This window comes from Anopheles maculipalpis, chromosome 2RL (assembly GCF_943734695.1).
Source record: "Anopheles maculipalpis chromosome 2RL, idAnoMacuDA_375_x, whole genome shotgun sequence".
In the NCBI taxonomy this organism is placed as follows: domain Eukaryota; kingdom Metazoa; phylum Arthropoda; class Insecta; order Diptera; family Culicidae; genus Anopheles; species Anopheles maculipalpis.
The window spans coordinates 95,633,543-96,775,207 of record NC_064871.1 but is presented as its reverse complement, the minus strand read 5'-3'; the positions used below and the strand labels follow the sequence as shown (position 1 = coordinate 96,775,207).

Sequence of the window (1,141,665 nt, the reverse complement as noted above, 5' to 3'; positions counted from 1 at the left end):
AGCCACTTTTGACTCGCAGCGTACACTTGATACGTTCCCGAATGAAAAAAAAAACTGGAAAATGGCGAAACGAAAGGATTCGGATGCCCGGCAACCGGTCCTGGTGTAAACATAAAATTGGAAGCATCGTGAAACACTGGGGCGAACCATTTCTTCCCGATGGTGGAAGCGGAATACGAATGGAAAGGAAATAGATTCACTCCCAAGTATGGTGGCTGTGGTACTCTGCCACTTGAAATTTATCTACTATCCCCATTCAGCCAACCAGATTCGTACAGACAACGGTGACTTCTCAAGCGGGTAATGGCAAATGGAATAGTAACCGTGGTTAGTTAGTTTTGAAATTCCCATTTTGGGATTTCGGTACACTTCGAGGTTGTTTTATTCAAGCATACAAACAAACACACCCACAGAACTCAACTCAACAGTACACAAAGCAATACAATTTAAAGCTGTCCGCGTTAGCCGTGTTGTTTGTTAGTGAGCTTTTTCTAGGATGCCCTCGAAGAAGGTGAGTGTTTTCTGCTTCCAGTCCTTGCTGGCGATCGAGAGAAGCATGTTCCTGCAAGCGAAAGTGGCATCGGAGATGTTGTAGCATGGTTTCGGGACAGAGGAAATGTAATGGGTTTTTTGGTCAAATTATGGAACACTTGGCATACAACACCGGGGGCACATGAATGGAAGAGTTTATTGTTGCTCTTGAAAGGGTATTCCTAGGAAGTGGTTCTCTCTGAGTGAAAGCAAAAGGCGAAATTAATATTGTAATAGCTTCCTTTGATAGACTCAAAGCCTCTATAAATTAATAAAAAATAGCTTCCAATTTATAACACAGAGAGAAAGGGAGATAAGTCAGTACTATCAAAAACTCTACAAGCTCTGAGTGCATGAAGCAATGATGACCTCACAGGACATACAATTTAATTAACTTTCTTCTGTCGGTATTCCATTGATAAGAGGATGACACATTGATGTGACCAAAATTGAGTTCGAACACTTACCACATGTCGGCTTTAATGTAAACCTGCACCGTTGGCTTTGGAAATCCGTTGAAATTGGTCGCAAATGTCATTCCGTATGCACCGAGATTTTCAAAAACGATGTAGTCTCCTATGTGATGCTCCGGATACTCCACATCTTCGCACACGATATCCGTCGAGTCACAGGTAGGACCCCAAATTGTCGTCGGAAAGGTACGCTCGTGTTCTCGCTCCTTTCGTACCAATGGAACCGCCCGCTTAAGGTCCTTTATCTCCCTCAAGCTGAGCCAATCGAACAGGGTTCCAAACACTCCATCATTTATGTAGTACATCATCTGTTGCACATTATCTGCTTCATCACGTACAACCTTTTTACCCTGCACAGTGGAGAGCAGTGTTACTGCAGATCCAACATAAAATCGGCCTGGTTCTCCGATAACAAACACTTCATCCTTATCGTCCGGGAAGAACTCCTTCAATCCTCGGCACACTGCCTGTGCGTACTCATCGATCGGTTTATCGTTGTCCCCGGGGAATCCTCCTCCAACATCTAGCAACCACAGCCGCATGTCAAGCTCATCCCGTGCATAATCAAACACTGATCGTGCAGACGCTACCGCATGATAGAAACAGTCTGCATCTAAACTTCCACAACCAACGTGGAAGCTTACACCAACTACCGAAACACCGAGTTCCTTCGCACGTGCCAGCAATCGACGTCCATCGCCACGTGCATCGCAACCAAACTTTTTGCCCAATGCAATCAGCACACGGCCAGAGTCGTGTCGGATGCGTAGCACAAGCTCAGCTTCTGGATATTCGCGGGCTACCTTCTCCAGCTCACACTCATTATCGAACGTCATACGGCGGATGCCGCGGGCTTTGGCAAACGCGAGTGCTTGCACAGATTTAATCGGATGAGCGAAGATGATACGATCGGGTGTAACGCCCAGCCCAAGAATAGTGCGTATTTCCGCTTCCGAGGCACAATCGAACCCAGTTCCTAATGCCGCAAGAGTTGCGAGAATTGCTGGATCGTCATTGCACTTGACAGCGTAGAACGGCGTCACCCGTGGCATAGACCTTAGCCAGATCAGATGCTTTCTTATTAGATCGTCCAGATCGAGCAGATGTAAAGGGTGTTCGCGTGATCCAGCCCCTATTACACGATTTATTTCCTCCTCGAGCGGACCAGCTGTTGATGGACGGATTGTCACATTTTGAAGTTCGAAGCGATGAGTATCTTGACGCGTGCCCATGGTACCGGCTGATCGCAGCGACGTCTCGTCGTATACTGGAGTACTCGAATGTAGCACGCTCTTGTGATCAGGCAAAGTGCTCTAGACTGTAAAGCACATGCTGATCATCAAACAATATGTGCCAGCTTGATAAGTGTGTGTTCCCGAACTGTTCAAACAGTAGGTGTTCTTGTTGTTGTGGCTAGACTATCACGAAAACAACCACCACTGTTGGCGGCAACAGATTTAAAAAAAGCTTATTCTGCAAAGTGTAGACGGAGAGACGGTCTCATCATTGATCACCGTAGATCGAACGTGTTTTGTGCCTTGCTAAATTAATTTCAAAGCCATCGCACGTGCCAGAAGAATTTTGGGACTGTCATTATTGAAATTCCGAATAAATAAACGACTCAACCTAAATTGGCTTCAAGCGTAATAATCAAAGACACACTTCTCGTGATGCGACAGATTGTACTCGTGATGGCTAATGTTTACGAAAGGTTCTTTTAATCCGGAAAGGCTATATTGAGTTATCAGAAGACAAACACATTCCTTTGGTGGTCTAGAGAGTGCAAAAAAAAACACACTGAAATTGTCATCAAGCGGCTTCTGCTTTATTGTTACAACAAAAAACACACTGCATCAGATAAGACAATCTTTGTCAATCCGGTTGACCGCTTTATCTGCTATTGACTTAGCTACGGGTATCTGTAAGCTGCAGCTGTTCTTCAAGTGAGGATGCAGTTAGTTCTATTATCATTTGTGGGTCATTTTATGCACCGACAGAAGAGTGCAATTAAGCGAATACTTGTTTAGGTACGAAGAATACTTTTGATATTTGCTAATTGCAAAATTTGAATTTTTGTAACTGTTTTTCTTGTCTATATTACCCTTTTTCTCGTAAACTGTATTATACGAACTAAACGAACGGACCGTTAAACAATACTTAACACAACAAGAACAAATAAGCCGTTTGTTGTGGTTTTTCTTTCGCGCTCAGCTCTTCGCCAGCCAAAGTACTGTTTAATCTTTGCTGCAGCTAAATCTCATCACTGGTCTGGATGCTGGTCTTAAATCCCATTTAAGCACAATCTACTTACTGTCTGCTTCGATGAGATAAGATGATGGTTCCCATCGGGGCTCATCGGAACTAATCCGCTTTCTACCGTTCTTATGCACCGTTTGCCTTTGTCAACATTCTCTTCGCCGAGGTTTTATCCAGTGCTTCCGTACGCTTACCGTATCATCATCATTCACTCACGGTACGTCACTCACGCTGAAAGGTAAGATGGGATCCTCCAAACGGACCTGTTCGGTCTGGGCTTTTGATTTGATAATGGTGTTATTGTTGTTGCGGGTGGCTTCGAAAACAAATACGATTAGAATCGGATGTCTGGCCGTACAATCGAGTACATCCGGTTCGTAGTCGAGAGTGGCCAATTTGCTATGGCAGCCACAGCATGTAATGTAATCACAACCCTTTTCGCCACTTTAAAGATTAAGACCCTTAAACCGTTCCTGATTTTATTAACAGTTTCTTTCGTGCGATCCCGTTTTCAGTTTTTTACCTTCATTTCCTGTCAAATAAACCCCCACAAAACGGACCTGTAGAGAAGTGTTTCTCAACGACAAATGACGACACTAAAGTACCGTACACCGGTCAATGCAGACATCGATTTATAGTGGTACATTACCGCTTCCGGTCAAACACACAAAACACTTTTCAGCAACATCGAAACCGTATTTTCGACGCCACGAAAGGCACCCGAGCGTTCGGGGTGTAGCTTCACGCTCGAGAAATATATTTATTTCCGTCATGTTTCATTCGATTTCTCAACCCTTATTTCTTAGGACTTCTTGCAGGCACGACTGTTGGACTTCATTGGCCCCAAGCCCCAGACTAAAGTCAACACATCCGACCGAAGGTATGTAACCAACTCGGGGTAATAGTTGTTGCGAAATGTGTCAGCTTTCTTTTCGATTTGCTTGTTCCTCCCAATCCCAATGGAAGAAAGCATCTTACCTGCCACATGCTACTGTTCCTCTTCAACACTCGGTGGGACGTACGAGAGTGTCGAGTGCATTTGCTGTTGGTCTGGTGTGGCACTTTGGTGAAATTGTTAAATTGTAGTCGATTTTATGTAGCCGTTCTCTGGTCATTTGGTATCGTGTAGCAGCATTTGGCTACGGATCGATTCGAACATTTGGATTGGAATAGGATAGGATAGGAGACATGGGAGACATTTGAAAGAAAATGGACAGTAAAAAGGAGAATAGGGAATTTGGGATGGCATGGTGAGACACAGAGAGCGAGTGAGTGTTGAAATTTCAATTCATTTTATTGTGTTTTGGGATGAGTATTTGGAAGAAGAGTAAACAGTGAAATAGTTTTATTAGAAAACAAAGTCCTATCTGCCAGAGGTCTTCCACTATTTTTTAGTATATGAGAAAGTTTAGTATATTTGTAGCATGAAAAAATTTAAAATTTTAATAAAAGTCGTTTTATTTGCATGTTTATACGTGTGCAACATAATTTTTTTTTTGAAGGCATAGGCAGGCGTAGACCACACCAGCAGTTAACTGAATGTGAAATTAATTGCAGCCATTTAGGCGTAAACCGTATCTGCTCATTTTACACGTGTACCACGTGCTGTCTTAGGGTATAATTTACTTCCTTATGATCCTAATGACTCCAAACTATTTTTGAAAACATTATGATGTTATGAAATAATCTTAGCACGATTCTTCAACATTGTACTCCACCTCAACTATGACCGACTTCTGCATACTAACGTTGTCCCGAGGGCATTCAAATAAATCAGTCACCAATTGTTATCCTAAGCGTGTGTTGTGTGTACATGTCCATATTTTCCGATACACCCTCAAGGGAACTAAAAGGTTGTCTTCGTTACTCATAAAAGCCTCGTCCAAATGCAACTAACATCAAACGTATCCAAGAGGAGAGAAATCGAATCTCCACTAGCTAGGAATAAAATTTCTTATTTGTATCTGTTTGAACTGCAAATTTGCAACGTGACATAAAGCTAGTACCGTCACAAGAAAAAAATACATTCCATCGGAACCCATCAAGGGGATCGTCTATAAAGCTGATACCATGCGCTTTTCTTCTTTAAAAAAGATACCCCGAAGAGAAGCAATTTTCCTTTGTAGATCGGTTGTGCGAAACAAGAAACGCACTTAAGGATAAATAACAAAACAAAGCAAGCAAATTGAATCGTTGCAATGAAACGGAATGGACCGAACGGTGCTGTTCGTGATGAAAAAGTAAATCTTCACAATGAACTAACCTTTTTTGTCCTACCGGCTCTCGCGTTCCTTACGGAACGAATGAAAAGTCAGCGAAAGCATTTATTCTACTTATCTTACACACGGTTCACCGTTAGGTATTTTCAATTCTATTTCTTTCTTTTCATCGCTCTGCACCGGTTCACAGCCGTTTTGCCGACGTTTAACGGCGTCAGGATTATCCTGCAGGAAAGGTTGCTCACAAGAAAATAACACATTGTTGGCAAGAATGAGCGAGAAGATGGTGAGTTAGAATTTTTCCCATTTTCCGCCAGCAAATGGACGTACCAAGCATCACAACAGCAGCAAACAACGGCGACTGGTTCTCATCGCATCCAATTTAGAACCGATCTGGTCGTTAGAAGGAACAGCAAGAACAACTGGGAAGCCGGAAATTGCGTGCATAATGGGGAAAACGGACCCCAGTGCCGTGTGGTTTTGATTTAACGCACGGTTAGGACATGGTTATGATCGGTGCACGAGACTCATGGTGGAGGAATCAAATTGAGCAAACGAGCGAGAACGAAAAAGGAACAAAAAAAGGAACTGCTCCACCAAGTGTGCTTAAGGCCTTCTTTTTTCTCATCTGCTTGTTCTCCTCTAAAGTAGGCCATTTTACAGTATGGCAAGGCCTTCAGCGGCAATGGAGCCGTGAAGATGCTTTTGACAGGTACAGGTTCATTAACAATGGACGCACTCGAGAAGGCGCTCGGTTCGTGAGAGTAAGTGAGTGTAAATGAACGAGCAAATAAACCCACGGGACCAGCCATCACCAGACCAGACGACTTACGACCCTACGCAGGATAAGGAAAAATCATTTCCTTACAAAAAAAAAAGGAAGAAAACCGACCATTGCTCGAATTACGGCGAGAGATTGAGGAAAACCCGGGCAGGAAGCCTTTATAAGTGGTTGATTGCTTAACGAGCGTTGGCTCGTTGATGGAGGCTTGTAAATGTGGCCCGTTCAGTACGGATAAGCTTCAATTCAATTTCGCAAAACGATGCCACCCGGAAAAACTGCCACCCTTCTGCCCTCCTTCCCAGGATGGGAGGTAGAAATAAATTTACCGGAAAGTGGAGCAATTAGTTTGTAAGGGTGGTGGAAATCATTGAATCAATATACACGCCACAAGGCATGTCGTGGGCTGCTTCTTCAAGAAAGCATTTAACATTCAACGCAACAGCGTAGTGTGAATGTTTGTGTTTTTAATTAACAGCTCGCACTAGTCACCTAGCAAAAATGTAAACTACCGCACAATCTTCCACTTGTGAGATACTACTTCATCAGTCTTGCCCTCGGTAAAAAGTAATTTAAAACCTCATTACTTATCGGTGGCCTTTTTCCGTGAGTTGGACAAATTGTGGCATTTGGTTTTCCCTGTGATGTGTCTCCCGCTTCGGTGTAGCGATAATTATTAGCATTACAACTCCCCATCTACTGGGGAGGGTTTCACAGTAAACTCCCATCCACCGGATACGACTGGTTGACTAAATGAATTAATGTAATATTTTACGCTTATGCGCAAGGGTAGGGTACCACGCAGCATGGAAAGTTCGACAGGGATTTGCCGTTTTGCAACGGTGGCACACGTCCACTGCAATTACAGCTTCAATTTAATTACATACACACAGGAGATGGAAATGCACGAATGTAGCGACCAGAGTAACACCATTGAATTCTAATTCACCGTTGAACGATGGTTGTTTGCCAATGCGATAGAATTAGCATGCATTTGCACATTATTGAATTATGCTATTTATTTCCAACTGAATACGAGATCATTGAAAATGAGGAGTGAAATCATCGAACAACGATGACATGTGTTTATAGCTATTTTAATAGCATGTTCATACATGGAGAAGGATAAAAAAGTGGAAAATATTGTAATGCGGATTTCATAACTTTTGAATAGTTGGATTTGATGGATTTTTTAAAGTTTTGTTAAAAATATCGTCCTGCAGGATAAATAAACAAATTGTTTTATCCATGCAGATTGCAAACGGTTTGGCCCGTTTTTGTGTGATTTATTTGTGTTGATTGTAATTTCTTGTTGTAGCATGCAACTTTAATAAAAATACACCAGTTCATCAACAATTTTGAATCCTGTTTTTGTAAAATGCGCATTGCATAACTTATAAATTGATAAATTCGATAGAAAAATAAAAAAAATCCATGGTTTGTTTCTGCATGATTAATGATTTGAATAGCCAAACTTTAGACACGTAATCGTGAATTGAATTCTACACTATTGCGCCCATTTTTAAACAAAAAAGATTTTAACAAGACACCAACTATTTTGTCATGGATTTTCATAGCTTTTTCATTTTCATAGTTGTTCCATTTTTATTAGCAACGTATTTAATTCAGCATTCACATTAGCAAACATTTTCAGTATAGTGGCAACAAACAGTGGTCGACTAATTGTTTGAAGCCACAGTTACCGTGTGCCGTTCCCGATATTGTCGAACACACACTCTTTAACTCCTACCATAAGCGGTAAACCAAGCGGACAGGTACTAAAGTTCATCAAGGGATCGTTGGCCAATCAAATAGGTGGGTCGCACGGGAGCATTTTAAAAAGCACGCACCCTTCCAAAATCCTTTTCATGTTCCGGTGGTTTTTGCATTGTTTCCAAGGCTAATTGGAAGTTGATGTAACATTGTGGCCAGTGCCAACAAACGTTATGAGCGGTACAGAGCATACAGAGTAGAAGAAGAATAAAAAACAAACCCAGTCACGTGAAAAGGATAGAATTAAAGGTGAAAAGAGTGCGCGTGGGTCCATAATCGATTGTTCTACCATCGATTATATTCATTATAATGGTTTGTGATGATCTGCACCACACCCGGGTGAAGGGACGACCGAAGAGAAGAAAATTAATTATTAAAATCATGTGCAGTAACATTTTTCCAACCACGGTTCGACGTATCATGTACCTGTTGTACAGAGTATACACAAAAAGCAAAATTACAATAATGTATGTTCGTGTACGTGTTATGTTGTGTTCAGCTAGCATGCGCTGCAAAATATGACATTAATAATTAATTCTTTATTTAAACACTACCTACAGCGAGTGTACCAGAACTTTTAGACAGCGGTGTCGGTACCGTCATCATCCGATGGTGAGCATTGGGAAATGGGAAAACGGGACGCTACCACCGAGCAGTAGTCGTGCTTCTGGTACGTCATTAACGGAGACAGCCACAGAACGTCAAACTCACACACCACAACCAAGTCTCGTTACTCAAACAAAAATTTGCAATTAACGAAAATCTCTTTATCGATCATTTTAAACATCATGCTGTGTCTAGTACGGGAGTTCGGTAAACAGTTCCACACACGCACAGGTGCGCGCACAAATGGCTGTTCACGTTGTATTCAATCGCCCGCATGAAGTATGGAAAAGTGAATTTGAATCTCATTAAAATATTTATTCACGCTGAATGATACTAAAATGTGCCGCAGGATGCGCAAGTGTGAACGTTTAATTTGAATGCATTGCATATCATTACAGCACAAGTAGTGATGAAAGTGAACTTCAGCTTACAAACTTGAAACTATTATTTTTCTGCATAGCTGTAAGCGTTTTTCTAGCAATGTTTCGACATTCGAGTCGGCTTCAAATGTATGCAATTCGCAATACAAAAAAAGAAAATTTATACTGTGTAGCCTCATTCAACGAGCTTTTTACCAACGGAAAATGAATAATTTCAAGCACACTCTTAAACAAAATATAATTAATTCAACGAAGCATCACTTAAGTATTAATTCGAAATTTAATGGATATGCAAAACGGAACGTATGTAGACATTTAATCATCTTCCACGACTATCAATCAACTCTCCGAATGGGATTGTAATTGTGAACGGTTCCACCCGAAATGGCGCTTCTCATCCGATATTGAATCCTCTCGGCACGATTTTCAATTTCCATCCAGCTGTAATTAGCGTTCTATAGAATACGCCACTACCGGTTTCGGCTTCATAGCAGTGTAGCATATCTTTTGCTCGATTGTCGACTGCCGTGCCTCTGCATTTATTTCCACGCGGCTGCCGGTCAGCGATGGGCGGTGAACGGACAGCATATAATCGATTCCTGGTGCTCGGAATCTGTTAACCGATACCTTAGCATTAAGGCACTGCTGGTTTGGAGGATTTCTTCCCAAAAGTAAGCCAACCCACCAAGCAAACGAGTACGTGTGTGTGTGCACACGTGGCAGTAGCTAGCTGGGAGAGCGCGAAATAGCGTTATGCCCGATCCGCTCAGCTCCGCGCTTCCCCATCGGGTTGGGCACAAATTGAAATCAAAGCGTAATATACATATTATTAGCATCACTGAAATTGGCGCCCGCATGCACCGGCTGCGAATGGTTCGACTCGTGGTAAAGCGTACGGGCGTAGTAGCATGCGGTTCCAACTTGCAACTACGGTGTGACTCCCGAGAGAACGATTAACATTTATGTAAATCGCGTCGACATCCTCATCGACTGTGGGCTGGGGAATAGGGTGGTCTTCGAAGGATGGGGAGGGTAGCAGGGGGAGTAAGGACAGAGTGTGAGAAGGCGGTGTCACTTCAACGCTTGACAGCTGCCGCCCGAGCGTTTTGCGGGCTGTGCAAATTGTGTCAGCATAATTTTGTTGCTTTCGTCGGCGACACATCCTCACCACGATGGAGGCTGGGTTTGGCGTTGGGTGCGTGCTGTTAAGCCATGATACAATCAATCCGCGGTTTCGATGGAGGAGCGTGTACGTGTATTGTAGTCAATTGAATAGGATGTTTCACAATGCTCTTGATATTTCGCTATTTATATTTAATGCTCAGTGAGCCTGGTTGTTAGATGTTGTATATTTGTCCAAGGTTTGTAATTCTCGGTTGCATGGTTTCGCTGTGCATCAGTAATCAAACATAGCATGGAATGTAATGCCACACATTAAAACACCGTCAAGACTTGTGGAAAAACATTTCCTTTTGTTCTATAACTGTTTATTCAACTTCCCGAAACGAAAGAAATACGAAAGAAATAATCCACCAGTCTCACAAGCTGTAACAAGCTGTGAACCGTTCTTTACGGCCGCGTAATATTCAATTCACCCGTCCCGACGATCGAGACGCTTTAACACACCAAACGACATTAGTGTTAAATTTCCGTACCCATAAAAGTGAACGACACTTGCCGAGCAAATAGTTTTGCATCCTGTTACTTCATATATACATATTCTGCTTTAAACGGTATTCACGTGCATCTAAACCTAAATCCACCATTATGAACCATCAAATGAACTTCCCAGGAGAATCCTGCCATCCGATTACACACCAGAACCGGAGTGCAAACACCTCGGAGGGCTATTATTTTATCCGCAGCCCGCTTCACAATTCACGTTTCAATCTTGTTCGGGTACGGGTGGGTTTACCACAAACACATGCACGTGTTCGGGCACACACACACACAGGTTGGGCACGTTCTTGCACGTGCATTCCCAGGTGACCTTAAAATACGCTGAAAAATGCATCAATGATAGTATCAAATTTTATTAAAAAGTACGATTCTGCTCTCTTTTCCATAAATTCGGGTTTGGCCTTGCTGTACAGATGGCAACACTTTGGGACGCTGTTTTGTCTCTCGATGAGACATTGTTAAGAGCTTGATTTTCGGTCGTCACAAGACTGGGTTTCCTGGGCCCTGCTTCTATTCGTACACTCAATGGTATGCTTTTGATTTGCATGGATGCGTTTTTTTTTCGCTCCCGCATTCCCGAGTTTATTCATCCGCTTGTGAAGGAAGAATGGCACCGCCAGCTCGTTTGCTCCCGGTTACTCGTTGCATACTTTCCGGGGCAGAGAAAGTGGAGCGAAGCGTGCTGCATTCACTGGTGAGATGCGTTGTATCCTTTTTTTCTCGCTCTCTCCTTTCAACGATATCTTCCTGATGATGATCATCATCGTTCAACAGTTTTCTTTTGCCACCGGTTTTTCATCCTTGCTGTCCATCCTGGTGCTGGTGCTAGCGAGCTTATTTTTACCAGCTCGTGTCTTCTGATGGGGACGATAATCACAACGGGGAGGAAAAGCGGGGAGCGGGTGGGTAGAGGAAGTTATGAAAATTGCTTGCTTCGCACATTTTTCGGATAGTCTGCGGGTAATGTGGCTCTGGTACGAGGAAGTGGTTGGCGAGGTAGTGGCTGTCCTATTTTCCATCGTATCATGCTCAGTTCTTCGCGTGGAAGTGCTCGACGGTGGAACAGGTCGCTTGCAAAAATAACCGACACCGAAGCAAAGGAACTGTCCACCGGACCGTGGCCGGGTTTGTTATGAGTATAAATATCAGAATCTCCGAGTGCCACATCACAAGAACAACGGATGGCTGTGTGTTGAAGGTAGTGCGAAAAAATGAAGCGATGTTTTTATAAGATTGGTTGCATTGCAGCGTCCGTGGAAACACCATCCCTTCCTCCGTGTTTTTGCTTGCGCGCTTCCTCTGTTCCCTTACACCAACGCCAGAACCCATTAGCAGTCCTGGTAGTAGAAATAAAGCATGCACAAACAGCAGTTTTCCCTTTTTCACATTCCGTTTTCAATCGTATTGATCTGTTGTGACTGAATTATGCTCTTCGATGAATCTTCTGATTCCTCGTTAAAAGACGTCGACGAGAAGCAATGAGGCTTTCGTTCTCGTTCAGGGAAAACCAGTGAATGGTTTGATGTGGGATGGGGCAACGTGCAGAGTTCCCCGTACGATGTAGCGTTAAGTGGAATCCGAACGTTGCTGGGAGATCTTTCGATCTGTGGCATTGCTGTGCGCCGGAAGACCCTGTACGCCGGAGACGACGGTATGTAATTTGAGAAGGTTTATTTTCGTCAAATTTCACTTGAAGCTTTTGATGGCGTGGATCATTAAAGAGTACAAAGCAGTTTATATTATTGTACTCAAGAAATGCTTTCTTGATAGGGGATGAAAAGAGGGAAAGTTATTAAAAATAAAAGTGTTGATAAAGGTAGAGGTAGATGTTTACTTATATACGATCAATAGAGAATTTGTTGAAACATGCTCGCCTTACTTTGTGCATCACTATTGCCTAACACTAGGCGCAAGATGAAGTGCTTTTTCTAGTTCAAAAAAAAAAACACAGGAAAACTACTGCCCTCACATCCACATGCAAATCACTCCAACATGTTGCGAAAGTCCTACAAAGTCACACTCTAACTTCCACATCCTGTAACAGCTTCAAACTTTGCACCAAAAACCGTCCAACTCTGAAACACCTCTTCTAACATGAAGCTTCTTCACACTCGCGCATCGCTGTCATTTGCAGCCTTGGAAGTGCAAAATGATGGGCTTCGGGTATGAAAAGCAAAAGAAAAAAAATCCTCCAGTCGTCAGTGGAACGAATAAAACTTACAGTTGGGATAGCTAACCGGTACGTTAAGGCAGCGTCTATCCCTAATCGTGGGCACCGGAAAAGAACGGGATAAAGTGGGATGTTTGTTCTGACGCCGAACGCCGCTACGCAGATCTGACTGCAAAGTTTTGAGAGCAAAGTTTTTGAAGGCTAGTTTGAAGCGCATTTAACGGAAGGAAGTTGAGCTTTGTGCTTCGTCTTGTGTGTTGATTTTACCAGAATGCTTGTGAAGAGAAAAGAAGAACAAAAAAGGTCGAAAGGGGGCTTAGCAAAAAGAACCGAACGGGAAGTAGAATAAAAATTTCAACAACTTCCAGAGGGAGGGGTGGATTTCATCGAAGGAAAAGATACAAAACGTGACTTGTTGATGGTAAAGGTTGAGGTATCGGGCCGTAACGGTTGGTGGATTTCTTTCAGCAAAAGTGGAGTGGTTCTTGTTTGACTTTGAGCGCATACTAGAAGGATCGAAAGTTTTGATTCAATCATTTGGTGGAAAATATAAAACTGTAAAGTGTATCAGGTTTTTGAATCACTCGGGGCCAAAATTAAGATTACTCTTTTACGACTTCGATGGAGGCGCCCGGTGTTTCATGGAAAGCATGCGCCTAAAGCTATGCAATATGGGGAGTAAGGCGTTTTGAGAGGCATCCTAGGACACGTGCCAAACAATATTAAGCTTTATTCTAAGATATCAAAGAAAGGGTATGATACTTTTGTTCTTAAAATAGCTATTTCATACATTAAAGCGTAATGAAGGTTAAACAGTCTTAAAGATAACTGCAACTTTGTGAATAATTTCTGTTTCATTCTAAGAAAAAGACGTTCAATCGTGAACTAGATATTTCAGCCCTTGCAAAAACCACTTGATAATATCAATATGCTAATACGTTCTCGCTTTCAGAACTAAATTCGAGAGCAAAAAGACCACAATCATCATTTTTCTCTCTACCTTTCAACCTGTTTTTTTGAAAACGCTCGTCCCGTTCTTCCGAGGAGGAAAAACTAAACTGCTGACCCTTGTCGGAAATGAAAGTGGCCATCGATCAGGATTTTTCTTCCAGCATCAGCAGCAGCAGCACGTCGTCCAGAACGTTCGCAAGTACCAAGACGCTGTCGGATAAAAACTCACTGTCATCTTCTTAATCGTCTTGTATTCCGGTAGCGCCCGGGAAGGTGTCCAGGCCAAAAATTGGATCCATCCAAGGTGATGAATATACTGGAGCGTATTTTGCAACACATCTCGATAAATAGAGCAGCTGTAGAACGGGCGAGGGCGAAAAGAAAGCTAGTACCGGAAGACGGTACTGGTCCCGCTGCAGAGGGGACGTTACAATGATAAATTTAAGCTTGCTAATCTTGACGATAGAGAACCGCCCAGGAAAATGGTCATTCTTCTTGCCTGCGTCCGAAGAATCCCGGAAAGGGGCGGCGTGATATGGAGCTGACGGCGTGCAGACTGGTGGAAAAGAAAAATGATTCAACAATTAGATTTGGACGGAAAGTTGAATAGGTTTGGGAGCTGAGTTTAGTCGTCTTCTCCGTTTTATTTTGCCAGCAAATAGGCACACTCCACATAGGACAAAAAAAGCTGAGTCAGACCCGTGAATTGAATCGGAGTCTTTCACTGTTGCTGTTTTGAGGCTACTGTCTGTGTGTGTTTTTTTCTGCTTAGGGTACTCCTCCACTCAAACATTGTAAGCACCAGGTTAAGTTCATTAAAAGGTCAAGTTTTGTAAAAAAAGCAGCTGGCATTTAGGGACCGACAGTCAAAGCAAAAATGGGAACCATCAGCTAAATCATTCTTAGACGACTGTTGTGCTGTGTTGGTGGGGTGGTGAGTTTTTGTTTGTGTGTGCGGGAAGACTCTTTCTTGTAAGCAGTTCACTTACCTAAACATGCCGGGTGCGTTCTTGGAATTTTCACTCGACGACAGGCTCATTTTGTTAATACCTTCCTACACAGCTGGGTTTGGTGTTCATTTGAGAGAAAATTCTATGGAAGTTTGTTAGCAAGTGTGTGCTGGTTTTATTGAAATTTTTAGCACAACACATCTGCTACACGTCGCATCAAGTTTGAGATTATTTCTTGTTACTTTCCAGCTATTTCTATTATGAAGAAGGCAGCAATGGAGAGAGAACTTTTGGCTTTTAAAATAATTGCAACTGGTTGAAAACAAACGTCTAGGGGCTCAACATTCTTTACTTTGTTGGAGGAAAGCATTTCATGTCTATCATGAAATATTTAATAGAGTTTTCCTAACAACGATAAAGCACATGTTTTACCAAAAATAGCTATGTTAAACATCATATTATGCAGTCCAATACGGTTGCCCTTATGCAGCCCAGGTTTAATGTGTGTATTTCAACAAAAGCGCATCATTGTGATCCAACAAAAAGATTGGATCGAAAACATTGCATTTCTGGCGCAGCATGTAAATGACATAAATGCAGCTATAATATAATCTCCATGTTCAGGAAGCTCTCACACAACGTTTCATACACGTATTATTATCATTTTTAACGTTAGCCATCCGTGAATAACCACCTCGGGTAAACAAATGCAGTAATCTGATCATCACAACAAATGTGGAGGATTAGGGAGGTTTTCTTTGATGGTTTGCGATTGGAGTAATTTTATTCATTCAATCATTGAACGATGAAATAAATGGCATTTCACCTCTGACATGTACATTTTTTTTTTGCATTGCACCTGGTTGCAAGGCACAAAAAAGCACAACGCATTGCACACTTTTGGTGTCTCGTTGAGCGTAACGCGTTACTATCTTTACTAAAACACGCTGTAAGCAAACAATTGTTTGAAGTTTTTCAATTAACTTTAGAGGAGAACGATAAGAATCACACTTTAATAGTAGTAATTGCTTAAATTAATTCATAACAATTCATTTCCAAGTCCTTGGAAATTTTAAACACTCCAACGGCACACATCTTCGCAACGATTACTTCGTTAGCTTTGCTTTGTCCGCCGTGCCAAAGTGTTGAAGCAAACAATGCTCAGCAAATGAAGTCATCGAATCAGCGTTAAGTAAATTAAAGCCTTGAGCGAGTTTGGAGCGAGTCTGAGAGCAGTGTAGAAGCGCGACTAGACAGCACAGCCGACGAAATTCTGGATGCCGAATTTTAATTAACGATTATTTCCTGCAACAACCTCAGGGGCAGCGAGATTTCCGCGAGACTTGCCACCTCGAGAAGCATTGCACTTTTTCCAGCACTCGAAATCACAATCCAGTGTTTGAGAGTAAGGATCAGGAAGGCAAGACTGATGAGGATAGAGGGAAAGGGAGGAAAAGAGAAAAATCTCATTAACGGCAAAGTACCGAAACCGGTGGGCAAAGTGTTTCGCAAACTTGTTGAGTGCACGTTTAACGTCTAGGCCGGCCGACACTGGGAACGCACGGAACAATAAAGACGTGATATCGGCAAGCGCCGGTTTAGCTTTCTTTTTGCTGTCGTGCCGCTTGATTTTTACTCTTTGTTGTTCTTTTGTATTTTTTCCGTTCGTTCTTTAACAACTCCGTTCGCGATGAACAGGCATGTTTAGCTTGCATAAAAAAAACATGCCAAAGGAAAGGGCATTTGCATAACAAACCGCCTCAAAGACAACGTAATTGGAATGCATCACGTGATTATTAGTGGGCTTTTAGTTGTGTAGTTTGCTGACACTACAGGACTGTGTTCATAAAGTACATTGTTGGTTGGACAATTTCTTAAAGAATCAAATGAGATAATTAAACAAATCAAGAAAGCTTTCAAGCTTAAGAATAGGAACTTCGTTGGGATCAGTTTAGAGACATAATTTCGAAGCCGTTTGGTAAACTTTTTCTTCAGACTTCTTCGGCCAGCCCTTCTCGTAGATTGATGGCATTAGACTTGGTCAAATGTTGTTTAAAAAATTCTATTCATTGCTTGACTTTTTCGGTTCGGTTTTTTTTTGTGGTCAAAAAATAGCACTTCCCAAAGATTTCTGCCAGGATTAGTGGGAAAGCGAAACAACAGCGAGCAAATCTTAATGGACACCCGGAAGGCAAAACGGTGATATTTTCTGATTGGAAGTTATGCTGCTTCTGGGAGAGCTTTCCTTCCTTCCTAAACTGTTCAATCTTCTTTCTGCGAGGTTTCCGTTTTTCATTGCTTCTTCCAAAGGTTAAGATTTTCATTTTTCGGCTGGCCGCTAATCATGATGCAAATCTTGATGGGTTTTTTTGTATTTTTTTTTACGCAGAGAAAGTCAACTTTATAAATCCAACAGCTTGGAATGTTCGGTTTGTCCCAAGGGTGACTAATAACTTCCCCACCGTTTTTGAGGCCGGAAGATCCTTTTGAGAAGGGAAAAGCGTGCCAGGAGGGATGGCATCCCGGAAAAAGGTCATGTATTGTTCTGTGCTGGAATCTAATCATCGAGCCGATTTATTAGCATCGATTTCGTTCTCAATAGGGACACTTTGTTTATGGTTTGCATAAAAACAGGGACAAAAAAGGAAAGCTTTTTCTCTTCGCCACCAAATGATGCGTGCCTTCTGGACACACAAGAAGCAAAAATAGACATTCATCAACATAATACGCCCAAAGGAACAAAACACAAAAAAAGGGATGACGAACAAAAAGCCCTTAAATACTTTCATATAAAAACATATTTCATTTCGCCCGTAAATGCAATAAGTTGAACTGGATGAGTGAGATCAATGCTACCAGCCAGCTCCATCGATCGATAGAACCGACGTGCGAAAAAGTAATCAAATCGCGTTAATGGATGTCATAATTCATTTGGCAAATGTGCACGCCTGATTTATTGTATGACTTTTTGCACGTTTGCTATACTCTCTAAACACCTCTATAATGTACGATGTTTCCGTGTATCTGTGCAGCAAAGCTCTATGAAACTGAACGTTCATCGGTGTTAGCAGATGGAGGCATAGCTGATTACGTGGAAAGCATGGGGAGGGCATACATTATTTTTCAAATATTTACCACAGCATCAATCTGATTGGATTCGGGCGAAATTTCCTGCGCTTTTCAATTATCACATTCCGGAAATTGGATGCATTAAAGAGCTGGCGGTGAAAAGCCTGTGGAAATGCAAGATAAACTAGATCATTTACATTTTTAAGCCATTCTAGCCATTGCATAGCATTGCTTCATATACTTCAATTTGAAGAATGGATGGGAAAAAATAAACTTTATGGCGTGTTTATGAGTTTTGTTCAAAGGAAATGGAATGGTATGGAAAACATTTGTTCTAATTATTGCTGTTAGTTATAAAATTTATTAGAAATTAAGCTTCCACATTTTTTTTTCAGATTTTTCATTGTAAACAGATATCATGACAAGGCGTCCTGGCGGCTTACGAAATTTAATTACAATTCGAACACTCAAATCACAGACCTTAAAACTAAAGGATGAAACCCTGAGGGTTCATCGGTAACCCAACACGTTTATACGATTACAGGGCTTTGAGATAAATAATGTTTTTTTTTTTTTCGTTTCACACCCGTGTCTCAATCCTCCATCTCACGATCACTGCTACCGGCACAAATTATACCATTCCCATTACGCAAGCTTAGAGTTTTGAGTTTACTGTCACAGCAGCGTCACGCGGCAGAAGATAACACCGGTCCGGTATGGAAAAACCAAAGACCCTCGACCCGGACGACGGTGTGGGCGATAAACCAACCCCAGGGAGTACACAATTTACATGATTGAATTTATTACCGGGACCACCGCCACGCTGCTGTTGCTTGTTTACCACCTCCATGGGTCCAGGTGGCCCTCGGTGCGCCCGTAAAGGGAGCAAATTAAAATCCAATTTGGATGCATAGCACCTAGCCCAACCCGCTCAGCCAACGTTCGGGTGACGATTTTGTTTTGTTAACAGTGTTGAAGGGTAGGTTAGGGTAGGTGGGTTTGTGACAATATTTTACTACAGTTTGAATTTATTTCGGTGCGTCGTCGTTTCGATTGCTATCCGTTTCGTGTCCGGGTCGAGGCTTTAAAGCGCACCTTTTTTGGTGGGATATACGATTCAAGGACGTGTGTGAGCATGTGTTAACGTTTTGTACGTAGTTATTGTGTGCTTTACATACGGATTTTAAATGAGAAAAACACTTTGATAGGTCAATATAGTTGGAAGTTTTTGTAGGATTGTATCGATTAAGGTAAAATTGATTAGAAAAGCATTTGTTTGTAGTTTTTGTGTAACGAGAATTACTAAATTCTGCATCTAAATTCATCTGTAACTGCCAATAAAACGATACTATTTTGGTTCTAAATTTTCATGGAAGGATTTCCATGAACAGTTTATTAAAAAACGGACTAACGAAATATCTTCCGAATCCATGGATACCCAAAAAACGCTACTACACCATATTGCCTATGTGTCATGGAACAAAAATAAAACAAACTCTCTAATGTTTACCTTTCTCATCGACGAAAAAGACATTTAGGTAGGTATGCATGACTTCCTGCTGCGCCAAAAATTGATCGCTTTGCCCAGGTTGTTATGCTTTTTTCTCGCACCGTTTTTTTCCCCTACCAGAGATAAGCGAGTGTCCGAATACATATGACCGTGTCCTTGTCCAAAAATAGCCCATCCGATGTAACCCTTGGAAGCAGTTAACGTCCCCGAGCGTCTTTTTATCGGCACTTTTGGACCGCCATCGACATCATTCACTGATCGTTGAGTTTGAGATGGGTTAGAAAAAGACGATAAAAAAGGGGTTAAATTTTGGGCCAGGAGGAAAGGAATGGTCACCATTGTCACCACCATTGGCGAATGTGCTGATACTTTCTTATATTTAACTACCTTCAACCTTTTAACTACCATCTCTTTTTTGTAATAAGCTAAGTATCGAAATTGCATACTTTTAGGCGTCGTCGTTCACGCTAATTCAAGTTTATATGAATACGTTTTATCCATTTTTCACCAATTTCCTCGTAACAAACAGAACAAACCGAAATGAAACGGACCGTTTCCTTTCCATAAACTACTAATTTTTTCCCCGCAATAATCTCCAACGCTGCATTTGCTTTCGGCTTGTGTTCTATCGTTCGTTAATTATCCCCAATAGAGTGGCATGCCCGAATTTCATCGAACTGTTTCTGGAACGATGGAAACGATTGTGCACAGGGAACAAAAGCGTTCTTCATGAATATGTGGCACGTTACACATCCTGCCATTGGTGATCCCTTTTTGCTTTCTGTTGCTTTTTTCCCCCGCACTAGGTGTTGCTCGGAATTGTAATGGATATGGTTATGTCTGGTTCCCACACACATACACACACAAAAAGGGAAAAAAACGACGGAAAACCGAAAAAATTGTACACCAAACGGTACACGCTGGGCTTGATTGAAGCTCCATGGAAATATGAATGGCGTGCGGGAGCGGAAATGCGAACGCTTTATTGTAATGGAAATCCGCAAACTGAACCCGGAACCCCGGCAAATGGCGATAGCAGGAAGATAATTGACAATTAAAAGTAATGAGGCTCATCGCCCTGCTGGAGATGGCCAGTGCGGATAGACAATAGCAAGTATTTGTGTATGTCTGTGTGTGTGTGTGTGTGTCTGTAACAAGGGCATAAAGTCCTGCCCCGGTTCCGTTTGACACCATTTGACACCGGCGACGGAACAAAAGCGGCAAACTATTATGCACAACACTGTTGCAGATTGCAAGGGTGGCAAGTTATTTGGTCCCGATCTCACTTATCCGTTATCGAGCAGCTCAATAGCGGGGCGTTTGTCATTGGTGCCTTGTATATGGGTACACAAACACAACAAAGTGAGGATAAAAGAAGTAAAGTGAAGCATGCTGTCAGCTGGGAAATACTCGTGCAAAACAAGGAAAACAAAACGTACTATAAAAGGCACGCGATATGGGTGCAAATGGCATCATGTTCTTCTACATGCCCAGAAGAATGAAGCTGAAAGGAAGCTGTTGTAATATCTTTCAACCTTCCATACTAGGAAGGCTTTCCTTATTGGCAAGATTCGGCAATCTACGCACCTTACAAATTGCTTTCCAATCATACTGCCATCGTCGGCATTAGAACGGCTGGCTCAAACAAACTGTTGCCCGTACACGTTGGCAATGGGAACAAACAGGGAAGCGTCATGCATTACAGAGCGATTGTAGTGCACAATTCGACGCAGAAACAATCGTTAATTTAGCACGTTCTGTGGCGTGTGAAGATCCTTCGCGGTTGGTTTGCTTTCTCTTTGGTGCGTGCCTAAGTGGGGTTCTGATGAGGATATGTTTTCTTTATCCTCAAGTTGCCTGTGCCAACACTTAGAGGGAAAAGAATTGTACATTCTTACAAACGAAGCGCAAAAAGAGCGAAGAAAACACATCATAAAAGGTTTTTGGAGTAGTTTGTGCGCCGTAATATGTGAGTCAAATTATGTAAAGTGCGCCGTAAAGTATGCAATCCAAGCGTCGCTCTGTCTAGATCATGTAAATAGCGTCAGCAGACGACAACTACGCTAAGGATTATAGGATAATCGAAAAACTAGATAGCCACATGAATTATGTACGCAAAAGCTCCTCCGTTTAATGGGCATTATTTAGCTCTACAAAGGAATTATCCTAAACTTAGGTAATCGATAAATTTTTCCCACCCAAAGTCCATCGACCAAACAGGACAGGACTGTCACAGAGCCAACTCGAGCGCAAAGTATTCCCTGTGCAGTAGTTTAATTTCGAACTTTGCTACTTTCGTTCGGCACTTGTTTAGTTCGATCCGTAAGCTTCCTTTGCACAGCTTTCTCCAAAGGTATTCCTTACATTAACACATTATACGTGCCCGTCTGCTGGATGCTGGAGCAACTTTTCTTCGCTCGATCAACATTCCCGTTTCAGGGCATCCGAAGCCAAAGGATAAGCTCTGTGTGTGTGTGTGCCGCGCTGTAAAACTCTTGCACTCGATCCATATTGACCGGAAATTTAATCCGTTCAGCTAATATTTGCTCTTCTCGACTGTATACGGCGCAAGCTGCGGGGTTCAAGCCTAGCTTCTGCTGAAGGTTTGCACAGGAAAAAAAATCTCCAGCATACAATACACCCAAAGGGACGTCAGATTCTTTTCCAGCGTGGTTTAAGGATTGTTATACAGAGCAAAACAAAACAAAACACAAATAAACGCCCCATTTTTTTGTTTGGGTCGTCTGGTTCGCTCGTGTGTGCGTGTGCATGCTCGTTTGTATTTGCCTGTTTATGTGTTGAAAGGGTGGCTTTCTTCTCCCGTTGGGAGCACTTAGCCTTTCCAGGAGGGATAATTTGTTGTGCCAGCTGTGCGACACAGCACGTGTACGGGCAGGGCAGAGATTGTCTCTCCACTCTGGGGATGCATCTCACAATTTATCGTGCATATCGGGCTCATTTGTTTGCCGGATGGGCATTTGTTGCGGTAAAGTCCTTGTTTTTTTTTTTTTGCCCTAGCCCGCATCATCGGCTTTTCTGCCATATCCAATCGGTTAGATAAATTGTTTGCTAAAGCAGCTAAACGTGTACGTACATACATTGAGACAAGAGAATTGGGACTTCTCGGCTAGGTTATTAATATAGGAACGTGGGAGTGTTGTGGTTTTCTTGAGCGCTTTCCTGCCTAGAGCGAAGCACCCTTTTTTTTTTACGTGCAAGACCAGTGATGCACGGGGGTTTGGGTCGGACCAGAACGATGCGAGAAACATAATCCTCGATCATTAATTTTGACCAGCTGTGCCTTGTGTTGGGGTGGTGCGGTTGTCCTTTTCACAGCCTGTCAGTTGACTTTGACACAATATCGATTAAAAGCTGGTAGAGAAAAGGAAGCAGTCACTATTCGCACTATCGTTTATCGTCCAAGATGGCGAAAGGATTAATACGCTCACCGGGCCCGTGAACGGTTTCCGCTAAGCTTCTAATTTGCCTTTGTGACCTTTAATTAGAACAATCGCTTTATGCGACAAATGACTTTGATGCTGACGGTCTTCGAAACGATACTACTGGCTGACATTGGAAATGACCTGTTTCCCCGTCTAATGATGAGAACAAAACATCGCCACGGCAAGAGATTGACAGGCGATCGTTAACCTCCTTTCCACAAGGACTAAGCTTTTATTTAATGAGGCTGCAAATGACAGTTGGTGAATGTAATATTTGATAATGAGATATTTTAGGCGAGATACGGAAGAAGATAGATGTCAATGCGTCGGTGATCTTATTCAATTTAATTGTGCAGAATTGAAAGGAAATTAGTTGGAACCGCCGTAGTGAAAAATCCTACTGATGATAAATGTGTAGATGTACAAGGAGCCAGGGTTGAAGTCCTAGAGTTTGGAACATTTGAATCTTCATTTCCTGAAAATTCGACATACGTAGAGTTATCAAATGATTTTTCCAATCAAACAAGTGTTATTCCATTAGAATTTTTACGTAACAAAATGTGTACCACAATTTTATCTGAACACCAAAAAAGCTGTAAACGTCCTGCTCCATTACACTGTTGCAGTGATGCAGGACGCTGTATCGTACACGTCCCTTGAAACAAACCAAAATCCCGAGCCTTGCAATCAAGGTGAGACTCAACGTGTTCTGTTCGTCCTAAGTTTTCCCAATGGTACCAAAATCCATCAATTAACCTAGGCTTCTCACCATCAATACCAGGTAGGTAGGTATGCTTTTACCGACACATCTCGGAATAACTCTCGGCTCAGTGATGCGTTTCAATCACAAGACCGGTCCCAATGCTGTGCGCTCTTATGCGTTACACGTGTGTGTAAGGCTTTGTGTAGCACTTCCGGACTCCATACTGCTTCATTGTGATACTTTTAGATACGGTGAAGTTTCTTCTTGCCGTAGTGTAGTTTCGGTGTAGTTTTGGTTTCCTGCCACTGGCCACAAAGCCACCCGGGATGGGCTTCCGGCAGGTCAAAAACCTATGATGCGTGACTGATACAGCAGCCGAGAGGAGAGGAAAGGAAAGAGCAGAAAATAAAAGTCAGAAAAGTCCTTTTGCACATTCCTATAATCTGGCCATTGTTTAGCTAGTCTGTGTCTTTCTTTGTTTCTGCGAATGTTTACGTACATGATGTACTCTTTTAATTGTCTGCTCAGTGTTCGGGTCAGTGGAAGAAAGCTTGTGTGGTGAAGCTTTTTTCTCCATTTACTTCCATTCTCTAGCACACAGAAGAGAATGTTGATGAAGCGACGAGATGATGTTATTGTGTGGTCAACCTTTAACAATGAAGGCAATGTGTATGTCTACACTATAGAGGCAAATAGCTAAATTAAATGCTCCGAGACTTGAGTTCAATAGAATGGAAGATGTTAGATTGTTGTTCGTTTCGATTGAATCTAACAAAAGTGAAACTATCAATTTGAATTATTAAAGGTGAAAACTTATTAACGATTTCTCGTCAAATTTTCAACTCCTCCTACAACGAGAAATGAAAGAATAGCTTACTTTTATTCCATTCTGATGCTACTTGTTCTCCAAATAAAGCGAATTATAAATAACCCGTACCCCAGACGAGAAAAGAACAGAATTCTACCGAAAGGTTATCCTTCTCCGTAAAGGTTGCACAATTGGAAAACTTACATTGACGTTAGAGAAAGTTTGTGTTCCAACGATGAAGTTTATTATCCAACGTTCGTCGAAGAAAGCTTAGCCTAGAAAAGTATTCCCAAAGAAGCCACGCTCTGGCCTCTGGACGCTCTAGGCCAGACTCTGGCTAGAACTATTTTCCCTACACGAGAGTGAGATAGAAAGAGCGAATTCTTCGTGTTCATCCTACACCGGTACAGTAAGTATAGTATACGGCTCTATCGGTTATTGAGGGATTTTTCCAACGTACAGCTTTTCGGCCTGAATCCCCATTCCATCGGTAACCGGAACGTCTTGATAAAATTTATGACGAGACGCCGGCATCAATGTCAATGCTGAGGATGATGCATTGGATGCCGAGAGTCGACGAAGGACGGTTGAAATATAACAATATTTACCCTTACTCCGATCATCCGCTCCGAAGCAAGGAAGGCTGGTATCCATCTTTTTCGCTCACTTTCTATCTCAGAAACTCGCTCAAACCGCAAACCAAGACCGAGAATGTCTTTTTCAATTTCTATCAATGGAAGAAGCCGTGCCTGGAAGGGGGCTTTTAGGCGGAGGTTTTTGAAAAGGCCGGTTTTAACCACTTTATGATCGTAAGGCACAGACGCTGGGGACCCCCAAGTGGAGCATTCTGAGGCTTGTTGAAGTGGAAATTTCGAAGTGGGAATCGAGCCGATGAGAGTTCTTGTATGTTTGTGTGTGTTGCGGGGTAAAAGGTAAAAATTTTGAAGAACATTTTGAAAGGTTTCTGAAAGCTCGTTGTAGAGGCTTTGTGAGGGAAGCCACACGAACTGAAAGAGTAGGGTATCAGTTTGGAATTATCCTACAACAAGACGAAGGAAGAGGCGAAAGTATTCAATAGGTTGAATTAAGGATTTATCAGCATTTATTCGTAACATTCCGCAAGCATCGTTATGCTGCTAGGCGGTACCAATTACTTACAGTAGCTAGAGATGGAGCAGGAAATATTCGTACAAACCAGCATCGGGATTACAATGTCTGGATCTGTTTGGAAAGGCAAAGTTCTGACGATTCTTGTAAGCCATGTTAAGACGATTTCTGATGAATTGCAATCGGCTGGTTTTGGGAGTGATGGCGAGCACACTCACTCGTTAGTCGTTCGATCTGCTAGGAAACGCAGGAAAAGCCCCTTTCGATCTTGTTACTCGAGAATCCGTTTCTGTACGTCTTTGTATTTCTTCTTGGCGAAAAGTTTTGCATTTACAGAGCAAAGCTTCTTGATGATAAAAAATCGTGGCTAAGCATGATGTGTGGTTGGTCTGATTTATGTCGAACTAGACGAGACGTTAGGAATAAATTAAATGATTTCGATTTGATGCAAACTGGTTGAAAATGACTGCTGTTTCCGTATAGAAAACATTTTCCTGAAACCTAAACGTAAAGTGGAGCATTTCTGCATGCCCGAATAAAGGATCAAGGGCTGTCAAGCGCTTCAACTGACAACGAATAAGCAATTTTCTATCAATTCAACGGCCCTAGCTATGATTCCGGATTACTTTCTTAATCCGTCTGAAAGCGAAAAATATTCGTAGACAGTGGATATGCGTAAAGCCTATTTTAAATAAAGCATTTCCTGGTCATCAATCGGAACTCTGACAAATGTTGTCGTGAATTTCATCATTCAGCAAAGAATAACTAATTATCTAATCATCCCTAGAACATTATTAAACCTAACAATAATTACTTTAATTTCATGCTTTGAATAACTTTGAAAAAGCATAGATAGATAGATATTTTAATAAACGCCTAATGGATATGCAATCACATTATAATTTTCCCTTCAATAAACTAACAAACAGATTGTTAGCAGTTATCAACACCAAGAATCGTCCGGGAAGCTTCCCCACGTCATAAAGCGACACTCACACGCATCGCAAGAGTTATCGATAAAAGTGCGTCCATTGATACACGCACAATCACGAACCGCTATTTACACAAGGCGATTATATTTATTTCGCAGAATCCTTGGAACCACCGCATAACTCTCGTCAAGGATTAAATATGGATCATGGGCGAGGGTTGTCCGCACCGCCAGTGAAGTGCAGGCAGGGCTGACTGGCGGTCGGAAAGTCGGTGTACAAAAATCCAATAAATATAGATTGGTCTTGACGGCGCCCGGTAACCAAACCGCACGCTACCAGGAGCGGATCGGAAACTCGTTAACGAAGGGTGTCTTATCTTGTGAAGGCATTTCGGTGAGACAGGAGTTTTCTTTCGTTGCTTATCTATGTTTGGAAGAGGTGGATTGTGGCATTGAAGTGAATGGGTAGCGATACGAACAGACATGATATGTTGTTAGTTAACAGGAGAATGAACAGAATGAACGCTTCGAACGCTTGTCTGCCTGTCTGCGAGGAATGCTTTTTAAAACGCTCCTATTCCACTCGTGCTAAATTTTCTTCCCAATTGCTTCCAATTTGAAGGGTGAGAAAAGCTGCTCGTGAGTTGTGGGAAATTTGTTCGACACAAGCGGGTACAAGCGTTTAAAATGGAATCTTGTTTTAGGGGAAGCTTTTTGTTGGGGTTGCAAGCGGTAGTCCCGGGAACTACCCGGACGATGATGATAAGAAATTATGTTTATTTGGGACAAGTAGTACGTGCGGGATCCTGGAGATCAGAGCGAGGAAAAGTTCAAAATGGAACATTCCTACTTCTACAGCACAGGAGTTTTAAGAGCAAGAAGTTGTGCAAGAAGTTTCAACGACAAGTTGCTTCTTAAATTCTCTTCGACATTGCTATCGAGCTGAATAATGGCGAATCGTCTGCGACGTTTCAACGACAATTGGAAAAGTCTCCCGGGAGCATGGGATGGGAAGATTGGCCAATGTCATCTAGAGTGTCAACGCAAGACACCAGACGATGACACCCAGGCTCAGGAAACTTACGACAATCGGTGATACTTTAACAGCAGGTTACATTGCAAACATCGTAGGCCATCTGGTTCATTAAAAGTTTGACTCATCGCCCGTCTTGGTCCTCCCGGCTTCGGTCTGGAGTGCCATTGATCCGCGGCCTCCGAATGCCTGTCTAGAGTTTCTTTGTTTCCATTGGACGCTGAGAGGGAGTGATTTCGTCGGGTTAAAGTTTGATGCCACAGTCGTGCAGCTGTACGTGCTGCACGAAGAAACACCTTTGAGGTTAGGAGTTCGAGGATTTACCAAAGCACCCCAGAAGCGAGCATGTCTCCACAAACGTATAGCGATCGTGCAGTCAAATGTGAAAGAACGACGAAAAACACGGTCCAAAAAAGGCCAGAAAAACCAGCGAACACGATGTACGTTAGTCATTTGTCACCCGTGACATGACAGCTAAATTGTGTCCCCAAGGAGCTTTAGGCGAAGAGCGGACTGTCTGAGTGCTCTGAGATGGTGGGTTTTCATATTTTTATGTCCAACAGCTCACAGCCAAAGCTCACATTGCACACATTCCAGCACTCAACTTCACAAAGGCTTCTCGAGGACTTCGTTAAGAAGGAAACTTGAGCCGACAGCCCGGAAGGATGGGAAAAATGGGATTGTTTGATATTTGACACTGCTCCAAATGAGTTGAAACGGGTATGACATCTTGCTCCCGACGGAGATTCACCTCACCAACATCCTTCTTCTTTCTCTTCTTCTTCTTCTTTCCAAGGACGCTGCAGTGTAGCATTAAAACCTTCCTGGGCCCACAGTGAGCAGCATGATTGTGGTTTCGACTGTGAGTACCGACCACGAGCGGCTGTCTAATCGTCATCTTTCTAAAGCACCAACACGTCCTCGTGTTGCTTAAGCCGGGTCGAAAGCGACCCGAAGATAAGAGAGCACAATAAGAAGCATCGTAATGGGTCCGGTTCTACAGTCGACATCCGGGGTCAGTAGTTCCAGCATACCCGCCTGCGTTTGTGTGCTAGGATAAATTTGGCAGCAGCACTTAAGCATTGAAGTGTTATGATAAAAACGCTCGCAAAGTCTAATGCCGTGATAATTGACAATTAAAAGTAATGATATTCGCACCTGAAGAGCGCTGGCGTTGGCTGTGCGTCATAAAGCGTGTCGTGAAGAACGTTGGACAAAGCGATGAACGATTCGGAGGGTGAGGTTTTGCTGAGGCTGAGGTGAATCTGAGGTTTATTCCCGGAGGTTTTGACGATACATGGATGGATTTACATGGAATCCATCGGTACGGTAATGATGTAGGCAGTGATGATGCTTTGTTACAATGTCGTTATTTTACAAATACATTTAAACAGCCGAGAAAAGCGTAATTAAGGGACACGTAATGAGATGACGGCCCTATTCATCATATAAAAGTAATGTTTGAGCTTTAACATCCATTTACGCCTAAATGTATGCAAAAATAGAATCATGGCATTGTTTATCACTGAGATGCAACCAAAAAAATATGATTTGCATACTTTCAGGCGTAAAAACTCTGAACATAAACCGCTTCTCTATCTTTTTTCAGCTTCGTGTTTCTATTTTTATTGTATTGTCCCATATCCCTGCATCAGCTTCTCCAATATTTGCAAAACAATTTAGCTTCACAATCAATTCACAGCCAATTAGAGAGTGAATTTGCCCTCCGCGAATACGTGGGGTAGAGAGAGTTTTGGTATAGATAGCAATATTTTTATTGACATTCATCGATTCACTTAACAATCGATGGCTTAGCTCGTCTCTCCACTCCCGCATTTCTTGCCCACCCGGCGGTAACTTCGATTTGTCTCCTGCAATTGTTCATTGTGCAAGCGTTCGCTGCATTCAGTGCGCTTCAACATGCCCTGCCATCGACAAATGATACAGCACGGCAATAGGTCTCGTGTCTCGTAGAAATGGACTCGTTTTGTTGTGTCACGTACGATGATAAATCCGGTTAGAATGCATCCACAATTTGTACCAAGTACACTCCATTGCCTGGATGGATGTTTTCATATGAGTGCTTTGAGCTTTTGTCATATTCTTTTCTTCTCTGTCTCCTAACAACGATGTTTTTCTCTGTGAAATAGAATATCGGATTTACTGTATCGAAACGCAAACTTTCATGTCAAATATGTTTACATATTTGGCTATAAAAAAGAAGAGAATGTTGTTGCTTCCCACTAAAATAATCCGAACAAATACTGACGCCAAAAAAAAAAAACTTACTCCGTCCATGAAACCATACAGGATCAGAAAGTTAAAATCACCAACACAAAGTTCCACCGAGCCTGATGGGTGACCCGATCGTACCCCGTACCCCAGGCGGATGTTTTAGTTTCGAACGTTTCAATTTTGCTTCGGGACGCCTTATCTACCTTGCCTAGTTAGTGGCGGTAATGTTGATGGAGGAACAATGCGTACCAATCGCCAAGAAGCATCTCTATTGTTCATCGTGGCCCGTTGCTACATCATGCTCAGATGACCAGACGATGATGAGGTGCACGTTAACTGGTATCCCGATACCTTGCCGGAGGATTTGGAAAAGCTCCACTCGCCTAACTGTATGGTGGACTATTCGAACGAGCGACTAAATATCGATCTGATACTTGTGGACAGATACTCTTGGTGTGTGTGTGTGGGGGTTGATAGTAGGAAGGGACATTGTTGTAAGTTATCAGAATTCCCTGAAGGAATTTGCCATGTTTATTCTAGAATCCTTTAACCGATACGCAATACACACAACTTGGGCGTTAGGGCAAGCAGTTTAAAGTAAATCGATATTGGAAGACAACTGGAAAATGTTATCAGGGTTCTTACAACTTTAAAATACATTTCATAAAGTAATTCCCAAAGGCGTACAACTTACACAACAAATAATCCTTTTCCGAGTAATGCAGTGTGTGTAGTATGATGCCTCTGGAAAACTTTCCTCTGAAATGGAAGCTACTTACTTGCAGTGATTCAATGCTATATTTTTTCCTTGAAATCTACCACATAAATAACAACACAATAATAAGCTCATCTACGTGTACTCCAATTTATTTGATCTTATTATTAGAAGGATACATGTTGTCTGCATTTACTTATATGTCATTCTGATTGCACCACTGCCTTAGCTCTCTCGCTTCAAAACGTACACATACAATTCAGCTTTCCTTATGCCCATCATTCTCGTGCACATCTAAATGCAGTAAACTGCAGAACATGGTGATGCAAATCGTCAGAGCGCAGCAACGTGATTCACCATGCTTTCTGCTATCTTTTGAAAGTACTTTGTGTCACCTGTTTTGTCTTTTTTTTATACGTGCGCTTGGTTGGTTGTGTTTTAGTGTTGGGCATGCATTACTTCATGTTCTCCTATCCTCCCTCTATCTATCTCTTTCTCGGTGTTTTTTGTTTTTATCTTCTAAGTTCTGTTTTTTGTTCGTTCTGCATTTTAATCCTCAAAATCTATAACCTAATGCCCCGTGCCCGCCACCCCAAAACAGCAATGATTGGATTTATGTTGTGTTTTTGGCTACGGCATGTTAGCTATCTTCAACTTTCCCATCACGTTCCGAAGCCACAGCGTGGCACAGCTGGGCTTCATTCATCAATGTCGGCTTTGGATGTCGACTCAACTCAAAGGGTGTGCGGAACGAAATGAAAAAAGAGGGGAAAAAACGGACCAGAAACATAGATTGGTACACATAAAATATCGATGCAATCGATGAGATGTATCGGGACGAAACAAAAACTGCAACAGGAGGGACAGCATCATTTTTTCTTTATTTTTCCGCTGTCGCCATACTGTTCCCCCGACACGGATATACACACACATACGCTACACTACACACATACACCGTAGCGCGAGTGAACGGAAATAAATCTAACTGGGTACGACTGTCCACGGTTTTGTTTGTTTTTTTTTTTTGCATCATCAGTTTGCCCAACCATGACTTCGCATGACACATGGGGCCACTCCGGTGTCCACCGGTCCGGTCAGATCTATTTGCCCAACAGGCAAGGCATGATATCACATTTCCGCTCCTCGAGCCGGTGCGGACAGAACCGGGCGTTCTCGGGATTGAGCACGTACCGGGTACGCTGCTGCACGGCATAATCACCGCAGGTTTTGCTGCACGGTGACCATGCCGACCACGCCGAGTACTCGCACTCGATCGGTTCCGGCTCGTAGCGGGTGCTTGGGCCCCACGAGGGATTCGTGTCGTGGCGGGACGAGTCGCAGTGCACGAAACACCGCTCGACCTTGCGCAGCTTCCGGGGACACCGTTGTCCACCGTTCGACGGGTGCATCTGTACATAACGGTCAGAGGAAGCAGCAGTGAGTTTCCGAACCACCGGAAGCGAACGAAGCGTCAGAACTTACCAGTATTGTGCGACTCTTCACGCGGAAGCCTTCGCCGCAGGTGGCATTGCATGGGCCACGCTTCCAGTGTGAAGTCTTGCAGTCCTGTTTCATCTCCGAACCGTACTCGACACCACCGGCACTGTTTGTACTGATCTGGTCCCGTATCGGAATGTTGGTGAACTTACGATCTGGTTGAGGGGAATGGAACGAGAGAGAGGGAGGGAAAGCATTCCATGGAAAATTAGTACCTCATCGAAGCCCGTGGCCAGTTTTGGTGCAATCGCTTACCCTTACTGCACGTGTCGAGACAATCCTCGCGAGACATAAAGTTGTTATTGTTACCACCGCAGCCGGTGAAGAAGAGAATCGAGCAGTCGTTCTTATCGCTATCGAAGTACCAGCGTGTTTGCGAGTCCCGGCAATTGCCCGGTTTCGGTTCCAAAAAGCAGAGCTCTAACAGTGTGAGAATGTAATACAAATTGTAATCATTATCCTGTATTATGTCACCCTCAAGAAGTTTATCAAGATAACAGGGTTTACTGGGTTCAAACAAGCAAGGTCACTTTCATTTGAACCACTATCTGAGAAAAAAAGGGCTTTGAGCCATCAGGAAAACCCTGCATTTCCACTCATACCTGGCACACCGTACAGTCCATCGCACGGCGGTAAATCATGGCCGCAGGTAACTTCCTCCACCGTCTCCACACCGTAGCACGGATCGTTCTGGTCGGTAATGTGCAGATCGTTATCTTCGCCTCCGTCCTCCTCCTCGCTATCTTCCTCCTCGTCCAACGCCGTCATCCTGCGCCGGGTCATGTAGTAGCTCACGAAACGCTTGTGGTGCGTCCGCATGTTCTTGTTGATGGGCATACGGGTGCGCATTTTGCGACCCAGTCCACACGTCACACTGCACGGACTCCACTCCGACCACTGCGTCATTTTGCACTTGGGATTGATCTGGAAACATATCGTTGGGTTAGCGATTGCCACAAACAACATCTCACGGTTCGGTTAATACTTACGTCCGAGCTTAGAACGGGTTGTGAAATGTCACCGCCGCAGTCCTCATCGCAAGGTACGGTCTGCTGCAGCATCGGTGGATTCGGCAGTCGTTCACACTTCTTCCGAGCGCCCTTCTTCTTGTACTTGCGTGAGCGCGTCTTATTGCCTTTTCCACACGGTGAGCTACACTCACTCCACGGGCCCCACTCGGTCACCTCACACTCCGGATCACTTTGGTACGCTTCCTCAATCTCCTGACTGTTGTAATCGCAGTCCCGATCCGTTCCAACACAAGGCCGTCTATCGAACAGCTTCTTCTTGCACTCGGCCTGCTTCGCCTTCATCGGATGTTTGAAGGTACGGCGGCGTGTCTGCTTGCCCTTGCCACACCTCGAGCTACAATCCGTCCAGTCAGACCACGGTTCCGTTTCGCACGCTTGCTTTGTTTCGTTTTCCTCCTCATTGTCTGCGTCGCAGTTTTTCTCGTACAGTCGCTGCCGGGACAGATAGATCCGGGCGAGTGGTTTCATCTCCGTACCGGACGGATCGTAGAATGGGGAGCGCGGATCGTTCGGATAGTTGGACTTGATGCGTCGGATCACTTCCGGCGGGTTGGTCGGTTGGTCGGGCGAAATGTACGTTGGACCACTGTCGGTACCGGCGTCCCAGGGGTAAAGGTTGAGAATTTTGTTCTCTATCCAGGAGCAATTGGTAAGACAAAGTTCCAGCCCCGAAACACCGACGATCCAGTCGGGCGAAGGGTCTAGCATGGACACAATCGATACAAGATGGTGGTTGGAATCGACGCGAAACACAGCGAACGTTTTGCCAGTCACATTGGGGTAGGAAATGCCGCGGGCTTTGATGATTGTACGGATTTTGTCGCTCTGGAGAAGAGAATCGTGTAGAACGTTTGTTATTTTCTCGCTCTCATGGAACTCTTTCTCGCTACTACCTACCTGATTCTTAAGCTCACTTTCCAGCATCCGGGTGGAGCCGTGTTCTGCCACCTGTTTCAATCCTTCGCTCGCCACCTGCCCATACTCCCAGAAGCGATAATCCACCGTGTGGGACGCGCCGATCACATCGCTAAATCGCGTGAGCCACCCATTCGATGGGAAATCCTTCGGGTGCGTATGCCGCGACCAGAGACCCTCGAACGTCAGCTCGTACTTGGCCTCGTCGCAGGCGCAGCATTCCTTCAGCACCGGCGGCTGTGTGTCAACCGAGTCCGCTTCGTCTTCGCAGAAAATCTTGCTCAGCGGACCATCGTCCATGTACCACACGTCCCGATGTTCGACCACCGTTGCCCGGATCGCAATGCAACCGCTGCCTGCTGGTGGCGCTATCCAGTTCACCTGTATTTCGCTCTTGGGCAGCGAGTTCGTCTGCGTGACGGCGTTCGGGCAGCGTTCGCTAAACTTGGTCAGCGCATCGCCCGAAAGCTGGAACGTTCCGACATTATGCACAGCGGACGGTGGTCCATCACCTCGCACGAGGGAGAAATCCTTCTCGGCCGCGAGGAAGAAGCCGGAGAACTTGTGCGGCACCTGCATCGATCGAATCCCGACGAGGCTTACTGTGGGGTAGGGAAGGTTCAGTGGAACACGCTGTAACATTAACAATTCAATCTCTTCCTTGGAGCATTGGTAAACTCTGGTTCCGCACCCCAACGGTTGTGTGGTTGTGTTTGAAAATTGGAATTGGAAAGTGCCTGAATACGACGACGAAGTGAAGGACAAAGTTCAACGAATGCGACACTAAAGTCATGCTTGAACTGCCGGACTCTTGGAAGGTTTCCAACCGCAAGAGAAGAAGGAGCAGGAGAAGGAGGAGGTGGTATTAATTTTATGTAATGCAATTTTCCCTTTCATCCCATCGGATTCGATCCCACTTCGATTACGCCATGTTCAATAATCTTCTCAAACGGCGACGCCAATCATTGAACAGGCTCAAGCCTGGCCGAAACGCGGGAAGGTTTAATATTTTCTGCTAATTACATTACAGCATGACATCCACAACGGACCGACCGGAGAACACAAGGGTCATGGCTCGAGGGAAACTGATTGCTGATAGGAAATCCTTATGAGCTTCGGTCCTTTAGCGCCGTTGAATGGGTTTCTTTATCAGGTCTAGTTTTTTATGCGCTTCTCTCTTACTCGTCGATAAATTTCTTTTGCAGATAGAGTCTACCGTTCTACGATGTGGTCATGATTTTAAATTGTCAATTAGGTCGACACACTGCACCGGCCGACTAAAGGGGGCGACCGACCATCCACTACACGGAAGATGGAAAAGAGTGCTTTTAATGGGAAATCGTACAACCAGCCGACAGCATATAGAGAGGACGACTTCTCTTAGCTCTCGTTCTGTTCAGCATGTTTACATAAAGTCCTGTGTAAGTGTAAGTTCCCGTAAAATCTTCGTCCGAACCGTTCCCAGAATGGAAACGAATGCTAGATCGTAAAGTCCAGATAACGAGTGGAGCTTTTTGGATTTTCCCTATCGTTTCGGTGTTCCGGCACAAAATCGAATCGAATGTTGAATCGAATACGGTGGTGGGACCTTTATTTGTCTCCGTGCATCTTACTCTTGAGCCTTCAATAACGGATGCAGAATCCAATATTGACACTTGAATCTGATGGGAAACCTGGTTTTCGCTCCTACTCTCTATATTAATTCGGTTTGATTTTAGTTTGCGGATAGCCCGGAAGGAGAATCGAAGAAGATAAATGGAGCCATCAGCTTTGGCCGAGGACCAAAAGCAAGCGAGAATTCGATTTCGGAGATAATCCTTCCACAAGGACACTGTAGAGGATGGTGGTTATGGTGATAATCGAAAAGTAAACGATGTAAAAGCTTCACTTTGCCGCACTCGACATCGAAATGGCCGTTGGTTGGTCCAACGGCCATAAAGTGAACTATGGTTGCTCCCCCGGCAATGATGATGATGATGATTACCGAAAATGCTCTCTATCGATAATTGAATTTTTCGTCCAATGGATAGCGTGGCTGGATAACGGCGGGCTCGGTAGTCGAAATAAGGATTTATGACAGTTTGCAGTGCTGTGAAACAGCACCCGTGGTTCTTGTTCGGCGCTTTGACAGTTTGACGGAAATGAAGCGGAAATACGCGAAGAAAAAAAGGCACATAAAAGGAAATGAACGAATACTCACTGGTGTACGATTCGCCCGGCACGTACTTCTCGGGATTGCCCGATATGCGCAGCCGGAAGCGTCCATCGGCGGGTGATTTGTTCGCACCGGATCCTTCGGGCGATCGGTCACAGCGGAGGGCGCGGACGAGCAGGTTATCGTCCAGGAGCAGTAGTAGTAGTAGTAAAGGAAGCAGGACGAAGGCGCTGGTCAACAGTCGATACGGAGATCTCCTTCGTATTGACCTCATTTTGGGTGTCTTTTTTTTTTTTTTTGTTGCTGGATTCTTTGAATGAAGTGCAAAGCCTACATTCAGGCGTTTGATTACCGCACTCGGGTTGTTGATTAATGATGTACTAATGAAGCGTCCTGTAGAAGCGTGAAGGCAATATGCGTGTCGTGAAAAATCAGTTCCTTCGAGGAAGGTAAGGGCGATGAAGAATGTAGCTAATTATTTAAAATTATTATTAACTGACATCACAAGCACATTCTTTGATTGTGATCTTCTATTCAATCTTACAAATCAAAAGTAAAATAACTCAATCTCATGTTGAAAGTCTTTAAATGTGTTACGCCTAAAAGTATGCAATCTTCTTCTCCTCGTGCAAACTTTAACGAATTATCTGATGAAGACTTTAAGTTGATCGCATACTAAATGTATACGCCTAGTAGCTTTCTTTAGACAATTGTAAGCATTCAATTTAGGTAATTGCAATCTTTACATGAACTAAAGATGCAAAAGTGCCCAACTGTGATACCTTCTTTAAGGCTCTAATGGAGTGCATCTCGTTTACTATGAGCGTTTAATTTCATAGTTTCCCAGAAATGATCCATCACTTGGGATGTTGTCTGTTGCATTCTGGGAAGCAAGAATGATTTCTGTTTTGCTACCCATCCCCAAACCCCATCGTGTTGGTTGTTATGCTTGGGATCGGCGGGTGGGCGTCCAACAATGTGCATATCCCTGTATTTTCCAGAAAACTCTCCCAATCGTATCCCTGCGTACATCAGTTCGCTTGTACCGAACCTCGAAATAGCACACTCATGCCGCGAATTGGAATGATTGGCCGCTATACACGAAACGTGTTTGGAGCGAACCTGGGTCGATAGGTTATCGCGGATCGTGGCTGCCAAGTACACCAGCGAGCGTTTGTACCGTCTGGCAACGGACCAAACAACGTCGTAAACAGCCTTGAACAGGGTGTGCTGTATGTGTGTGCATCCACATGCGGTATGGCCGTTTCGAGCATATTCCATCCATGTATGGGTGACCAGGATGGATGGTCCAGTGCCCATAGCACGTTGAGCAAAGGCGCCAATCTCAACGCGTCGAAGGAAAGTGATAGCCAAAGCCGTTGGCTCATCTTGTACTGTTGATTTCGATCAAAGCGTTCAACGTGTTGTTTTGCAAAATAATGTGAGCTTTATTGCTGTAAATTTCCGATTGCCATAAAGCGCACATCAATAGCTGACAGGTGTTGTTGGTGATGAACACCATCCAGCTTGGGTTCCGGTACAAATTTCTGTGATATTGTGATATTGAAATGGCTTGCCGGATGGCTTGCTTGTACTTTTTCACATCCTGGAAAACCACACACGTAACGAGAAACCCCGTTCGATTTGTAGTGGACAGATTGTTTTTTGTCGGCTCTGGATGCCAGCTGTAAGCATCCTTGCATGAACGTGGTGCAATAAGAAAACGTTCTCGGAACGCCTGGTGCAGATCTGGTGTCTGGCAATGAATATTGCTTCCGGTGTCGGAGACATTGCGGGATATCTTGCTGCTCCGTTGGTTGCAGCTGTGGCGTTCCTGTGGCGTTATTCAATAAATATTTCATCGACAGATATTCCAACCAGCTTTGTGTTGCCGTCGTTTTACGGTTTTTGTGCATACACTTCCAGGAATCACTGTGCCAATAACGTGATTCCTTTTTTTGCGTATTTTTTTCGTAACGTGGACATCAAACCCATGGGACTTTTATCTAGCACATTCCAGCATATCCGAAAGTTATTCATAACAGAACCACAAATCGGTTTCTTTCATCTTTTTTCTCGTGTGGCACACACAACGCTATGGCCTGTACTGCAATAACATAAGCTCTCTGTTATGTGTCCCACGTACGGCTTGCACAATGCGCAAGACTAAACTGCCAAACGGCCGCAAACTGGTTACAAAGACATTAGCGGATTAGTCATTCGCCACCGCGATGCAATGTTATGGGAGTGTGCCTTTTTGTTGTGGACAAACGATGCGGTTCCTGCGGGTCAGAGATAAACCCGAAGCTAATTAGATATTGCCTGCGGTGGGGGAGATTATACCTCCCAGCCCTGTGCTCCACTCATACATTCTCTCTCTCTCTCTCTTTGCAGAAAATGTCCTCACAGTTGAATCAGTAGGACCTGAGGATCTGCGATAATTAGATAAATTATGCGCCCTCGAATGATTATGCCGGAGATTGCGTTTGTCCCATTCCAATCCGCTCTTGTAATGCATGATAGATGATGAACGCTTCGGCGAACCGCAAAATATCATTCCTCCTCCCGAATATGGCCCTCTGGCAGCGCGTAGATAGTTCACTAGCCAGGGGAAGGTGGGAAAAACTTCTCCAGCGAGACTTTGCCGTGGTCGAGATAAGGTAAGCATGAGTTCACCCGAAAGCAATCGGTACGCCACTAAGCAGCTTTCCCTGCTGAGCAGCTTAGTGTGTGAATTTTTGCATCTTTTTTCCTAGCGAGTATGCTTCTTCAACGCATTCGATCGGAAGGGAAGACGATGAAAGAAAAACTAGCAGGAAAAATGTGGGGGAAAAATACCATTTACAGTTTACCTCGGTAGGATGGGACGATCAGGGTATCCAAATTCAGTAACTATGCACAGCTGGACAAAGTTCGATAAGAAGATACTCACACTCACTCGCAAGGACATGGTCCCTTTTTTTTTGGGATTTCTTTTACCATGCTCGATATTTTATTGATGAATCGATGTCTAACCGTGAGGCGCACGCTGGTGTGAATGTTTTATTGGAAGAAAGTCGATTGTACTTCTTGTGGTCGATTGTTATGCTCAACTAAATGCATATCGACACTTGTTGGTAAGTAATGCTTTGGAAATATATAAAAGAAACTCGTTCAAACTATAGGTTTCAGCGTTCATAACGTTGAATTGAAATAGAACAAGTCTTTGGCTTTGTTATTAAAAATGTTGCACACATACACGTGAGAGTGCATATGGGGCACTTATCAATGATTTATACCCCTTTGCAGCGTTAGAAAAATCTCCAAATAATTTAGCAAAAGTAGCAGTTAATATAGCATAGCTTCAGGGAGTTGTGTCACTTGAATTTCAAACATGGAAGTCCTTTCTTGGTGTCTAAGAACAGTTCTTATAGAATTTTATGGCTATAAGGAGATTCCTATACCCACCAATATTCAGTGCCCAAAGGTATGCAATTTCTACATCCAATGCCATCGATCAGTATCACTAAAAGCATTAAAAGTGATCGATCAATTACAACTTTCGTTTACTTTTCAAAATGAAAAATTAATGTGTTCTCAACAGAAGCAGCGAAAACCAACAAAAGTACCATTTTCCTTGTGGTTGTGGTTTTCCTTTCTTAAAAGCTTTAGCAAACATTCAATTTCCAGGTCTGTCTTACCACAGGCCGGGAAGAAGTATTTTCTAAGAACTGTATTGATAAAACACACAGACACAAAGTCTATCCCAGTGTTTTTCCGTGCCACAAATCAACAATCGTCCAACGATGCCGGGAAAGGCCCTGCAGCAAACGCTGGTGTCCGGTGTCCTTTACCTGAAGCATTTTCCGCCTTAGCTCGGTTGGAGAGTTTTCAGCCGTCTTCCAGGCGCCTGTTTGTTCTTTTTTTTCTCCACTGCCACGTGGTGCACGTGCCCGAGCGGGAAATTCGCCTTTTGCAACCGTCTCTCGCTTCACAGGAAGCTTCGTTCAACATCTCATCCCATGTGACATCACGCGGTGTCAATGGTGTTGACGTTGCGTGCTGTTTTCTGTTTATTTACAAACAGTCACACTTTTATCCTCCCATCCTTGGCCGAGCCGTGTTTTTCATTTCCCATCCCACAAATAAACCCGCGCAATTTGTTTGGCTACGACACAGGTAGTAATTTACGTCCGTTTCCACAGTGCTTCCACAGGGGAGCCTGCACTGCTTCCAGGATCCAGCTTTTCTCGTGCCACTTTTCGTACGTGCGCTGTTTGCACTTTTAATTTTCCTGTCTTCGATTCCCCGGCACACTGGTTGCGTTGCTTAGCAACGGGAAGGTGGGAAGCCTTAAGCTTGACAGTGCAGTACTGGAAAAAAAGGAAACCAAAATGGTTTCCTGAGCGTTACGCTCCCGGTGGTGAGTGTTCCATTTGGTTTTAGTTTGTTTCATCTGCGGTTGTTTGTAAACGGTCATGAAAAGTGCCCGCAGAACCTGACCTGGCCGATGAATAAGGGCACATTTCAATTCACTTTCATTTTGCCAAAGTGCCATTGGCACACTCAAAACGGGCTCAATTAGTTTCACTGTGTATTTTCTGTTCGGACAACTTTTATTAGGTTTTTCTTTACCAGAGCTTCCCCCCCCCCCCTCCATTTTTACCACCCAAACCCAACGACTCTGTACCCGTCTGTACAACTAAAAAACGACTAAACCATTTGACCTAATGCAAAACCATTATTGTTTTTCTTTTTGGTTTCTTTCCTTTGCTGTTGGAAGTGCAACTTTTTTCCTGTCTCGCAAACCTCACAATTCTTGTTCCGGTTTAGTTTTGCTTCGCCTGGAAAATGATGCTGATAAATGGAAGAAAGAAAAAAATACAGAATACCCTCCAGTTGGGGGACGTACCGACCCAACTGTGAAGCTGTGGCGCTCTAATTTGCTCAAACCAAGGACACCTTTCGGGGGGACACCAAAACTGGGAGCCGGAAAATTGCGCCCTACCGAAAGCTCCAGCGATAGCAATTAAGCAAATCGCAACAAAGTGGACAATAAAACTGGACCGTACCGGCGTCTCCTAGCCAGCATCCGGACTGGTACGGACGTTAGGGCAACGGAACCTTGGAAGCTGCTGGCGAAGAATAATGGCATCTTTTTTTATAGCGCTTGCCACTGTCATTGCAGAAAAGTTCCAATTTCGAGATGGTAGCAGTTGTGTGGGTGAGATCGTATGCCGCGGGGTGGGCAAGTTTGTGAAGGGTGAGGGCCGAAAAATGTTCCTTCCAAAAGAAGACCCTCCATTTTCTCGGACCGGCATGATTGAGGCAATCGTCGTTGAACACTCCCAAGAGAGAAACAGGCCTTACCGTTTATGGCTAGGCACGAGCGTTGATAAATTGTTTTTAATGCTTTATGGCCTGTAAGGATTAAAACTGCATCGGTGGCTCGCCCCAGCGGGCCGGCTAAACCGCAATGCGGAAAAATAATCATGAAATTGAATGCTTCCCCCAATTTGGCATCGGATCGGATGATTTATCTGTATCAATGTCGTGGCCGTTAAGATAAAATGCATCGCCAATTGTACCCTGTAGTTATCGGCCCATTCCATGTAATCGAGAGCGTGGAAATGTTCACTCTCACACTCGTCTAGAAAGCTAGAAAGTATTAATTGCAGCTAATTAAACTGCCATCTAATGCACCTCACGCGCGACGTGCTAACTGTTTTCACCTTCCGAGGTCACAGCCAATCGTGCAAAGGATTCAATATCATCATAAATTGGCCCCAAACTTCCCCAATTGGTATCGCATTTCATTCGCGCCTCGGCCAATCGGGGTGTCAAAGCACTACCGGAACGCACGCAATGGCGAGGTCAGAGAACGAAGCGACAGAGTTGTTGCGCGCGAACCGCGTGCCACGCGTGACGTTATTGCGCATGACGCATCCATCTGTCACGCTGACAACAGTGAACGGGTTGTTTGATGCGCAACAAAACAATTAAAGTCGCACGGCAAGCCGTAGTGGATGGTTAAGGGTGATTTATTTTTATATATATCTACAAACCACCCAACCACCCACTGCCGAACAACAAATGGCCTCCAATGTGTTCGAATCAAGGTCGCAATGCGTTGCTGAGCGTGTTGCGCATCGGTACGCGTTCAAGATGGAGGTCACGTTCAGCTGCTTTGGATAGGAAATGTTTGTGTGCTTTGCAGATAATTGAAATGAAGGAGAAAGCATTGATGCTTGGTTTAATCCTTTGCGACACTCTTATCACCAAAAACCGAAAACTTCACCACTGCACTGCACTCTTCAGCACGAACGTACTATTTAGCGTTGCTATTTTAAGTCACCTCGCGTTCGGGACGCTTCTTATCGCACAAAACAATTCACATTTGCACACACAAAAAATACGAAATCACCCCACACGATGCAGTGGAGACTTTGGTTGACTTATTTTGCGCTAGTTGATAGCGACGACAACACATCGACCGATTTCGTTGGCTAGAGTTGCCAGCTGGAGGGGATCACGTCTCTTACGAACCGGACACAGAAAACCGACCACTATCAGCCGGCCGCTATCACGGTATGCGATTTTGCATTCACACGTCACAGACACACAAACAAACACGCATGATTTTTTTCGTACGTTTCCGTTTGTTTCCGTACGCGCCAACACGACACATAAACATACATTTACTTGGTCATACACAGCACATAAACACTAACAGATTCTGTAGACACTGCGGATCATTCCCGTTCCGCTCGCTTCTTGTGATTGACGGGTTGATAATCTTGAATATACGCGCAATTTGCCCATTACTTGCTACTGCTCATCGACACACAAAAAAAACACATAAAACCACTCACACAAACCGGTCAATAACGTGAGCTAGAAAAGCGATATCTGTGCTGGTTTTCACCTAATTAAAGGACACATTTTTCACATCCACTAATAACAGGATACCCACCGAGAAAACTGTTCACCCTCTACGCTCCCAGTACGTGTGAAACGCTTTGTTTATAGTGTATGATGGCTGCACTTGCCAAACCGTGCCACTACCGTTTAAGCTAGCGATTCCTTTAGCGTTCGGAAACAAACTGTCCTCCCGGATCTGTGGGTCGCGTGCGTTTGGCGGCCTTGTGGATGCTGAGCGAGAGCTACCAGCATTCGGGAAATGTTCGGATGCGTCTCGTGTGAGATACTGTGCTCGGGCGAGTGCTAAAATCGGATTTCACGCCAAATTTCCTACACTTTCAAGCCAGCTTGAGCGGCATCCGTACAATGGTCACTCAGTCGACGGTTTGAAAGCGAGTGCAGCACGCACTGAGTTCGAACGGAGGATGCAGCTTTATTATGATGCTAGTTTGTGAGCGGTTTTTTTTTTTGTCGCTGCTCTTCTACTTCCGAGGAGACATGTTGTGGCATATTCTGAAAACAAAAAATGACGGTGTTATTGCTGGTGTCAAGGGCATATTCTGTTTCAAAGGAAAAAAGGGAGTAAAACAGTTTTAGCAGATGAGCAAAAGGTAGGTGTGAGGTGGTTACCTGATTGAACGTTTGATGATTAGAGTTCTGGAAAATAATACCACTATTAGGCTTCACTGGAATCAATTTTGTTCTATTAATTAAGCGATAATAGAGCGTAACATTTCTACCTTTATAATTACACCTGTACTCTGTAGAGTACAGGGAAGGTAGCAAAGGTGTAAATAAGGCAAAACTGTAAAGCAAATTTTCATACTGATCTCATTTGGACTGCTCTAGATTATGTAAAGTTATTCAATTTGGTTTTGATATCTTAAAAAAGCTGTTGAACCTTACTTTAAATAAGGTGCAAAAATCAATATTGATTAAAAAATCTTAAAATAGATATAATAAAACTGCCTGAAGTCACTGTAAATAACATTGATAACTGTGTCCATTTTTGTGCAGAGTTTAAACGATAAGTTTTCATCAAGCCGAGAAGTGATGTCTTGAGAATAGCACAGAACCACCAATTTATAAATTTCTTTTGAAGAGAATGAGAGAATCAGAAGAATTAGGGAAAGGAGAATTTGAATAGAATAATATTTCGAGGGGTTGGATTATGATGAGCAACGATTTTAAGAATGTTTGTGTTCCATCGCCTGCAAGGTATGCAATCTGAAAGTCAACTGGCCGATGTCGACGCAAATACAAAGGATATCCAAAAAAAGGATTCATTAAATAAATGTCCCAAACAATATAAAAGAAGCAATTCCTTGTTCGTTCATCATCTCACTCACCCAACTCATTCTCAGATCCTCGCCAACTCTCACCGTTCATCTCACTCACTAACAAATTCTCACCTCAGTGCTCAACTCGTAGCACCATGCGTTCATCATTCGCGACCCGCATAATCACACACATCCACACGAGCCCCTCAATTTCTGGATTTTTGATACACTTCCTTCCTTCCTGGCACCCAGTTTTTCTGCTCTTGCAAGCTCCCTCCTCACCTCATTCCTTGGCAGCTCAGTACTGAAAGGGCAACGGATTGGTGTGACGTTTATTAAAATTTTACTAAAAAGCTAAGCTCCATCGGGCGTTCTCGTCGTGTGCGTGTATATGTGTGTGTGTGTTTTTTTTTTGCACTCTCACCCTATGTGTGTGTTCGGTGTTGCCATACGAGCTTCCTGTGTTATTGCATATGCATAAGCGTCATGTGTTGCTGGCACGGTGTTGGCCCGCTGTGGTGTGAATGCTTCGCCCGCGTTTTGGAGGATGTGTTTTCCGTTTTATTTTTGTTTAAGTTTGGCGCTAGTCCTGCACGGTTTGTGCCTTTACTCCCATTCATATGTTTATGGTTTTATGCACGTATTCAGCCACCAACCCTCCTTCCTCTCCCGGAATGTTGACGGTTTTGTGGCCAGCGTACCGTGGCAAACGGCAACAAAAATAGGACCGATAGAGCGAGGACGAACTAAAATTGAATTGTCATTTCTTCTTTCCTGCTAAAGTGTATGCTTTTTCGGGATGCAGGAAATTTGGAAAACTTTGGTTGAATAACCGGTGGAGCTATTGTTTGTTTTGCGCAATACATGCTAGGGAAGGTGGCGGAAATAGTTTTTTTGCTATTTTAGAATAATAGCAAAACAGAGCATGGATATCACAGATTTGCCAGAAACTGCTGCTGGCAGCCGGTGATTGAGACAGGTGATTAGAACCTAATCAAAACCTTTGCAAAGGCAATTTGTTTCGAGGCATTTGAATGAAAAAATAAACTGTCCAATTTAATGCTGACAACGACCAAGATTACTTATAGCTAACACCGGTTTCTTCTCGAGTGATCATTGTAACGGATTACACAGCCAGACTGTTGTCGCCAGAGTGAACTTTTCCAATCACTTACTAACTCTCCAATTCTAGTAGAATTTTATCTTCGCAAAAATAAATAGCACACAGCAGAAAGCAACAGAAAGTCGTCCATCTTGTGAGAAAAGAGAACAAAGTGAGAAAAAATAAACTCCTTCAACTCGGCTAGACTTCCTGCTCCTCCGAATCTGAATCTCACTCGGTGGATGGTGATGAGATAAGTGTATTGATTAAGCCATCAAGACGTACGTAAAAGTTTTCCACATTCTTCCCAATCGATCTTGCTCCCGCATGCACACACATACACACGCATCTAGTAGAACATTTCCCTCCCCGATACGCCACAAGCGTGTGATATATTATTGTTCGCAAATCGGGTGAACGACTAATTTTTCCTCGCGTAAAACGAAACTTTCCCTTTGCACATTCAGAAAAGAGGGAAAACATGGCAGAGAGAAGTAAGTAAGTGTGTGATTTATTCACTGTTTGCCAGGGAGGTTTGTATCTGTAGAGAAGAAGAAAAAAGTTGAGGAAAGCATTATCGACACTTTCCTGGTGCGGTTTGAATCGAACAAATTGTAGGGGAAGCGATCCCCAAACATAACAGATGGAAGGGGCCAAAATTTGTGCCGAGTGAGATTGAAGCGCACCTCACACAAGAGATTGACATTTTCCAAGGTATCATCAACAAGAGATTACGCAGTGAAAGCGTCTCAAAAAGGGGAGAAGGTTAATATTTAGTTTGTAAAGTAAAGGAAAACAAAGCTGAAGTAAAGATGAACGGTTCAAAAAACTGCACGTGCTACAGACACGTGGTAATGGATCGTGGTAAATCGTAGTTGAAGAAACCCGTTTAGTAGGATATTTACTCGTGATTATATGAAATGTATTCTACTTCTACAACAACTCCTGCTGGCGCTCTGCTGTGGACGCCACATTTGAACATTTAAACAGTAACGTCTTTTAATGCATAAATTAAGGCGCAAATACATACTCACACTTGGGCGCACAAAAATGCAAAACAACCAAATAAACCGTTTGAACAAGCCGTTTCCTGCATCCCGAATGAGTTAATTAAACTATCTGCATCGCAATGAAGACTGCTCCAGCACAGCGCCAATGTCGTCGTCGTGCAGTAATCAACTAAGGCACAGCATCGTTGCGCTTTTTTGCTGCAAAATTGTGTATGGCTTAGCGTGTGTTTCGTTGATGCATAATGCATTTGCTTGCTCGGTTTGTAATTGGAAATACATTCCATGCATGCAGCGTACGATGCTACAACCGGGCAGGCATGAAATTATGCTAATGAATTGAAGAAAAGCGCGCCCAACAGAGACGTCTTAGTTTGTTCTTTTTTGCTTCTTCTTTCACTGCCATACGTGAGTGTGTGAGAGTGTTTGGCGGAACGATGTCATTGTCGTGTTTGCGGAAAAGCTCGTTTGCTTGCCCGCAAAATGAAGAATGCTTACAGTCGTGCCACTGCTTCACAGACCTTGTGTGCCCGAATGATGGGAAATTATTTTCATCGTCTTTTGCAGCTCCAGATGAAGAGGTAAAATTGTTGCACAGCTTTATGACACTTATTTGCTGTAATTCGTTTGAACTAATGCGGCGTCAAAATGAAAGCTTTTCCTTTAATTCATGCAAATATACACTTGATGAAAATTATTTTATTTTCAAGCAGTGTGAGCAAAAGAATAAATTAATGCTCAACATAATTATGACTGCATAATAGACTCCTTAATATTTGTCCGAAATTATTTCCCCACAAAAGTACTACAGCTCGAGTTGCACGAGAGTAAAGAAAATAACACATTTGATGCACTACTTTCAGGAACCGTTTGCCGCTATAACGCCGTTCATACCAAGGCTCTATTTATAAATGTTCCCTCGGTGCTCATACCACCATGGAGTGGCTTTTTTCCGTGCCGTGTTGTTTTCCACCGCGTCGAGTATCCTTTCCATTGCATTAAGTAGCACCCCACGCGCGCATTCGGTGCATTAGAAATTGTGCACTCGAGAGAAAACCGACAGCGAACCTACGGCGAAGTGTCGGTCGGTATCGGTGTCGGTGGGTTGACGCGCCGTGCTAAGCGGATCGCACTGCAAGAAGTGTTGACTCGGAACACGTCGGCTTGGGTACGTCCTTTAATGTTGCAGCCTGAAGTGTAGCAGCACGTGGCGGTAGAGAAGCGAACAGTTCAAAGAGTGGATTACAAACAGCTTCGCGAAATGTTTTTCCGGTGCACTTTTTTTTCATCCCCTTTCATGTCATTTCGTTGCATGCATTCCGGCTGGAAAGATACGGGGAAAGGCGCGCTACTTAGCATTCACACTGACGATTGCATATTTATTGTGACAGATTGACGGAAACAGGCCACATGGGTGGAATTTTCCCGGAAGTAAAGTCACAGGTTGTTTTGGTATTCAAAGCCACCAGCTGACAGATGACAAACCTAAGGGAAAACTGAGCTACTTAGCGCTCTTAGTGAGTCTCACGTTCGGCTAATGTGGCTCTCTAGCACTGGTTGCAAAGGATGCATTCATGTGGATGCATACATCGAATGCGTAATGATTTCCCGTTTTTGATGCATCAATAGTCGGAATAAAATGTTACAACACGCTCAGGAATTCATTTTCCATGAAAGTAATCATCGATAAATGGTACTGACGGCTTATAATGCTTTTCAAGAATGAATGTTTCTTTAAGAAAAATTTAAACACATTTTTCTTCCAAACAAAATTCAACGAATCCTGATCATGTTCGATCTCTGTATCTTGTTTAACTTTTTGTAGAGTCATTCACCCTACCACGATAATTCCAACGAATATCACTTGACAAACGAACCGTCTAACGGCATCAGACACAATTTAGCTTATCGATATTCGATACTTTCATCCTCAGTCAAGTGCTTTCTTAAACACATCGAATAAAGCGCCCCCGGCAGCACAGCAAGTCGAAGCGCACAACAAACTATTAGACTCGATGCTTCATACCGTTTCCCATCTTCGTTCGTTTTTCCACTTATTTTGCTATTTTTCAGTTGGAAAATTTTTACAACAAACTTCGATTACATCAGCGACCAGCGACGCTGAGAAAGTTTCGTCCCATCGAGCCATCGAGAACATTCCGTGTTTCTTCAGCGCTGCACGCTGGAAAAGTTTTCATTCCGTTCCACCGTTTCGGGGTAAGCATTCTTTGTCTCGTTGCACATTGAGCATTGTTGTGGGGCAGGTTAACCTTCGTTTATCTTTCCGCCCGGCAAGGACGCTCGTGGATAGGTTGGAGCAACAGTGTGCAAAACCCGGAAGACCATCCAGCAGTGTAGCAGCGGTGATGCTGTCGGTTTTATCCCTTCAAAAACAGAGCACTTTTTCAACCGGAAACCTATTATATTACACACCGACCAACGCACACACACACACACATATACATACATGTGCACATGACGTGGGGGGACCTACCCGTTCTGTGGTGGATATGGTGCTAAGACCATCCCTATGGTGTAGAATTGTTCTATCGTTTGCGTTACAACGGCACTGTCATTTCCCGATGGAGCCGCCTGGTGCCTGTCGAATCGATGGTGCCGCCCGGTGCTTTGTTTTCTCAGACACGCACGCAAACACACACACACACACAAGAGCCAACCAACCAGTCACCCAACTTTCCGTAGCATTTCCTCTGAGATTTTTCCCCGTTTATGGCATGGGAAACAAATTGTTCCCACCTTCCGTTCGTCCCAGCGAATGGCACCACCGGGCAGGTGGATTATCGTGAACGACGAGACAATAAATGGAAGCCTGGCCGGGGATTTCGAAGCCAGTCAGCGTGCAAGCAAGGCTACCGGGATGCTCTTACTTTGCATTTGATCAAATTGAGGCATGTGTAGATGGCATTCCGCGAAGGAAAAAGCTAGTAGCCGGATGTGAAAGCGCGATCGCGGATATCGAAGGGAAATAAAATTCACCCAAAAACTTCAGCCATGTCATCCGCCTTTCCGTGGTGGTGTATGGTTGAATGTATTTGCAGAGAAGGTATTTTTCACAAACGAACGAATGAATGAGTGAATGAATAGAAGGCACAAAACTTTCCCGCACGCCCGGAAGGGTCCGGAAGTCGTATGATTTATATCTTGAGCAGGAGAAACTTTTGCACCGTCTTTGTGTGTCGATGTAAGTAAATGGGGTTTTTGGATCGGTTGGGAGTACTTTGTGTGTTGTAAACATGGATTCAGCGATTCTTGTGTAGACTAAGTGGATCATGCCAATATCCTTGCTTTTGAAAGATAGTAAAACTGTTCGAATACTACTCAACTTATGATGAAAAGGATAAGTTGAGGGTAAATTATTTAAAAAATCCTTTCTCGCATTCAATTAACGAATATTTGAGCCTTCTTGCTAAATAATTACACCCAACAATCCTCATAATCTTGAGCGCTTTAGGGTTGTTTTTTAACAAAACACGACGCAATCTTCCACTGTGTAAAGCAATCCCAAATTTGAAACGATTTGTCTTGGCTCGCTCTCCTTCCGACTAGACAGAACCTTCATAGAGCAAGTGTTTGATAAAACCTCCGAGAGGGTTCAAAGTTTTCTTGGAAATCGAGTGGAAGCAAATCGACATCAAATAATATTAATAATCTTAAAACCGCTTAAGTACCACCGCTAGTTAAATAGAAAGTTGATTAGCGCTTGGCCGGCCCGGCGACAAACGAAGACGGAGGCTTGGTTGTCGAATCGAGTGGATTCAATCGGTTGGAAAATGGGGAAGCTCGCTCATTTTTTATGCTAAATGTTCTACAAAGACTAAGTTCATGTGCCCGTACAGAAAGCCAGAAGCAAAGTGGAACTTTTGTTTGAAAGGTAAAGAGATAGAGCGAAAGTGCCTTCGGTGGTTTGCGCATAATTAATATATAATATTGCCCATCGCGGGAGTTGGATGATTTTTCCCAGTGTAAATGAAGAAACTGGTCAGAAAGGATGGCTTACACATTAACTGATGTTACCAGCAGGGGTTTAGAGCCGAATGCTGAAGGCCGAATGAAGCCATTAATGATAGAAAACCCATCGGAAAGCATCCACCGTAGGCATTATTTTTATTCTTTATGAAATCCGTCTTAATGTTGAAGCTTTGAAAGTGTTTTTGAAGCCCTTAAAAACGATAGGAAAAGTCAAGACTGTGCTTATAACACTTCCAGGAAGAAGAAAAACCTTCTCACCGAAAGAAAAGGTTAGGAATGGTTTTAATTTTGCGTTTTTCGATGCTTTGGAACTTTGATTTTCCTTTTCAAAGTGTGCATGCTGGTTGAAGCAATAAAAAGAAGTGTTTATTGCACGGCAAATGAAAATAGCCTTATCATTTATGCAGGGTTTAATATGAGTACCGTCAATGTTTTTATTCGTCTGTTAAATTTTAATGCAATTGCTCGTTAGACCAACGTTCTAATTTTATTTCTGGCGAAGAATAATTTCGAAGCATTTCGTTGAGAATTGTGTCGCGAAAATTCTGCGCAGATTAAACTCCTTACAACAATCTACACATTTAATACTTCAACAACAATTAACCAAACCCGAAAGCAACTCAACGCGCATATGATACTCTGCCTTACGAGGATTCCTCTTGAGGCTTGCCAAAAACGCCGGAACCACTCTTCCTGATCTATTATTATCTGGATTAACCGGAAATAACACAGCACGATAACACACGGCCATGGACACACGGTGCGCAAAGGAAGATGCAAAATTCATGCAAAACTTCCCAGTTTCACCGAACCGATGGTTCAGACCGTCGAACATAAACATAATGGCCTCTTCTTTACCACCACTTTCTCTCTCCCTCCTCAGCAAAATCTCAAGTGCACCGGGCACAGATGGGCCGGAAGCGACTGCTAGTGTGTGTGTGTGAGAGAGAGAGTGATGTTATTGTGATGGGTGACGGGTGGGAGTTTTTAAATTAAAATCCACATCGGGCCATCGGGCGGGCTGGCTCATCGTGATGCGATCTAGGGAGTTCGCCCTGTCCACACGCCAAAAAAGAACGAATAAATTCTATAACCACACACACACAGCAAAGCGAGTGGGTTTTTTGTTTCACTTTAAACGCACATATGGGGGGACAGACAGTTGCTTTGTTTTTGTTGTTTGTTTCGCTTTCACCGCTCTCTGGCACAAAAATCCGGCATTGTAAATATTAGCCCGGAGAGGATTACGTTGCGCCTGCAAATAAAAACACACACACACACATACGTAGAGGGAGAGCATCTCGTTCAGTTTTGGTTGGCAGGAAATGGAAATGAGACACCAACCAAAAAAAAGGGCTCCATCTCGATCCTGGAGGAAGCATTTTTTTTCACTCCAGTTTTCGTTCTACCTTACTATTGCGCCTGAATGTTCGTTCGGCGATGGCATTAGTGTAGTGAATGGTGGAGCTTAACAAAGTTTTTCCTTTTTGTTTTTGGCAATATTTAAATTTTGAACTTATTTTTCATATGGTTTTTGTTATGGAGATATTTTGGACAAATTTGATTGAAACTTGTCCCGATTGACACCGGGTAGTAGATGCGTTATCGAGTGATACAGATTGCAGTTAAGCGGTGCAGATGGAAGTGATTTGTTTGCTATACATCTTAAACTAAGCAGTGACAGGGAGATACATGTAGAATAAAATAAATGTTTCGTTTCGATTTTAATGTCTCAAAAATGAAAATTATTATTATTTACTGCAGATTGCATACTTTAAGGGAAAAGCTCAAATGGAGCGCAAAATTGAAAACCTGAAAACGGTCAAGGAATATTTTGCTGTTTGAATTAATGTACAACACATCCGAATCTAAAGAGTTGCATGAGAATATATGGAAAAATTGCACCACTTTAACCCATTCAAGAAGATGTTTTAAATGCTGTTCAGCAAGTTGCATACTTTAAGTCAACCAGTAAGCTAAGGATTCTAGTTGTATGATAATTTATTCAATCTTTAAGAATAAATTAGTAAAATATGGTTTATGCTGCATTACGAAAGGAAATTTCCTTCAACTTAAAGCTCTGCTACGCACCAGAAAATATAGAAGCTCATCAAACCGACTCCATTTACAAATTATCGGAACCGTTTTCTTCCATCGGAATGCCTAGTGCTAGCCACTCATTTACCATTGCCTTTGCCGATACACCCAAACGATTCTCCATTTAATCTACCCTTCACACAATCTTAGTGCAACAGGATAACGATAAGAACTGACGGGCAACCAGACAGGGAAGCTCAACAATAAACTCCTTCTTTCAGTGCAGAACAGAAAGCAGAGAAAGTGTAGCCATCGCCACGCACTGAAGCATTAGTCAAATAACCGTATGTGCGTGTGTGTGTATGTGTGTGTGTGTGTGTGTGTGTGTGTGCTAGTGCCGTTTATTGATTTATGTATATTGTTTCACATCAACGTTCGCCCTTTTCAACGGTTACGGTTGTGGTGAATGTGCGGTACGGTATTGTTTATCCTAGAACCAGGGATGAAGACCGAACGCATTGCATACATGTACATATTTTTCCGCACGATCGTCTACCATTCTTGGCTACGTTTTGCCCAAGGTACGTGCGAAACCGAATGAAGCAAGGAATCGTTGCTTTCTATCGAATCGGAGCTGCATGAATATTGCAATGCTGTGCTCTTGTAGTTGGAGTTCTAGAGCCAACCACCTAGAAGAAAGTTGGCTGTATCGTTTCAAATTTCTACACTGTTGGTTGGATTCTTTTGTGTAGAGGCTCTGAGTAGGATCACAAGAACAAGAAGGATGCACTATGAAACTTCTCGTAACTTCAAATAAGAAAAGTTTGGTTCAGAATACACTGCGCACATTATGAGAAAAGTTGTCTAATGAGTCTTTCTTAAAATCATTCAATTTATAACTAACACTTCCTCGGTTTTCTCAAATTATTTTCCTAGCCCTCCGACAAATGCTATACCACACACTGTCCGATTGCAATTTATTGGAGACATTCAAGCGCTAAAGAATCAAATCGTCACTCACTCGCACGCTACAGGATAGATTTAATGAAACGTTATATCGTCCTGGGACAAGCGTAAAGAATCATAAACACTGCCAAATCGAGATGACAAACCATGGGACGAAACAGCTACCGGTATGCTCACGGAAATCTACATAACTGGATTTTCTCAGCCATAGAAGATTTATGCCTTTACGAGCAGTTCTTTTACGCCTGTTTGGATGAACATTTTACGCATCATGTTGTCTTTCGCTTGGTAGAGTGTACCGGTGTGTGCCGAACGATGTGAATGTGATGGCTTTATTTCGTTTCACAAATGAAATTGAGTTACCTAACAAGCTCGTGCTTTGAGATGGTTTATAAAGCTGAAAAGTTATCGAAAGATTATTGTAAAACTTTCCAAAGCTAGTTTCTAAAGTTATAAAATATTTGAAGATTCCGTAGAAGTATTTAAAGCCAAAAATACAGCAAAACCACCGAGGGAAACTCATACAGATTGACGAACAATACTGCGACAACAAAAAAAACCCTCTTGCGAATAGATAAACGAAGCGCCAAAAGCTCCATTCATCAACCGATGGATAGGCTAGGCTCTGAGCTCCATTTGTAGCCAAAACGATCGACGAGCTGTCAAACGATGAAGTTGCTGTACTTTTGAGCAGAACAGATAGCAAAAAAAAAAACACCAACGAAAACGTACTCTCAGCTTTGAATACCGAAACGACTGTCGAGAACGAATCGGACCACGCACAAAGAGCGTCAATCTGCCACGGTTCTGCGAAACGCGAAGGTGAACCTGATGATTGACACAACACAGTATCTGCCAGAGACGGAATCCGCGACTCAAACCAAAGTACGTGACGCGTTTTGCGTGAATTGTCTACGGATGCAAATCGAGCGAGATTTTGATGGAATTTCCCGGAACCCCTTTCGGCGGTAAGCTATCGGCGCGAGGAAAAAAAAGAGATGGAGCCTTGTAGATCGTGTGTCTTTTCCGAGGCGATTTATAACGTACTCGACGAATGCAGAGATGCATTAATCTCCACACGGTGATAAGAACGAGCGAAAGAGAAAGAAAGAAAGAAAGTGAGAAGGGAAGCTTCCCCAACGCGACCGATTTTGACACTGACAGATGAGTTCGTGTGTTCCCGCGCTGAAATGTCATCCGCGGCGAAGGTCGATCATGATATTCCATGTTTCCGACGATGCTTCCACGTTACGATGATCGTAATTCGGTACGTTTCATTCCTTCTTTCCGGCCAGCTGCTGGTTTGCTTTCACAGCGAGCCATTTTTCGTTCCCGCACAGCAAAAAGACGAAACGGAAATGCGCATCGAACTGAAAACTTTGTTATCTCACGGTCGCTGATGGAGTGCAGTGCTAGTAAAATCGACGGAACATGAAATGGTTTCATCGAATGATTGAGTCATGCAAGATTTGCCTACAGCCGTTTTGTTTTTCTTCTGTGTTCTCCACGGAAGATTCACAATGCGAAGAGCAGATCAAGGGTTGTTCTGCGAGGTTTAGTTTTTGTTTTCGGTTGATGATGGGACACTAAGCTTGATGATGTTTTCCTTCGTGATGGCTTTCGATGGGTTCCAGTTTGTGTGTCATTTTATGGCGGATTCCTGGTTGTAGGTAGCCCAGACGACACATTTTTAAAATGTTTTCAATAATTTTAAATTATTACAAATAGAATGTTAAAAATAAACATTCAATCAACAAAGTTACCACAAAATGACGATTTCACTGTCGTGACAATTATCACTTACTGCACAACATTCACCCTAATACGGTTTTTACGCTACGAAACTTGTTTGTCCAACATTTCACAAACACCATACGCAAACACACACAAACAACTGCTGTAAAACACAAAAGAACACAACAAAAAAAATTGTCAACAGTGAAAGTGTTTTACAGCGCTGGTCGCTCGTTAGTTCTGTTCTAACTCTTGTTTGACAGTTTACTCATGGCTCGACGGCTACCAGGCACACAACGAGGAAGCCATAAATTACACCATGAAAACGGGGCAAAGAATCCTGCCTCAGCTCGTCCTCCTATCCTCCCTAGAGAACATCCCTTCCTCCGGGCTTGGTTTGGTTCTGTTTGGACGATGCTTTCAGCACTGCTTTCAGCGCTAGCCCATCCGCTAGACGGTGGACAAAATGGTTGGGCGACTATTTACACCAAACACCCGCGAGAACGAAGAACTGTGGGAATTTTAATTAAAATACTTCATAAAGACACATACGAATGCCACCGAGTGGATTGCCCGCTTCCACGCCACACTGTTGTTTTTTGCGCTGAAAGGCGAATAGTTAAGGGCAAATATGGGCGAACGATGGTGAATTAATGTAAAATTCGCGTTTTCATCAAGCACACAAACACACACACACACACTGCTCGGCTGGAGGGTGAAATGAGTATGAAGTAAACAAAAACACGTGGCGAAAGAAAAACTATTCTAAATGGTTCTACTGATGGAGATAAATTTATTTCTCCACTAACAAGGACCTTGTTAGTACAGCTGGTTTCAGGTTTAATCTACGGAGTTTTGAGATCAAGTGATTTGAAGTATGATTTTTCTGTTACTAAATAGCTCAAATTTAATCTATTACCAGTTTAAGTATGAAAAGCTTTCCAGGAAGGGAAAATGTTCAACAAATTATCACAAAAATAAGGTTGGCCATTTAATTTATTAAAGCCTCTGTATCGTCCTGACGGAAAACACGTGCAACCAATATTTTCTTCTCGGGCGTACGGATGAAATAAAGAACAGACTCCAAAACGCACGTGAGTCTCAGCTATTATGAAGCTGTAAGATGACAGGAGCGAGCGAAAAAATAAAATGCTACACTTTACACAAACACACTTGCCCTCGTCACGTCATCGAACGGATGAGGGTCTTAGAGCGACATGAAGCATGAAGCGTCGCAGCTGAAAAGCTATACCGTGTACAAGGAAAACCTCACACCCAACCTCAGACGCACTACGTGTGACAACGATGACGAAGACGAAAGCATCAAGAACAGCCGGAAAGATGGATACGATGCTTGCCATCGACAAGCAGAACAGGCATCCGAGTGCACCCAGAACCAGCGGGGCACGAGAATGTCAAACGGCTTCACGGCTGCGGCTCAGCATTCGCAGCATGTAGCAACCATTGAATAAATGATGGTGGCACCTCATGCATAACATATGTGGTGAGCCCTTTTGCCTTTTTGAAACTGTCAGAGGATCACACAGTGACAAGCGGCTGTCGATTGTGTGTCCGTGTGTGTGTGTGTGTATGTGTGTGTACGTGTGTGAGTGCTACTCAAGCACTGGTCTGGGGGTGTTCCATTTCGACGTTAGGGCTTCCGTTTTTCGGCTTACCACTTGCAGACGGTGTGGTTACTAATTTTACTGCCCATTAAGAGCGTTGTCCGTTTCAGTCCAGACCGCTCCCGACGCATAGGCCTATCTGAGCTGGACGATGTAATAGCAGTGTATATGTATGTGTGTGTTAATAGACATTATGAAGCAATTTAAATGTATTTAGCAACACAGTTATCCGCCCAGCTACGTATCGTGATGCGAACTGCAAATGATATGCGACAGTAAATGCAACAAAGAGGATTAGTTACCATTATAAGCGATACCTTTTTTGGCATGACCACAAACAGGTCATCTACATGAACTCCGTATCGTATCGTTTATCAATCAAAGTGCTTTTATCGATTCCGAATCGTACTAGGCGTCTCTATTTGCGATTTACAAAGTACCAGGCGTCTCCATCGTTTTTCGATCGAGCATTGGGAAGAAGTGCGTCAGCTCTACATGTATGTTGTCGTAATGTTAATTATATACGACACGTTCACTTGTCGATATATCGTTTGATGTTGTACTGATTGATAGGACCTCTCAACCGGACAATCGACACATGTGTGCTCGGGTCCATCAAAAGGACATCGTTACAAGTTCCGCCTGGTTGAACACATGAAAACGGGGATGACAGAGATCTAATAAGACGGTGGTGGGTCATGTGTCTGGCCTAGGGGAGCGAGAAGCATTTTTGCAGTGCACATCAATTACTTCATCCCTACTTGGTGTGCATCCATGCATTCGGATGAGTTGATTAAATTATTCCGTAGGAAGGAATGCGATTGTCTATTCAGCAAAGAAAAGCTCTTTGAAGGCACAAGGGTCACATGCAATGTTAAACGGATGAGATTGTAAACATTTAATGAAGTTGTATTGATGTGTTGCAATGTATTTGTTGATAAGCTTTCATACAATCACGCTTCTATTATAATCATTTCTTCATGAACAAAATTGCAGTATTCACCTTCAATTTAACTTCGACTTTTTCCGTTAAAGTAAAACAAAAAAGTAAGATAAATTTCCCCATGTTGGAGATATTACTATCATTCGCATTACCCCCCCCCCCCCCCCCAGCCAAGAAGGATCCTGTTGTTATGCGTCCTCATCGTCCAACTCTTAAAAAGATTACCCACCAAGACCAGTTGTGTGTACTTCTTGGAAGTGCCGACGCATAACCCAGTGGCCCTATAGATCAAAGCTAAGACGAGAGCTTTTGTGACGGTGTCACGCAGTCTAATTAATGCAAACACTCCCTTCCTTACATCGTGCATGTATTACTCGCCAACCACACCAACCCACGGTTGGTGGCTATCCTTAAGCTACAACCATTGGGCGAAAGGGAGCAAAATCTGTTCAACCAGCAGACTCCACGAACCGTACTAGCTGTGCTAATTGAGCCATGGAGGTTGCTGAGGGATGTAATTTGCTTCTTTTGCGTCTTTTGCAGAAATTTTGCCCAGAACGCCGTTCTACTACCATCGTACAGGAATTTGTCGAACCTCTCGATGCATTATTTAAAGCAAACGTGCACGAACAAAACTCCGATACGAAATCTTTCCTTGCGCTCGCAAACTCGCGTCATACATCTTAAGAAACTTTCCACAGTCTTGCCCCGAGGTCGAAAAACGGCCGTCCTAATAGCATCTGCCTTCGCTTGTTTTAGCTTTTCCTCATCAGTAAAACCCGCACACCAGCCATCCGAAAGCGCATCGCACTGAAATGAAATTAAGATTTTTCCGCGTACAGCGGTAGTATGCGCGCGGAGGGCAAATTAATCGACTGTTCGATCGATTTTCCATTCCGCACTAACCGTCCTAGGGGTTCACGTTGGTTGCAGCAAGCTGAGATTGACACGTATTTCCCCCGAAACCGAGCACGATGGGTGGGAGGAGGTTGGAGATAAATTAGCAATTGCTTGCACGTACTGAAATGAATCCTTGCGAGAGTGCTCGGGCGTTCTGGCCCACGTCAGGACAAAGTTTTCCCACTGGAAGGCGTTTGGCAAAACTATAGGAAGGGCACACGAACGGTGGCCATAAAACCGCGTGTTCCGATGTATCGGAGAAGGTAGTTTTTCTTGTGAAATCTTTCATACCTTTTCTTCCGGCAAAATGCACGCTGTTTGGAAAGAGGCGGGAACTTTAAACGGAATAAGCAAGGAAAAAAGTTTCTTCCTTCGAGCGATCAACGAGCAAAGGCTTAGCTCTGATTTTGGGATTCTCATAATGGAGGTGAAGGAAACTAGAAAAGGATAGATCCCCTTGTTTTTAAGCGGCCACCTTTAAGCTACCTCAAGCTAACTAATCCTTGCTTCATCGGAGGGATTTTCTTCTTGAATTAAAGTCATCGCTAGTAAAAGATGGAAGGATTAAAGCTCTTCTGCTTACCTGAGTGTGCTGTTTTGGAGAAGACTTATGGTCAAGGCTAATGTTGGCCCTGCACATAGATACAGACACACACACATACATACACTCGAGTGCTCCATTCGCAGTGCTGATGTAACCGATCCACAAAAAGCATCTTCTTCCGGTGGAGGCGCCCAGTACTTCACATGCTTCACGATGACATATGCAGCTCGTACATGTGGAACGGATTTCAATTAGCATCGCATTCATGGCATGGGCTGAGATTCGTATCGAGCTCGGGCGCTCGGTCACGTACCGACGATGATAATGGTAGCATATCGCAAGCCATCAGGATAATGCAGTAATTTCCCGTTTCCGTCCAGCATTTTGGGGAAAGCGCAGATGATGTATCTGAAGGCAAATTCAAAAGATAGACGAACAGCACCATCAGCAAACGAAAGAGAGATAGAGAGAGAGAGAGAGAGAGAGAGAGAGAGAGAGAGAGAGCAATAGAAACGTTGTGGTCGTGTTTCATCAATCATTTACGACGCGTTCGACGGGTACGTGCCTAATGCTCGATGGTGAACCATTCGATAGGTGTTGAATGTGACGCTGATTCTCATTCAGATCGTTTCCAAGGACGGTTGAATACACATACCACACACACACAAACACTCATATTTCAATAGAACTGTTTATCTATCCTCATTCGAGCTTCTTCGGCATGCATCCGTGAACACACACACGCCTAGCTTTAGGCTGTCCCACAATCCTTCGACGATGGGCTCCTAAATGAGCTACCGTTGAATGCACTTTGTGTGAACATTCCTTCATAATAGCGCTACAAGCCACCGTGTGAGAGAAGAACTCATTAAACCGTTCGCCCAACGACATCAATAATTCGTGACAGTCCTTCATACAGGAAATGGTTTCTTTGCAAGGATTTGCTGTGACGATCTCGTTTTCACCACTATTTTCTTTTTTCCCATCAAGCTCGCTGAACAAGCTATTGGGGGAAACAAGAAAATCTATGCCAGCCATTCATTTCCCGGTCAATGTGTAGGAATAAATAGGTCTGTGTGCTCGTACGTTTCTGCCGCCTTTTCTTAAACCCTTTTTTACTGAGGCGTCCTTCCGGGACTTACAAAGCCCTGAACCACACAACCTGAATGGATCCGCTTTTTTCGGAAACGTGCTCGAGGAAATCCCCAATGGTTCGCGGGAAAATATTATCCCAAAAACCACTCACATGTGTTGCTTCCTACATCCATCCACTGTCTCCTATTCTACCCCAGGCAGGCTTTTTGACGAACACTTTCTTTCACCCCGTGCTTGAATGTCTGTGTGTATGTGCGTGTGTTTGCGGAAAATGCAGAGAAAATATTAATCAACAGAACCAGCTTGTTTACTCAGCACTCATTTGATGGCAAGAAGAAGCGCCAGAACCAACCAACAGAATAACGGAGTGAGAAAGAGTTCATTTGCTGCGCGAGCTGCTTGGGCAAAGTAAGCGGAAGAAGTGTACGAAAGGAATCTGAAAAATAAATACACCAAAACTCATTAAGATCGGTAACGCGCAGGAAGGGGCTTACGTTGATGTTATCGGTTTTCGATCACGGGGAAATCGTTTCCTACCAGCCGGAGGGATCAAACGTAATACTTCGGAGAACTGCGAGCTTTTTCGGGTGTGAGAAAAAACGCCAACACATGCACAGTGTGTGCGAAAGTGGGAATGAATTTCAATGAATTTGGTTCGAAATTTAATCGTGCAGCTTTTAAACCGTTTCGGTAGAAGAAGGATTGCTCGCAATCAGCGTGTAAATTTGATGGATATATTTGACGTTTGGGTGTAAATTATGAATTTATCTAACTGATCGTCTTATGATTGTAACAAGTAAAACATTGGAAAAATAATTTTCAGCATTTCACAGGATTATGAGTGAAAGATTCCCTGAGCATAGAACGAGGAAGCTTAGACTCCCTCTAGAAAAACATATTAATAAATATAATATTTTTTTTCATTTTACCATTTTCTTCACGGAGAAAACAAACAAACTTTACGAATCAAATCCATACAGTAATCCGTTCCACACATGCCAGCATTATTCTACTTCCATGCTTATCGTTTGTAGATAGATTGCCATTTTATTTACCGATACCATCCGCTTTCCATCAAGACCATAATCAACACACATCAGCATTACCGGTTGGGTCCGAGTGACGATCGATGTGCCGAAATTGAACGAAATGGCACTGATATGGCCATCCCCGTACCATACCCACACATACAATCGCACACGCACACAAGGAGGTGGCTCATTTTTATGGCATACGAAATCGATTCCAAATGTCACCATTCGTCAATCACACGCATGAAACATGAAACAAAGCAGAGGAAGAGGACAAGGAGAGAGCATAAAGCACAACACAAGCCCAGCAGTAAAAAGGCGAGAAAATTCCGTTTTGTAAAACACGCTGCACGCACTTCGCGACCGTTTTCCCTTCATCCTGTCGTTACAAAGGCTGGCCAATCTTTTGCAACCTCCGCTGGGGGCTGAATGTTGTTTCAATTTGTCTCCTCGTCTGGTTTTCTTCTTCGAACACGATTCTCTCCCCTCAGGAGATCGAAGCAAAGTTTCATAATCTATTAGATGCTGTAAGCAGCAGCCCAGTTCCCCGAAAATAGAGGTGTGACTGTTTGGATTTACGATGGAAATGGTATGAGTGGCTTCATTCCTTCAGCTTACAGCTTCTGTCGATGGGTTCCTAATCGTAATCAATATTGACTTTTTCGCTGTGACATATTACCAGTAAGTAAGGGTAATTGGAACGAGCTTGCCACATTTGCCGCCGAGCGACTAAAGGTTTGAGGTCACAATGCGCTTTCCTCGAAATAGCTTAGTGAGCGTTTTCTTTAGCAGAAGCATGCCTCCTGCTGATTCTTGCCAACCGAACATGCTTTGCGAGCTGGTTTTGTCTTCTAAGAAATGAAAGTTTTCCGTTTTGGGACCATTCTTCGCCCACCAAATGTTTTGTGCCAGAGAGTGAATGTAATATGATTTCTATTTTGTTTTTCTTTCGCTCGTCGCTTGTTTTTTTTTTTGCTCCCATATGACTACCAAAGTCTTGTATTTTTCTTAAATTCAATCTCACAAACACACACACACACGCGCAGAAGAAAGAAAAATCTCTGTTCACCATTTTCTTTTCAAAAATAAATGTTTTCCATTCACGCACAAACGCTCCGGGACGTTTGTGTTTTTCTTCTGTGTTTAGGAAAGAAAAGAAAGAACTCTGTACATGGTTAAAGCCAGTGACGAAAGCGATCCCCTTTCGCAAATTCTTCGAAGGCGAGTACAGAACAAACAAAGATAAAGCTGAAAAAGCTCACAGCCACACGACACATGCACGTGGTAGCTTGACGCGTTTTCGAAAGCAAACGCATGTCGACGGGCTTGACGGCTGTCCGGATCCGGTTTGCGTGAAAGGTGTTATCAGATTACGAATATTATACCCCGCCGTGTAAATGACACTGTCAGTGACAGTACGGAAGGTAATATTTAAAAAAATATGAAACAGATTTCGAAAGGTAGAGGAACAAAGCGGCACGATTCCATGTTGGGCTTGCGATGGTGCAGCTCACGGTTAAATAAAATCATTTCAATCTCGATGCAAACGAAATGTGCGCTCCAAATGGTATTGTTTGTAGTTCTTTGTAGCAAATGCTGTATTCAGAAGAACTCTTTTTTACGTTTATTCAGGAATCTAAAGGAAACAATTCCTGTTTAAAATAACATCTCATCCCTTGCGGCTTTGATTCCTTTGAAATTTTAGAGTTCAAAAACGATGGATGAAAGGCTTAAGATACAAAAAAATGTACAAACCTGTTGCAAATCTCCCCTCATTGTATGCAAGGATTTTTAATATGTTTGTAGATAACATCATATTTCACCTTAAAAAGGTCTCAGTTCGAGCACATGTAAAGAAATATTTTGCAAACGGTTGGCGAGTCTTTAATAGCAATAATATGCTACCATTGTGATATCAACTATGTCTCTTGTCCTTCTGAAATTCCTTCAAAATACAAAACCTTTTTTTCTTCTAAACATCAGATAGCATTCGACTTCAAAAACCTGTCATGATAGAAATGGAAATTATTTGCAAACATGTCAGAACAAACACAGTGTTCGCGAGATTTTTCACGAAATGGATCCGTTTCATCCGATTCGCTGAATGCCAAATGTCAACAGTGAACGAAGCAAAATTAATACCGTCAGAGTGGGAATCGAAATAAAACATTTTCTTGCAAAAGAGGCAATGTCCCAGATATCCTGAATATGTAAAGCATTAGAATAAACATACTGAAGACGCGATTTAGACGACAAAGGAACAAATCTCGTAACCCCGTCAGCGGTAACAATCGTCAACATTGTCGTATCCGTTGATGATATGCAGAATATGATGATGATTCTAAGGATCTGCACAAAGATGAATATGCACTCGGGGAGGTTACATCTGGAAGAAGGAAGGGAGGAAAGGGACTCTCACGGGAACTTTCAGTCTGTGCGTCTTCCCGCGCTACGAGTGCACATTTCTTTTTGCTTTCGGTGATTTTGCTACTCAATTTACCTTATCAAAGAAAATCGGAGGACTAACCATAAATGAACCAGGCCGTAAGGAACACAATCGAAACACAAACAAGCCGAAATGGAGATGATGCTCCCTGGAGGGTTTTTCGTTCCGACAGTCGTTTTTTCTGTCAAACCATTCTGAAACGATCGAAACGAAACGATACAGAATCGAAATTGGGGATGGGGAAAAATTATTATCAATATTTTTTTCCTACTCTTCCTCATCATCAACTTACAACACAGCCATACACAACAAACAAAAAGCAATAGCCCTTTATAACAACACTCCCACCGATGGTTCGCTTCGGTCGCGTATCGTGGTTTTTGGCTTTGAACGCATTAGCAGCGCTTGATTGGAAACTCGATTCGTTCCCATCAAGAGTAGAATTGGAAACAGATACTATTATTAGTACTACACAGACCAGAAAAGGAGCCTCTATTGGCACGTCGGAGATCAAGGTTGTCTTGATTTTTCATTCCTTCATTTTCATTGCCTCCACTACTGTCTTGAGCGTGGAAGAATAGCATCTTAATCCTATCAACTTTTTTTCCTGGTGTGTCACAGTTTATTGTGGCATGGTTCAAAGCAGAAAAATAAGCTTTCAAAACATAGCGAAATAAACGTGTCATACTGGTTGCATACTTTACGGCTTTCCCTTTCAGTTGCTTTTTTCAGTGTAATTTTCGAAACGAATTATAATTTTAATGAAAATTTCAATTTGCAATTAATTTAAATCAAATGATAAATCTTAAACAAAAAAATTACCACTTAAGCTTTTATTTTCCAAAGAGAAAACTCCCTTTCAAACTCAATCGAAAAGATTATTGAGATGAAGTGAAAATCAAAACCACTGATAAAAAAGGGTTCAATCAAATAGTTTGCCATCAGAGTGGCCACAGTGAAATCTTTTTTTTTTTTTTTGCCTGCCTACTCGGGTTTTGGTGACATGGCAGTGTGAACCATTCGGTCGTATGTGTTCTATTTGGTGTGAAAAACAATTTCCCTTCTACGTGTGATTTTCCTTTCCGAAAAGTGGTCGTTTTCCGAAACAACCAGCCTTACCGATGTGTGTGTGTTGTTTTTTATATTAAATTTCGTTCTAGTTCCATTTCCAAAAATCCAATTGTGTGTGTGTGTGTGTGTGTGTGTGTGTGTGTGTGTGTGTGTGTTATATTGAGTTTGAATTGTTTGGCAGCGTTCAAACCGAACCTAGAAAGCTCGGTTTCCCAAGATTCGAAAATGACAATTGTCAATTTCTGATTTTATTTCAGATTGTTTGTACCCAACCTTTTTCCACTACGTACGGTAGGAAACTTCGTACCGAGTGAGTGCAGTCTCGATTCTGGCTGGCTGTATTTTTTTTTCGCCTTTTTTTTGCTCTCTCTCTCTCTCTCCTTCTTTCAATCTGAATTTTTCAAAACTTTCCCGCCAAACGAGCACGGTGTGGTAAAAGCTCAACTTTAACGCCACCAACTTTTCCTACGGCTAGCAAAATCGGTGGAAAAATCGTGGCAAAAACTCGATCGGTGAACAATCCATTGCAATTATCATCAGTCTCAGTCTGCCGTCGAACTCGGACTTTGTGGCTGCAACAGACGAAACGGACGGGAATGAAAACGGACGAAATGTAGCGAGCTCTAGCTGTTGGAATGGAATCGAAACTATGCCTAGAGGCGCGCTTGTGTGTGTGTGTGTGTGTGTGTGTGTGTGTGTTTCGAGCAAAGCGATGCAACGATGGTGTGGTTCAAGTGAAAATTAGGATACCGTTCACACTAACCACGCCACCACGGTAAATCCTTCCCGCAAGCGATAAGTGAAAAGTTTAAGAGTTTTCCATAGGTAGCATTTTCCTGCTCAGAGTTCGTTTTGTTCTCAAGGGTTGCATTCTCTTTCTTCGGTGTATTTAGATGTGTGCTAATGTGTTTTACCGATCCACAATATATTTTTTGCTGCTTTATGTGAGCTTCATTTTTATTGTTTCGAATCCCGCTGCTTCTACTGCTCGCTGCGAACATTTACACCGACATTTGAAGCAAACGAAAGCAAACAACGAGCCGGAGGAACCCTTTTTTTCACTCCACAGTGAACGTTCAACTTTTTCGCCCTTTTGAAATGCAACATTTCGAGCATGGAATGCAGCACGCAAAACTTTATCCGCATCCTGCTGCTGCTTGGGGCCATTTGCTTACGCGTTTACCAAAAGTAGCCAAATTCGAAACCAGCGAGAGCACCATGAGCTTGGACCATAATCCATTTTTATGCATACGACCGAACACGGCTACGAACGCTGCTGGTAAAAAAGAAGCGTTTCAGGTGCTGCGTTTTTTCGTTTTTTTACATAGAGTACATCAAACAAATGTTCTACCTCGGGGCACATTTCGATGAAATAAACTTTATTTTAAATATGAGTAGCTTTGAGCGAACGAAAGAAAAAAATACTTTCGGAATGAATAAATGGTACCCAAAGGAGGGGAGTGAAACTTTTCGGTGGTACATCTTGGACGAAACAGAAACTCACCTTTCCAGCCTTTAATCTACCGCATTTAGTTGGTGTTGCATCGTTTACGAAACGTAACAATACGAATTGATCCTGGTTGATGGCAACGGACAAATGGTTAAAATTATTAGCATTTAAATAAAGGGGTTTTTTTTTAGGAAGGAAGTTTGATAGCATTATAACCCCTCGAACATATTGAGGCAATTGAGAATTTTCTCTATAAGGCAATTTAAAGTTAGTGAAGCAATTTGCAGAAAGAGCTTTCCATCATTGCATGCAAACCATTTATTTAGCTACGATCGTTTGGAATTTTAGCGCGGGCAGTCGAACCGATTTTCACATGATGTTACTGTAATTTAAATCCCATCCGAATCGTTCTCCCGTAGTGAGGAGCGACTATACAGCTACGTGGTATTATCAAGTCTAGTAAACCATTCGATGGCCGGCGTGACCTAAAAAGTGTTTAAGCCAAGAAGAAGAGCATTTTGCCTAACATTTTTAAGACTTCTGCCACCTAAGATAATTTGACATTCATCTTATTCAATACTTAATGCACATTCGAACGCTTGAAGCTCCATTTCGTGTGCTCCAGTTATGCAGAATTGAACAGTACAATTAAATCTTGATCTGGGCACCAGGCAGAAGCTTCCGAAAGCACACAGCACTTGGAAAGATTGTCAAAACCAAAAAACCGACAATTGTAGCTGCTGATTTTAAGGAATTGGAAGCTGTGGGAAAAGCACCTAACCTTCGTCCTTAATTATTTCCACTAGGTCAATTAAAGTTTCCTACCAAACGTTTGCACTTTTCTGAACTGAACGTTTTATTTTCCATTAAATTTTATTCGATTCCTCCACCTTTATTGCAATGCTCACCGCGGTAGAGGTTGGTGTCTGCCACACCAGCTAGTTTAAATGTTTGAAATTGCTTAAACCTCGTTTTCAAATGCAGAACCACAGTCACACACACACACACACACATACATTCCTACTTCATTGTGCACCACACATTATTTGTGCAGCACCGGAACTGCATTCTCCAAACTAGAAAAGCAAAATCAAACCTACCGTCTCTCTTTCTCCTTCAGAAACCGATTGACTTGATTCTGGCAAATGTTTGCCAAAAATAAAAGAGACCAGAGGGAGAGAGAGAGAGAGAGAGTGAGCGATGAAATTAATTAGGCCCAAATTCCTGCTTACCTTCTGCTTCGGAGGCAGCAGGACACATTCGTCGTCTGAATTCACCAAAACCGGGGACGAAGCTTTAATTAAATTTTACTGCCATCAACTGGTCCGGTCATTGCGGGATCGGAGCGCTGGGATGGGTCAGACAAAGTAAACCGGTCCTGGCAACTTTGCAACAGTTTCCACCGATGCCATATCCTTCCGTAGTGTGTGTGTGTGTGTGTCATGCTTTTTCCTGAGGAATGTCAAATTTCTGAAATTTGAAAATCAAACCATTCATGCCACCCGGGTTACTAGAAAATGGGTGGATGAAGAAGGGCTTAGATAAAAGGGTAGGGGGAGGCTGAATTTCCTCACCAGGTGCTAGGCAAAACAACCCGGTAGAGTTTTTAATTCGGTCCAACGTAGGGACAAATATAGCAAAAACGTCAGCAAACTGTGATGATTTAGGGGAGGTTTTTTTTGTCCTTTCCTTCCAATTGGTCTTGCGTTGTGCAACACCGTTTCTCCTAATGAACAATCCTAGCCGGGACCGGGTTTCGAAATTAAAGCCTAGCACAGTGTTGCAGCTAAGCGTACACGGACGGTTGCCCGTACGCGCGAAATGCATGTGTGAGAAATCCATTTCGTCTGATTAAAATGACTTTGTTTGACTTTAAGCTTCTTCGCTTCGGGAGATGTACGTTGGTGTTCGTTTCGATTGTGCAACTGTTTGCTGCAGCGTATGTGTGAATAAGGAAATGAGAAGGTGAGAAAAAGAAGCAAAAAGGATCCATTTTTCGAACAGGCAAAATGATGAATCTGCTTGCACATGAAATGAACGACTTTTCACTGCTGCATGTGTCATCTGGTGGGAAGGGTGCTTTTTACCAACCTCCCAACCGGAAGGGTGCACCATGCCACCAAAAAAAGCTTAGACACTGTAGCAGGAGACAGCCAATTCAGCAGGTGAAGATTTATCGTATCAAAACCGAAAAGCGTCCGCTGAAGGAGTTTTGTGAAGCACAGTTTCCTGGTCCTGGTTGTTGGTCATGGTGCATTTTTGGAAAGGCATTTGCTATTTTTGAAAAGCCAGCATCCTGCACACACGCACGCACACACAAACTGAAACTCCCTCAGTCGCATTGCTTAACATTCATTCTGCTAACTGGATTTACAGTCGCAATTTGGGAGCGTTCCTTTGCCGATTGAAAAGCGAGAGAAAAAAGGAAAAAAACCTAGTAAAAGCTCTGCCATGTCCTTATGATGAATGGGTTTGTGCGTCGGCATATTACCGGGCCCATTTTCAACGCCCAAGCGCAACGTCTGATAATTAAAATCGAAACCCAGGAGGTTGAGCTTCGTGCATTTTGCTTCACGGTGATTCAAGTTGTCAGGTTCGCCGGTTTCCTGCGTGCTGAATCCTTTGCGCTATCAACCCGCTAAACCGGGTGGATTGCTCACGACACGATGGGGATTATTTCATCCGGAAAAGTCGCTCGCACGGAAAACACCGCAAAAGTCGATTTTGTCGTACGCGGGTTAGTAGGGTGAACCGATGGAAAAGCAGGAAGTACAGTGGGATACATTTGTGGTTAAAATTATTATGTGCGGAACTGATTTTCATAGCAGTTCTTGTGTGGGTAAGGTGTAAACTACAAGCAGACAAAAAGCGAATCTAAAATAGCAACTTCTTTACCCCTGCAGTAGACTATTATCCCTGTAGATTGCTTCAATCTCACAAACACAGTACGCAACTTGTGCTGTGTCAACAGAACTCGAGACAAGAAAAGGAACGAACAAGGTAGCAGTGTTATCGTTTAAACAATCGTCTAAATCCGGTAACTTTTAACACAACACTTATTTTGACGCCATTATCATCACACATTCCCACGCTGTGCAACACCGTTAGCAAATCCACAGATAATTCGACACGAACCTGCTGCCCCTGGAGCACACCATCACCGCTGCTGGAAGCTGTCGTCATCATCATTAGGATTCTCAGCTCCCAAGTGAGCGTTTAGAACGGTGCTTCTTTCGGTGGAAGAGCGGGATCGCACCGGATCAACGCTGACAACAGCAAAGCGACGCAGCAATTTATTTCAATTTTCCGGTGACTAATGTTAACGCTCACCCAATGTACCCGAGTGTGTGCGTACGCTGATCACGCCGAGCGGAAAAGCTCATGCAACTCGAGCGAGTGGTTTTGTAGTTGGCAAAATATTGAAGCACCATAATGGTCCTCAACGGGTACTGAGAAACGTGCCTGCAAGTGATATCGATGGATGATGGGACCTCTCCGATCCTACCCGAGCCAGCGTCCGGTCTTACAACGGTTGTGCTTGAAAACTAGTTCCGCTTCCTGATTTAGGAACGGTGCAATTTGTCTACAGACGGTGATGCTACGGCAACAGGCCGGAAAATTCATCGCACGGTAAGCGTAGTTAGTGCTGGTGTTGCGCTCCTAGTGCACCTCATGCAGCGGAACCTTTTTCGAAGGTGACTGAAGTGACACAATTGCACTGGGATATACTTTGTGGAAATGAATTTTCATCTCATCCTTTTATAACAGGATGGGTGAGTGTGGCACTATTTGATGCTTCTAAATATGGTTTTATGAGACAGTAAATATGTTGTGCAAGCTGTTGTTTGTCGGGTAGCGCGACCTCAATTTGTGTTTCTCTTCGTAAACTTCAGAGCAGAAAATAGTGTCAAGCTTTTTGTGCGCCTAAAGGTATGCAAGTGTTTTTCTTTGCCTTTTACCAGCTACTCGGAAGGGAAGCGGTTAACATTTTTGCCGAATACCTCGGTCAGCTTCCTAAGATATCCTAAGTATCCTAAAAAATCCAAAAAAAAATCTATTTGGTTCAAGCTAAAACACATGAAAAATCTCCACGACGCTGACCGATCAAATAATTGTTTCCCATTGTTTTCTAAACGTTAATCACGCTCATCAATCTTCGCAAATGATGCGCAATAAATATATCCCCTTCAGCACAACACACACCACAATCGATTTACAAGCTCGTCGTCACAGCGAAAAGAAAAGACATGCTCCATTGAAACAAGATGGACAAATTTGGATCAAATTATTATCTTTTTATGTGTGTATCTGGTGTTTCTACCGCTCCTTTTCCGCTAGTTTCACCATTCCACACGGCTATTAATCTTGACAGTGCACTTACACCTAGCGTCATATCGGCATCCATCGTACTTTGTTAGCTGTGATGCGTACTCTCTATGGTTTGTCTTCCAAACGAACGAACCATTTCGTTGAAGCGAACGAAACAGCGTTCCGGATCAACAGCAACCGTGTGATGGATGGATGGTGAGTGTTTTATATGAATGACAAGATTTAGCATTTGATGTCAGACGACGACCATTAATCAACCGACTTCCGATGCGCAACCTGTGGCACTGCTTCCTGTTGCGTGTGGTAAAAAATGTACTTTATTTCTTATGCCCTGAGGAGCGTTTTCCGGGGCAGAGTGGTTGTTCATGGGAAAGAGAGCATATTAGATGCGAAAGGTAAACGTAACTGACGGGCGTAAAAGAAAAAACAAAACGGAGAAAGGCTTTCAGATTTGCTAAACGGATTGCATACTTGTAGGCGTGTTCAAGATTGCCTCAAGAAAAGCCATTCCGAGACGAAACTAATTCGCTCCGGTTCGAGGATGAATGACAGGTTTGTCGCTTATTGTATGCATATTATAATACATCAACATAATTCAACTTCATTCCTTTGTCGTTCACTAAAACATTCTCCTAAAATAATGCACTTTGCTAATCCCGATCATAAATGAAATTAGCTGAAGTGTGTTGAAAATAGATCTCACCAACTACATACCAAACCACGCTGTTAGGCAACCTTCGCACGCAAACCTAAACCACACGCTCGCAGCCACGCAGTACGCTGGACCGAATCGGATAAATTTAGCCAGCATCCCCTAAACCATCCGTGCGTGGACGGGCCACGCACATTAGGCTCTAACATAACCCCTTGTGGCATCCCGAGCACGTTCGCTACGCTGGCCCATTCCGGCTTCAGCCCAATCATTCGGAAATATTAAAATCGTTGACAGGTGCTTTCATTATTTTGCGCACAAAGTGCATTTCCCACCGACACGAGCTCTCTTGTGGTACACCGTACAGCTTAAAATAGTGTTCAAAATGGTAGCCAACAGGCCGTGTGCGTGTGTGTGCGTGGTGAGTGTGTTTGTGGTGTCGAATAGCATTAAAATAATTGCAAACCACAGCGAGAAAAGCGTGGAACACTCCAGGTTCCAAGAGCTCTAGGGGAAGCGTTCGAATGGATGGGTTGGAATTCGAGCACGCAAAAGCCAATGTGATGGAAAATAATCTTTCCGGTTCGATGGAAAAACGCTCATTTGCGTTTTGTGGAGGACCCCGGTGCAATCGGAAGCAGTTTCATTTAGTGGCGTTTGGCGTTTTGGGCAGCTTGTTGGTCAAAAAGGCAAACCGTACGATTTTTTTCCGGCGGTTGCGGTCAAATAATGAACTTCCGAAATGGACAGAGCGCAAAAGATGCCCTGCCATCGGTAATCGGCTGGTGAAGGTTGTGTTTTTCCTGTGGGAAGTAATAACCTGGGAGTAAATAATTAGTACGACCAATAGCGATAAATATGTGTTGAACAAAGTACGTTGGAGCAGCCGAAATTCTCAGCAACTCACACGCATAACGTGTGCATTATTGTACATTCTCTATGCCACTGCAATTCACAAAGCATTTAATTGACTATTAATAGCCATGCGTGGCAATCCGAGTGCAAATATCTTCGCGGTTGGATGTCATAAAATCAGTAAAATTCACCTGACTGCACGGATGGCATTAAATGGCGCGGAAATATCTATCGCAGGATTTGGGCTTTCGAGGATGGTGTAATTAATATGAATTTTCACGCTTGTGGGAATTGATGTCAAAAGCAATTTGCAATAGAAAGTATGGTCATTTATGGTAAAAAGTTACTTTGAATATTGGTCGATATAATTGGACTGAGTTGACTGATCTTCAGAAGCCTCGTTTAACCACACTCAATCATCGGCCACGTCAGTTCAAACCAAGGAATCTCTCCTCCGTCGATCCTTCGATGAGAAAGGGAGATTTTCGAATCTCGTTTGTATTGGAAGGCGCAGCAGAGAATACGGGACCGAGCCGTAATATTTAAACTAAAATAAAAGTAAAATAAATTGTATGAAAAGCGGATTGCATATTGGTAGACACAGAAAGGATCATTAAAAAAGCTTGATTTTATTTTTTTTTTTAAACTCTTTGCGTCATTCATCATCTAATCCTGGCCTTAATAGTTGAATTTCCGTCTCATAATTCGCTCGCGACTGTTTCATACCTGACTCTTCTTCGTATAACTTGCCAGTCAATAAAAACGAGTTTTTAATGATTGAAATTCTTTTTAAACTAAAGTTCTCACTTCTATTGCCACCGCAGTGAAATAATTCTTGCCTGTCTGTCGTTCCATGAACTCCAAAAACACACTCGAGATTCTACAGAAGACCATACACCGAGCTGTAACACTGGAAAATGTTATAACTTAATGAATCATTTTTCATCGCTCAAACAACCCGTTTCTCAAATACCTTCTCAGCATTCTGCAACACCCGAGAAGCGTTTCCTCTTCCAACGAAACTTAAATTAATCATTGAGGTTTCTTCCCGATCTATCAACCACTGTGTCGGTACCTGCTTGCCTTTCCACAGGCCACAGCTCCACATTCCAGCTCCAAGGAAAGCCACAAAAATCGGCGAGAAATCACTTAATCACCTCCAGCACTAGCACCAGCAAATGGCTCCCGTAGAAAAACGTGCTCGGAATCGGGAAAGCCTAAAGCACTCACTCCTGTTCCAGTGAAACTGAAGCCGCATAAAAAGAGTACCTCGTAGCTCGTAGCGAACGTATTGGTTTAATTTTAGCAAGCTTCTCGGGTCGACCGACCGATTGTCCCCTGTGGAATGACTGTGGGAACGAACATCGACACCTGCACTTTATTGGTCCCTGCGGGTCGTTTGCGACCGGTTCGCTCGTTCCGGTCAAGTTGTCACGAGCTCGATCAATTGGAAAAATGCAAAACAAAAACATCCAGCTTCAGAAAAGACTGGAAGCCTTATATTCCCCCCCACGGGGAACTGTCCGGGTCCGGGAAGGTATTAAAAACTATTTTGCTCGTTTGTTCGTGCAATTTCCACGGGAAATAAAAGCAACGTAAAACCCATACAAGCGTGGTAAGCTATGAATAAGGTATGGAAGTGCGGGTGAGTCGTTCGTTTTAATCATCTCTCAGCATACAAAACGATTTTCAGTTCGTTCTACCCGTTCGCAGGCATGAAAAGGACGAAGCGTTTGAATCTCGGATGCAGCTTTCTGCATTTATGGCTCTTGCGTGGTCAAAAAGCCATAAAAATGTACATTAAAAGTTTATATATTTTAACGAAAACAAAGTCAATTTAAATAAAAATTTAATCTAATATCTTAACCAGCACAGGAATAACTCATTGTCAATCACCCGCGTTCCTGTGAGCTCCATACTGCCGCATACTGGTTCATATTGGTTTTTTCGTTCACTTTTCGTGATGATGCATTTTTCTCCTGTTCGCGCTCGATGAGCCTGCATTATGCAGCCAATTTTCGCAAAATCCGAGGCAGCAAGCATCATATATCATGCATACAAACTCACGTTGGCACACTTTTGGCCACCCGAAAGGTTTGGTAAAATCATAGGAAAATGTCCCAGCGATGGCCGTTATGGCTTGTTATGCCTTCCCAATTTGTCTTAAATAGTCGACGGTCGAGAAACGCTGAGAAGCAATCATGCAGCAGATATTAATTATTTAATTCCAGCTCGTTTCATCGGTATCAGCTGTACGCGAGTGATTCATTGCCAATCATGCGAAATGAGACTGAGGGGCTTTCCTTTTTTGTTGCACTATGAACGACGATTTTTCAAACAAAATCCTTGTATAAATGCTACTGACGTAAGCAAGTAATAAGTAATAATTTTGATAGTTTTTAACTCTTCGTGTTAGGCTCTCGAGAGATTTTGAGCTGCCATTTCCAGCTTCCTTGACTTGACTGACTGACTTTTCGACTGTCCGCATGGATGGAAGTGGCTTGATAGGCCCAGTGTGGGAAGGTGTGATGGCGTTGTAGCATCCATCAGAAGGAGTCCCGGGATATTGGATTGGTAGAGGAATTCGCTGAACTGTGAGCGGTTTCAAGGAAGTTTACAGCTGGAGTAGATCGCGACTGTACCCGTAGCTGGATAGTCTGTGATACTCTGTCTTGCCTTGTGATTTAAGAATTATTTAAGAGGAATGTAAAACACAATCGATTACATTGACAAGCCTTCGATTTGGTTCGAAAACTCATTTTATTCGGGTACAATTTTCAATCTTCATTGCCATACCCACTTAATTCTCATCCGAGCCTTCGTCACTGTCAGAATAAGCACCGAGCAGCCCTAAGCTTCCGATACCAACACTTCCCGTCGCTGCAGCTTTCGTGTCCTGTGATGATACGGACGAAACTACGGGCGCCAGCGGCACTGATACTGGCGGTGGCGCTTTCGGTGGTGGCATTTCTTTCTTTTTTACAACCAAATTGTTCAGCGCTGTCTTTTTCACGCCGATACTAATATTGTCCAGCTTGCGGGCCTTGCTGCTTGTAAAAGTTGGACCGGTGGTGGTGGCCGTGCTGGCTATCGATGCAGTGGCGATGGTGGATTTAGAGCTGCTCGGTTTATTACCTTCCACCGTTGAAGTGGATGCGTCTGGGGCTTCTTCCTTGACCTCTTCGACAATTATTTCTGTCGCAACGCGCTTCACACCAGATTTGGTTTGGAATTTCACTGACCTGGAAAAGGCAAGATACATTTGTCGTCTAAAAAACGCTGATAATTTCAACTGAAAAACGGAACTCTTACTTGATAAACTCCTCGTCCTGTCGCTCCTGCCGTTCCTCTCGCTCGCGGATACTCTCCGTACGATCAAACTGCTGCAGCATACTGTCATAATCGATGTCCTGCTGCCGGCGGTTCAAATCACGCAACTCTTCTAACGATTCCAGCAGCTCGATCTCGTTCCGTGACTGCTGCGTGCGGTTCTCGAGCAGCTTCATCGGATTGGTCGCTTCCTCTTCGCGCGCTTCTTCCTCCTCCCGGCGGGCCTGCTCTTCGGCCAGCTTCAGGGCCATAAAGTTACGTGTCGCACCCGCCTCAATCTCGTAGTCTGTGTTGCGTGGATCTGTCTTGAATGAAATTTCTTGCAGACAGCGGGTGCACTTGATGTAGAATCGATATATGCGGATGCCAAGGTAGTCTTCATTTTCCACATCCTCCTTGCGGGCGTTGAATTTCTTCCCCTTGTAAATGTACTCGCCACAGGTAACGCAACGCATATTGAATGGAGCCATCAACCGAACGGTGTACTGCCGATTCTTTGGTAGCTTCACCCGCGGGATTTTCGACGGGTCAAAGTCGGGTGGGTAATATTTCTGCAAATAACAATGAACGTAGGCTTTAAAATGAACCAAACACACAACCTCAGGATGGAAAATGATTTACTTACGTTTAAAACTTTTCTTTCCGACATTGTTAAGGTAAAATTTGTAGCGAAATAACAACAGAGCGTTTGTTTACGTTCTACAACAACAATGTAAACTGTCAGACTGCGCCACAGCATGCGTTTGACAGCATTCTTGTGTCAGTTGACAATCAGCTGCGTTCGTGAAAGTTTTCAAACCTCACGTACGCAGCCATCGATACGATAAAATTCGTTTTTAGCTATTTTTCTTATTTTTTACAAGTTTACGAGGTTTATCTCAATCTATTAAATGTTTTGTTTATTTCTTTCGCTTCTTCTACTGCTCAGTAAATAATTAAACTTTCTCTTTAGGCTGTTTCCGTTCCTTTATTGATAAAATATCGTTTTCTTACAAAGTTCCACGTTATGTTATCGGTTGCGCGTTTTCGTTTTTTTTGGTATTTATTTTAATTACTTCTTTCTCACAAAAAGTAATAGTAGAATAGTTAGCGATTACAATGGTAATATATAATGTGATATAATTAGGTTTACGATACAAAAAACGTCTTCCTTTCCTTCCGAATTTAGTGATAGTCATGCTTCTAATACACCGAGGGAAGAAGCAAATGGCATCAGGCGTGAGGCAATCGGTTTGATGCTTCTGTGACACCGTCTTTAAAACCAGGATTGGCATGGCAAATTTTTGCACTACGTCAACACGGTTAGCAAACAACTCGTCTAGCAAAATAAAACGCTATCAGCACAGTGGTTCTTCCCTAGATATTGTGAGTTGCGCGTGATGCATTAAGCGGGCTGTTCACATATTCACTAGAATTCCGAAAAACCTGGACCTATCGAAGGTCTCTCTAAATACCGTAGGTGAATATGTATCGCCACAATTTAAACTTTAGACGTCCCACAGCTTCGGTCGTTTTTTCTTCTTTATATGATCACTCAATCCCTATCCGTGACTGGCGTGATGTAGATATGATCGGATGTGCTGAGTGTGTGTGTGTTTATGTATGGTTTCTAAACCTCAAATGATCGCGGGCCATCCATCCATCGACCCGGTCGTTCGTCATTCCGTTACAAAATCCACAAAATAAAATAATCTACCGTAAGCTTCACCGCCAAAAAAAGCCGAATGGAAATTGTGTGATCAATTATTCACCGTTTGCGTGTGTTATGCATGATTATGGTGTTTTTGTTTTGGTGCATGGTGCTTTTTAATATTTGTACGAGCAGCAAAGCTTACATCTAGTCAAATAAAAATCATCTTACACCATAAAATTGTTACGTTTTTTTTTTCAAAAGGGCACGAAAGGGCTACAGAGGCGCATAAATGGTTGGACGTTAAACAGGAAGAACAGAACAAAATTACGTTGGGGTGGTTGTTGAGTGTGCCCCAATCGAACCGCCGAAAGCGACTGTACGATCACAAACGATCATTCGGAATGCTACACTATGCGATCGTGCTTGTTGCTGCAGGAGGTGCCATCTATCGGCTGGAAATCTCACACTGCTCATTGTGGCTGTGTCCCCGGGATCGCTTCCTGGTCCGATTGGTATCGCTCATGTGCGTGTATGTATGTGTGCTTGTATAATTTTGGAGTGCAAATAATTGTTACCAACAATTTAAAAAAGAAGGAGCGAATTATAGAAGAAAAACAAACAAACAAACATAATGGTGATCTTAGGCCATCGTTAGCGTGCCGGCACCCATGCCAAAACCGACACCTCGCGGACCGTAGTTGCGACCGTAGCAGCCCCGGCAGTAGATTTCACCGTTCGGGCCATCGTTCAGATTCGTCGAGTCGAGCGATTTGTGGCAATCGAAGCAGCTGAAGCATCGCTTGTGCCAGATGCGGTTTTTGCTCAGCATCTTTTCGGCTTCGTACACGGCATAACCGCACCGGGTACATCCTTTGCCATCCTTGGCTCTCGGTCCATTTGCTGGCTTTGAATCGGTGCTGTGAAGGAAGAGAAAATGAAGATGCATCAGTCATGATGAGTTCTTCGCGCCTATCCGAACAAGAAACTTACTGTACTGGAGCAGACTGGGCATCGGTGGACACCAGGGTCGGTGTGTGTCCGAAACCGAATCCCTTCGGTCCGAACAGCTTGCCGTAGCAGGCACGACAATGGATCTCACGATCAGGACCATCACAGGCAATCATGGAATCGAGCGGCCGGTGACATTCGTTACAGTTGAAACACTTCTTGTGCCACATCGTTCCCTTGGCCAGCTGCTGCTCAGCAGCAAACACCATACCACCGCAACGGGGACATCCCTGGCCCTGCGGTGCCTTGATCACAGTCGTGTCGATCGTGACCATTGGCTTCTGGGAGGCCAGCTGATCCTCACTGTAAAAGCAAATCAAACGATTAGCAGCACGATCAACCAACTGCTGGCAGTGGACTTACGTCATGCAATCCGTCTGCAGGAAACCAGATCCGCAAGCAAATCCATATCCATGCGGACCCCACTTCTTGCCGTAGCAGGTCTTGCAGTACACATCCCGATCCGGACCATCGCAGGCAATGATGGAATCGAGCGTTTTGCTGCAGTCACGGCACTTGTAGCACTTGCGATGCCACTCACGGCCCTTCGAAAGGACCTGCTCGGCAGCGAACACTACACCACCGCAACGTGGGCAACCCTGTCCGGGCGATGCCTTAATTGCCGTCGTATCCACAGCGGACGGTTTCGGTGCAAACTCACTGGTGATAGAGAAAGAAGTATGGATTAAAAAACATTCCCAAGTAGTCGAAATACCTGATACACAAACATGTCACTAACGGTGTAGGAAATAGTACGAAAACTAAAAACATTGTAACGGAAAGCGGCACAAGCCAGAGACAGAGAACAGTTACTGATACAACATCGTCTAGATCTACTACCTCTTGTAGTCCAAATCGCGTGCGTCACTCATTAAGCCAAGTGAAGAGATTCCCGAGTGGCCATAACCACGAGAACCAAAACGACTGGCGTAGCAGCCTACGGAAGCGTAAGGAAGGGAGAGAGATATTGAGTGTATCATTATTAGGGTTTGCTCTTGAATTTTCAACCTCCCCACACGAACAACGAACAACAAATTGTGACATTTATGGGACAGCTACTGCTAACGAACACAGTTAGTGACAGTTTAGTGTGTACATCCGGTATTTGGTAGAACGTTTTCCGTCAGGTGAATCCTGCCCTGTGACATTTACCCCTCGATCGTAGTAGTATCGCTCTGCAGCGCTCCACCGCCTTGTCCATATCCGTAGCCCTTCGGGCCAAACTTCTTGCCATAACAGACTGCTCACGGCCAAGGTTCCGAGGTTCGACGCAGACACAACATAAAGATGTATGACGAAAAGATACACAACGGATAAACAACATTACATCGCAACCCAACAGACGGTTCGCCGATCTTCTGGTCAAATGATCATTACCTTTGCAGTAGATGTTACGATCGGGACCCTCGCAGCAGTTTACAGAATCGAGACCCTTCTTACACTCACCGCATTTGAAGCATCCCTTATGGTAGGCCTGTATGGTACGGGAAAGGACGACAGATATTTAACAACACACCGTAGTAGTAGTGGTAGAAGTAGTGGTAGCAGTAGCAGTAGTAGTAGTATCACAGTTTATAAAACAACCACCGAAAGTACAAGCGGCTTCTTGCAAGATGAGCCTAGAGAATGTGAGTGTGTGTGTGTGTGTTGGTTGTGGCTGTTTGGTGTGTTGCAAGTCGCGTGTTATTTACATGACATGACTAAGGTTGTTAGCAAGCTCCCACGGCACATCTTCCAAAGTTCAGCGAGAACGCATGCATTACCTCTACAGTAAATCTCTTTATCCGGTCCATCACAATGCATCGTGGAGTCAAGCGTACGGTTGCACACTAAGCATTTGAAGCAGCGCCGATGGTAGCCCTGGATGTCAGAGGGATACAAAGCAGCGCGCAGACAGTGGAAGGTTGGCGTACAGCACATTCGATAGCGAAAGCAAAAGAGAGATATAGAAAAGACAAGGTAAAGTAAGGTAGAGGCAACAGTATTGTTTTTGTCGTCTAGATTAATTCAGAAACAAGCTGTCTTATCAACCGAACAGTAAGCAAGCTAGGAGCGTATGGTTTGCCCTTGGTTCCAGCTGTTAGTATTTCTGGTTGGAAAAAGCTCTATAGTAGTAGTAGTAGTAGTAGTAATCAACTCACTCTTCCACGTGCCAACATTTGCTCGGCCATGTAAACATATCCGCCACAGCGAGGGCAACCCTCTCCTTCAGGTGCCTTTGACATTGGTTTCGGTTCAAAGTGTCCGTTCGTGCTATGGAAGTGGGACGGAAAAACGGGGGTTGGTTGGTTGGTTCGGTTGGTCGGATTACCCCGGTTAAGAGTTGAGTTGCGTATATGTATAGGTTGTGCAAATTTTAATTTTGTGTACATCATCATCGTTAATCCAAACAATTCCAAAGCACGCACAAATCGCGGGGATAGTAAAAGTAATATGGTACGATCGATACGAATTGGATTGTTGAACAAAAATGGCCAAATGCACGTGACAGGGATGATGTATGAAAAAGAGAAAGAGAGAGAGAGAGAAAGAAAAAGAAAGAAGAAAGTAGATAGAGAGATCATGTAAGTGAAACATATAAATCATTCAATGCTGAGTCTTACAAGGAGTTTAAACGATCCATTGCAAACGACGAACTTCAGAGGAAGTGTTCGTTTACATCAATGTGAGGTTACTGCGAAAGGACAAGAATATGCCATGTCTTGCGATCAAACAATGTTCCTGCCCAATCGGGTTTCACCAATAGTTCTGTTAATACAAGGTTAACACAGTATGATCTTGCTAGGAGTTCCTTGCTGATATTCTACTTCTCTGGGACAAGGCAAAGTCCCCTGTGCCAGTTATTGACAGACTCTCTTCGTACCACATTTTGATAGGTCGCCTTTTCGCTTGCAGATAATACGGGTTTGCTTTACACAGTATTGCACAAATGATGTACATAACTAAACATCGCTTTACTCTGTACTCGTTTTGCTCCAGGGCACTTTCCTTATCCCAATAACACGGTGTTAGACATTAGAAAGGTGAAAGTATAGGGTAGAAGTTACTGACAAGCGTCTACTTTCATTCCGTGATTTACATTTAGTACACATAAATGATGAGATGAAGGCGAAGTCATAGCACTGCAGGACAGGAAGCGTTCGTGTTAAGTCTTTGCTGCATTGGGGAAACATCAGGGAACAAGAAGAATCGTTACACGCACAGCACGGCACAACATCCAAAAGAAAAAAAGAAACACATAGGTTTGAGTAAGAAGTGTTATCACAAGTGATAGAAAATCAGGGACCAACTACAAGTCAACAAAGTAAATCAAAATTTCAAACATTTTGCTTCCAGAAAGTAATTATTAAATACAACGAAAAAACAGATACAGGGAAACAGGGTAATAGATAAAACAAACTGGTAACAATATACAGAAAAAAATAATAACAACAGCCAACAACATCCAACAACATCCAACAACAAAACAACACCAAAATACAACAAAAGAAAGACAAAAAAAACAACAAACGTCAAACAACAAGAACATGAATATCTCACCAGATCATGGGCCAGATCTTAGGACACACGGGAACATTTATGACAGTAATACGCCGGCAGTAAAGAACGAACACACACGCCATATTTGCTCATGATTGGTTTTACAATTGATGAACACACACAAACAAATGTATATCAGACTCCTCCAGGTACTCTTTTGTATGTCCTGTGTGTGTGTGTGTGGGGTTTTGATGCTGGGTGGTAGCTAACCACCGACATCGAGCGCTGCCACGTGGAGCTGTCGTCTCTGTGCTCGTTTGCCGCTCGTTAGCGCTCTCTAACGTGGTTCGATCGTTTGTTTTTCGATGTCGGTGACTTCCTTCTGATGACGGTGGAACGACATTTTACACATACACACAGAACTTTGCACACGCACGCACACACGCACACAGACGGACACGGACGAACGCAGGCGCCACAACGGTGGGGAAAGAGAAAGAGAGAGAGAGGGAGAGAGGTACTTTTGTACATCGACGGAAGGACGGAGAGTGGGTACGAGAGACGAACAAAAACAAATATGGCTGTTGCTATGGGGAGTATCTGTCATGGTCTCCTTTGTTCCTGTTGTTGGGATGTAACGATGGAAAGCGGCGTGCTCTCTCGCTGTCTGTGTGTGTTGTGTGATCTGTCACACTGGCTACTGTCAAGTAATAGTAGCCCAGAAGTTACTTAGCCGAACGCACGTGTCATTTTCGTCGTGCATAGGTGCGTTTACTTGTTTATTTGTGTGTTTGTTTTGTGTGCGTGTGTGTATGCGGAGCTCGTAATCTCTGCCTTATTTTTGGATAGCTGTCACATCAAGCGAAATTGTGGATGGTGCAATGCCACAGCCAAGTAGGCACAAAATGGTGAATATGGTGATGGTGGTATTGGTGATGTATATGATGCAGTCCTCATGCACATTCTGGCCGGTTCCGAACACAATATGAATGTCAGGGAAAACGAGAAATGAAACCCAAAAAACGAAGCCCTATGTGTCTTCTCACCAGGGGCACAAAGAAACTGTGAAACCGGTATCAATTAGTCACAGATAATGTACGATTTATTTGCCAAAATAACTCATCCAATTAATGATTCGATACACAACAAAAAAAAAAAACTAGGCCAATCGAAACGGCAAACGCTCCACTGCTCATGGGAGCGAACCTACGGCAGCGAACGAACCAGCTTGGAACAGGCCGGATACTAACAGGTGAACGGTGAACGTCGAAACCATCTACCTAGCTACTAATGGGTGAACTACTATCCATTCTTTACCCTCTTTCTTCTAGCATCAACAGTCGAACACAAATGGGAGATAAACTGCGGGCATGAAAAGGTAAAGCACACTCACACACTTTTGCCTTAGTTTGTTTAACATCACAAAGCCTGTTTTCTTTTCCTGCTTTTGCATTCGATAATAGTAATAAACAAGAAGGGGAACACATGAACACTAGGATCTGGATCTGGAGGTTCACCCGCGTGATTCTGACGTTTCGGTGAAGCTTCCAGATAACGAAACAAAGGTACGCGTTTCTCGTATAGGGTTTCCTTTTGTTTTTTGTTGTTGGCTGATACAAATGCCTCTACAATCTAACAAAAATAAAAACGGACAAATACAAGGTAGTGTGCAGGATAGTGTGAGACCTGTCATTAGCAGTAGTGTCCAAATAGTAGTACGGGTGACTTGTGTTTCGGTTTTTTGCAAACTAATTTTCTTCAGATTAGATGTCTTGTGTTTCTTGATATAGATTTAGTACCTTTTCGTTCTCTCTTACTCTGGCGTATTCTCCTACAATTCCTAACAATACTTTCCTGACATTATCATCATTTACTCAATACTTATGGTGATGGTGTTTGGTGGTGACAAGTAATTGCTCATTGCTCCTCACACTTGCACTAACAATCATTGCTCTTCGATTACTGATCCCTTCGCGAACGGAGCTAACGTTGGAGGTGTTTCTGGTTTTTGGGTTCTTGCTGTTCAGTGCTCCTGCTCTCTACCACGGGGCTCTTACTTAAACGAACATGGTTTGAGTGTTCTAGTATACCGGGTAACGTTTACTTGCTGCGTTTGTTCCGAAATTCAGTTCAGTTCGACAGCAGCACAGAAAGAAACAAAAACGAACACATCATCGGCACAATCGCGTGACAAAAGACAATGTAGTTTGGTGGACATAGTGAAGGTAGTAGTGGCAGTAGTGGTGGTGGTGGTGGTAGTAGTAGTAGTGGTAGTTGTTGTTGGTGTGTTCATATTTTTGGTTTTTGGCATGAAAATGTAAGAAAAAAAATAACAGAAAAAGTGGAAATCAGCATGCATGTTTTTCATACGTCGCAGGTGGTTTTGCTTTAATATTATTCTGCTGTTTTTTGACAATTTATATATGTATAACGTTTTTTGCAAGAATCATAGGGAACGGAGATGAAATGAATGGCAAAACATATAAATTTTGACACTAGATGGCGCCAGCGGTGTGGGAGGTGGGCAACATATATTTCGATATTTTACAGAACAGATCGCCGGGATTCAGTCATGCTGCACTGATGGGGAATTAGTATCCGGAACAATCTATGATGCAATAATTCACATTTCATACATTGTTGTATTAATATACATGGTTGTGTAGGATGAACCTTTTTTTTTTTCTTTTTGAAAACCGCGCCAAGGTAACGCCAAGGCTTAGTAAAAGATCGAAATATATTGAAGTACTCCTATCGATTGCTTTACAGCGGAGATGAGCTTACTGCTTTACGAGACAGAAGAGTACTTCAGAGATACTCAGACATTTAGTATGGATTCTGTACCCTGAGCTACAGGTGTAAGGAAAGGCCCAACGAGAGCTAAACGAAGCGAATTTAATCAGGTGACTCTGATCAGGTGGCAAGATAAATACATCAGCGTCCTCACACTCTACAGAAGGGATCGAGAGGCCCTGAGAAGATCTAACGTGTTGGCTAATTATGTACTGTATGGATCAATCGGTTTCGAATTTTCCTCCTCCGACTTTTCGGTACTCTACGTTACATAGCAAGTGTGCTAAAATGGCCGTACTGTCATAGCGAAACTTACCTCTCGCCCTGAAACTGGGCGCCAGTGTCCATCGAGAGGCAGCCGGCGCCTCCACCGAAACCGTAGCCCTTCGGGCCGTACTTGCGACCGTGGCAGTTCTTGCAGTAAAGCTCGTTTTCGTGCTCTGCACAGTTTGTGGAGTCGAGCATCTTGCCGCACATTCCTGTTGCAATTGACCGGTACCGGTATAGAGAAAACAGTGAGAAGAAAGAAAAAGAGAAGAAAACACGCGTGCTTGTTATTTTGCTCGGGTACTGCTGTGAGTGGTGTTAAAAATAAACCTTCGACACATCGACGACATTGCAATTACGCTCAGTAAAAATTTATTGATTGACACCGAGCCCGCCCCGTAATCGTCTGAGCGCAACTCGCACCACCCAAAGCTCGGACAAAGAAGAAGTGCAAAAGCCGTGTAGTACGTGCGAATAGTTTTCGGCCACGAATGGGGTCACATGCTACGGTTCGCGCAATCTCCTGCAGGTGTGCGGGATAGGGGTAGCAGAAGGGTTTGGGGGCCACAAAATACCGACATCTACCCTTATGCTGTGAAAACCCCATCGTGATAGAGGTTCGCCCAGTGGTCGGGGCAATGGTCGTGATGGGCAGTCTGCCAAATGGTGGCCTTTTAAAGAGCAAGTGGGGAATATAAAGACGGCTTGAAAGAAGCCGTATGTCTATGGTTAGAGTGATTGTGTTGTGGAAAAGTAATCGCAAGTTGTTGGCACCCATTGTATGTAATCTGGAGAAATTGGCATCTATTTATATCTATGCCAATTATTATACCTGTTTAACGATCTTTCTTCGAACAAGATGACGATCGTGATGATTGGATTTTGAAATCAATCGATCCCGTAATTTAATCGAAAGGGGCGTTGTTGAAGGCAACGCCACAACCATCACAACCATCTACTACTTCCCTGAAACTTTTCATACACATAAGTAGTAGCGCTTGAAAAGTTTCTTCAGCTTTTCACTAGCTGATCATCAACAACATTTTCTAATGTCGATGATGTCCCTCCGTATTTATCGTAACGAACCGTTCTTTTCTTGCCCCTTTAACCAGACAATTAAAAAAGAAAACATTTAATAGATCATCTTCTTCAGGGAAGAACGATGCGAAAAGTTACGCAGAAAAAAGAACATCCCAAACGGTCCACCCCCTTCCCCACCGGCCTCACCAGTTTCTGGCCGATCTATGTCCTCGATGTTCTATTTTCGATGCACCCACCCTGCACAGCACGTCAACGACACTTGGCCGCCTGCCGGGGCTCTCCCTAGCCCCGCGAGGCTTGACGCGAGTTGTCAACAAAAAACTGGCAACGAACGCAGGCGGATGCGTTTCAGTTCGCCTGCCGTGCTGGTTCGTTTGCCAAACCCAACCCCAACAACTTGCCGTGGCTGCAACATTGCAATGCATCCCCCCCAGGTCTGGCGATGTGTTTGTGTTACTTACCGCACTTGAAGCACTGCTTGTGCCATTTGTTTCCTCCGGCGACACGCTCCTCGGCGGCGTACACCGACTTGCCGCACTTGGGGCACTTGGGGTTTTCAGCTGGCTTGAAAGGCATGGTTCTGGTTGGGTTTGTTTTTCGTAATTAACGCTGGAGACGGTAGCAATAAAATATCGAAGAACTCGCGTTCGATGGTAGGGTTCGGTAGCCGAGCCTGTTTCGGGATGACCTGTTGCACTAGCGCGTGGCGCGACTTGTTTGCTGCTTCGATGACCTTTAGACGACGCAACACGAAACGAAACGAATATGGCTTATGTAAAGGTATGCTAGTAGGACTACCACTTGCGTGGGACGCAACAGCCGGTTAATTAGCAGCGAAAGCACACTTTGAGCTACGAAAAGCACTGTTCTTTTAACGTCCCTTTTTTGAATGCCACCGAACGGGATGCAATTTAAACCGGATGTGTTTTGGACGATCGAATCACACACATAACACTAGCAGATGCGAGAGAAGCTTCACTAAGTTGAGGCGTTTTCAACGATGCACTTGTTATCGCTCTAGGGCACTGTCTAAATTGTGCTAGAAAAAGGATCAACGACCGATTGTGACTGCGCTTCGAAATGTGTTCGCTCTTCACATTGCAACCGACAGTGCACCGTGCGTATGAACGACTGAAAATCGTATGCCTGATCTACATCGATCGATCACTGCTAGCTAGATACTAGGTGGCGAATGCATTCGCATCGGCTTACTTCGGGATTAGGTAACGCAGCAATCGTTGATACGATCTCAAACGATCGTGTAATTAATGTGTCGAGTGCTGCGTGAGTGCTCCTCATCGTGATAGATCTCACCGTTTTTACTATTCCTTATAAATATTTTCTAATCAGGTCTTAGTGGCGATGAAAATCAGATCGATTGAACGATCGGCTTATTACAAAATTACTATACATGAAATTCTACTAATATAAACAACGTTTTGAGTGCAACAGTACGCCTCCAAACGTCACGCGACATCGCAAGTTGCATTTTATTACGTTGCGTAGTCGAACGAAATGCGGCAAGATAAAAATACCACCGCGCACGAGAGAAGGCATAACATCACGAGAGTTTTCCACACGCGTTTTTTTCAATCCCCCCATTACGTGTGTGGTTGTGTGCGAAGAAAAAAATAAATAAATAATAAACAAAAAACAAGCAACTTTCATCGGCAGTGGTCCTTGTACTACGCAACACGGGCCACAGCAAACGTAACGCTTCTTGACCGAGTCGCACACGCACACTGCACACGGCCACAAGCACTGCTCAAGAAAACACCTGCTGCTGTTGTGTTTCTCTGGTGGGGCTGAACTTTTCCAACCGGTACGTTTTGTCTGTGTGTGTGTGTATGTGTAGGTATTAATAAATTCTGCGTGGGATTCAGCTGTGTGTTCCGTTTCCCGTACAGAAACATTTTAATACGCTGGCGCTAAGCCAGCGTACCGAACAAGTGTAAATTCTGCCCCGGGGAAGATGTCTCATGGAATTTCGTTTTCGCTTATAACCACTTCATGTCTTGTCATGTTTGGTTCGTCAGTATATACCAAAGTTCCATACGAAAAGTCGCCCGTTTCGTTGTCACCTTATACCAACTTTTGCCCACCGCACCAACAATTTTCAACAAACTGTTCGGCGTGGGTGCTTCAACCTTGCCGAATAGACATTGAGCAAAACGGAGATCGAAAGAACGATAAAGTCCACTCCGTGCTGCACAGGATGAGGTTAAATCCAAAATACTGAATGTGACAAAAAATAACTTGATGTTCGCGGTGATGATCGTTGACAGTACCAATGATAATCTTCCTCGCACTGTTGATCATCGTCTGTCACAATTAATTGAGTGTCAGTTGAAAGGAAGGAAGAGTGTCCGTCGTCCAACCGGAGGAGAAATACTCATAATTAACATTCCACAACGAGCGGGAGATGGATATATTTTCAACAGTGCTCTAATTATGTTATAGCACCGAACTGGCAAACACGAACTTGCAAGGAATCTTGCTGGGGACTTGCTGTCCACAAAGGAGAGTGACAGATTTGCAGTTGTCACCGTGCCAAAAGTACACGTAATGGAACGCATATGCCTGGCGTTCGCAGTATCTTTTCTCGTCTGTTCTGTCCTTTTCAAATGTCAATGAATCTGCGTTGGGGAAGGTTACTTACGGAGCGATCCAGCTTAATCTTATCGTAGAACTCACTAGCTAGCAATTTCTATTCAACCGAGATCCCCTTCACTACCACGAATCTCCTGAGGTCCCAAAGCAGCTCATCTCATGACACGGACGACATCGGTTGACCTTAACAACTTATCGTCATGGCATGGATGTCTTCATCCAACACCCAACACGCCATCACGCACAAATCATGTTCTTCATCGTTTTTCTTCACACCAAATTTTCACATACCAAGCCCAACGCTCTCCAACTTTTCACACGTTTATAAATAGACACACAAAACCTTCACCATCATTCGCACGGGTGGAAAATTCACCGAGAGAGACAGAGAGAAAGATCGAGGAATCATTTGGTGGGTTTGGACAAAAATGGATCAGAAAAGTAGAGGTTATTTGGAGCAGTCGGTTGGGATTGAAGATTGAAAATTGGAGCAAACAGATTTTGCAACCGGAGGTCGTTTCATCACTACCGTTCCACACGACACACTGTTCGATCCTTTAGCATTATAATCTTTTATCCTTCCGCACTTAGAATTGGAGGAATTGCATAAGGATAAGATCGAGCACACTTCACAGAATCAGATTCGATCGCTCCAAACAGTTCGGTGGCTTAACACTTTTTGAACTAAACTCCTAAAGTTCGTCACAAAGAGTTCACAAAATCGTATCCAAACAGAAAGGATCACTCAGATACGGTAAGTTCACAATCCAGATATCTGGAACTTTGCTGCTTCAAACCTCTCGATCACTTGCAACGCACAAAATCCGTTTTGGGATGTGCGGAATTGAACGTTATATCCTTCAAGTCCCTGTAATCCTTTGCTGCAAAAGCATTCAAGCTGGACAAAACGCAAGCAAGAACAGAACCGCACAGCTGAACGCAACACTCTGGCGAGCTTGAGAGTACTCGTCAACTACTAACCGTGTATTCGAATGATTGACTATGGTGCCGTGCACTCGGTAGTCTATGTATCAGGATGCACACGGCACGCTACTACTTTATTCGGTAGCAAAACTCGCCAACCGCACACCAACACCACCAACGTTCGCGACGTGCGAACAGCTCAGCTATGTGGTCGGTCGGATCATTCCGAGCCATTCGCTATGGTAGTCCCTTTCTGACCGATTGCTGTCCATACCGTTTTCGGAAGGGAGATAGCCCAATTCAGTCACACCGAAACGGAGGGGAATGACTTAGTGGTGTGCCAGGATCAGGAGTCAACTTCCACGCTACCGGCTTTCCCGGCTAACGGTTGCACCAGCACACTGCAAACGGTAAACCGACAAGGAAAAGCAGCGTCTTACTACCGAAAAAACACACGTCACTCTATCTCGCTTTTCGGGCTCCCGCACCATTCCATCCAACCGGTTTGCCATTTTCCCACTCCCAAAGACCTGTTGATGTTGGTAGCAGTCCACGCTCGGGCCGATGACTCAGCCCGTGGACGGTAGATGCCGATGATGACGAGGATGACAACTGTTTGATCTCATCCACAGATCTGCCACCGTTTGCGCGAGTTCTGCATGGTGATGAACGGCATAAATCACATATTTTTAACAGCACTCGAGGTGCCGTATCGGGAGATGTTTCGGTTTGTTTTCCGTAGCGGTAAAGCAGAAGAAAAACTGGGGAAAGATGTTTTACTGCTGGTCCATCGTTCAAGAGGAAGCAGTTTGTTTCGTATGTTTCAATTTAGGGAAATGAATCATGCGTATCGTGATGAAGGAATAATTGACTCTTAAGTCCCTCATAAATAGTAGCGTTTGTTGACCTGACGATTGTGGTGATGGCAGTTAAGCCGATAACAGGAGTGTACCTTAATTTCGTACATTAAAAAATGTCACTTTTATTTATACTTTATTATTTCAAATAAATCTTGATAGTGTCTAGAGTCTCAAACTATTAACTGTCAAATTTGAGTGTTAACATTATTTTGAATGTTAACAAGCAGAACATTGATTACTCTTTGTTTGATTGACTCTGGTGGTCTTGGTATTACTTTTCACAACCTTAATCAACTATTTCATCTCAGATTAACCCAACAAACTGTCAAATCTAATTCCATATCCTTCACTCAGTACTTAAGAAGTTCCTATAATTTCTATTGCAATGTTTCAAACCTAAATTAAGCAGATCGGCCGTCTTTATTTTTCTTGTTAATAAAATACTTAATTTCTATTATTGTATTAACATTACTTTTGCTAGATATATGGAAGCATTTTTCAGACGAATTATAGTGATCTCTTACGCTCATGATGCATTCAAAAGCAATCCGCAAAACAAAATTCCTCAGTCTGCTGCATCACTTGACATTTTGCCTCAAGCGCATCAGTTGGAATGTTAATTATGGGGCGTTTTTTCTACTCTCAACCATTTTCTGTGTGAGTATGTGTTGTGTTCCGTTCCAAATATGTGCGCCAATCTCGCCAATCCGTTCAACAAAGTAACATAATCGAACATATTCCATTCCTTAGGTCCTTCGGTTCTTTTTCTTTTTTTTTTTTTGGCAACGCGATATCTTCATCCTCTGTCAACGCCGGGGTGAAGTAATTACTCTTCTGCCCAGCGAACCGACGCCGATCCTCATCAATTATCTTCGTAAGGATGGTAAGGAAAACAGCAACTTGAAGAGAAGAAAAAAACAACATACTCTGCAGACACGTTTCGGGCGAGGTCAAAGATGACAGTAGCGTGCCTTAAGTGGCGTCTGACGTTTTCGCGATCGGCGAAATTTATCTTTCTTAGGATGGTAGAAGATAGAAACAAATGTCAGGCTTTGTGAGTAAGATCCATGAGATTCGTAGGTGTTCCTCACTCTAAGACTACTCATATGCAGCTCCTAATGCATCTTTGCACCTTAACGATGCACACATATATGAACAGCAACATACCTAAGTGTCCGTTTCCTCGTGGACTCTTCTCCACGTGTCCATCTATCTTAATGGGAAAGTGTTTTGCTGAAATGGGCGAAATGGGCGGACGAGAAAATTATGACTCGTACCGTACACTCATCAACACACGGTTCAGCCGCATGAATCACACTTATAAAAATGAGGAATGTTTTCTACGGCCTCTTGACTTTACCGCGATCACCTTACCGGTGATCACTCCCACCACAGTAAGCGTAAGTGAATCGTTTTGTATAATGTTAGGGCGCAAAAGGGAGGGAAGGTGTGCTTAGAGTTGGGTGAGTGAAAAACACCTAGGAAGCTCTAGCGCTTACTAGAGGGAAATCCAAAGAATAGAAGAATTCGGTACACCTTTCGAGCAAAAATTTTTCGTGTGCAGAGCTATTTTTAGTGTCCACAACTACATTCAACATCGGATATGTGTAAGCGAAAAGGAAATAGTACGAAACTCGGAAGGCCCAAATAAAAAAAAACACACGCACACCTTAACTGCTTCTAAACACGGTAAACATTTCGGCCTTTTTCAAACTGCGATGATGCCACTGGGCTGAGGTTCGACTTTTCCAAACTCCTCGAACTCGAAAAGTCAAATATTCACTCCACTAACGTTAGCCAGGAACGCGGGTGAGAGTTGTTCTTTTATTCCTGTTTCGCTTTACTTCAGAAACCCAACACTGACTCTTGCTTTGTGATCCTTCTTTTTTGCTGGAGAATGTTCTATTTTCGACCGCTTCTTTGGGCAGTAGAGAGGGCATTAGGTGAACCGATCTCACAACGATCGTAGACGATGCGATAATTTGACGATCATTAGAATCGATAAAAGGTGATTAAAATTCAATTTAAGGAATTTCTGCCGGAATTTCATGTTTACTTTGAGATAGGCAAAGAAACTAATAACCTGATCATTTGAGTTTAGTTTTGTTTAGGAAATATTTTGGTTTTATTTGAAAATCTAGGGTATTGTTTCATTTTACTAGAAAGTATCAGTTCAAGTACACGACTTCAAAAATGGCGTACATTATCATTATTTGCTTAACATAGGTCTAGGCTAAGATACACATTTAAACATGTCAGCTTTTTTGTGAAGAAACCTTTCATTACTCCTAACTGTATGCAAAGTTAAGAATTAGCATGTGCTCCCTACAAATGTTATAGAATAGTTTGGATTTTTTATACCCTGTAAGCATTCTATTTCTTTTGCAGAACCTGTCTGTTGAGTAATGATTAATTTCAAGAAAATAAATGGAAAGCATTTTTTTAAACCCCTCTATAGTTCAACAGTTCAATCGAGGCTATTAAAAATACCGGATCAGTGGTAAATATCCAGTCCAGCTAGCTTCTCCACGCCACGCATGCTACAGGTGAACGCAGCACATCATCGGTCAACGGTTCGTCAACGCTTCAGCTCCCATCCCGTTCGAGTCAAGTGCCAAGTCGATCGCGTACGCGTACGAAGACTGCTTAGCTGAGTCGGTGGGTTCTCGAAAAAATTGGAGCTCCACTAAAAATACATCTCCGGTCTCATCTGCCAAAAATAGTTCCGCAGGAGAAAATTCTTCATCGCCAACGGTCTGAACGCGATCCACCAGTGCCGGTACCGGGATCATTCTTGCTCACTGTCCCTCTCTCTCTTTCACTCGCTCGCTCACGCTCCACGATTCCTGTCACTGTGCAACTAACTCATCCACAACTTTCCTCCCACAGGCAATACCAACTTTAAATGGAACGCAGTGATCGAAAGGGGCGGAAGAAAAATCACCTCACATTAATATGTATTTTTCACTCACGGGACGATCAATCTCAAATCCCGCGATGAACGCGTTGATCGCCGTAACGTTTCCACCATGCCAAACCCTATCTAAACAATTTAACTGTCCGGAATGGATGATTATTAATTACAACATTTGCCAGATACGGCTGAGTGGTCTAAGGGGCCATTTGGCCTCCAAAAACCTACAACCCGAGGTAGTTGAAGCGATAATTTTATCTTCACATTATTTTGCGACACATTTTTATATGGCAGTGGTAAACTGCTCCGGTGAGACCCTTTGACATTCGGTTAATTCAACGATAATAATTTCGCCCCACTCGCTGTAATAAGTATAATTTCCTTTTCTTATTTCCCACGCAGTGCAACCACTTTGTGCCATAAACATTTCCACCCAAACGTTCCCAATTAAACCTATCCGGGATGTGTGTGTGTCCGCCTTGTTCACACGTTTACCATCTTTCTCTCCCTTTTATCTTTCTCTCTGTTTTCTCTTCTTCTCTCTATAATACGAACCGTTCGTGTACGAGAGTTTCATTTGTGGTAGAAAAATTATCATTAATTTAGTGCCCATCATCGTCCCAATCACTCAATTTCATAACGGGGTCGGCCATTTTCTTACGTAGATACAGATATTTTCCTTTGCGGCATGATTCACCACCACAAGACAGCAGAAAAAAAGCCATTGTAATGCAGCCAACTTCCGAAGCTGACAAATAACAACAGATGAGTAACAGGAATATGGGCTAAGTGTCGTATGGAACGGTTTAACCCTACAGATAATATCGTTTTATTGTTGCCTGTGTTATTTTTAATTATTTCAAAAACATTTTAGCTAGACTGCGTTTGCTTTGCATAAGTGTTTTAATTGTTATTTTATTACTTTTATTTATTTAAAACTAATCTTTCGTTGAGCTAATACTTCTGAAAATTGTATTAATTTTTTTTCCAATAAACTTATACTTCATTTATAAGTTTAAAATCTTTTCTTGATGCTCTTTTTCTTTTTCTTAGAGTTTTTTTCATTTTTGTGGCTTGAGGTTTCTAAATTTTCTAACTTTTTACACATTGCTCAAAATTTTAATTTTTTATTATTTTTTCGGTTAGAATTTTTTTCTCTTTTAGTTCATTCGCTCTTCTCTTTCACTTAAATTCCAGGTTCGCTACATAAGGTTTCTGAAGAATGGTGTGAATCTTTTTGCTCATACCAAAGGGTTCAACCATTCTCTTACCAAACTTACACAAATAAAACCTACAAAAATAAACCCCTTCTTGGTCCGTCTTCCGTCTCCTATAAACCTTCCTCATAGTCCTGCATGTCGGCAAGTGAATAATCATAGCCAGATGATTCATAACCGACACTAGAATGTGTTCCGTTGTTTCATTCGCGAGGCAATCCCACGCGTGCCATTGTAAGAAACGACCTGTTTGTGTGCGTATGCTTACCTCGTGCTGTACGCTATGTGTGCTCACAAACAGTTTCGTGACGTGATGAAAATGACACCCTATGGGAAATAAAATGGCACGAATAAATGTCAGCCAGGGCGCGTGTGGACATCGTCCGGTGAGTTGGTTATTACGAGTGTGCTGCTGAAGGATGCTGGGGTAATGGTAATGGTGGTGGCGAAAGACATACCGACAGTAAGTCTGTGATTGTACCCGTCTGTCCTTAATGTATGGCACAGTCGTTCGAGAAAAAGGGAAAGTTTCGTTTGGGGATTTTTCTTACCTTGAAAGGATTTGGGTTTTGGTTGCCTTTTTCAACCCAAAACTCATAGTAAGTGAATCTTTTTATGCCCTCCCAAGTTAAAAGACCACCCAAGATTGTTTCCCGTTTGCCGATATTGCCTCTTAAAGGTTTCATGGAGGAAAAACCGCTCACAAAATACATACTTTGGTACGTAGTGGAGTGAAATCTATTTTCGGAAGATGTAGAAAAATGACGATATGCTGCTTAAAATAAACGCGCCGTGTTTTCTCATCTTATAATACTTCTTTTTCACCTGCTAAAATTATATTTGCCCTTTCTTGTCTTTGCCATAGTGCCCCTCCCCATCGATCACCGTTCGTTAGGTATGTTCCCGCTGCTGAGAGGTGCTTGTTTACTTTGCTAAACAAATCGCAATATGCGTTCGGCACGATCTAACTATCCTTTTCCCTTCCACTCAGGAGAAGCGAACAAAAAGTGGTGGTGTTTGTGAGGCACATTCCAACGGCACGATTACCTTGACGGGTACACATGTGGAGAGATTATTTGAGTAATACAGTATTACGTAAAATGTGCAGGTGAAATAATGCAGTATGCATGCAACAGAAATAGCATGGCTGCTTGGTTTTCAGGAGCAGTAGAGAACAAAAATAATAATTGATACGTGTTTGAGGCAACAGGAGCCGACTAGCATCTACGCTAAAAAAAACATTTGATAGTCTTTTTAGTTCAAACCGTTTATTAAAATTAAAATTAATAGCAAACATGTTAACTCTACGGTATTTTCAAATGTTCAGTTAGATCAAATCTGATGCCAATTGTATTTTTAATTACTAGAATCCCCTTCACTAGGAGCATATCTTCCTTCTCCTCTTCGTATCACTACGAGGCAGCCTAGACTTATTCATGGTCAACGTATACTTACTGTAAATATGTCAAACATCATAATCAATCTTCAATCACTATTGTAAGTTGTAATCACAATTGGTATTCTGTACAGTCAAGTACCAGGCGCCTCCATCAGTAGTGCAACAAAATAAATCACTGCACGCTGTTGTTTGGAAATTCCTCCGAAATAGATTATTAACAGGCAAGAAAACTACATCATATGATTGCAGAAACATACCAATTTTCTATACGTTAAAAATGCTACATTTTTAAATGCAACAAGGTTTAGAGTTTGTTTGAACATTTCTTAATTTTATGCATTAATCAAGTACCAGGCGCCTCCATCCGTAGCACAAAAAAGCAAATCAAAATCCCTGGCCACTGCTGGATGGAAATTCATCCGTAAAAGATTAGTTATAATTAAGAAAACATCATCAGATGAATTCAGAAACATATCATATGGCTACTTTTGATCCGATAGTAACTTACAAGCATAAAAGTAAAGTAAAAGTTCCCCTGATAACCTCACTGTGTTTAATCCTGATCAGTTTTCCCAAGAACGAAATTGTTGTTTGTACAATATTTTCCTCCTCAAGGCTTGGCACGCCATCTTGAGGAATAGTCATTTCATTTCCTTCCTATATTTGCTTGCTTTTCTCTATTTCCCAATAGATGTCGCTCCACTCTCAATTTTCCGCGTAATTGAGCAAACAGAAGCAATTTCATTCCCGCGGATAATCATTCCATTCATTTGAATGATCTCAAAATATTCCCTGCTACCCAAAGCTCGTGCATGTTTCTGATCAATCAAGCTACAACGGAGATTGATTTGGTATTGGCCCTTACCCGAAAAACCCAATGTTGTAAACAAATACCCCATAACCTAAACAATATCTTGCCATAAAATTCGGTCCGCTCAGTTGAAAATTGCAAACGACCGCACGGACCAACGCAGGTCCAGACCTACAATCCATCGATCGGCTGGTGTCGGTGTACGGTCCGGTTGCAAATGTAAATAAATCATTCCGATCCGGTGCCGTTTTTTTTGCTTCCCAGCACGGGTGGACATTCCTTAATGGTAGTTTAGCTTCTCCCTTTCTCGAGACGTAATCGTAACCGTGGTACGCGAACTACACGCGCACGCTTCGAAACGCCGACTTTTCGCAGCGCGTATAATTAGTCGAAGGTCCGTCCACTCGGCCTCCAAAAAGGAAAAACCACCCAAGGAAAAGGCAAACAAACAGACACGAAATGAAACACACGCACGCAGTAGAACTCATATCGAGGGGAAAAGTATACGAGCGCGTGTGTCGGTAGTTTCGAATTCCACCCTTAAGTCACGCAACGAACGGACCTCCGGACAGGCGGTTAATGGACTGGAAAGATCATGGCTCTCTCCGCCCCCAACTCGCTCTCGACCGTGTTGAAGTGGTACACCTTGCGAAACGTGCGATCCCGCCTGTTCTAGGACACAGTTTATGAGCTGTCAAAAATGTAGGACTCACACACGCCACCGGCTCGGCTGGTGAAGATCATCGTGGGCGACACTGCTCAGGCCAACGTGATGCAATGCCAACAAAGTGTGCCAGCGTGCTGTTGTGGAGATTACGTTCACACCTTACACCATTAATCGCATCCAAACGGATTTACTGGGAGTTTTTTTTACGAAATAGTAGTTAATTTTATTACAGATAAATTATCAACAAATTTTCCTCTTACAAAAAAATGTACCGATTTCCTCCCCACGAGGTCACTGTTCCTCACCGCTTTTGAGGGGCGGAGCTGAAAATGGGGGAAGTTAAATTATACCAACAAAAAAAACTCAAGGTGTATAAAGCCGTACGCCGTATTAGTAATACCAGTTCTGGCCGACAGTCCCCTGGAAGCAGGAAGATCTCCAAAAGGTTCCTCCTTACGTTTCTTCTCGCACGTTTTTACTACCTTAACTCTTCAACTTCAACATCATCTTCTTCTCCTCCGTCCTACTATATCTTACACACTCGCAAAGTATGGATGTTTGTGTGGTAGTGCTGATGGTAGTGTGATGTAAAGTGGGAGGTCATTTTTATGTAGGTCGCGGGATTTCATCCGCTGCTAGTGTGCGTGTATGTATATGCGTGTATTTTGGTGGTGTTGGATGGCGTTTGTACACATTTCCGGACCGGTGCTCGTACCGCCTCGTCCACTGGTGACGCTTACTTGCCGAGAATGATTTTACGACCGGCGCCAATGTTCTGGCCAGCCTGGGATGCGCCCTTGTTAGTGCCTGCCTGCAGCCCAATGATGGCCTGGCCCGCGTTCAGCTGTTCGTCGGTAAAGTTACGCTTGCACTCGTCGGCCGGTTTCGGTCCCAGGAAAGGTCCGTTGAATTCTGGATGTTTGTAGCACTGTGGAATCGAAGGAGATTGAACAGATATAAACCATTTCGGCTCTATAGGGAATTTCCATTGCAACTTACCGCTCGGCCAAGGGCAAAGATTGTGCTGGTAACTTGTGCTATGTCCTTTTTCTCGTACAAGTCCACCGTTTGGAATACGTCCAGATCAGGCACGCCGTACTTTTTGATCGCCTGCTGGAACAGGTTAATGTTTTCCATCATCTTAAACTGTCCGCCGGACGTGTTGATCTTGGCCACTGCACCCGGTTCCAGTTTGTTGATCAACTTGCACAGGATCAGTCCATCTCGGAGCGCATCCTCGTACAGGACACCGGCCGGGAACTTCTCACCGAGCACCTCCTCGATCCAGTACTGAGCTTCCTTATCCTTCTCCAGGTCACGCTTGCCAGCGATCTGGAGATAACCGTTCCAAAAGAGATTTTTCATCAATAACCAACACTATTCAACACCTATCACTTCACTTCTACAAACCTTTGCACGAACTTGACGCTCCAAAGCCATTGCTATTGCGCACTAACTGTGTGTATGTTTGTTCTTTCGGGGGTGGAAAAATCCTAAACGCCTGTTGTTCGCACCAAACTGTGCTAAGCTGCTGTCGCTCGTATACTGATGACTGCTGTGGGCAGTAGAATTGCTTTTAAACTTTGCCAAACCGTTCAACATCGTCCACATCTTGTGCGCGTGATGGAAAAACATGCGCCCGCGACTGCGCACTAGCCAAATCTCACGGACCATTCGAAATCGTCCTCCTGCCGTGATCTTCATGGATGGTAGAAGATCGCTTTTGTTTTTCCGAAATTTAATACTGACATCAATGTGGAGGAAGCGCACGAAGGAAGCGTCCTTTCGAAGGCGTCCAAGAAGATCTCTCTAGCTCATCTTTTTTTTTCGTGTTTCTTCCTCCCCAATCCCATGCGTCGGATTTGTCGATTATTTCCATCCGATAGTCTTGTTTGCGGGAAATGGTGGGCTGGCAAAACCACCACCCTGGATCCTCTCCACCAACTCCCGAGACCTCTGATGACGTGTTTACAATAAAATACACATCATTATTTCGAGAACGTTCGGCGCACACCGGACGCTCAGGCCGGAGTTATCTCCATGCCGCGGATCAACAGCGTCCGTACCAGAAGAACCAGATAGCGTGAGTAATTTATTTCCGTCCAAATGACAGATTTTCTCAGACACACCAAACGGTTGGTTTGTATTTAGTTTTTGTCTTACTTGCTCGTTTTTTGGAGTTGAGATAGAGGGAGTGGTGAATTTTTGCGTAAATTCAGCTGCCAAAATATTCTTAATGGAGGGAATAGCCAGTGGAGGAAACGAAGATAAAAATAAAAAAACACTCTTTTAAATTTGTAAGACTCTTCTCTTTCGTTAAACAGTACATTAAACTGTCTGTCCGAAGAGAAAGGGGTCTGTTTTTCCAACTGATTGATGACACAAACTTGATGGATACATATTAAAATAAAATAAAAATCCCACCCCGGAATACTTTACGTTTAATAATGTGCTTCATCGACATCTTAAGTACCGAAGCAGCTCAGTTTATTCGCCACTTTCGCTTGTTTACTAAGATTGAAGCTTGCTGTATCAAATTCATTATCAATGATGCAATCGTTTCTTTCACTAAAATGCATTCAAACACGCACGAAGCACCCTGCTTCGATGCATCTTACGCCTTACGCAGATTGTTTACAGTGTGTATGTGTGTGTATGTGTGTTTCGGACCTGTCTAGGTTAGGTTTCAATCTTTCAACACGTCATTTTACGATCGCCACAGTACACGCTCGGCTACATGTGAGTCTCTCTCTGCCTAATTACGCGTATGTTCTAGACGGTTTCACGCCGGTTACTTAATTGCAAGACACACACTGCTAGTAATTAATGAGAATGCAGTGCTACTTCATCCAGTTGGAATGTCGCTCCTAAATGCTTGCCTCACGGTGGCCAACATTAGCTGCTGACTAATGGTAACGCCACAAGGAAACCGTCAACAGACTAAAGAGATCGCCACAATGATTCACCTGTTGGGCAATCTTCTTGACCTTTACCACCCGTTGCCATGGCAATTTCACCAACCATGGAAAGCCGTACGCGTACTTTTCCACTCCGCTACAGATCCGATCCTCCGAAGCACCGTCGATCTCATCGTCGATTGGCCGGAAAAAACTCTTCAGAAATCATACTAATTTTAGAAACAACGCTACGATCTCAAGGTTACGATCAAACGATACCGCGTCACATTCGCGTTCAAATATGGTTTCCTTTCCTTTTTGTTTGTTTTCGACCCGCTCGGGTCCTTCGGATAAAAGCTCCGGACGCACGTTTATTTGTTGTGCTAAAGATTACCATCAAACGACGTTCGCCCCTTAGACAACGACACATCCACAAACAAACGCGTGTGGAATTGGAATTTAATGGAACAAAAAATGTGCCGCTCCGTATGGTCGTCCATGTTAAGTGGCCCAATAAAATGCAGCGTGAAACAACATCCGCTGTCATTATTTTCCGCCGGTTGGACATCACTCACAACCGAAAGGAAAGCCAAGAAGCAAGCAATTTGGGAACTATATTTAGCGATGAATATTTTTTTGCGAACAGGAACCGATGGGAACCAGGTATAGCGTCTTGACAACAGAGCACACCGTTACCCCGTGTGTGTGTGTGTGTGTGTGTGTCACAGGCAATTCTTCCCCGAATTTCCCACGCCCAGGGACGATGAACTTCGGGATGGAGTGGTCGAGAAGCGTGCTCTTTCGTCATCGATTGGAATGTGTTCGCGTTGTACAACGCATCCGAATAAGTCCGTAAAGAGCGAAAGTATTCACTTTCCAATCACCTGAGTCGATTCGCTTCAGCTTGGCATCGAACAAAAATAAACCACTGAGACAAGACTGGTCACGCTTCTACGATCGTGTGCTTAAAATATAGGTTCGTCTCATGTTCTCATCTCATCACCATTGTGTCCAGTGTGTGCGTCTGTGCGAGCATTCCAATGCGTCCGAATCATCGTCCGAAGCAGACGTTCGACAGACGGACGACCGTCAAACAAAGCACGCTAATCTGCGTGTCAGCGTATTACCTTTACGATACACTACACGTTTTGTGTTGTTGATCCGATTCTTAGTATATTTGACTTACTCTTATAGCATCAACCTAACGTACAATGTGTGGGGTGGCTGTTTAATTTAGTTTTTTTTTCTTTTTTTTTACATTTGGCATGATTTGGACGAATGGTAGAGTCCTTACCTTACGCATTCTTCCCATTGTTCGTATATTTTCTCTTGTCAGGTTCTACTCTCAACTGTCTCCTCAAATTCAAGCAAAAAAAAATACACACACACAACCCTTTCACATTTCCGATAAGCTCCCCAGCACGCATTTGCAGGGTGACCGGCTACTTTGAATTCTACAAGCAATTAAGTCTACCTCTCAATCCTACACCTGTAGCTGTACAACAATTTAAGTGTCCTCGTCTCCAAATACGCTACGCTCATAGGGGACAAGAGTTTTACTTCTACCAGTTTCAACGCTTCCGGAATACTAGTTGGATCGGTTCCAGCTGAATGTCGCGTGTTTCGCGCCCTTTTTCCAACACGCTTGTTTTTTTGGGTATGAGTGTATTAGGATTAGCAAGATCGTTGTAGTGGTAGCAGTAGTGGATCCAACTGTATTTACACACCAACGCATGGCACCTGCTCACGATGGAACTCGCCTGTGAATCGTACTTTTATTTTGAGGAATCTATTTACAAACAGGAGTGTTTTTGGTTGGAAATGACTCTATAAGTGGCTATAAGTAGAAGTATTTAAATCTGTTAGCGTTACCATCCACAACACGATTCCTACATTAAATCGGAATTATAGATGCTCCCAGTGCTCCGTATACAAGACCGTATCGCTTTATGTCCCATCCCTACTGTTGAATTCTTGCCGAACTCTACCAATATCTTCACAATCTTTCTGTGCCCCTACTTATTATGCACTTTTTCACCTCATTTTGATTAATGTCACCTACGCTGACGATGACAGACTGACGTCGTTGTCATCTCTATCCATACGTCCGCCATCTTTCCTTCTGATTGCTCCAGAACCTTATCCAACGACGGTACGATCCAATGTACCTTCGCTTTAATTAATCCAACGGGCACTATTTCCTCCTCTATTTCTATCTTCTCTCTTCGCCTTCTCTTGTTCTCATGGACTTATTTTTAGTGACAGCTCATACCGAAAAGCCGAAGGTGTTTCAATCATACTGTTGCATTTGTTCCTCCACTGTGACCCTGATACTCCCCTCCATCACATAGCCAGCGGAGGACATCTCGGGTCAGTATTCGAGGTCTCTAATGAACGGTTCCGCAGCTCCCACCAAATTCCTTAATTAAGCCTACTCTGCGTGACCCTGCCGCACTTCAATGCACACTCTAGAACAGATGATTGGCGGACGTCGTCTTGTTGAGTCCACCGAGCGGATCCAACAAATATCCGGCCGCACCACCACCGGCGGCCGCACCCAGCAGTGAGGAAAACGGTGAGGACAGTGCCGCAACCGCATGGTGATGATGGTTTTGGAGGTTATGATTCATGCTCAGATGGTTGGCCGCCTTCTGGTTCTGTAGCAGCGGATTACAGGACGGGTTCCACTTGTTGTTGTTGTTATTGTTGTTGCTGATGCTGTTGTTGTTGTTGTTGTGGTGATGGTGGCTGTTGTTGTTGCTCGTACCATTGCTGACCACGAGATGGTGATGGTTCGGTCCACTGTGAAGACTCGTGCCGTTCAGATCGTCTGTCAGTTTTCCTACAGGGAGTAAAGAGGGACAGAAAATGTGGCATGAGAAGCAGACTTGGAAAAAATCACACACAAACCATGGAAAACAGTACGAATGTAAGGGAAAGCAAGGATGAAAACTCGCTCGCCTGTAGGAAAGTCGTCGGTGACATGCGACAAAACGGACCACGACAGTTACGAATGATCTCTCGAAACGATGTCGAAAGCGTCCTTATGCCAGTGTTGGTCATACACACACATATATACACACACCCTCTCCCCACACACAAACCCCCGACAAAATGTAGAGTAGTTTCTCAAACGACAATTCCCCAACGAAGCCCTGTGTGTATGTGAGCAGCGACAAACCCAAACTTCATAATCCATAATTCATAAACTCAGGGAAAGTTGTACCAGCTTTTCCTTTTGCGTTCGATGGACCCACTCCAAAAACGAGCAGCCGGTGAAAAACAGTCTGTTACAACGTGCACAAAAGGGAGCAAAAAGACGCTCGCCACATGCGAAACGCGCTGGTCGGGAATCGAATATTCCAAAATGAATATGACACCAGTTTTGCCATTCCACCAGGCACAATCCAGCACGAAGGATGAATGGTGCTTGGATTTACAAAACTTTGGAGCTAACGTGACAGTACTGGCATTCGCTAGCCAAGAATGATGAACTATTGCGATTGAAATTGAGCCACTATCGAGGATGGATATTGTTTTAGACTTATGTTTTCAAGAGATTGCCCGCCTGTCAAATGTTATTTTATTCGTGTCCTTCATCCACCTCACAGTGTGTTTGAAAACAGTTTACTGTTACTGCATAACAATAAAGAGCCCGGGCGAGGACCTTTGGAAGATGAGGCTCCTGGACGTTATTATCCCTTGGTAAATGAGGCCCATGAACGATAAAGTCTCTTCATCCTAGAGACTTCTTCGTCGACTAGCCTTCTTGGAGTGTCAGATCTCAATGTTGGTGACAGTTTTCACATTTAAATACAACGCTTACATGACTCCTGTACGTTCAATTCCTTCCCATTATAAATTAACGGTAATAAAATTAGTAAACTTTTGCTCCAAACTTTCACTTCCCCTTTACAATCGCGAGTATGTGTGAGTAATTAAGTTTAATTCATTCTCCCATTTGCAAAAACCCACTCGCTGGTCCCAGGTTGAGCTTTAACGACCCGTAAATATCAATACTGCTTGCCCACCGTGACACCTTCATAACGCTAATGCATTCATCTCCCACACAACATGTGAAAAAATGGGACAAAAATCTTTCCCAAACTCGCCTCACGCTGTAACGCGGTGTGTTGGTAGAAAACTGTTATCGAAAGTAGAACCACCTGTTACACAAGGCACGCTCGAAAGCTTACATCTTATATCCGTTGAGGTTCTTCGCGCTTCATTTTGCTTTCGATTGCTGGGGTACGGTACGGGGTGGTCTTAAGGGGAAGGATACGCTAAAGAAGCGCTCGCTCGTTGGATGCTAGCGAAATGTATTAAATTGGTTTAATCTAGAAAATTGCTTGTTACACCGTTCATTTATACGAATTAATGTCAGATTATTTCGAAAATGTCGCGCCTGCTGCTGCTGCTGTTGGCGTCTCATCCCTGGTACGAGCTCGAAGGATTCGCCAGCATTCCCGCTAAAGTAACGCACGATGACTTGCGTGGTGTTGTAGCTTTCGATTGGCTTCTGTGCGGTGGATAATAACAAGCGTGTCAAGCGTACCGAGCGACAAAAGCACACCCTGACGATAACATCGGGCGAATCTGTCTGTATAAGCCCGACCTGAGATCCTGCGTAGAATTCGCAGAATTAATGGAAACTTCAGTGTGGAGTGTGAAGCGAGACGAAGCGGCATATAATTCCTAGCCCGCTTAAGAGGATGGAATCGACCGTGAGGTGAAGGAATCTAGGACGACTTACAATGTCGACAAAAAAATACAACAAGACGGCAACACACCCGGTGTGGTGTTTTCTCTTGATTTGTTTTTCCAAACCTACACACTGAGAAGATCCTCCCCGGGCTGGCTGGCTGACTGGCTGGCTTCCGGTGACTTTTATAATGAAAAATTTACGACAGCACCATCCCAATACCAAATGGGACCACTTTCGCATCATCCCAAGGACGTGACATTAGAGTGGGTGGCCTGGTTTGAGGGGGGGGTGAGTGAATAACAGTGGCGTCCCGGTGCCTTTTGCTGTTTCCGATGGTAAATCGAGGATGTAGGATGACAATCATTGTGCGACAATTCCAACACAAAAACACACAGACACACGCACACACACACACATACAATCCTCAGCAATTGAGCAAACCATCGTTTCCAGGGCAACCGTGAGCGGGAGAGCAACACATCATGCCGACTCTGCTCGCAAGAATCGGTGGAAGAAACACTTACCATTAATTGGTTTGATATCACCGTTCGACTGGTGGGAGGAGGCGCTCGAGTTGGGCGTGGTGGACAGGGTGGTGACGGACAGGCAGGGTGAACCGGGCGGCTTGATGTCCTTCGGGGTCGTGCTGCCACCGTTCACCACCGACGACGACTTCTGTTCGCTCTTCACGGACGATGAATCTTGATTAGCGCTACTGCCACCGGTGCCATTGTTGTTGGTGCTGCCGTTGCTGCTGTTGCTGCTGCTACTGCTGCTGCTGTTATTGTTGCTGGACACCTTCTGCTGGGCGATGCGTTCCTGCTTGCGAAACTTGGCCCGTCTGTTCTGGAACCAGACCTGAACGGAGGGAAGCAAAGCGAAACAAGATGGTGGGTTAAAGATTTTAGTAAACAGCCGAACTGAGATGAGTTTGTTTGGGTAAGATTTCTTATTCTAAAAGAGAGTGATTTCTTTTTAATTAGTATCACCAAACATGACGTTTCAATGTAAACAATACCCAATGACAGTTTTAGTGTAGTAGGCTATGTACTACCAAAAAAAAGTGATTTTGGAAGGGAAAGTTCTTGTTATCTAAAGTAACTAATCTAAAAAATTGGGAGCTATGAAACAAACCGCATATTTCATTGGTATTTGTAGCTGTCATGTCTTACGGCTGAGAAGTTGTGCGAGATAAAATATTCGCTTGTCATAAAACCGACACAAATGCATGTCGGTACATATTTCAAGCCAGCCTCTACAAGACAAACGACACGATTATTGTTAACCACCAATTGCCTTCACATCCAACCAGACCTGGCCACAGCATACGCGCCACCATCACCAACATCATCAGTCATTGTCAAACTTGAGGCTTGCTGGGTAGAAACCACCACATACACTACCACCAAAAGGTTCATGAAAAATACATTTGCTCTGCCTACATGCCAAGTCCATCGTTGTCGATCCTTACTTTTGTGTCACTGCAACCTTAATTGCAATGATTTTATCAAACATTAACAACACCCACAGCAAACCCGCAAAAACTCTTCACCACAACCACTAATTATGCACTACTATTGGCGGTAAATATTGTGCGAATTTCTAATCATATGTGCTTGTCCCTGTTTGTGTGCCACACAGAGAAAAGCTTCTGTACCGCACAAACAAACGAGTGTTGGCAAACTGTCAATCGGTGAAACCGTAACGCATCTCCACGCCACTCCATTGCTGCGTGCGCCTTAATGTATGCTACCCCGCGTGTCGTCTATTCCTCCGAAGCACTCCCAAACCCGCGGCGTTTATGAAATATTCAAATTAATTAGCTAATATTTACGTGCGCCAATTAATGAAATGGCTGGGAAGCGTTTTGTCGTGTTTTTCACGCATCCACCACCACCACCACCACCATCGCCAATAATGCGCTAGCATTAGAGCAAACTTTGTCGATGCGCAAACATGCGGTTCGGGCTTCACTGCCTCCCATGTCCCAATTCTCTCGCTCTGCTGGTGGAAAATGCGCGCATAACAATGACATTCCATGTTTCGAACAAATTTGTCAGAATATTTGAGAAAAAAAGAGTAGCATAATGCAAACAGCTCTGCTACGGGTAGCAACAACAAAAAAAACGACATCAAACTTTCACCAAATGATGCGTGAAAACACGGTGCCAGTTTTTTAAGCTTCATTCTGTCACGCGTGACATGTTTAAATATCTAATCAACTTCAGCAAATTCGCGACTCGTGCCATGTTTACTTCCGGGCGTTTTTGTTTGACCCCGGCGCGGGCATGTTTCTACCCTTTCGGTTGGGAGTTTATTTTTTCGGCTGAACGACACAGCGATTGTCACAAAACGGGTGCCCTTTGGTTGGTGGAACATCACGCTTGATTTGGTCATCGGATAAAATTGCGACTTCTGTTTGCATCAATATTTGCACTTGGACATTGTTGTGTGGCGCTGGTAGCTTGTTGTTACTGTCACTAGTCAGTGTGTTGGTTGTTTCCCTGTTTTCCTGTCTTGCAAAGTTATTCTCTTTGCGACCAGTTAGCTTACCATTAGCCAATCAGTGCATCAAGCTGTACTGTAGTTGTTTTCGTTTTTTCTACTTTCTATTTACCCAACTAACGGTCTATTTACTCTAGGACTGACCAGTTCCTCATTGATTTCTTTTGTGTTCAGCTTATGTTAATAATATAAATTTTAGAACTTCGTTCAACTATTTATATCAAGAATTTTCCTTACTAAACTGACCGTTAAATAAACCAAAAAAAACCTTATATTCTCCCCCATAGTAAGTAGTTTGCTCTGACTCCAATTCCAGTCAGTTTTCTGCTTTATTTTACTCGCAACTACCCAACAAATCTTTAGCATTCGTATCGTCCTTGTGTGCTCAATTGCTTCTTCTCTACCATTTGCTGCACCGAACTACCTCGGTGCAAACTTGTCCAAGCCCAAACACCAAACCCGATTGCTATTCAAAATGCGTCCCACAACTTCGGTTGTTGTCTTACCGCTCTTTTTTTTTTCTCCACCAGGACTCGAGGTACCCGGAGTACTTCTTCTGGTCAGTTCCAAGTCATTTTCTGTTCCAAAGCCCGGTCCAACGTCTTGACCCAAATCGTGCTGAATTTTAATGCAATTAGTGCGAGAATCTTTCGTCTTTAGTCTTTGGTTGGTCAGGGCTGTGCTCTTTTTATCCCCCCTCTTTCGTTTCCAGAGCAGAGGTTCGGAGGCTATGTCCGTTTTGATTCGTGCTCGGTTCACGGTGTGAGTTTTTAAGGTTCGTTTTTCTTTTCTTGGGAATGGTAACTACTCAACTATTGGTAAAATACAACGTTTTTCCCTTGCTGTGCTATTCTTCGCAAAGTTTGTTGAATCCACACTGAACGCAGCACTCGTCCCCGGTCGGCTAATGAAGACTGCGGAGACGAGGAACCGATAGCTTCTTCTGTCATATCCGCAATCGGACGTCTAACGACCGAATGTCTTGATGCTCTTCCTGACCAAAAAGGCAAAGAAAAAAAAAAACACCGGACCACGGTCCACGGTACATTCCTTTCCGTTGTCTTTGTCTTAAAGATTGAGAAAAGCCAAACACAACAACAAACACCGTACGACAGCGTACCTCGTAGCTGATCCCGTGTGAGTGTGTGTATGTTTAACTTTCTTAATTTATTATTTGATTAGGAATGATTAAAATAAACAATTCATTTATAGATCGTTTGGCATCTATGTGTGCGAGTTTATAAATAAATCCATCCCAGGATGTACCAGGATTTCTAGGATTCTCATAAAGGTTCACCGACCATTGGTCACATTTTGTCCGGCAGGATTGTATCACAGGACATGTGAGGGTTTCTACAGAGGGTTCGAGTGAGAAACTCAACCAGGAAAAAACCCTAAAATCAACTGATCACGACGGACATCCAACAATCTTAAGGGTTGATGAGCTTCTGTTTGCCTTTATCATCAGCAGTGGTCAACATCTTAAGGACGCTCTCGGTAAGTGGACACACATTCCACAAAGTGGCCACAATCGGTGTGATGACGTGACTTTTGTTTAAATCTACTATGTATCTACATTTGAATGTATTTCTTCCGCCTTTTTGTAAGATCCCGCCTGATTGCTAAATTGACAGGATACAAGTCTTTAGCTTCACCTGCTGAATGTCCGCCCAGCTCCAGCTAGAGAATTGCTTAATTAAATGATCTTTTTGCGTGGTAGGTTTTGAAATCGTTTGCTATCCTTCCCAGGAAAAAAAAACCTCCCTCTCCTTAATGCGTCCCAAAATGTGAAAATCTTCTCTAAAGATTTTAGATTCGGAGCCCCGAGTGTCCTAGGATCATTCCAAAATTCAATTTATTACCACCTTCACGCTCTGATCCACTTGTGCAACCCACTACGGATAGACCGTTCGTTGGCAAGCAGAAATTAGAATCCAATGGGCTTTTTATGGTTGAAAACAACCATCATAAAAGAAGCGAATCAAACTTTCTCCCCAAAAATTTTATTTACGATCACATCCCCAACACCAACACCTTTTCGGCGAGACATTTCTCATCCATGGATTGGTGGTCGCCAAATATCGGTCCTTCCCGACCGCACACAGCCACTTCGACTGCCATTAATAATTAATTCATGGTCGAGCAGTTTTGTTGTGAAATTGATTTGACCTTTTCCTTTTTCTTTTCTTGCTGCTCCATGTGACTTGATTTGGTTAGAGCACCCCCGCCGAAGCTATGAAACCGCGAAATTGGGCTTCGACCGCTTGTAATTCAATTCTACGCCTTCGGGGTTCACCAGGCCGGAATCGAACAGAACGATTAAAATTCATCCCATTTCGATGTTACTTTTTTCTGCTTCCTAACACATTCCGGCACCCTTTTCCTTGCCGGGCGAGGGCAAGTAAAGCTCATAAAAATTGGCATAAAAACGATTTTCTTTCCGTACATCGGAAAAGGGAAAGGATTTGTGGGACACCCTTCATTCGATAATAGTTTACGATATCCATCCCGGGAGATGGGGGTACCTCTTGAGGATGCTCCGGGAGATAGCGGCGAAGCCTTCGTAAAGGAGGCCATTTTTTTTCTTGGTCTAAATTGATTAAATTAAAAATTTAAACTTTTTTTTACGTGCGCTCACTTTCTTCGGATCAGTTAAAACCGATCAATCGATCAATCTCGGGCTCGGGTCATAAATTTGTGTAGCGATGGCATTAAAAAGTGACACGTACGCAATTGGCTATAAAAAAAGAAGCGTAATGGATGCTTCCAAGAAGTGATTTTCCCTTTTTTTCTTAAGGGATTAGAGTTTATGTGGCTATTATTTAATCAAACGGCTTCGATTGTGATTCAAAAAGTTTTATAAAAATGTATTCATTTCTATAGTTGTGCTACATCATAGCTCATAGCAGCAGCATCTCGCACTTCCAATACCAAATTGCGACAGATGTGGCGATACTTTCGCTAAACAAATACCTAACAATCGAAACAACAATGATATCTTCATTCGCGACATTTATTCTACCACGTGCAACACAGACACACACTAACGCTGCGAAGGGTCACCCTATGACCCTACATCCCTTACAGTTTACAGGGCGTCATCGGCGCAAGTCATTGAGTTCGAGCATCCTTGCCCGTCCCCTAAACCAAATCTGAAACGGAACAGCGAGGGTTGGTACCGCTGGTAGCACAAATCAAGCGGAGTGATCCTGGTCACGCGGCACCAGGCGCGCACCCCGTAACGAATGACAGTGTGGATGAGGGTGACTGTAAAGCAATAAACTAAATACAGTAAGCATTGTTTATCCTTGCTTAGTGGATAACGAAGCACTTGTGCTAATATTTTCCCTTCATCACGGTGACGACACCGAACCAGTCTCCCAGCTTCCTTCCCATCCTGGCAAACGGCAAGTGTAAAACGTCAATTGTCCTGAGGGAGAGCGAGGCACTTTATGCTTCCTTTGCCCGTATCCCCTCTGACTTACCGGTAACGGTTTTGATTAGCTTTTTTCGGCAAACCGGAACAATAAACAACCATACGAACAGAATTAAAGTGAGGTTAGTGCGTAACAAGGGAGATACCCATCAACCGGGACACGTCACCGGGGGCGCACCGGAGCGTTCACTTGTTAATCGATGAATAATAATCCTCCCGGGCGAGGGCGAGGGTTGTACCATGCTTACGCAAACGTACCCATTGGTTGCAAAGAAATCACTTTTTCGCAGCCCTGTTACCTCGTGATGTTTATTCAATTAACTTTGCAAACTTTGCTACCACTTGCACCGCGGAAGGGGGAGATCTCATGCATGATTTTTTACCAACTGAGTTGCATCGAACCGGATGAGGTCATTAAGGTGGATGTTTTCTTTTTTTTTTTGTGCAGGTCATTGTACATTGTGTTTACATCGATGAACATGGTTTAGTACATGTTCGCTTTTTTATAGCCGATATTCCCCTTTTTCCTTGTGTTGCGATAGTGAAACCTTTCCAAAGGATCTATTGCCACTTGGTGTTAATGACAACAACAATAGAGCTAGAGGACAGCTGACACAGTCATTTGTTATGGTTTGCTGTCTTCACTGACATCACTTGAGATGAGTTTTTTTCCGTTATATGAGTTGAAGAAAAATGTATTTTTAAATTAATTTTCTACTGTCAAAAATCTTTCATGTCCTCCGTATCTTATAAAGGTAAATTTCAAAATCAAACATGTCTACGCACTTTTCTCCCCAATGGGAACACCACCGGTACTAATAATTGAAATTGGTTTTTCGTCCATTATTGAGATCTTATCCCTCCAGCCTCCTTTCGGTCTCCAATTTCTATTTTCCAACAGCATTATTTGGGGTTTCATATTTGCAAAAACCCCATCCCAATACGCTGTCTTCGGAGGGTGATTTGAATAAATTTCGACGGAGGCTCGTTTCTATGAAAAGCCTCCTGTATCTAGACCTTCCGATTCTCATCCTGTCCGATTTGTCCGAATCAATTTTTCCCAAACGGATTTCCAATTCACCACATCCAGCTAGTGGTGCAACATTCTGTGTTTAGATAATTTATTGTTTTTGACTAACGCCTGTGGTGATGGTTTTGTGGTTTTTGGGACTATGATTTTCTGTTCTGACAGGCCATACAGGCTCTGTGTGCTAATAGTGTTAATTCCTCGGGATTGATCCTGAGCTGGTTAGGTTGGACCTCGTCATGACAAACTGGCTACGTATTCCCTCCGGTGTTTGTGGGTGATAAATAATTGAACATGAATTTTGAATTTCGATTAGACAAAACCACATGGCATCGATGTGGCTGTGTTCATCCCTGTTTAATCTGTATTTTGGTGCTTTGTTGATTAGTATTGTTTGTGGCAAGTTCCCGGGAGTTCTTTCGGGATGTATAGTTGTTTTTGTGAAAACAATTTGATTGCACTAACAATTATTCCTGAAGCTTCCATTAGACAAACTTTCCATTTATTTTTCCTCTTAGTATCAGTAAATTTTTAGCACAATTCTAAGTGTATTTTCAAACACTGCCTATAAAAACAGCACCATTATTAGGTTGTAACAACGCGAAAAACACCAACAAACCACTCTGCGCGACCACACGGCCCATTATTTTCCGCCATGGTGGTTTTCGCTGGCCAGTCGTAAGCATAAATTTTCATAATCATACTACAGCTGCTTCTAATAGCAAAACCTATAGCATGTGGCTATTTGACCAGTATCGCGATGGAGGGAAAACCTCCATTCCCTTCGACTACCACAACCGCTGTACGGTTTTGTAATTTGAGGAAAGCACGTGAAAAGGGTTAGAAACTATAGAGCGTGTAAATTTCAACGCGTTGCCCTTTTTTTGTTGCTACTACAAGGTCTACTCAAGCAATGGAGAAAGGTCGTTGTTTTTTAGGATGCAAACTGGCCTTTTGTTTGTATTTTTTTTTTCACATTAAAACCCCTCCATCCGTGAGGGAAACCAGTGGCAGATTGGCTTTTCGGGTCCAGTTCCAGTATTTTATGATTTGCGGTTCTCTGTTTCGCGATCCAGGACCAGGTTCCATAGTCCACGGACCAGACACACACGCGCTTCACCTGCTGGAGTGCAGGCTAGACCGCCCATCAACTCTCCATCCCCAACCACCACCATATGTGGTCCATGTGGTGCATGTCCCAAAAGGTGTGGGCAACGACAACCGACGATGACGACGGCGATTTATATTTATCGAGAAAAATAATTCCATTCTTGCGGTACCATATGTGAGCACATTTCCATACGCTGGTAACGCTGGAATCTGTTGGGTTTGGGGTTTCGGGGACGGTGTTGTAGGTGGAAGCAGACAGCTTTCCACGGTGTAATCGACCCGCTGCGGGTGTAATCCAGACGCTAAAGGTACGACAAACACCATGGTTGAAAGTGCTGGAAAGCTAATTGAGATTGGATTGGAAAAATGCTTCAAGAGAAATATGGTGCTGTTTTGGATGAAAACGAGAAAAAAATACAAGCTGTTTTTGGTTTACTGCTGCAGACTTTTTTAAATATCTGATCATTATAAGGGTGTTTTGTAGAGAAAACAAATATCCCTTTCTGAGGTTTGAAAATGAATTTTTAAACATTTGTTTAATTGGACGAGTTAAAGATATAAAAGAACAAAATACACGAGAGATTTCTAGCAATTTCCATTAGAAAGAAAGGTTACGAACTATTAGAAAAGTATCAAAATAAACAAACGATTGAATTTGGAAGATATAAAACGGTAATAAACAAATAAATTACCAAAACCTAAAACCTGTTCTTCCCAAATGAAGCCAAACATGTACTTCAAACAGATTTTTCCATCATTTTCCTGCTTTAATTCCATCCTAAACAAAAACAAAGGAAGAGCAATCAAAAAAATATACTCCATTGCCGTGAATGAACGGTTTTATTCGCATTCGCTCTCATCTCAAGACCCGTTCGCGTTCGCGACGGGAATAAATTTAGCAAGCGTTTCCTCCCTCACCACTTCTTCACAATCCTCCTTCCACCCAAAACGGTGGAGTAAAATGTTGCTACATTTTTCCTCACAGCCGGTATAGTCCCTTACCAGTGCCTGTCTCGAACTGACGGTCGGTGGTGCCGGGCTGTGATGAATTAAATTGTTTCAAACTTTTGACATCCCGAACGCGCCAGTACAGGACCATCGTAGGTCTTGCTGTTGGTATGCTGTGTGTTGTTGCTCTTTGGGGTGCGTATTCGTCCTGCCCGTTTGTGTTACAAGTACACACGCTTGTCTTAGACCTTGCCGTCGTGTAGGTGGTTTTAAGAGAAAAATATCCTTTTTTGCTCCATTTTTATCACATTTAATTTTCACGTATTTCTCCACTCAATCTTTTTCTCTCTCTCTCTCTTGTTATGGCCGTTCTCTTTTTCCTGGAAAAGTCCATGTTCTTTGAAAGGAATGGTTGTTTGGTTGTATTTTTTGTATCATCGTACTTCATAGCATGAAGTGAAATGAATTTTATTTACGATCACCAATAGCCGGGGCAATACTAAATGTTGCCTTACGCACTTCGAGAACGTCCATTATTGGGTCCATTTTTCTTTTTCGTTTAACTGACATTAATCTTGGTGCAGTTTTCTATCACATATCCATCCATCAAACAAAGCCCAGAACAAGTCGATTAATTTTCTCTCACATTCATAAAAAAAAATATTTGTATCTGAGTGGCCTTTCCCCGAAAAGTGTGCAAAATGTGTGACAGTAAAAGCTATCAGCTCAGAATTATCTAAATGGAGTTAACTGCAGTTAGAATAATGCTTCAATTATGGCTTACATGCTCACTGTCACGCTGCATCGTAACGATGTGAGTTAATCAACTTAATGCTCTACTTTTCTAGATTTCTAGAGCCCATTTACGACCCATTTTTACCGTTAAAATCTGCAAAACTATCCTCTACTCTTTGAATCCAAAAGCAATGCCAAAACTTCAACATTCATTCAACACATTCAACTACCTCACCCAGTGTTGTACATCAACCACAGCAGGGAACGTTACGATTGAGGTTTAATAGCCCTCAGCCATGCAGCCACGCAAGTGTTTCTATCGACCGAAAGGACGTGTTTATGCCATCAAACACCACAGATGTGTGATGAATTTTAATTCAATCATCTCCGAGAACAAGCAGCATTCAGGGTGCTAGGGAATAGGAGGGTCCTTACTCTTTTGAACGATATAGTTTCAATAGCTGCGAGGGATAATGTTTCCCCTTTTTACACAAAAGCCATCATCCGCAGGGTGTGAATGCAACGAACAGGTTTCCTTCCCGTTGTTTACTGAATGGATAAGCGGTAGAGGATTAGGTTTAACAAAACCGGAGCAGAGCGGAATTAAGGGAGGTATTTGCGTGTTTATTTTTAGTCTAAATTTAGATCAGCATTTTAAATACTAGAACTTAGAAGAAAGAACACAAATTTGGTTGAAAAAGATAATTCGTCATGTACCTTCACACTGCACAGCCAATTGCATACATTTAGGAGGATTTTTAAAAATACATTTTGAGAAAAACCTCTTTGCTACAAACTCCCCGCAAATTCGTATTTTAAAACAAAGTGCACTCACCTGAATGACTAATCATTCACCCTAGACCAGCACGTTTCTCACCGTCTCACGCTAATTGACAGACGAACCGTTCCACCGAACTGATCCAATATCCGTGCACACATTCGTTGTTACCGTCAGCGACCGTTTTTGACACTAATTATAAGCGGAGATTGCAGACAGCCGACAACCAACCAACCGACCACCCACAACCTCCCCGACTCGAAGCGAACCTGATTGACACCGATCACCTGTACAACATTGTATCATTTGAGCAACAACTGTCGATACCTTCCAGCCGAAATGTTTCAAACAATCAAACTGGCCAACATTTAATGAGAGGGTTGCTACTGGTGGACGCGAACATCGAACAGACATTTCGATCCAATCCACAACTCCCACGACACGCTGTCAGTGAAGGCAACAGTGGCATCCGCGATTGGTCTTAAAATATCAATTCAAACAACCGGGCAAACACATTTTATCCTAGGTTATGTTTCCCTTTGCCTTACTTGCTCGGGTTTTTGCATTCCATCATCGACACGAATCGTGAATTTCATCAGTAAAATGCATTTTGCAACAATTTTCACTCCTTTCTTTCTACTTTTGTAATCATCTGGAAATAAAACCTTCACAAAAGAACTTTTATTTATAGCACTTTACCGAGCCAACGTTTTGAACGATTTTTTTCCAATTTTAATTTCAGTCTCGCTTCATCTGAATACCTTTTTTGTCAGAATCAATATCGACGCACCACCAATGACCATGCCCCAACAAGCGAAAGTTCGTCTACGCCGGGAGTTCATGAACCGCATCGCAGTGGGACTTTTCGTGTTGACACACAATAATGCTCTATTGATTATTAAAAGAGCCTTTTTCGTGGCAAACGCTTCCGGATAGCCATTTGGAGGAAATAAATTGACAGACGGATTGCATCACTAGCGGCTACAACAACGATCATCGACAGCAGCAGGCATCGTCACCGAAGCTACTACACTCTCGCGACATATAATGTACGATAATTGAATTGAATTTTCAATTAAACTGCGCCCTCCCGATCGTGACGTGTCCTCAGTACGCACCAGCGTCGAGCAACCGTACTCAGGCGCATAATTGAATCGATCAACACTTTCACCCTGTGACAGAGCATCGGTGGCTTGTCGGTCAAACGAACCGAGCAGATCGTTATTGTTATTCATCTGTCAAGTTTGACGTATGGCTGCATGGTTGCATGGCGATCGAACCCAACCCAACGCCGCTAATCACATTTCGCACGAAATTGCTTTACTGAAATGGAATGTTTACGTTAAACCTTCTTCTTCTCCTCGGGCCATTCCATTACCGATAATCGGCATGTAAATTATTGCGGCCTCAAACCAATGTGCGCGTGAGACGGCAGACACACGCACACATCGATCTGCGACCACTTGACATTGACTACGAACTACCGTAGAAGTGTGCCGACAAGCTATGAGCAATATTGTTTCAATGTAATTTAAGATAACATTCGATGTAACTGAATCAAAACAATAGGACGCCATTTAAAATTAGATCGGCTAGAGGTCCGGAACGACTTAGCTTAAGCACTAGTCCATTGAACTGTGCCAAAAATAAAGGTTAGGTCATTACGGCACGAGCTTCAGCTGAATGAAGAACTCGCCCCAAAGTATGCGACATGACACAAACCATACAAACTGAGCAGAATGCATAATTTCCCACCAACGGTTTCCGATGGGATCCTTTATTTTTCCCACCCTGGACTCAATCATATCTGGTGTCCCGCCTTTTCACGCCCACTTGAGCCAGTTATCATTTTTCAGGATGTAATCTCACCATGCGACATCAATTTCAAGCCACTTCACACGCTGCTATCCGGTTACAAATAGGAACATTTCCACCCTCTGTAGCACCCGTCCCAAACGGCCGGAGACGAATCAATTTGGTACACTTGTTTTACAACTTATTCACACACCGAGACAACCAACTGCTGAAGGACCGAGCCTAATCGAACTGAATATCTTGATGGTTGCAGATTAGTCGCAGCAGCACGAAGGCGAGGTGTAACCAAAGGATGTCATCCACCCTTCTCACCCGGACGTGCGCCGACACCATGACATCCTAATCGCTATTGCTCACGAGATAAATGAACGACGTCCTGGACGGTATTGTCCATCCCAATGGATAGGGCTTCTGCAGGTCTTAGTTTGGGAAAACGGCAAAATGAACTCCCAAACGAACTTCATTGTACCGTACTCTAGGATTCGGTCTCTTCAAACGACACCCAATAATCCATCATTCTTTCTTTCCCACACCCTTGCTGACCTGCTTTTTGGGAGAGGAAATTTTGATCATCTTCCCAAGATATCTTCTGGCCACTACTAGGCGCTATGATTCTTCTGATTGCTGCGCTTTTCGGTGGGGTTATGGAGTGGTGGCAGATAGCCAATCCATCCAACTGTCCAACACGAAGGATGGAAGCAAAAAGGTGATAAATTTATAGCCCTCTCGTAATCGTACGGCATGTGTCAAGCGTTCTCGGCCTCTTGGCTATGATATGCGTATGCTCGTACGTACCCTGCTCATCGTGAGTCCTTCCTCCGCTAGTAAGGGAATGGAGTCATCTAAAATGCACACAGCCTAAGACCTGAGTTCCACCGTCCACGAAAATGGCACACTCACACACCGATGGAAACGATAAGAATGACTTGCTTTTTTTTGTATTCTTCACCCTCCCAGATATTCACCTCAAGAAGGCTCAAGTAGGCTATGAAATATTGAGCATAGCACGTGTCATAAATAATGGACGTTATTTGCGCAACCTCTCCACCGAGTAGGCTGCTGTATTGTATTGGAAAAACATTCCGCACACAGCGGGGACAATGGCGAAATCCTGGGACACACCAAAAAGGAAACAATTTAATCAATCAATCCCCGACCCTTTCCGGTGGGCTCATGTGGCCCGCACAGAACGTCCGGACAGTCGGAAGCTTCGGCAAATCGTGCCCACCAAACCGAGCAGTAAAACTCACCTGTACGCGTGCTTCCGTCAGATCGATTTTCATCGCTATCTCTTCGCGCGTGTAAATGTCCGGATAGTGCGTCTCCTGGAAGGCTCGTTCGAGTTCTTTCAGCTGGGCCGAGGTGAAGGTCGTTCGTATCCGGCGCTGTTTACGCTTTTCCGCCAGTACCGAGTCGTGTCCTGCATACACCTTGTACGGAAGGCCAGCTGCTCCCCGAGAAATTTAAAGCAAAGAAGAAAGAAAAACAAAATGGAAGATGAATATAAGGTAAATTTGTTTAAAGTCGGTTGTCTCTTATATCGCTTCAAATGAGTTCAATATGGTACATCTTAAACTGGTTAAGGCTCTCTCCCTTCTTCTTCTCGCTCTCTCTCTCTCTTTCTCTCTCTCTCTCTCTATCTCATCATCATAAACATAATTCAGGACCCACACAACCAACAAAAACTTCTGGCACATCAAATTAAAACGATGACTCCATTCATTAGTGTTAATTAAATGAAATTAGGTGAGGATTTTTATATTGGTAGTAAAATTATTTACAACCCAATGTGAAGTCACCGCCGAAGAAGAATCTCACATGCGCGCACCGTCGGTCGGTACTGTAAATATTGCTCGGCCCTTTTTTTTTCCTGGAGAAACGATCCAGGCGCACACCCTCGACGAGCAAAAACGGGGAGAAAAACAAAACAAAATGATGGCGCTATAACTTGAACTTGGTCTACGTAATCTGGAGCTGGCCATCCCTGTTCACCCTGTTGCAAATGGAGGCACAATTTGGGGAAGAAGCATTGCTAAATGCCAGACGTTAATGTATGTTTGTGTACCGCTTCACCACTACATCGGTAGCATGCGTTGAGTTAGAAAGAGAAGTGTATATTGTGAGCGAGCAGGTCGGTAAGAGCATCGAGAAGATGGCGATGGAAAATTCGTCTTCATGCGCATCCGAATTGTCCTGCTGATGGAAGTGGTAGTGTGAGAAGAACCGCCATGTCGTCATTTATCTTCAACACGAATGACTAATGGCTGGCAAAACGAGATGGCTTCCATGGTGTTTGCCTGCCGAAACGGACGCACCAAGCAAATCAATTTCTTCTGGTTCTGGCTGGTGCTCTTTCTCTCTTCTCTTTGGTGCTAACGGCCACCTTGAGCCTGTTCGTCTTTTCAGCGCTGTTATAAAGACGTCTGCACGTGCTTACTCGTGGCACTCATGGCTCATATTTAACCACTCTCTTTTGCTTCTTATCTTATCTTCTTGTGATAGTATTTTTTAAGCATTACTCTCGAAAATTCTCTCTCACGTTCCCTCTTTGTTTCTTTCGATCTCTCTGTGTTTTAATCTCCTGCAAGGGGACAAGGATTTTTGGGAGATTTTATGACTCCATTCGGTTTCACGGCGCTCGCTCATCGGTTACGACGTCGTTTGCATGTTTTATTTATTTGTTTATCGTTTTGCCACTGGTTTTTCACTCCATTCGCTCTTGTTTTAAAAGACCAGAGCAGCAGTTGAGGTACAGAGGTGGGTCAGACCTTAAAGAACATTGCTTTTAGAGCGACAATTCTTTAAAGCTACTGGCATTAAAAGAAAACAAACATTTTTCTATAGCAGACAAAATAATTTTGTTGAAAAGGAATTACATCTTTTTAATAAAATATTTTGCAAGAAGTATAAAATAATTTAAATCTTTTACCTATTTAATCATAAAATCAATGAAAATTTTCCTTGTCCCGTCAAACTCGCCATCCTTGACAGCAAATCTACCAACATCAGTTCCAACGCCACACAAACTACTCTACCATATAACGACAAAGCCCAACCCAACACACCAAACAAACCAAGCAAAAATGAGTTTAATTCTAGCTCTGGCACAATTTGCCATCTTCATTTTCGGAAAAACCACACCACAGAACGAATCGCACATACACGCTACTTTGAACGCTTAGAAACCGACGCTCTATTTAACTTGCTGATAAAACACTCAAGCCCTCCTCCATTCCCGGACCTCTCTCCTCTTTATTTTCCTGCTATTTTTCTAACCCACCGTTGAACGCAAACGTACCCGGGCTTTTTGTGGCGAGACGATGGCAAGTGTTTCGAATGGTTTTCGAAGAAACTATTCGAGCAAGAAGTGCACCGTTAGTCTCTAGTCGGCTAGTGGCTCAAACCTCGACGAGAAATTAAATGTCGACGCATACACACAACACACATGAGCCATCCGTAATGGCAAAAGTGGAAAGGATATTTGCATTAGCGATACGAGAGACCCACCAGAAACCCTGACTTCTGGTACGATGAACCACGCTTTCTTTTCGTATTGATTTTTCAACAGGTTTTCCATAGCAGCCACACCATTCGCCCTTACTTTCATGCATCGTGTTATTCGAGTTCCGATTCTGTCTGCTGTCGGTTTTGAGGTTTTATTTTACCATCCAAGCGAGAGAGCACACCGCTGCGCACACATACACACCGACACTTGAAACGAGCCACCGGTTTCAAGCAGACGGACCCGATGATGTTCAGCACCGTGTATAGTCTCCGTTCGTTTGCGGCAAGGATCAATGTTTAAGCAAGGATATTCTGGGCACGATTCACGATTGAAAGATTTCGGTTTCGCAGAGCTGTCCTGCAGCATCGTTCTTTCAATTTCCCAAGCAATAAGCATTCAATCGTACTCCCATCAGCATTCGTTACCGTTCGTATCTCGTTTTAGGGTTGTTTTTTTTTTCTTTTTTCCTTTTTTCTCACCGCTTTGTTTGAGGGGCAAATGTTTAACAGCACGAGTTTGCTTGCAAATGCAACGATTTTTGCAACCACTTTCTGTTGAGAAATGATGGGTAAAAATATTGAATCTTGCACCGCTGTCGGTGCATTTTAAGTTTGATTGTGGTGAGATTGACTGCATAAAAACCAATACATAATCGTTTGCAGATGATTGTCTTTCGAGTGTGAAGGCGAAGAATACACCTTTGTTAAAATACATTCTCTTTTATTGTTTAAAATAATATTATCTATTTTTGCAACGCATATGTTCGCACATACTAAATAATTAGTCTCATCGGCACAAAACACCAGGCGTCTCCATCGATTTTATCGATTTAAGTTACTTATTTTTTACTATTTTCCTGAAATTTTTCTCTTCATAAAACTTCACCCTCTCAGACACTATTTTTTGCCCCCAATCTTGTTTTCGTCCTCTCCCAGCTCTTTACAGCCATTTTTTATTCTTACTGTTGATTTACACACATTGGCTGAAGCGATTTACTGTTTCCTTGTTTTGTTTCCAACTCTGCTATTCTCTCCTTCATTTTGCTCCATTCTCCCTCATACTACCCTCATGTTATTGTTCATTTCTATCCTGAGCTTGCTCTTCCTTCAACGTCACCTCCCGCTCGTACCTTTAGTGTTTTGTTTACTTTTGCCCGTACTGTGCCTTCCCTGGAGGTTGCATCGCTTCAAAAGGTCCTTTTTTCTCAGCCCCTGGAATTTAGGCAGCCGACACGACTGAACACGGTACGCCGGTCCCCTCGCTTCATCAAGGCCAAGTCTTGAGCTGAGCTGACAATTGGCAATGCTCGGGCAGGCGGAAATTTCAATGCAAACAAGCTAATTTTCGACCACGGCCTACGGGAATGTGAACGAAGCAGAACGAACCAGCTGCCGTGCTGCCCCACAGCATAACCCAAAGGCCTGCCGATGTATATTTGATGAGCAACGGTGGGCTTGATTATGGTGTAGGAACCGCCAACAGTCCAATCGGCCTGTCGGATTGGTGGATGTGCTGCTTGTGCTGCTGCTGCTAGAATGCTCGAGACGGGCAGGCCTCTTTCCATCATCCGAACGAGTGGCGTACGAAGCCGATGGGTAAATATTTGTCTCTGTCACCTTCTTTTTTTTTCGGATGATGTGTTCGTTTCGGTATGGTACGGCACAATCTTCTTCGACTGATGTAATTTTTGCTGCGTCGTGTTCATTGTTTTTGTATGTAATCGGCACAGCATGAAGCAATTGTGTTGGAATCGGTCGTTCTTGTAACGATTGCGTGCGTCTTGCCTAGTTTTAGGGGTCGTTGGATTTTGTGTATTGAATACTTTCAATAGCTCGAAAGAAGGTGATTTTGGTGACCAAAAAGCAATCTTTCTGCAAATTCTCATGAGTCAAACACAGGCCAAATATGTTACAAAATCAAAAGGCAATAAAAGAAGCGCATAAAAAGCACATACCGATGGCTCTTTCTGTTATTCCTTCATCGCTACTTCAGTACATCATATAAAGTAACATGCAGGAATTTCGATGGTCGATTATGATGAGCCCAGAAAAAACTTTTCCCCTTTGGTCCTTCGTACATTTTCTGCCCAAAATGCTCGACATATTTTTGGCAACCCCCAAACGCCAAGTATTATTGCCAACAATTTCGGAACTACATTGAGGACATCTTTTCTGACTTCCCAACTGACTTCGGCAAACCATTCCAACGTTTCCAGTCGACTGATCCGACTGTCGACAAAGAGAAAGAAACACAAAACAATAACGCAACCCAACGGCCCCCATTTTCTTTCCAGTCAACGGGCACTGCGAAACTGACAGGGCGTTGCTGGGTTATGGATTATGGTCAATCGGTATTAATCTGCCATCGGGGCAAAGATGAACGTCGTCTACCATCGTCGTGGAAGATTGTTGCCTTTCGCTTTGTGGGGGGGGGGGGGGGGGTGGATAAAGAGGAAGCAAACAAAAAAATGAAATACCAACTGGAGAAAGATGAAGACGCACCATGTCTATCCGGTTCAATTACTGGAGCAATCTTTCAAAAACCTAAGCACTACCAAACACCTCCATCGAGTCTAGTATTAACCGTACCATTCCAGCAGCTACGATCGGTTGGGTCATTTATAGTTTTTTTTTATTCCCTTCATTTCCACACAGTCATACCCAAACACACACATTGCAAGTGATTTCGAATACAAATGTGCCCGAAAGCGATAAAAATGAAGGGCAAAAATGGTTGATCCTTCTGTGCATTTGTTACTCGTTCGCAAAAACACACATCCAGAAGACACACAGCCACCGTACGATTGAAAGCATCAAGCGCGTGTGTGTCTGTAAGAAAACTTCTCCAATCCATAAGAAGGCCAACAAACATCTTCAAGACAGTCTTGCAGAAAGACAAGTGAAAACCACCAACTAACCACCGGCACGGTACATCCGTCATGCAAAATGCATAAAACACATCAACAGAACGTGATGAAATCTCAGCACAAATGGCATCCGGTTGCGGAACATTTATTTGGCCCGCACGGCTGGATTGTTGTTGCTGTCTTACGCGGACGCGTTCCCTTCAGCGGGCTGAAATATCTTTCCGTCAAAAGCTCAGTTGAACGTTGGATGGGAAATGATTTCGCAGCCATTTGTTGTCGACGAGTGTGGAAAGGGAGTTTTTTTTTAAAACAAAGTGAATTAATTGTGCTGAAAGTTTAAAGTGAAACTATTGACGAAAGCTACAGCTTGAAAGAGAAACAGAGCGTTTCATTTGATTTCACAAATATAGCTACTGAAACACTCTGTAATTTAGATTATTCAAGCTCACCACATTAATTATTTTCTAATTACGAACTTACAGAAGAAAGCCTTTTTTTTTTGTGAACTCAGGGAAACATTAATTTGCTGATTCGATAATCACATTTTTCTGGTTTCTCTATGCACATCCCTCCTTACCATAATGACGCATAATTATCATGATTTAATGACACACCGTCCTGACGATTGGTCGATGAATCACATGAAAACGAATGAATTTAAAAAAAAAGCATCGATTCGATCGATTATAACTCTTCACATAGTGAAAACTATGAACACATGAAGCATGCAAAACCACCAGCCAAATGCAGCATAAAAGCACAAGCACACACATACACATGAGGTACAACAACCGCATCCCAACATCAACCAGGACATCCGGTTACCGTGAAATATGATATCCGATTAAATGGCTACTAATTGCCACCGTAATCCAATTTGCAACATCATTCTCAATTATCAACAATTACCGCCGGTCTGCAATCGAATTAAAATGCCGAGATTTGAATCTTCAAAATCCGGGTGGCTTCATGTGTTGCTGAATTTATTATGACCCATGAATGCCGCGAACGCCCAGTTTGGAAACAGTGTTCAGTGTGCCCGAGAGTGTCCGTGTATGGGAAACCGCAACATAAATGCCGATCGGCTGAAGCACACACAAGCTTCCTCACACAAACCACACGCTGCCTACACACACTGCAGTATAAGGATTAGCAAAAAAGCGAGTCAGGTCGGAAAATAGTTTTCATTTCTTTACAATGGAGCAAGCATCGAGCAGACTTTTCAATTCAAGTCTTTCCCTTAAAATCCCCAAAGATTTCCCCGTGTCAGATTCGTACGCAAACTTCCAGTGGGATTGGTCTCTTGTGGATGCGGAAAACCTAGAACAAAAAAACCCCTCACACATACTCTCAAACGAATACGAGAAACCCGGAAAGGGAGAGAGAGAGAGAAAGAAAGAGTCATTTTGCCGAACGGAGTTATGGTCTGGAAATGTTAATTTATTATTACACTACCAATTACGCCAGCATCAGTGATAATCATCGTCATCCGGGGACCATATCCAAGAAACCGTAGTTGGGGGCTTACCAAGATAAAACCGACTTTCAACCATACACGATCCTTGCGTGTATGCATGTGTTTGTGACACATGTTTCGAATGGAGAACCGAACCGGGACAAACGTTTTGTCGTCCGGTCTTTGGTGTATGAAAACCATCCATTCTTGACTTTAGAACAGATCCCCAACCGACCGGTCCTGTGTGTGTGTGTGTGGTACGCTCCCACACATGCACACATGTACTACCGATACCAAGACACTCAAGACGATCCCCTGCTAGAACTTCTCCACACCAGTAAACCGCTCACCAAAGCAGAACGATGGCAGGAATTATTTATGAAGGACTATTCCCAGCTCTAGCTTTCACTTTGCTGGCTAGGCCCGGTACGTCGTGAGACGCATAGCTAATACCCACTAAGCAGTTCCGACACCTGAACTTTCCCTGCAAGAAGCCGTGCGTGCGTGTAATGTAAATTTAGTGCCTATAACATTAACGCTATTAAGAGCACCGTTTTACAGAGCTAATGTGGTTTAATTGCGGCCATGCTGCGATCGTTAGCGTGGCTGCCTGGCTCCACACTTGCCCACACACACACACAGGATGCTGCTCAAGGACAATACACCTTCCCAGGATAGTGTGTTTGTGCGAAGGCACACATCTCAAGCCAGCAAACGTCCGGCATTTGCCAATTAGTGACTGATATTTATCGTCTTGCCGTACCGTTCGATTCCAGCCAGCCGGTTTACTTCGGAACATCTTCATGCAACTTTAAATCACTGCTCGCCTGGTGTACGTTCTCCTGTGCTTTGCATCCGCCAAAGGCTATTTGTCTCCAGGTGTACGTGAGGTGTTACACCATCCCTTTTGCGCCCGGTTTCACACCGGGTCACCCACCACCACTGCTACTGCTGGCGACTTAATTGGCCAACGGCACGGATAAACTTTGCTTTGCGGTCGATTAGTTACGATAATGGGTTTTCGGTTTTGGTTTTAATGGCCACCGGGAAAGCGTGCCTTTGCGACGTTTGGTAGCGACCGTTCAACACATGAATCCTTTTCCGTTTAATTTTGGATGAGGAGAAACAAAGTAGTGTCTAATATTATTGAAGAAACTGTAGAATAGAAAAGATAAGCCTTTTTGTTTACCTGCATCTCTCAATGCCTTTATTTTCTTATGTTTTAAAATTATTCATTATAACTCGCTACTCATATGCTCCTAAAGCTATGCAATCCCCATCACACGTCACCCTACAGTAACGCTCGAAAATAAACACCAACATCAGCTAGCGCCATATATTGTCTCTTTAAAATGCACACGTTCCCATTCAAAGGCCACCAGCATCGTAAAACATGGCGTACTACCAAACACCTCAATATTGCACCCCAATTAGCGTAAGCTTCAGGGCCGGCCGGAGACGTTATCAAGATGGCACTATTGTTTCGCATGAACCACAACGCTTATCACCGGGCACAACAAATCATTCACTACCATCTCACATCAAAGAGCGTAAACGACCCCTTACTTCCTTCATCTTTCATAATCAAGCGTCTCAATAAAATTGACCTGATTTTGATCCTATCGGGCTACCCTCGCATGGATATGATTATCGCACCAAAACAACCCGGTGAGAAAGAATAGCTCATAAAGCTCTGTTGTTGTTAATCTATTTTCGGACATTCTTTTATTGGCACTGCAATCGAAACGGACCGAACCAGCCAACCGATAGCATCTCGCCAATTCTCAATGGCCGATTGTTGAGCGTTCAAGGTTTTTGATGTGCAAAATCCATCCAGTTTCTTTCTTCGGTACATCTAGAACACTCCAGTTTCCAACTGACTTTAGCGTGTGCCGTGAGGATCGACAAACAGACAATGACACCAAATGCCGCCCGTTATCGGGAGTGGATGAGTTTATGATCATGTTTTTATCGTGCATAATACTCATCCTCGCCCTAGTGACAGCTACTGACGCTTCAGGTACCAGACGAACAGATGAGGCTGACGAATGTTTCTAGCTGGAAACGAAAAGGTCAACTCTAGGTCCAACGACAATGGATGCAGCTGTTAGTTGTACTGTACCATAGACAGCCTAGTTATCTGTACTGTTTACATTTTACAGGTAGAACATCACATTTATCTATGTTTTATGGGGTCGCTCTCGCTCTCACCGGGCTCCTCTCCTCACTCATGCCAAAACCCTGCCTGATGGACAAATGACGCAAACCGCAACCGCGCACCGCAGCGCCCAACGCGAGCAAGATTTATGCTTTTATGAATATTTCGTTGTTTTGTCCCAACCCCAGGTACGGAAACACGTTACCATTACGCACGGGGTTTCGGTGCTGTTGTTTACTCGCGTGCGAATTGTCATTATCAATCGCCGGTGCGCACGAGACGGTGAGAACAAATCACGGAACAACCCACTTAAACGGTAAACTTCAATTTTCAATTAGCAAATTCGATTTCTCGGCTACCAACATCATGTACGGTGTTTCCCCGGTACGAGCGGATGGGTAGATAAGTAAGCAAGGGGAAGGGCTTGCGGAATTCATTGCGATCGCGGCAACTCAAACTGATCGATGTGATAAGAGTATCGATGTACGACAAGCGTAGATACAGTTTAAAAGAGAACTTAACAAACATTTGACAGGTGTGTTCAGAATAGAATGTTGCATAAGGAATCCCTGAAAGTGTTACCATGCGCTAAAGTTCATGATCCTTAAAACGAATGATATCAAATCCAAAACAAGCAGCGAAAATTTGGTGAATGATTATATTACTAATAGTTAATTTGGTCGAGGAGCTTGAATATTGCAAAGCTAGAACGGGCCATTTTTTGATTTCAAATTAAAAAAAACAATAGTTTCATCACTTTCATAAAATTGTTGAAACACTTTTTGAATTACCCAACGCTTTTCCTCAGAGTTTCACCCTTCTTACATCATTCGCTCTCCTTCCCGCTCTCTTAATTTTGCCGCTTAGTACTTGCGATAGTAGAGAGAAATTGCCATACGCGCCGACTGCTCAGTAAGTGCGTAGGAGCTGAGATTGTCTGAGAGCTTCTTCTGCTGTAAGTCAACAGTGCACTCCGCTCTGTGCGAATCGTGCGACAGCTTAGAACATAAGAGAGAATGCCAACAAAATACTAACCCCTTACTAGCGGGTGAAAAAGAGAAGCTCGAGCAAGGCGGCGGTCACACTTTTTCTTGTCGTTCGGAGAGCACCTGCTGGGTGGACGCCGGCGGAATTGATTAAAATTTCCCCACCGTTGACCGAGTCGGCTCAGTAACCCGTTAGCACACGGTGCCGAACGATCCTAGTTTTCCACCTTAAGATCCTGAAGGGTCGTTTGAGTGTGATCCGAAGACACAACGTACCGTAGCTAGAGTGTGTGCCGGGCACCGGGCCGGTATTATTTGTGTGATTGTGTTCTACTTGTTTGGTAAAGTGAAGTTTAAAGATCTTAATAATAGTGTTACTGTTGAGCAGATCACAATGTCGTAAGTATTGCTTCTCAGTGTTTCGATGTTTATTGAATTGATCAAACTACACGAGGACCTAGATCTAGTTTCTGGTTCGCTCACATGGCTGACCTAATGCTCCACCGAAGTCTTTGTTTGCCAACGCCTTCGGACCATCTGTTTCGTCACATTTGAAATGCACTTGTCAAACACATGTGCCCGGTCAGGGTTAAGATAAAACTAATAGAAACAATTTAAACCAGGGCAAACCTGACGCCACCGTGTCCTAAATGCTTACAGTAGCTCTTGAGGATGAGCAGCAGCACCTTATCGGGCGCCCGATTTAATACCTTAACGTGTACATTTTGTCCACACTTGTACCCAGCCACACGAGGCCCAAGAGCTCTCACAAGTGTCCTGCGCCTGTGGCTTGAATATTGGAGATTGAAAAGCACTCGAAAGTAATTTCACTTCATTACCACAGCTTAGCTGAAGAAAGTGAAGCAACGGACAAAAGGCTTCGAATCGAAAATGCACTCGAGTTCTGCGAACCAATTAATAACGACATGAACAGAAACAACGCTAACAATTCTCCCTTACAGACGTCTGAGCAAACAATGTCATGAGAAAATAGAAAATTGTCTATTTCTGAGCGTTGTCTCTCTGTTGTTTTTCTTCACTTTTTTGCCATTTTATGTGTCGTACAACACGCCTCGATGGCGTGCTCTTATTCTCTGGGTCCCTTACATCAACTTGAGTTTTAACTTCATTTTTACACTCTTTTTAAAGCCATATTTCAAGATCAACGTGCTTATATAGCGCGCTGGTTCAACGATCGGATAAAGATCGACCTATGATAACGTGTCTAGCGTCATCCTGGTAAAACCTTGCACTGTCTCTTTCCTCCACACAATCCACACTCATCGAGATGATCATAGTCCATGCAAGCATCTGTCGTACGACTGTCGGAAAATCCGTATTAATACAGCACTCCCCATAAAAATCAATTGCTACCGGAAGAGCAATACAGGAAAATGTCAGTTTAATCGTGTTATTTCTTATCCTGGACCACGTAAAGTGGGCTATTAAACGCATTCAACGATGTTGTCGCGACGAGATATACAGGTACGCTGTTTTTGGTACGTTGATTAGGGCGCAATCTTTTCGTGTACCCACGCTATCGATTACTCGATCACGCACGTGTACCATTGGAAATTAAAACATATTTACGTCTCGTGAAGACGTATGCAGAAAAAGAACCTTTCAGACGCAGTACGGGTGCAGACCGTCGTACACATAAATCACTTCCCTAGACGTCACTAACCCAGGCTGTGTACGGAGAGCACTTGAAACGATTAGCATCGGTAGACTTTATCACTTCGTCACGATAAGACAGTGCATGCCAATTGCAGTTATCGTTATTTAAACGTTTACCCGTTGACGTTTCACTACCCCGCCAGTCAGTCAATCCCCTTCTACAGCATTAGCTTTTTTATGGCTACAGGAATAGGTAACTGATCTTGATACCGATACCAAACAACGCCATATCTGTTAACTTACCTCATTAAGCGGTAGTATTATTTACTCGCTTAAAAAGTGCATTAAGAAGTTAAAATATTTATATCCTGAAAACGGAATACCATTATCGACGTCAATCATTCAAAACAAAACGTCCATCAATTTTCCATGCTCTCTCTGTGTTTGGTGCTGTACACAACGCCGCCCATCTGTACGCAACCACCGACTTTGACATCTGACGCAAAAGCTTTGTAGCGCAGGTGATCGTAGAAGATCCGCTTCTTGGGTGACACTTGCCGGCATGCTGGTAGTGGTACACTTGTCAGTGATCCAACACTCGATCGGTGTAAAAATACGTGCCTTTTGGTTGTATGCATACCTACCCGAAAGCAGCTGGCTTCCGATGCATGTTCGTTCAAGGGTTCGGAAAGGGGTTTTTTTTTGCCCGTGCCAGGAGCTGTACGAAAAGTCGATGATCAGTTAGTTGATCGATAGCATTCGGGTGGGCAGGACATTTGCCGTACGATTACAATCGCGTCGAAAGTTCTCGGTTTCGGTTTTTCAATATGGCTAAAGACGATTCGCCAGAACCAGCTACAAGCAGCACGTTTAGCCTTACAATCCCTCGGATTAACGTTCGGTAAGAGCTACAAGCAACCCCAAACGACCCAAAGTGTGGCAGTGCCAATGAATCTCGTGACCACAAGTGCCCTATCGCACGAGACGCATTGCGTCCAGACAATCGTATGACTAATGTGCTGCTGTTGTGTACCCAGAACGCCAAAGGCAAACAATTTACCTTCGCAACACCACCTGAGGACTTCAGTCCCGAAAAAAAAAATCAGTGTACAAAGCCCCGAAGAAGTAAACTAATTAAGCAGACGATAAAGATGACGTTTACAACCGTTACACGGGCGCAAACCAGGACCAGGACCCGTTGTTTTGTAGTCGAAAAGTAAAGATTTGACCACGCTTATCTAAAACTCCGATGCTGCCCAATTGTTCTGTTTGTTTGTTTATGGCCACTTTTTCATTGTGCGTCTGTTTGATCTCTGTGGGATACAAGGAGGGGGTGGGGGAAACCGTTACCACGTAAAGCTAATATATGACGCGTAAGTCATATATTAGCTGATAACTATGTTTGCCGTACAAATACCCAAAACAGGTGCAATTCGCAAACAGCACACAGAGTGGTAAAAACAATCTGACAGAGTTCCCAAAAACATCACGCTTGTCGTTATGTGTGCTCGTGCTGCGTGACGCCACCGTCCCCGCCCCGCCCGAATCTACAACCCCTTATCGGTAGTCTCGTGAAATAATATCTCGACACGACAATGGGCAGGTCCTTGTCAACATGACACACACGTCAGATTGAACTCCCGGCATCAGCCCATCATAAACGATCATAACCGAGTTTTGGTTGCTTTGTTGAGCGGTTGGTTCTTTTTTTTTATGATGGCCATCAAACGGCCTTATCGCGACAATTGACACCTTGCCGTTTGCCAGGGATGTGCGAATCGTTCGGTGCCCAGGTGTATGCTCTGGTGCACTTGCAACTTGTCAATCTGTGGTGTTGCTACGAGCCTGTGCTACGTTGTAGTAGCACCAATATCCGAGCTGCACGGTTTGGATAAATTTGACAGACTTAAGGCCCATGACAGCCCTTACACTTACATGGGTAACAGCGTAACGAATTTGAGTTTTTCAATGCCTCAAGTTATCATCAGCTGACTTTAATTGTCTCAGCCAAAATAGTCCAACGCTGAGCAGTGTCCCCGTTTGCTGATGCGGTTGTACCATTCACAGCAAGGTAAAGAAAACACACATGCCTGCCGTGTTCCGTCGAGTTCCGAAAATAGACTTGCCCAAATTACGTTCTGTTCGCGTTCATGAACTTCACGTACCGATTTTCGGTTCGTGATGATGCCGGTCACCCAAGACAGCCTGGTTCTGTATGTCATTGCCCGTGCACGACTAGTTTCATCACTCGCTCGAGAACTTCCGCGCCCATTGAGCAGGATATAGATGAGTTTTTTTTTGTGTGTGTGTCTGTGTTTTTTTGACTACTCCCTCAACGTATCACGTGAGATCTACTGTTCCGTTTCGCGTCCCTTGAGACTAATGGGATCATATGAAAGGAACTAACGGTGGGGGTGTTTTTTTTCTATCATTCGCATGAACAAAAAATCTTAGTACGGGTGTCAAATGTGATAGGCTGCCAAAAACTCTTGCAAACAGCAAAAACATCCCAAATCTCGGTCTAGTAAGGATTTTGACGGTCAAAATCATGGCCGTCCAATGCACTGCACGTGTTGTGCTTCAGGTAGCACGATTTGGCACTGCTGGGAATGTCTCCAATATCGGTAATTAATCATAATCGGGTGTAAGGAATGTAACAACCCTTTTTTTCTCTCCGAAGTACTACATCCGGTTGGTTCCAAATGCGACACACTAGCGCCTTCAAGTGGGCTGAACAGATTTACCATCTGGCCATCATGCGCCTGGATGCGCTCTGTTTATCCTTACGTGCGAGACAACCGTGGATTTATGACCGATAGACCTCGCTAATTCTAACTACTCTACGTACAACCGGCAAACGTGACCGCTCTCGTGCTATCGGTAACGAGTGAGACAGAGCGCGAGATATGATGCTACGGCCAGGTGAATAAATTATGACACTTGACGTTAGACGCTTCTAGTAGTAGTCTGTTTGATGTCACATAACAAGGAAGAAAACAAAAATATATCGCGATGCTCTAATGAGCATTTGTCGCACTTTGTTTACTTTTACTTTCATCCTACATCTCACTATTGATAACTGATGATTGATAACGTCAGCTGATTCGAATGATTAGAATTTTTCGTTCTACTGTTTCTCCTCACTCCATCGTAACCGAGTGCCATAAAGCCACTAGCACATGTACCTAAGGTGTGTGGTACTAGCAGGAAGGCACATTGGTAAAAATGGTAATTTTAGCACACCGACACCATTCCCCGGTGAATGCTCTGTCACCCCCGCGTTGTGCTCGACACGCGATTGTGCAGTCGTCTGTTTTACGAGTGACCGGTTAGAGAAACAATAAAAGATGATTATTTCCTTCCATTTTTTATGTCTTAGCACTGGCCGTAGCGTACCTTGAAGTAACGCTAAATTGTGAGCGAAACACATGATTTATACTGTACGGTGCATCTCAGCACTCTCGAGTTCCGGATCGAGCTAGATTAATGTAACATGTGCCTTCAAAGTCACACTATCACTCGAATCAGCGAATAAGTACATCAAAATTACTTACTCTAATCGTGCGTCCAACACCCGAAGCAACACTTCAGAAAATCTCTTTGTTGCGCAGTTTTGTTTTTTCTTTCCCCTTCTCAAGGGCAACCTTGAAAGCGCCTGTTCGCCAGGGCTTTACAACGGTGACTCATTCGACACTCAATTCGCACATTTGCAGTGCTTAGCGAAGCCAAGTGCTAGTGCGCTACTAAGAAATTAAAAAGTAGCACCACCAGCAGTTCACAACAACGCAGCGAACTAAGAACAAGGTTTTGTTTTGCTCTGCTCTTCCCAACAACAGACGAACGTCCAGCGACACCCAGCTGGATAAGGTCCAGATCAAATCGGCCTCGGTCTACAACATTCACGGTCTGAGCGGCTCACAACACTCGCTCAGTGTGCCTCCGATTCACAAGGATGTCGTTGGCTATCGGGGCAGCAACGAGTTTATCTGTAAGTAGTGAAGGCGCCATATCTCGCCCGCAGCAAAAAGGCTAACTGCTCCAAAACTCTTTCGCACAGTAACGGACGATAAACAGTCAACGATGGATCAGATCAAATCCATCGGTCCTTGGTTCCGGCGCAAGTGCAAGAACATGTGCCGGCGCAAGATCCTTTACAAACGAGTTCCGGTACTAAACTGGCTGCCCAAGTACAACATGGACGACGCAGTGGGAGATCTCGTGGCGGGTATTACCGTTGGTCTCACTGTCATCCCGCAAGCGCTCGCCTACAGTAACATTGCCGGTTTACCTGCCGCGGTAAGCAAACGCCTCGTTCTGTTGTTTAAGAACAGATAAGAACCTTTATCTCTTATAATCTTCCAGTACGGTCTGTACGGTTCCTTCGTTGGTTGCTTCGTCTATATCCTGCTCGGCTCGTGCAAGGACGTCCCGATGGGACCCACGGCAATTGCATCACTCCTCACCTTCCAGGCTACCGATGGTGTATGGCAGCGGGCCGTACTGTTGTGCTTCCTGTCCGGAATTATCGAGCTACTGATGGGACTTTTTGGACTTGGCTTCCTCATCGATTTTGTATCCGGTCCCGTGAGCTCCGGGTTCACTTCTGCCGTTTCGTTGATCATCCTTAGCTCCCAGGTGAAAGATCTGCTGGGAATTGTCGCCAAAGGAAACACGTTCATCGAGCAATGGTCATCCATTATCGATGACATACACAACACCCAGGTCGGGGATGCGCTGATGGGTTTCATCTGTATTGTGGTGCTTCTACTGATGCGACTCTTGCCACGCATTAAGGTTGGACCTCCGGATGCTTGCGATCAATCCGTGGTGCAAAAGATAATCAATAAGTCTCTGTGGCTTATCGGTACGGCACGAAATGCAATCATTGTGGTTGTGTGCGGTGGTATCGGTGCTGCATTCTACGAGAACGGAAAGGAACCATTCCGCATGATTGGAGACGTACCGAGTGGTCTGCCAAGTGTACAGGCACCACCGTTTTCTGTACCGGAGATGAAGGATGCGAATGGAACGATCATACAAGAGTACGAGAGCTTCGGAGATATGCTGCAAGGACTTGGATCAATGCTCATCGTCATACCGTTGATTGCGCTCCTGGAAAACATTGCCATCTGCAAGGCTTTCGGTACGTTCTTTCAACCTTTACAGTCTCATAAAGCATAGCAACTCATTGATACAATTTTATTCTAGCCGATGGAAAGCCTGTAGATGCCACACAAGAACTCATTGCTATCGGTGTGTCCAACATTGCGAACTCCTTCGTTCAAGGATATCCCGGTACGGGTGCCCTTTCGCGTGGCGCAGTCAACAATGCCAGCGGAGTGCGCACACCGTTCGGTGGACTTTACACCGGACTACTTGTCATCCTTGCCCTGCTGTTCTTCACACCATACTTTTTCTACATCCCTCGGGCAGCCCTAGCAGCAATCATTATTGCAGCCGTTATCTTCATGATTGAAGTGCGTGTCGTAAAGCCGATGTGGAGAAGCAAGAAAACGGATCTTATCCCAGGAATTGCCACCTTCATCGCCTGTCTTGCACTACCGCTCGAGTACGGTATTCTGGTCGGTATTGGGTTGAACATACTGTTCATCCTGTACCATGCCGCACGGCCAAAGATTCACATGGATCAAGCCGTTACACCGTGCGGAGTAAAGTATCTCATGCTAACACCTGACCGCTGCCTCATCTTCCCCTCGGTCGACTACGTCCGTAACCTGATCAACAAGCACGGTCTCAAGAGCCAGATTCCGGTCGTAATCGACTGTACGCACATTTACGGTGCAGATTTTACAGCGGCCCAAGTTATCGACACACTCATCAAAGACTTTAAGAGTCGAAACCAACTGCTGCTATTCCTGAACCTTAAACCCTCAGTTGGAAATGTGTTTGAAGGCGCTGATCTCGAGTATCGTGTGTTCTACGACTTTGAGCAGCTGGACAAAGCGATTCAAGAGTGTCGTCGAAAGAGCATCCCGGCTTGATGGGTTGACCATAGCACTGTTCCTGAGCATATACATTGAGACTCTTACAAAAAGACACAAGTGATCTGTACATTTTAGCGATAAAGACAACCCGAACGCATGACGGCGTTTGTTTCTAGTACTATTTCTTAGGTTAATGCACCAGTTCCTGTCGAGTGTCATACCTACGTACCGAACGCAAAGCAACGTGAATGCCATGAGAAGTACGTGCGTGATTTCATACGACGAATGATCGAGCCAACATCCCTGTTGGCACGTAAAGACATCTTAACTTGTAAGCATTTGATAATCGAAAACCCCCGATAAATAAAACCATTTACGTATAGTTACGCAGCAAAGCCAAAGAGAAAATTGTGTACTAATTACTTCATCTACTTACATTGTAAATTCATCGATGTCTGGAACATTGACGCCCTATGCACGTCCTGATGTGTCCGGCCACCCATCACCGAGCATTGCGATCCCGGTCCGGCTGCAGCAGCCGCATGGTGCAGTGCACTCATCGTCACATTGCCTGGTCCGACGCCGGTGCCGACGGGATTGTACGACCGTGCCATGGACGCCGCAGCAGCCGTGTAGCGGTAGGCTGCCTGCGACATCTGACTGCAGGACGTTAGATCGCCGTACGAGCAGGGCATATTGCCGAGCCCGGTCGGATCCATACCACCCTGGAGGCAGCTAGAGTCAAAGCTAGCTGCCGCCTGGTTGAGGTACGAATAGTCCATATCGTGGGGATAAATTTTGACGACTTTTTTGGGGTTCCGGGGTCACCACGAAGAAATTGTACACAACAGGGTTGGTTGCTTCGGGAGAAGCGTCTAGTCTAGCAGAGAACAACCACGCCGCACACTTAACTGTCCATTCAATGTAAACAAACCTTTCTCACCACTATCGAGAGTATCCGTATTGCCTACCTTCCAGGCGTAACAACGTTTGAACCGCTTATCGCTCGAGCTTCTTTCCCGGAAAAAGGCGCACGTTGATGATGATAATGCTGATTGCAATAATACTTTCACTGATCACTACTATAGTGGCTACCCAGCTGTGGGTGAAAATGGAAAAGAAGGAGAATTGAATTCTACCGCGAAAAACCCATTTCGATTTGATGTTCCAAATCACCAGGAATGAACACACAAAAAAGCACCAAATTCGCACCTTTCGCACACTGTTAACAGATGAACCGAAAGAACGAAAAATACAGACACACACACACACACACACACAGCCGAGGGATCGTTTGGTTGAATTGAAATTAAATATTAATTTCCTGCTCCACTCGATTGGCGCGTACTTGTTTTCGCTTGCTTTCCCCAATATTTTACACCCAATTTCCGCGTATATATTTTTTCTTCTCTATTTTACGTTTCCATCTGTACACACACACTCGATCCGCTTAGACCGCTGCACACTTACGCGTCGAAATGTCTGTCAGTTGGCTTTTCCGGGGAGTTTTTTTTCCGACCCTCCTCCATTCGCATTCGCACACCAACTTCTCACTGCTTCCAATTGTGTGGATGTGTTATTGTTGGCGTGCAATTTCGTACCTTCGTTTGCTCTTATTTTTTGGCGTTATTTATTTTTTATCATTCATGAATTTCTGTGTGTATGCTGCTCCTTCAACGCTTTCGAATTAAACTGCCGATTTGCACGTCGTCACTGTGTACGCAATGTTTTACCGAAGCTGCTGATAGGCTATTGCCCATTCACATAAATTCACAGCCTACAGTTGGCATGTGCGAAAGCTGTGGTTGAAGGATTTAGCACACCATAAAGATCACAATTATTTCATTCGTATCAGTAACACTAGATCTTTTGTGTCGTTGGGCATATGCACTTGATCTGCAATATTCACTTATGGTTTAGTCTACACACTCCTTCACAACGTAATGATCAGCTGCAATTCTTCACAAAACTCTCATTTAAACAATTTCCCCTTGTTGGACACTTCACGGAAAAGTGTGTTTTCGTACACAGCATCAAGTACGACGGATTGCCTATAGCGACCTCCGCGAAATCTCGACTCAAAACTTTACTTACTATTCGAACGACAGGACCTGCTCGGCTGTGCGACCGGTTGCTTGCATTTGCCGAAATCAAATGATAAGCTTAATTCAATAAATGTGAACTCAAAGCCTGTCCCGTCACGACGCTAGTCACCCATCTGATGCTGTTGGCCGGATGATGCTGGTGGTGTTTTCCTATTGTTTTCCCCGCAATTTCCCTACTCACTCGGGGCACCAACTGGCGCTCGGAACACATGTCACACGCACCGTACGTACGTACGCAACCGAACGGATGTACAAGGTGTACAACATAGGGTACGAACAATCGTCCTAGTGCACAGTGGCTATCCTTTTCTGACTTGCCGTCATCTTCAGCGATAAACAAGGATGCACCCTGAATCGCTTCGGTTCGCGCTCTCTTTCCGTTGAACGTGCTCCGGCACGTGCTCAGAAATGAAAACAAAGTAGGCTCCTCTTCACGGTGCGCAAGGATACGATGCACCCTTAACCACAAAGCTCGCCAGGAACAATCGTCTTTTGTGAGGGGAAAATCCTGAACCGTTTTCCTGGATGGGCGTGGCTATTGCCATCACTTGTATCGCAACCAATGGCCGAATCGGAGCACATTTGCCGTTCAAGAAAAGCTGAGAGTTTTCCGTGACGTCATAATGGTAGTTTTTATCGGACACTTTTCCTACGGAAACACCGAGTTCTTCTGATAAATTCTCTTTTCGTCTAGATTCTTGCTAAATATTCTTCGCGAATGCAGTTCCGTGTGATATCCTCGTGAGAGTCGAGCTATTTCTATGATATCCTGAGTATTGGTATCGCGCCCGATAGATGAATGGGTGTTTGTGTAGTTGCCGGTTCTATGAATCCTCCTGAGACATAAAGTTGAAATTGGAATAAAGCAAAAAAAACAACAACAACACAAGGCAAACAACCGGGACAACAATTTAGGACGAATCCCCACGGAAGCCACGAGACGCTACGATCAGACATTCCTGCTCGATTGGTGCACCCTTGAGTCTGCCCCAAACCCATCGTTCCAACCCTGGTGGGACATGCGTTGAAGTCGGCAGCAACGAAGTGCAACATTTTATTTACAATTTTTTCGTATTTTTCAACACATTCAACACAGATTTCGGTGTTTATATTTCTTTCCGGGTGCAACTCCGGGTGCCCAAGAAATGGAACAACACTCCTGAGTATGCCTTGGTGCATTTGGGTTACTTTTCGAAGCAGGGCACAAGGATTGTTTGTACCCTTTCCGCTCAAGACGAACGAGGACTGCGATGTTGACGACGACAACGCAAGACGGTGTACAGTGGACCGTGTTCGCGTGCTTCTACTGAATTTCTGGAAAACAAGCCCCGAAGGTGTAGCCTTTTATTGGATTACGATTGATGATTTCCTTGCGTCCTTGCGCTCGTTTAAAGCTGCCGGCTTATCGCTGTCGTAATGAAAACAGCGAATAATCGCTTCGGATCAAAACACCCGTTAAGCAGATTTAACAATTAGATTACAGTGATTTTATTATGATTTGGATTAATTGCTACTGAAACAATGCTTAGCGAACAGTTAGCCCACATTGGCTCGTAACATTCCAGCTATAAGTTTAAAGGAATTCAATGATTTTTTTTTGTCGATTCGAATTAGTTTGTTTGGCATTTAACAGTCAGCACACGCACATCACCATTTGCCACGGTTCCATCAGCTATCGAGTAAGGGAACTCCTCCATACCATGACAAGCGGCCCCATACTCTCCATCCTTTGTTACAACTACAATTCCACCCACAAAGGAAGAATAATATTTGGCGATCCTTCTAATTGCTTGCTGACCTGCCTCAGCTGGACTTAAACCACTTCGCATAGCCTCCACAGCCAGCAGGGAAGGTAAAAAGCGCATCATTACATCACCGTCACCTGTGGCCACCGCTGCACCTACTTCTGCGTCGGCGTATGCTCCTGCTCCCGGGATAGGAGAGTCTCCAACCCGACCGGGGATCTTATGACGTGCTCCGTTGGTGGATGTACCTGCCACCACGTGCTTTTCGTCATTGATCACAATCATGCTGATTGTGTCGTGGTTGTACTGACCAAAGTCATAAGCATTTCGGTTTGAGAGTTCCTCTGAAGAAGAAATCGAAGTACGATGGATAGTGTTGGCGGATACTGGCTCGTATGGACCGCAAGACATTGATGGAGAGGGAATAACATTCTGCAAGAAAAAAAAACAACGATACCAGGCGTTAAAAAAATCTTCTCGCCTCGTTATCTACAACCGATTCATGTCTAATGAATGACATTCAAATTGAACTCCTTATCTCATTCCACTCTCAACGGTGATTATTCATAACAATGGTTCCCCCCACACGAAGCGACCACCAATAAACCCACCTTCCAAAAGTTCGGCTGACAGTGGTTATTTTGCCATGCGCTCCACATATTCTTCGATGCTTCCGTTTGCAGCGACTCCTTCTTGAACCCCATCATAACCGCAAACTCCGTAGCCTGGCTGCCAACCAGCAGCGTATGTTTGGTGTTCCGTAGCACATACTTTGCCACCTCAGCCGCATGCTTCACATCACGCAATGCCGCTACCGCACCGATATCCATCGTCCTGCCATCCATTAGCATCGCGTCCAGTGTCGTTTCTCCATTCTCATCCGGACTACCACCGAAACCAACCGTTCCATCGCACTGTTCCCGTTCACAAACGCTACATCCTTCAACCAGTGCCTCAATCGGATCAAACTCACCAACTGTTAGCGATTGATATGCTGTGTAGGGTGTGGAGGAAGAAGAATTCATCAATGTATTCTGCCAATAATATATTCTACGACTCTTACCTCTCAGGGTGGCATTTGTAAAGCCCCAAGTAGTAGCCACCAGGGGCAATCCTCCGCTGACAGGCCTCAAAAACGTTGAAAGAAAAACAACACTCAACAAAACAGCGTACAAACGCAGCATCTTCCCGGATAAACAAAGCAACCGATGCGGCTTACGTCAAATTAGAATCTGTCAACGGGAGAGAGAGCGCGCGATCTTTCAAGTACGCGGAACACACGCGATGTAAATTGAGCGTTATCATCGATCAGACATTTACAAGACGCGCGTGTGTGTTGTGACATCAGATCAGCTGGTTCTTGTTCTCGTATAGGTGCAATAGGCAGCTTCAAGTACGCTGATAAGCTTGGGAAACAGGGTGATTCTGTACAATTAGTGTTTTAGTATTTTGTTCGTTCTTATTTTAGTAATCAAATAAACAGTCACTTTACAACTTACAACGGAATGTTTGGGAAGGACACCAACAAACCTAAATCTTACTTGAAACCATTCCACAGAATGAATGAACTCGACACTCATTTATCACATCCACTGACCCACAGCAACGTTACCGGAAAAATCGCCATAAAAACCGCTCGCGCTGTCAATATTTCACTTCAAACAGAGCCGAAATAAAATTTGAGCTATGGCCACAATGTGTCCCGCCGTAGCGCGAGTCTTACAGCCCCACGCCCTAAGTCCTGCCAGACAAATATTGCCCGCCACCATTTGCTACTGGGCAAAAACAAATAAATTCATTTAATTTCGTTAATTATTTTCCATCCTGACCAAACAACGGTGGACGACACTACGCAATCAGTTTCGAACGCACGAACGCCACGCCACTTCTAGCTTTGTGGGATTTCGAGGCCCGTTTTTCAGTACCCACCTCGTCTATAGGCATAGAATTCCCTCGTATGGTGCGTTTTTTATTTTGCGTTCAATTTACCTAAAGTCGAACCCAATCAGACCTTCAGGCAAGGGAAATTCGGCGAACCCACTGCTTACTGCTTCCGGTTTGCATAACTCTAGGCTCTTTGCGCCTACACAGTTCTACAAGAAACCAGCCCTAGGTATGGGTAGGAAAAGTGGACAAAATGTATGTCCAACATTCACACAACCAGCATGTCCAGTTCGATGTTTCCATCCGACTTGCAAGTGTCCCGACGTATTTCGTTGTCCATAAATCTAGCCACACGAGTGAGTGCATCGTTGCGTGCACTGCAGATGCATCTCCCTGGTTTTGTGTGTGGTGCAACGGTGAGACAAGACCACAGATGCGTTGCACCAATGGTGAGATACTCCGCAAAAAGAGCCTCCTGATGGGCTGGCGATGATATTGCGGGACATCATAAATTATCCGAACAACCCAAAACGCATCTCGCGTACGGATGCACTTCCCAAACAGACACGCACACACACACACACCCACAAACATGCACCTGCAACGCAGTTTTACGCATCGCGACTATTGGCCGTGGGGCCGTAAATTTGTGCAAACCATCGAACAACTGCATTCTGACCGTGGGCATCCGACGAAGCAAATATTATGTAAATTGTAATTGACATTAATCGAATTTTTTCCATTCTCATGAGCACACGTACACTGTGAGTGTGTGTCATAAGTGTAGCCAACTGCTGGCAATATTTGCTTTTCCCAATGCATCTCCCCGTTCCATGCTTTGCCTTGTTCGCGTTCTGATAGTTTTCATTGTTGGAATTTTCATTGCTTCGCTGTGGACCTTTGGGTGTGCAAGAGTATGCAAACAAACGCCACCGATGCGTTGGGGACACGTTCACACGTGTGTGTGTGTGTGTCTACCGACTGTTGCTAATTACTTTAGCAGCGTTAACCCGGCCAGTTGAGTACTTAACTAATTTAGCCATTTTCTGCAACGCAACGTATCCTTTTTCCACTGTCACACCGGTCCTCACCGCCACACGAACTCACAAAGGAGGCCCCGGGATACGGTCGGTGTGATTGGCTGATTACAGTAGTTGTCCTACGAATGGGAATTATTGTTGTAACGGAGGAAAGTCGCCAGGGAAAGCGAACAGGATTATTTGCAACAGCGCGATGTAATGCAAACAAGTACCGTTATGAAATTAACGTTTTTATTAATCAAAAGCTGGAACAGGTTTTTTACATTACAATATAACATTCAAGAGACAAAAAATTGACAAATTGGCAGACAATTTTAAAGTCTTTTAAACTAGAACGTGTATAAAATTTCTCGCTTTGGTTGTGTTTTATCCAGCTCACTCACCGCAAAGCGCCTAAAGGTAGACAATTCGGTGTAGAAAATTACAACTTCTTTACGTACCTTAAGCAAATTAATTATTACACCTAGATAGTTTACCTATTTTCATAATCTCCATTGAAATTAAACTTTACTTACACACTAATTACACCCAATCATTTACTTAAGTAACGAAAATTTCTTCAAAAACCAGCCATACTCTTCGCCATGGTTGGTTTGTCGCTGGGGAAACTTTTACCTCTTCAGCTTTCCTGATTACTTCCCATTTCGGTGTAATTATCGTACGATTGCGCACCTAAGTGTCTAATCAAAGAAAAAGCTCACCGTCACCCTTCAATCCACTCTTACCCTCCTTATCCTTATCGTGCCCCCCCCCCCCCCCTTTTCTCGCCCGTCTAATGGTGCCTCTTTCATAAACTTCAAGCATAATTGAAACTGTTACTGATAAATAAGCACAATCTAATAACATTAGGGAAAATGGAAAATGTTCCCCACTTCCCTTACCTCAGGCTCAGTCTTACCTTTTTCCAGCAGGCACTCGATTCAGACTTCAAACCACACCACCATCACCACACAGTATTCGGTTCCATCAAGTGCAAAAAAGATGTCATCAGCGCGCGAAACCCACAGTCTATGCCCAGCACGTGTACGCTCGTTGTTGGTAGGAATGCCATTTTAAATCCGCACAACAAAGCACAACAACGTGAAACCACTACACAAGCCTTGCCGTGTAATTACCGATAAATGTGGCCACTTAACTACAGCTGGACAGGAAGAGCGTTGGAATCGCTTACAAAGTAAAGCGACACTACAACACATTTAATGGACCATTCGCCCATTACGGTGCGTAGCACGGTGACTGGTGGCTAAATCTTTTTGCTTGCATCCTCACTGTACGCTGTGAGGAAAATGGTTCACGAGACATTCAATTTACTTAATTAGATAACTGGGTAGCATTATTAAATGAGCCACCCAAAAACCAAAGCAGCATCAATTTACCAGCATTTTGCAGCGTAGGAAAATACGCCTGTCCGGGTTCCCGCCACACCAAGGAGGCCGCATTTTGTAAGAACAATTGAAAGGAAATTTTCTAAATTAAACCGTAAATTATAAGCGTCCTTGTGTGTTCGGGGTATTGCTTTTTTGTGGTCCTGTCGTGAGAATCGGCGCGTGACTCCCACGAGCTCGCGTGTCCCTTGAGAGAGTGGCGAAGGATAAACGCGTTTTTCCACCCGCAAACGAACAAGTGCATTCGTGCTTTATAGAGTAGAAATCCAAAAAGGATCACATGCCAAGTACGAGGCAGATTCTACGTGACTGTGGGAAAAAAACAACCCCATGAAGCGGAAGTCAGGACTATTATTTATCGTTCGATTTTGGACCCGGGCGTGGAAAACTCGAGAGGGAAAGTCGGTGCAACATTAGCGCATTATATTTCCGCCTTTCTATAAAGCACTTGTTCTTCCTTACCAGCAACACACACAGTAAATGATGCTTGCCACGATAGTAACGGTAGTCACGTTCAACAATCAAAGAGGAAAATTGTCACTGAGCAGTGTAAGGGTTGTCGTTTCCCTTCGCTCGGTGCCAGTAAAACACAAAATAAAGCTTAGGGGACAACCCATCAGCCGCAAGGCCGTTACTGTGATGCCGTGGCAACTCTCTTATGCGTGCATATATCTGTCATAAATATGTTTTATATTCAGTGCCTTTTTTTTTTCGATGTTGCTCTACACCAATACACCCCTGCTGTGACACACTTGTTTCGCTGGAAAAACTGATCGTTTGTGCGTGTTGGAAGCTTCGCGCACTTGCTGAAATCAATATTTTTCTTTTGATATTGTCGGAAAATTCAGTTCAAGCAGCGAACATGCATTCAAATTGCATTGATTCATGTCGAATAATGTAATGTGAAATAGCTAGTGAGGGCACAAAACACATCGTCTTTTTATGCCTGAAGTTATACTATTTATAATGTGTTTTTAAACATAAATGTTCTACTTTTGTCTTTTTGCAACTTTTAAAGCCAAAGTGTGTTAAAGTAGTGCTATTTATTTTATATTTTTTCTTTAATAATGAACATGTAAAACAACAATAGATTCTTTCCACCTTTTTTCATTTATCGCCAAAAAGCAAACATATTCTATTATCAACCACTCGACAAGCTTGTGACCGAATACCGAGGGAGATTCCACTTCCAGTAACATTAACCGTGTAATGTAGGATGAATTTTGATGTTATCGGAAAACATACCCGTAACGCACTAAACAGCAGTACAACAAGGGGTGGGAAAATGGACCTCCGGATAATGTTTTATGTCTGTGTGCTGCGCTTCACCATGCCACGATGCTCGGCTACGATCGAGACGCACACGGCCAAACGCCCTCCGTTTGTCTTTTTATGTTCAACCACTGCAGTCCGAACACGTGATTCTTTCCTTCCTTCTTCCCTACCACCCCTACCCACCTAGCACAAAAGCAGCACCAACCAACGCGTCTGGTACGTCGCATCATTCGCGTCTGGCATGGGCGAGGTGGTGAGTTTTGTTGGTCCACCGGGAATTAAGATAAAATTCATTTTCACTTGATTCATGAAATCAATTTTTTTCTGCCCCGTGGCTTGTATTTTCCTCCCGCCCAGTGGGGTGCTGTATCGGATCGGTAGAGGATTTTCCGGGCTAGGAAGAACTAGGGGGTAAACGCGTACATTTGTAACATGCGTTCTCACGCTGTGCGATCCAACACGGTAGCTATTTGTTTACGACCGATCCCATGCTCAACTATTCCTATGGGTCAGATTGTCATCGAAGAATGAGCGTTAGGATGTGCCAGAACCCCTTCCGACCATAACTGTATTGTAAGAAATTGTTCTGTATGATCAACTCTCCACGGAAGATTTCTATCAGCAAAAGACGTGTAATCGAATGTCTATTAGTAGATGGCTATCGATACACTATTAAGCGTGTATTTTGTAACTAACAACGATATCGAATCCAAGTGTACGTGTATGGTGAATTGTATGCCTTCAGGCGCAATGATAATTTATCCTTTTTTCCGTTGGTTTTCTCCAAACAAATCTCAACCCATTAAAGGTTAGTTGTTTTAAAACCAGATTATTTATTATACACCACAACTTCTTTCTTATGCATCCGAAAATCTATTTATCATCACTTAATATGGGGGCAAAAACCTGCTACTTGTTTCCGGCAGCTTTCTTTTGCAACCTTTCTTGCATCTATTTACTGTAAGTGTGGCATGTGGCTAGCATCTTAGCACCGTGTTCCACGTTGATGCAGCGACGTTCTCCAGCAAAGCAAACAAGAAACTGCACCTCAAATCGAGATTTATCGAGCTAATTAAAGAAACGTGATTTTTGTCGCCAAAATCTTTAACCTCACCAAAGGACGCTCACTGTCGCCTGCATTGTGTAGCGACACTCGCCCTGCAGAACCGTTCCCGGAACACAAAACTTTGCCGTTAGGTCGTAAAAGGAATAAACATCTATCACGCAGGTACGATATGTTTGGAAGATTTAAACCGAAAACCAAATAATCCAATTAACGGGACGGGTACTGCACCCGGGATTAGAACGGTGGCGGCCCTTGCGGCTCAATGTATGCAACATGCGCTGGGATGCGCCACGTGTACGGATTCGAACACTGGCAGCACAAAATCATTTCGATAATTGAATAACACACCACCGTTCGCCATTTGCCGTTCTTTTCTAGCAGTTTTTCGTTTTCCAGGACAATTTTATGAGGCCACTGTAGTGCACTGGATACATCCCCGTCCTTTGCGTGTTGGACATTTTATAGCTTGCAATCAAGCTTTTTTCGGAGCTAAAGGAAACAAAAACATGCACAACAACATAAGCAAAAAATCCCCAAAACGTGAATGGACATTATCACTTCCATAAGCACTATTGCCAGTGTGTTCCCTGTTCCTCGTGTACTGTAAAAGGCAATGATTGCAAAACGTTCTCCCATCTTTATTGAAACAAACGATCGCGCATCGAGAATCTATGATCCTGTCCGGACAATTTGTCCCTCACGTAAGCTGCCCGAAAAGCTTGTTGCATGAGGTGAGCTTTTTTCATCGCAGCATCGCACCACCTCACCATCTGAGCCATGCATCTTTGCGCAATGGGAAACATTAGCTTATCCTCCACATGTGAGCGCCTATGCAGATACAGCCTTCCATCTTAATTGCATTGCTCTCGTACGCTGTCACCTCGACCGATTCGCCCGTACAAAGTCTGCTGTTATTATTTGTCCACTTTACCTTCACAGATCAGCCAGACTCCGTCTCCGATGTGCTGCTCGATAAGACAATCAACCCGAACACCTGCTGGCGATTTTCGTCCGGAGATGATTTAGAACTGTTCTGGAGAAGGCACTAATTGACATTAATTTCGCCGGTTCGCACGATTCGATTAGGCTAACGAATTTTTGCCCGTGCAGAACCATCAAGACAGCCTGCGTGACAGGTAGGCCCTCGTTCGACTACGTGTGCGATGATGATGTCCTCGACGCCACGTCGAAGTGCAAGAATTTGGCCGTACCGATGCAGGGTTCGCAAGAGATTCCCGGGCCAATTAATTGATTGATTAGCCCAGATCGGGTAGTCCTAGCGCCGCGCAGGGCTGATCGGAAAGCGGGAAAGATCCTCCCGACAGCAGCTGTGACTATCGGCCATGTCCTCAAGACTCGCACGGATGCGGAAACTTCGCGCCGAAGACCTGAAGCGGAGCAATTTTTGGCTGATTAGAGAAATGATTGATTGTTGGCCGGTTCCGGCTTCCCGAGTTCCGAAATTCTCAATCACCTCATCAAGAAACAAAAGCCTAGGGAAGGAGTGATTTTGTTTGGGCCACACTTTGGTAGACTGAGCGAAACTGGCTACCCACACCCCTACTGCACCGTTGCACGAATGCCACAATACGCTGACAATAATTTCAAACACAGCAAAACGGTCGATGAGACAAGCGTGCAAACGACGATGATCCGATTATAGGCTGCTTATTTATTTAAAATCATCTTCTGGCCCATTTTCTCCTACTTTCCCGCTCGTAAAGTGAACGGATTTACGACAACATTCGGACACAAACCTGGGCTCCTGCGTCCGGTGCCGTACGGCATACAATCTTCAAGTGCAGACAAAACGGGCACTTTGCAACGAAATGTGAGTAAATCGAGCGAAAAGAAGTATCCCACATGTCGCACAGGATTGCAATGATCGTAAAGTAGTCCAGCGTAAAGCGGCAACGATGTCTCCCGGTATAGTTCGGGGGCAGTAAACGACATTGCAACTGCTGGCGGGATGTACATTCTCGTTTATGAAGAGGAAAATATTGCACATTCACTGGGATGCTGGAGAAATCTAAGACAGTGGAAGTTAGAGTCGAATGATGTCTTCTGTTGGGCAACAGAAAGTTTAAACCAAGAAATGATGAGAAACAAGTGAAGTGATTGTTAACCCTTGGAGTACATACAAGACAGTCTGTGGTGTGGAACAAGAATCCCCAATAAACAAACATCACGGGACAGAATGCAATAGGATAGGTCCCTTGCGCAAGGTCTTTTATTTCTTTTCCTGATAATTTATGTTCAAGTATCATTTCTTTCCCATTTCCAAATGCACTTTTCATTCAAGGGTTTAATTGTATCGTGCACACATCATTTTGCAATCAATCCTTCCAACACAACATGTAAGATAGTCTAAATTATTATCTTTCTTTCTGGAAACCTTCGAAAAGAGCTACATGGATGTGAGGCGAGTCTCTTGAATATTAAAATAAAATCCCACAGCGAGATGCACCACGTTTGCAGGGAACTTTCTTCTATAGTTCCGTGCCGCTCCTAGTGGACGTTGTGGTACGATGCAACAACGTAAGTGGTCCACTAAATTTGTCCATATTATGCCATGGACGTGCTGCTTTCCACGAGAAAGCTCCGCGTAATGAAATGCCACTGATGATGAGCGGTAGAGATTGAGCTTGAGTGGAAGTGAGTAAAACTGGACTAAGCCTGCCAGCAAGTTCTACTGGTTGTTCATATTATGTACACAAATTTACTATCAAAAATATGTTACAGGATACTATGGACTGTGGAACTTTTTTTTTATTTTTATCGGTAAATGTGTTGAACAAATAAAATAATTTTTCCTCACTTTTCCTTCTCCATCAAACACGCCGAAATGTATGCAATCTGCGTGACACACCCCATACGAATGATGCGATTATTTTGAACAATTTTAGTACGTTATCTTGTTACGGCATCCTTAACAGATTGTTTGCTACTTTAAAAAGATTCGCCTCCAAAAACAGCACAAAAACTTACAAATAAAACGATTTCAACGCATGCCTTTTTGCGCCCCGCTTCCAACGCATTGTTGGACGGATAATTTTCCCCTAAACAAACACCAACAGCAAGCCTCTTGACCTTAGCTCGGGACGAGAACCAATAGCCTACTGCGGTCGCGACAAAAACAGTGTGACAGTTGGTGCAGCAACTGGTCTCGCACGTGCTTCTCTTGTGGCGCTTTCTTCGAGTGCACGCGCGTGGATGCCACGTGCGGTGACAGTTGGTGCCCTCTCTCGAGATCCTGAAGCTCGGAACCGATTTGTTCGATTACCATGCTTTTGTCTTTTTTTTTTCTCCTCATTGTTTCCTCTATCGTCAGCCTCAAAACACTTGCTATGCCTTGCTGCCAAACACAGATGACAAACACGGTAGGACGATTTTTCGCCACACTTTGCCGGAGAAGATTGCAAAACGATAAATTTCCACATCATCCTGATCATCAGATGGATTACATAAATAATTTATCACATGACAAACAGCTAAGCAACGAATCGGGAAAGAAGTTCGGGAAAGGAACTACAACCCATGAAACAGCCTGTCATACAGGAGACGCATCATCTCAGTTGACCGATTCGTTGCTATCCTTTTTTTTTTTTTTTTTTTTTGGCTTCTGTGTCTTCTTTCTGTCCCTCAGTGATTTCCTGTGCATAAAATCCTGCCTCTGACGAGAGAGTGAGAAGCACTCCCGGACAGATAGCTTCCCAACTGACACTGTGATTCAGATTGGCTGCAAATAGTACGGTACGGTAGCTAAAGCGGCCCAACACCAGAGGATGACAATCGTGAAATAATAATAATCAATCAGGAAATATTAGAACGTCGTTCGTTCATTTCCGCACGCACTGTCTGTATTCCTTGGAACAGGTTCTTCCGGTGTCATGTTACCGTGAAAGGGGTTTCTTTTGTTTTTCTCTGCCGGTTGAAATAGTACCCAGAAATGGCATGAGGAAGGAAGAAATTAATTTCTAACGACACTACCAACTACCCGATTTATGGATGTTCCAGCGACTAGGTATTCTTAACGGTCGGAACTTGGCATCTAATTAAATTTGAATCTCTTTCCGAGCTTACAACATGTGAGATTTTCTCGTTAAGTTCACCTTAAGTATCTGTTAAATTCTCCACAATATTTTACTGTCTGTACTGTATAGTGCAAGTACACCGGCTCAAGTCTTACCTCCACATAGAGAGAATCACCCGGACACCTGCCCCGAATACCTTCCGGTGGAGAAAATCTGTAAAACTTTGCCCGGGTTCAATTACCGTGAAAGGATCCCTGTCACCATCGCGATAAAACTTTACGAGGTTCGATTTTATATAGGTGCGAATTAATTCTGTCCTTAAACTTTACACTTCGGGCTGGGTTAAAGATGCTGACATCGTTGTACTGCACGGTCCCCTCTCCCTTTCTCACAATCGATAACGGAATCGAAGTTTTAGCTTTGGGACAACTTACCAGATTTCTAGCCCGAGCTACTAAACGTTAATTCGGGAAAAGGACCAACAGCAAACATGACCATTCGCGATGTTTGAAGAACTAATGAGTCGTATCTCTAGTGAACACGGTTTGGGATTTCGCTATCAAACAACGACTCTGAAGGAAAACGTTGGAAAACAACAAGCACCACGAAAAAAGCAACTCACGCACGGTTCCCCAAGGATGCCCAATGCTTTTTGCTAGTGGGAGATTTTATTATTTGTTAATATACACCTGAATGCTGGTCTTTCTCTGCTCCGCTGCAAAAACTTCCACTCAAGAGGACACCGAACCGTCGTCCAAAAGCAAACATTGTCCGAGCGCTACCGGTACGACACAGCACACCAAACGTACATTCAGAAAGAACGTGTCAAAGACACCAAACATTTCGGGTCCACCAGGAGAAGGCGATCCCAAAGGGTATAGCCAGCCTCTTCCCCGAGCTCCTTGCGCGAGAAAACACAAATATCACCGGCCGGTTACCGGCAGTAAGGTACGGCAACCTGACAGTCTGATGCGTTAACCGACCTGGTAGGCATATGTGGAAGGAGACACATAAATCAATATCCTTTTTTTTCGGGAGCGTACGAAACAAACCCCCGGTGCGATGCACGGGGACAGATCCCAAGCTGTCAAATGTCTCTGCCGTTTCGGTGGTGAACGAAAATAGCTCACCACGAACACCTCGGCTAGGGGCTCCAAACATCCAGCGGCACTTTTATCCATACCAACGCAGACAGAGGACATCGGTTGGCATCGCACACGTATCGTGCCTCAGAAGCGCTATAAGAGTTGGCGGCAAACAAGCGCAAACCCCCCCATTTCTAATCCTTCAATCCTACAATCCCTCGCTTCAGTCAACCTCCGATGCTAACTGACAGTGGCTGATGCTCGTCGCTAAACGAACCATCGAAGCTTAAGCACACACACACACACACAAAATCGCGTTTGAGAAAGTCCCTGTTTGGCCGAATCTCTGCATGGAGTGAGGATGGGAAGCCCTTGGTGGGTTTCTGGTACAGTTTCGTGACTACAGTCGTAGTGACGCGCGTGGTCAATAAATAGAAAATGAAGATTGAATAATAAAATGCCGTTTGGTGTGATGAATAATTTGTGGGTCAATGAATTTAAGCCCCCATCTGAGATGTCTAACCATCGGTGTATCCTCAGTAAATGGCGACAGAAGCTGTTGGATTTGGTTTTCTATTGAATGGTTAACAATCAATTTTGAGAAGCTTTCGGGAAAGGATTAATTGGGAGTCTAGAGAAAAAAAATTGAGCTTCACTTTACGGTATGTATTATTGTAAATAGAACGGAACCGCCATGCTCTAGAATTGAATCTCCCTGTTTAAACTATACTAATTTTCTTTTTAAAACGTTTAATTTTCCTACCTTTCAGGCCTAGCATAGGATTCTCCCTACAGCACAATTTCACAGCAAAACAAAAATCCTAAACCCTCCCCCATTTCAAGCCGGGGCCAATTGAAAGCGTAAGTAAGCGCCTGAATGAATATTTTAAAACGGCCACGACTCCCCCGTACTAGACACATCAGACAATGAAAAAAAAAAAACATGGCGCAAAGCAGAGGAAAATAGCAACGATTATCTTCACACCCCTACCACGTTGAAGGTATCCCCGCAAAGCGTATGATAAGCCAGCAACTTTAAAAATCGCAAACAGCAACAACAGCGCCGAATGACAGCCCACGTCTTGGGAAAGTTTTGGAAGCAGAAACTTTGCCGTCCGTCGAATGATGGCATGTCTCCAGCGTCGCTGCGTACACGCTTAAAGTGTGGTTTGATGCGTGTGATAATATATTTACAAGAAGGTCCGGATCCGGTGTGATGCGAATCTCCAGTACAAGGACAATTTACTCCTTATCGTGGCCGATGACGGGATTGCAGAATGAAAAAATGAACTACTTCTTCACCACATTTTGCTGGCGTAGTTCCGATCAAACATTCAATCGGGGGGAAATGCCCTACCGGCTGACGTGTCCTTGGGCAGCAATGATAACGATGCTGGTGTATGAATAAATAATGCGATGGTTCGGGTGTTTTTCAGTGACCACAATAGTTACTGTGTAGGGCTTCGTTTGTTTGTATTTTTCTGCTCGAGCTACGCTAAGTTATATGTTTTTTCCCAATTGATAATTATTATCATAAAATGTCTCCTACTCCAGATATTTTTAAGAAAAGTCCTTAACAATTTTCCAATTTTACTATGACTGAAATTTTCCTCCGATTGGCTCACTTTCCTTTAAAATGAGCTTTTCATAGCAACCGCCAGGTGACGCTCTTCTAGAAATGCACTGCTCCTAATAAAATACAACAGGTGGCGCTGCTAACAATAAGGAGAAAATAATTGTATCCATTTAAAAGCTTCGTTGGTGAAGTGTCATGATTTTAATTCGATTTTCACACTTTATCTTCAATTTCTTTATATAATTCTGGGAATCGGAGTGCATTATTGTTGTAAACAGGGACTAATGTTTTATTTGCATTCGTCAAATGTAAGATATTGAGGCAAATTAATGCTTGCAGCTGGAACTGAAAATATGATACAAGCATACCTATATTGTAGGACGAGCATCATAGGTTTCCTTGCTTTTTTATTCAACTAAATCTTTATTTAACTAAATCCTGTTAATCACCATAATGTTTACTATTACAAAAAGCTAGATCTTCCTGAGATAAAATGTGCTCTCTGATGATACCAACTTATTTGCTATGTTTTCTAGAAAAAAAGCCTTCCATCTCGTGTACGATAGTTAACGTTTGATAATTTATGATATCGTTCATCAGTACATAAGTCACACCGTATTTCGGCTTGTTCTCATAATTTTGAACCAATTTTTCTTTCCATCTAAATTTGTACCTTTCACCAGATCTATCTATGCACACACACACAATCACTCGGGCTCGCTCATCAAAAAGTAACATAGCGTAACATGATGAAGAAACTAGCTTCATATTTCACGCAAATAAATGCCCTTTATCTGTTCCTTCTTCTTTTCGCACCCTGAAGACAACGGGCAAAATCAACTGGAAACGATAGGAAAATAAAGAAAGCGAAAGACCGGTGAGGAATGAGAAAAAAAAGGTAACGAGCACACGCTCTACAGAAACCGGAAGAAACCCCAACATTTTGGAAACGGAAAAGCGGAAGAAGGTGATGGGTGACATAACACCCCTGTATGATTGCGCCAGAATCAAGAGGAGAGAAAGAGTGAAAAGGAAAGAAAGAAAAGAATAATGAAAAAGGACACGAAGAAAGTGGACTGGGTAAAGAAGTAAAAAAACACAACAAGGAAGTAACGGAACGAAGCGATCAAGCGGAAGAAATGCACCAATATCATCACCGCAACAGCAACGAAATGCACCGAATGCCGAGGTAAGCAAAGGTAAGCAAGGACTTTCCAACTCCTCACAAACTATCTCGTCGAACAAATGGGAATAGCTTACAAAGGGGGATGACGACGGCTACGGCAGGAAGAATAAAACAATCCTTCACGTGGAAGATATTGTAACCGTTGTTTATCCTTTCCCTGGCAAACGTTGGCTGTGCCGATTGTGCTGGGAAAAGGCTTAAAAGGCTGTGCAGAACGATTTTTTGTTACACTTCTTAGCGCCTTTAAACAGTCCCTTACGCAAGACGGGGTTTTTGGGGTGAGATCTACCTAGAAGGATTTCTTCCGTCTTGATCACGCAACGCCTCAGGCTAGAAACGATTCATCCTTCCGGCGTTGGTCAACGGTCATCAGTTTCGTCGTGCTGCGACGACTTACAAGCAATTTATTGCGGTCAGCATCGCCTGAACTGAGCAGGATTGCTGGTTCCGGTTTTGTTGCATCGATCGCACTACTTTTAATAGGAGCTGTTCACTGCGTCCAATTTGCTGTACCTAATTCGTTCTATCCTGGAGGTGTTTGAAGAAGTAATAACGAGTCTCTGTACGAGAAGTGAAGGATCTTGATCACGGCACCAAACACTCATAATCAGGATTTTTTTTTTTTTGGACAACCACGTTTGGACGTGCTTAAGGAATGATCTAGTGATTGTCTTAAGCGTAATAATAGAAATATATAATAATAGACATATAATAGAAAATGATTATTGAAGGAGATTGGAGGCTACACGAAACTCTCTACTAATATGTTTTCGCTCAAGGACTTTCCTGCTCAATATCTGTATAATAATTTTGAATTAAGACAATGTCTATAGGCAATTTCGACCAAAAATCTTCTCTATCCTTCGATTGGTTTCTTTTGGTAAAAAAAAAACTCAAGAGAATTTCGAAATGACAACAATCATAGCTCAAAAAAGGAAGATCCTGGTCACGGTGCCTCAAATCCGCCTAACTATTAAGCCTTTCAAATCAATCCAAAATCAGCAATTTAATGCGCTCTAGTTCTCAAAAACGTTTCCTCCTTAAAGATACATTTTATGATCAGACCTCTAATCGTGACTTCTAACCAACGCCTTAACCTCCAATGCTCTACTTGGTTGAAGTTGTTTCATGCTTTGCAGTTTAATGCGATATTAAAACCAATCAACCGTTCTAATTTATCTTCCCAATCGGTCCCTCTATTGTCTAACGGTTCTGATCACTCTCAACCTAAACCTCGTTCTGCCGTGCATGGTTGATCAATTTTCTGCAGCCCACTTTTCCAGCGCATCCTTTGTTACATCCTTCCGATCAATATTATTTATTTCACTGCACTATTGCAAAGCACAATCCTTACCGTACACCGCTTCCCAAATGAACCATTTTATAGCGCATGCATAACTTACTCTGCATCAACCATCGAAGAAAACCCATCCTTCCGGTGGCATCCCTTTGATAACGTTTCGAAAAGATTGATGCTAAAATTGGCACTCGATCCCGGCCGCACACACACACTCATTTGATCCCATTTCACATCCCTTTTCACAGATTCCAAAGGAACAATGATACTTTCGTTGCAATCTTTTTTCTCTCTCCTAGATAGCTGTATCCCTCCTCCGGAAGAAATGGTTTAACGGCATTTTGAATGTTTTGAAGGAAAACAGACTCATGGCAAGCGGAATTTCCCAGCCTCCTTTTAATGGTAACTTATTCAACAATCGCATAGATTGCAATTGATTTGTGCAATGCCTTGTGTCCTCTGAGAGAAGAGCCTTCTACTTTGATTCCCATGGGATATAAAGGAACCCTCAAGAAGGATACTGCTATTTCTTGTTTTTTTGGGTGTTCTTCGATACAATTTCCTCCTTAATTAGAACCCACAGGACACAAGATACATCCTCTGATTGCGTTCTGTAAAGGAATGTTGGCTTCCCTTCCTATTGCGATCTACTTTCGGGGCTTTTGAAGGTCACAGCTGCATAATTTGTGCCTTGAATTTCCGTTCACAAACGATATCGAAATTTGTTTATTTATTTACTTTTTTACTTTCCTAGCACACTCCAGTTCACACGAACTGAACAGAAATCGTCACACTATCGATCGTACCGTGTGCGATAAGCAGTCCCTTTCACCCCCCCAACAAACCAAATGCTCATTTTGTAATCATCGGGCGTAATTGTTGCATGAAAAACTGCATTTTCATCGTCCCCACAGTGCGGTGCGCGCACATGCGGTCACGTTCGCATAAGCCACGGTACGTAATTTTATAACACTTAGTCACATTCCAACACTCCAAGGTACGAGTGTACGTGGGAGCATTGCAGGACAGATGGGACCAAGGGCAGGACACCAATTTTAACTTCCCATTTCCGTTAAATCACCCTCAAGCTAGAGACCACCAGTAGTCCTGTTTGCTTAATGACAATAAAAACCGCAGCCAAAATGGGGACATCCCTTCCTGCAGCTCATCCACCAAAAAACTGGAAGGATTGTCCATCATCATCATTAATAATAACAAATACTAAGCGCACGAATGAACCGCGAAACCGAAATTTTACCGCGAAGGGTTTTGAAATGACATCGTTTTTTTTTTATTTACTATCAAACGATCGCGTTCGACCGTCCTGCGATTGCGCGGCACGAAATTAATGATCGTACGGTCATTTTTTAACGGACCAAACGGACGGCACATCTACGCACTATCTGTCATGCTGTGTTAAAAAATTATGACCTTTTTTATATAAACCGTGACCCCGCGATCGTACAGAGACACCGCGAGGTCCTGCGCGACGTCCTGCGGCTGGATAAATCACCGTTCCGTCCGTTAACCTCGGGTCCGGTAGCAGTCGGTAGCGCGGATAGGGTCGAAGTTTAATCCGCGAAAAGGGTCTCGTAAAAGGGGTAGGTCCTTCAGACATTCCGATATCCTTTATCGGGTGGAATACTTTCACCTCAACAACGGTGGCATCGTATATCTTGCAGTTGTTTCTAACGATTCTCGTTGACCTGGTCACCACTAACGTCCAGCGTGACCTCGCGTGTCCATCGTAATAGACACGGGACTAGACACGGGACCTTTTCCTAGCAAACCGCAAAGGACCTACTAGACAACATCGCGGAATCGTCGACACCGGACAGCTAATAGTCCAACAAAAGAGGTTTAACGATTACTATACGCGTCTTCGCGGTCGTTTCAATTTCATGCTGACCATCGGTCAGTTTCTTGAAGTTTATGAGGTTATGGTGGCTCAGTGTAATTGGAAGAAGGACACTTGATTTGATGAAGGGACCAAGAGGTCATATTATTCGCTAAGGTCAGTCAAGAAACATGTCAGCAAATGTGTTTTATTGCATTATTTTATTTGGATGTTGTTGTATGATATCAATGTTGTATAATTTTGTAGATTTTTGGTACACTTAGAGACTGGAAAAACGGGGACTATTACCATGTGAACGTTTTCATTGTAGTATGGCCTTAAGAGAGACTCAATCAACGTTCAATTTTCCGTTAAATTAATCCTCAATCAAACCAATCTCTACACCATCAGAGAACCAATTCCACTCTATTTCATCGTTTGCAAACAATGCTGAACTCTATCGTTAACCCCTTTTTTGCGCCTAAATCATCATGCAGCGGTGCAGCGTTATTCGATTGTTCTCCCGTCAAAAGGATCCTGCGGGGACATTTGTCGATTTCCAGCATAAATCCACCCGGCATACCCGAGGCCGATTATTCCATTCTTTTGCCCAGCGGCAGCAAAACAGCAACAGAAACCCCAAGACGTCCGAAACTGCCGAGAAGAAAATTCTTGCGCACGATAAGGACTTTCTTTGGGCTTTCACTTTTCACACAGCCGCGCACAGCTGAGGGGTTTAGAGTTTCGGCCCAATATTCGGAAACTCAGGAAGTCTAGAAATTAGTCCAAGTGTGACACTTTCTCCTCCTTATTCTCTCACGCACCCCTTTTTTTTTTTGGCTCGCTTGCTTTTCAGGACACGAGCTGCTGCTGCTGCAACGATGTGTGAGCCAAAAACATCCGATAATGTTTGTGTCCCGTGTGTCCTAACTCCACTGACATAACTCTCCATCGTCGAGCCGTTCTAGCGACTGCTGGCATGTAATTATGGATCGGGAGCGAAATGAAAGGGTGTAATAGCGGCAACCCGAGCGCAGCCATTGTGCGCACAATTACCGCTCGTTAACTCTGGACGTTAGAGGACGCTGGACGGGGCTGGCGGTGGAACTTGAGAACACAAGAACTGCACGAGAATGCAAGCTTGCGGGACGGGTTTCTCACGACTCACGACACCATCCCGGGAGCGATTCTACAGTTCTTAGGCTGAGATTTTGCGTCCAGAATGTTGGCATCCATCTACGTACATCGACAGTTTCGTTCTTGTAAAGTGAAAACCCATGTTCTACCGCACGGTTAGTCTTCCCAGGGAACTACGTCATGGGACGTTCAGAAGCACCAACCGTGTGATATCTTCATTTCCCGGAGTCGTAAATAATCTCGGAAATCGGTTTCATATTGCTCATCCTAAACCAATCGGTCAGCGCTCACCCGCATTTTCGACCTCTTGGCCAGTGGGTGAAAGTTTTTGGCGATCAATTGTAAAGCAATAAATTTGTTCCGCCACTTTTTTCTGTGCCATTCAACATGCTAGCAGCTTAACTAGACTGTCCGTGACCTAGAAAGTATCGTTTTCTACTTCCTGCTTCCTACTGCGTTCAATTAGAACCAGCGCGCTCTAGGCTTTCCACTTAATTACCGATCGGTCTGTTCCCGGGACCCAGCAGGTCTTTGCACATACGGTCTGGGTTTCGTGGGTCATAAAAATAATAAACCGGGTTCCGGGCATATCGCCATTTGAATTGTTTTTTCAACTGGCTCGCGCGGAACTGGCACCCTTGTGCGGAAATTGTATCCACCTTCCAAAGTATCGTCTAACCCTGCCAAAGACCGGGTGGGTGTCGGCCTAATTGCATCCTTCCACGCACATACGGCACGGTTTGGCTTCAGTTTGTGACTGCTTCCAGAAAGGACTATCACCGTTCCTGGGACTGTGGCATGCGTGCTGACCAACAATTAATTGAGCTCGATCGGTTGTGGTGAAGCTACATTAGAACCCACACACTCAATGACGACTTTATCGGGTGATCTGATGGACAGTTCCCAAAGGGGAGAACGAAACATGGTAGCCATTTATGTACCTCCGTAATCTCGTGAGGATCGCCACGTTTAACTGTCATATTGGCGTCAAAATGTCATCTGTTTTGGCGAGCGAAATATCCATTTTACCGGTGAGCACGCGTATGACACAACAAAAGAGACTTTCATCCACGTGGCCGAGAGGCGTCTTAAGAAGCGTCATCACGCATTCTGAAAGGAAGCTGCCGTCCAAAGTGTCATGCAAAGACACCTTTCGAAATCCCGGGCGTCTTCGTCTGGCAGCTGCTACTGACCACCACAACTGATCTTCACTGTGCATCCCTTCTTTATACGCAGGACTAGAAAACGGGCGTATGGCACAATCCGAAAAGCAATTCAAGAAAAGGTCAACCTCAATAACTGTGTCTTATGCTTCAAAAGTATCTTTTCGTTTCAAATCCATTAATCTCTGGCAGGACGAAAAATGACATGCACATCTAGTGCATTTATTGCTCTCCCGGGTACAGCAGGAATAGAGGTGCAGAAATTGCATCGTTGCTACCTTTAGGATCTTCAGGACTCTGCCCAAAATGGACGACCCAAGAACCGAAAGGTTCTTAAAGATTACACTTTCTCTACTGCTGACATTAGATTAGTTAAGGTTCTATTGTGTCCGTATCACAGATTCTGCCCGTAAAGGACACGCCGGGTGTAATGTTATTTCTTCTCCTCGCTCTCTCTCCCTCTCTCTCTTTACTCACATTGTTGCGTAGTCTCGGGCAATGCTTCTGGGCGATCGAGGGATAATCGACTGTACAAACGGCAGCTGCATCAACGACAGTTTTCGACACCTTCGGGACGAAATTACCCAACTGCAAGACGAGGGATCTCGGTAAAGTTTACACTTCACTGTTTGCTTTAGATCGGTATGCAATACCTCTGTTCTACATCTGACGTGTGTGATTTTCCGCAAATTTCTCCCCGGTCGCCAATTTGTCTCACGAAACAGCGCAAACGATCGATCAAGATGCAACCCGAAAGTTCTGGTTTTCGTTTGCTCTTGGTCACAATTTCTCTCATTCCCATTTTGAAACCTAAGGGGAACTTCGAAGCCTTCGTTTTGGAAAGAAAATTGATTTTCACCCATCTCGCTATTAAATGTGCTAAATGCAAACGCGCACAAAACCACGATCTTAAGGTGAGAAAAACTTTGAACTGTAATTTATCATCATTCTTTACCGCAACGAGAAGAAATCGAAATAATAAATGATTCATCGAGGCAAGCGAACCGACGAAGATCATGCAAACTAATGCAATCGTTGGAAAAGGATCGCTTTTTCTAATCATTTAGAATGTGAAAATTTCATTACACAGCAGTTTCCTTTCAGCCTGTGCAGAGAGCTTGATGGTTCTGGATGAGATTTCACTTTCCAAAACGTATTCCCATGCACCTTCTCGCTTTCTGCTTAGGAAAATTAAACTCTCTTCAATGTCCTTTACTTCCTCGTGTCTTGCATTTGCATAAAGTACAAATAAAAGCAAACAGTATTTTCATCCAGCCGTCAATCTCGTTCGAAGCTGAAAGCAAAAACAGTCCTCCTCGCCCAACAGAACAGTTGTCGTCAACAGAGGCCTGGCAGGGAACCATCAAAATAACAGCCAGTTCAAAAATTCATTAGCTTCTCATCAAGCGACTAGGGAAGTTAGGGAAGAAAGGGCCAGTTTTGTCTCATTTGCATACTTACCTACCATTTCCTACCTTGCACATTCTCACAACCAATCCTCCCAATCATGATGGCCCTTTTTCTTCATCATTCCCCGTGATTGATGCGTGACTCGTAGCCGTTCCTTGCAACGCTTGATTGGTAGTGGTATGAAAGGGAAATGAACTCGTTCGATCGTTGTGTGCCAATGTTCACAAGTTTGTTCGCCTGTCAGAGCCAGAACTCTCGAGAGTGCATTAGTTTGCATACTGTTTGGGCGCATCCTTAGAAGCATCCTGTTTCCTTAATGCTGCAAGGACTCTCTCGGCTTGCGAAAGCACCATACGACAACAACACATGTAAAACATGCAGAGCAAAAAAAAGGGGAAAACCCGTGCGCGTCTTGTGCGATCGTACCAACAAAGCAAGACGTCATACCAAGACCAAACGTTCGTAGTTCGTTGGACGTTCCTTTCAGGAAACGGCAAAGTTTGTTTGGTGTGCCTTTAGCATGACCTCCGGCTAAATCGAGCACCAACATGTGCATCGGTGAAGTAGACGGCGAGCTGGACATCGAACTTCCTACTGCAGTGTGAGCCCTCGCCGGAAAGGCATTCAACTTAGCACCACCGCCTCAGCATCTGTCCGTATTTGCATAAACCGTTCTCAACCCGTCTTACAAACCATCGCTTTCCTTCGCTTTGTTTTGTTCTTTTCTTTTGGAACGCTATTTAAAAAATCCACCACAGTTTTCCGTTGCACAAAACCGCGACGTTGCGTGCTTCGAGGTTCCACGGGAGCATCCTCTTCCGTATAGCGAAGAGGCACTTCTTCCTGTCTGTGTGCAAATAATGATAGTTGTTTGTGTTTTTTGTGGTTTTTCTTGTTCTTCGCTGTTTGGCTGCTGGCTCATTTCTTCGCCCGAAGATCCTCCGTTGGCCAACTGTCAGCTCGCGCATCCCAAGGATCAATGACACTGATGGCTGTACCTTCAAAAAAAATTGGGCTACAAACACTCAAAGGAGTTTTCACACACAACGGTGTGAGCAAGGTGTGAACAAGGATATTTGGATGATCATCTAGCAATCCAATTTGGGTATCAATCAACGATCACTTCGCCGGTGGCTTAAGTCTTCACAAAATTAATATCTCCTCAAAATATTGATGCTTGCTGACAGTTCAGGAAGCTGCACAGGCTTCCCCGAGTCACAGACAGCTCGGGTTAATGAGTGAGTCCCGAAGGATCCTCACTGATCCTCACGCTGGCAGTAAGGAGATGAGCAAAAAGATGCGACCGAACGCTGGGAAAGTATCCGGTTTCTGTTGGAAGCGCTTTTCCAGCTCGCCATTGATCGGACACACCCGGTTCCTGGACGAAGTCCTGTGAGAAACTTGGGTGTGTGTGTGTGTGTGTGTGTGTGTGTGTAGGTGCTGGTGCAGGTCAAGCCGGCAGAGGATCCAGTTTCCTTGGTTGATGATATTTTCAAGTGCAATTCTAACGCACCCGAGTGCAGTCGTTCGAAGGGCTTCCCTTGCCTTTTGAAGGCAAGTTCACACACGTCCTAAAGCCCTTTTAGCCCAGACGACGTGAGCAAAGGGAAATTGCAATTAGATACTGGTAGCTTTGATTATCTCTCTGTCACTTTTTCTCCTTGGGTGTGATCCTTTTCTGAAGCTAAATTTGAAACAATTTGAAGCAAAAAAAGAAAGCGTACGAAGAAGTGATTCTCAAAAACAAAAGGTATCATGTTGGACAAGGTATCAAGATGAGATACGGTTTAAAGGGACACTGTGGACCTCTGTTTCATGGTGCTATCTAATGTTCACATTTTTGCCCAATTTTTCATTCATAAAACCACAACCAGCCTGTAGCGCATCACTTGCTTGGTGGTCTTTTCATTTAAAGGCTTTATCCAAGCTCAAATTACGGCACAATGAGCAGGGACGTTAGGTTGAAGGCGCTAACGAAATTCTAGACATCTCCAACGGGAATGCTAAGATTCACATGATTTTTACACGTTATTCAAAGAAATAAATCTAAATTAGATATATGCCCTACTTGTGATTGAGATCTACAAACAAATCCCTATAAATGCCTAGCAATTCAAAGCATCTTGAATTTTTTCCCAGCTAATCGATTTCATTTTCCTACTTTACGAGCTCAAGCACTCGTAGCACAATAAAAACGGTAGGTTTGAGGGAATAGAAAATACAAACATACAGTGATCTTACAGGCAAATTGCTAAGATCCTGACAATAGGCTAGAAATTACATTCTATGACTTCGCTTTTAATTAAGGGGGATACGTCCACCAGCGTGACTGATTGGCCCGGATAGGGAGAGCCACATGGAGATTTAGAAGAAGCGAAAAACAGCTAACCTTAACGGTACGGTCCTCAGGTTTCTTCGATCAAATATCCTCAGTAAAAGTCCCTGGAAATCAAACCTTATGACTTGAGAACGGTAAAAAAAATGCGTCATTCTTAAATAATACTCCTAACGAGTGATCTTGAGCAGGACTTATAAAAAACATCCAACCCCCAAGGAAGCCAATGACAAAGCAAGTAAAACACATAAAAATCCTGCAACTCTCTTCATGAAACAGCAAGCGTTAGAGAGGCCTTCCAGAGGCCGAGCAATTTAAACAGAATCAAAAAAGCAGAATAAGTCCTGACATAAAACTTTTACGATGCCTATCAAAATGCGTACGTATCATGACCACGTGGTGCATTTTTGCTCTACCATCCCGAAAAAAACGCAGCTGGTGGCCAGGACTAAGCTAAAAATAATAATAATCATAAACGGGGCCCGTAAATCGCAGTAAATTGCATCAGGAAGTCTCCGTTTTTCGGTGCCATCGATTCGATCCTCCCTTTCTTCCCGCAAAAGGATCACTGGTTTTGTCCTTTCACTTTCGATTTTTGGATAGGTCCCACAGAAATCACTGGTTTTTTCCTGTCCGTTCCGGAAGGAAGTTGGAAGAAAGCAACTTTCGTCCCTGTTCGATCAAGATGATAGAAGTTTTTGTCCGCTACTTAACTGCTCCTGATACCCTAACTGCCATCGCCAGGGACCCTTTTTTGCCTCCGTGCGAAAGCGGGTCAAATCGTGCACAGAGAAAATACGGTTCATAAATTTCTTCCAACGAAGCCCTTCGGTAAGGCACGGTCAGGCTCTCCGTCCATTATCCATCATCTAACCGCTCAACGTCAACGGGCTTGCAGGAACGGACGTCCCGACAAGACAAACGCCGTGTCCCGAAGGAAAAGCGTTACACCCCGAGATATCGCAGAGCAAATAAAAACATTATCAAGCGATCCCTTTCCTCGTGGTAAATCTTGGGACCAGGTGTATGGCTTTGCACAAGATCTTTGCGTTTGTACCATTCGTAGGATTCAACTTCTTCGAGTCATCCTGAATTCTGTCCTTCCGGATGTTTTTGGAACGAGCTGAGATTGATCTAGTTTTTTTTTCTAATCTTCTTCCAAGTATGAGACACCGGGCCATTAGAGAGCATGGACGGTTAAATACTGTAGGATTACGTTTGGTGGAAGACGAGAAAGTACTTTAAGGACGCGTTTGTGCGTGCTCTCATTAGAAATGCATTGAGGTGATGGATTCGGATGAATGAAGTTCCGTCCCTCCTTGTCCCTTGACGGTGCAACTGTGTGCTTACCTATTCCATAAGGCTAGCTCCAGAAAATGAACCACAAGATACAGAACCTTTTAGGCTGAGGATCCTTTTTTGATGAGCGTACGCCATACGCAACTCTGCGTGCGATTCTAAGGACTCTGATTACAAAAAGACGTGAATCTCTGTGATGGACTAGGACCATTGCAAAAAAACAACTCTAATACCCCCCATAAGAAAAGGACTGCTGAAGACTGCTGGGTACTTTCTTATGATCCTTAAGCAGCTGCACGCGTGGTACGATGCGTTGGTTCGCCTACAAGGCAATTTGCTACAATGTCCATATGAGCAGCAGCAGCAGTCCCGCAGCTTTCTCAGGTGTTCCCATTCAGCACGTGCCTTTTCTTTTGTCTGTCTCCTAGAGTAGCGTTTCTTGTCTTAAACCATTCGTCTTACTCTGTTCCCATTTGCGCTCAAGATTCGCGTCTTGGACGCAACATCGACGGGCATGCCTCATCTGGGCCGGGCAAGGATGTAGCTGCAAACTGCAAGAAAAAAAAAACACTAAATTAAACACGCAAACAGACAAAGCTGACGACGGTCGACGACGTGATGGTAACCGGATTATGGAGTTTTCTTCCCAATTTTTATTTTTCATCGTCTCACTACTCTACTGCCTGCGCATGTGCATGGGATTTTATTTGTTTACACTTGCGTTTGCTCCTTGCGTACCAGCTACTCCTTCACGCTGGCAGCTGTCATCCAGGCTGGTCTGGCTGGCAGGGCTCGCCTGATGGTGGCTTCTGCTGAGCACAAAAAACGTCCCACAAAGCCAATGAAGGCCAATCGATTCGGCACGAAGCGAAGCAAAGCGATCATGCCTTCTTTCTTCCAGTTTAATATTTACCAACAACGAACAAAACCTCCCTCAGGGTAAAACATTGTGTTTCAAGAAGATGTAAGCAAATTGTACACTGTATTGTGGTAGGTAGAGAGAAGCGTGCGAGAGAAAAGAAGTCATTTTAATAATTAAAACGAAAAGGTGTTTCTGCGTGCAAATTTGCAAGCTGCACCGGAGCATCGCAGAGATACCGAAGCGATAAGACATAGTTTTGATAAACCGGTGTGCTAATGAGGTGTGCAAGCAGAAGAAAACGAGAACGACACGACACGATGTCGATTGCTCTCGGCTTCATAAAGCAATGCGCAGATGTTATCTGCTCAAAAAACGTAGAATGACATAAAATCTGTACAAATATTGATCTTTGCTGGAATACATTGTATGCAGCTTCGGGTGTTAAACCCTTCAATGCCAATTCTGCACCATTGGAGAGATCCTCGATCGCGAGCGATCGTCAAGTAATTCTCTTATTACGGTTCCTTACAGATTGGACATCATGAAGTAATTTACATTTTCTCCAAGAATTTGGCCACTTTCAACCATCTCTTGGAGATTACTCTTAATTCCTTTTTCTAGGAAACGGTGAAAGTCTAGGACATTAGAGTACGCCTTCATCCAGCGCTGCAACTTCGGCTACCTGACAAATAATTTCATCATTTGCAACCGATGCAACCTGAAACCGTTGGCCTTTGTCAAAAGTTTTGCAGTACAACATCGACTACAAAAAAAGCCCCCACGGTGAAAAAAAGGAGTGACAGAACGCCATTAGCCACTTTGTTTTCTTTGCCACCGACTACATCGTGGGTGATTAGAGGTACATTCCTTCCTGTCCAGCGCAACCTGACCACGCCGAGACCACTCGAGCAGCCTTTGACACCCTCTACCGGCGAAACCAGTTCTCTCGCCAGTCGAAGGGTTAGCGAAAGAACCCAACCACACAATGGCCAACGGGTGAAGGAAACATTACAGAACCACACACATACAGTAGTGCGTTTCTGTCCCATTCCTTCACCCTGCTCGTTGACAGGTTGAAGATCGCCAAATCACTGCACCGCACAAGATCACATGCAGAAAGGCTGTGAAGGCTTCTTGGGTCCTTCATTGTACACCTTCGTCTTGAGACGCTCGGATGCCTTCCTTTTTCGCTCAGCGAATGGCATCGATTAAGCAAATTTAAGTCCACCCGTTCGGTGCCCCGGATACCTGCGCTGCACCAAGTGCGACCGCCTTTCGAACAGGGCAGAACATCGGCAAACATTATATGGTTGGGTTTTGGGTTTTGTGGTTCGATTTTTCTTTTACCGCTTGCCGGAACCTTAACGATCCTAGCACGTATACGGCAGCAAACAGACACGTACAAAAAAAAAAAACACACACAGGAAACCAAAACTCTCTGACGGATCGATTTTCGGCCAAACAACACCAAGTTGAGGCTAAATAAAAAAAACACGCAAATGACCAGCATGCCGGCACTAAACAGTTCGGACAGCAGCTCTAGCAGTGATCACTGCTGGGTACTGGTGCTGTGCGCCCGACATCCATTAGACGGTAGTTTTCACGAAAGGAAAGACAATTCGGAATTGGATCTCACCACCAGATTCAGATAGGAATGGAACGAGCAAGGAAAAATGCGGTAATGATGCTCCCTTGAATGCTCCGACCCTCTCTACAGACACATCTACAACCTGATCGCTTTGATTTAGTGAGCCAAACTCTTGAAGTCTTGAAGAAATCCTGATCCTGATCGCCCGAACGTGAGCAAAAAATGGACCCACAACGACAAAAGCACCGTACCGGCGCGCTTCTTCAAATCAACGAGCAAATAAACCGTGCATAGCTCGCAAGGGACATCCATCCACAAACCACAACCCAAAACAAGGGCCGGACCACCAGAATGTCTCAAGGAATCACATCCCAAGCGCGTTGGTACGTACGCGATTAGAAAAGCAAATAATTTTCGGTACATTTCCGTGGGCAATCCACTTTGCTACGGGAACCTGATTTTGGGCTCGTTTTCGGACGGTTTCCGTGTCTGTTTCTTCAAATTATTTCCAACTAACCGGTATGGAGAATTGCACCCCCGGTAGGGATGAGCAAACAGACCGCGCGTCCCAAACAAGCTTCTCGTTTGCAACGGGGCAAGAACGCACGAATGCGGTCGGTCCTACTCCTTCTGCACGGATGTCCCTAATGTGAAGATTGTTATTTTTTCTCTCAGCCATGCCTCGCGTTACGGCTTTTGCCTGGCCAGACTGTTTATTTATTCACTAAACACGGAGTTTCCTTTCAGTCTCAGCACATCCCCCCTAAATTTCAATTTCAAACACCGCCAAAGTCCTTTAATCAGCGGACGGAAAGCGAGTATCACGATTTTAAATTGACACCTTCGCCTATCGCTGGGGTGGGCCCTTGGGTATTCTCCTTGTACCCGACACTTCAGCCTGGCTGAGAACTTCGAAAGGATATCCCAGGGAAAGGATCTTCAATGGGCTATAAGAAAGAGACACGTTATTGCACGCATTCCAACGCAATCCTGGTTCGATCTGTTTGTCTTGGCCCATATCTCAACACTAGATAAGCTTTTATAGCTCCATTGAAAGGATCTTCGGGGGACGATGACGAGGGGACAAAGGGAACAACGAATGGACGGACACTTTTTGTTGTCGATTTCGAGTCCTTTTAAGATTTAAAACGAAACGAAATATTAATGCACATCTCGACAACTCATCTTCTCACATCAAGGATAATGCCGGTGGAGATTCGAAGGTTTCCTGACGATCTTCCAGGAACGGTGAGTGAGCAGGTTAGCAGGACTCGTTCGATCGTAGCGCTGTTGTCCTGCCGTAACGTGTCGGCAGTCAGCAAACCAGGGTTGATTTATTTCTTCCATCATTAAAATCCCCTTCTAAGAGCTTAATCAGAGGTTCGGGGAAGCCGCCACGAGTGAGAAATGGGAAAGGTCCTCAAGCATCGCACAAGCGGGTGAGAACAACGCACAGCATCTCTCTAGTGTCTAGAGCACATCCGTCCGCCTTCACGGAAGGTAACGTTTGTTTTTCCGCCAACCGTTCAAACAACACATCGTTTAGCATCCCACCGTTCGTGAGACGGTTAAACAAGACTGGTGGAATTCCAACGCAGTTACAACGAGAGGTTACCGGTGCTTACTGAAGTTATCGTGAAGATGGCACAAGGGTGTCCGGCAAAAGGATGAATTTGGGAATTAGCAGGTAAATAATTTCTTCAAACAATTTCGCCCTACAGTACGGCGTTCCATCGCGGGGTTTCGACCATTACGCGTGAAGAACACAAAACACGCCACAAGGATGTTATAGTCCGTACCCCCAAAATGTAAGCCGTACAGTCATTCACTTCAAGTACACCTTGTACTGAAAGGCTGCAAAATAGAACAACAACAATAAAGAAGCTGAATGGGAAGGTTACGGAAGACACAAAAAAAGACACATAATAATCTCATACTTACAATCGAACATTCCATGCCGTCCGTCCACTTCACCCACTATTAGATCAGACCCGGTCAATCGATCGATAGAGGCGGCGAACAATTAAGTTGTTAGAACGGTTCCGTCGATCGTCGGCCGCGGTGCCATCACCGAGGCCGAGCCCATTAAGGTCGTTAGTTAGTAGCGTTTGCTGCCGAGGATCGCCGATCGTGCGATCCGGCGATCGATAAATGCGATGCGTGCGGAGGGATAAAGGCGCGTAAGGAAAACGCAACACACAAAAAAAGAACCTCATCATCCTTTCGGCAATGGCGGATGTAGCGCCGATCAGCGCCAGCGTCTTTTAGCGAAACGATTAAACCAAAGTCAGCCATGACGACAGGCTCCAAACCAACGACGGCCTAAATCGTTCACACCGACCACAGGTGAGGTGTGCAGAGATTTCAGGTTTTGGTTCGTTCTTTTTTTTCGTGACGCTCGATCGACGCCTGCAAGCCCTTTTGCCCCGTTGGGAGCAGGTCCCCCAGAAGTAGCGAAATCGATTGAAGGATGCTAAAATTGCTGCTCGGAAGCCGTCCCTTTCGCTTGTTGGCTAAATGTTCTGCGTAACTAAGGCGTCTGCTTGGTTTTTGTTTCGTGCTACCATCCACCGAACCTTACGGCACTCTTCATCCTTATGCCGGCGTCTGAGTTCCCATTTCCACCCATTCCCCGTGGCCCGTGCCAAAGCGGTGTGTGATGGAACGCCATTCAAACGGCTCTCGGTTAGGAGTTAAGGCGTCCTGTGGAACGTAACGGCAACGCCAAGCAGCATGGAAGCAACAGCATGTACATAGGTGGTATAGGTATATCGTCGCACTAAAGCAAGATCGTTAGACGCGACAGCTTGGTAGCTATAGTCGAGGGTCCCCGTTTATTGCTTCCTACCTTTTCTTGCTCCGTCTCGAAGAAAACTGACAAAAAAATCCTACTGCACCGACAGTCCAGGTGTTTCTTGGCCGCTCTCTCTCTCTCTCTCTCTCTCTCTCTTTTTCTCTCTCTCCCCCTTATCCCCTCCTAGAACGTCCTTTCGGTGCCGCCCTTCCGTTTTCAAACTCCTGCAGCTATTGTGTTGTTTTGTGTGCACCGAAACGTCGCGTATCCCTGCCAGTTCCCGAGGCCAAACCCGTCCGGATCCTTGCTCGCCAGGAAAAGGGAAGAACAAGATGCTTTAGGCGTTATTGTTCGTACGTTCTCCTCTAGCTCCCAGTACTAGAACAACCCCACCCGCTCCAGGACCTCGATCCAGGTGGAGATCAACCCCTTTAGCAGTTCTCGCAAAAAAAAAAAACCGAACCGTTCCAAAACAAGTAACAACCCCTTTTCGGCGTGACTTTAAGAAACACAACCTTACCTCCTTCCTGGCACGCTTCCAACAATAGTGACCTCTCGGCCTCTAGCAACTGGCCCCCTAGCTGACGAAACCATCCATCGCATAGCTCCGTATACGTACAATTCGTTTCACCGCAACTGTGCAAGGAACTGCATCCACATCCGGCACATCTTCCAGACCGTTCAAGACGTTCCAACAACCACACACATGGCGTACGCAGGTTACCAAAGCCACTGACTCATAACAAATTACGCCTACAAGCTCAAGATATGGAAGAGGTCACACTTCCTTCCAGCTCGTAGGGACACGGTCTTCCGTAAACGAAATAGAAGGGAAGCCTGTTCTGCTAATTTGTTGACATCTTCGGTGAATGTTTTTATGCTTCGAAACTAAATCGGCAGAAAGCATGGGAGGCCACTGTTAGTGCGTCATCCATCTCGACATTCATTCATCACTCCCGGGACGCCGTCATCCTTCGTCATTTCGTCCATCTGGTTGCGGCCTGCCCGAGCGTCTGTTGATGCTTCACGGACAAGTTCTTCCGAAAAATTCCTCCACCGAAGGATGATGACGATGGTGGTTGATGGGGTGGTTGATCTTTGCCTGCTCGTTGGTTGGTTTGTTTTTTGTGTCTCGCAATCAAAAGTATTTTTTACGGCTGATAAACATAATGCCATAATGGGCCGTGTTGTAGCTGATGGTTGCCTCCCCTATCACAACGGAACCGGTTCACCGCCATTGTTTTGCTGAGCGTCACAACACTAAGCCAGATGCTCCCGTTCAGAGAGCTGTTCGTCTGATGTGAGAATGTCTTTTGTTTCAACGATGGAAAACCACACACGCACGCTCGTTACCCTACTGAAGCGTAACTTTAAGTGACCAATATTTTACACTGCTTGAATGGAATTGTCACTCGCTGGCAGGGCGAATGACTCCATCCGGTGCCGGGCGTTTCCATTCGATCATCACGAAAGCGACACGGATATCCCGGAGTTGTGGATGTCTCTAATCTGTTGTCTGCCTGCCGATCGGTACTTGAGATTTTACAATCAAACCTTTTCTCGCTACCTCTGGCGTTTGACGAGCGTTGAGGATACACCCATCCCTAGTGGTAACCATTATCCCGTTTTGTGGGTCTCGGTTTGGGAAAGTGTCCCATGCTGATACGTGAAAACGCCACCGATGAGGAGGCGAGAAATGGTGCGATACGGCTAGAAAATGGTAAACTGTTTCGGCTTAAGTGCTTTGTTGTTTTTTTGCTTTCTAATTCCTATTGCCTGTGGGTGTCATTGCAGGTCTAGAATGCAAAGATCTTCTTCCCGGGTAACGCGGCTCAAGTTTACAATGGCGTTCAAGGGATCAGCATTTACCAAATTTACGGAAAACGCTGCATGCATGCCCACTCAATGACAAAACTCCGTCCAGAGAGGCAATCTGCCGGCAATATGTTGCCGATTCCTGTGTTCCATGTCCTACCCTGCCCCTCCCAATATAACCCGCAATACAAAGTCAATATCGTTGGTTTATGGATGCGCTCGGGGTGTTAGGAACGCACCACAGGTTTTCGCCTTTCAAAAGCGAGAAAGGATCATCACGTCCAGAATCCAGGACATTCCATCCTACCAAAGCGAGCCCGTTGTGAGGTCGCATCTATTCCTGGAAAGTGTGTAAACTAATTCAGAGTGTGACGTAAAAATTGTCTACGCTCCCCCGTAGCCTGCCTTACCTTTCCGGTAGGTGTCTTTCACACCGGGCGATAAAGATGACCATAAAATCGGCTGTATCCGTCCCAGGCTCTCGAAATTGACAAACGGTTTGCCTGGCTCTCGGCGCGCGTTCAGGTCTACAAACGTTTGACCTTGGAGGATGTGTTTCACTGAACTCGGAAGGAATGCGAAGGGGCAGGGAGAGAGATAGAGAGAGGGAAGCGAGCGGCGGGGAAGAGGGAACTTGCTCTTTGAGATGGACAGCACGGAGTCGCGGATTTAGCGTACGCGTCTTTACTGCCCTGCCTTCTGTCACCTTCTTCGGCAGCCTCCCGACAGCCGCCCAACTCTCCAGCCCCAACCTTAAGTGTATGAGTTGTGTTTTATTTTCGTGATCTTTTTCTTGCTGCTCTGTGCTTCCCTTTTCTAATACAAATCAATCCGCGGTGGCAACGGCGGCCGCGGCGGCGACGAGCGCTTGATAGCGCTAAGAGCTAGAGAGCTTCACACATTGTAAGGAAGCGGACACTTGACACCGGGCACCGTCGATTGCAACGGCACTCTCACTCTAGGGAGGCTTTCCCTGATAAAGCCGGAGATAAAGAGAATTCCAGTGCTTCCATCTACTAAAATCCCGACAGCAAGGGTGGCCGCCAGTGGTTTGCTGATGTTTGGTATGATGCTCTCGCGTACTCAGCGGGGCAAAACATTGTGTTATGGCTCAGGTATATTTAGCCGTGCCCTTCAAAGTACTCCACGCGTTCGAAGGAAGGAAGTACGGCAAATTTGTAATCGGACTCTGCGCTGTTGTTCGATAACTCTCTAATAAGCACATGGAAGCTTACGCAAAAGGGCTTCATGTGCCTCGCGAACGCCTTTTTTTTTGTTTGCCTTGCCTGTCGATTGGTGCGTTTACTTGTGCCTTAAATTCGATATTGGTCCACTTGATTGCTTCCAACCCGATTGGTAAAGATAGTTCTTAGCCGCTGAGTTGATTATAATTTTTTTTTTGTTTTGTCCATCGTTTGTGCGTATCTTGATCCTCAGATGGTCATCTTTTTTTGCACTCTAAATGAAACAAGTTATGCTGCTGGCATTGGTGGTGGGGCGTAATGGTGGGGGGTTCGCGGTCAACCCTTATTGCTATGTGGGAAACGATTTCCAAATTTATGAATGGCCGAGCAAAAAATTAACATATCTTACGAGTGGTCCGACAGAAATCCCCCCCCCCCTCCGCCTCCCGTCTTCCTCTCCTCCATTCTCTTCATTCGAGGTGATTCGTCCATCTATCGTCCTATTAGTGGGACTTGAGCGCATGATGAAGGATGTCGGGCCAGTTGGACTGATGGCCGGCCTGGCTGCTCGGGTGTCATGAATTGGCGGATGGGGCGGTGGGAGAGAGACTCACAGGCGGGTGATATTGTATTGCCGCACACATAACAATCCTTATGCCGGTCGGGGTGGTCGCTTTGTTTACAAATCGTTCCAGTCCCGCAGACCTTTTCTTGCATGCCACGGTACCGTCCGCAGCGCCTTCAAGAAGAAGAAGTAGTAGACGAAAAAGTCCATCGCACGCACTCACACACGGACATCGCGACATCCGCTCAAACACGAGTCGTTGGGGGAGGAGGGAAGTTGGTCGACAGGATGAGGGACGGGGGGGTGGGGAGGGAAGTTCGGAAAGAAAAGGCATTCTTCTACATCGTCGCAAAATATAATGTGGTTTCGGTTCAGGCCGGGTCTGCTTCGTTTGCTTGTTCGTTTCTTTGCATGCGCGATATGCGCTCACAGCTGGAAAGGGGAATGATTTCAGTGTTCAGTGAAGAAGTTTCCTGAATTGTCGTGGTTGCGGGATTCTAACGGGTCCGTTCGGCAGCCGGGACGTAAAAAACAAACTCCACAAAGACGTGCGCGTGTAAAGAAAGTAATATTTTTTTAGCGTCAAAAAGTTTCAGCAAAATGATTACGATTACTTAACTAATGGACGACAAGTAACGAAAAAAAAAAAAATTGCTAAAATTTATTTCTTTCATATGGCGGCAAAGAATTGAGCATCCCTGTGGCAAAAGATTGGTCTCCTTCCTAATCGTACAGTGCGTGCCGCAATAGATGCGTATCTTTTTATTATTTCTCACAGCAATTGTGTTGCTTTCATAGCAAATTTTATTTGGTATAAGATTGGCTGGATTGTCCTGTCCTGACAGGTAACTTCGATGAAAAAAGAAAATAAGAGCCTTGGGAGATGACAACGTTTGCTTAAAGATCATTCATGGAACATCAACGATTTACACTTTCCTATGTGTTGTGCAGTATCATAAATATTTTTGATACTGAGATACGTTGGTTTCCAATTCCAAAACTGTACCAATCACCGCGATCTGTTCGTAAAATTTAGATTATAGCGCTCTTAATCCTTCTTTGCCCATAATTAAATCCAAAACTTTATAATGCACAAGAAACGAAAACGAACATCTTTTCCGTCTGTCACTGTATGTAACTAAGCGGCGCGCGCGACGGTTGCGCTCTCTCCCAAAACTACTCTCAATCTTTCTCTCGCTCTCCGCAATTCGCGCACACACACATATGCACAGCCAGTCGTACCGTTCGTACCGGGAGCATGGATGTAGACTTCGAAGCTGCTTACCGATGTAAGCAGTGATCAAAACCGTGAAAACAATCAGACCGGACGGTTCACACGCGCAGCGAGCCTAACCCAGTGTCTTCGTGTCACCAGTGTTGTAGCAGAAGCAAAACGCTCTAGTGTGTGCGTGCGTGCCACCATCCGCCTAGTGGGGTGCAACTGGATGGATTGCAGAAAAACGATAACATTACCCATCCGAGCCACCGGCCATTAATTTCCATTGCGGAAGTGTGAATTTTCAGTGCAAAAAGAAGTGAATAGTGAAGTTTTAAGTACCAACAAAAAGAAAAAGACGTAAAACAAAATTAATACAAGGTTAGTAAGTGCTTGGTGCGTGATAGAAATATGTCAGTGGTTATTGCGACCGCGTGTTTTGTGACAGGAATAGGTTTTCAGCGGTGTGTTTACCTCGTGTTCACAGTGTAAATCACAATCTTTTTGCGCATTACGAAGGGGTGGAAAAATCACCCCACCCCTCGGGAAAGGAAGAAGAGGCCCTCCCTCCCCCACGATCCGGGTGCCGTGAAGAGGAAACTTTGTAGCCCAACAGCCCTGACCGAAAAGTGCATGCCGTGGGTGTGTGTGTGTGTGTATGTGCAACGTGTGACACCCACCGTGGGGGGAGGAGTAGTGGTTCGTGGGACGTCGTATATGCAAGTGGGAAGTTGTAATGCGTTTGCCAAGTGATACACTCTATGTGAGCTTGTAAGAGGCAGAAGGTGTAAGTGCTGGAATCTAAGCAGAAGACGGGAAAGAACTCTTCTTCTTATCAATCTGCGAGCGGTCGCGCATACGGACACAAACACATACGGAGCGAGGAGCGGTGACGGAGCCACGTTTGTTGACGTCTCGCGGCTGGTCCGGTTGAAGAAAATTACAAGGAGTGTGGAACGGGTGGGAGGGCGTCTGTGTGTGCAGCAGTAGGCCGTGGGTTTTTAAACTTGACAGTTAAATCATGCGCTCCCTCTCGCTCGCGGTTCTAACACGCGGCTTTTACACCACCTCACATTTTTGCATACCGATACATAGTGTTTTTATTCTTCGTGCGGTGGTTGAGCAGTGAGCAGCCGAGTATATTGAGACTTGCGTGTGCGTACACAGCGAAACCGGCGCGCGGCTATCAAGTGTCGCGCGATTGGCCTCGACTTCCGTTTCGATAGTGTTCGTGTGTATTTTAGTGTGTAGTGCACAGTAAGCGTGCGCGTGTGAAGAAACGTCGGGTGGGAGGGGGCGTCGAGGACAAGAAATATTCGGCAAAAGAGGTGCAAGAAAAGTGAAGGAACATAGCGAACAGCAGCAACAACAAAATCCGCAAAGAAAAACAATCCCCACACACTGACATAAAGAGCGCAGCCCCGCGGTCAGGGCGGCGATACCCTTCGACTCTCCCCGTGGTTAATATTTATCGAGTGTGTCGACCTTTAGTGTGTATACTTGTGCGCTGCTGTGTGCGTTGGTCACGGCGCTCGGGACGTGCATAATATTACATTGTATTTTCATCGTCGCGCAAAACGTTTCGTGGTGTGTCGTGTCGTCGTGGGGTGGTGCGCGATACCGATAATGTGGTGTGCGCGACCGGCTCATAAATACATAACATCATCATCACCGCGACGGTGATCAGCCGGCTCATCCAACACACATATGACGCTTGTACATGACAGCGAAAAAGCGAAGGCGCCCCAATAGTTATCGAGACACGTATAACGGGACTTTTTTGGGGAATAGTATTATTGTGTGATGACATTCCTCATACATCATAAAATCATGCCCGTCGACGCACACTCGCGCACGCAACATCCATTAGAATTAGAACGACATGGTACAGATTGTAGTATTGGTGGGTCTGAAAAAGCTAAAATTTTTGTTTCTCTTCTCCTAGGACCTTTTGTTGGACTTTGGAACGTTCATCCGGTGTGGAGTGAGTGTGTCCTGTGTGTGTGTGTTTGTGTATTTGTGTGTACAAAGGATATTGTCTCGCTGGTTGTCCTGCCGAACCGTTATACCACAGGAAGCAGCTTCAAAAGGACTATTGTTGCCTCTACCCGTGTTGTGTGTGGCAGTAGTTTACACGGGCAGTTCGAACTGTGCATGCCCGGACATGGTCCTTCTGACGAAACAGTCATAGCAGCAGCAGACACGGAAAACGGTTTTTATTAGTTCGTGCGAAGTTGCAGTACAGATCAGACAAAACCAGACACGACAGCCATTGGCCGTGTAGAGTGTGTGTATCGCGCATCACGGGGTAGAAATTTTCGCACTGGTCCGCGAGCCGCGAAACTCTTCGTGTGCGTCCGTTCGTCACCGTCGTCGGTAGAAGAAGCCGGAAAAGAATCAAGAAAAGTAGCAACGGATGAGACAAACACAGACGGAACGGAACAGTACGAAAGACACCACCGGCACCGGCTGCTTAGAACAAAAGCAAGTCGCAATTTTTTCGGTGCGTTTTACTCGCTCACCGGCCGCGATAGGGTTGGCGGGAAGCATTACCCACTAGCAGAAGTGGAAAAAGAAGACAAATCCACCGGCAACGTTTTTTTTAGGTTAGACAAAACACATCCCTCTCCGAAGTGTGTGATATCTTCATCCTTCCCCCCACCCACAAAACGTACCAACGTACGCCGGCACAATATGGCACCGCAAGGAGCAACAACAACGACGTCGGTAGTAGCACCCGGCGCTGGTCTGATCGCGAACATCCCTACCGCTTCTTCCGGCACGAATCATCCGGCCGTGCCCGCTATCGATCAACTGTCCTGCGGGGAAATCATGTACGACGAGGTGGATAACAAGTTTGCCGAACCGGATCGCCACATGATCAGTGACGATCGCGTTATCCAGAATCTGATCGGGCTAGAACGGCTAACCATTCCAGCGTTTAACTACTTTATGTCGGTGCAGCTAAACATTAAGCCCAACATGCGAAAGATCGTCACCACGTGGATGCTGGAGGTAAGATACACTCGTGCACGGGCTGCCCAGAAGCCTACCCCTTTCCCTACCATCCATACATGATCATTCTTGTGGAACTTGTGCGACTTGAAGCTTCAGTACTACATCATATTTCAAGACAACTTTACTACACCACTACTTCCCCTTTTCATCCCTCATCCCTTCTCTCAATCTCTACCCCTAGTTATGCTTATTGGAGCATTAGAGGTACGCTAGAGTGTTGGTGAGGGTTAGACGAGCAAAACAAAGAGAAAAAGAACGTTAAAAAACCTAACAAACAGCTCAAGAAACCATCAAGTGCCGGTGGCTTTTTAAATAGCCACCTCATACACCCCTCTCCGCCCTGCTCCCAACCTTCCTACCTCCCGCTAGCCCTGGAGCGTGAATTGGGAGCATTGACTTTTGTTCCTCCAGCCGCGGAGGGCAACGGAGCAGTAGTAGGAACGAAAATCGCTCGCGCGAAAAACGCGAATTTTTGGCCAACTAGTTCTCGCACATATTCGCGCACCACCACGTATCCGACCAAAAAAAAAAAAATCTCTCTCACTCTCTCACTCAATGTTGATGGTTGATGATCATCATCATCATGATCATCGACAACAATCATCTTGCTCTTCTAATAACCTTGCTAATTTTTTGTTGCTCTCCTTTCTCTCTCTCTTTTTTGTCGTTCTCTTTTACTCAATTTTTTTTTTTTGGTTGCGGGATCTTCTTCAATTGCCCTGCGTTCGATCATCAACATCGCGATCATCAGGTTTGCGAAGAGCAAAAGTGCGAGGAGCAAACGTTTCCACTGTCCGTGAATTTCTTCGACCGCTTCCTGTGCGCCCTGCCGATCCATCGCCACCACCTGCAGCTGCTCGGATGTTGCGCCCTGCTGCTGGCGTCGAAAATTCGCCAATGTCAGCCATTAACGGTGGACGTGCTCAGTGCCTACACCGACCATGCGGTTTCGCCGGATCAGATAAGGGTAAGTGTGCGCTGTGCGCGAATTCGCGTCCCTCTCTCACGCTCAAAAAAATTGGTATGCCGCACAACTGCGTGTGTGTGTGTGTGTGTAGGGGGTTAGGCAGTGGGGTAGAATGCTCCCCCAGTAAGGGGTGCGATCTCGCGAAAAACTAACCCCTATAGGCTTCTTGCGCATGTAGTCGAAATGGAGGGGTAAGACCCTGTATGTCTCCTTGTCGGAAGATGACGTTCACTCGAGTACTCTCTCGCTCTCTGTCTCTCTCTCTCTCTTTGGAAGTTCTGCCCAAAACCGTGATTGTATGCGTAGCAACCCGAACAAATTTGTGGGGTTTGAAGACACGGGGACATCAGTCTATGTATATGCCAAGCTTCTACTTTTTCTTCTTCTTTCTGCTCCGTGAAACCTCTTTAGCTGGGTACCCACATGTCCTCCGCTCCATGGCTCTCTGTACATAGCAAGAACATACCATGCCACTTCACCAAAAAAAAAAACATCGCCACGCAATGGATAAGACACCCCTTATTGACTATTCATGCCTCTTAAGGTTGTGCTCTTTAAATCAAATTTCAGTCCGAACACCTTCCTTCCTTCTGGGTAAAGAGGGCAAAAGGGGGGTAAGATATCTTGCAAACGAGAAGAAGGGTCTGAAATAAGTCTGCGTGTGTGCGTATGTTGGAGGCAAGAACTCGCGAAAAAATTGCCAAAAAATCGCCAAAATAGAAATAACCGCATGTCGACGACAGACCGGCCTAATGTGTGTGTTGGTGGGGATTTAAAGAACAGTCGAATTCGATTTGGAAATAGCACCCACAGATGACGCGAGTGGTGGCAGCACGGGGATATATGTGGGGGTGTGTATTTGGCTATTTTTTCGTTGTTGCAAAAATGTTCCACCAGCAAGCAACTGGAAGCAACAAATTATCTCCACTGCTTCCTGCCTCGCGATCGCCAAAAATCGAAAATCGATCAAAAAACCACACACAACCGCGCGCACAGCACAACAGCAAGTTGAACTTCCCTTTTTTGAAATAAAGATTTGTGTGTTGCAAATCTTTTGACGGTGGTGAAGGGGGGGGGGGGGGAGAGGGAAGGTAGATGATGTTGATTGAGAGGGGGGGCGAGATCATGCGAAAATATATTGCGTGATAATTCAACCTTCTGGCATCCTTTTCTTGGGATGATGTGCTTTGCTGGGTAGAGGAGAACAGGGGTTGTTACAGACACCCCTACACACGCAAAAACAGAAACAATCCATTAAGGCGAAGAAAGATATCATGCTGATGGCGATGACGACGATCATATGCCCGAGAGAGCGAAGAAAATTTTGCGGGAGCGTTGAAGAAACATTATTCACTGACACCCAGTTTTATCCTCCCCTAAATTGGAAGAACTGTGTCTGTGCGCGAAATTCAAGCCTGGCATGATCGGAAATTGTCTTGAAGGAAGTCTTCCTCTTTTTGAGGGTTTTTTTTTCGGGTAGATTAAACTGTCGCCCATGTGTTTTTTCGTGTATCAGAATCATATAATGTTGTGTAATTGGGGAAGAAATTTGTGGTCAAACAATTACGGGTTTTCTTATAATTGGTTGCGTTAGATAGGTGTAGTGGCCCACCGGCATACGTTTAAAGAGACCACATGTGGTACGCACACCTGACTACACTCGGGGGGGGAATGGATGATCGCATAGAAGAAGAAAAGAAAAACGAGAAGTTGTAAGGAAGTGATCGTCTTCAACGATCGTTCAAGAAGAACCGGCGAACCCGGCGAACCGTGAACGATAAAAAAGCCTGTATCCGTAAGATGATGGATCGTGAGGGACACATGGTATCTGTGGCGTGCCACACAGGTTGTAGGTGTCAGGGTGCTACTCCTGTTGCTGCTGCTCGTCTTCGTACGAACTATGTGTTGCAGTTAAGAGAGTGCCCATTGCACGCAATTTTACGGAAGCACCACTATTGAAGAGGGGTTAGATTCAACTCCTTGCTCCAGCCCTATATCAACGGGTTGTTCCGGACAACCTCCACAGCACGGGTCTGTGGAAAGCGGGCCATCAGTAGAATATAATTAACGCCCAGCGCCAAATAGTGACCGGTGCTTGACCGGAATTAAATACCACCGCTATAGCATCTCACACACACACACACACACACAAACCTGTAACGCCGGGGTGAGGTTTCTCAATTCGCACACTAAAACACACATGGTGGGCATTTAAAAATTGCCTTCCGGACAAAACACCTACAAAGAAGCCACAGGCAAGAAGCGCCATTTAAAGCGCTCGTCGGCGAAGGGTAGTGAGAAGATCAGCTTAACTTAACGTTCATGCGGAAAACCACCACCTTTTTTATGGGGGGTTTGTGATAATGATGGGGATGATGATGGTTAAAGAGAAGCGCACGCAGTAGTAGGTGTAATATATTGGCGGGTTTTTGAAGTCTTCCTAACATAAATAATAATAACAGAGGCCCTCTTCTATACACAGACTGATACACAGGCAAATCGATCCTCAATTTCGAGGGCTAGGTAAAGCGCGCCGAACGAAAGGGGAAAGGAAAACATTCTCTTATTGACGCAAGCGCGCATAAAATTCTGCAAACCCAGCCACTCCACAAGCTCTATAGACTGTGCGCATCAAATTCGCACTACTAGCAACATGGCGAACCTCGATCCATCCACTCCATATTGGTCCTGCTTGTGGGAAGATCGTCTGTGTTTTACCTCGAGATTTTAGGGGAAACAACAAGCAAAGACAAAAAAACAGCAACAGTCAGAGTCAGTGGCAGTACTACTAATCTGTGCGCCATCAGCTTTTTGGCGAAAAAGACGGAAAAATGGATCATCACTTTTTGTGTCAGAAACCGCAGAACGGCGCGTTTCCCACGCTGTTCCCACGGGAAGAACCTGACGCGAGATGAGCGAGAGACTTCATGCATGTATACGTATTCATGCGACAAAGATGTGTTTCGCACAACATGCAAACATTAGGTTGTGCCGGGCGGACAAAAGAACTCGCAAAATCGCCGACTTTGGAGAACGCAAATAAACTCGGCTGGATGTATATGACGCATCCTCCCGCAAGTAGAGAACCTACAGACACATCTACATCGCCACTCCACAAATGGGCTTAATTAAACAAATCCTGACACACGCACTCACCATTCCCCCTTTCAGCTCAAGTTCTCTTCACCATATCCGGAACTTCGGCCGGAAACGGGCAAGGATCACGCATCGGTGACATTCGGTTTGCTGCAGTACAATGCGAAAACCGCACCGCACAGCACAACGAACGCACCGCGGGGACAATATCCGCTAACACCACTCCCCGGATGTGTGTTGTCTCTGGTGCGCGACGCTAATCCATCACGCCAGACGGACGTGTTTCTTCTATTTTTTTTCCTCTTCTTCTGGTCCGGGGATGGTTTCGCTTCTTTTTTTTTTTGCGCTCGGTTGTGCCCAATTTGCGCTCACGGCGGCATATCTCATCCGTCGTGTCGTGTCCCGATTTAGTCCCAAAAATAAGTGAATATTTTTGGTTGCAAACGAATGCTCGGCGGTGGCGGCATCGGCGGAGAAAGGTTATTGGGAATGGTGAATGAACGACACACAAAACAAGGGGTCGGACACACACACACACATACACACCGCCTCCCACACTCGGTCGCGCCACCATCAACCAAAACCAAAAGGATCCCTGTGTGCTGCCGCCACCGTAATACGATATCAATCAAACCCAATTAAGCGCAAAATTTTCTTCACTGTTGGACACACCGTCATCATCACCCACAAAAGCCTTCTCGAAGCATTGGCTAGCGCGCGGGGGAGGACACACGTCCAACCCGTATGGACACTGTCAAAGCGCCCCCGGGAAGGTGCCACAATCGCGAAACGCAAGAAGCCGGTGGTCGGTTGCTTGTTTGGTGGATTGCAATTCTTCGTTCTTTCCGTTTCGTTGTTGCAATCAGAAATCATTGGAGATGATGATGGTGGTGGACACAAACACACACGCTGCTCGGTGGTAGAAAAACCCCGACAAAGCTTTGTGGAAGGCAATGTTGTCACGAGCGGAGGCAATATCCATCTTCATCGTTTAGAAAACGCAAGAGATTCTCGTCCCGCAGGAAAGATCATTTTTCGGGACGGGGACGGACATGCCCCATTCTGCCGGAGCTGGGCTGGGAAGAAGAGTGATGGTGGCAGAAGCGCCAACTTTTTTTACTGGCGTGTTTACTGAAGCGAACCTCCTATATGGATTCGGATGAAGTCTCGGATGAAGGCTAGCTGGGGACTACTACCGCTGGCCGGAGATATATGTTTGTGAAAAAATGATTTACATTTATTATGTGGCGTGTAAGTTGGTTAGCCTTCTTACCGTTCGTTTCTTCTGTGTTCTGTTTGGGGCTGTTCGTTCTGATCTCCTTTCTCGCACTCTCTGATCCGTCATCATCATCCACTGGAGACGATATGTTGTTTGGTGGTGCCACTGCGAAAAAGACCGGCCGGGGTCGGCCGGCTGGTATAGGCCATAACGAGGCGCTATATGTACTGCAGCGACCCCAACAACATCTCGTGTTATCGTATTACGTTGTGTATGCTTGTCCTGCGTGTGTGCGTTTGTTTGTTTGCGCGCCTATGAGCCCTCCTCTTCTTCCCCTTCACGGGGGCCAGATCGGATCGTTTTTTCTCAATGAAATATTCCAACAACCCCCCCCCCCCACCATCCCCCTGAAAATCCCCCGACGATGATGGTTGAAGAAAAGCAAGAGAAGGAAGCGTAAAATCTGGCGCGCTTCAACAGGCAGTTGAGCGTGCGCGCGCGCGCGGGATATTTTGCGCTTGGCTTTTCTTGTCCTATTCTTGGATAGGAGGATGGGGTATGAGGGGAGTTTGCTCGATTGGGGGTGGAAAAGGAAGGAAGAAGAAGCTTCATTGATCTTTTTCATATCCCTTTCCTAAAGAGCCCTCGTTCAGGACTAGTTGGCCGTCTAATTGGAGAGAGTAATCGGAGAAGTTGAGATTCTGTGCTTGTTGTCCAGTTTTGTCTATTTCGGTAAACACATCAGCATTTTTTGAAGAGAGCATTCGATCGTAAACGGAAGGCTTGGTAAAGAAGGGAACAAAGGTTGGGGCAAGCATGGAACCAGGCAGCTTAGGAAACCTGATTCGGAACGATCTACTCTCGAGAGTGTGCTCTGGGGCGCAACTCCACAAAAAGTTGATGGTTGGACTAATCTTTATCTAGAATCGCTACAACCACCGAGGGTGGTTCGTCTATTATCCGCGCGAAACAGGATAAGACACACTACGCTTCTCGGGTTGTTAGAAATCAAACTATGTTCTTTATTTGCAGAGATCAGCCATGTTTTGACGATTTTGCCGAGTGTGATGTCGACGATTTTGAAGCATCGGTATCCGCGTGTTTCCTGTGGCCTTCGAAGGAGGTCTTTTCGGCATGTAAGATGATAAAAAGGAAGTCAGAAAAAATCTATGCTCGATTCTACGTTCCTGATGATCGTCCAGATGAGGTGGAAAGTATGTGTTTGTGTTGATGGTTGCAGATCGCGTTGTGGCATTCACATATATCCAGAGGCGCACTTGGTGTGGATGCCTGTGTTTTTGGTAGTGTACGTGAGCAAGATCCCCGGCATGTACCGGTGGATTCGCGCGCATTTCTTCTGTGCTGCGTCGCCGTTGTGGTTTGCTTCGGTTAGGACCACCGGCGCATAATTTGTGCACTTTTGTTTCTGCCTTCTGCCTCACCATCACCCCACACACGACGCCCAACTTCTCTGTCTCACATTTATGCTTCATGTTTCGAGACAACTTTTTCCTTCGCCCGAATCTCTTCCAATTTCTCGGTGCCTCACCCACCCGCCGTCCATCGGGAAGCGTTTGGTATGTGTTGTGCATTTGCGCGCTTTCTCAGATGGTTTTGGTGTATATTCTTCCTCGAGGACACATCACCGGCGCGTAACCACCGACGACGAAGACTTTGCTTGACGATCGCTGTATGTTAGTGGCAAGGAGATGGAGGAATCTCGATCATAAAACTCGATCCTCTGGTGGTGATGTGGTGAGAAAGCCGTGGGGACCGGCTGGGTCGGGCTGGCAAGTGTTGTGTGGCGCAGTCTTTTCTCACTGTCGAATTCCAATGGTGCGCTCGCTACACTCCATAGAAGGAAGAGCAGCAGCAGCAGCAACAAGAGGGGGTACACACAGTGTACGGTACTTGATGCCCCGGTGCTCTTCTCAGGTTCGTGTGCAGTTCCGAGAGGAGTATTTAAAACCTCGGCCAAAAGCGCGCAAAAATACGCACCACAGTCCCTTGCTCCACGAGCCTGCCACCGCCCAGACAACACGCACGCACTCTCCGGGAGGAACGTCCCGAAATTGTCGGGACAACACAGAAAGGGAGAGCGGCCAATAAGAATGCCAATTGTGTGCCTCTACCGCCCGGCGGCCCCCGGGGCGACCCTTTTTGGTGGCACGTTAGAGAAGCAAAGAGAATGAGATAACTGTCTCCGTCGACTACCCGTTTCCCTTGCCAGTGGTTCGCCCGTCTGTCTGTCAGCCGCAGAGAGCGAGGACATATGCGAAAGTGCGCGCGTACTCAACACACACCAAAAAGGGAAGAAGCCTACTTTGCGCGGGCATGTCTCGCTTGTGGTTGCGAGATATGGCGCATAATGGCGCGGTGGTTAAGGGGGCACATATACGCATGAAGGCAGGGGATGGATGTATCAGCGATTCCGAGCCACGAGAAATTCCTTTCGTCTGTTTCCCAGAAATACAGAACACATGAGTCGGCGGGAGGAGCATAAAAAATGCGCACACCACAGTGACAACCCACCACCATGAAGAAATCCAGAATGAATATTGGTCCACGCAGGATTTGAAGGTGTAGAACTGTGGCGCGGTGATCCTGAAAGCAGCCGGGTGGTAGTAGGTGATTGCGCCGGTAAGACATAGGCTATTGGCGCATCCCGAAAGGCTCTCCAACAAGAGCCAGAAGTGGCAGGCCTTTTCGATTCAACCTTGTCCTAACCCGCTGATCCCGCTGGTTGCTGGTTTCACTTCGCGATCCCTGCCTGCAGAAGATCCTGAAAAATGAGTTTACAACATTTTCACACGTTATTCAATCGCGGTGTGTGCTGTGTGGTGTGCGTTTCCTTCCAGCGGTTGTTGTTGTTTTACTTGTAGTGTTATGTTTTTTTTTTTGTTGCTACAGCCATTCTTCTCTCTGTCTGTCTCTACCTCACCATCTCGTTTTGTGGATCTATTCTTCTTTTATTAGTATTTTTATTTGACCGCTTTTGTCCTTCACCCACCTATATAACCTCCTGCAGTCAGTGGCGCACCCGCCTTGGGGTGAGGATGAAGATGGTTGTGCTCTGCTCGCTTCGTCTTCCGTTCCTTCTGCACCAAGAACACTGCCAAAGTTATGCTCGGCTCGTTTAGCCTGAGTTTTGGCCTTTAAAAAGCAAACCCCCAGATACGTGTTTTCTTGATGTTGATGCCTTTTTTTTCGGCTTTTCGCATACTTTAACGGGCTTCTTCGGGTTAGGGCAGGGCAGGAAGGGAGAGTGCGCACTCTGTTCTTCTGGTGGCTTAATGTCGTCGGATGGCGGCGTGCCTTTTAGCGCACGATTGTCTCGCTTCATCGTTTTGGCACTTGTGAGGTACTGCTGCTGCTGCTGCCTGCTACACATCAATTTTGGTGTGGAGGCTCCCATATCCTTTCTCTCCTTTTCTCTCTGCGTTCTTTTTCGATGTTGGAAATCTTGTGGCCCAGGCTCTGGGCCAGGCAGTTCTTCTTTCTCACCGCGGCTTAAGCTGGTTCCCTTTTCTTGGTCTCTCGCATCTCTCGTTATCGTTCCTTTCCTTGATCATCGTCGTGATCGTCGCCGTCTTCGGTATGCCGAAGAAGGGGCGAACCTCTACCGCTTCTCAAACGTGTGGTGAAGGCGACGAGCAGATCTCGCTTTCCAGTTAGAAGTTCTGCTGCTCTTTAAATGGGCCGTGTCTTTGCCTTTATTGCTGACTAGCCCTTGGTCATGTGTGAATGCGTGCACGTGTGTGTGTGTGTGTGCACATTTTTGTGCGGATGGGATTTTATTCCCTTGCTGTTCTCACTTCTTTTCGAGGATCTGGTTCCTCTGCTCCTGGGAACAGATTCTTCATGGTTAAAAATCGGGACGAAAGTGCAAACAAAAACCAGGAAGATGAAGTTGCGCGCACACCCAAGAAGAAAGCCTCCGAGGAATGTTGAATGAAGAGAAAGACCAAGGCGCACAGGCACCGAAGATGATATCCACAGGTCTCCTCTGGTGGCAAACCTGCTAGGAGGAGTTTTGTGCAAAAAAAAAAAAGAAAAAAGGATGAGAAGGACGCACGATCGAAGAATGTTTGAAGGCTTATAGTTTATATGGGAGTCTCCGTTGTGCCGATGTATCCATTGAATAAAACACACACCGCGCAGAAGGAGCCGCCCAGTGTACTCTGGCTGGGCATTTATTTTTAAGGGTTCATTTCTTTTTCGCCCACGGTTTTTGTTGTGTGCCCACCCTAAACACCCCTTTTCTGGCCAGGATACAGCGCCGGAGAAGGAAACCCGTACGGATATAGAGTTTTTTTTAACGATTTCCACGAAGTCTACTGAGGTTATTTTATATATATAAAGGAAGCGGCGATGGCTCCTTATTGGAGATCTTCGCCTCGAGATCACCTTCCTTCGCAGGCGCAGGTTTTCTTCGCAGACACACACACGGGGTACGTGCGGGCGATCGATCTTTCGTTAGCCGAAAGAGCCCGTTCTTCTCTCTAACAAGCTTTACCAGTTGCTTCTCGAGCCAGAAGGACAACTCGCTCACACATACTCTCCACCCCACTTCACGCTATCAAAAGCATGCGCGAAACCACCCCGAATCGGTCGTGTCTCCGCGGTCCTTCCCTCCTTCTTCCCGCCGAGAATGGAATGCTGTTCTCACTTTTTTGGCGGTTTTTTTTTTGTCGTTTTGTTCATTCTGCGTTCTGTGTGAACGGGCCCAGAGAACGATCGGGTCGGTCCCTGTCCGTTAGGTTAGGAAGGTTGTGCGTTGTGCGAGATTTTATCGAAACCCCCAGCGCGTTATGTTGCGAGGTAAGCTTTTTTTTTATTGGGATCTCTTGTGTTTAGTCCATGGAGTCCTGGCATGTTGGTTTCGGCATTTTTGGGAGTGTTTTGGTACTCTTTCTGTGTTTCAACCTCCCGTAGCTGAAAGAAAAAGCAAAGAAAAAGCGAGTTGCAGGGAGTAAAGGTTGGGTTGAACAAGCGGTTTTGGGGTGGACCAAAAAGGAATCGTTTTCCCTTTGCCGCTCGGCGAGTGTGTGCACACACACACATAGACACCGATGTATGCACCTTCTTCCTTTTGGGAGTATTAATATTCGCGCTGGTCAAATGATCAAAGGGACACGGAGTTGGTTGGCCGCAACAGCAGCAGCTCCTTCTTGGGCCGTGTGGCGGGATTTTGTTGCTGCCGGTTATTGGTGATTGGCTGTTTTTTTTCTTTTTTTTCATTGGTAAGTTGGTGGTGTGTGTGCCCTGTTATCTTCCAGATCATCAATCAAATCGAAGGCACAAGCAAACGAACGAACGATTTTGTTTAGTGTCTTTCTTCCCTTGGCTGTTTCTCCAGTGCACGAACCGATCGGCTCTTGTCGCTCACACCGGGGGCAGTCCTTTTTGCAGTTGATCGTAACCTTATGCCCTTATGCCTTTCTAGTTAGTTGGTCGACCGGCGGCGCCCAAATAACTAAAGCAGCATGCTCTGCAGGCAACATGGTGGCGCGGAATCGATTTTTAACCGTATCGAAAAAGCAACCACCAACACCTCACCACATCACCTTCGCAGCGGCTGTGTGTGACTTCCTTTTGAAAGAGATTTAAAAAAAAAAGGTGCTACCTTGTATTATTTTTTTAGTTTTGTTCACATCGATCACACAAGGACCATTTTTTATCCATCACTCAACTAGGTTCGGCTTAGAATGGTTATAAGATTGGAGTGGATCTGTTGGACAAAAACGCACGTTCGGCATTCCCTTTTTAGCGCCTTCCCTGAAGGATACGAAAATAATAATAATGATGATACGAATGCGAAGCAATAGCGGCACCACGATCTTGAGAATCACGCACGAACGGACGCCGCCTATTTGAAGCCTAACTGAAGCGCGCGATCGGTCTGTTGTGCGCTTTTTTTTGTGTGTGTGTTGTGTGTCCAGCATCCCTCCGAGGGGGCTAAAATATAACGCAAAAGCCCCTAACATCGAATCGGGTTCCGCCTGCGCGCTAAGGGTTGCTTTATTTTTAAAGTGTATACTTGCTCGTCCGTTCTTGTTCGCACGATCATACTTAGGGTTTCGTCTGATCTCTCGATGATGATTTGGTTAAATTTGGTTCTCGGTTGCGTAAAAGGATCTCTTCTCCGGAGGCGCTCCTTCGTTTTGAACGTGCCCTCGTGCGCTCCACGGGGAGAGACACACAGGTATATAAATCGACGGGCCATCCTTTATTATTGGGCCACCGTGCCTGCCTCTTGGTTCCTCGCGTAATCGCCAGGAAACGGGCGGGCGCGCGCGCGACGCACAAACGTCGTTGATTTTAAGCGGGAGATTTGATTGCGGAATGATTTTTTTTTTTTAGCAAAGCAACAAACCCAAGTCCAAGCCCATGGCAGTGAAGGAAAGACACACAGAGCGAGTTCGGGTGGACGATTATGAGATTTTCTTTTTATGATTCTGATCATTATTTTTACGTGCGCGGGACTGTTGTGTGTTTGTTGTGTCTTACTCCTCTCTCTCTCTCTCTGGTGTGCCGTTTGGAGGTGATCCGTGGGAGAGAACGCACGCTACCTTCGGAAAGCTTCTTCACGATCCTTGCTGTGGCGATGAGGAATCAAAGCAGGAGGAAGAGAGATGTGGAACCGCCATAAATGCGCAATGAGGCGTACAAACGGTTCCAGCATTCCATTCATCAACAATCAACATCATACGAAGGAAGGGCGAAAGAATCCGTCCCAAAGAAAAACAAAACCGTTGCTGTGTGGTATGTCCTCCACCGGAAGAAGCGCAGCCGTATGTTGTTGTCACCCTGATGAAGAGATTGACCGACACCGTTGTGTTGATGCAAACCGTGCGATTACCCAACCGATGTTGCGGGGACTTAATGTCCTTCGGTCGGGAGTAGTAGCCGGGATGATTGAGTTGGCATATTTGCGTGTTTTGCGAGGGAACGGAAACAGCGTCGGAGGATGGAATTTGATCGTCGACCACACCGAGGGCAGATAGATTGAGCAATGGGAACGATGGAAACCCAGGATCAGGACACACGGGGTTCAGTGTCTCCGTGCCGGGTCATGCAGATATTCATCAATCAAAATCTCACTCACTGCGTGTGTGTGTGTGTGTTCCCCCAAATGCACATTATTCTTGCCCTGCTCGTCGATTCCCGAGATGCAGCAGTGTCTTCACCGCAAGCTGCGATTTATTATACGGCCCATATAATCCTGCTGCGGTCAACCAAGCGGTCTCTAGGAGACAACCAGGAACCCATCATCTCTTCTTTCGGCGTTGGGTTGTTAAAACATTTGCATAACCCCTCGCATAAAGACAACAGCACAGAAGTACAATCGAAGGGAGATGTTTTGTTTTGCAGCGAGACCAAAGAAAAACAAGCCATAAGGAGGTAGTTGCGTTGCAATGCAATCACCAGACTTACAGCTCTTGTCCCAAGTCCGTCCGATATAAAATTGTACATCTCCGGACACGAGAGAGAGAGGACCCCCTGAAGGAAGGCGCCCTAGCCCATGTAGACCTTCGTACACAATTTAACGGTTTTTCCATTATTTGTTGTTGTTCTTTCGAAGACGTTAATATGTACCAGTTAGTGTCCGTAGGGCCGATTAATTGCTACAACCGACACGGACAGTCCCGCAGGGTGTGTGGCTTATAAAAGCTTGAGGAAGCATTAAAATTCAACATATCCTGAAAATAATTGGGGAATATCCTTCAAAATATGCAAGCAAGCGCCAGGGCCAGCCGTCGACATGTGCCGACCGTTTCACGATCAACTGTGCACGAAATTTATGCAAAGTGTGTCCAGCCGACTTCAATGCTCGATTGGAGCACGTGCTGCTGCTTCTGGGGAGAAGATCTTAGGGTCCTTTTTTGGGGAGTTATAGACACGTGCTTGTTACTTACGAAAGCCACGTTCCAGAATAAATTTTAAGCAACTCTCCAGTTAAGTTGTGGTTGATCCTGCCCATATGTCTTCGCCCGTGTGCGCCTGAGGCGCGGCCACCGTTAAGCTTATCTTTTATGACTTAAAACACAGTTGGCTGTTTATCGTTAACGCTTTACCTGTAACGATCCATTTTTTTTTTCCTTAATTGTAACACATTTTCCCTTCTCTTCTACCTTTCCAGAGCTGGGAGCTGCTGTTGATCAGCAAGCTCGAATGGAACATCAACGCGGTGACAGCGTACGACTACGTCGACCACATTCTGGAACGCTGCAAGTGGGGTTCGGACGATTCCCGGCTGCGCGAACATGCGCACACACTGATACACGTCTGCAACACCGGTAAGTTAGCGCTGCTTCCAGATCCTAAGTTAGCACCTAAATGTCCTTTTCGATGAGCCGATAAACGGTCGATACCTTTTAGCATTTGTGCGCAATTAAGCAATTTCGGCACAAAACCGTATTGTGTGTCCGCTCGTTAATTGTCAAGAATTCCCTTTTGCAACACGCGGCTGCATGTGCTGTGTGCTGTGTGTTCCCGGTTGCCTCGCCGTCCATCGCCGTCGTTCCTCTTATTAATGATCGCACACATAAGCTCGCCCTTCCGCTTTTTGGTTAACTAATGGCGAGGAATGTGTGTGTGTTTCTCTTCTCCCGAGAGGTTGTCCCGAGCTCAGGCCGAGGCATTAGACTGAATTGACTTTTTCTTTATTGATTTGTCAAACGCATCACGACGCTTAAGAATGCGCATCCACAAGGGGTGGCATTGCGAGACATAAGGAGGTCTCTAATTCGAGGTCATTTTCATAAAATTCCTTTACTACACGTTTATTGCTCTGCGCTCTTGTGCCGTTTGTAAAAGCACCCCAAAACGAAGACGCGGCTTGGTCGATTGTGGCGATGAAATTTTTAGCGACTTTAAAGCCTCTCCATCTTCCAGACAGGAAGAACGAGAAAGAGGAGTCATTAGGGGAAGGAGGAACTTCTTTTGAGGTGATTGGATTTTTGGTTTTATTGCATTTTGAGCGCGCAAACAACACAACCCCCGGCGTATCGCGCTGTCCCGCCGCTCTCTTCCATTTCCCTTCCCCACGAAGGTGAACCCTCCAGGTCTCCAGGGCGAGGACAATTATTCTTCGATTTCAATGCCAATCGGTGGCATTGCCTTCCTTTCCTGCTGCTCACATCTCAAGAAGCCGCACCAGGAACAGCACGAGAGAAAGAGATGTGGTAGGGCGAATATATATTCTTCTGATCGAATCTCGCCTCACGACGACGACGACGACGGTGAAGACGCCGCCGGAATCTCTCTCCCTGTTGTGTGTTTTATATGTATGTTTTTTTTTTTTTTCGGTCGTCGGTTTCGGGTTTGTGCTGTGTTCCCTTTTTATTCCACCCGGTGCCCGAAAATGAATGTACCATTCATTTTCGGGGATATTTAAATTCAAGGTTATCCGCGAGACGAGCGTGTGCGCGTTCGCGTTCGCCGCGGTCGGTGCCGCCGCCGGCTCACGTAGAGGGTTTGAAAGAAACCACTTCTCTACCAACCAGGGTCGCGAAGATATAACGACTACTCCACACAATATCGCCCTGGCCCGGCTGGTTGTAAGGAGAAAAGGGCCATACAACATACACACTAGACACTCCACACTTCAGTTTCTTCTCTACGGCTCCGTGTGCCAAGAAAGTAAAGCGGAAACGAACCAGATTCCTGTGTGCTTGTGTTTTACCAGCGTTCGGGAAGAAAAGGTCGTGTCCCTTCACGGTTACAGGCAGCAGCAGCATGTGGCTCCTCAGCTCTTTGAGGCCACAAATGAAGAAACTTGGAACCGTGGAAGGATGGTAATGTAACGTTCTCGCGAATCGAGGAGGAAAAAAACAGAGGTTGATGACAACAAAGTGAAATAAAACCCAACAAACCGGAATTGCTGTACGGAATTGCATACAGGAGTTTGGAGAAGCTCCCGATGGTGAACTCGCTTGAAGGGAAGACCTCGGGAGGCTTGTCAGAGTTAAATGGCTTGTTTGTGCAAAAAGAGTTTGCTTGGAGAGGGTTACAGGACCTGCGCGGAGTTGTTGCAGAATATCCGCACAGCTCCTTGGAAATTCTTTTGTTTGGAAGTCGCTACACAAGACGATATAACAGAGGGTCCTAAGCGTCTCCAGAAGGACCCATTATTCAAACGCAAAACGGGTATTACAAGTTACTCTTTTCCCAGTTGTAGCAACTTCCTCCGTCAGGATACAACCCAAAAAAATGTATAAGAGCGCCATCTGCTGTCGCTACCATTGTTCGCTCCCTCGTTCGTCCTTTTGCTGCCCATTAGCTTCCCTTTTTGCTTTTAGGACATCCTTGCTTGCCTTCATTCCGATACATTTGCTCGTCGCGTAGGTTTCCTTTCGCGCGAAGCACGGTAAACGGTTAAGAAAGGTGTTGTTTTGTAGGAAAACGGTGAGTTTCAATTTAATTTGAACCTCCTAACGAATGTTTCCTCCTTATTCGCCGATATCAAACAGCTGCCTTGTGCCGTTTTAATGTTTCGATACACACACACACACACATGCACCCAAGGATGACGAACGCCCGGGCCCAATGCTTTATTCCCGGGGCTGGTTGTGTGTCGGAATCTCTCTCCAGTTCCCCATAACACCTTCACCCGTATTGGTGGAATGTAGTACTCTAAGTCTCGCAGGTTGAACTCTGGACAGCAACAGGAACCTGCCTGTTGCTGTTAGTTCCGTGCACGCATTTCCTATCGGACTTGATCACAGGATAATTGTGTGTGAGTGCATTTCTGACCTTTTAACCGGGTACCCTGATGGTGTTTCTGTAAATGCGCAGGTGTGCTGTGTGTGCTCTAGCAGCCGGACGTGTCCTTAATTGACTGGGTCGCTCGTTCGCTTGTTTGCTCGCGCACCTCGTATCGCGACACCTCGATCTGCTCCGTAATGGTGCGCCCGCTCGCGCAGGCTGAAAAGAGAAATTTATGTTAATTTCCGGTTCACCTTCTAATGACATGCGGCAGGTAGGGTCCTGCCTGCTTGCCCATCAAAAGTGTCAACGACCAATTGAACCGTCGAACCCTGGTGGTTGGAAAATCAAGCAGCGCAGATCCCTACAGGTTGACTGTACTAATGTGATAAAAAAGTGAAGCGGAAGTGTATTGCTTGAAACAACCTGTAAGGGCCACCTTCTTCCTTGCAATGGTTTCTTTTTTTTCCAAAATTTTAACTCATGAAGCTTTTGTTTTAACCGTGTCTTGCTTTTGAAAGTCAGATGGAACAGTTCACCCCACCTAGAGAGCGAGGGTCCACATGCCACCACCATAAACGGGAGACGCTTGCACCGAGGGTCATTTTCCACGTTAGGAAGTGCCAGTTTTTCCCTGTTTTTTAAATGCCCGCACCAACTTTTTGTTTGGTCCGTGTTGTATACACCACCGGCCGGCCTCTTGGCCGGCCAATTAATAATCGACGGCTTCTCCGATCGCGGCCTGTATACTTTCGTATGGGAACGCTGAGCTCTGTGCGGTCCCGGTTTTCTTTCCCGGACCAAACCAAGGAGATTCAACATTTTATGATAAACCTGACCTGACCGCGACGACGGCTGCTTGCTTAACGGAAAAGGATATTGCATGGTCTACAGACACACAAACGCACACCTGCGTGTGGACCATTTTTAGCTTGGTGACGCTCTTCCGGGGTCGTTCAACAGTCGTCAGCAACAATGTCACTCAGAATGCGATCATAACTCCTAGAGGGGGTGGGTTTCCGCTCCAACGCAGTCAATGTTCAACCCAATCGTCTCCATCTTCTCCCTTCGGGTGTAGTCCATTGGATAGGGTAGATCTTATCGATTCGATGAAATTACGAACGTCAAAAACGGTTGGTGAGGAGATATCTTATTCCCCTTCGTGTTTACACTTGGCAAGACGTTATCAGTCGTCAAGGATTGCTAAGCACCCCCGGGTTTGTCTTATCCACATGTGCCTTCTCGAGCATTGTGCGATAATTCTTTCAAGGTGCGGGAAAAAGGTGAACTGACAAGATTCTCCGGGCTTTGCGGCTCCGTGATTCTACCTCGGCAGGGGACAAACCCCAAGAACGATCAACATCCATCAACCCCCAAAACGACGACGTGTTTAGTATGCATTCCGCGCAAATATGTATGCAACTGGGCGAGTTGCTTGCCTCTTACCAGCAGCTGTGTGTCGTTCCTTTCGCTAAATTCCTCGTCCTCTTGCTTTAGTTTTTGTGCACAAAACCGGGCGATGATGATGCGAGAATGTGAGGCTCTGCCTCTGCCTCGATATGTGAACTCCTTCTCCTTTCCTCGTCTACTGCTGCACACACAAATATCTCCCAGGAAAGGATCTCGTCTTACGCCTCGTGGTCCAACCGGTTATTTGTCCGTTTGACTAAATTTAGCCACTTTTTGCAATTCATGCAATTGCTGCGCTCACCGGATGATAATGATACGCTCAGCGTGTGCTTCTAGAAGAAGCCGTCCGGCAGGCGATCGCAGTGATATCATTCTGCCGATTAAACGGTGGAAGGTATCTCCATATCTTCGCAATATCTGGTTAAAATACGGTAAGGATCAGTCTAGCCACATCGGACCCTTATTTCTGAAGTAATGAATGGGATGGCCTCGAGTTACCCCAGGGGCCGTTAAGCAACAGCAACATTGTAGTCGTCCGTACCGTCTTGCAACCGTCTTCTGTAAAGGTTCCTCGAGGTTTGTGATGACTTCTTGGTTGGTGATGACTCCCCTGTGTTTGCCCCCCCCCTCCCCCTGCCTCCCAAAACCCTCCTGCATGTAGATATCAGTTCCGGATCTTTTTGTACACAGATAGGCAGGTTTTTGGTTGTTTAATTTCTCACCGAGAGGTCGAGATTTTCGGCCCATTCGCTCGCTTATGATGCGTTGCGAGGGGTTCTGCGGTCCCAGAGCTGTATGTTTGCGGAAGGAAAAACTCGTTCCTCCTTCCGTTCCTTCCTCATCCTGCGAAAAAAAAGGGACCGTGAAGGAACCACTTTCTTCTCGGAAACAAACGGGACCTCCTTTACAACGCCGCAACAACGTCGTGTTTTCGTCGTCTGATCTGGCAACGGTTAAAAATCGGGGAACACACACACACACACCGGTCTGGGAAAAACTGTCCTGTTGCCACTGCAGTGTATCGATCGACTGCTAGTTGTAACTGGGAGAAATTTATCACCCTTTTTCTTTGCCGCTCAAAAACACCCCTTTTTTGGGTTGGTGGGACACCGCATGATCAATAAATTAATTACTACCTGCAATCTCTGACGACGCCGAACGCGGAGAACTATCTTTTTCGGTTGCTGTAACGGCAAGTCTTGTTTTGGGTAATAAAATTCCTTACCACTTACCCTTTTTTTTTTCTTACAAACGACCGAGATCCTCATTGATAGTACATTCCTTTAGTGAAGAACCATAACGTTATCCTGTGTCGTCGCCGTGGCCTGTAAGGGAATGTTTGAAGGATGCGACCAAGAATAGCATATCGGTAGGTTTTGCTTCAATTAATAAATCCTGGCCAACAGCGACGGCAGGAGCCGTAAGGGACGAGATAAATCAAAGTTCCGATTGTTCGGCTTTCCTTACACGGCACAAAATGGTTGTTACATGAAGTGGTGTAATGGAATCGATGAAAAAAATTCCCATTAGAAAGGAGAAAATTAATTAAAGGACGACAAACGTCATACATTAAGGGGAAAGAAAATCGCCACTCAATCATTTCTCACCCAAGGGAAAATTCCGGCGTTTTTTTTTTATACTTCCTTCCATTTTGTCACACGCTGTGATCGCAAAAAAAATATTCTCCAACCATGCCATGAGTTTCTGAAGGATTTGTCACATTTTGTATATTTTTTTTTGCAACAATTTTTTTTCTGCACCACGAGAATTGGAGAATTCTTTCTCCGTTCAAAAAAGTAGGCAATTCGTCTCCTATTTCCAAATAGAAAGAAATCTTTCTCCCTGCTTTCCACCGGCAACTTTCAAGGGGTCTTGCCGATCGTGCACATCTCCCCCTCTGTAGCAGCTGTCTAGCCAGGCGAGAACTAAAATGGCAGAATGATAATGATAATCCAAATCAAAATCAATTGCTCCCGAATTTCGGTTGCGCGTCGTTGACTCCGGTGGCAGGATTTTGTGGCCGTTATTTTGAATCTTTCCCTCAAGAAGAAGGGATCACGCAAGGATCAGGCAGCAGGATCAAAAGAAATGAGCTACATAAAAAAGAAAATTTTCTCGTTTCGTTTTTTCGTCTTTAAAAAAAAAAAGGAAAAGTGATCCTTCCTTTAAAGGAAGCAAAAACTATTATAGGATGAAGTTTAAATCACTCTTAAGGAGTTTTTCAATATCAAAAAGATTACCAGGTGAGATGAAAGCCTTTTTTTCTTCTCTACTCCTTAAGTTACGTGACATTGATGCGTTTGTTTTTTTGTTTGCATCACAAATTAAGCGAAAAAAAGTGTTTATAAAACCTGGCCAATTTCTTTTACCTGGCCTGGCCAAAAGTGTTTTACCTGGCCAATTTCTTTCTCTCTCTTTCCTCGCCTAAGCGATAGACTAGAAAACGGTAACGTTCGCGAGGGGTCTCACTTAGTTCTGGCAATCTTACAGCCTTACCCAACATGACGGGCAAGAACACGCTTTAGGGGGAAAGAACGACGAAGTGTGTGATCCTTCTTAATTATTTCCGATTTAAAATCACGTCTCGACGGCGCGCGAGGTCTTGCTGCCCTTCTTTCGTGCACCCTCCTTCTGCGGTCTGTTCCCATTTGGACATGTTTTTTTTTAAATTCGCTTTCCATTGGGCCAAGGATCGAATGACCGATTCCTCAACGTCTGTGCATTGTTGCACAATGGAGCTAATTTTGTGCAGCTTGCATTACAACACGCACATTTGTATGGGAAGCTTGTTGTGTGTCGCACACCTTTCGTCTGGCTCGCGAAAACACACAAAAAAGTCAAGAAGGTCATTTTCACCTGCATTTCACATGCCCTCCTTTTCTCCCCTCCCGCACTGGTGCTGGATGCTCCTCTGGTAGTGGCACATTGGCCAGCAATTACAATTACACAGTATCCCTTTAAATGAATTCCTTTTACCTCATCGCCTCTCCCCAGCTCATCCCCATGGCTGGTGTATGTGTACCCAATCGATTCCTAGTTAAATGCATCAATTGGCAATCGGGAATGAAGAAATATGCTGTAAGGAAAAAGGTCCGCCTGTCGCTGGTCCGCCTTGAAATAACATAAAACACTGAAAGAGGAGCACGTGCCTCTCAAGCAGGCATTGAAAACAACGATTCCACCACGATCTGACGAACGATTGAAGGAGCACGGTGGGTTCGTCGTGTCTCCTCCACCTGAAGTCTCTCCAGCAGCGGTGGACATCACGTCCTCCACGTGCAGGCAGGTTCCGGTGTGCAGGCCCCAAACTGCAGACACTGTTCGTTCCACTGTTGTAGGTTTTCAATTTCGGTTGATGTATGCACATAAATAATTTAAAAAAGCATAACTGCGCGCGCCCGCCCGTTTGCTTTGCTTTGAGGGCCACCAACACAAACGCACACTATTGCCACGCGGGAGCCCTTTAAAAAACAGCCTATTCGGGTGTCCGTTCGACACGAAAAAGGCGCATAGGAAAATTCCCTTTTCTGGCAGCCAGCGCTGATCCCAGCAGCAATGCTGTTGACCGTCATAGGTTTCCTTTCTCGCGTGTTTTTCTTCGCTGTGTTATCCCATTCGATTCCTGTTTCATCATTCAACTTAAAACTAGCCCTTTAAACCTAGTTTGCTGACGCTCGATACAGTGAGACTCTAGTATGTTCGACGTTAAATGATCTTCGATTAGGTTTAATGGATTTTTTTTCTTGAAAATTCTTCCATACTTCTACAACTGTGTGTTTCCTGCCGTTTGTGCCCAATATTGCATCTTCTTGCAGATCTTGTTTCTCTGGGAAACATATGGACGCACAACGATCTTCTTTGGACCGTAGGTTGATGGTATGTGGGCACTTGTTTGGACATCATCCATTTTTTTGCCCAGTTTGCTTTCTTTTTACATTCGGTCATTGCGTTCCGAAACACCCTCCCTCAAAAGTGGTGCCAGAGATCTGGATATCGGGAGGGAAAGCGAGATGGAGTCTTGAAGTTCATCCTGTTATGTGTCGGGATTGTTTTTGGAGTTCCTGGAAGGAAAAGGATGAGTTTTGCTTGCCCTCTCGATCTGTTTTTACACACACACACACACACAGGACAAGAACTCGATTTCAATCTCGGTTGTTGCATGTTACAAGAGGAACGAGAAGAAATAACGCAACAATTTTCCCATGGTTTTTGAACGTCGGGACTTTTTCTTCAATTTCTAGAAGCGCTTTGGCAATTTGATTCCTAACTAGCGCACCCCTCGAAGATCGCTGCTCGATGTGTCATTTGTGTTCGCTTGCTAACTATGCTAATAAGGCGGCGTGTGGCGTGAATGGGTTGCCGATTTTGCCGAAAATCGTAGAGGACCTAGAGCCACCGAAGACCTAATCAATAAATTCTAGCACTAGCCTGCACTGGTAGGTCAAGTTCAACAGTTGAAAGCTGTCTGTGTCATGAGGGTTCGAAAACTGTCTTGCCCCTACTCAAGGGCGATCATGCGTGCGTGCTAGGCTCAGTTTTACGATAGGCAAATTTTATTCCGCATAACCCTTCCTTCAAAGTTCGCATCGATCATCCCTTAAATCTACATTTGCCCGTTCCCCCTTTCCCTTCACTTCGAAACGTATCGAATTGGCCCGGGGGCCAATATTTACAAATATTATAATTTTGACGCTGCTAATCGAACCTTCTAGCTGCTGATGGTAGATTTATTACGATCACCCATTTGCTCACGTTGCTTTGGGTGAACCCTTTTTTTGCTTGCTGTTTCTTGATCCTCTAGTTTACTACCTGCACGTTGGGTTTTTTTTTTGCGGATGGATCAATCGAGTCCGGAGACCCCGCGAATAACCTTCTTCTTCAGTAAAGGGGTAGTAAAACTAGCTCGAGACAAGACCTCCCTCTAACGCTCTCGGCTCATTACGCGCTTCAGAGCGACGTTTCGGGTCTGTCGGACATTTTGGTGAGCAATGATCGAGATCACACGCACGATAGACGCGTTAACCTTCAAAGAAGACGGGCACCAGACGCTCTTGCACGCGTGTTTGGTAGAAGACCTCCCCGGGCTGCTAAATTTGTTGAGTGTCCAGTGTGCCGTGTGTTGTAGCAACCTTGGGTTTGAACCGGTAATTCGTTTGCCTCTCTCGCTAGGTGTGCGAAAAAAAGGGGTTAAAATAGATTTATGGCAGAACGATTGTCCATCTCGCTCCGGCCCGCTTTTCCTGCAGCGTGATTATGTTTTAGGACCTCTTTAGACAAAACCGTCCTCCAGACGGTTGCAAAACCATAAAGCCGATACGCCGTATAAAAACCTTCCTTTGAAGTGTATGTTCCTTTCGGAATGAAAACGGATGGTTGGGTCGCGCGTCTCACTTGCCGTGGATGCAAATTATATACGCGCAAAACCTCTTCTTTTATTTTTTTCGCAAACCCCAAACCCGGTATGTGGTGGTAACGCAGACTCCCGGCTTTCGTTAGGAGGAAGAAACCATTCGGGGTTGTGTGCAGACTTGCCTCTTCGTTCCTTTTGAAGTGCGCAAGCCAGAAAGGAACGAATTGTGGAATCCTTTTTTCCACTTCGACGCATTGGCATCGTGTTTGGGAATTGCTGCGCTGCCAGGCACCCCACCCGCCAAACCAAGGAGAAGCAACAGTAGAAAGAGCGAGAGAGAGAGAGAGGAGAGAGAGAACATCGAGAGAAAAAAGGATCCACCAAAGGAAGGAAAGGAAAAACTTGAAATTTCTGCAACCAAACCAAACCCAGCCAGCCCAGCCCAGCTTTTCTTCGGAGGAAACCGTTGCTTATTGTTGCTTCCTTTTTGAAGAAGCAAGCGCGCACCGAGCGACCCAACAGCGCAAAGATGTGTGCGTATGTTCATGTTTCGTTCTTAAAACGCTTTCCACCGTTTCAAGACGGGAAACGCATCGAATCTGTGCAATTCGAAACGGTTCCCGGGGTTTTGAATCCTCACCGTCCGACGCTTGGGTTTTCTGTCTCGTTGTGTGTTGTGATGCTGTTTTGATAAATTCGATTCTTTCGGTAGAGAAATTATTGGTGCGCTACCTTATATTCGCATTTGGAGATTCGTTCCGGAATCGGCAAGATTACTCTGCTCCGTTCCTTCTTAAGAAGCAGCCTATATTTGCTGCTTTGTGTTTACCGATCCGGAGATATTGATTCTCGGTGTGTGAGGATCGATGGAAAATGCATGCAATCGTGATAATTTATTTTGCACGATCATAATCTCGTACAAACGGGGTAGGGGCGTGTGGCTTTAAGCAGAACAAAAATCATCTTGCCTAATGAAACATCTACAGAAAAACCCACCCAAAGAAGCCAACCCTTTTCCTTGAAGGCTAAGGAGCGCGAAAAGAGTGTTCGTTTACATTTTTTTAAATGTAATCTTGCAAAATTAGTGCGTCTCCAGTTTATGTGTGTGGTGTATTATTACAACTCCTTGAAGCAGGGTATTTGGCCACACAATAAAAGCATCCTGCAAGAAACACGATCGTACCGCTTTCGACGTTTGAGGTTGCTCCAGGGCGTACGACTCTCTTCGGAGCAGCAGCTGTGTATGGCTATTAATGATTTGTTTCCTGCAAGCTAAATTAAATAAATACGAACCAAAGCGAATGTTGGAGGGGTTCGATGAATGCAACGAAATAAATATGTAACAATCGTAATCGTAAAACTTTGCCCGCGCCGTAACTCACCGTATCGCGGGAGGGATGGATGGGGTGTTCTTCTAGGTGAAAAACACCTTTAGCGATCGCTTCGAAGTATCGAATTGATAAGGACATTGCTCAACACAGACGTTCCCGTCCAGGTGAACGTGACGAGCAAGAGAGGGTGGCTCTCCTTCGTCCTTTTTTTCCTGTGACAAATGGCAAAAGGAAGCAGCAGCGAGAAGCTAGGAGGGTGTGCAAGAATAAGAAGGAACCGATCGTATTGCTGCACATTTTCTTGGGTCTCATCTACCCTACGCGACACGCAATAGTGCGTTCGTGTCTCGATTGTCGTCCTGCGCGCGATTTGAAATTGTAGCTAGCGATAGGAGATCCGGTTGTTTCGATACCGCTGTAGGTAGGGACGAAACGGAGTCCGGACACCAGGTGTTGAAGACGTTACATTAAGAGAGTATGGGAGGAAGAACTAAAGGAACTTTGGATGTATATCTCCCCACCCCAAGTCTTACGACGACTCGCCCGACCGCCTTCTTGCGTGTGTCCTCTTTCGCTCTGTGACATGTGTTGCACCCGGAGTGTGCCATCTGTGCAGCTTGTTGAATGCGATCATCAGCGTTTTGATCAATCGGCATGATAACCGTTCCCTTTTTTTGTGTAATGTTACTTCCGTTATGCAGAAACCCAAATGATACAAAGGAGCTTCTTTTTTTCAAACGGGGGACGTTGGAAGCTTTTCTTCCGGTGGATATTGTAGGTAATGACTACCTTCTTGCGATGTTACCTCTAAAAAAACGCACACGGTAGCTACAACCACACATATGCCCACACTTCCTCTGACGCGAGTGACATTAATTACAATTGGAAGAGTTTCCTCGGTTTTTCTTGGGCTAGTTGTCTTGGGCGAAATATTAAAAGAAAAATGAACGCTTTTTTTTGGGGGGGGGGGGGGGGGGGGGGGGGGGGTTGAGTGAAAGAAAAGAGGGCCCATTGCTGCTTTCGAACTGTAACGCGTGTAATTAGTAGTGTGGAAAGTTAAATGCTCTTAAACCTAGTTTTCGGAAGACATTCTCCAGATATTTAAACCTTTGGAATGTCATTTTATTAGTTGATAATAATTAACGCGACGTAAACGCGTGGTCTGAATGTCGGGCGACGAGTTTTACTACTGCCCATGAGAATGGCGCCAAGAAGTATTTTTGGGGCGGCTCGTTTGGCACAAACGTCTCGCCCGAAGGGCATTTAATGTTCAACTTATGCACAAACCAGCTCTTAACTAAGCCCTTGCGCGCCTATAGTAATGAACTTTAGGGCCCAATTTGCGGCTTGAAAACTGCCGAAAAGCAGCCGAGATGAGCGCCGTCTAGAGAGTCTGTCTGTCGTTCGCATTTAAGATAATAACTCCTGTACGCGGGGTGATGCGTTCGGTTTCTGTTTCGCTATTTCCTCTTCCGTTTCGATCAGCCTTACTGGTCTGTTCTTGGGTGGAAAGCGCGAGATGCAACCGTGTGTGCTCTAATCGAGCTTAACGCAAGAAAGGAAAAAAAATATATCCATAAATTGAGGGCAGGTGTTGGTCGTTGCTGCTGCTGCAACGGAACCACCGGCAGGTGAACGAGATGATGGAGCGCTTTTTTATTATTCGTCTCTTTATCGGTAGGGGTTTTTTTGTAAGGATACTCGGAAGAGACGCGAGACGCCCGCTAGTGTGTTGAGAGGATCGGTGCAACAACCCGGGGATGCAACTGGTTGATGGTGGTGACCCAACAAGTAGGGAAACAAAAATTATGCCAAAACAAAACTGAAAACTCTTAAATTACGCACACATAAAGAGAGACGTCCGAGGGACTGTGAGGCGCGACAGGTGCCATGCGTGAGTGATGATGAGAAGGAGAAACATAAGGCATTCATATAGAAATGCTGCTGCCGCTAACCAGACGAAACATCAAAATATGTTTCCTCTTTCGTACGTCCATGTGGATAGCGATCCTTTTGGTTTTCCAACCTCCAGAGTACGCAGATATCCTTGATCGCGTCTCTTTTCGAAATCCACAACGCAAGGTGCAACCTGGCTTTGTCTTACTTTATACAGATGGACGGCTGTGTCTGTCCGGGAGGTTGATATTGCCCCCTTTTTTGGCTTTCGCATAGAGCGTTCCAAGTGCAGCAGGCTGAAAGGAAGTGGGTTGTTTGTAAACAAAACGTTGCAGCAGCAGTTGTGCGCGCCATCATTCCGTCACGATTCCGAAACGATGTCTTCGGGGGAGGTTGTAGTGTTGCTCCAGCAGCTCCTCACTTCCACAACGCTCGCGTACCACAACTCGTTCTCCATCGCTTTAATACGCGCCAATTCAACAACCCGCAGACTAAAAGGCAGGACACGAAGGACATTTAAACGCGAAAAAGCTTTTCTTTTGGGGCCGACGCGCGCAACACCTGGCGTTCGAACGCGCAATGTATACAACTCCACAGCATGCAAGAGAGAGTAAAGCATTTATTTTGCACCTTTTAAAGGGGCAGATGTTGCTGTTGTTGGCGTGTTTAGCGTCTCTTGTGCTACTCGATGGGCCCGCAAAACGTAGCCAAAAATGGACCGGATATCTGTTTAAAATTGCAACACATTCATCCTCACCCCGATAGTATTTTTGGATCGTGATGTGTTCTCGCAATCGCCTTTTCGAATGGATAACTGCAAGTGCAACAAACGCGAACAGAGGGGCCGTGTTATCATCGTACATATGTGGCTTCTATGTGTTGCAAGTGCATTCCTGAACATACCGCCCCGGATAAGATAGTACCTCTCCGGGCGAGAGTTCCAGCACCAACACCATCTCACAGGGCCGCCTCTAGGCAAATCCGATTCGACGAAATCGTTGAAAGAATTTTTTTTGCACATAATGTGGGTGCCCCATCGGACGGACGATGGCGTAATTGGACTAAGGGTTTTTGTTTTGTTGTTAGCCCGCCTACGTAATCCGATACACTTCCGCCCACTCCCCCCTCCCCTAGATGGGGAAAAACCGTTTGCCATCGACGCCCCATCCCATCCCCCCGCAGAGGGTTAAACCCTTTCTTGAGCAATTCGACGACGATGACGACAACGACCACGACAGCGACTGCTGACCGGCGCACATGTGAAATCTATGCAACACATTCCACATTCGGGCAGGAAAAAAAAAGAATATACATTTGCTTGCTTGGTGCTGTAAAACGAATCGACGACTCGGAATTGCACATTTTGTTTAAATTGCCCTTTGCGCATTCCATTTTAGTGACGGGCGGCGTCCGGCGCATGTAATTTGTGCCTCAAAGACCTCGGAGTTGGGTGTCGGTTTTTTCCACTTTTTTGTCTTAAAGACTAAGACCTGTTTTTTTTTTGCGAGAGTCCTTAGGCTTTGTGCGCGCCATCGCCAGTAAAACAAATAACGCTAAAAGGAAGGCTAAAATTTCAGGATACGAATATAAATTGGAAGTCATAAAATATCTGTGTCTCTCTCTCGCCAAAATGCGAGACGTCCCAAGTCTTGTCTAGAGGATGCATTCTCCTCGAGGCCAAAGATTGTAAATACCAAACTCGATTTGGGTTTTGTTCCCTGTACCAATAAAGTATGAGGAAAATGAGCAGCGAGATGTTTAATTTCGCGTTGAAAAGCTGCACCGAGGGAAAAAAAAGGATCAAATAAACACCGAAAAGAACCTCAAAAAAAGGGGAAATAGGAGTAAAACGAGATCACTCTGGCCGTTGTTTCGGGATGTGATCGTGTGCTGTCTGGCCAAAAAGAAGGGATAGTTTATGGACTTTTGCAGGACTTGTCTATTAATGCATGAAGGATTTACTCATCGTTTAGATTTCTTTTTACGATCAACAAAATGCCAAAAAAACCCCGAAACGAATGGCGCACAATCGATTGATGAAACTTGAGTGATAATTGCACCCGTTTGTGGGATTGATTGTTTATTTACCCTTTAAATTATGGCTAGAATTGTGTGTGTGTGTGTGTGGATGATTCAGGAGTATATCCGAGGGCGAGTTTTATGGAAGAGGTTAAAATTGCGTTTTTGTACAGCGCTTTCTGGAGTCTGGAATTTCCACAAACCAAGTTTTTTTTTTGGATAAACACACGCAACAGAAAGATTCATTCAAAGAAAAACCGACATTCTTTACTGCCAAGTTTGCTCAGATGTTTGTAGATTTTACCCAAAAACGCACATGCATCCCTGCAGAAGAGAGCAAAACTGTATATTGCGTGTCCTTACAAATATCCTTCTTATTGTACGTCTCTTTATGTATTTGTGTAAGACGGAATAAAAGCTTGCGAAAGCATGAATTCCTTTTCCTCTTTACACGAAGCAAGAAATTTGAGCAGAAGAAAAACAAAACACGAAGGATCGAAATGAAATGGAATCGAAGAATAACATCTCATCTCCTTTGGCCTTGGTCTGCTTGCCTGGGTGCATCTTGGCGGTGTTTGTTATATACAGATACAAGATGATGCATTGGAGGGAAGAGATGGTCCCCGGATTGCAAGCGCAAAACACATCATGAAGACCAAAGGATATTGCTGCTTGCTTCACTGCACTGCCCACAGTTGGCAGAAGATCCCTAAGGACAAGATTTTCGTATATTCAGCCTCTTTTCGATGTACCTTTTTCCTCCGTTCAAGGTTCATTCTTATAGCTTTCTCTCTACCTGCGCAGTCCGAATTGCAATGAGCTTTGAAGAGAAGAGTCGTTCAGGGAAACTGATTGGCAAAATCCTTAGAAGCATATTCTACAGCTTCCTGTGCATGTTCTGCTTTTACCTGCTAGTTTTAAGAATGTTTCTCCATTCCGTCGCAATTGAATGTATTTCCTCTAACATTTTTTTTTCTCTCCTCTTTTATTTCATTAAACAGAAACCATCTTCATGCAAGTGGAACCATCACTGTTGGCCGTATCCTGCATCGCGTCGGCCACACGCGGTCTGAACGTATCGTCCAAGCACGCCGTCAATTACGATCTGTGCCGGCTGACCATGCACGATTCGCAGAAGATCGATGTGATCGTGAAGGTGATCGAAGAAATCGTGGCACGCGAAATCGCGGACAAGCAGATCCAGCAGCAGCAAGTCGCCCAACAGCAAGCCCAGCTGGCGGCCGCTGGCAGTAGCTGCAAGGAGCAGTACCAGCAAGCTCCCCAGCGGTTGGCAAATGCTACTAGCAACAGCAGTACGGTGCCACCTCAGCAACAGCAACCGGAAACACCTACGGATGTGCAGTACATCTTTTTCTAAAGAAACGGATTTTTCCCTCATGGAGGATGTGAAAAGCACGCGCGTCAAACGTAAGCATCTCTTCAATCACTCCCAGCGCAGTGCAGTTTGTGGTGGGGCGCGCACGGGGTGGATCAAAATCGATCGAGTATGACTTAAATCGAGCCATAACATGTTGAAAAACCCATAACACCCATCCTTCGCTGATTTTGTTGAACCAGCTTAGATCGCTTTTTTGCTGGGTGGGAAAAAGAATATTAGAATGTACATACAAAAAAAAAAGAGAGAAAGGGAGCGGAGAGAGTTGTCTTACGCGGTACCACGAGGGTGACGATGACCAAAAATATCGAAGGATTTCACGGGAAACAAAAACAGAGGAAAAATCAGTTTAGAGTTAGAAAATATCCTATGCAGAGAGCACACAGATTGGAGGCGCACAATATTTGTTTGGCGCACAAAAATTCTCATCCGTGGTTGCCTGATACACACCGACAGGTGTCTGTAGTCGATAAGCTTTATGCATATTTTTCCTCAGCTTCCCCACGAAACAAGAAGAGCGAGAGCGAGGGCAGCATAGCAGTGGAAAGGAAGAGTAATTTTCATTACTTTTTCCACAGTTTTTGTAGTTTTTTTTTTGTAAATATTAATTAAACTAGGTTTAGAAATTGCTTACCCCCTACCATCCAGCTGCCGACTCTTTTCAACCAACCGATTGTTTTTTCTTTTTTTTTCAATCCGCCCTTAATAGTTTATCTTTTATGCATTATTTTTATTCAATTCCTATATTGATATCCTCAGAGTTACAAGAATTCACATTTTTTTGCTTTTTGTTTTTCTTCTACCCTTGTTCGATTCTATCTGAAACTGTTGAAAAGAAATTTAAAGAAGAAAGGAAGGAAAAAAGCAGATTAGGAAAAACAAACGTGTCGCGTGTGTGTTTGCAGCGCATTTATATGTATATATTATTTTTTGAAAATTTCACAAATTTTTGTTACTAATGTATGAGAATCCGCAACACACAAACCAAGTTTATTATCGTTTTTCTTATTTTTTTTACATATATAACTTCTCTGTGTGTCGTGGAAGGCCACTTACACGACCGTGCGCCCGCACGCTTCCTAGCCTGCGCGCCTCGTCCGTGTGATATCGCGATAACGCGAGGCGTGACAATGTACAAAAGATATGTTTGTTTGCAAGAGAAAGAGAGAGAGAGAGAAAAGAGACAGCATCAAGAAACGGAGAGAAGCAGGAGAAAGTAAATACGCACGGGGGCCACACCACATACATGCGTGGCTCCGGTTGTGTTGCGGAGACCGATAGCATTTAAAGGGACACACCACACTACACACTTCTGACTGAATGCAAGAACCTTTACTTCACACTTCATCACCAGGCGCCTGAACTACCACCGCCACCATCACCTACCTTCCCTTGTACATTGTTCACAATAGCATCTCGCGCACCCTTTGGTGTGGCGGTGGTGGCTGAGGTCGGTGCAGTAGGGCGCGCTGAGAAAGCACACAATAACAGAACTGAACGAAGAAACGCATGCCACTACCCCGAAAAGATAAGAATTTTCCTCCCGATACTTACATTTCGGTAGTTCGCAGTTGAGAAGAAGAAGACAGCAGCAAATGCTGATAGGAAGTTGGCACTGTTTTTTTTTTGCTTTATCTTTTACGTGGGCATATTGGTTTTCTTAGAAAAACCAGAAGGTGTTGCGGATATCCGTGACAAACACTCACGGGGGTTGATCGCTGGCGCGCCCTTCCTAATGCCCTTCTGTTGCGGGGTTTTCGTTGTCGATTGTAAATATTAGGGCCACATCTGCGCGACAAGAAATATAGCGCACGGAGGGATGTGAGAGGGAGAGAGAGAATATCATCAATGAACCTAGATTCTAGTTTTGTAGACGATCACTCGATTCATTCATCAATTGTCGAGCGTTAAACTTATTTTTTGATCTTCACTGTGGACAAGATCACATTCAAAATTTAGATCGTTTTCAATCTTTTATCTTCTTGTTCTAATGTTTTGATCTCGTTTATATTCCCTTGGAGTTTTTTTTTTAATAGCATGCAACAGAATCTGTTACGTTTTCTTTTCCATTTTTATATCGATTGTTTGTTTTCCATTCACTGTACCCTGTTGTTTCGGTTTTGGATTATTCTTTTTTCTTTTATAATCCAATTGTTTGCTTTTTTCTTAACAAAATGATGTTTGTAAATCGTGAAAAAACTACGTTATGTTTGAGCGGGCTAAATTAGAACTTATACAAACATTTTTGTTGTTGTAAGTTTATAATGCAAAATCAAATAAAATAAAAAATAGGTTAAATAGAACGGGGACACATACTAAAGTAGGCGAGATAAAGTAAAGAAGAGTAAGGAGAGGAGATGAAAAAACCTACAAAAAACTAAAATTGGAAACCACATACGCTTTTGAATTTATTAAGTAATGAAAAAACAAACGGTGCGCCAACGATGCGCGTTAAATTCGTCACCAAGTAGTAGTACTAGTAGTGAGTAGTTCTTTGGTAGTAAGCTCTAGTAAAAAGCTAAAAATCGTCTACTACTATGAGCACCTCTTGTGGTGTGTTCTTGTACCTTTTTTATACCTTCTCTTACCGCGCGATTGCATCACTTCTTTAAGCGTTTTGCGAGCGCTGCACCGGTTGATGTAGAAAAGAAAAGTGAAGAAGGTGCAGGTCGAAATGCAGCATAAATACACGCACACACACACTATCGAGCCGTGTAAACTGCTCCAGTTAATTTCAGTTCCCTGTATACAACCCGGTTGAGGTGCATTTTTTGATCATCGATAAGCATATCGATATAGGGTTGAAATACCGTCTCTTTGGGGGGTGCATTGATCGATTGGAGGTCTCTGGAAAACTTCAGAACATTTAGCTGATGTCGTTGCACCTGACTAAATGATTCTATTACCTTTTTTGTAACGATTTATTTGAATCCTCTTTGAATTAAATTGAATTTTCGATTTTTTTATCGTAAATAAAAACTACATTTATTTATTTAAAAAATAACAGAGTAGGAAAAAAGGTGCATAGACATAACTGCAAGAGGAAAAAAAGTATAGCAGACACTTACAAAACTAGCAATAGAAATAGAGAACAAACGGAGGAAAAGGATGTAAAAAGTAAACTAGGAAAACTAGGAAACGAAAGACTACTAAAGAATAGATGGACATACACGAAAAACAGAGCAGATCAACGGGCAGAAGACAGTGGAAAACAGAGCTCCAACTTCCCCATCACAGTGAGGGACACTTAGTGAGGATGACTCTTTTTTTTGTACATGTGTGGGTATATTATATTTAGATTGTAATATGTTTTATTGCCAAAGAAGTAGTAAGCTAGCATAGTGAGATAGAAATGAAAAACAGAGTAATAGAAGGCGACGAAAAGGACGAAGGGGACGAAGAACAGTGACGAAAAAAAAAAGGATGAAAAAGGACTGCTTAAGAGTACGTTATGAAGATTTCATGAAAAGAGGAAAATATACAGCATAACTGGTAGTGAAAAAGCGTACAATTACACACATACTACTACTACTAGCATCAACAGAGAAAGAGAGCTTACAGACAACACATTCAACATGCCATTACGACAACATATACTGTGCACTACTTAAAATGAAATACAAATCCTTCTAGATATTAAGATTTAAGAACAAAATCCCAGTTCAGATGGACGAAAAGGATTAAGCGACATGAACCCAGTTATAAAAACCGATATCAATAAGAACCGAAACCTCGACTTGCTGTGTGTTGTTGAGGATGAAGATCGCGTTTGTGTAGTAAACGTGTAAGTTGTGGAGGACCATTTTCTTATGAAGTGCATAGCATCAGCGATATTTTTTCATATTTTGTAGCATTTATGCTCGTTGCACAAAAATCTCCACCGTATATGTTCAATTTTCAACTCGCAAAACTGCGCAAAAACCATCAGACGACACAACAGAGCAAGAGAGTGTGAGAGACTTATTATTTCAGACTGCCAGATCTCATTTTATAAAAAAAACGTTTTTTTGTGAACATTACACACTGCATTATATAAGCGAAAAGAAAGGGAGAAAAAGAGAGAGAGAGAGAGAGAGAGAGATAAAGTGGAAAAAAGTATAGGAAAGAAGGATATTGAAACAATGTGAAATGACAGTGTTACTTCGTCTCCTGTAAAAGGATGTAAATAAAGTAGATCTAACATAGAAAAGGATAGATGATAATAGGAATAGATAGCGTGTATCAGTGGTGGACTACATAAGGAAGTACAGTTGCATAATATAGAACATTAAGGATAGGAATATTCCTGCTTACTACCGCGCGGGAAGAAGTAGTGGAATCTAAATTCTAAACGGAATTACACCGTAAACCTACTTAAACACGACGTAAGGTTTATCTTTGTCTGGAGGGAAATTATTTGTTCGTTTCGTTCTTTTCCGCATAAATCTTTTTTTTTTTCTTTCTTATGGTAGTTGATTTGTTAGGATGTTTCGCGTCTCATTTTCGCCCTTTTTATATTTTGTTTCTTTTGACAAAAATTTGCAACACTTTTTTTGTTAATCTAGTCTTAAATAAGAGAATTTATATTAATTTATATGATGATTGTAAAGAAGCAAAAAAAAAGAAAAACCAAAACCAAATTGTCAGCAACAACATCAACAACATGAAAAAAAAACAGATAGAAAAGGTAAATAGAAAAACAGGAAAGGTAAATTTGAAACGGAAAACAGATTGTGGAACACAGAACTACAGTTGAGAGAGTTGCAGGTTAGTGCTACAGGTACACACATGAATGAATGATTGCGCTTAACGTTTTACCAGATGTAACATTTATTTTAGGACCAACGAAGAAAAAGGCGAATAGTGAACAAAATGGTGCATTTATTATTCTATTTTTTTGTTTGTTTTCGTGTTATACACAAACACAAGATTTCTGCCTCTTGATATGCATTTTTCTTTCCTCCCGACTAGCTGTCAATTGTTGTTGGTATATTAAGTTACACGCCAGAGCGTGGTGTGTGTTTGTGTTAGGTTTAATTTTACCATAAGATCTACTAAGGATGAGAAAATATTAAAATAAAAGAAAAAACATGTTTGGAATCAACGAAAAAAATAAAACTTAGTCTCGCTGCGTCTGTCTGTTTGTAAAGATGTAACAATTTTGGCGTAAAAAGTAGCATTTAAGCCGTTCCTTCTATTAAAACCACACTCACATTTGTACAGTGTAGTGAAAGGCGTCTTTGGTGCTGATTTCCTTCTAATGTGTATAAGCGTGTAAGGAAGGGGAAAAAATGAATAATACGCTTGTTAAAATGTGTTTCTTTTTTTATACGAAGCAAACAATCACTCACAGTTCAGATGCATTTTGTGTTTATTTGAATGTTCAGCAAGTTTTTTTTTTTGAGGATGTAACTACATGTAACAGTGTACCTTGCGAACGAGTTTTTTTGTCATATTTTGTTCATCCCACAACTAAAAGTGTATAAAATAAAAAGTGAAATGAAAAAGAGAGGATGAGGTAATTTTGAATATTTTTTAACTACAGCATTCGAAATTAGAATTTAATGGTAATATGTCATATTACTTTTGCAAATAGTTGATGGAGTGAGAAAGCTACGATAATCCCTTTTTAATAACGACCATTTTGAATTTAGTACACAGATGAAATATTTCACGTCAGTTGAATGAAATGTTTCAGCATGTTGATTCGATTTCCGATCGGCTACTCAGTGTTGTCGAATCGAGGCTATGCGCAATTTGCTTAGTTTCTACAATCAACAAAAACTTAATAAAAATACCTTAAATGATCTTTTATCTTCTTTTAAACAGTTGAACAACTAATAAAACGAGTTAAATTCATCAACAAACAAGCATGAAACGATAAAAAATCCAAGGCAAACGACGAGACAGTACCATCGTGCAGAATTTTGACAGCTCTTCAGATGTCAGCGCACTATTGTTCCGGGCGATCAACACAAGCCAAACATTTCCTAATTTTCACCCCAACCACAACGATGCCGGGGCATGGCTTTATTTCAGTGTAAAATTCTCTTCATTTATACTAATGTAAACTAAGCACACATAGTATGTAGCATAATGTATATTACGTGTACAGTAAATGTTCTTTAGTTACCGTATAAAAAGCCCGATAAGTATAGCAGTATAAGCATGTCGAAAAGTGCGTCAAACAAACAACCTGGCAACCGGAGCTTCCGTGTGCCGGCCACCGTACTGCCACCGAAGACACGGCGCGGTTTGCAGCCATTGGATGGGCGATCGACGCGAGCAGCGTCCACTGTACGATCACCGGTTGCAGTTCGGACGGCCAAACGGCGCGATGATACGATTCAGCTGATGGATATGGACAATACGCTGCTCAATGCGGTCGATTTGGATAGTATCGAGACGCAGCAGATTACGTCGGCATCATCCACCGGCAGAGCACGCTCACCGTCGATCTTTTCGTCCCGTGTTGCGATGAGCACTCAACCGAAACGGTCACATTCTTTGGGTGGTAGGTAATGCAGCGTTAACCGTTATTTCAATGTCCACCTTCCACCTAACTAACAGGAACGAAGGTTGAAGATCGAGTGAATGTAATGAGAATATTTTCGTCTTCCTCCGTAACAGCGGTCCGGGGGGACAAAATGACGGAAAGCACACCGAAGCGCCGAAAATCGTCCGCCGGAGGACGAACCATCGTTGTGCTGCAGATGAGTATGGAGGGAGAGGAGGTGGAAGGTGGAGAACAAGAAGCAACAAACGCCTCTACAAATCGTTCGAAAAGCAGCAGCAACACGAAGGATAGTGGTTGTTCCGAGCGGAAAACTATCAACACCGGGTTTGAAGATGAGGACGATGAAGAATATCTGTTGGATGTAATGATTCCTTGTGGTCAGCAGCAGCAAACGGAAACTACCGACCACTTCATTCGGGACAAGCTTCGACGGTTGAGTGGCGTTCAGAACGGTCTATCACAGGTCTGCTTGGAGGATAACGCATTCGAAGTGTTCACAAACCGTGCCATCTACTCGCAATACCTCCGACTCGAGCAATCCGTTGTGGATGAGGGTTTGGAGAAGATTGATCCTATATTTGGGTCCCAGGTGGAGCGTGATCCTGACTGCCACACGTCACCGTTAAGCTCGTCGTTGCGCGTTGCGCACGGCAGCCAGCAGCATCGGCTGCAGGTGAGCGAAGTACAGCGAATTTTCGCCAACTGCGAACGAACGCTCCTAGATCTGACGAATATCGTTCCGGAAGGTGGGAATGACAATGGTTCACCACAGCCCAAAATTTCATCGAGCCTGGCAGCGATTAACTGGGATGAGGAGATCAACCAGCAGCCGGCCGGGATAGCACCGTCTTCCGCCGCTCCGCCACGCGTTTCCTCGCTCTTCCTCGAGAAGGGTCCATTTTACGGGTTACCGAACACCGTCCGACGAATACTGCACGATTTCCGTGGTATCGATGAGTTGTACGATTGGCAGCGCGAATGTCTCGCCCTACCCGCGGTACAGGAGCGCCGCAATCTTATCTACGCACTGCCTACCAGCGGAGGAAAAACGTTGGTAGCGGAAATTCTGATGCTACGGGAAATTATCTGCCGGTTGCGGAACGTTCTCTTCATTGTGCCGTACGTATCATTGGCGCAGGAAAAAATGATCGCTCTCAGCCCGTTTGCGCTGGAGTTGCAGTTCCTGCTGGAGGAGTACAGTGGTGGCAAGGGACAGTGTCCACCGCGCAAGCGGCGCAAAAAGAACACCATCTTCGTCTGCACGATCGAGAAAGCGTTACTGCTGATGGATTCGTTGGTAGAAGCGGGCCGGGCGAACGAAGTCGGATTGATCGTGATCGATGAGTTACACATGATCGGTGAACAGCGGCGTGGCGCTTGTCTGGAGATGCTCATCACGAAGGTGCAGGTGCTGCGTGCCGGCATCCAGATAGTGGGCATGAGCGCGACGATCGGCAATCTGACGGAAGTGGCCCGGTTTATGCTGGCGGACGTTTACACTCGAGATTTCCGACCGGTCGAACTGAAAGAGTTCGTCAAGTGCGGGGAAGATCTGTACGAAGTACGAAGCCGGGAACAGGCGGGACACGCGGAGGATGTTTTCGGCGAAAAGCGAACGCTTGAGTTTCCGGAGTACGCTGAAGAACTGCAACGACTAGATACGGATCATGTTGTACGGCTAATACTGGAGGTAATTCCCGAAAGCTCTTGCTTAGTGTTTTGTCCTACAAAAAACAAATGTGAGAGTTTGTGTGCAATGCTGGCGAAGCATTTGCCACCCCGGTTAGCAGAGCATAGGGCGGTCGAAAAAGAGCAGATCATACGGGCGCTTAAGGAGGATGGTTCGATTGCTCCGATACTTCCGCTAGCGTTCCGTGTCGGTGTGGCGTACCATCATGCCGGGCTAACGCAGGACGAACGTCGCACGATCGAGGATGCGTATCGTGCCGGAATTCTGTCTCTGATCGTTTGCACCTCAACACTAGCCGCCGGAGTAAATCTGCCCGCTCGACGAGTAATCATCCGTTCGCCGTACATCGGGAACAGCTTCCTCACGCTGAGTCGCTACAAGCAGATGGTGGGACGTGCGGGTCGGGCCGGTTTCGGGGAAACGGGCGATTCGATCCTGATTTGTACCCAGCGCGATATACCGCAAGTTTGTGAGATGCTTTGCGCCCCGATGGACATAGCCGAATCGTCGCTAATAGCGGACGATCGGGCTTACTTTAAATCGCTCATACTTAGCGCCATCGGGTTGGATCTTTGTGAGACGCGGGAAGCATTGCAAGCGCTCGTTCGGTGCACTCTATTAGCACAACAAGCCACGAGAAGATCTATCGACCTAGAAGCTGTCACAGACGAAACGATCACTCAACTTTACCAAGGGAACGCGATTAAAGCGCGACACGACAGTTGTCTACGTAATCCACCCAACATGCTGGTAGAAATTGAATCTGACCTCCAGGACCGTAGTCCAGCAAAGACGACAAGTTGTGCACAGTACGAAAGTCACGCTACCGGACCGACGTTTATCCGAGTGCACAAAGCGGCAGCACATCCGGGGAAGCTGATTAAAACGATTCAGCGAACAAGTCCGCTGGAAGTGAATCGGCTCGGGAAGGCAGCAATTCGGGCAGGATTTGATATGGAGCGAGCGGTTCGGTTTTATGATGAGATGAGGGCGCTCGGGGAGAGTTTGTGTGTGTTGGATGAGTATGATTTGTTGCATTTGATACTGCTGGAGGATGGTCGTGAGGTGCAGCTGAAACAGGATGATTTTATCATACTGGTAAGTTGGCGATGTGTTTTTAAAATGTGGGACATTTAAGTTACCGCACTTTTACGGAGGATGAAGGACTTTAGTCAACATACATATTGAAACAACATTTTTTGTAAATAGTCATATTGATTTTATGAATTTTCTTTCACTGTCACGCCCAGGTAAACCAATTGTCCAATGAGCAACTTAAGATAGCTGAACGGTACGGTATTAACAATGGACTAATTGCAAAGATTCTAACGCGCCGGTCAATGCTCGGAGACACCCAGTACAAGATGATGCGCTTCATCCGGCTGCTGATTGTGCACGACCTGTGGAAGCAAACCGCACTGCAGGATGTGGCCCACCGGTATCACGTGAATGCAGGCGCCCTGCAAACTCTGATGACTAGTACGGCTGGTACGGCTTACAGTTTGTTGCGCATGTGTGAAGAGATTCCGGAGCTGTGGGCGTTCAAGCATCTACTAACGGGCATGACGGAGCGGTTGACGCACTACTGCAAGTTGGAGTTGCTTCCACTGCTAGAATTACCTTCGGTGAAGGTGGTAAGGATATACGTAGACTCAATGATCGACGAGGTGTTAAAGTAACCGGTCTCCTGAATGGGTCATGAAAAGCTACTATTTAACATTGATTTCAATCGCCATAATTCTTTCCTCTCGCCAGGGTCGCGCTAGACAGTTGTTCCGGGCAGGATATACCACACTGGCATCAATCGCTCGGGCCAAATCGAAAGAACTGGTCGAAACCATCGAACATATGAACTACCGGACCGCGAATCATTTGATACTCAGCGCGAAGGTAACGACAGCCGTCACTTTGCAGAAATTGTAAGTGTTTATTTACTTCCCTTCCTTACAGGCCAAACTTATGGAAGAAGTCGATGCGCTACGCGAACAAGCAGAGGAATATCTGTCCCAGCTGAACCGTTAGGGTGTATGGCTTTCATGCCGCGACGTTTCTCCGTTTCCGTATATAGCGGAGATGTGTTGTCAGCATTCAAGGAGCGGATGAACTTAAAATCGAATTTCGAAATTGAACTGAGAACAACCAAATGATGACAAATTAGCGAACTATTGTTGTTGGGAGAAGGTAGTGGTGAGCTTTAAAAGCGTACCATCCCTTCTCTAGTGTATTGCGGACACAGTCGCATAGCGGCTCAGTGATCTGTTGTTGATTGTATTATTGATAGATTTTTTTTTCCTTTTGCACTGGCCGAGCATCTTGGCAGAAATCTTATGATCCTAAATAAAACAAAGGAGCGAAAGAACTTCTTTTCGAACTACTACTCCATTTGCCGAATGCTTAAATCACCTATAAACCTTAATTATCTTTCTTTCTCGGTCGGAACTCCACAAACACACCTTTCTCGCTGCGCATGCCGGCAAAACCCTTGGCCAGTCGCAGCGGTATCTGAGTGTTGGGTGTTTTTTCGAACGAGAATTCCAGCAGCATGTAGTAGACGATGGCCTTCACTTCCATCAGCGCAAACCGAGAACCGATGCAGTTGCGTGGCCCGATACCGAACGGCAGGTAGGTGCCTGGGTTAATTTTCTCGCGATTTTCTTCATTGAAACGCTCCGGATCGAATTTGTTCGGGTTTGGATAGTACTGTGGGTCACGGTGAAGGCCTGCAACCGGGAAGAATATCACCGTACCCTTGTCGATGGTAAACTTAAGCCGATCGCCATCATCAACTACGTAATCGCGCACACACAACCGATCGGTAGCGGGTGCCGGACTCCACATACGTAACCCCTCCGATACCACCATGTCCATGTACTGCATGCCCTGGACCGCATCGTACGTGAGTGGGCCTCCGCCAAGTGATTTGCTTGTCGCAACGATCTCCTCGTACAGTTTGTCCTGGACTTCTTTGTTAATGGCGAGCTCGTAAGCAAGGAACGTCAGACACGTTGAAACGGTGTCAAAGCCGGCCAGGAAAAAGATTAAACATTGTGCCACCATCTCGAGTTCGGTCATCTGAATACCCTTGCCAGATTTGCCCACTTCCGATTCCTCAACGGTCGCAAAACCCTTCACTTCTTCATGATCATCATCTTCACGCTTCAGTTTGGCTGCTCCCTTGCGTGCCTGCATCAGCAAATGCACCATATCCGGGCGTACGATACCGTGTGCGTCTCGAGTTTTTAGCGTATCGCGTATAATCTCGACAAAATAGTCGCTCTGCTCACGATCGAACAGATCCAGGCTTAGATAGCTCATCAGTTTGGGCAGCAGCCGGAAACCGAGCATTTTTACCATTACGATCGGCCGATTGAATGCCATCATTTTTTTGCCATTAATGTAGAAATCATTGTCCGCGTTCTTGAGCGAGTCAACCTTGATGCCGAACGCACACGTCGCTATAACGTCGTTGGCGTACCGCGTAAACACATCCTTCATTTCGTGCTCCCGTGCCCGGCCGCCACTGTTGCGGATCTCCTCCTTGTAGAACTTGGCCATGTTGGTACTGCACTCAACGATCAGATCGAACATTTGGCGCATTTTGCTGCCAGTAAAGGCGGGACTCAGTGTGGCTCTCATATCGCGCCACCGTTGATCGTTCATTGCAATGAGGGTCTTGCTGAACAGAGCCTTGTTGTTGGAATCTTCATTGTTGCCAAATACTGGCCGGTGGTTGACGAAGTAGTCGAAATCTTTCACTCCAATCTTTTTGATAAGCTCCGGGTCGCGCACCACGAACACGGGTTGCAAAGTGTCGATCATACCGAAAACTCTGGAATCCGGAAAGAAGGGCCAGTGCCAATTAGTCAAACATGTAAGGATACCCAAAGGTTCATCTGTCATTGTTTTTGTAATACATTTAAAGAGAGAGAGAGAAAGAGCGAGGAGAGAGCTATTAGAGTTGTCATTAAAGTTTAGTTCCTTCAAGTACTGGGCGCCTCCAGCAACATTGAAAAATGATGCTGTGGATGAAAAAATATTTACTTTTACGTTCCGGTAATAAGTTTCATAACAGTCTAGAGGAATCAATTTTTATTATTCTCGGCTACCCGATTGTGATTACTATTTAAAGCGCTTCAGAGGGCTCACTAGTAATTATTCAAAATTATTGTAGAGATCCTTGACGTATTATAATTTTCTCCCAAACACTCTGCAATCCGCCTCCACACGTACCGAGACCCTTCGACAGGTACATGCTCTGATACTTTATCGTCATTGCATGTATCGTTAGTTTCATCATTTGTACTTCGCGTGGTAATGTCAATATTGAAGAATGATATAATACACGAATTTTGCTAAAAAACGATTTGATAAGCCCGCTATCAAGAACAGCGCTACAACTACATTACGTCCATAGATAGCAATACATTGAACACATAGACAGCTCAAGAGCTCGACTGCTACCCATCATTACACGTGAAGACTAAATATGTGGAGATCAATATTCGCAAAGTCACTTACGTCACTTGGATCATTAATACTCTACTTTAATTGAATTTTCGAACATCAGATTCCCTCTCCGCACTGTTTTTCTCCTTTCTACTTACTTAACCAGCGGGAACTTGTTGTAAATGTCGATGATAAAATCAGTGAAAGAAGTTTTCTTCATCACCAACCGACGTGTGCTCCCGAAAAGCGGCACCGTCGCCAGCGATGGAATCGGTTTGTCGTGGAAATAGTTATTATTCTTCGTAATGTAGTAGTAGACGATGCCGAGGATCGCCACCAGCGGCATCAGTATCATCAAATCGATCTCCATTGCTGGAGCTTTTGTTCACCGTACCACTTTTTGCGCCGCACTGCGTAGCTGAGCACCAAACTTGCCAAATTTAGCAACAACACTGAACCGATCCCACGGCACGGTGGGTCTAATTTATACTCCAACCGGTTCGCGCGGTTGAACACACGCACACGATCATTTTTGAGTGCATATTTTCTTATTTGTTTTTATTTACTATGGGGTGGCATCTGATTAGATAAGGAACGCGCGGGAGAGAAGATGCGGGCTTTGGAACATCATCTGCCAATTGCCAACCGTCAGAACTGCTGGAGCAGCATGACGGGAAGAATTCTCTATAAATGTCCATAAACAGCAACGAATAATGGGTTCGCATGTGATCGCAATGGCTTTTTGTTAGCTTTAATATGAACTACTTAAAGGAATGTGGAGATGGCACTTACGAGAGTGGTTGTATGTTACACGCATGTCGCCCTTTTGCAAGTCGCTCACACAAACACAAGCCTCCGTGATCCATTGTTTACAATGCAAAGAATAAAAAGAGCTTAAAACTTGTTTTAACTGACCGTCGAGCCCCTGCATGCCGGTGCACTCGGCGATGATTCAGCCCGATCTGTAGAACCGGTGTATCTTTCGAACCTGATTGTGTGGAGCACTTGGTGCCAATTGATTGACAAAAGCGAAGAAGGGGAACAAGGCGTGTGCGTAAAAATGCCGGTGAGTAGTTGCTTCTTCTGATAAGGCTTATCTATAGTAATGTAGTACTTTTAATTGCATTGGTTCTTTTCAGATGGCTTTTTTTCGGGGGACTGATAAGTTGCATTAGAAACGTTCAATTTAGCGAATTAGCAGTGGCTGTTGATAGTAGTCACAGGGCAGAGATTTATTGTCCCAAAGATTATCTGTTTAGAATTACATTTGAAACATCATAAACTCGAATGCTCTTTAGTGCATACAACGTGATGTTTGTCTAGAAATGAATTCACCTACGTCATGGATCAGACAGACATTTATTTCAGACGTGATAAATATCGGCATCCATTATCTATAAGTCAATCGTTGGACACCTAGAGTTCATGGGGCATTAGATTCGGCTACGTAGCAGAAGCATAGTATAGGCTCGAGATGGAGGCATCACCAGTGGTCCTGCTTCTTATTGATCTACGAAGGGATGATATTCAGACATTTGATGGTCACCTTCTTCGGCCGGATGACTTACTATACTTGCTAGTTGAACACTTGCTAGCTAGATCACGCAGTTTGATTGAAAAGGAGGTCCTCGCAGTGGATGAACGTTCCCTGATGGAAGTTGAAACCCGATCCTGCCGTGTGAAGACTGGAGCGGCTACTACCGGGCCTCCCTGCAATAGACACCCGGAAGGTCATCCAATATTCCACCTATCTTGGGTCAAAAGTTAGTTAAGACATAAGCATCGTTACGCGCTGGTATAGAGCTTCTACAAGACGAGCGAAACTGGGATTGTACAAAACAATTATAGTTCCAGTACTCGCATACACTATGTCAAAGGTGTCCTTTGACATAGTGTATGCGAGGTGTCAAAGGACAAGTTCCATGGTGCGTAAATAAGTAAGTAGGTTAGTAAACAATAAAACATTAAAATACTCTTTCATAAAATAGAATATTTACGAATTGACTTTAATTAAATTGAGTACAATAAATGGCTGAGTTTGAAACTAAATCTTAAATTAACACAATTACTATTTAAATATTGAAATATCTACTCATAGCACATGTTTGACAGCTCTGCAATTACACACACGTTTCCGCAGCATAATTCTATGTTGACTCACAGCATACTGGAATTGTGTTGTTATGCACATTCTCTTTCTATCATGCTTGCCATTCTCTCTCTCTCTCTCTATCTATCTATTTTTTGAGTGTGTGTGCGTTAAATTTGAACCGATCGGGGCAGGAAACCATAGCAATGCCGTCACCACCAACACACACCCACAGCAACCTGACAAGGGGGAGTATGTTGAGAGTGAGAAGAAAACGCAGTGAAACAATACGCGTACACGCACCCGAACGATCGTTGCCATCTATTCTCTGCACTTGCTGTTAGGGGTTGAAAGGCAACAAAACACACATTCGTGAGCGCGGACGTGTGTGTGTGCGAGAGCATGATCGCATGCGCCCGCCACACGCCACAGCAAGAGGAAATGGTAAAGCGAACCACAAGACAAACCAGCAGCAGCGAGTAACGAGCGTCTTCTAGCAGTCCAAGCGCTGCCACACACGAGAGCCAAAGTGTGTCGCTCGGCTCCGGGGTTTTCTGGTGAACCACAAGTGATTGTTTGGTGAGCAGTGAGCAGGATTGTCCGGAACAGTGTAGTAGCTGGCAGTGGGCACACGTACCCGGGGTATATCCGATCGTAAGTGCGTCTTTCGCCCACTACTTCGAAACCGCATGGTGCTGCCAGAATTCAACGACCTTTTGACGTGAACGGAGTTCGCTTCCGCCCCGCATCAGTGCATCAGTGCGTTTCTGTACGTGTTTGTGTGTGTGCGTGTTTATGCGAAAGAGTTTATTGGTGTCAATCCTTTTGCTCCATCCAAGTGTGCTGCCGTACAGAGTGTGTGACGTATACGAGGTATCCTCATCAGAAGAATCATTTGCTTGAAGAAATAGGAAGCGAATCCAAGTGTAACGTGTAACGCCCTAGAAGCAACAGTGTAGTGCAGTTTATTTTCTTTTCCATTACAACCGTGTTTAAAGTAAGCATTAAAGTGAATCGAGCTGTGCGACGACGCCGTTCATCCCTTATCGCGTTGTTCTGATCTTCGTACGATCATCGTGGAACTACGTGCCTTCGTAGCAGTATGGTCTGGGGTGGCAGCATTCTAAGCCTCATCCCTGCTGCTGCCGGAATACAGATTGCACAGTTTTGTTTGTGTTTGATAAAGCTGTGCGATTACGTTGACGATTTGTCGTCATCGGTAGCGCATCTTTTCATCGGGGCCTGATGCTAGACAGCGAGCCAGCGAACTCAATTGCACCGGCAAAGCTTGGATCACCTAGTCGAGTGAAGGTAAGTAATCTCGGTTGGATGTGTCACCAGGTGAAGTTCAACTGCAAGCAAGTCAGCCGATCCAAGAGTTGTTGCTCTTACAGTTACTCGCTCACGAAAACGGACCAAAAGAGGAGAAAACCAATCGGCACGAACCGGTTTAGGTTTCCGAATCTGTTCACTCTCCGGAGGGCCCAGAAACATCAGGTATAAGGGAACGACGCAACAGCATCGCTCCTCAACTCAAGTCGATGTATGTTTTCTCCAAAACTTTTATCCGCCTGATCCTGATTCTCAAGAACACAGGTAGCTTCTTTAAACGGTTTTGCCAAAAAATTATTGCTCAAGCAGTAAAACAAGAGGAAGAAAACCCGCGCCGGGGGTGAAGGGAACGTTCCAACGATCTTTGTTTTTGGCGAACGTACGGTCAATTTTATGTGCTCGCACAATCACTTCTTCCAAGACCAGATTTGTCGGTTTGCCAATCGGTTCGCTCTACGAAATGGCCGCACAAAATAGCCCCGAGAACCGTTGTTGTTGTGAGTGGTGTTTTATGGGGGGATGTTGTTCTTTTGCCTTCTTTTTTCCGCTTCTTTGGCCCTTTTTCATGTGGAGCAGAGTACGTAGTACAGTCTTCACCCTCCCTTCTCGGGGTCCCGTGCTGTTTGTTTCATGTTATCATGTTTCGCTGCAGAACGGCAGGAGAAGAAACCGAGCGCATACCGCGACCTACCAGGCTCACGATCACGTTCTCGTTCATGTCTACCGAACAAACAGTGTCGGCCTGTAAGTGTGTGTGTGTGTGTATCTACCGCTAGTAGTTTTATTAGCTTTGGCCACTTTTCTAAGCAGCTTTATCTTACGAATGGCATCTCGTTGCTTCGGTGGGGTACTGCAGCTACCTTAGATTGCCAAATGGCACCAGTGTCTGCGAAAGTAACGGAAGCCTTTTGGAATAGACAATGCGCTATGGAGATTTTGATTGCGTACAAAAGAAGAAAGAAAAAAACACGGGAAAACCAGGTCAATGAACAATCGTTCCGATCTGCGAGTGCTTTTCCATAGGATTTGTCCAGCTTTTGGAAGGTAAAACCGAAGCCTTTCTGAAGAGCATTTTCAATAGGAATTCTTTGGCGCGAGTTGTTACTAATACATTTGCTTAATCGTTGATTAGGAAGCGGGGGTTTTTGGTTGGGTTTAATGTCGGCGAACGGCGTAGTATTATGAGTATTTTGTTGTTGTGATGAATCATCCAATTATTTTCATGAATCGATCCGGAATCGTTTGCCTATCAGTATAGACTCATACATGTTGGTGGGACAGGCTAAAGACGAAGTTCAATCAGGTTCGGTGGAGAGGCGCACAATGACGATCATGATCAGTCATTTAAGGAGATATCAAATAGAGTTTTCTCGGAGATTCACCGTTCTTTTACTGAATTTTAGTCCCAAATCGCTCAAGGGATGTCTCTTGAAAGTCTCAAAAGAACCTAGTCCACTTGGAGGTTTTTTTGTTTTTGTAGATTTTCTTGAACAAGTCGTCTGTCAAGGAAAAGGAGCATTAATTGAGATTGAGGTCACCTTAATTCGGATATCCCAAGAATTCTTGATGTACCTATGGTAGGTTTCAAAGGATGCAACGAGCTAGACCGCTCCAAAATTTTACGAAAACATTCCTCTGGAACCTGTCTCCACAGATTTTCTCCAGTTTTGGACAGAATGCAGCTCCCAGAGGCGTCTCTCAGACTGTTGGTGACTATCAACTTGCAAAATTGCAGTATGTAACATCTTAATATCTCATAGCAAAGTTTAACACTTAGAAAAATATAATCTTAATTCCTTGTAGTATCCTTGCAAACCTTTTAATAGTCACCAGTGTTCAGCAAACCATCTGAGTAATGGAAACATTCCTCTCCCGATTGGCATGAGCTCCATTTAACGTTGACACCACCTCCCTGGAAGTGAAAGAGTCAAACAACACGATCACAGTACAGTAGCCAACAGGCTATATCCGCGTCCTAATAAGGTCACCATTTGCCTGGTTCTGCCACTGTTTGCCACAGCTGCTTGGAGGAGATAGGAACGTGAGTCACTGCCAGGTTGATCGAGGCCGCGCAATGATCTTGCGATTATAAAAGAAATTTATCTTCTCCTTCCTTCCATCGTGTCGATCAAAAGAAATTGTCATCGTCATCGTTAGCGTGGTTTATCCGATGGGTCTGTGAAGGCCACCGTATCTACCTGCCTGCCCTGAGTCATTTGATGTGTGGCTGATGGTACGGAACGCATTAATGCCCTTTTCATTGGGTGCCCACTTTCCCTTTATACAGACACACACACACACATACACGAGCACTTTTTTATCGTTTGTTTCCGCAAAATTTTCCCTCTTTTCGCTTTTGCCTTTACAATGAAGGCTCTCACATGTGCGCCCGTATGAGCGTGAGGGGTGAGCTTCCCATCGAAAAAATCATCTATTAAATAGAAGAGAAAGACAAAATAAAAAACGGCAAAGTACACAAAACAAACCCGAATAAAAAAAGGCAATGATGTGAAGCAAACGTATAAAATTAAACTTACAAAACAACACCAAAAAACATCGTCCCCAAAAGCAATGCTCAAAATCTGTGCAAAGAAACACAAGCCCGAAGTGCTGCAGTAAATCTTTCTCCATTGAGATACGGGAGCGTTTTTTTTTGGTTGGTGGATGTGTGTGTCTGTAGGCTTGTTACTTTTTCCTCCGGCAACCATCCTTTAGCTTTATTTAGATTAGGGCCATCATGGAACACTTTTTCCATCCGCACCATCATCCATTCATCCGCCACACCACGAAACTAGGCCACGCGGAACCGGGTTTATGATGCGCAGAGCATTAAAAATGGCCACATGTGTGTGTGTGTGCGCGAGTGGGGAATGATTTGACGAAGGCGTGCGCCCAGTTTGATTAGTTTACTGTGGCGCTTGACGCGGTTGTAAATGGGGGTGTGCTAAAGGGGTGATAAGAAAATGTTTATCACCTTACTGTTTCACAGCCAAGATGAGCCAAGAATGCTGCCAAGACTTTCTTTTTGATTGCATCGGACGGTGAGGTTGCAATTGCAGTGAGCCGCAATTCGTTTAACGCCTGAACCGGTTATTTTGTCACAGTGGTACATCTTAAGGGGCAGGTTTAGGAAAAGCTTATGCGAAGAAAAGTTTATTTTTATTCTTTTTCTCTCTTTTTAAAACGCCTACCTTAATACATGAAATAAACTTCTGTTTAAAACACAAAATCATTTGGTTGAATTTCATTTACGATTCTTTCTTAATACGAAAGCCTTTTTTTATTAATATTAAGCAGAAATGTCTAGCAATTTTAATTAGAGAATGAAAACAATAAATAAATAAAAGATAACAAAAGAAATTGAAGAGCTAAAGAGATATCAGTATAGAATCAGACATGTTGGTGGGACAGGCTCAACACGAAGCTCAGCGAGCTATTGTAGATTGATGTTCAATCAGGTTCGCTGGAGAGACGCACAGTGACGGTCATGATCAGTCATTTACGGATGACTCCAGCCTATTTAGTTATGTCACTACTGAGTTTTGTTGTTTTAGTTGATACCAAAAAAGAATTTTCTACAATATTTAGCGTTCTTATGCTGAATTCTAGTCCCAAAGTTTCCAAGGGTCTCTTGACTGTCCCAAAAATCTACTTAGAGGAGTTTTCTTATTGAAGATTTCCTTGAAGAAGTCTTCTGTCAAGCAATAGGAGCATCAATTGAGACTGAAGTCATCTTAATTCGGATTTCTCCAAACTTATTGATCTATGTGATAGGTTTCAAAGGATGCAACGAGCTAGACCGCTCCAACATTTTACGAAAACTTCCCTCTGGAAGCTGTGTAACAATGGAATAAAAGAGAAGGACAAAAAAGAAGAAGAGGTAATACAAAAAAATGAATAAAATAAGGAAAATTAAAATAGAATAAGAATTTAAAAGAAATCAAAAGAAATCGAAAAGGTTAAAAGAAGCAATAACAACATTATTCATTCACACTTCTCACTATGTAAGCTTCTCTACAATCAAAACGAATTTCATGCCTCTTTTTCGCAGTATTATTAACAGTTTGAGTACATTTTCCTTTCTATTGACCCCCGGAAGTCATAATCCACATCAACTTAAGTAAAAAAAATAAGAAAGTAGTTTGAATAATAATCAATACTCTTACTTCCCTTTCCATCCCTTTCAATCTCTGCTCATTTCCCTTGCAATTGAGCAATTTTCAGTTGCAATTTTTGGACTCCACTCCACTCGACTTCAAACTCCAAACACAAAAAAAAAGAAAAACCCAATTTGCGATGGGCCTTTGAACTGTGGCTAACAGTTTTGTGGACCACTGTTTTTGTTGCTGTTGCCGTTCTTTTAGGCGATTGGATGTGTCGTTTTTTTTGCGTTTTTCGCTTACTAAACGTGCACTTTTAATTTTCTTTTCGCAATGGGTGGTTGTGTGTGCAAGCATCAGGTTTACAATTCGTTGCACTCCCAAGGACACCAAGGTGTTGTGTTAATAGAAAAGCTTCACGAAAGAAGAAAAAAACAGCCATACACACACACACAACCAAAAGAGGCGGATTTCTTCGGCCAGGTTTTGGTCGGTGTTGTTACGCGTGGCCAAAAAATAATTTCAAGGTTTTCCTTCCTTTGCGACTCATATACACGCACGCACAGTTGCTCGATCCCGGGTGGGGGGTTTGGTAAGTTTTGCGTAATTGCATTTTGCGCATACATAGTTCCCTTTTGTTTTGTCACCTTTCCCGGTGACGATGAAACCTTTTTTTAGAGCAAAATCCCCCCACAAAACCCTACATGTCACCTCATATTTATCAGTATGTGTGTATTTGGTGGGGTTTCGGGTGTTGTTTTGGGGGCGAATGGTACTCTATAAGGAGGTTATTAGTTATGCTGCTGACAAAATGATGAATGGAGCAAAGAAAGAGAGAGATAGAGCTAGTGTGTGTGTGTGTGTGGGTCATGTTTCAAACAGAGCAAACGAATTTCAGTTACCCACGCTAAGGGGAGAAATGCGAGTTGCAACATTGCATCCAATAAGCACGCGGCGGGCGCCCATACATGCTGACGGTGAGTGACGTGTTTGGAGTCTTTTTGGCCGGCCGATCATATGGTTCGTGACGCATCCACTTCTCCCTTTACGGAGGTGTCGACTGTGCCAGGCGGTGATTCATTCTTTATGCAACGTGATGCATCTTTTGCGTGTTGGGCTATTTGACGACCGAGGGAAGATTCGGTTTATGTCTTAACAAATGACACACAAACTAATTGAAATTTGCTATTTTGATAAAACAAATATTTTAACGTTTTAAACAAAAGATTTTCTTCAAAGTAAGCAAACGTTTACTTATTACTAATCCGTCTTCCCATAAATCTCAACCATAGAAACCAGTGTCAGAACCTCGTTGGCGCATTTGAGGTCAAAGTGAGTGAGCCAAACCGATTAGCTGTGTTGCCATTTTCTCGACACACAGCACCAGGGAGAGAAGCCACAATAAGCAAACGGAACAACAGACACCACCATCTCAACCCACTATAAGCGACAGTAAAAGCCTCTTCTTTTACGCTTCCAACAGGAGGAAAACAGGGCTTCGGAGGGGAGGGTAAATGGCTCATCAGCAAAGGGAAAAACCAAACTCACTTGGAGTGAAATCTGCCTCACCATCAGGCAACTGGCGGGGGTACCGTTATGGGCGCTGTGGTTAAGCTTATGCTTTTTTTTGCACCTTTTGTGTGTGTGTGTGTGTGTGTGTGTGTGTGTGTGTGTGTGTGTGTGTGTGTGTGTGTGTGTGTGTGTGTGTGTGTGTGTGTGTGTGTGTGTGTATGTGTGTGTGTGTGTGTGTGTGTGTGTGTGTGTGTGTGTGTGTGTGTGTGTGTGTGTGTGTGTGTGTGTGTGTGTGTGTGTGTGTGTGTGTGTGTGTGTGTGTGTGTGTGTGTGTGTGTGTGTGTGTGTGTGTGTGTGTGTGTGTGTGTGTGTGTGTGTGTGTGTGTGTGTGTGTGTGTGTGTGTGTGTGTGTGTGTGTGTGTGTGTGTGTGTGTGTGTGTGTGTGTGTGTGTGTGTGTGTGTGTGTGTGTGTGTGTGTGTGTGTGTGTGTGTGTGTGTGTGTGTGTGTGTGTGTGTGTGTGTGTGTGTGTGTGTGTGTGTGTGTGTGTGTGTGTGTGTGTGTGTGTGTGTGTGTGTGTGTGTGTGTGTGTGTGTGTGTGTGTGTGTGTGTGTGTGTGTGTGTGTGTGTGTGTGTGTGTGTGTGTGTGTGTGTGTGTGTGTGTGTGTGTGTGTGTGTGTGTGTGTGTGTGTGTGTGTGTGTGTGTGTGTGTGTGTGTGTGTGTGTGGGTGAGTTAGGGGGTTTTTCGTTTTTTTTATGACCCGTGACCTAGGGAAGAAAAATCGACGCCATATGCAACCATAAACCTGGCCCGACACGAGCTTTCCTTAACATTCTGAAACTCGCTACCAATCTGTAATAGGTCTTTAATATGCACACCGAATTGGTTGTTACTTCTTCCCTCAAAACACAACAGGAAGGACAGCACGATTATGCCAATGTTCTGCTCAATTTCCGCCTGCATTAGTCTGATCCGCTCGGCTGTAGCTGTAGTAGAAGTAGCAGCGCCAATAGTGTTGCCCAACAGGGCCAAACACCTGTGCCCGGGGGGAAAGGTGCTAGAATTTACCGAAACATTCATTTCCGGCCAGAGAAAAATAGTGAAAGAAGGAAGTGGGGGGGAAAAAAATTAAACCCACGGGAAATTAAAAACGTGTTTTGCGTGGTGGCGGGTTCGTCGCTTGTGGACAAATCAAATCGTTCTCGTACGTGATGCGTTCCCAGGCAGGGGTTGTCGACAGTGGTTTTGTTCAGCTAATGTGAGGTTGGTATAATGTTCATGGGTGCGGTTGGGTCTTTGAATCTGTATGTGGGCACCGGAAAGAAAAATCCGCTCGTTTTAAAACTTTCAATCAAGAGGAACAATATGCGTTTTTGGCGCATAAATTAATTCCTTTCTTCTCTCTTGTTCTGTGTTGAGTGTTTTACACTTTTATCTTTTCATGCATTTCAATGCTGCGTACATTACAATGTCTTATTTTACCAAATTCGGTTAGCTCTCCATTTCATCCACCGAACCGTAACAATGTTAGCTACAGATACAAAAAACCGCACGTGCATGTGCACTCCCAAATGCACGTACAGCACGTTGCAAACGCAAAGTTGCCTCAAACACACACACACACACCGCACGGCCCGTCCTGGCCACAAGAACATGGGTACAATTTTATGTTTTCTTTCGTATAAAACGGCGCACCATCGTCACACCCGCAGTCGTTTGTGCACGAAATAGTTTCCTGTTATGGTTCAGTGCGTTTCAGTCTAGAGAGACCTTCTTTTTTTTTTGTCTCCTGCTATTCCGTAATGGGTGGGTTGAAATTCATCGCCGCTTGAAAAAAGGTAAAAAGTTGCAGCAGCTGTTGCCTTCGCGGTGACGCCTGAACCACCACCGAACCGAGCCACCCGATATGTGGAAAGCGAAGGTGCATCAACACAACACACAATTGTCCATTATTCTGGTCTGGCCACCCAGTCAGGCTCCAGCTCCCACTCATTTGGAATGGAAAATTCGCCGCTACTCGATCGTTTGAAGCAACCAACCAACCAAAAGAAGAAGGGGAAAAAAGATTAAAAAGAAGGAGAACAATATTAGAAACGATCGATTTCGATGATGAAAATTCGATGGAAATATCAAAATGCAACCACCACAACAACAGCAAAAGGAAAACTCTTTTCACTCCCGCCCGTCCTCCCCTTCCCCGATACGATCAATTAAGATCGTTGCCGATTTCACACGATGCGATTTTGGGTTGTTTTTTCGTTTTGTTTGTTTTGGAGTAGCTTTCTTCTGCTCCGACGAACAGTTGGAATTTTTTTGTATTTGCTTTCCTTTTGAAGCTAAGTCATACATTATTCCACCACCGAAAGTGCCATGCTCCGGGGTTGGGTTCGTGTAAAAGGATCATTTAATACGGTCAATGAAGCGTCTGCTGATAAATCGAAATTGAATACAATTTTCGAGTCACTTTCTACGTAAGGTGAAGAAGAATTATTTTATTCTCGACAAAACAACAAAATAGAAATCGAAATATAGTACCTAATGGAATAACTGCAAAAAAAAGACTAATTTGTTGCTTCATTTTCTCTGTTTATTATTGCAGAACGATCAACCCTCGAGCAACAACGCCTCAAACGATGTGCAACGGTGAGGCAACAACAGCTCGACCGAAGAAGGAAGTGATTGGATCGGTACGTTACTCGGTTCCAATATAGCACCAGCGTGCGAGAACCTACCTCTGCCGGTGCTAAGTTGCAAACGTGGCTTTAGTCCATTTCTGCCAACATCTACCCACTGGCTTAAAGCGCTTCCTGCTGCCGCCGACTCCCTACAGCCATGGAGGAGGAAACTGTAAATCATCTCACAAATTCACAATCAACAGCCAAAACGATGACGGACCGTGGTGTGATGATTCCGGGCTATTGCACATTCCCAAGACCACCGGCAGCCGCCGCTAGGCTTTCGTCGCTGGCAGAGCATACCGAGCGCCAGCAAGTGCTGGATCGGGATGCAAACAATAGTGGCCACTTCTACACACTACGACCGGCAAAGATGGGCGGTGTTGGTGGGCGTTTAAATTCAATGGTGGGCAGTTTTCGGAAGGTAGTACCACCAGCCACAGAAGATCTTGCCGAATCGAACCGTAACCTGCTGTACGAGCAGAACATGAGCACGTTCGAGAATTTCTGCGAAAGGCGTAATAGTCAGCAGCGGTTGCAACCGCACGAAGCCGGCAAGGAGGAGGAGGAAGAGTCGGCTGAACTTGGTCCGGACAGTTTGGGCAATTTCTGCACACTGCGTAAGGTGCGCCGAGCGCGCAGTGGAAGTGACGCCGTGTCCGACGCAAATCGACGCCCGCTGGGTGGTGCGTACTGTACGTTGAAGAAGAAAAAGCTGCAATTAAATCGGAAGTTTGTGGAAAGTTTCTTGGAAGATCCGAACGCGAAGGTGGTGGACTATCTGTCCGAGTTGGACGCGTACCTGGACGAGATGGATGATGAGCTGTGCGGTGCAGTGGATGATAGCAGTGAAGGTGAGAGTGAAGTTAATAGTGCGAGTGAAGATCACGGTTCGGGGCAGAATCTGCCAGCTCTAGATGGCAAGTGTCAGGGTGCTAAAGAGGTGGAACAAGTTGGCGAAAGTTTACAGTATTACCAAACCAATGTGCGGAGTGACGCTGGTGAAGCGTGTGGTGCGACGGTGAACGATGTGTATCAGGAGGATCGTATCAAGTTCGGTGACATCAAGCATTTCTGTACACTTCCCAAACAGAAACGTGCCCAATTTCTGGATGCGTTTAAGCGTGGTGCGTCGATGCGTAGGTCGGTCGTAAGTCAACCAAAAGCGACCGACGAATGTGAGCAGCAAAAACAACACGAACCAGCAAACATTCCGGATGAGAAGATCGAGTGTGCAAAGTCGTCAGAAAGCGGGGACAATACTAATGGTAAGTCATCTTGTACATTATGGTTGAGGCATCCATTTGTTTATTTCTTCGAATAAGTGGTTTAGGAGTATGATTTGAGGAATCCAAGTAACGCAACTTTCTAGGTTGCTTCTAAAGTTTTCAATCAAAGCAATCTAGGTTTACAAGTCGTGGCCAGGTGAGCAAGTGCGCAATAAGGTAAAGCAAAAAAAAAAAATGGAACAACAGCTACAAACCTCTTCATCCACCGAGTTTGAAGCACTCTCGGATCAGCTGGCCGAGCTAGAGGAACATCTACTAACAATAGCCGAATCCGACCGGGTTTTAGCTGCCCTAGAAGCCAAAATCGCTGTACGAAAGCTAAAAACTGGCAACCGAGCACCCGTTGCGCCACTTCCATTCGCCCACTTCAAGGCCTTCTGTCTCGATTGCGTACGGAAGTGTGAAACCGCCACGGAGAAGGTTCGCTTCGAGACGCGTGCCATCGAGCGTCAGTGCCGCGACCATTGTGCCCTGATCGAGCAAAAGCGTCAAAGCGTTGGAAACGATGCACTGCGGGTACATCTCGAGAGCTTCGCGATCGAGCGGCTCGTTGGTGAGCGTGACTTGCGGGCCGCACAGCACACCGATTACGAGCTGCGTCGGCTCGGTGCGGAAGTGAAGCGTGAGATGCTGATGGAAAAGTTGGTACTGTACGAAACTGGCCAACAGCATGGTCGATTGCGCGACAGTGTGAACCAGTGGAGCAACAAGCTCACAGAAGTGCAGAACAAAATTGAACGTACCGATCGGGAGATAGAATTGCTGGAGCGTCAGAATGAAGCATTACGTGCCAAGCTGCGCCAATATCGTGTACCAAACGTGCAGGAGATGGCAAACCGTGTGGAGGAGTTGCGCCAGCTGCAGGCTCAACTTTTTCGGCGGGTAAAGCGAGGCATATTGGATGGCTCGATTGCAGTTCCCGTAGGCAAAGTAGAAGAATAGCAGCAATACGGAGCACCAATTGCTAGATAATTCGGTTAAACTCAATTGACCTAAATTAATCGCAACACTGGTCTGGTGACTGAACTGGGCGGGACGAAACAGGACGCAAACACTGCGGCACTAAATTCAATAAAGACGAAAACCCGCGCGCGCCCCATTCATCAACCGCTGCGCGCGCTGCTATTTGCAATGGAACCGACTCTAATCGGATTCGGCTCGTCACGATCGTGGTGTCTTGTACCTTCTCGATGAAAGATCGCCCACGGGTAGTTGGCCATGTTTTTGAGTCACCTACCTACGAGACAATCGTTCAGTCGTTGATCTTTGTTGACATATTTCAATCTAAGGTACCATGAATTTCTATGGTAACGATTCATGTTGGGTTAATGTAGATCTTGTTAGACTCTGCAGACACGGTTGCAATTAATAAACCCTTGAGTGTGATTGGCAAACGAAGAAGTAACAAACGATCTTCTATGTTGAGTCATAACATGTCTGGCATGACTTTAACTTCTGGATTATAAGAGATATGAGCGAGAGACCTATTCCTGTGTGCGACTTGGAGCAGCTTCAAGTGCTTTATCAGTGTCAATTAAAAGTGGTCGGCTTGATCCGGTTTGACGAAGCAAGGACCGCTTACTATCTTCTCAAGTATCGCACTAGACAAGTGCTTCCTGTATTGAAGTGTACATGTTGAAGATGCCACATCTTATTTAAAGTTATAAAAAAAGTTACGCTACATTGATATGGAAATGAAATGTTGAACATATGGGACACAGCTCACAGAATGTTTTCATTGGAATTTGAAGAATGTCTAGGTTTAAAGTTCACATACACTCCACAACTTTCACACTGCTCAAATCAATAAACTCCTTCTGCAATCTAACGTAAATTCCTTCAACAGCTGGTCTGGTTGGCCTCTATCAATGCAAAGCTCAACCCGATACAGTTTCACAGTTTGATCTTATTTCGATTGAACACCACTTTGGGTCGTATTTCTCCGGGTCTAGATTGGTACTGCGTCTGGTGAGACCAACAATCGGGAAGAACACTATCGTGCCCTTATCGATAGAGTGAACTCAACACCATCCTCATTGTGTATCACATCATCTCGATCGGTTGACGGAGCGCGTCTCCATTTGAGGTAGTTCCGATGTCTTCATATAGACAATCTTGTATGTCAGGCTTCAAAACGTCAGAACTGTTACGTAGCCCAGAAATGTGATGCAGGTTATATGAACACAACCGAGCGTTTATCAGTTGTCTGTGTCATCAACTAAACCTGCCGTTGTCTAAAGAATTGTGTCTCGTGAAGGTATGCTTAGTGCATGAAGCAGATTTTATTGTCCAATGCATAGAGGTTGTTATACGAGATTACAAATTTGGCCAGTGTACTTTAAAGCGTACATGAAAAGCTGCTCATCGACTCTAAATCTTCTTCCTTGGGCTCAGTCGCAGATAGATCCCCTTTTCCGGTTTCAAAGGAATAAATCCTTTTGCCATCTCTATCGGAACTGTGGTACGTTCTGAGGGTTGAAACTCGTAGCTCAGCAGCAAATGATACACGATTGCTTTTATCTCCATTATGGCAAAACGGGACGCGATGCAGTTGCGTGGTCCTATTCCGAACGGAATGAATGCTCCGAGTGGAATCTTCTGGCGGTTCTCTTCATTAAATCGTTCCGGATCGAAGCGATCAGGGTCGGGATAATATTGGGGATCGTAATGTATTCCAGCAATCGGAATAAATACGGTAGCACCCTTAGGTATGATGATGTCTGGATCTCCTGGAACGGTATAGTCCTGATTGCAAACACGATCGGTGCCTGGAGCTGGGTTCCATTTGCGCAGCGTTTCCGACACTACCATGTCCAGATATTGCATGCCTTGTAGAGCATCGTAAGTGAGCGATTTTCCTTCCAGCGATTCCAACACTTCGCTGATCTCTTGGTACAGACGTTCCTGTATGTCGGAAGCTATCGTCAACTCGTACACGAGGAACGATATTACCGTGGCGAGTGTATCGAAACCGGCCAAAAAGAACAACAAACACTGGGCAACCATTTCACGCTCTCTGAGCGATACTGGATGTTTGGGAAGAATCTTCTCTTCATTCGATTCCTTTGCCGTTGCAAAGCTCTCTACTTCCTCGTGGTCATCGCGTGCCTGATGGCGCAGTTTTCCTTTACCAGCTTGCATAAGAAGATGAATCAAATCGTAACGTACGGTGCCAAGATGTACCCTTTCTTGAACCGACTGTTTAAAGAGTTCCGTGAAAAAAACGACATGCTTCCGGTCGAAGATATCCATCTGCAGCCATCCCATAAGCTTCGGAAACACCTGATAACCCATCATCTTGAGTATTACGTGGAAGCGGCTAAAATTAGACAAATCTTTCCCATAGCGTAGGAACACATTCTCCTTCTCACGGAACGAGTTGATGCGGACGCCAAATGCAACGGACGCAATCACGTCGTTCGTAAAGCGAACAAAAAGATCCTTCACTTCACACTCCTGCCCAGCTGGGTCTGCCAGCGCTTGCACCATATTTTCGCTGCACTCCACAACCATGGTAAACATCTGACGCATCTTGCTGCCGGTAAAGGTGGGACTGAGCGTGGTGCGTACGTCACGCCATCTTTGATTGCGCAGATTAAACAGTACCTTCGTAAACATGACGGTAGAATTGTCCGAATTCGCACTGTCTGCCGAAATCAGCGGTCGATGGTTGATAAAGTGATCGAAGTCCTTCACCGTGATGCGCTTGATCAGTTCCGGATCTCGTATGACGAACATTGGCGTTAGTATTTCAAACATTCCAAACATTCTGAAACAGATATAAAACATTCTTAGTACATCAATTGTGAGTGAAGACGATTATACTTACTTTGCGTCCGGGAATGCTTCATAGTTGGAGCGTACGAAGTCGTTGAATGAAGTACGCTTCAGCACTAATCGCCGACAGCTCCCAAAGAATGGTTCTACCGGCAGGCATGGTATGGGAAATCGTTCGAAGAATTTGTTGTTGCCTGTTAGGTATACATACAAAGCCACCAGCAGCGATACGATTCCAATCACGAACACTAAGTTTACCTCCATTTAGTATCACTTCACGTGACTGTCTTCCTGCTCTCACTAAAAACTTTGGGAGAAAAGATTGCTAGTATAAGCAATATACTGAAATATGTTGTGCATTGTCTTGCAGCATTTCAATCAAATCCGGATAATCTTTTTGTGGTTGTGGTTTCAAAAAAATATGCTTTATTGATGTAATGAATTTATTATTCTACTCCACTGTTGATAGTAAAGCTTTGACCTAGAGTCCATAACTCCCAAGGAATATATAGCTTTACTCTAATTGTGCCTTGAAATACTGAAAGATCTTTACACTCTCTGTCGCGATTTCAACTTTAAGTAGATTCCGTTTTCTGCCTTCAATGGGACGAATCCTTTTGCCAGCACTATTGGTACCTGCGTACGTTCCGAGCGCTGAAACTCGAAGTTGAGCACTAAATGGTACACAATCGCTTTTATCTCCATCAGCGCGAATCGGGACGCGATGCAGTTGCGTGGTCCTATTCCGAACGGAAGGTACGCTCCGAGTGGAATATTCTGGCGGTTCTCTTCGTTGAATCGTTCCGGATCGAAGCGATCAGGGTCGGGATAGATTTGCGGATCATGATGCAGTCCAACGATAGGGATGGACACGACAACACCCTTGGGGATGACGACATCAGGAGCACCACCTTCACCGGTCACCCTATAATCCTGGTTACATGTACGATCGCTAGCCGGATTCGGCGGCCACCTTCGGAGTGCCTCCGATACAACCATATCGAGATATCGCATACCCATCAGAGCATCGTAGGTGAGCGATTTCCCTTCCAGCGATTCCGACACTTCGCGGATCTCATCGTACAGACGTTCCTGTATGTCGGAAGCCATCGTTAGCTCGTACATTAAAAATGACATTGAATTCGCGACGATATCAAACCCTGCCAGAAAGAATATCAAACATTGGGCCACCATTTCAAGCTCACTGAGCGTCTCTGTGTTCTCCTCGCCCGGGAGGAGCTTCTCATCGTTCGATTCTTTTGCCGTTGCAAAGCTCTCTACTTCCTCGCGCTCCTGTGGCTGGTGGCGCAGCTTTCCTTTTGCCGCCTGCATCAGTAGATGGATCATATCTGGGCGAACGATCCCGTGCTGTTCCCGGTCGTGCACCTGACTTCTAAATAGTTCGATAAAGAACTGTGTGTGTTTGCGGTCGAAAATGTCAACGTCCAGCCATGCCATCAGCTTGGGAAAGAACTGGTAGCCCATAATCTTGAGAAACACAGGCAGGCGGTTAAAGTTGGATATTTCTTTGCCATAGCGGAAGAACACATTCTGTTCGTCGCGGAACGTGTTGATGCGTACGCCGAACGCGCAGGAAGCAATAGCGTCGTTCGTGAAGCGGATGAAAAGCTCCTTAATTTCGCATTCCTGTTCGTTGAGGCTTTTCAGTGCCTGAACCATATTTTCGCTACACTCCACAATCATGGTAAACATCTGACGCATCTTGCTGCTGGTAAACGTGGGACTAAGGGTGGTGCGTACATTTCGCCAGCGCTGTCCGTTAAGGTTGAAAAGTGCCTTCGTAAACATGATGGTGGAGTTGGTGGCACCGTCGCCCGATACTAATGATCGATGGTTGATGAAGTGATCGAAGTCCTTCACCGTGATGCGCTTGATCAGCTCCGGATCGCGAACGACTAACATTGGCGTTAGCAGCTCGAACATGCCATACATTCTGACGGGGAAAAGACACGCAACATTTGCAAAATGGCGTAATTTAGTACAGATCGCATACTCACTTTGCGTCCGGGAATGATGCATAGCTTCGGCGAATGAAGGTATTTAATGCGATCCGTCTTAGAAATATTTCTCGCTGGCTTCCGAATAATGGTTCTACCGGCAGGCATGGTATTGGGAATCCCTCGAAGAATCTATTGTTTCTCGTAAGGTAGCCATACAGTGCTGCTAGTACCACCGTTACGAACCCAATCGTAATCACCAAGCTTAGCTCCATTTTAGAGATATTGCGCGAACACTAACGCTATAGAGTCTGTAAAAACAAAATGAAGATTGTTTTCATGATCAATTTACTCATTTTTTTACACTGCTATTTCGACGATTGCGATTAATTTAATCGTCATTTGTTTGACCTCCTCAGAGGAAACCACCTCACCGGTTGCTACGGTTACCACCACCAACTCCACTGTTGCTAAACTGAATGTGAAGTGAACAATTAAGCGACGCCTGCTATATGATGATCACCATGAGTAGACTTCTCGCGTTGCTTATTAATTCTTGGCTGTCTGATATATCTTATCAATGGCACGACGACCAACGCTGGAGTTCATGAAGTTCAATCAATTTAGATGTCAACCTTTGGCCAAAACAAGGAAATATTCATCTTCGTACCACTGCTGCCGAGTCACGGCAATGACAGACAACTTTTGATTGTTTGTTTTAAAAACTGGTTCATCTCTACTGTTAGTAAGACAATTTGACAGTGTGAAGGGTGATTTATCAGCGATTTTTTTTCGCAACTACCAGCGAGACACAAGCGATAACCACGGCATTTCTGGGTCCATAAAATTACGTAGACGTCGTGTGCCCTAACTTTATCATATCGGGTGAAGGCTAGACTCCAAAGCCCAGATATTCGGGATGAGCGATAAGCCTTGCTTTGATAAACCCATTGATTTCCTTTGTTACCAAATCCGATATCTCACATTGCTAACCCTGAACTACTACTTATCATTAACTGATAGCCAATTTAAATCTCGTCTTGAATGATAACTTTTTATTGTACATTCTTTGCGAAATTGAACATTCGTTACCCCACCTCAGTTACTGATATCGCGCGGCTTCAAACGAATCCAGATTCCATTTTCGGAAGCCAGCGCCACTGGACTACGCTTCAGACGTAGCGGTACTTGCGTTTTGTCACAACGTTCAAAGGTAAAATTCTTCAGCAAATAGTAGACGATTGATTTGACCTCCATCAGCGCAAACCTTGACCCGATACAGTTGCGCGGTCCAACGCCAAACGGCAGGTACGCTCCGGGGTTAATTTTGTGTCGATTTTCCTCACTGAATCGCTCCGGATCAAACCGTTCCGGGTCGGGGAAATACTTCGGATCGCTATGCAAACCGGCCACCGGTACCATAACGGTGCGTCCTTTCTCGATCTTGAACCGTAACCCGGCACCATCGTCGAACGTGTAGTCTCGATTACAGTACCGATCGACCATCGGTGCCGGTGGCCAGAAACGCAACGACTCCGACACTACCATATCCATATACCGCATGCTCTGGACGGCATCGTACGTTAGCGGCTTCCCATTCAGTTTCTCGTCGATCTCGACAACCTCCTCGTAAAGCCGCTCCTGTACCTCCGGGTGTCGGACCAGCTCGTACATCATAAATCCGATCGCGGTCGAGATGGTGTCAAAACCGGCCAGGAAGAACAGGAAACACTGCGCCACCAGCTCCTTGTCGGTCCAGTCGCGTGTGATCGCCTTCTTACCGACGGACGACTCGTGAACCGTCGCAAATCCGGCATCCTTTACGTCCGGTTCGTCGCGCTGATGGTTCAGCACGCCGCGCTTGACCTGCATCAGAATGTTGATCATGTCGTTCCGCACGATGCCCTTCTCCTCGCGCACCCGCATATTGTCCAGGATCATGGCGAAAAAGTGCCGGCACATCTGCTTATCCATCATCTCGATATCCAGCTTCAGCATTACCCGGGGCATTATCATAAACAGCATAAAGCGCAACGTTGGCCAGAAGGAGCTAAAGTCGAGCAGTTTCTTGCCGCGGACGTAGAAATCGTTCTCCCGCTCGGCGAACGAGTTCACCTGGATGCCGAACGCGATCGACGCGATCACGTCGTTGGCAAAGCGCGAAAAAATGTCCTTCATCTCCTGCACCTGTTTGGTTTCGTCCGACCGGGCCTCTTTCAGTAGATGCTGCACCATGCCCTGGCAACTTTCCGACATTAGCTCAAACATCTGGCGCATCTTGCTGCCGGTAAACGCGGGACTAAGCGTAGCCCGCATATCGCGCCACTTTTGGCCACGCAGCATAAACAGCGAGTTGAGAAACATGTTGTCCGTACCGACCGCATCGTGCTCGTTCGGCAGGAACGGGGTGTGGTCGGTAAAGTAGTCGAAATCCTTCACGCCAATCTGCTTCACACACTCCGGATCGCGTAATATAAGGTTCGGGGTAAGCAGGTCGAACGCACCGACCACTCTTTTACACGGCCGGGGATGAATCGAAACGAGCTGTGTGTTAGTTTGGTGAGCAGTTGTGCCCAGTGCCTATGACTTACTTTGCATCCGGAAACGCTTTGTACAGTATTTTGATGTGCTCGATCATGTCCCGCTGGCGCAACATCATCGGGCCGGAGCTTCCGAACAGGAAGGTGGGCTTCAGGTGTGGGTACGGTTTGTCGAGAAAGTAGCTGTACCGGTTGCGGACGTAGTAGTAGAGCAAGCCGAGAATCGCGGCAACTGCCGCCATCGTCACAATATCCAACGCCATTTTTCTTTGCACTGCTGCTGCTGCTGCTGCTGCTGCTGCTGGTGATGCCTCTGCCGGGTGTTGCTCGTCACCTAAAACAAACTGATCGCTATTGCGTGAGGAGTGAAACTGGTTTGTACTTTTTATGTGGCTTCGTCCCAGCGACGGCGGCTGTTTCGTTTGCTTGATAATGGAATGGCTAACGTGCCTGTACGTTCCGGCACGCTATTTATACTACGAGATTAGATTAGAAGCGTCATTACACATTTGGTGTTCTCTCGGCTTGGGACAACAAACCATCAAGTGTGTTTACTGTTGGCGTCGATATGACTGGCTGATCTTTTCGTAACCTACAGGGAAGTAACAGTTCATATTAAAAAAAATCCTGTTATGTTTAATATCTATATCGGTGGGTGAATTAAACTACTAGAAAAGCAAACAAACTTTATCGCTGATGTTCACCCATAACCATCTGTATGCCAAACGACGCTGATAATTAATATCGCGTTCGGCAAGTTGTTCACATTGACCGAGCTATTCTGAAGCGCAAAACCATCTTTCGAACTTAAGGACCCCGCCTCCCTCCCAGCACACGCCAGTGATGATCTCATTTTTGGACAAACATTCCAGCCGAGCGTAAACCAGAGCGGAAATTCAAATCTAAGGGCGTGAGAAAAATATCTTCCACCAAAAGGAATCGAAAACGACACTGGGGACACACACACACACACACACACACACACACACACACACACACACACACACACACACACACACACACACACACACACACATATGGCGGCACTCAACGAATATTTACACGATTTCATTCACTCGGTGTGTTATGCTTACTTGTCTTATTTTAAAGCTCAGCTGTATGATGGAGGCCCACCCGCTTTTGAAGTGGAGCAGGTTCTGTCCCAAATTTGCGTCCGTTCCGTCGAACGCGTTGTCCAGAACTAATAGCAGCGGCATGTTGTCCGAAACGCGTTTGCTCTGTCCGCTGTTAATGATGGGGTGGTACAGGCGTTAGACACATACACACGGACAGACGCAATGTTTCGTATTGATGTGACCTTCAATTCGCGTGTGGTTCCCGGACACTGTTATACAATGGGAGAACCACAAGTGGGAGGCCTGTTTGAATGTGTATCTTTTGGGCGTGGGGGAGTGGAAGTGCGTGCGAGAAGTGGGCGGGTTGATACACACTGACTCAGCATTTTTTTTTATCTAAATTTGGAGGTTGACGAACAAAGAGGGAGAGAGCGAGATAGAGAGCGACACATGTTTCACCAAGCGTAATCTAATAATTGCTCAAAAAAAAAAGCTAAAAAACAACAACACACGGTTCATCAAAGATTGGCCATATGCTTGGCACAATGCCATCAAAAGCGAAGCTGACTCTTTTTAAAGGAAGCAACGAAAGACAACGCGACTGATTGGATGATTATATATTATGCTGATCGTTTAACCTGCTACAGCTATAGGTATTAAAATTAATATTCCGCCAACGCTTAGTTGCTTCTGGACTGGAACTCCAACCAAATGCCCTGTTCGGTTTGGAACTGTGTGGATGATTTTTTCAACTTCAACGGTATCTGCGTCTTAGAGTATGGTATCACATGGAAATGGAGTACCAGATAGTAGAGTACCACCTTGGCCTCCATCAGTGCAAATCGGGATCCTATAAAAATAGTGGAAAAACGATTGCGCATTAGCATTTACGGATATACGGTACGGAGTTCCTAGTGAGAGGGGGAGCCTATAGAAACCTACCGATACAATTACGAGGTCCAGCACCGAACGGTAGGTACGTGCCGGTATGAATTTTCTTCCTGTTTTCCTCATTGAACCGCTCAGGATCGAAACGTTCCGGATTGGGGTAGTACTTCGGGTCAAAGTGCAGTCCAACAACAGGTATGAATAGCTGGGCACCCTTCTCAATGATGAACTTCACTCCCTGCCCATCATCGTACTGATAGTCTCGCACGCACTCCCGGTTCAGCACCGTAGCAATAGGCCATCGACGAAGTGCTTCCGAAATGACCATATCCAGATACTGCAACGATTGCAGCTTTTCGTAGCTGAGCGTTTGTCCCTCCTCGAGCGACTGTTCCGTTTCGCGCACTTCCTCAAACAATCGAGCCTGGATATCCTCATTCACCGCCAGCTCGTACAAGGCAAAGGACAGCGTCCACGAGATGGTTTCAAACCCGGCAAAGAAGAAAATGAATGCCTGCGCTATCAGCTCCGTGTCCGACCATACACGATCATGGGCACGCTTTCCAACGTGAGACTCCTCCACGGTGGCAAATCCTTCAACCGCCGGGTCAATCCTTTTCTCCTCTTTCTGCTGATGCTTAAGGCTACCCTTCTTTGCCTGCATCAGCAGCTCAATCATGTCCGGACGGAAGATACCTTTCTCCTCTCGTGTCTTCATCGTATCCAGTATTGTGTCCCGGAAGAAGCGATCCTCCTCCGGTGATAGAAAGTCAATGTTGAACCGCGTCATCAGCTTCGGTGCAAAGGTAAAGCCAATCATTTTGATAGCCTTTACCAACGACTCCTGATTCATTACCGAACGGGCCATACTGATAAACTGATTGTTGGGATCGCGGAACGAATCCACCTTAATGCCGAATGCGGCCGTTCCGATGACGTCGTTTGCGAAGCGCGTCATCACATCCTTCATCTCGAGCTGCAAACCGGAACCACCGGCCGTACGGGCCTTCTGCTCTTCCGACCGGAAATGTTCCACCATCGTTTGACCACATTCGGCAATCAGGGCAAACATCAGGCGCATCTTACTGCCGGTAAACGCCGGACTGAGGGTAGCTCTCATATCGCGCCACTTTTGTCCACGCAGCGATACGAGCGAATTGCCCAGCAGCAAGTGATTCGAGTTGTTCTCCTCGGTCTGCTCCATCCCGGTGGTCATGTGGTCGGCAAAGTAATCAAAGTCCTTCACGGTGATCTGTTTCACCAGGTCCGGATCACGCACGATATACGCCGGCTGGCGCATATTAAACATACCGTGTATTCTGTAAGTCAAGAGAGATGATGATGACATTTCGAACCGATGTTGGCGACAGAACTGCAAATGAGGCGTCTTCTTCTTACCTTCCATTGGGGAACGCATCGTACAGATTTTTGAAGTGCTCAAACAGCGTTACCTTCTTCATCAATATAGGACCGGCGTTACCGAACGGGAACGATGGTTTAAGGAACGGGATAGGTTTGTCCGCAAAGTAGAAGTAATGCTTCGTAGCGTACCGGTATGCTGCCACACACAAGCCAACGCAAAGGGCTAGCGTTACCAGGCTGATCTCCATAGTGAAGCTGTTGCGTCGCCTACTTGATGATGATTCACTCACTCACCGTCTGAATGACGGTGTTTCGAAAATTTCTCGACCACTTTGTTGGATCGTTCGTTGCGTACTGAATGTTGGGCGAAGACTGCGACCCGATGGCTTTTATTCTGTACTAGCGTCCGCCTTCACAAACACCAACAATTCGCAGTATGTATGTTGCTGTGCAAACAGAGATTACGCAGCATACCATTTTGGGGTGAAATAGCCGGCATCACCGTATTACATTGAAGATATGCGTTTCGTTGTGCGAGCGTGTGCCATTTTTTACAATGTATTGGTTTCATTTCATTCATGTTTTCTCGCGTTCATACTTGTTTTTTTTTTTGCCTTCTCCCCAGGCCAAGCTTCGACCGCCACACTTCACCGCTACGGTCAATCATGGGGCAATGACGCTCCACATCATCATCCCAGCTGGCATCGGAATTCGATGCGCAAGAAGCTCCTGATAGAACTGCCCGAACAGGAGATCTTCGAATTTCCGGTGTCCTCAAATGTAGTTTCCGAAGCTTCTACTAGTGCTGGGAGCAATGAATCTCTACAGGGAACCAACGACTTAAGCTCCATCACCACATTGCCGATGGATGAGGTGTCAACGGTGACGGAAACGCTTGGTGTAATTCCTTCCTTGGTTGCTGGGTTACCTCCCTCTCCGGTGCCGCCGTTTGTCGAACACCGAGAACAGCTTGTGGCATCGGCTCCTCCCGCCCCCGACTCCTCTTCACCTTCACCACAACTGCTCGAAACTGATCTGGATGTGATTGTACAGGAGCGTCCAAGACAAGCAGGACGGCGGGCCCAGTCACAGCCACGGATCGGATCTATAACGGTTGTACGGGATGCTACGACGAACGAGCTCATCATCCATACGAACAGTGTGCCAGGATCTCCGACGGCACCTCCACTAGAAGACCTAAGGCCATCGTACCAGGCAAATCAACAACATGGCCATTATACGGGCGAATCGGAAGGCAGTTCAATTGGCAGCTCACGGAATCCGAGCCCTGTTTCGCTGCTATCTACGACAACCACATGCAGTTCGATAGCATCGGGCACTGATAACGCTAACGAGAGGTACACCACTTGCATAGACTCCAAAAAAGGAAAGGCGTACTCACATGATTCACACCACACCCCGCCCGAGAACCTTCCGGTGGGTCGGTGTATCATTGATCTTGGATGTCAACAACAGCGTTATATTTCCCAGCCAGCTGCTGGTGGTCGTGAGGGGGGGGGGGGGGGGGGGGGAGGAGATGTAAATAGAAACTTGTTTACTCTCACTCTGGATGACTATGCATAAAGTCCGCAAAATCATATATTGAACTTTAAAGTCTTGAATGCGTCATGTTTAACCCAGATATTTCATCAGGATTGATCTGAGATCAATCATTTGAAAATTAGCTATTTCTTCACATTTCAGTAGAAAGATTTTTTTGTGAAACTCTTAATTTCACTCCTTGCACTGTAGCCGCTTTTGCTACCATGGCAACCACATTCAACAAACTTGCCCGCTGCACTCTGAAGCATATTGCGATTTTCCCACCAATGCAGCATACGTAGGCAACATCGCACAACGAGACGTACCTGCATGGTAACGTGACGTTATACCAACGGGGTGCATCCAGGACTTGACCTAGTCCTTGACATTGGGCCAAAACGGAAGTACCTACGTCGGAAGCACAAACGAACTGGCATTCCCCGAAATTGAGTGCCAAGATGTTTTACAACTGTGGTGTTGGAAAGGTTTCAGTGTTTACGCTACCTTTTAACGAAGTCGTGTAAAAAGAGACTTAAACAAAACGCAGAAACAATCAAACATTAACTTAATCTTTTTTGTCTGTTTTAGGACACACCAAAGTGTATCGGAGTCACCGCACGATGGATCCCCGGAATTAGGTTCCTCCCCATTTACGGAAGGTTCTACCATTGTTAACTCCATCGCTGCCGTCCGTTCGGCAGCCCCCGACCGACGACTGCGTGACTCCTCCGATCTGCACAGTCGCAGCACAAACACCTCCTTCACGCAAGCTACGCAGGTCGAAGAACGTTCGAACACATCGGAAGACCGTACTCCTGCTGCCACCACCGGTGAAGATGAATCGGACGTGGAAGCGGTCGCTCCGCAACGTGGCAGTAGCCGCCGAAGCGATGGCCGTCCGAAAGCACGTTGGCCACACGCAATTTCCCGCTCGCTAGCGACCACCTTTTGCACGCTAGGGCTATTCAACATTTCACGCTTTGCCGTGTTTAGCGTCCATTTCGGAGCTAACTTTGTGGTACAATTTTTGATCTTTTCGCTCCTGTTCGGTATACCGATGCTGTGGCTACAGATGGTCCTAGGTGCGCGAATTCGCGGCGGTCCCGTCACGATGTGGCGCATCAGTCCGATATGTAAAGGCATCGGAATAGCGTTGCTGCTCGCCCAAGCACTCGTCACCCTTTACTCGGCAATCTCGCTTGCCTGGGTGCTGGTGTACTTCCGGGACGCGTTTATCATGCGCAACGAGAAGTACCGCTGGCAGGAACCGTTCGAGCTGTATCGTGGCGTCGGACAGGACAATCAATTGTACCGACTGCCGGACACGGTAGCGGATTACTTTAACGGGGTTGTTTTGCAACGCTACTATCTCGCACACCAGGCTGCCTCGGTTCCGATTAGCTACGGTGCACGCAATCTACCACCAGCTCCTGCCCCGTCACGTACCAACGGAATCGGAGCAATACGTTTCCAGCTTGCGTTCAATATGGCCATCCTCTGGACATTGGTGTTTGTGGCACTCTGTCGTGGCATACGCTCACTGGGGAAAATCGTAATCGGAGTGTTTCTCGGTGCATTCGTTGGACTCGCTGCAGTTTGTGGAAAATTCCTGACGTTCATCAACTATGACAGCGTGCAGAACATTTTCCCGGCGACCGATTGGCAGGACTTCTTTCTCAATTCGCGCAGTTGGACGAGTGCGGCCCAGGAAACGTTCCTAACGTGGGGTCTGCTGGGTGTGTCTGTGTACGCGATCAACTGTCGGAGCAACCGGAAGGGTAGCTGTAACTTGCGGACACGTCGTGAGCTGCGCCGTGACGCTTTTCTTGTCGCGCTCATTACTCTTGTGGTGCTGATACTGGCTGCCATCTTGGGTAGCTCTTGTGTGCAGATACTGAACAGCCGTGGGTATTACTACTTCCCGGGATCATACGGTAAGGTCTACACGCCATTTAATCATAAGCATCTGACTTTCCTTCGTGTCTTCTTTATTATTAGACATCAGACATCTAGTTCATTTAAGAAACCTCAACATATGGGCCCTCGTTTCGAATTTGTTGTAAGAAGAGTTCTCTCTGCCTAGGGCCATTTGACCAGTTCGTCCTGAGATCCTTTGCCGAAAAAAGCTCTCCACCCAGGAGGTTCTGTAGTCTATAACTGTACTAATTTTTGCTCTTCAACATATACAAGACTTCATCTTAAAATACCATTCGAAGGACGTTGTTAGAAATTCAGACTAGAGGGTAAACTAATAGCAAACCCATCATGTACCTATCTCCCAACGCTTCTTCCAGAAAATCTAGGCACAAACGTATTCCTGCGGCCAGCAAATCAGCCGCTCCCACCCCAACACGCAACCATGCCCAACCGTTGGCTCATCCGCTACTCGACCGTTACCGGGGAAAGCTTCAAACGCTCGTATGCTGACCCGAGTCGCGAATCCGGCTATCAGGCTTTGCGCCTTGTTACCGAACTGTTCCCGGCAGCACTAGCCGCCGCTACCCCGGAACACATTGCACCGGTCTGGGGACTGGTCGGCTACATGGCGCTAGTACTGTTCGGATTGGGACAGCTGTGCGTGATGTGGAAACCAATCGCGGGAGCTATCGGTGATGCCCCATCCTCTATTCTGCTGAGCTGCGTAACGGGACTACTGCTTGGGATGCCATTGGCTACCGAAGGTGGCATTAACATTGTGCACTATCTCGACACTATCCTCGGTGCAGCGTGGTGGGTTCTGTTGCTCTGGATCGGTCACATTCTTGCACTGTTCCTAGTGCGTGGTCGACCTTTCACAAGTAAGTATTCGTACAATACCGCACCGAACGACCAGAATAATAATAACCCTTCATTTGGCTGCAGGTGACATTCTAGTCAACGATCTGCAGATACTGCAATCATTTTCCGCGTTTGTAGCATTCGCTTGGAACTTCCTGCTGCCGATTGGGCTCATCTTCATGTGCATCGTTCAGTACCGGCTATCAAACAGTGCCGCCCTCTTCAACTGGTCTTCGACGACATCTGCAACGACGGGAGCTGCGGGAGCAAACAACTATTGGCCACTGTGGGCTCGTCAGGTTGGGGGCTTTGTGCAGGTTAGCTTTCTGCTGCTAGTTCCGGTTGTAATGGTGATACAGATCTATCGCTATCTTTGCCGTGGTCCACCTGACATACTTGACGTAAGTTGACAGCCTAAACACCCACGCATGGCCTACTATGCCGGTAACACTACTCTTTTCTTTTTAGCGAGTTGATCTATTGCTAAGACCACCGATAGATGGCGACACTAGCAATTCCATCCGAACGATACATTCTCGCCGTGCCCCAGTTTCGCTGCCAGTGCAACGAAGTGCCGCTTCCGGTTCGGGTCGTGACGGTTCTGAACCGACCATCACACTATCGATGGATTCACGCTCGGTGCGTGATGCGGACGATGCTCCTCCAAAATATACCCCACCACCCTCGTACACTACCGCGACCGGTGCCCGCATTGCTAAGCTGTTGCGCAACAGCATTCGGCGGAGTGTGCGTCGTCTGATGGGAGAATCGAGTGGAGGTGCTGCACCAACGATTCGACAACGTGCCGCACTCCCACAGGCTGCTGCGGCAAACATGCAGGCGGCGAATCCTTCCACTGGCGATGAATTACCACCGCCAGATTACTGTTCCGCGCTGCAACAGTTCGGTGGTGCTACGCCCTACCTTAGCACAGCGGGAGGACTTGAGCTAAACCACCAAAATCCAACAGTAGCGCCACGCATCCTCTACAACTCATCCACACTCGGCAGCGGTCGAAGATATCGCTCACTGAACGCAACGGGAGATTCGATGCAGCAGCAAACGACATCACAAAATCAGCCAAACTTTACCGCTTCCGATGTGAGGCAGATACTGCGACCGGGCAACAATCCACCGGCCTGCTTCACGCAGACACTACGCAACACGCTGCTGCGACGCGGACACTCGATGGAAAATCTCGTCCTAGCCGCAGCTCCACTCGGAGACTCGAGCATCATCACACTGAACGGGGACGAGGACGATGACAACGATGAAGTATGCCAGGATAGCAATCGAATCCCCAGAAATGGGCGCGATTCGGTGATATAGAAAGCTTACCTACTAGGCTACTTATGTGCAGTGATTAGGCACATATGTGGATATGTGTCCAACGATAAGGATTTCGAAAGAAAACAAGAAAAATATTAATGCTAGCACGCATTTAGGATTAGTCGTAGTAAGATTATTATAGGAAAAAGGTAACCAGATACGACGGTATCGCTGTGACAGGACTTGTTTTTTTCTTTAATATTACATAAAAAAAGGAAATGCTCGTTTATTTATTCGTTTCATTAAACAGAGTAGCGCGTAGCATATAATTCTTGCTTACTCGTTATACAACATCAAAGTCTTTTTTGAAAATTATTCACATTTTTTTGTGTGCTTTTTATTGCAATTTAAATTATGTAGTGATAATTATGATTACGGAAGACCATTCAAAAAGCAATGGAAATGTATCATTTCGCCCATTCGGAGCATTTCGCTGTTCCATAGTAGCGTCTAGCATAAGGTAGCATAAGGCGACAGTTCACAGTATCGGTTGCTTGGACCGAAAATGCGTAAGTCTACAAAAATATCGAACAAACAAACAATTCAACATCTCGCAGATTGAATCAATCTCGTTGAACTTGTAGAGAGCTGATCCTAGAGATCCGTTTCATTGTGTCTGTTTTCGTCTCTCTCTCTCTCTCTCTCTCTCTCTCTCTCTCTCTCTCTCTCTTTATCTATCTCTCTCTCACTTTCCCATAAGCACTCTATACCATTTTGCTCAACGCAATCTTGGCTGCGGCTCGTCGAGCATCTTCCTTGTTCTTCCCGAACCCATAAACCCTCTGCCGCTGGGAACGGTACGTGTAGGTCAGCTTCACGTACACCACCTCATCTTCTACGATCGGTGCACTAAAGTGGGGTTTTGCTTCCGGATGCTCGTACAGCTGCCGTACGATCTGTATCGGCGTATCCCGGCCAAACGACGCAATCTCATCCCGCATCAAACGGTAGCAAACCTGCCAAACCACTGCGAGATCATTTTTGCAATCGAGATAGATGGCACCGATCAGTGCCTCGAACACATCGCCCAACACCTTCGGCACGTCGACGTACTCCGCCATCGATATGTCGGACTCTTCTGTCAGCAGGCGTACCCAATCTCCCGTCCGATTGTTGTTGTGTCTTTGCACGTCCACAAACTTCCCGATCGTATCGGTTAGCATGGGCGATTGGGACAGGATGAAGAGGTGCAGATCATACCGTACCAACACACAAGCAAGATTTACATTGTTCACCAGCGACGAACGGAGATCGGTCAGTTGACCCGGGGACATATTTGGATTGCGCTCGAAGATGTGCATCGAGATGAGAAAGTCCAGCACGGCATCACCGAGAAACTCCAGCTGCTGGTAGGATGACGTTAACCTATGCGACGTGTACGAACTGTGCGTAAAGGCTTGCAGGAGATAGGTACGGTTCTGGAACCGATATCCCAGTATCGATTCAATCCGATCCGGATTGCACAGCAACTGATCAACCTTGTGTCGGATCGGGAAGTAGTCCGCCACTTCGTACCGGCCCATCCGCAGTACCTGTGCCACATCTACGTCTTTCGGCACGATGCCCAGATGCGACAAGATGCGGCACGACCGCTCGTACCCGACCGTCTTAACGCACACACCCATCAATGCTTCCGTTGCGTCCGCTACTACCTTGTCCGGGATTTGGACCTGCTGCAGCACACTGTGCAACGTCGAACGGGACGCTTGTTCCGCTTTCTCGATACGGGGCAAAAATCCTTCCAAGGTGGTTTGCGTCACTTCACCTCGCTGTATTTCGTCCTCGGAAAGCTTCAGATTGTACAACAGGGCGGGCGATTCGTTCGCCTCGACCATTGCCTGCCGGATCGGGCCCGGAACACTGGACAAGGGTGGCACCCAGTCGTTTTTCGGATCGAAACCATGCACCTTTATCTTACCGGGCAGCCCGTAGTTCATGGCGCAGTACACCAGATTCCGGTTGCTAACCATGCGGCTCTTGCAAAAGGTTAAATAGCCTTCGTGCCAGCTCGTATGCTGGAACAGAATGTACACCGACACACCGAACTTGAGAAAAGCGTCACCCAACACCTCGAAACGCTCTAGATTAAACACATCGCTGGACGATTTGGTGGTGATGGCTTGTAGCAGATCGGCCTGCTGCAAAGGAACGTCTTGCGTGTTTTCCCACGTTAACTTCAGCATTGCTATCTCACTCAAACGTCCATCGTCCAAACCGTCTGTTATGGCGGGTATATCGCGTCGCTGCATTGTCACTTCCTCAATCACCTCGGTCCGATTGAGATTGAGGTTGGCCACCAGCTCATCCACCTTGTTCGTATCGGTCATCGAACTGTACACGCTGGTAACGATCGTTTCCACGCGCGGGTTGTATTTGTTTACAAAGCTCGCAAAATAGTCGAGATCGAACTTGTTCAAAGTGTCCCAATTGCGGTCCAAATCCTTTGGCTCTTCGGTTTCTTCCCACGGGTAGGTAAACCGATCGATCACCGAGCTGGATTCATTGTGGATCTGCTTCAAAATTTCGAGCAAAGACTTTCTATCCGGTGTCTTCTCCAACGCCCCCTGATGCGTGGCAACCGTTGCGAGCTCTTCCTCGCTACTGTCCTCTTCCTCTTCTTCTTCGCTAAAGTTGCTCGATTTGCTTTGGATGTGAGACGATAAGCGGTCAACAGTAACGGGTTCCAGTGTTGTACACACCGCGCTCCCAATCTGCGCCCGTTCCGCCAGATCTATCCGTATGCCTTCCGCAAGCAGCAGAAAATGCACCCGATGCAGTGCACTCGGTAGTAAGGTCGCCTGCAGCCAATAATCGGCCGGGAATTCGTAATTGTGTACCAGCTCAGGTATCAGCACTTCTTGAAACTCCCAGTTCCGTGCACGTGTACTTGCACCACCGTCCGCCTCCCCACCCGGATGCAACCGGTTCAAGCTCGTCGTAATGCCCTTCACCTCTATCAGAAACTGATCCTCACGCCGTGTAATCACCTGATGGTGCTCCTTGTAGAAATAGTCCTCGTACGAATTGTACTTCTCATTCGGGAACGCACTTATTGGCCGCAAATCATCGCGCACCTGCACCACCACATAATTCTGATCCGGATCGTTTTTGTACCACGGATGTATCACACGCAGCTGATAGGCTTCCGGCTCAAAGCGTAGATTAGCGCGGGCCCGCGGGCTTAACTCCGTTGCCGACCGAAGATAGGGAAACCGGTTAACCAGGTCCCAATCGATACACTCCCCGCGCACCATCGGTACAACGATGAACCCATTCTCTTCCGGCTGAGCGTCCAGCACGGTAAACGGTTTCCAAACCTTCAACAGATCCCGAAACAGCATCAGATGGAAACGCTTCAGGCTCTGGAGTGCGCCCGAATCGGGCGCCAGGATAATTGGGATCGGTTTCGGCACCAGTTCCACCTCGATTGGACCAAGCGTAACGAACAGCTTGATCTTGGCGAGCGGTGGCAGTTTGTTGCGCGTTAGAATGCCAAAACTATTGCCACTGTTGTAAAGATCGCTTAGAATTCGAACGCTTTCGTGACGGGCGCTCGCTTCGAAATGAGCTCGTGTGCGGAGGATGTATACGTAGCATCCTGGTTCGCCGTCCGTGCGCGGTGTACCACCGATCGTTTCCTGTGGGTAGCAAATCTTGTGACTACGGACGTACTTCATCGTTCCTGGCTGGGCGTTGCGGGGTTCTTGAAGGAATAAGCGAGAAATGAAAAAGAAATTTTAAAAACCCACGTAAAATGCAATGAATTAATAGGGCACGGGCCAGAGAAGATTTCAAAATCCAAATTTCAGATCCTCGTGAGTGTTTTGAATTGTTTTCGTTTTGCAATTGTTTTTTGAGGTACAGGTGCAAACAAACAAGAAATAGAAAATCCTGTAGAAAAAGCTGAAATCGTAAATTTGAGAGTTTTTGACAGTTCAACATAATTATCCACAGTTTGAAATTTCCCGTGGCCCGGGGCCTTTCTTCACGGGGCCTGCCACGTGCAGGTAGCTTGTGTATGCGCCAGGGTCCCAAAAAGCGATTTAAAAGCGAGAAAATTTCACAAACACTCATGAGAACTTGAAATTTTGATTTTGAAATCTTTCGTGGCCCGCTGCCCCAACGAATGAGAGGATATGAAACTAGTGCTAACGATTACCATTGGCCATGTTGCGCCAGTGCTGGAAATATTTATCGCTTAACTCCTCCACTTTGTCACGGTTTGATATGGGCAGCAGATTCATGTTCAGCTCTCCCGCTTCGAACAGCTGCTTGCACGCATTGAATGCGGCGGACTGTTTGGCCAACTTCACGTTAGCCATCGGCTGGCCGACTATCACTTCGCGCACTGTCGATTGAAACGGCAACTTCACCGACACCGTCACCTTGCCATCCGATGAATCAGTACGGTGCCAGGTGACGTTGCTGTCCGTGAATAGATCGCGCGGCATACTCATACAGTATCGGTTCAGCAGCTGAATGGAGGACAGCACATCCAGCTTGGCACCGAACGGTGTATAAAACGGTGGTATCATGTCATCCAACAGTTCTTTCTCTACATCGGCTATCAACGGTTCGGGACGATTGATGGTTTTGCCAATCAATTCCTAAGTCATCGGGCAAGGGAGAACGTTGGTTAAACAAAAAATGGCGTTTAGAGCGGCAAAAGTTAACAGGAATGCAACGAACCTGCTTCAATCGTGCTTCGATAGCACGGTACCTTCTGATGCGGGATATAAAGGCTTCCTTATCCTCGATCGACGTCATCAGCAGATAGGTACTGGTTTTCATCCGAGCTCGACCCTTCGACTGCATGAACGCGGCGTACGTTTTAGGCTCATCGAACATGATCACCATGTTGCACATCTGCAGATCGATGCCTTCCTCCAGCACATTGGTCGCGCACAGTACGTTGATTTTGTGCTTTCGAAAATTTTCAATGACCTGGCGCAAAAGGTTAAAATCGATTATCGATGTGTTGAGCTAGTGTTGTGCGTTCTGAGCAACAGTGAGTGAGTGAGTGATTTAAACCTTTCCAATGAATGTTTAACATAAACTTCTCACAAAGAGTTACAACTACAACTCTTTTGGGATTCGAATCGCAAGGAATGTTTAAAATCTTTTTTGAATCGTTATTATCAAACTCACTCCTAAGGAGTTCATAGTCGCCCGAGGGATTCGAACGAATCGCAAGCAGGGGCCGCCTTCTGCCTGGACTGCCAAAAGCGTTGAAAAAAGAATGAAATCCCAGTAGGTAATGACTAAGAGTGAATAGATTCCTTGTAAAAAGTTGTTGTTCTCATCACTACTTAAGACGTTCTCGTCCCCCAAAAACCTTACCCGACGATCCATTTTGCTAACAAGTATCGCATCAATCGACTCATCCAACGGAGCATTCGCACCAACGATAAAGTCCGGGTTCACGAGCGATTCTTTCGTCGAATCAGCACCTTCCAGTAGCGACTGGAAGTAGATCTTTATCAAATGGTACAAGACTTTGGCGGTAAAGCGGCGCGTCACAAACACAATCGCCTGCTTTTTCTGATCGTCATGTGTGCTGTAAGACTGTTGAAGGTACTGGAGCAGTTTTTTGACTCGATCGCTGGAAAAGCTAATGATTTGCTGCACTACGCTAAATCCACTCATTGCCTCTACCAACTCATGGCGCACCATGTCGCAAACTACGCAACAAAAAAACGAGAAAAAAACATAAAACGATAAAACAGTACGAAAGGAAACTAATTCGCTTATATCGTGCATCTACTTACACGAAATCGCTGAACGATAGACCTGTCGTGCTTTGTTACACGCCGCCTGGCGTTTGCTCACCTCCAGCTGCACAATCACCGCCAGTATGGCCAACGACGCCGGATACTGGCCCAACTCTTCCATCTGATTTTTAAACTCGTTCAACGCTTTCCTCACCTCCTTGATCGGTTTCGACGTAGACGTTAGTAGTGTTCGATTGGACTGGGTAGAATACTCTGGCAGATAGACATCTTCGAGCATTGTCATGAACGTTTGCATCCGATCCAGTATGTCAACAGCGAGCTTTATTGAATGGATGGCTGGCATGCGGTACGGAATGATAACCTCTTGTGGGTTGGTGGAAAAGCTGGCCACCTCTTTAAACTCCTCGTAGTTGGCGACGGTTGCTATAGTTGCGCTGAACGTGTTTTCCAACCGTTCCAGCTCGGCCGGTACAAGCTCCGGCAGCTTAAGCTCCTTAAACAGCAACGTGCCCGAAAGACCCAGCACACGGGGCCGATCTTTGGCCGGTGCCGCAATGATTTCCTTCATGATCGCGTGCATCGGATGCTGCCCGACAGCTCGGTGACATTCGTCGAACACGAGCAGATTGATGTTTGCCGGCTGCATGTACCCGTGCTTTAGCACATCCAGCAAGATTTGGGAGGTGCAGATGATTATCTATTTATTTCAACACCCACCCAAAAATGGAAGGAAAAGGGAAAAGTAATCAAGCCATCAGGCCCCAAGCCTCGCATCGCAGCCGATTTACCTGTCCTTCACTAAGCTCACTGTGCCAACGGTCACTTTTCCACGCGTCCACATTCACCTCGCTCGTGTACAGCTTCACGTTGAATGGCATATGACGGGTGAAGAACTGTGCCTGTTGCTTTGCCAGTGCCACCGTGTTGGCGAGGAAAAAAGTCCGCTTTCCACCTTCATCGATCTTGTTCTGCACCTGGTAACTGATCTCCTTCATCACCATCAGTGCGATGTAAGTTTTGCCGGAACCGGTCGGCAGATAGACAATCGTATTTTTCGCCAAACATATCTCCTTCAACTGCGACTGGTAATTTCGAGGTGCGAAATCCTCCATCGGTTGAGTACTGGTGTCACTTTCCTGTGTGTTTCGGTGAGAAGTAGAAAACCCCGGTGAATTAACGCGGACGCACGCCTAAACTGAATCGTTTCGTTATACTCTTACCATGGTACAGAAGTTGACAGAGAAGTTGCTTCACGTGGATTAGTCACCGCTATGTGAAATTCCGACACAAGTCACAAGAAACAAGCAGGCGAAGGCTAACGCTAAAATGCCTATTTTTTGGCACATCCGCCCCGTGTTATATTATTTACCAGTAACGTGGATGTATTACATTTTTTCCGGAAACTTAATTTTAACACACTTGATAACGTAATAAACTAATTGAACAAATGCATCTAGCGGACGAACGAAAATGATGTAGTAAAGCTAGTTACGCGCACGTATTGCTGTACTGCAACCAGTGCCGGGTCCAGAAAGAAAGTACCGCCCAAGGCTGCTAAAAACAAGGTGTACATTGTTTGATGCATGTTTTCAAAGTAAAAAGTAAATATTATTTAAATTTTCTTTTTCTTGTCATTTTTGGGCACGCATGCGAAAGAAAACATCCTCAATTTAAATAGTCGATAAAGTTTGAGTTTGTGCCAAAAATTTACCGAATGTAAAAAAATAAATTGAAATCTTTGGAAGCTCTGTGTCAGTTGTCATTGCGATCACTGACGTTCAATATGGCGACCAGTTTACATCGCGGTACCAGCCCGTCAGGCTTGCACGCATTGAAAGCAAAGGGTGCAAGTTGCGTACATTAGGCACTAGCTGTAAAATCCAACCAAATAGCCTGCCACCATTTTCCTCTAGTTTACAGTGGAATAAGGTTGTGAAGCTGCCGCTCCGGTCCGTACTTTTTCACTCCGCGTACAGTAATCACCAAAAAGGGATGGTATTGTGAAAAGCGTTTTATGCTCCAGGCCCAGTGCGTGCTTGCGTGCGTTCCGATCCCTTTTTTGTGTTGTGTTTGGTGCGTGGCGTTGTATGCCAGAAGTCATTCAACCCCTAGAAGAATAAAATCGATGCATTGTATCGTCTCTGGTTGGCCGCGTTGTGCGAAATTTCGGTTGCTCGTGTGTGAAAGAAAGAATTAGGAAAAAAGGTGTTATAAAAGTTTATCAGAAAGTAAAAAAATGTGCCCCAAAGTGTGCGTTTGTGTGTCGTGGGAACAAAAAGTGCAATTAAATTCACGTTTCCCATTCACCTGTGCCTGCAATTAGTGCTCCTCCCCCCCGTCAGTGCATTCCATAAGCGAACTGGTGTGTGTTAGTAGTGGTGCACCGTGCTGTGTTTATTCTCAAGAAAGTGAAGCGTGATGATTCGTTCGTTTAGAAGAAATCTTTGTTAACGTGGAAAACGGAAGAAAATTGTGTATTTCTTGACCGACAAATTCTGCGACAACAGAGCGTCTCAGTACTTCACCCCTTCCTGTGTGTTTGTGTGCATATGTGTGCGTGTGTGTGTGGTCAGCAACGTCCGCTCGATGCGAGAAGGGCGGCCAAGTCGGTGGTTAGGAACGAGCGCTAAATAGCTAACTGTAAGGGCCGGTTTTTCGTTTGTTTCGTCGTCGTCACCAACACAATTATACAGCGCCACGAGAAGCGTCATTACGCAGCACGCCGGAAAAGAAAGCATGGAATGGGCGGGTGTATGAAACTGCGGCAAATATGTAACTCGTACACATATCGTCAGGTGCGGAACACGGTGTCACAAATCAGAACTTTCCGTTTTCCGTATTTTTTGTTTGCCGGAACAGCTAATTAAATACAATTACATAGAGAGGAGGTTGTAAGGCAGCAGGTGGAAAGGACACTTCTTGCTAATGACGGCAGCCGCAGTGTCCTCATTCGTCACGACAGCAGCACGATCGTCTCGATGGGCACGATGATGGAAACGGAATCGGTCAAGTCGGAACCGGGTAGCAAAAGCAGACGATCACGCACAACTCAAAACCAGCAGCAGCAGCAGCAGCAGCAGTCCCAGCAACATCACAGCACACTTGGATCGCATCGAACGCGTCATTCGCATCGCAGCAGCAGCAACAATCATTCCCGCAGCGGCAACAACCCCAAGCGTCCGGATATGGCACCGTTCCAAACCAGTGTCAACCTGGGCGACGATGGTCGGGATGGGCAGGAAATCATCGAGGTATCGATCCTGCCGCAGGACGAAACGTGGGGCGACAATACGACCGCCATCACGGGCAACACTTCCGAGCAGAGCATTTCGATGGAGGACGTCAGCTATTTCCAGATGTCGGACGATCGTGGCGTAGGGTTCGCCTGTCAGCGCTATCTGGAGCGCGGGTTAGCCGTACTGCTGTGTGCGGTCGCCTTCGTAAGCCCACTGGCCATGGTTGTGCTGCCGCGGCTTGGCTTCTTCCCGTCCGCATTCGACAGCTTAGACCTGACGCAGAACGAACGGTTGCGGCTGGTGGCGTGTAATGCCGAGTGCAAGGGCATGCTGGTGTCGTTGGCCGCCCGGCTATTGCTGCTAGCGATCGGACTGTGGGCCCTGTTCCTGCGCCAACCTCTCGCTATTATGCCGCGCATCTTTCTGTTCCGTTCGTGCGCCCTGCTGCTTGTGCTGATCTCTTCCTTTGCCTACTGGCTGTTCTACATCGTCCAGGTGACCGAGGGTGCCCGCGCAATTGTTTCCGGTTCGTCGGTGGTCGATTACAAGACGCTGGTCGGGTACGCTACTAGCTACTGTGATACGCTGCTGTTTGTGCATTATGTATCGGTTGTGCTGCTCGAGATTCGTCACCTACAGCCGCTCTACCACGTGAAGGTGATCCGCAGTCCGGATGGCGAATCGCACAGCTACAGTATCGGGCAGCTTAGTATTCAGCGGGCGGCCGTATGGGTGCTGCAACGGTACTACACCGAGTTCAGCATCTACAACCCATACCTCGAGCGGTTACCGGTGTCGAAAGCGCAACGCAAAGCGGCCGCCGTGTCTTCCTTCAAGTACTACGATGTGGACGGGGCCACACCGGCCCAGCAGCAAAGCCAATCGCGGGCCGTCCTTGCGGCCCACGCTCGTCGCCGCGATTCTTCCCACAACGAGCGCTTCTACGAGGAGCACGAGTACGAACGGCGGGTTAAGAAACGACGGGCCCGGTTGGTCACCGCTGCCGAGGAAGCGTTCACGCACATCAAACGTCTCCAGCAACCTGGCGCACCGCAGCAGCATGAGCAGCAAGGCGATGGTGGAAGTACGGCCCCGCCCGCCATACCGCTCGACCCACAGGAAGCGGCCCAAGCAATCTTTCCCTCGATGGCAAGGGCGCTGCAAAAGTATCTGCGCGTGACGCGCCAGCAACCGCGCCACACCGTCGAATCGATCCTGAAGCATCTGGCGCACTGTCTCAAGCACGACATGTCACCGCGTGCCTTCCTCGAGCCGTACCTCGTCGAAGCGCCGGTACTGCAAAACGACAAGGAACGACGCACCAACCACAACTGGTCGCTAATCTGTGACGAGCTGCTATCCCGGCCACTCTCAGACGGCTGCACGTTCCAGCTGATCCAGAACGATGTGTCGCTGACGGTGTCGATACACCGGATACCGCACTTTACCGTCAGCGAGGAGGTGGTCGATCCGAAGTCGAACAAGTTTGTGCTAAAGCTCAACTCCGAGACGAGCGTGTGACCGGTGGCGGTGGCGGTGGCGGCAAGGTGCGGCAAGCTGGGGAAGGGGGGCGAACAACGGCGGACCGAAATTTTACATCAACTAAACCATCTACTCATCACCGGTAAGCGCCGAAATCGGAAAATTCAGGACCGGTTAGTGTGAGCACGCAACCGGCGAGGTATGAGCACATCACACTTAATTCCCTCTTTACGTGATAAGGTTAGCTTGTAGGGCTAGATCAGCCAGTTGGCCAAGTACTCTTTCTTCTGCTGGGGCTGTAACATCTCATGCAGCTGGCCGCCGGTTCATTGTGAGTCACTCGCCAAAGAGTAGTAGGAAGTAGCAACGGAGGACGAACGAAGACATCCGGAAAGCTAAGCGTAAGCGGATCGAAACAGAGACCACATATCCAACGCTCCTGAGATTAGGTTTAAATAGTACGCCGCTATTTTAATTCTAGCGTGCTTTTTGCTCCTGCACACAACCCCATGGGTCACACACACACACGCAACATGACCAAAGTCAAGTGAAAGGAGACTAGACCCCCCCCGGAAGGGATACACGGTATGCCGCACCACCCAGGGTTGGCGGACTAATGACGAAAATGGTGGAGTCTGTGTCGTCGTTGGTGCTGGGTTTAAACATTTAATGAAGACACACAAACACACGGATTCGGTCGAAGAAGCGGCACGATTATTCCTCGCCCCGACGCCCGATTGCATTATAAAACAAAGAACCGATCGATTAGGCGACAGGCGGGAAAGCTCCTCGTGGGGAAGATGAGTTTCGGTGCCTGTCCTAAACTTTAATTCGTTTTTGATCGCAACGAGATCGGCATTTTATTTGTGTGTGTACCTCCGTCACGTGAGAACAATCGTGAGTTTCTTGGGTGCTTCTTTGGTGGGGTCGTTAAAACGTCAACCCGGCTTTTCCGGTCCTCTAATTGTCTGAATCTTGGATACGTTACTCTCGTCGCTCCGAGAGTGATGTTTGCAAAGCTTCCCACAAACCTTTCCAAAGGGAGAGTCACTTTTCAGACAACTCCGGGCGAAACCGTAGCTATACGCGCAGGTGTGTTTCTTGACGATCATTTCACGGAAAAAACGGAACTGCGAGAGGATTGGTTCGTGTGAAGGTTTTCCGATCGATCTTCTCGTCCATTTTTTTTTTTTTTTTTTTTTGAGAGGATTGATCGAATCGCTGCAGTTGACAACCGGAACGAATCGAATTTGTTGCCACCGTTCTCCGTCTTCTTTAGCTCACGATTCATATGCGGAGCGGAGTCCTGTTGCTGTAAGAATTGAGATCGTGCAAAGGGAAGAAGTCTGAATCGAACCATCCGGTACGAGGCTGCGGAAATCCTACGATCAATCGAGTGTGGAAAATTGCATTCCGTGGGTATCGGGCATTCTTTTCCATCAATCTTCGTATCGGCATTTAGCATTGTTAGCTGCTTTGTTACCGGAAAAAATCTGGTATTCATCCCCCTCCATGCCGATGGCTGTTGCTTTTTGCGCCAACGCCTAAAAATATGCAACGGAGGTTAGTTCTTTGCGTTAATTATTGATGCATATCATGCCGCTAGTAGTGCTCGCTTGTCCGTCACAGGTAGCATCATTAATATGCCCCGCAGGTTGAAACTATTTTCCCTGTTTTGTCTTGTTGGACACTGTAGTTAAGTTCGCGTTCAACGTCTCTTCCATATCGTTCCGCTTATGCAAGGAAAACATTAGGAAGATCGCGACATACAATGGGAAGCGCCAAAAAGGCATGCCGAAGAACACCAGCAAGATCAAAGCGAAAAGCCCGCGCAATCGTGAATCAAATTCCGTTTCCAGTTTGCTGTTGCTGTCGAGTGTGTGGTTTTGAGCTACCACTCTGCCCCTCAACGTCCAGCGAGAGCTATTAACGGTCGTCGTGTGCTGGGTGAATAAATTGGCCCAGGGTGGTCACTCGCCGAAGATGTCCATTCCGAAGTGTCGCTGCAAAGCGTAAGGGAGAGAGAAACAGAGCTATTCGCTCTCGAACCTATTAGTCGGATTTGCATATCATTTACTAATCAAATCATAATCCTCTACCAGCTAATAATCGTGCGGTACCGGGTGTGTCTACCGGGTAGTTTATCGGTTTGATGCTTCGGCATCATGACTGGTATGTCTACATAAACCGGATTCACTTTTTAACATCAGTATTTTGTCTCAGCATGTCCACCCTTCTTTCTTCAGTATTGCACAGGGTGTTCAATATATTCGAATACACTTTAAAAACGAGCTCACGCAAAAACGAGTAATGAGATCCGGGGAACTGGGTGGCCATGACATCTTATCTAGAAAACCCCGTCAAATTCTCCTGAACACCACGCTTGGACGATATTCGCCGTGTGGGCCGGATCGCCGTCTTGTTGGAAAATGTAAGGATCCTTCCCGGAGAGATCTTGAAGGGCCAGAGCCACAACCCAGAACCTCTGGTTTGTAGTACGCGGCGTTAATTTTGACGTTTTTCTCACTAAAAAACAAGTGGGAGCTTCACACGCATGGATACGGCGCCAACCAAACCATCACCGACGCGGGGCATTCTAGAACCGTGGGATGTTTATTTGGGACGGGAGGATGCTGGCCAACGTCGGCGCCGACAGTCGATCATTTTCAACATTATGCGGCTGTTCCAAAACGAAGTGTTTGTCATCGGAAAACACGCACTCCTGAACCTGCGAATTGATACCGAAAGTATCAATTTGCACGTGTCCAGCCTCTTCTTCTTTGCAACCTCCGTTACTCCACGTACTTTACCGTCACCACCACCTTGATTGTATTCGAACTTATTGAACACCCTGTATGTCAGGCGCTAAATCGTAGCGGCCAAGATCGGTGCACAATTTTGTCGTCACAATGTTTTTTCTTTATGTCATGGGAACTGGCGGTAGGTTAAAAATGGCCCGAGTAGTACGCAGTGAGAGATATTAGTATCAGCAGTCCTTGTCAAGGCAATTATTGCAATTAATATCTTTGCAGATCGATAAAAGCAGTAGAAGAAAGCTCACATAAGTCTGTGAGTTACTTCCTGTGTCTGTGAGTCGTAGTCCTGTGTCGCTTTGGAGCCCAAACATAATATCCAACATTAGCAACGGTTCCTCCAACATAAATTCAATCAAAGAAATATGAACATTAAATTTAATCCAGGCCTTTTGATCACCTTTACCCTCTCTCTGTCACTCTCTATCTCCCTCTCATTCGCACTACGTGTTACTGCGTGGTGAAGCATCCGACTGTCCAGAGACCGGGTTAATTTGATGATCCCCAGGCACATCCAGTGATTTGGTTTTGTGGTTTTTAGTTCATTTCATGTTCTCCATTAGCTTTTTCATGCCTTTTCTAGCCCCCAATTTGTGCTGTTCAGCGACACTTGGAAGGTTTCTGTTCGTCCCCCTTTTTCTTGGGACGATTTTGAGGATACGATGGATGGTTTATGTTAGGGCATCGGCATGTGATTGTTGTGCTGCAATCCACACGCCGGAAGCAATCCAAACGCTACCTCAACCGATTATGGACTATTTGGTAGATTGCCTGGCTTCCTTAGGTTTGGGATAGAATGTATGAAGAGAATGTCCAGCCCAGATTCTAGCAGTTGTCTAACAGAGTGTCCGAGCCGAAGTTGCGAGTTAAAGAAATCTCAATAAAGTGTATCAATTGAGTAATATTATCTCACGTTGGTATAACTACAACAGCGCACCATTCAAAAACTGCCCGATGCCACACAACGCCGCATCCCTTATCTTTTTGTCGACCTGCCGACAATCCCTTTTACAACAGTGCAGCAATTGTGTGCAATGGATCGATCCATCGATCGACCACCGGCCACAGACCGGCACAGAGAAGAACCATTCGCTCCGAAACGCAAGGGAGGAAAAGCTATCTTCCCAAAAGAGGCATTATTCGGTGGTGCCGTCGTTCCTTCTTCTGCTGCTATTCCCTTTTCCACCCGGGGTTTTATGGACCAGTCGTGACTTTTATGGCCAGTAGCGTCGATAACGTGCCTGAATCCGGTGAGGGATTGTAATTTTGTTTAATTTTTCCTTTTGTTGTTCCTGCATGCTTCCTCAAGGGATGGGACTGTGTTGCAGTTAAACCTCCGGGGTGGGAAATTGCTTCGTTGATATTGGATTCCTAACACCAGAAACGTTGGTGGGAATTGTCTGCGTATAAAAGAAGATGACGCGCGGATCGTTTTTTTTTTAATGGGTCAAGCTACCTGAGGCAAGTGTCTTCCCCCTCGATCAGCCCATATATCGCATCCCCGACTGATTCGAAGGTCAATTAGTTCCTTCTTTCGTCGAGGCGGTCCTTTTGTGTATGTGTTTTCCCTCTTTGCCGGACCCTTTTTTTTACTGTTTGATGCAACCCGATGGTACAATGTCCTCAAAACCATCCGATAACGATGAGTCACAGGCGGAAGTTACAGTGAGCGTGATAGCCGTTCGCCCTTTTCCACATACGATACACCTGGTAGGGGCGATGATAAAGGGGGAGCGCCGCATACCTTCATTTTCTTCCCTATACAGTTGACGCTTCTTCCGTTTGGCGCCCTCCAACAACTACTGTAAGATCGCCGAATTAGGAGGTGCAAGACGCGAGTTGTTAAAACTTAAAGCCTCACTCTTCGGAGTGTTGTAGAAAGCTATCGAGAACCGACGAGAGAGTCAAGCAAACAAAAACACCCAAACACACACAGGGTTCCAGTTTCCTGACGACAATCATTAGGGGTTTTACCTTCACCCCTACCCTTCCCCTAAGCGGAATGGTTTTGGTTGTGGGGTTTTTGTATGTTTTCGGTGTGTTTGAAAAGTGGTGGCAAAGAAACGCTAAGAAAACAGCACACACAAAGGTAATCACATAAGTGGCCACTTCCGTCACGATCCCGCGGATGATGACGACGTTGAACAAGAACCGATTCGATTGCTTGTTGTTGGCTTGTACCTACCTTCTTCTTCTTTACCTTCATTCAACACCCAAAAAAAAAAAAAGATTCCAAAATGCGTCCCAATACCAAACCGGCGAATTATAAGAGAGTCCCACAGTCAAGGTTTTCTTGGGGCTGGGGCCGATTAAATCCCGGTGGAAGAAGGGTTTCTTCCGACAACTTCCCCCGATATGACCGTTTACCTTTTCGCGCTACCCTGCCGATTGGTCAAATTGCTCAATAGGTACTAGCTGGTGCTTGTTTCTTCTTACTTTTCTCTCCCTTGCAATGGATAATTTGTGGAAGCGTCATCTTTTTCGGATGTAGAGGGACGCGAAGCGCGCTTTAAACGATGGGAAAAACAGAAAGGTGGACAAATTTTCCAACCTCCGCTGGGTGTGACTTTGTTGCGTTCAACAACAATCAAGTTTGGCTTCACCAAATTGCTAAAGTAAGTCCCAAATTGATCTTTCTCAACGCAAAAATGTGAGCAAACTATTCAAAACGTGCGGGGTCATGTGTATGTGTGTGTGTGAACGACGTGTGCCAGGATCCTCCGATAACCATTAAGAAGCATCATAATAATGACCAAACAAAACAAAATGACCTACATATCCTTTTCCTTCCGTTTTTTTTTATTCCTAATTCGCATTCAATTCAGTAACTGAGTTGCAATTTCTGGAGCGTGTTAAATCACTGCATGAATTCCAGTGTAAAATCTTTTATTTATAAGCCTGCAAGTTTGTATTTAATGCTTGATGTGTGTGTGTGTGTGTATATATACTTCGAAACGCGAAGAGCCTCAAACTTAAAAAGAGAAACAAAAAACACTGAAAGGCCTGGAAAAAAAACATGACGCGTAGAGATTAGGCCGCGAGACACGTTAGTTAGCGCCAAAAGAAATGTGGCCTATCGTTCTTCTTTCACATTGACAAAACAACACAAGCGAGCAAGATTGTTAAATTTATTAATTTAAAAAAAAAGGACGGTTCCACAATGAAATCGAGCTAGGAAAACGAAAAACAAACTCAACGAATGCGGTGTGTGATTTTTTTGTGCACAATTTTCCACCTGACCCAGTGAATATCAAGTGAGTTTCTCCAGCCAACGGTACGCACCATACTTCCCAGTGAGTTCAATATAATGATCATATAAAAAAATGAATTAAATAAATTCGCACAAGATATAAAACACGGAACGGAAAGCTGAGTGGCAGCGGCCACGATCGATTTATTGTTTTATAAGCAGCGTGTAAAACTCATTCAATTTTTCAATTCGTTCCCATTTGTTGTGTGACTCGCCGAAGCAAAGAACTGAACGGAATATTAAGAGTGAGACTGAGCAGAAAAAAATGGCAAACTGGCACACAGTGATGCGTTTTTATAGTTTATTAGTAGATTAAACGATGTAAGGCTGAGACAATACTGCCAGAACACACATCCATACTTGCCTCTCCATGACTTTAATGCGCATTTATATCAAAGGAAGAAAAAAAATATCAAAACACAGAAACCGATCAATTAAGACAGCGGGCAAACAGCATTTTACAATTCTTACACACAACTTTTATTAGAAAAGTAAGAGAATTTTGTGCTTCTTAAAAGCTTGCCGAGCACGATAAGCAACTGAACTGTAGACTAGTGTAATGTGAGTTGCGCTGGAGTCGTTTGTGTGTGCGTGTGTGTGTGTGTGATAATCTTTTGAGAAGTTTTTGAAGAAGCATTTTTCATAACGGAAGACTCAAACCTTAGCTGGCAGATAAAGGCTTAAGTAATAGAATAATCAAAACTTGTCCTTCATTGCTTATACAGATAAAGTTGAAAAGGCAAAGCAATTTATGGCGCATATTGCCACAGACTGTGTACTTGCTTGCTGTTTAAATAAGGTAGACGTGGATAAGCAAAGCTAAACTCTGTGTACTTAACAACTTTTCGAACTGAAATTTCCCTCTTTCTTACATAAATTATACACCAACCAACCATCTAGGACAAGTGTGGCAAAAGTCGGAATAGAAGAAATCTGCAACGGAATGATAATTTATTGAACGGAAATCTCTATCTACTAGCAGACATTGTAGATTTAATTTAAGCAATGCTACACTTAAATAATTCCTAGTTAACTATTTTACGCTTAGTAATTAGTTTATCGAAAATGGTTTGAAGTTGAGATTTGCGACAAGCAGCATATTTCTGCTCGCTCTCTCTTTATAGATGATTCATCAATACTCCTTTAATTCGTACTGTATTTCTATTTTAGAAACATTCAACCGTGCTACTGTTCGAAAGGAATGTGGTGCATGGAATATTTTCCTGTCCATCAATTCCAAGACACGGCAGAGCACAAACGAGCAGAGAGTAGCATAATATTAAGACTTTTCTTTCTACAACAAGGATCGAGTTGGTCAAAGAGACCGAGAAAGGTGTTGCGTACACACCACGTGCACCGGATAGGAATGTGAGGGAAAAAAACCCCGAAGTCAATGAAACTGAAAATAAACAAAACCGAAAACTAAAGTTTTAAACAATGCGTGCGGGCGAGTTCGTGCTGTGTTTTGTTTATGACCGAGTGGGTGGTGGATGCGTGGTGGAAGAGATGACACACATTGTGATTTGTTTTGATTTGTACAAATCGTGCGGGCAAACGTTCGCTACGAAAAATTTGTGGCGTTTGAAGTGATTCAGGTAAGTATGACTTTCTCATTATTAGCTTTGCTGAAAATATGACTGAGTTCTTCCACAAGAAAACATTGGCAGGGGGGTTTTGAGCACAGAAACGACAAATTTTCAGGTGGTACGAAAGAGCAGAGCCTCTTTTATTCAGCACAGTAGAGATGGTGTCGCCGGATGGCAAACCACAGATGAGGGTCCTCATGTATCCCCTGGTTATGATCTGATGGCGATTAGTTCACCTGCGCGGATGTTTCATCAAAGATCTAACCAAACGATAGCCCCAGTACTTCAAGGAGATGGTGTCAGAGAAGTCGTGAGCCACACGCTTCACTGTACCGAGAGCATCGGGTCTTGGTTTGTTGCAAATGTCCTCCAAACCGCTCTATCTGTCTAGCGGAGTCGTATCTCTTAGAGCTTTAACGAGTCTCAAAAACCATTCCAGTAAATCTTTCTCTCGATCGCGGCTCAGAAGAATTAATCTGTTTTGAGCTACTGCTTTTTGAGTCTCAGAGTTGCGTGACAGATATTGGGTAGATTTGAATCGACTTGGTCCGGTGGATAGCAATAAGAGTGCGGGAAGGCGTACATGTGCTGACATCACAGTTGATTTTGTACAGGGAGAGCTGATGAGGATTACTTCAATAAGACAATTTGTTTACGATATGCGAGGTAATCCAGCACTAAAGGGAATTTGCTTATCAATTATGAATATTTTGAATATTTTGATCCGCGTGGGGATCGCTAAAACGGTTGTGTCTGACTGGGAGTGAATGCCATTGCCGTTAATTGAACCGGTTCGTTCGGTTTCGTTAAGAAAAAAGTTATTTTGAAGCTTTCGCAAGCGAAACAGGGGAACATTTGCTTCATTCAAACCGTGTCGTTCAGTGTTTGCGTTTAGTTAAGGACCTTGCCGTGGCGACTCTTCTTCAAAAAATAGAAAAAAAAAACTCATATAAAAATTCATGTTCTCCTTCATTTTTGCCAATTGAAATTGTAAGGGAATGTGTTTTCCCATTCTAGACGTTCCAAACTCATAAAATAACCTTTAAATTCGAACCAAAACCCGACGTATTTCGTACACAAACGGGGAAAAAAGCTAAAACAGGCCAGGATTTGTGTGCAAGGAAATTTTGTACGCAATTTCGAGCAGAACTTAATTTTTAAACCAACAGCATGAAATCGAAAAAAGGTCATTGTTCGATTCTAGCGTCCTCTGTTGGTCAGCACAATAGCTTGGCTAGCGCCATCTTTGGTTCGCTACATTTGTTACGCCCGATTGTATGCAATCGTAGGTAATGGTTGAAATTTTTCATTTTGCGGTAAATTATTTATTAGTCTTTATCTCATCGATGTTTATTGCATACCCTATTGCGTTGTTTATTTTCGTCAAATAACCTTCGTTCATTTTAGAGTGCTTCGTTAAATATGGCAGGGGCTCGAAACCGATCGACCGCATTAACAACGCTGGAGAAAATTTGATGAAACAATAACAGCAGCAGTCGTATAAATAATATAAACGATATTATACATAATATCATGAGCCAGCGTTGTTATAAGCGTCTTGTTCTTGTTGCAACGCATGTCTCTGTAGAACATTTGTTCAAGTACTAAATAACGCTGTTTAGAAGCTGCCTAAGCGCTTAATGGTAAAGATAATTGTTGACCAATTGGGAAAAAGGATGAACGAGCGAAGGAGGAACAAATGAACGAATGAACTAGTAGGGGCACCTGTAAACACAGGGCTAAGCAATTCGAAGTAAAACATGCTGTCGAGTAGATTCAAGAGTCCGCTTACGTTATAAAATCGATTAACTATTATGAAACTGTTTCATATAAACTTGAAGACATATTTGCAGTCGTATTTGCAGGTATATTTGCAAGCTATATCGATTTCGTTTCGATCATTGAAAAAATCACTACCAAATGTTTGAATTGAAATTTTGTTTTGTAAAACTTTATGTTATTTTTTTTAACTGCGTTTGTACTTAAAATTCATTAAAATAACTATTATTCATTGCGCACCACTGCCAAGACAGGTGTATTCATTCCTGGATTCATCTCACAATATTCATTCGCGCTCCACCGCACCGTGTTCATCAGGCCAGCATCAATTGTGTTTCGAATCTCGGTGCGTACGGACGTGCGCTTGTTGTCCGTTCTCGTCCTCAACCTCGTGGTTAATCGCGTCGCGTTTCTAACATTTTTCGTTCTATTGCGTGTTTTGCAAAGCATGTGTGCACCATCCGAGGCATACAGTGTCGCAGCTGCAGTTTTGCTCATCGTACAAAGATGCAATAAAGAGCATTGCGAGTAAAATTTTTGCGGTAGTTGTGCTGTAAGACGCCGAAACAAACCCGGCACATGGTTTCCCGGTAGCCGCATATGCCCCCCCCTTATACGATAATGTAATCAGTGAACGAGTGTGTGTGTGAAGGTGTAAAAAAGTGTGCTTTTTGTTTGCTGTGCCGTGAGTGAAAACAGGTAGCAAAGTTTAATTTTCGCCAAAAGTTTTGTCTCCACTGTGTGTGTGTGTGTGCGCGTTGTTTGTTTGCAATCCTTCAATCTGCGTTTGCAAAGCAAGATGCACCTAAACAGTGTTCCAAAATAACAACCACGCGAGAGAGCGGGAGCGAAAGGAAAGAAAAGAGAGAAAGAGCAAAATAAAGGAAGCAACCGGGCATCGGCAAGTCTATTATTACAATCAAAGTAGCAAGCGTCCGATTTAATAAAAAAAAGGGCAGTGTACGTGCAAAATTCCACCCTCCATTAGATAGGGAGAAAATTGCAACAAGAGAGGAAAAAAAGGTGGGAAAGGAAAATAGAGATCCCTGACCCATCTGTTTTCCCCGGCAAGCAGAAAGCGGTCGGTTTTCGTTTCTACTCAATTCGCTGTGTTTTTGATGGTAGTGGTTGTGACGCGCCAAATGTATGCGTGAAGCTGTGCCCGGTGGGTGTTTTTCGTTCGGTCCCTTGTTGTGTTTGATTATTTTTCTGTTTTTCGCCGGTGGGTAACTTTTCGTGCCGGCCAGAAAACGTGATGTAAAGTTGTGCTAGTAGGCGTGAGAGTGCGTACCCGCTCGCCTACGGTGTGCGCTTTCATTGGTGTGCGTGCAAGCAGGCGAAGGGCCGTCGGGTAACGCAAAACGAAACACACGCCGCAGTGTTGTTCGCGCGGTACAGAGCGATGCATCGTTGCCGCGAAATGTGCGTTGGGGTGTGAAAGAGCGAGTGAGAGAGAGAGAGTGAGTGAGAGAGCAAGAATTCTAGTGTTGTCTGGTGTTGCTGTGTCTGGTTCGGTTTCTGTGCTGCAAAGAAGGAAAAAAAGCACCTGTTCAATGTTTTCAATGCGTAGCAGCATTTTGTAATTAATTCGTGTATGTGCGTGTATGCGTGTGTGAGTGCTTGATGTTTGATCAAGGAAGCAAGAGCAATTCATATCGAAGCAAGCTGAAATTAGCATAACCCCGGAGTGAAAGTGCAGTCAGAACCGGGTGCGTGTGAGTGTGTGTGAGTAGCGTGCCGGTGAAGATAGCAAAAAGAGCAAATCGAAAATGGCCGCTTTGAGGCGGTTCGTCAGATTCGGGATGATGATGGTCGTCCCTCTGTGTCTGCTGTTGCTGCTGCTGCAGCTGCCCGTACCGATCGTAGCAATCCAGCAGCAGCAGGAAACGATTGTGGCGCACGAGGACGAGCTGAGCTCGGCCGGCGAAGAGTTCCAGGAGCACAGTCAGTGCGAACCGATCACGATACCGTTCTGTGCCGGCATCCCGTACAACAGTACAAAAATGCCGAACTGGTTCGGCCATACCCGACAGGAGGAGGCCGCACTCGAGGTGCACCAGTACGTGCCGCTGGTAAAGATCAAGTGCAGTGCCGACTTGAAGTTCTTCCTGTGTGTGCTGTACGCACCGATCTGCACGTTTCTGGCCAAACCGTTGCCACCCTGCCGCTGCCTGTGCGAAAGTGCCCGGGCCTGTGAGAGCATCATGAAAACGTTCAACTTTCGGTGGCCGGAAAATCTCGAGTGCTCCCAGTTCCCCGAGAACGTCGAGGGCAGTCTGTGCGTGTCGAAGAACAAGAGCAGCGAACCGACACCGATACCGACGAGCGCATCGGCGGCATCCGCCGGCTATCCGACGAAAACGGTGGCCGCACCGTACGTACCGCCCCATCGAAAATCGTCCGCCGGTACGCCGGTCGGTGTCGGTGGGGGCGGCGGTGTTGGAGTGGGCAGCGGTTTGGTGGGGACGCACCGTGATTTGGGTTTCATCTGTCCGGTGCAGCTGAAGGCACCGACACTAATGGGGTACCAGTTGACCATCGGTGGAAAGGTAGGTTGTCTGCTTTTTTGGGAAGGTTTGAAGGAATTTAATTACGTTGGGAGGGTTCTGAGGTGAAATTTTAACAAATGAAACGATATGGTCCAATGTCTCTCTGTACAATGCCTACAAGCAAGACAGGAGGGTAGACACATCCGAGCTTAATAGGAGCTCTAACTATTGAGGAACACAAACAGAATTGTTTGATTAGAATCAAAAACAACATGTCCGGTTCTGTTCTCAGTTGGCTTTTTTTTTTGATCAGATAGTTCATCCGGCTAAGTCGTTTTAGACACTCCCCAGGGTGCTGATTATGTCATGCAAATCACACCAAACAACTCCATAATATATGCATTTAGAATTTTCTTTTTTCGAGACCTTGGAGGGGAGGGTATTGGGCGAGAGTCTTCATAAAGCAGCAAATCCTATTCGGACCAATCCCTCGTAACTGTTGAACTACTTGAGATCAACAAGAATAGTAAGAAATTAAATGGCTGGAATAACCTAGGAGGAATTTTGGAGAATCATAAGGACTCTGAAGAACTCGCATCAACGTTCGTGCCTGCCTGTCTAGTACAGTATAAAGTTTGAGGATCTAATCCCAGCTGAACCTGGACGAGAGCAAACTCTTTTTCAAGGTTGCAAAAATAATTCTTACTAATGAGACTCATTATATGGACAGTCTAGCCCTAAAGATCGCAAAACATTTTTTCGGCGAAGACCCCCGTCAGGATGTCTGGCTCTCCGTGTAGCTCAGCAAGCTCGCGGTTCATCCTTCTCCTCCACACTCCATGCAACTCCACACTCGAGCACACCGCTAAAGATGGTTCAGAGAATGCAACGCTCAAACACACCAAAAGCGTTTCCTCCGCTCCTCCGCTCAGATGGTCCATGACTCGTGGCCATATAGGACCACCGGGCGAATCAGTGTGCGATATATCTCACATTTCGTGCGGTCTTGAAGTCTTCTGGATCTCAGCAGACGGTGAAGTTCGACGGAAGGACGGAAAAACGGAAGGAAGGACTTCTATAAAGCCTTAATACGTAAAGAAACAGTTGTAGAAGTCATGCGATTTTTGTAAATCCCAGATGATACTCTTAAAAGCATTGGAAATCTAATAAAATCTGCATCTCCATTGTGGATGGATTTCTAAAATAACTACGATGCCTAGAAAACTGTTTGATATTGTATACAGTAACATAAATTGATATTGAAATAAATTCTGACCCGAACATTCCGAATCGTCCCTCTCTCGGCAGCAAGCTGCTCGGTGTGAAGAGCAGCCTTGTGTCGCAATATATTCAGAAAATCTTGTCCCCAAAAATGTGAAACTCGAGCACTTTGCACAACACTTTGCCCTTTTTCACACGTGTCCCGGTATGCATGCATTACACCGGCATAATAGCCTTTGTAGTGTAGTGTGGAGGTTTTTGAAGAAGCACCAGAAGTCATCCTGACTTCCATACCACAACATAAACCTGGGCGGAGGGCGATACTGGGTATTAAACATGGTTTGGACACCTCTCCCGAAAGCATAGAGCGATGCTGCTTGCACACACAGTACGTGAAAAATGAAACGCTCTGCTTTGTGACACACGCTGTACACATGGATTTTATCGGAAGGATCTATTTCCCGGTACTCCTGCCCTCCTCGGGGTGCCTTAATCGTATCCAGAAAGACGTAATCCGATTTTCGGAACGCATACACGCACACACAAATTTGCAACGGGAAAATTTATCCATATCTGCTTAGTGTCCTGGATGTCGGCGTGGAAATTGCATTGGACACTTGTTTGGACCCGAGAAAACGAAATATAGTGCAATAAGCAGAGGGTGGGGAGTCTTTCAGCTGTAACTGTATTCTTGTATTCGTGTGTGTGTTGGCATTTGTAGAATTCTATCGGCAGACTTTTCATCAGCTTGAAGTAAGCAATCACATACTTGGGAAAGGATTCCGAGGGGCGTTTACATTCGTTCGATAGAGCTTTTGTCAATCTGATCTTGGCATTCCGGCATTAGAAGTTTTGCACAACGGCTTTGCATTTATTGAACAATCTCTCTCTCTCTCTCTCTCTCTGCTGGGCCGCTACCAGGCCATTAGTGGTATAAATGGCCTTATCATCTTCAAATCCTGATTATATTTCTTGATGTAGCACTTGTAGATGCGATGTTTACAATATTGCCTTTTCGGCATTGAAACTGTGCCCAGCAGCAGGGAGAAATGATTCAATATTCGTAAAACCGCCTCTTACTCACTTGAAGCACATCGTGCAAGTGGTGTATTTGCAGCGAATTCTAGCACGACGCTACCCGGCTAATGGACGAACGTCCCCGGTATAATTGCTTCGTTCACCGACAGGATTAGTGAAATGATTGCTTCCAAGCAAGCAGGCGTAAAGTAGTAGAAAAAGCGAACCACACACCGTATATCGTCTGAGTTTGTGTGATGCAACACGAGCAGGATTCCTCCATTCGTTTTGTTGCTGCAGTTTAGTGTATCATTTGTTTGATGGCGAATGTGCTGCTGGTGCTTGCTTGAGCGTAGAAAACGGGAACCCTCTGGATGGTAGCTTTTTGTGAGCCAGCGAAGAAGAGCTTTCGGGATGTTCTAAGCTATAAGTGAGGTAATTTAACTTGTCTGATGGATGATAGCTGAGGGTAAACACGGCTGTATATCAAAGATGCTTCCATGCTAGAACATGGATAGGAGAACATTTATCTGATGCTACTTTCGACGGTAGTTTTGGGCTTGCTCTGCAGTTGACACTGTGTTCAAATTTTTAATGCCAAGACTGTCGAGATGTGCCAGGCAAGCAGCGCTAGCACAAGATTTTCTAGGAAAAAAAGACGTCCAATGAGGCTGAAATCATCCGAGAGAGCGTGCACTGATTTGTGCCGGGGTTAATTAAGTTTCCAGAGCCTAGGCCTTCGTCCCCGTCCGTCCTGATTAGCCGAAGAAATTACCTCAGTTTGACACAATTTTTTTCCTCCATCTAGACGTTTTTTCCTCACTGTGAACGCCCGCTGTGACGAGGCCATAAATTGAAAATCTTTCCCCCGTTGTCCTTTCAAAAGTTCTCGTTAGCAGTGAACTTCATTCGGAGCTGTGGAACTTCTTTGCATTCTTGCACCAGTGAGCAATCGTTCGGTGCATTGTTGAAGGAGTTATGGCACCGCACTTTGGAGCCCGTTTGTTCGTACAAGACAAGTCGCGTTTATTGTACAGTATTGGACAAAACAAGTGCGACAGATCAAATCCCAATCAAGAAATCCTACATTGAAGGGTGCATAATAAGTCGATTGTGAGAAAGATGTGTTTAAGTTGATTGAAACGGCACTTTTCTTGTTTATTATAACAAAAACTTAATTATAAATGGTTCTTGGCTACAAAAAACTCGCTGTTATTGGTCAATTTGACAGCTGATAGCTGCAATAAGCGTGTAGCAAACATCTAGACCTGAACCGTCTACTGCAGTGTTTCGTTTTCTATTTCGAAAAATTGAAATCTGCTGATCCTTTTTATGATTGCTCTATTTGAGTTGCACATGTTTTGTCGAATACTGTACTTCTTCGGGTGGAGGGCGGTAAAGTTTGCGCTAAAAATCAAGTACTATCCTCAAAACTCGGAGTAGTACTATGCAGCCGCATTTGACGCTTTCTGGAAAACCCCTTTTCAAAGATTGGAATCAAGGAATAACGCGAGCAATATCATTGCGGAGTATAGAAAATTGAGGAAAATCCTGTGTGCGAATCTTGGTGTACCGTGTGCCTGCTAGGATTCCGATGAACCGGATTGTTGTTATGGGTTGTCTGTGAGGGTGTTCTTCTTCAAAAGAAAAGGAGGAAAAAAAAAGAACAGGACAGGAAGGATCCATTTCCCGCACTCGGTTTGGTGTGGGGTGCTAAAAAACATGGGAAAATCTGTTACCCTCCACCACCTGGCTAGCTGTGTGTACACGAATCTACACGTCCACTCGTCGACTTTGGGTCCAGTTTGGAGTGGATAAATGAGAAAAAAAAATAGGACGAACAAAAAAAGCTTTGGCAAAGTTTTTCAATTACATCTACACTGGTGTCGTGGTGGTGGGGAAGGCGTTGAGGCATTGATGGTGGGTGCAACGAGTTTCGTCGCCCAGGGAGAAAGGCTCTGGCTCTTCCTTTACAATATTTTTCCACTCCCTGTGCTCTTCATTCGGCCATAAAACGAAGCAGATGAAACTCCACGTCTCTCGGGCACGGCCGGCCGCTGGGTTTGGAGATATTGGTCCTCTGCCGGTACTTATGCAGTCAGTTGCCGTTTGCTAGTGGGTTCGCCGCTGCCCTGCCTCGGCTCGGGCTGTAGTGGCTTGTTAATTCGGAGCATTTCTGTGTTCGTGTTTCTTTTCTCGCCAACGTAGCACCAGGAGGGATCCTCCCCCAACCCAAAGGGAGGATCCCTACGGTGCTTTCGGCACTGGAGATAGTAAACGGCATGGGGGGATGAATCGTGTCCTCGGTCCCGGTAGCGAGCCGTTCGATCGCTTTTATGAAATCGTAATCAAACTGACTGTTATGTCGTCGTCGCTGTACCGACTCGTTCGTGTTCACTCACCAGGGGCAACACAGGCAACACACACACACAGAAGAAGGATAAGCTGTGGAGGATAGTTATCTACTTTTTACCAGAATAATGGTTAATCCTAGCCAGCGGAACCCAACCCTGGTTTTCTGCGCCCCCTGTTTGACAGTTTTTGGAACACACTGATGGAGTCAACTTTTTCCAGAGAGCTGACGATTCTTACCAAAAGAGATCCATTTGAGGGATAGACAACCGGAACCATACATGGAGCCGAGCAAAGGGACTACGGAAGGGTCGCTTTTCAATTTCATATCCTTGCAGCTCCGGGTGTGTGTCCCCTTACCAGTCAAGAGACACATTCGATTCCTTTTAGCACCGTACGAGCGTGATTGTGCTTTCGCTGCTTGTCTGACGCCCGCCTTGATGACGATGCTTGGTCACCACGACAAAAGATGGGAAAGGATATGGGACGAGCACGAAAGAGCTCACGAAAACTTTCTTTCCACACACACCGGGGGGTGGGTGGTTTTGCTCGTTTAGACGCATCTGTTGGGTGCCGTGAACTGTTTGATTAATTTTTTACTACTGCTATCCTTCCCATGCCCATGTAGCAGAGCGTCCTGTTCCTCCTTCCAACTAGGCAAAAAGGTGTGCTCTGCTGCTGTGTTGCTGTGTGGCACGGTACGAATAAAAGGGTATTATCGGTTTTTAGTTCCCATTGCCAGTTGAAGCTTTACACATGTGGCAAGCTTGGTTGCATCTCGTTTAGGAGATTTTTTTCCTTTCCCTCCTCCATGGCATTGCTGTCTGTGCAATGGAGGCCAAAAACATGAATGGAATGACTGCTCTTTTCATCGCATCGCATCGCCATTCACTCTCGTTTTATGCACCACAACGAAACTGTTTTGAACGTCGTTTCTTTCAATGGGGCCATTTTATGAATGCTCCCAATGGGATGGGATAATCGGAGTAACTAGTCGACTACGTTACTTTTTTTGTCGATAGAAGCTACTCTTAAAACTGCTTTTCTATGGCAATCTTGTTGCAGTGGATTTAATAATAAAAAGTAGACAACAAAAGCAACTTTACATGAAAAGGTTTAATGACTTGTATTATGTGTAGAAAACAATCTAATAAACATTTATTTATTTATTATGTTCAATTGTCCGCCAACAATGGCTTAGCAAAAAAGTATTCTAAGTAGCTAATGGGAAGAGGAGGTAGGTAGGGGGGGGGGGGGTGTCGATCGTTGTTGAAGGCCGATAGAGCCCTAATTAAGGGGTCGATCGAGCCGTAGAGAGTGTGACGGGATGGGATGTATAGGGGAGATCTATCGCTAATGCGACGAGAAGAGGCGTAAAGGGGGGTAGCGGACAGGAGAGACTAGAATGTCTTACTTCCAAGGGCTCAAGCCCTAGAAGGCGACAACGGACTGGATAGGGCGGGAAAGCCAGATGATAACCGGTAAGGAAGCACCTAACAGCTACATGTATATAAATTTGCGTTGAACACTCTCCAGTCTGGCCATAGCGGTTGAGCTTGGAAGAGTCCAGACCACAGCTGCGTATTTCCAGGGAAGATCGAACCCAGCAATAGTAGAGGGACTTCAGACAGAGGGGGTCACGGATTTCTGACGAAAGCCTAACAATCCAGACCCAGTGATTTGTTAGCTTTACTGATAAGATAATTAACGTGACTGTTGAAAGAAAGTGTCTTGTTAAGCCCTAGATCCTTTACAGATAATACCCGACGTGTAACTGTATCACAGAGGGTGTAAATGAATGAGATCACAGCGGATCTGGTAAACGACGCATCACGCAAAATACTTGTCGGGACACAGGAGTAGACCGTTCTTACGGCACCACACAGAGAAGGAATCTAGGAAGGTTTGGAGGGTACAACAAGTAGCGGACGAAGACACAGGAATCCCTTGGAGGGGAGGATAGAGATACAGTCGTTAACATATAAGGTAAATAGAAGAGGACTAAGGCTACTACCTTGAGGAACTCCAGAGGAGCCTACGAATGAGTTGGACAAGCAGGAGGACACTTTGACTCTATACACTCTGTTACAAAGGTAGGGCGAGAACCAGGACAGTAACTGACCTATGATCTCGAGTCTTGTTGTGTCGAGTTTGGAAACATGCAGAAGCTATCCAGTTTTTGTATCCTTGTCACGGCACCAAAATATTATCTCGTTTGGAATGGTTGTTTATTGAGCTGGTTCTTCTTCTTCTTGGCATAACGATCTACTAGGTCACGCTGGCCATCGAATACTAGAAGTTTTGATAGCACGCACGTACGAGGAACTTTAGGGTTAGGTCAATCGAAACCCTTGGAGGCCTAAGCAAGCATGGGCTTGGGATAGGTTTGTTGATCGTGATTTCTCTGCCTCCGGATATCCTTCCACGGGCTCAGTTACGCGGTGGTTTCTGTTACAATGTTCTTGGCTCCTTGAATCCCCGGGGCTTCCAGGCGAGTCTCTGTCAGGGCACTATAAAAGCTCCGAATCTCAAGAAAGCTCGAGGCCCCAAGCATCTAAGCTTGTCTAAAACTAGTTACTATGTATCGATTTTTCGAATAAATCTCACCCAATTTCAAGTAATTCAAGGAATCCTTGAACTTCAAACACAAACCGGCAAAAAGATTAAGCAAGTGGCTAAAAGTTGTCCACAGCTCGGAAATTAAATTTCCTTCCCGATGGCCAACGGCAGAGATTCTAACCTCATGTGTTTCGAACCATTCTAGCCATCCGAAAATCCAAAAGCCGAGAACGACAGCCCTCCAATAACATTCTCACAGACGAAAGCTGAAACCAAGCCTGGCAAAAAAAAAAAAAAAAAACGCCACGAATATCTCAAAGTCAAATAGCAGTACGATTCCTCCCCCGGGGAAGGAAGCAAGCGGTTCCTCGTTTGCTTTGATAATTTCCATTAAATAATTGACACAGTTCCTCCGCTCAGACCGCTGTTTTGTGTCGTTTCATCCGTCCCCCCCCGATCGGCCCTATGGAGAGGGCTCTTGAAGTGAACACCGGGAGGCGTTGAATCGGTCTAAAAATGCCATTAGAAGTCACGAAGGGCACGGGAGCAAGTGTGGGATATGGCGTTCTTCACTGCGTTGGTATGGTGCGATGCCTTGTGTGTGTGTGTGGCCTGGGACACTTTGTTGGTCGCATTAAGGTTTCCTTTTTTTCTCTCTCTCTCTCTCAAATGCTGCTTCCGTTCTTCTGACGTTCCCGTCCCATGGCGCCTTGCCGGTGTCACTTGTTTACGTACACCAAGTACTTTTGACTTCTCAACTCGTGAATAACGCGTCCCGCTTGTTGGGGTGAGAGTAAGTGTTTTCCCGCGTTTTTTCCTACACGTTAGCGCGTCGCGTTAGAATGCTGTGTTTCGTTTACAGTTTTCCTGGGCTGCCGGTGCGCTGCTGTGTTCTTTTCACTTTGTTCTTGGCCCCTGCAAGTCCACGTCCATTTTCGTTCTCGGAAAAAACGGGGCGTTGTTGTAGCATTTTGTTTTTCTCTCTTCGGGATCTATGAAACTGGTCGTGGCGCTTTTGTTTTATGTTCTCGGTTTCTTTTTTGTTGTTGTGTCCTCTCCCGTTTGGTGACCACTTCCGGATGGGAAAGAGGGCAGTTTCACTACGCCGCGTTATGCTTATCACTATTTGCCCTGGACATGTTTATTGTTTCCGTTTATGGCAACGCCGCTTGATGAGCTTTTGCGCTCGTTCGACCCTTCTGCTTTCGACATTCATCAGGGCGGGCGGTTGGTGTACTGGGTGTGTTGGATTGGTGGACTATATACGAAGGATTGCTTCTCGGACTGTAAGCTCCTTCGAAAACCCACGGCATCTGGGTCAAGAGTGAAACACAGGAGGTCGAGCGTATAGGGCCGACAACGTTCGGGGAAGGAGCATATAGTGGAAACCTTCGAAAGCCAAGAGTGATGAATACATTGCATTTGGATGAACGATGGTCGGGGGGTGGCAAAAAACCCTCGAACCGCTCACCCTCAACTATGCTTCTCGATGATTGAGCACTGGCATTCGCCCCAACGAATGGCGAAGAACCACAATTGAAACCGTCAAGTGGTCAGACAAAGAGTGACCGAAACCCGGCCCAAACCACCCAAGTGACCGAATGGACACTCGAAGAAAACGCTCACAATTAGAGACGAGCGACAAAAAGAGAGCACGCCGAGACGAGTGTATGATGATGTTTGTCTATTTGCCAAATGGTGGCCCTTCGCATCGGGCACTAACCAAAGTTCGTTATCGGCCCTTTGCACAAACGGAGGCCCTGCCGTTTGTGACGACGCCCCTTGGGGAGCAGTTTCGGTACAGGGAAGAAAGGAAAAACTTCATCAACGGTCCTTGGAGGGTTTTGTTTTTCCTGTCTCTGCAGTCTCTCCGTCTTCATTCCTGGTGCGGTGTGTGTGTGCGATGCAGGGCGTACCAAACATACTGCGGGTGCCCGGAATGTTGGCCACATTTTCACCCCGGAGAGGCGGCGGAATGTCGATATGATGATGGTGCCGTGGTACGCGGGGGCGTTGATAAGCCGAGGAAGATTGTGATTAATGAATGAAACAAATAATGTTTCGATGACGGGGTGACGTCGTTTGGTCAGTTTGCAAGTCAGCTAGCCATTATGTTTCCCTCCTTTACGAATTGGTAAACATTATTAGGCTGGTAATGGAGCAATGAGTGAAAGATAGAACCATCATTGTATTGGAGGTTTTGTTTAAGATCAATTCTTTCTAATTATGAATTGGAATTGTTAGTGCAATAAATTGTTTTTAATTCATTACTGTTGATTGTACGTGATTACGCTTAAACGTAACACTTGTGCTTACTCGTTAAAGTTTGCTTCAATAAGGTGTAAAAAAAATTCTGCAAAATTATTTAATTAGAATTACAAACCAATAAACGAATCAGTAAATGGTTCAAAATTACGATTGTTCTAATTACAATATTAATTTGAAGCATTGTAAATGTTTAAAAGTTTCTGAGACCTGTACAAAATCATTAACACTTTAAAGGAGAATATGAAAATTCGTACCTTTTGTCACTTGGAAACGGGAATTGAAGTGAAACAAAAATTGAAAATCTAAGCAAACAAGTATAAAATAAATTTAAACAACGTACCGAACGAGAAAACGAAAGAACTTGTTATGAATTATGCAAATAAAGAGTTCTTATAGAATTTCCACATGAAATTAGTATACAAAAGTTTCAATTAGAAATATAAACCAGAAAATAAATCAGTAAAAGGTTCAAAATTACAATTGTTTAAAGTTTCAATTGAAATAGTAGTTTAAATAGATAAGAAAACTGCATTAGAATGGAATCGATTATGGGACATAGCTGAATTTGAATTGAAACATTTTAAATCTATAGAAGTTACAAATGCATAGAAGTTTTTTTCAAAATGCGAAAGAGAACATGAAGATTCTAACCCGACGTCACTAAGAAATAAGAAATAAAATATAAATAACAGCTAATCAAAGAAAACAAATATTAAATTTAGCTCATAGACTGTACGAAAAGCGAATAAAAAAAGAAAAAAACGACTTATAAACTAAGAAAACAAACAAAAGCAAGAAACAAAGCATCGCTTCATTTACAATTAAAACGCTTAAGTGTATAAAATTGCTTACAACAATAGCAATCAAAAAGAAGCCAACATAAAGTGGGAAATGTAGCAAATGGTATCCGTTCTAATCGCTCCAGAACCTGGTAACACACTGGCTGGTTGTTTGTCGCTTCCCGGTGAACGAACGCGAATGCCAATAAAGCATCATTCGAAAAATGAATCGATGTGTGTTGCCCTGGGATGGGATTTTGGGCTGCAAATCGTTTGAATAGCAAATTCGATCACGAACGACCCATAAAGATATGGTTTGACATTCGATAAACAGATTTCGATCCGATTGGTGGGCAGCGGGACGCGCCCATACAAGTGTGCTCACTGTGGACGTCCCTCGCAAGCAGGACACTTGCGGGGCTTCCACTTGGATGGGGATGGTAGGTAGGTGAAATGTTTATGAGCGTAAATATGAAGCCACGTAATCTCTTTCGTTTCTTGGTGGAAAAATATTAATGGGAAGTGTTTTTATTTGCAATTCGTATTACATTGGGCGGGAAGCTTTCAAGCCCTAGCCCCCTGGCCCGGTATTATTAGCTGTTGAAAATAATGTTAACTAAGTGTGGTATGCTCATGTGTATGCGTGTATTCGGGAAGCCGTCTGTTGAATATTAATTCAAAAACACTCCCACTTCCCGTACCAAAGTTTTGATGGTATGGAAAATTCCGTTTTTTTTTCAAATGTAAAATGTAAAATTTAAATCCCCTGCCCTCTATCTTTGGCTTTTTCTGCTGGTAGTCCTGGTTGCACCGGGGACCAACTTTTGTACACAAATGCAGGTTAAACGAAACGAATGCCTGCTCCACGTAGCATTTCAATTTATCATCATTTTCCACAAACAGCACAAAAAAATCTTCTTCTCATCCCAGGAACGCAGTGTGCCCAAGCGAAGCCGATATTTTCTCTCGCATTCACTTTCCGGGGATTCCGGCTAGAAATTACTGTATTACATGTTTTGCGAGCTAAGTTAATTAGCAAAATTGAAGCAGTAAAGTAATGGGCGACTGTGTACTGCTGTCTGGTGTGTTTGCTGGGCGCTGAAACTTCTCTCGTGGACCCGTTGCGAGAATGCTTCCGGTTTTGGGCGGCGGGCAAGCGTACGAACGAACCAGCCAATCCAATTTCCCTGTCAAGTTATCTGTTTCTCGACTTACCCAGGCGCTTGTTTTGTTGTTGTTGCCTGGTGTTGCCTTCCAGTGCGAGGAACTGTGTGTGTGTGTACATATTAAAAAATGAAGACACGCGCTGCCGCCACACGCAACAAAACCGGGTGGGAACGCATCTTCGGACACACGGTGCGGAGGTAATATTCGAGATTCGCTTTCGTTATGCTATATTGTCGTGTCGTCGTCCCGTAAGCTGTCGCATTTTTGGATGGGATGGCACATCTCCGAAGCATGATAACGTTTATGTAATACGGTCACGTTCGGACGTCCTTTCACGACGCACACATACCCATTGCGTGCACACGAACGGCTGGCACTTTGTTCGGGTTGATCGTTCTTTTCGGTGTACGTTTCGTCCTATTGGGGACATCTTTCCGTCGTCAGTCAGTAACGACTGAATGTGCTCAGAGCAGTCAAGCAAGGCAGCCAAGCAGAACCATGTGATGATGCTAAAGCGTTGGCCGGTAAATTTTTCTTACCGAGACCAATTCAAGGGACACAACCGTGCCCAAAAGCTGGCCTGAGTTAGGTTTGTCACTGCAGTTCCGTGTCCGGTAGGTTGACCGATAACACAAGCCCCCCCCCCCCCCCCCCCCCCCCCCCCTTCAACCATGGATCGAGTGAAGAATTTGTAGTCACTATGGTTTGTGAGTATGTTTTTTTTTGGTTGCGTCGGGCTCAGTCGGCTTCTTGAAAAGTCTCTCACCGTGTCACAGAGAGCAGCATACCAATAGTTATCCTTTTTTGGTTTGCAAATGGGGCCTCGAAATGATGGACCTGGGGGGGCAGAATTGCTAATGTGATTTTTGGTAGGTTAGTGAGTGTGTTTTTTCCGTGTCCTGGTGATGTAGTTTTTCTCTTTTAAATCTTGGTGCCAGGCAAACGGTATGGCGGTAGCAGTGGAAGCGGAAGTGTTTCTCTTGGACTCGGCGTCGTTATCCACGTCCGTTGTCGAGATGTGTCATCTTCGATGGTCGTTGGTTTACACAAACTCACCAGCACACACACAGTTCCGAAGCCGCTGGACGCTTCCGAGGCTTTGGAATTCTCGTGTTCCGGATGTGGATAGCTTGTTAAAAATTCCAGGACTTTTCCTTCGTCCACCGGTGGAACAGTTTTGGGATGTTAGCCTGTTGAAGATTAAAATAGCTTGCGCCCAATTTTCGGGACAAGGATACAATCCCGGCTTTGTATGGAGGCAACGGAATCGTTATTTTTAATATGCTTCACTTCCCGAAACGCACTGACCATGTCCAACGGATGGGCATGGATTGTTTGGAGGTTTCGTAAGCTTGGCGAACGTACCCCGTACCAAAATGCTTGCACAGATGGGTAAAGCGATGGCGTAGAACTGAAACCAATTATCAGGGGTTCACTAGCCCAACGAGCATTGTGGATGGGTCTGCGTGACTTGGTTTCTGGGCGTCCGCTGAAGAGAATCGATGGTTGATGTTTTCATGTATCGTAGGCTTTGGTTATCCTTTTTTGCACGAGCAAAGTCTGAGGTGTCAACTAAGGTTCTTCCATGCGTACGGAGTCGTCTGGTTCGTACGCAGTGAAACGTTTTGTGAAAATAAACGATGATGATGATGATGATGATTACAAATCGCTGCTGCTGCTCATGGCAATTGCTAACATTGGTCCGTTAGGTGTACTTGTCCCCTATCATTTTCCAAAACTTGGTGTGCAATAAACATTTAGCGATTATGCGACTTGTTTTGTTTCACTTGCACATTCTTCTTTATTGTTATTGCCCTAAAATGAGTGTATTCTTAAATATTTTACAGAGTTTGTTGTTATTTTTCGATGACTCTTTGGAAGTTCCTCGATTTCTTGATCATCTCCGCGAGGATTCTCCATCACTGCTGAGTGCGGTGCTAGGAAGGATTTACTTTTTTTCCTCCCGTTTATTCAGCTCACTTTCAACACTCCAAAGTTATTATATTGGACACTCGGAGGGGATCGCTGTTGACTGGTTTTCGTTCGTTTCGCTTGGGCTTTACGCTACAGCTTATAAGCTTACCGAGTGTAAATGAGGAAAATTGAAATACGCGCGGATGAATCGAGGCCCGCGCCTGGCCGTGTTTGGTCAAAAGCTCAAAGTCAGCGGGACATTGTGGACATATAGTCGATCTACTTACGGTCGGGCCGGACCGGAGCAAACTTTTGGAGAAAAACACAAACCGGAGATAGGGCGCTGCAGATGGGATGGACCGGGACAAGCCGAAGCGAACAGCGAAAATGAACTGTCATACCGTCAGCACCGGGGTTGTGAAATTTAATTATGAAATTCTTCACTGAAGCTTGTATCTCTGGCGCCTACCCTGGTACAAAAGCCGAGTTTGAGTGCCATGTTTTACGAAACGCTCGAGCGTACCTTGGGTGGGTCTATTTAATGATCATTGAACATATTTTTAGCGTGCGCTTTGTTATAATGAGGTGAAGAAGAAAATAATTTTGTAGAAACTATTCTATATTAAGGAAATTTTTTTGTGAATGAGTCGTTGTTATTAATATCGAGCTATCGCTACCAAGGACAAAATGTCTTTGTAGCTTTATACTATTTTTAGCTACCGATGAGCTACCTCATCGTGACAAGGCCCAGTCAACAATAGATCTCCGGGAAACTCCATGTAGGCACCCGATCTCCGACAGGTCTCCCTTCAACTGATCCAGTCAACGAACTCGCTGTGCTCCCCGTCGCTGACAAATACCTTCTTGGCGGGGCATGAGTCCGGCATCCTCATAACATGCTCCAGCCATCGTATCCTGTCGGTCTTCGCCCCACCGTCAGGATGTCTGGTTCTTCGTATAGCTCAGCAAGCTCGTGGTTCATCCTTCTCCTCCACACTCCATGCTGGAGCACACCGCTAAAGATGGTCCAGAGAATGCGACGCTCAAACACGCCAAAAGCGTTTCCTCCGCTCCTCCGCTCGAATGGTCCAAGACTCGTGGCCATATAGGACCACCGGGCGAATCAGTGTGCGATATCGATCCCACATTTCGTGCGGTCTTGAAGTCTTCTAGATCTCAGCAGACCGTGAAGGCCGTAGTAGGCACTATTGTCCTGCACAATGACACCTTCCAAGACTATATTGAACAGTAGACAGGAGAGTACGTCCCCTTGCCTCAGACGAATCCAACCTGTTCATGGTGGCCTTTAACAGCCGTATGAACTTTTCAGGAAAGTGGTGCCGCTGCATTATGTATCGTAAGCCGCCTTGAAGTCGAAAAACCGATGGTGCGTAGGGATCTGGCGCTCTCGGCATTTCTGGAGGATCTGCCGAAGAGTCGGTTGTGGATTTGTCTCCAACAAACCCAGCTTGGTAGCTGCCGACGAAATCTACAGAACAAGATCTGGGATAGGGTCTTATAGGCGGCATTGAGGACAGATATGGCACGATAGTTCGAGGATTCCAGTCGGTCGCCCTTTTCGTAGACTGGGTGAATAACGCCCAGCAGTGAACTCCTCCGGTAATTCTTCCTGTTCCCAGATTCTCGTGATCAGCTGCTGCATGTCGACGGTAGCCTCTCCGGCCTCATCTTGAAGAGCTCGGACGTCAGTCCATCACTACCAGCAGCGTTCTTGCTGCTTTTAAGCTGCTTGTTGGCGCTGGCAACCTCATCCAGAAATGGCGGAGGCACTTCGTCTTCTGCACTGCACTCCGTCTGCGTCCCGTCACATCGCGGTTTTACGAGCAAATCCACTCCGTGCCTCTTTCAACCTCCTGTAAAACGAGCGGACGTCCCTCGACTGAGAGAGCTGCTCCAGCTCTCTGCTGCTCCAGAATGTTGTTCTACATTCTGCATTTCTTAAATGGCTTTACAGTAACTTGAACAATTTCTCTCAGCTTCAAAGCTTTATCGAACTGGAAACATATGGTTTATACTTTTTCTTGCCTATGTCAAGCGCTAAGTCATGTAACAGCACCATTTGCAGACTAACCTTGGCTAAATTAAAATAGAAAACCGAGAAAAAAGATTTCCAAACGAAGCGTAAATCATTTATTAGCTTCCGCGTCAACGAAGATTGACATTGAATCCCTCCCGAACGCGGTGGAAATATTCATGACAAATGTTTGACACGGAAAAGCGCATCCTAATTTTAGCGCCATTACGTACCTTACCCCCAGGGCCCCAATTACGGGCCCCATCCAGAAATTGGTTTTATTCGATGAGTCCCAAAAATAACACACACAACCAAACAATCGACAAAACGGCAGAAGAATCTTCCCTTTTTACCCACTGTTTCCCTTTCCCAACTGCCAGGAAAGTCTGACATTCCTTAGCGAGAAGCATCCATCAAAGCACAATTTTCCTTTTGTTCGGTGAAATGCTTTAGAAAGAGCACTCTCTTGATCTCTCTCTCTCTCTCTCTCTCTCTCTCTCTCTCTCACACACACACACACACACACACATATACAAAAGCGTATCCTTAACGATCGTCGATTCTTTCCGTAAGACCGAATGGCGGCTTTCATTATGCAGGAGCGCAATATCCGGAGCTCGGGAAAGCAAAACCTGTCAATCGATAGTAGGTGTCATTCAATTATGTTTTCTCCGAACCGTGTCTGCTTTTTTTTTTGTTTAATGCTAGCATGCCAGCTGCCAGCGAGCTATAGTAGAGACCTTGTAAAGTGTTACTCTTTGCGGCAAGGACAAAGATGGACGGAAAGGAAAAAGTAAAAACCTTCTCTTCCGACACATCTTCTAATTAAATCGTCAAAACCATTCTATTCCCTAAACCTGAAGTAGACCGGGAACCCTACCCGGTTTGATCTTCACATTCTGACCCAGATCAATCAAGATATTGGCGTAGCAATGGCGCGATACCTTACGAAACTTTCACAGCCCAAAACCTGCATGTTCTAGCCGTTTAGAAGGTTTATTTTTGGGATGTTTTTCTTTCCCTTCTTTTTGCTGTGTACCCCTGCTGCGAACTAAACTCGGCTCTAAAGGCTCTCTAACGGGCGCTTGCCAGGCTATCAGATCAGAAGGACCAAGGCAAGCACAAGGTGTTTACCTTCCTGCAGTGCTTTCTGCGAAGGAGCAAAAACGAACGCCGAATGATGTAAAATTTACGACCATTTAAGAGGCAAACGTGTTCATACGTTTGGTCTGACAGTCATCCTTCTTGGCAGTTGAAAGCGAAGGGTGTACCGTGCTGCACACATCAGGGCGCGGTCGTAAAATTACGAGAAGAGGCAATAAGTAAAGCCTTGTCGAAGAGAGGAAGAAGTTTGCTCGGCGAGGTGTCCTCCCGCTTCAAGATCAAATCCCGTAAAAAATGGATGAAGTGGAGGAGTGCTGTGGATAAGGAGCGGAATGAGGAATTTTGGAAGAATACGAATGGTAGCAGGAAAAAAAAAGACACACGAATGTGTTACATCGATATATGAAGGAGAAGCGTTCATTTAACGCTCGATTTCCATTCGGTCGTAAACTGCTTAAACTTCACCTGGAATGTATTATACGTACGCGTGTACCGTATCCGTTTTTCTCGCTTTTTCTCGTTTGGTTGATATCTTACCTTAGAATAACAAACGACCCACTTCCATTGGAAAAATTGAAACACTTTACGATACTACGATTCTGCTGTCGCCAAAGAAATTGTTGGGAAATTTCTCGCAGGACTTGTTGGAGGTTAGGTTCTAGATCGCTCCCTCCTCTAACTTCTGCGAAAAGTTGGAGCTCTGGGTTTAAAAAAGAGTTAACACTCAACATCCGTGGCAAGGTAGAGATTCTTTTTCTTCTTTTGAATGACTTCTCCCCGCGAATAGAAATGGCAATAAAAATGCGCAATAATTTCCCTTCTTCCTGGGCGATGATGGTGATAAAATTTTCGTGGCGTGTCGCGAAAAATGGAGTCATAAATCCCATACACACATCCCGCGGCAGTAAGGGAACACAACAGCTGCGTCCGGTGCTGGTTTCCCTTTTGGATGGGTGGGAGGAAAAAGGGACACTTTTCCCGATGTCGCGTGACCTTCAATCTCAGGACGCAGATTTCATATTTCACTGTGAAAGTTGGTGACCGTACTGGGACGGGATGGATATATTTGATCCCGGATATTCTATACATCTCATCAAAGAGACTGTGCACAATGGGAAAGTCAGAGGACATTTATTTACATTTGATTATTACGGTCCAGTGCCGTATTGTCAGAGGACATTTGGAAGATAATAAATTGATAGCCTGTCAATATATACATAAGTCGAGAAAGCCAATCGATGATCTGCGTGACCAAGTAGGTTGATTAGCTCGGAAAAAGAAGATTCTTCTTCTTGACTTAACGATCTCTATGGCTTAATAGTCTCGCCAATAGCATGTAGTTGGAGAGTAAGTCATCACTACGGGATTTTGAACGGGATTTTGGAAGGGATTTTATTTTTCATTTTATATTTTCATTTGCGAATCCACCTGCGAGTGTCTGGATGTCTAGTGCTCTTCTAAGCGCTTAGAATTCATTAGACAGCACAGTCTTAACATCTTAAAAATATCAAAATAATAATGCTGTTTGTCCTACGACATCCTACCATGCTATGCTTTTTCGCAAGAGTTAAGGTATTTCCCTCCGACGCCGAAAGAAAGGTGCAAAGACTTCCCCCGATTTTTATTAAGAGTAAGGCCATGATCGGAAAGATGTGATAATACGCGCTGTCTGGTTTTTTCTCACCCCGTTGCAAAGCAAACGAGTCAAAAAACGCACAACAAAGAGAAGCCCCTTCAGGAAAGTTCCGGATAAAGATTGTTGGTAAATTTGCCATATCCTTCTCACTCGGGTGAAGAGTGAACGGTGTAGGAATGTAAGCATTACTTGCGCCATTCTTGAATGTCCTGGAATGGCTGCTGGCGCGATGATGGCGCTTTTACCCGGAGCTTTTGCGAAGCGAATTTAGGAGAGATGATTGAGAAAGTTTCAAATCGTATGTTTACCTTTCCCGAAACAGTTTTCCCGGACCAAGGGGGGTGGGGGGGGGGGGGGGGGGTGGGCGTAAGAGTGAGCTTCAATGCTTCCTCGCAACACCAACGATGTGAACTGTTGTGTGTATAATAGAGATTTAATTATTTACGGCGCAGACGGTTCGCCATGTTGGTTTGGGGAGTTGGGAACTCGAGAGAAGTTGGATGGTGCTTAACTGGTCTCTTAGGATCGATTTCAAATCTCATAGGTCATCTTCATCGCGCTTAGTTGGCGATGGCGTTGTTGCGAGCGAACAGGATTGATAATTTTACCATCGACCACCGGGCGTGGTGCTGTTCAGCAAACCGTGAAACGGTTTGGAGCAATTCTTGGACCTTAAGAAAACGAGACCAGGGATTATAAGGGGGTGCCCGGAGAAATCACCCTCAAAAACGGAAGGAAAAGCATTGACCTCGTAGAATCCTCGCTTTGCACGCAGCTTTCGGAAGATCGGGTTATACATCTTCGCAAAGGACATCTTCGCTGCTCCACAACTTCCAAATCCATCTTGGGTAGAGTGAATAACGCGCCCAGTAGTGCCAGTGAGTTGGGCAATGGTTTGTTTTGTGTGCGTTTAGGATTTTGCTACCGCTACTCGCTCGCCGCCATCTTTAATTCATAAGCTCGGGTTGGTTTAGTGAAATGTGGTTGGAAGAAAAGCGAATGACAGTGGGAAAAAGGGTTAAACTGTTGAAAAAAAAAACACAGTTAAAAGTGAAAGATGGGTCTCTCCTGAGGCCGTACAAAACAAAAAAAAAAAAATACTTCGCAGTAAAACGGTAAAAATATTTAGATAAGGAAAAATTCATTTGTATGCTTTGCGGTTGATGTTTTATGCATCGATTACAATGGAGGAAGATGCCGTTTTGGGCATGATGATGACACGAAAGAAAAGAGGAAGATTACAGTGAAGTGGAGAAGGAAAAAAAAAGAAAGAAAAATAAGAACGTTAATTAACATTTCGTCCTTGAGCGTTGGTTCGTATATTTTTTATGTGTTGTATGGCTGCATTAAAATTATGGTCTATTACCCCCACAAAAAAAACCTTTGGGTCTCGGCCTCCTAACCGGTGAACCGTTGCGTATATACGTCTCTCTTTCTATCGCTCGCTTAACACTGCCATCCCCATGTTAGCCTGGTTTTATGTTTATTACCGGTGAATGATGAGGACAGTTTTTGATCATGCCGTAGGAAGTTATGGCGGGTATCTGACTGTGAATGCGGCTTTTGATAAGAAACTATACATGCGGGTCGGGAGCCGGCGACGGATGAAGAAGCAGCGGAGTGAGTTTGCTAATGGCAGAAGAACAGGGTCTGCTTTATTGAATTCTAACCCCCTTTTTCCCTTCTCCAGAGTTCTCAGGCTCCAAACCACGCTTCCCGCCTTGAGTAAAAGTTTCCCAGTTTCGGTGTACCCTTCAAGTAGTGTAACATTAACAGTTGTTACACCGAAAAAAGCCATCTCGCCTCAAATGAATGTTCCCTCCGAAAGACACACGAAGCGAGCGTTAGTTTTCTTACATTTGGAGGTCCTTTTTTGTTGTTTCCTTCTTTGGCTTTGGAAGTTTCGGCTGATCTTCTCGTCCGCGCCATGTGAGAACCCACCGAAACCCAGGAATAAGTTGAGCTGTAAATGAGCGGCAATTTAGTGGTGGGGATTATTAAAACTTTATCCTGTAACTTGCGGGCGAGACATGGCGATTGGGAGCTCTGCGTTTACTTGCGCGTTCTATGTGATCCCTAAACGAAACTCAGGATTTTCCTTTTTTTTGTGCCCGTTTTTTTGGACGAGTTTCAAGCGATAGTGAATCGTGATCGGATAGTTTCATTTTGATCGTATTACTTTTAGAGACTGGCTGGCGAAACTCCGGATCCGGAGAGCTTTACCGAAACCGACCTGAAAGCTAGCTGATGGATTGTGGTCCAAGTTAGTCAAGATTAAATGTTTTCTGTGAAACTCTACGGCGAGAGGAATATATTATCATGAATTATTATGCAACTTTAAAATGCTTGTCAAAGAAAAGGAGTAGGAAAAAGATATATTAAGTAAATTTCACAGATGAGTTGACAGTACAAACTGAAAAGATTGCTCGAGGATTAATTTAGGATCAAAACAAAACCATGCTTAACCTAAAGTTACTGGATAAAAAGAGAAAAATCTGATGAGCTCTTCGTAATTACAAACAAGCTGTGCTTTACATTGATTGTAGAATAAGTTCGATTACCTCAGCTCAGTAGCGTCGTTTAATGCTGACGTCTACGTTTTTTTTTTTTGTTCGTCCCGAGATCGCCGATCAGCCTGCACGTAGTCAAAAACTTATCCCTTACCGAAAGCTAAAAACACAGACTTTAAGGCGAGATAATCAGAGTACACAGGAGGCCATCCCTAAAAGCCAAACCGGGGACATGTGATGCAAGGTGGTAAAAATGGCAAAAGTGTCTAATGGCACCCAGTGGGACGCGCTGTCATCGCCTGCTGAAATTGCCAAACTTTTACTACCGCTGGCCCGTACTGGTACAAGAATCGCCAACTAAAAACGTCTCTCCGCCAGCCTTAAGAAACGTCAAGTCAAGAAAGGGGGGCCATGGCTGTTCGAGGAGCGAATCAAGTTAAGAAAAGTGTAGTTATACTTATCCACTTGGGTTTGGCTTGCGCTATGTAGGAGAGACGACGCGTGATGATAACCAAACCAGTTGTTCGGAATGATGCAACGAAAATAACTTACCCAATTAAGATCGTATCCTAAAGTTTGTCTTTATCGGTGATGATTGTAGTGTGGAGCATCAGGCAACCCTAGAATTCATTTCAAAAGAAAAATAAAACAATTTCGATTTCTTTCTGACATCACTTGTGCCAGGTCTGGTCAAAGCACGCTGCGCTGTTCAGGAAAGGACTTTAATTTGCCGAAGAGTATCATCCATTTTTAGTTGGAGGAAAATCCTCATGACATGATTTCCCTTTTGTTTGCTACCGGACGACCATCATCCTTAACAACAGCTTTCGGGAGGGAGTTTTTTTTGTGTGTGTGTTGTTGGCGTATGGAAAGAAAGGAAACACACAAATAAATAAAATGAAGCGAAAAACAGCAAATCTCAAAAATCTGATTGGGAAAAATGGGTTTTCCCGCCCTTTTTCCGTTTGGTGAAGCGAGGGCCAATGAAGCGGTGGAGGAAGAAAAATGGATACATACACACCTCTTCTGCAGACTATTTTTCAAACCCACCAAAATGGCGCGGGTACGCACTGCGGTGTCCCCACCACCATTTTCATCCCTTTTCCTCAAAGGTCTCCCTCACTGGTGGGTCTCGAAGTTACTTTTTTTTTGTGTTGCTGTTTGGGACGAGGGACATTGTTGTGTTTTGTTTGGGTTTTTGGCCGTTGGCTATCGTTTTTCGCAAGCTGACTGGACGCATAGAGAGATAGAGAAGGTTTTGCGAGCAAAGTGTCCTAGCGAAGGTTGGTAGAGCAAAAATATTTTCGAAGCGAATGAAAAGAAGGAACTTTTATAACCTTCGTGTCTGCACGAAGCAAGCGGCAAGGCTGCCGGATTCGAGTGTCCCTTTTTTGTGTTGCTGGCTACTTCGGCTTGTATCCTTGTTTAGTGCGGAACACCCTCCCCACCATACGAACATCAAGTGCTGCCGGTAGAGGGTAGCCGGCGCTAAGCCGGAACCGGGAAAATGTTACCGCAATAAAGTGCCAATCGCAGTGTCACCGTGACACTGGAGGTTGAGGATCGCCCTTAGGAAACGAAACAAAACAACAAACCCCGTCCCAATTGAGAAAAAAAAGAAGTAAACCAAAGGGACCGAACGTCTGGTAAGCGAAAAAGCTAAGTGACAGTAAAGCATACATGCGTGCGACACAAAGTAATAACCCAATTTTACGAGGTCGCCACACTCAGGCGCGGAACCGTTCCCCAAGGGCCGTCGGCAGTTTTGCTGCTGCTATTTTGCTCGTGATGGGAACCTTTGGTGAATTCTGGTGAAGAAGAGTGGAAGAATCGAGAGACAAGATATGTGGTAGCGGACAAAAGTGCAGAGATGGCACAGAAAGTGCGCAAGAAATGGGCTTTTGTTGCGACTTTTTTTTCCGGGGGCCGCTCTGGGAGAACTCCCTCCGGGGACTCTGGGAGCGGGACAGAAGCGGGAAAGATGGGAGTTATACTGCCGGGAATGCTCTATCTGTCAGATTCCGGTGCATCAGTGTGGTGTGGTGATGGAGGAAGGGAACATCACGAAAACCTTATGCTAACGCGCAGGGACTTTAAAGTGCCTGGAAGTCCTGAGATATCCAGAGAAGTTTGAGTACGTGAGCATTGGTGAGCCGCCGGTTTTTCGGGAATGTTACGGGACGGAGCCACATTTCTACCGGCAGCAATGAAACCGAGACTTGGGAAGAATGTTTCGGGTCCATCATTAGCATATTCATAATTTACCGGAAATGCTTTCCTTGGGGTTTGGTTGGGTGGCGGTGCTTTTTAAACCCGCTTTTTGTCTCAGTGTTAGTTTTAGTGCGTTTCTCCGCTAAACCGGGTGTGTTTTAGTTGATCCTTTCCCTGGAGTATTTTTCGTTGGCGATGTTGAATGGTGTGTACTGAGGGGGGAGGGCTGTGTGTATTTAAAGAACGAAGAGAACCTTTCCAGTGTTGTTGAAGTAAACACTATAAAATGGCAAAGTAATAAATGGGCCGCATTGCTGCATGTTCGTAAATGTCAAGTTGCTGTAGGATGTTATGGAAACGATAAGGTTGAAATAGGACTTCAAAATAAATGTGCTGGCGAATTGATTGTGGAATATATAAAATTTTATACAGAAACTTCCGAAAAATATTACACAAGAAATATAATCGAAAGTTATAAAATATTTCTAATTTATTTCTTAATTTTGTTATTTATTATATTAATCGAGGGTCACAAAAAGCCCTCTCGATAGCTAGGTCTGCGAATTGTGCGAAATATTGCGATCGTTGATGTATAGCAGGAACAGCAAAGGACCAAGGTTGCTGCCCTGCGGGACGCCAGAGGATGCGCGTATAGGCCTTGACGTGTAAGGACCCAATAATGTCGATATTCCTTAAGAAAATAGAATGAATGAATCCATTAAAGTAAGCCAAATAAATGAGAACAAAATGGCATACTAAGAATGACTGATGATAAGCCACACAGCTGACGATAAGAGAGATATCAGGGAATTTAAAATGCTAAAGTAATGGGATTTCACAGGGAAATATGGTAATTTTGATCAAAATTTGATGAACATCGAAGAAGGCATTATATCTTGATGTAATTTAAGGTTCGCAAAGAAAAATGTCTTGAGTCTTTCTTACTTCTTATGAAATAAAAGATAAAACCTCATCCCATAAGATCCTTCCTTTCTGGCATCTGGACTCATTTGGTTGATGAAAGTGGCAAAAGCAGTTGATTATCTGGCAATAGATTGTTCACACCAGATTTGCAAATCACCACTCGCGAAACATCAACGTCTGCAAAGTCTGTTTCACATCCAAAAACGTCCATTTCGGTAATTCGTCTCCTATTCATAATCGTGTCCTTAAAACGGTTGATGCATGTAACCGGTGCAGAGATAGAGCGAGTACCAGTGACTGCGTAGGCGAATGAATGAAAGTGTTGAGATAATTCGCCGACCGATAGCCGGCCACCAGATGTACCGGTTGGCATTCGACGAGCTTTAAGTTGTTAAAAACATGTTGGACTGATTTCGACTTTTTTTCCGCTGGCGTTTTATATTCCTAGGAATTGTTTCAGAGTGGAGGAGAGAAAAAAACCGTGCCGCTGGATGTATCCAAACCCGGGGCGAGTCTGTTTTTAAGCTTTTCGAGTAGGTTGGTTTGGACGGTTTTGCCTCTACATTGTGTAACTTCTGGTCCGGAGCTGTAAAATCCAGTTGTTCGCTCTTCGCTTCCCCTCTTACCACACTGGTCCGTTTCGGTGGAAAGGCTATTTGCGCACAATCTGGCGTGAACGACAGTTGGAAACAGTTCTTTTGGACAGACACTCGTTTCGCCCCAAGATTGCTTCAACCATTTCGGTTCGAGCAGCGTTAGAGACTGTTGCTGCCTCCCTGCCCATGTCTACACTACTCAGTCTACTGGTCGGATTGATAAGAGACACCACCAGCACTTCGGAAAGGGGCTGAAAGAAAGCGCCTTTACTGTGTCGAGATTGAAACTTTCCGATAACCGAGCACAAACCCACCTGTCCATCAACTGAAAGGCTCCAAAGGTCGTCAGTGATCTGTTCAACTTTGGAAACGATCTCTTTCTCTCTCTTTCTATCTCTCTCTCTATATCTCTCTCTTTCCAACAATAGAAATGTTGGTGCGTCTTGTCAGCAAAATCTGATGCCTCTAATATCGCTGACACCGTCGGACTATTTACCGGCCAGCCAACTCCACTGCGCTATATCTCACCAACATACAATCTGAAAGAAGGCGCGAAAGTTGTATATATTTTTTTTTGTGTGGCCTCTCTGTTCTATTCTGCGGGCTCCAAACACACACACATACACACACACACTGACTTCCATTCCATTTTCGGCCTGGTGCGAAGTGCGTGTCACATGGTTTTAATGATTTACGACACTGGGTGGGCAGGTTTTGGGGCGTTTTTTTTTGTCTGGTGCCTGGTATACGCGGGTATTATTGTAGGCCTGTGCGTCATGTTGATATTTGTTCCCGGTCATCGATATGGCAGGTTAGGCTGAGGGCTCCATCCCACCTCTTCACTGTCAGTCTAGGCGGGCTGTATGTGTGTGTGTGTATGTTGCCCCGTTTGCGTTCGATCGGTGCGGAGATTGCGGAGTTGGCTGTCATAAATCATGCCGGAAAATCGGTCGCATCGAGACGCCTCTTTTGGAGGCAGTGTGTGTGTGTGTGTGTGTATATCTACGTTGGCTTGGCTTCATTTCGCACAGCACGTGTTGCACGCGTACCGGTTTAGAGATTCTCCCGCACGCCCGTGACAATAGAAGTGTACGCATCCGCAGTTTGGAGGGAGGGGGAGCCAGTTGGGGTGGGTACAAAACATGTATCCGCGTGCCTAATATGTTGTATGAACCTCCAGCACTCCAGCAGAGCATCAGTGTTAGCTTATTATTGTAGGTGGGCAGATATAGGATATTGTGCGTTAAGAGAGGGATGCGAGAGCCCACTATTGGCAAATGGAGAATTGGGAATGCTTACACCCACGGGGCGGTGACATAACATACATTAATCAATTTTCTTTGTTTTTGTGTCTACGGACGCTTACTCGTCGGGATAATGGTTCGAAGCCACCATCTCGATCGGTTGGCACAATATTCTAACGTTTCGATAATGTTGTGTGTTCGAATTGGTAATTGTCCTGTGGTTGACTCTTTTCTGTGGAAGCAAACATTTCTGTTCAGGGCAACACGTGTGTGTACGCAGGATCTGAAGTGGTAGTCACGCACGGTATCGTGATAACTTGTTGTTGTGTATTTTTAGTAAATACATTTTTAATTATAACGAGGTTGGTTCCTGACACGATGTTTCGCAAACGCAGGACATGATATCAGAAACGTACCAGAGTAATTTAATGCCAAGTTTTACTAGATTTTGAGAGATCATATGCCGCAGTTGTGATGTCTTCTGACAGGTTTGATGTCATCTGATGTTAGGCCGGTGACTTCTGGAGGATGTAAAATAATTGATAATACAGGGTGTTCCTCGCCGAACGCGGACACCCGGATCTTGTACGGTAATTGTTCGAGCCCGTCTCCCGGTACCGACGGATGCCACTAGATGGCCGGCGTGACCTTAGAAGGTCGTTAAGCCAAGAAAAAGAAGAAGAAGTCTACACTTATGTTACCATTTGACGCATTTCTCCCCATGAAGTGCTTTCCTTACATACATTCAATATCATTTTTGTACGAAAGCAATCGAAATGATTGATAATTTTGCTTTCTTCCATTAGAACTCGCTCTCGATCGGTGATTAATAATAATACATAAACAATTGTAAGCCTTTGTCCTTCCCACATCCAGCACTGTGGGAGAACATACAGAGCACTGTAGCGGCACTTCGTTTATTAATATATTATCCTAATATGTTATCCATTGCGTTATTAATGGACCGCACGACAGCAAGGGCAGCAGTTGTATCCAGATGAAATATGATAAAATCGAAACGAGGGGGGTTTTTGGTGTGGTTCCTTTTTGCACCCAACAATTGGAATCGAACGTATCGCTTTCCATAGTTCAATCGGTGCAAAACTGACGGCATTCGATGGATGGCGCGACATATTTCATCTAGAAAAGGGAACCGATTTCGCTTCGATCGCTGGCGATGTTTTTGGTGTTGTGTGGAGCCAGCTATTTATTGTGTTCTCGACTATTTGCTCACGGAATTGGTTGTGACATCGACAAAACGACAAAAACCTGGTCTTGGGTGCTGCTGTTTCGTGAGGACACGCTCGGCAAAAGCGTCGTGCTCATTGCTCCGGTGTGTGGTTTACGCGTTTCGCTTCGCCCTCCGTCTGATATGGGCACGGTGAAGCGCTTCCTTATCTGCTCCGGGCACATGTTAATACCGGCAATAAACGACTTGGTTTATAAATAAATAAAAATCGATTACCGAGCGGCGTTTGATGTCCGCCGATGCCTGCCGGGCTTTCGCGCAGTACACCGCACCGCGAATGGGCCGCACAGAGCTGAGCGAAAAGATAGAAAAGGCCACATGTACACGGGAGTTGGCTTCGCCTACGCCACTACACTGCCCTTCGTTTCCCGGTTCCGTGGGTGTATTTTTTCCTCTGCTGACGGTTGCTACTTTGTGCGACATATGCGACGTATCACAACACCGCCACGCATTTACAACAGGCCCAGTTGCTGCGGGCTATGAAGACCGGGACCACCACCGTGGGGTACTATCGCGGTGTGGTGCGTATGACACAACAAGCTTCCCACGACGTTCGATGAAAAGGTGTATCGTTATCGGATCACGAAGGCAGCAGCCACAGCAGCGTTTAGTTGATTGTTTGTGTAAGAATATTCATGGCCCAGGCTAATGGAGGTTTACTTCTGGGGGATGTTTTTGTTTCTGCCATTGGGTCCTTTCCGAATTTCCTGCCCCCTCTCTCCCCTTCCCCTGGAAGCTTCATTGCATCACTTCATCGAGATGTTTCAATTTTTTACTGTCCCTCTCACCCCTCCCGCGCCGGGAACCACTCGCTCCGATCGATTGGTACGCTTTGTGTACTTTGAAGATTATCGTGTGACCTTTCCCGGGGTGCGAATGGCTTAGCATGGTGCGTTGGAAATGTAATGGAACTGAGCCGAAGCTTAGTAACATGGTCTCTATGCTAATGGTTGCAACAAATAGTCGTTTTCTGTGTGTGTGTGTGGGGGGCCGATTTACACTTCCATTAGCACGTTGCTTACACATAATGGCAGAGGCTTAGAAAACATGTTTGTGTATTGGAAAATGTGTCTGCCAAGAGCCTTTGGCAGCTTTGAGGCAAAGTGGTTTCAGTCAAGGATCAGTAATAGTTTGGGTTGTTGGTCAGAATTCCTTGTAGCAGTTCTCTAACTATCTAATTGAATTCTTACAAAAAATATGTCTTTTCTGGCTCTTCAACTTCAAGAGGTTTTGACCTATAAATTTCGGCTTGCTTGACTTTATTTGATTTTTCTTAAGTGCTAAATAGTTTTAATCAAATTACAGAAGCCGTAGCATACAAAAATGTCGCCTATTTTTCCATAGAATTGCAAGATTTTCAAGTTGAAGAAGATTGCTAATATGAATCATATAAGAAATCTAGAAAAATCCTTCAATTGCTCAATAAATATCTGAAATGGAAAAATCTGGTTTAATAAATGTGTTATAGCTGCTGTAAACTGCGTAACGATAGTGTAAAACTAGACAAGACAATCAATAAACAAATATTCTACAAGATTTACTCGTACGAATCGTACGACCTATTTGAAGCTGTGAGACAAAAATCACCTCGTGCTTGAAAAAAAAAAAAAAACGCCACAGTGTCACGTGTAACCTAGCAATAGTCTGCCGTAAAACGTTGAATGATTCCACCCTTCCTCCCGTGCCATCATAATATTTTATTATTTGGCCGCATCGTATGACAATTGCATGATCCAAGAAGCATTTCCCTTCCCAATCGAGTCGCGCTCCTACACGGTCGATGCTTATTTGGAACATTACGAGAAATACTCCCGAACTCTGCTGAGTTGAGCTTTCCCGGTAATCCTATTCGATTTTGGGGGGAGAGAACGTTTCACCTATGTATGCCATCAGCCGGGCATTGATTGGAAGGCATAAAAGGTACTCCTCGTCGGGAGTCATTGGAAGGTCCTATTGCAATTTTTGCCGTCTTGAGGAACTTCAGGGGATGGCGATCACGTGAGCATTCGGAAGTTGCTGATACACAAGAAAATACTAAAACCGTATCGCTAGCAGTGGATTGATTTTTTTTTTCTTCTCGTCCTGTTCTGAAGTATCATGTGTTATCCTTTTATTGTGTTGAGGCACGTAAGTACGCGAGTGGAATCGTTTCTATACTTTGCGTTCTTTTGGAAACGATTGTTGTCTATGTGGCGTTTTGCGATAGTATGGAAGGCTTCGGTAAAGTCACAGATGTGTCAAATGCGGTGTTGTAGGCGGCGTAGGTTGTCAGTCGAAGATAGGCATCGGGGCAGATGATTGACGCTCTTATCAGCTGAACTTCAACGATTGGGACGGCTGTTGGAATGATTTTCGTAACAATTCTTAAAGCAGTAGATGTAATATAATTGCACAAGTTTTTCGGAATTTCTGATTGAAAGTCTCTTAGATTCTTCTTGCATGCGAGTAACAATTTACATGCTCCAATAAACAGTACAATTACAATGTAGCTCGCTTACGATGCGTTCATATTTCCCATTTACGATGAAAAGTACACAGCGTTATGTGGCGCTTTCCAACTAATTCTCTGCTGTCACTGTTCCCTGTGTCACCGATCACCGGTTTACGACTCGATATGAAATGATGACAGCAGGAAAAATGAAAATAGAAAACAAAAAGTAGGGTTGAAATGAAAAAAAAAAAAAAAGATCGCAACCGAACACAGCTTCATGACACGGCGCACGTCGGTTGCTTTGAAACAATCGACATGATAAGGGCCTTCTTCCTGCGTGCGTCCGCCGGGGGACTCGTTCCGTCACGAACCAATCTCGCACGATAGACCGTTTCAATTTCCGATACTTTGTGATTGGTCGGACGCATCAAACACAAGAATGCCCGTCGTGTCCCTTACGTACGTACATTGTCAGTAGGGATGGTTGTGTCATCAGGTGGAACATCGATACACGATGCTGATGAGTTCGATATATGCGAGATATGCATCTGCCCTGCCTGCCGGCTCGTGTGTCCGGTCTAGAACGAACTGTCGGTTTTGATCGATCGCCAAGAGACCAGAAAACCGTCCAAGGGTTGGTCGATGCAGTTGTGTTGAGCTGGTTTGGTAAAAGGGATTCAGTTAGAGATTTTAATAGATCAAAGGAAGACGTGTCATCGTATGGTGTAGCTAGGAATGATTGGGTGCGGTTTTAGAATTCTTGGATATGTTCTAAGCGTACAACATGGGAAAAAAAACTGACTGAAGAAGACATATTTGCTTGTAAAAAATCAGATATTGAGCCAGTTTTTATATCCTGATATCGAAATCGTTCAAATAGAAAAATTAATTGAAAGAAAACGAATTGACTGTACTAGAGATATCATGAAAAACTTCAACAACTTCAACTATTTCGATGTATCTCATTGTAACGCTAAGTAATTCTGGAGAAAATCCAGATTAAATCTGGTGTAAAATGAGCGTAAATCTGTTGTGAGACTCCGGAGTCATCTCGAGAGTCATCTCTTTGTGCGAGGACCTTCTCAAAGGGTCCTCACACAAAGGAATCTTACCAAAAGGAATCAAAATACCATGAGCACATAGCACATTAGCGTTTTCGGTTTGCTAGTTTTCGGACGCATAAATGCTGTGAATTTCCTGGCTTGACCGATAACGCGCGTTACGAGACGTTACGCGCCACGTGAAAGTGTTTTTGATCAGCACGTTTCAATTGTTTTCTGTAACTTACCCTTTCCACAAACGGAGCGCATAGATAAAACTCACGCCCCGTAACGCTTCCGAAACGCTTTAAGACGATCGTAAAATTTGTACTGTGCTACGTGATGAAATTCAACCATCTCTCGACACGCTGGTGGAACTTGGGTACAACGAAACGCAAAATACGCCCCCGCGCAATTTGTGTTGGGCGGCTGTGTGTGCGCGCCACATCAAACGGCAAATTTTTTGGGGGGTGAACTTGTACCGCTCAAAGTTTAGATTGTTCTTCGTACGTGGAACCGTTGCGCCTTCAAAGCAACAAGCTTTGGTGGAGCAAAAATAGAGGAAAAACGGTTCCATTTCGTGGTTTTGTTGTGCGCTGCTGCTGTCGGTGGGGTTTAGTTTTCGCTCCTTCCACACTCGGTTGGGCCGGGCGTGCGTGCGTTCAAATAAATGGCTGTAAAAGTTTATGATACGGACAATTGATGCGTTCGTTTTTGCCAGCCGGCAGCGAGCCCGGTAGATCATGGTGAGTAAGTGCGCGCTTTAGTTGTTATTGTTACTGAATCGTCTAAACACGGCAATACGGGAATTCACAGAACCTGTGCGAGGGAAAGGCTTGAACCTCTTTGAAGCCTGTTTTTTTTATTATTCTGAAATCGGAAGAGAAATCACGGAGAATCACGGAGGAGGAGGACCCTGTGGAGGAGAAGATGTTTGGTTTTGTTTTTAATTTCCGGATTTTATTTCTCACTTCAGCGGATTCCTCATTTCCGAGCAAAAATTTTACAACCCCCCCACCAAAAAAAAAAAAAAAACCTGCGAATGGTTGAGCTGTCGAGAATGACTAAGCTACAATAAATCGACTCCCACACAGCGGCAGTCTTTTACGCGAGATGCAAGGGCAGGCTGCAGGTTGCGGGCGGGGCGTATTAACCAAAATGATACTGCGGTGGTTTTCGTTTATTAATTATGGGAAGGAAAAAAGGGCTTTTTTGCCACAAACCCAAAACGCATCCGCCAAGACAATGGCAGGCCATAAAGCGGGGCACACTCAGCTGGTGTGTAGCCGTAAACCCGTAGGACTCATCCGTCTAATAATTGCAGCTGACGATGGGTGTCAATGGACGCGGGAAAAGGGACGGATGGACGAGGTGGAGGTTTTATCGCCACCTTCTGGAGGAGAGGGCAATGGAATTGTCGTATAACTGCCATTAATTGTCAGCCTTTTCGGTGGGTTTGAAAGGTGATAATTAAATTATCAATGTTCCCACAATAACAGGGGGTTGGAAGTTTATTTGATGCTTTGATTTAGGTTGAAATTAAACAAATGGATTTTTGAAAGATTCCTTTTTTCTTCAAGATGTGTGGTAATGGGATTGTCATTAATTTTTAGGTATATTTTTGACATTCGAAATGATTTATTGCAATAAATTTTATTTATATGAATTTTTGTGCAGAAGGTTTCCAGGGGGTTCAAGAAGGGGGCTGCTTGGTGGCAAAGGAGACAGCGTCGCCGTTTTTCACACGAAAGGGCCGAGGAGGTTTCCCCCGGGGTGAGGACTGGTTTTCTTGGTACTTGGTTTCAGCAAATCTATTAAGTCATTCGAAAGCTGGCGTGTCCTAGTAGGTCACTTAGACTAGAAGAAGAAGGTTCCCTCAAGACAAATCGTACAGAAGACATCACATGTATCAGGCCCAGCTGATAACAGCGATCCTCACAACTATCAATCGTCGCTTTTATTGTGTCTTTATTACACAGATAGCATTTTCCAGCGTTATCAGTTGATTCAACCTTACATTACAGCCGACAAGATTGGTCTGAAATGAAGATGGCGAGAAGGCTTCCTGAAAATAGGCTCAACTATGAACGGTGGCCAGGTGGCCCGACCTTCCGACAGTATTGTGAGCACCTTTTAAACCACTAGAATGCGTCCTGTTGGCCTTTAGCGATGGCCATATCTTGTGCTCAAAGTTGAGCGTATATTTGAGGCGTAGAGTGTCCTGTGCAAGATCAGCTTATAATAAGAAAATATATCATTTTGACCATTACTAGGTTGTTGTTGAGACTCCTTACTCCCTGCAGATTTAATTTGTAAGAAAGTGTAACACTATTCGTTGCGATTTTGAAGTTAAAGAAATTATTGAAGAGTTTATTGTCAATCAATGTAATATTCTGCCCGTTATTGAAGCCCCGTTATCAGGAACAACAGTTCAAACATGTTTATTTGTTGCGTCCGTAGTTCCCATTTCCGATAAGAATGTTTCGTAATGTAATGAAGGAGAATGAAACAGATTTAGAATTAAACCTTTCGTCCCCGGAGATAACCTTTCGATCCATTAAACACATCAACACACACTGTTCGTGTGTGTGTTGTGGATGAAACCGATGTGTCCCGGGCCATTTTACATATTGGGTCGTTTGTAAAATTTTCAATTACCGACCCATTACCCCCCCCCCCCCCCCACGCACACACACACACTGGGCGTGAGTGGCGAGAACGGTCGGCATTTGCAATTAACTGAAAGTCAACAACACAGATTAGTGCGTGTGTGCGCGTGTCTGCTTTTGTAGATGTGTTTTGCTCAGTGCGGTGCGGAACCAAATGATGCGAACAGAGTTGAACGAGTTTATGCAAATTTTACAACCCCTAATTATCACTCCACCAAGGCGATATGCGCAAGAAAACTATCTACCGGCCAACAGGTCCTGAGCACTTTCACCCCTCCAGGGCAGTGGAGTGGTTGTGCATGATCCAAAGCATGGTAACATAATGGGCGATTTGTTTTCCCGGCATTTTTTTCTCTCTCCCTCTCTCGCTTTTCCAGCTAAACTCTGCTTCGAAATCGCATCTACCACATGCCGTTGTTGTTCCGAAGTGAAACTCCGGGCCATGGGGAGAAAAACCAAAATCCATAGTGTAGCTTGCACATTGGCACAGCATAATTAGTTTGCTTGTGCTCGGAAGCAATGGCGCACATGTTGATTAGAAGTGTGTCTCGTAAGCGGCTGCACGAAACTTGTTCGCTCTGTTTTTGCTGTCCAACAAAGGGAGGTGGAATTGGAAATAATTGCCAAAAAACCGGGATAAAAAGAAATTGAGTAAAGTCAGCATTTAGTCGTTTTGAGCGTACTCCGCATATAAAATTGCTTTTTTTGCTAATCATTTTCCATTTCTACTTTTTTCATTTTAGGTAAGCTGAACATCTGATGGGCATGTGCATGATTGGCTAACCAGGGAACAAATCGACCTGTCGGTTGGTAGCGGAATGGCAAGTGAAACAGTTAACGAGGACATCATCCGATATTTGTATCCCCAAGAGATGGAGAGAGAAATGAACACAGGAATGTGTAGCATTGCATCACTTGCTCGATGTTTAACATTAATTTACGAGCACGCGGAGAATGGAAACACGAATTAGGTCACAACTGATCGATACACATCGTGTTAGTTGGAAAAGTCCTATTCTGTCACGATCGAGCATACGGCTGGAATTGCTTCGAAACCCCTAACTTTTAGCGATAGCGAGCCATTGGTCACCGAGGGAGTTAAGTTATTAAAACCGCAACACCAACAAACCCATAGCTCGCGATCGATCAGCTATTGAAGGGTGCACGCTTAATTGACCGATTACAGTGAAAAAAGTGGTGCAAAAATCGCTGCATAATTGGCCAGCATGTGTTGAAAATTTAGTGTGTATTCGCTGCAATTGGACACCTCCTCCACACACCCGAGTGTGTCTGTTTTGTTGAAAGCAATCTGTCCAGTCTTCCCACGCCATAATAAAAGTACCATAAGTCTGGTGTGTGTGTGTGTGGTGGTGTAGAGTGGTGGTAGAAACATTCGAGTGGGCTATTGATTGGCTGTCAACAGGGCAGTAATTAACTGCGTTTACCTCTCGTCGGATCTAGGCCTTAGGGGAGTTGTAAATCTTGAGCACTTTACTAGAGACCGAAGGGTGGGTTTCGTAAAGCTTAGTCGTAGAGCTAGATTTTAAAATATTTTTATTCAAACGCATATTTATCTCGAGAGCACTTGTTCGATTAGCTGGGAAAAAGGGGTAAACAAATTAGTTTTATCAAAAGAGGTTTCATTGAGACACGGCTAAAGACATGGCCAGTTAGGAGCAAGGTGGAGCACGTAATGACACTTTATGGCTAAAGTGTATGTTCCTGAACTGTTTCACGTACCAGATAGTGGATAGTTTTTGCCTCGGATACTTGTACCCTAACCACAAATCTCGTTGTCAGCTTTGGATTGCTTGCACATGGAGTGTAAGTAGATTGATCCTTTTTAGACGAGTTAGTCTTTGGAGGATGTTTGATGCCGGATTTCTTACTAGGATTTTTTTTTCCAAAAATCAGAGCTCTCCTATGCCCGAGAAAAACGTAATTACGTAGAAACCAATATTTGATAACTCATTCCTCAAATGACCAAATGATCATAGCAATTTTCTCAACTCCTCGGAACTGAAATCTTCGAATTTTGTGAACTTCCTATTTCTTTTTTTAACCGTCTTTTTGACGAAATTTTAATTGCATATGTCAGCCTTCCCTAACATATGCTCATTACAACTAGATATTGGGAGTTCTGAGAAGACTACGCCTAATTTGGTGCTCAAAATACACTAAAAAAAGAGAGATCCTTACAAAGGTCTAAGTAATGTCATTATAATCAGGGTAAGCACCGCCGTTTACTTTACCTTGAAATTCCCACTCCAAAGACGAATTGCGGTCAATTAGAAACGAAGCACACCTAAACATGCTTTAAACTAATCCAAAGCAAGCTGCCCATGGCCGGAAATTGTTGAAGGTAATGAAGATTTTAAAACGGTCCCATAAGCGCCGCCCGACATCTTCCGGTGGATGACGCCTCACACAGAATGAAGTTATTATATCGACATCGTCGAATTATCGTCGCTGAAATAATTCATCTTCACCCGCGCGTGGTCTGGGTGCGGTGAGAATTGTTTCGCCACGGGGAATGAGCCTTTTGCGTCAGTGGCTCAGCTTCTTTCTCTGCTGCCAGCAGGTTACGTCAACCACAAACAGCTCGAAATTCCCTTTGGGGCTTTGTCAGGAAGAAATTCATCACAAAATATTCGTTTGATTCGTGCCGATGCTGCGGCTGCTGCGTTGTCTCGGTCATGTCTCGGCATGCCAGCGGCCACGAGCTCTTTTGACGGGTTGTCTTTTTTGACGACAAAGTTGTTGGTGCGGGTTTCAGTGGGCTTCGTTGCCGTTCGGGCGGATGTTACGGTTCGCGCCGCATTGATGAAGCTACATTTTAATGGCGTAAGGTACGCGAAGGTTCTTGAAAGCCTTAGATCAAATAGGTGGTGGCGATGTTGAGCTTTTTGCTTGTTCCAGTGAACCGTGTGAATGGTTTTGGTGCGGCTGGTGACGTAATTATGGGCTAATTGTCCAGCAGTCACGGCGAGTCGTGATATCGGACGATTGAAGACGGGTTAATGCGAGGTTGCTCTAGATTTTCCTGATTGTTCATTGAAGCTCGTTGGTTTTTCCACACAGAGTTGTTGCTAATGTTCGAATATGTTGCACTTTTTGTTCTGTGTGTGTGCACATTTACACTTTCTGGACGTGGTATGTAATATTTTCCCCTCGGGTGAAGATTGTAATTAGTTTTGCCTTTTCAATTGTTTCGTTAGATGTTGTACTTCCTGTGTGTGTGTGTGTATGTAACTGCCCGCAACCTAGAGTTGGAAGCTTTCTTTCACTCGAAGTACAAACCACTCTCGGTAAACAAACTCTCGCCGGAGCTTACACGACCGGCAGCGGCAAGAATAAAATCAAATAAATGATCAAATTGCTGAACCGGACAGCTCGAACGTACGCTAACCCGGTCGAGAAAAAACAAAGCGCAGCAAAACACAACCCTTTTTACCTTGGGTCGGACGTTTGTAGGAAAAGGCTAAATGCGCAAGAAAAGCTCTCGCGGCAGGTTCATTTTGCGCTGTTGATGATGATGAGATGTTAACGACACCCAGCACTAATCGGTTAATGCGATAAGTACGATGCAAGGCAACCTTCTTCAAAAACCATCCACCCACCAACACACCCACCCACCAACACACCCACCCACCAATGGGGCCGCCAGGGAATTAGTTTCGTATCGCCTTTTAGAGTTAGTTGAAATTTGGGTCGAGCTGGTCTCGTCGGCCAGGAACATACCAGGAAACAGATACAGGTCATTTACAGGCGTCATTAGACAGGGACACGTTAGCATTGAAAATGGTTGCTCAATGCTTCGGTGCACTTGTGGAGAGCAAAACAAAATGTACGAAACGTTCGTCAAGACGATGGCGATGGGAAAAGGGATAGAGAAAAAAACCATGGAAAAGCGACCCCATCCTGATAGAAGACCATTATTGCAGCAGCAGCAGCAGCAGCAGCAGTGTTGGTTGTCGTGAATCGTTGGTCGCTAAGACAGTTGAAAACGACCGATAATGAGCGGTTTGTTGCCGGACGCAACGCATTTGTCGGAAAAGTTATGAGATCGGTTGTGGGCGACGGTTGCCGACGGGTACCACACCAGAATTTTGATGTAGGGCGATGTGTTTTGGGGTGATGATAAATGCTCACAATCGGGCCCGGTGGAGGTCACAGACAAGACACAAAAAGGAAAGGTTTAGTGGTAGGTTTTGTAAACCACATCGTTTAGGTTGTTTGAAGTGAGTGTTTTCAATCAGCTTTTTCCTTGGTCTGTGCTTTTGTGTTAATGGGGGTGGGGCGGAAGGCAGGATGGTTTGACCTTTCGATGGTAATTTTTCTTTGGCGCGGTTCACAGCGAGAATCGGAAGATGATCATCGGCAGAACTTATAGTGGTGGTCAGCGAAATAAACTCACTACATAAAGCTATATTCTTTTATAGTTTAGTGGGGTAAGGATTGATTTGGACATTAGATTTGACGTTAAAAGCAACAACCTAGTTGGTCGTAAAGCCCAGCAGAATTCCGTGTCAATTTCATTTGGATGTATTTCATTTCATTTCACTCCATTACATCATGATCTTATATTGTTGTATTGCACTGTAGATCGAGCTTTTGGAAATTAGCTTTTTTATGTGTAACTTTTTCATAATCTTCTCAAATTTTCTTGCGTAATTCTAAATTGAATATTTGTTAGTAGAAGCAACCTGTTTATTATAATATTTCTGCTGAAAATTTGATAATTATTTGAGACTTTCATTTTTCATGTCCAAATATACTTTATCATGCGATTTCGATCGATCACAACCCAACGATTTAACGGTTTTCTATTTGAGGAGATCATAGATAAATCAAACTTCTTTCCATAAGCGGAATTGCAGGTTTTAGCCCTCCTCAGCCAACCATTCCATAGGCTCTGTCGCCGAGTCTTAATTTGGTAAGAAAAATGAAACATTAGCCCTATATTCGGCACTACAAGATGGATGTGTTTCATCATTGTATGGGATTAAACATGTCCGCACGGTGTCAGTTTCACCGAAGTAGGACTCCCAATTGGAAAAACGCGCCGCTCGTATAAGGCTATGTACTGGCGGTGCTCCAAAAGCTCTAGTGCCCAAGTGGCTGTCCAGTGTTGCCCAGTTTGGGGTGAGACAGCACGCAACCATGCGTGGACAGTTCCATTCTTGGCTGCCGCAAACCGTGATGCAGCACACCGATTTGAGGTTAGGATTGTCGTGCGCCGAAGACACTGCAGTCTGGACGTTGGATTAAAAGGAGAGTGAACGGCCAATCATGCCACTGTCGATTGTTTGAATTTTTACCCGCCTGCTTGTGGTTAAAAATGATGGAATTTGTATTGCAGTGGCATTTGGCGAGAAAACTGCTTTTTTTCCAAAAGTGTTACTCAGCTCGTCTTTTTGCCCTTTTCTTTTGCATAGGAATCTGTGCGGATTCTTAACACACCCCTGTGTTCCATATGCATCAGATTCTCATCGAAGAGGTTTCATTGTTTGTGCAAATTTCATTAACATAACGATATTGGCGAGCGGTGTTGAATGCCGTCACTTCAACCGTGTACCCTTGACAGGGTGCGCGGCCGACGGTCCTTCCTTGGTGGTGATCGATCAACATTCTTCACACGCTTGACCGGAGGGGCTACCACCAGTAGACTGTACCACCCCAATAGCCATCCTTCTGGTGTGGCCCGCATTGAGTGTCCCCGAAGCGTGCCAATCCAATGATGGAAGGATATAGTCAGCGCCGTTAGTAGATTGAATTGAATAAGATTGAAGTTTGCATAAGGACACCGAATGTGGTGCTATGGAAGGGGCGACGCGGAGGGTGACAAAATGGAAAAATATTTTAAGTGAACGATTGACCGGGATCCCAAGGCGCTGCACTGAGGATACTGGCGGTTGGTAAACGAAATGACACGAAACGCGGGAGGAAAAAATCCCTTTCGGCCCGCGTGGTCCCAAACAACGAGGGCTCTCCACGCTCATGTGTCTATCTATATGCAAATAATCTGCCGCAGCTACTGCTCCTAAGTGTATGCCACTTCTTGGTCGTACCGTGGCGCTCCGGTTGAGGGTTTTGCCTTTTTTTTTTTTGCGTGGCCTGGCCTGCATCTCATTATCTACGGGGCCTATTTAAACGAGATTGAGTATCGATTTTTTTGCCCACTGTTTTTGGTCCACGGCGTACTGCGGCACTCTTGCAGCTGGGCCGAAGTTTTGCTTGGTGGAGCCGCATTATTGTGCTGCTTTGTCTTGCGGGTTTCTCACTTGCACGAGAGTTCTCATCGTGGGCATTTCTGTGGTTTGTGCGTATCGAAGATAAAGTCTTTTCCACCTAGAGAAGGTAGAAAACTGTTTGAGGTTAGTTAATTCTACGCCCGAAATCTAGACCATCACCAGTTTGCTAGGTTTCTTCAATTTCTCAAGACGGATGGGTTTTTTGTGTGTGCTGTTTGTTGGACGTCCAAGAAAAGCCTCTGAGGGTGTGGCAGATTGAAACGCATTTGCAGGCGCTTGTAGTGGAAGTGTAACGAGCTTTGGGTGGTGGTTTTTGGCTTAAATTGCGTTTAGAGCCGGATTTGATCCATTTCGTATTACTGACATAGTTGAATGGGTGAATGTGCATCGTCACTTGGGGCACAATCTTTGCACACGGAGAAGGAGGAAGCGCCAGTCCAGTTATTTTTCCATTAGAAGCATTCAACGCGAAAGAAAAGAGAATTAACCGCTACACATAACGTTGGACTAGCACGTGGTACGCACGCATTGCATCTTCAAATAAGGGGCAAGGTTTCCAAACAGTCGCTTTTTTTGCTCCAAAGTTTCTGGTCGTGGAGTAAAAACCCTAGCATCTCGATGGCCGGTTGTTGATGATGGCGATATTGAGTGAATATTAATTGGCTTCTTAAGCAAACCACCGGTAAAGAACGGACCCTGTAACGGTGCTTGAGGAGGGGGTCATTTTCCGTTCTCTTTTCTCCTCTTCGTCTTGGGAATCTGCCTCGGCTTCCCATCAAGACCACGCGAGCACACTGCCATACATTCTCCAGTCTGGAGTGGAATTTTTTTTCGCCCACTTTCGCTTGCGTGGAGCTAATTTCCCTTAATTACCGGTACGTGTTTTGGGCCACGTTGACGACTTGTTGGCTGTCCCCAGAATCTGATCGGCGCCACTCTGTGGTTTGGGTTTTGTTTACTGCCTGGGCCTGGGAGATGGTGTGACTGATACTGGAGGAAATGTACGTTTAGAGACCGCCGGATTTTTTTTTTTGTGTTTGCAATTCCCTGCATGCAATGGACGACGAGAGTTAATGTGATTAATATGGTTTAGCTAAGCAGAGGTTAAGATTGGATTATGAAATTTGATTTGGAAATGGGAAAAAAGGCAACCAAAAACCCAATTAACTGAGAGTGAAGTGTTGATTGAGATAGAAATCGTATCTGTTGCAATTATCACGTGAAATTGACGCCCCTCTAAGTGTGTTAAGATTTTTTGTTTGTTACGAATATTAAATAACACAAAAGCTGAAGTTGGCATGAATAAGAAATTGTTTGCTGGGCATAAAAGACAATATCCCTGCGACTGTAGAACAGGACACGAATTTGAAAGGATAAGTTTATTTGTTTTATTCGGTAAATGTGAACTTCCTGAACGCAAGTCTGCTACTTCCGCCCGTCCCATTGTGCCTGCGGATGGTGCTTTCTGCGTTCCAAGAAAACTCACCATCACCCTGCTCCTTCACCAACAGTCAACTCCTATCCGAAAAGCTGCAACCAGATATCCACCTCCGGCGTCGGTAGAATGGAACAGATTTTTCGCTCTTTTGCGGCGCGCTGCTGAAGTCAATTTGAGCGTGTTTTTGAAAAGCAGAATACGCCATCGTTGTTTGGGGGTGAAAAATTCTACCGAATGATGGTTTGAAATTTATTGCTTAGCCTAGCGCACGGGGGGATGCCTTTGACTTCGGTCTCTGGGGCAGTGGTTGTTCGTTTCGGGGCCTTGCCTTCATTTGCAAACAAGCGAGATCCGGTGGGTGATGATGGTGGCCGAAGCTGGATTTTGTGGGAGAATAAAAGAAAAGACGCCTTGTTTTTCGGGAACCACCATACAGCCGATCTTCGCCCTCGGTGGGAGGGACTTTTAATTTGAAAATATTTATACGCGCGCCGGAAAGACACACCACCAGGCGCGCAGGGCATGCGGAAAAAGCGCCGTTGTTTGCCGCCGGCTTCCGGTTTGGTCTAGCATGCGCTTGGGGATGCGAGGGAAAGACCGAGTGGGGGACCCTTACCAAACCAAAGACGACAGTTAGAGGTAACTTTCGCACAAAGAATGAATAGAGAGCACCCAGGCCGGTTCATTTAGAAGCAATGGTGGAATTTTTCGTGATGAGTTTGCTGAAAATATTACGCCCGAAAATCTTATCTCACCCGCGCACAACCGGCGAGATCCGACGCGGTGCTGCAGGCTGGTGGATGCTGGTCGTACAATGCGTTGTTGTGGCGCTCCCAATGCTGGTCTCAATCTTGTCCCAGATATTCCGTATTGGAATGCTGCGTGTATCGGTGTGCCTGTGCCACCGCAACCTGAAAGGACCGGCATCAAAGTGGTGCTTTGATATTGTTTTCCCAACGGCGAATCATCCGCTGGAACTTGTGAGGTGGTGGCCGTGCGAAGGAGGAAGAATTTTTATCAAAAGATTTTTGCGGACAGTAAGCGATGGCGGTACAAAAAGCTAGAGTTCACCCTTGGAACCCCAAGGGGAGGAAACTAGAATACAGTTGGGTGGGTTGGATATTCGTTGAATGTTGCTGGCAGCAGATGAATAGATGGTGAAAGAGTAATTAAATTTCAACGGTAAATATTGAAGAAGGCTGAATGGCACACCGAATGTAAACAGAACGGAAGTAAGTTTCCGAAACCGATCAAAAGTTCTGCAGAACTGAGAGTTCGCGTGCTACTAGATAATGATGAATGGTTAAAGGAAAATTCGATGTTTTATGAACAGTAAATGAAGGGATAAAAAATATGATTCATTACCGGTCTAGACATGCTCAAAACATGACATAAATAAATGTAGTTTGGTTTAAGTAAAGTACATTTTTTATCTTTCATTCTAGTAATGTAGTTATATTGGTAAATTTTCACATTTCCAGTATTTAAACAAAACGAGAAGAGCGTCCAATGCAAAACAGTGAATCAATTAATCCTGAATTGCTGCGCATAAATTAGTCTGCTCTCCAAGCTCATGGCAGATTTTCCCGCTGGCTGGTGGATTAAAGGATTTAATGAGCACAATATTGCATTTTCTATCATTAATTTTAGGTGAACCTCTCCTCCACATCATCCGTGCGTTATTCACGTACAACAGAGATATTCCCACACAAAACCGATCGACGAACCGAAACTTATTGAGGTTCACTTAGTCCCATACACCCCTCCCATTGCGGAATGAACGGAGAGAAACTCACGGCCTGATATTGAAATTGCATTTGTGAACCGAACGTGAACTCAATAAAACTTTGACCGGAGCAGCAGGATGGATGCACTTTTACTCCTCCATAAATGCAACGAGGTTCAGGGAAAATCCATCAATCCGATGCCGTACGATCGTTCAAACGGCGGAAACAAACGATACGACCCGTTGCATGCTGTGCTCCCATTTTCCATTAGCATTTTGCTACCCGTCCGGTCCGTCCGACTGGGGTGTCCCGGTAGGGGGAGGTCGTTTTTTTTTTCGGCAGCTTGCATAATCGGTAAACGATTCACGGAAAAGCTATTAGCGGATTGGAAAACAATTACAAATTATCCAGTCTCGTTGTGCAGCCGATTGGAAAATGTTGAGCGTACGAAGCGCGCTGTTCCCAAGTAAAAAATCGGCGATCAATCCGTTTAGTATTCGCAGAAGTAGGAGGACGTTTGGAAAAGGTTGGGAAGTGCCTATTTGCATCTGTATACGATTCGACAACATCATCGTCTTCAGCTTCCACTTGGGAGCGAATTCGGTGTGGTGGGTTTGTTGCTCAATAATGTTGGTCGGTTGAGAGCACTGTTTAAATGTTACTTTTTTGAACAGATGAACGGATGAGAGCTCCCAAACGTTTGGTACGCTAGAGTGTCCACCTGACTGTGTGGCATCAAGAGCTGGCTCGAGCTCGAAAGCACTCGCAATGTACGCGCCGGAGGGCACGTTTAGTCTCGTAATTGCACCATTTGTAGGGTAATTAACAGACTACAATTGTAGGACAAGCTGTCTGCAGACATGACCTGTTGAAGTTTGCGACTGAATGTAATAAAGATATTAACTCGTCCACTCCGCTAAACTTTGCAGCGATCCAGCTAGTCATTGAGGTAGAGCTTTGTGATTTTATGGCTTTACAAATCTCAGCCATAACATACTTCAACCGAAGCTTTCACTTCATTCACCAAAATGCCAATCTTGATAGCTTGGATCTAGCCGGAGCTAATTAGCTTTTTTTCTCCCTCATCTCGTTCGATCAATAAATGAGTCGATCCTGAACGAGCTGATTGATCGATTCGACGATAGGCGTGAAGATGCAGAAGAAGGATAGCGAATAGTAAGGTTCGCCCGATGGCGAACCTGACCGAAGTCTACCGCTGGGTCCATCCTCTAACGACATCAAAATAGAGAGTCTGCAGAAATTGAAAAAAAAAACGCCCCTTTAAAATAAGTCTCGCACAGTTTAGACCTCTGGATAGGGGCGGAACTAGGTCAACACGTTTTGGAAGCCGATTATTCAAACGTTCTCTGCACCCGGGACACGGGCTATAGGGGTCGATGAAAAGTCATTTGCTGCTATGCGATGACAACCGTTTTATGACTCGGCGGATGGATCCTGCGGAGGACCTTTAACATTTGCCGTCTTTTGCAGACGGTGTCTAATGCGAAATATACGCGGCGTGGGGCTCAGTAAGATAGGGCAAAACGAAGATCAAACTTTTACGATGATGAACGCCGTACATCCGATGATCGCGCATGACGTAGCAAAGAGTCGACCGATTGGTCGACACCCTGACCCCGTTCGGAAACGCCGACGACGGGCAACATCACGAGCGTTGCTATAATGAGGATCGCACCGGGCACACCGGCATCGGCAAACGTGATGTCGAACTGAAACGAGATCGTTTGATGATTCTCGCTGGCTGCGAATGCTCTAGCTCGGGTTTGGGGCGTTAGGCTGTTTTGTAATGGTGTAATAAATACGTCCTTTTTTTCTCTTTTTCGCGGACGCCTTCATTCGTCTCGTCTGTTCAGCCCGACAGGGACTGGTTTTGCTTTCCTTCTTGGTGACCTGCTTTAAACACACATTTCGACTCGTGGGGTTCCTAGCGTACGACCCGAAGCCTCTCCCACCTGGTGGATGGGACTGGTTTGTCCTGTCTCCTCGCTTCGTGTAAATGTGGCGCAAACGTGATGCACCGTCAATTTGTGTCTTGCACTCGATTCCTGCATGCACGGCCACCGCATGCAAATAGTAATAAATCAAAACGCTGATGAAACGTAAACGAGGCCAATTTTCTTGGGATCGTAAAGCATGTGTCCCCCGTCCTTTGGGAGTCTCTCACGCACGCACTCGCTCTCGGTACCGACGGTTATCGGTCCAATTTCATCGCAATGCTCTAATTTACTTGCCTTCACTCGCTGCAAACGGCTCTGATCGGCCTCTGATGCCTGGGTGTGTGTGTCCTGAGGTTGATGAATCGATGCCACATCGAGCCCACGACATGCGGCGAGTGGTGAACGAACCGGAAAAAGATTAGTCCATCATGTATTAGTCTTCTTGCTGCGGAGCCTTTCCCATTGTAACGTTACTATTGCGACTCGAAGAAGATTTATTGGGCGTACGATTAGTGCAACGGTTCAAAGCGGGTTTACTTAGCATTTTAAACGACGTATAGATGCACACGTATGCCCGTCTCGCATCTAGAGCAATGCGCAGACCATCTCCTAACGAACCTCTATTGCGAAAACCCAGGTGTCGTGTCGAATATGATGGTTGACGTTGGAAAACGGAGGCTTTAGAGTTATTGATGTAGATTATCTTGTGGCATTTCCTCTTCAATTTTCATGTTGAAGTTCACAATAGAAATGATGTGACTATTGGTGGCAGCAGCAGCAGCGTACTGCTGATAAATGAAGAGCTAGGGATTAATTCAAGCTTTAAGTCTGATCATTAGGTTTAATTCCCTCCGGGCAGCTCAGCACGTTTGTTGGAACCGGCGAACGCAACTGCTGTGTCCAAACTCTAATTCAATCCACAGTTCTCATTCCACGTATAAATTAAAACAGATTTTTCGCCAGTATTTGCTCTAACATTTACCTTTTCTATTTTTCCTGTCCTTCCTCGGTTTTATTCCAGGTTACCAAGGATTGCGGTGCACCGTGCAACTCGATGTTCTTCTCGGAAAATGAGCGTACCGTGCTGAAGTACTGGGTCGGTTCGTGGGCTGCCGTATGCGTGGCGAGCTGCTTGTTCACGGTAAGTTCACGGCGGGCTGTGTGAAGTGTGCCGACCGACCGAATGGCGGTGGCTGATGAACTTTATGAAGAGTTTTATAGCGTCGAGTATAATACAATTACTAGGAATATGAGTTTGGCGAAAAACGATCCGTGACATGCTCCCGGTGTCGGGCACGAGATTTGCGTTATGCGGCGGGAAAACTGTGCGGAAGGAAAATGCTCTGCTGTGCAGTCGTATCAACCGCCGACTGAATGGTTGGAATAATGATGAACTCTCGCTCGACGCTCCGTGCCTGGACACGGAATGTGCCAACACGAATTAATAATTACTGAAGTTTTCCCGCTGCCCGGACGAAGATAATGAAAATGATGCTTTTTGGTGCCGCCTTACCGTTCGCTCCCTCACGCGCAATGTTAGGCAAAAAGTTGGTACGGAACAGTCCTCTGTGCTAGCTTCTGGTGCCTTGGTATGTCTTCCCATGTTTGCCAACTTAACATTGCAAGTGGTTGGAATTTTAGGTTTTAATTTCTACTGAGCTCTTTGCCGAGCCATCTGTAGTAGTTGCTGATGATCAGTTTGAATTACGGTTCGGATGATCCTGAAAGCGATTTTTGCCAGCGCCGAAGCCAGTGCAAAATAAATTTGATTTCAGTCGTAGTGCTCTCAAAAATATTTCATAAACTCAAACAAAATGAAAGAGCTTCCATGCGCGGAAATTCCATTGCACCGCTGGATGTCTAGTTTGTGAAGTTCGTCCGGGACACAACTAATCTGCATTAACGGAATCCGGTCGTCTAGTGCAACGGCGCTTGGTCGAGTGAGCCTACACTTCTAATTAGCGAAAATTAATTCACATCCACCATTTTCCGGAATCGGTTCGCTTTCAAACGCATCATTCGCAGCTCAGTTTCGACGTAGTTGAGGTTGGTTTTGTGTTGGGACTGTTGTCACCATGAGACTCGCGTGCCTTTTTGTCCAGTGCAGTTCGGATGCGCTGGATGCATTATGTCCCAAAACTTCGAATGCCAGCGGTACAGCATTATATCCACCAGTGCGCTGGGTCAAGCGTAATTTCCAACAACATCCGGATCGGTACCGTGGGTTGGTTTCTAATTGAAAAGCAAAAGAATAACCATTCCGTGATTTTGCGGTTCACCATTGCCGGGTCGGAACATCCTCCAATGTGAGTTGTGCTGAATAGTGATGTGGATCTATCTGGTTCCAGCTGCAAATCGGATAAGCCGGGTGGTTTGTGTTTGGACGTGGCCAGGTGGTGACTTTTCATGCAGTTTGTGATAGTAGTTATACCCTTGAACACGTTTTTGAACCGGATGCGGTTCGGGCGTGGAATTGACTGGACAGTTATTTTGGTCCACCGGAAGTCACGTTCTGCTGGACATCACCGTATGCACAAGGTGTGCATAGTAAATGTTCACACTCTTCCTGGAGTAGGAAGGCAGGTGTTTTTTTATCGATCCTTGTTCCATTAGAGAGAATTTTGAATGCATTGCTAAGCCGAATTATTTGCTTATCGTCATGGAAGGACTCTGTTATTGATTTTTCGATGAATAGGAAAAATCGGTTCAGGTGAAAGAATTTTCTCACCTGAAGTATTTTTCCCCGTAAAGCGTTATTTCCTTTTTTTTTTGCATTTTTTATTCATCATTGCAAAAATTGCTTCGTGAGAATATTTGTACTGATAAAATGTCATGAATATGAAAATGATGTTCTTCTACACAAATTATTCTTCGATTCATCATTCGCCCAGAAAGAGAGACAGAAATTCATCACGACTGACATACAGCCAACGTGCAGCACAGCCTCAATACTCAACGAGTGGAACTCTAACAGCAGGATGTCCGGTGCATTGTTAGAATGACCCTATTATCTCTGCAACCATTTGCATTTCTTGCTTTTCTGTTTATTTTTTCTTCTCTCTGCTCAAAAATGGAAATGTTCTGATGGACGACAATGTCACGGGCGAGAGATGAAGCACTTCGCTCAATCATTTTTGTGTCATATTTGTTTGCCTTAGTACGCTCGACGATGCTGGACACGCTTGAATCAGGTCAGGTCGGCGGGCAGCTGGAAGGAACGGAGTGGATGAGAATCGAGTGCACTATTAATGTGAATGCCCAACTCAATCACTTTCAACCTGATTTTGCGATGAGTTTTTTGGCAGCGTTTCAACAATCATACAGTGGATAGTTTGGAAATCTATCAACGGAAATGGTTGAAGGACGCCGCGCTGATCGGCGATTTGGACCGAAATTTGATGGCTGGTTGATGATGTGTTATTTTATTTTTAGGTTTGATAACATTGAACCTGTTTTCATTTATATTGAATTTGTTGTATGTGGCTTGTGCGTTTTATTATAATGAATTTTAACTATTTCGATTGATATGTTCATCCACACGTCAGATTGGTGCTCTTGGAACGTAATTTTAGATATTCAGAACTCTGTGTGGATTCAATTCTGAGTGCTTTAGTTGTCATATACCTCATAGTTAGTAGTTTCTAGTTACTATAAAACATAGGATTTTTTTTCTACTAGCTTTTTTAACTCAATGATTTTTTAAATAAATAATTCAATTAATTTCTAGGGTATTCAAGTTGCGTTTTAATAATAATAATTAGAATAAAATTAAATATTCTTTATCATAACTAAAATTGGAAGAGGAAGGAGGGACATATTTTTTTCGAGCCCCTTTTTAAATATAAAATTGATTTAGAATTCTCAAGTTCAACTGAATGATGTTTTTTAACATCTGACAACATCGAAAAACATAACAGAATTTTCCCTAAATGATAAAAACTCATTTTTACCATAAAATCTTTGACAGCAATGTAAAAAATGAACTGTTGTTGCAGCAACCTCAGAAAACAATTCTCACATGATTCTCAATGTTCCACGAAATGCCAAACACAAGCACTGCTTATTAGCATTTCATTTGCGGACAGAAATAAAAGTCACCAACATTTCAAAACCAAATAACAATCGTTCCAAATTGGCAAACTTTTGCCCAGCTGCGAACATTCGTTAGTAACAGGTGACAGGAACAGAAGACTGCCGCGTCTTCTGTTTCTTCTTCTCATTTTACATCTCACACTCCGCAGGTGCACATAATCATCCCTTCCTTAATGTCGCCTCCATTTGCATTCTGCATTCAAAAAAACATCGCGCAATCTTTTGCCGCCGCTGACAGCACAAGGAATGCAGCGGGAGATTTATTGCACCTTCCAGCAACAGCAGCAGAAGAAGCCGCTGGGGAGTGAGTGAAGGAAGGTTTTTTCCCACCCGAAGAAGAGCCCAATTCTCGGTTCCTCAAAGAGTGTACCGAGCTGGAATATGCCGGCAAAGAAAACGCAACTGACGCTCGCGTGTGTAATGGCGGAAGCTTTGGTGTTTTGGTGGCTCAGTTTGCTTTTCATTTGTTTATTTTGTTTGGGAGGGATGTGTTTGTCTTTCTTTTTTTTTTTGCCGTCCCGATGAACGTCACACACAGCGTGCTGCTACCCGATTATAATGCATCCCCTTGTCGTCCGGCAAGTAGTGGCTTATTTGCATGGATGCGCACTGATTTTATGTCCGGTTTGCTCAGGGTTGCAATTTGTGTTGGGCGATTTTTCCAACGATTGCAAGACGTCACCTTCGCTGTTAAATGCAAACATGATGAAACAGAGTAGCAAGAAAGAAATGCCGGCAGAAGAATTGGTGCTGTTTTTGGTTGTGTTTGTTTACATTCACTGTACACGTAACCTGGATGCTCTTTTTTTTTGGTTTTTGCTTTGTTTCCTCGTATCCCTTTGACTTTCGCCTACAAAGCGGTCTTCACGTATGCTTACGGAGATGTTTACTTCGCTTTCATCATGGCAGTTGTTCAAACAATCGCAAAATGCACCGGACCGGAGTGCATCTTTCTGTGTGTGCACATTTCATTGCAGTTTCGAGTACGAATCCGTCTTCGTTTTCGTGCGCGTACGCTGGGCAATAAAGTAATGCCGCTCATGTGAATCATGCCTCTCAGCAAAACAGAGTTCGTGTGTGTGTTGAATGAATGTCCCTAGTAAGAACAACGAAAACATAAAAGTCGTCCACCACCACGGGAATGGATGTGCTGCTTTTAGTGAGGAGGAAACCTTAGTTACCTGAACCTACCTGGAGAGCACTACATACAAATCAATACACGATGAAGTGATCAATGGCGGAACCAGGCTAGGCGTTCGAGAGTGCGGCAGATCTTTGGTACAATGGGTCAGGAATGGACATTTAGTTTGAAAACTTCGAAGTACTGGATTTGAAAATTTAGTTAACTTATTGGTCCCTCAAAGTTGTGAATGTGGAAAATAAGTTGGATAAGTACACCTTGACTTACTCATAGACTCACGTCGACTCACCTTGACAACCGAAGTCTCCGATGATGCTTATGGTTTGCCTAACTTAATCAACTTCATCTCCATCTTTGAATTTGGAAGCTTTCGCGATCAGAATTAGTCATTAATTTCTCAACAGGTCTAATCTTTAAAGATTTTTTATTGATTATATTTTAAATGCAACCGCCCATTATAAACAGAGAGATCACCTTCAAGCGACCTGTCATATGACTGGGTAACCCGGATAGGTTTGTAGAAAAAACCGAAGTAGAAACACACAACCAAGTAAGAGAGGAATTAAAACGCAGTAAGCGGACAAAACGTGAAAATTTGAGTGATCAACAAGAATAGTATGTTGTAGTAACTGCCCCGTCCAACAAAAAGGTATAAATATTTAGTTTACTTTAGTAGCTGTCGGTCCTGTACGAAACTCACCGTGTTTCGAGACGGTTGTTTTGAAGGTCCAGCGCCAAAAAAGGAAGCATCCGTAACAGCAGCCGGAAAGGAACGAGAAAAAAAGACGAATGCAAAACTCCACCGCGCGCACCGAGCCGATCCGGCGAGATACGGGTGATGAATCGCACAATTTACGAGCGTTGAGTGAATTTCCATTGCGTTCGCGGGTCCGTGTGCGGCTCGAATCGTGATTGATGGAAAAAGGCGGTTTAATTTGTTTAGTCCTTCATCGCGGCTGTTCACCGATACTGAAGCGTGCGAGACCCAGTAGCAGTAGCAGTAGCAGCAGCAGCAAGAGCGCATTCACGCTTCAAGTGATGACGGCGTTTCGGTGCCCTATGTGTCTGCGTGTATGCTCATTTGCCTGCGCTTTTCGTACGGAATAATGACGTCTCCAGGACCAGCGAGAAGAGTTTCAGAATTTCTGAAGGTTTTCAGAACAGAATACCGCCACGGTCAAAGGAGGGACCGATTTGCAACAGGCCCTCGGCTGGTTGGCTAGCAGCTCGAACTGACGGTTTGGGCGATTTTTTAATTTGTTGCTCGTCTGCTTTCGTATTCATATTTTGCCGTTTGTTCTGACTGCGTAGGTTCACCCATTCGTGTTCGCGTGAGATGTGTGAGGCTCACTCGTTTTGCTCTCGGTTTTCATGCAATTTTTTTTTCTCCGTTTCGTTTGTATTTCACAGGTTTTAACGTTCCTGATCGACTCGTCCCGCTTTCGGTATCCGGAGCGTCCGATAGTGTTTCTGGCGATATGTTACCTGATCGTGGGCTGTGCGTATGTGGCTGGACTTGGGGCCGGTGATTCCGTCGCCTGTCGGGAGCCCTTCCAATCGCATATCAAAATTGGACGAATGCAAATGCTGTCAACTATCACACAGGTAAGGAATGGATGGAAGGATAGATGAGGAATGTTTTAGGTTTTTGTGTGTGTGTGTGCGTTGTATGCTGATCAAATTCTCGTACATTGGAAAGGAATTCTTCATCGAGTTCAATTTATTTTTTTTCAAAAATTTATAAATTCTGACTCTAAAACTATCAAACTGGCTGCACGGTGACCTAGTTTAATATCTAGGCTTCTGAAAACTGGTTGATCTGCGCTGTGTAGCTCCGGATTATTTCTGACTAGAATTATGGACCCGCTTTTGATCTGTCTGATCGCCCTTCTACACCGGGTCGGACAGTGACAGGAGTCCTATGAGTCATCACTACTTTACTGGCAGCTCAAGCGATTTACAACCCATGCTTTTGGTGAGCAAAAGGCTCGGAGTAGTCGCCACTTATTTCACAAATTTAATTCTGGTTCATTAAAGTGATGTACACATATTTTTCCTCTCATAAAAATTTATGATTATAATTGTTCGTAGAACTGGACCTACAGTTTCTTCCCTGTGCCTCCACATAAAATAATTCCCCTTCATTGGACAGTACCCAGTTGTTCGTGAAAGATTTTCTGATCCTTGCTGCGTTCGAAACATATTCATCCGTGTTTCCAAGTATTTCCACACAATGTGTTCCAATCAAGATAAATAATTTGGAGATATCAATTATGGTGGTGCTGTGAAAAATGGACGAAAAATGGCGATTGTGATTGCTTACACGTGGAAAATGTAATATTCTCCAGCTAATAGACGACGTTACGTGTATTGGCAGGTTTTATTGAATATATGGCGTGACAGCAGCCGATGCCGCCTCCGCCGCCACAGCAGTAGCAGCCAACAATCACCCGGTGGCATATATCTAGCACAATGTGTGGCACAAATGTTATTGGTTCGTTTGTGCTTGACGGCTTTGCTGTGCAGGAGGTGTTTCAGTACTTCTCCTTTGTGTGTGGTCCGATTCAAAGTCAATTTTCGTGCATAAATGTCAGGCTCCATGTGCGCGCCATGGGCGAATAAGGTTACCATTCTAGTTGTCGGCATGTGTGTCTGTATGGATGTGGCAATCGACAGACTTTTGGATGGCAGTGATAATATTGGTTTTTACAATGGAACGAGACCTTCCCCTGGGGAGACTTATTGAAGTACTGGAGAGAGAGAGAGAGAGAATGAGCATAGAATACATCTGTGAAGGATATGAGATCTAGAGTGTCCTACGAATGTTTAACGGGGGATGAAAATTCGCATGGAGTAGGATGGGTGTTTGGAGGCGACAAAGGATATCTTTGTGCAGAATTCTTGTCTTGCATGAAGTTCCACGACATCATCCGGGATGTATGAATCATCGTTCTTGTCTATCACCCTTACAAGTTTGGTTTTGCGTGGAGGAGTTCATTATTGTCGATTTTGGGAGGGTGTCAGAAACTACTATCAAACGCATCGATGCGACCACATCGATAAGACCAGTTTGTGTGCCTTGGCTGCCGCCGTTCCTAGCGTCTTCTTTCATGGCTGGCTGCATTTATCCTGCTTAATGTCGGCTTGGTGCGCGGCATACGTCAAACGGTCACACATAAGCACATAAGGTGTGCGTGTGTGTGTGCCTATGTTCGACCCATCCCTACTGGCTTATGCTGTGCCGAGACCGGTGCGGGAAAGTTCAACCACCCTCAAACCGCGTTCACCCACCACGAAGTGTGGCATTGTGAGATGGCCCTCACACGCACACAGAAAACATTGCCTTGTAGCCAATATCTATCGATTCAAACAATCGACTTCAATGTGCGTACTCAGTCTCCGCTCCAATCCCCCCCCCCCATTGCCACCCCCTCCCCTAGTAACGACATGTGGTTAAACCAGTTCTTTGTTATTATTTCCATCTTGGATGAAACATGTTTCCTTCGTTACCTCCAGCATGCCTGAGGTTTCTGTTATGTTGTCTTAACACACACGTAGAGACATACACACAGTACCAGCTTCCTTTGGCTGGTTCTCTTCCGTTCCCGGGTCGGTTTGTGCCTCGTACGGGAGAGTATGGATGTGCAATGTTCTGATGCTTAGCCATAGAACCGGGACAGCTTGGAAACCATGGAAACCGTTCCAGACGGGTCCACGCGGGTTTAGTGGTTAACCGTAACGCGCTTTACCTTTGCGTTGATACGATGCGAAGGGTGTTTGGCGTTTTGGATTGGTGGATAAAGGCGACGCGTTGAAGTTGATGGTCTGAATAAGAGGTTCGTTTAGGAGGTTGTTATGCACAGTGCTTGGCAGTAGCTTTCCAGGAAACCTTCCTTCGGATCGATTATGAACCATGGTGGTGTGTTGAGAAAAGTGCAATGATTTTGGATTAAAACTGTTTAAAATTTGCTCTGTATAATATTTTATTTGTATTACTTTTGGAGTTTTTTCAATTGAAAAATGAGTTCTGAAATATTATGTTTACTTGCGAACCTTGTCTCATCAATTAGGGTCAAACAATATCGATTTAAATTTAGTTTAATCATTTCGATGCTCGAAAAAGCATGAATTTATTTATTGAGCTATAAATTTCAATCTATGTCCAGCTTTTAATGTTACATCCATCGTTTGTCAGACACTTTGTGTGTAGAAATAATTTTAATTAAACCGTATAGGTATTCAAAACTCGTCGCTATTTCTTTGAGGCATCGTTACTGACAAATAAAAGAAAGTCAACATCAAACACCGAAATTGAACCGCGCCTTGCGCACATGACGTAAGAAGACGTTAGGAATCAAGAGCACGAGTTTGATCCCTCCATGCACTGCGTATTTATTGTATAAATATTTATGCAATAAAGGATTGTGCCTTGGCAGTCTGTCGGGACCGGGGTCGTCTCTTTCTTCAAAAAATGAAGGCCCAAAACCCGTCCGAGCTCCAAGACAGCTAGCAGGAGGAGCTTGAGGTAGGGCAACAGTCGTCGGTACTTGCCGTCGGTGTGCCTCGAGCCTGTTGTGGGTACTTTTGGTAAAGGAAAAAAAACGACCGACCAACTGTACGACATTAATTCTACATCAAAGTCGCACTGGAAGTGGAGGAAAAATCCCGCGGATAAGAAATGGTTGCATGACGCAACAAACACACGCTCAAACAAGGTTCACCCTTCAGCCAAGGGAAACAATCGCTTTGCGCGTTGTTAAAGAGAGCTTTTATCTACCGGAGACAACGTGTTGGGGGAAGATGTGCAAAGAAACGACAGTTTATTGTTGTTTTCGTTGCCCTGATACCGTGTGCCACCCAGTGTTTCACCGCGTTCTCCACGGTTGTTATGAACGTGTTCTCGGATAAGTGCAGCGGATCGTTTTGAAACTCTTTTAAATACAACTATGTGTCCCGTTTTCTAGCTCTTCTAGGTGGTGCAGAATCTTCTAGGCTGAATAATCTAGGTTGCTGCGCTTGGCTATGTCTCAAAGATGACAGTTTAAAGGTGAAACAACGGGAATAATCAGCGTCCATTCACTAATGCGCGAACCCCCCGGCCGTACGACTGGATGGTACGGTTTATCCAGCCGAAATTATGTCGAGGCTCGTGAACCTCCTTTACGTCATTTGTCGTGTCGGTTGCACTTGCTTCCATTTTTGCTTCACAACTGTGAGCCGCGTGCGACAGTTAGTGACACATTCCAGTGAGATCAGAGCCACGGGAGACCTGATGCTTGGCTTGGTTCAGTTTCCGCGAAGTGTCTGATGAAGCTGTGAGGCCATCGGTGCCTCGACCTCGCGTCGACTCGCAAAGGGGGTTTGTAGTTAATTGTAGTTATTGCTTCGCCGTGCCTTCACCCCGTTGTCACCTTTGGATGATGCAGCAGCCGGTGTGCCCTTTATGGAACACAGGGCGTGTGGATGGGATAGTTGGTGAAGGAATTGTAGCACAATGCACGCGTCTCTGGCGGAGAAGGTTTTAACTCGGCAGAACACGCAAGCTAGGTGGGCACAACACGGTGCCATGGAATGGATGCAATCAGTTCGGCAGAAATGTATACTTATGCTTTTCAACACTGTTTACGGGACTGGTTTTGCTTCTCCTGTCTTCTGGTATGGATACGTTCCGAGCACGCTGTAACGTGCTTGTATTATTTAATCTTACTTTGAAGTTTTGTGTACATGTTGATGGCAGTACGTAGAATCGAGCCGGGTGCATTGTTATGATAGCAGATTAAATGGTTGTTTTATTTGTCTTTACCTTTTCCCATCTGTCTGTACGGTGAAATGTAATGATTTATTACAAAGTTGGAGTGTTGTAAGCTTGTTTCTAGGATCGGGGTTCTGCTGGAATCCGATTGTTTTGGGAGCGAGAGTTGAAAAGGATAGTTAAGCCGCGTGTTTGGTCTTCGAATCATTCGAGATTTGTTCACGTTTGTGAGTGATTTTGATGCTTGTCCATTATTTGGAAAGTAATGGAATTATTTTAGTGTTATTTTGTATTTATATCCATCATGTTTCATGTGTATAACTTTGATCAACATGAATTTACGCTTTCAACTAATTTCGTATCACATAACTTGTAGCCTTATTGTCCATAGTGATGTTCGGTACTGAACAAAACGAGCTTTTGCATAAATCTGTATAAAAGAATTTCTCGTTTTTCAGTTAATGTTATTACACAATATATTATTTTTCTTCTTAAACTTGCATTTTGATTGCTCCATCAGAAATATTTATGGCAAATTTAATTAAAATTCAATCGATGTTGTGTACCTGTGGGTAGTTAATCCACACCCTAGCGTTTCGATGAAAGCCTGAAGCACGTATTTACAATTAAAATAACACACTCAGCATCCAGTGGCAAACAAACGAATTAACGTTAAAACACCCAAAGAGCGTATTATATAACACAGCATCAATAATTGAGCCTTTTGTTTTCTAGTCCCGTGTCACGTGATGCTAGCGAGATTTAATTAAAAAATACTTGTTGAAGCAAGTGATTTCCAATATCAACCACTAAATGATAATTACACTCGAGCACACACACACGCGGTGCCAGTGTTCGGATGCTTTGTAATAGGATATACACCATTAAGCTTCTGACGGACAGTTTGTACTTTTTTTTTAGCCAATGAATTATGTTCACCCCCCGCCAAAACACATCCCACCTCTACACCTCCTGCTGCCTGATCCTGATACTCGATAAGCATGTTTTTTTTGTTCATTATTCACACCCGCCTGAAACGCCACTTATATGCGACGGTAGAAGATTAACGAATTCATGTCACGAACCGCTTCGTTCGATTAAGAAAGGAACGACTTTGTCTGACTGGCTTGATCCGCTGCTCACTCAAATGGTGAACCCACGCGAATCGATTCACTGAGTTGGAGGAGGTTGGATTTTTTTTTTGGTGGTTCGTTTGGCCGTTCAGGGCCATTCCACAATGGTTTTCGGTGTTTGCAGGGTTGCGCCTTCCTTTGCTGTGCTGCCGGAAGCGCGAGGAATAGCTTGGTGAATTCTAATTAATCGCAGTAAGTTCGTCCGTCGATCGTGGCCCCGTGAGAGCATTTATCGGTTAAGCACGATGAATCCAATGGCCCGGGTACGGGCCTGGTGCTGAATGTAAATGAACGAGGGCTGTGTAATTTATCATGAGTATTGCGTATGATTGGAGATAGAAACATAAAAGCGTCCGAGCGTTTGTGAGGAAGACATTTTCGATCGTTATGGTACACGGAGGCGTTTTTGTTATGCTACGGTTGCGTAAAATAAATGGTGCAATCTGACCGCAAATACACGGGTAATTTTCTTCTTTTGGTTGTTGAGAGAAGTTTGTGAGTAGAATCATTTTGGGTTGTGTTTATGGTTGATTACTCTACTTTTATTATTTTATTTGTTTTTATTTATGTTTCTTTTTGTCTGCTTATCTTTATCATCCAACTATTTTCCTTTTCGTTTGTTTGCTTTGTATTCTTTTCTTCTTATTAAGCTTTGTTGTATTTATTTTTTGACTCCTGATGTAATCCTGATTTTTGTGTTTTTGCATTTTAATTGCATGTATACTTTAAGAATTGTATGTTTTTTTATTTTTAAGTGAATTTTTAGTTTTTCTCTTGTTTGTTGGAATTTTTTTTTGAATTTTTTTGTTTGTAATAAATAAAATACGGTGTGTTCTTAAGTATTTTTATGTATCTATGTGAGACGTTTTTGTAACGTGTTTAAGAATCAAAGTTAAAAACTAGAAGCAATATACTAAAAAACCTGAAGCGCTTCGCTTGAAAACAGAATCAAAAACATCAGTTTAAATTGCAAAAATTCCTTCTGAATGTGTCGAGGAATGTTCTCCGACGCCTGCGGCTTATGCAATACATTTTAGATAAAATTTATCCCCACAACTGCATGCCTACGCCTGCTTGGAGCACAATTTTTTCGCGCTATATTATTAGCTCACGTTAAAATCAACGCATACGATACTTTCTAGATAATAATCAACCAAAGCAACAAACAGACCCGGTCCGGTCTGTGCACTTGCCGTGCCGGTCGGTGGCTACTGTTGGTTCAGCACATGGCAACCGAACGGTCAACGGCTAACGGTCTACACCAGCACCGTCCGGCAAAAAGCATTGTAATTTAAATTCGAACGTCCGCCCCGTTGTCCGCGATTCTTGCGATTGCGATGCCGTGATACGAAAACCTCTCCGCATGTTAGAGAACTTCTCCGCTAATGCAGTGTGTGTTTGTATTTTTCTTTCCTTTTCTACAGGGCCATCGTCAATCAACGTCGTGCACGGTGCTGTTCATGGCGCTGTACTTCTGCTGCATGGCGGCATTCGCGTGGTGGGCCTGTCTAGCGCTGGCCTGGTTCCTGGCGGCCGGTCTCAAGTGGGGCCACGAAGCGATCGAGAGCCGTTCGCACCTGTTCCATCTGGTGGCGTGGGCTATTCCGGCGGTGCAGACCATATTCGTGCTGGCGCTGGGAAAAGTTGAAGGTAAGTGTTCATGATCCGGACGCACAAGCTCCGGAGGGGGGATTCTAGGGAAATTCCGCAATGGTCGAACTTTGTGATGTAAACATATACTTGTGTGTGCTTGTGTCCTACCATGACTACACACCTATGGGCCGTGAGAGGCCGAGCGATGGGTTGAAAACACCGGGAGCCACAACAAGTGGACGCAAGGGTCAAGTTCGCTGTCACTCTGTAGCCACCTCCAGGATCGGATCATCCAAGGTGTTGATCGAGTCGTGTCTCTCTTTCATAACGGATGGGGATGGTGGAATTTGGAGTCCATATAGGAGGATTCTCCACTCCTCCTTTCAAGCGCAAATGCCAACCCTTCCCAAGCAGTGGTGCAAACTTTATTGAAACTCGTCACGAATAGCGTCCGCCGTTTAATTGAACCCTTCTCGCCAGGTTGGGATCGCGTCGCGTGTACGTCTCGGCATGCGATAAAGCTGCAGTTTTTACGACCCAACTCTGTCTCCTTTCTACATCGCTCTGCTTTGTGTGCACATATTTGCATCGTTCAACATTGCGGCTCCGGTCATGTTTGATATGATCCGCCGTCTGCGTTCGTCGTGTGCCAAGCCATAAGACAAGCCGGCATTGGACGGCATTGGAGGGAGCGTGCGGGGTGGCGGGGTCTGTCTGAATCAATAAAACCGCTATTAACTTTGTAACGTGTTAGTTATCCTTCGCGTTTGTGAGGGGTTCGGTGAGAAAATAGACACACACACACACACACCCCGGCGCTTGTTAGTTTTGCGCGCTTATAGTTCGGGGACTCGAGACAACCTTTGCTGCAAGGGGAAGAGGGCTCTGAGGGCTAGATTTATCATAATGCGCTGGCTAGGCGAGCTTATAGAGGATTGAGTAATATTAGTATTTATGGGCAATTTTATCGCCTGCATTAATTTGAGCTAGAAACCCCGTTGAACGCAATCCTTGACACGGGTGATGGTATTTTATTGCATGGAAAAGGTGCACAAATAAGAGCAATTTCTTCTTACGAGTGGAGTTGGTCAACAACTGTTGGATAGTTCTCTTAAAGTATGACGGCAGAACATAGAAGTTTATCCCAGCGTTCATTTATTATTCTAAAAAACCTCTCTTACCAAAGTTTCTTGGTACGAAGGTTGAAGTTTTAAAGTCTTATGCAGTTAAAGGTTTGGATTCAAACTGACAGTTCGACAGTTTGAATATTTCTAGATTTCAAATAAGCAAACTTACGGCTGAAATAAACTCTTCTTCGCTTGGAGTTGGGTTCGATCCAGGCGAGATTTGTTCCTAAGGTTGGTCGAGTTGTTGAGTCGTGCTTTTAACGACACTTCAACCTAATGAACCCATTTCAAAGCTGCCTCTTCTTTATTTTTTTCCGTTAACTTGGTCTCAAAAATTGAATTTAAAACTCACCTTCTCTATTGAATGGGTAATTTCGTGCAAACTTCGACACGTTCGCTTCAATATCTTCCGAATCAGTTGTTGGAAATTAAATTTCAATATTTTGCTCCGAATCAGAGCTAGCAACCACGTGCTGGCTTCATTTTTGAACAAATTTTGCGTCACGTTTCTGTTCCACGTTTTAGAATTTCCTTTCCACCTGTGCTTTTTTTCCTCCCTTAAGTTTCTTTCGCTCGTTCGTTCGCTTCCTGAAATTGAAATCGAAACATCGCCCCATCTCCTCCCCAATCCTTCTCACTGCCCCTGACAGGAAGGTCATTAATATGGATGTGTGACGTTTAAATTTCAAACCACTAACGATCGATCAGAGCCGCCCCACCCCCTGCTGCCGGCAAGTGGCTTCGGATTGGCCGGGTACGCGGGATATAATCTTATCGAGAATCCATTAGCGAGCCAAAACCGTGGCGATGTCGGAGGAAAGCATTACAAGATTATTGTCGAAGCTTTCGCTGTCGTGCGGTGTGGCTACTGATTCGATTTTCCCCCGGTAGGGGCCACAACGTCGATGAAGTGAGGTTGGTTTAAGTGTGGAATAAAGAGTGGAGGAGAAAAAGAGTTCTCGTTGAGTTTGTGTTTGACGTTTGTCGGTTGCTTCCTGTTGCCAATGGGGTTTGGGGGTTTGTGGTACGAGGTAGCGAAAAACGGCACAACGCCAGGACACGAAAATAAAGCTCAGATTCGAAACGTGCGATAAACTGCGTTAAGAGAGAAAGAGAGAGCCACCAAAATCGGAAAAATCTGCTCAGATTGGCTTCGGCTACCAATATCCCGGCTCAAAGGGGTGGAAAAAGTTGGTTTACAATTGTCGCCGGTCTATCGTGTTTCATGGTATGTATCCTTTTCCGTTACGTTGTTTTTACCAAAGGTATCGGCACCGATTCTGTTGTGTGTTTTTTTCTGGTTTTGCTCTGGTTTGTACTTGCCAACCAACATCGAGAGAACAAGTGCAATCATGCTCGGGCGGTTTACCATTGCAACATATGCTGGAGGACAACATCAACCGAACGAACCGATGGAAACTAAGAGATAAATACAATTTATCTAACTAGAGAGCGCTCGCCAAAGCGCCAATCGGACAAAGTCTACGTCGTGATCGCTTGGTACGCTTATGGATCTGAGTAACTCAATCTTAATTTTTCTTTGCACCGAGTGCCTGTAACTTACCTCATAGTTGAGATAGGAATGGAAGGAAATTATTCACAAGAGTTTCACAGTGGCAGAAAATTATAATTTCAACACGACAGCCGATCAGTTTGGGCGATAAATCAACGTGATAGTGTGTGGCGTGCCCAGAAGCTACTACTGCTAACGTGTCGTGATTGGATTTTGTGTCTTGCAAGTGTTCCTGGGAAGCTCTGTGCCTTTCCTAGGACGTGCGCTACTTGAAGTTAAATTTGTCTATTGTTGGCATTTTGTAAAATGGAACCTCTATTTTCACCCTTGAAGATACACTGTACGCGCCAAACGAAGTCGAACGGGAAGTCTTTGAAGCCGAATATTCTGCTGAACCAATAAAGAGTTACCCTTGTCAGAGCATCTGTGCTCGGTGTGTTCTTGAGCGTAGACATTCCGGCCCTTCCAGAGGCGAATCCATTTTACCCCGAAGACGCTGCATACTGACAGTTACCTGATTGGCAGACCATTTAAAACGCCCATCCGGGAAAGCATTCCATCACCGCCCGGTTGCGGTCTTGTCATTTTTCCACTTAATTAAATCTAGTCCCGCGTCTTTGGGAAGTTTTCCCGCCGTGTGTGTGCTTTACCGGCGCGGCACCGCCTGTGAAGCGAAACCGGATAGATATGGATGAGTGGCCAAACGTCGCTTAAACGCTAGACTTCAATCGCCTTCGTAACCGCATGCACGTGAGCTTTTGTTGGGGGAGCATCCTCAGGATCGCTTCGATGAATTATCGATCTTCCCATACTGTGGGGATGCCTGGGGAGAAATGCTCCAGGTTCCGTTCGTAGGTATGCGCTTCACTTTGTCCGAATGCTTCACACGACGACACCTGTTGCGCAAAAGCAGATGTTGGAACTGTGGCGAACCAGAGCTCGAGACAGAACGATTTGTTATTTCCATCCTACCCCGCCTTTTGGTTTCGTTCCTCGGATGTCACTAACTGCGGGCGGTGTACGGTCTCTGCATCAGACTTCAAAGCCATCAAAGCCCGCATACGAATTCTCCAAGGCTCCAGCTGGTTGGTGGGTGATTTGTGGACATTGGTGTCATCGGAGCACTAGTACACATCGTTTAATCACACATTCGGTGGTGCTCGGAGGCTCGCTCGGATTGTGCCTTTTGCAGCAACTCTGTATTCCTTGCATTTAGCGGGTGCCCTAATCCTGCGTGTCCAGCGTGTTTTCAAACGTCGCCGTTGTGCGCCGCCATACAAGATGCTCGACATAATTGGTTTAAAGGTTCGCAACAACACACGCCGGCAACTTCTGGTTGCCCTTGGACGTTGCGCTTTCTCCGTCGGACGTCGTTCTAGCACCCCCTCGGGGCGGGAGCGCGTGTTTTCCTGGAAAAGATGGCACTCTGCACGCAACGGGATACGCGAATTGCGAAAACGGTTAGATTATCGCCACTTGCGACAGGACGTGCGTTTGTGTGTTGACCTATTTTTGGTGCAAAAGCCTTCCAGTGCGCGGCCGGTGTCACGTTTGCTAATTCGCGCACCACGCCGCGTGGTCTGCCTGTTTGTTTCTAACTGTTCATTTATTTTCCGGCTGCGAGGCAGTACACACATTTCAACACTTGCGCCACGCCTTGGCCGTATCGATGGCAGACGGCTTCACTTGTCACGCGATGCAGATTACCCCGGAGGGTTGTGTGGAGTGCTGGAGGCGTAGCAGAATAGGAAAATCGCTATCTGGTCTTTCGCGCTTAATTGCGTTACGAAGAAAGTGCGGTGGAGGGAAAAAAAAGGTTAGCTTTTCTATGGCCAGTACAGTTTTGGGGAGGTTGATTTTTCACCTTTTTCTTTAAAAAAAGACGGATTGTTTCTCGCTCTCTCCTTCCGCACTCTCAACCTGTTGCAATTGCAAGCACGAAAGAAAGTACACGCAACGGCGAAGGCCAGCTAAAATAATTGGTACCGGTAAGATGTAGTGTAATGACGTTGATAAGGTGTAGCCGATTTGCATGAAATCTAGTCTCTCGGTCAGTGAAAGCGAAGCATCCGTGTGGTATGATCTGGTTTTTCTGTTGTGCTGCTTGCTGCTGGTTGCAACCGGATCGTGCTTTGCCTATTTAACCTAGACGCTGCCACAACCGGTGCAGTTTTGTGCTGATTTACGCGCGCGCGTGCTGCGCCTTTCGAATGGCACGCAAAGAATCGTAAGAATCAAGCGTGAGTGAATCGTGGCGCTTGTCGTTGTGGTTCGGTGAAGGTGGTATAGGGTTTTTTGCCACCTAGCTTTGCCACCGTTAGTGAGCACACTTTTCACTTTTTAACGCTTGACAGGTGTAGGAGATGAAAGTGTCTTTGGCATGGGGCGTGCTGGAAGGTAGGAAACAGACAGTGGGTTTTGTGCTGGTTTTTTCTTGAAGTGGGGGCTGTTTTTTATTGTGGTTTGCATTTAATTAAATTTGTTTGATTTTCTTTTCGTTAGATATTTTTACATTTTTTAAAGACGTTTAATGATTTGGTTTAGTAAATGACGTCCTGTGAAGTCTTCTTCTTGGGTTAAAGACCAGCTAGGTCACGCCGGCCATTGCTAACGCTTGCTCTTGTACCGATTCGATGCTTGAAATAACTTGTAATCAAACAGTTAATTCCATTTACATCGACGATTACAAAGCGATTCAAACAATGCGCATAATGTAATGATCTTTTATGCTCGAAATTATAATTAGTGTTTATTTTCGTGATGCCTCCCTTTTAGCAAATTTATCTATCACACCAGACACCCAGAGCAAAACACAACGGTTGTAAATTACGAAACCAAACCAAAATCACCACGCCGCGTCACGTTTCACGATCAAACATTGGCTCAAATTGTTTAATGACCCGTATTGGATGGTAGTAATAATTTTCCAATTTCGATGTTATAAAAACAATAACAATTTGCGCGAACAAATATCCCATCATTACACATGCAACTACAATGTTATTGTGTGTAATGATTTAAAAAAAGCTGCCCATACATACTGAGCTTTTTGCTGGTCGGCTCATCCACTCCAAACCATCCGCAGTTATCCAACTATCCAACAGAACGGTGCACAATTAATCAAAGCCATCACGTAATTGATCGATTTTATGGCTTTCACCTTCGATGATTATTTATGATGTGGCATTAATTTTCGCCCTGTTCGGATGCGTGAGTGTTTGCAAGTTTCCCGGAATTTGAATGTTGTGCGATGTTGTTTGTCTGCACTGATTTATGCGCAGAACGTATTGGCTGCAGCTAAGAGGATATGATTTTTTGTCCAAAAAAAAAAAAAAAAAGGAAAAGGAAACGAAATATTTTGATTCAAATTAAATTATTTTTATTTCCTCACGTGCATATTTGTGTGCATATTGAACAGATCAACCCTGGGATGGGATGGCAAACAAAAGAGCAAACATAACAATCATTACGTGTAGCTCCAAACAATCTCAGCGCCTGGTAATGACCATTATGTGGATATGTTTTGGTTTATATCGTACGAAATACGATTGCAGCTAAAATGAGTGTCAATTTGGGATGTGTTCCTTTCATTTCCCATAATCATATTCGTATCTACACTTACTATAAAAACATTACAAAATGGCTGCAACAGCATTACATGCGCTCGTAGTGTCCAGCAAACGGCAATCGGTTATCGTAAATCCTTTGCCAAAGTCCAATAGAATTGATATTAATGCTGCTGATACGAAACCGGACGTTCCACGAGTGGCGTGTGATGAGGTGTTATGAGGCCCTGGTTTATTGTTTTCCTACTCTAGTCTATCCGAATCCTTTCCGATGTGTGTATTCCAGCACCGATTGCAATCGATTTATCGAAACAAAGCGAACACAGCACAGCAATATTTGTCCGTGGACTTTGTGTTGTCTGCGAGAAGCGTTCCGAATGCGGCTATCGGGGCAACCATTTTCGTCGGCTGTCGAGTAAGAAAGGAACGAGCTGTAAATAATCCAAAACGGCAAACGGCAATTGCTTTGTAATATTCATAAACCAACACTGAGCCAGACGAAGTTTGTAGACGAACGAGCGGACGGGAACGAGACGAGCTCCGAGGGCGAGTTTGATGAAGCGGAAGTTGGTTAGGGTTTTTCGGCGGTGCCGGATGTGTTTGTGTGGCCGGCTTGCAACCATATGGAGGCTTCCTATTTTTAAACACTGTTTATACGTTTGCCGTGCGCATGTTCTTTGCTGGAGTTTGTTTTGTGTTTGGAAACCGGAAAGAATTGATCGAAAAATGGCACACAGTCGGATAGTCGTCTAAATTTGGGTAAGATGTCGGAGATAGGGCTAGAGAATTTGCACAAAAGTCACTCGAAGTTTAATTGTGCCAGCATTGCTGCGGTGGCCTTTCATATCCTTACGCCAGAAACGGATCTTGCCACGTGTGCTGCACTCTGCCCCAGGGTTGATGATGGTCAACTGCGCTGCAAGGTAATTGCACGGACATTCGGAAAAGGCTGGAGCCCTCGTTCGGCCAATGGGTCACACTTGAATGGTGTTCGTTTAGCAATAAGTTACGAAGTCAGATAATTTCCCCAGAGTGCAAGAAAACTTTGTCTGTATTTGGTTGATTTTTCCGGAAACGTCTGCCCGAAGAAGTGAAGGTGCAATCGGTCGGTCCGAGTGTGGATGTTCTTTTCGCACGTGTGGAACCTTCTGCATACACACGATTGGGAAGTTGGCTTCGAATGCGCATCCTAAAGAGGAGATAAACTTTTGCCTAATGGAGTGAATTTGCATACCAAACAAGAAGTGTGCTTTTTTGGGGAGGGGAACGGGATTGTAGAAGTCCTTCAGTATTGTGATGGGACCCCTCCTCAGGCAGACGGTTGTTCCAGAACAATGTCGAAAGTCAACTGGAAAAACTGTTATCGTTTTCCGCTTGGGCAAATGGGCTCCATCAGTCGAGTCGTGGTCTGTGTTACACACTTTGCTCGTTTGCTTGGTTGATTTTTGTCATTTTAATCAGCTCATGTAGTGCTGGACCGCAAGAACCTGCTTAAGAAGTTTGCTTTTTTTCGAAAATGGCTTACGCGGGAGTCGTTGAATGGAAAGTTGTTTCGAAACACTGGGAATGTCACGAAATCAGGCCATGCTGATCCGATCCGTGTATTGCAGCAAGGTCGTCCAAATACCCGTTTTAACCGTTCAGATGAGTGCAAACACAAACACAGACGCACACACCAAACATTAAGCGCCGTTGGTCGATCTTTCGTTTCCCAGTTTTGTCCTGGATTCTCTCGTGCAGGCGACTCTGCACAACGCATGTTACCCGACGACGTTTATTAATTAAAGCATGTGCGCAATAAAATGTAAATATTTCAATTAATTTAAATGAGCCATAAACTTTGCCCGCCGGCTTTCATGATGGCTTTGCGTGTGCCGGGGACCACGAGACGGGCGCGCCAGGTTGGACGAGAGAAGTTGTCGTTGTGCCTTTAACGGTAAGAAGCTTTCGTAATGCCTGCCGTTTTTTATGTGCTCACTTCGCTTGCGGGTATGCGTGTGTGTGTGTATGTGTCTGTGGGTATATTGGAGTACAAGCATCATTTAGCATTCGATTTGAAGTCGGGTTGTGTGAAGCGCCCTTGTGAGAAAAACCAGGACAGGGGTAGGAAAGGAAAAGTTTCCCTCAATTCTTCCCCATCTGGAGAAGCGAGGCAGAAAGGCAGAGGGGAGACGGGGCACTTGGTAGTAATTGAAATTTTAGAACACAAATGTTACACTCACTCCCCGTGTTTGCATTGAACGCAAAGACCCAGCACGTTTTCGATGCGTCTGTGCGAAGGAAAAGCTTCGATGAAGTGATTAATTGCTTCTATATGCAATGCCGGTTTTCCACAGCTCGGAGCTCGAGTTCTACGAGACCTCTAGTGGCGGGCCGCTCGACGGCTCTCCAGACGAGACCAAGCTGGGAACTGGTTTCTTCAGACGGAAGTGGCAGCAATCAGTATACACGACGACGCACACGAACCAGTCGGTACCGGGATGATGCTAGTGTTTATTTAAGTGTAAATTATGCCAATTAATTTCTGTGTGATTATCTGTACCGCTAGCCCGGTGCCTGGGCCTGTACTGCCCTGTGCCTGTTCGGTTGGAAACCGTACCGGCTGGCTTGTAACGAAGGATACGCTGTGAAGTCCAGAGGTGGCTTTGACAAACTGGTGTAATGTGAGAATCACTACGCCGTTTGGTTTTGAGTTCAACAATTACAGTTGGCAAACATTTTGCAGAAACCTGGACGGTACGATTTCTGAAGAAGTATACATAATTAAAATGGATTGTGTTGCAGGCAAGATGCAAGTACGTGGGCGATGTTTATATTCTCCACAATGTAAAGATGTCAAAGTGGATTCGTACTTACATGCAAAAAAGGGATGCAGAAATGTGATACAAAATCGATGTAAGACTGGTTGTGCTTAAATGTAGAATTTATTTGTTTGCTTGAAGGGATTTTTATTGTAATAGTGGTTGTGGTTTCTACATTAATAAGGCTTCGACTATATAGTGGTCAGTAATTGAAGCTGCAGGAAATATTTCTTAATTTTTAATGTTATATTTTATGCATTAAAGAAATGCGACGGAAATAATTGAAGTTTAAATTTTAAAACAATATTTTTCACAAGAATATTATAGTAATTGCCACCTCTGTGCAAAAAGCATAGTTGTTGATTATTTGAGGCTAAACATATTTTCAAAACTATTTGTCACCTTCAAATAGCGCTTCTATTAATCCCAATTTAAAACCCCCGGCTTGCCTTGCACACAAAGAATGTGATTGAAATATTTACACTCACTCACCATCGTAGAAAACTGCGATTCAACCAAATCCGTTAATGAAATTGGAATCCATTTTCGAAACAGGCGCCGCCGCACTATTTTCCGTTTTGCTGCAGCACAATAAAAATCGATCCAATTGCCTAAGAACGTACATAAAAGCGAGCGCTTATTTCACGAAAAGTTCTGCTATCGTTACAAACGAAACGAGCTAGCCAAAAAAAAAGGCACATTGTGACGAAAGAACTTTGGCGTACGCAATGTAAACGCGTCCAGGAAGCACAGAATCCCGTTTTTATGACCCAGCCCGGCCCGGCGTCAAGACTATTTAGGGGTGCGCTCGCTCCGGTCAATCGATCGAAAGTAAACCGACCGACAGTAAAAATTAGTTTTCGGGGGTAAAATGCCAATTCGCTCGTGCGCTCGGTTGGTCTGTGTTCGGAGCGACGAAAACGGTGCACAAAATTTGCCCATCGGCCGTCCGACAACTCCGACTAGCGGGAGGATCGCACACGGGACACGGACCACGAGGCACTTAAACAACCGTTAAGCTTTCCCTTAAAAGCATCGGAGCCCTACTTTTAATCCGCCTCATAAAAGCTCCGACAATTCTGTAACCGTTCGCGGAGCTCTCAACGCACAAGGCTAAAAGTGCGTTTGCGTTTACTTTAGTTCTGTTCGCTGACGTAAGGTTTTGCAAACGGCGGGGGGCTTTTCTCTGTGCTGCGGATGACGGCGAGGGCGTACAAGATAAACCCTTTTTCGGGTTATGCGATCCAAACGCTCAGGTGTTACTTTCTAGCAGGCACTTTAGCTTTTCGATTCGATTGTTTTGCCGGCTCGCGAAGTAAGATTGTTCGATGCGCAAGGGACGTCAGGAAGTAGGAAGCGTGTCCTCAGGTGGGCATGCAATTGGAAGGCTAAAATTTTCCACCAATTTTCTAGCAACCGATTATCGATTCCTTCCGTTTTTGGCAAACTCGCGATAAGATAAAGCTTTCGGTACGGAGAATTTTCTATCCTTTGAGCTGATGGAACCTCAAAGTAAGCCCTATTTATGTTGGCGAAGCGATAAAGAGCGATGGAGATTTGAGAACATATCCCTTACCCTGACGCACCGGTGAACGAGTTGGTGTAAAAGTTTATTTTCTAGAAAGGTGGGACACCATATTGCGGTGCTGCTTATTAGACATCCGGAGGCATCAGGTTCGAGTTTGATAGCACATAAAAATCTCGTAACCCACGTAAGATGCTTTTTCTTTCGCTTGCTTATCAACACACAACGTTAACACCCTTCATAGGTTCCGTAACACCGGGAGACGCATACATCGTGCCAGGTGAAGAAAACGCCCAGAGAACGCACCGGAACCATTCGCGTGGCAATGAAAAAAAAAAAATGGAGGACGGAATGCAAATAGTTCGATCCGTGCCATAATCGAGCAACATACATTTTCCATTTACATTCCCAGATGTCCGGAAAAGCGGAGCAAAAAAAAAAATGCTACAATTTGGTATGTGTGAGTAGCAATACGCTTCTTGTACGCGAGTTCGGTTTTTGCATATCTTTAATTTCTGGTTTGGTTGCTGCCCGTTTGAAAGCCACTTCCTAGAGGCAAGAATATGTGTGTGGAATGAAAACGGAGTTGTGTAGTCGAACAGCCATAACGGGAGTGTAAATAACGAGCCTACGGTACAACGGATGGGAGTAGCACGGGTAGAGAGCATGATCAGCGCTCATCATCTTCGCCTTCCTGTTAAGAATCGAACGGCCAAGTGTGTGGGGACGAGTGAGGAAACCTCCCGTGACCGAGTTGTGGCGTGTTTCGGAAAAAAATACGGTTGATCCGGATTATCGGATCAAATGAAAAATCGCCAATGGCCAACCACGCCGTCAGCACCCGAACCAGCGTCTTCCCGAATCTAATTGACCGTTTGATGGGGCGTCACGACCACGAGAGATAGAGTGATGATCCATTTGGCTAGGGTTTAATCCCTCGTGGCAAACAGAAACGGTCTTCCACTACAATGTGCTAAACTTCCTATCGCTTCTAAGTGCGAAAAGGCCGAGAATTTGCGCTTCTTCTTGAGATTACGCTTAGATTACCTCCCATTCCTTTCAACTATTCCCTGTTGGCAACGGTTCCGGTAGGAAATTACACCCAGAGAGATGCATCCAAAATCTTTTGCGCTGAGGCGTAGAGTTATGTTTACGTTTTAAAGTGGGCGTTTTGAAAGCGGGGTTTTCTCACACCCTCACCCATCCAGTAGTAACAGTCTGAAGATATGCAAAAAAACCCATCCAGGCACAATCTTGCACACTGCGAGGGTGAAGATTTGTATTATTATCGCCTAAGACTGGCGCCTCAACAGTAGTAGTAGTCTAAGTGCAGAATAACTGAGTGTTTACTAGACTAGACGGAAATTCGCATGGTGTAGCGGCGGTACGACTAGCTTGTAATTATCTACCAAGCAGTGGATTACAACAAACCACCGTATGGTATGAGGTATAAGCGGCCATAATCTGTACAGCACGATTTGACGAACAATAACAGCAAGTGGTGCTTTAGATCGATGAGCGAATTTAAGCTGGCATTGTGCAGTTAGCTGACTATACTCAATGATTTGCTGGGGTTGTAGACGAAATTTGTGTGAAAGCATCACAAGAATCGGAACTCACGATCTCACGATCAAGTTGAGCAGGATACAAGCTTTTGTGTTGAAAAGATATTCATCACGAGGTGTACTAATTGCTACAGTCTAAATTAAAAGAAGCAAAATGATATCCTATCGAAATGGTAACTTATAAGCTCTCTTTTCAATGGAAAGTGGGTCAAATATATTTTCGAGGATTATTGAGTCCTTGCAGTTAAGTGAAAATTTAAAGATTCGTACCAAGAAGCGTCATAATTTATCTGACTTCTTGGCTCAACGACCATCTAGGTCCCGGTCATCGGATGACTAGAATTATTGATATCACGCATTTGGATAGTCATCGCTACGGAGTAACGGCCCGAATGGGACTTGAATCCCGCTTCTACCGCGTGCAGGCCGTCGTCGCTGTCGCTTCCATGAAAGGACTGTCGGTCATTAGTTTCACTCGAAATACGATTTGATGACCTTCGGTGTATAAGACCGTAAGTCGAGCGTGATCAATATGAGATCCTTACGGGAGAAAGTTGTTATTTGACCAATAAAAACATGCCTAATGATTAGCCCAACATTTTTTTTTGTGTCTTCAAGCATAGTTTATAAGACCACAAATCTTCTCATACAAGCGCCATAAAGCCATAAAGCTTGTTGCTTTTTTTTTGTACATCCCCCAGTTTCTTATTCAAAACTCGTTAGCGGGAGGAAAAAGTTTTTCCTTCCACTATATAAATCACCGTCCAGTGCTACGCTACGGTGCACTGAATTAAAACCCGAAGAAAAATAAAATCCAGACACCACCGTATAAATAATGCATCCGCACGACATAATCCACCTCAATGAATCAGGATAAAAGTCAGTACTGCAAACCGTGTCCGCTTTCGCCTGCTCCCGGTACCGGTGTCACCAGTATTGCATGCTGCAAGTGTCAGCAGCAAATGAAAACGTATCGAATTGCACTCCCCGGTCCCGGTGAGGTGTGAAAAGGTGGCTTATCGTTTGGTACGAGTCTTGTGGACAAGATTTACGTTTCACAGCCGGGTACGGCTGTGGAGCGAGAGAAAGAGCGACCGTGCGATGTAATTAAACGATCGTAATAACGATTGCCCAAGTCGATAGTGGAGAACTTCTTCGGCCACTTTGTTGCCGGCTTTGGTTTGGTTGTTCGTTTGAAAATCCGGTAGTTCATCGCTGTACTTCTGTGCGTCGATAAAAGCTGTTCTCAATAAGGTCCGGTTGGTTGCGCCCGTTCTTGCGGACGGAACTGAGAGGTTATAGTGTTGTTGAGAGAAACTGGGGAAGCAAATTGATGAATGTTTCCTCCCGGTTTGACGATACCTGTGTGACGCCCAGTTCTCAGAATAGAACTTAATGTACAGAATATAGAAGAAGCTGAAGTGTAGGGGAATTTTACCTGTTTCCGGGTGAGTTTTATGGTTATGATAATGCATAGACTCCTACACTTACGGGTTTATGATCACTGAAGCCACAATCCAAGACAGAAGAAAAAGGTTGCTCAAAAGCACTTCCATGTTCCACACATCAATCTTTGTACTTGTAGCAGTTTTAGTAGACAGTCCCTCGGTCTATCCCTACATCCGTACGCCTTGTTTATCTTGCCGGATTAGAGAACGATTTTGTGGAGAACTGTAATCGGATTGCCATAAATAAAAGTTACGTTCGCTGTTGTTCCAATCAATCGGACACACTCGCACCCGGATTAGAACAATGCGGCTTTAGATTGTGCTTTTACAGCAGAATTCGACCTCTGCTTGTCCCTCTATAGGAGCCTGTACTTTGGTTGCATTGGGCTTGTTACAAAAAGGGAAATGGCGCTTGTTGGAATGTGTAAAAGCAGCGGAGTTCGTGCCTGAGCTTAGAATTTTTGGGGCCACATAATTTCCCGCAAAAATCAACACAAAGCACCAGTTTTTGGTAGGCGTTTTTGGTAGTATTTGGTTTTGTGTGTTTTGGGCATTCCCACGAACTTTTGCCTAGGTATTGCTGTGTTGTGCTGTTGCAATTCCCGGTACAACCCGAACTTCCCGAAACAGCAGCATCACGTATGTCACAAAATGCTGACAAAGTACACGCGGGTTCACACGGCAGGGTTAGAGCGATACCCTCACACTTCATTTCGCTTGTCCATTCAACTGGTTCCGGGTCGTAACTTACATTTCTAATCAACGGTCAAAAGGGCTATAAAATTAAACGCGAGAGAACATAAATTCTCATAATTTATACGCTCGCAACTACTTCGCGTGCTGGGCTTAATATTTGCACTTGGCGCTTTTTGGCGTTCGAATCGATTTCGGTCGTTCGGGTGGCGAACGTGTTGGAAAATAATGCGGTGGTGTGAAGGAGAAGAAGTTATTCGGGGATGTCTAGTTGACATGACTTTTTTCGTTGATTTACACGGTCTCGTTAGGGATGCGCTCCGCTAAACAACTGCTTGCACCACACGCGGGAGTAATTGAAATCCTTTATTAACATTGGCTACGCGAGGATGCAAGAGATAGGACGCATTGTCAGGGCGTATGCATGGCGTGGATTATCTACTGCCCAGCTACTGACAGTTGCCGCGACCACCTACCGTGGTTTTGGCTTGATGATGTTGAAGATTTTCCCTCCGGGCCGTTATGGTGGCTGGATCTCGTGATCGTCCCTTTGCGATCGTAAATAAAGTTAATTGAAGAATTTTTCAAAACACGCTGCTGCTGCTGCAGATGCACCCGGTTTTTGCATTTCATTGTGCTCGATCGCCACGTCGGTGAGTGGTTCGGAAGCAGGCAAAGGGCGTTTGGGCCTTGGTCTCCCGTGTGCCGTCTCCGTCAAAGTGATCGGACGACGGTATGATTTATGAGGAAAAGATCGTTATCGGAAGTGCGTTTTCCGGTGTGGTGGTGATAGTCGTTAGTATGCAGTGTGGAAAAGCGATGCAAATGGATTGGGATCGGTCGGTGGACGTGGTTGTTTATCGTTTTATATAAATTAACCGAGACATTTATTGAAACGAAGGCTCGGCGGCGAGTGTTGCTGTGCCAGGGAAGTACGGACGGAAAATAATAAATGGAAGCGGTTAATGGATTTGAGTTGGTTCATACATTTCTAATACTTCTGTGGCAGATGTGAATGGCATCATAAAAAATGATTAAAATAAATGGCTGTAGAGCCACATAAAGGGTCAAGAGAACTTCTTTTACCTTGATATAGAATACTGTAAATTAGAAGAGAAAAATTAAAATAATAGGAGCAAAGGAAGTTCTTCCTCTACTTGACTTAACGATCTACTAGGCCACGCCGATTTACGAGACTTACTGATACCACGTAGTTGGATAATTAGTCCTCACTTCAGGGGGAACAGCCCGGATAGGATTTTAATCAAAGTACTGCCGTATGAAGACTGTCGCCTCTACCATAGGGGACCGCACAGGTAGGGAAAAGGAAATTATGTGACTCAACTATTGAGTGTCTAAAGGATAACGTTCATGCAACAGTATCTGAAAAGGAAGGAATTTTGATTGCTCAAAATTGTTACCATTTTGGCTGATATCATCAAGATATTTAAGGACCACTACCACAGCTGCACCATTCCGTACTGTAACCGTAAACCCATTTCGAGCATCAGTTTGTAACACCACAATCCACTGGCCGTAAACGGATAGGACCGAATGAGGTGCTGAATGGGCGGCGAGTATTCCCGTCGGCTAAATTCTTTCACTTTAATATCGCCCTTGTCATCGTGTCGTGTCATTGCGCCGGTCATGACGTGACTAATGTCACTTCATTACATAACTCATTCTTCAGCGAGAGAAGATCACCGAACACGGGGTGCGTGCGTACTTCATCTTCCTCCTAGACAACCCTACCCGATCCTATCCACTTTCTCCCACACGTCTTCCAGAGACTATCTAACCATAAAATTATGCTAGCGTGTTCCTCTTTTGCTGCGCTGTACAACAAAGTTTCATGCCATCGTCGTATCGGGTTGGGTGGCTTACTACATCTAGGATGAGCGATGCATCCACGCTGGTCCGGTGGCAGCTCGTTTGCCACCGGAATTAGCATCTAGCCTGCGGTGTTGTCGGTCGGTCGCCGGTTGGCCGGCGACTATCTCGGGTGGGTTGCGCTTTGGGAGGCCGACATCATCAGCGTCGCATCCTCGGCGTACGCCAGATCCGAGGGCCGTAAGGCTATTTGGAAGGTGCATATTAAGCGTCTGATTTATTGCTTGTCGCTTCAACCATTTTTTGCTATCGTTCTTTTTATAGCATCTCCCCTGATGCCCGGTTGTGTGCTACAGCCCACTCTCTGTACTATTCTCGGTGGATTTATGCACACGAGACGAGCCTGTACGGCAGACGAGAGCGTGCCAGAAGACGTGAAGTCCCACAAGTGTGCAATTAAAAAACATTTCACAACACACACATACACGCTCCGTGCCATTTCTCCCGTTTGGGTGCCAGAGGGAAGCAACTGCACAAAGAGACTGCTCCCGTCTGAGGTAGGACGGGGTTCGCGGGACTGGGAACTCCTCCGGAACGTCGGGCTTGAAAAATGCGCCAGCCTGTTGCATGCGTTCCAGTGGCGCCCGGTTTCGGAAGAGTCGAGTTTGTGGGCCGCTTTTCAAAAAATCTCCCCGAGTTCCGAGCTTATCGAAGGAATGGGACATGCATACCATGACTCGGAACATGCATCCGAAACACGAGCCTCTGTGCATATATGCATTGAAGCAACAGTGGTATGCAGTAGATTCTTGCTTTCGCTTTGCCAAGCGTTCGTTTTGGAGGTTTTGTGGTCAGAGCTTCGAGAGCCCAACGTGTGTGCATCGTGGGTTTTTCTTGGAGTGCTGCTACGTAGCAGTTTCCCGTTTCGGAACGGATTCCTCGGATTGTTAATCCTGAGCCCCATTATAGGCGATGCCGTGGTCTGACGCAACTACATGATGTGGTCTCCCGGGTAATGGTCGACCGGGTCGCGCCTTCTACGCAACCCTGTGCGTTGTCGTCTTCCGATGTCGCAACGCATGATAGTAATGATAATAAATATTAATAAAAACAGAATACAGAAAACAAAACAAAAACTGCCCAGAGACACAAAGTTCGCGCGATGCCTCGGGGCTGTTTTGTGGTATCATGTTCATGGTATGCGATGGCTGTGCCGCCGAGCCACAGTACACGACATAGAAAGCATATGCATTGACATTCAGCAGCGTCTGCCGCTGGTCGTTCGTTCGCTGCGGTCTGTGCCTCCAAACTTCTCCGTCGTTTGCCTTTGGTTTTGGCGTTTGGTGTGGTTGGTTGGTTCGGAGCGGAAGTGTCTTTTGTTGTGCACCAGAAGAGTACGGGAGGGTTGCCTTTAATATCCCGTATCCCGGTTTGCAGGAGAAAATTCGTCGGGAGAATCGGGAAGACACCGGGAAAAACAATTCCCTTGCCCTTTGGGGATGGACACACACACATACATGGCTGCCGGTGCACAGAGGAGCCATTTATTTTAATTTATGAAGAACGCTACGCCGACATGGTTGTGGTTGTAGAACAATGGTGACGACGGTTGCAACAGCGCACAGTGTTCGGTGAGACAGATTCTTTGCTTTTGGATGAGAGAGAGCACTGTGAGACATAGTGATAAATAAGTTGGCAAAGGAGACTTTTGTTCAGTTCGAGGTGTTTCAGATTAAAATTGCAAAATGCACCAGATGATATCGCAAACGAATCGTCATGTTATTATATGTTTGGAGAATTGTTTTAGTATTCACTTTGTGATCGATTTGAGTTTAACTTTTTATAATTTTAAACTCTTTTCTATCGTTACGTTACGTGACATCAGATACTTCTGTATTGAATAAGATGGTTCCTGTTAAGAGGAATATTTGCTTGTGAGATCACCTGGTGCTTCGACGATGTTATCTGCAAGAATTGGGATTTTCAAAGCTATTTATGGATTCTACTACTCTCATTGATTATTTCTGTGTTCATTTGTTTTCTTTTTTAATGTGCCCTTACCAATTCAAATTGGTGATGTTTATCGGGTGTTGAAGCCAAAATTCTTTAAAGGATTTTCCGTCACTTTGGATTTAGCTCTGAATGTTCTCCGATCGTTATATTTAATTTTAAGCCACAAGCGCTTGAAGACGGTGTGATTTTTTAAAATTTAAAACTTAATGCTAGAAATGAAAATGAAGTTTTCAAATTCGATTTGTTTGTGCAAAATGCCATGATTTTATAATCGTTTTTTCAATTTTATTACAATAAACGTTTAACAAAATTTGACCATTTTGTCCCTTTTGCTTTGGCAAAGCGCTCTGTGTTCATGCTTCACCTTCTTTAACCTCGTTTGCAAATGAATCTTGTACGATGCCTCATTCTTGTACATTGGACAACCCTACTTCTATCCACACACACACACACGTCCCACCAAACCACCTTGCTAGACGATTCAATCCTTAGATTAGTTTCATTGCTCCCGGTGTGTGCAATGAATAATGGTGCAATCGGGTGAATTGCTTTAACCACCACCATTTCACGGTTTATTTCGGTATTGCGCACCGTTTTCCGTTTCCATGGGTTAAGCGTTTTTTGTTCTGGGCGGGAGGGTTAGTTTACCCGGATTTCCCTGGTTGTTGAAGCACCTTTTCTGCATGCACCTATTATTGGTAAGCCGGGCAGATGCAGATGTACATTTCGGACGCGTAATCAAAACTTCATTCTAATCCCAAAGTATTTCGCGTTTTCCGATGGTGTGTGTGGTTAGGATTTTTTTTTCGATATGGTCTATTGGTTGGTCTTTTGTGACCACCAAAATGCGTGAGTGCATGGGCATTAAATTAAAATTTATGGAGCAACCCGATGCAATCTGCGGTAGTAACATTTCTAAGTCAGCTTGATCAGTTGATAAATTAACCACAAAATATGTTTAGTTAGGCTTATTAATACAGAGTGCTCTTCAGCTTCTAAAAGATACGTTTGCAAGTTTTGAATTGTTTACTCGAACAAAGAGAACCCACCGCGTTGTGCAAATTTTTGCTCGTGTTTCTTGTGACAAAACGAATAAATTGACATGCAAATGTTAGTATGTAAAATTTACTCTCGTCGGCATGCGAATAAATAAGATTTATATGCAAATGGTCAACAACAGGGCTCCCTCTAATGTACATCAAATACATTGTTAAAATTCACATGCCTGTGGCACACTCTCTGTTGTGTCCCGTGTTCCGGTGTCGTTTTTCGCACCGTTCCGCGGTAGCCGTACCATCGGCAAGTCGTCGTCCAGTGACCCTGTGTAAAATCGCTTGTCACTTTGCTGTAAAATTCCATTCTCCAGGAGCTTAACCTTCGCGGTTCTTCGTCGGCGCAAATTTGTGCATCTTCTTCGTCATGTATCCCCCGGTTCCCGCCCTAGTCTCGGTGTACACATAATTGCAAATAGAATTTATGGATGGACGCTCCCAGTCGCTCCCAGGTACAGTGGAGAGGGAGAAATGGAACTTTTAGCACTTGGGATATTTACTTTTTTGTACTTTTTTTGCGCTTTTTTTATTGAGAAAAGGAATGTTTGTAAAAGCTTGCTTTGTAGGGTAGAAATGTGAAGGAACTCTCAGAATAGTCGACACAAATCAGGTGGTTTGGTACTATGCAAACATCTTCGCTGTGGTTTTACATGCGAGATGATAAACTTCACAGCGGGACTTCGATCCGGAGTTGATGAAGCTTGAGAAGTCGTGTGTGGAAAAGCTCGTAATAATTGATCGTATTTCATCGCTCTCAAACAGCTAGACGTTTAGGACTGCTTGGATAGCCTAACGGACGTGTGTTTGTGGTACTTCGACATTCAAAGTCATTTTCTTTTTACATAAATCAAATCGATAATCTGTAATAATTTTTGCTAAAGCCACAAATAACTCCACTTCAAATAAAAAGCTCGTTTTTCTGGTTAAAAAAGGCTCTTTTGCTTGAAGATTAGAAGGGCCTTTTAGTGTTCCACACATTTAACTCATGCAAAACATAAATGGATCATGTCAACCGACGTTTGCACGTTATTTTGCAACAAGCGCCTCTCCTGTTGTCGTTTGATCGCCTGCGATTGCTAGAATGGATTACGGTTACGATCGCTTCGGTTGCCATATACAAACTACAAAATCAACCCTTTCCTTCAGCTCATTCGAATCGAGTTTGTTCGATTGGCTGATGCATGAACAACACTAATTGACTTTTCGCTGGTAGCAGCCCCGAGTGACAGCTTGATGGTTTCGCGATTACACAAAGGACCGATCGGTTGTGTCCGCGGACACAAGGCACATGAGGGAATGAGGGTTGAAATCGTGGCAGGGTAGCTTAACTTAAACACCGCACATGTAAAACACCATCCATCCAGCAAACATGCTTTTTGTGTATGATCTGATTCGCATGCTACCGCCACTGGTCGGCATAAAATAGGAGTCGAAAAGCGGAAAAAAAGCAACATTCAAACACACGTCAACCGCCTGTCGGACCCCGCGAAACGTTTTTCGATGGTGTTTCAACAATGATCAAGAGCAGGGTGCACAGATGGAAAAGGCTCCTTCGTGAGGGTTCAATGGAAAGCCAAACACACCACGGTCTGGGGACTACTCAGACCGAAGAAACTAAATAAATCCGACTGTTGGAGAGAAAAAATAAAGCTCTTTGCTTCATTATGGAACAGAGAGCACTTTTCGTTTGCTTTGTTTTCTTCTCGCTTGCGTGTCGTGGACAACAACAACAACGGGGTGGACACACTGTGTTCCGGGGGGTTCGTCGCTTGTCGCTTGGGTTTAATGTTTTAAATTGAACGCATGCGGCAGGCCCGTACGGGAAGATATGGGAGAGGATGAAGTGGGAAAGGGTTTTAAAAGCTTTTCGTAATTGAAACACCCGATGTCTTAATCTTGGCAAACAAAATACACTTGTTTAAAAAAAATAAATGACAGCATAACAAAGGAGTTAATCACTGCAAGTCGCTCCCTTAAGGTCAGTGAATTGTAAACATCAACAAGCGAGTTGAGTATGATGTATGGTTTTGTAATTAAATTGCAAAAGCAATTGTTCATATTAATGTTTTCATCGGATGTCTATGTGCTTTGTCCTTGACTTGGATAAATTGTCAACTTTTTATATAGATTTGGATAAATTTAGCTTGTCCTAAGCGAAATTGATCATTTTGTGTGACGCTTATTTACATTTGGAATGAAGATTTTTTGCCTCGGCAAAACGATTTGCTCTTTCTTTTCCAATTTTATTTTGTATCCTACGAAAACCATAGATTTTAGCAAATTCAATTAAATTATCGAAAAATATAGTTTTTTGTGTGCTCCAGCTCGTCGATAAATTTCGCATCCAATCGCTAATGTGCTGGCAAAGGCGCGGCTAAACTTGCTGCATCTTAATCTGCGAAGAACACGTCGATTCGTGGAAAGCGAAAAAAAACATTAAAATAAACCTACTGTTGACTTATCCGTTCGTGCCATGGTAACTGGCAATGTTAATCACATGCCTCTACTGCTGCTGATGCTAATACTTGTCTCCTGGACTTGTGCCGGTGTGTTTACAATATCGAGCGAAACCTACCAGCAGTTGTGGGTAGCAGTAAAAGTAGCCAGTAGCCGCCGGGCGGCAGCCAAACAAACAAATGCCTGATGGTTTTTGGCAGTTTGTTTCGTTTCGGTGCCTGCTGGCCTGATGTTGATGCCCACTATAACCTTGCCCGAAAATACCGCTCGCAGCGCCCATCCATGACCGAAACGAGACAGCACAAGAAAGCTCAGCTAGGAGTGATACCAGGATAAAAAAAATGAACAAACAAAAATCGCAATGATGCTATCTTTTGCAACTTTTTTTTTGGCTTATTTTGGAATTCTATTTTTCCTTGGGGAAAAAAGAAAGCAAAACTTGTCGGCCGAAGAAGCGGATGAAATCAATTAAGATAATGAGAAACTGAACCTTGACAAGAAAAGCCACCACCCAATGAAGCACAAAATGCATTCGCAACAATAGTTTTGCTTGCAGTAGCGCGCCTGTCACGGAGCAGCGCGTGAAGGAAATGTTTTCCGCTTCACTTTCCCGGCAATAGCTTATTTGGTCAGTTTGGTGCTAGTTTTCATTCATCGTAATTTTTTGTTGGGTTTCGTGCACAAAGGTTTAACTGAAAGTTCGATTTTGTTTGCGCAGAATAGAAAATAATCTTACATATGTTATGAAACGCAGTGAAGAATGAAATTTTATCATAAATGTTAAGAATGTAGAAATCATATATAAAAATATAAAAATTTTAGTCCAAGAAATGATTGTTGAGGATTTATTGTTAAATTTATTCTTTCGCTCAACGTGGAAGATCATTTAATTTTCCTCATTTCTATTCTTTTACCTTCCCCCTTACTCCCAGCAGCGAAAATCTCCTGTTTCATACTTTGAACTATTTTTCCTTATTTCATCTTAGGTTTTTTGTCCTTTTCAGTATGTTTTAGTACATTTTCTTGTTTCCTTTTTTTCTTATAAATATGTTAGTTTATTTGACAATCATTTATTTATTGTTAATTTTTGTTTTTCGTATTCTTGCTCATTTTCTCTTATTGTTCTTATGTTCTTGTTTAACGTGTTATTGCTTTAGTTTTATAATTTTTTGGTTTGTTGTTAGCTGTGTTTTAGTTGCTCATATTCGTTGTAGAATATTTTATTTATTTTTACAAAAAACCGATTATTTTTCCATCCTAATACACAATTAACACTTACACTTTAACCTAATCAAGCTGTCTTACTAATGGCACTCTCAACACTGACCCCAAACTTAGGAAAAAACGTGCCACGGGTTGTGTACGTAGCTCGCATGTTATTTTCCCGCCCAGGTACGCTAACAACCGGCATTGACCATGATTTGGAAATTCTATCGTGCCCGGAAAACACATTCAAAAACAATCACCAGCACCATCCAACAACCGTTGCTGCTCGTTAGGTGGAAGGTGAAGGTTAATTAAAGTGAATGTTGTATGCAATTTATTACGCTCGAAAGAATGCGCACACTGGCCACGCCACAGACACACACACACAATTAGGTGGAAAATGCGATCGGTGGTAGCTCCTTAGCGAGCGAGAAGGGCAATCGTAAGAACCGATTCGGTTCCAGTTCCGCGCTAACGAACGAGGTCGATATATGTCGATTTCGTGCGACCGCGGGATCGTGGGTGGGTTTCCAATGCAACAAACACACGGCGGTTGATACTGGGAGCGAAAAACAATCCCTGCTATCTTATCGTTTCATTATGCAGATTATTTTCTTACAGCGGGACGCGTACATCGCTATCCTGTTGGGGGATCCTTACGGTACTTCGGTGATTTATTTTCAATCGATCCGAATCCCCGCGCGCACACTCTAGGCGTATGCAAGAAAGATTTACATTTCGACTGGGGGTATTTTAGCTTCTTCGATTGAAGGCTTCTGCGGAAAAGCCTACCATCGTAAGATGCTACTCTTTCTCGTTCGTACGAGATGGAGTTGGTTACATCATCCAGACATCACGTACAGCCATCTGCCTTCAATCCCAAGGGAAGGAAAAGTGGCATTCAGAAAAATTGTCTGACAGTAGAGAAAACTTGGCCCCGAGTGGAAAAAGGCAAATAATCCTTCAATTAAATTTAATTCCATAAACTAACAAACACAGAATCCAGACGCAACTGGGCGAATGGATGTTTCGTATTCTACATCGACCGATGAGAAATGGGCAAGAGACTGTGTTGGAACCAATGCCCTCGTTACAGCCATGCAGTGTGACTGCAGTGTGTCGTTTGATTTGAATATTTCTCGTTATGAATGTTTAGTGGCCGATGTATACGCACGTGTGTCTGCGTGTGTCGATAAATCTTTTAATTCGTTGCAAGTTTTCTGCATTCGAAAGCGATTTATGAGTACGTTGGGAAAGGTTTACGAGATTGCATGATGAATTTAATAACATTTAACGTTGGTTTTGAAACGGGAAGGGATAGGTTTGAGTAGCAAGGGTTGTTGGAATTTGCTGTAAATAAATGTAAACTTGTAGAATTAAGGAATGCTTCTAGAAGTACTCAGCGTCGGGGGAGAAGTTATTTTTGCAGTTGAACGGTTGCATGATGGAGTGCTGTTGTGTGATATGAAAAGGAAACATAAAATATTTATTTTTCACTTGAAGAGTTATTGTAATTTCATCAAGGGAAACATTAGTTGATGTTCGACTGTGTACGTGACAAGATTTGATCTTGATATCCTGTGGAAAGATGGGAAAATGTTGTTCAACAATTATTTCTATCAACATACTCAGTTTCTGTGTTGTGCGAATTCTAAGCTCAAGTCAAAATTGATGATCTATTATTGAATATTTAAAATGGCCTCATATCCTTTTTTGTGATCGGAAAGTGACAGTGACAGGATGGAGAGGAATCTTCAGACTGTGTTGCGATAAGCTTAGAGCATAGGGAATTCTCGATTAAATTATGTACGAGCCTAAGAAACTCACAGCACGCCGTATATCATTAGTCTGGTAACCCTTACTTCGGTTTAAAAAATGGCAGCATATAATCCACAGAAAACAAAAGCACATTAAGATATGAACGAGCTTGAACGAGTCCTTGAAAGCTGTATGTAGGGAAAATAAAAACTCAGTGTCAGTATGATATCTGACAGCAAGGATTGATAGCACTAACTACCTGATATTAGTATATGGAACGGGTAAAATGAGCTTGAGATTTGTTGAGCGAGTAGAGCATTAAATTCTCTATCAGAATTTTGATACCATAGAGGTGATTTATGATACGAATCCAAATAAATCAAATAAAATAGTTCGATCAATGTAGAAGTTAAGAATAAACAAGTTACTGATCAACACACTAGCTCTTTCCTACAGCGTTTGATTCGAAACAAAGAATGCTACCATTTTAAAACCAACAATCAAGCGAAACAACAGAACGACCCGAAACGAATCATAAGCGTTTTTTCCTCCCAGTTCCAGCGCGCATTCGAATGATGATGTCGCACGGTGTACCAGCATGACTTTTGATTGATGGAGACGGCTGGATCTGGTAGTAGTGGTAGATGATTGTTTAGCCTGCAGGTGTAAACAAATTGTGTTAACAAGATGAAAAACAAATTGCTTCCTGCCGCTGTCGCTGCCAGTTGATTGCATTATTCTTTCGGCTTACGATGGCATGGCGACCCCGCCGTATGGCTGGCGCTTGATTCACTTGTCGCACGATTGTGCCGGAGACGCTGGTCGACGTGCCGGCGCAAGATGTGCTGATGAACCTGTGGAGCACTCAACGAAGGGCCCGGGTGAAGTGGTCGATTAGAAGAAGCGCGTGCAGGGATGAAAATCATGTTTGCTCAGGGCACAGGCTCAGCGTGCTCCCGTGTGTTTGTGTGTGGGGATGTGTCTCTTCCTCCCGGTAACCATTGTGTGGCAAATTTTGCAAAACAAAGTCAAACCAGCACACCCCGGCTGAGACAATATTATTCTCGCTGAAACCGCAAACATTTGCCACGGTCGACACCGAAGCATTAAGCGATTAGCAGAACGGTTTGCCGCCGTCGCCGAGGAATAACAAACGCGAGATGTGTCCCATTTTATCTGAAAATTTTAGCGGTGCAAATCAGCCTGCCTTGCTCGGTGAGTCCTGTTGAAGTTTACCCAGGGAACAGGACACACAGAGACACACATCGTTGACATTACCCGAGGAGCTGTCGGTCACAGACCGCTTCCGACTGGGGAGTCGGAACAACCGTCCCCCGCCGAACCGTTGGAAGATGTCAAGTGTTTGCGGAAGATATTTATCAAAACTCGGCTTATGTGGCAACATATTCACTGGGTCGGCCCCAGTTCCCCTTGCTCTGGTGGACCGTATCTACGTATGTATGTGTGTTCGTAGTCTCTCTTCTACAGTCCCCGAGCCCAACGTTTACTCTGCAAACAACGCGTGCACGTTCGTCCGTATTGTCAGGTTTCCCCGTGTTTTCACCCAAAGGTGGTGCCGTAGGTCAAACTTAGGCTTTCGACGAAGCTCTCGAGATTTTCCTGGCCAATTCTAGCCGCGAGTGAGAAATTGGAAAAGGAACGAAAAAAACATTGCTCTCTCGGCACTGCACAAGACACCCGAGGTGTGTTTTTCACCTCGAGGTAGTTCAGAAGCCGACTGCCGACTCTGCTGCATAGGGTGGAGGCTTTCAAATTGAAGTCAACATCATTTGCTACGCCTTCGGGAGTGTGGCTTTGTGCGCCTTAAAACCTTCAACTTCCGTGGATGATATCGTGCAGCGTGGTTGGTTGGGAGATGATGGGGTCTGCGTCTTGTAGTTACCGAAGCAAACTTCACGAGCATGAAGCCTGGTGCAAATTAGGATTTCCAACACATTCCCTAGACGTCGTGGTTGTAGCGCTAGAGAACACATAGGTGTAATCGTGCGGTTTAGTTTGCCCATCGTCACACCAGCTGAGGAGTGTGTTGGAGGCTCAACGCTCGTGGCGAATGTGGCGCGAAATGAGTGAACTAATGGATTCATTTCAGTGTTTTCATTTTCTGCGTGGAAAAAGTTCTATACTACGTTAACTTTATATACGCCGAAGCTCATCAGAAACTTCAGGTGCATCTAATTTGTGATTTTGAATGAGAAGAGATTTATTGTCTATCACAGGAAGAACGAATTTTGCAATGGAATTATGGCGCCAACAGGAAGTTTATTATTAAAGGACAGAAATTCAGAGATTGAAGTTTGTTGTTGAAAAAAGAATTCTTGCTGTGCGGTGCTGGGTGGCTTCGATACGGAAGAACGAAAGTCTGACCACCAATTGAAGTTGATCTCTTTATGAAACCCCGAATCCCGATCATGAAGAACTGCTCATCCGGACGTTAAGTAAAAAATGAAGACCTACGACGTAGGAACCAACTACAAAAAAAAGACACACACACACACACACACACACACACACACACACACACACACACACACACCCTGGTGTAATCAACACCAGTGTGAAGGAGCAGGAAGAATAAAATTGTTTAGTCATTTTGCAATTATTCCCAAGGAATTCTTCTCGCCATGGCTACCGTTTCCAGCCTGACGTGGTGGAGCGGCTTCACCGCTGTACGTTGCTTTGTGCTAAGCTTCTCACATCTTCGTTCTTGGCGCATGGAAGGACGAGGAATGGTTCGCCAACACCATTAGAGAGCAGAGAGCAACCCACAGCGGTGCTTTCGAAGGTGTTTTGGTTGGTAAGACAAGATCCACTTGCTTTCAGTGCGCTCCACCGGAATCGCGAATCATCGTAGGTGCTTGTTTTGTAATCTATGATACTCATTTGGAGCGCATTAGGCGTGCGTTTGGATGGAGAGGCCTCTGACAGCGCTGATTCCAGTCCCTGGTGATGGTGGTTGCTTGATTATTTTCCGTGTGTGTGTATGTTTATGGTGTTCTCGGTCACAAACGGTCTAGTAGAGTCTTTTCTTTTTTGTGGCCATGGATTTGAGGGTTCTGGCTGTTGTTTCCCTAGAAGCAGCAGCGCGATGCTCTTCGTCTTTTAGATGCGTTCATTTTTCTTCCACCCTTGAAGAATGTGAGAAGCGTTCGCTTTCGCTTTTTCATCGTCCGCGTTCATGCTGTGTTCTTGGCAGGGCGGACAAAATATGCTTCCCACCGTGTGGGGCCAGCTGTGCTGGGAGGAGTTTCTTTTGGAACAGTTTTTTTCTTTACTGCTGTACTCCGTACTCCAACTTCGCTTTCAACTCTTTCGACGGAAAGGGGTTTTACTAGAGTTGAGCATCATCAGCAGAACTTTTCCTTGGAACGAAATTCGAATCAATCGAAAGCAGATTATTGATTTCATGGTGTTCGCACACGTGGTGCGTCGGTATCGACTTTCGATTTCTTCACTTAAGCTGCCCGATCCGAAAAAATGCTTCAAAATAGATGGAAGCCTTTTCGAATGCTGATCGTAAGACGACGCACACGATGCTGATGCTTCCGACCCTTATTGTAGTTTGCCGCCCGACAGGGTGGGGGTCTGTGTTCTCCTGTTCTGAATCTGTTTTGGCAGCTAACCAGCGGCGAAGAAAATGACATTTTAATTAATTTCACAGCTGAAAATGAAAGGTGGTTGTTCTTTTAGCTGGCTTGGCCGATGGTTGCCAGCGAGCTCTCGTTCGAAGGAAAATTAGTCCATTCTGTTGTTTTATTAGTGAGTTCTAGCATACAAAATCTTGTTCTGCAACGTCATCGTAAGTTGTTTATTTAATCTTATTTCCTTTTCTGTTCTTGTGCGTTTTTCTTCCAGGTAAGAATCGTTCGGGAAAATGAGCTCGTCAGCAATAGTACGCGGGTATAGCCGTTCCGAAAAGTGGTAAGTCATTTCGGATTCCGATGCAGTAAAGAAAGCTTGATGCGAACTTGGGAAGGAAAGGAAAATGGATTATTGGGATTTGATGCCACAAATTGGAGGTTAGTTCGATTTTCGTTTTGCTGATTGAGGAATTTCGGAACTCTAACTTACTTAGCGTTCTAGTCTTTATTGAAAATCAATGATATTCAGAACTCTCCTAGCATCTTGATAGTTCGATGCCCCAGAAATGTTCGATGCCCCAGAAATGTTCGATGCTCACTAAATCGACGGCTTAACACTCGACCATGGAACTCTGGCTGAACTTAGGGTCAGGATTCTTCGATTATGTGATATTTCAAGTCTTTAATGGGGCCCGCTGAGCACATAGCCCATGCTTTTGCAAAAAAGAACATGATCATAACTGTTCTCAAACAATTTCATTAGCCTGCTCTGATAATGTCACCAGTTTTACCAGTACTTTAAACATCCTCTATATGTCATCCATCCACTCTTGATCTTTGATAGCTTTTGGGTCGTTTATCCTGTTTATTTTCGCCCTAAAACCCATGAACTAACAACCGATAAAGCACGTTAGAAGACCATCGAACATAACGGGCTCCGGAGAGTACTCATGTCCATGGTCTATAAAATCCAAAACACGCTTTTTACCGATCAGGGCCCCAACCACACAAAAACCGGATCAATGTCGCGTCAATCCCGTTCGGTCGACACCGGAGACCAGAAAAAGATCAACCATTCTTTGCGCTTGCCTCACAGCGAAACCAGCTTCAACACAATTGAACGCTGATGATGAAAACCCATCGTGGCCGTCGTTGTCCCCGGCACGGACTGGATGCCTACATCCACCGGAGATCAGATCATGTTTGCCAGGAGCGAAGACATGTTCAACTAAATGCGCATCGTTCGCTCCACTACCACTTCCTACCCAAGCCCAAGGCCCCTTCTTTTCCACGCGATTCATCACCGATGCATTGTGTTTGTACTTGCATGTTCGTGCTTATTGCCTCCCCCTTCATCCGGTTGTGTGACTGGTGGTGGGATGGGGGGAAGCAGGCAAGAACTTTTCAAGCTCGTCAAACTCGCTCCACACAGCACTTTGACGATCGCGGTACGCTATCCTTTAGGGAACCGGTTGTGGGAATGCTTCGCTGACACTCCGTTCTAGCGGACGTTTCTTTACTTGTTCTGTGTTTTTTCTTCCTTTATTTCATATGCGTCTTGCGTACTGCGTACTTGGATTCCGATGTCTTTTTATGTATTTATGCATTTCTTTTATGTTTCATCGGTTCGGGGTTCGCGCTTGATAAGGAATTGGAGGCCACGAAAGGGTTGGGTACAGAAGTTATTGGATTATAAATTAGAATTTTCAGCATGGCTCCACTTCCGTTGTCCCGATGTTTGCTATGGACTGGTGCTGAAGAAGAAAAAAGCCAATTCATATTAAATTCAAAGTAGATGTTTTCTAAACACGAGACCTTCTTTTGATTATGAATTAATATTCTAGATTTAATAATTGTGCATTGGTCGTGAAGCAACCAAATGGTGATATCGTTGAAGGTGAATAGTTAATTCATTTTACTGTCCTTTTGAGATTCATTTGAATTTATTTTTTACGTCAAGATAACTTCAATAAAGTTGTCAATGTTCTACTGCCAAGGATTTCCGCAGTCAATCTAAACGAAATTCATTTAATTCACTGAAAGTTTACGCAGAATCCCAACAATAATATTCGGTTGGTTTTAATGGAAAGGGATTAAAATCACATCACAAGCAAAACGGAAAATCTTTTTCCATCTGCATTGAATTAAATTAGCGTTGAGAAGCTATTAACCAAGCGTCGCGGCGAAATATGCTGCTCTCGTACAAAAGCTTTATGCAACATGCGCTCTTAGCTTGCAGCGGAAGTTGGCTGGATTCCGCTGAAAAATACACCCGAGGTGATAAACGCAAACAGCAAACGATATATGTTTCGTGGATGTTCGAGGAAGAATAATAATGGAGGAAGCAGAACAGGAAAGAAAAGAAGCAAAAAAAAACCACTCTCAGGCAGGATAAAGCATCGCGCACATAAAACAGAAAACAATAAGCCCGAACGAAAATGAATTAAAAAGCAAAAGCTGCCAGTTAAAAAGTGGAAAACGCTGGGCTTGGTCGCGAGATGAATAACACTCGCGGCATTTTTCGTCGTCGCCGTAGCCGTCCACTGTGGCTGCAATGTGCTCGGTGTGTATGTGATGGCACCGACATTCTCCGCGCGTACTCATATACCTTTTCCTTCGTGCCAACGGCTCCCGCCTCTTTGGCCGCGGCACGACCGTCGCTGTACGGTTAATTCCATGCGAGAATACTTGCCTGGTTGCCATTTTATCCTGGAGACTTTTATTTTTACCCCCCTTTTCTGGCTGCCTTCTGCTTTTGTTTGAAACCGGCGAAAAAGAAGGGCCGCATATGCTGCTGTTGCTGCTGATGGTACACAAAAGGAACAGAAATTGCTTTGACGTCGATGAGGAAGGGTCGGTGCTTCTGCTGCAGTTTGTTGCACTCTGTTTGCTGCACCACAAGCACCACACTCTTACACACAGTCGGCATACAGACGTTTGAAAGGGAAAATTGGATGCAAAATTAAGTCTCCTTCTCGGCTTTTCTCCCGCCCTTCCTACAGGCGACGATTACCTCGAAAAAGGCAAAAACAAAATGCTAAGGGTTTACTCATCAAGCGGAGTAGAATTTCGCACCATTTTTTTGCCTTCTCTCTCGTGTGTGTGTGCCATTTTGCAGGTTTTGTTCTGCACTTTTGGGTTTTGTTTTTGGAATGGTGGTGTCTTCAAGTTGTTCTTGCTGCTGCTGCTGCTGCTACACACGCCACATATGCTGTTGCTTTACATCCTGTGAATCCCGTTCTAAGAAGGATGTGCGTTTCTTTCCTTTTAGTTTCTACTCTTATTAGGTGTATCCTTAAGTTTGAGTTTAGTTTTCCATAAGCCATGTATTTAGCAACATATTTTCATCCATCGTCGAATGTGTAGTCACCATTGATTTCAAACCATTTAAGTGCACTGCTAATTCCATAATTCTGGAGTCTTTTATTGATAGCAGGCTTTCATAGGACGGAATAGAACTCTAGCGTAACAGTTTCACTTGTTACAGCAGTCTCAAGAATTGTTCGTCAGAGATTTCTTCAGGATTTCGTCATGCGTAAACAGTAAACATTGATCAGAACGTACCGACTGTTAAAAAATTGAAAATCTCTTAATTGTTGGTGGAAAATGTGCTAGTAAACCTCTGCAACGCTGCAACGAGATCCTTGGCGCTAGACCCTCCCTTGATCTCGTATACGTGTCGGTTGCATGGTTGACAAGCGCTAGAAACTCGTCAATCCATTTTGATCATGATCTCTTCTTATCGTGCTTTCCACCTTTAAATTGTCCAGCTATTTAAGGTTATTTTAGGAGTAGTATTTAGTATTTCAGATCAATATTGAGCAGCGAGTGAAACATTGTAACCAAACTGTTGTTCATATTTCATAAATTGATTATTCTGTCTCCTTGATGATTCAAATATTCAAGCTGAAGGCTGTAACTGTTTTCCAAAGAAGTTGCAATACTTACAGATCAACCCTAGAGTCTTGGCCGCAATTTTTGCGCCAATTTCCGATTTCTTCTTAGAAGTACGAATCTATCGCGCTCCTAACGTGTCCAACTTCACCTTCGTCCGAACGGCATCAAAGGAGTAAAGCTATGAGGTAAAGCATAAACACATTCGGTGCACGCCAGTGCGAACCGCTAGAATCACCCCAGTTAAGGGCAAAATGTGAAGCATCGAGAAAAGAAAAACAAAACCATTCAAAACCGGGGCGTTATTAAAGTGGAACGAAACTTTTCAAAAGTCATCCTTTTGCGCACATTCACGTACGGAGGGGCCCTCATTTCGGGTCTCAAATCGAACGAAAACAAGGTTAATAATTCAAAACTTGCCCTCCCTTTACGGGGTGATGTGGAAGAAAACAGAACCGCAAAGAGTTCGATATTCATGAAAAAGAGAGAAAGAGAGAGAAAAAAGCTAAACCGGGAGGATACGAGCCTTTTCACGATGATTAACTGTCTGCAGAACCGGTCCAGGGAGAATAGGTCTGGGGCTATTTTTATGCTTCCCTGTTTTATCCATGCACCATGCTTTATCGATGACCGATGAAGGGTACGCACCTGTACTTCTGGAAGAAGAGATAGGAAGAATCATAACTGGTGGGATGGGATGGAAGAAAGGAAGAAGTGGTAGATGTTGCTTTGTATGTGCGTTTATGTGCCAGGTTAGAAGGCACCATGAGATGTGGAGCACCGGAAAAATGGGAAACCAATTTCGTATGGACGAATTTATGTGTGCAAAGGTCAAGCGTATCAAGCGTATTCCTGCTGCTTCTGATGATGATGATCTTATGCCTTTGAGCCTGGTTAAGGTGTTGTTTTGTGATTGTTCCTTGCCGTGGCGAAGTTTATACGGTCGTTGGGCGATTTAATTGGAATGTTGAACGTGATGGCTAGTTGCCGTAACGTCTTCCTTTTCCTAAGCTAAAGCTTTCGAATATTACACGTGTGCGAGCGCGTATTTCCGACGACTAATCGCCGTAAGGATTTGTCTTACCCGGTTCACAATCGTTTCTGACTCCAATCCAATTGAAATCAAATGTATTCATCGCTCGGACTGTTTGCGTTCCATTTTTGTTATGGATATTCGAGACGGGGCGTCGTGACCTGGGTTTAATAGGGCCCCGGGTAGGCGCGCGCTCGCGAGATTCCACAGGTTTTCGTTTTCAATTTCGACGACTTGGCAGAGGAACTCGGACAGGTTGGGTGAGAAGAAGTACCACAAACTTAATGGGGTTTCCGTTTTCCAAAGAAATAAGCTACAATAATTTATTATTTCATTTTCATATAATACCTTTTACGCGGCCATTCTTTCCTGCAGCCGCAGAGTTCTACGGAGAACACAGAAATTGATGGGCTTTTTGGGTGTTGTTACGCACGCAGAAGAAACACAGCCCATAACGAAGTGAAAAGTGAAGAGACAAACCCATTCAGTCGTTTGATGATACCTTTTGTGTGTGTGTGTCTTGTAGGGGTTTTTTTTTTCGCTTGACTCTCATTCAATGTTCTTAATGCCCTTTTTTCCGGACAACTCCGGTGCTCTGGAATCATCTCGTTTCGGGAAGATTTTGGGCGGGTTATTAAGAAAATAAAAAATATCTTCAAATAATGTTGACGATCGCTTGGTTGGGTGGATGGTTGAATCTTTTATCTCTCGTTTTTTTTTTTATCATGGCATCATTAGAAGAAGGTGATGAGCCCGAGAGAATGTACCGCGACGATTCGAAGGTCCTGACGAGAAGTGGATGACGAGATATCCATCCAACCAGGATGAGGTTCTAAAATTTGTGAATGCTGACTTGCGCGACCGAAGCTGAAAATGGAATATGGTCAGTCATCGTTTGGTAGTTGGAAAATGATGACATAAACTTGAATTGCCGCACCAAACAAAAAAGAAAGAGCAAGAAGAATGAAATATAACAATAAAAATACAGGGCAAAGCCGAGCGTACATTGCAGCGTATCGTGTATGATGATGTTGCAGGAAAAAAAAAAAAAACTGACGGCAACCACCGGTTATCATTAATCATGCTGTAGATGTTCAAAGTCGGCTAAACATTTTTCACAGTATTTAAAGTTTGCTTTTATTTATAGACGTGCGCGAATCGAATCAGTAGGGAGATGCACAGGTGGTGCGGATTGTGTGCTTAGCCGCCTTCCTTCAGCGATATTTTATCCCGTTTTTGAGAAGAATTCTTTACCCTGATTGTTGTCCATTTTTGGCATCAAAACGAGAGGATTGAAGAAATGAAGCTCATCGCTTCATAATGGCCGAAACGCGAATTAACGTCTTGTTTGTGATGTGTTTTGGGTGCTCTGCAAGTTTTCATCTTCTTCCCAAAACCACATTTGATAACGAAATTGGAAAGGATGCGAGAGAGCAACACACTGTTGACCATAACTCAATCACAACATCGTTAGGTGTGCTTCTCCGTCTTGTACGGTAGCGAATGGTTCGTTCGTCTGGTTGTATCAATTTGGCAAGAATGCAAAATAATGCGTACGCTTTCCTCCGAAAAGCAAGACGATAGCAATCTCGTCGTCCACCAAAATATGGCTGGGGTTTCTGCCTCACAGTCGTCCAGGAAGAATCGATAATTAGCTCGTTTCTGGTTCTTTTGGGGCGAAGAGATGTATAAGATCTTGGGTCCTCACCACAACCGGATGTGGTGAATGTGTGAAGTGTATGTGTGTATGCGTCTGTTTTGCCAAAGTACATCACAAAACTTGCCAAAAGACCGCTGTCAGACGCTGTCGCTTTCGGTGATGTAGGTTTCGATTGCGTTCTTGGCCGAGCGCCCATCATTTTAAAGCGAGTCAAAACTCGGGAGTCGGCTTTACGATGTGGTCAAATTAAAGGCTATTAAACAAATATATTTCCTATATAAAATTACCTCATTTCTGGCTCCCGTCTCCCACTGAACTGGATAGGCTCGGCAGATGGATGAGTAATTTATGAATATTTATGTGACGTATCCGTCTGTTTCTCCTGTCTGGGTTCGGCTGGCCGTTCTTCGTGCGGGCGGAAATTAGTCAGATTAAGACTTCAGACTTTTGGAGACATCCAGCCGGTGATGTACACCCCATCGTACCGTACCCGAGCGGTGGTTTAATGTAAAGATCTCGAAGCAAAAGAAAGGGATGCTTTTAATGATCCACACCAGTAAACTGCAGCGTTTTACGGCTTTCCACACCATTTGGCGTTGAAGGTGGTCATTGTGAATGATGGTGATGGCGATGACTCTTAATTGCATGTTCGTTGATGGCGATCTTGAAGTTTATGCGACGAGCTTTTACTACAATCGTATCTTAAAAACACGGAAATAAGTTGTCTCCGTATTGATGATGGTTGTTGTTGTATGGTTGAGCCGGTTAACCCTTAAAGTGTCGATGTCATGGGCGACCTTGGGTGAAGTTTATCCTCTTGCAGTGAGTAAGATTGTACCAATTCTGGCAGAAGTTAAGGCTTATTGTTATTTATGATAATTTCGAAAAAAAAAAGGTTGAAGTTAAAGTTTCTTTCCAATGCTCGTACAAGTGTAAATCGTTTGAGATGCTTGCTGCGTGCGTGCTGCGTGTTTGCTAGAGCATGTTGTAATTTATTCTAACACCTGAGCTTGCTCAGAACCTCCTGACCCTTCCGAGCAGCCCAACAGGAGGGTAAGCCATGAACTTTAATTCCATGCAAATTTTCCTCACCCTAGCGATCGGTAGGAAAAGTCGGAACCCCCCCGGGGAGATTAAAAACTTTCTCATGAAGTGTATATGTGTGTGTGTTCGGAAAAGGGACCAATGCAGTAAGCGGATCGATATGTGCGTGAGGTGGATTGCGTGCAAAGGAATGTGCACAATGGTGAGTGATAGAATGCGGTTTGTTTGTGAAGCACCGACAAGAGAGGGTAAAGCTTCATGTGCGGAAGGATGTTGCCCCGGGATGTGCCAGTATGTGTGTGTGTGTGTGAGTGTGCCTGTGTGGTTATGGAATGAAATGCGTTCGACCTCCTATGGTTATGATTGGTGTGGTTGTACTCCTCGACAATACCGGGCTCCACATTCAACACACAAATGTGGAAGCGATAGTAACAAAAATAACCTCGAATGCTTGTTTTTTCCCACCCAATCCTCTTCTCGGCCCACTGCCACCTACACACACACACACACACACACCCACCTTCCTCTTTTGGGTTGAGTTGACGAGTGGCAAAGTTCTGTTAAATTGATTAAACCGATGACGGTCTGGGTAACAAGAGATGATTTATTGTTTCGAGTGTGGCGAATGAGTTTTTCGGGTTAAAAAGGACATATCGACCAGGAATGTTTTTCTGCCACATTTTTCTCTGCTTTTTGTTTCGCACCCTCTCTCTTACCAAATTCCTGGCTTTTCCTGTTTTCATTGCAAAACCAGCCAACAGACATGCATACCGGAAAGGTCAAAGTCCATATAGATATCCTGGTCCAGAGCTCTTGGCAATGGATTGATGTTGCATCCACTTCTGGTTCAGGTCAGTCATGTGGCTTGAGAAGCGAGCGGGAAGAAGAGACAAGGGAAGAGAGGATGCTTGTGGGTGGGTGATTTTACACGTGATGGCTGATTATACTTTTTTGCGATGCATTCTACCAAATCAAATATTTCACCGTTGAGCTGTGGGAATATTTGAGTCTGACCAACGGTGCGGTTTAGTTTATCGCGTGGTAAGGGCTGTTTGACACGTGAGCAGGAGTATTTGTAGAATGATTTTTCAAAATAAATTTTAAACAAACTCATTGAAATCATTTTACAAATGATGGTGCATTGTAAACAATTTAGTGGAAGGTTTTGCTAAAATCTTCCATTTACTTAAGACTTGTTTGGATTTTTTATATGGGCCTGTCGTTGAATGTTCTGATGCCTACCATGAAGCCTATGCAAAAGATTTTCATAAATTAATTTAGGATAATTTTTCTAGCCTATCATAAGCATTGACTAGCATTCATTGACCAGCTTTCAACCATACGATGTTGTAAAAATTAAATAAAAAAATAAATTAAAAATAGCCTAAATCATGGAGGATAAAACTGAAGAGGACAAATTCTTACGCAACTATTCATTGCAATTCTGCCTACGTATAAAGGCTCCCTAACATCCTACAAATACAGGTGTTTTTATCTCTCAGTTTTGTTTTTCAACCTTCATTGTAGTGATTCAACAATAACAAGAGGCATATTGTCGGAAAATTGCAAGCACCCGTCATAATGGAAGTATTGGTTTATTTGTGCAGTGTCATGAATATTCCATATACGCACCTCATCTAATCTCCAGGCGTAACGAATGAGTTTAACAAAATGAAGATGAGCTCGTTTTATTTTTCAAAACGGCTGCTGCAAATGCAACACGCTCCCCATATGTGTGGTAGCCAGCTTTGTGCTCTTTTATTTTGCACTCAATGTGTGTGGTAGAATGTTTTTTTACTGCCATCCATTATTAAGCAGCTTGGACGGATGTAGGTGAGCTAACGAGTTGAGTGGATCGAAGAGAGATTGTGAAACATCATTTAGCTTCGTTTGTTGTGAAACGGATTAAAGTATTAATATGGTATGCAGAGATATAAAAAAAAGCTTTTTTTTCTTTTTGCTACGACCGAAAATAATGGCGCGAGGGTTTCGGAAAGTATTGCAAAATGGAGAATTAGAATTTTCGCCTTTTAAGAGTATGTTTATCGGACTGTCATAAATGTCGCCGTACGTCTACGTTTAAGCTCGTGACGGTCATTTTCTGCCGACAAACTGCAGTCACATTTGGGGGGAATTCCTAATGAATGTAATAACACTCACCCGACCGAAGACAACGTTCTGCTTTGTTATCGCACTGTGGACGTGGGCGAAAATATGGTTCCTTTTTGGAGACTTCGCTGTCCTCAATTTTTGATAAAGAAACGATAAACGACCACCCCATCTCGAATGCATTTTGCGACTTTTGGTGCGGCAACAAATTCACCATCGCCATATGCTGCGGGTGATTCAAAGAAACGGTCAAAGATATGAGGTCATTCTCAAGGATCGGCGAACCTGTCTGATGGCGTGGTTGCGACTTTTGTTTTGGACAATATGATAAAAAGTGATAGTAAATTAAGTTTTATCGCTAACTCAATATATTTCACCAAAATCCACTCCAAACCTCCGAAGAGAGGTTATTGTTTGTGGAGCGTGTTTGTTGCAATCAGATGTTGCCAGAAGTAATAGTTTGGAAGATTTGTATCCACGGCAATCTTCGTCCTGGTGGGTGTTCTGCAAAAACCAATTTCTCCACCATTCTTCAAACGAACGTTCTACTTTCGCCGTACTAAACAAACATCATTTGACACTGTCCAAGTGAGGTGTATTCCAGCTGTCACCAGCTGTGGGTTGTGTCAAGTGTTTCGCCACGAAAATGGAAATTTGTCATCCCAAAAACCCACTTTAGAGTTTTACACATGCAGGTAAAGGTTATCAAATGGGAGAGTTTTGATACGAGATTAAGCGAGCTTGTAAAACAAATAAACACTTCCCATAAAGCTGCTCCAGGACGTGTTCAACGAAAACCTCACACCAGCTCAACACCGTCACACCTTGTAATGTTTGTCACATATCAAGGGCAAAAAGTGAGTGAGGATCACGCCGCACAATCTCGTCCTATCGTCGCGAAGAAAATGCGGCCGAGAAGAACCGGACGAGCAAAAAAAAAAAAAGGGACCCTACGCGCACCACGCCGCCTGTTTATGATGTAATTTTCCATGGCGTGGAAAATGTTCGACCTTATCGTTTCGTCTGCACTTTGCCCAGATCCCAGACAGTTGAAGTGAAGCGGATATAAATCGTTTTCGTAGACGAGACGAAAATTTATGCTTTTCGAAGCTGTTGATGATGATGGTCTGCTTGATGCACCACCAGTCCGTTGACGGACGCACCTGGTCAACTTAGAGTACCGCTCCGGGCACAGTAACTTCAAGCCGGCGTGTGTGTGTGTGTGCCCACACGTGGTTCAACTTCTTCATCCGTGAGAGTGTGCCCTTGAGGCGAAGGCCAACTTTTAATCCTTTTTTTCTTATTGCTTTTCCACCGTTCACCACGATGCGATGATGAACGGAGATTCGGCCGTCTTTAGCATACCGAAAGACCGAAAGCGCACTGTGGTCTTCGCCTTACCGCGCGTGATTCGTCTCGTAGTTTAATCTTTTTGATCGACCTATCGTCCAACGCTGTCCGAAGACTGACGAGCTGTTTTCTGTAGGCATAAGCGAAGTGGTTTGAGTGGTGTTCATGGGGGCGTGTGAAGCGTGCTGTCATACACAGGAAGCTCCCTCCAGTCTTATGACGCAAGGTACGCGAAACCTAATGGAGCGATTTGCCGTGGCAGAAGTGGTCATTGTTGTAACTGGAGCTTCAGGGGAAAGCGTGCATTGTATTCGAGCCGCAAGACGAGGGATTTGGATGGGCGTTGGAGCAGGAACATCGCCGTCGGCTGGCATCGATATGATCTGGGGATTAATTTATCGGCAATGGTCGTGAAAATGGTTGAACCTGAACAAGGATGTCTCGTTCTTCAAGCTCTACTCTTCTTATCGCAAACAGGCAGAAAACAAAAATCTGTACCAGTAAGAAAGCAAAAAAAAAAAATGGAGGCCCTGTTTGTTGTGGGCCAAGGGTCCTTCTCATACGTTATTGCTCCCTCAAGGGAGCAAACCATCTTCCGAGGTTAGCCGGATAATTCTTCACGGAAATCAAACGAAACGGCACGAAACAAATGAGCCCACAATCGCTCTTGGCTGCGTGTACGAGAATGGCTAGGGAAAAAAAAGAACCATTTCATCAATTTGTTTCGCTCGACTTCCCGACACGCAAAACGTTAGAATGATTATACACCGTGGAGGGAGAAGGCAAGTTTGAAGGGTAGTGTTAGTTTGATGCCTGCTTGCATCCTCACAGCGAGAAACCCTTTTGCTAACTCCGACATGGCTAACGCAATTCCTTCCCCGTCCAGTCATCAGTATCCTCTAAGCGAGCGAAATTTCCCGCAGGGGGCTTCTCGTAAGCATTCGCTTATTTTTCGCTCGTTTGTTATGATCATTGCGAATGCCGACACCAGTGTGACCTCTGGTGATCCTTTCCGTCGTATTTCATTATCATTATTATCACCGTTGGCTAGAGAAACCACCGATCAGGACGAGAGACACGATCGCCGGTCTGGGACTGTCGAGCGCGGGGGTGTTTGAGTGGACTCATCGGTGAATGATATCGTACCGTGCGTAGGGTCATTCGTAACGGAAAGCTTATTCAGCAAGCGACAAAGGATAAAGGATGTAACGATGGAACGTCAATAATCGGGAAAAATTGTTCAGATTATGAAGCACGGTTTATTGGTTGGTTCAATGGGAATCGCAGCAAAATGGAATTCATTACATTCATGTAACCACTTTATCGATCCGGTACGGTAGTGTAAATAATGAGATAGCTGCTTTATATGCATTTGAAGACATCAGTGTGCTTTTTCATGGTTTTGATGTATTATTTTACACGTTGCAAATGATTGTATTAGGGCGGTCCAATATACTACTTATACGAATAAAACATCCCCAATTGTCACAATAGATGAACGATTGACACCAAATTCGATCAAAATGAACACAGATGAACACTATTGACAGCTGCTCTGATCGAACTCAACCATTCTATATGAGTATGTAATACTTGTCTGAAGTTTCAAATCGAATGTAACACTCTCGATGAGCTGTCTAGCATTCTAGCATCTTACCCACGTAGTTGTAACCAACCTTGAAACATGTATTTATTCATGAATGACTTATTCTCGATATTGGTTTACCACTTGGTTGCTTTCCTGGTCTAGTGCCATCCCATTGCTCGCAAGGTAAAACATCAAAAGATTGCTGCAGTTGCTTTACCGGACTGAGGAATACTTGTAGTTCATATTTTTCCATGTAGAACAAGCATCAATGCACACGGTGTAACGCAATCCCTCTTCAACTTGGGACGTATCGTAGCGTAGAAGTTACCCTTTTATCGCGCACTTCGACTTCATCCCACCGTTAAAGAAGTTCTACTGCACGCTCTGGTAACAGTTGCATCTTCACCGTACACTTGAGCAGAACATGTTCTGGTGGGGGTACCCTTTGCTTGTAGATCGGTGTGTAGGAAGTTCGGGTACGGTCATGCTATTGCTGCTACGAGCGGGCACCAACAGCGACTCCTTTAACCTGACACCTGTCCTGTCGTTTGGGAGTGTCTTCGCGTGCAGAAGAATGTGCGCACGGAGCACGAGTGTGGTGTGATGCTGTTGCGTGTTGTTTGCTGCGGCGTGTGCAAAACTCGCAACCACTCCAAAGACACGGCAGCGCAGCGCCAAAGGGGGGCATTGGCGGTGTGTAAAATTTATTGCCATCCCTGATGGCCGGCCGGTCGGCCTGGCCGAGCAGATGAAACGAACACGGTGTTGGTCGGCGCAAAAGCAGCTTGCCAATATCTAATTGAAGCTAATGTCGGATGGATGTTGAAACGTGCACATCGATTGATAAACATCACCAGCGAAGATGATGCCACCTCGTCGGTAATGACCTCCACGCAGGGATGTAGTCGGGGCTGTAGAAGAAGATTTACCGCCGTTCTTTTTATCACACGGCACGGACATTTTGTGTGTCTAGTGGTATTATATTTTCGTGCCGTTTTTTTTTTTGTGGTGCTTGCAGTTTTGCGAAAGCCATCGAATGCTCTTGTTTTTGTTGTGATATTCTACCACGTCGTCCATAAATAACGACCAACGTAACGCTCGGCTAGGCAGTAAGTCGTTGTCTGGCCAGTGTTATACTTTTCTATTCCCGAAGGCGATCCCGATCCACCCCATTAATGGGCTGCTGCGGGGGCTCTTCGCCCGATGGGTACATTCTGGTAGTGGATTTTCATTAGCTATAAATCGATGCTTATCTGCGACAAATCTAGGACGTGTTGGATGTGTGTATTTTTAATCTAGTTTCCTTCTCTCTTCTCCATCCCGGATACGTGTCCGCATCGACGCGTCCATAGCCATAGCTCAATTAAGCAGCTGCAATCTCCCCTTGTTTCCCCTTCCAAAAAGAAAAACAGTCGCAACATAGCACACCAATTTTGTGTTATTTTTCAGGGATCACCGGCTAAAAAAAAGATACCAAGTCCAAGAGAAGCTCTTATTAATGACACCCGGATTCCGATCGATAAACATCGCTTCTTTAATCGGCGTCTTCGGTTTCGGTGCGAGAATGGAACCATCCGAGGACTTCTGATGTGAAGAATAGCAAGAAGAAAAAAAAAGTCCGTTGCGTGAAACCGTACACCTTCGACATAAATCTGACCATTTTAATGATGAGTCGGGACAGGTTAAGGTGACACACCGGAAAACCATTCCGCCGTCTCTCCGCGATGTTCCAGGGTGCGATTGTGATATTCGCCTGGAACAAGCCAACCCAAAAAAAAGGAGGATTTCTCACGAGAAATCATACGTCTACGGGACTTTCTGTGACTTTGGAAGGCCAAGAAAAATGAACTCAATTAATCAGAAAAAGTTACCGGCAACTTCGGGCTTCTTTTTTTGGAAGTTCAAGGCTCATTGTTTTGGGCTCTCCGTCCGTCAATACTGAAAATCGCGAAAGATTTTTACTTTCTCGCCTGTCGGATGTATGGATTCATCCGGGAAGCGAAGGAATCTCATTACCTTCTGCAGCAAAGGTTCGTGCAACAAAAAAAAGCCGGAAAATCGGCATCATGAAATTGCCATAACAATACGGAGCTTTTTCTCGTTCTTTACTTCCACCCCTTTGTGGTGAGAGGTGGGGAGGGTAACCGTTTCCGTTTTCCTCTCAACCTCCAAGGCAAGGATATTCCTGGTATTGTTGTCATGATTTTTTGATGATTTATGAATGGTATTAGTCTGGAGGGTGGTTTAAGGATGACGAGCGTGGACGAGGGACCGATCGTTATCAATTGTGAAGTCTCGCTTCCATCTTTTGTCCTTTCTCCTGTCTTCCATTTTTCTCTTGCTCACATCCCTGCCCCTCTTAACTACACGCAACGGGAACAGTGTCAGAGTTGTTTGCTTTTTGCAAAATTTGTCAAAGCCAAAAGTTGTCATACAAATTTTTGTTCTGTTGTTGGCCCACTCCTTCCGACGCCCATCCAATCAGTTTTGGCAGTTTTTGCATTTTTGGACGTAGGCGAATATTGGGTATGTTTTGAATTGTCTTTGTCTGCTTTTGAGGATTTTTGTTGTTGTGTTTTCTCTATTGCTTTTTATCTCTTTTACTCACGCACAAAACCATCCGTATTGCTTTGTTGTCTCTGGTACTGTCATGTTTTATTTCGTTTTTTTCCCAGACTCAGTTTGAGTGAGTGGAATTTGTGAAATTTTGTTTGAATTTGTTTGGTTCTCATTTGTTTTTCGAAGATTTATTCTCTTTTGTCAGTTGGAGTACTTATGTCAACCAATGACATGTAAAAAAAAAACAAAACGAAATAAAAAGTCAAATAAATTGCCACGTAATCTGGAACTTGACCTTTAGCTAAATCACAACAAAACTTTCAATTACAATGAAAGGGAAGAAAAAGGTCGACCATTTAATATGGCTCTGCAAGTGATGGCGACCGCTTTTGTTTTTGGCTGTCCGACGGGCTATTTATTTTGACGATGATAAATGGCACGTGAAAATGTGGAAAACGGTTGTTTACTTTTAACTTTTTATCGCTATGATAGCTGCAAGAGACGGAACAAGCTGTGGTGCAATTTTCTAGCTTCGTCAGACCTCTAGTCTGCTGCAGAAATCTTCCGATATTAAGCTTTTCGATGCTGTCACTCCGTCTCAGCCTGAGCCTCAGCTGATGGTCAGGTTCAACCCTACCGATTGAACTTCATTAAGAGGATTTTATCATCTTTGAATGTAGCCAAAGGCCGTGTGCCAAAGGCGTATGTGAGAACCGGGAATATAAGCTTGAAGCGCGTCGCGATTTTGAAAGGAGAACCTTCCTTGGTTTGTAGTAACTTCAGTTGACAGCTGGGATTTCGAGCCTATCTAGGAATAATAGAAGATGATCCACGAAATTTCTCCCCGAAGCAGATTCTTGGTGATACTTGCAAGCACTGAGAGTTATCCAGTCATATGCACGGGAACGTTTGATTTGTCAGGCTCTCCAAGCTTTGTTACATAGAGAAGATCTTATTAGTGGTCTACTCTCCGCTTCGGGATCCTCTTTGATACATTTTATTTATAAATTCATGTTCCAAATACAATTAGACGCCACATCACATTTCCCAACAGTTACAAACTGTAGCATTGAGCATTTATCCGCCATTATTCAATTAGACTTGTTAGTTATTTTGTACAGTCAGATTGGCTACTAATCCTCCTATGTTTCACCAAATTTCCCTAGCCCACCCCGTTTGTCCCTGAAAATTGCATACGCGAAACGATGAAGGGATTATAAATGAAGGGTGTTTGGGTGTATTTATATCCCCATCCATAAACCCTTTCCTAATTGCCTGTTTGGAATAATTATTTTGGCTCATCCGTCTCATTTGGTTCATGAATTTACCTCGCTATGGCACCATTCCCTCTACTCGACGCTCCTAAATAATTTCGTGCCCATGTTCGATTAGAATTTCAATCCGACCTGGCAGGGCGAAGCTAATAACATGGTGCGCGGGATATCCTGTAGCAGGTAGGGCATGTTCATGTACATATTGTTTAGTGCGAAAACATTGGGCCAATATTAATGCTTTATCACTTTTTCTCAGCAATTTGCATGAAGTGTGGTGCAAAAGCAGGAAAGCAAGATGCAGCAACACATTTTCGGTACTGTTCCGGCTAATTCCTATCCAAATAGTGCTGCATAAACTATGCTGCTGCAATGTGATTTGGTGGATTTCTGCACGATGTACGAGGATCCGGGGCACGGCTGGCGCAAGTTTAGCTTATTGATTCATTGAGTCGCACATATTTAGCTATGGAAATGTTTGGTGAGGTTTTGTTTTGAGAACGCTTGTAGCAAGCGCGCACCCCAGGCAAGGGCGTGAAGAAGAAGCTGAGATAAATCAACCCTCACGAAAAGCTCTACGAGGGAGCGGAAAGCCTCATCTGTTTATGAGTTTGGGCATTGTGAAAATGATTCGAAATATTGCATGTTAATCGATGCGTGAATTCCACCCCCTCCCCGGGCAACCTTATCACCCAACGCGCTGGGTTCGATATTTATGCTAACAAACCCCAATTTTCAAACCCGTCCCGGGCGCATTCCTCATCACAAATATTTGCCCGCCTCGCTCACACTCGAACGCATCGAACGCATTTGCGAATGGATTCGTCATTGTACATTCGCCGCCAGCACGGTGAGCCGAGGGGAGGTTTGCGTTTTGTCGATGTTTGCTCGAGAATTTTCAAGCTCCATAAATTGTGCCGACGTATGTTTGTATCGAAAATTGGGACACATTGATTCGTCGGCAATGAAGAGGCAACAGAAAGCAGTGATTTTTGTGCCAAGTTGAGCTATGCGTGAATTTTATTCATACCGCTGCCGTGTTTTTTTTTTTTTATTTTTAGTTTTTATTCTCGACAAGAGTATCGGCATTTCTTTCCCTTTTTTTTATTGGGCGCTGTTGTTGGCTGCACTTATGCTGAGTAAATATTTGAACAGTAATCATTGTCAGATAGTCTTCCATTTTTTGTTGTTGCTGGATAACATTCTTCATCTCTTCTTTCATTTTTGCGGCACAACCCGTTTGAAAGTCAAGCGAAACGCGAATGAATTGGCAAAACAGGGACTGGGCCGAATGTTTGAGGTTAAATATTTGTTAAGAACACGTTTTTGCCAAGCATGTTTGGACGTTTGTTATTCCATGCCTCTTTTATAGCGCTTTACCGTCCGGTCCGAGTCAAATGTTTGCGTTTGACGGTTCGAAATATTTGACACACATGCACGCGCACAAAAACGTACTGTTCTCATCTCTGGTGTATGAAGCTGTCATCTGATATCGTAACGAATTTACCTTTTTTTTTAAGTTGTTTCATTGTCTTGATAGTGTTTGACAAAAGTATTGTTTTGTTATACATTTTCGCACCACACTTTGTAGTTTTTGTGATCGTTGGTATTGACAGTAGTAGGAGGGAATGCATGGTGACCACACAACTGTGAGCATATCAGCAATCGGTTGCTGTCACTTTGTTTGTCAATTATGATAGTAATATTTTCGAAACTATTTTTACTTGAAAGGTAAACTTTATTTATGAGAAATCGATATTAAATTACCTCACTTGATGATATTCTATCTCGTTGATAACAACATTCTCGACTCATCAAACTCTAATTTATCTCTATTAAACGGCCGATGTATATGGTATTCGGCTTTCAAAAATTAATTTACCAACTTTAGCTTACCGCCGGTTGGGAAGAAATAATTTGAATTTGAAAAAAAGCTAACACGACATTGTAACTTTCCCTTAGCACCATCTTTTATCTCCCACCAAACGAACCGAACACATTAATCAGCATAAGCTGCAGGCGAAGAAAGACAAGAGATGAAAATTAAAGTTTTATTCAGGCTCCAAAACAGCGGGCCACACTTTTCGGGGCTGAAGCGAAATTGAGATAGTTTCAGGTTTCATTCTTGATCGTACCGGTATAGCTGTAGCAAAGCACTGCAGCTTGCGGTTGTCGCTTCTGTTGCCTCACTTGGCATGGTGCAGTAAGGGCGCTTCGGGATGGAACAGGTTTTTGTTCCTTGTTTTCGCCTCCAAAAAACCGGGAGAACTGAATGTTCCTCCGTCAGTCATTACATATGCTTTCCGCTACCCCTACCAATGGGGCAGAAGGCATAACGTGGACGTTTGCCAGATAAAACAAGATTAATTAATTTTTATTGAATTCTTACCTCCTGAAGGGTCTCCCGAAATCTTCCCGCAAAGAATTAATCTTTTCTCCATTTTTTTTTTTTGTTGGCCGTTCGAAAAGCTGCTTTAACCGGGTGTGCAAGACCCTCGTAACGGTTTGGCGACTCGAATTGAAAATGACAAACGAAGAAACATATTGATATCTGCATTTTTTTAACGCGCTGCGCCAGGACCAATGAATCAGAGGTGCGACAAAACGCCTGCTTCACGTTTTATTGGATACATCTGCATGCGTTTGTTTGGCTGTCTTTGTTTTCACATCGATCGCTAGAGGAATTCGACAGATTTGCTCATAAAAATACAGGCTTTTCTTGTATTGATACTGTCAGCCGTCTTGGGTATCTTCAACTGCCAATCGATCGGCAGAAAGAATAGAAAGAGAGTTTAAAAACTCATCCCATTCAATGGTGTCCCAATCAGGAACGGTCATCAAATGGCATCGCACCTTTTCCCCATCCACCATTTTCGCAAAAAAAAAAAAACAGAAACCTCAAACCTGCGCCTGATACCTGTTTTAAGAGACCTTTCGTGTTGGGTAATAATTGACAAATCAATCAAAGCTTTCAAATCGCTACACTTGTAGGATTACTACCCCGCAGCCACTTTACGGATTAATGGTTTTGCGTGCGCTAGTGTTTAACGTTGCAAAGCGCTATTCGCTAGACGTCTCACGTACGATTAGAGCTAGCTTTGCCTCAAAATATGCTAAATCGAGAAAGGGAATCTATCTTAATCCCACCGGTTCCCAGCCTTAGGAGCACAGGGATTGGTTAAGATTAGAACCTGCAGCTGGAAAACGATCGTCGGATAGACAGCAGAATAGAACGCGCCCTGGCGGGGTTGAATAGCGGGACGTGGCGAATTAAAAATCCATTAAGACTGCACGATTGTGAGGATCTGCTCGTGTGTGAGAAGTGAGCACAGAAGGTTCGCATTCTAAGGACTAGGAACCGTGGTCGTTAGGTCAGCGGTTATTATTAGTTGCCTAATCGGTCAGGCTCATCTCACCGCGTTTGATCTCTTGCGTCTTGCTGAAGAGTACGATACCTTAAAGGTAAGAACCGTGAAGTTTAATGGTCATTGACATGTTTGACTGCACACAGCATAAACATTCCGATGTTCTGCCCCGATCAGACTCGTTTGCGAACAACTTGTTGTAGCGTGGTGGTACTGGAAACGGTAAACGGTGGTTCGAACGGGTCATCAGCATTCGGGATGATTTCTTCAAATCTTGTCATCGCCGATATCGATTTTCCATCATCCACGCCAGCGCCTTTGAAGCTGACCCGACCCAGAAATGGGTTCCAATAAATTATTCATCGCAGCAGCACCGGTTCGATTGATCTGAATTTTTGGAGCAACCAGAAAGGGGCCCTCAAAACTTCATGCTTCTTTAATGGAACATGGGTGGAGCACAGGTCCGCCTTGTGTGAAAAGGGACAGGGAATTATTTTATTGAAATCTCTTCTGTGTTGTAACGCTGGAAAATAACTTAATTCATGAATATTCTACAATCAATATTCTACCACTGAGTTCAGGCTCTGCCAGGTCAGGGTTGAAAAAACCCTGGGTGCGGAAGTTGAGTTACACGTTACACGTGGCAAAGGAAGAAGCATTCAATATATTAGAATCGCGTCGATCTTCCGGTCGATTTATTAGCCACTCACTCTCGCACAGTTACCGTTGTCCAGATGGCCTTTTAATGCTGTTCATCCCAGCATCCCTGGATCCCCGAGGTTTTAGAAGAAGCGCTCTGAATGCTGTGTCCATGTTTTACGGACGGTTCGTCCATTGGGAAGGAAAAATGAAAACAATCTCGTTAACCGAAAATCCGTTTAAAGCACACACCGTTTCGAATGGAAGGTCCGAAAATTCGGAACACACCGATCCCTAAAAGTGAGCAAACAGTGGAAAACCAGAAATGGTAACAGAATAACAAACTTCGGCCTCGAAACGAATGAGGCATATCATTAATTCGGAAAACATAAACATACTTTATGTGTGCGAGCGGTTCTGCGCTCTCCCTGCACACACTTACGGTGGGAGAGCTATTTGCTTCGCTTCACCACGGACGGAATTGACCACGGGTAAACCGGGGGACCATTTCTGCTTACTGCCAGTGTTTGACTACTTGTGCAAAACTTCATCAAAGTTCGTTCACAGACAAACGGAGCATGTGCACGGTGGATTGACTATTAGCCGAAGAAGGTAGCGACCACGAGGGTACTGAACCTGGAATCGTAAGTCTCTTCACGATTGGAGTTCGCGCCGGGAGAAGAAATGGTCAGTGCTGCCGTTGGTGCACAAACATCTCCTCTAAAGCGAGAAAGCGGGCCCAAAAGAACGAACAAATAAGGCCCGGCTAGCTACCACTACCGTATGGTAATCAACGTATGGGTTCTGGCCTATGAAATAGATCACTCGCAGACGGGAACGAGCTTGGCTCTGTGGCCAGCCGTCTCGCAACTGCTGCCAGTTTTGTTCTTTTTTTCCGCATCTTTACCCCTTCTAGTTGGCTCCAAAGAACTCAGGAGGGCACGCTAGTATTCCACGTTTGGGGTGACAGGCGTTACGTTCAAGGCGGAGGAATATCGTCTCCGTTCCGGTTTTGTGCAGAATGCTCTTTCTGCACCACCTTCTGCGTCGCTTTACAGGTAAACGCTGCACATTACATAGACCACGACCTCCACGGCAACCATTAATGTCTGAAGATATTTCTCTCGACGTTTCTCAACGCCCTTCTTTGCAGTGACGCAATCGAGGATGCCATTAAACCGGACACACAACAGCAGATCCGGCCGCGCGTCCGGGTGGGTTTGAATGTCTGACAAAACTGGTGTAAATGCAATCGTTTAACGCGAGCTCGCAGTAATTTAATATTCTCTTCCCGCTTTTTTTTTTTTGTTTGTTCGTTTTCCTCTCCACGCGCATACGACGTTTGTAGGGCCGAAAAATTAAATTGCTTCAGCAAAGGGAACGAGGTTTGTGTTCCTAACTGTTTTTGCTCGGCAAAATTGAAAGCCCTCCGAATGGTTGACTGGCGTAGATTTTACATCAGATCAATGTATCTTTCTACCGAAAGCCCTGAAGCAACATTCATCTTTCACGGGTGCTTTTTCGTAAACAGTTTCAAATAAATTACTTGTCATCCATTTCTCTACGCTGTCCTATACTCTAACCGCCCTTACGCTTCAGGGTTCCTACGAGAGGGTACTGCCGTGTGAGGGAGGGATAAATGTCTTTTTTCTCTTTTTTGTGTGTGTGTTGTTGTTGTTAATACATAATGAAAACGGCCGCCGGTGGAAAAATAAAATAGCAGATCTGAGCGTTACCTCTTGGCCCGTGACATGATGTGTCCACGGAGAAGCTTTGAAGGCAAATCCCAACGCCTGACGGAAGGAAGTCGACTGATTCTGGTGAAGGTAAAAAAGCCCCGATAAGACTTTCTAGCCCTTGGACGACGTGATAAATTTGCGTCTATCGAAAACAGGCACTTTGACTAGCAAAAGCTGTTGGGAAATCGGTGCTAAAGCATCCATTTCGATTGAGTCTCACTTCTTCTGCGTTGCCGTGTTTTTTTTTTCTTGCCCGTTCGGTTCAGGAAACGCAAGAAAGCTTCGGGATCGTGCTAAAAGCAATACCTCTTTCCTCCCCAGTATACTGTGCATATGTGTGTGTGTGTGTGTGTATGTGGGTAGGATCAAGAAGAGTCTAGAGTTCTTGGTCAAAAATAGCACAGAATGAATAATAAATTATCCACCTTCGGATGATGGAGAAAGAAACTGTCCAACCAACCAGGCAAACACACGCTCCTTGGCTTTATAGGAGTTGGCTCGATCGTCATTGGGTTTGGCATGTTTATTGATTAACGTGGAGCTCTCCACTATATTCAATTTTATATGTTGCCCACGACCCGCTACTATTACAACTACTACTACCCTCGTGCCCGTAGCTTCAACCGCACTGGATGTAAAATCCTTTTAAGGGAAATAAGGTCTAGGAGCTGATGACGCTATCGAAAGAAATGTCAACCGTCGATGCCGAGAGATAGCGTGACAGCTCAGCTCCCCCGATCGACATCTCCGAACGAAATACTTTTGGGTGCGGGCATTTGAACTTCTCGGTTAGTTTGGACCCGTATTGCTGTAGGAAGCATCAAGACAGGGTATAAAAGCGAAACGACTGTGGACGTCTCGCAGACTGGTCCCTCAGCTGGGCAGCCACCATTACGGAATAGTAAACCTCGATAGTTACAAATGTACATGTTTTACTTGCATGCGCTTGATGTAAAATATTCATGCGGCTTGTTTTAACCTACTTCCGAGCGTGAGGGAAGGTTGTAATATAGCTCCAGTGTGCCCCATCCAACACTATCTCAATTTCTTGGACTAAACCTTGGATGAAGGGACATGGCGCTGAAGGTATGTGCCTGTATGTGACGTGTTCCACTACGTGACAGCTCTATGTTTCGGCAGGTCGGCGAGTGTACCTAGTGTGTTCATGGCGTAGCGGTATTTGCGATAGATTAATATGGACGGGTTACGACGAGCAAATGACGATCGGCGGAGAAAAAGGGGGAAAGCTAGGCAACCAAAAGGGGTTGGTAAAAAGCGTACACGTGTGTGTATGATGATCGATTTTCGGTGGAAGAATTTCATTCGAAATATTGAATAATCTGAGAAGCATGAGCAAAACCCATTTAACGTGTTTGAATTGATTGGTAAGAGCGCTTCATTATGCTGTATCCGTCAAAAGGGATGAGCGATTGCATGCATTAAAACATGTGATAGTAATATTAATATGGACAAGCATGAATCTACTCGCGTACCCGTTGGCGTAAAGAAGAAGCGACAAATGGAATGTTAAAATCACTTCAAGCAAGCATTTTACGGTGTGACACACATGCAAACACATGGAAGCACGCAAGCAGTAATGAGCATTCCACCAGCAGCAGCAAATCCAGAATCTCATGTTCGGGATGGTGTTGATTTCGGAATTAATTTCCGACAGGATTTGTTTTCCCTCCTCTGTACATAGACAAACCCGTCATCTCCGGTACTCATTGCTTTCAATTATGTCTTACCAAAGAAGCATTTCACTTAACCAGAGATGAGCATTAAACAAGAACAAAAAAGACCGAACGAGCGACAGCTTATACTGGTTGGGTTGGCTGCTGGTTAGCTTGTCATTCTTGTATTCATCTCATTTGTCATCCTTGATGTTCTTGTGTGAGTGTGCGTGTGTGTGTGTGCCGTGGGACGGAAAAACTTTTCTCATTAAATCAAGATATTTTCATCAGTCTCCTCATCGACACCAGAGCCGAGCGACACCACCGTGTGGACCGTTGTGTGATTCTGGTTCTTGGAGAGTGAGATCCGGAAATCAGATTTCCTTCTTGTACAGAGGAGTTCCTCTGATGAAGGCATCAAACGAGATGTCCCCAACACAGTATCTCGTGGGTGCTTGCATGATCTGCCTCTTAAGTAACATCACCTATACTAGGCGCGTGTTTGTGGAGACATTCATATAAGGAAAGCATCATGATGTGTCCGGGGTACAGAATGGCCCCCAGAGTGACGGGAAACACGTCGAGTGAAAGAATAATGTCTCCTGGGGGATACTCTTTGCGGTGAAGCAAAAAAAAAAAAAGTCAGAATGATCCATAACAAACTTAGATTGGCTCGCTTGTGTAAGAGGAAAAACCTGTATCGCAAACACCGGGAGAATAAAAAAGTAGCTGCGAAATATTTCTCATTCCATCGGACACAGATTATCATACGACTCATACGGAATCCATTTATGGACCGGTGGCGAAATGCCATTGCGCGGCAGCAGTAGGTTGACCGTTTGGGATATCCCAGGATCAGATAGATCTGCGGTGTGGATAAGTTGGTGGACATGGTGCCGGCATCGGTCTAACTCTGCAACATAACCGATATCTCTCTCGCTCTCCTATGGCCGGTGGAGAGTGCCCACTAGGCAACCGTTTGCCAATCCATATTTGTAATTTAGTCGCGTGATGATGCACACGGTTTCATACAGTTCGATATCGTGCCTACCAGCAGAATCAAGGACACGTAAAGAAGGTACGCAAGCATGACATTCAGCTTGAGCATGCTTTGATGTGACACTGACAGCAGCGTGCTGAGCGTCCGTGCGTTTCAAGAAAAGCTTGCCGAGGGCTGCTGGCCTGGGATGGTCCTGGGATCTTCCTCAAAATACCGATGGGACCTGTTATGTAGCGATCCGCGCGACTCGATGTGCATTTTAAAAACGTTCAGCTATTGAGTAACGACGACGCGGCACCCTTTCCGCGCTGCCGTATTGTCACCCTGATGGTGTATGCACTTATGCGCAATGAAAACGGGGGAGAAGGAAAATCCGCGAGAAACTGGCAAGCAACCTTAACGGGGCACACGGTGAGCATCATCAGTAGGCGAAAGGTTCTTGGAAGGAAGATGGACACTTTGGTGTGCACGGATGCAGCTCGGGTAGCAAAGGAAGTAGGAAAAACAGTTAACAGAACGTTGGGTCCGATGCCATTTGGGTCCAAAGGAGCATCGAGATTAAGATAACTGTAGTTTCACCGGGTTGTCTTGGTTCTCACTGTGTTTCGCTCACCAATAGGGTGGAGAAGTCGAAGAACGTTGGAGAATGTTTTATCGATCGTCGTTCAGCAGGAATAATACTGAACATACGGTACGAGGTGAAGAGTTCGCACATGCTCGGGAACCAACTTCTGGAGACGTTTGCGTTTTCTTGCTTCACGTTTCTCTAATTAACGACACACAGGCCTGAAGACTTCGGGCCTGGCGAGTCAGCCCGGACTCGGACGTTGATCATCAGCGGCATGGCATAGATAAAGCTCATCTGAAATGGTGATGAGCAATTGGCCAATGTGTGTTTGTTGGAACACCGGTCGCCATAGAGATCCCCGCTCGCCCCTCCCGAACGCTTGCACGGAAACAGCCGACGGCAGTCACTGTTTGCTAATTAATTCCAGCTTAAAAATCAACAAATTAATCAATACTCGACTCTTCTTTGGTGTCGTGTGTCGCGTTCCCTATGGAAGTTGTGTGATGCGCTATCGGGGCCGGCTTTGCATGGCCGGTTTGTTGCGGTTCATAATAAACTTAATGTCTTACTTAACTCGTTGGCGCTGGCAGGGTGACACTTGCTGACAACCTGCCCAGCTCTAGATCGCCATTCGCACGATAAGGCGTACCGCTTATAGAGTGCTCAAAATTGAACAGATGATTTACACCGCGTTTGCTTCGCCGATCTTTCGCATAAACCTCTCCCTAAACCACCTGTATGGGATCGATGGTTAGGTTATAGGTGCAGCGAATGTTACAAAACAGGAATCGTGTTCCGGAACGTGGGCAGTTTTGCGGTGCTACTGCTGCTGCTGCTGCTGCTGCCCGGAAGGAGGCACTAATTTAACGCGCCGTCGCTCTGGGAACACAATTAATTTTGATAGTGACTAATTCGAAGGTTAAACGTAGTGAGCAGCACTATGGTTTAGGTTTTCGATTACGTGTGTGTGTTTTTAACGCGAATGTTTTGGAGCGAAGTGCTAGATCTTGAGCGGAACGGGCTATCGGGATCTATCGGGTTCAAGTGCGGTTAACGAAAGCGGAGTTCTTGAACCATATCGGTGGTTAGAAACGTTGCTAATGTTGGCTTAGAAGTTGTGCTAATCCACCAATTTAAACGAGGTTGTTTAACGCTAAATCCATTTAATTTGTTTTAGGATTCGTTTACCTTATGGTTAGTCACTATAGATAGCTAAGACACGACTTAAGATTAACAGAAAAAAGAGATTAATTGTTGTTAAGATTAGAATAGTTTCCCTCCTACTGACGATTTCCAACATCTTAGAAGTCTGATACATTTAACGTCGTCTTTTGCAACACTTTGCCAATAAAATGTGTAGCAAATCGTACATTTTTATTGAAACTCACTAATGAAAGAAGTACCACGAGTTGAATGTAGAATCACCATAATAACGACAAACCGCGGCACAAGCAGCACACTCCAAAAACCAAAATCCGTTACAAAGCCATCGTCATTAATTCTTGGGGATGTAATAAACTTGCAGCATTATTCCTTCCCCATCAGCGCCCTCTTCGCTAAGCTCTCTGAACCTTAATGACTACGGTCATCGGGTTCCGGGCTGTTATCGCAATTCTGTAAGAAAAGCAACAATGCTGCAGTAGTACAAAAGCATCAGCATATCTCCTATCCGCGCAACAGATCGTCATTATGCCAACAACAGCGGATTTTTGCGATACAGGGTATAATCTGTGCACGGCTTTGATATAAATATATTTGCGCATTATTTTGCAATGAGGTCTATTCATTTGCCGGTCGTTAAAATCAAAACCAGTAGCGAGGGACCGCGCTAATGCGCAAAAATTGTCCGACTAATCCTTCCGGTGGTGGTATCGCTGATTGAAGCGGATTGAACGTGCGGAATGTCCTTCCGAATGCGTTCCTGATGCTGCTGCTGCTGCTGGATGCGACGGTTCACTCTTCTAATCGACAGCCGCCGATCGGTTGAGTCTCTGTGCAAACAAATCCAATTAAAGGCAAAGTTCCGCGTATCGAATTGCACAACGCGCGAGTAATCGAGCAGTTGTCGGCGAACCTGAGCCGAGGGTGATAATTACAAGCAAGTTTCCTACATTTTCTTCGCGCTGTCGTGCGAATGTGTACGCCCGCTACCCACGGGTGTAAGCGTCGCGCTTTTCGAGCTTCTGTTTACTACAGCTGCGCTGCAATCTGTTTGCTGTACAGTTTTCGTGTGTTTTTTTTTTTATTCTTTCGCTCACTCTGGGCTGGGTTTGTCCGTTGGCCGGATAATCATAATTGAAGTTGCGGTTATCGCTGCTGCTAATGATATCGATAGGAAAGGATAATTACCGCCAGATGGCTCCTCCAGCTCGCAAGATCCGACGATCGAAGGCCGCGGCCGTGTTGTTGGAGATTTTTGCTTCATGTTTTGTTTTTTCGCTCCTGCGCAAATCTTGCATCTTGCAGGCCGGCCGGACCTTGGTAACTGGGAATGTACATCCCACCAGTGCGGAAATACAATCGTTTGATTAGTTTTAATAGCATTTTTCTTCACGATTATACACACGATGTGCTCGAAGACAGCTTCGCGCACAACGCCAGAACCCCACCAACGCCACAGGTAGATCATTCGCAGCTGGTTGTTGCACTTGTACACCACCATAGGGTGTGTGCTTCTCAGGTTCGACGATAATTTTCTTTCCCCAATGTTTTTTTTTCTGCCCTGCTCTCACCATTCCTTCCACAAACGTGAAGCTCACCACTGTCGGATCACTTTTCGCGTGCTATTAGGTAATCAAACAGCGGAATTCTTTTCAATTTCCGCTGGGTGAATATCTTGCCAGTGAGATCTTCATCGCGGGAGCATTTGCAACAGAAGGTACCTGTGCGGGATTCTTGTTTAATTTTTATTGAGCATTGAGTTTCGGATCGGTCTGAGCTATGAAGATCTACGATATCTCATGCCTTGTCGATGGTTTGTTGGTTTGTGTTTCGTATGCAAACGCTGCCCCGGGTGTATCTGGTGTGTCTGCTGTGATGCTGTGTTGTGCCTCGTTCGACCATTCAAGCAATATTCTTCCCTCGAAACTGGCATCGCATTCGATTTTATGGTCATTGGTTTAAACATTTGCGTCATTCTATGATTTCCACGTTATGTACTCCTATAGTGTTCTATTTATTTATCGTGCATTTTTTTTCGCTCTTCTCTTTCCATTCGTTTCAGGTGAGTTTGTAATGGCACCGTTACCTCCACGGACTAGAGACGTCCACAAATATCACCAGTTAATCGACCGATTCAGAGCAGGTGACTCAGGGACTAAGGGTGGAAGAATGTATATATATCCGCGCGTGATGGTTGAGTACGATTTCCATTGTTGAATTTTATTATCCTTCATCCCGTGTACAGCGCCGGGTAGGGTCGTTCGTACGGCATAATGGCATAATCCTGTGCAGCAACTTTCGCGAAGTTTCCCGCTATCTCTCCAAAGCAAATCCCAAAATAAGAGCTTCACCGAGAAGGCTTCGGGCTGGGTTAAATAACCAAACAAACCTACACCAGTAAGAATTGCGCCAAGTGGTGGCGGTGTGGATTTGAAATGTTTATGATGCTGGGATTCGCGACCCAGAGATTCGTTTCTGAGAGTTGCTCTGCCATCCTTTTTTTTTGTTTTCTCCTGCGCCGTTTACAGCAATCCCTGCGCTATTGTGAGTGTATGGTATTTAGTGCTTTCGCTTCGTCCGAATACCGTTTACGTTATCGGATATTTATTCAAACGATTTAAGTCAACCCAAACGATTGCTTGCGGGTGAGGGGGACAGGACTTGCTTGAGCTGTGGTAGAAATTGCGTGAGGAAAACCCATTTCCGAAAGTGTATGTGTCCCAGGCGGAACTCCTTTTTTAGGGACTCGCGAAGATTACGGCGCAATGCAGTACAACTGTAGTTGTTGTCGATCGCACTGTTCCACTCGCTTATTTTTTTTTCTTGTACGCGCTTATCTAAAGTTGGTTAATAAATAATCGACTTTTTTTCGCGTGCGGCATGACGTCTGTTGTCTGCGGAAATGCTCTGAAGTGGAGTGAATCCCATCATTGCCGACAGCAAATGATGCCGGGTGGCCGGGATATTTTATTGAGATTCTCATATTTTGTGGACTTAACCTCTTTCCCTACGGTTGGTGAGGTGGGCGAACAAATCCTTTTCGTTTCGCTGGGCCGTGTAGAAAAGGATCAAGAATCAGACGCCAGCAAGGCTTTTTAGTGCCATGGGCTTAATTTTTTTTCCTTGTTAAAATCAGTTCAAATTTTAATCACTTGACTGTAGTTTTCACTTGGACGAGCTTCGTCGGGACAAGGTTTTTTTATATTCTTAAAGAATAATTTAGGAGTAGGAAATCTGGAAATCTCTGAAAGAATCCTTTCCCGGCGAATATATTTCTGAATAATAAATTCTAGACATTGTTTAAGGTTCAGCGTGTTACATCACTTCAAAAACCTTTTTTAAACAAAACTTTAAGAGATACATAGAGTTGAAGCGAATAAAATGCTCCTTCTTGACTTAATGACACCTTTGGTAAGGCTCAAAGGTTTCAAAAGTCTACTAGTGTCTTGCAAGGTCTCCAAACACTATTGACAAAATTGGCTTAGTAACCACTACTAAGGTTCTTTTCAATACAAATTTGCCTTAGTAGTGCCTTAGTTGGCGGATTGACATCGATTTTGTCAGTAGGGGAGGATTGTTTTAATGAACCTGATTTTTTTTAATTTAATATTGTTCATTAGAAATATATTTTTATTCAAATTACGTTATTTAATCCATCCTGTGCCACATTCCTTCAAATTTTTACTGATTATTTGGAAGCAATTAAATGCGTTTGACCATAAATAATGTATTTATAGCTTTCGCTTGCAAAACATGGTACCATTCTAGGAACAATTCCTTTCGATAACCAATAAATCGTTCTAAGAACTTTAATCAATTTCAGTTGGTGTTTTTCATACAATAGTGTATGAAAAGTACGCAATCGCTAAACCTACTCCACCCCTAAATTTAAAGCTCTTGTACCATTTGGATGCGCTCTGCCTGATATCGAATAAACATTCCCTACATTTCCAACAGTTCTTGACCGGACAGTTCGCGTATGATGTGTGGGCCATGATTGGAGTTGAAAATTAGCTCCCATCAGACCCAACGTGTGGTCGATAACGATGAACCCGGTTTTGGCCGATGGTTCCAGTGGTCAGTGCACCACGTACACAATTGTCAGCTGCAAAATGATATGGACACCTATACATCACACCAACGTCCAACGTCCTTCTGCTCCTGCTGCTCCTGTGCTGTGTTCGCATCGAAAAGTCAAGTCGGTCAGGAGCAAAACCCTTCCGATCCAATCGTACTGAATTTGCGCATTCCAATTCTGCATACGCCCTTTGATATGGTACGGACGGCCAAATTGCGGTGAATCGCCCCAAAACCCCGGCCCCGTGTTTATGGTTTGCGATGCAAATAAATAATATTTTACGTACGGTTATATGGTGTCCCAAGCATGGTACAGGTCGCGCCATCGCCATATGCAATACGATTACATTCCGTGCCATTTTTGGCCCGCGAATGTGCGACCCCGAAATCAGGCTTGCTTTGCGTTGGTACATCCCGGTGCAGCGTGCAATTATCATTACGCAAAATTACGGTATCGTTGACTGCCGCATGGAAAGCAGCACCATACCAATGATTCTCCGGTTTGATCTTTCCGCCGCATGCGTGTGTGTGTGAGTGTGTGTGTGTGTGTGTGTGTGTGAGTGTGTGTGTCCCATAAAACACATCCTTAGCAGCAAACGGACATGCATGCATGCAGACACAAGCGTTTCCTTGCGGACATGCAATTTTCAACAGCAGCCCCCCGTGTCTTCACTGGGCGTGAAATTGCAACTTAGTTGCAACTGGCTGATACCGTGGCAATTCGTCGAATGAGCTAGTCGTTGAGGGATTTGATGAGGCGGGGAGGCCCAGCGATTGACCCTTACGGGGACCGGTGCGAGAGGTGATGAGAAAACTTCAAGAATGCATCTTTTTACCCCCGGATCGATGCTCCGAATAGCTCGGACTGTGCAATGGACAAAGGGTGGCTCAGGAGAAGTTAAGGGGAAAAATTTTCTCACATGATGGATGATACTCTTTTATGGGTATATTTTATTGGGAACTTGGTTTACTAGAATCTAGTTGTACTAGCATGTACTAGTCCGTGTAAATGCCGTGTAAAAAAAAATCTTAAATTGTGTTTATTTTTTTGCGAATCCACCTAAATTTTCTTAGTTCTTATTCTGATCCCTAATTTAATCTAATGAAAAATTAAAAACCATGTTAAAAAGAGTTTATTTTGTAGTTGCAATGTTCAGTGTTAATCTGAAAAGTAACAAAATTTTGACCTGCTAAGAGTATTTATTTTGTCAACTGCCCACTGTGCAAATGGAAGCCAATTGACACACGCGGGAGCGAAGGGAACGCAAACCCGTTGGGCGTCCATTTCGATCCTGCTCGCTACTTATGTAGCTTTTTGTTGTTATTTTGTTTCCCTTCCAACAAACTTGAATGGTGTTTTTTTTAAATGAGATTGGTCGAAAACAATGGAAGGATAATTTATGGTAAATATCATCAAGGCCCTGTCGGTATGCAATTTTTAACAGGCCGTGGTTCTCCCCCACTTTTTCTTGCATTTTGCGAATTTAATACAAAGTACTCACGTCAAGGCGAACTGCAAACGGCAGAATTGATTTATTGTATCTAGATAGGGCAGGGTTTAGTTGTAGCGGCAAATTGATAAACTACTCCCGCGAGAACGTTTAAAGCTGCGTAAATAAATATCGAGAAGTTGGGGCGAGAGACAAAAAAGAACGCTTAAGGGAAAGCACTGGAGTGAAGGAAACCCGTGGGGTGAAAGGCGAAATTGTATGTTGAAATGAAATCTTAATTATGCAATAAATGGAGGAACGTAAAAAAACGATCTGGGTAACACTACGAAACAAGCAATGGAACACACTTAATGACAGCAATTAAGCATTAATCCACGCGATTGTGCATCAGCGCGCGAATGGTGGCTTTGGAGCGTTCCTTTGACCTACCGCTGATGACCTTCTGCGGCGTTTCGTATCAAAACTTCTCGCTCGAGGAATGTCTGATAAAACCGATAAAATAATGAGCAAACATTCATTTGACTCGCTGGCACTATCTTTGCCAACCATCTGGATGTGAGCGATTGTCAGGAACGGAGGAATGTTTCCCATTCCTCAGCATGGACTCACGGGCACGGAACGAACCTGATATGGCGCGCCGTGCGCGTCCTGACTGATAAACCAAAAACCAACTGCTTGGCATCTGCCGCGCGTGTCACGTTCACCAGCGATTCGAGCCAACTCGAGACAGTGATTTAAATAGCTTAATTAAAATACTCACCGTGCCTCAGTGCCACCTTCTCCATCTGAAGAAGCACGGCCGAAGGCAGCGAAAGGACCTAATCTTATCTCGACCATACCGGCAAGATCTTGATACGTCGTTTTACGGCCGAAAACCCCAGTAGCCGGTAGCAAATGTCATTTACATCTGCAAAACCGTGCCGTGCATTGGTTGAGATGATTTTCGCTTAGTTCTTTTGTTCTTCGCCCACTTTACCGTGCTCCAAATCTTTGCCGATGCATTTTGCACATTTTATTGCGCCTTTAAGCCTGCCAGATCTTTTGCGCCTTGCTGCGAGTCTTGCGAGAGGCGAACATTTAGCGTAAAGCATACCTTTAAGCATCTCTGAGCCGGAGCAGTGCGACGGTGCGTGGTTATCGTGCGAGCAGGGATTTCTGTGTCGGCCGGAAGTACAAATGCGCGGGTAAATCAGTCCTTAAAGAGAAGCCCGCGCCTGATGTCGGCGATCCTTTGGTGGGACCTAAATAAATTGCCCAGTTTTAGGAGCTTTTTAGAGGGTCCATTTACTTTGGTTGGTTTCGTTTTGAGAAGGGTTGCAAACACCGATTCACTCGGTTGCTAAAAGGAATTTAAAAGTGAAAACATGTAATTTTGATTCACACATCACACACCACCACACAGAGGAAGTCGTCCCGAAAGAGGTGCCAACGTGTGCTACCTGTGGTGCAATCGTGTCGAGGTGTTAAATTCTCGCATTTAAATTGGTACGCCAAATGGTTTTGTATAGCGCTGGTGATAAATTCTGGACTCGAAATATTAAAGGCTTTCGAGGATCAGAATACTCGTTAACATATGGAGAGAGCTCCAAATATACTGTTCGTGGTATGGTGCTCTTCAAGAGAACCGACTGTAATGAAATATGACTTCTACTTGAAGTTCAACCTTGTGGACTGAATGTCAGAAAATAGTAGTGTATCCGTGTTTCCACGAAACGGTGGATGTTTTGCGATGTCTTCCGAATGTTTTGAGGTGGAAATTTAATACTTTTCAAGTAGCACTCTAGTCTCACTTGCTGCTCTTTGTACCGCCGTTCGGACCGTTCCGAAACACCGTCGGGCGTGTATAAGTCGCCTAACATCTCACATTACGTACGCTCCCGCTACTTAATCATGACCCGAAGGCCCCAAAGTTCCCAGGTTCGTCAGCTGAACGATCCAGCTGATGTATGTTCCGTTTCTTTTCGTCCACGGAGCGCTAGACGTGTAAACTTGGACCTCGTTTCGCCCGGCAGACTTGCACTTGACTGTATAATCTGATTTAATTTTAGTCAATTTGCCCAGCGTTAGCACACCCGGTTTCGGGATGTTCCGTATGACGGCAGGCACCTAACGGTCATTAACGATGGTTTAAAGCGCTTGCTTGTTAAGGATGTTTTTTTTCGGGTGAAATGTATCGAAGGTACCACCAGAGCCGCCACTGGTAAGCATAGATTATTGAAGAAAAGATCTCATTTGTGGCTCGCTGTGGGAAACGGGGCTCGCACGCGCGAGAGAGAATGTTCTCCATCTTCACAACGTTCTGCGACCGTGCCAAAGGTTGAAGAGTTCGTGACAGAGGGAACCGATGGAAGTACACGCTCGAACGAAAGCGTCAGAAAAGGAAAAATCCAATTATTTCCTAGAAAACGATCTAATTACAACCAAAAAACCAACAACGCCTCCTACGTCAAAGCGACAGACTTGGGCACACGGTCCCACAACCACATTGGGAAAGGGAGAAGAAAAAGCCTCTTACCACAGCTTCACCGTGGGCAGGTTAGGTTTGGGTGAGCAACACACAGGGTAGGCTGAGGAGATGAAAATTCCTGCCGTAAAGGTCTGGCTATGGTTCGGAAAATTTGTGGTAAGTTTCTGTGCAGACAGAAACTGTAGTCTTCCTTCCCAGACACACACACACACACACACACACACACACACACACACACACACACACACACACACACACACACACACACACACACACACACACACACACACACACACACACACACACACACACATACACACACACACGAACGCGCTCAGCAAACCCCAGAAGATCGTCCACAAGGCTGCCGATCGGTGAAGCTGCCAGGGGTGTAGGTTGCACGCAATTCGGGACCCAGTTGCGTGTTTGCGTGTTTTCACGCAGCAAGCGGACAAGCGAGAAAACGGTTTGGGCATGAAAACCGAGCGCAAACATGAGCAAACAATTTCTCCTGCTCGATCCGTGCTTCCGGGCGCAAGTTTACAAACATGGAGCATTTGCTTGACGACCGCATAACACGGAGAAATAAATCAATGCGGCAAAGGTGATGGGTGTAGTTAAGCGTTGCAGTAGCGGCATTGGCGGCCGAGGTGGCTTCTATGGGGTCGGAAGACGCGGTAAAATAACACAAGCCACAGCCTGCAGGATATAAATACACTTCTTTGCATCGAAATGAGAATTTTCATTAGCTGCGGCTGGCGTCTAGTTGTTTGCGAAAAACACTCGCTAAAATTACTGAAGAAGTGTGTGCATGATGTACTTTGGCCTATTGACATAGTGGGCATTAATTATTCGTCTATAGTTTATTAAAAAGTGCTACATAGTAGTACATTGAGTTAAGGCGTTATGTAGCAAGACAGACTAACATTCAATGCACTTCTAATGTGCACAGATATTTCAGTAGAACGACTGGGATTTTCAACAGAAATAGTGGTGTCTTCTTTGTATTATGAGGTATCTTAAGACCTCCAAACGTCTCGATTTTTGTATTGCTTGGCTTGATTTTAAAAATGGCTGACTAGTTAGAAATTCTGCCTACGAATCCACAGACTACTCCGTCTCAGTAATCGATTCAGCTTCTTGTCTAGTCAACCATCGATAGTATGAAAAATGCTAGAATATTGCGAAAGTAAAAATACATAATGGCATACCAATTATTTACAGATAAATTTTAACAAACAATCGATTTCTGTTCGACAATTCAACTTCCATCAGTAAAAGCCATGTCCACTCTTTACAAAAAAAAAGTTACATGACTTTCAACCCATCACTATGCGTTGAATCTGGTAATGATGGTATAAAAATAGCAATACGTTACGGTCCTACCATATGGCCCATTCATTCCAGTGTATAACGATAGCCACCCACACGTGTGACAGTAATCACCGCCCATCATCGGCACTGATGAAGGCTATCTCATTATCCAGCATCACAAGCATTCACTACAGTAAAATGTTGCTCGGGTTTTTGTTTTTGCTGTCGTTCCTGTGCCCCAGCAGCCAGGATCAGTTTCATTGCAGTGTAGTCGCTCTAAATACGGCGACGACGTTTGATGATGAGTGGCGCCAGCTCTGCTAATGAGAGAAGGCGGTAGTATGTGTGATTAATCGAAACCATCTATTTATGTGTTTGCTTTGCATAATCACTGTTTCTAATATCGTCTATGTTTGTCGCTAGCAGCATAATGATCGGTCGTCGTCCTCCCGGTTGTGAACGTCCATCGTAATGAAACTTATATCATAAAATCCCCGAGCCTCGAAGAGTAATCCTGTCGCGGGGAGGAACTTCCAGACACGGTAACCGAAACCGGTTTAAAGCTCGGTCGCCTGAAGACAACAGCACACCGGTACGGTATGGGAGTGTGGTTGGTTTTGCTGCTTTTATTTCATAACAAAGGCCAAGGTGAAGATCATGCACGGGTTTGGGCGGCGATTTCCACAAGAACTTGGGTTGCGCGAAATGGTGGTGCGCGCGTCATCACCATCATCATCATCACCCAACATCGTCGTCGTCATCGTCGTGGGTGCACAGCTTGCCCGGTGGGATCGTGAGGAACGAATTTAATAATCCTGTGCACGATTTGCATACAATGTGAAAATGTGCGCGACATAACCTGGGGAGAGCGGAGGAGGACAGCAGACAACGATGGACGGGAGGAGAAACTGTCCCGTCGCAGAGTGTTGAGCAGAGTGCCAAAGAGTGTCGAAGTTGAACAATGAAACTTCCTTTTTCCATTTGAAAGCTTGGGGAGATGCACTTCCCTTCATTGCAGTTTAAAGTTGTGCCATGGGTAGTACGAGCCAACGAGTAACTTGAAGTGCATAAATTTACACCTTATTCTACATCAAGGAAACAGCACAAGTGAAAGCGGGCGTATATCCATCGTTTGTAAGTAAAAAAAAAACGGGGTGTTCTGTAAGGTAAAGCAAAAAGTGGGATAAGAAGTGGCGACATCAGAGTGCAGGGTGACAGAAAATGCGCCAAAGATAATATACCCATACACGTCACTTGTGCTCTAACGTATCTTGACGCGTGTGTCACACGAAACTTGGCTGCTGCCGTCGGTAGAATGTTCGCCGAGTTTTCTAATTCAATTTGGGGCCTGGGTTTTTGGCGATGCGTGCGCTTCCCTACGTATGCGGATTGAGCTCCACAAGAAAACGAAGCATTCGAATTTCGCGAAATTTGACTCCTCCAAAGGGCACAGTTTCGAGGAGATTAATATCACGGAAGACCAATATCCCTAAGGTCTCCCCCGTACGTCAGAAACCAACGTCTCTCCGGTATGCAGCCGAAGGATGTAGGTTGAAGGTTGGAAAGATGGATTAGTTGTAAACTCTCTTTATCCGTCCGACGGCGACAGTGAACGTCAAGAAACTCGAGCAGACGGTTGTGGTAATAAAAACTTCGATAATTTATAATCCTGTCCCTGGTGCCGGCTGGTGCTGTTACCCGTACACAGCCGTACTGCCTGCTACCAACGTGCCCGAAAATAAAGGTGAGAAGTAGTCACGCATCCGGGGAGACTCCTATTACCCGCAGGGAGTCGTACCCGTACGTGAGTGAGTTTGTTTTTCTTTCATTACGTGAACCGCCCTTCCGGGTTTGGTGCATATGCCGCTACCTCAGCCAACGACGGATCGCGCTTTCCAAAGAATGACACCCGGTGAAACCTTTCTGTCGCAGTTTGGACGTTTCTTTGGATGTGGTGTAGAGGCGGCAAAAAACTGATTCTCGGAACGCACACCGTCGTGTACGGCTGGGCTTAGTACTTAAGCCATGCCTCACGACAGTAATTGATGGTTACAAGACACTTCCACCCGACGGAGGTGCAATGCAGCGCAATGCATCCTAGATGTGTCTCCGAAGCCATTGTCATCCTACCTGGAGCATTCGCGCAACGCCAGACAACGTCATTTCATTTGCATTCTGCTTCTCCCGTTTACGACACCCTTATTGGCTATCCGGACAGCTATCCAACCAGCAAATATCTCATCGAGTGAAGTGTTTTCTGCCAGCAACCCGCAGATGATGCTCGTCCGCTCGTTGCGGTGAAGCTGTATCGGTGCAGTATTTCACCGCCGCCCGGTGAAGGATGGCAAATGTACGTCCCGGCGAGAGCAGAAATAAGGAGTAAAACCCCACTACTAAGGTATCTTATTAGGTGGAACATTACGTGCGGGGTATCGCTGGGCAATACTGGGAAGAAATTCAACTCTTCTGTACGACTTCCTACCGGCTTTGAACAGTTGAAGTTGAATTAGCAGAAAACTGATAGAAAAAGCAAAGGGTGGTTTTTTTCGTTTTTTTGGCACGTCCAGCAATTCTTTTCTATTTCCCTTACACCATTTACACGATTGGGTGAGTTTTTGTTGTTGTTGTTTTTTACGTTTCTCAAGGGATAACTTTTGCGTTGGTTGGTGAACGTCGTCGTCCTAACCCGGGAAAGCGAACGGCAGAGTCCAGGCTACTAATTAAAAGCTCAACTTCCAGGATAAAAAGTCTTGCAAACGCTAAAAACGAGTCAATTACTGACGCCCCGCTCGGTGGGTTTGGAAGAGAAAATCTTGCAACACTGGAAACTGAATCTGCTTGGTCACGATCAGTTTATTCTCGGAACGTTTTGTGTCATCCTAAACTAGCTTGCGTAACACCTGATGCGAAAGAAAACTCTGAGCAGCAGACGCAGCAGTGGCAGCCTTAATCTGAACAAGAAAGCTTCTCATTAACCTGTGTGAACACCAAATAATTTACAAAACTTTTTTCCTCGCTTTTGCTTTTTCTCTTGACGTAGCTGGAACTTGTGAGGATCTTCTTTAAGATACAAAAGCTTCCTGGTGCAAATATTGCAATTTTCTTCATCGCAGGTGTGACCAGCTTACCGGTCTCTGCATCATGATACGGTGTAGCAAACTTCCGCCCTTTTAGACACCATACTGGAAGCCCTAAAACTCACATCCGGACATAGGCACATACACACACACACACACACACACACTTGGGCCTGAGTGAACTGCATAATCTCATAAATAGGTGAACTCTACGGATGAGTGTCTGGTAACGACCGGCACGGGACGTACTTTGCACCAGCTCCATTTGGTCTGGTGAAAATTCCGAGCTGGCGTGCGTGATTTTCTTTCACCGGGTGGGATTTGTTGTAAGAGATGTCTCGTTTTAGATGTTGACATCTGAGTAACGTCTGAGCGGGTGTATCGTGTGTATATGTCGATTAACTTGTCACTTTAGTGTATGCTGGGTGCCAAAGGGAAACGTGAGATGTATGCTTACGTTTGCCCTTTGGAACTTAAACCCCGGGAGAGTTATTTATAGTGCGATGGGATTTAAGATATAATGGCATCATTCTTTTATTGAAGTTTTTTGTATATTGTTAAGTATATGAAATTTTTACACTGTCATAGAGTATTTTGAATATTAATATAACAATGTTGGTTCTTATCTATCGTTACTGAAGGCAATTTGTCGAAGCCGAAGACTCTGAAAATATTTTGATTACGTCCCATCAGCATGGCACGATAAAACACTGCAAATACTGTCCGAAAGCCGGGCACGATATGAAGATAAGAATTGAAAGGGATATTATTCCATTCCGAGTGAACTATCCGAAAGGCAACGCAACCATACCAAAAATTACATGCGTATGTAGTGCAGCTTTAGGCGCCCAACTGCCTCGATCCAGAGAATGCTGCAGAAGCCGATCATAAAGTTTTTATTGTGTGCAAATAAAATTAAGATGAAAACAAAAATTTAATAATCGTCCCAAATGGGTTTGTGCCTGCATGCAGTACGTGCTGAAGAGGCTGACCATCCACAGTAGTAGGTCGAAACGTTTAAATCTGACTGACCGTTGGTTGCTGTGTTTAAGATCAATTTCCTGCCATCAGGACGCTCGCTCGGTGTTGTATCGTATCATGATTTGCAAACTGCTGTGTGGCGTTGGGCGCCTGGTGGATGCAGCACACGATACGATATACGATACGAGACTCTTCCCATAGCAGAGGGCTCTATAGGAGGCCTACAGGTGCTCATGATTGGTAGTAATTTAGAAAAATAATTTAATTAACGAGCCGCTTACGTACCGTCTCTTTAATGTGATTTGATTTGCTTGCATGCTCGTGGATAGATTGCTTGCCCAATGAGAACAGGTTTTCTGTACCTTGCTGTGTACTTCTTATAAATGAAGTTATTAAAATTTGATTAATCGCTCACAGAGAACGAAGTACGCGAAGGTACTTCTGCGGGCTGTGCTTCTCTTGTCCTCCACCGAAGAGATAACTATCCACAGATGGGTCAATGGTTTCTTTAATGAGCATCGTTTGGAAAATTCTCCCCTCCAGCTTGACCACCATTTACACCCAAAAGGTGGTAAAGCTGGGTGTCCTTTCCCTTTGCACTTTTTTAGCTAGGCAAACCCATTCGAAAGGATGCTCGAAAACTACCACACACTTTACGACTGTGCAAACGATGGTGCTGTGGATGCTTGTTGACAGCGTTAAAATAAGAGCTGAAACATATTTCTGGCCCTCATTAGTTTTTATGCCTGGTGAGTGGGCCTCCTTTTTGCCCGGTTTTACCGTGACAGTTTCCTGCTATTCGCTGGATTGGTCCCAGTGTAGACCATTGACACGTTTTAGAATGGGTTGGCACATTAAAGAGTTTCGTGTTTTACTAGCCCACTTCTGAAATTCCTCTCCAATTTGGAGGATGTGAAGATGAGTTCTTTTCGAAGCGGAAGTCCTTGTGTTGATAATCACTTGGTATGGTCGATCCAATTCCTGGCAGCAGTAAGTGGGGTTCATTTTGTTTCAGTTTTTGTTGATTTTTTCCGAAAATGTGTTAAAAAATGTTTCATTGAGGCAATACTGTTAAAGAAGTTGACTCAACTAAACTTGATTATAATATCCTCAAGTAAACCTTGGTTATCCGTCCGACCGTTGCCTCAGAAATCCTTAACTCAAGTCAAACATTTTATAGAAATTAACCAGTAGTGTCTAATGAGTTTTGAAATCTAGAATTATCAGAACAAATAAATATTTTGATAAATTCCTTTGTAAAACTGTCATTTTAAAGTACGCGGCGAACGTTATCGTATCGATCGATTTCTAGAATAGTTCCAAATTAGGTTTCTCCCTGAAAAGGACTCGCCTTAAGCACTGAAAGAAAACCTTGAATTCTAACGATACACACTTAGCTTTTTATTGGCATCTTTTAAAGACAAAACACCACACCGAAAGCCTAATGTTCCGACACATCTCGTTACGATTATTACGCATCTTCAAATCGAACGCGTTGGTTTGATGATGCTGGTAAGAAGGTCCTAAAATATGGCTGGGCCCAATTTTACTTACCGCTCATAATCTAAACCATCTCGTCGTATCCTGCGATAGCTACACCTTTTTTAATGGTCCACTGAAGATAATAACCTTTCCCTGGTACGTAAATAAAAGCGAACACTTTCCCGCAGAGAGAGAGAGAGAGAGAGAGAGAGAGAAAGAGAGAGAGTGAGAGAAAAAAAAACAATACGACTCAAGCGGGTGAAATTTGGGACCATTACAATGATGCGAAGCTTTAAAAATTGCCAATAAAACTCATCGATTTGTGACAAAAATAAAACCTGCCCCTTCGGTTACTAGCTCGCTTACTCGCTACCCAGAACGGGTAATGTATTGGAAAATGACCACCAAACAAATGTCGATTCACACCGGGAGGAAAAAACGGTTCAAACGGTGAGCAAAATGGGAAAATTTCATTTTAACGGTAAGCAGCGGGGAATAATCGGCGTGGGAAGGTACCTTTACGGCCCATTGCTACATTACATCGGTTCATAAAGTTTTCCACCCATTTCACCAAATCATTGATGCAATATTTATTAAAAATCAATACACTAAACGTTTTGCTATATGCACCCGTTCCCGGTCCCGTCTCCCGAGGTTTCTTCGGGAGAGAGAACTCACTGGGTACAAAACCAGGAAGCATGAAAAATGTGTGCCGAAATCGTACAATAATTAATACTTTTTTTTCGCTCTCACTGGGTGTGTGTGTGTGTGTGTGTGTGTGTGTGTGTGTGTGTGTGTGTGTGTGTGTGTGTGTGTGTGTGTGTGTGTGCTTGTGGTCGGCTGCTACAAGGATTCTTTAATTTATCAACTGGCCCGGACTCGGCCCTTTGTCGGTTGAACGGAAAGGTACGGCAACACGGCCTCACCAACGCCCGCTTGGGGACCATATTTCAAATCACGCTGTGGTTTCTGACACTTGCGGGTATATTCATGCCCCCTTTTTTTGTGCCGATCCTCGCCCCCTTTCTACTCAATCCGATCGAACCACATGCAGAGCCGGGCGTGTTAAACCCGAACTTTTGGCACCGATTCCACATTTTGACCACCAGCTTTTTTTTTGTTGTTTGTTCTCGGTGCTCGTTCACGCCATACAAAAATGCTTCTTTTCCGAATCATTTATTACAGTTTCGCTCTCGCTGTGGTACCTTTCCCATCGGATGATCATGGACCGTTGGGTGTTTGTTGTGACATATGGACAGCAACGTGGGACACAACGCATGAAGAGCAATCGGTCCAAGGTGTAGTGTACAGCCAAGGTGCAGTCGTGTTTTGGAACGGTTCCGTATTTTTATCGATAGCACTCGGTGGATAATAAATGATCTACAATAATTGTTTCATGGTACGGTATCCTTCGCTGGATGACGTTCCACAGCTGTCAGCGGGTGTGTTCTAATGACAGTTGCGAAGATAAACAAACAGTGCTTTAGTGCGGGAGCATAACTAGTAAAGCACAGCAGCAACAAAAAAAGGCAAATCTTTCTTTAGGTAGAATGAAAAATTACACCTCGACTATTTTCTTCCGCATAGCATAAGAGCCCCGGGGACACAACGTCGCAATTCTTCCGGCAGCCAAACTAGAGCTGAAATCTTATGTCCAAAAGAAATCGATATACCACCGGATGTATGCAGTTCGTCTGTACCGAGGGAAAAGCATTGGAAGCGATCCGAAATCTTCTAACCTTGTTCGCCCGGGAGAGGGAATCTGTTTGTTTGCTTGATTATGATTGATTACAGCAATTAGCACAGAGCCTCTATCGATGTTGTGTGTAGTATGGGCTAAGAAATAGGTATTTTCTATGAAAAAGAATCGTGAAGTCGTTTGCTTTCATTTTTCACCTGTCACATTCGATCGACATCTTAAAAAAAAATGTTGGTTTTGTTTCATATGGTGTATCAGATGATATCACAAGCGCTGCAGATAATAATTTAATAAATATTCTGTCTTTCAGAATGTCTTATGTCTTAAAGTTTTGTCTTTTGGTCGTCCTATTTTGTAAAAGTTGGTGATTGATTTGTGCAATTAAGTGAATTTTCCCAGAATGGATGGATGGAAAAATCACTGTATTTTATGTGAGTTTCTGGCTGTTCTACCTGTGTTGGTAATTTTGTTAAAAAGTGTCTTTGTCTGTTCAATTTTCGATTCATTTTATAAGTTTTCTATAATCGGTTTTCGCTGCTACGGTGATCAGGTCCTATTTTCCATGTTATGAACCTGTTTAATGTATCCTTTTTTTATTTTTTTTTGCTTTTTCCTTCTCTTTTTTGTCTCAACTTCTGATATTCAACATAACGCATTTTGAGCTTCAGCATTTTGTTTTTTAGTTTAATTAAATTCATACGAAAAAATATATATTCATAGAGGCATTTCAGATAGGTAAAAGGTTCATTAGCAACATAAAACTAATGCGATGATAAAACTGCTCACCAAATCATGTTTTAATGAGCTTATAGTGTAGCGTACTTGAAGCAAAAACATTAAACCACACATACACCCATGAAATAAATGTATCTTTAGACCCACGGACAAATGAGGAAGAGACACACAAAAAACTGTATGTTAAATTGTGCGTTAATGCAAACTTTAATTATGGACGTATTGGACACAACAGCAAAAAGGTTTTCTTGCTCCTTTGGCTGTTAGAATTTAATTCCCTGCATTAACATTAACCATACGTTATGTAATTAGATGCGAACCTCCGAGCGAAAGCCTCGTAAAGCAGATGGAGAAAAGGAGACTCCATTGACCGTTTGCTTGATAATTACCATTTTCGTATGTTTCGTTGACTTCATTAATCATGTCATTTGGGCTGGGCATAGATCATGCGAGGCAACGGTGGAGAAATGAGCTAAAGGAGAACACATTTACTCATTTTTGACTATGGTGGAGTCGGCTGCCTGCCCAGTGCGCCTCGTACGAAATCCATCCGTTTCGGAACGATTAGCAATTATATGTGTAGCAATGTTCGCTTGGCAGTTGGTTAGTGTTTATGTGTGTGTGTATGTGTGTGGAGGTTCTTTTCTTATTTTGCAAACCACCGTCTTTGTAAGTCAGTGAAATAAAAAAAAGGCCCAAAAAAGTGCTCCATCGCCGGATTGTCGGTGGATGAAATGAATCGCGATGCAATTATCGTTAATAATCTTTCATCCAGGCACTATTTATCTTGCGTTCGTTTTTCTTCCAACCGGCCATAAAAGAAACTACAACCAACGTATTCGCGAAGTAGTTCGCGAGGGTTTTGTCAAAGAAAAATTGAACATTATAATGAAAAAAGTTAAATGGCAGAATGAAAAGTCGCACCACCGCGATTGCCCATTCTGCAGCCGCCGTGACTTTTTTATTCCCGATTTGGGAAGGACGGCAATCGGTTTTGGTGACCAATGGCATCGATGTGAAGCTTGAGACCAAGTGGCATCGGTTATTTCTCTTCTCGTTTTCTTTCCTCGAATCGATTTCCGCCTCGTTTCCGTGGCAATCTGAGGGAAGGTGATGTCGCCGACGAATGCTGAGGGCGAAATCAGATGCCTAAAATCGGTCGATTTATCGTTCATTCTTCCAACAGAGCCCCGGGAGTGGCACAAGACAAGGTGGGTGGTGAGTTTACGTATTTTTTCGCCCCTTCTTACCTCTTCTTTATAATAACAGCACCACCCACCCGATTCAATTTAATAAAGAACCCTCATGATTCGTACAAATATGGTCGTCGCACGATTTTTGTATTTTCATCGCACGCTTGTGTTCTTCTGTACGTCGCGGTGGTCTCTGTGTCGCTCTATTAAGACCGTCGTCCATTGCCTTTAAAATTTTTTCGTTACTTTTATATATATTTTTTTCAAGTCTTCTAAAGCCGATATTTTGTTAGCCTCTCTCTCTAAACGCAATAAGCGCATTGGTAATGTGAGCCAAGGTTTTTAATTTCCTCCAAAAGCCAAATCAGTCAGGGACCGCCCACCGAACTTATTAAAACATTGGCAGGTCAAACCATCTTTATTGACCCCGCTTTGTAGGGGGAGGCGCAATCGGGATTGGTGATGGACAAAGGAATGGAAAATAAATGTCTGCCAAAATAATCAATAAAATCAAATCGTTCTCTCCAGCTTTGGACCCGGGATACAGAAGCTCTTGACGACCGATTCTGGGAGTGCGGAGGGAAAACGTTGATTGAGTTTCGCCAATTCGTAATGAGTTTTTGGATAACGCGTTAAATGTTGACCTTTTTTCTGCCTGATTGCCGAAACCGGGGCAATATATAGGCTGTTGCGTTTGATGTATATTTTCCGCGAAAAACCTATCAATCAATAATGTAATTTTTCTTGTGTTTCTTTTCATTCTAGGTGAGTGAGTTAGTGACGATTGCCCCCTTCATGGTTCATGGTTATGTTAAGGTGGACACAGATAATAAACGGTGTAAGTGACTTCAAACGATCGAAAGTGGCAGGAGAGCTATCCAGTGGTCCATCAACTGGGTAAGAGTTGGCATTCAAAGACATTACATTGATAAGTCCAAAGATCTACACAACTAAGCATACAATGATTGCGTTGTAAAAGTCTTCTTTCCCGTTTTAATTCTTATCCAATTTTTTTGGTTCAATTGTTTCCAGTTAGTTAATTTTTAATTGATTATCTTTTACTAAAGTTTTTGTGATAAAATGAAATTTTATTTTTAAAGTATGCTTCATATGTTGTACTGTAATTTTACAATGTATTCGCTCATGTTCGAATGTACCATGACGTCATGCAGAACGAACCATACCAATCATCAATAAACATTTTACTACGCTGTAAACTGCACTCAATACAGCACTCCAATATCAACATACGTCTGCAGAAAGTACATAAAACGTTGCTCTACATTCGTACCCCGAACCGATTTGAAGTATAACACAAACCCCAGCCACTCAAGAAGCAGTCACGATTGTGCATGCGGCTAGATTGAATAGCCCATCGTGCCATAACTGACGCTGCAACGCTTTCTTCAAAGATGGAAAAGCGTTTTGGCAGATTGTTTCCAGATGGCCCTCTTTCACAACGGTGCGTGGGTGAATGCAATAGACGATCGATTGCAGGCCTTTTTACAAGATGCCGCCTCCCCGCGACTTTCAAGAAAGACAGAAATGAGCAAAAACAAAACTTCAAATCAAACGAACCGCCCTACCGGTTCGACGACCGACCGAAGAGAGTGGTGAGAACAAGACGCACTGTTTATGTGACCCCGGGATTTTTCCTTTTTTTCTCTCTCTCGTAGCGATCTTAGAAACAGTTTTCCACGATGGTGCACCCGGTTGTTGGGTTGTTGGATGGGGAAGAAAGGGGGTTCATGAAATGCTTCCCGTGTACGATGCGTTTGGCCGCGTTTTAGGGTAAGGTTAAGGTTCTTTCTTCGCTTCACAAGTAATCCACATTGGTGGTGCTGTGCAGCGGCCCAACACCATCCAAGGATCGTCCATCATCTGTGCGGAGTAACTCCAGACGGCCCCGAACGTGCTGAGTGTTATTGATTGTTATGAGACTTTTCTTCCCGAGTTTTTCCTCCGGGTTGATGCTTTCTTCCTTCTTTTGTAATTTTGCAACCACGCACCAGCACTACTAAGCATCGTACCGAATTTTCCGGTCGCATTTCGGTGTGGGGTTCATTCATGGAAAATGGATCGTAAATAAAATGGTTTGGTTATTTTAGGACACACCACACACATACAAACAACGGGTGAAATTCACTCGTGCGAATGATAACAAACGAAGATGAATGACATACACTCCCTACCCTGTGGGCGGTAACGATCGCAGCATGAGGTGAGTGCGAGTGTGTGAGAGTTTTTCCTGCTCTTTTTTTGCTGTTTTTCTTAAGAAGATAGTGCGAATAAATATGATGCTGCTGGATTGTTTGTGCTTTTACTCGGTGAGTGATTGAATCTATGGTATAGACGAAAAATGAGTTCTACCCCAATGGTAAAGCGTTCTTGCTTTACTGCGTTTCAGTTAGAGATGTAAAGGAAAAAGTGCTTTAGTTTAGTATGCCAATATTCCGAAGCAATGTTTTATTGGTATCAAATTGTTTTCATTGTATTCGTACAATAAACCGAATTTTTCTAACGTACTATTGTTGTAGCGGTTGATTTAATAGTGTTTTTGTTTGTTTTATACATTTGTAACGGGATTTAGTTTGGCTTTATGAACAGAAGCTACATCTAGTATTTGTGTACATGTTAACTTTTTTATGTGATGCCAAATATTTTCAAATCCGATTTGCAGTTAAATCGGCTTACTCTCTTATTATTTTATCTTTCTGCTTCCTTTTTTGTGTAAAACCATAAGCTTTATTGTTATGGGATTTAAAAAAAAAGTAGTTCACACAAAACTACCGATAAAGTCTACCAAAACTCGTTCATGTAAAATAACAACAAAAATTAATACTTTACCAGAAGCAGCACACATCATAGAGATAGATCCCTCTGACAATAAGGCGCGACTAGTTCGGTTGATTTTTCGAATAGACACATTCATAAATTGAGCACACACACACTCACACACAAACATAGAAATGCATCCCGCATACCTCCAAACAAAAGGCCCATACAGAAAGTGTTATTGCAGCAGCAAAATATAGCCAAACAAACCAAAAAAATACAGCCACGACTTCGATGGTAGCAAGGATTTATCTTCATAATCCTATGTTCTGGAACTAAAATGCGTGAAAAATTCGAATGGTTATGAATCCGGTGCTGGGAGCTACCTTCCTCGCTTCTTTCTGTCTAACGCCCTACCCTGAAACAAAACTCGGAATGTCCCGGGATGGCGCGGCAGACATTATGCTTGCATCTGCTACTCCGTACTCCGAACTCCGGTCCCGTGTACGTTGTCTTGCGCTGTGAGGGCCGCTAGATTTCCGGTGATGCTCGTCGGTGTACTTTTCTGATTTTCTGAGCTCCTGCCCACGGCTGCGGGGAGTTGGGATCCCAGAAGTCGGTTGGCGAACGAACGGGGTGGATATTTTGGTGTGTGCTCTGTTCTTCGTCCCTTTCTTTGCACGTGGCTAGGCACAACGTCACGACGATGTTTCGCTTGACTTGCTTGGCTCATAATTTTTGAGCGGGCGAAATCGTAGATGCATGAGCGCACCGCAAAATGCTGATTTATTCTAGCGTAATCCAGCCATCGATGTGTAGTGGTGTGTGTAGTCTACGGGGAAGCGGGAAAATATGCCCCCTAGACAAAGAGATATACACCAGACAGCGAGACAAACAATGTGTGTGTGTGTGAGAGAGAGGGAGGGATGATGTTGGTTTATTCCTTTTGCTCCTGGCTTCTGGGGATTCCTGAAGTTGTCCCGGCGAGTGATGCGAACTGTGATGTCTACGCATCGACGTTTAATGCATTCATATTTATGGAATCGAAAATTTATACCAGTCTCTTCAACACATTCAATCTGCGCTGCGTCCTGGATCTACGCTCTAATCCAGGCGGAATGTGCTGCTAACAGCCAGAGGAGAAATCCTCTCTATCTGTTTGTTTTATTCTGTTGTTATCCTTTGTATGCTTGTCCTCCAGGGTATCGCATGCCTCCCGGTCCACCCTAAAAAGGAAACTAAATCCATTTATTTAGACCTAACTTCATGGATAACAACCTCTCTGTATGAACCTAGCCTGTTGATGTGGCTACGGTAGGCCACGTGCGCCGATGAACAGTATTTTGAAACATTTTATTCTGTGCTCGTGGATGCATGGCTATGCCACTAACTTCAAGCATCCAAAGCTCGAGGGCAATTTGGCAACAGGCCAAAACGCGGTACATGGGAAAAGCATGGATCGCGAGTTGAGACTCTTTTTTCCAATGCTAGAATTTGTACCACCAGAATATCCGTAGAACGGACGATGTGTACGGAGTAAGGCTAGTGCTGATTGGCTCAATGAATCATTCAAACACACACTGGCTGGTATCAAAAGGCGAACAAGGGCATGGAAATGTGTGCATTGTTTGGTGCCGGTGTTCTGGCACACCAACGATGGTGTACCGATCGCGCCACTCGAGGGCGTGAGCCTCCCGGTGAAGTCTAATGCACCGACAACTCACTGATGCTCGCCAGACCGTGGCATTGGGATTTTTGACTTCCGGTTTCTCGGTGTGTAAAAGTAAGGGAATTGTTGGAAGGTGTTTGTTTGGATTCTTGATTCCATCGTGTACTGCTCGTTCTCGCCATTTTTGTCCAGATGACCTCGGAACTTTGGAGAGATTTTTTTTCGCACAAGGGGGAGTTTTTTGCATTTGAAAATATGGGAAATCCCACAATGGATTCTGTTGGTACGCTCTTCCAAGCTAGTGCGAGAATTTCCTGTCTGTTAGGTTCGTTAAAAAGTTCTCCAGCTATTTTGCTGTTCAATATCATTAAACCAAGGACTTTAGGAGAAATTCTATCCACACATTCGTGAGTTTGAAGTGCGGAATGCTTTCAATATTGCAAGCTCAATTTTCCCAGAAATCTGCTGATCAGCTGTGTGAAGTGGTGATGGCTGACTTTCCCTGAACTTTCGATGGACAAACAATCCATACTGGTGGTGATTCCGAATATCTGAACGTCAGCGAAAACAAACGCGGCCTGTCAAAAGCCCCGCGCAGGGCTCGGAAGGTGGTATTTTGTCTGGAAAAAAACGGGCTGAAATTACATTTCTTCAAATTTAATGAGCGCACCATTTCCGTTGCCCGCTACTGCTCACTGTAGCGGGAAGGGAGCACTGGGCGGGCGGAAGATACCTTCATAAGCCTCGCTCATTTTGCTTCGAAATGAACCAGCCGACAGTTATCGCGGAGGAACAATTTAATGTCTCTACCTCGTTAGTGGAGTAATTAATTGTGGACTTGGTTTAAGCTTTGCGTTTGATTTTAGCGTTACCTCTCGCTCGCTTACGCGAGGTGGTGCTTGAAGGCATCAAACTCAAGTTCTTGAGAGGCGTGTGAGGTTTTTTGTTTTCCACTACTCGCTTACCAGCACATTCATTGCTGCGAAGAGTCGAAACGGCAGTACTTTATACTTCCGTCAGTATGGTAAGGATGCTGACGAGGGACAAGGGTCGAGATGAAGAGTAAGGGACGAGACGATGTGTATAGGAGGGGTTGGCAAAAGTTTTAAACTTCATTAACCTCCGCTCATCTCCGTGCATCGAATTTCCAGCACTTTTGTTTTTTATCCCTACCACACCCGAAGCAATACTTCAAACCATTGAGAAAATTTCTTTCCCCTTTCTTACTCTATTTTGCCAAGTTTGGAGCAGGCGTATGTGTGTGTGTGTGTGTGTTGTGGAGGATGCGGTAGAAGTTTCCATGAGTTTTTCTCATCACTCTCGTTCTCGTCGCAATGGCGTCTTCTGCTGTGGCCCAGTGTATCTTTTACGTCTTACGCCACGACTTACGACATGATTATCACCCTTTTTCCAGCGACTTTGGTAGATGGAGAGTTTTGTTTTTTGTTTGTTTCATTTTGTTCGATTTTTCATCTCTTATTTTCGTGCGCTTTTTGCTAGTCTTTTAACCTTTTTTTCTATTTCTTTGCACAGTTAGCTGTTTTTTTATTATTATTTTGTTTTAAGTCTACCTTAACCAACTTGCTCTCTTTCTCTTTCATAAAACTCGTGGTATGTATCATCGGTTTGTAAAACTTTTTTTATGATGCAACAAAAATAAGGAACAAAAAAGGGCTCTCCTAGAAATTTCTCATGATCCCCCAGAAAAACGTCAGGAAAAGGCAGCCACTCTCTGTGATGATCTCATATTGAAAGTTGGCGTTGTGAGTATTTTTACCTCTTTTCCTTAAGAACTGTCAGTGAAGATTTGCGTCGGAATCTTCTTTTTATCTTTGCTGCAAGACGGTTTTAAAACCGTCCATAAAACCCGAGTGTTAATGATGCTCAACGAACCAGAATAATTAGAAGTAATGAGACTCCGACACATGATGAATGGTTTGAGGTTTTTCGACGTATGTATAGTAGCTGAAACGTAGTATCAAAAGCGTCAGGAGTTGAATTCTTCATATATTATTAGAGTGTCATTTTATGACAAATTTCCTTTGAAAGTCATTCTCTTGAAAGAATTTTTCATTATGCTCATGTGTTCTCTTCTATTCGGTTATCATTCTGCCTGACACACACATACTTACACTAACCTGTCGTATGGAAAGAATCCGATAAAAAGCTATGCTTCGTCAGCTGCAATAAACTTAGGTAAGCTTGAGTAAAAATTGTCAGAGCTTAAAACAAGAGGATTAATTATGTTCCTGTGGCAAAAACCAAAAAGAAGCAGAAAAAACTCAGCCCAGCACCTGCATATCAAAAGTCTATCCCAGGCAAAGATGGTTGAGGGATAGATTAAAACTTGCGGAGTTGGTGGAGAACGTAACAAAAAATGGCGTGCAATATTTTAAGTAACGAACTTTGGTCCCTTTACCGGTAGCAACCTTCCTGCCCCTGCCACTTTTCGGGAAGCCAGCTAACTGTGCGAGGAAAGTTGGGGTTTTAGTTTCTGGAGGGATTCGTGTCATTAATCCTGCCAGCATATCTTGCAATTTACTCGTGTACACGTACACCGCCTCCCCTTTAACCATGGCCTGCAGATGAAGGCGTACGTTATTTCGCTCGTTGAACTAGCTTCAGACTCACCGGGTGAGTGTCTTGTTCGCTTTGTTTCAGGTGTGAGCTATTGGAAGATTTAAAAATAAGTACACCAACATGAGGAGGAACAACTTCTCTCTGGCCGCACGAGTTGCAGCCGGGACCAAAACAAAAGCCTTTTTTTTCTATCCCTGGACGTTGTTTCTTTTTGCGTGCTTGTGTGTGTGTTATTATATTGTAGTAGCAGTATTACCCCCGGCAACATAACATGTAAGCATGTCCTCGCAACTTCGGAAGCGGCTGGACCGGGGCATCATCATTATCGTCGTCAGCCTTGATACGGTCGCCGTGTACCACACGCGTGTACTGTTTCGCATGCGGTTTTTCATGCAACTATGCATGCATGCCAAGGTTCGTGTGTTTGGGTCGTCGGTCTGGCACGAACAACATCGAAACGAGGCGAAGAATGAAGACAAAAAAACGCAAGCTCAGAATATCCCTTACTTAACGTCTGTCTTCAATGGTTTGGTCCTGGTTGGGAACGTATGGCCTCATTTAAACGATGGACAGTGGTTCAGATCAGATCCATAGGTGGCTACTTTCGATACAGTTCAGTTTAGAACTAGTTAGTGGGAGACATTTTAAGAACCTCGGAAAAATTTATTTAGAATTAAATGACAAGGTGGAAATAGAGACGGAAAACAGTTTGTATAAAAACTTAGTTTTTTACATATTTGTACATGTAAATGTTAAAATTACCAGAAGACCCTTGTAAACGGTAGTAATGAAATTTACTTATTTTGTCAAAAGACGCCTTCATCCTCAAGATTTATAAAAAAAATGCATCAAAATGAATATGCCTTTGGATTTTTTAAATATTATTTTATTTTGAACTGCATTTGACCATTTTAAAATGTTTAAAAATTATGTCGAATTGCATATTTTTATTCTGCAATTCTTTCACTTTTGGGATGCAAATAAAATGAATTTTCCACCACAAGACCGTCCGTTGACTCATTGTGCGGAGATGCATCCATCCTGCATCAGCCCCATATGCATTGATGGGGGTGATTTGAAACAATAAAAAAGGTCTTTTTGGACGATATTGTAACCACCTCGGCGTAGCAGCAGCAATAGTAGGTGTGTTTCTGTCAGCTTCGTCTGCCATCGTTACTACGCCCTGGTAGTGCTGCTGTTGCTGCATGACGGGTTTGCAAATTTCATGCCAACATACATACACACACACACAATGTCTCGGACCACATCGACTGTCGGGTGAAACTTTTCTGCGATGTCTGCTTTCGATCGGTATCCTCTTTGCATGGCATTGCCAACCCTACGAAAGGGTCCGGGCTAGCATGGTTTTGTTTTCCCTGTGCCCAAGAACCGAACAGAGACGACCGTAGCAGCTTATCGTCAGTAAACACGAAACGGGAATTGCATTGAAAATGGTGTGTAAATTTGATTCTGCATCCCACCAGGGGCTGTACGCAATCTACAGCATGTTAGGCCTTGTTTGGGGGGGAAGCCATCGACGTCGTTGTTCTGGACTCCCTTTGCAGATTCTTTACAGCCGCATAATGCACGCACGGGACCCGCGAACAAGGCCCCACAAGGACGCACCATGTTTTGCCGTGCTTCGGTTCCACATTTTTCATGGTCGTTTTAAATATTTGCTTTAATTCTACATGATTCGTTGTTTTTTTTTTTTTTGTGCTCTAGGTTGAGTACGTTTTATGCCTAAAAAAGTGGAACCTTAGTCCTTGTTGTAAAAGTTAATCCACCAAAGTGAACACAACGCTCTCTCTGCCCAGGCTGAACAAAAGAGGGCGAACTTTTGTGCAGGAAAAAGTCACTGCAGCGGCACCGGTTCTTCGTTTGTCGGTGAATAATGTTTAATGAATTATTAAAAGCTCTCCAAAATACACCACAAGATACAGGGTGCTGCTCCCAACCTTGCGATATGTACGAACCGATCGGAAACTCCGGTGTATTAGGTACACCTCAGGAAAAGCAAGTGAAAACAGTGTAACACTGTACGCTGCGTTATCCAACGTGAAACCAACGTTGGAAAATCCTGAGCAAATCTTGCACAAGGCAACGTAATTTACTTACTTCTTCTGCTTTCCCCCACGTCGTCAGTGCTCCTGGATGCTGTATTTGGCATCAATTTTTAAGTATGCTTTTCTAGCAAGTACCTGCGAGCTTTCCGAGCGCTTTCTTTCCGTTACAAAAGAACATTTGTGAGCCGGCATCCTGTACTACGTTAGGTTATTTAAAACTCATCTGTGTAGGATGTCTATCGGTGTACTCGCTGGGGAGATGTGTGGCTTTTAAAAGGGAGCTATAAAATTCTGTGATAAATGCACACAGAATAATTTGGTTTTTAGCTTGCAAATAATGTACTTGCTTCAAGTCGTTCAATGTTTTTGCAGAATAGAGACATTGTTGGGCCAAAAGGTATTTGCTTGCTAGTTTTTGTGGTTGAAAAAATAATCCTACACCGTTTTTTGAGAACCTCACATCAGCATACAAGAGAATATTAAATTGATTATCCTGCGGAACGAAAATGGACGCAAATGAACTTTCAGGAACAGTTCACTTTTGCTTCGAATGCTCTTGTATCCGAAACAGGTATCAAAGAGAGACCTAGAGCTATCGAAAGTACATCTGCAGTCTCCTGAAATAATTTCTCTTGTTGTTGGCTTTATGATTCTTCCAAAAACTATTCACGAAAAAAGGTTATTTCAGCACATCTTAGCGCCCATTTTCACCAATCATTCCATATCAGTCTCTCTCTTTTCACGGTTGTGGTTTGAATTTTTCATTCCAAATCAATGATGCAAAAAATACGTTCTCTCGGTAGTGATGCAAATCGAATGAAATATCCTATTGTCCTGCCGACATAAAAGAGGGAGAATATCGCTTGGACATGTATCGGACCAGAGCGCGCACGCTATCTTGATTTGCGGTCTGCTCGAACGGTTCTGACTACAAATTGAGACTTTCGGAAATTTACGACTGTCGCCTCAACCCAAAAAAAGACTTGCCGAGCTTGACCACAGCGGGGATATGCAGTTTCTCCCTCGGAGTTTGTGTGTATGCGTGGTTTTGTGGGTGTTGCAGCAAAGGAGCGACGCACGGTACGGAAAAGCAACATACGGACGGTCGTGTCCGGTCGCGGAAGATCGGCACAGCTCAGCCAGCATTAAAGTTTCATCGAACGAGGTCGTCGTGGCTTGGGTTGTGAAACAGCAATAAAACAAACAAACAACACTATAAACGGGCGACTACGGAACAGGAAAAACAGTTGCTTCTTAGCTGCGCTAAGATGCAGAACACGAGCGATAGCGTGATAAGGCGGGAGGGGGGAGGGAAGGGGGGAAGAATACTATAAGCACAACGCGAGCTTAAGATAAAACGAAATGACGGACGGGGTGATGTGGTCGTAAGCTTTGTCTGTTAGCGAAAAAAATAAATAGCAACAACAAAACCATCTTCGATATGGTCTTTGCGGTTGGAATTTTGGACGGGTTTCGTAAGAACTCTCTTTTTCTCTCTCTCTCTCTCTCTCTCTCTCTCTCGCTATCATATGGTCTCCTCAATTTCTTGCCCCATTGAGACCACCCTGAAAGACGGCTATTACTCATACTGTTGACATTTTAATCCTCCCCGCCTTGTCTCATCGCGGGTGGCGATAGTGACAAACTGGGCGAAGGTGGTGTCATCGCTGTCAACCTGCGGCGCGAGCCATCTTGGTGGACGCGCACCGAACGCCCGGGTGTGACTTTGATGAATGGCGGTGTCAGGAAAAGTTCGTCTCCAAGTCTCCTCTGGATTTTGATGGGCGTACACTCAACCACCGGTTGACACCCGTCAGAGCATTAGAGAGAACCAGCATCTTCCGAAAACTGTGTTTTCCTCCGAAAAATGTGCACACTTTTCACGTCAGCGTGCTGGCGGAAGAAAGCGAGTCCGTGTGTACGAGCGCCACACGGTAGTAATGGCATTTTCTCGGTTCAACAACGCTACGGGCAATTGTCGGAAGGAAGCACACGCTTTACGCTTGATGTAGTCAACTTATTCTTTTCCATTACGATTTGTTTCCGGAAAAGTTGAAACATAATTTCAGTCGAAGCCTTTTTCCCTTCTTTTTCTTCGGGTTGTTGTTTTGCGATGTTCCGAATTCCATCAGTATTCCTTTGGCTCTCCAGAACACCCGGAAGCGACAATGTTGTCCGACAGCGAGTGTTCACGCGCTGTCGTTTGTTTGTTCCATCAAACTTTCGACACAGTACGGCTCAGCGCGGACATCGTTCCATCTCGGGGAGGTGGAACGGCAAAACTCCCTAAGCCTAGGCATCGAAAACACATCAATCATCGACGAAAAAAGTTGAGTCCTCGTTCTGGTTACGCAAGCCTCAAGAAGGCTTTCAAAGTGCGTTCTACGGTACGTTCGACGTACCACGTTTCGCTTGTTCCGCTAATTTGGTTGGAATGGCTTTTCCCAGAAATTGATGCGCCCTTGTAGACACACAAAAAGGAAATCTATTCAACGGAAAATCCGGCTGAATGCCTTCTACTTTTGCACCAACATTCAGCATTTGTCCCGGAGTGATGTTCGTATGACTCTACCTTCTGTCCACTGATTGATGAGGTGAGGTGTTCGAAAGCTCTAAGCGTAGGTCTAATGGTCTAGACTTGAGCTGGCTTTAACCGTTTTTCGGGTGGCTCTGGTCACAGGAAGCTTAGAAATTCCCCGGGTACGTATCCCACGTCAAAAGCTTTGTGCACGGACGAATAGTTTCCAACGGCCACTGTCGATAAGCGCACGTTGTTGCAACCAACGATGACAACTGGATCCACAGGGATGCATGTACGTAGTCGAGAACAGTGCCCATTATGCATGGGATCGGGTTCGAAAAATCCGTCCCCTGATCCGGTTTTATTCCACCCAGACGAAATGACACAGCGTGGCGCGACATTTCATTGTGCCCTTTTGCACCACAAATCCTCCTTTCCCTGGAACCTCGCACACACACCCGTGATGCACGGTAGCACCGATCCGACAACCTACACTGTGTTCTCTCGCTTAGAGGCCCTGCAAACAGTCTGGTTGGAAAAATCCGCTTGCCTAGAATCGGGAAAAGTCAAATCGTGCGGGTCAAAACCAGCACGATGTTTTGTTCTTTTTTTTGCGCGCTCGTTCTACACACCCAGAGAACGAGCTAGTGGTCTACGGTTCTGGGGAAGCATCATAGTGGTGTTTCTCGCATTTAGAAACGATGCGCTGACTCGACGACATTCAACGAGGGCGTCAGATCAAACCCCATCAGAGCCACTGAACCTGGATTTAAACTTGTGTGACTGTGACTGTGAGTAGAATGGGAATCCCCGTGCATGCCCACCAAATAAAGGCACTCACTCTGCACGTCACCTACAAATGCTGACGCCGTCATTTGGTTTGTTGTTCGTGACACACAAACTAAAGCGTCTGCTGCTTACCACAACCATCATTGGGGATGAAATAGTGTCCAACCTCCAACCTTCGCTCAAAAAAAAAAGGCACTCGGAAATGACATATTTTATTAATACGACCAAACACGACCCATCACGGTCCGAGGGATGATTGAGCCTCCTCTGATGCCGGCCGTTTGTCGACACATTTTTGCATGGTGTTGGTGTATCGGTTGCATTTGATCCTGTACATGTTTAATTTCTATATACTGTATCAACGTGATGGGAAGAGTACATTGGACTAGTAGGAGAAAGATGTTCACCACCACATCACCGAGAGCAGTAAGAAAACGAAGGTGCCATACTGATAAATTATACTCTCTGGTCGATATCGCACAACCCTTGCTTCCCTCGGTACGGTAGAACGTCGTAAAGGATGTGTGTTTATGCATTTATAAACTGCTTACACAGGAAAAGCGATTTTTTATTAATACTGCAAACATTGGTTGATTGATGGCGATCCTGATATTGCATGCTTCGTTGCACAGTTTTGCCTTTACTAGCGCTCTGGGGCAGCATGAAGGTCCGACGTTCGTCAGCAGTATCGCCCATCGTTCGTCCATAAATCGTTTGTGCGCTCGAGTGAGTGGAGAGAATTAAATGGACGTTCATAAAATGCATAATTAATGGACAGAACTTTTTGATGTTGATAGCCAATGTTGGATGTTATTTTTTGAGGGAGTATTGAAGACCAACCAGCTTCAGATAGTTTGTGTGGTTGAATGGGCGTTTACTTACTATGATTTATACTTTCGATTGTTGCTTCCTCATATGGCAAGGGCTTGGTACTTGAGAAATATTTCAATGCGTAAGTTCCTAGAGACGGAACAGTGAACTTCGTAGAACTCTCTTCAGTTTTTATTAGACTTTTTCTAGGCCATTCCAGGCATTCGTTTTTCTCTAGAAATAAGAGAATATTGGAAATAATGAGTTTTGGTATCCTGTGGATGCCAGGTGCCTCATGATATTCAATGCTCTGGTGCTTGCGGTAAAGTATAGCCATTCTTGTTACACAAAGCTCCTGTTAAGTTCGACCGTTGGTTCTACAAATCAACCTTTTACTTGATTGACCAACAGATTGCGATTCAATTGAAAATCAATTCAATAGGGATGTAAAATTGAAAGACTATTTTTAATGGTCCTACGTCTTTGTAACGTGTTGGGCAAGAAATTAATGCCCTACCTATGCATCGCAATCAATTTAAAATCACTGCATTTACGATCATGTAAATATTTACGTTCGATTTAGCTGTAAACATGTACATTTTGTAAATAAATTGGCAAGTCGTAAAAGTTTTACACCTCACCCATCAAGAAACCCCAATATTTCAATTTCAACGATAAAATATCTTACAATATGTAGCCTTAGCAGCAAACAATACCGACCGAAGCAAAAGGATTTGTGCGATTCGGTCTACAAACATAACACGACAAACCAATCCCCATTTTTTTGCCATTCGCTTGCTTTTGAGGTTACTAGTAAACCTCAAGTCGCGATTCGCTCATTTGCATCCCGTAGCTCGTATTCCTTTGCACCATAAACACTGACCCTACCATCGGGTCGTAAAATCGAAAAACCTCCAAAACCATTTCAACAGCAGATATGTACATTCATTCTTCGGCGGCAGCATTCATTATGCATGCACTGCATCCATTCGGGTAGATACTCAGATATTTGCCGACCGATTTCTGCCGACATTTGCGGACACGCGGCAACACGGCGCACCGGAGACAAATGGATTAATTTGCTTTTTTGCACAGCTCGGCATGATTTGAAACAAATCGACGGGAAATAAAAACACACTGCACACGTTTCGCGGAACGCTTGGAGCCAGGCTGATGATGGTGGTCGGGTGATAATGTCCCTCTAATGGGGAGGTCTTGCACGGTTCGGATGTTTCCAGCGTACCTTCGACCTGTTGCCGGTTAGGGCATGTCGTAGTGGACGATACGATGCGCTTCGTAGTAAAACAATTTTCAAGCAACCACTGGGGAGGAGGGAATGAAAAAAGAGTTACAATTTGTGGATGAATTGAAGGGTTTTACAGATCGCATCCGCAATCGATTTATCAACCGGTGGACAAGAAAACCAACATCCCTGGTGGTTTGCTACTTCAACCGAACGCCGTGGTGGATACACTGAAACATTGTGCTAAATTGTCCCCTTTTCTCGGGGGAACGTTTCTTTCCTTCCTGAACATGCCTGGTGGCAAGTGAATTAACGTTCAACGACCCTTCGTAAATGGGCGCTTTTCGTCGGTGAAGTAAATAGGCCTGATGGCGACTACACACACCGAAGCCGAGGAGGAGATTTATATCCTGACCAAGTACGAGGACCAAACTTTTCCACAGCTCGTTAGTGCAAGTCGACGGCATGTCCTCGAGTCTTCGAAGATGCAACTTCTTCTCGTTCAGGTTTCAGCGGAAAGGAAGGATTACCGCTAACCCCTCTTCAACATTACCTCCCAATGAAGACGACGACGGCGGTTCACATACACACGCGCGGGTAAAGTTCGACGGCTTTTTAGCTGATTACGAAAAGGTCCAGTGTTAATTAGTGTTTATTTACCCGGGAAGACGGAAAAGCGTCCGAAATTGGTTTTACCGGCGGCTTCGGCGTGCTCGTGCTGTTATCCCTATTCAAAGCCCGCTGCAAAAGGAACGGTTTTCGTCCCTTTTTGGACGAGGCAGTGGGTAAATTTCGCCCTTGCCTATCAGCTAGTAATGGGGCTCGAGGAAGTTTTAAATGTTGTGTTCTGAGAAAGACGAAGAGAAATAAAAAAAAACACGCTACTGACGCCATCGCCGACGAACCCTTCACCTTTTCGAGCAGGAAAACTCAGAATGGATCCGACCTTCCTGATGGGCCCTTAACGTTGGTTGAGATGGATTCCTTTTCCATCGTATACGTGTTGGGTGCGCGTCACTCTGTTGGCTTCTTGCGCTTCTTCCGGTTGGTTCTCTTCTTTGTTGAGCTTCCCATTTTGTCTACTTTCTAAACGGCATTGGTTCAAGAACAAAAAAAAAAACACAAACCATCGGCATGTGTCACGATGTGCAGCTTTCTTTAAGGGAGTTTTTACCTCCCTCAAGAATATGCTCCAGTTGATCAAATTTCCTCGACCGGAGTAAATTGTTTTGCAGTAGGTATAGAGTGTTTTCACCCTATTCTTGTTCCCCAACAAAAAACCTGCAACCCCCATTTCGGGTGGTGGAATATAGAACTAAAATCTCTAAGCCTTTTTGTCGGTTTCTGGGTGAGAGGCGGGTTTTCCTCCCAATTGAGATAACGATACATTACCCGAAGGTATTCCTTCACAAACTTAACCGTTAACGGAACGGAGGGGAGACGACCTTTAGGGTTGCTTTTCATTTTCCACTGACAACGATGTGTGCGTGTGTACCGTTGGATTGTACACTGGAATTCGTCAACCGTAATGGTTGACATTTCTGGCGAACATTGGCAGTTTCACCTTGGCAATGGGGTTCCAAAAATTGGACATTTCCCGGAAGAGGCAGAATTGTTTTCTGTTCTGCTAAAGGTGACAGGTTTTTTTTTCGGTGTACAGGAATAATGGTTACACATGAAAATTAAACTTTGTTTACAAAATAATTCTAAGAAAGGGTAAAAATAGCTTAAATTCATTTAACTGAATCAATCTCGGTCCAAGCATAATCCCCTCACTGATTCCGGACCTTAAACAAATTAAATCATTGCCTCAATGCATTACTAAATTAAATGAGCAATATCCTTTAAACAGCACAAAAGAGGGAAACCGACCGTTCTCCGTGTTTATGTTTGCTTATTTACCAAAATCTTGTTGTTTTCTTCAAGTAAACGTTCGACGGGCGTTTTCGCTATTGTCATGATGCCGCTGCGGTCATGCAGTCTGGTATGCAGTGCAGAAGAATCGCCTAACGCCACTCCACACAGCATTTAACTTCGTGACCAAACCGATAACTATCTAGCCGCCGCCAGCCGGACCATAAATCAATCCTCCTTCTCCTCCTCCTCTGATACGAAATGTGTGTGTGTGTGCGTCCCTACACGATGAGGGGAAAAGACTAATCGCCGCCGGACGAGCAAACAATTTGCTATCAGTTCGAATCTTGCCCTTCTGCAGGGCCCCCAATACGGTTCGTACGGTGGTTCCGGCGATTTTTGGTTGGAAAATCCGATTTCTGACCGTCCGTGAATCATGGCAGATGATACTCCTCTACGTTGTGGACTACGCAGAAATCGAGACGTCACGCATGCCACAGCCTGCGTACGGTGTCGAATGGTAAAGATGTTGGTCGAACCCCGCAGCACATGCACACACCCACTGCAGAATGTAGAAGCGCAGAGAGCATTCGGATTGTAAATCTGGCAGCAATTTTGGCCACGTGGAACCGGAAGCCAGAGTTCGCAACGCTTCCGGTGGAAGTGTGTATCTTCTACTCGCTGCCATACTGCGCGAAACGAACGTTCGATGTGTTTGTGTGTGTGTGTGCGTTCACTGTTATGCATCATCGCTAGGCGTTGTGCGGTGGTGGTGGTGTTGGTGGTGTATCGGGCGGAAGGACCAAATTTACTCGAAAACTCGACAGGAAGCTGGGCCAGAAAACTCCCCTGGAATAAATAAATACCATATAAAACGGTGCCGGGGGAGTAGTAAAACGTGTCCACCGGCTTACGCCGGATTTTTGCTGGTCCTGCTGATGTGTCTACCCTTATTTGCCGCACGTCCTGTGCCGGTGTGTGTCCTTCCTCAAGGGAGTGCGCGGGAGTTTTTGTTGATACACGTGGCCCGATACGTGAGGTGAGATTTTCCACGAATTTTCCCCAACGACTCGAAGCGTTGGTGTCCGCACACATAGCCACAGGTACAGTGGCCATTGTGTAGAGTATGTCATCGCTTTGGAGTTCTGTTTTCCTTCCTTTTTTTATGTTTGGTGTCGGAAAAATTCGATCGAAAAACCATTTCCCTGTCATTGTTGCCAGAAAAAACGAAAAAAAAAAAACTAACGAACGAATGATTCTCGCTGGATGTCCAACGGCGACGGACGCTTTTTCAGTCTGATGGTGCACCGGGGTTAGCTGATCGTAAAAATAAAACTTGCAACAATAAAGCTCCCGCGCGGGCAAATGCCACAGTGAGATCGTTTGAGGTGTGGTTGAGTACATGGTTTGGCTATTCCGGCACCGGCTGCCTTCCTATTGCGGCAGAGGATTATCAGAGCCTTGAGGGTCGCGCTGCTCACTGTCATACAAATCATGTTTATTTGAGTTTGATAATGGTTTTAGTCAAGTTTCGTGTCGCACCGATAAGGGTATGACATGCGCGTGCTGCGTGTCGTTTAGGGAGATTGTCAAATTTTAAAGTGTCTGACGCTTTTGCGTGTGTACGGGCTCGTGCACACAAAGCTGACAAACACTGAAGGCAATCACATTCCAATGAATCGGTGTTAAAGATTGTTTAATGATTATTTACTGGATTGGGGGAAAAAAACTGTGTTATAAAGAGGAGTCCTTATTGGTCTTCTCTTAATTGCTTCACCCAACTTCAGATTAAAGTATGATGAATGAATTATCTGTAGAATACGATACGTGTTCTACCAATAAGGTTAAGAGATTGCAAATTTTCAAACTCCAGATTTGATTAAATTAAATGTCAGTGCTCTAATTGTTATGCACTGCACAAATCTAAAACTACGCATTCAAGCAATGTCTCCAAAGACTGTTCTGTCTTCTACAAGCAATACCAGAATTGACAAATCAAGAACTTCTCACGTTGTAGTGTGAAAGTACAGCAAGATAACACCGTTTGCAGATCGAAAACTGCTTCAAACTACAAAAAAGGACGCAAGAAATTAACCTCGATCGCCTTCCTTGTGCTCTCGTTCACCTTCTAAACGAACGAAACAATATTAGATTACAATCAAGTTTAATTACTTGCTCGAATGCACTTTAATTGTTTGCTGTGTGCTCCCATTAACTGTTGTTTCGATCCAGTTTCAAGCTTCCGGGTGCAATGCTCAATGGCATTAGATTAGAGACACGATCAAAATCAGTTCCTTTTTGTCTGAGGTTTCCATGATAGCAAAGCGGGCGTGACATTGCTACTTGCTATAGTGCTGCTCCCACTCTATGTGTGTGTGTGTGTATTATCTTGTTAGACATCGAACAGAGAATGCATGTTCCACGCTCCGGTGAGACAATTATCTGCTTGTGCAAATAGAAAATTTAATAAAAACGTTCCCCGGGCATCCATTGGGGAGCTTGATGGGAGGAGTGCTCGTCGTCACCGGTGTCCATGGTGGGAATTTCGGCGGAAAAGCACCGGAATGGAAAACTCGTCCAGGTCGTCCAGGTGGGAAAACTTGTTTCGCCGAATGCGCTCAGAATAGTGTAGCAGCAGCATTAGAAAGTCTGGTCTGGTAGTGGTGTCGCTGGGTGTACTGCATATTGAACCTTAGTCAACACTGAGTACAACCATACAACAGACAAAGCTCCAAGAGTATGTATGTGACCTGTGCTCGGGCCCCGCTTCCGAGGACCTCTGTTCCCATCCACCAATGATGACCGTTTTCCAATTAACGGCATGCTGTTCGGTGTTTTCTCAGCCAAATCCTAACCTCCAAAAATAGCCTGCCGAGTGTGAAGTTGCGAACCACTTCCGGGATTCTATTTTGCGAATTGTCGGCGACGTGTTAGTAGAACGAAATTGAATTTTCGGCTCCTTTCCTTCCCCCGAGCGAGCCTCAATATGCTTCTACCATTCGCTCTTCCTGCCGAGGGTAATTGAAGTTTTAGGTTTGTTTTGAAGATTTAATTTAGTTACCAAAGCTGGGAAACTTATTCTCAAAAGTTATCCCATGCAAGGAGCGCGCTACCACAAAGGGGGAAAACAGAGTGCTTGGCTTAAGAAGATGCGCGTGCATGATCGTGCGAGAGCTGTTCCACCACATCTAATCGAAGCCGTTGTCATCATAAAAATCGGTTCTAATTAGATTGAGTCAATTTATGTGACATTTTCTTGTGGAAAAGTCCCACCCATACTTTGAGCTCCGATTATCCCTCGGTGATACTGTTGCTTTTTTTGTGTCTGTGTAGGACGTGAGCAACACGCTTCTAGGAGTGAATCCTTCCCCCAACGCTTTTTTTTTCAGACCACAAAGGCAATAATCGATTATCCAAACTTTCGATTATTACGACGTCATCGGCGTATCGCTTGTGTTCCCGGGTAAGATAGGACCGCACGATCCGGTGCACAACGAGGGTGACTCTTTGTGTGCTGAAAGCGAGAAAAATGGGAAAAAAATATCAAAGAATTTTCTTCTTTCCATGTCCTTACCGAACCACCCTCGGCAAATATCGTCCCAGGTCGGAAATTTGTAACGAAGCAGTGCGAACTCAGCTGCGTTTGCATTCCATTAGCCCGTTCTATAAGGGTCTGCTCACTCGTTAAATACTTTAACCGCTCGATGGGACAATTTTCCCATTACCGTCGTGAAAGATGTCACCCTACTCTCGGTTTCCTGTGGGTGGGTTTTGTGAATTCTGGAAAAAGGGCGACGAGTGCTGTGCAACTTAACGCCATGTGAAAAGTTTTTGCCGGGCCGCAACATTCATTTTTATTTACATTTATTTTTCCCCCTTTTTTTCGGTTGCGATTCCATTTTATTATATATCCTTGCCCTGGTGATAGGAACCGACTGCTGCCCACACGGATGATGAAGCATGTGGGTCCACCGCCGGCATGATGAATCTCTCTGCTTGTGTTCCATCTCTTCCTTTCATCGTCGTTGCAGGCAACACTTTTATTTTCTTCAAAATTTGCGCCATGTCCTTCAGCACGTGTTGTAGTACAACTCTGGCAGGACCACGCTTCGTATCCCTTTTCTTTTCTTTCCTTCAGACGTCTGAAACATTATAGGGGCGTAAAGGAATCAAGTTTCTAATCACAGAAAACCCTTACCCCGGAAAGTAAATCGTCCGTTCGGGGGTTGCCTTGGCAGCACACCAGTTAAAGGGGTTTTTTTTGGCGAAACGCACCCGAAGAAAATATGTATTTTATGATGCCCCAGCTTTATGGCGTAATTTTATTGCCCCGATACTGATGAGGCGAATGCGTTCCGTTCGGTCGTTCGTTTCGGGGAAAATTGATTATTTTGCAGATGGGTAGATCGATAGCGAGCTTCACTATCGTCAAGTGAAATGTATCCGTGCCCGGCAATGATGGACATTTTATTGCCGTGGAAGTTAAGTTGAAGCTAGACTTTTCGTTTCGGTAACAGAACATAATAATGTTTGCTGTGGAAGTGAAGCCAATTTGCGCATTGATTTCTGGGTAAGATTTTTGGGCTTGAAACCATATGAGCGCACCATAAAGCAAAGAAATTGTAACAATAGCTTTCAATCAATAAACATTTTAAATCATCGCTATATTGGCATTAATAAGCTCATTACTGAAATATTTCAGCAATTTATTCTTTGCGAAATTCTTCTTCCAAATTTCGTTGTTTTTCTTATCAATGCTAAAACTAGACTTTAGCCATTAAAACGTGACGGAGCCGGATTTTTTGCCGGTTTTACGGCTTGCTCTATGTTGTCTGATTGAGCCCTACATATTTCTTATAGGAACGTCGATCTCTGGTTTTAGATTGATTCCAAAAATGAAAGGAGAGAATCATACACATGAGACGGGGAGTTTAACGAACGAAGTGTCCTCAAAACAATTACAATTTGGTAGGCAAGGAGGCGGGAAGGAGTGAACGAAATGAACTGACATGTCACAGGACAGACAGGATAGAGTTTCGATCCCACCAAGAGGAAAAAATTGATTGAGATTGAAAGTACATTTTGCAGTTCATTCAATATCCAGTATTAAGTCTACTAAAATAACAAAAATTAGCGCTGGAATAAACATGTAATTAACTTCATTTTGATTAAATTTCTATGAATTTGGCCAGGGTAAACATGTGTGTGTTAAATGACATTTTTACAATAAGCTTCAAACATGTTCCATGAATAAGTTGAATCTAGGAAAACAGAATCCTAGAACAGAAATAGAAATTAGATTTTTCTATATTCCTTAATTGAAATAAATAGCGAAACATAAAACAGAAATAACGTTTGTTTAGCATCGATAAAAGCCTTAACGCTACCCCATTCCTGTTTGTATTGAGCTTTCCAAAACCACTCATCTTGATCCACTTAGACGAAATCTCTCAACTAATTATGTGTGTTCCGCTACCCGCGCTCCGGTCACCTGCTACATATCTCACTCGTATGGTGCTCAGTATTTATGTAGCAGCAAAAGACCTTACTTTCCCTTGCGTCTTCGTCCAGGCGCATGGCCTTTTCGATTGCGAGGAACTTCTACCAACCAACAGCAGACCCATCAGATAAAACAAATTGCTGTGACAATCTGCTGTCCGCTTGTATGCTTTTTTTTCCTGCTGTTGCTTTCCTTCGGCCACATAAATGTACATTCCCGTGTCCGGGATTCACGTTGCCAACCGGTAGCAATTCATCTTCAGGTCGGGCACACGCACACCTGTACGGGAAAGATGGCGAAACAGCGAAAAGTGCCATAAAAACGCCAGTACTCTGTGCCCGTGTTATAGCTGTTTATCTCGTGGCGTCCTCGATGTGACAAGGTTGAAGTTGGGAGACGATGTGCCGGTGTACTTATGTGTTTCCTCCCCAATATAACAGGTAGTTAGCGTCGGCGATATCAATTCATTAATTAACCTGTTTGCGATTATGGTTGCCCCGGGGTAGTTTTGTGAGGGGAAAACGCCTCGATAGCAGCGAGGGACGACAGCTATTTTTATCACCAGGATGTGGGCCATGTGGGTCGCCACTTAAAAGATGTGCGGTGTGTTTGGGTTTTTGGGATTTTCGGATCCAATGTAAACGGTATCCCGTATCCAGGGTTCTCTTTTTAGTTTTTATTCTACAAACATCTCTTTTTCCAACGAGCCATGTTAGCCATTATTTGGACAAAAGCTGGGCGATGCTTTATGTGCTTCGATTGTCTTTCCCGCGTGGCTGGTGGGACATAATCGTCCAGTTATAATAAAACCACGCGCCTCCAAACGATCGGGTGCTGAAATCAGAGGGTCCAAGCAAGTTTTTATGGGCAGTTCTTTGACTTTTTTGCTTTTGTTTTGCCCGACCGGACGACGTATCATCATTTTAGGAGTTTGCTGAAGTAGTAGCACCGGCGGAGATGAATGTTCGCGATGAGTGGCACTTTGTTTTTTTTTTTTTGGCGGATGGGTTTTCTCTCTCTTTTTTGTGTGTCTCTAATCAGCCTAATGGGAAATGTGATTCGGAGCCAAATCTTGTGGCATGTTAGCCCGTACCACGGTAAGCCTTGGGCCTTGACGTGGGGCGAAGGATTTGTTGGGTTGGGCGATTTGTGATAAATTTCGTGTCGACAGGAAGCTGGTGCTACTGCGAGCCTGAGGCACCACTCGGTTCACCTAATTGAGATAACTCCCGCCGTAAAGCCTAGAGAGAACGATAGTTGACCTAGAAAGTGGTCAAACCGTCTAGAGAAGACAAACAAAACAAAAAAACACGCGTGTCCTACAATATTTGCTTCGGGGGCCTTGGTTTTTCGTTCCTAATCTTAGCGTTAATAATTCTTGCGCTGATTTCAGTCTCATCCGGACAAACGCTTCGATTCAATCTGAAATCCGGTGAACTAGACGCCAATAACACGCCATTTGTCACTGCAGCCTTACCGATACACCGTTCGAGGGCTGGTATTTTGTTTGTTTTTTTTTTGTACGCGTGTATCGTTATCTTTCCGATTGACTTTAGCAAAGGAATGCTTGCTTTGACTTTGAGCTCGTTTTGCTATTATAGAATGGTTCCTTCTCGAATGGGTGAGTTGAGCTTGATAGAAATTCTTGTAGCTTCTTGGAAGTGGAAAACCCCGCACGAAATGGTTGTCAACTTTGGGTCTGAATGTCTTAAAGGGGATTCGAGCATTGTTTAGAGATTACAGTTTTCCAAGTGATTCATTCAATCTCGTTTACTTTCGTTTAGTTTAGTTTGTGACAATTTGTTTGATACGTAACGATTGTTATAAGTTCTGATAGATTTCGATTGTTAGAAGCTGAAGTTACTGATCCACGTATGATTTTGCTTCAGATCTTTTGGTCTTTTTTTGTAAAATATGTTTCGAAAATGTTTTACTTCCTTTAATAAAAAACAAAATCTGGCACTCATATATTTTCAAAATCTTCTTTAGGTTCAAAATGAAAAGTATTCAACTAATTTCAAAATAAGCTGTCGACTTTCTTGATGCGCAAAAACCGTGTATGAGTACCTTTAGCTTTAAATTGCCCAAAAATGGCTCACACTCCATCAAAGCGGCCAGGATTGATACACCAAACCGAACGGTAAGAGAGAGAATAGGCTTCCTCAAAATCAGAACCCAAGAAGTGAGCCATGACGTGGAACACTAAAAAAAAAAAAAAATGGTGACTTTTCCGGTGAACTGTGAGCCAATGCTTTAACCCTCTCCTCTCTTTCCCTCCGAAAAAGCGGATTGAAAAAAAAAGTCTCCGAGCGACACACTCACGTGTGGCATGTTTGTCACGCACCAACTGGTTAAGCTGGTGGGCCAAGACAGAAATAAGACATATTTCCTTTTTGCCGATGCCTATCGTCCATTCAACCCAATCAGAGAATCCCGGATAAAGGGATAACGAACGAAGCCTGGAAGTTGGTGGTGGTAGCCAATCGGAAAATCGACTTTTTTATTTGTGCGTGTGTGTATTTGTCTCGTGCCCAAGAAGTGAAACAGAAGGTTAGTATCCTTTTTTCCGCCCGGTTTTTTCCCCCCGTGGCGTGGCTGTCGAAGTAGTCGTGCTGTGAATTTTTCATAAACCTCGCTAGCTTCACATTCTTGCGTAAAGGTTTCCCGTTCACATCCCGTTAGGTTTTGGGATGGCTTCGAAAATCGTGCCAGCTTTTCCTCAATAATGCTGACACGCTGGAAAACTCGAGGCAACCCACCCAAAATGGGATGGCGAAAAAAGAAACAAGCAGTTAAAGAAGAACTTCCGAGGCACAAGACAAGAATCCAACTTTCACTTGTTGGAAAAGTGAAATCGTTGGTGGTGGTCCCCGGTATCCTTCGTTTGCAACACCGTCACACACGAATCGGAACGACGCCAAAAGGGATGGCTGATCGTCACCTACTGAATATCGTCGAATTTATTGTCATACGTTGTGCTTCCGCTCTCATACATTCCACGCCGTGTTCTCCAGTTCCCGTTCAGGACGGATGTGTTGTACCGATATCTCTCAGCTGTCGCAGGGAATTTCGGAGTACGCGGTACGGCGAGGCAAAAAGAGTCAAACCACGTGCGCCTTTTGTTATGTTAAACACAGTTGATTATCATTTGAAAACGATAAATAACGTTTTAACATCGTCAAGACGCGCATCCGTGTGTTGGCTGGTCGTGGAATCAATTTTACTTTACCTTGCGTTTTGGGGGGCCACAATGGGAGGGCAAGTCTTCCCAACCTTCCCGTGCACTGTTTCCTTGGCGATGATGTCTCTTCTCTCGTGCGACACAAGCGAAGTTTGCCGGTGGTTTTGTCGTTGAAAGTTTTTCTGCTGCTGTTAGTTTTGTCAATGTTTCGCTCCAGTTTCTGGTCTTTCGGAACAATATTTATAACTTTCTGGTTCAAGTCAAACATCACCGCCCATCGCTATTGTACTAGCTTGAGGCAGCGGGTGGAATAATTATTGTTTCTTCCTCCAGTTCTTCTGTATCCAGCGTGGTGTTATCGCTTGGTGCTATTGATTATTTATACAACAAATCATCCGCTCGAACTGTCCCTTTCGTCGGAGGATGCTCACACATGCTATAACGTCCCGAAACGAACGGAAGAAGGAAGCATGGTAAGTTAGATTAGTTGGTAGTTTCCTTGAAAGTCAACGCAGGTTCGATCTCGAAAGGCTAGTGGGAGGAAGCGAGCAGAGCAGACTTCCTTTAGGGTGCTTAGTGATTATTGGCCATCTGTCAATGCGTGTGTGGAATTCAGTAATAATGTATCTTTTTCCTATGTTTAACGTCATTAGCCATCTTTGTTTGTGTGTATTTAGTGAGAATAATCTTTCGATCCACGTGACTGTTGTTTATCGATTCAATGCATTAATTACTGTGGTTACACTTCTTTCTTGCTTTGAAGGTATGCTGTGAAGATTTATGAAATGAAGTAAACGATAGATTATTATATTTTCTTTCCTTTAAGTAGAGCAAAAAAATTGTTTTAGCTGAATAAAAATGTTCTAGAGCATTTAAAGACTTAAAGTTGGTGAAGATGCAGACGAAGCTTACTAACAAGAGCATCATACATTTTTAAACCATCCTCACAATTTAGCAGATGTTTCAAAGCCCATTTGCGTGTTGCATCGTCGTCACGACAGATGCATCACATCGTTTTCCACCTCTGCTTTGTTTTCTGCTTTAAGGCATTTAATAGCCTTGCCAAACTCAATTTACCATTTGTGCAAATAAAAGCCTTATTTCATCGGGATATGTGTCACGTACAGTGTCCATACGAGCGACAGTTTCAGATAAGTGTTGTCTGAAGATCCTAAAGAACGGGCGTACGTACTTTCCTTCGAGGATGTCTTTTATGAGTTAGCATTGGAAAAGTTAAAGGGGAAAAACTTTGAAAACACGCCAAGCCAAGCCAAGCGAGTTGGAAAGCATTGGAAACACAATACCATCGTGTCAGCAGTATTCTTAAACTTCTTGGATGGCTCGTTGGAGATGGTAAATTTCGGTTTTCGACGGGAAGACGCCCGTTTCGACGCGTCTGAACCGATTAGTGTCTCAACTGACAGATGTGTCTGTACATCTGTTTGTACTGTGGAAGCACACGCAACGGTGTCCCACGGCAGCAGGAGCCTTAGACTAACTAAACGTCACTGATATAATTGTAAACATCTCAGTGACATTCTCATAGCGTCACCGTTGATGTGACGCTAGTGGTGGATATTAACGGATTCTGCTGGTTTGGCGTGTGACTATGATGATGAGCCGCCAAAGTAAGCTTCACAGTTTGGTTTTAGTGCTGCTCCTTGTACTAGTAACTGCACAACCTCAAGGACGACCCTTTTCCAGCAATGTCGTAGTGACCTTCGGCGTGAAAAGCATATGTGCAATAATTTAACCAAGCCGGGTGTTGTTTTGCCATCTGTTCAGCCACTGAATATGAGCTTTATTTTAACTCTTTGGACCTGCCCCATCATTTTGAAAGTTCCTGGTCTCGATCCGCAGCGGGAGTTTATCGTTTTATTAATTCCCCTTTCGTCGGAATTCTGAAGAGAGTCTGTAATTAAGTTATAAATTTACATTAAAGTGAGATTTATTTTAATTTTTAGTGCTCGCTTTCCGGGGCAGGCTGAAATCTAGTGAGAACCGTTGCGGTAAAATGAGGTTTTCATGGTCACAAACTTATTCTTCCTCGAGCGTTTGCCAGCTGCTGCTGCTGCTGCTCCCGGTGCCGTTCGTCATTACAACTGATGTCAGCAAATTTGCAGTTTTAAGTCGCCACCCGTTGTCCACTGTTGCGGCGTCTGTCGAAAAAAAGGCAGAACAAAATAATTTTGCATGTCAGTAAACAATTCACTTTGCTATATTATTTCATCTTTTCCTCGTTTTTCTTCTCGTATCGTTACAGGTAAGGCCCTGCGAGTGACGGTCCCTTTAAGGAAACATACCCCTCCGGATGGACTGGTAGGACAATTTTGCGTGACAATATCATTGACAGATGTTGTTTTTAAACTCTTAACTTCAAGTTTTCATACATGATAAGATCTTGCATTCTCGTAGTCTCTTGCTGGCAAAGAATAGATATTATCTTGGATTCACATGCTGTACGAACGGACCACAATTACTTCCAGAACAGTTTGATCGCTTGTAATGGAGTGTGTAAAACATAATCTCAGCGTCAGTTACGCTTATAATTAGGCGTAACCAGTGCAGATCTAAAGTCTTGCCACCAAAATTTCCTTGTAGCGAGATATCCTTGAGGAATTTATCTCGATCGATAAAAAAATAGCCGCCGATCGATGATCTTAACAAAATGACACCTTTGGGGTTTTTGTTGTTCCATGCGCAGCCAGTCTACGGACCTCAAAGATCCGCCGAGCAGGACAATTGATATAAATTGCTCCCCAAAGGTACAATGGTGGTGTTCCCTTGGTCGAAAGCCTTGCGTTGAGTGCATAAAGCTAATGGTGATACATAAGAATCTGAGCGTCAGGTTTATGTACTGTTGTGCTCACTTTTAGATGCATTATGACAAAATTACGATGCATACAACCACACTTCTTACATTTCCTGCTACCTGATCTGGAGGACGCAGAAAAAAAAACCCCTGGTGGAAAAGCACACCCAAATTACCCTCATCGCCTTCATCGTCGTCTTCGATTCACTACTGCCAGCGTTGCAACGAGCGATGTGCACATTATCATTACACTGGCGGTGTCATTACTATCTGGTGACGGCGATCATTTCGGCGTCCGTGGTGCATTTGCGCTACACAGTACGTGTCCTTTTTCCTCCATTACTCTTTTTTTTGGTTTGTCATTTTTCCTCGGCCATTTTTTAAAAAAAGGGAAGAACGATCGTGAGGCGCAGGAAATCGATTCGACGGTGTTGATGAACAACACGTCGTGCTTGACGATGATTTCTTCCGCCATGGTGCACTTGCGCCGGGCGTGTATTTATTATCATTATAGATATATTTTTTCCACGCTGCTTATTTTTTTGGCTCCTTCTTGTACCAGTGCCCATTCCGTGCTGGCAGCATTGTGCATATAATTGCGTTGTTCGATTGAGCCTTTTTTTCGCCCCGGACTCTGACACATTTTGGTGGAATCGATTGTGCGGTTTGTGGCGATGTAGCGGTGTGAAACTTTAATCAACGCCCAGGGAACAATTCTGTCCAAAAACAATCGAATGAATGAACGTACCAGTTAATTACTATTTTTCGAAAATCATCAGACCATTGTATTTTTGTCAGTCACGTTGATTTGCGATTCGTTGGCAGTATGCACTCAATCATTTTAAATTAAATAAATCATAATAGTTTGAGTTTTTTTTTCCGTGGTAGTATTCTATCGTTTTCGATATTGAAAAACATGTCACTAAATTAAGTAAATCAAGCTTAATTAATTTAACATTTTTTGCATTTTTACAATGGATTCAAGTACATTTCGTTAAAAATCGTAAAACAATAATGATTTAAGAGATTCGATCTATTCAATTAAATATTTTTTCACTTTCGTAAAATTTAATCTCCTAACGTTTTGACGAAACCCATGCAAAGGGTTCCGCTTTAGCTTTTCCGATGAATAAAACTCTTCGTTTTAGGGGTCAAACCTCTCAATCGTTGGCAGATGCACCAGGACACCATCATTATCGGTCGTTTGAAGTGCAATCTTCTACCCTTAGTCCTTCTCCCCAAACTCGACTCATCAGGCCAAATGTCGTGTCTTTTCTGTCGACCTACCACCACCATTTTGTATCTGCCCCTGACACACATCGATATAAATTGGTCCTTTTGGCATGCCCTCTCGTTTATTTCTTTTCCTCGTTGCCCACATTAGGGGTCGAAAACCCATTCCGGAATAATCGCCGAGATGCAATCGAAAATGCATCTCAGGCGTGCAATTAAAATCGATTAAATCCCATCGCAATCAACAGGTAGCCCGAGCTCATTAAATAATTCATTCAAAGGGTATTGATTATTGTTTGCTTTCTCTTGGTCGACGTTTCGCCAGTCGTACTGTGCGTCGGGGCATGCCGTTTTCTTGGTCCTTGGGAACTTCGCCGCACCGCAAATTGCATATGAAGGGCACACCGAATGAGGAAGACTGAATTATAAGTTTTGCTGGGGTTTTTTTTATGTGGATCATTTTTGTGTTTTGCTTCTTTGCTGAAGAACTACCAGCACGTATGATGTGTCCAGCCTTGTTTGGTTGATGCTTCATAGAAACGTCTGTCGTTTTATGCGAAAAGCTCTCGTCCCCAGGTTTCGATAAATCAGTATCCAGCCCGTGAGCAGGGCAAGGATTATAGCTTGAAGACAGCAGAACCAGCCGACTGTAGAAATCGATTAAAGAAATTGAAGGTTTTCCCTGCAATTGAAAGCTAAACCACGCGCTGCTTTTCGGAGGAGGAGTCACATCCGGAGTTATTAAATCAACTTATCTAGCCCGTGGATCAGACACTGGCGTGTTACGAGCCGTGGAGTTGCATTTAGCATGATGACGCTAGTTGTTTGCCTGCAGCTGGTAAAAAAAAAAATTTGACCGAAACATTGTCTTGTGCCATTTCACAAACTCATTACCACGATGTACCGCTGCGGGCTACGGATGGTCAGCAGAAAGGTGGATGTTGTTTGGTGTTCTTTGCTGCTTTCAAGATTTTTTTTTCGTGCAGTTTTTGTGTTTCGTAAGAGAGTCATCAAATGCGATGATTTCATGCCTGTTCGATTATAATTTTATTTTTAATCCATTTTATTTCTTGCTTCTAAGTTTTTTAGGACGGAAGGACTTTTCACTCAATATGTCATAGCTCTGAATGAGCTCTCGCACTCTCAGAACATTTCATTTGATACATGCAGCAATTCAAGCAGTTCCTCAGCTGCTTCGTAATAGAATTTCGTTATTTCTTGTTACATTGTTTCACGTTCTAGCTAAGTCTTTTCTCGCTTCTCTAATTCTTTCAGCTAAGCACTTCTCTGACTTTTCTTGCTGACTCAAATTACGCACTTCCACAACTCTTCCTGCGTTCGTTTGCAGTTAGCTTTTTGTAGCATCCGACACGTCAGTTCCAGTACATAAATTTAAACCCCTTCCCTAGAGGAAACACCGAAAACAGGACGTGTCCAAACAGTCTCGACATATCTCGCTGTGGTTAGCGTTTTCGGTTAATGGTCACAACGTCACATCATCAGTTGTAGCAGAACGGCAGGACTTTTCTCCCAACAAGCGCACATTCGTGTGTGTGAAGGAAGCTTGTGAGGTAACAACAGCGATGATAATCGTTTCGATAATGACCCACTGTGGGAGTGGTAGTTACACGATGTGATCCCCCGTTCGGCCAGAACGCCCGGATCCAGTTTCAGGTTTGATCTTGTTGCGTATTGGGACATGCACGAGTGTGCGTGTGTCTGGAAAAGACCTTGACAAGGGAAGCACTTGCGAGTGGTGTTTTCGAATGGGCGAATTACCGTCCTTACCCGATGGCCCGAACTCTCCATTCAGGCCATCACGAGCGTAACAGAGCTCCAGGTTTCTCCACACACCATCTCAAAGGCGTTCATCCGGTGCAGTGAAAAAGGACCCAAGCTTCTACCCACGGACGAACATTAACGAATCGATTGCTACTCTTTGGCAACCGACTATCCCCCGAGGGAGCAGGACTTACCAACCGCATCGTAGCATCGGTAGGTTCGCTTGCTCGGAAATGAAAAACTCACCCGAGCTCAGCCTTTAATGGGCTTTGCACAAAAGCGGAAGTTAAGTCCTTTTTGTAGCTACCTTGGGATTTCTGGCAAGCTCCAGACACAGGCCGCTCGAACGAAAGCTCCATCCTGTACTTTGCATCGTAATTTTGCGAAGCCCAATCCACTTTTCATAAATACGCCTTCTGGCAATCGATCGAAAAACTCGTGTATTGCTGTGTCTTTTGTGGTGCACTCGTGTAGCACAGGGCGGATGATAACGTTTATGGTTTGCAAACGATTTACAGCTGTAATACCAATCTCGGGAAGTAGTTTCTCAGCGTATCCGTATCCTCTACGCAATTTGTAGCGTCTTCGCCGACACAGTGGATCTCATAATGCGAATTGTTGCAGCGCGCCATAAACTGTAGGATTTTTCTTACCTTGAGTCCTATTCCTATGAACGTGATGGTCTAGCGAATGGTGGGGCATTAATCATTACATGGCCGGTGCCGGTGGCAAACTTCACACAAATGGGCAAAGCACATTAACCGACATCATCTCTGGCAAAGACATCGCCGACCGTTGTAGAAATCATTGGCATATGTTGCTTGTCACTTGCCACTCCGACAGCGTGTCGGAGTCTTTAGCTGGTAAAGCCTGGAAACCAATATTCATCATCATTAGCCAGCAAAGCCAGCCGGGTAGAAGGTATTCTTCATCGGGGCTAGAAATTCTCATTTAGAAAGGGTACCGTCCGAATGCGCCGTTCAAGGTGTGAAACGTTCTCTCATTGACGTTTGGCATTTGATTTTGCAATCCCATTGCTGCCGGCAATCGCATCAAGTGTTCAGTGACAGACAGAGCCTGAGCTTGGCTGGATCTAGATCGGGCGTTGTTCACATATCCCCCGCACACATATACCACACAGTACTCCACTAATCCCCGGCGCTGCATTTGACCAAAAGAAATATATGTACAGAGAGCCCGAGAAAACCCCGAGGCTTGGAAAACTGTTGCGGTTAAAGTGATCGATGATTGACGGCTCAAGCAGGAAGGCAGTTTTTGCTTCATTGCACGAGAACATCTGAAAGCAGCAGAAGAGTGCGAAATGGAGAAAAAAACTCCGCCCGATGTTGGTATTCTTGGCGGATGATAGAAAACCTTGGTGTCTCTGGTCGTAAAGCGGGCAAGCTGCAAACGTCATCGGCCTTTCCGGAGCTTGTAGTTGAAGTGGAATGTCCGAATGTGGGAGATGTGCTGCACCAGGTGTTGCTGTTGCTCAGCAAGGTATCGTCGAACAAGTCATTTACCGAGTGTATGACACGGGTGAGCTCCCAAGAGTGGATGGATTAAGAACAATGATTAATGTCATTTTTGCATCTTGATTCAAGTTTGTGCATGAGTAGTCCGTCCATTACACACCGAGTCGAGAACGTTATAAGCTAGATAAATTAATATGCACTCATGGCACCACATGAAAGCTTCTTAACGATGCTCTTCGTGCTGTTGGACTTCACATTTATTTTCAAGACATGTGCAATCCGGTAAGAAGATTATGAGTTGTTGGAGCTTTTTTTGTTTGTGCTTTATTGCCAGGAAACCGGTGCAAAACTCTTCTCATTAAACCAAATTAGAAGCACTGAAGTGTATAAAATTATCGCACAAGTCCCAAAAACCATCAACATAATTGGGAAATTCTAACATTTTACGTCCTCCTCAAAAATAGACGTCCTGTGTTTCGGTCGACGAATACTGACGGTTGGGCTTTTATCTGTTGCATTGGTTGGTTGCAAAACTCTTACGTTCCGTCAGCGTTCAAGAATGTTTCCGAACTGCGTAGAATAAGTTTCTTCGAGCAAAGCGCTCGCACTATCAAACCACATCACAATAACCGTAACAGTGTGTTTTCACCACTGCGCTACGGTAGGAAATGCATACCGAAATTCATTTGCACAGCACAGTCGGGAACGGTTATGTGCTCAGAAACCGCACCGCAACGTCTCCGTGAATCATCCAATTCCATCACTCCCGTACATGGCTGGGTTCGCTCACGTTCGTTCGTATGTGGTTCCTGATTCAGCTGGCAAGCAGCATTAAACACATAATCAACCGGTGCACTCGGGCGCCGATAGCCTTACACATTGCGGTATCTTCGGTGCACAAGGAAACACGTTGGCGATTGCGATAAAGCGTATTCATCATCATCGCTTGGGAAGGAACCCAACGAACCCCGACCGATTGCCCAATGGTAGTGACTAGTATTCTCCGTGGTAAGCGCCCTGAAGGGTGGCAAGGATCTCCATTTCATCCTACCACATCACCCAACAGCTGCAACCATTCTAATCGCACATGAAAAACGGAATGCTTCTTTTCAGCCAATGGCTTTCCCGAAACGTCACTACCGGCAGTTAAGCTGTGAAAGATATGACTACGAAAGGGACTCGGCCGTAAGCGCGAGTGTGTGTGTGTGTGTGTGGCAGTCGGCAAACAAAAGCTTATTACGAGTGCAGTAACCACTTCATGATTGCATTGTGCAACGGCATCCAAATGGGCGAACACACAATGTTCGGCAAATGCCCCCGTTTCAAACCCACACTTGACGAACGATCCGGAAATGGAGACGCACAGTCGTTTTGTATGTGTGAGTGTGTCCTTGGGGTGGAAAACTTTCTTGCCAACAACTTACCCACACGAGAGAAGGCAAAAGTAAGCGCTTTGCGAACCAATTGAATGTGACTTCATTCGGCTTTAAATGTTTCCTAGTTGAAGTTGACGAAGTTCAGGACAAGTTCATCATGTCCAAACATGGGATCCCCGAAGGAAGTTTATGCCTTTGCCGGGTTAAAGCAAGCATTCGATGCTATCTTTGAACAATTAATTGGATCAATTAACGCACAACGAAAGCAATCAGTGCTGAGTGTGTCATACTTCAGGTTGTGGGACATCGGGCCCTGTCTGGAATATGCCATATAAAGAAAATTGGGTCAAAGCGTTATTGGTATCAACCACCCGGAGTCGTCGCTTAAAGTTGGTTAGACTTTAAAGCTGCGACTACCAGTGACAGAGTTAGAGAAGCAAAACTTGCGTCAATTAGTAAGTGCTTTTTGCTGCTTGTACCGGTCAAGTGGCACAGCTTCCGAGAAGAAAACTCCGTACAGCAAGGCTCTCCCGGTAAAGATTCTGTGCCGCAACTGTGTCATCCCGGAAAATACAAGACCGCCGCCATCATGGACCGGGTGTGGGGGGGGGGGGCGATTTTGATTGCGCCACATTATCTTTATCTCCACTTTGCACAGCATGAAAACAAATTGCAAACTATTCGCTGATAACAAACGAACCCACATTGTCTGTAGTGTGTAGTACGTGTTTTCCGGGGTGTGAAAACCACGCGATGCGCATTCTGATAGTGGCCACGACATAATAAAAGCGGATGAAAGGAAAAAATAAAAAATAAAATTGCGTGCGGGACATGATAATGTATGTAAATGTGTACGCGCTTCGGCACGCCGCTGCCATGGAAGTGAACCGGTCCCAGCGTTTCCGGTGGTGTGAGGATGTGCCCCATTTCCTGAGCACACACTGCTAGCCTGGTATTCGGTGCCGAGTGCTCTATCATTCTCCGAATTGGTGCCCGTAATTCTTGCTCCTGCGTATCTGTCAAATGAAATCATTTTACGCCCCATCACTGTGATAGTGATGAGGGTGGGCTGCTTTTATCCTCTCGGTGTTCGAGTTTTTGGGGATGAGCTCACCACGTGACAATCGGTTGGCAAGTGAAGGATGAGTACATTCTTCCGTTCCCGGCAGAACCGTGTATCCCGATTGTAGGCGACCGATGACGAAGAAGATGATGATGTTTAGCATAAATCCAGACGCGTCGTTGTGCATCGGCAATTTGATTAAAATTCTAATTTATGCGCTCTTGTTCGTCCGCGCTTCCATCAGCGGCGCGCAATTCATACAAAAACATTCACACAAGCGCTCCGAGATCCGAGAGCAGGTTGGTTTGAGGGCAGACAAAAAGCTTCGATGGAATCTTTTCAAGCGTTCTTTAGCTCGGGACGGGGATCAAATTAAAAGAATAAAAATGTACATAACTAACCCCTTTTCAACTGTTTTTCTTGTTGTTTTTTTTTAATCTACCCCAAGAGAGCCCGCTGAGAATTAAACGGGGAAAAGCGAATAAATGCTCGCAACAGCTACATGAATGCATCTCCTGAGTTGCCGCACCTGTGGTTGATTGTTCGGAATTTCATCCAGAATCTAGAACGTCTGTCTGTATAATAGAGAGAGTGAGAGATAGGGAGAAAAAAATAAGAAACGAGGCAAATGTCTAATTTGATTACAAAAGGGAAGTGGCAAATGGGAATACGGGTATAGAAGAAACATCGAGAAGAAGCGAAACATCACTATTAACACACAGACCACACCGCACCTTGTGCTTGCGAGATTCAATCGCCGAGCACTTTCCGAGATTGAACAACATTTTTCTACGATAACAGTTGGAGCCTCAGGTATGTGGATTGTGTGGGCAAGATATCCATCTTGAAGTGGCCACACTTGAAGGTACCGAAGACGTGAAGTAGAGTTCCTATTACGGATTGCTTTTAAATCTCGTTTCAATATACCGGCATAGAGAGCCTCCAACAGCGAGGGACTGTTGGAGGCTTTCGCTTAGAACTCGGCAAATAAAACAAACGCCGGCGACGTCATCGAACAACAGCATTCTATATCCCAAAAGGGGAGAGATCGTACAATCTCAAGCCCTGTATCACTCTAGTAACTGTGCGTTCGTGTGATGGGGCCAAGAAGGTACTCGAGAAGCAACAGTCATATCCTTCCAGACCAGGGACCACAGTAATCTGATGAGTCATTAGCACGCTCTTTTGGTTTTATTAGATTGCTATCTGCTTGCGTCAGCAAACCGGGGCAACCTGTCATGTGCTGACCGTTGGTCATGCATTTCTCGCCCACACCAGAGCGTGTACCAGGAAAAATAAACACCGAGCATAATGTTGGATGAGATCAAGCGATAGAGAGTGAGAGAGTTTGTGTACGTCCAGAAAGCGAAATCGAGGGAGGAAGAAAATGGATGACCTAGCTACGCAAAACTTTATTAAATTACGTCTGATTGGATGTTTGAGGACGCATTAAAAACAAGAGCAAGCATCACTACTCTACCTGGTGGTTGGTGTCTCTGCGCATCGACCAGGGCAGGTCGCTTTTGCACTGGAAGTAGTTCTCCAAGTTGTTTCACAAACCAGGCAGCAAATGAACGAGCTGCTCGTACCGCCGTGTCTAATGGAGTGGATTAAGTGAGACGTTAAAAGGCTTTAATCTGGTCGAACGTTGCAGGTTTTCTTTTTCGGGTGTAAAGCCCTTTTCATTTCCTTTGTCGGCAGGTCCGCAACCTGTCAGAACTAGTCTTTACAGGTGGCTATTTTGGAAATGGAGTTCAGAACTTGAAATTAAATTTTGGAGCCCACACCAGCTACATTTGCTTCAACAATGTTTGATTGATTCTTCCCAAAAGTGCTTGTCTTTTGATGCCCAACTTCTTTCGCTCACCAATAGGCATGCTATAAAACATTGTCGAGACGATTTCTTGGAAACAAACACCCAATATGGAGTAAAATTAATCAACTCATCTAAATTCGTCGCGGTCAATGGTATTGGCGCCCGCTGGCGAGGCAGCCTCGAAATCCATATTTCTGATTATAATTTACGATGGGAAGCTTGTTAAAGTGTAAATTAACTTCCCTCGCGGCGCGCGCGCGCGCCTTCCCGCTTTGTTTCGTCGGTGCCGCGCTTATATTTACTTTATTTTATTCGAAACCTTCTCCACCATCGGCGAACTTGACCGTTTGCCAAGTCAATCCGAAGTCGAGTCGCCGCATCTCCGTCGTTTGGGGCTGGGGAATTAGCACTCGAAACAAGAACCCACGACGGCACGCAGCTTTCATCCGGCGTAAAGGCTAGGCTAATGATACGCCTTGGCGGGCTTTCGTCCAGAACGTCCAGGAGACCCGGCGCGACAGTCACGTTTCGGTCGTTTCGGCGAGTTTGAGTTTAACCACCGTCACCACCCTACTGAATTTCTCCACTACACTCCCCTAGAGCATCTCCACTCGGTGCGAGCTTTTGCGCTTAATTTGAATAAAGTAAATAGAGACAAATTAAAAGCGCCCGACATTAATGGTTTGGCCGGGGTTTCAGGGCTCACGAGCGTCACCGATCCTACCTGCGGGTGGTGTGAGAGCATCATCCTTTTGGGAAGAACTTTCATTAAAAAAAACCCGCCATCTTTTTGGGAGACATCTCGAGCAACGAGATTTTCCCCTGCGATTTGTTATTCTTTTGTTGAGATATTCGTTTGTGGAGTCAAAGTCCAGCCAAACATAGCCGAGGCATGAATATTCGAAAACGCTAACAATACCAACCCTAACGAGACGCGCAGGAACATCTTCACCTCGGTGAAGTGTGTATTCTCAAGTGACAGAAGAAGAACACTCGTGCTGGCTGCAGTCAGCCCGGGGGAGATATCGTGGAGTTTGATATTTAATGCAGCATTGATTTCCGAGCACCCACGTCCGCTTTCAATGCGTTATTTTTAGCGAACACTCTTCTCGTGTTCACAATTGGTATGACTTTTGCTTGGCGGTGTTTGCTTTCCGCGTGGAAACGGAACAAGAACGCATTAAATATTCATAACGGCTGCGAGAGCGGCTTAATATGGTGAAGAGGAGATATTAAAACTACACCCACGGAGTGAGGCGTTATTGAATGATGTTTACTTTTAACCTTTCAATTCTCTTTTTTATGGCAGTTGACAGTGAAGGATGTCGGTAATTTTTTTGACTGCAATGTCGAATTGAACTGCAATAAGCTCTATCGATGTTTTTACAATCGGTGTTAGATTCTCTTGGTTGTACCAGCACAAGTCATCCTTCTACAGTGTCCTGTTTTGTGTTCTAAAATCCAGCATCCCATCAAGATTTAACTAACCAAATAGACCCACAACAAATCTCCATGCAAAGTGGAGAATATTGGACAGTCTAAAACGCGCCTGATGGATGTTCCTGTCAAACTTCATCGGGGTTAAATTTATCCGATCCGAAAGCGAAAAAGCGCTACCGTCCTCTCCAAACCAACACTTCAGGGTGCTCGTCTGCCCTGCAGGCAGAACCCTCTGCCGCGAAGTGAATTAATTTAGATGTATTATCAAGCTGTAAACACAATGATCGACGGCTTGAGGCGTCTCCGAACGGACGGTGGAAACCGATTGCCTTTCATCTGGCTACCGGCCATTGGCTACTAAAATCGGCCTTCCGGTGTTAATGGAAGGTTGGCGTTGAAAGCTGCCCCAACTGCTGCTGATGGACGCTCGACCACTTCACTGGCAGAAGCCATACACCTCTCCGGTGACATAGATTTTCATCGAACGGAAATGACACGCCGGTCTTACCTCACGGCATTTCCCTTCCGTGGTATCCCATCCTTCCCCGGTTCGATCGATCGGGTCAGACAGACAGGCTGTCGTTTTAGGCACTCTGATTATACACCGTTCTGCCAATTAACCTTTTTATCAATGTGGCCACTCGCTGGAAAGTGCTCTGCTCGTCAGGGGTGTGCTCCTGTCTGGTGCGGGTTTTAGAGAGCACCTTGGTCGAGTGACGGTTGGATGGTTGGTCTTTTGCTGCGGAGCGACCAATCGTACCGATCGGGGATCGAAACCCTAACGCAATTTGTCAACGGTGCATACATACGGCAGTTGAGATTTATCGTCGTCGTCCGCAACTGCAGAGTATGCAGTCTAGTCGGGCTAAACATTGCCCAGAGCTTTTTGTTGCACCCGCTGGTAGGGAAATGCATTTTGCCCATGTTACCTTCCGTGGAGGGAGATAATGTGGAACAACTCCAGCTCAAGGTGCCGTTGTTGGCAAATTGGAAATGCATAGGGATATTGAGACATATTGCTGTAATATTGTACTCTTAGAAATAAGACCACCTTGAAGATCTTGATGTGCACACTGCAGAAATCGTGCAGAATTAGTACAACGAATGCGATTATAATTAAAGAATCGTTAAAGAAAGTGCTAAAAGCTGATACTTCCAATTAATCAGCATGCCCTTAAGGGTTTAATAACCCACACTCATATGAGCGCCCTTTAGCCTCCGGTGTTTGGGTTGTAAAGTAGCAACTGGGAATGGCTATCTCGGCCATCTCGATGTCGGCCCTTTTCTTTTCGTGGCTGTCTAGACTCGCCACGGACCCCATACTGCGATGCGAGAGTCCCTACAAGGGTAATCCACAATTCACCTATTGTAACTGTTAAGTTGAGCCACACAGACACACCGAGAGCTCGAAAGCCGATTTCCGAAACCCCCCGTTCAGTTCGTATTTTACAATCGTACTCTCAATTCCGTAGAGCAGAAATTCAATTACACGGTAGAATCGCGCAACCTCACTACCCATGTCCCTCCAGTTCTTCCGCCGCAAGCAGTGTGTATGTGTGTGTCTGGAGCTTTTTTCTTTCGTAAAGCCCATCGGTTTATGTAAAGGACTCGGACCAGCGCAGTCCATGCGCTCGATGATTAACGGTGGTAGGGTCACAGTTCGGTTGCAAAAAGTAAATTGAATTCACCGTAATCGCTTTATCTCTACGGGTTAAAGCTTTCCGTACTCTTTCGGGTTGTGCGATTGTCTGTCTCGAACTTCTCTCGCTGGCTTCTTGGAAGTTTCGCTACCTTCTACGTTTCGCTGCTGCTGTATCTAATCTCCTGGGAAGATTTGGGGTAGGAAAATATGTAGCATAAAATTTGCCTACCATATACAGCTTGTGTGCCGGGTTGAAAGGGGAGAGCGGTCAAAGGTAGAAAGATGAAGGGATTTTTTGCATTTTAAATGTAGCAAATTCTAAATCAGTATTTTGTATGCATGAACATGTCGAGCTTTTTTTGTTGCATAGCAGCATAAACAATACCTGTGACGATAAACAAAAGCAGCATTGAAAGATATCGGCGATGCATGATGGTTAGAAAAATAATCTTTCAGGTGGTGTGTTCTAATCGATTTAAAAAATTAAAAAAACTATGATTTTTAATGTCAAAATTTTCGTTGTATTTTTGTGACAATGCGTAGTCATTTGCATTTCTTGGTGAGCGCTCTAGGAATCGTGGAACAAAACAAAGAGCTAACCCAAATTTACCAGCTTTTGTGAGAGTTTTAAGATAGCGAAATTAAATTAGCATCAAACAACTTTAATAAAGTTACAGAGCAAACATCAATATAATCAATATGAATATGGCCAATATGATAGTAAAATACGCAATTTAAAAAAAAAGATTCCTTTTGAAAATGCTTCTGAATGTATCATAGAACAACCGAAAACTGATCAACAACACGCATGCTTGCTTCACTGGAACCAAACACCGGTCAGTAACGTCATCGCTTGAAACATATTTTCGTACATTTTTCAAACTATTACAGCACTTCAATCGCTCCCGAGCAAAAAAAGCTTGCAAACAGCAGATTAAATTCGTCCAATTTTTCAACTCGACCCCGTGTCGTAACGGAAATGGAGCCCAGCCAGCCATCCACACGCGTTCCATCCACGATTTGTGTGATGTTTCATCTCACATTACCGAGTCCTCGAATCAAAAAATAAACCACAAAAAAGCCACATCTCCCACTCCTGGGTCCGTCGTCACGGTAAAATGGCGTTTGCTTAAATGTGTACGGCACTGTTATTTGCATGCAGCAGTGGAAAGACGACTGAGGCGAGAAATAGTTTTGAACATCCTACTGCTTTTCCATGTTTTCCTGTTCAGTGGAAAAACATATAGAAACGACTCCTGTTAGTGGAGTTGAACAAGCTGCTCTCAAGGCAAGCAAGAGAGACACATACACACACACACATTAACAACAAAAAAAAAAACAAACAAACTAGTGCAAAACTTTACACGACTGTTTTTTGTGTAAAGCAAATTTGTTCCAACAGCCGCCTTTTTCCAGCAGTTTTCTGTGCATGGGTGAGGGATGGAAAATTTTGTAAAACCAGCACATCAGCCATGCTGAAGAGCTTATTTTTCCTCCTTTGTGTTTTTTTTTGTTGTTGTTATGTGTGTGTGCAAGTTCTCGTGAAAACTTGCACCTCCATTTGCAACGGTACGTTTGAAAACAAATATGCAAAAGTTGCACGTGCACAATTTGGCACTGCTGGTAAGCAACAACAGCGAAAGAAGGAAAGGGTACGTACAAAAAGCGACAAGCGAAATGTCCGGTAGAAATAATGATGCACCGGCTTTTGTTTGATGGTCCGGATACAAATGGAGGATTTTGTATGCTCGTTTAGCAAGCGATGATAAAATTGAGCAAAACTTCAAACTTGTGCGCCCGCGCGCAAGTAAATGGCGGGAAAAAAAATTTCGACCTAGACAATGCAAGAAACTGTTTCGTACTTTCCGTAGTTACACGTTGTGTTGCTGTTGCTAATGGCAGTGGGTTGGAGAGGGAGGGGGACAGAGCCTAGTGAAATTACCATTTAATGAACAAAGCATGTAGCACACAGATTTCAGCCTTTTTTTGGGGACTAGTTTGAGTATTATCGATTTCTTTCCGTTGAACTGAGGTAACTCGGTTTTGAAAAGACTTCTGTTTTGTTCGAATTTAATTAAAGTTCAGTTTATAACTCCTTGGTGTCCTTTATTATGAATTCTCATTAGTTTTGTTTCTTGATGCATTATTCAATGCCTTATTGTTGTGAAATTATTATGACTGTCAAAGTAATCTTCTTTTTGCATCTTGTGGCACTTGTTTATATTCTTTTTACATGAGTTTTGAAAATGTTTCGCAATGTTGCTATTTTTAATTTTTAATTCGATTCTTCAATTTTCTGTAGGTCATGATGGATTTTCATCTCACATTTTGCCATATTGTTTACTAGTATTGAAATGCTTTTTGATTAAAAATCAAACCGATTGTCCTTATCGTAAAAAAAAATATTTTTTTCTTTTATTGTTTCCTGGTTTCAATTTTTTCTTTCAATGACGTTTTTTTACGTTTTATTTTTATATTGTCCTTTTTTCCATGACACCCATGGTGAATTTAATACATAAATTTGTATTTGGAACCAATAGAAAAGGTTTCGTGCATTTAGTTTTTTTTTTTATATTTGCATTCCACAATTTGTAAATATTGTACTATTTTTGTAATTTGATTAAATTTGAACTTCCACACATTGTTAATTAAATAAATTAATGTAAACCAATAAAAACATTTAACATTCCTGTGAATTTTTTTGTTCGAACAGTTCACAGAAACAACGTTTTATATGCTTCTTTCACACTTTATTTAACGAAATATGATAATGTATGCATTTTTCTGATGTTTTTTCCTCTCTTTTTATCTTTTTTCCTTTCAGGTAAAACCCGATTACATACGTTATCTGCTTACTTCCGAAACGAAAGATAATCTCATACATGTTCGGCGAAAAAAGGAAGGTATCTCACACTAAACCCGCAAAAGGGAACATCGAGGATTTATTTATTCGACCACGAAAAAGCAAATGACAGGATTTTCCACCTCCCGAAAATGCTCCTCGTTTGAAACCAGGAACCTAGTTAAATTAAAATAATCCATCACCGATGTGGGGAAAATTATCGCATTTACATCGCACACTGCAGCAAGGCGCACAATTGGTGTCCCTTTTTTGCTTGGAGTACCGAAATGCTGTAAATCGGTAATTTCTCCATCCCAGTTTTGGAGCCCAGTTAACACTCTCGCCGGTGATCCTGTGTTGGGGTCTGTGCATGGTGTATGGATAATCTGGTAAGCTGTGACAAATCACGCCACAACCCGGGACCGGTCACGTGCTCCTCGCGTACCTCAAATGACGTTTCCCACTGTCCGGTATGGCATGATGGTGTGATTGATAAAATAAAATCATCTACTTGGGCGATCGATTTTGCAACCCATGTTTGGAAGCACATGTAAACGGATCGGAACAGGGAAAGCCGCGAGTGTGTCCGGTTCGAATGGGTTTCGCTTAATCAGAGAAAACGTGGCAACAAAACCTACCGACACTGGTTGTGGAGACGTCCACGATCGGGTTGCGAATGTACATCGATATGGGGTGCGAGCATGGAGCAGAATCGCACTCACACACACACACGCGCTATTTGGAATCCTATGGTTGGGTCGAAATTACAATTCGTCCAGCCAGCCGCGGAAATAACAAATGTGTGCGTATGTGTGTGTCTTCATTATAATTTAATTTTCGCATATAAATGATACAACGTGTAATGCTTGCAAATGCATCCATCCAATCGTACCGAACAGTTCAGATATTTCGACAGCTTTCGCCTCAGGAACAAATTGTAATTATTCCACTTTAAATTGTGTTCGCATACAGTGCGTAAACACTAGGAAGCAGGAAAAGGGCTTTGGAAAAATACGCTACAAAATGTGTCATGTGAATTATTTCACCGATGTAGCCAATGTAGCAAAAATGATGAAACGGGAGCAAACGAAAAAAGAACAAATCCAAACAGCACTACATCAAGGTCCTTTTTCCGATGCCTCACAAGTGCTTTCAGCTACCGGTTTTTTTTCAACACTCATACTGGACCAGCCCCGACTACTTGTTCTGTACCGGAGCCTGAAGAAGGATCGTATTTCGTCTTGCTTATCATAATGAAATAAAGTGCGGAGAAACTTAATAAAGCTTCCAAGCAGAACGGCGAGCAATCCATTTTCATTTTTCCCATACACGATTCCCGATTCCCGTGTGGTGTGGGGTTGGACCGGCTGCATATGCAACCCCTGTCTGTCGATGCACTTGCTCTAAATGCTTGCCTTTTACCGTGTGCTTGGGTTAGCCTGCGAGAGCGCGGATGGGATCATTTCATTGGCAGGATATTGGATTACCTTCGGCTTCGTCTTGCTTGGGTGACTACGGGCTAAAACGGTGCAAACACACCAACATGATGGAGCCAATATAGGACCGTACATTCTAATGGCACTTTTTCTTGATCATTTTGTTTTTCCATCAATGCTTTGTAAAGCACCAATAGGGGCAAGGCAAATAGGTCTTTTATTTGTACAAGGGGAAAATAGTGTCGATGAGGGTTTAAATTTAGTTCAATATTCTAAACTGCTCGATGAAGTGTTGTAGGAGACAAGAGTTAAGGAGTAGCTCCATTGTTTATCACATCGCACAACGGGTACAGGAGTGGTTATGATATTCGGTTGAAATTTTTTAAAAAATAGGTTGATTTTTCTGCAGAAGGATCTTTAAACATGGAGTTTTCTTTGTTTCAACAGTTTCTTTTGTTGTATTTCTTCCAGTGCACGATCACAGCTTCAGCTTACAGTAGTTGACATTCAGCACTATGTTTACCAAGTCTTTTAGTGCTTAGTTTTGAAGCTCCTTCTGGTACGTAGTGAGGACTGACTAACCAGCTATGTAGTCTCTTTTCATAAAGTCATGAGCACTTGAAGCTCAGCTAGTAACCTGTTTGGTTGAATTGTAAATTCTAGACTAAATATTATTTTCCATTTTTCAAAAAACAACACCCAAGGACTTCGTACTGCAGCACCATCTTAATTCCCATCCCTTTTTTTATATACTAAAATCATTCCACTCTCCTTTGCGATTCTACCAAATCTAAGAAAACCGTCCATTTTTAACCGATTGACCTGAGATAGACCATTGTGCAACATCGGAAGAAACAAAAGGTCCTAGACGTAGCGAAACTCCCCTCACCACCATCACCACGACCAACAACAACAGGACACCTAATTCCGGAACACCGCAGATTGGGATCTAGGGTAAACGTGGGTTACTCGAAAATCTGTCCTCAGACGCACGGGACATGGGACGTAATTCGTTGCTATAAATATAATGTGACACTTTTATTATGATTATATCGTATGTTGTGGGGCTGTGTTCGTGTGCGGCTCGTGTTAATAATAAGCAGCAAAGCGTGTGAGAGCAGTGCTTGAAGTACGTAATTTACCGAAGCTTTAGCTGTTCATTTTTTTTTTTCGTTTTGCTGCTGGTAAGGGTTGGCCCTAAGGGTTCACTTTGATATTGGCAGAAAGGTTCGTGTGCACGCGCTGGGTCGCATGAGATAAAGCACTGAGTTGCGATGAGACGGTCCACAAAGCATGAACCAGAAACGAGAGATGTCGTAGGTCGTTTGAGGACCAGCGCTCGAGAGAAAAGAGATACTTTGTCCTATCGATGTTGCCATTTTCCTATCAGCCGGTGGCTGAGTGCTAGGGCAATGAGCAGCCAAGTGGATAAAACTCGCTTTATTACGATACTGGTGAACACTGGAGCCCTAGGAGGTTGGGATTTTACCCCAAAGTCCGAAAAAGGCTCACAAGTGACGTATCGGCAAGGAAGCGAAGAGTTCTTACCTATTCTTTGGGATCGGTTTCATAAAATAAAAGTATGGTTAAAGATACGTGATACTCGGGTGTGTGTGTGCGTGTGCGTGTGTGGGATGAAGTTCATTTCATCCTTTCGGGTGGATGGAGCACGCTTATCAGAATCCCATAAGTGATACGTAACGAAGACTCTGATTGCTCTGCCTTTTGATCAGCGGCTTCCATAAGGTGGTGGCGTCCAAAGTGAGGTGAGGATCGTCGAAAAATGGTTTATCCAGTTCGTTACCACCGTTCGTAAAGACACCGCTTGGGCTGATCGGATCTCAGGTTCAGTATTGTGGGCAAAGCAACTCTCCCTGGAAGGTTCCGAATGCGCTCGTACCTTCGACGAAGTCAGTTCTCAGGGATAACCCTTTCACGGTACCTTTCGCCATTTTCAAGAACCATTAGCATAGGTTCTTTATGTGCTGATCTCGTCGTCCTTTTGCATTCACCGTGTGGTGGTAGTCTTCGGCGTCGTCAGCCCCGTTTCGATGAGCGTTTGTTTAAATTGTGAGCCACGGTGTATAAGAACTCATTACGCGAAACTAATTATTCATGCTGCTGCCTTAATGCATTGTTTACCTGTCGTTCGTGTAGCTTTTCCTTTCGAATGCTTCTCAGCAGCATCACCACCCAGTTCGAGTCCTTGGCAGGATGGGTTGATTTTTTGACCTTAGCGTTTTAAAACAAAAAGAACGAAAAAGAAATGAACCGCATGACGCGGTAGCATCGTTCATTATCCTTATTTGCATAATTTACTCAACCTTTTAACTGCTGCTCCTCATTGCCACCGTCGTGCAGAACGTTTTTGATTTTGCATTGTGTCTTGTTTATTTGCCCGGTTTTTGCCGTTGGTTAGCTTTCGCACTCTAAAGGTTCAAATGGATGCTTAATGGTGGAGGTCCGCAATTAAGTTAAAATTTTCAGTGTTTATCCCTTTTTTAACTGGATATTGTACAGCATTTCGAGCACCGGTTTTCAATTTCTTGAAGCGTAATGATTTTTTGATAGACTTATTCATTTCGACATTTTTGTGATTTGTTTTTGAAAGCTTTATAAAAAATGGAGCAATATTTTTTATTCTGTTTAGAATTCACGTATATCATACATGGATTAAGAAACCTTCAGAAACCTCTATTGGAAAGGGTGTTCAAAGTACAGTTTTTTTGTGACGAGCGCTTAAAGCAAGGCTCATTTTTCATTCTCTTTATGTGTCCAAATATTTTAATATTCAGTTAAAGCTCTTAAAGCATTCAGTTAAAGCTCCACACCTAGGATATAGGTGCCGTTAAGCCCTGCGGAACTCGTTTCATGGGATCTACATACAGTCATGTGGACCGCCACGTAAAAATTAACGCATCTTAAATTATGGTTCATAATTGAATAGTCGACCGTATTCGCCGTTGAGGTTTCGCTACGGTGTGGTTATTAAAACGGGTCCATGTTTGGACACGCTCTGTCCTGATTAGCGTCGATGCGCTCGCAGACACTATGGGGTGCTATGGTTGAGTGTTGAATAAATTTACAATAAATTCTCGCCCATCCTGAAAGACAAACCATACCATACGTATGGAACACATCCCGAAGTAGAAAGCATCGTAATTTAAAAATCCCTGCATGAACCAAATCGTCGTTTGGGGAGGGGAGCAAGCGAGAGCGAGAGCCTAAAAAACTTGACCGGATATCGAAAATATTGATGACGGGCACGGGTTTAAAACTAGCGACACGCTTGTCGACAACTGGAGTGGCCATTCGGTCGAGATGTTTACGAGATGCGGTCGCTTTAACCAACGTTGAATGTCTGGCTCCAGGCAGCGACATGAAAATTAAGATTTTCCCGTGTCCAGCAGCACGAAAACGTTTGTCAAAGCGAGACATTCAACATTTCCTAACCGGATTCCCGTCTGTCGGTTCATTTCTTGCCTTGCCCTCTTGCTGCTGAACAAACCGCATTTATTTCGAGCTCGTAGAATCGAAAACGGAAAACGAAAAAGCTCAGAACCAAACTGAAAAGCAATGTTAAACTCATCAATAATGCTTGTATATTGCAAAGTGCGCACGACTGCACAAAACCATAATCTTCCAATTGCGCACAAAACCCGCCCGTACATTGATATCACGATCTCAATTTAAACTTTTGCATTTGGCATCTTTACCGGTGTATGCCCTGGTCCCGGCAGTTGTTCTAGTCGACAAAATGCAGGCCCCATCCAGCTCGGCTTGCACGAAAACCACAGCCATGACACGGAGAGCGAGATTGTGGGCAAGATATTGCATCGATTAGATTAAACTTCATAGGTTTCCCTTCACCTGCCTAACCACGGACTTGTCTTGCTTTCTCGGGCGTTGGGATTCCGAATGGGGGAAAGCTATTCAGTTGTTTTCCTTCTTCTTTTTTTTTGCTTCCCTAGGACAAACCACAAATAGTCAGTTTATATTTCAAACATTGTGGTTATGATCGGCGATTGCCAGATCTACATAAGTCTCGTCATGCCTGCCTGGCTGGTGGCGTTGCGTCTTCAAAGCATCTCGTGTACGGAATTCCGAGCACACCCCGGGCGTAAGTGGCGTCATCCGGCAGTGAAGTGCTTCCATTGGATCGCTTAGAGAACTCCGGAGTCGTTTGTGCCTTGTGAAAACAACAATCAAGATATGATACACGAAGTGATCCTTTGGATTCAGTTCCGTAACCTTTATGCACAGATGGCTCCTGAAGTTCAACTTTGCTAGTTTCAAGCATTCTCCTTGATTGTGTGTGAGCCTCATTTTTGTTGCTGTAGTTGAATTTACTACATCGTTGTTATTTGGGGAAATGTTAACTTCATTCTTCCCTTTGGAAGGTGCATGTACACTGCATACATAAATAAAATAATCGTTTTCACCGTAAAGAAGTGATCCGAATGGTTTCAGATCGCCGCTATAAAGGGAGCTTTTGAAAAGAATTTTCTTCGCGCTGCAGCAGGATTTTCTGCATTACAGCTAAGCACAAGAGCTCTCGTTTTTTTTTTTTTTCATATTCACTGTTAACGGATGCATCATTGTACGTTATTTATTGTGCTGCTCAAGCTTGAAGAAATCCTTTTCAAAGCCAGGCCAGGTGGCTGCTTGATGCTTATTTTATGCCTTATCTGCACCAGATTCATGCTGCACGACTCCAGCAGGCTCCATTCGTCGTGACAGTCTTGTCGAGATTGCTCTTTTTTTTTGTTGCTTCAGGTATGGCTCTATCTGCAACGCAGACTGTTTGCAGCCAATGTCACCTGGATCTCGTGTGAAAAGAAACTCGACGAGAAAAAAGATCCAAAGAAACGAGAGCTTAGGAGCAAACGATGGGGCGAGGGGACCCACGACCATCTCACACGATAATAATGCAATTGCACGAAAAGTGTGAGACCCGAGGATAAATCATTGGATCGTACTGTTTTCGGCTTAAGGATGGCGAAGGATGTACAACCGAGGAGAGCCTCGTGAAAACTTCAACAATCTGCTGTTATTACACAATCTTTTTCTTAATGCTCTTTCTGTGTGCCTTTCTTTGTTGATAGCCGAGGGGCTTGAAAACTTCAGACGATTCAGATATGCTATTGGTTTTGGCAGTGGTTTGCACAACTCATAAAACGCAGTTCTCTCGTCCTTCGCCTTACGGAGCAAAACTGCAAATCCTGTCTTGTTGTAGCGAAACGGTGCACGGCACAAAGGCATCTCTCTAAGCTCCAGCCATCGAGCACGCTACATCGATGCCGTCGAACAGAAGGTGTAGTACCGTCAGGCGAAGGGAAAATATAAAGCAAAGCATCATCAAACCATCAAACCGTGTCTCCCTGTAACGGAAAAAAAGAATGAAGCAAACATAACACACCAAAAAGATTACAACACGTTGTAAATTTGTACGGTGTCTGTCTTTGTCGTCCCTACAGAAGAGTACTTTCTCAAATGGAGCACGTTTTTTCTTTCTTTTCTGCTGGTGAGCGCTTCAGTTCACTTGGAGTCGTTTAAAAATAGCACACAAAACCGCCTGATGGGTGCTCCTGAGTGGATGACGATCCTTGAGGTGGTCCAACTGTTGCTCATAAATCTGTGCTCTACGGAGTAGTATGAACATGACTCAAGGAGGCCCAACGGAGGTTGGGTGAGCAGGTCAGGCAGGTGGACATCGGTGTTACACTTGTTTTGGGTGATGAAATATTGAGACGATTACTCTATTTTACAAGGCCTGTAATACTCTGCGTGGTCTGGAGGTGCCGGCCGTTGGGCTGTTCTTTTTGGTGTTATTAATAATCGAAAAGATCCTCCTCATTTGTTATCCGTGGGATATTTTCTTGTTGAGATGAATAATTGTCCCTCTTCTTTGGAAAATCTAGCTTTTTGTTGAAAACTCATATTTTCTTGTTATGTTTTGCTTAAAACAAAGCTCTTCTTTATTAAAATAAGCTATAAATTTAATTGTTAACATTCTCCAACCAATAATCCTTTTTGTACTCCATCTCTTCTGATTCTACCCCAAGTTTCCTCGCAGCTCTCTCTTTCTCAAAGGGTGTCAGCTTACGAAAAACCACATCCTCTTTGAACCTCCGTTTTTTTTTGTTCGTCTATTGGTTCGCACCACGCCAATGGGTGGTAATTTTCTGCACACCAAAAACGACAGCGCGCGTCACGCTGAGTTCCTGTTAAGAGCCTTCTTCATCCTTCTCGGTGCTGTTCGGCCAAAAGGTGCTGAAGCATAAATCCTACCACTACACCCTGTTATGACCTTGTCTCCTGCCCCGAGCTCCATGATTCCAAAGACACGAGGGTACTGTGGCGATTTAATGAAATCCGGCGAAATCTCAATCTTTTGGAAGATTTGTTCTCTACCGCTGAGTCGACTCTTTCCCTTCTGTAACCTGTGCACCTGAAAGACACACGCTCACCTCTGACTAGAAGGTGTAATAAATTTCAACTCCAGTGGTGAGGATTTCGGGCGAGTGCTCTCTCTTACTTTTTCTAGTTCTATCCCATTTGAACACCGGTTAGACTAAAGAAGGCAAATGAATATGCCACCATGTTTTTTGCATTATTTCTTTGTCCCTAAATCTGATCGTTCTTATCGTTGGGTTGACACAGATAAAAACGCACAAATTTGAAAAAAAGAGAATTTTTATTTGAAGCAAAAGGTGTGTCGGTGTGAGGTGCTGCGGTGCAGCACGTGAATAGAATAGAACCTTCCTTAGTGAGTGCTGCATCCTGGGGTGACTTTTATAATGAAAGTCAAGTGTCAACAAAAGTTTTACGGTAGAACAACCCCACCAAGTCATCTGAACCTTTCGCTTGAACGGGGGTACCATTCACAGTTTGGTGCCTTATTATATGATCAAAAGGTGTAAGGTTATGTCATATTGTTCATACTTTCTATCAGGTGTACGAGAAATGCGCCCTAATGTATGCAATCCTTTTCAATGGCAATGGTTGTTAGTTGGGAGAAAAGCATGTGCTGTTGTAACGAGAAGATGCAAACCTAGGCAGTGAGCTCTATTACTCACTAAGGAAGGTTCTATTCTATTCACGTGCTGGTGGATCTATGCTGAGTAGTGCTGGGATGCATACCTGCTATCTTGTCCCAACCTGCACGCAGTGAACTGTGTAGCATATTTTGCATGCTTATGAATAATTTATTCTTTTTCCCATGCTGTCGTTGCTGATGCCAGTACCCACCACTATTCACCATCGTTTGGCTGTTTATTTAAACATTTTCTGTGTGGCATCCTTTTTTCTTTGTATCCCTCGTGGTTGTTGCTGTGAGTTGCTTTATTTTATTTTTTCTATCCCTCTAACTTGTCACTGCATCACATTCCCCTAGCAGCAGCTTGCCAGTTTCGGCATTGAACCGTAAGCTCCATATATCATCCTGCACTGTACTCCGTTGGAACTTCACCGTGAAGTGGTACCACTTGCTAGTTGGCTCGACAGACAAACAGCCGCCAGATAAAGAATATCTTACCCACTAGCACGGCTCACCGTTTTGCCACACGGGTGGCATGAGCGTGCAGATGTGCACCGAAACTCTCGAAAAGCATCACCAGGACCTTCCGGGGAGGCTGCCGGTCGGTGAGAGAACGCCTCGGAACTGTTCCCATGTATATCATTTTACGATTTCCTCACCTTGTTAGCAGTGTTGCAAAAAATATAAATAAACTGCAAAAGAAAGGCAACACACACACAGACACACACTTGCAGAACTCCATTCTCTTCTCGTTACACCGTTAAGCTGTCCTATCGAAGCCAACCGGCCCATCTTCTAGTCACGTCGTCAATAGCGCGCTGCGCTGCCTCCTACCGGGGGTGTCTTTTCAGCGTCGCTGTTCGCTTTGAAAATAACGAACCGAAAAGTGAAATAATTCATACACAAAACCATCGCATCGTTGTGCGGTTGTGCCGCGCGCAAGAGAATAGACGAAATTAGTGTCATTTTCATCATTAGCACACACTTCAGTTAAATGTCATCATCATTATCCCATTTGCCGGTCCGGGTGGCAGCATCAGCATTGAAGCTAGAAGCTGTCGGGGCCCCCTATCAGTCAATTTGCCATAATTAGCCCGCGTCGGAACGGCTGTGGGCGCGAGGAGATTTGGAAAATTTTCCGCGCCATGGGGTTGTGGCGACCATCGTCGTCATCAGCGCGCAGAGTTGGGAAAGTGCCACTCACGCACGCACCCCCGGCTTACACCGGCACGATGACACGATCGTTGTCTTGTACGCCTTTAAGAGTGGTGGCGTTCTAATCGGGCTCTGTGGCGCCACGGTGTATACAATTTTCTTGCTGAACTTGTCAGGGTCGGCGATACAAAATAAAAATGGGAGACCGTCATCCAACCTGTTGCTGAAGATGGAAGGGGGATGAGTCACAAAATTTTGCGCGAAAGCTCGGGAGGTGGTCTCCTGTACTGTCTTAGCTAAGAGAAAAAGGGGGTAACAAAGCGTGCACGGGAAAGGATTGCTTGGAGCTTAACTCGCTTCCGAATTCAATTGTGGACAATTATGGTTTGTTTGTTACGATTTATTGTGACGGAATGAAGGATTATTCATTTGAGTTGATTGTGATTAATTGTATTTCCTTACGTTTATGATTGAATGAAAATTAAAGCATATAACATAATTATAAGAGCTTATGAATATTAACGAAAAAATGGTTTATGCAGACAATTCAAAAATAATATTGGACTATTTTTATTGGCAACTTAGCCGTTGTTCGCAAATCTATGATAGAACATCCGTCCATCAAGATTATGGTTTACCTAACCCAACAGTTTAAATAATTATGATACACTCTGTTTACTTTAAATACAGCACTAATGAATTGCCTACTCTCCGACTGGTTACAGCTAAAATTAAAAGCAAGTTGTTCTCTTGTCGTAATATTTAATTTAATTGAAAAAATGGCTACAAAAAAGCTCATTTATACTTACGATTATTGTAATTGTTCTTGGAACAAATCAATGTAATATTCCCTTGTTCAGTTAAAACCGGGGCGGCATTCGTTCGTTTACTTTACACTGCCTTTGTTGTTTTATCGTTTCGTTCGGCAAGATCCGCTTGCCATTCCCACGCAAAACGCGAACTTGTGAACGGTTGTGATGTCTTCATCACTGTCAACTGCTCGCTCTCCGCTAGCGTGCAGTAATTGTGCATCACACTTCTCGACTTACGCAGCAGGGACGTACAGTTCGCACGAGTCTCGCGTTGCACCGTCGTCATCGTCGGAAGCCTCGAGCAACATTGCATATTTACGTTTGGACTGTATCTCTCTGTAATTAGGTTTCAAAAATGTGACAAGCTTAGACCGTTGCATTTACACTTCGCTGTTGCTGTAATCGTCGCCGGCAGGGCATTGCTGTATTCTGAAAGAACCGAAGCTACCACCCAGAATGACGGCAGTGTGAGATGCAGCATCATAGTAGAGCTCTATTCAAACCGGTTTAGATGTGTCAAACACACGCATTTTTCAAGGAAACGATATGTAAGAGGATAGATTCACCCTAGCTTTTCAATGCTCGAATGTCAAACCCAGCATGTACGCTTCGGTATGGTAATAGGAAAGTTAATTTAATTACACATGATCCCACGATCCCAAATCAGCCAGAAAGGTGAAGAAACGCCCACCGGGCACTCTCCATAAATGTGTGTCCCGTTAGATGGTTCCGCGATGCGGTAACTTATAGTGATCTTTCATCGAAATTATGAAATAAATCTTCCTTCCAAATGATAGATATTTACCACTCTTCGATCGAGTCGCGTGGATCCTACACAATCCGCCCAGGTGTAGCTATTTGTTCGCCCAAAGTCCCCGCGACTCTTGGCGATGATGGCATTCTGATGCGGATAAAGAACACGCCCGTAGGTGACGGTGCTGAGAATGAATTCGTACGGCTGCAGGATCATCTCCTCTTATCTCCATTATGAGAGGAAGAAACGAAAAAGAAAAAAATGCCGATGTGGAAAAACTTTGTCGCAATTGATGGTCCATTCCACGTTTGGAACATCAACCCGGAGAGGTGAGATTGGGTAAGGCAACCTTTTTTTTTTCGCTCTGTATCACAATGTATCGTTTCTCGATGGCTTTGTAGCTGTGCACAGGGCTGTGGATAGCTGCCGTAGAGATATGGCTTTCAAGGCTGGAAGGGATGAGAGGAAAAGGCAAATAAAATGGAGGAACCCTTGTGCGCCCTTCCACAGCAAGGCGATTATCGTGTTCCAAAGCGTCAGGGTTTTGGGTGGGGTATCCGGCGTGTTAATAACACGCCGTACGTTTTCGAGTGCCTCCAAGCGATGACTTGTGGCCCTTGCGATGGGCAGATTCTTCTTCCCAGCAAACACACACGTCTCACGGTCGCAAGACCGCAAAAGATTAGATATAACCGGCTCATGATTTATGCGGTTTGTCCTGCAACTCTCGGCTCACACACAAACACCACCATCCTCTGTGCCAGCTGGGATGAAAGAATAGCCTTTCGGAGGTGCGTCGTCGTGGTCGTCAGCGAGCTCTAACCACAGTTGACCATCATTTATTCTGATGGTCACTATCGGGGTCCTCACCGGGACAACAGCATAAAAAACCGTTACAAGCACGCCAATGCTGGCCGGCGTAGGCTTAGCGGTGGAAGATAAATAATCCTACCGGTGGTGATGCAGTAACAGCTCCGATACGCACTGAAGAAGCGTATTAATCCCGGGTATCGCGGGTGAATCGCAATAATCGTTAGCGACGAAAATGCATTCTGAGGAAGATCCAGCTGCGGTCCAGAACACTCTCCAGCAAATCGAATCATGATCGTTAAAAGTGATGAGTACTACTGATTGAATTGATATTAAAATTAAATGTCAAACTATTGCTGTACTCCCGAAGTAGCGATAAAACTGTCATAAAGAATTCTAGCCATTGCGCCATAACATGCAACACACACACATGCTTCTCGGAAGCTTTATGTTCATTGATAGATGATGTGTCGTAACTTGCCGCTTCGCTTGGATGTACTCCAATGACTATGAATTCCTGAATGTGAATAAAAACCGCACGATTCCAGGCACTCAATTATCTCAGCCCAACCCAGTGCTTCAAGATCTAGCTTCTCGCTTTAGAGCAGCGATAGAAGAATGTAAAGATTTCTACTTTTATACACTCCCGCTACAGAATTAGATATATGTGTCTGCGTGGTAATAAAAATCGAAAGAACCACCACAAAAACACACTACCCAACAAGCAATAAAATAACCACGAAGCGGGACGTGAGTGTGTAAAACCAAACTAAAATTTAATACAAAAGCTCACACCGAAGAATTATTTTTATGCAGCATTCCACCATTCGTTATGATCGAATCGACCACACACACCCAGAAGGAGAGATTGCGTTTATCCTTTGCCGATCCGATCGGTTCGAAAGCCCCACCGTAACGGTACACTCGTGACAACTTAATGGAAACCGTAAGACATAAAATTTGTTCGCTCCTTTTTTTTTGTTTGCTTTTCCTGTTTTGCTAATACAAACCAAGTAAGAATGATGTCATGCAACTTTATTGCTGGTAAAAGCTCTAACTGAAGCGCTTTTTTTGTCGCCCGCAGGGTGCTACTGCTGCACCGTTTTGTACCGTGCGTATAAAATAAGAAATAGCTGTAAATGGATGATTAAAGTGGTGTTTCAGTTAATTATTAAAGCTGTTCTTTTTTATCCGCACCACTGCACATGCCCGGTCCTACCGCTCCAGCATCTTTCCTTGAGCTATGAAATAGCAAACATCGCTTAAAATCTACAAGCCGTAAAACAAGCAAACAGACAGCCCTTCGGGGCACACTGATAACACAAATTTAATAAAGCGTGGAAATGGCCATCCCTGGAAAACCGTTCATAAATTTTGCCTCCCTGCGTCCGTTCAAATTAAAACACCGAAAGATCAGTAGCTTTTAATGTGCTTTTATCGGCCTCACTAAATCATCCTTAATGGGATCCCCGAACGCGCAAATCCAACGCGCTAACATAAAACATTACGGCAGGAGCGGCACTGGCCCGCACAGAGCCATAATATGGTCTGGCGAAATAAAATGTGTTCATGTAATCGCGCCCAGATACAAGCCATCTCGGACCAGTTGGATGTGTCCTTGAACCGTGTAGCTCTGTATCGGGATGAGATCTGGTTGGATTGTTAACTTCCGAGTAGTGAGCTACAGCTAAGCGCTTATCACAAATTAGGAGCTGTGTATCGGGAGAGTTTCATATGAGAAAGCTTTGGAACATTTCACCCCCAGAAAACCAGCTATCAGAAAAAAGTTACAGATACATATTTACGATCGTTTATCGATACTGTAGCTGTGGAACTTTCTTATTAGTGCTCCCGGAACAAAAAAAAAAAAAAAACGATCAAATTCCTCTCCCCAGGAACATCGATCGACTTTTGCCATATCACACGGATAAACGGTAGGTTTTATGGACGATCATAAATTTCGTCCCCCATTCACCAGATGAACCATTAATTTGTCTTTAATTTGGACGAAACAATGGTGGAGTTGGGAGGCTTTTTGGGAGAAAAACGACCGAGATACACACAGGTTCGTTGTAGTGATATCCGGTAAGAATCAACTAGCCCCTTTTGTGATCTATGCAAACGCTTCTAAACCTGAGAATCTAGAATAGCAAGACCGCTCCGAACAACGAACGATTTGCAAAGTTTGCTAATTTATGAGCGTTTATTAAATATGCTAAATCTCCTGGAGCACTTTTTCTTCTTCTTCAGAACCAACCAACGAGAGATCACGACGTTGGTTGTGTAGTCACCTTTGTGCCTGCTGTGATTTGCCTTCTATATGTCGCGAATGGTGGCGAAACGAATGGTTCTAGGTTCGTTGATCTTGCTGTCTTGCACCGCCCCAGGGTTCCCCAAGGTTTCTCGGCGTTAGGAAGTTGACAGTCGGAGTTCCACAGTTTCCATCAAGTAGCTAGTGATACACCGGTTCACGGCCGAAAAAGATCAAAAGTCGAAAACTTCTGCGACAGCGGAGTGGGTTTGACTTTTTTCTCACCCCACAATCATTGGTCTTGTGGCCTCAAAATAGTCCAATGCTGCTTATTCGTTCTTATTGTGTTCATTGGTCTAGCTTAAAGAATATAGATCCAGGCAGAGTTTCTTGACTCACTCTGCCACCCCTTTGTGCCTGGTGGAGATTGTCGGAATGATAAATTTACGATCAGTGATCGAGCTGGAAAAACAGATCACTCGTCGAAACGGATGGAGCGTTCTGTACCGAGCCGGTTTTCGGACTAAGCCGGTTAGCTTCTAGGCTCGTCGCGTCCCCCTTTTGTTCGATGGATTAGTGAACTCGCTTTGAGTGTGTCTTTGAGGTTGAGGCCAAAGATTCCCTTTGGAATGTTTCTCCCGTTGGAATCGTTGCCGGTGTAGCGGGATCAAGCGAAATGAAGCATATTGTCGCCTGTCATGTTCAATGTTGGGACAGTTTTTTTTTATTCTCCTATCTCCTTCTCAAGTGACATCAAGCACTGGGACCATATCTTCTGGGGTCGGTTGACGAGCGATGGGGGCTTTGACACAGCGTTCTAGTCGGATTAATTCACCGCAACGGTAACAGCACCCTTGCCCCGGGAGGGGTGATTATCAGTGCATTATTTGGGTGTGCTCCGGGACATTAGGCTCTTGCATGTTTAGTCTATCAATAAAATCCCGAAACCTCGCACCAGATAAACGCGTGTTCGGTGGACGTGTATCACACAGCGTACTAAAAAAAATAATGTTTCGATAATCCTTCCAGTAACATGACCACAAACCATGAGCAACATTTTATGATGTTTTCCCTGCTAGACGAATAGGATGAATAGCTCTCCGCATCCATTTCGGGCGATCTATTTGGAAACCGATATTAATCCCACGAACTTCGCCGAAACAGTACCACCACGACATATTGATAGGTGTTATTGTGTCGTAAAATTCAAATGGCCTTTGCCAACTTTCGGCAAACAGGCAAGAAATGGTTTTGGAGATCGGCTCGTTAGTAGCAAAATATATTATTCGCTAATAGGAGCGTTCCGTTCGCATATTTGCGTAGTTAAAGACCCCGGGCCACAGGGTTTTACGACCGTGAAACCGGAATCTTATAGTTCCATGGTAAATTTTGTGGTTTGGCACTAATCGGGCTAACGTGTGTGTGTGTGTGTGCGCGCGATTTGAACCACCCGGAACGTTGAGAAATCCACAAGATGAGATGTTGTCCCTTTTTCGCGAGTTCTGCCGAGTGCCGAGCGACCGTACCGAAAAAAACCGTCAGCTATTTATCAATCAATCACACGTCCCTTTTATCCATGGTGGTTTTGGTTGTCAGAATTCTGGACCTCCATCCTTGCTTTGGATGGCTTAACGCAGCGGAACGATTGATTCTTGTTTGTCTAAATAGTAAAATTCTAACGTTCCATTTGCACGCTTTAGTCTTCTCTGGTGCCCTCCTACCTATTCCTACAGATTTTGGCTTTTTGATAGTAAATATCCCAAACCAGGAACTGTAGCAAATAATTTACAGCTGAATTCTGAATAATTAATTGTCACCGGCGTTCGTTGGGGCATGTTTTCGCCGTTCCGTGCTTCGTCCCACGTCAGTTTCTTCCCAACGATGCGAGAATCACGTCGTGCGACCCGGAGGATATGGCTGGAAACATTCTCGCTCTAATTAGGCGTAACCAAAATTCGACATCATTAACTGTCGACTGCGACAAGGTACTTTCGTTTGAGAAATAACATTTAAGAGCTTGCCGAAAGAAGCCTTCCAATGTTCCATGTTCCCACCAAAAAGAGCAATACCATTCACTGTTTTTCTTGGTCTAGAAACTGGAAATTTAACTGCAAGCGAGCAGCACGTGATTCTTTCATGCTCGTGCTCGCGTTGTTGTGAGGCGAAAGCGAACGAATTTAAAAATAAAGACATTACGCTTTCAATTGGAATACAGTGGCGGCAAAATGTGGAGTGAGCAGATCTACGTATATACCTCTGAATCGTTTACCCCGGGAGCTATTTGTTTTCTGCGTTACACTGGGATGGGTGACATTGGAAGTCATCACGCAATAAAGCGGTGTTCCCCGGAGTTCCCTGCAGCGTAGCCACGATCACCACACCATAAACGATCCATCAGCACAACTTAGGGCACACCTGTGATTATCCTGTAATCACGATCGTTTATATTATTTCATAAAATTTAATACCTTTCGAGTATAAATACCGTTGCATTTCGCAGAACGTATCTGAGCGACCGCCTCGCTTGTGTCTGCAGAATGCAAGTGTGCGCGGCTGTGAGTAGAAGATCACTGGCTGCAATTTATATAGAGCAACCACCGGGAATGGTCCGTCTATTATCTTCACCAGATGCATCCTTGCTTCTTCGTCAGTAACAGCCCATACGCACATTACTTTGCCGTTGGTTTAATGCGCCATCGCAATGGAAAGCCACTCGCATCAGCAGCATCATCGAGACACGTGATGAACAAACAGGCAGCAACAACTTTATTTAACGAACCCGCTCTACCTCTGCCTGCATTAAAGACCGGAGAAGGTAGTTCCGGTGTGGTGTAGTAAAAATTATTTAACATCACATTACATTACTCTAGCAAATCGGTGAATGGTGCGTCGAATGGGTTTCGAGAAATCCATTAGAAGACGCAATGGTTAAGGTGATGTAAATTGCGAACTCTTGTGACTTGGTAACGTTTTTCATCACGCTTCGCACCGTTGATTGTATACATCAATCAATTATGCAGTGATGGGTTGAGCGTTTTATTAATATTTTATCATACATAAAATCAGGCACGGCAAATGGATCATGCGATATTGAGGGGAGTAGCAACCAACCCGTCACATATTACGCAAAGGGAGCGCGAAAATGACGAACAACACTATGAGCTGTGTGAGCTTGTTTTTTGGGGTTGGGGAAATAAATGCTGAAATGCTTTTGAAGAATTGCTTAGACTCTTAGATGAACTGTGGTTCACTCACCAGAACAGTGAATCTTCTAATGATGGTTTATAAATAAATGAAGAAAAAAAAATTCATTCAGTTCGGAAAGCAAAGTCAAGAAACAAGTTTGAAATTTTTTAGAATTTTTCAATGCTCTTCATCTAAGAATGTTACAGAATCTTGAGCTGGAAAAAAGGTCCAAAATTTCAAATATGGCCACTAAAAATTCCTCACTGTGTAATATCATACCAAGCATCATAATACACCCGTTAATTGGATCAAAACCACGCCAAGGTTACTTACACATCGAGCGTCACACCACCACGGCTGACGGTGGACTTATCCGTGGCACCCGGACACTTTTCATGCAGCTTAAGCTCTCGGCAAGAGAAGCGACAAAAACCGGATGATGAGCACACCGGTGCTGTGATGATCTACCGACATTGGGGCGCTCTGTTGCATGCTGTTGTGGCATCCCCAGCTGCGTTCCCACTTATCTTTGATGTGATTTTAATAATTTATTTTATTGAACCATTTATCGGATCGCGTGTTGATGATGGAGTAGTAAAAGGCGAGAGAATGATAAACGCGGTATGTAAGGAATGAAGTAAAGAAATCTAGTAGGCGTGTGGAGGTAGCGCAACGGTGCGGGTTGTTCTTCTAGCAGGATGTGTTTCTGGTGGTGCAAAAAGGATTCCATCTACCGGGTCCGGTGGCGGATGTTCCGTATCGCTTGAAGATGAAGCTAAATTGGATCCGTTGAACGGCAGCACTACCGGTGGTTCAACTACAGTTGAGTGAAGTTAAGATAACGCTTTCCGGCCTGTCTTTGATACATCAAAAGTGTCGTAAAATTGGCGAAACGATGCGATGCTAGCTGCTGCCTATCAGCCGGCAATAAACAAGTGGTTGTAAGAAGGAAATTAAAAGAAGCTTTACTTATCAAATGTCTACTTGCTGTACTGCAATCGAAGCAATGCTCGGAAGACCCTTAAACGAGTGTTCAAGATAAGGCGGCGGACAGTCTCGAGCAGCTTAACCGTCCCGAACAAAGGAAACCCCGCTAAGCGCTGCTTTCGGTTTCCGAGAGCTTCTTCCTGCAGACCTGGACAAACAGTTCCATCTGGTTTCTAGCAGAGCAGCAGCTAAAGTACACCGGCGGCGGCAAGCGATTCATTTTAAATACACCCATAAATTATCAATTTTTCATTTATATTACTGTGTCCAGCCATCATCACCACTGCTGGGTTCGTATGTATCTTCAAGCATGAGCGAGAGGACCCGGGGAAAATAGCAAAGCAATCCTCCCACTGTGTGCATCGTGCTGGAGAAACGTGAAAAATGGTCACACCCGCCAGCAATAGCACCACGCTATGTCCTTTTTCAATGTGACTCCTTTTCCTGCCGTACTTTCTTATTGTACACCACACGACTGGGCACTTGGTTCTTGGAAAAGATTTCCGGCTTCCTGCGTCACAGACGCAGCACCAGAAAAGATGAGTTCGAGGTTTGTCCCATATCGCTCGGGCAGCAGGGTAGCATAGAAGCGTTTCGCTGTTGAGACATAAATTTTCTCCATTTTCCATTAGACGTCCCCCTGGCCATTTAAAAAGGAAATCCGATATTAACGTCGTCCAGTGCGAGTGCTGCTGCTCCACACCATAAGCTTCAGTCTGTGGGAATGTCGAAGAAATGTATCACTTTTCAGTGAAATGATGCTCCCTATTCGAGGGCAGTGCAGCAACTTTCTATCGTTCGCCTGGGTAGAATTGATTGAATTTAAGTGCTCTCCGGGTCTGGAGAAGTAGCCGCCGGTTAGTTGTGTGGGTTTGCCTTCTTGATGTCTTTCTGCACGAAGTTATCCAAGGCTTTAAGGGGATGGTATAGGCTGGACAATAAATTTTATCCAATTCCGACGAATGAATTCAATTTCCAGTAGCGTCAGACTTCTGGGGGAAAAAAGATTTAAATAAACACGTCCATTCTTACTGGTTTGACGACGCATCTTGGGCGTAGATTCAAAAAGAGATCAACTCGATTGAATATTTGAAATCGTGATCCTCCGCTACGCATGTTACTCCACTTGCTGTGTGGGGCTGTAATACTAGCGGAAGGAACGATTTACGTGCAATTTAATCTTCCGATCTGCAAGAAAATAGTTGCAAGTAATTGGATCCGTCAGTTAACGCTACGGTATTAACGGACGTGTCCGTCCTTTTGGTTCTTTGGGAAACGCACCAAACAGGTACGGCCTGATGCTTCGGCGCAAGAAAATCTTGCTAACCTAACAGGAGCATTTTCTAGCAATCTCTCTCTCTCTCTCTCTCTCTCTCTCTCTCTCGCTCAGTTTATCTCTCTTGCTGTTAAAGACTTCATGCAGTTGCGAAATTAATTACATATTAAGATTCCGTTTGGCAGCATCGCGTGTCTGTCAGAAGATGCAAACCCAAGGTCTGTACTCACCGCACGGACACGCACCTCTACCCGAGAAAGTTCCAACGTACCGGTTTAACCGGGTATCTCGCACCCAACTCCTCGTTACGACCATTAGAATCCGCCGGTCTCCCTCGCTACCGTTCTCGAACGATCGCGGGGTCCCGCTTCCTGATTACCGTTTTGTAGAGCGCAAAACCATACTATCATAGCCCGGACACGGAGCAAAATAAGGTACCCCTCGAGGATCCGTGGGTGATTTTCCTATCGATTTTCCCTACCGACAGCACTGCCCGAGGCACACTAAAGTGAGTGCAAATGATATAAAGTGGGCATAATGAAAGGCTTCCTGGTGAGGCGCCGATTGCTACTGGCCACAATTGCTTAGCAGCGGAACACAGGGCTATGTTACGGCGTACTCACCCCCGTTAGCCGAAAAGGTGATCACGATCCGTTAGGCCGAGATGCAGCGTCGAGATTAGACGCAATTAACGTCAGTAACGAGTGCAAATGTTCTGACAGCTTTCCGATTGCTTGATTGATTTCACACCGAGAGTCCGCCAGGGTCAGGCCAGCTCCGGGAAATAGCGGGAGAAGGTCGTCCGGTTCGGTGTATGCAGAATTGTGAACGTTTGCCGTGTTTTTGTACATGATGAGCCACATTATGATGCGCGTTTTAACAGCGTGTCCCGTTGGTTTGGAAGATGAGTTGGCAGAAAATGGTGTGTGATGTTAATGGATGTTGCAGTTGCTACCGAAATTACTTACCCTCGAAAGGTGCTTAGATATTAGTGATATCCTAATAGGAATTGCTATCTTTACTGTCTGTTAACCAGGTCAGTCTCATGGAAGAAAATCTCATGCGTGAAATTCAGCTTTCTATAAACTTTATTGAAAGCTTGGAAATCATTTGGTTTTGGAATGCATCATTTGGTTGAAAAATATTTTCTTTGTAATTTACTTAATTAACTTCTTTCGTACAAAGGAATGGAAAGAATAATTTTAATGTATTCTTGGAGTCAAAACACATACTTATTTCTCGGGTCAGATGTTGATAAAAATTCTTCGAAAACTAGGGGCCTATCATTATCATTATCTTCAGCATCAATTATTTGGGGAAAACCCCATTAATTTTGACGTTTAAACAGAACACATCCATTAAACGCTAATCAACTTCAATGAGGAGTATCAATTTTTGAACTCAAATAAATCATCCCAAAAAGTTCCAACAAGTTTGATCGCTCTCTCAAAACAAATGCTCTCATCAACCTTTTTTCTTTGGCCTTGATTTCGTTTGCACCTAATCATCCATTTATTAAACGCTACATTTTTCCCCGTAGTTGAAATCTGATTTCGATAACTTATAAAGCTCTCGCGTACCTGTTCCATCGGTTGGTGCTGGCTGTTTGGCCTGTCTGTCCCTAGTGTCAAAGTTGATCGTAAAACAAATTGCCTAATGCGATTGTAGCATATTTTTTGGCTCGCTCGCTTCGAAGTTCGATCATAGTTCCCGTAACACAATCAATCAAACTCAGATTTTTACGTGCGAATCTCTCTCGAGATGAAGTTGAGGTGAAAGCTTTCGCTTTAAGGACCATCAGGCAAGCTTTTCTTCGACGGGGGGGAAAGAATGAGCGTCAGTAACGAACAGTATGCGAGCATATCGCAACGTCCCTAAAGAAATCCTCCAACCGATAAAGTTGGCTGCAAAAAGAATGTGTTGGAAAAAAAAGACCAAGAATGCTCACACCGAAGTACAAAAGGTTGATGAAATCATGCTACAACTGACAGCATGCGTTCCAACGTTATTTCCCCCGAGCATAATCAGGCGGTGCCCACGAAAACTGTACACGCTGCGGTAGAATATTTTACTCCGTCCAGCCCAGTCCAACAGAGCTTACCCATGCGCCCGATGGGTGAAGTTTTTTTTTTTTTGCTTCAATGGGGAAAAACTTTTTCCTTCCCTTCACACTACTGTGCTGAAAATACTCTATTCAGTGTGTGCTAGGGTGGTTCTATCGTGCAAAAAAGGGTAGTTTTTCTATCTTATGTTTATCCTACCTCAATCAGAACGCAAACGTCCTTGCGACAAATGAGCGAATTGAGACAAAAGCACAAGCAGAAGAAAAAACATTCACATGCGGTGCAAATTGCTGGGTGCTGGGTGCCTCAACCAGAACGAAGATGATCATGTTTCCACGGGTGTTTGAACAATGTCTGTATGATAATTTATGCAAATCCGTCCCATTCCGCGATAATCACTATGGGATGGTGCGGTCCCACCAGCCACAGCTAACGCGAGCGAAAACGTATCGAAACGTTTATGTAAAGCAGTCGTTCGACGTCGGCGTTGAAGCGTGCCGGGAATGTGAATTTCCATTCGCGAAACATTCATTCAACCGCTCCAAAACGCTCCTGAAAGGGATAATGTCCCCAACGTTTGCTTCAACACCAAATTCAAAAAAATAATTTCCACTCGGTAAGCGAACCGAAGGACGAAATGCTTTTGTTTTTGTACTCGCAGTTCACTGAAAAGTGGTCAGCGATTAATTGGATGCCAAGGGAGCGCTCGCGCGCGCCACCAGCAACCTTGCGATGAAAGCTGGCAGATAGCGAACTCAAAACGAGCTCGAATTACGGCACTAGGGTTTAATCGAATCGAGTCGAATGAGATTTCCCGGCAGAGTTGCGTATCGTTTTTTTTCTTGTTCTGGCAAAAGATTTGCATGCGTATTCGCACATAACTGTGAATGAAGGCCCCCCCCCCCGTGGACGGTGAAGCCAATGTGTGTTTCGTTTTACCTAGACCTTGGAGTCCCAGGAGAAGGCGGCCATTCGTGATCAGCTGCCCGCTAAGATTGGAGCAAGCTTTACGTGCTTTATCTACAGCGAGGGGAACTTCTATAAGCGCAGGATGAGTTTGTAAATAACATTTTAGATAAACGCCTAACTTTAATCTTTTGGGTCAGAAAATCAGAGTATTGCAGCGAGATGCCTTTCATTTAAAAATAACACTTTACAAATTATTTTTAACCGAAGTGAGGACTGACTATCCAGCTACGTGGAATCCTTAAGTTTAGTTAGCCAATTGGATGGATGGCGTGGATGGCCAATCTGACCGTTCCCGCAACTCATCCTAAACATAATCCTAATGTAATTTGCTCTGAAATTTTCTAGCTTCAAAACTTATAATAATCTCGGTCACTGTAGAACGATTAGCAAGCGGAAAAGCAAGGGTGAAAAGTGCTGTGATTAATGCTCGTACTCACGAGACACCCCAACGGGCATTGATACTTGAGTGCCGGATCAACCGGTTGCCCAGTGTGTGCATTTTTTTAATGATGTTTACGGACAGAAGAATACGAAACGTAACGGGACGATGCCTCCCAGTGCCCGGCTTGTTCTGTTAATTTAATTATAGTTCATACACACACTACTCGGAACTCCAACAGTTTCTGCCGAAGGGCAAACTGCTTTTGTCTTGCGCTTTCTTCTAGGTCATAGTTTTTCAAGAACCCTCTCGAGTTACCAGTGAGAGACTCTTGTGAGCCTTATGAATAGATAATTTTATTAACCTCTTCCTGTTTCTCGGACATCTATTCTAATGCACACGTGTTTTTTGTTTTTGTTTTGGTTTCTTCCGATCTTTCTCTCTAGGTGACGTGCTGTCAGGTGTTTGTTTCGTCGGTCAGCTGGACACACACTCATTGGCCATGTTTCTGCTGATACCGCTCGTCATTTACCTCTCGATCGGGGGAATCTTCCTGCTGGCCGGGTTTGTGTCGCTGTTCCGCATTCGCACCGTCATGAAGCACGACGGCACCAGAACGGACAAACTGGAACGATTAATGCTGCGGATCGGATTCTTCAGCGGACTGTTCATCTTACCTTCGCTCGGCTATCTTGCCTGTCTGTTTTACGAGTACTATCACTTCGACGATTGGATGATCCAGTGGAACAGACAAATGTGCAAGATCTTCTCCATCCCGTGTCCGGCGGCACGGCATGGCCCACCAGACCCGAAACCCATCTTCCACATCTACATGGTAAAGTACGTATGCTCGATGCTGGTCGGTGTGACGTCCAGTGTGTGGCTATGGTCCGGTAAGACCGTCGTCAGCTGGCGGCAGTTTGCCGAACGTCTCCAGGGAAAGGACACGCGGAGTCGCGGTGCGTACGTCTAGTAGAGGGTAACGCGGGTGCGTATCGTCGCCCACCATCCGGCGGTGCGCATTACCGCGAGAGTCATTAGGTTTTAGGAAGAGGCGTCATCCACATCATCATCATCATCATCCTCATCCTCATCATCATATTGCACGATCTGCAAAAAAGGTAGGTTAAACATTAGAAACGATTCTTCAGAAGGTCCTGACCCCACGTTCATCTGCACCTATCATCCCATTCATTGCACACCATCCGACTCAACCGAAAGCCTCGAAAGCTGACATTAAACCCCGCAGCAAAGGAGTAGGATTAGGGCTGCTCCTTTTGACAAACAGTGGCAGGAAGGAGATGGATCGCATAGATAAGATATGTTTCGTTCGAGGTTTATTTTGCGAATGACCAAATATCTATGTAGTAACGCATCATCAGCGCATCAGCAGAGAATGCATTTAGGATTTACTAATTTCTGCTGCTATAGTATACAGGACGGTATACATTGTACAGGTAGTAGTGTGGCTTCTGTCTTGAGTAACGTTGTGTAACGCTGACAGCTCCCTTCTTTCGCATAACGATGTTAGCTTACCTCCGTACCTTCATCGCTGCGTCGCTTACACTCATTCAATTACTCGTGATGATAGGAGATGCAATAGGCGAAGAAGAGGAGAAGCGTTTCCGAACGAATAGGACGTGATGTGCGTGATGTGATGCATTTCAAGAGCAACCGAAGAAGATGTGTTTCAAGATGAGATACAGGGAAGAAGTCTTCGGGCGTAGCTACTTACACGCAAGGTGAAAAACAAGCGTAATGATTTTTTTTATAGCTTTAACGAATAGAGAGTTTGTTTTACTGTAAGGCTTCATTTTCTACAAGAGTTAATGGAGAAGAATTTTTAATTTCTTTGAGGTTTATTTTAAAAATCGTCATGTAGTATGAATTACAAAATTTTACATTTGTTGACAGTTAATCAATAGTGTTAGCTGTCATTTTTGCTTGTTTTTCACCTTTGTGTGTGCGCATGTTGTGCCCTTTCAATAGACATTACATAGTAAAGGAGGAGAAAATAACGTACGAATGTTTCGTACCTCGTAGCACAGATAAGATTATGTGTGTAAGGATTCGTAAAAAACTAGATTCTATAGCTGTACCATACTACCTACCTTCGTGCTACCTTAGTGCTAGTAGAGTATATTCGTAAGTAGTTTGTAACATTCGCATCGATCCTTCCCTCACCATTTCTCCTTGCGGATCTGTTTCCATGAACGATGAACATTGAACCTGTACATAAATAGAACATTAGGTAAGACCAGCTATAGTACGAAAGGAAGATTCGAATTTGCCTAGTGTAAAGTGATGCACCATCCATTGTTGAGAATGGTGCTTTAAAATAGTTAGGGAACGCTCCAAAAACACGCCTGCGAGCCATTGTTGTATGTTAGGTTCCGTTGTAGGTCATGGTGACGCTTTCTATCGACCATCCTGTCCGTAAACCGTCAAATCCTGCAGAAGAATCTCGCAACTGGATTAAATACGAGTACTCCAAAGCATCGGGCTCACGTAAAGAGCGCTGCATGATGAGATGCGCCCCAGGTTCCTCTTCTTTACCCCCCCCCCCCCCCCCTCCGACCGTTGACATTTAAAGCAGCATTCGCAAAACGGATGCTAACTAGCTTCAATCCTATTTCCACTAATTAAGGACAATTCGAAGAGCCTATGACAATCTTGGTACCGTGGTACGCGTTCCAAATACGGTCCCACACTATTACGTCCAAAAACGCTTTGCACGTTTCAAGTATCTGTCATTACTTGGTACTCCGCCCAGAACGAGGATTCACGCTAAATTGTTCACTTGGAACGTTCGTTTCACCGAACAATCGTACACGCAGAACAGTGGCTGTGGGGCACCACCGAATCCACCGCCGAAAATCCAATCGTCGTCATACATGAATATTAATGACAGTGTAAGCCATTATCGGTGGTTGTGTTGGGGGATTTGGTTGGTCCAGCATCAGCACCTGCCTACTACTTGCTAGGCTCTCCAGTCTTTACCCGTAGAGAGCTTTTCCCGGTACGATTCTAAGCCGGTCAAGTACGTTGAGCTATCGTGGTCGGATAGCTGAGCTTCACTCGTATCCCGGCACGTGTGCGTCTCATTATGCTGGGCCTGGGTAGTGATTTGAGATTCCGATAGTGTCACATCGTAGACAATCCGACGCAAAAGGAGGTTACGTATGCCACGTAGCACCTGCGTAACACCGACACCAGAATCCCTTCAGCGTGACAGTACAAGAATTGTAATTGGAAGCGACCGTGGAAGGTTACTTCGGGGCCTCCCATTGAAAGGAATCATTAATTATCCGAAGCAGATTATGCCGCACAGTTCCAGAATATCCAGAGCACGGTGAGGAATCTTCTTCGCGCTGGGAAGTAAATTTTCGGTCGTGCACGCGCTACGTACACAGTACGGTGCGGTTTTGTGATTGTAAAATGGCGTGTCCTTTCCCACCAACGGTCCACGTGTCTAGGAAAATTAATTAATCATCGTGCCCCCGCCAGGCACTGCACGGAAGCGTTCTGGGAAATTTAAAAACAAAGCCACTTTCCAACAGTAAAAGGCAGCCTTAACAGAGCAACAAGCGATCCTTCGACTTTGAGCTTTGACCTAACTGTCGTACCTTCACCAACTCCAACCAAGAAGTCGTACAATAATTTTTCAATTAACGATTAACCTTTCCGGCAGTTGTTGTTCGGTGTACCCCGTGGCACGTGTTTGTACGTATTACTTGCTAGGAACTCTTGTACATAGGATGTCCTTTTTTCCGTCCTTCTATTTTTTGGCAACCAACCACAGAAAGCAACCAATTGTCGAGGATTCGCTCATTTCTCCACCGCAGCAAACCGAGGATAAGTGCCTCAAAAAGTGACGTGATAAATTAATGCCCAGTCTTACGTACGACGACGGGGCGACGGCGCTTGGGTTCGGTTGTTTAATTGTGCATCGTCCCCTTAGAAATGGCACATGAAATGGATAATGAAACGAGCCATGAAAATTAAAATGCAAAGTACACCGAAGAAGACAGCGTACTAATCCTCCTGCTCCAGACCGAAAGCGGTCTGGACTGCACGACATCCTCGAACAGTTTTTTTTTTTTTTGTTTCGTTGGTCTTCCGCATGTTGGCGTATTTTGTTTTCATGAATCCCTGGGCCCTTCCTTCCTGTTGCTTCGAGTTTGTTTGTTCTGTTCTTGCTTTCCTTCCATATACAACCGATGGGCTCGGATCGGATGTGCGCGTACTTGCCCCGAAGCATCGTATCGGTTGACGGGCAAATAAAATTGTGTTTATGTTTTTAATTTAATTTTACGATTATTGCTGCTGTCTTGTTTCTGGTTTTTTTTTGCGCTCGTTGCCGCCAGTACCGACGACTTCACTTCTGCTCACTCGGACTCGCTTTATGAGATTCAGATTTGCGTGTGCTCTCTGTACCGCTTCCCGTCGAAGAATTGCTGCTGCCTGGATGACACCAAACCTCGTGGTAGTTGGCATTCCGATGCAAAAATGTTGCTTTATTACATAGCAATATGCAACGTTTCGCTTCGGGGCTGGTTTTTGTTTTCGTGCGTAGTAAAGTTAATATTTTTCCTGCATCCTTTTTGACACTGATGAAGCTATTCAAACTATTAAGCTTATACTTGGAGCTGGCTTTGAGTTATGTAATGATTTTTTAAATTAAATTGCTTCTTCTTTGAGGATTCAAAGTGTTTACAGGGAGGCATTTCAAAAACTTGTACAAAAAGTAGAAAATTCTTCCTCTTCATGATCGTGACCTTGTTTGTATCTCGACACGAGAGAGAAAAACTCTTAATCGAAATTAAATTTTAAGTAAAATCCCCCTTTTCCAATATTTAAAAAAAAATAATAGTTTTGTTTACTACAAGTCTTCAAGAAGAAGTCCTTCGTCTCAGTCGCAGTAGAAATTTGTAGTGCGGACATGTTTTAGTCGACAGTTCAAAAACAAAACACTTCAAAAATAAAAACTCCCAAACCACGGCACGAAAACTAGTGACGGGTAAACCTTCGTTAAGGATGTTTGCGGTGTCGTTTTCTCGCTTCCTAAACAAAAAGGCTATCTGCGTTTCGGTCTCCACCCTCAGTCGGATCGAGCCGGGAAACCTCTCGAGGGAGATTTCGTTTACTATCGTTCCGTTTTTTTTTTGTTTAAACTGAACAAAAGTAAGCACGAAGATGTGATTTCTTTTTCAACTCAATTTCTCAAAGCCAGGCCATATAAAACGAGCTTTGACGACGGTTTTTGCTTCCTTTCCTTCGCGAACTCAATCAATTCTCAAGAGGGTTTCGTCCCATGTTTGAGAATTCGTCGATTGTGGAGATGTTCTGTCATTGGCAGGCAAACAAAATTGTGTCCCTTTGCTCAACTTCTACTCTCTCTATCCAGCACAACTTCAGCTTCACCTCCAGGGAAACCGAACTCAAAAAGGTAAACAGATGCGCAGCTTTCCTTCGCATGTATTGTGTGTGTGTGTGTGTGTGTGTATGCTGGTGGACTGCGACGCTTCTGCTAGAGCGTCCGGACATTTCGGAAGAAGGACATTAGCACACAAAACCGCTCACTCGTTCCGGGCAACCTTCTTGAAAATGGAATTGATTTCCTCAAGTGTGAAACAACCGTACCGAGGCGTGTCACGTCAACATGCAGCTCAGATTTCATATTTACATACAAGAAAATCGGTACGGATTATTTTGCTAGCAATGACTGACGACTATTCTTACCCACTCCAAGCTGATAGCCTCAAAATGACTTCGTTTAATTTTCCCAATTCAAAAAGCGAACAAAAAATCCCATCTTTACCTCATTCTCTTGGACGCAATCGAACCCAACCCCGCTTTCCCATCTCATTTTTTCCCCCTTTTCCAAATGCTCGTTGGAATGGGAAGTGATCGTGATAATGGGCGATTTCTCTCCTGGGATCAATAAATAAATTTTTATCGTCACCGCTGCGGTAAAAACAAAAAACTTGTCCGGTGTATTTGCAGTCGCGGCTCGGCGCAGCCTTCTCGAAGCAAAGGAATGGTAAGGTTTGTCCTGATGTCGCGCGTAAATGGGCAAGTTCCTTCCTTCATTTTTTTTTCGCTCTCCCGCTCTCTACGCAGCCAGATTGTGAAGTGTTTCGAACCAGTTTTGTTGTTGTGGTTTTTGCTTTATAGTAAGTTTGACATTTTTTATTTTACATTATTAAAATAGTAACGCTCGAAATGCAGATAAATGCCACCGAGTGAGCCAAATAAATCAACTACTTGGAATAAAAATATTCTGCAGAATTGACGTCGCCTCGCCGCTGTGATGAAGGAGGAAAAGGAGGAAACTTGTTTTGATATCCATTTTGAATGCTTTTACAACTCGGCCAACTATTGCTATCCTTCCCACGAAAAAAAAAGAGATCCTTTCTCTCCTCGACCAACTTCTTGTGAAAGTGGAAGATTTCATTTTGTTATTTCCTGCCGATAACAATTTGTCAATTCACGACCAGTGCAGACCGCTGATCGATTAAACGAATGTTCTAGAGTTTTGCCCGACAAAGTTGGGCAAAAGACTCACCCCTTTTTTTTTCGTTATAGTAAGTAGCGTGCAGGAAAGTCCTGGAAATCAAAACATTGTTGCTAAAAGCTCTCGCATTTTTTGTGCATCGCGTGTTGTTGTGCTTCAAAACAAATGCCAAATAGACGATCAAACCGATCAAACGATTTTGATCGGTATAGCTACATTATATCTCTATATAGACTGGGAATACGTCCCCAAAAAGGCAAGAAGGATTGTATGGTTTACCGTTAGTGATTAAGTTATGACTGCCCGCGGTAATCGCGAATTCCGTGGTAAAGTGTTAAGAAGGAGGAAAATTAATCGTTAAACAATGTGTCATAAAATGTAAATGCTGGCGGTGATGATAGCGGACATGATACGGAGGCAAAATCCTCAAGGCATGTAATGATTCTATGGCCAGCATTTGCCTTTCATGTAGTCATTAATTTAGATTTCGTTTGCGAGCCCGAAAGCCTCGCCAGCTTAGGTTCGAGAATAGGAAAGGCTGGAAAAGCAGTTTTCAGCGGTTAGGCATGATTTTCACGAGTTAAACAAAGTCATCAACACTAGCTCAGCAGGATCTTTTCCTTTTTCCGTTTCGCGGCATTGGCGTGGAAAATCGTGAACATACCTTGTGCGTGTCCCAGAAATGCTTCTCGGTGTCCGGTCTTGTGTTTCATATATGTACAAACAGCAAACAACACATTATACATTAAATACGAACATAAAATAATAAATAAAAATCTTGCATCGAGTGAAGGAAGCGCGTTAATGTTAGGCAACTGCAAAACTACCCCAAGACGAGACTCAGAGACGGCACCAGCGCCTATATCTGGGGGGATGTTTGTATATTAAATAAACGAATAACAAGGCAGCAAACAAACGAAAAAGCTGGCTTAGGAGCGAAATGAAAGCATTATAAATAATATTATATACTTATACAACAAATCATACTAGGCAAGGGAAGCAAGCTCGTGGTGAATAAGATAATGATAATGATAAAAGTGTACATCGGATAAAGAAAACAACAAAACAGGCAAAACGCGCATCAAAAATATAAACTATTAGAAGAATCTTTACATTGCGTGTGTTTATTTTTTTTTCCTGCTACAAGACGATCGGTTTTGTGGAAGAAATTTTTCCTCCCGATAGTATTAACACACATTCCTTAGAGCATAAGCATGTCGCTTAGGAACAGCGTAAACTCTATTTCTCTTTAGGTCTTGTCTGAGGACTTTGAACGCTCAAGCAGTGCAGAAAACCGACTCGATGGATGAACGAGGGAATGAAAGAAATTCTTGCCAAACCTCCACGGATCCGCGTGCCAATGTTGATCGAAAAATAATGTCTCCCTCACCCGTACCATGTTGTAGAATTCTTCAACGGTCCTCCGGTGTAGTTTGTACAGTGTGTTTTGTCGTATTTTGCGGTCGCCAGCCTTCCTCCGAAGCGAAAAATATTCCGATGTTATTTGTATCCGAAAGTGCAAGCAAATTTTGCATCACAATATTATTTCGAATAATAGCAGAACATACTAATGCAGAATGCAGCATTTTCCAGATAACAATATCTAATTTTGCTCAGTTGGTAGAACAAAATACAACGCCAAGTGCTTGCGCTTTCACTTTTACATTTGAATTTAAAAATTTCAAGCACGCTACCAGTTACCTCCTCCATTGGATGGATCGAGATTTTCCACAGGGGGGTGGAAGATTCGAGGTGAGGCGTTCCGCAGAAAGCTGCGCGGTCCAAGGACGCATCCAACGGTACGCGGAACGCCCCGATCGGTCAAGGAATGGCCGAGTTATCACCGATTTTCCACAGGAATGTTTTAGTTTTTCCGTGATAACTGGACGGAGGTTGGTGGGATCGGGTTTTCTAACCGCGCAACCTTTTGTAGAACACCTCAACCCGATCCCACCACCCCCCGCCCAGTTATTACGGAAAAACTAAAACATTTCCGTGGAAAATCGCCGATAACTCTGCCATTCCTGGACCGATTGGAGCGTTCTGCGCATCGTTGGATGAGTGTTTGGACTGCGCAACTTTTTGTAGAACACCTCAACCGCGTTCCGCGTACCGTTGAATGCGTCTTTGGGTCTCTTCTGTGAAACATTTCTTCCCGAACCTTTCATCCACCACCGCGTAGTTCTCGCAGGAATTTACCAATTTTCATTCCACTTAGGGTCCCAGAAAAGCTAAATCCGCCTCTGCGTGGACATTGAAATTTGTTTATTTTAGGGACCATGCACCGTTTTAATTTGTCTTGGTTTTAATTCTTTTTTTTCAATATTTTGACGCGAGTTTATCGCAGTTTTGAGGTAAATCAGTAGCGCATCTAATCCCCTGATAGGGCTACATGAATATGCCATATTATTAGGCTTTACAAAGTCGATTCGTTGTAATACAAGGCCTATACAGCCGTTTACTCAACACAGCACAAGATCTTGCTTAAAATAATATCCAAAAAACAAAAGAAGGTAAGTCAATATTACATCACTAATAAACTAGGAAAATGACGTCAAATAGTAAAAAAATAACGCAATAATTTCCAGCCTAAAAATATCGCTTCTATGGGTGTCTTGTCGCAAATATTGTTTCAAGCCCCTACCAAAGCGAAGAATATCAAGTCACGTTAAATGGATTACGCTAGAGAGACTCTCTCTCAAATTATCCTAATTCTTTTCAACTATAAACTGACCACAACCGCGATCCGTAAAATTAAAATCAAATGCCCACCGCTGACAGTGAAATCTCCCCCACCAAACCTTGCACCGCTTCTAAATTGGAAGAGAATAAAATTTTATTTCTATCAATAGAAATATTTCATCGAAAACCTCTAACAAATACCCACTTTTCCCGGTATATTTTTTGGGTCCCGGATTAGGACGTGTCACGTGTGTCTATGTGTGTGAATGTTTGTGTGTGTCCTTTGCTCCATTCTTCCCAAATTCGTTCCCATACTCCTTCCCAAACATAATGCTTCTCGCTGGATGCTCATCCGGTTATGCAAAATGAAGCAGAGGAAGAAATCGAAATGGATAAAGAAAAAAGATGTATTTGACCCCAAAAACCTGTATTTATATCCACAAACGATTATGCCACACACCAGCGGTACCAGATTGCCGCCACATAATTTCGCGCCCGGTTCACCCCAAACCCACCGTGGGTGAGGGCCTGGAAAAAAAGGGGATGGTGTAGCATAAATCCTTTTGCTGACTGCACACTCCACATCACGTTTCGATTGCGTTTTTTTTATTATAAAGAGCGCAACCCGATGCTCCCGATGAGGATGATCCAAATGGGGGGAACCAATGGGGCGTTCGACTGGAAAGGACTTTAATCACCTCCCGTTTCCCGGTTGGGTGCATTTTTTCCAATTTCGATTGAAAACGATGCATCCGAAGGCAACAAATAGCAAAGGGGAAAAGAAGTAAAATAAATAAACTCTGTGTGTGACATTCGTGAAAGCAGTTTCACCACTCACAGCACTATAATCATCAGCATAGATCGTGTAGGCAGGTGTGTGTGTGAACGATTGGTTAATTTTTCACCCACCCGTCCACCACGTTAGTTTATGGTTGATGATCATTATGCTGTATGATGTCCTTTTGTGACGCATCTTTCCATAAAAAGCGACAAATTGCTTGCATAATAGATTAATTTATGAGCCTTTTGACAACCTAACTAAAGGGACCATCGACTGAATCATCTGTTGTGTGAAAGCTTTAACTTTTTTTTTGTTTGAATAAGATGGTATTAAAGCATACCACAAAGCTGTTACGAAGGTGTATTAACAATCATTTGATGAATTTCGATCTTTGTTTAAATGTTATAAAAGGCATACAAAATCGCTTTATTGCCCATTTTAGTTATAATTTTAAATAAATAGGCTATTTTCCCCACTATTTTAAATACTTTCGATAGAAGCTGAACAACAGAGCCAAATTGATTCGTCGAACCATTCTCCCAAATCCCTCGGTGTGGAATGAACGTCATTTTAGTCCGAATTTGTTACCCAGAACTATTTCCCAGCTTCCGTAGTTCGGTTATCCTAATACCAATTTCGACCGAATCGAATTCTGTTAATGGAAGCCAATTTTTCCGTTTTAAGTGATTGTTCTGGGTAATGAAAGTAGTTACTTGAAGCTGCTTAAACTATGTTACAAAAAATGGAAATATGAAATGTTGCTGATTGAAACAGAAGAGCGTTTTCAGATGGAATTCTATGAAAGCGCCTAAATGTATGCAATCAGCAGCACAATGAAAACTTCAAGCATTACCGAATGCTTGAATCAGTGTTTGAACATATTGTTAAATATTTTTAACGTATAATTTTTAATGTTTAACGTTTTAATATTTATTTCTAATTTTTTAATTGATATTTATGAATATAAAAGGTGCGAAATTAATAATCCTTTCCAACACTTTTATTTGCTCTCCAAAACCCACTGATTGATGAGCCTGCACATTGCTGTTGAATTGAATCAGTTTCAATTGCGCCCACACACACGTACACTCATCCACATCTCCTAAATCACTTACCCGACCATATATCCACTAGATACCAGCCCCATCGATAACCATAGCTGTATAATTCTACTGACAAAATAATCTATTTCGTCATTGCCGCCGACGCCACCGCCAGCAAATGCGGTCAAATTGGTTGTGTTGACTAAACCTATGCGAATCTCAGCACACCTCACGCTCAACCTACAGAGCAAAGTGTGTACACATTGATTGTTTGCACCGTAATATCCCTGACTTTATAGTGTGGTGTGCTCTGTGTGCAGCAAAGCACAAACAAACATACCGCCAGTGAACGATTTGCCCGCCGAATCTTGGCCCAGAACCGGACCAGTGCCTCCTCTGGCCTTCCTATCTGACGAATTTTCCCCCTCAACGTCCCAGCAATCGATGTTGCGGCCAGCGGTAGCATGGTAATTGGAAAATTATGCAGATTTCAAGCTATTTCGAAACATTTTCGGACGGTTTTCTCTCGGTTTGTTTGTGAGCAGTCCGCAATGTATGCGCTGTGTGACGAGCGTTCATTGAGCATCCTTCCCGATCAGATTAATGCGATCAGGGGAGATTTTCTGGAGGATGGCAGAATGTAGGAGGTTAGACTGCAGTGAATGTAGTTACACACTTCATTTGAATCAATTTTTCAAAGAAACTTAACTTCAATTCAATCAAAATCACCGCCATAGATAGGTATACGCCGAGCTTAGAGCAAATGCTTTTTTTAAATATGATTGTTTTGAATTTTGTAGACTATGTAGATGAAATAGTTTGACATGTTTTACCTGAAATCTTTTAAAAATATTCAAATTATTTTTTAAAGCTCATATCCATATGTAAAAAATAAAAGTAAAATGTTTTCTTTTGCTAGTAAAAAAACGCAATTAATTCTAAAAAAAGGATAATTTTACTTTGCTTCTTATGTTTTGTTTGCTTTTTTTATTCATTAATATTCAAATTATTTCAAAAAGTGTAGTGTTTTTCCCCGCTTTTTTACTTAAAACAAAAAGGAGCTAAAAGACGATTAAAAACATGCCTGTTTTTGATTCGCAATCAGAACCTTACAACAGTCCCGTAGCTTCGGAACCTTGTAGCGCTTCGAAACGTCGTTTCACTTGCCACGCGCCGACGCGACAACTGTCAAATCGCTTGTTTATCTCGCTTCACAATAAACGTGCTCGCGTGCTGTGCATACTGCCGGCATTCGATTTGTGGCTTTTTCTGTTGAAAAATAGGAATTTACCCTGCTGCAAACGATAAACTGTACATTCAGATTAGTTGTTACGTTCGTTAAGTCTTAAATTACTTTAAACAAAATGGTGGAAATAGAGGACCCGATGGAAGTATGTGTTGCAGTACGGAGTTGGTGTGTGGAGAAAGTGGAATGTTTTTTCACGTGTTTCTTTCGTTTTTTATTATTTCTTTTACGTGGTTTAGGTTATGGAAGCGCCGAAGAAACGTATACCGGATAATATAAGGGCAGAATTTGAAGACAGTACCGATAGTGAAGCAAGCTTTACCGATGAGGAAGATTCGGATGAGGAGGTAAGCGTCTGCCTTAGGGAGAGTGTCATCGTAAAGCGCTTTATTTCTTCTTTTACTTATCATGCTTTTTGTTCTTTTGTGTTTCCTCTGTTCGGTTCCGTCGTGTGTAACAACAACTCTATAGCTACGCCAAGCGTTTCTTCGCAATGAGCTGAAACCAGGTCTAAATGTGATAGTGCGCAAAGAAAAGGCACCGGTGAACGATAAGATACAGCTGAAATCGGCACTCGAGACATGCGTTCTCAAAGTCCCGTGGCTGGAGCGTATGGATCTTGTAAACGATCTAGCTCCGCTCACACCCGAGCTGGCGATACAAATCGAAAAGCACGAGCAAAAGCGTGAAAACCAGTTCAAGGGCAACCGGAAGATACCGTACGTTGCGCCCGAAGCCGATACCGTGCTGAACGACTTCAAGCGCGAGATTCTGTTCCACCGTCAGGCTCAGGCGGCCACTGTCGAGGGCATTAGGAAGCTGCACGACCTTGGCGTCGCAACCAAGCGGCCGGACGATTATTTCGCCGAGATGGCCAAATCGGACGAACACATGCAGCGCATCCGGAAGGTGCTGCTCGACAAGCAGGAAGGTATCGCGAAGTCGGAACGCATTCGGCAGCTACGGGAGCAGCGCCGTATCGGCAAGCTGATACAGCGCCAGGCGACGGAGAAGCGCGACGAGGAGCGAAGAAAAATGTTGGGCGACATTAAGAAGTTCCGCAAGGGTAAGCTGGCCAACCTTGACTTCCTGGACGATGACGATGGTCCGCGGGGTGAGTTCCGGAAGTCGGGCAACGCGCCGGGCAAAGGTAAGAAGGGCAAGACGGTAAGCGCGAAACGGAAGGCACGTGATGCAAAGTTTGGTTTCGGTGGACGTAAGAAGGGCATGAAGCAGAATACGAAGGAATCGTGCATTAACGATGGCCCGCGAAGAAGCATGGGTGGAGGGAAGGGACGGAAGAAGGGTGGCAAAGCGGGCGCAAACAGTCGACCAGGGAAGTCGCGCCGGGCACAGATGAAGGGTGGTAAGGGTGGTGGGCGCAAGAAGTAAGGGAGTGGTTCGTTAACGGTGGCCAAACACGGCTGCATTGACACGATTTAATGTACATTTAATGTGTATTCCCGTAAGGCTTTTTCTCTCGTACAATAATTTCCCTTTTTCGGAAAAAATAAACCAGAAACACATGGAAAACATAACGAAGAAATGCAACACCTAATTTTTTAGGTTCAACTTATCCATCATCTTAGACAGGTTTAGCACTTTTAATTTTGTATTGAGGAAGTTCTGTATTCTTAATAGAACTTATCCTTATCCTTGGACGTTTGCTGTTAAGCCTAAGGCGTGAATTTATTTTCAAAAAACTTTCCTAAAGCTAATCAATGTTGGTAATACTTTCTCATCTCCTTTCGCAACCCTCTTTAGGGAGTTGGGGAACTTTCCCTTTGATGTGTGTCTCAATATCGCACATTCAGTCAAAAGGTTGGCGGATTGGAATTTACCCCCCATGAGCCGGTGACTGTGGGCGTCGTTGGCTTTAAAGCGATCGCGGACCGTGTTTAACGAGGTGTAAAATATTAGTCATGATTAAAGCTAAGGCGCTAAAACGGTTCCGAGATGGTGTCCTGCCGAAGTTCCGGTTACGGTACACTTAAAATCGATTTTACAAGTAAATAAGCGTTTCGCGGGAAGTACTTTTAAATTTGCCAGATAAATATTATAATCATTCTTCTCGAAAAGCTTCCATCCCTTAATGGACATCCACGATACGGTTCACTTTGTCGCATCTTAAAAATGTGAACAGCTGGTAAATCGAAGGGAACATGGCTAGCTAGCGGAGCGTTCTAAATGGCCTTTGCAGGCGGAAAATCAGGTTGAAAAAGATTTTTTTGCTTTTCCGAGGCACTGCCACACTTGAGAAATAGCGTTTTATGGAAACAAAAGATATCACATGGTATATAAATATAAAATAAAGATATTACACAAAATAAATGGAAATATATCATCAAAGATCGATTATAAAAATCGATAAGCTAATTGGTTAAGTAGAAGCCTAATAAATCTTTTTATTAAATCATAATAACTTGTTTAATAATTATTCAATGTTATACTTCAATCTAGAAAAGAGGAGGAAAATCAACATCGCAAATTCACCAAATTGTTCCGCACCGCCGTCGAAAACATCCATCCGAAATGGTTTCGATTTTGAAATTCGGGTAACAAGAGAGCATGAAAATTAGAAGGTAACATTGATCCGCCAGCTGGTTCCAGGAGCTGGCAAATTTCGTCCAAAAACCAGTCAAATTTGAAATCCGAGTAACAGGAGAGCATCCAAATCAGGAGGCAGCATCTCGGCGGGTGGATTAGCATGCGCTTTTGCTACTTGGGTCATTCGGTCTTATCAGTTCTCTCTCTTGGGAGAATAGCCACGAGAGAGCGATCCTTTTATATCCGATCATAGCCACACCTACTTCTTTCTGTTTCATTACTCCACTACAGATAAAGGATCGCATCCTAATACTCAGTGACATCGGAGTGTATAACAAAGAGAAGGAGAAGGCAGACATACGTTGTCGATAACAGCGCGTCGATCAGTACGCGAGAAGGAGAAGGCTTGCTTCTTGTACGATCGTTGTTATCTTCTAATTTTCATGCTCTCCTGTTACCGGAGAATCACATTTCACTGGTTTTTCGGTGCAAATTTTTGTTGCAACCCGGTATTTTGTCCCCCAACACGGATCCAAAATTCCAAATCTGGGTAACAGGAGAGCATCCAAAACAGGAGATATCATCTCTATCTACTTTCTGGTATCGCAGGAGATGATTTGTTTCATACAAAACTGCTCAAATTTGATTCTCCTGTAAAAGGAGAGCATCCAAATCAGGAGGTAGTATCTTGGCTGGTGGATTAGCATGCGCTTTTGCTACTTGGGTCATCCGGTCTTATCAGTTCTCTCTCTTGGGAGAAAAGCCACGAGAGAGATATCCGATCATAGCCACACCTACTTTGTTCTGTTCCATTTGTCCACTACTGATAAAGGATCGTATCCTGATACTCAGTGATACCGAAGCGTATATCGGAGAGAAAGAGAAGGCAGACATACGGTGTCGATTACAGCGCCTCGATCGATACGTGAGAAGGAGAAGGCTTGCTTCTCGTACGATCGTTGTTATCTCTTAATTTTCATGCTCTCCTGTTACACGGATTTCAAATTTGGCTGGTTTTTCGTTGCAAATATGCCAGATCCTGGTGCCAACTGGGGGATCGACGCTACCTCTTCTTTTGGATGCTCTCCTGATACTCAGATTTTGAAATTGGTGCCGGTTCGGTTGCAATTTTTTCCACAGACGGTTGCGGTCCATTTTCTTTTTGCTTTCTGAGATGAGTGAATTGCATTGCAGATTGAAGAGAAATAACTAAATAATTAAGGATTCTACGATATTTTAACTAAGGCAAATTCTGTAAGGATACAGAATCCTTCCTTACAGGAGTTCCAGGATCAAAAAATCAAACCCAATATCAATGTAACTGATTTTTCTTTATTGAATAGCGTATATATTTTGTTTTATCTACAAATAGAATAATTAAGAACATTAATTATATGCATAAGCTATTAAAAATATTGATCAAAACACACACAACGAAATTTTGTTTCCCGTTAAGGGGCCGCGAAATGTGTGCAACAAAACAAAGCTTGCATTTCTTTTTAAACGAAGAGAAGTTATTTAAAAACAACCGATTAAAACTACCTTTCAAGTCCATAGCAAACTGCAAACGTGGATCTTTTTCTTTTAAATCTCTTTTGATATATATTTTTTTACTTCGCTTCTTGTGTTACTAAACAAGAATAATAAACCAGGAACAGGAAGCGAAGGCAACACGCTACTAACAGGGCAAGCAATTTGGGTAATTGTGTCTAACGGTTTAATCACTTCTGGAGTTATGAGTGGATTTTCTTCCATTGTTTTTGTTTCTCTTACACTACATTAGGTTAAATTAGAATCAGTTTACGCAAATCTGTGAATCGAATTCAATGTACATTTTTGTTTACGAAGCTCATAAACAAACGGCACTACTAGAACAGCTATAAATGTGTTTTTATGTAATCTATTGGTTAGTATAAGAGTGCATCGCATTTCTTTCTACTCAAAAATACTGCAGCGTTCGTTTCCGCCCGTGTGCTGTGTGTGTGTGTGCGAGTACATGCAAGTTTGCGTTGTATTTAACCGGATATGTTAAAAACTGCGTTTAAATGCATCGAATGTGAGAATGTAACGTGTAGTTTTACGAGCGCGGCGGCCTCTTCAATTCGTATCCTTATCCTTATTGCCCAATTTCCGGACTTTGCCTTTTTCCATCCTTTTTTTGTCTCCATTACGAATTTTTGTATTAGCTCTGCAGTATTTTTCATATTTTATATGTTTAAAACGAAGCAAAAGGGGAAAAAGGGAAGGAAAAAACATAACAAGCAATTTGCATAAGTTTACAAATAAAATAAGGAGTAAATATTTATATGTATGTATTATATAAAACGTATATGTATGCATATGTATAAGGGGGCATAGTAGTACAATAAAATAAGCTAGTGTACAGGGTGAGGGGGTTTTTTGTTTTAGTACTTCTTACGCTCCCCAGATCCACGTTCACTTGAGCGTAATGCGTACGCCACCGTTCGGGAGCTTCTTCATCATGTTCCACACCTGTATCCGCGTCATCTTCGCGATCGAGATATCATTAATGGCAACAATCTCTTCGCCGGCATGCAGCAGGCCTGATTTTTCGGCGGCACCACCTGCAAGAGACAGAATCGAACCGTGAGTAGCTGGAGGATTTGAGCGGCATCCAGAGCCCAAGCGCTTACCCATGAAGATTTTCTTGATGATTAACGGCTTGTTGCCGGTCGGTGAATCGTAACCACCCTCGATGGAGAAGCCGAGACCGGCACCGTCCTTGTTGATTTCGACCATGCGACAACCGTCCGGGACTTCCGCGGTGGAGTAGGACGCTGTTTGGATAAAGAGGGTGAGAAAAGGGTGTTTAGAAGGGTTTGATTGACATCAAGCGCAGAGATCGTTATGGCTTTTCATAGCTTATTTCCAGTTCAATGTAACGTAAATGGAGCAGAAGCTAGCTAAAGGACTGGACTGAAGCTAGTGAATCTCGAATGACACATCAAATTGTTCTAGTATACAAATAAAGTACATACCGTTGTCAGTAGCATTGCTAGAGGAACATTTGGACACATCGTCTGCCGACAGGAGACCATCCTCGGATGCGGTACCATCGAATACACTTTCAGCTGATGTATGAAAATTCCAGAAAAACAAGCATTATTATCAACCTCGTCAACCCCAAAAACTACTGTTCTTCTCACCTTCATTCGATGCCACATCCATATGGTCGAGATCCAACGAACGGGACGCTTTGTGTTGGATCTTGAGCTTCCGCTCGTACTCCGTCGCAATCTCACTCTTCTCCGCCAGCGAACTGAGCGAACCCATCGAGGGTCGCTTTAGCTTCGTTAGCGTATCGAGTACGAGAGACTTCGATCGGGTGATAACCATGACCACTTCCGGTCGTGGTGTCTATAAGGAAAAAAACGAGAATTTAAGTAAAGGTTCACTTGAAGAACATATCCGTATACGTACCTTAAGTACGCTGAGTGACTCGCGGTGCGTGAGGCCTCGCATGCTGAGCCCGTTGATCGAAAGGATACGATCGCCCTTCTTCAACCGTCCGTCCCGGTCAGCGGGTGAGTTGGTGAGAATTTTATGGATCTATATCAAAAGAAATTGGAATAAGAATTAATCCAAAGGCAACGCTCCGGAAAATTCCAGTTTGCCCTTACCGTAATCTCCTTCGCCTCATAATCGGAACCACCGGCCAGCGTGATTCCGATGCTGCTCTCGGGCGTTTCACGCTGCAGCACGACGACAAACGCTTCCGGCGTCGCTAACGGTGGATCTGCCTCTTCAATGATCAACTGCAAGTCCTGCGGTGTGATCAAACTGTGACTACTTCCCAGCGACGAAAAGCTGCCATAATCCGAAGGTGTACTCTGAAGCGTTTGCGACGATCCGGTACAGTTCGGAGCGACACTGCCCAGCCCGAGACTGTTCGTTTGGAGCGAGGAAACTCCAGACGAGGAGGACGCCAACGAATCCCAGGACGAGAAACGATCGTGCCCGTTTGTGGTTTTTGGTGTCGCATGTACCGGAGGGCTATTGACCGTGCTCGGCACGGTAGCTTGCTGTGCTACTACCGGGGTATCTCTCGCAGGCTGTTTAACCGGTGTCGGTATCACCGTACTGTTGGCGGACTTCGATTCGAATGACTTACGAATTTCGGCCAAATTTAGCTTCTTCGTTTCGACCGACGAACGAAGCTCGCGTCGAACCGGAACTGGTGCTGGGGAGGGTTCGGCTGTTGGGACCGATCGTGGCAAGTTTGGAGGTGACATTTTCTTCTCCGCGCGCAATCCAGCAAACACTGGCGCTGGTTCCGGTTCTTTGTGGGAGGTGATCGTACGGGCTGCTTCATGGCGAACCCATTTGGCAAGATCCGACATCGAACCGGAACCGTTTGGTGCATCGCGTGAGATCTTTTTCGGTTGTTCAGGCACGATCGTCGTCTGTGGTTTCTCAGCCAAGGGTAGCGGGATTGCCGATGCAACGATCGGATCCTCGACGATCGCGTTATCCTCCAGATCGGACACAACTTCCACATATGACGCCACCTTTATCACCTTATCGACGATGCTATCGACACTGTCCACCACTTTATAGTGGGTTAGTTCCTTCTTGTCCTGCTCGTAAGCGGTTTGTTTAGCCGAAGATCCCAACGAACCATTCGTGAGCGAGCTTCTTGGTTTGGACTTTGACTTTCTGCGTTCTTCCTCCTCGTATCCATCGGTACTGTCCCCATCCTCGTACCGCTTCGACTTCGTACCATTTCCGAAAGCTCCTACATCTTCAATCTTAAGATCTCCACGCCCATTACGGCACTTGGCCGAAGCGAGCACATTCTTGCGGTTCATGGACGCTTCAGATGAGGAAGACTTTGAGAGCTTTCGGCTAATGTCGACCGTTGGTGTACTGCCAACCGAGCTACAGCTAGCCTGCGATCCGGAGCTGGACGTTAGGGTCGAATTCGAACTCGTAATCGATGTGTTCGTTTCCGAGCTAAGTGTACGCGTGAGTGCGTACTTCTCTACGGGTGGAGCTGGTGCAACGGGCGAAACCGGTGGTGAGGACACACGAGAACTCAACACCGAATCACTATCGTCACCACTCTCATCCTCCGTGCTGCGCAAACAATCCGAGGATCCACTTTTCGGTGGATAAACGAGTGACGTGCGGGGAGGTTTCACCGGTGGCATCGGTGGAAGTGGCTTCCGGAACGTTGGCACTGCCAGCTCCGATTCCGATTCGAACATCTTCGGATCGGCACTTTGCTGGCGTGTGGTGGACGATCTCAGCGCAACCGCTGGCGAAGGTCCTGTCAAGGAACTCAGGCTCGTTTTGGGTGGCATTGGAAGTGTGCTCGTTTTGCGACTGTAAGAAAGTGCCACTGCCGGAGGTTCAACGGAGGGGGTCGATTTGGAAATGACACCGGACGAGAGAATGATTTCCGAATCCTTGCTCTTGATGATGGGCAATCCGATGATACGCGATTCGGGCAACACCTCCGTCTCGGGGACCTTCTCCGGGATGACGAGTCCGCGCAACTTCGACATTGACTTTTTGCGCTGTTCTAGCAGGTTCGAGATGGAGGACTTCCAGCGATCGTCCGTGCTGGTGGCACTGTTGTTGCTACCAATCGATGCGAGACTGTTTCCATTCGAATATCCCGAGAAGCTTGTCGTGCGGGCGAGCACTTTCGACCCATCCACACCACCAGCTCCATTCGAAGAACCGACCAACGGTTTGATCGATTCGGTCCTGTTCATTGGGTTTAGATTCTCCACACTGTACGCCTTACCGAGCACAACCGGTTTGGAGGTTTCCAAGCTAAACTTAGCTTTGTACGGTGTTGTGTTGTCCGTGGTGGCGATCGTCGCCATTGTCGTGATCGACGATATGCCTCGATCTACCTCGTCCAGGTGCTCCACACTGTGTGCCTTCTTGCGAAGGGTCGCGTACGTTTCGATCGCTTCAACGGACTTCTTCGAGGTGGAAATGTCTCGCGAAGAACCGAGCAAGTTCTCTGAACTTTTGGTGAAATCTTTGCTAAACTTTCGTGGCGTCGTTGCCGGAGCTGTGCTAGCGTGCTGCTGTGGTACCGGCAGTACGGCTCCTTCCGCATCGGCCGCACTGGAAAACATAGCGATCTTGTCCCGTACGCTCTTTTCCGATTTCTCATCCTTTCGCCAGTTTGATCCGACCAGCGATATCCGGCCCGTTTGCTGTGGGGCTGCGGGCGGTTTGCCCTGGTGAAGTTGATGATCGGGCACGTCCACCGAACGACGGCGCTGTTCGAACACGCTCTGCAGCGATTGGTAGGCTTGCGGGAGTTCCTTCCGGCTGAGCATTGACTCGGCGATCGAGGAACTGCGTGTTGGGAAGGGTGGTGGTTTGCGGAAACCGGTGTCCCCGGCGGGTGTGTGTCCGGTCATCTTGCGAGGTACCGGTGGTGGATGACTTTTTGGCAGATCGGGCAGATCATCATTGAAACTGAAAGATAGATAAGACAAGGAAAGAAAGATTGTTTTATCCGTTCCGTTCCTCAATCATGTGACCTCACACAACCGTCATACGGACCTGGAATGTTTGTCGTGCGATTTGGCGAGTACCGGTGCACCGTTCATTAGCGTCATCGCGGCCACCGGACCCGTGTTGGGAACGTTCCCGTTGACACTGTTGACACTGGCACCAGTGTCCGCAGCAACAGCAGTGGAAGGTTCGGTAAAGTTCGGCGGGAACTCATGCCCATCCGGTGGTAGTCGTGAGAATGCCGGTGGCGCTACTTTGCCACCATTCGGTGCTGTGGCGGCGGTGGATATGGATGTGATGGTGGCGGCAGCGGCGGAAGACGGTATGAGCTGATGCACGGTGCTGGCGATGGCGGTCACGGTGGTTGTCGTCGTCACTACATTATTCATCGAGTCCATGCTCGTGACACTGCCCGGGGCGGCACTCTTCTTGTCTGCGTCGGTTGTGACGGTCGGGTTAGTGACGGTGGCGTTCTGGGAGATGATGGCTGGACCTTCGGTGCTATCGGTGCCTGCTGCCGTTAGCCCGGACGAAGCGATGTGGCTGGACTCTGCAGGATAGCGATTGGCAGAAGAAGAAAGCAAAATTTAATTAGTATCTGCAAGCTGAATGTTGCGCACGGTTGCAGCTTATACAATATTAAATTCCTTCAACAAAGTTATGAAATAACATTGTGAATTTCTCAGCACATCGGAATCACTGTCGAAACGGGTGAAGATATAATGTTGTCTACGAAAGCGTTGATTCTGTTAATAAATAAATTCTAAATTGAGAGACGAATTCTACGCTGGCACATGGCAGAACTGGGGTTCAAGACCCACCCGCACAATTTTTCTGTAGTGAGGATTGACTATCCAAAAAAGTGGTATCAGTAAGTCAAGTGGATTGAGTTCTAAGATATTTGATTTCGGTAACATTTTTCGTTAGTTATCGATTTTAAAGGTTTTGTTGTTGTTGCTTTACTTTTAATTTTGAAATTTCAATTATTTATGTTTTTGTTTGTTGACCTTAAACATTCTAAAGAATAATATGATACTGTGCTGTCAGTCACAATTAAACTGTTGCTCTTCTTTCCTATTTTAATGCCATACACCAATCACTTGGCCCCATTAAACAATCGAGGCGTAGCGCGGATAAAGCACTCGCAAATTATCGTTTTGATTTGTTGTCTTGCATTTTTATTCGCTGCCCCGAAACCCTCTCCTTTGGCAGTACGCAAAATGTTAAAACAAAATCACGTCAATGATAAATGTGAGCCGGTGCGACATAAATTATCTACCAAATGGCTGGAACTCCCATTCAGCAAATATCTGTCCGGTTCCGCTATTTTATCGCGTACACACGGAACACACCGAACACATTCCTTCCAGCCACAGCAGTAGCAGCGGCAAACAAACAAACTAATCAAAACGATTTTTTTTGCAGCTATTTGCAGTTATTGCTGCTACTGTTTCAAACCCGGCACTTCACGGTCAGCACGTTCGTACCGGGGGCTGAAGCACTAAAGGTTAAGTAGTTCGCGCCCGCGTTGTAAATTGTTCATGCATGACTCAAAGCAAAAACCGCCGGCAAGCGAATGGTGGAATGTTGGGCGCCTCTGTTGCCGGAATTATTGCACGCTGTCCACGTGGGTGGGTGTGGGTGGCTGTGTGTGTGTGTGTGCAAGCTAGTCCCGCGTCCGTCCTCCCCGTCTACCGTTTTCAGCCGGATCATTTCCGGATGTCAATTTTCGGTTATAAATTTATTGAGTCGATCGAGCTGGGACTGGGGTGCGTCTTCACTCGGAATGGAATACCAATGACGATCGATTATTGACAGTTATACGACGCGTTCGGCGAGGGTTGTGTGCGGTGAATTATAGCAGATCACATCCGTTCCAGTTATGAGAGGGAAGACACAGCGATGCGAGGAGACATCAAGACGCCTTCGCCTCGAATTCTTTGGTGTGTTGTCCCTTGGAGCGGACTTTTTCGCTTTGATCAATTATCGAGAACGAGAAGCAAAAGGCAGAATACTTCAATAACGGACAGCAAGTCTCAATAGCGAAGTGTGCGGTCGCTAGCTCTACGCGATGTCGGATAAATAAATCAATAATTGTTTCAATCAACTTCCTTCCCTGGTAGTGCAGCGGTGGCAGCAGCAATCGATGGAAAAGTCAAAGTGATCTTCGTGATCCGAAGCTTCTAAGAAAATATTTTCCCCCTGATCGCCACAGCAAATCACAACCATCGGGCAGAACAACTTCGTGCAGATATTTTCTTCTGCTTCAAAACATCAAGGCATCGGACCGAATGTTGTATCAAACAGGCAGTTGTGAGAACTATTATCTCAAGACCAACCACCTATTTCCCCCATTTTGTTTCAATCATCTCAATGGCCGATAGATCCCGCTTACTTCCGCCGTGAATTATATATATATGGGTCATAACGGACGGACGGTCGGACTGGTTGTTCTTAAACGAAACGTGACCCTCGGGCGGGGTCAGTTGGTCGGGGCGAGTTTTATTAATCGCCTTCGCTCTGGCGGTAAACGCGTAACGCTGCGTCACCTAGTGCGTGAGCTAACGGCGACGAAACCATGTGCTTTGTCCACTCATCATCGGACGGAGCATTTTGGGCGTTGTGTAATATTCATTACACACGGGGAACGGATTTAACGACTGTAATTTTGAACATTTGCTCTCCATGGTACCATTGTTTACCTTCTATTTAGAGTAGTTTTTTTTCTTTCCGTGGGAGGGTTTTTCCCTATTTTTCCTGTTTGTAAATTAATTAGTGCTGGTGTGCATGAAAAGCTTCTGTAGCATGGAAAAATAAGCCTTGGAAATGCTTATTTGCATGTAAACCGTACTGGGAAGCGAAAGGGGTATTAAGAGAAGAACCTTTTCTTTTTTTAATAAGCCTTTCGAAACTTTGAGTTCGTTAAATGTACAATAAAATAGTTAAATAAAACTTGACTACCACACATTACCAAATAATTAATAAAATTTTAATGTAAAGGATTTTAATTACAAAACTACAGCCAGTGATCGCGAGGTTAAGTAAATGCTTATAAGTCTTAACTAAGAAATAATTTCTGGTCATCTGAATAAGAAACAAGGTAAAAATATTAAATTTTATTCTCTCTCAACTAGAATGTTGTCCAAATTGCAGGCTAAATTTATACAACACATTTTCAAATCGTCCATTTTATTGGAGGGATCGTCTTCGAATTGGAAACTTATACTTTTATAAAACTATGAATTTCATTATACAACTCAACCTCTTATGATTAATGGCCAATATTATAATACTAGAGTGACTTCTACAATAAATTTAAACATGACCGGGCTTGTAAGTCTATAAGGAGCATTGTTGCTTAGTTATTAGCTAATAGCGAATTTCCGGTATTTTAAGGATTTAAAATTTATTTGGAACACCATCTCGACAAAGTAGTAGTTGCATACTTTCAGGCGCTTCAGAATTGAGTAAAAGGGAGAGGAATAAAATTATGTTCAAATAGTTGACCGTTTATTAAGGAACTTTAATACAGATTTATACGTAGGAACAATTATATTATTGAGCCGAACATTACTTGAAAAGCTATTAAATTGGCCTGGGTATTAATGCTGAAAATTTCAACTCTGTTTTACTATTTTGTGTATTGCTATCAAAGAGTTTAAAGTAAAGGAGAGCGAAAAAAATCAATAATAATTTTTTAAACCTGATTACAGGACATACAGGACGCGTTTCATTTGGTTTTACGGAATACTTTAATCAATTATTATTGCGATTCTGCTGGTCCAATGAATTTAAAGTTGACCCAGCGAATAAAATTGTAGCTAAAAAAATCCTCTCACTCAACATTTTTTGTACACAACAGACAACGCTGGGACCAGAACTTTCCAGAACTTTGCCTGCCCACGGTACATGTAAGGCGTGTACAACTGCCCTCATAAGGAAAAACTTTTTCGGCAAAACGGTGCTCGCGCGCGTAGTTGGAAACATGATTTACCACCGGCTAGATATGCAAACTGGTTCTTCCGGTTGGGTGTTTCGAGGGAGCTTATGCGATTGCTTACTACAATCTCCGAGAAGGGAAAGAGGGAGCACAAGAGAAAGCGAACGGAATAAATCCTTCTCTAGTGTCCTCAGAATGGGTACACACACACATACACACCGGCAGAGACCACGGGGCGAAAGGCAAACACACACACACACACACAGCACAAGCAATGAAAGAAACTTAAATCCAAAACGGTAAAACATATCGGTATGACCTCCTCTCTTTTCGTTCCTTTGACTTGACCGGCTCTCCTCCCCGACTTGTCCCCTGGAACCACGACATTAATCCGGGGGATGCATCATCATCCCCCCACACCGGAGAGGTAAGATCCTGTCCAGCGGTTCGATTGTCACACCGCAACATTCTCCTGCACCCGCAGTTGGCAATGGTTGGAGAAGATAAATGTCGCGCCAGACTTGGACTTGGGTGGAACGGTTTTTTTTATTTTAGTTTTGGTCGTCTTGATCGTCTTCCTGAGCGTTAGTCCGTTTTGTGCTAGGGAAACACAGGGAAAACTGTAATAATGTTGCAATGGAGTCTTCTCATTACTCTACACACTGTAACGCGACTAAAAGGGCAGCGACGAAACTTTCCACGACCGCAGCCCTCGAGGGTTTTCGCGCCCTAGCTCGAGAGGTGCGACGATCGATTCTACGATCCTACAGTACACGATAGCCATTTGTGGAAATGTATCTAATTTCTTCGCTCTACTCGTTTCTCGCCACCTTTTGTCTTGCTCTGGTGTTTGGAGTCCGAACAACCAACTGTTCGTGGCACAAGCGAACAAACGCTCAAACGCCTATTTTGGCGAGAAGTCACCACGTCAGCACTATGGGGTCGATTCGTCGGTAAACCGTGGTGTTTAAAAGTGTTTGTTTGGAAGAGTATTTTGGCTACATGTGAACCGAAAAATGTTTGATCAAAGATGCACTTAGCAGGATCTCGGTTGAAATGACGCCACTGTACATTTACATTTTTTTGACTTTCATAGCCAAATCTTTTCTAAAACTCAGAGGCCTGTATTAAAATATTTCTGAGTAGATGTTCGTTTGAAGGATTTAAGCTTTTGTTAGTTGAGGATTATTTGCAAGAACGCGAATTCAACACAAGAATTGAATTTCTGACCAGCATCCACAGCCGATATCGCTTCCAAAGGGCGAAAAATCTTTAACCTCTCTACTCGTCTGGTACAACACGGCAGCAGACACCTTCTAAATGGCAAATACGCCTCGTTATGTAATCCGGTTCTGAGCCAAGAGTTCGCTACATGTGCTGCTGGTCAGTAACCTATGCCCTCCCGCCTGTTCCGAGGCTGAGAGTTGGTAGGAAAAAATCTCACCCAGTCCACTCACCACTTGGGCGGATGAATTTGGATTTTATTTGTGTTACTTTTAACCGGAATGCACACACGGAAGTGCATCGATGCCAATGCACCCCGCAACAACAACACAGCTGTCCGAACAACCAAAAAAAAAAAAATCTCTCCTGGAAATGTGTGTTTTTTCTTCTCCATTTCCATCCACTTTTAACACACACACACGCATACGGCGCATATGGGGGTTTATTTTTAATCTAGAAAATGCAGCTGAAATGGCCGTTTGAGCGTGTTACACCGGGCGTGCGCGCGCGCTTGGATTCCTTACGGTCTTCCAACAAATTGTGCCCTTTTTTTGTGTACTTTTGCTTCCTTAGAGCAGAAATAAATGGCCGAACGCGCGCGCCTAACCCGGCAGGAGGCCTCGAAGGCACACAAACACACACATATACACACGGATTCCAACGAGATTCTGCCAAGAGGTGTTCTCCTACTCGCGGACCAAAAGCAGGAATGGCGTGTGCAGAACATGCCATCCCGCTGCCCCGTTTCCCATTCTGTTGCTGGCTGCACCCGCCACGGTTTGCTCGATACGATTATGGAAGATCATGAGATCAGGTTGAGTAAGGGGTAGAACGATGTACAGAACAGCGAACAAAACGCAATCGGAAACTGGGTGCAAAACATGGACATGGGTTCATTGACTTGAGCCGTTTGTGTGCTGTGGGATTGAGAGCCACACATTTGGCAATCGAAGAGTGTGGTGATTTTATACTTTCTTGGGAAAGTAAAGTGTACTTTTTTAAGGCACATTTTCGATCTTTGAATTGTTATTGAACTTATTCTAATGATGTCTAAGTGCTAGTGAATAAAAATAGTAATTATTATAGCAACTGCAAAGCTGCTACGTTGCTATAAAAACAGTTCCCTTAGGATGGTGGTCATCAAGAACCACTGGGCCGGGAATGCTTCTGTTCAGGAATCCACCAGGTAACTATTAGAAAGCAGTTAACTGGATTAGACTGGTTTGGACGACGGTCTTTAATCGATATCTGGCCCATATCTTCGTCACGATCGGCAACGGAACCGACACGTCAAGTTATCACTCATTCCGCTCAGATCTTCACCTCGCAGAAGCCCGCAGCTTACAGTCACAGGTCCGAAAACAAGCTTTGTGCATCCTCTCCTATGACGCAATCTGACAAATGGCTACAGTTAAAACACTACTCTTCCCATTACGATCCAGTCGTTGGTCTATTTTCCACCATGGAACAACACTTAAGCCAATACACAGTAACGAAATGGCATGCCGGCTCTGGCTGACCGGTTGACTGACTGTTCAATGTCTTCAGCTCATCACCTCATCTAGAAGCCAGCTGAGATACCCAACCAAAACCTCCCAAAAGACTGGCGCATAAAAGTGGGTCGCAAATGACGATTTGCCCGGGTACCGCTGATTTATGGTGCGCCGAAACGCGACGACCCCAAGGCACTCTCTGCTTGGATTGCTGGTTGCGATGGGAATTTTTTGTTTTCGGGACTCGGGACGGGGGAAAAAAACGTGACAAGAATGGAGGCCATGGTGTCACATTGCCGAACTTTTTTTTTTCGTGCTGCGTGTGCTTGCGAGTTCGGCCCTAATGAATAAATGCAAACAGTTAATGTAAACTGCTTACTAAAGCCTGCCCAAAGTTACCAATCGCCAAAAAACAGAAGGAAGCTTTTGTTTGCAATTTGTGTTTCATGTTTTACTTTTTTTGGGGGGCTGAACCACGTACAATAATTTATGGTAAAAGATGTAAGCTTTGGTGTGTTAAGATAATGGAAAGATAATCGTATGTTTTAAAGTCGTTAAATTAAAAGTTTGACAACATCACGATCGTTAAGATTGAGAACTAAGGGTGCACTTTTGATGAGTGTTATTGCATTATTTTCTTGTTTAATTTTTTTCGTGGGAGATTTCGTTCCTAGAGAGAATCCATTGTCTTTTATATCGATTAATTGACTATGGGAGAAATGATCGCTTGAACAACTAAGAATGAGTAAATGACATAGGATTGTTAAATTAAAATAAGAAATTGTACTTCGTTAAGACGACTTCGGTTTGACGCATCAAGTCTAGAATGTTTTCTGAGACTTTTGTTGAGGTGTGTGACAAAAAAGGAACTAAAAGCCATATATTATGTGAAATTGGGTCGCTAAAGTCTGTGTAGTACAGATTTTAGCGTCTGTTCTTACGACACCGATCACCGGATAGAACCTGTGAACATTACGGAGGATGTTGTGAAACGAAACATCTCCCATAAATATAGTTCATAGGTTATTCCTAAGCAAATATAACCAAAATACAGACATCAGAATAACAAAACTATAAAATCAATTTAAAGCAAAGCCTGTATCAACTGATCCACAGTGACGCTAGAAAGTAGTAAAATTCAAAACCCGATAGGCTTCTTCGTAAGGAGTGTGTGAGCATGCTACCGATAAGACAAAACACAAATCTAACCGCGTAATTTCACATTTTATTTTGCGATTCGTGCCATATTTTATGACCCAATAGCGCCCATCAGCAGCACAGATGGGCACGATTCGATCTGCAAAGCGTTCCACAGACCACTCTTATCGCTCTCGCTCGCTCGCTGCATATGCGCACGTCCACCGTACGCCTTTCGCGATAATCGATCGAACTTTCCGGGGGCTAATGGTAATGTAGGATCAAATTCGTGATTGTTTTGGCACAAATCTATGGCAGGCGGGAGCGATGGAATGATAATTGCACCCGCTCACAGACTGATGTCTGATTTCCTGACAACCGTTTCCCGGTCTTACAGAGGGCGCGAGAGGAAAGCTCGGTTTGATTGGTTCAATCGCACGACAGGGTTGGGGCCTTCGCTACCGAGATTTCGATCAATCGATCGTACGATCGGAGGAAGCTTTCTTTCCGGCCCATTGGCATTCGCCCTTGAACTTGTGCGCTTCACCTGCCGCGGAGGCCACCCTGCGCTGAAAGGCGAATGCCGGTGGCATTTCGTAGCTGCGCGATTCGTACAAGTTTATTAGCCGGCCTGATTAGGCACCCGTCCACCGTCGCAGAAGGGCCTCTCTACACTGCTGCAGCTAATTGGGTTCGAAATTTTCCAAATATTTTACCCGCATACGTGCATACGGCTTGGACACCGTACATAATCAAACCACTAACTAATGGGATTAGTATTAGGTTGAGGGGTGCAGATACCTGTTGCCGTGCGAATATTCGAAGCACATATTAGTGATGGAGGGTTGGGATGGATAACATATTTCCTCAATCCCATCCGGTGTGTGTGTGTGTGTATGTGTTTTGGATTTTGTCCAATTATTTGCCAACAAAAATTTACATTTAAAATTCTTTTCCAGCAATGCATTAAACTAATCAGCGGAAGCGTGTATGTATTAGTGTTAAAGGAAATCGTTATACACTCATAATCCTTGCAAATGTTGTAGCAGATTATGGCGTACCTAATCCATCATGAAACAATTTGAGAAGGAAATATTTTGCCCGGCGTTTCCATTCTATCGTTTGCATTATCTCGGTTAGATTGTATGCTTTACGGTACAAGTTATCAATATAAAACAAGCAGTCAGCCAGTATAAAAGCTGTTGAAGATACTGTCTCATCAGAATTTCGTCGGGTTCAATCTAACTACTTCATTTGAATTCATTTATAATTCATGGCTGCCCTTTTTATTTTCAAATTTTCATTGCAAATTGCCTACATCTAGGCGTCAAAAGACTCTTTCAATGATTACAAAATCAGTCTGATGTCGAAGGCAAAGTTCCCTCTCTTCTAATAATAATCATAGGGAAAAAATAGTTCTCCGTTTTCGCAACATTCATTCACTCTAAATGCGCAATTTACCTTTTATCCTATGGAGAGGAAACACAAACTATTTTCTGCTTTGAACACAGATTCCTTTGAAGTGGTACCCCATTTTCTCTCATCGTATATTCAAATGAAAAAAGCTTCGACTCGTAATGGAACTTAGTTCGAGTTGTGCTATCTCTTCAAAAGCATGTCCTATTTTTTTCAACCAAGTGATACTAATTAACCCAAAATGCACCATTAAAACTATGTCTCTACCAAAAGGGAGAAGCAAAAAAAAAAGGGTTTATCAATTTGTGCTTCACAGGGACACACTCTCTACAGCTCTACTACTAATTGAATCGGAATGTCCCTCTTTTTACAAACAATTAGGGTTTTTTTCTTTCGCATCATCAAACAAATTGAAATCAATGTCGATCTGTCTAGCTTTGTCGAACGGTCAATTAAACACCCGACACTACTGCGTATCGCTTTAAATTAATCAGTGTGACATATCGCCATTTGCCCACTGTAGCTTCTTTGTTTGTATGTAAACATTCATGCAGCTATAATTTTCTAATTACCCCAGCTCCCCTATTGATACCACAAACCAGCTACCCCCGTTTTTCTGTATCTTCTTAAGCGCCTACTCACCATAAGGTTAAACAATAAATGCAGTAATCGCATACATTATGCATTTGTCCGGATGCAGATATAGTTTGATTTATGCAACCGAACCGCAAGCTCGCACACTATTCCTGACATTAATGTAATGTGCGAAATATGATTGACCAACTAGAAGATAAAAGTGACATAAAAGAGAAATAAAATCCCTCCCTTCACACGGCTTTCGTAAGCATAAATCAACTCGACGCTCAACCGACATACATCCGCTAATCAAACTTTTAATCGGTCCGGCCACCAGTTGTGTGACGCATTACATTTTATGTTTGTATTTCGCACGTCGCTCGAACGTTTTCCATCCCAATGGGATCAGTGTTGGAAGTGTAGGTGTAGCTATTTTTGCGAGAGAAAAAATTAAAAGCGCGATAACGATCGTAACCAGAACAATCAGAACAGAAACACCTCCAGGGTTTTTTTTTTCTTGGGAGAATTAAAATGGTCGTCTGAGGGTTTTTTCCTTTAAAAACAAAAAAAAAGGAAGGAAAATCACTCCAGTGTGGAGGAAAATTGGATGAAAAATTCAAGCCATCAAAACATGCTGCTGTTGATGGCGCTGGTTTAAAATGTTGGCTCAAAGCTGTCTTTTTTTTTGGCAGCGAATGAGATTATCCAACTTTGTCTATTTTAAAAGCCCAGCACGGGGGAAAACTCAGGGTGTGGAACCATTTTTTTTTGTTTCTTTTTATTCTAGTTTTTGCAATCTTTTCACTTATGAAATTCTATGCAAGAAGATTCGAGGTTCTACTTCAAGAAAAGTGCTATAAAGCGTCTTATAGCTTAGAATAGACGACGAAACCACTTAGACACTGTGAACTGAACCACAGTGCAACCGAGAGATGTTTCCGAAACAAAGGAAAACACCCACCCAACCAAAGCTTTAGTACCAGATGGGGAAACACTTGCGGTACTTTAAAGAAACATTAAAATCTAAGCTTTGGCTAATAATTGCTTGCAACGGTTCTAGACACATTTGCCCCGTAAAAGCGAAACGAAAAAGCGCTCATCTTTTGTGGACGTGTGCCAACGCTCATTTGACCGAGGCAAATGAGCAAATTTCCCAAAAAAGATGGGAATTCAGATATTAGGACACACTAACTATTTGTTCACAAAGTAGACAACTATCAACCCTGGAATGTCTTGGATGTTATTAGAGCACGAGAGCTGCCTAAACTAAAGGTCAGAATATCTGATACTATCTGCACGCTTCGTTGTGCCCTAGCGATAACGAAATTAAAGTTTCGTGTCGAGGATCGTTAAGCACTCTATGCGATGTCTAGTGCACATTAGTGTAAATTCTTGGTCCCGAATGTCTAATAGAACGGTGCAAAGGAAAATGGAAGTTTTGCAATTGTTTCAGAGGTCTTCTCTTTTCCATTGTCCACAAAAAAAAACTTTGGAGTGCAAAAATTGGAAATGCCAGCGGGATTTGTTTTGCATGCCCCGTTGGAAACTTCACCCCTGTTGGTTCACACTGGAAGAGCACAATAAAATCATTGTAACGCGGTGAAGCGGTAGCAGCAATAGTAGCAACACCACAAACTCACGAAACCTCTGTGAAGAAAACGCTAAAAGTGGGTGACTATCAATTTGATTAAAATTGATTATCGACTGATGGAAACGATCGTTACGGGGCAGCTGTTTCGTTCTGCGGCCTGATCTAACCGGCAAACTTCTCGCGCACGAGGGTAAGTGTGAGTGTTGGCTTAAATAGCATTAGAGCCGACGCAACGGTTCGGGTTGATGCTGTTGCTGCTGCAGCTGCCGGGCTTACACACCGCAGTCTGACCTATATATTAATGTGATAAATTTTCTCTTTTCTGCTGGCTTTCCGTACTTCCCCACGGCATTAGTCCCTACAACATTCCGGGACACCCTAAAATGGTTCACCATACCAGGGCGGCCCCAACCCAGGCACCAGGGCCGATCTAATAGCGCCTGATTCGGGGTGCTAGATAGCGTTCTTCGATGAATCGCTCAGGAATTTGCAGCCACTCTTGGTGAGATGGGGTTGGTGAAAGGGCCATCGCGGACACACACACACACACACACACACGCAGATCAGACCAGCAACACAGAGGGCAGCACAGCAAAGGCAAAACAAATGGATTAAGAAATCGGCCAAAGATAACGAAGATGTGTGTTAAATTAAATTAAATGAGTGTGTAACTTTGCATCGATTTTCTAGGTCAGCGCGCTGCCGTGCGCTCTGGCGAGAGATTTAGGAAGCGAAAGGCTTCGATCGGACCGGCGACCGGGGGTCGTCGGCGAGATTGAGTGACGCTCGATGGCTAGAGGAACAACCTCTCCCCCGGGAAAGGCAACTGGTTTTCTTTTGTAAGCTTTGTAGCACCCTTTATTCGTTGGCCAGCGCGTCGTGCCATAATTAGTTGCAACTGCGGTCGAGAAGGTACAATGGTGGTTGGCTGCGAAACAAAGTACCTCCCTTTTTTTCCTATTCGGATTCAGTCGGATTCGGGTTGAATGCTGTGTTTCGTGCCCGTCGCTTTAGATAGAATTATCGTTTGAACAGTGGTTTGTGGAAGAGAGTAGATATTTATGGTTAGGAGTAGTGTAATTTATGCCTGTAAAGAGACACTAAGCCGCAGTTACTTATCTATTCTAATTGATTATTCTCGGCTACGTGTCGTTTTATTGTTCAAGAAACGAGTTTCGTTCTTATTTATTATTTATAATTTTACTAACAGAACTTTCAAAAACAGCTTAAAATACTTCTCTGATGATATGACGAAATTGAGAATTTGAATAATGTTTAATATTCGCGGCCTGAGAATTATCGCGAGTGGGCATATATTCTTCGAAAGTCACTCAAATCTCAACATCTCCAATAAGATTATTTAAAATTGAACCATTCTATAATGAGAGAGATAACATTCGCAGAAAACAAAAAAAAACCGAAACTACGATTTAATCTCCAATAGATCTCCACAATCTGCATTGGTTAATGAACCCATATCCTGCGAAACAATCCCCCCCAAAAAAAGGAACGGGTGTTTCTTGCCCATTCTAATGAACCTATCAAAATCGTACATTTATCACGTATCGTCCCATCATCTCATAAAATTGAACCCATTCCCGAAGGGGTCTCTCTATTTTTGTGTGGGTATTTAAGTGCGTACTACCTGGGGACCTTTATGATGAAGAGAATCACGGTGTGCAGAACGTGCGAAAAGTGCCAAAAACAACAACCAAAAACGTAGCAGTTAGCATATAGAGTAGACTGTTAAGCTTCCCATAAAGCACTTCAGCGCGGTCGTGGGGTCTTAAACGTTTTTTTTTTTTTCGCATGGATCGTTCCGAGCTGGGCATTAGGCGAAGAAGACACAACAATTATGCCTTTCCCTGCCATCGTGTGTATCGGAGAGTGTGCGTGCGTGTGTTGTCTCCCGTTGCTGAAAGCTATAATCTGTACAAATTATTTGTGTTGAAGCAAATGCCAAAAAAAAGGCAAACCTTGGGGGGTTTCGATGCTTTTGTGTTGCGTTTCGTATATGGTAATAAACAAAAATAGCTAAGCATTGGCCACATTATTTCTCTCAAGCCTCGGCGGCAAGGTGGCTGTCAAAGAGATACCCTCGGTTGGGGTTTTTGGGGTAAATATCTACCACCCCAAGCCACGCATGCACAGCCGTAAATAAGCCCATTGTCCCACGGCCGTACGCTATTAGTACGCTTGTGTGAACATGGCTGAACATCGATAAATTAATTAAGATCTCTTTTTCCACATTCGTGAAAATACAGTTCGGATTCTTTTTTTTCTTCCTTGTGGTGGAGTTTGGGAAGGGAACTAAGATCTTTATTTCGACATATATCACACGACTGGCGGCAGCAGTAGATTCCGCGTCTTTACGCGTGGTGCGTCGAAGAACAAGCATTCTAGGAACGCCAACAGAAAAAAAGACATCTTCAAACGGCCACGGCCATCGTGTTAGGGATTGGATGGGAAAGGGAAAATAAATAAAATACCCAATGGCCATAAAAAGTTGGAACTAATTTGTACTTGTGGTTTTTCGTGGCTCGTATGGGGCGATGTGACGACGCGACCCATTAGAACACACGCTGGAGCTTTCTTCCAAGGAAACCTTCACGCGACGCGACCTTCGTTAGAAAGCAACATACAGCAAAAAGACTAGCGAAGACAAGCGAAGAACCTCGATTAATGAGGTGATTTCCCGTGCCGTTTTCTTTTTTTTTCGGGAGGAGGGTTGCAAAATCTTGAATCTTTCGAGCTTAATTATCGGTAGCCCGAAACCATTTGTCTCTGCTGTTTTTTTTTTTTTTGCGGGATCGACGATTCAGGAGCAAGAAAAGTATTTTCTCCACACGGTATCACTCTCGTTTGGGGAATGGGCAATAAGGAAAGAGGAAACCTACATGCGATCGGTAGCCGGAAAACGGTACCCACCACACATAAACACACAGAGTTCATTCATCTTTGGTTTCAAGAATCGCGCGTTAGAGCAAAAACGGGGTTAGAAACCGAAAAAAAGGGTGGCGTGCGTGTGGTTCTCGGGTGGTTTTATGTTACAACTGTTGATGTTGCGCTTGTTGTCTGTTGCGGTGGTTGAAATAGAAGTCGGAAGTCCAGAAATTATGAGAGAGCATCTTTTTTTTCTGGTGCAACGTTATAAGAGGGAAGAAAGATTTCCTTCTTAGCGGGAATGAAACCTAATCCAAAGCACTACGAGATGGTGTCAATGAATAGGTTTAGGAAGCTCTATTTATTCAATTTATAACGAAAAGTGCAGTACAGGGTCGTATCGAATGAATCGATTTTGTATTAGTCCGTTTGAGGTTAACATGGTCATCATGAAGAATGATCGCCAAATTTTCATTGTCCGTCAGGAAACACCGTCTGGAAAAATTTCAAACATTTCTCCTGACGGTGTCAAACCACAACCTAGATTGATTATGGACTCCTGGCGTAGACTGATGAGATATATCATGAAGTTATGAATTTATTATATAGCATAAGAATTAAAATTGATGGAGCCGAATATATTTAGACATTAGAAAGCTGCCTTCATTTGGAAGGCTGATCCTATCGGAAACAGTTGGCTGGTTGGACAATGGTTTACTAGGCTTGATGATGCCTTGATGCTGACTTCGGCAAGCACTTCTGCAGTAAGCTTAGTCACCTTTGTAGTTCACAAATTGAGGAAGCCAAAATAATTTAAAGACACCAGAAATTTGTTAATTGTAGCTCCAGAGCAGGCTTCTATCCTATCTTTAATATTTTACATAAAACATGAGTAAATCCGTAAATTTTCCTATCTAGTTTCACTAGACAGTTTGCTTAAAACCTAATAAATTCAAACATTACATAGGTGTAAACAAAATAAAATAAACACCAAGCACCATTTCCAATTACATAAAATCAATCGCTCGTTCTAATCCGCTCACCGAAAAGCCCTTGATTTACAGCGACAAAAGGATTGACCTCTTCCAAAGAAGAGTAGTGAGCTGGGAACCTTTTCGCCCCGTACCCATTCCCGCGTTCACCACCGTGCCCGATTTCAACCCGTCAACCGTCGGATGGATATGCGACGGCTTCCGATATCGATTTCCATTTGCATAATTAATCCTATTAACGAACAGTTCTTATCTCATCGGCAGGCCAGTTGACAGCTGGCGTTGAGAAGCTGAACGGCTGAGTTTGTGTGTGTATGTGGGGGGGAGAGTTTAGCAGTTTTCCCGGTTAACCGGGTTGATTGCGAACTTATCAGCAAATGCTCTCTTCACGTCTCTAAATGGCTTGGCCCGGGGAAATGTGATTCCGAGGCAGATGATAATTTACCGAAATGCTCGGTTTGTGCTCATGTTAGTGGCTCTGATAACGGGCGATATAGACGATCCCTCATCATCCCTGGCTGATCGGGTGCGGTGGTACACGATCGATCAACTCACAACCAAAGTGGCACAAAGAATAAACGCTTAGCATATCATCAGCGGTTTGGCCACAAACACCTCTCGACTCCAATCCAAACACACAAAAAGCGTCGAAATATTGTTTGGCCATATTCTAAAAAAAGCCCTTGCGGGTGCGAACTTGTAACTATATCATCGGCTGTTATTTTTCGTTCTTGAATGGGCAAAATTCAGGTTTTGTTGTTTTGCATTCCCCATTTATCTCACCACAAAACCAAAAAAACGAAAATTAAAACAAAACAACTCACGCTATTTACGATCAGCCAATCCAATCGACGTAACAATGTTGATTTTACCGAGAACCGCATGAAACACATCACCGCAGAAGGCCGCCGACTGATAACGGAAGTTTGTAATTAATTATCAATTAAGGGATATCATCGACTGGGGAAGCATCTCTCCCCTTTTCGCTCTCCACCTTTTGTTTTCTCCTAAAGGTCCGAAATAAAAATCAACCCATAAAATAGTCGCAAAGATTAGAGGGCGCGCGTTTGGCCGTACGACCAAAGACGAACGTTTTCAATCATTAGTGCTTTTATTTTCTTGTTTAATGTGATTATTAAGGCTTTATTTGCCCAAAAAGAGCCCCGCCAAATCAAACCGGTTCAGGTTTTTTTTTTTTTGTGAGGATAAAAGGTCATTGAACGCCGAGTTTTCATCTATACAGGGAGCAAATGTTTTGGACGATTCATTTTCTGGATTAAGGACAAGAGAGGGGCACAACCAAAAAATAAAACGATATTCATTGAAGGTAGAATTCTAGAGCTCAGAGATGCAATAAAATGCAGGATTGAGCGTTTCGAGCATGAGTTTTTATGATAATCGTGCCTCAGCATTAGTGAAGTTCGGCAATTGCGACCACAAATTGGGCGATTATTTGCCTGCTTCAAAGCAATGGTCAGAGGTCAGTACGATGGCTTAATCAGGCTCACACACACGACCTGCAAATGCAAATATTTTGCGAACGGCGCCGTCTGTGGAGTGACCTAAATCCATTTGGAAAATGTTGTCTTCCAAAAAAAAAGAGATATCTGCAAACCCGTTTTCCGTTCGAAACCGATCAGAAAATGTGAGAATTGTAATTTTAAAATGAGCGTAACTATAGCGTATGTAGATATGGGGACAAGAGCGAGTGTTTGCAAATAAAAGTGTAGACCTCTTGCGACATGGTGCACCGAAAAGTCCTCGCAAATGTCTGGCAGAGAGACTAGGCGGCGAAGTGTAGTGGTTGAGGTGTTTCAAATTTACCGTCCATAAATATTCACCTTATTTTTCGCCTGGCAACCTTTCACTTCTGGAACGAGACTACCAGATGGAGGTGTTTGTTGTTTTCTTTCTTCTTAACCTTAACTTCAACAATTTGGTTTTTATCTCGTGCAGCGGAGTTGTGTGCAGCTGCCAGTGGGAGCTGTCTCCGCCAAGCACAAAGGTACCAACAGTACCGAAATGGGGTGAGAGAGCGAAAGAAACATCCCCTTGATTTGGTGCGAATGGATGCACTTCAGCTACCTCCAACACCGGCCAAGCTGGACGCCGGTAAAGTGGAGTTAGTAACGTTCACATTCATCACACGAAATAGCCGATGGTGTGACCCGATTCTCAGCTGTCAGGTGAGTTGGTTGCTGCATCCGCTGCACTCGTTTGGGTTGCAGTTTTCCACGAGACGATTCCAAGAAATTCGCCGATAAAAAATCAACTTCTTGAAGAAACAGAAAGATTCCCAATGGTTGATCCGGTTTGAAGGAATCTTGGTAGTGAGACCCCTGGAATAAAAATGGAGGGCAAAAATCTGTTGTACAAGATAATATTTTGACAGCATTAATTACCATCATGCTTGGGGTCGCAAACCAATTTCTCGAAAAAGATTTCACATGTGACATTCCCTTCCTTGGAGCTTTGGTTTCTTAAATTTTTGACCGAAAAATGCATATCTGCACGTGTAGGTTCCTCAGCTGCAAAAAGGCATCACCAATGAGGACGTGCTTTACCGGCCTTCGGTGTGCAGTGGACCAATTTTAAGCAGCTCGTTCTCGGGGGTATACACAGACGATGAAGAAACAATCTTCTCATCTAAAGGTAGGTTTTTTGTATGCCAGAAAAAAGCGAAGCTTCAACAACTGCCCATTGCCGGAAAGCTAACCATGGTAAAACCATACGTAACGAAAGCTCCACATGAACCGATACACACTTTGACGCGTCCGTCGATTAAGCCATTCGCCAAACATGGTCAACTAGACACGTCCGTCAAGAAGACGAAAAAGGATTTCCCCTCGGCTCGGGTTTCGGACCGATATTCAAACACATAGAAAATCAATTGAGAAGTTTGCGCGAGCGTTTTCGAGCAGTTTTACTTTTTCACGGAGGGGATTGCGATTTGGGAATGTCTAAAACTTCTTGCGTGAACGTTGACCAAATTTAGTGGTCGATCGCACTGTGTGCTGCAGAAAAGTGAGGGTGGCACAGAGACACAGCATTCGATGAAGGCCAGTGTGGTTTTGTTGTCTCAGTTCACCACCGGCACCATTCGGGCAGAAAATTTAAATCTAATAGAGAGCAACCGAGTGTCGTAACGTTCGAGCAGAAGCGAGAGTGTGTGTACATATTTGGAAACACATTTGGCCATTAAAATTAAAGTAGAAGCATCCCAAACGAGCCTGCACGTCCCCCAAATTAATTGGCCCGTTTGACCGGTGACCATGTGAGGCGGTCCCAAGTGAGCTTAAAGATTGGATTGATGGAATAAGCATTCCGATTGTTTCGGGAATTTTAAAGTATTTGTTTAGGATTACCAAACATCATTGCCTTACGAGTATGACGGAGGGATAATCCATGCGGACATCTTCCATTTTATGCAGCTTAACACTCACCTGTAATGATAACAAGAAAAAGGGAAATTATTAGCAAAAACAATCGTTGTGACCCGAACAAAAAAAAAAAAGAAAGAATTTTCTGTTGTTGGGTTTTTTAGGATATAAATTATTTTAATGTTTTACTGTGTTATGTTAAAGTTCCGGTTGTCGACCATCGCTACCCGTCCACAGTACGGTGGTGAGTGAAATATGGTGCCACCGGGTGCTGTGTTCGTGGTCCATGTTTTTTTACACCTTCAAGTTTGCGTTCATTGCGCTTGCCGTTGGTATGATTTATTTTGGCTCAGGAATGATTAAAAGTTTAGTCTTAAAATGCGGAACAGGGTGCAAACAAAATCATCGGCTAGGGTAGGTTCTTTTGAGCGATGCAAAACAACCAGGCTTACGCTATAACTCGCCTCTGACGAGGGTGCTTGTCGAGGGATTAATTAGCCGTGGTGTGTGCGTGTGTGTGTGCGGTTAAATGTTTTTCATTGCAATGTTTTCACTCACGGAAGGATAATGTTGTAAATCAGATTTTAAAATAAAATTAGTATGAGGAATGGAATTATGGTCGGTTTTTTTTTGTGAAAAATTCAGGAAAGTTCAGGCGTTAGGAACTTCGCCTTAATTAGTATCGTCGCGTGAAGCATATTTTTAAGGATTTGTAACGTGGACGTGGTTTAATCGGTTCACTGTCGTTCGATTTTTATCTAGAAACAATAAAATAATGGTAAGAGGACTTACACTTTGGTTTAAATAGTTATAAATCTATCAGGTTTATTATTTAAAATTGCTCAAACCATATGAATGAACCAACAAAATTAAGACAAATAAGATGATGCAGATGGATTATTTTGGTTAGCGCATGCAGATGCAGTGTTGTGTGTTGACATTCCATGGTAGTTTATTACTTTTTTAATGAAACGAAATGCATAAAATGTATTGTTTGTTTATAAAAAAATCATCCCCCCAAAGTAGTTCGTCAAACGTGTCATTCCATGCTGATATCTGAGAGAGCGTAACGTGAAACTGTACTAGCAGGTGTATATATTCATTCATGTGCAGAGATGCGCTTGCATAGCTTATGGTGATGGGTGATGGGTAAAGTAATTGGCCATTCCCGCTGCCCTCCCCCCTCCTCTCTCTCTTCCTCTCCCTTTCCCCTATTTCCCAAGCAGTGATGCACGGTGCAGTGATGCAGTTTATGTGTGTGTGTAAGGCCGGTAAGTGAGCATGTGGTGTGCGCGTTGGTCGCGTTTGCCCAAGTTCAATTTACCTGCTGCTGTTCCGAGACCAGCGTGCTTCGGCTTGAGGGCTATCACTCTCGGTTCCATCGCGAAAGAAGGGCGAGCGGACAAACTAAACGTGCACAAAGTGTGCCCCACTCTGGCGAGGCGGGGGCTTTACCAGAGCTTAACTAAACTAAAACGACGACGCTTCTCAATCACTTCTGCTGCTTCTTTCCGACACTGTATCGTTGCGGCATTTGGACCGTACACCCGTAAAGTGATGGTGGTGATGGCGAGAGAGCTTTAGTAAACTGGGCAACTGCCCTTGAACGGTGGATCACGTTCAAAAGCAGTTCTTTTATCACTGTTAAACGTTTGCAGAGCTAGGATTAACGAAAAACTAACCAGTCACTCTTAGCTTCCGAGCTGACTTTTGAATCATTGCTGTTTGGAAACACGGGACACCTAAAGAGACACCTAGAAGAAAACAGTGATTGAAGTTATAGCCAGTAGGCACGGTTTTGAGCTGGGAGGGAGTCGATTGTGACCTTCTCCGGTGGGCGCCACGGCGTTCCCCGTCTGTCTGCGAGGCCCCATCCGACAAATGTCAAACGGTCCCCAGCATCCCCAGTGTCTCTTCGTTGTTGTGCCTCCGGCGGAACTCGCATACCACAAGACATTCGACCGCCTTAAGCAAGGTTTCAGTTTCCAATGGCGGCTGAGGCTTGGTTAAGTATACATATCTTAAAAACACTTTTGTTTTCAACCCTAAAACCATGTGAAATCCTCACCGCGGACCCATCTACAGTACACCCTTGAGATGTCAGTCTACCCCGCAAATGCAAAAGTCACTGCACTCTCTTGGCTAGATTTCGCGGAATCTGTGACACCTCGTTACCGGAGATGGCCGACAACGACAGGGAACTTCAAGGTGTCGTTCTTGGAAATTTGGGCAGTTTCTTCATCGGTTCGTCTTCCGCGTGTCAGCGGGTTGACGACAAACAATAACAGCAGCAAGATTCATGTCGCTTTGATGTGTCGTTTACGTTCGCGGGCAGGAAATGCGCTATTCTTGGTCGAGAATCGGGTGGTGAGCACATTTTTACGAACCGTGCCTAAAATGCTTCAGCACAAGCTACCAAAAAAAAAAAAAAACAGGCAGAGTTTTGATTAATTTACGGCCAAACCGTTGGGTCGACTCTACGTCCCTAGAAGATACGAACGACTTTGATTGGACATTCCCTTACTTGTTTTTTTTTTATTATTTGTGGGATTGCAATGAATTTCTTTCCTGTGGAAACGCTTTTCTCTTTTGGCAGGTTTTAACTTCGTTTTCGTCGAAGAGCCCCAAGGGATGCTGCTGCATCAGTTCCAGTTGATAAAATACGTATGAGAGGAATTCGAAGAATTATTTTATTACCGGCACACGTTTGCTAGCGTTTGACGAAATGGCCGTTAGCCGTGAGCGATCGCTTTGATATGTGGATTGATTTTTATGTTCGACAAATTAATTGCTTCAAAGGAGCCGGTTTACACATGTTGTAGAAATGGAATAACTGTGAAATTACGAACAAAGTACTTCGTAATTAACAGTTTCTGCTTCAACGAGTGGTTTTTCATTCCAAAAAATATTAATCCTTTTAGATCTAGGAGAACTCATGTTTTAGATTTCGCCTGTCGTGAAGGGTTCCTCTCTATTGTTCTATCAACTCTCGCTATCTTTGTTAGTTGAGGTTTGATATTTTGTTCATGATGTGATGCTCAAATCTTTTTAAGAATTATCTTTTTCAGTTTTTCCAGCTTCTATAGCAGATTCTTCTACGACACTTGAGATTTCTTTTTATGTCTTTTCTGATTATCACTTTTCTGTGTTCTGTTTTCTTCAAGATAAGTTTACAGAATCATTACTTTGAGTCAGTCGGTTGAATTCAGTGCACTCTGCGCATCTCCCGAGCTTCCTCAAGAAGTTTAGCGACAGTTCCATAAGATGATTGGCCTGCGCCTAATTTGGCATGAAAATGATGATTATATCGAGTTGATGTGTCTTTATCCTCGCTCAACAAACACTTCCAAGGAAGAACGAAACGAGCGTAAATGCGTAATTGACCGTGGCCCTTAGATAACAGTAAATTTTACGGTAATAGCATGTGTCATACGGAACAGGAATAAAGAGAAAATGAAAATAACGCAAGTAAAAACTACCGGAAAATTGAGTCAAATTGCGGATCATTAATTAAAAATGCGCTGGTAATGTGTGTCCCCCACAGACCCCGTGGAAGAGATATTGAACGACCCCGAGAGGGTTTGGCTGCCTCCTGACCACTGATTTGAGCAAGACAAAACGAAACTCAGGTAGAACGGTTTGCGTCGATGAACATAAACCATTGTTTTTCCGACGACGGAAGCCACTAATCCGATTAGTCAACAACATGTCGCCGATGTCAAGGGCTCGAAAAGCGTGCCGCTCGGAAGGAAGGGGAAATGAATCATTAGCATTTTACCTGCAGAACTTTGGCCCGCATTTCGACTGTGAGCTGACAGGCCTCATAACCTAAGGCCTAGTTTTGAGTGTGGCATCAATATTTTCGATCCAGCGGTCATTTTGTCCTAGGTTAAAATAAAAAAAAATGATCACGCAACACAAAGAATGTCAGTCGCGGTTACGAAACGCCGGCCAGCGTACGTTATCCGAAGGTGACGATAGCTTCGTCTGTTGTGACTGGTTTCCTTTTAAGGTGCAAGTCTTTTGTCACTCTGACCTTCTCGCCTTCGAGGGTAGGTTGAGGGAGAATCGCGTAACCCCTTCTATGGCCCAGGTTTGTTACCAGACAACGCCAACGAAAGCATCGATCAATGAGCAAACTGATTAAAACTGGTCCAATTACGTGGCGAAAAGTTTTGATTGGAACGGGTGAGCAGCAGTAGCAGCAGTAACAGCTGCTGTATTATGACACGATTGATCATACACAACATCTGGTGAACTTTCGGCTTTCCTTCCGGGGCGTTACTCGTAATCTGGGTCATGTGTCGCGCCGTTGTCGGAACGTCCAAAACGAGGTTCCAATTGGTTGATGAATAGCTTTCCCGTGTAAAAAGAAGCTTTCAGCTCAAGTATGCACACGTGTAGTAGATGTAGTAGAAGGAGGGCAATTTTCCTAACACGATTTTCGCATTCCGTAGCCAAACCATGTGCCGCGACCTTTCGTTGTTATATCTGTCATACATCAGGATGGAAGTACAGGGCTTCACTTAACCCTTCCCCATTGTGTGACCTCTTGTGACAGGCAGATATTTATAGAATTTGTAGTTTTTTTTTTCGTAAATATAAAAAATTATGAAGCCCTTCTGAAATGTGAAAGTCCTTCTCTAGAGGTGACATTTGAAAGAATTACTACTTCGCTTTCACATTTGGTGATTGAAATTATGTCTTTTTAATAATAAATAAGGATAAGGAAAGTAATTACCCGAGAATACTCAGAGATCAAATAGCCCCGTAGTTGATGGGATCACATTTCTATAATAAAATGTAGGCCATATTCCCTTCCTTTAAATTCTAATCCTTATTAATTCCTCAACTTTGAAGCCCTTGCATAAATTATTCGTCTATCCACCAACATACTATATTCACCCCAAATGACATTTCCTTACAGCAACTCCATCTCCCAAAGAAAGAAGTTTTAGCGTAACGACCGATTTAAGAATAAATCTTGGCGAAAGTAGCCCACCGGTAAGATTAGTAGCGTTCGCAATTGAAAAGGGCAACGTAACGGGAGTAATCGAACAGGAGTAAGCAATACATGTTCTTGCATCAATCAGTGATAGCCGAAGAAGAAATGGGTACATTCAAAGAGGACTTACAAGTTACACAAGACACACCACATAACGCTTTGTCTGTCCGGGAAGGTGATTTCTTCCTTATTGTGGTTCGGTGTTCTTTCGCTTCCGACCGTCTCAACCGTCGGGATCGGTAGTCTCCAATCGATCCTACCCCGAAGAGTTGGCCTGATTTGATCCGCACAACCAGTACTACTACCATTCACCAGCCGGATCTCTCCGTTAGCCAGCCGTCCGCCTCCCTTTGCTGGATGCTATGTTTACATAAATTTATGCTCTTGCAGCTTCATTTGTGGGGATTGCAGGAAGAAGGCGGAACATGAACAACCGCCACCAAGTAACTAAGGCAAACCATCACCACCGGTAGCTAGAGGATGACTATTGATTTCATCTGTCATTTTCATCGGTGGGCTGTTGCCGTTCGTAAAGCGTAAAGTAAGCCGAGAGCGAGGCATGCATGTTGTTGCTGCTGTCGGTGGTGGTTCCTCTGGATGGGCCAGGGTTGCAGGTTTGAGTTTTCCTATCCCTATCGACTATCTTCATCCGATACACTGGGAATATGGGGGAGTTCACTTAGTCCCGGGTATGTTCTGATGCATGCATAAGAAATGACACAAACGGTTCGTCCGGAACCGTTTCTCAACCGCAAAACTCGCATTTGACCACCGTTAGGCGAGAGAGATAGAGCGATAGAGCGTCTTCCAACCATCCCAACACGAATCACCTAACGCGCGTCAAGCACGGGAGCGGTAAATACGGCATTGGAGGGATCTATTGCTGACGATTTTCACGAAGTTGACCTTTACGGTGCTCGGCCGTCCCCCGCATGAGCCGCCCTGTGTTCTCATTCGGACGGGATTTGAATCCATCCGTTTGCGCGTGAATTCTATCGCGAAAATACCGTTTTGCGTTCCGGGCGTATAACACGCCTTCATCCCTTGCTCCCCTCACCTTAACTGCCCACCATTGCAGGCCCTTCCTGTCAAAATAGATAGAAACGTATCACGGAAGTGGGACGGTTATGTTTTTGCTTTTTTTTCACTGGACTTTTTTCTAGGTTTTCTGTGACCAGTGCTTGTGAAGAAGGTCAGCAGGCTTACCCACCATCAAACGCTTAACCAGCGAGGAAAACAGATGTTTATGAGAGATATGTACTCTAGTCGGGTGAACTAACAGTATAAGAAAATGATCCTAAACCCCGTTTTAGGGAGTCTTTTGACTCTAGTACTCAAAACTTTCTGAATCTCAAGTAAATTCTACAGTGCAAAGTAACAAAAAAACAAGTTTTAGTTGGCTGAATATTCGCGCCTGATACTTGGCACGCAGCTGCTTTAAACTGACAAAGGAGAATGATGTTTTTTTTCAACTAATTATCTTACAAACTTCTTTTTCTTTACATTCAATCGAATTGCATTCGACTCTTTACTTTCTCGTCTCAAACTCAAACTCAAGCAAAAAAGTGCGAATACCGGATATGCATACACACACAAAAAAAAAAAACAGACAAAAAAGATCCCCGGAAACCATTGCAAATGATGAGATTTTTATGATAACGCATCTAAAGTCGCCTCTCTCACCCACCAACAACAAAAAAGCTGCATCAAAACGACGGAAGAAGCAACTGGACAAAAAAAGTGTTTGATAATGTGATGAGAGCTTTCCCGAAAGCTTGCGCAAAGTGTGTGCGAGCATCATTTACGTTATTGCAATTTTTGCAATCCTCTTATTTCTGCGTCTTGTGAGCTGAAGAGTAGAGCTCAATGAATATGTTTGTCCAAGAAGCACAGGAACAGGTGAACGACAAAGAGGTAACAAAAAACACATTAAAACACCCCAAAAGCACTGGGGGCGATTATTGATCGTCCATTATTGATTATTATGAATAATTTAGTGTTTCATTTTGTACGTGCGTTTGTGGCAGTCCCAGTTTCTTGAACTGCCCCACAGCAAGTAGCGCAATTTCCTCTCCATTTTCAATGGAGAGGGGGGGGGGGGGGGGATCGGAATTGCAAATGAGCGCATTCATCGTGCAGTGGTGAAGGGAGTACAAATTTTCAAATATTTATTTGAAGATGGAAGAAAATGATGAACCGATCGGATCCGGAGAAGATAGCGCCAACTAGTGAGTGAGGTGTGCATTAGCATCTTTATGGAATTAATTTCGCACGCTTATCTAAGGCCAGGCACAGAGCAGAACGTTGTTTTCTCTAGCTTCTGCAAGGGTTGCGCTTTTAAAATAATTAAATACAACTCCACCAGAAACTACTAACTTAGGGTAAGCGAAATCAATCAAATTTCCACCTCAAAGCGCTCAACAACCGGATGAGGTGTTAACTTTAAGCATTATTTTTATGCTTGCGAAAGAAAAAAAAAGATCTTTTGTGCTTTAACACGGCTAGAATGGGCAGACACGCGACAGGTCGTTTCATGAAGAGAGCGAAAACTATGCTGGAAAACGATAAGAAAACAAGATGATTTTCATAATTCCTTCACCGGCCGGAAGATTGATCCGGAACGGCGCAGAAGATGAACGATGACGGTACAGAATTTCGGACCCGTCAAACCGCGAGAGAACCAAGATACTACCGAAATCAGCGTGGCTTAAACGTTGGTTCTTTGTTTTGCGTGTATGTGAGGATGTGCCTTGTGTTCACTCTGCGCCAGAAGAATAGCCAATTTTTGGGCAGCATCAGCAATCAGCTCGTTCCTGATTCGGATTTTGTCTTGACTTTCTTTATCTTTCCCTGAACAAAGCAGCTGCATCTCGTGTTTTGCATCGCTCAAAATGGTGCTGCATAGCTGCGTGGCAAACACGTTTATACTGCCATCAAACAGCACCATCCCATCACGAGCATTCTCCGCCATCATCATCATCAGTCAGCAGCAGCACAGTAAGTGCCTTTATGATTTATTGAGATTTAATAAAGAATGGGTGATGATTTTTCGCCCTAACTTTTTCGTCCGTATCGCTTTTTCGGTGCAGAGAACATCTTCACCCGTTTGGCCACGTTTTGCCACGATATGTTTCCCACGCTCGCTACTAAACGTGGCCCAACGTTCGCACGACGACGACGAGCGTTTGCGCTGCTGTAGGTGGAGATGGGTTTAGGCGTAATTTTAAACACGTTCTCGTGCGTCGGCTGGCGAGCAGAATGGGAGGAAGCGGGTGGAAAAAAAGGAAAAACAGGCTCACATTCTCTCTGAGGCATTTGGAATGGGGATTCCAAGGCTGGAATGGTTGGATGTTAAGACAGGGACGGCGATAAGGTGGTAATTATCTCTTGCGTACTCTGCGAAGCCGCAGAGTCAGTGCCGGAGAAGGCCTCTTTTTCCTGTGCCAATGATTCCAATCGGTGTGTTGGGGTGTTGGTGGGGTTTTCCGGTGTCCTTGAAAGTAATGCAGCAATTTTGTTTTGGTTTTGATTCTTCCCGCAGGGCAGGGATCCCGAGGATAATACATTGATTGTTTTAATTAAGATGATTGGTATTATATCAATTTAGTTAATACTCTTTTTGATAAAGAAACTTACTGCAACTAACGCTCTGTAAAGTGACTCGGTGGTGAGGTGATAACACCAGCATCCATCGAGGATCAAATCCCCATCCGAATCGTTCCCACGTAGTTAAGTTTTAGTAAGCTCATTTTACTCCTTTACAGCTCTTTTCGATAAAAAAAGCCTTTCCTTTAACGACACCTTTTTTGTGCTTACTCTTCTGCTCGTGAATATTTCCCTAAGCATATGGTTCACCCATTACACCATCCCTTTTAGAAAGCACAGGAGCAAGTATTCTATCCGAGCAGGAGATAATTTGCGAAACTCTCCTTCTTATGGAACAAAATCTTTATTTTCCAGCAGCACACATTCTTATCGACTTGCAGGGAAGAAAATTTGCCATCAGTTACTACGTTCCTGTAGTTTTTTTTTCTCCATCTCTCGTACATGTGCTTTGTTTCAAATCTTTGCTTCCCTCCCGAGACGGAATAACTCTACCGGATTCACCCAAGAGCATGCTTTTAACGTGCATGAAGCATTCGTTCTTTTTAGCCTTAAAATTCTTCTTCGCAGGAAGGAATGTTTATGCATTTCCTTTCCATTGCAACATCATAGTTTCGTACATATTTTTGCGCTCATTTTCATCGCACACAAAATCTCGCTTTCCATGGTGAACTTTTTTTTAAAGTATAATTTCACCATTCCTTTTAAAATGGAAAATACCACAAAAAACCTTCCTTTCTCCCCATATCGATCAAATTATGCGCTGACGCAGATGGGGGGGAAAACTATCTGAACATTCGCGAGTGATGCACACCCACAATCCAGCATCTGTTGAGGCAAGTTTTCCACCGAACCAAACAAGTAGGGTTCGTTTTATTTTTGCTGCTGTAAAATAGTTCATTCATGGAACTTTTATTATTTACTGCACAATTCTTTTCGCTGTTCTCATCTGTTACGCTTGCTGTCAGACAGCCATTTGAAGGATGACGTGCAAGTATGATACAACAATTTCACGTATTTCGAAATGCATTCGCGTTACGGTGTGAAGGAAGTTCTTCATCGCGGGCAGGAAAAGCAACGATGCACAAGAAACCAATGAATCCTCCTCACTGCCGGTAAGTTGGAGTCGCAACACCGTCATGCTTTTAAAGTGTTGCATGAAAATGCATCCCTTCGAGGGAAAGACAGATGGTAAGAAACCACGCAAGTTCACTCATGATGGAAGCTCACACTGAAGGAAATAATACAGTAGTACGGCATCGCCACAAAACAACATCTTCACCATGACAAACGTAAGCAGAAAGAGGGAGAGAGGGGAAGAGGGTTTAGTTAAATCTAGATTGATGGCTTATATTATCGCTTAAGCGAGTGTGGCTGCCGATCGGCACGTATTCGAAGGGTGGAGAGATTCCTCTTATCAGGGAGGCGCTTGGGAACTCTCATCCAAAAACCCCAAAATACTATCGGAGAAATCGTAAGAGTAAGATTTATTACCCGCCCCTGAAAGCCGTGCCCACCCGCACGCTAGCATACTATCCGGGGGCAAGTAAAACAAATGTAGTCGTTTGGCCCTTGTCTCTGACGAGGATATGCTCACATCGAGCGTATAGAATTTCAATTACTGGGCATGTGTAGCTGAGCGACTCTGGTTGTGCTAAACAAATCAAACTCAAGCTCAATTATTCAATCTCATCATGTTGAAGCATAGTCAGCGAGTTTGCGGTTTTCTGGCTGCAGAGATGAGCTGCGGTAAGGACCGGAAGGAAAAGGTATCAACCGACAGTCAGTTCATCGGTTCAGTTCCGTCTGCAGAATTAATGATGATTTAGGTTACTTTTGGCTCCCTATCAATCGATTTTCGTGTGGATTGTTTCCGGTGGTTTTTCGGTGTTTGGGATGAGAGTTTTTAGCAGACACAACTATGACTGGAATGCTTAATATAAGAAGCTTTTAGGTAAATATTTGCATACAGGAATGTAATTGAATTATTCAGGTAATGGAAGCAGGAGCAATTTAATTTCAAATGCATATTTCATTCTGGTTTTGAAGTTATCATTTCTAGTAGATGTTCTAGTGCAATGAAAAAGGAAAACTCTATGTAATTAGAGAAGAATTGGAACCTTTTAACTGCTGATGAAAAGTATTGAAAATACGAGAAATTCAAACACTAAACTAACCCCTCAAAAATCCATTTTTCACAACAATATGAGGACAAGCTCGTGCTTGAATTTTTGAAAGCAAGCAGTTAAATTTTGGAGATTGATTCTTTTGCAAATAACAGTAAACAAGTTGTTCAATTGAAAGTACAAAGCGAAATCCGCATTTCACCATTACACCACCGTGAAAGTTTTCACACATTTTTCTAGTGAAAATAGAATCGTTTAGCTATGAATTGCATTGAACTGCAATGTCATTTTCAGCACCCGCGGGTAGCTACACACCACGCAATGGGCGATTCCATCCATACCAAGACGGGACAACAACTTCCGCAACGTGAACCGGATGCTGTCAGGTCGGGGGTGCCACGTCCGGCGAGAGCAGCAAAATTGACAATTATTGTTGAAGAATTTTAATTTAACCTTCGCCAATTACCCCCGACGAACAGCTTCTACCAGAACCTATATACACACACACACTCACACGCTCGCAGAGAGCACTACGCACCACGATTAGTCACGGTCTAGACACGGATGGGGGCACGGTTGTTGACGACCGGTGAAGTTTGTTCTAGTTTTCTCCCTTTTTTCTCTCCAATGCCATATGCCGGCGCAATTCTTAACGCTCGTGTCCCTCGGTTTGTCCTCAACACCGGTGTAGAACGCCAAGCATAATCAACATCAGCAGCAGTGCAGAAGCTAGCGGTATCGCCTGGCAGTTGCGTCTGTTAGCACTGGTGTGGATCGTTGAGGATCGTTTTGACATTCCTGGGGAAAAATAAACGGGAACGCTCATACACAAACACACACGGTAGCTGCATCCGACCGCATCGTGAACATAGCAGGGCGCTGCTATCTTTAGTGACAACAATTTTCCTAACGCACTTATATTGTCGTCAGGTAGCGGCGTCAGGCGTGCGATTTGGTGTAGAACTTAATTTCTGTCTCCACAGTCTTCACAGTCGGGGATACTTTTTTCACTTTGTGTGGAGCAAAGCTGGTTATAGAATAGAAGGAAAAAAAGCTTCTATTCCTATTCCATATCTAACGCGTTTAGCTCTCTCTCTCTCTCTCTCTCTCTCTCTCTCTCTCTCTCTCTCTGTCTGTCTTTCACACACAAAAATGCTGTTGGAGTTTTCTAGAGTCGGCGAACCAGAGCTGCAGCATCTTTTTCAATTACAACATTCCCGTAGATTTAATTTTAGATTGGATCGTTCCCAGATGACAATGTGCAGTGAGCGCACGCGGTGGATGTACACCAGCATTCTTCCTCCTTCGATGTGACACAGCTTCATTCCTGTTACTGTTCGGAGGAGTTTTTTTTTGTTTAGCAACAACACATAAAAGCATCTCCTCCGACTTTGCAATTTAAACGAGTTGAGGTCTGAACGGGAGAGCTCACAGATGCGCTGCTTTTAATTTGAAACCCGACGTGATTAGTCGATCAGAACCGCTCCGTTATGAGAAGGGTGTGAGGACACACGATTATCATCTTCTAAATGTGATTAGATAAGGTAATGCGAAATGTGATGAGCGGCTTAACATCTCTGAAAGGCATTATAGTAATTCCGTAAGTCAGATTATACTTTTCAAAAATATTTCAATAATTCTTGAAACATATCGTGAGGTAGACTAATTATCTTTTAATGATTACAGTAATGAGTAATGTCCTCGTAAAAGACACACAGAGGGTAGTCTTATGAAAAAATGAGAGGAAACACCTTTAAAATCTCACGAAAATATATAGAGAGAAGTAAATGTATTAAAATTGTGAAGGAGAAGTCTGCAAAGAATTGTGTTTTACAATAATCTTACACCAATAATCGTTAAAATGCACTGGAAAACAGAATAAAACAAAGAGTTGTTGCCTATTATTCATCATTGAAGATTGAATAGCCTTCCTTCCAACGTTTTGCAGCTTGTTTTCAAACAAAAACAAGAAATCGCATTTAACCCCATCTTCCGCGGACGGTATCTCTCTGGATGTTGAAACTTCTCCGTAACTCATCTCCTGCCCTGAACGCTCGCATCCGGCTTGCTGAACATTATTGTTCTTGCCACAGGCGATTAGCGAGATCTTTGAAGCTTGAAGTTGATTCCCTTTACACCAGCCGAACCTCGACCGACCGTAACACCAACAAAACAATAACTTTGTTTCCGTTTTCACCGATCGTGCAAGGATCTTCATCCCCACAAACCCACCAACCGGTACAACACAAACGTACAAAGCAAAACTATATTAGCGTAGTTATCTTTCGCAAAAACCGATTCATCCTTTTGCACCAGCAGTTCTTAGCTTTTTTGCAACTACAAGCACACACACACCTTCCCACAAATGGGGAAAGAAAAAGTAAAAACCCATCAAACAAACACACCGATAAAACTTAAACTCCCCAGCGGAAAACTGCAGCGGAGATGAATTGGGGTTGGAAGGGGGGAAGGGATGGAAGTGTACACCACCCCAAAATGAGGGTTGGTGGCGGGATGAGGATGCAATTTATTACTTCCTTGCACGAAAGGTGCTGAATGAAACACAAAACGGATGACCACCACCATCACTTGGTACACAAAAACTTCTCAACACTGGATAAGGATAAGGTAGTGCAAAGAGGGAAAAGGGAGGGCTGATTTCAGCGGGGGCAAAGGATGGAGTTTGTGTGTACTGGATACAGAAGTCAAAAAGTTACCAACCAACAACCAGCACAAAGGTTGAATCCTTCCCCGAAGGGCAAGGAAGATAAAACGGCGTGAGGCCACAAGACACAACACGTATAAAACAAAGCGAAACATAAATTCTTGACCAAAATGGTAGTTTTTCCCGACATTTTTTGTCTGTGTTCGCTTTTGTTTTTCATCCATTTTCCGCTTCCGGATACAGGTTGGTTTATGGTTGGAGGTACCGCCGAAACAAAAATCATTTTTCCTAATCTTTTCACCAACGCCGAACATACCCGGCCGGATGAGGTGACCTTTTTTTTTTTTTTTGATGCAGGAATCGCGAATCTAGGAATGGAATAAACTCGGGGATTTTTACCCGGATTCCAAAGCATGGAGGAAGTAAAGAAAGTTCGCGCCCGTTATCAATAGGGTGTAAATTTATTGCACTCAAATTAAAACACTCCTCTTTTCGGTGTGAAGTTTTGGTGCGGTCAGTGTGGGGAGTCGCTTGTGGTTGGGCTGACTGGTTTTATGGAACTTTGGGAAATAAATTCCACAGCGACCCCCAGAGCCTAAACACCAAAAAGGGAGCATGGAAGGAAAGCATCCAAACGTTGGGAAACAAAATGGTGAAAGATTGAAAGAAAAAAGAAAACCAGCAACACACACACACCCCGTCACCGAAAGCTCGATCGACGCGTGCTTTTTCTGGGACGGTTGGATTAAAACTATTTTTCGCCTTCTCTCTGTCTCTTTCTCCTATCGCTTTCTGGGTGAAATTCCTTTCAAGGTCAGCCATGCCGAAAACCTTGGCCAGGCCGCTTTTTACCGGACTATTATTGCTCCAATTCCTTCCAAAAAAAGCCAACTGCACACAGAACATCACAACACCATCCCGTGTGAGTGTGTGAGGAAGAAGAAAAAAGAGCGGAAATTAAACCCAAACAATAGGTAAAATAAATAAAGGAAAAATGGAAAAAACAACCCCCAACTACATCATCAACACCAACGAGATCCGTCTGCCGAACCGATGAATGAACGATGGGATTTAGTAAACGGAAAGCTTGCACACAAAGACGCACCAAAAAATGGGCCACCAAAATCCACCCAACCATAAGGTAATTGTTGAGATGTATTAGAAACAAGCTGCTGGCAATAAAAGCAAACTCCTTGGTGGAAAAGTGTGTGTTTGTGCCGGTACAAAAAAGCGACATGATGGTTGTTACCGTCTTGTTGTTGTAGCCGGGGTTTTCGACAAAAATCCCGGCAGCGATAGTGGCTCAGATACTTTTTTTTTTGGTGGTCAAGTACAATTTTTCCCATACGAACGTAAAGCGCTTGCATGCATTTCGGTTTTTCATGGAATGTTAACACGCGCTTTGACTACTTCTTTTTGGTTGGGATTTTTTTCCACTAGCAAAATTTCCAAAGAGAAGGGAGCATTTTCAAATGTGTGTTCATTGCTCTCGATGCACGCTACACGGTGGGAAAATTTGTTTAGCTAAGCATAACTCACAATGCACGGAAAAGTTTGTGCAACGGTTCAATTTGCTTGCATCGCGCTAGAATAGTACGAAATTGTTAGAAAACAAAATGTTTTTGTACATAAGAAATTTAAAATCAGATGAAAATGAGATTAAAGACACGCTCCATAAGAGAAAGTGAATGATAAATTAAAGAAAACTAATATCAAACGTTAAATGATGGTACTATTAGCAAACAACGATTGTAGAACATAAAAATACTTCCCAATTAATTATATTAGCAATATTTAAAAAACACACAGAATTAAATAAGATAATTAAACATATTTAAACAGACATCATTAAAACAAAAAAAAAGGAAAAATATGTCTAAATGCGAAATAAGTTTTGTCTTATTGAAAGCAAAAAATTACAGAACAAAAATAAGAACTATTTTTGTGGTAGAATGGTCTGACCCAATGGCAGTAGATAAAAAAAAGCACAAAACAACAATTTCCCATATTTAAATAAGCTGCCTTTCAAGAGGTAAGCGAAGTGAATTAAAAATTCCATACAAAAAATCAGAAACAAATCCTTCAAACCTGATAAACAAAACATAACACAAAAGGGGCAGGCTAGTAACTTAATTAATTTAGATCAATGCATCCTTTGCTTCCCTCGAGCACAGTGTGTTGCAACATCAGCAGCTTGCCAAGGTAAACATTTGCTTGCTTTAGTCTATTCTCTTTGTCTCAAAAACCAGGTTTTGTGCGCCAAGGTTTGGTGGGGAGTGAAGCTCCAAACCGTGCCCCATTTTTCAACGGAGTGCAACTGGAATGCACCGGATGCATCGGTGATGCCCAAGGAAGAGAGCCAAGTAAGGGAGTGGAATTAAAATAACAAGCAGAAAATTACCTTAGGGATGTGTTTAGGCAACGGGCAACGACTCGCTTGTACGAAGCGCGCCTGCACTGTCTGTCTAAACTGTTCGATAACGATCAATCAAAGATGGGAAAAGAGTTTCCTGTGTACCCTTTAGCAGTGTGTTTTAGAAACAAGAATCAGGGATGGGGCCCTCTAAACATGTCGATTTTATGTTTTGATTCAACAAACGGAGCTTACTCATGAAGCCAAGCAGTAGAGCATTGAATATGTTAAAATCTTCATATGAAGAATTTTGCTTTAAAAACTGCTTATGCTGAAGAAGTTTCTTCAGACGTTGAAGCATTCTTTAACTGCAACAGGTTCCTCTTAATCATCACCTTTTCCAATGAACTTGCCCTTCACACTCCGGCCGGCAAATACCAAACAGGAAATAAAGAGGTGTTCATGGTTACACTTTTTCCCTTTACAAAAGTGTAATTAATGTATCTGCAGGAAACCGGCCGTAACACACCCGCAAGCACCCTGGAAGAAGTGTTCTGTAACCACAACAGGTCTTATGCCACCACAGCACAGAAACACCGGATAGCCTTGGAGCCATTTTTTGCGCCCTATTCAGAAACTTCACCGCCAGGTTTTCCGGTAGTGTAAGTGTCACTCTAGTGGTGCAGAAAAGATTCAACCGTGCTGCTCCGCAAATATACACCACTCATTGGGAGAACGTTTTTAGTTTTATGTTTCGTATGCAAATTCATAAATTTTCTACCTACACACACAGTAACGGAACCAACTGGCCAAATATGAAGTATGGAGGTAGATAATAGCACGGAAGAACCTGACCTACAAACCGACAACAAAAACAGACAGAGTTCTGAAACAATTTTCACCCTTAATCGTTGAACAGGCAGGGAGGGACAAAAAACAAAAACCACAACTCTGGCAAGTGAAAAGGTGGCGCACAGTTCAAGCGCAAATGGAAATTGAACCATTTTTCACGAATGAAAAGCATTGCTGCACTTCATTTGCATTTGTTGGATGGAGGGTTTTTTTCCGCTCTTTTCCTTTCCTTGCAACATTTTGGTTGGGTTGGATGAGTGGACAAAAAGAAGAGATTATAGTAATAATGCAAAAGTGAATCCGCACTCCAATCCGCTGCATGCAGGGAGATGCAGGGACAGTCGATGTCATTTGCAGTGACCATAAAAATCAACTGCCACACTGCATGCTACAACAGCAACAAAAGCACGTTACCAATTGAGATAGTGTGTGCTTAATTAAATCAGTCTGCGCTCAGGGTGTGTTATTTGATTACGCTATATAAGAGGATCGAGCAGCCAACAGCAGCTGCAGCAGTGTCATTGTTGCTGGATGGGGGAGAAGTTAATTATTTCTCGAATGGAATGAGATATTTTTGTTGTTGCGATTTATTTAAAAATTTATCAGAGGTAAAAGTCACAATTGAGACGTAAAGATGACAGACAACAGATGTTGATAGGAACTAAAAAAAGGAAAAAAAATCACGAATAATCTAAAACGAAATCAGAAGAATCAGTTCTCCCAACGTTCTACGATTAAACTGTGTTCAAGGGTTTGACCTGTGATTGACAAGCGTGAACAGCGCGCATACGGCGAGCAAGAAGCAGAAGAAGGAGTTTGTTCTATTGGACGCAACAGCGCCTGTCGACCGGTCCTCGTGCGCCCGTTGACGTATTAGTGCTCAATCTAGTTGGCGCGCGGTACTATTTGATTACAGCCTGTGTACGCCGTACGAGGTTATAGAGTAGGTGCTGCTGCATCCCCCATCACTCTGTGTAAGCGTGTGTTGTCTAGGGGAGCAAAAAAAAAAAAATCGCAAGCTATTCTCCCGCATCGTCAACATCGCAGAGCACCAAGAACCTGATAGACCGGCTCGGATTGACTCGAAAAAGCACAGCGAAACAAAATCGCCCATCACAGTTCCTAGTCCGTGAAGTTCGTGTAGGAGTTCACTCTCCTTTTCATCCGGTGCACGCACCACAACCTCTCGAGTGTTTGACGTCCACAAGGAGGGTTTTGCTTGGGTGGCGGTTTTCTCCAATGACCAGGTATGGACCTGAACCTGAACCCAACAATCAACTGTGTTGGGTATGTGCGTTACAACAACAAAAAGCTAGACCTGACGCTGGCTAGATTCTTGTGTGTGACGCGACGAATCGCCAACGAAGCCGTTCTGGAAGGTCCCCATCTCCATCCTAGGAAATGAGAGGAAACTGCACCTAACTGCCCCGAAGTCTTGGTGGGGGGAGCTTGTAAGTTAAACCAAGACAACAAAACAAAAACAACAGCAACAACAAAAAAAAAAACCGGTTGTTGTCTGTCATCGATCGCAGATCTCCCGGTTGGGGATGGCTTCCAGCAAAATTTTCGCCTTTCGCCGATGTAGAGGTGAGTCACACACATGCACACAGCCGTTCCTCTGAAGGCAACAAGACCGACCGACACCTCGATCGATACACACACGACGCACGCGGCAAGATCGGCAAGAACTTGGCCTCGGACACATATTGCTATTGGACACGTCTGTTCGTATCGATATTCTGCTTGTGCCCAAGGAATGTCCGAGAGTGTTCTCATCCCAACGCCAGGAATTTGTTATTATTGTACGTTGGCATCGCTACCGGATGGGTAAAGATGTACGTATACATGTCTGGCAAAAAAAAAAAAACCGGGAAGTACATAAAAACTAATGGATTGGCTCTTTCGCTCTGCGACTCTTCGCTGCCAATGTGAATCAACACACCAAAGGCTCAAAGCAAACCAGACGAAGCGAACGAAACGCGGGCAGGATTTCTTTGTTTGTGCATCACCACTCACCCTGCATCAGATGCACTTCGCTGTTACACATTCTTGTTCTCGGGTGGCTGCAGAACTCGGGTAAGGTAAAGCGAGAATATCATACTTTGCGGATGGTGGTTGTTGCATCGTTCGAATATTCTCGGTCTCTATCGCTCGGTTTCTCTTCCTTGTATCTTGATTTATACTGGAGTGGAGCATTCAACAAACAGTACCGAAAAGAGAACTTTTCCATCCAGAAGTGTTCTGGTATTGGAGCAGTAGCAGCAGCAACAGTGGACGCTTTTGTGGGGTGCCGCATATTGCACGAATAGTTTTCAATTTAAAATGTCAGCTGGAATGCGTTTTTGAAATGTTGTTTCAGGAGAGGTAGGATGCTGTGTTGTCAAAGGAAGAATAGTTTGTACTTTTATTATCATTGGGATTTTAAACAAATGACGTAGTTTATATGAACCTTAAAGTTGAGATGAAAACTTAACAGGTTCAAACAAAGATGAGAAGATACGAGACTGGCTTAATTCTTCACACCGTAACAAAATGATGGTGGATCAAACCGATGATTACACGAGATTAAGAATTCATTCTAGAAGTAAAGTGATCCGTTTAGCCGGGAATCAAAGATCCTTAGGGACTACTAGTAATGTAAAATCAAGGACATCGCTAGCGAACTTTCAGCAGCAACTTGTAAAAACAGTCCGGAGTCCTAAGAAACATTTTCACTTGGCAATATTAACTGAGACAGAGTCCATCAAGAGCATGAAGGTATTACATAGGAACGACGCATAAGCCTTACTAGAGAACCTTACATTCTTCCATAGAGTGATCCACATCTTTCATTTCGACTAAAATTCTCTTTTTGCTCCAATTTCTGCCAAACATTTGCCTTATTATTCCACGAAAACAAGGAAAACATCGTAATTGGACATGCAGATTTTTCCACCACAAGCACCTACACAATAACACACGAACACAGCCCTTCAGCAGCCGCAAGCTAGCCAAAACTAATTGGATTACATTCTGATCCGAGCGACCCCTACCAGCTACAGAGAGAGCGAAACACGATAAACGTGAAAATCCAAATCACACATCCTCAGCCTCGTCTAGCCACATGCAAATATGCAAACGATGCCTGAAGGTGATTGCTAATTGTTTGTTGCTTTGATTTTCCGCGCTTCGGAAGCTTGTGTTACGATGTCTGTTTTGTACAATCGACTTGTTGCAAAGCTGCCTGTTATTGTTTTAGAGAACATTTAGATCGATTTGGGGATTATCTAACAGACTTTCTACTAGGACTACAAAAAGGGCTAGTCAAAGACTGGTGCGAGGGTGTTTTAGGCACATTTTCACCCGGCTCTATTTAAAAAAAAAACAAATTCCCGTCGTTTGACCTCGTTTTGAGCCCCAGCAGGCACATGCACACACACACACATGTGATCGTGTGCTTTAAGGTCACTGTTTGTCCATCAAAGTCGTACCCATACGCTCAAACCCCAGTGGCTAAACAGAAATGCAACCGCGATGCTGGGAATGTTGGACGGATGGCTTTCCCTTTCCCATTTTTCCCGCGATCACACAAACCCAACCAACGCGATCGCGGTCTGACAGTCTGACGCGGTCTCGACACGACCGATATCTCGTGCTCGATAAGCGAAGGTTTTTTTTTCTCCCTCATTTGCGAGGAGAAAGAAACAGTCTCGTTGAACCAGGGTGAAGAAAGTTAGACTTCACCAAGATGAGTCTCCCGTAGTTCCATTCGGTGAGCCAACAGTGAGAGATAGCGAGCTAAACAACAAGAAAAGAAATGGTCGGAACGCACATTGCGTTACATTTACGACCCCCGACGAGTGAGAGCGTGCCTGGTCGGTCGGACTGGTCTGTTTCGCAAAACTTTGCTCCCCTTTCACGGAAAGACAAGCGGCGAGCAACATTATATCGGCGTTTCGGCATCGGCCCCATATCGTGAAGCAAAACCTACCTTCCCTCACACACAAACACACACACCAGGTTCTTTTCACCCTTTTTGAACGAAATTTGCAGAGGTTGTGTCTTAGCCTTAGCCTTGTTTTGTGGTCGCTTTTTCCGGTTTCCTTTCGGGTGTCTTGAGATGCTGTTTTCCTAAGCAGTTTTGGTATCTAGTTTCGTCGTTTGCCTTTTATTTCACTGCCAAGTTCACTGTCGTTTGGTGCGTCTGTGTTAGTGCCATGACAAGATGGATCTTTACGAAGGGTTTAGAGAGAGAGACCTTGCTAAGGTGACGGGAAATGTTAATAATGATGATGTGATGCGAAATTGGAAGCAAATTATTTAAGAAATAATAACATCGAAAATATCAGATTTAGAACAGAAGCCATAAGCATCCCATTTTTATGAGATTCATTATGTTAATGTTCAACTATATGAAATGAGAAATTCTAGTAACCCAAACGATGGATTGAAATTGTTCTATTGTTCTCCTAAAGTTCTTCATAGTTTCGGAATAAAGTTGTAATTTAGAAGATTCCTCTTAAAATCCAAATCAAATGGAATTTTTGAAGCATATTATTCAAACTACAGGGAAATTCATTAAATTTCCATAGACACATAATTTGCAAATTTCCAACCCTACACTACCGGTAATACCTTATGTTTCCACCATTCATTACACATTCCGGCCAACTGGTGCCCACTTTGCTCTATTATAAAATCGACACAGTCTGTGCTGGGTGCTAATTGTTAGCTTCAAGCTGAAATCAATCGTATCCGAGCGCTCCACACTAGACTAGAACGCTACACGAATGGGAAAATTGGTAACGAGCTTCTCGTCACTATGAGTCCCTGGTGAGGAAGCATGCGTACAGCCAACGATTGTTGTGTTTCAATGCAGCGATCAAAACCGCCAACAAGCCATCTAATACAGACCTCGATGCGAGCGAGCGCATTTGGGAAGTTACATGATAATGGTATGATTAATGTGGGAAAGGTGGGAAAATTCCTTTGCAAAAGCGCAGATGTAAACAGCAGCAGTAATCTGAAGAGCGTTGTAACGTGCAACCATTGGATGGAATTTTTGGAAGAGAAAATTTCCAACACCGGGTGCACAACACATTGGGCTTTGCGTCAGCATTCTGGATTGATTAAATCGTTTATGATTTCATCGCAGCAAGAGCAATTGAGTCGTGAGCGATCGATTGTTAAGTGCGGTATTTGGATGATCTTATTTCCATCGTTCTGCTGTCAACGTGCGAGAAGTATTGCATTTTAATGCGTTCATTTCCCATTCGTTATTCGTTTACTTCCTTGTGCATTCGTTGACCAATAAATTCAAACAATTTTCTAACCTTATTCGTTAATCATTTCCACAAACACTCCCATTTTTCGATTGCTTAAAATAATTGTATTACAATCATGTAAAGCAAACAATTTAACCACACTATCTTGCCCTTTAAAGATCATCCCACGAACAAGCAAATAAGCAATGTAAGTAGAATTAGTTACCTCACAAATATCACTGAAATCGAATATGAATTGTTTGTCCACAAATGCCGTCCTTTAAATCCATTCCAATTCGCACGGAAAAGGTCAGTAATGAGGGAAAAGCGACTATACAGATGTCAATAAAACGGTACCGCCGTCACAAACGCTCCACTCCATTCACCAAATCATGTTAACTACCGTTCCTTAGTTTCTACCCTTGGCGACTTTTCGCGAAATGAGCACTCAATCTAATTTACATGCAACTCTGCAAAAACCGCGTCGTCCCACCGGACTTTGTTGGGGCGAGGGCTCCAAGTTGACAGGGGAAGAAATGTATATATCAACCTATTAGTGTGTGCTCATTTACAAACTCAGCTCGGGACACAAACGTGACCATCGGCTGAAGCCACACGGTCAGCAGTACTGCCACCGAAAAGCCTTCCTGGTCAGCTGTGCCTGATATCCGAACCCTTGTGTCACCTCCACAGCCCTAAGGAGAGACAAAAGCACCATAACTTTCCGGTGGTCGACTAAGCGGCAGCCTGCCAGCCGTCAGGCTCGCATTTCATGGGGAGTAGAGCCGTGTTGGTGGTTTTCGTTTTGCGCAAAGCTTAATCGTGGCGGCACTCTCATTCTCGCTCTTTTTAGAGCCTCTCGTGCCACACCACCACCAACAGACAGAGCTTTGATTTTTCACCGTTTTCTTTGCCCGCAAATTTAGAGTCGAAAATTTGCATTCGCATGTGCACCCCCTCTCGTCGGTGGGAAGGCCTGTGTTGGGTGGAGAGTAAAACTTGAGCTGAGGTGGCGCTTTGTAAGCTTTTTTTTTGTTTGCTCCTTTCGATTCGCCTGTCGACTCTTGTTTCAAAGTGCGGCGAATGAACGGTTGGAATGTTGATTCACAAAAATGGTTCGGCCCCGGCCTCTGTGTGGCTCTGTTACGCTGCAGCACTGCCGGAAACCAACCTTTCCCAGCCGATGCATGCCAGGGTGTAAGAATTGGCTATTTCTTACCCCATTCTTATCTCTGCAAACGTGTAGAAAATCATGCTGCTTCGTTGAACTTTGGCCGCACCCGCTGAATAGTAGCAACAAAGTTGGCTGATTTTATTCTTCGTTGATGGGGGTTTGTTTCCCGGTGTGAGTGTGTTTTTTTTTTGTTTTCTGCGACTCTCATAAGCGAAGGTCAACAACTGGTTTGGATCGTGTGTTGGGGTGAGTGGTTTATTCAATTCAAACAGTTCAGCGGTTTTGAACCGAAACATGAACTTTGTGCATGTAGTAAAAAAAAAAAAAAAACAGTGTGAAAATGCATTGCTAGGCCACTGACATTCACTCACTTGGGAGATTGAATAAATAAATTTCAGCAAATAAAGAGGGCTTCAAAATAAAATAATGCAACGAAAATATAAAACACAATCAAAATAAATGAATATTTCGAAACTTAAAGAAGACAATAAACCTCCTTCAAAGAAGTGAAACAAATGTTTGAAAAAAGAGTTAATAATATAAGAAAATTAAAACAAACGCAAATGATTGGTTGAACTACTACAATTGACCATTGTAGCTGCAAATATGTCAATATCTCGTGAAAATGTAGTGGACTTTCCAGTTTAAAGCTTCTTATCTTCGAAAATAACCAAAGAGAATTGTAAAAATTACTAGAAAAATGCTACCGTTTGTTTTTTTACACCATTAAACCAAGAAGAAAACATAAACGTAAATAAATTAATGTTTCTACCACAAAACTAAAGCAAAAAGATCAGAAAAACACAGTAGATAACAAATAGAGCAGAGAAAGGAAGGAAACTAAACTAAAAACCTAAGTTAGATTATACACCGTACTGGTTGGTTGAAGTTGAATTTGCATTCACTTTCTTCTTTCCCGAGCACTCTGAATGCATTCGAGGCCTCACTCTCATCCCTCTATCAGCCCTTCGCTCTTCTTGGTGTTTATTTCTTTGATTTGGCACCACCGAAAAGGTAACGCTACAGAGGGCGGAGGAGTTGATAAAAAAGAGGGTGAAAAAAATAGAAGAAGAAAAACAAGGCTAGATAGAAGATGAAAAGTTGCTAAAAAGAACCCACGTTTTACGAGATAATCACGGCCATCATCAACATCATCATCACCGTTGAACGTCGGACGATCAGTGCACACGCGCGCGGACAGCTGAATGGATGCACTTTTACTTGGTGCGTTTTCACTGCGTTTTGCCACCCACAAATGGTACCGCTTTCGTTACTGAATGGTGGCCACCACACTTTTCATTGCCACCCGCAAATACATGCAGTATCTGCCTGGGAAAACACTCAAGCTGGAGATGGTAGGTTTCACAAGACAAGCAGATGACTCTTTACTGAGCTTGATCACTAGTACAAGTAGTAAAATTTGTTTTAAGCTGAATTTTATGTTGTTCTAAAGCAAAAAAGAAGGAAATTTCCACAACTAAAAATGTTGTTGATCACCTAAATGCTAATACCGACACCACTGAACGAAACACGACGTCAACTGCTTATGATAGGCTTTCGTTCCCAAATACACAGCCGATGAATTAATATCATAAGGCACACGTACAAGCACACAAACACATATTTTTGCACACCTTTAATAGCCAGGGACACGATCGCGGTACACAAATACACACAGTGAGCACTGGATTACTCGATTAAATTCGTACACAGCGACCACGATTATCCCCAACTCCGAAATGGTGCGATGCACTCGCAAATGCAGCTGCAGCACTTGCGAACTTCAAAGCGTGGCGGCACTACTCTTCACCCGACCACCACACCAGGTACAACGACGTACGCTGGGGTGGCCAATTATTAATTAACATTTGCTTTCCCATTCACCGCTGGGCGCACTCACAGCCATTGCAGAATGGAAAACTTCACTCACTTAGTTGGATGTTACTTGATAATTTGCTTGCGTTTGTGTGTGTGTGTGTGCTGTTGCTGTTGTTTTTTCACCTACTTCATCACAAAACTCCTCCTTTTTTGCACCAGCTTTATGCGTTTTTTTACCTTTTGATTCACTTTGCAGTGGCCACACACCCCAAAATGAGGTTTGCCCTCAGCATTAAAGTACCGCAGGAAGGGGAAAAAAATCAAATCCACACCTCGCCAAGCTTTTTTTGTGCTTTGGTTTCTAGTTTCACTGTCTCTTCCGTGAGGTCCCCCCCGCAAAAGCGAACGTACGGCACATTACAATTCGCGTGCGCCTGTTTGATGGTGTTTTGGTAGGACACACAAACACACACGCACACACAAAAAGGCGACTCGTGTCTCGCGCTGCGTTGCCGAAAAACGCCGTCACGCAGCGGTGAGCCTAGGCACACACCACACAACAACGGCAACACACACGGCCAGCTGGCGACCGTTATACATGCACCCGACGTGTCCAAAGTGCACAGCAACTGCCGTTTGCCCGGGTGCCACCAGTAAAGCGCTTAATATTACTCCCGTTACCCGTTGTCTCGTCGACGGTTGTGTGAGATAAATTATGTTCAATAAAAAAAGTAAGAACGAACGATTTACTGCGCGACTTTTGACACGATGATCGCGCACAGCTCGCGGTGCGCACCACACCACACTGCGCGTTGCGTTACGGTGGAAGTGAAGAGATGAACTGTGAAGCGTTTCGATCGGAACGGGTTGGCTACTGCCGCACCGAACCGTTGGTGGAGCAAAACGCAGCGCGTACGCTGGAGCCCACACGCTTTCTCACGCACGGAAACAATTTCGCTCCCGCTCTCGGGTGTCTCTCCTGGCTAAGTCAAGCGACGCAAACGACTCGTTTCCCTTGCCGGTGAGTTTACATATTGACGCTAGCTCACTCTCCCTCTCTCACTCTCTAAGTGATTCCTCTGCCTCTCTCATTTTGTTACGCACTAAGCCTGCATTAGGTCTGTGAAGCATTTTCGCATTTTATTTACTAAGGCACAAAGGTGTCGAACTAACATTTCATCTTCGGTCCTTCTTCGGGGTTTTCTCGGCTTGAAAACAGTAATAAATAAACAATTTCATCGAAAACACATGAAGTTTCGATTTATCAATATTTCCGGCTCCGATGCCCGAGATGTTTGTTGCCGAATTTCAAAGGAAGAACCAGTTATCGAATCTTCTCCGGACCGAATTCCCGTACACTGGACCTTACTAACCAGCTATGGGTATATTTAAGAAGCAGAAGAAGTTTCCAAATGAATGTCAAAACATTCTTGGTTTCTCAAATAAATAAAAAATCGATCAGACACATTATTTGAGTGAAGTGATGCAGTAATGTACTTTAATAACTGACAGGACGAGAGTTCATTGAATTGAATTGCACTACATTCCATTGCCATCTCAAGATTTGGGTTTGACGCTTTTAGATTCTACCAATTCTGAACTTCTCTCTTTCTCTCTTGGGCTCCCCGTTTCTTCGACATACTTTCTACATATGTTTGGCCCTTTATGCTCCAGCCACAGGGCACCACAAAAATTTGCTCTCTCTCTCTCTGTCTTTCTCTCTCTCTCTTCCTCTCTTCTTGGCATTACAACGTTCGCGCTCTCTGGTCACTTGCGAAAAGCCGCTTAGCGGTTCAGACCTTTTTTCCCTTTTGCTGCACATTTCTAAGGTTTCCCTTTCCAACCCAGCGTAGGTTCGGTTCACAGTTCGATTCGCTTTACTATCCATTCGCTTCCTCGCATAGCAATATGTATTTGCTCCAAGCTGTAGCTCCATCTGTTCATGTTTCGCGACTGGAGCATACGATCTTGCCAAAAACTCTCCCAAGAAGGGAACGATCTCTTGCGATCGTACGATGCCGATGCTCGGGAGCGCAGTCTTTTGCTCTTACACGGCTTACGAGCGCTCGGTTTAGAGCTCTAGCGCTGGTAGTAAGAAGGGAGATTTTTTTCCTTTTTTTTTCGAACTCTCGATCGGCCACCGCAAATCGGTTGGGTAGAGTGTGGTGTCGTTTGGTTATTTCCTTCGCGGTGCAGCTTAACGCGAACTGGTTTTTCTTCTGATGAATTGTTGTGGCGATCGGGATGGGAAGAGAAAACAACAACCCATACACGTTCACACACGACTCACAACACAAACTACTGAGCTGAGCTGACGACGACTTAAAGACGGTAGAATAAACCGTTTTATGACTCGTATTAGAGAGTTGTTTTAAATAATTCTTAACCAGTCGGGTGAATTGAACAACGTTTTGGAAATGATTTAAATATCGGTTTCGGAAAACCTCCAGCCGATTGTTGAGAATAAAAAAAAGGCATTCAATTTCTTAACCACTACGGCGTAGAGTGATTTGATTTAAAGCACTCACTTCAAGTGCACGCGAAGATCAATGGCTCGAGAGTAAACACAAATCCACCCATCAGGAGCACCAACCAGGCACAATATCTTGCTTGCTCACTCTTTCCATTACCAAGACGCTGTGTAAATAATTTCTGATTTCTGTATCGTATTGAATTCAATTCCGAAAACCCTACTCGAAAATCTCCTCCTTGATAGGATGTAAAGTGTTTACTTTGTTAACCAATCTGCGTAAGCAAAGTGAAGCTTAATCAAGCAAGACGTTAAATGTGCAGTGTTGTAAAATACCGTTGTTACAGTTACACAAAACATGATGTAATGTTAGTGATTTTTATATTCGCTGAGTCACTGAAGAAAGTAAAAATTTGGTTACAGCAAAATGTCACTTGAGATTCGGTGTTGTTCTCCCTAAGGTACACGTAAGATTCATTATTTTGATTAATTATCGATAGTCCTTAAGAAGAACGGTATGTGAGCGGTGTAAATTGTTTAGTAAAGCCATACTTTGCATTAAGATATAAAAATATTGTTAAAGAAGATGATAAAAGCAATTGTGGAACATCTTGATCAACTTGTTCCCAGCTTTACAAGGATTCGATCGTTGTGGGAGTGTTTGTAACACATAGGAACGTTTAGAGAAAAATGGAAGCAGCTTATGTTTATGACTGTACAACAATGAATTAAAAAACGGTGTAGCCTTCGACTGGGAAGAGAATAAAAATAAAATAACAATGGAAGCATCTTAACATGGTCCTGAAACATTCGTATTCAAGCAATACTACGAATTTCATACATTTTTGGTGGAATTTTCTAAGTGTGAGGTTTAAAAGCTTTAAGAAAATACTGCAACGAAAGCGTTATACCACTGTAAATTAATTTGGTTGTGATAAAATCCATACCCAGCAATACGGCCAGGCCGTCCCTTATGAATAAAAAAAAAAAAAAAATCCATACCTCATCAAGCGTGATAATGAGTAAAATAGGACGTCCTTTATGAACCACCAGCAACAGAGGATACCGAAATTGTTAGCCAACTGTGAGAGGCTCCAGCTTTACCGCTGCTCTCAATCTCCAAAACCCATCAAAGGGCAAAGAGTGTCGGGTGCTACTGTTACACTTACCTGTGAGGGACGAGAGAAAGGAGAGAAGAAAAAACAAAAATCACATTAATAACGATTGTGTCACCTGTCAGCCGGGCACAAACTATAATAACCACAATACTGCAATTCGGTGTCCCTTATGTGCGAAATCACAAGCACGGTTGCGATAGCTGATAAATTGGGGGAAGTACGAAAATTATTCTCGACACGTGAACATGTGGCCATGAATCAAATCTGTAAAATTTTGGACAATAATTTCGGTGGGGAGCTGCGGAGCACGGGAAGGAAAAGGGAGCGAAAAATACCACAAAGCGACAGGGCCCATTTTCGTCGTTCCCATGACATTAAGCATTGAGGTTTGCTTTTGGCAGTTCGATGGTTTTCGTGTTAATGTGCGTTGACAATGTTAATTATTTGCAAGGAAGAGCAAAAAAAACAAAAAACAGACCTGTCCCCATCCCTACGAGCGTCCTGAAGGTTTGTGGAGTTGAGTTTTTTGTTGTCCCCCGGATTTTAATTCAGCACGAACCTTTTTGCGCAAGACCCAGAGAGAATATGGTTTGTACTGAGCTCCCATACCATAGCTGAGGTTTGCTTCGTCAGAGCCCGCCCGGTCGCTTGTGTTTGATGTAATTAAAATTGAAACATAAATACAAAAAAAAGCATGCAGAATATTTAACCACCGACTGTGTGAGAGGTGGCCTGAGATATCTCGGCAAAAAAAAACCCCTTTTGACCGTGCCGCCGCACAGACGGTCACTCAGCTCAGCGCACCCGTTGTGGACAATGGGATGCCCATGCCCAAAGCCCTCACAAACGGTACCCAACCTGTTTGAAATTTCTGTTCCTTAGCTGGAAGCCGAGTGAGGGCAAAAAAAAAAAAAAGGGCTGAATCCCTACGATCCGTTCCCATGCTTTTGTGATGACAGGGGAAAATGATTTGTATCCGTTGCGTAGAGAGGTCTGGTCTGGTGTTGCAATGGGATGCACCACAACCAGCTAGGCGCGGTTTGTTTGCAACTTGTTACAAAATATTCTGGAGCGTTTTGTTGCTGTCTTCTGCGAGGCAGGGCCAGAAAGCAAAATTTCTTCTTGCGAAGTTCACACGACACCGAAATCGTCTCCGGTGTACCCACACGTAGTACCACTTGCACAGCATTCTTCCAGCACAGCAGGGGTTTTAACACTCTAGAGAGCGAGCGACGATCGCAAAACATTAGCAACACCTGACCTAATGACATCGGAGATTTATGGGCAGAGGGGTTTCGTTGTTTGCTTTCTCCGTAAAGCTCCACCGGGAAGAAGCCACCATCGGAGCCCTTTCGCAGTACATTGTTATGAGGAAGAGGGCGAAAAATTAGCACAAATAACAGCAGCTGCAGCAGCAGCAACCAGAAGGCTGGGTGGCTGGTGAGAGGTTTTATGCATCAAAGTCCTACCCTATTGCCGTTCCAAGGGGGAGAGATTCCAGCACTATGTTGGCGGGATGATGTAAACATGGATAATGTTTTAACCCATATAAGCATAAACAAGGGAGACGTGTGTATCTTGATGTTGTTTTTATTTCTCTCCTATTTCTCTCTTTTTATGTGGAGTGAAATTACGCACCGGGTATTAGAGAAATTAGCATTGGATGAGTTTTATAGCATGTGTCGAAAAGCCGGTCTCACAGCTGCAGCTGATGATAGCTTTACTGGTGGCCAACATTGAGGAGATAATCTTTTTCCTTTGTAATTTAGACTCAGTTAATTCCTTCTAATTCGTCACACATGTGTAAATAATGTTGTAACAAGGAAGCTTCATAATCCAATCGCCGAGATGCTATAAAAGAGCATCTATTTGAAAGACAACAAAACAAGCCCTTTAATTGTTTTGTATGATTTTTCTCGCGTATCGTATTAAAGCCTTTCATCAATTCATCGAAGCTGTAAATCATGGAAAGTAATTTCATCAACAAATGATAGCTGAAACATGAATTGTGAGTTCAATCTATTGTTAAAAGGACATTCCACCTTTGGACACTTGAAACATAAAAGTAAACGGTGAAAAGCTTTTCAACTTAAATGTGCATGTGTTCACATTAAATATTGGCTACATTTTCAGAAAAGTTGGTAACATATAAATAGACAACGAAACTGGAAAAAGCATCCTGGCAATTGTTTATTACTTCTAAGGATTTCTTATCGTAGTTTCTAGACCTATTATTACCTATTATTCTGACATTACTACCGGACAGGGAGGGATTCTGAGATTAAGTCTTTCAATCACTCAGAATGAATTGAAGCTTGTTATATGAGGTATTTTGATTAGAAAGCACGTCGTTGATCAAAAAGACTTCGTTAATGCAGTAGATTTATATTAACGAGAGTCGTACTACATTCCAGCCAACTGTCGATAGATCGAAAGACGTCCGAAAAAATGTGCAAATTTTTGCACAACGTTTTTTGGCTGTAGGAATCGAGCAAACTATAAGCATAGTTACATGTAAATTGCTGCTAACTGCACGATTAAATGTGCTTTAATATATTTTATTGGCTCTACTACTACTGAATGTCATTGATTGTTCTAGCTGGAATTCAAAACTCACCAACCTTGCAGCCTTCAACAAACGGTGAATCATGAAACAAAAACATAAAATAGATTTTTTACACCACCGGTTACCAGCGAACCCACGGGCATCACTTAAAAACAGTAAAGCCCTGTTGTGCGTTATATTATTTTGTGTATGAAAAATAACATTAAAATACTAATACCAAAGCGTACACTGGCTGGCAGGCCATCATCATTATTGAATACCGGCACGCATTCAGCATCCCCCGCGGCTTCGGCCCGCTTCCGCAAGCGATGTGAATCGGTGGTACAATCGATCCGGGCTTATTATTTCAGATGATGGGTCGAGCAGACGAGCGAACCGGCGGCCAGTAGGTTCGTGCCAGCGCTGTTTGTTCACTAAACAACGAGAGGGCTTATTTTTCAAACACACAGTGCGCGCCTTGTTACATTGTACGACGAGAATGCTGTTGTACACACGGGTTGAACCCACGGCACGTTGTGATGATGGGCGCGCACACATTCTGAACAGATTAAATTCTTCTCCCGTTCTTTAAAAACACACGCAGTTGCCCCAAGAGTTGCCGCCGTGGGCTGTGGTTCTTGGGGCTGGCAGGTTCACCGTAAGCGAGGAGCTCGAATTGCGCCCGCAAAACACAGGACACAAAGTGCGTGGGGAATGCAAAAATCACTGCATTCCGGGACCGATGATGGAGAAGAACGGGACGGTTCCGCTGGTTTCACTAGGGAGTGCGCGCGCGTTGGAAACTAAGAAAGATTCTCATCGCGGTAAAACTTCAAACAGCGCATCAACACTACCCCGCGTCCGTTGGCGTTGGATTCTTCCGATTGTGGAGCCGTAGAATAAAAAATCGGTATCGGAGGAAGACACTGTGTGGCGTGTAAAGAAAAAGCGATCGCGAGAAGGGAGAACGTCATTCAGCCGACCGACCTGGTCGGTTTCTCCCACGGATGAATCTGACCACTGTGTCCCAGACCGTCCCCGGGCCGGAAGCGTAGGGTTGCGAGGGTTTGAGAATGATCTTGCTTCAATCATGGCCGATTTTGCGCCGCCACCGACACTGGACACTCGGGGATGGAGGAAATGCCATGGAAAATGGATGGCATCAGTTCGCGATCTTGCACGGAACAGAGCGATAGAGGGACAGAGCAAGAGGAGGGAAAGATCATGGAGGCGACGATCGGTATGGAATGAATCATGTCGAGGTGCTTAGTCGCCACATTCTAGCACTACATTCGCCACCGACACAAGAGAGTACAGTCGACAGCACTGTGCAGTTTCCCTTTTTCCCGTTTTAGCTAATTAATAACAAAGTGCTAACACGGATTGATCAGTTCCTGGAACTGGTGGTACGGCCAGAATAAATGATGACGTTCAGTATTGGACTTCATATAAACAGAAAGGTTTGCATGAAAGTTACTACATATATTTGAAATCTTTAATTTAAAAGTTTTTAAATTACTGAGGCCTTCTTCTTGGCTTAACAACCTTCTTAGATCACGCAGGCCTTTAAATGGCCTGCTGCACTTCTTCACACATTTCATTTCAATTAGTACAGCCGTTGGTGGACAGTAACTGCTGTCCATGTCGACAAGCAGAAATAAATCTACAGCCAGCAACTACTTCACTCAAACAATCACACACGCGGCGTGAACCAATGCCGCCCGACAAAGACGCATGCCAGGCGACTGACGCCACCATGACGGATAGTCATGGGCCAGGGCGACACCGACATCCGGACAAGTCTGTGTTTGTGTCATTGCGAACCGCCAGAGCAGTGAAGGAAGCGAGTCATAACCGTGAATGCATTTCTTTCTTCTACCGAGCCGCTGCCTGCTCTATCTCTGACGCCTTAGAACTTTGTCTTGCATTTGTCAAATCGGTGGGGTGTGCTGACGACCAAAAACTGACAACAATACTGTGTCCCGCGCATGTGCGAGCATTGATGTGGCTGGATGTGCACGATCAAATAAAAATAAGAGATCGACCCACCACCACTCGCTCCCAACAGCATGCTTCCAGTGATCGAAGGCTACTAAAGAAGATGATGATGATGATGATGATGATGCTGTTGAATGATGCACCCGATGAAGCAACTTTACTCAAATACGACTGAGGAGGAGTGTAGCAGCATGGTCAGGGTACATGATGCCATTGACTTCGCGCGATCGTGCGCATTATGACTATCCGGTGCTCCGATCACCGGGGGCGGCGTTGTGTTGTTGTACAAGCAGTGATCCACCTCCACCACCAACTCCTAGCGGCGAGGGTGAGTTTATGAGTTTTTTGTTTCGTCTCAGCCGAAGATAATTACCCGTCTGAAAATGAGCGCACATATTCTCCAGCAAGCAAGTACACACACGCACACAAATCATTCGACATTTCATCTTTTCTTTCTCCAATCTCCACCTCACACCCACCGGGTAGCTTGCCTTCCCTCAGCTAAGTATGGCAAGGAGTTCGAAAAGGCTGGCTGGCAAAAGAGTAGCCAACAGCCACGCGAATATACTCTTTGCTCCATAAGCCTCGGTTCGGTGGCAGCGTGGAATATCGCTGAGACCGACGTATGTGAAGTGTCGGTCCAGGCGGGTCGGTCGGTTCATTTTCTAATTATTCAACCGAATGCACTCTTCACTTCCCCTTCAGGTTGCTAACCATCACCCGCAGTTTCTGATGGGATTTGTTACATAAAAGACATATATGTTAGAGTACGAAATATTAACCACCACCTCCGGTTTCGTCTGCTTTTGCTGGCCGGACACGCCACCAAGGATCACTGCACTCTGCACATTGGGGTGGGGATGTTGTGAAGGAAAAATTAAACCCAAATCATCAAAATGCTTTAAAAACTTCGTATGGCGTCATATGACGATTCTTAGACTTTGAAATGGGCATTAGAATTATTTGCTAATCTTGCAAGTTTTTGATTAATTTTAGATGTTTGCTTAAGATGATATTTAGTCACCTAATGTCATCGCAAGAAAAAATATATATTCCAATATTTGTTCAAAACTACCCACTGTGTTCCTTCTTTTTCTGCTGACCAGTTCTCAAGTAATCTAATTAAAATGATTTGCACTTGGGAAAATAAAACCATCAGCTTGATGCAATCGTATGCAATTTTCCATTCCAAGTACCAATTTTCATCAAGAAAGCTTGAAAAAGAGGGTAGTTCGTAGAATTAGAATTTAAAGAACCAAAATGGCTCGCTTCGGTTAAGCAGCACTTCTCCTAAAACTAAGGGCGCTCCAACACTGTCAAGTGGCTTTAATTGTTAATCCGCAACGAAGCGCAAACATCAAACGGGTTCGCTTCGGAGAAACTAACAGTTGAGCATCAATCTTTCCAGCAAGCGAACTTCAGATTCTGTGTCAAACACGCACACACATCAACATAAGATTGGACAGAATCAATTAAACAACGTTCAAGAATCAATTATTAGTTTGTCTCTAAGGTCCAAACATGTTCTTAAAAATCGTCTTCTGTAGGCGTAGCAATAAATTGCACAAATGAGGGATGTTTAATCGGAGGGAAATCTCGTCTCATCAGTCGAATTGAAGCTACATTCGCGAACACAATACGGAGACATTATGAAACGGGAGAAGCATAACTGCATATGCAGTGTGTTGCGTTGCATAGGAATATTGTTTTTTTTGCTGTTGCTATTGTTCTGCTCCAATCGGTAAATGTGCTTTCATTGTTATCGATTGGTTGGTTGAGATATGATGATGCATCGGCAAGACACACACACACAAGCTAATTGGATCCCATCGGCACACTCTTGAGAGCTAATCTGGCATATGCATTCACCCTGCAGCAGAAGAACGTATCACTCGGCTGTATGGTATTTACGTTCTCAGATAACAGGCGGAAAATACAATAGCCAAATGTTGTGCAGGTGCATCTTCAACCACGAAGCCAGCATAACCGCCTTGCTGCTACGGGTGTTATGTTTACATGCGCATTATTGTCGCAGTACCGCAGGGTGTGGTATGGTCTGGAGAAATCCGAGGCTTTCTCCCCTTTCTCATCTACGCAACCTTCATTACACTATTGCGAAAGACGCGTCGCGGGAACGCACCCCGGCCGTAAGTGATCTCGGGCGGGGTTTCGTTTGTGAGGAACGTGGAAAAGTTTCTGTGACGACTTCGAAAGACCAAGAATAATGGTTGTGCGCGGGTGCCCCGACTGCGACCATAATCTGCGAGTGGAGTAGTGATTTATTAGCCGTTACACGCGCTTTGTTTGCATAATATCTCGACAGGGATGGATGAGCATTTGGGCGGGATGTGTTCGAGCATGGCAAGCATCAGCGGTGGTGCATTATGTCTCCCCGAGTGCGAACCTGTTACGCAGCAAGATGTTATTACATGCGATAGAGAGACAGATTGATGGGATTGCACAAACTTCTTTTCTGTGTTTCAGTAGATAAAAGTTACACGATGTAGCAAGACGTTTGGAAAAGATTATTTAATTACCTGGACATATTTCGCACATCGGGGGTTCTGAGCTATTTTCCACTAATTTATTTCTGTCTCTTAAGTTTAACAATCTTCGTGTGCATCACACCAATCCTTTTTTCAATCTTAAACTTCTTGTTGCTTCTGAAGCTCATTTCTTATTTCTAATTCAACATTTAAAGGAAAATTGAAGCTCTTTAGATTAGTTTTCTTGCTTTAAATCTTGTTTTTTGGTTCTTTATATCCAACATATTCCGCGAATCTTTCAATAAGTAGAGTCGATACATTGATTTATTTCCTTTTTTTCAAATTTTTCCTTTTTAATCACACCTCCAGATCAATTCAAAATAAGTGCAATATTGTTAAATATATGCTCACTTCACTTTAATAAACTCCTTTTGTTCTACGCTCCACTCTAATGCGCACGATACAAATAGCATCGAAGCGAAACCGTTCAAGAAAACTCCTTTTGCACAGAAACATTCCATGCAAAGGGCACAGGATTCAGGCCGATAGCAGCTTGTTCCGTAACAGCTTAAACGTACACATTAGAAACAAATGTTTCCACCTGCCTATACTGAAGACGCATATTGGAGCAACAGCTGCTGTCGTGCATCGATACCATCCATATCCCGGTGGTGCGCTTAACCGCAAGCCCATCCTGAATTCCTGGAGGATAAGCTGACATACGGACGGATCGATTCACAACTGCAAAGCGGGCAGCTGGACGTCGACGTCACGTTTCACCAACCCTCTTCTCCACCTATGCAGCAATGAATAGGGCCGATGGAATGCAATAAAGATAATTGAACGAAGACGAGATGCACCTGAGTGATGCACGAGTGATTTCGCTCCATCCTACATCCTGAATACCCGAACGAAGCTGAATGAACGTCAGGGTGGAAATTTTGTTCTTTTTTTCCTCCTACTATTGAACACTCTCGGTACGATTGGAGGTTTACTTACACCAAGGGAAGAATTCCCTTTCCTAGTAACCGTACCGCAGATCTCCCTCTGCTTTTGCGCTGACCTTTGAGCGACCGTCACTTGGGTGAAAAGTGAATGAATGCGAAGAATTTAACAACAAAAACTCCGACATCCACGTTTTTATAAAGCGCATCATCCTCTCCCGTACGTCGGACATCGAACCACTCGGGGTTCGCTAATTGCTGACCCGTGAAGAGCTTTCGTTCTTGGGTTGCATACTTGGGAGCCTTGGTGCATTAGGCTGGGAAATAAGCTTTACAGGTGGTGTGCGGGAACTTGGAAATCTTCTCTTTGGAGAGCCCACAAGCACAAACTCAACCAGAAGAGTCCATGAGAAGTCTGTTCTTAACCCTGACCTACACTCCAGGCAGACAGGTTCACTTCCTGTGCACTGGCCGCCGCCGCCCGTCCGTGTGATCGCGGCGATTCCATTGGATTGAAAGCGAATGTGTACACACAAAAACGAACGCGAGCGCGTTTTCCGGCCTGATAAAGTGAGTGCGCGCTTGAGAGAGCATGATTAAGGATTTTCTCGTTAGCAGCACTTCCACGGCAATACTTCGGAGTTCGTGTAAAGCGGGGGTAAAGGAAAACTGCAATCGAAACGTAATGATTCTAGAGTAAATCTGTACAACAGCAAGACGGCACAGAGGGTGTGCTTTGTTGGGGAGCGAGAATGCTGTACGATTGTAGTTTTCAAAGATCTTTGTTTTGGTTTCTTCCACGCGGAGGAAATCGATAGTTACCTCCGCACCAGAAACTTCAACTTTGAAGGTGCGGAATGGGAAAAATGTGCAGTAATCGATCGATCGATTACTGTTTGCTGCTGCTGCTGCTGCTGCTTCTCCAAGTAAACGCAGCTACGTCCGGTCCGCGGTGTGAAGGTCATGGTCCGACCACATTTGTTCGTGCGTAGGAGGTATGGATGTGTTATTGTAGAATGTTCCTGGGTTTCGTCTGAGAATGGTCGGCGATGGTGGTCTTCTTCTCGTCAGTTCCCCACGGCCCTTAAGGTGGGCTTGATTACCGGAGGTAACTAAAGTGGATTAATTATAATGGGATCGAGGATGTAGGGATTAGACGCACGCCATTAGAATCAATCGTGCGGTTTTTAGCTTACAGGGTAAATTTTACAGTCTTCATAGCTATCTGCCCCGGAAAATGGCATTCTCCGAAATTGTTGGAATCAATATTCACCTCGAATAGGGAGAGCGAGAGTCTTTCTTGGCTCTAATACATTTTTGGCTAGTATAGACGAGCAGCATCCAGAGTCTTTAATTCAACTCTTAGGCTTCAATCCTAAGACTAAATCTCGCTTATTCTATGTGCAAGTTGAGTTATTTTCTAATCAGAAGTAGCTTGGGAAGATATCACCAAGAAATCACCAAGAAACGCACATTTTTGTTACATCTTTCTTACAAATCAAATAATATATAAGAGCAATTCAAAGTTCTTTGATTATTTTTTCTATTAAAAAGACTAATAACAAAAAAGTTGATCCAAAAGTCACCTAAAAATAATCCGATTTGCCTCGATTTTTAATGGGCATCAAATTAAACGATAGATCAGAGCGTTTGTTTGCTGTTCTATTTGTCGGGCACCAATGGTTACGAAAATATACAAATAGCAACAAAACTTATCCAGCTTCCAACTTTTATGACCAGCTCAGCTTAAAAAGAGCTCTCCCTCACTCACTCACTCTCACTTCTTGATCTAGCCGGTGTCGGAGGCACAACTGGCTAGCGGCCAACACAATCTCTTTACGCTAATAGATGCCAGATAAACGTCTTAATCTGTTGCTAACATTTACGACTTTTACGACGTCCAAACTACCTGCGCGTACACAGACATACACTAGCAGACTACAGCCGTTCGGTATTGGAAAGCCTTGTTTTTTTTACGATCCTTCAAATCCCTAGCGCGTGTAGTCTAGAATTCAAATTCTTCGATTTCGTTTCCTTTCCTCGATACCACACAAGACGTGAGTCTGTGCAAAGTTGAAGGGCGCTTGCGGGCGAAAGCGGATGAGTTTTAAGTGGATTTTCTTCCGTTAACGTGACTCTCGACTTCGTTTCTATTTGTTTCTTTTTGCTTGAAAGATGGGCCAGACGATCGGTACGATTCATGTACACTAATTTCTGCGCATTCTGTTCTCAGATCAAATGATAGCGACCGAACAGATTAAAGTTCGATGCTTGATTTTGGACGCTTGCTTAGTCTGCGTTTGCCGAAAAGGGCAAACGAGCAATTTATTGTGGATCTGAGATTTTGGTGCAATTATTCCATTTCCTGCCAAGTGAATAGTGAAAGAGAGATCTTCAAAAAACAAGCCCAAATTCTTGGTTCTTACGCAATTCGAAACGTTAGCGCGACCGACCGAACACCAACAATTGCGCAAACGCAAACTAAGTCGGGAGAGCTTTTAGCTTTAGTATGTATTTTACAGAGGTTCATGCAAATGGAACCGCCAACCATAATAGGCCAGCAAGAATGAAAGAAAGAAAGGAGGAAAAACAAACCCCATTCGATGCGCAAAAATTGAACCACCGCATTGCGCAATCGTTCAAATTTTGGCTTTCAATTTTCATCTGCATGCCAGCACCGTCTACCTAGCCTACATATTTGTGGCCAATAGTTTGGATTTTTTTAATAGCCCGTTTTTTGTGCTTGGTTGGAAGTATTTTTGCGCTTATTCGGTTTTGGTGCGAGTCTTTCTTTTTTCACTTAACTTACTACGAGCGCAAACGTTGCTCCAGTAGGGTAGGCTATAATAATCGACCCACTTACCCATTACAGGCTGAGACAGAGAGAGGGAGAGAGTGCGCGATGCGGATGAATGTTTTAATATTTTTGAGGATATGTTTTACCCCGTTTTTACCATCCCGCACGGGTGAGTGTTTATGCCGCGGCTTATTCCTCCTTTCTACTAGCGGCATGTATACGAGTACACCAATGCAAGATGTAATTACATGTTTTGTGCGGATGAACGTCGAAGTTGGTGGAAGAGGGTGGGGGAGAACGCATAATGCTAAAAGGAAAGTAGTTCTCTAAGTCAGACGCGGGAAAGTAAGCGTAGCGTTCGATTGAATAATTGATTCTTTCTACCGAAAAATTTGATTCAAACAAAATGTAATGTTACCTCACTGCTGTGGACTAGGCGTCACGACATAGTAGTGTGTAACGAGAGTAATGCGTAAAATAAAGATCAAACAATGACTAATAAAATCGAAAATCAATTCCTTGAAAAAGAAATCATAAGCAGCGTTCATTATTTTGTCATAAAAATAACTAACAATTGAAGATGAACTACAAACAAGAAATTGAATTATGTTTGGACAATTTTTTTTCCTGTAGGGCAGCCTGTCCGTATTGCTGACAAATATCTGTATAACTGTATAAATATTTAAAGTACAACGATAACTACAGGAAACGCACATAAAACTACCTGAATAATGTTATCCGTAATTTTAAAATTTTAATTCAATTAAACCTAGAAGTTTTGTGACCTGGATTGCCTGACACATCAAGCTAAATTGACATCGATTTAAACACAACTCTTAGGTCACTTATTCCACAAAAGTAGAAGTAAACAATCTTCTTTGTATTGATACAAAATGCCTCATTTTGTATCCAAACAAAGCGCAAAATCAATTAACTTATTGAAACTTTACCACATAAGAACTCCGCGAAAAGAAACAACATTAAACGGATGACGCCTCAAAAAAAGGTTGACGATTAATCTCAGGCTGATTCGTCGCTAACGATATACAAAGCAGACGCACGTTACTGCAACAAGCGTCACCATGGCCCCGGATATTGGCACAAGATAAGTGGTACGTGCTGAAGAACTGGCTTGACATGGGGTGATACACCATCGACTCCACCCTACATCCCGGAAGAACATCTTCACCATAGAACTCTTTACATCGGGCTGGTATAAACACACATACCCGACACGTCTTCATTTCCTCGGTAAATATTGAACTTGAGACCCCAATAAGACTGCAAGAGCAAGCCACGAGTGGGTTTCCTCGAGCTGGAGACATTGGTAGGGGATACATCCCGGTACCATCACAAAACCGTCGTCCCCAAGTGCCCATTAAAAGCATCTCGCCACATCTTTATCGAATTAAGCAACTGTTAATGTTCCATTACCCGTGGCGAATGATTGGACGAGCGTGTGGCTCTTTTCAAGCCGCCTGCTTTACGTTCACGCAGAATTAAGCTTTTCTTAGCTGTGGCAACAGGAAACTGCAACATTGCTTTTGCAATGCTTTAAGAGCTTTGTATACAAATAAAGTTCATCTTCCTTGTTTGCCGTTGGTGGTGCAGTGCTGTGGTGTGAGTAGGTAAGTTTCTGCAGATCAATGTGCAGGTTCCGCAATCGACGACATATACCTCTTAATGTCATTTGGAGTTCAGCCGTCATATCGTCCTGGCAATGGTGAGCTCAACTGCTCTAAAAAGGGCATCTTACAATTACAGACTCTTGACGTTCACGCGCGAAGGGTGAAAGACAGAGAGGGTGTCCAGACCACAGACCACTAGGTGAAGTGACGCGCGTTTCTGAACGCTTTCTTGAACCGTTTCTCCCAATCCCGGTTGGATGACGGTTGAATGGTGTGTCTCGTGACAGTTCTGAAACCGATCGTCCGATCGGCGTCAGCAGCGGCAACGGTGTAAATGCACCTTCCACAGCACCAAACAACGTCATCATCATCACACGAACGGCACGCCACACACAACACCACACGATCGCTCCGTGCATATGTAATTAAACGAATCACAGACACGAAAACCTTTTTCCGACCGCTGGCCACAAATGCTCCACACATCCATTTCCCTACTGCCGGGCCGGACCGGTGACCACAGCTTCTTCCAATGACTCAGGAAGTAACCACTTTGGTCACTTCGTTCGGCCGCATAAGTGATTCACCCGTCACCCCGCGAAACGTTATCGAAAATGTGTTCCGCCAGCGCGTTTCGGAAGGAGGAAAACTTGCCTGTCGGCTGTTGGGCAGCACTTGGTCAGCGTTGGTGCCGGTTGGTTGGGAAAAATACTTTCATTTCCATTTGATCCACTTTTTATGCAACATTGTGTGGGCAGAGGCGGCATGCAGTTTTCACTGTCCGCGAGCCACATGCATACACGTGGCACACTTCCGTACGACGATTTCGTTTCGCCCCGGAGCCTTTGGGGTTATGGGTTTTTGCTTCGTCCGTGTGTGTGTGAGTGTGTGTGGGATCGTTTTACAAAAGGCTTGCCCCGTGTTGTTGTAACGGGGTAGTTAATTCAATTAGTTTGATTAAAGCTAATTATGATTGGGTATGATTTTATTGGACATTAATGTATAGTGAAGGCGACGTAATGTATGTTGTGACGTGTGTGAGCATACGATGGCGTGAAGATAGTGTTCATGGGCAACGAAAATTCATCAGTAAAACAGTGATGATCTTAGAAATAGACGCATTTGACAAAAAGATGTTACTCTATTGCTTTTTTGATAGATTTATGGTAGAAAAAGTACCACTTTGTACCACGATTTTCAGTTTGATTTATTGCTAATTGCTTTATTAAATTACATGCTATAAAATAAATAGAACAAGCTATAAAATAGAATTCCCAGATGCATTACAAATGGATGGATCAATCGGTACTCTGACTCGTTTAGAATATAAATTACAATAAACATAGAATTCAGCAAGCTGCAAACTAATCAATCAGCCTCAAACAATCAAATGGTATCTCGCCTCAAAATACGACGAGTGCAGCCCGGTACATATTGATTCATTGCAACCCATTAATCATTCGATAAGTAACCGAAGCAACTGGCTGTGATCTAATTAGATAATCTACACCATCAAAGCGTCGGATGAGATGAACTGACACTGGCCGCAAATGAAGCGTATGATTACAGTTAAATTAGCGGCAAAAGGTCGTCGGTCAGACGCGATTTGTTGCATCCTGTTGCTGTACACACTGTACAGTAAGATACTGGCCGTCGAGGAGGGCCCAGCTCTACCGCTTTGGGGTAAATGGTGTGCCGTTCAATATCTTCTGTCCGAGACGCTCGTAAACATTGACCGGGGAATGACAATCGTAGTCGAACCAGTACGTCCGGTGCATGCTGAACTGAATGTGGAGCAGGACGATAAAGAGATATCCGTCCGTCTGTTCGCGCTGTGTATTTCCTCTGGGGATAATGGTGTAATGCTAGAAGCTGGTTTGCAGCAGGACGTGTTTAATGCCGTCTTTCGGCATCAGAACGGCTGCTTTCGTTCGTCCGACGAAAAGGCTTTACTGGAGTAAAGGGAGAAAAAATCATCCAATAGTCATAAAACAGCCATTATCTGGTAATGGAGTCACACAGCGTACAGTCGAACCACACGATTACTTGGGTTTAATAAAAAAAAAAGCATCCGTGTGACAATGTCAACTACTTGGCTGCTAGTGTCTAGCCTGTCTTATCACCCATGGTCATCATCATGGTCATCATCATCAGCAGCCCAAACCTTCGTCAGAAAATGCTTCACTTTATGCCATGCCCAGAGCAGCTAAATACTTCGACCTCGGTCCAGACAGAGTTCTTACTGCTTCGCTGCCTTTCGCAAGCTCCGATTTGCCCCCAGAATTTTCCTGGGGCCACAGACAAAAGGGTGAACCAATTTTTGCGACATTGTTCTTCCACCTCCGACAGGCTCAACGTTCTCGTTCAATGGTTCTCGATGCCGAGAACGTCCGTCTACTATGACGTTACCAAAGATGCTTATCTTTCCAACCAAACCCCGAGGAGCTTTTGCTCATCCTCGCTACTAAAGAAACGGTCTAGGGCAAGCGTAAGGAATTGCTTGTTCGTACGTTATAGTGGATTGAGAGAATGATTGCGCTTGGTTCACAGCACAAGGCGGGGAAGGAGAGACCGAAAGGAATGAAAATCGGTCTCAAATATTGACAAGCGTACTGAAACCCTGGGATATTACGGAAAATTACTCCGGTTGGGAAGTATCGTCGCTGCAAGCTTTTGCTGTGTCATTGTTGAGCCGTAGGACATTGTAGCACACGTTGAGAGCGTTTGAAAAGTTAATGTTTACGATGCTATTAAATACTGACTAAAGTGAAAAGCTACCATAAACTACTATTTAGTTAGTTGAAAAATATATTTGACCAAAAATGTACAGCTTGAACCATGTTTTAAGATGTATCCAAAAAGGTTTTACAAGTTGGTATAAAACTCCAATGTGTATTATTGAATCAGTTACCACCGGATACGCCAATTAATTGGTGCTGACATTTTCTCGCGCTTGTAAAATAAAATCATAACAATATTGTTAAAATTATCCACCCATCTCGCGGCAAACTTCTTTCCCGCCAGAATGCTCTATTAAAGCACCACAAGTGATGTCATTTTTCCAATTACTTCCCACTGGCAATCGGGAACGCAACTCAACTGACACAAAAAAAAATGGTTTAACAACTTCCTGTCTGATCACAAGTGCTAAGTGTAAGAAAGCAAAATCGCAACCAACAACTCTCGACGACATTGATTTTCGCAGTTGGTCCTGTATAGTGTGTGCGAAAAAGTTTTCGCGCGAAAGAACTCACGCGAGAGAGAAAACACGCTGTCGTGAAGTTGCTCGAGAGATGGGCTGGAAGCTATTATCGATGTTTACTTTGTAACCATTTGCTATCCATGCGGACCTTCCGGCAGGCCGGTTGGGAGTGACTGTCAACTGAGGAACAATGTACAGGATCTTCTGAAGCATCCTTTTGTCGATGCAATTATTGGTGGAAAAGATAAATAGCTCACAACAATTCTTTTCCGCTCCGTGATTGAGCCATCGGCAATGGTTTTGGAATTTAATGATTGCTTGAGCAATGTTTCTTAAATCGCTTGTTTGCGATTATTATCAGGATTCTGGAGAAATAACGTCTACATTTTATATTGCAATTAATTTTTTATGCAATGATAGTAATATCCGGATTTGCGAATTTCTTGTTCAGCTTTCTACATTTCTGTTTAAAATATTATAGAAAAAATCTTCAACTGTTCAAAGATTCAAACATTCACAGCATGCACTCCCAGACAGCACAAAAGAATAAATTACAATTTTACCACTCAAGCTAACAAATTCAAATCGCCCGGAACCGCGTTTCTCACCTGAAAGGTTTGTTACACAACAAGCATCCTATAAAGGTTTGCCTATCCGTAAACACTGAACGCCTTCGGTCAGCAGCTGAATAATAAACATTTCAACTTTATCAAGCTCAATTGTCAGATCTTGTGATTTGCATGCGTTCTTTTTTTCCATTACTATTTCTGAACCTTCGTCAAAAGCCGTCGACTACCGAAGTTGACTGTTGCCCGCCAGCAGCTGAGCCGTGGACTGTCAAAGTAAAACAAAAAACCATCCACCGCTCTCTGCTGCAGAGCCGAGTATTCAAATGAATGCTAAATTTCACCAGTTCCCGAAGGCAAGCTGACACGGTCACTGCTTCCATCATAAATCCACACCCACAGGAAGATCTACCACACTGTTCAAATTGCTTCTTGCAGTAGCTACTGAATCTTTTCCACGAGGAAAATACCCATACAGCGAACGGGAGAGTGATACGGAGAGAGAGAGAGAGAGCGGACAGGGAAACCAGACACTTGAGCGCCTCATTAAATTTACAAATTCATTGTGCGGTGCAAATTTATTCGAATCGCTCGAGAAATTTTCGGCAAAATCACCCCCACATCGTCGTGCCTTTTTTCCGATCGCGAAGAAAATCATATTTCTGTGAGTAAGTGACTACAATATTTTCCCCCCCAACTTAACTTTTCCAACACCCGGCATGTCATTTTCAAATTTCTTTTCAGGTTTTATTGATCGAAACTGCCTCTTCACAGCAAAAGCAGCAGAAATAACAAAAAAAAAAAAAAAAAAAAGGTTTACGCAAATCAACAACCCGCGCCCAGTGATGGCGTGTTGTCGAGGGAGGTGGTTCGCAAGGGAAACTTGATCATGAGGTCCGACTGTCGATGATGTTTAATGCTGATGGTGTTGTTTTGTGGTGGTTCATTGCGCTGGAAAACAGCGGGAGTGGATGGTGAAGCACAAAATTTGCATACCGACCAGGCGCCACTGTCAGAGTGGGTTTTTTTCGCTGGGAGCAAAGCATAAACAATGCTGAGATGAGGCACGCGTTAATGAAATGATATACATCATGCTGAGTGGGTCATAACGAATATAGATTAATTAAAGGGAATATTTTTACGGAAGTGATTAAAAACAGTGAATGAAATATCTGTCATTAGATCGATATTTTAAAGCTAATTTCGTTTTAAAAAACAGTGATAACACTCAATACCTTTTCCTTGTGCACTAGAGAGCACATAAAGGCTTCATCAGTTTGACACTCATCACCCTGAAGTTCATCATCTTATGATAAATGTGCGATCGATCTGTTTGTAACGACTTCAACAACTTCAAGATCGCTCCACATCAACTCCTTTTTCGCTATCGCAAAGCGCTATCCCGAGCGACAAATAAGGAGGACTCCTCAATGCCCAACCGAAGCGGAGCAGATCAGATCGCCCTGAGAAGGTGTGAGATGCTATTTCACCTCATACCCAACCCGTCGAATCGCGTCGGATGAAATGATGATGACGATAATTATGATTATGAACGATAATGATCGTACAATTCAATCATTCTTTTCGTTTCTTCTTCTCAGGTTTTTTTTTGCACACCTCCTTCCTGCGGTCTGGCAACATCTTCGTAAGTATGATTTTCGCTCGCATCCTCCTGCGATGGGGGAATTTGATCGAGTGCGCAAAGATTGACACAACCCACTCGAGATCTCGAGCGCGCGCGTACAAACACACACACCGCCGTCAAGGTAAATTATGATCATTGACTCACTCACCCAATCGGCTCAGGAAGGTATAATTTAGGATCACACTCAAATCTCTAAATATGGTGCGAATATACACGCCCTACGTTCCTGTGTGTCTTTGAAAGATTGTCATCGATCGAGCATCGATCGGATACGTTTTTTCCCCCTTTCCACCCCGGCCCTGGCAGTGCGCTATCTAGGTTCCAGTTTTGCTCGCACCGCATACATACCTGCAAAGATAGAAAGTGAGACAAAGAAAAGCAAAGGTCAATTGAAGTGTAAATTAATATGATCGATTAAGAAGCTAACGGGAGTTGGCCCGTGATTGATTATAGTTCATCCTTCCAGCTTCAGGGTGAAGATACCGACCCTGGCGGTATCGGAGTCACGCACGAGGTTTTTCAAACGAGCGTGTGGCAACTGACAGATCGTTAGCGCTTCGGTTGGATCGCGTGAGGGTGGTGTGGCTGTTGTCCGACCTCGTAGTGAACGGATTTGGCTCCTAAAGCCTCTAAATCATAGACTATTGTTAAAGGTTGATACGAACAAAACCACGACGAGGCTTCGGTTTGACCAAATTTCTACAAGGCCAATGCCACACGACCGCTCGGGGGTCCGCAGTTGAAAGTGACCTTTACAGTTTTCTAAAGCGGTCACTTTTTTGCAGCTTAGTGGCTTTTTTGGGTGTTGATATGACTCGCTCTATCGGTAAATGGGGGGAGAGAGAAAAAATCTGATCTTTACAGTTTCAGACATTTTATGTGATTTGTCAAGAAAATATCCCTAATAACTACATCCGAAGTCATGACGATTTCTCATTTTAAAAAGAAACATCCCATTTTTTTATTTACGCACTTTCGCTCTCGGCTTAACTGCTTTTATTGGGATGTTTAACTTGACTCCTTTACTTTCACTCCCTTTTTGTTACCCCCACTATCATCGTATGCGTAGGCTTGGAGAAGGCTTTTCAGATTGAACAACGTTTCCTTCAGTTCCAAGTATTTTTGGTCTGGGAACGGTTGAGCAAAGCTTTAACCTTTTTCCCTTTCTGTCCCCTTTCCGAACTCTCCCCTTTGGTCGAGTGGATTATTTTCCCCCCAAACGCACAACTAACTTTTGCATCGCATTTTCGTAGAATTACGTGCGGGTTTACTAGGACTGAGTACGGTGTGTGACTAGCTGTAACTAGACTGTAACTGGAAAATATAATCATCTCTTTGCCCCGCTTTCCTATTTTTGCAAAGTTCAAAAAGCAGCAGGAGTTTAAAAATACCCAGAAAACAACCCACCGCACCGGGGGGTGCGTTTTGCCACATCGTGAAGGACCCTTCTGGGGGGATCGTCTTCAGCTGTAGTTTCAGGAGGTTCCCAAAGGCAAAAAAAAAACAGGATCAACAGTGTGGCGTATCTTTTCATGCTGCACATGACACTTGTGTTTAACGTGCAGAAACGGGTGAAGGAAGTCACAAAGAAGGACTGCACAGCCCGAACACGATCCGGGGCTTGTGTCTCTGTGTCCTCTGAGTGACAGCGAAACGGAACCTCAAACCGCCAACCTCTCTCACGCTCTTTCTGTATTGCATGTGAGTTTCAAATTACCACTGCTCTGCTGGTGGCATTACTGATGGAGTTGTCCTCGAAAGGAGGTCTAGGATAAGGGAAAAAAAAAACACACACACACACACACACACACATTCACATACAAAGAGAATCCAGATCAGCCCAAGCTGATAGGTCGATGCGATGTCATGCACCGACCACCATCAGAAGGGATCGCGCCATATCTCGCCTCACGTTTAGTTTCGTTAAACTGGGAAAAAGCGTAACGATCCGTGCATGCAAATTATGTCCCCGTGGTGCACATCTCTCCACAAAGGCTCTCCATCAAGGAAGGAATGAGTGTATGGTATCAATTCCATGGATTGAGCAGGGGAAGAATAAAAAAAAGTGTCTCCTCCAGATTTGCCCAGGAACAGAGGTCGCCAGGATCAGTCAGACACGATGCAACACCGACCAAGGGTGTAATGTGTGTGTGTGTGTGTAATCGTATCCTTTTTTCTCTGCAAACAGGAGAGAAGGATTACACATTATGTCTACGACCACCCGCAGACACGCAGATGGGTGGCGAATGGGGCGCTTTAATGGAAAACGTTACAATATCTCCCCTACGTGTCTCTTTCCAACAATTCGTGGAATAATTTGTTGACCTTTCCCTGGAGCGTGTGTGCCATGTAGACGATTTTATCTAGTAGAAGAACGCGTACTTTAAACTTCGGTGGTTCGGTGGTTGCCGGGTGATAAAATTTCATCATTTCACGCAGCTTCGCTTGACCTACTTGCTTCGTGCCGTGCCCACAATCTCAACTAGAAATAAATCGTCCAGCAAGACACAGTGCTCTAACGAAAGAAAATTATAATTAAAATTTAAGATTTTTCATCAATTCTCTCTATGACGTTACTAAGTGTTGAGTAATATTTGAATCTTTCAAAACATCATAGATACTTGTCAACTTACTTTTCTAAACCTCATTCAATAAGCATATCCAACTGTCTCTATACGGACCATCATTCGACGAAGACCCACAAGGTGAGGAAGAGTGCAAAGCTTGGTAGGGAAATTTATGAACTCTTCACCGCTTGATGAAACAACAACATAAACACCCGAGCAGTGAGGTTTGCATGAGCAAAGAGACGCCCGGGACAAGATTTACGTCGGGATATAATTAAAGATAATACGGTGGTAGATAAGGAAGGGCACAGGCGGTAGGTTAGCCGAGTTCTAGCGCCTTAAGAACCCACCAGCACACGTCTAGAATGGGTTGCTCCTAATGAAAACCCCTTCAAAAGCCACAGACTACACAACCGTCAGCACCGGTCTGGTGTTTAATGGAGCGCGTGCAAGTGTGTGTCAGATTGCTCCCCATTTTGCATTTGATGGGACCATTTTGTAGCGCCACCGAATACACAAGCTAAGATCTGGAATTTAAGGTACTGTCAGACGTCAGGGGAGGGGTAAAATTGAGTTCACGTTTGCTGGAGATGGGCGTCAGCTTTCACTCGCTGTATCCCGGTCATCCAGAAATGGCGCAAGGAGATGCATCCAGGATATTCCCGCTTCCCGGGATGGCATTGGGAAAATGGAAGCTGGGATTTATACAAAGCCAAAAGCTACCACCTCAATTCACCAGAAAATAAAATAAAGAGCAGAAACAGATCCGGTGAAAGTAGATTACATTTCATTTTACCATTACGCGCAGTTGGTCACCACAAAACAAATAATAATAAAATAAAACCGGGCGGGAGTCAGAGTAAGTGGCGCCCGAATGGCGTAAGAAATTGCAATTTTTGTTTCAAATTTACTCTCCCTTCCACGGGTACAAAGGGGAAGGATTTAAATGGAACAAAACAAATTTTGGTGCTTGCATAAGTAAGAACTGCATAAATTTTCCTTCCATTTCGTCACGCGGAACTCAATGCAGTAAGTTATTTGCAAAATCAATTTCCGAGCCGCACTTCAATTGCTTCGTTTGCTGAAGTTTGCAGCTTTTTCCTCTAGATGGCGTTACCCGTGATGGCATTCGGTAACCGATCGGTGTAATTATGCATAAAATCTGCTAAGACTGATCCTTCCATCGCGCACCAAGCACGAAGCAAGGAAAGATGAAACTAATGGACTAATGCGGTTCGCCTAAACCTCTTCTCCCGCTGCGAGGGAGGGAGAGAGAGCGAGAGTCCGTGGGTCATTCGATATCGTGGACGGTCAAATCCTAATTGTGAGCCGGTGCTTTATCAGCCCCGGAAGGTGCACGAAACAGCGACCGTATGCTTTACACGCTTCATTAGCATGTTTGAATATATTGTTCTCCATTGCCTAGCAGCAGGAGCGCTAGGCCGGCGCCAGATCGCGGAGGCCGGATCCATAGTGTGGTGGCCGGAGCCGGAGAGAATTATGGAAACGCTTCGAAATTTGCATTTATAATGCAAATCGGCACTCGAGAGCGCCGTAATCCATCAATCCAAGGAACTTTATGGTGCGAACCTTCAGCCGCGCACCTGAAGGGGAGAGAGTTACTGGAGAAGTAATTTGATCACTTTCCTTGCCCGTTGTTTCGCGGCATAGCTCCATGTCCATTCCGTTTCCACGGACGTGATGCGAAAGTTTAGTCGTCATATCCTTTTGCAGACATTTGGTTGGTTCGAGGCATACACAGTCGACCTTCTCCGCGTGAAAGGCTTGGCGAGGACCACATTCGAACATCTTCATGCCCTCATCTCCGATACTTCGTGGCCCACGCCTCGTTTATTTTGCGCACAATTGAAAGTGAATGTGGCGTACAGTGTGTGTTGCGTAGGATTGGAAAATGGAGCACTGTAAGTGGAGTTCCAGCCGGTAATGTAGGTTAGGAAGTGTGTTGAAATGGGTTCATACCTTTGATAAGTGACATATTGAATGCCCACCACATAATCACAAATGCAGTTCCATTCCGGTGTCCATTTTGAAGGACACCGTGAAAGAATGGTTTCAATGCACCGACAGACACATTAGTCTCTGGAGCCTTCCAACGTCCTCTCCCCGTATAATGGGGGTGAATAGAATATTTCATTGAGTGATTTATATTTGTCATCGACTCTGCACAACGCTTTATTGTTACCAGAATCGATCCGTTCTAGTCATTTGGATAGGGCGGCGATCAATTCTACTCCAGTCCCCATTCGTTATCATACTCCAACTCAGGCCCCACTTCCTTCGATGCAAAGTCCCCGATGACTCAATTAGCCCGATGGTGACTCAACTGCGCTTTGCACTGGAAAAGCGCGAGCGCGCGTACCTTACTGTCATCGTGTGTCGGCTGGACGACAATCAATTATGCGATTGAATTACTTGCACCCAAATAGCTAACTGACCGGACCGGGACTCTACTGACCAAGCACTTCAATTAGATAGCAAAAAGAAAAAAAAGTTGGAAAACCCCAGGTTTGGGCGGCCAAACACGGCAAATGTCCGTTCGAAATGTGACGAATGGAGGTGTTTTATTGTTGTGCGAGTAGGGCGCCTAGGTGCAGGCGCATTGCATCATAGTGAATGTGTTTGTGAGTGAGTGTTTTGGGAATTAAGTGTCAATAGATTCTTTGGCAAATTTATTGCATTTGAATAATTCAATGGAGTGTGGGGAAATGGATTAAAAGTGGAGGAACGAAATGGGGGATAAAACATCAAACACAACTCCATATCGGTTCAGACAAGTTTTGCATATAAGTTTAACAATATTTTTCTTTTTTATGTTAGTTTCCTTCATGACTTGGTTCAATGTTTCTGTTCAAGTGCTTATTTTTTTATATATTTTTTTGATTGATTGTAATATTTTGTCAATATTTTTCAACGCTTTTAACTGTAAAATTTGCTTGTGTTTATTCTTCTTTAACTTTGAAACAAAACAATTTGTTCTTTGCAGAACTGAAGTACAAATAAATTTTATGGAGCGATTTATGACCCTAAAAAGCTTCTTAATCTACACGAGCGCAACTAGAGCTGTAATCCATTGCCACAATTAATTAAACAACCATAAAGATACTTAAATTATTATGGTACATTCCAAAGAAAAAAGAAACACTTCAAAACGATTAACAAGCCAGCATTATTACCAAACCTGATCACCAGTTATGGTGCTAAAACATGCCAACAAAATGATGTAAGTGAATAAACAAGTTTTCACATTGGAATTCCGTACACTATACAGCGAAGGCAAACAAAATCTTAAGGAACATGGCGTCACCACCATGGCTGGGTGCAAAATAAAACCCAAAACCGGAACAAAATACGGCATTCAACCTATCAGAAATGCTTGAAACTTTACGATACCATAAGCATTGCATTTACTAGGATTTTTTCTCAGCGTTTTTTTATCATTACCGTTTAACGCGAGGGCAGGGAAAGATTATGAGTGACCGCAAACGCGTTGAATAACGGACCGGTATTCTTGGTGGTAGTGTTCGCTAGCTTCGGAACCACCTTCATATTCTTTTGCTCGCCGCAGCACTGGAGTAGGTGATCGCGTGCCTTATGGCAGCGTGAGTGCTGATATCAGTGAGAGCTAGCCTGTTGCTTGCTGCCTACTGTTGACGATCATAAAGCCTACTTAGCATGGGATCAATCAAAAGGATTTAATTAAACACTCACACGGCGGGGTGGTGGTGTGAAATCAGCTGCCACACTTTGCATGCATTTTTGCCATGACCCAACCCCATTTCTTACCTGTAAACCACGGGATTGTGGTGAGACTGGGAGCTTTAGTTTGCATGTCGCACGATTAATCCACCAGCGTATGGTCAGCCCATCATGCGATTGAGTGAATAAGGCACGGCGTAAATGGGTCCGGTTTCGGGTTGTTTCCCCCACTTGAGCATTATCGCGGCCAAAGCATACCCGCACACAAGAAAGGCGTGTGCTGCTGATCCAAAAACTGCATTCCGATCGGTGTCAAAAAAAAAAAATGCTACATAGTCTCAACCCAAATCAGTGTGAAGCAAAAGCAAAATCATGTCGCCCAAATCACGGACTCTCGCGTGTTGTTTTTTGGGTGGCTCTTGTCCAACAGAGTTCATACTTTGAAAGCGAAAGTTGCTCCATCCGGAAAGCTAAAGGGCCAACAACAATAACACGAGAGTTTGGGGAGATGGACGTGCCCTTCGGCGTATTATATGCACCGGCTGAAGCATAAATTTGTTTCATGCCTACCTAGCAGCGACGGTGTGCGCATTGTTGATCGCATTTTTGTTGCACTGCACCTCAAGTCGCCTCAGCTTGTCCTGTGTGGTGGGTGAATGATGCGAAATAATTTCATAACCTACGCCAATAAATCACATCCTTCTCCTCCTGCTCCTCCTTCTTTTTACCCCTTTCCTCCACGGAATCACACACAACCCATTCTGGATGGTTTCGGGGGCAAACAGGGCGAAGAGAAATAGAAACAAAATGTGTACACAAAATTTACATCAGAACTTATTGCAATTATTAACGAAAAGGAAAGTGTGCAGCATGTGTCTGTGCACAGCATCCCATTAAAAACCCACTCAACACATTCCGGAACGGTTTTCACCGCACGGGAAGAACAAGGACGTACGTGCGTTACACTGCAGTCTTGCACTCTCTCGCGCACTTCGCCCGTTCAGCAAAAACCTTGACATATTTATTGAATTATTCATCCAATTACGGAAATAAAAGGGACGCGAAGGCAGGAATAAAAAATGGCGAATCATTATTTTTGATCATTGTTGAGCGGAGTGCATAAAAAACGGGAAGTAAGCGTAGATACACATGCACGAGGTAGCATAGCGATGTATGTACCTTATGTTTCGTCAAGTTAATTGAATTCGAAAACAATGCGGCAACAGGATACACTCTGTAGCATATCAAAATTTGGGATAAATTTTCGATGACAACAATTTATTTAAAAAAAAGGTAATTAATTGTATGTTTTTGTTTCTAAAAGAACAATGTTATTTCTAATAACAGCCAACAGCATTCTATCTAAACAAAAAATGTTATTGTTAATTTAGTTTTCTTATGTTCAGGGGTCTTTTATAGAATGTTCTTCATTTCTATATTGTTATTTCTCTTGTAGAAGATTGTTTCATACAATAAAATAAAAATAAACATGACTTGGTATTTGCATTAACGTGTATTTTACTAAACAAAACAGTTTTAAATTAATATAAGCACACAGATGTACAGTTTTCAGAAAACCAATCAAAATTATCATTGAAGCATTTGCAGCTGGGAAATTATTATGAGCTAGCAAGAAAAAATATTCTTTCTTAAGCTTCATTTTCATCTTCATTAGATCAGAATTTCTGAAAAAGAAAGCTTTAACTCCTTTTCCTGCCAGTAATTGTTACAAAAATCATACAATATTCTCAAGAAACGATGGCAACAATTTCACACTCAACCATGTTCGCCCAACGCTCTGTTACAACGCTTCCTGTGTACAACGGATAATGTAGGCATGTGTGCTTAATGCTCACGCTGCATAATACTTTAAACATCCCGGGTTCTCTACCATTGATGCCTCTTCTAGGCGCTCGTCGTAGTAACGAAGTCCTTCAACGAAGCTTTTACTTTACAATCCATCCGGTTTCACTGCACGTTTGTGTGTGTGTGTTGTTTCCGTAGTTCTTGAAAATCTCATCCCTTTTTACCGAAAAAAAGCTCTTCCCCCAAAACTCGTTAGATCCCTCGTTGCTATGGATACTCTCCCTCTCGATGGAGCATCTCACAGCATCAAGGCAAGAGTATTATTGTTGAGCGCTGTGCGTATCCCTCCCCGATAGCATGCAGGCTCATCGGTTCGCTTACGTTGTGATTTAAATGTTTGACTTTCAAAAGTATACACCGTACCGCTTCCGAGAAAAACTCAATCAATCGATATACGATACTACCCTTACCCGGGGTCGTTCCAGGATGCCTCTCCAAATGGTTCATTTTTGGCTTCTTGGATGTGTGTTGTCACATCGAACCGAACGGAAATGGAGACTGACGATGTGCGGAAATTAGGAACTAGGCACATACGTCCTGCGCATCGCCTGGAGCAACGGAAACAGGAACAGTCTGGGGCTTTTTTTTTCTCGTGGGGAGAACAAAATTTTTGGGGACGTGTTTTTGAAAAGTTTCTGCGAAAACACCGCAAACCATCCGCTGCAATTTCCTATTTTTGTGCTGGTGTTGTTCTCGTTGGTGTGGAGTGATTGTTGTTTTTTTTTGAACACAAACAAAAACTCTCATACCAAACCAAATGTAGGGGATGGCAGGAAAGCATGATCGATGACGTTTAAATAAGAATGGAAATTGCAGGGGGAGCGATGAAGTACGCCTAGCAGGGAAAGCATGTTTGTGCGAAAATCGATTTTATCGAAATAAGAAAACTTGTGCTTTTGGGAGAATTTTTAATATTTTACTCATGCTTATGATGAATTTGGTAGGACAAATTTAATAATTTTAAATCAGGTATCTTATTCAATCAAAACAAGTGTATCTACTTAGCAATATTTCTTACTTTTGAAGTTCTTCATAAATTTGAAATCAAATTAGGAATCAGAAACATAAAACCCGATGATCTAGACACCGTTTAGCCAACTCCAAATGGCTCCAATCGGTACCTTTTTTTCTACCACGCAGGTGTCGATGTACCTTCAGTAGCAGACACCTCGCAACAGACCCATATATGGTGCCGTTGAAGCTCAATCCGTGCTACCGTGTTCCCATCTTTTGCTGAACCACCACACTAATTGTGTCCTCTTGGAAGCTTTACGAAATACAAACGGAGGAATAAAACACTGTCTGTGTGCGCCCAGGTTCGACAGTTCGAGTGCATCGGGGCAAGATCTCCTAATCAGCGTTACAGGCGCAATGGCGCGTTCCATGTTGGGTTGGAGCGTCCGCGTGGTCACCGATGTCGAGAAGCGTGAGTAACGAGCATCTGCATTCATTTGCAACCTTCCAAATCCCTCGGGATCGTAGGGGAGCGGATAGAGGTTTTTAGGAGGGAAAGATTCTTCTCATGCAACAATCTAGCCAACCGAGGGCCATTGACCATTTCTCTTGGTTCTGCTTGAACGAAACAAATCTCAGAAACGTGTGTGCATTGGCAACCACCATTGACGCCATCATTGATACTGCCAATGTCCGTGTCTCTGAGTGTATGTGTACAGTTGAGATAGCCCGCTGGGCTAAGCAGTTCAAGACATTTGCAGGGCGACAAAGAAGAACACACACACCAAATGGACATTCAATGCTCCTCCAGACATCCTTCTTCCAACGCGACAAGATATATCTCCGAGGGTAGTGTGTCTAGTTACAGCCGTACTACCAAGCATCTATTAAAGCCCTTTTTCTTTCCCGAAGGCACCCCAAAGATCCAACAGATTCATAGCAAAACAGAGGCATGACCGTTCCATGCGACGTGTCATCATCTGTGCGCGAGACACGAAAATGCACATTGATAATCGGTGAATTCTTATCTGCGATCCAACTTCACGGCTCGGGCGCACCAAAGTTGGGACACGACTGGACTGGACTGGACTGGAAGCTAGGCTAGTGTGTAAACGCCAATTTAACGATGGTGCAAGATGGCGACAACGATGGTGACGACGACCAGGAGATGACATTGAACTACCATGGCCACACGACAGAGGAAACCCCCGTAGCGTGTCATGAGCTTTGGAAGGAAATCTTCACTGGTCTTCTTCACGGTCACAACAGTTCTCGCTCGCAAGGTATTCCACTGTAAATGGAAGAGACTGCCAGAGGCTTACGCTTCGTAATGGTCTTTTATTTCTATTTGCCACAAGAATCTTTTCCCTTACAGGTTTTATTCTACAATTCTTAGCACCGCCAGATGTCCACACCTAGCAGGTAAGCTACTCCCGGGCTGTGTTCTATCCTTTAGGTTACGTTTCGGGCTGTGATCGGAATAATTGCAAAACAATGTACAACGCACGCACACACGTTGGTGTGTTTGGGTCGAGAGGGGGGTGCCAAAGAAGCTAGATAAGCCTATATCGCTAATGAAGTTTGGCAAGCCACTGCTACCGTGCATTCTGCAGCTGCATCGGCATTAATTATGTAGAAGTACGAGGTGCAGTACGAGTCAAACGAATTAAACGGGAGCTTAAACATGCACTAATGGAGGATCTTTTGGAACTAAGTATGTGGAGCTCATTAATTAGAAAAGAGTTTCGTGATGTAGAATTCATAAATAAACTAAGACAGGAAATGAAAAACTGTGATTTGCTCTCAAAACAAACCTTCAAAGTATCCTATAACATGGATCTTTCGAGGAATCTTAAATCAAAATGCTCATTTTCATAGCAGTCTTGTGTTAATCTTTTTAGGACCAGATTTCATGTCCTCAGGGACTGGACGAATTCTCCTTTCGCTGGATTTCGGTCGCACGCGACCGGCATTGTTGATGTCCTGCTCTTCGACGGACATATTTCATCGTTCGTTCAGCAGGACACTAACTTTCCCCCTCTGGGCAACTCTGCCGAAATCATTTTCAGCTTTCCTCAACTTTGCCAAAATTTGCCAACAGCACATTTTCAACCCAGTACGAGGGCTCTATTTGCTTAGCGCTGCTACTGACACTATCAATCACTGCTCATCTTGTCCTTCCCCCTCTAACTCCATCATCGGGAGAACAAAGCTTCGGGCATGGAAAATGTCGAAAAGCGGACCCTCCTTCCTCCGATTGGTGCCCCCCTGGAGCCTTTGGGTTTTTATTATTTTAAGATGAACCACCAGCTTAAGATGTGGAAAGATGAGGATGGAGCTTACGCCATCCAAACCAAAACGAACCATAAAGCACCGGTTGGCGTCATAAAATTTAATGCAAATCGTACTCTTCTGGCTTACCCAGCGAGCGCCGAAAGGAAATTAAGAAGTTGTTTCAGCTAAACTACCGCACCAAATGATGACGATGGTGCCAAAGAGTGCTGTGGCAAGAGATCCTTCGTTGCTGCTACTGCAGTTTGGCAGTTTTGTAACCCCGAGACTAGAACGACTCGGGTCGGTCGGTACGAAATTGGTCATTAAAGTGTTGTCAAGATGTTGTTTGATTTACAGCAACTCGGTTCCCTTCTCCTACTGGCTTGTCCTTTTCCCGCCCGCTTCAAGAGATGGGGCCACACAGATAATTGATGCGCAGCAGCACCATGTGGTCCGTCGTTCGTGTGTCGCGCTACTACTTCGGCCGGCAACGAAACTTGCACAACCGGAAATCCTGTCAACAATGTGGAAAATTCTGTGGTTTACAAGATGACTTCAGAAGGGATCCTTTCGTTGGGTGATGAATCAATGGATTCGCTCATGAATAAATTTACGGCGCGGTCAACCGTAATGTAATATGAATGGTGCAAATGGAGTCTTTTTGAGCATTTGATGATTCGAAACACTCTCGGAAATGAATGATGACCGAACAGTGAAACGTTGGTGCAATAATTAAGAAGTTTCATTTGATATGTGACATGCTTATAAAACGGATGTTAAGGGAGAAAATGATCAAAAATTTGTGCGGAAGAATTAAGATCATTGTAAGTGGAAGTTTTGTTTATTTTTGAGGAAGGCGTCAATTTTTTTTTTACAAATTTGCTTTTGGACTGCAGGTGTTCGAATTTTTTAAAATTTTATCCACAATCAGTAAGATGCTGTTTACACAAAGTTGTTGTGATCCGGCAGTAATGTGATCAAATCCCATTTAGATCGTAATGAAATGAAAGTTATAAACGGCAGGTCAGAAAAAATGTGTTGAGGTTTTTGAGTACTGAGGAAGAACTTTAATCCTGGAAAGGATATTCAAACCAAGTTACTCCTTGACTCCATGAAGTACTTTAACTCTCTATAAATCAACATCGTATTAATCAAAGCAGGCTCCCGTTTTTACGAACATCAGTTTATCCGTGTTTGTTTATAGCAAACATGAATGGTTCCAAATCTAAACCATCCAAAACGTCCGATGTGAGTTCAAAACAGTTTTTCACCAGCATATTAGTGCTACGTTTCCATTCTTCAACCTCTTTTCAGTCTCTAACAGCCGAAAAACTGCAGCGAATCATCAAAAACGTACGAAATGCGTCCAAAGTTCTCACCTCACCCGCTGACACCTACGATGGGTGTCACAAAAAGTTTGACAGTGACGCTGATAGCTGGTACTCGAACACAGCCCAATTAAAAATATCCCACCGAAAGCTGACGGCACATGAGATTGATGATTTAATGAAAAGGCTCCCAACGACGGCTCAGCCACCTTCCGGTGCTTCTCCCCATCCACCATCGTCATCCACTTCTTCGGACAGTGAAAAGCAACAGGTGGAGCAGCAGGAAGCGACCGAACCATCCACTACAGAGGATCAACTGCTGAATGCTGCAGAATCGGATATTTCTTTTACCACAGAACATTCAGCGTTCGAACTCTCTGCTGACGTAGAGGACAATTTGGCATATTCCGGTGAATCGTTGCTGTCCTTCAACGACGACGATCGGCAAACCTACGCTCAATCACATTCCTTCTCCTACTCAGGACTGCCTGCAGCAAATAGGGCCGCTTCGGTGACATTATTCGCTTTCCAAGCGATTGAACTAACTGCGTCGGAAGAGTGCGACGAAAGTTATGGCGAAACTTCACGATCCGACGTCGATAGGCCAATTATGCAAGTTAAAGTGCGTCCCCTGGCAGCGTCACATTCCATCCGGTGCAGCCTGCAACAGCAGCAGCAGCAGCAGCAGCAGCAACAACAATCTGACGATGAGTCGCCGCTGATTGATTTCCGACAAATTGAGCGTAACACAAAGGCGAGTTGGAGGAGAAGCAAGCAGCGATAAATAGCCGGGTAGCTCGGGAGAAAAGGGGACAGCAACAGAAACTTTGTTGCATTAAAGAGTGCAACTTTAAACGATTGTCGGCTTCGAGCGATTTTTCTTTGGATTGAAAAGTTTCGATATTAGTAGATATTAAATTTTTATTTCATAAAAGGTTTGATAAATATTTGGAAATTGTTAAATTCTTAGAACAAAAAAACTTCCTCTTTTCCTTATCCTTCAGAGGTATTTTTATTGTTTTGTAATTTATTGTTTTTTTTTGTGTTCAGTTATCTATTTTTGTGTATCATAATTTTATCACTTTTTTCTGAACTTTATTTATTTATTTTAAAGTAATTTTTAGATGCAAATATTTTATGACTAGTTTGACTTTTTTGTTTTCTCGTCGTTTTGTCCTTTTAATTGATAAGTCAAAAAGCTATTCGTATTGTCTCTAGTCTGATCTTCAAATGTCCTGCTCTGAAGAGTAGCAATGTCATAATCCAACACCAGAGCGTACAAACGTAATTTATTGCATTATGTCAAACCCATATTGTTCTTGTGCAATTCAAGTGAATTACTAGACGGGAGCACATCTATCCATCCGACACTGAATGCAGGTAATCCCCCTTCACCGAGTGAAAGGACAGTTGATCTTCTCTCGGATGGAACACTCTAACCACAAATTCGCTGCATCGCGCTGTTTGCCGCGTTATATGCCGCTTTCGGGACATTGCTCCCACACCGAATGAATGATTCGTACCAAAAATGCCTCGGGGGTACGCACGTTACCATCATCGCATACAATCCGGATCCGCCAACGTGCACATCCATAAACACATCCATCAGATCGTTTTAGTGCGTGCGGTCACGTGATTGAAAGTCGTCTTCTGGATGCCGCTGGACTGGATCGTTCGAAGCAAGAGGCATCGGCAGTATCTGTGGTCAGGAGGCTGCCACCGCGGGATTTGACGAATTTGTTCAGGGAAGTGCGAGCATAATGCACACGTGTACTTCGCTCGTGCTCCAGCAAATGCCTCCCCCTCTTGGGGTATGGTGTATCCCAGGGCAGCCATACCCAGTTGTTGCACGGACACGGATCCATACTACAATATATGCATTATTATTATAACACTTTATGTGGTTGAGCTCGGCCGCAGAGAAGATGGTAATTTAAAAGTCGTCTTCGGTTTCGAAAGGGCCTGGCGGGGCTCAACGGACCAGCGAAGAGGTTATGTAAGGGAAGATGATGTTATATGGCTATTGTTGAGGCTACCGTTACAGTGTTGTTTTATTGTTTCCTTTGCGAACATTGGTTCGGATGGGTTGTGAATAAAAAACATGGGCCACAGCCGATGATGCGCGAATTGAAGATGTACCGAAACCGGGAATCACGCCATTCAAGAAGTCGCTCTCGATGTGTGTGAAGGATGGTCATACCTTCGCGCAAGCATAGTTCTATTACATTACTGGAGTGTATGTGAGAAGATGGTGCAAGAGAGAGGAGGGTGTATTTTGTGAACGGTTATAAAACATGAGCTTGAAAATATGTTTCTTTAGGCCCTTGAGAAGTTGTTTCTCATGTGTAGAAAATTAATTTTATGCAAAAGGGTAGGTTGATGTATGCGTAACATTCAATTGATGGACGTCTTTCATGCCAATAAATGCATCTTCAGCTGGTCATTTCAACTGGTTCGGTACTTTCTATGAAAGATATTCCATAGTTTATAGGTTATACTAATGATATAACAAAACATCGACTGGGTGTTGAAGAACAATATGGACACTTGTATCGGAAAATAAATGTTTAATAATACGTTTGTTACATTAAGGGCGCTTGTGCCCTTAGTAAGAAAAGAACGAAAGAAAAGTTTAGAGACAGGATAATAATAAAACAAAAAGCAACAGAGCTAAAATAAATAAAACTAAAGACAGAGAAAGTCCATGATAATGAAGAAGCAAATATGAGCATTAACCACGTAAAAAAAAATGAGCAAGCGAAGGAAGTATATTATTAAATTATAATTATACCCAGAACTAAAAGAGAAAAATAAACAGCTCATTACAGCGAAAGAACCAGCGAACATCACTAAGTAAACGGCGCACACAATGATGCTAACTGCATCGAAAAAAAAAAAAAGAGAAGAAAACAACGCCCTGCCCCACGAGATTAGTTCATTTGCTCTTGCAGAGCTATTTTCTGCAGCTCTACAATGTGCAGTGTAACGATGCCCTTTTCTTCCTGTAACCCAAGGGTGTCCCTTTCTTTCAGGGTGGAGCAATCTAACAAACCCAGTTGGTAGAAAGGAGCGTGCGGTTAAGGTTGACTGTGGCAGAGAACTAGGGTTCTTAAAATTTCAAAAGCCTTTTTCCTTCAAACATACTCACTCACCCATAGGTCTGGTGCTTTTCTGCGACCTTATCATCGCAGCAGTTCATAGAGTTCATATTTGAAATTAATGGTTTCTACCGCTCCAGCCTTTCTCGTTCTTTCTCACCCAGTCCTTCTTGACACTCTTAAGGACACAAAACAATACACTCCACACAACAAGACGCGCCCTGTAGCCCCACCATCAGTGTACAACAGCTGCACACGTGCAGCAAAACTCTCCGTCCCGGAATATGCTAGACTTTTCCACGTTCTTTTCATCATAGCAAAAGGCCCATAACCCATAAGCCCATTGGGTTTGATAGTTTGCGAAAAACCAAGCAGACACAGTAAGAAAAAGTGGAGTAAAAAACAAAAGCTCTCCGAACCGATCATAACCCTGGCTAACAAGCTACGACCCATTTACAGATGACGTTTGGTGATGGCCTTTTCAACGGTTGCTCACGATTTTTCATTTCCCCCCGTTTCTCGGTGTGTGTGTGTGTGCCGTGAGCGCTCCGGAATATGAGACACCTTCTACTGTGAGGGGTTTTTGGGACGGTGGGACGGCCACCAGCCTATAGCTAGCAAGTACATGTGAGCATTAAGCGCTCGCGACGCAGTGCACACTATTCGCGGGAAAACAAAAACACACAACACAAACTCCGTGCGCTTACAATCTTGCACGAGCCATTATAGAAGCTAAAGGGAGACACCTGTGGGTGGTCGGTTACGGAACAGGGGTGTTGGGAAGCTGAGCAGCACACATTGAGCACTCTTGAGATTCTTGAACAGACCTCGCCTCGACAGACGATCGACACTTACATATTCCATTCGGGCTGTCCCTAAGTGTTTAAGGGAGTCCATCATAAATGGGGTGAAATATGGAATGGGGCAAGGGTTCCTCAACACACAAAAAAAAAAAAAACCCATTCGTCCCCCTTCTTCCCATCCTCAGAAGAAGGCTAATAATCAGAGCAAAATGCAAATAAATTCGAAAATTTCTTCTTTCTCTCACGCGCACCCGACCGTTTCGGCAACCCTTCCGGAGGTTCCGTTTTTCTCGTTGAGCATTTTCTCGACATCAGTGGTGGTGTGTGCATGCAGGAAGTTCGTGATTTTCCCCCACACGCCCTACCGGTGGGTGCCCCACCATCCACCATCCTTCGGGAGTCATTTTTCTGCACAACCATCAATGTGGTTTATTTTTATTTCATGCTAAATAAATATCACTGCCAGCGACAGCAGCGAACAGAGAACTCCTAACGGAAACCACGACGACAACGACACATCGCAGCAGTTCCTTCCTCTGTCGAGGTCACGCCACACTGGGAATGGCATTCCAGCAGGGCTGGGGAAAGGATAGTGACCCAGTGGGAAAGCGAGCTGTCAATGAGCCTGCCAACGTGCCGAAGTAAATGTTCATGGGATGCAAAATTCCATCTTTTCATACATTTTGTTGTTGTTGCCTCATTCGAGCATGCTGTTTCGATGATTCGAAAGCCGATCTGATCCACTTCCCGTCCCGTCAGGGGAGTGGACACGATGTGAAAGTGAACCACGTGAGCGTGTGTGTGTGTGTGTGATTTGGAGGAAACGTGGGTCACTATTCTTCACGACATAACCCACCGGTAAAAGCATGGGTTTTGTCTGTTTGAAATACATTGATTTGGTAGAATTTGCCTGTCAAAGTAAATCAACTTGTTGAAAAGATGTGTAAGTGGCCCTTGCATAGAGTCTTCGTTAAATGCAACAAATTCATGTATAAAAAAAGCTTGTTTCCCTAAGGTTTTATTAGTTTGGCTCTTTCTTTGCCATTGTCTTGAAGAGCAGACAATTTGGCTCTTCTTAATTGCTACAAATACTTTCAATATTTCCTTGGACGAATTTTACAAAAAAAAAAAATGATAATAATGGAGGTTTCTCTACAAAGGCGAGCTCTATAAAGAATTTCTACATGATTGAATTAGCGTCAAGCGATCAAGACCGTTTGACGGTTCTGCACCAATTCTACACAATTAGGTTCTCGACAGGGCAAACCATTTCCAGGATATGGTTCATATCTCTTGTAAGATATGAAAATCCATAAGGAAGTCTCAGATCCAGGAGTTCCCGAAAGTCAGGGTATCAACACTTACGTCTTGTCTTGTCTCATCATTTTGTTTGAATGTTCAGAGAAGAACTAATACTAAATTGAGCGTGCTTTGACTGGCTTTCATGACTTCTTTGCTGGATAGATAGAAGGAGGCATGATTCGATATAAGTTGCTTTTGTGTTACCACCTCAACATCCAGTTCAACGAGCGTATGATATCTTTATCCGAAATGGCTTCCATTGGAGATCTAAGATCTGTATTTGAACAGAAAAAGACCACAACTTTTAAAAATGATCCTTTATAAACAGATTCGTTTGTTTGTTTTCGGATTTCTCTCGACTGTCGACGACTGATTTACCATTGAATTATAAAATTTTGGAAGGAAAAGCATATTCCTGGCAAGGATACAGTCTAGTGCATGGCAGTGAAGAACAGTAAGCTTGATTGCTTTTCTATTTCACTTCACATCGACCTACTCATTGCTCCGACAAATTTACAAAACGAAAGCTTTTTCCAAACATTTCCCACCGAGCAAGCTAAAAGAAAACATTCATTAGAATCCCTATGCACGTTACACTGCCACACCAGCAACACTCTCGGGGGCTGTTTTTGTGCAAGGAAAGCGTTTATGCTTTTATGCATGCGTTTTCATTTTCTTCTTTCCACCGCCAGCCACTAGTTTCATTACCATTGCAGTCGTCAGAGCAGCGCTAGTTATGTTTTTTGTGTAGTGTTGTCCGCTTTCGGTGCAAATATCACTCAACCTATTTTTCTCCAGCATGTCCCGGAGATACGCGGATGTTGCATTCACTCTTCGCGTTTTTCGTTTGCTCCTTTCCCTCATCAAAACTGCACGTGACTGAGGCCAGCCTGGCTGGCTGGCCGGCCATCCGCACATATGTGTCAGTGTTTCGTTTCCATTCGGATCGGGTCCCGTCTAATTGAAGTTGATGTGCCGTATGTAAAGCAGTGAACCCGGGGAGACGTTAATTGCTCGGGTTTCCCTCTGCAGAGCGCGTTCCCGCTGTTAGGATGTTGGGGAAATTAAAAATAAATACTCGCCATACAACCCTGGATAGGTGGGGTGGTACATTCCGGGAGGGTTTGGAAGAGAGACGGTTCGGACGGACAGAAATAAACCCGCTAACCCGCTTTTACGCTGGACCCGGTAGTGGTAGACACCGTGACGCGATGGGTTAAGCAAAGTGACGGAACGCATTGCCATTTGGACAGTTAGACAGACGGCCAGACAGATATGCGCGTTGCTTCCACTGGGTGCTGTTCCGCATCTGTCACAATGCGTTACCGCGACTTGGATGCCCGTGAAGGTCTGTTGTAGTCTTGCGTTTCTTTTCAAAAAACGAATATTTCGGAACTTTATTGATGGAAGCGTCCCGTTTGGAAGTCGAGCCAGAGCAATTATTGGCCAGCCCCAGCGCATTGCCCTTCCAAAACAGAAACTCATCCTTGGGATGTCGGCGATTCATCCCGGGAACAGATCACAACAACCCAGGTTTGGTTGTTTTTATTTCTTTGGCCTCATTTTTGCTTCAGTTCCCAGCAGAGGAATCCGCCGGTTCGAAAGTGAGGAACACAGTGTAGGAAAAATGTCGAATGTCAAAGTCAAACGCGGCAAACGATTTAACAGACGAATGGTTCACTGCCACCACTTCCCAGGCATCCCAGGCTGATCGATTTGAAGTGGGTAACCACCTCGAAGATCGTTGCTCTGTCTGAAATGCATTGCAACTGTCAACGGATGAATGGTTGGACAGATGCAAAACTTGGCGACGAGTGTAATTTTCGTGACATTGAGAATCAGCAGACTGTTGGTAGTTGGGTCTGGTCAACGGGTTATGCTTTGTAATAATGGAAAAAGGTCAAGTGAAAGTTAAACTATATGCAGTTTGGACTGATATTGCTGTAGCAAGAAAGATAGTGTTACAAATTAAATTGTACATTTGTAATACTTTAAAATTGTTTTAAATACTACAACTAGCAGGTAGACAATACTTAGCTGTACATCTTGCTGATAACACTGATCCCACAACTCTACTACTATAAGAGATCGACTATATAAATATTCCAAACTATTTACATAGATATCTCTAGATCGCTCCTCGTCTGTTATGAAATACAAAGTAGATGCAAACCTTTGGATTTATGCCTGCTCTTTGAGCCAGTTGTTTCACAGGCCGATTGCATCTGTTAGAAAAACCAAATCGGAAGAACTTTATGATCTCAAGACTGCTGCATGAAAATGCCACAACACGATGATTCTCCATTTTACCCTCCCCGATCAGAAGCTGGCATACAAAAATGGCAAAACTCCAGTAAAAACATTTCATGCCTCAATTTCAAAGATTAACCCAAAACAACCTGCTCCGGATTGCCCGATCACCAACAAACATCTGAATCATTCGCTCTCTTCTTGCCGAAAACCTTAATCAATTCGTTTCGTCGGTAGTATGGGAAACGCGCTCACCGAAATCCCTCGACGTGATGCGCTGTTGGTTTACTCTTCCACCATACACCAAAATAGCCACCGCAGCTACGCAAGCCCAGTCGATTGGAGTTTGATGATCGATAAAAAAATGGCCGATCGATTGCTGATTTTTCACAGCAAAATAAGTTAAACATTTTCATTAGCTTTACACGAACGACTCGCGGTGTTGGTTTTAGATTTGGCTAGATCGTTCTAACATTGACTCCACAGTGCAGGTCAACGACTCCGGGGCTCGGAATGAGATTTAAGAGACGTGAACCATCAGACCAGAAGTCGATGAGATAGCGCATCGTCGAATACTTTTATGGCACCATTTGTTAGAACTAGATTAAAATGTTTTGCTTGAAAAAGATTTTGTGAGAGCAAATAGAGATGTTTTCCAATTTAAATCGGTAGTAAAAAGCCGATAGCGCTTTAAGAAACAAGTTACAAGACACTTTTCCTAACGAATGTAGCCTGCACCCGAACGATACACTATTAGCTCCACGAATGTAACCTTTCTTTGCCGCCAATAAATCAATTTCCCACACGCCAGATCGTGGCCACGAGTTGAAAAGCAACGATAATCAAACATCATATTTCAATTATCACACCTATAATTTTCTTCTTCTATCACACCCACATACACACACACACCTCTGGTGACGTGCATCACCATCGTCGCAAAAATACAAACAACAACAAAAAAGGCCAGACAGCCAGACGAAAGTGGCTAAGGTGCAAGCACAAACAACAATAAAAGCATAATGTTCCGCGCCCGAACGCCCGAGGGACATTTCGCACGGTTTATTATCGCACCTAGGCACGGGGAGATGAAAACCTGCCGACAAATTGATCACGCCTTCGGGGAGGTAACCGTGAGCCGATTATCGATCATTCAGAAAAGCAGCATATTTTGCTGGTGGGTGATGTTTTTGGTAGTGTTTATGGTCGAAGTAAATGTGAATTTTCTAAATACTTGCAGATTCCATGGGATGGGATCATCGTTTCAAATGAAATCGAGCACGCACCTGAAAAAAGACAAGAAAGACAATGTCATTAATTTTATGATTTTGAGGTTTATTTAGGTTGAACATGATTAAATATAGAATAATTCAATCTAAGTTCAGAGAAAAGTTTATCCTCTAAAAAAGTACAAAGAATGATAATGATGAATTTTGCAATTCAGGTTGCACAAATCTCCCAACAAACGCAATAAGACCTGTTCTCCTCCATTGAATTGCTATCTTTCTCTACTCTACAACTCTAGTCACAGGTGAACGAAGAAAAATGACATTCCTGACTTGTACAGAGCGCAACAAGGATTCCTACATTTGCCTTGAAGATGGCAAAAAGTCGTAACATATGTCATATTATATTTGTTCATTTAAATATTATTAAAAAATTTAAAGAAAAGCTGAAAAAACAAAATCACCATCCGCTGAGACAATAAAAAAACTGTTTCGTCATGGTCTCTTTGGAATTTATACTGATTTAGCACAAACATTAAAAAAATCATGTCTTTTTCCTGCATACCAGCTGCCACTTGTTGCTTTTGCAAATCCTGTTTATTTTAACCTTGACATCCATAAAACAGGCACCAGACGGCAATCTAGAGATAGTGAACTCATCATAAGCGCCGGTTTAAGCCAGCTACGGCATAAAAAAAGAGATTTAAGAACACTTCTACACCGTTTGCTTAAATGCGAGAACAGATCGGCCATCGAAAAGCCAAAAAAAAGAAGCCGACAGCTTAAAAGCCATCAGAAACTCACCTGCCACCGGTCGATACAACCTGTAATTCGAACCATTTCGGGCAGACGTCCATTAGCCTTCTGACGTTGGAAAACAGTTGTTCATACTACTCGGAAACAGTTTTACAAATAATTTTACCTCCATTTCAACGGCTAGTGGCTGGAAGTTGATTTACTTAATCGAAAGAATTGAAGCTTAAGCTCAAAAACTTCATAACATAAATGTGCAATACTGTCTCAAATTAATATTCTTGACTTTTCATTGCACAATTTCCTTTTTTTATTCAGCACGTATCACCTGCACATTCACTCCATTTCAAACTCATCATATTAAATTAACTTGCATCAGGCTAAAACGATCTTACATTCTCTGTTAAGGCCCATGTTTTTTCAAGGCACAAACCAAGAACAAAAAACACAAAAGTGAAGGAACAAACACAGAACGGAACGGAGACACGCAGTAAGAAAAATAATCAAATCGAGCAGAAGATTTACTGCTGCCGCCGTGGATCGCTTTGGGGCGGTGAAAAATAAAAGTAATGATCTTGCAAGGTCGTTCGCGTAAGAATGGAAACTAAAGAAAGCTGCAAACGGTTCTGCTTCTTAGTGTGGAGAGCAACGTGTAGTGCGACAGGAAAAGAAAAATAATGGTACAGGATGGGGATAGCTTTGAGCTGCTGGAGGAGAGATATGAACTTTAATAATTTGTGAGAGAGAGGAGATGATAAACAAAATCTTCGTGAATAAATGCAAGACAAATTAATTGTTTGTATTCCTTTAATGTATAATTCAAGCGAGAGAGAGACGTATCAGTAAAAAAGGAAAATAAGGAAGAAGAAAACTCCAGAAACTCATTACACCCTTCGAGAATTTGCGAACGATGCAGCCGCTTCAAAACAACATACTATAAACCAGCCATTCATACGTCTCGATGCTGTACCGATTACTTGGCCGGATGATTGTACCTAAAACTCGGAACATTGTGGATTGTGCGAGGTGTGCAAAGATTTGACCGCACGGCGAGAGCTATGACCGCTTTGTTCATCTTTTTGGGAAGGTGTTGACTGGTGGTTGAGGTGAGCTGGTTGAATGTAAACTGCAACCGAACACAACAGAACTGCAAAGGGGTGCAGAGAAGCTTATAGTAAGGAACCTGTGGCCGCAGCAGCAGCAGCAGCAGCAGCAGCAGCAGCTTGTGTTTACGGATCGTAACACCGATAACTGCCGGTACGGGTGCTGTATTCGGAAGGTGAACGTAACGGTACCATGTGATACCCATGCCATACGAGAGAACCATACACCGTTCAATGTTTGGTGCATCGAGTCCCAGTATTTAACCTATCGTTACTCCACTGCAGAAGAAATTAGACCAAAGCTTCCTTCTAGAGACACCATTCTTAAAAGCAACAGCAAATTTTATCATTATTTGTTGCTCTGAGCTGAGATTGAACAGTAGGAGCAAGATTAAAGAAATTGGAGGCAAAAAAATTCTATCATCACAATCGAAAATGAATAAAGAATAAAGAATTGTAGATACAACAAATTCATATCTCAGATAGCTTCAATAAACTTTTGCATATCTTTGAGCTAAATTCATTGTTATTAATATTTTTCAATGCTTAATAAACTTTGAATATAATTACTTTTCTTTCCAAAAATACAATTTCTATATTCAAAATAACATTATGCCTCAAATAAGCACTTAAAACCTCATTTTTCTTCCTTCAAATAAACAAGAGACTTCAACAGCCGAAACAGCAACGAACCCAATGTATGGGGAAGCACATGGTATTGTATGTCATATTTTCGAAACGAGAACCGACCCACGAAAAAAAGCCATCATCAAGATTGATCTTGTACAGAGCCACAAAAAAAGCACAAAAATCAGCACAGCACGGTACCGGTATTGGGTAAGCGAAGAAATTAAGCGAAACTGTAGCAAAGACCGCCCTACGCTCCCGGGTTGTTTACGTACTAACACAACACGCACACCAACGACTCTCGGATGAAGATTTATTTGGCCGCAGACGGTTGCCACCGTAAGGTACGGTATCACGATCGAACTACGGGCTCCTAAGAGCAATGAACTGACCTTTTGCAAAAGAAGGGTTTACTGTTTTGCGCTTACCTCACTCCACGGAAGGTCATTAACACGATCGTGTGGATTTGAGTGTATTTAACGGGGTAGAATAGGAAATTCAATGCAGATTTTAAACGAGTTTAAAAAGCGACAGCTTTACACAATATTTACTACAAATAATTCTACTAAAAACGATAAAAATGTATCTAAATTGTAGTACTCTCAAGTACTTCTTACTACCGTTGCCATTATGTAACCGCTTGATTAACATGAGCTGTTTTGTGTTCTTTTCTTTGTTACTATTGACATATCTCTATCCCTTCCCTATCCGTTTCCCTTCACAGTCCACCGAAAACTTCAACGATTGCACAATCGCTAACCGTAGTATGGAGAAGGAGAGGATGGAATGGGAATTCGACCTATGTTTAGGAATTTGCCAAGAGCAACGATCGGTCAATCGCTTTCCTTCCCGTTTCTTCTACTACCCTCGTTTGATTCCTTCTCTCCACCGAGAGGATGAGATAGAAAATCTCTCCACAGAATGTAGATCAACTAGAGCAACGACCAGCGTAACGCGATCACCAACACCACACACAGCCTCCAACCTTATTCTCGCCTTCATGCACTACACCTCACAGCAACCGGCTGTTGTTGTTCTACTCCACCGCGTTCGTTGGCTGCGGGGTACCCTAAGGTAATTGTTAAACCGCAATGTACGCGCCATCATTATCGGCACAAATCACCGGGAATTGTCTATAATTCTTTGCAAACCGGTGGCAACATTGTTTTGCTGGTGGTGAGGGCATAGCATAAGCGGAAGCGGGGTATAAAAAAAAAACATCACTCGATTCGTTTTGCTTTCGGGCAGACTTGCTTCAAACAAGAGCTTCCTCAGCTGCGTTGCTTTTGGATGCTGAACTACAACTGTGCCGTAGAGGTAATGGGTTTCCGGTCGAATGTCACCATTCGATCAAGGGTAACTCAGTGACCTACATGAGCAAGAGGATGGATTGTGATTAGCCAAAAAGAAAGATTGTAATCGGTTGGTCGGGTATTGTGATCACTGGCTGGCTAAATGTGTTCAAATAGACAAACAAAAAAACAAATAAACAAACAATTTCCAACCTATGATTGACTACCAAGCTAAGGGTAAAAAAAAATTAAGGAAGATCAGATATGACATGTCAAACCGTCTTGAAATTGTACAGCCAAGAATAAAAGACGAAGAAGAAATTAAGGAATATTTAGAACATATAAAAAGCAAGAATTATATACATAAAAATAGACCATTGCAGAAGTCCAGGTCATTTATGGTAATAAATTAATTCTAACCATTCGCATTATTCCCCTGATTTTTGCCAAAATATTGCAGATTCTGATTGCCTTGAGCTCTTATGAGCCAATTATAGCAACAACGATTTACGTGCAACGACTTTAACTGCAAGCCTTTATTATAGTTGACAGTTAAAGAGCCCCAAAAAATAAATCTTTGTTCAAGATGTTTATTCGGAAATCGTTTCCTTGCGTCTTTTGATATTAGCGCCTTCAACTTATAGCAAAAAAAAAGCAATATTCCTCTAATGTTCTCCAGTGACCGAATATCCATATCAAAAAGCCCACCACAAACCTCTAAAAGCACACACAGGTGGTGAAAGATAATCTCCACCCTGATCCATCTGAAGACATGCCGACACAAGTGGCGAATAATTTTCGTAATTTAATACCATTAAGAAGCCCACACTGGCTGGATGTCCCGTTGGATGCTTAAAGTACGCCAATTTAATGCAGAATAGAGCAAAGGGGATAGGGGAAGCCCTATTCCGAAAGTTACTTACCACCATTTAGGTGACGGTGTACACACAGACAAACCAGCCGCATGGCAAAAAATGGCAACACATTACATCTTGGCATGATTCGTTTTTTGTTTCGTAGTTGCATTCGGTTTTCTTCTTCGTCTTCGGCACATTAATCGACTGCTGTCTCTAAAGGCAGGGTGCTCTAAATTGCTCGAATTTCTGTTAAGTTCATTATGGCCCAAACGTCCTTTTTTGTGTTGTTCAGTTTCAACTACGGTAGCGTTTGCGGTTTTGCGCAGGCTGGGCAAAAATCACCCCGAAGCCAGCGTTCCCTAATATTTCCATTTCAAAACAGTGAAAAAAAAAATCACATAAACAACCTTTTAATGCTTTTCTAGGCTCATTCAAATCGTTCCTTTGGCACAGGCCCGTCCAGGGCGCTTTCACTGTTAGCCAGGGATCGATCAGTGCTGTGTTTCAGTGTTCAATTGTGCTTTCTGTCTCCTTAACTGCACAGACACAAACTGTTTCGCGTTTCTAGTCCAAGCGAGAAAGACAGTTGCGTGAAGTAAATACTTTCCCCCACGAACATCATCGTTGCTCAAGTTCCCGAGGGCAAACCGCTCCGTAGAATCGTCGACTAACTGAGGTGGTTGTCTCGTCTACCAACACTAACGGTAGTTATCTGCTTCTACCGCGCGGCAGGAAGAAAAAGGGTCTACAAAATTCGATCCAAATTATCAATATTCGCCTTTCGTCATAAACACATTTTTCTAAATGAAGCGAAGAATCGTTCCAGCCCGACCTAGGTGCTGCTGCTGGTACTCCTAAAAACGGGGCGTCGTTTTGGTGTAAATTATTTTCCCGGACCAGCTCTCGGTACTTTCTCGGATTTAAACTCTAGCCAAAGTCGTCCACCGTGAACGGGTATAACGAAGGAACCTTAGAAACAGTCGAGCGTCTTGCCAGTCGGGAACTCGGTACCGCATGGAAATGGAAATGGGAAGCGGGCTCGAAACAATTTTGAGCAATTACCATCTAATGATTCCATCATTTGTGTAAATTTGCTACAGTTTTGTGCCTCCAATAATCTCCGGTTGCTGAAGAGCTGAAAAAAGCCCCGTTCTGATCGGTTCGTCCACCACCTTCAGCCGCTGTTTATGGGCGTTTAGATCGTTCTGACTGCTGCCGGTGCTGGCTGCTTATCGCCAAATATACCGCCGCCGCACAAAGCACTACACACTTGGTAATTTTGCGCCTCATCCCTCATCGCCCCAACATCTCGCATCGTCCAGTGCACGAGACGAGATTGTTGGATTGCATGACTTTGCTCGAATTTCTTGTTCCGAAGATTTCAATTTCACCCCGAGAAGGAGGCTGATTAGAAGAGGCCTAACGGTACTAATCGCGAACACGCGGTAGCATTCAATGTGTGTGTGTGTGTGTGTATTTTGCTGACCTCGTCCGTTATGGTGCATTTTGTACGGCCGTCTGCTTGTTCGTCTCTGGCAAAACACAACAGTCATGACATTTGAAGGCCATTCCTGGGAGTGGGTGCGATCGGTGTGATCGGGTTTACGTCACGGGTGGTTTAGTTGTCTAGCTGTAGCGCTAAACGTTATCGAATTGCGTGTGACAGAAATGGGTCAACAGTGGTAGATAATAAGTCTCATCTTCTGTGGTTAGTTTGTGTTTCCTTAAGGTGAGTGAACAAACATTGCTGTGCTTTTGGAAAACCAAGAACTGGGGGGTCATAGTTTGAATGTAGAATGGGAAAAGGAACGAATAATTTACTTCTTATGCAGTATTAACTGATATGAATAATAGTTTCACATTCTACTCTGATTCAAACGTATGTTTATTGCAACTTACTGAATTTGCTGATTAATTGCTTAAATAAACTGTTATTATTTGTTTGTTATACAAATTACTGTGAATAGATAAAACATGAAAAAGTCATCCTCAAACTGATAATTGTAGTTCTTCAGGGATAATTGCAGATAAAATAAAATAAAAATAAAATAAAATAAAATAAAATTCACTGGCAATTGAAGAGAAACAATAAGATTTGAACAGAAATGGCTAAAACCAATATCCGAAATCAGAAATAAAACATACAAATTCATAAATATTTCATTTGTAATTCAGTAAAGAGCAACTAGCTAAATTTGTGCATAAATGCTTTCCACTAAGTATTTTTATTTCCTCCTGAATTTTTATTCATTACGTCATAACAACATCATATGCAAATCATATCTCCCATTTCTTATAACGTACGTATTACGTCAATCAGCAACTATGCACAAACACATTTGCTTTTATTTCGCAAATTTTCGATATGCTTCAGATCAACGAACTGTACATCAACCGACAAGCGCAAAAGTTCAACCACCCGCAACACAGAGTGTGTGTGCCTGCAGAACAGAGTCAAATTGGAAGAAGCCACATTTAATTTATGCTTCCCCACGGTTTCGCGCCTTACACCTTCGCTTTCCGTGTTACGATAAAACGCAACGTGTAAAGCTTCAAATACGACACATCTCGAGCAAATAAATGTGCCATCACTGGTGCTTACACACACAGAGAGTTTGCCCGTTTCCTTTGCCATCCCAAAAATGTGCATCAAACACAGTTTTGCGATCCTCACTCGCGCAAGTTGGGGATGGAATGGGAATGAACGTAGCGAAGAAAAGCGCAAACCAGCACAGAACTGCCAAGCGATGTTTTCATAAATTATCACTAGCTCTTTGCCACCCCCACACGCACGGACATAACGGTCTCCGGAACCGGAGGGAGGCTTTAAAAAAAACGACCAGCAAATGTATGCGAATGTTGATAAAAAAAAAAGCATCACACACCCACAAAAAAAAAAAACACGACTGGCACCCGTGGCGTAGAAGATAGCTTTCAGTAATAAAAGAAGGCTAAAAAGCATGAGTGTTCCACCCGTGGCATGATCATATTTTATGTTTTATTTATTTTGGAAGATAGAACACTGTTCTCCAACTCTGCCTAGGTTAGGATAGGGGCTTGTAAATGGCGACATCTCCCGGGCTAGGCTTGTGCCATCACCGTTGCAGAATATTTCTGCACACAAGAACACACCACCACGAACACACGCGCCGCAGGTAAGGCGTCGAGCGGTCGATTGTTTTTGTTTATCTGCCACGCAACGGTGGTAGGATCTTTCCACGCTAAGAAGCCTGCTTTTGCCATATTTGGCCATCCGAACCCGTTTTGCAGTGGTTCCTGTTTTATTTTGTAGAGCTCTGGTGAGGTGTAGTGGTCTAGACACAACTCCAGGGAAGGTACGAAGCCACCGGAGCACCTTGGTCGGGAGACATTGTAACGAGCTTATTTTAGGAGGTTTTCGTAGTTCAATTAAATCTTAAGAGAAAGTACCGAAACTCACTCAAATAATTCCAGACACACGGTATGTGTTGGAGACTTTTATTACCTTCTTTAGTATGTGAAGCTTCAGAACGATGGAGATGCAATTTTATTGAGCCAGGTCGTGTTTACCCTGCGGGAACTCCGTACTGAGAAGTAACTCTTTCTCGTTTGCTTTCTTATTTTCACTTCATAAGATTTTTCCACTAACACACTTTTGTTTTGTATTTCCACTGACTTATTCCATTAACGATCCTAACAAAAAAAAAACCCACGATCGGTTCTTCGATTGCACTTCGAATATTCACTGCTCGTCTGCTGGACATAAAGATCATCGTTTTCACCAAACGATACGCACTGAAGCACTCTTGCGGCCACACGAATCTACATCACGATGGAAAGCTTCGCTTTTCATAGCACTAAGAAAATATTCTCCTTCTTTTGTATCATTCTATGCACTAGCTTTGTTAAAATCAAACACTTTTTTGTGTTTATTTTTGCCAAAGTGTTTTACTTTTTCTACCAACTTTTTCCTAAATTTAATAGCTTTATTTTTTAATTTAAATATGTTTAATTCGATTGAATAGGGACACAGGAAGCAAAATTCAAACAAAAACAGAGAAGAGCCGAATCGCGAAAATGCGCACTCGATTCGACGACGACGACTTGGACGACGACTACGACGGCTCAAAGCTCAGCACCGCGCAGCATTCTGACGAACACTGAATGACCTCAGCCGCGGTGAGCCACATTAAAACCGAGTCAATAATAAAAGTTTGCCCGTTTTTCTCCTCCATCGATTTTCGTTCACCGCAACAGCAGCAGCCAAAGCCCGCAAAGCTCTTCCCGTTCTCTTCGGTGGCTTGGGCAGCATCTCCTGGTCATGGTCCCGCCACCATAACCACCCCAAACCTTCCTACCACCCACTTTCGGCACAAAACACTCAGCCCTTTTTTCTCTCTTCCTCTCACTAGCGCTCCTTTTCTCAGTCTCTCCGGTGCTGTAGTTCTGCAAACCGCGATCAGCCACCTTCTCAGCTGCTTTAATGGCGAGCGCGATCTTCCGTTGTCTATATCGCTCTCCCTTTTCCGTCTTCTGTACCACCCGGGTTTACTGCCACCAAAAACCACCACCCCATTTCAATGCGTCGCAAAATCCTTTTCCGCCGTGTGCGGATCGCGATCGCTCCCAACGGAGGAAAGCGGGATGCTTTCTCGTTCTTGTTCGTGCAATTTTACTTCCACCGCTCGCGCGCGCGCGCGCCCGTTCAGATTCTGTGTTTCTCGCCCTCTTCATCCCACCCTTTCCTTTCGTTTTCCCTCCCGAACCCGCTATACAGCTGGTTGAAAAAGTCAGCTGCCCCAAGAAGATGACCGCTCTCTTGCACTTTTGCGACGGAGTTTTATGCCTGCTTTCGGGTTGGCGAACTGTCTCCCTGAATGTTTGAGAGGAGGGTCGTGAAACGGAAGAAGTAAGGAATGGGTAGGAAACCGGATGGAGAAGACTTTACGATCGTTACTTTAGTTTGCTGTAGAGTGAGAGAGATAGAGAGAGGACCCGTGAAGTTGGGAAAGATTTCGTTTTCCTTCGAACGCTTATGCTCTGAGTAAAGCATCATATTGAAGCGGGAGCAGAATTTTATATGATTTACTGGCTGATTGGTAAACCCTTTTACAAAATCAGAACTACCTAAGTACAAGTAGATATTTGTGCGTATTGAATGAAAACAACAAAAAGGTTCACAAACGAACATAAAATTCATCAAGAACATATAGAAGAAGAACATATCAAGAAATCATAGAAATAAAGCATTAAAAATAATAGCAAAAAAGTGTAACTAAATAGTAAGAAGTTAAAGAAACAAATGTAATCTGATAGTATAACGAAAGAACTGCCAAACTGAAAAACACTCAGAAAAAGTGAAACAGCACGTTAATTATTATATTATTGACATATTATGTTTATAATGTAGAGGTCCAACAGTTTCTAATTTATTCAATTTTTAATCTTTTCGATTCTTTTCTTCTGTTCTTATTTATTATTTTCTGTCTATAATTGTTCTTCTTTATTTTACTTGTTGATTTGTTTACATTTCTTGTTTTATTATCCTTTTTGGTATTATTTTTGGTAGAAAATCTGTCAATCATTTTAATATTTCTTTTAAACAGATGGTAAAAGAACCGTCTTTAAATTTTGATAGAAATTGTTATTCAACATTCTTGTTTAATTTTAATTACAGAAACAAAAACAAACGAAAATCTTTTTTAAAATGCCGGTGTTTAAGCTTCCTTTTCGCAAGGTCGGTCATATCTATTACTTAATTGCTTCACTCAAATATTTTTTTTTTTGGTTGTTCGCTTGCATAAATCTATAAAATCCGTATTAAACTGTTCGATTATAACTGCCGGACGGGCAAGTAACTCACTCCTTGTTCGGAGCCAAGCAACGCGACGCGACGCAACACGACCATCTCATCTCATCGCCTGGTACGAAAATAACCTTCCCGTGCCGGTAATCTTTCATCGGTACCGGTGGTACACTGGTTGGCAAGGAGCCTCTGCAGAAACCGACTAACAACAATATCTGAAGACGACCGGCACGGAGTCGAGAAGAACTGTGACTACTCTCACCGCCAACTCGCGCCTTCGAGCGATCCATTAACGTCGAAATAACGCTTTCGAGGTAACTTATGTGCTGACCTTGCGGTGCGGACTACCCATCCCAACATTACCACCCTTCCCCCACCCGCTCACCTATGTTCTCGCCACCATCTTCGCCCGGTTTATGATCGGAGGAAGATGATGCCCGACGATGCCGGCATGTTGCACAATTCTGCAATTGCAGTTCGATGCGTACCCGAAACATCATAAATAAAATGCATCCCGCACCACAATTGCTCCACCTTCTGGAGTTTCACAGCTCTAGTTTGGTTCTTGTGTTGACTGTGTCTCCTTTATTTTCTTGTTCGTGGGTTATACGTGGAGTATTTTTTTTACCGCTTGATTTGTGTGCTCTTTCTTTAGTATGTGTTAGAGAATTTTTCTTAGTGAATTTATTGGGGCAAATTCAATTCTAAAATGAACTTAAAGAACAGCCTTTAAAGCTTCGACAACTACGTACGTAATAATAAAATGGACCAACACATAAACTACAAATGGAATATATTGAATGCTTATTACAACTTTAATTAAAATAAATCAAAATTTACCAACAAAACATCTAACAAAAATCTCAAACAATAAAAGAAACAAATGTTAAAATATATGCATTTAGTTAAGCGCATTTTGCCCTTGCTGCGATTTTGTTCACCATTAATGCTGTATTGCGGAATTGTGTCGCAGAGTCAGCAGCAACGGCAGCATACCGAGACGGCGACGAACCATCCACCGTCCACATTTTCCACTTCTTCTAACACCTCTTCCATCCACCAATGCATCGGCCGGAAAAGAACTGATGCTGCATAGGAAGGTGCATTCGTGCGTTCGTTCAATCGAGGCAAAGAAATGCCCCAAGAACTTTAAAAAACCGTCTCGGTACCGGTTTTCTTGGCCATATCTCTACCAGAACGATCTGCGCACTGTGTTCCCCCGTTTTCCACCTCACGTTTTCCACACTCACCGTGAATTCTCCAAGTAAAATCTGTTTTTTCGGTGACTGTTGGCGAATGTTGCGGTCTCAAAGCCACGAACTCGATAGAAAGCGCTGGCCGATTGCATAAAAACTTCACTTGCAGCTACTCGCGCTGCAAAAGGTGAGATTGCATGATCGCGCGGACTCTGCCGGAGTCTCGCTAAAAACCGTTAGCTTTCCGGATCCTGTGTTGCTTCCTACTGCCTCCACTCGCCTCCACTCTGCTTGGAGTGGAAGAGGAATCGCATCGTATCATCACCAACCAACCCATCCTTTGGCTGGGGCTGTGGTATTTATACTTCTTTTTCCATTTTTCCCTCCAACGAACGATTCTGTCACCAGGCGCAGGGCAGCAGCGTTCTCGGTCATCGCGGAAAACTGGTTTTCACCGAACCGGTGGAACGATTGTAATAGGCTTACACAAAAAGCGTGGAGACAATAAAAAGGTTTTGATCCTAGATCATGGGGATCATATTGTAAGTAATGGTCAGTTAATCATTAATCGTACACACTCGCGTTTTGCGGTGATGATGTTGTGCTGCAACCTAAGAAAGCTAAGGAAGAGAAGGAGGATTTCACTTCTTCCCTCCCTCACTTCCAATTCCTCTATCCCTTTGATGGTTGGGATTGGAACCATAGGAAGGTAGAGAGGAAGATGCAGAATTATTGCCAGCGCAGTTCGCAGGCCGTATTTATGCCGTATTATTGATAGAACATATTTCAGCTGGATGATTGGAGAAACGATGACCAGCATTCCAGTGGAAAAATATGTGGAAAATTTAGCAAAAACGCAGGAAAAAACGGGAAGCATATAAACAAGGCATTAACAAAGGAATGTGTTTGCGTTGCATTACATTGGGAATGATGAAAACATTGCTTGAAATGAATATGGGCAATTGCTTGCGTAGCATGACATTTCTAATTCTATAAGTTTACACTTTCACAAATAATAATTAGGTTTCAAGTGCTTTTAAACAAATATTTTGTAAGGGAAAATGATAGAAGAAATGGAATGCGGGGAAATGGGCTAGCGTGCCAAATACTAAAATTATAATATAAAACATTTGCTTAATATGCACCAATTTACAATGGGAAAATTATTTGCTCAAAATGTGTCGATACATGCACCAAATAGACCAAAAACAAATTTGGAATATAAAAGTTGCATTTAAATTCCTTGAGTACATATTGGATGCGAAAGGATAGAAAGCATTTTCTGTACAATTAAAATAAAATCACATTTTATGCCACGTACTGAAAATCCAAAAATGGCATAAAACCTAGTTGTTGGAAATTATCTTCAATACTTCACTCCCCTTACTTCAATATTCCCCTTATTTTTATGCTACAAACATCGACTCACAGTAAACTACGAACTAAAAGTAAAATATAGCTAATTTACTACAGTCTGTCTGTACCTGTAGTTAACACTAGATGTAACAATTGACACGGGAGCATTTGTGCAAGTTGAAAACACATCAACACCCTTACGCCATACAAAGCATCCTTCTCAACCAATAGCATGGTAACCGATGCATTTTCTCGTTTTGCAAAATCTGGCCCAACGATTGGTCTCATCACCATCATCGTGAGCATCTTCACCTTATGCCAAAACCATTCGACCAAGCGCCATGTGAAGCTTGTGGCCAGCTTAACTGGAAACTGGCTGTTTGTAGTAACCCGAGCTAGACCAAAGTTCGAGCAGCAAGCAGCCAATTGACTTGGCTGGTCGAGTAAGAGTGGTGTTGTTGGTGTTACCTACTGCCTTGATAGCCTTTATTCCGACCTTGCCCTCCTCCCTAGCGAACACTACATATGTGAACGGTTTCAGGTTTTTGGCAAGCCACTTACCCATTAAGGTGGTTTGCTTTGGAGTGTAGCTCGAGTGAAAAGAAGGGTGTTTTAATGGTTGCTGGTCAAGACGTACCTGTGGAAGAAGATGGTAACAATTAGTACGCTGAGAGCAATGGGTGGAAAGCATAAACAAGCTAATTATGAGCAACTTAAGGCTGAAATAAGAACAGATGATTGCGGGACATATATTTTAGAAAATGTAAATAAACTATTTATAAAACTCCAAGACAGCTTAAAAAAGTGTTTCAACACAAAAGCGTCAATGCACTTCATTCAGATATCAGACAATTTATGTAAAATTGCGAAAAACGAACATCAAACTCGAACAAGAGAGCGAAACACATTCAGTCAAAATGGCTGCGGTGTGAATGGGAATTGCGTCTTTTTCTGTGTGTTTCGACCAGCGCCATCATCATCAAGAGCGCCAGTTATTATCATTAATAACTTAATTAATTAATTTACCCATGTTTATTTATTTGTCCGCCCGAAGCTAATGGCAGCACCGAACCTCGAACCTCTAAAGGATATGAAACACTACAAACATGAGAAAAAATCACTTCTCCCATCCGTCGCCTCCGGTCGCGGTTCGGTCGGTTCACCCAGTCAACCCGGTCGCGATATTGAAACTGAGCTCTTCATGTACCACACCAACCGTTTGATGTTGCGTGTTTGATTTGGGTGCTCATTGACGCTTCTTCTGCTGACCCTACTGGACTCTTTTCGGGAGTTGACGACTGCTTTGCTTATTCAATAAGGCATGCTCGATGTTTTGCGGCGATGTGTGCGCATACAACCCGGTGCTCGAGCAAACACAGTCCCGATCGAGACAAATGACCGAAAAAAGAACTGTTTTCGTCTACTTCAATAGCGCAGGCCACACAAGAGTATGCGTAGCTCTTCACCAGCAGCGATGATGTGTCTGAAGTGAGAAAGATGCAAACAAATCAGAAACTGGTGTGGCGTGTGTCCGCAAGCAGAAGGTCACACAATTGAATGGTGAGTAGTGGCCGCCCGCCCGCCAAAATGGCACACAAAGCAAGGAAGGTAGATGGTGATGGTCAGCATTTAAAGTACACTCGTTTATGTAACTTTTATGAGCAAGTATGCTGTTGTGATCGAGATGATGCGTTATCAGACTGGAGCATCTAGTAATCGTCTAGTGATTCAATCGCAAAACGCAGAGAAATCCTTGGTGCGTTTCCTTCGCTGTGCAATCGAGCGGAAAACTATTAGTGAAAGGAAAGGTTTTTTTTCATTGATGTAAAAGGTACTGCCGTCATAATCAATCAGCAAATTGGCAACACGATTTTGCGTCGCTATCACAATTTTTGCGTCGTTTAATTTTTATTTAGAGCAAATTTGGGGTACTTGAAGCTATAACATTAGATCGTACAGATGTTTGGTGCAGATTATTGAGCAAGCAAATGGCAAATTGGAAAGCAATATTCAATGTATAGAAGTTGGCAACAAACAAAGTAATTCTTAGAATGATGTAATGCAAAAAAAATGAGCATAATAATAGTCCAATTGCTCACCAAGGGTTTCTTTTACACTTTTATACTAAAACTCGAAGCAATGCAGTAGGGACAAGATCCATGTTCCTGCTCACGATCACGTGTAGGAAAATTATTAACAGATAATCGGCAATATTACATTTGCCTCTTAGAATTCAAATTCATATATTTCTCAAAAAATCGCTTTTTGTAAGGACTTTAATACAAAATTAGGCAGCCATAAAGATACTACTCAGGATTCAAACGCGAGAACTAACAGTTAAGAGTATCATAAGAACAGTCGAAAAAAAAGTGTCCAGGCGACGTAAACCCTAAACTAAGTAAAGACCTTTTAATATTCCTGCGTCTAAAACGTAGAAAACTCTCCTCATCTCACTCATCTTAAACACCCAGCAACCACGACGCAATGGTCATAGTCCCGGAACACAAAAGCAACACCTGAAACACCCAATGCGGTCTAGAATCACCCCGTAAACATCTCCGATGGATGCTGTGGGGTACAACACCAAGCCAAAGAGAAAAAAGAACTGTTAGCTGCGCACAGCGATGCGCTTCAAAGCTTCAGAACCTTCAGTAATTGCTCCGAAAACATCGATCGCGAGCACAAAGAGGTATGAGCGCGCGCGAGCAATAGGCTCACAAGAACCGATCAGGAATGCAAAAGGCAAACAAACTGTTAACGGATTCGTTCGGCAGGGTCGGAAGAGTGGATAGCATTTCGCGGTGGAATAGAACAGAACATGAACCCCTTTAGTTTCGAGTTTGGAGTGTGACTTATGCGCGGAACCATCATACGGTACCGCCTCCAGCGAGCCTGGCCAGCTAGTGGCAAGTACAGTCGGGGGAAAAACGCACGATAAACAAAGCAGTGAAGAAACTAGTAAAGCTCACTTTGCTAACTTCCTCCGCTCCGCCTGAGCTCACCAGTCGGCACTATGCTTGCGGGCACTCCAGCATTTCTCCTCGATTTCAATTCCGATTCGTCTTGGGGAGTTGATTTATTCAGGTGACTTAATTGGGAAGACTTCTAATCGATTTTACGCGCTAAACCTCCGCCTTTGGCTCGTCGGTTCGTAGTCTCAGACATTCTCAAAAAAAAAAAAAAAAAACTATTTTCCCGCAGGAACGCGTGTACTTCTCTCGTCCCGTCTTCTCCAATGCTTGTCTGTTTTTGTTTTCCGCAACGATGGCAAACCTGGTCAAGATTCTTTCCCGCTGTATCGAATCGGGCTTGCGTTACGAAATACAGTACCGCACACTTGAAAGAAGGCCTAGAAGCACAACGCAAATACATACTTTTTTTTTCTCCCTCGAATCGTCCAGTTCCAGCCTTTCCTTCTGCAGCACACCCAAACTGTTGGAACTTTTTACGCACCGCAATTTGTTACCGTAAACGCAATTGATTTTGTGTTGCTCGGGCACAAGAAGATTAGCTCATTACGTTGGTCAGCTTGATCCCTCTTTTTATGGACCTTCAGTGTTGCAATATTTTTCCTTCCCCTGTCGTCTCCTTCCCTCCCTCCCTCTTAACCCTGGGAGGCACGGTTATACTGCTAATAGTGTTTTGCGATTTCTCGGGCTCGGCCACACAATTGTGAATAATTAATTAATCATACGGATCACTCGATCGATTTATAAGTCGCCGACGTCTGTGAGCTCGCATTCAATTCAATGCATTGCCTTTCCTGGTTTGCAGCGCACTAAAATCGATCAAACTCGAGGAAGAAATCAGTCAAAAAGCAGAACATTTGGAGTGGGAAAAAATAGAAATGGGAGCTAAGCCTTCCTTCTTGTCCCCCTAACTGGTGACGGTGCGTTATGTCAACAAAACGAATGAAGTAATACGCAATCAAGATGAGTCAACGTGGAGTACGTGCGACAAGGAACGATCTGAGTCATTTTTCGACATTCGTAGCGGAAGTATTTTACATTCTCAATCAATTAGACTGCATGCCGTCCGATGTCTGTTCGAATTCAAACAAGGTTTTATCGTTGATTTCGAATCAATTGTGGAAGGTATGCGTCATGAAATTTGACGAGCAATCCACCTGAGTAATAACTGATAATACTTGGACCATTTGGAGGACTTTTCGAAGATCCTCTTCAGTATCTTTATTCAGATTCTGGAGTACACTACAAATAGAAACATAGAAAATTTATTATAAACATACAAATCACAGTGAGTCTAGCATCAAGCTTCTTTCACTTCTTTACAGGCTACAAACCTTAACTATGACATAAAATAAAGTCATCAAGACATGTTCCTGATCAGGAATTACCGCATCAAAAGTTCGATCGTTAACGACAGCAGCACCATCGAAAGCCATCGCTCACAGCATTCTTCGATCCAGTGATCGATTCCATCCGAACCGCGACATCCCTTTTTCCCGGGCATGCAATGGAGTACACTTTTCAAACCGCACTACGAGGTCCATAAATCACAACCGTACCCAACAACAAAGGCAACTCTTCTGGGCCGACCGAAAAAATACTTACTGTACTATGCGCTCAATTTCATTAGTGCTTAAATCGAGCGGTCCTCGCTCCAGGGCAGACGACACGAAAGCAACCACAGGGCTCACGACGATACTCATAAAAAAGCACATCCAAAACGATCTCATTCATAGGATCGTTCTCTCTATCTCAATGATGGTAGATACATCTTTCTGGTGAGCAGCAGCACCCACTAACTAAATCGTGTACGTCGTGCGATGTGCGCGCACATTGAAAGTGAAACTGTGCGATAGCGTCAAACCGTGCGCACGATCAGCCGACTGGAGCGCCGAAACAAGAGCATAACCATCTTTGCTCGTGATCATGGTTCCGGAATAAAGCAAATCTCACCAATTCAGCACACCGCTAAAATAAAGCAAACAGTGCACACAACAATGTTGAGGTTTTTGCTGCATCGCAGGAGAAAATATAAGTCAATAATAATTTAATATCAAGAGTTATGAGATAATTACGAACGCTTCCATCACGATCGACATTATGACGCTGGTGGGTATCGACACGGTGGCGGCATTGGTATTCACCATTTCAATTGCATCGCACGCCGATGGGATCGCCCTACGGGGCCGGACAATCTTAGGTCGGCCGTCGGACTGGGTTCATCATGGGTCGGAATCGATGGTTTCCGTCTGGTTGTGGTTGGGATTTTGAAATGATCGTTTCTTCGTTTTAAGATGATCGATAGCGTTTTTTCGTTTAACTGAGGGCAGGCATGGCGACGAAAAAGTGCCTAGACAGAAGGTGGTTCGTAGTTGCATCTCTGAGTGGCTTGACAGAATCTTTTTTGAGCTAGAATCCATTCAACTTTTGAAGGACACAAGAATTTTCTTTTTTGTTTTCAGTTTCCCAGGTTCCTTGCCTGACCTTCTCCTTTTTATAGTTTGTTAAACAGCTGATGGTGTCTGAAATCTCGAATTTCTGGAAAGGTTGTAATCTATAGTTCTAATTCTGTTAAATTATATTACGAATTGAGATATAATATTTAGGACTTATTTCATGCCTAAGAACTATTTTCATTATAGAAAGAAGTAAATTCCAGAGAAATTGTACTTTGAAGGGTATATTGACTTCAATGCTTTGAAGTGCACTTCAATTCAAAAGCTCATGCAGGCTGTTAACTTCTTTAGAATTACAACGGACAAACTACAACCGTCTGGCATATTGGCATAGAACGTAGGATAATATCACAAGAACGGGTAAGAATTAAGGTAAAGCGAATGCACTCACGATACGTGGGAGGCAAAGGCATTCATACACGAGTAATTTCTTCAATTCTTTGGACAATCGTTGTATAAAAAACTGTCCTCCACGAAGCTCTCTTGCAAATATTGTTATAGATAAAACCATAATATGAAAAACTGTACCAAATGGATGGTTCGTTATCCTTTAGATCCTTTGTAATATAATTAAATGTACATCCTTTCCCACTTTAAGGGATTTTTGCACCAACGCAAAGTGTAATATCTCACCACGAAAAGTAGATCACAACTCAACCTCAATTTCTTTACCCCCACTTCCATAATTCTCGTGCACTGTTTATTTCAATTTTTCCTCCCTCGTTCAAACTACAAATCCTGCTCCCTTCGCAGCAGTAAAGTGCATCCGGTAGAGAAAAAAAAAAACAGATTTAACAAGAAGCTGCAGTAATTTATTTACTTAAAATAGCACCGCGCTTAATGCGCTCGACTTCGACTTGTCCTTCGCAAAGCAGCTCATCCCTATTTCCAACAAACTGCTGCCGGAAGTCAATTTTCTCTCCCGCCCGACGAAGACAGCACCAGCCACGGTGCTTTAGTTTATCTCCGTAACCGTAATTAATTCAATTTCAAAATCTATTTAGCAGCGAACGCTTCGAAGGAGCTGTTTCGGAAAAGTCTTTGTGTGGTGATTGTTGTTGACTGTGCATCGGGGGATGCGCGGTAGAATGAGGGCAGGATTGGAAATGGGCACACCAAGGAATGGAACGCCATTTTTCCTTGCAATTTCTTCCGCCTCCAGCTGCTTAGTCGCACAATAATGAACGCAGCAGCGGTAGAAGTTCTAGGCAATCGATAAAATGCGGGAAAGATTAAGTTTAACGAAACAAAAGCAATAATTCTGTTGTAACGACCGAACCTCCCGCAAGTGAGTAACTGTTTATGAAGGTTTTAATTACAGTTTGAGCACGGTCTCTTTCGGAGGAGAAATTCAATTTCCATAGCACAATTATTCGATATTTGCTGGGCAAAGTTTGCATTCAACATTACACAATATAATTTGCCGTATGGGATTTCGTTCCATTAACAAATGAATGTCGCAAGAAAATTCATAAAAATTGAAAAATTATATAGATAATAGATGTAATTTATGATTCTCTTAACGGTAAAATCAAACGCAAAACAAATTAGCCTTTCAATCAACTGTTTTCAAACAAAAGAACAGCAATCTTCACATTCGTTATAGAAAACCAAGCATACCAACAGAACAAAATCTATTACCCTAGTTTATTTTTTAAGTACTCGAAAAAAAAGCTGCTTCAGTACTCCTTCCGTAAAAATTAATACCAAATTTATAATAACATCAACAGTTATGATGTGATATTCATATAGCCTGATGAGATGAACATTGGAGAAGATAAAAAAACTCAACATCCACCACCACATCACACACGGTCAGCAAAAGAACAAACGATCGAATCAAGACGCAGTGCAAGACATAATTCTTTATGGAAACGGCGCCTTCCTTCTCCTGCGCATATCAAACCCCTTTGCATTCCAACCTTTCTTCAAATCCGTTGGAAAAAGTGTTGACCAACGAGTGAAACCGAGATAAATCAATAAATGGTACACACAAGATTATGGCAACGTAACATTCATTTGTTACGCGTAGCATACACACTCGTCGTACGTATGCCACAACCCGGGGCAACCAAACGAACCTTCACCTGTGTCCACCGGTGTCCATTCTCAACATGTCTGGAATGAAGATGGAGATAGACTCTTCATCTTCTTGCTTGCTCGGGACCACTGGGAAAACTGTTCTACCAGCAAACACTGTGTTAGCTGGACAAGAGAATAGGTTCACTTGTTCCGGCCGTTCCGTGCTATCCCATCATATCGCGGAGTTTGGGGATCACTTGAAAGGGTACGAGCTATCGATCGTTTGCAACTGATCTCGCGTCCCCGCTTTCAACTTCACATCGCTCAATCCAATCGATTAGAGATGGAATGATCAAGAGAAAGAGTGAGAGTAGTGTCGGGAAACCGGCAACCGCACTATCGGGCGTGCCCCGGGGCCCTGAAAGATGCATGGGCTTTATTGAGTGATTAAGTATTATTTAATTGATGTTTGACGCTTGGACGCTAAGGGTCGTCGGGTGGGGCTCATATTCTTGGCATTTTTTTTATCGGGCGGTGGTTGCGGTGCAAGCACGAGAGGGCACGAAGAATGCTTAACCTGCCGGGGAAGGAATTATCCGTAATGTGATTCATCAGTGAAATAAAAAATGGAAGAAAGGGGGGAATCAACGAGGGGGGAGGGGGAGGACGCATCGCAGTATCATTCACACTTGTGCCTTGATCCGATCAAAGTCAAGTATCATGCTCATCTATTTTGTTTGATTTAGAACCTCTGATGTTGATTTATGTTGTTCGCCCCCACCCAATGTTCGCCTCGCTGATCTTTAATGGCGAACCATCTCACCTGGGCAGACTGGTTGAGATCCTAGATACGTTCAATGTAGTTTTGGTTAAGCTCTCTCTTTATAAATGTTGCCAGCGGAGGTTGAGTAAAGAATGGTCAGGATAAAAAAAAAACTAGACTTCTAAAGTACTTTGAAATGCATGCTTCAACGCACGGCAGACCATTCTTTAACACTTCCGAAGACTTCCTAATACGCAAACACCCGTTTTTGGGGGACGAGAGGCATTCGCCAGCTCGCCAAAACTTTCCAAATCGCTTCTCGCACGGTTCATCGCTTTCCCTTAAAAGGTAACGTCTCCAGCCGTGCAACGATCGATCGAGAGGTGTCAATAATGTTAACTACCCAATCCAGATCGTAACCCTCTCGAAAGCTCCGCCATCATCAAATGCAAAGGTGTGAAACGTGGTTCAGTAGCTTGGGTAGTTCGCTTCCTAAGAAATAAATGCTTTTTTGTATCGTTATTTTCTTGGTTTTAAAAACGATTATAAACTTATATTACAGAGGAACTTAGGGTCTGATACTATTATGGATAAAGCTTCTTCTTCATCTTCATTGGCTCTACAACGTTGAAAGATCGTGGCTTATCATTTCTGTTTTTCCTTGACTCTTGACTTTTTTCCTTTCCAAGTAGGAAAAGGCACAACACAAATGATAGCGTTCAAAAAATATTCTAAATCAAATTTCCTTGATTTTCGGATCAAAAATCAGTTGGTTCTTTTAACGAAGTAAAAAAGTAAATTAACAAGGGCTTCTAGCAAAATGTTGGGCTCTCAAAAGCAACCAATTCTGTTTTAAATACAATTTTAATAAAGCAAATTTTAGAAAGAAACTGTGTTGCTCTAAATTTCTACAGCAAATAAAGGTAATAGGTTTGCCCCACAAATAAAACTTGGCCGTAGTTTTGGATTCTGAAAATAAGTTTAGCTATGAAACAACCGTTCACATAGGGTTAGACACCTTTGCGCTAAAGCAGATCTCGCGAGAGGAAGACACATTCCACCAAGAGCAAAAGTGCGAAAGCCAACGTAATTAATTACGCAGCACCAAGAATAGGATTTCAATCGACTTTTGACCGTACGCGATACACCAAACTTCATCCCCTTTCACCTCACCCTCTCGGTCATTCGCTCACGTCTGTGAACTTCATGTCGAGTAAATGGAGAACGCAGCGAGTGTCGAAGGAGTCAAGGAACTCATTAAAGTAGAATTTAAAATTTATTACCCTTTAGGTAGTGCGCTGTTGCTCTACGTGAAGTTCGATTTGCAAACTTCTTGAAAGGTTGTTGGTGGGGAGATAGAGAAGAAGGGAGTGCTTTTCACCGATGAACACACCCAAATGGGTGTCACACCAACTAGCAGCAGCAGCTGCTGCTGCTGCTGCTGCACCGAACTACTAGCGTGTAACAACAATGTGGAGGTTGCCGATGCCGGAGCATATAAACACCATCACCAGGTGCAGAGGGTGTATTTGAGTGTAAATTGCTTGTTCGCACCACAATTACTTCTGGAAGACGGCTTTAGCGGGTGCTCCATCGTCCCTCTTTCGTGGCTTTTATGCACTGTGAAGGATCGGTGAAGGAATAGCACACAAAAAACAGCTCTCCTTCCAGATCATCCCTGCCGAGACCCCATTACCGGAGCTGGTAAAGGTTGTAGTACAGTTTATAGCACTACAAGTTGCAAGTCAATCTTTTTTTCTTCTGCTCCCTCCATGAATTCTTCACCCATAATCCCGCGATGTGCGCGATCCGTGCGATCGTGCAACAATGAAGATTGCGGTTAATCCTTCTCCGATGATGATGGTGCGATGTTTGGTCGCAGTTCCTTGGGGTTGGCTTTCTTTGGAAGAAAAAGAACGTCCCGAAGGTACTACTACCACCTGTCTACCGAACGTTCTTTGCTCGCACAACAAAAAAACTCTACCTTATCGGACTTTTTCCCGTACGAGTTTTTGCTCTCCTCGTACCCGTTCCCCAAGCCATCTCTCTTGCCAGGTTGCTGGCTTATTTCAATAATTTATTGTACACGCTCTTCAACAACGTCATCATCGTGGCTGTCGTCTTCTTCCGCATCATAGCTTCGCTCACAGAGCGGTAATTCTTGCAATGAAAATTTATGGCAATAAATCAAAAATTAAAATCTCTTCCCTCACATGCACGCGCACATCACAATCGGAAATAACCGTTTCTGGTTCCCGTCGTCGTTGCACACGGCGACCACAACAACATCAATGAATAAAAAAAAACGGCTTCAGTACAATAAAAAAGGAGGCTAAAAATAAAATTCTCCCTCTGAAAGGGAACCTCAGCATCATATTCTATTGCAAAGAGCATTGATTTGATTTGTATGCACCTAAGGAAAAGCGTTCCTGTCCCTTTTCTCGCTTGGATTTTATTGAAATAGTGCCAAAGAGTGTTGGAGGGGACGGGTGTGGAGAATGGCGATGCGGGACGACGCCTTAAATGAAGTTGTTTGTTGCATTACCATAGTCATCCCGCGATCGATACACACACTCACTGACCACAGCGCTGGGCGGTGGGATGTAATCGCAAGATCTAGAACCACCACCGGTGCACATCTGACAGATTGGAACCGTTTGCCATCGCCCGCAACACCGTTCAGTTCCGTTTCGGCGGAATGTGGCATCATTTGGGAAGGAAAGGTACGCATGCCCGCCCGCCCAAGGTACAATAAGGGCGGATGATTGTACGGAACGGTGTTTTTTTTTTATTCTTACTTTGAGCTCAAAGATTACGTTGATCTTGGTCCGTTATGTGATAGGAATGTGCATCAATAAAAGTCCTGCGGGTAGTTCCTGAGCAGTGCACAGCGAGCTCAATATAGCGACAGTTTGCTTATATTTGTGACCCTTATTTTCATCACTCTTGAAGAAAAAACCTTGAAGAAGATAAATCATAAATTTAGATTAGAATGAACATGAAATTTGAACAAGAAATTTTGTCTAAGGTCTTCACTTCTTGCTCATTCTCTAGATTTTTAGTTGAATACTTTTACGTCATACTAGTCGATTTACCTCCAGATTTCAAGGATGAAGTATGAGAAAAGGTACAAAGGTTCACAAGAAGGTTCAGCTATCAACTCAATTTGAGGAGGATCTAACAACAAATATAGCTACGGTCACAGAAGCGTTTTAACCGCAGCGACAGACTGTGATAAATAATTTCTTATTCCAATTTGGAACTCAGTTCTTGTTTGTTCATTCAATTGCATACATTTAGGCAACTGATAATCTACATCACTTGAAACATCAACGAAGTCGTACCATGGCACAGAGCAAATCATCTCCCAGATTTTGTCTTGAAAATAAATTTGAAAATTCTCATATTTCAATTGTTCGAGTTGAAATTTTATTCTCCCAACTTAAGCGCTGCAATATTCCGTCCATCTACGTGTCATAATCCCTTTTTAAGCATGAATAATAATCCTCTATTAGCAATAATGCAGATCTCCCCCACTGTATCGCACTCATGCCAATTCGTGCACCGCACAGAATCATTTGCAAATCTAATGAAGCGTGCGCGTGTAGTACACTCGCAACCATCCAGTCACGCTCACACATGTACGCATCAGTGATGAACATTTCCAATCATCCCGACGAGATGAGCTTCCTGACATCAATACTTCATACAGGTCCGCCCGACATTAAACGGAAAAAAGCCTAACTAGCCGAGAACGTTTTACGGGTCTCGTTCTGATGAGTTTTTGATAACATTTCCGAGCGCATCAAACCGACACACCGCGCGATTTCGATGGTCACAAAAGCTGCAGAGGTCACATAGAGATGCAATCGAAACAATGATGCACCGAACGTAATAAAAAGGGTATGGGTAAGGACGCATAAATTCGATTCGTGCTTCAATGCAGTTCAATACAGCTCGGAACATATCATGATGTCCGGTCGGCTGGAAACATCACTAAAACTAGCCCTGTTGTTGGTGGCTTATCCGGAATGGATCTCTATTCATTCGCTGGAAAAGGATATTCTCACCCAGGTTTTTTGTTGTAGCGTCGTGCTAGAACACGACCGAACTATCGACTGGGACGGAGGGATGTATCAATCCTAGCGAATATCTGCCTCCTATCGGCCAAGCTGGGTTGGATGGGACGCACACGACCAAAACGGTCGATTGGTTTTGCGTTTCACATTTCCCATCTCCACCCAGCGAACCTGAGAGAACAATGCTATCGATTTCATTCGAATCGTAGACAAAATTTCAAACTCCATGCACTTCAGAGCTTTGCCGCCTGTTTCAGGCGCGACCTCCCCACTCTCCCTCTCTCCCTTGCACGCGTGTCAATGTACATCGCTGGAATGGGATCGGATCATGGCGATGAAGCTGTGTAAGAATGATGATGAAGCCGTTCGATGCACTTACTATCGACCGCGTGTTCAAATCGCCGACCGATCAAAAACCCCCCTTCCCCCCTTCCCCAAAGTGGTCACCCCCTTTCGGGAGATGCGTGGTGGAAAAAAATTTCCACTGGAAGAATACGCCGCCGGCCCCCGGGTCCCGGTGTGATGTTGGTGGAACATGAGCCGAAAAGTGAAGCAGTACACACGGTGCATAGAATGCGATGCCCATCCAAACCAATGTTCAATTTGGAGAGCGAGAAAGAGAGATGAAGAGCCCTTTAGCTGGCGGCAATTGCTGGTGTTCAGAAGGGGAAAAAAAATCCCCGCATAACGCGGGCTCCGTTAGCCCGCCTGAAAGTCGATGATACTCTTGAACAGATCTCCGATTGCGCCGATGATGTAATAGGATCATGATGGGAGCACGACCAACAGGCGAGTATAGCGAAGCTCAACGACCCGCACTCTTCAACAGCCAGAATCCTCTCGGTAAACGGTTAACGATGGAGAGACAATGGCGAGATTTGAAGGTTCAAGTGATTTAGGTTTCGCTTTCGTTCTTTCTAGCTGCTGTTGCGTACGGCAAGAAATTTGAAAAAATTTTCCTACGTAAATTATGAGCAATTTAAAGCAAGTGACATAAGGATAGAATTAATTTTAAAAATCTAAAGAGTACATAAAATGATAAAATAAATAATTATTAAATTTTTTCTTGATACTTTTCTGATTGGGATACCTTCTGAAGAATACTATATGTTCCTCGTTTGTGATATCATCTGCTGCATTAGTTGGTACACGTTTTGCCTCGTGGACTAAAAGCTTTCCATCTACAGGACTAAGATCAAGGTGTCTTTAAACACAAAAAAGACATTGGAATCGCTTCTGGTTCATAATCATGATCTCAGTTACGAAAGCATGATGTACTCTAAATCTACTTTTCTTACATTGCCATATGCATTAATAAACAATTGCTCAACTACTAGATACAGCAGCATTGATTGAACGGCCTAATGGAAACCGAACAACAACACTAACAACAGAAAGCAGAACTCAGTGACCAACTGACGCCTTTTCACCCAGCTGCCCAACAACAACGGTGGAGGACCAAAATCAGTCGCACAGACCCGACTGCCACAAACTCTCCCGCCACATAACAATGACAGAAAGGATTGCACTACAGGGAATCGGCTCCACCTCAGGCCCGTTGATTGTGCGTACACCCTTCGCCGCTTGGAGTACGTTCAATACCGGCCATATAACACACCACACACACACACCATTAGCTACTTACAGGCCAATGATAAATGGTAACGAAGCGTCTTTTGATACCCGCCAGAGCTCCGACGATCCAAAAGCGCGCGCACTCGTTTGCTTTCGTTTGGAGACGCACATTGCTCAATAAAATTAATGATCATCAATCGTCCTCCCGTGCCCAGGTGCAACGGTTTGGCGTTGGGCGCACAATAAGAATACTCTCACGAGTGTGACGACGCAAGGCAAGGTTCCAAAAACCCATCCCGCCACCGTGGGGTGAGAGGTGAGAGAAACACTTCGCGTAACGAGCATCTCGGGCGGGCGCGCATGCTCATGTTGCACCAGACGGTTCGCCGACACCTCAAACATCACCTGGGGTTCCGTCACCATCGGCACCCCCTCTCTTCCTCCAGGATCGCATTGCATAACAAACGAATTTATTCATGCTTCTTGACGTGTCGGCTCCGATGGCTTCATTTAATGGGGCCTTCTACTCGTGAAGGAAGGAAGCAAGCAAAAAGGGCGAGATTTCTAACGCCCAAAGGCAATCTCCTTTTTCGGCCCGTGAGGTTCCAAACTACCGAAAAGGAGTCTCATTCCCCGCAGGCAGTCACATCGGGGAATTTTTTTTCTTCTGGTGCCCTTTTTTCTCATGGTACCAAAAAAAAAACCAAGCTCCTAACATCCCGCGCAAAAATTAAGCTCTGTCTCGATTTGATGAATGTCCGCGTCTCATCGGTGCAACACACGTCGCACAAAAATATACCGCCAACGATGACGCCACCTAACAACCTAACCCCACACACGGGTCACACGTTTCTGCAGCCTCCGTCGCAGCATGTCTGGCACCAAAGGGAACCCTTATTGGCTATGTTCTACTTCCCAGAAGCTGTACCCTTGCTGAACCCACCGCCAGATTAAGCCATACGATCCGGATCCTTTCGCCGACGGCGGGGATCACCGAGATTTATGGAGATAAATATTTCGCGACGCGTCGCCACGGTTCATATGGTCCCACAGAGCCTCGTGCAGAAGAAGGGCGTCGATGGGCTTTCGCTAATTGTAATAAACCATCTAAACCATCTAGCCAAGCTCTGCGGCCACGCAACAGAGCAGGAAATGATGTGAAGAAACGAAACCAGCCAGGTCATAAGATTGGCCCCATGGTGTCTCTGGTTGTGTGTCTTTCTAGCCGGGGGAGAGGGAAGAGTTCTAGTAATGTCATCGCCCCGAGATGTGGGATGATGAGTTCCCGGCTCGTCCACCGTGCTGCTCGTGTAGGTGGTGCAACGTGTGCTCCTGCAACCGGGAAAAAAAGGATAAACACAAACCGGTGGTGGCAAAAGCAAACTCCCCCACGACAACATTGCACACCGTAAGGGCCATTTATGTGGCAAAAGCTAATGAGGGTTAACTAGTCGTCATTCAATGTCGGTTTCCGTTTCCAAAAGGGCGTACCGGGGGAGGTGAAGCTGGGACGGTAATGGTAAAATTAACAGCACACTAAAAGCAAACACACATTCGCGAGATTAGCGTTTACCGTTAGTAGTAAAAGTTCTGTAAAATGTTGCCATTTTGTTGCGCGTCAACACCGATCGCTCATTGCGTTTCATTCTACACATCATCATTCATCAGGCGATCAGGCTCTTTTCATGCAGTGTTGTCAGCCTACAGGATGTGAAGGTGCTGGTGGGAGGATTTCTTCATTTGTGCTGCACGTACTGTGAGATTAGTCTTAGATGTTGTACGAATTCGTAGGATTTATTTGAACCAATTCTCAAAATAAATCCTTAATTCTGCACCGATTTTTTTCATTTGCTGTTTGTAAAACAAGCAACAATTAGCTGGTGCATCAAATGACCTAAAAAACTATTCAAATGGTGAGACTGGAAGTAAATCACTGACTACAAGTTCATTTCATTGTGACGAGTGAACAACTTTGGATAGCTACTATTTGAAATTTGGATCAGTAGATGGCTATTTAATCAATCATGACTAAGTCAGTCTCGTTCTTACCCGAAGTAAGATCTCCATAACCAAATCATCCAAGATCCAAGGTCGTCTTCCTCGGAGTAAAGATGCACCGAAGAAAATCTGCTATTTCAACAGTAATATTGCTCTAGAGTGGAGCAATGCCATAATAAATGAACTACAGAGTTCAAGGTGGATTTGCTCAGGATAGCAGTTGCTCTTTCGCTGTCAGAACTCTGTTCCGGAGATCCGTTGCTTCGGAGTAGAATTGTACCGGATTTTGCTTATTAAAGAGCTGAGTATCTTTGGAGTAAAAATAGATTAGATATTACAAACATTTATTTCCAAACATGAACAAACTATCATTAGGAGCCTGGAGAGCGTTAAAGTTTTGTAATAAATTGATATAAAATAAAGTGAAGAGCATGAGTAGGTAAAGGCTTCCCAAAGATATTCAATAATTCTACAAATTATTCAAATAAAACATCAAACCAAAACTTTAAACGCTATTCCAAATGCAAGGAGCAGCAACACCAGCAACAATGCACATCTAATTATCTCTCAACGAAGGCGTTCTTCCATAAAATTCCATTTGCACGACTTTTTCCACAAACCACCCGTCTCCACCACCTCCCCCATCCATTGTTGTCAACACACGAGCAGTCGTTAGATTCCTTCGTTAGACGACCCCGAAAAAGGAGCTGCTGCAGGCCCGGAACACAACCAAAAATGGATATCATAAGCACCCACCAGAGGCGCACAGGCAGAACTGAAATCATAAATGTCTTTTCCCAGCGCAAACCGATCGTATCGCTGTCGCCCGTGGACACTGTGTCGCTAGGCATAAAATGTCAAAACAAAACAAACAAAAAAAGTTAACCCTCTTAAGAAAAGAAATCATATTCCACTGTCCTACATTTTACGCTCAAGGAAAGCGCACAGAGCCAAAGTTCAAAGTGCAACTCGCATCGAAAATGTGCAACGCGTTGTGTACTGTCTTTATGTGTTGTTCTGTTGCAGAGAGACAAAGTTCTTCGGGAGGTTGGGTGGTTGCTTTTGGTCGTCTCCTGATGGCAACCAATCCAAAAATGGGTGAAATTAATTTCCTCTTTTTACCTCGTGCACAACGCAAACACGAACACACACAGCATACAGCAAAAGTTTATGGAGCTGACATAGTTGGGTTAATTGTTGTTCCTCTCTCGAGTTTCAGAGACACCAGCGGGCCCAACAATACAGTTTTCCAACAAAGCGTGCTTGTTTGTTGATAAGAAACTATCTTTTTTGTATATAACATACAATTTTGTTAAGGAGGGTGATACAATTAGGAAAATCTTGGTGACAAAATTGATCAATTGAATTATTTACGCATGAATTTGAAGACTACATCAGGACAAGCATTTTAAAATAGAATGAATTAACTTAGCGCACAATGTAACGCGAAGCTAGTGCTTCTATTTCATCTCAACGCAGCAAAACCAGATAAAAAAACAATGAAAGCAACGTTATCCACCTCATTCGTAATCAGTACATGTCAGTCAACGTTTAATGCTAGTTACCACCATCAATTTTAAATTATTTGAATCCATCATCATCCCGTCAGGATTTAACCATATTCATTCTACCGTCCCTCCACACCGCTCAAGCCCAGCAAGTATGCAGTCTTGCACCATTAGTACACGACTGCCAACTATTCTAAAACACAGGGCAGCAACGGCAGCTTCAGCGCAAAAAAGAAAACAACAACACCGCCAAGCCAATAGTCATCGTTTTTGATGAGAAACTTATTAAATTTTCTGATCGATCCGCACTGAAACTGTTCCATATATCGCTTGGCATCAAATACACCCGAAAGAGAGAGCGAGAGATAGAGAAAAAGATGCTGTGATGGCATTGAAATCCTACCCAACGGTAGGAAAACAACTTTGAACTTCGCGGATCATGATGAAATATTATGATTAATGATGGATTATTTTCGCGCGCGCGTACACTCGCTATTGCTCGCGATTTAATATTAAATGATGCTCTGTGGCGACACCATACCGTGCGCTAGATGGTACGTCCAACGCGGTTAGGTAAGGTAGATGGGTGCTAGAAAAGGATTCTGGCAAGAGAATCTTCCATTCTTGGAAGGTGATTGAACCTTTGTAAGCTTATGGTTTTAGCTTTGGAAAGAAACGATGTTCTATTGCTGAAACAATGCGTGGACAAAGAGATGCAGTGTACCTAGCACATGGACAGAAACGTCAATATATCGTTTATTTGATAATAATATAAAAGAAAATTTTAAGCTAATAAAATGATATTCTGATATCAAGATAAATGTTTCTGTTATCACATCGCACACGGTCTTACAAAGTCAGCATCGTAATACTCTCGATCTGAACGATTTAACGCACGCAGCTGTGATTAACTTTCTGATTCTAATTATTGTGAATTGCCACATCTGCTTACCACCGATGAACTTAATACCAGGTGTAGATAAACGGACGCTTAAGCTAAACACCATCCCACATCAAAGCTGCAGCCTTTTTAAATCGCACAAACACACATAATTACACGGCACGCAAAGGACCCAAAAAAACAAGACATTTAGCTTCAGACTGCCCATTTCTGCAATCAACATCGCCATATGCGCTGAGAGTGATCATGCATAAGTAATCACCGAATCGAACCCACATTCTAATTCCATTCATCTGCAATTCCCTCGACTAATGAACCGTTTGTTCAAATTAAATGATGAACACATACACAAACGTGCATGCACAACACCGCGTATTAATAATGATGGACATTATTCTTAAACCCCGTCAGCCAAACGGGCAATTTTCACCCCCAAAAAGCAGCCATCACTCGTAAGGCACCGCACCGCACTGTGTCAAGGACGCGCAATCGGCAGACCGTGCACAACATACCAGCACGAGATAGTGACGCCAAAACGAAGCTAATCCATTCTTAGTCTCATTTCAGGAAAATTGGTGCACGCGCGCTCCTATTGGGTGTCTTCATTCCCTTCTCATCGCATCTAAACAAAAAACTACCCCCCCACACACACACACACACACACACGGGCGGTCAGTTGCATTTCTAATGAACAATTTATTGTTACGACCTGACCCCCTATATTTCACAATTCTCGAGCGTGCCGCCCCTGGGGGCATCATCATCTTTCGGTGGAGTGGGCTTCTTCAATCAGTGCTACGAAAACAGTGCCAACCCGGGCCACGTGCGTCCAGCGTTCCACCATGGAGGATGCATGCTGTGTGAACGAGACGGTTTGGGGCACGGGGATGAAAAGTGAATGGATACTTTTGGAGCGCGGTAGTACGAGGTCCGTATAAAACCGGCTACTAATTTGTTATTGCGAGTTCTGCTCTCGCAGAACAATTACGCAGTGACAATATATTGACGGTGTTCAATTTGAGACATTACCATTTTTCATTGTCTTTAGTATGTGAAGTGTGTTTGCAGTCCATTCGATTCGCTTTAATTAAAATGGGCTTCAAACCATTAATAATTACCGGGACGATCGGGAATGTTGGAGATCAAAGAAACATTATTCTATTGACAGAAACAATCGGAATATTGTTGAGCGTACGAATAAAATATCAATGTTCACTCATTATTAAAAAAGTTCCTTCATTACGTCAAACGAGCACTTACGAACACGTGACTAATAAAATGTAAGTAGACTCTACAAATAGCACGTGCAAACGAAGAGGTTTAGATAAGAAGAATTATTTTATCGGAGTTAAAAAACTCTTTATAGGATTCCTCAAAGAAAATACATTTTTTTCTTGGTAAAGAGTCCCTGGGCATCCAAAACAATTTCGCTAAGGAGGAGGAATAATTTCTCCAAAGAATTATATACTCCAATTTAATGTGAAACTAACTTAGTTCTGCACTCGTCGCGACGCTCTCTAACTATTCAAACATCAGCTTTATCTTTAAAGACATTGAGAAATTGCACAGAATTCACAATCTTTGGCTCTCACCACACATTTGTGTTTAATTCAATTTCAAAATAATCGTTCGACAGGTTAGGAAATTGCAAGTTTGAAAATAACTTTTACATTAAAAATTGAGAAGATTTGATTACCTGAGAGACATTCGCCTGTGCGGTCTGCAATCATTCAATATTTCGAAAATTCTGAAATTGTTTGACTAAGCTTGCTTGCTAGCTTATAACTAGAAAACAATAATCCAGGAATAAATCTTCCTGAAAGCTTTAGTGAGCATGAACCATGGCATCAAGACGAACCCATCATGGCTGCCAATGCAGTTATTTTAGCCACGCTACCACACCAAAAGTGCACCAGCAAATCGAGTGGAATAAATGCCAGCCACCGCAGTGCAAACCACTTGCAATGCACAACAAAAAAAAAACGCTTTCATGCCTTTCCATACCGCGACAACCCCGTATCAAACAAACCACAGCCAAAAGCCGGACTCGAAGACGGTCAGGAATAATTAAGACAGCATAATTAAAAGCAAAAATGTCGCTGACAATCTCATGCCTTCCCATACATTGTGGAACGTTACCCTGCTTGTGAGATCGGTCCTGATCGAACCATCGCGTCCGGCCAGCAGCAGCGGCCCGGAATGTGGCACAATGTTAAGCCATCGAAGCGGGAAGGAATCAATTAAGCTCTCGCGTATGACGCGCGGTTGTCAAAATCCGAACCGTCACCACATGTCGCCCTGTGCCGGGCACACGGCGCCATTAGGCTCAGGTCTCAGTGTCAAGGCTGTTATATCGTTCGGGACATCTCTCGTCCGGTGGGTCCCAGCCACTCGCTATAAATCATAGCCCAGTCCAGTCATTCAGGTCATCCACTGTCAACCACGCATTACTACTAAGTTGCGTCCCTTTTGCTCCCAAATGCACGAACTTGGTTTTCGCTGAAGTTGATACGTGATGGCTTCTGCATCCGCAAGCCAGGACCAGGGATGTGTTTTTGTACCCGTGCACGCGCGTGCCATCGTGAAAGGATCGTCGCTGGGGCAAACCTCCGCTCCGATGATTTAGCGTTTCGGTTTGGTATGAAACTCTTGAAGACTGCGATTGGGCTGCTGCTGCTCAGCCAAAGCCTTAGCCTCACGGAGGCTAAGTAGAAACTCTTGTTATTCGATATCACCCGCTGCGGTTTCTCTACAGCTCGAGGAGCAGTTTTTTTCATTTTCTTATTGCGAGCAGTTCCGGTTCGTGAGGACCCAAACCGAGCAATCGTTGGCGCATGTTGAGCCGCACGGGTCAGCTCACTCACTGGGAAGCTGCTGCTGTTGTGAGATGCTTCTCTTTGATCAATCCGATATCGGATCGGAAGGTTTATGTTTCCCCCCTTCAGTTCTCAGTCCTGCAAGAAATTTATCATCACTCACATCCCTCGCGGCTCCCTTAAGAGTAGGTTTTTTTTTTACTGCTTCCGTGATCTTTGGAGCTGCAGGCGAATTGAAGCGATCTTTCCTACACACACTCCGAGATAGGTTTTGCTGCTGTTTGCACGATTTAATCAGCGCAACTAAGGAAAACAGGCATCTCATCGAACATTCTGATGAGACTCAGGGCAGGAGAATGAAAAATCCAAATTATCTCTCCCTTCCCCGTACTAATCCACTGCAGCTTTGAGTTTAAGAATTTGCCGCAAAAGAATCTTCTCCATCATCGCGGGGACAGATTGGATCTCACCAACACTGGAAGGGGTGCTGGGGAGGGTGAGTGAAAGGCCGGGGTATGCATACCTGATGCTTAACTCGACGCACAATTAACATTTTGCAGGGCACGTTTGCGTAATCCCCTGCTAGCAACCTGAAACATTAATCCTGGCCTTATGAATTCCAATGCTTTATCGGCCACTCACTCCCTCACGCCCGGAGGGAGAATCTAGGGAAGTGATCTTTTTTTATCATTCATTAACGCGTCCGGAATTCTGGTGTTGATCTTGTGCGCGGTACAAAGTTTATCGATTAAAAGTCAGGTTCATTTTTGTAATCAAAAAGGCACTTAAACTTACATTCTGATGCATTGTGGCTTAAAGTATGATGAACATATTCCTGTGATCTTGAGAGAAGTTGACGACTTCAAGCGAAATTTGATGAGATAAGATTGCACGATGATGACTGATTTTAACGTGTTTTTGCTTTCCACAAAAAATGGCATCGAAAGGATCGTGGATGATCACTCTGTCTAACATTCTGAATTCTTCTTCAGAAAGGGAAGAGCTTCATGGCAAAAATGGGATTCAAATCTCAACTAGACCGTTCCTTCGCCGTGAGGACCAACTGTCTAACTACGTGGTATTGGAAATTCTCATGCAACCGTCGTCGATTTTCTTATGCCTCATATTTTGTTTCCCTCAGCACTGCAGCCTCTCATCTCCCAAGTGTCAATGTACAGAAGTGCTGCCCAGCCCAGTTACACCATCCCCAATCATCAACATTTACCATTATTGTCTTCTTGAAACCGTAACCCGCCCATCGACACACTGTTAACAAGTTTTCATTTATTGTTCGCAATGCAAATAACGTCATGCTCGAGATGGGTAAAGCGGTGGACAACATTTGCAATTGCAAACCCACGTCAGGATTCTCGACGCTGTATGGCTGTGGGAGCTGTACAGCTAACGGAGACAATGCATACGCGTACGCGGTCCGGATTGAAATGGGTCATCAATTATGTAAGGACCATTACCGTCTGGTACAGGGCTCACGTCCTTAGCTGCAGCTTGAAAAGCATTGCTGATTGTCGGTTAGAATGTGCCTTCCATGACAGCCAATAACATTTGCCGGAATGAACAGGGAACCGGACACATCATCGTACGCATTTATGACGAAGCAGTTGCACCTACACAGGACGGCCACAATCGACCATCGAAATTGCATTCCCAGCTACCAACAACTGGGACAGGATGGACACGGTGGCTCCCACAACTAACCCAAACGCAACAGTAGCAATGTGTCGTTGATCGGACAGAAGAAACACCCCCCCCCTCCCTCCCCCTCCGCGCAATAGTGTTGAGAAGGGTTAAGAATATTTCCTGCCATAACCCCCTATTAACCTTTTCCCTGCAGGCGCAATTTTCCACAGGCTGAATTTGCTTGACCCAGAATCTCGAGAGCCATTTCGGATGACGGTCTCTGGTAGCAACTGGTCTTGGCGAAGAATGGAATAACCACTTCTGTCTATCGTGTGGCGCAGATCCTACCGATACACCGTTTATCGTCCATTATTATCGCATCGTGCAGAACCGAATCAAAACACTAAACCTGCCACCCTGAAACGCCACCTTCACCACCCACACACACACATATATACGCACGGGTGAAGTAGAAAGGTAAACATTTGCGATGGCCAACTGGCGGCCGATCGATTGGCGAAGGTATGCTTCGCGGATCTAACCGAGAGGTCACTTAGCGTGAGAAGTGAGAACTTAGGCGGAGAAAACGTACAGTGAGGTGCATAAAATGATTACAAAGAAATCCGTAACTATTAATATGAGCAAACGGGTTGATTTCTAGGATTGGAACCCAGTGTTTCTCTAATATTTAGTTACAAATCATGTTAACATCTTATTCTTGTAGCTTAAGAAAACCCTGACGAGTTCTAAAAACTTTCCCGGATTACTGCTTACTTTTTAGACTTTTCTTTTATTTCCAGCACTGTAGAACGACAGCAGACGTACCAAATACAGGCAATAGTTAAGAATGGTTCGATAGCAGTTAGAAAGCTGACGGTAGAAGACTCGTGACGACTCCCGTGAATCGTGAGGTTAATAAGTTACGGCGATGCATCGCAACCGTTAAGCTGCCGTGCGGCCACTCACCATCTGGCCAACCAGCATCACTCCACGCTGGAATCATAAACAATGCACAGTTCGAGGAGCGAACTGGGAACAGCATTTAAAAAAAATCAACAACAACACTCACAACCTTTGATCGAGTGCCTAACCGACGTATGCTGCTGAAGCTTGCCGAGGTGGCTGCTGTTGCTAACGGGGCAAGTCCTACGAGAACTAACCGGAGTCGAGAAAAATCAGTAATTCGATGAAGCCCAAAAGAAGAGTCCGGCGGTCCCAAGGAGCTTGCACGCTTGCACGAGTGTGTGTACATTTATGGTCATTCGAATTTGGCTTTGAATTTTTCCACCTTAATTTGGCATGAAATTACTTCTCCTGCTATGATTGTCGGATGCTACCTCCGACAGCTATCGCCACACATCGGAAACGGGAACCAGAAAGCCGTGGGGCACCATTGGAGGTTCATCCTTCTTGCTCCAGCAAGAAGCAAAGCACCTCCACACCCCCCGCCAGAAGCAGATTGAGTTGCATTTTGGTGAAATTGTTTCGACTTTCCCGTGGGGTTCGCGTTGTAAGTCCGCGTGAGCATCGAGCGATCGTAAGGGAGATGCTTTGGAAAGTGAAATTGCGCACTTTTTGAAGAAGCACCTACCGCCCGCCGGCAGTGTTCGATCCGGTCAGATTTCTGCCGTGGCCCTCGGTTGGCACGCAATGCTCTACTCTGGTGACCGCATTAAAGGGGTTTTTTTGCTGGGCGATGCATATCACCGCCGCCACACGTGCATGTGGCAGCAAAGTCGTGAGATTCGGTGTGATTGCTGTGCAATTGTATATGGCAGCTAACTGCAGTTTACCATCATTAAAGGGTGGCGTGGAAACAAATGGGCATTGGGACTAGGCGAAAGGAGATTAAAGAGCAAATAAAATATGCGTAAAAATTTTGCAAATAATTTAAAAAGCTATCACACGAGCAGTTGCAGCTAAAACCAACAGTAAACATAATATAAAATTATTAAATAATAAAAAAAACACTAAAAAACAGAATGTAAACCCCAAACTTCACTAAAAATTACAAAATCAAGACGATGCATACAAGTAAAAATAGGAAAATTTGAAAAATCGTATAACAAATACAACAAACAGTAAAACAATTTAAAATTAGTATCAAATTACAACATAAAATAGGACGTTTCATTAACATTTTACGCACTTTCTTTGGCACATAAAACAAGCCAAGAAACACAATTACGTCCACTGAGTTCATCAAACGCATTACGATAGAAAATGTAAAATTTTCTTAATGTGTTTATTCCATGGCGATTAAATCACCCTGCCACATTTAACTAGCCCTGCTTGATGGCATATTCTGTGAATCGTAAAAATCATCCTGGGGAGTATAGCATTCCAGTCCGGCACAGTTTAATTCCCTACAACCCATCCCAAAGCCCTCAAACCCACTCACGATCATAAAACGAACCTGGTTCGTGCAATGTAATTAGAATGTTTACCTGAATGTGCGTACGATCATCGTTCCATCAAACCACCACCAATCGAATGGTCATAAAAACAACCCCAAAAGCGATAGCGATCATCGCTTCGCTCGCTAAACAGGAAGCTGCAATCAGTGGTACTCTCCAAATGGGGGCGCCCTCTTACCTGCAAAATAAATAAGCAACATGATTTGTTATCGTATTTCGCAATCGCTTGAATTAGTATCGCTCTAGTATGGTTTGCCGACAGACCGGAGAAACAAGGACAAAACATTGCAAGCTCAAGGATCGGGGAAGTAGTTGTGAAGCAGCGAAAGAAGGTTTCCCAAATGGGAAGCCTCCTTTCCCGTTCGTAGAGAGTTCCACCAACGGATTGTCGTCCAAGCGCACGAAACAATTGTGCAAACAAAAACACGCCAACCGACAGCAGGCTGAAGGTGACAGTAAAACAGTACTAATGTCTACTAACTCATGCTCGGTTGGGCTGGACTGGAGAGCGCGTTCCTTCGGTTCCACCAGTCGCCGGGTAAACAACAAAACGCTCGTTGCAATTAGCGATAAATTTATTTGGATTTTCACGCCCATAATTCAAAATTTACGACATAATAACAGTGCGCTTAAGTGGGCGAAGTTTGTGTTTGTGTCGCCTCTCGAATTCAACCTCCGGTTCTGTGGTAGCCCGTGCCCGTGCCTTGACCTTTCCTTCGCACCTTTCTTGTAGAGGAGGTTTTTGGTCTGCGGTGGAAAACCTAAGACCATCCAAAGAATTGCTCTATTGACAATATGCCCTTCACCCGGAGCTAACATGTTTTCCCTCGTAGGCTTTTCCAACAAGTACAATCGAAAGGAAGCACAGCATCGCCCGCCGACTGGCGCTAAATGGACCGCAACAGCGGGGTTGCCTCCGTCCTGGACACGCGGGACACACATCTAGCAGTGTCTCCCATAAATTGTCCACCGCAGTGCGAGTGGTGCGCACTTCGAAAACAAAAAAAGACACCGATCGCCCAACCAAGCGCACACGGCCTCAATTTCTCAATTCCCCAATCACTACATAAATCGCGAACCTGCCAATTGTACACACTCTTTACGAGTTTTGTTTCGCTTTTCCTACCATCTCGAACCTCGCCTGAGGTCCACTAGCAGACACACACACCTTGTTCTAAACAATTCTATCGCTACTTCTATCGGTCTGCGACATACGCTGGCGGCACACGAGCACAGCGGTGCAACATTGTCGCATGTCCCGCGAGGATTAATTTTCAGCACAATCTCTACGTGCAACGACGACGAGTTTTTAAGTGCAAAATAAAAACACGAACTTGGAAACTTACGCCGGTACGGGTAGAGTTTGGCCTGACAGTTGGAGTCGCATGGTGGCATCGCTGGAGGTTGCTCTTGTTCCGAAGTCCATTCATTGGCTGCCATGGTTGGGAATAACAAAACGCTCGTCAGAGTGACCTCACGCAGTGTATGATAAATCCCACCAGCTTGTGTATCGGTTCTATCCCGTGGTGGTAAGAACAAATAACTAGCGAACGGCGACTGGCTTGCGACTCCTGCCTGGCGCACGGCCAAATGGCTTATTGGAATTGGATGTTTCGATTTGATTCACGCTTCAACTACCGATGGAAACACAAAACGGTACACCTATCGGCGATGGGAGAATCATGATCAACATGACGGCTTGACCTGCTGGGGCTAAGTGTACATTTTAATAGAGCAAAAAGCTGACAACAGTTATGCGATGTTTGAAAATGATTAAAGTCTTAACAGACCATTTTCTGGACGGACCTTGTTTTGTAGAGTAAGTTCTCACAGAGGTGTTCTTGACATTAAAGACTCTCTTTAATGGCTAGCATTTGTTAGTATTAAACGCGAACGCCCTGCATAAGCTACTCTTTTTAATCTGGTTTTTAGATAAACTTAAGTCGAATGTCTTCATGGTAAAGTTGTCCGAGAGTTAACTCGTTTCTGATGAATTTGAATTGTGTATTTCAAGATTTTGGTGACTGGTTAGAGCTTAGAAAATTCATACCAAAGGGCTTATCTAATTCCAAAAACTTGTTATGAATGAGATTATTATGTTTATGTTTTTCCAGCGGTAATTTCAACATATTCACCGAAAACGAGAATTATCTGGGATTTACTTCCACAGAAGATAAGCAGTATTAAAAAGGATGCGTGAGATCTTTGTAGTCCCTCGGAGAAAAGCTTGCCACGGCTAAGTTTCATGTGACACAGGTCTTAAGAACTGTGCTTCAAGGACATCAAAACATCATAACTTTAGGTTTTTGTACCCGAGCATAAATAAAAATAAGAATAAAATTCCTTCAGATTAATGTAAAATATCAGCAAAAGAAGCGATTCACATGCGGCACTGAGCCGTGATACTTCAAACTAAATGAATAAAGTATGTGTATAGCTATCAAAGGTTTCCCGGATGCAGTAAAGTTACAAAGAATTTTATATTTTGAACAATATGTTCAAAACTTTAATGTTGAGAGCTAACTCATCATAACTCAAATGCATTACTAATTTATACCATTCAACAAAACCAGACGAAAAAGATGCTATTCAATGTAGAATATTCATTTCAATACGAATTCACTCAAAGCTTGGAAATACTCTAGGATAGCTAGAAATCAGTAAAAATGTTCTACAAGCATTTAATTTTAATGAATTCTTCTTGGTAGTAACACCCACTCAAAGTGTTTTTTTGCGTTTAACTCTTATAACACTATTTCGATTTGATATTTACTCTATAAATAATTTACATTGCAATACTACATTGTATTTACGCTACATTATTGACGCCAAATAAAATCTTTCGTAAAGTTTTCCAATCCCACACACAATGCATTACATGTTCAACTGTTTCAATGTAAAATAACAGCGCAATTGCTAGAACTTTACATTCCGATGAAACATTAATTTTAAATCGCTCAAACATTCCGATCCAGCGTATTCCTATCGATTTCGGTACATTCCTGTACTTCCCCTGCTGTCTGACCATCGCTTTATCATCAACATCAGTACGCATATTATTATTACCAAATGTATCAACCTGACTCAACTTATTGGTTCGACTGTGTACATGCGTGTGTGTGTTTCTCCCAACCCAAAACACCTTGAACGGGGCTGGGGTATCGAGTGCGTTGATGATATCATTTAAATGGCACATTAGCTTCACATGACACCTGCCCACCAGCCTGATAACACACACCGGTAGTACGATGATGGATCGAACGCCAGTAGCACCATACACCCGTTCACATCCGCTAAGGGCTTGGCTGGGCAAAACACTGCACGAGCTGTCACGCAGCTTTTACGTCCCATCACTGCCGCGGGTGCCACGATCGAAATTACAGCAACGAAGCGACACTTACCAGCCACACTGTCTGGTCACAGCACGGAAGCCCCGGCTAGGTGCCAAAACTGTCATCATGATCGATTGAATCGATCTGCTAGGTGTGTACTGCGATGCAAAACAATCACGGGACTGGACTGCGGAATAGAGGCGGGGTGGATGGCAGCGCAGAAACAGATCAAAGGTCCTTGCGTAAATTAGTTATGAGCTAGTTGCATTGTATGCTGCGGTTACAACGGGTTGAAAGCTAACAAAGAGAATTACCAACAAGTTCCTGGAGCAAGAGATTGATTCTTGGATTAGCAGGATTTTTCATTGTATCCAATAACTCATTCTAAGAATTGCATAACTATTGTGAATTAGTAATTTATAAGCACACTCACTATTTAATAGTTTAATAGTTTAGTCATAAATAAAAAACAAGATATTTTTTCATTCCTTTGATTACAATTATAAAGAAATTATGAAAAACAAACAATATTGAAACAAAATAGTAGTCAAAAACAAACCCATAATAACAAATACAAATAAATGCAATAAAAATAAAAAAATAAAAATTACCAAAAAACAGCCAGCAACAAACGAACATAAAATCAAACGAAAAAAAACTTATAGATAAAAAACAATGTTTATGTGAAATAAATAAGTTTTAATACTATCAAATCACTTAACATCACATAAACTGAAGTAAACTAAGAAAAATAACATTAAACAAAATTAATGCTCAATTTTTCTCGCCGCAAAAACTCTCATCAACTCAAACTCGGCGCATTTCCCTGGACATAAATCTCACCCACCGCTGCAATGCCAATCGTTCTAACCTTCAAGACCCCGTTTTCCATCTATTTTCCACCAATACCGTTGCTTCTTCCCTCAGGGCGCTCCATCCACCAACAGCACAGCACTATTAATAATTTCAATTAAAAACGGATCTCATATAAATCATTTCTAGCGCTGTCCGACCGATACCGCTAGTAGTTCCACAGCTCGAGCTGAATGGGGAGGGAAAAAAAAGCCCCCAAAGCACGCTGACGCTTCCCGCTTTTAATGGCAAAAAGAGAGCAAAAACCCGCACCACCAAGAGACATTCCGATGCATGAGGGACAGAACAAATCTTTAGCCGGTATTGCGATTGCGCCTTTCCTTAAATGCGCGTCTCTGTGCGTTCTTGTACCTCTTCATCTCCCACGTTCGATCATTTAAGACGCTGTCTTATCTATCTGCTTTTTTACGATCCTTTTTTGCAACATTCTGTCTGCTGCAGAGAAGAGAAAAAAAAAATACCCAGCTTCGTTAGCTTGGCAGCGAGACTGTGGAAATGGAAACACCCTCGAAGGAATATTATTGCACAAGCCGGATGCCCTTAACAGGAAGCTAGCCTTTGAGTGCTAAGGAAAGCAAACCGGACCTGTGCTCACCGAAAATATTCTCACACAACACTAACCATTGACACCGTGGTTGGGTGGTTGCTTCAGAAACTTTCCCCCTTTCGAACCGTAATCTCAGGCTGAGATTTTTCTCCAGAATCTTATTTTCAACATTCAAGCACGGTCCGCTACTGGTGATGATACACTTCCCTACGTGCTTGATTTGTATCCGCAAAACGATGCAATTAAAATGTAATAAAAGTGCAGTTTTGCACTCACTGTAGGATTCTCGCGCCTTCTTTTTTTTTGCCTGGGAAAAGCCACCCTTACCATCGCTGGCCGATGATGATGTGTTGAAGTGGTCTACGCGCGCTTTAATTTTTTATTGCAACTCCACCAGACCCGCGATCGCAATCGAGCATCATTTTATCACATCACAACCGCAAAGTAGCGGCCGGCGCGCGCTGGTGGCTGTAAATTGATTCTTAATGCAATCGAACCGAAGCGTGATAAAATTGTTCTACACAATGTTTCGGGCGTCTCGGGCGCGGTTTGAGACGCGAGTGCCCTGTGTTTGCGCTGTCAAATTAGTAGGAAACAATTATCGCTCACAAACCGTGCGCACAGCAGGATTATCGCACGGATTTATCAGTTTATGATAGTGTGTGTGGCTCGTTTCGTTTTATTGGATTTCTCGTTTAATTATTCAAATTAAATCTGCAACCGCTTGGCATTGCAACGAACGCAACCGAAGCTGTGGATGGACGATAAGGAATGTGGTTAATACAGCCTGGAGGTTGGGGCAATTAACTGGGCAATTTTTGTAATTAATAATACAATTTAGGTACATGTGATGGTATGAAAATTGATCATAGTGATACATTGATGGAAATTTTAGAGTAGAGTTTGGAACGTTTAATTTTTGGATATTTTTTTTCGAAACAAACATCAAATCAGCAATTATGTGAATTACAAGAACTTAAGTCGATATGAAGATATATTTTATTCTTCAAGATAATAAATTTAAAATAAAGTTTTCACTAATTACGAAGCTTCTTTGAATGTTGGCGGAAAATGTTACGACAAAATACTCCAACATTTGATTCAAACTGGACACTTTGCAGTCTGCTAGAGTCTTGAACTTCACGCCACAACAGGACTTTATCCTAGAACAGTCCGATTATCAGACTACAAAACTTAATATTCACGTTTCCAAATCATTTCAAATTTAATTGACTGAAACTAACAATTTAAATAAAACAACCTTTTAACGTTGTGAGCACGCACCAAAAATAACTTTCTAACATATAAAAGCTTAACATTTCCTTCCCCAACAAAATGGACGAAAAAAGCTTTTGTGACATTTAGAAAAACTTCCTCCTTTCCTCCTTTCTCATAATAGAGAAACTATTTACCAGGGTTCGCTTCTCTCTCTCTAACCAACTTTCCGTCCATACTCTCTACCCGTAACCGTGTCGCGTCGTACAAATGCCGCCCGGGCCATTGTCAAAATCCACAAAAATGCTCATAAATTCCCGCCAACAGCATAGACGTTAAATTTTTGCACTCCGAAACGGAACATAGTTTTCGCTTCCTAGAGACATCAGGTGAGCAATAGACGGAGGGCGAGAGTGCGGTAAAAAAAACTCCCCTGACCAAGGAAAATGGGGTAAATTCACGTCCGCGTCGCCTTACAACACCGTCGTCAAACGTGTGTGTGGTTTGGTAGATATAACTTTAGGTCGGTGTGGAATTTTTATATCGCTCATTAACCTTAATGAAGAACAAGTATAGCGGACACACACATATACGTGAGGCTGTAAAAAGAACGTTTCGTTGGCGGGAGTTTATTTTTCCGACGCTTTCATTGGGTCAGATGGCAAAAGAAGCCATGGGAGACCGTCCAAGGAAGGATGGAAAACATCACACCGACTACAGCGCTCGGTGAAGTCCAGATGCAGGTTGTTTATTGGTTGAAATGTGTGATGTGAAAAGTGCAACTGTGTCCTCCCGTTTGGGGATGGTAGTAAATGGTGTTTCCGTCGACCACCCGGGCTCGTCTTCGAATGGTCCCGGTGGCTCTCTCTGTCTCCCTATGGACTCCCATTCCTATTAGCTACCTAGGAAGGAAACCAGATGACACGATAGTTACGGTCATTCCGCCTTTGCTCCTGAAGAACTCTGTACACCGACCGTTGAAGGTGTTGCGGATTCAAACGTGACAACCCCCATCTTTTCTGTACACCGGAACCGAGGAGTTCGAGAAAAATGGACGATAGAAACCAAGCTAGGAAAAATAAATGGCAGAGAAAAATTGAACACTACGATTGCCACATTTTGTTCTCCCAAGCAACGACGTGACGTGGCGTTAAAACATTGCTAAAAGGTGACCAACGACCATTGCATTGCTTCCACAGCAAACACACACTGGCGCTTGATGTTTTACCCGCTGCACACAGCAGCACCTGGGATTAACTATTTATTTCACCTTTAAAAACTATTTACCACAGCTTGAAACCACCCCATCCCATCTCCGTTCACCTAACAAAGTCTTAAGAAAGAAAACATTCGTTACGTTGCGAACGTCCTCCGACCACGAACCGATGGCTTACTTTACCAAACAGTCGCTTAACAGGTCTACGGTTATTGTTATTATCTTAACGGCGTTGGAAATGTTCTCCACGGCGTTACTTACACCGGGGCCACGCATGACGCCACTAACGCCATCAACGGATCGCGATCCTTAATGGAGTTTCCGAATCGTATCGATACTAAACACCTCGTTACGTTTGTGCCAGCACCTTACGTACGTTAATAGACAGACGAAAGAGTTTTAAAGCGAAAAAAGGTTTTCGATCAATTAAAACAGCTAGCGCAATTAATTGAATTCAATTGTTTTATACAGGAATTATTTACCCAATTATATATTGGAACTCCACGATTTAAAATCGTTTTGAAAAACCAATAAGCTAACCTTTTTAATGCCGTAAGAAAGGCCGTATTGCTAATAAAGTAATCTATAAGTAAACAAAAATGAGAATAGGACTTGGTTCAACACTGAAGGAACACTATTATATGTACGTGTTCGGAGAGAAGATGCTTAGAAGAATTTTAGGCCCCGTATGAGTTTAAGAACAAAGTTGTGAGTTGGACTCGTCAGGCTCCGATAGGATGGCAATGTCATATGCTAAGAATGGCACCGGACGACCCAGGAGGCAAGGTTTTTTGGGACGTCAACATGGACAAAGAAGGCATGGCAGACACAGGTTAAGAACGATATTGCCTAATACGACTAGAGCGTGAGCGATTTCAAGGATTCGAGGCAGCCGGTCAAGATCACAAACCAAGGGGCGTGAATTGCATCTCATTGTGGATCTCTACACTGGGAGCCCTCAGGACAATTTATACAATTGAGTCAGCTTTCACATGGCAGCAACGGGGTTCGAATCCCACTCTTCGCAGTAAGGACTGAACATCCAATTATCGAGTATCAGAAAGTCTCGTATGCCATTAAATGGGCCCAAAGCTGTCTATTCATTCCCCATTTTGACCTGGTGGACTCATGGACGCTATCACCCCATCTCTATTTGGGTTTGCCTTCTACGCCTCTTCGTTGAACTATTTGCTATCTTTGCATTTCAAATCTATAGAGAAATTGCTGTATTCATGCAGCAAACGAACCTCAGTAATCAAATGTGTGGAGTGATATTGTAAATAGTGTTTGACCTACACTTCAAATACAGTATTACAAAGAATAAGTGTAAAGTAAATGGTATGTGAAAAATTATTCCCATCTGTTAAATTTAAAAGCAAACATTCATGGAAAAATTTCCCTTTAAAAATGCCCTTTAAGAAGCGTTAAAACATTGTACGCAACGAGCAAATAAAAAACAGCCTTTTAGTACCTCTTTCGCAAGAAATTGAATCACCCGATACAAAGCTATCGATTCGTTTCCATCCGTATTCGCATAGGTAAATGATCCTGAACGTTAGATGACCATTTCATTCACATTTCATTACCACCTAGTGGGCCCAGAGCATCATCAAACCAACATGCCAATATGCGCCAAACGACAAGTAACGACATCTGCTTCGAAAAATGCATCAATTCACACACACCCATGCACGGAGAAAGAGCAAAAACAATACATTTCCTGCCAATAAAAAAGCACTAGACTACAACGCGAACGTCATTGCTGCTGCTAGGATCGACTACAGTACTCCAGACTGCTTGGAACAGTGCGATGCAGTTCCGTCTCGGAATGGTGCATCATTTCGCCCGTGTATGCATTCATCGGTGTACATGCTTTCCGCACTAACATATTCATGGTACCAGCACACTTCTCGCAGCTCACGAGAGGTGAGTACGGCAATGGTTTAAAGGAAAAAGAATTGAAATTGCTTCCATTCGCGAAAGTATCACTCAAATCAATTTACGGCCAATTTTGTCGAAGTGAAACTGCGGCATGCGCCGTGGTTGTGGTTCGGAATGCATTTTGTTTGATTAGAAAAATAAAAATAAAAAAGGATCATGACCCTTTTTCTTTCCTGGTAAACATCAAGCTTAATAAAGAGCATTTCTATGATGCACTAAAAGTGATGAGTCTTCCAAAGTTCATCAAAAGGTTTTAAAGTAGTAAAACCCTTTACGTATAGCTTTAACAGAAATGAGTGAATTCTTAAGAAATATGCAACGCGATATTAATATACATTAAAATAAATAGAAACCTGACAAAAGAAGCAGATAGTCCTGCAGATTTTAGAAACTTTTCTGCAAACTTGGAAGTATCCTAGTTCCTGTGAAGATGTCTTCGTCCTGAAGGAGATGAAAACGATCGGAGCCAACTGGTACAAAAGTCGTTATAAAGTACAACAGCTGGTATTTACCGGAGCAGACAGGACTTCTTCACAAACGGACTCAAAGGAACCTTCTCTATCGTGAAATAGAAGGCAACACGGATGTGAAAAATTAGAATATTCACGTACGGCGACTAGAAATTTAACCGATAAAGTGCATCCAACCGTTCGCCCCACTCGTACACCCGAGTGACAGTAGAGCTCAGGGAGCAAGGTGTGAATTTCGTTAAACCATTCCTTTTCCTAAACTTCATCCGAACACAACACAAACACGCTGTGCCGACAACGAATTTGCCAGAACGATGCACCCTTCTGCCAGCCACACTAAACACCCTTGGGAAATACACAAAAACAAAGCAAAATGGAAACAGTTTCGGAAAAGCATCGTTTAAGATGCAATTTGCTCCTGTCTCCAAGCTCTTCCTGGCTTGCTCGGCCACGTTGGGAAGGGCTGAAGAACATTCCTTTCGCAGTGCAAAATACGGTTATTAATGGCTGCTGGTGCCTGGAGTGTGTATGCTGTTGGCAGCAGCGATGTCACAAAGCGGTTTCGGTTGCAAAAGCCGTGCACACGTGTACTTGCGGATTTTCGGTATCCGACTATGCGCTTGAGGCGTTTACCTTCGGTGTTGGTGGCGTGTATGCATTTTTCATGTTAAGTGAGCCACACACTCGCACACGTTGCATCTGTCACGGAACATTTTGCCGTGGTTGGAAAAGACAAAGGGTGGTACAGATTCTCGGGGAAATAATTCGCCCGGGAAGGATCGGAACCGTACCGATGCTGTGTTCAAACTAATTTTGTTAGGTGTACGTACTGTTGCCGCTCTGCTGTTCCAGGATAGAAAATCCTGTAGACATCAAACTATTTTATGGTTTTAACATGCTTCTTTGGCTGGATATGTATGTCATCATTTCGGGGAAAAAGTACAATAGAGAAATTATGTGGAGAAAACATTTTTATGAATTTAAAATGGCACGGAAAACTGCGCCTTGCATGTAAATTTTTGATAGATTGCACCAAGAGTTTCACAAATTAATTTAGACTTTGGTGAACTCAATCACACGCATGGCATTTGGCACCCTCTGGGCACAATTTAGAGAGAACTTTGCCTGCCATTTCTGGTTTGTTAGCTTTACCCGTGCCTGGAGGCTCAATCCCGCTTACCAGGCACAAGTCTTTAATAGTCTTTAGTGATCATAAATATCAGTCCTAATGCTATAGTTTCGCTTCCAAAGTGTTATCCTTCAGGTTTCAAAATATTTGAAGTCCTAATTTACTTTCTTATGGGATCTCCTAGAGCTACTTCCTAGAGGAGAGAAGGATTTCAAGAGAAAATACCTTCAATGGGAATTGGAGTTCTTTATGGGGAATGTTGCAGAGGTCATTTATTACAAACCACTGAAAGCTACCAGATGGTTTTTCTTTCACAAATAGTCAGAAAAAAGAACAAATCGTGTACTATTTTCTATGGCGTTTTGGGATTTCAAGATACTTTTTAATAGGATGTACTAGAGATATTTCCAGCGGATAAATTTCATGAAACATATAACAAATGTCAGAAAGCATTTCTACAGTTACAGCCTCTACATTCATCCCTAAATCAGTTGTGATAATAAAAGTTGAAGCAACTTTAAATAACGTTTTCTTCCACAATAACAAAATCTCAAATCTATTTTAACCTGGATTTAAAATTATCTGGATGTTTTAATCCCAATTTTAAAATCCCAACAATGGAGTTTTAGTGATCAGCTTTACCTGACGATATTTTCGCTACATCGCACACCTTAAGACATTCTCCAAATAAACAGCTCAAAATCTTCCAAAACAAAGCATTGCTACTCTAACCCCTTCAAAACCACAAACAGTTCACATTCCCATTCGGCACGAAAAGCCCTTCCATGTTCATCCAAAAGTACTTCCATATCGCGGCGGATAATCTTTCAAACACCGCGAGCATCTGCACTACTACCAGCCATATCGATGGCGTAACCATGTCATGTCGGGATCGGAACTTTTATGTCAGATCCTCAGGTCAACCGCAAAGATCCTCGCACACTCCTCTGCCTCATCCCTAGTCCCTGGTGAGAATTCCAACACGGAAACAAGCACTTTTGCTTCCGACTTGCTTTTATTATTTTTCGCGTATGTCTTCTCAACTCAAATCTGATTGTGCTTTTGTCGGGACGTCGCTCGCTTTCCCGAATGAAAAAAAAAAAAAAAACTTTATCCTTGGATGAAGCCTTACCCCCTTGGGGAAGAAACTTTTGGGAACGTTGCGAGAACTCGCATCCTTTCCGCACAGCTTGCAAGATGTGATCTTGCACGAACTGTAGCACGCTCACTCTCTCTCGCTTTCTGCATCGGAAGATCTAACACTTCAAATTCAATTCCCGGCCAAGTAACGTTTTGAGTGGGGATCGTACGTGACGGACATGGAAGCTGGTGGGCACAAGAAAACTTTATGCTTGCCATGTCAAACTACTCGGTCGGTGAGTTCTGGGTCCCATCATCCATCTATTGGTGGGCAAATATCACGAAAAGGGAAAAAATAAACCTACCCAACCCCATAGCTCCGTGTGGCCTTTGTTTGGTTTGGGAAAACAGAGCGAAAACTTTTGCACACCACACGAACCATTCATTGTTTACATTTCCATCTCTTCGTGTCCCTCAAATGTACTCGATTTTGATTCCCGGAAGCCAGAGCTGCTTCTGGGGGAGGTGTAGAAGAAAAATAAAAGTGCTCGACATGCCTTTAGGGTGCGCTATGGCAAATGTTGCGGTTTTGTATGTAGACATCAGAGGGAACAAAAAAAAAAACATCCTAGCAGAGAAAAAGACACTTCAACTTCGACTCTTCTACACGCGAAATAGTTTCATGCAGCGGCATGCTGCTGCTTTCCTTTCGCCCAGGAGAAAAGCTGTACGGAACAATAAACCATGAATCCAATCGTGGTAAGCGGGATGGCGTGGTTTCTCGGCGTACCTGGCACGGGCGGATCACCTGGGAGCTGAGGATCGGAGCCCAAAACGCTTCGCTGATCAATTTACTTTTCGTAGTAAGTTTTGATTTATCAACTTCCAAGAGTAGGAAGCCATGCGAATCTCGCTCACCACCCTTCCAGCTGGCTGTAGTCGTGACTAGGGGAACTTGAGACCCAACCCTTCTCTCGCTGATGCACGAATGCTAAGGGTGGTTTTTATGTTCATCCTTCGTTGTCGTTGCATCAAACTCGAAGTCAAACAAATACCTCAACTACTAAGCCCATCTCGCTTAACCTTGGGCGCTTCTGTCCTACCGGTGCACAATGTTCCAGAGATGGACTTTATGTTGTAATAAACTTATTTGCAAATCACCATTTATTTTTTAAATAAGAAAACTTACTTCATTTTTATACTTCTAGCCTTTTCTTCAAAGGTCGTCATAAGTCGCAGAGGTGTATATAAGTCCCGGAGCCCATATATATTGTAGTCCGGAAGCGGAGCGACTTTTACTCCAGAGACCTTACGACAGTGTTACAATTATTTCGAGTTTTGGACTAAAAAATCGCTCCCACGCTTCAGTTACAGAAGGATTTTACATTCTTCTTCAACGCAGATTTTTCAAAAATATTATATTTACAGATGCGTCTACAAGAAACAAGGCTGGCAAGATAATATTCTACAGTGCCATCAGTTATTGATTCTAAGTGATTGTTTAATGCACCAACGTGGACAACTATTACTGGAAATATTGTATAAAAAAGCCTATCTGATGAAGGATTTTCTTGACGCTCTAGATGAATAATCAAACATCTAAGATGAAGTACAAAAACAACAAAAAGTCATCGAAAACACCCAGAAAAATTCAATTGAATGGCCATACAGTTTCCCAGTCTATTCCTTGATCAAAATTTGTATCATGGCTTGTTATATTTCCACCTAAACTGCACCCACTGTGCAGCATTGAAAGCCATGAATTTAGTTGACTTTAAACTCGTCAACACAGGGTTGGGTTAATGTTTTGCAGACACTTACATCTGCCGAAGAAAATAAAAAAACACAATCCCCACTCGGAAAACCACATGCTCCTCAATCGTGTTTTGCAACTTTTCTTACCTGTTTCACACTGTCCTTGAAGGAAAGTAGGATCCATTTTATTGAACCACCCCACAGGACGCCAACCCGGAAAGCAAGCAACAAAAAAAAAAAAACCTTTTACCAATCCAGTGTAATCGATGTGGCAGAATTCAATCAAATTCACCGACTAAGAGAAGGGATTGAATGTGTTTGTTGTATTCGGTAAAACCCGAAATTAAGAAACTTTTTAATTGAAACCCGTTTGCTGTGAAGGTGTACTTGTGTGTATGCTGGCGTTCGGGAAAAGCTTTTCCAGTGAAGGTAGCAAAGTTGCTGAGCGAAGGGAAAAATAAAGCTCGTACGTCACTTTTACGTATGTTGTTTCGACAAGTATCGGAATAAAGTTTCTTTGCGTCTTGTTCTGACCATTATTTACCCAATTGGGAATCCATTTACAGGATAGTTACCGTAGTACGTGGAAATGTGTTATGAGGTTCATCATCGTATTAAAATTGCATAACAAATTCCATGAAGCTGATGGAGAAAAAATATTATGAAGGTACTTTCAGTTGCTTTTTACATCCTAACAGGATGATCCGATTTGTGTTTGGTTAATAGTGGATCATGTTTGCAACATCATCAACGTAATTTTTACAGTTCGTGTTCTGAAAATACCATTTAAAGCTTAAATTGTATTAAATCACTACGATAGGTGTAATCTTTAAACTTCCATGGATCATTATGTTCAAGGTTGCTTATAGGCGATTAGTGAACACAACACGATGATGTGATGTAGCGTTCCGGCCCTTTTTTTAAACAATCTTCCGAACACTGGTATGATGAAGATATTCGTTGATTGCATTTACCTGAGCTGCTAGTATGATATTCAATTCAGATTTTCATATGAATTTATTTCATGACTTACGAGACTTTTTGACACCAAAAAGTTGGGTCCTCATTACGACTGAACGGACTAGATGGGATTTCCTGCCCATTAGAAGACCAGGGTCACCATATGGAACATTGAACAAAACCAAGAAATGGATCGTACAATGCATCATTCTTTCATCACATTTGTTTAAGTGAAGAAAAGAAAAGCTTTATGCAAATTGCTAAACACATTAAATGTACACCACAGCAGCATAGCGGAAACATCTTCAACACGATTCCACCACCACACCGGAAGAAGTGCAACAGAGCACCACCAAAAAACCCCTTTTTTATTGTCTCCTGCCAGCCTGTGTTATAGTCCACAGCGTCGTGAAGGTGTGAAGACGTGAGGAAAATTGAAAAATATAAATCTCTTTATGTTTATTTTTCATAACGAGATGCTGATTAAACTACAATACGCTAAGAAGGCGAGAAAAACACAAAAGGGACGTGAGAGGAGGTAGGACAAAGTGTGTAGGAGGAAACAATGAAAAAAGATACGCGCGATTCGGTGCATTGCGAAAAAACGGTCTGCATATCATCTACTCGTGCTACAGCCGCCGAATGTCGGCAAACGCTTCAAAAGGATCAACCCTTAGCCCGTCCCGGGGGGGAACTCGCCTTCAAAGGACGTTGGGGTGATCCTCCGGTGAAGTACACGTTTTGTGTACCCCGTTCCGCGCTATTGTTGCACTGTGTGAGGGGTTTTTTCATTGCAAAGATTTTATGATTTAATATCTTGGAAGAGATAACTGCGATGAGCGCATCCCAGAGCAGAAATAAAATGGCAAAGCAGCAGCATTCGAATGAATGGAAATAGACTACTTCCTCTTGGAGCTTGTCACGATGTAGCGATAAAGCCTCGACCGGTAAGCTCAATGGATAAACATTCTCTACCCTAGCGTCGGGAGCTTCCTATTTAAATACTCTTTTTAATGGTGATCTTATTTCCACTTGGTACTGGCAAAGGTCAGACAGCACCAGGAGACTTTGGTCTTACATTCCTAACGTAAATCCCACCCGCTGATTGGAATGCGAGAACGATATCTCCGCACTGGAAGAAATGTCAATTTCACTTTCGTTTAATGCAAAACAAACGTGATTGTCTTTTTTTTTGTTGTTGTCTGTCAATATCCTGAAACCAGAGGACGCAGAGCTGTGGCGTGGGCATCTCTGTTTGGGCATGAGCTCCCAGGAGTACATCGCGGTGCTCCACTGTCGATCAGGATCAAGTGGTAATGTGTTCCAACGATTGATTAGTTAATTCGTTCATTTGTCGAGCTTTCTCTTGGTGTGCATTATAGAACTGACAATGAAAAATGCCAAACCCATTTCCAACCACGGTCGACGAAAGGGAAAATCCAAAGACTTTGCTCTCTATTCTCCCAGCTTCTCCAAAGGTTTGCTACTAATTTAAGCAGAGAACCAGATGCGAACAAGCCTGAACCCACGTTTGCAAAAGGATAGAACATGAGTTGATGGTGCTCGTGTTTTGGAAAAACCAATTTCCCTTACGATATAGGGTTAAATTTGTTCGACGTTATCGACAGCTTCTCACCCGACAAAGATTGACAGGCGACGACACTAACGCCGTTGCACCGCCGTGTCGTGTTTTGAAGTGAGCGAAAAGAAACCGCGGCGGGCGACAAGCCGTTTCTTTGACATATCACCGCAGTTACGAGAAGAGGGCAAAGGGGGGACAAATTGACAAACGATCTTGCGCTTACCTTCCCCGTAGTGTGCTTTAGGGTTTCTGACCAAAACTGGCAAAGTCATATAAAATCACCAATCTACATCGCTTCTCAACTCACAGGCTGCCATTGACCTTTGGAGTTCTTATTTGCTTGGCAGATTTCCCTTTTTTTCCTCTCTCTTCCTTCCTTAGCACTTAATCCAGATGACAAAAAGGGTACTTGGTACTAGCGGCGTGAAGTTTGATGCTGCGGTAGAAAAATTTCCCTACGAATTGGCAATAAATCATGCGGTGAAAAGTTCTGCATTTCCGTAGTATGAAGTTTGAGTACTTGCAGGTTCTGCCAACACTTGGTAGAGACTTTCATCTCAAGTAGAATATATAGATTATAAGCGTTTTAAAGCATTTTGGAGTAATACTGTTACTACTTGACGCCTGATGGTAAGTTTGATAGGATTTTGCAAGGTTTAACGCTGCGGAAAAATGGATCATGTTATTATTTTATGGCCATTTTTCACTAAAATCTTATTACTTCGTTACTTCCAATTCTGTGCGGCTTGATGAGCTTGGATGAGTTTGAGTAGAGATCGAATATCTCTGCTACTCAGAAATCTAAATGCTGATCCAGAGTATAGATGGAAATTTAGACAATTATTTAATATAAAATAGTAACAAAATAACAATCTTTCTGCATCTTTGCAATGAGGTACAGAAGAAGTTCGTCGTATTAAAACCGAGAAATTACCGTCAGAGGACCTGCTTAAAGTAAGCTAAATTGACGTACGGCATAAGTCCAAATCAACCGGTCTGATACGTTCTTTTGCTACACCAAAAGGACACAAATTGATCCGCTTTGAAGACGTTCGCTTGTGCTGTCACCCACTGCTAACCGTAAGCCTTGCTTAGTTTTCTTCCCGTTGGTGAAAGCAAGCGTATAATTCCTTTCTGCTTTCCCGTAACAGATTAATCCCCAATATTTGTACCTCACCCGAGACAAATCTGACGGCGAGAGAAAGAGAGAAAGAACGTTAGTCCAGGAACTACTTCCAGCTTGAAGCAGGAAACTGGACTGCACTAATTGTCTCACATTTAGAATTAGATCGTTTTTACTATTTTCTTTAATCCGACACCTTCTCTTTGGCCATAAAATCATCACAGAACTGCACACACTCATTGTTGAGATAGCGACCATATACGAGTCTTCGCATACATGGGCACACACGTTGAACCACACCTTTCTTGAGGGGTTGTACTACCAAGTATTTCCTTTTTCATCAGCACTTCCTTGGTGCTGAATGGCAAGCCTTCGAGAGCATAAGCTTCAAACAAAGACCAACGATAGACACCTTCAAACACATCATACCAAGGCGTAGTAGCAGGGTGTTCGTGTTTAGTTCCTCCGCGTAAGTACCTTCCTCAACATAGCTTAAGTAGAAGCTTAAAAAAGTAGGGAGACAGCAAATGGACAAGAAGTAAAAAAGCGCTATCCCTCTACAAGCCACCGTAAAAAAGAAAAGTCTGCTTTCCACCTTCCACCCTTTTTCAGCCAGCTGCGCCAAGTCATATTTATCAAATGTCAAAAACTTTAATTGCTGTTTCTTGGAGCCATCTCTTGGCTGGAGAGCGCCTAGTCTCCTTACTGGTGGCAAAGCTAAATTGGATCCAGATCTCCGAGAACGAGGAGTGTGTGGCACACGATTTGACATTTGGCGTCCTCCGCACGTCTACCTCTCTCGCACGTTAAAAGGGGAAACCCTCATTTATGGTCGGTGGTGGAAACAAAACTCCATAGGCGACAAAACGCCTTCAGCAGCACCCTAATCATACGGTCACACTATGGGCACACGCCTTCCCCAAGATAGACGACATGCTGATTTTGCGTGATCGCGCCTACTAAATCTGGACGACCTTCTCCACTAGAGGGTCTGCTTCTACAATTCCGATCGCAAAAAAGTGGGACCCTTTCTTTGCGCTTGTTTCTGCCCCCGCCCATCAAAAGTGAAGAAAATATCACTCGCATTTAAATGGCCCTTGCTCACACTTTGAACTGCGTATTGCGCTTCGCTAGCGCACGTTTCAGGTGCTGTATCGTTGTTTATCAGATAATCTTGGCTTTCTATTACCATACCGGGATGGTTATCCCGATAATGAAGTCGTTTGTTTGCCGAGACTAGGCGAGCGAAAGATTTGAATCCCCGGGAAAACCCCCACCTGCTGATGATGGTGCATCTTTTGGACGATTGAGCAGCGGTAGGATATTGTTGTGCTTCATATCCTAGTACTGCTTTGCTCTACACCAGTTATCAATCGCGGGTATCGGACACATTGAATTGCCACTTTTAATATCGACCTTCCGATCGACCTTGGCAATCGAAATCTGCCCAGGCCACGACATTGGAGTGCGTCATCTGCACTCAGTCTCAAAACGTATACACCACACAGCTCTAATGGTGCGAGCAAACGACACTACATCGTTTAAATTAATTGCCCCCACACACACGTTATCTTATCGCAGCACCCTACCGACTAACAAGCGCAAGTGTAAAGAAAGCTTGCAAACAAATTCCACCCAAACCGGACAACACACAAGACCCGACGGCTCCGTGTGGTAGTGACTGAGTGTAATAACAATACAACGCGCAACCATTACGGATGGCGGTCGCAACGGTGCATCATCGTAACAATGCCCCTGCCTTACTGCCTAGTCTTCACATACCTTGTTCTGTTGGATGTTTTTCGGCTGATATCTCCTCCTCCTGCTCCACAACAGCAACAGCACGTTCCCGCTCACTATCAGCATGTTCCTGTTCGTCTGTGACAGGTACCACGGCACTTTTCACTACCACATCATCCTCTACAGGGATATCACTTTGAACGGTCGGTTCTTCACCGTCCACCGTCATCACTGTATCACTTGGGTCCGCCTCGGATACCGGAGGTTCGGTGTTCTCCAACTCCGAACCACTGGCCGGCAACACATCCTCTACCACAACACCTTCATCACTAACAGCGCGCTCAATGCCAACAATGATTCGCTCATGAATCTGTTGTATCTGCTCCGAACTGTCCTCGACGTCGAGCGGTTCGATTTGCGCTTTGACCAGCTCCTCAAAGTCACTCTCAACGGTATCGCCTACGACGATGTCTACGTCACCACAGATCGCATCGATACTACCTCCCGCGTCCGCGTCCACTTCTTCCCGATCATTCACGATCGTTGTCGTTGCACTCGCTTCGATCGCTAGCTCACCTGGTGCGTCCCCGGGGACGACACCCGTTTCGTTCGCTGCACCATCGCGCTCACCTGTCTCCGTTTCCATTTCGCTTGTGCTGTGTTCGATCGTTACCGGAATGTCTTCCCGTTCCGGTGTGATTCGGTTGTCTACCTGGACCGTGCTATCGGTTTCTACGTCCCGGCAGGTAATGCTTGATTCAGTTTCTACGCTTACTTGCATCACATCTCGCGTCTTATCAGCTGAGCTGAGCTCGCTGCTGTTTACCTTTTCAACCGACTCTACCGTCTGTGGATGGATTCTGGCCTCGTGTGCCTTGAACGTTCGCTCACTAACTTCCAACGAATCGTCCGAATCTACTGCGTCCTGATCTTGATCATCCTCATCGCTTGCTTCGTCCATTTGCGATACCTGATCACGCGTATCCATCTCAACATCCAGCTCATCTGCCGACTTCTTTGAATGATTCAAATCCCCAGCTAATGCACACTCCGATTCACTCATCATCGGTGTTTCGATACGGTGCTGATGCCCGGCACCACTTGTGATGACTATTTTCGCCGACGGTAAGGTCGTATGTGGCATGCGTTTGGCTGATTCGTCATCGTGCATCGGTTTCTTTCTCTCCCGCTGCTGGTTATTGTTTGTGTCGTTGATAACGGTTTCTTCCGCGGTGTTGATAATAACTATCGGCCTAAAATGAAACGAAAAATAAAGGTAAACATTATTATCACATTCCCAATGCTAGATATTTTTTATTTCGGCTATATCATCAGCAGCAGCAGCGCTTCCTGGATGGCAGGAAGTTATATTGCGTGAGGTAAGGGTAGTAAACTTTTTTTTTTTTTTATTTTTATTTATAGAGGCTTTGAGTCTTAGAGACTTCATTCGCCTCTCAAAGGGTAGTAAACGATAAAACTAATGATAGAGTAGGAATCAAGATATGCGCCTAAAGGGTATGCAATTTGTTGTGCACGAATAATAGACGCTTTGTTGTATCGAATGTATGCAATGTCGTGTATGCAAAAGCTTTCATGTTTAACGAAGGCTAAAAGCTTCAAAAAGCTTTCAAGCACAGTGCTTATTGTTTTGGACAAATATTTGTTTTATTAGTGAATTCAAAGAAAATTTTAAGTCGCCAATACTACTTTCTTACGCAGCCAAAAATATTAATTTCTCGGACAAATTCTAGTAACGTTCAGCAATGTCCACAGTAAAAAAAAATAATTGATAAGTAAGGTTAGTTTAAAATCCGAAAAAAGATATTCGAATTTCTGAATACGACGTGATTTTATTTATAATTAATTATGACGGTCCAGTGAAGTATTGTTAGAATACGACGTGATACAGAGTTCAAAATATTAATTTAAAGATAATATTAACCTAAATTTAGATCACTACAACAACAAACACCTTGGATATTTTTTTCCTCAACAATCCACTTATAATCCAAGTCAAAGTCAAGTTTTACTTAATTCAGTACCAAATGGAAAGCTCTCGAGTAGCAGAAAAAGCCTTACTACTAGACTTGAGAATTCAAAAGATTAAAAAATAGAAAAACTTACCCGTTATGTTGATGTTCCAGCGAGGAGAATTCCTCTTCCACCTCACCAATCGGTGGCAACAGATTGGACGTCCAGGGGAAGTTAAAGTACGCCTCGGACGGACCACCGGACACAATCTCCGGCGGGCCAAGCTTTTCCCCATCCTCATCACTGTACCCTCCATCGCCACTGAGAAACTGTTCCGGTGTCGTTGCCTCGCGCGACAACGAACTACTCCGATCGTCCTCATCCTCCGACCGTCCGTACAGCTTTTCCTCGTCCTCATCGCTCGAGCTGCTCTCGATGTACGTATGATCCTCGCTGGACAAGATCTTAATACACTTCCTCACGACAGACTCGGACGGTGGTAGTTCATACCGAACTCCGCTTACTAGTCCACCATCACCTTCCGAGCCATCCTCTGGCATGTGCGTTCCATCGTTTCCGACAGTTCCTTCAAATCTTACCGGAGATGCCGGTGGTGCTGTGATAGCATCCATGTCTTCCAGCGCTTTCAATGGAACCGATACTTTCGGATGAAAATCGATCAACCGCGGCAGATCGGTGGACGCCGTTACTGGTGGTGGTTGTTTTCCATCGGCTGACGCTTTCTCTTCGATGGATAGAGCTGTTTCCTCCTCCTTGCTGTTCTCGGCGAGAGCACACTCGTGAATCACTTCGGTCGCTTCTTGCAGCCAGCTTTGGATAGTGTTGAACTCCGATCCAAGCGGTGTTGTCGCTGTAGACGCCGGTGGCGTCTGTGCCGGAGATGGCTGCCCGTTCGATAGCTGCTGTGGAGGTTTTGCCGGCTTCAACCGTGGTGGTGGCACTACGATCGGAATTGGCACAGGGATCGGTGCTCGCTTCTTCGGCTCTACTAAGGCACCCTGCCGGGGTAAGGGTCGTGGTGGAACCGTTGCCTTTAGCTCGACATTTTCGTACACCCCACTCGAATCCGTCTGCTGTGGCGGTGGTGGTGGCGGCGACGACATTTCACTGCTACTCTGTCGACGACCTGCAACCGTCGACCTGTTCAGTACCATGTTTTCGTACGGCTGCACCGTCTGTATGGTGACGTTTTCGTACGGCCCGTACGGTACGGTTACGTTCTCGTAATTGCGATTTTCATCCACCTTCATGATGGTGACATTTTCGTACTCACCGGCAGCAGGTGCGACCGAATCTGTGGGTCGCGACGGCTTTTCCGCCGGCGGTACCTCGAGCTGGACCACATTCGAGGCAGCTCCAGCAGCAGGAGGCGGTGGTTTGAAGGTAAACAGGTTGGTTGTTTCAAACTTGCTCTCCAGATTGAACTCTTGCTCGAGCAGTGTGAAAGGCTTCAGAGCCTTGGCCAGCTCAGCACTCTGCCCAATGCCGGCCGGTCCGCCGTGCGAAGGGATCGTGTAGTCTTCGGACGACAGGCTCGAACAGATCGAGAACTTATCGACCACAGTCGAGATGGTGCTGGCCGTATCATCCGATTCTGATATTAAATCACTTATATCGTCTGCAAAGAGATTGCTGTATGTTTCCGCATCCGGTGGAGGAACGAAGATTTCTGAAGCTGAGGATGTTCCCGAAGTCTGCTTGGAAGGTGGCCCTACATCTGTACCGTTCAACGAGTGCGGCTGTTGTTCTGCCGGCACCTGCTTACGTTTGTTCAACTTCCGTGGAGGAACCGGTGGCGGAGGTGGAGGTGCTCCCTTCCGCTCTGGTAGTGCTTCTCGTCCTCCTCCTCCGACACCTCTGGTACCATCTCCAGTTGAACTGCCCGAATGCACACCACCAGAACCTGTCTCACCGTAAAAGTTCTGTACCTTTCCCTCTCCATTCCGAACCAACAGCTTGATGGCAACATTGCTGTCCTTCAAACACGTCACACACTCGATACGCGTCATCCGGTTGACATTAACACCGTCAATCTCTAGGATTTCATCACCTTCACGCAAATGACCCCAGCTTGCCTGGACCCGTGACGCAGGACTATTCTCCGCACAGGACTGTATAAAGAGGCGCTGTATTTTCTCGTTGCTGTTTGTGCCTCCCTGGAACTTTAGTCCAAAGCCGAGCCTTTCACCCGGTAACCGATACACTAGCACCACTTCCGGCGCATTCTGTCGTCCATCGCCTGTTCGGCCACCGTCTCCCCCATGGTTGATGGACAGCACCGTCACGAACTGTGAATCGTCCTGCTCGTCGACGTGTGACACCTGCTGCTGGTCCGCTCCGTTGACGGATTTCGCGAGTCCAATCATATTGCTTAGCTCCACCGCACGATCGGCCCCCGTACCGCTGCTAGCGACAATCACGACCGGCTCAATCACAGGTACGATCGGCGATAGCAGCTGATCATCCACCGAAACTACGGTTACATATTTTTCCATCTTTCACTCTCACTTTCGGATCACTTCTACCGTTATAGTTATATCCGCCGCTTCACTTGCCAACCAGGGCAACGAAAGACGTGGTGGTGAAGGAGACTCGGGACGCCTTATTCGCTATGAGATGCACACACACACACACACACACGCAAGAAAAATGGCAAAAACGGATCACGATACTGCCTGAAGTATCTTGCGCACGGTGAGCGTCCAGAAGAAGTTTAACCCAAGCTACTCGCAACACAACACGCACCAGTTGCGCACCACCAAGAAGGAGTGCATTCGATAACGCCACCGACGGCCTGTTACATGCTGCAAAGGTTCGTTGGGTTGGAAGTGGCTTGCAAGCATAATCTAGCTGAGCTACACTTGCTTGAAATCGCTGCCGAATGCGTTGCGTGATCGGTTTTGGTGGATTATGGCGTGTTTCTGTGGATTAAAGAAAAAGAAAGGAAGAAAACTATTAAAACAGTAGTCAGAAGGGTACATAAGAACGGGGTACACAAGTTTCATTTGGTTCAGGGTTATTTGGGATTCTTCCAACAAACAATTCGAATGAGATTTCTTACAAATTGGAACCAAATCTCCAAACTTTAAAAGCCCTTTATTTCACATATGTCTCATTACAGCCTTGAAGGAATAGTGAAATTGATCGTAAGCTGTTGACGATGGAACAGCATATCTTGACCTTTCCAAAAATCGCAGTAGCCCCACCAAACCCAGTAACATAAAGACACCACTACACCAACGAAAGTGAAATTCCCTCAATATCAAGTGAATTTCAAACCATTTGCAAATGTTCGATCCGCTACACCACACCGCTGTGTGGTAGTGGGTGATTGGGTTTATCATAATTATTGACTTCCATTTCCATGACCATGAACGAGATATGCATCGATTCTATCGCAATTCGACATGTATACGATATTTCCTCTCGCACACTCCTCTTTCCCCTTTTCGGCTGGAGGGAATTTCCTTTCGGTTGCCATTATTGGGGAGAGGGCAATTTAGCTAAACCCCGCTCGAACAATTCAACCTATTACCGTTCATAAAGCTAGAGCGCGCGCGCGACCGCTATCTGAAGCATCTTTTCTTAGGCCGTTTGGAACGCTGGTACCTCCTTCGCCTTTTCAACGCTATCAGACGGTACACGTGCGTCTTCTGCTGCGGCTGCGGCTGCTACTTCTGCTAAGCTCACTAGCAATTGCGTTCATTTCATTCGAACGATACAAAATTAGCAGCTGGAAAAAAAGAAGATGATGATCACTCCACCGCAGCGAATGGAAAGTAAATGCCAGGCTACACTCTTCCGCAAGACCATCGCCGCCGGTAGGTTTGACTTGGTAGGGAGTGTTGTTTGTTTGTGTTCCGTTCGTTAAAATCGAAATTAAATGATTTCGCTCTTGCAGGATGGAGTGAGGCGAAGAATGTCAATAAAAGTAATATTATGTTGATGTTTCGATAAAAGTTTGCTTCAACGTCTCCAACTTTTGATAAGAAATAAGTGGAATCACTACTAAAAAAAATTAGTAAGTAATTGAAAAATCTCTGTAGAAAAATTGGTCTTCAATTGATAGCTAACACTTAGAAAATCAGATAACGAAACAAAAACACCAACATTGCAGTGGAGTTAAAGATGGAATGAAATTTCTATGGACCTACGCCACTGAGACGGCCCCCTTTCTGCCGTCCAGAAAATCGCCAATCTTGTCACTTACGACAACAAAAAAGATTTTGGGTTATGGAAAAGAGTCTCACCTGCCAACCATTAGTCTTAAGGCTTGTGAAAACCAGCTCAACAAAGATGTTTGACTTTATATGAGGAAAGGAGTGATCATATGATCTTATGAGTATTTCTAAGGTTCATCATGAAGGATACTGTGTTGATACAACATTTTTAAAGTGTCTAGGGCTCCGGTAGGTCAATCATGTCATGCGAATGGTATCAGACTACCAAATGCGTACAGTCCTTTGAAGTCGTCTACATGGGCAGTAGTTATATATTTGGTTTGAGAAGATGAGATATCTCAAATTCGTTTCTTCTTTTCTGGAGGTCTTCTGGTGTAGACTATTGAGTTTAGGGTACACTATTATCTTGAAATATTTTTACGAAAGAAGTCCCTCACAATTTGAAGCATGGTGTCTTAACATTTAAATCATGTTTACCCACCGAAACAGTAAATAAGACTTCGCTCCACCGATGATAAGAACTCTAAGCTCTTACTGTCTGTACTGCAAGGTTTATTATAACAACAAAGACAATTCACAGACGATCAATCAATACAACACTTTAGTACCAGTTGTTTTGTAAATCAATTCATCAACCAAGCGTAAAATGTCGCAAAAATCAACACAAATTCGCACACAATAATTCCAAAGAATAATAAAACTAAAAGTCGCTATTTTCATGCCTTTTTTCGACACAAAACACGCCTGATTAACACTAAAAAAAAAACCACAAAAAAGGCGTTTCTTAAACGCCGTTTAATATCCATTCCAAAATGTCCTCATTATCGACGAATCGATTCGTGGCGCTTCTAATCTTGCAAATTGACGCTTACCTTCCATCGAACGGCCACCTCAGATCTCCCCCACCCAGCAGCCAACTGCGACTCATATTTACTCGCACCTCATGCGTGCACCGCAGCGCATCTCGATACCGATGATCACAATCGTTTCGCTAATAGATGTTCCTCTTCAAAAGCTCTTCAAATTACCTTTCTCTAATGACAACTTTCCGACGGGCTCGCCACACGAGCGACGCTGAGACATCGGGGAGGACGATTTTCGCTTCGATCGCACCGCGGGCATGAATTATTTTCACTTTTACTTTAATAAGTGATCGCCTGTTAGTGATTTCTATCTTCTTTCTTACGCTCAACGCTTACAGTCAGACAAAGGCCAAAGCAACGAACGATTAGATCATATCCGTCCGGCCAGTCGGCTGGAGGTTTCGGCAAGATGTACCAGACAGAAGGCAGAAACAAAACAAACCATCCGCTCATTATCTTGGACGGCGCATCATCTATGCTGCACTGTGCAGACGTTTTGGCGGAGATAATTGTTTGCTGCATTAACATACAAGACTTTGAGCCGGTGTCTGCATATGAAACACCTGATCGAGAGATTGTTCGAAAAAAAAAATGAGAAACAAACAGAAGACTAATCATGTTTTTCAACCCATCTTTATGTTTCTCGATCGTTTCAACCAACAAAGTCGCGAGCTGTTTGAATGAAAAGCCCCAGTTTTGGGGGTACCAATATTGACACCCAGCGTTTGGATCTAAAATTGCAAAAAATGGAATCCAGCAGCACGTTTGTTCGGTGCACAGGTGTGAAATGCACGACTTTGGAGGCTCGTTTACTCCCAATCCAACACCGCCACCAAAATGAGGTAATCTTTCGAGCGCACTTCCGATTAAGAGTGTTTAACTCAACCACACGTACAGATCTAATTCGTCCACTTTGAACAAAAAAGGAAGATGAACAAAGGAGATACAGCAGGAAGCTACAAAAATTAAGCACAACCCGGTTGAGGCCTCTTCTGTTACGAAATGCGTTTTAACACATCGGCAATGTGCCGGTGATGGTAACGATGGCAGTACATCTCACGTGGACCGTGAAGAGAGCGTCGAAATGGGGGTTTTAACTTGTTGCGTGGTTTCCGCATCAAGCAAAAACATAATTTTAAAAACACTTCATTGAAACATTTTAGCTGAAAAAAAACATCCATGCAGCATTTGTTCGCGTTAATTAAAACGCAGGCTGGGTCAATGGTTCAGAAACGCATCACGGAGAAGTACCATTAAAAAGTATAAAAATGATTAAAATAATGTTCTGAATTTTGATACTTAGTTAAAAATGATACACGAATTTGAAATAACATAGAAATTTGTTAGAAGAAACATACAATCTTGAGTACAGAATATCAATAACTAGATAAAAGACTAATCTAAAAGTGAAAAAAAAACACAAGGTAAACATAAAGTTCGACTCACATTCCCTTCTCATTTTCACTTGACGCCGATCATAAACAGCTCCACCAAAGCAGCAACCGAAAGCGCCCTTGCCGAGTGACTCACAACGAGAGGCTGAGGTGAAAACCCACCGAAAAACCATCCATATGTCAACCAACGTGCGCCACACCAATTTTGCATACGCATATTTAATCTTCTGCCTCGACGGAGTGGGCCAAAAGCCCCATAGATCACTACTGCAACAAATCACCGAATTGGTCAAATGAAATAAAAACTTGAAACCTGTTCCTTCCAACACACCGCGGCGCATAGTTATTCGGGTTTTGACCTCCACAGCAACACTCGCCGGCTGGCTGTTCCTTCCGTCCTCTTCCTTTCCGGGTTTTCGGTTGGCATTAATTATGCAGCTATAGTTCATGATCAATATCGTGCGCAAAACGAGACGAATCGCCGTCGAAAGAGAAAGGATGGAATAACATATTGATAAATAGAGACGACAGGAAAAAAAAAGTTGATGTTTTCGGTAAAAGAGCGAAAGTTTTACGGGACATACGCGAGCTTTCGACTACCAAAAGTCCTGTTCGAAAAAGCGATTAAGTTACGGACGAGAATGCTCCATTAGTGGAAAACAAATGTATTGCTGGTCAGCGCATTGAATGCTATTAGCGAGTTGATGTTTTAGTATTTTTGGAACATTTATATTTACGATCGAATTTTACTCCAAAATGTTTCCCAAGGGACCTTCATTGCAGCGTTATTTGTTGCATGGAGTGACCAAAATTCATCGATCACTACGTCATTTCATCTCCAGGGAAATTCTGACCCTATACCTTGGATGACATAGACTTCTCTTGACATTTTGCAGCGTTTGTTATTGTAGAATCCAGACTGTGGTCAGTGCCTCTTTCCATTTTTCGTCCAGCTTTAGCGAGCCACTGCAAAGGCATATTTTGGCTATCAAAAGGCTTACTAGACTTAACTATATCAATCCTCACTGCTGGTGAACGGTCCCTGGATAGAACGGTTGAGCCAGACCAGACGAATATCTTGTATTCAATAAGAAATTATTGAGAGTCTGTTATTAAGTTATTAACAGATACCAAACCAGAAAATTCAAGATATTGGCTTCAGAACTCCTTAAACCCTAAGCTCCAAAAAAAAAAAAAAAGAAAAACTGAAAATTGATGGACATAAAATTGATCAGTGCCTACGACATAAATAACAAACAAATCCAACAATATCTCCCCCAGCCACTATCGCAGTTACGATTATTTTAAATTTACTACGCCAATTCACAGCTTTACCTTCGATCGCTAGATCGATCAAACGAATTAATCTCTTGCAAAGCTTCCTTCGAACATTTCGCTACAGCTACTTACTACACGCTTAAAAGCATTGCACGAAATTTGCGCAAAGATTCATCGTTCCCTCTCCCCGGGGTGTCGTGCCATTTAATCGCTTGTATCTTGCCTGAGATGCCAAAAGTTCATCGGGTCAATGTTACAAAAGAAAATTCAAGCAAATTCACTCAACGATGAAAACCCAACAGTAAAAGAGTAAGCGAGGTGTTGCAATCGCTAGTCATCCACTATTTACACCCTTCAACCAGTAGCAGCAGCAAAACCACAATCTATCAAGCTCACCACCGATCCGAAAAGCCTACGATTTTCGGGCAACTGTCGGCATCATCCATCTCCCGGTAAGGAGGATGTGACTGCAATTCCAACGAGGCCAAACACACCAGTTGAAATGATTTTCATAATCAAGCGACACACAACCCAGAGCGTGTGGAGCTCTGTGAGTATGTGGATTAATCAAAACTGAGAGGAAAAGCCTGCGTATGCCGTACACTTCAACCTGTAGCTAAACTGTGATCGGTCGGTGCTGGCTGTTGTAACACCCAACCGCTCTAGGTTTAGTGTTGTGTATGTGGTAGATGTTTTGTGGTTTTCGCTGTGGGCTTTTAATTGGGGTAAAACAGAAAAAGCCTAGCCTCCAATAAGCGAGATGCGTGGCGAATTTATCGGCGGTGCTGTTGGACTGCGATACGGTTCGATGCACATCCCATGATGAAAAGTGAAGTTTCATTTTTGGGGCCATGGTAGAGCGATAGGATGGCAGAGTGGATGGATGTATGTGTCTGTGGAGGTTTGGTTAACTTTTGTTACACAATATGGAGAAAATTGCGTGGGAAAAACAGGGCGAGAGAGCAAGTAATCAGCTATTGCCGCCCGCTAATTAATATCTCTACATCGTTACACAAACAATTATTACACTTGCTATAATATGTGTAATAAAGAGGGTAAAGAACACGTGTTAAAATAAATTAATCTCAAAGGTAAAAGTCAACATGAAAAAAAACGCAAAGAAAACCATTAATTCTTTCACGATCAGCGATCACTGGCTGTGTGTTTCGCACCGGGGGCTTTTTTATTTTTTCCTCTTTTTGAAAAAAGCATTTGCAACATGCACCCCCAACACGGGCATAATGTGCTATAATTGAAAAACTGTCTAGGTTATGGTTAAAATAATATGCCTTTGTGGTCGGCGCTGACATTGAATGCGGTTTCTCTTACCCGCCGTGTACGCCGCTATGAACTATGAACGAAACAGTTCATCTTCGTCTGTGAGACGATGATCCACGGGTTCCGAAACGTCAATAGTTTAGCCGTGAAATTGTAATCAAATTATTCTTCGGAATTGATTCTTAATTCAAGGAAACCGGAACACTGGGTTTTGGTAGCTTTTTTACATCTACCACAAAACAATACCATTTCCTTCCTTCAGTGTGCAATATGTTGTAGATCAAGATCTCCCGAACGTGGTGCTCTCAATGAAGATGCTAAGAGAGCTTGCTATAAAATGGCATAAAGCGCTTCAAACTATAACATCTTTTTTTGCAGTAAATCATTTATCAAGATTTTTTCCTTCTTACTGCAAAAGGAAACCCACAAAACCACCATAAAATACGAAACGAAATCCATTCCACTCGTTCGCTTTGACATTTCCGTCCAAAGCGCGTGTGTGCGTCGTCGATTGATCGTTTGCGGTTTGTTCACCACAGTGCACTAGAGGATGTCATCGTGTGGCAGAAGAAAAGGTCAAACGAACGATTTATTGAATACTTGGTGATAAATTTTACAATCTTTTTCATCTTCTTCTTTTTCATCTTCTTGCATAAAGCGTGCAAAATTTGGTGGCGGAAATATTGCGCCAATTTTTCGTACGAGTTGCACAGCTTCACTGCAAATTGAACGAGAGAAAAAAAGGGCAACAAAAACCAGGTCAACACAGTAAAATCACTTCCGATTCGCGGGGTTTATTAAAAGGAAAGTTGAACATTCAAACCAAACTTAATATACTGCTGGATGCTGCAGTACATGCGGGCAGCAACCGCACATCACAACCGTGAAACCGAATAATGAGCCGTTAGTAAACCATTTTTGGGTAGACGTTTATGGTTGTCTGTTATGTTTTTGTGGCTACATTTCTGTACTACATTAGATCATCACGAATGAGGATTAAAAGCACTTCCTGTGACCTTTGTGCACATTGGAACAGGTTGAATTTGTTCGAATTGCGATGAAATAGACAACACTTTCTCTGTGACTACTAACGCCAAGCACGTAGAGAGAAGTGAAATGGTAAAGATCGCATTTTTGACAGAAAAAGTGCAAAAATTGCTGCACAATTCCTAGCACAGTTCCTTGCTAGAAAGCTACTTCTACTTCGGACCGAACTATGGAACACCATGCAGCAGTGTTCCAGAATTCCATGGGAAACTTGTACCTCTGTTAAGGGCCACTTAGACGGGGTGAGAGTTGCGAGTATGCTGTCGGAGTCGTTCGAATCTCACTGGGCAAGGGGACGAACTATCCTGTTTGTTGTTCAACATTGCTCTGAAGGGTGTCATGCGAAAGGCGGTCTTCGATATTCGGGGCGCGATTTTCACCCCATCACCCCCAATTCCTTGGCTTCGCGGATGACATCGACATCATCGGACGGACATCTGCGGCGGTGTGCGAAGCGTACACCCGACTGAAACGCGAGGTCAATAAAATTGGATTGAGGATCAATGCGACGAAGACAAAAGACCTTCTTGCCGAAGGCACTGACCGTGATATAGCCCGACTCGGAAGCAGAGTATCAGTCGACGGTGACGATCTAGAGGTGGTAGAGGAGTTCTGCTGCCTTGGTCGTACCAACTCGTCGTAACTTCGAACAACAACGTATGCAACGAAAACCGACGGCGCATTGTTCAGGGGAATCGTGCCTACTACGGACTCCATAAACTCCAGCAAACCAGAAGACTCCAACAACACACGAAATGTACGATATAGCGCACTTTGATACGTCCGCTAACGGAGGACGCCAATACACTCGCCATTTTCGAATAGCGCGTGCTAAGGACTATCTTTGGCGGTGTGTGCAAGCAGGGCGTGTGGCGAAGGAGAATGAACCACGAGCTAGCTGAGCTGTTTGGCGGTGCTGATATCCTGACGGTAGTCAAAGCTGGTAGGATACGTCGGCTGAGGCACGTGATGAGGATGCCGGACTCATGCCCCACCAAGAAGACGCTCAACAGCGACCCGTTCGGCACGAGGCGTACAGGAGCACAGCGACTGAATTTCCTGGACTGAGTTTCCTGGATTGGCGACCAGGCCATGTCTACGCAACGTGCTCAACCCTGAGCAGGCCAAGACGAAGAAGATCTACATCCAAACTTGCATAGAAAGGTAGACTCCTTATTGGTTGCCATTTGATGTAACTTATTGTGACACTTTGTAACATCTTCAGTTCTTTATCCAATCAACTCACCTACCTATACGCAAAGAAAACATAATCTATGAACCCTTGTGCAGCTTTGTTGCACACCTTCTTCGCCAGCCCTCGTTTTCAACCGCCACGTCCTATTTTACTGCGATCCATCTTAAAAAGAAGCCGTCATGCAAACACACGCATAATTGCATATCGGGAGCGGTAAATATTAATTTACAATGAGCGAACGAGTGTTAATTCAAACGAAACAACCGTGCAGCATGTCCTCTATCCAAACGGATCGGTCCAAACGGAAGCCTCACTAAAGTCAGTCAACCGTCTACTTCGTATGGATGGTGGTGGTATGTGCCCACCGCATAATGCCATTCGGTGTGAAGATGCTATTTGCGTGAGGCTTAAGGCGCCAAACCGTACCACCTTTAGCGCATTGATGATGTGGTGACCGCACACGCCACACGATGGCAGGAGAAAATATGTAAATCGAGAACCGTTTTCGTGTTGTTGGACTCGACATCGGGCTGTGTTGTAGATGCGGGATTAATGTGGGATAAATTGAAGCCAATATTTTGCCAAGATCCACGAGCTTTCAATGGTAGTGGAAGAAAGAAACCGGATGTGTTGTTTGCTTTATTATTTGAAGTAAATAACTTGCTCTTTAATGCGAAAATGCTCATTAGTGAAACTAAATTTAAGGATGAGAATGATCTTTAGACATCAAATAAAGTTTGTCAAGAACTGACATTTAAAATTGACCATTTTTATCTGTTCAAGGACCACAGATTGAAGTTCAAACAATCCCTAACCTCACTTAATACACCAAAAACTTAATCAAAATCGACGATTTCCTCAACAGAGTGCTTTTCCTCTAACTAAATGCGATCATCTAACACTACTGATGGACGAGAAAGTTTTGGTCAGGAATTCATAGCATTGACGCTAGCAAAAGCAAGATATAAAAAAAAACACAACATTAACTTTTCAACAATCGTCGACAGCATCCGCCTGCGTGCCATCAAACTATTTAAATTATGAAATTAAAATGTAACTCACACCAAACCAATTGAGATAACAAACTGAAGGAGAGGAAAAGTGTAGGCAGTAAAAGAGCAGCAAATGGAGAAGAAAAGCATTTTTCTTTGGCTGCTGTAAACATTGCAAAAAAACAACAGACGCACCACAACATCGCAGTTACAAGTTGACGGATGGAAGGTTAAAAGCTTCACTTATATTGCCTACCAGTTTTGCTTTTTTCTTCACCTTCTGCCTGAACCTTTAGCTACAAACCTACACAATATTGCTTTCTTCTTTTCATCCCACCTTCCCACGGGGTGCATTGCTACGGTTTTTTCTTCCGTTGAAGAAAGCAAAACTATCTAAACTATTGCAGACAGAAATGAAAACCACGTTAAAGGTGCCTCCATTTAGCAGGGAAGGAAGATGAGGGCTTTCGGGTAGGGGAAAAGAGTCCGAAAGTAAAACTTTGCACTTTTGCAGTTCAACTCTAGCTGCCCGTCTGCTAAATCTATGGACGAATCTCTGACGTCCAGCACGACCAACATTAGGGCCTGGTCGACTCACCCCGAAAAACGATGCTGCGATGAAGAAAACTTTCCCAGCAAACGATCAAGCTGCGATTAAGCGCGGCGCAGTAGTTGTAGTGGGCAGTAAACTGACGAACCTGGACCTTGAGATGAGGAAGGTTGGGGAACTGTCTTCGCCAAGGTGGAATGTGAAACTTCAAAAATTTCATCCGTAGATTATCATTTTTTTCTCTCGCTCTCTTCGGACGATCACTTCTTGGGTAAAGTGATTCAATAAGATATCAAACACTAAAATGCTAGAGAGCTCTCCTCGAATGGATCATCTCTACCGACACCTTACAGCATTCCTACCCGAAACCCGAAAACAATAAGCGAACACTCAACTAATACCGTTCCAACGATTTATCCTCATAGAACCCACAAACCCGGATCAAACGCGCATGTGTGCATCAACCGGAGATAATCGTTTCATTGGATATTAAATAAACCGTTAAAGTGTAGCGTGCGACTTCTATGATGGACGACTGCCAAACACGCATCATTACCGGGCTCGGATATCTTCAACTGCCACGAGGCACCTGTTAAAAATTGCGCCGCCCGAGAATCAGTGGGGATGCCATTTGGCGATGGTGATGGTGGCATTACCGTTAAACGGATGGTGCTGCGGTCGATCGAATCGATACTAAGAATGAATATATCTCCACGCTAGCCCTCTCTACACTCAGGGACCGGTAGCAGCGATCGCCCGTGGTGATTAGGTGCTCCAACAAGCACGCAAAAGCGCCGGCTGGCATTTTGTCTATCTCGTGAGTGTGATCTCGCAAAAACTGCAGACTTTAAAATGCATCCAGCTGTTCCACCCTGGGCTAAAGCCTGTGTGCAAGAAAATGAGGTTGGATTGATAACAACATTTCATTGGCACAGATTTTTTTTTGCAGTCGGCAAACATGAAGAGTATTAATGGTTTATTCATTAATATTGGCATCCTTTTTTCTTAGTTTTTTCTCGTTACCTGGACCTATCTATTTCATCATTAATAGCAATAAAAACTTAGCTGGCATAATGATGAAAATAAAGAGAATAAAATAGAAATCGTAAAATGATAAGAAAATAAATTTGAAAGTAAACAATATGAAGTTTAATCAAGAAAAAGTGGAAGACAAATGAAGAAAACTTCACATTTAAAAATCCAACTCCAATATATAAATCTTAATACCACTATAATGTCAACAAAAATTGAAAAGAAAAAATAACAAACAAAAAGAACTCCCAAGAACATTCAACATGCCATATGCTGCAGCATAACTCCCACTTTTCAACCCTCTACAGTATATCCACCAACGAAATGACTTCTCTCCTTGACATACAACCCAATACACCCATGTCGAACGTGGCTAGAGCATGCTGCACCAGAACGGAACATGTTTTGTGGCGCCCCAAAATGGCGCCTTCAAGACAGGCAGCCCCCCACCCTCCGTTCGAAACATTTTCCACCCGTTGAAGATCATTTTTCTGTCACCTCCTCAAGGTGACGCATGGTTTGGGTAGAGTTCGCGCTGGAGCCATCTATTAACGAGTTCCCCCTTCGCGAACAACAAGCCTTGCCCACGGTGGTGGTCTATTTTGCGCGACGCTTTTTTGTATGATACACAAGGAGTCAAGGCTGCTGAGCGTCCACCAAATGCAACACAGCATATGGGCACTGTTATGCTACTTATTTGCAGCGCATAGTTCAAATGCAACCACCCTAAAGCATTGCTTCATTGTGGTCGTGATCGTGAAGCACCTTAAATGGTGTGTTTCGGGTTGTGTGTAGGTCACGGGAGTACAATGTGACTGATTTTGGATCAGTTACTAATGATAGGTGTCGAAAAGCTTACCGGTAGTTGTCGATTATGTCATCAATATGGTTTATTTTGAGGGTTTCTTTGTGCCTTTTTAGTTTTTTCCCCTTTGAAATAAATTTTTGAAGGTAGTTTGCTCTAATTACTAATCTAATTTTTTTCTCAGGGGGTTTATTGATCACAAATTATTGTTTAAATATATCTCGACTTCAAATGTATTAATTTAGCTGATCTGTATGAAGATTTTAATATAATCACAATATTAAACCAAGCATTAAATCCTATCCGACGTGTTCCAACATTCTGAATCCAGATAACGAAATTCCAATCATTTTCTGAGACGTAATGTTGAATAATTTGTATCCTTTCTTTGAATTCTTGTACAAAGAAACCAGGCTTGCATACTTGGTAGGAGATGTCTGCTGTCCACCTCTCCAAAAACTACTCTAAGTTTCGAACATGTTTTTTTTATCTCTAGAGGTCGTCCTAGTTACTAGATACTGAGGAGTCTCTAGTTAAGAATTTCTAATTCATCTTGAAAACAATGAATATATTTCCCTATAAATTTCAATTTCTTAAGTTTCTTAGACATAGATCTAGTTGTTGTTCTTCTTGGGCGCTACACCCTCGAGGAATCTCGATGACCTGAAATTAGGTTTTTCTGGACTTTGTTTTACTCGTAACAGGATTGTCAATGTTTAAGAAATCACTGGCATATTAATAATCTGATACAACCAACGAAGCCTTCAGCACAAAGTCTTATTGATTTTTATAAGCTTTAGTTGATATTAGACTCGAAACAATATTATTAAATTTTTAAAAATATTATTTAGACTAGGTTTAAAAGAAATTTTAGTATTCACTTATTCATTGAAGTCAGATAGACGAATGGTAGAGTTATCGATCCTTCATATAACCGAATCCTTCACATGAAATCCCCAGTTTGCTTTCTGGACCCATGGGTACCAGGTATAAGCAAATCCAAAAAGCTATCCTTCGGCATCCTGGCCTAGCACCTAGTCCTAGCAGGTTTTTTAGCCTAAATGAAATAGCTTTCTCTTGTAAAAAATCACCAAAAAACGCACGCTAATGGATAATAGACTGTATAAAAAAGTTATCAACTCAGCCATACAAATGCATATTTAATTAATGAACAATTATACCTAATCGGACGGGATAAGTGAACCGTTAAACATACACAGACACTCCACAGCATCAATTACATTTCCCGCCGGCGACAAAACAGAGCTGTCCTATCGGTTGCGCTGCACAATTTCATCTCCCTTGCCCTTCACCTGCCAGTTAAAAGAGAGTGTGGTGAGCGAACATTCCGCGTGATTGATCGCGCATTTGCAATATCTAATTGCATGATCGCAACTTCATTTGGAAAGGATCCAAGTGCGTTTATTGATTGCAGTGAACTGATCTGTCCGAAAGCGAATCTATCTCCCGACATCACAGATCGATTGCGTTGTCACACAGTCCAAAAGCATAATCGTACCATGGAGGACGGAGTTTCGTTTGGAAAGCTTTTCTTTATCACCTCGGCGACTCTGACTCTTTGTGTGTGACGTGAGATGCATGCATGATTGCATTAAATTAACCATCACACAATAGGGGCAAACCCTTGTACAACGCCGGAAAAAAGGGCAAACGCACCGCGGCTGACTACCGTCAGGGTAACGAGGCAGCAAGGGAACAGGCCGCATAAAATATATGCTACACTTTTCACTTTTCCTGGCCACGAGTACCACCCCCGAACGCGGAAAGGAAAGTGCTAATCAACTAAGAGAATGATCGCTTGTCCGTTCGGGAATTTGTCGCTACAATCGTAGGACACGGGTAGGACCGTTCGTACCGATATGCGTTTCCGGCGACAGAAACCGGATCCCTTGATGAAAAGTGAACGTACGGAGGTGAAGGAAAAACTGCATCAAACAAGACAAGAAAGGCAAAACATAACAGTGCACCTCCAGCACAAGATCCGCCTAATTTCCATTTTTTTCTTTTCTATCTCGCTCTCGTAAGCCCATTCAAAAACTGAGTGAAACGGAGCTTTAGCATTTTCGCTGCCGACACAACAAACTGCAGTTTTTATGCAGCCTCTGCTCGTTGCTGGGTGTGCAATGATGATGTTTGCTTGTTTGGTAGTTTGTCTTGAGCAAGAGCAACAGCAAATGTTTTAGGTGCACCGCGTTCGGGTTTGTATATTGTTGTAATTTTCCTCGGAACGCTTTTTTCCGCCCTCTCACAACCCAACATGCAACATATAGAAAGAGATACGTGCCCAACGCCAAAGCTTGCTTCGCAAAACACCACATCCACCAATTCCAACGCCAAAGGGCAGAAGAAAGAGGCAAAGCTTTTAATTAAAAGCTATGTTTTAATGATTTTATACCGCATCATTAGCATCCACCATGCTGACCTCCGACGACCTTGGGATAAGACCCAAACGCTACTATGCGACAATCTTCACCGATCTTCCTCTTGATCAAACGATCTTCTTTTTGCTTTCTTTCGAACAAAATGAACGAAAAACTGTGCGAAAAACGCGCACTTGATCATGCGCCTTGATGCTGAGTGTCGTCGCCACACAGCGTGGCGATTAATTGCTTGAGGGAAAATTAAATGAACGCTGTCGTCATAATTCATTTGTGTGTGCGTGTGTGTCTGTGTGCTTACCGCCCACTTTGGAACCACGAACCCACCCAATCCGCGGTCGGCTGTTTGCTGGTTGCGTGGAAGAAAGTGAAGAAGAAAGTGCGCCGTTGAATTACCGCGTTCAAGTAAGAAAAATATTGCCTTTTGGGGTGCTTATCTATAAAATTATTGATATTGCCAATTTGATGATTGGTAAGAAATTTATTACCATTGAATATTTATCGAAAGATGTAATAAAAATATAGGATGGCCTGATGGAAAGGCGACAACGATGCCGATCTTCACATGACAGGACCGGGTTTCAAATTCCAATCAGGGAAGTTCCCCCGTAGTGAGGACTAACAATTCAACTACGTGGTATCGGGAAGTGTCTAGTAAGCCATTTGATGGCCGGTGTGACCTAGAAGGTCGTTAAGCCAAGAAGAAGGAAATGATTGACGAACTTAGTCGCTGTTTAAGAGCTGCTTAACTGTCATATTTAACCAACAGACAAATGTTATGTGTTATTAAAACGTTATTTATTCAAAGATACTTAGATTGAAGAACCAAATTCTGCATAATTATCAATTCTTAGATATTGATAAAGATCATTTAAATCATTTGTTTTAAGAACTTAGAAATGTATCCACTTTTTATTGGAACACAACTACATCAAATCAATGAATTGACATTTTCCTTTTCAAACTCCAAATGTCAACACTCACACGCTCTACATCACTTGAGCGAAGCATTACATAAACAACAAACGCTTCCAAAAACGGGAAACCGATTAGATTAGTTACCGCAAATAATCAATAAGCCCGCGGCTGTTGCATCATAACTGTGGCAAAATAAGGCAAACAAGGGATCGTTAAACAGCAAACACACAACCGTCTGCACCATTGTTCATTCATCTTCACCCATCGGGCCAGGATGCTACTTCAAATTGCCGGTGCAGCACATTTCCAAACGATTCGTACCCCGCTGCTGCTGCTGCTGCTGTTGTGGAGTTTAATAATCGATTTCTTTCGGTGCATTCGATTGCGTTGAGAAAAGAGCGATGAGTTCAATATTCGTGAATGCAAACAATTTACAGCTTGGACCAGTAAGGGTAGGCACGTCGCGGGTTGAAATGCACCGTTACTGAGGGAAGGAACCACATTTTATGGGAGCTCTGGATGATGGGCAAACACCAATTGGGGTTGGTGTGGAACGACAATAAACAAGCGAACCGTCGATCGTTTACCCCGATGCACCAATAAGCGAAACTGACGGATATGGTTGAGACTGTGTGGTGCACTTTCTCAGGCTGACTCGATCCTACTGTCGCTTCAAGCAATGTATTATTGCATGGGTTTTGCTTACTTTTAAGAGTTTAATAAATAATTATTTGAAATGTTTCATTTCCAATTTTAGTTAATTTTTCAGAATTATTTTTTCTTCAAAATTAAGATAAAAAGCGGTAGCTTTAAAGGACTTTGAAACTGTTCATCGTCTAAAAAATAAAGAAACAAATTTTATGATATTTTCTTTCCAAACAATTTGCATATAATGAACCGCATTATGATAACATTCTCCTCGAAGAAATGAGAAAAAAAGCTTCCCTTTAACACAAAAACAACCCCTTTTTAAACGATCGCTTCCACATTCTACATGCTTTACGACGCACACAGTTTACGTTACATCGCCAAAACATGGACCCGACGACGACCGCCGTAGCGCCAAGATGAAACTTACCTTCGCTTGCTTTTTCTTAATTTGCTCCCGACACGCAAATTGGAATGCGAAATTCACCTCTAATGACAGAACCCTTTCATTTTGGGGGCTGGGAAAAGAATCGCCCCTATTCTCTACGGATTGCACACAACCGTACGGGAGAGAGAGAGAGAGAGAGAGAGAGAGAAAGAGAGAGAGAGAAATACCCCCACAGGCGACGACCTCCACACGTAGCATCGTGGAAGGTGGTTGGGAGCCCACCATCATCGGACAGAGGGCTTATCGTAATGAAGGAACAACAACAGAACAGCAACGAACGTTATTCTGTTCTGTTCTGCTTGGTGTTCCGACGATCGCGTGATGATGATGCAGCAGACCCAAGAGATGCTGGCTGGCTGGCTGGCTGCAATTTTGACAAATTGTGCATCTACTTGTCAACGATAATAAGCGGTTTGGCGTATGGAAACCAAGGTTCGGTCCCGGTGAGTTTTATGGCAAAAGCGTTATCAAGGCAAATTGTATGCTAAGGGTACGGAGACCTCGAACTGTTTGATGAAGTTCAGGTTTTTTTGTTTTGGTTGCTTCTTATCACGAAGGTTGAATAATAAAAGGTCATCACATTGTTGGAACAGAAGCATCAGACGATATCAGACGAATATAAAAAACATAACAAAGCCACCAAATGACATCAGAATTGGATGTAATAATCCGACAGAATGATAAATTAATATCACCCATAGCACAAATCCAGCAGATGAGATTATAAAATGTACAATATCACAGAACTCATCTGGAGACATCACAATACCAACCAAAATTATAGATCAATCACAGTCGTATCACATAATCAGGATCTAACAGTCTGATAGACAGTCATCAAAGAACTTCAAAATTTTGGAGCATCACTGAATGATCAGTAATGACACCTAACCACAAATTTTAACATCTGTTGCAACTTCTGGAGCATTCTGCAGGTCAACAGTTTGATTGCTGAGTGAAAGATACAGAAATACACTAATCGGTGGGTGCATACAAATTTGCGTACCCGTAAAAGCGGCCAGTGCAAAACTAGAGACCGGCTTTTCGGTGAAAATCAGAGATCGATGAATGAGTCCACCAGTCTTGTCATCGTCAGCGGCACACCGCAGCACCGCAGTGGCCGAAACAACCATGAAACCCCCCAAACGATCTTCCCGGTTTTGAGCATGGGAGTGGAAGAAGAAGGCGAAGAACCAGCTAAAACCCCACCCGTATCACGTTCCTGGCAGTCGAACGAAACCAAACCTTGTAACAGGGGGCACACACACACACACATACTTTCCGTGGCGAGAAAGTCCGTGCCGAATATGGTCTTGACGCTTTGGATGCCTGATGCGGTCTTTCCGTACCGGTGCGCCAAACACAAAATCCCTTGCCGCACATATATAAAGCCAGACAACCCCCAAGCACCATGCTTCATCAACTTTTCTTCTGCTCTTCGCGCTTGTTTATGTTGGTTCGTGTGCTAGAACAGGTTTTTCCCTGAGCTGCTGCAGCGACCTGGACCCACTTCTGCTGGCACAAGAAGACACATCAGGTGGTTCCAACGGATGAGTGTGTGTCTGTGTGTGACGATGTATTAGCTTCTTGCTGAGAGAACCCCCAGCAGCAAAGGAAAGGAAAATGAGGTCAACCGATACGGGCTCTCTCTGGTACGTGTACGGGCTGTAACTCTGCCGATCACTCGTCTTGTCCAATTGGCGGAACCTAGCTATAGAGGACGCACTTAATTTAATGATTCAGTTTCCTCTTCTTAAAAAAAAAACGAGCCACCTGATGATGATAAAAGATAGTTGGAAGTCTTGGTCCAGAATTTGCGCAAGGAATTATTGCGCCGCACAAACCAGATCTCTCCAAGCGCACTACTCGATCGCGGCACATTCCGACGGCATTGACAGTAGGGGAAGATGCGTTGCAATTTCTATTTCGTCTAAAGCGAGTTGAGTGCCTTCATTTTCACCGCGGTCAACATTTCAAAGCCCAAGTCAATCCAAGTCCGCCCCAAACCTGCCACAAAATTGTTTCGGAACTCTGCCCTCCTCGTTCAACCAGTCAACCGGATGATCAGACCCACTGTCGTGCTGGATAATAAACTGAACCCTTTTCCCAACTTCCATCCCATCTTCTTCTTCGTTTCGTTCCTGGCTTCTCTTCCCAAACCCATCTCCATAAGTGCTGCATCGTACCGACCGGCCCCACTCCCGATGGCTTTATTTATGGTCTAATGTTGCTTTCTCCGCTACCACACGACCACATTGTGTGCCTGCTTGCAAGGCACTATTATCGCCATCGTTTCATATTTGGCAGCATTGTGACTTCCTAGTTCCGCGCTACACGTTTCAAGTTTCCTGTCAGTCATGCTGTGGCTCACTTTACCCGGGTTGGATGTAAAATTAGATATTGGATATATAAGTGCAAAACTAGGTGCATTATGCAACACAGCATCGTACGCGGGAAGCATCGGTGGCCTCTCTCACTCTCGTGAGGGTTGAAACTTAATCCCAACTTCCCCACATTGTACGCTACAGTGCGCCAAGCAGTGTACACTTCCGGTCACCTTCGGATTGGTTCAGCTTTCTAGGGTTCTCTGTTCGTGAGCGCCCGTCCGCAAGGTTCTTCTTCGATGGTGAAATGACCGGTGAAGTGGAGCGACTTCATTCAGAATGATTCTGGAACCAGACACAATTACCCAGTTTCATGCTGGTAGGTTCCACCGCCGGGCACATCAAGTTCTTAAGCACTTTGAAATTTGCTTCAAATCCCAACTAAATCTTGTAGAGTTGTTTCGCGTCCCACGGACTTCGGATTCCAAAAGCTCACACACCACGCTTGAGAAGCGAGTTATACTCCAGCTGTCCAATTAGTTAGTCTACCTCCGGTAAGTGAAAAGGAACGCAATGCTAACTTATGAGCTACGGTTGGATGCATTTTATAGGACGTTTTCGTTAAAAGCGTAGAATGAGTTTCTGGAGCTGGACTCAATGTTTGCGTCGGCAACTCTAGTAAATAAGTCGAAAAAGGGAATGAAATATGTGAGATCAGATATTCGTACCAAGCTGACATTCGGTAAATTCAGCAAAACTGTTGAGCTGAGGGTTTTTTGAAGCAAATAAGTTGTCTAAACCAGAAATTTCTCAAGACAAAAAAGAATTAAAACAGAGTCCCATTGTAACTTTAAAAAGAGAGAGAATTTTCTGCTTATTTAATAATATTTTCAACGTACGGGACAGCGGCGCCAGTCTTCAAACGACAGTACCGGGGTTCAAATCCCATCCGGACCGTCCCCCTGAGGACTAACTATCGGCAAGTCTAGTAAACCATTTCGATGGCCGGCATGAAAGGACACGCAGACCAGAGTTCAACCGTTCCCCCATAGTGAAGACTGACTATCAAATGACTTACTAGTCTGTTGTCCTGCTTGAGTTAGCTCATTTTAATCGCCATTCTAAGCCCTTTCTTAATCAATAAAGATGACAAAATCGTGTTTTTTTATTAGCCAGCGTAGGTAGGATAGCGTAGGGTTCTGTATCAAAATGATTTACAGAAAAACACCTGAACAGATTAAGGTCCAAAATAATATTTTTCGACTAATATTTGAAAAATAAATTCTGCTTCAATAGCTGCAAAAATGGTACAAATTCTCAGAAATTTCTGAAGCAACTACAAACGCATTTTGGTCTCTTAGATTTAAGATAAAATTGAATAGTAATTTAACATTCAATCAGGAAAAGTCACCTTTAAAAACACAAACCTCTTCCAGATGTGTCAGAATATCACCGTACTCTGCATACCATCTTGCGAAAAATACATTATCTCGCAATGAATATTCAATGAAATCAGCATCCATACAGAACAATCCTCTATGGACAATGCATAATCGTTAAAAAAAGATCGAACTGTAAAGATTGTGCAAATCCGATTATCCTAACCACGTAAAAATAAAAAGACATGACATCATATCCCGGTCACGAAACAAGCGCTACAGCCCAATGCCAAACTGTCAATCTGGTGCACATATTTCGGCGAGTTACTGCTGTTGTTGCTGCTTCACCACGTGCACCGTGATCGTGTAATGTGTGTGCCATAATATTTCCCAATGGAATTGAAGAACCACCGAGACAGTAAAAAGCAAACATAAAACAAGTAAACAAAGTAAAGAGAGCTTAGTTAAGTACAGTTGATAGTTTTACTGAGGCAAGAGACGCTTGAAAAAAAAATACATAAACTCGACAAGAATACATATTGCTCGCGAAACAATCCTCCGGAGTCACGATCGTGCGCGATAAAACAAATAAGTTTGCTAATCTTATCCCTCGCTTTTGGGAATCGCTTCTTTTTCGGTTGCACCTTTCGGTAGGTGTTTCGTTTTTCGTCAGCCAAGCTGCAACGTTGATCCGTCAGCGAGGGATTGGAAAAAAAACCCACCAAAAACCCGTGCTTCAGGCTCGAGCAATAATCGTGATTCGTGATCCAAAACGTCGTACTCCGACTGGTTACACACAATTGAAATTCGATCATCGTACTAAAGGGAAACAGGGGAAGCAGCAGCAGCTGTGGCGTGTGTTTGTATATAGCTGTAATTCCACCTCGAGTGCGCGAGTCCTTCGCCATCGACCCCGTTTTGTAGGATTGTATCGAATTTCGCCAAGCGCCACACAGCGCACCAAGAATTAATCTCCCGCTGGACAGACACACACACACACACACGTTCTCCTGTAGTTGAGGTGCGTTCAGCAAGCAGCATACATGAAAAAAAATCTCCACATACCGACACACCTTACACACAGCGTATTTGGTCCTCAGGGATTGGTGCGAAATAACAAAACGCGAAACGAAACTGCATCAACAACACAACTGTAAGTGCATCGTAACGGAATCATTTCAAAGGAAACGTGCGACGCGTTCTGGAGTTGGTCAAGGGATGGTCGCGAAATTAACATTCTTACCTCAGCGTCTGCGAAAGCGGAACACACATCATCGTCACTAGTGTGACCCGCTCGCTCTAGGTGCGAACGTAACATCATCAGCTACGGGGAGACACACAAACCCTTCTCTAACCCCCCTGAATCCACCTCGCTTACCCGAGTCGACATCGAGATGAGTCAACTCAGGTGCCGAGCGAAATGACGCCAGCAGAAAAAAGGTTAAGTGCTTCGCTTACCGACCGATTTCGGAGAGTGGGAGGGTGAGGATGTAGATTGTAAAAAGCTGTACAAACTACTACTGGCGAATCATGCAGGCTAAGGGTCAAGAAGCTGAAACTACCTCTCCAAGAATGTGAAAACAAATATGATTATTGTACATTTTATGGGAAATGACATCAAGCTTTACGAGTGGTTATTGAGCATCATAAGTTAAATTAATATTTTGTAACGCTTGAATGTCCATTAACACATCCAATTTGCAGTTCGGAGTTTAAGCGTAGATTAAGATAACTTTAAGCTTGAGTCCAAGAACACACAAGCCACAAACGAACAATATTGGCAGATGGAAATAATCTAAGCTCTGTTTAGAGCACCGCCCGTTAAGTAGAAGAGATTTAGCAGATTTAGAGTAGGGCTGGCACCGTTCTAATCCCAACTGGACCGTAGTGAGGACTGCCTTTTATGTACAAACAAAATATTACAGTGTGCTAAGTTGCTCCAGAGCAATTCGAACCAAAACTGGCAAGGAATTAATGGTTGAAGATTTGTTCTTATTTTGAATGTCACTCCTTAAAGATGATGTTAGTAATTGTAATATCCTTCCTGTTAACCAATTGCAATTGCTTTGAGCTTATCAACATATTGTCACTTAAATAAAAAGATAAACATTTTTATCAGGGATAGCTTGTGGTCTTCAAACGGTGTCGTCGGATTTTCTAGTAGTTTTATGGCTGTGAAACTTTTATCGCTAGAATTCTGAGGATCTTCTCAGGATATCCATCTAAACGGCGAAGAATATGGAAATGGACGAGGGCCAATGATTGTGATTGTTAGTACTTCTGCGATCGAAGATACCCCAAATAAGCCTTGAACCAAGATAAATATTTTTTTGGAGAAAATCTCTTTCAGAGGATATTATCAAAACAGCTTATAACTGAACCGAAAATGATAGGGATGGCCAAGGACCAGAAGGAGCTAAACAAATGAATGTATTTATTTTGACGACAGGATTATCTGAGGTTTATGCAAATGTCTGACAGAAGACAACATGATCTAAGCACACCAATCCCGAAGATGATTTCCACCTGTTTGTCCTTTTCTGTAAGCGCACGCAAACATTGCGAATCAATTAACGCATTCCAACTGAAGATCGTGCACCCATTCGAGTTTCGGAACAAGAGATAAATTAAATAAACACCAACAATTATCAATCATTCGCGAGCCTGCATCTTTGGTCTCTGGGCGACAATTATTAGAAGACGACCCCCATTCGGTGTGCAATTGATGAACGGTTTTGCTCGATTCTCAATTCTTCGCTCCGAGCTCCGACTGTGACATAAAACCGGGCTTCTCTACGCAATTAACCTTCGTTTGTACGCGTAAGTAGCGAGCCCAGCCGACTGTTTACGGGGTCTTAAAACAAACAAAACTCCCTATTGCGTTTCTCAGAAGAAGTTCCCGGAGAAGAAGTATGTTGGCGTGAAAGGTGAAAGCACGGCTAACCGGAGGAGCGAGCTCGCAGTCATCTTGACATGTTTTATGTTTACGGCCAGGTGAAAGATGTCACCGTACAGTGAGATTTTTCGAGTCCGTTACTGTTGTTTTTTTTCCTGGCGTGTGTTTTGCTCCACGTTTTGGCTTCTCGTAATCGTTCTGCTTAACTGTGGCATACGCAATGTGGTGGAAATGTTGCTAGCATGTTGCTTAAGTAGTTCTTGGAATCTATCAAAAGCGAAAATTACGACAAGACATGAGGCATGTGTGTTTGTGTGGCATTTTAGTGTTTGCCCTACAACCAAGGAGTGACGTGGTATGCAAATTAGCCACAGCAAGAGAAGAACTTGTAGAAAATAATTTCCCAAGTCATCTGAGTTTCTTAAGAAGAAAGCGACGACTTTTCAAACTCATTTTAACCCAATTAAACATCACAAACATTAAAACAAACTAGTAGAAACTTCAGCGTAAAAAACCCTTTCACTCTACTCGATGCGAATTTAAACAAATCACTTAAATAACCATCATCCTGTATCCACTTACCTGCCTATCGCACACAAATTGGACCTTCCGAAATTGACTTTCTTCCAGGATTCCGCAACCACATTTATTCCTTCTCTTCCTCCGTTTTCACACACAGCACACACCGACGATAGGTAATGACGCCTTCGAACTTGATGAAAATGCGAAATATATTCACCGTGCCTTCCTCTCTTTTGCTTCTGTGCACGATCTTTCACCAATCCGAAATCGACGACAACGAGACAGGTCAATAAAACCTGCCACTCTCCAACTTTTAGATGGAAGCTTGATTACTTTTGGGCTAATTTTCGACGTTTTTTTTTCACACCTTTTGCACACACTGCAACACACTCATATTTACACGCACAGGTTGACACGTGGCGCACACTTTTCTTAATTCTTATATGTGCACAATTCCACAACACTTTCTTCCGATTTTGACACTATTTTGCAATAATCTTCTTCACTTTTCTAAACTTTTTATTGTTTTAAACACTTGCGTTAGCTATTGAAAGGGAAACGATGTCGTGAACGATTGCAATACTTTTTCCCGCTAGTTGAAGGCGAATGGTACCTCTTATCACACTATCGCAAAGCTCGCTTGCCAGTTGTAAGATTGTGTGCGATTGAGTCGTTTTGTTTATGCTGCCCAAATTTTATTTTTAATTCCTTTTGATTAACACAAAATTAAGACACTTGAACACCATTACAAAACTACATGATCTTGCTTGATGTTTCTTTGATAAAAATAGTACAAAAAAACATATAAAGATACACGAAAAAATGTTGTACTAGTGTAAACAAGCTACATTTTCAATCACTCATTACGCTTAAAAATGTAACGCAAACGTGATGGAATTCATAATGTGTTTTAAAAACTATCAAATGTTTCCTACAACCCACTGCAAGCGAAACAATCAAGCCGATATATGTCTCACACGAGGTACACACTTCACGTCATCCTTTTGTTTTGACATGTGAATGCACTGCACACTAACACTAGCACGGCTTTGCGCTTTGTCTTATCGATCTTCTTTTTCATCTTTTTGGTAACATTTGCTTTTCACAAAACAACACGGGCACGCGGTTGTTTAGGATGCATTTTCGGCCCATAAAACTAAATGCTGCACTGAAGAATATACAATACCACACAACCGTGCTGCTTTGACTCCGCGTGCTTCAAACACCGGGACCACGATATGATAATGTTGATCAGGCGAACGAACGAAACGAATGGCGCACTGCGCACACTGCGAGAAGGCACACCGTTTACCGCGAACTAACGAAAGCTACTGACGCTGGATAGCGTTGTGAAAAAGCTTGCCCGCTCGCACGATCGCATGTCAAACCAGCACAATTGCGCTGCTCCAAAGGCTCCCCCAGCAGCTTGAGTTGAGTTGATGAGAGAGAGAGAGAGGGTGAGAGAGAATGCGCGATATTTTGGTTGACTGTCGAAAACGCAATGGACTATGGGATGGAGATTTATTAATAATGTTTTCTGTTGAAAGTCTATTAAATTACAAAGTTATATTTACGACACTTTAAAAAATGGAAGAAAATGGCTTCTGCAGAGCCTTTTGTATGACCGATATAAAGATTAACCAGGCCGCCCTGAAAGTATAATAAATACAAAAAATAACTCAATATTTTCATAGTAAACATCCCACAACAATTGAACACAACACAAATAAATAGACAACATTAAACTTTGTTTATTAGCTTTTTTCTCATGAAATTATGCGTTGAATTGATTTACAGACAAATAGGATACTGCGATAAAGTAAGCGTAACAAGGAAGTAAAACTGTAATATTGTACAACATGTACAACATACTAGATTTATTTTTAAGGGCAATTTTGAAACATGATCACCAGCATAGTCCAGCGGACAAATGTAAGTAGAAACGCACTGAAGAGCGACCACAGCTTTTTATTGCAGCCTCCAAAAACGAGAGAGTACCAGCGAGAGAGTATGACATGGAGAGAGAGATCGATATGAAGTTCACTGCTGAACACTAATCGTACCATACAAGTATACCTAACCATATGCACAGCATTTTATTTTACTTAACAACAACTACTTAAAGCATATTTTTTACAAATTTAGTTTACAAAAACCTGTCCTTCACAAATGTAGCACACCTTCACTAAAGGGTGATCGTATATGAGTTTTGAAGACGTTAAAGAGCATCGCATATTTCTTCTTGTTCCCCTTCCCGGCAACGATCACCTCTCACATGCCTTGCTGCTTGATTTTCAGCGATTGTCTGCGATTCTACAATTCCACCAGCCAGCCAGGTGCAATTGAAGGGAATACCTTCTTGCTTCTCCATATTCGCAATGATGGGCCGCAATTATTCTCGTTTACTTCACGAGGTTCGTACATTCGAGGATTAGCTGTGTGTGTTTTCTTTGCTGCAAACAATTTGATCAACCTTCCAAATGAGAGCAGATCGATTGCCGCGCATTACATCGATCTGTAATCAATGTCGGATCGGTTGGGTGGCGATATGAAAGACGTATAACACCGATTGCCTTTTACTTTTTTGTCCGGCGTACCGAGCGTTACGGTTATGTGGTGACGTTCGGTTTGTGTTACATTTCCTTTTTGCTTCTCTGATTGTATTGCATTAGTTATCTTTATAACGATGGATTGCTTTTTGTTTACGAAATAGTTTAATTAGAGCTCGTTACAGTGAATTAAATGTAAAACGATCGCAACAGCACCGGTAAATGGATGCTTTACTTGATTGGTGGTACTGGATGATGTTTATCTTTTGTACGTGATCGAAATAGAGAGTATGCCAGAAGGAAAAATAGATTTAAACGTGCGATCGCTTGTTTTATTACTTTTAAAATACAAAAAAAAATTATACTCAAAACAAAATATTATTTTTTAATAATTTCCTATGTTGTTTTCCATATTTACCTCCTTATTCTTCTCCCAAATGATTTTATTTCTGCTCTTAAACAAAATTAAGTGCTTAAAATTTTAACGATTTTAAGTGCCCTTTAGCTAATTCTGTTATTATTTTTCGCTGCACTCATTTACCTAATCACATAATATGCATCAACATTGCACATTCTTCCACCGGGCGATCGAAGAAAAACAAAACGTCACCATGCAATAAACCCACAAATAAATAAGACTCCAGCCACTAAACCTACCCGATGTTTAGAGTGGAACAAGTGGAGTAAAGACAGCATAAAACAAGCAAACGAGCCTCACAAAATAAAACACTGCAAACACGTGCTGGCAACAAAAAGTGAATGTCGAGCTCGAGTATCCAGAGTGGAGTGCATTTTGGTGTTGGAACAGCAAGTTGCCGTTGGTACGTTTGGCACGTTCGTGAGCGATTGGAAATTTTTGATATTTCCAATCGATTCACACAACACAAAAAAGGCAAACTGCATTCTAAAGCTCAAGCTAAAGCAGGCTCAAAACAAAAACGATATAAAAATATAAAAACAAGAAACTCGATCGATGCGAGTAACAAATCAATCCATAGCGCCGCGAGGAGAGTTTGCTGGGATTTTTACATCTCATCGGCTCCTTCTTTTCATAGTATATTCAGCTCCCGAACAGGTTACTTCGCGCGGTACTACTAATTAACTCTTCAAAAGCATTTATCGCAAAGAATGCCACAAGCACACAAAACGCTGCTAATGTGACGCTTTCAAGCACATAAAATGCACCTACTGCCCTACAATGCGTGGACGGTCCCACATCAAATACATACCGACCCGTTCCACGTCTAGCCGCGGACTGACCTACAAATCGGATGTTCCATCCCCTGTCCTGCAATCTGCAACGCGGCGGTGGAGATGAAGCGGAAGAGAGCTAACGCAATTTAAAACGCAATTAGTTATAAATAAACCGGGAACAGTGTCACTCTGCAAAGGCCAAGCCTGACTCTTGTCCGCCAGCCCACCAATTTCTCCCCACGAAAAGGGGGAAAATCTTTTCGAATTGTGTCTTCCCAACACTGGCGAGAAGAAGAAAGTAAAAAGAAGCATCCTAACATCTCGACCCTTCGACTGCAACGCTTTGAAACAAAAGACTACAACGCCTGGACAAGCGACGAACCCGACGAATATTTGCGGTTTTTTTTCCATCTGTCCTATCCGTCCTATCTTGGCCAGCAATAAAAGTGGGACTAGATTTATTTTCTCTATCCTCCAAGCGTTTCCCTTCCTCTCCCTTAACAGGCTTCCACCCTTCTTCGCCCCTCAAATTGTAATGCTTCTCCGGGCCAACATACTCCACCACCAGAGATGGTCGATGATTCTTATTGTCTTTGCTCAGGGGGCCCGATCGATACATCAAGGTGAGAGGGATGATTGGTGAACATTTCCCCTCTTCGTTTTCTCGGACCCCCCTCGGCTCAAGATGGCACATTTTGCATTTTCCACCACAGCAGAAGGAGCGATTCTTTCCACGTAATCATTACGTGTTACTTCATCGCACCAGGCTCACATCTAGGGGAGTTTCTTCACGTCGGGTAAGACATACTACTGCAGTGGAGCAGTCTCTCAGCTTACTTCTACCTTTTCCACTACGATACAGGTCGCCAAGAATACCGTCAAGTTCGATGGGTGAACGATACCTTTTGCTAGCCAACTTCCTGACTTGCGTTGTGCTTTGGATTGCTTCGGTGTTTTTTCATTCCTTGGGCCCCATTTTTTTCCTTCTTCCTTTCGATTCGATCAACTGACCTAAATATCCCTTCATTCTGGTGTTCACATATCAGCCCGATCGTATCGTACACGCTTGTTGCCGCTTGACTTGCGAACTCGCTTTAAATCGACTCTCGCTCGTTCTGTTTCTGCGGCGGATACTTTCTCTCGGGTGGAACTTGATTTTAGTATGTAGCTGCTGCAGCTTGTTTTTTCCGCTGTTTTGTTTTTACTTTAGTGTTTTGACATTGTTTTGTTTTTTTTTTCTTGCTTTGCTTCATCTCATCGCATGGCATATTTTACTGATCACTTCCAGTTCCTATATAGGGAGACTCGCCACACACTCACCCATCTATGCTTCGCGTTCAATTCGACACGACCTGTGTGCTTGTGTATTGATGTTCCGCCAGCAACACTTGGCGGTGTGATTTTCCAGCAGTGGGCCTAGCACAAGAGAGAGTGAGATTAAACCCGGGGTGATATCTAGGGAAGAATGCGTCACCATTTTTATGCCGGTTTGGCCTTTATGCTGTTAAGCTTTGAGGAATTGGGTTTGATGGAAGAAATGTAGACTTCGATGATGTTCGATTTCCTGATTTTTAAGATGTGATTTTTCCTAAAACTTGTTGAAAGTACTAAAGCCCATTTTTCTTCACAAATATAAGTAACTGTAAAACAATGACTCGTCTGAGAACTCTCATATAGCACTCACCATGATCTACTCTATCATTCCCCATCACACCTCCCCACGACGGTTAAGAAGATTCATACGATCAGATTACACTTTTGGGGTCGATTTCGGTCCGCTTTCGCAAAGGGCACGACGAATCAAGTGCTGACTGTAGTAGCGACCAGACAACCCATTCATCCTCCGCCAACTGTTCATGCGAATGCGGTGAAAAGCACAGTTATATTTCTCAAGCAGCTCTCAGCTCACCAACTCTGCCGGCATGCGATCCAGGCGACCTCGACCCTCGCGCTTGCCGAAGATCGCGGGAATGCATCTCCAAAAGGTAAGCTTTGGGTTGGCCCGCTTTTCTGACTGCTGATACGTGTTTTCCGGTGTTGGATTGTTCCCTTAAAGAAAGAAGGAGAAAAAATCATCTCCCAAAAATTAAAGAAAAAAAAACGTATCCCACTAGCACACATTCATCCGAGACTATTGAGTATTGTGGTGTTTAGGTGCCTGTGATCACAACAATCAGGTGAATCGGTGGATCGTTTTTCGGCATAAGATTTAAGCCTCTTGTTTTTTTGTAACTGATGTTACTTTCTCTCAACGCTTCTATTTGGACTCAGGAAAAATGGTGGATGATTTCAGGCGAACACGATGCACGAGTGACAAGTTCGGACAGATCTTAAGGCAGCGTGGAACAGCTTATGTTTTAATCTTTTGAGTAATAGCTAGCAGATCTTCTTTGCTGATGTGTCGTCAGATATGTATCTTGAAGTTTCAGGGACCATGGAAATATAAGAGCTCATGAAAACTTGTAGCCTAGTGGCAATATGACGTGGAAAGGAATTTCAAAAGCTTATAAATTCACACAATCTCAGGGAAATTTGAAAATCTGTGGAAATTCTAGGATTCACAAATACTTCAGCTTTGTGACTGAGTTGTGGCAACCATACAGTCAATTTAAAATGAGCAGAATTTTGCAAAATTCTAGAAGCATTGAAGTTACTAAATGTAAATACACTTTAAAGTGTAGAATCCATGGGTATTTGACAGGCCATAGAAGTTTAAGGATCTTGAGTTAAATTTCAGAGTCCACGAAAACTCGATGGCTATTCCAATTCCTCATGGGAGGAAATGTCGATCGCGCATAATAATTCAAACGAACAGAAATACTTTGGAAATTCGAGAACTCTTGGAAAATTAATAACTCATGAAAACTCTCTGGGTCCACAGATATTTTGAAGTTTTACGAGCGCGACCCATGGAAATTGGAAAGTGTAGGGCCCATGCAATTTAGATACCCTTAGAAAATAAAGGCCCTAGGAAAATTAGCAGGGATTCACCTAAAACATCTCACCGCAGACCTTTTCATTTTGATGGCTAACAGATCATCTTCCATCCGAGTGGATTGATGTGTCATCAGATCCGTATCTTCCATCAACGATCACATTGGCGCTATTGCAGTTGCAGCCTCACTGGAAATGAATTTCCAAAGTACATCCCTAGCACATCCATTGCCGCTGCTTACCTAAGCGGTGGGAAGAAGGTCAAAGCAACACTCGCCCTAAACTTTAACCCAATCCCCAGGGTTGACGAGATGGACGAGAAAACGCTTCTTGTACCATCGCCCAAATGGCTTATAATTCCACATAGAAAGTAAAGGAAGCGAAACCCAAAAAGTGAAACATAACCTCATCGACACACACACAGAAACCACACCATCTAGGGACGATTATTTTCAATTAAAATAAAAACCACCCCAAACGTTCGACACCCGCTACGTCCGAATTCGTTGTTTTACTTTCGATGGCCGTCGTCGGACAGAAAATGACGGTGGCATTTCCGTGGTAGCCACACATAGGCACAATTTCTAGCCCTCGGTTTATGGGGTGTTTTTCTTAGTGGGAAACTTTAAGCCCAGCATGGGAAAGATAAACCTGGTAGCAAGAAGCGCGGTACACGGTGGGAGGGTCATCTCATGTTTTGGGTGATCAAACAACGATCAGCACAAAAATGGTGAAAACAGACGAAATCGAAAGAGAAACATCGGAGGGTTGCAATCAATGGACGACCATCGTAAGTTTTTCCTGCTGGATGACCTCCGTAATGTCATCGTTGGTTGGTGGGTTCAAGATGATGCTCACCACGTAATTAGGTCACACGGGGTGGCAGATGATTCGTTGTATCCCTCGGCAGGGTGTATTTATTTTCTTTCTGCGATACTGTTCGCCGACAACACAAAAAAACACGCGGAAAAGATGTGAGATAATCATGCAGAAGCAGACAAGCAAGAAACAATAAATCGATCCACTAGGTGCTGTGGGTTCAGATATGCCATGTTTGGAATGGTGAAGACGAGTTTGTTTTTCTTTTCGAACGGATAAACACACACGGTCGTAGTCGACACAGTTTTAATGCGCTGGTCAGAGCTTCAAGTGAGATAATAATTAATAATAATTCATCCGTAACTGTAAGCCTGTTTGTTGTTTCTTTACCCTGAGGCCCATGAGATGGATCGAGTCGAACAATTCAAGATTTGCTGTTTGCTGCATCAGCATTTTTCTGATCAATAAATCATCATCTACTTATGCAATTGGAAATGCTGACCGTTCCCCACAAGGAGGAAGTTTGTACAGTTTGGATAATATTTTTGTATACTTAATCCTTCGTCCTTCAACTCCCCAAAAAAAATCGCCCCGAACAAAAAACTTCCCATTTGGAAGTTGCTTCTTCCTGATGTATTATCATCCAATTTTCCAACACGCATTGACCCTGAGTCTATTGGAGCGTAAAATCGAAAGGTGTCCGCTTCACCTGATAAAATTCTAAAGCCTCACGCATCAAAGTTCCGTCCAACCGGATCACTCAAGGTTACGACCGGTGATCGATGGTTACGCATGAGAAAGTAGCAGCACTAGCAAGTGCAGAAGCGACGAACTGAGCAGAAAGGACCGGCAGACAGGAAGTGTTCAATAAAAATGCAAACAGTTGTGTAAATCTTGCCAAAAAGCTACTGGTACCTCCTTCCGATTATATACGTTTTTTCAGCTTTTGACTTAAATATTATTTTTGTATTATTTTTCAAATCTATTTCTTAATGCACGGTTAAATTTATATGTCCCGTGCTTGTGCCTTTTTGCTCGGTATTTAAAGGTCCGCCTTGAGTTATTGGATAAAGCTGATACGGTTCATGAGCGTAAGGGATGCGGATTTGATTGCTCTGATTAAAAGGAAATATTTAAGGAGGTGATTTTGTAATGCTTCCTGAATTTTGAATTAGTAGCTGGGTAAACAACGCACAAAAATGTGATCAAATGTACTTTTCAATCTATACTAAACCCTTGTGAAATTAGACACGGTTGAGATCGTACAGTCTGATAGTTTACCTCAGTTGGAATCAGACACCAAGTCTGTTCAATTGTCCAGTATTATTCTTCTGACGTGACGGCCAATCAAGCTCTGATCGTACTGTAGATTTATTTGGAATCCAAGCAAGGCTCGATTTAATGGTGGTTTTAAAAAATACTCCTACAAAGTATCAAACCTGCCACACTTTTATTGGCCCAAGATTCGAATTTTTAACTCTCATCAGAAATACAGTCTCTATCTAAAGCTGATGGATTCTTATGGATTTTATACTACCTATATTAGGTTTATTCTGGTAAAAACCTCAATGCTTATTGTGTGAGTCAATAAGCTCAGACTTGTGATCATTTGAATGGTTAATCACAAGAAAGCTTCCTTTTACTATCATCCCAAATAAAACACTTACTACCGGGGAATACCCTGCTCACCATCACAAACAATCGTCGAGGATCGTTTACGAAGAATTTCACATCCAACCCCATTCATTCCGGGGATCCAGAGACGTACCAATCAAACATCGCCCACAAACCATTCCCATCCCCAAGAACGTCATCACAATTTGCCAATTATCTCCGCGTCGTAGCACGGTACAAAAACACGACGAAAATGCAAATACGACCACTTGAGAATCGCTGACGCCTGACCTCATCGCACTCGACTGGCGGACAGAGGCGGACTGATAGTAAACAGCAGCAGTAAGCAATAACTCACCGAAATCAACGCAAATGACAAATGTTCGCCGGTCCCTTAGCAGGGGGATGGTTTATCACCGGCTTCCTGCTACGCAATCGGGAACACTCACTATCAGTCGCAAAGATGGGTGTTCCGCGATCAGTTCGTTCTTGGCTAATTCTGTTGTTATTGGTCGTGATCGGTAGCCGTTTGGAGCCTGTGCTTGGTTCTACTAACTGTAGCCGTGTGTACGATAGTAATGTGCAGTGTGGTTTACCTGTGCTTCATCCTTCCGGTCTACCGAAACATCTCTCAGAAGCGTTGCATGGTGAATTCCCATGGCATGTAGCTATCTATCAGATCGAGTATCGCATCCCGGTGTACAGCTGTGGAGGATCACTTATTAGCAACCGGTACGCGCTGACGGCGGCTCACTGTGTGGTCAATGCGAACAATGGCTACACGCTGAGTCCGGACAACTTCATGCTGCAGATGGGATATCATGAGTTGGGACTGGCGGTGCCAGGATGCAGTCAGCAGATGGGTGTAAAACGGGTGTACGTGTATCCAGAGTTCCGTACCGGTACCTATCGGCATGATTTAGCTATTTTAGAACTAGAACGTCCGGTTCACTTCAACGATCGTGTGTTGCCAGTTTGTCTGGATACGGATGAGGAAGATCCGACCTCTTTCTACCGTCAGATTGGTAAGGTAGCCGGTTGGGGATATACCGAGTTTGATGAGGTGTCCGCCTGTTTGCGCATGACCGAGGTACCAATCGTCAACTATACACGCTGTCTGGCAAGCAACCCTGAGGTGTTCTCCAATACAATCTACGACGGAATGTTCTGTGGTGGATATGCAAATGGAACCAACGTGTGCAATGGGGATTCTGGTGGAGGTTTCGTCACCTATCGTAACGCCCGTTGGGAACTGCAAGGAATTGTATCTTTTACCGCTTTGCGTGACTCGGAAATGGCCGTCTGTGACACGAAACAGTACGCGGCGTTTGTCAAGTTGCGCTACTACAAAGGTTGGATTGGAAGTGTGTTGAACGGAACCTGGCAGTGGTCCAAAGGTGACAGGTTGATACAGTTAGACGATGCGTCCACGGAGAAGCCGCAACAGCCAGCAGATATGCCTACCGATTGTGGTAAGCGCAAGATCAACAAGATGCCACTCATCGTGAACGGTGTGCGTAGTATGGCCGGTGAGTGGCCGTGGCATGCGGCGCTCTTTGCGGTGTCGAAACGATCACGTGACTACGTCTGTGGTGGGACGCTCGTCAGCCAGCGGCACATCTTGACGGCGGCCAGCTGTGTTGCCGATTGGCACCACCGGAAGCGGCCGTACGTCGTGCAGCTGGGACAGCATCAACTGTGGGAAAGTTCACTGACGGGTCGCGAGGTGCGCGTACTGGACATTGAAACTAGCGACGATAGTACGATGGCACTGCTGAGGCTAGAGGTGGATGTGCAGTACGATGACTACATACAACCGATCTGTCTGCCGACGGTGCCACAAAATGCAACAAGCGGCGAGTCGAATGATGGTGAGCTGCGGATCGGTTCAAGTGGGCTTATTGCGGGCTACGGACAAACGGATCCGGATGGGAATCCATCGGCGTACCTGCAGGCCGCCCTGATGCCGATTGTTGACAGCGGACTGTGTGTGATCTATCGTATCTTTGACAAGCACGAAGCTCACAAGATGTTTTGTGCTGGGCATGGGAATGGTAAGATGATGGCGCTAACATTCCTCTCAAGAACATGATCTCTTGTAACACACACATACTCTTACAGGTACTAATGCATGCCGCGGTGATCAAGGCGGTGGGTTTTACGAAGAATCGCAGCAGGGCTTCTTTACACTAACCGGCGTCATCGGCAAGATCAATCTCTATCGCAAACGGTGCGATCCGTATGGGTACGTTGGGTTAGCTAATGTGATGCACTATCTCGAGTGGATATTGGATCGTGTGAGAAGTGCACTGACCTTTGACATACCGGTGAAACCTCCAGGACATCCCAAGGGACACTCCAAGGGTTGTAGACGTAAGCATCATCATCATCACCATCAACATGGATCACACGAACATGGTACCATCACCAGTAAACCAAACAAGCGCAAGGGAGGATCTGGGGAAAGCGGTTCCAACGAGAACAGCAACGAAAGTAGGGAACGCTCTATCACATCGTCCGTTAAAAACGTGATGCAGGCGAAGGTGGACCTAGTGAAGGATATACACGGTGTGGCTGGTTCAACAATTAAGAAGATTTTTGGTTAAATAAGATAGCGATGCAAGCAACCGGACCGTGACGCTTTCATCAGTAGGAACTTAAGCAATAATACCTTCAATATATTCTCGCAGATCCTTTCCCATGGGTGGCTTGGGCGATCGCTGGGAAGGCTTGTTGTGTTACAAACATCTGAACCTCGATGGGATTTTTTTTTTTTGGCAACGCTTCAACAAGTAAGCAAACAATCAAGAATTAGGCTATCAATACAAAGTGCAAAGTTGTTAAATCGCGAGCTCGAGCTCCCCGAATCCCTCCTTCGAAGCACAAACAAATAAAGAGCTGCTCAGTGTTCCTGCCAGAGTTCCCGCGCAACCCAGTTAAGCCCACACTCTCCCGCAGGGAACAATCTTCAGAATCTCCGTCAGCGGGAACTCCAAAGCGCAAAAGCCCAAACGCAATTATGGGTCGTTAACTTAACCGGCTTTTGTTTTCGTTCGCTCGTTCGTTCGTTATGTTCCGTTTGAAGTGTTCCGGTCCGGGTATCACTAACACGTGCACGCGACTGATAGGACCGAACTTTTCACAGTAAACGCAGCAGGTGGCTCCGTCCACAGGCAGCGGCTGCTGCCAACAAGTGGTTAAAGCTTAAAGTAGTTAACGCTTACGTTCTTCCCAATGATGTTCCCAAATCAATTCTCCGAGAAACGTAACGAACGAGCAAGAAAAATGGTGCCGGTTCGCCGTTACTAGCTCAAAACTAAGTAGACAAATTCCCACATCAGAACATCTTTAAGAAGCGCAAGCCAACTGGGGAAGGCTTTTGGGTTCTCTGTCCACACAAAACGGAACAGATGTTTGTGGGTCATGAAGTAATTGAGAGATTAGCAATGGTTTAAGCGATCAGCTTAGTCACCCGTACTTAAACGTCCGCCAGTGGGAGGCAGTGATGGATATCGCTGGTTTAGAGAGAATATGAATTTCTAATGTCACCTGTCAAAAAAGTGACCTAGAAAAGGAGGCACCCCTCTGCAACCGTTGCACCGTACTATGTCTGGAGTGTGCTTGATCTTCGTCGCTGTAGTTCTCTTAATTATTATCATTAATTTGATAACTTTCATACCTCTCACGCAGAACCCGTTAGCATCTTCATCTGCTGGAGCCTCCACGTACTGCTCGGGAATTCATTGAGCTCATTTTTTATTATTTGTCTGCTAATGAATGTCACCCGTCGTGACGTTTCTTGTGCTTGAATGGGCTTCGTTCTTTGGTGCTGTTTTACGACCCGCGTAGATAATCGGAGTTGGGAGAGAATTTTATGAACCCCGTCCTCTTGAACGCATTTTTTCTCCTTCTCCCTTTACTACCCTAAACCGTAACCTCTTCCTTCCTTCCTTACTTTGATGAATGTTGTTGCACCCTAGCCTGATCATCACGCTGCCTAGAACGCGTAGAAGCTTTTGATATCATAATTAAAAAAAAGACCAGCAAGCTCGGCCTCAAATTAGTTAATGAGCCCACGAATTTGTGTTCGTTGTTCCTGTCATAATCGTTTCACTTTTGGGACTGGACCGGTCATCCGGGAAACCTGTTTTCTGAAACCGTCCAAACTTGATCGGTTCGGGAATTTCTTTGGTTAGGTCCTCGTCTCATCATTGCTTCCAAAAAGTACGAAGCACAAGAAAGAAGAATCCGCACGCTAACGGTACAACTGAGGTCATTTTTTTGGCTGTGTTTTGTGGACATATTTTGCATCTGGCGACGTTTTGGACAAGTTACGTGGACTAGAATTTGGGTTGGGTCACCGAAAGTGACGCAGAATACTTCACCAAGCGAAACACGGTGACTGCTCTGAGGTTCCGCGTAGTAGCAGGCATAACGACACCAAGCCTACAGCACCTTCAGGCAACCCGGACAGAAAGAGAAGAGATCTTTCCTTGCTGAATGGTTGAAAAGAAGAAAATATCATCCCACCGTTCGTACCGTTTGATATTTAAATCATGCGCCAATTGAGCGATCGTCTCGTCTTATGGCACCTTTTACTCTGTGTGTGTGTGTTTTATCTGGCCTTTTACATGCTCACTCTTCGCGGTTGAGTTGGCATTTAGCCACAGCCATGGGGAGTCGATTGATTGGCGGATTGGTTTGGAGGGACACCACACCACACGTTCCGGATCGCTTCAGCACCCTTGGTATACCTTTCGGAGGACAACTGCGGCATACAGTGCTCCTCTCGATCGATGATTAATTGCAATGTTCGAGTCCCACACTAGCCCCCCCCCCCCCCCCCCCCCCACACTGGTGCCAGGGTAGGAAGTATTACATTTCATTACTCAATCGATTTTGTGTGAAAATGGCGGCGACAGGTTTTGCGCTTTTTCCGGGGGGCCGCCTGGCTCTAGACGAAAAATTGTCGTGCACAAGAGGTTACGAACTTCATCAGTCCGGCACCTTCTCTAGTACCTGGTAAAGTACTCGGGCATCTATTGCGCAAGCTTTGCACCGGAGCGTTAATTAGCAACACATTAGTAATATCTTTTCCATTTTTGCAATTATTCTTCACGCTTTTTTCCCTAGCTGTTAGCACAAACCTGTTAGCTTGCACTAAGCTCTTAAGTAACAACCTATCGTACAATGCTCTTCGTCGAAATGAAGATGTCACTGAGCTTACTATCTCTCATATACCCCGATTGAGGTTCGGACTCGTGAGACTTGAAAAGAATGTATGAATTCAATAATTAAACGTTAAAGTAAACAGCATCCACCCGTAATTGTTGAACCTCTCCCTCAAATTGTTAACCGTTATACGGTTCTGTGGTGCTTAATGACTACCAGAATCCGGTCAGAGCAAACAGACAAAAACAAATCATGAATCGTGTCAACATTTTCCACCCCTTTCATCTCAATTCTACAACCCCCTGCTCGTCTCGCGGGTCCAGGGTAGTTTCCCACACACAACGAATGCTCCGTGGTTGGCTGAGAACGGATAAAGTGAGCAAGATGAAACACCCGAAAATGAAATGAATTGTACATGCATATGTATGTGGCGGATCTACCGGAATGATGAGGTGCGCCATGCTGGTAGTAACGCAACAGTTTTTTAAGGTTTTGCTGTCGGAAAACCTGTTCTCTTTAGTTTTGTAAGGGCTTGTTGTTGTTTTTTTGGGCAGCCCGTGCTGGGTTCTGCAATGGCTGTTGCTTTTGACCCAATTTCTAGATGTCATTCTCGTGAAACGGTTAAGCATATTCGGAGCCTTTCTTATCATGCCCTGCAACGTGGACAATCGCCTCACACAATGAGCAGTGGAAAAGGTGTGCCGTTACTTATTTTGGGAAACGATTTGTGGAAGCTGTGAAATGATAAATATGCGCTAAGGTTACCCGGACTCGTTTTCTGGGTCTAACAAAAACACGGTGCGCATGTAGATGCACCCAGAGGTATATAAAGCATCAGTGCTACCAATTCTAGTCCATCACTCTGTATGAGATTGGTTCTACCTGGACTCGTATACTGATACTAACGTAGTGTCATAGTCAGTTAGCTGCTGTACGGGAGTCTGGTTGGGATTTGATCCTCTACTTTCTCCGCACCGGAATCCTTACGAGTATAATGCACTGCACAATGGAGAGATCATCCTACAAGCCAATGAGGTAAGTTGTTAGAACTTTTCCAATATTCCTCCCAAAAAACCTAGATCTTGGACAAAGCCCGTATCTCAGAGTCGTAGGTGAGAACTACGGCTATTAATGTTCTATATATTCTATATAACAAAACGCGAGGTTGGATTGTGAAAGTGCCTAGTTAGGAACCGTATTGGTTGACGGCGTGAAGTTCGAAAAGTCTTTCGGATTTCGGATTGTACAGGGGAATCATGCATACTTCACCTTCTGCTGAGGATAAGAAGACTTCGAGACCGGACGAAATGTGAAATATATCGCACACTGATTCGCCCGGTGGTCTTCAATGGCCATGACTCTAGGACCATCCGAGTGGATATCCTCAAACGCTCTTGGCGTGTACGAGCGACGCATCCTCCGGACCTCTGCTGTTTTTAAACATCCATGCTATAGCCGGGGCTGCTTATTAACCCGTGATAGCTTAAATTTTGAACGATTCCAACGTTGCTAGACATAGACGAATTGCACAACAATTTCTCTTACCAAAACTTAAATCTAAAAAAAATATAAAAATTACCTTCTCATACCTTCTCTAATGAATAAATCACAACCCACAACAGGCTTAACATTCGGTCATCTATTGACTTGCAGGCACTTCGAATATCTTCGCCGTACGATCTTCGGATGTGGAAAGTATTATGTTTCGCTCCCTATCGTACACGATATCCTGAATATCGTTCGTATGGCCATCGAGCGTGAAACGCTTCGCCCCACTCCGAAAGTCCCAGCCCTTGATGTAACCACCAAGCGTACCGGCACAGATTGTGAAGTCCTTCAACCAAAGCATTCTGTAGAGAGAAGGAAAAAGAAAATAAAATTAACTATAAACATTTACGGGCGGTTTTAAGTATCGTCTCACTTACTTTGTAATGCCGGTCGGTTCTTCGTCCACACACTCGACCCGCTTCGTTTGTCGTGCCACGTCCCAGATCGTTACTTTTCCCTGCAACGTGCCGGTTGCTGCCACCTTTATCTCAAATCCAGGATAGTCTACCAGTACCGACTCGAGCAGTGCTTCGCTCGGCCCTACTAGCATTCCCAGCACACCGTTCGGTCCCATCACGTACGAGCTACCATCTTCCGCACCGGTCACAAACAGTTGATTTTCCTGATCGATCGACACCGTCGTAATATTCGTCTTGTGTCCAACGGACGAATCCACCTCCATCACCGGTGAGCCCGATTTCAAGTCCCATAGCTTAAAGTGTCCATTACCGTACCCAACGGCTAGCTTCTTACCGTCGTGCGTAAGTTCTGCCGCTTCCGTTTTACAATCCTGTCCGGGCAGTACCTTACAGTCGCCGGACGGTATACGCCAGATGTACACCTCGCCGGAATCGCATCCCGCCATCAGTACGTACGCACCGCTGTGCCATCGCATCCAGCACAAATCACCCACATTAAACTCCCACACTTTGCGATAGTTTTGCGTCAACTTAAACACCTGTATGTAGCCGGAAATGTCCGCCGTGGCAACGTACACACCGTCGTGGCTGAATCCAACCGCGACGACCGAATCGGTATGATTGGTCACCTCGTGCTGTACCTCACCGGTCCGTATGTTCCACACGTATGCTTTGTCGTCCTCACCGCCCGTTACGGCTAAATCTTCCGTTGGATGAAGCGCACCACAGAACACGGTGGCGGTGTGTTTCGTGAAGGTTAGCTTCGCATCATCCCGTTCGCACGAACGGAAGCGAACTGATCCCGTATCATCTTCACCTGCTGCTTCCTCTTCGTCGTCTTCTTCAACTAAAAAGCAAACAAGAATTGTTTTAATTGTTTTTCATATGGTTTAAGAAAAGGCCCGGTAATCAAATCTTACGGTTTGCTTCTGCTTCCCATGCATCGAGCACCTCATCTGCGTCACCGACGTAAATCAGCTCATCTTCCTCGTTTTCCAACAGACTGCCATCCATCGGCGATCGTGGCGGTGTATTGTCGTGCATGGTACAATTTGGTTCGAAATTAATCAAAAAAAAATCTTTGTTAACGCTGCGTTCACTGCACGGCTACAGAACAGCTGAAAGCGCCATGTGGTATGACATTGAAACAACAATAACAAACCGCGGTGAAGTGAACTCCAGGCGTAGGGGGTATAAACACACGCGCCGGCTGTCGAATGTCGAACATCGGTGTTTCGAATGAATTTCGAAATGATGTAACGACTTTCGAACTTGCCGGATGTGTTTTAACATGTGCGTGTAATTTATGCGCTGGTTTATAAATAAATTAAAGTACGTCAAAAAAGGTTAGAGATCTAGCGAATTAAAGGCTTTGAATCGAGTTGTTGTTTCCTTTGTTATTAACAAAAATGGCACGATTTTAAGTCATTACAACAACCAACGTATTTTCAAATTAAAATAATAAAGAAAATCTATCTAAAGTAGCAACAAATAATAATCCAAAGATATCTATTCAAAACACATTCACTTACACCACTAAACGGAAGAAAATTGCACGCCTGGTCTGTATACGTTTGCGCCATTAATTATGCTGCATCTTCCCCCGAGCACATGCTGGAAGGAAAACTGTTGCTGTTGCGCACCACGCTGTCATCCCGTTCACACCCAGTAACACTAGCGCGCCATTTCACTTCCGCACCCGGTATGTTGTCAGCGTGTATGCGCGCCCCTTCGCACCAATACTACCTTACCCATGAACAGGAGCATAAAATCAGCATAGTTTGCATTATGCCGGAACACACCACTGCAGATGGAGCACAGTACCCGATCCGACACACACGCCAGTGTGTGCGTTCAACCGTACCGAGCCACATGTGCTCGCGCGAGCTTACAACCGTTTTCTGTTGTGTCGACGTTGCGCATGGAGTATCGTTCCGGCGGGGCGGAGAGAACGTGTGCGTGTTCCGTTCGAAAATTGCCGTACCGGGGGTTGGTGCTGGACGTGAACGTGCTAGCATACACTGCTTAGAATGCGAAACGGTCTCCCGGTGCTGCTGCTTCCCATTCTCTAATGCTTCCGCTGTAGACTAATTCCTTTCGTGGTTTTTTTTTTTGTTGGAGTTTTGATTTTCGGCTGTTGCTCCATTCCCGAGTGCGTTCGCCATTGCCGCTCAGTTCCGTCGGTTCCGGTTCATTTATGTTGCGTGCTAAAACGTGTTAATTCGACAGTGCTGTGAGAGATTTTTTTTCCGAAGGATTTAGTGCAAAGATATTAGGAGCCACGCACTACTGTCGTGCGCGTTACAGTGTTGTGCGAATCGACGTGGACGTAGAATTATTTTGCTCCTGTACATGCTGCTTCAACAACTAAAATCTCCCTTTTTCCAACACAGCCACGTATTGGAACGGTTGGGAGCGCACGAGTGGCAAGAATAGGTAAAGTTGCGTGAGTAAAGTGAAATGTATCTGCCCCTCGCGTACACGTGGATACTGCACGAGGAATCGATAAAAAAGGCTTCCTAATTTTAAGGCTGTTTTAGATGCAATTTTTTATCGCCTTCTGCAATTCACGTGGCCTGCAATGCGTGGTAGAGAGCAATGGAAAAGTGAATCGATAAGAAAGTTTGGAAAATGTTGCCAAGCAATAAACCGTGACGCTTTGCAAGGGAAATTGAAATTACACACTGGATATCCAAGATGTGGTAGAAAACGTGTGAAGTCATTAGAAATTCCCCCTATTTGCTGGAGATCTCACTAAGGCAGAGTAGAGGCGGACAAAGAATTTGTTTATTCAGAGCCAGAGCCAGATCGTCTACAACTGGGGTGGAAGAGAGCGGGCTGCAATTGACAGCCCAACGAGTTGCAACGATAGCCCATTAGAACCCTTTCCGAAATCGATTTTCCAAAACTGTGATTCATGCTTTTTGTGCTGAAGGTTGTACTGCAATACGAGACCCTACGGATATCCGTTAGTTTGTATGTGGAACGGAATCGTTTTTTTTTTCTTTTTCGTCGAAACACTGTTTGTGCAACATCAGCATTGGCCTGGATAGGATACTCTGGAAGCCCCTAAAGTGTGACACAGTTCTCAGACACGAGTTCTTGTTGGGATTTTCAACTTAAAAACAAAAAACTCGCACTACGATGCATTAAAACCCCCCGATAGCTACAGGGAGGTGTGTTCCTCGTAGCCAAAAGGAACACACATTCACTACTACTGCGCCTCTAATCAGCTCCTATTTGCCTCGCTAATGGACTGAAGTGGTCTCGCGTGAATTCGCATTTCAGTGGTGATACCTTTGTTCCGGCGGGGGTAACGGGTTCGCGGTTGCTTAAAAGCAAATACCGCCACCAGCTCGTGTGTGTGTTAAGTATCCACGATTTTAGTCGCTATAGAATTGGCCGCTTTAGAATTGCTAAAGAGCGACAGTTTGCCGAAGACGTTTGAAATAGTTTCAACCGGGGGACGTATGGCATACAGTACTGCGCATTGGATTCTTTGTCGCAATGAAAGTCCCCCAATTTCTCTTCTTGGTTCTCCGCCTCATTGGCTCTAAGTAGCTGTACTTATGACCTAGAGTAGTATCTCTTTCTTTATTTGGTTTGCTTCGGCTCCTTCTCCTTCATCAAATCCACCGATCCGGCCAACTTCCCGAAGACGTTCGATGCCGTTGCGAGCTGCGAACGTGAATAGTGTATAGTGCTGGATGATTTATAGTGCTACACCCGGCAAGTGGATGTGATTTTGATTGAATTATCTGGCTTAATGGATGGCGTTTGTTTGGTGGATTTGTTGATTTCATCGTATTGTTGCGGAACGGACCGCACGACGGCACACACACATACACGCACGCCCCACTCCTTGGGAGGAAGCTGTACGATAAGCGAGCGGCGAAATATGGCACGTAGATGAAGGATACTGTGGCATTAGAATATCGACAGATTGATAGAGTTAGGACTACGTATTGAACAGTGAACAGGGCAAGTACATGGTTGATTGTTTAGTTATCAGAAATGTAGGTATTTTCGAAAAAAGTGGTCAATATCCTAACCTAAATTCAAAATAATCAGCTATTTTTTTACATGACTATGACTAACGCGGGTAATTCAATCCACAGATGTTAAACCAATAAAGGCTAGACAGGCTGACAAGAAACGACCACGAACAGCCGCTAAATGCTAAATAAGATAAAAATGCCGCCTGGCAACTTGTACGCTATCAGAAACGTGTCTAAAAATAGTGATTGCATGCTTTCAGGCGCTTTGAACCCACGGCATCGTAACGTAACAGATCGTTTGACCCATTGCGAGCGTTTGACTTTCGTTTTTTCGGGGGAAAGCATGCATATGGTTTCTGAGTATGAATATTTTATTTACTATTTCTAGAAAAAAGTATGTTTTACTATATACTTTTCCTTCTTCTTGGCTTAGCGACCTTCTAGGTCACACCGGCTATCGAACGGATTATTAGACTTGCCGATACCACGTAGTTGGATAGTCAGTCCACACTACGGAGGAACGATCCGGATGGGATCCGAACCTCGGTTCTGTCGAATGAAGACCGGCGCCGTTGTCGCAACCGCCTACATACTTATAAAGGACATTCTAACAAGAACAAAAAAGAAAGAATAAGATTTTATATCTGTCTTTTTGAAATGGATAAGAATCCCTGTTCTGGCAGATCATTAACATTAACGATCAAAGTAAACGTTTATTTTTAGCAGCTCTTAACCAGCGGAAAAGCTACTTCTAGTGCTACGTACACTATTAAACAGCATTGAAGCTTGCGAATTTTCTACGAAAGAAAATGAAAACAACAAATAAGTTCCTTTGTTACTCGCTTGTTAGAATATCAATTACTTGCTTCAACCCACATGCTAGCAACTATTTTATTCCGTTAAAATTTACAAACACGTAACGGTGCGCTTTCCAAACTTGGCATGCACTTAAAATGAATAACGGCTTCTTCGACAACTGCAACTACTGTGTAGGTAGGAGTAGATAAAGCTCCACTTTATGTTGCAGTAAATCAACAAAACACTAAGAAACCATCCATGTTGGTGTCTTTTTCTTTTTCAATTGCTCAATCTGCGTGTTTACATTATCGCCCTGCCTGCAGCACATGCTTGAGTGGCTTGTTCCGTGGCAAAAGAAAACCGAAAAATCTTTTGTTTTACAGCCTCCACCAATACCGCGAAATGCGAAGGTACGCATGTAGGGTTTTGACCCGTGGATCGATCGTGCCGTGTTTAAACAGCCATTTTTGGCAGCCACGATCATGCCCGACTAGCGATCGATTGGTCGTGCTATTGCCGTACTGCTTATCGCGTGGTTACTGTCGTGCTGATGTTGCGTGGTGTACATTACCAACGAAAAGGGAGATTCGGTCGCCGAGATCCTACCAGTAGTGAACCGAAATCCTTTCAGTGAAGATCCGTACATGACTATTTTATTGCAGGTCATAAAAATTCTGTATTTGAAGTGAAAAAAAACACGTCAGATTCATTCTTATCATGTTTACCTCTTTGTGCTTTTTCCTTTACAGCCGCTGTACAGGGCCACGCGTCGATATTATTGCATCAGCACGTACTACGGATCTGCGTCGCCTCTTTTACCTTCCTTGGCGTTCACTACTTTTGGGAGGAACGCCAAAAAACGCACACACAGACACACATAAGAACGTGTACGCATTCGGCACACATCATGTTGCTGCGTCCGTACAGCATAAACCCGGTGCTTTTAGATCGAAACATTCACACGCGCTAAGCGGCCAAGAACGGGCGTGGTAGCGCCTCTGCTCAAGCTCAGTGCCTTGACGAACTGTTATGGTGTGCCTTTTTCTCGGGCTAGTGTTGTGTTAGCGCCATAGTGTAGTGTAGTGTGGTGAAAGTGTTATCGTGGAGCATATCTCCCTCCCCAAAAACCTTATTCTTATCAGTGCTCACGTGTACATAGAGAGCTCGATCGAAGGTCGTGTGTGTGTTTAACGTGAGCACGATGGCCAAAGTTAGTGATGTGGACAACAGGCCGGTACAGCAGGGCTTCCGGCGCGAAAGTGACGAGGGCAAAGTGGCCGACGACAAGGATGGAGCTGGAGGCATCGAGATGAAGAAGGAGCTAGGGCTGATGGATGGTGTGGCGATCATTGTCGGTGTGATTGTTGGTGCCGGTATCTTTGTGTCGCCGAAGGGTGTGCTGCTCTATTCCGGCTCGATCGGTGTAGCCATCATCGTGTGGATACTGTCCGGTGTGCTCAGTATGGTGGGTGCGCTATGTTACGCAGAACTAGGTAAGATGTTTGCGAGGATTTCTGGGAAAAAATAGTAGTTTCGGCATCGATCCTGCCATATGACCCTGTTATCAAAGTTTAATTAGACATCTGCTGGGGGTTCCAGACTGCATGGAAGAGAGAGAATTTCGACCACATGGCTATAGAAGCGGAAGTCCTGATAAGACCATAAACGTGTACAAACAAACAAAAACAAACCGTACAGACACGTCGAGAGAGTTCAAAGTACTGGGCATTTGTCTTTCACTTGATGCAGGACCCGAACTAAATTATTCCTTCGCTTCCACATTATTTCTCCTTAAAAAAACCAGCTTTAACTCAGCTCTGCAATGCCAAAGAAGCTTTATGTGTAGAATTATTGAATATAATTACGTGGAACAAATAATACACAACATATACAATATAATCCCAATTCCACTTCCAAAACGTGGAACATTCTGCAATATGACAAGCGATTTTAAATTATTTACTCTGTTACGCCATTATTCCGCATCCGCGCAAGCTGCATGCTGTGCGGACATCTTCCAAGAATCTCTAGTCAAACATTTTTGCACGGTATTTACACGTTTTTTTGGTGTCGGTCTCCACCGAATTCCTTATAATATAACCTCGATAAATTATGTGTACACATGAACAGACCGTAAGAAACTCTTCCCCATACTCCATCCATCCGGTCGGACGCCAAACTCAAACCGGTTTATGCCATTCCCAGTGCGAATTTCATACGATGGAGGACGAAATTCGTACACCAATCTTGGTGGAACCAATTTTCAGCCGTACCAATAAAGCGTTTTCATCTCCCACTGACTTCATCTGACTTCTTCTCCGCACCAGGCACAATGATACCAAAGTCTGGAGGCGATTACGCATACATTGGCGAAGCGTTCGGACCACTGCCAGCGTTCCTGTACCTTTGGGTGGCACTGTTGATTCTCGTCCCGGCTGGCAATGCCATCACGGCGATCACATTCGCCCAGTATCTGCTGCAACCGTTGTGGCCCACCTGCGAACCACCGTACGAATCGGTGCGACTGCTAGCGGCGGTTATAACCTGTAAGTGCACTTAAAAATTCGTTATCATAGGTGGCCCACCGATCATAAGTACCACATGAAAATTGCATTTTCATCTTACATTGTCCAATTCCGTTTTTCACCTTCCCCAAATACAGGCCTGCTGACCGCCATTAACTGTCGCAACGTGAAATGGGTAACGAGAGTGACGGAAACGTTCACGGGGATGAAGGTGTTGGCACTGTTGGTAATTACCGGTGCCGGTGCCTGGCATCTGATGAGTGGAAACACGGAGCTGCTCGAGTCTCCGTTTGCCAACTCGAAGATTCAACCAGGATTCATTGCGGTCGCTTTCTACAATGGGTTGTTTTCATACTCGGGCTGGAATTATCTTAACTTTGTGACGGAAGAGCTCAAAGATCCTTACCGGTAAGTAAGACACACGTCTCCGACATATGGGGTCACTTAACGAATTATTGCTTGCTTTTTTGCTTTCAACAGAAATTTACCCCGTGCCATCTGCATCAGTATGCCGGTCGTCACCATCATCTACGTCATCACAAACATTGCATACTTTGCCGTACTGCCACCAGACGAGATGCTTTCCTCGCAAGCCGTTGCGGTAAGGAACACAAGCCCCCGTCGTACCATGATAGGATGTATTTATTGTTGCTTCCCTGTGCCCCATGTATCCACATTTGCAGGTTACATTTGCGGAAAAAATGCTCAGCTTTATGGCCTGGACGATGCCACTTTTTGTCGCTTGCTCAACGTTCGGATCGCTGAACGGTGCCATCTTTGCCTCGTCGCGACTTTTCTTCGTGGGTGCACGTAATGGACATCTTCCGGCAGCACTTTCACTGATCAACATCAACTGCTTAACACCGATTCCTTCGCTGCTTTTTTTGGTAAGCAAGAAAAGCTCTCTTGACACAGGAAGTATCCTATTTTTAACATCCTCGTTTTATCCTTTACTTAGTGTGCCCTCACGCTGCTGTTGCTCTTCATCCGGGACGTGTTTGCGATCATCAATTACGTCAGCTATGTGGAAATTCTGTTCATCTTCATTTCGGTGGCAGGACTGCTGCGGTTACGACAAAAAGCTCCTGATGCTCACCGTCCTATCAAGGTGTGCAAGCTGCTCAATTAGATAAATCTGAGCCCCTGAGCTCATTAATAACGTGACTTCCACTTTCTTCTTGTAGGTCTCTCTAATTGTACCGGTAGTGTTCCTGCTGACGGCAGGGTTTTTAGTCATATTCTCTGTCTTCGAGTCCCCAATGGAGGTAGGCATCGGAACAGTGGTCATACTGCTCGGAATTCCCGTGTACTACGTTACGATTGGAAAACCATGGCGTTGGCTGACACAGAAATCCCAAACGTTCAATCGATTCTGCTCGAAATTGTTCCTCTGTATGCCCAACAGCGAAAAGCTTGATTAATGATGATAAGCACAACTCGGACTCCCCTAGGGAGGGGGAAAGAAGTATCAAGCTCAAATTAATCTCACAACACAAACGCTACTACTGATCTTGTCGATTATCTATTGCTCACATATCATCAATACAGTGTATATAGACAATATAAACGATGTAGTAAACGTAGATAGAGGGAAAAAATTCTACAAAACAAAAAAGAGAAACAAAACACCCTAATGCCTTCTCTAGCGTTACTTCCTTCATGTTGTGTCTCGATTTCATTATGGGTGTATTTAAAAAAAACGATAGCACAAAAGGCCTTGTTAATGTCGTTCGATGGTCAGCCTTCCTATCCCACTAGATGTCCTTACGATCTCCGGCCGTACGCCGTTCAATTACTACTGTCGTATCCCTTTTTTTTTAAAAATTGCCTCAGCTCAACATTTGATTTCAGTGTATAGGATACAAGATTGCAGGCAAATGTAATAAGTTAAGTAATATTTATCTCATTTATTAAAGCTTCTCCTCCGCCTTGTATGCTTCTGATTGAACAGTTTGTGAAGTTAGGAAGGCCTTGGACAAATTCAATTTTGAAAACTTTTTGCTCAAACAGCTTCAATTACAATAATCCTTTTTCGATGCGTATGTCGGGGCCAGCATTACTATTCGAAAGACAACAATTACACACAAACAAAGAAAAAAAGACATAACAGAATAACGAAGACTGTTATCGACTATATTGAATAAGGGATTTTATACAATATATTTCGATTTGTAAGGAACTTGTAATTTACACCAATAAAACCATCATGTTTAAACTCGCTGTTAACGAATTTTGCTGATCTCCGGATTATCACAGTACACGAACACAGTGTTGACGAGTCTACAACATATACGAGACATCATAATTCATTGTGATGTTTTCGTAAAAATGTATCTCGGTAATAATTTTTCGACGCTTTGCACGACTGTCCGGGCTATTCAATAGTGTACTGCCATTCGAGCTGAGTACATGTAAGGGTAACTTCACTTTTGACTCCATCCTGTACGTATCGTTGCCAAGGTAAACCTTTCGTCCCTCACCTTGCTCCTGTACACTTATAATCGCATCTTTACTCGGTTCGGATAGTAGTATCAGGTATGGACCATAGCATCTGCCACACTGACCATTAGCATCCTGCTTGGTACAACAATTGAGAAGCCATTTGGTTTCACCGGTGGTAACTTCACAGCACGGACAGTGTGTCTCAAATGCACTCGGCTCGACGATCCACGTGTGCTCAAACTTCACCATTTTGGAGATCGTATAAATTTTCTCCATCTTCCGTTCAGTGTTGTTCAGCGGAAGGGAAGAATGCAACTGCGCGATCTATACGTGAGTATCAATCGTCTAATCGTTATCAATCGTAATCTATAGGAGGGTTTCAACAGCTGATAAGATTGTGCTACAAACAGAGGGATGCGTTTTTCTTCTTTTTGGCTTAATAAATCGCTAGGGCACTGTGGCAGATTAAACCCTTTAGAAACCCTAGTTGGGATGGATGTTATGGACCCATTCGTAAATTCAACGAGGGCTTTTCTTCAAGGTCTTCAAGGCCGCTACCCACGCACACGTTTCCACATGGGAGTAAAAAATAAGCTGGACAAGATTTAATTTTTCAGAGCTGTTCGAACCAACACAATCAGTTGTTTTAAGATATAACTAGGATTTCATCCATCGGATCAAAATAACTGCGGTAATGCAACGCTTGAAAAGTTTGGAGCTCTTTTATCGACATCCCGTCTTGACCGTCTGAGGGTTTATGACTGATAACGATTTTAAGAGGCCGCATTGGCTAGGTAAACCGCGTATCAAAACCCATCCATCCGAAGCAACTGCTCGCCTGAAGCGTAACGGAAATTAAGTTCAAATTTCCAAATGACACTAAAAACAAAGCGATCGCTTTGTCCGAAATAGAACACACTTGCTTATGTCCGAAGAGCCTCCCTTACTACACATTGGTAGTTTACATTGGTAGTAATTAGGCGTGCTATCCCGGTCCGTAAAGACACCTTTGCCCATAATTAACTCAGCATCAATCTCGCAGTCAGCGTCAGCGGCAAAACACACTGCTTCAATCCTCCGCACTGCCCGCGTATGCACGACGGAAGGGTTTCTCGGCCGCGGTCACAAAGCCGGTACCGTGGGGGAGCCCGCCACACCGTACGAATACTAATTGAATCCATCCGGCACGCGGGTAGATTGGTTGATGTGCACGCCTACTGTTGGTGATTTTGACCATCGCTAGAGATGGAATCGGTACCGACCGTGACCAAACGGTGACGTCGATTACCGTACCGTGTACCCTACAACATTGTCACGCAGTCAAGCGGGTGACAAGTGGGGGAGGATCAAGTAGTAGTTCCTCGCCCGCGAACCTAGTACCACTCCACTCGTTTGGATGAGGCGTTTGAGATCTCCAAAATGGATTAGCTGAGGGTACGCTGAATACATACCTGATTCCTTCTTCACATCGTTCTCCGGACACTAGAACGCTTCGGAAGATTTGTATCCATCTTCAGCAGTCTACGTCATAGTCTCTTGTTCGTTCAAGTCGCCAGCAAAGAATTTATGAAATTGTATCAAATTGACTTAATCAAATCATATCGCCGATCGAGAATGCCGCTGGATGCATTCGTGATGAGCAGACGAAAGGATTGGCCGACCCCCGGTAAAAGGGGGGTGCGCGTAAATCACCAACACCGGAATCAGAAGCTTTGCAAACCATCACTTCTTGATGGATTTCGCCTTCGTACAGTAACACAGTTGGCCATCAACCTTCACGCGAAAGGCGTTTGATCCAATTTTCAGTGTCACGAACACTATCGCGTCGTGGTGTGCTAAATTGTACCACTTATCCATCCTAGGGGGAACCCGAGTACTAGGCGTGTGAAATGGCTGGGGCTCCTTTTGGTGGAGCAGGAATGAGTTTTCTTGGCGCTGACCTCCAAATGAGAATATGACCGAACGTCCAAGCATCACAGCAAAACAAACCTTCAACTTGTACACGCTACAGCTTACAGTGCATTCGGAAGGCTGAAGTGTCGTGCGCCGGTACGGTACGATAAGCTTGAATCACCTTTCTATCGTGTCTTGGACAGATTGTGTCCACAGATGGTTGTAGGGTGGCATCTTACCCGGTCAGCTGTTGGTGTGGCAACGGCAGGGGGATGGGGAGTTATTGTTGGGGTTTTCCTGTTGTTGAGCAAACAGTGGTGTAACTCTTTCTTCGCATTCTTGCTCGTAAACAGTTTGTTTTATAATCTAGATTTAATACAATGTTTAACTACTGAAAGTTTTATCTTTCACTTGACACCTCGATCTTGCACCATAAATGCTTGTATAAACCAATAGAATGTCACAATGACACTATCGTTTAGTAGACGAAATACTAATCATTTTTTTTCCTATTTGAGTTACTAAATCAAATCCCAGAAGTAACAGTTTATATTCACCTCGATTTTGCTTCCTTCTCTGTTGCATTTCCTGTATAGAGTAAAATTGACAACACCACTTAAAGCAAACCGACCTATAAAAATAGCAAAGCATCAAAAAGACCACCAACCAAACAAACTCACGGAACAACAACATTAAACCGTCTTCAGTGAAACGTAAACCAGTTTCGCCACGTTTGTTGACTTCCTCCAACATAACCAACATAAAGAAGCAAAATTTCACAACATCCAAAAATGGGCAATTATATGCTGCAGAAGACCAACAACCTGCAACATGAAACTCGGCATCAGTTTGGCAACCCGGCCTTGTGGTGCAGGTGACGACAGTGACGAGAGCAGACCGGAGTCTCGCGCTGTGGAAGCTGTGCGCATGCCGTTGCTTCGCACCAAAGAGTTCTTCGTGCCGCGAGAGCCTCGCAAAAGCTCTCCGAATCGTACTGCTGCTGATCGTGCACCGATCTCTCAGGCACTCTGATCGTGGCCAAGATCTCTCCCTCGTGCACACACACACAAGCGCGCGCGAAGCTATGCTAACGGGGAGGATTTGGGGTGACATGTTGGAGCACGCACCGAAAGCAGCGAACCTCCGGGGGGGTTTATCCCGTGGCATTTGCTCCGTTCTACTCGCAGTTGCAATAATGTCGTCGGCATGATCGTACCGCACCAGCGTGTCCAGTCGAGTGCGCGAGAGAGTCCGCGTGTGAACAGTCGTTGTCTTGTCTGTTACTGGGTGGGGAAGGTTTTGTGCTTGTACACGGCTAGGCCCGGCGAAGTACTCAAAAGCTGGTGACATTTTAGCTTTAGCAGGCTGCACAAACAGGCTGCCACGGTCGGTGTACGGAGACAAGTGTTAGCGTGAAGCGAACCACTTCACCCGGGTGGCCGGGTTTATTTTGTTTATATCAATAATCTCGTGGGTCGGAAGTCGTGTTAGCTAGTGTGTGCGTATGTGTGCGAGAATCCGCTGTGCTGTTGTACCTTTCGTTAAAGTGCCATAAACGAGTATAGTGTGCGCTAGTACGCTTCACGCTTTGTGACGACGCCCGGAAGTAGTGAGGCACAAAATATTATAACACAAAGCACAACAAAAAACGGAACCACTCAGGAAGAGCACACCGAAGAGAAAACAAATTTGTCAACTTCATTATAAAGCGCACAGCCCACGGGTGTCCCCTGGGGGGTGATGTTTTTTTGTTTGGTGTTTTGAAAAGTGAACGCGAAAACCGAGCATTACGTTAAAGTAAATGCTTCACAGTGGCATGTTGCTTGAAGGAGTACCCAAGAGTGTGGGAGAGTAGGAGTGGTAAGGCACCAGAAAAAAAAAAACTGGCCCTCCAAATATTTCCCTTCTCACGAAGTCACGGCAATCGCGTGTGTTGCGTGAGAAGAAGCAAAAAAACACCTTTTGTGCAACAGGTTGTATAGATTTAGGCGGAATTCGAGCACTGAACGAACGGCGGGAGGGGACGAGAGAAAGATATGGCGTCGTTACAGAAGTTCTTCCGACCGTATCCCGCTGCGTTGTTGGTGCTGGTTGTGTCGGCGAGCCTTGTCATCGGCATCGGTGAGGTAACGGAGTCACCACCGGCAAAAAGCTCGTCAATGCCACCGGTGGTAATGCCGCCCGAGTACAACGAAAACAAGTTTCTTAAATATCTGTTCAACAAGTACGGCAGCAAGGGAGTGATCTCGTTCGAGGTGAGTTCGAAACGATGGATGGAAAGCAACATTCGAAAGGCTCCCCGATTCGGATCAATCTGGGCTGCCCTTGGATGGGTGATCGTGATGATCGTGAAGGGTATTATTAGGCGGCGGTAGAATCGCCGAGAACGAACCTTCGCATTGCATTTCGTAGGTTTATAAATCTTCAGCAAAAACGGGTTGTTTGTGCAACAGTGCTCAGTGGCGTCAAAATACGATCTTCGCGCCATCACTTCCTATCTACTGTTTGCCGAGCGTGTGCTCGGAAACGTCCCGACAGATAGTAACTTTTATAACCCAGAAACGAGACTTTACAACCACAAAGCTTCCTAAAGCCCGCTTCCACACCACTTCAGCGTGGCCTCCATCTTTCTGAAACGTCTTTCATTTTCGGTTTTCCATCCGTTTCAGGGTTTGGAGCATCTGATGCACAGCCTCGGACTCGGCGGGCTATATTTTACCGGTTCGCACACGCTGAAGGAGCATCGCCCTGACGGGTACGATTTCAGGGACTATGATATATACGATGGCGTGAGTCAACCACACGAGCATAGTGATGATCACCACCATCATCACGATGACGATGATGCTTCCACACCGGAACCGCCGGTGATAACGTACGCAAACACTAAAGTGAGCAATGGCGATCAACGGCCCCAATCCGAACATCAGCATCCGTTAGCGGACGAGCATCATCATAATCATGCGACGCTACCACAGGGACCACACGAAGGACAGGTGCTCACAACAGATGCTTCCTCATCGACCACAGCAAACAGTGACCGGTCCTCGGCGGCAAACAGTACCGATAGTGTTCCGCGGTCGGTTACCACGGTAGGACAGGACCGAAAGATGACCGACGAAGAAAATGATCACGTGTGGCAGGAACTTATCTTCAAAGACATGCACGATCCGAGACATCGCCATCCACGGAACAAAAGTAAGTCGTAATTTCACAGAAATACTTTAACAAACAGGAGCGTTTTCGGATTAGGAATGTGTCCTATAAAGATAGGACGCGGAGCAGAAAAATTATCCCTTCAAAGTCGTGCAAAACTGATCTCTAGCTATTTAGGTCAAATGATGATATGCCGTTTTAGGTATTTAAAGGGCCACTCTCAGTGGACGATTACGGCGGGGGCGATAACGTGCCTGTCAATTGATGCCACTTGATCGTTGTTTCACCATTTCGTCTACCTACGCCGATGGTGTCTAGATGGTCCAGACGCCGTGATCTGGATGTTGCTAAAGCGTGTACTAAAACCAGATGTTAGTCTACCAACCAGTGCCAGTGTTGTTTACATCCATCGCTCTGATAAGCCGTTGAACCGGCCAGAGCCGATGTTGCGAAATGTCAACGGGAAGATAAATCGTCTCTTTCCTAACACGACGAACGAGCACGCGCGCTCGCGTTGTTTTGGAGCAGCGAGTAAAGATCAAGATAGCTTAACCGTTGCCGGACGATGTATACACAGTTGATTAGCAGATTTATTTCGGTTATTTTCATGAGCTATATCTTAATTATGATTATGGAGGGATACATTGTTGTGTATCATGCATGGTTGCGTTGCACAATGTAGCAGAACAGGGGAAGCTGGACAACATTTATATAACGTTGCCAGATAAACCAAGGTAGGCGAGATGGCATGAAATAATGCACCTCCATTTGCTCAGGTATTTCCGTGCTACACCTCGCACGTCCACAAGGTCCACAAAGTTCAGTGAACGGATCCGGAGCGCACGATCGTTTTCGGGGCATTCTCTCTTCACCCCCGGTGGATGCTGATTTTCTATCGACACTTTCTTTTCCGGCTTTCTCTTTCTTTCCGAGCTATACAGATCTGATTTTTGCATGTTCCTATTCGATCATGTTGCTTAGGAAAAGATCTCAAGTAATAGCTTTGAAATCCATTTTTTTCGTGCAGATTCAACTAGTCCAGGAATTCCTCTTCGCCAATAAATCAAAGACCACTTCTTACGCATTCCTGATGCAACTTGCCTAGAATTCACATTCTTGATCGTAGGTTTTACCCAGTCACCAAAAGAATTCTTTTGCTGCCCATTGGCTATGCAAACCACACCCGCCTTACTGATGACAGAAAGCTCTAACCCGTCTCTCTAGAGCTCAAGGGATACGGGCTTAATCCGTATGCAGTGCACATCGCATTATGATTGCGAAAGGGATAAAGCTTCGGACGTGCAGCACAGGTTGGCAAGTTTAGGTTTGGGATTTTTGTGAAGAAATTTCTAACAATTATTATTCCAGTAGGGAAGCAAGGAAACGAGAAGGAATATTGAAGTTTTGGGTTTTGTAACACCGGGATCGGTAACGGATAATCTTTACAACTAGTAGGAACTTCTACATCAACCGGGTATACCGACTATAAGATCACAAATTGCTCTCTCAATATACTCAAATTACCTTTTCTGTTTTTGCGATTTTCAAAACAAAGAACATTTCTTGCTAATATAAGCGTATTAGCCATCTTTCTTTGAGGGGCGTAACTTTTCCCAGAATAGCTATGGTGGGATTTTACGATGAAATCGTGTGTCGCGCTGTAACGATTTACCTAGCTTTCGGTCTCACGTTATTTTATATTTTTTGTACGCTCTTGGTACGAGTTGGAGCCACTTCTAGTCGAACACTTTAAGCCCCAAAACCTTGAAACTACACTCAACAATAAATCTTCGATGTTGAATGTAGAGTAAAGCCCACGGCAAGTCATGGAGTTCTCCAGTAGGTCAAGGACTGCTTCAAAAACTTCCTTAATATCGTTGAAGCCTCATTTCTTGACACTTGCCACCCGGATGTTACTAATCACTCCCGGATTCGTTATATTTAATTTGCTTAGGATCAGTTCAAAGTAATGCTCCCCGCAGCACGTAACTGTTTGTGGCTTGTGCTAGCGTTTAACTATCGTTTAAGTCACCGGCGGCGGCTTTCAACCACCATCAAGCCCACGGTGTTGGCTCTCTAGCTGCAAAGGCAAATGAGGCGAACGAAAGGCAATAAAACCGGGACAGATAAAATGCTCCATTCTCCAACAATCTCCAGCAATGGAAGGGCAGTAGGGAGTTGCCGGTGTGTAAAAGCGCCAAGAATGCTCCCCGAGAAGATGATGTATCTCCAGCGTTTATGTGATGTGTTTTCTGTAGGAACAAACCGGTTTCGTGATTTAGTGGGGTGCCGGGTTGTAAGAAAACCCATCATTTGAACGTTTGGTATTCCGCCAATTGTGCAAACAACGGGACGGGTCGGAGAAGGCAAATGAATTCCCCGGCCGTTGATGTCTTGAGTTGATGATTATTTTCTCATTTTGCAATAGCAAACAATTTAATTTATGGGTTTGAAAGGTAAGGGACTTTTTTTTCCTCCATTCAGTTGCGACAGAGCAATCAGAATAGAAAATGGATGTAAACTCACTAAGGCAGCCATCTTTATTAGCTAGCGTGGTGAGATATATCAGTGGCCTAGATGACTTATTTACCCGGAAAAGCATTCAAATTGTTGAGCGATACAATGTTGTTTTTATACGCCCCAAAACTGGTTTGTATCGATATCCAATCAAACCTTCTTATGCATAGACAACAAACACTGAGAAACGTTACGTCTCGAGACATTTGTTATGACGGGTTTTTAGCTTAAATATGCGTCAGGAGAATGAGTAAGAGAAGATGATAACAGGTGATAACCACCTATAAACTAGTCCGGATTTAGAAATCCGGTTATATAGAACTCTTTCCAGAATTTGTTTTGATGTTTTTAAAAAAAATTTGTTAATTTGATTTTTCACTCACCTTTTCATCTAGACGTGCCATTCTGCTTATCACCGATGTCCATCGTTCACCTGGTGATGGAGGAGCCACTTCTTGCCCGGCATCACAATTTCCGCAAGGCAAGATCTCTACCCCACAACCATGCCCATGGCTCACCACTGTCCGAGGATGATGTTGAAGCCGATTCTCGTATCGAAATAACACCGTCCGAGTTTAAGGATCTCTGTCCTGCATTCTTGGTGCAGCTGGATCAGCGGGCCTGTTCCCAGAAGCTTCAAAAGGAGGGCAGCCCCCATCGGGAGAAGAAAACGTTTTCGCAAGGTACGTTATGCCTCCCCCCATCCACACCATCAGTTCAAGTGCATGTGACTCTATGCTAAACAATTTTTATCGTCTCGCTCACTCCCTTTTGCTTACAGCATGGATCTACGCGACCGCCTGTGTACTGATCATTTCGCTGTGTGGTTTGGTCGGAGTTGCAATGGTCCCACTCGCTAAATCGATCGCGTACGACGATATATTGCGATTCCTAATCGCCCTGGGCGTTGGTACGCTTTGTGGGGATGCACTGATGCATCTGCTGCCCCATGCACTACTCCCACATGATGATGGGGGCGAGCATCATCACGATGCGCACGATGTCGAGATCGATCACCACGGGCACGATCATTCGGCGGAAACGCGTGCCATGTGGTTGTGTCTGTGTGCCTTCGGTACCGCGTTCTTCATGTATAGTTTAGAGATGATATTACCACTGTTTCGGGACGGGGATGCTCATTCACACCATGGACACTCGCATACACACGCGCCCAGTTCGAATCGCGTTGAGCCGCGATCGACACAGTCTCCGACCAGCAATAATCACCATACCCATCGCGGGGATGACATCGAGCTGGATATGACGGACGGTGTGAAGGACAAGGAAGCCAAAACGATGCTACAGAAGAAGACTGTTCGCAAACCGATGGCAGCGGTAGCGTTTATGGTAATATTGGGCGATGGGCTTCACAACATCACGGACGGTTTGGCGATCGGGGCAGCATTTGCGGTGGATCCTGTCACGGGACTGGCTACCTCATTCGCTATCCTTTGTCACGAGCTGCCCCATGAGCTGGGTGATTTTGCACTGCTGCTCCAAACCGGTGTCAGTATTAGGAGGGCAATATTCCTCAACATCGTATCTTCCGTTCTCAGCTTCGTGGGTAAGTTTCGCTCACAGTTCGTGAATAGAAAAAATGTTCACAACAATCACATGATTTTTCATCTTTTTTTTTTGCAGGCATGGCCCTCGGACTGCTGTTGACGGGACTTCACGAATCGGTCGTCAGCTGGATCTATGCAGGAACGGCTGGCACATTCCTGTACATAGCACTGTCCGATCTGGTGCCGGAGATGCGTAACGATGTCGCTAAAAGCGAGCAAAAATTGAAGGTGATTCTGATCCAGCTGGTCGGGCTAGCGTTGGGAGCTATCATTATGCTGTTGATCGCGTTGAACGAGAAAGATCTGCAGGCGCTGTTTAACTAGTGTGAGCGCCGTAGGTTTAGATTCAGTATTGTAAATAATGTTAGAAAAAACTAGGTTATACTTTTTTTACATTAGCGAAAGAATCTTTGTGGATATTTTGAAGAAAATTTTGGTAGAAATACAAGAAAGCACATCAATTGTTGAAAAAGATTAAAAACTTGTTTAGTATGTTGTGTTTAAATCGTTGTAACCGTTATTCAACGATTAATTTGCTATTACATACAGTTGTAGCTGAATGCGTTACACCATTTACAAATGTAACGGAAATTACTTTGCTTTTTAAATCATCTGTCACGCTTCGTAACGCTCAGCTGTCAAACCGCCCGTTGTCAAATCAGCTGTTTGACGGGGTGGTTTATTTACATTCCGTTGCGTGTGTTAGAGGCGGTCTTCAGCTGTGCTGTATTTACAATTGAAAAACGGATAAAATACTCTTTCACCATGTTGGATAAAGTAAAGCACATAATTCTGGTACTTTCCGGTAAGGGTGGTGTCGGAAAATCGACCGTCAGCACACAGCTTGCCTTAGCGTTAGCGGAAGCAGATCACAAGGTGAGTGCCTTCTCCTTATCAGTTTCGGAAGTCGTATCCGTATCATGTAGATGTGCATTTTCCACCGTAGGTTGGCTTACTCGATATAGATCTGTGCGGACCATCCGTCCCTTTTCTGCTCGGGCTTGAAGATCAAGATGTACACCAGTGCGATGAAGGTTGGGTACCGGTTTACACCAGTGCCGAGAAAAAGCTTGCAGTCATGTCGATCGGTTTTCTGCTCAAGAATCGTTCCGATGCCGTCATCTGGCGTGGACCGAAGAAAACTGCCATGATAAAGCAATTTCTGGAGGACGTGAATTGGGACGAGCTGGACTATCTTATCATCGACACACCGCCGGGAACATCGGACGAGCACATCACCGTAATGGAATGCTTAAAAACAGTCAACACGGATGGTGCAATCATTGTAACGACACCGCAAGAGATGGCCCTGGAAGATGTACGCAAGGAGGTAACATTCTGCAAGAAGACGGGCATCAACATACTAGGAATTGTGGAGAATATGAGTGGTTTCGTGTGTCCCAACTGTTCCGAGTGTACAAACATTTTCTCTTCCGGTGGTGGTCATTCGCTAGCGGAACTGGCGAAGGTACCCCATCTCGGTACGCTACCGATCGATCCGCGCGTGGGTGAGCTAGCCGGGACAGGCAAATCGTGCGTAAAGGAACTTCCGGATTGTACCACCACCGAGGTGCTGCAGCAGATTGTTCGGACGATAACGGTTGGAGCGGAATAAAACATTGGTTGGAAATACAAAACATCGTCTATTGCAATGATTGTAGCTTAAGTTCTCAGATATGATCGCGTACAGTCACCTTGTGGTAGTAGTGGGGCGCTATTTCCGTCAGCCACTGCTGCTGAATTACGGTTAAATCTTTCATAAACAGCTTGGTCGTGTGCATTAGCTCACAGAACACGACCCACTGCGGTTGCTGCTCCGTATACAGTGCGGACAGCGGATGTATGCTTAGCTCGGTATTACCTCGAACCGTCCTATAAACGCCGGAATGATGCAGGTAAGCGGCGTAAGGGAAAAATCCGGCCACAACACAACGGCATATAGTTTCCACATTCCCATGGCACGATAGAAGTGGCACGTTCAGCTCACGCTCCAACATTCCCGCTAGCTGCGTTTTAATTTCATGAGCCCGCTTTAGATTGCGATAGATGAGAAAATTGCGGCCACAAAATTCTTTCGTACGGCCAGCCTCCACAAATGCACAATACACATTTAGCAGCGTAATCAGGTCACCTTCGGCCACCTCAAAGTTACGCTTCGCTATGCGTGCCCTGATAGCGGCCTGTCCACCACCCGGTTTAGAAAAAACGGACTGTACCTGCAGCATGGCGATGATGATGAGGATCTCCTCCGAGCAGCCCATTTCACCTGCCTTAAACAGCATCTTGGCCATCATCGGTGGGATGGACATTTCGGCGAGAAAGTATCCGACCGGCGAAGTGAGAGATCCGTCCGCATCGAGCGCTTCCAGTGCGTACAGTGTTTCTAGACAGGCGAGCAAATTCTTTGCCGGTGGTGCAGAAGGAAACGTAAAGCGTAGGATGTTGTCTATGCCAAGTGCTTTCAGGAAGAGGACCGTACTGCACAGATCAGAGCGTCGCATTTCGGGTGGTGTATGTTCCGGGAGCTTTTCCCATGCTTCCTCGGTATAGAGACGATACACTTTTCCGCTACGGATGCGTCCGGCACGTCCAGCACGTTGTTCGGCGGCCGCTTTGCTTACTGGAACTACGACCAAGCTGTCGGTGGTGCTATCTGCTGAGTACCATTTCAGTTTGACGAAACCACAATCAATCACTGGAAGTAGAGAAGCGATCAAAGTCAGTGCAGTTTTTTTTAAACAAAAAGTTAATGTCCCTTCGATTCTTGAAAATTTCCAATGTGTCTCATATTTTAAAGTTCAGGGAAAATTTTGATGTCCCGATTTTTCAATCAACTTACCATACACAATTCCCGGGATTGTAACGGATGTCTCGGCAATGTTTGTCGCCAGCACCACCTTCCGGACGCCCTTCGGAGCGTTAAAGAACACCTTCAACTGATCCGAATTTGGCAACGTACCGTACATCGGCAGTATCTGCATATCCTCCTTACCACCCATCTCCTGATGCTCCTTTAGCAACTCCACCGCCCTCAGCACTTCCTCCTGTCCGGTAAGAAACGCCAACACATCACCCTTCGCCTCGGTACGATGTATCTTCATCACCGTGTTAACCGTTTCCTTCACATAATCCGGACACGGTTCCTGTAGATAAAAAATATCCTGCGAATACATGCGACCCTCGACCGTCAGTATAACGGCCGTATCTTTGCCATCCTTCTTCGGTTTGAGGTTAAAGAAATCTCGAAACAATTCCGCATCCACCGTGGCGGAAGAAATGATTATTTTCAGATTGGTACGCTTTCGGGCAATCTTTTTCAACAGTCCCAAGGCCGTGTCGGTTAGTGTGTTGCGTTCGTGCGCCTCGTCCACCATGATGACGGCATACTGCGTGAGCAGCGGATCGGCCAACATTTCGCGCAACAGTATGCCCTCGGTGAGATACTTGATTTTCGTCTGCTCGGGATCACATTTGGAGATGAAGCGAATCGAGACACCGACCGTTTCGCCGCACAGTTCGCCCCGTTCTGTGGCGACACGGTCGGCAAGCGTGATGGCCGATATGCGGCGAGGTTCGGTAATGCCGATCAGTCCTTTCGTGTGCCATCCGAACTCGTACAGGTACTGGAAAGAAGGAAATGTGAAGTGAGGGAGAGACAAATGAGAAATGTTGATCGAACAAAACCGTTAACAAAAGCCAAATAGAGGACTAGCTTGCTGCGCTGTCTGGTTTGGATGTTAGTCCAGATTCGAGATTATTTTTGAAAGGTCCGCATGAAAGAGAAGAAAAGGACAAAGCTCTCATATCAAGTGAAGGAATCCTGATGTATTTGCGTTCCTCCTCAACTTGAAGATTGATAAAACTGCCCGAAATTCGGAGGAGGAACCGAGATTTATCATATCTGTACGACAATTCAGATGTTAGAATACCATTCGAAATAGTTGATTGATGATATGGATATCATTAAATAATTCTGATATGTTCTCAAGATCAACCAACAGTAGCATTTTTTCAAATGGAGTTCAAATGGACCAACAGCATTTTTTTTCTAGAGATTGGAAGGACAATGATCACCTTAATGAACATTATACAGCTCTTAAACCTGTATATTGTAGAGCGATTCATTCGACGAATTTCTTTTCAAGTTATACTGACGGATTAGATGGGACTAGTGGTACCAGTACGAATTGGTTGTTGTAAACACTGGTGGATGGGTCCTCGTGTTTCGTAGCAGTGACCGTGCATTCAAAGGATGTAGAATTACAGGGCCTTCCATAGCGTCCCTTCTTCAACCCTGTTCCGGAAATTCGTATGTTTAAGGAAAAGAGATGAAGTAGGCCTCAGAAGTCCTAAATCCGCCTCTGATAGTGAATCTGATATCTTGACCTCATATTTTCTCTTTTAAAATTAAATAATACGAACACCAATACACTTACAAACAGCTGGACATTCTTGTTAATCTTTATTATTGTGATTTGCTGTTTTCTCCCCAAAATTTAGTTGATTATAGGCATTCACAGTTACAATCCTGCTACCAACGGCACGCACGCAATCAACGATCTAATATATATAGATGTATATATTCATATAAATAAACCACCAAATCTCTCTTTCTCTCGCTCTCTCTCTCGATCGGATACATATCCCTTCATATATCTGATGCCGCATTTAAATGTACTTTCTGTGGCAAGAACGCAAAAACTGACACTCCACCAGAAACACATACATACATCTCACTCCGTTTAGTCGTTAGTAAAGGTTTAGATTTTTGTTGTCCCCGCGACACGTGGCGTGGCTCGCCGCGCGGTGGTGGGGTTGACAAATAGCACTTAATGTCCAACTGCAGCAGGAATTCCAAATTACGATGGGGAAAAGGGGGAAACTTAGTTATGATTTTGTTGATTAGTACACGTAACACGCACACATACACGTTAATGTACACCACACGCACCTAGATCACACACGTTTCCAGCTAAGTAAGTGTTTTGGGACTGCATTATTTATCCAACAATCGTTTAATGTGGTCACATACGCTTGCGACGTAGTGAAATGCACACAATTATCGCGCGCGCAGTCACAATTTCTCGCGAGTCATTACAAATTTCTTACAACAATCAGAAAACAGGAAAAAAAAATCCCTCCTCTGCCTATATAAATATATTCCGCACTTTTTTCTGTGCGCCGGATTTTTTGTTGTTGTTTGCTCTAAACAGGAAAAACAGATACAAGAGTACAAATAGATCTTCGCTACATTTTCGGGAAGGATGTGTTGTGTTTTTAGGCTGGATTGCGTTAATCTCTGTACAAACGGATGGATAAGAAACGGTTTTCTTGGTTTCAGATAAAGATAAGGACCTTCCTATGCTACGGCTGCTGATGCTACAACACTGTACATTGATGTAGAAAACATGTTTGTGGCATTTAAAAATAGAGCTAATCGTACTTTGAATAGATAGATATAAAGGATCGCAATAATAATGAAGGCTGGTTCAGTTTCTCTGCATGTTGCACACGCCTTTAGTAGAGTTAGTTCACCCTAATGACTACACAACATACATAATAGATATACAACGATCTCCTCATCTCTAAACAAATACCATAATGATGCTCTCCCACTCAGCAGAGCTGATTGCCGTAACTAACTCGTACTATGTTTGAGCGTTCCGAGAACCTCTCTCTTTCTCTTTATAAGGCTTATAAGACTTTAGGTTTAATTGTTCCGACTTCCCGGGGCTTGAAAGAGGCCAGATGTTCCTAACAATGATGCACAATAATACAATACGACAGCGCCCTCAATCGGACGTGATGAGCTCCCGGAAACAGAGTACCTCGAGAAGCTAGCAAGGAATCGGAATCGGCCATTTTGTTGGTGGTGTTTTCTCGGATGTGCTGATAACCGGCGGGACGGAGCACAGTATGCGGGGATATGTCTCTCCAAACACACACACGCCCACGACAACCTCACTCTGTCTGTTTTAGCCCAATCACAACGACGTATTATTCACCGTGAGGGATTTGTAGATAAACGTCTGCACACCGAGCAGATGCATCTCGGCAAAGCTGATAACCAGCAGCAGCGCAACGTACCCGGTGTACTGGATCATCCGCAGGTACTCCCACAGCTTATCACAGAAGATGCTTAGCAGCAGAAAGTGGAGCAACGCGTGCACATTAAAGATACGCCACAGCCAGGCAATGAAGAAGAATCCGGTCGATCGGAACACCGACTCTTGGTGCAGATACTGCGCCGGGGTTACATTTTCCCGCTCGAGCATATCCTGATAGATAGCGATGTAACGGTTCCATCCCGTCGAGCTAAGCAACAGCATGCCGGTATAGCAGAGGACCTTCCGGGCGACTTTCTTAGTCGTTACTTTTACCTTATAAATTACACCCGATTCAGAAGATTTAGATTCCGCCACGGGGATGATGGATTGAAGCTGGGTGTAACCGCGCCGGGGTGGATTATTTTTCAAAAATACAAACACACCAATCATCAGCGCAATGCAGCCGAGCCCATCACAGATCCCGTCGATGTAGTACCCCGCAGAGCCAATATCGGACCGTTCACCACGGATGTGCTTCTTGGCTCGCGCGACGTGCCCGTCCAGATCGTCCAGGAAGGTACGGAACTGGAACAGAACTACACCGATTCGGCGATAGCCTAGCGAGTCCGACGCTATCATCCGTCCGGCCGCTATCGCAACAAACACATGGAAAAAGGAGATCATGTTGGGTGTGACGAGATCACCCTTGGAGAAGCCTGCCACATTATCGACGATCGTTGCGATCGGTGCGAACAGATAGTGGTTCGTGTGGTCCAGCATCATCGCCTTCACTGTTACGTCGCACAGCGGATTTAGGTCACAGTTTACCCAGGCTACATCTTCATACCGCACGATGTGCTTATTCAGCTGCAGAGGCATCGACGATGATGGTGCTAGGATGGGCGATGTGACCGTGCTTGCATGGCTACCACCCGGAACAGGCTTCAGCAGTGTACTGTTGGCGGCCATCAGGAAAGGATCCGTGTCCCGGATCGGGTAGTCCTGGATGCGGATGTACAGGTTCACATCCATCCAGGCGAAGAACGCCACCAGCAGAAACAGCAGGGACAGCAAGATTTTGCTGACCTGCGAGCTAGGACCCACCATGATTGCTACTTTTTTTACTTATCTAACAAACTAATACACTTAACTAACAATTGATTCCTATATCTATTTGAAGTATATAATGCTCCCGAAACGAGTGCTCAATAATAACAGTTCTGAAAATACACAGGAGGCTCACTAGCACCAGCTGTCCTTAACGCACGACAACGAAAGACCAACTGCAATACTGCTGCTGACCGGCCACCATCAACAGAGCGCGCTAGGACACAGGGCACGTTTTCTAGGATGGGGAACTATCTACTACTAACACTACTACAACCACCACTACACTCCGTTCGTTCGTTCGGTCGCTGGTTCGGTTTGCGAGCGCTCACTTGTTACGATACGTCCTTCCGACCCGCGTGTACACGTGCGTGTTTGGCGTGGGGAGACGATATCCGAAAGGTTCGTTGCGCCCTTTTCAAGCAATGCTACCCCACACAGCGACGAACTGAAACGAAACAGAGAAACGGGAATAAATGAAACAGGACTGACTGACTTGGCGCTTCCTGGAGGTGGTGTATCCTTTATTATTCTTGGTGGTAGTAGTACGGGGCAGTTTCTAAAGCAAATGAGCCCTGTCAGGGATGCAAATACGCTGAAAGTGCTTTCTCTATCGTCATTGCTTTCAATAGGACTGGTAGGCGTAGAATTCCTTTTAGCCACGGAAGGAACTTTTGCAGATCAAAATGCATAATGTGTAGTAGGCAGAAGTGGCAAAAGTGGGAATCAATCAGCTCTACAGGCATTGCGAATAATATTTGTGACATCATGGTGACGAAAATTAAAACCGAAACTTTGCAACAAAAATTTGACTTTGGTATTTTTCATTTATTTAACCATAGCTAATTATGGTAGGATTGTTTGGTAGCACATAGTAAATATTTTATTACATGAACCCGCCATAAAGCACAACCGCAATCGTCGAGGCGGAAAAAATCGACTTTTCCAACAACATAAACCAATTTCATTAGTATGAGTTGTCAAGTAATGTCAAAAAATTTTCAGATAATACATTCCATTCCTCTGATTTTCTTTTTTATTTCAGTCAACCAACAACATCACAAAGTCCCATAGAACGGCGCAGATAGAAACTGTAAAATTTGCTTCAAAAACAAAAGACTGCACAATCTATAATTCATCAATTCAATACCCATTCATCACAGCACACGGTCAGGGCACATTCCCAACCCCAACCCCCGACCAACAGCATTATGCGATCCACCATCTCTTCCTCCGGTTGTGAGAGAAAACGATGGCCGGTCGCGCGCCATTCGAAACCGAAAGTCACGAACGATGGAAATGCAATTTGCATAAGTGAGACATTGTGTGAACAGGAGTACCAGTAATAAAAAAAACTGGCCTACCCTTCGAAGGACCATTCGATGGCGTCATACGAATTCCCGCGAATGGAGTTGATCCTTTAACAGTCCCCAACACACCCATGAGTCCTTGGCTTCAGGTTCGTCGGATCGCAAATGCACAAATTGTACCGTCGGTCGCATAGTCGCTGGTTGTGGTAGACGACAACGACGGTGCCAAAGAGACCACAAATGCAACGGAACGAACGGAAGGAAGGAAAATCGGTGACACAATTGTATGGCCTTTCTGTGTGCTCTCACCGTACTACGAGTGGGAAATGTCACATTATCAAGGTAATATCACTAAAGTGCCAATCCTTTCGAAGGAGTAAAGCCGTGTTCGGAAACACGGTATGGTTCGAGGAGTCAAAGGTGGGGCAGAATATTTTCCCGCCCAATGCAAACATCACCACAAACGTATGTACGACTATGTAGGACGAATGCAAAACAGAAAAATAAGAGGCAGTGCCAGTTTTGCTGACACTACTATGACTTGTTCCACGTTCCCATTCAATCGTTCGACCGCCCATGTTCCTAAGGGAATGGGTTGTATGAATTATGCAGCTGAGGCAGTGAAACACGATGGGGAATGAGAACGGATTTTATGTCTCGGCATGTACGCGGTGGTGGTTTCCGATCTATAAGCAAAAACGGAACAGAAAAATATCAATAAATTGCTTAACGGGGCCGAAAAAGATTGGAATTTCCGTGGTAAGCTATTCACTATTCCAAGTGAGTGTATGTTTTTGTGAAAGCGCAGAAATTACTACAGAAAATATAATATTTTTTTAATTAATTTGGATTTTTCAGCAATTTTCCAATTGTCCTCATAGAGTACTCTTCCAATTATTGCAATGTTTTTCTTCAGCTTCCTTGAAACAGTTTTTCGCGCACAGTATTTTTCGAACATATTTACAGCAACTTGACCACGAGCCGATTGACCAGTGAATTGATTTTAATTTTTTTTTCTATTCTTTATAAACAATATTTTCGAGTTTCAAACAAGTTTTTTCCCACTTGAAGTGACTTAATTTGAAAATTAGCTGTTGAATTGGTCAGCAAACTTGTCGATTGATTTTCTTTTTGAAAGGTTGTGCTCTCGTGTCAAAGCACCTTAAGCAGAACTTAGTTTTGGCAAAGGTACACGGCGCTAAACGACCCCTCGACCTCGTTTTTGCTCAACTTTCACCAGTATCCGCACACAGGGTACGATGAAAACCGATCCTTATGTTTGTACCCTTAAAATGACGTCATTGCCTCAATATTTGCATGCATATGAATTAGATCAAATCGAAGAAATAAAACCTAAAACAAAAAAAAAAAAAACGGCCCAAAAGAGCATAAACCAAACAAGCGTTAAACTGTGTATGGCAACGGTCCAACATTTTCGTAGGACCTCGGCAGGCTCAACATTGGCTTACCGGGTCTACCGGTGCGTGTCAGCGCGTGTGCTCTAGAGAGGGGGGCAGGTGAAAGAAAAGAAACGAAAACACATATCCGATGTCACACCACACCGACATATCCTTCCGATTTTGCTCATAAATATTGCACACCAAAATCCACCTGTGTGGTGCCGCACACCAAAATATCCGAAAAGGCGTAGTTCTTCGGCGTAGAGAGAGGTTAATTCGAAGTTTTTTTTTATTCCTGCCTTATGCTTTTGCCTTCCTTCCTCTTCACCGACCCCCAGATGTGGATCGCTGGCGTCATAAACTGTTGATAGTACCACCATAAATAGTTTAGATCCTTCCCGATAGACAAACCAAACACACGCACACAAACAGAGTGGCCTCCCTTTTCAAGGTGCCACAATTACGGTGGCACACTGAAGGCACACTTGTGCCCGCAGGCGATAGTGATGAATGAATCGGATAAAGGCCAAAGGATAGATACCGGATGGAAAGAAAGGTGAACCAAAACGGTGGCACTGACGGATGGTTGCCAAACGGTTTCTAAAAATAGGCAGAATCGGCATCATTAGTGCCCATTTTACGATGTTAGACACATTCCTGTCGTTAGGATAGGATAGATGAATGATTTAGTATCGCGTGTATCTGTCCTTTTTTGAGGAGTTCACGAAGGGGCACCATTTTGTTTGTTTATCATTAGTTCGAGATTAAAATACATTCCCAAGTAAACATTCCTCTCTTGAAAATATTTAGAAAGTACGCATTCTTGTCGCTTTTTCAAAATAATAAAAAAGTAACACGTTACTGTTAACACGTGAAAGTATGCAATCTCTATCTGTGAGGCATTTTCAAATTATTTCAAGAATATATTGCATACCTTCAGGAGCGCCAACCCAAGAAATGGACATAAAAATGCGCTTTAAATGAACACAAAACTGCTCATAACTGCAAAAGCTTATCAGCTTGCCGTGAGCAGAAAAAGGCATGTCTGACACAAAACAATTATCTAATTCCACCGGGTTTAACTGGCAATTTAAACCGAACGAACAAATATGGCATGCACACGCAACACGTGAGACGTTAATTTGGTATGCAACTCTTCAAAAATTGCTTCCCATTTTGTTTTAAAAGATTCGGTCATTCCAAATCCCTCATACTGAAACCTGCCAGGCACGATAGATGGCCATCGCACACGGGGAAGGAGAGAAATTAAGTGTGATCGTTTTATAGACGCAGTAGTGAAGGCGGTGGTGCGGTGCAAGGAGCGAAATTATCGCACTCAATTGGATGGTTTCGTGTGTTTGAGTTTGCAAATCATCATCGCGTCAAACATTCTGACCTTAGTAGCGTGAAACCTCGCCTCGCTTTGTTTCCGGGCGTATGGGGAGTTGGATCTATTTCAACCGGGAGTGTGACCGGGAACAGGCATGATAAGAATTGACGTACGTTGTGAATACAGAAAAAAAGAGAAATATGTTCCGGCCTTTTGCACAACGATCAAATGAACCTGTGCTTGCATTGCTCAGAATATTTGCTTATCTGCCGAGAGGTGATTCATTCGTTATCACTCTGAAACCTTTCGGTAAGAGGGTTTACACAAATACATACACTGCGAGATGCGCGATCTTCTCTTCTCTATTTGGCTTCGTTTACGTGGTGCACGGTGGCGTGCTCCCGGGGCGTGAATAAGTGCGCTTACCTGCGGTACTTGTGTGCTTTTGCCGGATCCGGTTTCACCGACCAGTACGAGCGTTTGATAGTGCTCGAGACAGTACAGAATCTGGTCACGGTACTGGCGTATCGGCAGACGTTCGCGCTGCGCTGCAAGATTGAGCGACTGGTGGGCGTTGAAGACGAACGACGTTACGTGATCATCCGCTGGTGCCGCGTCCCGTTCCGATGCAAACGATTCGTCATCTGTCCGTGCGACAGCAAAAAGGAGAGACACATTAGCCCGGGTTGTGAAGAAGATTGCTGATGATCGTGCTAAAACATTTTGTTTCGAAACCCACCAATGATACGGATAGCGGAATCAACAAACCCCGGCACTACCTATCGCCCGATCGGAACATGCAAACGCGCGAAACTAATTCAATTACCATAACAGCCCCGTCCGCTGTAACGCTAGAACGTGGTGCTCGCGAGGTACTACAACTGCACAATCACCAACACGGTTCGAAGCGAGCGAAGCAAACAACGATCCGCGAAACAGCTATCGGGCCCTTTCACGCACTGTCTCGCTTCCAACGCGCGTTTGCTCTGGTCTCTGATAATGCTGATAAGCGGATGGCACGATTGGCCAATACACTCGTATCGCAAAGTTCAACGGACAATGCCACGCTGCATGGTGGCACTTTGTAAGGGCGTTCGGCACCATTAAGCACAGAGACACTCTGAAGGTATGAACCGCACCTTGTGCCAAGGAAGAATGAGTCGTGTGTGTTTAAACTTTGATAAGTTCAACACCAGTATCGAAAATACCTGCCAGAGGGATTAATCGATTGCCTCGGGAATGACGCGTGGAATTTCAGGTTGCACTGAGGCGCACTAGTGGTCCCCGTCTTATCATAGACCCTTCTTTTTTATCCTAGTGATTGTTTCTGCTAACTCATCGCCGTCGAGGTTAGATAACAGGATAAAGCATGAGTTACATATTTTTATTTTAAAATAGAAAAACGATACAGTATAGGCAACAGAAACTACACTGGTTTTAAGATTTTTTAATGGAAGAAGGTCCCAGTGATCCCAGCGATAGTTGTCCTGTATGATTACGAGTCTTGGACTATGCTGACGGAAGATGCCAATGCACTCGCCATTTTCGAGCGAGAGTGCTAAGGACTATCTTTGGCGGTGTGTACGAGCAGGGCGTGTGTCGAAGGAGAAAGAACCTCGAGCTAGCTGAGCTGTTTGAAGGTGCTGATATCCTGACAGTAGTCAAAACCAGAACGATAAGATGGCTGGGGATTTTGATGATGATGCCGGACTAATGACCAACCAGAAACGTGCTCGTCAGCGACCCTTTCGGCACGAGGTACAGAGAAGTACAGTAAGCTCGTTGACTGGATCGAGTGGAGTCAAACCTGTCGAAGATCAGATGCAGCCGTGGATGGAGGACTGCAGCCCTAGACTGAGTTTTCTGGAAACTTTAAGGAACTTTCTGATTTCGGGCCTTTCCTTATCAATTAATCGAAGAATCAATTAATCCTCAAGGCCTCGAATAAGCCGAATATAACTCAACGAAAGGACAAGATCAGACTAAGAATCAGTGTCCCATTTTAGTTGATAGTTTACTGTATGTGCTTGGTCGACTGTTTGATCGCGATCGATTCGCCACCGTGAACGTGAGAAGAATATCTCGTTAATATTCTGCACCATTCATACATGTTCTCTGTCCAGTAGAAGCTCTATACAGGTGTTTCAGCACACTTTAAACGCGTGAGCTCGTGTACGATGCGTGATCGTCAGTTCATGCAAAACGGTTGCCAATGTCAGTGAACCTTGTCTGTCCTTTGGCCAAATAGTAATGTGATCGAAGCAGTAAAATCCCCAGAAAAATGATACTTCGTTTGTTATCAAAGCAGGCCAAGATCGCTTCGGGGATCGCTTGTTTTCTAGGCGCGACGTATATAGACAGACTATCCGTTGGGAATTATTATCACGCTGTCGATGGTGGCGGGGCTAGTGCTGGGAAATGGTTAGTGCTTCCAAAAGGCAAGCAAACTCAATTAGCTTTTCACGCGAGCATGCGAATGCGCGGGAGTGAACGAGACGCTACAATGCCGATGATGGAAAGGCGTTCGCTAATTATTACCATATGTTGAAAGTAACGAGCACCTCGCCCGTAACGGATACCCATCGTTCAATGGCCCCCAACGGCGGCAGCAATACTTACCCGGTTTGAGGAACTTTGGAAATCGACTCGCACTCATAATCCACCGATAGAAGCGAGCTGTGTTTGGCTTTTCACTTCTTGTACAGATTATAGTGCTCTGTTGTTAGCAGTAGAAGGCTTTGACGACCCAAGAAGCTTCCTTTCGGTAGTGTCCTCCTGACTTTAACGTTGACTCATTGCTAGCACGGTTTTTAGCAGACAAATCCACCAACTGGACACAGACACGCACTTTTAACCTTGGAGTTCTGGGTAGGCGAATGTTTATTTTCGCGTCGATTCACTATCGATGATGTCACGCGACAGCTATGTTCGTGGTTTGGTTACGGGTCGTGTGGCATGAAATACGAAAAAGGCGAATTGCATTCACAACACACAGAATTCTGGGCAAAAAGAACGTCGTTCGCTAGTAGCGCTACTAATGCTCAAGGTGAAACGGAACCGGTCAGCCAGCAGCAACACACTGCAAAGACGTAGCTGTTGTTTTTCGTTTGTAGGTCAGCGGGATTTTCTTCGCGATTCGATACGCTTTACCCGCTCTTTATGCGCTTCGTTCAAGGAGGAAGGTTGTTCTTGGGCGATACGCACATACACACACACACACACACTCTGAAGAATGTTTTCGCTTTGATTGCGCTCGCGAAATTGTTTTCACTTTAGCGTAATCTTTTTTCCACAGTTGATGCTTCTTCGGCGAAGGGTAAACTACTTTCACGCATGAACCAACAACATTAGCTGGGCTGTATCAGCAGCTGGTGTTTGGTTTGCGGGCGGCTTTTCTGGTGCGTCCGTGTGGGGTCGATCTGCTTCACTGCCACTTCAAAACACACCTGATGGCGTTGGGGTAGGCATCATGTAGTGTGTATACACTTGGAAAAGATGCTGCCGAGATGGCACTCTCTCTAACTCGACACAACACGAGCGAGCAGACCAGCACAAACCGGATAACGCGCGGAGTTTGAGAATAGCCCAAAGGTGTTATCTGCACGCGAAGAGGAAGCAAATCTTTGCATCCGAAAACTGGAATTCACACAGAATTTGCGACCGTTCCATGCACCAACTAACCAAAAACGCGAACTGATATTAGAAAAGAAATTAAACAACATTCGACGCCGGATGACAGTTGGGGAGTGTGTATATGATATCAGATTGAGAGCTTCGAGTTGGATTAGCCGCCGCGTCATTAAAAAGATTGTTAAATTACCGGTATTTTATTAGTTTTAACCCGAAATCACTTAAATTATTGACACTGACATTATTTGATGTAATGTTTTATATTTAAAACAATTAATAAGGGATAAATCGTGCTTTTAAAATACCTTAAATTCGGAACAACTAAGCAGCATACTTGGGAAAGGCCTTTTCAGCCAAACAGTGATGACAGCTGTTGCTTTGTTTACATAATCCAGCCACAAACAACGTTTGCTCGGTCCGCGCGCGTGTGGCTCTTCCCAAAAGCGGCATCAAACTCTCCGGTACCATTATTTCACCATAAGTACACCAAATTGATCATGTCCGATGAAGTGGATCCAGTGGAGCAAATGTTGAAGCGTACCGGTTGTCTAAATCTACATCACAAAGTGCAGGTATGTGCCGCTCCCCATCACGTATCTGTATCTAGCAAACTAGACATCATTATGTGCATTATGTTCTTCAGGAGTGCATTGCCGAAACCGGTGACTGGCGGCTCTGTCAGGACGTAGTTAAAGATTTCAAACTGTGCATGCAAGATTATACCGAGAAGCAGCGGGCAAAGTATAGCGACAAATGAACGCACTCCGCACGCTGTTTGCCACGGCTGGTGGAGTTGGTAGTGGTTCCGCCATGAAAATGGTGCTGGTAGTACGGTCGGATTTGGGTTTAAAGAAGGGTAAAATTGCGTCCCAGTGTGCCCATGCGGCCGTGCTTTGCTGCATGCGGGCACTGGCCGTAGAAGGCTCCAGTAGGAAAAAGCTGGACGCGTGGTTAATGCAGGGCCAGCCGAAAATCGTGCTTAGGGTGGATAGTTTGCAGGAGATGACGTCGCTGGCGGGCCGTGCCGAAACAATCGGGATTATTGCCGAGATTGTTCGGGATGCCGGTCGGACACAGGTGGCTAGCGGAACGGAAACTGTACTGGGGCTGGGACCGGACAGTAGTGAAGCGATAGATTCATTAGTAAGAAATTTGAAATTGTTGTAGATATGTGTTTGCGAGTGTGTGAGAGAATGATGTGTTCAATAATGTAGATTAACCGTTACAAAATGTTAGTGATTTGTTTTATTGTTAGAAAATAATTCTTAATTTGATTGTTTTACATCCGAAACCGTTGACTAACCCATTAGAAATTGTAATTTATTAGACGTAGATTTATAACTTTTAAAAATTAAGCAATGTATGTCTTGTAAATAACACTTTCATCGGTGAGTAATTATAGCTTTATAAATCTGATCATAGTTAAAAATCACTCTTTGGGGTTGAAATGTCTCCACGTTCATTGACTATCCAATTATGGCTAATTTTAGTGAAGTAAGCCAAAAATTTCAGTTCATGATCCCTCATGCATAAAAGGAAAATAGGTGTAGTGCTTCAGATATGACAAATATTGTTTTAATGACGTTTTATGCATAAGATTGGCCGGATAAGTCGCCTTGGTCGGCGAGGCTCCCCTGGCCAGTGAAACTCCCATGTCCGGCGAGGCCCCCACTGGGAGGTGAGGTTCCTGGTGGGCGCCATATCCACCCATTGGTTAATCCACTATAATAGCTACACTCAGAACACCGTGGAAATTTCAATTTAGCCCTTAATTTTAATATAAAAATTAGATGAAATAGTCTGGCGTGGTTCCTGAAATTCCACATCCACACAGCGTACGATTTTTAATATGAGGCAAAAAGAGGAACCCTATTTCACAATATGTAACAACATACGAACCAGCACGCAAGAAACACCTACCTGTAATGGTTGTGAGTCATTTTAATCATTTCAAACCGTTTAGTAAACAAAAATCAGCATTTAATTTAAACAATTTCATCGATCAAGGCATATCTAAATTAAATGTCTAATGAATTTTACACTTGAAATACTTTCATTAACCGTCCTTCGCTAGGGATCAGGGCGTTCGATGCACATTCCACGCATATACTGCTGAACGGTGCAATGACTTTCGCTTTTACCATTCCTTTGGCACATTCTATGACCTAGGTTTACTAGTGGGGGACTAGGCGTGCCGTGACGGAAAGCGTCGCGAAAAAAGAACGCATCAAGGAGAAAATAAAAAGATCAGAGAAAGAGAAAACAAACGTTAAATTAACGTTAATCCACATCCGATGAGGGACAATTGTATGTTTGGTACGTATGCATGCACGACCACCATGAGCAGGCAACGTCGATATGAGCGATGAAGTGCATCATCGTACGACCAAAGGCATGTGCGTACTACCCTTATTGTATATCGTTTGGTACGGCGCAGTTCGCAACCCTCACCAACGCTCTCCGATATTCCCACCAAGGGTGTGTGTGTGTGCGCGCGTGAGGGTGACGATTGTGGACGAAGGGAGCTGGTGTGGGCTCTGTAGGGCCACGTTCTGAATGAAAGGAAACAATAGCTCACTTCCACCAATGTGACTGATATCTTCTGTTTTTATACGGCACTCAAACAGCGACATGAAGTCAAAGGGAACGAACTATTCATCTGATCTGTAGATGCGTTGCGTTGGGCTGGGGGAGTGAGCCACAGTGAGCAGAAAAGAACTCCGAGGTGGACAATAGCGATGGGAAGTAATTTAAATTCTTGACTCTGGTTTTGGCTTCTGGAGGCCAACAATTTAACTGTAGATATTTGGAAACAACGAAGGGCGTAGGATCAAGAACTCACGGGTAATCAAAGTCAAGAGAGTCAGAAATGGCACGCCAAGACCAAGACTCTTCACACGGCACGACCGAGGTTCAAATCCTTTCCAGACTGTTCCCCTGTAGTGAGGAGTGACTACTAATTTACTTGGAAAAATCCAAATAAAGAATAACCAACGATCGCAGCCGGTCCGTCCCATAGTGCGGATGATGTGTGCGCGCGCGACACCAATCCACAAGCTCGTTCGGGCGGACGCTTCCGCGTCGCAAACAGTTGATCTTTGTCTGGCTGCGTGGTCGTGCCATTGTACCAACAGCACACGGGTACGGTCGAATTCTTGGTGTTCCGCTCCGGTTGTGTCGATCGCGCGCCCGAAGTGAGAAAGCGTAGGCCTGGTCGAGAACGAAGCACAAAGTGAACGGTGTTCCGTGTCGGAATGTTCTAAACCCCGGCTCCGGTGGTTATCTGAGTGACATATGGTTCCCGTGATAAGATTAAACTGTAGAAGTGGCTCGTAGCTGTGAAGTGCTCGTTTTTATTCGGGGGTCTACGATACGATACTTGGGAGTGATCCAAAAGACTCAAGTCATCGGATGAGATAAAGCCAAAAAGGGAACAGAAAAGGTAATAGAACGAACGGGTTAAACTCTAGTCTTGATGTTCCATTCGATTGGAACGGATTGTGTTTCTGGTTCTGGAGTGAGTGAGATTGAGTTTGACTTTGATATGGCATTATTTCATGATTCTGGATAATAGTAAAGGCACAGCAGATACACTTCGTAACGCTAAAGCGTTACTAATTGAGTTCACTGTCGGGAGATGCTTGAGTAGGCGTATTTAATACCGTAACTGGAGCTGTGACTGCACGTTTTAGGCCAAGGTGACCGACTGTTTGCAATATGTGGCGACAGAAACTGAAACGCAGAAACTAGGTAGTTGAATAAAAATGCTCCCAGGCAGCATTCAACCACAACTGTAATTGAACCCGAGCGCTCTGATCCGATGCTGCGTCTCGAGAGCTCAAGCGCAAAGCGGTCAGATGATACATTACTTCAGAGGGCGATTTACGGTCCAATGGCCGCACCATCTTAAGGCACCATCTTTAGGCGCCTTAGAAAAATGTGTGTTAACGGTCGCAATGTTTACAAATGCCCGATCATAGCTTATCTGTCCGTCTGTCTCATCTTTCGTTCATTTGCACACTGTCAAGCGAGTGATAGTGCAATCGTGTTCTTGATGCGATAATCATCTTATCGTCTTAGACCTGGAAGCTGAATCCGTATGTAGGTCCCTGCTGATACTGCCGTACCAAAGTCCACCGTAACGCACCGAGATGATCTCCTCCCTGTGGTGGATCTCTGACCGTACTCGGGTAGCATAGACGGCGGAGAACCCTCTAACCTTTCGCGACATACAACGGACGGCCAATCAGCCACGTCCGGTGGACTTTGCGCCCGTTCGGGTGATCGACGAACGTCTTCCAGCCACAGCGACGACAACGCAATACTTCCAACGCGAGATGGATGCTCTTGATCAGCTGTTACGATCGTGTTTGTGCGGGACTGATGAGGTGACAACACGCATGGACGAACTCCCTTTCGGTTTGCGCCTACGCCATTCCAAAGTGTGGGCACGTGTGACATTCCCCAACCGGAGGTCTTCAACAAGCGCCCTGAACTTGCCGTGCGATAATCAATTGCAAACCCCATTTAACCTTCCACCAAGCTGCCGGTGCCGGTGCGACCGGGTGCTTAATTAAATTCCCGGCACACACAGCGTGGTAAGCCTGGTGCGAGGTCTTCACGACGGAAGAAACTGCATGCTTGAGCGTGGCGTACTTGACGCAGCTAGTACTATTACTGCCACTACTAATGCTACTATTTACATATCAGCTAATGGGTGAGGAAAGGGCCGTGTAGGGCAGACGAGGTCTCCAATGCCAGAAATGGTTAATCGACGCGAATGAATGGATGAACGTTTTGTAGCGTAGAATTCGATCATTACCACGATTACGCCCCTGGAGGATGCCACTTTTTCCATTTGAAGTGTGTATGCATTTTGATTAGGACGTTTGATTAGAGCTAAGAAGCCGTGGAGTTTAGGGTTTGGGGCTGCCGAGGGAGGTACGGGGATGGAGCATTATTACGCGAGTTTAGTTCAAGATGATCTGTATGTAGCGAGATAGCTAGAATTGAGTCATATTTGAATGAAGTTTTAGAAGACATCATAGAACTTTTATTACGAATTTGACTTAACTCTTAAGAAACCTTATTTTGTTTTACCTTGTTTGTGTTTTTTTGTTTTATGATTGTCTTTTTATGTTCTATTTCTTTTAGATCCATGACATCGAAATTGTCGTCTAATCGCTGGACGTTCAAATAGAACACTGAAACTTGGTGTTATTTTCCCAACCCTGAAGGAAGAGAGATTGAACACCCAATTGGGACCAAGTTTAACAGGACGCACCAATTGCAAGCGTGTGAGCACACAAATCACACCACCGAACAGCACCCGCAAGCAACGCCAACACGATGCTGGTCGCGTTGAATTTGAGGCAGAAATTTCTGACACTATGCGGCATCACAGCTGCGGCCGTAGCCGCGTCATTAGTGATCGGACAAAGATTGATACCGCAGTCGATACTGACCGGTATCGTTTTTTACCTCATTTCCGGCGATCGGCCCTCGACCGTGTACGCGAGCATCGTGTCACTGCCGCGGGACCTACGGTAAGGACAGGCGGGGTGTGGCCTCTGAAACTAAATCTCTTGCGTTGTAGCGGTAGCATTAAGAAGAGAGCATCCCCGTCCATCAGCATCTAGAAGGTCTCCTACTGTTGCGTTCGACTGATATGCTGCACTTTGCCATGCACGCATGCTGCTGATGATGATTTATGTCACCGTTGAAACGGTGTGGTCTGGTGATTGTTTCTAAGTAGCGATAACACGTTCTAATGCGCCGGCTCGCCTATATCCGTGCGTTTGTGTGAGTGTGGAAAGCGTTAGTTGGGGCGGAGACATTTGGGACGCATGTTTGATTCAATTCTCGCACCCGTTCTGAAATTGCACACCGCAGCTCCATTCCTAATGACCCTCCGGGCAAGCGGGGATCCCGGGTAAGCGAGGAAGCGCGAAATGTTCGTATACGTAATACTTTGCCGAGCAATTTCTCCGGGCTATCGCAAACCTAGTATCCGTGGCACCAGTGGTAACACTCGTTAAATCATGCCAAATTACAGTCGGTCGGTCGTTCGTTCGGTTATCTCATGCATCCAGCCAACGGTTGGTAACGCGCGTCATGATACCTTTCAATCAGGTTTTAAATTCAACAGTTATCTTGGTGCATAAATTGTGATGCAGATCAGAAAGTGGGAAATTAAGATCATTTTCAGGGCAGCAAGTGATAATACTCCAAATGTCTCATGTAATAGTTTGATCTGGGAATGATCGTAAACTTGAAATATTTGTTTTACGTTTTCAGAATCACTTAACAGTTAGAAAGAAGTACTCAAATAGAATTGGGATATTTTAGAGCTATTCTGCCAATGGACACAAGATATTTTCACCACCTGGTCCTTAGATTTCTACGTCTTTAGTTATTCGGTTGCAATTTGGAGCATACGTGGAGTTCTCATATTTAAAGTGGATTGTCAAACTATCAAATTTAAAATCTGTACACAATATTTCGAACTTCGCAAAAGGAATATTATAAAGTTACTAATTACACCTGTCGAGTTTTCAATCCAGGTTTGAAAACTGTGTCAGTAAACTGTGCTCCGGAATCTAAAATCCTATGCTCTGAGATTCAAATAAATTAGACTCAAGTTAAATAATGATTAGTGAATTTTTCATTACTACTACTTACTTTTTTTACTAGTAAAATACTCAAGTAATGTAGATGAGATGAAAAATGAACCATAAAAAACTTTAACCGTAATTTTGTAATTGATTTATCGTGACGAGATCTTGCTAGTAATATGTTTGCTTATGAGTAATTTAAACATCATTGTTGAGAGCGTGTTACTAGCAACTCACAATTTGCATCGCGTGCAGCGCAAAAAGGTCGCCGTAAATTGTCGTTTCATTGTGACTTTAATGATGGTGTGATGATTAACTGTGAAAGCGTTGAAGTAGCGCTTAACCGGGTTGTCAGCAAAAACGCATTACTTTGCAGTACACCGGTAACAAAATCCAGAGATCTAATTAACTAAACTACTTATTTTTTCCCTTTTTCCGTCAAATAGAACTGCAGTTATCTTCCTGAAGCTTAACCTAAGCCTTTACCGATACGAGCGAGCCGGTGCGACGGTAGTACAAATCTTCGAGCGCGTTGTCGCCCGCCACCCGAACAAGGTAGCGTTCCTGATGGACGATGGGCAGCTGACGTTCGCCCAGGTGAAGCAGCTAGCCGACCGCATTGCGGCCCACTTTTACGCGAAGGGTTTCCGGAAGGGCGATACGATAGCGCTGCTGATGGAGACCCGGCTCGAGTATCCGTGCATCTGGCTCGGTCTGTCGAAGGTCGGCATCGTGACGGCGCTGATCAATTCGAACCTGCGGAAGGAAACGCTGCGTCACTCGATAACGGTGGCTAATTCGAAGGCAATCATCGTCAGTACGGAGCTGGCCGGAGGTGAGTGATAATAGAAACTGTCAATCAATCATCTTGGCCAACCACCACTCTGGGTTGGCCTGTCTTTTGTATGGATCCGGTGCGCTGCTAGCACCGGTGATGCGTGTGTTGGTTGTCTTAGTTGTCCGGTACGACGAGTTTCAAGCTAGGATACGAATTCTTGGTTTTACCGATTCATCTCGCTTCGGTGCACAGGCGGCAAAGGCTTTCCCGTTCGGTACATTTTCCCACAAAGAGCAGATAAGATGGCCGAAACTTTGCTAGAATCAGACCTGGAATGAAACATGTCTGTTTAGGTCCGATGCGAGGATGATGAAGTTTTTTGTTGTTGTTGTTGTTGGTTCTTCAGGATCCCCTTCCCGAGGATACCGAGTACCTGTAGGCTTCCTAGAAAAAGCCTACACGTACTCACAAAACCCTGCCAATATTACCCGAATCCGAACGCAATAGTGATCGGGGCCATTTTGCGGTCATCAATCGTATGCTCATTGTCAGCATTTGGTGGACCATTCGGGTAGGCACTGTTGAGGATTGATAACCTAAGCGTAGTTTTGTGTGTTTTCATTTTCCTTCACTCAGAAAAGATAGTTTCGTCCGGAATCCTTTCAGCCGGGACATAGGTTTCAAATGTGCACCATTTTTTTTTTGTATTATCCACACCCAGAGGGACATGATGGAGTAGTAGGTTTTTTTTGTTGTTATGACGAATGCAGGAGACATGATCGAAATTGAGCTTTTGAGGGATTTTTTAATTAAAAGTGAAGAGGTTGGCTTCCGATTTTCTGATGCAAGTTGGTGGAAATGAGCAGCAAACGGATGGGCGGCTGTTGCAGAGTATGCAAAAGGGTGGTAATTGAATTGGTTGAACGAGGCTTGATTGAACTACTAATCAGCATTTTGTGTACAAATCGCTTGAAGCTAAACATGCATTTGCATAGATGTTTTGATTGATTGTAGTTTTGTTTTAGTTAGAATTTATTTTCCACTGAGGCTGTCATGAGGGTGTATCCCTTACTTTCGGGCTAACCAAATAGCTAGGAAATGATGGAGGCTATTAGAGAATGTATGGATTACAAACGGCGAATTTCTGGAGGCTCTTCAAGAAAAAATACTACAAAAAGCACGGTCAAATTAATTTTCCTGCAGATCAATCCACGTAGCCGCAATTAGGCATTGCAATTATGACCGCTGAAAAAATGGATATCAAATGTTTTGAAACCTTAAATAAGCTCGAAGCTATTGGAGCTCTATTTGAGATTAATTCCAAGAAAAACTATTAATACCAGCTAAAAGACTTTGAGATGGTCAACGGGCTTCTGCTAGTCCCTCTTGGTGATCCCTTGACAGTGTGTACATAGTTCAGTTTGGGCTAAAGGATAGCATTCTTTTTTTTCGTTTCAATAGTGGTTGAAGGATTGATAGAGGCCATCGTGCCCTGAGTGGAAAATATTTTTCTAAGACCGTGCCAGACCGTTTCGCGGAATTTCTGGAGAAAAGATCGTCAACGTCAGCCCTTCATCTCTACTTACCAAGCCTTTGTCAATGTGGACGGCCTAGTACAATTTTAGCGGCCAGGTCGCCCGGTGCATTTCTTATTAAATGAAAAGCCATTAGATGGCCGGCATGGCCTTAGAAGGTCGTTAAGCTATGACGAAGAAGAACGTTTTAAAGCTAATATACTTAAAAATTTACAAAAACTTTTCCCTCACAGTAATTAAGAAATCATAATTCTTCCGTTAGCAAATTCGTCTGCTTTTTTTCTTCTCCCTCCAAGTTCATCCAACCACACACTACCACCTTACCAATACGACGTTGGCATAGACAAAAAACCGTTAATATTCCTACTGTCTTTTGCAGCGATCGCCGAAATAAACGAGCAGGAAGGCATAAAAGGCTTACCGGTACATCTATTCCGCACCGACGGTGCCGACACCAGCAGCAGTAGTGACCCATTGCCAGGTAAATGAGTTTTTATTCAATTGCACCCGTATTGGATTCCTTTGCAAAAAGCGTATTTTCTCTCTTCTTCCCTAAGAGGGGAGGGTGGGCATTAGAAACCTCTGACCCGATGCAACCCGATTCGATTTTCCTTTCCACGCTTTCCCGATGCTGATCCGATGCTTACGCCTTTTTAAAGCATTGTCCAAACGTTCCGAATCGTTTTGCTTCTACTATCGTTCACATTCATGGCCAGAGTACCGTGACCGATTTCTCAAGCACAAATCCACCTACCATAGCTAGTGTTCGAAGATGTGGTTTCAGCAGCCAGTAGCAGCATTTAAGAATATTCTACCGAGTCACTCTTACCACTAGAGAACTCGCTTTAGCTCGTTCGCAACGAGCAAGTGAACGAGCGTGGAAAGCGAACCGTCCCAGACATAGCAGAAAGATCCCTGTCCGAAACCTCTGCTGTTTTCCCATAAATTGCACACATCTCGATTGCGATGATGTATATTCGTGTGCTACCACCATTCGTACTGGGGCGCCATTTCTTCAGGCGAGCGCAACGTTGTGTTTCGTGGGAAACTCCATCCTTCCCATTGTAGCTGGTATATGTATACCTTTGCAGCCTCTGTCTGATCCTTCCCTTCCTACCATGACTGGTTGGGTGGCGTCGTTTGCACGAAGTTTTATCACCGAGCTGTGATGTGCGAAAGGTGTGAATTGTTCCGGTAGATTTTCCGAATATGGATGTGTGTTGTGGGGACGGGGTGGTCTCATATGTGACCGAGAAACGTGAAAGAGAGAGAGCCACCTACACCGAGAGCTTTTAATGCGATACGATATAATTGATAATCATAAATCATCTTCTCACGTGCGCACACAATTTTTCTGTTTTAGATGTCGAAGATTTAAGGCTCAGCGTGGATAGTGGCAGCAGTAGCTCAAACGTAGATTTAAGCGGTATCCCGAATGATATATCACCGAAAGATAAATTGGTTTACATCTATACGTCCGGCACGACCGGCATGCCGAAGGCGGCCGTCATCACAAACCTGAGGTGAGTTTTGAGTGGGGGATAAAGGTGTTTTCCCGGTGCTGTCATACCTTTGGGGGTGGCTGTTTCGTCCACGTGGTTTCGTTGCGTATTCTGGCGAGTCATTTATTTACCACAAGTTCATTTGTGGTATGTTTTGCTTTCGTCAAGTTTGCTCGATGTTTCTTTACAAATACATGAAAAGCGTTTTTTTTGGTTAAAATTTGAATTTTCTATTAGTTGTTTCAACTGTAAAGTTTTTAAGGGATCATTATTTTACTATTAAATATTGTAGATAATGTAGAGTGATAGTGTAGAAGACTTGTTTTTATTGTCAATTTTAAATTGCCTACGATTCCAAAGACTGTATTAATATCTATTGTTCTTCCATTTCCACGCCATTTTTTGTGCCATTTTTCTTGCGGTGTAACACACCCCCCGTTCGTAGTGTCATTTTTCTTACCAACCTTCATTGTTTGCCCTTATCAGCGCCAAAGTGTTTGTGGAGAGACCGACAGCAAACGTACAACAAATAAAACAAAACTTGCTTTCCCTTTTTTTTTACTGTCAAGGTACACGTTCATGGCCTTGGGATGCTATTACATGCTGAGCTTCCGCGATGACGACATCATTTATAATTCATTGCCACTGTACCATTCGGCGGGCGGTATGATCGGTGTCGGCAGCGTGCTGCTGTGCGGTGTGACAGCCGCCCTGCGCAAGAAGTTCTCAGCCTCCAACTTCTGGACGGACTGTATCCGGTACAAGTGCACGGTAAGATGGTGGTGGTTTCTGTGGTGGGCATGAAAAAGCTTCAGTATCTTCAAAGTTTTTCTTTTCTTTACTGTGCTTTTACTTTCCCCTTTGTTTGTTTGTGTCGCTGTGTAGGTGGCACAATATATCGGTGAAATATGTCGCTTCGTACTGATGACACCAGCGAAACCGACGGACACGCAGCACAGCGTGCGGCTCATGTTTGGAAATGGACTGCGGCCACAGATATGGCCTCAGTTTGTGTCGCGGTTTAACATTAAGCAGATCGGAGAATTTTATGGCTCAACCGAAGGCAACTCAAATTTGTGTAAGTATTTAAGCAAATAATGAAGTTCTCTCTCTTGTCGACTTAACGACCTTCTAAGGTCTGAGAATGGGATTTGAACTTCGGACCTCCCGTGTGAAGACTAATTGCAATTTGAATGTTTTCCAATTTTTTTTATAATAAGTGAACATCGACAACACGATGGGAGCCGTAGGTTTCGTTCCCAACTTCGCTAAAGCCATCTATCCAGTAACATTGATAAGGTAAAAGCTGTTCATTATTTAAAAAGAAAAACGAAAATAAATAATAAATCCTCGTGATAATAGGTGCGATGAAGAAACTGGTGAGATTATCCGAGGCCCGGATGGTTTCTGCATCAAGTGCAAACCGGGCGAGCCGGGTGTGTTTGTCGGTAAAATCAACCCTAAAAAGGCACTGAACTCGTTCGTCGGCTACGCGGACAAAGCAGCCTCAGAGAAGAAGGTTCTGCACGACGTCTTCCGCAAAGGCGACATTTTCTTCAACTCGGGTGACATTTTGGTGCAAGATTTGCTCGGAAATTATTACTTCAAGGACCGAACGGGCGATACATTCAGGTATGGAAAATGGATTGCATGAAACAATAGAGGGAATCATATTATTTCACGTAAAAAAAAAAAAAAAATCGTTCTAGATGGCGCGGTGAGAACGTAGCTACATCCGAGGTGGAGGGTGTCATCACAACGATCGTAGGGTTAAAGGATTGTGCCGTTTACGGTGTGGATGTAAGTAAAGGATTCTTCGTGCTCGATAGAAAAAGAAACTAATTTATCTCCTTCGACACTCGATAGATCCCCGAAACGGAAGGTAAAGCCGGTATGGCCGCGATCGTCGATCCCGACAATAAGGTTGATATGGAACAGCTAGCGGCCGGAATTCGGGCCAGTCTGCCAGCGTACGCAAGACCTCTCTTCATACGCGTCCTATCCGAGGTACCGATGACGACAACGTTCAAGCTAAAGAAGCGAGACCTGCAGGTGGACGGTTACGATCTGAACAAAATTAAGGATCCAATTTATTTCCTCCAAAGCAACGGTACCTATCGATTGTTTACCGCAGAAGATCACGAAGTCATCAAGAGTGGTAAAGCAAGGTTATGAGCGTGAAGATTGTGCTTTAAACCATCAGTAGTTGCACGAACGGTGGACGGTGGAGTGTAGACATATTTTTGATTGTAGAATTTCGTATGTATCGTTTTAATTGTGTCATGTAGAATCATCCCAAAGGTATCCCCACCCCCGAGATAAGAAAAAACTGACTGAAATTATTAATGGAAAATAGTATGAATGTGTATCGAAAGACAATCTCGATTGGATAGGTAAAGATCTTTGTACGATAAGAATGATTTGCATTTGTGTTTGTGCGCTCTCGATCTAGCGACTGCTAAGGAATCTTAATCAGTAGCAATAAAATTAGGCTTCTATATCACTACACCGGAGTGCAATGTTTTTAATCTATATTATGGTAATCAAAAGCTGACATACCTGCGTTAGTCAATATTGAGAAAAGAGTCGCACTTTTATCATTTAATTTAAAGCATGAATGCGTGAAGTGATATTTTTTAGGCTTTCTATTTGACTTCCAATTCTAATGCACCGATGCGTTCGAAACAAAAACCTGCAATCTGTGCACACACATACACGCGGTTGGGAAAGGTCACACAACGCGCAATGTGTGAATTATTAATAAAAAAAAAGAAAAGCTATCTCTCAAAACCGAGAAGCAGAAGGAAAAAAACAACACGAGGCAAACAAGCCATGCAGAAATTATCAAATATAGAGAGGATGCATAAATTTCCAATATTTTACCTACCTCACGCGATCGAGTTGGCTCATTTGCGAGCCACTCGTCAACCCGTTTCGCGTGTTTGCATATCAGTTGGTGCGTTTTTTTGCTGGCGGTGGCCAGCATGCAAATTTTCGCCATATTGCCATACCACACCTTGCCAATGTGTGCCCGTCAATGCTTTAAAAACAAAACAAAACCTTTGATGCCGGGTGCCGGGAAAGGAGAAGAAATTAAATGTATAATATGCGCGCGAGAAGAAAATAAACGCTAATGTTTGTATTAATTTATTTTCGACATATCAAATTCGCCGCGCCGCTTTCCGCGTGTAGGAAAAGGCGGTGGTGAAAAAGCTGCAAATTTTGTCCACTTTACTCTAGTTTGTTTTTCGTGGCAAATAGATGGATGGAAAAACAGCAAAATGCGTTACCCAAGCGGTGGGGATTTAATTTCCATAAAATTCAATTTAGCACTTTTCGATTTGCTTTGGCAACCCCGTCGTGGGCCGTGGGCTGCATGTCGCGATGCATGTACCACACGCCTCATCGCGCCTCATCCTCCTCATCCGTTTTCATCATAGTGTCACAACACTTAGCTAGTTGTTTGGAGGAATCATTGTGGAGCAACGGTTTTCGGGATGGAGAACTGTTGTGTTTGAACTGGGAAGGGATAGCGCTGCAAAGCATACTCACACACACGCGCGCGAACACATACACGATATGCTAAAGTGACCGGACACACAAAAGGCCGCTTGCATGCTTTCCGTGCAAACAAGTGCACACACACTGCGAGGTGTCCCTGGTAGTGTTTATGCAAATTTGGTGTTGCTATTGTCATAACAAATACTTATCGTCGCATAACCAATTAGCGATGCGAACTGCACCATCCTCCATCCTTCACAGGGGGTGAGGGGAGCGGTCCGTCGCAGTCGCTGGGTCGGTTGGGTGGGTGGGATTGCGACGATAGAATAACCACCGTGGAAAGGGCATCTAACGGGAATTAAATTGCTTTTCTGCACTATCACTCACTATGGGTTAGGAAGAGAAAGGGAGAGAGAGAGAGAGAGAGAGAGAGAGAGAGAGAGAGAGAGAGAGAGGAAGACAGAGGGTGTGGACTGTCAAAATGTATGATTCACGATACGTGCGCTATTAAAAGCCCCGGCGCGGGGGTTATGATTGAACAAATCAGAATGTTATCGACAGATTAGGGGAAAACCCCGAACCACTGGAAAAATGGGTAAGGCGCGGGCGGTAATGTCACCTTGTGCGTGCGTGCGGTATTTCGGGGAAAACTATTTCCCTAAGATTGATGATGGTCGCTATCGTACTAAGCGCGGTTACGTAGTGTTTTGTGGACTGTTAGTAGATCGTAGATCGGTCGGTTGGTAAGGGCCAGGTGCTCTTCGATAAAAGTGTTGATCGTTAGTTTAATGGCACAGACGGTGGCTTTGTATTATCGATGAATATTTACATTACTTACCCGTCATTGCGTTACATTGGCGCGGTTTTGTTGGGCCGTGGTGGTGGAGCAGCATGGTGGTTTACGCTGAAAGGTACCGGGCGTCTCCATCTGTCGCGTTTGAAGCGTTTTGTAAAAGGAGGGGATGCAAATTGAAATCTTTTCAGGGTAAGGGAAGGTAAATATTAGTGTTTAATTGGTCATGGATACAAAATATTAATTTTACATCTATAAAATGGTAAAATTTTGGATAAATATAAATGAAAAGAAAAAAAAATACTTTCCAATTTTTCAACTACTTCCAACTGGTTTCGATACGTCTACTAGGTATAATCATCCTACAGCGTGAAGACCAGCGACGCTATTGCCTCCATCACAGGGCGGCCTTAATATATACCCTTTTAAATTGGTTTTTAAACCGAAAAATGTTTGATGGTAAATCAATTGCATTTTGGCACTTTTTCTTCCAATATAGTGTTAAATTATTAGTTTGTTGAGCAAACGCTCTTAACGATGATTCAAAATTATTTTACAGAAGATCAAAAAAGACCTTAAAACTATTAAAATTTACTCAATTCGTCGAAGCGAAAAGAAATGCCTATTAAAAACTGCCAAAATTTCCACTAGCCCAGGATTGAAAGGTTCATTTTACGTAGCGTATCAGCCTATCTACACTTCAGGTGCATGAATTATAAATTGCTCCGACAGGCGCGCGCTTAGCACGACAAGCCGCTGACAGCGAATCGATGGATTTCACCATTTCAGTTCACTGTGTACGAATGACACATTCGTTACATTGTGCAACTGCTAAAAACAAAGCCTAAATTGGCCGTTCTCTACCCCGCTGGTAGGGTTGGAAATCTATCTTCTAAGCGTCAAAATTTTGTAAAAATGCATTTATGACACATTTCATACGAAAACCGAAAACCAACTCAACGCACACTCGCTCGTATGCTCCCTTACCTCGTACAATCCACCATCGTCTGGACAAATCACGTGGAACACAATCCCCCATACCCGACACGAACACATTTAGACATTTGCAACATGAAAGAGCGAAAAAGTTGCAATGTGGAGCTCTCAAACTCCCGGACTCCTCCTGATTACCCCATCTCAAAACGGTCCCCCTGAACTGAAGCCGTTTGCCATGTTTTCGGTGCACTAATGGATTTGAGTTTGCGATAAGTAAAGCGATGGTACACACAAAAACACATGTTTTTATCAAAATGACAGATGTTTGAATTGAATCTCTGCCCGTGATGCGCTCTCGGGCGCGTTGAATGTAGGACATCGGTCCTTCCACACATCGAGATCGAGAAACGCCGTATTATGAACGGAACGGACTGGTTTGAGGGGTGCAGCAGTGTGTGTGTGTGTGTGCCTGCTGGTCGACGGTGTAGGACCATTTTCCGCAAACATATTTTAAGGACCGATGGGGTTATGTCTCAAATTCGTCATCGTTCGTGATTACGTTTGGCGAGGAGTTGAAAGCTTCCGGATTCGGGCTGCTCCAAGTCATACCGGAACCGGGTTTTATTACAAATTAATTTCGACATGATGGTAAAGCTTGTTCAACGAGCGTTTGGAGTGATTTGGGTTTCGAATCGAATCAGATAAATGTAGGCTCAACGTAATTCTGGAAGAGGATTTGGGGGTTTTCAGTAGTCATCAGAGGTTTGATTGGTAATTGGCAGAATTGACAGAAGCTTTAAAATTTTAAAAATTACAAGCAATTTTCCTCATTTTTGGTACCTCAGTTACACTTCCAAAATCGTTTCACAATTTATTCTCCACCATATAGGGCAAAAATTTGTTGATTTCAATTATTGTTTGCTTTGAAACAATGTCTCGAACGTCCATTCGAACCCATGCGCTTCCGTGCCATTGCACTGCTGCTACCACCGGCACAGTTGCAGAACGGGCCGTTTGATGCGATAATCATTGGTGAATTGTTCGGCCGAATGTTTATCTAGCTACCGGCAGCAAGGGCCAAAGCTGGCTTGCCTTGTACGTCACAACAGGCAACAACAAGCATGACAGCAGAAGCGACAACACTCCAACGTACGTACCGGCTGGTGTTTGGGTTTTGTATTTATAATCGCAGCATATGCGGCAAAGTGTGTGCAAACATCACTCACTGCGTCGAGGCATTCACGGGCCAAGGAACGCAGAAGGTAGCGCAAATGATGCTAGCATGAAGCTCGAGTAGCATGAATGAAAATGGGTTTAAGAATCAATAGGAAAAAGAGAAAATTTAATTTTAATTTTCAATTTTGTTGTTGTTTTCTTAATTTTTTTAATTTTCTTATAGTTTATTAAAGTTTTACTGATACTTTTAGATTTCTCTCATAGTCGAAGAAAATTCTATAGTCCTGAGCTCTTTGACATTTTTTTGCCTCAGATGTCATCGAAAGAAACAAGTTTAAACGAGTTTGATAGAATTGCGTGTACGAGTGTAAGCTAAAGAGAAAAATGAAAGGCATAGATTTCCCAACGATAAAAGTAATTCAAGAACAGTAATGCTTTCCTGCAAGCGCTAGGCTCTATCTATAGCACCACTCAGCTGTCAGGATGAGGATTTTTGATTTTTGCTTCTGTCGAAAACAGTAGTAGCAGCAATCTTCCTGAAATAGAGAGAAAGAACAAACGATCGGAAAGAGAGAAAGAGAGAATGAAGAAAAAAGTCCATTGTTGGTCGGATTAGTCCTACCCGGTATGTGCCGGTGCTAGAGCCTTGGTTGTTCTTTGGAACGTTTTCCCATCGCTTCATGCCTCGGCTCAAGTCACAAACTCAATTTTCACCATCCTCTCTGTCTTTCACTCACACTTCCCAATTCTGCCCCACTTACCTGAGCGATGGGAAGATGTCGGTGTTGAGTGATCCCACGGGTACTTGTACTGCTGCTGCTGCTGCTGCTGCTGTACCTTCTTGTTGTGTTCCGGTGCCAGGCCACGTGGATGAAGGTGAAAACTTTGAATCGCTGAACCTGACGTAACGACAACATGGGTTTCCGTCCAGCCTTCCTGTCTACTGCCTGCCGAGCCCGAAGTCCTCCCCTCCAAAAACTGCCCTAGACTTCCTGGAGGAAAGGCTCTCTCGGAGCCCGTCGGTGCAGAACAGTAGTCCTGCATTTGGCATCCGCTTATCTCACCGAAGAACTAAATAATAAGATAACACATTTTGAGAAGTTGGGCACGTTTTCTCAACTCCCCCATGCATCAATTCTACCGTTCGCTACAGGAATCGGGAACGGAGGAAGAAGGCTAGCTGGCAGGAACTCTTCCACCTGCACGAGTGAGTTTGTTTTGGGCTAGTCTGGCTGCGCTAATAATCGGAGCGTTGTTCGAGAGTTGTTAAACATTGGTGGAAATCGCTTACCTTCGTCTCAGAAATTACTTTCCCGGTGCTAGACATTCGCACACTAATCACAACTTTGGAAAATTTAGAATTTCTAACAAAACTCAAATCCATGCACCAACTACAATACCCTCCCCCTTGGTCAGCTCTCTAAGTTGCCCTTCGCTCAACAACGGTTTGTTTGGGTTAGGATTTAAAAGCTGTCCTGAGCAAAAGGTAGAAAAAACCCCCACCATTTATATCCCAAACCCAAGCATGTGTCAGTAGCACCTGACACCGGTTTCGCTTTCTTATTGGCGTCACCACACAGGTGACGGGGAAGCTCCATTCAAACCGTTCCGTATAGCAATTCCGAGGTTCCGAGGACGAATATGTATGTTTTTTTTTTTTATTGCTTCCCCAAACGGTGAGTAACTTTGAGTAGGAACACTAGAAACAAAAAAGTAGCCCACTGATCGCGACGGTTCAGTGTAATCGAAAGAGCAAGAGCTTCTTTGGACGAATATTTCCCTACCGAGGACACTTTCTGTCAGCTGGACGCAACTGACGCTGGATGCTGTGTGTACGTTTGCGTTTTTCTTTTACTTTCGGGTGGGTCATGCAATAGTCAAAAAAATCTTGCCAAAGCTCCATCTAGGTCGTAAAAACTAAACATCGAAGTAAAACAGACTGCAGCAGGGTGCACGGGGACAGCAAGAGCAACAGCATGTGGCGCATCGTTATTGGAATTGGCACAGCTGTAATTAATGATTTTCGATTTCCATAAATATTTTACACCGCACACCGGATGGTCGGAACAGCCTCGGTGGGAAGGTTTGAGTGAGGGAGGGAGACAAGAGGATGGTTAAAATCTGTTCGACTGCAGTGCGAGCTGAACGTAGCTGGAATGGAAGTCACAGCAAGTGAAGCGTGCAAAACTGCAGTTGATAGAGGTGTACGAGATGAGATTTGTGTTAGTGACAAGTTGGTCATTTTTCAAATCGGTGATTTCTTTCGGTACTTGAGTATTACGGTGGATTGTGGATTTAGGTACAAAGCGATGGTTAGGGTATTGAAGGCTTTCTTTTATCTTAAAATTATTTAGGCGTCACCTACCTTAATAAACATTTCAGTAAAATTAGCAATTGCATACTTTTAGGCGCTATATGACTGTCAGTGAATGGTCAGTAATATGGTCAAGCTGTGTAGAATAATGTATAGGAAAGAGCAGCTTTTTAAAGATTATACATTTATGTTCTTATGAGTTCAATACAAGATATTTATCAACTAGAAATAATCGTTGTATAATAATAAGTTGTAAAATAAATAAGCTCTGTCAGGTTGATGCTAATGCATTTTACAATGTTCTACCAGTCTCATTGGAAACATTGTGAAAAACTAAACATTTTATTGATTCAAAACGTTTCCAGATTGTCGTTCCTACAAAATTGAAGCCCAAACCATTGCACCCACACCACCGTCTGTAGCTAAGAGTTTTAACCTGGCGAGAGGGTAAAATCTCGACGACTCAGGTTTTGTGCCAGGTTTTACAATAACCCCATCTGCTGTCCTCTTGTTTGTTCGCAACTTTTACACACCTGCACAATGCTTCATTGCAGTAGTTTATGCCGGAATAAATTCCAATACCAATAGCGAACGGTAAAGCCCGCGAGGGTCCTGCCGGGACGGAAACTTTACTTAATTGAATTTTAAAGAAAATTTATTTCGTCCCCACTCCCAACCAGCGGTGTGATTTGGCTATGAAGCGTCGATTTCTGCATTAAGAAGTTCGCATTCGTGTTGCAGCTGATCGGTAGCTAGAATGTGCTGGCGTGAGAAGGAGGAAGTTTCAAGTAATGCTCCAACCGTACAAGTGGATCGACTTCTTAACCAGTTTGGTGTAAGCAAAGAAGAATGTTCAATAGAGAAAGTGTTGGGAAAATGAGTTTTAAAAAATGTAGGGAAATAGTGTAATGTCAGCTAGGTGAGTAGGGTGTATGGAATTGATCACAGTTTATGGAACTATTTTATGAAAATTGTTAGTTCAGTTTCAAGACAGGATATTTGAGTAAACTTTTTGTTTTGTCTTCCGAATGAGTGGACGTCAATCGGGCTCCTAAAGATATGCAATCATGCGTCGCGCCAGGTTAATCGACGTTCGACACATAGGAAGAACTTATTCATTATCTTTTTAGAATAATTTGTTTTCTTTATTTTATTCATCATTACACATTGCATGAAATATTGACGTTTGCTTCGTACATTCACAATTAAACTGTGGTGAAGATTGAATGGGAAAAAAGAGCGCCTGAATTGCGGCTAGACAAATCAATCAAATGCACAATTATGTGTATGATTTTTGCGCTCCAAGATCATTGCTTCTCTTTACACCCCGCCGCCCCTCATGCCCCTTCGTCCCTTCTTGTGGCAACATCCTTGCAAACATAACCGCATATACACGTTTGCGTAGTCAATGCAAAAAGAGAATCCAGATAGAGAGTAAGAGAGAGAGAGAGAGAGAGAGAGAGAGAGAGAGGTAAAAAAGGCAAAAAATACCCCATAATCCACCAAGCAGATGTGATGGCTTCCGACCGGCAAGCTTTTGACATTATTAATTTTCAATAAAATCAATTACCGAACACATCAGCCACAGAGCAGCGCAGATCCGGCACTGAGTCTGGTGTATTTTGCGAAATGTAATTATGTGCGGAAGATTTACGTTACAACACGGACCCCCCCCCCCTGTCTCTCTCTCTCTCTCTCTCTCTCTCTCTGTGGGTGTGTGTTAGTGCCCGCCTTTGTGTATGGGTGTGCTTCGTCGTCCTGTTTTTTTCTGCATCATTATTTGCTGCATGTGCTGGCAACACCGCCAGGACCCCATTAATGTATTTTCCCGACTCCACGTACCTGTGTGTGTTTTGGCAGCGGAACGTTAGCTGTCAGCGTGCTTTTATGCTTTTATGCTGTTGCAAAAAAAAAAAACGGAGTCTTCTGTCACTGACAGAGTGACAACTATGGCCAGTTGAAAATGGGCTTCATGAAGCGAAGCGTTCTGCCATTCTATCGAGGTGAGCGTGTGTGCCATGTTTGTAAGCATTTTCCTTAACGTGTAACGTTTTGGGGTATGAAAATGGTTCCAAACAAGGTGTAAATTGAACCGTAAAACGCCAGTTCCACAGGCGATGCAAATTTGTTTCAATGGAAGGGCTGCTTTGAGCGGTTTGATTGAAGGAAGCGCGTAAAGCAAATCAGCAATCATAGCAAGCTGCATCGCATTTTTTGGTTGTGAAACTAAATTGGACATTTACACACATAGAAAAAAGCGTCAGTCACCGTCGGATATGCCTCCTATATGTGCTATCTGCAATTATTGGCTTATTGAAGATATTATTGCGCTAAGATGTGGCCATCTGTATCACGACACCTGCATAAAGAAGTTTAGGAAGAAATCCATCTTGCCGTGCTCGAAGCTGGGAAGAGAACAGTGGATGCGATGCAACGAATTTTGGCGCTCGCCTGAAGCGAGCTGGAATGGTGGCAGACGCCGTAGGCCCGTTTATCTCAAGTTCGACGCAAAAATGTGTCAGCATAGAAAACGTTTCTTTAAGCTGTTGGAGGAAATCAATGCGGTAGAAAAAGAACTAAGGACGTACGGACAGCTAGTTGCGGAAGGAACGTGCTACAGTTGTGGACGAGCAGTTGAGAGCCAACGGCATGCTGCAAGTTTGAAACGGAGCATTGAAGATGAGGTTGGGGGAAAGAAAACAGGAATCATTTTGAGTACAGAAAGCGAAAGTTCAAACTAAACAGTCGAATGAACCAAATTTAGGAGTCGTGTTAGTGAAAGGAATTTTGTTGGTTTTTGTTTGGAAATAAATGGATGATTTATGTTAAGTATTATCATTAAAAATTGTGGGTGGATTAGTGAAAGGAATTTTGTTGGTTTTTGTTTGGAAATAAATGGATGATTTATGTTAAGTATTATCATTAAAAATTGTGGGTGGATTAGACCAGATCTCTCTCTCCGAAGACTTGCCTAGAGGAAGACGTAGGTCCTCATCATCCGAGGTGCTTTTAAGAGACATCGTCCATAGGAATCATAGCCAGAATCTGTCTCGTGTATTAAGTGTCCAATCGAGATTTAAAAAAAAAATATCAACAACTACTAAAAACGAGAGCAACTCTTAATATTATGGAAAAATTATTAAAACGCTCACTGTTATGAGTTTCAAACTTAGCACACTATCGTTGGCAATTACTACCCAAGTCGTATTACGTAGCACTACATTCACCCAGACACCGTAGATCCCCTGTAATGCGATACCCAAATCCTACGATATCCCTTATTTAACCTAAGAATCGTTATCTTCCACCAACCACGGTACTTGCGGTGTACGAAATCGTTTACCTTCATTCCAACGCGTATGCTCCGTTTCTCCCCAAAACAGCCCCAACTGCAGCAGCAGCTGCAACGACAGCGCCCTGCAATTGCATCGTTTGATCATTGGTTTTCCCCGAAATGTACTCCCGCACGATGCACAGTTTGACAGTTGCGATTAACAGTTCCGACGTATGCAAAACGCAAACGTGTATTTCTAATTTAATTGAACTAACCGCCAACCTCCATCAACCAACCTGGTGGGAAGCGCCGCGTGGGGATGTAATTTCGCGACCACAATCCTTTGGATCCGAACAGCCGAAAGGCTCCATCAGACGTTTCTGTTCGTCTTCTGACGTCTTGTGTGCGTGAGGACGTGCACCTTTGGTTGCCCCTGTCCCGGGGATGCATTCTCGAGGTTTATTTCATCTTCCAAATCCAGCACCGTTCGGTGGGTGAGTTGAGCAACGGAGCGTCTACTACTGTGCACCGGGAAGACTTCATTCCTCTGGATGCAGGTATGCACAGCAAGGGAAGAATGAGCAGTGAGATGTACTTTTGCGAATGACATCTTTGAAAGGTATGCAGAGAGCGAGATCTTTGGGCCGCGTTGTGCGTTGTATAAGCATCCAGGGTAGGTTGCACTGTAACAGCAGGCCCTAGAGTGCTTATCCACCAACTGATATGTGACATGAAAGCTTGGCTGCCCGGTTGATGTTTATGGTCGAAACTGGTACAAGGTTCTCAAGACTTTGGCCTTTCCGGTGCAATACTCATACAGCCTCCATTAGACGCAAGCAGCAAATGTCGGCACTATCATTAACAGTTGAACATGCAATCTAGACAGCATGACGAAGGAAGTACGGAGAAAGCACGTCAAGGTGCGTTCAGTTTGGCTGGCAGACTCTTGCAAATATCCAAAGGTATTATGGTTGGGTCGCAGGGTAATGTAACGTTAGGCCTTTATGGTTTTGTGTGTGTGGTTTTATTATATGTCCGTTGAAGATTTGTGTAAGGTATAGCTAATATTTGATGTAACTAATATCGGGTTTTGGCTTGCTTTTTTCATTCAAATTGAATATTTTTTTCTTTATGTTTTATTATATTTTATTTTGAATATTTACTCAAAGATGCTTTGAGCTACAATTTGTGTTTGTGTCTTACTAGCGTTCTTTTATCATATAACTAAATAGATTCAAATGCTGCTATCACATGAAATAGGAAAACGAAGGAATAACAATTCAATAATCACTCTAAATAATTATCACTATAACCTGTACATTCCAAGCCAATCAACAACGAACCTCCATGGCTTGGCAATCACAACAGGGATTCTTTTCTAATTTCCACCAAACATTCCGGCTTGCCGGTGACAGGTACGCTTCACGGGTGGCCTCTCGGGCGATTGTCGGAAAAGCTACCTTGGTAGTTTAATTTTTGACTACACGCGACAGGGAAAAAGAACAATCTATCCCGTGAGAATTTATGGAAAATGCTTCTAGGTACGGAAAAAGTTCAGTTTAAGGACATTTTTCAAGCAAACTGAAAACCGCCATTGCACTGCGTTTGACATTACCGAAAAGGTCAGTGTATTGAATAATTAAGGAGGATCATTTGAGGTTTTTTTTTCGAAACAAATCTATTATAAACGACGCTACGTAGCATTCAATTCTCGAACGATTTGTACTTCTCTTTAGTAACTCGCGTCGCACGCTGTGATGGAACGACAGGCTGAAATGGTTGGACATTCACAGTATCAAAACAGGTCACTTCTGCAAGTGCTTGAAATCGTTTGCAGCGTTCGAAGCTGTTAATTTGTTTCTGTCACAAACAGCCGAGAAAAATGGGTGTGAAAATGTCTAACGATTCGCGCGTACCTTGCGCGATGACTGAAAACGCTTTCCATGTCCATGTACGAATGTTTTGATCGTGTGCTTTCAATGGCAAGAAATGTTATTTTAAACTGCATATGTGTTCTGCATTCAAAAAAAAAAAAAAAAAACAACATGCAAAGTACAAACGAACTTCATTTTAAAATGAAGTTGAAATATACTTTGTTATATAAATAACTCTGTAGAGAGCTTTTCTATGCTGAACATTTCATGTGTGTAATTTTTTAGTCCATATCCATCCGAAAAGGTCCCGATTTTCTATTTTTGCTGTTCGTCGCCCGTAGTACAAGCCATCAAACATCCCGTCACTAAATGTGGATTTTTGGGCACGCTCGCTCTCATTCTCTTTTTTGTAGTTTCTTTGGGGCCGTGTTCGCCTTCACCCGGTGCACTGGCGGGAGATTGATTTCATATCAGTGCGCTGCTGGAGTCTGATCTTGCCGATAGCTTTCCGATACTGGTGCGTCGGTTTTTAACGGGCAGGAGATTTTTAACAAGATATCAAGAAAATCTGGTTTTGGCGTTTGAAAAATCACTGCTCGCCCCGAAAAACCGGAAAGTCGAAAACCGATCTCCTCGAACTCATGTCCCGTAGTGCTTTCGTAGAGCGATGGCAAGGCGTAGGCGAGCCGAGAAGCGAAAAGGTTCAAGCGCACAGCTTGTACGAGTGCTGCTCAGGCTTGTGTCCTGCGAAGTTTATTATTGTTACTGTCATTTCCGGCGCACCGGAAGGATGATAGCAGGGGCGCAGCAAAAAGTACTCGAAACAGAGATGTCGGCGGCATGGTTTGGGAGATGAGGTGGAGCATCTTTGGAGACGGCAAGTGCTTCGATGATACTTGAGAAGCCGGTTTCGAAATGATTGCAATTTGAAGGTATTGCTGTGCAAGTGATGGTTGGGATGGTGGAGTGATGCCACCAGCAAGAAGCTTGTTGAATGCTTGTTAAGAATAGTTTGTACAAGCTGTGGTTTTGAGTTGAAGTTGATTCATTTATTGAAAATGTATTGATGCTTAAAAATAGCGTCGCATTTTTATGTGTGTTAGACAGAAATGTCTGTGTCATAAAAAGGATTTGGTATTAAAAAAACATCCTTAGTAATTTGTTTAATACAATAGATAATCTAGAAAATTGAATCTCTCGCCAGTAAATATATGTATTCTTGAAGAGGATAACAAGCTTTGAAGTAGTTTAGTACTTAATTTTCCTCGAAATCCTTTGATGCATTGCACATGAAAGCTTTATTCCCTACAGTTGCTTCATCGCTCTAAATATTTCAACACAACATGCTTATACCAATGACAGCTATCCAGACATCAAGCTTATTAGTTTTGGCAAATTTAAACAAAATTAATTTACAACTTACCTTCATTTCGCCGCGGACGGACTGGTTTGCAGCTGTCATGAAATGGGGAGAATGATATAAGATCGCCTGATTTTCCCGAGCCCGTCCAAATCGGGCATTGGTTTGGAAAGGAAATTTTCGGGCACCGGCAAGCATACTCAGTTAGTCCGAGGCTACAGTTTGATATCCTAACGAATTTCCCCAAAAGTTGTTTGTGTAAGTGTTTGTGCGAGGGTTTGCAAAGCACCAGAAATCCCTCACTATTACGCACCTAACCATGAAATGTAAAAACTATTCAGTTTAGCGCTGTTTGTTGAAACAAAAAGCATAAGTTTAGCAGCCCCAGCTTCGAAGTTGCTCCAGCTGGGTTGTGGGGATTGTTATTTTGACGTGCGTTTTAACCTGCGTGAGCACTGGTGAAGGCTCGCACGCTAGCGCACCCTTTGCACGTGTTTGCGATTGTCAGATCCTCGGAGGCAGGGAGAGTTATAATTAAATGAAAATGAATATATTAAAAGCAAACATTTCCTCACCTGATCGGATAGCATTTGGGCCGAATGTTTGACTGGTCGGTCAGTAGTGGAGCTTTGGTCCTCCGCGTGGAGAGAGAAGAAGAGGAAACGAACGAGTGAGATATAGTATGTGGTTACATAGATATTTTGCACCTGTAAAAGATTAATAAAAAGGAGTAAAATAATAGGAGCACTCACACACGAGATTGTCTGAATGGAAATTGCTAAACTAATTGTTTTCTCTTTGTTGAGAAATCTTCACTTTGAAGGCATCAAGCGATGCGTAGAGCATAGATGTAATGGCGTGCTGTGCGAAGGATAGTTTAGTTAGAAAATGTGGCAGTAATTAGTAAACGAATCGTTGCCCCATGTTTAAATTGTACAATAAAGCTATAGGTGATGTCTATGGTGTAAAGAACGTGGAAATTTAATAGATGTAATAAATGAAAAAAGTACATCGGAACATTTTTTTCTGATCTAAACTCATCACTTGCTTGTATTATTGCGTGTCAAACAGTGGAATATTGTTGTGGAAAAAATGCTGATATTAGCAAATAGTAATTCATTAATAAAGCAACAGGAGAACATCAGAAGATTTTTAGATTTAATACCAAAAAGGGAACAAATAAATGAGCTTATTTAATTGCGAAAGAAATAAACTCTTACAGGAATTATGTAAGAAATAATAATTTGTACAACACAAGAACAATAAAACTAAAACAAAAGGAATGCAAAAAATTGAAGCCAAACAAGGAATTTAAAACTTAAAAGTAAACAAATAAAATCATGAAAATACAGCGAAAAGCAGTCACACTACAAAGTAATCAATGATAAGTAATAAAAAAAACCGAAGAAAGAAATAAATGCATAAGATAACACAATATATTATATTTAACTATTTCCAGCAAATAGACATGAAAACACGAAAAACAACAAATCATAAATAAAACTCCATTACCTTTTCGACCACTGTGCGCTGCCGGCCGGCCATAACTGTGTGTGCGCCAATCCCGAAATCAATTCAAATCAAATAACACAAAATAAATAAACGCACCTGTCTTTATCGGGCGAAATTCCCATAAAAGGTTGTTATGAAAAACCGCCACCCGGAATGTCGGGAATGGTTCGGTTTGGGGCTGGGAAATGCATGGACGATGCCATACGCAACCTAATGCTCGGGCATCCGAAAAACACTCCGCTTTTCTTCGTATATTTAGAGATTGGGCCTCAACTTCCACACACACACACACACACACAGTCAGCCTTATTCATTGGTGTTAGAAAAGAATGCATGCATGCGTTTGTGTGTTTGTTTTTAAATACATTTTTCTACTCTATTCCCTTTTCGTCGAGTTTTGGTAGATTTGTTTACGTTGAGCTGAGCGAAAATGTTGTTCTCCCCACGTTTTCGTACCGTTTTCTTTGATGGATTGTAAAAATGTAGTATTTGTCTAGTTCGTCGGGATTGTTGTTGATGGATTGGAGCCTTTTTTTTTGGGGGATCATTTTTATATTCACGTTTCTGAGGGATGTTGCAAGCGATTAGAGTTGGACTGTTGTTTAAATTCGAGGAGGAACAACAGATTTGAATTGAGTTTGTAATTTTATAGGCTCTTAAAACATAATAGTTTGAAACTAATTTTATAGTTTTTTTTAACGCATCAATTAATTAAAGCTAATAACGGTTAAAGAAAATGTTTTTCTTGATGAGAGCTTTTGTTTTTCTCTAACACATATACATTTAATTACGCTAAATGCACCATTTGCTGTTCCGTTCGTGTCTAGGTGGGGATTTCGTAGCCCAGATTGCCCGCCTGTTAACATGCTGCAACAAGAACAAACCGTTATATGTTTTTTCCCACCTCCTTTTCGCTTAGCCTTTCCCTCCTTTCCACAACACGGTAGGTGGCGCTCAAGACAGAAAACAAAAATCTGTTCCTAATTTGCATACTTTTCCGTTAATTTATTCCAATAATTATACACAATCCAGGCACGGTAGCGGCGCATCGAACGGTGTTGCCCAGCGTCAACGTCACCATCACCGTTTGTTCATATTAAATGATGTAATTCCTAACACATGTCACATTCTCATCTTCCGAAAAAGTTGTTGCTGACGATACCGTGTTACCGGGTTTGTCTGGGTTTTGATGATCATGGCAGGCGGGTTTTTTTTTAATGTTAACTCACTGAGAACTAGCCATGGAAAGTGTAAAAGAGCTTTTGATTGGAGAAATACATGGAAAGGAATAAAGAATCTTTGTATGGTTTGATAGAACAGATGGAAATAGCAGTAAAACTATTATTATTGTATCATGTTGCACAAAAAGAAACTGCGATAGAAAATCACTGAGTCCAACAATTATGAATATGATGATTTTGATTGAAAAAAGAGAGCAAAAGGTAATAATCATCAGATAAATTAAGAAATATTAAAGTAGAAATGATTATTGAACTTCAATATTTGTTGTCGTTTTTATGTCAATTTTTTAGTCGACTAATTCCTAGCACATTTTGGTTCAAGTTTTTATTTTACTATTTATTTACTTTATAAATGCAGTGGATTAATATCAGAAAATACTGTAAATCGATGTGAACAATTGAAAAATAATCTTTTTGAAAATTTTCTTTGGTTCACTACGGCTTTTAAACAAAATTCATATCCTGAGTCGTCTTATATGGCCATATACGTCATACATATTATTTTGTTTGCTGTAATATCCCAATCATATTTGTTTTCCCATTGAAATGAACGTTTGTTTCCAGCCCATGTCACTTATCAGTTTTGCATAATCGGCACACTACACCTACGCAATCGCCACAGCAGCAGCAGCAGCAGCAAGGTGCCTGGCTTCTGCAGCCGTTCGACGTGCACATGCTGTGCCGGAAGCATCTGGTCAGCGAAAACCCTCGCAAAGAGGACAAGGGGATAGCACCAGCACACCCAAACGGCTTGAAGGGTTCTTCCAGTGAGAGTGAGATGCACATGCCGTCCATGTGGTAGCGGCTGTACAGCGCATACCGTACGCAGCTGTTTTTCTCCGTTCCCTAGGCCTAGGTTCGATCGGTCTAAGCCAAAATGAGCAGGGAATAGCCGACCGCGAGTGCTGGACAGCGGTGGTGCTGCTGCTGTAAAGGTCGTTTGCCGGCGCGGCTGGCATGTGTGTCTTGCAGTTTGTGTTTTGTGAGGTTTTATTTTTGTTTGATTTGAAGAAGAATTTAGAGAAACTTTCGATTGATTTAGGTTAGAGAAAGGGAAACATAGAAATAGATTTATTTAAAAAAAAAAACAAACAAAAAGCTGGTGAAAGAACACATAATTTTTATGAAATAAAATCCATTTGAAAATAAAATGCAAAGAATAGAACATAAATAATAAAACCAGAAGGAACTACAAAAACAATATCATAACAAACAATAAAATTAAACAAAAATAACGAACATGCAAATAATTAAGAATTAAGAATAATATTACAAAAATAAACATAAATGAATGAAAAATATTAGCAAATAAAAGAATAAAAAAATTAATACCTAGGCAGAAACTTGATGACAGCTGTTTGATTTCATTGCGCTCACACAAAGGTATGGATCGAAATTCAATTGCTTTAATGGAGTGATGAGGGGAATTAAAAAGTGAAATAAAAAGTGAATCAAACCATCATGCACGCTAGTTCAGCGTGGAGTCCTTGTCGGGGTATCGCATCATCGCTCCGCTTTCGAGCATATGATACACCATACAACCAACGTCAATAGGAGCAGATGTAACGCAGATGTTCGTTGTGCTGGAAAATCAGATGAGCTGTTGTGTACTGTAGACTGTGCCGATTGGTTTGGCTATAGATTGTTTGCTAGAGGACAGTTTGGATCAATGAAAAAATCGAGGAAAAATAAAATGCTTAGAGAAATTTGTTTTCTTTCAAGGTTTTAATAATCACATTTTTGTGAAACATCATTGAACCACTGTCGTTGTGCCTTTTCTTTACGCCATTGATTCACCTGTTTGTAAAACCTTTGATCTTCGCCGGGGGCAAACAACTGTTGTGCTGCTCGGTGTGTTTCGTAAATGTTTAATGACACTTTTGTGCAATTATTAAAATGGTGCTTTATTCCCACGAAGTACATGAAAAATTCAATTCCTGTTCAAACTGGGCATAACCTCAGCACAATCGCATCACAACCTGGCCTGGCCGAGGGAAAGCAACCAAATGGCAACACGGCGAAACTGCTCAAAGAGTAAAGCAAAGAAAAACTCGTCATTTTTTCTCCAATTTGCAACACACCTCCCGGTGCCATTGGTTGTTTTGAAGGTTGGGAGTTTGAGGATGTGGGAAATAGTACACATGCAAATCAACACAGTCAACATCCGTCTCGTGGGGGACCCAAAACAGTGCTGGATGCATGCCGGATGGATTGGGTACCGAAAGGGCTCTTCATATGCTTTTTCGAAGTGTTGCCCTAGGAATGGGATGGGAACCTGCCACCGGATTCGCCACCCTTTGTCATAATCGCACGGCATACGGCACAAACCGCAAACCACCTCTCTCTTTCGCTCTCTCTCTCTCTCTCTCTCTCTCTCTCTCTCTCTCCGACCGTTTCCTTCCTCGAAAGGTTCCTTTTTCGCCAGACATCCAAATGTTTCACGCGCGGACCTTAACCGGGCAGACACACGTAAGACCATGTGGTGTTGGGTGTGTTTGGTAGATAAGAATTCTAATGAAACAAACACGAGAAGGAAAGCGGAAAAAAATCCAAACTCACACACACACACATAATATATCCCACCTAGTGGCAACAGCCGGGTTGCATGGCAGAAGTTTTATTAGCGCCCGCCCCGGTTATCCGGACGGAAAAGTTCCGTGGGAAAGTATTGTCCCATCCGCCGCCCATTCATGGATAGCTGCACCGGTGGTTTTTCCTCCCGTGTGGCTCCTCACGCTATGTTTGAAGCCGATATGGAGGCGCAAACATACACATTTTCCTACGAAACTGTTCCATTTCTAAGAGTCGGCGTACGGAAGGATCCACAAATCGCGCATCGGAGTGTTTTGTGATATGTTAAATCCTAGTCGTTGGATTTCAGCACGCAATCGTTTGAAAGTGGACCATCAAGTTTTGTTAGTAGTTAGCAAAAGGAGAGAAAACAAATGGAAATTGTATTTATAGCTGTAAAAGAGAAAATACTTATTGTAGCATTTTCCTTTATGAAATGATGAAAATTTATATAAAAACATGTAGGATGCATTTCTAATATAACAAACATAGTGAAACATAAAAAAAAACTTTAAAAAAGATCATCTTGGAATTCAAGAGTAAAATTAAAAATAAAATTCAATAAAAGAAGCATAAGAAAAATTAAAATGATAAATATTTAAAAAAAAGCACGGCATAAGGAGTAAAAACAGGTAAAAATATCATAGAAACGTATAAGAGAAAACAAAACAAATCAAGGGAATGGTAACAAGGTGGATAAAAGAAAATTGCTTAGGTTTTTGTACAAAAAAATAACAATTAAATAGGAAAATCAAACAAATGAAAAGTAGCTTATATATCGCACATTATGGTTAATATTAATGTAAGTAAACATAATTTTTACAGCCACAATAAGGATTAAATAGAAACGATCATTATTACTTCAAGTAAACAACCGAACACCGAGATTATCTTCGCCTTTCGCGGCATAATGGTGGATGACATGCAACAGTTTCTTCTGGTTCACTGCCCTGTGCAAAAGGTGCGACAACGCAAGCCTACCCAAAATATTTGGTAAAACCATGTAAAACATCACTGTTCCCCTCGGCCTCGACACAGGGAATAAAGTGAAATGAAACGAATAACAACATATTTATCACCGGGGGTAGACTGCCACTACCGTTACCGTCAACCGCTACCATTCATTCATGATTTAATCTTTACGCTCCTTTCGCGTCGAATGTAAACCATCCTTCTTACCCCCAACAAAACATATACTCATTCAACCATCATCATCATCATCATTGGCGTCGTAATCGTGGTGTCCTATTGGTATAGAAATATAAATAAATACATACATATTTGTATGTGGGGCGCGGGAAGGATGGGTAATATGATGGGAGGAGGGTATGATGATGGGGAATGGTAATGAAGCCGTTATATCCTCGCGGTAATATTTCCCGCCCGAATGCATGTTGCTTGCAGACAGATTGTTGTTTTTTCCTGCTTCCGCTTTTATGTGTTTCTTGCGGATAGTATGGGGCATCTTTTACACTTAATTTTCTTGCACATTCATTGCACATTAGTGCAACAGGGAGTGGATTTGGAGGTTTTGCATGGGTGTTTGTTTTGTGAGTGGATGTGAACCGCTAAAGTTATGCAAAATGTTATTAAATCGACAGTTTGCCGAAGAATTTTTCAAATCCAATCCATACCGTTCCTTGGGACTGGCTTTAGTTGAAACAGATTATTCAACTACGTGATAACAGTAAGTATCGTTGATTGTTACATAGCCGGCATGACCTGACCGGTCAAGTCAAGAAAGAAGAAAATAGAAGAATAAAGAATTTTATTTTTGTCTTTGCTTACTTTTATTGGACATTCCTGTTCATGTTTAAAAGGCAAGTTTTCGAGCTGTTTTATCTTTGTAGCATTAAGGATCATTTTAGGAATGTTCTGCTCTTAAGCGAAATGTACCTAACATAATGCAAATTTAATGTGATTCAAAACTACATTTATCGCAGAGAGAAATTATTAAAGTGAACCATCACTCTTAAGTAAATATTTGAAAAGCAAATTTTTGTGTTGTGTTTAAATTTCATAAGTGATCTTCATGCTATAAACTGCTATAAGTAATACCCTATTTGCTATAATTACAGGCTACCAGAGATCTAAGTGTACGGAAACGAAACATACTCACTGTACACGTTCGGCTCGCACAGTGAGCTCACCGTTTTGCTCTTCTCACCATAAAGTCGCCCGCGTATGCACGTTTCTCAGCGCATGCTCACGCCGTCACGTTCACGTTCGCCACCGATGCTCGTAGCCGCTTCGGTAAGACAGACTCGGCTCGTCTTATGCCATTCTCGTCGTGTCCGTGTACGGTGCCGGTTGTGTAAAGTGTGGTTACTGCCAGTTCCCGTGCAGCATCATCGCCAGTGTATCGCGCGGTGTTGAAAACGTTCGTCGAGTCAAACGCTGTCAGGAACGCGGGCCATAAACATCTGTGCCGCATCATTATCTCTCGCACAAACCCCCAATAACAGCCAGGGGAAAACATAATGTGCCAGCTGCGTTGCGTTCCGTTCTGCCGGCTAGTGTGTGTCTGGTGGGTAGTGCAGTGACAGCTGCACGCGGACCGCGCCGTATCGCGTTGAGGCCCCTTTTTTTTCGGTGTGCGCCCTGCTGCTCCCTGCAGCCACAGTGTTAACTGGCACCAGCTTCCAAGGGTGGACAGGAACGTCTGTGCTGTTGATGTGTTGATGATTGCGAAGAAATTCTTGGTGCAGAACAGATTGCCACACACGTGCGGTTTGGCAGGCAGGTGCATTGGCTCGCGGTTGTTGTGTGTTGCTGTCCAATACGTCCAAGTGCGTTTTCTATTGACGAATAGAGGTAAATCCAAAGAAAGTCTCTAAACATCAACAACGGTTTGTGATGATTCAAGCATACTCGTAACGTTTCCAACGCTACCAGAGAGCATCCAGCCAGCGTTCGAAAGTGTTGTTATCGGTGAGTCTGTGAGAAAAAGCTCAACCCTTGACGCGATCAGCTGTTTATCATCCCCTTGTTGTGCTGGGGTTTTGGCGAGGAACGTATTTTTCAGAGTGTGCCACCCCGTAACAGAACGCCTTCCGGTGAAACACGTGCGCGCGTTCACGATCCCTTCGCTCCCAGTCTCTCTATTTTGGTCTCACTCGCGCTATCTCACGCTGTTCTTTGCTCACTCGTTATCCTTTCGCTTATTGCTCATCCTCGGCTATCAAGAAAGTTTTGTGTTCGAACGCTTTGAGTGGGGTGTTTGGGTGCAAGTGTTTCGGTTCGGTTACCGGCTTTGGAAGAAATCAACTCGCCCCAATCGTCTGACTGCCGACTGGCGAAAAGGAGGACCAGCTCGTGACAACGTGTCTCAGGAACGGGGAAAAAAAGGTAAGAGTCTAACCAAAGCGAACTCCATTAGCGTTTCGGTGTGTGGAATTTTCTCAAATTAGAACGAACCAATTACACACTCCTCCGCCTGTGAAGCTCCCCTGTGTGCACGCTTCCATCTCGGTCGCCATAAATCAAAGCAGTTGGTTGGCCCACTGCACAACGACAGGATGCACATCGGTGGGGAGAACCAATGAAATTCCGCTGCACTTGCGAGGTTGTTCAAGAACCGGCAAAGTTTCTTGGGTGGTATGATTATTATTGCCTACCTACCCCAGCCCTTCTCCACAAGACACCGTTTATTGCAAGCCGTTGCTACTCGGTAGGCAGTGAGCAGTGGAGTCGTCGCCATCGATGATTGCCGTGCATCACGCAACCGAAAATAAACATCGTGCAACAACATTACATTTCTTCGAGTCTTGGGACTCACCGTGACTTCGAGAGGGAGACAGAGATTGCATTTATGGTGTGGAACTGCAGATGAGAGGGTAGAAAGCGAAAGAGCACCACCCGACAGGCCCGCGCCAAAAAGACATCCATTAGACGACTGCACGTGTTTCGGTTCCCGGAGGCGAATGGATCAGATTCCCATTTTTGTTGTTGGTGATGAGGACCTACCTACTGGTCTGCGAGTCCGTTGTCACAAAGTCGTCATAGCGCCACGAACCAACCGACCGACCGCGAGCCGTTGCATTTTCTGTGGTCTGCATCTTTAATGTCAGCACCGTTGCACACGTTTTTGGTTGCAGTTTTTCGTTGGAGACCCAACAAATGTGGGTGAGTTTTTCGGGAGCGATGGAAGGGAATGTGCAGAACTAATCGCTTTTAGAAATAAGGTTTCTTCGCTGTGAAGACATTAAGCAAAGGTATCATCTCTCCTAGCCGTTACCAAGAATAGCTGACACGCTGTCCGTGTCACGTACATTGGGACAAGCAGCATCTTCCGCAATGCTTCTCCGAACGGATAATGTTAGAACTAACGGTCCTTGCTAGATTCTTGGCGCCTCAAACACACATCCCAAGTCGAAATCTGCTTCGACACGCCGGCAAACACGGCATTAACTTACACCTGTTTCGCATCGGTTCGGAAATTTATGTGATCATATGTTGACAGAGTTCCTACTGGCTTCTTTACTTTTTTTTTGCGTACGCTACGTAGCGTTTACGCGCATCAGCCGTTCTCGGTTAGAAGGGCTTTTCCTTCTCACATGTGCATGTGCCATGTAAGGCCATGTATGTGTGTGAGGCTTCGTACATCAGGCAGACAAGCTGCTGGCTGTCGAACTTGCCCCGGAAGCGGCTGTTGCTGCAATTTAGCATCGTTCCGTTCAGCTGTTTTACAGCGTGCTGGTGCTTTTCTCTCTTTCTCTCTCTCTTGTTCTTGATTGCCTTTTGCCCTTCACACATTCCTTTGTGCACATGGTACGGTAAATATGCTGCGTGTTTGTGTCTGTGCATCCTGAAACGGCCTTGCCCACACTTATCCCACGGGGCTATCCTTTGGTGAAGAAGGTTTTTATCGCTTCTTGCTTGCTTTGCTCTGTCCGTGACTGGTGAACGATAGGATTAAGACGAAAGGCGAAGCAGCATTGCTGTAGCATAAAACTAGTGGAGAAGAAGGTATAGAAATCAAAAGTGAAGTATTTAGAATATTGAGTACCAATTTGATTGGATGTAAGATACACATCTTAAAAAAGAAACCAAGCTTTTCTGTGAGTTAAATTGCTAAAATTTCACAAAGCTGGATTTGGCCAAATCCTGGGCCTAATCAAGTCGGTTCAAAAATGTGTAATGTATTCTTGAAACAATATTTATTTACAATAAAAATTATGCTGTTAAAGCTCTGGTTTTTGTTTATCCCAGACACAGTTGTGAATAACATATGCCAGATTTGTCGTCCTTTCCAATTAAGTAATATCGAACTAATAACCCAGTTTTGTGAACCATTTTCGACCTGCCTGTTGATACTTCTCCCCGCTAGTTCAATGACTCCCAATTACGATTGACACATGTATGGGTTAATTAAGTTGGATGATATTTTTACCATTTTTTATTAACGCTACGGACAGTTTGCATCGTATCACATGAACCATTGCCACCCCGAAAGCATACAAACGACACAGAACATCCCCTGGCACCATGCCTCACTCACGGTATCACATGCTGCTGCCAGTCATCATGGACCGTTTCGCTGTTTCGCCCGGTTTTCCGCCGCCGTGTCCGTGTGGTCTGGCACGAGATTTTTTTGGGATCGCAGGTCTCGGTTACGCTAATGTTGTTTTTGTTTGGGTTTTCACACCCATTTCACAGCCGTGTTTTGTTCGACGACGTGGAAACACTGTGGCGCTCGTAAGTCACTGCCAAGACAAATTGGTGATTGAATTATGCTGATGGAAGATCGGTGCTGATCGTTCCAGGAAGAATTAAAAGCGTTTGGGAAAGGGAGAATGTAAAACATTTGTAGAAAACAAAAAAGTGTGTAACAAAATTGTCTTGTGTTGGTACATGGCTTGGCATTAGTAAAATTTATTGCTGTACCACATTTGGAAAATAAGACGTCTAAATTACCGTACCTTAAAATGAACACTAAAATGTATTGGATGGTCAATCCTCACTACGACTACGGACTTAACATCTTTTATTTAATATTGTTAATTTAAGTGCATCTAAAATAAAAATATTATCACATAAAGAATATATAGACTAAATTTAGTTCCAAATGACATAACTGGTTGCTAGCACACTCTTAAGAAGATTTATTGCTGTAGTACAACAACGAAATACTCTACGCTACCTAGAATTGAAAAGGCTTTTCAAATCTCGCAGATAAACAACCATAAAAGTGGCTTGAGCCCATACCTAAGAACGCCCGTTAGCAAGCCTAATGCAAATATTCGTTTATGTGATGCAATTTTCCCTCAAATGAACGTATAGCAATGATCAGATTCTCTATTTTAGGCCCCAAAAAAAGGAAATAACCGCTTCTTCTGTTTGGAAAGCAATGTGTACCTTACCTGCCGAAAAATTGGTTCCGTTTTTCAAACAAGCAGTGCATCAGTGCATTGTGACGTCTCAAACTCCACAAAGTGTGGATATGTTTTCCCTTGTTTCCGTAGACGGCACTGCACCGGAAAGACCACACACACACACACACACATTCACTGGTCCGGTAAGGTTGGCGGCATTTGCCGTACGCAATTACTGCTTCTGCTGCTGCTGAGCAGTGAAATTTGAGATGCATCCGATGTTGTGCTAGTCGCATCGAGCTTGGCAAATTCATCGCGAACCTGGGAAGAGGGAAAAAAATCCATATGCAAACGGACTCCTTCCGATGTCCGGCGACGAAGTCTTCCGGTACCGGCAGTCTCCCTCGACTTGAACGTTGGCGTTCGTTGATGTTTCCTTAGCTGTGTTTTGGGAAGCGAAGACGAGCTGCAGCCTCCAGAGATCAGCATCTGCACGAGCGTGGCAGCGCGTACCTCCTGCGTACTTGAAACATTCAAACACATCACAGCCGGAACCTTCGGCTCGGGACAGAAACAACAAGACACACACAGAGATATTGAGATATGCTGTGCCGGACGATGCAGTTTCCCGGCTGCATCACATCTTCTTTCGACAGTGGTCCCATCGTGTTGGCGCAACGATATCTACCCACACTTCTCAGGGATCTGTTTTTGGGGATTCGACTAAGCAAAAGGACTAAAGCAAACAAAGCCGCCCGTTTGCCGCCTGGTTTCGTTGTACCGCCAGGCTGCGGGTTGTATCTTGAAAATGTGCCGATAGCTGGTGCTCGCAAGAAGCGTAACACACCGGGATACCGCCATATCCTTGAGCAGTCGTCGCGTACGGTTGATGCTCTCTCCCTCGCAAAAGCGGGTTTCCGCAACGGTCTCGGTCTTTCGGCAAGGGGTTTTCGGTTGCTCGGATGCTGCCACTTGTGCTATGTCGTTCAACGGACGGACTTGCCTTCTCCCATGGACCGTGGTAGATAGAGCCGCTTTGATTTTGCTCTCCCGCATTTTCCAAGCCAGCGCGAACTGCCGATAACACAAAATGCTCCAGCTCGGGTTTTACCCATTCCAGTCCGTAAACAGACACACGCCTTCCTGGTAGAACAACACAACACGAAACGCACCGGTTGAGCGGTTGAGCGGTTCAGGCAAAATATTTGGGGTCCGGGCCTTGCCCGTGCCTGGATGCAAGCAACCGAAATGCTCGCATTCATCCCTAGGATTTGCCGGATAAAATGCAGGCGGGCGCAGGTTTAGGACACAGGAGCTGCCCGAACCGAATGGGCGACAGCCGGAGGTAATGTCAAAATGCTGCGGTGAGGCTCACTGCAAAATGCCTGCGAGTTTATCCCTATTTAAGCTTCCATTATTTCTTCTTTTGGTGCTTTTTTTGTGGGTGAGTGGGTGGGTGTGTGTGTGTGTGTGTGTGTTTTGCAGCGTATGCGGGAAAGAGCTGCTCGAGAACTTTGAGCGATAGTAGTACCACCGTGGCGGTGATGGTGATGGGTCCTGCATTTTTTTCGTGGCGCTCAGTTAGCATGTCGGGAATTGTCGGTGTGGGAACTCCGAAACAAACATTGTGCAAGTGCGGGCGAAATGACAACACAAATGTGCATACGGTCGTGTTTGCAGGGGATCTGGGGCGTTTCGTTGGGGAGAATGCGGGATGGATGCGTAGAAAAGGCTTACGGTCTTATCGTCCGAAAAGATCCTTTGCGTTTTCGCCGACTGTAGTATGCAATTGACGGTCGGGTTTGCGTAGCTTAAGCTACGTAAGAATGAAGTCAGCTAAATTGAAGCTGTTTATAGAAAGTAAGCTTTTGACTTATCAGTTTAAAATAGTAGTTTTGTAAATATAAATAAATAGCTTAAATTAAATATCATAAATTCCCAAAAAAAATTGTAGAATATTTTAAGATAACTTACGGAAGGATATTACGATGATGATAATTATTAGACTATCGAGATGTTGCCTTTTGGACATTGGTTTCTAATGCTATACTGCGTTCAGAATGGAATATTTCCATTGAGAATCCGACGGGGAATATTTTAACTATCTTTATTTAGCAAAAGAAATCCTACCACGGACGATATAAGATCCCCAAAATGTCTTGTCGACCAAAACCGGTATCCAAAAAAATAATAATAATAAAAACCGAAAATTCTCTTCACACACCGATATGGCTCGGTTCAGTTCGGTTCGCTTGTGTCTCGTTTTAATGACTGTGGGAATGGCCACAGCCGGAAGGCTCGTGCGCGCATTGAAATCCTCGTGGGATTGCCACGCGCCTGAACGGCAGTGGACAGTCGTAACAATGGCTGCTACTTGGCTGTGGAGCAGGTTGGGCTGTGGTGGTTGTGACACAACAAACGCTGGGTTTGTCCCTTTCCCATTGTATCCTCAGTAGCGCTCCACCCCAATGGCAGGGTAAATAACAATTTCGGTAAACATCGGTCGTCGGAAACGCACGCTTTCGGGGCTCATTAAATCGGCCCGTCGCGGCCATTAATGGCCGTAATTGTGACCATTATTTCAATCTGGTCATTGGAGTATTCTGGTCCGGGTGGAGAGACTTCCAAGCATGGGGAATCGATGGGCGACGAGGTTTAAGATTGACTAGACGGCGGGGAATATATTGTTCTAGACGAGTGTACGTTTCTGGTAGGAGCCTTAGCAAAAGGTCCTAATAGCTTTGGCGAGATGGATCAATAGTTTGCTGATCAAATCGTGTTGAATCGAGCTTTTGTTTCTTCCTGATACATAAACAATGTAGAGAAAAATGGGTTGAATAGTGTCATTATGCTGTCAAGGCGTACTGAAAATGACACAACTGAGCTTTTTCTTCCGTGGTGTCCACTAGCAGGTTGATTAATGAGTGCAAGTTAAAGTTTCATGAGCACAATTGACAATTTATTGTCAACCAAATCCAACCTTGAGACATTCTTTTTCGATACCATGGACAACAATCTGCTTTAAAAGGGCATTCCAAGCATTGTGTTTTCTGCTTTCTAAAAAAAATCACAAAAAAGGATCAACGCCTCTTCGAGCAAGATGTGCCAGCGAATGTAAATTATGCAACATATGTTTCTGTACACACGGGACCAAGATGCCCATGCTCTCTTCCCTGAACATTCAGCATGCTCGAGCACCGAAACCGACATGCCACCACTCTAAGATCGTTTCGTTCGCCTGCGCTGCCTGTCGTTGCCGGCACGGGATTGCTTGGGACAGTTCGTGGGAGTTTATACACATGGGTCACGAAAGCGGCCACTTAAATCCGCACACGACACAGATCCGGGCGGTAGGACGAGCAGAAACAATTTTCCCCACGAATAATAAGCCCTTGATTTAATAAAACACAAATAAAGATTGTGGATCTGTTGGGATGGGGCGTATGTACGATTGTCTGTGGCTGTGTAGGATGGTAATCGGGCCGATCAAAGAAGGAACTGCAAAGCACATATGGGATCCTTGGATCGAGTACGATGAGCATTTTGCGTTGGTTCGATTCGTGCAGTAACGAAAATTGGATGGTGATGGAAGTTTGAGTGGGCAAAGGGACATGATTTGCTTGACATGTTGAAGGAATTAGATAAATTGAGGGAAAACTCTTCGTGCTTTATTATCCAAATAGCAGGAGCTTTAATTATTACGAAGTATTTCAAACCAATCAAGTGCTGTAACTTATGACAGATTTAAAGAAGACATTAAGGGATCAGAAGTAATTTTTATTCAAAGATTCATTCGTTTATTCATTTATTTGATGCGGTTCTTACAAGGGAGGATCGGTGATCGAATCCTGTTCGCAGGACCTTATTTTCCATCTAGGGGTAAATTAAAGTCAAGAAAAGGTTGTACTGTTCGGTCCCATTCGTCAGCGGTTCTGGTCTTCACAGGAACAGTAATTATAAAAGAAAATTACTGTCTTCACAAGGTGTTAATGTCAAATGAATTCAAAGCATATTTTAAAACCAATCGTTGCGATACAAAACTTCGATGAATCCCTTATTTAATCCATGAAACGACGCCTTGTTAAGATTGACCTGCAGTTCATATATTTATCACACCTTTTCCAAACACAGACACCTGAGCTGGGAAGAAATGAGTTGTTGTTCTCAAATTTGCAGCTGTTAGCATTTTATGAGGAAACTAAGCACTGATTTTCACCCTCTTCCCGAGCAACGCTGTCTGTACGAAAGGCCACTGTCCAGCAGAATTTCTCTAACGACACAACGACATACAATGTATCGACAGCTTAAGTGCCATCTCAATTTGTCTTCTGCCGGGTTTCTTCTGCCTCGGCTGCTTACGCGTTCGCCCCGGATCGTCTTTATCGCCGAAACACAGCATCCTCAGCTAAACCACAGTCGGAAAGAACCGGCCACCAGCATCACTCGGCTATCTTTCTCGGGCCGTTCAGCCTTCTTCTTCGATGCGGGCGTGTGAGCTGGTTGGACAGAGTTTTCCCAGGCGCTCTGTTTCTGTGCAGAATCGTTCTTACAACGCGGTGCATCCATCTTCGTCTCGTGCTACTGTGTGGTGGAAAGCTTTACCACAATGCTGTAGGTGATGGAAACGGGGTGTACCAGCATCCCAACAAACCGGTACGGACACGACAACGCCAGCAAACCATCAGCAAGCGATCAGCTGCAGAACGATTGGTTTGGAGTGCTGAGAAGTAGGAGCGGGAAATAAGGGTTTACGGGAAGCCGGAAGGGGAAAAGCGAAGGGAAACGGAGTACAATGAGCGTGTGGCAGCAGGACCAGTAGAGTAGAAGCATGCCGGTAGAATACCGGTACCAGCTGCAGTGTGTGTTCGGGACACCTGTGACCACTAAAAAATTGTTAATGGAATTGGAGATTTTTGTTTTTTCACCCTTTTTCTGCCCGATTTCGCCTGCCTAGAACACGCAAGCGGCGCACTGGACAAGTTGGTGTGTAGGTGTAAGTGAAAGTTTTGCGCACATACACATACACACACACGCAAACCCTAACCATCCTTGGAACCGCTGGCGGTGCTGGAGTAGCACAAGCGGTCCTTGAAGAAAGCTGCTCGGAGAAAAGTTTTGTGGCTCACTCATGCCGGATGGTTCAGTATGGTTCACTGTTGTGTGGCGATACCTGTGTGAAATTGAGTTCGGAAAGGCTTACCTCAGCCAAAGGATTACGAGTGGAGGGGTGTCTGGGGATATATCAGTGTGGTTGCGGTAGTGGAGCATACCGAGAGAACAATGTCCGGAACGGTAGGACGCTTAGCGCCGTAGTGCCCCCGAAGAAGTTCGGTAGACGTTGAGGATTGAGCAGTAACGGCGGCTAGCTCACTGTGTACTTACCCTAATGGATGTGCTTGCCACGATGGATCCGAAACCTTTCGGGAACAGGCGGATTGTCAGAGACATCGGAACCCGCAATTCACCCATTCCTCCGGGCGCTGATGTTGACAGGTGCACTAACGATGCTTTTGTTGTCCGAAGAAGAAAGCTCCTGATGCTGGTGTTGTGTGTGTACGGAGAACTCTGGAGAAGATCCTCAATTTCCGGCTTGACGTTGGGGGGCTACTTCTGGATGGGATAGCAGATGCACTTGATGAAATCATACAGAAGGTGTGTGTGTGTGTGGAGTAGGGCGATAAGAATCTTAATTATCAATACACAATGGAGTCTGTTGTGGTTATGATTGGAATATTCTTGATTCGATATTTTCTGATGGGATTAAAAGGATTTAAAAAAATGAAAAAGTTTAAAGTGAACTTCAGCCACTTCATTCAAGTCGTTTTCGATTATAAATAGACCTCCTTAATGAACCTACCAGACTTTACTGGAGTAGAATTTTTGCTGTTTGCCCGGTTTCTCCCTACGCAGCGTTACCAATACGCTGGAACCGATACGATAGGATTGCCGTAATTAATCATTGGTCGCACGTTTCGCACACATCGCACACGTGTCGGTAGTCGGTTAGCATGGTTCTGCCGAATAGCGCCGAATGTTCATGTACTGTATCGCCGGGAAGGGAGACGGTCCCGACACGTCCACATCGGAAGCGCCTGTAAACCACAGTTCAGCAATATATTAATAGCATTCCAGTATGTTGTAATCGGCTCGACTATTGGCACACACACACACGCGTGAACAATTGCTGTGGCGGGATAGAGGGAAGGTGGTAAGGGCTGCACGCTATTGAGTGATGGTGTGCCAACTTTGAACGGCATATCCCGATGGCCTCTGTCCGACCGCAGCAATTTTCGGTTGGGTCTGGTTCGGTCAGGTTTGGCTGGGCCCGCGGGTTTCACTACTCCCGGAGGGTGGGTCATAATTTTCTCACACTTGTGCTTACCGCCATACCACACCGTGCGCACACACACACACGCACACACACGCTTGGTCGGTTCAGACCACCTGCATCGAAGGGTTGGTAAAGGGAAGCGGTTCGGGCACCTGTATCGAAAATTTCCCTCCAAAACCCGCATTACCCGTAGGGTCGGGTTTGCTGTTAGCGAATATAAGGGTTCGTGGGGTTCTGGTGAAAGATGCTATCGGTTTGAAGCATGTGGGCATACAAATTTATCAATCACAGTGTTTGTCACAATATTTGCAGCTCAAAGGATGATTTTTAATGCTTGAATTAGAAGGTTTACCGAAGCAAATGATTTATAAAATGAGTAATTTAAAATGTTGAGCTATAATAAGTATCAGGTCTGGAAAAATAGGTCCTTTGCTTTAGTGGTTAAACTTTCACTCATTTTAGTTATTTGGTAAATTACTACAGTAGACACCGGCTGAAGTTCATAAAATTTAATTTAAAACTGTTTGTCTTGAATCTAGAATTTATAATAAGATTCCGCTCGGCTTTCTAGCCGATAGTTCTGCTACACACTGTAACCACGGACTGCTGCACCGTGTACGGCAAACATCCATATTGACTGCCAATACAACATTCACCCACCATCCACCCACACTCCCTCCCGCCATCCATCCGGTACAGATTTTGTGCCGACTGTTTATTAATGGCATTTTCAACACGTTTTCCACCGGACTTGGGCTTCGGCGACACCGACCACCGTGCAACCATCACCGACATCGGTGTCGGACCGAGGCAGGCCAATGTGGCGGTATGTGACCGATGCCGCGTGCACCCGCATTTTTAATTAGGTCGGTTATATTGTGCACGATTATTAATTTGTTGCAATAAAAATAATAACAATAAATATTGCTCACAAAATGGGAGGGAATGGGACCCTGCTACGTGTGCGACATGTTTTTTGGCTCGGGCGTTGTTGTTGCTGGCGCCAGAAGGTTCCCGTTTGAGGCTGTTGTTTCGTGAAGGTTTGTTGTAGTGGGCGTGGGGGAAGAGGGGGGGGGGGGGGCTTGTGAGGGCACTTTTCGAGTCTATCATGCGGCGTGCGAAAATGCATGTTGTTTTTCGTGAATAAGTGGTAGCTTTTTGGGAGCGGTGGTTTTGGGGGGAAATTAGGAAGGGGGGGGGGGGGGGGCGAATTGAAGGAAAAATGCAAGCGGAACATTAGTGCGGTTTTCTGTGCGGTTAGCTTTTATTACATCGGTTTAGCAGATGTTTGACGGTGTCTGTGTGGCTTAGTTTCCATATTGTGAGTTGACTACAGACGATTAGGAAAAGGTTTTGGGAAAATATATTTTTCTATGCTTATGTTTCTTATTGTTTTATGTTGTTTTGTTTTGTTTTGATGTTTTGATTGTTGTGTTTGTTATTTTCTATTTTATTTGTTACTAGTAAAAGCTTTTCTTCTTTTCTTGCGTAGATATTTGTGTATTCAAAAATTGCAAAACTTTTGTAACTCTTCTCTTACCACTCTTAATGCATTTTGGAGAGATTTCTGATCACACACACAATTTTCAAAAAAAGCAGAAAAAAAACAAAAGAAAACTGCATTAAATTCCCTTCCCTCTTGGAAAGGTCTTTTGCCGCGTGCAAACTGCTTTCTTAGAAATTTCTTCCCGGCCGGAAAAACTATTCATCAAACATCCAAACACCAGACGGTGGTAGCAAACAAACAAAAATCCAGTCAGCTTCTTCCCCGGTACCGGCATCGCCACATGCTGGTGGCGCTTTGGTCAGTTCAATGCTGAGAATTGATTGCATCTAGAAAAGGTTTCGTAAAACTTGTCGAAATTCCTGAAAGGGCTGAGGTTACGCCACACCAACCTCGTTCAGTAGAGACTTCGCTCGAGAACAAGGAGAAGAGAGAGGGAGAGGCAGAGAAGCAGAAAAACTCCTACCCAAAACCCTTTTCCCCGATGGGTATGTGAAGTGGCCTCCGGTTGAGTCCAGCTTTTTTGGGGGAAATAACAGGTGTAAAATGGAAAAGTGTACTTTATTCATCATGCAGCGTTTGTGTGGTGTTGGTGGTGGCCATATGTTCGTGAGGCCATTCTTTCCCACCTGGTTCGGTCAGGTTGGATGTTTGTACTTTCGGCATGTGCATGAGTTTGAGTGTGGCTCGTAAGGCTGCTGACGAGTGGTGGATGGTGTTTTTTTGAATTAATTCAAAATTAAGTTGTTCCGAAGGCAGCTGGCAGATGCGTCAGGGTTCTAATTTTCATTCGCGCGTAGAAGCTGTTTACCGAGTGCTTCAGTATCGATTGTGAGGGAAAATGTGGGAAAGAAGATGTTTTTTTTTCCTAAGAGGAAAACACTTCATTTTTTTCTTACGCTAATATGGGTGGGCCTGAAATGTGTGGGGCTTTTAAATGATACTTGAATTTTTATCGCAGATTTACTATACTGGTGGGTGATATAATTAATTGATATTTTAGCAAAAATGTCTTTGTAATAAGAGCTTAAATTTATATCAGTTTTATAAGTGTTTTATTATTTTATAGCAAGCTGAAGCTGCTATTTGGTAAATGGTTTTACCTTGCAATACCTTCAGAATCAAGTCAAATCGTACATATTTGCTTACACTGATTTAACTTTCTCAAAAATTAACATAAAGAATCTACTTGTTCTACCGAACAATATGACAAAATTCAAATACGCTGGAAAATACCATGACGTATCGGGCGGGCGAGATTTTGTCGTGCCGGGTTTTCTGCCGAGCAATACACACACACACACACACAGCAAGGCCCCACAATTTACTGCTGGTCGGCAGCTGTGTGTCATGTGGAAACTGTGCTTGAAACAAAAAGCAGCCAAAAAATAAAATACACACACAAACACACTCACTCACATAAACGAATGAAACGAATAGCAGAACCGAATATTACTGCACAACATTTGTTCGATATCGATATCCTTCATGTTCCTTGATGGTTTCTAACCGGCGCGAAGGAAAACTGTGCCGATCCCTTTTGGCAGGAGGGAGAGAAAAGTGTCGCCCCCTTCCCTCGCCCCCTTTTCGTTGGGAAAATGGTGTTCGTTTGTATGTGGCTGTGTGTTTTGGATTGGTCGAACAGACGAAAACCGGAACACACATTGTGCACAGATGTGGCAAAGGCTCTCCGTTCACACCAGACTATATTTACCCTGGACAGTGTTGCTTTCCACAGGGTTTCCGTCTCGCTTTCCATACCCAGCGAACACAGCCACACACAGACTGTTGAGTGTCTGTTTTCTCGCAAATGGAAAAACTCGCCGCTTAGCGCAACTGCGACTGGATTGTGTCGCTCCCGGGTTTTGCGTTCGTCTTGAGTTCTTACATCTTATATTGCTACTGCTGTTTTCATTTCTACTCTCTCTCTCTCACTCTCGCGCTCTGTTTTGTTGCTTCCGACGCCGTCGTCGACACCATCCGTTGCCATTAGAGAGAGGCCCACCCACATACCGGGCGGGGGGAAGGTTGGCAAAGCGATGATTTAGGACGAACCGTTTGGCGATAGTATTATGCACAGTAGTTTTGGACATTTCGCACACGTGCACGACAGATGCATTCCGACATTTCTTCAACCAACGGCCGTAACCGTTTCGATGGATGTTTTCTAATTTTTGAACTCAAACATCTTAATCCAGATCAGTGGGTGGGGTAGGTTGGGTTGGTTGTCGAGTTTTCGCACCGAGTTGATGATCGAGTTGAAACAATACAGATTCGGTTGAGGTAGTGAGGATATCAATTTTAGAAACTCTCTTACTCTGTAAAAAATGTTTCATTTACCAGCATGTTTTATGAATTTTTTCAAACCTATTCATGATACAAATAGCAATACAACAATATAGAAAAATACATGAGCAATATGTATTTCAACTTTGTAAAACAATTAAAAAAAATAATTTTATTAATTTAAAATATTCATTCACTTACAGCTCTTAAAACATTTTACAGACTTTTAAAATACAATCATTAGCATATTTATGACATGCACTGTAAAATTTGGTCATAAATTGAATTTATTTTTTGTGTAATTTGTTGTGCATAATTTTTTGAGTGAAAAAATAGAAGAATAATTTGAACCTCTGCTTCAAAAATTCCACAGAAAAATGCTCCGCTCAGAATTCCAAATATGAAATGTTGTCAAAAATATGCTCCACTGTAGCGAAAAACCACATTATCCGTTCTCATCCCACAACTGATTGTTTATCATAACACAGACGCACCAGATCGAACACCCCTTCCCGTAGGCAGATCGGTTGATTAGCCGCAATTTTAAGTGCCCTTCGCCACATTACCTTTATCCAATTTGGTCCCCCTACCCCGCTCAACCTCGCTGCGCCAGCAATGTTCGCACGCGTGCCCAGCGCCAGAGGGAATGAGCGCATGAGAGTGCTGCGCATAAATTTCATTAATTATTAATTATTATTATAATAACAATTAGAAGCATTGGTCGGTTTTCTGTGCGGTGCGTTTTGGGAGCGGTTGCGAGGGTATTGTTGGGTGCTACTGTGAACGAGGTGTGGTGGGTGGGTGCAAAAACATAGATAATGGATTTTTCGACTGCTCGTTCGCGGGAGCTTTGTATCGATGCGTGTGCCGATTTCGGTCGGGGGCCAGAAATCGAATGCTGGACAAATATTGGTTTCGCAAGCAAGCGGTGCGATTCTCACACCGGTAAGCATACGCCTCGCTGATGATTGGAGCATTAATTTGCATTCGCTGCTATGCTCCGGCTGATGTGCTGCTGAGAAGGGCTGCTGTGGGTCGGTGCGGTGCTGTGGCGTGTTTTTGCGTGCAGAAAGTTTTAAGAATTTTAGCAGACGGATTGAAATGCCACGTCATTCAAATCGTTTCACTCTGCTTACGATTATTTGGGAAATTTGTTTTCCCGATGGATAAGAAAAAAAAACACTCACATTTTCCAACAACACCTGTGCTGTTTGGGGGGGGGAGATTTTGAGGCCAAAATCGCATTTGCTATCCACCACCGGAAAAGGGAACACTAAATATTCGATCTCAGCTGCACACTGTAACCGGTCCGAAGGGACAGTATGGGATAATGCTTTGGATTGCCAATAAATCAAATTAATCGCTAGAATTTCGGGAATATTGCGACATCGACCCACCAACGAAAAAAAAAAACAAAACGAAAACGACGCAACCTCAACCCAATTGTACCGATTGAAACCCTGCCGAAGGGCCACTTCGTCATCTTCGTCCTGCTGGCGGGTAACCACAAAGCCGTATGGTGACACTTGCCCCAACATTTGTGTAACACTTTATGTTTTTGGGTTTTGTTTTGCTATGCCGCTCAACCACTCGACTCGACTGTTGACTGTTTTTATAAATGTTTGGAGGGGTTTCTTCTCTGTGCGCACGAAGAGGACTGCTCCCATTTCCGAAAAAACCTCGAAAGCGTACTTCGGGTACCGGTGGCCCGGATGGGTTCCCGTGTGCCAATATAAATATTGTCTTGATCCCCACCTCCCCCTCTAGAGGAATATTGCCAAAAAATGGCAGCAACAGCTGCTCCAGCTGGAGAACTGCGCGTACTTTTGTTGTGCTGCTTCTTCGGGTGTGTGCACGTGCCTGTGTGTTTGTGTTGTCTTCGCCGGAGAGCTGGAAAAACAAAACGCACCAAAAAAAATACACGGTGCGCAATGATGCCACAGACCCGCGGATAAAGATAGGCTTTCGGGAGGATTTCCGTCGCTGCTTGCGCCACAAGCAAACGTAGAGCGGGGTGCGTGCGTACTTTGGAGCGAGAAAAAAGTGCGGTTATTTGTACCGATTTTCATGAATAAATAAAATCACCATTAAACTCGATTGGCTTTGTGCGAAGGCTCGCGGAAGGTGCGGCTTAACGTTGGGTGCGAAACGGTAGCAAATGGTTTAAGCCTTTGCCGGAAGAGATATGGCATCCATTTGGTGGAATTATTGATGGAGAGTTTTGTGGAGCTGGAACGAGCGGAGAGGAAAACAGCAAGGGAAAGGGAAATCTTTTTTAACGGTTTTGTTCTGAGAAAGTGACAAACTTTTGCTAAATGAGGAAACAAAACAGAAAATTTGATAGAAAACAAAAAAAAATAATTGAAATGATGACAATTAGAAGAAACTAACGAGAGGTTTATGTTGTTAAAATATTCCACAAAAAAACTGTCTAAATTAGAAAAAAAAATTTAAAGCATGATCAATAAAGGCACAACAATCAAACTTGATTGAAATTTGAAAATAAAAGTAGGTACACTGAGTTTAAACTAAATTTAGGAATGATTCAATCTTAAGCGCCTAATATTATGCAAATGCTATCTTTTATGTTTATAAAACCGTCCTTCTTTTCAAACAAATAAAAACATTTTCATGTTCCACGTAACAATATCTGCAACTTTCTTGAGTTCTTTGAATGCTCATCTTCTGCACCAAACGCAACCCATCACTCGACGTGACGCAAACGATAAATATGGCGAGCCTCAAAGCTGAACCCATTATGCCGGTACCAAGGTCGAACGATGGTTGTCCCAAGCGATCTTAATTAAGTCGAAAAGTGCCAACCGATCACGCAGAGCTCCGTGTGTGTGTGTTTGAGTGACTGTTACTTCTGCAATATCTACTTTGTTTTTTTTTTTTGTCACCGCCGAAGAAAGTTTATCCAGATCTTAGCCAACCGGGTGCAGTAGGGCATATGAATCACACACCCGGGTGGTACTTGTAATGATGGGACCGGCTTTCCGTCACTCACGTCAAGAACGTTTCGTTCGCCGAATGTTTGACGGCGAGCAAAGCGTAAGGAGCAAACAACAATCATTACCACCGCGTTGTTTTGAGCGACGTGAAGAAGTATTTCAAACTTGCTCCAAAGTGACACGCTTCGTGCAAGACAGTACCGCGAGCGCGTCTGCTGATGACTTAGTCCCAACTGACCGTATGTTTCGTTTCTTCGTTCTATTTTCAGGTAATAGCGCAAATGGTTCACATACACCCACAGGGCCCACTGGTTCCAATCAAATCTTCCAATGTTCCGGCCAGGACGCGTCTGGCGAGGTCAGACGGCTGTGGCTTCTCATAGCATTCGGTGTGCATCATTAGCCCGAGATGCGAGTGAGCCGGAGGGACGTTTGGCTGGCAGGAACAATGTGCCAGCGGGAAGCGGGTTGGTAGCACTTGAAATGTTCCAAACCTTTGGCAGTTCTAGGGGAAAGAAAGACTCGGCAGAAAAGCTCGGCCCAGATAAGACCTAACCGTAAGCTGGTGCGTTGAGCGAATCAATTAGAATATACCTCTGGATTGTATCACGTTACGGCGCATCTTTCGTCACAAATAGGTGTGTGATTGTGTTTGCACCCATCGTACCGTGCTTCCGCGCTTCACTGTAGATAGGGAAATGATTTATGGCCCCGGTGTGGATCACCTGCGAAAGGTAAACATTGTTTTGGGCGTCTCGAGAGATCTCGAGATCTCATGCTGACTTGCAGCTCACGAATTCCGTCGGAGGTTTGTGGTAATGAGTGCCGAACGAAGCAACGAAATCCCTTTCCACAAAAGGTGTCTGCTATCCGTCCATTTAGCGGCGCAGTATTCGCCACACACTCGTCCAGGCACAACAGGCCCGGCTGCTGCGGCTATTGCGATGGTTGGTGGATCTGGTTTGTGTCCGCAACCAGTCCAGTGTGGTATTCCATTGAAAATATTTTAGTGCGTCTGTTTTTTCTTGCAATACACACCCGATGTCGATGTCGGATGTAGTGCTGAGGTACAGAGCATTTTTTTTTTCACTCGGCACAGCATGCTAATTGACTTAGTTCCGCAATGGAGCAATGGAGCATTGCATATGTTTTCTTCAATCTGGTAGTACAATATGGAACGAATAAATAGTGAACATGTTTATAATTCAGGAGCTATTATAGCAGAGCAATTGTAATAGTATTATGTTCTAAATGTATCCTAAAAAAGCTCCAAATTGGAGATAATATTTGTTCATAGTTTTAGAGTTCTGACATAGTAGCCCTAATGATCATTTACTTAGTATTGAAAGTACGCATGAGGTATCGTTGGGGCCTGAATTTGTCCTAGAAATGGACGTTAAAGTGAGAGCTTACGTCCTTAATTTACTATTTTTTCATTAAAAGAGAATATTTATCTAAGTATACACTCAGAAGTAAAACACTTCACGGCATTTTAGTCACAATCTTATCCTACCACCAAAATTTGTCATCAATTTCCTCTTGCCGTGAATCATTAAACATTCTCGTGTTTTCAAAAATACCTTTCTTTGCTCAAGCGGAATACTACCTTCAGCTTCAGCTGACCCCGTCTCCTTGTTGCTCGTCAAACGAGTTCGAGACTTCAGGAAATTCCAACAATATTTATCACTAGCTTCTCACTATGGAGCAGGCCGCGTGGAGATGACGTGATGTGCCGTTAGTACATTTAGCAAGATGTCATTACGCAGGTACATGTACGTTGTTGGCACTGGTCGCAGACGCGGAGTAGCGTACATCGTTTGCTCAGCTGCGTATCGTGTGTGTTGACGAAGCTGTTCGTTCAGCTGTTCGTTCGAAACACTTGGCGCGGGCTCTCCGTTTGCGGCGTTGGAGGTTGCAAGTGTTAAGTGTTTGGAAATGAAGAATGCTACCCTATTGATAGTGCGTAACCGGTTGGGCCTTTGTTTGTTGGTGTGACAACGAGGTCTGTGTTTTCTGTTGCTTTGTCTAGCCAAGGTGAGCGATGTTTTTGGGAGATATTTTTATCCCTATCGCAAGAAGTAAGTGTACAAATGAAGAAAACAAAAAACCTTACAATTCTGACTAAAGTTGGCAGATTCTGCAGAACTCTACCATGCTTTGGCGGGATGTAGCGCACGCGTTTAGCAGCAGCTTCTGTATGCGTTTCTCTGTTTCGCTTTTTATTTTCCCTCCAGTGTGAATAACGAAGATTTAATATGTGTTCCCCGGACCCACTGACAGGCTGTCTGTTTGCTGGTAGTGCCCGCATCAACTCTTGGCTTTCCGCCCGAACCGGCCGATCCAGAGCATTCGCCCCAAAATCGTGCTCTGGTACGCGAGCGTGCCTTTATCCATCTTTCAGCATGCCGACCGGCCGATCGGTTCTGGACAGCATCAAGTGGCAGGAATCGAACCATACGTAACCAGCGTGTTCGGTTATTCATTCCGCTTGTTTGTGGTGTTTTAAACATCCAACCGTAAGCGCAGATTTTTGAATTTCGTTCTATTGACGTACTGCAACCACATACACAAACTCACACACACAAGGGGAGGGAAGGGAAAAAAGAACAAAAAGTGTACGCACGGGGTTTGTTCCCGGCTTAGTACAGGCTCATATGAATCGTGGCCACCCCGCAACGCGGGCGTTGATTGGTTTTAAATGATGGAAGCATTCCGCCGTAATTGGTTGGAGCATGATGGTTTCAATGGTGCCCATGGTTCGCGATGGTGGACCAGCATCCGGCTCGGTGCGTCGCGATCACATTTGGGTTGCCTGCCCGTAGTTGCAGAGGGAAAACCTCCGGGCGTGGAATAAATTATCACACGACCTTTCGTGGATGTGTCTGTGCTGACTGGCTCAGAGAGTGAAAGCGACACTGAAGCCAGCATGAACAATATCTTGCCGTTTGTTTGCAGGCACAATCTAATGTTACGAAATGTTACCATTTAAAAAAAAGTGATCCAGCATTGATCGGGAACGTTCAACTTAGTGTGGCGAGCGATGATGAAACTTGAACTAAATAAGGGTGTAAAATTTGGTGGGAAAGCGTTCGAGAAACGATGTGTAAAAATATGTACCTTCAACGAAATTTCAATGAAATTTTTGCGAGGAAAAATGGTTCAAACTCGACATCAGTTCCTCACAAAATCAAATTGTAAAAGTACGAGTCACTTTGTAATTGTTCGAAAAGCTATTGGTCATTCAAAAAAGTTGTCGTCAATAGCTCATTATTTGAATTGTTAGTTCAAAATATTGTTGCTTGGTAAATGATGAATTCTATTTCTTCTGACGAATTTTAGCGATTACACCCCTTTTTTTAAAAAAAACCGATAATTTCATTTTTTTATTTTTATTTTGGTTTGCCGGACCTCCAGCGTATTGTCAGTGTGTTTGTTTAGCTTTTTTTCACGTCAGAATCGCAAATTTTCCCAAATACTTGTAGAGCAACAATAAAACAATTGAAAGAAGGTTTATAATTTTGAATTTTTGGTTAGAAAATCACCCACAGAACAAAAAACTCACCGTCCATCGACCCAGGACGATGGTAATTTGCTGCACGTGCCACCAGTTTGCCTGCCAGGAGGGTGGTTTTCCATCCCATTTTTTTTTAACATGCATTCCGGAAAACCCCCCACACACAATCCGTTGCGCATATCTTCTCCAACTGTGAACCAAGTTTTCGTTCGATCGAAACCACTTCGACGAATATTTGCGGTTTTCCACAAACACCCACCCCTCCCTCCTCTTCCCACAAACAAGCGCGAACGTTGTGTTTGCCCATCCCGACCGACGAAATCGGACATGTATTGCGACCGTTCTTCGGAATGTCCGTAAAATAAAAATACGCGCAAAAAAAAAAAGGGGGGGAAAAGGAAACCTAACACCAGCTCGGGAATGGGACGGCGAAAAAGGGATGATGCATTCGATTGATATTGGGAGATAGCAAACCGAACCGAAGCTAATGGACCACATAAAGTCCGAAACATAACCATTCATCGTAAAAAAAAAGGCACGGCACAAGACAACATACAGCGAGTCCTCCCTCTCGCGCAGCAGAATTGGAAGTGCGAAACGAGCAAAAGGAGCCGGGCAAAAGGTGTCCGTTTATGTTTTTCGATCGACGGTTTTATGCCGCACAGATTGATTCTATGGTTTTGTCACACAACCGTATCCTTCCGCCAGCTACCAAACACAAGACGGGGGACGATTGTGCACGTGGTGTGTGTGTGTGTGTGGTACGCACCCGAAGCCCCTTTTTTGAGTTCCCTTCCTAAACGTGCGTTCGTCATAAATATTGATCGTAAATTAAAAAGTTTTACTTCCCGCGGTCCGTTTCTGATGGAACATTGGTCCACGTTTGACGGTATTTAAGCTTGGTTTGGTTGGGTTGGTTGGTAGGATTTGAATTTTTGTGGACGATACTACGATCGTGATTGATTTTGGCGTGCGTTCCGATGCGGTTACGCGTTGCACTCATCTACTTTTTGTGTGTGTGTGGAGTGTTTGTACTCCGTTTTGTATGAAAATCATAAATGTAAGGTGTCCCTTTTTGATGTTTTACGAAGGATACGGGCGTAGTGGCCATCAGTTACGGTTTTATCCTTTCCCGCTGAGTTGGGGACAAATTGAAATATGGAAATAGCATCTACATCTGAGGAAAGACAACAAAAAAACTGTCCGAAAAGGTAAAGTACACCTATCACTTGCATAGCACAGGTCGCTTTGCCAAATACAGTCCGTCTTTGCCATTGGGTTATTTTTTTATTTGTTTGGATGTTTTGCTGCCTGTGCACAGTGGGCTTTTAGGAACAATTGTTGAGAAAATTTAAAGTCCTTTCCGTGAAGAATACGCTGAAAAAGCACAGTTTTTGAGTTGCTCCTCTTAACAGCATTTTTAAAACAAAGTTTTGATTGTTTTAACTGACGGGTGAACTATGTCAAGAAAGCCTAAGGTAGGCTGAAACATTTAGAGGTTCTAGGATCATAGAAGAAATCAATGAAGAGAATAATAATACAAATTAAAAGCAGAAGAGCATTGCTCTTAACCTTAACTACTAACACTAAGTGAGGTCTATTTCACCATCGAAGAATGAAGATCACTGTAGCCCTCAAACCAATATCTCGGCCGACCAATATCTAGAGGACTCGTTCAAGCCATCACTTAATTGAAGCCTACCATGACTCCTACATGGAGATAGTCCAAAAAGTAGTTTACGGGCTAGGATGTCTGTTGTAATCCTCATAACATGTTACCAACCTGCCAGAGCCTAACCAGTCTAGTATGCTGCATAATGATTAGAAAGAGCAGTGGCTCCACAAAATCGTCCTTTGATGATGTTTTAGATGACTTTTTATTGATGACAACTTCAAAATCCTTAAATTTTAAAATATCTGCTCAACTTAGCCGCCCTTTATATTTAGCAGATCTTGTTTCAAAACTAATTCTTGGTTTTATCGTAACTCAAATATCATTTATTAAGCCCACATTGCGCTTAATGCCCACTGTGCACCTTCTCTCTCGCTCTTAGAGTTGCCTTCGAACCCGCGAAAGTTTACCTTTTGTTTCCCAAAAGCAACTGTCATTTGCCATGCAGTTTTTTTCGGTTTTATCACGGCAAAAAAGCCCTCCCTTCGCTGTTGCGCCTTGCCTTCAGCGTGTCCGAAAAATCAACGTTCTTCCGGGAGTGTTTCGGGTCGTATGGGGTTACCACCGTACGGACGTGGAACATATTTAGTACGATCTGTTTCGCCGAAACCCATCAAAAACATCAGCAGAACAGCGGTGGCGGCGAAATAAAAATGCTACCGTTGATGTACAGAAAGCACCAGAAAACAAAAGAGGAAAAAAGGAAGTAAAAACACAATCTGCCACACAGAAACACTGGCTGAAATGTCCTCACGCTGCCGACATGATTGTTAAATACCGCGGTTGATTTCATTCGAGTCTGCATCCGGACGGTGGGTGGGTCATGTGGAGGAAGTGGGAGTGGGGACGGGGGTGGTAAGCATAATCTTTTCCTCTCCTTCCGCCCAAAATACACTGAGGGATGACACCGACACCCGGGCAGACACGATGTTTGAACGAGGGTGAATCCAATCGCGTGTGGCCACACGCGCTGGCTTGGGAAAAAACGGCAACGCAAACTATGCTGTACTGCACGCGCAAGGCGGTGCGAAGGAGACTTCATACACACACACACACGCGCGTGGGAAAGCAGGGAAAACGGGGTTGGGACGAAGAAAATGGCGGGAAAAAATGGAATTATAAAAACATGTCACAAACAGACGTAACATTTGGTTTTTAATCTAATTTCAACGCGCTTTTCCCAGCTTTCCCATCCACCTCTGGCGCCTCACCCCATCACCATCCATTCACAATTCTCCACATGCCGCTGCATAAAGTAAGGCATTTATGCTGGAGGAGTTTTGCTGCTTTCTGCTCATTCCTCCATGGCGGTTCTCTTCTTCATGTCCTCGTTCCCTCTCTCTCTCTCTCTCCCTTTCATTGACATTCCTTTGTTGGTGGTGCAGCGTGGCAGCATGTCCTTTCGACATCCTCTTCTGTGAATTTCTTTTTCCCACTTTTTTTCCTCCAAACCGCAAAGTCGTACGCACTGCACTCGAATCAAGCGATTGCTTTCGGGGGTGGATTTTCGTTTGTCTTTTTTCACCCTCTTTCTCTCCTGCTATAAAAAAAGAAACCCGCGTCTGGAGTCTGGAGGCGGAATTTTCCAACGGTAAGTGCTACTCGCCAAGTGCAGCAATGCACGGACCGGATGAAAAACAGGGTGGTGCATTTCTGTGGCTGTGTCTGTTGGCCGCAGGCGATTGGCGTTGTTTTTTTTGGTTAGGTTTTCTTCTGTTGTTCTGGTGGTTTACCTACACTGAGGCACTATTGTTCTTTGAATTAAATGTTGTGCGTACTGCCCGTTTCCTTTCGAATGCAATGGGAAGATTTTTGGAGTGCAACACCTTTCGTTTAAGGGGATGAGGTGAAAAGTAATTTATTTTCCACCGTGTATGTCACCCGAACTGACATAATTATAACGATTGTTAATTAATAAAGGTGGCTTAATATCTGTGTTTTTACAGTCTATTTGCAAATGTGTTGTTATGTTTTGTTATTATTAGAATAAACAAATTAAAAATGCAAACAAATAGTAAGTTATTTTGAAAATAATTTAAATAGTATTTTTCGGATATTTGGATACAAAATAAGTTTAATGAAAAAACCACTTCGAAATCCATCATTCGCAATGTATAGTTCAATATTTTCGATATTGTTGTACACTTCAATAAATGTTTTCTTATTCTTGTTATGCAAAATCACATTGTTGTCGGTTTTCCTAACCTAACAAATTTCATATTTTATGTTTGGAACTTTGTTGTACAATCAAATTTCATATTTTTATCAACCGTAGACACGCATCTGAACGATGCTACTAAGGCAACATCGTTATGGTTATGCATAACGATATGTATACACAGGCGTGATGGAATTTCGTTCAGATATATCTACGAGCGACATAACCAATTTTCAAACAATTTAAAACCCCTCTTTTGTCTTCGCTCGTTAACTCGCCTCCACGTAGAATCCCTTTGTCCGGCTTACCCTTCTCTCGGGGAAAAACATTTCCCACCGACAGGCGACCACAGTCGGCACACTACCACTTCAGAAACACTTACAAAAATCATCTGTTGAATCTTGCCGATGCTTTCTCGCTTCCCTCTGCCTCTGTGTGTCCGTGTGTCATTGGCTTCGTACGCTGCTGCGCCCGAAAAGTCAAGAGCAAACATGATGCAAATGGCATACCGTTTTGCAAACGGGTTGAAAAACTGCAGACAATCGCTCGTCGCTGGAACGCTGGCTGGTTTTTGGAGAGGGCTGAGCGAGAACTACGCAACTGCTGCTTGATGTAAGCGGTACCGGTTCTGAAAGCACTCGAAAATATTTAGCTCACACACGCCATCCCGCATTGGATGGAAAACAGAAAAAGTGTTTTGCTGTCCGAGATAAGAAACAGCAAGCGCTTTCGTGGGTATCTGTAGTGTAAGGAAATGAACATTTTTCCAACTGAAGTTCACAGCTTCTCCGTCTCTCTTGCGTTGAGATCACGTGAAGGTATGTTCGGAGTTGTTTTGTTTCTAGATTTTCCTCACACTGTTCTTCGCAGTGCTCTGAGATTTGTTAATGCTCTAAGCGAACCAACAACACTATCGTCATCATCACCATCGATTAGCGAGTACAATCGGAGCTTCTGGAAGGCGGAAGGAGTTGCTGACGAAGATTTTTTTTTGCGTGCGGTTGTGTCTGTTTATACCACCCGGTGAGTTTCTTCAGTTTGGCGCGATCTTGTTTCTAGACCGCCGACGCCTCCACGAAAGGATCACGTGCGTTTTTTTTTTGGGCGGAGGCCGAATATTTACGCGCCATTTTTCCGACGTCTGCCGTTAATGGTGAGGATGATATGGGAGCAATTTATACAAGTGATGCTATCCAGGATGTTGGATTGGGATGATTCTATTTATTTATTTTCATTTGTTGGGAATCTGGAGATCGGATTTAATACAGCAAGTAGAGATCTTTTTACATAATCAAATATTGTAAATTTTGCCTTACAAAGAAGCGTTACGAAACGTTACAACTAGTCTACAATTACAATCATTAACACTAGTTTTCTGGATACAAATTGGCTTGCTATTTATGTCGCCTGGACGAGAAAAACTCTTGATATTTAAGAAACAAACCTTCCTATAGCTTTGTTTCTGGCTTCACACACTCGATGCAAATTCGTAGAAACTCGTTTAACCCATGTGAAACGTTCCACATGGGGCCCGATAAGTAACAGACAGATTGAAAATCGCGCCTCGTTGTCTCCTGCCTTGATCCCTGTTCCATAGCTTCACTTTTTGCGGATAAGGGTATCGGAAGCACACTCGCCCAGAACCTGAAAGATGGCCACTTTCGCTTCGTCAGCAGCTGCGCGCGATTTCGCTCTCGCCGTTAAATGCTTCCTGTTGTGGATGGTGCGGTTACTGGTGGGGTTAGAGGACCAGACCCCCCGTGCCCCAGCCTCCACCGGAAGGGAAGTTACACAAACTTCCGAGAGCAAATTGATGAGGAATGGGGACCCAAATGGAGGAATGGGTTGTGGTGCGTAATAGGGCGGGGTGTTGGGGAGGACGAATGGCCGCAATGTCATCGTGCCGGGGAGCAGCATATGGTCATATGTGTCACCGCTTCAAATATGTTTATTTAGGTATTTTAATCATATGGTGTCAGAAGGAAGACAAACATTATTTCCTTTATCACTGCAGGACCGCATGGTGCTTGGGTACCGATCGGCACCATGTTGTACACCGGCCGGCTGTAGTGTGTAGGAAGTGTGGATGTGTTCTTTTTTTTCTGTGTTCTCTGTGTGCGAGAGGGAGAGAGTGTGTGAGTGTTTTATCCGCTAGGAAATGGCACAAATGGTGGCGAGGTATTGGGCTACAATTTAACCGAAGTGGTGTGCCATCCCGTCCATCCTTTGGCAGCCTCTTTTCCACAGTATCTGATTACAATTTTTCCATCAGAATCCTTTTGCCCTATAGGCAGCATCTAGGGGGTCGGTAAAAAATTGAATCCTATTCTCGGTCCTTCGTAAACATGATTGAGAAGCGAAAAGATGGTGTGTTTAAACTGGACAGCGAATTTCGAACATTGTGTGTGAATGGGAACTAAAAGATTCTAGTTACAGAGTGCTGTAACGTAAGCCTTATCTCAAGAGGATCTGATGAATATTATGTTGGAACATCATTTAAAGTTTTGCAATTTTAGGTCCATTTCAAAGAAAAATGTGTTATGAGGATAAATTTTGAAGCTTTATTTTTAGCTGAAATTACAACAGTCATACTTCGCTTGCTCGTCAGCTTAACTCTATATTTTTTTAAATAGCTAAAATCTTGATTTTAGGTTTTTACAAGACTTAAAGGATATTTAAAACTCATTTTGTAATAGCTCTAATTCATTCGATCAAACATTCTTAAAGTTGAAGTTCTATGCAATTTCTAGAAATTAATGACAAACCTTAACACCATTAATGAAATTTTGTTTCAAAACACCCCAAAACCGTTTCAGTACGTTGCGATGCTTTCTTTGTCCATAAGAATTAAAACCACTTGAAGACGCAGAACAAGTCCTCCCTGGTCTGGCAAGTGCATCCGGCGTTTGCAACTGGCAGACTGGACGAATTGAACAAACCTCTTTCAGTCGTTGCACGGTGTTTGGTGCACACGGGTGAGTGCGACCAAACCAAACACATGTGCGACAGTTTTAAGCAACGACGAGCAAAATGAAGAAAAGGGCAAAGAAAACAGCCGCTGGAAGAGAAGGGGAAAAAAATAATACACCCATCACCCCAATTGCACACATGGCGCTGTTGCAAGTTGCTGAAGCCCGGAGGATGCGTGCGTGTTCCAGCAAATGGTGAAGTGGCAGTATGTTGCATTAAACTTTCCCTGCAGTTGGCCCCGTTTGGAAAAACCCTTACCCATACGGCACAACAGCTTGTCCGGCCACCGGCACAGGGAGAGAGCGGACGACGAGGGTGGTGCACGTGGTGACAAACCTTGCACACACTCTCTCAAGGATTAATAGTGGAGAAACGAGACCACTCGTGTCCCTTCGCTGTCGTCAATCCATTAAAATCTTAGACACACATGCTGGGTGTGAATGCGTGTGAGTGTGTGTGTGTGTGTTGTTGGGGAAGGTAGGGATGATGCCGGGGAGCCATTACGAGAACGCAAGTGTTTGTGATGGCGGTTTGTTGTCGTTTGTTTCGGAGCGGATTGCACCAGCTCCGGAGGTGCTGCTGTGGTTGCTGCTGATTGGGATTTAGTCGTCGCTGGCTGCGGAGGGCCTTGCGCGGTGGCGCGTGTTGTTCGGACACGTTTGGGAAGGTTTGAGCTGAGAGATGAAATACATTATCGGAACATGCAGCACCTAGAAGTGGCATTGTGTTTGACGCTGGGCGGCTGCGGTAGTACCGACGTGCTTGGGAGCGAGGGAGCAGAGGGTTTTCTTTCTTATCGAGATGTCGCAGACAGTGCAGTGTTGCTGTGGATTGTTATGGCACTGATAGGTGGTTTAATACTGCTCGGTTTAGAATTTTTGTTCCATGTTTTTAATGCAACCTTTTCATATAGATAAAGAGGATTGGAATATGTCAGTGGATTTCAGAACTAAGTTGTTCGATTTAACGTTTTTATTAATTTGATATTGGCTGACGGTTTTTGTTCACTATTTCATGAACTAATTTTTAAAGCAAACAGTAAACTTATAAATTATGAAAAGATTTTTATCATATTTCTTCAATTTCCACGGAAAAGCGTATACTTCCTTTTGATTTTCTCAGACCTTTATGCCTTTACTTGGCATTTCTTCGAATTTATGATGATCATCACTGTGAATCTCAGTATTGACTTCATATTTACAAACAAAATTAAACAAGCGAAATACATACTTCTCACTGTTGCAATCCGCTTTATACATACTACACATATGTTGGAAAACACAGTACTAAATTTACTTCAAAATGCTGTTGTATTTTTATACTTAATACTGAAGGAATAAATAAGCTATCCGAGAAATTGTACTTCAAGCTTTTGTTTACTTGACGACTTTTGCTAACACAACTGTCTTACGACTTAGAACGCAGTTGCTACAATTGAAAACATTTCCTACTGAATGTGGGCCTCCGATGCCGGTTTGTTAGCATTCCAAAACATGCTGGTCCCGCACGTGTGTAGACATGGCCGTCTGTTTTATTTTGTTGTTGTGAGGCCACAAAAGACCGCGTGGTGATTTGTTTTTTTTTTCACTCTCAAAGTTCGATTCAGTGGGTTTGGCGAGTGTTGAAGGGTTGGCTGCCTGTTGTCTGCGGTGGGCTCATTCCAAGTCCGAATAGTTTCCGTTTCGTTGCGCTGGCATGAGGGTGGTAGTAATCATCATCCACCCTTAGCGGGACGTTGTGGTAGGTAGTTGTAGCTGCTGGTGGAAACGTCTTGCGGCACGAGTTCAACAGTCCAACGTCTTCCAGAACAGGAGGGAAACAGCCAAAACACAAACACACACACCCGCTCACACTCAACCATTCAAACACACTGTCTGCAGAAAACTGTTGCTGTGGCTTCTGCAAGGTGAGGGCGAACTTTCGCAAAACTCCCTCCCATCGTAGTTTGGTGAACGGACACCGGGAGAATGCTGGCGCGATGTCTGGCCAGCATCACGAACAGCAGCCGCTTCTGCAGCTGATGACGATGATGGGAATTATACGCCCTTTCAGCAAAGGGGTTTGCATACAAAAAACACGCCCAAATGCAACACGGTTAGCCTCCGGGTGGGAAAGGCTCTCTAATCGCCAGGATCGCGATATCACGGTACGCCTTTGTCACCGAAATTTTACCGAGTGTCGAACCCATCCGCACCTCAGGGGTGAGTGAGAGGCGAAGGTTGGGCCGAGGGTTCCAAGCGGGTGAGAAATGTCACCGACACGAGAGTGAATCAGAATCTCGCTGGGTTTTGTTTTTCGCTTCTCGGCGCGTTTTGCTGGGGCGAGTGTTTTTGATTTCTTTGCGCGTTGTCAGCAGATAATGTTTAGCGAAAGGAATCTGTTCAATTGCAATGAAGTCGAAAATGTGTTGCTGCTTGGCTGGGAGTGTGTAAAGAGAAAATAGACAACAACTTTGCAGCGCGCACAAGATACATCAAACCATTGCTTTGCCTTTGATGATCTATCGAATTGCTGGATTGCTCCACGGCACTCAACAGTTTCCGTAGTGTAGCGGTTATCACGTCTGCTTCACACGCAGAAGGTCCCCGGTTCGAGCCCGGGCGGAAACAAGCTTTGTATTATTTTTGATGATGAGTTTTTTTAAATACAAACAATATTAATTGGGCCAAAGATAAGTTTCATTATGGCATTAGGATTAGATTTTATAGCAAAATTTACTAACCATTTTCTTCATTTGGAAAATCAGCCCTGCCAAAAGTATCAAATGGGATTTCTCAACACCGAATAGATTAGTTGGCACTTATCATAAAACTATAAAAAAATATCATTCGACCAAGAAAATCAAATACCTGCAGGTGTAAACCACACGCCGCAATTAGTCGTAAACTCATTATTTTATCATTTGAAAATGCACCAACATCTACGCAACATTTTAAAGCAATAGAAACACCTGTTTTCAAAGCAAAATCGAACAAAATCAAAGCCTGCATTTATTCTAAAATCACCCATCAAACCCGCACTACTGTCAACAGCATCCAGCTTTCTGGGGCGATTAGTGCCCGGTGCTGATGCGTTCTAACACATATACACAACACTGTAGCAAAACGCATTGGCATGTTTGCAAACAAAAAAATAAAAAACTCGAGAATGGGTGGTAAAGACAATTGCACATAGCCCACCATCAGCGGAACCGGTCATCTAAGTGCAAGTCTCATGCCGGTGCATTGGATTTTTCGTTGCTATTTTACGCTGTGGGTGCTTCTTGTGATGCAAAACCCCGGGAAAAGGCCGGGAATGCTTGCGGGAGGGAATGGCGCACGTCTGCATTTGATTCGAAGTGCAAGCGGTGGGGGAGGGTGTGGTGAATGGCTGGAATGCCCACAGCATACAGGGGAAGGTATTGAAATTGGCTGGTTTTGACGGTTGGCCGGGGGCCCGTCACTGCCAGTAGTCGGATATGGGTCGAAGTTTCGATTTCTGCGCGTGATGTATGTGATGATGTTTGGTGTGGATTTATTTTTTGCTTTCGATTTGTTTTGTTTGCTTCCTTCACTGTGGAGTGTTTGGAGTTCGGTAGGGTTTTTCTCCACCTCTTCGCTTAAGCCTGTGTGTCGTTCATTCCACTCGCTTACGAAATGAATTGTACCGAGGTGAACATTTTCTTCATTTTCTTTCCCCATTCGTCCACGTTAGATTTCGTGACGAATTTCCACAGCTAAGATCGTGTTCGGCAACACTCCACCCTTCTGTGGGAATGTGCTGGTCTATTATGCCCTTTTTTTGCTGCTACTGCCCTCTCTCTCGTCTCGTGTGTTTTGAATTCCCGCACAAATCTCATTGACGGGGTCGTTCCGTGTGTTCTGGATCGAGTGCGCCCGCTGACAGGGTTCGATCAGCACCTTCGCCAACCACCACGTCACGTCAACTGCAAGAAGCAGGTCAACGTCAAACGTCGGCAGCAGCAAAATTGATTGTACCGAAGTTCGGAACAGTGATCAATCATGAGTTTTGTGCACACTGCTGCTGGAGTGGAGTACAACAACATACACCCGAACACAACAACTCAAGCAAAAAACACACACACTCTCTCTCTGTCTTGCATTCTTCTGTTTATCCTTCATCTTTCGCCCGTGCCCTTTTTCCGATTTGTTTTACCTTTCTATGGAAAATGCGCTCCGTTTTTGTACGAGCTGCGCAGGTGGCCGGGGCTAGCAAGAAAATGCCTTCCTTCATTCAGCAAACGAAACGAAACGGACGGACTGTTGATTGAACTAGCGAAATGTGCGATTGATTGAGTGAATTCTGGTGGTTCAGAAGGAAGGAAGGCAAGCAAGCAACAACAAAAAAATGAAAACAACCCCGGAAATCGTTTTGCACTTGGAGTGGTTGCGAATTGTTGTTTTTTTTTTCACTGGGTTTTGTTCTTGATCGAAGGGAAATTATGCTCAGCATAGTGTAGGATGGAAATTGCGATGGAATCGAAATCTGCGCTTTTTTTCCGTGAAGCATTGGTTTGTGAAGGGTGTGACAATCTGTTTTCGAAAATCGTTTCTTGAGTCATGTGTCCCATCAAAAATGGCATGCGATTGATGTTTTGTGTGCTTGTTTTTTTTTTTTTTTGCTCTGTTTCTGATGCTTATGAGGAAGGCTTCGGCGAAGCTTCGAATGGTAGAGATTAATTAAGGAACAATCATTTTGAAAACGCTCTAAACGGTCTAAAGAGAACATCCTTCTTTGGAAGCATCGATTGATGATGAATTCCATTTCAACAGACGATTGGAAGTATCGGAGAATGGTAGCTGTGGAAAGACTCTTACTAGCACGAGGATAAACAATGTTTGATGTACAAAAAGTAGATTTTTAGAAAATATAAACTAAAAAAGATGACTTTAAGGTGAATTTCTATGTTTGGCATATTGTCTAAAAAATTTTCAAGTAAGTAATAAACAACATTAGAAACGAAAAACCCAGCAAATATGTCCACACAGTCCTAGTCAAATGTCCCAGGGAGCTTTTCAGCAGCACATACTTTGCGAGCAATTTATCTTCCATTTTACGATTATGATTATTGTCGCATAAAAAATCATGCGTAAAACTTCCGGCGCTCCACACACACATACACGCACACAGATCGACCCTACCGTACAGTGACGCCAGTCAACAGGTGTAGCATATAATTAACTCCCCGTTGTGTGTAACGAGAGTAGGAAAAAAGTGAGCTTTTATCCGTTCAGCAGCCCAAAGCTACTTGTACCGTTGCGCTGTGCGTGTAAACTTCGCTTCAATTACAGCATCCGGCGAACCAGGTTGGCTCAATAATCCGTGTCACATAAATAACCATTCGATAAAGTTAACCGCGTGCGCGTTTTAACTAGCCCACTCTCGGTCTTTGCCAGTTCTTGGAATGGTTTCCTTTTCCACCGTGCCGGAAAAACACGATCGCCTCGTCATCTTGGATCGGAAGAGAGAGGGAAGAGAAAGTGAGTGTGTGTAAAAGAAAGAGAGTGCGTCAGAAAACTTGCTGCTGCTGCTTCTGCTCCTTTAATCGAAAGCCGGAAATAGGCAACATGGTACCAACTGGTATCGCACTAATGCCACAAGTCCCGCCCGACGATCTGGCAGTGCGGCAGTTAATTGAAATTTTAAATTAAAACTTATCAATTCCAATAAATTGTAAAGCCCTTGCCCTGCGGAAGCAGACATAAATTGCAACTGTCTTTTCCGGTGGAGCGAAGAAAACGAACATTGCGGACATGGTGTAATATTGATTCCACCATGGAAAATTTGAATGAAAAAACTCGTGGAAAGTCAAGCGAAGAAGGAACGATTGCTTCGTGCTCTGTAGTTTCTTTCGAAGTGATTTCCTATTTTTTCCTTCGTGAGCTTTATTTTAATTCATTCTTACATACACACACACATACTTGGTCAAACAGCTTCAAGTTCCCCATGGCTAAAGGGTCACATATCAACTAGCTCCTTCCTGTAGATTGAATTTTGCAGCTACAAGAGTTACCGTTCAAAAAAACGGAGACAATTTTTCCGAGTCCTTCAAGTGTTACCCATAGTCAAACGAGACTCTCGTCCATAAAACTAAGAAGAACGTACATCGACAGCCGCCTTAAAACGCGTCGAAAAGAAGACTGGAAATAAAAAAACTTCCGACTTAAAAGACACACGATCCATCTATGGCACCATTCGGCATCAATTTCTTCTCGTGCTCCGAACCAGCGGACAGTAAGATTGAGTCGGCCTCTGGCACTGCTCTGGTACCAAATGGTGTTAGCAAGCCCGTCACAGCCCGGCACAGCAATCGTTACAATGTGCTGCAGTTGGAAATGGGACCGAATAAAGGAAACGGTTTGCCATTCTTTCCCACCAAGCACGCGCGAGCTCGCGGCGGCACGGTGGATGCAGTGGAGTATAAAATAAATAAAAACTCAAAACTAATGTCGAACACTTGCGACTGGCTGTGGCCGTTACCACCGTACCCGGTTGGTTGGGCTGAACTAGAAAGAAAATCGTACCTTTTCGGTGGGTGTTTTTTTGGTCCTGAGTGTGTGTGTGTGTGAGTGTGTGATTCCGGAATGAAGAGCGATACTAAGCATCGTTTACTTTTGTCCGTATTGTGGAGGAGCTTTTTAGAAAAACTTAATTGAGTTGGTAGGGATTTTTATGTATCGCTTTTTGAATGAGCGAATTGGAAGCGAAGCAGCAAAAACATAATTTTGTGATTTGACTATTGTGTTGGTGCATATTTGCATAAGGCAAATCATATGTTTTCTTCGTAACTTTCTTTTTAAATCATATTCTTTTATTTATTGTTGAAAGCTTGTCTAACGTGTAACAAAATAATGATCAAGTGAAACATTGACATAAATTTGTCGAAAAATTCAAACTCAATTTAAAGGAATATTTTGAAAAAATATTATCATATTTATTGATACTACAATTGGTAGATCTGACTAATATTATAGTAAAACTAAAACTTAGTTTTTTTTCTCTATCTTGTTCTACCTTCTTTTTAACATTTTACATTTCTTTTTAATAATTTGGATTTACTGTTTTAATCTATTCTTTAGCAAAGAAGGAATACGAAAAAATCTGTTTATTTAATGTTTTTAAACAAAATACTGATTATTAGCTAATTGATTTTTCCTTCAACTTCACGAAATTTTCAAAAGGCCAAGACAAGACAATTATGAAAAAATATAAATGAGAAAAAATGTAATAAATTAGAAAAAAAAATTCAACAAAAAAAGAACATAAATAGAAAACGCACTTCAGTTGAATATCGACCGAATCCGAGAAAAATCATTCCGGCCATCCGTTTCGATTCACATAAATTTACTACCCGAAATACCAGAGGTACACATTTGGCTTTCGGGGAAAACTTTCGTTATTAGTTTGGACGTTAAAAGAATCCATTTTTCTGTTCTTTTTTTTTTTTTTGTTGCTGTTCCCAGTGCCAAGCCAGCTTCCGTAGCATTTTATTTACCTTCAACTGCACCAACTGGCAAAAAGTGCCACCGACACAGCTTGAACTGTCGTCATCATCGATGTATTTCTGACCCGCTCTCCGGGCACTTCCACGCCACTACCGAGGGGGGCGAAGGAATGTAGGCGAAAAAAGCGGAAGGGGTTACCGGTGCTTCCGGTGGAGGGGTTTTCGAATTTTTGACCAAAATTCCGAAGGGCAACTTCCGACAGGAGGCCCACAGTGAGACTGTGTGTGTGTGTGTAGCACGGTAGCATTAATTCTTTCAGTCACAGCTGTTTCCGTCCCATGCAAAACGAGGAGTTTTCCTTTCGGTTCTGCGCTCGCTCAAGAAGTCTGGCCGGCTGCCGGAAGGTCCTTTTTGCAACAGCAGCAACGGTGCCGGTGGGTGTCTTTGGGGTTGGTACGCCAGTACGCCAGCACGGTGCGGCGATGGGTAGCATCGAGCACTCCTTTACTCCCGGCGGAGGTAAAGCACTAAAACCGATGCTCTTTGTTGAGGTGGACCGGGCACGAAGAGATTGGGGGTTGAACACACCGGGAGGGGAATTGTTTCCTCGGTTTCGCCTGCAGCTGTGTCATCGTGCCGACAGGTTTCGAAGATGATTACCGGAATCTCTCGTGCTCACTGTCGCTGCCCCTATTTCGGCTTCTCGAGGCTTCGTGGTGGGGACACAGGACGCAACAACGTAAGCGCCATCGGGCACCGGGTACGCCATGATCTGAAACCAAACACGGATGCCGGTCTAATGGACCATTTCCGTCTCGGATTTGTGTTCTACGTGCTGGTTGGGAGATTTTCCGGGTTAGTAGCCGTAACACGCGGCAGGTTGACCATCCCACCCAAGCCTTTTGGGATGGTGGAATAGATGCGTTCGCTCAGGTCCTGTGCAACATTTGCGGTTTATGCGAAATTCTCAGACAGATTGCTGCTATTGCCGGTGCTATTGCTAGATGCTGCTGCTGCTGCTGCTGAGACGATCGCCACTGCAACCACTGTTTCGGGCAATTATGGAGCATGTTTCTGGGCACCGTATCGCCTGACAGCTAACTAGCCCGTTTCAATCTGCAGCAGAAATTGTGTCATCGGAGCTGTTACACATCTTGGGCTAAATTATGGGAACCGTAATTGAAAACTTACAACAAGAATAAAAAAAAAGATATTTGTGTCGAAATACAGACGTTCCGGTGTATGGTAAGTTGTATGTAACAATTTTAATTTTAAGTGACAGTGAAGCATACATTTAGGCGCATAAACGACAAAGATTGGGTAAATTAATGCAATATTTTTATTTTATATTTTACTTCAAATTTTGTATTTTTTTTTTATTATACTCAAACAAATAAGGATTATTCCTATTTCTGCTTTCCTTAGTTCCAAATATCTAATTTAACCACACCGAAATTCTTTCCTACTTAACACTTTATCTAACATTCAACCCTCAAATCGTTCATATCAACCAAAACGTGAGCAAAACCTAGCTGCCAATAAATCTCCTGCCAACTGTCAAACAGCTGGGAACTGCCGCATTCGTTCACGTTCGTTCACTGATAAGCGCCGCACACAGAGGCAGCCGCTCACCCAAAAGAGTAGCAACCGCTCACCGATTAAGATGGCCATTTCCATTCCCCCCTTGCGATCCTGATTTGGATGTGATTTGGAAAAACTGTAATCCCCTTCTAGCATTTCGGAGGGCTTTGCGTTCGCTCAGGTGCGTTACTCCAAACGCACGGACATCGCAATTTACCCCAGCGAACGAAACGAACGGACGATGACAGTTTGCTGTTCGGTTCGGGTAGAGATAAGGCAGAGAAGCTCGATGTCTCATTTCCTGGCAGCTGGAGACGCGACCGAACGGGCCAGGATTAAATCCTGCCAGCACAAATATTTGCTACTTACAAAACCACCAGACCGGGGTGAAGATGGTGGTGTGTGCTTTTTTGCCGCTTGTGATGCTGTGTGTATCTCTGTCTGTGTTTGTGTATGGTGTAGAGCAAATCCATCGTCGATGATGCTAATGCATACCGTGTTTCAAATGAACGGTGGCTCATGTGTCGATGGATTAGAGTCTATAGAAGACGGAGGGAGTTCAAGAGAGAGAGAGTGAGATAGGATCGAGTGAAAGTGCTATCCATCCTCGACTTCAGCCGGCTTAGAAAATCCTGGGATTCGAATCGTAAGGTGAGTTGGCTTGAGGGGGGAAAAACCATAATCCTCACCAAGTGCGGGTGCAAGTGTGTACCCAACCACGAAAAACTTCCACAGCACAGCAATTTCAATCCATTAATATTGTGGACGAGCTCTTCGGAGAAGGCAGGATCTCGTGTTAATGGGCGAAGCAGGAAGGCGCGTGGTGTGAACATTGCCCTTCGCTAGTAAAGTAGCGGGAAAGAGGTGGTGGCGGTGGCAAGACAAGAAAAAAAAAACGCAAGAGGCACGAAGGAAGGATCAGGTGGGCAAGCGAACCGCATCGGAAAATCGCTCGCCGAGGAAAAAGGCGACCAAGTGGGCCCATATGTTCTATCTGTCAAAAACTTATGAAGAACGATATTTTAATATAGGTTATGTTTTCCCGTGCTCTCCGGCTGGTTGGCTGGCTTTGGTGGATCCATCGTTGGTGGCGCTTTTTCCTCCTTTTTTTTTGCTTCTTTTTCTATTATTTTTGTCCCTGTTGTTCTAAGGGCAGCTGGTACCTGCTCGTGGTGTTAGGATTGGATGCAAGGAAAGAGGTGTACCAGCATCTACCAACCTGTGGTGATGGTTTGTGTATGTGTGCTTTTTCACACATACACACAGAAGCATTCAGGCGCACATGGTGGTCGAGCTAATCCAGCACTTTTCCATCCTATTTTACGACGGACAGCATAATGCACTCTCTCTATCTCTCTCGGGCATTTTAAATCACCTACAAGAAGACACGTATTAGGAACAATGTCTCGACAAATGGGCTCCACAATGGTGGCACAGATTTAGAAATGCGTCCCGGTAGGACGTTGGTCAGGAGCGTTGCATACAGACAGCACCGACCGTTTTCTAATCGTTCCGCGTGCTCGTTCTTGGGTGGGTATTTTTATAAATCGATTTGCACCGCCCACCGGTCAGACACTGTGCAGGTGTAAATTGAGCTACGATGGCTACAGATTGGAGTGCTTTCTATGCAAAAGGTTGCAGCAGGTGTGCAACTTCTCTCGCAAACTACCAAGAAACCCTTCGTCTCTCACTGCCAACTGTTTGCTCTGCGTGTATATTACGGGAAAATGGAATTATTTCATCGGCAACTGGTGTGCAGGAAAGGGAAAAAAGTTCTATGAGGGGCAAACTATGTGTTGTGGTTTCGTATAAGGCCAATATTTTTAACAGCTTTTTATTTTCAGTTTAACAGTTTTTATTTTAAAGTGTAAGCTTTGTTGGCTAGCTTTAAGTACTACGGACAGATCATTCTTGCCTTGTCGACTTCCTTCCTTATTGAATTGTCATCTTTTTCAATTTATTTTCATGAAACATTCATTGAGTTATCATAACAAAAAACACTTAATTTTCTTTGTATTTTCTTTGTGATTTTTTGAAAAAGACATTATTGTCAAACAATCTCCTATCCATCGTGTCCATGCCAGAATGGCTAAGAAGCTGTATGCTGATGCCAAATAAAAATATCCGCTTGTAATAATTACCCCCTCACTAACTTTCAACGCGGAAAAACAAAACGGAATGTGCGGTGTGCAGGTGTTGTTTTTCCATTCGCCATTTTTCCCAAGACTTCCCACTCGGAAGGTAGGCTTAACGCACAAGTAACTGATGAGCCTGACATAGCTTGCACACGCACACACCCACATACCGAACGAGAACAGTAAGCCAGCAGACGGACACGAACCGAACTCGCTGGGTTGGCGTCTAAATGCGTCTTTTTTCCCCATCCATCCCGTTCGGCAAACAGCTGGCATGGCTGGAAGCAAATGGTTTGATTTGATTTTGACGGTTTTCCGTTTTGTGCCATCGCTGTTAGCAGCTGTGCGCAGCACTGTTTTTGTTTTTCTTTCCGTTTTTTTTTTCCACTGGGAAAGCTTTGGGAAAGGTTGTAGCTGTGGGTGGTACAGAGGGAGGAAGAGAAGGAGGAAGGATTTTTCCTACAGAACATTTTCCTTTTTTCGGCTTTTTGTCCCTGGAACACACTGCTCCAGTGAGGAACGTCTCGATCAGTTCGGTCGTCTGGGTCGCACAAACTGCCGAAAACAAACGCTCCGGTTCGATCTTCACCTCCTGTGGTCGCACCACATTCCTCCCCTCTCTACCGATTGCCATTCGATGGTAAAACGTGTCGATGACAGTTTTTCTAATTGGAAAAAAGGGGTTGAATGTCAATTTAATCGTTTGACCAAGCGAACCCCGGGGTTGGAGGTTTTTCGAGTCGGGAAGAAAATGTTGTGCGAATGCGACAGGGAAAAAAGAAACACCGCAAAGGATAGAAACACAGAAAAAGGAAAACCTGGCGTTTGTATTTCAAGGAAAAGCGAATGAAAACATTCGTGTGCGTGTGTGTGTGAGCTTGCAGCTGTGTGAAGACCGAAAATATAACGACAGGGAGTGAATGAAAAATGAATGGTTAGGGTACTGAGCGGGAGGGAGGAGTGGGTGGTAAAATGGGGGGTTGGGTAGTGTACAGCGAGAATTCGCACAAATGTTTCAACCGGCTCCAGGCCTGCGTCAGCCTGCGGGCACACTGTAGCAGACGTGACGCGTCATTATGGCGCAACCGAAATGGAAAATGTGTTGCATTAATCAATCACGGACACGGTGCGCGGGAATAGTGGGCATGAGAAGAGCGGCAGCGGGAGACGTGAAACCGGGAAGAAAAGAAACACATTCCGATCCGGCGGGGTTGGAGTTAGAACAACAACACCTGGTGTTGATAACACACTGGGAAAGGGGGGGAGGTGGGGGGGGGGGGGGGACAGTAAATGATGTTGTCTAAATTTCCTCCAGTTTTTGCTGTTTGTTGCTGTTCTTCTGCTCGTTCGAACAACGATTAGTATTGGATGTTCTACAACGGACTTTTGATGGGTAGCAGAGGGCGAAGCATTGTTCTCTACTTCTGTATGCTTGTATGCTTTTGAATAAAGTAAATTTCAAATTGGAATAAATATTGTTTTCAATATTAAATTAAATTTTTATTGTAAGAATTTTCAATAATTCATTTCTTTAAGAAATACTTTACTTATAGATATTTTCAGATGCAGTCAAATAGTTTTATTACTCCACACGTGCCCGATTTATTTGATTTTTTTTAGCCACCCTGTTCACGTTAACTTGTTTAAGCAACCTACTAAAAATAGATCTAAAATATTACCAAAAATCTGTACTTGGCTGTAAATTTATGTGTATGATCCGTACCATCCGCTAAAAGAGTCTTCAAGGACTCCATGAAGATTGCATAGTTTTTGTGGCACGATCAGTTGAAGATTCCTAGTTTTTTGTCTGAAATAAATTATTTTATTTGATGAATTATGATAAAAAAATCTGGCTAAAGAGTAATATAGGCCCTCAAGTTGCACACAGCAAACTCACATGCAAGCTCCACAGTCGTTTGTGAACATGGCTGAGTAGGACATATTGAAAATATTAAAACTATTGGTTTATAAAATCAAAAAAAAATCTTATTATAACTAGTTTCAATAATGTTTTTGTAATTCAATCAACTTTCAATCTTTTTGTGGTAGCTGTTAATTCACCGATCTCTTTTGCATTTCTTTCTCCTTACAGATGGCACTTGATGGTAAAGCAATAAAAGAAGAAATACCAGACAAAGATACATACGAGACCAGTGCTCGTAAATTGAAAGGTGAGTCTTTATCACACATTATCTCAACCAATTCAAAACCACCTTCCATCCTTCGAACATATTTTAATTGGGTTAAATAATTGTCTTTATAAACGAAAATACAAAATACAAACCATATTTCTTTCGGTAAAACGAAGATTAACCACCTTCATCCGGGTAATAAATGGGCATCATCGTTTCAACTTCACCCGACTCGGTATAATCGAATGAAAACTTCACCTGGCTCCCGTGTCCCGTTCATCCTAATTACAAATCAGGTGTTAAATTGTGTTTACATTAGAGAAACACCGAACGCTTCATTACTTTGTGGGTGACCTTTTTCACGAGTGTTTCTTTGTGAGAAAAAAGCCCCATTCCCATCCCCTTTCTATGCGAATGTTTCTTATCAATTTTGCCACACTGTCGGGTTTCGGTGAGTGTTTGCTGAACGATGGAAAGATGGGTAAACGATGACTCGAAAAAAGAAAAGAAGCGAGCCATGGATAGTAGTATCAGCAAGGAAACGTTTCGGGAGAGTAACCCCTCGAAGCATGTGTTGCAAAAGAAGGAAGGTAAATTTTCCCTCTCGGTGGGAATGGAAATCGTTGTCTACAATTTTGCAGGTGGTGGTCTTACAGCACCAAGTGTTGACGAGGATTACGACGATGGCACCGATGTTGGTGGTGGTGGGCGAAGCGAAACGTGCTCAATCCAAAAGTCCCAAGGGTGAATGGGAAACATTCCCGTACTTCCGACTCGTCCGACTCGAAGCGAACGAAAGAAAAACGTTGCACAAAACGAGGGAGGAAAAACGAATGATAACCTCTTACAATCGTCCCCTTTCGCTGTGTCCTGTCCTTGCCGAAAGGAACGCTGTACTGAACGAGAGTTTTGTTGATTCACCGCAAAAGCAACCGTTTTGGAGTTGGTGGCCATGTAGAGATGGTGTACTTTGTGAGCGAAAATCTATCTTGCAATATTCCCAGCCTCATCGTCATCATCGTCGTCGCTTTTCACACAGATTTTCCACGTGGCGCGTGTGGGAAAATCTCTCGCGCTCTCGGAGCGTGCGGTTGATTTGATAAAGAAAGAATTATATGTGCTCCCGGCTTGATTTTGTTTTCCTTCCTCCTGCGTGTCCTCTGTGCTCTGTGTGCCCGTGCTGGACTGCTGCTTTATCGCATTTTTCCCACCCGTCAGCACCAGTGAGGGTTCTGTGCGGGAAAAAAGGCGTCCTTCCGCTGCGGTCGCGAATGGCACGCAATCGTACCGTGTGGATGGATGCTGATAGGAGTTCCCACGAGCGGGAAAAAATATTAGGGAAAACTCTGGAACTCCGGAAGGATTCCATGAATCAGCAAATGTTTGCAAATTGGTAATCATGTTTTGGGTGGTGGAGCGGAGTCTCTTTCTTGTGTGTGTGTGTGTGTGTGTGTGTGTGTGTGTGTGTGTGTGTGTGTGTGTGTGTGTGTGTGTGTGTGTGTGTGTGTGTGTGTGTGTGTGTGTGTGTGTGTGTGTGTGTGTGTGTGTGTGTGTGTGTGTGTGTGTGTGTGTGTGTGTGTGTGTGTGTGTGTGTGTGTGTGTGTGTGTGTGTGTGTGTGTGTGTGTGTGTGTGTGTGTGTGTGTGTGTGTGTGTGTGTGTGTGTGTGTCTACGGTACGATTCGCCAATTACAGTTTCGGAGCAGATGAAAACAGGTTTCCCAAAAACCCGGCTCGCAAAATCAACACCAGGACACCAACGCCTAATACCACGGGGCAGAAAATCATTTGCATATCAGCGCGATGGTACGCGCAACTACTTTCGCACTGCAGCTCACACTTTCGTGGCAGTAATCCGCTGCTGGTACGGTATGGTTGTGGGTGATGAAGCGATTGAAAGGTGTTTGGAATAAAGAAAATTATTGGAGACATTTTTTTTCCATTGAAATATTGAATGTTTTTTGGGAAGTAAATTCATTCACTTGATATTGCTGTAATGAGCTGCTGAGAAAAAGAGGCATAATACATAATAACTGACTAACATGAGTCTAGGAGAATAATCTAAGAAAATACTATTTATGTTTTCCAAACGCAGAACCTCTGGAGAGGAAATCAGAGATTGACGATTAAATCAGATAAGTACAAAGTTTGCTTATCGCAAAAGTCACATATCAAAAAATGGATAAATTTCTAGACAAAATGGATGCAAAAAATGGTTTAATTTCTGGACTAAATGCATCAAGAGAATAAGCAAATCGTCCTTCAAGAAACACAAACAAAATAGAATAAATTCCTAACTCAAAAATCAAAGCATGTTTATTCGAAGCAAACATTTAAAAGAACAGAAAACAAATCCAACAAAATTCATGGAGACAACAAACGAACGATCTTTCGTCAACAAAATCGGCTGAGAAGACCTTAGATTACATTGTTCCTTTTTTCCCAGAGACTTATCATTCCACATCGCTCTTAAACACGCTTTACGCGCGTCATCCATCTCTCTGCAGCGGCATACGTAGCGCAGAAGGTGGCTACACCGATCAGCGTGATGCTTTTCCCACGATTTCTAACGTAAACAAAACTATTTATGCAAATCGTGCGCCACCTCTTGGTGTGCCGTGGTCCCCGGTATGGAGAATGGGTACGGAATGGTAATTGCGCTAAGTGTTCGATGGTTTGCCAGTTTCGGAAAAGATTTGATTGATCCTTCGCGTGCCCTAGAGTTGGCGGATTTCATCGGTGGCGAATAGCGGATTTGCTGATGATAAATCAACAAAATGAAGCGTTGCCACCAACTCCTTGGTGTAGAATAGGCGAGCGAACTGTTGTGTGTTCATGTGTTCGCGGTGTGATAGTGTAGCGGGTAGGGAAGTTCAAAATGGACTGTCCAAGTTTGATCCTGAACCGGGGCATTTTTATCGGTCGGCCTGTGCTGGCCAGCTGGGCGTAGGGATAATACTAGCTAGCCGAGCGATGAAGCAAGAGCAATGGAACGGTACGGATGCGTGCGATAATGCTAAGACGAAGGATTGTGCTGTCAGCACGAACCAGGTCATATTACTGTGCCCGGAGTGGGTGAACTCGATGGAGCGTTTACTTTACACAGGCTTTTAAAGTGCTTGTAGCTATTTGCGGCAGTTCTTTCCTGGCAAGCGAAAAGCTTGGAATAAAAGTCTCAATTTTAGGATTATAATTACGCGATTTATGAAGAATTTTCTTGCAGACATTCAGATTTCGTCGTTGAGCATGTTCTCATTAAACTGTTTTATTTACTTCGTCTAACTACGATGTACAATGAACCAATATTTAAAACCACAAAACGATTTAGAATAGTTTTGAATGCATATACAAATAAAATCCTGCATGGCTACAGAATAATTCTCCACCACCTGCCTGGGGTTTTCCAGCACTGTGACTGTATGCTCACACCACCGATGGCATGTTGTGTTCATTTCACACGCTTGTTTGTCTACGTTTCTTCACGTGCGAATGGTTATGCCTTGCTGAGAGGTGCACGGCGTGAGAGAGAAAAGGGGACTGGAACTGGAAACAAATGAACTAAAAAAAAAAAATCGGAAAAGAAATTCTACAAAAGCAACGCTAGCAAAATAAAGGGGTCCGTGAAGGAAAATCGGTAATTTTCCACCGTTACCGCCAGCCCCCGATGTCGATTGTGCCAACAAAACAGCACGGAAAACCCACAACCCCACGGATGGGAAACATGACGGCCGGTGCCAGAGTGTGCATCCATCTGCAAAATCATCCCCTCGCCATTCTGGCCGTTTCTGTTCGTTACCACTTTTCCCATGCCCCGGTAGGGGCTGTCGGGAAAATTAAGCCGCAGGACAACACGCTCGGGAGCTCGGGAGCGTCAGTGGTGGTAGTTGGCCAACGTTTAAGGAGGAATGGCAAAAGCGACGGAAAATTTACCCTCCGGTGTGCGAACACGACCAGCTGAAGGTGGCCAAACGTTTTGGGTGGAAAATAGTCATGGAAGCGAGAGAGAGAGAATGAGAAAGAGTGAGATAAAAAAAAAGAACAACAGAGGTCACTATGGGATGGTTAAAAATAAAATATTTGACTTTTGTTTTGTATTTCTAATAGTTTGACGTGTTTTGATGTTTTAAAAATAATCTTAAAAATTTTTGATACCCTTTAACTTAAAAAATTCTAGTCTAATAATGTCTTTTGTTTGTGTCATAATACGAAACAAACATAATACAGTTCAAATGAGCATAAAAAGGAGCATGAAGAGTTGTTCAAAAAGGAAGCCACATTATATGATGTGGTTTGAAAACATGTTCAAAATATGTTTTTGCTCAATCACTTCAAACTGATTGATATAGTGCTAATGTATTTAACTCTAGAAATTGTGATCATTTTTAAGAAATTTTAAAATCCGCCTGGAGGCGCCCAGTACTTTACACACACAAGCAACATCGTCTAGCAAATTTACTTTAAAAAGTATTTAAAACCACCCTCTTCATGTACGAATCCAGAACAATATTCAAATATTAAAAATTATCATTTTGAACCTTGATTCGTTTCCATCCACCCCATAGTTTGATATTGGGCAAGGCAAACACAATAAAACTTCTCCCAATATATGGAAAAATCGAGGGAAAATCGACAGTAAAGCTTTTCGTACGCCGGGAGGGAGCGAAAAATAAAACAATCACGCAAAAGGAACGCACTGAGGTGAGGTGAGAAAGATGGAGCGATTTTTATTGCCACATTTTGATGCTATCGATGAATTTTCCCACCGGGTTTTCGGTGTGTTCACCGCGGGAAATGTTACGCCGCCGGTCGTTTTGGGGTTTTGTGATAAATCCTCCCAGTGCTTGTTTTCATGCCATCCTGGGCATGGGAGGGTTGTGGATGCACATCGGCTAGGGGATCGCCGATTGGAGATAGGATTTTTCTTCATCACTTAGCAAAGGGCGTTCAAGTAATGTTTTTCCCAGGCGAGTGCCTCATTTTCTCATTCCTTTTTTTGTTTTGTGTGTTCCTTTTCGTGGCAGTTTCCTGCGTTGTGTTTATCCACATATTCAATTGAGTGGAAACTTTACCGCAACGATAGCTTACTGGTTGATTGTTTTTTTTTTTTTGCAGGGTTAGCCTAGTTTTGTTTGTGTTTCTATTAATTTCCATTTGAAATGTGTTCCTTTAACTGGAAAACAAAACTGAAAATAAAGAAACAAGCTCTTTTCCAGTACATATTTTAATCGAACAACGCCTTCCACATCGCTTGCGGGTTTAAATTTGCGCCTGGTTTGTCGAAATATTGTGAATTAAAATAGCATTAAATGGAAAATAAACTCCAGCTCGTGCTATTTTTCTCGCCCTGTTCTTTTTTTTTTTGCCGTCTTTGTTATTTTAAATTCTTCCGCTGCATTGACACAGCCACAGCCTCTAGCGAAATGTGCTATGTTGTTTGCTTGCATGCAATATCAGCACCTTTCCGTTCACGGCCAAACTCGAACCGAACCAAACGTTCGCTTCAATGACCGCGTCGTTTATCCAGCTGTTACGGTACCGTACTTGCCCCAAAAATGAACCAGACTCCCCTCCCCTCCTTCTCCCTCCTTCACACTATCCTTCACCCATACATTTCGGTTAAGGGGACTGTGGGTGGGTGACAATTCCCAAAAATAAACCACGGACCGGCGTTCCCATGTGGCATTGTTTTTGTACAATTTATATAAAATAGAAAAATAAATATTTTAATACACCGAAATGACACTGCACTCCAAACTGTGTGAGTGTGAGCGGGAGAGTGCGTAAATGCTGGCGCCGGTTAGCTTCCGCTGCATGGGATGGAAAGTTTTGGATGGTAATGCACCCAGCAGGATGTGGAAATGTGGAATGTGATTCAGCTGAATATTTTCTCAATCGTTGCACTTAATATGGAGAGCCTTGGGCTTAATTTCACGGCAAGCTTCTAACATCTATTCGTGGTTCATCGTTGTTAAAGCGTTTAAAGTGTTTAATAAAGATATTTTATCTAAACTTAAAGCAACAAACTAATAGTTGAATAAGTAAACTAAATTGACAAACAACAAATCATCGGTTCAAGCTCCATTTTGTATAACTGCAAAGGTATCATAACTATGGTATCAACTTTTGCCCTATTCAACCGACTTTCGATGCTTTTGTTGAAGCTTTGGCTGAAGAATTCATTTTCCTGTCAAGCCATGGTTAACAATGAATTAAATTTTACGGTTGGCGTGCTTTTAATTGACTTTCTATTCATTTCATGCAGTGAACAAATGGAACACGCATTTTAAATAACTACATTCAGGTACCAATATGGTATTAAATTTTGTGTCAATGCATTATAAATATAAAATGGATGAACCCCTAAAACGATAAAAGTGACCCAAAACTGATAATTAAAAAAAGAAAAATTAAGAGAAGTTGATGAAAAAGAGACAATTATAAAACAAAGATAAGATGTTATAAAAAAGAAGATGTTGAATATGTTAAATAATAACAGAAAAGGAGGGAGAAGGAGATGAATGTAAAGGAGAAAAAATAGAAGTCAATTTTTTTTTATTCATAAAGGACTAGAGGATATTTTCTGCAAGGAACTCTGTTTTTTAGAACTCTGAAAGCAAATCTGCATTACGTCACTTCCAGATTCGACTTCGGCATTCGGTGTAACGGTTAAAGTGCACCAGTCTGGTAGTCAAGCACGGGAAGTCATACTGGCAACGTGGGTACGTTTCGTCGATAATGACAGAAACCAAACCCGGGCTCTAGCGCGTTTCCTCCACACCAAAAGCCCAAGTAAAACCCGTACCACGTTCGGACATTAACCGGAAGCCAGCGTCTCGTGGGTTAGTGCAGCCAGAAGAAGAAACACCATACACTTTGCTGGCAGGGCTTTCGACCACAGCAGAAGCAGAAGCCTGCCACTGACAAACGCCAAGTGCTTCCAACACCGCTCCAAGTGCCCCGCATGTTCGTGTCTTCCCTTGAAGAAGCAGAACTCCAAACGCCATCAGTAGCAGATGGCTATTCGCGCGCCCGCGCGTATGTGTGTGAGTCGATGGAAAACCCTGGAGAGTGTCTAGGTCTGCTGAGTGTACCTACCACCACTTTGGAAGCAACCAGGCCGGCCAGAAGCAGCAGATGGTGGAAAAGTAATAGAAAACAGAACTCCCGGCCTTACTACTGCCGCCGTTGCTACCCGGCCGGTAATGAAATGCGCGCACCCTGGTCAATGTTCCGTTCGTCCCTTCTGGCGTTAGGTTCTCTTCTAACTCTCACACACACTCGCGAGCGTACCGAGTGGCTAAGAAGTGATTAACCCTCGCGGAAAGGGACATCCTTCGCCACCTATCGTCTCGTCACACAACAGGATCCAATGGTCAATGAAGTTTTCGGGTACATCTCTTTCACGGCAAGAGAGACGTCCAAGGTTGTAACCAGTCTTTCATTATTGCCTTGGTCATTTCCTTGCCGCTCGTAGGTTCGTTTTACCCGCAACCTTTACCGAATGGTCCGTTCCATTTTTCGGCACGAGACGGAGATGGTTCGATGGTTGCTGGCATCTGCCATCTGCACCGGACGGGTTCTAGTGTGCGTGAATGAATACACTTCACTGCCAGCAGCAGCAGCAGCAGAAGCAGCAGCAGCAGCAGTCGACGCTCAACGCCGGTCGAAGCTTTTGGGTCGTGCACCATTCTTCGGGACATGCCCGCCAGCTGCTGCCACGTGCAGCTCCAACAGGCCCAGCATCGTGCTCGTCCGTCCGCTTCGTCCATCGGGGATCGGTTTTCCGGTTTCCTGTGTTTGCTAGCCGAGTACAGGACGCTCAGAATTTCTCACCCGTTCCGGTGGACCACTGTCACTGACATCCTGTAGCCTAGCGCACAATGCCAATTTATAATGATTTGTGAAGAATATTTTTCCCCCCAGCGAGAGGAGGAGAGAAGATTTTTTGTTGGTTTCCCTTGTGCCACACCAGCTTGGGAGGGAAAGGCTACTGGCCACGTTGTGCGTCTTGGGTACCTTTTGTCGTTTTTTTTATTCTTGTTGCGTAAGAAAGACGTGCCCAAAATAATTTCAAATTCAATATCGATTAATTGTTTGTGGCTGCATAACGTGGACACTCCTCTCGGTTGAAACACGGTCTCGGAAAAAAACGTGGTGGGTAGAAGGTCGTGGGTAAAAATAGGCTTGTCCAGTAACATTGTACACTGGCTGTTGTGTGCAGACCCATATAAGTACGTACAAGCATTCATTGTGTCATGTACACGGTTTTACCGTTCTAAAAGCGGAACAATCGAACGTTGCACAATTTGAGGGCTGGTGATGTGTTTATTTATGGATTTCATCTTCGTTTATAGAATCGTTTATAGAGGACAGTTGTCCTCTAGATAATTGAGAAGTGCAACGTGATTTTATGTAAGGTTGGGACTTATGTAAAGGTGTTTGGGTGATTCAAGTAAGTAAATTTGAGAAATAGCCACCGATGGGGACTAGGGAAATTACAAGTACTTACCTTTAATAAAAATCTTGAAATTCTTGAGAATAAATGCAAGTACTTAACGATAACGAATAGAGCCTTGAAAAAATGGCCTCGAATAAATCCATCTTAGACCAAATCTGTCACTCTGGATCAAAGATAAAGCTCGTCCCCCAATCTAGCTCTCAGCATTGCGCATCCCATTGCAGTAAAGATCCTATCTATCTTTCCTTTAAATCATTTTGCTCCCATTACCCATTACCATTTTGCCGATCGGCCAATCGGCATGCCGGCATCTCATCTCCGGCGATCGAATGCGATATCGCATATGGTAAAATCTGCAAAACAAATGTAAACTGCCATAAATTGCCGCATTAGAAACGCCCGAACACCCCTGACGTTGATCTGAAACCCCGAACCCTGGCTAGACGGGCCTGGAGGGCATGAGAATTCACTTCACACACAGACATCCACGTACACAGTGCCATCTACGACTACGAGATGAAATCATGCAAATAAGCGGAAGTCGTAATCTGTCTTCGTAGCATGCCATTCGGTTGCTGTACGGCCAATATGGTTGCATATGTCCCATGTTTGTCTTCACTAATCCTACCGCACCGTAGCGGGTCTTTGACTCTGACGACGGGACATGCAAAGAACAAAGCGTGAATTTATCGATGGATGATGCTATGCACAAGAGCAATCGTCAGAAATTGGCACCTTGAGAATGTGGTCCTTAGGATGCGATGGGATGGGATTTTTTTCACGCCAGAGAAGATGAGATCTTATGGAGAGGTATAGAAGCAAAGGAACAAAACAAAACTCTGCAATACGATTTATCGATTGAGCTGCGGGATGGGGAACGATTTGCACATTGTTAAAGAAGGTACAGAGTAGTGTAACAATTCATAAATTTCTTCTTTTCGATGATTTGTTTATGTTTGAATCTGTTCTTATGATTTTATTTGGAATGTTTTTATTTTTGTTTGTTTTCATTTGTTCGTGTTATAGCTTTTTTGTTTGTTAATTTTCTGTTTTTTTTTTAATTAATTTAATTTAATTAATTTTGGATTTATTTAGCTTATATGTATTTTGTGTATCAACCAATTCAAACAAAAATTCAAACCCTGTTAAACTATTACATTTCTGTTTAGTTTTCATTCATAGAACATTTTTCAAAGATTTTACTCTTGAAAAAAGAACAAAAAATCTACTCCAATGAATTGGATTGCTCAATGAAAATTTTGAATTTGTTAAAAAAAGTAAAAAACCGGACAAAGATCTAAACTTCTACGAAACAAACAATCTTTCAGAAGCAAGTCCAAACCATCTCTCGACGTCCTTCACACACCATCTTCAGGCTCCCTTATTCATTGTTTTGATTTGATGCCCTATATTTTACGAACAGGCAAAACGTTCCCCGCAGCAATTAAAAAAGCTCTTCGTTTTAGGCTGCTTTTTGGTGCCTTCTCCTTGTTGTACTGCCACAATATGCCAGCAAACAATAAGGTGGGTAGTACAACAACGCAACAAACACATCAACCACCGTTGCCCTGCAGCATCTACGCTACTGGAAGATGTTACGTTTCTAAAACATCAACACGTCTGTAGTACGGGCTACCTTGTACTAGTACCTCTACTACTACTACGTTCCGTAGCGTAAAAATGGTTCGATCAGTATCGTATCTGTTGCCGACATGGTAAATAGCTGGCGGCTTTTATCTTGGAGTAGCAGCAACAGCAGCAGCAACTGAAAAACAATATCCGCTTCCGGAGGATTCGCCAAGATGCCTACTCCGTCATTAACTTTTAACCTCCTGCGAGCCATTTTACGAGCATTTTTTTTATGCTTTGGAAAGCAAAGTTGTGGTATCCACGGGGAAAAAAAACTGCTAAGAAGGTTGCCAGTGTCTGCCACAGTTGATTGAGAAATTATTTCTTCAATGAAACGAAACAGCACTGCAGTAAGCGATATTTAGAAGACACCACGTGGAAATTTGTTGATTTTAAATTCAAAGAACAAAGTTCAGTATATGTCATACCTTAGAATGTTTCAGTCATTTAAATATCGTGTTTTTATTTACTCCAGCTGTTGTCCTGCACTGGACAGCTTTGGTTTCGGCTTGAAACTGCTGCTACAAGGTGGTGAACAGCAGGACAACAGGAATTGTGTGTCATTTCGTGTCTGTGGTCGTTCACAAATTCATCCCTTCCATAGAGCGATGTACACTCCGAGATGGAGAGAGTGAGAGACCGTGTCAGGACGCAATGTTTGTCACCAGAAACACACATAGCATTCGGTTCGTTTGCAGAGCCGTCCGAATGGCTACGACCAGGAAGCCTCCCGCCACATGCCATGAAACCGGGTATGTGCTATGGATAGGGTCAATGCTGTTGATGCTTTCACATCCAACTGCAGCAACTCAGCAACACGCAACCCACCCAAATATGTGCCTTTCCAAATAGCTGGGAGTGAACCCAACGGGTTCATCATGAACTACTGAACATCCGAAGGCTGGAAGGAGGATGATAGTGGAGGGTGACATCCAATCTCCCCCTCACCCAAACACGTGGACGGTAAACAGGGCTGAGGCCCATATTTATAATGAGACTGACCGCACGACACCGAATGCCGGAAATATCGTAAATAAATATTTTGCAGCCCGAAATGTTTATGACGCGTCCGCTGCGGGAGCATCCCTGAGCTTTTGTTCTGTCAGGCAGGCATTCAGCCCGCAGTGGTCAGCACGCTGCATGTGCTCTGGGATTGTTTTCCACTTTTTTATGCCCAGCCTCCTCGTTTTTTTCGAATTGTCCAACTGCCTGCTACACTTTTGAAATGTGTGCTGCCTTTTGTGGAACCGTTCGAACAGTGTTAGTCCCTTAGAACCATAGAACGCCTGAAGCTATGCAATGCTGAAGGTAGGTCGAACATATCGATGAGTGTTCCATCGTAGATATCGTACAACAGAATCGGAAAAAGGAGGAAAATGATGCCCGACTCACAAAAGAATGGTCCGAAATAGATCAAGTTTCCGTGTTGCACCGGTGACCTGTTCCAGGTTGTCTATTTATTTTTACAGTATAACATCCACATAAGCCTTAGCTTCGTCCACAGCTGTGTTTGTGATGACTCTACTAGAACTTTTTTTTGTACCAATTTATAAGTACATTCCCGCCAAACAAATTTGGCAAACCTCTCGAAAAAGAGGCAAGCAAATAACAGCACAAACACAAACACCGAGTATCTGCATAAGTGGTAAAAAAACACTCCCTCTCCGAATTGTTAATGAATCGATTCCTTTGAGATCGTTTAACCGGTCGCTTGCGTTGCACGTGTTCTAACGCAGGCCCTAAATTGGTGTTGAGTTAATACAAGCATCAAATAATGTTACAAGTGGTTAGTTTCGGTTCTCTTTTAACAGAGTTTCATCGGCACGTGTCTTCTAAAAGTCTTATGTATTTTGTTGTTGATGTAAAGGTAACTTAAAGGAACATTTCTACTATCATCATACAATCACCAAACAAAAGTATGTACACTTTGCACAATTGTCAATATCGAAGCCGTTTGAATTTTTGAGCAGTTTGCTTTGCTGTCTATGGTATGTGTTTTTGTTTATTTTTATTTGCGATTGGTCCACTTGAGGGTGTTGACAGTGTACTTGTTTGTTACGGTAACAAACTTTGTGCTGAGAAATTATGAAAAATTTCGATCAAGTTTTGACAATTCTGAAAAGCTGCAAAATAATTGCTCACTGCAGTTTAGGGATTCAGCTTTATGTTTATTTCTTGGAATAAACATGATCGATGTAGAAAAAGGATTTGTGAGCAATTCTCTTGATGTGAGATTTATTGAAAATTTTAAAAAACTGACTGATGAATAAATACATATTACGCACTGTTTGATTTGCACCGTGGGATTCGAAAAAAATGTAAAAAAATTGTGTTATCAAATCATGCCTCAATAATTAAATACATCGCTAAAACAGGCAATGAACCAACTAATCGATGCTAAATTTATGTAAACCAACCACTCAACACAACTCACAATCTCATCAAACGTATCACAAATCAAAATTTTCCTTCACCACGTACCTATGCCACGTATCAATCGATTCCGGATTTAAATTTTATCATCAATCTATTTGTATTGCCTTGCACGGAAATCTCGCTGACCAGACGCTTTCAAATTAGAAAATTATCACCACGTGCAAACCATGTGCGCCCTAGCTTGGGAGGCTGAAATACACGAAGAAGAAATCGAGAAAAAAAACCTCCCAAGAGGGGTGGCTAAATAAATATGAATGCCGTCTGGTGGGCAGGCCCACGGGTTTGGGTGTAATTTTATTTCTGTCCAGCACAACCATCCCCACGCACACACATCTTTACCATCTGTTTCCGATTGAGGGAAGAGGGCAACAGCGGGAAAACTCACTCGTACACTGGACACAGTGTTTTTCCGCCCGTTCAGCCAGCGTGCTGCACCATACTGGACGCGCGTGTTCCGCTGCGGTCGTGTCAATGGTTGGGAATGGTTTTGGAATGGTCTTGTTTTTTTTTTTTTTTCGTTGGTTCGCTTTACTCTTCAGATGCCATTCTCGTCTGCAGGCATCTGCCAATCTGGCATGCTTCAAGCTCGGATAGATCAACAGCAGACGCGCTGCTCGTTGCTGGAGAATGAGTGTGCCAGCTGCAGTAGCAGCAGTTCCAGAGTCGTTTGCACGCTCCAGAATTACAACGATGCCAATAGTTGGGCTAGGTGATAGCGAAAAGGGGAAATGAGGTGAGCCCCGAACCGTTGGCACCTGTCACTGGCAAGCTGTTTCCAATTGATTAAATCGAAAAATGTTTGAATTAAATAGCGCTCGGTTGGGCGATTTGGCGCGGGGCAAAGGAAGCAAGCAGGAGGGTTGATGCATCTGTTCGTTGATGCTGTCGCCGAACGGCTGTCGATGATTGGATTCACCTGATTCGGCTGCAACGGCCAGACGGAATTGGATCGAAAATCATCCCCGAGAAGCCTTCCACTCCAACGCCGTGGATTCCGGGACCTGATACAAATCGATTAAGTACCGTCCTGCTCTAGGGATTTGCTTGTGCAAGTGTCACTATTTGTACGATCGGCACCGGGAAGGATTAATTTTCAATTGTTATTACTCTGATCGCACGTCACACTGTGTACATCTAGACAGTAGACCACACAAAAAAGTCTCCAAAACAGAGAGTCCCCTACCGACAATAAATCTCTCCATTTGCTATTTGAGTTTTTTTTTTGCCCCTTCCCACCCACAGCACGTAAGGAAGTTGGCAACTATCATCGGCAATTTTGTTGATGCTCAGCTCGCAATGTTGGACAGGAAAAACACATACATATCTATGCGTTGTAGTGCAAATCGTCCTATCGTTTGTTGTTCCATTTTCATCGCTTACCAGCGCTCTCGTCATGCTATCACGATTGCAGTTGTGACTGTTCCCATCGAGGCTTTTCATATCGGTGCCGTGTCTCGCGGCTCGCTAGCGTATTTTGGTAGCGTTGTCCATTCTTTGTGGGTAAGCTTTGTGGTGGGTTTCGAGCAACCTTCTATACCTTCATTGATATCTTCGTCGATTGTTGACTGTGGTTCAGTGATTTGTATTGATCACTGTGGGAGAAAGAAGTTGTTTCAAGAAGTATACAGATATTTGTAATCTCAAAACTACGTTTTCAATATATTTTTTCAAAATTTTATGTCAGTTTTATAATTTTTTTTATTTTTTTTCATTTCGCTTTGCTTTATTTCATCCACCTTTTTTTGCCTGGTGTCTTATTTGGATAGTTTATATTTATTTAGTTTGGGTCGTTTGCTGTTACCGTTTGCATCTTATGGTCATCTTACACTAGAAACATAATAGCAATATTTTGCCCAAAAAGCTTAAAAGTTTGCAATTTTTGCATTTCTTTTTATGTAATTTCAATTTTCAATTATTTATCACACTGATGTTCTACAATGCCTCGATAACCACATTGAAAAAGCATCGATAATTAGAGATAAGTATGAAATGAAGCTACACAACATTAATTTATCAGCTTTATATAAACTTTTCATATTATTTCGACGAATAAACCTAGTAATATTAAATTGGAAACTATTTTTCCCATGTTTCAGCATTAAAAATCGCACTGTGAGCACTTTTTGCGAAAAAATCGTTTCACAACCACTCTATCTCTCTCTCTCTCTCTTGCTGTGTCTGTGGCTCAGACTACGAACCAACGGAACGCCATGTTCGGCGTAATAGGTTGAAGTGTCATGTTCAGCGTGTGTTGCTGCATCGTACACAATGCACTTGTACACCAATTTTTACTCATAGGTTGTTTTTTTTTGCTACGCCTGACAATCGATCCAACCATTCTTGATTGCGGCAGGATGCAGACCGGCAACCGCCGCGGCTGTCGGCACCTTTACGAACTATTTCTACCGCCGTGAGGGTGCACATCACTTAGCGCGTTCAATCACGGAATAAACGATGCCGTTGCCTATGGGTTGGAGGGCAGGGAAAGGACAGGAAGGGAACAGGTAAAGGTGACAGTCGGATCAATTGTTCATCGTTTGCATTGTCGCGCCCGGCTGTCGTCTGTCCTTTTTGGCGGGATTTCTCGCAAGGTCTACCTGACGGTGAGCAGCATCAACAAGCAGCAAAAAAGACAGATTCGTTGGAAAACTCTCGATTTCCTATCATTCGAACGGTTGCGAGATAACACGATGGAAGATATCTAGTATTGCTCACTTTTTTGCCACTTTTTCGAACGAACAAGCACGTGTCAAATGCAAGTGTATCGTACGGATGGAAATCGGTTTGGCATGTTGTTTGGCGACATTTTGCAGTGCTTTTGTACGAAAGCGATAAAAACATCGACTCGAGCACGCAGTTTGTTGATGAAATGTGATACAAAATAACAAATATTGTTCCTTTTTTATGTTACAATTTTCACTACAAACAAACTCAATATTGCTTTTTTGTAATCATATAATTTTTCAAAAATGATTTTGATAACAAAAAAAATCATCAACACTACCTTCAACGACACCCAGCTGTACTGTGTGTGCTCTTATCCCCCTTTCACACTCCATGACATCACCCCCAAATCTGCTACCATTTTGATTTTTTCGCCATTTCGCAAAACTCGCCTGCGCTTCGGTGCAACACCGTACCGAGTGAGTGAAATTATCCATTCATGGTAAAGTTTTTGGTTATGACAGTTTTGTAATTAGTTGCAAAACTGATTGGTTGACTGGTTCAGCACAGTGCAGTATTGGGCTCTGGGAACTGACAAAAAAAGGAAATAAACAAAGAAAAACGGGGGGAAAAAAGTAGCTTGGTAGAGTGAAAATAGTGTTCACTCGCTAGTTCGCCCTCTTCTAGTGATACGGGCGGCACACCTGGAGGCTGGAATAGTTTGCGAAACGGGCGATGAATGAAGGCTTCATTTGCTTTACAACCTTGACACCCTACCCTCCTTTTTCTCCTGACTCACCTCCCACTTCCGGCGTGAGTGTATGTGACACCGGACCTTCGGATTTGTGGTGTAAGCTGGGGGCAAGCGAGAGGTTCGCCCGTGGTAGAGCGTATGACCCGTTAAAAGGATCTCGCTTTTCCCCGACGCACACCTGGATGATGGAAATCTGTTCCGAGAACTGACTGTGAGTTCAAACACACTCCCACTGTTAGTGGAGGGAATATTTTTCCCACCACCCCGATACTGACGTGCGTCACCAGGCGTCTCCATCGGGTGTGGTTGATTTTCCTACAATTAAGCGTTTACTCTCGGGGAGACCCAGTTGAACCGATTTTGATTGAAATTTCAATTAATTTCTTTCTTTTCCCATACACATACACACAAACAACACATTCACGAGACACATAGACAAACGGGCATACATACACACACGAAGTAACCACAGGTAGCCATGTCGCTTTCACCAAAGCAACTCACCGGGGAGTGTGACGGCGACGACGGCACAGCGTCCTGTCACGAACATTGACTGATTTTTCTTCCCCAAACGTTCCCACTCGCTCACGCTTACTTACTCTTCCTGAACCTTCAAACGCATCGGATGCTCTGTATTTTATTTCTCTTTTCTCCATTTTCTTTTCATCTACCAAACGAAACGAAATCAACGCCCGCAACAAACAGCAGGCAAAGAACAATGCCGCACACCGGACTCACCCGAGGGGGCACGCGTGGTCGCTCCCCGGTCACCCATCTCGCCCCAGATCTCGCAACATCACAGCACGCTGGTACCGCCACGATCGGCCTCATCACAAGTCAATCGCCACGGGAGCTCATCCCCTACCGGCACTGTCAATGGCAGTGGCGGTAGTCTAGGAAGTCTGACACCACCACCGGCCATTACGCCCGCCTCGGCCGCGGCTGTGGCTGCAGCGGCCGCTGCTGCCGCCGCCCAGCAGGATACGGCGAAGCTGCTGAAGATCCGCCGATTTCTTGGAGCGCTCGTGCAGTTCGGTCAGGACGCGAACGTGGACACCGGCGATCGGGTGCGCTCTTTGGTTTTGTCACTAGCGGTAAGTGTAGCTGCTTATGCTTTGTTGGAGATGTAGGTGATTTTGTAAAAAAAAACCTTATAGTTTGTAGTGGTGCGAATAATAATGAAATGAAAGTCTTTCAACTTTGATTGCACATATTCTGCCGTATGAAAACTGGCGCCGTTGGTTGTATCTCCGACCGACCGACCTAATATCGTTTGTAAATTGTATGTCCAATTTCCTCATAACTAGACTAAACTATTCAGACTAGAACAGAAGATTACTAATATAAATTAACTAAATTTTAAAGAAGGCAATTAGGCAACCCTCGTTTAGACAAAGTTCAATGTAATGTTCTAAAGCTCCAAGTGCTTTAGCGATGTTAAGAATCTTCAGAGGTCGATCTTCTGATCTTTTTTAATAATTTTAATACAGATTCGTCGATGAAGATTTGTCGTACTTACCTAATGTAGGTGGTCTAAAGTATAAAAAATCGCAAGATGTTAGCAAATATTTAATTCCAAAGGAACACAAGACTTCAATGCCTTTTATTGCTTTACCCTACCAGAGCGGTGCCATCACGGTGGATGAATTTCAACTCGCGGTGCAGGAAGCGACCAACTTCCCGCTGCGTACCAATGTCGTACCGTTTCTGAAATCACACGTTCCGGTACTGCAGCGAGAGATCAACATTCTGGCACGGTCAAACAAGCAGGTGAGTGAAGACAGAAGGCCCGAAATCATGCTTTACAAATTCCCAACACTTCTCATAGTGAGTTCATATCGTTTTGTGTAGACTTTGCTCAATGATTTGTCATTAGATTGGGAAAGAAGTATGCTTATTTCCTTTTTTTGTTAAAGAACAATAGCCAACTTAAAATTCCTTTGCCATCAAAATGATGCTAAGAGGAAAAAAGCACCCACCCCCCCCCCCCCTCTCCCCTCCCAAACACACATTTCTCGGCTACATGAAAAATGTAGTCTTTGCAAATAGGAACGAATTATCACCCAACCTGCAAGAACCTGCTCGTGGGAACTATTATCCTTGCCAACTTCTGTTTGCTGTTTAGGTTGCGTTTTCTTTCCGCACTCGTCCGCGGCCGGAAAGGAAACCCACTTCGAGCGTGCGATGATGATTGACGACGACGGTGTGGGAACGAAAACAAGAGCCACGGAAGCCACGGAAGTGCTGGCGTTGGCGTGTGGGGAGATTTGGAAGAATAGAAAGAAAATATCCCCACCGCTAAATGGTGCCGGCGGGAACCGTTTTCCATCGCACCACCACACACACACGCACGTTCAGGGAAAACGAAGTACGGGAAGCTTTTCCCCCCAACAGGGACGCTCCAGACGCTGCTTCACCCGGATTTTCACCGACCGATTGAATGCCGTGCGATCCAAACATACGCCCGGGCCCGTCTGGATGGGAAATTCTGTTCCTTCTTTTCTTTTTTCCTCTAAATTATCCAAAGAAAGAACTCGCTATGCGCCAGAGTAGCAGGGCGAACGCTTTGAGGTCGTGTTCGAGGACGCAGCAGTTTGAAGAATTTTCCTACCCCGGTTTGGGTTGAATTGGCAAGGAGACGATGGTGGTAGTGGTGGTGATGGAGGGCGAGGTGTAACCCGGTGGCGAAAAATGCACGGAACAGTTAGAAAACACTGTTTCCGATTTTAATCTTTTTGAAAAACAAATTTCGGTGTATTCCGTGCAGCTGTGACACGCTCGTTTTATCTGCGTGGCGCACTCGGGGAGTTTGTGTGCTTCCGTGTGGTTGTTAAAAATGTGTGTATGTGTGCGTTCCTTCTTTTTTTGTTTTTCATTCTTCATCCCTCCATTCTCGTACCACAGAGCACTCGCTTCCTCCAACCGGTGAACGATTGCTTTCGTGTGCGGTTTTTCGTGAACTGCTTGCAGCTTTTCCGCGAAAGCTTAGTCCGTGTCTCTGTGGGTGCGTGTGTTCTGTGGGTGCTGTGGGTGAGCGAAAATGTTGTGGAACAATTGGGACCAATTCAAAAGCAATAGGATTGGCAAATGGAAGGGATTTACTTATGGAGTGTGCATTCAACGCGCGTGTGAACCATTCCATTTGGGGGGGTGAATGCAAACAGTTTTCAGTTTATTGCGATGGAGTGTTTAAAAATTGTTGGAACACTTTATTTTATTTAAACCGGTAAGGTTTACTAACAAAGAACACATGATGCTTTCGAAATGTTTTTTGTGCAAGTTAATTGCTCTTTTTACCAATCAGAAATTCAGTTGTATGATGAAGTAGACAATATTGCCATTTTCTGGTTAACCAGGGCAAATTATTTCATTCATTCATTTATTACTAGGAAATCATCAAACATACATCACAAATCTTTTAAAAAATTACCTTGGTATTCTTTATACTACAGAGTTAAAATTACATTTATATAGTCTAATAGAAAACTCTGGAAATCTCACCCTTGGAACCAAAAAATCCTTTGTTGTTTGTAAACACTGAAAACAAAAAATATTTAAAAAGCTAGCATAATCAGCCATTAGTATTGTTCACTCTCTCACACTCTACCCGTTGTAACAAGTTTTCCTGGCCAAGCTGTTACAGACAAAAACATGTGGCTAAGGGTTGTTTTTTTGCATCTCTTTTTACTCTATACTATACTCTGCAAAAGTTCTGCTTCCGATCAATGGCAGTAGCATTGACGACACTTCATCATTATTGTTAAGCAGCTGGTACCATCAAGATTTGGCTGATATTACTGATTTGATGATACTCAGCCCATAATGGTTCAGTTACATATGCGCTTGGTGCACTAGAGAAGTTGAAGTTTTGGATACACTGATTGAATTCCTAATAGTGGATTAATTTTCGTGAAATGATTAGTTTACGGACAGGGGAAGAGTAGAACACGGGTTTAAATTATTTTTGAACCTAATATCAAGCCACGCCTCTCTGGTATCTCTTGACTTCTTAATATTATCCAGCTTGTTGATCTGTTTGATCCTATGATCCTAGTAGCGTCTTCAACTATTAGAGTTTAGGGCCTGTTGTGCCTTTTAACTATTCATGATCCATACTTCTGTTCCTTTCCAGACATCTTCACAATACGTACGATCCAACGAAAGCAGCGTGATGGAGTACGTACAAAACTTAGCCGAAACGGCTGAAATATTCTTACCACACGAGGGCACCTTCGCCTCCTCGGTGACTGCTGCCGCAGCGGCCGCGGCAGCTGCTGCAGTGGCTAGTGGTGTTGCCGCCGGTGGCCCCGCGGCCGGTGCAACCGTCAATGGGTTGGGACTGAAACGACGAGCTTCTGATAAGTATGTGCACCGCCTAGTGTCGATGTTTGGACGAGCGTTCCCTATCATCAATCTTTCTCTTTCGCTCAGCTTATACGACACACATTCAACGGGTCCTCCGGAATGGAGTGACTATGTGCTGCCACCAACCAAACGTCCCCATCCATCGCTGTTGTTAGCGTCCGGTGCGTCGCAGCTCTATCCGGGCCATCCAGCGCTCTTCGAATATCAAAACGGTGGCTTACATCCACATTCCGATGGTTTGGTAAGTGTGCATGAGAACCAGAAGTTTCGGTGGTGATCGTACCTACAGTGTGTTCTTCCCGATTTGCAGCATTCCATTCATCGAGACGATCGGGATTTGAGAGCTGGCTCTACCGAATCTCATCGCCCACCCAGAATTCCACCCGGCGGAGGAAGTGGTGGTGGCGGAGGTGGTGCTGGTGGAGGCAGTAGCGCTGGTAGTACCGGAAACGGTACCGGTGGTAACAGCAGTATAGGAGGTGGCTCGGTTGGTGGCGGAGCAAGCGGTGAGGAGGAGTGGAAAAACATTCACACAATGCTAACCTGCATTTCGGCCATGGTGGAGAAGACGAAGCGAGCCATCGCGATACTGCAGCAGCGTGGCATTGATAACAACCATGCGCGCGATCATCAGGACACCTCGATGGCAGATATCAAGAGACAAACGGAGGAAAAAATATCCGAGTTTCGGCGCACTGCGGAAGAGTCTGTCAATCAGGTAAGGCCCGTAGAAATGTTGCGTGGATATTGCGTTATGTTTCACGAGAAATCTTTCTCTCTGTAGGTAAAGCGACAAGCTGTTATGGAGATACAGCGTGCCGTTGCGGCTGCGGAAGCCAGAACACTGGAGATGATCGCCCAGGAACGGCTAAAGATGGAGAAGCTGTACGCTGACATACATCGCAACAGTGCCGATGATGCAGAGCCTCCGATTACGAGCGGTAGTCAGAATGTAATGTTCAGTTGAGACACACGGACCGTCGCGTTGAGAGTCGCCAACCTATTAACTAGTGATCTTTGGACGTTTCAGGCTTGCTGGAACTGTGGACGAAAGGCAAACGAAACCTGTTCCGGCTGTAACCTGGCACGATATTGTGGTTCATTCTGTCAGCACAAGGATTGGGATCAGCATCATCAGGTAAGGCAGACAGTGGACTTCAGCTACTGAGACGATCGATTCTAACTACTCTATCGTTCCTTCCTAGGTTTGTGGTACATCACGCGCAGAGAACAGCTTTCAAAAGCACACGCAGAGCTCCCGTACGTCTATAGCTTCCCGTTCGACGACGCCGCAGCAGCAGAGCAACAGTACATCGAACGGTACGGCTTCCGCCGCAAAATGACGGACTAAACCGTTGAAACCTAAGAAAAAGTATCTGTGCTAGTCAAATTACTGTAGCGCGCGTGCGTGAGTGTGGTTCACAGTTTTGAGAGGATCAGGATCGTGCAATGCACGCCTACAGATCTGTTTCACTATCCTTCTTATCCCCCCGTTTTAGACTGGTATAGGGCTGGTGGGAGTGTTTCAGTAATTTTTAAAACGTAGACAAAAGATACGATCTTTTACAATTTTAAACTAGCATGTATGATGCGCTAGTCCCCGGGGACGTACAGTGCGTAGTGTTTATCGGTTTTATCTTGCCTAGCTAAAGTTAGTTCAATACCTAAGTTTCAATTCACACAGTGCAATATGATAGTTTCCTTTTGTCCCGTGTTTCGCCCTTACGATATGATAACAACGCTAGGGACGGTGTTTTAGGGATAGCAAGAAAGCAGCCAAACGAGTAGAATTTTATCGATACTAAATCCCAAAGTAGATGTTGACCAAAATAATAATTAAAACTAGCCGTAGCTATCGTGTAAGCAAGCGAAAGGAAGATGGACGTACAATTACTACATACATGGAGCGCACCTAAGCTCAACTCACATTAGCGGTAGTGTCCCTACCGACACCGAACGACACACAATTCGCTGAATGCACCGTACTCTGCACCAATGATCGTTTTTTCGTGTAAGCACCTCAAATACAACTATCAAACGTTTAACGTCGCGCGTAATAATGCGCCGAGAGTATCAGTTCTGTTTCGTTCGTGATCGATCTGTGAAGATCGTCTTGACAGCTGATGCTAGGATTAGTAGCCGGGATGTTTTGTTTCTTTCTTTGAAGCAATGAATGTAAGCCCACCAAAAAAGAAAAGGACACACACGTTACATGACAAACTTAGCTCTTTTAAAGCATTTTATTAAAAGAAATTTAAAGTTAGCTAGATTGTTTCGTAGATAAACAATTCCGCAGCATCCTGTGTTGGCTAGTTTCAAATCAATTTTTTTTTTAAACGGGCATTGTTTTGTGTTCAGAGGTACTAACGCGCTGACCAAACGATCATACTATTTTGTAGACATTTTGATTGTTAACTAATTTATTTAACTAACTTTAGTGTATTTTTTTTATTACAACTATAGTATCTTTTCGTTTACCGTCACAATAACGCAACCCGTAGAAAAGCACCATAATCTGACCAGAGACATGTGTTAATCTTAGTCGAACCGGATCGTTTAACTTAAGAATGTGAAACTTGAAACGTGAAACAGGAATAAAGTACGTGATTTAATCACCGTTAGATGCGTTATTTGGTTAGAATTCCCTCTTGCAACTTTGCGCGTTTCTGCTCCAGTTTGCTGGTGCACCCGGGTTTATGGCCCCGGGTGTGACCTCAAAATAGCAAGCTGGCAAATAGATATCCAAACCATTGAAGTACTGTAAATAAGCTACTTTCTGTACAACTTATCACAAACTCTTTATCACTTCGAGTCGTGTAGCAACATGCGATGTAAAATTAAACACAACTAATGAAGAAATAAAATCCAAAACTGTATTTGTAAAACCGAGCACCAGAAGTGGAATGTTTTCGATTTGTTTGGTAGAAAACTCCGAAATAAGCTTTCTCTTTAAGTTTAAAATGAAATCAAAGTTTTCCAGCAGTTTCTAGTACGCACGAAAGCAGCGTTAAAGCTGATTAAAGGCTCCTTTCTTGATGTAATTTGCTGTAACTTTAAGGTTTGATGGATTATTTACTTTGAATGGTTAAAGATGCTTTTTTTAACAAAGAAATGTATTTTGTTTTCGAATTATTTATTCCATTGTTGTGTATGTAAAGGTTAATTCATTGTACTTTTCGATAATTTGTTGATGCAACAGGTGTAACATTTTGTTTATTGGGTATCAGGCTTACATCATCAGCTGGTCCAACTGACATTTCTCACCAAATGTCAAATCCGTACTGGCGTCATGTTTATTTGTGTGATTCGTGGAGGACGCAAGTAATCGGTCGATTCGTTTGCATTTTACATTCTAAACCCGTAAATTAAGCCTTTCTTTGTTCAACAATGTCTACCAAACGAGCCTTCTATCGTACCGGTGACGCAATCTGCGATGAAATTCTTGGACTGCTCGAAAAATTCGCCAACGAAACGCTAGCCGAACAGGATAAGTTCCGTGTTGGTGTGTCGGGTGAGTTAACCTTTGAGTGTGGAGAATATTGAAAGTGAACTCAAAGTCATACCAGGGCGTGATCGTGAGGCATATAATTGTTCTTATTAACGTTTGTGTTTGTTCCAGGTGGCTCACTGGCGGATATTCTGTGTGAGGGCATGTCAGATCTGCGGTCGGATTTCACCAAATGGCAGATATTCTTCTGCGACGAGCGGGTGGTACCAGTGGCCGATAAGGAATCCACGTTTGGTGTTTTCAAACGTGATCTGCTTGCCCACTGTGATAACATATCGGAGAGTGTGTTTTTCCCAGTCAATACATCACTGGGCGTGAACGAAGCTGCGGCAGAATATGAGCAAACCATACGGAAAACGTTCGGTTTGGAAAAGCCTGAAGATATTCCATCGTTTGATCTGCTGATACTGGGCTTTGGACCCGATGGACACACTGCGTCCCTGTTTCCTGGCCATCCATTGCTCCAGGAGAAGAAGAAATTGATTGCACCGATCGAAAATTCACCGAAACCTCCACCGAAGCGTGTCACCATGACGCTGCCCTTGATTAACAACGCCAAGGTGTGTCTGTTCGGTGCACAAGGCGGTGGAAAGGCGGAAATGCTTAAGGTAAGACGGTGTTGGGTTATAATGTCTCCTACAATCGTTTTAATGTAAACCATGTCCTCACAGCGTATTGTGGTAGACAGGGACCCATCCTTGCCGGCCACACTGGTCGATCCTCCGAATGGGGAACTTATCTTTGTTGCCTGTGATGAAGCTGGCGCCCTTATCGAGGATGATCCATTCCGAAGCTCGTAAAGCATTTATCGTATTCCATTATCTGCTAGCTAGGTGCCTTAAACGGAGAATGCAAAGTATATCGGAGTCCGGAGCATCATAACTAACCCAAAAAAAAAAAATTATAATAATAATAACTATGGCATTTTACATAATACGACGGTTTGGCGTCGTCGGTATGTTCGATCGGGTAACGGATCGGCTTTTATTAAATTCTAACGCTTGTGTGTACAATAAATTACGAACCAACTCTAAAAAAATACGTATCACATAGCAGTAACACCAGTGGCGTTTCGCACCGTACCGTAGCTCATCGTCGATCGGATCATGTCCTATCTTCGGATAAAATTATTAACAATACTGTGTATTTTAGCGATCATTTTTACGTTCATTCACTGCCCCCAAATTAGTCCTCGTTGATGAATTTTTTGTACTCGTAGTGTGTCGCGGGATCTAGCGGTCCCCAGGCAGCTGTAGGTTTGAAGGCGTCTTTAATTTTCTGCCAAACAAAAAATAAAATTAATAATCTCGTGTATACTTCTAAAGGTTTAGGGTTATAAGGAGCCGTCCTAACGGAATATTGAATAAAATGGTTTAGTCGTTTGAGAGTCAAAATACCTCGTTAAGCGATTTTCCACTCTGCTTGTAGACGGCATAAGCGGCCCAAATGGGAAGCTGCAGAAGTCCGAATGCGAAAATGCACCAACCGATGTCTGTGTTTAAAAAAAAGAATTAGTTAGTTTAATGTAGAAATTCAGACGAAATTGCATTTTTCGTACCGTATGCAATCGTCGGATACACGTACTGCTTGTACATAAGTGGTTCTAGCGTGACAAGGTTGTAGATGAGTATCACAAACATAAGCAGTGGTGTGATCCAGCGCCAGCAAAGCCTCCAGTAAAGATTGGGCCGATGTCCCAGCATAAACTCGGTGTCCTTACACAGCCGATCGACACCGTAAACCCATCCGATTGCAATCAGCTCAGCAATCGCGAGCACCAAAGCGATTGACGAAGCTCCATAGTAATCTACCAGCTTCAGGACGTACTGACCACCCTAGAGGAAAGAAGATTCAGAGTGAGATATTGCACTAAATTATAAAAACTTGTTAAATTGGTAAAGCCAGCCAAGGGACTGGAGCATAGCTTACTGGACTGGAGCTTATTACATACCGGTGTAACATAAATGCTTCCAAGCAGCACACCACAGACAGCGATAATCGTGGCCGCCTGCCAGTTGCGCACCCTCGGAAACTGATCCTTGATAACCGTCATAACGCACGACGTCATCGCCACATTGCTACCGATCCCCAGCACGAACAGCATCAGGAAGAACAGCACCGAAAACGCTTGCGGCAGTACCTCAAACTTTGCGATCGCTTCCGGATACGAAATGAACGCCAACCCGGCATCCGATTTGACAACGTTACCGACATCCGTCTTACCGGTAACGTGTGCCAAATGGCCCAAAATCCCAAAGATTGTACATCCGGCCAGCAGAGAGGTGAATGTGTCGATCGACGTAACGATCGTCGCATCCCGATACACATTGTGTCGGAATTTGTTGTACGACGAGTACATGATGATGTTACCGAAACAGATCGAAAGCGAGAAGAAACACTGCGTCACAGCGGCGTACCACACCTTGGGATCGTAAATTTTGTCCCACTGTGGTTTGAGGAAGTACACGATACCGTCTACTGCGCCGGGGAGTGTGCAGGCACGAATAAGAAGGACGGTCATGACGACGTACGGGAAGAGGGCTAGAAAGTAGGATGCTTTGCCGGAACTTTTCACACCTGGAAGAAACAGTGTGCGGTTTGGTTGGAATAATCATGTGGTTTTAGTAAATAATAGTAGCAGATAATTACCTTTGATCAGGGTCAGGAGCACTAGCGACCATGATAGGACCAGGAAGAGGGTAAGCCTTAGATCGGGTAGTCCAATTCCGTCGTCAATCCCATCTAGCTCTTTCAGCACAACCTTACTGCAAACAGATTAGAGGGTTGTGATCAAGCTTGTCTCGAGAATTAAGTCACAGTTAACACACAAACCCAAGTCGAAGTCATATTGTACGCTTACAGCTTATAACCTGTAGACGATAGACAAAACCCTTCACCAACACCACCGACAAAGACGATCAGACAGACACCTTCACGCTGAACTTACGTAAAGTACAACTCCGAACTACTGGCTACCGTGGAACCTGTGACGCTGACATTACCAGATGCTGGTTCCGATCGTATCGCTTTGGACTCCGCCGAATCAACACAGTTCGGTAGCCATTCCTGGCGACACCTAGCCCAAGGTAGCGGATTCATGAACGAGTCTATCATATACCGTGCAATTAGTGCCATGAGCGAAGAGTAATACGTTATTAGTGTAGTCACCGAGAACAGCTGCCCATAGCCAACACCTTGCAGTATCAGAGGAGGAGGAGAATCAGAAAGATATACAAGTAAGGGGTAAGTACTATTACTACTACAACTATTCAACGCATCCGGTAAGGTTAGTTGCACTTTAGTAAATCGTTGTATGTCGTTCACCCAATCGTAGTCGCACCGTGTGTCAAGTGTCTTCTTATCACCACAACAGTAGTACGACTTACGTAAAGTACAGTTCAGCTGAGGAAGTTCTGTTGGACAGTGCTGTGGTAGCGTTAAGATCGTTCGCGATCGTTGCATTCTGTGGGCCCGAAGGAATGCAGCTTCCTGCCCAGCTGTCTTCACACACGGCCCACGGCAGGATGCTTTGGAAGGAATCGAACAGATACCTCAGCGTGGTGGCCATCAGTGAGGCATAGTACGTGGTGACGATCGTAGTTGAGAGAATCTGTCCATAACCAACGCCTTCGTAGCGGAAGTTTATTTATTGGATAAGAATAGGATGTAGACATGACATTCTTGCTGCTGGAATTTTTGAACCGAGGAAGCGAGAGATCGATTTTCTCTTCCACCGAGAGCTAATACTTACCACGCATGATCGGTGCCATATCGTACACCTTAACACTGCCCCTGCTAGAGAACTGTCCAATGATCATTTCCATGTAGTAGACCGGTTTGCCGACCAGCAGCAGCACAATAATGTACGGTATCACGAATGCACCGCCACCATTCTCGAGTGCTACGAACGGAAATCGCCACACATTGCCGAGTCCAACGGACATGGCGATACAGGACATCAGGAACTCCACACCCTTACCCCACTGATCTCGTTCGGCAACACCATCGCCGGTCTGTACGGGAATTGCAGTTGCGGTTCCATTGCGAGCTGTATCTTCCGGCGGTGTGATCCTGTGAACGGTTTTACCTCCGGCCAGTTCGACATCGGTAAGCGCTACACCATGCTGGATACTGGAAACATTAACACCATTTGACGATGGTGGAGTGTTCCAGCGAAACTGTCCCGCTATAGAGGGACTATTGTCACCAATGAAGCCGTTATTATCTCGACCTTCCATTTTAAATGTGTGTGTCCGTTGGAGAATCTACAAAACCAAGAGAAAGAAAGATTGAAAGTAACTCAAAAGCCTGATGAAGAACTCAATTTCGCAAAGTCTACGATAAGAAACGGTTAATGGATACTTTATTGCTCTTTTAAAAAAGTTGTCGAATATCAGTGATACCCGCATGTGAGATCTTTCGAATTTTAATGGATATTTACCGTCAAGAATTGCAAGACACAAAAAAAAACATTATCATAGATCGGATTTAGCAGTCAAATGCTTTAAAAGCCATTCGAATGTTGTTACCGCGTAAGGATTTTTTTTTTCAATTCGCACACACCAACCGAACGGTGCTGTAATGTGTACGATTGGACAAGCGAAACAAGTTTTACTTTCCGCTTGACCGACCGGTACCTTCAACCCAGCGCCCAGCGAAGGCATCTGACGGCGGTGGTCCGGTTCGGTTAAGGATTTACGGTTAGCGAATTTCAATGTCAACGCAACGGACATCAGGGACGCATCAACGAGTTAAGCCCCCGGACAGCTTGTGTTGCCCGAGAACTCGGAACTGCAGATCATAGGTAAGCGAAGGTTAAGATCAAGGCATGTTTAAGGCGAGAAAGGATAGGTTATGTTTGCGAAGGTACACCAATTAGAGGCTTGCGTGTTCGGCCAGAGCGCTCGTCAAAACTCGTTTTTCTTTTTTGTATGGAATCTACATAACCGAATAGATACAGTTTATTTTGATAGGTTTACTTTCCCGGGGAGGTTTTGGAATGTGGACAGTCGTTATTTTGGGGTCTGTTTTTGGGCGTGAACTTTGTGAATTTCGGAATGTTTTTTGGGATGTGTTTAGATACACGAAGGTGGTTGGTTTAGTTTAATAGCCTATTAAGATTCTTTATCACAGTTCTCTTGCTTGAAGAGCTATCTAGACCGTACTACTAGACCACAATCTTCATACAGTGTCGGTGACTTTCTTGTGAAATATACTCCCCGGACACCACCCAAGCCTTTCCGGCAATCCCGAGGATGATCTGTGTAATGTTTGAACCCTGCTGTAGGATAACGCGATGGTTTTCCGCTTTGAGCGAGCGTCCCGGTGTCCACTTGACGATCGCACCGTCGCGTTGCAAGACGTACAAGAGATTGTCACGGAAGTCTAGTTTTAGACCGCACGGACGACCAAGTAGCCGTCCCAGGTAGGTAACGTTAGTTTTCATGATGATTTTCCGTACTCCATCTTCCGGGAAAGCGAGTTGCCGGATGTTTCGAACTGGAAGGGCGAACAACCGATCACTCACCGTATCCGCCACGTAGAGACGGTTGTTGTTGATCGTGACCTCTGAGAGTGATATCGGATGTAGTGATGTTAGGTCGTTCTTTCTGCGGAAAGGTTGCAAAAAAAAGTGATCAAAAATGCTATTTCAAGCGTGACGATGAAAAAATAAGATAAACTTACTGAAACTGAAGTTTCCCCACCGTACGCTTGAACAACGAGTACAGCAGTACGTGATCTTGATCTAAAAGAGTTATGAACGCACGTGTGTCTCCATCACTAGCCGTCACTGGGTCAACAACAATCGCATGAAACCGTTGCTGAACTGCTCCTCCAAATCGATGGTGTATCTCACCCGTACCGGGGCTAAGCAAACTACGAATGACCAACTTCGGTGGACAGTCTAGCTCGTCCCGATCTTCAGCACCACAAAGCACCCACAGACGGGCGAGTCGATCGATATCCGTACCGAGCACGCGTCTTAATCCACGGCACGATGATCGGTCATCCCATTCGTCCGACAACACTCGAGGCCACTGATTGCCCGTGTTTTCGGGCCAAGTTGCTTCGACCAGTGATACTATAGAAGAGATTGCAAGCCGACGACAAGGGCTAAAGTAACGCGTATTGTGTAACACATGGTCGCTAGGGAATGAGTCCACTCACCGTTGGATGATTCAAGCGTTAGGAACGCCCTCGAATGGTAGAGCGAAACGTGCCGCACGCGGAATCGATCGATCCCGATCGAACGCAGATCCCACGAGTGGCCGAAACGTGGCACGAGGGTACTTAACAGCAACGCGCAAAAGATGCGACACTTCATCGTGAACTGATTCCAGCCGGACAGTACCGGGGTACATGGTTATTGTCGTGTGCCGTACAGTCGGCATGTCATTCCCCATTGATGCATACCTTTCGCGAAACGGTTTCCGCTGACGTTGGCACACGCGGGGTCGCGTGGGCAATGTTTGAGCAAACTTGCAACAGTGGCAAGGTCGTCGAAAAACGACGAATGGAACCGTACTGGAAATGGGTTTTTAGGAATGTCGACAGTTTTGCAGTCGCCGGTGGACGTCACGGGTGGTTCAAAAAGTGTGTTAAGTAAGGTGTTTTGTGGAGTGAAGTTAGGCTTTATTTGGGAGACGACAGCAACTGTGACGAAATTGTGTTCTTCGAGGGATCTCTATTATAACTCTCTAGCCGTATAACTTCTGCAATGTCTTAGATGTCTACAGAATTTCCAAAGAATTCGAATTGTGAAACTAGGCAACTGCTTTGTAACAAATGGCATTGATGCTGGGAAAAAGTGTTTTCATGTGAAGTTCTGGCATGTATGGCTATTTTTAAAATAGTTTAAATATCGAAGAATTCAAAACAAAATAGTTTGAGATAAAAGTGTTTTGAATGTGAAGTACCGGATTGTGCAGCTTTTATCCTCCACTGCATTATTATTCGCCATCTGCTGTGAGAGGCGTTAGACAACACTCCATAAAACATTCAAAAGATAGCAGTGAATGGCGTGTCTGACCTTGGACAAGTCCAATGCTCCGAAAACCTTGCAGAGTAGGTTAGCTAGTCAGTAGGTTAGAAAAAAGGAAGTTAAGAATAAATTTGTTTTCAAGCAAGTTTCCAATTTCTTATATTGATCGAGGAAGCTTGGGTGAACGACCTTTTGTTGGGATCATTTTGACATTCGAAATGCAGTTAGCAATGGCGACTGTTTATCAAAAATTGCAACATCAAACAGCATTGGGATAATTGAGGATATACTTTTCAAGTTCTGTACAACTCAAAGCACAATACCCGCCATTATGGTGTGGCAGAAAATAATTTCTCCAGCGATAGCTCAACAAACAAATGCCCCTGATATATTATTAAACTGCAATCAAGGTATTATTAATTGTACTCAAATCGTCATTGACCCAGTGAAATAGTTACGATTGTAACAATAAGCATTATTAGAAGGGAAAAAATCTATCAAATCCTTCTCCAATAATGCTACCTCCATCACTCGATCATTCTCATTCTTAATGCTCTTTGTCGATCGGTGTGTACCAACTGCACACATCAATCACCGACAGAAACTATAACCGCACGCATATTACTAATGGCGCTGGAAAACACTTCCACGTTTCACGCAAATGGTCCTCTAATTTACATATGTAAAGTAACCGGTGCGTGCCTGGCGGAGCTGTGTGCTAGATCACACACAGTCCCGGTTTGTGTGCGTGCCTGAATGGCTTGAAACGGACGCAAATGCATTAAAATTACGCTCAGGCAACAAACGGTGCCTGCACGTAGCCGTTGCCGATCGTAAGGAGCGGTTTGTTAGAGTGGAAACAGTGTCTTGCTGATGATGACTATTGTCGTGTAGTAATTGTCAGTATGGTCTTGCATACTAAGCTGGAACTGCAACATATGTTCACGATCGACATTCGTTCTTCAAGTGCAAGACGATTCTCGGCGTAAGGTTCACGGTGATCCGATGCTGTACAACGCTTCTGTAACTTCCAGAACAGATTTGGTTAATCGCTTAGGTCGATACGACTTGATAGAGTACGAGTGTTCATTGCGACCTTGACTTCACAGCACGTGAGTTACACGGTTGCGTTTCATCGCACAGTGTTTAAGCATCGATCCGATGTGCAACGTGTGTGATCATCTCTATGTCCATATACTGGATATGGACAAAACTTCCTTTCGACTACTACCGATCAGCTGATTACTGGAGGTCAGCATGCGCTCAGTGAAGACTCACGACCGACATTCGCTCACCGGAGGGACAAGCGTGTTGCAGCAGGTGATGCTTTATGATCGCACCTCGAACTGACGATAAAGCTGGCGCAGTGTTGCTTCGGGGTCGGCACAACACGACAACCTATCCCCGGTAACACTTGGCACGATAAACGTCTTTGTTTTGCTTAAACCGTGCTGTCGCCCGAAACGTTAGTAGGGCTCGAATGATGGCTTTTAATGATTTTACAACGACATCTGTCTTATCTGAGCGAGGCAGTTCAGTTCGTTTGTACAGCGTGTACTGTAAAAAAGGCATAATGCGCGTTGTCGCTCTTCTATCCGTTGCAACTCGGCAGGTTCACCGTGGCACCTTGTTTTCGAGTAGATGGAGGGATAGATTCCGGGTGCTTTGGATGGCGAGGGCGAGTTTGGCGAGACATTGATCCACTTAGCTTGAAACCGGAACTTAAAGCTTCACACCCGTGTGCGCCACCTGATGAGTGATGCAGGCCCACATTCCAATGTAGGCGGCTATCGAGGAAGTCGAGTGAGTGTGTGTTTTTGTTCGATTTAAAGTTCACCAAACAAACTTTATTGGATTGTTTTGAAGGAGATTTTGTTTTGGTTGTTGGTTGTTTTTTTGCGGATAAGGTCTCCATTTCAGCCTTTGTTGATGTTTACTTTCCTAATATTGATTCTGGTGGTTTGGTTTAGTCGAAACGAACGAAAGATGCGATGGAAATGAGTAATGAATATGCACAAAGAAATTTTGTTTTCCAATGAGCGGGGAAAACCACAATTCCGTCTAGACGTGAGAAGATGAGAGGCACGTTGTTTTGCTTTCAGAATCAGAGGTGCAGTTCAATTTCTTCTCGAGGGTTTTGTTCCATTAAAACACCCCAAAGGTTGCTAATAGAAACTTTATTTAAACAAGCAAGAGATAAAATAAATGGTTGGGATTTTGAGGGATAAATTATATGGGATGTACTTCAAACCCTTCAGAGCTTGCAAGATAAAAGCTTATTATCTTAAAGACTCTTATAAGAATACTTCAAATGTGTCTTATCTTCCGACAGAGGTGTTAGTAATTTATTGTCAAGAATTGCAATATTCAAGACCTCTTCATGTTATGATTGCTCTGGTTTGTTTTGTTCTTAATTACCAACAAAACCTTAAGTCATCTTAAGACATAAATTAGGTACTGATTGTCTTGAAGTGCTCATTAGGGTCACTCTTGATGGGAAAAAGAGATACAGAGCTATCAGAATCAGAACAGCAGCTATGTTCACCTTGACTCACAGCCTTGACTTACAGTCAGTAAAATGGTCTGCTTGGAAATTACTTTCCATTTATCCGAGGTTTGAGTCAAACCCACTCCGAGCATTATCCTCCGCTCATCAGTTATGTAAATGATGCTTACCAACTAGCTATCAAAGTATGGAGAAGCACTGCCTTCCTTGTAATCCGATTCTTCTCCACTGCGCCCTATTCGGGCTAGAAATCAAGATACCGCGTGCTGTAACACTCACACTGTAGGAGTCATTTCGTTTGATTTCTCGGCTTGGCCTTTTTTTTTTGTTGTAATCAGTATCCAAGTGATCACCACCAATGCTCCATCGGTGCTAAAAGGTGATTTTTGGTGAAGGAAAAACAGTTTTCTTGCCTCATCTGATCACAATCGAGCGACTAAATCATTTCCATCCAGCACCGGGACGGAAAGTGTGAACGATGGGTGTTTGTTGTTTGCATAATTCTTCCCCCACTCGCAAACAATGTTGGTCGATCGAGCCGAGCGCATCATACCTTGCAATCGATTATGTTACCAAACCGCGTCCCGGGCACGAAAATGGTGCCGTTTTGTTGAATGTGTGGTTCGCGTACCCGTACCGTGGCCCAACGGATGGAAAATTTTAGTTTGATGATGGTGGCAGTGGGTAAAAATAACTCATAATCACCTACCGCCGGCAAGGCCATCGGCACAATTAGGTGATCCGTGGCTCAGCTTGGAACGGAAAAAGGGATGTAGATGCTCGGTGGTACACACATGTGTGTGCATATCTGTGCGAAATAGATGTGGCAGATGGATTAGCGGTGTGCCCATTGAAGGTTTACGATCACTCGTAAAGCTTGTGATGACGATCGTGCAGATTGGTGGCGTTTTCTGCGTTGGGTTTGGTGCAGCATAAGGTCTTTCGAGTCACTGTATGCATTCGGCGCTCAAATCAATTAAATTAACGCCCGGTTGGTGATAAATTAATGCTGCTGGTTGGGACACAATCGCAACGATGATAGGGAAATGATGAAAGTTTCTTTTTGTTTACGAGCTTGAGTGATGAAATAGTAAATTTTAAATTTTTGAATGGAGAGTAAACATCTTTCTCTTTCGTTAGTTGGTTATGGATTGATCGGCTGCATGTTTTCGAACCAACGTCTTTGAACATTTTTCCTAGACTTAGTACTCAAGTGTTAAACAAACATAAATCTTCCCAATTTGCATTAGTAAAATTAAAAAAAAAATATCAGAAACAGCTTAGGACAAAATAAAAATATGTTATATTTTGATACAATTTCCAAGCATGACTTCGATGAAGAAAAATTTAAAATACTACAGAAAACATTGAACAAATTAAAAAATCTAACAATTGTACAATAAACCGATAAATAACGGATGTCAGAGCCAGAGAGTAAGAGTAGCCAATTCAAAAGAGATCAACATTTATTGATTACCAGAAACATGACTCTATCGCTTGAACGCTCAAGTATGTCATCTTCAATCAATGTACTTCCGACTTTTGCATCGTAACATGTCTCTGAAGACGAATCACGTCTCTCTATCACGAATTATGCCACAGATGCCACAACCCTTACTGAACAAAAAAGGCTAAAATTCGCATGAATCCTGTGGTTTCTTATTGTCGTGAGGTTTATTACTCGGAAGGTTTGTGAATGCACAAAAAAAAAACATAAAAATGTAGTAAACGGTGATGCTGCTGAGTACCTGAAGATAACGGTCTCTCTTGCTTCATTAGCATCAGCTCAGCAGCGCCGCTTGTCGTAAAGATTTCGTGGAATAATAATGCATGCGCACGAAACCTCGTGTCATGCCAGGCAAATAGTGAATTTATGAGCGAATGGGTGTTTGGATAAAAGCAACATCTAAGCTGCGGTTTCCTTTTTTTCAGCTTAAAAATAGAGGACGATAAAAATGGTTGCGAATTTGATGCGAAAGCATTCGGCAGCCGTTAAAGCGTCCTTAAACTGTGTCGCTTCCGGATCACTTTAAACGATACTCCTTTCGAAACATAAAACACACTCAAGCTGCGTGTTAGATGTAGTTAGATGTACGATCTGTTTGCTTCATTCTCGTTGCGATTCGTTCTTTTCATCAGCCATCCACAAGTATCAGTAGGAAGTCCGTGTTCTGAATCCCGATCGTTCAGCCAAGGCACGAAATGGCGCTCGTTTGTTGAATTGCTAAGCGGCGATCATGCCGGTGGTTCTCGCAAGCTTTAGTCTTGATTTTGTTTCAATCCTCAATTTAATGATTCAAGGAAAACTAGTGCATGCCTTGCTGGGAGAATGTGATCACACAGGGGACACAGGAGTTGGCTGCGCTAGAACGTGTGTAGTTTGTTCTGACTGGGGCCAGTTCTCGCACACAGCAAGCTCGCGTGTCTTGCACCCTTTCGTTTCGCCAAAGACGACATACGGTGAGGTCCACACTAAGCTGTACTTCTAGCAGGTGGCGAACACTGTGTGTACTACTTCCTGTATGGTGGTGGCTCTTAAACAGTGGAACAGCGAGCCTTACAGGAAACAGGTTCAACAACAAAGAACTCCTTTTACCGAGTGATTGAACAGAATTGGATCGAAGTAACGCGTAGTGTCAGATCGGTTATTGACTTTGGAATTTGGGTTGTGATAAGATCTGCAAAACAAATACATGGTCCTACGCAGTTTCTATCAGTTACATTTCAAATTAATCTTCCCGATTAACTCTACGCTAAGTGACGATTTTTTTACCGACGGCTAATAATAACAGTGTCTCCCAAAAAACTCCATCAAACGCTTGCATGCTTATTACGGTAAAGGTAAAGCTCTACATGAACTTGAAATGTGTAGCGGAATAGTAGTACTTTAATCGAATGCAACGTCATCATCGCGTAACATTGAACTCAATTTCTCCAAACCTCCCCCACCGTGTACGTTCGTCAGTTGACGGCCAATCAAACTGTAGGCCACTTTAGAGAGAAAAAAAATCATTTCGGACCTTGCCTAATGACGCTTACCGCTGTGGAGAACCGGTACACATTGGGCGGATAACATGAAAACAAAAATCGGAGAAGATTAATAACTTTTGCCTGCGATACTCTTGTGATCGATTTAAAACTAATACATCTTACCGATCGTTACATGTTTAAAATAGAATTTGCGCAAATCTTACGTTCGCTTACAGTGATTCAAATAAAAAAAAAAGCATTCTTACTTACCCTTAACACGTTGGCTGCATCTGTTTGTGCCAAGATACGGGCAAAATTTGGATGTGTTCCTTTGGGAGATAGAGGACAGCACGATACAAACGCCTGGCAGTGACCAGTCAACGATGACTAGCGAATTTACCGGGACAATAATGTTTTTCGCAATCCTGTCTGGTGTCCAAGATTTGCAAATTAAACTCCGGCTTGTGATTGTTTTTTTGCTCTCCTGTTTTCGTATTTTACTACTACTTAACTTGCTGTCTTCACTTAAAGCACAACGGTTGAAGGCTGCTGACGAGGCTGCGAGGATGGATCCACAATGCAGAGGAAGAAAAAAATATACAAATCCGTCACTTAATGCCTTTACCCTGCAATTATCCTCAAAAGGTTGACCTGTTTACAGTTTGCTGTTTTGGGCAGCACAATGCACACATTAGCTTAGCCACTGTTGATTTACAAACCACTCTTCTAGGCAAAGCGTGTTGAAATCTTTCATTCTCTTCGCACCGCTACAAAATCAATCTGTTTAGCCTTGTTAAGAATTAAACAAAACTTCAACCCTAAACACACGTAACACATTCACAAAAAAAAAACATACACACACACACACCACAAAAAGCTCACTAAAATCTTTACACCAAACTTCAATTCACTAAGCCGAAAAAGCAAAAAAGAAAAATCATTCAAATTCACTCAACGCAACGATCCGCTTAAAATTCGATATGGCTAAAAGGCTGTATTAGGCTGGAAGCTTTGCTCTCGGTGAAGCAATACCACCATCGGAAGGTAATTGAACCTTTCAGTACGAATAAACGTCTTTTATTTTTTGGACTAACATTACACGGTCGAATGGGCGAAGTAGTGCCCGCAAGAGTGCGGACAAAAACTAAAACTTTCCGAAAGGACTCAAGCTGGTGCAAACCGAACACGACGGCTGCTGGATAGAAACTGAAAGTCAGCTTTAGCGCGCGAATCGTTTTAAATGGGGTGGTCTGTGCTTACAAGGGGAGGCATCATCCGCTTAGACGGTATAGCGCGCGTCATGTCGGCCCTGCGAACGTTGCGGCAGGAGAAACTTCATTGTTGTCGAAAGGATAATGATCTATTTAGGGATAGTCAAATTATTTCCGTTTGTGACGTTTGTTGAGAGCATTGCAATTTTTTTTAATTTTCAGGTGTGGAAAATTCGTGCAGGAAAACCTAATGAAGTTATTCTGTATGGCAGTGAAGCGATATACTTGTAGCGCACTGTATTAAAGCTTTCATAAAAGCTTCAGCAAAAGCTCTAGCTTGCATGCTATGCTTGGGAACAAAACATGCGTTGCACCTGCAGGCTAACGGATTTATTTTCCATTCAAAATTTTCACGATGAAATGTGTTGATCATTGTTTTCTGATTTCATGTAAATTAGATAAAATATTTAAAAAATATATAAAAAATTCTTGTTTGATTGAATAGTGCAAATTAGATGAAAAAAAAATAACTCAATGACATTTTTGTTTATTGGAACAACTTATCAAACGTCCATGTTTTCTCTCACAATAAGAAACTATAAAATCATTTCTTTAATCCTTGCCTTTTTTGTATCACTCTCGTAACAATTTTTTTATCATTAAATGGTGTATTTTGAAATACAAAAAAGTAATGAAAGTTAAATACAAAGTAACAAAGCAAATAACAACAAGATGATAAAAATACCACTTTGTTCTTTAATGTTCTTTATTTTTGTCTGGTTGATAAATTGACACGTGGGGCAAATCCCTCCAACCTTCCAATTTAAGCACCTAATTAGGAGATTTAATACAAATACAAAGTAGCATTGCAGTGCATCATCGAACTCAACAGGAAAATGAATTAATCCAGCAACATGACTGAAAAGTTCACAAATTCGCACATTTTTTTTGGTTATGAAAAATCACTAAACAAATTCATTACAATTTTTCCTGCTATTTATAAAAGTCTTTTGTACTGTTTTGACTCCAAATCTTAATGTAACTACCATCTCAACAAACGGTAATCCATCCACCAATAGACTCCAATAGACTCTCATCTCATTTATTCCATGCATTGTTCCAACATCTTATCCATCGGAAAACAGACACAAAATCACGTTCATCAGACAAATCACACTCAGATCCGTCGTCCGTCGGTTGTTTAGAGCATGTTGTAAAACATTAAGAAACCAAACTAGAATCAGCACACTCTTCGCACACACGTTTGACATGCGCACGTACCGGGACGGAAAACCAACCCCCAAACCGTATGTCCAATTTGTACTTACCCGCCTCGGTAGACAGTTAGGAGATTTACAGCAACCTTCTCACTCAACAGATTCGACACTGTCAATGTCACGGGGAGCCAGCAACGGCGAGCCACTACACCGAGACGGGAACATATGCGCGTGTGTGGCATGGGCCTACATCAAATTACGCTCAAATTACACCCGCGGGCATAAACAAAAAGCCAGTCAACGCATCACACCAAATGGTTATTCCGGACGGACAGATGTGTGTGCTACCGTTTGGTTTTTTATATGAAGTTACGATAACGTGAAGTCATTTCGCGATGCAATTGTGAGGCTGGCTAAATGGTTTGGCTGGAGGAAAGGGAAGCAACCACAGAAGGTCGGTTAAGGGAAATCACGAGTTAATGCGGAACTATTGTCCGAATGGCATGGAATCAGTTTTCGGTTGCAAAGAATATTATTTTGGATAGTGCAACAATAGAAAACAAAATATGAAAATAAGCAAAAACTTGTTTATCGTACATAAAAATAGAACAAACTTTAAATGGACTTGTTTTCCTTTTCAAGGTGAAAATTAACTGTTTTGTTGTTGATATTGTGTTAAATACGTCTTACTTCATACTTAATTTATTCTTTTAAAATTTCTTTACGAGTTAAAAACGTAATTAATCAGTTTTCTTGAAGTCTATGTCATTCTATTTTATACTGCTTTGCTGTTTAATTTTTATGATCAGGTTTAAATTGAATTTCTAGTTGCTTTTTCTAAGTATTTATTAAAAATTGTTCAACATTTTATTTATTCCGTTAGTTTGAAAGTAGTTCTTCAAATTTTTAACTGCTTTATGAGTGGTTTATATCGTTTTGTGATGTTTTTAGTAGTTCTGTTTGGTTTGATTTATTTTATCAGATTTTTTTTCGAAAAACTTTTACGAATTCGTGGACATTTTTCTTTCCTATTTCTTGATGTAATGTAGATCCATTAAACCTGTTTTTTCAAATCGTTGTACAGTTACAACCATACGCTACTGATTACCTTGAAATTCCACCGTGCAGTTCATTCGCAAAACATGAATGATAATTACCTAACAAACTCGGCAGCGGCTATCAAAACAATTAACATCTACGTGCAGCATTGATGAACTGTGTGCGCTGAACAACATTCAACCTTGATGAACCTTTGTTGCCTCTCCATCCCTTCATAGTTCATTAGGGAATCCGCTCAAGGCACTTTTCTCCTTGTAGATTTGGAGCATAATGCAAATACTCGTTTAGAGATACGGCGAGGACCATAAAACACTAAACGTTGATGATTAGATACTAATTATAATTTATTTCCATCTGTCTTAAACCTTACAACTAAAGAGCAGCAACGGTTTTTGTATCGTCTCTACTTTGTCCAGTGGCACAATAAAAAGTCATTAATATAACAAACTATCACAACTACCAAAACTCCGCGGGAACTTTTCCTTTCAACGCTCTCGCTTCTGTCCCTTCTGCTTTCCATCCCGTCGGTGATCTCCCAAGTTTAAGAGCATCTTGGTGCTCTCCAACGTGTATCGCGTTCATTGACGTGGCCCCAAGATACATTTAATTACCGGCTGGGTATGATAATGGTGAGAACAATAGTAGAACGTTAACGTCATTTCAACTGCTGGATGCTTGAATTAGAAGGTTCAGGCGGCGAACGGAACTGAGCTTTTAGAATTGGAATCTCTCTTCTGCAGCCAATCTGTGTGGGTCGGTGGGGGGGGGGGGGGGGGAGTGAATCGTCAGATCAGCTGTTGGAATGGAAGAGATACTAACACAGGTTCCTAGTAATACTGACGCTACTGGAGTCACACGCTTTCGTGCTGGTAAGAGAGTACGCTCTAATCGCCTTAAACAGACACGCGATAGGTTTTGTCATTTTTGTGCAGTACTCGCCGTAACCTGGTCCAGCGTGAGTCTAGTGGTTGGTAGTTGCTACAGAACTCTAGATATTTTTTGCGAACTTCCAAACTTTCTGGACCCCAATCGGAGAGCGGTTTACTGGCGGCAACGATGCGTTTCTTGAGGGTGGATTCGTTGCGTTTGCGGATGGCAAACCAGGCCCACACAGGTATGGGTACCAGTGCTCCAACGTAGATACACCAGCCAAGCACTATAGAGAAGGAATTAAGTAGATGATGATCAGAATTATGTGGGAGGGTTAATGAAGATGCTAGGATCACGATACTCACCATGATATACATCGTCAATACCCTGCGGACGTTGGCTTTTTACCAGTCCAATAACTAGTACCACGATAAGCATTACTGGCGTCAGTAGCTTCCAGCAAAATCGCCACAGGAATCCGGTCCGTCGGTTCAGCATGAACTGAATATCTCGGGAGAGGTTGCGAATTCCATACAGCCAGCAGAATGCAAACAGTTCGAAGATGGCAGATGTGAGCGTCACAAACTGCACGCCATAGTAGTCAAAGTAGTCCAGCATCTTCGATCCGGACGGTGTGACGAAGAGAAGCCCTAGCCCAAACCCTAGCACTCCGATTACGACGACCGTTTTCCAGGACTTTAACCGGGGTGAGCTGTCTTGCAGAGCGGTCATAACGCTGTTGATAAGCCCCGTACAGCTTCCAACACCGAGTGTTAGCAGCATGAAGAAGAATAGTAGAGCGAACAGGTTGGGAACGTGCTCAAACTTTGCCAACGCATCCGGATAGGTAATAAACGTCAATCCACTGCCCGGTTTCACCACCTTGGTGTAGTCCGTTTCGTTTGTCAAATGTCCCAAATGTCCAATAATTGAAAACACCAGCGCACCGGACAGCAGGGACGTGAACGTATCTAACCACGAAATGATCATCGCATCCCGGTAAATGTTGTTGCTGAAGTTGTTGTATGAGGAAAATGCAATCACACCGCCGAAGCAGATCGACAGCGAAAAGAAGCACTGCGAGACCGCTTCCTTCCAGACGTCCGCATTCAACAGCTGATCCCAGTCGGGCGTGATGAAGTACTTTAAACCCTCGCCGGCACCGTCAAGCGTGAAGGCATAAATAGCGAACGAGATGAGCACGACGTACGGGAAGAGGGCCAGAAAGTAGGCAACCTTGCCCGAACCCCGGATGCCCTTCACCATCATGATCGTCATCGCGACCCAGATGAACAGTAGACAGAGCGTTAGCTTCCAGTCGGGCACACCGAACTCACCCTCGACGAGCAGTCCTTCACCGGTGACTGAATGTCTGGAAGGGCACAACGAGAAAACATAACAGTAAGGAACAATCGCACGATCGTATACGCCCAACACCTCAACTTACGTGTAGTACAGCTCGGCGGATGTTTTTATCGGCAGCGAGTTGTTGAATGCCGGCGTTGGGCCAGTGTTGGAGGAGTTGACACAGTTGATGCCGGCCCAACCGACATTACAACTTGCCCACGGCAACGGGCTTTCGAAGGAGGCGACGAAGAAACGGATTGCGGTTGCGATCGTTGCCGCGTAGTACACGATCACCACGCAAATCGAAACCATCTGTGCGATACCGATACCTGCGAGGTGGAAAGCGGGGTTGGCAGAGGAGAGGTTGATAAGAGGGTAAATATTTGTGACTGGAAGAATGTGTCAGAAGTGTCGTGAATGGCGTTACACATTAAATGGTCCATAAAATGGGGATTTTTCTGTACATTCCATCGTGACAAACGAACTCATTATTCGTTGGAATTTTTTAAGTTTTCTCATAAATATTATTTTAAGTGATTCTAACGATGTGCGAAGAATGCAGTTTTATCAACACCTGAAGAGAACTACCTATCGATCACCATATTAGGAATTTCTTAGACTATTGTAAACTTTGAAGGTTGAATAACGGGTAGTCTATTACTCTCAATGTTATCTAAAATCAAACGTAGAAATTATAAATTCACTCCCACCTGCTTATAATCGTAAGAATTAATAGGAAAAGAAAACGAAAGCTTGTTCAGCTTTATTGTTGCATGTGGGAATTTTCTATCCATAGCTTTTGTTTAAGTTGATCGTAATCAAATCAGAGTAAATCATGAAAATGGTTTCTTTTTATGTTAGTAGGAGAGAAAAGAGAAGGTTTTTAAAGTACATTTTGAAATTTTTGTTTAAGGAATTGTCCAAACCATTCCTATGTAAAATAATCAAGGAAAGACACTGATTCTTCAAAATTATACAGCATAAGTTATTTAAAAAATAAAAAGTACTGTGGTAAGAATTCTTCATGTAGCAGTGAAAATCAAACTTAAAAACTGTAAAATTGCCAAAAAATAGAGTATTAAATATTGTATTAGTAGTGTATTTTATCAATAAGTTGTGAGCCTAAAAGCCGCAGAATATCTTCACCAAACTAGCCAGAATGAAGTTTAATTGATATAGCGTTTAATAACCTTTTTATAGCAAATAATCTATGTAGTCGATGTCTTGCTGACAACGACTGATAAAATCACTGTGTTTATAGTATATTTAACGAGCTAAACAAAAAGCATCAGAAGAGTAGGAAAACACAACTACTATGCAACAATATACTTCAATTACGAGCCAAATGAAAACACGAGATCAATTACAATTCAATATAGTGCATTTATCCGGAGAAAGGAAGGAAATCATTCGCGTGTGGATAATGAGACCAATTTCCGATACTTCACAATGCATTCCCGTTCTAAATTACTTTCGAAACAATAGCTCTACGGCACGTTCCTTTACACTTTCTATAAAGCTTCACTTGTTTGCTCGGTGTAAATCCCCGTGTCCAAGGCACGTGTGGACATTTCTTCTAATCTTCTAAAAAACCAACACTTTCACACACAGCTTCTTACCTCGCATGATGGGTGACACATCGTAAACCTTGACGCTGCCACGGCTCGAAAACTGACCCATCACCATCTCCAGGTAGTAGATGGGTCGTCCAACAACGAGCAGCACAATCAGGTACGGGATAACGAACGCCCCACCACCGTTACGGAACGCGGTCGACGGGAACTTCCACACATTGCCCAGCCCTACCGAGAGCGCAATGCAGGACATCAGGAACTCCACACCCTTGTCCCATTTTTCCCGCTCAACTGCTGGTGGTTTTTCGAGCTTGTCCAATGCTGCCTGTGGTGGTTTTGTGTCGTTCAATGTCTGGTCCGTGGCTGGCAGTCCGACATCATCCGACGCCACAAAGCCAGGATTATCTGCACCGGACATTGTGGTGTCGATTGTCGCTGGCACTGGTATGCTAGTGGTATGCTGTACTCACGTAGAGCGACGCTAAAGTGATCGAAAACTATGGGTACGTGTGCCGATTGTGTCCGGTCCCGGTGACACAATTATAATGTACAATTTTCACCACTAAACACCACATTCGCTGTGGAGAAGGGCATTCGTGTTGTTGGTGTTGTTTTTTCGTCTTCTTGGTAAGAAATTAATGCACCAACAGATCCACTAGCCCGGGTTGACCGGGTCTAAATTATACTAGCACGGTCGAGGCACGATCGAGCATTAGTAGCGGTTTTTGTCTGATTACAACTCGAATTCGGCACACGGTTGTAACGCGCTGAAGCGTGGCGAAAAACAGACACTTCTCAAGGACCTAGGTACGAAGGACAGCGTCATCGAACCACACAGACACTCACACGCTGATCAATCGCCGATACGAATTCAGTTTGAGGCTTGTCGGTTGTAGGAGGATGTTGGACACCTTAACCGAGTTGGAATTGCGGTCGATGGAGTCACTTCCTAGACACTAAGAGAGTAGCTCAATTTAGCTCACTTCCTAGTCACCGTTTGATCTACAACTTTGTGACTCTTGTGTTCACAAAATTGTGTTTAATTTCTTTTCAATAATTCGCACATGTAACACAATATATTTACACACACACACATAAGCGGCAACTAGAGAGTCACGATCAGTCTGAGAAGCTCGCCCCGGGAGCTTGTGCGCGTGTCCGTTCGACTTGAGCGCTCGTTTGCTAGTGAGGGGTTCCGATGTCGGCGGCAATTAGTTTATAGCCATCGACCCAACCATGCTCGTCTCGATTCTAATCAGCCGCGTCCGCTTGGACCGAGGGTTTGCCTTACTGCTCGCCATGTCGGCGCACACACAGGTGAACCATTAAACTCCCGAACGGGGCGCCGATTGGGAAGGGAACCTTGCTTAAAGGGGGATTTTTGTTTTATTCTCTCGCACGCATCAAACTTCCCAATCGCTTGCGGCTGCTCCAATCAAAGTGCGATATAAAAATTAAAAGTCCCAAATCTTGAAACGGGGAATTCTTGTCCTTCTTTTTCGCAAAAACGCATCACACGCCGTAAAAAGGTACGACTATTGCTGTTTGGAAGCTGGTTTAAGCTGGCGGACAACATAAGTCAAAGACAGTGGTAGAATTATAGTTTCGCTTACGTAAAAAGACAGCCCCAAACTACGACCGAGCTGAAGGTACAATGGGTCTTTTTTTGTTGCTGATGTAGCAGTTATTGCTATTTATATTTGCACATTGTTCTTGGTGTAGTTAGAGTTGTACAAGATACGCGTCACGATGGCAGAAAACAAAAATTGCACACTTCAACAAGCGGTGGATTTGACTTTATAATTCTTCCGCAGGCGAGGCAGCAGGCGTTAAAGTGGCGGAAAATTATAGCAACGTTCTTTGTGTGCTAGTTTTGCGGATAGCAAAATTTAATATACCTTAAAGTGGATACTTTCGATTTTGTTGAATCATTGATCTACTTCACCTGACATGTTGATTATTTCCTTATTTTACATTTGAGTTCTTTTTGTTTGAAAATCAATTTTTATATGATTGTTGGTGATTAAACCTACATATTTTTGTAGTATTTTTCATCCTTTTTTCTTATTTTTGCTTAATCGAAAAAATTTTAATGTGTTTTTTATGACTTTCATTAAACTTGTTTTTCTTGTTTTCATTTCTCACGAACTACAAATGCAAACTTGCAACTCACAACAAATGAACATTTTCAATTTTATTGCCTTTATTTCTTCCTATATTCGCAGTCAGCAAAAGACCCTGATCTCATCGACCATTAAGTGTACTAAGTTCCCCTAAAACCTGCTGTCATGATTTTTTCTCGCAGTTCTCTTGCTCTCTTGTAACATACGTTGGTGGTTAGCACACGATTTCACCTTCACTATCAGTTCCACTGGCCAAATTCCGCATTTTGCCATGCTGGCGATCATCAACGTGGCTCCTATTAATTCTAAATTTAACAACTGTTTGACATAAGACGCCATTCTTTGTACGAAAAAATGGCGAATCCTTCAAGTTCCAATAGTTTTTGTGATCTTATTATGCAAGGAATGTAATAAAGAGCAACAAAACCGGAACGATCGTCTCACTATTTAACTCTCTCCTCCGGGAAAAATTCTTATCACCATCAAGGAAGGCGAACGATCCGGCTCACGTGCCAGCAATTGCAACGATAGCAGTATTCGCTGTGCCACGAGGACCCATATAAATATTTACCCGTGAATGCAACGTTACTTCAGGTTCATTCCTTGGAAGGCCGGATCCCAGATCCAGATACAGCCGGCTGTGTGGCGTATGACAAACCCCGTAGGCAAATAATAGATCCAATGTCCCACTAAACGGTCCCAGTTTGTGGCGGCGGAAACAAACAAGAAATCTTGAGGAGTCTCCCACCAACAAGAGGTGCTATAATTTGTTATGGACTACAATTTCCTGTCCGGTATCTTAGTACCGATACTAGGCGTTCGGTGTTCTACAGACAAAATAAAAAAAATGACACCCTCCAGATGCATTTCGCCCTACTCATGGCATAGTTTACGATTTAATTGATATATCATCGGCGCGATAACACCTCTTCCCAGAAGCAACCTATTGCTGTGGACTGTTTGTTTTGGCTTGATTTTTGTCTTTTCTTTTGCTGTTTTGCGCACATTCTTTCGCGTCCATTATTATGGGCGCACCATCCCGCCGTGGTTCGACCTGCGCCATGAATCGTCTGGTGTCTTATATTACCAGCCTGTAATTGAAGCGTAATTACCCTTGGACGAAAATAATAGCTGCCAACCGCTTTAGAATGCGTACGCGAATGTGCGATTTCGATCTTACACAATCGGAGCCATAATGCACCTAGTTCGGAATCGTTGTCCTAGTCCCTGCAAACAACTTCAACAACATGGCCATTCCCTAGTCACGTGGTGTACGGATAGCGCAAGCGACGAGTCAATATTATTTACACCCATGCAATGATTAGCTATCTTGTCGCGAAAGCACTAAAAGTTCTACAGAAAGCTTTGTGTGTTTGGGGTTTTTTTTTTTCGGTGAGGTTAATCTTTATCTAACAGACGCAATCTGCGAGATGTGTCGCATCATGGTGAGGAGAAATTGTGGGCTGATAATCAGCTACTTGGAGTTTATATAAGTGAGTCATCGGGTATGGCAAATGCAATTGAAAATGGTCGTCTCCGTTCTGGTGAAATTAATCTTTTTTTTTCTGTCATTGCAGGATGACAAAATCATCAGAACTCCGCGAAAAGTCTTACTCTTTTGTTTTTTGAACCTTTGAAATTGTGACTTTCCAGGTTTTTATTTTATTTTATATTTTTTTAACGATTCGTTTTACTCATTTTTTTCTAAGGTCTTTTAGTATTTAGTATTTAGTGAATTTATCATTTTTAGCAAATTGTGGCAACTTGTTTATTGATGTACATTCTTTCTGTTTTATGTTTTTTTTTTTTTTTTACTTTGATATCCAAACTTCAATATAACCTATTCAATCTTTAACTCACTATCATGTTGCTTTATCTACGAACAATGTTTGTTGTAAAAATATTTGGTATTTCAATGTATGGTGTCTCCCGTTCACCGCTTTCTACAAACACTTCAAACGCTACACAATGCCAATAATTATATCATTCTACAGTCGACAATCAACTAGTCTTCTACTAACGACAGGACCACCACGTCATAATTATTCCGATAGTAAGCAGGTGCGGGACTTCTTTTTCCACTTCTGCCAACTACCCTTTATGTGGTCATCAAACGCTAACTTCCGAAACGACTACTTGATTTGATGGACCGCCCTACGCGACTCACGGCTCTCGCCACCTTCGATCAATCACATTTGCTAACAGCTCACGTATATCATTCACGTATCGGCGAACAGCATTCAGCCGAAGGGAAAGTACCACAAACCCTCGCCTTCAACAGTTGGGAACACTGGTCCCCTACGTTTTCTGGCACGAGTTTTAACATGCGTTCTACAGGCAACATGAGAAGCTTCAGCAAGGGTATGTACCGTGTTTGTTGGAGCTACTTGCACTCGCGTTCCTTTATTTGCCAGCCGCCAACACAAACACTAGCCTTGGGAATATTACTGGAGAAGCTAGAGGATTATCGCTTGAGGCTTGCTTGTAGTCATTTTTTCCCGGTCCACTTGGTTCGATGGCAAATCCCAAAAGAGTTGGCCATTTCTTGGGATTTCCCGTTGGATAGTCCGGGAAGCTCTTATCCTTAGCTTTACAGATCGTTTACTGTGATCATGTTGGTTCGTTGTTTTTTCTCCTCCTCCTCGTCAATGTCGATGTTGGACAAATGTTGGGAATCCCTTTTTAGGTGTGCGCCAAACATCATGAGGTGTATTTTTGTTCCTTTTTTATGCATTTGTTTATTTATTTTAGGTACTGGGCATGTTGAACGCATGTTAAATTCAGCGATTCGTTGCGAGACTGTGTGTGGTTACGGTGATTTTTGTCAACCTTGAATCAAACAAGGAATAAATTATAAGAGTGCAAAATATGCGTTGTGTGCGACGAATGGAAAGTTACTCTCTTGAAGAGAATATGCAAATGCTTTTGGAAGTTGTTATATGTAACAAACATCAATCTGTTACTCATCGTTCTCTTTGTTTCATTAGATTTAATGATTTTATTTTACTGTGGAGGAAGCTTTTTGTGTAAAATAGTTGTGATTTTTCCCTCATAATTTTCCGTATTTAAAAGACCAAAGAGCTTTACCCAATAATAGCTTAACGTTCTTCGTACAACTTTGGTAAAATTTATTAGTATTATAAAACAAACAAAACTACAAATACTTCTATCACTTGTTCATTAATGTTACAGCGCGAGTGAACACAAAAACTAGTGTGATGTAACTAATTCTAAGCAACGTTTCCACATTTTCTCAGAAGTTCGAGAAAATGTAACGCCCGTTCGCATTCGAGAGTAGCTCGATCATTACTATCGACCAAGGTACTATCACTTGGTGTCACTTGGAGCACCGTTCAGCCAATGTTAAACATTCGCTTCTTGATTCGCTTCAAAGCGTTCGTGCTCTCCGGTCGACTGTTTTGATACTGTTCCTCCTCGGTCTGATACCGCACCCGAACGGCATCATTCTCCGGACCCCAAACGTCCATCGGTTCCAGCGCGTTTCGAGCAGCTTTACGTAGCGATTCCGTCTGCTTACAGCGCCGCCGGTAAATCGCGTAAATGTACCAGCCGGGTAGTTGCAGAAAGGCGATGACGTAGATAAACAATCCTAAAACTGAGAAGCAAACCAAGAAAAAAAGACACATTCATTCAACCACCATACGAACAAGACGACCTTGTGTCATGTGGCTTGTACACCTACCATTGTACCCCATCGGGACCTTTTGCAGCTCAAAGTCGGCAAAGCTGAAGATAAGAATGAGCAGTGTGGCGGCCGGTGCAATTAGTCCCCAGCACACCCGCCAGTAGAACGACGTTTCGATGCCGAGCATAAACTTTATGTCCCGGCAGATACGATCCACCCCGTAGATCCACGCCACCGTGGCCAGCTCAAGCACGGCAAACGTTAGCGTCACATACTTCGCACCATAGTAATCGATCACATCGAGAAAATCGAACCCACCGGGCGTCAGGTAGAGCAGCCCGAGAAAGTATCCAACGGTAACGGTTCCGAGCACAACCTGCCAGTGCTTGAGGTGTGGACGCTGGTCCCGAATAGCGGTAATGATGCTGGTCGTTACGCCCAGATTACTACCGACGCCAACGATGAACAGCATCAGGAAGAACAGGGCAGCAAACAGCTGGGGCACAAACTGGAATTTGGCGATCGCATCCGGGTACGTCATAAAGGTGAGTCCGGCACCGTCTCGAGTGAGCTTCTGTATGTCCGGCTGTCCGCTAACGTACGCCAAATTGCCGATCACCCCGAACACGATACAACCGGCAACGATCGAGGTGAATGTGTCGAGCCAGGAGATAATGACGGCGTCACTGACAGAGGATGGAGAACACAGAGCGGTCACCTTTTTTTGCCTCTACCCGTTTGCAATTAACAAACCGATTGCCAAAAACTTACCGGTGCACGTTGTTGCTGAAGTTGTTGAAGGACGAGTACGCGATAATTCCACCGTAGCAGACGGACAGTGAGAAAAAGCACTGCGTGACTGCTTCGTACCATACCTGCAACGGAGGAAAGGAAATTGAATGAGTGTAACGCGCGTTGCCTAACTTTAGGCGGGTTCAGCGTAACGCTTACCTCGATGCTGAGAAGCTTATCCCACTGTGGTGTTATGAAGTACAGTATGCCCTGCATTGCACCGTCAAGCATTAGGGTTTGGATGAGAAGGATCAGTATGATCACATACGGGAAGATCGCGAGGAAATAGGACGCTTTGCCGGTACTTTTCGCACCCCGAACGAGGATCGTTGCAACAACAATCCAGGCAAAGAGGAGACACAGTGCCAGCTTCCAGTCAGGCACGCCCAGACCATCGTCCAGTGAAGGAGCTTTATGTATGACTTCCTTTCTGTGGAATTAAGATCAAATAGACTCTTAGTATGGAACTAAAGATAATTATATTAAAATAAACTTACAGAAAATACAGCTCCGCAGACGATTGCAATCCAACGGACGTGTTGGTCGGCTCGAGCCTTCCAACAAACGAAGAATTCACACAGTTTGCCCAGGAAGGGTTACACTCGCTCCACGGCAACGTGCTGCTAAACGACGCCACAAAGTATCGGAACGTGATCGCCAACACCGGCGCATAGTAAGTCATCACGACGAACATAGCGATCGTTTGTGCCACACCGATCCCTGCAAAGTGTAAGTTTTGCAACGTTAGCACTATTAAAACACCACGACAAGCAGTACCGTACCTCGCATAGCTGGTGCTAGATCGTAAAGCTTCACACAACCTCGGCTCGAAAACTGTCCCAAAATCATCTCCAGATAGTAGATCGGACGTCCGACGATAAACAGTACGATCAGGTACGGTAGCAGAAATGCGCCGCCACCGTGCTTGAGGGCCGTGTATGGGAACTTCCAGATGTTGCCAAAACCGACCGAGTACGCAATGCAGGACAGCATAAACTCAATGTCGCGGCCCCATTTGTCACGCGTCGTGCTCGTGCTGGTTTTCGTGTCGTCGCTGATCGTTTGCAGTGTGGTGCTAGAATTCATCGGCTGTTGGAAAGTGGGTGAGAAATCGATTAGCCAATCAATTAACGTTAATCCGCTTCTGGTTCGGTCGGAGCAACTTCAAACAAGCTGGCGCATTCGAGGATTTACGGCAACCTCATGCACCGTCATTGTTGTGAATATGCGAAGCAAAACAAAATCAAGATTGCATGTGAATGCGCTTATCAGTCCGTTCGATCTCACTGCGTCAGCATGACACTTACCGATGCTACCGATCGCGTATCTGCCTTCCCGTTCTCTGTCGGTTCTGCACTGTACGCATGGTTTTCCATGATAACGTCCTCGAATATGATAATAACTGTCAAAAGTACTATACAACCGTGGGCGCGCGATCACCTGTCACTCACACTCTCACTTACTTAATTTGTTTTGCTCTGCCGTTCGACGTTGTAAGAGGACGATGTTGTCTCGATCGCGAGTGAAGTGCATTTAAAGCTACCGCACTGGATGCACGACACATTTAATCCGCGGACGATTTCTGAATGAACCTGCACGCTGTTACTCAATACCAACTAAGGCTGTGACTAGAGCGTTGCCCGGTGTAAACACTTAATCGAAGATCATCACATCGCTACGCTACGATCATAGTACGACAGTGTGGTTGCTGTAGGTGTGTATGTGATGCATATGGGGAACCGGCTGTAGTATTTCCATCTCGTAAAACCCGAACCAACGGAACACGGTCGCCAGGGTATTCCCAACAGCAAAACCGGTAAGTCAGACCCGTACGCCCAGACACACTGCCACCCACCGAAGAGCGCTCTGTGTACTTTCTACGATTTTTTTTAATTTATTTCTACACAAACTGTTTTTTGTTGTTGTTTTACACTTAGAAAGTTGGCAACCATCGATGATTGTAAATTAAGCGCTTGGAGGAGGTTTCCGTCTACTTCCCAAAACGGGGAAAAGTTATTAGTTCAATATTAATAGCAAACCACTTACGAACACTAACACAGAGGGGTAGCTCAAACCGTTTGAAGACTAAAATAATTCTTAGACATCTTTTTCATTCCTACTCGCCATAAACGTTACATAAATATTGCTTAATGGTCCTTCTTGTAAGATAAAGCTGGGCAAGGTTTTCAGAAGTACATCAGTTGTTATGATAAACCTTCCCCAACCGTAAAGCAAAGCTGTTAATGTGATAAGAGCTTTACAGTTTCATCTTTCGCGGGCCATAAACAGCCAGAACAACCCGTCACCATCATCTGCTCGCACATTTTCTCGGGTGTGTGAGATCTATTGGCAAGGCTTTGCGTTGCGGAATTGGCATCAATTTGGCGTACATTCCACCGGTCAAAGGGTGTGTAGATTTCCCTGGAATAAAGACTTCCATCATCGGTTCGCTTATGGGGGGAAAACGAACCTTTAATCGTAATATTTTTTGTTCCGCTAGCAAAGTATGCATCGTTTGTAGTGGATGCAACATTTGGGATTTTACGTAGAATCGAAAAGAACTTCTGAGCAATAGGTTTGCTATTTGCCCCTGTTCTATGAAATAGCTAGTCATACCGCATGATACGCTCGAATAGTTTAAGATGAGGGAAAACATATTCATTTGCTGGTTAAATAGTGGTTTGTTGTGGGCAGGAACAGTCATGAACATTCTTTCGAGGATAGTCATAATTAGTGTTTATGTACGATGATAGATTTTCTTACCGGTTTTTACCGATTGCGAACAGATTATTGCAGATGTGTCAATGAAATAAACATCTTTTGATGACTTTTTGGCAAAGTAAACCAATCCGAGGGCCGACCTAAACAGTGCACTCTTCTCTTCTTATGACACGCTTTGATTAAGACAACAACTCCAGGGACCAGATAGTTCATGCTCAATAAATCCTCTCTTGCAGAAAACTCCTGTGAGGAAAACACGTTAGGACACCAAAGTTTGACTAATGGTTATCCTTAACACACTTTGTTGTGTTTAGGAATATTAACGATTAGATACTCTTTTCTGTTGTTCATGCAAAAGTAGTTTTATTTCTGATAAAAAGTGTTAACAATTTTACGAACAATATTTTTCCCAACTCCAACACTTTTCGAAGCTTTTTCCTCGTGTCTCTTAGACTGGTCGGTATGATATTGCCGCCGTACGGTAGAATCCTCCGGGCCCCAATCGGTCGCAGGTTGACAGGCGCTTTTTATTTTATCAACTAATCGTGTCTCCGTCCTTTTGCTCAGGGCATGAATAGCCCATACTATCACTTGCACCATAACGAAGCCATAAAGACACCAACCAAATACTATGAAAAAAGAAGGGAAAAATTTTTTTTTTTTTGTGGAGACTGAAACGAATCGTTTGTAACTTGCTACTAGTTGCTTCATACCAGTCATGCCCGTCGGAACCGGCAGTGGGCTATAGTGAATGAAGCTAAACAACCATATGACAACGATGATACCGAGTGTTACAAAGCTCCAGCAAACTCGCCAAAATACACCGGTCCGTCTGTCCAGCATGAGCTGAATGTCGTGTGCAATCTGCTCTACACCATACAACCAGCAAAAGGTAACAATTTCCAGTATGACAAGTGTCAGCGTTGTCAGCGTAACGCCATACTTGTCCACCACATCTAACACGTGCAGCCCACCCTGGAAAGGAAGATTGACCATGTACCGAAAGCTTCATGTCTGGTGACTTTCCCCCCATCGAAGAAAGTACAAACGCACCGGTGTAATGTAAACCAATCCACAGCCGAACCCGTAGATGGCAATCATTACCACCACCTTCCAGTTGGACAACCGCGGGAAACGGTCCCTCACGGCAGTTATAATTGTTGTCACGATACCGGTATTGCTGCCCAGTCCAAGCAGGAAAAACATCATAAAGAACAGCACAGCAAAAACGTTCTGTGCCGCATCGAATTTGGCGATTGCGTCGGGATACGTGATGAAAGTTAGTTGGGGACCTTGCAGCTGCATGTCCTCCACACGGTTGCCCGTTATGTGTGCGATGTTGCCGACGATACCGAACACGACGATGCCCGATATGATGGAGGTGAAGGTGTCTAGCCAGGATATGATCATGGCATCGCTGGAGATGGAATAGAAATACCTTTGGATTACTAATGAACCATGAGAAACTAATCTGAAGTAAGTGAGGGATGGAAATTAATTCATTTAGAGCGAGAGCTATCGAAAATCTCACCTAGCTAAGTGATTTAAACTTAAGCTTACCGGTAAATGTTGTTATTGAAGCTGTTGTAGGAAGCAAAAACGATAACTGAACCAAGCGATATAGTTAACGAGAAGAAACACTGCGTTACTGCCGCATACCAAACCTGCAAAACCATCAAAAATTTACAACCGATATGGTTTATGCAGTCATCATCTCCGCCGGCCCTACCTGGACGTCCAGCAGCTTTTCCCACTGGGGTTTCAACAGGTACAGTATGCCCTGGTCAGCGCCCTCAAGCGTACAGGTACGGATGAGCAACACCAGCAATATCAAATACGGGAAGATTGCCAAGAAATAGGATGCCTTCCCAGAGCTACGAATCCCTTTAATCAAAATGCACGTGATACAGATCCAGCAGAACATCAAACACAGTGCAAGCTTCCAATCTGGCACACCGATGCCTTCGTCCACCGTCCAATAGTTGTGCAGCACGGTACGATTAAAGAAGAACTCTGCCGATGGTCGAAAGGACGCATTCTGTACACGCCCTTTAAACTCCGAATCAACACATCCGCTCCATTCCGGTTCACAACGACCCCACGGCAAAGGATTCCCGAACGAAGCCACGAAGTAGCGTACCGAAAGCGAAAGTACCGCCGCATAATAACCCAGAATGAGCAGCAGCGCTAGTGTTTGACCAACGCCCACCCCACGCATCAGTGGAGCCACGTCAAACACCTGGATGCAGCCACGGCTCGAGAACTGACCCATCACCATCTCGAGATAGTAGAGCGGACGGCCGACGAGGAACAGTACCACCAGGTACGGGATGAGAAATGCACCGCCACCGTTCTGCATGGCCGTGTACGGAAAGCGCCATATGTTGCCGAAACCAACCGACAGCGCGACACACGACAGCAGGAACTCGATACTGCGGCCCCATTTCTCGCGCACTAGCGCTCCATCCGGCTTGGGCAGGGTGTTGACTTCCGGCGCCTCACCGGCGCCGATGGTTAATTGGGTAGAACCGATGATGGGTTTCGAGGCGGCGGTGGTCATGGTGTTCTGTAACTTAATTATATCATCAAGCCGTTAGTTGCCATGTTGCAGTGATTGTCTTTGATTGGAGTTGACGGGCCGGCCGATGCAGGCAGGGAACGTGACTGAGCGGATGTGAAGCGACTGATCTTAGATTGGTGGTACGGTGAAAGTGCTACTGGGAAAATACGTATCGCAAGGAATCTGATGCAACTTGTCAAATGGAGAGTAATCATTTAAATCTATCGCTGATGAACATTTGCCGGAAAAGAAGCTGAAGCTATCTTGCAGTTCTTTCTTAAATTAGGCTTTAGTTTGCTTTATCAAATGATGCGATAAGCAAGAGGAAGAAATATTTTTTTCATACTTACAAAGCGTTCTAAAAAAAGTGCTTTGTCCTTGAAGTTAGTATTTTAACTTTATGAAACATCATTTGACGATTCATGGATTTATGCAAATTAATTTAAAAAAAAATGTCCAACATAATTTTTACGATCGAATGTTTCGTTAACACCTGTGCATATTTTTACATAATTTTCTTTAGTTGGTGGTTTATATTCTTTTGTTTTCTGTTTATTATTTCTTCCACATTTTCTTATGTTTCAGAGCTCTTCTTAAAGTTTTTGATAGGAATAATTATAACAATTTTTCTAACGATTTTATCCAGCGTAAAATCTTAAACATGTTATAATTTATGTTGTTATTTTCTAAAGCAAGAAATTTATGCACTATTTTCCGTTCAAGGAAACATTACAAAATGTCGTTACACATGTGCAATGTGCAGTGAAAATCACATTAACCTACATATTACTACTGCTCCCAACCTATCTCACCGTTACCAAAATCCCGCACCACGTATTTTCTACTTCGAAACACGAAAATGTTATCACTTTTTCCAATAAAGTTCTCCTTCCAATTTTCACCTTTTTGCAACCGATTTCCATCTGGATAGAATCACTAGTAGCATGTGGTTTTAGCACGCCATTCGATGTATTTTTGTTCCGTGTCCCCAGCGATTGCTTTGTTCGATTGCACTTTCATACACCACTCACCACAAACGATTTGGCAACACGCCCCGATGGTAACAGTCGCGTTCGCTGGCTGACTGTCTTTTGTGTACTGCGGCCGCCGTTAGTTCCCGTAGCGCTAGGAAAAGGAACACGACGTAGATCAAACGACCAAAGCAGTTTGTGGAGATTGGGTGGCTAGTTGTTTCCGGCACTGGGAAAGGTGGCTGCACTTTTATTGCTGATAGATGCACCACTTGCAGCCCAGCTAGACGAGCGAATGGTGTGTGGATACTCCAAGTGGTTCCAACATGGTGTGGTTGTAAAGACTTTCATTGAATTCTTAGAATCGTTTACTGTTGTGCTGGGTAAGGAAACGATTGAATTGCTTCAATTTTTCTTTGGCATCCACTCAACGACAACACTGCATCGCAAATGTCTATCACTGGCGCGAAAAAGTCTCTACGTTTGTTGCTTTATTATCACAGGGATAAATTGCACCCCGTTAGACAGGGTAAACCAAGCACTGCACACCTTTTTATCTAAACGGTTTCTCCACTACTACGGCGAGTTTTCGCAAAATGGTTGTTAGGTGGAGCGAGCTAACGAAAGCGAAAAGGTCGAAAGATAAATATGTAACCTGCAGTATAACTATTCTAGTCAAATATTTTGCTACACAATCTGTCCACACAATGTTGTACCGGGACGGCACTAAAGTGACACCTTTTGCTTTCCATCTTGCTGTACTGTTCGCGTGTAATTTCGTTTTCTGGCCCCCAGTTGCTGGTGGGTTGGAAGGCTGTCTTCCATTTCGTGCGCCAACCTTTCTCGTCTTGCGTTAGGATTGCATAAGCGGCCCATAACGGGAGCTGAAGGATGGCAAACGTGTACAGAATCCATCCCGCAACTAGAGTAGGTGTGCGAGAAGTGATAAGATTGAAGTTCGTTTGCTGTGATAGATTGGCTTGTTGCAATTACTTACCATTATATCCCACGGGGACATTCAGTGGGACATAGTCGACAAAACTCACTACCAGAATGATACCGACCAGCATCGGAGCAAGGAATCCCCAGCAGATACGCCAGAACAGGCCAGTTTCTAGCTGCAACATAAACTTAATGTCCCGACAGACACGATCCACACCGTAGATCCAGGCGAACGTTAGAATTTCAAACAGTGCTAGCGTGAGTGTAACGTACTTTGCACCGTATGTATCCAAGACATCCAGCAGATCCAATCCACCAGGAGCTAAGTACACGACACTTACGCAAAACATCGTCACACTTACACTCATCACAACTTTCCAGTTTTCAACCGTTGGGCAACGATCGCGGATCGCCGTGATGACGCTAGTGATCGCACCCAAATTACTGCCAATTCCCACGATGAAGAACATCAGGAAGAACAGTACTGAAAAGAGTTGTGGACAGTATTCGAATTTCGCGATAGCGTCAGGATATGCCATGAACGTTAGTCCCGGTCCTTCCCGTACGATGTCCTGGATGCTGGTCCTGTGTGTAACGTGGGCAAGGTTTCCAAGCACACCGAACACGATGCAACCCACAATAATTGATGTGAATGTGTCTAGCCAAGATATGATCATTGCATCACTAGATTAGAAGAGAACGTTAGAAAGAAGATAGCGTATTGGAGTGTTGTACTCATCACTTACCGGTACACGTTATTGGAGAAGTTGTTGAAGGAGGAGTAAGCGATGATCCCACCGAAGCAAATCGAAAGTGAGAAAAAGCACTGAGTAACTGCTTCCATCCAAACTTTCGCTGAAAAGAGACTCTCCCACTTGGGCGTCAGGAAGAACTTGATGCCCTCGAGTGATCCTTCCAGGCTTAGCGAATGGGCAAGCAGGATAAAAATGATAACGTACGGGAAGATAGCTAGGAAGTAGGCCGCTTTACCCGTGCTGCGCACTCCCTTGATAAGGATCACCACCAGAATGGTCCAAGAAACCAGTAGACAGAGCACAAGTTGTCCATCGGGCCATCCAAGTCCTTCCGATAATGGTGCTCGATGCATTATTGTGTTGCTGTAAGGGGTGATAACAACTATACACATATCCTTAGTCGATTCTCTTTCTATTCACCTACGTGAAATAAAGCTCCGCGGACACATTCCTTCGATCCTCGGTGGTTTCGTCCGACGTATTCGCGTACCCCCGAAAGTCGGAATCAATGCACCGACTCCACGAGTGATGACACTTGCTCCACGGCAGCTCACTGCTGAACGATAGCAGCAGATAGCGTAAGGTTATGGCTAGAACCGGTGTGTAGTATGACATCGCCACTACCATTGCGACCGATTGTCCTACACCGACACCACGCATTGCCGGGGCCATGTCGTAGATTTTAACACATCCTCGGCTACAGAATTGACCCATAGCCATTTCGAGATAGTACAGTGGACGTCCGATCACGAACAGCACCACCAGGTACGGTATTAGAAAGGCGCCACCACCATTGTCTAGGGCGGTGTACGGGAACTTCCAGATGTTGCCAAACCCGACCGAGTATGCGATGCAGGAGAGCGTAAACTCGATGTTGCTGGTCCATTTTTCGCGCACTGGAATCGTTGGGGATGCGATGGCTATGGTGACGCAGTTAGTGTGCTGTTGTGAAAATATAGTTTTAGTATTATGCAGAAAACTAGGAGAAGCTGTGTTGAGATTAGTGGGCATTCATTCGTTGTGCTTGCAAGTGCATTCCCTCTAGCTTTGATCGGGGTGAGGTGTTTAAATATTATTGGAGCTGTTGTTTATATTATCTGGAACACTTTCAGAGGGTTAAATAAGCCATATGGCCAGGTGGTCAGGGTTATCAAGTAATTGGATAGTCAGTTAGTCCTAACTACACGAGCCGCTTAGGGGCAAAGCAGAATTAAAAGAAAATTTACCAAGAGTTCCTTTATCAAAGCGATAACCAGAGGCAGATCTTATTATTAGCGGACTGAGCGGCCACGTCCTAGGCAGCTGCCCAAAACGAATGGGGGGGGGGGGGGGGGTTACATATCAACCCCCCGCCTATCCTAAAGATCTCAAAGCCATTTCCGCTCAGAGCCACAGAGAGGCAGAATCCGCCTCTGGAGATGACGGTTGAAGTGAATGCGTGAAACTGTTTTACTTCATATTTTCATATACTATTTTCCAATGATGGTAAATTGATTAAATAGCTTTTCGTCATCATCATGTGAGAAAATATTGATTTTTTTTGCTTTGCATATCAAAATTATCATGTAACTTTGTTGCGTCTCTCATGTATTGTGCATGGTTTGCAGCAGTTCGACCCCAGCCTAGTCATTATTCTTCCCAATATACAAACAACATGACACAACATTGTCAACAAGGCAACAGGATACACTGATCTTGCTATGCCCTACTTCTCTGCGGTGTTGTTATGGTCGTACGGGAACGGGATAATAATAGCCAAATTTCTGTTTTGGTTGCACTTCGCCCACGCTGCACCACCCACATCCAATCCACCAACACCGCAGGGCCCTTTGAATCAAATCAATTCGCCAATTGAAATGTTGTTTAATGATTTCCCAGAACGCATCCCCGCACGTGCACGTCTGCTGTAGGCAAGTGCATGCACACACACACACACATGAATCCCATCCAATTGACACACGGGGCTGAACGGGGATGGATGGTTAAATTTATTTTGGAACTTTACGCTCTACACTGTGTTAATGCTTCTGCTGGCACAATGCCAGCTAACAAATTGTTCCTCCGTTTTTGCTTGCTACCACCCTTCGCTGGCAATGAATTATGCACTACACCACTAAAGCAGGCGGAAACTACGGAAAAAACTACAAAACTGCTTCCAAAAGTGGCGTACAACCGAACACCTCGAACCTCAGTTGCTGAGGGTGACCTTTGCACGAGGCAATCGAATGAATGGCGCCGGGCGAATGTTGATGCACCCCATCCACGTACGGTTAATCCTTTGGCGATTGTCTTTGGGGTGGTATCCATCGCTGGACCGGTCGTTTCACGTTGATTTGTTGGTTCGCTAAACGATTCGTTTGATTGGATTCGATGGTACGGTTCACGTGTGTAGTTTTCTGTCCATTACGGCACACAATTAGCTGTACACACGCGACACAACAATTGCGTATCGGGGATGTGGATATGGTAAAGTGAAAGAATTTCTCTGATCTATGCCACTACTCGGTGCAAATGTGCCCGCAACTCACGCTCACTGATCACTGATTCGACCGACCGACTGATCGAACCGATCGAGCCGGATGCGCTCGGTTGCAGGTGTGGTATAAAAAGCTTCGATCATACGGACGTTAGCATCCGTTCGGTGTTTTGTTTTTTTTTTTTTTGGGGGGTTGCGATTTTCTGCGCAAGATCAAACGGTTCGTGAAAGATTGGTTGGTAGGAAAGCTTACAGTGCTTGATGTAATGGGAGAGTCTTCTAACTGGGATGATAACTTGAAATATTTATGAATTTTGGATACTTTTTTACCATTATTTACATGAATCTTGTGTCTTCTGGATGTTACGATAAACTTTAATAAATTATTCTAAATTAATGATTTAACAGGCGGGTTGATGCCAACACCTTGAAGAGATATGTGTATAAACTTAACAGCAGATAATTGTTATCCAGACTTAAACCCGGGGTTTTTCCTGCTACAAAGGACTCAAAAGAATTTTAGCCAAACAGAATATGAGGTATTCCAATAGCCCAACCATTCTGGTGGACGCATCATGGCCATCACTAATAGCCTAGCAGAATCTGGCGAGTGTAATAATTGTGCACGATAATCTGTGCTGGTCCTGCTGAACCATTACATTACTTAGAAATAATGTTCTAGGAATACTACCCCCTCTAGGAATGTATGAGGGGGTGGCCCGGTGGTGTAGGCGACAACGGCATCTGTCATTTAACGGCAGGACCGTGTCAGTAAGTCTAGTAAGCCATTTGATGGCAGGCATGTCCTAGAAGGTCGTTAAGCCAAGAAGAAGGAGAAGAATAATGACCTTGTATTATGATTTTAGTTTTCAAATAGGTTATTTGTAGCTCTTTTAGCCGTTCTTAACTGTAAAGTTCAAGAGTAAATGTTTGACGTTAATTTCTGTGAAACATATTTTGATTATATTTAATTTCCGTAAATTTGGCACTTTGTAAACGTCGAAAATGGAAGGACGGTTTGCACATTACTGTTCATTTTGTTAGTGCTTCTACGGTCAGTAGGTTTCATATCCGTTGATCAACGTGCGTTGAAACTCGTTCGTCGAGCTAAACTTCGCGTTGCATTGTATGGGAAGTCCGTATCGTCGATCAGCTGTTTGTAAACAAAAACAAACCACCGCCCGATGCACGCAATCGTCTTCGGTTACTCACACGGTGCGCGAAACGTATATTTGCAACGTTCGATCGCAGGGTGGTTGAGAATGAGATTACCTTGATCATTCTTTAATTATAGTTTATTTATTTATAAGAATTTGTTTTACTGCTGGTTCAAAAGAAATGGAACAAAATGCAATACTAATAAGGAAATTGAACATTAATAAACTGTTCAAGTAACCAAAGTTTGATATACAAATTAAATACATCAAAAAATCACCCTGTAAATAATGTAACAACAACATTGCGAAGGAAACGCTCAATGAAATACAGCTGATACTGCCGAGCGTACGCATGCGCTCGTGGACGCTCGTTCCATTTCGAAGCAGCACTGAATGACACGGTCATGGCCGTCTCGAGGAGGAGGATAGCACACTACCGGGTGAATAAAAGGAGTGTGGGTGTCTGTTGAAAGCAAAAACCCCAACCACCCTGTCGTGCAACAGCTCCGTTGCACGCCGATCAACAACACGTCGTACGTTTATAGCTGGTGCTAACGGTCGAAAAGCAGACACATTACTCTGTTTTCATGTTTTAAAACAATTTATTCTAACTTGCAAGTGTTTCAGTACAAGAAAATTTAATTTATTACAAATTAGTGGCAATCACACGCTGCATCTAACATTAATCACAGATCTAAAGAATATACTTTTCATTTGAACAATCTTCGCCGCACCTTTTCCACGAGTGTTTCGGCCCGTTGCGACGACTGTCGTTTGTACTCGTCGATGAAGGTACCGTACTCGGATCGTTTGGTGGGATCTTCCGGGCCCCAGTCAGCCATCGGTCGAAGGACTGCTTTGCAACGTTCCCACCACACCAGTCCCTGCTTCTGCAGCATGGCGTACGCAGCCCAGCAGGGAAGTTGCAGGACGGCAAACGCGTACAGACACCATCCGAGCGCTAGATACGGGAATCAACAGATACAGGAGTTTAGTTTCAGAGAAATTGATTGGCTGCTGCAATCGCCAACGGACGATACATACCATTGTAACCGAGCGGCACGTCCTGTGGTTTGTACTGCACCAAGCTAACGAGCAGAATAAACAGCACGGTGATGGGTGTCACAATGCCCCAGCAAATGCGCCAGAACAATCCGGTCTTGATGCCGAGCATAAATTCTATATCCTTACAGACGCGATTCACGCCATAGATCCAGGCGAAGGTGAGCAACTCAAACACGGCCAGCGTTATCGTTACCAGCGTCGCACCGTAGTAATCCAGTAGTTCCAATATAATCAGACCACCCTGAAATTGAAACAAGTTTTATGGTAGTGTTAGTTCAGGGCTTCCTCTCTCAAGTCCGCTTCAGTAAAGCTTACCGGCGTGATGTAGATTAACCCGATACAGAATCCAGCAACTCCAACCGAAATGACAATCTTCCACCGTGCAATATCCGGCCGCTGGTCGTGGATGGCGGTAATGACGGACGTTACGATACCGATCAGCGTCCCGATACCGAGCAGGAACAGCATGAAGAAGAACAGCACCGAAAAGAACTGGGGCAGAAAGTCAAACTTTGCTATCGTGTCCGGGTACGTGATGAAGGTAAGGGCTGGACCGCTCTGGACCACCTTCGAAATATCCGGCTGACCAGTAACGTGTGCCAAGTGTCCGATTACTCCGAACACAACACATCCCGCCACCAGCGAAGTGACCGTATCGAGGGATGTGATAATAAGAGCATGGCTGGTGGGAAGCGAAACCAAACCCAACATTAATCTCGGTAAAAGTGGTTTGCTTTTGCTGTCAAAATGTGCTTACCGGTAGATATTGTTCGAAAAGTCATTAAAAGACGAGTACACGATCAATCCGCCGAAACAGATGGTAAGGGAGAAGAAGCACTGGGTGACGGCTTCGTACCATACCTCGATCGTTAGCAGCTTGTCCCACTGAGGTTCGAAGAAGTACTTAATACCGTTCCAGGCACCTTCTAGGGTTAGCGAGCGTACCAACAGGACGGCAATGATGATGTAGGGAAAGATGGCTAGGAAGTAAGACACTTTTCCGGAGCTTTTGATTCCTGGGAGGATTCCAAAGAAAGGCAATTAAAATCAGTTAATTGGTTTTATCGCACAAATAAGTTGAAAAATAATAGCACAAGGATTTTTAAAGTTGAAGGACAATTTTTTTCTCGTTTTTTCATGAAAGCGGTTCGTAAATTTGTATGATTTAAAACATTTTTTGTAATGAATTTAGATATAAATTTAATTATTTTCGGCGCTTGATTGTAGTAATATTCGCCTTTATATTTTTTGTAGATAAAGTATTTTCTGCGAAATTAAGCTTTATAGCTAATTAGGTTTCATTGCCCATAATAGCTGCAAAAGCATATTTCACACCCTTCTGATAAAACTCTATGTCTGTGACTGTGAAATTAACTAAACGAAACTACAAATTTTGTTGACAATTTCCAGCCATGTGTCATGAAACCAACTAAAGGGAACCACAGGGAACTTATCCACCCGCAACGTACCTTTAATTAATATGGCCACTATGCAAATCCACGAAACGATTAGGCACAGTGTCAGCCGCCAATCGGGAAAGCCCAAACCATCGTCCAGTGAGTCAGCGGAATGCATCACCGTTTTGCTGCAATTTTGATACAAACCGTACGTGAGCATAAGCGTATTCGTACCACATCTAAGCTCACCACACTAATACTCACCGGAAATACAGATCGGCCGACGTACGCGGTTGGGTCCAGTTAGCGTCGACCGTTAGGCTACCGAGCCGGCTGGAATCGACACAATTGTCCCACGCAGGATCACACTTGCTCCACGGTAGCTCCGGACTGAAGGAAGCTATCAGATAGCGCAGGGTGACGGCCAGTACGGAGGTGTAGTACGTGATGACGGTGAAAATGGCAACCGTTTGACCGACGCCGATACCCCGCATGGCCGGTGCAAGATCGTACACCTTCACGCAGCCCCGGTTCGAGAATTGGCCGAGCACCATTTCCAGATAGTAGATCGGTCGACCAATGATAAACAGAACTATCAGGTACGGGATAACGAACGCACCGCCACCATTTTTGAACGCTGTGTACGGGAAACGCCAAACGTTACCGAAGCCGACGGATAGAGCGACGCAGGATAGCAGGAACTCGATGTTGCGTCCCCATTTTTCGCGGAGCGGCGGTTTATCGTCTGCTGTCGGTGTTTTCAGATCGATTGTGGTGTAATTCTGTGAGACGGATGGACGAACGGTGGTTAATGTAAATTTGCATGATTTTATGCATTTTATTCTCCGAAACTGTACGCCCTACGAAATACGAATTTTTGGTATCAAATCTGTACATAAAATACTTCATATAAAATATGGGTTTGAAGCTACAAATGCAGCGGAAAACCTCAGCATGAAACCAGCTTCAACTAGAACAAATTAATGAGTCCAAATCACTAATAACAGATGGCTGATTTTTCGTAAAGATAATTTTTTAATGAATTAATATGAAGGCGCTTTGGTTGGCGTTTATAGTTGATTTTACAAAACCGTTTTCTATTGTATTAATTACAGATAATGGCCGTAGCAAGATGAACAGAAAGATTCGATTGTCACCTATTTAAAATTGTGTCCATTTGCGGATCAAATAATGTTCTGTTTTGGTTGAAGATGGAGTGGATTATTTAGAGGTAGAATCACCAAACTGTTTATTCCATTCGATACGTGTGCAATTGATCGTAAATATCTTACAGGTGACCTTTGTCAATTGTCGTTAGTACAAAATCGACTCTGGAAAACTAGAATCCGAGAATAGCTCTTTGCATGTCACATCCCATCACAGTACCAAGAGTTGATATCGCAATAGTGGCACCAGAAATATCAAACTTATGACTGACCGACTGAGCGAGTGTACAATCAGTAATCATAAACGTCTAAGCATCGATCATCCTCAATTGCAAAAATTTGAAACTATTTTACATGGCCATTTAAACCCATATTCTGAACACGACAGCCAGCTTCAAATAGCACTACATCCATATCAAAATGATGCAAACATTCGTCACTACAGCACTTCATTACTTCTCCAATTAAACACTTAAACACCATTTTTTTAAGGACTGTTCCGGTCTCCTTCACAACGACGATCGGCGTCCAATAAAAATCCCATTTCGACCACTTTCTTTGAACACGGGAAAATCCACCGACCGGGGCGCCATACAATTATTCAATTGCAACACAAATTGCCGCCGGGCACGTGCTTCGTTGTGGCGGTTGCCCGCGCGCGCGTCAAACATGTTCATTAGCACCGCACGGCACCGGCCACGCAAAGATGCACCATAGGAGAGTCGGTTTGTCGTTGTAGGGGTAGGACACTTCTTACTTGCCCGGTTTGAAGCCGAACTACGCGCAAGAAGCGCTTACGTAACATGACAGCACTGAGTCACACATGCGGAGGGGTTTTTCCACCCCCATGCACACCGGGCACGTGCAGATCTCTGTTTGAACGTACCGAAAACCGAAAACACGATCACGATCACTTTCCAAATGCCGCAGCATTGACGCACAAACACACCCAAAACCGTACCTGAGCATGATGAGATTGATGTTGATGGTGGTGGGAGCCTGCAAGCCCACCGACGGGCAGTGTGTCGGCATTCCAGGTGGTTTCGTCGCCACCGACGTAGCTTCTGTTTTCCATCGTCTTTTTTTTCCCCGGACCGGAGCACCCTAAGCACTTTAGCTGCAAATGCGCGGAATATGCTTTGACACGAGAGACTTCTTTCGACCGACCACAAGTACTGCGATCGCACGATCGCACCAACAACCGCTCAGGTGTAGCGTCGTCTGGCGAGTGAACAGAGTTTTTGGCACGATCTCGTCCGTTCACCAGTTCCAGTCGAGTGGCGGGCTCGCGTGTTTGCGCAAACCACCCATATATAAACACACCAACACCCTAAGCAGCCGGCCCCGGTGGCACTAATATTTAGACAGCGCAGAGCTACAGCCACACCGGATACACAGCCACCCGGGAGCCATGGGGCTGGTTCCAGTCTAACTCTTGGGCCGCAAGGGAAATCCCCCAACATTCGCTTTCGAGAGTGATCAGGTTTGTTTTTTTTTTTTTGTATTTTGGTGAGACTGCCCAAGTGAACCTGACACACTCACACACACACACAAGCACAAAGATAGGGGTAGGGGTTGAAACTCGAATGGGGGGAACTTGTTTGATGTGTGTTAGTCATATAGGCCTTGACATGTTGTGTTGACGATCGTGCGCGCCAAAACCCCACGCTGACGATCAACGACACCGCTATGCTGCCAGCTAATTCACACCTTTGCAAAATGCGACACAAAACACCGAACACACACTGACACATACTGATCGTGGATGCAATTTTCCACACACCATCATCCCGCGATGAGTGGAAATTCCATTGCGCGCTAGGGTTGATCGTCCAAACCCGCATGTCCCGAAACCGTACAGGCAGATGGCCAAAATGGTGCAGCAGCAGGGTTGTAGAAGCGTTATTCGCAAGATCGTTTTATTTGACCCGCTGATGACTGTTTTGCATGTTTTCCCGCCTGCATGCATTGCTGCGATACGATGCAATCTGACTCAAATGTGACATCACCATCATCATCGGTTGAGAATTGACCAGCCTACACGGTGAGCGGTTGACTAATCTGCCGAAGGATTTCCGGACCGGTTCTGAGCGAAGGAAACGTGCTTCAGAGCTTAAAGATGGGAAGTTGAGGATGCATAGTTCTGGCAGTACGCGATGACATTTCTTATCAATGACCAGCATCGTTGAGACACGTTTCACTTCAATGAAAGACGTACGTAATTTACTTCTTCTGAGATCTGGGACTGGTAGCAACAGGATAGCATGCATGCGAGGAGGTAGCTGGTAAAGTGCTTAAAAATTTTAAATTCAAATTTAATTTTTTTGTTTTTTGGTGAAATTTTGTAAATGCTTTTTGGAAAATCTTTTATGATGCAATGCATATGCGCCGCGTGGTAGGCATGCAGCCGCATCGACCAGTTAGTTGGCAGCTGCATTTTTCGGACGAGATACAAATAGAGACTGCATCAATCTGAATGCACTAATGTGTCTCTTCTTTAAAATTAATTGCTGCCAGGTTCCTGTTGCAAGTGATCGCGACTCAAAACCTTGAGCTGTCTCGAGGAGGAGAGAAGATAGATAGCAACCATGGTACAAGTTTGTGGGGATTCCCGTTCACTTCTTTAGTTAAAGCAAACAGGTAATGCCCATTACGGTCAGTAACACTGTTTGCATTGCTGGGTAGGTGTAGATGCTGTTTAATGTTTAATAAATGTGTACTTCCAAGCAACTTTTTCACAGGAATGTTTCAATATTCAAGGGCCAGGTTTTGAGGATTGAAGAGCGGCGCATTGCAAAGCATTGGAAATAATAATAAATTTAAAAACTTCCTGCGCAGAATTATTTCAATTGCTGTATTGAAATGTTTGTTTACAATATTTAAAAAGAATAACAGTAAGTCCTCTAAAAACAAAAATAGGAAAACAATTTTTTTCATTAAAATTTTCTCTTTATTAAAAAGACGCATTTCAATCAAATTTGTTTCCATACTGAAATGCTGAAAATATTTGTTTCCAGCTTCGTATTGATTCCTTACGCTCTATACATCAACTTTATGCTAAAATGCGCTGCCACATGGACAGTACAGTGTAAATGCTTTAGCTAAACACATTATCGTACATTCTTCGCAGTATCGACCGGTCGCTTGGCAGTGATTGTTCGTATTTGTACACCGATTCGTGATACTTGGCATTCAGTTCGGGGTCTTCCGGGCCCCAATCGTGCGTCGGTTTGAAACAGTGCAGCAAACGATCCCTCCATGCCGGTTCCTTCCGCTTCAGGAACGTGTAAACTCCCCAGGCCGGAAGTTGCAGCACTCCCGCAGCGAAGATACACCAGCCGAAGGCTGTTAGGAGAGGAAAAGCATGATGATGTTGATTATTGTTGGATTATATTGATCAGATGAACTGCTATTACACGGCTTCTGCCCATACTAACCATACATCCCATCGGGATACACGTAACCGTTGAAAGTGAACGTTTCGTATGTTGCGATGTGGTAGAGCAGGATAGCGGCCAGCAGCGTTGGCGTGATAAAGCCCCAACAGATGCGCCAGTAAAGGCCCGTCTTGATACCGAGCATAAACTCAATATCACGACAGATACGGCCAACGCCGTAGATCCACGCGAATGTAATCATCTCAAAGACGGCCAGCACGAGCGCCACAAACGAAGCGCCGTAAAAGTCCAGAAAGTCCAGCACGTACTGTCCACCGGGCGTAGTGTAGATGATTCCGATCCCGAACCCAACCACTGCGATGCCAACCGCTACTAAGGCGGGCTGCAGATGGGGGAAACGGTCGCGAATTACCGTCATTGTGGTGGTAGCCATGCCCACATTACTGCCAATCCCCAGCACGAACAGCATCATGAAGAAGGCGATGGCAAAGAATTGCGGCCAAAAGGTGAATTTGGCGATCGCATCCGGGTAGGTGATGAAGGCAAGTCCTGCACCACCCCGTACAACCTGCTTAATGTCCGGTGCATCCAGCACGTGGGCCAGATGACCGATCACGCCGAACACTATCAGTCCAGCCAGCATCGATGTGAGCGTGTCCATGATCGACACAATCGTAACATCCCTAGGTGAGCCGGCATGGGAGATGCAGAAAATAGAAATTAAAGCATTATCCAGTTCGTGATCTTACTGAGTGGACTCTAAACTAACCTGTATACATTGTTGTGAAACCGATTGTACGACGAGTACATCATCACGTTACCGAAGCAGATCGTAAGCGAGAAGAACACTTGCGTAACGGCTGCATACCAAACTTTCGCCTCCAGTATTCGATCCCACTGAGGTTTGATGAAGTACAGCATACCGTCCCCGGCCCCTTCCAGCGTGCAGGCACGCACCAACAACACCAGCATCACAACGTACGGGAAAATGGCCAGAAAGTAGGCAACTTTGCCGGAGCTTTTGATTCCTGGCAAAAGGGAATGCAGCATTGCGTTAACAGCTGAGTATGGCCAAAAGTCTTACCCCATTCGACACAATACCTTTGATCAGTGTCAAGCAGATGCACGTCCAGGGTACGAGTAAGCACAGCACCAAACGCCAATCGGGTGTACCAATGCCATCGTGTATTGTGGTCGCTTCCTTCAGGACGTCTTTGCTGGGGAGGTCGAAGAGATTGTTAGTTGGCACGAGATTTGGTCATTGGTTTTGGGAAATTGAGTTTAAAATAGGGCAATTGCTCGCTCACGACGGATGTCCCATACGATGTAAAGAGGATGCACATTAAGACTAGGGGATCTCCTCCTTCATCATCATCATCATCATCTTTTTCTGCTTAAAATCGTGCCGAGAATAAGAATTAGAACTTTGCGTAAACGATTTCAAAAAAAGATGGAGTGGACTTCGACTCGACTTCTAGCTCACGCCTGTCATCGAACTGCTTACTAGATTTGCTGATAATTACATCACGGTATGGATGGGTTTTCAACACCAGTCCTGTCTTGTGAAGGACGGCGTCGTTTTCGCCTAGACCACCTGGCCGTCCTGATGATATTTTGTTGCTGCCTTACAATGCTCATGAAACAGTGCTTGAGATCATTTTTCGCACTCGAAAACTAGGGAATGATTTCAGACCCTTGAGTAACAGTCCTTAAGAATAAAGCTTCGGCTGAATGATCCAAGTACGTGTAGGTAATAATTTGGGAACAATTTTCCTACTTAATTTTCAAGCTTAAATTCCTTTGGGAAAGTGCAGTTCGACTCATGTTACAAACAAAGGCAACTGATTGCCACTGAATTACAAACTGAAGAAACAAGCTTCAACCTCAACCTTTCCCTTCGATACTTTCATACTGTACCAGGTCCGTCATTTGATACTCACACAAAGTACAGCTCAGCCGACGTAACGGCCGTTGTCGTCGTATTTTCGGCCATGTTTGTGATCAACCGTGAATCGATACAGGTAGCGTTCCAGCTTTCGCTACACTCGCTCCACGGTAGCGGATCACCGAACGAAGCGATCAGATATCTCATCGTGACCGCCATCAGCGACGCATAGTACGTCATCACGATGAACGTCGAGTACGTTTGACCGACGCCAATGCCACGCATTGCCGGCGACGCATCGTACACATTGATGCAGCCCCGGCTCGAGAACTGGCTGATCAGCATCTCCAGATAGTAGATCGGTCGGCCGACCAGCAGCAACACGATCAGGTACGGTATGACGAACGCACCGCCACCATTTTCCAGCGCCGTGAACGGAAAGCGCCACACATTGCCCAGCCCGACCGAGAGTGCAATGCAGGACAGCAGAAACTCGATATCTTTGCCCCACTTGTCACGCTGCACCTTGGGGATGGTCTTCATGAGGTTCATCTCGAGCAGTGCACTGGCACGGCCGATGTTGCCAGCCACGTCCAGCGGTGGCTCTTGGAAGTGGTTCACCTTGACAGTGGATGCTAGCGATGGCTCGCTGGAAGTGGGCTGAGTCGTCGTTGGCAGTTGGTGGGGTTGTCGTTCGTTGGTGCGTTGTTTGGTGGGGTTCGTCACGACGGCCACGGTCTCATCGTTTTCAAACGCCGGATTACTGGTCGCCATGTTTGGGAAAGGGTGGATTTGTTAGGTGTACGAACTGGGACACCACGGTTGACCGCGTGTAACGACTTTACTGCTGGACAACTAACACTAGACACACTTCAAAGCGGGAACTATCTTACTGAAGCTTCTTTAGAGGGGTTACTGCTAGGTAGGCATCTTCAGGCACCCTTCTACGAATACAACTACGACACGACTGGGTTAAGGTTAAGCAGCTACTAATACTACCGTGGGAACTGGTTTCCTAGAACTCTTGCACCCTTTCGTTCTCGATAAAACTCTACGCTAGAATCTTCTCCAGCGAAGCCGGCTGTCGGGTTTCGGTAAGCAAAGCGGATTCCAGTGGGTGATAAAGTTCTACTAAGTCTATCGCGGTCATGCGGTACGACAAAGAATGCGAACCGGCACGTGCTACTAACTGGATTACTACCAAGCAGGGCGCGTTGGCGCCAACTACAAAATGGCTAAAATATGTGCTCCACAATAAATTCGCCCAGCGCATTCTCGTCGAAACCGCTTTACTACGCCGCCGTAGTCGCCACCGTCGCCGCCATTCAAAGCTAAAGATCAAACACCAAGGGACTCACTCACTGTTGTGGGTCTGGGCCAATCCGTGCTTTTGCCAAACGCACCCGCGCACACCGTATATATTAAAACCAATTATGTCCACTTAAGTTATGCCGCAAACCGACGCACTCCGCTTTCTTTTTGATCTACCGAGGTTATGCACACTTCGCGCGGAAGTCGATTTGTCTGTCGCCGGTTAAGCGCACGAAACCACCGCTCGGCTGGACGGCTCCGAACGGACTAACCGGCACTGTCACCCGTGTGGCATCCGGGCCAGGCACACTATCAAAACCATTCCAGGCCCATCGATGGTGGAAATTCAAGCACACAAACCGGCAACCCAAGCCGACTACACTATTAGTGTAAATGACTCTCGCTACAATTATAATACCCCGGCATTTGCTGGCCCTGAAATGTTCCGTTCCGAAGCCCGAAGAAGCATGCACCGAAAGAAGCGAAACCTTACAAGTTGGCTGTTCTGTTCAGCATTCCTTCAGCTGCCTTTATCGCTCGCAAATGAGCATAAAGGACGGGAAAGGGTAGAGGGAGGTGCAGTGAAGTGCGCCTCCTTCAAAAAGCCAGCCTACCACTGCGGTGTCCGAAAATTGGTCCCGAAAATAACACCAAAAACCTTTTGCACGCTACACTGCACTAGCGAGAATGGCAGGAGTAGAATGTGCCTTAAGGAGTAAGGAGTTCTCGTGCTTTTTTCGAGAAGGTAACATGATCCGGACAGGCCAGATTGGTGGGGTTTGGTGGGTGGTTTGTGTGTCTGTGTGCAGGGTGAGAGGTGTGAATGCATTCTCTGATGAGCCGGTGTGCCTATCATATGACGGTAAGTATAGTAATTCGGAGAATTTTGCCAAAAACCCCAAGCAGTTTCACAATGCATGACGAAACTATTATTAGGATTTTTTTAAATAAGGAAGCAAATTCAACGCTTGAATTAGAAATAAGTAAAAAAAAACAGATAATTCACATATTTTGATTGAATGAATAAATAATCATTAAAAGCGAATAAATAGTTGAAAAGAAAAGTGGTATGAAAATAATATATTTTATGACGAGAGTAGAAAAACTATTCTAAGTATTCAGTTTACGTTATTCAAAAAAAAATATTCTTGTTATGCCAAAGTGGTTCTAACCACAACGCCTCTCTGGTTACCAATTAGCCGCATAAATGAACGACGTTTATCCAAACATTTGTGGTGAGCAATTTGATTGATTGATTTTGTAATCATATCACGTTTTAAAAACACGTTCTGACAGTTGAGTTGCATACTTTTGCCAAATGCATCAGAATGCAGTGTGCTGCAGTTGAACGACACAGCAACAAAGCCAGCTAACTAACTTCTAAAATAGTTGTAATTAAAACTAAAAGCAAAACCGAATTTGATAGCTTCGTTTAAAAATAGAACGATTTATGCTGGGTTCTTAAATAACCATAACAATCATTTTAAAATGCTTCCTCTTTTCAAACCATGATTACTGTCTGGATTTTGTTTAGTATTCGTCAATGTAGTGAATAAATCCGGGAAGTTCCACGATTTAATTAAATGTGAACTATGAAACAAAAAATTCCCAAACGTATGTAATTGAATTTCATACATTTGGCACCCATTTCAACATGGGCGGAATGTTTCCTACAGGTGGGTGTGAATAGCGATTTCTCGAAATTTATGCGCGTTAGATGGCAGTTCGGAACGAGCGCCAAACACATATTAAAAGCATTCCGGCTGTTGTTTTTTTTGTTTAAACATACTACTCACTCACTTCAAATCCGGACCATGATGATATGGACATAATAACATATGTTTATTAAGAGCATTTTTAGTAAGGTTACTGATATTTTTTCTTGTTGTATTATTTCCATATTTCTATGAAAATTTCAACTGTACCGATAAAAAGAGGAGATGTATTCCATAGTACAGTGTTCTCGAATCCAGTTCAGCCCTGGCACAACAAGTTTGGCTGCGTTGACGCTTGGTTTGGGGGTGTTTGGTGGGTTCACTCTCGAGTGTAGCAAAGTCGCCCTTACTGCTGCGGGATTGGATGCTGACTAGACTGCGCGCGGGCTTGGAAAGTCACTGGTGGACTGCACTGGAAAACACTGTAAACAGGTAAATCCATGTTTGTGTTGTTCAAATAACTCTGCTTGTTTTGTTACAGTCCAGACACGCATATCATAAAGTCACCAAAAAAATAGCCACAACACACTACAACAGCCAAACTGAAAACACTCAAAGCGCATCAATAGACCAGCCGCACCAAAACTATCCCATCACCAAATACATTGACCAACAACAACCGAAATAGACCAGGACATCAACTCAACACCCACCCACAACCGAGTATGCCTGGGATAAGGCAAAAAAAAAAACAGAGAGAAAATGCCCCGGTTGTCTAATTTGTAAAAACAGTCAATAAATGTGGTGTTGATAATACGGCGCAAAACGTCATACTTAAAATAAGTAAATAAATAAATAAATAAAATATCTATAAAAAAAACATTCCTTTTAATAACATACTCAGTCTGCACTAATTCCAACAGCAGGTGAGATGTTGCACAAAAAGTTGCATGACACAAAGACGCATCTAACGGTATGCTGCACGCCCACCTTTTCGATGGAAATAACTGGGTGGATGGTTGAGGAATCGAAGTGGGGAGTTTCACAAAAAAAAATCGCGACTCAAAGACTCATCAAACGGTACGCCGAACGCTCCGATCGGACCAAAAATGAATGAGTTTCGGTTTTTGTCACAGAAACCCTCCTTTTTCTCGGAATAACTTGGCGGGAAGTGGTGGGAAGGTTCTACAAGATAATTAAGATGTTCTACAAAACGATGCGAGGTTCAAAGACTCATCAAACGGTACGCGCAACGACCCGATCGGTCTAGGAATGACCGAGTTATCGCCGATTTTCCACGGGAATGTTTAAGTTTTTCCACCATATCTGGGCAGGGGGTGATGTGATCGGGTTGAGGTGTTCTGCAAAAAGGTGGATGGCCTAAAGACGCATCCAACGGTAGGTCATTCATCCCGATCGGTCCAGAAATGGCCGAGTTATCATCGATTTTCCACGGGAATTCTGGGTTTTTCCTCCATAACTGGGCGAAGGGGTGGAGGGATCGGGTTGAGGTGTTCTGCAAAAATGTGGACGGCCCAAAGACGCATCCAACGGTAGGTCATTCATCCCGATCGGTCCAGAAATGGCTGAGTTATCATCGATTTTCCACGGGAATTATGGATCTTCCTCCATAACCGGGCGAAGGAGTGGAGGGATCGGGTTGAGGTGTTGTGCAAAAATGTGGACGGCCCAAAGACGCATCCAACGGTAGGTCATTCATCCCGATCGGTCCAGAAATGGCCGAGTTATTGCCGATTTTCCAAGGGAATTATGGATTTTCCTCCATAACCGGGCGAAGGGGTGGAGGGATCGGGTTGAGGTGTTCTGCAAAAATGTGGACGGCCCAAAGACGCATCCAACGGTAGGGCATTCATCCCGATCGGTCCAGAAATGGCCGAGTTATTGCCGATTTTCCAAGGGAATTATGGATTTTCCTCCATAACCGGGCGAAGGGGTGGAGGGATCGGGTTGAGGTGTTCTGCAAAAATGTGGACGGCCCAAAGACGCATCCAACGGTAGGTCATTCATCCCGATCGGCCCAGAAATGGCCGAGTTATCATCGATTTTCCACGGGAATTATGGATTTTCCTCCATAACCGGGCGAAGGAGTGGAGGGATCGGGTTGAGGTGTTGTGCAAAAATGTGGACGGCCCAAAGACGCATCCAACGGTAGGTCATTCATCCCGATCGGTCCAGAAATGGCTGAGTTATCATCGATTTTCCACGGGAATGCTGCTGGCAGAATTTTCCGTCAGTTTAAGAAAAATCTTCCCTAATTCCGTTTAATATTAAAAAATAAGTTGCTGAGGTCTTTTAAACGGATATTTAAGGAAAGAACTAAAAACGAGAGGAAATTACTTGAAATTGAAGAAAAAGTAAAAATTGTGCCGAAAAATATTTGTCTTGTCGGAACAAAAATATTTTCCAATCCGTTTTTTAAAATTTCCATCTGCTACCTCTTCGGAATCATGCTCTCCTGTTACTCCTGGTCGGATTTTGCCGCATCGAAATTGGCTAGATTTTGGCCGAAAATCTGCCACCGGGAGCGACTTGAAGTAACAGGAGAGCATGAATTCGTGGAGGTAGCTCGGGCCGATATAAAAATCGAAAATCCAATCTTAAAATCCAAAGTCAATTTTAAAAGTTTATTTCCGAATTAAATGTTCCACCGCAACTTTAAAATTTACTTTGGATTTTTAGGTTGGATTTTCGATTTTTCGATCGGCCCGAGCTACCTGCTCGAGTTCATGATCTCCTGTTATTACAAGTCACTCCCGGTGGCAGATTTTCGGCCAAAACCAACCCAATTTCGATGCGGCAAAATCCGACCAGGAGTAACAGGAGAGCATGATTCCGAGGAGGTAGCAAATGGAAATTTTAAAAACGGATTGGAAAATATTTTCTTTCCGACAAAACAAATATTTTCCGGCACAATTTTAACTTTTTCTTCAACTTTAAGTAATTTCCTCTCATTTAGATTTCTTTCCTTAAATATCCGTTTAAAAGACCTCCGCAACTTATTTTTTAATATTAAACTGAATTAGGGAAGACTTTCCTTACACTGCCGGGCAATTCTGCCAGCAGCATTCCCGTGGAAAATCGGCGATAACTCGGCCATTCCTTGACCGATCGGGATTTTCTGCAAACTGTTGAATGAGTCTTTGAACCGCACAACTTTTTGTAGAACACTTCAACCCGATCCCACTACCCCCTGCCCAGTTATGGCGGAAAAACTGAAACATTCCCGTGGAAAATCGGCGATAACTCGGCCATTCCTTGACCGATCGGGATTTTCCGCAAACTGTTAGATGAGTCTTTGAACCGCGCAACTTTTTGTAGAACACATCAACCCGATTAAACCATCCCCCGCCCAGTTATGGCGGAAAAACTAAAACATTCCCGTGGAAAATCGGCGATAACTCGGCCATTACTTGACCGATCGGGGCGTTCAACGTACCGGTGAATGAGTCTTTGAGCCGCGCAACTTTTTGTAGAACTACTCAACCCAGTCCCACCTCTCGCTGCCCAGTTATGGCGGAAATACTTAAACTCGCTATATCGTTGGAAGCGGCTAAAGGGATCCCGAAAATTGTCATAAAATGCCATTAGTATCATTTCCGTAGAAAATCAACGATAAAGCAATACGGCCTGGCCGTCCCTTATGAATAAAAAAAAATAAAAATAAAAATCAACGATAACTCGCTCAGTTTTGGTCCGGTAAGGGCCATTTTCGCTTCAGTTTTTGTCTTTTTTATATCATTGTTCCACGATCAATAATGTAAGAAGTGTAAACTTAGTTATAAATCCGATACATGGTTTCACATGCGAAGAACAAATCGGACCATCACCCAACTTAAATTCAATGTGATAGAGGGCTCCAAGCCCTCCGAAAGGCTAAATCTGCCATTGCGATCAACCCCCTTTTAAACACTCTAAACATAGAAAACACATTTTGCAGCGTCTTCCTATATGTTTATTCAACCTGCTGCAACACTGAACCGATTGGCCAATCTTTAGAGACCTCCACCACCACCACCCCCCTCCTCCTTCCCTCCCCATTGCTCAGCGACGATAGGAAAGATCTGCCGGTGTCGGAACGGTCGGTCGGCGAATAATCAAACGGAACGGTTTATTACGGTGCGGGGAGCGACAGATGTTAATATTTGTCCAATCTCGCCGCAACCGACCGGCCTACAACAATAAACCACGTGCGCGAAACTAGCTGTTGGAACCACAAAGCACATTCTAAAGCGACGGTCGATGCAATAAAAAAGGAACACAAACCAACGTCCCCGGAATAAGCCCCGCGTTTTGGTATGCACTAAACGAACTGCATCGAACAGTAAACGAACGGAGGGTGACAGTTTAACATATTTATGTAATAGTTCACGAAGGAGGCAACAAAATACTTTCACTTTGGATTTTTCGTTCGATTGTTCGTTGAAGTTGCTTTCTTCTTTATGGCACTTTATATCATTTTTAAACTGAACTGTGAAGACTCTCCTTCACTAGGTTGAGGCACATATTTCAGCAAAAACACTAAAAGTTAGACACATACTTTCACCTTAACACATAAACACCCACTAGTCACCTCCCAAAAACCCGACCTGCTACTTAGGCAGGCATCGCAATACTGATGCCTCTTCAGATGGAGTAGGTCTAGTTGGGACCGGGGGCGCGTATATTGTGGTCGCTGCCACTACTACCACCTGTTGTTGCCTTCCTATTCTATCTTTCGTGCCTTTTTTCTTCCTCTCTTTCTCTGTCTCTCTCGCTAACCCTCTTTCTGATCGTGTCCCTGGTGACTACAATTCACTAGCAGCATAATTCCATAGACCATGGCGACTGCATCGACATGCAGCTCCTAATCCACCCCAGTGTTTTAGTGTTTTTTTGTAATCCGCATTAGCATTGAAGGTGGTGAGCATAGGGTACCGTTCGCCCTGGGTGTCACACCCCTATTTCCGAAAGGGCACACTTACACAAACAAATGCTACATTTACACGGTGATCGATTTGCAGGCCCACAACACGAATGTGTCTCCCAGCATCAAGCGCATTGCACCGTACGGTAGGTCAGGCTTTGCATTAGACTCAACATTACCTGCAGAGTAGAGGGAGACACATATTACCCCGTTAACAACCATCACTGACCATACTCAGGCACGCACGCATCATGTGCGCTCAGACGACGCACGTCACCGAGCTCCACGTCGATAAACATATGCCGGAGATACCAGGCTCTTAAGTGGTGGCAATTTCGATGCTGTATGGCGCAACAACGAGGGTACTGTTTTGTTTTTTATCAACGATATGAACTATTATAAACAATATGGTCCGCCGAGGAACAGGCTGTGGGAAAACATTTGCTTGTGCCAAGCGGTGATGAAGGATATTTTTGGGTTTATAGCTAACAGGTGTACTGCGAAGGGGTGTAGATAAGTCAGATTGTTGGCAATTAATCGTTTTATTGCTCATAAATTGTTTGATTTGTTGTTATCTGGAAGAATGGCTCGTTTTTTTTTTTCTTCATTTTCATGCGTATTGCGGTTTGTTGGGAAATCCTTTTTTTAGTCTATTATGTTATTAAGCTAAAGTTTAGTATTATTTACTTCAGACCCTGGGAGGAAATAATCATGAGAAACAATGTGGGTTACGAGTTTACGCACTTTCCTCCGAGCTGTTGAATCGCTTATCGCCACAAAGCTTAGGGGCATACGGATTGCATACCTGTAGGCGTTTTTCTCTGAAAGCTTCATTCGATCATTTGAACGAAATAATCGTAAAAACGTTGCGATTTCTTGTTACATTATTGCTGCTCACTGCTTTAATTATACTCATGCGTAAATACAGCTGTAAATTACCACCAATCGAGCAAACGAGCCTATGTAAGCTACATCAACTGTAACAGCTTCATTTAACATTGTAAGCGCTTCTCTGATAATGGAAGATTTTACTCTGTACGCTTATCAAATGTGAGTACAAATTTACAATCGTTTTTATTAATCTTTTGCTTCCTTAAAGTACATATTAGGTAGAAATTCGACCAGCCACTTCTAACGCTAAAAAAAAAATAGAAATTAATTCGTTGCTACCTACAATCCCATATACAGAATCGCCATTGCAGATCCTGCAGCACACAGCATAAAAGCGGACGAGATAAATGTAATTATAATAGTGGATCCAACCGCATCAATTACTGCACCGATCGCTAGAGACACAATTAGCTGTAGAGAGAGAAAAAAGTAATAACTTTGGTTTAAAAAAGCTTCTAAAAACAACCAAAGCTCCCCGTGAATACCTGTGCTAAACATAACATACTGCTCATCATGGAAACGTCCACCCCGAACCCTCGTCGTTCGATGCTTTCCACGTACTGGCCGTCTACTTCAACGAACTAGGATTTAAATTTATACACCGTAAATGATAATTTAATTCTCCTAACTTTATTTTAGATCATACTTACACAATTTTTCGAATGATAGTGCGAGATCAACAAGAACGGTATGGAGTAGATGGTTGCGTACATAATCCCAGTAAGAGCGCAGCATGAAAACACCACCGCTTTGTGTGGAACGAGCCCCATCGCGAGCATCCCACAGCAATGTGCCAGCAGACCACCGACGTAAACTGATCGAGCACCGAACCGAATGATGAGCCGTTCGATAAACACGGAGTAGATTGAGGAGGTCGTTGAGCAGAGGGCCATCCCGAGGCAGGCGAACCGTACACCGTCGGCGTACCGTTCCGCGGCTGGTGAGTCTTTGAAAGCCTGCGAAACAAGGCAGGAAAATCGTTTGAATTCTGTACGAGGAGTTTTGAAGAAACATTGTTGAAATTGGCAAGTATTTCATGAAGTTTTTCACTGACAATCCTCACATTTCACACTTGACTTGCCATCGATAACTCCTCCTCCACACATATCACTTCTCACTTTGAACTAATGTCACCGAAATTCTACTCACCCTGACATCTCCTTCATACACAGTTGCACCAACAAAATCCGTATAGTACAGACAGTACGTTAGATAGCTCATGTGGCTTAGCAGTTGCGTCAGACACAGGACCTTCATCGATCGTGGCATATGAATAACGTTCAGCAGGAATTGCTTGAATCCAACCACCGCTTGGGTGTCTTCTTGTGCAACTTCTTCATCACCGCCTCCATGCACACGCTTTACCTCATCGAGCAACATCTTCTGTGTAACGGGACGCAGCATCGGCTCTGATTCCTGCACTGGCAGAGGAATCTCGGAGAAGCTTGTTAACGTGACCGAAAGTCCTATAAACAACACGATCCAGTTGGCAGCAAACACTGACGCATCGTTCCCTCCCAGATAGCGTCCTATTCCGAGCCGATTCCAATCAATTGCTCCAAACAAGGCACCCATCGTAGCACCGATCCCACCCGTCAGAACCATAATGCTAAGGACACGTGCCTGGTCGCGGATCGTGCACACCTCCATGGCGTACGTTCGGCACATACCGTTGCTCGTTTCAGCCGAAAAGTCGGACATTATCAGCCCGATGGTTGTGATCGTGGCCAACCAACCTACACTGGTTAGGCCGAGCAGCTCGCCTATGGCAGATCCGTTGGGAAGGATGAGCATACCGGTGAGAATCGAGATTCCCAGCGTAAGCATCACCGGCCGTCGACGACCCCAGCGAGATCTTAACCGATCGCTGACGGACGCAATGACGGGAGCAAACAGCAAACCAACGATGGAGGGTGTTGCCCAGATCATGGTCATGATCGTGTGCGGAAGTCCAATGCCGAGCAGGATGGGTGCTACTAGTGCTGTTTCCGTAGCGTACGTACACTCGATCCCTACAATCAAGAGGGATAATCGCACCAGTTCCCATCGGGATTTCCTTCTGCAAGAAACACAACCATTATCTGTAGAAAAACTGCACACTCCAGGGCGCAAGATCACCTTAAAACTCACCTAAATGTGTGCTGAAATCCTCGATTATTATCCAGCTTGGCAAAATGATGCCGCCGTTCCAGCATGCCCTGCAATATTTCATCCTCCGTGAGACGATCTTGCTGCTGGTACGTTCCGTACATCACTTGCGCTGCTGTTAGTCACTCCGGTCAGCTTCAAAACCATACTGATACGGATGCTGATCAAAATCGAACGAATACGGCACGGGCATGGACATGTCGCGCTCCGGCGTCTGTAGGACAATCGCAATCTCTCTCGCATAAGGAAACGATGGGCGCTCTACAATTATCATTGCCCTGACACATCACAATCAGACACGAGACAGTTGGGACAGTTTCCTTTTTCGTCACGATGCTTCCGACTGTCCCCACCTTTTTACCGTGCGTAGGGTCTGCGGCCAAAAATGTGTTGCATACGTCAAAGATAAGAAACGGAGTGCTGTTAGAACATTATACAAGTAGAAGCACCAAAACATATGTTCTAGGCATTGGACAAATTTTTGCGATTAAGATTAGGATTGTGTGGTTGGCTTCTGACATCTCTCTAGCTTAACCCTTGCGTATGCTATGGACAAAGTTGAATGGAGTAGTTCGAGATTTTTTTGTAGGGTTTGAGACTTATTCTGATTAGAGCAAAAGACCTTGGCGAGAGTTGCTTTTCAGATCAATCAATTGTACCTACGATGTTGACATTATAGCTGCCAACAAGCATATAATCGACCCAAGCAATTTATTACTAATTTTGCGTAATCACCACTTTCACTAGTAGATTTTGATGAGGCGCTATGGAGTGATAGACTGTGTAAAGCATGCCAATGTAGAGGAGGAAATTTATTTCGTAAACTTAGAATTATAACTTAACTACGGGAATTCGTTTCAGAGCTTCAACAAGGTTAAAATAAAGTGTAATCGTTCGTGTAGACAATCGTCTTTTTTGTGAGTACATCTCAAAGTTTGCTGATGAAAGTCATTTCGAAACATAAATTTAAAGCCGGGTTAAGTTTTCTCTACTCTGGCTACGATTGACCCAGGACAGACATTCTAGTTACTGGTAAAATGAAGTCAAAGAAAGCAGTAAAAAGCCAGACAAGGCCTTTAGAGGGTTTAGAGTCAAAGTAAAAAAATGTGCAGAAGAGATCCGTTGGGGGTTTAAGGAATATAGGCAGAAGAAATAAATATTTCATTTCGATTAATACATTTTGTTTTGCAAGAAAGGTATTTTTTCCCACCGATGAGAAAAAATATCGAATCTTGAATTTGTTCGGAGAGGTACAAGCAAATTTTGAACCAAAAATTATTTTCGAGTAACAGGAGAGCATACTAGTCGAGCAAGCAGCATTTTACCACAAAAAACATCAAATTTCGCTCAACTGCAAGAAAAAGCTCTATGATAGTGCATTACGCATTGCATACTAATAGGCGCCGAAAATGCTTCAACATTATAGCATGCTAAAGCTAACAATTAGAGATCCAGCATTGCATAAGGATAGGCGCAAAAAGGGGAAATCATTAAGCTTTTACGACGAGCTTTTGAAATATTTCAAGAAATTTTAATTTAAAAATTTGAAACCTTCAACTAGTTATCTCCTGGAATGCATGTTCTTTTGATATTTGTTGGAACAAAAGGCCGGGGTTTTTGTTGTACAAAAAGATGCGCGATTCAAAGACTCATCCAACGGTACACGTAACATCCCCAATGGAAAAAGGAATAACTGAGTTATTGTTGATTTTTCAAGGGTATGCTTGAGTTTTTCCGCAATAACTGGGCGGGGGTTGGTGGAATCGGGTTGAAGTGTTGTTCGAAACGTTGCGCGGTTCAAAGACTCATCCAAAAGTACGCGGAACATCCCGATCGGTCAAGTAACGGCCGAGTTATCGCCGATTTTCCACGGGAATTCTGGATTTTCCTCCATAACTGGGCGAAGGGGTGGATGGATCGGGTTGGGGTGTTCTACAAAAAGGTGGAAGGGCTAAAGACGCATCCAACGGTAGGTCATTCATCCCGATCGGTCCAAAAATGGAAGAGTTATCGCCGATTTTCCACGGGAATTCTGGGTTTTTCCTCCATAACTGGACGAAGGGGTGGATGGATCGGGTTGAGGTGTTCTGCAAAAATGTGGACGGCCCAAAGACGCATCCAAAGGTAGGTCATTCATCCCGATCGGTCCAGAAATGGCCGAGTTATCATCGATTTTCCACGGGAATTATGGTTTTTCCTCCATAACTGGGCGAAGGGGTGGAGGGATCGGGTTGAGGTGTTCTGCAAAAATGTGGACGGCCCAAAGACGCGTCCAACGGTAGGTCATTCATCCCGATCGGTCCAGAAATGGCCGAGTTATCGCCGATTTTCCACGGGAATTCTGAGGTTTTCCTCCATAACTGGGCGAAGGGGTGGAGGGATCGGGTTGAGGTGTTCTACAAAAAGTTGCGCGGTTCAAAGACTCATCCAAAAGTACGCGGAACATCCCGATCGGTCAAGTAACGGCCGAGTTATCGCCGATTTTCCACGGGGATTCTGGATTTTCCTCCATAACTGGGCGAAGGGGTGGATGGATCGGGTTGGGGTGTTCTACAAAAAGGTGGAAGGGCTAAAGACGCATCCAACGGTAGGTCATTCATCCCGATCGGTCAAGGAATGGCCGAGTTATCATCGATTTTCCACGGGAATGCTGCTGGCAGAATTTTCCGTCAGTTTAAGAAAAATCTTCCCTAATTCCGTTTAATATTAAAAAATAAGTTGCGGAGGTCTTTTAAACGGATGTTTAAGGAAAGAAATCAAAATTAGAGGAAATTACTTAAAATTGAAGAAAAAGTAAAAATTGTGCCGGAAAATATTTGTCTGTTCGGAAAGAAAATATTTTCCAATACGTTTTTAAAATTTCCATTTGCTACCTCCTCGGAATCATGCTCTCCTGTTACTCCTGGTCGGATTTTGCCGCATCGAAATTGGCCAGATTTCGGCCGAAAATCTGCCACCGGGAGCGACTTGAAGTAACAGGAGAGCATGAATTCGTGGAGGTAGCTCGGGCCGATATAAAAATCGAAAATCCAATCTTAAAATCCAAAGTCAATTTTAAAAGTTTATTTCCGAATTAAATGTTCCACCGCAACTTTAAAATTTACTTTGGATTTTTAGGTTGGATTTTCGATTTTTCGATCGGCCCGAGCTACCTGCTCGAGTTCATGATCTCCTGTTATTACAAGTCACTCCCGGTGGCAGATTTTCGGCCAAAACCAACCCAATTTCGATGCGGCAAAATCCGACCAGGAGTAACAGGAGAGCATGATTCCGAGGAGGTAGCAGATGGAAATTTAAAAAACGGATTGGAAAATATTTTCGTTCCGACAAGACAATTTTTTTCCGGCACAATTTTAACTTTTTCTTTAATTTTAAGTAATTACCTCTAACTTTGATTTCTTTCCTTAAATATCCGTTCAAAAGACCTCCGCAACTTATTTTTTATATTAAACGGATTTAGGGAAGATTTTCTTTAAACTGCCGGGAAATTCTGCCAGCAGCATTCCCGTGGAAAATCGGCGATAACTCGGCCATTCCTTGACCGATCGGGATTTTCCGCAAACTTTTGGATGAGTCTTTGAACCGCGCAACTTTTTGTAGAACACCTCAACCCGATCCCTCCACCCCTTCGCCCAGTTATGGAGGAAAAACTCAGAATTCCCGTGGAAAATCGATGATAACTCTGCCATTTCTGGACCGATCGGGATGAATGACCTACCGTTAGACGCGTCTTTGGGCCGTCCACATTTTTGCAGAACACCTCAACCCGATCCCTCCATTCCTTCGCCCAGTTATGGAGGAAAAACCCAGAATTCCCGTGGAAAATCGACGATAACTCGGCCATTCCTTGACCGATCGGGATTTTCCGCAAACGGTTGGTTGAGTCTTTGAACCGCACAACTTTTTGTAGAACACCTCAACCCGATCATACCACCCCCTGCCCAGTTATGGCGGAAAAACTGAAACATTCCCGTGGAAAATCGATGATAACTCGGCCATTCCTTGACCGATCGGGATTTTCCGAAAACTGTTGGATGAGTCTTTGAACCGCACAACTTTTTGCAGAACACCTTAACCCGATCACACCACCCCCTGCCCAGTTATGGCGGAAAAACTGAAACATTCCCGTGGAAAATTGACGATAACTCGGCCATTCCTTGACCGATCGGGATTTTCCGCAAACGGTTGGTTGAGTCTTTGAACCGCACAACTTTTTGTAGAACACCTCAACCCGATCATACCACCCCCTGCCCAGTTATGGCGGAAATAGTAAAAGATTCCCGTGGAAAATCGGCGATAACTCAGTCTTTGTTGGCCCAATCGGGGCGTTCCGCGTACCGTTGGATGCGTCTTTGAGTCGTGCATCCTATTATAGTACCTCACCCCGATTACGCCACCCCTCGCATAGTTATTCCGCGAAAAAGAGTATTTCTACGGAAAACTGGCGATAACTCGCTTACTCGGAGCTAGCTGGCTCATCGGCTTGGGGTCGCGTATTTTTTTGTGGAACAACTTAACTGGATCCCGATCAATTCCTGTTCAGTTTTTGTGTTATTTAAATCAATGTTTAACGATCATTAATGTAGTAAGTGTTGGCAAAGTTAGTTATAAATCCGATACATGGCTTCACATGCGTAGTACTAATCGGACCTTCACTCAACTTAGATTCAATGTGATAGAATTCCCAAATTTCCGTTCAGCTTAGGGTCTTTGAAAGGCTTAATCCACCGCTGAATGAATCTAGCTTTTTTCTTCAAATTACGATCTGTGCTCCCCCAGGCATTAAATAACAATTCTCATTCAGTTCCTCATAAACGCAGCTTTAATGGTTTGACGTATCGGTTGTGCGAGTTAAACCACATTCACTATCAAATTAAATAATACAGTCTATCACATTTCCATATTGAAGTTCGGACGTCCAGCCTATCACACAGTCCAGATTGTCTGAAAAACAACTACAAAAATCCTATTGAATTATCTATCACAGTCCCATGTAGACAATCTGGGAGGCTGTCAAGGCAGCGACAAGGGAGAATATGCTGGCGGAGAAGATGACCACTACGTTTGATTCAACTGCATCAATGATACTACCGATGGCCAGCGATATGATGAGCTGTGAACGAAAGAAGGAGGTATTCAAGCATTAGTACAAGGATAATTGCAGAAACAAGCTGTGATTTACCTGTGCGAGGAACAGCATGCTGCTCATCAGTGAAACGTCTGCACCGAAGCCACGTTTAGTAGTGTTTGGTACACACTTACCATCTTTTACTTCGAACTGTAAATAAAAATAGTGAATTCTTTGATAAGTTTGGTGCATCACAGACAAATTAACAGTCCACGTACAGAGTTTTTAGAGTGATACTGTGACACCAGCAAGTAGGGAAGAGAGTACATCGTAGCATACATGATGCCCACCGTCGGGCAGGCTATGAAGATCATAAACTTCTCGCGAAACAGTCCCATAAAAAGCATGCCTAAGCTGAACAGCAACAGTCCTCCAATATACACTGGACGAGCACTAGAGGGATGGAAATCATTCATTACTCGCCATTCACCTCACCTCTGATCTTTCCCTGTAATTCTTACCTAAACCGCTTCACCAACTGCTCGATGATGGCTGAATAGGACGCACTGCACACTGCAAATACTGCCATCCCCCAGCAACCGTATCGTACGCCATCTTCGTACAGTGCTGCTTCCGGTGTTCCGGGCGGTGCCGAGACGTCACCTCCAAACACTTCGGCACCCACAAAGTCAGTAAAGTACAGACAGTAGCTAAGATATCCGAGCTGTGAGAAGAACTGGGTCGAGTACAGTATGAACAAGCTTTTCGGCATCCGGACAATGTTCTTCACAAAGTCCCGCAACCGCAAGGGTTTATCGTCATCATCCTCATCGACGGACACGTTAGCGTCCTTGTCCGGTTTGACGGGATCGACGAGCACGTCCTTGGAGATGCTGTACACAGCCAGTTGGCGAGCCTTTTCCGCTTCGAATGCGTTCGAGTTGATCGGTCGCAGGAGGGGATCCCTTTCCATCAAAGGCAGCGGAATTTCACGATAGCTAGTTAGGGTGATCAGCAAACCGATTCCGAGCACGATGAACACGAAAAGGAATACGGTCGCTTCGTTACTTCCTAGGATGTCAAGATTGGTTTGGCTCCAGTCTATTGCACCCAGCACGTATCCGGCCGTACCTCCCAGTCCACCGATGAACATAGCCGTCGTCAGTACTCGTGCCTGATCATCTGAGGAAGGTAAACGGAGATTGGTAAGGTTAAGTGCTTCAAATGACTGGAGGTACCCACATTCCTCTTCCAAAACTTACCAGGTGTGCAACTGTCCATAAAATACGCGCGTGCAATACCGTTGCTCGTCTCGGCATCAAAGTCCGTCAGCACAAGCCCTACTATTGTCACCGGGATGGACCATCGGAATCCCTCCATCTGATCAACCGGCACATCCGGATCGCCGAAGAATACACCGATCGTTTTACCGTGAGGCAATATCCACATGCCCGCCATCATCGCGAGGCCTAAAGCTAACAGGACGGGTCGCCGTCTTCCCCACTGCAACCGGATCGTGTCACTGAAGGAAGCAATCATGGGCGCAAAGAAGAATCCCAGCACTGGCGAGAAAGCCCATATCATGGTCATGAAGGTGTGGGATAGGCCGATGCCGAGAAGGATCGGTGTGACGAAGGCTGTTTCGGCTGCGTACAGGAACTCGATACCGACGATTACCATTGAGAGTCGTATCAACTGCAAGCGTGACTTTTTCCTACATTGGTTTTGGGAGATAAGAAGCATTTCAATACACACATTAGTAAGAAAACAAAATACAATAAATATTCTGAAAATAATATCATAATCATAATAATCTAAGAGAAATATTATATGACGGTGAAATTGTTCATCAAAATAATATTAAAAAATGACCATGAAACATTCATTGAACTGCCGAATTTAAGTATTGTTCTTTGCATTAGTTGACTTGCTGACAGCGTTTAAAACCTCAAACTACTATCAAACTCCCAACCCAACTTCTATGATTTTTTGTTACAATTTGCACTCCAATTATGAATCGTTTTCAACAGAACAACTTCATACCATTCGAACAAACCAAACCGGACTTGTTTTTCTTTTCAGCCTTTCACTGAAGCCTAACTGCACTCGGGTCGGTTCTATGTTTAGCCGACCATGCTGTTATGCCTCAGGCAAAACCAGTATTATGTTTGTCCCAAACTGAACTTACCAACACCGCAGCTTGGGACTTACTTTGATCCAACGCACAAAAAAGCGCCGTTAAGTCTGGCCAACGGTGTACAAGACCATATGCGCTCTTTGTTTCCTGCGAGAACCTTTTTCAAATATCTTCGGCGAGTTAAAGTTTATGCAAAACAAACACACAGTAAGCAAAAACCGTGAACCAAAATAAATCACAACAACTGTTGGTAACAGCAATTCGCTTAAACCGGTGGACTGTACCCCGTCCAGATTATCTCTTACTCTGGGATGAAGATTAGCTTTTACATTGCAGATAAAAACGGATTTGGCCAGTTGGTTGTTGTTTGTTTAAGCAAAGTCTTCCCAAAACAAACCATCACAACTTGACTGCGTGAGTATTAAATGCCTGAAGGACAGAAACAGAAGATACACATACATACCGGAACCTTAACTCCAAAAAGCCGTGACGTCAAATCAAGTCGACTAATATTATCAATTGAGATTGTTCAAAAAAACCCAAGAAGTTTGCAAACCCATGGAGAACGATAAGATTTGGCACCTATCCTGTTCATTACGATCTGTCAACGATGGACCACGATAAACCGGTCAATTGAGTTTAGATTAGTGCATGATCGCTATACCACGGCATGGTAGATAGAATGGTCATAAATGAAACCTGTATAATCTGGCTCGGGTCAGGTTGAAACGATTCGTTTGTACCCTGACAACGTGTACCCCTTAGCGCCGTACGCGTACACGACTGTTTTAGATCGTAAAGACGGCATCACGGTTGTAGAAGTAAATGCTGCAAATAATATTAAATTTATAGCGTGTGTAAAGCGCTCTGCAACGTCACTCGTGTACGGAAATTATGTCAATGACACTGGGCGGAAGGAAGTTGTTCATTGTCAGTTTGTGTATCTTGCATTTTCCATTGATTGCTTGAAAAAATTGCGATACCATTCATGAAGGAATGATTGTGTGTGTTATGCTTTCTCAACCACCTTTTATTCTTTTGTAAATTTCAATCATTGACCTAACTTTAGTTACATAAATTTGTGAAATTTGTTAAGGTTGAACAATTACGACTAATTTAAAGATATAATCAGTTTTGCGTTCGAGAAGATTCACGGTCCTTCTTTTAGGAAGATCAGAGCCGCTAGAATTAGTACAAACTTACAGCGCAAAAGTTTGCAAATTACACCTCAATCTGACTAAGAACAAATGCATTCTAAACCGCGCAAAAAGCCTAACCCACATTTTCATGATAAAATCAGCTCAACATGGCAATGTGTTTACTGTGACAATGATAATGTCATTTTCCAATCTACTTCACCGAGCAGATCATTTCAGGTGAAATTATAAACAGCTTGTCGGTGAACTAGACAATACATCATCAACTGTTTCATCCCCATCCATCCATCAACTCTACCCACCGAGATGGCCCCTGGTCCGATACGATCTAATTACCTGAATATGTGTGAATAATCGCGATCTTGCTTTTTGGCGTGCAGAAATCGCACTTGCAGCATGCCATCCATAATCTCCTTATCGGTCGGCAGCGAATTTCCGTTCGCGTACACCGCGACATCCGTTTTCGTCTGTTCCATGTCCGTGTCCGCCATGTTGTTGAAGTCACAAAATAGAAGCTGGACGACACGCTCTCACACTCACTGTTCGACACCGTCCCAAAGATGTACTCTGGAGGTACTTGTTGGGGTACCAGACACTTCTAAAGCAATCAGCTTTAATTTTAACAATTTGAATTTTAACACTAAATGACACTTTTTTAGTTACACTTTTCTCGCAACCGGTACTGATTACATCAGGTGCAGGGTCAGCAAATCGTCACCCGTTACCGGGGAATATCGACACCATTGAATGCATGTTGCACGATATCGACGTGATTTGAATTCGATCCAACGATCTCTATTAATCTAGTCTCACAACCTTTTTGTGTTAAAAACGCGTCGATCCTGAAGAAAGAGGATTCCACCACACATTACACACGCCTAGCTTCACCAGCACAACATTCACAATGGGCTCTATCTCCCAGTAGTTTAACAGGTCACTATTTTTTTATTTTTTTGGACCGGGAATTGAAGTTAGTCCCACCAAAACCACTTTCAGCGAGACACGACGCGAGAACCCAACTAAACCGTGTCGCCGGTTACGATCGCCTTTATATACCGGCGTTGCGATTACCTGCATAATCGGTTAAGGTATCACCACCACCATCAGCACCGTTAGCGGCCCCAAACCTACACACCCCATGGTGGGGAACTTCGGCCGTCGCCGGTCGCCCAGAACGTCCTTGGACGAATAGGTAATCACAATTCGAAGAAAGTATCGTACCGAATAACCGTCTGATAAGGAGGAGCTTTACGACCTAAACTTTATTATCCTAAATAGAGCAGGCTCTACAATCGTGGTCCGTACGGCTCTGATGACATGCTCCGTATCATTAAGGGTCAGTGTTCGGCGGTCGGTATTGTTACGCAGCAGTTTCAATCGTTTATTGGACTTTTTTGTCGGTTTTCAGCGGTACGCTCAGTGTTCCTGAACTAGCGGATGCACAGGACGCTCAATAGCCGGAAGATTCATTTCTTGATAAGCCCAATGGACGAAGAAAGACCAGGAAACAATAATTTGTCTGTGACATGGCCAAGGTGGAGGTAAGTAACGATCAATATCAGTTGAGAAAAGATCAACAATTTTCTTGTTTTGAAACTGCTTAGAAACAAAACTACATTGGCAATACTTACTGAGAAATAATTATAGGTTTTCAGCTTCAGGGCTATTGAACGATCACTTTTATCTATCTATCATATTCATGTCTTAACATCTGTTGGTAACAGCGACAACTGGTTGAAATTTTATAGAAGATCACGTTCAAGTGCCTTAACTTCCGGCGAGAGTATCTATGCATTACGTACAGTGCCAGAGGTGCTCAATTCTTTCATGTAACATGCATTACACAGAAAGAAAATTGTGGAATGAAACATTAAAATAAAATATTTATGCATCAAAATTAGGAAGGGAAAAATGTATAATTTGAAACACTAAAACTTGATATTAGATATTAGATATTTAGTGATAAATAAATAAATAAATGAGAAGCATAGAATAAGGAGCAAAATGACAATGATCTTCATGGCCAAGAAGTGACAAAAAATCGCGAAGAACACCGTTTCAAAAATGGGAAGACGAAAACTATTACCCATACAAGTTCTCATAACTATCTAATAATTTATAGAAACCATTGTCGAACACCATTTATCGAATAACATATTAGACATTATAATACGACTCGTACCATGTAGTTGAATAGTTAGTCCTAACTATTAACTTATTTAAAGCAGCATACAAAAGAGCGAGATTTCCGTTAAATAAAGCATTAAACAGCATGCAGTAGTCGGAACAACAGACAGATTTGTAAAGGTCACATAAAATCTTCGTGGTCATTCGGGGCAGCTTTGTTGCTTTATCTTCCAGTAACAGCTGTTTTTGTTTTTTTTTCTCCTTGTTGCTTCTGAGCATACATTCCGTTTCATAGTCGCAGACTCACAGCCCAATATGTGTTTAGTACACGAGAATGTATGCCCTGAGCTGGTGAGCAACCTGCTGTTACTTCTGGCACAAATACAAGGTCACTAAGCAGCACGATCGGTCCGGTTGATCAGAGTGTTCAGAATCTATCCGTCAACGTAAGCGACACGTAGAACGGGGACAACAATTTAATTATATAGACAGAACGGTAATTTTCAAACAAGTTTTAAGGGATTTTTCGTCCACTTCTCGTTGTGTGCTATACAGTGTAGTGTTGTGAATGTTATAACTAAAACTTAGTTGGGTACACGAAACGTTAAACAATAATACAGCCACGTCCCGTCAGCATGTTTATTCTCCAAGGGTTTTCCCATATTTTCTCCGACAGACGTGCAGTGAGAAGTTGAGAAGTTGATTGATAAACAGTAACACTTAATCCTAAACAGCGTGGCTCCCTCAACATTGCAAGAACAGGTAATAAATTATCACACGCAGTGCAAAACATCCAATGCACGCAGCTTTAAGCGACGATTGTGCCCCGAAGGATACACTCGTAATCGGGTTCGCCAATAATGTCTTTATCGCAAAAATTCAGCACTTTTGCGTCAATCAGCTAAACACATTTTGCACACGATAGACCGCACACAGTGCAATATCTGTTTTGTTCGATTGCTATAGCTTATATGACTGTTTAATCAGGACGATAATGATTAACCGTGTACGACGATGGTTGAGAAATGTTTTGACGGCGTATCACAATTCCCAACACGCAAGCTGTACGATCATGCCAGCGTGAGATAATTATCTTTGCCCGAAATTGCTAAGCAATCTCAACAAACCGCGTGCCAATAAAATGGAGTGTTTTACAATGGTAAAAGCATTTATATCCGTATGGAACCATTATCGATCAAGGCTTTTTTACTAGTACACCAAAGATTAGGATGGAATTTTTTTTAGGGGGGAGAAGAAAAGAAAGCATGATTGTATTGGTATAATTAAGATGACAAATTACGTTGTGGATTTGGCGGAATATATTTTCGTTCATTAGAAAAACGATTTTAAGTTCGTGCCTTTACATTTCCTTTACATTTCGTTTTCATTGAAAGTAATGCAAATTGCATAATCAGTGGGCACATTTTTTTCAGTTTTATTAGAAGCATTTAAAAATAGAAACTTCGATTAAAATTGACATTTAAAGATTAAGAAAATGTATCATGTAAATTACCTGTTCAAATATTTAAATATTTATTTGTACAATTTTCGATAAATTCTTACTGCACAGCTCAACAGCATTTAATCTGTTCATTGGGTAACCGACAATATTTTCAACACCAAATTGCATACCTTTAGGCGATGATAAGTTCAGCTTCAACCCAACAGTGAGACGTCGATTCGAACAAGTACAATAAAAACATAAATTCAATTTTACGGATTAGTGTAGCTGGTTTATCTTCTTTTCTCTTTCATAATTATATTAAATTCACTATTAGTATAAGTATATAAGTAATTCTAAAATTGATTGTTTTCGCTAAGCTTATCAATAAATTCCTTCGCAACCCCGTAGTATCACAATGTGTTGTTCGCCCGCTTAAATGCACTTTCATAATCCCAACCCCGACTACAGATCCAGATACTGGACCTGGGTGGCACATATCGACGCTATTAGACTGCAAGCGCTTGCAGTGTATATGACCGATGCCGTCGTGCCGGTTAACGTCACCAGCGGACCCATCGTCAGGGAGAGAATGATTTGCGCTACAAATAGCATGCTTCCGATGATGGAAATGTCGGACGCCAGTCCGCGTCGTGGTTGCATTGGGTTTGTTTCATTGGACGTGTCAAGCTAAGGATGGGAGAATACAAAATAATGGTTGATTATTTTTTCATGTTGCCCGACATTTTATAGTAATTTGTTGATTTAATTATCTTTACACAACATACCAATCCTTTCGCGTGATACTTTGCCAGTATAATGTAGGGCATGGTGAAGAGCAGAGCGCCCACAATTCCACCCGTAACGCTAAACACGTACACCGTCACTTTGTTCGGGAACATGGCCATACACAGCATGCCGAGAAAATCGATCAACAGTCCTCCGCTGTACACGTTACGTGCCCGAAACAGTCTTATCATTCGCTCGATCGTACACGAATACGTCGAGCAGGCTATCGAGTATATTGCCATCCCGAAACATCCATACCGGACTCCTTCGATGTAGAGGGCGTACTCTTCCGAATCGGAGTGTGCCATGGGATCACCGCCGAACACATTTTCCCCAACGAAATCCGTAAAGTAGAGCGAATAGCTGATGTGGCTCATCCAGCAGAACAGATTCGTCAAGCAAAGTATTCCAAGTGTCGACGGTATCCGAAAGGTGGTCTTTAGGAACTCCTTTGCGGATCGATGATTCGAACGCTGTTCCTTCTCCTCTAGAAATCGACTGAGGAGGGGAATTTTGTCGCCGGTTCCATTGGAAGTGGACAGTTCTTCAAGCTCTCGAGGATCCTGTTCACTGTCAAGCTGAAGTAACAGTGAGTCTGCTATGTTTTTCATCGGAAGAAGATTCTTTTCGGTGGCGCGTCGATGTCGCTCTTTAGCTATTATACGTTCGGTGAGCGGTTGTAGTTGCTCATCCTGTTCCATCAGTGGTAATGGAATTTCTCGAAAGCTACACACGGTCACACAGAGGCAGAGGGCAAATATTACCGTCACCAGGATGAAGACGGTGTTGATGTTGCCGCCGAGAAGTTCTCCCAGTGCTGTACCATCCCAGTTGATGGCACCGATTAGATAGCCAATACATCCACCAACTCCGGACAGTAGTGAGTAGGTACTGCAGGCTTGACCGTGGTCCTCTAGAGTTAGGAATAGACGAATTTTATTAAGAATGCTTTTTACGAATAAAAACAGACCTTACCAGGAAGACTCACATCCAACAGATAGGCCATGGATGGTGCTTGTGAAGAGTCGGCACAAAAGTCTAACAGTATCGTACCGAGGATGGTGACCACTATCGCCCATTTGTAATGCTCCGTGCTAGCACCAGACGATGATGATTGGTATGGATTGTAATTACGATCGATTGTGACGGTGTTGTTTATAACTGGCTCTCCAGTCTCTCCTATGTCACCCAGCCAATGTCCTATCGTCTCTCCAAATGGCAGCAGAAGACATCCTGGAACAATGTAGAAGAACATTTCAATGACAGAGAGAGATTACTCATTTGGTTTTGTGTCGAAGAAATAGAAGTTAACTTCTCCAAGACCACTGAAGCTCAAAGGTACTATTATTAAATTTATATTTTCATTACCATCTTAAATGAAGTTTATGGCACGGTTTAGTTGAAATTTAAGACAACCAGAATTTAAAGGACACTATGTTTCCAATGGCTAGCGGATTGGCGGACGACGGCGCGGGATCGTGAGCCGTTCCGGCTTCTGCTGCGGCAGGCCAGGACCGCAAAGCGGTTGTAGCGCCTGATAAGTAAGTATGTTTCCATTGTTTTTCGATTTAAATCATTTTAATTTACAAAAATAAATTAAACCAGCCGCTTTCGTATTTCTGTACGATTTTATCGTCGTAGATTTAGTTTATGTGAGGTATAGTTTAGAAGATTTAACAGTTTATCGTCTTTGAAAACTTTAATCATTTCTTTAGGCAAGTCCATTATATAAAGCAAACTTATAATAACATTATTGCCTTACATTGGAGTTATACGGCTGGGCCTTTCTTCATTGAATAAAAAAATTACCTCACATTTATTTACCTAGCAACCTCTACGTAAACCTGTAAAAGTTCTTTCTTCGTAAATCGAGCGTAAATCGTTTCGTGCAATGCTTGCAAATGTTTGTAAAATTCTTAAAAACAAAAAAGATTATTTGATCCAGCCGTCCACAACTACATCAACGTTTCGCCTGCATTAAAGGTCAACAAAGGAAATATATTTGCGGGAGCAAAATTGTTTAGCCGTCCTGCCAGATTAACGATTATCAGTGCACGTGCATTGTTGCAACGCTCATTAGCTGGATGAGCAAAGCAAGTCAGCTTGGTACGATGCAAAACACACTGCAAGTTGTCATCACACAGCAAGTACGGCGAATGCACACACACATACCCTCCCAAGCAATCGGTAATCGAATGGTAAAACATTAAATTAAATCAAAGTACATTAAGCGATAAGTGAACCACATCACATCATCGTGCCCTGGGCGACAGAGTGTGGTGGGCGAAGTAATAAACTGTGAAGTTTGATAAGCTTATTGAGTCATCGATTACCTTTGGTAAATTTGTGGTTGGGTCAGGGCTACTAATAACAGTAGCCTCCGAAATGTTGTATTGCAAGCGATATCTGGTATTAAGCTGGTCGATAAGAAGTCGGCAATTCTTTTTATTACCATCTGGATGATAATATCCGGCGCAGACTAGAATGTGGCGTAGCGTGATCGAATCTTGATGCTTTGATCGAGACAAAGTTCATAGTTTTGCTTGTAAAATAATGCGGGTGCTCTGTGCTAGTAAACATAGCTTAGCTACTGATGGAACGATAAGCAAAGTAGCGATGCGTGCTCACAGCACGCTACATGATAAATAAGTTACATACAGAAGCACAACAGCAAATGGCATGTTTCGAACAACCACTGTGTGATCAAATACGACATTCATATGGCAGTTGGTGCGAAGTTCAGTTGTCTCTGACGACTAACCGGGTAGTGTGCTCACTGGTTCTAATACATTGGTTGACTCCTAATTTTGCTCGTACAATTTGTGTAACTATCACTGTACATGCATTACATTAAGTTCTCTCTCTTGTTCTGCAAGCTGATCATACAAACAGCATGCACGGGAAAAAACTAGTTATCCAGCACGTGCCAAGGTAGTTGAAGGGCCACTTACCTAACACCAGTCCCATTCCGAGCACCAGCAGCAACGGTCGACGGCGACCTAGACGGGACCGGCATCGATCGCTAAACGTGCCCAGAAACGGTGAGACGATGAAGCCGATGAGCGGCGAAATTCCCCAGACGATCGTCATCAGCTGATGTTCGATGCCGATGCCGAGCAGAATCGGTGTCACGAAAGCTGTCTCCGCCGAGTAGACAATCTCGATGCCCATGATCACAAACGACAGCCGGACGAAATCGAGCAGCGTTTTTTTCCTACCGAAAGCAAACGTGCAGACGAAGGATAAAAAGGCTAGTTTGTTTTTTTAATGCACGAGCATAAATAGACTGATCATTCATGAGCTCGTCTCTTGAACTCAGATATTGAGAGGCTTCAAGGTGTGATTCACTGGAAATAGCTTTGAATTGATTGAAGGATATGCTTGTTTTTTTCTTATTTATAAACATTAGTTGATCAAATCCATTTTTGTAAAACGTTCGTTAGATTCCCTTGCAGATTCCAGTGTTTGAAGCTGTTACTGTAGATATGAACTGTCGATACGTTTTCACTGCAATTTGTAAGGCTCTACGCAGTTTTTTTCAAACGAAAATCTTCACTAAAGGCCTTCTTTTCTCTGGCATTACAAACTACCGCGGACTTAGCCCGTCTATTGTGACTCTCTCGTGGCTTCTTTGACGTAAAATACTCGTTGTTACAAAGTAGAAAACAGTTCGGAATTTAACATGAATTTATTAAGAGACCTTCCATCCTTTCCTACTACAAATCTACCTTATCTTTTTCATAGAGACTCCACCACAAACCACTTCACTAATTCATCCGCTTTATCACAACTTTTTCAATGCTTTTATCATAAGTTTCTTTTTGAAAAATATTTCCTTTATTATTTCTAAACAGCAGCCAGTAAGTGATATTACAAATTAAAGCGGAAAAATTCCACCAGAGCCACTCCGCACTGCACACTGTTGAAATATGTGTAGTTAAGCTCCAACGTAGTTTGAGTAGATCATATTTTAGTCAAAATATTTTAAAAGTTCCAATGTAACTTCACACCTAAAACTTTCATTTTTATATAGTTTTCTATACGCAACAATACATAGTTATTTGCATATTTTTCTGATAAAAATGAACCTTGAAAAAACCCTTCACTGATTGTAAGCATCATCAGATTATCTTCATCTTTAATTATTTAAAAAAAAAACTCACTTCACACGAGTCAATCACATAAACCATTATTTAAATCACTACCGTCACTGTCAAGTACACCACATTTCACCAACTATGCTCACAATATGAACGATCGCTTGCTCCGTAACTTCCTCACGATCGTATCGTGGAACCTTATATTAAGTACTTTTTTTCATTTGCCTTTCGTTCGTCCTTCCATTCTTTCACGAATACCAACTGTTAGATAACACATAATTCAATAACAAATGCTTCTTTAAGCTTAAGTTAAGCTTAACACGCACACACACTTTTTTTTGACTGCCAACCAGATTACACTTGATCAAACCCATCCATCATACCTACCTAAACACGTGCGAATAGTCGTACTGTTTGTGGCGTGCGTTTTCCTCCCTCACACGTCTCAACTCCTCCACCACCGGATCTATGCCAGTGTTCTTGCGGCTAAGCACTACCCGCCCGGAAGCGGCCGAAGAACCTCCACCCGAGCCGGTCTTTACCATTGTCGCGTCTAGTCCGGAAACGGAATGGGTCCGGTATCGTCTGCTGCACTGTAACGCCCGTACCGGTCTGGAACCGCTCACTGCCCGCGTGCCACTGATCGCGAACGACGCGAGCCAATTGTAAATGCCCTTTATCTCCCGGTACATGATAGACCGGAGGCTGTGGCTGAGTGGCCGAGAGTTGGAGCGCGTGCAAACTGCACTCCGCTCTAAACACTGCTGCTAGAGGCGAGTCGTGCCCGGCGTTACCGTCCAGCCGGTTGGAAAAGTAACGCGCGCCCTCTGCTCGGTTGCGTCACCTGCGTCACCGTTAACACACCCGCGCTCACGTATGCGCTCACTCTCTGGCGTTCAGTGTCACGCTTGTTAGATTGCCGGTGTTGATAAACAGCATAAACAGAACCACACAACTGGTCCGATAAGAAATGTTTAGATTTACGGTAACGAGACGTAGCCTTTGGAAGAATTGGTCACCAAAAATCTGTGCGTCTAAGCGACCAAGCTCCAAGCTAATCGATCGGGCGGCTAGCTAACTACTGAATCGTTTGTTGGCAGGTATCGCGCCCGTATGTCGATGGAAACATTGACTCATGGCACGACGACATGACGTTGCGCCGGCCGAAAGATGTTAATCCGGACCACCGCGGACGGATGTCAGTGGCATCGGCTAAACACACACCGACAGCAGGTGAAATGAAAAAAAAAAACGAACTGGCTGCTACAGACAGCTTATCGGCACGGAATCTGCTTCTGCTTAATGGGGAGTAACGCAAATACGCTTACTAGTGGGCTATGAATGATCGAGGATGATCTGATAGTGACGTGGAATATGAGTGTCAATTGTTTGTTGCAGACTTAACGGAAAATTCCTGTGAAAAACTATTGAGTAACAAATAAAATAAAACGTTTTAATTGAATTGGTCTTATAAATCTCAGCATACTTAATACGAAATGAAGGTCACAATTGCTCTTCCCATCACTATGTCCGGGATATTAAGATAACTCAGGTCACGTATGCTTGGCTCTGTTTGTTCACAGATCTTGTAAGACTTGTACCATGATAAGAAATCATCTTCGGTACATTTCCTACCCTAACATCCCACGCCGGATTACCATTTGACAATGTTTATTCTTTCCAATATGGCTGAGATACAGCATTGTTGCTTTCAATTAGGTAATACACCTCAACCGGTAGTGTCGTTACAAGTGTTCTATTTTGGGGTTCGAAATTGTTTATCATTGTCGGCACGGTTGCGAGCATTATCACATGTTTTGTAACATACATTCTATGTTATCAGTTGCTGCGCTTACGAACGTGTAGTGCTGGAAGGCTACCTTTAGGCGCACGTATTATGGTGAGACTGTAAGCATTAGTGAAAATTTAAATGTTAAAAGCAGTCCATGCCAACGAGGCCCTTAAGCATCATTACCCTGATGGTAGCAGCCTAAACAAAATATGGACTTTTACATGGTAACAAATTATTGGAAAATCGTACACATTTGACCCAATTGGAAAACTTCGAAACATGCTGCACAATTTCAATTAAATAATGAACAATACGCAACACAGTCTAGCTTTATGGCATATTAACGCGTATCTTTATTCTCCAACCGTTTCAAAGCAAATTAATAAATACCGTACCGATATACAATTATTCACCCCAGGTCAGGAACAATATCGTCAACCGTATGCATTGAGCATGTTTATTTGTGTGTCAAATTAACTACAAAACAAAAACACTAAACAGTAAGCAAACAGGTACCACCCTCCATGTACACGATTTAAATAAGGTGCTAATTAGTAGTACGCTTTCGGCACGAAGTAGTAGCAGCAACAGCAACGGCTAACACTGCATCAAGTTGGTTTGGTATCACAATGGTCCCCACCATACCATGGCGCACTGGTGGGCTTTCATGCTATCCGTCTGGCTGCTCTTTCTGGAGGTCTGTCTAGTCGAACAACCGTTCATTACGAACCTTCACAGGTCCATGTAGACAACCTGCGAGGCACAGATCGAGGCAAGCAGACTGCAAATGCTGGCACTGAAAACGACAACCGAGGTCGTGCCGAACGCGGAGATAAGCGAACCCATACCGAGGGCAACGATGATCTGTGCTACGAAGATCATACCACCGACGACGGCAATGTCCGTTGCGAGACCGCGCTTTCGTTCCTGCGTTGGTTCGGCACCCGGTTTCGTTACTTTAAACTGTTGAGACAGAAGGTAGTAGATTAATATTGGAGAGTCTCCGTCCAAGAGTGTTTTTTAGTTGCGGATTACTTACCGTTCCCTTCGCATGATACTGTCCAAGCAGCAGGAATGGCATCGTGAAGAGTAGTGCGTACACAATACCACCCGTAGCACTGAGCACGTAAACGGTCACCTTGTTCGGGAAGAACGCCATGCAGGCCATACCGATCGCATCCAGTATCAGGCCACCGCAGTACACCGTGCGTGCCTTCAACACCTTGATAAGCTTCTCGATCGTGAAGGAACAGGTGGAGCAAGAGATCGAATAGATGGCCATACCGAAGCAAGCATATCGGACACCTTCGAGAAACAGTTTATACTCTTCCGAGTACGAAGGTGCTGCTGGATTGCCCTTAAACACCTCCTCACCGACAAAGTCCGTGAAGTACAGGGCGTAGCTCAGATGGCTCATCCAGCAGAACAGATTCGTCAGACACAGGACCGCAATCGATTTCGGCATCATGACGATACTCTTGATGAAATCCATCGGACCCATCTGGACGTTTTCGTCCTCTTCCTCAAGCTCTACATCCGCATCCTTTGCCGCTGGAGCTCGCTCCACATCGACCAGCGCGTTGTTTATCTTCTGTGGCACAGTGTCTTGCGGCGATTGAATCGATTGCAGTTGAGCCGTTAGTGCTTTGCTTACATCTTTTACCACAAAAATTTGATTCTGACGGCGAGCTTTCTCCTTCTTGATCGTTGCTTCCGTTAGTGGACGCAGCAGTTCGTCCGATTCGAGCAGAGGCAGTGGGATCTCACGGAAGCTGGTCAAGCTAATCGTAAGGCAGATTGTGAAGATGATCACGACTAAAGTGAAGACGGTTTTGATGCTTCCGCCCAAGAACTCTCCGAATGAGGTATTATCCCAGTTGATGCCTCCCATTGCGTAACCTACCGATCCACCAAGTCCGGCAAGGATCGAGAAGGTACTGCAAGCACGTCCATGATCCTCTGTTAATAAGAGTAAAATCAATTGTAAAGATCTGCACAATCCAACAAATCATCATCCTCTTACCGGGCAACGAAACATCCAGCAGGAAGGCTCGCGACGGTGTCATACAATTGTCCGCATTGAAGTCAGTCAAGATCGTACCAATAATGGTGATCACAATTGCCCACCTATAATCCGTCCGATGTTCCGCAATTTCTTCATCCACCCGGTAGAAGTTGTACGATCGGAACGCATCCGACACGATCGTCCCGTTGAGATCTATTAAGGCAGCAGCACCATTGAACGTGTTCGCCGGATCGTCTACAATTTCGCCCAAGTCTCCAAACCAAGCGCCAATGTTTTTCCCATACGGCACCAGTATGCAACCCGTTATCAGACCGACACCGAGCGCAAACAGTACCGGGCGTCTTCGACCGAACCTCGACCGGCATCGATCGCTAACCGAACCGATAACGGGCGATAGGAAGAACCCGATCAGTGGCGAGATGCCCCACACCATGGTCATTAGCTGATGTTCGATGCCAATGCTGAGCAAGATCGGCGAGACAAAGGCCGTCTCGGCGGAGTACACAAACTCCATCCCCATAATGACTGCTGAGATTCTGACGAAATCAAACCGGGACTTATTTCTGTGGGAAAGAAATAAAAAAGCAAAGTTACGGAATGCTTCGTCCAAACGTATTTAGGGGGGGTAAGCGTATGCGTGTACACACCGAAACACGTGTGAGTAGTCGTGTTTTTGGCGCCGAGCGTTCTCTTCCCGGATATGTCTCATCTCCTTCACGACGGGGTCATTGCGGAACTCCGAGTGAAAATTGCTACCACCACTGGCGACCATTGTGAGGCTGGTTTGTAGTGAGGAACTGAGTTGCGCACGTCTGGAAGTTGTAGGTTTGTTGCTGCTCGTACCCGGCTGCGATTGTCCTAGCGACCCTGCACTTCCGCCCTTGTTTGGATCTGCGTCTGTTTCTGCAAATGATCAGAAAAAGGTGTTCATTAGTGCTATGAGGATTGACCAATTGAAAATGTTTCCAACCATAACCATTCATGCTCGAACATTGGACAAGTAAAGTTGATTCTTGCACAAGTCAATTAATTCTATTCTTTTTAATGTTTTACTAGACGATCAACAACGCTCGAGAACTAGACGAGAACAAATGAACCATAATCCGTCTTGGGTTACGAACGCGAACTAAACGTGACATTCCGTTTCGATGACCCATTAGGCGTAAATCGTTCACCAAACCCATAGGCATCAACAACACTGTCTTCTAATCGTGGTGGACTTGTTTCATTTTTTTGTTTACACCACCACCATGAGCACATCGCTCGGGCATGGACGAAAAAAATGCATCCCGTTTGATACGTTATCACCCGTGAAAAATTTCGTTCTGTGCGCTGTCACTGCTTTCCGCTCGATTTTATGGTTAATTTTCTGCCGCCTTAACAACTACCCAGAACGATAGCGTTAACTGCCGGCAGTATTGTTCACTTATTTAGAACCCGTTACGATTACTCACTTTTCATGGTGGGGGTTGGTTTATTGTGGACCAATTTTAATCCCCAAACTACTGGACATTTCTCGAGCCAAACAATTATTTTGACAGCTGTTGCTGTACCTGCACGAGCTCACACTATTCTCAACTTTCCAGAAGCCTACTTTGTTTGTATATAATAATGCTAATGTTGTTTGTTGAAGGATCTACCAGAACGGGTAACGCCTAAAGATATGCAATAACTTATTTTTTAACACTCTTGGAACTAGTAAATTAAGGAGAACTTAAGAACTCTACAAAACACTCATTAAAACCAAAAACCGTTCCGTTTTCTACACTTTCTAAATCAGCAAGGGTATCACTTTAAAGAAGCAAGCCAAAACACAGGAAAAAAAAAACAATTGAAAGTCTACCAACGTTTGCGCTTAGCTCACTTCTAGGGCAGCAGCCACTCATCGACAGACGCCTTTAGAACGTTAGTTTCCCTAGTTACGGCGCAACCGAGCCGAATCTGCTGAACCTCTTCAAGTCCCCCTTCTCACTATCAGCGTAATCTTTTTACTGCTCATTCTCGGCTCTCAGCTGTTTTTATTCAGGCCATTCATAAGTAAAATGGCATTCCAGAAACTCATTGTAGTTAGTTGCCAAGTTTAAAGGGGTTTTTGTTTTTTGTTTGCTTAAAAGTAATGAATCATGTCAAATATTTTAAAATTCATTTTATACGTTAAAAAAAGCATTGAGCCGATGATGTCATCTGCATCGATTTCTTCCAAGTAAAATATGCTTCCTTCCTGTTCAATAATAACTCTCAAGCCCACGTCAACAAATGCACAACTTGTCACAATATTGAAGGCTTTCGCCTAATGCGTCATGTATGACGAAAAACGAAGCATAACAAGCAGGGCAGAAAATACTCACTTGCCATACACTTTGCTGTTCTAAAAATGCTCCATAAATTTTCTACCTTCGAAGTATAAGTAGTATCGATCGTTAGGAAACAACTTTTCTCCCATCGTTAAATCTGTCGCTCTGCTACGTAACGTTGACACTGTATGTGCCTCTTTAGAACGTGCCGTTATGACAAAAATATGTATTTCTTAAGTGATTTTCACACATGCATGAAGAAAAACATCATTAGCATACTGGAAAAGTCGGGCTTGTTGAGTGGTATTAAGGAAACACAAAGAAAACTTTGGTGGAAAACACTAAGCTCTGGAAAGACACCGGTTAACCATGCAAATCTCGACGAAACACGACGTCTTAACGTTTATCAACGGAGCGTTATGTTAGGTCATGGCTTTTTGCTGTTTTCTTCTGATGCTTTTCGTCTGTTTTTTTTTTTTGTATTTGGCTAATTAATTTCAGCCTCTAACACAGCTAAACCGGCCACATTGCTAGCATATTATGTCATCAATCATAAGCAAAACGTTATCTGGCTTGCAGATGTCTTCATAAGTCCGATCGTCACTAATCAAACTTCCCACTGATAGGCGAAAAGAGTGTAATAGATTAAGCGATTCCAATTAAATGCTTAGCCGGGTCGGGCTGACTGACTGTGCTTTGCAAAAAGTAATTTAAGGTACGAGTAATAACAGAGAAAACTGGGCAACTGATAAGTACGGATCTTATGCTGCTGTCTACAGGACGAAACTTCTTCAAACAAAAAGACGGACACAGACACAAGACCCCAAGTCCGAGATGTTAAAAAATGTTCCATTCCAGTTGTGAAGTGCTCCAAGCGCAATGACGTCTCAGGGAAATCGGTATTATAAAATGAAATGATTATTCCTTCAGGCCATCTTCAAGTACACACTTGATGCTCTAATTATCCGGCGCAGGTATTTACGGTGCTTGTTACAAGAACAACACATTGTTAGCTCACACATCGTACGTGTGACCGACTGATAGTGGCATCTGAATAAATCGAGGTCTGATTATGCTTTCCTTGCAGTTATCACAGCTTTTCCCACACACACGCACGCAGTTCAAGTTCAACAAGGCGTTCATGCATTCATTCCGCATGCTTGCACGTCAGCAGCATAAAGCATGCACTCGTTTTGTTTGCCCAAACCACGTGTAGGGCAATGTAAATTAATGCTGCTTCAATATGTGCACCCATGGAACGTTCTGGAGCGTAAGCTAATGGGCTCGAATGGGTAGACGGACGGCGGCTTTTTCGATCGTCTGTGAATGGGAAACATGTGTGTCAATGGCAAAGGGGCTTCTAAATTGCATACGTGGCTGAAAGCTCAAAAAACACTGACATACTGATTGGATACTAGTCGGATGGATTGAAATTATTCATTGCACATTACGCCTGATGTGAGTTTACAATGTTATTTCATGTTGTACAGTCATAATTGATCGAGTGACTGCCAGAAGGTGTTATTAATCTTCTGCTGTTCAATTTTATTTTTTTATTTACTATCTACTAGTAATTTACTATCTTATGTTTAATTTATTTATCATTTGTTTAATTTATCCCTTTTCGAAAGCAGGAGTTTGATTAATTATACACTTTAAATAAACAAATTGTAATAAAAAAATTCAGTCCACAAAAAGCTTTCTTGAAAATGGGCTTGTTACTTCTGACTCATAGAAATACAATTGTGAGACATTAGATGATCAACATGACATAGTATTTACACTTCATCCCCAATGGGACCACAGCAGCGGTGCTTGACAATAATATTTTCAAAACACACCACAATCGTAATTCATTACAATGACATTTTACGGTCGCTCGTAAATTCTGAGCGTAGAACAATTCGTAAAATTTGCCCAAGATATCTTTATTCAATATATAATGTTATTTTTCTACAATACTTTTCACATCACTCTTCATAACGTAAGAACTGGATACATAAAAAACTGGATAAGCAAAAGTACAAAAATTAAAGCGAATTATCAGATCGGTCATTCTGTACGCCATAAAACATTGTAAAGATCTACTGAGTATTGATTCATTGTCTGTCAACAAGTGATTCTCAACTAAGAAAGCATCTTTAACACTTAAGCTCATCAGAATAGTAACAATGAAGATGCCTTTAGTTCATAGGAAACGCTCAATAGAACTATAAACTGTAATTTATTTGCCACCAACATAACAGACACTGCCCGACAAACTACAGAAGGTACAGCTTTCAGGGAACGAATAACACTAATCAAATGAACCTAGGAGCATGAATAGTTTGCCCCAATGAGCTTTATACTCATCACAAGAATAGTGATTATAATGCAAATTTAATTGGTTTTGTTGGTAGCTGCACTTCGGTATGGGAAGTATAGTAATACGGTTAGAGCTATGCTTTCGTAGAAGAGAGCATTAGACGTACAAAAGCTAACATCTTTGCTTGCTAGAGAAAGTTCTTGGAATTGGTTGTGCATACTGCATTAAAATTACTGTATCCTATGCTGAGGATACTTATAAGAAGGATACAATGCAATGCATCGAGCTATTGCCAGTTCTGAGAAATTATTGAATAAAAAGCATCGGGGCACTACATCACACCTTGTAGTTCAATCAATTCTTCTTCTTCTTGACTTCTTCTTCTTCTTCTGTCTGATCTTGACTTCTTGATCTTCTGTAAGGTCGTGCCGGGCATCGAAATGGCTTTCTAGACTGCCGATACCACGTAGTTGGTTAGTCAGACCTCACTACGGGTGGACGGTCCCCGGATGGGATTTGAACCCCGGTCCTGCCGTTTGAAGACCAGCGCCGCTGCCGCCTATACCACCGGGCCGCCCCTTGAGTTGAATCAATTCTGATCGCTTATTACACCCATCGTCAATTAAACGATTTACCCCTAGCAACGCAATACTTGCACACAAACTCGTGACCAGGATTAACCCTGGCCCCCTTTTTTTTCTCACCACCATTCTGTCCACTAGAAAACACTTCAAGTACTCACCCGGTTACTCTTCCCGAAAAAAATCTTGGGAATTTCTCGCTTTCCTTTACACCGTACGCGTACAACTATTCAAGCTTCCACTGATTCACGGTGCAAAACGGCACACTAATGTTCTCGTGGTTGGCTGACGACTTATTATTGCCTTCAGACGTCGTGTCTTGTAGTCAGCGATTGTGTACGGTTTGCACATAACTTTCACTCACTTCAGCTCACACACCTGCTCACACAGTTTCACTTGCTTAATTGGATGAGGATATGGGAACTCACTTTACGTCACGTGTCCTTAACGGGTACTGCTCTTCGAAGGAACACCTGTCCCATTCAGGAATGGACAAAACGAGCGACTGTCAGCAACACACTGTTCACTAACGGTGAAGCGATTGGTGATACCGTTTAATATGCACTTTAACAGCAAACTATTCGTGAAATGTTGCACGCTCGAGCACGATTTGAGCACAGTTGAGCTGAGCAAAGACACACTCGACACTGGACAACCGGGGATGGACACAATTCGAACGATTCGAAGACCCGTGCTCTACCAGCCGGTAGATAACCGCACACTGAACGTTCCCTCCGTGGTTGAAGATTAATTTATACAAAGCTCTATCTCACCCTAACGGCTGCTGCACTTCAGCCCATCATCACGCACCGATTCCATCATCTTTGGCAGATAGCTGCAGCGCCCGGGTGGAAAGGTGGGCACATGGGGAGAGTGTGTGAATCTGATCGGACTCACCAGAGCCACCCTCAAAAACTCTTCCGAAGCTTATCGATGATAATGCGTATCACTGAAGCTGCATCTCGATTGTGCTCTTAGGCGGCTAACAACTGCCGAGCACGCGATTCTGTTGCGTTGTGCAGTTTTTTCGTTGGCTTCTTTGCCTTCTGCTTCACATGCTGGACAACTGATGACATTTCTCTCGAGCGTGCTCGCAATTCTGCCGAGCGGTAGAAACACAATCGAAATCCTTGTCCGTCAATTTTCTTCCCACTCGCTTTGCGCCATTATCTTTCATCCGTGGGCTGGTTCCGGGAAGATACTACCAGGTGACGAGGTTTTGTTTGGTGAGTGAAATGTAGCGATTCGTATCGCTTCCTATTATCTTTCGAAAGAAAAATCTAAGGGGAGATTTTAAAATACAGTTGGAATTAATTAGAGCAGCAGTTGTAAAACACCTTGGACTAATAAATCATAAGTCATTAAGGTAGGTTGATTCATTTGCTAACATTGGTACGCCTTGCTAAGGAATCTGGGATGTCGTTTCCATGTCAAGTTACGTCAGACATTGTTTTCATCTCTATTGACTTGACTGTAGCTGTAGGCTGTAAAAGTCTGGGCCAACCCCTTCACTTGATTTTGAGAAAAGGACTCTTGTACGAGGACTCTAGTACGTGTCGTTCTACAAGACTCTATGAACGATTTCCCTTGAAGTAGACACCTTTGACAAGACTTTTTTGCTTGAGGTCTCTTGGAAGTGGCTCCTTCGAGAGGCTCTTTGAATGATGAATCTTTGAATCCTTTGACGAAGACTTTTTCTTACATTAATATCCCATTTAATCTTATCATCGATTATGTTAATATCTAATAGGCAACAAATCGGTCATCTGCATAATCTTTCATCCATTCCATGACTCATAATGATCATTTCTTCGACAACTCAATCTGGAACAATCTTTCCCACGCACGCTCTGTGGTCAGTTGTCTGGCTGGGTCTATTTGCCTAAGCAGTGTACACCCTGGAATTCCACCGGCTTAAAATCAACTCATAATCAGTAAATAAACAGTAACAGAAACCTACACCAACAACTTTTGGAATCGTTTTGGCATGCGGAACTCCCTTCGAAACTTCCATCACAGGCGGCGAATGACGAGCATTACCCGTGTAAAATGAGACCTGGAAACACGGTTCGTAAAAATAAGTCGCATCAAACTGATTGACAATCGTCATTTCTAATTCAGTTCCGACCAGTTTCTTATCAACCGATCGATAATGAACAATTAGCTATTCTTTGCACCGAGTATCCGAAGCAAGAGGCTGCTAGCTGGACCGTGAACTTTGCGGACCCGAGACTTTATTATCAGTCAATGTAATTCGAGACGTATTTTGTGAAAGTTTTCGGTGCGTCCACGGTGACGAAAATGGATGCACCTGCAGATTCGTATCCTGCACGAGTAGCGATGGACTGTCACCGGCACGAAACACCATCCATCATGTGTGGCTTTCTCTGGCGGGATCAGTTCGGTCGGTGTCGAAGTGCACTTGGGCGATTGTGTGCGCTCGCGCGCGTTTGGATCACAGTCGGATGCGTTATCTGTGACGGACTACTGGATGGGCTTTTCTGGATCGAGATAGGAAATTTCCTTTAGCCTGCTTTCTGCCAAAGACTGCGATGCTGCGAGTTTTATCAGCGCCGCCCACATCGTTTTGTCAACGTCTCGGTGTTCGTCATCATTAGGCACGGCTACGACACCTTTCTCGAAGGTGTAGTCCGGTATGGCTCTGGTGAAGGTACTACCGGGTTTGTTCGGTGGCCGGTTAAATGCAAATAAACAATGGCAATTTGCAGCCAAACAAGAAGACGGTTCATATGCAGCACGTGTTACGGTTGTAAAACTTAGCTTACATCACTGGCCACAGCTGGAAATGCACTTCTGCAATTGGATATAATCTTTTCAATGCATATCAAAGATATCTCGTGCAGGGCTGATGATAAAATTTCTAAAAATTGTTTTACCACAAAAACCAAGCCTTATCAAAACAAGTAGTTTAATCTGAGTGACGCATTTCATTCAACGTTTTACGATCATATAAATTTGTGGCAAGAAATAAATAAAAAAATAAGTTCAAACAACATTAATTATAACTATTTTAAGCATAAAGCATCCTATATGGTAATTTTATAACCTTTACTTACTAATCATAAACAAACACGATTGAAATATGTACGAACCTGTCACTGGGAACATTCTATAATCAACTAGTTAAAAGGGATCTGAGAAATCAGTACTGTTGGTTTAGTGTTAAACTTGTCAGTCAGTCCATTCCCTGTGCTAACAATTTTGCAGCTCCCCAGGCTTCAGGATGGGCCACCTTCATTTGCCGATGGGTGTGCCTTCTCCGAAAACATACTATGTTGTTGTTGATTTACACATTGACTAGAAAATTATAGCTTTCCCTGTTAGCTGCCCAGCACACGATATGGAAGGCATATAAACTACTACGACGATGCGATCTGTTTGCTGGCAAGGATCAGGGACGAGATAATAATTTATCAAGCACTGATTTATTTGGCTTCCTAACTGAGGGGTGCTGGCCTAGTGGAAGGGTTCGTTACAAAAATAATTTTAATTTTTTTAGCATGCTCCAACCACTGTAAAATGACGAAGATTTCTTTTTGATTCAACCAGCGCCTACAAGTATGCAATGTGATGTTTTTCGTTTCAAATTGAGCTGTTGCTATAAATTTAAATTTAGATAGCCGCTTACAGGTCCGCTACGGAAGGAAACAACTTATTTATTTATTTGATTAAGAATGACGGCTCTACGCCGTATTCTCTCGAAGATACAATTTATTTTGAATAGATTTTTTCTTTACATTTTTTTTATTTAAAATTGTTTTGGTAAATGTTTTAATAAAAAAAATATTCGTGCTCCAAACAGGATATAAACGGTTTTACTCCAACAAAACTGTCCTCAAATATCAATTATTCATTTATTTTAATGGAATTTTACGCACACCAACCAAAAATGCATATTTTCTCCCGTTCTCTCGTCTCATTTCCCTTTCACTGCTTTTACGGATGTTCGTTCCGTTAACTGCTTTCCAATGTTTTTAAAAGCGTAATCTATCCGTCTTTCCTCTGGCGGCTGACCGGATAGACCAACAAAAACAATGCCTAATGATGTTTTCTATATTTATGAGCACCAGGGTACCGGAGTTGGGCATCCATTTTCGCCTACGACAAAATGTATTCCCATTCCCCTTTCGACACCAGGATCGAAAACGACAAAACAAAACAAACAAAAAAAACGCATCGAACCTGACACCTTGATTCGAACAAGAACTGACAGCTTCGTCAATTGATCGAAACGAATCGACGGTTGTGTGTGTTTGCTTTTTCGTGTTTTTTTGTTTGTTTGCTCTTTTTTTTATTTTTGTTGAGCTAATTTCATTCCCCTTCCGGATGAAAGTGATGGACATTTGGAAACCCCCTCGGCAGTAACACCACCTGCATCCTAGCTCTCCATGCTCTAAATCCATCCCTTCTACAGTGTAGGTCAGATCCGAAGGGAGATGGTCAGAGATTCGTTTTCTGTGTGAAACACGAAATGACAAAATATTTACCAGCCTGTGTAGTTCACGTCTTCCAATGGAAACGTTACGCACAGATTTTTCGCACCGGAAAACACACACCCAAAAAAAAAAAATATTCGTGGGACAAAATTTTGTCAATCGCCAAATCGATGTCGCACGAGACCACGAAACAGAACCAGCAAGAAAACAGAGCAGACAGGAAAATGGATTGGTTTTATTTTCGGGAAGATTTTCAACGAACCGAGCATTATTTTCGAATTCTGTACGAGCTGGTGTGTGGTCTTGACCACCAAATCGGTGTTTGTAGAGCGACCTCTGGCTTATCTGAATAATTTAATTGATTTTACCGTGAACCAACGCAATGGGTTCAATTTTCAATCGATTTTCCCGTCCAACTTACATCCGCTTACGCTGGCGATTAACTTGGCGATGGTTTATCTGCCACTTCAAACCGACCACATGTTCCAAGCTGGTCGGAAACTATTTTTAACCGGCCGTGTACGACGCTGTGTACACCGGTAAGACTTGTTGCAGCCATACGCTCAGCGAAGCCATTATTCATTACATATTCTTACGTTTCTGGAAAACCACCTTATCCCGTTCCACCTGCAATGACGCTGAAGTTTGTTTTGTCTAGAGAAAATTCACAATTTGCAACGAAAAAAATCTTTTGTAGAAGAATTGATATAAAGTGAAGAAAGCAATATGATTCAGCTTCCAGCAAGAAGGTGAGAGAGAAGAAAGTGCAGATATAGTAATTGACAGGTGATTTGATGGTTCAAGTTTTGCGCATTTATATTCATTAAGGGCCGGCGCTTTTAGCACTCACGAAGCGATGCTAGACAGCGCATAATTTGAAGATGAAATATGGAAATTATACAACAAATTGACAAGCGCATTAAGAGATGTAAAAAATAAGACATTCTTTAGCGTTCCTCCTCGCTGCTCTACAGATTAAAACTCAAAAACTATAGCAGGTGGGATTCAATTAACGATTGATGACTTGTATGACACGTTAAATTAACAATGCGACCTGCTCGTTAATTATAAATAAAACAAGACTTATTATATCGATGTTCTATGATAACCAAAGCTATTTAAAAAACCTCTAATTTAATTAATAAATACCCAACACACTAGTTTAAGCTTCAATATTTGGATATGATTGATAAGTTCTGTATGTGATCTGGATTTATGAAGTCATTATTTTATTAAGAACAGAACTGAAATCTCCTGTTCGGGTGCGAGTCCTGGACAGGGGCACGTGATGAAGATGGCTCATGGAGTGAATTTTGCTGAGCAAGGTGCCTCAGGAAAATGCTCGTGAGTAAACTGTTTGGTACAAGGCATAGAGGAACACAACGAGCCCATTGACTGGTTCAGGTGGAGTCGAATCTGTCGGACGGCGAATGCAAACATAGATGAAGGAGCAGCCTTAGACCGAGTCCCCTGGAAACGGATTGGCGATCTGTCTTTGACATCATAACGTACTCGTCCTTGTCCAGACTCCTGAGTGCAAGAAATTCCTATGGTTTGTATGTTAAAAACTAAAGTAAAAAAATCATAATAAAATTTTAGATGAGACATTTTATTTTGGTTGTTTTAAGTAAATTATTCCATTTAACTGACTTTAATACGTTTAAAAGTCGGAAAAGCAATCAGAAACATGAACAAACATCGGAATAAAGCTTTGGGACAAAGATAAATTTGGTTTGCTTTTCGCTGTTTTTGTTGAAAGAAATTATCTTAAATAGCACGAAATATACAAGAAAGTAATAAATTATTCAAACAATACACTAGATTAAAAAGCCTCGCTGATCTCTTCTTGTGCAGAAACGAACCACGAATTGTTATCACTATTTCTACATAGCTTATCATTCGGTGCAGAAGGAAAACGATGATACGATTCTGTTTCGTACGGTGTACCTAACCGAGCAATCGACGAAGCCACTCTCACGCTCACGCACTCAGTGTACATAAACATCGGCCGCTTCAAAACCGTTCGGGAGAGCATCTTCGCCCATGCATACGCACGCCAAGATAGTGCCGATCGGGTGTGAGAAAAGCGCGTTACTGCTGGCCGTTCTACAGATCGCCGCACGGCATCAGTCGCTTTACAACCGTCGGCAAACGACGAACGTGTGCGAGCCGGAAAAATCAAAGTGAAAAGTGCGTTTTCCACCGTCAGTCGGCTGTGTTTTTGGTTGGTAGCTGATGTGTAAGCCATCTGGAGAAGAAATATGATCGAGTGTAATGGACCGGAAAGCATCCCAAAATTCCAATCCAAAAACGTGGGGTATGTAAATGAGTTGCAGTGAGGTAAAACAACCGGAAAACGGAAAACAGGTGAAAAACGCGTAGCGTGATTACAAACGCATTCCATTTTGATTTATTGGCCGTCATAACAGTTCAGAAAGAGAGGGAGAAAAATGGAAAAAGTTACTAAAAGTGAAAATTTAATTTTAAATACATCATACCAAAAATAAAATCCAGTGTAGCCAGCTAGCCAGTGTATGAGTGTTTCATTTCCTTTGTTGGATAACCAATAAAAGTTTTATGAGTGAATGCTACCTGAAAAAGTCTGTAAAATCGAGTGCAAAAATATTAAGATTCTGTGCAAATCCGGTGACGTGCGATGTGCGGTTGATTTGTAAGATAATACCAAATCGGATGTTTTCAATCTACCGTTCCACGAAAATAGCAACCGCCTTTCATCCACACAAAAGTGGCACTCAAAGCACGGCTCAACAGAAGTTGTCCTTCCCGGAATGTTGGCCCATATCGTTTGGCGCATCGAACGATTCTACCGATCCGTGGCCAGGATAAATGTACGCTGAAGGCTTTATTAATTAACTCACCGCCCATCGGTAGAACATGGAGCGAAAGGATTACTAATTAGTCTTGCAAAACAGCAAAACCCTGCGTAAAGTAAACGTCACCCATTCCACATCGAGTGCTGAGTAAATCAACGGACACGAAGGTAAGAAGCGGTGATCGTCATTTGGACCCGTGTTTTGGGGATTTATTTTTGGGACTTTTTCCTTCCCTTTTTTGTTTTGTTGGGCGCAGAGGGGGATCAATCATCTTAGTGTCTTATAGGCGTTAAAAGGGTCGAGAATCGGTACGATGGGTTAAAATTGATTATAAAAAGTTTTTGTGGGCCAACGAACGAGCCTTCTGTCAACGATTTTCTTTCCATTAGCATGATTGCTGGCTAGACACTTTTTTGGGAGTAGCATTGATTAGCTAGGACAAACAACGGAGATGGAGTTTCTAATCTTATAGCAAATGACCTTTAAACGACTCAAATTTGTGTTAATTGGTAGTGCAAAGAAAAGTCTGTCTTTGGAATTATATTTTCACGTGCTTATTTCAGACATAAACATTGTTACACAACTGAAGAACTTTAATTTTGTAGCACTTCGTTTTTAATAGAATAAGGTAGGGTTTATATGTTCTTTATAGGGCGATGGCTGGGCACACGAGTTTACTTTTTTCTATTTTATGCTATTTCACGCGTAAATACCAACCCAGGCAACATTGTAAGTAATAATTATGAAGAGGCAGTGATTGCTCATGAAAAAATCAATTCCGTCCATTATGTCTGTAGTGCCTACTTTCAGCATTTAATTCTGCTCCAGCTATAAATAATATTAGGATTCAATTTTTTTGTTTCTTTCAATTCTTTTTGCAGCATTTACAATTCTGTAACTTTGTCTTTGGCTTTCAATAATTTTAATCTCAATTATACTCGCAGATTTGCTTAATGTATCCAAATACGTTTGGATACGTCCAATAGTTGGTTACTTGAACATTACGAACCATTTGATCTCATGATTATTTTTCTCTTTAATAGTCTACGTAGTTCAATGGTTCAATTCAAAGTTTGTATCACGGGACTCATTTAAGCCATCGAACCGTAAAAAGGTATCTTATCCCGGGTGTCCTACCATGTGATGGTACGTTATAATCAATCATCTAGGAAAAAACTAGTCTGAAGTAATAGGACTTGTTTACATCAATGATTCGACCAGTTTTGAAAGTCATATTTTGGGCTAACCATACATCCATGTTATGGTTGGGTCAGTTTCCTACGCTATTTTGAACCGTATCGTATCATCCTAACATCTAAATCCTAACTTAACCTATTTAGGCTATTTTTCCTCATATTGGAAAAATATTTAACCTGAAGCATTAATTTTATTACATTTTTTAAATTTTAGTTTGTAGCTAAAGCAGGCTTCAAAAAGTTTCGTTTACTGGCTACAGAGAGTTCTGAAATATTTTTCATACGTTGTAACCTTTCTGACCTTTCTGTCCGACCCATCAAAACCGAGCCTAGAGCTGTCCTGGTGAATACACTTCTCAATCTATCTGAGTATCTGAGTTCTCTCCAACTCCTCTAAAAATCGTCAGTTCATCGGTATTCAAGAACTGGATGATTCTGGTATGCCGTGTTAAACTCCTGCCCTTAATTTGGAGTAGTATTTCTTATCATATCATCAAGCTATTTATACGAAAGGCAGTCTCAAACCAATGTGTCATGCCCGAACTTACAGGTTTGAAGCAAACGGGTTTGATGCTCAGGTGGCTCTCTGAACTAGAAAAGACTAGTGGAAAACGTCACCTTGACGTGGTTCTTTACAGTTTGCCATCCTCTTTCATCTGTCTTGTGCTTTTTGCTACGATCATTCTATGGTCTCAAACTGATCCTTTACCCTTGATGTGTTCTTGTTTATAATTTATCAACAAAAAAATAATTTAATTTCCAATTTGATTGTTTGAAACTCTTGCACAAGAAAATTCTGCGAAAGTGAAACATCCCATCTTGTCTTCTCAATGCTTCACAAACTTTTAATCACACTTAATTAGAAGAAATTATGAGACAAAGAAATTCCATTCGCAAATATTGTCCTGTAAAAAGCATGTTAATAAATCAAACAATGCTCAATTACACATATCCACGGTATTAACCCTATGCACGCACGAACTACCCTACATGGTAATTAATCCGGAGCTGTAAGTGTGCGAATTCGAATATGCCCCAAAACGGACGGCGTGACGATGCACATCATTCGGCGGAGGTGTGTCCGGAGGCAAGAATCCGGAACGCACTTTGCTTTCAAGTGGGTCGTTTCCCTTTGCCCGAGTCCCGGCAATCCGAATACGTAAATGAGTTTGTATGCTTCTGCGGTACAATAAGAGCTCGTTTGAGGTTTTTTTTTTTTTGTCGACCCTTCTCTTATTATGACAGGTGCTGGCATTGTCGAGTCCCGCTGGAGCGTACGCATATTCGTTTATTTATTTTTTAAAGACATTTCTTTGCAACCCGAAGGACGGGTTGCATAAGGTTGAATGATTTTTGAATTAATATTTTGTAACAAATTTCCGGCCGGGAGGTTTCAAGCGACGAAGAATGAAACTTGGATGGAAAACGGATAAACGATGAGTTGAACGTTATTCTTGACAAAGTAATAAATATGAAATTGCCCTTTTTTCGAAGCACACAAAGTATTGTGTTCTAAATAGTGTACAAGAAACTGTCTGCTGTAATAATTTAACCTCAATGCATGGGGACCGTTGGGACCTTTCTGCCTTGCAAGAAAATGGTATTACATGTTTCAACATTTTCCACAACCCACCGGCCCACCTGGGTGTATGACCATATAAAAGCTCACATTTATTACATTCAAAGACCAAAATCATATTTCCCATTCGAGCCTCCCGCCTCAGAATACATGTGCCGATAAAAAGAGGATAAAGAAAGTCACCCTGGAACAAAGGAACATATCAGCACACATTTCACAGGATGTCACCGTCCAACGGAGCAACAACAACAAAAAAGGAGCAAGTTACAGGATGACATTCGGTTTCTTCTGGTTTTTCAACGAACGATACTTCTCCTGGGACACGCTGTGAAAGATATACGACCATAAACGTAGATTGAACGATTTTCCTAGACGTGTCTTCTTCCTTCTGTCTCTCACGAAATCGAGTGGTTTTATATTCCTGAAACCTGCAACCGGAAGAATCGATTTAGCGTCGCTAGGAAAAGCGCATTTTAGGCACGAAAGCGAGAAAAAAAAACTCACAAAATGGCAATCACCGTTTGTGCCAAAACTAATTTACCATTTGCCGGTTGATTGTGTTTGTGTATAGTGGTGATAAAAATATGGTTTCCTAATTGATTTTCTTTGGCTTTAGCACTTCCTGCCAGATCTATAAATCACGGTACACATAATAAGGTGGGAAAACTATAGCAACCGGCTACCCCAAAAACCGAGGCTGGCAGGATGGTTTCAAGCAAAAGAAAACGAAAGCCACTTCTGTTCGGCAGTTCGGTCAGTGATAAAGGAAGTCGGAGGGAAAGTACTCAAGCAAAAAAAAAATCGAAGCTTTTGCAAACATAAACCTGGGGTGAGTCGAATAGCATTAGCACAGCCGGAGATTTAATTACTGGCCAGTGTCTTCGCAACCGCAGGATGCATCGGGCAGCCTTTGAACTATTTTAGGACCAATAAAAGAAAGCCTTAGGAAATGAATGGTATATTGACGCTCATCTTTACAACAGCATGATAAGAGCAGCATGCAAAGTTTATGTAGCAGCAGCAGTAGCTTATAGAAACGAATTTTGTTTGTGGGGATAGGAATATGATTGAATGAATAACACTTGATCCAGCTCAACCAACATTGAATTAAAATTTCATTTTCCATTCGATGCTAATCCTTATTGCACACATGCCGATAAATATTATTGGTTTGCATTGGTTAAACATTGACATTATTGCTACTGAAATGAAACAAACTTAACCTGAAAACCAATATTCTATAGAAATTTATTGGATTAGAATACCCAAATTGAAAGCTGAAAAATTTACAATAAACCCACACAAATCTACAGTGACAAAGCCAACAATAACACTGCACACAAATTAAATTTAGCATTCCCCAAGGAAAGCACAACCAAAGGAAGAAATGTCTTGTGAAATTTGCAGATTGTCAATACATGAGATGTACATCACAGTGGCTAAATCGTTGAAGAATTACTTGAGATACTTTCGACAATACGGCTTTGGACCGTCATAATCAATTATAAATACTTGAGATACTTTGAAGCCTTTTTTTCCATTCCACACAAACAAGCATCAAATAGTAAAGAAAACAATACGTTGTACAAAATCCATCACATACTAGAGATTCCAGAGCACGATACAAATCCCCTTAAGAGCAAACGCACCACTTCATCATTAAACCGAACGAACTGCGGAGTTAGTTAAAACCCCTATTCAATAAAATTGCTCCGGCGCTCTTTAAGTGCAGCACCAGGGTTTTAAAGCATTTTCTACATCCTTCATTTGCGATGAACGATGATAGCAAGCGAACCGACCAACCGAGTCCGCTCGATCGCTCGCATAAACAGTGTGCGGGAACGATAACTAGGTGTTGAGAAGATGATTCAATTTTAAAGCAACATGTTGCAGTTTTACTTTTCCTAACACTCGCCCCTGTTTTTTCTTCTCTTGTTTGCTATTCCTTTCCATTCATGCATCGTCTAAGGTAACTCAACACCTTGCTGCTGAACATCGAAACTGTCTAAACAAATCGTTAAATCTCATCTGCTCCAACACGATTCCGATTCACAGCCCCTTTTTTATTTCTTCCTTGCCTACCTTGTAGCAAGCAAGCTTCACCACGTGTGAATCTTTCGCTCGTTCAATATTGCTTCGTTTCCTGTCCAATTGAACGCGCGGTGGCAAACAGAAGGTGCAATACATTGCAAAAACGGTGCCTCATATGGAATTTTTTCGCTGTTTAATCGATTTATGGGGATGAGAATTTATAATTACACGCATACTACCGGAAGCTTCCCCTTTTGGATAAAAAAAGTATCGAAATGGTTTTAAGTATGTATACACACCGCTCGCTTCGGTCGCTTCGTTCCGATCGTTTGCGGTACCAAATTAATCTTTTGGCAAGCAAAGGGCGCACTCTTGCAACGGCTGCTTTAAAATTGGCGTTGTTAAGCAAAGTATTAATACCTCCGTTTAAACCCTCTCCTATATGGCCACCCCGCAACCTGCTATCACCCCGCGCAAACTCATAAACAAAAGGGATTAGCATTACATGCGCACCCGCGCACACGGGACGCGATACGCGGCCAATATCGAAAAATGCAAACGCATGCGACGAATTAAGAGACATTCGGTGTTGCGCCGTTCGACTACCTTCGCCCATGGACCGAACGGCGCGCTGTTTGCTCGTCTCGTTTGCACTGGCAATTTAATTAGACCAATTACGGCAAGAAACGGCTGCTGATAAACATTGGCATCCGATGCGCAACGGACACGCCGGGACTTCTGGCACCGTTGTTAATAATGGCCGAACCGCCAACGTTGGGTTGACGCAAAAGCGACCAAAGTTCGGTGTGGGGGTTGAGGGTTAAAGTATATATTTAATTTATAGGCATAGAGTTTAGGACACGATTGGTGTTGAGTTGAGACAAGAATTTTAATTACTCAAGCTGGATTCGAGAATGTTGGAAAGTAATTGTTAATGTAAATATTTACGCTTAACTTTGCTGCTCGATAAGAGGATTAATGAACGGCTTTTATTTTATCATTCTAGATTGTTTATAAATATTCTTATCTGAAGTGGGTTCTGTTTTAAAAATATCTAAATACCGAATAGCAAAGCCGTCGTTAGAAACATTTTAAGGTTTGAATTTGTCGTTGACTCCCAAATTGTATTCTTTTTCTAACTTTAATATGTGTTTAACACAAGCATCAATTTCATTGTTTTTTCTTGTCGCTTCATGATCAATTGACATTGTTGTGTCCAAAAAATTACCGTTATTTTAAATATTTTAAAGATGTTTAGTAAAATAACGAAAAGCTGTTATTGATATAAAAAAAACTTTCAAAAAAGCCTCTCTATTATTAATCATTTTTACAAAAAATAATACAACTACAATACTCTTGCGACAACACAACCCAGTCCAACCAATGGCTAGCGAATGCAAAGCTACACTGTGTGCATCAAACACAACAGTTTCTTATTAGCACATGAGGAAGTATTTGCTGTAGACACGGTGCATTGATCAACAATTTACTTCCAGTGCGACTTGATATTAAGAGGCTATATCAATAACCAACGTGTTCTCGATGGGACACACAGCGAGTACAAAAGGGCTAAAGCTAATAAGTGTAGGCCAATTACTACTCATCAATGCAAGGATACACAACAGTGGTGGCAAAGGGCCGTGGTAGTGTATTGTTATCTTTGTACTTCATTGCCTGCATGAAATAGTTTATTCAGTCGGATAAAATATCCTTTGAGGCATTGCCTGCGCTGTGTGTAGAAAATGAGCTAAGAGTGTAACAAGTTATATGCCTTTGTGAAACGATTTTAGATCACGAAAACAGGCCGAATTTGACAAAGTATAAAATTTTTTCACTGCTGCATGAAAATTGCGGCTAAGGCTTTAAGCCAATAACCATGATATTTATAGCAAATAATTCATTGTTTATGGCATACCATTGAGTTGCCTTTTCGTGTTTTACGTATGAAATATTTTATATGAATATTTATACTTTCCTCACATTTATTGCAGCTTTCACACAATTTGCCATTCAAACACGATGGAGGCGCCTAATTATTCACCACGAATAGCGCCATTCAAAAATCCACCGCTACCGCCACAGCTATAAAGCAATAAAAAAAATGTACGTGCTTTACCGTCACCGTAAAGGATTATTATGATCAGCCGCAACAAGAAAAGCAAAACGCCCCCCAGCACGTGAATTCAACTTCCTGGCGCGGAAATTCAATTGAACTAGGGTTATATTTAAAATGCGTCTTGTATGTGTAGCTTCTTCGTATCGTTTTGCACACGAAAGCTTACACACCCAGACCGAGCCTCAATTCCGGCACGTACATACACCAACGAACGAAAATCAATTTCATCATATCAACGCGAGCAACAAAGTTCGTTTTAATATGGAAATGTTCCTCCAAACGACGACATGAATTTTATTCCACCGTGCCATATTTTTCCCTCCGCCGTCCGCAAAGTTTCTCCTGCTGGGGGCATTGTTTCACAGTCAGTAGGTAACGGATGCGGCAGAAAAGTTTTGGCAATCTTTTACGCAAAAGTATGCCGTACAAACAGTGAGAGACGTCTCGGGTAGAGAAGCAATTCCGACTTGGTCGCTTACATTGCACATTTGTTTTCAGTTTGTTCTCGGATTTTTGTTTTCTGGTGTGGGAAATACATTTGTTTTGCATCAAATATTCATAATGCTTTTTGAAAATCATTTGAAATGCTAAGATCATAAATAACTTTCGTGAATAAGAGAACATTTTAATTATGTTTGTTTCCACAGAGATTAGAACTTTTCCTATGACTTTCCAAATGGTCAGATTGAAGGGTGTGATTGAATAATGAAATTAGCAATAGAACGTGCCACTCTAGAATTCAATCGTTATGGATCGTTATTAGAAAATATACAATTGAGACTCTTACAGCACCACCAGCAAAAATTTCTGAAATCATGGAAACAGTCAACAATATTGTACAGTCTCGACTTATTTTAAATTCATCGCCTAATTCGAATATACACAAGTAAAATATATTTTCAATCATGCAGCTCGCTTTGTACTTCAGCTATACGCATTGAATTGTATGGGTGAGATTTTATTTTGAAAAAAAAAATAATAAGTACACCAACCATCATGTGAAACTAACTGGGAATATATTAGGCCCTGAGCTACACTCTACCATTTGAGGCATCTTTCTCGCTTGCTCGGGAACTCCTACCGCTTACTACTTTTATGTATACGATGAAAATACGTACACGTCATCGGAGCTACCTAGAAATACATATTCTATCACAAATGTTCTCTACCCGTCACACCGAACCCAATCGCTCTTCCAGCTCCACGTGTCACGAGTACCATTCACCGTCAACATCGCGATACGATGCGTTTCAGGCATCGCATCGGTTCGGCACGAAAAACTTTATCATTTAATTACGACAGACCCATTTTCAATCAATCATTCAGGTTCTGACGGTGTGTGGCCCCGGCCGTGTCTTAGTTTTATCCCCCTAATTGATGTCACATTTCTATGACTGCCAGCTGCCACACATGATGCTGTGCGGATGTGTTTTTCGCTGGTGAAGATGATGTCGCACTGCTCACTCGTTCTACTTGTAGACAACTTTATTAACTCGTACGCGGGTAGTTGGTGCTGGATGGATATGAAGCATCGGTGCGGCATCGCCAATTAAATTGCTATCTTGCGTTCCCTACGTAACGAGCGAACACATGAGCGCTAGGGCAAACGAACCTCCTACATGCGATTGAAGATTGATCCCCATCAATTAGAACCGTATGTCGTACAACAATCGGCCGCTCAGCTCAATTTAACACCCAGTCTTCAAAGCGCTAAGCCAGTGGAACAATTGTGATGAGACAGGGTTCTCGGGTGGGAAAATGGGTATTTACAGACCCATATATAGTACCGACATGGCGGACGTCGCAGCAAGAAAGCTGCATCCACCGGCAGCGAACGTGATGACGGCCGTTGTACCGGCAGCATCGATTAAAACGCCCATCACGAGGGAAACGATTAGCTGCAAAGTGAGACATAAATTAAAACACGGGCCAGTAGAGGTGGCAGGTTGACCGGTACCTGGGCGAGGCATAGAACACTGCTCATCATCGACACGTCAGCACCGAAACCTCGTGGCTCAGTACTTTCCACACACTTGCCATCCTCCATATGGAACTACAGGGAAGAAAAGAAGATGCATTACAGAGTATGTAAGAAAAGATCATTTGGCGAATGTGTCAACTAATAGCTAAAAATATACAATCATCGTCACTATTCATGGTCTACAAGGATTTTGAATGATACATGTTGCATGCTTTTAGGCGTTTTGTACTAAAAATCAATAAAGCGATGCTAGAAAATTTCATACCGTCCATGTAAGCATCTTGCTAGCCTGATCTACTCCTCGAAGCCTTGCTACAAGGCACACTTACAACACGTTACAATTACTTACAGAGTTTTTCGAGTGATAGTGTGAGATCAACAGGAACGGAATGGAGTAAATGGTGGCGTACATGATGCCGGTTAGCGAACAGCACACCATCACAATCGCCCGATTGTGCAGGAAACCCATCGCCAGCATACCGACACAGTGTGCCATCAGGCCGAACACGTACACGGGCCTTGCACCAAGTCTAGCAATCAATTTTTCTATCACCAACGAGTACAGTGAGGCACAGCCAGCGAACAGTGCCATCCCCCAGCAAGCAAATCGAACTCCTTCCTCGTATCGCACCAATTCTGCCGAATGCTCCGGAGCCTACAAGACGAAAAAAGCCTTAAATTTTTTAACCACTTTCTAACACAACGTCGCTCTTACCTGCACATCACCATTAAACACTTCGGCTCCAACGAAATCGGTAAAGTACAAGCAGTACGGTAGATAGCCCATATGGGACAGGAACTGCGTCAGACAGAGAATCTTCATCGAGCGTGGCATCTGTACGGTGTTGCGTATAAACTGCCGAAAGCCAATGCTTTCGGTGAGATTTGTTTGGGCCGTGTACTCATCACCTCGCATACGTTTCATCTCGTTCTGAAGCATAAAGTGTGTAACCGGACGCAACATCTCGTTCTCTTCCTGTACCGGGAGCGGAATCTCGGAGAAGCTGGTCAGTGTGCTTACCAATCCAATCAGCAGTACGATCCAGTTGGCCGTGAAGACAGCGGCCTCGTTACTCTCAAAGTACTGGCCGATAGGCAGCGCACTCCAATCAATTGCACCAAACAAATATCCCAGCATACCGCCCAAACCACCGATCAGCATCATCGTGCTGAGAACTCGTGCCTGGTCCTGTATCGTGCACACCTCCATGGCGTACGTACGGCACAGCCCGTTGGACGCTTCCGCCGAGAAGTCGGTCGTCGTCAGCCCGATAGTGGTGATGGTAGCAATCCACGCCACACTCCTCAGGCCAATCGTCTCTCCAATAAGACGTCCGTGTGGAAGCAACATCATACCGAGCAGCATCGCCACACCAAGGATCATTAGCACGGGTCTGCGTCGGCCCCAAGCTAACCGCAGCCGGTCACTTACGGACGCTACCACCGGCACAAACAGCACGCCAACGATCGGCGGCATTGCCCACATCATCGTCATCAGCGTGTGGGGCAGTCCAATGGCCAGCAGGATCGGTGCAACGAAAGCCGTCTCTGTCGCGTACGTACACTCGATGCCGACGATTAGCAGTGACAGCCGGACCAGCTCCCATCGTGTTTTCGTTCTAAAATTACACCAACCAAAACAACCGAACGTACACGTGCGTTCGTTCAACTCACGCTTTTGTCCACTGTCCACGCACAGCACAGACACTTACCGAAACGTGTGACGATAAGTAGTGGTCGGTTGGGCTTTTGCATAATGGAAACGCCGGCTCAGCATACCTTGCAGCACTTCGTCATCGGTCTGCTCCTTACCTTCCATTCTTTGTTGTGGTCTGGAATGTGACTATGAGTCTAATCTAATCCACCGAAAAAAAAAAAACTCCCGACACTCCCGTATCGTATTGCACCAACTACCGGACAGTCTGATATATCAAAGCACGCTTATCTAATGTCCGGTGGTCCTACTATGTTGGTAGTTGCGTGCGTTACCTACGCTCGATACTTGGTGACGACCACTGACGACAGGCAGCAAAGTTCGGGTGCGTCTGATCGCGCACTCGCACTCTTCGGACACGCAAAACCCGCAACCAAACACAACCGTTGCGAACCGATGAGGCATGCGCAATGAATTCTGGATCTAAAGTTGGAGCACTGTACGCTATCGCGTGTGGAGAGAACATGCCGCGTGTAAGTGGGAGAAAACAGTGAGCATCAACAGTGAGAAACAATGTCCGAAGTCTGCCAAGACGCTTGAAATTGGCTAAACGAAGGCAATCGGCGCGTGAACTACCAGAACGGGTAAAATACAAATACAAACAACGCGTGGTACTGGCCCCAGTGGCTAGGGAACGCCATCAACAAACAATAAACGGACGTTAATTTTTTGGAACGAATGAAATGGAACTATATGGGTCCGCTCGGCTTCTACCGGCGACCCGATGATTATTCGCACGACCATTTCGCAATGTCAATGTCAACCTCTTCCCGTTGGCAATCATTGCCATTTGCCTTGAAAAAATGTTTTCTAATGATTGTTTGGAGTTTGGTGGCGCCTTTCTAGTTGTTTTATGGTGGTGTTGGGGATTTCCACGTTGCGTGTTTGGTTATCTTTCAGTAGCTAAACTGTGGCGTAATTGAAACGTGTGATTTAAGCGACAACGTCACAGGCTAATCGGTGAGCATGCTTTGAAAAGCGATTTAATGTCATGCTCATGCTTGAATCATTTTATAGTACTAAGGATGGTAATTGTGATGATTGCTATTTCTGGTGCATTCGCTCTATCTATTGTAATATCCAGATGTATCACAAAGTAGTCCACCAAATCCTCTCATTAGAGTAGATAATAGCCAAAGACACCACTGCCAGCCATCTAATAAGTCTAGTGGCGAAGTCTTGCTCTTTATCGAACTAGAAGAAGGCCACCAGAGCGTTAGACATCAATAGAAATAAATGTAGATGGCAAGCTATTTGTTTCACGCACGGAAAATAAAGTTTGTGGGTCAGATTTTTCTCTTCCAATGTGAAGAGGGTGATTTTATATCCAGCAGCTTGTGGCTTTTTATTATGCCTTTTTGCATATTGAAGTCATTTTCATCCGGCTGAAACAACTCGTGGTACAAAATTTTAAAGTGATATCACCAGAGGCACATTCTGAACCTTCACAACGTGCCTTAAATTGCATACTTTCAGGCGCACCGAACACAAAGCGAACACGTCCGTTGAAATTACACATACAAATAAAATATTGTACCAAGATAATATGACACGAAACGGAAATACGATACGAAGTTATACAATTACACAATTACCAGCTACAGAACTAGGGATTAAGATCACAACTCATCTGTCTACTTTTGACACTTATTGTCCGGATGTCCGATTGTATCTGCCTGTGCCTAACCCAACGCAGGCGTACCGCAAACTGACGACAGATTGTGCGAAACGAGCTGAAAAAGCGAACCACTCGGTATGAATAATTTAGTATACAAATTTATTTAGACATCGCTTGACATGCATTGTCTCGTTAGTAAAACGTCAATAACTAGCACCGTCAAGCAAGAGGAAATGATTTTTACTCGTTCCTACTAAACTAAACCATACACAATTAAAGCCTAAACTCCACTCAACATCTTTACTGCTGCCATTAAAAAGTTGGTGGAATGGAAAACGCGCCCGTTTTCACTCGCTGCAGCATCAGGAATGTAACTGGAGAACCTTTATTAGCATCACAAAACATTCACCATTCTATGGCGTTAATGATTTCATCCCTTCACGCAGCTACTTCCTGATCTCTTCGCTGGTAAAGTTTGTTCCGACACTTCAAATCCTCCATCCCAATTCCAACAGCCTGCTCTACTTTCACTCGACTGCCCCGATACATCATCCGTACGGCCCTCACGATTCGCTGCAAACCTTGGCAAATTTGTAATTTCGCCACTTCCGAGCGAAGGCGAATGAAAATGAATAGCGCTCGGTCATAAATGTTTATCTAACCGCTCGTCCGCATCTATCAACGTCAGTTGGCTTGGGAAAAGCCGTGGCCATCTTTCTTCCGTTGTTGAAGTTTTTTTTGTGTCTGTGTGCTAGAAGCGACATCGTACCAATCCAGTGTAAGATTTAAACTAGTCGTGACCTTTGTTTTCGCACAAAACTTTTTTCATCTTCTGTGCGTAAACAATAAGCTTCCGTTGGAAGCTTCCGCAGCTACACATCAATCGAAGTGAAGGGGTTGGTAAATGTAAATGCAGAAGTGTTTATCTTGTCAAATTTATTGTTATTATTTTGAGCTTTAACAGGGGTACCTCAGAGGTAGAAATCAACTTGGTAGTTGTTTGGCTCAACATGAAGAAGCTTTTTTTTCGCCATGAATTATGTAACATACGTACGAAAATACATTTTAAGATAAATTTGTCAATTTGGTCTATCCGGAAAAAACAATATTCAATATTGTACAGAGTTTTTCGGATAAACACAATCGTTTTCCGATGAAGGCTGTACGAAACAAATTCGTAAAGGAATAATTTCCGGTGGAGACGCCCAGTACTTTGTATACCATTTGTAAAATTTGTCTTCTTTGAATTCATGAAAGATTGTTTAAGTAAATAAATACATTTCAAGATGTTGTCTTGTATTTATGTATAATTGAGCTACAGATTGCCAAGGAAATAATTAGCAAATAAAATAATCGCAACTTTTAGTTGCACAATACAATCATGATAACACATCGAACAATAAAAAATAACTTTCCACTTCTATCCATTTTTTTTCGCTTCGATCTTGTGCTTTCAGAAATCATGCAAGCAACAGATATCGCGGCATATCACACTGCCTATAACTACACACTCAACCAGTCTGACGTGAGGATAGTCCTTGAGGATGGTAGGCACGCTTGTTCTTAGCACTAACGGAACTTCTGCTCGTTCTGAATAATTTCCAATTCTTCTCCCTTCTCTAACCCTTACCCAGAAAACCTTTATAAAGTCCCCATCGGATTGTTGGTGCTGCTTTCCATATTTTACGGCACCATCAGCATCCTGGCAGTGATAGGCAACTCGCTAGTGATCTGGATCGTCATCACAACCAAGCAGATGCAAACGATAACCAACATGTTCATCGCAAACCTAGCCCTGGCTGATGTGACGATCGGTGTGTTTGCCATCCCATTCCAATTCCAGGCGGCCCTACTCCAACGCTGGAACCTGCCCGAGTTTATGTGTCCGTTCTGTCCGTTTGTGCAGCTTATCAGTGTGAACGTGTCTGTCTTTACACTGACTGCCATCGCCGTTGACAGACATCGAGCTATAATCAATCCGCTTAGGTGATGCCAAGTTGACCACCGACTTGTGTGTGACGATGTTAGCATACAATTTTCTGTTTGTTTTATGTTCCTGTCTCAATTGACAGAGCACGGACGTCAAAAAACATCTCCAAGTTCGTCATCAGCAGCATCTGGATGCTATCGTTTGCGCTGGCGGCACCGATTCTGTTCGCACTTCGAGTACGCCCCGTTTCCTACATTGCGCTGGGTATGTTTCACTGTTACTGGTCCAGTCCTGCAAGTCTCTAGAGGATTCTCTCTCGCTCTCTCTTCTTTCATTTCTTTCCCCCACAGGTGGTATGAACGATACGTACACCAACATCACCGTACCGTTCTGCAAGGTGGTCAACTTTGAGGATGGAGAGATTCTGCTCTATCGCTACGTGCTCGTGCTGGTACAATACTTCATACCGCTGTTCGTCATCAGCTTCGTTTACATACAGATGGCCCTTCGTCTGTGGGGCTCGAAGACACCGGGCAATGCGCAAGACTCGCGGGACATTACCATGCTGAAGAACAAGAAGAAGGTGAGTTTTCGTGAGTGGAAAGCATATGCAAACACTCTTAGAAACAGCTTCTCATCTGTAATGCAAACGAAAGCAGCGAATTTATGCACTATTATCGGATCCTTTTGCGCGACGGTGATGTTATCGTTTCTTCTTTTCCTTCAACTGCAACGCAAAACCTCTACGGTAGGTTATCAAAATGCTGATCATCGTTGTGGCACTGTTTGGCGTGTGCTGGTTTCCCTTACAGTTGTACAACATCCTGCACGTGACGTGGCCGGAAATCAATGAGTAAGTACGGTTATGAATGGGATGTTTCCTGCGCTCGTGGTAAATAGATTTTAAAGTATTTTCCGACCTAGGGGGTGTATGTTGGGATCTTAAATTTAGCTACACCTTTACAAAAATGCAAAAAAAATGTTCAAATCAATGGCAATAAATGTTAAATTGTCAAAAACAATCAAGGATTTACGAGTGTTGTATTGCACATATCATAAAATTGCATACCTTTAGGCGCTTTCAAAGTCCAGTTTTTTTTAAATCCGCAACAGACAACAGAAAGCAAGAGAGATCTCATGCAAAACAGTCTTAATACACGATATTAAATCCTTTTGGCGTAACCTAACATCTCACGGCTTACATTCTTCATTGTGCACAAAATATTTTCTTAGACCCCAAACAATTCTAATGGTTTTTATTGACGTAATCCAAACGTAATGATGCATAAAGACATGCAAGTGCAATTCTCAAAGTGCATTACGAATCTCTGCTGGTTGAACAGTGTATCAACCTAGAGAAGATCGTTTCACATTGCACTTTGTGATGAATTTGAAATCTAATAAATCCGCCATAAGCCCGTTTCACTGCATGAGCCAGTAAACATCAAAAGTATGGCACAAGTTGCATTTATAGCTAGCATAATGAGATATGCAATTGCGATTTCCATTACGCCTGTGTTTATTTGCACACACGACAAAAGCTCCACCATAAAATTTCGTTAGCAGTTTCTTGCACCGCCGTAAACGAGGTTTGCATGAAAGGTTCATTAAATTTTGATTATCTTTTTGCAGATATCGCTTTATCAACATCATTTGGTTCGTCTGTGATTGGCTTGCGATGAGCAACAGCTGTTACAATCCGTTTATCTACGGCATTTATAATGTAAGTACAGCAACGCATGAAACCAAAGCGTTAGCGGCTACCCGGACTAACGCTTTTGTGTTTATGATTATTTTCTATTTGGCTACACGAAACCCAAAACACCAATCATGCCGCCGCCCGTGGTTTTTGTGCAGGAAAAGTTTAAGCGCGAATTCCGCAAACGTTATCCGTTTAAGCGCGATCAAACGTACAACCACAACCACGAATCGGATAAAACGTCATCGATTTTTACGCGCGTCAGTTCGATTCGTTCGACCTATGCCACTTCGTCCATACGCAACAAGCTGAGCACTAACCGATATTCAGCAACAAAGCAATTCAAATTTCCACCACCCAATCAACATTTCCATTCTTCGTCATCATCTACCCACCACAACAACAGTGCCCATCTGCACGAGCTAGCGTTCGGAACGTCAAAGAAGGGGCCCGTAAACTTTGACGGCACTGCGACGACAACTTTCGCCCAAAACCATCCGATCAGCTGGGATCAAAAGATGGATCATCGCTTGGTTGAACATGACAAGCTAATTAATTCGTCAATTGACCGACTAGACCATCAGCTCGCGTGTTCCAGCGCGGACGGCAATGAGGAACACCAGTTGCGAACGGGCAAACCGACCAACGAAGCTGGTGAGAGTCGAACGGCGAAGCATCGAAATGGTTCGTCTCGAGAGTGTGGGACCATCTCGAGCAATTATGTTGATCGGATGGCACTGAAACATCCTCATCCGGACAGTGGTGGTGAGAGTGGCGATGGGGAGCCGAAACCGGGACAACGCTCCGGCGAAGAGCGCGACTCTGGAGGACATTTGTACTGTAACGATTTGGAAGAACTAGGACCGTACTTTGACTGAGTGTCGAGTGTGAGTTCACATGAAGGCAAATGACCGCTTAGCTTAAACGCCCAAATATCGGCTGGCGCCTGGTGAGCGGTGTTGTGAATATTTTATTTATTTTTTACATTAAGTACAAATCGAGCAATGTGTATTAGCTGTGAGCTATTTTGCATTTAAACGAGTTTAAATAAAGCTGCGATCTTAAAATCAACACAACACAACACCGGTGTAGATTCATATTTGAAGCTTATAGATGAAACGTTTGCCTATCTTCTAGAGATGGAAATTTTATTGACGTTGGAAAAAGTTTAACTATGGTAGGTATAATATATGAAAGAATTTCCCAATTTCCGTCACATGCACCTGCTAGAAAGCTCTTACATTTCGATACAATTTCCGTCACATACACCTGCAAGCGTCCAATTTATTCGATTCGCTTGCGTTGTGTTGTTCCTAAAGTTTTAATTGGAAAAGCAAGAGTCAGCAAAAATGGCACCGAGTTTATGCTTTACATTGATTTCTACCTAAGGATAGGAGCACCAGTCTCTGAAACCCTATTAATATTTTATGTAAGTGATTGATTAGTAAACTTTTACATCATGATTGATTCGATGTCTTCGTCCACAAAATTTATTTCAAACACTCTATTCATGCCGGGAACAACCGTAAGTTTGCATTGTTTCTGAAGCTCAAAAATTTTGGTGTGTTTTGAAGCCAAAAAAAAATTATAACACGGATATGTTTTGCAGTACGCAGAAAATACTTCGGTGACTTCTTCTTCGGTTCATTTTAACAAGCCAAAACTAAAAAAGCAATGTTCTTTAGGTCGTACCATAATTCACCTCAACCTTTGTTTTCACGAAAAGCTCAATGTAAACAGAAGGTCACACTACTTGGAAGGATCATCGAATGTTTGAAAATCGTTGGAACAGCACCCACACACCCACACACACACACACACATCTCATATCGGAAAAAGGTCCAAATTTATTGCATCAAGCCACTAATCAAGCTGTACGAAGTGAAACGAAGCGTGTGATTGCATGAACCCTTTTTTTTCGTTTGCCCTGCTCAAGCTAGTTCAATTCCACAAACCATCATCCCTAGATGATTGACTCGAACTCAATCGAGTGAAGTGACTGCTGGCAAGACATTCCCGGAGCATTTTTTTCATTCCATTACCCACCAGAACTGAGTGTCCTCGATACAGCCTTGGCCTGAAATTACCATGACAAACTAAATGATGCATAAAATATTTGGGAATATATTCAGTTTATCATTTTATTTTTTTTATTGTTTTGCTCGCTCGTCTTACCTACTGCAGAACCATTCAGCACAGAGATGGTAGTTTTATAAGCTAAACATTAAATTTGGAAACATTTCTTTGCGTACAGTTTGCGATTGATTAGTCAGAACACAGCACTTCATTTGGTTGTCCAATTTTATAACGACTCTTCAAATTCAAACCCTTTTTATCTATCTCCGTTCACTGAGGACTCTTACCAATCATATTCATCCAGCGAAACATATTTCACCCGTGCGTGCTCGTACAACTTCAACATCCGTACGCGTGTACCGCGTGTGACAAATCTTTAAGAGATCAAAATCGAAAATAAATTGCGTACCACGTACAGCCGGTGGCCCAGCTTAAGGCAGACGTAAACCCATATCAGCTTGCACGCCAGTTGATAAAGAAACTGTACCCTGTGCGAGTTGACAGCGTGCCAGTGCCAGTCGGGTTTGGAAATGGAAATAGAAAAACGGACGGGAAGAAATAAAGCTATTTATTACGGTGCAAAAGAGGATCACAACTTCAACTGGTCCATTACTCCTCACCTTCGATGCCATTCGATGCTTTTTGTCCGCGATTTATCGGCCGTCCGTTCCTTGAGCCCGGGCTCGGCAAGGAAGTAGCGCCGTATGCCGGGAATGTACGACTGGAAGTACTCGTCCCAGTCGACGGTGGACAAATCGAATTCGAGCATTGACGCTTCGGTGGGCGTAAGTAGCGTCCGCAAACGGACCACGTTTTCGTTTGCAATGTGCCACTCACGCAGTCCAAAGTATGCCATCGTTTCTAGGAATCGGTTCGTCTTGGATATCATTCGCCGGTAGCTGAAGGGAAAACGGGGGAGAAGAAAATAAAAGGAACAGAGAGCAGGATAAATGTGATTGGATTGGCCAGTTTTTTTTCTTCAAAACTACAACACGCAGCGTACTTACAGTGGACGTTTTCCTTGCAGACGGCGTACGAAATCGAGCAGCCAGGCCGGAACTGTGTGGCAGCAGAGGGACAGCACTCGAAACAGTGCCCTGTTCGATACAATCGCGTACGCATGGTGCCTGTCGGAAAATTGAAAGGAAAAAGAAAGGCACCCAAATATAAGCGACAGCGAAGAAGTGATGCTCCTTGTTGGACGTGTCTATCATTTTCAGTGGGCGATTGTATGGCCGATTGGGCAATTCGTCGAATCTGCCGGTGGTTGCCAATCGATTTAACAAGAACACAGATACCATACCATTACGTTGACACCGTGGCACACGCGATGATTTCATTCAGAGGCCTCTCCGGAACTTTACGCAAATTGTAAGGATCCTGTTAGGCGCTTCAATGCACACTAATTTTCGATAACATGATTAAGGTCAGGCCTGAGACGCATGTTTCCCGACCAGTAGAACCTTTTTTAGCTGTGCTCAACTGCTCGCCAATGAGAGATAGTTTTGCTTTAACACGTTAAATGATTTGAATCAAATTATGTGAGAAATATGCGGACGCATTGGATGAACAGATTAACTTCATTAAAATTGATAATTCAGGGCATCATACGGACGACTTATAAATCTCACTTTAAAGCTATAAAATTAGCAACAAATGATCCCAGCCAAACTCATAGTAAAGAACGTATTAATTACAGTTGAATTTGTATTAAACAAACTTAACATTTTTCCAATCCACCTTTAATTCAGTTTCGATAGCTTGTAGCAATTGAACCAATTAATTGCCTCTATCAACTGTCCTCTGTTTTCCTCGAAACACCAAGTTCCAAAGAATGTTGACCGTTTTCATTTCGTTTGAAAATTTCATTTCAAACATTTCATTTCATTTTTTTTGTTATATTTTTTTATTCTCAGTCCCATTTCCCACACTGCTGCGCTCTGTGATTGTTCAGTCTATAAACGGAACTAACGATGTTTTAAGTCAACATTCTACAAAAAACACACAAAAACAGCCTTTCATGCCAACTGTACAGCGTTAGATTTCCCCTGACTTTCCTTATTGATTTTCCATTGTCACTTACCAGCACAGACGCTTGATCCATCCGTCGAATCCTATCGATACCGAGCTCATGTAGCGTCCCCAGGTAAGGTTCGCCTGCTCGTACATGTAGTTGTACACCGGGACCATTTGCTGCGATTCCCAAGCCTTCACGGACGCTAACGGTTCCGGGTGTTGCTGCTGCCGTCGACCTATCGATCGTTCGGCCACATCAAAGCACGCCACCAGCAGCGCGTTCACGCAGTAATCTACCGGAACTAGGTTGGCTTTTTTGCGCCCATTTCCACGAATTACACGCACGTAGCCCTTTACCGTCCACAGGCACAGACCAGCCGGGCCGTTCAGATTATCCGTCCAGCCAGCGATCGGTTCCCGGTACGTTGAAAGCACTGGCACAATAGACCACGAACGGGATTAGCACTCGAGAGACGGTAGGTGGCATTTGTTCATTGCTTACCTATCGGTGGTCGGAAGATGCCAATCGGAAGGTCGGAAAATTCTTGCTGGATTAGTGATTCGGCACACTTTTTGCTGAACGTGTACGTGTTGGGTAGATCACCGAGCAGACAATGCTGTAACTGGCTCATCTCGTCCGCGGATAATGTATTCGAAAGCTTAAACAAGTACGGAAAAATAAATGTTCATTATTCTGTGATCGAGCTATTATTGTGGTTCAAAGCAAAAAGTCACTTTTTTTTTTTTTGGTTTCCTATGAAGGAGAACCACTTTTAAGCATATCGATGTCACACCAAGCTATATTCTAAAAAAAACAGATTTGCCAAGAATCGTACATTCAAAAAGTAAATAAATAAGCCAAACGCAGCCAAACGCCGCGAGCTAAAGCACAAACTGTATATCTATTGAATTACCTGAAGCACACTGTCGGGCTTTAGTAATGGATCGCCATAAACCCTTTCCTCAATGTGTGTTCGATCACAGTTCGAATAAAGCGTAGACACGTGCACAATAGACTTCAGTCGCTGCATACGCCGTGCCAGCTGCAGTATCCGTCTCGTACCACCTACATTCGTACCAATGGCATTTTTTATACTTTCGTTGAACTTGACTGACGCAAGCACATTGATTATCAGCTCCGTTTCCTGTAACAACCGAGCTTCGATCGTACTGTTCAACATTAATCCTTCGCCACTGTCCGATGCGAGTGAAATCTCTACCGCTTCGATACGTTCGAGCAGCTGTTCAATGGAGTGCGTCATCCGCAACCTATCAAATATCTGACCACAAAAACAGCATCAATTCAACGCACAAATTAACCCCAGGTATGAGGCTAATCAGATTAGTTCGATTCCAACCCATACTGTTATCGCTGCATTCGAAGGATCCCCAAGGTGCTGCTATCGTTGTTTTATAACTTACCACATCTTTAAGCAGATCCTGCAACCGTTCGTTTGGGTTGCGTCCATCCTTGGACCGAATGGCTAGAAACACTTTCCGCACGTTCAAACAGCGAAGGATCTTTTCGAGCAAAACCTTGCCGAGAAACCCTGTGCCACCCGTGACAAAAATGGTGGAGTTGGTGTAAAAACTTAACACACGATCCGGTGGCGAAGATTCCTTATCAAACCCGGTTTCCGTGTTACATGCGGCCATTTCGGTATTGTAGATACGATACCGTCAGGAGCACTGCAAGCCATCGACTGATGGGTAGTTTGTGGCAGGAAATGTAATCAGGTTACCGAGGATTATACAGCTCGCCAACGGAGCCGACGTCTGCCTTCAAGGAAGGATATGTAGCTAGTGTGTGCACTGTACTAACCCATACCTCTACAGGGCGGGTAGCTACACTCGAAACAAGCATACAATATTGATAATGACGGATGGGAACTTTCAACAGCTGGTTCGAGCACCATGACAGACGGTGGTTGTCCAATTTTCCAACTGTTGCCTTCGGGAAGGAATTCCACTGGAAAATGAGGAGTTTCATACACGTTCAACGATGCTGTGTCTGTTCGAACAGATAACAACAACAACAACAACAACAACAAAAAACCTTTAACGATTTGCTTTAAAACTTTGTCCATTAGTGAATGACGGAAAGTTAATTAAACTAGCAACAATAAATTCCACGAACAAGGGAATTGAGTTTCCCGGTTTCACTGTACTTATAGGAAAAAAAAGCATTGAGCAGCTTAATGTTTGCCAATGTCCGCGCTGTGTTTATTCGTTGTTAGAGCTATAAAGCTTAATGGTGCTTGGCAGGATAATCGAGTTATAATAATTGATCATGTTTGCTGATTTTCTGTGCCATGTTTGCACACGTAGATTGAACATTGAATCCCTCCTGTCCGGATTGTTTTTTTATTGGAAATGGATGATTTTTTTTTTTTCTAGAAAGCTTAACTGTTCTGTAATGTACTGCAAATACCCTTGATGCAAGTACACGTTTCAGAGTAAATAAAACAACTGCTTTATTAAACCAGTTGAATTAAAATAGTTGATAGTTGTGGCGTTGATTCAGAATACAGAAAGCACATTATCGTTTTTTTTTACGGTCAAGAGTGTACTTGTTAGAGGTTTAGAAGACAGATAGATTAAATTTTATTTGGTTGGTGGTTTAAAGTTGAGAATATAATTAAGGGCTTCGAATATTATTGAAATCAATTGACACATGTAAAACAAAAATTGACAACTAAATTAGGGTTCACATTCACAGAGTTACAGTAGTGGCCAAACGGACCTTACACACATTTAGATACACCCCTTAGATACACAATTCATTTACTGAATGGCTTGGGCCCGAGAAATTATAGTAAAATATACCGTATTTTCATGCACACATATAACCAACTCCTTGCATCCTCAATTTTCTTTCCCCATATTGCATGACCATTTCGCCTTGTCCTTAACAATTTTGTCTTCATACTTCGTTGGATGGAATGGAACGAAAAGAACTCCATAATTCATTGATCTAGTTGGTAAACACGAGAAAGAATATTGAATAAATTACAGGAAATCACATAGCAAATGTTGGTACAGAGCAGTCACAGAGAAAACATTATTTGACCTCCGCTTTGAGATTTAAGTATACCAAATTCAGTAAGCACAGTACTGGAAAGCAGGGATGTACTTTTCCACCACAATGAACCCTCTTATCAAGCGCTTTAGAGTTCCATATAAATATGTACGGAAAATTTCCAAACCTCTAGACACAAAAAAGTTTGTAATCAGATGCTAAAATGCTGCCTTAGAAAAGAAAATTCATAGAAAGTGCATATAGCATACATACTGACTACAAGGTATGCAGAAAAGACACAAATTCCATAAAGTCCTGGAGTTCTTACAGTCTTGTGCCATCTGAAAACGTGGTTACATCTTTTCAGATAACCAGTCCGGAAAATTTTGAAGAAAGGGATGTCCATAGAATCGCATTTCACGGTCAATGTGACCAATTCAGGAATAAAGTTATGATTTTAATATATGACTTGCCAGAAAAGATAGGGAGAAGTGGCAAGAGAAAAATATGGAATGATAATCCTTGTAGAGCAGTTGAAAAGCAAACAGATTTTTATTGGTAAGACTTACCTTACCTTCGTCGGCCTGGTTCAATTGAAGCAACTGAGATAATAACCCCAGTGTGGATGAAAATGAACTCTCTCTTTACCACTTATTTTATGCCCAGATGGGGACTCGATATCGAGATAATATTATTATTGTAGACGGAGGTAAGATTAAACTGCATAAAAATGCTACATTTCACCTGTGCAGATCGTCATTTGTGCACATATGTGAGTAAGTTAAATATTTTAAATCAACTAGAATGATCAGCGGAACGAGTGTTAGTTGATTAAAGCTTAAATTGGATAAACATCGTGTTCTTTCCTCTTAAAATGCTTTCAAATAGTATGATTTCTTTCATAATTAAGCACAACAAGCTCATTAAAACCAAATGAATGTGATTCAATTCGTTTATTAACTGCATTTAATAAAAGACCATCATCAGCATTCTGTGATGTTGCTAAAGAGAACAAACACAGTTTGAGTTTTTTGCGACATTGCTCGTCCACGCCACACTCTTTCAATACGGCACTGTGGAAAACATCAAGGAAGAAAATTAAAATACTCATAAATTGAAGAACGCTCGATGTTCCATCACACTTTGGTTGGGATGCAAGTGTTCTGGGACAGGAAACAGGAACATTTACGGACATTAAGCGACACACAATGCCTTTCCCACCAAAAACACATTACAAAAAAAAAACACTTGTTTTACATTTTGGAATAATTTACAAAGAATGCAACAAACAACGGCACACACAAAAAATGGATACAAAAAAAGCACGCACAAAAGGAAACAATTAAATTTGCCATTTAAATTTGATAGCTCGCGGGCACAAAACAGAAGGCGCACAACAGGGAAAATGTGTCGAATTGAGAGAAGCTGCTCTGGGACATGCGTCAACAAAGATGCGAACTCTGCGTTTGCAAGCGCATACTAACCGCATGAAAACGAAGAAGGAAGTAACGCTTGACGGGTTTCGTCTCAGCTGCTACAGCAGCACAAAAATCTGTTCCGATCGAGAGAGCGCTCAGTGGAAGGGAAGACAAAAATTGCATACTGCATCGGAACGACGCATTAAACTTCGCTCGCTGTACCGTTCTTCCGTTTGATGCAACTTAAACAATGGGTGAGAAATTTTAGAAAATGTTTCGCGAGAGTGTCTTTGGTGGTGCTTTAACTGGCGTACAGTACTGCATTGCTGTCTGCCGACCGGTCACAACACACTAACGCACATCGCCCCCTGCTGGCTTATATAATAGCGACACGAATCCGGATCGAACGCTCAACTCAACGAAGCGATTAATGGATGACGCGATTGGAATGGAATTAGAACGAGGCGACAAACGGGACGCATCGCAAGTTGATTTTCCCTTCCAAACCAGACAATGAATTAAGATCTACGATCGACATCTTTATTTACTCGAGCAAATACAGCAACCACTACCACAGGTTTCTTGGGTGGGTTTGAAGTACCGTTCTTGCGTATGGCAAGGTATATAAATAGTTTTTTACCAGCGCCCACAGCAATGACTGGGCCGGGAAAAAGTTTCATCTATGCGCACTAGGAGGCTTTTGCCTGACGCAAATAGGAGTTGTTTGGAGATTACATTGTAGCGTCTTCTTATGCAATTTTTGTTTTTGGTTTCAAGCTTTCCATCTCCTTTGGGACCCATACGCAAACACACACACGCACACAAGAGGGACAATCACATCACAACGTCACTCCACTCCAGCACCAAACATCAGAAGCGTAGGACATCACACAGGGTCGAAAGTCGAGAGATGCCAGTCAGTTGTAGCCACGGAAACCGCTGACTAGGGTTGAGCCTACGTAGCCGGACGGTGAGGTACCGCTGTAGTAGCCATAGCCCAGGTTGCGGTTACCGTAGTAGTTGTCGTTGTTATATCCGTAGTACGACTGCAGTCCACCATTACCTCCGAATCCTCCGTAGCCTCCGTATCCTCCATAGATACCACCACCGTACGAAGAGGATCCTACTCCAAGTGTGTTCGTTCCCGGATAGTAACCTGATCCGCCATAACCGCCCGACTGTGGACAAACGATGGCAAGAAAGCAAGACCGTTTGTAAGGTTCGCCCACAAACTCCCTAGGTAAAGGTACATACCGGATAGTAGCCTCCCTGTGGCAGATAATTTCCCTGTGGGAAATAGCCACCCTGCGGGTAGTAGCCTCCGGACGGATAATAGCCCCGATTACCCGCATAGTAGCTCGGCCGGCTCAGCAGCCCCAGATCGAACACTGGCCACAATCAATAGTGAGTAATATTAAACAGCATGCGATAAGACTTCAACGCCAATTCAACGCTACTCACATCGTTCACTGGATCCTCCACCGTAATAACTGCGCTGTGTCCTTGTCGATGCGGCCGGACGTAACAACTCGTCCGCATTGCTACCGTCCGCCGGTTTAACATCTTCTGGCTTCTTCTCGCCGATGGCCTCCGGGGACAATAATGGTTTGGACGTATCGCGGCGACTCCGTCCCAACCGCTGACAGTGAACCACTTGCGACAGTAACGAGGTCACCAGCAGCATCTGCAATGAATGGGCACCCATCCCGCCCGAAATCAAGGGTGAGAGAGTTCCGTGGGTCTGATTAGAGGTCCATCTTTTCACTCCGTTATTGCTCACCCGCCCACTTTTTACACAGTACAGACTGGAAAGGCTTTATTTACATCGCTTTGCACTTTGCATTGTGCTAAATTGGCTGATTGAAGCTTTTTGTGTGATGTCGTTATTGAATTCCGAACATCTAAAATGCACATTCTATTTGCAGCAGGTAACTGTTGCTGTACTTTGGAGTTCATTCATATGAAATTGAAACTAATTTACTATTTATAAAAGTGAGAAGAATTTATCTTATCTTCAATATAAAATGAAAGATTGGAAGAATTTATTTAGAAAAAAAACAGTTAATAGATTTTCAGGCAAAGCAGCTCAGATGGTACTATTTCATTTAAACGCAGTATCTCATAATTTGAATTATTTTTTGTTTGTTTACTATCTACAATTTTATATTTTCTATTTCAATCGTTAAAAATCAACTTGCAACAAGCATAAATTAAACTTTACTATACTGATCTCAATATAGTTTAAGTAAAAGTGATTGCATTTTCCTTTCTATAGTAAGTATGATTTATTTTCTCACATCTCATGCTAAGTTTTTATGTAAGTATGCCCTCATCATACTTCAAAGAGCATGAATGCATAAAAGAAGCATTGAAAGGGTTTGGTTGACATATTTTCAAAAGATCCAAACTTTGTCTTTTCTAACCGTACGCCCAAGAATTGCCAAAATGTTACAAGATACTTAAGCATGCTGGTAAAATAGTTTTCAAATTTCAACCTTCACAAAACACAACCAAGCACACACAAACACGAATGTTACGTACACCACCTCAAACTTACCTTAAACAGCACACTTGTAGTAAGCATTTTTGCAGATGTTTCCCTTGCAAAATTCGGCACACAACACTCCCAAAATAAGCACCGCTGCGGAAACAAAAAAAAATAAAACCTGTAACTTTCCACTTTCCGGGTCGTGTGATTTATTGGCCAGAAAATGTTGACCTCCAGCCTTCCATAACCCCCAGCACGACTGAAAATAAAAGGGTGCTGAACTGCACTTCACGATGAGCCACTGTTTTCTGGCAAAACCAGTTCACCAGCCACCAGGAAAAAAAAATCACTGAACCGCACTGGAACTTTGGTGAACTTTGAATTTGAATTTTTGGGGAAAGGCAAAAGAAAAGCGTACAGGAGAGGGAAAGAAAGACTGACGAAAATTCAAAACAATACAATCGATGCTATCCTACTGCTTGTAGCAAAACTGCTCGACGACGGAATTTGGTTCCTTTCACTATGTTCCACTTATTTGGGGCATCTTTTGCTTTTATGAGTCTTTCGTTTGGGTTTTCGTTTGCTTGTGCTCCATGGAAATGTAAGCACTCCATACAGTTTATCACCATTTTGCTACACTTATTTACATACTATCACTCAAGACAACGAAAACATGTTTTCCACCCTCGAAAGCGACTAAATTTTCCTCGTAAGTCGATTAAAACCTCACTATCATAGCTTCACAATAACACAAAAAACACTATCACTATCGGTACGGAAAATTAGTCGAATTTTCCATCCACTCGATGCACAACGGCGCTACACGCTGCACCCCATTTTCCGAAAACCAACCAACAAAACTTACTGATTAAAGCCACTTAGATCTTCTGCTGCTAGCTGATGCTGTTGCCCGCTGAAACGTTCGGCTGAGAGTAATGGTTTTTCCCAGCACCGGCATGATTTTATAGTCACCGGGGGTTTTGGAGTCGGTGTGTCACTACACCTCCACGGCGTATGATCAGTCGTACCCAACGCGCCCAACGCACCCAAAAGAAGTTTTGCTGCAAAATGGATGGTACACAATGGTGCCCAATTGTGCCAGCCAATGTTCCCCGGCACCCGGGTGGAAACGCGAAGCAAGCAGGCAGATTGGTGGTGATCGTTCGCAGCTCAAGCATGGCGCATAAACGCGCGGGTGTGTACCTCGAGATTAGGCCCTGGTGCTATGCTATGTTTTCCATCACCAGGCCCGTTTGTGTTTGTGTAAGTGTCCGGACTCAAAATGGTGCGAACCACCGATGGACGATCATCTACTTGTTGTGCACAAACATTTGCGTACCGGTGACCGACGAGATAAGAAGCCCCAGTACATCGCAAACGCAGTTTTTTTTTTTTGAGGATTGGCTTCAAAGTTAAGGAGTGGTGTTTTTTTGTCAGCTAAACTTGAACATCATATTCGAGGGATCTTTTCCCGCTCAGGTTCGTCAGGGTTGCGAACATTCTGCAAAGGAAGACTTCCTCAACTACGGGCTGCTAACACCAGCCAGTCCTTTATTTGTCAACCGTGACAAACACAGCTTCCAAATGTTGCTCCAGTGTTAAGGTCACCGAAGTGAAAAGACCATGGCCGGTCGCCGCAATCATTGACAAGGGGAAGCGTCTTCGGGGTTTTCGGGTATCGATTTATTCTTTGTTTACATAACGGGCTTTGAAAGCCACAGGCTTCTCCTAACCAGAAGTCATTTTAAGAAACTGTGGCAATAGCTTATTGTGAGCAAATAGACTCCATGCATATAGTCTGTGTCGCAAGATTTTTTGTCGTTATGTTGAAACCCCCAGAATTAGGTCATTATGTCATCGTTAGAAGTTATTTGGTTTTATGATAACATTAAAGTTTAAAACGTTTATATAGTTTCTTCAAATGATTATATTTTTTTGATTATTCAACAAAAGGTCATATCTAGAAAGCCAATGCGGGTCGATTCAATTTAGCCAGTAATGGCAGAATTAGTTTTTTTCCTCATGATTTCTATTTAATTATTCAATTTTATTTTTCGCTAAAATTTTCCAAGTATTTTTTTGTTGCTTTTCTTGATTTATTTCAGGCGCTTTTTATGTGGTTATAACCATTTATAATTCATTCTGTATTGATATTTTTGCTTTTTTCTGCTTGCCTTGTTCTTCACTTTCTCCTTTTTATAGTTTTTTAACTTTTTGACTGTACATCGTGCAACCCAACCTTAAGTAGAATACTGAGTTCATATCTACTCTCAAGACTTTTAACAATGTAAGGAAACAGTGTTAGTGAAGCAAGTTTAATTTATATAAAATTCTTTTATTTTTTTAATTTTTTTTTTATTTTCATCCTTCAACTTTCATGGCCATAAGGAGTGAAAAACGTCCTCAATCATAACGGGACCCATTATTTAAGGGTACAATTGTCCAAAAACCAATTATGTGTCATCGAAGCCAGCATTTCTGCGTATTTTTGTGGTATTTTTCTTTTGTTTTTTTTTTTTGTTTTAGCTTTTCCATCACATTTTTCTTTTCGCAAACCAATTTGCCAACACTTCCAACGCTGTTTTATGAGTATTTACTGCTTTTGTTTCCGTTTTCGCTAAAGTACGTGACATGAAAACAGCGAAGTTTATTAGCCAAGACAAGACCATTGACATCGTTTAATGCCCTAGCTCATCATGTGTCTCCCAGAACTTCATTTGCTTCTCGGAGGTACATTAACGTCGAGGTACATTTTCCTCCCAAAAAGAAAAGGAACGTCCGTCTTACCACTAAACTACCTTCCACCTTCCTGCTTGCTCACAGTTCCTTAAATGGGCGCTCATGGTACGAGCAACCTGTTTGATTCCGAAATTACCAACGAGCAACGCAAACGTTGGTCTACTTGCTACACACACTCATACACACCGATTTCCACCCGATTGTGTAATTAGTGGGTGGGTGAAGGATAATTTTCGGGGTGTATATTTAGCTTGGGTAAATAACCGCAACTAACCACCAACCGACCGACAGACTGTTGGGTTAAAGTGGTCGACTTGCACCGGGTTTCCCTTCGTGGTGGACCCTGAAGAGAAGTCAGAATGGAGTGATTCACATTTGCCTAGCCCCTTTTGCGATGTGATGTTTGCTATGTGTTATCGCGATCGGGCAGTATGTCGGGGAGGATGCTTGTGCGTAAAACCTGAAGGGTAAACTTGGCCCGAACTTTATTCTAATGGGGTTGGTTTGGGGCTGGTCATGAGGGAGCGTATAGCCACCCTTCCAAGGACGTTGTGGGAATGTTGAACATGGAAAAAAGGTTTTGTGATAATGCTTTTCGGGATGTCGGGATGGAATTTGAGTTCGTGTCCTGCCGTGTGAAAACCGTTGTTCCTGTCCCTTCCTGTTGTGTTGCTTAAGCCTCAGAATTTCATGGTAATCATAATTATTTGGTAATTATTTACCACACTTTCAGATCATTTTTTAATAATTGTAGTTTAAAATAACATAAAATTGAATCCCTGAAATGTTGCATCAACATTATTTTTTGAATAGCCTCAAGACAAGCCACCCTAAAGGCATTCCCGTTGATACTTCAACCTACAATGAATACATTATTCCCCCTAACCCAATTTCCCGTTCCAACTGTGGCACACCATATCTATAACAGGGAAATGGAGCAATCAATATTCTTTTTAAATTTTACATCACACATTCTCTCCCTTAGATCCATGTTTTGACGAGGAAAGATACAATTTGAATAGATAATAAACTTCCAATTATCCTGCCAACTCTATTATACATACAGCTCTTACACATACAAAGAAAAATGTACTTTTTTGTCTTTTAGGGCCACCTTTAAAAATAACCGCGTATCTGTTATGCAACGACAACCCTAACCGCCTTCCTGCAACACCTGCAACTTATCCCACTGCACTATGACACCTCACACCAAGACGCGTTAACTCGTCGCGCCGGAACAATTAAACGCTCATCATTTACCAGCATAATGCCGTAGTTTGTCAGGCGGTTGCTTTATATTCCCCCCCCCCCCGCCCCCCTGATATTTCCAGCGCATCACCGCATCCAGAACTGTCGCTTGGATGCATTGCCCCTGCAGTTCACATCCTTGAACGACGCGTGTTGATGTTTTCTGATTTTAAACACAAAGAATCTAACACCACCTAATGCCCACCAATCGGGTGGGAAAATACACGCCCGTGCTTTGTGTGGTAAAGAAATGGCAATACACTTTGGCACGCTAACAAGTGTGTGCATTTTGTTTTAATTTATAAGTTTGGTCAAAGTAAGAAGTGTTGTAGCAAAGCACAGACCACAAAACACATGCGACATTGTGCAGTGTGCGCACGTTTAGTGGTGCAAAGTGAGGCTTTGTGGCGTTAGATGGGGTGGGAAAACATCACCGCACTAATTGTGGCCGTTGGAATTGCGTGAGCAATTGCAGTTTTTAGTAGCTTGGTTTTCCATGTGTTGCTGTAGGTTTTATTATTTTTATTAAAATAAAAATACTGCCTTTTTATGACTGATTTGTTTAACAACAAGCTGAAGAACAAGTTGATTTTGATTTTAAGTATATTCAATTAATTCTAATTGAAATTTGAAAAAAAGAAAAACTACCAACAAATAGTAAAACCCGTAGCTTGCAATGACGAACGTTATGACACATGTCTCTGCCCTTTATTGAGTATTGTCGCCATGAGCTACAAAGCGTCGGCCATTATGCAACAGTACTTACCCATGGGCACATACACACGCACGCCAAACGTTGACGACCATTGCGGAGACACCTGATAGACACTAATGGGCCAGATACCAAGCGCGGAAATGTTGTGCTAATGCTCTGTCAAACCGCAAACGAGTACAAATGTGCAACATGATCCCAACATGCGGCATTACTACCATTACCATCAACGCCCGTAGATCAAACGTACGCTGTGAATCAACCAATGTCAAGGGTTTGGTTTTCTCAATTGTTGCCATTGTGTTTGTGGTAAGACCAAACCCGGAGGTCAGCCCAAGACAGCAAATATATATGACTGTTCCCTTGGCCCCCAGTGGACGCTCCGAAAACTGCTACAACGAACCACCCACAGTGACACAGTTTTGTGATGAAAGAGATCTTCCCTTTGCCTGTACTTGCGTTCACCAAGGGTGCAATTGTGGAACATTATGGTTAGTAGATGCCCAAGTTACTCATTGTGACTTAATTTTCCAGCTAGGTCTTTCATTACCCACTTGAAGGGAAAACTTTTAACTGTACTTGGAAAACTACCAAGTACTCAGTGCATTCGGATAAAGTTACGAGACAAAATGACGATCGTCTTTCATTTCAGCGCTGTGCATTTATGACTATAACTTAGCTCCACATTGAATTCGTTTGAAACAAATTTTCCACACTGGATTCCAATTTTTACGGATGGTAGACTTTCAACACTATTTTGTTATTTTTTTTTTTTAGAATTTGTCAAAAACACAAAACTTTTTGAAGGATTTTGTTTGCTTAAAAGAAAGAGTTTTTAAAACTGCAATGCCCAAAATTATGTATTACGGTTTAGTTTACGCTGAGCCATTTTCAAGCCAAGAATTATACGCAAAAGTTCTATTTCAACTTTAAAAATCCTTTATATGTGTTTCTTCATTTATTTTATACGTGTAAAAACAGCTCTATAAGTATGCAATCTTTCTTGAATAAGAAAGGCTTCCAGTAGTTCTGTTCAGGTTCACTACAAACGGAAAATTTTCCATAGTCTGTTCTACATGGAATCGATTCCAAATGAAATTGAAGAATACAAGCCAAATTTTCACCAATTTTCTCCATGGGATAATCTCAAAATAACACAAACGGAACGATTTCAATTGATGTCATTTATTTTTAACTTAAAAGTAAAGTCGACAATACATTTTCTTCCGTCCGCTGTTAACCGCAGGTATTACACCGTGACGCACCGTACCCGATCGACGGTATGGCAAATTGACTGCCGGCGGGTAGACCACCGACCTGCGAACCCTGCCCCAGCGAACCCCTCCAACCCGGTAGCGTATCCACGATGACCAGCGGAAGGAACACCTGCTTGGCGTTTGGATTCACCTGGCCCAACGAACCGGCATCGTCACAGTCGGGTGCGTTCGCTTTCGGAGAATTGTTTATAGACTTGAGCAGCATCTGCAGCAGCGACTTCAGCTCGGAGATATCCTGTCCGACGGCTTGCAGGTCCTCTACGGGAGGAAGTAGCAAAAAGATAGTTAGACAAAGCTCAACCATTATATCCCCATTTCTCGGCAAAAAGCACTTAATCGCGGTCAGTACTTACGGGGTGGTTTTAGGGTTTCCGCCGTGTTGGTTGCCGGTGCACCGATAAAGTTGTCCCGGTTGTTGCCAAACTTGTTACCGCTGGGTTTCGGTGTAGCGAGCGGGAAGTTGTCGGGTTTGATGGTGTTCTTCGGTGCGGTACGTGCCTGTGTCGTCTGGACCGGTGCGGGGACGCGTGGAGTTGGTGGTTGTACTTGTTGCTGTTGCTGTTGTCGAGAAGAGCCCGTATTTTGACGTCGGGTAGTTGTCGTGGTACGTGGGGTGGTCTGTTTTGGTAATGGTTTTGGAGTCGTTGGAGCTGCTGGAGTTGCTCGGGGTGTGGTCGATTTGGTCGTTGTTGGTGGTGATGTTGCAGCACGCCGAGTACTCGTGGGAGCTGCTCGTGAAGTGGTACGAGCGGGGGTTGACTGAGCCTTGTTGGATCGTGCGGTTGTTGGGCGTGCCGGTGGTCGTGCTGCGGCCGATGGTGCAGGAGTACGGCGGGTGGTGGTCGATGAGGCTGCCTTCGGCTTTTGAGTCGTTTGCGTTACCGTACCATCGTCGTTTACCTGGAATCCTTTCGGGATGGAAAGCTCGTTGCGTTCCTCTTTGCTCTTTTGCAGTACCCGACACACATCGGGGAAGTAGAGCTTTTCCCAGTCGTACGTTTCACCGACGGAATCGTAAATATTTGCTCTGCAATCGAGGGGGTGTGAAAATACAGTGAAAGATTAACCAAAACGATAGATGAAAACATCAAACGAGCTTTGATAAACGACTACATTCATTTGGGTTGTCAATGGTTTTTTAAATGGATTTTAGAGGGACTAGAGATAATAGTAAACGTGCTTTAAGCTTATTTATTATAAAATTAGATTTTTTGTTTGTATAGTGCCTGGAACATCGTTTTGCTTTTATAGCCCTGATGGAGCTGAGACTCATGTTTAATTTTGTAGACCAAAAATCTTCAAAAGGGGCATAAGCAGCTAGTGACTGTGCTGGATAATCCTAGGAAAACGTCAACAAATTACTTTACAATCACTTCTTCAAACCTACAGAATTTTTGCTTTTGTGATTGATGCTTGCGATCATTTGATTTCACTACCGTACACACACCCTTTTTTGGTTCACAGAATTGTGATCGTTATGATGCGCATCCGAATAAACTGTTCAACCAGCTCTTGGAATTATATTGTCTCTTGACTCTACCCGTTATAATCTAACCCCTGTTAGGTTGGCTTACGGTTTGATTTGGGATAATTTAAAATCCCTCAACAAAGTCTATGCTCTTCACTCCGCATGTCGTATTACTTTACAAACAGAATTCTTTATCGGATTTCCCAAAGCTGTAACATTTATACACTTATTATATGACACTGTTTTACGATTCTCATCAACGAACCTCAGAAATTGAAAACCTTATCGCAACTCCAAAAAAAAAAAACGAAACCCTACTTACACACTGTTAGCCACCCGATCCGTGTACACCTTGGTTGGCTGATTCGGTGGCACCACCCGGTAGCCCTTCAGATCCGACACATAATGGTAGAGATGCGTTCCGTTGGTCGGATCAACAAACCCGTAACACCCGTACGTCACACCGTCCGGGCCCTTCACCTTGTGCTGGTATTGGTTGTAGTTCCGCCGGGGCACATTGTATCCGTAGTTAAACGAACCTTCCACCGTCTTGCCCTGATGGTACAGCTTCGAGTCCGAGTCGACCTTGATATCGATGTCGATGTTGTCGTTCAGTGCAGCACCAAACACACTGCACACGCCACAAAGGGCAATCTAGATGGAAGACGCATGGGAAAAAACGGGTCAAAATATTTTTCTTTTAACATAATAGCCGATAACATTTTATCGTTCCGATGAGCTAGCCTGGTTGGAATGTCAGACCATCTACCAAGACAGATTTTAATTTATTGATAAGCTCGACCTGCGATGGCTCGTTACAAATCGATAGAAGATCGAAGCATCACCGTGGACACACGACGCAAAGACTGGCCCCTAACCTAATCCCACGCACCAACAGCGACAGTTTCTACCTACGCATGGTGGCATCTTCCGAAAAAGAAGCGCTATGCATATGATCAAAATGGCCAAGGCTATGATACAGTATTTGTCACCCTGCGTGTGTGTTTTGATTGTGAGGAACCAGGTATGCATAATCGTGCACGAGAAGTAGCAAGAATTTTTAATGCCCGCGATGACACCTGGTGACATCAGGTTGTATCGTGACCACCACGGCCTATCTCTGACACCAAGCCGGCAGATACCGGTTCCCCGGGCCAGACCCGGTGGACGAAAAACGCAATCCGTCATCAAGGCCAATACAGATGTAAAGTAATGTGAACGAATTTCGAATGTTGGCCAGCTGGTGCGCCCGCGCTGATTTAAACGTTTTTAGGGGAGATGCTAATGCGCTAACCTCCATCGTGAATGAAAAACATCTTCCCGTATCAGAGGCGGAAGTGAATCTGGTGAATTCGTGGCGGTTCGTTTTGGTGCTATCATTCTGACAATGAATGAATAATCGGCTGTGTATCGTGAATAAATTAAGCTGCTCTGTTACAACCGTGGTTTAGAAAACCTGTAATCTATAGTCGATTCGTTACACTTCATTACTGATAATCTAAAGAGAACACATGGTCTAAGTTTTAGGAGGACTGCTGTATTGCATTTCCACATTGGCTTAAATCCAGTCCTGAGAATAAAAGATGTTTGGATAGGTTGTTTAGAAAGGGAAATTCCATTATGATTGATTCCATGCATCGTCTTGTAGTTGGCAGACCTTTTTCAGTTTAATTTGGGTTCAAATTAAGGGTGTAAAATTATGCAGGAAAATGATCGATAGATTATTCATGCTGAAGATGGAAAATTTATTCAAAGTTTGCTTTAATCCGACCCAAAAAAGCTTTACATTTATTTGAATATGAGAAACAACCTCTGAAAGTAGATCTGTTTCACTTATTCCATTTTCACCCGAGGATAAAATGCTTGCTCCTAACTAACTAACTGCTCTAAGCTCCATATTTTTCATTAAATTGCACTAGTGGCACATGACACGGCACACAACCGGATAGATATAATGGATCAACCAAACTGTGTAAAGAATAAAGGAACATTTCGAATTCATCGTGTTGTAGCAGTTAGCTGAAACTACATAAATCTGGATACACGATGTAAAAGTGTTGCAAAACACAATTTCTATAGCGTCATTTAAGCTGCTTATTTGTGGAAAACCCACAACATTTCAAAATGAACTCCATTGACAACTACAGTCAATAGCTGATTTTAGTGATTATTTTTTGTATGTGAATTCAAAATTTCAAAATCCTAAATAAAGCTCACTGCAATGGCGATGTAAACCTAACCAGAACGCCAACTAGGTCCAGGACATCCAGGACAGGAGCTACGCAGCAAATCTAAGACTCATATTTCAATACACATAGTATAGTATATTTTTCTAATAGCAGTAGGAGGTATAAATGGAACTTTAGAAATGCGATCACACAAAACAGGGTCAATGTAAAAAGGGCTATAAAATATTTTTAAATCTAGATTGAATGGCTTACGGATTATGATGATTTCCTATTTTGATTTCCGATTTTGAAATCTAATTTGACATTAAAAATTGTATATGTTTCTATTTAATTGCATCTAGTTTGCAAAATTATTTATTTTACTTTACAGTCAAAATAAAGGATTTATTAAAGTAAGTAGTAAATCTATTTATGATTTCAAAATTTTACTTCATTATTTAAGATCATTTCTGCATGACACTTAAAGAACAAACGTCTCATTTTTAGTTCAGAAAAATATTTTAGCAAAAATAAGCCACTACTTAGTGATCAAATAAATCTCAAATCGAATCAACTGAGCAAAAACGAGTCCATACGCTGTCATAATGTTTTTTGCTTGTCTGTTAGTTAAATTACAATAATTATTGACCCCTCTATATTTTCTGTCCCGATTTCAATCTCTATCACGCATGGACTCGACTACTCCTCGAAGAATTCTACCTATGACTTTACCGTCTCACTCTTAGTAACCTTTTGGAATTTTAAATTAATTCATATTTTAACAACAGTCTTGTCTCATCGAAAGAAATCCCAGGCTTTTCGCATTATTCAATCTGCCTAATCCTAGACTTAGTCTCCCCATTTCTCACTTACCACAACATTAAAGCTCCACATGGTCACTGATTTATGCACTGATAAATTAGGCGCTTCACTTTAGATTGTTTTCGCAGTCAGCACGCAACTAAAGCTAAAGGACGCGCATAAATAATTCCCCTAAATATGTTCGACACGACCTCTCCCGACACGACGTCCACGTTATTAATGTCCGGCAATTTGCAATGGCAGCACAACAATCGCAAATGGTCCTCTAATGTCCACTGGCGGTGCTCGTAACCATTCACCGTGCCCGATCACGACCACAATCACGAGAGTGAAAAGCGACGAATTATACGACAAACACAGGCCCCAAAATTTTGACCAACAGTTCTTGAACAGTTCCGTACCGACCGTATCCGTGTAAGGATCGACGAAACGTGCGGCTATGGTGCGCACCCGTACTCTTCTACAACAAACGTTCTCAATCCACCAGCCGGCGTCAGACTAAAGCTCGGGCTATGGTTGGAAGCACTTTTAAATAGGTGACAAAAAAAGCCTCCCGCCTGCTATACCTCCTAATGTAGGCGTCCTCATCCGCCAAGATCCTTCCAAGATGCTACCGTGGATGAGAGAAGATGCGAAAGCTTCATCTTTTTTTTCTATACGATTTTGGTAGAAGGGAGCATTGAAAGATAAAAAACACACATATATCCACACACACACGGTGCGCCACACCACCGTCGTGACCGTTTTATATCTTCGTTTTTGCATTTTTGATGAGCAGACCAGAACGGCGTCCGGGGCGCCCCAAGAGTGCGACTAATGCGGCCGAAGCTGACGAAGCTTCCACAAAACCAGATCTTGTGTGTTTCGAAGATCGAAACCCGTGGCCCGAGTACGCGAGCATGTCCCACTGATGGTGGTTTGAACGATGATTTCCAATTATTTTTGAAGCTCATCTGCTAATAGAACTGTCTTCCGTCATCTTCCGGCGAATGTTGGAGCTGAGGTAGCAGTAGATCACACACACTCCAACACGGAGCAAGTTTGGAGTCGTCGAGGGTCGAGGTTGCTTTGCTCGAATTACTAATTTATGAGACAAATTGCCTCCTCCCTGATGCCCTTTTGCTAGTAGAACGATAATTCCTTCGATGCGTGTGCCATGTGTGGTAACTTTGAAGGAACACGAAAACCCGTGCATCAAGATTTACTTCCCAAGGTATTTAATTAGCAGCTCGAAGGTTTTGGGATGTATCCGAAAGTTGTTCATGAAGATGCAAACTGGAATTGAATGTTTTGACTGCTGGTCTAGTTTCAGCGCAGCAATCTTTGCTAATGTTTGGCGTGTGCAAACGAACCATGCAAACTACACGCGAAATCATTTATCAGATTTCGGCTTCACATAGTATAGCATCTATCATTAAGTCTAGACGTGAAGTGTAGACGTGTAATAAATCTAACCCATCTTCGGTTTTAATTTCTAATCTGTCTGTAAAAATATTTCATTGCTTTTTTAAACACATGTTTACATGGTTCAAAATATGCTGGTTCTACCGCCGAGAGTAGGATATTTGGAGTGCTAAATCGTTTCTTTATGACCAACAAATACAAGACAAACTTCGCCGTAAGGGTAGATATGAAATATTGTGATTTGGTTATTCGTGGATAAAAAACATTTATAATATTATAACATTTTTATTCATTTTATGATTCTTTCTCTGAACGCCACCAGGCGCCGTTCGAGCCCCCCGGGTTATTAGTGACCTGCCACCTTGTTCGGTTCATTTTATCAACATTTTCAGCACTTAGCTACTGCCATGAATGTCTTGGCAACATCAACACATCCAAAACAAAAGTCTTCAAACATAATACCCCTTCAAAAGTCATATCAGAACGAATAATTCGAATAGCTATGCCTCTGTACAATCGAAGGGCTTTCTTATCCTTGTAATGGCAAATGGCTCTTGCACTTGCATTTGCATTCCAATAAATTCCAATAATTCATCATTCATCAGCACATCGTAGATCAATTGAGCTAGTGGACGTCATTCAATATTCTTAGGAATAGTTTGAAAATAATTCTGAAAAACTATAACTTTGACTTTTTGAGTTAAATTGTTCTGAATCATTGCACTTTTCACCAAAAATCCTTGCAGCCCTCTAACAAATTATCTCTTTCAATATACCTCTTCTAGATGAACTTATCAACGGTTCTAAAAAGGATTAAAATATCATTCTCGATTTTCAAATGTCAATACAATGTCTCATCGAATGTCCTATAAACAAGCCAATCAGTGAAAATCTATCAATAATCATACAAGCGTCAGTCAGCGTCATCAGCCACTATCGTAACATAGTTCAAATCGATTGTTCTATTTCTTGATATGCCTTCAAATTTATGTGCCTCCCTCACCATCATCAATATGCTAATGGACGGTTGCTTTTGGCAGCACCATATGCCAACCCATCCCGTACTCCAGATCGTCTTCGTTCTTGTGTTTCGATTCTAACAACACTCTGGTCACTCTGTGGTGTTATTTGCATAGCTCACCATCCAACCAGGAACTGTTGACATTTAGCCATCAACCGGGGCAGGTTAAGGCCAACGCCGGCAACCTACGATCTTTCGCAGGCCGGTCGCCGAGCACGTCCACAAACGTTAACCGATGTTCGATAATTATTAACGAAGGATGATGGTAGAGACTCTGCCAGACAACGGACGGTGCAGCATTTTGTATCGCATATCAGACAGTTGAGTCACCCTGGCTTTTTTTTTTGCAACCCTGTATGAAACAACTTCTTCCTATTATTATTATCTTTTTTTTCTTCCTCTTCTTCGGTTTTAAAACCTCGAGCGATCCCGTAGCTGGATCGTCAGCCCAGTTTATTAAGCACCTAATACGCTATCAATTTTAAACGCAATCATTTAAAGCTGTATGAAAACGGTTGAAAAGGTTAAACTATAATGGTTTCAATTACTATCGTTTATGGTGAAATCTTTATCACATATCCCGAAGGTCAATAACTGATTCACGTTTCCCTGCATGCGACAAATACACCATGAATATTTTATGACAGCCTGAAAACACGACTTTGTTGCTCATTTGTTATGCATGCTTCTATGCCTAGAAACGAAAACATCACTCTCCTACCAACCGGTACTAGCTCCCATCTGTCCCCAAAATTAGTGCGGCTCCAAATACATCGGCTTCTAATTCCTTGCTCAAATTTCTCGACCACAGCCTTCACCGTGCACCCAGATCTAAGTCACCGGCTGTGTCTGCGTCCTTGCCACCGCTGCGTGTTATCGCGAACTTGAACGAAATACCTCTAAAAACGTCTCATTAACACCATCCAAAGTGCGCTACCAGCCTTTACGCATCAGTGACTATGCCGGATTTCACCCGGGCACGGGCTGAGCGAAGAAGAAGATTTTTCGGAGTTGGGATGGAATTTGAAACGCATCGCATCCAACCGATGACGGAATACCCGGCTTACATAGTCGAGCCTAGCCGGGGTGGATGCTGTGCCTTGCGTGCGTGGGATGATATTCTTTGGCTGAGCTAAGGCTGGATACCAATTGACTCATCGTGTACCTTTTGGAAGCGAAATGGTCTCGTGTTGCGGGCAAACACAGCGGACACACAACGGGCCCAGAACATTGAACCGGATCTACTTATGCAGGTCCCGTGAACCACGCCAGTTTCCAGTTCTGATCCGATTCGCTAAATAACTCTTCTCCGGATCGCATCCTGACGTGCCAGGCAATAAGTAACCGGAGGGAAAGGAACAAGGAACAATAGGTACATTCTCGCCATCCCCAGCGCGAACAACGCTAACGTGTGAGAGAAAATTAAAAAGATACATAAATAAAGCTTCCACCAAAAATAAGGTTACCCAGTATGTTTTGAAGTGGTTGTAATTCTTGCTCGCTCGCTCGCTTCTTTATTTCTGTTTAGCGTTAGCAATCCGGCTCCTAAGAACAAACCACTGATCTACAAGGGAAACTCATTTGGCGAAAAGAATGCGATACGGTCGTGGCAGTATATTTTTGTTGTTGTTTTGGCTCTGCCAAAAAACCCGCTAAACCGGGTGATATTCTTTATTTGGTGCTTTTTAAGTTTTTATTTTATTTACCCTATAACGATGCCAGAGCGAGGCAGACCGTCGGCGCAGCCTTAACCCATATCAAGATGAAGCATGGAACGCCTATTGGATATTAGAACTTTTCGAATAATAAAAAAAATTAGCAGCTAACGATGATAAGATACGCACCGTGGTGGAAAACAACGGTCTGAAAGCGGAATTACTAATCATAAGCATTAGACACGGCCGTTGTGGAATTTACGGAGTCACTTAGGCAGTGGTGTGTATGCGAGTAGATTTGTGTTCTGATGAGTTGTGATGTGTAGGGCATGAATATGCTTAAAATGTCCCGCAAATCAATTAATCTCTAGGATTTAAAAATATATAAAACACATCTAAGGACAGTAACACTTCAATGTACTGCTCGAAACAGGACAGGAACAAGCACCAATGCATATAGCTGCATCTGTGAAAAGATTAAATCTGATTGTGATCAAGGATGTACTACTTTGCATTGAATTCTATTAAAAAAAATTCTAAATAGTATTCCTTAGACCATCGCCTCAGCCGGAAGGCACCGTTTATGGTCACTGTGTGACCTGTGCTGCCGGCATGGGGTCAGATTGCGATCGAAGATTTGCAACGTTCGATACGCGCCGGATCTGCGTTCTCCAGCAAACCTTCTACCGAAAACCGGTCGCCAGCAGAACTTTTGGATTCTCGAGGAAACCTGCAGCCCGTTAGTTTCTCGGTCCCTGGACTCAAATAGCAGTACCAAAACAAGAACTGCCGAGATGGAAGGTAGAAAACTATAAAAGTTGCAGTTAAGATGGAATTATCGACGATATCGCACGGCGAAGGAAAAAAACAATTAATTTCAGTCACTTTTACACGGTTTAGCCGTTGTGTGTGATGACAGTTCTAACGCCGGTCTGGAGTCATCGGGCAGGCTCAATTAATTTATTTTCATTCTGCCGTTTTTTTTTTTTTTTGTTGCTTTCTAATCAGAACAATCATAATCATAATTTAAGATTCTTTTCTACAACCCGACACATATCCCAGGGTTTCTCGTTCAGATGAACAAGAATCAAATTAAATCCCATCAAAACGCTATTCATTCGGACAACAAAAGCATTCTCGGCCATGAGAAAAAAATGTCGAACGTATGGGGCAGTACGAAAATTTGAATGCGATGTCCCGATGGCCGGCAGTCGGAAATGGAGCCCTAGGGTACCTTTGAACCAAGCGTAGATGCTTGCCAAGAAGTAGGTTAATTGCTAACGAGAATCGTGTTTTCTTTCGGTGATATATGGTTAATTTTTTTAATTGAATTGAACCTTCTCAAACGAATTCTATTTGAATTTCAAATTCTATGTTTGATTAGAGCCAAGAAGATTCTTGTCCCATTTAATACTCATTTATTTAAATTAATCTTACATGGTTTCTGCTATAATCATACATCATAATTAAAGCTATTTTTATCCCGCTAATGACTGTGCAAGGTTAAGCTAGAGAGATATGCAAATCGGTCATAATGAAGTTTAATAAAAATAAATAACACATTCTAAATATCGTTGAGAAACGTCCACACATTCAACATAAGACAAATTTATTTGCAAATTCCTTTACCTACAATTTTAATTATTCCTCAAAAAGAAGCATGAAGCAAAAGCTCATACAATTAACAGAATCTTAGAGCTAAGAGGAATTATACAGGGGAGAACAGAATTTCAATACAGATATGCAAAAATCAAACAAATAATAAGAGTAGTTATAGGCTAAGAACTACGCCACGGCGTGAACTACAGGGTCAGGCTCGTAGACGATAGGGAAGGAACATACAAATGAATCAAGTATAAAAGCGCAGAAACATCGGGGTCATCGGAACCTTCTCGATCCAACTGATCGAACTGTTGAAGCGTTGTTCACAAATTCATTTTTGTGATTCATTACCTTTATTGAGCGCCCTATCGATGCGTCCTTTGAAGCACAGTTTTTTGTTCAGCTAGACCTGGTGATAGTAGTCAATGTAGTACCACAAAAAAATCAGATTTCACAAGTATTTCAGAAAGCAAGTGACCAATGCCGAGCTACACAGGCCTTTTTAGTTTCACCTCAATTTGTTAGTATACATGGGCAAGTATTTCATGAGGATTTAATTTTCAAAGAATTCACAATACGGCGACGTGTCTGCAGTCTTGATAATAAATAAATTTCAAAGAATATTCTAAACAAACATTCCCAAAAATTTTCTACGAAAATTTTTGTATAGGTATTTGTATTTGTATTTGTAACTACTTCTTCATCACCCAAAAAAAACCTACCAAGAGTGGAAAATGATAAAAGTGATAAACCTTACAATTGAGCTCAGAAGTACAAAAAAAAACCACATAACACCACATAAGGTTCAATCTGTCGTTCGACAGAATTTTGATTTATATTTTGACGAGTAGACATTACACCGTGTTTCAGTGCAGTACTTCAAGGAATTTAATTAAAACTGTAAATCCATGACCATTTTTCCGGATAAATTGCTTCAAACTGGAAGAAATAAAAAAAATGTTTCCATGATAGCATACCTAACAAAATTTTCTTTTTTTTGTGCAAAATTATTTACAAACAACGATTGCATCTATAAAACTGGAACTTATTCAACAAATATTTTCTATACACAAACCAAAAAAATAAAGGAAAGCTACTAAAATCAGTGAGTTTCAAATATCATTTCGAAATATGTAATATGTTTTTAACCCTTGTAAAAAACGGAACATTTCGTAGAACACTAAAAGCTTATTTTTAATTCAATTCAAAAATTTTCCATACGAACCAACTCAGCCGATAGAAAACGGAATAATTATCACACAGTGATGCTTCCGTGGTAATCCCAGCATTAAAATACGGTTGAACCCAAAGCGATTGCCATGAAAATTTATCATCTCTTCACTATATGGTCTTCGAATCGAATGAGCGAAAAAGTTAATGCCACTAGTTTCGGGAAAATGGCAAAAAAAGGGTATCCATCAAATTGCCTGCCATTACTGGAAGCGTTCATGGGAGTAAGTCAGGCAAAAACTGTAGTACAAAATTGGTTCGAGCAAAACAGTTTTACTATTTCGCCTGGGGGAGAAAGTCCCAATCACGTTTATGATGAATTTTGAAATCAAATTCATGGTGGCTAAGAGCTCTTTTCAACGGCCAATTTAGTCAATAAACGCCGATGCATTTTCCTGTTCAACTCATCCCTATAACCTCATTAAAATCTTTAGACAGAGCTAAGCAAACTTGTTCTCTGCTTACCTGGACCTTGAAACGACCACTTAAACCTGAACTAGATTGCAATATTTCTAAAACAAAACTCAGTCAGACCTTTCGAAACAAAGCTCATTTCTACAAAGGAAAAATAAACTCCCCCCAATCAACGTTATGCAGATTTACAGCAGATGAAAATATCAAACATACGAATCGTTTTCAGAAACGGTTTTGTGGACCGCTTTAAAACAAAATCGTCCAGCACCATGCGTAAATCGTGCGCCTAATCGAAACGCTGGTACATAACTCACCCTTCGCTCGGCCGTATCGCGCGTTGTCATTAGAGGGAACCGTATTTTATTGTTATACCCATTTCCCAAAGCATTACGATGCTAATATATCTTCTGCTTTTTCTTCTATTTTTTTTTTTTTTTTGTTGATAAACCTTCCCATCACGCTTCTCGTTTCCGTTCTCAAGGATACCGGCTAATAGGTTGTCAAACATTAGCTCCAACAACGATCGAACAGCTAGAACTCGACCGACTTTGGTACAAAAGGAGTGGGGAAAACAGCCGATCGAACTGCCGAAGCGTAAGCCAGCAACAAGATAGACCCAATTCTTTTTCGAGAATCCGGAAAACCGGTGCCATTTTTCTGTTCTATTCCGTCCCGAACGAAGCCACACGAGCCGCCAGCAAGCGCCGCACAGTAGTACACCTAAAACCGTCCATGTCAAGCCAAATTAGCCACAAGCGCAGGCTCAGCCCGTACTGGCGTCGCCGTTAGAAATGAATATTAATAAAGGCCTTTCGGACGTTCGGTTCGAAGCGATCGAACGTTTGGTGCGTTCGTGCGGGTTAACCAGAAACCTAACACCCCTTTTCGGGCAATCGAACTAGTTTAAATTGATAACATATCGTAAAGAGGCGAGATGGTGCTGCTCAGGGGTGGAAAGAAATAAAAAACAAAGCTCCAAAAATGGAACAAAAAACACACTGCAGAACAAATTCATTCTGATTTAGCACCGAGAACAGGATAAATGGAACCTGGAGGCATTTGGAGCAGCATCCTTTCGACGAAACGAGCTCTTTCCCAATCGCTCACGATGGCTTTTTCTGGGGCCTGTCATACCCATTCGTTAAGCCGGTTTTTATGATTTCGAAGACATGAAATGAAAATAGAATGTCGTTTCGTTAGTTCTAAAGCGGAAAAGTCTTCTCATTTTTTTTCTTTACTGTTCAAAAACGTGTTGGGGACGAAATAAAACACAAACAAATAAACTGGTGCAAAGTGATGCAAACGTTTCAGATCCGGAATCAGGAATAGCATAACGAAAGGGGCAGAAATGAAGAATACACGCAGAGCACGTTAGAAGAGCACGCTTGTTCTCCTTTTTTTTCTTTCAACTTTTTGCAGTAATTAACTATAAACAAAAGGTGCATGATAGGTCAAGGGCAGCAACTGAAATTTTGATTTTGTTGAAGTTTTATTTTGAATCTAAAGACATTTTTTGTTCTACGGGTATTTCTATCGTTTTCTGAAAGTTTCGGAATTAAAGGTGATGCAAACAAGACGTATAAATAATATTTATATTAGTTATGATCCATCGTGTAAAATAAATCAATGCTCAAAAAGATCTAAAATTTGTTTTTAGATCAAATTGGCTGAGCTCAGAAATATACAAAGTTATGCAATTTGCAATACACGATCCGAATTAAATCGTTCGTTAAAACTTCGTTTAATTTCATAAGAGTTTTCGTTCAGTCTTCATGGGCTTCACCAAACAAAAATTCTACATAATTATGCTTTCTGTTTAAACTTAAAGCAATTAAGATTTACTTCAGAAACAATTACCTTATCACACATAGCATGGCATGAATGTGTAATTTAATTTCCCTTTACACTGCAGCATTTTCAAACTGTTTGTTTTCCAGTCAGAACCATTTCCATGCTTCGATACTTTAATGCCGTAGTAATTGCAAGCCGTAAATTTTATTTAAGCATTTTTGTTTTTTTTAAGGCCCATCTTTAAGACGGTTGTTAGGCCAGCTCTTTCACAAAACATTTATCTTTCAGAATTTTTCGAAATTCTTGGTTGCAGATAATTTCAAAACTTCGTATCCACTCGACAAAACAGTAACACATCAAGCTGCTCCAAATTATTTTTATCAAAAGATTGTTTTTTAACAATCCTCTAATTTTAATCTAGTTTATAATAAACTTACGTTTCTTTAGCTCCATCTCCACTTAATCCAGTCAACGAGTTCTCTTCTAGTGATGTGCCAGTTCATGTCGTTGAACCTTTGTGTCCTTGACGCTTTGGTCAGTCTCACTATATATCTGTTCCACCAAACAACGTACCTAGCCGTGCCATCTGGCTTACAACTATGTCTTTTTAGCGTTATGATAGAAATTTCTTGCAAAGTATGCACCTAAACTCTCTAATTTTGTTTTTGAAAACCTAAACTTCTAAATTCCAAAATAGCATATCTACCAACTTCCATCTCGTGATCGCTACTCTCACCTGATTTTCAGATAACCTTTTGAGCTGAATCTGTGAAGAAAATTCCCTAAGTTAAATGCCTCAGCGATTTTGGTTTTTATATGGTGAATTGATTAAAAGATCTTTCCAAAAAGCCATTTGTAAGGAACACTACAATATAAGACATTTAGTAATTCAGATTTTTCAAATAAAATTCAATGCCTTCCAACAAGATGAAAGCGATTGGCAGTAGAGATTTTTTATCTTGTGAAAATATCAGTAAACATTAAACAGTAAACAGTAAACAATTCTCTAAGCAAGATGGATAGTTATGAATTATTTAGAACTGCATGATTTACAGTAAAGTATTTTCGGACCTTTTTATAGTTATATTAATGGATACGTTCAAGCTTCTCTACGTTTAAACTGCTGAAACTTTTTAAATAGTTGTCTCAAAAGTCCTATCACAACAAATTACCTGAATAGATAACAACTAAAAACTACAACAAAAAAGGCAAAATTATTTTAGAAAAGTGTTTGTCGTTCTTTATTAACAAATATCTTACAACGCACAGATGCTAAACGCAACTTATCGCTAAAGCTCTAACACATAATCATATGACTCGATTTCACACACACAGATAATTATAACACTTCAGTGCCCTGCCTTAATCAACCACTTAATTGGCTTACTGACGGCCACATTGTTGCGGCACCGCCGGGAATGCAAACTTGGCCGAGCTTGGATCAACACCGTCCGGTAGTCCATCGCTCAGCATCACCGGGAAGTAGGCAAACTTGGCACCGTCACCGCCCGCCGACTTACCCCTCGGTTTTTCCGCCAACGTATCCAGCAGGTTCTTCAGCTTCGCCTTAATGTCCTTCAGTTCATCCTTCAGCTCGTCGCACACCTTCGAGCAGGCTGGTTGCGGTACGAGATCGGCCGGTGGCGCTTGGACAACCGAAGGACACAAATTGCTGGACGCAGTGAACTCTGGCTCTGGTACGGCGGGTTGTGGTGCGGGAGTTGGGGCGGGTGTCACTCGACGAGTGGTCGGTGGTGGACGGCGGGTGGTGGAAGGAGTACGTGGTGTTGGTCGGGGTGTGGTTGGAGGAGCGGCTACCTTTGTTTCGGTGTACAGCTGCTTGCAGGCTGGTGGGAAGAACAGATCCTTCCACTGAACATTCTTCTCCTGAGATGCCTGATACACGTTGTTGCTGTGGGTTAGGCAAATACGATTCATAAGATCGTGCTGCTATGTGGCTTACTAATTGGTACCGATCATCTTTGTGGACACTTACATGCTTCGTTCGAGCCGTGAGATGTAGATCTTGGTGGCGGAATCCGGTGGCACGATGCGGTATCCTTTCAGATCCGATACGTAATGGACGAGATGTGGCTTACCGTCCGGATCGACGAACCCATAGCAACCGTACGTCACATCATCCGGGCCCTTTACTTTGTGCTGGAAATGGTTGTCCTTCTGCTTGACGACGTCCAGCCCGTACTCGAACGAACCTTGCGGTAACCTTCCGGTTAGGTACGAGTTGGAGTTCTTCTCCACGTTAATCTTCACATCGATACCCTCGTCACCGTAGTGGAGTGCGTGTCCGAGTGCAACAATCGTTGCTGCCTACAGAAAAAAAAGAAGAAAAAAAGTTATGAATAAACAATATGTTACACTTCAAATCACGAAAAGAGACATTTATTTAACATGAATCTTGTCACCAAGATAAACCAAAACCAAACCACGCGATATCTTAATAAGTTATTGACAATTTAAAAGTCACTGGGTTAGTAACTTTTGACTGTAAAAACTGCTGTCACTGTCTAACCTTGATCCAATTCTAGCAACATTCCACCAGCTGCAACAGTTTGTTGCGCTGGCTCAGGGTGTTGCCTTGACAAGCAACGTCGGATATCTTATCTTCCCAAAAACGACCGGTCTAAGGTGTTCCACACACAAACGCCACATTCCACAGCACATGTAACCCAAGCGAATCTCACCGTTGCACCATGATGATGAGTAAAGTGAGTTATGAAATTTTCTCTCCTTTTCTCTCTATCTCTCCTTCTCTTCCTCTCTCTTCTCCTTCTCTGCACACTCTCCTAAACCTTCAACGATCCTTATAAGAGCAAGAGTAAAAAAACGTGTCGATGATATATCGTTGAGATCGATACAAATGGGATGAAAGATGGTTTGATATCATCGCTCTTTTTATCGCATTAGAAGATTAATTTTCCCATCCATTCAAACAATTTGCATCTAAATCGAACCGTTAAACGGCGCTTGATGCTTCGTCATGATTGTGCGTACAGTACAGTGAAGAAATGTTCCGCAATGGGAGTGATGGAGGTGCCCAGTAGCTTGTACAATTTTTAATAATTTAATGCCTCAAGATTAAGAGTGAGGCTTAAAGCAAATCAAGCCTAGCAAAGGATCTTTTTTAATTTATTCTATTTAATTCGCCGATCAATCCTATTTTATTCGCCGAATTAATTTGATTCACCAATCACGTTGGTGCAATTTCTAAATTTAAATAAAATGAATAAACATTCATTTTGCCCTATTACACTATTTCACTTAAGTTGTTCACTAATTCAGAACTTATCAGTAAAGCTGTTTAATTCTACTTACCAACACTAGATATTTCATCATTTTCAAACAATTTTCACTATACCACTTTTAGTTGTTTAATTGTTCTAAGGCACTATGTTAGACGACTTTGCACTCGGTATCACAAAATTCACTATTTTGTATCACTTTTGTCTAATTTTCGGTACGTTTACGTTCTATTCCACCGTTACTGTGCGATTTGGAACAAAACGTTCAATTCTATTCCAGAACAGAATGGTATCCTTTTCCACAGATCTGCTCGTCGTGTTCAATCAAAACTACGCCCCCGGGTACGAAGCGTTGGACTGCGTGTTTTGACTTTAACCGCGTTACTCAACCTCTGGCACACAACTGCTGCTGATCGATGCCGTGTCCGATGGTCTTATTTAAACGACTCGCCACTTCCCTCGAGGATTCGGAACAGCCACAGCATCCGGCACCACGGTATCTCGACACAAAACATATGCAATCCCACTCTCACCTCGTCACCCCGAGATCAAGTTCGTACCGTGCGTTATCTATCTGCGCTCCCACAAAAATCCACCTTTTCTCTCCAAAAACAACGAACGCCGAAGAAGAAGAAAACGAAAATGAAAGAAGAAAAAAGCACAACCCGAATATCGCCCAAACCGGAGCGAACCAGCGAATCGGGCATGAAAGCGAAAACCTGTTTTCCAACCAACAAACTGAAGAAGAAAAACAAAAGCTCATCCTCTCCGGCTCCGGCAAACCTTTTGCGCGGGCGACTCGGCAAAGAGTCGCCGTTTGTGGTGGCTTTGTTTTTGTTTACATCTTTCCCTTCGCATATTTTTGTTTTGCACGATCTTCGTTTTCATGTTTGCGTTTCCCTTCCTCTTATCTTAGCATATCGCGATACCGATTCTGCTGTGAAGCTTTGCGGTGTTGTTGTTTTTTTGGGAAAGGTCTACGGGAAACCCGACGCCGTCCAACTGTCGCCTGCTCCCGGAACGCCAAGACGAAGCGTCCATTTGGCCGTTCTTCCTTTTTTGGACCATTTCGCGACCACGATCAAGCCACGGAAAGTTTGGATCGAAACAAAAAAAAACAACACAACGCGCGCACCTTTTTTTCTTACCCCGTATTCTTGTTCTTGATCCGGCAAATGTCTATAAATGGATGGCAAGCAGAAGATGGGTATAGCGACAACCTGGAAAGTTCACGCGATCGCGATGTGGCGACACACCGGATGTTTCCAATTTCGCACTAATAAATGTGAACTCTTTTGGGCGGGCGGAAAGGCGGATGGCGATCGGGAGATCGGGTTTGTTTTCCCAGTTCGAGAACATTACGGCGTTGCTTTCGGGTGGGGGTTAATGTTGTTTGGAAAGCACAACAATTTTTGAGCAAAACAAAATTCCAGAGCGTATCTTTGTTTTCCTTCCAATGGTGGTGACAAATATTTGAATTGATTCGGTAATTGTGACTAAAATAGTGAGATGATTCAGCAATACGATTCGATTGAGACTTTGAAAATTATTTTGCCAACCTAACTAGAATACGATCGTCTGAAATTATGTAATAATTGTTAAAACTGGTAACCGAATGCGTCTGTGAAAAATGAATGGAAAATTCAGTCTAATAAATGCATCATTCATTGAAATAGAAAAATATAGTATGAAAAGTACAAAACTTTTTGTGCTTTTCAATTATGCTTTTGTGATGCTTAAAATCACAATCAAAGTACCTAAAAATATACAATATCCGGTCATAAATCAACGCAACACAATCCGGCTCCTACATCGAAATCAATCAATCGGTCCGTTTATTGAAAACCATTCTATTAACCCACCAAAACTGGTAATAATCACTCCGCCGACTAATGACTGCTAATGACACTGTCAAGAATTTCAACCGGAACGCTGAAATCCATGTCGCCAAAAAAGGCGTTCGGTTTTGTGAACCAATAAAATATCATTATCATTATGTAGCATCTCCAAATCGCCCCGGAAAGGTCGTGCTAGCGCAGGTATTTAAGCGTATAAAGCTTACTTTTATTAGCTAGCTGCTGCGCTGTCCCCACGATAGGCCACATGATCAGTATATCCATTTCGCACGCAAGTACCATCCAAGCGGGTCAACCGTAACACCTTGAACGGTCGGTTGTCCCAGCGGGTGCAAGGATGAAGCAGAATTTTTATGTGTGAAAATTATGAGCTTTTGCCGAGAAAGCTCTCACACCGTGTGATGTGATGACATTTTCAAATATTCCAAGGATTGCAAAACTTCTTACATGCCCAAAGTTTATGCATGTATTGACATGCGATTCTCAAACGTCGAACAGACAAATCGAACGATAGCCAAATCGATGCGGACATTTATTTGTCTTCAGTTTTATTTATCTCAAACCCCATGTCAAATATTGAGAAACGTTGCGTGTAGGTGGGCTTTGATACACGAAGTCTTCTTCACTACTCACTGTGCGCTCGCTATAAAGCTGATGAGATTTCCTCAAAGTTAAAAAATACGAAAACTAAGACACAATAAAAGAACACCTGCATTCATGCTAGATTACTCACCCGTTGTAGGATGCAATCCGAAGCTGTAAAACGGATTACGACGGCCGGTTTGACATTTAAGACGATTGCTTACTCTCGATTATGTTTCGTTCTTGCAACTCTATCAGCGTGTTGCAGCGTTTTAAAAATAAAAAAAATTCTTAATATTCTCCCAAAGACCCATACTTAACCTAAACGGGCGTTAAATCTTAAGCTTGTTGAAATGAACGGGCCATCAAGGCGGTGATTTTACGACCACAACAAGACCCGAGTTTACTACCCTGTGTTGAAAGTGCGAAACGAACGAACGGATGGATGGATGGGTGGTGCGTACCGCACGGACGGACATCTAAATCATATAATCCGTTGTCGCATTTGAATATCCGACTGCCGGACTGCGATGCGAACCTGGAGGTTTAAGCGTCATGCTGCATCTTCAAGAGCAATCTCGCGATCATCACTGTAGACTAAGAAGACTATTAAATGTCAGCCCATTAATCTTCCCAGCAACTCGCTCATCAGCTTCAGCTTTGTCTTGCTGATATGTCCCAGGAAGTCATTTACAGTACCCCCAACAGTGTCTGCGAGCTACAATAATTAAAAACTTCTTCAACCATTCGAGGGTGATATTCCGCGCAAAAACAACAAACAACCAGTGAAGTTAATTTTGGCCCGTCTAAGATAATATTTTTTCGCTTTCAAAAAAAAAAACTGTTCTCCATTTATTTTCCTCCCGTACGGATGCGGGCTTTCGCGAACGTTCCCAGGGAAAGCATTGGGGAGCAATAAAATCAACCCGTTCTTTACGATTCCTATCCGGTTAAGGAGATTTTTTTACTCCCTGTGTCTGTGATCCTTTTTTTTCGGCAACTGTGGTGAGTGTGGCGCCATGATAAGAGCGAGAGACACGCGATTTGACTACCTTTAATTTCTGCAATCGATTGGCGTCACCCGGGATGCCATAAAATCGAACCAAGTCTCGGGCGTAACGGCGAGTTAATTGGGTCCACCGAAATGATAGTTTATGGACTGCGGTGTGGAGCTGTCTCCGTGCGAAAATAGCGCATCACCAAGACGGAACTAAACTAATCTTGCCTGAGGGTGTTGTTCTGGGGATGATAACAGAACTTGCCAGAAGGAAAACACTTATTTAGACTAGCCGTTTACGAGCGGTTCTTTGCATTCTGATGAGATTTTCTTGACTCTTCCTTGGCTGAGGCCTGGGGCTAACATTAAGGAAGCATTAAAGTGATATTTTGCTAGCATCTAGCTTTGCCTCTGCTGTAGACACATTCTTGACAACTTACCGCCATGCCTAGGAACTTCAAAAGTCCCCTACACTACATTTACTCCACTCTATCCGACTCAAACCAGTTCTCACTTCATTCAATCTTAATTTAGTTTAAGTGCAAGGTCCCGGGGCACATGTTGAAACGTGTGTTTGATGCAACAGCGAACCTTTTCGAAGTTCGTTGCACCATTATTGCAACAACATTATTGTAAAATAAAAATGGAGCCCTGACCATCGAGCTCGAGCTAAGCAAGCACCCTTTCTAACAAAAAAGGGCTCGCTACGACTGAACCGATGCAGTTGCATAACGCGAATGACATCCAGCGCATCAAGGGCAGCCATATTAGCATAAGCTCGTCCTACGGGCCATCCACCATACCCAACGCTCCGTGACGTGGCCGATGCGCATCTCATTAGCTAGAAGTAGAAGAAAAAAAACGAGCTTCGGGAGGTGCTACGAGAGCTTAAAGGGGGACGCACGGTTTATCGTTTTCGTTTCGTTTTCTACTCGTTCGGCATGCTAAATGATCGCGGGCTGGCAGAAACTCCCGAAGCGAAGACGACCTTGTGACGGCATTTCTCGGTCAATATTCGCTCATCGCCAAACGAGAAACGTCTACCGAAAACGCTGGGGAAACGATGGGACGCTCATTAACATGGAGCCTGTGTTTTGGAGCAGCTGGTGGAAAGTTGGGAGTTGTTACTACGGCGCGCAACCAAGCCAATGCAGCTGCGTTTACGCGGTAGAGATTGGACACGTTCGTTTCATGCTTTCATAACTCATTATAATGCATTTCACTGGCTCTAGGATGCTTATTACTATGTACTTGAACTTTGTTCAAGTTTTATTAAATAATTCAAGAAATGAAAATAAAAAAAGAAGGAGCAAGACAGTAACGAAACATTAAAGGAAAAATTTAAATCACAGGAAGAAGGCAAAAGAAGAAAAATAAAGCAACAGAAAATGAAAACTGAACTCAAGCTCAGTTTTAAAGTAAGCAAAGGTTATATGCATTGAAAATAATACCTTTGAAGTGAAAATTATTATTACCCCCATAACCAACATAATATTTTCTATCATTTTCTTCAATCCTTCAAACATAGAACAGGTTTTCAAGCTGTTGAAGATTAAAATTTTATCATCCGCTGATTAGCCTTAACTGTTTGAACCTATTGTCTGCCCCTTTTCTAACTCGCAAACGATTATCGACATAGAGGCGTCAAGCGACAGACAATATACTGACGCCAAAGGTCCCCACGAGAAGCAGCGCGAGCATAAGGTTCACACTATCAGTAAAATCCTATCATCTACACCATCAGCACAGCAAACTCAAATTCAAATCGTCATCTGTTGGAGCCGAGACAGGACAGAAGAAAAAAAAACGAAACAAAGCCAAAGAACGCACAAACGAAACGTGCCAGTAGCAAATGTGCAATAACAAATTCCAATGCAAATTCGATTGCCGACAACATTATCTTCACTGCGTAGCATCATCGGCTCCACGATTGACCTCAGCGCATATAATCAATCGGATGGGCGAGTGGACGAACGGCCAGGCGATGGTTGCACGATGCTATCGATGTCCGCACGAAAACGCCCGCACATCGATAGGCCGCCAGCTGGGAGGAAAATTAAACACTCCAAAACAAACCCAACGGCCCAAAACAAGCTCCAAACACGACAAGTTCGAGGACCGCAATGACCGCGAAAGTGCATGGCCGTCAAGGATGCGTGCGCGACAGCATACCAGCACGATCTACTGATGCTTACCGAAAAACTCCAAAGCCAACGATGGACCAGCTTTGCCGAGGTCAATGATTGAATAATTTACTCCGAACCGGAAGATTCCTTCAGGAAAAACAGCCACTCACCGAAAAAAAAAAACAAATACAGATCGGCATCTCGGTCAATCTCTCTCGCTCCCTCTCTCTCTCTCCCTCACTATCTCTTCATCATCACTTCATCACATTGTATTTCGCCACCCGCGCAACACATCCCATACATTCGGACGATTTGTGACGCAGCCATGTTTAGCGCCACATCGATTATGGTAACGGCCGGCAAACAATGGCAATGTCAAATGCATTAAAATCGTTAATTTATAAGCTCAGCTTTTTTTCGGTACCAATGGGAACGATGGGGCGGTAGCGCCATTGCTCCTGAGGTCGTGCAAACCGAGGTCACATGCCAATGTCGCGCCGGGCGGCCGATTCAATCAGCTAATCGCAGTTTTTAAGATGTTTTTTTAAATTTTGTTAAAGAGCCTGCATCGGCCACCGAAGCTTGCCACTTGATTGTAAGCTGCAGTGGCTTTTGTGTGATGATAGCAGGCGTTTACCTTCGTGATAAGCCCGGAAATTGGGTATTAGTGCCAATTATGATAAAGCTCGATTGAAAATTAATGAAAGTTAATCTTTAGATTCATTTGAAGTGAATCGGCATTTTTAATGTATCAATAATAACTAGAATTTGGATATTGGGTTCGAAATTTAGATAAAAATGATAAAAATCAGAAAATATACTAGAAAAAATAGGAGTAGAATAACGAATAAAACTAAAGTTGTGAAAAATTTCAACAAATAAGAAGGAGCAATAAAATCCAAATAAGAATATGAAAGTAAATAATAACGTAATAATATATGAAACCAAACTGATGTGGTAAATTCAAAACTAAAACGAAAACTGTTTTCCTTGACTTGATTGTACCCTGCGATGAGATTCCGTGAAATGTGACGGTACAATTATTATCATAGCCTCATGCATAGTAAGTCATATGTCTCATCCATATTCACTTGATAAATATATTTTTGGTATCTGCGATATTTATTACTGTCCTGCTTCCTTTTTCGATACGCTTAAACTTCAATTTAAAAAAAAAAAACTGCAATTAAAACCAATGCACAAAACCATATGTGTGCATTACCCAGGAAAACGTCATAAATCCCTTATATAAAATTTCCATTTCCACGATGCGTCTTGTGACCTGGTTAATTAAATCGAGCTGCTACCCTTGTCACACAACATGTGTTACATTGTAGATGACCACCATCATCTGTTCTTTGCGCTTTACATCAGATAGTGTTTGCCAAATTCCAGGAAACATTGCCAATCGTGATATACTGGCCAAACGGCCAATTTGTGAGTGAAAGGTGCTTTCGTACGCCTCCGTAACACATGCACAAACACATCAGGTTGGATGTTTTAAACATTCCGATTCCCAAACACCATAAAAGCGTATTCTTTCGAACTGTCCGCTTTCGAGGCTTCTTCCCCAACGCCCCCAAGAACGTTACTACACCACAACGCACGTGTAACCGTATTACTTACAGGTTTGAAATTTTTCGTAAGAATTCTTAATTCTATTTTTAGCCACACAAAAAATGCTCACCAATGTCCGTCGCTACTGCAGTCAATGTACTTTCATCGCGCAACGTAAAGCTTTTTGCCATTCAACAGTTATTTCTTCACTGCCTCTCATTCTTTCCGTTGGTTTCGCTAAAGCCTGCATCCTATGGTCGTCATGCATTTTTGCATGGCTTCCTTGACTTTGAAAGGATGAAAAATAAAGGTAAACAAATCGTTAGCGGATGAGCGCGAAAAACTACACACAAAAACTGCTTTTGTTCATTGTTTGAATTTTGATACCATGTTTTTGACAGCTTGAAACACGTTTCACTGAATCGATTATTCTTTTGAACTCATTTCTATTGTCTTCTTCGATGAGCTTTAAAGTGACGATGAAATTCAATTTACTTGAAATTCTTTTCATTTCAAACGAAAAGAATTTTTAATGAGAATTTTATATTTTTAACACGTTTTTGTGCTCCTATTCAGCTCTAGCCGGTTGTTGTTATTCAATCCGATACTTTCGTTCCGAAATGTAACGTTGATTTATTTCCCAACGCTTTTTCTCGCCTCTTCCACCAAAGGCTCTACTGCAAGCACCTAAACACCGTATCATGCTAGCTTATGTTGTAAGTATGTGGCTTACGGTGCTTTGCTGTAAGCAAGCTAAGAGTTTCGATCGATTGCCATACACGTGCTTTCGAAACGTGACAGCATGATGTCGAGGAACGTCAAATACATGCAGCTTATTTTGCACTTTGCTTGAAAAAGTGGCCTAATCCTGTGAATTCTTAGCTTCATTTTTCATTCTTTGCTGTTTTTTTGGGCCTTACGTGTCAATCGTTGTGTTGTCACTGTTTACTTGTTTTCGGTCCTTCAATGATTTAAGAAAATCAGGCCTGTTTAAACTACGCTACGAAAAACTTGTTTGCAAAACAGGTCCTTTTTTTAGACTCCATTGTATGCTCTTGTATTTGTTTTATACTTTTGTTTTCACAGAAAGTAAAGGTCTAATCGCAAAACTTTTTAATAAAATTAAACATTCCATACAATTCGCCAATGCGCTTTAAATCAATTTACGCACAACAAATCCTCTGTACTAACAAAAATTAATCATCTTTTCAACCTTAATAAGCATAATTAGTGTCAACCACTTTACACCGTTTCTCACCATGTTCCCCATTCAAACTTAAACCGATGATAAATTGATTTGCTTTCGCGACGGCCAGGTACAAGCGTGAGGAGCGTTACCCTTCCGCCTGTCAGTGAGACTTCAATATCTGTCATCTTTACGATGGCCGTAAAACATAATTAATTATAGTTCGACCACGGTGACAAACCGCAACAACTTCATCTTGTAAATTATCTTAAAGCTGAAAACAACAAACAACCATTTCGTGGAACTCCATTATGTCAACACTGAGCAGCATCAGCAGCTACAATAATGGCGTTTCTTTAATCAGATAATACGCTTCCAAGCACCGCCTTAGCGAATCCGCAAATGACCACTCAATTTTACTCATCACAAATAAACACACAAAAGCACCAAAAGCTTTGGAAAACATTAATCATTCACCGGGATACAAACTGGTGGAAAAGTTGGTAATCGGGTTTACCAACGAATCAGAACTCTGATTCCTCGAACAAAAATACAAGCGATCGCGAGGACAAACACTTCCCAACGCGTGCCACGGTTTCGATAAATCAAGCTCCTGAATAAATCCTGTTAAAATAATAAAACCATTTTCCATTACGTTTAGGGTCGTATTTGCTTAGTAAGCGCATACCGATACAGGAACAGCCTCCGCCGTACTCAATTTATAGCTTGCAGTAGCGGCCCCTACCATCGGCACCAGCCACTAAATCAATCGAACCACTTTGACAGCTAACAAAAACGGAGAGGAAAAAAAGGATTGTCACTGGAAAAGGAAGATCTCGCTCGCGCTAAAAGGTGAATGTACCGCCAAATCGGTTGGTGCATGAACACACGATGGCTTTCTCGATAAACCCGCGCGTAGGCGTGGTGAGGCTAAGAATGCTCGAAATATCACGCTATCTTTTCGGATAATACGACGCCGAGAAGCATCGGACTGAAATCCCGGATGCATGGAGCTGATGTCACCCGATCGGCTTTGCATTCTTTCTGGCGCCACCGAAAGATCCAAGCGTATGTGTACGGGGAAGTTCAAATTATTCGCCCCCGAAAACAAAACAAACAAACCAGACAGCAGCAGCACACAATACTCCGTTCTTGCGTAATCCGTTCCAGCGTATATCCTTCGAATACGAATCGAGTCGTTCCGTTCCAATGGCCTGATTACAAGCGAAGATGATGGCGTCAGAACCTTGAAGACACATCATAAACATATGCATAACAGCGCGCGTTACGGCACCAATGACTTTGGGTAATTAAAAGTTAATTTGAAAATTTAAAACACTAGCTGAAAACGTCTTTCGGTCGACCCGAAACCAGATGTCACCGCATCATCATAAGCGAACCAATCTCGTCGTCCGCCCTCGAACGTGCAAAAAGGACCAACCAATGTGTGACCAATGTCCCAGGAGCCCAAGAAGGAGGAACTGCCGCGTGGTGTTGCTGAAATGTCGAGGTCACAATTGCGGTCAACACAGGCATTGGTCAGAAACTGGTTCACTTTGCCGCACTCGAGTGTGTGTGTGTGTTGTATGTGTCATCTTCGCCCGTTTCAACTGTCCAAAAACGGAACCCGCTTTGCCAAAACGTCGTACGATTTTGTTTGAACCATTCGTCCCAACGTCCGCAAGGTAGGAACTGTGGTAGAAACGCCAATATTTACATAGAATGAAAAACGGAACCCAACCAAACAAGCACGATCCCCTGCACGTAGCAAAATCAGCCTCTGATATATGGATGATCCAAGGCGGAATAGATGCGATTCGGTGTCGATTAATTTATCGCATCTACGGTACGATCCCAAGCGATACCCGAGCGAAACTGTTCGCTGGCAGAAAGGTGATGATGTAGTGGCGTTGCTCATTGTATGCAAAACCAATTCAACTGCCTAATGATGTATATTTATCGCAGAAGGACCGGTACCCTTGGATGCAAGCTTACCGATGCTGTTAAGGTAGGCCGAATCGGTAGATGTGGTGTGTGGCACTCACGTCGTAAGTCACCGCTCTAATCTGATTAATGAATTGGTTAATGCAAACCAGATCAATTCGATAAAGCGCAGCTACCTGGACAGACGGCGAAAGAACGAGATAGATAGAGAGCACTTTCTGATCCTTCGATCGATCGAAGAGATGCTTCATGCTGCGAAAGGTTGCTAATGTGTTGTTGGGCATTAATCAAATATCGAAAAGGATTTCTAGGTTTTCTCAATCGAACTGGTGATAAGATTGTGCAGGCTTTTTTCATATTTACATTTTGTTTGTAGTAAAAAATAAAAAAAAAGAAAAAAGACTTCATTCTGTAAGAGGTTTGTATACTCAAAGTTATTTGAACGCGTTAGAAACACTGGAACACGTGGTCAGCACTATGCGTTACGCATGTGTTAAAGATTTTTAAAAGATACGCCTAAATGTAGGCTTGGAAATGCTTGGACACGCTTGGATCGTTTTTCCTATGAAAGCTGTGGATGCAATGGTCATGTTGTTGAGACTCTATTTCTCTTTCCATCTGGGTTTTCTACGATGTATAGCAAAATTAATATTGTTTATAAAAATTGTATGTATGTAGAAATACCTCATCCATTGTTGAACAAACAATTCTCAATTTGAAACGCGTGGAATACTCACTCGACAATCCTTTCAGCTAAACTGGGTCAATTTCATAAAAGCAAACTCAATGGCTGTGTTACGTATTCCGATACAATATTCCCGTCGATTCCATACTGGATTATACTCAAATAGTTTACAATCACGTCAGACAAACGATGACTAATATGGGTTCAAATGAATATCATACAAGGTTAAACAACGTTAACCATAAGCTGTCCACGTCCGATAGCCATGATCGTAATGCGCCACAAAAAAACAAACTATATCACACTGTTACGACATTTGTTATTAAAAAGCACTTAGTACTGGCAACGGAAAAGTTACAAATAAAACACTATAATCTGTGCCAGTCCGCAATACCATTCGAATCGCAAACCGATGAACAACATGAACTACAACTTGTAAGTAACTTGCTCTCAACAAACTAATTCTTGGTGGACCAGACGATTAAGCCTTTGGTGTAAGTGATTGTTGACAGTGTGGCCATCCTATTGTTTGTGCTCCCTACTGCACAGTACGAGTTTGTTTGCGTGTACGATATGTGCACCATATCCAACATAAACATACCTTTCGATGGATTGTACGCATTTTCATTCATCACCAACCACACAGACGCACTGATTTTGAAGAGTGCTACTGGAAAGCGGATGGATTTTACCTTCCTCCAAAACATCCCAACGCTCAGGGAAATTGTGCTGGAAGACTGTAAATTTGAGGAAATTGTTATACACCAACTTAAACCACCAGCATCGTTAATGTTGCGGCACGTTTCTCTAAAGCAAATTCTATTTCACCCCAGTGTAAATGCGCTCACTCATGTCAAACTGTGCGGTGTTCCCTTCACCGTTATCCCACAATCGGTGCTACAGTTGCAGCAGCTAGTAGACCTGGAACAGTCTCGATCGCCGATGCGCCAACTTCATCTAACTGCCCTAAGGAAGCTGCCAAATCTCGTGAATCTTAATTTATCATATAATAAGATACAGACCGTAGTAATCGATACTTCTGGTGACTGTTGTGGACAGTTGCAGAGTCTTAATTTGGTAGGCAATGTGTTAGTACACTTCAACTTCGGAATGTTATTTCATCTGCAACAACTTGAGCGCGTATTTCTTGGCCACAATCGTATTGCAACTTTGAGCACAGCAGTGAGCCACAATTACTCACCCAAAAGACAGTTCTGTTCGTGGAGAAACTATTACCAAGTGAAGATCGAAGACAACATAACAATTCCAGAGCCTCCATGCAATGATTACTTTGCCAAGCTTAATACAATCACGCTAAACCACAACAAACTCGCCAAAATCGATTTGAGTACGTTTGAACGCATGAATGTGCTCGAAGACCTTGACTTAGCATTTAACGACCTTAAAGTTATAACTCTAGCTAAAGGCAAAGTACCGATATCGTTGAACATTAGCATGCTTAAAGGCAATCGAGGGTATTTACACGACTTACCTCCTGATGTATTTTCTGGAATGACGTAAAACAGTGTTAAAGAAGCTCTAAAAACAAAAAGCTAAAATAACTCATTACTCTCAATAAATCTCAATTGTTTATTTATTATCCATCGTACTTTGCTCCTTACATTTATGAATGTGTTTTGCTACTGCTACTACATGAATGACATTTTGCCCATTCTACCAGTCTTGAAACCTCGACTTCAACGTCCCACATTTAACCTCGACGTCCCATTGCTAGGAATCTGTCCGGAATGCGACGCTGCTTTGCTGGTCCACTTTCATCTCTAGCCGATTTTTCATTCTTTTCATCAGTAACGCCCAAACGAGGTTGCACGTTGTCGGCCTTCGGCAGGTACGCATTTACACTGTCTTCCGGTACCCGTTTAGCAGACCCGGCATTCCTCGGTTTCGGCACAAGCTCATCGTAGTTGAATGCCTTTCCAAGATTGCTGGGTGCTGGCGGTTCCTCTTCGGTTGGTGATTTATCGTATTTTTCAAACACCACCTTATCAAACTTGGCCAACTGCACATCGTAAACTCCGGGAGCAATCTTGTTTACCAGCTGGTCCAGCGGTGATCCATCCTGGGACTTAAACTTTGGATTTTCTGCTCTCACAATTACATGCCTTGCGTCGGTAGGTACCTTCAATATGATTTCGATACAACTGCCCGGATCCGACGGCTTTGGAGCTGATTGGCTAGGTGTTTCCGGTTCGCTTTGCTGCTGCTTCTCTGCCGTTCCTGCATCAACCGCGTCCGTGTCTTCTTCGTCATCTACCTCATCGTACACATCAGCGTCTTTGGTAGATGGTGCCGGCGACTTAGGAACGGATGGTGGTTTATCAACAAATCCACCAGCAGGCAATGGCAATGCATTAAGATCTCGAATTACTGGTAGCACCCTGCTGATCGCAGCCAACACATCATTCGAGTCGCTGGGTTTACCGAGACCCGTTGATAAGGGGTCCTCTGCTTCAAACGGTGGCGTAGGATAAAGATCAGCAAGCGCTGCTCCAGCGGAATCGAGTCTAGCAGAAGGTCCTGCAGGGTTTTTATCGTTGGGTTGTTTGTTCTTACTTTCAGGCTTGTCAGATCCTTTCTTGGGCTCAGGCTTCGACTCCTTGCTCGGTTCCTTTCCTGACTTCGGTGATAGCTTCGGTTCATTGGATGCGTCGTCTAGCTCGTCTTCAGGTTTTTCGTCGCTTGAATCGTCTTGCTGATCTTCAGGCACGTCTGAGGCCTTATCATCTTCCTTGGGCTGTTTGTTCTTACTTGCAGGCTTGTCAGATCCCTTCTTGGGCTCGGGCTTCGTCCCCTTGCTTGGTTCGTTTCCTGACTTCGGTGATTGCTTCGGTTCATTGGATGCGTCGTCTGATTCGCCCTCGGGTTTTTCGTCGCTTGAATCGTCTTGCTGATCTTCAGGCTCGCCTGAGGCCTTATCATCTTCCTTGGGCTGTTTGTTCTTACTTGCAGGCTTGTCAGATCCCTTCTTGGGCTCAGGCTTCATCCCCTTGCTTGGTTCGTTTCCTGACTTCGGTGATTGCTTCGGTTCATCGGATGCGTCGTCTGATTCGCCCTCGGGTTTTTCGTCGCTTGAATCGTCTTGCTGATCTTCAGGCTCGCCTGAGGCCTTATCATCTTCCTTGGGCTGTTTGTTCTTACTTGCAGGCTTGTCAGATCCCTTCTTGGGCTCGGGCTTCGTCCCCTTGCTTGGTTCGTTTCCTGACTTCGGTGATTGCTTCGGTTCATTAGATGCGTCGTCTAGTTCGTCTTCAGGTTTTTCGTCGCTTGAATCGTCTTGCTGATCTTCAGGCTCGTCTGAGGCCTTATCATCTTCCTTGGGCTGTTTATTCTTACTTGCAGGCTTGTCAGATCCCTTCTTGGGCTCAGGCTTCGACCCTTTGCTTGTTTCCTTTCCTGACTTCGGTGATTGCTTCGGTTCATTGGATGCGTCGTCTAGTTCGTCTTCAGGTTTTTCGTCGCTTGAATCGTCTTGCTGATCTTCAGGCACGTCTGAGGCCTTATCATCTTCCTTGGGCTGTTTGTTCTTACTTGCAGGCTTGTCAGATCCCTTCTTGGGCTCGGGCTTCGACTCCTTGCTTGGTTCCTTTCCTGACTTCGGTGATAGCTTCGGTTCATTGGATGCGTCGTCTAGCTCGTCTTCAGGTTTTTCGTCGCTTGAATCGTCTTGCTGATCTTCAGGCTCGTCTGAGGCCTTATCATCTTCCTTGGGCTGTTTGTTCTTACTTGCAGGCTTGTCAGATCCCTTCTTGGGCTCGGGCTTCGTCCCCTTGCTTGGTTCGTTTCCTGACTTCGGTGATTGCTTCGGTTCATCGGATGCATCGTCTGATTCGCCCTCGGGTTTTTCGTCGCTTGAATCGTCTTGCTGATCTTCAGGCTCGTCTGAGGCCTTATCATCTTCCTTGGGCTGTTTGTTCTTACTTGCAGGCTTGTCAGATCCCTTCTTGGGCTCGGGCTTCGTCCCCTTGCTTGGTTCGTTTCCTGACTTCGGTGATTGCTTCGGTTCATCGGATGCGTCGTCTGATTCGCCCTCGGGTTTTTCGTCGCTTGAATCGTCTTGCTGATCTTCAGGCTCGCCTGAGGCCTTATCATCTTCCTTGGGCTGTTTGTTCTTACTTGCAGGCTTGTCAGATCCCTTCTTGGGCTCAGGCTTCGACCCCTTGCTTGGTTGCTTTCCTGACTTCGGTGATTGCTTCGGTTCATTAGATGCGTCGTCTAGTTCGTCTTCAGGTTTTTCGTCGCTTGAATCGTCTTGCTCATCTTCAGGCTCGTCTGAGGCCTTATCATCTTCCTTGGGCTGTTTGTTCTTACTTGCAGGCTTGTCAGATCCCTTCTTGGGCTCGGGCTTCGTCCCCTTGCTTGGTTCGTTTCCTGACTTCGGTGATTGCTTCGGTTCATTGGATGCGTCGTCTAATTCGTCTTCGGGTTTTTCGTCGCTTGAATCGTCTTGCTGATCTTCAGGCTCGCCTGAGGCCTTATCATCTTCCTTGGGTTGTTTGTTCTTACTTGCAGGCTTGTCAGATCCCTTCTTGGGCTCAGGCTTCGTCCCCTTGCTCGGTTGCTTTCCTGACTTCGGTGATTGCTTCGGTTCATTGGATGCGTCGTCTAGCTCGTCTTCAGGTTTTTCGTCGCTTGAATCGTCTTGCTGATCTTCAGGCTCGCCTGAGGCCTTATCATCTTCCTTGGGCTGTTTGTTCTTACTTTCAGGCTTGTCAGATCCCTTCTTGGGCTCAGGCTTCGTCCCCTTGATCGGTTCCTTTCCTGACTTCGGTGATTGCTTCGGTTCATTAGATGCGTCGTCTAGTTCGTCTTCAGGTTTTTCGTCGCTTGAATCGTCTTGCTGATCTTCAGGCTCGCCTGAGGCCTTATCATCTTCCTTGGGCTGTTTGTTCTTACTTGCAGGCTTGTCAGATCCCTTCTTGGGCTCAGGCTTCGACCCCTTGCTAGGTTGCTTTCCTGACTTCGGTGATTGCTTCGGTTCATTAGATGCGTCGTCTAGTTCGTCTTCAGGTTTTTCGTCGCTTGAATCGTCTTGCTGATCTTCAGGCTCGCCTGAGGCCTTATCATCTTCCTTGGGCTGTTTGTTCTTACTTGCAGGCTTGTCAGATCCCTTCTTGGGCTCGGGCTTCGTCCCCTTGCTTGGTTCGTTTCCTGACTTCGGTGATTGCTTCGGTTCATTGGATGCGTCGTCGTCTTCAGGTTTTTCGTTACTTGAATCGTCTTGCTGATCTTCAGGCTCGTCTGAGGCCTTATCATCTTCCTTTGGTTGTTTGTTCATACTTTCAGGCTTGTCGGATCTCTTCTTGGAAGGTCGCTCTGCCTTGCTCGGTTCCTTTCCTGACTTCGATGATTGTTTGCTATCATATGGTTGTTTATTCAATGTATCTTCTGGTGTTCCTACTGCTGCATCATGCTTCACATCCTCAGAAACCACAGGCGACCTAGCGGCTACGGTTGGTTCTACTAACGCATTCTGATTTTTGATTTCTGGTTTTTTCAATCCCTTTGCAGATTGCGGTTCCTTCGATGCCTTCGGGTATTGCTTTTTCGGCGATTGAGAATCTTTTCCCGGCTCGGAATTAGCTTCTTCTCCAGATGCTTGGGTTGGAGATTTTCTTGGCGGTGATTTCAAGCTTTCTGTTGGTTTCTTAGCCGATTTTCGGAACGAACTCGGATCCCTCACATTTATCAGTCGAACATTTTGCTTCTTATTTGGAGTTTCCACGGGTTTTTCGTTTGAAGGTGCTGTTTTTGCCTTTTCGCTATCATTCGCTGCATCGCTATTTTCCGGCGCTTTATCACTCTTGGTTGCATTGGCCGGATCTTCGTTTTTGTCGTAGGAAGGAGATTTCCTTTGTGGTTCCGCATCATCATTGTCACTCTCGAAATCTTTCTTTATTTTATCTGCCATCTTTTGCAATCTTCCCACGTCTCCTTCCTCCGTACAGTCGACCGGAAATAGATCTGCCGCTGGTCCATCTTCACCATTCCTAAAATGATATCATTTCGTTGTAGATTGCAATCGAAGGATACGAAATCTGGGAACAAGCAACATCATCAATTTCATTCTGCATGTAATTTCGTCTTACCTCAACAACTTCAGGCGCTCCCGGGTCATCTTATCTGGAGCAGACAAGCTTACGCTCCGATATCCGGCCACATCGGCCAAGTAATGAGTGACAAACATTTTTCCCTGTCCATCCACGTATCCGAAGCACCCGAGAACAGCTCCATCGATGGTTTTCTGATGCTGAAACTGGGTCTCTCCCTTGCGGTCCGCCTTCATGTACTCAGCCTTGCCTGTGAATAAAATCCCAACAGTGTGTTAAGCCATTTTCTAACAGTTTATCACGATTTATTTATATGCTTTTTGTTACCTCCACGGTATGCTCGTGCGTCTCTCGCTTCCACGAAAAGTGCCAGCACAGGCAAAAGAATCTGTACAAACGTGTAAAATGTGGAAAATACAAGTGTCGTTAATGAATCCGATTTACTAAACTTTTTTAGGATTGGTATCGATTGGCGTCTATTAGATCAAACTTTAAATATGATTTAATTTATTTCAATAAATACATCACAGTTGTAATAAGTATTGACTTAAACAAGTAAAACAGCTCATACCTATGCATAAACAACGTTGTGTGTTGAAAGTTTTGAAACTCTAATTTACAATAAATAAAAGTCATAACAAATGTAAAGAAAATAGAATAAATTTTTTAAAAAATCCCAGCATTACATTATGCTTTTATTCTTCAGTAAACGGTTTGGCATACTGTGCAAAAGAAACATTATTTAAATGTTAAATTAAAAAAAAATCGAAAACAAATCCAGCTATTCAACATCGTTCCACGCATGCATCGTTGAGTCATTAGCATGCAAGTTCTGAAGCTGAAATATTTCATCCGCTTTGGATACTTTTCACACAACGCTAACTGGTTTGAGCATCGCAACGATTCAAATCCTGAACAATTTAATTAATTAAGAATCATATTAGATTTATAGCACTTATAAGTAGCAAATAAAATATCAGTTACCTAAAATATTTCTTTAAAACAAACACATTAAATAGATATTCTTACAAATGACAAAGGTTAACAGCTGCAGTTATATTATGTTGTAAGACAAATGTTCAAAACATCTTTTATAATATGACTCAAAGTTTGCAAAGATTAATTTATTTTACTCTACATATTTATGATGAACACATGAAACACAAGAAACGTAAGAAACAACAATTAAATCATCTAGATAAGTGGCCACATTTATTCGAATATGCTTTTGATTGCGACATAGTATAATTGTATTGAACTCACTCTCGCTCGGTCCTTTCTTATTTTCTCTCCCCTGGATTCCTTTTCCCGTACCCCAATAGCTATACATTACTATTCAGAAACAATGCTGATAGTACTCGATAAAAAATGCCGTCCGTCAAAGGTCATCTCTACTATCATTAAACTATCAAATCACCATCAGACTCGATCGTTTGAAGGTCGTAAAAAAGCGCTTCTAAGTATCACATTTATCACATGCTAATAAATTAAGTACTTTTTTCCGAATTCTTCGACCACAACACAATGCTATACATTCAAGGAAGCTTCATTAGCGATTCATATTAATTAAAATGTGTTTTAAAAGGACTTGCTTCAACATTCTAGCTGAAAAACTTCGACATCAAGTAAAGGATCAAACTGTCCAAACCTCACGCTTCCTAAATTACGTGCAATAAATAACTCTATTCTTCTTGAAGTCTTCTGCGTCAAACGTCTTCCAAATTCATCAATCTCGGGTGTGTGTGTGTTTTCATCTTGCTTGATGCTACGCATTTATTTTGCAAAAAAGCAAAACATCCACATCACAAATGAAGACGACACAGGATCTTCTGCCGCAAAAGGTCAACGAAATTGAGATTCTCAGTTTTGAGTGATGCTAATTGACACTTTTTTATGCACGATCGTATTCAAGGATGTGCCAAAACGTTCTTGATGCGATGGAAGATAACTAAATGACGCGTTAGACGCGAATGTAGATACACAGCATGGTACTGTAGCGATTAACTTGATATAGCTTTGCTTTGTAAATTAAAGCTTTAACAAATGTATATCCCTTGTCCTCATGTCTCTTAAAAAATCACGGAAACGAATGTTCATCTTCAACACGTTTGTGTTTCGTTCCTTACGAAACCTCTCTAACCCCGATGATCATCGGTCACATTTCACAATCCGATCGAGAGCACTGATTCGGGGGCGGTTCCAGGTGTTGCTTAACCAAACTTCACCTAATTTAATGCCCAGCCACCAACGAGAGCGTAGGATTTGCTACAAACTTACCCATCTGCAGTCCAGCAGCATCTTGACTCACGCGCCGATCTGATGACGCGACTCTAGCCGATATTAAATTCCAAAAAACCACTCCGCGAAAAAAACAACTTGTTTCAATCTGTTGGCCCGGTTTAACAACGATAATATTTCACTAGCTTTGTCCACCAAACTGCACCAACAGCACACCTTCACCGACACAGCCAAACACTTCAACAGCTTCAAGGCACAAAAAAACAGCGAATCCAACTCCACCAGGAACCTCCAGGGAGTTCCTTATCGTTTGAGCGCTTCTGCCCAACTGACGACCGGCCGGCAGGATCAGCAACATTTTGATAAATCCAGATTGCGCATGCAGTTTGCCCCACCACACTGGACATCCAAACTCGCTTCAAATGATCAGTTTCTTCCCTCTTTTTCTTCCACGTGGTCTTACTGCTATCCCCAACTGCTAACAAAATAGCATATTTTAGAGCCCAACAGCAACCACGACAACAACTACCACCAGAACGAAGCATGGGCTTTTCCATTTTATGTATCCTTTTTCCTGCCACAGGTCTTCCCTTGCACGAGACGCAATTTATTCTAATGACCTTACCAGCCCGCATGCTTGGCCCTGAACCCGTGTACCCGTGTACGGTTGGATGCTGCTGCTGCCTGCTGCCAGTGGCTTCACGACGCGAACAGTAAGGTAAAGCGAAATTCTCCAAAATTCTGAAACCCCAATAATACGGTCAGTACCGAAAGCGACACGCCAAGCGGTGTATCATCACCGTCCGATCGGTGCGGTTGGTCCGCCCTGAGCATGCCTGAGCCGTAAACGACCGATCGCCAAATGGATGGACCAGTTTTTCCGCTCAGGTTTCCTCCAGCAGGATCATTCCCGTTGCTCCATCCTGCATCTGTACCACACTCGGAGGATCTTCTTCGCTTCGGTGCTCCGGTGCCGCAAAGTTTATGGTACAGTAATTTATGAACGGTCATTTACCGTACCCCGGTGGAACAATCAGCGAAATTTTCGGAGGATCACACACACAATGGATTAAAAGCCCGCAAATGGTTCTGTTTCGTCTATTCCGTGTGAGAGGCTAGACCTATCTATCAATAATCGCCCGTGTTCTAAATAACGTTTCGCAATACGCTTTGCTAGACACTTTTACAACCTCGGCTAGCTTATCAAAGTGGCGCTGGGTTGTCGTTTGCCAGGGTTCATGGGAAAGATTTATTAGCATTATTCATAAAGCACCTGTTTTGTGTGCAGAGTGTCCTGTTACACCGCACCATATACTGTGCTTTAGTTTTTGTTTTGTTTTTTATTAAGTTTTTTAGTCCGGTTCTACCCCTAACCGTGACGCGATCGTTGCATCAGCTGGTGTTGTAGGTGATCTTGCTTTTTATCACACTTGCTGTGTGATCGTGGTTTGTGAGCGCATCGTCTTTGAAAACATGGTGGTTCGTAAGGTGATTAATTAATAAGTTATTCATTTTAAAATATGTTTACTTATTTTCTCTACTCCAACTTTTACTTTACTTGCTTCAAGTAATACTTTAAGAAAAAACAAATAAATTGAAAAATTTTAGCAGCCTTTATTACTCTACAAACTACATCAACTAAATGAACGATGAATCAATGATTATTATCCTTCAAATCGTTCTTTTTAAAAAGCCTTAATAATTTAGTTACGGTGGTTCGTTATTTAAAGGAACGGATGCGCCGGTCTTCACACAACAGGACCGGGGTTCAAATCCTATTCGGACCATGCTCCTGCAGTGAGGTCTGATTATCCAACTATGTGGTCCATCTATCAGCCAATATAGTAAGCCATTCGACGGTTGGTATGACCAAGAGGCCAAGAAGAAGAAGAAGAAGAAGACATAATCAAAAACTAATTTCGATATCTCTTCGGTGCAGAATTAAAATTATCAAGAATCTTCTCAATTAAATCTTTACATGCGAAAAACTTTCTTTTAAACTTTCAAACCTCAGTATAAATTTAAAAATATTGCAAAAATCCCTTTACACCTTTTCCTACTCCAAGCATTTCCTACATCCTTTAACACTGCACTCTCCAGTAGTTGCTGACTAGCGAAGACAAACATTAAATAAATAGCCTCGTTTAACCTCAACTTCTGACGCTTCGAGTACAACATGTTCGCTTCCCAAAGAAAAAAAAAGATACAAATTTATGATTTATTACTATAAAAAAAGTTTCCTGATCGATTTTCTTTCCACTTGCGCAAGATGATAAAGTTCTTCCGACTCTTCTCTACAGTAGTTCCTTACCACCCTGTGCCTGTCGAGTTAAAGAATCTCTGTCTTATGTTTTTTCGTTTTTCTGTTTCATATCGCGTTTCGCTTTCTCACTTTACTCTTTCGCTTTTATCGTTTCGCTTTCTGCTCATTATGCATTCGGCTTGTTTGTTCTTTTTTTCTCCCCTTTTTCATTTGCTTGTCGTCTTCCTTGCCCAAATTCGGCGCTGGTTGTTTCTTTTTTTTTTTTTGCAGAAAGGTTTAGAAAGAACAACGTACAACTTTTCTCGGCATCTCTCCCGCTGCATTAGCATATTAGTTACGGCTGCTTTCCATGTCCATTCTCCTTCGCACTGCGTGTAAGAATTTTCAAGCGACATCTTCACATCCTCAATGCCGCCCTTCTTCATGTTGTTAGCGAGCGGCTTGATTTCTAACTGCCCTGCGTGAATCGATCGTATAACCTCGTTGTTGCTATAAATTTTGTATCCACCGTTTGACCTGATCCTTTGACATTTTATCCACTCCGGACTGCGGGGCTACGGAAACTGGTTCGCGAAAGCAAATACTTACTGCTTATCTCACTATCAACAAAATTTACACATCACATTATAGTGGGGATGCTCCCTAAGAGCAAAACGGATTAGCAGGGCAAAAAAAAAAACAAACAACTCTTGTTGGGAGATTAAGAAGACGAGAAACAAACACTGGCCCATCTTCTGCATAACTCGTAAAGAAAGCCATACAGGTGTGTGCTTACGGATTGACTTATTAATTAGATTTCTTTTATTTCAAACATAAGTAGGGGTCTGAAACTAATATCAATTTCCAGAGGAAAACAATTAATGCATCTTCATAAATGGTTTGTTATTTGTGTTTTCGTAATGGATTTTAGTAAGCTGCACTCAAATCACCATTTGTTTAATTGATACTGAATCGAAATGCGTTTGATTACGTTTTATGGAATCATACATTCCTTCACGAGTATTGGTGCTTATGGTTTATGAGCGTTAAATCGTTTGTCAATCTTTTTTATTATCCTTTTTTTATGCGAAAAAAACATTATGGTTTTATAATGTTGCGAAATCATCAGCCCTTGCCAATTAAACAAACCGAAGCAAGCAATCAATTTGCAATCCTAGAGTTCTGTTAGACATTTATAAAATAATATTCGACGATTCGTTTCCAATCGCAATTTTGATATTGTTTATTGATTTATCAATAACTTAAAACAATTTGATAAATAAACAACAAATGATTCGTAGAAAAGTATTATTTCATTTATTTTACCTCTTTTATTGTTTATTATGTCATCATTAAGACGGAACAAGAACATTATTCACGTCCTCGACAAGATACAACCGAAAAGCGCCTTAGGATATGCAATCCGCATAGCTCCTACAGTAGTTCTTGTCCCAATTTCCAACTGTAGTGCTATGTTTGTTTAGAAACGTCTCCTTCATTACCACAATCTCAAATAAAGCAATAATATTTTATAAAAAAAACACAATATAAAAAGACAAACAAAGCTTCCACAAATGCATCGAATCAATTTTATTTGCATGTGCTCCAATATAATCTCTTGCTACTTAAATAAGTTACATTACGCTGCAGTCATGCAGAATGCGAACTTACAATGCGCGTTTTACACACACAAACATCCACTTACCGCTTTTAGCTTTTCTGCCGCTTCTACCTACTACCGCTTTTAGCTTTTCCGTTTCCCTACTAAGTGAACCGAATACACGGCAAGAATTCATACTGCTTTGCTTTCATTTTCCTATAAAAATATTTGCCGGATCGTTCTCCTTTCGTGTGCACGATGCTCGTTTCGCTCCTTTTGATGAATAAATCTAATCACAGTGGCAAGAGGAAAATGAATTGCATTCTTAAAGAAAGAAAAAAAAGTTGTTCCATAAATATGCTTCACTACCGTATACAGTCGTATACAGTCACGTCCATCGTGCGTATAGTTGCCGACCCGATCGGTGCTTCCTGCTGTCATTGTCAAGTGAGTAAAATGTATACTTAAACCAGATGAAACTAAATGTAAAATGAGTATTTTCTTTTCTTCATGCTGTTCACTGCTTCGCTACATTGCTTCGTCTACTTTTTGCCAGGAATTTCCTGCTCGGTAAGGAATCGCCGAGCGGCCGGTCGTCGGCCACGTAGCCGACGGGACCGATTACGGGCACGCTGTAGCACCCAGCTTCCGTCCGGCTTTTGGAACAGCCTTTGGGCCGGTAGTTCGTCCAGCGATTGGCCAAACCCTTCCGGTGGAGGTGGTGCCGGCCAGTTGAAGTTCGCCGGTAAACCACTCTTCTGGGCGTGACAGTTCGGGATGTAGAGTACTGGTATGAAGCCCAAATAGCCGGCCGGTTGCTGTTGACCCGGTTGTTGCTGATTTTGCTGATCCGCCGGGCAGTTACAGGGTGCCTGGGGTACGTTTGGCGGTGGGTAGGGATACGGTACGAAGAAGTACGGATATTGTGACACAGCAATCTGATAGTTTGGTGGTGGAGCGTAGTTATCACCCCCGGGTGACGATGGTGGCGATGAAGGTGACGAGGGCGAGGACGAGGATGAGGATGGGGATGAGCCAGGCTGAGAGCTGGTATCGATCGGCTTCGTCGGTGGATACACTCCAATGGCAGTACCCGGAGATCCCGGAATCGGTGTGCTTGAGGTTGGCTGCAATTCTTCTGGAGGTGGTGCAGTCGATGGTCCTACAAAAAGGTGGAAAACACGAGCATCAGTACCATCAACGATGGTCAGAAATTAGCAAAGACTAATCATGCACTACAGTTTTCTACACCCTCTAGAATTCTTCGTAGGGCCCCTTCACCGTTGGAAAACATTTCGAATGCAATAGAACGGTTTGTTACATCTCATAGGTGGCATACTACCTGGTGTGACGGTTGGAATCGAAATACTGGCGTTGTGCGTTAGCTGTGCACCTACTCCGATCGATGTGTGATTAGCCTCGATTCCTGCGCCAACCGCCGTGGCGCTACTTACGTCGATACCACCGACCGAAACGTGCCCGGTATGATTAAGGGAGGTATCTATCAAACCTGCATCGACGCCAACCGATACACCGACCGTTCCGGCTACGGACACCTGCTGGGAGTCGATCGTGTTCTGGCCACCGTGCGACACATGGACGGCCTCTCCTGTCACCGTGACGTTGGACGTGTGCGTATGATCGATCGTCGTACCGAGAACGGAAACGGATGCGTTTGCTGCTCCACTTGCCTGAACACCAGTCGTCAATCCGACGGAACCACCGATCGTGCCCGCTACGTTATGGTTTGGTCCGGTGTGCGAGGTGCTTGCCATGCCGCTAATGCCGGCAGTAGATACACCCGCCCCTAGAGATATGCCACCTGCCATCGGATCGTTAGCCGATCGATGGAAGATCATTCGTTAGTAGTGATAAGTAGCGCTGGTAGATGCGTGATGCAGTATACTCATCGGCAGGTATTTACCGTGCGGTCCACCCAGGCCCAGTGACGTCTGCAGCCCCCCATTGCCCGGCTTAAACCCGATCCCAATGTGTACTGGTGTTCGAGTGTGCGTGTGTGTGTGCGCGGTGCATATTTGTCGATCAGAGTGCGTGTGTGCGATGTAGTGTGATGTTACGGTGTGACGATCGTGTGTTGAAAGATGTGTAAAATGTGTGTGTATGATTAGTTACAATTTCGTTAGAATAAGACACTGGAGCAATATTATTACTGTTATCCAATTTGCCCCTATAACTACAACCAGGCGTTATACTGTATTTCGTATCATAAACTGTTTTAAAGGAACTGAATATCATTGGTGGAAGTGGCCACTTCCAATGGTAGTATACTTTACCTCCTTGTGGCGGCCGTTGTACTTGTCCCTGCGATTGACCTTGCTGCCCTTGAGATTGACCTTGAGTTTGACCCTGCTGGCCTTGAGATTGGGTTTGACCTTGTCCCTGTTGTCCTTGCGATTGGCCTTGATTTTGTCCTGGCTGTCCTTGAGATTGGCCTTCTTGTCCTTGTCCCCAAGACACCTGCACTTGTAAGTTGTGCTCTTCCTTGTTGCCGCTGATCGGTTTCTGATGCTGTCCTTGGTGTTGGCCTTGGAACTCTCCCTGCGACAAACCTTGGTGACTTCCTTGATGACTCGTTTGATGCTGGCCGTCAACAATCGGGCCCTGGTGCTGATGCTGATGCTCTCCCTGCATGATACATTTGTTTCAATGTGCAATTTTCCCTTCTTTTTCCACATTTATTGACCCATACCTGGTGCTGGCCGCTGTGTATACCTTGATGGCTTCCCTGGTGCTGTCCTTGGTGCTGTCCGGAGCTGATAGGGCCTTGATGCGAGCCTTGGTGCTGTCCTTGATGTTCTCCACTAGAACCTTGATGACTTCCTTGATGTTGTCCCTGGTGCTGCCCGGAACTGATTGGACCTTGGTGCGATCCTTGGTGCTGCCCTTGATGCTCTCCACTATTTATGCCTTGATGGTTTCCTTGATGCTGGCCCTGATGCTGTCCGGAGCTGATAGGGCCTTGATGTGATCCTTGATGTTGACCTTGATGCTCTCCACTAGAACCTTGATGACTTCCTTGATGCTGTCCCTGGTGCTGACCGGAGCTGATCGGCCCTTGATGCGAACCCTGATGCTGGCCTTGATGCTCTCCACTACTAACACCTTGATGACTTCCTTGATGCTGGCCCTGATGCTGTCCAGAGCTTATGGGTCCTTGGTGCGAGCCTTGATGTTGTCCTTGATGTTGGCCCTGACCTTGTCCCGGCTGTTGTCCCTGCCCTTGGCCTTGTTGTTGCCCCTGTCCTTGTCCCTGACCGTGTTCCTGTCCTTGTCCTGGTCGTTGCCCTTGCCACTGACCCTGTCCTTGTCCTTGAACTGTACCTTGATTTTGTCCGGGACGTTGTCCCTGGCCTTGGCCTTGGCCTTGGCCTTGACCTTGACCTTGTACTTGTCCTTGCCCTTGTCCTTGAGATTGGCCGGGGCGATTTCCTTGGCCCTGCCATTGCCCTTGTCCTTGAGCTTGTCCTTGACCTGGTCGCTCTCCTTGGCCTTGTACCTGTCCTTGACCTTGTCCTTGAACTAGTCCTTGGCCCGGTCGCTCTCCCTGGCCTTGTACTTGTCCTTGACCTTGTCCTTGCACTTGACCTTGTCCCGGACGTTGTCCCTGTCCCTGCCATTGACCTTGCCCTTGTCCTAAGCCTTGTCCCGAACTAGATCCTTGTCCTTGTCCTTGCAACTGTCCTTGACCTTGCCCTTGTCCCTGGCCTTGCCATTGCCCTTGTCCTTGATTCTGCCCTTGTCCCTGTCCCTGGCCTTGAACTTGACCCTGCCCTTGTCCTTGACCTTGTCCTTGCCATTGTCCCTGACCCTGTCCTTGAACCTGCCCTTGCCCTTGACCTTGCCCTAGACCTTGACCTTGACCTTGTCCTTGCCATTGTCCTTGCCCTTGTCCTTGCCCTTGTCCTTGCCATTGTCCCTGACCCTGTCCTTGAACCTGCCCTTGCCCTTGACCTTGTCCTAGACCTTGACCTTGTCCTTGCCATTGCCCCTGACCCTGCCCTTGCCCTTGCCCTTGCCCTTGTCCTTGACCTTGCCCTTGTCCTTGACCTTGTCCTTGCCCTTGCCCTTGTCCCTGTCCTTGCCCCTGTCCTTGTCCCTGTCCTTGTCCCTGTCCTTCTCCCTGTCCTTGTCCCTGTCCTTGACCCTGTCCCTGTCCTTGTCCTTGTCCTTGTCCTTGTCCTTGTCCTTGTCCTTGTCCTTGTCCTTGTCCTTGTCCTTGTCCTTGTCCTTGTCCTTGTCCTTGTCCTTGTCCCTGTCCCTGTCCCTGGCCTTGTCCTTGTCCTTGTCCTTGTCCTTGTTGCTGTCCCTGTCCCTGTCCTTGTCCTTGTCCCTGTCCCTGGCCTTGCCCTTGCCCTTGTCCTTGTTGTTGACCTTGTCCTTGCCCTTGCCCTTGTCCTTGCTGTTGACCTTGTCCTTGACCTGGTTTTTGTCCCTGCCCTTGTCCTTGACCCTGGTTTTGTCCTGGTTTCTGACCTTGACCCTGCCCTTGACCTTGCCCTTGCCCCTGTCCTTGACCTTGATTGGGTGGATTACTTCCTATAAAATAGTCATGTTATGTGAATACCTAGAAAACCCATGGGGAAAAATTCATGTATTTTATTCCAATCTACCTTGTGAACTGCCGCTTCCACCGGTGCTGGGATTTGTTGGTGCTACAGAAATATGTGCCAAAACAAAGGTAAACAAAGGTGCTGTGACTAAGTGCTCGCTACACGCCGGTGATACTAAACCTGCCGCGGTTTATTGCATCAACCCAAACACCCCTCACCACCTACATACATACCCGTCGTCGGTGTGCTACCACCTGATCCTTCCGGACGCATTCCACCCGGAAACATGCCACATCCTTTGGGCAGATACAGCTCCGTCCACGGACGCAACTCACCCCGCCGTCTTTCCTGTGGTTCGTCTTCCGCTATCGAACTACAAAGGAAAATGAACCAGAGACGAGAGGAAATTAGAGCTTACATTCGTAGTACGCTTTCGCACTGGCTCGCTTTGATTCGAGCACACATACTTGCTGCTGTACTGCGTGGGAGCATCGACAAATATTTCGACGGGTCGGTTCGGTTCAACCACCCGGTAACCGTGTGTATCGGCCACGTAATGTGTCACTCGTAGCTGCCCGTTGGGATCGATGTACCCGTAGCAACCGTAAGTGACACCATCGGGACCACGCGTTTCGTGATGAAATTGTCCGTTCGGTCCTACCTCGTAACCGTACTGATATGAACCTGTAATGGGATGAAATTCGATAAGCGAATCTTTTTGCGGTATCGATGGCGATGGTTATACTTACTTGTGTTAAAGTTTGCTTCGTGATATTGAGTTTTGCCGGGTTCATCAATCGCCACTATAACCTCTTGCTCGGCATGAATTATGGCAACAAGAACCATAAGCATCTGGTAGGAAGTACGATATGAAGAGGGAGAAATAGTATTTAATGTATTTTTTATGTAATACTAAGGAAGATTTTTCAATTCTTCAATCACTCTCCTTCTAAAAATTCTAACACATCCCCAATTGATACTATTGAATCTCAAAGAACCATATTTTCTTCGTTCGATCCAATCCCGCTCATTCAAAGTTTGCGATAGAAACATTGCCACATAGAAGATGTCCTCCAACTAAAAACTGACGCGCTTTCCAAATCGTTACAATCACCACAATCCCGACTCTCGACCGATGCGTTGTTCGCAAAAAAAAAAAAAAACCGTACAAAACTGACATTTTCCTTTCTCTTTCGGAAGTGTGACAGTTGGCCTGAACCCTATGCAATGGATATTGTACTACCCCACCGGTTGACATACAATTGTTTTCTTTGCGATCCGATGTCCTCGGTTCACGTTCGTCTAAGCGCCAGGCGTTTGTCGAGCCTGTAGCGTTCGTTCTGACACCGAGCCATCGGCATTTCAACGCAATTGTTCATCAACGTTTGGCACGGTTCGATACGGGCGATAAATGGGGTGAGCATAAGCGCAGTATAGGTATGTTCCCCACTTGTCAAGCGTACTTCTTCTCGCTCATTGAACAGACCGAAACGAGGCAATCATCAAGCGTGTAGGTTCAAATATCTGCCGAAGGAACACGCACGTGGCGTGTTATGCGATTTGAAGGGTATATTTGTCTGATGATCGATAAGGTGCTGACAGCAGATCAGCTTTATTGTGCGACGGTGAGTTATACGTTGCTCGGTGCATTCGATTGGTTAGGACAGATAAAGCGTCTAGATAGGGAACAATCTTCCCGCATGGGTTCATCGAGAAGAGGCGTCAGATTGAAGATGGATTTCATTATGACAAGTCAAAGAAGTAGCATTATGTTTGCTCAGTCGCTTCCGAGGGATTTATAAATAAACTTATGTATAGATATGTATAAACTATTATGCATAAACTTGTTACAAATTTAAAATTAACTCTGTGCATGTTATTTAAGCGGTTTATTCTGAACCTTTTTTTATATATAGATTCTTGAATCATTTGTGAACACGTGCGCGCAATGCGCATTGCATAATCTACAGGCGCGAATGATCTGTTTTTGAAGCATGTATTTGGACACTGAATTCACGGATACAAACAGTAGCTTGCTATAGAAGTACATAAAAAACTTACTTAAGGTATTTTTTGGATAAATTCTAAATTAATTTTAAAAATAAGATACAACAGCTGAATATTAAACTTTATGCGTCAATTTTTTTAGGTACATTTTAGACAAACTGCTGAAAGCTCACCTCTATATCTATGTAATTTTGTTTTTGAAAAACCTTCCATAGAGCCCTTCCATTTTGCTTTTACTGTTCCCTTTGAACTATCTGCTTAGAAAAACGAAATTATTTCGAGATGTCGGCACTTATTTTATCAAAACAGTGGCACCTCAACTGACAGCTGACATCCCTCAAAGCCAGACGGTTTTAACCCGATTGAAGTGTTTACTTCTACCCCTCACCCCCCCCCCCCTCCCCTCCCCCTCTTACATCAAAAAGCTTTTCTCCGCATGGCGTTAACATACTTCATCTTGCAACAGTTTATCCCATTTCCCAATGCTTTAACAATCAAACCAACCTTCTTCCGGTTTATAGCCCCACCAAACCATCAAGATGAGCTTCAGGTTAACGTTCTCCCTTAGCTTCCAAAAATGGTTACCACCTACCGAAAAAGCACAACCAAACAAAAATCTTTCAATCCTTTCGGTGCGGCCATTTTTCCGCCACCGCTTGTCTTCTTCGAAGCACACTTCGAAACCCGTTTCAAAGTTTTCCACACCAAAAACCCACGTCAAAAGTGGGAGTGTGCAAGAACAAAGTGGCAAAAAACAAATGCACACGCAAACAAAAACCGCCAAAACATTGCTTTCCTTAAGCAGGGGTCCATCCCACCACTGTCGGGAAGCCGCCGGGATGGCTTAATCCACCGGATGACTCTACCACTCACGTCCGCTTTTGTGCGGGATGCTTTTGCCAACCCATCCCCATAATCAACAGCTAAAACTAGCCAAAAAGGATGCGATTTCATGGTACACATTTGCTCGGCGCCCGGTTCCGGGAAGGCTTCATAGAAAATGCTATGCCAACCTACAAAGCACGGGCTTCGAGAAAATGCGACTGTGAAAAAACCCCCCCTAGACAAAGGGACCTCGTTTAGGGAAGCTTGGCAAGATAATCTAGTTTCAAATTTGATTGCATCATGGGTGGCATTTGTTGGTGGTTTGGAAAGAGTGCTGTGCGGTGTTTGAAACGTGCAGCGTATTACAGCGTGTTGGAGTCAGCAACTGTAATGCACGCATTTGGATTATAAAGCTGTAATGGAAGCTTTTCGGTGTAAAAGGAAAGAGAGTATTACCTTAGCAACATAAAAGCTACCGAAATCGTTTAAACGATATACTTTTTCAAATTTTCTAGACACTCTTGTCTAGACACTAACTGAGGAGGACTATCAAGTTTGAGCTCTCAAGGTTGTTATGATAAATTTTATCTTGCTCTTGGCGGTCTTGGTGACCATTTCCTTCTGGAGAAAATGTGTTTGATTGTCAATAGGGTTTCAACCCTGTTGCTTTACTAAAAACAGTGTTTAGTTAAAAACAATTTTTATATACGAGTGTAGTCAACGTAAAATCCGTACACAAAAATATGTTTTGTTCATTTGATTAACAGCTCCGTAGCCAGATTTTTCGCTTATTCGAGAAATGTTGTACTTATAAAATTTAGTAATCTTGTCGAAAACTAGGGCACAGGACCGCCTTGTTTGCTGCGAGGTAGTTGTGAAAGTGTTTACTGAGTTTTTGTTCGCTTTTGGCCCACGGGCATTTGCTGCAAACCGCCAGAAGACGCTATTTCTCCGTTTTTGTGTTGCGCAGGTACAGCTCTTTACAGATGAAGAGTTTCATTTCAGCTTGGCATGATTACTACCAACGCTTAAATGTTAGACAAAAGCAAAAATGAATTTTAATTGTCAGAAATAGTCGATCAAAAGTATACTTTAATAAGGTGTTTATCGTTGTTTACTATTCCAACGATTTTATACTTTTATTACTGGACAACAAAATAAACGGAGTACGGCATACCCAAGAAGCCTCAAGGAATGTTTATGCTATTGTTTAACACGAAATAAGGCGTTCAACAAATTATTTCTTATGAACATCAAAAGAATGTTATCCCAACATCTTTGAAATGTATTTAAAAATATAAATAAAATGTTAAACGTGATCAAATTTATGAAAAAGCATAAAAAGTAGCATGATTTGTTGCTACCTATTTATTGCAACAAATCCTATCATCATTATTGAACTATCGTTTACTAAACTCAATTAAGCACAACAACAGTAAGACAACAAACACGCTCGCTCACATGCTCTCTAGCGCTTTAACAGCATTCGACAGAACAGCATAAATAGTGCACATACTGTTCAGCTTTATGTGCTGCCTTCGTTCAATTACAATTATTCTTCACCCAAGGAATTGTTCCGCTTCCTATACACACACACACACACACGGAACATTTTAATTCAATTAATGTCTCGCACTTATCTTGTCGCCTTCCTTTTAACGCTCTCCGGTACTCTCGCATCCGTGCATGCTGCACATGCTGATCCAGCAGAAATCGCACGTTGCCCTTTGAGCCTTCGCCGTTGCCGATGTGGACCACTCACCGTGAGGCGAAGAAGCGTCTTGTAACATGATTATGCTGCTATTTTCTTTATCACCCTCTCATACGCATATGGTGCTCGCACTGCAAAAAGGAAGCACAACACGATTCACTTCCTTCAGGCGGCGACCATCGTCGGGACGCTGCCGGATGGGTTGGAACATCGCTTGGTAAACATGGGACTGCATTATTTTTATTCCAACTGGTAAACAGCGCACGCTTAATGGTTACACTGTAGTGCATCCTCGGACACGATCACATTCGCTGCTAGCTGCTATTGCTAGCTTCCGTGTAGCATGGGTATAGGTAACAATTTCGAAGCTTTCTATCAGCTAGAAACCGAAACTGTAAGCTTTCTTGCCAGTGTCGCTTAATTTGCTGCATTTTTCCTTTGTCTTCCACCTTCGGGGACCAACTTTCAGAGCGGAGCTTTGTCCGTCGAATCAATGCCAAGCATTCCAGTGCGACCTAGTGCGCACGGTGCATTTTGCTATCAATGTTTGTTTGTGTTCCGAGTCCAACACGCAGCGGATGCACATCCTCGCTGCTAGATGAAGTAATTGGATGTTCTGGGAAGGAGAGCAGAAATTCTTTACCTTCTCCCTTTCCGTGACGATAGTTGTCATTTGATTGTCACCAGCTTTTTACGGTTTGCTACTGTTTTTGCTGCACCGATCAACATTCAACGGGTAGTATTTTCAAAATTCCTTCTTTGGCTCGTGAAATGAAAATATTTCGCAGAAACAATGCATTTGTAACCATTTGCTCAATATCTATGGGTCTGTAATATATCTGGAGCATATTAAAATATGTAAAATAAAACAACTTAAAATTGAATTCTCTCTATAAGATATCCATGATGCTTTTAATTCTATTTCAATTGAAAGTTATTTAATTTCAAATAATTAATCCTCTCCAGCCAGACAACGACAGCTAAAACTAAGTCAAAAACTCCCAATTGACCTACTTAACAAGATAGGCACAAACTTTATTGCACAATAGGTGGCAAGCAGTGGGCTGAATGAGCACAATTAAATGGCTAATTAGATTGTCTCCCTTACAGCAGTTGTTGCATTCATTTTTTCTATCCTGTCTCAAGGTAAATGAAAACTGCTTTACGGTCGTAAAGAATAATCCAGCAAAAATAAAGCGCAGATACTTTACCATCTCTTTTTCTTTGACCCAAAGTTTAAGTAAGCCAGTAAGGTTTATTTCGGTTTTTAAGCCGTTTTTTGCTGGCTCTAGCATACCGTTTATTTATCTCTGCTGCCTCTCGATAAGGATTATGCACCCATTACATTACAGTGAAACCTGCGGTTTGCGGTGTAGTTTGCACAACACACGCCCACGGATGATACAAATTTTATCGTTTGTCCCCAAAATCCCAACATGGTATTCGGCAACGGGATTGGTGCGAAAACAAAAAATCAAACGAGCACGGACAAACACCGTTGACTAATGTATCCAAGCAATGTCGTCTAAGACGTCTAGGACGGACATAGCTGAGCGTTTCCGTTGCGCCCCGTCCACGCTTCTACCCCACGAGACGTTTAAGGTGTTACGCTTTACATGACGTAATGTCCAGCGCCAAAAAGAACGCCCAACAGCCGCACGCTGGCGGACGAAACGCATGCAAATCATCGTTTTGGTAAAGAGCTTAGAAGACGAACGTCGGTTTTGGGTGATTTATTGAGTCATTTGTTTCGTTCTGAAGATTCGCGCAGTGTGGTTGTGTGCGTGCGTTATGATTAATTTTCAATTTTGAAGTGATGCGTAGAGGGTGAATGTAGATAGCTTTAATTTACTCATATTACGGACGATTAATGTAAATTTAAGTTTATTTTAAATTTTCAAAAATTGTATCTTAAATTGCAATAGAATCAATATTTAAATTTCCTTTACGACTTCCTTTCTCTTTCAGCTTAAAGCATGAAAAAGATAAAATTGCCTTTGTCTAGCAATAACAATGAACCTTCTGAACCTTCCCTTCACTGATTGATAAACACAGCAGGTGAAAATCGTTACCAAAAGTTACAGTTTAATCTTATTAACCAGTACCACATCTATCGTATAGATACAAACTCGTCCCATGCTCCCACGTACAACCAGGAGAGACTTTGACTTTGTTTTTGTTCTCGAACGATTTGACACGTACTAAATCAATTATGCTGTCCTTCCCGTAGACCGTAGAATCGGGTAGTCTACAGTCGGGTAGTCAATCAGCAGAACCCTAACCCGAGAAATACATCCCCAGCATCAAATAGGATAACAGTTTGGATAGGGCAACCAAGAACAACAACAAAAAACACACACACACAAACATCAAAGGCAACTGCTTTTTGGGGGATCGTAAGACACTCGGGCGTACATCGATTGGTTTTGAGAAAAATCCAACCAACTTCTTATCCCGGCATCAGGTGGGATCGGATTATTGGTATTACTAGTGTGCTTTCGTGGTTGTCGTCATCGTTGATTGAAAAACTGCTTGAAGATGAAGATGAACCGAGGTCTGTGACGTCAGTTAACTAGCGATGAATCAAGTACAGAATAGACGCTGCTCCCATCTGTCCTGTTGGGATGGAGAGAGTGTGCGAAACGATACGTCTTTCCTGGAAGCCACGTGGCATCACCTTTTATTTCGTGTTTGATCAATTTTTCCAAATCTTATTAGTAAAAAGAGGGATCTATCTTAATCAGGTACCCAACACGAGCAGAAAATGCTGTTGAGAAATCTTTACTTCGACACTACAATCTTTGCACGTCTCGGCCTGTAGGATTTAATTTTATTAATTTGTTTTATTGGCCTAATCAAAACCTAGACTCTATTTTATAGAACTCAAATTTTTTTACCAAGTAAATCTTAATCAAAGTACCTACCGTCTACATATTCTTACATTCCTCACAAATATTACCATTGGCGGTATGTCATTCCTCGTGGCGTAGCATAAATACTTGCGTCCCTCGAAACAACACACCCACCGAATGGCAGACACACAAACGAAACATAACGCAACGCAAGACCGATCCCGCATTCACAAAAGTCATCGGCTCGGTCGGCTTATCCTTCACATTTATCTATATCACCGTGTCTCTATCGCTTTATACACGGTAAGCATTTGGAGTGGCGTTCCGAGCGGTGTCTTCTCGATTCACCATCAACCAGATGTGACTACAAGCAACGTCCGTGTCTCAAGCAAAAACTATACCCATTTATGTATGTATGTACCCTCTATTTCATACTCAAATCATTCAGCGCATTTATTATAATTCGCACCAATCGTGAACACGCCTTATATAGCAGATGCGTCTGATTTGTATCACCCTTGCGGGATAAGTACATCCTCCAAGCTCTAGTTGTTGATTTACCCTCGAAAAGCTAAACTTTTATCATTGCATTAGATTCCCGAGCATCGCGTGCCGGCTTTGGAAGCACGTTTACTAGACCTTGAATCACTACGACCGAGTGTATAAAAAAAAGCTCTCGTCACTCTCCTCAGGAAAAAAAAAATAACTCCCCAAACGTTCACAGCACTCAACAGCAGATGACGCGCGTACCTTCACAACGTGGATGGTGGTGGATGGCATTTTGGGCAAAAGTGAAATGAAAAATTAAAAAACTTCGTCCAAACTGACTGGATCGTACTGCCGCATCAAACACCTTCCGCAGCGTAGACGGTAGGGGACTTTGGCAGCGTTTGTTAAAAGGAAAAAAAAACACTCCACAGCATGACGCGTTACCGGGTGGTGGTAACGATCTTGATTAAGCATCATATAAATTTGAGTAATTTGTCCTGCAGCGGTGACGCGAGATTCGCGACGGTCGCCACCAAGCCATTCATGTCAAACAATTGTGATGATTTTCGGCGGTTTTACTCTTTCAAGCTTGATTTGCAATTTGCGCTACTTAAGCAATTAGTGCACCGTAGACTTAACAGTAGGCAATACTGTTGAGGCTTTTTAATTCTTCTCTTGAAAGCTTCCCAGGGTTGTTTCGAGCTCTTCTAAGGCTTCTAGCTGGTTGCTTGATAAACTAACTAATTCAACTGAGCAGCACTGCGCACTATGACACCTAACACCACGGGCGCCATCTCGCGGGAAATTCTTTCCACAAATTAGTAACCATTCTGTGGTGCAATTGGAATCGATTCTGTTTTTAACTCTCTTTCGCAAAGACCTCGTGAGCTATCGTCTCCACAGATTGAACAATGATTGTCTCGCGTACCACCGGTCCGACCGATCACCGTCACCCGAAAGCGTTGAGCGCGATCGTTAGAGCCCATAACCATAACCATAAACCGGCTCAACGAAGCCGGCAGCAGTGCTTGGTCGTACAGGCGCTGGCAGGGATGGAATACGAAGAGACGATGGGCATGTATACAGCATAACGGAAGTATGTGGCCACCCAACCCAATGTGGGAAACAATGCGTGAAACGTGCGTAAACGCGCGCTTGTCATCGCGCCTACCTCTTTGCTGTTCAAACGATGTGAATTTGACACTTGTACATACACCCGGCAAAACGGGACTGGATAGGGTGGATGATAATTATGAGCGCGGTTCAACCGTCGAGTCAATAATTTTAATAATTTTCAATAACACCCGTAGGTCGTTTGTAAGGCATTTAACAAAAGCTTGCAATGGTAAGTGACCCGACCCGGGGGAGTCAGTTTCGGTAGGGAGTGTTTTTCTTTCGCACTGTTCGCACCAATCGGTCGTTCCCGGGGGTGTAGAGGTGTGTTATATGTTTTTGTTTGTTTCTACAAGTAGCTGATTCCCATCGGATTTCCAGCGTGATCACGGGCACCGGCACATAGTCAGCTGATGTGGCGGACCAGCACGTGGAGTAGCGCCACTGACGCGTGGTAAGTTTTCTTGGGCGCGCGCTTTTTTTGTATCTCTCATTCGGTGCCAATGTCAATGGGTCGTTATTGGTTGATAACAACGGACAACAAACAATTTCAATTTCAATGGCAAAACTTAATAGGAAAGGAACACCCCAAGACACTATGGCTTCGTACAAGAAAAGGCATGTGTAAAACACTGTAAAGCTCTGGAAGCTCTAGACACACACAGAACACTATCTTTGGTTTGACATTTTATTGAAACCACTTCATACGATATAGTGTTTCCCGACCTGCTCCAAATGTCAGCAAATTGATGCTTCCAACAACTTTAATGTCATTCCGATCCATAACGCATGAAACCCCACTTTGGCTTGTAAATGTGAAGAGGAACTTTGCTTTTCCGGGTTCTATCCAATGTCGTTGTTCTTTCTAGAACCAATTTTTGTTTTGTTTTTAAGTATCAATGTCATATTTGAATTGATTTATGAAAATTAATTGTGATTTCGACTCTATCGCATTTAATGATATTTGTTACATGTGAAAGGAATAGTTATTGCATAATAAAACTCTAAAACAATTAAGTTATCCTTTATAGGTGCAAAATGAAATAAGTATTACATTAGGAATTTGTTTGCCATGTTTCCTAACATTTCACTAGAATCAGTATAGCGAATTAATTTAACCTTCGCAGCAAAACATTAAGCCATAAAATGCTTTGCACAGATTTTTGCACATCTAATTTAAGATCACCTCCCCCAATACAGAATCATTTCCCACGCCATTGCGGCGTGACTTCATCCATCTCAGCAATCAGCAGAGCTACAATCCTTTCTAAAGCAAATTGTTAGCTTAACACATTAGGATCTGTGCAGAAAAGCGTAAGCACAGCACTGATCCAAGTGCAATAATGCGTTCCGGATTTTCAGCACCTTCAACAGCACGACGGTACGCACCGTCTCGGATGCGCTAAAATTCATCGATGCCGATCCCAACCGGTCGCTCGGCATCGCAGCATCCAGCCACCCGGCCACCCAACCGAAGAAACAAACCGCCTGCCAAACAAACGGCGCGACGTATTTGTTTCTATTGCATAATTGATTGTGAACGGTGACGCGCGTGCTCACAGAGCTCGTTCACCACCCCAAATCCCGCCAGCTTTTTCGTGCGGTAAAAGTCCCGCAACAGATACCTTCCTCAGGTTGCGATTTGAGAAGAGTTCGGCTTAGAGAGAAAGAGAGAGAGTAAGAAAGAAAAACAATCATGGTCCAACAATAATCAACGGTCACCAAACACTCCTCCAAACACAAAGCCGAGTGGCATCTTCGATGCTTCACCTCCGCATACAACGTGCTTGTTTATCGATCTAAACGCAAACCCTCCGAAAAATTTGAATCTGACCTCGGTATCATCTTCAGGCGCTAGGCACGGTGTGCGTGTGTGTATGCTATACTACCGAGTTGAATGAGCCAGCACCGCCAACAACCTGCGCTGTCGAAACCTAGGCTCGAGAGAAAGATGCCACTATACGACCAACGCACTACCATTGGGGGGGAAGGTCTAGTCAAAATGTCGCACCAAACAACACGGTCTTTTCGGCCTTTAGCCCGTTAGCGGCCAATGGCGTAACAAGCGAATGGCACACGCGGGCGCTTATCGTATCCCGCAGCCGAAACACTTCCGACGAGGTGAATGTGTTGGAAGATGAGATACCCGGTGGTCCAGGTAATATGTTGACCTTTAACATCTCACAGCTCTAATCTCTTGAGTCATTTGCATTGTCTGGAACGCTAATTAGTTGCTTGATCGGGAGATCAGATCAGCTGAGCTTTAGGAGACGAACCGCGAAACAGGGAAGTGTACCGAGACGATCACTTACCAACACTGACGCTAAGCAGCGCCAACTACCGCACGATGACATATTGACAGTAATCAATCAGCCACCGTGTTTTGTTACGTGCCCCAAACTGTCAACAAACGCGCAACACTGCAGCTAGGGGATGGGTACAACCCAACCGCAAACAACGCTGTTCCGCAAACGTCGATTGTACGAGATGCCGTTCTGGCGCAGATTCACAAGTGCACTACTTGCGTGAGCAGAGGCCTACCGGATCTTGCTTGTTTAATGCACGACGATCGTCACTTTCCACGAACCGCTTTTCCCACACAAACTACTCACACACAACCGGCTCGTTCACTGCTCTGTTCGGAAGCATTAGACAAAACCACCCTTTTTTAGAAGCTTTGATCTGTTGTTGATCTTCACACACACACACACAACCTAGAAGGTGGGTGAGGCTCACAGTACCGAAGGTATGTGCGGCCCACGAATTGCTTTAGATTGAAGATTCGCACATTCTTTCGACACTCACAGCGTCACTAGAACTAGAAGGTCCGGGTATTGCGGGCCTCGTACATCACTGAGCACAAACACACCAGATCTAGGTAGGTCTTACACTTGGACCTCCAACTTGGGATAACCTTAACGATCCGACCGGCTTAGGTTGCGTAAAACGACTGCATCCTCTGCACCCGGTAGCTGCGCTTTTTATATCCCACAGGAACGGTGCATGAAATACACACACAGCCACAGTGAGAACTCGAGCAAACCCGAACCCAAGATATCCTGGATAACGTATCCCGTGGGTTCTTGGGATGAAAAAGCCCACCCCAAACACTCACAGGGCTCGAAGCGATTCGAAAAAGAAAAAAACGAGTGCTCGTCCAAGGAAAAGCGATCTGCACGACACGACCGTTACACCGTTACTGGCGGGCATATGGGCAACATTTCCGTTTAAAACGTACCAACCGAGACCGGGTGCGTTTGCGGTGGTCCCACGTTTCAAGCAAGATCGCACGATCGTAACGCAAGCGTACACTCACGCGCTGAAGCGTTTTCTTGCGGGGCGAAATGAGTGACTACCACGGTTCGGAGCGGCACACTCACGACCGTGCTGCACGTGTGTAGCTTTCTGTTGGGGGGAGGAATACGCATCATACCCAGCATCCGGGCGATCCGGGCGTTTAAGCTTGCGCAGAAGCTTTTGTGTGGTCTGCGATGAGTCGTCGGATTAATCATGGTGTTTGAGTGATCGTGATGTAGATCATGTTAGAACAGTTTTGCAAATCATTGATGGTTGAAACACGCTACTGTTGCTGGTATCTGATTAAAATCAGATCAAAACGTGATAAGCGAAAAGTCATCTATGAATTCCAGCAAATCAGAGTTTAATTTAGATCATTGATGGAGTTATTTATGTTAGTTTTTTCTAGGAATTGTTTTAAAAGAAAACTTTTATTATTGTCTACCATTGTTCGTAGGATTGCAATTTTATATATTTTACATTTCCCGTAAACAATTTTCAAGATATTTTCGATTATATAGATCAAGATAGATTCATGATATATTGTTTTATTCTGTGCACAATCCACCATCCTTTTGTGTTTATCAAAGATATGCTGATAGCCATTAATCGCCCTTTTTAACCCATTCCGTTCTTCACACCTTTGAGCATGATCCAGTTTCAAATGCGGCACAGACCTTTCCGTCAGATTTTAACGCTTCCTTTCTACCAGCTGCCAACAGCTTGCGATCATAACACCGCGTGCCGTTGATGAGGGCGCCATTTACACAGGTAGGCGCCTATTCACTGTCCAAATTACAGTCACTCAAATGATTAGCTGCAGTCTTCGACTTCACCCGCGTGATGTTTGCCCTCGTGTGCAAGCCTTCAACAGACATCTTCGCTCCCCGGAGCGTCAAAAATGGGCAAGTTTATTTGTGTATTAGCGAACGAATCGTTCACACTCCGGTCCGACGGACGCAGATTTTATTGTGGATCTTTTGGGGGATTTTAAAGTGTATGCGTGTGGGAGGCTATGGTAAGGTCAGCGAACAAATAAAAATGCTGGGCGAAAGATTTCGGTTCGGTTCGTACACAACCGGGATGTGAGCTGAAGGCACACACTCGCATACATCGGGGCGCTTAGTGGCGAATTTCGTAACAAATGAGTCAATAAAATTTCAAACCAGCGGAAACAAGTTATGTTTCTAGAAAGTTTGATCAATACTAGTACATGTTAGTAAGGCTCAATACTAGTACATATTAGTAAGTAAGAAATATATAATTTCATCCTGTTTTTTGTTTTTATTATTATTTTGTAGTTGATAGTAGTTGATTTGTTTTTATTTTTTTCAATTTTTAATGTATGTGTCCTTAATTGTGATCGATTGATTTATTTAACATTGGTAAATACTGAAATACAAATGTATTTATCTTTCTGTTTATCATTTCGTAAATTTTTCGTTCATGCAATTTTTTTTATTTGTTAATCGATGTAGTATTTAGCGATGTAATGGCTGTATATTAAGAAAATTTTTGATAAATAAATTTCTCCTTCTGAAATACTGTGACATAAATTAAATTTTATTAACTTAGCTAAATTAATTTTATTGTATAACGTAACAAATTCTTGAAAAGAAAATAAAATATAAAGCAAAAATCAAAGCCAATATGCAGCAGCTAGTCCACTAATCCAACCCTGCCATTTATCCCTGCCAATAATACCTATTTATAAATAGCTTTTAATTTTATTATTAAACGATGTTTAAGGTATCCACACGCATCTCCAAACCGCTTCGTTTCATTGACCCACCGCGTGCGTGTGGGTGGCGTTCTTTCCATTGGCAAATTATTTTCCCACACCGAGTGAACGAAACGAGCGCGCTGCTCCGGGAACCATCATGACGCAATGAGTCACACGTTAGCGTTTGGAAGATTTGAAATTCTTACATAAATGGCAAATCATTTGACGTGTCTATCTGTGCATTAATTCTCCTCCTCATCTCGCTGGAAGAATACACCGGCCCTGCGTTCCCGCCGCTTTAGAAGCGCCCACAAACCACCGACTGCAGGATGATGATACGGCCAATCGAAAGCAGTGGCGTTGGCGTCCGTTGGTGGCACCAACGGTCATTAAAAAACGGTTTTCCAACGGGCGCGCGCGCGTCCAACGTTCTAGCGTGAGTGTCTCTACTTTTGCCACGGATGTTGTCGTTGAATCGCACGCTAACTATGCAATCTACGTCAATTAATAAGACCACGGGATGGATGATGATTGAGCCAAGCGCACACAAGGACTTGAGGCTACGTTCACCCTGGAAGTAGAGTGCGGGGATTAAAATGTAGCTCGTTGGGTGCACTCTGTGGTGTGTTTTTTTTTAATCCACATCCCGAGGGCGTGTAATTATTCCTCTAAATTACCCCATTTAAAATCATATCGTCTTCGGCAGGTGCTCCTAGGTTTGGTGTGCTTGCAAGTGCTAGGATATGACTACCCCAGCGTTGTGACTACCTTTTCTGCTGGGCTGGAGTAAACAAAACAAAATAAAACCACATGCGATAAGCCGAACTGGCAGGTTTGGTTGCTGCACTAGGCCGGGTCCCTTTCTGGTACATCCTGAAGTTAAGCGACAACAGGCATTAATTAAATAATGTCTACAACATTCTGCTCACAGAAGACCTACCAAGCAATTCTTTTGCTTATGGAAAAAACCCCGATAATATGCACGATTCATCCACACGGAATGTGGCTTTTCGACTAGTTGTTTTCCGTCCCATTTTTTCCCCATACCTTCTACTCGAGTTCTCTCCACCAAGATGGAGATGGTGGCAAATCTATAAATCAAGTCAGTCTTGCGCTGACACCAAGCCCCCGAACGATCGGATTATCCGCTCAATTAAACTACACCCGTATGGGTCTTTGGCTAGGTCTGCAGCGCATCCCAAAGCCCTTAACGCTAATCAGCAACTCCCAGAACGCCCGTCGAGGAACCTGACTTCCCACTTTACAGATCATGAGCCGATCGAGCATCCCCGGTGCAGCAATCCGTTCCGAAACAGTATCTCCGTCCGATGCACATCGAGAGGGCAAATCAGAACATTCGCTACCAAGATTGTACTCCCGATAAGCGGGCATCTGATTGACACTGGGCCAAGTCATCCCTGCGAGCGTGCAAAAAGCGAAAGATCAGTTTCGCCACCAATGCACGCCAATCAAAAGCTCACACAAACAGCAGAACGGCATCCCGTAAGATTGGCTGCAGATCTTGGCAGACGATCCCGATCGTCTTTAGCCATCGTGGCCTAACTACTTCCGTTTCAATCTCGCACCCGAATCGGACAGCGGACAGCATTTTGGAGCAGGACCTTCACCGTTACCATCGTTGCTTCAGGGACGTGCCCAGTTTCATACAGTTTGAACTACCGACCTACCTATGATTGATGCTGTGGCGCTTTTGCACCTATGAATCCACATTACCATTCGCCCCGAAAGTGGACGTCGATGAATTCCCTCCAAACGTTCACTTTTGGCTTACACGGTGTGTAAATAGAATTGTTTAACCTTCCTTTTTTCGCTGTTTGGATAAGATCAGCCGTTGGTGCAAAAGTGCTCAAACAGCTGTTTGCTTACTCATTTGAATGTAGTCCTTAAGAGAGGGAAGATCATATCGATGTTTTCGTATGGTTCGAAAAAAGGTTATTCCCGTCGCGCAAGCGTTGTCGAATAATTGTTGCTAAACGATTAATCTTATCCATCTTTATTTAATAATGATTCTGAAGGACAGTTTTCAAGTTGTTAGTACGGATTTTTTTATTTTTCGTCCTCATTGCTAATTTTTAACCTTGTGTTACTATCCTTTCTACAACATACAATCTTCCTCGTTATGAAGGAATGCTCATTCCGACATTTGATGTAACTTTCAGCTCCAAATAGACACATATTTGGAGCATGCATTCGGATGAAAATCATCTTCGACATCTTCCCAGTCGATTGGAAATAATTGGTCTTTATTTGCTACATACTTGTCAAAGTCTGGTTTTAATATTGCTCTGTCGGAAAATTTCATCATGTGTATCCATCAGGTTAAAGCATCACGGAATGAAGAATGCGATTGTCTTCTCAGTGGAAATGACCTAGAAGTACAAATAGACGGTGTTACAGGAAAATTTCATACCATTTTACATAGAAAACTGTATCTTTCTCTTTAATGTATCTTTATCTATGAACGTTCTGCTTTGATCTCCTTGAGCACAATCTTCAGAGAAACTATCGCATTACTTCACTAATGCAAAGCATTTATCTCCAAGAATTATCTATAGAGAATAAACCACCAACAGCCCGTCCAGATCTGTTCTCATTCCAAGAAAAGCAAATTCCAACAGATTCCACGCCCTGCAAACAACAGCAATTCCACGTAGCATGAAAGCTGCGTCTGTAAAGCAGCGCAAAAACTTTAATGACCATCTCATTACAACGCTATCAACGCTGGTTGTACTCTCGCAGGACTCTTGCACGCTGAGGCACAGAAACCATGCACCATGCAGGCTGCATCTACATACAGCACACAGCACAAAAATAGGTTATGAATAACCTGCGAGAAACCAACGACGAGACGAGCAGCGTAAAATAAAAGCTCAAACTTAGCACGTCATTCCCGACCGAGTAGAGTTGGTTAACCCTTCAGCTCTCTCTTATTGTCCCTTGGTTTTGTGATCCTGGAGCCTCCCGTTTAATTTTTTTTTAAAGAAAGCTTCTGAATGAAGCATCCCATGTGTTCAGAATGCTCCCATTGTTGAAAGGCTCATCCAAAACCAATCAATAATAATGTGTTTACACTGACCGTGGTCCACATGATCGTTTCCTTCGCTGTATCTCTCCTTTATCACACTGGATTCCATTTATGTTTCAGCAGTTGTGTTTCCCCAATTTCGCACATCCAGTGTGGAAGCGTGCAAAAAGGATCGATGAATCGAAGAATGATTTCGTGCACGTCGTCACCGTTGTTTCCCGCCCCAGAGTCGTGTGATTGTCTTTTTTTTTTTTTTGGCCCGAAATCTTATCCAACAAAACGCATGAAGTTCTTCAAGGAGCTTGAAGACTTCCCAGTTTTCCGAACCCTCCTCCTCCTCCTCCTCCAAACGCTGACTGTTTGACTGCACGCCATCAATCCGTATTCACGTAACTTTTGTACAGTTACGATAATAGACCGAAACAGTAATCGATGGCAGTCGCCAAAATTACATATAATGAATATTTATTACTACCCTTGTGTCCACACACCCTGGCCACCCTTTGGTGCGTTCCGGTCAAAGGGGGGGTCGAAATAGTTTGCCGAGTATGATGATGTCCCTTTTTTGACCACTGGAGGAGTAGCATTCTTCAACGAACGATCGAAGCGGCCAGATTGAATCAGTGCTCTGCAAGAGTATGGACAGAAGAATGAAGATTTGTTGCGCTGGTAAAGAATCTGGTAGAAGCGCTTTTTTTGTTTTGTCCTGCCCCAGATTGCATGTTTGTGCGTTCGCGTTACGGTCGACGGTGCATAACGAAATCCTTGTTGGTAGAGGGTTTTTTTTTTTGGGAGGGAGCAAACCGAACAGGTTGTTTGTATCGTCATCAATTTCTTCACACCACATGACATGTTGCATTACTGGATTTTGATTTTTTATCTTATCTTCTCCTCATTTGTCAAATCAAATCAGTATTCAAGTCGTTTTTACATGCTGTACGCTTATAGTATTCAGATTTTTGTTTCATTTTTTAATTTATTTGTTTCTGGAGAGTCTCTAAAATCAACACTATAACGCACCTAAAAATGATCATAATATTAATTTAAAAATACAAGCTCAAAAATAAATAAAACACATAAACTGGTCTCATAAAACTGGCATATAAAAACAATCCAAATGGTGTAGAAAACAAACTTCAAATCTATAGTTGTTTCTACTGTGCCAACGAATCACCGATCCAGAAAACTCACACTCCGTAACACTGTAATGTATGGCCAAGCTTAATCCAGCACTCCAGTTGCATTAATTGCAAACCAAGCCAAAAACATTCCATCAACTTCACTCTACCAAACAACACAATACATCCCGAAAGTACTCTTCTATTACCACGCTCTAGATGCGTAGTTCAAGATTTTGCGTCCCTCTACTAGAGCAGCACGGAAGTGTAGTCCTACTGCTGGAAGTTGCTTTGGAAGCATTTGATTCGTCCTCAAGCATAATCTCGTAGCCTGTCAGAACGAACCTGCAACCCAACCCGCCCGATCGCTGCCATTCGGGTGAGAGAGAGCTGTAGCATATCTGCCGACGATAATTAAAGGGCCCACAGCGTCCCTGTCCGCTTCCTGACAGGTTAGCACAGGGCGGGGGCGCTTTTCGGTAGGATTAATTTGAATCCATTCCGACGATTCTCACCAAAGCAAACCGTGCTCAACTGCGGGAATCTGATCAAAACGTGTGATAGCCTCGAGTGTGCAAGAGCTCTCATACCAATCCGGCCGACCCGAGCGACACCATGGGGATTTTTTTTATCTGTTTGTGATGCTGTGATGTGAAGTTCTTCCTCAGCTTTGCCGCTGTGTGGTTTGTATGCGCGGTGTAGTCACTGTCCTGCTGTTTCCCATCGGCTAGAAGCGGCTCTATTCTGCGAGCTTCAAATTAATACATTCTAGATTAATGGCAATTTCATCACGTCATATTTCTGCACGTACACTACGTAAGTCAGACTGACTGCACTTGCATGTGGGTATTTTTGTACTGTGCTGAAGTTGCACTAGAATTAATGTCTAACTCCAGCGCGCAGAAGAACTGTTTCGATGACATTGTACGTACCGTTGGAGGCAAGTGACCTTTTCCCATCAGGTAGTTTTCTTTCGAACGAATCCACTGCTGCTCCCAGCAGGAACACGTCTAAGATTATCCCGGGCGATAGATCTGTCCGCAAACAAAGTAAATAATGCAGCTGATTACATCTGGATCCCTCCATCGGGAGTTTCCCACCCGATGGAGTAATGTTTGTGGGTAATTCCAGATGAGCAAGAATGTTCCCATTACATCGGTAGGATGCATCCCATTACTGCCCAGGACTCATCACTTGACCGTTCGCTATGCGTCCCACTCAGAGCCACAGGAAATGAAGCGGTACCCAAACAGCTCAGCTCAGAATTGCAATCAGCAACCACAACAGTGTCCTCGTTTTTCTCTTCTCTCACCCTTTTAAGCATCATAACTTCAAGGTACGTATTAAAAAATTAACCCAAATATAACAACCGGATCGCTTCCAGGGAAACCATTGCTACTTCATCAAGAACTACAGGGACTTTCTCCAGCCCGACACTACCTCCCGGCAAGTGTACCAAATTCTACGCTCATTAATAAACAGCCACTCAATTTCGGGTGGTCAGGACCCTCGAAAACGTCATCACGCTCAACGAGAACGCGATATGCGGTGAGGATTTTCTCAAATTACCCATAAATTACTTGGTAATCATTTCTTGCCAACAGCTTCCAGGCAAATGGTCAAGTTTTGTCCGTTTGGTTTCACTCATTATTTTCGGTGTTGTGCTGCGGAGTTGGTTAACTAAAAAAACAAAAACGGGAGCCAAAAAGGATTTGTAACAGACGACACAAAAAAAAACTGGAGCTTTCATGAGCAAATGGATTCACCCAACACAATGAACTTTTCTGATGTGTCTTGCGTTGTAAAACGGAAGACGAAAACAAATGTAACATAACTCATTCACCCGTTGCATGGTCCATTACCTTACGTCCGATTGCATTTGCCAATTTATCACTTCCTCCTAACTTCTGCGTATACAACCATACAGCTGTGAACCGAAGAGAGTGACCACGTCCCACCAATCATCACAGCTATCATCCTCCCAGCGGACGGTAGACGAACTACAAGAAATAACAAGCAAAAAATGCAATTACTATACTCAACTTCTGACCGGTGCCCAAATGTGTGCAGTCTTCACATATGGACATGCGGGACCAGAAGCATCATTGTTTCTGGGTGATTCAAGAGCAAAATCGTTCGAATTGACCTCTTTCCGCGAAAATTATTCCCACTCAACTGAGGGCAAATCGGCTTGGCTTGTGAAAATTGAAAGCTGCACTGAAACTGGGCCATTTGATGCGGATTCGCTTCCATAGAATTCGGAAAATCTGAACCAATATCGATCAGACCGGGACATCCAAACGCTCCATTGTGTTCTGGACGACCATCATCATCGTGCCAATTGACATCATCATTGTACGTCACGTTTTTGAAATGAACCATCCCGCTGAGGAGATAACAATTTTTGTGTTGGGAGTTTTGCAAAAAAAAGTACAGAGTGTTCGGGGCGTGGCAAATTCATTTGTTGGGCTTTAATTTGATTCTAGCTGCAATTGTCTATTATGGCAATTTAATAATTAGTTTGGTTGGTGCAATTGGTCGGGGGTAATGGATATTATTTAATAGCTGGTGTAGCAAATAGGACACTAACAATATCTGTCATCTGCTTTGTTATCCGAACAAGTCACATAGCCGCTGGATGTTTTTGATGACAATAAGTCATCATTGCAGACTAATATGTACATTATGAGGAATCCCATCAGCAATCGTCAGCATATTCAAACTCTTGAATGTAATTTAAACAAGTCCTTCACACAAGTCCGTTGCTACACAGAAACTCTCGACTAACTTATATTTGGCGCTGTTGGGAGACTACAAGAAGTTGGTAGAAGATCCTATAACGTTTTCATAGAGCATATCAAACAGAGGATCCAGAAGAAAATCCTTCTTTGTGATAAAATTATTGAGAAGAATTATTATTAAACTAAACCACCTGCATGAGTTTGCCATAGTCGAACTATTCAACTACAGGTAATACAAGCTCGGCTTCGAACATCACCTAATTAAAATCGATCAAATTAAGCCTCATTTCTCAATCGAACCTCACTGCCGTCAATCACTGTTGATATCCAAGCAGCCTACTCTCACCACTTCTGTTCAATCCTGTTTTCTAAATCAAAACGTCCAAAATGTCACAAACTTCCATTCGTTCCGACGCGGATGATCCTCCTCCCGCCAGGCAATCCTCCTCGACCATATCGCTCGAAAATGAAGCCTTGGTGTGGTCGCTAGCATCCACCGAAGCGTACCAACCGGCGCCCATCGACATTAACGTGGGTCGTTCGGAACAAATAGAACTTCCCGCCCTGCGTTGGAACAACTACGAATCGCTTCCGGCCAGTATCAAGCTAACCAACACCGGGGACACAGCCATTTTAAGTGCACGATGGAATGGTGAAACTCCTTCGCTGGAAGGTGGTGCACTGGACGGGCGCTATCTCTTCTCCCAGCTACACTTTCACTGGGGACGGACGGCACTGGACGGTAGTGAGCATACGGTTGACGGGTATCGCTTACCGCTCGAGATGCACGTGATTCATTTTGCCGAACGGTTCGGTGATCAGGATGCGGCACTAGCCGTCCCGGGAGGTGTATTATGTTTGGTGTACTTCTTCCACTTGAAATCAAACCCGAATCGTTTTCTCGCGCCAGTCGTTAATGGGCTCAGCCAGACGGTGCTGCCAGAATCGTACACAAAACTCGAACCGTTCCCACTGATGAATCTGTTCCATGCGTTTGTCGACGAGTACTTCCTCTACTGGGGATGTACCAGAAATGGGCCACAGGTTTCTCCGATGCTGTGGATGTTATCGCGCACGCAGGAACCACTCGATTTCCATCAACTGAAACAATTCAATCGTTTGTTGGATCGTCGAATGCGTCCTCATTACAATCTAAAACCATCGAACACGGAACCATCGACGGGGAGACACCTGTTCCATGTAAATCCACGCACACCGATGGCAGTTAGTACGCTGATGATTGAGCCTCCGTCCAAATTTTCACACTCAAGATGGATTGTTGATCGACATCCAGTTGATTGGAGTTCGCCAGAAGCTTGCCGGCAATATGTTGCGATGGTGCGTGAGCATTTGGCGCAAAAGCAGAACGACCACGATGAAATGGTCCAATGTCCGGAAAATGAATCCGCCACAAATTCGGAGTATTGAAGTTGACGTTCTCTAAGTTCAATAAATGGAGTTCGTGCTCCTAATTTAAGCTATTCCGTAGCAAAGACACGTTTAAATTCAATTAATTTCCAGCATCTGATGTGCCAACTGAGTAATTACCCTGGATACATACCTTTACATAGCCACTAGCTTTGCCCTTTGCATTTGCGAAAACATTTACATCTTCCCATCCGCACCATAGTCACGAATCCGGCCAAGGTTCGTCCATTTCCCTGGACACGTTCGCCAGAATTTTCAACACGCATCTCACCATGTGTCGCCTTCAATCAGAGCCATTTTCATTCATCTCCTAATCCTGATAAGGACCCAACACCCTTGAGTGCAACCGTTCGAGCAACCTTCACCATCGATTACCGTTCGAACGTTTCCCAGCTGTCCAGAAGGAGGTATGCACCTATGAATTGCTAAAAGGTGAAATAAATTCCAAATCTGACGTTTCAGCTTCATTTGGTGCAATGATTGCGATGCGATTTAAAGCAAAAAATATCTGGAGGACGCTCCCTTTTTCGAGCTCCCGACGCTGATGTTCCGCTTATTTTCCTTTTCATCGCTATCAAAACCACCTCGTGCTCGATTAGTGCTACAGCAGCAAAAACAAAAAAAAAACGATGCAAAAGCAGCATCAAAAGAACAAGTTGGTAAAGTGCTGCCGCTAGTTGCCACTGTCCGCGAACAAAAAAAAAACGGGACCCAAGTCCCAACGTAACCGTCTCGCTGGGACCGCTGAAGTTCAAGGTAATGGATTAAGATATCGTTACACCGGACACGATGCTTCAGCTTTTCGCTTTTCTGGTGCGCTGTCGCTTCGAATGAATGGCAGATGTTTGGACTGTGGCTGAATGCAAATCTTCGTAGGGCAAAGCGCGTTCGCTGATCCGGATAGAATGACGACGCAAAGTGCACCCGATGCCCAGACGATGCATCAATCTTCTGGTGCGAGATGAAGCAAACAAGTAAACAAAATAACAAATGAAAAAAAAAACACGGAACGACCAGCAACACACTAGTTTTCGGCCCGAGTGCACTTAATCGCTGCACAAGCAAACGATTAAAAACCACAAAAACCTCATCCACTTGAAAGTCCGACTGGGCGAGATGCACTTTAAGTTCAACGATCGCAAATCCTGGACGGGACGGCTAATCGAATGTCTCCCTTTCGAGAAATGGAAGTAATAATTTATTCAATTGATTGGTTTGAGTGAAGCAGCTCCCTGGACACACGAAATCTAATCGTGTCAAGGGCTTAATGAAGAACCAAACTTTGCACAAGTCTTTGGTGAATTTCAAGTAGCTTGACAGGAAGTGAAAGCTGTTCTTGGTTACTTCTTTGCCACTTCATTAGCGTGTGAGAAATGGCATAAATATGATGAGTGTTTTTATCATTTTCCCATCGTATGCTGTGTCAACAATGGCAACATTGTTGCAGTTGGTGTTCTTAATGGTCTTAATAATTTGAGCAAATAATAAATAGTGACCAGATACCAGATAAATACAGGAGTTTATTGGCTCCATTCAATTTGTCTATTTGGCGCTTAAAAGTATGTGATTTGCGTCACGAAATGCTTACGAGGATGCAATTTTCCAGTGACAAATATAGTTTTTAGTGCCTTCGTAGTTCTGTTACCGATTTAGAGGCTATAAAACTCATAACTCTTTCTTGAGATCTAATCAAAGGCTAGAATTTGGAGGCTAGACATCCATAAGCCTTCGAAGGTAACAAACGAAACAGAAAAACGCTGCACTTTGAACGCTTTTATATTATTGAGAAAAAGCAATAAAGGACTAATTTTATTACTTTGCTCGTCAACTTTACATCCCTAGACAAAGAAGCACATACGTGACCATAAGCATAAATGCAAGTCTTATCCATCCAACAAAGAATGTGGCCCAAGAAGTCTTGTTTCGAATTTTCCCTTCAGCAAAAAGAGACACTCAATGCGGTTTTGTGCACCAGATTTTCGTACAACAAGCAACGAGAATAAGCAGCAAGTAAACGAACAAACCGCAAGCCAGTTTTTGCATAGTTTATTGCTTGCACACGGGATGCGGGCATATTCTTGCCGTAGGATTAAAGGGATAACCAGTCTTATCAACGGAGACATTCGAGAACGATAAACTTGATGCTTTAACCATGATTCTCAAGCAAGGATGGAGCATATCATCCTGCTTCACGCTTTTAATATGTGTTCTAATGGTTTTCTTGCAAGCAACATCATCTAATGTGGGGTTTGCAGACTTCTTTCGTAAATTTGTAATGATTATGATAAGAGAAACCAGTATCATCTTTGTTATGCGAGGGACAATCCGGTACAATCCTGACCGAGCACAAAACTCATAATCTTCATTCTTGTCCTTTTTTTCCTAGCGTCCCCCGCTTTTGGATAGGGTCTGCTGGACCTTCTGAGCGCTTAGAGTAATAGGATGCTGTGGGACAGGGAGTTTAAGATGACTATGAAGAAAAACCTCGCCTAGATGAACTAGATATAAATTCTTGTTGCCAAGCAAGAAATCTTCTCGCGATATATCTCGCTCTTTGCTCCCCTCGATGTTCTTTCTGTCCAAGCCGGCGATTCCAGGAGATAAGCATCAGCGCATTTCAATGATGGGTCGATCTATCGGCCATTATTTACACAGTGTCCACAACTTTTGTCTTATCGGATCGCATCACAACGGACCCGATTACCCGGTGTACAGTTGAGCCTAACGGATTGATACGCCTTATTGGTCCACATAAATGTAGACAAGCAAACACACACACCGGAAAGACGCCAAGCGTGCTCCTAATTATTGATATTAAATTTCACTGAAAGTAGTAGTACAATAGTTAAATACAGCTTTGGAACTTACAACCTTTTCCTCACTGCATTACGGCATTACGTTCAGCCTTCGCACAGTAGTACAGCTCAAGCTAAAGGGTGGACGTTACTTTTTCCTTACAAATTATTAGTTTCTGTCGCATGTTTGAAGCTGAGCATCAAGAGGGCGTCCCTGGGGTCGAGAAAATAGGAGAATTGCAAAATTTCGAGAGAATTTGACCTGACTTCTTTGATCTTATTAAGTGATTTGTTAAACAGTTTTGATAAAAGTCTCTACGCAAGTGGAACTAGCCCCGCTTTTGAATTTTCATCGGCCCTGTTACGGTATGACAGCAGCATAGATATCACAAAAAATATCCCCAGTTTTTAAAAGTTCAAAATGCTAATCAACGTTATATCTTGAAAGAAAAAGGTGAATTCTAGCCACTATTTTATACACCATTACTTTATAAACATTCTTCTTTTATTGTAAGAACTTGTTCTTCATGATCCAAAATGTCCATTCTCGGACCATCGTGCCTCGCAGGATGAAATCTGAACATCAAAGACGTTCATCCCGGAGCAAAAGCTCAGCTTACCGGACGCCCCGGTTGGATTTCCTGCGCCAGGAGATATGCCCTCTCCTCACAAGGCTCGGCGAGGACGGAACGCAGCATTAAGAACAAACAAGCCAATTAGTAGCTCGATAATGGTGCCACCATCAAGAAGAGGAGTGGAGCACGATCGTTAAGCCTGCTGCTGCTGCTGCTGCTGCTGCTTAACCGTTGATTAATAATGTTAGTACCAATGTTATCAATTCAATCATGCCAATAGCGATTATCAGCAGCGTGGCGTCGATTGGGCCATTAAAAATTAAATGCACATACACAAATAATTTACCATCGGTCGCGAGTGTCCCTTTACGGTGCAGAACACCAACAGGTTTTTGCTCGCTAGCTAGCGAGGTGTTGGGTCAACCGTGTGGTGAAGAATCCATTCGATCCGTAATCTTAAGTCATCGGGGTTCGCAGAAAACGCAAAAGGATATACTTTTCAATCGATGTTAACGATCGTTCGATTGGATGATGATTTAATTTGTATGTGAGCTCACACCGGTGCAAGTATGATTACACACTCAAAGGATGCATTCCGGTTCAATTTCTTACGCTGCATTTATTTGTTACTAGCCGATGGAACAGTGGGCGATCAAGCGATCGATCAATCGATTGAGTCATTGATGTAATTATGATTGCTCCACAAAGATCACACAGATTACTCGATTGCCATCCGTCTTACTGTACGTCCGTGGAGCATCCATGTAGTTCCCAGCAACAAATTGTCCATTAATCAATCGTTTGATCCACTACTGGTGGTAGTTCGTCTGAAGTCTTGCTGCTGTGCAAGGACAATTCGTCAGAAAACAAAAGGCAAAAGCATTGAAAACTAGACACCAGCCAGTAAGGTAATCATCACATAACGAGCTGATTGTTTGGCTGTCGATGGATATGTTATTGCATTTTAATGATATATCCGCTCCCGGTGGAACGGATCATCCATCTAGCCGTTATTGCTTCACAGCATATGAAGCTTTGCAAAAGGAAGATCCGCATCAACTGCAACAAAAAAAAAAAAACAGATACTAATATTACCGCATAAATATCGCTCTCACCAACCAAGAATGCGCGCATTGGATTGGCTCAGAATCCGTATCCAGTCTTCAACATCCAACATAATGTCAAGGCTCTGCGCTGTGGGGCGAACTCTCGGTCGGTCGGTCGATCGATTGGGCGACCCGCTAGAAAATATATCGCCTAAGCGAAAGGTGAAGCTCTCAGGCGGCCACCTTCACAGTTCGGACTGTTTAGCATCGCATCAATCATACCGATATTGTTATTTGTTACAATACACACTTTGAAAATCGGTATATGGTCCCATCAATCGCATACATTTTGCACCTAACCTTGCATACGTGTTCTTCTTGCCCTGAGGAGCGGGCATTTTTCAATCGCTTGGGAGGCAGATTGAAGTGGTTGGTTTGTGGCACGAGTGGGGACCCAACAGAGCTGTGCTGCAGTTGGCGAGAAGAATCGTTCTAATGATAACATATAATCCTGTTAGTTGGCCCGGTGGATGGAGTGGTATTGATCATCTTAAAAGGGTTGTTGTTAGTATTTACAACATTGTGCTTATTTTGTGGAGAGTTTGTTGTGAAGCTGCATACAAGTCTTACATGATCTTGGCAGCAACCCTAGCTGAATGTGAGTGATCAATAGATTTTCAAATAAATATAAATATGTAGCGCAGTATTTAGAATAGATTTTTATTGCATTTTGGAGCTGCTTATTTTTACTAACTAGATAAATAGAAAGTACAAAAACAATCCGTCTAGCTGATACTTTGCTCAAAATTAGACACTTATACTATGTTAAACACTAATATTGAATATTTGATTAATAATTGTTGTCTTGGCTTGCTACTGCAAACATCTTTGACTTAATTTAACTGTAGTTAGATAGTCAGTTCTGTGTACGAGAAGAACTGGATTCGTTACAACCAGAAATCGGTACCACCAAAGTTCTACCTTTGGGAGGGAAAATTTTGACGGGATTCGATATTCGGCCATGACCGTGTGAAAGACCTATGGCCCACCGTCTCTCACTCCCAGCTCAATACCTAGCTGATCGTGAGCCGATGCCACATGCAACTGCGATTTAATAGGTTTCCGGCGGACCGGTGATAACGGTGACACTGGCGCCGAAATCCATATTACAGGATCGGGGTCAAATCTCGGGCTGTTCCTCCGTAGTGAGGACAGACACTCCAACTACATGATATCAGTAAGAACAACGTGATATCGGTATGCCATTAGATGACCGGCGTGACCAAGGAAGTCGCAAAGCCAACAAGAAAAGAAGAAATCCACAATATAATAAATATGAACCTAGAATTTTTGAGCTAGTTACAACATAGCAAACCTTTCTTTCTCACATAACCGGCATGCTCACATCCTCCACACAAGGAACATACAATTTGATCAACTTTTTCCGAAAGGAATGGCCTGGCCGTGTTGCTTATTTCGACCGATTTAGTGTGATCTATACCCAAAGGAACGTGATCATGAAATTTATGTGTGCTACATCGTACCACGTTCCACCATGTATCGATATTTTTCGGCGCCAAAGGAAAAGCATATGGCGATACGCAAAAGCTTTTGCACAGTAGCATCCGAAAGCTTTTCTGGATGGTGGGTCGAAAAATTATCATTATTATTTTTCAAAAAATAGTTATTTTAAATTAAATCGTATCTTAATGCTCGTTAAAATTTGTTTTCTTTTGTTAAAAAATCATGTTAAGTAATTAAAATAAAAAATTATTATTCCCTAAAGAGAGCTTTCTTGTACCCACTGCAACTGCTCGAAATTTACCACCCTTCGGCCAGCTGTCATCTGCGTCAGCTGTCAAACTGGTTCGCAGGTTTTGTTTTGGTCCACCGTCGGACGAACGATCTACTTTCAACCCCCAATCGTGGTGCCGTACGCGCATAGAGCGAAGTGCTTTGACAGACCTTGGCGTTTTCAATCAACACCAGCCTTAATCTAATCAACACCCCGTAACCCACAGTGTCGCGTTCGAAACATCTGTGCCGCTACAAACTGACTCGTTCGGTTCGCAAACCGTCCAGTGCTAGTATGCTCGTTCACCGTGCGCGTAAAAAACACTTGATGCAAGGAACTTAACACGGTACACGGTACGTGACTCCCTTCCTTTTTTACGGCTACCATTCCCCTCCCGGATTGGACGGAACGAAAAGTGTGTGAATCTGTGTTTTTCCGTGCGCAACTGCATGTCCGAAGTGTACAGCACCGGGTGAATCTGCGCGTCCAGAATCGCCATTTTCCGACCGTATCCATCTTTCCTTTCATTCCACCCATCCGAAACCGTTTCTTCAGCCACGACACAGCACGGCTCACGGCTCAGTTCTTATTCAATCGAAAGTACACGCAAGAACCGCACTTGCGTTGGAAAAGAGCGTACGCGCATCGACGGTTTCGCCGGGAGCGAGAGCGAGAAGGAACTGCAATAGAGATTGTGCAAACGTCTTGGTACGAGCGAGAGCGCTAGAGCTGAACACAGAGCCTACAAAGAAGCAGAAAAGGAGGTTTGCCATATTTTATTTTGGCAAAGCCTTCGCCGAACACGGTGTGTTTATTGCCGGAAAAATCGTGACGTGAACAAAGCGCCGGGAAAAAAGCTGTACAAAAGATTATTGGTCTAGAGGGTAGCGTACAGGAGAGAAAAACGAAGCTAAAGAAAACACATCAACAACAACAGCAACAACCACCCCGCATCAACATGATTCCCAATAAAACGAACTGATATACGGCTGCTCGCAGCTCGTTGTAGGAAGGGTGTGTTGTGTCGGGTAGAAGCAGTGAAGTAAGGCAGGTGTGCGTGCGGGTGCGTGTGTGCGTTTTGTTTTGATCGTTCGCGGTCTGTTTTTTTGAGTTTCCTTCATTTCGCCGTTCGCGTAGAGCTGTTGTTCCAAAATACCGGTGGTGTTCCAGTTTGCTTCGATCGAATCCCCTTCCACTATTGTACCGTCGCTTAGAAACCTGAAGCACACAGGTTGTTTTTGGTGACCGTGGTGACCGTGAATAAGGGCTCTCGCACTGCTTGCGTGTTTATCTGTGTGCGTGTGATTGTACTGTTTTTTTTTTGGTGGAGCCAAGACCACAAAGGGGCAGAGCAAACCAGCCAAAAGCAAACACGTCCCATCCGGCATCCGATACATGGCTAGTTCTATGAACAGCAGGAACCGCATTCGTCGTCGACTGGCTGCGATATCCTTTCTGTCCAACATCTCGCTGGACGGTACCCATCGGGACACGAAGCTCGGTCCGCTGCACGGAGGCGGAGGCGGAGGCGCATCACTGGCCGGACGAGCAGGTGGAACAACAGCGGTAAGCCATACCAGCGCAGCACTAGCGCTGAACAACAATGATCTGGACGGTATCGGCACGTGCAATGACGAGCCGGGAGAGGATGGGCTTGACGCGCCTGGGACGGCGGGTGGTGCGGCACCGGCTGAGGGTGCTGCGGCCGGCTTGAGCGGTGGTGGGGCCGGGGCCGCCGCCAACCCGTTGACTGCTGCCGAGGGGCAGCAGCGGGCCCGGGCCAGAACTGGAACGTTTAGCAAAAGTCCCGAACGCTACGCCGGCAAGCGGATCGACAGCGAGGGCAACATGGTGGTCAGCAATGGGTCATCGGCCAAGGGCACACCGCTGAAGGATCGGTACGTATTCAACATCTCATCAAAATTTAATCACTGTACCGTTCATTTCAGACGGAAAAGACACTTTCGTTTTGAGCTTAGTAAATGTCTAGATGAAGTAAACTACTATTTACTATGATTTTGGATCCAACGATAAGACAGGTTATACATAACCTTCTCCTACTCGAATCGTCCACGGTGTACAGAACGGTGACTTGTCTCACGTGATGTGGCTATTTTGATTGGAGGATGATCGCTAGTTCTGACATCAGATAGAGCTTTGAACAACTAGGACACATAGGCCCTCCGACAAGACAAGTTCTGTAGCTTTGGAGATCGATTTCTTTTGTACTACAATCTCTAGAGGTAATCGCCTATCAGTCTTGCCTGCGGATAATTCTTATTTTTTGTTTAGAAAGTCACAAAGTCTCTGTCGTGGATCTCTAACCATGATCCTCAGATAACGTAAAGTACGTTATCAATCATCAATAACTTGATTTTTGATCAATAACAGTGTAAAAGACGTTCTCGGTTGCGGTGTTCATTTCAGATTAAAATATTCAACTAAATCTGTTTGTCATGTTAGCAGCAAACAAAGGGCGATGGTGATGATTCACAGAACATCACGCCTATCTGGGTCCCATCGCGAACACGCACCGTCACGTGAAAATCACATTCATGTTTATATGTTTTTCTCCCCCCTTTGTTTTTTTGCTCTAAACTCACCCAATCACACCCCGAAACATCAACACACACAAAAAATCATGTGCGCGCGCTTTCGGATCAATGAAACTAAGCAAAACTTCTTAAATTTCTAATATTAGCCAATCGCACGATCACTTGCACCTTAACCTTGTACCAAACTATTTATATCGTTTGATGGAAAAAAGAGAAACGATGAGGAAACACTCCCTTTTCTTCATTGTGGCATCCGGTCGACCGCTGATGCTGTGGCGCACGATTACTTCATACTTTTAGAACCAAAGCATATACGACACCAAGCCGGGAATCGATATAATACCGACTACACACACGCTCTCTCTCTCTCTCATATGTTCCACATAAATGTTGCTTCCCTTTATTAGATTAACGTAAACAGCGAACAACAAGCGCGGGGTTCTCAGCTTCAAGAGAGGGCGATGATGACGATGGTTAGCAGTTTGTCCAGACCAAGCAGGTTTTAGCGAAGTAGAGTTTTGTTTTCTTTTTGCTAATCTTGACCCTAAGAAAGCAAGACACAAGCACAACCGAAGCGCAGCATATTGCGAAACAGTGCGGAACATCTGCCGTCTTTTATACACTTCCTCTTTGTGTCGTTTGTTGTTTTAATCTGCTAGCGAATGCACCGGGAAAAGAGGGCGAGTTTTCGTATTATTTTTTTACTTGTTTTGCATTGCAAAATGAACAAAATACGAGCGCTAATGCTGCCGCCTAGAGTCAGTGCAAAAGCCTTTTTTATGGCTTTACATTTTTTCCTCCCCTATCACGGGTGAGATTGTGTTACATGGTTCTGGTGCAACATGAATAAATGTGTGAGCCTATTTTTAGAGTTCTAACAACTTATTAAAAATCAGTCAACGAGGTGTAGAAAGTCTTTTTAAAGAAATTATTTTTTATTTAATCAAACCGCGGTATAAAACACTTAATATCTATTAACAAATCTTTTTAAAATCAACTTTATTCTTCACGTGCTCAGACACGATCCGAACCCGATTAGCTTACGTTTTCCCATCTTTTTTGCCACTGTTTTCCAATCCCTTCATTCCCAAAGAACAACAACCTCCAAAGCTAGATTACGTGACCCATCGCACGGTCTGCCACAGCACGCTAACTCATTCGTTTCTTCGGTTTCTCTCCCTTTTCCATTCCCCTGCCGTGCAGTGAAAATTGGAATCCAAACGATGGACGGCTAAACCATACGGCGGATAAGCGCTCGCGAGCGAACTCCGCCACGCAGCGTCCAACCGGTGCGAAACGATCGCTGCTGATGAATACCAGTGCCGGAACAATCGTAACCGGCACCACCACATCTGGCAGCGGTGGAAATGGATCGGAAGATCCTCAACAACACCGTCCCGGTGCGGGTGCAACCGGATGGAACACGAACAGCAGCACGGAAAGCCTTATCCAGGGTCGTCCGAACCGTACCGTCGTTATAAACGAGCAGGTGGTTGGCGGTGGTTATCCGCGCGAAGTTCGCTACTACAACCAGATGGACCTTCGACGCCATCCGGGCGGATTTCAGGAGGATCGCATTGTGCTGCTGGCAAAGAAAGCACCGTGCCATATCTTCTCCGTGTTGCCGTACTGCAAGGGCAAAGCATCGCGGGCCGAAATGAGGCGCGAACGGCGTCGCCATCCGTCCGGCGCACGGCCACTCTCGTCGATTAATGATGCACCGTTCGATGCATTCCGGCTGCTCGGGATCGAGCGGGGTGGTGAAGTTGGGCAGGAAGTCTCGTACGGATATCTGTTGATCCCTTCGAGGGCGTACCATCGCGAGAAGAAGCACACCGAGAAGGCTATCAAGAGTGGTGGTGCTGCGTTCGAGATAACAAACTTTGCCTCAATGGAGAATCATGCCGCGGCACGGTACTATGATACGTTGAATCGTAACAGTGCGGCAAGCCCATCGCAGACTGCGGGAGGAACATCCGGTGGAGCGGGTGGTGTTGGTGCAGGAGGTGCGGGTAGTGGACCATCGTCCGGATTGCTGGACCTTTCGAAGGAGTACGAAGATGGATACACATCCATTTCCGGGGTAAGTTGTCTGGCTCCGGACGGAATGGAAAAGCAAGTCTTATTCGGATTTCTTTCTCGCCATAGATACAATACTCGGCCAACATACTGGACGATCCGGAGCTGATCGCGGGCAAGCATCGTACACTGCTCACCTTCACCTCGTACGTAACGTCCGTCATCGACTATGTGCGGCCATCCGAGCTGAAGAAGGAGCTGAACGATCAGTTCCGGGAAAAGTTCCCACAAATCCAGCTTACGCTCAGCAAACTCCGAAGGTACGTACACAAACACATTCGATGTGTGCATATAGTGGGGCGGGTAAATAAACAAAAGGGCACACTGGGACTGCTTGTCGTCAGCGGTCAGCGATAAGAGCTGATGTTTGTTCCTTACGGAAGCCATTACAGCACTCGCTCACACGATCCACCGAGACATGGGCACCGAGAATTGTTTTGTTTGACGCCCTCGTCTTTCGGTTGGAGGTGACATTTCGTACTGAACGTGTCCGATTACAGCAGAACACCTCCGTTGTAGCTGCGCAATTAATTCTGAAGCTCTTATGTTACTGCATAAAAGCATATAAATTTCCAAAATGACAAAAAATGAAAACATCAGCATATTCTTTTAGGACCCTTTGAACGATTTTGAAGTTGCCATTTAAAACCTCTTTACCCGATGCTATGCGATATGAGTTTGAGACTTTGATATCTTATCACACTATACACTGTTCGCCATCTTTGCGTCACGTGTTAAGATACGGTTGCCGATGATGTGCCTTCATTGAGTAGAAAAACAAAACACATTTTAAACGGCATTTAAATCGCCCCTCTTTGCTGCTGTTGCTGTTGCTTATCAAACGACCAGCAGGCAGGATGCCGTGTCTTAATGTGATGATTTAATTGTTTGGTTGGTTCGTTGGTCGCGTCTTCTCGGCTTGTCGGTACACATCAGTCCAGTACACCTAAGGAGAGTTTAATCTTCTTTATCAGCACAAACGTTTGCTGATGTCTTCTGTAAGCAGTGATGAACAAGGCCATCGTTACCATTTTCTTGTCTAATTAGCTTATCTGAATGAGGCACGCGGGACAGATAGGATTGGTAAATCCTATCTCCAACTCCTATAATCCAACTCTCTGTATTGTCGCGCGCATAGTGACATTCTTTGTTTTTCTTGTACTTTCTTTATGTACACCAAACAGAAAATTCTAATCAAAAAAGAATTATTTTTCAAGGGCAGTCAGGAAGGTTTTTGTTGTTGATTCTGTTAAATGCGCATAAAAACAACTTGACCGTTCAATGAACCAGCTGTTCTACTGTATGGCGCGATAAGCAGCATGAGAGGAACAGAGTTGCAAAATGCGTGATCGATCGCAGACCAGTGACCGGCCTTGAAATAGTAACCAAATTATGCTCAATGCCACAGTGGACGAAATGGCGAGTTGATGGGCAAAAAAAGAGGCAACAGAGTTGGCTGTTCCTCTTCTGTTCGTTGGCCAGTTATTTGCTGGAGTCTTTGCTCTATAATCTGTTGTCCCATGGCTAGAGTTCATATTTATCGCATCGAGCGATAACAGGGGTCTTTTTCAGGAGGTTTGCTGTTCGCATGGAGCACCTCTGTGGACTTCCTCTTCCTGACTATCAGTCTAGGTGTCAAGTGCTTGGACTTGAAACTCTTGGGACTTGCCGACCCTTGTTTGATTCTACTGAGCTGCTCCGTCGGTACTGTGCTCGATCCCTTTTGGTGTTCTCAACCGCGGTGCTTTTATGTCTTCAAAGCGAGTTGAGATTTTATCCCTACATTTCTTCCAATTTTCCCATCGTGACCAACTCTGTCACAGTGATGAATCCAATGCCGGTCGTCGACACGGTCGCTCCTTCGTTAGACCATGTTTTCACCACGTTTTGTGTGCTTTCGAGCGCCGATTAATATATCCATTTAAATGTCAAAAAACGCAATTCTCATGCAAATTCTTCTCCTCCGCAGCATTAAACGGGAGATGAAGCGCATCAACAAGCTGGACAGCCGTATCGACTTTCTGACCATCTCGCAGGCGTACGTCTACTTCGAGAAGCTGATCCTGTCCAAGCTGGTCAACAAGGAAAATCGGAAGCTGTGTGCCGGCGCCTGTCTGCTGCTGAGCGCCAAGCTGAACGACATCAAGGGTGAAGCGCTCAAAAGCTTGATCGAGGTTCGTCCCCACCCCTCCACATCCCCTTTTTCCTCTTTCAACTAATTATTAAACATGGGTTCTTCTTTTTTTTTTTTGCTTTAGAAAACGGAAAGCGTGTTCCGTCTGAACCGTAAGGAGCTGATCGCTTCCGAGTTTGCGGTGCTGGTTGCGCTCGAGTTTAGCCTGCACGTACCGACGCAGGAAATTCATCCACACTATCAGCGCTTGATGTACGAATCATAGGACCGGGCGCACACTGCTGGCGAGGGACGGAGGGGAGAGGAAGAGGCAGCCGGAACGAGGAAGGGAGTCAACGAGATTAACCATTTACTGTTGTGTCATATGCTGCAGGAAGCATTTATTGGGTGATTTGTTTTTGCCGTTCGATTTTTTTTTTCTTTCTTTTACAAATAGATTTTGTGCTGTAGTTGAACCTGGAACGAAGGGACAGAATTAAGAGAGATAAAGAGAAGCAACCAATTGACTGCTTCCCGGAACAAAGACTGTAACAAATGTGTATGTGTGTGTGTGTGTGGATGAATAATGAGGAGATTTAAAATGCTTATAAAATCCCCGTAATTGTACTTTTTAACACATTTAAAACTCTTAAAGTTAAGCGTTTAGCCGGGTTTAAACATTTTCTAGCGATGTTTTAGCACACAATCATCAGCAAGATTCGATTGCCATAAACACAGACCGTTTTTTAGAATATTAGCAGTTCATTCTGCTCAACATCTCTCTTTCTTTCCCTCTTGTGACCCTTAGAGTGTTCTTAAAGATAGATAGAATGATGAATGTACTTACGGAAACGGTGTTGCACCTCAAATGTACTTCATCTTATTGAACTTTTTTTTATTCTTATAGCATAACCCATCCAAAAAATACTGGAAGCGAATGTAATCGATGTACTTACCGGTGGCGAATGCCATTTACCCGATGTAATTTTACTATCTCGATTCATTTAGCTTTTTACCATTTTTTTTTTTTTGCTTGACCGCAAAGGTACACTAGTTGGTCGTTTGTTTTATTTTTATAATATATTTTATTTACCCACCCATACTATTATATACCTTAAGAAGGAATAATGTTTTATTAGGCTTAACGCTCACAATAGTGTGTAGATATATATTGCCACAGGACAACAGCAACAAAAATGGTGATGGTGAAATCGGTTTATAAAACTGTGCTTACGCATAATAAGTCAGCTGCAGTACTTGAGGAGGGGGCGAAGAATTCTTTATATTTCGCGTTTATTTTATTCAAATTTTCTTTTTGTTTTAGTTTGTTACATCTTTTACATCGTTTTGTTGGGTTGTTTAGGAAGAAAGGGCTTTTAGTAGTAGTGGTAGAAGCTCTTTAAGAGGACATTTTTTGTTCGTGTTTTTTTTTGTTTTCAAACCAAAATCTTTTTAAAATATAACCCATTCTTACCTATAATACGTGGTCAAACTTAACAAACTTTTCGTCTGGCTTTTAATTTTTACATCCCGAACCCTTCGGTGTCATTACCTTCCCGAGATCCTTCAGTGAAACCGTGCCGGATCCACGCTCTGCCGGCTGCGGTTGACTAGCGCACGGTTTCCATCCGACGAAGAATATGATCTGAAACGTAGCCTGCACACCTTCATCCTTTCGGGCGTACATGTCTTTATAAATAGCTGCAGCTGCCATCAGTGTATCGCGCCCAACGTGCAACGGTCGGTTGAAGGCCGCATTACTCTCCGCCATACCCTGCAGATCGAACATCAGCTCGTACATGGACGGATAACCGATCACCAGTTCGTCCGTATCGATGGTTAGCATCGTAAAGCCACCCCGGTTTAGGAGCATTCCCACATCGCGGATCTGTGTAAAAGGCGATACGTGCGGTGCTAAACCACCTTTCCGTTCCTGTTCCGCTAGCTGCAGTGCCGAACGCAGCTCGTACAGTGTATCACCCCCGAACATAGCACCGATAAACACCCCGTCCGGTTTGAGTGCACGATTAACCGCCCGAAAGCAGGCCGGCAGATCGTTGATCCAGTGCATGCTTAAGCTGGACACCACAAGATCGAGCGAATCATCCTCAAACTGGAACCGTTCCTCGTCCATCTCGCGGATGCTAAAATCTAATCCGGGCGAGCCCTTGATCTGTGACAGCATGGCAGGGCTAAGATCGATGGCGGTAAGCTTCTGTACCGTTTCGCCCAGCACGTGGTTCGTGACGTAGCCCCGACCGGCACCGAGATCGACCGCGTTCGTAAACTGGCGCTTAATGTCGAATATACGGTCCGCTAACCGGTAACCAACCTCCTCCTTGATGTAGTCGTACAACTCCACATCTTCCCTGGAATATTGTTCGCCCATGTTGAGATGAAAGTTGAAATTTTACCCCAACTCTATTTCGTACAATACGCATACCTTTGGGCGGCACGTTCTCGCTGCAATCGTTTTACATTACGATCGAATATATTTACAACCGGTGTGCAGAAGTGCCGGTGGTGCTGCTGCAACACAGCGGAGGAACCAGCTCGCACCGTTTTCCCGAGCATTGGGAACATTTTATGTAACGCTGGTGTATGAACACTTTATAGAGAGTCTGCTGTATTATATACTTTGTCAATCATACATTTCAACCAGTTGTAAAAGGGTACAATTCACAGCAAAATTTCACTTTTCCGGCACCATTGTTTTGGATTGCACAATTGACAACATTGAAAGCTCCTATCGCAATGCACTGAGGTTCACTCCTCGTTAAATATCATGACATTTGATGAAGTCGATTTTACTACATTTGGTATGGAAATATTAGACAAATAGTGTAGTAAGTGGTGCGGAATTTTTTGATTGCATATTTTTTTCAAATAAATACTAAGTTATTTTTTTTGTAACCCTTGTTTCGAGCAGTCATCTTTGTTCGCTCGTTAGCTGACATTTTCCTGTCAAAACGTTATTTGTTTTGCTCTTGGACGCACGCACGAAGCTTTTACATAATATTTATAGGCAAATTCTTTTCCGCAATTTCGCAATGTTTCGTATTCCGGCTCTGGTAAGCGCTTTTTTCGATTATTTTGCATTATTCGCAACTAATTACGGTTTCTCATTGTAGCACCTCATCAATCGTACGGTGGTGCCGAATGGATGGGCAGCACGGTTGATTTCAACCGGTGCGCCTGCTTACAACTCAACCGATGGCTACCGTCCACCAACACCGATGATTGACCTAGAAGACAAATCCCTCCCAATTCCGGAGTACAAAGAGAAGAAAAATGAACCACTACAGCTGCAAAAGTCTCGGTACAAATGCACTTGTATATCTGATTTTACGGCACTCGTGACTAAAGCAAACGAATTTGTTTACAGCCTACTTTACCAATCCCGCAAGCGTGGTATGCTCGAGAACGGTCTGCTGCTGAGCACCTTTGCCGCCAAGTATCTTGCCGCAATGGATCCCGCACAAACGAAGCTGTACGATCGGCTCATTAATCTTCCCTCGAACGATTGGGACATTTTCTACTGGGCCACGGGCGTAAAACCGACTCCGAAAGAATACGACAACGAGGTGATGAACATGCTGAAAGCGCACGTCAAAAACAACGATCGTGAGCAACGATTTACACAGCCAGATCTGTACGCCAAAGCCTAACGGAACAAAACGTTTCGTGTAAAAACAATAAGAGTATTTATTTAAACAGATTCATTCAACCGCCACGTGTCTGTTTGTTATTAGCATCGTTCAAACACTCGGTACAGCTCAGGAAGACTCGTTAGCTGCAGAAGACATCCATTTGTAGTGAATTCCTTCGGCGGTATGAGCTGGTTTCGTACGGCAGGATAAATCACATGCTCCAGCTCCCATCGGTACTCGGCGTCTGGTTTGGTAAGTGCCAGGCGTGAGAAAAAATTGGCCGTTTCACGGCTAAATGTGCGGAAAAATTCAATCTCTTCGTCCCACTCGACTTCGGTCGCCAAGCGTACGATGTACATGGGAAGAAACACTATTGAGGGAATGTAATTATCCAGCAGCTTCGGTAACGATTCCAGGTAACCATCCTTACGAATCGAAAGATTGTAATATTCACGCAAAATAGGTGCTTTGCTGACAAGCTTTTCGACGATAACGGTCGCCAGCTCATCGGCTGGTCCGTCCTCTTCTTCGTTGTAGCCACTGCTTGGATCGGCCAGTGCCAGATGTATTAAGCGGGCAATTTCGAGCGGTTCGGAGAATGTTAGTCGTTCGAAATTACCGAAATTAAATAACAACAGCTGGTAGAACAGTTCCGTCGCTAGTGGTTGTGTTTGGGACAGGTATAGCTTGGTGTCGTACTGGATCAGCACCTGATCGCGATCGATTGTACCGACGTAGGTTAGCTCGCAAAATATTTTACGCAAATTTTCATCCCCATCCGATTCCACCTGTAGCCGCAGTGTGTGGATGCTGGAGAGTCTCGTTTCCCTTTAAAAAGAAAAAATAAAGTCAGTTAAGCCTAATTTCAATGACCGGCTATCTGGATAAGTTTTGCACTTTAATTCGGTCTTAAGGCGGTCGTAAACACCCTTATTTGAAAGAAAATGGCCAATACTCACTTTTTAACGGCTTTTTTCTTCCTGGCCGGGGAAGCTTGGGTTAGCTTCGGTTCCACCGGTTTCCCATCCGGTGGCTTATCTTTCGCCTGCACCGAGAGTCCACTGCTGCTTCCACTTACATTGAAGAACTTATCCAGCTTCTGCTCACTGTGGCTTGTTCGCACCAGTTTGTAATCCAGCCTTGGTTTATTATCTCCACCAACCATCGAATCGTTCGTTTTCGTCGCATCCAATGGTTTATTTGCTCCCGGCAACAGTGCCTGCGTGTACGAACGTGCCGCATTCCCACCGAGCAAAGCTTCCTCCACGAGCAATTTCACCTTCTCGACAATTTTTTCCTCATGCAGAAAGTGAACCTCGTGCTTGGTCGGATGCACATTAACGTCCACATTCTGGGGATTTAGTTCCAGCGAAAGGTACACGAACGGTGCACTTCCTTTCGGTAGATAAAGTGCGTAAATCGAATCGATCGCTTTCTTCAGTGCGTTACACTCGACCGCCCGATGGTTTATAAACAGCAGCGAAATACCTTTCTTAAGCGAAAAGTTTACGTTCGACACGTATCCTTCGACCGACAGCTTCAGTATATCATCCCGTGTGTCGATCGCAATCAAGGCCTTGCCGATGGCAGCTCCATAAATAGTGCCAATGTTCTGCACAATCGTCCCATTCGGTTGCGTTCTGATGCATGCCGACTCGCCGAACTTTTTCAGTGTAAAACAAACCTGCGGATTGTGTACCGCGTACTTGCTGACCATATCCGAGATGCGCTGAAACTCTTCGTTCGGTGTTTTCAGTGCTTGCTTCCTCATCGGTACATTGTAAAACAGATCTTCCACCGTGATTTGCGTACCTTGGTTACCGGCGATTGGTTTAACATCACCCTTTAGCTTACCATCTTCGTAGCACGCCTTGAAGCCACACTTTTCGGTCCTCGTTTTCGTGATAATCGTAAGGTGCGCCACATGGCTAATACTGGCCAACGCTTCGCCACGAAATCCGTACGTACTGATGGAGGAAAGATCGTCGAACGTTTTTAGCTTGGAGGTGGTAAATCGTTCACACACAATCGCTAAATCTTCTCGCCGTATGCCGGTACCGTTGTCCTGTATCTGCAGTGAGCGTAAACCTCCCGCTTTGACCGTAATTTGGATGCTCGTTGCTTTGGCGTCGATGCTGTTTTCTATCATTTCTTTCAGAGCATTTGCTGGTCGTTGAATAATTTCACCGGCCGCGATGCGATTCACGACCACTTCGTCTAGTTTGCGAATTATTCCTGGATCCATTCTTAATGCAGATTAATGCTGCCTACGAGCGCGCAACACCACATTTGTTTACTAACAGTTTTTGTTTATGCTTTTGCCGCGCGCGTATGGAAACTCGAACTACTCGATTCGAGCCCTGCGCACTTCTAAACCCTTCATATAGCAAGTAATGATTTTGTAGACTCAGGGGCACGAGAGCTGAAAAATTTGTAACCTTCTCAACCTTCTCAAAACAGAGCTTTTAGGCTTTTCAGAAAAATGTTCTCGCAGAAATTCCACGTCATTAAGGTGACAAAAACAGCCGTCCTTCATAAATAAAAAAAAAGTTGACAACAATGCTGATAAAATTTTTGCTCAAAACTGACTTTTTGTGTAGCTTTATGTCAATTTTTGAGAACGTTTTCACGACTACTGGAAAAACAGTTGAGGAATTGTTTTTAACATTTAAAAATCCTGGGCTAGTGCAAATTTCAACCTATTGAAATCGACGCGAAACTGTCAAAAAATCTCAAATTTTTAATTTCATTCTTTTCTCCATTGCCCCGTGTTGCGTCAGGTTCTCATAAAGGGATTAAAGCGAGGAAAAGTTCACAATCACTCATAAGATCCAGAAATTTTGGTTTTGAAATCTCTCGTGGCCCGAGGCCTTCAAGATTCTGCTTGAAAACTTGAGAAAACAGCCAAAAGCGTTTGACACCGCTGAAACATCTGACGTTTACAGCACCGAAAGCTTTCCCGTGGGGTGGTGTGTTCGTGCAACATAAAACACACATTCGCCACCCTTCGTAGCTGCACGCGAAAGCGCTAAACCGTCAAAACTCATCGCGACGTTGAACTGGCCGGTTGCGCGGCTACTCGCGGCCGTAGTGTACCGCTCCGTTATTTTTTATTTTTTCGTTTTTAGTAAATCCTTTCCGAAGGTAAATGAAGTTAATTATCTGATTATCGAAAAAGGATTAACAACACGAATTCTTGTACCGAGAGTGATAGAAAAGTGAAGACCGACGAAGTAGGTGCAAAATAGAACTCGTGCTGTGTATGTGCGTTGTGCTGTGTGGAAAAAAAGGGCCACCGTTTTTTATGGCCAACTAGAAGCATAACTATGCTGTGGTGTTTTGGTTGCGGTTTCGTTCGTTATTGTTCTAGCCCGTCCCTTTGGAATTAAAAGTGTCGATAAGTGGGTGCGTTTGTGTGCAGAGTTTAAGGGCAATCGGGGCGAAAAATGCATAATTTTCTCAACCCCATGGCTTGGGCCATTTTCGGTATTCGGCGTGTGTGGATGTGTGTCTGGGTGGATGTGTGTGGCTGAGACGACGTTAAATAGCGGCTAGAAAAAGCTAGGCGGTCTAGTAGTTGGCACAAAAGAAAAAAAAAATCAGCACAACCGACCATTTGCGCGACGTGCGCGCGCGATTCCGCGAGTGTGTTGCTTCGCTGTTGTCTTTGCATCACCAGTGTCAGTGTTGGTGTCGCGAGTGTGTAAAAATAAAAACGTGTCAAAGCGCAGCTCAAAAAACCCGCTTGTTCCCCGGTTGTTGGCGGTATATTTTCGTGTACCTGGCCGATGCTTGCGATGCCACATCCCACCACTTTTCTTGGGGTGGTTTTTTTGAATGAGCGTGAGTGGGGCGTTAGGAAATCTAGCTGGTGGTTGGTGGCAATCGGAGCAGAAAATCAAAAGAATCCGAACCGTACAAATAGACCTAAGATGGGCTTGGAACAAGTTACGGAAAATCTTCAACTTGTTCTAGAGGTCAACATGGATCAGCTGATTGATACAAATCCCCCAATATGGAGATGCTCCGCTGCAGGTTTTATGTACTCTTGCACTCTCTGTTTACCATGGCAACGCGTTGCGAGAAGTACACTGGGCTGTGAAGTGTTGAGTGTTTGGAAACTATTTTTGTTTATTTTAATTACTACAAGAATTTAATGGCACTCTTTCAAGTTTCTTCTAAAAGTTCTACTTTTTATAGATATATTCGCATTCCCACATTTTTTTTTTTTGACATGATTTGATTATATTCCAGTAGCAAGGATGTTCCGTCTTGTGTACGGCGAGATATGTGGAGATGGTTAAGTTATTCTGTTTGTTAAGAAGATTAATATGATCTTTTCTAGATGTTAATTTTTTCCTCTAGACTCTTCTCTAGAAATCCAGGAAACGTCAAATCTTTTGTGTTTCCTAAATTTGTACAATATAAATTTTCCTAAATTTTATACCTCACTATATGAAGTATAAAATTCGAAACTGGACTTCGAAGGGACAAAAATGTTGTCGAAAATTTGTGATAATTACTACCGACGAGACAATCACTAGGAGAGACGAATACTGCATTGGGTATGAAGCATTTTTTACCGCATACAGCTTGTTGGTTCCCCATGCACACATCGTCACCTTCGTTCAGCTCAACAGCTGTGTGAGAATTTTAAAAATATGTCCGTCCTACCACACGGCGCTAACACTTCCGAGCACGAGGTTCTGTGAGGATACTGTGCTTTTAAATAGGCCTGGATGGTTTTAAACTTTCATTCTGCTTTACTTGCCATTCGGTTGAGTGTCAACGAAGCTATTGAATGAAGTGTAGTGCTTTCTAAGTAGTTGAATATTCTTTCATCCACCATAAAGCATTACCCATAGTAACAAAGATCTTGCTCCACTGTTACAATGAATTGTTTCAATATTTTCGCAACATCCACGAATACGTTCTCTAAGCTAACGAATTCGTGTCGGAAAAATATTTTCAAAAACAAAATGCGGATGAAACGTGTACACACTCACACGAAACACGCCGCTTGAGATAAAGCAGCAAAAACTCGTGCATTGCGCTCTTGGGCCCCGTCGAACCCGTGCATCACCGAAACCAAATGCACGACCTGGCCCGTAAACAAGAATTAGGGCATGGCTTTGGTGTTGGGGTGGTGGAGAGGACCAGAACACCAGCGGGGCATTGGCATATGGGATTGCTGAGTGCAACGATGCGAGGTACCTTTACCGTGTCGCGTATAGCCACTGCCACTGCACAATACGGCCGAGCTTGGGTATGTGTGTTTTCTGTGCCAAACCGTGTGACCGAGGGCTCTTGTGAAGCTCACGCTGCGTGAAGGGGAGATTTCCTGCTCATAATCCCCCCTACCCGATCCCGACCACGCTGCTGTTACTTCCTGTTTCTTTTATTTTCATCTTGGATAGGTTCGGTATGGCCCGGCTAGGGCCGGTACCGGTGCCTTTACGATGCTGAGGCACTAGAGCAATTGGGTTGTAGCACAATTGCACCTCATAAACGTGGGTTGAGGTGGGTTGATGTGGGTGTTTGGAGATTTGATTTTCAGTTCCACCTTTTTCGCAAAATGAAAAAAACAAAATCCCGGTGAAAATATGGAACGTGATACTTGTTTGGGAATCATTTTATTAATCCTTATTATGAGTGAGGTTTTACCCCAATTTTCTTGATTAAAGGAGAATTGTTTTAAATATTAAATTACTTGCAATGCTGCCTACGGTAAATTCGACACATTTTGTGAGAAATCATTGCGGATTAACAAAATTAAAGGCTATGAATTAAAGGATATAAGACCCTAATCAGACCTTCAATTTGTGATTAAATGTAAATAATTTTATTCTTTAAAATAATTTATATAATTGGGTAAATATTGATGTGAGTAATAACGTAAAAAGAGTATAAAAGGACGATTAAAAGGAAGCAAAAAATTATAGTGACAAGGAAAATATTTGTTCTCCTTGTTGGCTTAACGACCTGCTAGCTCTTGCCGGCCATTTAAAGGCTTACTAGACTGGTTTATACCACATAGTTGGATACACAGCTCGCTCTAATGGGGAACCTCTTCAATAACTTCGAAAATAAATGGTCTTATTATTATCTAAATATTACCATTTTCACAAACGCCTTATTACTTCAAATGAGTTTCTATCACAGATAAACAGTTCAATACAGAAATGGTTTAAAAAATGCTTTATTTTTTCCCATTAGCTTATCCCTTTTTGATTTCACTTTCGCCCATGCTTTATGATGCCATCTTTCTTCCTTTGTGTTTATTCAACACCTATCTGGGTTATGCAAGACTCGCAATGTAAACACACCGAAACGAAAACTCCTCAAGCAAATTCCACGCCACGGCAGCCAAGAAAAGATGTGATTTGTTTGCGTCCGATGAGAATTTGCTACTATAATGAAAAGCTTCATCTCAGCCGTTTGCTCTGCCAGTTGAAGGGTTGAAGGTTTTTTTTTTCCCGCTCTCGTAGCTCTCGTTGCAGCCTGGGTTGAACTGGGAATGATTAGAAACTGATGAAATCAGCGATGAGATAATAATGCAATTATAACTGACTGCTTGAGAGCGCGCACAGTCACACACGTGGAGAAGAAATGACGCTAGAGTGTGACGTTTTCATTCCCATGCTTTGTAAAATTTGCTTTTAATTAGTTTGTGCATTTAAATTAATAGGCACATGTATGTCTTTTTCTAAACTCAATTTCGTTAAGGTTTTCCTTTCATTCTACCCAAGGGAATCATGCGCTGAGAAGTAACGCCAATGTCTTCTCATGGAAAAAAAACGGAAAAACGAACAGAATGTCATAAAATATTCCAGCCACAAACACACATACAATACTGCGGAACTGGGTCACAGGAAATAGCCCTTTTATCCGTCCCTTCGTGTCATGCGTATGGACAGGAAATTGGGTCTCACACACCCATAAAGGTTGACACCTTTCCTGGACATAAAATCCCTCGTCCGGGATACGCATCCTTCCTTTCTGTTCTAGATTGTCTATCTCCTTTTTGTTTCGTTATTAAGATTTATTTTGTACGTGTTTGCACTACACAAACATCCAAGCGTGACACGCAAACATTTGCCCATAAAAGTGTGTGCAATTAACTAGCACGAAACTTAATGAAGAAAGTAGCTAAATTAAGTAATTACAACCTGTAAAGCTTACATCTCAACGACGGTAAAGTAAATCCTCATCGAAGAAATATTTCAATATTTCGAAAGCAAATATACCGAACGCGAAACCGAAGGCCAACCAAACGGACTGGCACTGGCTAAAAATAGTCCACCAGCCGACTGGTTACGAATTTTCCACCGACCAGACGTAACTGACCACCATCGGACCCAGCCTAGAGGCGTACAGGCGGGGGAGCTGAAGATGCAAAGCGTTGTCGTCTGTCGGCGAAAAATCGCGAACGCGGTTTATCAAACGGAAATTACGGGAGATAATTTTTGAAATTCCCAATCTTTACGCTTTACCTTCCTTTTCGATCGGGATGACGTGCTAGAGGTGATATGAGGTAGTAGTATTATAGGACTTAGAGATACATAATCTAAGAATGGAGCGAAACCGTTGCAGTAATAGATTTCTTAAGAGTCCACAGTGGGAACACTGGAGGAAAAGCAATAGAAAATGAAGGAATAAAATGAGCACGCCAAGGAATTGGGTCACCGCGCAACAACGCAACTTGGCGGGATTTGGTTTGTTTACATGTTGGTTGCTGCTCTCCATCACTATTATTATTATTATTATTGGGGGCACTTGCTTTCCTCCCCGATAGGTTTGGTATTTTCTTATAGACGAACTCATCTTCTTCAAAGGTTAGCCATCGACAGAGAGCGAGAAAAAAAGCTCCCTCAACCGGAACGCACGATGCTGAAAAGTCTGACTGCGTCGCTGAAAAAACGAGGTGAATCAAGTTTTACATTACCAACCTTTGTGTCGCTAACAGGGCGTTAGTGTTTTTTTTTTTGCGTCCTCACTGTGCTAAGTACTATGTTTTTCTTTTTTTTTAATTATTTCTGTTGTATCCACATAAACTACGTACGGCATAATGTAACCTTTACAGCTGAGTTTTGTAAACCAAGTCTCTCTTACACAAGCACCTGCATGACGGCGCGACGACAACGTGCGCGGGTAAACTTTGTGCTAACGTCACCATGTTACATGTCTGTAATTTGTTTATTGTTGATTCATGTTTACAAACGGAACCCTTTTTTTATGTGTGTTTGTTTGTGTGTGAGAGATGGTGTGTTACAGCACGGCAGGTCAGCAACGGATGTTGTGGTTCCAACTGTGATAGGGAGGGAGTTGGGGAAGAATATTTTAAAATGATGATGCAAAACCTTCACACGTGGATAATTTCTATTTCGATTGTAAGATTAATAATCGAAAAAGCTAATTAAAGGCTGACCCTTTTTACGCAGTACACTGTAGAAGAAAAATAGCTTGAAACATATTACAATTATTAATCCTTTTTTTTACACTATTGCGAGGAACACGTCTCGAGCCACGAGAGAACGCACTAACTGGGGTTTGGTTCTAGAGTGTGGTTGATGAAAAGTAACCACACTCTAGTAACAGTACTGTTTTTTGTAGAAATCACGAAATTGTTGAGAAAAATTTAATTGAAGTAGCTTGCAATGATATTTATTATAGTTGGTATTTTGTTGCATTTCAAGCGGTTTAAAAAAATATTTTCTGATCGCTGACGCATTGTACATAGAACAATGGCTCTCTGTTCTACTGTATTCTGCCCAGTATTTCCTATAGAATTTTTCGAATTTAGAAAGTTTTTTTTATCACTTTCTTCTTCTTCTTCTTCTTCCTGTTTTGTTGCCAATAGTGCAGATCTATCATGCTTGATGCTTATCTTTTTTCTTAAAAGGCCAAATAAAAAAATCGAAACCTTATGTCACGCACTGTCTTAATGGCAGCTAATTTATCTTTATTAAAAAAGGAATTCAAATTAAATTAGAACCAGTTTTTGAAGCATTTTATAATGCCAACAAACGAACTAAAATGTAAACAATTTTTAAACAGAAGTCAAATACTTGACCATAAAATCGATCCCACAAGCTCGCTTGCTCTACTTTTTCCATCGCCCCCGGCAGTCATTGATCACCACTCAACCATTGATGAATCTCAACCGACCGATTATCCACTCACCACTTCTCCTTCCGGCAGATCAGCCAGAAAGTCGTAATTAATTCACAGCTTGTAATGCATAAAACCATTTGCCTGGCGTACACTTCTTCCACCCAATCTCCAATCACGTGCAATGCACTCGTGTACGATTTCTTCCAGCTTGCTGTGTCGGCCACTTATCGATTGCTCCCTCGCCTAAACAAATGGACGCCATTGACTGACGGGCTTTAAAAATTAATCATCACCAATTCGACCAGAAACGCTATTTTACCCTCGTCGTAGTAATAACAAAAAACCCGACAAGCAAAACCCGTCTAGCTTGAGCTATTATTCGCTCCATCGGTGGGATCGGAACCGAACGGAAATCGAATCGATCACAAACGTGTACCGTGTCCCTAATTCTCAGAGGGGGAGTTAAAATGGGTTTGAGCATATATGCTTCAAGAAGCATAGGATGCGTGCGTGTTTGCGTTGGACGTAGAAAATAATGGCCCCGACAAAAGCGTACTTCCGTACCGTAGCGATGGGATGTGAGGTGAGCAAAAATAGTAGTAAATAACTACAGATTCTGACGACGACGACGACGACGACAATGATGGTAAGAGGAACGTGACGATGGCCACTCGGCTGTGTCGTTTTTTTTTTCCAGTTGTCTGCTTGTAACGTTTAGATGCAAGATTAACTCATCTTCCGAGCTTGCTCAATTGCATGGATCATTGGGTTAGTAATTGCAATCGACGTACATGTCTTATTACCGTCATCGGTTAAGTATCAAATTTACTGAGCAATTACAAGATACGTATGCGCACACCTTCACACGCAGTCCGTGAGCTGAACTGATGATGTTAAGTCATCCAGCAGGGTGTGTATTGCGTAGTTTTGCTTATGCGGGACCGTTTCTGTAGAGATGGATGTACATAAACGTTGGAGAGGCCGGGGAATAGTTCCTATTGTTGCTAGAGACATCTAAGATAGGAATTATACAAACCTTTCTTTAAAAAATGTATAGCAAAATAACAAGACTAATCTTGTTGCTGATAATCTCATAATTTAAAAGATACTTCATACTGATCGATTTCAATTATTGCAAAATTCTCTACCGAATATTTTTATAATGTTTCAATAGAATTGAGGTCCTTGAAACAAGTCGTAGTTTAACTATTTAATGAGACTAATATTAAGTCATTTGTAGTCCTTCTTTTAAAGGTTTATAACAATTATTTAAGACCTGATGTAAGTCTAGGATATACTTAGTGACTGAGTTGAGCTTGATGGCTAAATTATTAAAATTTTATGTCTGTTTAATTTTGTTTTAGATTTATAAACTCTATAATTTTTTACTAGCCATTTGCGAGTTACTCGAACTTGCCTAGAATAAGGTAAAGAATAGGTTGATTAATTGCTTTATAGCATCTTTAAGACATTTGACTTCATTCATCTCTCAACGTAAAGACCTTCTCTGGTAGGTTTTATCTAATTCCAATTTATTCAGAGGATTGTGTGTTGTGAAGTCGTATATTATATTTAATTTTGATCAGCTCAATTTAGAGCTGCGAGAACGCAGAGTGGTTTTAGCTTTATTTTTACTCTTAATTCCTAAAGCAATTATTTTTCACTTACTTTTTCTAAGTTTGTAGTTGTTAGTACTTTAGAATTATTGGCGTTTTTGATACAAAATAAAAATGATATTTTGATGTCATATACAAGACATCAGTATCCGTGAACTTCAAAATGAACTGTGAGTGAAATCTGACGATTCCCAAACTTGCCAACTTCGCGATGAAATGCTAGATAAAGCGTCCGGTTGACCGACATCATAAACTGGCGTGTAAGTGTCATCACATACCAGCTACGGATCATCAGTTTTGCGTCTTCCTTTTGCGACCTTCACCAACACCTTTTGTCAGGCAATAAAATTGTAACGATTTGTTTTTGTGTATGTTTCCAAAACAGTTAGAGATGGGATTTTTCGTAATCTAAAATCAATTTGTACGTAAAAAACAATAGTAAACTAAGCGAACCATTACAGCGAGATAGGACTTCATTGTTCCAAGCGTTACAACTCATCTAGACAAAACCGTTTCGAGGCCCCCCGAGCATTACACTACCCTTTCCAATGTCAATGTCGCTACGGTCGGTTAAATTTTCAACCATTAGTAAATTATGTGGTCGACGTACCCTTACCTACATTAGGGTGGTTGTTCTGCTTGAGTTCGATTGTTTAATTGATAGCTGCCACATCTCATTTACGCCCGGCCAGGGTTGATGGTTGTTCCGTGATCGACCGGACCTAGGACCGGCCTAATCGCTTCCTAATTAATTACCAATCACTAGCCCACATACATCAGCAAGCTCCCAGCAAACCTGGCTGCTCATTTTAATACCACAAAGCGCGCGCAGAAAAAATATGCTTCTTCAGCTTGAAACAGATTTCACATTTTTTGTACGTTCGACTTTTAATTAACATCCGGACCAGACGCGTTGATAATGACAAAACGGTGTGGCGTTCCGCTTATCAGTGTGCTACTAGTGTGCAGGGACCACATAACAACAAACCGCTCATCACACTAAAAATTCAAACGCTGACACGCGTTCTGGATGCTCGGTACGACCTTCAGCTTGTTTGAAGTTGAAAAATTCCAATCGATACCAACAAAATTGTAACCGGGCGAGAGAGCTGATGATGAAGTTCGGCAGATGTGTTTGGAACGGATGGTGCAGGATTCAAAGTCTGATGTCATCACTTGCGACAACGCACACCGGTCTGCGTTGTGCGGCGTGCTAGATCCATTCGCGAGAGTGTTGTCCCGACATTTAAACCGAAACCACCACCCAATCTCGTGCGAGAGTAGGAATCGCGTGCGCGTTATTAATAGCCCGTTTGCCCGAAGGTCCATCGCGGCATCATCTCGGAGTTTGGGTGTTTGTGTGTGTTTGTGTGTGTGTGTGTGAAGGTACCGGGACTCATGTTTACATTCTACCGGATCTCACGGATCCCTCTGTGTCCGTCGATCGATTTCCCACCTATTTCTCTTTCTGTTGGCATCGTTACACTTGAGATGCAAGTCGGACGATTCTATGACGGCATGATACTACCCTGTCGTTTGTACTGACCGGATGGCCCTGGTTGCTGGACGGTGTGTAGCGGTGGTTGGTGTTTGGTGTAAACACACAGTGCCACTAATTGACGGAATTTTGAATATTGAAGCAAGAAAATGGAGAGAATCCTTGCCGGCGGTGACGCAAGCCGGGTGAGCATTTTTTTCTCCGGACGGATTTATGCAAACAATTACGCGATGCCCCACCAAGACTTGAGGTTGGATGTCTTAAAGCTTCAACATTAGCTTCCAGCATGTGCAAGCACTCCATACGCAGCACGTTCGTTATCGTGCATGATGCATTGTACAAGCTTTTCGAGTGTAACACCTAATTGAATCGATAAATACGATAAAACGAAAAGGAAAACCACTCCATTTGTCAGATGTTCACCCCAACTGTTGACAGGGCCGGTTAGTGAGTGAACTTGCTAAATAGGTTTGTAACAGTTGGCAGATAAAATGCCCTCTTTATGGTCCATGGAACGATGGTATGGGTCTAGTTTTGGCTTTGAAGCTAGGTTCTGTGTGGTTCGTAACAATTGAAACATATTTGCAGAGCATTAAATCGCCTTTAATGCTGTAGAAAGTTTGCCAACAGGATGAAGCGTATCAATTTATAAATATTTGTTATTTGAACGTTGCAATGTTCGTCCTACACCTTGTGTTCAAATGGTTTTTGTTCTACGTCTTTAGTGGCCTTTTGTTGAGGTGTTATCGAGACAGTACCCTGTTGAAATTTTAGCCCAGACTCAGAGCTTTGATGGGTCATGCTGTTTTAATCAACATTACCCTTTTTTATTGGCTGTATTTGCTGTCTCTTCAAGGAAATTAATTATTTGTTTAGCTAGAGCCCAGAAAAATATAAATTGTGATTTTAAAGATCAAATACTAAGTTACACTTTGGCACATTTTGGAAATTTTTAGATAGCTTAGCTTTGAATTTGGGAATTTGTACAAAAATATTTCAAGTAAACACTATTCTTCATCTTCTTCTTGGCTTAACGACCTTCTAGGTCACACCGCCCATCGAATGGCTTACTAGAATCTTCCCAATCCTCACCACAGGGGGACGGCCCGGATGGGATTGCAACACCGATCCTGCCGTATGAAGATCGGCGTCGCTGTGAATGAATTGAATTAATTCCTGAGATTTTTGTTAATATCTCAAAAAAGGCTCATGTATTTCCTCAAAGGGGTTTGCAACGAAATGCACTCTCATTGGCTAAGTATCGTTGTTTTGTTCATGATTTCATTCATAAATGTTAATTAGCTCATTTATTATAGTATTATTGTGTTTTTTCCATAATTCCTTCCTTTATATTCGATTGAGGTTTTCTCGAGAAGCTAATTTATACTGTCAAATGGATAAACCATTAAATAACTATCGTTAATTTTAGTAATAAAATTGGAATAATGGCGCAATCTGCATGAAATTTAAGAATACTATTGATACAAGGAAAATTAAACATATTTTTAATGGCCACACTAGAGCGATTTTGCTAATTTACTCAACAAAATTTAGTATAAAATATATTTATCCTACAGCTTGTTGCAGTAAACTCCGCTTGTCTGGTCGGTTGCTTAATTTGTCCCAAACATGCAACCTATTCCCAGTCCCCTTATATATGCCAATGCCTCTCACCTCCCAAACCCACATAGTGACACCTAGGTCAGTCACCTAGGCTAAATCTGCAGAAGAAAAATGATCATTTTAAACAAAGGCACCACAGTTAAACGCCGCAAAGTTGTCCTTTTTTTTGGGGAGGAAACGACGCTCCAAACCTGCTGTTGTTGCTGTTGCAAAACGCTTAAGCGGCAAGAAAAATGGCCCTTCAAGGTTGGATTTAGTTTGGCATGCTGCCAAAGCCTGCCAACCGTAAATCGTTTTAAGGCTTCAAATCCGACTATCTATGACCATTTACAGCGAAAGTAGTTCGCGGCGCTGTCCCCGATGCTTAACGCTCGCTATGACCGGTTTTGTTAACCGACAGTTGTTGTTGTTCCTTTGTTGCCAAACTCTAACTTCATCGATAAAACCACCAAAAATGCCAGCCACCGGGGGATGGGGGGGAGGTGGGGGAACCTGTGTCACGTCGACCATCTCGCCGTTTACCGGCACGTTCAACAAATCGATGCGACGAAGAAAGACTGGCTGGGTTCATATAAAATGTTTCTTACCTTCTTTATCCTTCCTTCACCAGCACCATAATGTCGCATTCTCGGGGTGCCGGTTTACTGTCGACGGCACTTACATTGGACCACTTCGAAGGCAGCACAAGGCTAGTGAAGCAGTCTTGCAGCAGCGCGAGATGGCCAAGCTGATGTCATACTGCTGCAGCACGGATTTCGCACGAGTGAAGGCATGCGTAATGTTCTATTCTTCGTACACCGTCCGTATTGTGGATAGGATGGAAACTGCTCAGGTTGAATGCCATGCCAACATGGATGGGTTTGGGTGTGCTGCTATCATAGTTGACTCATCCGTTTGGCAGAAATGGAGGTCAAGTGAAATGTTAGGAAAGGGTTGTACCGAGGGCAGGGATGGGTTTTGTTAGGGCTAAAGGTTAGTGACGGTGGTGATTTATTTAATTGGCCAGTGTGAGTGGCTTCGTTTGCTGACGGCGAGCCGTTTACATGCAATGTTTTTGCGCTCTGAATGCTACCATGTGACTTTATCACCTGTGGAACAAAAGAGGTAGTAAACGATAATAGATGGATGGACGGTAAGCTGGTACATTATTTGAAATTTGTTTTGAAAAGCAAATTAAATGTTGTTTTGGTCGAAAATGTAGAGGGAGGTCGTCATCTGCTTCTGCTGGGTCTTTTTGTACAATTATTTTAGTTTTTTTCTCGTCTGACACAAGTAGTCATTTTTTGGAATTTCCCCTTAGCATTATAGATTAGTATCTGTATTCTTTTGATTAGTAAAATAGAACAGAACGTCACTTTTTTTACTTTACTTTATTAGATAAATTATCAGACATAAACCCTCTCAACTTCTTGTCTTACATTTTCCCAGAAGTTGTATCGTATTTTAGCCAACGTCGCGATGTAATGATTCTCCGACCATTGCACTCTCTTTGGCAATGGTTTTCTTTTTATCTATAAATCCTTCAACATAACCGTGTCAGCAGTTTCGTTGCACGTTTGATAGCAATCACCGTGCAATTTGTCATCCATTAATCCCATCCTCGATACCGCACCAAGCACGATAAACGTCATCGTAAATGTCTACCGCAACCAATTTCCACCGGACCACCCATGTGAGTCAGCCGTGGATAATGTAATAAACAGCATGGCTAGCACTTGCCTGTTATCGTACCCCGCTAAGCCGGTGGTCCACTCGAGGTGCAATGCAGAGAAGAATCGTTGGCAAAAATTACTCGCAAAATTGATTGCACCTGGAGCACTTATACGATTCTTCAAAATAAAAAACACTTCTCATCTGGAAAACTGTCTGACATAGAGGTCTGAACTGAATTATATAAACAGCCACACACGTCACTCCAAGTGTAGGAATCAGTGATACGGGGTAGTGCCTGGAACGGTCCCGCTATTGTGCTGCCAAAATTCGCAACCCAACCACTTGAACTATTGACAAATGTATTCACTCCGGGGGATTCGGAGATGGGGGCCCGCTTTGCTGGCCCCATGATGATGATGAAAAATTAGTCGAATTGATTCGATCATCGTTCAGAATAGCGTCCGATCGATGTATCGGACGGTATTGAATTTCCTGTCGATTCGCAAACACTTCATCAGGGGAATCATGATTAGCTGGAAAGTATAATTTAAAACTTTCGTTCTGTAAAGTGTACCGTGATGAGATCATTGGTCGGATCGGACCACACGATCCAGGAGATCAGTGAAATTCGGCATTAAGAAAGTGTGGAAGTATTTTGAGTCATATTTGTTAAACTTAAAAAGAATCATAAAAAAGGGGTTTTCACGATTGTTGTCCAAGTCTTTCTTCCAATCAAGCCGACATAATTGATCACAAGCGGTAGCATTTAAATCGTTAGGTGCTTCGGAAGTTAGTTCAATCTTGTCTGGTTTTTCTAAGACTTCTTGTAAGACTACAAAGTGAAACTTCCGAAGCTACTTTATTCTTATCTTTTCTATCAAAACTAACTTTAATCTTGGGCAGACAAAAAAAACCGCTAGTGCTTTAGATATATTTGTTAAAGATAAAAAAGGTTCAAGTAGAGCTGATAAATAATTAATTGCGATGGTTAGTGCTACGAACCTTCGAGGATACATTTTGCAGCTGTGTGAACCTTTAGAGGCTCAGATAAGGTTCTCGAATCTGGGAAAAAACAATAATCTGGAGCTAGAACTCTTCCAATTCGTTTTGCAAGTACGGAACGATATTTATGATGTGACTTAAATAACTCTTTTCTAACAGTTTTCTTACGTCTTTACTGGATGTAATAATTATTCTTTCCTCAGATATTGTAAACAATCGTACTCAGTGTCGAACAGCAGTCCCCACCCAGTGTATCTAAATCATTTGCCTTGTTCCTTACGTGTCTATAGTTCGTCTTGACATCCACACCCGAGTACCGAATCTCCAAGCCATTCCCAAGTGAACCCAAAGTTCGAACGTTGTGTGGTTATTGTTGTGAATAATCGAAACGAAACAAACCAAATTTATCCAACTACTTGTTGTAATTCAACAGTCCAATACATACATTATCATCAGCTACCCTCTTCACCTTCCAAACAACACCACCAAACATCACCTTTCTGCTTCACCTACCACCCGACCGGACCCAACCCGACACACGCGCGCGTCCGTCCGTCCGGTTATGTCGTGTGGCCGCGTAGGAACGAACTGCTATGGCCGAAGATTTGGCTGATCAAATTGACGACTATATCTGTGTATTTGAAGGAGCCGGTGATCTAACGATGGATACGTTCGTAATGTTACTGTTCGCGCTGATCGTGGTAGTGATTTCGCTCGTGTTTGCGACCAAACTGATCTACGACAAGTACGTGCTGCGCAAGGGCGCTACGGCTAGTGGGACCGCCGATGGTGGCACCGCTACCATCCCGGCCGGTACGGCGGCCGTCGGTGGTGTGTCGCCGGTGGTCGCTGCGACCGGTGTGGCCGCGGGAACGCGCGTCTCCGAACCGAAGGAGGTGCTCACCAAAAAGGTAAGTCCTAATGAAGACTCCAGAGATAGCTCTGAGCTTGTCATATTTCTTTTCATTATTTAAACGTTCCTGCATACTCCTTGCGCATTACAGGATGCCATTCTGTCACAAGTTCGCAATGGTGGCAGTGGTGGCCTAGGCGGTGGAGCAAGAACTGGTGGTGGATTCGGCGGTGGCGGCGGTGGTGGTATGGGTGTTGCCAGCGGTCCCACGATCGCTCGCAAACGTATCTCTCGCATGAGTCCCGGTCCCGAGCTGACTCAGAAGAAGCGTCCGGTGATACCACCATCGAACATCAATGGAACAGATCCGGTAGGTGTGGAATGTCGTAAACCAATTATCGTCCGCATACTAACATCGACCCTCACCCACAGCAAATCACCCAATGGGCTATCCATCTGTTCCGTTGGTTGTATTCCGATCTGGTGGTAGTGAACAAGCTGCTGCAGGACTGGGTATCCTCAGTCAACACGGCACTACTCACGCACGTCGAGCAGCATGAAATGATTGTCGAAATTGTGCGCGTTTTGCCGGAAAGTTTGCCCCCGAATTTGTCGAGCATTCTGTGTGAACCGACGGATCAATCGAACGAAGTCGAGCTACTGTTTGACGTCGATACGACGCCAGTTTTGCAGATCAAAGCGTTCAAGTCGAGCAACCAAAAGACGGAAGTGTCCCACTACAAGGCTACGGTGTCGCGGTTAAAGTCCCGGGTTAGCGTTATTGTCAACTACTTCGCACTCAAGGGAGAAATGAAACTCGAAGGGTATCCTGATGTAAGTTTTGATGCGTGTGAAGAGAATATGCTTTGCAGGAAGTAACCGAATATCGATTGCGCCCCTCTTACAGATCAAAATTCATCTTAATAGCATTGGACCACTGAAAACTGCGAACGCACAGGACGAAAAGAAGCAGATCGATCTCATTACGGAGCTACTGATCGGTTCGATCCGCGATGTGGTGTATCCGGTTGATTTCTCCATCTACTCCACCTGTCCGAGAATAATGGGCGAAGAGTCGGAGGAGGTCACATCTGACTATGGATATGGGGTAAGGACACTAACCGTTAGCGGATACAAACCAGAGTTCCTAATAGATTCGGTACGGTTTTGCAGGGCTACAGTGATGGATATCGCGCTTATCAGGACGACGCATACGGTTCCGGTCTATCGGCATCGCCAAGAAAATTACTAGTCAAAGTACTTAAAGCAGAAGGACTGCTGAAGGTATGGCTGGAATAAAGATTCGACGATCTCTAGGAGACATTCGATATTAAATTTGGTCTTTCTTGACAGTGCTCTCAACCTTTCTGTGTGATCGAAATGGACGAACCCGCCCAGAAGCATCAATCCGCTTCCAAGCAAGGCCAGAATCCTTTCTGGGATGAAACCTTCCTGTTGTAAGTAGCTTCCGACAGTCGCGCCAAACCAAACCGAAGCCAAATATCAATGTTTAGAGAACCTAGAGAACGTTCCTTAGTGGCAATGCAGATTAGTAACGTGGTGGTATCCAATATTTTTTCTTCTCTACTCGGTTTTTTTTTTCATACATGTGTACATGAACCGCCATCCACACCTCTCCAACCTTCCCGTAGTGATCTGTCGAACCATTCGACCGAACTTCTGTTCGAGGTGTACGATACTGTAGCAGTAGGTAATGATAATACACCATCCACAAACGAAAGCGAACGAACCGCTGGGGATGTGCCTGGTAGCGATCCCCAACCGGTTCCTTCGCCGACAGTTAACAGGGTGACCCCGTCCAGCATGCCTTCGACGCCAGTCGCCGATGACGACGATGTCGTCGCAAGCACTAACACCTGTGTGCCGAACGAACTGGGCAATGGCAGCGATGGTGTGCTAGCCACCGTTGCCGAATGTCCAGAGACGAGTGCCGCATCGGAGGACGAAAGTGTCGATCCGCTAACCGCCGATGCTACCGTTGCCGATGGCAGTGGCGAACCTGCATGTTCCGATACTAACCAATCTAAATCCCGTAATGCATGTGAGTGTAACATCAGTAAGAATAACATCGAAATAATGTAGAAAATTGCTTGTAAATATTGTTAAAATAGTTTAGCTTTCACTAGCTGTAACGTTTTATTATAGAATGCCTAAAAGTATGCAATTCCCTGTCTAAATCATAATTTTAATTAATCTGTCACATTACTTAACGTGTTGTTAAGCATTTAGACTTCCAAATACGTTAGAAATACGTTTAATTTCTTAACAGTATTTAGTTCAAACATTATTAACTAAACATTGCAATAACACAAAAATGCTAAGACTCTCAAGAAATGTGAATTGTTTTCTCATATTCTTTCGCTATCATCGTTCCGTAATCCTCAAACAGCTGGTGGCCAAAAGTTCCTTGGACTGGGTTTGGTAGGCATCGACGAGCTGGCCAACGGTCCCGCCACCACACAGATTCTCGAGCTGCAGCCCCGACCATACGAAACGGAAACCATTACCGGTTCCTTAACGGTTGAGGTATAGATTTGTGCTTAATTGCATAGCTATCTTTAGCTAACTTATGTTATCATTTTTCAATTCTATTTTTTAGTTTGTTTTCATCGATTCGCCACCGGTTCCTGCAGCCCGGCGCCAGTACACGCAGCAATCCTTCCACGCGAACGGAATGTCCAACTTTGCCCGAGGTAAGCTTATATTATTTTTCCACCTATGGAACAACACTTTCATACCAAAGTCCACAAGCGTCCAGTACATTTCCATGTGTTTAATTATCCATCTCAAAGGACACTTTCGCATATTGCATTCTCTTGTCCGTCATTTTTCATTACAAAACCTATTTATTTCCCCTTTTTTGTTAGTATTATGTATCTTTTATTTGCACCTTGTGTTTCTTCTTTTAGTTAGTTAGTTACAGTTTGTTACTTTTGTTACGTTGAGTTTAGTTTGTTGATGAATCTGGTTGTTTTTTTTTTTAGTTACTGTTGCGCCATGTTGTTTTGAAAAGAAAACTTTATTCACTTTTGGTGCACTTGTTTGTAATTTTGTTTTTGTTTTCTTTTTTCACCATGAACTAGGGTGTTGTAGTAGATTTTGTGTCACAGTGCAGGAAGGATAGCAAGAAATCATTTGCACGCCTCATCTCATACCACTATTTCTGCCAAATATCTGCTCATTTGATTGGTACTTTCGTTGTATTTTCCCTTCCAAAAGCATATTGCATTTGCATAACAGAATGTAACTTTACCATAACAGTTCAAAAATATACCAAAAGTAAAATCGTAGCGCTAACTAACTTTGTACTTCCGGGCGGAATATTTCTCTAACGTCATTTTTTTTTTTCAAACCAGAAACCAAAACCCTAAGTAAACAAAGTATATTTTCTCACATACTCCCTGATCTATCTGTCCGTTATCTATTTTTATCTTTTTCTCTGTCTATTGTTTCAGAATACTAAATCAAAATCAAAATACGCAAACACAAGACTAAAACTATCGAAATTTTTGTCTCAAACACGACACAAAACACTTTATATGCGCTTCCGTGTCTTTATTCGTCTTAGCCAATCTTCGAAGTCGCTGCTCAGCTAATAACAAATGCCGTTCTCTTCCGTTTATGTCCGTCAATTGTAATTTACATCTAAAAAAAAAGTGGATGTTTGTAAAAAATAAGTCCGCTTCGTTGTTTGTTTCAACGCAGCGGACAGCTTAGCTTTCGTCAGCTTAGTACAGACGATGAGTTTTACGAGCCCTCTTGTGCTTGTACTTAGTGCCATGAGTGTATAGGGAATATAAATGCTATCCAAAGTTGAAGCTCCGAAATCACCCATGTCACTCACCTTGTACGACACTCATTACTAAAATTGGCACTCACAAGAATTACTAAAAATAACTCACTGTCTGTACAAAGTTTTTTCCGTCTCATTTTGTTTCAATGCAATGTTATGTACGAAAAATAAAGCCCAATCGTTATGGATACAACCAGAACGAATTCTGAGTTGTGAACGTTTATTTATCTGAAATCAAACTGTGTATGTGATGGCACAACGAGAAGCTCACAGCACAGCCGCACCTACTCTACTCACTTCAGCTTTGCGCGCCTGGCCAACCGATGACAGTGACAGTGTAGTAACCAATACGAGAACTGACCGATGTGTACACTCACGAGCAAAATGCACGCAACGCAACATACACGGACCACTACCTTTAGACCCCTTGTTGTTGTAGGTCGGAAGTACAATTTTGTCTGACATAATCGAACATTTTTTGGCTTTTATTGAACCATCGTTAAAACAAATTTGAATCAGTCATTTGAACTGAAAAGAGAGAGAGAGAGAAGAGAGATCTATGTGAGTAAAGATATTTTTGCCTGCTGCGTCTGCTCCGAACAACCATTAATGCACACTAATCCGGGATATGATTTTTTTCTGCTCTATTAATGAACGTTTTAAGACTAATAACGTCGTCACATAACGTCTAATAACGTCTGAATTTTATCTCAAAAAAACATTCTGCAAAAATTGTTAGAAAACACTTAGAACAGATCTCTACGATTAGAGCTACAGCCGCATCTCTTTCCATAATCTTGCATGTGCTTTAGCCATCAAAGCTTACTAAACTCCCGGTTAATGGGTGCGATACAGTATTACACAAAATGATGGTCCGGTATTATTTATCTCGCGTCCCATTACTGGAATGTTGTTCACTTAATTTACCCTCTCTTGCAAGAGAGTTACCATGCCGCCCGTAAAGAAGGCATCCGTTAGAATGTATCATCCCCTCTGAATTTGCTTGGAAGCAGAGACTTGAAATCATAGTTTTTTTTTTACAAAAAACGTGTGTTGTTACAATCGTTTTCTCTTTGTTTTGTGATTCGTTCTTTTGTTTTTCGATTCAAACTATTTTATTATTTTCTCATTATTTTTCATTCGTCTTTTATCCACAGATGCCATCACGAGCACACCCGGTCCGGGAAGTCCGAACGGTACGGCAAGCACCACTGGTACGACTGGTTCGCCAATGTCACCATCCTCACCGTCCAAACTGCTGTCGAACAAAGCGCAAACGATGGCAGAACGCAACCAACGGTTCCAGGCGGCGGAAGCTAACCGAATGGTAGAGTTCAAACACTATTTGTTGTTGCTTTCAAACAAGCTTTAATGGTGGAAAAATATTTCTTTTACAAACAATAATTTAACCATGATAAATAAGATGGAGGAAAAGCTTTAATATATTTTTTGGACAAAAAAAACGCGGCCCCGGCACCGTTAAAGTCTCTTGTGGCAATCTCGCCTGTACACTGCCTTAGCAAGCACTTAGTACTTACACCCCTCAACAGATGGCGCCACTTATTTCAACCCTATATCCCCTTTCAGAACAACTCGTTCCTAAAACCAACGGCAGTGGGACAGCTTAACACTCTTAACGGTGGCAAATCTGAATCTACGCCAGCCTCGCCCGCTCTCTCCTCCGCCTCAGCCACCTCACAATCCATGACCGCCAGCCTAAGCAACAGTGCACCGATCAGCGTCAACTCGGTGCCACCGGTGAAGAAACCGCGCAACATCTTCGGCACACTACGCAGCAAGCTAACACCGTCCAAGAAGTCCAAATCGCTGGACGTGCCGCAATACAGTCCAACCGCAACAGGAGGTAACGTGCGCAGCGCATCGTCAACGCTCAGTCGAGGATCATCGCTCGATCAAAGTTTGTTTGTAGCTACTTTAGCACTTCGTATCGGGTTTCTAATTCCATTCTGTATTTTCCCTTTGTCAACTCGAACAGGATCGAACATCTTCCGCAACTTATCGCGCAAATCATCCATCTCGGAATCATCCGCCATATCGGGACTATCGACGGGCAGTGGGCGAACGTACGTACACGAGGAGTCGACGCTGTTGCTCGAAACGACGGAGAATAATGTGGTACGCCACTATCTTGTGCCGCTGGAGGTGGCTACGAAGCAGAAGAACTGGAAGCGTAAAGGGACCAAACTTCACATCTACAATGATCACACGTTCGTTGCGAAACACATCCCAGGGTTAGTAGCCGCACGGCATCGCCGCAAGTCCTCATGTGGCTGAATCGTTGATCGTTCCATTTCAGTGGCATCCTGTGCTTTGTCTGCAATCGCAGCATACCGAGACGCCCCGGAAAGCAAGGCTACGAATGCCGGGACTGTGCCATCCAGTGCCACAAGCCGTGCCACGTGCGTGCTCCCCAAGCCTGCCCGAATCCGAAAATATTGTCCATGCAGCTGTAAGTATCGCCTGGCCGTCTCCGTACGTCTCCAGCAAACGGCGCTTTTGGTGACGGGAGTTGCTTACCCCGCTAGCTGGAAAACTTGAATTCAATCGTTTGTTTCCTCTTCCCATTTAATTTTCCCACCAAACAAAAAAAAAAACAAGGTCTACACTACCCGTGCTTAGAGATTAGAGAGCGGTACCACCCGACCCTGATGTCCCCGTGCTTGCGCCTGTACCATTTCCGTTTTGGTCCGCCATCTTCTTTCCGCGCCATTAGTTCCTTTTTGTTTTGGCTTTACTTTTTTCGGATCTTTTGTAAAACATGGGAAATATTTTGAATTTTGCTTCACTTGAAATAATAGCTAAAAATACATTTAGAAAAAATAATTTGAAGAAAAAACGAAATCAATTTCCCCATCTCCGTGTATCGCAAACATCAACCCAATCTGCGAACCGTTTCGTAAGTGTACTTAGAATGAGAACAGCATTCAATTCCATTACTACCGGCTTTCTGTTCCATGTTTTGTTTCATTTTTGTGTCGCAATGCTTTTACGGTGTGAATTTACATGTTGATGGCTTGCAGTGCTAATCAATTGGACCTCCAAAACAAATTCCTTTAACATGTTTTTTAGCATCATTCTTTGTCACTAATTGAAGTCCTTAACAAAATTTGCAGCCAATTAATCGATCTTCGCATTTATTTTTGCTTTATAATAATCCTGTCTTCATTTCCTTTTCTGTACATTCTATTCTTTTATGATATACTTTTTGTTTATTATCGAACTTACTTTCATTTTTAGCTATTTTTTGCATTTTCCGTTTCTCGATCAGGCATCCCTGGTTTTACCATACTTTTCGTATCGTTTTTTTATGTTTTTATCAGATTTGAATTTAGTTTTCTCTGAGTTTCGTATTACACTGCTACAAATAAGTGAAGCTTGCTTTCCTTTTTAGTAAAATTTGTTTGTTTATTTCCATTTTTGCTCGCAGTTTATTTTTTCTTTTGTTATCATTTATTTTTATCAGGTTAGGTATTGCTATCTAATCTTTTCAGTTTATTTAAAAACATTTTTGTATTTCTCTTTTATGAATAGTTTTATGTGTTATTTTTCTGATGTTTTTTTATGTTCTTTCTAGTTTCATATCATTTTTGTTCTTTTATTTTCTTGTATTCATTATTTTCTCTTTTACATTACACTCATTACTCCAGCTTTTTTTAATTTTCGTAACCTCTTTGTCTGCGAGTGTTTACTAAACAGTTTCTAACTTATAAGCTCTTCCTCTCCACTTTTTTACTAATTCATTCTTTTCTATTTTTCTAGTTTACGATGGCCCTGGACGCTGTAGGACCCGACAACAGTCCCATGACATGGGCTAACAACCGGGGGTCAGGATCCATCATCGTTACTGCGTAACAAAACACAAAACTCTGCCAAAGGAGCATTTATCACAGCGAAACAACCTTCTAACAACTACAAACCGACTACCACTGTACCAAGGCGGCTGAAGCAAGCGATAACACACAAATCAGTTAGATAAGAAATATTGGGACTACAAAGGATGAAAAAAAACTTCTCCTACTAAATGCTACTTGCTCTGCTTTGCATTCTCGATTCTAATCTTTCGCTTATTTTGCTAAACGATTACTTAAAACTAAAGGCTACAAAAGAAGGAAAAAATAATTGGTTTAACAAAAAAAAAGCGTAAAATTGAAGCAACTTTAAAATTTCATTAAAAAAATACACACACATAACTTTGTCGAATGCTAACACAAATGCTGCAACAAAACGAACATAAAATGATAAATAACGATCTTTCGAAAAGAAAAAGGAAACAAATAAGCAAACGATACGGTGCTCTTTTGTTCTAGGTTCTATTTTACATCATTATTTCACATTAATTTTGCACAATCCTTAAGCTCTCTTTCTCTCTAACTCTTATTCATCTTTTACTACAAGCACTTTTACTTTCTCTTTGTGCATTTGAATTTCCTCGCGCATGTTTCTCAATATAGAAGTTTGTTATACTAGAAAAAAAATATTTAAAAGGAAACGTTAAGATTGTACGATAGATGGGAACGAATGGGAAAGGGTTTTAGCAGTAGAACAGCGCAAGATCGCATAAAACAAATCAGTGCCTGCAGGGTTTAACGGATCTGAACAGCGTACATTATTAGTCATTATTGCGTCAGGGAACGAACAGAAACGAAGGGTAGAAGTGTGTTACAAACAGCCAACAAAAAAATTAACTTTATCATCCTGGGAGGAAGAGGACCGAATGCCCGTTTATTAAAAAAAAAGCACGTGAATGTTACTCCTCACAAATTCATTAAATCGTGACCGAAACAAAAACAATACGTGAAAACAATCAACACTATACGCACACACTATCGAACCTCCCAAACCCTTTTTTCTCCACTAGAAAGAGACAGGATTTTGTTTAATTTATTTAAATCGATACATAAGCAAATGATCCACTCAAATCAGAATTTATCGTAACGAAATTGATAAAAAGAGACGGTCGTAGACGGTGAGAAGATTAGTTTGCTGTACTGCACATAGTCACACAGCCACTGTTCTATTGTTTATGTGACGTTTGGGTGTATTGTGTTGTAACACTTTGATTTTGCTTTTAAAATAATTGTTCTTTACCGTGTATGGGTTAGTGCGAAACAGTAATTTTGAATTGGTTAATTTGAATTTAAAACAAAACACTACACTGTTCAGTTGAAAGGGTGAAAAAGTGAATGAATAAACGTTAATTAAATTGTTACGATTGTTTGCTCTGTCTATGTATGATGTGAATTAGGAAGAGGAAGGTATTGTGGCTATATAACCTGTCAGAGAAGATTATCTGACTGCATAAATTTATCTAATGCATAAATTAGGGAGGCCATAACTTAGAATGTCACCTGTTCATTTGGATGCTCTCCTGTTGCCCAAAATCCCCAGGCGGACGCAATTGCAAAAGGAACTCTCCCTACTGAGCCTAGTTTTGTTGACGCGTTTGTGAAATTATTATTATACACAACAAAATACACATCGTTACTTCCTCAACAGCTCATTTATTGAAAGGATTTTCCATCCATGAAAACGTTCATCTAAAAACGTGCTTTCCATTACGACCGATAAGCCGTTGTACACACTCGATGCATATCGCGTAACTGTGTATCTGGTTAAATTCGAAAAGTTGCTCTAACACTTGGTCTGTCACTGTAAGCTACCGCGGGTGACGGCAAGCGGTTGCTACTACTATTATGCATTGAGTCTTTTTAACTCCTCACATTGTTTTGTTTTATCTTCTACATGGTAAAAGGTTCAATTCAATGGTTCCTCCTCACCAACTGTTTCCGCGTATTGTCTTCCTGCAACGCCACACACTAGTACTGCTCATTACGGTAGGCGTAGAAAAAGCGTATAACAATTTCTGGCAGGTTCGGTGCCCGGCAGATATACTTGTGCCCGTAGTGGCTGCTTTTCTCGAACCGATGGAACTCAATCGGACCCCACGATTTACCACGGGTGTCTAGTGCTCGCCGGTAAAGCTACAAAATTGGAAACGGAAATTAACAATGACACATCACTTTTACATAGAACAAGCCATAGAGACAAGGTAGCTAGCCAGCATGTACCTTATATCCTAACTCGAATGGCACGACCAGATCATCTTCAGCGTGCAGTATCAGCACCGGCTGTCGGAACTCGGCTATATGCTGGTCAGACTCGAAGCGCAGCATATTGTTGTACATTGGTCTGGAGATTAGCGCATCAAACCACGGTAGATGACGATATAACTACAAAGAGAAAATAGAATCCACATGACCTCCAGTTTCACCATCGAAAAACAATCGTTTCGTACCTTCGAAAACGGATGCGCACAGATCTCCTCCTTGATGTTGTTGAAAGGACTCTCCAGTACGAGCGCCTTCGGTCCCGGTAGGCTCATCTCGGTCAGCAGCGATAGCAGATGGGTCGATACACCCGTGCCGAGCGAATGTCCCCACAGATAGACGGGATTCTTCGTGATGCTCGTAATGTATTGGTACACGGCAAGCGCATCGTACACGACGCCCCGTTCCGTCGGTGACAGGTTGGCTGAATCACCGTACCCACGGTAGTCCATCGCTATCACGTGATAGTTCAGAGCGCGCAACATCTGATACAGCTCAACGCGGTGCGGTGCACCACGGGATGCCGTATTACCGTGCAGGTACAGAACGACATCGTTCGTTGTGGCCCGCAACGATTCTTCGAACAGGTTCCGTTCGTGTGCTTCATCCGTGGGTTTGAAATCATTTGCACGAATTATTTTCTCGATACGGCTGTATCGGTCCGCGGAATCTGTCTGGTCGGAGGCAGGCAGTATGCTACCACCGTGACTAGGGGCGCCATCTATCGTTGGGAGCGATTTGTTGGCTATCTTTTGCTGGAAGAAGTAGAAAAAAGGGAAAAGAAATTGAGTTTAGAAGATGAGAACAGTATAACACGCTTCATTAAATGCTCCAGGTTCTGGTCCAGGTCCAAAAAGTCCAGGTAAGTCCAGTTCGGCGAAGGTACTAGTGTTTTACAATAAAACGTCTCTTCATGAACCGACAAAAATGTCCTTTCAATCACGCTCGGTTGAGTGTTATCTTTTATCGTCCTCAACGTCATCAGCGGATACCTTTTACAAGACATTAAGACCTGGATTCCAATAGGGTTTTTTTTCTCTCAGCCGACTTCTAATGCCGAGAAAAAACCCGGCAATCCCGTCTTTCTGCCACTAAAAGGCCTTGAGCATTTTCCATCAATCTTTTCCTGACATGTGCTGCCTGTCAATCTCATTCTAAAGATCCTTGAAAAGTTGATTTGAAATTCCAAAGGAGCTCAAAATGCGTCATTCGATTCTAACTAAGAATCTGATACACTGCAAGCTTCTGAACAACCAATTGTTCTGGTTATTATGTCGGACATAGCTTATATGTAGAACAATTTAAGGGATTTAATAATGCGTTTTTCCTTATTAAGTGTAAAATTCCTCTACTCGTAAAGTAATTCAAATATAAAGTATAAAACCAAACAAAATAAAATGGCGGATTACGAAAGACACGCAACAGGACAGGCATCATCAATAAAAAAAACGATTAAAACTTCTATCATCAACCAATGTTTTATGCAGTAAACTGCCACCACCTTTCCGCTCCAATCGGGTTGATGTGAAAACGGACAGCTGGTGAGATTAGGCCTTTAAAATATTCATTTTACGGACACTTTTCCTTTGCGGAAGACAACGACCACAAAACACCACCAACAAAGCAAAACACCTTTTGGTGGTGTTTTATTAATAATTTTGTTTTCTCTTCCCATTACGGTTGCAGCGGTTAGTGGAAAGTACGTTTTCCACACAAGATAGTAGTAGTGGTAGGAAAAACACCTTAACCTTCGTTCGTAAGAGGAAATCCACCCACCACCCATCCGCCGGCTAATTGCATAATGAATCAAAAGTGATCATAAGCATCGGTAGGTAAGGTCAGGCTACCCCGATGGCAAGCTTCGATTAAGCATCATTTGCGTCCAACAATGCCCGTCGTCGTGTGACCAAACGACGATGGCCGTGGACGCCGAGAGTGTGTGCCGTTCGTTTGACTGTTTGACAAAAATTGTTTAAAAATAGCCCACCCAACAAACAACCAACAATCAGCACACGAATTCGCACCGAATAGTTCCGAATTAAGCCACCGACTTGAAGGAAGGTTACTACACTTCACCACCCCGTTATCCACACAGCTTACCTCATCCACGTGCAGTTCCTTCGCGTAGCGGCGCACCAAGTCGTTCGGCAGCACGTGCCACACGGCAATGTTCACATCTTTCTCCTCCTCCTGGTCGCGGTAATTGATGTAGAAGTTTCTCGTCGCATACAGGCCACTCTTTTCCGGCCGCTTTAGGTCTAAGCTGGGTGGATAGGTTACTGGATAAGTGTCGTCGCGGAAGAGGAGATAGCAAATGCATTAAAATTAATCCTACATTCGGTAAGATAGTTCGAGGGAATACTTACTGAAGGTGAGAAATAGGATGTTTTTCTGCAGTGAGACCGAAAACTTGAAGATGATCGGTAGTATGACGAAGACGATCACAATCACCACCAGCAGCACCGTACACGTCAGCCGTCCGATTCTGTGAAAGTGAGAGTACCGAAACAAATAAGTTCTAAGGTACTTTAGGAAGTAATGAGACATAATAGTAGACAAAACCGAAGCACAACGTCTTGATAACGACACACAAAAACTGCCTACTTTACTAAGTCGGCACTGTCGAGTCTCGGGCTGGGCGTTTGTTGTGATTCTGTGTGAGAAGACGTTTGCAGATGCATTCGTGAGGCTAAATTTCACACCAAGCGCACCCAACATTGAACGCAACTCTACTGACTAATGACTGCTGGACTATTGCATACTGCAACTTAAGTCTCTTATTACCAGAAACGATGACAACAACAGCTGGAGCACGATTAGAAACACTACAGATAGGGAAGGATTACGAGGCAACTCTCTTGGCTCAAGGTGGTAAAGAGCAAGTGTAGGTGATTAGAAAGAATTACTCCGGAGCACACACACACAGACAGATCGAGATAAGTGAAATCATGGTGCGAAAAATTGTCTTATCTACTTTCTGCAGACGAAACTATTTTAACAAGCAATCACAACCAGAAAGCTTGCACTAGACCATGGAGTTTGGTTCAATAATGCGTTATTTGCGATTGCAAAATAGCATCCGTAGTAATACTTCACTTTGAAGGAATTTTTTGAAGTTGACGCTCTTCCGGGATCGACAAGGACTTTCAGCGCCTTTTTTGACTCAAGTTAAAAGATGGATACATTCAGATGGAGTCAGAGAATTAAAATAATCCATGGGGACAGTGGGAGCAGTTTTAAAGAGCTGTTAAAGTGCTAAAGAGTGATGCTTGAGTGGCGCGACGATCGAATCTCAAACAGCAATTGAGATACAAGGCTTAAGCATATTTTTTGGTAAACTAATCTTAGGCGTCATAAATTAAAATAATTAAATTATTGCAAAACTGTACGACAAAACCGTTCTTGACGAATGGATATAAAACAAAATTAAATTTTACTAGGTTAATAACATTTTACAGAAGCTTTCTTATTGAAACAAACATACTGAAGCGTACTTATGCAACATAGAAGAAATAGTAAAAACAATTCAAATCTTTAAATAAACGAAAAATAACACACTAGAACAAAAAGACTAGAAAAAGAAATTAAATTAACGGATAAATAAAGTAAACGAAGCACGCTTTCCGAAATCTTCTGAGTTTCTATTATGGATGTTGATTCTTTTTCCAGTTCGGGCTTCGAATGCTGCGCGGAATTGATAATCAGAAAAATACAAAGTTCATCCATCGACTACGTAAAAAGCCGGCAATATTGTTTACAAACGTTTCAAGACAGCGAAGAGAAAAGAAAAATACACAACACATTCTGTTTACAGTACACATAAGCAGATAACAAGAACAGTACTACACGCCTAATTATCTGAGCAGTGGGATGATCATCATCATTAGAATGCATTTTAAAATTTTTACAATAAAAGCAATGTCCGGGAGTCAAGCCAAGCCCGAAAGCGAATGCAAAACCACACACAATAGTTTTCACAGTTGATCATTCGATCAGTCGCGTCTACTTCTAGAACCAGCCGTTTGATTGCGATCGCCCTTCGAGTATGTGGTACGGTCCAGAACCATCCACTCTACCGTCTGCCGTCGGCAACGTTAATTCTATTAACATCCTTCCAGATCGGATGGCGCCACAGTGCGTACTTACATAACTATTCGAATCAGTTCGGTGCACTGAAGCATAAATCGGACACACAACACAGAGAGAGAGAAAGAGAGAGAGAAATAATTTGCAACGTCCGTGGATTCGGTTTTACTTACAAATCGGTTAACCACAGCCCGATCGCTATCCCCGGCAGGACTGTTGTCTTGAAGAGATCGGTAATGAGACGATCGAGATCGAATATTGCCATTGTGCCGGGATGTTTGCTGCAACCACGCGCGTATCCTTTGTGTCACACTTCAAGGATTTTTTGAGGGGAAAAGCGCGTGTGGTTTGCGGGGTAGGAAGGACTAATAATGGGGGTGTGGAAAAAGCGCACTCATGCACACGCAAAAATACACACTCGGAACACTGGAGAAGGGCGCACTAGCACGTTGGAACGGTTCGCCTGATCTACTGGCCACTGAGATCACGGGCGCGGCGCACAACAGCAGGGAAAATATGAATCACACACACCCACGCACACACACACACACACTAAGGCACACTGCTGATAGCGCAGTTATATACTACGGCCAGGAAACTGCTTCCTTCCTTCAGCGGAACCAGGAACCAAATGCGCCGCCGCCCTTTGTGGATAACAAAGCAACCGAGCAACAACTGAACGGGCTTGTCAGCAGTAGTAGCAATGAGTCACACAGTTACTATCGTCGGGCGACGGGCGACTAGATTGGATGTGTTTTTTGTTTTTCGTCTTTAGATTCTTTAGATCGGATTTTATACGACACGCCACGTCGATGCGAACCGCGGATGTGATGATCGGTGCCGAAATTGGCGAACTGTCATTTGATACAACAAAAAAACCACACATGCACAAGCTGGTCGTTGGCGATCGGTGGAATGCGCCGTTTACACCGGTTTTTGCTGTTCATTACACACACACACACACACACGCATGCAACTAGTTTACAACGAACACATCCAGCAACACGTGTCGTCATGGAGACGCCCTTTCTCCATAAAACAAGGGGAAATCAAAACAAAAGCCCACGATGTAATGATGAGTTTTGTTTGTGTCTGTGGTATTTTTAAGGGTACGGCCTAGTGGTGGGAACTCCGGTGTGAATTCATTAATCCAACCCGACTCCGATGTATATATATCCGGAGATGTTTCCGGAGTAATCTACCATATTAACTCCGGGGTGCACTGCGGAACCAACAGGATCTCAAACAGAAATTGCTGTCGACTCCAGAGGAATTCAGGTGTCCCCGGTTGTTAAAAAATCAAGAGTTGCTCCGTAGTAAACTCCGGAATATCTCAGAGTCGGATTATCCCGTCACTAGCACGCACACACTGCACCTTCTAGAACGGAACGCACTTTTTTTTAAATCGGGGATTGTAGTAAGCAAATTCACCTTTTGATAACACGCGACCTGAGGGACCAGTACATGCCTGCTTGATACGGTAAGGGTGGCTGAAAATGCACAACAATTCCCTCGAACGCTTGCACGATGATGCGTTTATGGACTGCCACACTGCTACCACCACCACAGCCGGCTACGAACCGCGTACAGACGACCGAATCGCGGTTAACACTAACCCACGCGAGTAGGGGTTAGTTTATTGCGCCTCACAGCTGGATCAACATCCGGCAGCGATGTACCAAACCATTCCCATGTACTTTATTCGCCACACGGTGGATGGATGATCAGTTTGATAACGACACGATTAGACAACAAATATTACACGCTTTGAACCATCAAACTGGTTACGATACACGCGTACACGCAGGCACAGAAAGAAAGACAAGAAAAGTGTGTGTATGCAAAAATTATGCGCAGCGCAAGAAGGAACGCGCGCGTGTTCACGCCGATTCAACTGTGATGCAAAACTGGTTGGGGATTAACAAAATTTTCGCTAAATGCAAACGCGGCTCGAAGGAAAATTCGCTCGCTTTTCCTCGTCACACCGTGGTACATTAATAGTCGCCAACAAAAACAACAAAAAAAGGTCACAAACAATTTCGGCAAGCAGTAAAAAGGTGCGCGCGCTGCGTACGATTTTGCGTTGCCAGCTTGCAAATGCCTACTTGATAGGGATAGGAACGAAGTAAGAAGGTTAATGGAAAGTGCAGTACACGTACCACGAATTTTGCGGTTTTGGGTGTATTAATTAGAGGAGTGAGACGACACGAAAAAAAAAACATTAAAAGATCAACCTGTTTTCTGATGTACGTTACGGAGCACAGTTCAACGTCTCATGTCATGCCTATACTGCCTGGGAGAATCGACCAAAGGCTAAATTATTTAGGACAATCTTGACGACTTCGCAGACAAGCTCTGTCGTTTTTGGCACTGGGATATTACGAAGTATTCGCGTTTTTTTGTCGCGTTTGGCACGGTTACGGTGTGACGTTGGTGCAAAAAGGGCGCAATAAAAAACGGGAAAACAGCGTTCCGGGGAAGAAACAGATGTCTACTACGGTCGATATGTGGTAGACGGTGCGGCAGGAGTCCGGAGCTGTGGTGGAGGCCAGATGGTGATGTAATTGCACTTGTAAGCTGTAATTAAAGAAACGGGAATGATGACGGAAACGATCAGAAACGAACGAGCAAACATACGGCGAAATGATACATTTTTAATGAGGAACATAATTACCCTTTGCCATTATTTAACCAACAAAAAAAAAAAACTCCAATTTCAAAATAAAAAAAACTAGATAATTCGGGTAGTCTATAAACTAAAGTACCTCCACTATACAACCTCGCAAACACCCTTTTTTGGACACCATACAAACGTAAACAATCGATACTGCCACAAAGCAAAAGGGAACAACTATGTTCCTAATTACGTAGATTCTATATCGATTAGTAGATTATTTTTATCAAACATTTTAACGTGCACTAAATTACTGATGATTAGACGTATTTTTCCGATAAATATGGATAGGGGAGATTAATCCGTTGCAATCACCGCTCCTTCTGTTTGTACCGGGAAGCAATCAAGCAACAACACCCTAACAACTTGGATACCTCTCCAAAACATACACCTAGCGGCTTAAATTCAACACTTTTACTTACTTTTTATAGTTATAGTCCTTTTCTCAGTCATTTTATGTAGTTTTGCTCCATTTTTAGCAGCATACGATGATCATCTCTGCAACAACCCACACAAAGCTTTCCCGCATGTAAACAAACACTTACTGTCAAAAGCAGCTGGCAGCGGATGAAAGCTTTCGGCAGTGTTTTTAAGAAGCTCGTCCCAACTGTCATTATTTTGTTCGTTTTTAGATCCCTTTCGTTTCATCCGATATTTATCTTTTTCTTTTCAATTTGCGCTAATTTATCCAGTTGTTTGGTTTCAACGATACATGATTTATTCCTAATTTTGTTTCGCACAATAATACACAAAATGCCGTGCTGATAGTTACGGGAAAGCGTGGCTGTAATCTATCCTACATCCACCCAGAGCTGTTCACGTTGCATTTTCCACGGCACGGCAGTGCGTATTCGTCGAATCCCCGCACAGCGCAACCAAGTTTACTTGTTCGATTCCCATTTCACCTTTTCCTCGCGCTCTTGTACCACCTCCTGCAGGTACGGCTCCAGGTACTTGGTGTCTTCCTCGTACTTTGTCCACTGTTCCTTCGGCAGGATGGTTTTCGTCATCGAGAGGTGGAGGGCGCGCGTGATGCGGAAATTGCGCTCATCCTTCAGCTTTTCCGGCAGGCGACGGATCGCTTCCTTTACGTCGTCGTTCTCGTACAGACAGTCGTCACGGTGGAGACCTACGGTTGATAAGCAAAGCAGGGTCTTTCGCTTGAGAAAGCATTCACACGAACACCGATCACGACGGGCACACAACAAACAAAGCCTCACCACTTACCGTACTGGTTGAAACCGGCCATGTTGTAGGCCCATTTGCCAAGGGCAGCTAGAAGAGGGTGACAAAAGTGGACAGCAATCAGTAAACAAATCGTTTAGCAAGAGTTTCCTGCGTTTAAAAACAACCACTGCAGGTTTTCTTCACATTATGTAATTTACGGTGCCAGAATGCACCAGAGCTTGGCTCGTCAAAACAATGCTCTTGGCGATGGAAATCCCGTTGCAGCATGCACTTTAAACGGGTTTGTGGTTATTAAATACACTCACAGTAGACGGCGGGTCCCTTGCGTGCGATGTACGACATTTTTAGCGACGAAAAAAGTCCGTAAAACCTTCTCCGAAGTGCTCAACGCGAACTTGCGACTTTTTTGCAAAAATGAGAACGAAATCGTGCCTGACGTTTCATCGGCGAATGGCAGATCGTAGCTGTCAGCTGCGTTGGGTGAAAGTGGTGTTTCCGTTTACATTGAGTTCTTGTAAGATTGATGTAATCGTTGCAATGTTTTTGGTGTGTCGTTTCCTATTTTTTGTACATTTGTGTAAATAATTAAACACCTTATAAAATTATTGCTTTTTGTTTTATCGCCATAGCTTATATTATTTTAAATAAAACAATATCTTGGGGAAACTACAACGACGTGTCCCTACCTGCTTGGAAGTTTTTATGTAATCGCGTAAAAAGCACGTGCTCGCAGGCTCCTTCAATTTGAGTATGTGCTCAAGCTAGATATTAGGGTTCGGAATGAGGAATCTTAGCAGATTCTTTAGTTTAAATTTGACAAACGTATATAGTCTGGATACCTTCTTTTAGCTCACGAAATATTTCAATATCACATGATCTTCACCAGAAGATCACCCCAATACAGGCATTCGCAGAGGGACAGGAAGATTAGTCTCCTTCGAATGTTATATATGGCTCCTTCAACTAGGATGTCTCTTGGTAGATGATACTTGTTTGACTAGGTCACTTGCTAGATGAGGTTAGATGAGTTTGATTATCATGCCTGTCAATAGATGAATCTCCTTCAATTACCATAGATAGATTGACCTACTCAAACTAGGTCCATTGGTAGATGCCTCTTCAACTACAAAGTCTCTCAGAACATGAAGACTCTGAAGACTACAATGCCCTTCAGACGACGAAGTTTCTTAATATACGTGGTCCTTAGAACGCTTCCAAACTTGTCGATGATGTCGCTTCGTACTACAGGCCTCTTATGAGGTAGAAATGAAATAAACACAAAATCAATCGCTTATATCATACATTTTGCATTTATTAACATTCGCTATACGCGTCTACCTTATTTGCTATTTATATGATCAACAATTACATGAACAACTGGTTTGTCTGGGAGGTCTGTTCTGTTTATTTATAATTACGCACTAACTTACGCTACAACTCCCTACGCTTGAACACTAATTTTAAGAGTGAAGGAACAACAGAAAGAGGAAGAAAAAACACACAAGTACTAGTAAAAGTAGTCTAGGTTTGCACGTTAAAAAAATACAGGATTGAAAAAATACAAAGCACTCAAGTAAAACAATATAAGGGCTAAAATCCTAACCAAACCAAACAGCCGGCCATCCAACTAAAACTTGTTGGCAGGTGTTGGCGGTGTCGTGACGAAATGATATGATCGTATTCTTGATGTATCCCGTGGTAGAAGATGCACGGTTTTCCTGGGAAGTGCACACACTAACGTAACTAACTAAAAATCTAGCGAAAAATATAAGGAGAGTAATTGAATGATCACTTATTGACTACTTGCATTGCCACATTGTAGAACGAAAGTTCGTACGGATTATTAATGTAGTAACTGGGAGTTTAAAAACTGATGTTAATTTTGTCGGTAAGATTTAAACCTAATCACAAGCTATCGTCCATCAGAAGAAAAACCGCATCAACATCTCATCATCACAATTATTAAAAAAAAAAACAGGAGCAAAACTGATACAGCCTAATCTCGAGAAATCTGCGACTAATCTTGATGTAATCTATACGACGAAAAGAGAAGAGTCAATACATTTCCTCTACTCCCTGGGTGGAAGCAGACTCATAAAACCGGTGAAATGCAAAACTAAAGAGTCCAGCAGTTGGCAAAAGAAATGGAACTACGGTGTCGGAGAAACAACAGCTGATTAGCGCGCGTGCATATATGGTTCTTTGGCGTTTTTTTGTGCTAGTGTTGGTAATCGCGAGTTTGTTATGCAAGGTCGATCGACTGACCACAGCACTACTCGCCGTTGTTTGGTTGCTCATATGCATTATGAATGTGGACACGTACACCTAATCCTACAATCCTACTACATCCGAAAAGGCACTTATCGAACGATGGTATTGAAAGCAGGCTAGCAGGGAGTCATGCTATCGATTAACCTTCCCGAACGACTCGCCAGCCCCCTAAGTTCAGGGTTGGGGTAAGAAACGAGGTAGTAGGAAGACCTTGTTTACTGTTACCAACCGGTAGGACAAGCCCTCGGCACAAGCGTACTGCTATTTCTAGGTGATGGGTTGGTGCCATCTGCTAACCGTTGGGTGTATTGTTTGAATTTCAAATCAGTTTTAGTAGCTTTGTTTTTGTTTGTCCCGAGAACTTTAGAGAGAAACGACGTTTGATGAGTCAGCAGCAGCACTGGACAGCGACTGTACCGCATTCACTTTCAACTGCGTCCATCGTCCGGTCCGCTGTCGGCGTTCGTCGATGTGGACGGTACGGTGGTAGCTGTCGCTGGTAGGACTAACCTTCATAATCCCATCGCCTGCTGCATATGCTCGGTGTTGGCACCCTTCAGCGCTTCCGCAATGCCATGGAAGCAATCCTCATTGTACGCACGTCCAACCATGTCCGACACTACCGGAATCGGTTCGTGGTTCGGCAGGATTAGACTAATTTCTTTGATCAGCGCCTAGATAGAGAGAAGACACAACAAAGATTAGTTGCGAACTCTCAACCAAACACACGGCCACTAGCTGATAAGACCCACCTTTTCAACGTCAACTTTCAGCTTCATTTCCTGCCCAGCACTGGCCGATTTAGGCTGGATCGTCTTCTGTACGGAGAAGTTTGGCGTCTTTCCAAACCGCCACTCCCAGGAGGCAAAGTTTTCGCGCAGTTCCGTGATGCCCGGGAACCACTTGTCGGTTGGATTGATTAGCTGGAAGCCGCGCTGCTTCATCAACAGTTCGCGCCCACCATCGGTCAGCTGGGTGGCAGGTGTGCGTAGAAACTCGTACCTAGAACAAGCCATGCGACGACACAGGTAAGTGAGGTTAGTTTTGAAACTTAAACTTGCAACAAAGTGGCAAACTGGACGTAAACGAGATTGTCCACTTACCCAATGGCCGACAGGAGCTGCTGGATGTTTACGGTTCGGTTTACGTCAACAAGGTTCTTGATTGGCGATGGGATAGAGGCGGTCGCCTTGCTTGTTATTTCGACCTGCACGGAAATGGAAGGAAAAAGAAAAAGCGAGAGAGAAAAAATAAATACATACATCAACAATATAATTCAAGTTACACAGATAACCCCCATGGGTGTGGAGAGAGAGAGAGAGACAGAGGAGGCCCTCTAGTAAACTCAGTCCATTCCCCATCACCTAATGAACGCATCAACTCGAGTCCGCAAAAAAGGGAATGAGATTGTTTAACAGTCCCTTATCAAAATGAACTCTCCCACCTCTCGTTATCAACCCCCCCAATTGCTGGTAACGAAAACATCTTCCAAAGCTGGCTACCACCACTATACACCTCTCCTAGTTAACCGGTGGTGTCCTTCAATTCTGTTTCAGAGTACCATCGAATTCAAACACATCCCGGGGCCTAACAAGTACAAAGGGCATCTTCGGTGGAGCTCGCCAGCTTACGGCGTCATATCTGTGCGCTTAAAAACGCATCAAGAGAAGGCAGTGGTGGTGATGGAGGCATTAAGAATCGTAATGCAGTCCCAGGCCCTACATACCGATTCCGGTTCGGTCGAGCGGTGGGCAACCGGTTTGCACCAGTTTCTATTAAACAACCAGCGCAGCAAACGTTTTTAATCAAGATAAATTGATGCCTCCCCAAGTCTGGCGAATCATATGTGACCGAGATTGACTGGGGGGTGAAGTGCACTGGTGGTGGTGGTTGCGGCATTCGCACACAGACGATTACAGAATGAGTATCTGTTAATAGAGTATATTGAGCTAGTTGAACTAGTGCCCAGTGTACAATGTAATGGTTGTAACACCAATATTCTCCCATTCGGTGATGATGGTCCTCCATTTTGGTTTAAGAGTAGAGGAGCCATTTTTTATAACTAACATAGATCGCCATCTTGAGTTGTAGTAGCTCTGTAGACGGCGCTTTTAGTCGAGAGTTTTCATCCAAAGCTCGATTGCAGCTTGTTCGAAGATGAGCATATATGCGAGAGAACATTGAAGGACTCTGCCGTCTGGTATCAATCACATGATATGATCAATTAATCTAGTATACTAGTATCTAGTATAAACAGGTTCAATGGATCCTACTATCAAAATGCTATACAATGTCTTCCATTCTAAGTATAATGATTTATTGGTGCTATCCATCACGCTCCTAATTGTGCTTTATAATGAGAGCGCATCTTATCATTTCACAGATGCATCAGCCCGACTGAGAATTGCTATCTCTAAATTTTCGTTTTGTCGGATATTGCTCTTCCAAAACAAGAAGGGTGGGTTGTTGGTAACTTTCCACACATCTTCGCAATCAAAGCAAATATACAGTTCGTACCTTCCCGTGCCTGTTATCTTGGGAACCCCCAACTACCCCAAAAAATCGACCCATTGTTTCAAAGCGGAGCTAACCTATTCTTCGCTGGTGATGATGATGATGGTCGTCGATTCGTCTGTTCTACAAACAGCTTGACAGTGGAAAATTTCTAACCGTTGCGTTTGTCTTTGTGTCGAAAATAAGGTCGTTTGGCAATCATTACGGGCTCAATTCGACGCTCAGCTGTAAAAAACAAACCACCAACAACAAGAAGACCCCCACATCAAGCACATGTACAGTGCGGGGGGGTTATTTCCATCAGACATGCTTATCGGACTCCATCCAGCTGCCAAAGTAAACAAGCGTGTGCGGTAAGAGCACACGCAGTCCGGCCGTTCTTCCAAATATAAAACGCAACACGCGGAAAGAAGGCTTATCTTCGAGTAGCAGGACATTCCGGTTCGAACCGGTACATCGAACCAGTTCATAGACATTTGGCCTTAATTTCTTCGGTACAAAAACATACATAAACAGCCTCTTCTCGTACTTGCTTCTTTTTACATGCCTGTTACCTCTTCCTGCTACACGTCTCATCTTATCGGAGATATTATTTATCAGCAGCGATTCGCACATGGGTTCACAATAAGACTGTTCTTTTGTTGCGATGGTGGTTCTCCAGTGCGTTCAGAGCAAAAAACGAAACTCACCGTCCAAAGTTCAGTGAGTGTGGTCAAGGATATTGGGGCGAATGGCAGCAACCCCAGACTCGCGGTACAACGGCCCGATGAAATCATCTGCGAAATCGTGTACGACGACGCATCGAACAAAAGGGCCGGGGGCGAGCCTGATGCAATACAATTTATTCGTTTTATGCCAATCAGCTGAGCTGAGGTTTTGTGTTGCCAATGGTAAAGAAGTTGGCAACCGGTTGCCGGTCGAGTGACTGTCCTCATAAAGAATATTTTAACTAGGCGAACAATTCAAACTCGGACAAGGGGTACATTTTGTGCCAGTTTTCATTAACAAACAGACAACTTTTCTTAATGACCATAGAGACACCGTAGGCCCAATTAGTATAGGTATATCTTCAAAAAACTGTTTTTATAGCATGACAAATTCTATTAAGTAATTCTATGCTATAAAACCCCGAACAAACGTTCCTCGCTTGGAGCAGCCGGCAATTGCATGCTTGCTGTTTTGAACAAACAAACAAACATTCCCCTCCGTATCAGCTGTTGTACCATAAAGCGTTATCATTATGATAATTTATCATCGCAAAGCCTTACACATCGTTTGTTTGTTTTTTCATCCCAGTCCTCGTTTTTTGCAACTGGAAACGCATAGAGGAAACAAAAGGCACACACACATACTCTCGCTTTCATTGACAATGGGGGCCTCGGGTGGTTTCTTAGTTCCTTCCTTCTAGACGCCGGGGGGACAGACATTTTACAGTCTTATTTATGGTATGGTGTGACCAACCGGTTTATCTCGTTAGATCGGACCATCCGTCGTACGCGCTCTTGCTTCTCTACTGCTTGTGTACGATTGTGTGTTATTGCTTGGATGTTGTTTTCGCAATGTTCGGGCATAGCAACAGGCGATTGGAGAAGCATCTTAGCCCTTTTTTTTTGCTCGCTTTGGTTCAACCAAATCTTACTATACTTACGTTATCTTTAGCGAGTGATGCACCCAGGTGAAGTTTGTTCGAGTTTACTAAGAGCGTACAGTGATGATAAGCGTTCGGTTGGCCTAGTTTTGCTGCGGTGCCCGATATCTGTGAAATGGAAGAAAGGAAAGAAAACCATTAGGTACTTAATTAAATCATTCCCAAAAATGGGGATCTTATAAAAAACACCGGTAACTTCTTATTTGGAGTCTTCATTCTTCCATAGACATTTCGAGGTTAAAAACAAAAACACCCGATTAGATTAGTCCCACCATCAAAATCAACTTCTATTCTCTAATGTCTTTGCAGATAAGCATCAAGTCCTACGACCATATACCACCGCCTAGGGTCTCCGCGATGCAGACGCGATGATGACTTGGAGGTTTTTTTTTGTTGCTTTTTTTGTTTGCAAAAATCTTGCCTGCTTTCCGTCCGACATTATGACAGATAAGCAACAGTGCCGCCTGTTCTACTCTGGCAAAACAATTTATGTTACCAAGGATGAACATTTTTTGTTCGAACCACAAGATTCCATTTTAAAGGATTCCATTTTATAAATTTAGCACACAGAACGGTACATCATCCTTCAAGAAGGCGATTTACCTTCTGGAGCGGTAGTGTCATTGACATCACATAAACCCGTACACAAGATGGACGCAGTGGTGGTTCGGTTTATTAACCTCCACAGTTGGACAGATAGATATCATCCGCCGGGTGAGTGTACAGGCAGCCGTGCGAACGTACATAGCAACGGCAGATGTAGCATTTCTTGAAGCATTGATGAAACAACGTTGACTCTTCTTGGTGCTCTGTTGCCTGGCAACAGATACCACGATGACTGTCGCTCGTCTGTTGTCTCCATCAGAAGCATCAGCCATGCAGGGACAGAAATCGGATTCGAAGCGTGGTAGGTTCAAGGGTGAATCGCGGTCGCAGGCAGAGCCATTCTTGTGCGGCTTATCTAAAAACAATCCAGACTACTTAGTTGCGTGCGAATAAAGAACGACTCTTAAGACATCGTGGTACTCGCACACGTACACACGGCAAAGCGCGTACGAGAGACATGCAAATTTCGCACCCAGTGCACGTGCACCGGGTGGTGTGAGCGAGTTTGCGAATATGTGAGTGAACGGAAACGCGCGTTGCGCTATGCTCTCTTCCTTCCGAACGTCGAGGTCCAGGCATATGGTGAAGAACCGGTTTTGTGGGTCATGCTCGCAACACGTGAAATCACCGCTTCCATTCGCACTCGCGAACACCGACGATGCTTCTTGCCTTTGCAGTCTACCTAGCACCACTAACTGCTGGATAGCATCGTTAATTATGATGTGAGTTCAATGTAGGAAAAACATTCCTGCTATATCTGTATCTCGCATTTTTGCACGAGCTCAAGGAGTGGTATAAAAACAGGGTAACATCTTTCGAATCGAGAGGACGTGATGGATGGCATGTATGTCCAAGACGTTCGACAAGTGTACGTCCTTCTTGACAAATAATTGCAATAATTGCTCAGATAATCCTATCTGGTTGAAGGTTGCAGAGACCCTCCTGGAAGATAGCCGCTGTATCTTTAATATTGTAATTTGGTCCATAATTCTTCGTCGATCCTGTTTATGCTGTTTGAACATCTCATAATACAAAATCTTTGACTTGACTTCCTAGTCATGTACCTAAAATTAAACCTCAGGTAGTCTTGACGTGCTATTTGCGGATTAATTGATTTCTTAATTAATCACTTGTAGCTGGACAGTCAGAGCGCTCCGAACCTTTCCTGCTGTGATTCGATACCCTCAAAAAACAAGAAAAAAATGCTCATAATCATACCTTCTTTCCCAGCAGCACAATATCGTCCCGTGCGGACAGCTCCGCATTGATGCCGTACTCCCGATATAGGGCGCGTGTCAACAGCGTCAGATTGTACTTCCGATCGTACCGGGCTCGCGGCATAAAGAAGGTACAGTTCAGGTTGCCGGGATCGTGATAAACCGCACCACCTCCACTGTTCCTCCGAGCCAGCTCGATCCCATTACGTTCCAGCGCGGAAACATTCGTTTCCGAGAATGGATTCTGATGCCGTCCAATCACCACCGACGGTTTGTTAATCCATAGCATCAGGATGTGATGGTTCGTCAGATCGAAGTGCCGATAGATCCAATCCTCCAGTGCCAGATTCGTGAACACATCGTTCGACTGCGAGATGAAGACGGACTTGCGCACCTCCGCATCCGGGATCTTCTTGATTTCGGCCGTCGACAGCTGCTTGCTGCTGCTGGTCATGGTCAGATGGCCGGTCGGACTGCTACCCTCACCATTACCCTGGTACGGGTGCTTCGTTGAGGAGGAGTAGCCGCACACTTGTCCCTGATGCTGGGAAAGCACGTACAGCCGGCTACAGGATCGAACGAGCGATCGTTTCGCTACCATGGCAGCCATCTTGCAAACGATGGGTGGGATTTTTCCGCTTCCTACGATGATGATGATAACCAGCTGTTTTATTTCCACTTGTACGCACACTTTTCGTTCGCGGGGTGGCACTAACACTATGGTGCTATGCTATGCGCACCGTAGAGGGATGTAACAAACACAACAGAGTAGGCGCTTCGCTTGCACTTTCTTTGTTATATGTATCGCGGTGCCGATTTTTTTTTTGCGTTGTGGGATTTTTTGTTCGACCTTTCCGAAGAGGCCGGGTTGTTTTTGGCCGGTTCCTTTGTTTTGATACGCAAATTCGCAAAGCCACCTGTATGATTGACGTTTCGAGGGTGCTTTTTTCGGGAGTTCCTGAAGCAAATGCGCTTAATTTCACAACGTTTTGTGCAAGATATACACGAACGGATGGCCAGATATTCAGTCTTCGGAGGAGTACTTCGCTACACTACGCTGTGAAGTGAAATTGGCAGTGTCCACGCGTTAGCTATGGATGGTAGAGTTCTATTTTTATTACAGCACACTGACTGACACTGAACACCACACACTATTGAACGGATGATCGGTTGGTCCTTTCAGCTTGGAGACGGTCACTTGTTGACTAGAGTTTTTAGATGAGGTAATTCTGGCTTTTTAACGTTAAAAATTCCAAAGGAACACAATAAAACAGGCAATGCAAGGCAACCACTATGCACGTCTAAGAACTAAGAGCCTTAAGTTTAAACCACACTGGAACTGGAATGAATAATGCACCTTTTTTTCTTCTCACAACACTACACACAGCTGGGGGCGCCTACGGAACTCTGAAACTCCGTGTACCTTAACAACAAGCGACGGTGTTAATGATGCTGCTGCTGCAAATAATGCTTCCCTGTTGTAGTGGATGGTGCGACTTTCGGCTGGCGTTATTCGTGTCAGCTGAGCTCATCGAAATCAGGTACTCGTGCAGGGCGATGGTCTGGTGCAGCCACTTCCAGGTTTGGTGCAGCGAGTTGATGCGGTATCGAATACCTACACAATCGCGACTGCAGTTAAAGGGCATTCCTTTCAATTGACCAGACGTGAGGACGAAATGGGTCTGCTACGTACAGCCTGCTGTACGTTGCCTTTTCTGCTGTCTCCTCCTCTTATGCTGCTTATTTATTCCACACTGGGGTTCACTTTCACTCAGCGCTTGCTTTTCGTTTGTTTTTATCCCGACCAGCTGTCAAACTGTGGTAGACGACCCGAATGGTACGCGGTAGTACGCAAACGTAGCAAAAAGTCGAGACATAGGACTGGAAGTAGAACACTTGGTAACGCGATCGTGCTAGATCAGATCAGACGGTTTGAGCGTGAATAGGTCCAGCTGCGGGTGCGACGATTTAATTTATACACTTGCGGCCGCTTTATGCTGCGAGCGTGCGCCGCGTTCCAGCTCGGTGTTGGTGCGTTTGTTTACGTTGGCGTGCGAGTGTATGTACAGCCGTTGGTCGAGTATACACTAGCGCGTAGCGAATATTTTCGAATCCCCCCAGCGGGTTGGATCGTTGGTTTCGGATTTTAAATTTGTACTATTATATATTTTTTTAAATCATGTATTTTTAGACGAAGGAAAAATGCAGGAAGGATATTATCGGTAGGGGTAGCACAGTGGCCGGCGGTTTTTCACACGGCGAGATTGAGTATCTAATCCCTTTCGAATCCAGTCTCCTTATACGCAAGACTATATAAATCAATTTTAGTCCTAGTGCGAGCAAACCTCTCTTAGACATGAATACTCTATTCAACACTGACCAATACTTCCCAAATTAAATAAATTTTATAAATTACGTTCAATATTTTATAAAACATTTAATATAAATTTGACAAAAATACGTTGTTCTTGCCAAAAGTACGATCGTACGTTTCCATAGTCATGTTGGAGATAAAGATGTTCAGAATATTTTATTGCACCTGTATACCTAGAAGCTCTTGGAAGTATCAATGAATTTGATTTTTTTTTATTCATAAAGGACGCCCAGGCCGTATTGCTAGTATTAAAAGAGAACTTGATATTTATGTGTGAAATTACAGATGATGACGTACAATTATTTAATTCAACCCTCCCTTATATTATTTATTTATTTAACTTTCTCGCGCGAGATACAATAGATGAACATAATAATGAAGCATGCTTTCACTAGCCACATATCACGCCACATTGTTACGATCGTTGCGCGTATTTCCATTCCACATTACGCGATGCATCAATTGCATCAAAACCTACGACATGCATCGTTTATCGTAAACCGCATCACGTGTCGACCGAGTGTCAAGCGATGGCTGATGCGTGATGCGATGTACCAACTACTCTCACGACGGTAAATGTTGCGGTAGGATCCGCTGCGACGACGTAGAACCAAGCTGACAAGCCCTAGACCGTGAAATGCAGGAGGAGTACGCATCGACCGTACCGATGTCAAGTGCAATGGTATGTCCTCGGTAAGGTCAAAACGGAATGTAGGATCTGGACACGAGATCCCAGACGCTAGGTGTTAGGTTCCCACCATGCACATATTGCCACCCTGCCGCGAATTGATAACGAAGCCGACATGACCAAGGGACAATCTTCCACCGCTGATTATTCGTTGTAGTAATTCCGCGTCTCAGTTGGTGGTTGCCGCTAATATGCCTACGTCACACTACGCGCTAATAGTTTGCCGATGATAGTAGTGTCCGAGTGGGACCGGCGAGCGATGTGCGGTGACCCACATAGAAAGCATCCACCAGAACTGCGCAAATTGTTCTCCGGACTCTACAGGCACAAGTAAGGCGAGAACAGGCCGTGTTTTGTACACTATGTTGTGGTACGGTGATAATTGCAGCACCCGAGAGGTGAAACCATTATCAACTTTGTCTACTTTTCATTGATGGTGGAGGAATGAGACTGGGTGTTATAGCTACAAGCTACAGATCATAAAACGCCACAAAAATACTCAACTCAACGCACTAGACCGAGAGGGGTTATGTTTCCGTTACACATAAGCTATATATTAATCACGTTGCAGCATTGTTTTATTCATAAATGTCAGCATTGCATTCTGCTTTGCCAATATACGCCCCTCGTCCCTACACCACACACACACCTACACATCCAATGCGCGCCAATATTTTGTCTTGGTTCCCCAATTTGGCTCGAGTTTCCGGTTCTATTTTTTTTTCTTCATTCGCCAACCAGCCATCGCGCGTAAAAAGCCAACACACTCCTAAAGCACCTTAATATCGATCACACCAGTTTGTCAAGCAATTTTTGTTTCCTCTTCCTCTTTTGATAAGGATATACACACACGCATCGAACGGCAGCCTTCAAAGCCTAATCCCACCATGGACATCACAAAGCTGCATCCTGTTGGCGTTGAGCATGGCTTCCGCTCGACAAATTGTCGTTCTATAATTAGATGTTCATTTTTAAATTAATTTATAAATTTTGCCGCTTATTTCTTATCTTGTCTTGTAATCCTTCTTGAGTTTCTTCTCTATTTGTATAGGATTTTTTAAATATAAATGAAAGTTTGATGTAGATCATGGTCTCACGATCAAGGATCAGGATTTCAAACAGTTGCGGCTTTTCTGTGAAACCTTTGGTCCAACTTTTCCCGAACTGTCGGAATGCAAAATGATATTGGATCGTTACATCAGCCTCATTAGAACGAGTTTAAAGGAAAAATTTTCTGTCGAGGGGAAGCCATGTTTGGCGCCATTATTTTGTATTCATTCATTTTTAATCGTGCTGCTGAACACGTGGTTGAATATACCAAAAAAAATCACGGTTTTCCTTTCCTTTCTGGATATAAAGTGTATCTCTCTATATTTCTCTGTTAAATGGAGTTGTTACTATACTTTAAGGAGAAACGGGACTTTAAGAAGAAGTGTTGTAAGCATTCAAAATACAACGCACGGTTAGTAGAATTGATTCGCACAATGCGTCTAGCTAATAAACTACATTACTGCAATTTTGGTCTTCAACTTCCGGCGAGTTTTGTGTTAAAGTTTCAAAGATGAGTGGCTAGATAGAGCGATAGTAGCTATGCTTTTTCTCCCGATTCTCCCGATGTTTGTGATGTGAGTTGCTAGAACACTATGCACTAACTAACTAACTAGCTAGTTTGCACAGCCACTTTATGCTCCTTTTCTTGTCTCGGCGGACCATCATCATGAGGATTGAGAAAAGATGTTCAAGTGTGGTTTTATTTCTGTTTAAATTTTGTAGGGGAAAAAGAAGCTTAAAAATAAGATAAAAATAGAATTTGTTAGTAATTGAAGTAGAAGTACTTAATTACAATACTAAATGCTAAAATTCGGATTTCCAAAGCACAACAAATAATACAAAATTAAATCAAGGAACTTATATTTAGACAATTAGATACTTAACAATGCTTTAAAGTATATTTCGGTAAGATAAAAAAAAAACTACGACGAAACACGTCCGTCGTAACGTAATGCGCAAAGGAAAAATTAAATTAGAAAAATATAAACTGAAACAAACGGCAAATATATTAATTACGACGAACGAACGGTCTAACGGATTCGCGGGTGATGTGTAGTTTTCTTCCTTTTCCCACAGAAAATGGGTTGTGTTCCGGTTTGAAACCTCTCCCTCTATCTTTCTTGCTTCTTCGCTGATTGCCTTAGTTGAGGTTATTTTTTGCTTAACAATACATCTCTACAAAACAAACAAAAAACGGGATATTGCTGAACGAGCGTAAAATAGCAAAAGAAAACCACATAAACATTCCTTCTTCGCTTTTATAGCCTTTGGCTAGCAAAATATAAACAGCCCCTGTTGGATCATAATCGGTAACCGAGAGTCCAAAGAAGCTTTTTCAAGAAGAGCAAAAGTAATGTTACGCTAATTGAAAATATTATATGACGAAATAAAACAAATTAATTAGAGAAGAATAAAACAGACACTTAGACAAAAATATGAACAAAACTAGGACTTTACATATAAATAGAAGAAACAAACAAAAACAATAAAGAAAAACAGAAAGTGTGGAATGTTTATGCAAAAATAAAACAAAACTAAAGAAAAAGAGCATCAGACAATCGCGAAAATAGTAACGAAGCGTGATCCTTTTACGTACGTGCAACGTGTGATACGTCTAGCGTCCATTCTAGTTGTGTCTAATCGCGTTGAAGTAATTAAAATAAGGCAACCATTTGTTTTGTATGTTCTTTTCCGCGTGCTGCGCTAGTATGCCGAATAATTCCTTTCTTCCCTCTTATTTTTATACAACTTTAAACAAGATAAATGTTGCCTGACAAGGAGGTTTTTTAGGTGCTTTTTTACCTGGTACGCCATTTTAGCTTGCACTTGTTGAACACTGACGGGTATTTTGGTTTAAGACTTTTTCCCTTGCGGTACACACATGAACCTACCTAAAGAAAACGCTTCTCTTCTGCCATTTTTCTCAGGGGGATCTTAGCCACGCTAAAAAATGTCTCCAAAAGTATTGTTAGATTTAGATCTGCAAAATGGAAAACAAAAAGAAGGAACACAAGGAGAAATACAAGCAAAACACGCACAACCGGGCACACAAACACCAACCATCAATGCCAATAGTACAAATATGATTTCTGCTTACTTGTGGTTTGAAGGCTTTTTTCCTTCTTGTTTAAAGTAAAATTACACTTTAATCCCCGTTACATATGCTTCTCGCTAATGGCATTTTTCTGCCCTCTTATTCCATGCTTCTTCGGTTTCGATCGTTTTTCGGTTGTTTATTTTGTCACCAATTCACCACGCGACACACGCGATAACAACAACTGTAAATAGATGTTTCCTTCGGAATTTTCTTCCTTATTACTCCACTATTTGTTTGTCCCGAAATGCAAATTATTATATACCTTGTGTAGTATGCCCCCTGACGAATGAAAAACAATAATTGTAATACATCTTAAAACATCAAAGATTCTTCTTCGGCTTATCCATTAGGTGTGTGCTCTCTCTGTGTGTGTATATTTATGTATATAAGATTTACCTTCATTTTCTTCTCATGTGTTTTGTTATCCTTTTTCTTTTCCAAGCATTGGTGATTTTTTCTGTTTGTTGTTTTGTTTTAAAGCGAATTTGATTGTTTGCTTGCTATTTTTGCTTTGCTTTCACTCTTTTCCTCTTTTCTCTTCTACCACATTATTTCACATTACATCATTTTAACTCTAAATAATTCATATCGCTCCGATTTTTTTTTGCATACACGCAGGCGCATGCATATATATAATGTGTGTTTGTTTTGCTTCGCTCTAAGCAATAAATAAATATATGAATAATTTTCTTATCTGTTTCGGTGTGCAAACGTTCGGCCGGTTTTTCGACACCCCGTTTTGGGATTCCGAGGCCCGGTAAAAGGATTTGCACTGTTTGTTTTACTTGGTATTTTAGAGTAAATGTTATCAATCCGCATTCGGTGACTTTTCTTGCATTGCAAAGCATTGTTAACACATTAAGCAAACCACACACTCTAGAACGTGTTTTTTACCCCTGGAAAAGGGAAAGAAATCGACCTTCATTTCACCTTTTTATCCTCCCTTCGGGCTTCCTAATGGCACACACACCACCATTCGTTAACGCGTTGCTTCAAATGCCAAGTTAATAATCGTAGGATTATTTTCCTTTAATCGTTCCATCGTCCTGATTCGTTTCGGGCTTCGTAATGTACGCGCAATCAGCAGCTGTATTGGCTTCTTATTGCGTTTGCTGCTGAATTTCAATCTTCTCCACTGTCATGTCCGGATTCATGGCGGTTGCTTCCTGTAAAATTCAAACGAACAAACCAGAAAAAAGGTTTAGCAATAATTATTTGCTTTTCGTGATTCACGATCGTGTCAGTAACATTAGCGTAATAGAAAAATTAAAACAATGTGCATCAAAACAAGCGCTAAAGAAAAAAGGGTGTCGATCATTTACACGGAGCGATAACGTGATTAGTCACTTAGGCCAATTTAGTGAAATTTGAAATAGAGGATGTTCTCGTTAGCAGCAGCGCGCGTATAGAAAAATGCAATTTTCTTTTTCCGGTTAAAATGCAAACAATTTTCCAATGAAGGCGAATGTGGTGGGAGAGAGCCGTTCATTGGAGTCAACATTATGAAGAAAAAAAAAAAACGCGCAAACACACACAGTGGCAATACTTTCTCTCTATCTCACGCAAGCCAATGAATGTGGGCATATGGGATGGAGTTCGATTTTGAGGTGATCTTCCAATGGGAGGATGAGATCTTCCAATGGTTGTGGTTGGTTGGTGAAGATTTCCATTTGTCTTTGGATAGGAATCTCGCTTAAAACAATCAAATCAAACGCTAGAGGCGCATTTTATGTAGAATTTTCATTTTCTAGGCAAAATAAATGGAACGAACGTTCCGAAGTGGTCCGTTCCAGTAAGGCAGCCACCAGCCACGCACAAACAAAAATGGGAAGGAATTGTAAAATACGAAAACCAAATGCTACTCATCCATCACTTGTGTTTTGCGCTGTCGATGACGGTGGCGGGTTTTTGTCTTCGGGTGGTGTGTGCTCGAAATGTGATTCGTGAGCGATCCTTAACTACACACGCGACCACAAAACACATACACATACACACCCGCCTCCTTATTTGCATTTTCATTTCGCATCCGTAGGACGGCCCTGGGAAGATGATTGCCCGTTGCCCGGTTTCGTCGAATGAAACTCGGTCAGGGGTGTTTGGCTTGTGTGCAGCAGATATCTACGGGCTGCTTCCCGGCGATCGAAAGGGTTGATATTGATTTTAAGTGAAGCAACCTGCATGTTGGTGTTGCGGGTGGGAGGCGGAGGGTGTTGATGGGAAGGATCATATTTGTAACGACAGATAACAACATAAGTAAACGGTGTCAAGTAAAACCCAGCAGTGGCAGTAATTTGGGAATTAAATTTCAAAGCTAGGAAAGTGTATTAAGACACTGAAAAAGGTTTGGTTTTGGTTTGAAAGTAATGTTTTTTTTTAAGTACAATATTATTCCGAGTAATGACTGATTGGTTGATCCTGAATTCTTTTTACTTGAACTTTCAATAGTCAATATCTATTCCGTTCTGAAATCGCGTAGCCGCGTAGATATAAAAAAAATTTCTGCCAAAAACGATAAAATCTTAAATCTGCAAATCGATAAAAATACATGTTGAATAAATCTTTTTATTCTTACAATAGCCACCGGAATTTACGGCTTGAGAGTTAAGTCCTGTAAACTACACAAAAATATTCCAAATTTTCCATAAGATATTCCAAATTGAAGAAGACATTACTTTCGTAACAAAGCCCCACACAAGCTGCCAAAGTACGGATACACATGTGTTACAGAAATCGGGATTTCATATTTCGTCTTTCGGTGCCAATCAAAACGCAGGAATTCCACAACAACAGCGTGTCCTAAGTCGAATCCAAATCTTATCTTTACACCACACACTTCACGTACCTGAATTGCCTCAGCAAGGGCCTTGTCATGATCGATTGGATCGCCATCGGACTGTATAGTGATCTTCTGTTCGACGCGCGTCTCCACTACACCGTCCCGTTCCGTTTTGTACTAAAAGTAGAGGAAGGACACATATTAGTTTGATTATCAGGAAGCATCCTCATTACCAAAACTTACGGTAATTGTTTCGACGGTTCGCGTTTTGCTGGATACCGTCTGGGACGATACAATTTCGCCGTGAGTAGTTGTACCACCCTCGGCAAGATCATCCAACACCACGCGCCGATGTTCCACGTTCGGTCCTTCCGGAATCTGTGAGGCACCAACAACGTTATCCGCTCCCTAAAAACAGTTGCCAAACATATTGTCTATCGTTAGTAATTTATTCTTGGCTCAAAAGATCACTAAATGTTCATTGAATCACTGAAAATTCGAAGCATATTTTGAGTACAAAAATGTATTCTACCCTTCATGCAATCAATCCCGTCTAATCTACAGAAAACTTGAAATGTTGTACAAACCGTGTAGGACTTGTTGTAGATCACTTCCGATAGCGAATCGTCTCCGTACGGGCCATCGATCGGTGTTCCGGAATCGCCGGAACTCGACGATGAGACACTGTCACGGCGCGCATACTACATTGATGGCGCATTACCACGTGCAAGGAGTAGTAGTTGCGTACATGACCATGGAATGTATTTTTTATTAAATTCGATGACAAAACGGCATGCATACGAATGCAACATAGCAACATAACCAGCAACACAAGAAAGTAATGCAAAGTAAGAGACAAAAACAAGGAAGTTAATAAAATCATATCACGATGGTAAGGAACTAAACCGAAAAAGGAGTAAGCATCCTTTCCAAACATAACACCTTACCTGATCGCCACTCGTAACGGTGGCCGTCGTTTTGACTTCCTGCGTAATAACTCGCTGTTCCTGTCGCTCACCGTGCTGGGTAGTGGTGGTGGCTACCGTTTTCTCTTCGAGCTGTTGCGTTTTTGCGTTCGTGCCCAGATCCTCGTGGGTCGTGGCAGTGCGCGTTGTGACAGCGGTAGCCGTCACAAATTTACCTGCATCCGTACCGGTTGGTGCATCGGCCTGGGATTGGAGTTTTAAATGCATCGGGAATAGGCGGATATTGGGATAACACAATGGAGTTGGAGCAGGAGCAGTAACGGCCATTGAAAAAACAGAAGCGTGTTTAGTGGAGGCAACACAAAAATAGAAACAAAATTATTAGTAAAAGAATTAAACAAGGTTAAAATAAATAGAAACAGTGCGCGAATATAGCATTTCCGCGTGCAAAAAGTGTTGTTCATGCGATATGACCTAGAAGGTGCACCGTGGACTATTGTAACACCATAACCGTGGGATTATCAGTAAAAATAGGATGTCTGATGTCTTAAGAAACTAAACTGATTCATTAATTCGACATAATTTCAAGCATGCGAGCAATTCTGTCAGCAACTAACTCATGCAAGTCATTATAGATCCATATAGTTACTAAATGTTATAATTGCATACAACTTAGTTTGATCACCAAATAGTCAAATACTTGTTAAAAAATGTTAATTTAACTTATTGATAAAATTACCATAGGGTACCGAAAAATTACTACGGCCTTTCAAAAAATCTTCTTCGTGGCTTCTCTATGTTTACGCCTACCATCTTATAGCTTACTAGAATTGTCAATACCACATAGTTGGATAGACTTTGGAGGAACATTCCCGATGATGTTTGAACCCCGGTCCGGTCATGTGAAGACCGGCGCCGTTGTCACGTCACCACCGGGCCTTACCCCTTCTATGAAAATACATATTTTAATAGAGAAACCTTTAATTTACTAGCAAACACTAGAAGTAATGTGGACAAGAAGACAAAAAGACATTTGGAAATGCTGTAAAGGCCCAGCCGTGAAACCAACTAATAGAACAAACACGGTAAAACATACAACAATCTACCAAACAGTATCATGCAAAGGGAAACAGTAAATATTGAAGAAAATTAAAAAACATGACACAAACAACAGTTAAACAACAAATAATTTAGCTCAAAATAAATAAAACACACACACATAACAAACACATTGGTGAAATGCAACCTAAAACAAGTACACGGATTAGATTAGTGTGATGTAAAGTGTGTTAAATTAATAGTAAAAAAAAGCCACAACCAAACACAAAACAATGAAAATCAACCAAATCCATAAAAAATAACTAAAATGTGTAAACACCCAGAGTATGTAGTAGTAGTAGTAGTGAGCGTGAGTGCCTCGAGAGATGGCGTGATACACGCTGCCCTTTTGTTGTGTACTCGAAAATGAAACGTTACACTACCTTGTGCTCCTGGGTGGAGTACACGATCTGGCCGGTGCCTAGATTCTGCACCTCTTCCTCAACATTGTGCGTAACGCCGTCCTCGTTCTTCGTGATCACCTGTTTGGTGGTCGTCTTCACCACTGTCGGTGTGCCAGCATTCTGTTTACTGCCCGCCAACGCACCACCAGAGCCTATCTCCTTGATGCTTTCCTTACCGTACTGGGCGGTCATATCATCGTCCGAACTTTCCGATTCCCGGCGCGTTGCCTTCTTGCCCATATGTTTGATGCCTTCGTAGAACTGTTCGCGCGTAATCGGAACAGTTTCCTTCGTCACGGTTACATTCTTGCCGAAATGGCTCGGCTCGATGTCGGCATAGTTGAGGATGAGTTTCCCGGTAACTGGATCACGGATAGCCGTCGCCGGATCAATATCGCCCGTGTTCGGATCGATATGGCCCCACTCGGACTTGATGCGCCCGGTAACGGGATCAATCTCACCGCTCAGTGTCATCGTTTGCGTTACGGTCGTCCGTGCACCGGCAATGCGCGGATCATTCGGATCAACGTTGTAGGTTTCGCCCGTGATCGGATCACGCATCTTGTACAGGTAGAGTGTTTTCGGTGCAACGTTACGGATGTGTCCCGTCTCGGGATCCAACTCGACAGCGCTCACGTCGAGCTCTTCCGGTTTTCCCCGTTCGTCCTTCTTCGTGATGATGAAGATCTTGATGATGACTAGTCGGCCCGATTTCGGATCGATACGGCCTACCTTAGTGTAGATTTCGCCGTCCTCTTCGTTGATTTGTGTGGCGGCGAACAATGGTTCACCGGTGCTTTCGTCCACCTGGCCGGTCGCGGCATAAATCTGTCCGGTCGTTGGGTCAATCTTCGTGAGGTTAGGATCCATCTTGGATTGTCGTTCGATTTCGTTCGTTTTCGGATTAAGATAACCGTAGATCGTGATGACGAAGCCAGTTTTCGGATCGACCTGGCTGGAGGTGTAGATGGTTTCACCTGTCTTCGGATCTTTACCACCATCCGGCAACCATACTTGATTGGTTTTGGCATCCACCCGAACATCCTTATCCTCAACTGGGGCCGCTGGAACGTGCTTACCAGTGACCGGATCGATACGGTTGTGTACGATGCGAATCGATACGATACGTCCGTAATCTTTGTCCGTTTTGCCCGTCTTGGGGTTCACCTGATTCTTCAGCAACACCTGCCCAGTTACTGGATCTACCTTGATTTCCTTCGTTTCTGTCTTACCCGTCTTGGGATCAACAAACGTTACAGTTTGCTTCACTAGATCCAACTGGCCAAATTTAGTATTAATCTTGCCATCCTTCGTGTCCAGCTGACCCGTACTCTTGTCAATCGTAATCGTCTTCGGATCAACCAGACCCTTCTTGTCGAGCTTGCCGAGCACGGAGGTAACTTCCACTACCGGATCAACCTGATTTCCGATCGCAATCAAATGTGCCTGACTATTGTCCAGCTTGTTTGTCTTCGGATCAGTCACACCGACCACCATAATCTGTCCATTGTTGCGATCGACCGTTACTGGACGAACGGCAGAAGCGGCCGGTGATGGTTTTCCAGTTTTCGGATCAATTGCACGCAATTCGCCAGTGCGCGGGTTAATGTCACCGTACTTGGTGCTCAGAATTCCAGTACGATGGTTCAGAATTCCACGACTCTTTTCAATTTCTCCATTGATGGTATCAATTTTACCCGTGTTGGCATCAACCTTGGACGTGATGGTGGTGATCTCCACTACAGAGTCCTCATCTGGTACGACCATAATAGCCTGTCCAAGACTATCGTCCGCTTTACCGCTGGCCGAGTCTACAACTCCACCGACAATGTGCAACTGGCCCGTCTTCGGATCCGTCTGACCCTGGAACGTTTCGTTCTGGCCGGTGCGAGCGTTAAAGTTTACCACCGTGCCAGCCTTCGGATCAATCAGTCCATACTTGCTCTCGATCTGTCCCGTCTTCGTATCCAGCACACCGGTCGAATGTTCAACCACACCTTGCGCCGTATCGACCTTCTTCGTTTTGGGATCAAACTTCGAAATGATCACCATGATCTTAACCTTTTTCTTGGCCGGTTCGGCAGCAGCAGCAGCAGCGGCTGCGGCGGCAGCGGCAGCTGCACCAGCCTGTTCACCCTGAATAAAGGCGTTGCTTGTGTCATCTAGCGGACGGAACGTACCCGCACCGGATGCTAGCGGATCAACTGCCTGGCGTCCCTTGTTCGGCGAGTACGATCGTGCGCTCGTACGGACACCCTTCTCAGCATCAGTTTCGCCAGGAAGACCTCGAGCAGCCGATTTCGGGGACAATTGGTCCGGCTTTCCAGCGGTGCCAGATACTGGAGATCCAGGTGTTTTGCGCTTCTCAACCGACTCACGCACTTTCTGATCTTCACCCGGAGCATAATTGAAAGCCAACCCAGTCGCACGGCGACTCTGCGAGTTTGGACTCAGCTGCGGCTCGTTCTCCTCATTCTGACGCAACGGTGCTTCGTCATAGCGGAAACCACGCGTCTTCACATTCTTCTTATGTGCAGCCGGATCCTGCTCACTTTCCGAATATTCATACGCTTTGGTAAAGCCCGGCTTCTCCGGTGTAACCTGCTTGTTCGTTGCGTCCTGTGCACGCGCCTGAACAGCTTCCTTCGCTGGGTCCTTTTTACCCGCAGCACTACCGTCACCGTTTGCTGCCGCCATTAGTTTAGCCGGCTGTTGTTCCTTGCCAGTTTCTTTCTTGTCCTTCGGTGACTTGCGACCGGATGAGAACAGGAAACCCTAGGGAAGCGACAGTACCACAAACACACGGATGGACCGGGCGTACACACAGTTACGGCAGGGTTGGACGCAATACATACACAGAAACATGGCGACGAATGACGACCACACATCACAAATATACACGCATACATGGATCGTACAGGAATGTCGGAGTGGGTGGTTGGCGTGGAAAGGGTCAAACGCAATAGAAACAGAACGTGTGTAACATACATAGGAGAGAGAGAAGGGGAGAAACAAAATGGGGGTAAAAGAGAAAAATAAAATCAATCAACGGTTACGGCTAAACGGTTCAACACTACTTAAACACTTTATGGAAATCGTTTGAGTGCTTGCAGACGGGACATCTGCATACCCAAAAATGGTCGGCATGTAGTGGTGGTGAGAAAAATAAGAAATTTGATAATTTAACTACCAAAAAATCTATCTCCTTTGAGCAAGACACGCACAACAATCCAACTCTACCACTTGACACGTTTTTTGGAAAAGAACAAAACAACACAGTCACACTCAGCTTCATTACCGACCGGGACGAGTTTAGATGCCATATTATATGAAAATGGCACATTTTTGGTAAGAAAAACAGCAAAAAAAAAAAAACGTTGCAATTCGACACTACTTTTATGTAAAAAAAAGGAGCTAGACAAAATTTGAATCCAGTACATGAAAATGTAAAAGAGGACATAAACATTCTACTACAGCTTGAGAAAGAGAAGACATTTGAAATAGTATCCAAATCACAACGATGTAGAGAAGATAAAAAATCTACGATAAGAATTTAATATCAAAAAACGTTTACGGTGTGTGCCTCATCGATGCATCGATTTAACAAACATGTGCTATATATTGCTAGAGAGTCATGTAAATGATTTAAATTTTGATAGTTCATCTATCTTACCTTGCGCTTGCCTGATGGGGATGTGGTTTCTTCTGCGGATGAATTTAGCGCATCAGCTTGTCCATTGTTTCCTAAAACAAATCTTTCCATTAGTAACGTTCTTCAATTGTATTTCTAGATTTGTTAATGTCAACTGTATTTTTGAAATCCATTATCGATTATTTACCGAGATCTGTGCGAAAATGCTGTCGACATACAGAAAATTTACCGTAATACCCAAAAAACCCTACTAACTTACCATTCAGACCTTCGTCCTTTTGGCTGGCTTGTTCTGGTTTGTCCTTCTTTCCTGCGCCTGGCAGCACGGCAACACCTCCAGCCGGTTTCTGAAATGTTAATATAGATGGTTTTACAAAAATAAGTAAAGCTTAACGTAAAAGTTTGTTTAGAAATTTAAAAATAATGCAAGAAAATCATTCACAACCAGCATGCATTTCTCAGTAAAAAATAAAAGTTAGGAAAAAGCGAATATTGTGTGTGTGTGTGCAACACATCGAATGCTTATGGCAGTAGAAACTAATCTAAATTCTACGTAAAGCGCGTCTTATTTAGAAAACAAAGCATGAACATCATGTAACTAATTGTTCCATAACTTAATTCGTAAAGTTTTGGTTATATTTTTTTTATGCTCCATATTGGAAGGCTTTTGGTTCGAAAGCAATTCGCAATTAGAAACAGAAACCTTCGAGGATATCCCAAACGGTTTAATAATTTCCTAGTTACTTTTAAAAACCGGCACGAATTAAGTTAGAAAAACCAATAAAATGAAACCAAAACTATGTGTATGTGTTGCAATTGCATTACGATCAGTTGCAATTGCACGAGATAAAGGCAACAAACAGTGAGATCATCAACGAAAAGAACGCAACTCTAAACGAAAATACAATAGAGAGAATCAAAAAAAGAAAACCGAATTGAGTGTTGAATGTCTAAATTGAGCTTATTAACCTGTGCCGGTACAACGTTTGCCGATGTCGTTTCGTACTCTCCCTCGAGGGAGCTCTGCGATGAGGCGGACGCTGTGCCAGTGCTGGACTCGCGCTTCAGCTGTCAGCCAAAGCCCACCCAAACCACCGCACCAGCCCGAGCCGAGTTTTGTGGGTTTTAGATGAGTTTGAGGGTGTTAGCGATGAAATTTATCATTTTTTGATAAGTATTAGTGGAATTACGGCACACATATCGGTCATGAAAATTATTATTCGAGTGTCGAGAAAAGTAGCAAGCAGATAGATAAGAGTCTTATTAGTGACATTAATTTAACAGTTGATTTGGGGATGGAAAAGATATTCAAAATAATGGATAAGATATTCACGCGTTGCGATCGTACTGACAAACGATACGAGGGAAAACTAGAGAGAGCGCGGGTGGTTTTAGCAGAATAAGTAAAGTATACATGAAGGTTACATTTTATTTTAATAAAAAAAATAACGTATTGAACGTGTGAAGTTGATCTAAATTTTGCAATAAAACATCCAAACAAGGCCACGAGTTTCTACAAGTGTCGTCGACAAACAGGGGAATAGGTTTGGATTGGAACGAGCCAAATTACATAGTGACAGAGATTAGAGATTTAAGTGTAACGGAACATCAACGAAACATCGCTAGGTGATCGCGCGCGACGAAACTAGTTCTTAGTAGTAAGTTTAGTTTTTGTAACAATCTGCTCATGCAGGCCCCACACTTACGCGTTCCTTTTTGTCCTTCTTGATCGGACTGCGAGAACCACGGGTCGGTGAATCCAGATCGGGAATGTGATCCGGCGGATGTGACATCGTGTGCCGTTTGTTAGCGTCCTTGTTTGCATCCTTGGCGGCGGCACGTTCCTTTTCTTGCTGTGCTAGAGCTAAACGATGGAAAGAACAATAGATTATAGCACGAAATTCTCGCATCCGGACGGATAGAGCTCACCATCCATGCTACGGCTGGAAAGACGCTTGCCGGTCAAGCTACGCTTGAAATCTGGCGCCGGGCGCTCTACCGGTGTTTTTCGCGTCTCGTAATGTGTACGTCCAGAGTATCGGTACTTTGAGCCGAGTCTCGGAAACAGGCTCGACTTTTGCTGCGGTTCAGGTGTCATCAGCCGGAAGAAGGTGTGATGTTCGACGCATGCCTTCCATAGCTTTTTAGCTGCGCGATGATTTTCCAGCTTGAAGCCGATCGTCGACTCGTACTGTTCGAACTCGCCGGGACGGATTTTGATGTAGAAATTGTTGCGTTTGTAAGAGATTTTTAAAATCTTCGGCCAGGCAAATCGATTGATCCGGAGTCTAGAAAAATTAAAGTTAGATTGTTAAGGATTATTGTTGCAAACTCTGGCACCGTGACAGATGTCTCATTGAACTTACTTATCTCTGTAGACGAGTAAACCGGATGCACACACGCCAAGCATGATGTCGACGCCCTCAGAATCCTTTGCCGGGTGCAGATCGACACCGTACATAGCGAGCTTTTTCGCATTTTCAAGATAATGTAGTTCAGCTTCTGCTGGTGTCTGACTCCTGGAAGTAAATCAATTAGATTTATTCTACCGTGCATTTCCAAATCTCCAAAGTTTTTGAATCTTACTTGTGTGTTTTGTGAAGATCGATAACCTTATCTAGCAACTCCGGTGTTTGGTTGGGTGCGATCTTGAACTCCTTCAGATAAGAACGATCCTTCATCTCTGCCGGATCGTAATCACCCAGCTCGGACTGTACCAGATACGATCCGAGCAGGGCATGTGTAACGAACGAGCAGGGCAACCGGCCCTCCAGGATGTCATTTCGCACCTGCAGACACAGATGGTAACGCGTGATGTCCTCCTGCAGCTGGGCCGGTTCCGGTGGGTAGAATTTCACCTCAAATGAGAGGTCCCACGGATCGGAGCGGAAGAATTTCGTCACCGGGCGCTCGAGATCGAGCCAGGCGCGTGGATCGTTTGCTGTGTGGTACGTCAGCCCGAAGTAATCTTTCTCCAGTATGTTCAGACCGGCGCAGACCGAGTTCAGCAGGTCGCGTCCACGGCATTTGCGCTACAATAAAATCAAAAATAAAACACCCATTAGTTACAAGACAGGAAACTGGATTTGCCGGGAGCGATATTGGCATGTTCAACTTACATCAATGGTCACCTCCAGAATAGAACCATCGAGCAGGGTAACCTTCGCAAGAGCCGCCTTTGAATTGGTGGGCTTCTTCTTCGGTGTGCTGGGACTTGTGGCAGCGGCCGGATCCGCCGCTTTCGTTGACTCTCCAGGCATTGTACAGTCAATTAGGTTCTCCTCGTTTCTCGACCTGAGCTGCGGGTTCTACTACAACGCAACAGATGCGTCTGTTCGGGTTACACCAACGGCTACAGCTACTTGCCTACGCGCACGCTACGCTATAGGTCACTCGGCCAACACCACCGCCAACACGAGCGTGTGCGGTGACGCTGTGTACTGCGAAACGAACTTCCGGACTACTCTCTGCAAGCGGAAACGAGGAGTAGAAGAAAAAGAAGAACAAGAAAATGAAATTTAATTGCAACCATTATCGAAGCGGCGATAGGCTGCGAATGGGATGGAATACCGCTAATGTATTTAACAGTGTCTCGGCACTTTGTCGTCATCATTACGAGCACTAAACACGGCTGCCGACCGTACCAGAGTTGATAGGATCTGCATTTTGGCCCTGCCATGCCGTGGTTTCCCGTTCATTTCAGTTTTGGCTGTGTGTTTCTTGTTTCGTTTTCGTACACACCCTGATAAAATGCACGGCGGACAGTGAAGTCACACATCGCACCAAAGCCCGGCGAAATACCTTCCCTCTTCAGGCTCACCATTACGGTTACGGTGACCAATGCGACATTAGCTAAGCGCTAGCAGTAATTGGACAACGGGGCAGACATTCAGGCCGCCGTCTGGACGAACGATGCACAGCACCACAGTACGGTACCACCCAGCGGGGTGTGTTAATGAGAATGGAATGCATGGCTTAAATCGATTTGCGTTTAGTAGATGACACTAGGCGAAATGAAGTCTAGTGGTACCGTAATTTGTAGTTGCAGAGTAATAGACTTAAAAACTGACTTATATCTGATAACAGTTTCATACTGTAGAATTAAACGAAATTATATCGATGAGTCTAGAATGACCGAGATCGTGTACACAGTTGCCCAGTACCGATTATTCATGCTTTGACGCTTTTGTAGTGCAATGGGGACAAACCACGCGTCAGCTGTTTGGGGCGGAAGCGTGATTAAAGCGACACACACAAACCTCAGATAAATCATGGTTGTGTCAAAAGTCGAGTGCATTCGTTCAAAAAATAAGCCATACGAACAAACACAAAAACAGAACACTACAAGCCAATGTTGGTGATAAGAAATACATACCAGAGGAAAGCGTTTTGTTTATTTATGTTCCATTGCTGACAATGAACAACAACAGCGCGTAATAAAGATGGTGGGGTAACCATTTTGTAGTTATATATTCTCGATCGTCGAGAAAATATGCCTGCACTTCTGCATATAAGTTCTTGGAGGTTGTTGTTCAAGACAGCGGTACCGGTCCTCACACGGCAGGACTGGAATTCAAATTCCATCCGTACCGTTCTTCCGCAATGACGATTGACTATCTAACAACGAGGTATTATCAAGTCTAGTAAGCCATTCGATGGCCGGCGTGACCTAGAAGATCGTTAGCCACCCAGTTTTACATCCAGCAATTGGAGTAACATTGATTTATGGCCAGTCTTCAGCTCCTGCAAGATATGTTTTATTTTTACGATTTTTTTTTACCAAGAACCGACCATCACAACTTCATCCAACAAATACTTCATCAGTTTATCTGCACAGATACGGGAATCAACTTTTCCCTTGAAAATGAAACCGTGTCAATAACGTACGGATGTCCGTTTATCGGTGCAATGTAGCGTGGTGTTGTGTATGGTTGCACTTTCCTCAGTTCTCCTGCCCTTCAAGAGTGTAAGAGTAACATCAAACTAGGTGCTAGGTGTGCCCATGGGTACTGCCCTTGGCTGGGAGTGGATCACAATATAAGGCACCCACCCTTATCTTATCAGGGTCAACGATATGGAGGACACCACGTATCGGAACCACCATTTGCGATTGATCCACTCACTTACTCACTCACAACGGCAACAAGTTGGACGAGAGATCGAACACATCAGGGACAGCTTAATGCAACACACATATGCAAGACAGTGTACTCTACAGTCTGGAGTCGTGGGGCAAGCCGGATCAACCTACCAAGCGAGAAGAGTCCGGAGACCGGAGTTTAGCGCGAGATTGTATTATCACTAAACCATTCAACCGAACCCCTGGGGGGAAAAAAGATTATTTCCCTCAATCCTCAGGCACACTTCTTACGCTGTGCTGTGATGCTGCTTGGTGATCGTAATAACCCCATCGAAAGCGATGAGGAAACACGTCCAATCGTAGGAAATACTTTCGCTGATTGTTTTGTTTTGATTTGCGTTTTGCATGGGGCAAACGTGAGGCAACACTGCAACATGCGCTTTTTTTCTGCACCCAACCAGGCAGAGTGTGGGCGCGCGCGATACTATAATTAGAAGCGTGAGCTCATATTTCCGTTTATTTCAAGAAAATACGCATCGAAGAAGCGTCAAGCTAATTGAAGTATTGTAGAAATGTGGGATTAACTTAGTTTGCAAGACAGGAAGTTAACATACTGATAGTGGCCTCGGCCTCGGTAGGACTCAACGGTAGGAGGAACAACGCCGCCACATATTTAAGTGTCCAAGAAGAAAATATATTTGAAGTAAAAACTATGTTAGCTTTAAAAGTGTTAACATCAGAAGTAATCCTTAAAACCACTGATGAACCACACTTCTTATTCCATGAAACAAAAGCTACATGGAACAGCATGCTGATAACATTCATAGCGTAAATTTCCTTAGGTCGTGACTTTCGCGGTCCATCTCGGAGACTTGAGGTACTTTAGTGCATTCCACACACACATACATACGAAGAAAAAAAGACAATTTTTACGCCTTTCACTTGATGAGTCCACATTTGGAAGCTGACACATTTATTCGGGGGTTTCGTTTCGTTTTCTCCGATGACGCTGATGTACAACTCATTTTGCTGTCTCCATTGTTCGCTCTGCACAAAAACATATCTTTTTCACCTTAACAGAAGCAGCACCCACAACTAGCAAAACCATTCGCAATACACAGAAAGGCGTGGAGGCGCCAATTTTCCTCCAAGCTTGCAGCGACGACCGTTAAACGTTCGTTCCACCCTTTTGTCGGCTCAGCCCACTCTACCACCCCTCGTGGCCCCAAAGGCGTTGCTTTCACTCGTCAAAACATTGTGTGGAGATGTGGGGGAGATAGTTTTTCCTGGGCATCGATGTACAACCAAACATTGCAGGCTGTTTTGTTGGCTGCTATTCCGGCCGTCGATCGCTTCAGACACAATATGTACGACGACATCAGTAAAGAGGATATGGCGCTAGGCATGGGTGCCCAAGGACAGAGAAGGAGCATCAACTGACGGAAGGATCTTTTTTGTTTCTCCTTTCGGCCTGTACAATGTTGGTCCCTCTTGGTGCGTTGGTCATAAATTGTCGCACGATAAAAACATGCCACACCCAGGTAGAATCGTTGTTGGACTGTGTTTCTAGCAAGTATAACGCATTCAGGAATATAAGAGAATAACTAGAAAATAACCTCTAAATGATGGGAAAAATATAGATGAAAAGCTTCCCGTAATTATGTTCATTGTACTCAAGGTTAATAAAAGATATTAAACCATAACATCGATAGAGTTTTGTTAAACATAAACTCATCCGCAAGTCGGCAAGCAAATTAGTGATCCCCCGATGAAACACAAACATTGTTTTACGATAATGGAGTAACGATAATGATGGGCAAGGAGTCTCCGGGTGGATCATTATGTTGTTACTCTTGTGTTTGTGTTTCCACTGGCCATGATTATGTTACGCTTGCAGGGCATCCCAGCCCAAGGTTTGTGCATAAATAAAACCTTCTCATCCATCAAACTTTAATGCAAACATTTTTGAACGTTTTGCTGTTGTTTAACCCTTTTATAGGTGGAGATAAATTTTAAACAGAAAAAAAATCACTTTTTAAACATTTAACAGACGTGTTCATGTCTACACACTCTCCAAGGACACAGACGAGAATCAAAAGCAAATAAAATACCAGTTTTGTTTTATTATTTCTGCAAAAAAAACGGCCCATCGATTGATCGTTCCCTACCGGGAGCATAATTTATGCCTTTATGGCGTCACTTTTTAGGAGATTGTACTGGGGTGGCCGTGATGTATGTGTGCGGGAGGATCCAGCTTTCTCTTATCGGCACAGTAAAGAACGAATAAAAACATCCCCAACGAAAGCGAAAATTTTGAGCCACAAGCATTTATGATTCATAAACATGGTATGTTATCTGTTTTCGCGTTTTTCTGTCCACTTCAGACTCCATACCACCCTATAACCTCGTCCGTTTGGTGCCATAATGATGCAGGAAACATATTCGGTCTGAGTGGGATGGTATCGTACTCGCATCGGATGCTTCTTTTTTTCTTGAACATTTTATGATAACATCCGTGAAAGGTTTGTATGTTTGGTTTTGGGTTTTTTGCTCATAAGAAAAAAAAAAGCATTTTGTAAAGAATGTGATTTGAAATTGTGATGCCAGTTTTTGTACAAGAAAAGAGCCTACCATGTGTAGCCTTAATTATAGCAGAGTCGTAAACAAACGTCAGCCAACGCCAGACGAGCGGTGGTTTGATATCTGTTGCGTTAAATTATTTAACCCGGATTAATTTTATCTCCAACCGATGCACGCGTTCGAACGGTAGTACCTGTCACGCACGGGAAGATAAGTACCACACAAAAAGAGGAGGCGACACACACACACAAGCCACCTTCCGGATGGACAGGTCACGTAAATAGGAAACGGAAAAACGGAACTCTCGTTGCTGTTCTCTTTTGCCAATGCGGGAAATCTAGACGAGTAGAGGATAATCAGTATGCTACACGTAATACGAGAAAGAAAAATGCTTACTATGGGTCCTTCTCCTTCGTTAAATCTACCGAGTAACGGCTAATCGTTTGCAGAACTTTGTTTACCTTCGTTAGTAAATCATGTTTTTTTTTTTTTGCAAATGGAAACATTCCACGAAAAAATAAGTAAATAGAACACCTTTGAAGGCAATTTTATCAATGAGTTTATTAAAAGCATGCAAAAACTAAACAAAAAAAGCCTTTTAAATTTGAAGCCATTTAACATTTAAAAGCCAATTAACGGTTTCTCTATACACTAACGCACTATTATCGCGCTCGTTAGCTCATCGAAACCAATCCCTGCTGCTATCGAATGTCACCCAACAAAGAGTATCATTTGCTCATCGTTTCGAACGCAAAACATGCCACTGAAGCTTCCCCTCAGTGACAGGGAAATAGAGACTCTGCCAATCCGCAAAACCGGTGGTAAAAACAAAATCGATAATAATCCAAAAATTATCGACCAAACACACCGTGTTGGACAGACGCTCAGTTCCGGGGATCGTCGCAGATTGCGGCTTTTCTACTTGGTCGCTCACCACCATATACTTTACACGCTTGTCGCTAGTCCCTCAACAATCGGTCGGAACGGAACGGAAACGGGTGCGTTTGTGTGTCAATGCTGCGTGTGTGCTGACGTTAACGTCAGGACCTTTCGCGTGACACATCGTCCCAAAAAACCTTACCGAGACAGAGGAGTGTGCGTGCGTGTTCTCTAACCTTACTGTCGCTCGAGATCCCCTCGGGTCGATGAGCAGAACCACAGCCAGGGCCTGGGTGCGGATCAACTTTATGACCGCTTCTTCTTCGGTTCGGTCGGTCGGTGGTTTAGGCTTCATATCGTTCACTTTCGTACAGGCTGCCATAGAAGGTAAGAGCTCTACAAGGGGTTTTTCTTCTTCTCTTTGTGAATGCGCTAGACCATCCATGGACTAAGTGATGTGCTGTGTGTCTATATATATTAATATAAACAAACGCAAAGCCCCGTAGCAAAAAAAAAAAGGATAGACACATCATGCCCTTTGCGGGTCACTTGCGTCCGTTTGGGCCAACGGAAAGGTGCTACGAGCTGCCGGTCAGGCGTGGACGATAATGAAATCGAGTGTCGGTACAAAATGACCCGAAAGTTATCTTATTTGATGTTCGTTTTACTGCACCCAGACATTATTAAAAACATTTTTATTAAACAAAATTTAACAGCAAAAACAAAAGTATAGCTAAAAAAGGTAAAGGGTATAAAAGCTCACCATGTACATAATGAATTCTTCAAGCATAACATCACAACACTCGCTCGACACGTCAGGTTAGGCGGAATCGAATCAACGCTTCCTTCGCAACCATAATATTAAATTGAATTTTTATGATCATTCGTTCTTCTTCTCGAACGTCGTGATTGCTGGTCAAAGTATGAAGGTCGTTTAAATCAAAACTACTTTAGAGAATGCGATTCTACTATTCCCAGTCACTGCATGCGCCATAGATGGATTGCCCCATTGCCAGCCAGCACCTACAGATAGTGGCAAAGACGTTCATCATGAGTGCAGTTTGAATTTCTTGGATAGTACTCATATTTAAAATCAATTTTGACTTGTTCAACCCTGTAAAATTGATGCTTTTATCATGCGCGCCTAGAGTACAAAATCTAGCACCTAGCAAAAAGGAATCCTTATCCATTTCCGAACAACTCAGCAGGAATCAATCCACAAATTGATTTACTCTCACCGTCCGGCTCTCGTGCGTGTTGAACTTGTATTCCCTTATTTTGTGCGTTACCAATCTCAGCTTCATAATCCTGAACCAGAAATACTCATCCATCTTCCAGGGTCCGGGAGCTCGTGATAATTTAATTTACCATGTTAAATCCGACACGCTCCAATGCTAAAACGATCCATTATCGTCATTGCGCCACCCGACCGTCAACACAGACCAGTCGGATAATAATAATGCGATCGACTTGTCGGCTCCCTCCCATCGTACCAACGGATGGGCGCATAATCGTATCGTTGCTGTGCATTATATATTGATACAGTGCAAAGAGAAAAGTCCGGTAGGTGGATTTCAATTTTGACACTACCGGAGATGGGGGAGCGCACCATTTACCGACACGCTTTAACCGCAAATCCCCGGAAGGATTTTAACGCCGTCTGCAACCATCGCATCCGAAAGGAAATGCTGGCCATAATTTGACTTCTCTTGTGGGGATTTGTTGGCACCCGGCCAGCTATTGTGCTCTTGTTTAGGACGGTTTCCAAATGTTAAATGTCTGGTTTCAAATTTCGAGCGCACATTGGATTGGGAATCGCTTTTTGCTCGCCTCCAATAAGTCGTCGGGACATTATTTAATATTTACCATCAAACGTACATCCCACTAGCATCCCCAAAATCCTTCTCCACGTTGGAGCTGACACATCTCGCAGCTTGGTGGGCCGAAACGCATTCAAAAGTGAAAGTTAAATTCATTGATGGTTCATGCTGTGCTAAAAATTTAATTCCCACTTGGCACGGGACGGCCAAAGCCGGCTGTATGGCTTCCTGGTGGGCGTTGGTTGGATGATACGTTCTTACTCCTTCCTCTTGAACGTAGTCCCACACACTTGTCTGGAAGCAATTTTGAAATCCACGACACTGTGCAACAATCAGCCAACAATCGTAGCTAGGGGGACTTGTGGAAGAAGGAATCAGTAAAAGAGCGCCAGTAAAGATTGGCAAACATCGGATGCATAAATCATCATCAGCGAGTACAACACACGAGCACGGTAATCGTCTCTTGTTGAGTGGTAAACGTGCGACAAGTTTTCCACTTATGCGAAGCTGATGGGCATGGGGGATAATGTTGGCACACGCCTCGTGTAGGTTTAATTAATAAAAACAGGGTCCTCGGAAAGCAATAAAACAATGAAGAAAGGAGAACAGAGGCTTTGGCTTTGTGAAAAGCCTGAAGTAAACATGAAGATCTTGCCTCGATGTGGGAGTTGAAGAGGACTGTCAAGAAGAGTCTACCAAACCTCTTTATCCTCAATCTCAACATACTTCAAAACCATATTTCCATAAGTTTACACTCATTAACTACACAACTTGTCTTTACGATATTCTCTTCTACATAATTGTCATAATTGTTGGCAGTTTTGTCTTATCTTCTAAACATTGGACAACCAGACATAGATAAGCCGGTGATAATTGAAAGGGTCATCGTCCCTTTTATTTTGCCCTTTAGCCATTGCCCAACATAAAGCCTTACTTTACACTGCATTTTGCATCATACTCTCATTGCAAGTATGCGTGTAAGCGCACCGAGCGCGTAATCCGATCGATCCAATACGGATTTCCACCAGGGCTCTCTCCTTCATCCCCAGTCGCGTAGTCGTAATAGTAAACAAAAATCCACGATCCCCACCCCAAACACTCACACACATTCGCCCCAAGCACCTGGGAAAGTATGGCAAGCGGAACAAGGCAAAGCAAAAGCCGCTGAGTATGTTATTATTTACCGAAAGGCACAGGAGGACGACGTTTGTTTACGAATGAATCTTCGCGCCCATGCATATTGGTGGGAAGCAAAGTGAGACTTATTGCTCTACGATCGGTCAGGGTGTATATAGAGCTCATCGCCTTCCATCTAAATGCATTTTCCACGAAAAAAACACTAAACACTCTAATTGCCGACGCATGAAGATGCAACGCCGACTGTTATCTCATAGTAAAAAAATGTGCCGGAGCATACCGAAGACGCGGACGCACCCACTGCGAGCATACTTTCGGTAATGATACAAACCTTCCTCGGGTGGAGGATGGTTGGGAAGATGGTGATGTTGTTGCTCTTAAAAACGAGGCACGTGTTTGTTTACGGGTATAAATATCCATCAGTGTTGTGGTTGGATGTTTCTGTTTCGTAGGTAAAGTTGACGGAGAAGAATCTTTCATCCACAAGATGTGCTACGGCCCAAAAGGTGCTTGGTGTGGAGAAATTGATGGATTTAGATGCAGATGACGTGTTAAAGTGTACTGTTTTGTAGGAGGTAAATTACTTAAGTAACCCCTGGGAACCTTCGCGTGTCTCCACGAGATTTAAGCCAGACTTCGAATAGGCTGTTGTGAAATTGTTTTCTAACCAAGCAACAGAATTCTCTCAAAACACTATACTAAATTCTAAGGTTTTAATTAGATTTTGCTAAAAAAAAACGAAGAAATCATCATAAATATGAAGAATTGAATCTCTTTCCCAAATTAACAATCCATGTAATGCTTTTTGGCATCTGCGAAAACACATAAAAGCTTAAGTTACTGCTGAATCCAGTGCCAAAATCTATCCTCGCCATGAACACGCAAACCAGCCCCTTACGATCCAATCGTAATCGAAACAAAGCTCACAGAAGAAAAGAAAACCTCGAAACTCTCATCAACAAATTGCACAAAGCTAACGAAACAACGCAACACTTCAACTCTAATTACGAAAAGATAAGCAAACTACACTCTGGCGCCAAATGGAACCTCCACCAGCTCCATCACCAGATCATTTTCCCATTTTCCTTTGGCTAGTTTTTTTTTGTTTTGCTCGTAAGGGAGTTAACTTTAATTTTCTCAACACATTCTTGGCCGAGAGTAGTTTTCTTGAAGTTACCGACGGATGGATTCCGTCCTTAGAGCATCAGCTTCGAAGTCCACAAGTCCTGTAAGCTTGGTTACAAGGTGTATACGCTCGTCAGCTTCGAAGGCTCGTCTTGGGCTAGAAGAAAGACTCTTATGCTTGCTCTTTTTTCACCCCCGGGTTGATTACACTTCACGATGGTTTGAAAAGTTTTCTTTTCTTTTCGTGCTTCCCGAGAGTGCGCGTGTCTATATTCTCTACGGCAGTTCATCAGTAACGATTGCCGACAGGAAAACTACCTCTCCGCACCCTCAGTATGCTCAGCAACGGTAATTCAGTTCTTGGTCAAGTTTCCTTCCACCAATCGTCAAGGAAGTTTGCGGTGTTTGTATTTTTATGTTTCACTCATGTGCCATTTGTTTCCATTTTCCCTTACACAACATAATCAACGTCAAGTTCTTTCACATTTGACGACTCAGAGCTTCGGTTAATGTTTCCATTTGATTTGGTACCTCGCAATACCGTTTCCAACAGTCAGTCGTGGCTCTACATTGACCCAAAAAGATTAAAATAACTCCTTTTTGGTGGATTCTACTGAAACTAATCCCTTGAAAAGGCTAACCTTCATTTCCGCACGAATTGCATCAAGATTTATGTTCGATTCAAATCACGTCCCTATATTCTCAGAATCCCGCAACATTCTTTATCCTACTAAGCAAAATTCGTTGTAAAAAAAAAGAAGTTTTAACTAAGGTTTGATCATCCCAAAGAGGAACGATTTCACGCTGTTATTCGACTTTTGGTCCAAGTTAGGTAGTAAAAAACAAAAATAAGGAACACAACGTAGCTTGGAGGTAAATAAATAATGACTTCAACTCCTGGGAGGCTCACCAAGACGCACGTAAAACCACGCGTAGTTTTGCTCGTCCACAAATTCGACCCAAACATGTATAAAGAAACTCCAACAGAACGAACAACTTATAACCCACCGTAGGGATAAACATTTTACTCCGTCGAACGAAGTCTGATAGCGTGGTGAAGAAGCACAACAACCACACACCAAAGCTAACCAGAAAAGAGCGAACGCAAGTCACATATTCCCGCCAATAAAACGCCAACATGCATCCCACAGGGTGAATCGCGAAAAAAGAAAGTCCTCGCGTGTGCCCTCACGCGGCGAACCTTCTGACGACCACACCACACCTCCTTTAGGTAAGCGAGGACCAGGGCACCATCTATCCGAAGAGTTGAAAAAAAAAGCAAACCCCGGAAAAGGAGAAGGCAACTACTCACTTCTCGTGGCGGGATTTTGCATTATCGACGGAACTGTTCCCTAACTACTGGGGTGTTTGTGAGTGTTTGGAGTGAAAGTAGGTCGTCGACAGGGCACGCGTAGAGGTTCGCGTTCTTGGGCGTCTCGGGTGCCACCAAAATCTGGGTCACTGGAATGGGATTGTACGATTCATTCCCCTGGACAACCAAAACACGACGCGAAGAGTGCTTGTTGCTTGTGACATTGAAAAGGGTTTTTGACAGCCACGGATCGATCTACGTTCGTGACAGATTGTTTGGACTGCCACCGTTGGAAGGATATTATTATGGCGTCAGTTACGAATACGATCGCATATGGTTGATTCGCGTTTTCTCAAACTATAAAACTCTTCAAAATTTTGTACACCAAATAACATCAACAGTGCGCGGCGTCTCGAAATGTCCATCATAGAAAGCAAAAATCAACACGACGCGCAGTGTGGCACGATCATCATCATCATCAACACCGCAGAAACAAATTTAGAATTGTCTTTCCCTTTTTTTCTAACCCCCCCCATTTACCTCGAGCTTCAGTCTTGTGTATGTTTGGGTCTGTACTCCACACACCCGTATGGAAAATGATATTTATAGGGGTGAGGACACCACCGTGTGAAGATTTTACTGATGCGCTCGAGATTTTTATGCGTTTTCCTTCTTTTTTTTGTTTTGATTTAGGTTTCATTTTCATTGGACCCCGTCGTCGCTTGAGGGACCTTGAAGAACATCGAAACCTTCAGTGTGAAAGTCGGCGATGCGGAGCAGAAGCTCGGGGAGCTTTAGCAATAATAAACAATCGAACATATTGCGGGACTCTAGTCCGTTTTGCTAGCGATACATCATACAAACGGCAACGGCAGTGTATTGAACTATGATTAGAGCACAGCGATGACACATGGATGGTAGCAGTGCGGCCTGATGATCTCCAAGAAATTCTTCGCATACGAACATGAGCGAAAACATCCCAATAAATCGCCGCTGGTGGTATGAGACGTTATCAAACAATCGGTCTCAATGGGAGCAAGATAAGAGGTCGGTCAACTGATTAATTAGTGCCATCCTGCCACCAAATGTTTTCCCACTCCCACCCACGCCGGGCTGCTCTCGTCTAAATTTATTTTTCGAAGCTCAAAGTATTCCCTCGAGGAATTTGACGCCTCAAAGCATCGTTTCCGATTCCGAAGACGGCGGGAATCTATGCTTCCCTTTGGCCCAATTTTCACAGGGCTAACGGACGAGCTGTGATTGCTTTCCGAGAAGTGACGGCAGTGGATTAGTCGGACAGCACAAGAAAGAGAGAGATTAATCAGACTCAATCCCCCAATCGATGGATTCTCGGTCATGTCCCGCGAGACCACCATCACCATGTGGCTTTGGTGATGCAGAGGACGCCTGCCGAACAATAACAACAGCATCACCCCAGTAGTAGTGGTAGCAACAATTCAACTATTTTTACCCGTGGTTCGACGCGCGGTTAGAAAACAAAACAAATCAGGGCAGAGATTGATGCTACATTGGTGGTAGTATGGTGGCACGCGCATCCCTTCCCTGTCGTTCGAAAACCAATTGCAAGAAGAAAAAAAAGGGCTGATTGGGATATCTTTATCCCAAGGGTTGATGAGTAAGCTATTGAGTAAGCAATCTCGTGAGCGCTATCGCTAGCTAAACAAACACTAGTCTACACTTGTGGCTGGCTAAAATAATCCTGATTTAGTATATTGGGAGTAGTTTTTCGACTAAAGTTCACTATAGACTTTGCTCTCTAGAATTGTGGCGCAAATTAGTGGCGTTAACGGTTTTCGGTTGTCTTGGGTTTGTTGAGATTTTCTTGGGTTTGTATGATGCATCAATCTCGATGAAGCATTAATTAAAGATCCAGTATTTTTTAGAGATATTAACGCCTAAAAGTATGCTATCTATGAAGGAACTTTACTAACAGACAGATTTCATTCTTCAAGGCGAGAAAAACACTAAAATAGTACTAAATAGCAGTAAAAAACTGATGCCTTCGTCCAGCCTTTGAATGTTTAAACATTTATTTACAAATGTTAATCTGCTTAAGCATTTTCCTAAACCAACTGCAATTATTATTGTATCTCGAGCAGTGTCTGTTTAATATGAAAATAAACCAGAAGTCCACAGAAACTCCACACTCCCTGCCCTACCAACATAGCCTAGCCAGAAGCCTATGAAAATAAACGTCACTTGAGAGCTGTTTTAACAGCACACTACACTGTAACTGCTGCTGACCTCAGCGTAAAATGTATATGATGTCACACCGGAACGGGGAGCGAGAAGACCTTCAACCATAAAAAAAAACGTTCAACATGGGTGAATTTTCCGCTCGTGTTAATGTCCTACCAAAGGGTACGGGGAAGAGGTTAGATTTAAGATATTCAGGGCCTTCCCTTGTGGTGGTGGTCAGTCACAAGAAGTGACCTTCCGCGCTCTGCAGCATGCTGCATACAGAACCATCCCCTAGCCATAAAAAAGCACGCACCCCAACACCGTATACTTGTGGAGTTATTTTTATTTTCACTATCTTTAATCGTTTTCACTGGGAAATATCGAACGCATAAGGGGAATAAGGCGTAGACTAATCCAACCTTAGTTGAACCCTCACAACGAAACTCTCAAGTGGGCACCAAGCACCAGCAGAGCTGCTCTTAAGCGTTTCAGTATATTAAATAAATCTTTTAAAGGCTTAGACTAAGGCACTGTAAAAATAAAGCTCGATGTTTCTGGTGATCTTCACCTAGTTCCTCGTCATTGAGGGCGCGAGTATAAGAGTTCCAGAAATCAATTTCAAGTAGTTCAACTACAACGAGAGCGCACACAGTCGCGTCTGTTTTGTTGGACCCTAGAAATCGCTCATTTGCTCGTATCATATTCGTGGATCATGGACTCGGGTAAATCGTGACATCTTCACCCTGTCCTTCACAGGCAATTGACATCACGACGACCGAAAACGAATTCTAACAAATTTAAACCAAACCCAGAGTTTTGGACAGAGAGACAGAGGCACCACCTAGTCCCTCCGAGGCAGAGGATCGCGTTTGAAAGTGAGGTTAACTCTTCCACCACAGTGTGATGACGTACGGTTATTAATAGAAGCAATAAGTCAGTGTGTCAGTGACACGCCGCGCTTTTACCCTTTCCCAGCGTTATTATCCCATTTCTCGTTTACTACTGCTGGCACTGCATGCCACTGGCACACTTAAGCTGCACCGTCGTATGTTTGAAATTTATTGTACATGCAGTCCCGAACACAATCGGTCGAGTGCACTAGACCGGGTCACCTTCTCGTAAACGTACACGCCCGGTGGGGTAAGGGAACCACCAACCTATGCAACGGAGTATCCGCGTATCTTCGTTGCATTGTATCATGTGTGAATGGGAGCGAATGGGAAGCAGCGAAACAATTGTATCAGCAAACTCCCGGCTGCGAATGGCACCAAGAATCAAAATATGGAGCAAGTGCAGATTGGTTTGTGCAACTGTGTGTCTTGAAGCAATAGACATCACAGTACACAGCCACACTTACTCATGCAACACAGCGCGTAGTGGAATGTGGTCGGGAAAACGTGTTCTACGACTGTGCTGATTGTTGCCGATACTTAGTCAGAGCTTCATCGAACCAAGGCATGACACGTCTACGGATCGGCATCGAACCAGAGCTCTCGTTCACTAGGCAATATTCTTGGTAATTTGTCGACGAGCAACTTTGGCCTATAAATCACCTCAAGATCGTGGCAAAATATGGTCCCACCGCACACCAACTGGTCACTCATAATTACATCATCAACCGACTCGGTTCCAATCGGTTGTCCGACCCCGGCCGGCAACGATGATCTCATACCGAAAGGGAAAGATACACAGCGTTACTGAGTTGTGAATGTGCGCAAAAAGGTGCAGAAGAGTGTTTCGTTTGTAAAATCGCTTTACTCGCTTTTTTTGCGGATGATCGAATATTGGCTTAACTGTTTTGAGTGTAACATGAAATGGTAATAAAATTTGTCCATTAAAAACCTCCCGGTTAGCTCAGCTGCTCAAGTTGATGGACAATATTTACCCGATCGTATGATGCACCTTTCGCCGTTTCCCATTAAATCAGAGTAAAAAAGTCGAGCCTTACACTAATTCCATCAACGTTAATGATGGATAAAATGTAGAAGTTAAGCGAAAGACACCCGCTTCCGATCCTTTTGCCACAATTTCATTCCCGTGCTGCAAGGGACGGATCAATCGGTTCACAAATTGAGTTTGCAGTTCCTTCTTACATCAATCGCAGTGCGAATGGTTCAATTTCTATTGATCGACTGTGGAAGGAAATCAGTGCAAGTGCTACCAAGCACCTGTCAGCAGCTGTGACATGATGGCATGGTGGTGTGGACACTTTTCCGGTGGAAAATTAGATTCGCTCTGAAAATGATATCTTTGCATATAATCAAGGAACTGAGCTTGCAGTTGCTGAAAGGACTCAGTAAAGAGCGTCAGTTTACTTCCACACTGCGAATGCGGATGGTTTTTATAATACCCCCGGTGTCAACGCATTCGGTAAACAAGGTGTGATGGATGAGAATGCTTTGGTAAACAAATGCTAAAATCAAACGTAAACAAATGATTGTGGTTCGGTTCAACTAAAAGCAACAAAACGTTAAACCACACATCCAATCCAGTCTCAGTGAGGAGTGAGAAATAGGTGTTTTGATTGACATTGATGAGAATGAGTCGGGGAAAATGCCAATATGCAGGAGTTCTACTAATATTATTGTGGCTGTAATTTTTCTTTTGGCTTTACAACATTGAAATATTTGCAGCTTTTTATATATTAAATGATTAGAATCCACGTACATGCCCTCACACGAACGCTGCAGATGAGATTTGACTCTGCGCTCTGTCGTGTGAACCACCATAAAAACACCAACCAACATAAAAACGATGCCAAAATATAACACAGTTTTAAATCCATGTTTTAACACTACTGTTACGTTGCAACACAAGCAAAATATACAATAAAACAAACAAACGAAACGATAAATGCGTTCTCATTTGCTTATTTTGTAATCTAATACCAGGACAGTCAAAACAAATCACATCACTTGGGGGAGTTCTATTTCTTACAAGACATTTTTCTACCTTCTTACCAATTTTCTGCTGGCCTAAATAAAGTATCTTTTACCGTTGAGTAAAACCATCAAGCTCGAACAGAAACTACACCAATACTGAGTTGGCGGAGCATGGAAAAGATTTCCCATTTATCTTCCCATTCAATTCATCTTTGAGTTTAACACTTTGAAATTCGTATATTCTTAAATGAAAGACGGCGATGACGTGACGGCATATTCTTGCTTCAATTCGCTCCGCTTCTTACTGTTCCGAATATGTGTGTCTTTCGTTTGACGCTCAGATTATTAGTAGCCGCTCTCGGTATCCCGTCGTTGCGTGTTGTTTTGATGGTGTAGGGTGATAATTATGCATGCAGCATAGTGGAAACGAAACTGGTGATAGGTCTGCCGAGCATTCAGAGAAACGCAAAAGAAAACTAAAGAAATGGTGCGTGTGTCAAAAGAAATGTTACTCACAGCGCAAGAAATCCAGGGGAAAGAATGAGAATTTCATAATTTATGACACACACAGAGGTTGGACGATGCATACACTCATCATAAGGATGGGACGCATTGGAAAGGGAAACATTTTTGTTGTGGAAAACCGAATCCGAGATGAATACGATATTAGTAGGAAGAATTTATGCTACAACCCTCGTCGATATTGCTGTAGAGACCCAGTAAGTGTAGTCCTAGTCTGTCAGAGGATGTGTCTGTTGTAACGTCCATCCTGGACGTTAGGTATGGGTGACATAAATTTATAGCATAATGAGCTTAACAAAGCACATTCAAACGGCTCAACGGTGTCGATTATCGTCACCCGAGATTGTTGATGTCAAAACCCTTTCCTGCTTGTCTCGCCAAAGCAAAAACAACCCACTCAGCGGAGAAGTCATCTTTCACTGGGCTGCCATCAGTAAAGTTGGATGCTTTCCCTCGAACAGGTGGCTCTTGTTGGCGGCAGAGCAGCAGCAGGATGTCACATCCAGTGTGGTGTAGAGAATTTTTTAATGAACTTCTAACCAACCACAGAAACGTCACCACCAGACGAAGCACGTCGTAGGAATTTTTAATGAAACCTTGTTGGCATGCAACACGAACGTTACTCTTTTCGATGTCGACCACGGCGACGAAAGGACTCTTTTACTTTTTTTTTTTTTGGTGTGAGTTCTCAGACATGCAAAGCAACCACTGTTGTCGTCGTCATTCCTGACTGCAATGGTTCCTCTTAGGCATGATCCAACGAATGGTAAGCAAATGATGCCATCATAAGCGGGTTCCCCTGGTACTTCTTGCACGCGTCTCCCTTTCTGTCCAGAACCAGATTCCCGATTGGGTAACGTCACTTTTTTCCAACCGGGATGGATGACTGATGAGCGAAAGAATGGTTGTCGATTTATGAGTGGAGCAGACGAGCAGACTCGTGATTGTATGAATGGCTGACAAGCCACTGCACACTACTCTGAGGATTCAATTTTCTATTTATTTATCGAAGCGAAGTCGATGATCAACTATTTTTGCTTGCTCGAGTGGCGTTGTTTTAATTAATAGTTTACTGACGTCATTTTTTTTTCAAATAATCGATGATTTTTTATTGCAAAAATAAGTCCAGAGTGTTTCATGCACAAGAACTCTTATGTCAAGTTATAAAAAAATTAAGAAAATTTTTAATTTTAAAAGAAAAATAGTGAAACTTTCCTCAAATAACTCAGCAAATTTTCACATACGGATAAGCACATCTGATTCGATTCATTATATTTTTTTGCAAACACAAGCATGGATCTAAATTAATTCATCACCAGACTACCGAAGCGAATGGACCGTTACGATTTTAAAATGCTTCTCCTCCTTCAACGGGCGCACCCTACTTTCAAACTTTCCGACCAATCAACTCCAATTAATGACGTTTGATTGAAATCATCGAGATATGACCGACAGCTATCAACTTTTTGCAATATTTTCCCTGTTGGAGTTATACCCCACATAGTATGGTTCATCACCTGCAGTCGGTTTTCTTCTACCGCGCATCGATGACGTGCTGTCTGTTTCGCCTCACTAAAAACTGTAAACAATTCACTTTTCCGAGAGCGTCTTGGGTCAGGGTGTGGTCGCCTTCAAAACTTTTCTTCGGCTCACACACTGGTGAGTGAGTGAGTTAATCCAAAAACTCGCTTAAGGGTCGCGCCGAGGTCCCTTCGTTCGCTCGTTTGACACAATTTTCATTTATATTCATATGTAAGTTTCACATCATCTGGCCCGGAGGATCGATCCGGGTGGGCTCAGGGTGGGCTAGGGAAGAATCCATTCGTTTGCTTGGCGTTCTAGGTTACGAAAACGTTTGTTCTTCTTTTTTATTAGCGTTTAAAAAACTTTGCCTACACGCGGCGACAGTTTTGCAACTCGGCAACACAGATGGGGAAGGCAGAAGAGCAAATGGTGCAATGATGATGATCTTCGACTTCGGCGAGGCCACCACACCGCGTATGACACCATCAGCATCATCATCGCCATCGTGTGCTCAGGGACCGAGTGTAGTATGACATCATGCCTGCGTTAGAGCATTTGAATCGAAATTTGTGCACACGCGAGAAACATTGTCGTTCTCCTCTGGCAGCTTTTTTGGGCCACAGAAGAGTTAGGACCGCAAGGAAAATAACATTTCTTCTTGCACTGCGTGTGGTGTGGAGTGGAGAAACCGCGTTTGATTATTTTATAGCAATTGTGCCCTGCCACGTTCATCGTTCGCGATCTTGAGAGAAGAAACGTAGAATCATTCGGGAGCATCGTCGTTTCGTATTCCGGTCGAGTCGGTAATTGAATTTGATTCAGCAAATCGAATGGTTCGCTACCACTCGTAGCTTGTCAATTGGTGCCGCAAGGAGGCAGAGTACAGTTTTTTGGATTGGAAAAATAGGACTCCAAGGCACAGTAACGGAAAAAAAAAAATATCAAAATCGTTTCGTACATCTATGGAATATTGAAAAATATTACAAAGAAGAGGAACTAATAAAAACAAAAGTTTGAATTTCGATGTTACTTAGGAAATTCTGTCTCGAGACTCATGTAGGTTTGGTTATGAAAATAAACGGGAAGAATGTTGGGTTCATCTCTGGACATATGTTCAAGATTAAATAGGTTTTGGCACTACGACCCTAAGAGACTAGACCTTCGATTGCTTGATTCCTTGACTAAGTTACTGCGAATCTGCGAATGCGACCAACTGTTCCACCATTCAACACAAAACTAGATCCCGATTGATACGATCGATCCAGTGGACCAACGATTTGCGGCGAGCAACTTCATCAGTCCAGCGTCCCATTATGTGCATTTCGAATTGTTCGAAGCCACAATACACCGAGCTTAACACAGGCTGTCTGCTGTTCCATCAACTTGGCACGCGAATAGTAGGAAATAATGCTGATTGTAGTGCTTCGAACGCGGCTGCCAATCCACACTAATAAACCCACCCTATTGAAAGCGTCCCCTTTGGGAACTGTTTGAGTAGAGTGCACTAACAAAAAATGCACTTACAAACACACACCCGAGCATCGGAAGGGCTGAGTTCGAGTGAGCATTGAATGTCATCAAACCCTCAATACATTCCACCACTTGGAGGACACACAATCCATTCCCTCCGGGGAGAGCAGTCCAGGAATCTGCGAGTACTTTTAACGGTTTGACTGATTGAAATGGCTGCAGAACAATAGGCTTACACCCCGGCGGCGTGTCAGAGCACACCGACCACACCAGACTGGTAGACCGAATGAAGTACGTGGTTTATGCTTCGGTGCACTTTGGTGTTTGTGCTATATAAAAAAGCTGTTTGATGCACTTCGGAGGGATTGTTTTAAAAGTGAGCATTACATTTTTTTCAAAGTGCTGTTAGTTGAAGAGTTTTTTTATCGTTTCGACTTATAATTTTTTTGGAACAAAAAACGGAAGAGTCCTCTTCGAGACCTAACTAGTTGTCTTAGTTGTTGGCTATTCGATTATAACGGGTCCATTTTATGGAAGAAGGAACACAGAGAGATTAGAATAAATTGTGCATTGTTTCTTTGGCCTAATTGCGCTACATCATCATGGGTTCCTTGGTACTGTTCCTTGGTTAATGTAGCGTTTAATCCAAAGTTTAAGCAACACTCCGTTAGAACTGTTTTTCATCGTTACAATGTTGAAAGATATTAGCTCTTCAACGTGTCTACAACCCTTCAAACCAGCCATCTTTAAGGTGAATATCTTCGTCACATCTCAATGAGAAGCCGTTGATTCAGGGTTGATTTAAAACTACCCCATTTTAGAATCGAAATACACAACACAAAACTCCCCAAGTGTGCGTATGTGTGTGTGTGTTTTGCTGGCAGAAATTGACAGCTCCCAACAAAAGGTGCGGCCACTAAGCTGGTGAGCGTGATGGGACGCATTCGCGACGCGATGTTAGAGCTTTGCTGCCGCCGCCCAACATTGTCACACGATCACCAACAAAACGGCCGATCGGGTCCCCACTCTTCGCTCGATTCCTAATGTTGCTGCCCATTCCTAAACGGTGGATTCCGATCTGCGTGCCAATGTGATTAGCTTCCCGCTTCCCATCACCGCACCACCTGTCAGCAGGGCCAGGTTTAAAGCTTCACGTTAGTGGAATCGCCGGTAGCATAGGCACAACAACAACAAGTTGTCAAAGCCGCTTCGAGAGCTCGCGCACTGACTCAAACATCTGGCGCGCACGGTGTGTGTATCGCGATGCTGGCCTTTCGTGTCGCGTTTGTGGAAATAGGAGATGGCGTTAGCGTGACTGGCCGTGAGAGATCCATTTGGTGAAGCAAACATTATGTCATCTTTTATTTTATTTCTGTCGAACAGGCGTACATGACTTGGTCGTGGCGTTAACTGGACGAGATAGAATTTTTAAGATAAAATCTATTTTGATCCGAATCTCCAATACACAAGGAGAATTCATAAACAATGTGAAGAGATATTTAGGTCACTGTAGCATCAAGGTTCTAATTAATCAGTACATCTCCACGAAGATGTATAGATTCCATTAAAATCAGAGAGAACTGTTCGACCCAGATTGCTTCATGTTCTAACGCCCAAAATCTAGTGTAAATGTACAGACATCGTAAAATCTTTTTTGAGGCTCCATCTTGACCCATCAGGCGGAACAGAAAAAGAGAGACTTACTGTCTACATACATGTGTTGCACCTTATACCATTTTGTCCGACAACTTTGAACAGGTTTTATTACCTCGTAGCATTATTGTTCCAACTAAAAAGGCAACACTAGTATCTTCCTCTTCGTTCCGTTGCTATATTGTGTGTCTGCCTTAAAAGCTGGCTTTCTTCTGCTCTATCGACACACGTGTCATATACCACGTGGAGGGCACAAACGCGAACCACACCCTATTTATGCTCTCACTCTGTCCTCTTTACCTGCTTACCGTTCCGTCGGGTTAAAACCTGACTAGAACAATGCAGGTGTATGAACCGCAAACAAAAAAACCCCTAACCTGATGTGTTAGCAACATTTTACGAATATGCTACAAGTCAAAAAGCATTGGCAAAGGCAACCTTAGCTGGGGGTTATGTACCTGTAGATCTTCCCCTTTGTAACGCTGCGTTTTCTTCAACCAGCGGCGTTTAATGATTGCAGGTGAATAACCTCTTTCACCATCGCCATACAGTGGGCCTCCTTAATCTGTGTGTCAGGTGCGTCATCGTTTGCTTTCTTTACTGTGGCGTATTCTCAACTGAGAAACTTCAAAATTGGAATCATCATTAAGGGTGCAAGTTTTAGGGTATTTAAGGGCCAATTAGCATCATGCATTGGCCCTGCTCTCCCGAGGACACGCAATTGATGGAGGACCAGTTCCTAAATACGACTAAAAACCAGCAGGAGTTCTATTTCGGTAAAAACGCTACACACCTTCCTGGCCAACCTCGTAGCTACACGGAACCTTATGGAGCCTATAATCAAACGAGCAAGCACATTCGGACGACCAACCCATGACCGAACGCCGCGATCGTCTGTCAGACGATGGACGGACGCGCCACCAGCGCTCGGTCCGAGACGCGCCGTCGTCTGGAGCGAAAAGTCTACGCAACCAATGGGCCTGGCGCCACATGACAAATACGTCCCCATGCCGTACGTTGGAGTTCAGTCAGTGGGACAGTGGCTCGAGTGTCTCGCCTCACAATCCCAAGGGAAAGTTACGGATGTTTTTCCAACAATTTCCAGAACTTTTTCTAGCACACCCTTTCCAGGGTTTTTTGGGAAAATTATAGTGCACTAGTAGACGGACCTGATGTCATGCTATGGCATGGAATATCTAAGAAGGGGCGTTTCCTTTTTTTCCATCGTTTGTGGAATTAACTGATAATGGCCGGTAGTTGGTAGAAGTGTAGTGAAAGTGATAATTATTGTATTCATTTGAAGCTACAACTTTGATACGTCTCTCTGGTGTACTTTTAAATGTAAAACACCTCACACCGTGGTTGTAGGAAATCATCAAGGTTTCTCTTCTACTAACTTTGAAGTTTTTCCACCATTTTTCAACAAAACCATGCTGAATGTGCAAAACTATTGCACCACAGTTGTGGCTAGACCGCCGGCATGCTACACCGTTCTTTCCTTTCGCTCTCGAGACTCTATTTGCTAAAGCCAACCCCTGTCAGAAACGCGACACGCTGCAGTTGTTTTTAGTAGAAGCCAAAGTAGCAAATACATTTCATTCCCTTGACTTCTACCTCTTGCCTTCCTTTTCGTGCTCACCATATGCAGGTTTGAGTGGCCTCCGGAAGAGGTAGAAACATAAATTTCACACTTTACATGGCAACCAGGAACCATAACCATGCGGGAAATCGTATCTTCCGTTCGGGTTCTGGCTTCTCCACACCGACAGCAGAGTTTATCTGCCCAAGTGGCCCTAAACGGAGGCGAAGGTCTTGTTGTGTACGTAGACGAGAATTTTTAGAGCATCTTTTTTGGAGGAAAGAGACAAGCGACCCTTGCTCACCTTAAGACATGCTTCTTGGTTCGAATTTCTGGCACGGTGCGTCCCCAAGGGCAACGCGTGGAAATGATATGACGAACGGCTGTACTTCATTCTATGATTTCCGTTACATGTTGAACATACATCCGCATCCGATGGGATGGCGAAATGGAATGTGGTTGCCCTACATTCTGACAAGATAGATTATATGTTGAAGGAAAACACTTTAGAAAATTACAAGTCTTTAAGGTATTTGAAATATTAATTCTGTAACTTTACAAAACCGACCGTCTTTTCCCCTTAAGAGCATTACTCGTTTTGAAAACGTTTAACAGTTATTGTTTCCGGTTCCGGTGCATCACACCGAGATGCACTTGCACCTATTGTTTATGTATGAGAGAGAAAAGGGAGAGAACACTCAGCCCCATTAAAAAAAAGCGAGCATCATTTCCGTCTTATGTCCACTTCCCGTGTGCCCGTATTAACGTAAACAACACCGTACGCTTAAGACCGCAACAGCAACCAACCTCTGGATGGGTGGACAAAGTCTCCACACACGCCTCGAAGCGGTGCATAACTGTGGGGCTTGGTGGTGGTGATGGTGATGATGATGCTGTTGGCCCCATTCTTGTTATTCCACACATTTCCAACGGAAAGAATTCAAACGGTGCTCCATCTCGAACCGGTTGACCAAACCCAACACCACTTCTCTCGATTCTCTTGCTATGCTCCAACACACAACTACAACTAAACGCACAGGTACACAACATAACAGCCGCCTTCATACGAAAGGGTTAGCTTTTCGTTAAGAAAAGAGATTCGAAACGGGCCCGCCGAAATGTCTTCCCACGGGGCATGAACCGTTCGGTGGAGTTTTTTTATTTTTTATTTACAACACCACCAACACCCACTACAGAATCGCGGAACAAAAGCGCGCTTCTGAGCTTCCCAATAGTTGTGTAAATTGGGATCCGATTCTATAGGAAGTGGAATGTTTTATGTACAAAAATCTTATTTCTCGTTGTTAAGAAATGTAGCTAATGATGTCATCTTTTTTTTACTAGTTTACGCAGTGTTATCTAGCTGTAGGACTGTACCATTTCTGATGCCTATTCTGGGACTATAACATCGAGGATTTTAGACCAGCAAATTCTGGATTCTTAGACTTTAGATGACTTCGATTCATCAATTTTTGTTTTCTTGGGTATGTAAAGTAGTGCTCAGATTTAAAGCTCAAAAAATTATACTACAAATTTATGTTACATGTCGTGGAAAAAGGCGTTTTTCAGACGGAAGAGCCGGGTGTCAAATCTCATTCGGAGCGTTCCGCTGTAGTGAGGATTGACTATCATAAAGTCTAAAACTAAAATAAAGTCAAATCATAAGGTACCTACAACGTATGCTACTTTTTCAATGAAATCCTTCTAATCCTTCCTTGGCCGTACACAATCTATGGAGGACTTGGGCCTACAATACATCTCGTAAGACCTGAGCCGCCCCTCGGAACTTAATACTGCAAATTTACTGTAGTAAATTGTACAATTTTTTGAAACCAAACACCCAATTTCATAGTTCATAAACTGATTAATTAAAATCGTTAAGCATGCCGGTTTCATTATTACACACACACACACACACACACACCACCATCAATCAACATATAAAAAATCACCGGCTCACTGCATTCTGTTGCGTGTTTCTCTGTCTCTGTGTAGAGAATTGTGAAGCCTTTTTCTCCATGCGTTAAAACCAGTTTTCCAAAACTATTCAGCCCACCAAAAATTTCGTCAAGTTCTTTCCCCAACCCGTTCCCACCCTGAACAACCCTTTTCTACCCCTACGTCTCAATCCTTCTTCCCTTGAAGCAGTGTGTGAAGAGGAAACCATGTTCTCCACACACCAAAATGGGCCTTTCTTTTTTGGGGTACAGTTTTATTTACACTTTTGGAGTGTTGCGTTGATCGGTGTGTTTGTGTGTGCGTTAAGAAGCGCCTGCTATGTTGCTTATGCTGCGTGTGTTTGTATTGTGTTTACTGCACCTTATTTGATATTCCACTTTGCTTTATTGGTTCTCCAGCTTTACCGCTTTTGTACCACAGACTGATGCCACCCTCCCCCCCGTTTTGCCTGACTGATTGCTCCCACTCATCTCGCATTTCCTCTAACCCTTAGCTTCCTTCCTTTTCCACCTTTAATTCTAAACTCTCATGGAAGAAGTAACAGCAGCGGCAACCATACCGGCTTTGAGTGAGCATTCTAAACATTCTTAACCAATCTTTTCCAGCGGAACGTGTGCCCACGAGATATTGAGGATGGACGGTGAGAGGAAATTTTAAAATAAAAAATTAGGCAATAAATTGCTGCCTTTTGACTCACCTTTGATGGGTGCCGATTCGCGTACCGAATAAATTGAGTTTGTCACTCGTATGTTTCGCAGCTCAAACGACTACTACTTGATGATGATGAGCTAAGGTCCACACTCCAATGACACGTTGGCCCGTTCTAGTGGTTCGTTTCAGCACCGTACAGCAGCTTCTAAATTCTCCCTAAAACAGTGCATAATAATCACGAAGGGACAGCAGCAGTGCGTTTCCTTCCCTTTTTTTTTTTGTTTGTTTTCGTGACGGTGTCGATTGTGAGGCCCTTGTGTTGATGCGTATTATGTTTTGCTTCACTTTGCTCCGTGTGAGTCACACACTATGCACTCTATGCACAACAAACGCGCACTCACACACACAGAATACGAAAAGTAGGCTTTTGGGAGGAAAAATTGCACCTTTGACCGGGGGCAAAAGGGGACAGCTAGAAAAAAGACGCACACTTGCGTTACGAACGAATTTTCACTTTTCCTTTGTAAACATGCACACATACGCGCGCGCACTTACGCACAACATAAACCGCTACACAAACACACATATACGCGCGTTATGCTACGCTACGGGAGAATGGGAGGAGAGAAAAATAAATAAATTCGAAATTTATATTCTCCTTTTTCTTCGTTTTTCTACTGCTTCTTTTTCTTCTTATTTTGCACACGAACACTCTAAGCCGTGAGAGAACTGGTTTTTGAATTTTTCATTCAACCGGGGCCCCAAGCCCCCACACGATTTTTTCATGTGTGTTATTAATTCTCAACGCAACGCACATACCACCCCTCAACCGTTTGGCGTGCTCTTGTGTGTTTGTGTGCAGCACACGTACCGTACGTGTGTACATTGCTCACCCTACGAGGGGCAAAAAGCGCAGCGCAGCAACCGCACATACACACGTACACGAGAGCTGGACTGTCCAGTTTTTTTTTTTTTCGTGGAAACGAGAGTCAAGACAGAGAACAAAACTCACCCCAGCCCCTCTCAATCCCCACCCAGGTGGTGTAGAAGCCACGCAACCCACAAACCGAAAAAATGACACACCACCCGTTTGGATGCGAAATGGCTTCTTCACTCCCGGTCAAGATTTCCCACCTTTCTTTCCGCGTTCCACTTCACTCTTGGGGGTTGCATGCGCTCTCTTCACTACGGATTAACTTTTATGTTTCTCTTATGCTTGTTATTATGTTTTAACAAAAAAAAAAAAAAGACGCCACTGGTCACGCACCACAAACACCACTCACCGCCTGTTGGTGAACTGGTAAAGTAATTCTCACTCACAAACAAAACGCCCTCGAAATCGGCACAGCTCACGGATATGTTTTGTTTTTTCCACCACCCAGTTTGGGTTGTACCTACATCAAATTCTATGCGGTAGTTTTCAGTGACGGACCACAACGACGACGACACGACGACGCACTACGTCTGCTTTCATCGAGTTCCGCGAAGTTAATAAATTTTTCCGTTTGCTTGGCCGCGTATCGCGCAACACGGATATTGACAGCGCGGTGCGCATACTGCAGTTCGGAGGGTTGAAATATTTCAACCCCCTGTCAAATGGGTGTTGCAGTTTTAATTTTTCGAACATGGCGTGTGTGTCGGTTCGAGCGCTGTGTTTCCATTGAGCATTAGCAATTGTTGCGTTACGTTTTTAGTAAAGTTGTTTAATTTCTATGGTGCTACATTAGCTAGGATTGTATTCATTAGTTACTCTTTATTTAATCTCAGAAAATTGAATAAAATATTCATTCTGAGTAAGAATAATGTGGATTTGCATTACGCTTGGATTTTTTCTAGCAGCAACATCAGCATCAGCTATGTTAGGAAAATATTAGCAAAAGAAAACCCATTTTCCGCATAGTCATACCCATTCTGTCATTCACGTGAAACCTACACATCGATTGCTTTGGGAGCGATGATGTTGGAGGGATACTGAGCGCCAATCGGGAGCAGCACTCTGCTTGTTGGCTTATCGTTCTAATAGGGTCACGTCAGCTAAAAAATGCCATAGTAGACTTACTAACACCACATAGTTGGATAGTCCGTCCTAATTTCAGAGGACAATCAGGATGAGATTTGAAATTTTGCCCTGACATATGAAGACCGGTGCCACTGTCACCTCTATCACCAGATCACCGTGGCAAATAAAGGGTAACATTAACTCTTCTACACAAAATCAATCGTTCCGGTTTCTATGGAGACAAGGAATTTGCATGGTTTTAGCTGTTTAATATCAACTCAGTTTAAATTTTATTTTTTTCTCCTCTTCGCCTCCGTCCACTACTCGAAAAACTGCTCGCATCATCATTTGACAGCACGGTCATTTTTTTCGAACATTCTTTCTGTTCCTCTTCGTTCCTTGGGAATCGCGACGCGCAAGACGGAAGACATTTTCTTTTCAAGCCGTGTGTAAGTTTTTCGACCGTGAACCAAAGTCGTAAAATTAAACCATTTAGCAACCATTGAGCTAACTTCCGAAATCGGTGTTGCCGACTGCTTTCGCTTCCCTTATTGCAGAAATCAACGTTTGCAAGTAGTTTGCATTCGCCGCAGGCCGTCGTTTTGTGACCGCAGTTCGTCTCTCACTCGTGAAAGTGGGCAACTTCTTTGCCGGCTAATTTTTCATCACCGAAGCCACCGTAACTAGGCAGAAAAGGAAACGGAAATGGGTGTCGAAATTGTCCCAATCGCCAACGGTGATCGTAAGTATTATTTTTTTTCGGGGTGTTGTGTGGCCGGAACCGATTTGGGAACATGCATTTCAATGCTAATTTTTCTGTGTGCGTTTGTGTGTGTATGTGCGCGTGTGTCCTCTCTTTGCTATAGAAACCACCTTCCCGAAGCCTGGTCAAACTGCGGTCGTTCACTACACCGGAACGCTCGACGATGGTACGGTGTTCGATTCGTCGCGTACCCGCGGCAAGCCGTTCAAGTTCTCTGTTGGCCGCGGTGAGGTGATCAAGGGCTGGGACGAAGGTGTCGCCCAGATGTCGGTCGGCCAGCGTGCCAAGCTGGTGTGCTCGCCGGACTACGCCTACGGTAGCCGTGGCCATCCGGGTGTCATCCCACCGAACGCTCGGTTGACCTTCGACGTGGAGCTGCTGCGAGTAGAATAAGCGTCGGGGGTTTAAAGGTTTGCGCATTCGTTTCCCCACGAACTATTTACCAGATGCATTGACCGTCACACGACACACGACACCGAATCAAATCAAGTGTGGGAAGTTGAGACACGTCTTGAATTGTGCAGCAAGAAGCAGTCGAAGCGGCGGGAAGGAGTAGTAGTACCGAACGAAACTTGATAAGGAACTTCCACCCTTTTTTCCCCCTTCCAGCAGCAACAGCAACACATTCTTATCGTCTCTCGTTCGTAGCAGTCATTAGAGAAATTATCAAACATCTTCGTAAATCGCGCTTTTAAAATTGTAAAATTGTCATAGAAGTTCATCCTTTAGTCGTTACTTTTAAAAAAGCCCTGTTAAGAGCGGTCTTGCACGGAATTTTTCCAGTTTTATTCCAACAGTTGCACCCAATTGCATTTAAATATTGCACCAGAACAATCGAGTCGAAGAAATTGATGAGTGGAGATTAAGGGAAAAGAAGTACAATTAACTGAGAGATGAAGAAGCGAAGAGTTAGGTTGCTGGAGTAGGTAGAGTAATAAGCGTGAAGAAATGTTAAATCAAAAGTTTGAGTAAACGGATACGCCGACTCGAATATTATCATTAAGCAAATGGCTCTTAAAACGCATTCGCACATTACTGGCTGGTTTGTGAGCGACGATGATCGATGATAATGGTTGATAATACAAGCAAACCTCTGTCTTCTTTAAGCACTTGCCCAACATGTCTTCTCTACGCCAAATTAGCGCTCAAAGGCGGAAAAAAATCTCCATTCCTTGTTTGCTCTTTGGAATACAATCATTCACCAGTAAAGCGCTTGTCTGCTTGTCGGTTTTGCGTTACAAGATTGAAGATTATCCATTTATTGGAAGCATTTATTCGTGTGTACGATTTTTACATTTTTGTTGGGAAACACGTTTAGGGAGTTGAGTTCTTTTGCGAGAACACGCCGGAGAAATGAGAAGGACAAACGATTTAACACAACAATCTGTCTCTTCCCTCTTTTTAACCCTGAAGCTGCCCGGTAATACTGCCCCAGAGTGCAAACAAGTTTGGTAATTCTAAAACAGAACATCTAAAAATAAAATTAAAAAAACAACCCCCAGAAACACTTAGTCATGGTCGGAACAATGTGTGAAACTTACTGAAATTCAATAAAAACCATTAACTCTATACCAAATCAGAATGGGATTTTGTATAACTGTTTTATTTTGTGTTGAAGGTAAGGTATTTCTTTCTGGGATAAATTCGATTGTGTCTCCTGGCTGGTTAGGCCAGAGCGATTGTTGACATGATTCCGATGTCCTCAACACTTGCTCCCGGCCTTGGCTCAGGGTTAAGCACGTCTAGATGAGATGACCGGATCGCCAATCCGTTTGCACTCGATCTAGGGCTGCAGTAACCCACCCACGGCTGCATCCGAACTCCTACAGGTTTGATATCACTGACCCAGGCAGCGCGCTCGCTGTGCTCCTCCACACCTCGTGCCGAAAGAGCCGCTGACGAGCACCTTCCTGCTGGGACATGAGTCCGCCATCCGCATCAAATGCCGCAACCATCGTTTCCTTCCGGCTTCGACGACCGTTCATTCTTCTTCACCACACGGCTTGCTCACACACACCGGCAAAGATGATCCTTAACACCCGCCGTGCAAAAATATCGAGTGCATTGGCGTCCTCCGTCAGCATATTTCAGGACTCGTACCCGAAGAGGTCTACCGGACGTATCTGTGTGCGATATATGCGGGCATTTCGTGTGTTGATGGAGTCTTCCGGATCGCAGGAGTAGCCGTAACCCGTTGTATGCATGTTTTCCCTAAACAATGCGTCTTCGGATTTTGTTACTTAGGTTGTTTTCCGAAATTATCTCCGCCAGATCGTCACCATCAAATGATACTCTGCTTCCGGGCTCGGGCTCTATCACGGCCAGAGCCTCTGGCAAGCAGGCACTTTGTTTTCGTTGCATTGACCCTCAATCCCATTTTATTTGCCTCGTGTTTTCCTATTTACCTAGAGACTTCGAAATGTCTCTCGTAGCGATCATGTAAACTGTGCTCGGAAATGATTCAGGACAAAGATTCAATTGAGTGCGCCGCGGGCCTATAGTAGCTCAGGAGTCCACTATCAATCGCCTGGAATGCAATCGGTTTTCATACCAACAATTATAGGTTAGGGTTCCACCTTGGGAATCGATTGTTTTCTAGGCCCCAAACAGTGGAAGAAAAGGTGTTCCAAGTTAGAACGATTATTTTCCAGTCACAAAGTCTCTTTTCTTTTCTTTTCTCAACAAAAAAGCAAAGCTTGATGAAAGAAGGGAGTTGTGACGCCTCTAGCTTTAATACAGAGACTAGAATACCGGTCCGGATGTTTGCTGCATGATCTGCCTTCCTTAACAAGGTTACTGCCTCTCAAACAAGTTTGTCTTTCATTGCGAGAGTTCTCGACGGCCGCATTGACCTCACGAGGCTCCTCTCTCGGCAGTTACCTTGTACGTCCCAGGCAGGCCACTTCGCGCCCGAACAATGCTAGCCGTCAAAGAACGACGGGCGCCCCCACCTTACCGAGAAACAAAACACTCCATAATTCTTTTCGTTTTGTGGAATTAAAGACAGCCATTTATTTTGTTGCGATACTCATTTGGAATACAATCACTTTAGCATTTACCAGCGTCGAAATAAATACAAAAATACACACAAACAAACAAACCAAAATCCGAACCACCCGAAAGAATTCAAAATTCAATATCCCATTACCAACTAGACTCTTTCACGTGCACTTTCTGCCCGCTATTGCTAAATGAACCACATTGCTTAGTAGAAGAACAGTTCCGGGAAGTTATTTTCGTAGATTGGCCGCTGACCAGCACCCGCGTGCTTGCCCGGTTCGATCATTGTCGGTCCGCTTAAGCCACCGTTAGCACCAAGCAGCGATCCGGCCTGCACACTGCACGTGGCCGAGATTTGTCGTTCCGCGGACAGTGCGTTAAAGATTTCGTTCAGCTTGTTCTGTATGACGTCGTGCTTCGGTTCGGTACGGCGTACCAAATCTTCGAACGCAGTTTCGCGGAAGGTACGCCCGATTGCCATCTGCTTTTCGCGTGCCTCCCGTTTGGATGCTTCCGTCGGTTCGGCCAGCACGCGCTTCATCGATTCGAAGTTGTATTCCGATGCGAGCGAACGTTTCTGTACGCCGGGCGAACTGCTAACGCTTTCGATGTCGTTGTAGCTTGAATCGACCACACTGTTCCGGACGGCGCCTTGGTCGGAGGGGAAGAGAAAAAAAGGGGGTTATTCAAGTTAGTCCGGAATAAAAGGGAAGCTTCGATAAACACATACTGTGCGTGTCGACCCAGGAATGGCGATGGGCCGATATGTCCGTCTGATTGAGCGCGTACGGTGTGCCCGTCTGGACACGATTGCATTCCAAACCGGCCTGCTGTAAGCATTCGGCCACCGCTAGCTTGTCGATGAGCAGATGGGGCAGATTGGTGTTTAGCGTACTCGGCGCACTCTTGTCGTTGTCCATCAGTGGTGGGAGCAGGTAGGATGCCTCCTCTTTCCGGGCTTGGATCAGCTTTTCCACGTACTCTACCAGCGAACCGATGCCGGTACAGCGTCCGAGCAGGATTAGTAGCGAAATGGCAATGCTGTGCAGATTGCAACGATGCTTTGGTGATAGTTCCACCTCGGTTACGGCCACTTGCTGTACGCTGGAATGAGACAGAGAGAGACAAAGAGAAAGAAATTGTAAAGTCCATTCCAGGGAAAGCGAAGCTAATTGAATTACATCCATGGTAGTTCAATTTATTCGATTCGAGAGGAGGTAAAAGAGGGAAGATTTATTGATTTTGTGAATATTTTAAGTGAAATGTATATTGGTGCTCTCGTAGCTAAAAGCATCCATTAGAAGGACGTCCTTTTGGTGAGCTAATTGTGATACAATCGATATCGTTTGAAGCGCTACCTTTTGAGGGAGAAGAGCTGCAAGATGGGAAAGAGCTACTTCGTCAGGACGAAGAGCTTGAAGAGTGCGAAGAGGTAGTGAGGGCCAAGAGCTACCTTTATGAAATAGAAGAGCGAGCTCAGAGTCTTTAGAACATTGAGGTGAGGCCTCCTAGTAGCTCTGAAGCTCACTACCTAACACTATTGGATGAGGATTTCGCGCCCATGCCCTACCAGGACGTTGTATGAAAGAGCAGAAGGGCACACGCCATGCTCGATAGAGCGGACCAAGAAGCGAAAAACTCACCCCAGTACAAACAGCAAAATCTCCTGCACCGTCTCCCCGCACGCCATTTCTACGATTACCAGCGCGATCGTGTTGTACGACGACTTCAACACCTCCAGATGATTTTCCTGCGACATGCTTTCGATGATTGCCTGCAGTATGTTCGAGCCGTACTTGTGCGTAAACAGAATGTCCGATCGGGATGGACTTTCGATTGTTAGTGTCGGATAGTGGCTCACACTGATCACGTTCAGCAGATGCTGATTCTGATGCCGATCGAGCAGCTGCTGGAAGATTTGCATCACAATTATGCGGATCGGGATGGAAGCGGCCCGTGCCATCTTGAGCAGCGGCTGTAGGAACGATACTGGGAATGCTTTCTCGAACGAAACGGTCCGGTACTGTGTGCCGACTTTGAGTAAACTTTTCAGCAAAATGTTCTGCAGCAATTGATCACCCCGGCTCTTGTTCGATGGATCCGGTACTGTGTTCATGATGAAGAGCATTATTTCAATCTTCTGATAATCCGGATGATGGTTGGCGAATTCGCCGAGTGCGTTTATGAGCGCTTCCTGGTACTGTGTCTCTTCCGATGCGGATTCGTGCTGTGTGCTAACGCTTGTTTTTAGATGCATAAGCAAATTGTTGATGATATCGAGTGCGGATGGACCCACACTTTCGCCCGCTGCGATGGCGATAATCTTCGAAAGTACCACCGCCAATGAGGTGCGCGTTTTGGGCGATGATGTTAGGTTCTGGTCGAGATGGGACATGAGCGTTTCGACGACCGTGTACGAGTACTGTGGTTGAATCGAAATCATCACAATCCGGAACGTATCAATGGCGAATTTGTTCGGCACCCACAGCTTATGGTGATCGAGATGCGTTAACAGTGGCTTAAGCACGGATTTGATATGTCCAAACGAAGCTCTACTGACGAGTTCGCGTAGTACAGCTTCCGCTAGCAGTGGCGGCGTTGAAGGCGTTGCTTCCGTGTCAGTCGTTTTCGATGGTCCCGATTGCATGTTGAACAGCAGCGAAGGGACAATCTTCTCCATGTGCTGTTTTTCCCAAATGTTTGCCACCAAATCGTCGGAAACCGTCTTCCGAATAACGCCTTGTAGACCCTTTATCCCAGCCATCCGGATACTATCGCGCAGCTCCATATCTTCATTGTTGCCGTAACACATGGAGGAAAACTTTGAGATGAAAAAGTCATACCGCCGATGGTATGACGGTGTGTCCTCTTCAATGTTGGCGAACCGTACGAACGAATTGGTGGCCATTATCTGTAGCGTTGGATTCGTGTCCTCGAGCAGCTTCTGTACCATGCGCAGGAATGACTCAACGAACAGATTCAGTATCTGGGCGTGACATGCCATCAGCAGCAGGTCCATCGCTTCCATCGCAATCTCGACAAACTTGTAGCGCTTTCGGTAGATATCCTTCGAGGCACGCTGGTACAGATACTCGCCGATACGGTCGAGCTTTTCCGGCGAGCGCAGCGAGTAGAAGGTGAGCTTTTCCATGTTCGATTTCACCAACCCATCTTCCGGATTGGCTGGAAAGATGTTATCCACCAGCCGCTTGTAGCGTGGCCGTAAGGCCGAACAGCAACCACAACAACCTGCGAAGGAAGATACAATCATTAATATCGTACTAATAAAAAGACACTTTATTCTGGATAAATGAGTAAAGTTTACCTAGCATTTTAGGATAGGAGTGAGTTGGGGGAATACTTTGTATGGAGGTGGTGCACGCAAGCACAACAAAAAGCACGCACTATCACGGACGGTAAAGGAAACAATTGACAAAACTGTTGCTGCCCTTCTGGCGACAGCTACATTACACACATCGGGGGAGCTAATTGGACCATTTTTTATCAGGCAATTACTACGGACACTTTCGCAAAACCGTTTCACAACCGGACGACGAGATACGAACAGCGAGACAGAGTGGAAATAAAAACACACGCACGAACACAGCGAAACGATTGAGTTTGACAGGTGACGTCATACTCGGATTGTTTTGGTCAGCTGTTTTTGTGTGGAATTTTGAAGGACTAAATGGAGGTTATTTGCTCATTTTAAGTTAACAAACTATACATTAAACATATTTTGAGCAGAGGATAATTTAATAGGATAATAAAATAAATAAAAAAGTATATTAAATTGCATAACTGTCAATCTTTCATCAGCAAACCGATTCGTGCAGTTTGCATTCGATGTACTTTCGAGCAGTTATTGAATTCGAGGCAATGCAACTTTGTAGAACCGTTTTGTTTGGAACAGAATCCCATAATTGTTTCGCTCTTGGGAAGTTCATTATAAAAATGAAAAAAAAATCAAATAAAACCTCCAAGTAGTTTTTTTGCTCCTACATTTTGCTGTCCATGGTAATCTTAAAATGTGAACTTTTTGCTGTATAAAGTTGCATAAAGTTTCTACAGGAAGAGTTCTACATTCAGTGAAGGGTAGAAGGGGGAATGGAGGGAGTGAGTGAGGGGGGGAGGGTTTAGAAGCAAGAATCCCTGCTCTTCCCATGGGCAGGATCCTCAACACAAAAACTTTACTACGAAGCCCCATGAACGATTTGTTTTGGACTTCAGGTCGAGGCTTTTTTGAGCCCTACGCGGTCGCTCAATCCGCTTATAGGAAGATCCACCTCTGACTGTCATTCTTTTCATTATTCGTTAAAATTAAAAACCACTAAGGCTCGTACTGTTCCGAAAAAATAAAATTCCCATCATTACATATTTCATTAAGAAGGAAGTAAGGATTTAACTAAGTATTACTTCCTTACTTGCCGAATGAAAAGCCAAATTGTGTGACTCTGAACACGTGGAGATCTCTACATCTATACATATGATACTACAGATGTACAGATACTCTTGTATCTGTACATATGTACAAAAGAACTTATCTAATTTTTACTATCTTTTACACTATTAGTTAATTTTTGTTTTATATGATTGAAGATTGATTTTTTAGCTGAATGATTCAACAAGCATGTATGAATTGTTTTTGTTTACTTTTTTAATCATACCAAAGCATGATTCATTTCATTACTAAAGGTAAACACACAGGAGAGCTAGCGCTACAAAAATAACGCTCAATTTGATTCTTCTCAATCGATATTCGTCAACTGGGAAAGGTAGGTTCGCTAACACGCTAGCCATCCATGTTTCCATGTCCCGGAAGTGTTCCGCCATGTTCCAGATAGTCACGCGACCCTGTTTCATAGAACACAGCGTTTACTTCCCGTTTACTCCTACAAGCCATTTTATCACCACCCTCGAAACATCCCTCTCTATTCCCTTGGTAAACATTACGTCCCGCGTTATGTAATATTGGAGCTTGGACAATTTTTCTGCCTACAAGACAACCACCCATGACGGTATTTTTACTTACATCCTTCGGTACACTTTTTCACAAACGAGTCCAAAAACTCGGGCATTTCCAGTGGCTCGAAGCAGCATTTTATCATCGACATCCTGTTTACGTTGTTTACGGTGACGAATGTTTTAGGAATATGTCTTTGCTGGAAGATTATCTGTAGCAGTAATCGCAGAATAAGTAAATTAAAGCTGAGCGGTACGTTTGATGGTCATTCGCACGGGATGAAGAGATTGCATATGCTAATTTACACAAAATATTCACTGCAGAAGCTTAAAAAGTAAGCAAACACCATCCATCATCGCATCACAAAGAATCACTAATTAAATTAGCTCGGTTTTCAGCTGATTCACTTGAGTTGTATTTAGAACGCTCCTTAAACGTCCATAGCTGCGGCTCGGTGGTGCAGTTTTGAGCTCATTCGATCACATTAGCAATACAGTAGCATGTCAAGCTTTATATCACTATTTACTAATAAAACAATCTTTCGATATTGGGAATTCATATCACACAAACTGCTAGGAAGTTAACTTATTTTCACGTAGCACGAAAACTAGCCAAACAAGGTCAAACTTGTACGGCCTTCGCCCCACCACCGGCAAGGAAAATTTTCCCACCCGTATCCCGATTAATATCTCTCTCTCTCACACACTCTATATCCGTTCTAAGCGTAGCAGGTTATCCTCACGCTCGACCATCTTCGACTGGTACACCGTGTTCGAGTTTGGTAGACGCGCGAGACTGTTTTGTGACCAGCTTTTCCCGACCCATGCGCACTGCGAACTCACTCTCTGCTTTTTCACCGATTACTTCAGTCACAAACAGAACCCGAAAGGAAAGTTCGTGTCCTCGGCCACCAACACCTGACTGGTACGAAGGAAAAATCGCTGTTCGGATTTTCGCGCGTGTTACAGGTTGTTTTGGGCTACGATTTATGAATGGATTTTACAGCCATTGAAGGGAACTGCTCGTTTGTGTTCTGACGACTTCACGTGCAAGCGGTTTCACAGATGTGGTTTGTTTGAAATGGAACCCTCGGACACGGACACGTGGGTCGTGCCATGCACACGAAGCAAAGTCAAGTAAAATTAGAGCTGCAGCGATCCGAAACGGAAACGTTACTTATCAATTGCATTTGTGATCTGCTTTCAAGGTCAGTTCGGATATGACTAAAGCGATGGTTGGGTGGGAAAATAAGTTTCGCATGAAAACGTAAGCAGGTCAATGTTGCTAGAAGTGTTTTAAGACATAATAAGTTAAAATGTATTAGACATTGAATGGTAATTGTATTAAAAGAGACGTAAGTAGGGACGAGATCGAAGCCAGTCTTCAAACGGCAGGACCGAGCATCAAATCCCAAACAAACTGTTCCCTCGTAGTGAAGAATGATTCGCCAACTATGTGGAATCAATAAGTGTAGTAAGCCATTCGATGGTCGACGTGATTAGTGATGGGCAAAGTAGAACAATTTGCTGTAATGTGCGCAAGTGCAAGCAAATTTTATTGTGCGCACAGAGCGCGCACTTGACAGGAATCGTACTTACCTAGGACTGGCTCGGACAGGCTTGGTCAGGCTCGGAAAGGCTTGGATAGGCTCAGCTACATTGGAGAGCTTCAAACCTATGATCAATGTCATCAGTGTATATCGGAACAACTGGACTGAGTTATAGAAGATGGTCAGGAAGTCCCCGAAGTCTCCGAGACTCGGGTCTAACCCTCCTTATTGCAATATTCATGTGGTGTTGATCATTGTCATCGTTAACTTGGTTGGGAGTTTTACAGTCCTTTCCTAATTTAACTCTCTGTAGAGTGTCATCTCTATATCATTACTAAAAAAAATATTTAGAAAAATATCTCCCAAAAAAGATTTACAAAAGAAATTAAAACACATCAGAAAATAGAAGAATAATTGTTTACTTTACTACGCTAATACTGATGCCATGCGAGGACGAAGAAAAAGAAAAAAATGCAACAACCCACTTAAAAACGCTCAAGTTCACTTTCAACGCTCTTTTTCGGCGTTTAACGAGCACCGAAAATAGCTAAACGAGAAAAGAAAAAAAAAACGTTTACCCTACGAGTGTTCTAATTCAACACGCTCGTAAACGGTGTGTGTGTGTGTGTGTGTGTTGGGCGCACAGGCGGTACTTACAATTTCCCTTCAAGAACTCAAAACGATCTATAAGCCTTCAGATCAGAGCACAAAATCCGCCGATCATCGGTTACGAGACGGCAAAAAAAGGTAAAAAACAAGTGCAAAAAAACTGAGTAAAAGCGGAAAAGCGAACTCCACTTTGGCGCTGCTACCGTTTCATTAGGTGCGGTAAAATTTTCCGTTTTCTTTACAGACAAGCAAAAATGTTCGTCTTTTTTTTGTAACCCACTCGCGTTACTTGTTATTTGTGCGATTCGCTACATTTATTATTACGAACGTTCGGCAATGCAATTTTCGCTTTCACCACGGCTTTGTCTTCCTTCCTAGTTTTGGGGGGGGGGGGGGGGGGGGGGGTGAGCATCTTTAAGAACAATTAGCTCGATCATGTAGCAATATTTATATGAAACGCTTTATCGTTATGATGCTATTTATAGGGAAGGAATTTTGCACCCTCCTCAATGAAGCTTTTCGCCGCGGCTCACTGGCAAAGATGCACTTTCATAATGTGCTATCCATTAGCGCGTCTCCTTAGCGTGGACACGAGTTATGTTTGGCGGCGGGTGGACGAGCGATACATCAATACCCCATTGCACAATAGTGCACACAACCACAGCGCATAACAACGCATATCCATTCGGTTGGCCGGATGCCAGCGTGCTCCGAAAGCTTCGGCAAAGTTTTGTACGCAAAATTATGGAAAAAACGAAATACGGACGATGCTGTTGTGCGTAGCAGCAAATAGGCGATTAATTTCACCCCCAGCCAAACCACCCTCTTGAGGGTGGGGGAAGGCAGGGAGGCAAGGCATCCACAACACAAAAGGGGTGTGGTTGTAATGTAAAAGACTGTGAAAATGAAAAGAAAAGTGTGTGTGAGTCTGTGTTCGCGCTTGTGTGCTAATAAAGCACATAATAATCGGTTAAACATTCATTGACCCGCTACACCAAGTGCTTAATGTGTTGCTTCTTGCAATGCACTTTTTGCCGCACACTACATTCGGTGCGCTTACTTTGAATTTTGCCAAAATAATTTGCATCCCCAATGAGGAGAGAACCTTTTGCTTTGAGTGACAGTTTGATTGATAGGAAGCTTAATTCGCACGACAAACTGCTACAAGGAACGCTTTAAACACGCAACAACACACACTCACACGGATAGAGAGAGGAGCATTTGCCACCAATAAATTTACTCTACATCCCTCGTTTTTTTTTTTTTGTTTGTTTGAGAAGTTCTTCTTACAAGTGTTGTGGACCTGTGGACGTCCCTAACATCGGGGTGAGTGTGGTTTTTTTTCCTTATGTTTTCATTTTAGCTTAAAGCTCGATTTAAAGACGATTGTCAAGTGCCCGGTATAAGGCGTGTGTACCAGCAGAACGACTCTCTGCTATCGTACGTGGGACCCGTCGGTCATTACGTACGTTTAGCACGTTCTGGCCATTGGTATAAGTTGGTGGACTTCTTTTTTTTTCATTTTCACGAACCTGGCGGGCGATCGGTGTGGTTACATGGATCCCCCGTTAGCAGGATTTCAGTGAGATGGTGGTGCCGTACCGGACAGGTCTGTCAAGATGAATTTCGGTGGTACTTCATCATCGTCAAGATTGTGGCGATTAAAGCCTTTGCTTTGGTGTGTTGCTTTTGGTGACTGAGAGGAAGAGGGACCAAGCATGAGATTGTTGTTGTTTTTTTTTAATTGTTGGTTAATGTAATGCGTTTGTTACTTAGCAGGAAAGATTAGCTAGAAAAGATGACAAGATTTTCTATGACACACTAAATGTTCATAAGTGTAAAGTTGTGTGGAAATTATGTTAGAAAAGCAAAAGATAAAAAGAGTAATTTGATGAAAATGGATAAGAAAGGATAAAATAAATAATCAACGAAAAAGAAGGTAACAATGAAAGATAAAAAATCACAAAAGAATTTGACTTTCTACTGTTATTACTTTGGTTTTTGTTTCTATTCCTGTTTTTTGTATTTTATTTCATTTCTTACCCCTTTCTTAAATTTTAAAGCGTACTTCGTGATTTATTTGTTTAGCTCTTTGTTAGATATTTTTTTATTTAATTTTGTTGGCCTTTTGATATTAAATTATTTAAAGCTTATTTTTTTCTAGTTGTTTTTAAAATTTGTTTCATTATTATCAATAGAGTTTTAAATTTTTACAAAACTTCACGCAAATAAAGCCGTCAGCTTCAAGGCATCCTTTGTTAATCCTGAGAACAAAACACAAAAAACTACGCCCAGAATGAAATTTATGGGAATTAATCGCAAGTAGTTATCATTACCATATGGTTTATTGCGTTTTGTTTATTGTCTCTGTACGGGACCTCTTCCCGTAACACACTTGCCATGGTCACCAATGTCGTCAGAAAAAAAAATTCCCCGAGAGAGAGAGAGTGAGATAGGGAAAAGAAATAAAATAAAGAAATACGCACACAGAAAGAAAAAAGCCCGAAAATTGTAGAACATAATTTCGTCATCCTTAGCACAAAAGTGGATAAGATTGCCGTGGGGTAAATTATGCGCCCACCTTCTCATGCACCACGGGAAGTGAAGACGCGTCAAGTGTTCCTTCGTCTGCTTGTTTGTGAAGCAAGGAGTCTTCACTTGAACATGACCAAAGGATGGTTTTGGGGAGTGTTGCTAATGTGATGCTGCTGCTGAGAGGTAAGCCACGGTGTTTGTATGGTTCCAGGGTGGTTAGTTGGCATTGGGAAGGTTTGATGGCTGGCTTCTAATGGGGTGTATGCGTACGCCGTGGGCACATGATCGTTGATCGTGCGATCGCCGTTATCGCAAATGGTCGAACTCGATGAAGAAGATGTTTATCGCCACTTAATCTCGCGCTCAACGGGTTTCCTTTCCATCTTTTACTGATGCCAAGGGCAAGGGTCGATGCGGGATCGAATGTAAAGTGCATTAGAGTGGTGGTGCTGAGTGGTGTCTTTGGAGTTGGATGTGGGTTAGCGGATAGCCGAAGGATTATCTTGCAGTTGAGAATTTGAGCTCGTTATTTAAACCTAAGCTTGCTTTAGTAGCTGTCGTACTTTTGAAACATTTAATTTCTATTTCGTTTACTAATTTTAAGTAGAGAAATAAAATAGAGAAGAATGGAAAAAATGAATAAGAATTCTTCAGATACTCCACAAGAAAAGGATGAATTCAATGAATACATTGAAATTAATATTAAATCATCAAAAAGTAATTTATTAAGAGCTTTCAAACTGCTTAAGCACGCATTACACGACTTGGAACACACACACAAGAAAGAATACTTTGTTGGAGCATTTTCATTCAACTACCTTTTGTTCGCCGAAAGCAAGCTCAGCATCTCAAAGGCTTAACAAAAAGCCAAGCCAGCAATTCACTACCCATCATGCTGCGTCACGCACTCGTAACAAGTGAAAATATCATTAACGCACGCCGGGACCAGATATAAAAGGGCAAGCATCAGGTGTCTCCCTCCCTTTTGGCAGCGAATGCACAAAATAATCACAATAAATCCCGTACAATAAGTATTGCATAAAACAGGCACACGAAATGCATTCGTGCTTGCAACCGGAGGGACCGCCGGACGTCGCCTAAATTATGCCAAGCGATAATTCTTTCCAACCGCCTCGCTTAATCCTAATTAAATTTTACACCAATGCTTCTCTTGCGGTTCCATCCGAGCAAGGGGTTTCGGGACAATGCTGCGACAAATGTGTGCAAAAGGAAGCAGCGAAAAATAATGTATAAATTGCAATAAACTAAAAAATAAACGTAAACTGTAAGCAAGAATCATAACCTAACGAGCATTGCAAGACAGAGGGTGGGACTGAAAAAGGGACCTTTTTTTTTTGGTTGGTGTGGTTGCCTTTTTTCCGTTTCGTCTTTTACAAGCCTTTCGTGTTATGTCCCGAAGGCACAGAATTTATAGAGATGTTACGCTAAGCTTGCGCCAAACCGGCCCAAAACCCCTCCGGGCGACAGCATCGGCTCATCGTTTCGGAGCGACTCAATTTTCGCATGCGTTTTCTACCTATTTTTATGTTGGAGCTGTATTTTATTTATTATGCGTTTTCGGCACTCGTCCTTTGGGAAGGAATGTCTTGTCGAATTCCGTTTTATCGGCAGGTTTCTGTATATTTTTGAAGCCATGTCTTCACAACGCACAGCCAATGTGTCGAACCTTTTACTTTGTTTCGCTTTTTAGTTGCGGTTGCATTCGATATCTTGTCAACGGCATATGTTTTTCGATGCAAACAACATATTTTTAATTGAAGAAAGCAGATCACGGATGTCGGCTTGAGGCTGTTGTGATTTGAAATTTGAAGAAGAGATAAAAGGGTTGTTTTTGTCTAGTTTTGGTAACGAATCCATTTCATAAATTTATCATTTTCAATAAGAAAATCGATACTATCGATACTAACTTCTCTAGAAAAACATAAACAAAACAAATATTAATAATAATAAAAGGATGTCATAAATACCATAAGAATTATTTTAAAAAACAAAACAAAAATACAAAATTTGTTAATAATACAAATAATTGCCAGAACACACACTATTCGTCTAATCATGTTCGACACCTTTGCTATTGCTCGAGAGTCTCGTTATGTGCTTTGAACAAAACGCATATTTACATTCTCATTCTTTAGCACACAATTTTACGTTTTCCTTTTCTACTTACAAAATAAAAAAGTAAAAACACATGAAAAATGTTATTATGATTCGTTTGTGAATATTTTAATTCTATATGCGCCGCGCCAATCGATACCAGCGAGCGTGGAACACGTCGTCCGTCGATCATCGCCACTCTGCCACTCTATCGAACACTTCCTTCCCCCGTCTGTATCCGTCCCTTGGAGGACTTTGCTTTAAAGTGAACCGCCAAATATTTTCACGCGTATGCTTCAGCACACGCAAACGGATTGTCCGCTCTGCGTAGGCTGATAAATTGTGCAGCCGGTGCATGTGCATCATTACTGTAACACGGGTTCGCAACACATTATGTTCGGGTTTCGGTCAAAAGTGGACACGTGTTTCCTCAGCCCGGCGCATGTGGCGCAATTGGTGCACTGATTAATGGCTGTCCATTACCCGCGGGCGGGAGATTCGATTTAAGGGTTGTAGTTTTTAATTAAACCAATCTACTTACCATGACCCTGACGACTCTCTGCTGGACGGATTTTTAGGAAGGTTCGGTAGGTGAAACGTGATGACCCGAAACCTGAAGCACTGGCCAATAATTTCACACCTTCGAACGTTCCCGCTGGTCGGAATGGGGAAGATGAACAGCCGTATTCGAGCGGGAATATTATCGAAATTATTATGCTTGTTTTATTGGAATTGGAAGAATGCTCATTAAAAAGTGTGAGTTTGTGTGTGCACGTTTTGGTGTGTTTTGTTCTGCATCACAACAAAATTACTTGTGTGTGTGTGTAGCAACGTGTTTAAAATTTATAGCCCGACCATAATCGTAAAACATTAACGAGTATTGAATGAAGTATTCATTTAGTCGATCGCCAGTAACGATGCGCAAGGACACAGCTTGATTGTCTTCGGTGCATAAGCATTACGACATTTTGCGCATTGCCGTTATGCGGGAGGGTCAGTGAACTGGCAAAGATATTCGAAAAGGTAAAATAATGCATCCCCAGAGTGCATCCTTAGTTGAAGATGCATTAAGTAAGTTAATTACTGTTGCTAAAACGGAGGGTAGGTTCTGAGGCAGAGATGTTTTAATTTGTATTTTAACGATTTTACAATACTTTAGTTGGCTTAGAGAATACTTGAATCGCTAGTTTGATAAATACGTAATCTGATGGGATTTTTAAATGTTATATACAGCGTCAGTTCACTCCACATCATAAATCATTGCAATTGCCACCTTTGATCATGCCATCATCCTAGGAGCCCTTGTTATACTAACGTTTACACGGTTACTAACGGCGCCAACCGAAATCAACATTGCGCCTAATTCGTACGTACGAACGGAAATGCAACCCTGAACCACAGAGACAGCTGATGTCGTTGCTGCTGCTGCTAATGCCTAGAAATAATTAATCACCCTTCGAACTCTAAAATCCCCCTCGTTAACCGATTCCTTATCAGGACGGAGTCTGGAGTCATTGCAACGATCACAACCATCATTAAGAACGATCACCATTTTCCCAAACACGGTACGAAATAGCAACCCGAGCGTACTGTTTTGGCCATCGCCGTTTAGTCGTATCTCATAAAACAGCAATTATGCGCGATCATAACTGGCCGAGCAACGTTGCGGTAGCTTTTTTGGGTCGCTGTGCGATCGGTTCGCTCTAGCACAACAAAACCACCATACCAACCGTGCAATCAGATGATGCTTTCATGTGGCGAGGATCGCATGGAATCGAATAATCTTTAATTACATGGCCGTACTCGATCTCCCGGTGCGATACGACCTACCGTGCGGTGGTCCATAGACAAAAATTGTGACCAGCATATCTCCAGCATCGTTTACTGTACACTAGTACGCACGAGCACGAACGAACCGAATGCTGTTTATGTTGTGCCCGCGAGCGGATGGAATTCTGACGCGCCGTCTCATCCATCTCACCGCTCGGACGGTGCGCCAGCGCCACATCGAAGGTTACGAAATTTCACTTTCAATCGATGCAGTTTGGGCAATTTTCGCGCACGGCAGGCTAATGTTTCGTTGATTCCTTGTCCGAGGACACAATTTCGTGTTGGTTGGACGGTGCAATTGCAGGCGAATGGGGAAAATTGCAACCATCTGTTGCAGCGCACTGCGTTGTCACCTTGTTACGTGTTATTGCCACAAACCATGTGTGCGTCGAAGTTGAAGGGTGATTCGTGCATGGCGACGGAGCGGAAGGGACGGACGGTTGTTCCTGGCTCGCGAGGTTGACTGCCATTTAGGGAAGGTTCAGTGTCACGCGGTACTAGTGTGGCGAATGGGTGGCAGTAGAAGAGCTTCACGAGGCACGAATCGTGATGGTGGATCGTCGACATTGTGCTGATCGTGTGCTTGATCGACTTGTTTTAGTGGCCTCGTGATATCAATGTCTGCCGAGAAAAAAAGGTGGGAAATAAAACACCGAACTCACCGACTGAAGGGGAAAGAAAAACATTCATTAACTTAGAAGCGTGCAGCATATGGGGCGGCGTTGGGTTGGTACTGGTGTTGAGCTTTAGTTGGTACAGCTGGTGCGGAGTTTTTGCTGATGAAGTTGTTCGAATTCTTTACTGACAGTGTGTGGTGTCAGTTTACAATTTGTCGTTAAGCGTTGCTTTTGGGGTCATTTGTGTATTTGTTTTGAAGCTGCAACTGCTAATAGCAGTTGCAGCTAAACAAACTAAATAAACTAATACTTTTGCTAAACTAATAGCAAAAGTAGGGCAAATAGTTTTATTTTTAATTATAATTTAGGGATTAAAGAAGACAACACATGAAAGCAGCAAATTAAACGAAAACTTTAAAAAGAGCAAAATGCAGTAACGTTTGAATAAAATAAAAGATGGAAAAATAAAAATAATGGTAAAAATGGTTAATAGATTTGATAAAGAAAAAAAACTAAACGATAAATTATTAAAAAACAATAAACAGCAAAAGGAATTCAAACAGGAATTTGAAGAGTGACAAAAAATCAAAAGATTTATTAATAAACCATGAAAACGAAACAATACAAAGCAAAATAAATGAAAAAATGAAAAAAAAAACGATATATGAGCTTTAGAATTTTGTTACAGGCTTTATAAATGCTACAAAAGATTTGCTAAAGCTTTCAAAAAGTGTTAAAATGTTTAAACTAGTTGTGTTTTAGTAAGCTCAACAAATACTCAATTAAACACATTAAAACGAAGACAAAAAAATATAACAACTCGGAAACGACCAATGACCAAAAACAAAATAAAAATTCGAGAAAACTTTTTGATTGTGTTGATGAGATAAAATTCTAAAATCAAGCTTTTCAAGCCACATTGCAAGCAACGTTTTGAATATGCATCATCAATGCTTAAGTACTTGAACTCATTCTTTTGAGCCCATTAGCACAAACACGTCTTAAAAGGATCTCTCTATCGGCGTTGAGCTCATTTTAAAAACAGATTTTACAACCTTTCTGTGTTTGTTTGTTTAAATAAAAATATTGCTGCCGGAAATGTTTTTGTAAGCGTACGTCTGTGTGTGTGTGTACGTCTTGGGTTAAGTATTTGAAGCAAAACGATCTGATTGACGTTTGAATTTCAACTACTTCCAAGCAGTAAAAAAATAACTGCCATGTAACCGCTGTGTACACATTCGAATCGCTTTGCTGCCCCGTGCAAGAAAGCGGATGTTCAACCTTTGTTTTCGGTTCCACGCAATGAACGATCGGTTTTTGTGTGTACCTAAGGTTTCAAGGAAGGTTCCATTTGGCACCAACAACGGCAGAAAACCTTCTCTCCCGACACAATCATTATCGCTGCACGCTCAAATAAGCAGTTCTAATTGATTGACCGAAGCATCAGAAATGTGTGACCCATTCGTAGGAAGATTGAGGCTCTACGATATCGCATTCTGATCGGTGATTTATATTAATTAGCTCGCACCGCACAAGCTACAAAATTTATGTTACAGCCTTGTTAAAGCCGGCCGGGCTAAACGGAAGCGTGGTATCATTCGCGCTCAACCATGATGACAATGTTTGACGTATCGGTGATATTTTTGTTTTTCCTCTTTTCCTTGGGTTTTACCGTTTATTTCGTTTCATCGCAACCCTCTATCGGAAAGCAATAAAGCAAACAGTGACTGTTAGCTTCTGAGCAGCAGCGATACTAATTGAGCCACAGCTACTCACTGATGTACGAAATATTTGTGATTTGTTAGAACATGAGAAACCAAAGTGCAACCACCAGTAAGGAGCCAGAGTCTCAGGCCATAGTGTCTTGGTTGTGTTAGTATGGCAAGAAGTCGATCGATAAGTTTATTGTGTTCGCGTTTAGTCTACTCCACCATCTGGAGTTAAGATTCTGGTTGTCTTAAACGATGCCAAGCGTGCGCACGTAGAACGCAAATGCACTTGGCAATAAATAGGAATTGAGCGGAATAACTTTAAGTCACTGTAGGTGATCGGAGGTTAGCGGTGGGTCGGGACGGTGACTCGTAAGCTTACCTCCTGACACATCTCCCGTGCTCGACCACCGTCTTTATCCTCCCTCGCGTTGCTTAATAGGTACAACGGAGCCAGACACCTTCGCGATCGCGATCACACCTGTCTTGCCTTCGTTGCCACCTACACTGGTGGTGCTCAAAACTGCTGGTATTAGTGCTATCGATCGAGCGAGTGATTTCATTCTTGCCGCGGACACGATCGTCAATTCATTCATTGCCGATCCCACCAGAGCGGAATCGTTCGAATCAAACCGTTTGACTGGGGGCGAGTAGAGGGTTCGTTGCTGGCGGTGGCGTACAAGTCTCTTGTAGTGTGAAGCATGGCATTCTCTCGCGTGTTTTGGTTGGAGTGTGCCGCTAAAGGAATTTAAACTATGGGATTGAAATTGGCATGAGCATCGTTTCGTTAAAACAAACGTTTTAAGAATTATATAAAATAAAATAAAAGTAACATAAAATATTTTGAAATTCAAACGCGGAGCTTAAAAAAATTATGTTTGATTTGCATTTATAAAATTGAATATTCCATTCGACTTGGTTTTTTATGTAACAATTCATATATTTAATTTTTCTGCATTATTTTTAACTTAACTGGAATATATATTTTTCATTTTATTAACTGAAAAATCTTTAAAATAATTTTTTCCTTTCGCTTTTCAGCCTACCATTCGATACGATTCAACCCCACAGTTCCCTAGCTTGTTTTTATCGTGCGTCTCTCACGCAAGCGATCCTCGTGAGAGCGTGAGAGAGCGATCAGCTTGTGCACTGCAAAAGCACCCACTGCGATTCAATCCGCATTTTTCAATCCGCGTTTTAGCGCAGTCTCCATCCGAACGCGGTACCGTGCACAGTTGCGCGTCTTTGGTACACACTTTAATTCGGTTCCCGTCCCACCCTCCGTGTGTGTGCCCTTTTCCCTTGCCGCACTCACGCGAACGAAAACGAGTGTGCTCTCGTCGAAAGCAAAACTGCTTGAATCGAACAACAATTAATATCTAAAACTGCGACTCGTGCCTGATGGAGAACAGGTCCTTTCTGTGTTCAATCTGACCTCAAACATCGGGCTTGAAAGGATACTAATATTTATGTGAGTGTATTTGTGCGCGTTTGTGTGTGTGTGCAGTGTGATGTAATGTGTGTTAATTGCCAATGGTAAAGTGGCCAGTGTGGATCTACGAGAAGTGTTTAGGAATAAGCACGAAAGATTTCAACGAAAACAAGTGACGAACCCCTCGTTAAGTTTAGTTTAAAATTTTTAATGCTAAGGTTAAAAGCACATTAAGGTGCGTTTGAAAGCTGCTAAGTGATGTTAAATGTTTGCTAAAAATTCGTTCTTATCATTCACACTTTAAACGCGCACTCCTCGTGACCAAAACAACACACGTCAAAAGCAACGTCGTTTAAGGGTAAATATTAAATTTCGTTTGAAGCGGTGAATGATTACAGTTACAGGTGGCATGTGGCTGTAATAATTGAGGACGGACAAAAGGTAGAAAAACATCTGAAACCCGATATGTTTAGCTCGCGTAGCTAACGGTTCAATTTGAACGTAATCGAACCGATTGTCACCATTCCCGCGCTTTGTGACGTTGTAATGGATTAGCGTTTCTTATCGTACCGCCACCTGGCGTATGCATACGATCAGTCTCGAGTTGTGTTGTAAAACGGAGGTCTTTAACCCAAGAGGTACAGCTAACGGGGTAATTGTAGTGTCTGCCTGTTAAAACGCCAATCCTGCCAAATCAGGTAAATATTCATATTTTAGCTTTTTTGATTCACATTCCTCTGGCCCAAACTGGTCGGGCATTGCTTATTATAGAATTGAAAATAATTCTTCGATACTTGCTTTACTTTACGCTTTACGCGACTCCTTCCTATCCTCGTTTGGTAATTATTAGCACGCAACCAAACCAAACCACAAACCATCGAACGGCGCTCGTTACGCTTGAGTTTGCGGTTTTGATGATATTTTTGCTCGTCCAGCTTGGCGAGCTGTGACTTCCCCGAGCTAGCTCACTGCGGCACTGCGTAAACAATGGACCACCAAATTAATTCACAATAATCGATTCGGTATGCAGCCGGCGTAGTTCGGTCGCGGTTCATCATCAGCGTGGGCATAATTTCGAAGATATTCGTCTGAATACCAGCGCGATGGAGCACGAGAAAGACGTGCGCGCGACATTAAGCTATGGTGCGTGGTTTGTTACGATTCTTCCATATTCTCCGGGAGCTTTTGCTAGAACTATTAGAAGCTCATAATCCTGCGGCAGTTAGGCAACAGGCAGAGCAGATTGGAGCGACAATGGGAGACACGAGATGAGTTTATTCATTCACCGAAATGGTATAAATGCTCATTCACAACGCGTCCTCACGCTCTTGGGCCGGACTGACGGACTCGGGGAACATTAGGAGGAAAATAAAATAAATGCTTTAATATTAATAAAAGAAAAATAAACTGGTTACTTGGTGCGCAGTTTGCGCAGTGCGTGAGAATCTTTTTATGCGCGATAAACATCACGGTCTGGTAGAGAACATGTATCCAGCCTGATGGTCGGGTATGTTAATTTGTTTTATTACGTCAGGAAAGATAAGGAAAGGCGAAAAAAACTTATCATTAATTCAAGGATGTTTCGTATTCTTCGTACGAGGGGTTTTGTTTGTTTTGCGGTAGATATTCTTTGTTTTAAGTCTTCTTTTTCAAATTTGGTTTTAGTTACACTGATGGGATGTCAACTCGTGTGAGCATGCATGGGAGACATGATAGGGATGAGATTTATTGCGCATGAGAGCGAATGCTTGAAAACGTCGGTATTGCGGGACAGGTTTTAATTATCGCCAGTGAGATAATACGTTTCTGATGAAATTGTCTTTGATGCCTTAACATTGGAGTGCAAGTTGAGAGGGAAAATAAAGTAATCTTTTTGTTTCGAAAATAACAATGAAAATTTTTCGAAAATTAATGATTCCTTACAAAATGATTTGAAATCCATATTATCGATTGAGATGTGAACCCTTGGACGAATTTGAAGTCCCATGCTTCGGAGCTCAGTATTCTACTACACCGCAGATGGTCGCTCGAATTCTATCGGGATCGACTTCTGGATAGATTTATCAAAAATAGGACCTTAGCAAATAAAAACAAACAGGCGTTATATGTTGATCTTAGATCAACATGTTTGTCATAAAGATCACTTCAATGAGAATAAGAATGTCCTCAAGGAGAAAGAGGATTTCTGGATCTTTTATTACAAAACCTGCACACCTTGCCTAATTCTTATATCCAGAGTAAGTACCAGAGTATTCTCTGCTTCCCTCTGAAAAAACGAGTCTTGAGAACACAATGTTATTAAAGAGACATCGTCAGAAACACCGCCATTACTTCAATCAAACAAGAATCCGGTGTATGGTTAATTCTCCAATAAAACTAGAATCATTTTAGTCCTGTTGACCATTACCTTTACTTAATCTCTCCTCGTCCAACGGTTCTCATCATCCCGTCTGCACAGATTTTATTACAAAAAAAAAAAACGGCAAAATTGTCTCCGGAGAGCGAAGATTAGAAGACGCTAGTCTGAACGTCAATGTTTCGCCCATTACCGGAGGCTGTCCCAACAGTCTCCGTCAGGTTCTCATCGGGCATCAGGTTATCCATCCCAATTATAATCACATCTCACACAACGCTCGCAGACCCACCGGTGTCCGTCTATCGCAAGGAAGGGGAGAGATTATTCTTCAATTAGTTTTCTCGGTGCCTTTTCACCGATTGCGTCGATGGGTATTAGCAGAGCTTTATTTACGTCGAACGTTCGAAGCAGTTCTGCAGGAAAACGGTCGGACTCCACGGTGGTCCGAATCGCGTTGACGAGTCGTACAGCGATTGTGATTGTTTTCAGGAAGCGATACGTAAAGACAGGAAGTTTACCGGTCATCATTCCGTGTCGCAGAAGCTGGGTTGGAATGTTGGAAGGAGTTTAAATATCATATTTCGAGTGTGTTGACTGTGACGACGATACGAGAATTTTACTTTAATTACTCACAGAGGGAGAGAAACCGCATTATGTGGTAGAAAGGTGTCAATTTGTTTAGCAGACGTTAAATCTACCAACAAAATCCTAATAAATAAATCTTTTAATCTAAAATCTGAGTTCCATTCTTCACGGCAAATGAGTCTTCACGCGATTCTTTAATGTAATGTGACTTGATTGGAGGATGTCAAAACCATACACACACGCAAAACACGCGTTCGACAGCTTGGCTTCGTGCTTCCTTCATTTTCGAACTCTCGGTTGAAGGTGAGTTCAAGGGAACATGGATACATTGTCCATCGTGATGGCCACCTCCGCATTTCTTCATTGCAATGTCAGCGATCCAACGGATCGGTACATTAGCTAGCACGAAGGCTGACATTCAGCAATAACTACAATAGTAAGAAAAAACCGCCCAGAACCCGTAGGAAGCGTACGCGTGAGTGTCGGAACTGAACGTTTCACGGTTTCACCAGAAACGGAAGACCAGAAAGACCTGAGAGGGCACCGTAACTGCTTCCGTTTTCTGCCCAACAGCCCACGGTGTGTCGAACGGAGCAGACGAAGCGAACGTGATTAGAGCTGACAGTTGGAGGCTGTCAAGGTTAGCTTTTCTCGATCATCTGCTTGCAGGTTCCGCTGGTGGTGGGGCTGAAACGAAGAGGGAGAGAAAGAAAGAGCTGCGGGCGGTGAGCAGGACACATGCTAATGCTGCGAGAAGTAGCTGACCTTGAACGAATCGAGTGTCGCTTGAATGGATGTTTGGATGTCGCGTGTCTGTTTGTGTAAGGTAATATCGGTGACGCGATCGCGTGTGTTTATGGTGCATTATGGAGACGGTTTTTGAACTGTTTAGTTTGGCCCAAGCCGGAAAGGGAGTGGTCGGGTCCGGTATGAAACATCTGCTACAATACGCATCGGAATGTGACCCTTCGAGAGACGGTGGGAGGGCAAGCAAGCTATTAAAAATTAGTATTTTTGCTGAACAAATGCACACTGCACTTACCGCGATGGTCGCTTATTCTGAACGGCAGTTTGGGCGTGCCCAACAGAATAATAGCAAGCGGAAAGGAAACTCTGCTCTATTTATTGTGGTAGAATATGGGAAAAATATGGCTTTAGCTTCAAATCACATTGGGACTGCCTATTCAACTACGTGGTATCAGCAAGTCTAGTAAATATTTACGCCCATTAAGCCATGAAGAAAACGATTTTAAATTCTCATATTAAAGGAATATAATTTTAATCATTCATCGTGACACTATATCCTCAATAGGGTTTATCACAGGAGATTTGTCAGCAGCCTAAAAGGTACATTATTACTTAAAGAGATAAGGATTTATTTACTTTAACTTCCAAAACCACGGCAAAATCATTTGATAGTCTTATATGAAATCTTATCGACTAGAGCACAACAGGAACAGATTTTGACTGCGTTTTTTTTACCTAGAAGAACAATAATTAACATAAAAAAAGTTAATTCTCTTATTCTTTAAGCTGTCAAAAGCAACATTCGCACTATTCTTAAGAAGGATTAAATTCCGTTACCTATCTTTCTTCCATAATTTAAAGAAGCTAAATTTATTGTACATATTTTGACAAACCGTTTCGAGCCCGTTTAGAACATTGGACAAATTTGCATATTTTATTGCTTCCCTACCGTTGACGCAGGATCTAGCAAGCCAGGAGAAAGAGAGTTCCAGCCGACATAGTCAAAAAATCGTTTCACAACCGTAAAATGTAGTAAAATAGAATCGCTGTCATCTGCCGGGTGCCGGTCATGCTGTGCTTACCCGAAACGCGAGTTGAGTTATGCCGGGTGTCCTTCTGCGAAAGCGCTGGGTTTAAGAAAGATCGTCGAATTTCTGCCGACTATCCGTTAGCCTGTTGATTGGAAGCTGACAGTTTCTTATCTTTTTTCTGTCCTACCGACGTACACACACGTCTGTTCCAATTTAGCTCCCTGGTGTGGTGCGGTGTGGCATTGAAAGGATTCTTGCCTGAAGGACGTCTTATTGCGGTGAGGAAAGTGCAGAACGTTTCCAAAGGCCAACACCAATTAACAATGGATGGGGATTTTGGTTGAGGTGGGCCTGTGGGAACTGATACAGCGGACGGTAGGATTGGAAGGGGACAAAATACACGATAAAGAACGGTACCACCTATCGCGTGATCGCGGGAGCGTACGAATGTGTCCGAGCGTGCGCGTCCACGGCTGCTCTACGGTGTCAATTTATCACCATCGCGATACCGCACGAGGCGCGAAACCCAACAGGGCGCACTGTGTCGCTCTGTCATCTCGGGATTTTGGGAGTTTGTCCAGTACGGAACGATAAGTGTTTGGAAGGAGATAACTCATTGCTAAAAAGTCAAGAAAAATATTTAACTGTAGGAACCCTTTAAGAACACAAAAATCGGACCTGCAATTATGTTAAGATAATAGAATAAGTCCTTGAAGAAATGAATGCTAAAAAGCACAATAAACTATTTGATAACTTAGACATTAAATCAACAATAGAAGAAACCAAAGACCCAAAGCCTTTGTAAATAAATTAAATTGATAAAGATATTGAATATTGATTTGGAATGTCTTGTCTCAATAATCCGCAGAAATCCAATCTTTCAAATAAATTGCGTTGGTGCTACCAAAAACTTACCAATCCATCGTTAAGATCACACTCAATTTCCCCCCAGGAAGAATGGACTGTGTTGTTGTTCTTCCCCAAAAAAAGCAACAACAAAAACCTCCCTTAAATCCCCAAAATACCAAAAAGGATCACAAGGGGTAGAGGGTGTAAAATTGATTCCACCGAATGATAAGGCAGTTTTATGCGAGCTTCGAATAATTGCTAATTCGTTACCGCCCGCCAGGTGGCGTCGTGGCTTAAACACTCCATCCAACACAACACAGCCCACCATCCCGGTCGTTTCGTTCCTGGTGGTTCTTTTTTTTCTCTGCTCGGTATCAACAATTTTAATTTGGCACTTTTCGCAAACAACCTTTTCAAAAAAGGATTTGGGCTAACGGACTAGCGGTCCACTTGGGAAACGTGCGGCTACCACTGCTGCGTGGGATGGAAGACGACAGTGAAGCGTGATCGGTCTGTGCGGTCTGCCTCCTTGAAGTGACCCTCTCCAAATAGCGAGTTGAAGTTCGAGAGGATTACACCGAGGACGGCGTAATTTCATCGGTACCGACAGGATTAAGCTGACTACATCGATCATACCGCAGAGGTAGGGTTTGGTGTAAGGTGCAAAAGTTGCGTACTGTGTGTGCTGTGCGTGTTGCAAGCGACGCACGACAACAATGCGCACCGGAGGGAGCAGCGATTTAATTTGTCATGTTGAATTTGTACGTTAAGCGCAAATAACTTCATTCAATTACACGCGGCCAGGCTGGCAGATTGGACAGTTTGAGCAACTGTGATGGATGGTCGGGGTCGCCGGGGATGCTACACGGAAATTGAATAAAATCCCCGAATTTGCTTGCATTCAGCAGATTTAATTGGTTTTTCGCCCGGTGAAGTGGTGCACGTCAGTTGAAGTGGATAATGTTTTGAGCGATTAAAGAACAGGGAACGCCAAAGATGGATCAATGCGATGTGGTTGGGATTAGTGGCACGTGGCTGGAGTGATTGAGTGATGTTTAAGAATAAGATTACTGAAAATATACAAGAAGAGCTTTACTCGCTAGTCTTTATATACGTACACAACGGACGTGGATAGTGTTTTGTATAAATATAAATTTTTTATTGAAATAATCATATATACATTCTGAAAACAGTTTACATTTTTGTTCACGCACATTTTACACCTTTTAAACAAAGGCTGATTTGTAAGAGAATAAATACAATCATCAGTGCGCCACATGAACGAGCACTTTTGCATATGCCCTCGATCGTATTGCGCCTGATTATAGGAAGTAAAATCGTGTAATAACACACTACCAAAACACGCGTAATGCGTTCGGCCCACATCGGAGACACCAAAAATCGCCGCACAATAAAAAAAAGAAGCTTCCCCAAATCTCCTAAAACACATACACAGCACAGCAAGGTTTTTACATCACCGATCGGAAGTTATAATTTAACCAAACCGCCCTCATCCGTGGTGCGTGCCCAATGTCAAACTGCGGAACACCGACGATGCGGATGCGTGCGTACCTATTGGTGGTATTCATCCGCCTAGGCCAACCCCTTTTTAACGGTGGTACCTTTATGTCAATTGAAGCACATTGTGATGCGGCCACCACACAATAAAAGTGGCCCATTTGCTTTGTCAGCGTCAGTTGCCAATTTGGAATATTTTGTTCGTAAAATCGTGACCGATTGCCGATCGCGGCGCTGTGCTGGGGATCGACTGCTGCTGGACACCGTCGGTAAGCTGTGAGACTGGAAGGGTGAATTCATTGCAATAGACAGGCGCTAGTGTGGGTGTTAATGGTGTTTGTCTGTTGGGTGGTGGGTGCCGGAGTCTGTGTAGGTTTTCGCTTTCGGTGAACTTGTTAGAGGTCTTCCCGGGTGGTTAGCTTCGGCTGGAAGAGTCGTCGAACGTCGTGCGTCCGCGATGGGATCCGATACGGTGTGGCCCGTTACGTATCCTATGCCATAGCTTACGTAACGATCGACGGTCGATAAAGGCTGGTGCGAATCGTTTGACGATGAATTTTTTTTTGCAAACTACTTTGTTCCCCGTGGGTAGTGGCATCGGGAGAGATAAATGTGTTTTGGCAACAAAAGTGTGGTTGTTGGAGAGTTTTTGGTGTCGAAGTAGTTCGATACACTAACTGCACCCACATGCGAAATTTTGGGTGTCTTATTTTCGAAATAAAAGGCACAATTTATGTGCAGTTTTTTAACCACTAAATACGTTGAAAACATGAGATTTCATTGAATTAGACTTTCGAAGTAAACTCAATAATCAAAGCTGAAATGCAAGGAGCAGAAAGTGAAGTAAAAAATAGAAAAAATTAACCATAAATAAAGCATGCATATAAACAAAATAATAGAAATAATACAACAATAATAAAATAGACAAAATGATCTGAAAAAAAGAGAGAAACTCTTCTTAAGATATTACTGTAATCTACCAAAAATTAATTGAAATAAAGAAAACGCAAATTTCATGATAAAAAAACACACATTTCATCAATAAAATCAATAAATGGGTCAAAATCGATCTCTAACTGTTCGGCGTGGTTAGTGTATTTGCGTAAAATTTGCCACTCGCGGTCAATACCCGGTTTGCAATGCTTGGCTACCTAGTTCAGCTTCTCAGTAGCTGATTTTAGTGGGTGGATCATACCACCCGTCCATTGGCGTGAAAGTAGACAAACACGAGCCTATTTTGCGTGTGTCTGTGCGTTGCGGGCAGATGAACGAATCGGTCAGCAGACCAGAAGAAAGGAAATTGCCATTTACCAGTCACCCTTACCGGTTGCAATCAAAACAAAAACAAACCTAATAGAAAGAGAACGCAGCAGTTCGGGGTGTTTTGTATTTGGTAACGGTGCAAAGTAGCTATGGTGTGGTTGGTGTTTTAGAGTGAAGGTGACAGTCAAAAATGTAGTTCAGATCTCGTTTAATGATTGCGTTATGATAAGCGTTTTCATAATGGTTTCTAATTAGGCGTGAGAAGTAAATCAGTACATGTTTTCGTATGTTTTTGTGAGATTAGTTTCGACGTACGACAACAACAGTGAGCTAAGCGGAATGAATGAAACTCAAAATGAAAGGATGTCAAATCGAAACAATTATCAATTCGCTATGAGCTGTAACCGAACGTGACATGCAATGTTTAGTGCTTAATATTTTATGGTTTTGTCATTACTACATTCAAATAAAAGATATTTGTAGTGCGACAACATTTAGTCGAACAGCTCGTCAGTTCTTCCTAAAATGGAAGAAGAACAAATTAATACTTCGTAATGATTTCTTAATCACCAATGGTATAATGGTTCGTTTAGCCACTTTCTTAATCAACTATAATGATCGTCGCGTTACTTAAGAGCTCCCGATGTGTAACCTTTTTGCCTGTAACAATACCCAAATTTGTCATTTACTTTTAAAAACTGCATCTACTTATTCCCAAACCAGCCTAATGAAATGCTTCGCCATTTGTTTTCATTGCAGCATTACCTTTAACGCGTAACGAACGAAAGAGAAGAAGCATCATCATTATCGAAAATTGTTTGTCCGAACTGCCATCGGCACAAACCACCGTACGAGGTAAGTGTTACACCGCAATCTTATCTGCTGGACACCATCAAAAGAGCACCAGTTGACCTTCTTAAGCGGCATGTACTTAAGGACAGTTTGCGGCCGGTGCTGGTGGTGGTGGGAAATAAAAGTGCACAGCATAAGTCAACGTTATATGTTCCCATTTATCACAACACTGGTTAAGCTGATCAAGCAAACACGGCTCTCGATGATGGGAGGGGACCATTCATATCGCTCGGTCGAGATTTTTGGGGTTTGAAAAAATAAAGAAAAATAGTCCTTCTACTTGTTGGCGTATTAATTGGAAGTGTGTATGCTGTAGCATTTTCGGAAGGTGTAAATAAATCTTCCGAATCGTGCTTGCGAAAAAACCGCTACCATATTTTTCTCATGCCAGGTCTGACCTTCTCGCACTTCATTATCACACCCTCAACCGGCGTCGTCGTCGTGGTGTAGAACTTCTCGCTACTGGCTGGCTGGGAAAAGCACTCAACCCAAGAGATTGTGATTGCTTACGACGTTTGTTCAGATTTTAGTGAGTGTCTGTTCCCTGTTTTCTTCCTTTTCTGCACACCACCCTCCAAAACAAATCGACAAACCGATGGCAAAGGCTGACGGAATATGCATATTTTTGGAATGGTAACTTTCTTTCCCGATGCCGGTGGCAGGATGATGTCATTGAGATGAGATGCGAACGCTGTTCCCAATACCACTCTCACCTGACGGAAGGAAGCAGGATACGGAAGTGCGATGGGATAAAATATATGTTAACTGATTAGGTGACCTATATCCGTTGGTGAGAGCGGACATGTTGTGCAGTGAGTGCATGTTAACATCCTTTCGTTCTTTTACGTTGTATATCCTCCAGATTTCATCCAGTTAAAATATTTTGTTGCTCATCGTCGCTTTCTGAGATATTAAAAAGCCACAACCAGAGTCCCATTTAAAATCGATGAATATACTATAAAATGAACTAGAATGAACAGAGGTTTTTCCACTATTTTTGGCAAAGAACCACCATTTTGGGCATCGAAGTTTAGGCACAAAGTTTCAAACGAAAAATAAAATCAATCCCTACGACGCTAGCTATAAATAAGCTAAAACGAAGGACAATGAATATGAATATTTTATTCAATGATTAAAACGAAAACAAAGCGCTTTTAGAAATCGATGAATAATTTAAAATTTTATTGGCTTCTATCACTCACGAGAAAAGCATACCGATCGTGGCATGCTGCTGTGGCGAGCATTTGGTTGAAGTACTTTCGGCAATGATCGTCAACCAAAAAATCAACATACAAAAAAAACAAACAAACCCCAAACAAAACGCGTACCAATGGGCGATGGGGACAAATCGAGAGGGAGAAAAAAAAGAACTGGCTCAAAGAGTGTGCTCCGGTGCGGTTCTGGTTGCGCATATGATTAAGCCGCTATTTGTGACGATGACATCAGCCTTGGACGGTTTCGGTTGCCGATCCGGTCGGTCCGTATCCGAACTGCGAAGGTGACAAAAACCGGCTGTCACCGGCCGACGCCACGGGGTCCAAACAGTTCAAACTGACAAACACTCACCCACCGTGATGGGGTGGCTTTTTCTCCCCGTCCTCCTCTCTGTGTGACGTTGGGGTGTTTGGGGTGTGAAAAATGCTCCGATGCATATCGGCCCTATCGGCCGTCTGACGGATGTTTACCATCGAATGTAAAGCGCAATCTGAATGCATTTCGCTCCAGGACTCATTCTCGATCGTCGCACCGTAGTGCAAGTTCTTGGCGCAAGTTCTGCGCTCCCTGCTTGAAAAGGGGTGAAAGAGAACGAGGGGGGAAAAGTGGTGCTAGAAACAAGGTGTATTAATTGACCATTAGCGTCGCCGTTTTAACGCCCCATCGATTATTGAACCAGGGAGGGCCAGTCCAGCAAGGTGAGAAACGTCCCGTGGCAAAATTTGTAACCATCGCAAATGTGCTGGGTTCGATGTTACACGATGTGATGGTGGCGAGTATTGCCCTTTCTGCCTAATGAGCTCATTTATTTGCGATCGGGAGAAACTCGTGCACTTACTTATTGTTGCGTATGTGTGTGTTTGTGTGTAGATAAAAAAACGCGTATCCCAAAGCTAGGCGTCTGCATATACGTCCACGCAATTTTCCATCGGCATACCTCTTTTGACCAGAAGGCTTCGATTGAAGGTGCCTCTTCTAAAGCCTCCGGTAGAAGACTTCCCTCTCTTCGGGGAGAAATGCAAACTGAAAACTCCACGCTCCCCCACGGGTGAAATGGGGAAGAGCCGATACAAAAGAAATCAATTAGAGGTGGCGGTGGCGTGCAGCATTTTCACGTCGGCGTGTGTTGCGCTTTCGGTCGGTGTCATCGAGAGTGTGTTGTTTGCGGTGCTGTAGCGGTTGAGATAGATATGTTTATTATGAATTGGAATATTTAACAATCCCACACAAGCACGCAAATATACACAGTTCCCTAGCGAGTAAATCTAATAGCTATTAGGATATTAGGATTTGTGTAGGATGGTGTGATGTGCTGTGGGAGCCATTTACAAGTGCGTGAAAAATTGACTGCACCAGCTAGTGTGGTATGGTATTACAGGCGAACGTTTCAAATTAACGTCAAATAAAGTGAAGAAAGAAAAATGGCAAACGGAAATGGTTCTTAAATTAGAATATAATGATTCTATAATACATATAGAATTCAGTATTTAAAAAAAGGGTTCGTCTCTTTTCCGGTGGTGACATTGAAGTCTTTCATAATGTAAGCGAGGAAATAGTATTATTTATCGGGAAATTAAAACTTTTTGTTTTATAATAGTATGTTAATAGTAGCGGTGGTGATTCGATGATGAGGCGCAAACGGGGCCGGTTTTCACACGGCTGGAACGGAGTTCAAATCCCATCTGTATCGTTCCCCCGTAGTGAAGACTGAATACGTACTGACTGAAGTACGTGGTATGACTGGTCATATAGTTTACAATTAATTTACATATAAAAACTCCTTCCTCATTAGTTGGGAGACATTTCCACGCAGAACCGTGAAAAGGCATATAATCTACAAATTATGCTATGTTAAAATAAAATTGGACTGAGCAATCAACTTGGCGCTGAAGGTTTTTGAAGCTAAAGCAATTCTAAATTCTTCTTTCATGAACCTTTAAAAAGATGTTAGAGTGAAAATGCCAAAAATAGAGTTGTCGTGTATCATTTCGTTCATGTCTTTATAATGATATTAAACAAGCTCGTTGCAAATGCTCACATCATTCGCAAAACCAAATCCTTTTTAGAAAACAAAACACCCAGTAAATCATCGTTTGAATTTTGATTGATTACTTTATGAACTACTCACACAGCAACTGAATACTAATGTCCCCCCCCCCCCCCCCCAAACTGTCCATAATCTATTCACATAAAAGTAGCACTCGTAGGTGTGGCGTTAAATCCCTTGTTTTATGGAGTTCCAAAACAACTAAACCACTCATGTGGAAAGGTGTAAACAGTATCGCATCCACCATCACAACAGCTAACCAGCTTTCACCCACTCTATCGTGATAGTTTTTCCTTTTAAAACGTGGGACACTCTGGCCAACCAGCTTTCCCAGCCCAATGCACCACCAGGTTGGTGCATTGCAGATAAACAATTATCAGCAATGGATTGCATTTCCACGCCACATACATATCGCTCGAACCAATCTTCAGCTGAACATGTTTTCTAACACTCGAATCGGTAAATTATGCTTCTCAAGTATGTTGCCCGGTTGAATCTTCCCGACCCGAATGGCCTTGCCCCGGGTCGTGTGTAGCAGGTGAAAGTAGAAACAAATATTTTTGCTAAACTCACAAAACAGCGCTCGTTGATTTGCAACAATCGTGTGCCTGGTGGCGTCGTAACGAGTAGGTAAAATATGAGTTTGAACGAGTGTTTTAGTGAGTTACATAGGAAACTAGTGCTTTAACTAAGTACGGACGAGTTTGAGAGAGTGGAGCCCGTATGGCAGCGTGGTCTAGTATGAATCTAGCACCCGATCGAGAAGGAGTAGATAGTAGGAGCGTGCTGTCCAGCATTCAGCTTTCAAACGTACGAGCATCATAAACGATGATGAAATCATCCTCCTTTCTTAGCATCGTTTGTAACTGCCGCTCGGTTGGAGGTTAATTGATGGTCGCGCCACGCAAGTCCATGGACTTGATTTCAGAGTGATCGAACGGTAGTTTTGTCGTGGGAGGTACACCATTGGTGGTGTTTTGATCGCGAAAGGAAAAGTAGGTGAAATGAAGGACCCAAGTTTGCCGGTTGTCTGGATTCCGGTTCCAAGGGACGGCTCTTTGTAGTTGAAGAAAGATGAAAGAGACAGTCATTCGACGATCTCGATCTCGAAACTGCTAAACGCGGCGAAGGTCCAACTGATGAAGTCACACCACCCAAAACACCACATCCGGTGTAAAGAGGATCAATTAATTAAGAATTACGACTGCCGGTGATCGCACACAACGCCTCCGCAACAACTTACCGGTCTGGTCTGGAAGGTTTCATGGATGGTTTTCTTCATCCTTCAATCTCTTGCTTGGCGCAATTATTTCACCATTGAAAATCATGAATGTTTAACCTGCTCCACTTTTTAAGACGGCTGCGCCAGTCATCAATTAGGCTTGCTGCGGTATCCAAACCCACCAAAGGGTAGTTGATTTTGTTTTGAGGCGTATTGAAAAAGGTGACATTCGTGCCGTGAACCACTCGCCGTCAGGCTCTCGAACCTTCGCCTCTGTACAGCGACGAAGCTCCGTATACCAGGCGCAAAGAACGATCGATCGATCGTTGCGGCATGATTTGTGTGCGGTAGAAGATGACGGGTTGTCGGACTAGCCAAACGAAAACCGCTTTCCTTTTACGGTCCTTCCCTCAGCATCCGAATCTGCTTACGTACGCTCGCCATCCCAGAAGGGCGCCCAATGACATGGTTTCAGTTTCACTGTGGCCTGAATGGGAATCGCATCGGCAGGTCAGGAATGTGTCTCGATTATGTAAGCCATTCCTTTGTGATATTGTGACCACGAACCGGGGGAAACCTTTTTCGCTGGATGCACGGGTGGTATTTATGGTGTGCAAAATATGATGAGGCGCGCAAAATAAAAAAAATGGATTCACTAACACCAAGGTTCAAGACCTACAAAGCCGAGACCCCGAAGGATGATGACCTCTTAAGGGTGTCGTGAAATGGGTTATTTTGGATTTCACACCCTTTGGTCTTCGGTGTTGTAAGTGGACCAGCAGATTTGCTGGGTGCTGGTGTGATGATTTGAATGCTGATTTCACCTGTTTGTTCGAAAAAGTGGGGTTCGTTGTCTCACTGGTCGTTGTAGTCTTTCGAATAATAAAATGGTTTTTTGTGATAATTTATTTTTTTAAAGTTTTTTTACAATTTTATCCACGACAATGACAATGACAGACAAATTGCTTTCGACTGAATTGAGAAAGAATTTTGGAAGTATTTGTTTTGAAAATAATTGTTAAAAGGCCGACAGGTAAGGTCGACGTTCAGCTAGTTCGACTAGAATTATACATCATAAATAAGGCGTTTGCTTTAATTTGTTGTCTCAAGTCTTTTAAAATAAATTACATAGATTTAGGCGTTTACTTATTCGTCCAAGGTTCGTAAAACGCTTATAACAACGCAAACACGAAGGATGAGCAATCATTGTGTGCTGCTTGTGCTTATCGATCGGGTCGTAAATGTTTTATTGCTTTTCTGTCGCCAAGGTAATTTCGGTTAGGTTAGGTTAGGTGTCACTGTAAAGCTGTTTCCCAATCAACGGCGCGACTGTGCAACTTGGGTCCTCAGAAAAGCCATTAAGGAAGCGTGTGTTAATCGTTCTTTTTAAGGGTGCCATTATCGAAGAATACAAATGCGCAACACAGTTGCTCTCGTTACGTGTGTGTGCATCGCCCTTCAGTTCGAGCAGTTCACGAGGGTTTGTTGAACATG

The 1,141,665-nt window shown here is 43.7% G+C and overlaps 66 protein-coding genes, 1 non-coding gene and 1 pseudogene across 81 annotated transcripts; 26 read left to right on the top strand and 42 right to left on the bottom strand.

The window, feature by feature from the left end:
* Window positions 1-430: 430 nt before the first annotated feature.
* LOC126568212 (ornithine decarboxylase-like) lies at window positions 431-2,236 on the bottom strand. The gene is made up of 2 exons (XM_050224655.1): window positions 999-2,236; window positions 431-562 (listed from the first exon to the last, which is right to left on the bottom strand). The coding sequence occupies exons 1-2, from the start codon at window positions 2,234-2,236 to the stop codon at window positions 478-480; spliced, it is 1,323 nt and encodes a 440-aa protein (XP_050080612.1). The 3' UTR covers window positions 431-477.
* Window positions 2,237-31,349: 29,113 nt separating this feature from the next.
* LOC126567883 (spondin-1) lies at window positions 31,350-36,263 on the bottom strand. Its single transcript, XM_050224224.1, has 7 exons — window positions 35,968-36,263; window positions 33,750-34,369; window positions 32,811-33,677; window positions 32,424-32,745; window positions 32,077-32,241; window positions 31,807-31,976; window positions 31,350-31,733 (listed from the first exon to the last, which is right to left on the bottom strand). Exons 1-7 carry the CDS (start codon window positions 36,194-36,196, stop codon window positions 31,425-31,427), a joined length of 2,682 nt encoding a protein of 893 aa, XP_050080181.1. The 5' UTR covers window positions 36,197-36,263; the 3' UTR covers window positions 31,350-31,424.
* A 24,727-nt stretch (window positions 36,264-60,990) lies between these two features.
* Window positions 60,991-86,023, bottom strand: LOC126568167 (muscle LIM protein 1). 8 transcript variants are annotated; one of them, XM_050224596.1, is made up of 9 exons: window positions 85,893-86,023; window positions 84,440-84,602; window positions 79,992-80,103; window positions 79,614-79,710; window positions 78,691-78,787; window positions 78,214-78,510; window positions 77,833-78,153; window positions 77,459-77,759; window positions 60,991-61,002 (listed from the first exon to the last, which is right to left on the bottom strand). In XM_050224596.1, exons 1-8 carry the CDS (start codon window positions 86,005-86,007, stop codon window positions 77,483-77,485), a joined length of 1,479 nt encoding a protein of 492 aa, XP_050080553.1. In that variant the 5' UTR covers window positions 86,008-86,023; the 3' UTR covers window positions 60,991-61,002; window positions 77,459-77,482. The 8 variants fall into 8 exon arrangements, 7 of the variants coding, with proteins under 7 accessions (XP_050080553.1, XP_050080559.1, XP_050080552.1 ...); XM_050224602.1 differs by lacking the exons at window positions 60,991-61,002; window positions 79,614-79,710 and adding exons at window positions 79,003-79,090; window positions 79,228-79,324 and having other exon boundaries at window positions 77,446-77,759; window positions 78,691-78,774; XM_050224595.1 differs by lacking the exon at window positions 60,991-61,002 and having other exon boundaries at window positions 77,446-77,759.
* LOC126568331 (splicing factor YJU2) lies at window positions 74,680-75,877 on the bottom strand. The gene is made up of 3 exons (XM_050224792.1): window positions 75,835-75,877; window positions 75,192-75,760; window positions 74,680-75,121 (listed from the first exon to the last, which is right to left on the bottom strand). The coding sequence occupies exons 1-3, from the start codon at window positions 75,856-75,858 to the stop codon at window positions 74,680-74,682; spliced, it is 1,035 nt and encodes a 344-aa protein (XP_050080749.1). The 5' UTR covers window positions 75,859-75,877.
* An 11,417-nt stretch (window positions 86,024-97,440) lies between the features above and the next one.
* Window positions 97,441-98,413, bottom strand: LOC126568519 (muscle-specific protein 20). Its single transcript, XM_050225008.1, has 3 exons — window positions 98,244-98,413; window positions 97,833-98,165; window positions 97,441-97,761 (listed from the first exon to the last, which is right to left on the bottom strand). The coding sequence occupies exons 1-3, from the start codon at window positions 98,271-98,273 to the stop codon at window positions 97,570-97,572; spliced, it is 555 nt and encodes a 184-aa protein (XP_050080965.1). The 5' UTR covers window positions 98,274-98,413; the 3' UTR covers window positions 97,441-97,569.
* Window positions 98,414-102,197: 3,784 nt separating this feature from the next.
* On the bottom strand, window positions 102,198-136,175 carry LOC126568239 (paired mesoderm homeobox protein 2B-like). The gene is made up of 4 exons (XM_050224685.1): window positions 135,759-136,175; window positions 118,040-118,236; window positions 104,960-105,293; window positions 102,198-102,572 (listed from the first exon to the last, which is right to left on the bottom strand). The coding sequence occupies exons 1-4, from the start codon at window positions 136,102-136,104 to the stop codon at window positions 102,199-102,201; spliced, it is 1,251 nt and encodes a 416-aa protein (XP_050080642.1). The 5' UTR covers window positions 136,105-136,175; the 3' UTR covers window position 102,198.
* LOC126567960 (sodium-independent sulfate anion transporter-like) lies at window positions 128,155-135,549 on the top strand. Of its 2 annotated transcripts, none has more exons than XM_050224342.1 (5): window positions 128,155-128,159; window positions 133,214-133,365; window positions 133,435-133,673; window positions 133,740-134,520; window positions 134,586-135,549. In XM_050224342.1, the coding sequence occupies exons 1-5, from the start codon at window positions 128,155-128,157 to the stop codon at window positions 135,377-135,379; spliced, it is 1,971 nt and encodes a 656-aa protein (XP_050080299.1). In that variant the 3' UTR covers window positions 135,380-135,549. The 2 variants fall into 2 exon arrangements, with proteins under 2 accessions (XP_050080299.1, XP_050080298.1); XM_050224341.1 differs by lacking the exon at window positions 128,155-128,159 and adding an exon at window positions 130,114-130,278.
* Window positions 136,176-139,035: 2,860 nt separating the features above from the next.
* LOC126568311 (putative N(4)-(beta-N-acetylglucosaminyl)-L-asparaginase CG1827) lies at window positions 139,036-140,356 on the bottom strand. Its single transcript, XM_050224770.1, has 3 exons — window positions 140,236-140,356; window positions 139,784-140,166; window positions 139,036-139,604 (listed from the first exon to the last, which is right to left on the bottom strand). Exons 1-3 carry the CDS (start codon window positions 140,354-140,356, stop codon window positions 139,038-139,040), a joined length of 1,071 nt encoding a protein of 356 aa, XP_050080727.1. The 3' UTR covers window positions 139,036-139,037.
* Window positions 140,357-176,899: 36,543 nt separating this feature from the next.
* Window positions 176,900-206,599, top strand: LOC126568314 (G1/S-specific cyclin-D3). Its single transcript, XM_050224773.1, has 4 exons — window positions 176,900-177,220; window positions 177,975-178,190; window positions 190,649-190,805; window positions 206,223-206,599. The coding sequence occupies exons 1-4, from the start codon at window positions 176,900-176,902 to the stop codon at window positions 206,597-206,599; spliced, it is 1,071 nt and encodes a 356-aa protein (XP_050080730.1).
* Window positions 206,600-212,749: 6,150 nt separating this feature from the next.
* On the top strand, window positions 212,750-216,832 carry LOC126568667 (helicase POLQ-like). Its single transcript, XM_050225182.1, has 5 exons — window positions 212,750-213,110; window positions 213,227-215,901; window positions 216,054-216,437; window positions 216,559-216,693; window positions 216,754-216,832. The coding sequence occupies exons 1-5, from the start codon at window positions 212,765-212,767 to the stop codon at window positions 216,823-216,825; spliced, it is 3,612 nt and encodes a 1,203-aa protein (XP_050081139.1). The 5' UTR covers window positions 212,750-212,764; the 3' UTR covers window positions 216,826-216,832.
* A 375-nt stretch (window positions 216,833-217,207) lies between these two features.
* On the bottom strand, window positions 217,208-219,635 carry LOC126568103 (probable cytochrome P450 9f2). Its single transcript, XM_050224521.1, has 2 exons — window positions 219,408-219,635; window positions 217,208-218,632 (listed from the first exon to the last, which is right to left on the bottom strand). The coding sequence occupies exons 1-2, from the start codon at window positions 219,617-219,619 to the stop codon at window positions 217,216-217,218; spliced, it is 1,629 nt and encodes a 542-aa protein (XP_050080478.1). The 5' UTR covers window positions 219,620-219,635; the 3' UTR covers window positions 217,208-217,215.
* Window positions 219,636-231,113: 11,478 nt separating this feature from the next.
* LOC126568662 (sodium-dependent transporter bedraggled) lies at window positions 231,114-249,495 on the top strand. Its single transcript, XM_050225176.1, has 6 exons — window positions 231,114-232,224; window positions 244,472-245,204; window positions 245,977-247,322; window positions 247,683-248,186; window positions 248,251-248,567; window positions 248,635-249,495. The coding sequence occupies exons 1-6, from the start codon at window positions 231,114-231,116 to the stop codon at window positions 249,493-249,495; spliced, it is 4,872 nt and encodes a 1,623-aa protein (XP_050081133.1).
* LOC126568439 (uncharacterized) lies at window positions 232,420-233,191 on the top strand. The gene has a single exon (XM_050224913.1). The coding sequence runs from the start codon at window positions 232,420-232,422 to the stop codon at window positions 233,185-233,187; it is 768 nt and encodes a 255-aa protein (XP_050080870.1). The 3' UTR covers window positions 233,188-233,191.
* Window positions 239,078-240,788, bottom strand: LOC126568104 (probable cytochrome P450 9f2). Its single transcript, XM_050224522.1, has 2 exons — window positions 240,572-240,788; window positions 239,078-240,492 (listed from the first exon to the last, which is right to left on the bottom strand). The coding sequence occupies exons 1-2, from the start codon at window positions 240,781-240,783 to the stop codon at window positions 239,079-239,081; spliced, it is 1,626 nt and encodes a 541-aa protein (XP_050080479.1). The 5' UTR covers window positions 240,784-240,788; the 3' UTR covers window position 239,078.
* LOC126568094 (cytochrome P450 9e2-like) lies at window positions 242,198-244,118 on the bottom strand. Its single transcript, XM_050224512.1, has 3 exons — window positions 243,883-244,118; window positions 242,539-243,803; window positions 242,198-242,446 (listed from the first exon to the last, which is right to left on the bottom strand). The coding sequence occupies exons 1-3, from the start codon at window positions 244,092-244,094 to the stop codon at window positions 242,277-242,279; spliced, it is 1,647 nt and encodes a 548-aa protein (XP_050080469.1). The 5' UTR covers window positions 244,095-244,118; the 3' UTR covers window positions 242,198-242,276.
* A 704-nt stretch (window positions 249,496-250,199) lies between the features above and the next one.
* Window positions 250,200-256,812, bottom strand: LOC126567687 (endoribonuclease Dicer). The gene is made up of 7 exons (XM_050223904.1): window positions 256,720-256,812; window positions 256,016-256,417; window positions 255,264-255,924; window positions 254,836-255,176; window positions 254,185-254,439; window positions 253,655-254,102; window positions 250,200-253,198 (listed from the first exon to the last, which is right to left on the bottom strand). The coding sequence occupies exons 1-7, from the start codon at window positions 256,810-256,812 to the stop codon at window positions 250,200-250,202; spliced, it is 5,199 nt and encodes a 1,732-aa protein (XP_050079861.1).
* A 1,333-nt stretch (window positions 256,813-258,145) lies between these two features.
* Window positions 258,146-259,987, top strand: LOC126568033 (vang-like protein 1). Its single transcript, XM_050224432.1, has one exon. It carries the CDS (start codon window positions 258,206-258,208, stop codon window positions 259,982-259,984), a length of 1,779 nt encoding a protein of 592 aa, XP_050080389.1. The 5' UTR covers window positions 258,146-258,205; the 3' UTR covers window positions 259,985-259,987.
* An 11,004-nt stretch (window positions 259,988-270,991) lies between these two features.
* LOC126568011 (frizzled) lies at window positions 270,992-469,867 on the top strand. Its single transcript, XM_050224407.1, has 5 exons — window positions 270,992-271,922; window positions 317,187-317,306; window positions 322,809-323,003; window positions 329,708-329,933; window positions 469,191-469,867. The coding sequence occupies exons 1-5, from the start codon at window positions 271,143-271,145 to the stop codon at window positions 469,715-469,717; spliced, it is 1,848 nt and encodes a 615-aa protein (XP_050080364.1). The 5' UTR covers window positions 270,992-271,142; the 3' UTR covers window positions 469,718-469,867.
* On the top strand, window positions 390,784-807,177 carry LOC126568014 (protein CBFA2T3). 2 transcript variants are annotated; one of them, XM_050224411.1, is made up of 10 exons: window positions 390,784-390,792; window positions 785,439-785,517; window positions 802,123-802,511; window positions 803,041-803,187; window positions 805,550-805,779; window positions 805,849-806,023; window positions 806,093-806,500; window positions 806,567-806,734; window positions 806,813-806,920; window positions 806,988-807,177. In XM_050224411.1, the coding sequence occupies exons 2-10, from the start codon at window positions 785,439-785,441 to the stop codon at window positions 807,123-807,125; spliced, it is 1,842 nt and encodes a 613-aa protein (XP_050080368.1). In that variant the 5' UTR covers window positions 390,784-390,792; the 3' UTR covers window positions 807,126-807,177. The 2 variants fall into 2 exon arrangements, with proteins under 2 accessions (XP_050080368.1, XP_050080369.1); XM_050224412.1 differs by lacking the exon at window positions 806,988-807,177 and having other exon boundaries at window positions 806,794-806,921.
* LOC126567784 (pro-interleukin-16-like) lies at window positions 417,874-510,096 on the bottom strand. Its single transcript, XM_050224082.1, has 9 exons — window positions 510,021-510,096; window positions 490,113-490,614; window positions 487,202-490,025; window positions 487,002-487,130; window positions 486,728-486,938; window positions 486,560-486,652; window positions 486,215-486,358; window positions 485,973-486,145; window positions 417,874-417,891 (listed from the first exon to the last, which is right to left on the bottom strand). The coding sequence occupies exons 1-8, from the start codon at window positions 510,076-510,078 to the stop codon at window positions 485,997-485,999; spliced, it is 4,110 nt and encodes a 1,369-aa protein (XP_050080039.1). The 5' UTR covers window positions 510,079-510,096; the 3' UTR covers window positions 417,874-417,891; window positions 485,973-485,996.
* On the top strand, window positions 481,256-482,405 carry LOC126568336 (probable rRNA-processing protein EBP2 homolog). The gene is made up of 2 exons (XM_050224797.1): window positions 481,256-481,360; window positions 481,485-482,405. The coding sequence occupies exons 1-2, from the start codon at window positions 481,256-481,258 to the stop codon at window positions 482,403-482,405; spliced, it is 1,026 nt and encodes a 341-aa protein (XP_050080754.1).
* On the bottom strand, window positions 507,039-829,444 carry LOC126567999 (sodium-dependent nutrient amino acid transporter 1-like). The gene is made up of 5 exons (XM_050224394.1): window positions 829,072-829,444; window positions 827,553-827,781; window positions 826,471-827,477; window positions 826,117-826,391; window positions 507,039-507,050 (listed from the first exon to the last, which is right to left on the bottom strand). The coding sequence occupies exons 1-4, from the start codon at window positions 829,442-829,444 to the stop codon at window positions 826,129-826,131; spliced, it is 1,872 nt and encodes a 623-aa protein (XP_050080351.1). The 3' UTR covers window positions 507,039-507,050; window positions 826,117-826,128.
* On the top strand, window positions 538,161-686,544 carry LOC126568156 (large neutral amino acids transporter small subunit 2). Of its 2 annotated transcripts, XM_050224584.1 has the most exons (8): window positions 538,161-538,165; window positions 683,854-684,072; window positions 684,907-685,125; window positions 685,242-685,512; window positions 685,585-685,705; window positions 685,788-685,991; window positions 686,063-686,212; window positions 686,289-686,544. In XM_050224584.1, the coding sequence occupies exons 2-8, from the start codon at window positions 683,889-683,891 to the stop codon at window positions 686,523-686,525; spliced, it is 1,386 nt and encodes a 461-aa protein (XP_050080541.1). In that variant the 5' UTR covers window positions 538,161-538,165; window positions 683,854-683,888; the 3' UTR covers window positions 686,526-686,544. The 2 variants fall into 2 exon arrangements, with proteins under 2 accessions (XP_050080541.1, XP_050080540.1); XM_050224583.1 differs by lacking the exon at window positions 538,161-538,165 and having other exon boundaries at window positions 683,778-684,072.
* On the top strand, window positions 565,165-568,424 carry LOC126567686 (uncharacterized). The gene is made up of 4 exons (XM_050223903.1): window positions 565,165-565,331; window positions 565,414-565,460; window positions 567,496-567,560; window positions 567,627-568,424. Exons 1-4 carry the CDS (start codon window positions 565,165-565,167, stop codon window positions 568,422-568,424), a joined length of 1,077 nt encoding a protein of 358 aa, XP_050079860.1.
* On the bottom strand, window positions 633,428-637,916 carry LOC126567685 (uncharacterized). The gene is made up of 2 exons (XM_050223902.1): window positions 635,518-637,916; window positions 633,428-634,646 (listed from the first exon to the last, which is right to left on the bottom strand). The coding sequence occupies exons 1-2, from the start codon at window positions 637,878-637,880 to the stop codon at window positions 633,428-633,430; spliced, it is 3,582 nt and encodes a 1,193-aa protein (XP_050079859.1). The 5' UTR covers window positions 637,881-637,916.
* On the top strand, window positions 671,034-673,272 carry LOC126567942 (transmembrane protease serine 9-like). Its single transcript, XM_050224317.1, has 2 exons — window positions 671,034-672,698; window positions 672,766-673,272. The coding sequence occupies exons 1-2, from the start codon at window positions 671,108-671,110 to the stop codon at window positions 673,248-673,250; spliced, it is 2,076 nt and encodes a 691-aa protein (XP_050080274.1). The 5' UTR covers window positions 671,034-671,107; the 3' UTR covers window positions 673,251-673,272.
* LOC126568248 (angio-associated migratory cell protein) lies at window positions 677,441-678,846 on the bottom strand. The gene is made up of 3 exons (XM_050224695.1): window positions 678,704-678,846; window positions 677,742-678,630; window positions 677,441-677,666 (listed from the first exon to the last, which is right to left on the bottom strand). Exons 1-3 carry the CDS (start codon window positions 678,825-678,827, stop codon window positions 677,456-677,458), a joined length of 1,224 nt encoding a protein of 407 aa, XP_050080652.1. The 5' UTR covers window positions 678,828-678,846; the 3' UTR covers window positions 677,441-677,455.
* On the bottom strand, window positions 687,385-689,403 carry LOC126567684 (uncharacterized; annotated as a pseudogene).
* LOC126567952 (zinc transporter ZIP10) lies at window positions 691,476-697,062 on the top strand. Its single transcript, XM_050224331.1, has 5 exons — window positions 691,476-691,694; window positions 692,109-692,637; window positions 695,508-695,795; window positions 695,894-696,676; window positions 696,754-697,062. The coding sequence occupies exons 1-5, from the start codon at window positions 691,476-691,478 to the stop codon at window positions 696,999-697,001; spliced, it is 2,067 nt and encodes a 688-aa protein (XP_050080288.1). The 3' UTR covers window positions 697,002-697,062.
* LOC126568434 (cytosolic Fe-S cluster assembly factor NUBP2 homolog) lies at window positions 697,430-698,292 on the top strand. The gene is made up of 2 exons (XM_050224907.1): window positions 697,430-697,553; window positions 697,624-698,292. The coding sequence occupies exons 1-2, from the start codon at window positions 697,443-697,445 to the stop codon at window positions 698,290-698,292; spliced, it is 780 nt and encodes a 259-aa protein (XP_050080864.1). The 5' UTR covers window positions 697,430-697,442.
* LOC126567955 (probable ATP-dependent RNA helicase DHX35) lies at window positions 698,348-710,572 on the bottom strand. The gene is made up of 4 exons (XM_050224333.1): window positions 710,491-710,572; window positions 708,298-708,515; window positions 699,517-700,300; window positions 698,348-699,372 (listed from the first exon to the last, which is right to left on the bottom strand). The coding sequence occupies exons 1-4, from the start codon at window positions 710,525-710,527 to the stop codon at window positions 698,348-698,350; spliced, it is 2,064 nt and encodes a 687-aa protein (XP_050080290.1). The 5' UTR covers window positions 710,528-710,572.
* Window positions 702,639-703,837, bottom strand: LOC126568272 (ceramide phosphoethanolamine synthase). The gene has a single exon (XM_050224719.1). It carries the CDS (start codon window positions 703,829-703,831, stop codon window positions 702,662-702,664), a length of 1,170 nt encoding a protein of 389 aa, XP_050080676.1. The 5' UTR covers window positions 703,832-703,837; the 3' UTR covers window positions 702,639-702,661.
* LOC126568641 (cytochrome c oxidase assembly factor 4 homolog, mitochondrial) lies at window positions 711,937-712,284 on the top strand. Its single transcript, XM_050225154.1, has 2 exons — window positions 711,937-712,073; window positions 712,145-712,284. The coding sequence occupies exons 1-2, from the start codon at window positions 711,999-712,001 to the stop codon at window positions 712,256-712,258; spliced, it is 189 nt and encodes a 62-aa protein (XP_050081111.1). The 5' UTR covers window positions 711,937-711,998; the 3' UTR covers window positions 712,259-712,284.
* On the top strand, window positions 712,255-712,736 carry LOC126568576 (uncharacterized). The gene has a single exon (XM_050225074.1). The coding sequence runs from the start codon at window positions 712,255-712,257 to the stop codon at window positions 712,666-712,668; it is 414 nt and encodes a 137-aa protein (XP_050081031.1). The 3' UTR covers window positions 712,669-712,736.
* On the top strand, window positions 716,811-724,105 carry LOC126567966 (long-chain fatty acid transport protein 4). The gene is made up of 10 exons (XM_050224352.1): window positions 716,811-717,047; window positions 718,562-718,950; window positions 720,808-720,909; window positions 721,792-721,951; window positions 722,500-722,701; window positions 722,816-723,008; window positions 723,151-723,229; window positions 723,293-723,562; window positions 723,640-723,730; window positions 723,797-724,105. Exons 1-10 carry the CDS (start codon window positions 716,851-716,853, stop codon window positions 724,103-724,105), a joined length of 1,992 nt encoding a protein of 663 aa, XP_050080309.1. The 5' UTR covers window positions 716,811-716,850.
* On the top strand, window positions 774,722-774,794 carry Trnav-cac (transfer RNA valine (anticodon CAC)). Its single transcript has one exon. It is a non-coding gene; the product is annotated as a tRNA-Val (tRNA).
* LOC126568447 (probable 6-phosphogluconolactonase) lies at window positions 809,170-890,465 on the top strand. Its single transcript, XM_050224924.1, has 4 exons — window positions 809,170-809,293; window positions 809,402-809,898; window positions 809,962-810,086; window positions 890,454-890,465. Exons 1-4 carry the CDS (start codon window positions 809,170-809,172, stop codon window positions 890,455-890,457), a joined length of 750 nt encoding a protein of 249 aa, XP_050080881.1. The 3' UTR covers window positions 890,458-890,465.
* On the bottom strand, window positions 810,476-813,537 carry LOC126567978 (sodium-dependent nutrient amino acid transporter 1-like). Of its 2 annotated transcripts, none has more exons than XM_050224365.1 (7): window positions 813,042-813,537; window positions 812,677-812,917; window positions 811,940-812,055; window positions 811,242-811,867; window positions 810,849-811,125; window positions 810,688-810,782; window positions 810,476-810,568 (listed from the first exon to the last, which is right to left on the bottom strand). In XM_050224365.1, the coding sequence occupies exons 1-7, from the start codon at window positions 813,526-813,528 to the stop codon at window positions 810,476-810,478; spliced, it is 1,935 nt and encodes a 644-aa protein (XP_050080322.1). In that variant the 5' UTR covers window positions 813,529-813,537. The 2 variants fall into 2 exon arrangements, with proteins under 2 accessions (XP_050080322.1, XP_050080321.1); XM_050224364.1 differs by lacking the exon at window positions 812,677-812,917 and adding an exon at window positions 812,238-812,484.
* LOC126568352 (uncharacterized) lies at window positions 814,458-815,630 on the bottom strand. Its single transcript, XM_050224814.1, has 3 exons — window positions 815,459-815,630; window positions 814,976-815,372; window positions 814,458-814,899 (listed from the first exon to the last, which is right to left on the bottom strand). The coding sequence occupies exons 1-3, from the start codon at window positions 815,613-815,615 to the stop codon at window positions 814,458-814,460; spliced, it is 996 nt and encodes a 331-aa protein (XP_050080771.1). The 5' UTR covers window positions 815,616-815,630.
* Window positions 834,503-836,995, bottom strand: LOC126568002 (sodium-dependent nutrient amino acid transporter 1-like). The gene is made up of 7 exons (XM_050224397.1): window positions 836,895-836,995; window positions 836,370-836,676; window positions 836,085-836,307; window positions 835,747-836,017; window positions 835,567-835,670; window positions 834,853-835,481; window positions 834,503-834,765 (listed from the first exon to the last, which is right to left on the bottom strand). Exons 1-7 carry the CDS (start codon window positions 836,961-836,963, stop codon window positions 834,503-834,505), a joined length of 1,866 nt encoding a protein of 621 aa, XP_050080354.1. The 5' UTR covers window positions 836,964-836,995.
* On the bottom strand, window positions 842,503-845,843 carry LOC126568024 (sodium-dependent nutrient amino acid transporter 1-like). Its single transcript, XM_050224420.1, has 5 exons — window positions 845,805-845,843; window positions 843,961-844,478; window positions 843,528-843,899; window positions 842,837-843,465; window positions 842,503-842,761 (listed from the first exon to the last, which is right to left on the bottom strand). The coding sequence occupies exons 1-5, from the start codon at window positions 845,841-845,843 to the stop codon at window positions 842,511-842,513; spliced, it is 1,809 nt and encodes a 602-aa protein (XP_050080377.1). The 3' UTR covers window positions 842,503-842,510.
* Window positions 847,877-851,872, bottom strand: LOC126568692 (sodium-dependent nutrient amino acid transporter 1-like). The gene is made up of 7 exons (XM_050225208.1): window positions 851,759-851,872; window positions 849,896-850,413; window positions 849,704-849,819; window positions 848,992-849,250; window positions 848,550-848,916; window positions 848,214-848,475; window positions 847,877-848,130 (listed from the first exon to the last, which is right to left on the bottom strand). Exons 1-7 carry the CDS (start codon window positions 851,870-851,872, stop codon window positions 847,880-847,882), a joined length of 1,887 nt encoding a protein of 628 aa, XP_050081165.1. The 3' UTR covers window positions 847,877-847,879.
* LOC126567967 (sodium-dependent nutrient amino acid transporter 1-like) lies at window positions 853,890-856,867 on the bottom strand. The gene is made up of 5 exons (XM_050224353.1): window positions 856,136-856,867; window positions 855,297-855,412; window positions 854,965-855,223; window positions 854,235-854,878; window positions 853,890-854,142 (listed from the first exon to the last, which is right to left on the bottom strand). The coding sequence occupies exons 1-5, from the start codon at window positions 856,852-856,854 to the stop codon at window positions 853,895-853,897; spliced, it is 1,986 nt and encodes a 661-aa protein (XP_050080310.1). The 5' UTR covers window positions 856,855-856,867; the 3' UTR covers window positions 853,890-853,894.
* On the bottom strand, window positions 871,987-875,862 carry LOC126568083 (proton-associated sugar transporter A-like). Its single transcript, XM_050224501.1, has 6 exons — window positions 875,708-875,862; window positions 873,340-873,791; window positions 872,599-873,259; window positions 872,356-872,530; window positions 872,192-872,287; window positions 871,987-872,122 (listed from the first exon to the last, which is right to left on the bottom strand). Exons 1-6 carry the CDS (start codon window positions 875,860-875,862, stop codon window positions 871,991-871,993), a joined length of 1,671 nt encoding a protein of 556 aa, XP_050080458.1. The 3' UTR covers window positions 871,987-871,990.
* On the bottom strand, window positions 879,374-884,520 carry LOC126567972 (proton-associated sugar transporter A-like). Its single transcript, XM_050224357.1, has 5 exons — window positions 884,216-884,520; window positions 882,680-882,942; window positions 880,704-880,961; window positions 879,728-880,641; window positions 879,374-879,629 (listed from the first exon to the last, which is right to left on the bottom strand). Exons 1-5 carry the CDS (start codon window positions 884,518-884,520, stop codon window positions 879,405-879,407), a joined length of 1,965 nt encoding a protein of 654 aa, XP_050080314.1. The 3' UTR covers window positions 879,374-879,404.
* Window positions 886,353-888,546, bottom strand: LOC126568013 (proton-associated sugar transporter A-like). Its single transcript, XM_050224410.1, has 4 exons — window positions 888,294-888,546; window positions 887,644-888,209; window positions 886,660-887,579; window positions 886,353-886,583 (listed from the first exon to the last, which is right to left on the bottom strand). Exons 1-4 carry the CDS (start codon window positions 888,416-888,418, stop codon window positions 886,353-886,355), a joined length of 1,842 nt encoding a protein of 613 aa, XP_050080367.1. The 5' UTR covers window positions 888,419-888,546.
* An 18,340-nt stretch (window positions 890,466-908,805) lies between the features above and the next one.
* On the bottom strand, window positions 908,806-910,839 carry LOC126568135 (proton-associated sugar transporter A-like). Its single transcript, XM_050224559.1, has 5 exons — window positions 910,733-910,839; window positions 909,736-910,639; window positions 909,370-909,675; window positions 908,997-909,092; window positions 908,806-908,937 (listed from the first exon to the last, which is right to left on the bottom strand). Exons 1-5 carry the CDS (start codon window positions 910,837-910,839, stop codon window positions 908,806-908,808), a joined length of 1,545 nt encoding a protein of 514 aa, XP_050080516.1.
* A 2,955-nt stretch (window positions 910,840-913,794) lies between these two features.
* LOC126568071 (neuromedin-K receptor-like) lies at window positions 913,795-916,859 on the top strand. Its single transcript, XM_050224481.1, has 7 exons — window positions 913,795-913,899; window positions 913,987-914,338; window positions 914,425-914,546; window positions 914,633-914,865; window positions 915,035-915,135; window positions 915,915-916,005; window positions 916,140-916,859. The coding sequence occupies exons 1-7, from the start codon at window positions 913,815-913,817 to the stop codon at window positions 916,857-916,859; spliced, it is 1,704 nt and encodes a 567-aa protein (XP_050080438.1). The 5' UTR covers window positions 913,795-913,814.
* Window positions 916,860-918,421: 1,562 nt separating this feature from the next.
* On the bottom strand, window positions 918,422-921,729 carry LOC126568141 (fatty acyl-CoA reductase wat-like). Its single transcript, XM_050224566.1, has 7 exons — window positions 921,496-921,729; window positions 920,988-921,353; window positions 920,576-920,732; window positions 920,141-920,507; window positions 919,065-919,184; window positions 918,678-918,956; window positions 918,422-918,545 (listed from the first exon to the last, which is right to left on the bottom strand). The coding sequence occupies exons 1-7, from the start codon at window positions 921,727-921,729 to the stop codon at window positions 918,434-918,436; spliced, it is 1,635 nt and encodes a 544-aa protein (XP_050080523.1). The 3' UTR covers window positions 918,422-918,433.
* A 3,698-nt stretch (window positions 921,730-925,427) lies between these two features.
* Window positions 925,428-927,102, bottom strand: LOC126568727 (prisilkin-39-like). The gene is made up of 4 exons (XM_050225244.1): window positions 927,068-927,102; window positions 925,972-926,194; window positions 925,765-925,898; window positions 925,428-925,688 (listed from the first exon to the last, which is right to left on the bottom strand). Exons 1-4 carry the CDS (start codon window positions 927,092-927,094, stop codon window positions 925,428-925,430), a joined length of 645 nt encoding a protein of 214 aa, XP_050081201.1. The 5' UTR covers window positions 927,095-927,102.
* A 5,764-nt stretch (window positions 927,103-932,866) lies between these two features.
* LOC126568211 (uncharacterized) lies at window positions 932,867-937,571 on the bottom strand. The gene is made up of 4 exons (XM_050224654.1): window positions 937,484-937,571; window positions 934,765-935,096; window positions 933,328-934,001; window positions 932,867-933,232 (listed from the first exon to the last, which is right to left on the bottom strand). The coding sequence occupies exons 1-4, from the start codon at window positions 937,502-937,504 to the stop codon at window positions 932,934-932,936; spliced, it is 1,326 nt and encodes a 441-aa protein (XP_050080611.1). The 5' UTR covers window positions 937,505-937,571; the 3' UTR covers window positions 932,867-932,933.
* Window positions 937,572-947,932: 10,361 nt separating this feature from the next.
* Window positions 947,933-953,690, bottom strand: LOC126567683 (immediate early response gene 5 protein-like). The gene is made up of 3 exons (XM_050223901.1): window positions 953,685-953,690; window positions 948,546-948,877; window positions 947,933-948,461 (listed from the first exon to the last, which is right to left on the bottom strand). The coding sequence occupies exons 1-3, from the start codon at window positions 953,688-953,690 to the stop codon at window positions 947,933-947,935; spliced, it is 867 nt and encodes a 288-aa protein (XP_050079858.1).
* Window positions 953,691-961,163: 7,473 nt separating this feature from the next.
* Window positions 961,164-962,263, top strand: LOC126567682 (leucine-rich repeat transmembrane neuronal protein 4-like). The gene is made up of 2 exons (XM_050223900.1): window positions 961,164-961,177; window positions 961,255-962,263. The coding sequence occupies exons 1-2, from the start codon at window positions 961,164-961,166 to the stop codon at window positions 962,261-962,263; spliced, it is 1,023 nt and encodes a 340-aa protein (XP_050079857.1).
* A 190-nt stretch (window positions 962,264-962,453) lies between these two features.
* LOC126567763 (nucleolar protein dao-5-like) lies at window positions 962,454-969,108 on the bottom strand. The gene is made up of 4 exons (XM_050224045.1): window positions 969,088-969,108; window positions 967,138-967,198; window positions 966,850-967,060; window positions 962,454-966,750 (listed from the first exon to the last, which is right to left on the bottom strand). Exons 1-4 carry the CDS (start codon window positions 969,106-969,108, stop codon window positions 962,454-962,456), a joined length of 4,590 nt encoding a protein of 1,529 aa, XP_050080002.1.
* A 4,324-nt stretch (window positions 969,109-973,432) lies between these two features.
* Window positions 973,433-978,343, bottom strand: LOC126567681 (uncharacterized; the record flags this gene model as incomplete). Its single annotated transcript, XM_050223899.1, has 11 exons — window positions 973,433-974,052; window positions 974,233-974,712; window positions 974,815-974,886; window positions 975,185-975,536; window positions 975,601-976,808; window positions 976,863-977,306; window positions 977,403-977,447; window positions 977,522-977,563; window positions 977,695-977,834; window positions 977,929-978,145; window positions 978,211-978,343. Coding segments are annotated over 11 exons (3,753 nt in total), but the record flags the coding sequence as incomplete, so codon positions are not given.
* A 20,427-nt stretch (window positions 978,344-998,770) lies between these two features.
* On the top strand, window positions 998,771-999,811 carry LOC126568328 (putative carbonic anhydrase 3). Its single transcript, XM_050224788.1, has one exon. The coding sequence runs from the start codon at window positions 998,771-998,773 to the stop codon at window positions 999,809-999,811; it is 1,041 nt and encodes a 346-aa protein (XP_050080745.1).
* Window positions 999,812-1,007,343: 7,532 nt separating this feature from the next.
* On the top strand, window positions 1,007,344-1,013,059 carry LOC126567989 (CDK5 and ABL1 enzyme substrate 1-like). Its single transcript, XM_050224376.1, has 5 exons — window positions 1,007,344-1,007,920; window positions 1,009,781-1,010,660; window positions 1,010,726-1,010,916; window positions 1,012,626-1,012,830; window positions 1,012,915-1,013,059. Exons 1-5 carry the CDS (start codon window positions 1,007,418-1,007,420, stop codon window positions 1,013,053-1,013,055), a joined length of 1,920 nt encoding a protein of 639 aa, XP_050080333.1. The 5' UTR covers window positions 1,007,344-1,007,417; the 3' UTR covers window positions 1,013,056-1,013,059.
* Window positions 1,013,060-1,014,284: 1,225 nt separating this feature from the next.
* Window positions 1,014,285-1,015,362, bottom strand: LOC126568354 (arginine-hydroxylase NDUFAF5, mitochondrial). The gene is made up of 2 exons (XM_050224816.1): window positions 1,015,213-1,015,362; window positions 1,014,285-1,015,138 (listed from the first exon to the last, which is right to left on the bottom strand). The coding sequence occupies exons 1-2, from the start codon at window positions 1,015,350-1,015,352 to the stop codon at window positions 1,014,286-1,014,288; spliced, it is 993 nt and encodes a 330-aa protein (XP_050080773.1). The 5' UTR covers window positions 1,015,353-1,015,362; the 3' UTR covers window position 1,014,285.
* Window positions 1,015,363-1,015,819: 457 nt separating this feature from the next.
* On the top strand, window positions 1,015,820-1,016,438 carry LOC126567680 (succinate dehydrogenase assembly factor 2, mitochondrial). Its single transcript, XM_050223897.1, has 3 exons — window positions 1,015,820-1,015,840; window positions 1,015,901-1,016,088; window positions 1,016,155-1,016,438. Exons 1-3 carry the CDS (start codon window positions 1,015,820-1,015,822, stop codon window positions 1,016,435-1,016,437), a joined length of 492 nt encoding a protein of 163 aa, XP_050079854.1. The 3' UTR covers window position 1,016,438.
* Window positions 1,016,439-1,016,508: 70 nt separating this feature from the next.
* On the bottom strand, window positions 1,016,509-1,018,675 carry LOC126568693 (DNA mismatch repair protein Mlh1). Its single transcript, XM_050225210.1, has 2 exons — window positions 1,017,379-1,018,675; window positions 1,016,509-1,017,247 (listed from the first exon to the last, which is right to left on the bottom strand). Exons 1-2 carry the CDS (start codon window positions 1,018,662-1,018,664, stop codon window positions 1,016,518-1,016,520), a joined length of 2,016 nt encoding a protein of 671 aa, XP_050081167.1. The 5' UTR covers window positions 1,018,665-1,018,675; the 3' UTR covers window positions 1,016,509-1,016,517.
* Window positions 1,018,676-1,033,444: 14,769 nt separating this feature from the next.
* Window positions 1,033,445-1,040,239, top strand: LOC126567892 (uncharacterized). The gene is made up of 14 exons (XM_050224237.1): window positions 1,033,445-1,033,836; window positions 1,033,930-1,034,148; window positions 1,034,211-1,034,612; window positions 1,034,686-1,034,886; window positions 1,034,952-1,035,062; window positions 1,035,132-1,035,235; window positions 1,035,431-1,035,489; window positions 1,036,189-1,036,325; window positions 1,036,399-1,036,492; window positions 1,038,750-1,038,919; window positions 1,039,180-1,039,510; window positions 1,039,589-1,039,844; window positions 1,039,910-1,040,062; window positions 1,040,212-1,040,239. Exons 1-14 carry the CDS (start codon window positions 1,033,519-1,033,521, stop codon window positions 1,040,237-1,040,239), a joined length of 2,583 nt encoding a protein of 860 aa, XP_050080194.1. The 5' UTR covers window positions 1,033,445-1,033,518.
* A 3,179-nt stretch (window positions 1,040,240-1,043,418) lies between these two features.
* On the bottom strand, window positions 1,043,419-1,049,310 carry LOC126568228 (lysophosphatidylserine lipase ABHD12). 2 transcript variants are annotated; one of them, XM_050224674.1, is made up of 6 exons: window positions 1,049,238-1,049,310; window positions 1,046,087-1,046,205; window positions 1,045,821-1,045,999; window positions 1,043,909-1,044,475; window positions 1,043,682-1,043,843; window positions 1,043,419-1,043,594 (listed from the first exon to the last, which is right to left on the bottom strand). In XM_050224674.1, the coding sequence occupies exons 1-6, from the start codon at window positions 1,049,270-1,049,272 to the stop codon at window positions 1,043,430-1,043,432; spliced, it is 1,227 nt and encodes a 408-aa protein (XP_050080631.1). In that variant the 5' UTR covers window positions 1,049,273-1,049,310; the 3' UTR covers window positions 1,043,419-1,043,429. The 2 variants fall into 2 exon arrangements, with proteins under 2 accessions (XP_050080631.1, XP_050080630.1); XM_050224673.1 differs by lacking the exon at window positions 1,049,238-1,049,310 and adding an exon at window positions 1,047,980-1,048,081.
* Window positions 1,049,311-1,051,324: 2,014 nt separating this feature from the next.
* LOC126568611 (cytochrome b-c1 complex subunit 7-like) lies at window positions 1,051,325-1,052,120 on the bottom strand. The gene is made up of 3 exons (XM_050225118.1): window positions 1,051,974-1,052,120; window positions 1,051,708-1,051,755; window positions 1,051,325-1,051,609 (listed from the first exon to the last, which is right to left on the bottom strand). Exons 1-3 carry the CDS (start codon window positions 1,052,008-1,052,010, stop codon window positions 1,051,362-1,051,364), a joined length of 333 nt encoding a protein of 110 aa, XP_050081075.1. The 5' UTR covers window positions 1,052,011-1,052,120; the 3' UTR covers window positions 1,051,325-1,051,361.
* A 2,243-nt stretch (window positions 1,052,121-1,054,363) lies between these two features.
* LOC126568245 (lipoyltransferase 1, mitochondrial) lies at window positions 1,054,364-1,060,539 on the bottom strand. Its single transcript, XM_050224690.1, has 5 exons — window positions 1,059,926-1,060,539; window positions 1,058,102-1,058,209; window positions 1,055,043-1,055,146; window positions 1,054,692-1,054,941; window positions 1,054,364-1,054,613 (listed from the first exon to the last, which is right to left on the bottom strand). The coding sequence occupies exons 1-5, from the start codon at window positions 1,060,532-1,060,534 to the stop codon at window positions 1,054,452-1,054,454; spliced, it is 1,233 nt and encodes a 410-aa protein (XP_050080647.1). The 5' UTR covers window positions 1,060,535-1,060,539; the 3' UTR covers window positions 1,054,364-1,054,451.
* Window positions 1,060,540-1,061,348: 809 nt separating this feature from the next.
* On the bottom strand, window positions 1,061,349-1,061,618 carry LOC126568636 (uncharacterized). Its single transcript, XM_050225148.1, has one exon. It carries the CDS (start codon window positions 1,061,568-1,061,570, stop codon window positions 1,061,349-1,061,351), a length of 222 nt encoding a protein of 73 aa, XP_050081105.1. The 5' UTR covers window positions 1,061,571-1,061,618.
* Window positions 1,061,619-1,067,231: 5,613 nt separating this feature from the next.
* LOC126567751 (protein 4.1 homolog) lies at window positions 1,067,232-1,078,270 on the bottom strand. 2 transcript variants are annotated; one of them, XM_050224031.1, is made up of 13 exons: window positions 1,078,110-1,078,270; window positions 1,077,577-1,078,022; window positions 1,077,357-1,077,509; window positions 1,076,920-1,077,278; window positions 1,076,697-1,076,854; window positions 1,075,250-1,075,337; window positions 1,075,012-1,075,082; window positions 1,071,318-1,074,113; window positions 1,069,858-1,070,079; window positions 1,069,498-1,069,611; window positions 1,069,154-1,069,318; window positions 1,068,977-1,069,087; window positions 1,067,232-1,067,300 (listed from the first exon to the last, which is right to left on the bottom strand). In XM_050224031.1, exons 1-13 carry the CDS (start codon window positions 1,078,248-1,078,250, stop codon window positions 1,067,235-1,067,237), a joined length of 4,890 nt encoding a protein of 1,629 aa, XP_050079988.1. In that variant the 5' UTR covers window positions 1,078,251-1,078,270; the 3' UTR covers window positions 1,067,232-1,067,234. The 2 variants fall into 2 exon arrangements, with proteins under 2 accessions (XP_050079988.1, XP_050079987.1); XM_050224030.1 differs by lacking the exon at window positions 1,067,232-1,067,300 and adding an exon at window positions 1,068,150-1,068,308.
* A 27,731-nt stretch (window positions 1,078,271-1,106,001) lies between these two features.
* Window positions 1,106,002-1,106,554, top strand: LOC126568618 (peptidyl-prolyl cis-trans isomerase Fkbp12). The gene is made up of 2 exons (XM_050225126.1): window positions 1,106,002-1,106,106; window positions 1,106,231-1,106,554. The coding sequence occupies exons 1-2, from the start codon at window positions 1,106,070-1,106,072 to the stop codon at window positions 1,106,518-1,106,520; spliced, it is 327 nt and encodes a 108-aa protein (XP_050081083.1). The 5' UTR covers window positions 1,106,002-1,106,069; the 3' UTR covers window positions 1,106,521-1,106,554.
* A 2,751-nt stretch (window positions 1,106,555-1,109,305) lies between these two features.
* LOC126567898 (protein EFR3 homolog cmp44E) lies at window positions 1,109,306-1,114,241 on the bottom strand. Of its 2 annotated transcripts, none has more exons than XM_050224245.1 (4): window positions 1,114,160-1,114,241; window positions 1,110,771-1,112,376; window positions 1,109,858-1,110,231; window positions 1,109,306-1,109,778 (listed from the first exon to the last, which is right to left on the bottom strand). In XM_050224245.1, the coding sequence occupies exons 1-4, from the start codon at window positions 1,114,239-1,114,241 to the stop codon at window positions 1,109,333-1,109,335; spliced, it is 2,508 nt and encodes an 835-aa protein (XP_050080202.1). In that variant the 3' UTR covers window positions 1,109,306-1,109,332. The 2 variants fall into 2 exon arrangements, with proteins under 2 accessions (XP_050080202.1, XP_050080203.1); XM_050224246.1 differs by lacking the exon at window positions 1,114,160-1,114,241 and adding an exon at window positions 1,112,453-1,112,494.
* Window positions 1,114,242-1,141,665: the final 27,424 nt, after the last annotated feature.

Bases quoted from the DNA above. Each gene is read 5' to 3' on its own strand.
- LOC126568024 (XM_050224420.1), bottom strand. From the start codon at position 845,843: ATGGATACCACCCCAAAGACAATCGCCAAAGGATTAACC. The intron at 844,479-845,804 runs GTACGTGGATGG...TTTTCACAACAG, and splicing joins CAATCGCCAAAGGATTAACC to CACACTAACTGCGTCACCAT. The intron at 842,762-842,836 runs GTAAGTAATTGC...CACCTACTCTAG, and splicing joins TGTCCCCGTGGGATATAATG to TTGCGGGATGGATTCTGTAC.
- LOC126568071 (XM_050224481.1), top strand. From the start codon at position 913,815: ATGCAAGCAACAGATATCGCGGCATATCACACTGCCTATAACTACACA. The intron at 914,547-914,632 runs GTATGTTTCACT...TTTCCCCCACAG, and splicing joins CGTTTCCTACATTGCGCTGG to GTGGTATGAACGATACGTAC. The intron at 914,866-915,034 runs GTGAGTTTTCGT...CCTCTACGGTAG, and splicing joins TGCTGAAGAACAAGAAGAAG to GTTATCAAAATGCTGATCAT.
- LOC126568272 (XM_050224719.1), bottom strand. From the start codon at position 703,831: ATGGTGGGTCCTAGCTCGCAGGTCAGCAAAATCTTGCTGTCCCTGCTG.
- LOC126567952 (XM_050224331.1), top strand. From the start codon at position 691,476: ATGGCGTCGTTACAGAAGTTCTTCCGACCGTATCCCGCTGCGTTGTTG. The intron at 691,695-692,108 runs GTGAGTTCGAAA...CATCCGTTTCAG, and splicing joins AGGGAGTGATCTCGTTCGAG to GGTTTGGAGCATCTGATGCA. The intron at 695,796-695,893 runs GTACGTTATGCC...TTTTGCTTACAG, and splicing joins GAAGAAAACGTTTTCGCAAG to CATGGATCTACGCGACCGCC.
- LOC126568354 (XM_050224816.1), bottom strand. From the start codon at position 1,015,352: ATGTTCCCAATGCTCGGGAAAACGGTGCGAGCTGGTTCCTCCGCTGTG. The intron at 1,015,139-1,015,212 runs GTATGCGTATTG...ACAATATTCCAG, and splicing joins CGAGAACGTGCCGCCCAAAG to GGAAGATGTGGAGTTGTACG.
- LOC126568328 (XM_050224788.1), top strand. From the start codon at position 998,771: ATGTCACAAACTTCCATTCGTTCCGACGCGGATGATCCTCCTCCCGCC.
- LOC126567960 (XM_050224341.1), top strand. From the start codon at position 130,205: ATGGCTAAAGACGATTCGCCAGAACCAGCTACAAGCAGCACGTTTAGC. The intron at 130,279-133,213 runs GTAAGAGCTACA...TCCCAACAACAG, and splicing joins ATCCCTCGGATTAACGTTCG to ACGAACGTCCAGCGACACCC. The intron at 133,366-133,434 runs GTAAGTAGTGAA...TCTTTCGCACAG, and splicing joins GGGCAGCAACGAGTTTATCT to TAACGGACGATAAACAGTCA.
- LOC126568135 (XM_050224559.1), bottom strand. From the start codon at position 910,839: ATGGAAGGTAAGGAGCAGACCGATGACGAAGTGCTGCAAGGTATGCTG. The intron at 910,640-910,732 runs GTAAGTGTCTGT...GTGTAATTTTAG, and splicing joins ACTTATCGTCACACGTTTCG to AACGAAAACACGATGGGAGC. The intron at 908,938-908,996 runs GTACCGGTCAAC...CTCACTTTGCAG, and splicing joins GTGTTCTATGCCTCGCCCAG to CTAATCGTTTCCCTCGTGAT.
- LOC126567942 (XM_050224317.1), top strand. From the start codon at position 671,108: ATGGGTGTTCCGCGATCAGTTCGTTCTTGGCTAATTCTGTTGTTATTG. The intron at 672,699-672,765 runs GTAAGATGATGG...ATACTCTTACAG, and splicing joins TTGTGCTGGGCATGGGAATG to GTACTAATGCATGCCGCGGT.
- LOC126567999 (XM_050224394.1), bottom strand. From the start codon at position 829,444: ATGTCCGGTGCAGATAATCCTGGCTTTGTGGCGTCGGATGATGTCGGA. The intron at 827,782-829,071 runs GTAAGAAGCTGT...TCCACCTCGCAG, and splicing joins TGTGTCACCCATCATGCGAG to GTATCGGTATCGCACAGATG. The intron at 827,478-827,552 runs GTAAGTTGAGGT...GTGCCCTTCCAG, and splicing joins TCCGCCGAGCTGTACTACAC to ACATTCAGTCACCGGTGAAG.
- LOC126568336 (XM_050224797.1), top strand. From the start codon at position 481,256: ATGGAAGCGCCGAAGAAACGTATACCGGATAATATAAGGGCAGAATTT. The intron at 481,361-481,484 runs GTAAGCGTCTGC...ACAACTCTATAG, and splicing joins AGGAAGATTCGGATGAGGAG to CTACGCCAAGCGTTTCTTCG.
- LOC126568245 (XM_050224690.1), bottom strand. From the start codon at position 1,060,534: ATGGCTGCCATGGTAGCGAAACGATCGCTCGTTCGATCCTGTAGCCGG. The intron at 1,058,210-1,059,925 runs GTATGATTATGA...TCCATTTCACAG, and splicing joins TTGTGCTGCTGGGAAAGAAG to ATATCGGGCACCGCAGCAAA. The intron at 1,054,614-1,054,691 runs GTGGGTCTTATC...CTCTCTATCTAG, and splicing joins TGAAAGTTGACGTTGAAAAG to GCGCTGATCAAAGAAATTAG.
- LOC126568083 (XM_050224501.1), bottom strand. From the start codon at position 875,862: ATGGCGGACACGGACATGGAACAGACGAAAACGGATGTCGCGGTGTAC. The intron at 873,792-875,707 runs GTAATTAGATCG...AAACCAATGTAG, and splicing joins GATTATTCACACATATTCAG to GAAAAAGTCACGCTTGCAGT. The intron at 872,531-872,598 runs GTAAGAATTACA...CCATCCCTCTAG, and splicing joins CAGTTGGTGAAGCGGTTTAG to TGCTCGTCCAGTGTATATTG.
- LOC126568439 (XM_050224913.1), top strand. From the start codon at position 232,420: ATGGAACAACAGCTACAAACCTCTTCATCCACCGAGTTTGAAGCACTC.
- LOC126568447 (XM_050224924.1), top strand. From the start codon at position 809,170: ATGTCTACCAAACGAGCCTTCTATCGTACCGGTGACGCAATCTGCGAT. The intron at 809,294-809,401 runs GTGAGTTAACCT...TGTTTGTTCCAG, and splicing joins GTTCCGTGTTGGTGTGTCGG to GTGGCTCACTGGCGGATATT. The intron at 809,899-809,961 runs GTAAGACGGTGT...ATGTCCTCACAG, and splicing joins GAAAGGCGGAAATGCTTAAG to CGTATTGTGGTAGACAGGGA.
- LOC126568212 (XM_050224655.1), bottom strand. From the start codon at position 2,236: ATGGGCACGCGTCAAGATACTCATCGCTTCGAACTTCAAAATGTGACA. The intron at 563-998 runs GTAAGTGTTCGA...TTTCGCTTGCAG, and splicing joins TACATTAAAGCCGACATGTG to GAACATGCTTCTCTCGATCG.
- LOC126567784 (XM_050224082.1), bottom strand. From the start codon at position 510,078: ATGGAACCGAGAGTGATAGCCCTCAAGCCGAAGCACGCTGGTCTCGGA. The intron at 490,026-490,112 runs GTCCGTATGACG...TCTATCTTTCAG, and splicing joins TCGCACGACAAACATTCCAG to TTTCAATGATGATCTGCCCG. The intron at 486,653-486,727 runs GTGAGAAGAACA...TTCATACATCAG, and splicing joins GGATGTGGCATCGAATGAAG to CTGAAAGTGTATTCGATGGT.
- LOC126568211 (XM_050224654.1), bottom strand. From the start codon at position 937,504: ATGTGGAGCTTTAATGTTGTG. The intron at 934,002-934,764 runs GTAAGTAGGGTT...CCTCGATTGCAG, and splicing joins GATCGGGTGGCTAACAGTGT to AGCAAATATTTACGATTCCG. The intron at 933,233-933,327 runs GTAAGTACTGAC...TTCCTCCCGTAG, and splicing joins GGAAACCCTAAAACCACCCC to AGGACCTGCAAGCCGTCGGA.
- LOC126568228 (XM_050224673.1), bottom strand. From the start codon at position 1,048,071: ATGGCAATATTCGATCTCGATCGTCTCATTACCGATCTCTTCAAGACA. The intron at 1,044,476-1,045,820 runs GTAAGCTGTGTG...TACTTCTTCCAG, and splicing joins AGGAACTGCACGTGGATGAG to CAAAAGATAGCCAACAAATC. The intron at 1,043,595-1,043,681 runs GTACATGCTGGC...CCAATTTTGTAG, and splicing joins CATTCGAGTTAGGATATAAG to CTTTACCGGCGAGCACTAGA.
- LOC126568239 (XM_050224685.1), bottom strand. From the start codon at position 136,104: ATGGACTATTCGTACCTCAACCAGGCGGCAGCTAGCTTTGACTCTAGC. The intron at 118,237-135,758 runs GTAAGTAGATGA...CTCGGGGAGCAG, and splicing joins GACATCGATGAATTTACAAT to CTGGCCTTCCGTACAAGGTG. The intron at 102,573-104,959 runs GTAAGTGTTTCT...TACTCCCTGTAG, and splicing joins TGATATCAAACCAATTAATG to GAAAACTGACAGACGATCTG.
- LOC126567892 (XM_050224237.1), top strand. From the start codon at position 1,033,519: ATGGCCGAAGATTTGGCTGATCAAATTGACGACTATATCTGTGTATTT. The intron at 1,035,063-1,035,131 runs GTATGGCTGGAA...CTTTCTTGACAG, and splicing joins AAGCAGAAGGACTGCTGAAG to TGCTCTCAACCTTTCTGTGT. The intron at 1,039,511-1,039,588 runs GTTTGTTTGTAG...CAACTCGAACAG, and splicing joins AGGATCATCGCTCGATCAAA to GATCGAACATCTTCCGCAAC.
- LOC126568011 (XM_050224407.1), top strand. From the start codon at position 271,143: ATGGCCGCTTTGAGGCGGTTCGTCAGATTCGGGATGATGATGGTCGTC. The intron at 317,307-322,808 runs GTAAGTTCACGG...TGTATTTCACAG, and splicing joins TGGCGAGCTGCTTGTTCACG to GTTTTAACGTTCCTGATCGA. The intron at 329,934-469,190 runs GTAAGTGTTCAT...CTTTCTCTCTAG, and splicing joins GGCGCTGGGAAAAGTTGAAG to GTGACGTGCTGTCAGGTGTT.
- LOC126568727 (XM_050225244.1), bottom strand. From the start codon at position 927,094: ATGCTTACTACAAGTGTGCTGTTTAAG. The intron at 926,195-927,067 runs GTAAGTTTGAGG...CATTCATTGCAG, and splicing joins CTACAAGTGTGCTGTTTAAG to ATGCTGCTGGTGACCTCGTT. The intron at 925,899-925,971 runs GTGAGTAGCGTT...GATTGTGGCCAG, and splicing joins TGGAGGATCCAGTGAACGAT to TGTTCGATCTGGGGCTGCTG.
- LOC126568667 (XM_050225182.1), top strand. From the start codon at position 212,765: ATGTCGAAAAGTGCGTCAAACAAACAACCTGGCAACCGGAGCTTCCGT. The intron at 213,111-213,226 runs GTAGGTAATGCA...CCTCCGTAACAG, and splicing joins ACGGTCACATTCTTTGGGTG to CGGTCCGGGGGGACAAAATG. The intron at 216,694-216,753 runs GTAACGACAGCC...CCTTCCTTACAG, and splicing joins ATTTGATACTCAGCGCGAAG to GCCAAACTTATGGAAGAAGT.
- LOC126568248 (XM_050224695.1), bottom strand. From the start codon at position 678,827: ATGCACGACAATACACCGCCACGATCGCCGATGGATGGCAGTCTGTTG. The intron at 678,631-678,703 runs GTAAGATTTGAT...TTTGCTTTTTAG, and splicing joins ATGGGAAGCAGAAGCAAACC to TTGAAGAAGACGACGAAGAG. The intron at 677,667-677,741 runs GTAAGTGAGACG...TTCTCTCTACAG, and splicing joins GAACCGACCGGCATTACAAA to AATGCTTTGGTTGAAGGACT.
- LOC126567685 (XM_050223902.1), bottom strand. From the start codon at position 637,880: ATGGAAAAATATGTAACCGTAGTTTCGGTGGATGATCAGCTGCTATCG. The intron at 634,647-635,517 runs GTAAGTTTTTCT...GTTTCATTTTAG, and splicing joins CTGGAACATCAACATAACGG to GCCGATAGTTATTATCAACA.
- LOC126568331 (XM_050224792.1), bottom strand. From the start codon at position 75,858: ATGTCGGAAAGAAAAGTTTTAAAC. The intron at 75,761-75,834 runs GTAAGTAAATCA...TGTTATTTGCAG, and splicing joins CGGAAAGAAAAGTTTTAAAC to AAATATTACCCACCCGACTT. The intron at 75,122-75,191 runs GTAAGAGTTCCG...TGCCTTTTCCAG, and splicing joins CAGGACGAGGAGTTTATCAA to GTCAGTGAAATTCCAAACCA.
- LOC126568693 (XM_050225210.1), bottom strand. From the start codon at position 1,018,664: ATGGATCCAGGAATAATTCGCAAACTAGACGAAGTGGTCGTGAATCGC. The intron at 1,017,248-1,017,378 runs GTGAGTATTGGC...TTCTTTTTAAAG, and splicing joins AAGAAAAAAGCCGTTAAAAA to GGAAACGAGACTCTCCAGCA.
- LOC126568636 (XM_050225148.1), bottom strand. From the start codon at position 1,061,570: ATGCCCTTTAACTGCAGTCGCGATTGTGTAGGTATTCGATACCGCATC.
- LOC126567972 (XM_050224357.1), bottom strand. From the start codon at position 884,520: ATGTACCGGGAGATAAAGGGCATTTACAATTGGCTCGCGTCGTTCGCG. The intron at 882,943-884,215 runs GTAGGTATGATG...TGCTTTCGGTAG, and splicing joins GACTATTCGCACGTGTTTAG to GAAAAAAACGCTGCTCGATT. The intron at 880,962-882,679 runs GTAAGTGGCCCT...ACATTGTTCCAG, and splicing joins CGGAATGGGACTGGTGTTAG to GATGTCTTCTGCTGCCATTT.
- LOC126568156 (XM_050224583.1), top strand. From the start codon at position 683,781: ATGGCCAAAGTTAGTGATGTGGACAACAGGCCGGTACAGCAGGGCTTC. The intron at 684,073-684,906 runs GTAAGATGTTTG...TCTCCGCACCAG, and splicing joins GCTATGTTACGCAGAACTAG to GCACAATGATACCAAAGTCT. The intron at 685,706-685,787 runs GTAAGGAACACA...CCACATTTGCAG, and splicing joins TTTCCTCGCAAGCCGTTGCG to GTTACATTTGCGGAAAAAAT.
- LOC126567687 (XM_050223904.1), bottom strand. From the start codon at position 256,812: ATGCATCAAACAATGTACACCTTGTTTTTAGCAGCCTTGGGCGGTACT. The intron at 256,418-256,719 runs GTAACTAGCTTT...GATTCAGTTTAG, and splicing joins CAGTACAGCAATACGTGCGC to GCGTGCGTCCGCGTTAATTC. The intron at 253,199-253,654 runs GTAATCGTTAGC...TATTCCTTCAAG, and splicing joins CTGGCGCAACATGGCCAATG to AACCCCGCAACGCCCAGCCA.
- LOC126568434 (XM_050224907.1), top strand. From the start codon at position 697,443: ATGTTGGATAAAGTAAAGCACATAATTCTGGTACTTTCCGGTAAGGGT. The intron at 697,554-697,623 runs GTGAGTGCCTTC...TTTCCACCGTAG, and splicing joins TAGCGGAAGCAGATCACAAG to GTTGGCTTACTCGATATAGA.
- LOC126567978 (XM_050224364.1), bottom strand. From the start codon at position 813,528: ATGGAAGGTCGAGATAATAACGGCTTCATTGGTGACAATAGTCCCTCT. The intron at 812,485-813,041 runs GTAAGTATTAGC...TGATACTGCAAG, and splicing joins TATGGCACCGATCATGCGTG to GTGTTGGCTATGGGCAGCTG. The intron at 810,569-810,687 runs GTATTTTGACTC...TTTGTTTGGCAG, and splicing joins GTGGAAAATCGCTTAACGAG to AAAATTAAAGACGCCTTCAA.
- LOC126567683 (XM_050223901.1), bottom strand. The intron at 948,462-948,545 runs GTAAGTGTCCAC...CCTAACCCACAG, and splicing joins TCACGGCTCGAACGAAGCAT to CAACAACGTGTATCAGGCAT.
- LOC126568013 (XM_050224410.1), bottom strand. From the start codon at position 888,418: ATGGTCGCCAGTGGTGGTAGCAATTTTCACTCGGAGTTCCGCAATGAC. The intron at 887,580-887,643 runs GTAAGAGGATGA...TCTTATTAACAG, and splicing joins GCTGGATGTTTCGTTGCCCG to AGGATCATGGACGTGCTTGC. The intron at 886,584-886,659 runs GTAAGTAATCCG...CTGTCTCAACAG, and splicing joins AGTATCATGCGAAGGGAACG to TTTAAAGTAACGAAACCGGG.
- LOC126568167 (XM_050224602.1), bottom strand. From the start codon at position 86,007: ATGCCTTTCAAGCCAGCTGAAAACCCCAAGTGCCCCAAGTGCGGCAAG. The intron at 79,091-79,227 runs GTAATGATCATT...GGCCGTGAGCAG, and splicing joins TCGTAACATCTACTGCAAAG to TCTGTTATGGCAAGAAGTTT. The intron at 78,511-78,690 runs GTAGTAGATCTA...CTCTATCACCAG, and splicing joins CGCGATTTGGACTACAAGAG to TGAGTTTGCACCGAAACCGT.
- LOC126568576 (XM_050225074.1), top strand. From the start codon at position 712,255: ATGAACGCACTCCGCACGCTGTTTGCCACGGCTGGTGGAGTTGGTAGT.
- LOC126567686 (XM_050223903.1), top strand. From the start codon at position 565,165: ATGGTGCAAGATGGCGACAACGATGGTGACGACGACCAGGAGATGACA. The intron at 565,461-567,495 runs GTAAGCTACTCC...TACGAACATCAG, and splicing joins CAGATGTCCACACCTAGCAG to TTTATCCGTGTTTGTTTATA. The intron at 567,561-567,626 runs GTGAGTTCAAAA...ACCTCTTTTCAG, and splicing joins AACCATCCAAAACGTCCGAT to TCTCTAACAGCCGAAAAACT.
- LOC126568611 (XM_050225118.1), bottom strand. From the start codon at position 1,052,010: ATGTCGTACATCGCACGCAAGGGACCCGCCGTCTACT. The intron at 1,051,756-1,051,973 runs GTGAGTGTATTT...ACCCTCTTCTAG, and splicing joins CAAGGGACCCGCCGTCTACT to CTGCCCTTGGCAAATGGGCC. The intron at 1,051,610-1,051,707 runs GTAAGTGGTGAG...TATCAACCGTAG, and splicing joins GGCCGGTTTCAACCAGTACG to GTCTCCACCGTGACGACTGT.
- LOC126568002 (XM_050224397.1), bottom strand. From the start codon at position 836,963: ATGGAAAACCATGCGTACAGTGCAGAACCGACAGAGAACGGGAAGGCA. The intron at 836,308-836,369 runs GTACGGTACTGC...TACACTTTGCAG, and splicing joins TCTAGCACCAGCTATGCGAG to GGATCGGTGTGGCACAAACG. The intron at 835,671-835,746 runs GTAAGCGTTACG...CCTCCGTTGCAG, and splicing joins ATAAGCTTCTCAGCATCGAG to GTATGGTACGAAGCAGTCAC.
- LOC126567883 (XM_050224224.1), bottom strand. From the start codon at position 36,196: ATGAGGTCAATACGAAGGAGATCTCCGTATCGACTGTTGACCAGCGCC. The intron at 31,977-32,076 runs GTAAGCGATTGC...CCCCTCAACCAG, and splicing joins TCTCGACACGTGCAGTAAGG to ATCGTAAGTTCACCAACATT. The intron at 31,734-31,806 runs GTAAGTTCTGAC...CGTTATGTACAG, and splicing joins TGAAGAGTCGCACAATACTG to ATGCACCCGTCGAACGGTGG.
- LOC126567680 (XM_050223897.1), top strand. From the start codon at position 1,015,820: ATGTTTCGTATTCCGGCTCTG. The intron at 1,015,841-1,015,900 runs GTAAGCGCTTTT...TTCTCATTGTAG, and splicing joins TGTTTCGTATTCCGGCTCTG to CACCTCATCAATCGTACGGT. The intron at 1,016,089-1,016,154 runs GTACAAATGCAC...ATTTGTTTACAG, and splicing joins CTACAGCTGCAAAAGTCTCG to CCTACTTTACCAATCCCGCA.
- LOC126568618 (XM_050225126.1), top strand. From the start codon at position 1,106,070: ATGGGTGTCGAAATTGTCCCAATCGCCAACGGTGATC. The intron at 1,106,107-1,106,230 runs GTAAGTATTATT...TCTTTGCTATAG, and splicing joins CCCAATCGCCAACGGTGATC to AAACCACCTTCCCGAAGCCT.
- LOC126568314 (XM_050224773.1), top strand. From the start codon at position 176,900: ATGGCACCGCAAGGAGCAACAACAACGACGTCGGTAGTAGCACCCGGC. The intron at 177,221-177,974 runs GTAAGATACACT...CGCGATCATCAG, and splicing joins TCACCACGTGGATGCTGGAG to GTTTGCGAAGAGCAAAAGTG. The intron at 178,191-190,648 runs GTAAGTGTGCGC...CTACCTTTCCAG, and splicing joins TTTCGCCGGATCAGATAAGG to AGCTGGGAGCTGCTGTTGAT.
- LOC126568641 (XM_050225154.1), top strand. From the start codon at position 711,999: ATGTCCGATGAAGTGGATCCAGTGGAGCAAATGTTGAAGCGTACCGGT. The intron at 712,074-712,144 runs GTATGTGCCGCT...TATGTTCTTCAG, and splicing joins ATCTACATCACAAAGTGCAG to GAGTGCATTGCCGAAACCGG.
- LOC126568692 (XM_050225208.1), bottom strand. From the start codon at position 851,872: ATGGAAAACAGAAGCTACGTCGGTGGCGACGAAACCACCTGGAATGCC. The intron at 849,820-849,895 runs GTGAGTATTAGT...TCAAAATTGCAG, and splicing joins TCGGCCGATCTGTATTTCCG to CAAAACGGTGATGCATTCCG. The intron at 848,131-848,213 runs GTATGTATCGTC...TCCCGTATCTAG, and splicing joins CGTGCCGCTCGGTTACAATG to CGCTCGGATGGTGTCTGTAC.
- LOC126567955 (XM_050224333.1), bottom strand. From the start codon at position 710,527: ATGAGTGCGAGTCGATTTCCAAAGTTCCTCAAACCGG. The intron at 708,516-710,490 runs GTAAGTATTGCT...TCGCACGGACAG, and splicing joins TCCAAAGTTCCTCAAACCGG to ATGACGAATCGTTTGCATCG. The intron at 700,301-708,297 runs GTAAGCGCACTT...CCTTCTTTCCAG, and splicing joins AAAGCACACAAGTACCGCAG to TACCTGTACGAGTTCGGATG.
- LOC126567763 (XM_050224045.1), bottom strand. From the start codon at position 969,108: ATGCTGCTGGACTGCAGATGG. The intron at 967,061-967,137 runs GTAACAAAAAGC...TTTTATTCACAG, and splicing joins CGCACGAGCATACCGTGGAG to GCAAGGCTGAGTACATGAAG. The intron at 966,751-966,849 runs GTAAGACGAAAT...ATATCATTTTAG, and splicing joins GAGCGCCTGAAGTTGTTGAG to GAATGGTGAAGATGGACCAG.
- LOC126567989 (XM_050224376.1), top strand. From the start codon at position 1,007,418: ATGGCTAGTTCTATGAACAGCAGGAACCGCATTCGTCGTCGACTGGCT. The intron at 1,007,921-1,009,780 runs GTACGTATTCAA...CCTGCCGTGCAG, and splicing joins GGCACACCGCTGAAGGATCG to TGAAAATTGGAATCCAAACG. The intron at 1,010,661-1,010,725 runs GTAAGTTGTCTG...TTCTCGCCATAG, and splicing joins GATACACATCCATTTCCGGG to ATACAATACTCGGCCAACAT.
- LOC126568033 (XM_050224432.1), top strand. From the start codon at position 258,206: ATGGGCACGATGATGGAAACGGAATCGGTCAAGTCGGAACCGGGTAGC.
- LOC126568094 (XM_050224512.1), bottom strand. From the start codon at position 244,094: ATGGAGATCAGCCTGGTAACGCTAGCCCTTTGCGTTGGCTTGTGTGTG. The intron at 243,804-243,882 runs GTAAGAAGAAGA...CTTGACTTACAG, and splicing joins GATGCGTTCCCCAATGGAAG to AATACACGGTATGTTTAATA. The intron at 242,447-242,538 runs GTAGGTTTCTAT...CTATTTTTATAG, and splicing joins TGGACCTCGTAATTGTATCG to GATCCCGATTTGCACTGATG.
- LOC126568662 (XM_050225176.1), top strand. From the start codon at position 231,114: ATGGAGGAGGAAACTGTAAATCATCTCACAAATTCACAATCAACAGCC. The intron at 232,225-244,471 runs GTAAGTCATCTT...CCTTCTCCCCAG, and splicing joins AAGCGGGGACAATACTAATG to GCCAAGCTTCGACCGCCACA. The intron at 247,323-247,682 runs GTAAGGTCTACA...CGCTTCTTCCAG, and splicing joins CTACTTCCCGGGATCATACG to AAAATCTAGGCACAAACGTA.
- LOC126567967 (XM_050224353.1), bottom strand. From the start codon at position 856,854: ATGGCGACCAGTAATCCGGCGTTTGAAAACGATGAGACCGTGGCCGTC. The intron at 854,879-854,964 runs GTTAGTTTAGAG...CGGCTCACCTAG, and splicing joins TTTCACAACAATGTATACAG to GGATGTTACGATTGTGTCGA. The intron at 854,143-854,234 runs GTTAGTATGGGC...CTCTCCTAACAG, and splicing joins GTATCCCGATGGGATGTATG to CCTTCGGCTGGTGTATCTTC.
- LOC126568103 (XM_050224521.1), bottom strand. From the start codon at position 219,619: ATGGAGATCGATTTGATGATACTGATGCCGCTGGTGGCGATCCTCGGC. The intron at 218,633-219,407 runs GTAAGTAGAAAG...TCCGGATTCCAG, and splicing joins AACAAGTTCCCGCTGGTTAA to AGTTTTCGGTATGATCGACA.
- LOC126568141 (XM_050224566.1), bottom strand. From the start codon at position 921,729: ATGGCCGCATGTAACACGGAAACCGGGTTTGATAAGGAATCTTCGCCA. The intron at 918,957-919,064 runs GTAAGTACGCTG...TTTTCCCTTCAG, and splicing joins CTGCAAGGAAAACGTCCACT to CTACCGGCGAATGATATCCA. The intron at 918,546-918,677 runs GTGAGGAGTAAT...CAACTCGCACAG, and splicing joins AGCATCGAATGGCATCGAAG to GGTACAGTTTCTTTATCAAC.
- LOC126567751 (XM_050224030.1), bottom strand. From the start codon at position 1,078,250: ATGCCTGGAGAGTCAACGAAAGCGGCGGATCCGGCCGCTGCCACAAGT. The intron at 1,077,510-1,077,576 runs GTAAGATTCAAA...ATTTACTTCCAG, and splicing joins GATCTTCACAAAACACACAA to GAGTCAGACACCAGCAGAAG. The intron at 1,076,855-1,076,919 runs GTGAGCTCTATC...TCCATCGTTTAG, and splicing joins TTCCAGCCGTAGCATGGATG to CTCTAGCACAGCAAGAAAAG.
- LOC126568519 (XM_050225008.1), bottom strand. From the start codon at position 98,273: ATGGCTTTGGAGCGTCAAGTTCGTGCAAAG. The intron at 98,166-98,243 runs GTTTGTAGAAGT...GGTTATCTCCAG, and splicing joins AGCGTCAAGTTCGTGCAAAG to ATCGCTGGCAAGCGTGACCT. The intron at 97,762-97,832 runs GTAAGTTGCAAT...TCGATTCCACAG, and splicing joins TCTTTGCCCTTGGCCGAGCG to TGCTACAAACATCCAGAATT.
- LOC126568014 (XM_050224411.1), top strand. From the start codon at position 785,439: ATGGCACTTGATGGTAAAGCAATAAAAGAAGAAATACCAGACAAAGAT. The intron at 803,188-805,549 runs GTGAGTGAAGAC...GTTCCTTTCCAG, and splicing joins TGGCACGGTCAAACAAGCAG to ACATCTTCACAATACGTACG. The intron at 806,024-806,092 runs GTAAGTGTGCAT...CCCGATTTGCAG, and splicing joins ATCCACATTCCGATGGTTTG to CATTCCATTCATCGAGACGA.
- LOC126568104 (XM_050224522.1), bottom strand. From the start codon at position 240,783: ATGGCGTTGGATATTGTGACGATGGCGGCAGTTGCCGCGATTCTCGGC. The intron at 240,493-240,571 runs GTAAGTCATAGG...GCCGTGTAAAAG, and splicing joins AAAGCGTTTCCGGATGCAAA to AGTGGTCGGTGCGTTCGACC.
- LOC126568352 (XM_050224814.1), bottom strand. From the start codon at position 815,615: ATGAAGTGTCGCATCTTTTGCGCGTTGCTGTTAAGTACCCTCGTGCCA. The intron at 815,373-815,458 runs GTGAGTGGACTC...TCTCTTCTATAG, and splicing joins AACGCTTGAATCATCCAACG to TATCACTGGTCGAAGCAACT. The intron at 814,900-814,975 runs GTAAGTTTATCT...ACCTTTCCGCAG, and splicing joins GTGGGGAAACTTCAGTTTCA to AAAGAACGACCTAACATCAC.
- LOC126567966 (XM_050224352.1), top strand. From the start codon at position 716,851: ATGCTGGTCGCGTTGAATTTGAGGCAGAAATTTCTGACACTATGCGGC. The intron at 721,952-722,499 runs GTGAGTTTTGAG...TTTACTGTCAAG, and splicing joins GCCGTCATCACAAACCTGAG to GTACACGTTCATGGCCTTGG. The intron at 723,731-723,796 runs GTAAGTAAAGGA...GACACTCGATAG, and splicing joins GTGCCGTTTACGGTGTGGAT to ATCCCCGAAACGGAAGGTAA.
- LOC126567898 (XM_050224245.1), bottom strand. From the start codon at position 1,114,241: ATGTCGATGATAAAATGCTGCTTCGAGCCACTGGAAATGCCCGAGTTT. The intron at 1,110,232-1,110,770 runs GTGAGTTTTTCG...GTCTCATTCCAG, and splicing joins ATTTTGCTGTTTGTACTGGG to CGTACAGCAAGTGGCCGTAA. The intron at 1,109,779-1,109,857 runs GTATGTGTTTAT...CCTCCGACCAAG, and splicing joins TTCCTGGGTCGACACGCACA to GCGCCGTCCGGAACAGTGTG.
- LOC126568311 (XM_050224770.1), bottom strand. From the start codon at position 140,356: ATGCTGCGTTTGTACGCTGTTTTGTTGAGTGTTGTTTTTCTTTCAACG. The intron at 140,167-140,235 runs GTAAGAGTCGTA...CACCCTACACAG, and splicing joins TACAAATGCCACCCTGAGAG to CATATCAATCGCTAACAGTT. The intron at 139,605-139,783 runs GTGGGTTTATTG...TTTTTCTTGCAG, and splicing joins GTCAGCCGAACTTTTGGAAG to AATGTTATTCCCTCTCCATC.